At 37.5% G+C, this 1,147,172-nt stretch overlaps 29 protein-coding genes, 3 long non-coding RNA genes, 2 other non-coding genes and 1 pseudogene across 59 annotated transcripts; 17 read left to right on the forward strand and 18 right to left on the reverse strand.

Annotated features, from left to right (window-relative positions):
• The first annotated feature begins 7,809 nt into the window (after nt 1–7,809).
• Nucleotides 7,810–8,778, forward strand: LOC149922055 (zinc finger BED domain-containing protein 4-like). Its single transcript, XM_090162233.1, has one exon. The coding sequence runs from the start codon at nt 7,810–7,812 to the stop codon at nt 8,776–8,778; it is 969 nt and encodes a 322-aa protein (XP_090018359.1).
• Nucleotides 8,779–19,632: 10,854 nt separating this feature from the next.
• LOC149922056 (glycolipid beta-1,4-mannosyltransferase egh-like) lies at nt 19,633–45,801 on the reverse strand. The gene is made up of 3 exons (XM_090162234.1): nt 45,708–45,801; nt 37,441–38,172; nt 19,633–19,793 (listed from the first exon to the last, which is right to left on the reverse strand). The coding sequence occupies exons 1-3, from the start codon at nt 45,799–45,801 to the stop codon at nt 19,633–19,635; spliced, it is 987 nt and encodes a 328-aa protein (XP_090018360.1).
• Nucleotides 45,802–54,271: 8,470 nt separating this feature from the next.
• On the reverse strand, nt 54,272–60,907 carry LOC149922057 (acyl-CoA desaturase-like). Its single transcript, XM_090163007.1, has 5 exons — nt 60,808–60,907; nt 60,185–60,397; nt 57,487–57,617; nt 55,215–55,420; nt 54,272–54,744 (listed from the first exon to the last, which is right to left on the reverse strand). The coding sequence occupies exons 2-5, from the start codon at nt 60,354–60,356 to the stop codon at nt 54,324–54,326; spliced, it is 930 nt and encodes a 309-aa protein (XP_090019133.1). The 5' UTR covers nt 60,357–60,397; nt 60,808–60,907; the 3' UTR covers nt 54,272–54,323.
• Nucleotides 60,908–132,464: 71,557 nt separating this feature from the next.
• On the forward strand, nt 132,465–170,547 carry LOC149922058 (fatty acid synthase-like). The gene is made up of 17 exons (XM_090162235.1): nt 132,465–132,651; nt 134,222–134,374; nt 136,391–136,888; nt 137,822–138,052; nt 141,300–142,701; nt 147,804–149,846; nt 150,714–151,081; nt 152,349–152,804; nt 153,562–154,764; nt 155,779–156,248; nt 158,605–158,868; nt 159,776–160,030; nt 160,873–160,991; nt 169,674–169,800; nt 170,007–170,096; nt 170,152–170,487; nt 170,542–170,547. The coding sequence occupies exons 1-17, from the start codon at nt 132,465–132,467 to the stop codon at nt 170,545–170,547; spliced, it is 8,208 nt and encodes a 2,735-aa protein (XP_090018361.1).
• Nucleotides 170,548–175,351: 4,804 nt separating this feature from the next.
• LOC149922059 (uncharacterized) lies at nt 175,352–179,985 on the reverse strand. Its single transcript, XM_090164020.1, has 5 exons — nt 179,818–179,985; nt 179,139–179,212; nt 176,123–176,200; nt 175,913–176,005; nt 175,352–175,432 (listed from the first exon to the last, which is right to left on the reverse strand). Exons 1-5 carry the CDS (start codon nt 179,951–179,953, stop codon nt 175,391–175,393), a joined length of 423 nt encoding a protein of 140 aa, XP_090020146.1. The 5' UTR covers nt 179,954–179,985; the 3' UTR covers nt 175,352–175,390.
• A 36,586-nt stretch (nt 179,986–216,571) lies between these two features.
• LOC149922060 (uncharacterized) lies at nt 216,572–224,755 on the reverse strand (the record flags this gene model as incomplete). The annotated part of the gene is made up of 3 exons (XM_090162236.1): nt 216,572–217,551; nt 217,618–217,732; nt 224,738–224,755. Coding segments are annotated over 3 exons (1,113 nt in total), but the record flags the coding sequence as incomplete, so codon positions are not given.
• On the reverse strand, nt 218,431–223,352 carry LOC149922061 (carbonic anhydrase 2-like). The gene is made up of 7 exons (XM_090163863.1): nt 223,243–223,352; nt 222,778–222,852; nt 222,173–222,340; nt 221,425–221,574; nt 220,127–220,260; nt 218,614–218,856; nt 218,431–218,535 (listed from the first exon to the last, which is right to left on the reverse strand). Exons 1-7 carry the CDS (start codon nt 223,304–223,306, stop codon nt 218,431–218,433), a joined length of 939 nt encoding a protein of 312 aa, XP_090019989.1. The 5' UTR covers nt 223,307–223,352.
• Nucleotides 224,756–227,380: 2,625 nt separating the features above from the next.
• Nucleotides 227,381–230,530, forward strand: LOC149922062 (uncharacterized). The gene has a single exon (XM_090162237.1). It carries the CDS (start codon nt 227,381–227,383, stop codon nt 230,528–230,530), a length of 3,150 nt encoding a protein of 1,049 aa, XP_090018363.1.
• Nucleotides 230,531–231,528: 998 nt separating this feature from the next.
• On the forward strand, nt 231,529–235,196 carry LOC149922063 (uncharacterized). Its single transcript, XM_090162238.1, has 2 exons — nt 231,529–232,784; nt 233,709–235,196. Exons 1-2 carry the CDS (start codon nt 231,529–231,531, stop codon nt 235,024–235,026), a joined length of 2,574 nt encoding a protein of 857 aa, XP_090018364.1. The 3' UTR covers nt 235,027–235,196.
• Nucleotides 235,197–285,810: 50,614 nt separating this feature from the next.
• Nucleotides 285,811–294,116, reverse strand: LOC149922064 (uncharacterized). 3 transcript variants are annotated; one of them, XM_090163984.1, is made up of 7 exons: nt 294,087–294,116; nt 292,120–292,199; nt 289,906–289,980; nt 288,386–288,459; nt 287,951–288,001; nt 287,246–287,338; nt 285,811–285,852 (listed from the first exon to the last, which is right to left on the reverse strand). In XM_090163984.1, the coding sequence occupies exons 2-7, from the start codon at nt 292,184–292,186 to the stop codon at nt 285,817–285,819; spliced, it is 396 nt and encodes a 131-aa protein (XP_090020110.1). In that variant the 5' UTR covers nt 292,187–292,199; nt 294,087–294,116; the 3' UTR covers nt 285,811–285,816. The 3 variants fall into 3 exon arrangements, with proteins under 3 accessions (XP_090020110.1, XP_090020109.1, XP_090020111.1); XM_090163983.1 differs by having other exon boundaries at nt 287,924–288,001; XM_090163985.1 differs by lacking the exons at nt 292,120–292,199; nt 294,087–294,116 and having other exon boundaries at nt 287,924–288,001; nt 289,906–289,997.
• A 5,263-nt stretch (nt 294,117–299,379) lies between these two features.
• LOC149922065 (zinc finger MYM-type protein 1-like) lies at nt 299,380–300,840 on the forward strand (annotated as a pseudogene).
• A 15,283-nt stretch (nt 300,841–316,123) lies between these two features.
• On the reverse strand, nt 316,124–317,101 carry LOC149922066 (uncharacterized). Of its 3 annotated transcripts, XR_016477411.1 has the most exons (4): nt 316,966–317,101; nt 316,543–316,647; nt 316,342–316,456; nt 316,124–316,287 (listed from the first exon to the last, which is right to left on the reverse strand). It is a non-coding gene; the product is annotated as an uncharacterized LOC149922066 (long non-coding RNA). The 3 variants fall into 3 exon arrangements; XR_016477410.1 differs by lacking the exon at nt 316,966–317,101 and having other exon boundaries at nt 316,543–316,720; XR_016477412.1 differs by lacking the exon at nt 316,966–317,101 and having other exon boundaries at nt 316,263–316,287; nt 316,367–316,456; nt 316,543–316,720.
• Nucleotides 317,102–330,862: 13,761 nt separating this feature from the next.
• Nucleotides 330,863–333,182, forward strand: LOC149922067 (uncharacterized). The gene is made up of 2 exons (XM_090162239.1): nt 330,863–331,470; nt 331,577–333,182. The coding sequence occupies exons 1-2, from the start codon at nt 330,863–330,865 to the stop codon at nt 333,180–333,182; spliced, it is 2,214 nt and encodes a 737-aa protein (XP_090018365.1).
• A 618-nt stretch (nt 333,183–333,800) lies between these two features.
• Nucleotides 333,801–336,825, forward strand: LOC149922068 (uncharacterized). Its single transcript, XM_090162240.1, has 2 exons — nt 333,801–334,184; nt 336,613–336,825. The coding sequence occupies exons 1-2, from the start codon at nt 333,801–333,803 to the stop codon at nt 336,823–336,825; spliced, it is 597 nt and encodes a 198-aa protein (XP_090018366.1).
• Nucleotides 336,826–359,841: 23,016 nt separating this feature from the next.
• LOC149922069 (glucose dehydrogenase [FAD, quinone]-like) lies at nt 359,842–372,517 on the forward strand. The gene is made up of 12 exons (XM_090162953.1): nt 359,842–359,931; nt 360,743–360,827; nt 362,236–362,438; nt 362,906–363,095; nt 364,312–364,443; nt 365,446–365,567; nt 366,853–367,020; nt 367,102–367,240; nt 370,637–370,773; nt 371,265–371,439; nt 371,499–371,721; nt 372,108–372,517. The coding sequence occupies exons 1-12, from the start codon at nt 359,929–359,931 to the stop codon at nt 372,247–372,249; spliced, it is 1,719 nt and encodes a 572-aa protein (XP_090019079.1). The 5' UTR covers nt 359,842–359,928; the 3' UTR covers nt 372,250–372,517.
• On the forward strand, nt 365,136–365,208 carry TRNAT-GGU (transfer RNA threonine (anticodon GGU)). Its single transcript has one exon. It is a non-coding gene; the product is annotated as a tRNA-Thr (tRNA).
• Nucleotides 372,518–405,257: 32,740 nt separating the features above from the next.
• Nucleotides 405,258–406,079, forward strand: LOC149922071 (uncharacterized). The gene is made up of 3 exons (XR_016477197.1): nt 405,258–405,593; nt 405,673–405,802; nt 405,864–406,079. It is a non-coding gene; the product is annotated as an uncharacterized LOC149922071 (long non-coding RNA).
• Nucleotides 405,878–408,896, reverse strand: LOC149922072 (uncharacterized). Of its 3 annotated transcripts, none has more exons than XR_016477194.1 (3): nt 407,239–408,896; nt 406,955–407,110; nt 405,878–406,892 (listed from the first exon to the last, which is right to left on the reverse strand). It is a non-coding gene; the product is annotated as an uncharacterized LOC149922072 (long non-coding RNA). The 3 variants fall into 3 exon arrangements; XR_016477196.1 differs by having other exon boundaries at nt 405,878–406,650; nt 406,753–406,892; nt 406,955–408,896; XR_016477195.1 differs by having other exon boundaries at nt 405,878–406,650; nt 406,742–406,892; nt 406,955–408,896.
• A 423-nt stretch (nt 408,897–409,319) lies between these two features.
• On the forward strand, nt 409,320–427,436 carry LOC149922073 (uncharacterized). 8 transcript variants are annotated; one of them, XM_090162823.1, is made up of 10 exons: nt 409,320–409,661; nt 410,284–411,736; nt 412,018–412,106; nt 412,779–412,876; nt 415,371–415,425; nt 421,692–421,859; nt 421,931–422,060; nt 424,355–424,569; nt 425,455–425,723; nt 426,769–427,436. In XM_090162823.1, exons 3-10 carry the CDS (start codon nt 412,059–412,061, stop codon nt 426,995–426,997), a joined length of 1,212 nt encoding a protein of 403 aa, XP_090018949.1. In that variant the 5' UTR covers nt 409,320–409,661; nt 410,284–411,736; nt 412,018–412,058; the 3' UTR covers nt 426,998–427,436. The 8 variants fall into 8 exon arrangements, 7 of the variants coding, with proteins under 7 accessions (XP_090018949.1, XP_090018951.1, XP_090018948.1 ...); XM_090162825.1 differs by having other exon boundaries at nt 411,216–411,736; XM_090162822.1 differs by having other exon boundaries at nt 409,320–409,492; nt 409,569–411,736.
• A 3,604-nt stretch (nt 427,437–431,040) lies between these two features.
• On the forward strand, nt 431,041–434,260 carry LOC149922074 (uncharacterized). Its single transcript, XM_090162910.1, has 9 exons — nt 431,041–431,308; nt 431,409–431,767; nt 431,829–432,241; nt 432,311–432,792; nt 432,857–432,933; nt 433,009–433,195; nt 433,265–433,690; nt 433,751–433,896; nt 433,959–434,260. The coding sequence occupies exons 2-8, from the start codon at nt 431,417–431,419 to the stop codon at nt 433,753–433,755; spliced, it is 1,941 nt and encodes a 646-aa protein (XP_090019036.1). The 5' UTR covers nt 431,041–431,308; nt 431,409–431,416; the 3' UTR covers nt 433,756–433,896; nt 433,959–434,260.
• Nucleotides 434,261–441,589: 7,329 nt separating this feature from the next.
• Nucleotides 441,590–447,204, reverse strand: LOC149922075 (protein CASP-like). Its single transcript, XM_090162241.1, has 8 exons — nt 447,195–447,204; nt 445,918–446,054; nt 444,930–445,051; nt 444,827–444,863; nt 444,646–444,762; nt 441,883–441,969; nt 441,763–441,819; nt 441,590–441,694 (listed from the first exon to the last, which is right to left on the reverse strand). The coding sequence occupies exons 1-8, from the start codon at nt 447,202–447,204 to the stop codon at nt 441,590–441,592; spliced, it is 672 nt and encodes a 223-aa protein (XP_090018367.1).
• A 1,717-nt stretch (nt 447,205–448,921) lies between these two features.
• On the reverse strand, nt 448,922–908,935 carry ct (homeobox protein, cut). Of its 5 annotated transcripts, none has more exons than XM_090164186.1 (17): nt 908,806–908,935; nt 805,443–805,553; nt 754,706–754,832; nt 561,106–561,243; nt 519,015–519,082; nt 510,289–510,421; nt 504,145–504,211; nt 500,340–500,388; nt 460,122–460,367; nt 459,951–460,057; nt 458,860–459,005; nt 456,860–457,783; nt 455,496–456,607; nt 455,152–455,419; nt 454,616–455,061; nt 454,377–454,557; nt 448,922–454,286 (listed from the first exon to the last, which is right to left on the reverse strand). In XM_090164186.1, exons 1-17 carry the CDS (start codon nt 908,875–908,877, stop codon nt 452,737–452,739), a joined length of 5,745 nt encoding a protein of 1,914 aa, XP_090020312.1. In that variant the 5' UTR covers nt 908,878–908,935; the 3' UTR covers nt 448,922–452,736. The 5 variants fall into 5 exon arrangements, with proteins under 5 accessions (XP_090020312.1, XP_090020313.1, XP_090020311.1 ...); XM_090164187.1 differs by having other exon boundaries at nt 454,616–455,037; nt 456,848–457,783; XM_090164185.1 differs by having other exon boundaries at nt 456,848–457,783.
• A 34-nt stretch (nt 908,936–908,969) lies between these two features.
• On the forward strand, nt 908,970–914,449 carry mbo (Nuclear pore complex protein Nup88). The gene is made up of 8 exons (XM_090164190.1): nt 908,970–909,416; nt 911,936–912,105; nt 912,175–912,573; nt 912,634–912,820; nt 912,879–913,014; nt 913,198–913,296; nt 913,368–914,238; nt 914,327–914,449. Exons 1-8 carry the CDS (start codon nt 909,216–909,218, stop codon nt 914,388–914,390), a joined length of 2,127 nt encoding a protein of 708 aa, XP_090020316.1. The 5' UTR covers nt 908,970–909,215; the 3' UTR covers nt 914,391–914,449.
• LOC149922078 (ribosomal protein S6 kinase beta-1-like) lies at nt 914,348–919,923 on the reverse strand. Of its 4 annotated transcripts, XR_016477465.1 has the most exons (19): nt 919,702–919,922; nt 919,052–919,089; nt 918,863–918,980; nt 918,730–918,798; nt 918,590–918,661; nt 918,391–918,524; nt 918,229–918,329; nt 918,084–918,174; nt 917,923–918,013; nt 917,816–917,857; nt 917,690–917,755; nt 917,523–917,622; nt 916,873–916,913; nt 916,704–916,811; nt 916,527–916,633; nt 916,293–916,458; nt 916,108–916,156; nt 915,976–916,033; nt 914,348–915,077 (listed from the first exon to the last, which is right to left on the reverse strand). XR_016477465.1 is itself a non-coding variant. In XM_090164193.1 (18 exons), the coding sequence occupies exons 1-17, from the start codon at nt 919,792–919,794 to the stop codon at nt 916,151–916,153; spliced, it is 1,443 nt and encodes a 480-aa protein (XP_090020319.1). In that variant the 5' UTR covers nt 919,795–919,922; the 3' UTR covers nt 915,088–916,033; nt 916,108–916,150. The 4 variants fall into 4 exon arrangements, 3 of the variants coding, with proteins under 3 accessions (XP_090020317.1, XP_090020319.1, XP_090020318.1); XM_090164193.1 differs by lacking the exon at nt 914,348–915,077 and having other exon boundaries at nt 915,088–916,033; XM_090164191.1 differs by lacking the exons at nt 915,976–916,033; nt 916,108–916,156 and having other exon boundaries at nt 914,349–915,077; nt 919,702–919,923.
• DCTN6-p27 (dynactin subunit 6) lies at nt 919,907–921,166 on the forward strand. Of its 2 annotated transcripts, XM_090164195.1 has the most exons (7): nt 919,907–920,092; nt 920,241–920,308; nt 920,379–920,484; nt 920,546–920,616; nt 920,688–920,735; nt 920,803–920,945; nt 921,012–921,166. In XM_090164195.1, exons 1-7 carry the CDS (start codon nt 920,088–920,090, stop codon nt 921,099–921,101), a joined length of 531 nt encoding a protein of 176 aa, XP_090020321.1. In that variant the 5' UTR covers nt 919,907–920,087; the 3' UTR covers nt 921,102–921,166. The 2 variants fall into 2 exon arrangements, with proteins under 2 accessions (XP_090020321.1, XP_090020320.1); XM_090164194.1 differs by lacking the exon at nt 919,907–920,092 and having other exon boundaries at nt 920,153–920,308.
• A 16,439-nt stretch (nt 921,167–937,605) lies between these two features.
• LOC149922080 (uncharacterized protein F54H12.2-like) lies at nt 937,606–938,943 on the forward strand. Its single transcript, XM_090162242.1, has 2 exons — nt 937,606–938,325; nt 938,488–938,943. Exons 1-2 carry the CDS (start codon nt 937,606–937,608, stop codon nt 938,941–938,943), a joined length of 1,176 nt encoding a protein of 391 aa, XP_090018368.1.
• Nucleotides 938,944–939,414: 471 nt separating this feature from the next.
• LOC149922081 (uncharacterized) lies at nt 939,415–945,175 on the reverse strand. Its single transcript, XM_090162243.1, has 11 exons — nt 945,026–945,175; nt 944,888–944,948; nt 943,793–943,879; nt 942,373–943,736; nt 942,171–942,312; nt 941,800–942,115; nt 941,333–941,742; nt 940,951–941,268; nt 940,281–940,793; nt 939,943–940,224; nt 939,415–939,878 (listed from the first exon to the last, which is right to left on the reverse strand). The coding sequence occupies exons 1-11, from the start codon at nt 945,173–945,175 to the stop codon at nt 939,415–939,417; spliced, it is 4,107 nt and encodes a 1,368-aa protein (XP_090018369.1).
• A 24,171-nt stretch (nt 945,176–969,346) lies between these two features.
• On the reverse strand, nt 969,347–973,261 carry LOC149922082 (uncharacterized). The gene has a single exon (XM_090162244.1). The coding sequence runs from the start codon at nt 973,259–973,261 to the stop codon at nt 969,347–969,349; it is 3,915 nt and encodes a 1,304-aa protein (XP_090018370.1).
• Nucleotides 973,262–980,426: 7,165 nt separating this feature from the next.
• LOC149922083 (uncharacterized) lies at nt 980,427–992,607 on the forward strand. Its single transcript, XM_090163031.1, has 12 exons — nt 980,427–980,491; nt 988,734–988,838; nt 988,894–989,048; nt 989,356–989,485; nt 989,538–989,679; nt 989,751–990,133; nt 990,775–990,953; nt 991,019–991,158; nt 991,224–991,369; nt 991,434–991,515; nt 991,582–991,919; nt 991,981–992,607. The coding sequence occupies exons 2-12, from the start codon at nt 988,742–988,744 to the stop codon at nt 992,220–992,222; spliced, it is 2,034 nt and encodes a 677-aa protein (XP_090019157.1). The 5' UTR covers nt 980,427–980,491; nt 988,734–988,741; the 3' UTR covers nt 992,223–992,607.
• A 7,022-nt stretch (nt 992,608–999,629) lies between these two features.
• On the reverse strand, nt 999,630–1,000,713 carry RpL37a (ribosomal protein L37a). The gene is made up of 4 exons (XM_090163037.1): nt 1,000,586–1,000,713; nt 1,000,208–1,000,343; nt 1,000,054–1,000,138; nt 999,630–999,753 (listed from the first exon to the last, which is right to left on the reverse strand). Exons 1-4 carry the CDS (start codon nt 1,000,586–1,000,588, stop codon nt 999,672–999,674), a joined length of 306 nt encoding a protein of 101 aa, XP_090019163.1. The 5' UTR covers nt 1,000,589–1,000,713; the 3' UTR covers nt 999,630–999,671.
• On the reverse strand, nt 999,826–1,000,018 carry LOC149922085 (small nucleolar RNA SNORA74). Its single transcript, XR_016477504.1, has one exon. It is a non-coding gene; the product is annotated as a small nucleolar RNA SNORA74 (small nucleolar RNA).
• A 75-nt stretch (nt 1,000,714–1,000,788) lies between the features above and the next one.
• On the reverse strand, nt 1,000,789–1,004,431 carry TfIIFalpha (transcription factor IIFalpha). Of its 2 annotated transcripts, none has more exons than XM_090163035.1 (9): nt 1,004,322–1,004,431; nt 1,003,995–1,004,050; nt 1,003,826–1,003,904; nt 1,003,573–1,003,763; nt 1,002,964–1,003,509; nt 1,002,215–1,002,435; nt 1,001,312–1,001,458; nt 1,001,136–1,001,247; nt 1,000,789–1,001,074 (listed from the first exon to the last, which is right to left on the reverse strand). In XM_090163035.1, exons 1-9 carry the CDS (start codon nt 1,004,355–1,004,357, stop codon nt 1,000,867–1,000,869), a joined length of 1,596 nt encoding a protein of 531 aa, XP_090019161.1. In that variant the 5' UTR covers nt 1,004,358–1,004,431; the 3' UTR covers nt 1,000,789–1,000,866. The 2 variants fall into 2 exon arrangements, with proteins under 2 accessions (XP_090019161.1, XP_090019162.1); XM_090163036.1 differs by lacking the exon at nt 1,004,322–1,004,431 and adding an exon at nt 1,004,129–1,004,152.
• A 3,925-nt stretch (nt 1,004,432–1,008,356) lies between these two features.
• Nucleotides 1,008,357–1,014,995, reverse strand: LOC149922087 (3'-5' RNA helicase YTHDC2-like). The gene is made up of 22 exons (XM_090162681.1): nt 1,014,786–1,014,995; nt 1,014,514–1,014,604; nt 1,014,254–1,014,447; nt 1,013,989–1,014,188; nt 1,013,765–1,013,931; nt 1,013,599–1,013,701; nt 1,013,236–1,013,392; nt 1,013,127–1,013,181; nt 1,012,855–1,013,050; nt 1,012,657–1,012,792; nt 1,012,133–1,012,586; nt 1,011,986–1,012,073; nt 1,011,840–1,011,920; nt 1,011,463–1,011,771; nt 1,011,242–1,011,407; nt 1,010,807–1,011,185; nt 1,010,556–1,010,749; nt 1,010,309–1,010,481; nt 1,009,860–1,010,241; nt 1,009,284–1,009,552; nt 1,008,986–1,009,222; nt 1,008,357–1,008,902 (listed from the first exon to the last, which is right to left on the reverse strand). The coding sequence occupies exons 1-22, from the start codon at nt 1,014,883–1,014,885 to the stop codon at nt 1,008,741–1,008,743; spliced, it is 4,293 nt and encodes a 1,430-aa protein (XP_090018807.1). The 5' UTR covers nt 1,014,886–1,014,995; the 3' UTR covers nt 1,008,357–1,008,740.
• A 9,906-nt stretch (nt 1,014,996–1,024,901) lies between these two features.
• LOC149922088 (uncharacterized) lies at nt 1,024,902–1,040,016 on the forward strand. Of its 4 annotated transcripts, none has more exons than XM_090163850.1 (14): nt 1,024,902–1,024,940; nt 1,030,944–1,031,150; nt 1,031,988–1,033,337; nt 1,033,835–1,034,298; nt 1,034,704–1,034,859; nt 1,034,975–1,035,136; nt 1,035,356–1,035,436; nt 1,035,513–1,035,594; nt 1,035,686–1,035,762; nt 1,037,017–1,037,154; nt 1,037,273–1,037,407; nt 1,037,542–1,037,693; nt 1,037,879–1,038,038; nt 1,039,489–1,040,016. In XM_090163850.1, the coding sequence occupies exons 2-14, from the start codon at nt 1,031,090–1,031,092 to the stop codon at nt 1,039,570–1,039,572; spliced, it is 3,102 nt and encodes a 1,033-aa protein (XP_090019976.1). In that variant the 5' UTR covers nt 1,024,902–1,024,940; nt 1,030,944–1,031,089; the 3' UTR covers nt 1,039,573–1,040,016. The 4 variants fall into 4 exon arrangements, with proteins under 4 accessions (XP_090019976.1, XP_090019977.1, XP_090019978.1 ...); XM_090163851.1 differs by lacking the exon at nt 1,024,902–1,024,940 and adding an exon at nt 1,027,188–1,027,486; XM_090163852.1 differs by lacking the exon at nt 1,024,902–1,024,940 and adding an exon at nt 1,028,543–1,028,559.
• Nucleotides 1,040,017–1,064,467: 24,451 nt separating this feature from the next.
• On the reverse strand, nt 1,064,468–1,065,208 carry LOC149922089 (uncharacterized). Its single transcript, XM_090162245.1, has one exon. The coding sequence runs from the start codon at nt 1,065,206–1,065,208 to the stop codon at nt 1,064,468–1,064,470; it is 741 nt and encodes a 246-aa protein (XP_090018371.1).
• Between the last annotated feature and the right edge of the window lie 81,964 nt (nt 1,065,209–1,147,172).

Below are 1,147,172 nucleotides of genomic sequence, written 5' to 3' on the forward strand. Positions count from 1 at the left end.
AAGACGAAAATTTTATCAAACGCTTACTTAAACAATTATTAATTATCACAGAGATAATGTAAAATTATTTCGAAATTACACAATTCTAAAGGTTTTACTACTTTAGTAATTAAGGTAAACGAGAAAAGGGTTGGTTGGGATCAATGCAAATTAGGGCCCTGCGAATCTTCGATTTGCGATTCGAAACCGAATATTTTTCCGAATATGCTATTCGATTCGTAATTTTCAAAATTTTCAAAGAAGATTCGAAATGTGTTGCATCTTACTTCGAATATCGAATCGAATCCGTATGGTTCAAAGTTATCGAATCTCGAATATCAAATCAGATTTGATTCCAGAAATTCGTACGAAGCGAATTCTTGATTCGAAAGATCGAATTATAACTATCGAATCGAATCGAATCGTCACTTTTGTCGTTTTCTTTTATTCTTGTTCCTGCGAATCAGCTGTATTCGAGAAAGTCGAATATCGAATCGAATTTAAAATGAAAATCGAATCGAATATTCAACAAATTCGATACGAATCGTATATTCGAAGAATGATCAAAAAATTATCTAGACAAATATGGATAGAATGGAATATTTTCCTAAGATTCGAATCACCGAACCAGTTTCGATAGCCAATTGTCTAGGGTAGATGAAGAACGGGTAGACCTTAGTTTTCAGCATTGACATACGTTAACTTGCAATTTTTATATTTTTTATAGGCGTAATACTAAAAACAATGTAAAAGTACGTTTTCATTTGTTTATTAATGATTTTAGATAAAGAGATCGGCCACATTGGGGTCTTTAAAAGCCTAAATGTAGAACAAAGCATAAGCAAAACACGCACGTGCAGTGGCACGCAGTCTAGCTCTTGCTCTCGTTTACGAGCTCATTGTCTTAGTTAAAATAATGCACGTACGGTGTACGCCCACTTATAATCTCAACCGTAAACCGGCCAAATTCAATAATCTCGGCGACGCTTTACCGAAAACGCGTCTTAATATCTTTGCGCAAACTGTTTTAGATATTTTAAGCTTCTTAGTCATAGTATACGATGCAATTAGGTCTATAGTATAATTCAACCAAATCTTCACTTACGTCGTTAGTGGTTTAGTTTTAACTTTGACAAGTCCGAATTTTTCACTTCAATCACGAGTATTGATATCTTACGATTACCACGTGAAACCTTATTTATATTATTAATATTATAATATATATTAGTTTGTTTGATTTTACGGCGTTCCGTTATGTCGTGTTTAAAGTCTTATTTCGACAAAAGCTCTAATCAAGGCTATCTCTGTAAAACTTGCCAACAGGCGTTGTCGGCTCAATCTAGTGGAACTACTTCGCATTTGTGGAGACACTTGAAACGAAAACACGCGGACCAATATGAAAATGCTAAAGTAGAAACGGCTAATAAAAAGGTAATGTCATTAGCCAACCAGACCTCAAAGCGTTCGCTTTGTTCGGCTTCTACTTTAAACGAGAACGAGCCAGCGTTGAAAAAAAAAAATCTGTGTCTGCTGAACACAAGGAAAAGTTTGATAAAGCAGTTCTAAACTATATACGTAGTAGCCGACGGTAGACCTTTTGAAGCTGTCGCTGGAAGTGGATTTAAAAAATTATGTTTAAAACTTACAAAAAGCAAATACAGTCCTCCACATCCGACCACACTTTCTCGAAGGCTAGGTGACATTAGAATTGACCTGGAGAAGAACCTCCAGTTAACTCTGAAATCTGCTATTGAAAACTCACGCTTATCGATCACATTCGATCACTGGAAAAGTAACAACGGAAGTAACTATTTAGTTATCACCGGGCACTACATCAGCGGTTAGGATTGGATCTTGTCTTCCAAATGCAAATCAGTGACGAATTTAGAAATACGGCATGTCGTGAACAGCGAAATAAAAGACGCGAACTTTTCCGACATAAAAACCGGTAAACCTTTTTCCTCTTATTTCAAAACAGAACTGGCCGTTAATTTATTTTTACACGCGCAAAATAACACCTTTTTTAACAGCAACCAAAAACTCACTTTCACGCGCGCGTGCGCTATATAAACATTTGAAAATGAATATAGGTAGATGTACTATACAAAATTACGATGTGTACAACCGAACATTCCGCCCGCCTTGAAATAACGAATTTCAAATGAGATAGTAAAAGTCCGAAAAGTTACATTTGCATACATAAATAACCCTTAGTAAACAGTTTGAATACAATTAAAATCAGTCTAGTGGTAACTGGCATAATTTAACTACGGGTCTTTTCAGTGATTTGTCAGAGGTTCTGACAGTTACGACGCGAACTTGATTGTCTTGTCCTGGATGAAGTTCAGTGATTCTTGCCATTCTCCACTTGGTTGGAGGTAAATCTTCATCTTTGAGCAAGACCAAGTCGCCGACTCGTAGATTCGGTTTTGGTGTAGTCCACTTTGGACGTTGTTGAAGGCGAGAGAGGAATTCATTTCGCCAACGGTTCCAAAAGTGCTGCAGTACTTGTTGGCCCAATTGCCAACGTGACAGGCGGTTGACGTTTTCAGAAGTGAGATCGGGTTCGGGTATTGCGGTGAGCGCATCTCCGATTAGGAAATGTCCAGGTGTCAACGCATTGAAGTCGTTTGGATCCGAGCTTAACGCCGTTAAAGGACGTGAATTTAAGCAAGCTTCGATTTGGCAAAGAAGCGTTTGCATTTCTTCAAAGTTTAGAACCATGGTGCCAAGAACTCGTTTCAGATGATACTTGACGGACTTCACCCCGGCTTCCCAGAGGCCTCCAAAATGTGGCGCTGCAGGCGGGTTGAAGTGCCAATTAATTCCTTCGTCTGCGAGCCATCGTGATACTTGATCGTTGTTGTTTGCAGAGACTATGAATTTGATGAATGTTTTCATCTCTCGATCGGCTCCTGTAAAGTTGGTTCCACAGTCGCTGTAAATGTCGGCGCATTTTCCTCGTCGAGCAACAAAGCGTTTCAATGCTGCCAGAAATGCTTCGGTGGTCATGTCACTGACAAGTTCAAGATGAATTGATCTTGTGGTAAAGCAAGCGAAGACGGCAATGTATCCCTTAAACCTGAGGTGACTTCGTCCCTTCATTAGTTTAAGGGTAAATGGTCCTGCGTAGTCGACTCCACACTTCAAAAATGGCCGAGCAGGATTTACTCTCGCTGGTGGTAAATCGCCCATAAGTTGCTTTACAGTGACTGCCTGCTGTCGTACACATGAAACACATCTTCTGATATGGAAACGTATGGCATCACGAAGACCGACGATCCAATAACGTTTCTGTAAGACAGAAGTTAGTAGTTGAGCACCTCCGTGAAAATGTTTCTCGTGCTCGTGTTGTATTAGAAGTTCTGTTAATTTGCTCTGTCTCGGTAACAGTGCCGGATGCCTTTGTTCGTATGGTAAGTTGGAGTGGCAAAGTCTGCCACCAACTCTAAGAATCCCATCTTGATCGATGTACGGACGCATCGAAAGGATTTTACCTTTCCGTGGTAATTCTTTGTTTTGTTTAAGGCAAGCTATCTCTTCGTTAAAACTGTTGCTCTGGACGACCTGAATCCAATGGGATAGCGCCTTTTCGTTCTCTTCCTTCGATAAAGGTCCAGTAATCCTCAATTCTGTCGCATTTCGCGAATTGAAGACAAAACGTAGAATGTAGGCGGTGATATGAATGAGTTTTTTAAGCGCTGAAAATTTGGAAAGGAGCGTGAAATCCATTTGATGATGTGTTACTAAAGAAATAATTCGTCTTTCCTCGGATAAACATTCATTTGGCTCTGAGAGTTCATGTAGTTCTTGCGTTGTTGCGGCGAAAATAAGGCACTGCGGTCCATGCCACCAGATACCATGATTTCCCAGTTCGCTAGCGGATATTTCTCGAGAAGCGCAATCTGCAGGGTTGCTATCTCCTGAAATGTGATGCCATTGCGCTCTCGGTAGTTTCTCGTGGATTTCTGACACTCGATTGGCTACGAACGTTTTCCAACGTTGCGGTGGAGCTTTCAACCAAGCTAAGACGATTGTTGAGTCCGACCAGCAATGAACATCAGCTATATCCAATCTCAATGACTCCCTGATCAGTTGAATCAGAGAAGCCAAAAGTAATGCACCAGATAATTCCAGTCTCGGAAGTGTGATTTGTTTGAGCGGAGCGACTCTTGTTTTCGCACCGATCAGTTGTATTTTGATTTGTCCGTTGTTATTCACCGTCTTCAGGTATACGGCAGCTGCGTACGCTTTCTCTGATGCGTCACAAAATCCATGCAGGCTAATGTCTGTAGCATTAGCTTGCGAAATGTGCCGTTGAACCGTAATGTTTTCAATTTCTGGTAAATCGGTTCGAAACGACCTCCATTTAGCTTCAAGTGGTTGGGGAAGTTGCTCATCCCAATTCAATTTTAGCTGCCACATTTCCTGTAACATCAGTTTCGCTCGAACGGTTACTGGTGCCAACAGTCCCAGAGGATCGAATATCCTTGCTGTATCCGAAAGAATCGTACGTTTAGTGATTGAACTTCTTGACGCTGGAGAAGTAACCATAAACGAGAAATTATCAGCCGAAGGAGTCCAATATAGGCCGAGAGTCTTGACTGATTCGTCGTTCTCGATGCATAGTGGCTTTTGTAAATCCTTCATGTTGGCTGGTAGTGTATCCAATAATGCAGCTTCATTCGACGCCCATTTCCTTATTTCAAATCCTGCTTGAGATGTAGCTTGAATGATTTCTGACTGAAGTCTTAAAACGTTCTCAATCGTTTCGTCGCCTGTCATTAGATCGTCCATGTAGAAGTCATTTTGTAAAGCCGAAGATGCCAACGGAAGTGTCTCTTTCACGTCATGGCCGAGTTGCTTCAAGACTTTAGTTGCTAGGTATGGCGCTGATGCGGTTCCATATGTAACCGTTAGCAAACGGTATTCGAGCAAGGGTTCGTGTGAGTTGTTTCGCCAAACAATTCTTTGAAGATTGGAGTCGTCTGGATGTACTCTAATTTGACGAAACCTTTTGGCAAGGTCTGCTTTCATTACAATGCAATGTTGACGAAAGCGAATAAGGAGGTTGACCAAATCATCTTGAAGTTTTGGCCCCACTAGCAGATGATCGTTTAGGGAAACTCCAGTTGTAGATTTGGCAGAGGCGTCGAACACCACACGAACTCTCGTGGTGGTACTGTCTTCTTTGAATACCGCATGATGAGGCACGTAGTAAGATGGATTGGTTTCGATTTTTATTTCATTCGAGGGAATGAGTTCCATATGTCCAAGGGCAATGTATTCCCCCATGAACTTGCGGTACTCCTCATAGAGATTCGGGTTAACACGTAGACGTCGTTCTAAGTGAGAGAATCGACGGATTGCAATTTGTTTAGAATCTCCAAGTTTTGGTGCATCGTTTATCTTTGGTAATCGTACAGTGAATCTTCCTGTAGAGTCACGTGTATGTGATTCTTCAAAGTTCTTTTCACATTGAATTTCTGTTGGAGATAGTATTCTTCGAGGCTGGATGTCTTCTAGCTCCCAAAGATGTTTCAAATCTGCTTCCAATGTACAATGGTGGACCTTTATTTTCGAACTTCTTCCGGCCATCAGCAATGGACCGGAAACTGCCCATCCGAAAAGAGTATTAAAGGCACCTGGAAGACCTTTTTTCCCCTTGCAAATGCCATCTTGTAAGAGCTCTAGATACACGTCAGCACCTAGTAAAATATCCATTTGTCCAGGGCTATGAAAAGTTGGATCAGCAAGTGTTAAGCCTTTCAAGTGTAGACAATTTCCAGGATCGAACGGATTGTTAGGTAAATAATCCGTGACCTTTTTCAGGACGATTGCCTCGACGATGACCTCCGACGTGTTAATGATATTTGACTGAATATTCACCATGACACTGCCTTGAGAGGTGTTCATTCCGGTTGCTCCAATTCCGTCAACTGAGACGTTGAAACGTGTTCGCTTCAATCTTAGTTTCCTCGTGAATTGTTCCGTGATGAAACTGGCTTGAGAACCCGAGTCCAGAAGCGCTTGGGCTGGATAAAGTTGCTCGTCAAGTCCCTTGACTTGGACCATTGCGGTTGCCAAGATAACTTGGGTTGATCCAATTATTTCACGAGATGGGCATGAAACTACACCGGAGGTTGCCTTCGTCTTCGTTAATTCCTTCTCTTGATGTAGAAGTGTGTTATGTCGTGCGTTGCATTTCCTACAATGACCAGATTTGCAGTCATTGCTTTGATGACCGGTTCGTAAGCAATTGAAACACATGGCACTCCTCTTGACCATGTTCCAACGCTCGTCCGAAGATGCATTCAGAAAATTGGTACATTTGTATACAGAGTGTGTTTCGTTGCAAAAGTGACACGTCTCGCTCAGAGCACCATGATGAGCCTTTGTACTCGGTCTCTGATGTAATGGAGGCTTCGACTTGATTGCAGTAGTTGTAGGCGGAGCTGCTGCTAAGGCTCTGGCCCGTTGTTCAAGAAATGTAACGAGATCCTCGAAAGTTGGTCTTTCGGTCCCCCTCAGGGAAAGTTCCCATTGTCGGCGAGATTCTGAATCCAGTTTTTCCTTTACAAGATGAAGTAGTATGGAGTCCCAATGTTGTACTGGTTCTTTGAGAACCTTGAGCGCCCTTATGCATTCGGCGGTGGTATCGATGAGCGTTCGTAAAGCGGATGAAGATTCTTGGATGACGTTAGTTTGACTGAAGAGACGTTTTACGTGTGCATCGATGATTTCCCGGGTATTGTTGAACCGATTGTTTAAGATATCCCAAGCCTCCAGATAGTTAGCGTCAGTTACCGGAATAGATTGAACGAGGAGCGCTGCTTCGTTTCGTAATGATGACTTCAAATACTGAAACTTCTGAGCTCCGGTGAGCGATTCGTTGTTGTGTACGGTGCCCGTGAAGAGATCGTGAAATGGAAGCCAATCGACGTAACCACCGCTGAATGATGGAAGTTCCAGCTTCGGTAAACGTACATCACTAGCTGGTCTGACTTGTCTCACTGGAATGTTTGCTGCTCTTTCATTCGATTCAGTGACGAGTAGGATTGTCAGATCTTCGAGTCGAGCGATTAGGGGGTTGTATTCATCTTCGTGATCCGCGAAGTCGTCGTCGTCGGGATCGATATTTGCAACTACGGCATCGTGAACCTCATCCAAGTCTTTCGATAGTTTTTCCACCTTGTCTACATACAGCTTCAAGGCGACGTCAGATAGATTCGTTGCTGTTTGACCCACCGCATTTTCAATCCTGGTGATCTGTCCCTTGATAGCTGCTCTTCTTCTCACCAGAACATCCATGATGACTTATGTTGATTCGTTTACGATCGGGATATGATCGATGGTTTAAACGGTTTCCAACGGAGAATCCACGCTAATTTTCACTGTCTCTCACGGAAAGATAGCCGATTCGATGATTAGTTGAGGAACATAATCAAGTTGACGAATGTATCCGGCTCGACGGACCAAAAAATGTCGTGAACAGCGAAATAAAAGACGCGAACTTTTCCGACATAAAAACCGGTAAACCTTTTTCCTCTTATTTCAAAACAGAACTGGCCGTTAATTTATTTTTACACGCGCAAAATAACACCTTTTTTAACAGCAACCAAAAACTCACTTTCACGCGCGCGTGCGCTATATAAACATTTGAAAATGAATATAGGTAGATGTACTATACAAAATTACGATGTGTACAACCGAACACGGCACGCGAACCATACCTCGGCGGCTACGGAAGATATTATTAGAAACCAATTTGATTATGATAATATAAATTTATCTCAAGTGTTTTTTGCTACCACTGATACTACTAATACGATGCCCGCCACCGCCAGGCTTTTAGGATTGAAATGGCAAGGTTGCGCCGCGCACAAGTTGCAGCTCGCTATAAGCGGCGCGTTGGAGGTTCAAAAAGTGTTGAAGAATTTGATAAAACACGCGCACGCAATTGGCGCTTTCTTTCATTCGTCCACGGTAGGAGCCAAGTCATTAAGCACACATCAACTTGATAGCGCTTTTCCTGAATCGTCACCACCTCTTGACGTCGTCACGAGATTCAATAGTACGTACTATCTGCTACTTTGGTTAAAGAAGAACGAGATAGCCTTGTCTCTGGGACTTGTCGAATGCGTGGAGAAGAGACGTTGCGCCAAGAGTCCCCCGGTGGCATTAACAACGCAACTGAAGGAAACTTTGGAATCTTCGTTGCCAATTCTAAAAGTAATAGAGGAAGCCACTACAATTTTCAGTGCCGACACATCCGTCACGGCCAGCCTAATTGTTCCACTTATTTCAACTCTGAAAGACGAGGTCAGAGACGAACTCTTAAAACAATTGAACGACCGATTTGATCTGACACTGGAACATCTATTGGCAGCAACGTTTGTTGATCCACGATTCAAAAACCGTTTACTTACCGACTCGCAAACCTTAAAAATAGAACAGTACTTGACCGACCTATTAGGGAACCACAACGATTCCAATGATATTATCCAACCAACTGAGACGCCAGGCCAGGATAAGTCAAACAGCGATTCTGGTGAATATGAAGATCAAGAACGAAACATACTAGACGTTCTATTCAATAAAATTCGTAGAAATCAACACGCAAGTTCATCTCTGAAGATTCCTCGTTCAAAACAAATACACAACGAGATTGAAAATGACACCAAAGAAGTTGTATTGGATAGACGAGGCGATCCACTCAATTACTGGAGAAACAAATGTTCGGTTTACACTCTTTTTGGTGGAAGTCGCTCGCGATTTACTGTCTATACGAGCCACTAATTGCGCGTCAGAAAGGGTAAACTCTGTAGGATCTCAAGTAGTCACTGATCATCGCCATTCGCTGTCCGACTACAATTTAGAAACCCTTATTTGGGCTCGAAAGAACCGTGACTCGCTTTTAGAATCTTAAAATTAACTTTATCTATCAATAAAGACGTGTTCACGTGGTTTTAAAATCATTCAAATCGGTCGATTTAAAGTTTAAATTGATTAAAACCGTTACAGACAGTTTTTCAATATTTATGAAATCTTAAACAAATTGATTTGTACAGACTATTTTCAATGTATTATGCACTGTAATAAATTTTTCTTGGTTTTCTTATTCGCAGCTTAATCTTGAATAATTAAAAAATCTTTACCTTTACAGGCGCGGCTCCAAAACAAATGATATGTACCAAGCACTATTCTAGGTTTTTTATTTTACTTTTTTTCAATAAAAAACAATACGATGTCCCCAAAAGTTGATCTGCAGCAGTGGCGAAACTAAGAATTTTGCCCCCCCCCCCCCGGAGGATATGAAAGATATCAAAAGCGCCCTTTATAAAAATAATTTTTTTATGTAGTAGTACCTGCATTTGCGCACCCCCCCTCGAGCCCTGAAATTTTTTCTTAACTTCTCATGATTTGCTCCCCCCTCGGGCCCTGAAAAATGTTCTTAACTTCTTACGATTTGCTCCCCCCCTTGAGCCCTTAAAATTTTTCCAAAGCCTTCAAATCGTTGTGATTAGCACCCCACCCCCCTTGAAATTCTTTCATGGGCTCCTACAGCTACGGGCCCCCTATAAGTCCCTCGCGGGCCCTTTTCGGCCGAGACTAGGGGTCCCCCCCCCTCTGCACGACCCTGTTTGGAATACTAAAAATGAAAGGGCCTCTAGTTTTCCATGGGCCGTCGCAGGGTCTGCGGGTCCTTAGTTACGCCACTGATCTGGAGCCGCGCCTGTATCTTAGTTTACTTAATAAGTTAATTCCATAACCAATAAAATGCCAACATTTCAAACTGTAAAAGAAAATAACAAAAAGTGACGACTCGATTCGGGTTTTCGAATCCAGCATTCGATTCGTACGAATTGTTCAAGTTAAATTTGATTGATTTTCGAGGTTCGAGAATTTCTAACCATACGGATTCGAGTCGATATTATTTCGAATCTTCTTTGCAACATTAGCCGCGTTCACACTACGCACTTTGAAAACGTTTTGAAACGGTTTCGAAAGATAAAATTCAACATTTTCGGAGTCAACTGTATTAATAGCCATACTATAAATGTATTCGACACCGAAATTTTACATTTTGATATTTCCAAACCGTTTTAAAACGTTTCCAAAGTGTCTAGTGTGAACGCGGCTTTTTTGAATTGCGAATCGAATTGCATTTGCCGGAAAATATTCGGTTTTAAATCTCAAATCGAATATTCGTAGTGCCCTTATCGAATCTGATTCGGTGATTCGAATCGTTCCGAAAGAATTTCCGGAAAATATTCGATTCGATTCAATATTAGTAGAAATTCGACATTATCAACACTTTCGGGAAACTAAATAAACCAAAAAAAAATAACCGATAGCAAAAGTGACATAATTACCAAAAGGGTGACAATCCCTGTACTTTCGAATGCTAAAGGTTTAATGAATGGTCGACTCGAGATCGACTACTTTAACATTACAATAACGAAATATCCAATCAAACTGTCGGGACGGTGAGCGTTAACGAAAAAAAAAACAACTAAACCCATCCGCAAATTAATCCGTTAATGCTCACCGTCACACGGTGGTTTTGCCAACCTTTCGACTTCGTTACCCAAATCCCTAGCAACTGCGAACGCAGAAAGCTCGAGATAATGCGTACGCAGTGATTACGCTTTGCTACGAAAATGCGAACGCGTTCGCAGCCCGGACAGACCCACAGACAGACAGACCCACTAACACGGTGATTGTAATACCCCTCCAATTAATTTATTAATTTATTACGATAAAGGCAATGGCTAAACGAAGACCAAACCACCTGCTAAACTAAGAACGAAATTCCATTTCTTACCACGGCCGTATTATAATAATTAATAGATTTTTTAATTGTAATGAAATTCATAAATGTTAACCACATTATAGAAATATTTGACATCAATAAGCTCATAATAGCGTAAAAAAGAACGGACTTTCACCGAAGCTGTTTTTAAAAAAATTCTCAAGTGCTATACTTGTCAGTGGTTCTGAGGTAAAATACTTTCTAGCCAAGCAGAACAGCCCGGGTTCGAAACCTGGGCTGCGCATTCGATTTTAATCAACAGAGAAGACAATACTTTAAAATATCTTCGAGGCAATAATTTAAATCGAACACAAAATTTAAATAAACACCGAAATTTAATACTATATTATTAATTAGAAACATACGCTTCCGATAAAGCTGAAAGTCTAATTTTCGATGAAGCGTAATATGTGACGGTGGTTCTGTGGTAGAACGTCCGCCTGTCGTACAGTTGGTCTTGGGTTCGAATCTCACCCGATACGATCGCAAATTGATACTAAGACGAATACCGTAAACAATTGGTGGAAACCCTGCCATTTGGACGTTGAGACGTTTATCGTTACCCTCAGCACGCGGTCCGTCCCAAAAGTCAATAAGAAGAAGTTGGAGAGAAAACAACCATTACAATAACAAACACATAACCATTACAATAACAATCACAAAACAAACATATAACCATTACAATAACAAACATATAACCATTACCATAACAAAAAACTAGGCAACCACTGTGGCGACGGTAAAAATCGCCAAACCCAACGCAAACGCAAGTTCATCCGTTAACGCAATACTTGACGCATCTTTAACGCTCATTTTATTTCAACACTCGCCCATGATGAAGATGTGCGCGCATCAAAGTCAACAATAACGTAACGGCGAATTTTCCTATTAAAAAGGGAATTCGCCAGGGGGACCTAGAGATCGGCGTAACAGATAAATTAACTGGCAAAATTTCAATTAATCATAAAAATTGCGGTTAACCGTTTATCCATGGATAGAAACGATTTAATATGGGAAAAAGCCAAAAATAACTGATTATTTGTTGGATAATTTTTGTTTATGGATATTATACAAATAAACGGTTAATTTTTATCCAAACGCCGACCTCTAGGGGGACCCACTGTCAAGCTTCCTATTTGTGTTGTAGAGAAAACAACCGTACAAACACAACAGACTCAACATCCACAACAAACTCAACACCCACAACCGTCATAACGCGAACTCAACTTCCACAACCATCGTAACACACAGTGGCGCCGCCAGAGGGTAGGCTGAGTAGGCTATAGCCTACGTGTAAATTTCATGAGGGCCCCCAATTTATCTAAATTAATAGGGCCCCATCCTTTTGTCCAGCAGTAGTGTTTTACTTTTTTACTCATTTCGCTTATAACGATATAACGAACCGATTTTACTTGATATGAACATGAACATGAGGTCGGGTTTTCCAGCTATTTATTTGTTACAGTCCGCTTGAGGTCAATTTCGCAAGGCCATCTTATCGTAGATTTATTGTCTACTCTCACCCCCGAAAGCAAGCCGTTCTAGAACTGAAATAAATCGAAAGGATCAATTGTTTGCCAGATTAGCCAACAGCAAAAAAATTATATTTGAAGAAATAGAGCCGATTTATCAACTCATGTAGAAGTAGTATTATTATGTGCTCAACAAGATATTGCATATCGAAGTCATAGACAAAATAGCGAAATGTTGAACAGAGGAAATTTTGGAACTTATTAAGAGAAAATGTCCCAATTTTAAAGGCATTTCTGAAAAAAATGCCCAATAATGGAAAATACATCCATAGTACTGTACAAAACGAATTGATTGACATTGCTGAAAACTTAGTTCGAATCTGGTGGATATTATAGCATTAGAGCTGACGATTGTAATATTCAAGAAAGGTTTCTTGGCTTTGCAGACTTGCATAACTTTGATTTGATTTCAATTTCATCAGCTATAATTAAACTTATAAGTGATAGTGGTCTAGTCATATCGAATTGTGTAGCGCAAAGTTACGATGGCGCAAGCGTTATGTCTGGTGATATCTCAGGGGTTCACGTTCGAATACAATCCGCTGTCGGGGGAAATTGCCCTTATGTTCACTGTTACGCGCACCGACTTAATTTAGTGCTAGTTGATAGCTGTACCAAAATTTCTGAAATAAGAGAATTGAATGGACTTCTTCAAGGTGTATATAACTTTCAAAGTAATTCAGTACTTCGATGCGAATATTTTCTTGAAGCTCAGAAAGAATTAGGCTAGAAAAATGTTTTAAAAATGCCTCAAAGCTGTCAGACCAGATGGTCTAGTAAAAAAAAGGGGATAGAAGTAGAGTCGATGCGGGAATTTTGGCACTTGAAAATGTTGTTGAAAATGGGAAAGCTGAAAAAGCGGCAAAGTGTAAGGGATACATTTATCAATTTAAACATTTTGGCAATATATTAATGTTCGTCGTCTTAAACGAAGTTCTTGAAATGACTAATTCACTCTCAGAGGTTCTGCAAAATCCACAGCTTTTTTATTCTAGAGCTAATGAATTATGTCAAGGAACTATAAAATCTTTAAAGGATACGAGAAATGAAGATAAATTTAACGAAATGTGGGCTGAGGCGTCTAAAGTAGCAAATATGATAGAAATCAAAGTAGCTGATCCCGACGCTTTAGCCAAAACACAAGGAAAAAGAATAAAAACTCAGAACAAAAATTTAAAAATATTTTTGTTTATGATACAATTGGTAGAAGAGCAGCTGATGAAAGAGTTACCAAACCATAGGTCAACAGCACCGCATAACTTTCTATTCCATACTGGATAAGTTTGTCAGTGAAATGCAAATGCGATTTACGTACAACAATAGGTTACTAAAACGGATAACAGCAGCTGAACCTCAAAACGAAAACTTTTTAAATCCTGAAAAAGTTCATTTTTGTAAATCATTTGAAAGATTTTCTTTTAATATTGACGCGCTCAAATGTCAAACTAAAATTGCTAAAAACCTTTTAATTGATGGAAATTTTAAAACCGTTGAAGATTGTTTCAAACATCTTATTCCAATTAAGGAATCTCCTAAAATATTTGAATCTTGTCAATTGTATACCAGTTTCAAGAGCAACTGGCGAAAGAAGTTTTAGCTCGTTAAAGAGAATAAAGTCATTTACGCGAACAACTATGGGAGAAAATAGGTGGTCGAATCTCTCCATTTTATCAATAAATCGCGACTTGTCTAACATTCTTAGAGATAACCCTATGCGCGTTGTGGATGAATTTGGAAATGCTAAAAATAGGAGAATGTCTTTCATTGTTTGAAAAAATATTTTCTTATCATTTTGAAATATCTTTAAATTGACAATAAACATTTCTCTTAAAGGTTTCATTGTGTTATTTCGTCTACAAATGTCTCTAGCTTTGATAATTTTTTAGGGGCCCTCTCAAATGTTTAGCCTACGTGCAAAAAAATCCTGGCGGCGCCACTGGTAACAAAAACCCAACAAACTCAACACCCACAACCGTCATAACACGAACTCAACATTCACAACCTATACATAAACATTACAATAACGAAATAACCAATCAAACTGAATTAAAACTGTCGAGACGGTGAGCATTGACCAAACCCAACCGCAAATCAATCCGTTAACGCTCACCGTCACACGGTGGTTTTGCCAACCCTTCGAGAAACTGCGAACGCAGAAATTTCGAGAAACTGCTTTGCTATGATTAACCTTTGCACGCACGCACACACACACACACACACACGCACACACACACACACACACACACAGACAGACAGACACGGTGATTGCATAACCCCTCCTAGGGGACTTTGTCCCCTCGGAAAGGTAAAAATGTAATATATGTAACATTTGTGAAATTTTTTAATACACCAACTTCCAAGATAGGATTCATATAAAACTATTTCTTAAAGTTCCTAAAAAACTATGGCAGCTGTGATTGTTTCTAAGATATTGTCATTTATGATAATATTTTTTCCAAGCTCCTATAAATGTACTATTGTGATACAGCCATAGTATTGTGATTAGTTACATGATACGCTTAAAAATAAACTTTGGTATTATTTTATATTGGTTTATTTTTATTTTTTTATTTAAATTTTATCATTTCAGTATTCGGTAAATATTACAAATTATTTGTAATTAATTAAATATAATTAGTATAAATCACCTTAAATGTTGCTTACAACTTACAATTTGACGGATTCAATTATTTTGGTTTACAAATTCGCGTCATTTGCGCTTTCAGAGTACAGGCCTGTATTCTAATTTAAATTATTTTTCAAAATATAATTTATAAAGTATGAAAATAGTTTTTTAAAATAGCAATTTTTGCTTTAATTAAAATTAAATTATAATTACATTAGAAATAATAATAATAATTAGTACTTTTTTCACAATCAAGGTGGCGCTTGGGAAACTATATATCCAATGGGAATGAAGGCCAACAGTACGTAAAGGTCCCCCTTCTTTAGTACGTATGAAAGTACACCGATTTCTAACCTGTTTATGTAAGCTGTGCCTTGACCTATGCTTGCTTATTTTGAAGCATACACTTACAGAGACGACCCGAGGTGTTTCACACCGATTTCGTTCTAACTCGAGGGATTGGTAGACCTTCATCTAACTTGAAAAATTCTGAAGGGTAACGGTTTTGCCATGGCAACGAAAAATGTTTTTGACAACATAAAATTGAAATTTTTCCTATTTAAGCCATATCGGTACATTTTCACCCATTTGGTTCAAATTGATCAAAATGTGAAAATTTTCGTCAATTTTTAACTTTATTTTTATAATTTTGGTATTTTATTTTTTTTTTAAATTTTTAAAATCTTGGGACCCTTGGAATCGGTCCAAATCCCATGTTATTTTCAATGGGAAAATTTCCATTTTATGTTGTCAAAAACATTTTTCGTTGCCATGGCAAAACCGTTGCCCATTGAATAAATTCCCTTTAGGATTTTTCAAGTTACATGAAGGTCTACCAATCCCCCGAATTTGAACAAAATCGGAGTGTAACACCTCGGGTCGTCTCCTTGTTAGTGGCTGTGCCGCAGCAAATGTTACTAACAATAAGGAGTTATTTATTCTGTGCCATCAAAATTTAAGGTACTTGTTTTAAATCAGACGACAGATTTTCTTATACCAATTTTATTTCCAATAACACAACATTTTAATTTTTTCAAAATTGTTTTAAATATTCGTCTATAAGCTGCAATGCAGGCTTTAGCTCGATCAATCATATTTACAAAGGAACGTTCTATTATTTGTGGAGTAGCTTCTCAGAAAGCAGCTACAATTCTTCGGTAAAACTCTTCTTTAGTGTCAATAGGAATGGCGTATATCTTTTCTTGAACAAATCCCCACAGAAAAATGTCCAATGGTGTCAGATCGGGGAACCTTGCTGACCAATAGACTGGATCGTTTTTTCCTATCCATCTTTCCAGGAACTCGTTGTTCAAGAAATCGATCACTTGTGACTTGTCGATAACAATGTGGTGGGACACGATCTTGTTGAAACCACAATCTGCGCCTTTTAGCTAAAGGAAGATCGTGGATCGTCTGCGGAGCTCGTGCGGTAAAAAATACAAATAGCTTTTCCCATTTAGTTTTTTCTGGCAGGAACACTGGACGAATACGACGGGCTCGAAAAAGTTCAACCCAAACATTTAGGCGTGCAAACTGATGTTGGTGGTGATGTGGATATCCGCAATGTAGACTCTCTGCATTCCAAATGTGGTTGTTTTGATTGTTAAAAGGTTCATCTCTTGAAAATAAAGATTCATCAGATAAAAGAACATGACTCAGAAATTGGGGATTTTCGTTTTAAGCGTTCACCAGCTAGTTGCAGAAGTCCTAACGTCTTTGAGCGTCATCACCATGTAGTCCTTGATGAAAGGTACCCCTGTATGGATGATAGCGATATTAACTTCAAATCTTCGAGACACGAGATTTATTGCAACCCAAATCAGCACTTCCTGCAGCACAGCTTCTTCGTAGATATGCAGAAAAGTATAGTGTTTTCGAAATCACGCGGACTTGATCCACGAAACCTATAGGTTCTATATTACCAAACTGATGTAAGTCACTGAACTCAAGCTTCACCGTGTTGATGGGTGTTTTCTCTTTGGATTTCCTATTTCGAAAATTTCACTTACCTTAAATAAATACGGCTTGCTTTTCCAAATAACAAGGCAACCATCTTGGTACTTTCTGTTCTTGAATACCGATCCACAGTTTCCAAAATAACCAACCAGAATGATAGTAAACGTCGATTACGTAGTGACCTTAACTACTGATGTCTATTTAGATGTTTAATACAATAATAAAGGCTAAATTACCATTAGTGGCGACGATCTTTTCAGAAAAAAAGTACATACGTTATTTTGGCTTACGAAAACTTGTAAACTTTCACAGTCGTCAAAAATGTTTTTTTCTCTCCTCAAATCAATGACATTTGTTAATTTTAGATTGTGCTCTACGACTTTGATTGACAAAAATTACCTACATGTAGCATGTAGTTTAAAAAAATACTTTCTGAAAAATGTTAAAACATTTTCCGAAAACGTAGAAATTTTACTAATTATTTCCAAAACGAGTTTCACTACAGCTTAATCTGGTCGTGCTGCAGCACAATCTACGACGACCTCATGTATCAAAATAAGCAGGCGTGGCGTTCTTAAAGTAAAATCACGCTGACTCCAAAAACGAAGCCTAGGTTATACATTACCATACTGCTGAAAGTCCAATTTCAAAACTATTTTGTAAAATCTCTACCTAAAAAGTAAAATAAGAATGATTCTTAGGAAGTGTACACTCGACAAGAACTGAAAGTTTTTTTTTGATCTAGCACCTAGTGGGGAAAAATTAAAAAATTGGATGATGAAAATATCGAAAAACATTTACAAAATTCGACTAAATTTCCCCCGGTATACTAATTCCACCACAAATCTTTTTAATTCCTAGCTATAATAGTTTTAGAAATAAATCGATTGTCGGAACAAAAAAAAACACCCCCATCATAAAATGTCAAATTCCATGCATGGCGCACCGCCTTTATTAAGTTTACCATAAATTATGGTGCAAGAAACATTAGCCGTCGCGGTTAAGGGTCGGCCTGACAGGTCACTGGTAAATTTTATTTAACTCATATTTACTACGGAAAGTCACCACTAATCTATTTTCGTCATAAATAGCATTATCCACGAGACTATTTACACCTGATTTAGGTGGTAAAAAAGTGAGAAAAAATATTCACTATTTACCACCGAAACTTTGGAGTAAATACACATTGTGTCAGTATTTGATATAGCGGTGTGCCTGGGATATCAAATCATCCTATATCACCGGTATCATCAGAAATGGGCCGCGCTACCGTCCACAGCCAGGACGGGTGACGAAACAGCCACGAGCAGCGAGAGAACCCCACCGCAGGCTGACAGTCACACTTCAAACGTGAGCCACCCAACCCTTCAAAAAGCGCACCCATGGGAGACCTCTCCCCACTTCGAGCCCACCTGAGGGAATGCGAGTCGATTCTATAGCATCATCCAGAGACACCAAGCTCCCATGAAACGGAAGCCGACGCCTAGAGGTTAATGCACCAAAAGACGGAAAACTGGCACACAGCGACCCAACGGGCCAAAGCGCCTTATACGGAGATCCGCCACCGCCAAGATGGAATCAACACCGTCATAGAGTTGACAGAATGACCGTGCATGGACCATCCCCGATAGCCTAGGAAAAAAAGCCCAGTCTCCGGCCCCTACTTGACCGAAGCTGGAGGGGGGTTAGGACCATTTGACCACCGGCCCATTAGCTATAGTTATTGAAGATAGAGAGCACGGGCTGGAGTCGATATTGATTTTGGAATTTAAATTACACGTACGAAACGCGCGGGCCAATAAAAAACAAAAAACCGTAAGCTCGTGAAGCAAAGAAAAACATTTTATATTCTAAATTTTTTATGGCTTTATTTTATGGAAACACTTATTGATCTTATGTATCGTAATTTTTGCACGTGGTCTTCTAACTGAGGCTCGTTTGAAAGTATTATTTTAATGTCTTTGTATTATTAACACTAAATATCAACAATCACTTGAGCTATTATCTGGGAATGATGTGCATGAGTAGAATTGAATGTTACGCAGAGCATAGACGAAGAACGGGTAAACACTGGACACGCCACGTACGCCTCTCTCCGCGAAAAAATGTTAGTGCCGTCAGAGGCGCTGCTTGTTTGTTTGCTGGTGCCCTCGCACCCCACCCTCCTCCTCTTCCTCTCTTATCAATTTCCGGTTTCGAATCACGTGGGTCGTGGAGATCCCACACGTTTAAGCTAAGGCTTAGCAATTGGACTTGAATAAACGATGAATTGAAACGATCACGATGAATTTATTGATGAAATGTTTACTGGTGAGTACTATTAACATTTCTGTATTTCACTCTTCCTAACAGCCTCAATATTATATAAATTTTTTGTTATTTAGACTTTGATGGATTTATTCATTGTAAAGATGTTAGGTGACAAAGGCCTATTAATAGAAAATCATGCGATTATAAAAATAAGCAGTTTCTACAATCAACACAGGATAAATATAAAATTATAAATCCACGATGTTTTATTTATTTAGGGAAAACACACGGTAAATGGTCGATTATGTCTAATAATCTATTTACAAATAACACACTAAATGCAAGACTGATATAACTCACAGGATAAGGCTTACAAAACGGCGCGTCTCACCTCGACTATGACCCCGAGACCGGAAATTAGAGAGAAACAAAAGTTCGCGCTTGCGCAGTAGCCGTTATTTTGATGATGGCCACTAGAGGCGCCAGCGTCGCGCACCAGCAAATTCCGAACAATTTTCAAAATCTCTCTCTTTACTGTGGAAGGCGTAAGTCGCGTGTCCAGGGTTTACCCGTTCTTCGTCTATGCGCAGGGTCTCGTTAAGCAGACCCAATTTTAAGATTTGAAGTTTGAGATCTGAATTAAAATATATGACCATAACTTCACACACAATCTAGGGGACTATGTGCAATTTTAAGGGAAGATGGAAATTTGTACCTAAGGTTTCACTAATTCTATCTTAGATGAAATCCAAACAAAGGACAGTTGTGGTTCACAGCCATGTCGATCCAATCTCAACGGAATGTAAAAGATACAGCACTAGTCAAACTGTGAGGATCAAGATCAAGGTGGCTTTTGATAAGATGCAACCCCACGCGACGGAGTTGGACATGATAAATAAGGCAATAAACATCCAATCAACAAAAATAAGCTGGATCGATTCTCTAGACTCTAATTTCGCATCTCGGGGACCATTTTTGTTGTAATTTATTCGTTTTACTAATACACGGCCATGAAAAGCTCCCGCGAAATCTCAGATTTCCACCTTAACAAAATTGATTTTAAATCAACGAAGGAATAATATTTCCAAAGTTGTTTTGTCACACCACGACATAAAATAATAAGTGTTCGCTTATTTAAATCAATCGATATATAATCAATAAAAAAGAAAGATCCGCAGTACAATGCATGCCTAAACTCTATATATGGATATAATTTCCTCCAAAGAGTTAGCGGTGGATGGAGATGAATACTTCCGGTTAATATATACTTCTGATACTATTTAGGATGTGATTTCAAGTCAGCTATTCTGTGTAGATATAATCTGTACGCTTCGTGACCAAACTAACAAAGTTATCACTAAGTTGATAATAAGTCGTTCTTTCATTTGACCCATCCCCACAAGCTCAAGAGGAATAATTTGGACCAGATAACGAAATGGCCTAAGTGTTTTTAGTTTCCTTTCAAAATAGTAGTAAATTGAAAATATGATTGAAGATTTTCGTTAAGACGCGTTATTAAAAGGAAAGACTAGATATAAGAGTAAGATTTCAGTTCCTAGAAATTGCGAATATTTGTGACTGACGAGGAGTGTACCCGAGGTGTTAATCACCGATTTTGATGAAACTTGGGGGGTATGTAGACCTTGGGGTACCATGAATTTTCAAAAAGGGAAAAGTTACGCTCAGTTTCACAGGGTACTTACTGGGAAAAATTTTCGAAAAATCAAAAAAAATTAATTTTCAAATCTCAACTAAAATGCTAAATTTCAACTATTTTGGGTGAAATTCATCAAGTTTGGGGTAAACTTCATCGAAATTTGGATAAAATTGAGAAGATTTCAATGAATTTGATAAAAAAAATTAATATTTGCAAAATTTTACCTAATATTTTTTTTGAAAAAATTGGATAAATTGACCAAAATTGGGTAAAATGACCTAAAATGTTGAAAATTGGGTAAAATTGTGTTCAAACAACTAATATCGGCTACAATTTGGTAAAAAGACAAAAGTTGGGTAAAACAGCCAAAAACGTGGCTAAAAATTATTAAAATTGAATAAAATGAATGAAATTTGGTTAAACAACCGGAATTTGGGTTAAATAAATGAAAATGACTAGAATCGTGTTGAATTAATTGTTTTGACTAAAATGAACGAAATTGGATAAAAAGAGCAGTATTTACTTAAAATAAATAAGTTTCGACTACAATCGTCTTAAATCAATTGAAATTGACTTAAATAAATCGGTCAAACTACCAAAAGTAATGAAGGACCAAAAGTAGATAAACTGAAGAAAACCAACAAAATAAGGTAAAGTAAAAACTAAAAAGTTATCGATTTCGTTGTAATTTCGTAAACACTAATTAATAACGAAAACTTCAATAACTTAAAGATTTTTTTCGCTAAACACCACCCTGTTGTTATTGAACATGAATTCAAACCTTTTCAGTAATATAACATGTTAGTTTATTATTGAAATTACCTAAAACTTAATCTTCAAATTCTGGGCATTTTTCGTGAAAATGTAAAAATATAGAAACCAAAATTTTAAGTGAATATGTATACATCTGTTTCTAATTTAGTAAAACTATGCAACTACATGTTACTTAATTTATATTGTATATACTTGATATTTAAATCTGTAAATACTTGGTTTAATTTATTCTATCTACCAACATAACGACTATACTAAATATTTCATTTTTACATCTTCTGGGTTTTTTTAATTTTAGTTGTTCATGAAAAAGCTTTATTTTTTAGAGGTGTGCAAATACCATTTTTTGGGGATCAAATCGAATATCAAATATTTTTTTCAAGGCACGTCAAATACCAAATCGAATATTTATATCGTCAAACAATTTGGTCGAATATTTTTAGAGCAAAATTTTAAGTTAACTGATCAAATACCAAATAGAATTTCAAATACCCAACAATTCTACGTATTTGGTTTTGAAATAACCAAATAGTTTGCATATTTGTCAAAAAAATAAAAAAGTATTTGAAATCACTGTTCACTTTACTTGAAATAGTAAAATAACTAAACCAAATGTACAAATTTATATTTTATTTTTTTAATAAATTTAAACTATAATACAAAACTTTTTCAAAGAAAACTTTTACAAAGAAAATTTAAATACACATTTTTAAAGTTTAACTACCCCAGGTCCAAGTCAGCTAGCGACTTTTATTCTTTAGTAACTACTAACTACAATTAAAATCAAAGGATCTGCTATTTTTTCATGCTTTGCAAACACGAACATTAAAATCTCGAGTTTCTAAATATATGTAAAACGTACACGAAGGAGCAGATCTTTTATAACAAATAATAAAATAATATTTAATTTAATTTATAATAATTTTAAACGAATAATTTAGTGAACTCATAAAATTCAAAACCAAAAATACAAAAAGCTACTTACTTCAACCTTTCTCCCAGTTATTAGTTTTGTTTTGAACTTGGTTTATGTTTTAGTTTTACTTTGCTATTCTAGAAAATTCCGACACGCGAATAATCTAGCCAATAGGCGCTAGAATAAACAACTTCTGCCTTTCGCTAAGATGTTTTAATACACATGGTATGAATAATGGACGTGCAAGTTACTCTTTATATGGTCCTTGCCGCTGTGGCCTAAAGAGAGGTGCCAGAAATAAGCACCAGTTCGGAAATTTCACAGCGTTCTCCTCTGATGGCTTTGAAACTCAACAAATTAGAAAAAGACCCGTGGTTATTCGACCAGTTTGCAAACTATTTGAAAATACCAAATACTTTTTTCCTATCTTTTCGAATATTCGACTATTTGACCAAGAAAAACGTATATTCGCGAACTTTCCCAAGTGCTATTCGATTCGACGAATCGAATATTGGATTTGGTATTCGATCGAATTATTTGGTCTTACCAATTATTTTGCACACCCTATATTTTTTAAGTATATTTTCAAAATTATACTTTACAAATAGCATTTGCCGTCGATTTGATTAAATTTAGTGCTCGGTTTTATATTATGTTTTAGTCATAAATAAAATAAACTCGGCGGTATTTAAATAATATTTATTTAAATAACGAATAGTAAATGTCACTTTTATTCAACGAAATGCGTGGTTGTATAAAAACATTTAATTATGATATATATTGATGTTCTTAATTTTCACCAAATTTATTTATATAAATCGTAAAATTCGTCAATAAGCAATTCCGAGTACTAATTTAATATTCCTGACTATTGAATTTGTCGCTTTATCCAATTTAATTCGTTTTCACCAATATCGTAAGCCAATATCTTTAATAAGTTAGACTTTCCCATAGAACTAATGTATTCAGCGATTTCTTCCACGACAAATTCAGGTTCGGTATAGAGTAATTCCAACGTGACGTAGGCCTACGTCACCCATGCTATAAACTATAGATTTTGTTAAAAGGTCAAACACCGATGAGGAAATAAGCTAATTTCATCATCAAAATGGCGGAAAATGCCATTATAATGCTGGATAAAAAACTAAAATAATTAGCTTATTTACTCAATGGCGTTTGACTTATTAACAATATCTTCGTTTTGGGAGTTTAGGATTATACCGTTGATTTTGAAAATCGAAAAAGAATGACCCCTTTATGACAAATTTCGGTTAATAGTTTTAGAGTTATTGGCAGTTAACTAAAGGCAGCCATTTTAAAGTAGTAATTATAATGAAATCATTCTATTCAGGATTTCATCGATCTAATAACAATCATCGATGTAAGAAAAGTTGCTCTTTTAAACAATGTATTCATCCGCGTTTTACCGCCAAAATCCATGAAAATGACGCCTTGTCAAAGCCGCCTAGATCTTTAGGTGTGTGAAATTTCATTTCAATAGGCGGGGTAGTTTCTGAGAAACATCGTTACAGACATACAGACATTTGACTCACTAGAGAGGGAGCTTCGACAAAACAAAGTCATTTTTTTAAGTTGTAATTAACGAACAATATTATGGAAAGCGTTAAAGTATGTTTTCTCAAAATTGGGGTGGTTTTTAACGAAAAAACCTTTAAGCTACAGTAGTTTTCGTTATTAGTTAGTGTTTACGAAATTACAACGAAATCGATAACCTTTTAGTTTTTACTTTACCTTATTTTGTAGGTTTTCTTCAGTTTATCTACTTTTGGTCCTTCATTACTTTTGGTAGTTTGACAGATTTATTTAAGTCAATTTCAATTGATTTAAGACGATTGTAGTCGAAACTTATTTATTTTAAGTAAATACTGCTTTTTTTATCCAATTTCGTTCATTTTAGTCAATACAATTAATTCAACACGATTTTAGCCAATTTCATTTATTTAACCCAAATTCCGGTTGTTGAACCAAATTTCGTTCATTTTATTCAATTTTAATCATTTTTAGCAACGTTTGTAACTGTTTTACCCAAATTTTGTCATTTTACCCAAAATTTTATCATTTTACCCAATTGTAGCCGATATTAGTTGTTTTAACATAATTTTACCCAATTTTCTCATTTGGACAAATTTTGATTATTTTACCCAAATTTTATCATTTACCCAATTTTAGCCGATATTAGGTTGTTTAACACGATTTTATCAAATTTTAATCATTTTAGGTAATTTTACCCAATTTTGGTCATTTTACCTAATTTTGGTCAATTTATCCAATTTTTGTCTATTTAAAAAAAATATTAGGTAAAATTTTGCAAATATTCCTTTTGTTATCAAATTCATTGAAATTTTCTCAATTTTATCCAAATTTGGATGAAGTTTACCCCAAACTTGATGAATTTCACCCAAAATAGTTCAAATTTAGCATTTTAGTTGAGATTTGAATTTTTTTTTGATTTTTTGAAAAATTGTCACAGTAACTGAGAAAATCCCATGCTTTTTTAAATGTATTTTTTTTTTCATTTTAGGTTGTCAAAAACGGATGCCAAGCGTAACTTTTCCCATGGTGAAAATTCATGGTACCCCAAGGTCTACATACCCCCCGAATTCCATCAAAATCGGTGATTTACAACTCGGGTACACTCCTCGTGAGTTTAAAAGTTTTCCCTTGAAACATTCGCCTGTTTTTGAGGGGCAGATGGAATCTGACGTATAATGCAGAGTTCATATTTATATTCCATTGTCTGGAAGAAGGGGCAACGAAGCATTGAACTTCTGGTGCTCCGTCCACCATGTGAGGACAAAAACCTTCTGCGTATCCCGAATTAGGGACGTATATTTAAACTGTTCAATTCACTTAATGTTCGTAGTGGACGGTAAAAGCTTTTTATGATCAACAAATTTAAAAATTATAAATCAAGTATTGAACGTTTATCCGGCTTTTAACACAAACTAAGAACTTGCTATAAAACCTGTAGTCTTACTTGTTAGCTTGAAACCATGCTCAAGCCCTATAAGGACCCTTATGGGTTCTGTCTACATAGTATTAGTTTGTTATTGATATCAAAGCCCTAATAAGAAATTAAACGAAGTAATAAAGGTTCTTAAAATATATTTAAATATATAGGATACGCAATTTTCAAAATATCGAACATCTCGTTTGTAATTTTTACTTTCTTATTTTTGTGCCCAGACGTAATGGTAAATGGGCAGTGCCCAGGGCCCCACGAGTCTTAGGGGTAATAACACTGTACTTTCCTAGGGAATATATGTACTGCGTTACCCACCCTGTCAACGCCAATTCTTTCAAGGTGCTTTTCACTCAAGTTATATTTGCTCCGACTCTGGCGCAATGTTAAGATATTTAGAACCCGTCTTGAAGATAGACAAGGAATTTTTTTCAAAACTATAGGCACAAAAACCATCCCTTTGTAGCAGTTTTTGGTTGTCATTAAATATAACAGATTTGGTCTTACCCCTATTTCCTTTTGATGAGCAGAATGGGCGAGTGTGAATTCAACTGACCAAACACCCGAACAGTAAAACGTCCAGATATTCGAAGTCCAGTTGACCATTGCGAGCGTGTACCATCTGAGTAGCTAAGGTCAAGAGAGCGGTCACTCCCAAGGTCACTATTTCCGCCAAAACGAGATAAACGACAGGTTGACTACGAAAAAAATCGGAATGTATGTGTTGATCAAGCCTGCCGTGATATGTCTGTGACAGTCCAAAGCGCATTCCAAAATCTTAGTTTTCCCTTTTATGAAAAAATATATTTTTATGAAATAACGTGAGAATAATGCAGAGTAAACTCCTAAAATTTTATATTTTGTGACTTTTTTTAACAGGATCCGCTAGGTTTCATTCCATCATTTATTTTTTCATTTCATTGTTATCAAATATATATCAATTTATTTATTTACTTATGAAACATACAAAAGATTGCTAAGCTACAGAAAACGTATGTGCAACCTCACAGGACAAACCATTGTAGGAATAAACTTACATACTAGAAAATAATAAGGCATGTAAAAAACAAGAATTAAATAAGTCACGGTCAGCAGACCGCACAGCCCGACGCGATATCCCAGTGAAAACCTCTGGAGAGAGATAATACCTTAGCGTAATGGAATGAACGCCAAAATGTCATTGGCGCATTTTAGTCTTGACACGGGGTTGAAATTTTTGCCCCGTGGCCTCTTGTCTTCTTGACTCGAAAAAGTCACTGGCGACCAGTCACTGAGAGAATAACGACGCATGGGAGGGTCAACATTTTATTTAAGGTCTCGATCAGCGGGCAGCAAGAATCAAGACCTCGCGCTACTTTATAGTGAATCGATTATGGGCTTTAACTAGTGTATCCCTATCACCCATTATAGAGGGCGGGGGCTCTAGACCTCTGATAAATGAAAAGTTGATGGGGGGAAGAAACAGTGAATTATAAAGGGTAATAGAGTTTAATTTCTTCACGATCTTGTGGTGTGAGTACTGTAATTCCTTAGTCACGAACTGGAGAAGCAGCCGAGCAGGGCCGGACTTAGAGATCCTGGGCTCATAGGCAGATAAGGAGTCTGGGCCCCCTTTTCACGCGCTGCATTTACTCTTATGCCTGGAACTAGGCTGTGCCTGAATTTCCCTGATTCAGCGTAGAAGTACGGTTATATTACTAAATAAAAACTCGTAACAATCGTCGACTAAATATGCGATAATTATGCAACATTTCGATTTAAGGCTGCGTCCGTAAACTGCCAGGCAGAAATATTGCTAATTTTAAAACCAAATCTTCTACCTAAGAATTTCTCCAATATAAATTACGATTGATATTATAGATTTATGCCTTCGAATACAGTAATTACGGTCACTGGAGGGCCCCTTCCAAGGATGGGCCCCTATTCCACGGCCTAGGTTGGCCTAGCCGGAAATACGGCACTGCAGCCGAGGTTAAGGTCTCACCATTAAAAGTCATTCCATTCTGATCAGCTCAATGTGTGATAGCATCCAGATCCGCTTGCAGAAGCATTTGGTCGTTACTCTCGACTACGGAATAGACGCTTCAATAAATCATCCTCCCACGAAATCTAAAAGAAGTAATATTTCCGAAAGACAGGACCTGCAAGTCGCTGTTTATATAGTGCTTGTCAAAATAATGGAAATTTTTCATCTTTACACTTTTCGAGGGGCTAACCACTCTCTAAAATCTGTACAACGATTACATAAATATGAAAATGAGTGCAGCTTTTGGTAGTGTTAAATCTGTACTCACTTACGTAATCATTTTAGTGCAGTCAAAGCTACAGGCTTGTACAGGGATTACGGGAAGTGATCAGCCCCTCGATCGTATACGGCAACAAAAAGCGTTCCCTTTTAACCAGGTAGTGTTTTTGACATATTAAGGCTTGCCAAAAACACGACGTTCTCTTTACAGGTGAAAAGTTTTCAATTTTTTCCACAAGCACTATGTAAACAATATCTTGCGGGTCCTGGCCCTGGGAAATATTACTTCTTAGTGATTTTCTAGGAGGATGATTTATTTAAGTGCCTATGGAAAGTTTACGATTAGAGATGAAATGGGCAATCCAAGCAAGTGCATTGCCACCAATACCGGTAGACTGTAGGGCCCTGATTATTCCCTGATGGAGGATCGAATCAAAAGCTTTAAAAAGTCTAAGTAAATGACGTCTACTGGTTTACCCTCATCAATCCACGTAGTCCAATCATTAGTAGCCACTAAGAGATTACTAGTGCATGAGTGTTTTGAGCGGAAACCGTTTTAAGAAGGATACAAGAAATTGTTATCTTATAGATGAGTACGAATAGGGTCCTTCGCTAGCCACTCAGCCACTCTCGACACGTAACTAGTTTTAACAATGGGTTTATAATTATAGCAGGATTTGACCATAGACCTGCTTTGGGAATTGGTGTTATCGTAGCATGTTTCAAAGACTGGGATACTATACGACTTCTAAATCTATTGTTAATTATCACTGAGATCGGGAATGCCAGATACTGAGAGAGCTGTATTAACATGTAGTGATGTAGTCTTTCTGGATCCGCAGACGAAGGGCTTGGACCGATCACTACCCTGAATGGCTTAGACCGATTATTGGAGATGTTAATAAAGTGATGATTTAGTATGTCTGCCATATAATCCAGTAACTTTAGGGAAAAAATCGATCAAACTTCGGAAAAAATGCCCCCGGGCTGAATTTTTGCATACACCTTTATTTAGTGTCTGTAAACTTTGTGTCAAAAGTCCCCATCATTGGGGTGTATGGAACTTTTTTTTGGCGGGAAAATGCCAAAGTACAAGTATTAAATCTATTGCGCACAACTAAAGTGGCTTTTAATTTAAAATCTGCTTAATACACTATATTGGCTATATATTGTAATTCATGTTTTTACTAAAAAGTAACAAGTAGCCCATTGTGAGAAAATATAATGTTTTCCTATACCATATATTTTTATGCTTTTAATTTTTAACTTGCACCCAGTAGCGTAACCAGGATTTTGTTTCGGGGGGGGGGGGGGCACACCATTGAATAAAAAGTAAAAAAATAAAAATATTTGTACGTACGACCATACGTTTCGGGGGGCCATCTGCCCCCTGTGCCCTCCCTGGCTACGCCACTGCTTGCACCTTAAATAGCATAAGTATGAATTCGTCTAAACTGAGGGAATTTTGGTAAACCAAAACATTTGAATTCTTTTAAACTACTTCGGATATAAACTTTGTTATGGTTGGGATTCGCTTACCCCTGACGAAAGTGGCGTTGAAGGAACGTACTCTCGTTTTATTGGTCAGGGTGAACTGCTAGGGTCGGACTTTGTTGGTAAAGTAGGCAGCTGAAATTTCCCCTATCTCCTGAGGTGTTCCTTTTTCTCCTATCCAATTCAAAGTAGCCTCATTTGGTGAAGTAACTGTAAATTAAACCCGTAAGACATATTTCGAAGAATTTGTCAATTCATGTCTTCTAACCAAAAAACTAGACAGACGACGATGTACGATTAGAATCTTAAAAGTCACCGGCGGAAAAAAGAGGCAACTGCTGACACATAATTCATCTCAATTCTTAATATTCCCCGATCTTTTAGGCCTTTTTTCAAATTCCATTACATTCGTTATTATACCTCTTTAATCAAAACCGGCAATCGTTATAGTTGTAGTCAACTAGCTCTTCGAGGATAAAACCTGTACTACCTAATCTTCGTCGCGTCTTGCATTGTCGGTTTGAAACGCAAATGGTCATGGTGAACTAGCGGTAAAAAAGCAATCTTTGGAAAATTGAAAAAAATATTATCAGAAGCTTGTTCAACCATGACCCTCGGTAATATATCAGAGAAAAAGAATAAATTCTAGCTTTCAAATGTTTCAGGTCTGGGTAAATCTCCAAGAGAATGGTAGGTGGGTGTAAACGGACTATTTTCTTTTGATTTTCAGGATATCGTAGATTTACTACTTTCTTGTAGGTATTTGACGAATGGTGGATTTGTTTGAAATTTGAGATTTTTAAAGATACTTTTTTTTAATGTGAATTTTACGGTGAGTACACTGGATTGGTAGAAATTTCAGACCCTCAACCACGCTATAGTGAATATAAGCTCAATCGGAAAATCACCGTATTCATTCAGTGGAAAAATCAATTGATATTCTATTCAAAACGACTGTCCCACTTTTTTTAATTCGAGATACTTAAGTTTTCTATTTTTATTTAAATAATATCTTATGGTAATGTAAGTGGTACAAATCCTTTTGGGATTAGGTTACGATTCGCGTTTATATCTGAATTTTCTCCTTATACTCGAAATTGGTGTTTACTAGATTTTGTCATGAGACAGTTGAAATTATGAAGTCGATATTTTTGTAAGATATAAAAAGTATTTTTGTAAGATATAAAAAGTATTTTTGTAAGATATAAAAAGTTTTTTTGTAAGATATAAAAAGTATTTTTGTAAGATATAAAAAGTATTTTTGTAAGATATAAAAAGTATTTTTGTAAGATATAAAAAGTATTTTTGTAAGATATAAAAAGTATTTTTGTAAGATATAAAAAGTATTTTTGTGAGACCATTTTTAAACAAAAATTAAATGGAGGGTCTAAGTATTTATCTAAGCACGGTACTGACGAGTTCCAAATAGAACGAAACCGGTCTACCGTTGGAATTTCTGGCTATTTTATTTATTTTTAATTTAGTTTATTACTCGAAGATCTATTTGATCCGAGTTTCGCGTTGCTCGAAGACCTATCGGTACGAGTTATTAGTAAGTTTTTAAATTTCTTCAAATTTGTTTAGGATTTAGCTATATTATCCCTTTTAATTATGGACTTATCTACTTTTTCGCGTATTTTATCATCCTTCTCACAGTCCATAGGTGGTTTCTTCTAACTTTTCATCTTTGCTTGTTTGTTCAACGGTCTGACCCCTTTCCTCAACGGTAAGAAAAAAATGCACACACATTAGCGACGTCTTCAAAAATAATTAATATATTCAAAATATGTTTGTACGCTTTAACGTGGTAATTAAATATTACGTAGAAAATTTACCAGTTTCACTTAATGTATCATAATGCCGAATGTGCCGGTAGTTGATACATTGAAAAATGGTTGTATATCTTCCCTTATATATTTAATACTAAATACGTGATTGCTTATAAATAGATATCAAAATTCTGCAGGTCTGCGTGTCCATAGGATGTAATGTTTCAGCCCCTTTTTGATTAATTGTTCGCATTTCGTCTAACAACAACCTTCGGCATTACGGCCCGTAATCGAATTGAAAAAAATCGCGTCAATTTATGATTTCGCTTGTTAAACATACTGGTGTATTGAAAAGTAAAATGAACTCTTTTAATTATTAAGTTATTGGTAAAATACATGATTATTGAATAATTAATAGATTATGAATTAGAAAGCTCAATATCGAAAATAGGACGGAATTTTTCTCGTATATACACAGATCCCGTGATCTTTCTTTAACATGTGATTACTGACACACGCCCGTAGGGCTGACCTCTCAGATTGTCATATTATAATCGACGACGTTTTGGGTGTCTCTCTGCCTAACCGAACGAACACGAACGAGATCCTTCACGGTTACAGGGCCATGTTCTATGTTTGTCTTCCGTTACTAAGCGAGAGGGCGACAGAGGGAGAGAACACGCGACTTTTAATTTTTTCGAGGCGGGAATGGTAAGCGGAGACGGTGGTTGAGTTCATTTGGCGTGTTTGTCTTCCGGCTTTCATTCGCGCTTCGTGAAAGGGTGATAGAGAAAGGGAGAACGCGACTTTCAATCTTTTTATCTGCAGGAATCATAATAGTCCAAAAGCCCATGACAAAATAAGCATGTGATAAGGTACACGGTGAGTCAATATATTTTAAAATTAGGTTAGTGATTTGTAACAAAGAACTGTTTGTCTTACGGGTCAAAGTGGGGGCTTTCCGGAAATACGAACCACATGACGTTACTTCCGGTGACCTTGAAAATTGATATGACCTGATATTGGTATCATTCGATTGGTCTCAACGTGCTCTTACCAAATATCGCTAATTTAACGATCAAATAAGCACAAAGAGGCGTATAAGATTAAAAAACTAATTTTGAGCCCCTCTCAAATTTTCATGTACAAGACAAAATTACTTTTTTTTGTCTTATACGCCGTTTGGTTCAGATTTGAAGGTTAATAAATGATACGAATATCAGGTCATATCAATTTTCAAGGTCACTGGAAGTGACGTCATGGGGTTCGTATTTCCGGAAAGCCCCCACTTTGACCCGTAAGACAAACAGTTCTTTGTTACAAATAACTAACCTAATTTAAAAATATATTGACCCACCGTGTACCTTATCACATGCTTATTTTGTCATGGGCTCTTGGACTTTAAGAGTTTTACTTGTCTGTCCTCGACTTTTCATTTTCACTTTGCTCAGATAATTTCATTTCATGGTATTTCGCCTTTTGGACTGGATCCCAACAGGCTTTCGGGGGGTTTTTTTTCTCACAATTTCACAAAGCATTTTGAACACGAAATAAAGGAATTGTTTTGTTTGCGTTTACCCCTGGAGGCTCAGCTTGTTCAGTTTTATTCATTTGGTTTATTATTTAAGTGCGTGGTATGTTTGATATTACGTGATAACGTTACTGTAGAGACTGATCATAAGCCTCTGGAAATTATTTGGAAGAAGCCTCTACTAACAGCGCCTTAACGATTACAGTGGATGCTTTAAAGTTACAGAACTACAATTTGGAAGTACAGTATAAGAATGGGGCGTGGATGTACATCGCGGACTGTCTGTCAATAATCTCAGTACAAAGTCCAAGGATAGTTCAAGAAGAACATCGTAATCACTCAGTCTGCACTATAACTAAGAATGTACAAGTATTCAAAACTACCGTTAAGAAAGGTTGGTCTTCGTCAAAAGCAGCTACGTCGATTGCGATTCGACAGTATTTTACTTATCGTGATGAAGTAACTTACGACAAAGGACTACTTTAAAGCGGTCAACGAGTTACCATACCAATGAGTATTTCCCCGATTTGGGATATTGAAAATTGTCTCATCGCCCCTCCAACTATACATTTACCTAAAAATATTAATATAATCTCTCTTATTATAGTAGAAATATGACGTCATTATACATAGTTCAGTAGTTTATAAATAAGCATGTTTGACATGTAACCTTTACACTTGACAAAGGATCTTGTAAGACCCGAAACGTAGTGTCAGACGTTGATGCTTTATTAAAAACATCACGGTTTTAATGTTTGTATCTAATTTTAGTTTTATAAATAAATTTTAATTAAATCCAATCGCCTCATGAGCATTCCGTAATAAACTTTTTTATTGCTACAAGTCCCGTGCAAAGAAGTACTCCTACCGTACCCAAACGTTTTATTACGCAGTGCGTTCCTGCGAACAGTAAAACTACAACGCTATCGGAAAAACCAACAGCCAACAGCCTAGCGACGGGCTGCAAACAGAAAAAAGTTCGGCTTCGAGCGAATTTTTGGTTTTGGAAAATAATTGGTTTAAATACGAGATATATTTGGAACATCCCCACCTTTTTACAATCAGATAGCAGTCGAGTCAGTTGGATTAGTGTCTGAGCCGGCATTGAGCCATTCAAATTCGTTCCTTACCCACGCCAAAACGTGTACAAAATATTGGTCCCCGACTCAGCTCTGATCACCTCACAAGCGTGTATCGGATTACACTACATGAATCTTATTTTACTATACTTCGACCCGTAGCGTTCTAAATTATCGTCTGTAGTTTTGGGTTTAACATTTGCACTTACGTCCATTATTCAACTCGTAGGATTGTAACACTAGTTTTTGACAGGCGATGTTTCAATTTTCAATTTAAAACACGGTATGTATAGTAAAGGGCGCTATTTTAGTTATTTTCCGACTATTAGTTGATTTTATGGGAGTATGTTTTAATACATGTGTTTAACGAAAATATCAAAACTTTTTTCATAAAAAGTGGAGAAATAACATTTTATAATCTTTCATGTTTAATGTTCTTATAACGTTAAAAGTGGGTAAATTGTCTTCCTTTTCGTCGGCCGCCATTTTGCCCGACTCTAAAACCTATGATCACCCCACAACATATTACAGATCCTCGATATCGCGAAAGTAATTGGTTTTTGGAGAATAAATCCTTGAAATCTACATACATTTCTTAAATTAAGTTCGATTTGATTTAGTTAGACCTGGTTAATTGCGAACTATAGCAATTATTGAATATTAAGACACTAGCTCCATCTGTCACAAAAGTTTTCATCTTTGACCTTATGGCTGTCACTGTATAAATTTGGGTGCTTGAGGGCCCAGCTAGTAGTCATCAGCTGATTCTCGCACCGTTAAGTATAGGAATAAAAATAATACATCAGCTAATAGGTGATATCGTGCCCGCACTCTCCTATATCAATTTCCGACCCAGAAATGGTGTTTGGCTGGCTCTTACCTCGTTAATGATAGAAAGGAAAATGATTCATCAGTCGTTATCGAATATCAAGCCATTGTTATCGCTAAATCAAGTTCGGCACTTGAGGTCCCGATGTTGGTCGTCGTTCACCCGGTTAATTATTTTTCATGGTATTTTTAACGCATGGGGAATTTTGTGTAGGTAAATCTCAGTGGCACCTAGGAGCAACAAACACAAGGAGAACGCAGCTAGCCTTTAAACACGCTAACGAAGGGTTGTGTACGAATTTCATTGGACGAGCGTCACGAGCCTTTACGCTGAACGTTTTACGGGCGGGGGGGAGACAAATTCCGAATTTTCCCCTTCCGACGGCAGCTGGCGCTAAAGCGTCTAGCCAATGAAAAATGTACACAAGAAAATCCACGACTTTTGACGGGTTGCGTTCTCCTTGTGTGGGGTGTTGTGTTTGTTGCTCCTAGGTGGCATCATGTTACATATTTCTTTGTAATTTCAAAGCCACTTGAGATGGCAATTCCCTGGGCACGTGCATAGTGCGTCTATTGTTAAGGCTAAATGAAATCCTTATGGCCGTATGTACCAATTTATCATTTACAATCTATCCATAAAACCTGGGAAGAATTAGAATTTTTTGAAACAATCTGTAATATGTTCAATATTTAAGAAAGGCTTCCTATCCGGGAATTTTATTCAAAATATAGGGCAATTTCACTCGTATGTAGCATATGTAATTTTTTTTAAACAAGTCTATCTCTATTCTTGTTCAAACCAATGATGATGTATTCAGAACATGGAGTCCCTTTTGTGAAATCATTGGAAACTTTATGGCATACACTTCACCAAAGGGTTTGAATAGGGAACAGGTGGATTGCATGTTTTGCGACTCCTAAAAATATTTGAAATATTTAAGCGATTTTGTATAAACCCTGCTTCATGTAATACAATCGATTGCACGGTCGGTTCCCGACAAGCTATGAATTTGGCTAAATTTTTTTTGAGTTGATGTAATTCAATTATTATATGATACTTAGAGAATACAAAGCAAACTTATTCATTGATATTACTTTGGAGGACATTTACGGGTAATTATGTCACCTTAAAATTTAATACTTTTAATAATTGAAAATATAATATTGATGGATAGTTTTATCAAAAGTCTTATTTAACAAAATAAGTTATAATGAGATAATATCCAAATTAACACGAAAGTTTCTGTTAAACACTTAAAAAAGTGAAAACATTTTACCGTCAAAAAGCTATGACAAATAAAATCACTTCCCCGAAACCTAAATTTGTACAACGAAAATATTCAAAACTCCTATTTTTTTAATGTAGGATAAACAGTGCAACCATTAAATGCCGTATAATAGAATATTATGTTATGAAGGTTAGGTTTTCACCAGTTTAATAATAACATAATATAATATAATATAACATAACTTAACGTAACGAAACGCAACGGAATGTAATATATTATAAAATAATTTTTAAATTTGAAATTAAAAATACTCAAAATGTCATAAAAAACGAGCATACTCTGTAATTATACGCTTTTATGGTTATATTTTTAGTAATTTGTGTATTTTCATCTCCTTAAAACGTTCCAAACTTATCTTTTATTATATCTTATACGAATAGAAAACAATTTTCGTTTAACCCATACCGAGAGAAAGGTCAGCATGCTATCGTAGTTCGACTAAATAAAAAACCAAGCAGTGCGGTCTCTAATCGTTGCGATATTATCTTTACGGGATAGGATGTCAGCTCTCTGCTGCTGCTCGTACAAGAACTACCAATGTCCAATCATCACCACGCCATAAGCAAGTATCACGAGGAGGAGTTCCCGAGTGAAGCCATTGGGATAAGTAACTTGAAATAGTTGATCACAAACTTGCACCCGCGAAGGAGTAGATCCACTGAGGACCTTAGTTTATCTTTTGTTTCGCGCGATTGTAACAGTTAACTTGTTTACTTACTACTATGAACTTCGGCCTAATCAGCTGTTAATCTCTCATTCATTTGACACTTGCAATTTCCATTAGTCGGTTGCAGTGCACTGGATCTTTGTAATGTTACGTAACCACAGGTTCACAGTATAGTTTTAGGCTCCATTAAACCAGTATATCAGCTAACACCGAACAAACATACACAAAGTGATCAAATGGTAATCAGAGTATTGTGAATATTACTATAGTGCTTTATTAAACAGTTATTCTGTGTATATCAACTCGAGATTCTTCTCTTTAATACTATTAAATTTAGTTAAACTAATTAGCTTTTCTCTAGCAGACGTCACTATAGCTTTTAAGATTTCCACAGGGTAAGCCGAATGTTTGCTACAGGGCAGGAACCAAATTATTTCGTATATTTCATGTAATCACCAATACATTAGATAAGCAATTCACACACAGTAAAATTAACACATGCATTTTGTATTTTTCGTCAAAAAGATTAATTTCAAATTATAATTATTAGCTGGTGCGCTTGTTGCGGACGTATAATTGGAATATCACTTTTTCACGTAGCTATTAGTTGGTCTTCTTCGTTATAGTAAATTTTATTTCCTTTTGAAGAAACGACTGTACGATAGAGATGCTCGCGACTAAGCTAATATATAAAAGTCCGAATATATTATTGAAAATATAGATGGGAAAAAACGACAGGGAAATCCTCTTTCGTTCTAGAATATCGAAGAAAAATCCCATGTAGGTATCGCGGGCCATTACTAAGCCTTGAAAAACCAATAATGGATACGAAATATACTTGTCATAGACTATAATATTACAGACAAAAGTAAATATATAAACTATATAAGATATAAAGGATAAATAAAAGAAAGTTGTGTAGAAATTAGAGATAATATATTTGGCGAAAATCATTCTAAATCCAAAAAATATTCTCGTGGTTTGAGATATGAATTGCGAGACATTTAACGCGCCTAACTCTACGATATGTCCTTCTATTGAACTTATACCTATACCCATGGAATTGGCTTTCATCGCGAACCAGACGAATTCTAAAATGGCGGAATCCAAGCCACCGTCAAAGCCAACTTCTTTCTCGGTTTTAACGTTACAAACGATGAAGGAGCCCTTAATCAAAGCATTTTTCCCGCTAAATTTTTTCCCCATAATCCTATTGATTCCGTAATCGTAAGTAACTCTTATTCCCATGAGAAATTTGAGGGCGTAACTCGTTTGATTACCCGCGTCGTACGTTATTTGACCTTGGCCGATTTTATGTTTACCCTCCGAAATGAACTTAAATATTCCTTTCACAGCCTCGACGGTGAGAACACTGTCTTCGTCTAAATGCATTATCCAATCTTCATCTCGCAGTGAACTAACTTTGTCCTCCAAGCAATATTGCAGGTTTCTAGCTTTAAACAAGGTGTTGTGTTTGGTTTGGTAGTTCGAAGGGATTACAATCTGTTCGACCGTTCCTTCGTGTTGTTCAATACCATCTATGGGTTTCTCAGTTACAATTTCGAAGATATAGTTTTTCAGTCCCGATTTGGCACAAGCCACCTTGTTCTTCTCAATGTTATCCAAAATCAGTTGAGCGTAATCTCCTCTTGTGACGGTTCTAAAAGAGATCCGGAATGGCGGTTCTAGATATTCCACATAATCCTCATTATCATTATCTGGAAAGCAATCGTATAGCACGAGTCCTGAAAACTCTACAAAGGCGAATAATCCTTTGAGGACTGTGATAAAAATGTTAATCGGAAGGAATAACAGATAGAAAATATAATAATTTCTGAAAGTAGCAATCTCGAAACCAATTTTTGAATCGCAAAAGTAATAAACGGCATATTGGTACAAGAAAATATGCGCAATCAGAATCGTGCAATGTTGTAAATGTAACCAAGATACCATCTGTGGACAAAAAACGTTATATTAAGCATTCATATTATATTATATCATTTCGAAAAGATTGAAGTAGGGTTTAAATTCTACTTCAGGGTTTAGTATGAAAACCTTACGGGTTTTAATAAAGGGTTGAAAATGAAAACGAAGGTTTCAATTTACCACTCACTAAATTTTCAATAGTGTTTTACTAAACAGTAGTTTTGTTAATTAATCAGCTAGGCTAATACCCAAGGCACCACCTTAGGCCTAAGTCATCAAGCGACTTTTGAAGCCATTAATTCAGGTGGCCGGGTTACAATGCGTAGGAGGGTGGTGGCAAGCCCTGCATGCCACGAGATCGAGCCAACAGCTCCCTACTCGAGGGAAAACTGTGAGACGGAAAGACGTTTTGAACGCCTCTTAAATTGAAGATGGCTATAAGCAAACCTAACTTTTAAGTGTTTGAAATCGATCGTATTAAAAATCAAAAAGAGGTTCAAAGATCATCGTTTCCAACTCTCACACCGTTAGTCTTGGTTATTTTATTCTATTTGTTCACCGTCTCGTTCAATAATAAAAATGGAAAATAATTTTTGTTAATCGATTGGTTTCTTAGAATAATTTAGGGTAAAACATAACAAGTTTTTGGCATTGTAAAAATATTAAATATATGTTTCTTTACCGGGCCACTATAGCTGTAACAGATTCGTTTATATCTCGGACAACCAACGATCGAGCTGATATAGGACCGTATTTTGGCCTTCAGAAGCCCCAAGAAAAACAAAATTAATTAATTATGATGTAATCTTAACTAACATGACTGCGTAGAGAAGATGAATCGATTTTCGGGGAAGATTACTACTGTATGTCAATTTCAAATGTAGGATGCGTGTCGTTTTAATTTGGAAAAAATCTAGATGTTTCAGTTATTAAAATAATGATATATTGAATACTTTTGAAAGTATTGTACACTTCGTATGGGCCCCAAAAGTTTTTTAAATTATTTAAAAAAATTAGATTTCCCAAAATTAAAATATTCAGATTTCTCGAGCATTGTCATTTACCTTGCCCCCGGGAACAAATCCCACCAGCCTTCTTCACCCGTCAACTGATCTTACGCGTAGGATTATGCTTGTAGACACTATTTTAAACTCTAGCAGGTTTCGTTTGCCCTAGTACCACGATTTTATCGAATACCATCGTTATAGAGCTTAATAAAATAACATTTTGGTAAATAATCTATGACATTAATTTACTAAAGAAATCTATAGTTACGCCCTGAGGTAGATCGTGTCGTGTTAGGGACTTAATGTTACCACAGACGCAATATTAAAAGTACCACCTTACCAGGTGATAAAAGATTTGGCTTCGCAGAGTCATTTTTTTTGCGAGCCACTATTGTTCTATCTTCATTTTCCGTCTTTGAAATTAGTATTCCAATTATATTTTATAAAAACAGCCTCCTTGAAATTTGTCTTAACCCAATCTGGGTTAACATATTGTATATTATGTTTCGAATTTATCCATACTAGTGTTGTTAATTTTCCGGAAAAATAAAATGCGGAAAAATTTTCGTAAATCGGAAAAATAAAAAATTGAAACTTAAATTACTTTTTAAGGGTTTTTAATGTTTTTAACTTTTTATCGATGTAAAATGACTAATATCAGTAAACATACTAAAAACATTAGTAGTGTTACATTGTTAAACAGTTTACTTATAGATTCGAAACAATGAGGCGAAAATGCCGCTTTATTTAAATTTGCAAACAATATATTAGACTAATCATGGAATGAAAACCTTTTCTTTATTTTTTTCGGAAAAATACGGAAAATTTTCCGAGCGGGAAATTTTCCGACTTACAACACTAATCCATACTGATACGAAATTTTCTGGGTTTGCAATTTTTTTATCCCTGATCTAAAATTTACTACGCAAAAACGGAATTTCACCTATCTATTTTACAAAATAAAAATCTTATTTATTGAATTGTTTTATTTATTCCTTTAACATAAAGGAGTACCAAGACCTTTAACTTTTAGTTGTCCCTTAAAATCCTTAACTTATTAAAATGATATTAACCAACAGATTTATCTAACCACATGTTTTTCCTATATTTATTTTATAATCTGATAACAATTTCTAATTTTTATCTTAAGACACAAAGTCCAATAAGTATTGCATTTTATTGTAAAATGAACTCGTATTATTTATGCTATTAGATAAAGGTGACAAAACTAGGGACAAATTGGTGAGCGTGTATATGGCACCCAGAACAGGCACCCCTGCATATTTTATTATTGGCGCGCACTGTCTCGAAACGGCACATTTGGTAATTTTTTTTCTCGAAACGGCACATTTGGTTCCCGAATGTACCTAAGAACATTCCAAATGAACTCGGTAATTTTGTTAATTGATTGTGTTTAGCTGCTACTAGTAATCCATATGGTTGTGCAAGAGCTCAAAGCTAGCCTAATACAGCCTGGGCTCAAATTAAAAGTATTGGCTTGCAAATGGTGTTTTATTGCTCAATTCGCTTTTTAACACAACAACACCCACCACCTGTATTATTGTCATAAAGAAAATTTTACACATCGGCCAGAAATTAAAAAAAATATGATTTAATTGCATTAATGTATTTGTTGCATGGACTATATGTTATATTTATAAAGAAACGATAACATTACGTAAAAAAAACTTACCGTATTTTTAAAAATTTCAATGTATGGTTTCCGTAATAAAATATCTGATATTTTTGATCACAAAATGTTGAGCACGTTAGATTTCTGTAGTTCACATATTTATATATAGTAATATAAAAGTAAATATATTTTATCTCCTTCATTTCAATAAAGATTTTAAAAACAATGGTGTTACATATTCTACTCTGAAAAATATATTTATCGAACAATAGTTACAAATGCAATAAATTTCCGTAACAATTTATAGTATCCAGCTGAGTGTGGACACAGATGGTGAATATGACGATGACAAACTTACATATGCGTTAAAGGCTTCTAAACATGATCGATGTGTATATTTTATACAACTAGAATGCTAGTGATATCTATTTACATCAAATCAAAGTATAGACGTAGAGGGTTTCAAATATTTTAGCTATCCAGCAAAAATTGTTAATTTAATGTTCTTCCGTGGCGTTTTGCCTATAGATAGGTATTACCAAAGGAGGTTTTTGAGAATGAATCTCTGTGGGCAGTACAACATTAATCCGGACCTTAATCAGCTCCCTATCTCGTCATCATACTTTGTTATCTTAATACGCATTTTTTAGATACTATTCTTGTACATTTCACTACTTTACGGTAAGATAGTATACCTGCTTTAAAGGCATTAAATGCCGTAAGCTGACTTGTGCCTAAGCCTTGGGTATTAATCTAGCTGATTTATTACTATAATTAATCAGTTATAATTGCTGCTTAGCGGAATAAGTTACCGAGGCCACTGATTTGTCAGAGTTCAATTCCCCAATTGCGTTTCTTGGTTTCGGTCTTTCGTTCTAGTGATTGGTTTTCCAAAATTCTTACATTCTTTTGTTTCATAATATATTACTTAATTATTTAAATTTTATTTTATAATATATTATTTTTATTTAAATGTTTTGTAAATTATTTAATTCTTACATTATTTTTAAATTATTTGTAATTTGTCTCTGTGGTTGCTAGCAAAATTTTATTTGAGAAATTAATTAAAATAAACAAGATGTTTAGTGCTATTTTTTCTCCAAAATAGTGTAAATAAAGTTTTTACCTGCAAATATAAAGTTATAATTTCGCTATTATGACATACGTACTGGAGTCGTTTTGGATCGCCAAAACACGTTATCCTAAGTCAAAATATTAACCTTGTGAGTTGCCCTTTTCATCCAAATGTCTGATCTAAGGCCCCGCGATCCCTGGACAAAGCAAAAGTTAGAGACGGGTTGGTCCATCTCAATGTGAACACTTTCAGTATGAAATTTGAATCTTATCATCAGAATGAAAGCTGTAAGAAACGTCTCCTTCAGGTATATGGAAAAAATCTATACTAAACATTCAAACAACCAAGGCTCCACCTTTGAACCACTGTGGCATTTATTTAGATTGTTAATTAAACTGCTAAATCGTTCAGCTATCTTCCTATGTTACAAACATTGAAACATAGTCCAAATTGATATTACTGTCCAATTGATCAAGTTATTCAGGTCATAATGATCAGATATCTGAGGATAGTCAGTATGTCAGATTAGGTTTTTAATCCTATTTTATTTAACTTGTATATCAACGATATAACAAAACTATTATCTTCGGAATATCTAAAACTTTATGCAGACGACACAGTACTAATGATTGTAGGGACGAAGTTAAAATCACTAATAAACAAAAGGAATGAGCTTTTAAATATTGTAAATAATTGGATAGAAAATAACGGTCTAAAATTAAATAAACTTAAAAAAGAGTTTATGATCTTTGCTAATGTTAATAAAAAAAGTAAACGACTCGGACTGCAAAATAATGGTTAAAGGAGTTGAAATAATAAGAGTCCATAAATTTAAATATCTGGGGGTATGGCTCGATGACAAATTAACATGGAGCAGTCATATCGATTATTTATGCACAAAATTGGCTGCCGCCACATATATAATTAGAAAATGTAGGGATTTTTCCCAAGAAGTGCACTTTTAAATTCATACTACAGTTTCTTTTATTCCCATGTGAACTATGGTATTGTGGTGTGGGGTAATGCCGCGGATAGTTATCTTGTCAGAATAATAACCTTGCAAAAAAGGGCCTTAAGAGGAATTTACCATTTAAATTGGCTGGCACCTAGGAGCAACAAAAAACAACACCCCACACAAGGAGAACGCAACCCGTCAAAAGTCGTGGATTTTCTTGTGTACGTTTTTCATTGGCTAGAAGCTTTAGCGCCTGCTGCCGTCGGAAGGGGAAAATTTGGAAATTGTCTTCCCCCCCGCCCGTAAAACGTTCAGCGTAAAGGCTCGTAACGCTCGTCCAATGAAATTCGTACACAACCCTTCGTTAGCGTGTTTAAAGGCTAGCTGCGTTCTCCTTGTGTTTGTTGCTCCTAGCTGGCACTATCGGAACCTCTCTTTGTTAAAAATAAACTCTTAAATGTTGAACAAATGTTTAAAATTTCATGTTTAAAATTTATTAAAAATATTACTACCGTGTCAATCCCTTTATTTACATTTAATATTAAAAACCGACCAACTAAGTTAAAAATTTTGTTAAAACCACCACTATGCCGCACCGCAAAAAAACTAAACTCAATTTTTTTTATCAAGGCGTACTATTATATAATATGTATCACATCAATATTGAGGGAAAAAAACAGTGGGTGCCGTCATTAATGCGTTTCAAAAAATAATAATGAATAATTTCTAACTCTTGTATGAAACTGTGAGATATTGTTTGAATATTACATGTTTTTTTTTAAAGTGTTTTTTTTTTAATGTTGTGTTTTTTTTCGGTTTAATATTATATATGTTGGTAAATTTTTACTTGATTAAATTTGTTGTTTTAATAGCAAGTGGAAGGGCTATAAGTCGCTTGAAGACTTGGCTCTCCAACAACTTATGTATTCCTAAAAAATAAAGAAATTTGAATTGAATTGAATTGAAGACCGGGTAAAATTAGTACGTATCAGAAATAGTCAAAGAGCTTCAGGGCGATTTTAAACCAAAACGCACTAGGCCCGACCCTATTCCTTTCATTAAGGGGTAATAATATCTTATATCTAGAAAGGTAGAGCTAAAGTGGTTTCGGGGTGTTTTATAATCGTACAGGACTCTTATACGATATAACAGAAGCTTTCCTACGTTTTGACAAACTTTGCCTAAAAAGTTAGTTTTAGTTGTTTTAACTAATTGTTCTTTCAAAAACAAATATAATTAGTAAAAAACTTTAGTAATTGTGCTATAAAACCAACTAATATCGCTCTACCTGTTTCATTGTTAATTTTAATTGCGTGAAAGATAAGAGCGTCTGTGCAATGTAATTTAAATTTAAAATTTTAGACAAAAACTAAAAAGGCGAAAACGTGAACTATTAAACCTAGAACGTCAAAACTGGATCCAAAAGAAATCTGTACAAAACATATTGTTTTTACGAAACCTAGGCCCCCATAAACGTGATTTTTCTGTTCAAGCAAAGAAACTAAAGGTAATGTTGAAGCTTCGAAATAATGATGCTTCGATACAAACTGATGAATGTGTTCAATTTGATTATCTAATTTGGGTGACCTTTCCATAGATTTAGTCAGATAGTTGAAAAATGTGGTCTGTGTTGAGGAGCTGTCATCATATAAGAAGGTTGGCTTACTTCAAAGTAAAATATATATTTTACACCCATGACAAGTATAATAAAATTATTAGGTAAATTTTAAAGTAATCAGAGTTGGTTCATTTGATGCTGCACGGAATATTGAGCCATGAAATATGGCTTGTAGGAGCATAGGAGTTTAAATCTATACATTAAGTATATACTATACTTTAAGGGTTTAATCAAAACATCAAATATTTTAAGTTATAAAGTGGTTTTTAGCATGAAATTGGTCAATTGGTAAATAAAGACTGAACATTTTTCCAACGGATTAGGTGAAGAAGTGGATGAAATTTTACCTTTATTAGTGAAAAACCCAAAACGGTATTATGCGTAGCTATCCAACTATACATGGTATGTCATCGAAATGCGAATTATTTTTCCCGTAAAAATATTTTTTAATTTTTTACTTTATTTCCATGGTTTTCTACCCCGAACCAAAATCCTGGCTACACCACTGCCAACAGAAGATTGAAATGATAAACATAATAAATGACAAGTTTTCGGAAAATGTTGTTGATGTGTGAAAAATATCAAATATGGAAGAGGTGGATGAAGTTATTTAAAATAAAATGAGTTACGTAAGGTTTGGAGTGAAGATTGTGCAGTGTGTCAAAATAATGGACAAAGATATTTAAAAGTACTCGAAAAAATTTGCACCGTCATCAGGGGTATGATGCTTTTACAAAAGTATCGTTAATTTATAACCTCGATTACATATATTTTTTAAAATAACATTTTTCCCAATTATCTGGTTTATCAATTTCTGGGCCATAATCACGATTAAAACATTTTGTTTCAATTTAAGTTCTTAATTTCTAGTTCCAAAGATGTTGATAAGTAAAAGACATTTCTTAGTTAGGTGTATTTTCTTAGGCCTCAACACAACTTATAGTATAAAATTAAATATTTCTAATCGGAAATTTCTGGTTCGGCCTCTTTGTTTTAGATATAATATTATTTTTGGACACAATTTTTAGGGATAGATAATTTTTTAGGTGTTTCTTTCAAAAATTATTTTTCGAAGTACACGGATTCCTTATGATTGAACTACTTTGACTAGTTTTAAATGGAGGAATTTTAGCCGGATTTGTATTATTTGATTCGGAGATAACACTGACTTTCTCTTGATTTTCTCCAGAAGTCATTTCTATTTTAACTTTATTTTTCCTTATATTTTCCTTTTGGGATAATTAGTTTAGTTTCCTGGGTGTTTCTTTAAAGTAATTTGGTTGCAAAGAGCATGTAATGTTTCACTTTGGACTGGTAAATTTACAATGCTTTTCTTGACCATATATGGTGATACTTGAATTCTTTTGGCTCTATTAACTGGCTTCATGTTACTTCCTCTTGGTCATTGAGATTTTGGAGATTAAGATCGCTCCTTGGATTTTGGGGATTAGATTTCTGTGAAAAATGGAAAAGCCAGCTCCTCACTCAACTAGCCATTAACGCAAAATAAATTATTTCAGTTGTTCAGAATTATTTTCTATTTATTTTATCTTTAAGAACGAGGATGTAATGGCCATGCTTTTTAATGTCCGTGGAATTTAAAGTACTATAATATATTTCGATTAATTTTATAAATTAGGGGTCAATACTTTTTTTAGGTATAAATAAACCGCCACTGGCTCTTCCGGAAAAAGATATTTCAAGCTTCTCATCTTGAGATCTTCGCAGCTTCATTACGGCATCATATAATGAATATGCTTCGGTAAGGCCACAATACTTTCCAAAATTGCCCCCGAGTCATTTTACTGAAACATTTAATATCTCCCATGCAACCTCCTCCAATGGTAAGTAATGATACTCATCAATCTTAAAAACCCCTTTTAAAAAAATTAAAAGACAATTTAACTTATGTACACTTTAAAAACCAACCTTTTGGTTAGTTGACGGTCCTTCTTGTATAGCTCACTCTCTTCGGTGTAGACCAAATCTTGTAAAAATAAACCTATTTTAGGTTTGTAATAAATGCCAAATATTTTCGTCCGAAAAGCCATTTTCAGTAGGCCTCGTCTTTGTAGTCATTGTGTCATTGTGTGGCTGTAAAAATACGGGGCTTTTTAAATGCATGGTGGTGGCTTATTTATCTCGTACAAATATATAAAAAGCGTATTCAACTAATCCCTATTTATTTCAAAATGGTAATTTTCTTTATTTTGTGTATTGAAAAAAAGACTTTCATTACCAAAGTAATTTTTACCCTCTTCCCCTTTTCACTCAGCTATAGTAGCATTAATTAATAAAATTCTTAATTGACACACTTATGGTAATTATGCCGTTTTTGTTTCTGACCAGTAGCTGAATAGTAAATTCCACAAATTTCTTCACCGCTTTTAGCCCCGTCGCAACGAAATTGTACCCTTATATAATTCTCAGATTTCAGGATATTGTCACTTAAGTCTCTCCTAAATTGAATTCGTATTATAAACCCCGTAGCAACTCCACTGCCTATTAAAAAAGTGGGATTGGCTGTTAACGGATAATAGAAAGCTTATACAGGGTGTTTGAAATTGATCAATACAAGCGTTTTTCGCAAAAACTATGTATTGTAGAAGTATGAAATTTTCAGGGAGTATTGGATGACTAGTAATCGTTTTAAATTTTAATTTTCACGGAAAGCGGGCCATTTTTCATGGTTTTGGAAAAAAATATTTTTTGCCGGTAAGTTGTAGACAAAACGTTTCAATGAGAAAGTGAAAGAGCAGACTCTATAAGGTTAAAATAAACCTGGTTTGGTTAAAATCCGCCAATTTTTCACTGAAATATGAGGTCATGAAAAAAAACAACGTCGTAGGAGGCAAAACCATTTTATTCCATTTATTTTAATCGAAAATTGGCTAAAATGTTTCTATGTTGGGATTAGCCACTTAGAATTTCCAAAAAAAATAACACATTTTAAAATGATGTCAGAGCTCTGTTCCCTCGTGGCCTCGGTAGTCCAATGGTAGTGGCGTTGGGACGTTAACGCAAAGGTTGTAGGTTCAATTACTGGTCTCAGTCACTCTGGTATAGAATCATGCGCAGAAGGTATTCCTTGGTTTTAAGAAACTTCTATAATTTTTAAATGAAATGAAAAATAAGCGTAGACCTAAAATCATCTGTTCTTTTTTACCTAAGCTTACTCTTAAAAAAAGTTGCCATAAAAAGCTGTACCATTACGATATAAAATAATTATTCGATATTATCAATTCAAGTTAAGTATGCCTCGCTATAACATGGAGCAGCGGACTCATATGCTTGATCTATTTCTCGATGTAGGTAATGCGAACGCCCGTACAGTAAGCCAGTTATTTAGAAATCGTTTTCCCAATTGTAGCCCAAGTCACACAACTGTTCTCAGGGTCATAAGGGACATAAAGAATATCGGTGACATAAATCCGAGGTTCCGTGGACAGGGTAGAAACCACTTTGACTGGGAAGACGTTGTCATTGCGTACTTCGTTGCATATACTAGATCGAGCGTTAAAGTGGTGAGCAATGACGTGGGTACGGCAAGTAGCTACGTCTGGAGTTTTCTATACAGCCACCACTATCATCGTTACCGAGTGACACTCCATCAAGCACTACAAAATGGAAACACGCAGTGCCTATAGGAATTCTGCAACTGGCTTAATATCATGGCTAACGAAAACCGGAATTTTCAGCGTCTTTGATGATTTCCGATGAGTGCACTTTCTCAAGAGATGGCCCATTCAACCACCAGAACAATCACATGTGGTGCAACGAGAATCATCTATGGGGATACCCTCATCACCATCAGAAGCAGTTTCGCGTCAATGTGTGGGCTGGTCTGGTAGGAAATAGACTTATTAGTCCATTTTTTTACCGGCTCGTCTTAATGGACAGAATAACTTGACCTTTCTTCAAAACGAGGTAGCGAAAGCATTGGATGATCTTCCCCTTCACGATTTCAGGCGTCTTTCGTTTCACCACGATGGCGCACCAGCTCACCAGCACCGTGATGTCATGGAGTACCTTAACAATGAATTCACAAATCGATGGATGGGAAAGAAGGGATCCGTTCGTTGGCCTCCTAGATCTCCGGACTTAACAGTTCTGGATTTTTTTTCTTGTGGGGCTTCATAAAAGACCACGTATACCGTACGCTTGTAGCCACTGTTAAAGACTTACGCGAGAGAATCGTAGAAGCATGTCGTCCTGTCACTCCAGAAATTATCCAAGACTCTTTTTGAAATATTTTTACCGTGCCTAGATGTGTATCGCAGCTGACGGTGGTATAATTGAAGTTTATTTGTAAACCTTATTTTGTTTTTGGAAATTCCAAGTGGGGAATTCCAACATAGAAACATTTTTGCCAATTTTAGATTGAAATAAATGGGAAAAAATCTATTGCCTCCCACGACCAACTTGTTTTTTAATGACCTCATATTTCAGTGAAAAAATAGGCGGATTTGAACCAAACCAAGTTTATTCAACATCTGTTCTTTCGTTTTGTCATTGAAACTTTCTGTCTGCAACCTATCAGTGAAAAGTAATTTTTTTCAAAACCATAAAAATTGCCCCGATTTTCATGAAAATTATATTATAAAACCATTTTTCGTCATCGCTTACCCCTGAAAATTTTGTACTTCTACATTACATAGCTTTTACGAAAAACGCTTGTATCGATCAATTTCAAACACCCTGTATAACCTAATTATTTCATTTTCCTATTTCAAAAGTAGAACAAATATGTTACTCACATTCTTCTTATCAATTAAATTAAAATAATACTTAATTAAAAGTTCGAGAAAAACGGTGCTTGTAGATTTTGGTCGCCTTCAAGTTGATTTTAGCCATATTCTCTGTGCTAAAAATTACGCAAACAATAACTCGTTCCTTCATGCATTCTGTGCGCGGTTTAATGGAGATAAATGGGATCAGGTCCTTATAAATGGAGTCACCTACCTAATTTTATTAAATAATATCTTCCAATTTTATAGTTAAGAAATTAAACTAATTCAAAATCATAGGGCACCTAGCTTAGGTAATAACAAAATATTATATCAGACCAGAAATATTTGTTCCTAAATGGTTTTGGGGTTAAATAAAATCTACTTAACTCTAAGATACTAAAATATTTCAACCTCTGGAAGTTTTATAACCAATTTCTTTAAAATTTAAGGTATAAAAGTTAAATATCATTCAGAATTATGAGTTATTTTGTTTTTCAATAACAGAATGATGTAACAGACCAGAAATATTCATTATTCTTTTATTAATTGATTTTTGGTTAAGAGAATGAACACATCCAAAGATAAATTACATGATATTGGTAATTTTATCAAACAAAATTTTTAGTTTACAATTAAATTATTTCAAAATAATGGTGCGATTAGCTTTCTCAATAACAGAATGATATATCAGACCATAAATATTATTTTCCTATAAATTATTTTGGGGCTTAAGAAAGCATGATTGATAATAATTTTTAGTCACAATTTAATTCAAGGAAAACTTGAAATTTCTTTTAAATGTTACACTTTTATGGATATTAGAAACTAACCATTTTATTAGATTGTATATTAATTTAGAATAATTTTAGAATATTTATCTTAAAATTTTGTCGTAACATTCAAGTTAGAGAGCTGCAGATACCAAGATTTCTTTTACTGTTTAGGTCCGTTTCCGAAACATCGAGTTAAAAATGCCTCCGATCCTCACTCCGATCCCTATTCGAATTTTTCACTTCTAAAACACCGTTCCGATTCCGACATATGCGAAAACCAATGAGGTGTTTGAACCTGATTCCGTTTTGTTATCTCGAATGAATTCCGTCTCCGCTCAATTCCATTTTTGCCCTATAATTTCGCTCGGTAGAATTCCGCGGAAACCGGAATTACTCGGAACAAGTATACAAGTAGCTTTATTATCCCTTTTCATAATGGACTAATCTACTTATTCGCTAATTTTATCATCTTTTATAACGGGTAAGACGCCTTAAATTTCACCCTATGGTAGAGGGTCTGGGTCCGATGGCCCGAAGACCAACCGATCGAATCGGGGTCCAACGGACCGAAGTCCATCCAATCGAAGGAAAGCACTAACCGACCGAAAATTAAAAAATTCCTTTTTTATGAGTTAACGGACCGAAATTTAAAAAGCTGAAAAATAACGTTACTATAATTGAAACCAGGTGGATTATGTTGGCATTATCTGTTAAAAATAAATATCAAAACAAGAACATGCAAAGCAGACCACCTTGAAAGGGCAAAAAATATACACCCCACAAGAAATTGAACGCGCGCGCGTTTTTGTTTTTCACTCGAAGGCCTTTCCTTTCGAATAGTAATTAAGAATAGTAATTTAATGCAATAATTTTGCTTTGGGCCCATTCGACCGAAATCAGATTCGTTGGAAAACGATTTAACATTGAGATCCAATCGATCGAAAATACCCCAATTGTGCGGTTTACAGCTCAATTTTGCACCTTTATATATTTTTTAGTACATCGAATTAAGGTTTTTTTTTTATAGATATATCGTATCCAACGGTGCCTACGCGTCGTCGGCGCGCGTATATAACCTAACCTTTGCGCGCTCCGTGCGCTTACCTAACCTAACCTAACCTAACCTAATCCGAACTAATCTAATCTAAAACGTTTTTCGTACATCAAGTGTGCAGGTAAATAATTTAAATATTAATTTATAGTAAACATTCGATTATCTAATATGTAAAGTAAGCATGAATAATTGTAAATATATATGAATGTGTGGGTGAAGTGAACTACATCAGACTATAGTATTTATATATATATATACGTGCACCGCCTAAGCATTACAGGGGTTTTTCATCATTTGTCCCGGCCGAGCCGTCGACCTGTATACAAAATTAGGAATTACTTCCTAAAAGACGTACACAAACAGATATTCACCCGTATATTTGTACCACCTACTCACGACTCACTCGTGAGTTCGTCAAAATTCACAACGATATAACGCATTACGCGTTCCAGTGAACTACAGCGGCCCCATTGAATTTTATATTCATTTTGATTGCGCCTGATAGACCTTGTCACGTAGGTGCCGAGGGTATTTTTTATTTTGTCAGCAAATGATTATTTAATTTTTTTATTTAATTTAAAAAATTTAAAATATTTGTGCATTTGCACGTGTTTCGTTGTATTTATTACCGTCGTGTGTTCGTCGACACCACAGTTTCGGTATCCTAATAATTTCCACGTGATATTCCGGTAGTTTATAAAATCAATTAAAGTTTTTGTTCATTTTCTAGGTGTTTTGTATTTTTGGGCCACAAACGCTTATTTCAAGTTTTAATTTAATTGAAAAGCTTGCACTTTTTTGGGATTTTTCACGTTTTTGGTTGTTGTTGATAATTTAAAATTAAATACTGGATGCGTAAGGCTTGGTACTGTACTCTAGGTCGCGTTATAGATGGCCCATCGCTTTTTTATTATGGGGTTGGGGAGGCGCCGCGCGCCCCGAGCGCTTGAGCGAAGTGAGTGCGCGTCGCCGTCAGGCACCAATACGGGGAAATTTAAAGTATGCTTCAAACCTGTTCTCATTTTTGTTACTTTTTAAGTTGATACGATTTCAATAATTACGATGCCACTAGGTACGATTACAGATGGCCCACCGTCAATGCTCAGAATGGGGCTGGTGCGCGCCTAAAAAGTGGTGTCGGTGGATACACGACGGAACAATTTTTAAGAAAAACATTACTTATCCCCTAAAATTACCACTTTTTTAAAATTAAGTTAACTAAAAAACTATCATTTGTGGCCCAAAAAAAATAACTTCGTAATCTACGCGTCAAGTGCTACATTCTCCGCCAAAAAAAAAACAAAAAACGCTAATCCCCTTAAATTACTACTTTTTTAAAATTAAGTTTTTAAAAAAATTATCATTTGGGGCCCAAAAAAATCTTTTCGTAATCTACGCGTCAAGTGCTACATTTTCCGCCAAAAAATAGATGAGGCCGCTGTAGTTCAATTTTGCCGAATGTGTAAATTTTTATGATCGAATTTTCTTACTTCCAAATAAGTAGTTAAAAATTCAGGAATTAAAAATAAAGATCGAAGGTAATAAAAAAAATAATATAAAGCTGACCATTTTAAGGATATCATGCATATTTTCCTTGGTAAATAATTACCCATCTTTTAAAAATGTTCCCACCAGAATAATTATAACTATATATTTGGCCATATACAACGATCTGTAATATCAACTGTATATAGACCTTTAAAATTCCATTCACGGAGGTTTTGAGTTGCAAACGAACGAATGGCTTCTAGCCATACCGGCAATTGAATTTCAATAAACCTGATAAAATGCGAGCTATCTTAAAATACGAAAAAAGAGTAGCTCAGAAGATAATCGATAATGGAATAATTTTTATTTTAAATATAGTTATTATTAGAATAAAATTAGGGTTTAAATAGTTTAAGGAAAGTTGTGTAGCTTATTTCGTGGAACCTCAATCAATTTGTTTACATAATATCAGAGTATTAAGAGTAACAATTCAGCCACCTATTTTTAAATGTTGCGAGTCGAGTTGATGACAATATAGTTCTACGTATAAGAGCTCCATATAAAATTGTCACTTGAGTTTTAATTTTAAAGAACTTCTATTGAAACAGCAAAAAACTATTACTAAAAATTAAAAAAAATATGTAAATAAGGCGAATCAAAAGATACTCAGACTTGTGGTTGCGACCGACTTGTTTGGTTTCTCTGTCGTTCTATTGTGAGTAAAATTTAAAGGTTACTGATAAAACGTAGAGCGTAATATTCGTTCTATACTATTTAAATTCATCTTAATTTTTAATGCTGAGATCAGTTTTGCACGATTAGCCCAGTAACTTTAGGATTTACTTCAGAGAAATGGCTATCGGGTTGAATATTTGTATGCACCTTTATTTAGTCATTAAGGTCTCAAAAGTCCTCACCATTTGCTTTTACCCGAAAATTGTTTTTGGCGGAAAATATTGGCTCAAGTATGGATTTTCTTTAATATCTACATTCTTATTGAATTTAGAGGTATGATACCTATTATACAGTTAGAGGTCTCTATCGATTCCCTACAAAAAGGAATATTAAAAATAATCATACGAGAAATTCTTATTGCACAATCTCAGGTTTAATGTTATACCTGAAACGCGCATCATAGAAATTAGACCTTCAAATTCAATACGATGATCAATATTATTGTCACACTTTTCGGACGCTACTTCCCACCAAAAAGTGTTCCTACAAAATAATGATGCATTATTAAATACGTGGGGATGTAATTTTTCCGGAGCTTGGGCCAATGTTTCGACTAACGTTAGTGGACTACATAGGTAGCGACATCGTAAATTGTTTATTTTTAATTAAATTTAAGCACAAATAGATTTGCAAGAGATGAATTCCTGAAACATTTTATTCGATATTTATGTCGGGTATTGAGTTCATTTCAGTTTTGGGGCAGTTCAGTCTTGGTATACTTGGAAAAAGTCATATACCAGATTTCTATTGATTCAAAGAACTCAACGCGGTAACACTCAATATTTTCCTACTCACAGAGGTAGTGTATTTAAAATAAATAAATTTTCATCCAATACTTTATAAAATATTTTTTAAATATCTACTATTTATTTCCATTATGTACAAGGTTACAACAATTAGAAATGATTTAGTAGATGTTTATAATAGTGCGTACCATTTTAGTGTTGGTTGCCAGTTAGCTTTAAACGGTTGTCTATCATTTCCTTGCTTGCGGATTTAAGATCGTAAGCAAGTCCAAGGTAAGACATGAGATTTATAAATACGGTTGTGCCGTTCATTTTCATTCCCCATTCGCTAGTCGAATAATCCCACGGAAAAGCGTGGTGGTAATTATGGAAACCTTCACCGAATGTGAAGAAAGACACAAACTTATTCTCTCTAGGGCTGATGGTCTGGTCGTAGGGACGGTCTCCCCAGATATGAGCCAAGCTATTGACGGACCACGTGGCGTGAAGAATAACCACGTACCGGAGAACAAACGTTAATAGAAATGAACCTAGAAGCGCTTCGTTCCAGAAATATACAGGTATGGTCATTGGAACTACCAACCCAAACAAGAAACTCAAGGGAATATAGTACCTGAAATGAATTAAAAAAAGTATGTTGTTCATGGAAATAATAAGAACTAACCACATTCTTAAATGGCAACAAAAGTGGAGTGGTAAAAACTCTATGGCAGAATCTGACACTGAGTATGACTATGAAGTTTACTTTGGACGTACACTTTTATTGAAATAAATCCAGCCACAGTTCTAGCTTATCCCTTGCCACGTAGTTTGCCTCTGGTCACTTAAGTTACCCTTTAAGTGAACCTATAACTTCGCGAATACATAAAGAAAGGTCAACTGAGCCTTATTATGGAAAAACGTTACGAATATTTAAATTTAGTATTGCCGAAATGGCTTTTGTGTTAGATTGCAAATATTGTTAGTCTTATTTTCTAATATTTTCGACTATTAAAAATTGCCCCGAAGCATTATTTTGAAAATCAAAATCAAATTTGTAAAAACCATAAAAACAAAGTTCTATTTTTCAAATCATTTGCTTACTTTCTTTGAAACATGACTATCGAATCATTTTCCAGGTCACTCATGTCAACCGCCTTTCCTTTGCTGAGGACGTCGGGGTGTTTGTTAACGAAGAGCCAGCCCATATGGGAAAAGAAGAACCCACGTTTGGAGTTATGTGGATCTGCGTCAGTGTCAGTAAACTTATGATGAACTCTATGATCACGCGACCAATTCCATATGTCAGTCTAAGAAAAAAGGATGTTTTAAATTTAAATTTAAGTTTAAATTTGCAAAAAACTAGAATTATTATTTCTAAAAAACAGTATTTGTAACTCCAACATCGCTGATTTAACTCATTGTCTCAAATTTCTTGTACTTTTAACCAAAACGAGACAAAAGATTACATTTACTAAAAGTAACATATCATCTCCTTTGACGAGATTCCAAATGACTTTTAACTAATTCAGTGAAATACCAAGATATTTTAAAGTGATATGTCAACATGTATATAATATATGACAAGTTCCGAGTTTTTATGAATGTTTAAATATTGGACTATTGAAGTGATTATGAATTTTTAAATAATATACTATTGTTGTGTATATATTTGATGCATATGTAACATAATTACTCATAAGTATGCCACTGTACCTTTATTCATTCAAAAATCTTCACTAACGGTTTGTTTCACCATGAACCAGTAAAAAGGTGGACTACGTTAGATTTTAACCTTATTATTAATCATAGTAATTTTGGGAGTCGCACTATTGCCTACTAAGCCAATGGAAAACCTCTAAATTGAGTAGGAATTTTTGTGTCGGAATTTTAGTCAGTCCAATGTAGCTTTATTGAAATTCATAAACTCGCTCGATGAAGTTAAATGGGAAGTTTAGAAAAAGAAAAGGTTGGGGAAAATGACCAATAGGGTTCAGTGATCGCTTTCCGAAAATTGAACAAGTCGTCGAAGTGGGATATTCCACCAGCGTTATTAATCCCATACCAACCTAGAAGAGTTAGGCCTAGGCTTAAAAGAATCTGCAAAGACTCCAACGAGTCCAACCTTGTACATGTCCCAGAAAAGGTCAACATTAATTTCAATTATTTTCTTCCAAAACCCTGCTTCTTTTATTTGACAATGCGAATTTATTTTAGAACCTGAATCTCCGAAAACTTCATTAATTTGCATATAAATTGCATTAACAGCTCTTGAGAGTATAATGTAGTTCATTTTAACTCCTAAGCCTTGGTTGTTCAAACCGGCTTGTTTACTAAAATAACGGCCGTCCGTTTATCAGACGTAGAGCTAGTTGCGCGACGGCATTATCGGAATTTGAGATTCTATGACGTTAAATATGACATAAAATAATACGTAGGGTACGGATGACGCAATATCTGTGAAACCTAGATGCAACAAACACAAGGAGAACGCAGCTAGCCTTTAAACACGCTAACGAAGGGTTGTGTACGAATTTCATTGGACGAGCGTCACGAGCCTTTACGCTGAACGTTTTACGGGCGGGGGAAGACAATTTCCAAATTTTCCCCTTCTTACGGCAGCAGGCGCTAAAGCGTTTAGCCAATGAAAAAGGTACACAAGAAAATCCACGACTTTTGAGGGGTTGCGTTCTCCCGAGGGGCTGATTACTCCGAGTAATCGGTGTACGGAGCCGTACCTTTGACTGCACAAATGGGATTATGCGTAATCTTTGAAATCCATGCCTTTGGTAGTGCTAATCTAAGCGTAATCCGGTGTACAGACTTTCTAAGAGTGGTTAGCCCCTCGCGTTCTCCTTGCGTGGGGTGTTGTGTTTGTTGCTCCTAGGTGAAACAAACCGTTAGTGAAGATATAGAGCTAGTGGCATATTTATGAGCGATTATGTTACACATGCTTGAAGGTATATCTGTACTGTTGATATGCACATTTATCACGTCATTTCATTGGTTTTATTTCATTCATTTCATTCGTTTAATTTCCTTAACTTCATTCATTCAATTAATTTAATTAATTTCATTCATTGAGTGTATTCAAGTTTCACCCTCTCTGAAATATTACAACGGCTGACGAATTTCTGGAAAGCAGCTTTTTATCATTCTACTTGAGGCCCCTAAGCGAAGAGTGAATTTGGTTCACGTTTTGCACGCCATTAGAGACCAACCACCAAATACTACAATCTTACTCTTTGCACCCCCCACTTTAAATTGGCAAAATAGGGTCCCTAAGAACGGGCCTACCAATTAAAAAAAATAAATGGAAATTAAACTTCTACGCGTTGTATATTATTATTATTGAGCTAGAATAGTGGTTGTTTACCTGTATAGCTGTGAGATTGCAAATGACCAGAAATATCCTTAGCGGCAGACGAGCTTTGTAAGTTCTGTGACACCATAATCTATGGGCACCTGCGGTAACTCCCAGAGCGGACATGTAGCCAAAACCCAATACTAGAAATGTTAAATATTTGGTTTATTATTGAACAAACGTGTTTCCTGGCCCGCAATCAACGTCTTTTAACTTCTTTATAACAATATCCGGGTTAATAATCTTATGTACAGGTCGGTCTGTCGACAATTAATATCTGGGTTGCTTGAATCGATTTATAGTAAAATAAAACTCTTTGAAAATGTGACATATCACAAAGTTTTAACTTTAAACATCCTAAAGAAATATATATAATCACGTACCTCATTGTGTCACAACAATAGGTGGTAATTTTCGCCTAACCCAAAAGCTATCCGAAGCTAAAACACTACCACCTCCTTTCATTCATCCCCAGCAAAAGTGTGGTTCGAAATTTTGTTTAAACGTTACAATATGAAATTAAAAGCTACGAGTTCAAATGTTAAGAATTTTGGGCGATTTTCTTATTCATCTCGTAATTTAATCTTTAATAGATATAAAGAACACGAATATGTAAGAATAAAATAAAGTTCGGGTATCGCTTTGTGGCTACAACCTTGGTTTTTTCCGTTTAAGACTAGCTTTCTGGATTTACATGGTATTGCTCGTATGCTTTTCTATTGGTTTTGTTAGTACTATACCCAAGTCAAATTTCGGGAACGTAAACTTGTGCATTCAAATAGTTCCTTGAATTTTTTAAAATCACAATGATTCTTCATATGTATTATTTTCCTCCCTCATCACGAACACCTTGGTGGGCTCAGAAACATTTTCAAGACCACCACTGACTAAATTTTATCTTAAACCTCGTTCACACGTACACTTGGAAACGTTGCAAGCGTTCTGGCAACGTCTGGTTCATAGCGTGTGAACTGTCACTTTGCGCGTTCAAGAGTTGTTTCGGCTGAAGTGTTTCGCCGACCAGTTTGGCTTCTTTAAGAAAACCAACAATCGCGCATTTATTTATTTATAAATATTTTAGTCTAGAAGTAACAATCTTAAAATGTTTTTTATCTTAAAATAATAAACCTGATTTCTTTTGGGTACATCCATCTCTAATTACGATGCTTAAATTCGGAACTCAGACTCACGTGCAGACGTACTCGTAACTGTCGGACTATATTTTTATCAAAAAGCACTTGAACTTGAACGTTTGAGCAAAGCTTTTTTGAAACGCTACGAACCGCTGCGAGACCGAAACGACTCCAAATGAATTCGAGGTTACGTGTGAATGTGGCTTAAGCGCTCTTACAGAGAGTAAGTGCATTTTTTTCAATGTAAAGTATCTACTAACGTAGTATTTATAGACCTTGTTAGAGATATTGAATAACTACTCAAATTTCAGACTATTTCTCAGGTCTAACTGCCAATGCATGAGCATATAGTATAGCTTTGTTAATAAGCGGAAAGCGACTAAAATGCAAGAGCTCTTACGGCCATTTAATTAAAACCATTTACATTTTGGACTTCATACTATAAGCACATAGCCTAAGAATATAAGAGAAGCAGTTACTGATCTTCCGACATTACACGTTATTTCTTATGTTTCAGGTTATATTGTTCAGTCATCAAGGCACTCAGTTTCTGACTCTATATCTACTATACGTAAAATCTGTCCACACATATTATCAGAAAAGTTGCATTTCCCCCAATAACATAATAAAAATTTAAATTCAAAGGAAATTGAGTGAATAAGTAGAAAAAATGTAATTATATTCCTGACCCTGAATAAAACTAACTGACGATTAGGAAGTATAACCTTCGCAGTGCTCGGATTAGGCAGGCTACTTATAATTGTGTTTGAAATGAAGATAACACGTGTTAGTGTCAACGACACTAAATGTTATAAGCTACTGTTGAAAACATGAAATAGTACTCGTTAGTGTTGGGACACGGGACGGCACGTGTTCTTTTCAGAAAAACACCTGATGACACGGAAACTCTGGTAAACGTCTGATGTTATTTCTACTACTATTGTGTCCTCAAAAGTTCAAGAACCGGCAGAATACATACCATTAGGCGTTCCCAAAGGTAAAAGGAGTATCCCGAGTTCTCAATGATATCACGAACCAAACGGTATCATGTACCAGACCCTGTACAAATATCTTCTGGTGTTTCAAAACAGAACAAGTATCCAAAGTACATAACGGTATAAGTTACTCGACGGTATCATGTACCAGATCATGTATTAGTAAGAAAATTCCGCTCGAACGTGTCACAATCAGCATCTCCAACATTAATAAACACTAATTTTCATCTTAAAGAAAACAATCACTACTCCGCGTCTTAGGTAACATGTTTTGTCATCAACACTAATTAGTACCATTTATTCCAGAGTAAGTACAAACCGGACCCCTCCAAATCAATCCGCCAGTTACAACAATATATTTTGTTATTCCGTCAAGTTTTTTTAGCCAAAAGATTCTTATTAATCCAATTAAAAATTAAATTGGAGAAATAATTTTTAATTTTCCAATAGATGTCAACTGTCTGATTCTCAATTTTAAGCTACGTACGAATATTTTTAAACTTAAAAACCATGAATTTAGCGTGCTCAGAAGTTATTGCTATTTAAGTTTAGACCTTTTTTAATAACGGCATTGACACTTACCAAATACCCATGTTTCATATTTCAAATATAGCAAGAAAAATAAACCATAAATTGCTAAAAGGTGAAGAAATAGTAGAAGGAAAATGTTTGTCCATTGGAAGCGTATTACTTTCTCCTTCTCAGGTTCAATTCTTTGGTGTTTCCCATTTTGTAGCTTATTGTAAGCTGTCATGTTCTTGTAATATTAATTTATAAAACTAGGTCTTCAAGTTTCTGTTGGAATAAAAAATGTGTTTTTATGAGTAACGGATTATAAAATAAATTTATCACGTAAAATGGTAACTGTCGAAATGAAGTTTTTCAAACTCAAATCAAATTTAACGTATCATTTTTCTTAGATTTACTCTTGAACCATTAAATTATTACAAAACAATTTTTATAAGAATAAAGTAAAACAATGGTAATAGGACTGTTAATAAGAAAAAAAAACGTAGTACTTTGATAGAATATGCCTTCGAGGTAATTACAAAAATAAAGAGTCTTAATTTTGTAACCGCTTCGAAGGCATATTACCATTGCTTTACTTTATTCATAATTCAATGATCGTTAGTGGCTTTTTCTCGTTTAAATTTATTTTAAGGTTAAATCTGATAATTATACAAATAAATATAAATGAACGATACATTTATTCTTAAATTGACTTTGATTGATTAGTTACCGCAGTATAGTTACGATAAAATAAGGCATGCCCTTTTGGGGTTTAATGTGAAATTTGTTGATTACTAATTTTTTTAATAAGTTAAATATATTTAAATAGTTAAATTTGATATAAATATAGTTTAAGAAAAATTACAATATCTAAAATCAATTCAGAAAGATCGCCAAAAACAAACAATAGGTAAATTTTAAACTTTGTCTCTATAAAAACAAAAACCTTTTGCTCATATTATTTTATTAATGTTATAGCATACAATATAATAAATTACAATAATTTAACTGAATATCGCATGTGACCCATTCTAGCTAAGCGTATTTAGGACGGGCGAGTTCATTAGTTCTTAACAAAAAAAAAAGAAATTTCTTGTGAGTTACCGTGATTGATAGGATAAACATATTACTATTCTCCACCTCACTCCCCCCTTTTCGGCTTTCCGTTGCTATGCAACGCGTTTTGAAATTTTTAATGTTTAGGCTTAGTTTCTCTTTTCGATATAACAGTCGCCAGCCAGATTTCCCGCACGGTACTGATGAGTTCCAAATAGAACGAAACCGGTCTACCTTTGGAATTTCTGGCTATTTTATTTAATTTTTATGTAGTTTATTACTCGAAGATCTATTTGATCCGAGATTCGCTCGAAGACCTATCGGTACGAGTTATTAGTAAGTTTTTTAATTTCTTCAAATTTGTTTAGGATTTAGATATATTATCCCTTTTAATTATGGACTAATCTACTTTTTCGCGTATTTTATCATAGGATAAACATATAATAATTTAAATCAAGAGGGTAAAATAAAAGTTTTATATTAGGTTTTTAATAATATTATAACATTCTGGTGACTTAAAAATAAGATAAATTTTTTTTATAAAAATCTTTAAATGGCTTTATATTGTATTCAAATTATTGTACATCTTAGGCCCTAGGAATTCTGCAGTCCTTTGAGAAGCTGCTTTTTTATAAAGTGGAATTTTTACAATATATTGGGACTTTTATCTTGTTAAAATACTATTTGTATTATTTAGGTCTTGATTGCGATTTATACCTTTCGTTTTAAAATAATTCAATAATATATTTTTATAAAATAATTTATTTATTTTTAAATAATTTATATTTAAAAAACTAAAAGCGTCTCATTATTTATCACTGTTTTCATTTGCTTCCACTTTCCTTGTGAGCCTGCCGCGAATTATTTAACCACAAAAATTAAATGTTAATTGTTTATTTTTGCCGATAATTGTAAGGTGTATGAAATACCTGATTCCATCTCCAATAATAAATGTATAAATTAGATTTGTTCAAGCTGTCACGAATGGCCAACTGATAATTTAAAAATGATTGGTCTTTTAGGCTTCTCTATATTATCTTTGAAATTAAAAACTGAACTGACAATTCTTTAATATTAAATTGGGTAATTATATTTCCCAGAAAATTTATGTTATTACGACTTACTTTGTCTGCCTTTAAGCAATGATGATCTTTAGTGACTTGATACGCATTTTAAGAAATATGTCAAATAGAGACCACGTTTGCCATTCTATCACCTCTTATAGCTTGTTTTAAACTAAACAGAAAATAAAAGTCAACTCCTAAATTATATTAAAATAAAAATCAAATTGCTAAACAGGATAGGGTAAAGGTAGAAATGAAACGAAAGGCTTTCTGAATCTAGATACGTTAATAATTAACATTTTTTTAATTTAGGTTCACATCGTATAACCTTGGTCTGAAAGTATCCGAAAGGTTTTCCTTATACAATTTTCTGTTATTTGCCGGATTTCACCTTAAGGCATTAACAAACAATTTTCTCACATCGAGATAACGAACTTGGCCACCTAATTATATTGAGTGAAAATTCTAGTGGCCTATAGTTAACAAGATATGGAGATAAATTTAGAAAATATAGAAGCACGTAATTTCTTCCACCAGATATATCAACGCCTAGGATAACTAACCGAAACTCCCGATTACACAAGCACTATCATTATCCAAACACGTTCAGTGTTATACTTATGTTTCTTAAGTTACTTATGACACTGTATTTCTTATATTTATTAACAAAAATAGGGCAATTCAAAAATCAAGGGAAAGTTTTCAAAGACACAGTAGTTAAAAAATAGTTTTAAAATACCACTATTGTACAATAATCTAGTGTATTTCCGTTTTATGGAGGAAAGGTAAAAGGTTCGGGAAATAATACGCAATTTTGTTAAAAATCCGCTTTTTTCGATGAAAAATTTTTACTCCTCGCTTTAGCTACTTTTTCAACTGTAAAATTTTCGCTCATCTCTTTTTGCTATTTTTGAGCGGTTTTGTTTTCGCTCTTTATTTTGAGCAGATAAATTTTCGCTCCTCTCATATCCGTTTTGTGCTCTTTTAAAAAAAAATTTTACCCGTCAATTTCGCTCAAAACGAGAAGAGCGCGCCCATCAGGGTTTTCAGGCACCATTCTGAAGCTGGGGGTTAGAAAACTAATTAAATGCAGGTTCAAAGTTCGTGGAAAATTTCATTTCTTAAGTTTAAAGTGATGACTGAAATATATCGCGAGAAGAAAGAGAGCCGGTAAAATAATTATTATTATTGGAAACTCGGCAACATATTTCATCTAGTGTCGTGGGTCCATTATGTTTTATGGTAGAAATACTTTTAAATTTAAAATTTAGATAAAGCAATTAACGTCTTGGAAATCAAAGATATTCTTGGTTTAGTTTTCGTGTCAGTACCAACTCGAATTAAATGTATATTATTGAATAGGATGAAGAATTTTGAGGCAACAATTGTTTTGAAATGAGTTTGGCTTAAATATAATTTGGATGAAATGGACAGCAAGTTCTTAATAAATTGCAGTTGATTTTAGAACACTTTTAATAAAAATTGATGACAAGGGGAATTTAATTAACGCTCACATATAGGGCACTCTGAATGTTTATTAGTTTTACTGATATCGGCAGATTTCCGAGGATAGCCAGAGTTCCTACACAGTACTGATGAGCCCGAAAAAGACGAAACCGGTCTACTGTTGGAATCTCTGGCCTAAATTTTGACTTTTGATATAAATATCTGAACGTTGGAATTCAACGGAAGCCCGAGCGTAAAAGATGTCTGCTAAATAGCGACCGCCATGCTATAATTGGTGAAGAATTTCACTATAAGTTGCAATGGACTGCTCACGTATAGGGCACTCTGAATGTTTATTAATTAACGTCAGTTTCCTTGTATGAGAACTCGTGGAACGTTCAGGAAAGATAAAAGAATTTGGTATACATTATTGCGTTTAGTTTCCTTGTTGTAATGTATGTAGTTATATTTAATTCGCCACTTTTCGGTAGTAAAAATTAATCATACTGGATTCATCAAGGTTTTATTCTTAAAAATCTCATTTCCACTTGTTAATAAATAAACAACTTGCCAATTAAAACCCCACCAAGGTGTCTAATATGTACTGCAAAAAGAGCATGTCACCATTACCGCCATTGACTCTCACGGTCACCACCACTCCTTGTTACCCGCCAGTTATCATAGCTGCTTATTATAATTCCATTTATATTTGTTTTTGACTCGAAGACCTATTGGTCCGAGTATTTCGTAAGTTCTATCATTATTTTTAATTGGTTAGGGTTTAGTTTTTTTGTGCATCCCCTTTTTATTATGGAATTTTCTACCTTTCGCGTAACTTAACTGCATTATGGTCCATAGGTGAGTTTTATTAACTTTCACTTTTTTGTGTTAAAGAACATAATAATTATTCATTTTGCCAAAACTCATAGTAGGTGTGTCCAATTTCCCACCTCATTTACTCTGAAAAATCTGAAATTGAATATTGAAATCTTATTGATCGTCATTCAAAGAAGTGTTCACATTTTTCTCAGAAATGTAATAGATAATATAGTGCCATAATGATTTGATCACGATAAGGTTTTGTGTATTTGTACATGCGGCATAAGATTGACTTGGAACTTCCACCTTCCTTTGGTGCTCGGATGTTGATGTCTATGACTAATAATGGTGCAATCTTCTCTCGTCTTGGGAACCTACAATTATGGTTTGTAGGTCAGTACAAGACAGATCCGTCTATATCCTTCATTTTAATATGGGAAAGTAACCAAAGTAATGCAATAGACTGGTTTCACGTGTTTCTACCTCCAGTCCCTCAATCACAATGTCCATTCGAATTGAAAATGCCCAATCATTGGGAATGGAAGGGCTTCATAATCTTAATATTCTTAATTTTCGTTTTTCTTTTTAATCGTTCTCAGTTAGTCTACATTCTATCGAATGACAGTGGTATCGTAAGTCTTGATTAGAGGAAGCATTGAGTCACATTAAATGACTCAAAATGTCTTCCGTGATTCACGATATAAACTTGAAGAAAATGGGCAGATAAATCGATCGGCAAACATACCTGCCCATTTCTTTAAATTTATCTTGCTCGATATTAATAAATACCCACTCCACATGCTTTCGAGAATAAACATTCGTTGAACACGGACTGTCGGAGTAGACAGCCAAAGATGAAAAGACAAGAACGACCACTGAACTGGATAGATAACTTTAAAAAAACGCGATTAAGTAAAAAGAACCGAAGGTTGCGTGGTGGAAATTAAACTTGTTGAAAAAGCAAGTATTTTAGCTTTTAGGCCCTCGAACTTACGTTTTCGTCAAAAAACTTTCGTATTTTTTCTTCGTCACGTTTTTATATAGAAAATATATTTATATCAACATTTAATATTCAAGTAAAACATCCTACTATCATTATCTAGAAATGATTTTGTATGACACTTTAAATATTTATAGAAATTGAACGAAAGAAATTGAGATATGTTGATTGAATGACTGGGTTGATTTCCTCACGGAAAGAAATCAATACAAATATAGAAGAACGCAATGCGTTATGAACTCAATAACTGTTACACCACCAATATTGGCGAAACTTCGGTTTAAGAAGACCCTGCACTAAGAAAAAACTATCAAACAAAGAATCCTTTCGGTTCTTTCTATTATTTCACATTCATATTTAGTAAATTTATTTATGAAACATGAACAATTTTAAACGTAATTTGTAAAATTTTTCATTAAAATAATTACAAAAGTAAGTAAATTTTACCTGTATTTGAAAATTTGTTTTGTATGTATGTAATTAAAAAATTAGGGCTCAATTAATAAAATTATTGTCCTTGCTTTATAAAAAATGACAATTTAAGACGAGGTTTTGGAAAATATTCGGTTCGTCTTTTTGAGATTCTAATTTTATGGATTGTTCTTTTTAAAATGATAAAATTCGGGAATAATAATCAGGGAGGGACCATTAAATTGTGGGCCTATCCAATTAATCCAAGTTTGGTAGGCATTTTGCAGGGTAAATGGAAAATTTAATTTTTCTTAAATTTTTAATTTAAATAGTTTTATTTTTGATCGCGATGAGCTTTTGATTGAACGGGGACCTTGGATGCAGCCCGTAAAGACCATGCATAAATCCGCCTCTGATAATAATTATATACAGGGTGTTAACTAAAAAACAATACAGAGCTAATTACTCAAAATGCGTTTTATGTAAGAATTTTAAATTTTCAGGTTACATAGAGGGCGAAGGGGGACAAATGTCAATGAAATTTTCAATGACCTTGAACCAGGTCTTCAAGGTCATTCAAATTTTATCTCGAGAACCATTAGGATTAGAAGAATGGTTCCAATTAGAACTGTGTTCTACGTTTAATTTTAAGTCTAAATAACTTTGACCCGATCTAATTTGACCATTGGGAAGCCGAGAAATGTTAGACCAAAAACCATAAGGTCGTTTGTGGTATTGAAATAAAGACCCGACATTTAAGGGCTTATAAATCGAAAACTACCAGATCTAATGGATCAAAATTGTCGTGACACTCTAAACGAGTTCGTAATTTGTAACTTATGATGACCTTGAAATATTAGTTCAAGGTCATTCAATTTATTTCAATTACTTCTTTAGTTTCTTGGGTGTTTAAAACATTTAAACTAAGAAAAGGTTAATAAAAATACTTGGTACGTCTTAAATCAATTAATAAACGTTCATTTTGGAGTTTTATTGGTTTATTTACCTCGTTTAAAAGGTAATTTGACTTCAAAAACCTTGCAGGGCATTTTTCTAATTGGAACCATTCTCCTAATCCTAATGGTTCTCGAGATAAATTTTAAATGACCTTGAATTAATGTTTCAAGGTCATCATAAGTTATAAATTTCAAACTCCCCCACTCAGTTTAGAGTGTCACGACAATTTTGATGCATTAGATCTGGTAGCTTTCGATTTATAAGCCCTTAAATGTCGTGTCTTGATTAGAATACCACACACGACCTTATGGTTTTCGGTCTAATATTTCTCGGCTTCCCATTGGTGAAATTAGATCGGGTCAAAGCTGATTAGACTTAAAATTAAACCTAGAACACATTTCTAATTGAAACTATTCTTCTAATCCTAACGGTTCTTGAGATAAAATTTGAATGACCTTGAAGACCTGGTTCAAGGTCATTGAAATTTTCATTTTCATTTGTCCCCCTCCACCCTCGATGTAACCTGAAAATTTCAAATTCTTACATAAAACACATTTTGAGTAATTGGCTCTGTATCGTTTTTAGTTAACAACCTGTATATTATATAATAACTACAAAAGTACAAAGACCGATTCTTCACGGTTTAAATTAATTCTTTATGTAAAAGGATATTAGGAAAACGTTTCGATATTTGAGTTGAAAAGACCGAATTAACTATAAAAGCTTTCCAGATATTTTTAATACAATGTTTATGCAAACTATAAAGTCTTAGTAGTGTTTACTATTTATGCCTAGACGTTTGAGTATATAATGGAATTAATATATGGTTTATTACACTAACAAGTAAGTTTAATTTTTCTATAATTTGTAGTTTATCTGTTCGATCGCCATGGGGAATATCCGAAACTGTTCATTTAGAACATTTCGCGTGACTTTTATGGAGGTAAATATCAAGCACTAAAACGATTTACCCTTAAGTAAAATTTTAATCCAAAATACCCAAGGAAAATTTAATCCCAAGAGTTAAAGTCTTGGTATTCCGCGTACAAATCGTGTTCTCCTATGGGATCAAATTCGGTAAGATTAATCCCATGGGATAGATTTAGTACATTTACTTCTGGTTAAACCAATTATTAAATGTATTTTTAATTATCCTAACCAGATTAATTCAATTCTATTATTTGTAGCACGTTGTATTTTGTTATACATAGTATATCTTGGTGGCTGAGGTAGAGTGGAAATTAATGTAGGGAGAAAGAATTATAAGCCAATCGTTTTGATTTGGGACTGTTTTTAACTTAATTTCCATAATATAAAGTCTTTCATCAAGCCTCCGACTAACTCGTTAAATGAATTTAAAATTTATAGCGCTTGTCAAAACCTCAAGGGCTCTGTGAAAATAATTAAGCATGCCTTTAGAATAATTTATTTAAAAAGTAAATTTATTTCAATCATAACAGCATTTTAATTTCAAGTCTTTAAAATACCAGTATATTGTTTCAAAGCCGAGGATTAATTACAATTGACTCTGAAGAGGCCAGCCATTTATCGGTTCACTTTTCGAATATAATCTATTACAAAATAACGATATCCCAGTGTTGCATATAATTTCATTTATTGATTTCCTTTATTTTGAAAAATATTCTATTCACGTAGATCGCCTTAGCTACATTTTTTATGGCTGATGAGTTGAAAAATTCCAAACTAAATAGTATTTTTGTTACCCGTTTCAAACAAAAATGTGCTCTTTTTATTTATATAAAATTTCATTATCTATTTTCCTTATCTCTTAGTCTCTATTCCTAAAATTAATAACATTAATCACTTAGAAACGTAAATGCCATACATAATTTATTTTCAATAATTTATACCACCTAGTCAATTTTATTGAAAGTTTTGAAACGTGAAACGTATATCGTAAATGGAAAAAAGACGAATTCTTACGTCCTAATGGGCTTAGAGAAAAACCTTCTAGATGCAATTTCCTCTTCGATAAAATTTAAGTAAGAAGGTTTATAAATTGCTTGCATATATTAAAACAAGAGCATGCTTAAAATATACTGGAATTAATTAAAATTGGCATACGATAAAAAGAAGAATGTATTAAGACAAACAGAGAATATTTGCGCTCAACCACTTATTTCATGATAGCTAGTTGATGATAGAAATCTTGGTAACTGAAGTTTAAACGTTACCAAGGAAATCCGACGCTCAACTGGTAATTGTAAGTAAAACTTAAATTGAATATAAATTAAAAAATTAATTTCCATGGTTAGAGTTAGTACTACTGTTTAGTTTTTGAAAGACAAATACAACTTGGCATTGAAATAATAATATACTTTATTTTTAATCGGGTACAATATAATCAAGATTGAAATCGAATTTTCGTGGTATGAATAGTGTCGCGGTCACAGCTTTAGCTTGGTTTCCAATAGTTGAAATTTTCACCGTCACGAGCACTAGTGGAAACTAAGTGTAATATTTTCCCAAAGGCCCCAAACCACCTTTTATTTGTTTTGATCTTTTTTAATTAAAGGATTTAGTAATTAAAATGAGCCGAAAATTACTTGAAATGTTGACCCATAGAATGTTACAACTGTGAATGATTCGATGGTGGTTTTAGAAATATCCCTACAATTTGTAGTCTTTAGCTTGATCATTCGGAGACACCTCGTGTATAAAGGTATCTTTTTTCATAAGTTCAAATGTAATGTTATAAGTTATTAGACCTGGTCTGACGGAATAAGAAAAAATTGATCACAAACACTTACGACGCTATACTTTAAAGAATAGCTAAGCTCACGCTACATTATTCATAAAAACGGCAGTGGTCAAAGCCACTACTAATAATATCTAATACGTTTGTGGGGGTATATTGAAGAGGCAGCGAATCAGGGACAATTCCAAAAACCACTTTCACCTTCAAGCCCCTTGTCATCCCCATTCGGAAAGGTGACATACGGGTAACTTTTATGGGTGAAAACATTAATCTAAAACGGTGCTTCCGGTACAAAAATGGATTTCTAAATTGCTCATATCAAGTTTCGATTTTAATCGAAATTTGGATAAAAAATATGTCATATTAAATTCAATTACAATATATGAAATTCAACTTTATTCCGATTTGATAAAAACAGAATTGGATGAAGACTTGAAGTGTCTTGGTGACAGTTGAATCCTAATGCAGACATTGATTAGGTTTGTTCACCTTCGTAAGAAATCGAAAATATTACCTGTTTGCCTGAATACATATTTTATAAAATTAATAAAAATCTTAAACGTTTTCTTCAGTATATTAACAATTACCATTTCAAGTTCACAATGTTATTTAACTGCGCTTAGGATACATTTTTACAATAAAATATCATTTTAGCTACAGTCTGCATGAAGCTCCAAAATCAAATTACGGAATAAAGCTTCCAAACAATAGCTGGACAGGAGTGGTTGGATCATTGGCAAGAAATGTAACATTCTTTGTCATATAAATTAACGATTAAAATCAACATAGCTTCTGTACAAATTAATTAGATTCAGAAACCTTATTTTTAAAGAGTCAAATTTCGACAATGAGTGTTAAAGTTACAATATTGTTTTTATAGAAGTACATTAAACTTTAAGATCACTGTCATTATTAGCTGCAATGGTATTTTGTCGTTAACTATCTAATACTAATTCTAACTAATCTTGCATGAACAGTAAGACCACTCGTTCTTAGTTGCGGTTTTTTTAAAGCTTTTATTGTTTACTTGACATACTTTATTAGTATGAATTAAATGCTGTTCATTGATACGTCCGGTTCACTGTATGTCTTACATTAATTCCCCCAAAGAGAATCATGTAGTTTAATATCTTCATTGGAATACTGCGAAATGAACTAGGTATAAGAATCCAATCTGAATCCGATTTAATTTAGGAAACGGACATGGCATTTTCATATTTGACTGACAATTTCGTCAGAAGATCCGTGATACAATACAGTCGAAACTATTTCACAAATACCGCCCACTTTTACATGGGTCCGCTGAAGCAATCGAGGGACGAAAGAGCCTATTTCGTAAGCCCGCTACAGCTGCAGGTTTGTTGTTGTTTTCTAATGAATTTCTTATATAGGCCATAAAAAAATGAAATATTTTAAAAAGTCACTACACTTTTTTTTATTCCAAAGCGTTTTTCGAGAAAGCTGCGTGCTCATGTAAAAATAACATGGCAGTTTCAAGCCAGCAGTGTAGCCTTTTTTTCAAGGGGGAAAATATTAAAATTTAATAAGCTCAAAGTAACTTCTCTTTAAATGTGAATATTATACTTCTTATTTTGAAATCGTGCCTATTTGAGCTCCGTTTATGTCTTGGTCATGAATATTCGTTTGGGCCTAGTAGCGCTGGGAGGTTAAAAGCTTTCTAATTTTCCACCCAATATTGTTTTGTCACTATCACCACATGGTCCTTTATCTCATGGGTGCCCAAATATCAAAGGGAAATACCATGTCTAGGGCAATATCTACCTTGAAAATGGTGAACTCTAATTCAACATGCCTATCTTTAAATTTGAAAATATGGGCACCCCTGTCTAAGCCAAAGCTTTAGCGCTGCTTTAATAAATCTCTAATTCGTGTGTCTTCAATTAGGTTTGGATACTTCTTTTTATACTGTCTTGTTTCTATATGAGCTTCATTCATTTTTATCACCGTGCTCAATCGAAAGACTTCTTCAAATCATTTATGAATATTTATGGTCTGCTTCTTAATCAAGGTATATCACATTTTCGAGAGAGAAAACCGATGTAATTATCATTATTTTATTAGGGTCTTCTTTTGCCACCAAGAACGCACTCTTGAGTCTATTTATGGCAGCCTGTTACTTTACAACTCTTGGCTTTAATATTTTCTATAATGTTATGTTGACATCCTATAGTAGCGTTTTAGACGTCAACGAAGTAAACACCATCAAACAAATTGCGGAACTTTTTAAAAACGGAAAAGTTAAAATAATACCAAATAACAACATATTTTTGCAATATATCAAGACTCAGGTAAATATCTTATTTATCTCTCTATTAAATTCTATGGCCCTCTCAGTTGATTGCCTTTATAGGGTGAAAGCCCAAAATGTTTGTGCTGATCGGAAAACTACTCATTGATTTAACGAAATTTGACCTTGACCCCTAATTTAACCAGCAGGGTTTCTCTCGAAAGAATTGACTGAAATTTGCATTAATATTTGATACAGAGTAGAGGAATCTTTAAATAATAGTTCTTTGGTGCTCGTATTCCGTAACGTTTAATAGTTGAACCCTTAAAAATTGATTTTTATATTTTAGTTGAATTTCCACGACTAACTAAAAAATAAAATTGTTGCTCCGCCATCTCGATACAAAATAACAAAAAAATATTTTTCTGATCCAACTATATAATGATAATTTAGAATTAAATGGGATAAGCGAGATAGTAAAAACCATATGTGATACCGAGGGGCAGCTCACTCCAATGATTATTAGGACACACTCGTATGATTAAATCATGATTAGATAAGATTCAAATTAAATCTGTAGCTTTGACTGTACAAAGATTAAAAATGATTAAATCATGATTAAATTTTTAATCATGACTATTAGGACACCCTGTAACAAAATGATCTGGCCCTTGCAACGAATTTTTCCGTAATTTTTTAAAGAAAACCTAGTTTTATTAGAACATTATCAATTGTTGTAGTCTTGCTTCTTTCTCACGAGGCGTTATAGGGCTAAGGGATTATAGTCCTATCTTACGTTCGCATCCGTTGGGCCAAGAAGTCCCATCCTCAACTTTGTAAACAGTTTTTCAAGATTTACCATATCTCTATCTATATCCAAAAATACCTGCCAAGGGTCGTAAATCATTAAATTGAGCTTTTGTCGGGGAAATGGTTTCTTTTTTATTGAAGGTCAAATTATTTTTGTTGTCGCGACTTCCCTACCCCAACCCTTCTCATTAGAGGGTTGAGGAGAGATGCCATCTTATAGAAGATGCCGACCATACGGATCCTACATTCCATTTATTGCGTGAACTATCTGGGTCAAGTAGACCACTTCGTTTCTCAACTGCCCATAGTAACCTTGAACATTATTGAAAATGTCAGTTGCTGTATGTGATATTTGATTGTCCGATACCCATTACAAACAGTCAATTCTTTTTAAAAGAGGTAGTGACCAAAATGTTGGGGTCACGTGGTCGTCGTGGTAAAAACCCGGTGTCAGGATGGAGGAAAAAGGAGAGAACGATTGAAGACTCGAGGAACCAAGAACTTAAAGGAGGGTTCCTGTTATGTCGTGTGATACGGAATCTAGTAGACCGGAGAAATAATATAAGAGTTCGCTTTACCTCGCGTGGTTCTTCTTGTGGGCGCTGGGAACCCAATTAACGTGCTGATGTATTCGTAACGATTGTACACTTTGTATCTAGTCATGGCGTAGACACTTAATGCGAAAAACCATTTTTAGTAGTTGGCATCTTCTCCCATTTAAAATGTAGGGTTGTAGTGTAGGGGGGGGGGGGTGATTGTAAATTGTATTTGTATATGTTTTATTTGGGTTCGGGGTTGATTTTATTATTATTTGTCGGGGTTGGTAGGGTTGGTTAATTATTTGTAATTTAGTATTACTGTTGTTTTTGAATTACTGCGTAATTGTTATTAGGTAATTTGTTTTGTTATTTATAATGTTCAAATATTTGATTGTTGTTTTTAATTGACATTAAGTTAATAGCCGAATATTAACATTTTAATAAATATGAACCTTGGCATGGTAGCTCCGAGTGTTTATTTCTATCCATTTAACCTTAATTTAAATAGCAACGCTTGGCACAGCGAATCCTGTACTTTCAACCTAATAACATTAACTTTAATTCTCATAACATCTGGTAGTAGTGGTAGAAAAATGTCAACGGTGACTACTTTAGGTTGCGAGCGATCCGTTCGTCCGTGGCCTAAGCTCGTAGAAAAGCCGTTACACCCTCGTGTGATACTCCCATGTAAATGCCCTTCCTAAAGTCCTAAAATAAGCACCCAGTGTAACCTGTATTATAGAAACGTCACTACGGTGTATGGTTATGATTTGTTGACACACAATGACATTGGTTTATTACGTGTACCACGTGCAACCTGTCGAGCGCGAATTTCTGACCTCGGTTTAGAAGGACACTCGCGAAGCGATCGCGTCTAATATCAGGTTACACAATATTTAATGACGTGCGTACCGTACGTCAACGTCATTTCTATCCGCTTCCTCGTCTTATTAAATGGGAAACCTTTCTAAGCTACTCGTTTATTTTTTAATTTCAGAGCTAAGTAACGATAAAAATTATTTTCGTTGTATAGTAATATATGTATTTGCTAGCTAAAATTCTTGTCATTCTTTTTTATTCATTTCTAAACTTAAATTTATCGATCTTATTTTTATCGCTCGCTTGCCTGCCTTGCATATTTTTTAGTTTGAAATATTAGTATTAAGGAGATAGTGTCAGACAGACTAGCAATTAGGGGAAATCCGGGGGTCATTGGCTCTCAAAGTAAATGCTTAGAACCTCGAAATAAATCATTCAAAGATTGGATGAGGGTCACCAGGTTCCCAACTTTATATGAAAAACGTTTTAGAAAATTTCACAATATATTATAAACTATTTGTTTTACTGTCGTTTCTGTACTGTTTCTTACTTAATGTCAGTAATGATTCTAAAAACCAACGACCCTGACTACCCCCATTTCACTCCCCACGGGTCAGTGACCCTCATAAAAATAGATATTAAATGTCGCGGGTTCCAAGATACCCCGTAAAAAATACCACTATGGTGTCAGCTCGGATACATTTAAAATTTTCTGATTTATGGTTCCAAATAAGACATATTTTTACGTCCAGAATTCTAAAATATACAGGGTTTGTGGTATATACAAAAAGGTATGCAAAAAGTTTAAGGAGTTGTAGGGGGTGATTTGAGAAGTATGCCTTTTTTCCCCATTTTCCTACGATGAGTTAAAAGAGCGCCAGAGAGCTTCAAAGGGTGGTTTACCAGCAGCAGGGAAATGCGAACATTAACGTTTGGGTTGGTGGGAACGGTAACAAAGGACTTTGTAAGTAATTCGAGGTAACCAGCGTAATAAAGTAAACTTAAACAGTATTTAAAGTCCCTGCTGCTTGGTTTTGCGCTTTTTGCACACTACATCCAGGGGCTAGTAGGGCACACTTTGAAGCTCTCTGGGACTATTTTCACTCATCGTAGGAAAATGGGGGAAAACAGGCATACTTCTCAACTCACCCTCTACAACTCCTTAAAATATTTGCATAACCTTTTTAAACATCCTGTATATGTTATCGCCTTTAATATAAGTATTTAGTTATGAAAATTAGCTTGTCACTACCTAATTCCTACCGTTCTATTTTTTGTTAGGATTAAATACGTCCATAAAAATTTTGTTTTGATTCTTTGGGCGCGCACGATTTTGCGCACTTCCTTCAAAAATAAAAAATAAAAACGAGTGCTCAGTAGCTTTAACAGTACATCGGGAAATAGCGAAAGCCACCAATATTTCTCGAAAGGTTATTACTTTATAATTTCTTTGGAAATAAGGGATTGATTTCTGTTTATTGATTATTAAATTTATATGATTTTATTAAAAGTAGAATTTCGATTCCAATGTTGTATTAATGGTCTCCATCAAGCACGTATATAAGGGGGGGGTTTAGGGGGTTCAACCCCCCCCCCCTTAGGAGTCGATTCCTTTCTTACGAAAGGAGCGCAACATTAAATGTATTAAAAAAACTTCGTTTGATACACGTTCGGAAATGTCATTGTCACTCGTCCCGAGTCTAGCCAGTACTTTAAATATGCGTTATTGCTAACGAAAAATTTCGCGCTCGCGATTTCATCTGGTTGTCTTATAACCCGTCCCCCCATTAGACTTTCTATATCTACGCGCTTGGTCTCCATATTGGTTAAAATTCTCAAAGTTAGTCTTAAATATTAGGCTTTAGAAATTTTTGTCCTACTATTTTCTCTGGTTTCCCTCTAAACATTATCTCTCGGCTCACTCTAGTAGCAACTAATACAAACATCTACCGTCAAATGACGTCGACAATAATGGAATGAAATCAATGAATGGATGAATCTTATTCGCCAATTTTCTTTTCGAATAGGAAGAAGCAAAGCTCACAGGCTATATTTACAATTTATACAAGGTTAAATTTTTTTTTATATATATTTATATATATGTCAATTTTTGCTATCTTGACCTTAGTAACTTTCGGGCTTTCCTTAATGGTATCAACCGCTGTTCTACCTTAAATAATTAAGTTTTAATACTAAATTTCCCATTTGTTATTTCGGCGTGGTTCGTTCCATTGTGGCTTTTCTTCGCAAGCCACTATTTGTGCGACGTTTCAACGGGTGTCCGTCCGTATTTTTTGACTGGTTAGCAACTAAATTATATATTGTTTTCTCTATATTCTTAATGATTTTAATGCTAAATGCGGTCAGTTCTTATCTGGGTATCCCATTTCATTACTTTTAATTTGTATTTAAAAAATTAATGTCTAACTGTGGTAGTTAACAGCCAGTTTGGCTTAGTTGTTTTTTTATTTTACTTTTGGTGTCCGGTTGCATTATGGTTTTGCATATTTTACCTTTTGTACCCCGTAGTTTCGAATTTTAATCGTTATGATTGTTGCACATTTAACTTTTTTTCCTTTAATTGTTCGAGATGTTCCATTATCTTATGTCATTAATTTTTACGTGCTGTTATTATCTTTTTTCGGTTTATTGCAGTTTTTAGCTATCCGAGGGGCCCCTAGGAGGGGTTATACATTCACCGTGTCTGTGTGTGGGTGTGGGTGTGTCTGTGTGTCTGGCCTGCGAACGCGTACGCATTTGTGTAGCAAAGTGTAATCACTGCGTACGCAGCTTCTCGGAATTTAAAGGTTGCCTGCTTTGGCAAAACCATCGTGTGACGGTGAGCGTTAACGGATAAATTTGCGGTTGCGTCGGGTTTGGTTTTGCTTTTTCGCTAACGCACACCGTTACGACGGTTTCAACTCAGTTATATTGTAAATTTCGTTATTGTAAGGTTTATATTGAGTTTGTGCTATTGCGGTTATGGGCAGTGGCGTAGCGTGCATTTCTTCCACCCGGGGCCAACCCTAAATTTGCCGCCCCCCCCCCAAAGGTAGGCAAAAATTCTGTGATACTCTGTTGATTGCAAAATGATTCAAGCCGTTAAAAAATTAAAATTTTATTCTGCGTGTTTTTTGCAACGCGAACTCTTTTATGCAATGGTCAATATTAATTTGTACCTCTTGTTCGATTGCCACGATACCCAGATTTGTTAATCTGAACGACATTGTAGATTTTAAATAGTAACTGCACCGCGCTTCTCAATAACAATAACTGACGTTTCGTTCGAGCCGGTTAGACTCGTCGACTGTTTTCTTTTGGCGGTTGTTGCAGTGTTGCCACACCGCACGCTGCCCCGCTAGACTCGTAGACTGTTTTGTTGACGGCATAGAAATCTCATAAACACAGCGCACGGTGTGACATTACTGCATCGAGGTTAACGGTAATAGTTAGTGTAGGGAGCTGTTGGCTCGAACGCGTGGCATGCAGGGCTTGCCACCACCCTCCTACGCATTGTAACCTGGCCACCTGAATTAATGGCTTCAAAAGTCGCTTGATGACTTAGGCCTAAGGTGGTGCCTTGGGTATTAGCCTAGCTGATTATTATTATTATTATCAGAAATTATAGCCCAGTGTACCGGTAACAAGAGAACCACACCACCGGAGGCCTATCATCATAATACCCTACGCCAGCGTCCACAGCCCGAACAGGCGACAAAACCAACATGGGTAGTAGTACCCTACTACTGAAGGTCGCAAGCCGCTCTCCCAGCAGAAGGTTCAACAATGGGTTGACCAATTCGCCCCTTCGCACACAGCAGTGGGTTACATGAGCGGGTGCTCTAGCATCGGAATCCAGCACCTTAACTACATAGGTGAGGTGCCAAAGCCCTTAAGAAAAGGTGGACTAAAGGGGGACAACGGGCACACTGCGGTCCAGCGTAACCCGGCACGATCGGCACCGTAGATCCCAATGGGCTCCACAAAGCCGGGAAACCGGGCCACAGCGCCTCATACGGAGACCCGCCGCCCCACAGCAGGCCACCAAATCCGCCTAGGCGACAGGATGCCTGGTCTCTCTCCATTAGCTTGAGCTGAAGCTTAGTTTCCAGCCCTTACCTAACCGAAGTCGGAGGTCGGAGATCGGACCATTTGATCTCAGCTAACATCTCCCGGTGTGCCACCGCCCTTATGGGTTACAAGAGCCGGACCCCGACTCCTCAGTAAAGCCACCAGTTATTGAACACTCAGACCCCTTAATGGCCTGTGACAACACTGCAATAGTCGCCTGCCAGCGGCTGCCGCCAATGTCACTTTTCTGACCCAGAATATCGGCCGGCCGCTTTGGTTTCAATTTGCCAGGCCGCCCCCTACATCTATGCCGCCCGGGGCCATGGTCCCCTTTGCCCCCCCCCCCCACGCTACGCCACTGGTTATGGGTGTTGCAGTCATTGATTTCCTGGGTAAGAAAAATAGAAATAGCCTCTGTAGATATTTATTTCATTAAAATTTGCTTCGTATTATATTTAACCAAGAATGTATTTATTTATATTTAGGAAGAATGATTATGTTGCGACAATCGCCGGGCACGTTGAACGCCTTTTCCCCGTTTCGCGCGGGGGGAAAGACAAAACGTTACAGGCGTTTGATTTCCATCGCGTTAGGTGACGTAAATTTTAAGCAGCCAATGAAATACCGGGACTATTCGTTTTATTTTAAGCGGAGGAGCGTACTGGGGGGACCAACGGGTGGATTGAGAGAAAGGCTAAAAACCGTCTCGACATAGACATTCTCCCTAGGTATAAATAAATACATTCTTGATTTAACTGATAAACTTGTTCTGTAAATAGGGTTAAATTCAATTGTGCATTGTTTTAGTACGTCTAACTCACTGTTGTAACTACTTAATTTATATTATTCTGAATAAATTAAACTCGGTTGTTTCGTCTCAATTATTTAAATTAAAATTAAAATTTTATACCGGGCGGGATTGAACCGGGATTACGTTTTTAGTAAATAACTCTGAATTGCGGATATATCTTTAAGGGTCATCTCGAGAGATCAATACCACTAGGGACAATTCTTCCGAGGAGAGGTATATTTTGGCTTGCCAACTTGTTCATTGTATATTTCGGCCTCTTACGCGAACGCCGGTGCAGCTGGAAACGCGATATATTTGTTCGGTCTGTTGTAAATTCATCTAACTACTTAATGTCTTCCCAAGGCGATCGTGTGCCTTGCTTTCAGTGCGGTAAATCCTTTAAAAGTCTGAATGGTCATTATGGTCGTTAATCAACGTGTGTTAAACCTACCGTTGAGTCTCCCGGTCAAAAATCTTCGTCGTCCTCCGGTGCGGATGTGTTTTGCGGCCTCATCAGCTTGCTTTCCAATTTGAAATCCACGCGGCACGTTTTACGTCGTATCCCAAAAGGTGCGTGAAATATGGCGGCGGTTGCTCTATCGTGTGTAATAAACAATGTTGTCCGCGATAATTCGGTGGAATCTTTAAAGGCTGTATTTTGTTTCGCCTCGGTTTGCTTCCAAGTTCTCCTCGTGTCTAAAGGAAAATCGGTTTCCCTCGCAACTTCCGTGAAAAATAACATCAAAGGCTTCCAAGATGGTACGGTTCTCCCTTCCGTTTCGGAAAAACCAACTTTCTCATCGAAAAAGCGTCCGCAAGAGAACAACGCTGGGAAGATCGTGGAATCGAAGCTCTCCGACGACGATGTTACCGGTGCGGTTCGCATTGTCTGTTCAGACGATACCTTCGCGCCTAATGACCCTGCCACGTACGATATCCTAAAGAGTAAACACCCTTCTGGAAAAGACCACCAGGAGTATGCTTTCGAAGTCGATGATTTGTCTTCTCTTCCGATACTTAACGTGACAGACTCCAAGATCAGGTGTGCCGTTTCATCGTACAGAAAGTGTCTTCCCGTATGAAATCTGAGTTAAATATCTGGTACCTGGATGACTCCTCCCTCGGCGATAACCCTGATGTCGTCCTGAGCGACCTTTGTCTCCTTCGAGATATTTCATCTGACATAGGCCTTGAGCTAAACCCATCCAAGTGCGAGCTCCTTGTTCTCAATCCCGGCGGCTTTGATGAAAAGTACTACACAAATATGTTTGACCCAGCAGCCCCAGGAATTAAAATCATCCCTCGTTCTGACTATGTCCTCTTGGGTTCGTCCCTCTCTGACGAAGCAATGAAGCTTTGAAGATTATGGCTGGGAATCTCCATTATATATCAACACATCACGGTTTCTTCCTTTTGAAAAGCTCTTTGGGCATACCGAAGCTGTCCTACCTCCTGCGAAGCGCTCATGTCTGGCAGTGTAGAGACGGTCTCCTGTCTTTCGATGAGTGTCTCCGGATGTCGCTCCAGGATGTCACAAATACTTTGATGAATGAGGGCCTCTGGATACAGTCGTCGCTTCCCGTTGCGAAGGGTGGGCTTGGAATCCGACATGCTTCTAAGCTTGCCCTCCCGGCTTTTCTCTCATCACAATCCAGCGTCGCCGAGCTGATTCGACAAATCTTATCAACCCACATAACTGACCCTCGTGATTTGTTTTTTTTTACGATGCCCTTAATCAATGGGAACGCCTTACAGAGTCGACCTTACCTTCACCCGATCATTGGCGTCACCAGAGCGTGTGGGAAGGTCCAATTGCCGACAACTCCATCAACTCTTTGTCTGCCTTGGCATCGAGTGTACGTGATAAAGCTCGGCTACTCTCTGTAAGCTCTAAAGAATCTGGCGCTTGGTTAAACGTTCTCCCATCGCCGTCCTTGGTCACTCATTTAACCAACGATTCTTTCCGCATCGCAGTCGGTATTCGGTTGGGCGCCCGGATCTGTGTTCCCCACATTTGCAACTGCGGCAGCCAGGTGAATTCCCTCGGCACTCACGGGCTCAGTTGTAAAAAGAGCGCTGGTCGTTTTTCCCTGCACGGTTCTGTGAACGACACTATAAAGCGTGCGCTTGTTTCCGCGGGCGTTCCATCTATTCTTGAGCCCCCAGGCGTATCGCCGGACGACGGGAAACGTCCGGATGGGATGTCTTTGGTCTGGCGGTAAGTCGCTAGTTTGGGACTTTACACGCACAGACCCCCTCGCGCCTTCGTATTTGGCGCTTCTGCTACAGCCCATCTCTGGGCCGCTACCCAGGCTGAAGTGAAGAAAACGTCTAAGTACGCTGGACTCGAGAATCGGTACACTTTTAAAGGGGTGGCCGTTGAAAATCTCGGCTCGTTCGGTCAAGAAGGTTTAGATTTAGTGCACGCCATTGGCCGTCGTTTGAAGGACGTCACCGGTAAGCTGTGTTCGGTTCAGGTCCTTCTCCAACGCATCGCGATCGCGATTCAGCGGGGCAACGCGGCATCAATTTTAAACCCCTTTCCCCCAGGGGCTTCCCCAGAGGATTACCTTTATTCTTTGTAAATTTTGTAAATATTCGCGAAATATGTACACACACACTATATACAAATCATTTACAATTTGACTATATAAATTATTTAGGATCTTTTTGACTTCTTCTGGAGTAAATGGTCTTATTAGATCTTCGTCGTCTTCGGTCTCAGTAGTGGGTTCATATTCCTTTTCTGACGCTAGTCCCAGAGACTCGTCGTAGATCCGCCACAGCCTCCGACATAGAAATCTCGATGAACTCCGAGACTGGTTTTAGCTCCGTTAGATGAGATCCATTTTCGTGTCGTAAAGAGACTGAAGGAGTCACATGAGGTCGTTTCGTTCGAACTACCTTTGACCGGAAGAATTTTACAGCCCTGAGTCCAGCCTATCTTAAAGGGTCCCCGATGGCGTCTTTTCCCCTCATATGTTCCTCTATTTGCTTTCTTTCTTAACGTTATAGACAATTTAATTTCTTCATCAAACCACTGTCTTTTCGCAGATATGGTATACTGAAATGAGTTATAGTCCATTTGATTAAGATAAAATATGTTTTTATTGATGGTATTACGAAAGGTTTTGAATTTATGATCGTTGTGTATTCTCCAGTGTGGATCCGCATGAGCGTCAGATCGTTTCAAGATTCCATCTGGGTTTACTCGGAATCTTACAATGAGAGCGTTATGATCACTACTGAAACTTAATTCTCAATTTTCATAAATTAAGACCATTTCAGCGTGCTCAGTGAATTGCCCATTGTAGAGGGCATAATCAATGCTGGTAATACGGCCTCCTCGACTCCATGTTATTTTCCCATTGCAGCGGTTTTCGAGTAAGTGACCTCCCCGATCCTGGTAACAATTGCTAAAAGATGGCGCGAGTGCGCCACAATCTTCAGCCAAAATTACGTACAATATATTCAAGGTATCTCAAATAATCAAATTCTACTCAATAAGGTAGACCCCACCCAAAAAGTGTTACTAGGTGTTTGCCTTTGAACGCAGATTGTAGTGATGCTTAGGGGAGTCTACGGCGCTCTCATCCCTTCTATGCTGTCTCTTCCTCTTGGGACGAGAGAGGGTTTCCTTCTTCTCGTCTGGCGTTTCCGCCCCCCTATCGGTTTTGTCACACGGAGGGTCATCTCCTTGCCACGGCGGGGTGAAAGTCTTCATCTTGTAACGCTATATTTAGTTCCCGAATATTTATTTGCTTTTGGTAATATATTTTCGGTAAAATTCAATTAAGTTTTAGTTGGGAAAGTGGTCCTACGTGTGTGGCCAATTTCTGAGCTCGCGCTGGTCGCTGGGTGCAGTAATTGGTCTTAGATTTACGATCACTCTCTTCAACGCCTTTGTCAAAAGGGCCGTTTCTAGGAACAGGTGACTCTGTAGGCTTAGGGGTCGCTCTACCTATTATACCCTTTCCTTATCTTTTACTTCGGAATCGGCGGTAGCTGCTTTCAGTTCTCCCCTTCTTAAAATAAATATCGATGAATCGTCAATCCCTTCTAAAAGCCCTCGTTCTTTCTTAATATATCGTAGTCATTCTTTCCCATTTTTACATTGCTCCCAAGAAAATAAGGATTGCCAAGCTACTGTTAAAACATTTTCTAGTGTCCATCGTTGTTTAGTGTGTTTTTATTGTCGGGTTTTAAGGAGAAACTCCGCTCCTAGCTCCGCTTAATTGCTTTATTAGGGCCATAAATGGTTTTCCCGGGTTTTCCCAGAAAACCCATCGTTACGAGCATTCCGCGCGAGGGGTCACCCCCGTTCGCCAATTGGGCAAGGGGAAGATCAGCACCTTGGTTCCCGAGAGAATACGCAGCCGCTTACGTGCCAGCGAACCAGTTTATCGCGAACGAAGGGGGTTTCGTTCGATTCCATCGTTCTCAGCGCCGAGAAAATACGCAGCCGCTTACGTGCCAGTGAATCATTTTATCGCGAAGGAAGGGGGTTTCGTTCGGTTCCATCGTTCTCAGCGCCGAGAGAATACGCAGCCGCTAACGTGCCAGCGAACCAGTTTATCGCGAACGAAGGGGGTTTCGTTCGATTCCATCGTTCTCAGCGCCGAGAGAATACGCAGCCGCTTACGTGCCAGTGAATCATTTTATCGCGAACGAAGAGGGTTTCGTTCGATTCCATCGTTCTCAGCGCCGAGAGAATACGCAGCCGCTTACGTGCCAGTGAATCATTTTATCGCAAACGAAGGGGGTTTCGTTCGGTTCCATCGTTCTCAGCGCCGAGAGAATACGCAGCCGCTTACGTGCCAGTGAATCATTTCATTGCGAACGAAGAGGGTTTCGTTCGATTCCATCGTTCTCAGCGCCGAGAGAATACGCAGCTGCTTAAGTGCCAGCGAACCAGTTTATCGCGAACGAAGGGGGTTTCGTTCGATTCCATTGTTCTCAGCGCCGAGAGAATACGCAGCTGCTTACGTGCCAGCGAACCAGTTTATCGCGAACGAAGGGGGTTTCGTTCGATTCCATCGTTCTCAGCGCCTAGAGAATACGCAGCCGCTTACGTGCCAATGAATCATTTTATCGCGAAGGAAGGGGGTTTCGTTCGGTTCCATCGTTCTCAGCGCCGAGAGAATACGCAGCCGCTAACGTGCCAGCGAACCAGTTTATCGCGAACGAAGGGGGTTTCGTTCGATTCCATCGTTCTCAGCGCCGAGAGAATACGCAGCCGCTTACGTGCCAGTGAATCATTTTATCGCGAACGAAGAGGGTTTCGTTCGATTCCATCGTTCTCAGCGCCGAGAGAATAAGCAGCCGCTTACGTGCCAGTGAATCATTTTATCGCAAACGAAGGGGGTTTCGTTCGGTTCCATCGTTCTCAGCGCCGAGAGAATACGCAGCCGCTTACGTGCCAGTGAATCATTTCATTGCGAACGAAGGGGGTTTCGTTCGATTCCATCGTTCTCAGCGCCGAGAGAATACGCAGCCGCTTACGTGCCAGCGAACCAGTTTATCGCGAACGAAGGGGGTTTCGTTCGATTCCATCGTTCTCAGCACCGAGAGAATACGCAGCCGCTTACGTGCCAGTGAATCATTTTATCGCGAACGAAGAGGATTTCGTTCGATTCCATCGTTCTCAGCGCCGAGAGAATACGCAGCTGCTTACGTGCCAGCGAACCACTTTATCGCGAACGAAGGGGGTTTCGTTCGATTCCATCGTTCTCAGCGCCGACAGAATACGCAGCTGCTTACGTGCCAGCGAACCAGTTTATCGCGAACGAAGGGGGTTTCGTTCGATTCCATCGTTCTCAGCGCCGAGAGAATACGCAGCTGCTTACGTGCCAGCGAACCAGTTTATCGCGAACGAAGGGGGTTTCGTTCGATTCCATCGTTCTCAGCGCCTAGAGAATACGCAGCCACTTACGTGCCAATTAATCATTTTATCGCGAACGAAGGGGGTTTCGTTCGATTCCATCGTTCTCAGCCCCGAGAGAATACGCAGCCGCTTACGTGCCAGCGAACCAGTTTATCGCGAACGAAGGGGGTTTCGTTCGATTCCATCGTTCTCAGCGCCGAGAGAATACGCAGCCGCTTACGTGCCAGTGAATCATTTTATCGCGAACGAAGAGGGTTTCGTTCGTTTCCATCGTTCTCAGCGCCGAGAGAATACGCAGCTGCTTACGTGCCAGCGAACCAGTTTATCGCGAACGAAGGGGGTTTCGTTCGATTCCATAGTTCTCAGCGCCGAGAGAATACGCAGCTGCTTACGTGCCAGCGAACCAGTTTATCGCGAACGAAGGGGGTTTCGTTCGATTCCATCGTTCTCAGCACCGAGAGAATACGCAGCTGCTTACGTGCCAGCGAACCAGTTTATCGCGAACGAAGGGGGTTTCGTTCGATTCCATCGTTCTCAGCGCCTAGAGAATACGCAGCCGCTTACGTGCCAATGAATCATTTTATCGCGAACGAAGGGGGTTTCGTTCGATTCCATCGTTCTCAGCGCCGAGAGAATACGCAGCCGCTTAAGTGCCAGTGAATCATTTTATCGCGAATTAAGGGGGTTTCGTTTGATTCCATCGTTCTCAGCGCCGAGAGAATACGCAGCCGCTTAAGTGCCAGTGAATCATTTTATCGCGAACGAAGGGGGTTTCGTTCGGTTCCATCGTTCTCAGCGCCGAGAGAATACGAAGCCGCTTACGTGCCAGTTAATCATTTTATCGCGAACGAAGGGGGTTTCGTTCGATTCCATCGTTCTCAGCGCTGAGAGAATACGCAGCCGCTTAAGTGCCAGTGAATCATTTTATTGCGAATTAAGGGGGTTTCGTTCGATTCCATCGTTCTCAGCGCCGAGAGAATACGTAGCCGCTTAAGTGCCAGTGAATCATTTTATCGCGAATTAAGGGGGTTTCGTTTGATTCCATCGTTCTCAGCGCCGAGAGAATACGCAGCCGCTTACGTGCCAGTGAATCATTTTATCGCTAACGAAGGGGGTTTCGTTCGGTTCCATCGTTCTCAGCGCCGAGAGAATACGCAGCCGCTTACGTGCCAGTTAATCATTTTATCGCGAACGAAGGGGGTTTCGTTCGATTCCATCGTTCTCAGCGCCGAGAGAATACGCAGCCGCTTACGTGTCAGTGAATCATTTCATTGGGAACGAAGGGGGTTTCGTTCGATTCCATCGTTCTCAGCGCCGAGAGAATACGCAGCCGCTTACGTGCCAGCGAACCAGTTTATCGCGAACGAAGGGGTTTTCGTTCGATTCCATCGTTCTCAGCACCGAGAGAATACGCAGCCGCTTACGTGCCAGTGAATCATTTTATCGCGAACGAAGGGGGTTTCGTTCGATTCCATCGTTCTCAGCGCCGAGAGAATACGCAGCCGCTTAAGTGCCAGTGAATCATTTTATCGCGAATTAAGGGGGTTTCGTTTGATTCCATCGTTCTCAGCGCCGAGAGAATACGCAGCCGCTTAAGTGCCAGTGAATCATTTTATCGCGAACGAAGGGGGTTTCGTTCGGTTCCATCGTTCTCAGCGCCGAGAGAATACGAAGCCGCTTACGTGCCAGTTAATCATTTTATCGCGAACGAAGGGGGTTTCGTTCGATTCCATCGTTCTCAGCGCTGAGAGAATACGCAGCCGCTTAAGTGCCAGTGAATCATTTTATCGCGAATTAAGGGGGTTTCGTTCGATTCCATCGTTCTCAGCGCCGAGAGAATACGTAGCCGCTTAAGTGCCAGTGAATCATTTTATCGCGAATTAAGGGGGTTTCGTTTGATTCCATCGTTCTCAGCGCCGAGAGAATACGCAGCCGCTTACGTGCCAGTGAATCATTTTATCGCTAACGAAGGGGGTTTCGTTCGGTTCCATCGTTCTCAGCGCCGAGAGAATACGCAGCCGCTTACGTGCCAGTTAATCATTTTATCGCGAACGAAGGGGGTTTCGTTCGATTCCATCGTTCTCAGCGCCGAGAGAATACGCAGCCGCTTACGTGTCAGTGAATCATTTCATTGGGAACGAAGGGGGTTTCGTTCGATTCCATCGTTCTCAGCGCCGAGAGAATACGCAGCCGCTTACGTGCCAGCGAACCAGTTTATCGCGAACGAAGGGGTTTTCGTTCGATTCCATCGTTCTCAGCACCGAGAGAATACGCAGCCGCTTACGTGCCAGTGAATCATTTTATCGCGAACGAAGGGGGTTTCGTTTGATTCCATCGTTCTCAGCGCCGAGAGAATACGCAGCCGCTTAAGTGCCAGTGAATCATTTTATCGCGAATTAAGGGGGTTTCGTTTGATTCCATCGTTCTCAGCGCCGAGAGAATACGCAGCCGCTTACGTGCCAGTGAATCATTTTATTGCGAACGAAGGGGGTTTCGTTCGGTTCCATCGTTCTCAGCGCCGAGAGAATACGCAGCCGCTTACGTGCCAGTGAATCGTTTTATCGCGAACGAAGGGGGTTTCGTTCGATTCCATCGTTCTCAGCGCCGAGAGAATACGCAGCCGCTTACGGGCCAATGAATCATTTTATTGCGAACGAAGGGGGTTTCGTTCGATACCCATCGTTCTCAGCGCCGAGAGAATACGCAGCCGCTTACGTGCCAGTAAATCATTTCATCGCGAACGAAGGGGGTTTCGTTCGATTCCATCGTTCTCAGCGCCGAGAGAATACGCAGCCGCTTACGTGCCAGCGAACCAGTTTATCGCGAACAGAGGGGGTTTCGTTCGATTCCATCGTTCTCAGCGCCGAGAGAATACGCGGCCGCTTACGTGCCAATGAATCATTTTATCGCGAACGAAGGGGGTTTCGTTCGATTCCATCGTTCTCAGCGCCGAAAGAATACGCAGCCGCTTACGTGCCAGCGAAACAGTTTATCGCGAACGAAGGGGGTTTCGTTCGATTCCATCGTTCTCAGCACCGAGAGAATACGCAGCCGCTTACGTGCCAGTGAATCATTTTATCGCGAACGAAGGGGGTTTCGTTCGATTCCATCGTTCTCAGCGCCTAGAGAATACGCAGCCACTTACGTGCCAATGAATCATTTTATCGCGAACGAAGGGGGTTTCGTTCGATTCCATCGTTCTCAGCCCCGAGAGAATACGCAGCCGCTTACGTGCCAGCGAACCAGTTTATCGCGAACGAAGGGGGTTTCGTTCGATTCCATCGTTCTCAGCGCCGAGAGAATACGCAGCCGCTTACGTGCCAGTGAATCATTTTATCGCGAACGAAGAGGGTTTCGTTCGTTTCCATCGTTCTCAGCGCCGAGAGAATACGCAGCTGCTTACGTGCCAGCGAACCAGTTTATCGCGAACGAAGGGGGTTTCGTTCGATTCCATCGTTCTCAGCGCCGAGAGAATACGCAGCTGCTTACGTGCCAGCGAACCAGTTTATCGCGAACGAAGGGGGTTTCGTTCGATTCCATCGTTCTCAGCACCGAGAGAATACGCAGCTGCTTACGTGCCAGCGAACCAGTTTATCGCGAACGAAGGGGGTTTCGTTCGATTCCATCGTTCCCAGCGCCTAGAGAATACGCAGCCGCTTACGTGCCAATGAATCATTTTATCGCGAACGAAGGGGGTTTCGTTCGATTCCATCGTTCTCAGCGCCGAGAGAATACGCAGCCGCTTAAGTGCCAGTGAATCATTTTATCGCGAATTAAGGGGGTTTCGTTTGATTCCATCGTTCTCAGCGCCGAGAGAATACGCAGCCGCTTAAGTGCCAGTGAATCATTTTATCGCGAACGAAGGGGGTTTCGTTCGGTTCCATCGTTCTCAGCGCCGAGAGAATACGAAGCCGCTTACGTGCCAGTTAATCATTTTATCGCGAACGAAGGGGGTTTCGTTCGATTCCATCGTTCTCAGCGCCGAGAGAATACGCAGCCGCTTACGTGCCAGCGAACCAGTTTATCGCGAACAGAGGGGGTTTCGTTCGATTCCATCGTTCTCAGCGCCGAGAGAATACGCGGCCGCTTACGTGCCAATGAATCATTTTATCGCGAACGAAGGGGGTTTCGTTCGATTCCATCGTTCTCAGCGCCGAAAGAATACGCAGCCGCTTACGTGCCAGCGAAACAGTTTATCGCGAACGAAGGGGGTTTCGTTCGATTCCATCGTTCTCAGCACCGAGAGAATACGCAGCCGCTTACGTGCCAGTGAATCATTTTATCGCGAACGAAGGGGGTTTCGTTCGATTCCATCGTTCTCAGCGCCTAGAGAATACGCAGCCACTTACGTGCCAATGAATCATTTTATCGCGAACGAAGGGGGTTTCGTTCGATTCCATCGTTCTCAGCCCCGAGAGAATACGCAGCCGCTTACGTGCCAGCGAACCAGTTTATCGCGAACGAAGGGGTTTTCGTTCGATTCCATCGTTCTCAGCACCGAGAGAATACGCAGCCGCTTACGTGCCAGTGAATCATTTTATCGCGAACGAAGGGGGTTTCGTTTGATTCCATCGTTCTCAGCGCCGAGAGAATACGCAGCCGCTTAAGTGCCAGTGAATCATTTTATCGCGAATTAAGGGGGTTTCGTTTGATTCCATCGTTCTCAGCGCCGAGAGAATACGCAGCCGCTTACGTGCCAGTGAATCATTTTATCGCGAACGAAGGGGGTTTCGTTCGGTTCCATCGTTCTCAGCGCCGAGAGAATACGCAGCCGCTTACGTGCCAGTGAATCGTTTTATCGCGAACGAAGGGGGTTTCGTTCGATTCCATCGTTCTCAGCGCCGAGAGAATACGCAGCCGCTTACGGGCCAATGAATCATTTTATTGCGAACGAAGGGGGTTTCGTTCGATACCCATCGTTCTCAGCGCCCTGAGAATACGCAGCCGCTTACGTGCCAGTAAATCATTTCATCGCGAACGAAGGGGGTTTCGTTCGATTCCATCGTTCTCAGCGCCGAGAGAATACGCAGCCGCTTACGTGCCAGCGAACCAGTTTATCGCGAACAGAGGGGGTTTCGTTCGATTCCATCGTTCTCAGCGCCGAGAGAATACGCGGCCGCTTACGTGCCAATGAATCATTTTATCGCGAACGAAGGGGGTTTCGTTCGATTCCATCGTTCTCAGCGCCGAAAGAATACGCAGCCGCTTACGTGCCAGCGAAACAGTTTATCGCGAACGAAGGGGGTTTCGTTCGATTCCATCGTTCTCAGCACCGAGAGAATACGCAGCCGCTTACGTGCCAGTGAATCATTTTATCGCGAACGAAGGGGGTTTCGTTCGATTCCATCGTTCTCAGCGCCGAGAGAATACGCAGCCGCTTACGTGCCAGTGAATCATTTTATCGCGAACGAAGGGGGTTTCGTTCGATTCCATCGTTCTCAGCGCCGAGAGAATACGCAGCCGCTTAAGTGCCAGTGAATCATTTTATCGCGAATTAAGGGGGTTTCGTTTGATTCCATCGTTCTCAGCGCCGAGAGAATACGCAGCCGCTTACGTGCCAGTGAATCATTTTATCGCGAACGAAGGGGGTTTCGTTCGATTCCATCGTTCTCAGCGCCAAGAGAATACGCAGCCGCTTACGTGCCAGTGAATCATTTTATCGCGAACGAAGGGGGTTTCGTTCGATTCCATCGTTCTCAGCGCCGAGAGAATACGCAGCCGCTTACGTGCCAGTGAATCATTTTATCGCGAACGAAGGGGGTTTCGTTCGATTCCATCGTTCTCAGCGCCGAGAGAATACGCAGCCGCTTAAGTGCCAGTGAATCATTTTATCGCGAATTAAGGGGGTTTCGTTTGATTCCATCGTTCTCAGCGCCGAGAGAATACGCAGCCGCTTACGTGCCAGTGAATCATTTTATCGCGAACGAAGGGGGTTTCGTTCGATTCCATCGTTCTCAGCGCTTAGAGAATACGCAGCCGCTTACGTGCCAGTGAATAATTTTATCGCGAACGAAGGGGGTTTCGTTCGATTCCATCGTTCTCACCGCCGAGAGAATACGCAGCCGCTTACGTGCCAGTGAATCATTTTATCGCGAACGAAGAGGGTTTCGTTCGATTCCATCGTTCTCAGCGCCGAGAGAATACGCAGCCGCTTACGTGCCAGTGAATCATTTTATCGCAAACGAAGGGGGTTTCGTTCGATTCCATCGTTCTCAGCGCCTAGAGAATACGCAGCCGCTTACGTGCCAGTGAATCATTTTATCGCGAAGGAAGGGGGTTTCGTTCGGTTCCATCGTTCTCAGCGCCGAGAGAATACGCAGCCGCTTACGTGCCAGCGAACCAGTTTATCGCGAACGAAGGGGGTTTTGTTCGATTCCATCGTTCTCAGCGCCGAGAGAATACGCAGCCGCTTACGTGCCAGTGAATCATTTTATCGCGAACGAAGAGGGTTTCGTTCGATTCCATCGTTCTCAGCGCCGAGAGAATACGCAGCCGCTTACGTGCCAGCGAACCAGTTTATCGCGAACGAAGGGGGTTTCGTTCGATTCCATCAATCTCAGCGCCGAGAGAATATGCAGCCGCTTACGTCCCAGTGAATCATTTTATCGCGAAGGAAGGGGGTTTCGTTCGGTTCCATCGTTCTCAGCGCCGAGAGAATACGCAGCCGCTTACGTGCCAGTGAATCATTTTATCGCGAAGGAAGGGGGTTTCGTTCGGTTCCATCGTTCTCAGCGCCGAGAGAATACGCAGCCGCTAACGTGCCAGCGAACCAGTTTATCGCGAACGAAGGGGGTTTCGTTCGATTCCATCGTTCTCAGCGCCGAGAGAATACGCAGCCGCTTACGTACCAGTGAATCATTTTATCGCGAACGAAGAGGGTTTCGTTCGATTCCATCGTTCTCAGCGCCGAGAGAATACGCAGCCGCTTACGTGCCAGTGAATCATTTCATTGCGAACGAAGGGGGTTTCGTTCGATTCCATCGTACTCAGCGCCGAGAGAATACGCAGCCGCTTACGTGCCAGCGAACCAGTTTATCGCGAACGAAGGGGGTTTCGTTCGATTCCATCGTTCTCAGCGCCGAGAGAATACGCAGCCGCTTACGTGCCAGTGAATCATTTTATCGCGAACGAAGAGGGTTTCGTTCGATTCCATCGTTCTCAGCGCCGAGAGAATACGCAGCTGCTTACGTGCCAGCGAACCACTTTATCGCGAACGAAGGGGGTTTCGTTCGATTCCATCGTTCTCAGCGCCGAGAGAATACGCAGCTGCTTACGTGCCAGCGAACCAGTTTATCGCGAACGAAGGGGGTTTCGTTCGATTCCATCGTTCTCAGCGCCGAGAGAATACGCAGCTGCTTACGTGCCAGCGAACCAGTTTATCGCGAACGAAGGGGGTTTCGTTCGATTCCATCGTTCTCAGCGCCTAGAGAATACGCAGCCACTTACGTGCCAATGAATCATTTTATCGCGAACGAAGGGGGTTTCGTTCGATTCCATCGTTCTCAGCCCCGAGAGAATACGCAGCCGCTTACGTGCCAGCGAACCAGTTTATCGCGAACGAAGGGGGTTTCGTTCGATTCCATCGTTCTCAGCGCCGAGAGAATACGCAGCCGCTTACGTGCCAGTGAATCATTTTATCGCGAACGAAGAGGGTTTCGTTCGTTTCCATCGTTCTCAGCGCCGAGAGAATACGCAGCTGCTTACGTGCCAGCGAACCAGTTTATCGCGAACGAAGGGGGTTTCGTTCGATTCCATCGTTCTCAGCGCCGAGAGAATACGCAGCTGCTTACGTGCCAGCGAACCAGTTTATCGCGAACGAAGGGGGTTTCGTTCGATTCCATCTATCTCAGCACCGAGAGAATACGCAGCTGCTTACGTGCCAGCGAACCAGTTTATCGCGAACGAAGGGGGTTTCGTTCGATTCCATCGTTCTCAGCGCCTAGAGAATACGCAGCCGCTTACGTGCCAATGAATCATTTTATCGCGAACGAAGGGGGTTTCGTTCGATTCCATCGTTCTCAGCGCCGAGAGAATACGCAGCCGCTTAAGTGCCAGTGAATCATTTTATCGCGAATTAAGGGGGTTTCGTTTGATTCCATCGTTCTCAGCGCCGAGAGAATACGCAGCCGCTTAAGTGCCAGTGAATCATTTTATCGCGAACGAAGGGGGTTTCGTTCGGTTCCATCGTTCTCAGCGCTGAGAGAATACGCAGCCGCTTAAGTGCCAGTGAATCATTTTATCGCGAATTAAGGGGGTTTCGTTCGATTCCATTGTTCTCAGCGCCGAGATAATACGTAGCCGCTTAAGTGCCAGTGAATCATTTTATCGCGAATTAAGGGGGTTTCGTTTGATTCCATCGTTCTCAGCGCCGAGAGAATACGCAGCCGCTTACGTGCCAGTGAATCATTTTATCGCTAACGAAGGGGGTTTCGTTCGGTTCCATCGTTCTCAGCGCCGAGAGAATACGCAGCCGCTTACGTGCCAGTTAATCATTTTATCGCGAACGAAGGGGGTTTCGTTCGATTCCATCGTTCTCAGCGCCGAGAGAATACGCAGCCGCTTACGTGTCAGTGAATCATTTCATTGCGAACGAAGGGGGTTTCGTTCGATTCCATCGTTCTCAGCGCCGAGAGAATACGCAGCCGCTTACGTGCCAGCGAACCAGTTTATCGCGAACGAAGGGGGTTTCGTTCGATTCCATCGTTCTCAGCACCGAGAGAATACGCAGCCGCTTACGTGCCAGTGAATCATTTTATCGCGAACGAAGGGGGTTTCGTTCGATTCCATCGTTCTCAGCGCCGAGAGAATACGCAGCCGCTTAAGTGCCAGTGAATCATTTTATCGCGAATTAAGGGGGTTTCGTTTGATTCCATCGTTCTCAGCGCCGAGAGAATACGCAGCCGCTTACGTGCCAGTGAATCATTTTATCGCGAACGAAGGGGGTTTCGTTCGGTTCCATCGTTCTCAGCGCCGAGAGAATACGCAGCCGCTTACGGGCCAATGAATCATTTTATTGCGAACGAAGGGGGTTTCGTTCGATACCCATCGTTCTCAGCGCCGAGAGAATACGCAGCCGCTTACGTGCCAGTGAATCATTTCATCGCGAACGAAGGGGGTTTCGTTCGATTCCATCGTTCTCAGCGCCGAGAGAATACGCAGCCGCTTACGTGCCAGCGAACCAGTTTATCGCGAACAGAGGGTGTTTCGTTCGATTCCATCGTTCTCAGCGCCGAGAGAATACGCGGCCGCTTACGTGCCAATGAATCATTTTATCGCGAACGAAGGGGGTTTCGTTCGATTCCATCGTTCTCAGCGCCGAAAGAATACGCAGCCGCTTACGTGCCAGTGAATCATTTTATCGCGAACGAAGGGGGTTTCGTTCGATTCCATCGTTCTCAGCGCCGAGAGAATACGCAGCCGCTTACGTGCCAGTGAATCATTTTATCGCGAACGAAGGGGGTTTCGTTCGATTCCATCGTTCTCAGCGCCGAGAGAATACGCAGCCGCTTAAGTGCCAGTGAATCATTTTATCGCGAATTAAGGAGGTTTCGTTTGATTCCATCGTTCTCAGCGCCGAGAGAATACGCAGCCGCTTACGTGCCAGTGAATCATTTTATCGCGAACGAAGGGGGTTTCGTTCGATTCCATCGTTCTCAGCGCCAAGAGAATACGCAGCCGCTTACGTGCCAGTGAATCATTTTATCGCGAACGAAGGGGGTTTCGTTCGATTCCATCGTTCTCAGCGCCGAAAGAATACGCAGCCGCTTACGTGCCAGTGAATCATTTTATCGCGAACGAAGGGGGTTTCGTTCGATTCCATCGTTCTCAGCGCCGAGAGAATACGCAGCCGCTTAAGTGCCAGTGAATCATTTTATCGCGAATTAAGGGGGTTTCGTTTGATTCCATGGTTCTCAGCGCCGAGAGAATACGCAGCCGCTTACGTGCCAGTGAATCATTTTATCGCGAACGAAGGGGGTTTCGTTCGATTCCATCGTTCTCAGCGCCAAGAGAATACGCAGCCGCTTACGTGCCAGTGAATCATTTTATCGCGAACGAAGGGGGTTTCGTTCGATTCCATCGTTCTCAGCGCCGAGAGAATACGCAGCCGCTTACGTGCCAGTGAATCATTTTATCGCGAACGAAGAGGGTTTCGTTCGATTCCATCGTTCTCAGCGCCGAGAGAATACGCAGCCGCTTACGTGCCAGTGAATCATTTTATCGCAAACGAAGGGGGTTTCGTTCGATTCCATCGTTCTCAGCGCCTAGAGAATACGCAGCCGCTTACGTGCCAGTGAATCATTTTATCGCGAAGGAAGGGGGTTTCGTTCGGTTCCATCGTTCTCAGCGCCGAGAGAATACGCAGCCGCTTACGTGCCAGCGAACCAGTTTATCGCGAACGAAGGGGGTTTTGTTCGATTCCATCGTTCTCAGCGCCGAGAGAATACGCAGCCGCTTACGTGCCAGTGAATCATTTTATCGCGAACGAAGAGGGTTTCGTTCGATTCCATCGTTCTCAGCGCCGAGAGAATACGCAGCCGCTTACGTGCCAGCGAACCAGTTTATCGCGAACGAAGGGGGTTTCGTTCGATTCCATCGTTCTCAGCGCCGAGAGAATATGCAGCCGCTTACGTCCCAGTGAATCATTTTATCGCGAAGGAAGGGGGTTTCGTTCGGTTCCATCGTTCTCAGCGCCGAGAGAATACGCAGCCGCTTACGTGCCAGTTAATCATTTTATCGCGAACGAAGGGGGTTTCGTTCGATTCCATCGTTCTCAGCGCCGAGAGAATACGCAGCCGCTTACGTGCCAGTTAATCATTTTATCGCGAACGAAGGGGGTTTCGTTCAATTCCATCGTTCTCAGCGCCGAGAGAATACGCAGCCGCTTACGTGCCAGCGAACCAGTTTATCGCGAACTAAGGGGGTTTCGTTCGATTCCATCGTTCTCAGCGCCGAGTGAATACGCAGCCGCTTACGTGCCAGTGAATCATTTTATCGCGAACGAAGAGGGTTTCGTTCGATTCCATCGTTCTCAGCGCCGAGAGAATAGGCAGCCGCTTACGTGCCAGCGAACCAGTTTATCGCGAACGAAGGGGGTTTCGTTTGATTCCATCGTTCTCAGCGCCGAGAGAATACGCAGCCGCTTACGTGCCAGCGAACCAGTTTATCGCGAACGAAGGGGTTTCGTTCGATTCCATCGTACTCAGCGCCGAGAGAATACGCAGCCGCTTACGTGCCAGCGAACCAGTTTATCGCGAACGAAAAGGGTTTCGTTCGATTCCATCGTTCTCAGCGCCGAGAGAATACGCAGCCGCTTACGTGCCAGTGAATCATTTTATCGCGAAGGAAGGGGGTTTCGTTCGGTTCCATCGTTCTCAGCGCCGAGATAATACGCAGCCGCTTACGTGCCAGCGAACCAGTTTATCGCGAACGAAGGGGGTTTCGTTCGATTCCATCGTTCTAAGCGCCGAGAGAATACGCAGCCGCTTACGTGCCAGTGAATAATTTTATCGCGAACGAAGAGGGTTTCGTTCGATTCCATCGTTCTCAGCGCCGAGAGAATACGCAGCCGCTTACGTGCCAGCGAACCAGTTTATCGCGAACGAAGGGGGTTTCGTTCGATTCCATCGTTCTCTGCGCCGAGAGAATACGCAGCCGCTTACGTGCCAGTGAATCATTTTATCGCGAAGGAAGGGGGTTTCGTTCGGTTCCATCTTTCTCAGCGCCGAGAGAATACGCAGCCGCTAACGTGCCAGCGAACCAGTTTATCGCGAACGAAGGGGGTTTCGTTCGATTCCATCGTTCTCAGCGCCGAGAGAATACGCAGCCGCTTACGTGCCAGTGAATCATTTTATCGCGAAGGAAGGGGGTTTCGTTCGGTTCCATCGTTCTCAGCGCCGAGATAATACGCAGCCGCTTACGTGCCAGCGAACCAGTTTATCGCGAACGAAGGGGGTTTCGTTCGATTCCATCGTTCTAAGCGCCGAGAGAATACGCAGCCGCTTACGTGCCAGTGAATCATTTTATCGCGAACGAAGAGGGTTTCGTTCGATTCCATCGTTCTCAGCGCCGAGAGAATACGCAGCCGCTTACGTGCCAGCGAACCAGTTTATCGCGAACGAAGGGGGTTTCGTTCGATTCCATCGTTCTCTGCGCCGAGAGAATACGCAGCCGCTTACGTGCCAGTGAATCATTTTATCGCGAAGGAAGGGGGTTTCGTTCGGTTCCATCTTTCTCAGCGCCGAGAGAATACGCAGCCGCTAACGTGCCAGCGAACCAGTTTATCGCGAACGAAGGGGGTTTCGTTCGATTCCATCGTTCTCAGCGCCGAGAGAATACGCAGCCGCTTAGGTGCCAGTGAATCATTTTATCGCGAAGGAAGGGGGTTTCGTTCGGTTCCATCGTTCTCAGCGCCGAGATAATACGCAGCCGCTTACGTGCCAGCGAACCAGTTTATCGCGAACGAAGGGGGTTTCGTTCGATTCCATCGTTCTAAGCGCCGAGAGAATACGCAGCCGCTTACGTGCCAGTGAATCATTTTATCGCGAAGGAAGGGGGTTCCGTTCGGTTCCATCGTTCTCAGCGCCGAGAGAATACGCAGCCGCTAACGTGCCAGCGAACCAGTTTATCGCGAACGAAGGGGGTTTCGTTCGATTCCATCGTTCTCAGCGCCGAGAGAATACGCAGCCGCTTACGTGCCAGTGAATCATTTTATCGCGAACGAAGAGGGTTTCGTTCGATTCCATCGTTCTCAGCGCCGAGAGAATACGCAGCCGCTTACGTGCCAGTGAATCATTTTATCGCAAACGAAGGGGGTTTCGTTCGGTTCCATCGTTCTCAGCGCCGAGAGAATACGCAGCCGCTTACGTGCCAGTGAATCATTTCATTGCGAACGAAGGGGGTTTTGTTCGATTCCATCGTTCTCAGCGCCGAGAGAATACGCAGCCGCTTACGTGCCAGTGAATCATTTTATCGCGAACGAAGAGGGTTTCGTTCGATTCCATCGTTCTCAGCGCCGAGAGAATACGCAGCCGCTTACGTGCCAGCGAACCAGTTTATCGCGAACGAAGGGGGTTTCGTTCGATTCCATCGTTCTCAGCGCCGAGAGAATATGCAGCCGCTTACGTCCCAGTGAATCATTTTATCGCGAAGGAAGGGGGTTTCGTTCGGTTCCATCGTTCTCAGCGCCGAGAGAATACGCAGCCGCTTACGTGCCAGTTAATCATTTTATCGCGAACGAAGGGGGTTTCGTTCGATTCCATCGTTCTCAGCGCCGAGAGAATACGCAGCCGCTTACGTGCCAGTTAATCATTTTATCGCGAACGAAGGGGTTTCGTTCAATTCCATCGTTCTCAGCGCCGAGAGAATACGCAGCCGCTTACGTGCCAGCGAACCAGTTTATCGCGAACGAAGGGGGTTTCGTTCGATTCCATCGTTCTCAGCGCCGAGTGAATACGCAGCCGCTTACGTGCCAGTGAATCATTTTATCGCGAACGAAGAGGGTTTCGTTCGATTCCATCGTTCTCAGCGCCGAGAGAATAGGCAGCCGCTTACGTGCCAGCGAACCAGTTTATCGCGAACGAAGGGGGTTTCGTTCGATTCCATCGTTCTCAGCGCCGAGAGAATACGCAGCCGCTTACGTGCCAGCGAACCAGTTTATCGCGAACGAAGGGGTTTCGTTCGATTCCATCGTACTCAGCGCCGAGAGAATACGCAGCCGCTTACGTGCCAGCGAACCAGTTTATCGCGAACGAAGGGGGTTTCGTTCGATTCCATCGTTCTCAGCGCCGAGAGAATACGCAGCCGCTTACGTGCCAGTGAATCATTTTATCGCGAAGGAAGGGGGTTTCGTTCGGTTCCATCGTTCTCAGCGCCGAGATAATACGCAGCCGCTTACGTGCCAGCGAACCAGTTTATCGCGAACGAAGGGGGTTTCGTTCGATTCCATCGTTCTAAGCGCCGAGAGAATACGCAGCCGCTTACGTGCCAGTGAATCATTTTATCGCGAACGAAGAGGGTTTCGTTCGATTCCATCGTTCTCAGCGCCGAGAGAATACGCAGCCGCTTACGTGCCAGCGAACCAGTTTATCGCGAACGAAGGGGGTTTCGTTCGATTCCATCGTTCTCAGCGCCGAGAGAATACGCAGCCGCTTACGTGCCAGTGAATCATTTTATCGCGAAGGAAGGGGGTTTCGTTCGGTTCCATCGTTCTCAGCGCCGAGAGAATACGCAGCCGCTAACGTGCCAGCGAACCAGTTTATCGCGAACGAAAGGGGTTTCGTTCGATTCCATCGTTCTCAGCGCCGAGAGAATACGCAGCCGCTTACGTGCCAGTGAATCATTTTATCGCGAACGAAGAGGGTTTCGTTCGATTCCATCGTTCTCAGCGCCGAGAGAATACGCAGCCGCTTACGTGCCAGTGAATCATTTTATCGCAAACGAAGGGGGTTTCGTTCGGTTCCATCGTTCTCAGCGCCGAGAGAATACGCAGCCGCTTACGTGCCAGTGAATCATTTCATTGCGAACGAAGGAGGTTTCGTTCGATTCCATCGTTCTCAGCGCCGAGAGAATACGCAGCTGCTTAAGTGCCAGCGAACCAGTTTATCGCGAACGAAGGGGGTTTCGTTCGATTCCATTGTTCTCAGCGCCGAGAGAATACGCAGCTGCTTACGTGCCAGCGAACCAGTTTATCGCGAACGAAGGGGGTTTCGTTCGATTCCATCGTTCTCAGCGCCTAGAGAATACGCAGCCGCTTACGTGCCAATGAATCATTTTATCGCGAAGGAAGGGGGTTTCGTTCGGTTCCATCGTTCTCAGCGCCGAGAGAATACGCAGCCGCTAACGTGCCAGCGAACCAGTTTATCGCGAACGAAGAGGGTTTCGTTCGATTCCATCGTTCTCAGCGCCGAGAGAATAAGCAGCCGCTTACGTGCCAGTGAATCATTTTATCGCAAACGAAGGGGGTTTCGTTCGGTTCCATCGTTCTCAGCGCCGAGAGAATACGCAGCCGCTTACGTGCCAGTGAATCATTTCATTGCGAACGAAGGGGGTTTCGTTCGATTCCATCGTTCTCAGCGCCGAGAGAATACGCAGCCGCTTACGTGCCAGCGAACCAGTTTATCGCGAACGAAGGGGGTTTCGTTCGATTCCATCGTTCTCAGCGCCGAGAGAATACGCAGCCGCTTACGTGCCAGTGAATCATTTTATCGCGAACGAAGAGGGTTTCGTTCGATTCCATCGTTCTCAGCGCCGAGAGAATACGCAGCTGCTTACGTGCCAGCGAACCACTTTATCGCGAACGAAGGGGGTTTCGTTCGATTCCATCGTTCTCAGCACCGAGAGAATACGCAGCTGCTTACGTGCCAGCGAACCAGTTTATCGCGAACGAAGGGGGTTTCGTTCGATTCCATCGTTCTCAGCGCCTAGAGAATACGCAGCCGCTTACGTGCCAATGAATCATTTTATCGCGAACGAAGGGGGTTTCGTTCGATTCCATCGTTCTCAGCCCCGAGAGAATACGCAGCCGCTTACGTGCCAGCGAACCAGTTTATCGCGAACGAAGGGGGTTTCGTTCGATTCCATCGTTCTCAGCGCCGAGAGAATACGCAGCCGCTTACGTGCCAGTGAATCATTTTATCGCGAACGAAGAGGGTTTCGTTCGTTTCCATCGTTCTCAGCGCCGAGAGAATACGCAGCTGCTTACGTGCCAGCGAACCAGTTTATCGCGAACGAAGGGGGTTTCGTTCGATTCCATCGTTCTCAGCGCCGAGAGAATACGCAGCTGCTTACGTGCCAGCGAACCAGTTTATCGCGAACGAAGGGGGTTTCGTTCGATTCCATCGTTCTCAGCACCGAGAGAATACGCAGCTGCTTACGTGCCAGCGAACCAGTTTATCGCGAAAGAAGGGGGTTTCGTTCGATTCCATCGTTCTCAGCGCCTAGAGAATACGCAGCCGCTTACGTGCCAATGAATCATTTTATCGCGAACGAAGGGGGTTTCGTTCGATTCCATCGTTCTCAGCGCCGAGAGAATACGCAGCCGCTTAAGTGCCAGTGAATCATTTTATCGCGAATTAAGGGGGTTTCGTTTGATTCCATCGTTCTCAGCGCCGAGAGAATACGCAGCCGCTTAAGTGCCAGTGAATCATTTTATCGCGAATTAAGGGGGTTTCGTTTGATTCCATCGTTCTCAGCGCCGAGAGAATACGCAGCCGCTAACGTGCCAGTGAATCATTTTATCGCGAACGAAGGGGGTTTCGTTCGGTTCCATCGTTCTCAGCGCCGAGAGAATACGCAGCCGCTTACGTGCCAGTTAATCATTTTATCGCGAACGAAGGGGGTTTCGTTCGATTCCATCGTTCTCAGCGCTGAGAGAATACGCAGCCGCTTAAGTGCCAGTGAATCATTTTATCGCGAATTAAGGGGGTTTCGTTCGATTCCATCGTTCTCAGCGCCGAGAGAATACGTAGCCGCTTAAGTGCCAGTGAATCATTTTATCGCGAATTAAGGGGGTTTCGTTTGATTCCATCGTTCTCAGCGCCGAGAGAATACGCAGCCGCTAACGTACCAGTGAATCATTTTATCGCTAACGAAGGGGGTTTCGTTCGGTTCCATCGTTCTCAGCGCCGAGAGAATACGCAGCCGCTTACGTGCCAGTTAATCATTTTATCGCGAACGAAGGGGGTTTCGTTCGATTCCATCGTTCTCAGCGCCGAGAGAATACGCAGCCGCTTACGTGTCAGTGAATCATTTCATTGCGAACGAAGGGGGTTTCGTTCGATTCCATCGTTCTCAGCGCCGAGAGAATACGCAGCCGCTTACGTGCCAGCGAACCAGTTTATCGCGAACGAAGGGGGTTTCGTTCGATTCCATCGTTCTCAGCGCCGAGAGAATACGCAGCCGCTTACGTGCCAGTGAATCATTTTATCGCGAACGAAGAGGGTTTCGTTCGATTCCATCGTTCTCAGCGCCGAGAGAATACGCAGCTGCTTACGTGCCAGCGAACCACTTTATCGCGAACGAAGGGGGTTTCGTTCGATTCCATCGTTCTCAGCACCGAGAGAATACGCAGCTGCTTACGTGCCAGCGAACCAGTTTATCGCGAACGAAGGGGGTTTCGTTCGATTCCATCGTTCTCAGCGCCTAGAGAATACGCAGCCGCTTACGTGCCAATGAATCATTTTATCGCGAACGAAGGGGGTTTCGTTCGATTCCATCGTTCTCAGCCCCGAGAGAATACGCAGCCGCTTACGTGCCAGCGAACCAGTTTATCGCGAACGAAGGGGGTTTCGTTCGATTCCATCGTTCTCAGCGCCGAGAGAATACGCAGCCGCTTACGTGCCAGTGAATCATTTTATCGCGAACGAAGAGGGTTTCGTTCGTTTCCATCGTTCTCAGCGCCGAGAGAATACGCAGCTGCTTACGTGCCAGCGAACCACTTTATCGCGAACGAAGGGGGTTTCGTTCGTTTCCATCGTTCTCAGCGCCGAGAGAATACGCAGCTGCTTACGTGCCAGCGAACCACTTTATCGCGAACGAAGGGGGTTTCGTTCGATTCCATCGTTCTCAGCGCCTAGAGAATACGCAGCCGCTTACGTGCCAATGAATCATTTTATCGCGAACGAAGGGGGTTTCGTTCGATTCCATCGTTCTCAGCCCCGAGAGAATACGCAGCCGCTTACGTGCCAGCGAACCAGTTTATCGCGAACGAAGGGGGTTTCGTTCGATTCCATCGTTCTCAGCGCCGAGAGAATACGCAGCCGCTTACGTGCCAGTGAATCATTTTATCGCGAACGAAGAGGGTTTCGTTCGTTTCCATCGTTCTCAGCGCCGAGAGAATACGCAGCTGCTTACGTGCCAGCGAACCAGTTTATCGCGAACGAAGGGGGTTTCGTTCGATTCCATCGTTCTCAGCGCCGAGAGAATACGCAGCTGCTTACGTGCCAGCGAACCAGTTTATCGCGAACGAAGGGGGTTTCGTTCGATTCCATCGTTCTCAGCGCCGAGAGAATACGCAGCCGCTTACGTGCCAGCGAACCAGTTTATCGCGAACGAAGGGGGTTTCGTTCGATTCCATCGTTCTCAGCACCGAGAGAATACGCAGCCGCTTACGTGCCAGTGAATCATTTTATCGCGAACGAAGGGGGTTTCGTTCGATTCCATCGTTCTCAGCGCCGAGAGAATACGCAGCCGCTTAAGTGCCAGTGAATCATTTTATCGCGAATTAAGGGGGTTTCGTTTGATTCCATCGTTCTCAGCGCCGAGAGAATACGCAGCCGCTTACGTGCCAGTGAATCATTTTATCGCGAACGAAGGGGGTTTCGTTCGGTTCCATCGTTCTCAGCGCCGAGAGAATACGCAGCCGCTTACGTGCCAGTGAATCGTTTTATCGCGGACGAAGGGGGTTTCGTTCGATTCCATCGTTCTCAGCGCCGAGAGAATACGCACCCGCTTACGGGCCAATGAATCATTTTATTGCGAACGAAGGGGGTTTCGTTCGATACCCATCGTTCTCAGCGCCGAGAGAATACGCAGCCGCTTACGTGCCAGTGAATCATTTCATCGCGAACGAAGGGGGTTTCGTTCGATTCCATCGTTCTCAGCGCCGAGAGAATACGCAGCCGCTTACGTGCCAGCGAACCAGTTTATCGCGAACAGAGGGGGTTTCGTTCGATTCCATCGTTCTCAGCGCCGAGAGAATACGCGGCCGCTTACGTGCCAATGAATCATTTTATCGCGAACGAAGGGGGTTTCGTTCGATTCCATCGTTCTCAGCGCCGAAAGAATACGCAGCCGCTTACGTGCCAGCGAAACAGTTTATCGCGAACGAAGGGGGTTTCGTTCGATTCCATCGTTCTCAGCGCCGAGAGAATACGCAGCCGCTTAAGTGCCAGTGAATCATTTTATCGCGAATTAAGGGGGTTTCGTTTGATTCCATCGTTCTCAGCGCCGAGAGAATACGCAGCCGCTTACGTGCCAGTGAATCATTTTATCGCGAACGAAGGGGGTTTCGTTCGGTTCCATCGTTCTCAGCGCCGAGAGAATACGCAGCCGCTTACGTGCCAGTGAATCGTTTTATCGCGGACGAAGGGGGTTTCGTTCGATTCCATCGTTCTCAGCGCCGAGAGAATACGCAGCCGCTTACGGGCCAATGAATCATTTTATTGCGAACGAAGGGGGTTTCGTTCGATACCCATCGTTCTCAGCGCCGAGAGAATACGCAGCCGCTTACGTGCCAGTGAATCATTTCATCGCGAACGAAGGGGGTTTCGTTCGATTCCATCGTTCTCAGCGCCGAGAGAATACGCAGCCGCTTACGTGCCAGCGAACCAGTTTATCGCGAACAGAGGGGGTTTCGTTCGATTCCATCGTTCTCAGCGCCGAGAGAATACGCGGCCGCTTACGTGCCAATGAATCATTTTATCGCGAACGAAGGGGGTTTCGTTCGATTCCATCGTTCTCAGCGCCGAAAGAATACGCAGCCGCTTACGTGCCAGCGAAACAGTTTATCGCGAACGAAGGGGGTTTCGTTCGATTCCATCGTTCTCAGCGCCGAGAGAATACGCAGCCGCTTAAGTGCCAGTGAATCATTTTATCGCGAATTAAGGGGGTTTCGTTTGATTCCATCGTTCTCAGCGCCGAGAGAATACGCAGCCGCTTACGTGCCAGTGAATCATTTTATCGCGAACGAAGGGGGTTTCGTTCGGTTCCATCGTTCTCAGCGCCGAGAGAATACGCAGCCGCTTACGTGCCAGTGAATCGTTTTATCGCGGACGAAGGGGGTTTCGTTCGATTCCATCGTTCTCAGCGCCGAGAGAATACGCAGCCGCTTACGGGCCAATGAATCATTTTATTGCGAACGAAGGGGGTTTCGTTCGATACCCATCGTTCTCAGCGCCGAGAGAATACGCAGCCGCTTACCAGCCAGTGAATCATTTCATCGCGAACGAAGGGGGTTTCGTTCGATTCCATCGTTCTCAGCGCCGAGAGAATACGCAGCCGCTTACGTGCCAGCGAACCAGTTTATCGCGAACAGAGGGGGTTTCGTTCGATTCCATCGTTCTCAGCGCCGAGAGAATACGCGGCCGCTTACGTGCCAATGAATCATTTTATCGCGAACGAAGGGGGTTTCGTTCGATTCCATCGTTCTCAGCGCCGAAAGAATACGCAGCCGCTTACGTGCCAGCGAAACAGTTTATCGCGAACGAAGGGGGTTTCGTTCGATTCCATCGTTCTCAGCACCGAGAGAATACGCAGCCACTTACGTGCCAGTGAATCATTTTATCGCGAACGAAGGGGTTTCGTTCGATTCCATCGTTCTCAGCACCGAGAGAATACGCAGCCGCTTACGTGCCAGTGAATCATTTTATCGCGAACGAAGGGGGTTTCGTTCGATTCCATCGTTCTCAGCGCCGAGAGAATACGCAGCCGCTTAAGTGCCAGTGAATCATTTTATCGCGAATTAAGGGGGTTTCGTTTGATTCCATCGTTCTCAGCGCCGAGAGAATACGCAGCCGCTTATGTGCCAGTGAATCATTTTATCGCGAACGAAGGGGGTTTCGTTCGATTCCATCGTTCTCAGCGCCAAGAGAATACGCAGCCGCTTACGTGCCAGTTAATCATTTTATCGCGAACGAAGGGGGTTTCGTTCGATTCCATCGTTCTCAGCGCCGAGAGAATACGCAGCCGCTTACGTGCCAGTGAATCATTTTATCGCGAAGGAAGGGGGTTTCGTTCGGTTCCATCGTTCTCAGCGCCGAGAGAATACGCAGCCGCTTACGTACCAGCGAACCAGTTTATCGCGAACGAAGGGGGTTTCGTTCGATTCCATCGTTCTCAGCGCCGAGAGAATACGCAGCCGCTTTCGTGCCAGTGAATCATTTTATCGCGAACGAAGAGGGTTTCGTTCGATTCCATCGTTCTCAGTGCCGAGAGAATACGCAGCCGCTTACGTGCCAGTGAATCATTTCATCGCGAACGAAGGGGGTTTCGTTCGATTCCATCGTTCTCAGCGCCGAGAGAATACGCAGCCGCTTACGTGCCAGTGAATCATTTTATCGCGAACGAAGAGGGTTTCGTTCGATTCCATCGTTCTCAGTGCCGAGAGAATACGCAGCCGCTTACGTGCCAGTGAATCATTTTATCGCGAACGAAGGGGGTTTCGTTCGATTCCATCGTTCTCAGCGCCGAGAGAATACGCAGCCGCTTACGTGCCAGTGAATCATTTTATCGCGAACGAAGAGGGTTTCGTTCGATTCCATCGTTCTCAGTGCCGAGAGAATACGCAGCCGCTTACGTGCCAGTGAATCATTTCATCGCGAACGAAGGGGGTTTCGTTCGATTCCATCGTTCTCAGCGCCCAGAGAATACGTAGCCGCTTACGTGCCAGTGAATCATTTCATCGCGAACGAAGGGGGTTTCGTTCGATTCCATCGTTCTCAGCGCCGAGAGAATACGCAGCCACTTACGTGCCAGCGAACCAGTTTATCGCGAACGAAGGGGGTTTCGTTCGATTCCATCGTTCTCAGCGCCGAGAGAATACGCAGCCGCTTACGTGCCAGTGAATCATTTTATCGCGAACGAAGAGGGTTTCGTTCGATTCCATCGTTCTCAGCGCCGAGAGAATACGCAGCCGCTTACGTGCCAGCGAACCAGTTTATCGCGAACGAAGAGGGTTTCGTTCGATTCCATCGTTCTCAGCGCCGAGAGAATACGCAGCCGCTTACGTGCCAGTGAATCATTTTATCGCAAACGAAGGGGGTTTCGTTCGGTTCCATCGTTCTCAGCGCCGAGAGAATACGCAGCGGCTTACGTGCCAGTGAATCATTTCATTGCGAACGAAGGGGGTTTCGTTCGATTCCATCGTTCTCAGCGCCGAGAGAATACGCAGCTGCTTACGTGCCAGCGAACCAGTTTATCGCGAACGAAGGGGGTTTCGTTCGATTCCATCGTTCTCAGCACCGAGAGAATACGCAGCCGCTTACGTGCCAATGAATCATTTTATCGCGAACGAAGGGGGTTTCGTTCGATTCCATCGTTCTCAGCGCCGAGAGAATACGCAGCCGCTTACGTGCCAGTGAATCATTGTATCGCGAACGAAGGGGGTTTCGTTCGATTCCATCGTTCTCAGCGCCGAGAGAATACTCAGCCGCTTAAGTGCCAGTGAATCATTTTATCGCGAATTAAGGGGGTTTCGTTTGATTCCATCGTTCTCAGCGCCGAGAGAATACGCAGCCGCTTACGTGCCAGTGAATCATTTTATCGCGAACGAAGGGGGTTTCGTTCGGTTCCATCGTTCTCAGCGCCGAGAGAATACGCAGCCGCTTACGTGCCAGTGAATCATTTCATCGCGAACGAAGGGGGTTTCGTTCGATTCCATCGTTCTCAGCGCCGAGAGAATACGCAGCCGCTTACGTGCCAGCGAACCAGTTTATCGCGAACGAAGGGGGTTTCGTTCGATTCCATCGTTCTCAGCACCGAGAGAATACGCAGCCGCTTAATTGCCAGTGAATCATTTTATCGCGAATTAAGGGGGTTTCGTTTGATTCCATCGTTCTCAGCGCCGAGAGAATACGCAGCCGCTTACGTGCCAGTGAATCATTTTATCGCGAACGAAGGGGGTTTCGTTCGGTTCCATCGTTCTCAGCGCCGAGAGAATACGCAGCCGCTTACGTGCCAGTGAATCATTTTATCGCGAACGAAGGGGGTTTCGTTCGATTCCATCGTTCTCAGCGCCGAGAGAATACGCAGCCGCTTACGTGCCAGTGAATCATTTTATCGCGAATGAAGAGGGTTTCGTTCGATTCCATCGTTCTCAGCGCCGAGAGAATACGCAGCTGCTTACGTGCCAGCGAACCAGTTTATCGCGAACGAAGGGGGTTTCGTTCGATTCCATCGTTCTCAGCGCCGAGAGAATACGCAGCCGCTTACGTGCCAATGAATCATTTTATCGCGAACGAAGGGGGTTTCGTTCGATTCCATCGTTCTCAGCACCGAGAGAATACGCAGCCGCTTACGTGCCAGTGAATCATTTTATCGCGAACGAAGGGGGTTTCGTTCGATTCCATCGTTCTCAGCGCCGAGAGAATACGCAGCCGCTTACGTGCCAGTGAATCATTTCATCGCGAACGAAGGGGGTTTCGTTCGATTCCATCGTTCTCAGCGCCGAGAGAATACGCAGCCGCTTACGTGCCAATGAATCATTTTATCGCGAACGAAGGGGGTTTCGTTCGATTCCATCGTTCTCAGCACCGAGAGAATACGCAGCCGCTTAAGTGCCAGTGAATCATTTTATCGCGAATTAAGGGGGTTTCGTTTGATTCCATCGTTCTCAGCGCCGAGAGAATACGCAGCCGCGTACGTGCCAGTGAATCATTTTATCGCGAACGAAGAGGGTTTCGTTCGATTCCATCGTTCTCAGTGCCGAGAGAATACGCAGCCGCTTACGTGCCAGTGAATCATTTTATCGCGAACGAAGGGGGTTTCGTTCGATTCCATCGTTCTCAGCGCCGAGAGAATACGCAGCCGCTTACGTGCCAGTGAATCATTTCATCGCGAAGGAAGGGGGTTTCGTTCGATTCCATCGTTCTCAGCGCCGAGAGAATACGCAGCCGCTTACGTGCCAGCGAACCAGTTTATCGCGAACAGAGGGGGTTTCGTTCGATTCCATCGTTCTCAGCGCCGAGAGAATACGCGGCCGCTTACGTGCCAATGAATCATTTTATCGCGAACGAAGGGGGTTTCGTTCGATTCCATCGTTCTCAGCGCCGAAAGAATACGCAGCCGCTTACGTGCCAGCGAAACAGTTTATCGCGAACGAAGGGGGTTTCGTTCGATTCCATCGTTCTCAGCACCGAGAGAATACGCAGCCACTTACGTGCCAGTGAATCATTTTATCGCGAACGAAGGGGTTTCGTTCGATTCCATCGTTCTCAGCACCGAGAGAATACGCAGCCGCTTACGTGCCAGTGAATCATTTTATCGCGAACGAAGGGGGTTTCGTTCGATTCCATCGTTCTCAGCGCCGAGAGAATACGCAGCCGCTTAAGTGCCAGTGAATCATTTTATCGCGAATTAAGGGGGTTTCGTTTGATTCCATCGTTCTCAGCGCCGAGAGAATACGCAGCCGCTTATGTGCCAGTGAATCATTTTATCGCGAACGAAGGGGGTTTCGTTCGATTCCATCGTTCTCAGCGCCAAGAGAATACGCAGCCGCTTACGTGCCAGTGAATCATTTTATCGCGAACGAAGGGGGTTTCGTTCGATTCCATCGTTCTCAGCGCCGAGAGAATACGCAGCCGCTTACGTGCCAGTGAATCATTTTATCGCGAAGGAAGGGGGTTTCGTTCGGTTCCATCGTTCTCAGCGCCGAGAGAATACGCAGCCGCTTACGTACCAGCGAACCAGTTTATCGCGAACGAAGGGGGTTTCGTTCGATTCCATCGTTCTCAGCGCCGAGAGAATACGCAGCCGCTTTCGTGCCAGTGAATCATTTTATCGCGAACGAAGAGGGTTTCGTTCGATTCCATCGTTCTCAGTGCCGAGAGAATACGCAGCCGCTTACGTGCCAGTGAATCATTTCATCGCGAACGAAGGGGGTTTCGTTCGATTCCATCGTTCTCAGCGCCGAGAGAATACGCAGCCGCTTACGTGCCAGTGAATCATTTTATCGCGAACGAAGAGGGTTTCGTTCGATTCCATCGTTCTCAGTGCCGAGAGAATACGCAGCCGCTTACGTGCCAGTGAATCATTTTATCGCGAACGAAGGGGGTTTCGTTCGATTCCATCGTTCTCAGCGCCGAGAGAATACGCAGCCGCTTACGTGCCAGTGAATCATTTTATCGCGAACGAAGAGGGTTTCGTTCGATTCCATCGTTCTCAGTGCCGAGAGAATACGCAGCCGCTTACGTGCCAGTGAATCATTTCATCGCGAACGAAGGGGGTTTCGTTCGATTCCATCGTTCTCAGCGCCCAGAGAATACGTAGCCGCTTACGTGCCAGTGAATCATTTCATCGCGAACGAAGGGGGTTTCGTTCGATTCCATCGTTCTCAGCGCCGAGAGAATACGCAGCCACTTACGTGCCAGCGAACCAGTTTATCGCGAACGAAGGGGGTTTCGTTCGATTCCATCGTTCTCAGCGCCGAGAGAATACGCAGCCGCTTACGTGCCAGTGAATCATTTTATCGCGAACGAAGAGGGTTTCGTTCGATTCCATCGTTCTCAGCGCCGAGAGAATACGCAGCCGCTTACGTGCCAGCGAACCAGTTTATCGCGAACGAAGAGGGTTTCGTTCGATTCCATCGTTCTCAGCGCCGAGAGAATACGCAGCCGCTTACGTGCCAGTGAATCATTTTATCGCAAACGAAGGGGGTTTCGTTCGGTTCCATCGTTCTCAGCGCCGAGAGAATACGCAGCGGCTTACGTGCCAGTGAATCATTTCATTGCGAACGAAGGGGGTTTCGTTCGATTCCATCGTTCTCAGCGCCGAGAGAATACGCAGCTGCTTACGTGCCAGCGAACCAGTTTATCGCGAACGAAGGGGGTTTCGTTCGATTCCATCGTTCTCAGCACCGAGAGAATACGCAGCCGCTTACGTGCCAATGAATCATTTTATCGCGAACGAAGGGGGTTTCGTTCGATTCCATCGTTCTCAGCGCCGAGAGAATACGCAGCCGCTTACGTGCCAGTGAATCATTGTATCGCGAACGAAGGGGGTTTCGTTCGATTCCATCGTTCTCAGCGCCGAGAGAATACTCAGCCGCTTAAGTGCCAGTGAATCATTTTATCGCGAATTAAGGGGGTTTCGTTTGATTCCATCGTTCTCAGCGCCGAGAGAATACGCAGCCGCTTACGTGCCAGTGAATCATTTTATCGCGAACGAAGGGGGTTTCGTTCGGTTCCATCGTTCTCAGCGCCGAGAGAATACGCAGCCGCTTACGTGCCAGTGAATCATTTCATCGCGAACGAAGGGGGTTTCGTTCGATTCCATCGTTCTCAGCGCCGAGAGAATACGCAGCCGCTTACGTGCCAGCGAACCAGTTTATCGCGAACGAAGGGGGTTTCGTTCGATTCCATCGTTCTCAGCACCGAGAGAATACGCAGCCGCTTAATTGCCAGTGAATCATTTTATCGCGAATTAAGGGGGTTTCGTTTGATTCCATCGTTCTCAGCGCCGAGAGAATACGCAGCCGCTTACGTGCCAGTGAATCATTTTATCGCGAACGAAGGGGGTTTCGTTCGGTTCCATCGTTCTCAGCGCCGAGAGAATACGCAGCCGCTTACGTGCCAGTGAATCATTTTATCGCGAACGAAGGGGGTTTCGTTCGATTCCATCGTTCTCAGCGCCGAGAGAATACGCAGCCGCTTACGTGCCAGTGAATCATTTTATCGCGAATGAAGAGGGTTTCGTTCGATTCCATCGTTCTCAGCGCCGAGAGAATACGCAGCTGCTTACGTGCCAGCGAACCAGTTTATCGCGAACGAAGGGGGTTTCGTTCGATTCCATCGTTCTCAGCGCCGAGAGAATACGCAGCCGCTTACGTGCCAATGAATCATTTTATCGCGAACGAAGGGGGTTTCGTTCGATTCCATCGTTCTCAGCACCGAGAGAATACGCAGCCGCTTACGTGCCAGTGAATCATTTTATCGCGAACGAAGGGGGTTTCGTTCGATTCCATCGTTCTCAGCGCCGAGAGAATACGCAGCCGCTTACGTGCCAGTGAATCATTTCATCGCGAACGAAGGGGGTTTCGTTCGATTCCATCGTTCTCAGCGCCGAGAGAATACGCAGCCGCTTACGTGCCAATGAATCATTTTATCGCGAACGAAGGGGGTTTCGTTCGATTCCATCGTTCTCAGCACCGAGAGAATACGCAGCCGCTTAAGTGCCAGTGAATCATTTTATCGCGAATTAAGGGGGTTTCGTTTGATTCCATCGTTCTCAGCGCCGAGAGAATACGCAGCCGCGTACGTGCCAGTGAATCATTTTATCGCGAACGAAGAGGGTTTCGTTCGATTCCATCGTTCTCAGTGCCGAGAGAATACGCAGCCGCTTACGTGCCAGTGAATCATTTCATCGCGAACGAAGGGGGTTTCGTTCGATTCCATCGTTCTCAGCGCCGAGAGAATACGCAGCCGCTTACGTGCCAGCGAATCATTTCATCGCGAACGAAGGGGGTTTCGTTCGATTCCATCGTTCTCAGCGCCGAGAGAATACGCAGCCGCTTACGTGCCAGCGAACCAGTTTATCGCGAACGAAGGGGGTTTCGTTCGATTCCATCGTTCTCAGCGCCGAGAGAATACGCAGCCGCTTACGTGCCAGTGAATCATTTTATCGCGAACGAAGAGGGTTTCGTTCGATTCCATCGTTCTCAGCGCCGAGAGAATACGCAGCCGCTTACGTGCCAGCGAACCAGTTTATCGCGAACGAAGGGGGTTTCGTTCGATTCCATCGTTCTCAGCGCCGAGAGAATACGCAGCCGCTTACGTGCCAGTGAATCATTTTATCGCGAACGAAGAGGGTTTCGTTCGATTCCATCGTTCTCAGCGCCGAGAGAATACGCAGCCGCTTACGTGCCAGTGAATCATTTTATCGCAAACGAAGGGGGTTTCGTTCGGTTCCATCGTTCTCAGCGCCGAGAGAATACGCAGCGGCTTACGTGCCAGTGAATCATTTCATTGCGAACGAAGGGGGTTTCGTTCGATTCCATCGTTCTCAGCGCCGAGAGAATACGCAGCTGCTTACGTGCCAGCGAACCAGTTTATCGCGAACGAAGGGGGTTTCGTTCGATTCCATCGTTCTCAGCACCGAGAGAATACGCAGCCGCTTACGTGCCAATGAATCATTTTATCGCGAACGAAGGGGGTTTCGTTCGATTCCATCGTTCTCAGCGCCGAGAGAATACGCAGCCGCTTACGTGCCAGTGAATCATTGTATCGCGAACGAAGGGGGTTTCGTTCGATTCCATCGTTCTCAGCGCCGAGAGAATACTCAGCCGCTTAAGTGCCAGTGAATCATTTTATCGCGAATTAAGGGGGTTTCGTTTGATTCCATCGTTCTCAGCGCCGAGAGAATACGCAGCCGCTTACGTGCCAGTGAATCATTTTATCGGGAACGAAGGGGGTTTCGTTCGGTTCCATCGTTCTCAGCGCCGAGAGAATACGCAGCCGCTTACGTGCCAGTGAATCATTTCATCGCGAACGAAGGGGGTTTCGTTCGATTCCATCGTTCTCAGCGCCGAGAGAATACGCAGCCGCTTACGTGCCAGCGAACCAGTTTATCGCGAACGAAGGGGGTTTCGTTCGATTCCATCGTTCTCAGCACCGAGAGAATACGCAGCCGCTTAATTGCCAGTGAATCATTTTATCGCGAATTAATGGGGTTTCGTTTGATTCCATCGTTCTCAGCGCCGAGAGAATACGCAGCCGCTTACGTGCCAGTGAATCATTTTATCGCGAACGAAGGGGGTTTCGTTCGGTTCCATCGTTCTCAGCGCCGAGAGAATACGCAGCCGCTTACGTGCCAGTGAATCATTTTATAGCGAACGAAGGGGGTTTCGTTCGATTCCATCGTTCTCAGCGCCGAGAGAATACGCAGCCGCTTACGTGCCAGTGAATCATTTTATCGTGAATGAAGAGGGTTTCGTTCGATTCCATCGTTCTCAGCGCCGAGAGAATACGCAGCTGCTTACGTGCCAGCGAACCAGTTTATCGCGAACGAAGGGGGTTTCGTTCGATTCCATCGTTCTCAGCGCCGAGAGAATACGCAACCGCTTACGTGCCAATGAATCATTTTATCGCGAACGAAGGGGGTTTCGTTCGATTCCATCGTTCTCAGCACCGAGAGAATACGCAGCCGCTTACGTGCCAGTGAATCATTTTATCGCGAACGAAGGGGGTTTCGTTCGATTCCACCGTTCTCAGCGCCGAGAGAATACGCAGCCGCTTAAGTGCCAGTGAATCATTTTATCGCGAATTAAGGGGGTTTCGTTTGATTCCATCGTTCTCAGCGCCGAGAGAATACGCAGCCGCGTACGTGCCAGTGAATCATTTTATCGCGAACGAAGGGGGTTTCGTTCGGTTCCATCGTTCTCAGCGCCGAGAGAATACGCAGCCGCTTACGTGCCAGCGAACCAGTTTATCGCGAACGAAGGGGGTTTCGTTCGATTCCATCGTTCTCAGCACCGAGAGAATACGCAGCCGCTTAATTGCCAGTGAATCATTTTATCGCGAATTAAGGGGGTTTTGTTTGATTCCATCGTTCTCAGCGCCGAGAGAATACGCAGCCGCTTAAGTGCCAGTGAATCATTTTATCGCGAATTAAGGGGGTTTCGTTTGATTCCATCGTTCTCAGCGCCGAGAGAATACGCAGCCGCTTACGTGCCAGTGAATCATTTTATCGCGAACGAAGGGGGTTTCGTTTGATTCCATCGTTCTCAGCGCCGAGAGAATACGCAGCCGCTTACGTGCCAGTGAATCATTTTATCGCGAACGAAGGGGGTTTCGTTGGGTTCCATCGTTCTCAGCGCCGAGAGAATACGCAGCCGCTTACGTGCCAGTGAATCATTTCATTGCGAACGAAGGGGGTTTCGTTCGATTCCATCGTTCTCAGCGCCGAGAGAATACACAGCCGCTTACGTGCCAGTGAATCATTTTATCGCGAACGAAGGGGGTTTCGTTCGATTCCATCGTTCTCAGCGCCGAGAGAATAATGATAATGTACTGAGTGATTGAGAAAGCGCTCCTATTGATGATACTTGTTTTTACGTTTTTACATTGTTATATTGTTAGGAATTAATGCACAGGGTGGTTAAAATATTGTTTATAGTTAATGTGCAGGGAGAATATTTTATTGTTGGTAATTTAAGTACAGGATGATTATAATAATGTTGGTAATTGATGTACAGGGTGATCAAGATAGCGTGTTACTGAAAATTTGGCCACATTTTAATATTAATTAATTTAATTTTTTCAATTTTTTAATGATAGTCTATTTTGCTAAGGTGATATATGTAGGTGCTTTTATCATAAATCTAAAGTAAACATACTTATAAGTATAAGTAACGTATACTAATTTTTATTTTGCTACTTCTGCTACAACATATATACATATTTGGCTTTGTTTTGGTGAGATGGTTTTTAAAATGCATAGGTTTGGAGACGGTTGATACTTCACTAGTTCACGTCAGTGCCGGATTAAGACCCTTAGGGCCTCTAGGCACTAGACGACCAGGCGCCCCTTAACCCAGTAGCGGAGCCAAGGGGGTTGGGTGGAGGTTAGGAAGGGAGTATCTCACCAAACCTACTTTTCTAGAGTTGACAAAATCGAAACAGAAGGACCATGTGGAAAATACTTTTTCATTCGCCTATTTTAACTTTGTTTAAGTAAACACGAGAATGAAAATCTTTACGCCCTGGAACTAGAATTTTGTAAAAATATTTTCGTTTAAAGAAGGCTAGTTCCAGGGGCATGTACCTTGACAGTGTGCCTTTAAGCAGAATGTTTAATTTTCAAGGAAGCGTAATATGTGTCGGTGGTTCTGTGGAAAAATACTCACCTACCATGCAGGAGGGCTCGGGTTCCAGTATACACAAGACGCGCTAATACCCAGAACACAACCAATACGACAAAATCACAACACAAACAAACAAACGCACCCCACAACACAAACAAACAACACAACAAACGCACCCCATAACACAAACAAATAATATTAACAAAATTTAAAAAACTGCGAATGCGCGTAAATTGGCCCCGGAATTGCGAACGCGTTTACAGCGCACAGCAGACAGACACGGCGAATGCAAAACTTCTCAGTGAACATAGTTCACTCTAAGAGGTAAAAACAGTAGATAAATATCTGACCAAAATCTAACTTTACCTTTATTTGAAACAGTATCACTACTTTGAAATACGTTGTATTTATAGTCAGACGTATCTCACTTCTAAAAGCTCACTAATGAACTATTGTTATTTGTTATCAATTAATTAAAAACCAACAATTTGGTTCAAGGAAGATTACCGTTCGTGAATTTGCTTTTTTGTGTTTTTTTAAAGCCCAAATCTCCGAAACGAAGCGCTTTAGGACCCATGTTCATTAGACATTTTATTTGACACACCCATTCGTAAGACACTGTATAAACTATAAATCGTTATCTACGAATAGAAGCTAAAAGTACGAAGACAATAGTAACGGGTAAGGTTTATTTGAAGGAAAAATAAGGAGACTTTTATCTACAAAAGCAGATGTTTGGAGAATTCTAGTACGCTGAAACATAGCAACAACACTCAGGGCTGGCGCTAGGATTTTCGGGCCCCAGGTAATTTTTACTCCAAAATTCGGTTTTTTGGAAATATCAGAAAATTTTAGTTAGGCACCCGTTTCAGCGGGCCCCTTTCAGAGGCCCGGGCCCGGGGTACTTTTGCCCCACTTACCCCCCCCCCTAACGCCGGCCCTGAAAACACCAATGTATAGACTCTTTTTCGCGGTCTTTTCAACTCCTCTTTTTGGCCACCCGCTAGTCGGCCACTACCGGGAACCAGGCACGGGTCTTTGGTCCCAGGATATGGAGAATTCCCCAAAAAAAGGGTGTATAAGCCGATGACTGAATGACAGTGACAGCTTAAGAAGGCTTGGTCCCCGCAGGGCCGGATTCACACTATTGGAGGCCCTGTGCAAAGTAGAATTTGGGGCCCCTAAAAATAATAATATATTTAAAAATGGAAAAGAAGTATTTATTTCGAAGGCAATGGCCAGGGCCCCCTAAGTTCACCATAACCTCGGGGCCCCTTTGCCATGGCACACTTGGAACATGCCTTAATACAGCCCTTGGTCCCCCGTGTGCCAATGTTTCGTGAAATCCAACTTCTTTGATTTGTACTCCCGCACCCTCGAGCCCTTAAATAATTTTCCTACTTTTCTTGATTTGCACCCCTCGCCCTTGAACCTCTAAAATAGCTCCCCTAGCTACCCTGGCACCCGAGGCAGACCACCCCGTTGCCCCCTTTACGCCGTCACTGCTGAACGCAACATCAAAATGTTCTGGCGCGATCTCTCTCGACTCTGAGTTTACAAAGACTATATATTTAAGTTTATAGTTTATGGTTATGTTTGAGCAGCGTATACACAAATCGTGATAAAAATAAATTGTTGACATTTATTCACTGTCAAATATTTGGATTTGTCGGGTACCCAGCGTACCCACCCACCAAAGATTAAAATTGTTCTATAAAAACCCCGACATCACACCCTCCCCCTATATGTGTTATACCCAACTAACGCACCCGCAGGTTGTTTTTTTTTTTCGGTTTGTCATCAGTGGTGCATTAACTTTGAGCGTTTATAGTCCCCCTGACCATGGGCTCTAGATTCCTCTCGCACCCCTATACCCATTCAAGTCTACTCAGACTTAAACCTCATTTTGATACTCGCGGCAAAATTAATCAAAATGCGCATGCGCATGCGCACTAAGCGTGCGTGAAATGTAGCTGTAATTATCAGTTTAAAACCGATCGACTCGGAAAGTTCAAAAGTTGGAAGCGGATTTGAACGATTTTTGTTCGCTACTGGCTAGCGTTAAAATGGGGCATAATAGTTATTGTACCCAAGGTTTAGTATGCTGGTTCCCATCTTCAGTATGCTGCTAATAGGCCCCGCGAATCTTCGATTAACTATTAAGGAATTGTAAGGATCATCCATTCCATGAAGTAGCAGTTCTTTTTATCATAAATATTTTTAACTCTCGTCCTTAAAGGTTGCCTTGTAGATAATATTCCCTCTAATAACGAAATAGTCAGTTTTCATTTTAAGGAATCGAAGCAAATTGTTTTATTTATTACTGATAGTACAGTAGAAAACATTGAAAGTATTTGTAATACAAGGTGGCACAGCCACAATAGTAACCTCTTCCTCCTAGCACATCTTAAAAGGTTATTTACTAATCGAATGGAGCCTGAATTAAATTTAAATCGAGTGCCGTTGAAGAGATCGTGATTCACGCGTGATATTCGTGAATATTCGTTAAATGCGTGACCACATGATTAACATGTAAAATCCGTGAATATGCGCCACACGTGATTTTGCTAATATGCGCAATCTTCGTGAATATTTGTTAACTTCGTGACCACGCATAATATTCCTGGTGAACATACATTAAATGCGTGATATATTCGTGAATATTGGCTAAATGCGTGATATATTCGTGAATATTTGCTAAATGCGTGATATATTCGTGAATATTTGCTAAATGCGTGATAGATTCGTGAATATTGGCTAAATGCGTGATATATTCGTGAATATTGGCTAAATGCGTGATATTCGTGAATATTGGCTAATTGCGTGATATATTCGTGAATATTGGCTAAATGCGTGATATATTCGTGAATATTGGCTAAATGCGTGATATATTCGTGAATATTGGCTAAATGCGTGATATATTCGTGAATATTGGCTAAATGCGTGATATATTCTGGAATATTGGCCAAATGCGCCCGAAATAAAACTATATCGAGTGCCATTGAAGATAATTCGTCGATTTCCGGGGATCTATACGCCGTAATTTCCATTCGGGTGGGGTGAAATATCCCCTTTTGATTAAAAACTGCGGTTCAGCACTGGCATAGGTAGATAGAGATAATTAATACCAATAGAATGACGCCTGAATTAAATTCATATCGAGTGGCATTAAAGATAATTCCTCGATTCCCGGGGACCTATACGCCGTAATTTCCAATCGGGGGCCGAAATATCCCCCGTTTTATTAAACACCTTCACTCTTAAAGCAACTGTCGGCTCTATCATTGCCACCTGTATTGTGGAAAGGCCCCTGGTATTAGAAATGGCAATGAATCTATCCGATTATTCGGAAAAAAGCGACTTTAGTGGAGGGCGTGGTGCCATCTATTAATGGCCAAGGAAGTTAAATACAAAATAGCCAAATGATAAAGTGGTCAGAGCGCCATTGTAGAGTATTATATTTAACAACTTATACACTATTTAGAGGACTTTAAACTAAATAATATATCCCATATAAAAATATTGTTTATAATTGCTGTAATGTATGTTATTGTCCAATTTAAAACCGATCCAATCAACGTGAGGGGTATAATTATCTCATTTTGGGTCAAAATGTGGCATAAGCATCTTGTTTTGATGTCGACGATAGCGACATCTGTTGCAAAAAGAGCTACTTGACACTTGCTTTAAAAATATTGAGTTGTTTTTGACCCAAATTGGGTTGTTTTTTTACCCATTGTTGGGTCAGTATTTAACCAAACAAAATATTGGGTTGTTTTAGTTTTCACCCAAAAAGGGTTATTTTCATAACGCTATTTTGGGAGAATTTATAAGTTACCCAAATATGGATTGAACATTAGCCTAAAATATGGTTAATATATGACAAAATTTTGTGTTATAATTTAACAATTAGTTGGGTTGCTTTTTACCCATTGTTGGGTCAGTATTTAACCAAACAAAATATTGGGTTGTTTTAGTTTTCACCCAAAAAGGGTTATTTTCATAACGCTATTTTGGGTGAAAAGTTACCCAAATATGGATTGAACATTAGCCTAAAATATGGTTAATATATGACAAAATTTTGGGTTATAATTTAACAATTAGTTGGGTTGTTTTTTTTTACCCATTGTTGGGTCAGTATTTAACCAAACAAAATATTGGGTTGTTTTAGTTTTCACCCAAAAAGGGTTATTTTCATAACGCTATTTTGGGTGAAAAGTTACCCAAATATGGATTGAACATTAGCCTAAAATATGGTTAATATATGACAAAATTTTGGGTTATAATTTAACAATTAGTTGGGTTGTTTTTTTACCCATTGTTGAGTTAGTATTTAACCAAACAAAATATTGGGTGGTTTTCGTTTTCACCCAAAATGGGTTATTTTTATAACGATATTTTGGGTTAAATTTATAGGTTTCCAAAATATGGTTAATATATGACTCAATTTTGGCAATTTTCAATAAATTTAAACATGGGAACTCATTAAGTTCTTCCACTGAAATATCAACACAACATAAAAATAAATTTTAAATATTGGAAAAATTTAAATTATAAATAGTAAATTAAATTAAAAATATTCTATACCTTTAGAATCAAAAATTAAGAATCCTTTCAAGTACTCATGGAAACGATGCAAGAATTTACACAAAATTTTTAATTTCCAGTCTTCCAAAGACTACAAGTTCGATGGACACATTTTCGATGATCATATCGTCTTTGGCGCGTGGGAACTTTAAGTTCGATAGTATGACCCAATTTTGGGTTGCTATTATATTATCTTAAGAACAATCTAATTTTGTTTAACCCAAATTTTGCGTTTCAAGATCTTCAACTACATTTGGGTTATTTTTTACTCAAAAAGTAGTTAAAAATGAAATAACCAAAATCATTTAACCCAACGATTTTAAGAGTGTTGGTTCAGCACTAGCAGTGGTAGATAGAGAGGACTAATACTAATCGAATGACGACTAAATTAAATTTATATCGAGTGGCATTGCAGAGCATTCGTCGATTCCCGGGGACCTATACGCCGTAATTCCCAATCGGGGGCCGAAATATCCCCCTTTGATTAAAAACCGCGGTTCAACACTGGCTGAGGTAGATAGAGAGGACTAATACCAATCATTTGGGGGACGAAAAGCCCCTTATGGTTAATAACAACGGCGTGGGTTTCGTACAGTTATATAAAGGGATCTAATGCCAATCGAACGACGTATTAATGAAATTTTTATCGAGTGCCGTTGAGTAGCAAGTGCTGTTTCGCGGAGATCTTTTCGAAGCGGGCTTACCGCCAACGACCTCGCCAACAACACCACTAACGGCCAGAAGGGAAAAACAGCCCCTTTCCTCTATACTGGAGGAAGAGGCTAATAAAGCGAGGGGCTGATGACTACGCGTAATCGGTGTACAAGCCTGTAGCGTTGACTGTGCTTAAAAGAGTACGCCAAAGGCTGTATGTACTCTCTGTAATCGGTTTACAGAAATTTCAGACGTGGTTAGCCCCTCGATATAAAGTTAAATTTTGTTCTGTAACAACAACACTTGATGTTTTTGAGGTGTTTTTGATAAGCCGGTAGTCTGCGACCTAAAAATAAATTTGTATTTAGTGGGGGTGGTAAAGATACAAATCATAAACAAATCATAAAATGATTCACTGGTATGCAAGCGGCTGCGTATTCTATCGGCGCAGCGAACGATGAAATCGAACGAAACCCCCTTGGTTCGCGATAAAATGATTCACTGGTATGTAAGCGGCTGCGTATTCTCTCGGCGCTGAGAACGATGGAATCGAACGAAACCCCCTTGGTTCGAGATAAAATGATTCACTGGCACGTAAGCGGCTGCGTATTCTCCTGGCGCTGTGAGCGATGAAAATGAACAAAACCTCTTTCGTTCGCGATAAACTGGTTCGCTGGCATGTAAGCGGCTGCGTATTCTCCTGGCGCTGTGAGCGATGAAAATGAACAAAACCTCTTTCGTTCGCGATAAACTGGTTCGCTGGCATGTAAGCGGCTGCGTATTCTCCTGGCACTGTGAGCGATGAAAATGAACAAAACCTCTTTCGTTCGCGATAAACTGGTTCGCTGGCATGTAAGCGGCTGCGTATTCTCCTGGCGCTGTGAGCGATGAAAATGAACAAAACCTCTTTCGTTCGCGATAAACTGGTTCGCTGGCATGTAAGCGGCTGCGTATTCTCCTGGCGCTGTGAGCGATGAAAATGAACAAAACCTCTTTCGTTCGCGATAAACTGGTTCGCTGGCATGTAAGCGGCTGCGTATTCTCCTGGCACTGTGAGCGATGAAAATGAACAAAACCTCTTTCGTTCGCGATAAACTGGTTCGCTGGCATGTAAGCGGCTGCGTATTCTCCTGGCACTGTGAGCGATGAAAATGAACAAAACCTCTTTCGTTCGCGATAAACTGGTTCGCTGGCATGTAAGCGGCTGCGTATTCTCCTGGCGCTGTGAGCGATGAAAATGAACAAAACCTCTTTTCGTTCGCGATAAACTCGCTCGCCGTGTTGTAAGCGCCTGCGTGGGATCGAGGCGCCTCATCGCTTAAAGAGAACTCGATTGCTGCTTTTAGAACGAATATCAGTCGGTCAAGATCCCTATCGCTCAGATTGAGCGCGCTCACTTAGAGTTTAACTCTTGAAGTTGAGTTGAATTTTCACAGATCACGTATGGCTCACTCTGAGCGAACCAGATAACATTTGGTTTTATTTCGTTCGCTCTCAGAATAAGCGTACTACAATGGGATATTTTATTTCTTATTCATTGATCGTGTTTTCTAGTTTTTGAAAACTCACAACTTTTGCCCACCTCTGCCATTAAGTTTAGAAGTAAAATCAAGATTAATGATAAACGAGCCTCGGTCTCCAAAAAGTCTTTCACCTTTAAAATAGCCACCCAAAAACATCTCAATGAATGCAGAAAACAGTAACGTTCTATTAAACAACAAATCGCAGTCAAATGATATGGAAGATTTATACGACTGTCAAAGCTTGAGTTCATCAAATACTAGATCTTCTCGTAGTACCAATTCCAGACCAAATTTATCTCAAAGTCCTGATTATTCCTAACATTAATAGTATTAAACTTAATATGATATATCTTTTGTTAAAGTATATTAGGAATTTATAATTACCTCTCCGAGGGTACTATGTAACCTAGGAGGGGTTTTACAACGTGTACGCATTTGTGTTGAGTTCATGTTGCGGGTGTGGAGTTTGTTCTGTTTGTGTTTGTATGGGCGTTTTCTCTCCAACGTCTTATTAATGAGTTTGGGACGGACCGAGTGCTGAGTGATATGCAACCTCTCATCGTCCAATGGCAGGATTTCCACCAATTTTACACGGTATTCGTCTTAGTATCAATTTGCGATTTATTGGCGCCGGCCGGGAATCGAACCCAGGATCTGCCTCGTGCAAGAGATGTACTCTAACCACTCAGCCAACAACGCTTGTTAATTTACGGTGTTTTTCTAAAAAACAGCTTTGGCGAATGTCCTTTACAAAGTTATAACGTTAGGTACTATAATTTATTCTACATCATTTTAAATATTTATAAATTATATTAATCTTATATTTAATTAAATATTTATAAATTATATTAATCTTATATTTAATTAAATATTTATAAATTATATTAATCTTATATTTAATTAAATATTTATAAATTATATTAATCTTATATTTAATTCAATATTTATTGATTATATTAATCTTATATTTAATTAAATATTTATAGATTATATTAATCTTATATTTAATTATATATTTATAGATTATATTAATCTTATATTTAATTAAATATTTATAGATTATATTAATCTTATATTTAATTAAATATTTATAGATTATATTAATCTTATATTTAATTAAATATTTATAGATTATATTAATCTTATATTTAATTAAATATTTATAGATTATATTAATCTTATATTTAATTAAATATTTATAGATTATATTAATCTTATATTTAATTAAATATTTTAGTATTTTAATGTAAAATTTTATCGTGATCAGGAATTGAACTCTGGTCGCTTTGTAACAATGCGGATAGTTCACCGCCGAGCCATTGACTTCCTTAGGGAAAATATTTAAGTAAAGGAACCATTATGATAAGGCGGGTTTTTTTACTAAACGGATTAATACAATATCTGTATATATTGTTTATTGAACTTTGTTTGTTTATTCTTTGGTACGGTTTTTTGTTTTGTTTTAAATTTTTGTTAAATTCTTAACAAAATTTCGTTAAAACACAAAAAGTAGTTCATTGTTACCTTTTAATAACGCTTAGAAAAAGGATAATTATCCAAAACTCCCGCGGAAACTATATCAAAGTAATAATATAGCGCCACCGTGTGGAGAACTATCAATCAAACCGGGTAAAAAATATAATCTCTTCAATTTTTCGAACTTTAGTCAAATCTCGACGGGTCAAAAAAACACAAAATAAACGTATATAAGGCCGTTGCCGTCAATATAGAAGATATAGTCTTTCTTAGTTCTTGTCTGTCAGACGAACTACTACAGGACGGGGTCCTGATGTCGGTCAAAAGTTATGAGGTAACTTTGCGGTTTTAATTAGTATGTTCGGTCTTCGGTCAAGAAAATATTTAAATTGTGTTTCGCGTTTGGAACGTGAGTGAAATCAGTGAATGGACTTAAGTGTATGAACAGTGCGTGTTCAAGACTGAAAGTGTTAAAGTAATTGTGAACCAACTCAAGTCAGCTGTAAGATAAAATTGATTGTTATTATTTTTTGAATTGGAATAACCTAATTATACCCTTGAAATTATCAACTCAACCTGTGAGGCTAATTAAGTAGATTGGAAGTAATTAGTACAATTACGTAGAAGGGATATATATTGTTGGGTCATTGATCAAAGTTAAATCTAGAACGTTCCATAGACTGTTCTGGCTAAAAATAAACATTTATAATTTTGCATAATTCTGGTTGCCATTTTATTTTCTAATCACTCGCCCACAACATTACAGTTCTGGCAATCTCGAATCAAATAAATTTTCGATATAACGGCGACGGGAAATTATTCTCGTAAATTTATCGCGCCGCCTTAGGGAATATTCTTTTAACAAATCGGCCCGATTCCGTTAAAATTATAAACCAAAAAGCGAACGGTCGTTATAATACCCTCTGTAGATATTTCTTTCATTAAAATTTGCTTCGTATTATATTCAACTGATAAACTTGTACTGTAAAAAGGGTTTAATTCAATTGTGCATTGTTATAGTACGTCTAACTCACTGTTGTAACTACTTAACTTATGATATTCTGAATAAATTAAAATTGGTCGTTTCGTCTCAATTATTTTAATTATAATTAAAATTTTATACCGGGCGGGATAGAACTGGGATAACATTTTTAACAAATAACTCTAAATTGCGGAGATATATCTTTAAGGGTTATCACGAGAAATTAATAGCACTAGGGACAATTCTTCCGAGGAGAGGTATATTTGGGCTTGCCAACTTGTTTTAATATGTATAAAGGCTTTTTGAATGTATAATTTGATATTGTGATATCAAAATCAAACTACTGGTAAAATTTAAGAGTTCGGATTTAAATGTTATATTTTTCTAATAATGATCTCAAAGATCTGACTTTTGAAATGTTTGTTACTTTTTCTAAGTATCAATAAAACTTGACATTAAAACTATATTGTGCCAAGATTCATGTTTATATTTTACATAAACTACATCACCTAAGAAAATTAATAGATAAAAGTTAAAGTTGAAAAATATGGAATCTTGAAATAACCCATTTGTATTATGGGTCTATAAATTCTCTATATAAAGACAGACAACTCTAAAATAAATATAAGCCATTTTTCTCGCCCGTCTGCTCGAGTTACTGGAACCCAATGACGACACTGGCGCGGGAGAAAAGCTTTACGCGAATTTTCCACAGCGTAAGTTCTGAATGCGCCCCCTTTGGCCTTTATACATGTTATTTTTCGCATTATATTATAGAAAGAGCTATTCGTAGCTGGCGTGCAGGTCGGCCGTTTACACAAGGTAACAAATGGTTAATCTAGCACCCCCTTTAATCTTGACTAAATTTAAAAACGCGAAAATTTAAATATTCGTTATTTTAACCTAACTAGTATGGTGCGTAGTAATTAAACTGTGGTGCGTACTGGTGCGCAATGGGTACCAAACAATGCCACTGTTTAAATGGTGATTGGCAATGGGGGGCGCTAAGGTAAACCTAGCGCCCCTCATTGAATAACTTTTTAATTATAATGGTGTGAAATAAAAACTTTTTGGTGCGTAATGGGTGCGTTTGATTGACACCCATTTTTACGGCGGTAGACGATAGGGGGCGCTGAGGGAGAGCTAAATTTTCGGGGGTCCTAAATTTTAAAAATTAATATTCCCCCGTAACTAGTATGGTGCGAAATAAAAACTCTTCGGTGCGTAATGGGTGCGTTTGATTGGCACCCATTTTTAAGGTGATACTCGATATGGGGGCGCTATGATTAAGTTAGCACCCCCTTTTAAGTTTTAATTTTCAATTAAACGGAAGTGGTTAAAATATTGGTGGTGCATAATGGTGCACAATGGGTGCCTTTTATTAAGTTAATTATTTTCTGAAAAATAACACAAGGGGGCGCCAACTTAACGGAGTCGAGATGCACTATTAGCAGGTCTTTGTAGTAGCTGAAGTATAGTAATAATAATAATAATAATAATCAGCTAGGCTAATACCCAAGGCACCACCTTAGGCCCAAGTCATCTAGCGACTTATAATGCCTTTAAGCAGGTGGCCGGGTTACAATGCGTAGGAGGGTGGTGTCAAGCCCTTCATGCCACGCGAGCCAACAGCTCCCTACACTAACTATTACCGTTAACCTCTACAAGTGTTTAGATATTCTAAATGAAGCACTCGTATTTACTTTTAAATTATCTTTAATCTAACGCACCTCCTTAGTTCAAAGTCATCTAGCTACTTTAAATGCCATTTATTTATTTATTTATAATTCGTAGGAGATGGTGGCAAGCCCTTCATGCCACGCCAGCCAACAGCTCCATACATTTGCTATTATCATTAAACTCAACCAGTTTTAATGGAAAGGGAAACCGAAGACCTCGGGGGAAAACCTCTCCAACCAGTGGGGATATAACTTGCAAACTCAACGCGGAAGAAGTAACTCTGAGTTTTACCCTGTGCAACAATCTGCGAGGTGAAAGTGCTAACCACCCCGTCACTCGACCTTATCTATCTGCAGTTTTTCCAAGATGTCGAAAGTACATGTACGTAATTGGACGATAAAAAATGTTTGCTTTTACTTCTTTAAGAGCGGGGTAGAGTGAGACAACCAAGAAATATACTTATTTTTTAAAATTAAATTAATTGAAAGGACATGAAATGTTAAAAAGGAAAACGATTTAGATGGCAAAACGAACATGAGGTTTTCTAATTTCCAATTTAAATGTACCGTTCTAAGTTTAGAGAATCGTCTCAGTCTTGGAATCCAAAACCGGATCGCGTGTTAAGCGGGGAAACGGATTTAAAGATAAACAGAATTTCAATTCATGAAAAACCGTTAGTACTTTCTTAATTTAAAATTTTTGATACTTTAGAATATTCCCTTAAAACTGAATGTTAGACAGTTTAGTTTTGGTGTTGTTTTTAAATAACAAAATTCTTGTAAATGTAACATTTTTTAATCTTCTTCATTTAAATAATCCTCTTAAAACAATGGTTTTATTTATTTTATTTATCTTTCTAACTTTTAGTGTAAGCAATAAATGTATTATTTATCCTCGAAATAAGAATAAAATAGGAAGTTGTCAAATCCAGAGTCACTCCAGCTGGTGAAAAAAAAACGAATATGATGATTCAACATTGAAACCACTTAGGATGATAAACGTTTTCAGCATAATGTGTCAAAATCTAAATTTGAAATAAATTCAGGCTACTGATATAAATTTCATGAATGGAGATGTGAACTAGGTGTATGGGATTCAGAGAATGACACTTGTGGCCTACAATAGACAATAGAATAGAGAAAATCAGTTATTTCAAGATCTTATTATCATTTGATCTTTAGAGTATTATATTGGTGTGGTAATAGGATATTTGCCACGATTAGGAAAATTAAAATAACAAAAAGTATACAGAGGGTCGGTGGCGTCATTAATGGAGCCCCTTTTGGATAAAAAGTTACTTTAAAAAGAAATTTTCAAAATTTTTGTGTCGACGAAAAGATAATCAATCAGTTATTACGCTCTTTTAATAACTTTTCATTACTAAGCACATTCTTTAGAAATTCAATCCAAGTAAAATGGAAATTCAACTTTAAGATAGGCTGATAATATCATCTAGGAGCAACAAACACAATTAGAACGTAGCTATATATTAAACTTATTATTTACCATGGTGAATATTAGTAGAAATTATGTTTAATTCAGAGAAAACGGCATGGTATTAGAAGATAAAACTTATTTTATACAAGACGTTTCGAGCCGAGGCTCTTCTTCAGTCGTTCGTTAGTTTTAATTTGATTTAAAATTTTACCACGCGCCATATTCAAGTTCTAATATCACGCGAGCAGAAGGTCAGCGTGTTAAAAAATAAACAAAAGTTTTACTGATTTTAACAATTTACGTGTGTAATAGAATCAATGTAACCGATAAATCCAAAGTATATGTAAGTCAGTGTGAATTATTAAAATATAAATATAAAATAAAATAAAATTTTAAATCACAATATTACCCCAATTAGTTACTTCTTGACATCCTTTATCTAAATTTAAATTACCTAGTTTACGAATATACAATCCTTCATAGAATTTTCTTTTGTACCAATTGGTTTCCCGTTTTAAAATTTTGTAATCATCCCATTTAATAGAGTGGTTTAACGTAGACCAAATATGTTTTGAAATTCCGTTATTCATATCGCCCTTAGCCACGCAGGATTTATGTTCACGTATCCTGTCTAAAATGGAACGTTTTGTTTCACCAATATACGTTTTTCCACATGAGCAAGGGATTTCATAAATAACGCCTCGAATGGCGGAATCTTCTATTTTAGGTTTTAAATGAGAAATTTGATTTTTTAGTATATTAGTGGTTTTTGATACTAAGTTTATTTTATAATTTTTCAAAATACGTTTAAGTTTCTCTGTGGTTTTAGGTATATAGGGTAAAACTAAAACCTCCTCTTTAGGTTTACTTTTCATATCAGAAGGCATGCTGGTTAAGTTTCTGTCAAATATGGTTTCTATAAGTGTTTTTGGATAATCTGATTCAATTAACTGATTTTTAATTTTTAATTTATCCGCAATTGGGTTATCAGATATGGATTCAATATGGTGTTTTAAACCTTTTACGACTGATGTTTTTACATGGTTGGGGTGGTTTGAATTAAAGTTTAAAAAGGTTTTTGAATGAGTAGGCTTTTGGAATAATGAAAAGGTTAGTTTACCATTAACATTTTTAATAAATAGGTCTAAAAAAGGAATTTCGTGGTTAACTTCTAGTTCAAGAGTGAAGTGAATAGAGTTATGTAAATTATTTAAATCATTGTGAAAAGTCGTTAATGAATCCAAGTCTCCCTTCCATACAAAAAATATATCATCCATAAAACGAAGCCAGCAAGCCAAATGATTTTTGTCCATGTCCGACCCAAAAATGGTATCCTCTAGATTTTCCACGAAGAGATTTGCTATAACCGGTGATAATGGATTCCCCATTGCTAGGCCGTCTTTTTGTTTATAAATTTGGGAATTAAAGTCAAAATAAGTACTATTTAAACATAATTCCGAAAGCTTAAGAATTGTATTGATTTTAAGAGGAGATCTTTGTAATAAATTAGGGTCATTTCTCAATTTAGATTCCAATAATTTAAGGGCTTCATTTATAGGGATACTACCATACATATCGGTTATATCAAAACTCCCTAAGACGTCATTCTGGGATAAGACAGGGCAATGGGATTTTAGTTTTTTAATACAATCTTCAGAGTTTTTTAAACAAGAAATATTGTTTCCAATTAAAGGGGAAATTATATTACATAAAATTTTTCCCGTGTTGTACGTTGGGTTTCCATATGAAGCTACTATAGTTCGTAGTGGGTTATTCGGCTTATGAATTTTGGGTTTTCCATAAATATGAGGGGTCTGAACATTGTCATTATAGAATCTAAATCTCTCCTTTTCCGTAATTTCTTTTGATTTCACCGCTTGATTTATAATAATCCTAAGTTTCCTATCAATGTCCTGAGTACAGTCATTTTTTAGCTTTAAGTAATTGTTCTTATCTAAAGACTCAGCCATCTTGTGAACATAATCAAGTCTATCCATAACAACTACTTTTTTACCCTTATCCGCTTCTAAAACAATAATGTCCTTATTTTCTTTAAAGAATTTGAGAGCTGTTCTTTCAATTTTGTTTAGATTTGATGGAGTTAAGTTTTTCACTTGTTTCTCGTGTTTGAACGAATTTTTGATTAGACTCCTTATTTCCTGTTTATCTTGATCGGATTGTTTTGAAGTGCGTAAGAAATTTTCAGTTGTAGCATAGATATCATTGATATTGGGATTGGTTTGTGTTGGTTTGAAGTTAAGACCCTTTTCTAGTAGCGAAGTTTCGCCGGTTGTCAATTGTCGATTAGAAAGGTTGGTGATTATAGAAGGGTTAGATGGATGATCAATGTGATGTCTCGATTTCGGATTACTTGTAGCGTGTCTGAGGCATAGTTCGTTGAATTTTCGGATATGTTTAGATTTAGCTTCTTGGAACTCTTTAGAGTTAGAACGTGAGATAACGTCAAGTAAAATTGATAAAATCTGAGAATCAAGGGTGTTGGAGAGGCGGTTAGAGAGAAATTTAAATTCTTTTTGAAGGTCCGCTTTCTTTCGTCTTAGGGCTAGAATACTATCATGAAGGATGCTACTCTCCAGAGTATAAGTGTCGCGTTGAATTCTTACATTCCCACCCGACGTGGGTGTATAGGATGATCTAATTCGTAATCCATTAGGTATCAAATTCCATGACTTACATTTACTCAAGAAGGTTAGTTGATTCGATACTCTTGCCAAAGTATTGCCAACATGACGAGTCCGATAAAATGATGATACATGTCTCTGATCATGTATATAATCGTATATATTAAACTTATTATTTACCATGGTGAATATTAGTAGAAATTATGTTTAATTCAGAGAAAACGGCATGGTATTAGAAGATAAAACTTATTTTATACAAGACGTTTCGAGCCGAGGCTCTTCTTCAGTCGTTCGTTAGTTTTAATTTGATTTAAAATTTTACCACGCGCCATATTCAAGTTCTAATATCACGCGAGCAGAAGGTCAGCGTGTTAAAAAATAAACAAAAGTTTTACTGATTTTAACAATTTACGTGTGTAATAGAATCAATGTAACCGATAAATCCAAAGTATATGTAAGTCAGTGTGAATTATTAAAATATAAATATAAAATAAAATAAAATTTTAAATCACAATATTACCCCAATTAGTTAGCTAGTCTGTAAACACGCTAACGCAGTGTTGTGTACAAATTTCATTGAACGAGCCTTTAGACTGAACGTTTTACGAAAAGGGGGAAGACAATTTCCAAATTTTCCCTTCCGACGGCAGTAGGCGCTAAAGCGTCTAACCATTACCAATGAAAAATGTACACAAGAAAATGCATGAGTTTTGACGGGTTGCGTTCTCCTTGTGTGGGGTGCTTTGTTTGTTGCTCCTAGATATAATGGTGTAAGAATTCTATGGAACTGGTATAACGCATTTTGGCAGGACCGGGTGTTGAAGCCCTGGTGCTATTTGATGAAATATATATTCTGCACGCCGTGACAAGCATGAATCAATAAACCAAGCCTTTTTAAACATTGTTACGTAACGTTATGTTAATCAATAAACATTATTGTCAACCTCTTATGCGTAATAATTCCTAAACTTTATTGGAGGTTTTTCGTCTTTTGTCCCAACGTTAGGAGCCAAACACCATTAAGACTTACTTAACTTGACTTGAACCTTACCGTAGTCAAACGATGGCTATTTTCTAAGACTTTTTAGGGAACCAATAAGATACCAAGGAAATTTAACTGCCAGTTAAGGGGAGGAGGAGTACACTGGTAGACCGTGATGAGGTAGGTCGCAGAAAAAACGCCGAAATTGACTCATTATCCCAAAGTATAAATAAATACTTGAAATCGATAATCCTTAATTTCAGACCTATAGCTTTAAATAATTTTTAAAACAAACGACCAGGGATACCATATGGTTTAAAACACGTTCTTTATAGACTTTGATATGATAATACAATTAATAGTATTCCAAATTTTTATAGAAAAGCTATATACGTTATCTCCATTCTTCCAAATTATTTGTAAACAATACAACAATGGATAATTTCCGGCGGTTTTGCTTATAAATGATTAGAGAGGCCCAAATGTTTCTCATACGTCGGTGTCCTTATTCTATAAAGGTAAAGCTACCTCTCGATACGATTATTACTATTATATTAATTTTAAACTAAGGTAAGTTAAAAATTACTTAAATTATAATGTTAAAAAAGCGGTAATTTACGAAAAGTGGTAATTTGTCAAAAGACCATTAATCTCGATTTAAAGAGTGTATCAGCTTTCTCCGACCACCTTATCCAGCGATTCTACAATATAAGAATGATTAAGGATAGAACACTTCCTTTTTAATTGATGTGTTCAGTTTCTTATTAAATTTCAAAACCCACTATGCTGTAAAGAAATAATTTCACAGTTGATTTTCCAATTGTTTAAATTCCGCAGCACAAAGTTTCAAATTTGAACAAGAAAAATAATTTTTCTATTTTTTCGAACCAATATATTTTTTATATAACAATCAATTGCAGCTTGACATTTGAAAAGCGGAACGAAAATTCGTTAACGCAATGGGAATGTAGTGTTCAGATTAAATATTTAAATGCCGCAAACTCTCTAAATTCAAAGGAAAATACCACAAAATTACATCTACATTGAATATTCTGGCAGGTTATTAGTTTTATCATGTTTTCCCGCTATAATATATATTTTGTGCCGATCAGTTATTAATTATCTTTGGTTATATTCTTAATAAACATTAACTCCTAGACGGAGTAAGAAATCTTACAAACTATTTTATTTTATTGTAATCCTAATAGTTTACGTAGAAAAGTCACAGAATCAAAATATTTTACCATGTCTTTGCCTTCGACTGACGAAATTATTACTGATTCGCCAATGCCTCGATGGGAGGTACCAGACGAAATAGTGATATCCGGTATTTCCGGACGTTTCCCCGAATCCGATAACATTGAAGAATTAAAAAATAATTTGTTTGCCAAAAATGACCTCGTCACCGAAGACGACAGACGATGGACGCCTGGTATGTACATTTACATTATCACCAATCTTCTGATAAATCATACCCTTCACTGCCAATAGGTCAATAGGTGGTTCTACAAAAAAAATCGCTATAGAGGCTCATGGGAATTCAGTATGTTTGAGCAAGGCATCGTCTGCTAAGATCCGGCTGCTGATACTAAGGCCCGCGTGTAGACAATTTTAGTTTTAAATATTAACAGCGTTACAAATAGATAAATAAAGGCTAGGGTTGTATTAAAAATATATTTTTATGTGTTATGTATATTATAAGGTAGTCTGGTTTTAGTTATTTTTTATTTACTAACCTTGAAAGATATAAAATACTCAGCAAAAATAAATAATCTTCTATAGCAGTTAGAACATTCACTTTACTGTTAAACTAAACGACAGGTAAAGCCTTGTCTTAAATAGCGGACGACACTAAATTATCGGCCAACTTCGAGATTTCATTTTGACCGTAGTGACGCAAACTTACTGAAAACACGTGACCACCGATCTTTTGTAAAAACACCTATTATAGCTGACCCATACTGTTTTTTTTTTGTTGAAAAAATGGTTTCTAAAGAAGGTCTTCAGAATCTTCATTGGTCAATATAACCTCGTTTTGACAAATGAGCAAAATTATTGTCTGAAGAATATTAAACTGTTTTGCAGTAGTGGAGATACTCAATTGCCTAAATCTGCATTGGGGCGTACATAGGGTATGGTAGGTTATCAAAAATGTTATAAGAAACCTTATTAATAAATTTAAATGTTTATATTTGAGGTAGTTAGCGACATCTTATATTATATTTGATTACACCAGACTGTAAGTTCTAAATGGTTTCTTCGACTAAAATCCGTAACCTAGGCTCTTAATTAATCGTGGCAGCTCATTTTATGATGTTTAAATTTAGTGATTGCCTACAAATTTGTTTGGTCATTTTCTGATTTGTGCAGTTTTGGTCGGAAGTGTGAAAACTTGAAAGAACATCTTATGATTTTGGTTAATAACGGGCTTACTTGGCATGTAATTCAATAATCTGTGTAACACTAGTCAGAAGGGTGCAAACTAGACATGTCGTTTTATGATCCATGCAGATTTGGTCCGAATCGTGTACAATTTGATTACATATGCTCAAAGATGTTTTCCAAATGGTGTTCTTTCTTTGACGTTATCAAGCCAGGTTTGACCCCTTTTAATAAAACCCCCTCTCTGCCGCTGACATCATGGTGGCGCGGCTCTATATCCTTTCAAAAGATATGAATACACTAACGGTCAAACAAAAGGAATATATAACAATGGTTGAAAATACTGCTATTTTAATTACAAATCAAATCGTTGTTATTCGGCAAGATAATTCCTTCGTTTCGGTAAAGGATTTGATAGCAAAATCTTTTACCGGCTGAATTACAATTAAAATTTTATATTGCATAAGTAAAACGTTTTATAAATAATACTGTATTTTATTGCCAGAAACGTTTTTTAACTTTTGACCAATAGAGTCATTAACGTTTCGTTTTATTTAAATTTTTTTCAATTGTGAACCACGGGCGAGGACAGCATCTATGATAAAATTATTTATTTGTAGGTATATTTGGTATTCCACCACGTAAAGGCGGGTTAAAGGATATTACGAAATTCGACGCAGATTTCTTCGGAATCAGGTCAAAGCAGGCGGATCAAATGGATCCCCAACAAAGAATCCTCCTGGAAGTGGTTTACGAAGCTATAGTTGATTCGGGTTAGTGACTGTCACATTGTTAACAGAAGATAGAAAGGTTAAGATTCCATAAGAAGATAATAATAAATCCAACTTTAAATGTGTTTGACTTCCACGACTTTAGGAAAACATCTTAATAACAATAGGCATAAATAATGCAAAAAGTCTGTAGCTAGAGTATGCTTCAAAACTAAGGACAAATACTAGAGCCAAATTACGAGCTCTAGATTGCAATCTTACTCAGATAATAGTACCGGGAGTTATCGAAAATAGCGAGCGTTCCTCAAAGGATGGAACTAATTTTAGTTTTTCATGAATAATGATTATATGACCAACATGACGGCATTACATAATGTCAACCATTGTCAATGAGGAGCCAGAAGCCATAGTCAGAGTTCTGTATGAAATATTATTTATTTCTGACAACACCGGAAGATAACGTAATACAAAATTTCGAAACTCACGAAAACAACCATTTAAGCTCTTGCATAATGATTGCCAGAAAATCATAATATGGTTTGAAATGATCAGAACCTAATTATTACGTATATTTCTGCGTTTCACATTTCTGAATACAGTTCTTTGTTTCTTTTAATTAATATTGTAATAGCTATTCAGTAATTAAAACCACACACACACTCTTAAAAAGGTTAATTTTCATACATTAGCTACTCCCTTTAAGGGTTCTACAATACTCCCTTTAAAGTGTTAAACTACTTCCTTTAAAGTGTTAAACTACTTCCTTTAAAGTGTTAAACTACTTCCTTTAAAGTGTTAAACTACTTCCATTAAAGTGTTAAACTACTGCCTTAAGGGAGGTAACCCTACCGAGTGTTAAATCACTTTATTTACGGTGTAATATAACACCGTGTATACACCTTTTAAAAATTTAAATTTGGGACAAGAAAAAACACTAAAGAGTGTTTTTTTTAATAATTTTAGACTCTTAATATACCATTAAAAAAACATTTTTTTTTAAGAGTGTACGTGACGTTCTTACATTTTCTTGTAGCTCCTTCAATCCCGTCACTAGACATATCTTTTCACTTCCCAAAACTCTGACATAATGATTATTTTCACCAAGATTCGATTGAGTGAACAATTTGTAGTACTTACGAGGAGACTACCCGAGGTGATTATCACCGATTTTGTTGAAACTAGGTTGGTATGTTGACCATATGGTTAAATGAAATTTCACCAAAGGAAAAGTTGCAACCGAAAATGTTTTTGACAACACAGTATGTATTTTTTTCCCTTGAAAACAACATGGGAACCTGAGCACTTAATTAATTATTAATTTTGATCAAATTCAAACAACTAAATTCAATTAGAAGTGCTCAGATTCCCATGTTATTTTCAATGGGAAAATATACATACTGTGTAGTAAAAAACATTTTCGGTTGCCATGGCAAAACTAAGGCCCATTGCAACTTATCCCTTGGTGAAATTTCATGTTACCATTAGGTCTACATACCCACCTAGTTTCAACAAAATCAGTGATAATCACCTCAGGCCCGTACACGGGGGGGGGGCGCCAGGGGATGCTCAGTGCCCCCAAATGAGTACTTGAGCATCCCCAATCCGACTGACCCAAAAAAAATCGATTGCTCAATTACCGAAAGATATGATCTAAAATATTTGTATATTAACCAAAAAGGAAAATTACTTTTACTAGAGAGCTAGTATCAGTTCAGTTAATATTTGAAACCATTTTACTAAAGTTTTTGAAAATTGCTTTCGCGCGTCTCACTGCACCAGAAAACTTTTCAATTGTAGAAATATTGAACCAGCTTATCAAAAATGTTTTGACGGATATTTTAGGGCTATAACCGGATTAGTATATTTACTAATTTCATAGGTGGGGAGATAAAAATTACTCAAGGTATTGGCACCCCCAAAAAGAATTTGAGCGCCCCCGAGTTTTGGCGGCTATGTACGGGCCTGAATCACCTTGGGTAGTCTCCTCGTTAATGCCACCTTAAATATAATGCCGCAAATAAACGTCGTGTTAGAGTATCTCTTAATGTTTAAATGTAGGGTACAGCCCACAGACGTTGAGAGGAAGAAATATCGGAGTATTCATCGGTCAAGTATTATCCGAATCCGAAGAAGCGTACTCCGCAGATGCGGCGAAGGTTCAAGGCTACCACGTGACTACTTGCGGCCGTTCATTTCCGGCCAATCGCGTTTCCTTCGCTTTCGATTTCAAAGGTCCCAGTTTGGCCATCGACGCGGCCTGTTCGTCCAGTTTGTTAGCCTTGAACGAAGCAGTTCTGTCCATTCGAGCCAACCAATGCGAAGCCGCTATTGTTGGTGGAGTGAGCATCACCTTAAAGCCTGCAATCTCTTTAATGTTTCAAAAACTGGGTGCCTTGTCTAAAGACGGGAAATGCAAAGCTTTCGACGCAAAAGCGAGTGGATTCGTGAGATCTGAAGCAATTTGCGCCGTTTTTCTGCAGAAACATCCTGACGCTAGACGAGTTTACGCAAAGGTTTTGCACTCGAAAACGAACACAGATGGAAGCAAAGTACAAGGTAATTGTTTATGTATACGATATTGGTGCAAGCTGAAATTCGCCACTGTTTTACATTTTAAACTAGGCTACAAATAAAGTAAAGTTGGAATAATTATGCAAAATTTTGTAAGAATATTCATTAAAGAATATTGGTATTGGTTTTATAATATGATTGCCTGACCTTTGCTTATATCTAAGGGTTTTTAGCGATGATTATAATTACAGTAACAAAGCCAGGATTTTGGTTGGGATGGGGGCACAAATTAAACAAATAAACAAACAACTATAGGTACAACTTGCCCTTGTGTTAGATGATATTATACTTTGAAGGTCGACATTTAAAAGCTGAGTACAAAAGCCCTTTTTCTGCTCGTGGACGAATTGTCACCCCTTAATCCCACCCTTCTCGATTTTTTCAGAAGTGTCACCTCTGATTGTTCTTGATAAGGTATACACACCTATATTAAATTAGGCTCTCTAGAATATTGGATTCTAATTAACAATATTTTCTTTTCGGTCTCACTTTTTGTTAAACATATATATGTAACGCCGAGCTTAGTGAGAAAACGTTTTTTTGTGTCACGAGTGAGACGGTCAAAAACCAAAATAAATCGTTGTCCGAAACAAAAAGGATTTGTTTATATATTTATCTGTGAACTATACCGATACGTTTCTGGTAAATGGCTACTCTCCCATATATTTGATCAACTGCTATAACATCAAACGGCTATTTGATTTACCACATCATTATGTGGTTTTAAAGGATCTGTTCTTGAGCGGATTTGCATTACAATTAGTTTATTTCCTTTGATTTAGCATTGATAATAGTTTTACACTTCAAAAAGAAGAGGCTTCTGAAAATTTCCTAATTTTGATTCCTCACATGATTTGACATGAGTCACCTTTCGCTATTTTCTTCATACTACAAATAGTCATAATCAATTTCTTTCAGGATTCACATATCCTTCTGGTGCGATGCAAAAACGGTTGATGGAGGAAATTTACACCGAGGCAGACATAGACCCAAACACTGTAGATATGATTGAATGCCATGGAACCGGCACAAAGGTTGGCGACCCGGAAGAATTGGGTGCCATTACAGACCTTTTCTGCAAAGATAGAAAAAAACCGTTACTGGTTGGTTCAGTTAAATCAAACATGGGACACGCTGAATCGGCATCGGGTAAGTAGGAAGACTTGTTTAAATGACTTACGCTTCTTTCTGATAATTTTTCTTTATTCACATTCCTTAACTTTAATATCAAAACCCATAATATACATTTAGCGTAATATACATCCATGGTGCCCTATATGTGAGCAGTCCATTGCAATTTATAGTGAAATTCTACAGTTTAACGGATATCGGCAGATTTTCGAGAAAAGCCAGAGTTCCTACATAGTACCTACGAGCCCCAAAAGGACGAAAATGGTTTACGGTTGGAATATCTGGCTGAAATTTGGAGTTTTGATACATTTAAAGTGTTTAAATTTAAGTTGCATTTTCTTTATATAAAGCATATTTCGTTTTAGTTAGGTGGGCTCAGTACTCTCGCGTCTCCCAAAACCAAAAATTGGTTGCGGCCAAGTGATATTTTGCCCACATGGCCAAAGTTGCTTCTGTCTGAAGTATATTTACGTACAGTAACAGACCTTTCCATTTTTAGCTCCACGAAACGTCCCTCTTTTTAGTTAATATCTTCCTAAACATTATCAATTGGTCATAATGAGAAAGACTAAGCAAAGTGCTTTTAAAGTTGAACCTCATCGCGAGCTATACGTGATCATAATTTATGATTGGGTTGGAATATTTTTTAACTTCAAGATGACCTCATTTCTGTCCATATTATGTCAAATTTAAAAAAAAATACTTATTTAGTGTTTGAAATAAAATACTGACAATCAACATTTTCATAGCGGAACCAATCGAGAGATAATAACGATATTAAGTTTTTTTCTCCTAGAGTCAGGTTATATAATAAGCGCGGGAAGTAGTTTGAATTGAACCGTGCCTAAGGTTTGTACAACTAAGGCCAAATCAATAAGAGTTCCATGGCCAGTCCGAGCAATTCCGGACATACATCCAGGGTGTATATTAGGTTTACTGATATCGGAAGATTTTCGAGAAAATCAGAGTTACTACACAGTACTTTTGAGCCCCGAAAGGGCGAAACCGGTCTACTGATGGAGTCTCTGGCTGAAAGTTTGACCTTCAATGTAAGTATCTTAACGTTGCATTTCAACGGAAGCCACAACGTTAAAGATGTCTGCTCTATAGTGACCGCCGAGCCATAATCGGTGAAGTATTTCACTATAAATTACAATGGACTGCTCACATATAGGGCACCCTAGATCTATAAAAACTTGTATAGGTTAATGGTTATAGTAAGTGTAGGGAGTTGTTGACTCGCGTGGCATGCTGGGCTTGCCACCACCCTCCTACGCATTGTAACCCGGCTATCCATAGGGACCAATAGCCTTCGCATTTTGGTACGTAAATGAAAGAAATGTCGGAAAGATTTAATTACACATTTTATTCGAATAAACAAGAATTTTACAAGTGCGATTCTATGATACCTCCGTTTGCCGCGATACATGTTAGGGCACGATGAAGCATGTTTTGAAACGAGCGTCTGATTATATCAGGAGTGACAAGTTCGAAGGCTGCAATTATTCGGTGACGCAAATCTTCGATGTTCTTAACGGGCATCACGTAAACTTGTGCTTTGATGAACCCCCCACAAGAACAACTCCATCGGAGTTAGATCTGGAGACCTCGCGGGCCATCGAACGTGACCGTTCCTGTCAACTAAAAGCTGAGGGAACTCGTTAAGATGATCCACTACACATTTAGGTACGTGGGGTGGTACGCCGTCATGTTCGTACCACATCTGTCTGTAAGCTTCCCGCGGAATATCTTCTAAAGCATCTGCTATTTCATTCTGCAAAAGCACCAAGTAGCGTTGTCCATTAAGACGAGCTGGGAAGAAAAATGGGCCAATAACTCGATCCCCGAGCAAACCCGCCCAAACATTCAGAGTTTTTGTTGATGATGGTGAGGAAATCCCCAGTGAGGATTTTCGTCACACCATATGTGGGTGTTTTGATGGTTGAAAGGCCCATCTCTCGCACAGGAACACTCGTCGGTCACCAGCATTTGCTTGTTGAAATTTGGGTTCTCATCAGACATGGTTATTAGCCAGTTGCAGAAATCAAATCTACGTTCCATATCTCCTTCGTTCAGAGCTTGGTGGAGGGTCACTCGATACGGATGGACGTTGTGATTGTGGAGAGTGGTCCACACGTAGTTCGTCGATAATACGAGATCGTCGCTTGCACCTCTGACGCTTGCTCGAGGAAATAGGCTAGAACGGTATCTTCTATGTTGATGTTTTGACGACCTGGTCCACGAAATTTGGGATTGACGTTTCCGTAAGTCTGAAAGTCACGAACCGCTCGAAGAACAATGTTGTGGCTTAGTCTTCTATCTGGATATTGAACAGTAAACAATTCCTTAACCCTATGCGCGTTACGATTGGCTTCACCATAAAATAACTCGAAAATAAAAGCACGCTGATCACGAGAATAACATAGTGGCACGTTGATTAGACTCAATAAACGTTAGAGAATGGTTGAAAAGCCAAAGCTTTCACATTAAATCCTTATTGAAAACTTTACCTTTATGCGTAGTTGTCTGATACGTTTTTAGGCCTACTGTAGGCCTAAATTGGCGTTTTGGTAAATTACATGTACTTTTTTTAGGAAGATTAATCTTTTAACGTGTTTTCTTTCATTTACGATTTTACGTACAAAAATGCGAAGGCTATTGGCCCCTATGGACAGCTTGTTTATTTTTCATCATCTCATATCTTCGTGAAAAAGTGTTCTTTTCCAATGAAACCAATTTCTTTGAACATTTTTGACAGCACTCTACAACTTTCTCATTGAAACGTTTTTCAACACCCTGTATAAACATTTTCATGAAATAATAGTAATACCCAAGGCACCACCTTAGGCTTAAGTCATCAAGCGACTTTATAAAGCCATTAATTCGGGTGGCCGGGTTACAATGCCTAGGAGGGTGATGGCAAGACCTTAATGCCACGCAAGCCTACACTAACTACTGTTCTTCATTATCAATTATGGAAACATATTGTTTAATTATTTGAAAATATATAAAGATACCCCAGCCACAAACAATTAACATATATCACATATAGTAGTTACGTCACACTTGAAACCTAGCTATCAACGCAGAACAATTATGGAATTAAAATACAGGACATGGGATAAGAACCCTTTTTCCGGCTATTTGGAACCCGTTTTTCTAAGAGTGTATGTTTAATCTCTGAAATGTTAAAAATACACTATTAGTGATAATGCTTATATTTCTGCAATGGTTCTACGAGTTATTTAAATTATTATTATGTTAGGAATGTGTTCTCTGGCAAAAGTGGTAATTGCGATGGAAGAAGGCTTGGTTCCGGCAAACTTGCATTTCGAAAATCCGAATCCGAAGATTAAAGGACTTTTAGACGGCCGTTTGAAAGTCGTCACCGAGCCAATACCGTTGAAAGCCGGTGCTATTGTTGGTGTTAATAATTTTGGTTTGGGGGGAACCAATTGCCACGTTGTGCTGAAAGGTAACGCCGATGGCAAGCCTCGAAGATCAACAACGAGAGAGATTCCACGTTTGGTCGTGGCGTGTGGCCGAACAGATGATGCCACGAACTTTATCTTTAATAAATTAGAAATCAACAACTATCCCGATGAAGCCCTGGTTCTCTTAGTGCAAGCCACCCAGGCTCCCGTTTCCGGCATGCCGTACAGAGGGTACATGATAATGCAGCCCCATAAAGAAACGATCAAGGACGTTCAACGTGCGCCATCGGAAAAAAAGCCCATTTGGTTCGTATTTCCCGGTATGGGGTCCGAATGGCCTGGAATGGCCAAAGATATGATGAAAATAGATATATTTGCGAATTCGATTGAGAAATCCGCTGCTCATTTACATCCTCATGGCATTGACCTAGTTGAACTGGTTACCAATGCTACCAGCAAAAGTTTGGGAACTGTGACAACGCCTTTCGTAACTATAGCCGCGATTCAAATCGCTCTGGTTGATCTTCTCGGTGCTCTTTCAATAACTCCCGACGGAGTTATTGGACATTCATTCGGCGAACTTGGCTGTTCATACGTCGATGGCTCTCTCGACGCTGAACAGACGCTGTTGTCAGCATACTGGAGAGGACAATGCTGCGCGGAAACGCAACTACCTTTGGGTCAGATGGCAGCGGTTGGACTATCTTGGGAAGAAGCCAAGAGACGATGTCCAGAGGGTGTGTTTCCCGCCTGTCACAACGCTGAAGATTCTGTAACGATTTCTGGTTCACGAGAAAAAGTAAACCAATTTCTAGAGCAATTACGCATGGAAAACATTTCTGTCAAAATTATTGAATCCTACAACATTGCCTATCACAGTCAATACGTGAAGCTAGTTGGAGAAAAATTTAAAGATGCCTTAAAAAAAGTAATTGGAACTCCGAAGCCTAGATCCAGCCGTTGGATTAGTTCTTCCATTCCAGAGACTCGTTGGAATGAACCTTTTGCGAAGTTTTCCTCGCCGTCATATCACGCCAATAATTTCTTGTCTCCCGTCCTTTTCCACGAAGCTTTATCTCGCGTTCCAAAAGACGCTATTGTGATTGAAATAGCGCCTCATGGATTGTTTGAGAGCATCATCAAGAGAAGTCTAGGTGCAGAGTGTACATACGTATCTTTAATGAAAAGAAAACACACAAACAACCTTGAATATTTTTTGTCATCCATTGGAAAGTAAGTAATTTTCGGTTATTTTCTTATACAGGGTGTTTAAAAGGTTATGCAAAAATTTTAAGGAGTTGTAGGGGTGAGTTGAGAAGTATGCCTGTTTTTTTTCCCCATTTTCCTACGATGAGTTAAAAGAGCACCAGAGAGCTTCAAAGTGTGGTGTAAAAATTAAGGTTTGGGTTCGTGTGATAGGTTTAAAGGACTTTGTAAACAAATCGAGGTAACCAGCGTAAAAAAAGTAAACTTTAACAGTATTTAAAGTCGTTATGGACCGCGATTACTCATCACTTTCAAACTGCTACAATTGAGTTCACTTCGGAAGAACTGGCGGATATTAATTTCGTGTATGGACTAGTAGGCCATGTGACACTTTCTAGGTAGATTAGGTCTTTAATTTAATTATTGGGTTCGGATAAATTTGTCAAGGGGATTTATTGAAAAACTTGGATTTAAAAGAAAAGTGTCGACATTGTTAAGATTTAATGGTTTGTATTTTAATGACAATAATCAAAACGATTTGGTGCTTATACGGAATATTGAGAATCTTTAGGTGCTAATTTTAACTAGTTAAAGAGTTCTGTCCCTCAAAGGGTGTTCGGTGGTTTGGTTCTTTGTGAAGGGAAAAGGTTCTTACGACATAGTAGATCTCGGCGTTGATTTTCCAGCGAATGATCGTCCGGAAGGTCTTGTAGAGCGCATAGCGCGAAATACGACCGCGGAGGAAGTTAGGTTCGACGCGGTTAAAAGTTCGGAACTGGGGCCGAGCGACCGTCCAACATCTCGTGGAGGCGATGGGTCCAGTTGAAAGCAGGATCGAGATCAGCGCAGGTAGAAGACAGTAATTCAGAGCTGCCAGATATAATTTTACCTACACCGCCCAACAGCTCTTCAAAGGAGCCCAATTTCCAGTCCAATTATAAATAGGGCCTATTTTGTAAACAAGCCCAAATTCTAGCCCAATTTGGCGAGAGTTTATTTTTTAAAAGGCGCGCTTTTCAAAATATTGGTGTTTGCGTGATGTTATAGTTTTAAGTATCATGGGAAATTTTATAGAAACTCCAATTTTTATTATTCGAAAAAGTACAAATTAATCGAATTTTTGAAGAAAAACTGTACATATATTGATAGTAATATATTTCCGAGTGCTTTAAAGCGTATTTATTTGAAAGAAATCGGTATCCTACCGATTTTAGTGTATATTATCGAAAACCTCTGAAAGTAGCCCAAAAAACAGCCCAACAGCGCAATTCATTTTTTCCCGCAAGTAGACATAAAAAAAGCCCAATTGGGCTGTTAAAGAGCCCAACTGGCAGCTCTAGAAGTCGGGAAGAAGTAGACGAAGAGACCGGGTTCTCGCACGTGTCCCCTTTTAAGCACTTTGGAGGACAAAAGGGCTACGGTCACTACGGGGTTGAAGGAGTTGCTCCAAGGTCGGAAACTTTCCGTAGAGCCTGTTTGCCGGGGTGGTGTTTCAGAAGATTTCTAAATACGCCCGAACACTAGTCCTCGCGCACTCGGGAAAACCACGGTTGTCATAGAGCTAGCCACTGGGTTAAAGTATAGGGGGTCGTTCAATTAGGTTTAAATAGTAACTAAACGTTACAGCCACACTTTGAACCTCTCTGGTGCTCTTTTAACTCATCGCAGGAAAATGGGGGAAAACAGGCATACTTCTCAACTCACCTCCTACAACTTAAAATATATGCATAACCTTTCGAAACACACTGTATATTGTTTACATTTCATTAATGATAGAGTACAGTATATTTTAATCAATTTGACTATTTAGGCTTCGAATAGAAAATATTTCGAGTACAGTCTGTTACAAATGTCTTCGACAAAGGGAGTTTTTGCATTTTTGTTAAATTTTCTAGAAACTTGTAAACGATAGAAAAATGAAACCAGCAGCAATTTTTAATATTTTTTTATTTCCTTTCACGTGGAGTTGTCGGTTTTTCCAAAGTTACAATAGTTTCGGCGGTAACGCCAGATGTCGTTTTTGACAACTTTTTTTATTATGGAGTTACGCCCCCGATACCGGCATTTTCGGATTCAGAAAGTGTCACTGTAATTGCTCTACGACCAACGGTTGAGGAGCTATAGTCGGTTACAATTTTGGTTTTGATTTGCGAAAAACTAAAAGAACTTTCGAATATTAATATTGTATAGGAACGTCTTAGAAAAATAGGCTTGACGAGAATGGAAACAATAAAATTTAAAAAATGTTGTAGAAAACTATGATCACTTTTGGCCACCATTTAACTCCCTCAACAGATTCCGCCAAAGTTTGTTTTTACTACAATTAACATAATATCATAAGTATGACACTTCATAACAACGTTTCTTCAGTATGTGTTTAGAAGTAAAATATTGTGTTTGAGTTAACGATCTCGGAGCTTTTCAACGCAGAGACCGCGGAAAGTGATACAAATGTTTTTCAAAAATCTATAAAAACCTTTATTTCCTCAGAAAATTCTTAAACAAATTCGAATATTGGCGAAAGTCCTCGAACGCGTCGAAGCAACCTTGCCTCGAGTGAATCTCGTTTTTACACTATGTTGATAGATACAGTAAATAGTTTTAACATTGAAACAATGGGAAGTGTCATACTTATGATAATATGTTAATTGTAGTAAAAACAAACTTTGGCGGAATCGGTTGAATGAGTTAAATGGTGGCAACAAGTGATCATAGTTTTCTACAACAATTTTTTACTTTTATTGTTTCCATTCGTGTCAAGCCTAATTTTCTAAGATATTCCTATACAATATTAATTGTTGTTGAAAGTCTCACAATATTCGGTAGGAATGCCAAAAAAGGGACATTTTACGTCTTTTAGTTTTTCTCAAATCAAAACCAAAATTGCAACCGACTATAGCTCCTCAATCGTTGGTCGTAGAGCGATGACAGGATATAAAAAAATATTAAAAATTGCTTGTGGTTTCATTTTTCTATCGTTTACACGTTTCGAGAAAATTTAAGAAAAATGCAGAAACTCCCTTTGTCGAAGACTTTTGTAACAGACTGTACATCGGACTCTCCATTAGGGAAGTGTAGGTAAAAATGCACTTCGAAAAATCTGAACGTTTAATTGTAAATTTAGTAATTCTTTCAAATATTTAAAAATAATGATCCACTAGAGTTACACGACACGATTATATTATATATATACTACGAAATAAAATTGGTTTAGCCATGGAAACACATTTTCAGTTAGATTTGAGATCATGAATAATAATAAGAACGGTTGTTGACAAGAGACGTAAACACATTTGCTTCAAAATTAACTTTGTTAAAAAAAATTGTAGATGTAGCTAGCAGTTTGAAACGTTTAATATTTAATAACTCAAAAAACTTGGAAAGAATAGTATTTTTACATAACAAAGTACCGAAAATAGTGTTTGGAAACAGAGTTAGTCATTATCTGAATTTCGGAAGTAAACCAATGCAAAGTTGCAAACGAAATCTACTACTAAATTGGAGAGCCATAAAATAAAGTTAAATCTATGTACTTAAAACCACTTGGTCGTTCGTCATTCGGCGAAGTTCAAGGTCCGGTATAATTATATCCTTTTGATCACTGTAACGCTTTGGTTCAAGTATCCAAGTAAAAAACATATCTGAATACATTCTACACAATATTACTTGAGGCTGAACGATTTTGGAGATTGGACAACAATTGTATCGGAATACATTGTATCAGAATACGTTTTACACGCATTACTAGCTGGGGTTCCGATTGAATCTAAGGTTTACAATAATAAGAGCAATGAACTTTATCGCTGGAGAGACCTGGAATCAAGCCACGGTACCCATCGAAACAAAAAATCGTGCTGCCACCAATCCACGCTGTAGCGGCGCTAAGCTTTTGTCACAGGTGGGCTAATTATTTTGTGGCCCCTAGAAATTTGTGGCCCTTACAACTTTAGTGACCCCTTATAATTTTGTGGCTTGCCATCGCAAATGTCTCTTATAACCTAAACATATTTAAAAATTTGAAAATTTTACTCAAAGTATAAATTGCACTCTTCTCTTTTTTTACTAAACTCGTCAAGAACCAACAAAGGATTGTCTCTCAACCTATTAGATAAATCTCTATTTAGATCAAGCCTAAATTTGTTAATCGATTTTCAGACATAGTTGTTCTTAAAAATGATTCGAGTCTATTAAGTGTACTGAAAAAGTATTAGCAACAGGTATAAATAATACAATTTGGAAATATTTTACGAGATCTGGGAATGCCTGCTCGTATGTCAATAAATATTTATAGCCATCGGAAACATTTTGAATATTTTTATGTTTAAGATATTCATTGGTTTCAAGCTGGTTTTGCAAACTTTGTGTTTATGTTTTCATTGCTTTTGGTACTAAATAACATTTTAGCAACGGTGACCTGATTTTTCAGGGACTCCTTTTCAAATTTAATTCTTTCGTGGTTTTGACAAAACGCAATTATTTTTTCAACGTTCAAAATTTTCCAGGAAGCGAGAAGAGCAAGGTCGTTTTATTGTTGCGGCTCTCGTCGCGTTTACTGAACCCCCTACAGACCTTGTATCCGACCTGGAGGGGACACGTGCCTGACCGGGGTGTTTCCCTAAATTCCCTTAAGCCCCTTTCTTTCATTTCTATTGTCCATTCCACTTTCTCTCAATTTCTGCTCCCTTCCTATATCGGTTTATGATCTTCTTGAGTAAACGAATTGATTTACAAAAATAACTTTTCAGGAAAACGTTTCTTGGCAATAAATCAAATTTCTAGAGATAAAGAAAATTCATAAATTCAAATATGTGGCCTCTTAATGATAAATTTGTAGCCCTTTTAATATAAATATGTGGTGTCTCTCAGAAATGCAGGGGGGCTAAAGCCCACTTCAGCCCACCCTTATCGCCGCTACTGAATCCACGAGGACTATTCATTTGGCGGAGTTCTATTGTTTAATTTCAAATAAATACACAGATTTAGGCAGCTAATATAGCCAGACGCGTTTTCCTCCAAGTATTGAAAGAAAGCAAATTTTATAACTAATTTTTAATTAGTATTATAGGTTCTATAGGATTTCCTTATCCATAGCTTTAGGTCTAAAATATTTTTCTTTTATCATTTCATAGGCTTTATAATATGGGACTGAACCCAGACGTAAGAAAACTGTATCCGAGAGTGGCTTACCCAGTGCCACGGGGCACGCCTAGTCTCTCCAACTTGATGAAGTGGGACCATTCTCGATCCTGGCAGATACCGAAAATGGAAGATTTTTCCGCATCGAGAAAATCATATGGTTTGAGGATTGACATGGACTGTTCAAGTCCCGAATCCCAGAATTATTACTTAAGAGACCACAAAGTTAACGGACTCCAACTGTATCCAGCCGCTGGTTTTCTCACTCTAGCTTGGAAATTGTTCGCCCAACAAAAGCACTGTGATTTTGAACAGCTACCGGTGGTTTTTGAAAACGTCACCATTCATCGAGCCACAACCATTTCCCAAAAAGGATATTTTCACTTTGAAGTAATATTAGTGGAAGTTACTGGAGAGTTTAAAATCACCGATGGAAACTCTGTAGTGGCGAGTGGCCGCATTTACTGTCCGGAGGAGCTGACATTAACAATTAAAGATCGAGTGGAGAAACTACTGCTCTCTCAAAAGCATCGACCAGATTTTACTTTGTCTGGTAATGATTACTACAAGAAACTTCGTCTCGTCGGGTACGAATATGGTCCATCTTTCCAAGGAGTAATTGAAGCCGCTTCGGATGGCTTAACAGGAAAACTACGTTGGAACGGGAACTGGACCGTTTTCATAGATTCCATGTTACAGTTATCCTTACTTAGAATGAAAAAATTCGGACTGTATTTACCAATCAAACTGCGGAAAGTTAATATAGATCCGAGAAAACGAGCGAAATCAAATGAATTATCTATGGTTAGAATTTGCAGTGATCCGTTCGTAAAAAATTTGGTTACTGACACCGTTGAAATTGAAGGTTTACAATGCAGATTTGTATCTCGTCACGAGGTTACGCAAAGTCCACCTATTCTGGAGGAATACCAATTTATTCCTAATTTTGACTCTAACGTTCTGAGCGACCGAGAAAGAGCGTCTTTGGACGAGTACTCATTAGCTTGCTCATCTTTGGCTAGTAAAATAATAAAAGCGAGTGGGACCAACGAAATTAACGAATTATTGAATGAGTTGAGATACGCTTCAGAACCAGCATTAAAGCGTTTCATTGCTCATAAAGGAGAAAACTTTGTCTTATTCCAAGCATTGGAAAATATACTTAATGCAATAAAATCTTCGATAACGTATAACGACTTGAAGGTAATTATAAGAGAAATAATTTCGCATCGAAAACCTTCGTGGAAAAATGATATATTATCAAATACTTTGTTAAATGAAAGGTCCTTACGGACATCCCTGGATTTAGCGATTGAAAATTTAAATGACACTCGAAATTTGAAAATCCTAGAAGCCGTGGCCGACCATTCCATTATTTCCTACATTATTAATTATATCAAAACTTACCATCCAACTGTCCAGGCCAGGTGCGCGATTGGTTTACTTAACAATAGCGTGTTTGACACGAATAGTATTGGCGAAGAAGTTAAGTCAATCAATTTGAATTTTAATCAGAAAGAAGGTCCATCGGAAAGCTATGATTTGGTTATCGCCAAGGATTTAAGTTTAGCATTAGGAAGAGGAATTACATTAAAGTCGGCCATTTTTAATTTGGCTAAAGCCACTAAAAATAATGGTTTCGTCATTGTGATAGAGCGAACTCGACTCACACCCGCGGAGAAATTTCTGACAATTGTCAATGGAAGGACATTCTCGGGAACATCCGAGAGCGAAATCGAAGACACCTTCGAAGAAATGGGGCTCACGCTTATTGGGAAAAAGACAGATAGCGTTACATCAACTCTTTACATTTTGAGAAAAGCACAAGCTCAATCGTCACCCAAGAAAGAACTAGCTGTTTTGAAAATACACAACGATAATTTCGAAGATTGGGTTGAGCTTCTCAAGGAAAACGTACAGAATCTGAATAATGATGACAGTGCTGAGAATCTGTGGCTGGTGGCCAACAAAGCAAATGTTGGCATTGTAGGTTTGATGAACTGTCTACGACAAGAAGCGGGTGGAAATAGAATTAGGTGATAAACTTCTCGTGTTTATTTAAATTTAAGTCCTTTTAACTCAATAAATAATTGGTAATGGTTTCTGACTTCCTATGGGGTTAAACCTAATTATTGTCGAACTAAATTATTTTTGACGGTTAATAAAAGCCGGTACTTAACTTTATTACACATTAAATAAATTTGGAACCTAAAGAAATCTTTAAAAAACAGGTAAATCTTTGAAAATCAGTAAAAAATCCTGAAAATCATGGTTTCCAGAAAAAAATGGGGAAATCTTTTATGGAAATATTAAAAATCCGAGATTATTTTCGTAAACATAAAATCAAAGGAATTTGGAGGAATCTTCGGTAATCAGCAACAGAAAATAAAAAATCCAAACATATTTTCGAAATCATAAATTACTGGGAATTGAAAGAAATTTTTAGATATCGAAGGAAGTCTTTGGAAATCATAAATTATTTTTGGAATATTTATTAAAGTGTCCCCTCAGCTTAAATGGATGTAGTCAAATTTAAATATTTAATTTTCATAAATTAAAAAATTAAAACCATTGCATCTTAACTGAAACTCTTGTAGGTACCAATTAATAATGACAGAAATCATTTAACTCTTATGGCGTTATTTCTAGGCTTTACAAAATAAAAATTCCTTGTCATTTGACTTTTTCATTTCTGTCCATATTTATGTATTTACTTACGGTACCGGCGTATATAAATCTTTAGATTGTATGTCCATATTTATGTCCGGTATGTATTTACTTACGGTACCGGCGTATATAAATCTTTAGAGTGTGTGTCCATATTTATGTCCGGTATGTATTTACTTACGGTACCGGCGTATATAAATCTTTAGAGTGTATGTCCATATTTCAAATCCTTCTAGATGTTTGTTTAACTCCAACCTCGACAAGAAATCGCTGCCCGTGTTTGACCCAACGGATCCATTCTACTCTGATGTCTTAAAGCAAGATTTAGTAATGAATGTCAATAGAAATGCAGAATGGGGTTCCTTTCGCTATCTTGGAATTCCTCAGAAGAACCGAAGCACTCTCGTTCTAACGCAGCACGCTTATTTGAATATATTGAAAAGAGGGGATTTGTCCACGTTGGAATGGGTACAGTTGCCTCTTGAGGTTTTCAATTCGAAGAACATGGAAACTGAGAAAAGTTTATGCAACGTACACTTCGCAGCACTTAACTTCCGTGATCTTATGCTTGCCACTGGAAACCTTCCACTCGATGCCTACGCAGGTACGATACAATTAATCTTAACTATAATAACGTCTGATAAAATATTATGTTCATTCTGAAAAGCTACCTAAATATTACAAAAATCCATTAAACATCTTCATTTTCAGAGTTATTATTGTCTGTTTGCAGGGGTGGACTGGGAGAGGCTACTATGTCCACCTAACTTTGGAGGAAACATTAGCGCACGCCCCAAGAAATTATTAAAATCACCTTAGGACGACCGGTCGTCATAGAAAAATTTTGTTGTCAACCCCTTAATTTTTTCACCATACAACCTGGCAGTTCGCCTCCGACAGTTTGCTTCTATTAGGTACTATTGTTTGAGTATAATGTAACAGACAAATATCATGTAATTGGACGATAATATCATCTAGTGTTTATAGTTAGGTGCATTAATTTTGTAATTTTTTAGCAACAAAATACAGTAATTTATGTTTTAAGGTTCCACCCTAGTCATGAAATTCATAACTACCTTTTAGAGCTAAAAGTTAGACCACAGAAGTAAATAATAAATCTTTTAAAAGATAATTATTCATCAAGGTCATAAAAGTGAAACATGTTGCCTGGCAGGTTCGACAAAGCGCCGGTTCCCGCAATACCACGGTACTGCACAATGTATAAAGCTTGATGATGAGAATATTGGGATACTTCTTTATTTTTAACTCAAATATTCTCAATTTAATCTTTTATATGATGAAACGTTCTCATCTAAGCAGTATTTTTGAAAAAGCCGCGGTAACATGCGAAGTTATATGTTTCAAGTTAAAACTATTCGCATATCCTTGTCATTCGAGAATGTAATTTGTCTTCTAATGAGGCGTCATGAAAAAGGCAAGGGGAATGTGACAACAAGCGGACACAAACCCCGCAAATAATCTGTAAAGCCAAAGGCTCTCACTAAACATTCTGCATGTAAGAAGTTTGAGACTAATGGAACAATAATATAGACGTTTGGATTTATGTAACACGATTCAATTATACAAACCTAGATCTATATAGCGGCTTATTTGTAAACTTGTTTTTCATTTCTTTAAATTTCAATTTAAAAGTCAATATTTTAATATAATATTCGATGTTTCAATTTCTCAGATTCAGTGTTAAATCTGGTTTAATAGCGTTCAACGTTTTTCTTTGAAAGGTAATTTGGGCACCGTGAAACTATAGACCCGGGCTTATTGGTCCTTTGGACAAAACAATACTGAATACATACTGTATTGGACATAAGATTACGTGGCCTGTATGTACGAATTCAATTATCAAATTACAGGTTGCATAGAGTCGCAAGACAGCTTATTGGGCAATGAATTTAGCGGTCGGAAAGACGTTCCAAATGGTCCACGAGTTATGGGAATCGTTAAAACCAGAGGTCTGGCCACTTCAGTTCTCGTTTATCCGCATCTTTATTGGCCAATTCCAGATAGTTGGTCTTTCGAAGAAGCCAGCACAGTCCCAATTGCTTACGCCACAGCGTATTACGCCCTTATTACTAGGGGAGGACTGAAGAGAGGAGAAAGTATCTTGATTCATGCAGGAAGTGGAGGTGTTGGACAAGCGGCAATTCGCGTTGCCCTCAGCATGAGTTGCGAGGTTTTCACAACAGTCGGATCTGACGAGAAACGAGATTTCCTCAAGAAAAGATTTCCTCAGCTGCGGGAAAGAAATTTTTGCAATTCTAGAGATATTACTTTTGAGTACGATGTTTTACAAGAAACCGATGGAAAAGGTAAAGTTGACGTATCAGAATTGTAATATTAAACTGTTTTTGAGTATTTTTTCTTTGCCGGAATGTAGGTTATCTCTCAAAATTAAGGAATTACAGTTTTAAACACAATCCCTAAGCTGAAGCGCATCGGCTTACCGCCAATCGCTACCTGAAGACAAAGTCAAGCAATTCGAGATACGTGACTCTTGAAAGGCATTCTAAATAAGAATATTTCAAGTTAAATTTACTTAATAATTAATTTTTATATTGTTTTAACCTTACTTTTTAGTGTATTGTAATTATTAAATTTTTATTGAAATTATCATAGATATAAAACTAAAAGGTCACTTTGCTTAAAATGGGGTGTTTTGACTTGCTTGACTTTTGTTCTTAGGTAACGCGATGATGAGCGAGGTTTTTGTTGGCTGCGTTGGTTTAGTTTGGGCACATTAATACTTCAAATTTTCATAACTCCAAAACGGTGACCTGTAGGTAAAATATAATTTTCGACTCCCAATTTACCCTAGAACCAGTGAAATTTCATCCTAAAAACCATTTCGAAACACTTTAAAGGTTTCCTTCTAGAGAACTGAACACGCTTTTCATTTTATTTTTTTTTTATTATTATCGCAACAAAAATATTTTCTTTTACTAATTTGGCAAACCCTTGGCCTTATTATTACCGTTTTCCTAATTGCCCTATAATTACTAAAGTAAAATTAGTAAAATACTTCGTGATAACATCTTCTCTCACAAAAATGATGGCCGTTCTTTTTAGGTGTAGATTTGGTTCTTAACTCGTTATCGGGAGATAAACTTGAAGCAAGTGTACGATGTTTGGCTGACCACGGACGATTTCTTGAACTGGGAAAATATGATTTTGCGAATGACAATCCACTTGGCACGGCTGATTTTCTTAAGAATATTTCCTTCCACGCCATTCAGATGGATCTTATTTTGAACGACCCACAATCACTTCGAAATAAAGAATTACAAGAATTGGTCGCCAATGGAATTAGAGATGGAACCGTCCAACCTTTGCCAGCCACTGTTTTTAAGTGGAATGAAGTGGAAGAAGGCTTCCGTTTCATGGCCAACGGCAAACACGTGGGTAAAGTCCTCATCCAAATCCGTGATGATGATGACCCCAAGGAGACCACGCCAGTTCGAATACCCGCTATTAGAAAAGCATTCTGCCACCCGGATAAAACGTACATTATTATCGGTGGTTTTGGAGGATTTGGCTTAGAGTTAGGCACGTGGCTGGTCGAACGTGGTTGCAAAAAGTTGGTGGTAGCCTCAAGAACCGGGCCGAAAAGTGGATACCAGAAGCAATGCCTAAGAACATGGAGGGAAAGCGGTGCCGAGGTTATGGTATCCACTAAAGACATTTCGACTAAAGCCGGGGCCGAGGACTTAATAAAGAATTCGATGATTTTAGGAACCATCGGCGGAGTATTTAACCTTGCCGCAGTCTTGAGAGATGTTTTTTTAGATAACATTACCGCGGAAGATTTTAGCATGGTTGCCAAAGCTAAAATACAAGGAACCATCTGTCTAGACGAATTCACGAGAACTCGCTGTCCTAATCTCGACTGGTTCGTAGTATTCTCATCAGTTATTAGTGGGCGAGGTAACGCTGGACAATCAAACTATGGATTTTCAAATTCAGCAATGGAAAGAATATGTGAACAAAGACGAGAGGATGGTCTACCCGGACTTGCCATTCAATGGGGACCTATATTCGACGTTGGACTTGTCTTTGAAATGTTTGGTACGGGCCATATTGCATGTGGATATGTACCTCAAACGATACGATCATGTCTTTCCACTCTTGACACATTTTTGCAAACATCACCCCGCGACGAAGGAATCGGCACACTTTATGGTGCCGCAGTTGTTGGAAGCTTCGTTCCGCTTCAAAAAATACAATCAAAAATTGAAAACAAAAACCTGCTCAAAACTGTAGGACGAATTTTAGGTAAGTTAAAAGTACATACCGCCCATTCTGCGAAAACTCTCTAATATAAATTGTCGTCGTAATTTGCCTCAAACTACCGTATTTGGTAAAAAAATTAATGTCACTGTCGTAGCTCAAACGCATTTATTCTTGAAATTCGAATAGATAATGATAATTGAAATTAACGATTTTGTATAATTATCAGTTATTGACTGGAAATTAAAGTGGTATATAGTTGTCTACATCTAGTACATTTTTTAGTTTTGCATTACACTAAAACTCTTTGTTAGTTTTGCATTACATTATAAAGACTTTTTTAGTTTTGAATTGCACAAAACCTTTTATTAGCTTTGCATTACACTATAAAGACCTTTTTAAGTTTTGCATTACAATAAACCCTTTTTTAGATTTGCATTACACTAAAACCCTTTATTAGTTTGCATTACACTATAAAACCCTTTTTTAGTTTTGTATTACACTATAAAACGAAATTTTACTTTTGCATTACACAATAAAACCCTTTTTAATCAAACTTATTGAAAAAAATCGTTGTTAGTCGTTTAACCTTTACTGAACCGAATGACTTAATTATATTTTACATTGCTTGTCCAATAAATTTAAAACAACGAGTAGATATGTTTTGCCTCTAATTTCGGATGTGCATATTATTAGATTTCGCTTTCACTGTTCAGGGTTGTCACAGTATCTGGCAAACCTAGGAAAGTCGATAAATTTCAAAATGGCCTTAAAGTCAGGGAATTTTAAGAACTAAACGTGTTAGGGAAACGTTATAGAATTTATTATTCGTTGCAAATGGAAAACGGTTACTAGAACATAGGTTAACAATTGCAAAATTATGAATTAAAGAAAGTCATGGAAAATCTCGAGTAAAATCAGGTTTTATGAATGCAAAAACGCTGTTGGAACCCCGCAGTTGTCTTTACATTTTAAACGCAATTTCACGCGTCTTCTTTAAACTAAGCTATTGTGCGTCCATCTTGAAATTGAACTGACAAAATCTATTCTTACATGAAGGTCTTATGGATATCGATTTGCTGAATGGCCATTTGACCCTTAGTGAAATTGGTATTGATTCACTTACTGCTGTCGAATTAAAGCAAACGTTCGATAGGGAGTACCAGCTGTTTTTCACTACTCAAGAAATTCGAGTTATAACTTTGAAGAAATTGAAGGAAATCAGTGCTGCTTCTGGCGAAAAAACGAGTATCGCTAATACTAGTGAGAAAACGTCTGTCGCTGCGTTGGGTGTCAATGCCACTGTAGACGAAGTTCATGGAGTTCGAAACTCCAAAATTAATCAAAATATTGTGTTTCTGAACAATTTAACTGACTCGAATCGACTCTTTATGTTCCATCCCATTGAAGGACACTGCGACAGTCTGAAGACAATCAGTTCATATATAAAGAAATCTATTTATGGTATACAGTTCACGGACGATGCACCGATTGGAACTATTCAGGATTTAGCAGTATTTTACTTAGAGGTAAGCTTTACTTTAGAACACTTGGGCATCAATAAGATGCACGCGTATCAAATTTTTCAAAATAATTTTCGCGCTAAGCCATGACAATGAAACTAGTCAAGTTTCAAAACGTTGCGCTTTATAACGTTTTTAAGCGTCTTAATAACGAAGCCCCTCCTATCCTATAACGACTGTCCGAAAACTACCTTATACAGTTGAATATTCATATTTTAAATTAATACGTTCATGGTCAAACCACACTTTTAGTTCGGTAAAACAATAAGTATACCAGCAAATGTAATATAAATTTTATCAGAGAAGTGTCTATCAGCACCATAAAAATTAAACATGTACCTTCGCACTACGCAGTTTAAAATGGGCACGTTTTTATAAAAATGAAATAATTACACTGGGTATAGGTAAGTCAGTATATTATAGATATTTTTGTTCCTAATGCTATTTAAAAAAATGAACGGGAGCCTGCGAAAGTACATATTTCAAGCGTATAGCGTTAAGATCATAAAAAAATATTTTTACTTATCTCGTAAGAATGACCATACACGTCGAGGATCAAGTGATATAAGACTTAGGTGGCCCAATCGACGGACATGCACCGCGCCTGGGCACTGACGCTTAAATTTACGAAAATAATTTCTGCTCTTGCTGGGACTGTGAGCGTTACTTAAAATTAAAAACAGTACATCATCAAAATATCATCCCTGAGCGAACTTCCACCCCTCTTATCCTGTACTTATTTTTTTGACTAGTGACAACTGATTGACATCTCTGACAACTTAAGTGACAACTCTGACAGCTTGAGTGACCGCCTGGACAATTACATGTATTGTAGCTTACCTCTTTTTTTTATGCTCATTGTATATATTCTATTCAAAACAGTCAGAGCCGTCGGTCAAGCTGTCGACGCTGTCACTCAATTTTGCGCACTAGGAAATTGAATCTCTATTTTATCTGTCAGATTTTGATTACTCATAAAAACCTTTGCCAGCTATAATTTGTAATAGTACTTATCACCTTTCGATGGTCCACTCTAATCGTCGACACAACACTTCCGGAAAAGGAAATATTAGGAGTGTGAATAGGTGGCCAAAGTAAAATATCAGACGTATAGAAAATTATGTGGAAACGATGAATTGCTGTTGATAATACGCTACTCATTGAAAATTTTATTATAAATTAAAAGACTTAGCAATAGTCTGGGAGTCTTAAGTCTGTTGACTTTACTATTTTTGTCGAACCTCGCAGGCCTCGATCCCAGTACGTTTTTCTGGTTCAGATCTACAGTCCCGACTTTCCTTTTGAAAGTTTCTGGTTTTTTGTGTCCAAGGTCGCGTCCGGGTACATCGGGTCACGACGTCACGTGTATGTGATACCAATTGGTGATCATGGGAGGAGTTTTGAAAATCAAAATATCGAAAGGGGTTACAAGTTGGAGTTTAAATTTATGACGAGACGCTAAGTAATTATGGACGTTAAAGTTAAAGAATAATATGAGTTTTAGGTTTTACGATGGGACTCCAAGATGATACAGCGAGTGGCTTTATGGTTTATATCTATCATGGCAGTCATTTTTGGTATTTAGGCATTAACGATTGACAACTAGGTGCAATCTGGACTTTTTTAATTGGCAGAGAAATACACTTTTACCCTTGTTCCATAATATCGCGAACACTCCTAAAAAATTAAAGATCATCGTTATTTATGACACGTGCGAGAGACTTGACCATAGTTTTTTAACAAAAGGAAGTAGCAACTACTTCGACCTTCAAAAGGGGGAAACCCGTTAACCTGGGGCACTAGGAATTGGCCCTTCTTTTAAGGACCGCGTATTTTAAGGGAATGTAGAGAAATAACGAACTCAAGGTTTTCTAAAAACCGACACGTATAAATTAATATTATAAAACGCAAATTTTAATAAAATATGTACAACACGTAAATTTGCTGTGACTCCAGTGGCTTTCGGAATCGATCTAATAATTGATTCTTGAATAAAACACTACTCACCACCAATTCCGCAATTATTAAAAAGCATTTATATAGTCCAAAATCCACCCTTTCTAATCAACATAGAAAATGAACGATAATTTAGCAAAAACATTTCTACGAAAACAGATTCCCAGAATTGACGCTCATTTTACAATCGAAAATTTCATATCGTTTAGAAACTTAACGCTGCGTTCGAAAAAGCCGAGCAAAGCCAAAGCGTTGGTTATCTCCACCAAATATTGGTTCGGAGCAATGTTGAATCATACAGGACTTTTGTCCCAGTCGGATTAACATGTTTCGACTACCGAAGAAATCAGCATACTCGGGGGTTGACTTTAGTAAAATTGTATTTTAAATTAATTAATTTGAGCAGAAAATCAAGTCTATTCAGCCACAAGGCCCTTATCACCTTTGTGGATATTCATTCGGCTCGATGCCAGCTTTCGAAATAGCAGTGGCCCTTCAAAACGAATGGAAGGAAGACGTCGCCAGTCTGACGTTTTTAGACGCGGGACCAGAAATTATACGACTTTATATGCTGAAGCAAATTAATCGCTCAAAGAACGGAGAAAACGTTGCTCTTATCAAAGCTCTTCAAATGTTTATTATTCAGCACACACACGCTGCGTCTGTTCAAGTAAGAAATGCATATGCCTATTACATTTCTTATTATACGTAATATTACTTTGAATCATTTCATGAAATTGTTATTTTTCACGGTCAAACTAAATTCGCTAAAGATTAACGAAAGCTAATAATTTCTTACTACTAAAATGTTCTATTGACGCAAAATTCAAATTTTACAAAACAATTGATCTCAATGAGAGTGAGCTTAAATGTATAACTGAAATATGAAATCAACTTTTCACGAGGATAGCTAAAAGTTTAAACAATTAAATTCTCTTTATTACGGCATTTTAAAAGCTAAAGCTTAAATAAAATAATAAGGTTGGCTACCGTCCACCCATCGTTTCGTCTAAATTTAGAATCTCCTCACTTTTCTGCAAATTTCGTTACCATACACTATATTCTACCATCTACTTGCTATACAACGAATCGCTATGAGCAGTAGAGGGTTCAGTATGGGGAATGAGAACGAATGATCTCAACCCCACTATGACAACCTACTTTGGTCAAAAAGAAATCGTTCTCCAAAATATGCCAATCAGCTTTTCAATACGACTTCGGCATGGCAACACTGCCCCTTATAAAAACTATAACTTTTCTCATTTTTTAGGGGCGACTTTAAAATAAATAAAAACTGTAAACTGAGAAGTTTAAGACAATCTTGCTGATTCCCGACATACCTCGCAATGCAATTACATTCTAGGTTGAATAGTAATTTATTTGGGCTAGGGCAGTTATTGAAAATAAAAAATTTCACACAAGACAAGAAATAATATAAAATGTTCATTATTCTGACCTATTAAAATTCAACTAGGTATCAGTTAAATCGTAGCAAATATAAATGATTTATTTTCGCTTTAACTCCTTTTTATTATTTATTGTAAAATATCATTTTATTATTGCTTCCTCTATAAAAGGTAATGGAAAAATTACAAACACTGAATTCTTGGGACGAGCAAATTCAGATGGCAAAAGAGATCGTGGTCAACTCGTCTGGTAGAAATTACAACAGAGACGATTTCGAGAAAGACGCCAATAGTTTCTGTCGCAAAATTGCAGCTGGATTCACTTACCAATATACTGGAAAATTCAAAGGAAACGTCACACTCATTAAAGCGAAAGAAGGCTTTAATTTATTATCATTTTTACCCAAGGATTTCGGTCTTGGAAAAGTAGGACTTTTTTTGTTCATTTTCTAGTCTTTGACAATGGCATTTTTATAAGGTTATGCTACATCAGTCTACTGAAGACGTGTTAATAGTTAGTGACAGTTAATGGATAACTTAAGGGTTGTACGTTCACTTATAGAAATGGGGCGGAGTTATTTATATCGTATTTCATGAAAAAAAATTGAAAAGTTAATCAAATACATGAAAATTGCGTTTTGTAAATTTATAAGAAAAAAAAGCCTTGACGGCTCAACCGTTCAAACAATGCCCGTGTATGTCGTGTTCACCGTTTTAGCAATAATTTCTATATTATTATAAAATCCTTTTAGAACAGTAATCGTTGTCGTTATCCATCGAACGGAAAGCACCCTTCAACCTTTTCAACGAATTTAATTTTGCGAACACCTAGCTGAACCCACCGTCGTTATTCAAACGTCTACAGTGTTTTACTCTACTAAATTGGCCGTATAAAGTATGAAACTCTCGATCTATCCTCGCTGGGCAGTGTGAAGTATTGCCGAGATAAGATAGAGGCTGGAGACGTCTCTAACATAATTCTAATCAAGACAATTAAAGACAGGTCTTAAAGGGGCCATAGTGGAGGACACTAACCTTCCACTATAGATATGATGTATTGTTACTTGACATAAATAAGCCTTCTTTCAAAATAGTCTGATTTTTTTAAACATTTGTCTAAATAATTATTATTTTTTCGTTAAGTAAAGCTCTTTTGTTAATTCCGTATGATAATAATATTTGAGATGAATAACTAAAACGTGAAAAAACTTGAAATTTTGTTCAATCTAATAAATTATTCCATAAAAATAATTCCTTATTTTTTTTAGTTGGTTGACGGAAATGTTGAAGTGCACACTGTAGAAGGAGATCATAAAACATTCTTGGATGAACCATTCGCTGATAAAGTGGCAGGCATAATTAGCTCAAAGCTGAAAGAGTCTGAGAAGTAAATCACTAGTCGCAACTTGCAAGTTCAGGATGATAAAGGAAGCTTAATTATGGGGTTAGCAAACTTTTTTATGGGATTCGAAAGCATCGTGGAAGCTACTGATTTATAAGCCATTACCACTATCCTTTTTACTCACTGAAAAGATTGCTTCTTTTTTAAAAACATGTCAACCAAAAGATACACAATTTGAAATTGGCGACATAATTCTCAATGCCAACAATAAACGTCAAACTGCGCTACAATAAAATTACTTTACCATAAGACTATCAAGGCCCCCTAAGTTTGAAACGAGTGGGATTTTAACTTTAGGCTAACGACTGGCCAAATTGGCTACATGAATCGACCTGGTGGTGAAAAACCGAAACTGATAGGCACAAATCCACCAATGCATGCTACCGGAAACTGATTCGTAGATGGCAAGAGGTAGAATAGGTGGTAGGAGTGAGGGGGATTTTGAGTATTTTCTCTTTTTCTCCACCAGGTAGCGTAAGTCCTAATTTGAATTTCTCTCGCGCCGGTCTAGCGCTGAATACCTAGGCCCTTATGCCCGATTCAAACTTAGGAGAGGTAAAAAAGACCAACAATGTTTGGGGAAACTAAAATATGTTTATTTATTTAAAAACATTTTTTAAAACATTCCGTTAGTTACTATTAACTTGAAGTAGCGGTTTAACTTAGTAAATAAATATATTTTAGTTTCCCCAAACGTTGTTGGTCTTTTTTGTCTCATCGACCGTGCTCATTGTTACCTTTAGACCAACGGTGGTTTTCGTTTCCTCAAACTTAGGAGACCTTGATAGTTTTATGACTCTACCAATATTGAATGGCGAGATAGGCTTTATTCCTACTGTCGACCCGAAAGCGAATCATATGAACAGCCAAGCCCACTCATAAAACAAAATTATAAACTTTTATGTATTTTACATTAAAAATAAATTATATTAGATTTACTGATATCTGCAAATTTCCGAGAAAAGCCAGAGTTCCTACACAGTACTGATGAGCCTTAAAAGGGCGAAACCGGTTTACGGTTGGAATATCTGAAATTTGGGATTTTGTTAAATTAAACCGTTCGTTATGCGGAATATTTGTTGGAATACCTTTATTTTTCATAGTTACATATAACCATTATTTAATTGTTATTGAAGTGAATTTTAAACCTTAAACCTTGGCTTTCCGTATTTGATAACCATAGTCAGACAGGTTGTGTAGACATATTTAACCATAATGTTTAAACATCTTATGTAACGTTAATATAAAAAAACATCATCCGAAAATAATGGTTTGACTGTTACAAATTTATATCACTAGTTTTATAATCAAATAATGCCAACAATAATGAGAACTCTGTTTATCTCTATTTTTTATTTAATAGGATACATATTTTGGCCTAGTTTCCATTAAATTTTAATAATTCCATGAATCTATTACAGATAGTTACGGATAAATTCCACAATTATTCGAAATTCAACTAATAATTTTAAGAGACATAATTGTTAATTTTGGTTGTCAATTGTTAACCAGGTAAAATATTTGAAATTTTAATTTAAGTTTTAAAAGCTAGTTAGAAGGCTTTAGACTGTATATGACATATGGGTAAAATATTTAGTATGACATTTGGGTTTATATTTATTGTATCATTTACTCAAAATGGTGTTAAATAAATTTAATTTGCGCCACCATATAGGGGATTTAGTGAAATATGTTTCCAAGAATGTGTTCACTATGCGCGATGTTAAAAATATTGTAATTGCCATAAATGTATTTGGAAACTGACTTCTTAGTTTGCTTAGTTATAAATTCAAGTAATTTGGTTTTGTAAAAGTATATATAATAAAGGTTTTTCTCCAGTTAACTTTAAATTTTTAATTGGTGTGTGTTAGTAAATGATTCTCAATTGTGCGCCTTCATCATTTACTGAATATTCAACAACATTTTTATTATTAATAATATTATTTTATTTTTGATTACTTCGTGTTTCAATTATACATAAAATCAGTTGCGCTTAAGTGACCGCTTCTTTTCAATCGGCGAACTTTTTCAGCAATAATTGGTTATTCTCACTCCCCAAAAAAAAACGTTCAGAGAATATTAAGAATCGTCTGTTGCCAATTTATTGAAAAGTGGATAGTAAAATTTTATGCGCAAGATAGCTCGATTACGCTAATTATTTTCCCTTCTCCAATCAGATATGGCAAATATCTGATATGCGCCATAAATGAAAGTCGGACAGTGAGGGGTAGAGGGGTGATATTTTACGGCTAAGAGTGCGAATAAGGTTACATTTTCCCACTTAAGTGGGATGGAAAACATAACATTGTAGCATTTGGTGTTAAGTCTCAAGGGGGTGCAAAATGGGCCCCAAAATAAGTGATATCAACGCGCCCCTGCGAGGGAGTCTATCCTAAGACGGATAGGCGCCCCGACAATATTTTACACGACCTTTATGGTTTCTCTGATTTAGGTAAAATGCCAAAACTTTATTATATATTTTAAATTTATGCCAAAATCTGTGTTCTGTAAAAACCAAGGTTCGTAAAAGCACACAAACGTACTAAGAGGTTGGCTCTTATAAGAACGGCGGGAAAGGAGATTTCCAAAGCCACACGAAAAGGGGGAAAGATAGCCGTGTTCCCCTAGTCGCTGGTGAGATAAACAAAACAAGACGCTGCGTGCAGATACATTGGTTAGCGCAAACAAATTAAACCCGAAAATATCCGCCGTGCTTTTATATTACGTTTCAGCCGCCCAATTTGGCTAAATATATGACAAAATCACAAAATTTGATTTGCTTGATGAGATTTATTTTACTAATAAAATAGTATTTATATTTGATTTACGTTTTTGAGAGTTTGGTTGATTTTTAAGTTTTTTTTTTTGTTTTAAAAGAGATAGTAGAGCAAATGGGGAAATATTTGATTTGATTTGATTGGGTGTTATTAGCTGAAGCTTACGCGGGCCGGTTGAGCCTAGTCGATTGGGCTTTCATCTACAACGTGGCTAAGTGGCTGTTCTATTTCAGCTTCATTAATTTATGGGTAAGAATTCATTTAATAGTTATTGTATTCTAAGTCACAAAATTTATTTTTAAATTTATTTTCTATAGGTTCAATTTTAAACTGTCTGTCACTTGCCGTACGCCCCTACACTACCAAGGTTTTTACAAGCAGCATTACCCTACGATATTGTTTACCTTATTAAGCCTGGTTTTGAATTAAGCGACAAGCTGCAAGCACCACTCATCTGTTTTAAACTGCTATGGAAAGAATAATTATTGTGATAATACTGTGATATTATTTTGAAATAATAGATGACGGTAAAATATGTTAATTATATAATTATACAATAAATAAATAAATATGATCATGCATGGCTATGAAAATTTTACCTTTGCATGTCTAAATAAAACCAATTTCTATTAAGAATAAGAAAGCATGGTTTAGATTTAAGATTTTAGTTTCAATTGCCTTTATATTGGATTAAATGTTTTTTTATAGCTATGCCTTATCAAAAATGTTCTGTATTTGGCTGTACAAATTATTTCAAAAGAAATTCAGAAGTATCATCGTATAGATTTCCTGCTGATGAAAAAATAATAGCTATTTGGTTAGAAATATGCGAAAGGTGTACCCCAAAAAAGAATGTTAATCCCAAACATGCTAGAATATGTTCAAAGCATTTTTCCCCAGATAATTTTGAAACTGATCTTAGAGAAGCGCTATTGAATCAAAAAACCAAGAATAGATTAAAAATACATGCCATTCCAAACTTAAAACTCCCGTCCAATGAAATAAATCAAAATAGTATAGAGTCAAGGTGTAAACCGGTTATAAGTAAGCCAAAGACAATATCAAAGCTTCCTGTTGATATTACAAACTACTACAATGTACCTAGAGCTGTGATAAATACGTCATATGCCACAGACAGAATGTCAAGTTTGCAAAGTTCGTCTGTAACGCCCGGACTGTGATAAATTTGCAATATACCCCAGAAGCAATGATAAGTTTCCAAAAACGCACTGAAACCTCTCAAACTGTGATAAATTTGCCAGCTACTCCTCAATCAGTGATAAGTTGCCAAAATTCCATAGAATCTCCTAAAGATGCCATTAACGTGACAAATTCCCCGGAACCCAATATAAGGTCTGAAAATAGTCCAAAAACTAATGCAGCCCTGCTAAATTTTCCGGCCACTCCAAAATCAATGATGAGCTTAAAGGGAATAGAACCTCCAACGCGTTCTTTATGGAAGACCCCATCAATTTCCTTTATTCCCTTCACAATCAGCGATTATCAGCGCCGCAAGTGTGAAAAGCTATGGGAGGCAGCGGACAATATTGGAACCCTCGGAGGGCGACAGAAATACTAGAGGTTATATTCCCTTTAAACAATTGCACAGAAACGCCCAGAGCTGTGATGAACTTGTCTATAGCCGGCTGTATTAATACAGCCGGCTATGACTTGTCAGAAATATCAGAAGCGATCAGAAGCAATGGCAGACCTTGAAAATTCGCCTCAGACTGTAATGCGTTTTGAAAATTTACTTAAAACTGGATTCAGTATGGCACGCCATTTAGGTCCAAATTAAAAAATATCGAAAAAATATTTTGCCGTGTGTGAAAGAGTGTTTCTGTTCGTGAAAGAGTATTTTTGTGCGTGGAACAGTATTTCTGTGCATGAAAACGTATTTCTGTGCGTGAGAAAAGTATTTGTGTGTGTGAAAAAAAGTATTTGTCTTATAAAAATATTTTCAAAAATTTTTTGCGGAAATAATAAACATAGATGGCACCCTCTGCATAACAGTAAAATAAATCATGGACGACCTATGCTATAAAGGGACTTAGTAATAAGCATAATCAAAAATGGGATTCGACAAACGATAATAGCAGAAAAATCAATCAGTTAAAAAATCAAAGTTAAAAAATATTTTTTGTGTGAAAAAATCTTCAGATCTTCAAACTCAACACACGCCGCCACCAAAGAGTATGGAGGAAATAGAGATAAAACAACCGGGAGAGGTCCGCAACGAAACGTTCACCACCGAGCGGGTTGACAATGGGGAAAATATCTGTAAACCGAGCTTCAAAAAAGCTACCGTAGCGCTATTCCAGGGGAAGTTAACTTCGTCGCTAGGGGGCGTAGCTTTAAAATTTTGGTGCTACGTTATTCCTTATTACTTCCTTGTTACAAATATGTAAAAATCAAATGTGTTTGGTATTTTCTTAATTTCTGCTGCATTTAAAGGCCTGTGTTGAAATTGAAGATCTGAATTAGATTTTTCACACAAAAAATATTTTTTAACTTTATATATCACTGATTGATTTTTCTGCTATTATCGGTTGTCGAATCTCATTTTTAGCTCCACATCGATATACATATATATATATATCGAGGTGGGACTATTGCTATTGTTGTAGTGTGTTTGTCGTGGAAAGCGACGACATGGTAGATGGAGCTACGAAAAGTAATATATATAATGATTTATAATATATTGACGACGTCGGGATTCGAACCCAGATAGCTGCTGGCCGCGTAATCTCCAAAACCGTAGCCTTTACCAACCTCTTCGAATTTCATGCTTGAACTTTTAGCATTGGACACTTTTTATTTCGTGCCCGCCCTTTAGGGGGGCGTATTTCTTCCATGGGGGGCGGAACGAATCACCTCGTAGCGGTCGCAAAGGTCAGAAGTAAAAAATAAGTGTGGCACTATCTTACCGAAACCGTGTATGGTCAGAAGTAATAAATAAGTTTGGCATTTTCTTATCGAAACCGTGTATGGTCAGAAGTAATAAATAAGTTTGGCATTTTCTTATCGAAACCGTGTATGGTCAGAAGTAATAAATAAGTGTGGCATTTTCTTATCGAAACCGTGTATGGTCAGAAGTAATAAATAAGTGTGGCACTTTCTTATCAAAACCGTGTGTGGTCAGAAGTAATAAATAAGTGTGGCACTTTCTTATTAAAGGGAGAGTGACCGAAAAAAAGTTGGTATCATTCGATAGAACTCTTTGCACGCACGCAGTGCCGTTAATTTCCGCAACCTCCGACCAACCCCCTTAAAGGGAGAGTGACCGAAAAAAAAACAGTTGGTCTCATTCGATAGAACTCTTTGCACGCACGCAGTGCCGTTAATTTCCGCCCCCTCCGACCAACCGCCTTAAAGGGAGAGTGATCGAAAAAAACAAGTTAATAAATTCATGGGTATTTTTTTATGAATTTGCGAATTTATATGACTTTTGGTGCCTAAACTACCCAAATGTTTGATATATATTTCCTAAAATAAACCCATTAAAATCCCAGTTTAAGAATTTCTTTAAATCATATTTCCACTAATTTCAATAATTTAAAAGAATTATGTTCGTCGTGTTTTGCTTACCTATTTCACATTTGATACTTTCCGTCTATCTAACGATAGGAAATCACATGGCCTCAACAGCTTTTGTATGGGTTTGCCCACCCGCGTATCGTGAGGGTGGGTGGCGCCCAAGTTTTAATCCTTCAACTTAGGATGGTATTTTATATATCGAGTGATAGGAAATCACATGGCTTCAACAGCTTTTGTATTGGTTTGCCCACCCGCGTATCGCAAGGGTGGGCGGTGCCCACTCTTTAACATATGATGATAAATTATATATCAAACAATAGGAAATCACATGGGCTCAACAGCTTTTATATCAGTTTTCCCACCCGAGTATAGGTCGCCCATGATTTATTTTACTGTTATGCAGATGGTGCCATCTATGTTTAATTTTTCCGCAAAATATTTTTCCAAATATTTTTAAAACACAAATTGTTTTTCACACACAGAAATACTTTTCTCACACACAGAAATACTTTTCTCACACACAGAAATACTTTTCTCACACACAGAAATACTTTTCTCACACAGAAATACTTTTCTCACACAGAAATACTTTTCTCACATACAGAAATACTTTTTAGGCACAGAAATATTCTTTCCCACACAAATACATTTTAACACACACAAATATATTTTTACACACACAAATATATTTTTCACACAAATGAATATTTTTTTCACAAACAAATATTTTAACACACACAAATATATTTTTCACACACATAAATATTTTTTTCACAAACAAATATTTTTTCACACACATTTTTTTTGTGTAAAATTAAAAATATATCAACATTTTAACTTTTTTTTTTTTTAAAAAAACGGCTATATTTTTAACTTTTTTTGGGAAAATGAGGAAATTTTCAATTTTTACTAATTTTGACCTTAATGGCGTGCCATAATTCAGCTTACCAAAAGATTTAAGAAATATTTCTAGCACCTCCAAATTGGAAAGTTGTAGATCAAAAACTAGGATAAAATTGCGCAAATCGCAAATAGAAAAAAATTCTAAACTGAAAGATAAATTAAAAAAAAACAAGCTAACAGTCAGTAAAATATGCCTAAAATTGTTAAAAAAAAAGCAAACAAATGCAAAGCTTTCGTATAAATTAGCAGCTTCCGAAATACTAAATAAAAAACTTCTAAAAGACGTAAAATGCTTGAAAATGGAAAACGCTAACCTTTTTAAACTTAACAATGAATATCAAAGTATTGTGTCTAAGTGTTTCACACCTAAACAGATAAAAAGGTTGCAGGTTTAAAAGAAATTGGAATGGGGAGACTTAGCTAATGCTTTCGCATTACGGTATTTAAGTAAAAGAGCCTACACTTACTTCAGAGATAAACTAAATTACCCTTTGCCACATATATCTACTCTAAAAAGACATTAGATTTCAGTCAAGGGCTTCTAACTGGTGTATTACAATTAATGAAAGCTAATTTCAAAAATTTGTCAGAGATAGAAAAACTAGTTTCGATCTCATTTGATGAGGTAAAAGTCAGACCGTTATTAGAGTATGATGTTAAGAGCGCGTGGGTTGTTTAGTAGCTGGAAACAGCCAACTTATTTAGGATTTGATAAGAGCATGACGAAGGAAATACTGTTTTCAGCTATTAATGAGCTACATCAGTGGGGTAGCAGAGTGGTTAGCACTTTCGCCTCGCAGCAAGAGGAGCCGGGTTCGATCCCAGCTTGTGGAACTGGGTGAAAACTCGGAACAACTCCTTCTGCGTTGAGTTTGCAAGTTCTCTCCCCACTGGTTTAAGGGGTTTTCCCCCGAGTTCTTCGGTTTCCACTTCCATATAAACTTGTTGAGGTTAACGGTAATAGTTAGTGTAGGGAGCTGTTGGCTCGGTCGCGTGGCATGCAGGGCTTGCCACCACCCTCCTACGCAGTGTAACCCGGCCACCTGAATTAAAGGCTTCAAAAGTCGCTTGACGACTTAGGCCTAAGGTGGTGCCTTGGGTATTAGCCTAGCTGATTATTTATTATTATCAGTCTGGTTTCCAAGTTGTAGCTTGTGTGAGTGACATGGGGGCAAGTAACCAGGGTTTATGGAGATCTTTGGGAATTTCTATAAATAAAACATTTGTACAAAATCCAACAAATCCTAAATTAAAAATATTTTTTTTTGCTGATACCCCTCATCTTTTAAAACTAATCAGAAATTGGTTTTTACATCATGGTTTTATAATAGATGATTGTTTAATTAACAAGGAACCAATTTTAGATATTTAAAAAAAAGATGGGACTGCGCTTAAATCTTTACACAAGCTAACAAAACTTCATTTAGAATGTGAAAAGGCAAAATTTTAGACTAGCAGCAGAATTGCTGTCCCACAGTGTTGCTACTGCTGTCAGGAGAACTAACTCTGCCAGTGAAACCTCAGACTTTTTAGAATTAACCAATCAATGGTTTGACTGCATGAACAGTTATATGCGAGTTGATATATCTGTTGCCAAGTGTGGGTTTTATAAAGTCTATGACTGTAGTTGGGAAAAAATCTATGCAGCAATTTCAAAAAGGCGTAATTTTGACATCCGAATCCATGTTAGGGTTATTTTTTTACTTAAGAGATAACTTTAAGATTAAATATATCCTAACTCATAGAGTGAACCAAGATTGCTTGGAATTTTTTTTTCTCCCAGTTAAGAACTCTTGGTGGCTTGGATGACCATCCAACTCCCCTCAACGCGATCTATAGAATTAAAGTGATAATTCTTGGAAAAAATCCAGGGGTTGTTAAGTAAAACACCAAATGACGAGTATTTTATAACAAATATCTTAAAATAGGGTGACATTTCTGTTGATATCGCTGACATTGAAAAGTTAGGTCAATTAGATACCAAATTAGACAATTGGGAATTACCATTCGATGAAATGAATGAAAACTCTGACTATACTCTAAAAAGTCCTTCAAGTTCCCCTTCTAAAAAGATTTCCAAGGTAATACGAAGACCACCACTAGTAATTATTAGAAAAGTACCAGGTTCTCAGTCTCAGATTCCAATTCGACCACCCTCGCAATTGCCTTTAAGTTTGCCATCTACAAGCTCTATTCAAAGTAAAGGAAACGAGCTGATTTTAACATCTTACGAAGAAGGTGGAATGCAGTGTCTCGCAGGATGGGTTTGCGAAAACGTTTTACGAAAAAAATCCCACTTTAAATTTAAAATCAAACAGAAATGAACATGAGTATGGTATGCCTTCATGGGTTGAACACCTTAGCTATGGCGGAATTATATTTCCTTCTCAATCCTTCTTAGAAGATTTGAAAATTATTGAATTGGAATTTGCAAAATATCATAAAGATACATGTTCCAAAGGCATTGCTTTAAGCAAAGAAAATGGGGTAACCAAAAATAGTTTCTACCAAACTTATAGAATATCCAAGAGAGATTTTACACACTTATGTCAAAATGAGGACGATAATAAGAATGAAATATTTAAATTCTAAGTTCATTACTGACGCACAATACAGAAGACAAGCCAAAATAATTACAAAATACATTAAAAGCAAAAAAACTTAAGTTCCTACAGAATAAAATAAAATTTAGCTTGTACTTAATGAATAGAGAAAAATGGCATATTAAAATAATTGTTATAGATCATTAATCTACCTCCATGTTCTACCTCGATAATATTCAAAATACCTTTAATAACTGATGTATTTAATTTAAAAAATAAATTCATTTCATTTTCAATACACATATTATTGAGAACTAAAATACAAAGACTAATAGGAGACGACCCGAGGTGATAATCACCGATTTTGTTCAAACTCGGGTATAATGCACACCTCCATGTAACTTGAAAAACCTGCATGGGAAAAGTTGCGATGGGCTTTCGTTTTGCCATGGCAACCGAAAACGTTTTTGACATCATGATTTGGAATTTTTCCCATTGAAAATAACATGGGAATCTGAAGGATTTTAAGGGTCCCCCAATTGACCAAACTGCATTTAAACTTGATTAAATTTAATTTTCAAAATCAATTTAAATGTATTTTTAACGTTTTTGAAATTTTAAATTTTTTTCATTTCTTTAAAGGTTTCACAGGGGACCCTTAAAATCCTTCAGATTCCCATGTTATTTTCAATGGGAAAAAACCCAAATCATGATGTCAAAAACGTTTTCGGTTGCCATGGCCAAACGAAAGCCCGTCGCAACTTTTCCCTTCCAGGTTTTTTAAGGTACATGGAGGTGTACACTATACCCGAGTTTGAACAAAATCGGTGATTATCACCTCGGGTCGTCTCCTTTGTAAGTGAAATTTGCACATTTATTAAAATCTAGATATTTTAAATACTTTGATTTGATAAATTTAACCGTATTTTATTATTCATTAAATATCATTTGCACATATAATTTTTAAAATATCTCCTCTTAAGCTAATTAAATAATATTTATAAAATAAATATATAACCTGCTTATTCGTTATTTGGAAATATAAATGCGAAATCGTTTTAAAACTTGTATAAATACATTTTTTTATACAAAAACATGTTTCCCACTTATCACACGTGCTTCGAAGCTACCAGCTGATAAAAAAGACAGACTTAGATATTGATAAAAATAGCTACCCATAATGTCGCTCCGTTGAGAAAATCTCGCCAATGACGTCACTGGCGAGATAGCCGATTTTTACACACAATCCTAAGGATTTGTGTGTATTAGTCTCACGTACAGTGTAGCCGTTGCTGCCGATGCCGCCGATGCCGATGGCGCCGTGTCGCGCATACCTCTTCAACGGTTATAACTAGAAGAGTCAATGATATCTCGTTCGAATGTACATACATTGCCATTGATAGCCTTTCATAAAGTTTTCAAATCGGAGCCCAAGAAGTTGGGCATTTGCCCAATTTACTATTTTCGGTGATTTCGCTTTATGTGGTAGATATTTTCATTAATATTAAGTCTGATAACGTTAAAAAAATTATTGGATAGGTTAGGATTCAGTGGACCTACAACTTCGGTTTTATCAGTAAATATTAAATTTAAGTATAGTTTTCAGGGTAATTTACGGGACCCCAATTTTCGTGGTTTTATATTTCCGCCTAAAAATCTACATATTTAAGTCCGATTTTCATGAAAGTTATATTTTTGAATAGCTGTGGTTTACATATAAACTAGAATTGTAAAAACGTTCCGTAAATTTAATTCTAAGAAAGGTTTTTTGGGCAGCGTATACGGACCCCACAATTTCCAACATTGTAAATTCGCGTGTTTATAGAGGTCTACGCGCCCGTTTCCCTCTGGCGTTTTTCAAGGCCGTTCAGACCAGAAGTAACAATTAAGTATGACACTGATCTACCTAGTCTTTAGCGTATGACCAGAAGTAATAAGTGTGACACTCAACGTAACAAATAAGTGTGATCAGAAGTAACAAATAAGTGTGATCAGAAGTAACAAATAAGTATGATCAGAAGTATCAAATAAGTGTGATCAGAAGTAACAAATAAGTATGATCAGAAGTAACAAATAAGAATGATCAGAAGTAACAAATAAAAGTGATCAGAAGTAACAAATAAGTATGATCATAAGTAACAAATGAGTGTGATCAGTAAAACAAATAAGTGTGATCAGAAGTAACAAATAAGGATGAAACTGATCGAACTAGTCTTTGTCGTATAACCAGAAGAAATAAGTGTGACACTCAATGGCTGACTAGTAGTAACAAATAAGTGTTATCAGAAGTAAAAAATAAGAGTGACACTGATCGAAGGAATCTTCGATGCTTTCAAAGTATGACTAGAAGTAAGAAATAAGTGTAAATTTGTATATATGTGTGACCGTGGATATATTTTGGTTGTGATACCGGCGTTGCAGGTTGCTGTAAATAGCTCAAACAAACTTAACACATTAGAAGGACTGTGTGTATTCTGACCGTCGTACGTCTAATTCTCTCTCCGTTTCGACTTTCTCTCCAAAACCCTCAATCAGAGATGCGCCCCCGTTGTGTAAAAACACAGCTTTATTTGAATAAAAATAAGGTGCTAATAATAATACGTTTATGTACTTATTATGTAAGTAGCTCTTCTTTGATAATACGAACTAATCGTCATTATCTAAATTTTCGATAAGAAAAGTCTTGATATTATTTATTATTCAGGATCCTATTTTAAAATCTTCCTTTTGAAATATAGTAAATGGCAGCCTCTACGTGTTCACGGTAACAGACGGTTTGCTAACCGTTCGAACACTCAATAAATCGCGATATTCTCTAGCATATTCAATTTAATATGGCGCATAAAACATTAATACATTTTACTGCTTATGTACTGACAAGGAGAGTACCCGAGGTGTTTATTGCCGATTTAGTTCAAAGTCAGCCGTAATGTGGACCTATATGAGATATGAAATTTCCCAAAAGGAGACGTTGCACTACCCATTAGATTTGCCATGGCAACCGAAAATGTTTTTGACCACTTACAACCAAAATAAGATTTTTCCCTTATTTTACCCAAAATGTGTTACAAATTTACCCTAAAAATGTTTCAATTTACCCAAACTTGATGAAATTTACCTAAATGTGGTCCAAATTACACATTTCGTGATTTTCAAAATTTTTAAAAATTTTCGTAGCTGTGAAACCGAGAAAATCCCATGCTTTTTTAAATGGAGATTTTATTGTTTTAAGTGATCAAAAACATTTTCGGTTGCTATAGCAAAACGAATGGGTAGTGCAACGTCTCCTTTTGGGAAATTTCATATCTCATATAGGTCTACATTACGTCCGACTTTGAACAAAATCGGCAATAAACACCTCGGGTACTCTCCTTTGTGAGTACACACCAATACCTTTATTAAGAAAGTCGACTTTCAATTGTTTTTCGCCATAAAGCATTTCAGTAATATAATAAATTGTTACCATAGTTATAATCTCCTTACTTGTCTCATTGACAGATCGTATTATTTATATACGACGCGTTGCGACAATAAGCTCAGGTTTCCGGAACCGTTTTTTGTCCAGTTTATAATCTGTTAAACTAGATACTTTTCAGAAATTACTTTCTGATGATTAACTCATGTGAAATGAATATAGAAATAAAAATTTCGCTAGCACCTGCTATTCAGTAAACTACGGAAGAGTAATTTATCTTAGAAATATTTGGTTATAATTAATGTATGGTATTGTGGAGTGGGGTAACACAGTCTAAATCAAATACTTTTATTGCAAAAACGAAAAGATGGAAAAATGTTTAATCTTAATTGGCTTCATCCAACGTCTAACCTTTTCCAGAAGAGCTGTTTATTTAAATTTCTGTAGCCTAAAATGTATATATTATAATATTACAAAGAAAAATTTCTCACTATTTGAAAGAAACCCCGTTCAAAATATATCAAGGTATTTTGATTATCTAATTCCTTATAAATGTTTTACAACTGAAAAACACTACTCTACATTATACAAAGGCTTTGTATAATATAACATATGAGTATGTTGTACGGTACGCTTAAAATTAATTAATGAGTAAATTCTAATTCAGATTTTCTATTTGTATTTTATTTGGTTTTATATTATAATCTTGTTAAATTTCATGCCACACAATTTATAAAATAAGTTAATAAAAACTGAACTGAATCAAATTGGAGATATTTCAATGAATGAGCTCCACGTTTTAATGTCAGGAAGGCAAAATTTACCCATTTAGTCGTCCCTAAAATGTTGTGGTATTTTCACACGCAAAATTAATTGCGTTTAGAATTAATTAAGTTTAGAAATAATAGAAATACGTCATTGTAGAGATGGAAAAGCTTCATAGTTTAACATTATGGCCACCAATATATTCTGAAACTCAATAATTTGAAACCGTTATTGATTACAATTTAATAACATTCGTACGACAGAAATTCTAAAAGCTTATAGGGGTGATTCTTGCGGAATCTGTTCCGAAATAACTCATTAGTTACGTTATCTCAATTGAAATTTTCTCTAAACCAGATATAAAAATTGAAGACCAAAATCAGTTTATTATGGAATGTGAAATATTTCATACATATTTTTAAATGGCTGCATTAACAATATCTTCTAAAAAGAATGAAGTCCTTTGTCAAGATTTTCAAGTGTTTGCTGAAAATAAATGTTGATGTTTTTAATGAAAGCAAGAACTGATCAAGTTAACTAAAATCAAAAAAACATAGTGGACTCTTTTTCTACTAATTTATCAATCAATGGAAAGGGAACTGTACCTAACGGTTTAAATTTTGAAGTAATTGTATATTTTTCATCAGTTCAGCAAAAACCAAATGCTTAAACCATTAAACAAATAACCAAGACCGTTAAATCACCTCAGGGGATATGGTTAAATTTTGGACACTTATCGTGAATCGAGGTACTTTACATGAAAATTCGTACTACCTTCAGTAATACTAGTATTATTGACGCGAAATATACTACCCGTAAAGGGAAATGCTTAGTACGTAATTTCATTTGTTCCTGTACCAATACATCTGAAAGAGTAACTGCTTACAGAAAAGGACCGTAGATGGCGCCGTAAGTGATTTATTGAATGAAAATTTCGATCACCGGTGAATATTAAAAAACACATACTTTATTATAGAAATCATATTGATCGGAGATAGCGGTAAAATTTTCCATCGTAAAATTCATGTAAGTTCGAACGATGCATTCCGTACCTTCTTTCTGTAAAATAATTTTTTTTATGAAGGTAAATGAGAAATTTAAAATGAATATTTTTATATGTAGAGTAATCTAATACCAGTAATATTCTATTTAATTTTTCATAAATTACATATTTACGTTTAGATCAAGAGGGCAAACAGTAACTACGGTTCTTCCTATTTTCCGTGTACATAACGTCGGAGTGATTAAAGCGAACTAAAAAATATTAAAAATTTACAGTTTTATAATTTTTACAAAGTTCATAGGCGTTTAGTAGAGGAATAGAAAGGCTAGTCTTAAAACTCTGAAAATTTAGATTTCTGAAATAATAACGTTAATTAGAGAAACATCTAAAATATGTAGTAAAATCCGCCGCGAAAAAAATAACCTACCTGCAGCGCCATCTCGTGAACGAAATATTTTTTCCCCGGTTTTATCGTTTTTCGGTTGGAACTATCGTCTGCTACGACATTCTCCTTGGCTTTTTAACCGAGTTATATTGGTAGATTGTAGTTAATCGTGTTTTTGATATGCCTTACACGCCACCCTTTTTAAAATTTTTGCCGCTTCATTCTTTTGGCGCTGCACGTAGGTTCAACCGCGATTTCTGAAATTTTTGAAGCCGTTTGATGTAGGTTGCGGAAAAAGTAGCGTAACTTTTTAAATACTTTTCCAATAACTATAAAATTACAGGAACATAATTATTAATATATTTTCTATCTTTCTGGAAAAAAAACCTCGTAAATTTTGGTTTTGGGGACAGTTTTCCTTTAAATCAAGTGGCCGGGTTAAACAGCGTAGGAGGGTGGCTGCGAGCCCTTCTTGCCATGCTAGCCAACAACACACTATACTCAATATATAACCGATCATCTAAACAAGATTAAGAATTGCTTTCCCTAAAGTCCCCTGTTTTTCTTATTTCACAGGAGCTCCATCTATATTGTTTATACTGAGTAAATATAGCCTTAATCTTAAATAAGTATTTACTGAAAATGTTTCTTTATTTTCTAAGTTATAAATTAAATTTATAAATTTTATTAAATTATTTTCATAATTAACATACTCCACCATTGTTTATCTTATTTTTCGTGACCCTCTATTTATGTGCAATAGAGGGAGTTGTTAAAGGCCGAGAGCAGAGACTCCATTTTCTCGCATGCGAATTTGGAGTTTTGGACCCCCGCCAAATTGAGTGACATGGTGGACAGCTTGACCAACGGCTCTGACTGTTTTTGAATATAATATATATAATTAGCATCAATAAAATTTGTCAGAGATGTCAATCAGTTTTCACGCCAAAAAAATTAAATACAGGACAAGAAGGGTGGAAATACGCTCATTATATATATTATATTCAAAAACAGTCAGAGCCGTTGGTCAAGCTGTCCACCATATCACTCAATTTTGCGGGGGTCAAAATTCGCGCTCGAGAAATAGAAATCTCAGTTCTCGGCATTGGCAAGGTATTGTAGCTGCTGAGAATTCAGTGATAAGTTTGAAACTTTTTCTAGAAAGAGTTGCGATACCAATGATTGCGATTCAAAGTTTAGTGCTCTGGCTCCAGCTCCGACTCCACTACGGCTCCGGCTCCGACTTAAACCCTATCGGCTCCAGTCGGCTCTTGGTCCAGTTCCGGTGAAGGTCGGAGTCAGATCTGGAGCCGCGGCTCCGGCTCCAAGTGTTTTAAACCGGCTCCGGAGCCAGCTCCAATACTTTTCTGGTAATTTTTTATGCCTAAGCTTTGGGAGCGTCCATAAATTACGTGAGGCGTTTAGGAGGAGGGAGGGGATCGAGCTGAATCTCACCCAATCTCACGTGGAGGAGAGGGGGGGGGGGTTTCGGCAAATATCACGTAATTTTTTTCCCGCAAGAAACAGTGTATAATTGCGATAAAACTTGGTTAAATTAAGAAATTTAACCCCTGCACACCTTCATCAGCATGCCCTATGACCTCTATTGCCCAAGTGTACGTGGTGATCTGAGAAAGAGATGCTGCAGTACATGCGGTATCTACTTTTCATCCATCACAAGAGCTACAGAGCACCGGCGTGCGGTCCACAGAGCACCACTTGCACCAGCGCGCAAAGTGTGACCTTCACGGATTGTCACACGCCGAGTTACTAAACTTCTGTGTGCAAGCGACAACGGTTTAAAGTGCCTACATCAGAGTGAGGTTGAAGGAGCAGATGATTTTACTGAAAATCACATGGACATGTTGTTTCCAGTAGTCACTCTTGAGACCATACATGAGTCCCCGTGGACTGAATTAGAATCAATATTCTTTTACGAATTTCAGTAGTGTTCGATTTTCTCACTGTGATTCTAGACTACATGTACGTTCTGTTTAAAATACTAGTCTTAAATATCAATAATTAAGCAAATTAGGTTTTATTCTAAATAAATCCAACGCAATCAAACACAGATTAACGTATTTACACTAAAAATACGCATTTTGAAAAATCTCACGTGATATTAGGGGGAGGGGGGGTCGAAAAATCACCCAAATCGCCTCACGTAATTAATGGACGCTCCCATTTTTGTTATGAATTTACGAGTCCTAGCAGTAGCAGTGGTACACTCCACTGTTAACTTTGTTTTCTATCTTGTGAAAAAATAAAATAAAATATTTTTATTAGTACTGATGAATGATGATGTTGTGAAGTTTATTTAACGCTTTGATTAGCCTTTGAAACACAATAGTTTATTCTTTCACAGAAACATTAGTGTTATCTTAATATATACATGCGCTTAAAAAAAAATTAGTGCAATCGGAGCCGGCCCCTGGTTCCGGCTTTTTAGGGGAGCCGAGTTTTGGCCCCGGCTCCGGCTCCGACACATCCTCGGAGCCATTCACGGCTCCGGCTCCGATTTGCGGAGCACTATCAAAGTTAGAGATACATGCAATCTTATTTTACGGCTTTTTTAGTAGAACAAAGTACTATGACGCACTAAATTAATTTTGAATCGGTTAACTTTTTATTTAAACATAATGTTGTACATAAAAGATCTAAAAATTTGGTGCAGTCAGTTGCGCAAGGAGAATAATGAAACATTTTTCGAATACTGATCTCTTTTATAGGACATACATTTAAAACATTTTATGTTGAAATGTGAATGCCAAGTTACGGTGCAAACAAAGTAGAATATTACTTACATTAGCCAAAGTTTTGTTCTGTGACATTATTGTCATATACCTTGCTTCTCGAAAATTAGGATATTGTTTCTCCCCTATTTTCAAGAAATGTAAGTCTTAATAATAAAAGTCATTAAATTCATTCAATTGAATTTTTTGTGTTTAGTATATAAATTGGCAAAGCGTGAGCGTAACTTTATATAGAAAAACGTTGCCGATACTCCTTAAAAGCTATATACTAAATAGATGTGGTTTTTCCAAAACTGGCAGCAATGCTATTTCAGCCCAAAGTTAATAAAATTAGTTCCGTAGAGATAGGGACTCGGACTAATCTTAGACTATTTATAAAATTAGCAGAACCCTTTTCTAAGAGCTAATGATATATAGTTCAGCAAAGTGTGTCTAATAAGCCCTTTAAAGGTCTTTATTAATTTGATCCGTTTAATTAGATTAGGCAAGTAGGAAAAATTACTTAGTATTTATGAAATAATATGAAGTAATGAAGTACAGGAGTGGTTGAAACTAAAAGCTAAGAACAAAATCGAATTTTTATATACTTTTTTCCGTTTGCTGTTTTTCATGACCTTCTGGCATGCTTAGTAACTCTATACCAAATAACTAACGCAAGACAGAACGATTCGTGTCTTCACCAAACCGTTCCGGTCTACTTCATGAAATAATATACATAAATTAAACTTACAGTCACATTCGTCATTTAGTGTCTTTAATAATCTGGCCCTCTGGGTTTCGTAGTTAAGGTTCTCGGAGCTGCGACTTGATTCAACGACATATAAAAATATCGTTAAAGCTAGAGACACATTTGTTATGATGAACATTTTACTACGCTCAGTATTATCTTGTGGGACTTGGCTATTCTAATAGATATCATTTTATACTAGTTTGTAGTTTTATGGTACTTTGTATAAATATGCTAGAACAATACTCGAGTAATCTAATGATAACGAGCGTGTAACAAAAGAAATTAAATTAAATTTGTAAATGCATACTGTCAGCTATCCAATTTTACGGCATGCGTCAAGCTCATATACATATTTTGTATTCCTGAAATTGAAATCTATTAGCAAGAACCATAGACGTACTAAGAACACGCAATCCTAACTTTAGGCTCAAGTGGAGCCTCCTAATCTATGTTTTCAAAAGAAGCCCCGCCTTTTTCTTATTTTTTTCCCTTCTTTAGTAACTTTTTTCGGGCCACCTACTTTGCCGGAATATTCAAAATTAACGGCATAAATAAAATAACGCTAATTCAAGAAAAAAAACATGAGCTTTCCTACAGAATGAAATTCGTAATCAGTTTTAATGGCAATAAAAGTAACAATAGTGGTAGAAGACTATAGCTCCGCCTCCTAAAAAATAAAGATTATGAGGCGATCCAGTCAAATTCCCATTCCTCTATTCTTAGTACGTCTATGGGTTCTTGCTATTCGGTTATGACAGTTGGGTGTGATAGCTACGACACTAACCGTTATCTATTATCTCGGATAAACCTACTGCTGAGTATTTACTTACCAAGTCTCACTTAAAATTGAGGAAAGTGTAATTTTCATGTATTACACAATTGTGAACTTCGCGCATCAGGATAAAACCTCGAATCATTTTAAGCTACCGGAATTGCAGGCTTCCAATAGCAACACGTTTTTATGAAATGAGGTCTTGGGTTTGATTATGAAATATCTAAATAGGTTCGGAAACTGTAATCGAAAAAAGTTAATGATGACGACTTCTCATCCTTTTTCGAAAAAGCGCGAAAATGATGGAGAGGCAAAAAACGAATAGCTGAATAGGATAAATATACTAACCAGCTTCATAAAGATGTTCGAACCAGCTTAATAAAGATATTCTAACCAGCTTAATAAAGATATTCTAAACAGTTTAATAAAGATATTCTAACCAGCTTAATAAAGATATTCTAAACAGCTTAATAAAGATATTCTAAACAGCTTAATAAAGATATTCTAAACAGCTTAATAAAGATATTCTAACCAGCTTAATAAAGATATTCTAAACAGTTTAATAAAGATATTCTAACCAGCTTAATAAAGATATTCTAACCAGCTAAATAAAGATATTCTAAACAGCTTAATAAAGATATTCTAACCAGCTTACTAAATATACCTTCACCGCTGATTCAAAGGCAATTCGCACCTGTTTCAAGTATGAACCATAAAACCCCAGCCTAGCCACGAAAATAATACAACCACTCCGACCTCAATAGCAACTTAGGGATGCAACGGATAACCGGAACCAGAACCGAAACCGAGAAGAACCGAGTAAATTCTAGGAACCGGAACTGAAACCGGAACCGATAATATAAAACTTTGATAACCGTATCCGATATTTATAAAAAAAATTATAACCGAAAGTGGAACCGGAACCGAGTTTTTCATTGTTTTAAACGGTTTTTAAACGGTTCTATAACTTTATTTACCAATATTTAGAGCATGTTAAAATTTAGTAGTTAAACTTCCTAATTTACCATTAGTTTTTCATATAAGCTCATCTTTATCCTATCTCAGATAACTCTATGTGGGTTTCTACGTAACTGTCAACTGACACACCCTTACGTATTCTCAATTGAAAATAGGCTCGTCCTCCAAATCTTTGCTTTAAAAACTGGCATAATCTGGAAATCCGAGATAGTTTTAGTTTTATTTTCTTCAATCGGTAAACTCGACACAACTTCACAAATGTAGCAAAGGCCACAAAAATATTTGTCATCCACTGCTACTAGTGTGCCTTCCGAGCAATTACTTAGTGGGGCAATGGGCAAGCATAATTTTTTATTCCCTTCGCCAGTGGCGTAAATAACGCCCCGGCAGACTCCTTCCATCGAGGGGCCCCCAAATTGCCTATGGGACTGTGTACAGTCCAACCGCGCGAGGCCTCGTCTAGTTTTTTTCTCTTGTCAGCTCAAGTTTATGTTTTACTTGCTTCATTATTTCTTAATGTTTCAACAGGCGCGCCCAAAAACTTTATAAATACAACCACAATAACCATCGCATAAATATCCAAACAACGTTCATAATGAAAGTAACATACTGAAGTTTGAAAAGTATCGAGACACGTGTTTTATAGCAGATCGTTAAATCTTGTAAATTAATAACTAAGTTATGTTTCTGAATTTAAAGTTTTGAAGGTAAGGCTAATTCGTTTGCATAATAATATAATATAATCGCTGGCCTGGGTAGTTTTGGTCTAGAAAATCTAAAATTTCAACTTAAGCATTTGCTTACATTTCACAAATGACAAAGCTTATTGAACGAAATAATGTGGACTCCATTTAGAACGATATACTCAACTGAAATCAAAACGAGTCATAGATATCCCGTCTTTACATTTTTCCAAGAAATGAGGCAGGGGCGTAGGAACCAAGGGGACAATGCCCCTCCCTAGAATTTTGCTGGGAGGGGCAACTAATGTTATTGCCCCTTCAACTTTTTGGTCAGTTGAAATCTTCAAGAGCTCAAATTCTCAATTTAAAAGCATATAAAGCTTATAGAAGCTCAACTGCGTCTTTTCCCGCCAATTTACATAGTAGTCAAACAGTAACACATTCGTTCGGTGAAGCTACACTCCTTTAAAAATTCAAAACCATTCTCATTTTATTATTGTGGATTTGTGTATCTTAAATTCATAAACGACTCTAAAGACTAAAATACACTTCGTATGGTAACTGTTGTTACTGTTAATGCCTTAATGACATTCGCGACCGATTACTCACTCTACATCGGGGGCTAAGCTCCTATACCCCCGTTTCGTTTCTCTGTGCCCCCTCCAACTTCTAAAACGTTCCTACGCCCCTGAAATGAGGAGCGGAAGGGAAGGCAATGTCTCACCAAAACTTGAAAGTACATCATATCCCCCCCCCCCCCTCCATCTTGAAACGATGAAACCGTGGGAATTTTCAGACAGAAGATTTCATTTTTACCCTACTTTATTGAATAAACAAATAACGCGCTTACATGAGTTCACTAAGAGAGAATAGTAGCAATAATTTTTTTAATTATTTTACATTAAGTCATCTAGATCGTGATTCTGGTCGGACTTGGGAGTCTGAACTCCAGACTTGCAAGTTCTACCAGAACCTTGGTTTTTAATGCTCCAGACGCTGATTGCCCTGATTTATCTTAATCATTTCACTTTGGGCTTAAAGCCATTTTTAAGCGTTTTATATATTTAACATGCAAGTACGTGTTAAATCTAATTGTAGAAGGAGATACATGTTAGCCCTAACTCTAGATGGCGATAATCACGACTCGGCCTTAATGATTATAAGGGACCCCAAAAACAGTTTCGCGGGAGGACCCCGAACGCATAGCTACGTCACTGAGAAAGCTACTATTTTTAAAATATAATTTATCAAAAACAAATTTTATATTCTAAATAAATAAATGTGGTGGATTTTATTTCTCTTTAACTTCATCTGAATTGCTTGTGTATTTAACTTTAATTAATACTAAACACACTGGAACCGTATAGGAACCGCAACCAAACAGTTCAAAATTTTGAGAACCAGAACCGAAACCGGAATTGATAAAGCAAAAATTTAGGAACCGTAACCGGATCCAAAAAGGTGGAACCGTTGCATCCCTAATAGCAAGAGTTTTAACTCCAACGTTACAGCTTGCACCAGCCCCAAGATTGAAGTCGTTACCATAACCGTCTAGTTACCAAACACTGTCTCTCCCATCACCTACATCTTATCCATTTGCCACACCTGCCACTGAGGAAGCCAGATTGACTTATGGCTCGCACATCCTCAATTGAAAAAAGAGCGCGGGTCATCTTTCTCGTCACGGTGCGACTCACAAAGTCTTGAAATGCGCTCTGGTATCCGAGGGTGTGCTATCTTTTCACCTACACTGATCCCCTTGGGCCTCTTATTTAGCCTCTTCCTCTATATTACATCTCTGGGCCGCTACCTTGAAATAAATTGAAATTAAAAATTGAATTGAATTTGAAATGAAGAAACCCAAGATACTCCGGTCTGGAGAATCGTTTCTTGTTGTTCGACGAAACTCTCCCAATGCACGCGAGGTACCAGAGAGCCGTGTTCTATGGAGTACTTTTTGCAGAGAGTCGCCGTTCGCTAGAAGATAAGATTATTTTATTTTTTGCCAGTTGTTTTGTTGGTTGGTTCTTTGTGAATACATAAATTATATTCACGCCTACGCACCCACCTTATTCCAATCATTTGTTTTCATTTAATCAAAATTGATGAGTTTAAACAATACAGTTATTTAGTTTCAGTGCCTGGTTTTGAATTACTTTATTTATTTACTGTTCTAATTCAATATTTTTCCATTGGGTTGTAAATGTAAAACATTTAGAAAAAGAAAATATAGTGCACTTTTTTTTATTTGCCATTTTATTGAAATATTCTAAAAATGTATGTATATTATTTTTACTATCACCACTAGGTTTTTTCGGGTCTTACCATTCTGATTTGGTTTCGTGATCAACCACTTTATTATTTTAGATTGGAACTAGTATCCTGCAAATTATCATACTCTTCTTGATAATATATACTCTCACGCGTTGTGCAAAATTCAGGATGCAGATACTATGGTATTTACGTTTTTTAAGTCGTTGTACATCAATAAATCTCCTAAATCTCCAAACAACTACCATGGGTGTTCAGGAGAGTGCTCTGAGTGGAGTAAAAACTTAAAAAGAACGTCTCTGACAGGTAAGCCAGTTAGCCGATGAATGCTGTGATTTACACTAAACAGTGGTTTATGTTTTAATTAAAGGTTTAGAATTAGATAGCTTTTTAAGTAGGATTAATCTAAATTTTTTGCTGCTATTTCCGAACCATCTTCAGTTATCATACGAAGCACCATTTTACGGCATCAGCACGTTCCGACCATCTTGTGTCGCAAATTCGCTTAACAGGGAGGTAACAGTGACTATTGACTCTCCAAAGCTCGAATTCTAGACATTCGCCTACGAATGGAGGAAGTGAAGAAAACATACAGCTTTTGAACCATGTCAAAGGAACTGTTGGCTCTTTTACTAATTTCCAGGGTGGAATTGCATACCAAATTTAAGGAATGACTTGAACATGGTATATACTCAGCTTGATGATTGTGCTCTTTTATTTTACATTGGCAGCCTTTGTATTTTCCGGACATGCTTCAAGCAATGTCACAACGCTGCCCCCAGCAGTTTTTAATGTCAATTCCAAGCTCGGATATGTATTGTAACTCCGAAGTTATACGAAGATAAGTCAAAATCCTTTCTTGGACACCAGTTGTATAGGTATAACGAATAATGATTGTTAGCTGATCCAAGTGAGTGATGTCGGGAGTTGAATCAAGAATAACCAAAAAATATTCAGCTTCTTTGATTTCTTTGACGATTTTTACTAAAACTCATCATTATAAATATAAATTCTTTGCAATCTGAGGGTGATAAATAGTTAGTCTAAGCACCCAATAAATTGCCCCTTTAGTGGCTGGAAACCGAGTCTTCGGATTTAAAATATTCTTGACAACCACGCTAGAAACTTTATAGTCACCGTTACTCTTTTCAAAACGTCTCTCTAGTACTGCTTATAAGCCGGGAGTAGTGGCTCACTCCTGTAATCCCAGGCGTCCGGGAGGCAGAGTTTGTGGAAGGCCGTGTGAGGACGACTACCAATCCCCCAACGGGTGGTCGGGATACTTCCGCCACGGGTGTCCCCACCCCTGTCCCCACGTATCCCCCCGTTGGCGTGGCCGTCACACATATCTCACCCTGATTAATCAGTTATTGTGTGTGTGCTGGTGTCTAAGGCCTCGGGTCGACACCGATGTTTGTGTTTCTCAAAAAAAAAAAAAAAAAGTACTGCTTATAAACACTGAAGATTGAAAAACTAAGGCACACATAGCGGATATATGTTCGTTTGAGTTTTAGTGTTTCGACAAACATTTTTGAAGGTTTTTACATTCACTTAAACCTTTGGTCAATGAGAGAGGCTTGGAAGAAAAGAACTTATATAATATAAGTAACAATAGACACATTTATTAGATTCAGTGTAAAATTACCAATTCTTCTCCAATGTTTCACCGTTTGAATTCACTCTGGTCAGATAATTGTCATATTTTAATTTGATCACCCTCTTCGAAACTGTTTTGAATGACGACAGTGAGCCGTAAATTTTCGCTGGTTTTAATTTGATGTAGTATTCTCTTATATCAGATGTTAAATTATTTGTCCACATAGAAATATCGATGGATATGTATTTGTGGCATTCAATGTACCATAATTAAATTTTCTTCACTCTGTATCACTACTGAGAAGGACCTTACATTCGATTCCAGTCACTGACTTTCAGTCGTTTTTATAAATATTGCAAGTGCTCACTATAGTTTCATTTGATAATTTTCGGCTGACGAAATATGTTTTTTACAGCGTGCCGATATTTTCTCGCCAACGACCAGTAATATTATTTCTTACGAGCTGTTCCGTTTTCCCAATGAGTTCATAGTTTTTAAAAATTTGTCTCAAACTTTATTTGTAAGGTATGGATAAAGACTAAAGGATGCACACGTTACTCAAGGTTCCTAGAAAAATCTCTGCACGTTACTTACTAGTCATTTTGTTATTTATTTTTTATTTTTTTTAATTCTAAAACTCTTTTTTTTGATGCTTACGCCGACAAAAGCTGCCGCCTCTGGTTAAATTACCCTAAATCCGCTACCGAAACCAAATTGTAGGCGCACCGCCGTCAAGCGCTCTAAAAATAGGTTTTATGAACCAAGTTTTGATAACTGAAACTAAACTACCCTGATAGGGTAATTATTGAAGGGGCGCTAAATTATATCTAACAAGAAATTTGAAAAAAAAGAAAGAAAATGTAACAGTAGAAGGCCGTCAGCGTGTACCCATGGTGGGCCGTGGTCATTCCAATAACGAATTCATCAGTAGTTCAAAGTGTGCCTACAATCTAGTCTTAAGGAAATGTTATGTTCCCGCGTAACCACCGAATACAATGTAATGCAAGATTCTAGATAATTACATAAAATGTAGCGATGCACCTCGCTTCTTAACATCGCACAGCGTTTTGACCGATAAATTGTTTTTAAAATCTACATTTACACCTGTTCAGTGGCGCACCCAAAATTAATTAAAGGGGAGCCCCGGTGGCTTCTGGAATGCTCGTATAAAAAGTAAGAAGTAAAAAAAATCGATTTAAATCGGTATATTCTGTTAGGAGTTAGCGTCTCCCCTCTGGTTTTCGGCTGGACTAGGGGATGACAGCTGTAGTAAGGGGCTATTTTTATTTTCGGTCGTATTTTTATTTTACAAAACCTCAATCGCTGCTGATGGTACCTGGGGACTCTGCAGGGCCGTATTAAGCAGAATATCTCATTGAGCGCTTCTAAATGAGTTCAGAACACAAAGGTGGGTTGCATAACGTAACATCCCGTTTTAAATTTCGTGATTTGGTATTGAAATAACAAGATTATTTCGGCGTCTGTATTTGTATGGCGCAGTGGGACAGTTTCCCCCTATCCCCCCCTTAATCTAACCCTGGTACTCTGAGATCATGTACTAAGTGGGACTAGTCTTGTTTGGTCACCCATGTGGAATAATATTATATTAATTAGCCTAAGAATAATGTTCGAAATTCTTTGATTCGGGAATGGAAATTTCTTAAATATAGGGAAAGGACGGTAATGAGTAAATTTCGGTCAAATGGAATGGGAATGGATAGAAACGGGTAGCCATGGAATGGGAATGGATGAAAACGGGTAGTCATGGAATGGGAATGGATGAAAACAGATAGTCATGGAATGGGAATGGATGAAAACAGATAGTCATGGAATGGGAATGGATGAAAACAGATAGTCATGAAATGGGAATGGATGGAAGACGAAAATTTGGACGGGTATGAGATGGTAATGGAATTATTCTCTACTGGAATGAAATTTTTTTCGTGTCAATTGCAGCTCTCTACATCAGTAATAGAAATGCGCAAGTACGCTATTCTTCTTCATTCCATAGTTCATTCGAGATTCTCATAAGTACCTACACCTGCCACCAAATAGCACTCGTCGATAAATCACTTTTCCCGTATTCTCTATCCTGTTTATATTAAACTTGATGTCGTTTAATCCCCCGCTGCAAGATCGGCGACACAATAGAAGTTTGATTTAAGGGAAAACTGAGCTTTCGATTACTGCAAGATCTCTGCTAAAACCACGCTCGGTCTAGTTGCTCAAAACCGATTTATTGTTTCTAATGTCTTTACTCTCGAAACCTCATAATTTTTCTGAATCTTATAGCTCAAATTTTAACTCAATAGTATCATTTTAAAACTAAATGATGTCGCTCCTCGAAATGCATATGACCTGATATCGGATATAATTATCTACGCTGTAAAATTTCAGTATCTGTCCAGCTGTAAGCCATGCTAGAGCTTTGAAGGCATTAAATATTTAAATCGGAAATATTATTAAAGGAGTAGAATAAGAATAGTCCCGCTAAATTCCGTAATTTCTCCAGTATCTACGGAATCTAATTATAATATGTGGAATCGTTCGCTGTCGAATAAAGATACTGGAAATAATTCTAACGTCGCTACTAATGAATTTCTGCATGATGAATGGCAAAGCGAATCACAAGCTGAAAATTTGAACCTAGGTAATTTAATTCCCACGAAGGTAAAGCTATCTTATTTTATTTGGAAAACGATTTTTTTACTATTTGTAATATTTCTAATGATAATCATACGAAAGATACTATTATGATTAATGCTAATTAACGCTAAGTAAAATTAGCGAATAAGTAGATAAGTCCACTATATATAATTAACGTTTATATTGTCATAGGCAGCCGAAATAAACAACGTGCCTGTAATTAATTCGTGCATAAAGCAAAGTGGAAAACTCTCTCCAGGAATTATTAAACAAGAAAAAGTAATGTTCGAAATGGAGAAAGTGTTTAGCCAATCACTCAACCTAATTAATCATGCAATGAAATATGCCAACCAAGTAATTTAGTTCCCAATTTAGGGTTTTGTCTTAGCTCCCTCACATGCTACAATATTATTCTTTGATAAACCTTTTCTATCGTACAACAAGTACTGAGAATTCACACTAATTTAAAAATTAAATATATCAAATATCTTTGATGCATATTTCATATTTAATACAACTAGTACCAAATTACAACCATAGATATTTCTTATGAAACGAAACAAAGAAAAATGTTTTACTATTTACTAACAGGGACTCTAAGAAAGGGCCATATTGAAACTTAAATCTAATGTTTAATGTGCTTCGCTAGCCTAACATTGTTAGAGAAACACTGGGAAAAGTCAAAGCCCAGAACTTTGACTACATGTTAAAGCTGGAAGATTTAAGGCGAACAAATTTGCTAAGCGAATTTGACAATAAACTCAAAAATGCCATTCGAAAAGTAAACTGGTCACAAGAACCTAGAGGTCAATATCTTTTTTCTCAAAAATTCGAGTCTACCGTTCAAGAAATCGTATCGCCAACGGATATTCTGGTAATCATCTTTGTTCCAGGCCTTATATCACTATTTTACGAAATTGAATAACTAAGTGTTAACAATTATTACAAAAACTCTTGGTTTTAGCGCCAGCATGGCAAAGAAAAAGGTGGAAGACGAGGCAAGAAAAACAAAGGCAGAAGAAAGCAATCACCATACTGAAAAAACCTAATATAAATTCATCGAAAATAATTCTTGTATAGAAAAACATTCAAATAAACGAAAATAGCAATTTTTTTAATTTCAATAATTACTAAACGACCGATTATACGGCAGTGGTGCTCAAACTTCCTATTTAAAAAATCGCTATTTTAAAGATCAACCCTGTTTATAGTATTTATTTCCTAGAGTGCAATTTTAGTATATTTTGAGATACACATCTTACAAGGAGAGTACCCGAGGTGTTTATTGCCGATTTAGTTCAAAGTCGGCCGTAATGTGGACCTATATGAGATATGAAATTTCCCAAAAGGAGACGTTGCACTACCCATTAGATTTGCCATGACAACCGAAAATGTTTTTCACCACTTACAACCAAAATAAGATTTTTCCCTTATTTTACCCAAATTTTGTTACAAATTTACCCTAAAAATGTTTCAATTTACCCAAACTTGATGAAATTTACCTAAATGTGGTCCAAATTACGCATTTCGTGATTTTCCAATTTTTCCCATGCTTTTTTAAATGGAGATTTTATTGTTTTAAGTGATCAAAAACATTTTCGGTTGCTATATCAAAACGAATGGGTAGTGCAACGTCTCCTTTTGGGAAATTTCATATCTCATATAGGTCTACATTACGCCCGACTTTGAACAAAATCGGCAAGAAACACCTCGGGTACTCTCCTTGTTAGAGACTACCATTTACTTAAATTCTCTCTAAGGGTCCCCTCGCGGCTTAGTGAACTTTAATATCGTGTTTATTTCGTTAGTAAATTATGAAAAGTGGATAATTTTTCATATATTATAAAATTAAAAAGCTCCCTATTGAATAGTTCATACCCTTAACCTTCAGTATTAATTCTGGGTGAAATATTTTTTGAGAAGAATGGTATGACCGAGCAAAATGACTCTTCCAGTGAACTCGTGGCCTCGCTAATCAAATGGAAGTCGCGTTGGGACGGTAACCCAAAGGTCGCATGTTCTATTGAGATGTGATTCCCTCATTCCGTCCGATATATAAACATGCAAGGTAATCGTTGATTGAAGAAATTTCATATATATTTTGTAAATAATTTATGTACGCTCCCCATGTATTTTAAAATTTCATCGTTTTTGGTCATCACGTTGGGTTTCTACCAGTGCTTCAGCTCTACCGTGTTTAACACTTTCCCTCGCGTTACTTAGGGAATGTGAAACTACCACGCGGTTTTTGGTTACGTATTAGCTTTTTTTATTCAACCTCAGCGAGATTTAATGAGAAATCATAACGTCTTCTATCGCGAGCTTCGGGCATTGTGAGACGGCCACGAATCGAAAATGCCGTTGTTTCGTGATTTTGGCGATTATAAATTAATAAACTAACGTAATGGCTGACGAGGCATTTAACTTTTAACATTTGTACATATTTATCAGAGGCAATATAGTAAAAGATATGCTAAAGCCAAGTTTCCCCGCCACCGTATTGTGGCGCCGATCTTGCGGTGTGTGCCATCTGGTAGCAGGTGCAGATGCTTCTAGGCTACATTTACCATAGAAAGCTATAATTTTCACACTCTAGTGAACTAAGGATGGAGGAAAAAAATCACGTGTAGAAACATTAAGAAACTTTCCAAAACGCCAATTAAAAAAAGAAAAGAACAAATAAAGATGGCAGTGGCTTCACACAACCGCCGCATTTTTGGTCGATACGAGGAATTAGCTTTGCGGAACGGCTGGCTTTCTGATCTCTTTTACTGTAGCTTCTTTAATTTTCGGTCTGACGAGCGCCTTTCAACCGCCATAGGTTATCTGTTTTTTTGAGTGATAAGACCTAGAGTTTTTCAACGGTATAAAATCAGAAAAAGGTATTTTTTAAACATCTGCAGCCAACATTTCCTTGGCTCACAGTAATCTCAAATAAAAATATTAGAAATCCCTCCGTCCGGTTAAAGTTAATTTACAATATTTGTGTTACACGAGGTATTATATCAGTGTGAAAAAGTTACGTTTACTTTCTAAAATCGCTAAACGTTTTTAGTATATAGAAATATCAGGTACATTTTTTTCTTAATTCTGTTGCAGATATCCATTTACGGATTTTGAAATTTAGATGTCGATCAGTTAACATATTTACATAAGGCTTACATATTTTTTCTGAAAAGATAAGATAAAGAACAAGTAAACACGTTTTATCTGCTGGTACATGTATTTCTATAAAACTAGAGTATGAACAACGTCGAAGAGGTAATAAAGACCAACAACGTTTGGGGAAACTAAAATATATGTAATTAATAAATTGAACCGACACACCAAAGTACCGCGTATCGTTTGAATTCGGTTCAATTTATTAAATAAATATATTTTAGTTTCCCCAAACGTCTTTTTACCTCTTCGACGTTGTTCATTGTTATAAATAGACTAACGGTGGTTCTCGTTTTCTCGCAAGAGTATGAATCCGTTATAGCTAGAAATGATAAATAAAATAAAATAATAATTATTGGTTTGCTTGGTGCATAATCAACTGCGGACTTAACATGGCTATATTACAATAACTCATTTATAACTTTAAAATGCTTTTGTTAAAAATTATATATGTCCGGTAATAGTTTATATCTTTTTATTATCTAATTTAAAGTTTTAACTTGATTGCATTCTAATTAACTTACCTAATCTCTCTAGACCACGCAAGCCTAATCTAAACTGCATAACAACCTAAGTAATTATTATTATCATTTTATTTTTAATAAGTGTTACGATATAACCCAAATAACGCTTGTCAAATTTCGAAGTTATTTTCGATTTTAGTAATTTAATTGTATTGAAAGTTTACTATTTTTGCTAAAACCTTACCTGCATAAATAGTTTTACACTCTTTGACAAAGTAACAGAAAAGGTTTTATTAGTAGGCCTCAGGTTTATTTACATTTGGATAAATTACATGCAAAATCTTTTTTTAGACATTTTTTTAATTTGTGCACAAAACGGCCTATATGGGTGAAAAATGTGTTCTTTTTAAGAGGGAATTTTTCTTTGTATATTATTGACAGTGCACTATCATTTTCTCATTTGTATTTTTCGTCTAGCACCTTCCCGCCAAACTGTTTTTTTTTTTAAAAACGTGAAAAATGTTCCAATGTTTCTGAAAATTTCGATTTTATGCGTTCCCATTAGGGATGCAACGGTTCCACTTTTTTGGACTATCTCGGTTCCGGATCCGGTTACTCTTCCTAAATTTTTGCTTTATCGATTCCGGTTACGGTTCCGGTTCTTAAAATTTTAATTCATCGGTTCCGGTTTCGATTCTGGTTCTCAAAATTTAGAACTGTTCGGTTCCGGTTCCTATACGGTTCCAGTATGTTTAGTATTAATTAAAGTTAAATACACAAGCAATTCAGATGAAGTTAAAGAGAAATAAAATCCACCACATTTATTTATTTAGAATATAAAATTTGTTTTTGATAAATTATATTTTAAAAATAGTAGCTTTCTCAGTGACGTAGGTATGGGTTCGGGGTCCTCCCGCGAAACTGTTTTGGGGGTCCCTTATAATCATTAAGGCCGAGTAATGATTATCGCCATCTAGAGTTAGGGCTAACATGTATCGCCTTCTACAATTAGATTTAACACGTACTTGCATGTTAAATATATAAAACGCTTAAAAATGGCTTTAAGCCCTAAGTGAAACGATTAATATAAATCAGGGCAATCAGCGTCTGGAGCATTAAAAACAAAGGTTCTGGTAGAACTTGCAAGTCTGGAATTCAGACTCCCAAGTCCGACCAGAATCACGATTTAGATGACTTAATGTAAAATAATTAAAAAAAATTATTGCTACTATTCTGTCTTAGGGAACTCATGTAAGCGCGTTATTTGTTTATTCAATAAAGTAGGGTAAAAATGAAAGCTTCTGTTTGAAAATTCCCACGGTTTCATCGTTTCAAGATGGAGGGGGGGGGGCAATGATGTACTTTCAGGTTTTGGGGAGACATTGCCTCCTCTTCCGCTCCTCATTTCAGCGGCGCAGGAACGTCTTAAAAGTTGGAGGGGGCAAAGAGAAACGAAACGGGGGTATAGGAGCTTAGCCCCCGATGTAGAGTGAGTAATCGGTCGCAAATGTCATTAAGGCATTAATAGTAACAACAGTTATCATACGAAGTGTATTTTAGTCTTGAGAGTCGTTTATGAATTTAAGATACTTAACTCCACAATAATACAAGTTGGCAAGCCAAAATATACCTCTCCTCGGAAGAATTGTCCCTAGTGGTATTAATTTCTCGAGATAACCCTTCAAGATATATATCCGCAATTTAGAGTTATTTGTTAAAAATGTTATCCCAGTTCTATCCAGCCCCGGTATAAAATTTTAATTATAATTAAAATAATTGAGACGAAACGACCAATTTTAATTTACTCAGAATATCATAAGTTCAGTAGTTACAACAGTGAGTTAGACGTACTATAACAATGCACAATTGAATTAAACCCTTTTTACAGTACACGTTTATTAGTTGAATATAATACGAAGCAAATTTTAATGAAAGAAATATCTACAGAGGGTATTATAACGACCGTTCGCTTTTTGGTTTATAATTTTAACGGAATCGGACCGATTTTAATTAAACGATTGTTTATCGAAATTTTGTTAAAAGAATATTCCCTAAGGCCGCGCGATAAATTTACGAGAATAATTTCCCGTCACCGTTATATCGAAAATTTATTTGATTCTGGATTGCCAGAACTGTAATGTTGTGGGCGAGTGATTTGAAAATAAAATGGCAACCAGAATTATGCAAAATTATAAATGTTTATTTTTATTCAGAACAGTCTATGGAACGTTCTAGATTTAACTTTCATCAATAACCCAACAATATATATCCCTTCTACGTAATTGTACAGAACTGGTACTCAAGTGTCTAAGACTAGATTTGTCTTAGTTCATCGTGATTGAAAAATAAACCAAAACACACTTACACTTAGGTAAATATCGTAAATTATACTGAGTAATTTTAACTAAATTCAAACTACCTAACTATAAACTCTGTCTTAATTAACAGCTGAGAGCTGTTCGCTACTAATTACTCCCAATCTACTTAATTAGCCTCACAGGTTGAGTTGATAATTTCAAGGGTATAATTAAGTTATTCCAATTCAAAAAATAATAACAATCAATTTTATCTTACAGTTTTTCTTGACAGCTGACTTGAGTAAGTTCACAATTACTTTAACACTTTCAGTCTTAAACACGCACTGTTCATACACTTAAGTCCATTCACTCACGTTCCAAACGCGAAACACAATTTAACTCTTTTCTTGACCGAAGACCGAACATACTAATTAAAACCGCAAAGTTACCTCATAACTTTTGACCGACACCAGGACCCCGTCATGTGGTAGTTCGACTGACAGCCAAGAACTAAGAAAGACTTTATCTTCTATATTGACGGCAACGGCCTTATGTACTTTAATTTTGTGTTGTTTTTGACCCGTCGAGATTTGACTAAAGTTCGAAAAATTGAAGAGATTATATTTTTTACCCGGTTTGATTGATAGTTCTCCACACGGTGGCGCTATATTATTACTTTGATTAGAGTTTCCGCGGGAGTTTTGAATAATTATCCTTTTTCTAAGCGTTATTAAAAGGTTACAATGAACTATACTTTTTGGGTTTCAACGAAATTTTGTTAAGAATTTAACAAAAATTTAAAACAAAACAAAAAACCGTACTAAAGAATAAACAAACAAAGTTCAATATACAGATATTTAATATATTTCCTAAGGAAGTCAATGGCTCGGCGGCGAACTATCCGCATTGTTACAATGCGACCCGAGTTAAATTCCTGATCAAATTTTACATTAAAATACTAAAATATTTAATTATATATAAGATTAATATAATTTATAAATATTTAATTAAATATAAGATTAATATAATTTATAAATATTTATTTAAATATAAGTTTAATATAATTTATAAATATTTAATTAAATATAAGATTAATATAATTTATAAATATTTAATTAAATATAAGATTAATATAATTTATAAATATTTAATTAAATATAAGATTAATATAATTTATAAATATTTAATTAAATATAAGATTAATATAATTTATATATATTTAATTAAATATAAGATTAATATAATTTATAAATATTTAATTAAATATAAGATTAATATAATTTATAAATATTTAATTAAATCTAAGATTAATATAATTTATAAATATTTAATTAAATATAAGATTAATATAATTTAAAAATATTTAATTAAATATAAGATTAATATAATTTAAAAATATTTAATTAAATATAAGATTAATATAATTTAAAATATTTAATTAAATATAAGATTAATATAATTTAAAAATATTTAATTAAATATAAGATTAATATAATTTAAAATTATTTAAATAAATATAAGATTAATATAATTAATAAATATTTAATTAAATATAAGATTAATATAATTTATAAATGTTTAATTAAATATAAGATTAATATAATTTATAAATATTTAATTAAATATAAGATTAATATAATTTATAAATATTTAATTAAATATAAGATTAATATAATTTATAAATATTTAATTAAATATAAGATTAATATAATTTATAAATATTTAATTAAATATAAGATTTATATAGTTTATAAATATTTAATTAAATATAAGATTAATATAATTTATAAATATTTAATTAAATATAAGATTAATATAATTTTTAAATATTTAATTAAATATAAGATTAATATAATTTATAAATATTTAATTAAATATAAGATTAATATAATTTATAAATATTTAATTAAATATAAGATTAATATAATTTATAAATATTTAATTAAATATAAGATTAATATAATTTATAAATATTTAATTAAATATAAGATTAATATAATTTATAAATATTTAATTAAATATAAGATTAATATAATTTTTAAATATTTAATTAAATATAAGATTAATATAATTTATAAATATTTAATTAAATATAAGATTAATATAATTTATAAATATTTAATTAAATATAAGATTAATATAATTTATAAATATTTAATTAAATATAAGATTTATATAGTTTATAAATATTTAATTAAATATAAGATTAATATTATTTATAAATATTTAATTAAATATAAGATTAATATAATTTTTAAATATTTAATTAAATATAAGATTAATATAATTTATAAATATTTAATTAAATATAAGATTAATATAATTTATAAATATTTAATTAAATATAAGATTAATATAATTTATAAATATTTAATTAAATATAAGATTAATATAATTTTTAAATATTTAATTAAATATAAGATTAATATAATTTATAAATATTTAATTAAATATAAGATTAATATAATTTATAAATATTTAATTAAATATAAGATTAATATAATTTATAAATATTTAATTAAATATAAGATTTATATAGTTTATAAATATTTAATTAAATATAAGATTAATATTATTTATAAATATTTAATTAAATATAAGATTAATATAATTTTTAAATATTTAATTAAATATAAGATTAATATAATTTATAAATATTTAATTAAATATAAGATTAATATAATTTATAAATATTTAATTAAATATAAGATTAATATAATTTATAAATATTTAATTAAATATAAGATTAATATAATTTATAAATATTTAATTAAATATAAGATTAATATAATTTATAAATATTTAATTAAATATAAGATTAATATAATTTATAAATATTTGATTAAATATAAGATTAATATAATTTATAAATATTTAATTAAATATAAGATTAATATAATTTATAAATATTTAATTAAATATAAGATTAATATAATTTATAAATATTTAATTAAATATAAGATTAATATAATTTATAAATATTTGATTAAATATAAGATTAATATAATTTATAAATATTTAATTAAATATTAACTAGCAATATACGCTTCCGATAAAGCTGAAGGTCTAATTTTCGATAAAGCGAAGTAAGTGTCGGTGGTTCTGTGGTAGAACGTCCGCCTGTCACACAGGAGGTCTTGGGTTCAAATCCCGCCCGATGCAATCGCAAATTGATACTAAGAAGAATACCGTAAACAATTGTTGGAAACCCTGCCATTTGGACGTTGAGACGTGTGACGTAACTCTCAGCACTCGATCCGTCCCAAAAAACAACAAAACCGCACCCTACGCAACCGCAACTTTACCCGTTAACGCTCACCGTCAGACGGTGGTTTTGCCAACCTTTAAACACGATTTCACGACTTTTCACCGGTAACGCGTATTGGACTTTGCCCCCGGTAACGCGTTCGCAGAATATAGACACACACACACAGACAGACAGACACACACACAGACACGGTGATTGTATAACCCTTCCTAGGGGACTTTGTCCTCTCGGAGAGGTAATAAAAATGAGAATGGTTTAGAATTTTTAAAGGAGTGTAGCTTCACCGAACGAATGTGTTACTGTTTGACTACTATGTAAATTGGCGGGAAAAGACACAGTTGAGCTTCTATATGCTTTATATGATTTTAAATTGAGAATTTGAGCTTTTGAAGATTTCAACTGACCAAAAAGTTGAAGGGGCAATAACATTAGTTGCCCCTCCCAGCAAAATTCTGGGGAGGGGCATTTCCCCCTTGGTTCCTACGCCCCTGCCTCATTTCATTGAAAAATGTAAAGACGGGATTTCTATGACTTGTTTTGAGTATATCGTTCTAAATGGAGTCCATATTATTTCGTTCAATAAGCATTGTCATTTGTGAAATGCATAAGTTGAACTTCTAGATTTTCTAGACAAAAACTACCCAGGCCAGCGATTATATTATGCACACGAATTAGCCTTACCTTCAAAACTTTAAATTCAGAAACACAACTAAAGGCCTTTTCACATGAGCCAACTTTTTAATCCAATTAGATGAGTCAACTAGTTGGATCGTGTGAATAAAAGTTCGATGAGTTGATCCACCCAAAAAGTACCCGAGAAAAAAATGGATCACTGATCCATTTTTGCTGACTCAGCATTTTGATTTGAAAAGTTGGCTCGTGTGAAAAGGTCTTTAGTTATTAATTTACAAGATTTAACGATCCGCTATAAAACACGTGTCTCGATACTTTTCAAACTTCAGTATGTTACTTTCATTATGAACGTTGTTTGGATATTTATGAGACGGTTATTGTGGTTGTATTTATAAAGTTTTGCCTGTTGAAACATAAATAAATATATGAAGCAAGTTAAACATTAAATTGAGCTGACAAGAGAAAAAAACTAGACGAGGCCTCGCGCGGTTGGACTGTACACAGTCCCATAGGCAATTTGGGGGCCCCTCGATGGAAGGAGTCTGCCGGGGCGTTATTTACCCCACTGGCGAAGGGAATAAAAAATTATGCTTGCCCATTGCCCCCACTAAATAATTGCTCGGAAAGCACACTAGTAGCAGTGGACGACAAATATTTTTTGTGGCCTTTGCTACATTTGTGAAATTATGTCGAGTATTCCGACTGAAGAAAATAAAACTAAAACTATCGCGGATTTCCGGATTATGCCAGTTTTGAAAGCAAACATTTGGAGGACGAGCCCATTTTCAATTGAGAATACGTAAGGGTGTGTCAGTTGACAGTTATGTAGAAACCCACATAGAGTTATCTGAGATAGGATAAAGATGAGCTTATATGAAAAACTAATGGTAAATTAGGAAGTTTAGCTACTAAATTTCAACATGCGCTAAATATTTGTAAATAAAGTTATAGAACCGTTTAAAAACCGTTTAAAACAATGAAAAAGTCGGTTCCGGTTCCGGTTTCGGTTTTCATTTTTTTATAAATATCGGTTCCGGTTCCGGATACGGTTATCAAATTTTTATATTATCGGTTCTGGTTTCGGTTCCGGTTCCTAGAATTTACTCGGTTCTTCTCGGTTCCGTTTCCGGTTCCGGTTAACCGTTGCATCCCCACTTCCCATACTAGACATAATAAAAATTTCGTATCTCTAAGTCTTGTACTTTTTGAGAAAATGCCTAGTCAGAGCAAAAAAAGACACCCTACATGTATATAATCAGGAAAAAACTAAATAATCGACATTATATGATCTAATAAGCATATCATAAGTACCTAGTGCTAATTCCAAGTCTTAGGAATAAAACAACTCTCCGAATCGAAAGCTCATGCCGGTAAAATTATAATAAAAATTTAGTCACCTGTTAGCTGCTGTGAAAGAGAAAGAAGAGAATGTAGCTCGAAAGAGAAGTCACAAAAAGCGAAGCTTTATATCTAATATTAGTATCTACTATAAAAAGAGAGATTTAAGATTGCCAAAATTTCGTCAATTTAGAACCAGAACACATCCTTGTGATTATATTGAATTAAACAAAGACATATAGTTCAAAGTCTTTAGGAATGATATTCACGGTGCACAAAAAATGTCCTCCAGTTCCCAGTAGATCTTTAATTTAATAATGTGTATCGTAGTTTGCAGTTGCATAAATTTTGTTCGTTCTCATAAACTTCTGAAACAATTTCTGATAAAAATTAGCCCAACGCATTACAACATTGGGCATCGAAACATTTGGATAACATTTTAGGAACAACATAGTTAATAACAATTTTTAAGAATTATGAGAATAAGGCAATATTTTGCTGAATAGGCTCTTGTGCCAAATGAAAAACATTGAGGACCTTCGATTCTTTCAGAAGACATCACTATATTATTTTAAAAATTGGAAATTAGCTGTTCATCGCATTGTTATCTTCAGAAAGGAAGATAATACAATAATTTATCGGGGAAAGCCATTGATGTCGCTGTATAAAGTTGGGCCCAGATAATGGGCATATGCGCAATTAAAGTTATTCTCATATTCTTTAGGATGATAAAATACGCGAAAAAGTAGATAGTCCATAATTAAAAGGGATAATATAGCTAAATCCTAAACAAATTTGAAGAAATTAAAAAAAACTTACTAATAACTCGTACCAATAGGTCTTCGAGCAAAAAACGCGAAACTCGGATCAAATAGATCTTCGAGTAATAAACTAAATTAAAATTAAATAAAATTATCTCATATTCTTAACACATTGGGAGGATTTGTGTAATCAACAGTTTCGAATTAACTACCACAAAGTGTTTGAAACTAAATAAGCAGATTTTTGCTGTTATGTTTTATTTAGTATTACAGCACCACAAGAAAATTGCTGTATATTAAAATGGGACAGATAAACCTTAAAATACTAACGATTTTCAGCGGAAGTCAATTGATGAGTAATATATAGATTTCATTGATTTGAAAGCCGCATTGTATTTTTTTATCTAACACATTTTTAATTTTTGTATTTGGAAAATGCTAAAGATTTAAGTGAATACGGTTTTGTTTTTACCGCTATTTATTTTTTAAATATTAAATTATAGGAAAATACACAGCTATGCTGAGTAAAATGGTGAGCGTAGGTCATTTCACTACGCCCAAGGCTCAGAAATTGCATAGGATAGTAGAAAGTTTTTCGATGAAAGAAATTTTAATACATTTAAGTTTGTTTTTACAAAAATCTAGTGCTTCCAACTGCCAACATGATATGAATCCTTATGATTCGTAAGGATCAAAAATTGTCCTTAAAATTAGAATTATTCTTACACTAAAAATTTCATATTCTATTCTTATCGTTCATATAAATTGTCCTAAGTAAGGATCGAAAATAGTATTTAAGATATAGTGAGGGTAAAACTTTTCCTTAGAGGCGTAAGGACCAACAATTATCTTTATTCAGCTTTTATTTCAAGATGGCCACCTGGATAAATATTTAAATTTTATATTTAGCGGTTATAGCGAACGTCAAAAAAGCACTTAAAAGCGATTTTCAGTGAAAACGAATAATAAAAAAATATATCATAATTAATGCATTTATTTTAAATAATGGTATAGTGTATTTGACAGTACATAAATCTGTTTTAATAAATGCTCAAAGATTTTCGAACTTTAAGAATTTCACTATGCCCAATATTAGAAGTACCTGAATCGAAATTACCAGCGACCTATTCCTCTAACACTAGCTGCAAGTTCACTGTTCCCTCCCTTCTAAATCTCTATAAATCATCCCCCTCCTGTTAGAACTAATCTCTCCTTCTCCACCAGAAGTGTTAGAGTACTCTACTTGGCGGCTAGAGTGGGAAACTCTGTCAAAACACGGAATAAATAAATAACTGCCAAAAAATCCTGAAAATCTTCAAACGTATTTCGTGGTTAAAACTTTCTATTTACATTCGATGGGTAATGATGTTCCTACGCAATGTAATATCATTTTAATGAATAAGCTAAACGTCAAACATAAGTCAGTAGTTTTTAACTTAATTAAAACCAAAGAAAGACCGAAGAAAGTGACAATTTTACCACCTAAAACCTTCGACCAAAACTACTTAAGTGTTATTTATTGCCTTTGAACTTAAGTACCGATCAGCAACTTGATAATATAAAAATTTCTACAAAAGTTGCTTGTACTTCAACCATGATTCTAAGTTGGAAACCCTTGTTTGAACAAGTTGCTAAAACAATGGATCCCTGAATTGTCTTATCAGGTATTTATTTTATTTTATTTTATTTTATTTAGTTTTAATTTCTTAGTTTTACGGTGTTTAAAAAATAGTGATTTTAATTATTCATACATTAATTTTAGATCGAGGAAGACTATAAAAGCATGTCAAATATGCAAATAAGATCAAAACGGTGTCAGTCGTTTATCTGTAGAACTTAGCGAACAAGCCATTACTCTAATAGTTTGGGCTTATGGTCATCGTATTCTTAACATTTTTTTAACACCCACTCAAATTCAATATTATCAAGCATGGAAATGTAAATTTGAATACTCTAATTGATACATTTAACATCCTCACCGGTCAAAGGGATCAAGTGTTTTTCCCTGGAGTTATCGGAATAGGTTGAAAATGCTATTTCGATGTTACCAAACAGCATAGTGGAAATCAGTCATCCATTTAACCCTTACCAATACAAAAATTGTTAGGTGTTTTACGAAATACTGAAACCCAGTTCAAACCCCAATTAGGAAAGGAAAGAAGGTTCACTGTCGACATTGGTGGTACGTTTGAAATTGAATCGCCAAGTCTAACAAGCGTAAGGCGATGGAATCACCAAATCGACGCTATAAACGACAAAGGCTATCAATCAATTTTTCCATAAAAAACTTAACACCCAAAACCCAAACAGTTCGGTTATCTCGTATACGGAAGAATCGATCCTTTTACATTAAGGATTGCGTTAGCTGTTTGCAGTCGTAGCCCAACCGCTTACGAAGCTTTGATAAGCTTCAAAATGTTGAACCTTCCCAGTGTTTCCACAATCAAAGAAAAAACTCGAAAACTTAACCACAATCCTGGAATTAATAAAGATAATCTTATGACTTTTCAATTGACTCAAGGTTTCAGAACAATTTCTCGGAAACCCCACGATTAATTCATTGGATAATTTGCCGATCTCATCAAATAAAAAATTTAGGTGGGCAGCTCGACGAATCTAGAGAAGATGGTCCTAAAGATTTTACCCGAAATGGGGTATCCTTCGTTAGGAAAGATGTAGAACAGACATTATTTTTTCCTCTATAAGGATTACTAGGAGTGCGATCGGAAGTTTGTATTCCCAAAAAGATATGCATCGGGTGCGAAAATGTCAAGTGCTTCCTATGTCAGTGGTAGAAAAGCCGTAACCATAAAGGAGGAATTAAAAAAAATTAAACAAATATCATCGAAGCCAATTGCTATTAATTAACGAAGCAAAACTCACAGCTACTAATAAAACTGACCAGCGAAACCAATAGTTTTCAAAGGCAGAAGGCTTGGTCATTTTAAAAATAAAAGTAATTCATTTTAAATTTGTACTTATTTAATTAAAAATTTAAAATACGGTGGTTACAGAACAAAAGCTTTAGCTAAAACAAACATAATTACTCGTAAACCAAATCATTGTTTAGTTTCTTTCACTTAGGTCTTTTTCACTTAAAATATCACAAAACTCATTAAACAACTGTTTTTCTTTAATACTGAACTAGTAGATTCACGTAACTTTCAGTAATTTTTAATTGCAACGTTAGGCGAAACCTTCAATAGGCAAACATTAGGATAACCTCTTTTGTTGAGGAATTTGTTATCGTATCACAATTTTGTGAGTTTCAAGAACTAAGTTTGGGATTTGAAACCTTTTTCTTCCCTTATTTAATTGCACTCATCTTTCTCCCATTCATTTCTTCTTTTCCCTTTCTACCATTTGTTACTTCACTTCATTTCTCCTTTTTCTTTTAGGCTAAATAATAAGGTTGGGCCTCCTTTCCCTCACTAAAGGTTTCTTGACATTAATTCTTGAATTTGCGCATGAATAATTTTTCTGGTAAACTCCTTAAAAAGTTTTCTATTCCAAAACTTCTCCATTCAATGCCCTTGGGTAATGCTTCGTAAAAACCTTTTTAGCATTTTCTGTTTCTAGCATACCAAAGTTTTCTTTTGAAAAAATAAATTAAATTTTATTTATGTAACAATAGGCCTTTATATAATTTAACATTGGCCTTCTTGTTTTGATATATCATCCGCGTCACTACGAGGAGCCCGGGAAATAAGCAGGTTTTTTTTATACTCGTTATTTTAATATTTCATTCATTCGGAACGTTACCATCGACGAATGGCCGTGAAATTTCTTATGAATCCTTAATACCACAACCAAGTACTATTTATCAACAAATATTTCTTGAATCGTTGAACAATCGTGGATCTTTTTTAACTAGTTTAGTTGTCCAATTTACTGTTAAATTGATCAATGTAAAGTTAAGTCTCGGTTATTGTTTCTTTGAAGTTTGAATTTCATTTGCATATTTAGTGGTTGAAACATTTTTAATTAAAAGAAACCAATGGCCAGACGTCGTTGTAGTGTACCGGGGTGTACAACATAATCTTCTAATTCTCCAGGTGTAAGCTTAAGTCCATTTCCAAGAAACGTAAATTTAAGAAATGAATGGATTAAAATAATTGATAATTCGATACAAGCGTAAACATAATAGAGATGAAGATAAAGTGTATGGCCAACCAATGCGGCTGCCTTTCCGCGATCATTTGTTTTTAGTTCTTTACCGATTAAAAGTTGGCCTACTGAAAGAAGATCTTGCCTATAGATTCGAAATTTCCATCTCTACCGTTTCAAATATCTGTATTACCTGGTTTGATTTGTTGGAAAAACGTTGTCTCAAATACAAATGTGGCCTTCACGCACGATTATTGACAAATTTATGCCGCAAGAATTCAAACAGAAATTTCCCGCTACTAGGGTGATCAAAAATGCTTCGGAATTATTTATACAGAAACCCAATGACTACAAGACTCAAAGTGACACATGGTCGTCCTATAAAACCCACAACACTGCGAAAGACCTAATCGGAACTACCCCGAATGGGTTTATCAGTTTTGTATCTAATCTGGTGCCAGGCCGAATGTCTGACAAACATTTGACACAACAGTGTGGGTTGTTAGAACCTTCAGATGGAATTTTAGCAGATAGAGGTTTCTTAATACAGGAGATGTTATTAGAAAAAGGGGTGATATTAAACACGCCTCCATTTTTAAAGGATAAGGCTCAACTATCAACTGAAGAAGAGACCGAGACTCGTGAGATAGCTAGTTTACGAATTTCTATAGAGCGCGTAATAAGGAGAGTAAAAGAGTATCATATACTTAGCACTATTTTTCCTAACAATATGCATAATCAACTAAACAAGATATGGAAAATCTGTAATTTTTCGGTAAATTTCTGCAATGAGCCGTTGTTAGATATAAAACCGTTAAAGATATCATAAGTAACATAATTACAATAACTATGAAACTTTCTGAAATGTTATTCGTTGCTTTAAAACCAAAACTACTTATATTTTTAAGATTTATGTACAAAGTTACGTGGTTTTGGTTTTAATTCGACGTATTGCAAATTTTCAGCACTCAGCTGTCCCATGGAAAATTGAAATGAATTTTTAAAAAAATTAATAACATAAGATTTCGTTTATTTTTCAGTATTAGATTATCATTATCATTATTCCAGATTTTGGACTTTTTTCAAAAAGGTTTTCAGACTTGCTTGATTCTTGCTCTAAGGTAACGACTTACGCAGCTTTGGCTTTGAAGTGTATTTTGTATTATGTCACTTATGATTATATTATATCTATGCTATTCTTATATTACAAAAAATGTTTTTACAATAAGCCTCTTGATGTATAGAATTTCATTACAATATTTTAAATAGATGTAAATCTAAACAAATTTAATGATTCTTTTGTAAATATTGTATTGCAAAGTTTTTATCAGACACTTTTCTTGCCTTGAACATTCGGTACCCCAATGTAAGATGTTTTTTGGCTAAAGATTCATTATGATGACTAATAATACTTGTTTCATTAAAATTGCCAGGAATGTTATATAACTGTTTTGTCCAATTTTCTTTGGGGAGAAATATCTTCTTGTTTTTTGCCTTCTTCTTGGGATTTCAGTGTGTCATATAGTTTAGCCTAACTATATATTTGTTTGCGTAAATAGTTAACTTACTTCTTGAGCTTTTTAGCAGCCGCCAAATTATCCATTTAGTAAAACCCTTTATGAACTAAGTTATTACGACATATATTCGCTAAATAACGATAATTTAACTAATCAATTCATTTAAATTAAACAAAAAACTAAGCCTAAAAACCCATAGTAAAGTAGCACTTTAGCAGACTATAACTCGGCGAAGAAAATATTGGACGAGTAACTCTTTTTATAAAGATCTTGCTCTTCAAAACTGAACTGAACTCCTACGTATCTCGTGGCGAAGGCGATACATAAAAACAAGTTCAGCAAGCATAATGACTTTATAGAAAGGCTTATTAGAAATGAAAATATAAAAACCTAATATAAAAATAGCGTTACCCTTACCATACTTGATCCATATTTTTTTAAAGAATTTTTGTTTGCAATCTCGCAAATTTTTCCATTAATCAAATGAATATAAGGTAGAAATAAAGGTTTAGTAAAAATTATTTTTCCATTGTCACAGAAAAAAAAAATGGTAAGCTTTCTTTTTCATTGTGTGTCATTTTAAAATTGGGAATATACTTCAGTAGGATTTGGTCGAACATTCTCATAGCAAATGAATGTTTAACTTGAACTGTGGTTAATCTTGTCGTATTTGCAATTTTTCCCAGGCATCAACCTCCAAGTAAATACAATGCAGAATCTGTTTCTTCAGCGTTATTCAACGATTCGTATTCAGTTTCAACGTTTAGATCTGGGTTTAGTTTATGCGGGTACTTTTCTAAGATTTGGTAATATGTTAGTTTTTCAGATGTTAAGATAGGTTACTTCATCATGGCCTATAGTTGAAATCGTGAGCTGCCTTAAATTTCTTGCTCAATTGAAATAACTCAATGTTAGTTTTGCCATTGATTAATTGTGCCTGGTTTAATTCAGATTTTTCTTCATATACATCGTTCTTTGGACGTCCTCTTTTAATAATAATCAAGGCACCACCTTAGGCCCAAGTCATCGAACAACTTTTAATACCTTTAAACAGGTGGCCGGGTTACAACGCGTAGGAGTGTGGTGGCCAGCCCTTCATGCCACGCGAGCCAACAGCTCCCTACACTTTCTTTAACCGTTAATCTCTACAAGTTTTTATGGGAAGGGGAAACCGAAGATCTCGGGGAAAACTACTTTAATCGAACCTGGCTCCTCTTGCTGCGAGGTGAAAGTGCTAACCACTCCGCCACCCCACATTTTTTTATCTTACAGTTTCATATAACTTTCAGTCCCTTTTCGAATCGGCAGCCCCTGGTATCTCAACAGTCGCTCGCTCCGATTACGTCCTTCTCGGTGCGCCCTTTTCGGACGAAGCTATTTCCTCTTGCATCACGAGTAAGATCGCGGCGCTAAAAACAATGGTCGGAAACCTCAAAGACATATCGGCTCATCACGGCTTCTTCCTCTTAAAGAACTCGTCGGCTATTCCTAAGCTCTCGTATCTTCTACGTAGCTCCCCTGTCTGGCGATTCGAGGACGGGCTTCAGTCATTCGACGATACCCTACGTGTTGCGCTGCAAGATGTCACAAATACTTTGATGGACGACACTCCTTAGATGCAATCCTCGCTTCCGGTGGCAGTGGGCGGTCTTGGAATTCGACACGCGGCTACTTTATCCCTGCCAGCATTCCTGGCTTCGGCCTCCAGCGTAGTCGGCCTGGTGCGCGACATTCTACCCGCGTCAATTTCCGTCTCTTCAGATCCCGCGTTTCATGATGCCTTAACACAGTGGAAGCTCAGGACAGACGCAAATTTACCGACCCCTAACCACTGGCCCCATCAAAAAGTGTGGGAGAGCCCATTTTTCGAAAAGTCGTCTGCTTTCCTGTGGGACTGCGCTGCCACTGATAGTGACAAGGCAAGACTGCACTCTGTAAAATCTCAGGAGTCGGGATGCTGGTTGAACGCGCTCCCCTTGCCGTCTCTTGGCACCCTCTTAAACGACGATTCATTTCGAATCGCCGTTGGCCTTCGCATGGGTGCTCGCTTCTGTGTGCCGCATTCGTGTAATTGTGGAAGTGCTGTTGACTCTTTCGGCACCCATTGTCTTAGCTGTAATCGTAGCGCGGGTCGGCTTTCCCTCGTCTGGGACTTTACCTTTACCGAACCTCTAGCGTCCTCTTATTTGGCCTCTTTTTCATCAGCCCCTCTCTGGGCGGCTACCCAGGCTGAACAGAAAAAGAAAGTCAAATTCGGTCGGGACGGTTTGGCGTTGATACACGCCATCAGGCGTCGAATTCGTGAGGTTACCGGCGAGCCGCGATCGGTGGAATTTCTCACGCAAAGAATTGCTATTGCGGTTCAAAGAGGGAACGCAGCATCAGTTCTTAACTCGTTCCCCCGGGTGCTTCGCTTGCCGATTACCTGGCAACCTTGTGCTAATTTCTTTTATTTCTATGTAACTTTGTTTAAGTGCTTAAAGTGAGTAAAGCTACAACTTTAATAGTTATGCTGCATAATTATTTATATTTTCTGAGTACCCTTCTTTTCTTTAAGATATAAACGACCTAGTTATGTTTTTTTTTAAATCTATTAAGATATCAACTTTTTCCATTTCTACCTACTGTACGGAGTTTTACGCTTATTAGATATGTAATAATATGGAAGCAAATCAAAATAAACAGTAATTAAAATTTAAAAAAGAATTTAATCGGGAGATACGATAATTCTATAAATGGGAACCATCTGTCTGTCGATTATTATTATTTCAGGTTAACTTCAAGTTTAAATTATTTGATTTGCATTTTGACTCATAGCAACTGATCTGGTTTCTGAGTGTGAATGCAGATTGTTTGATACCTGAAATAACACGGTTTTTTTCTTGGATTCAGATAACGCAACTGTTATATATATATATATATATATATATATAAACAAACATTCATCTTTATATGTTAGATTCTTCACACGCGCTATTTGCACGCGAGCTACAACTACTTATATTCCTCGCGACTGTAGCGCGAGCTCGTAGACTTGTAAAAGTAAGAGACTCTGACTTAAGAGCCACATTAAAACAAGAAGTCCACATTAAATTATAAAAATAACTATGTGATAAATTAGAGACCATGCTATTGATTCTAAAGAATGAGTTAACTTTTCAAATTCAAATTCAAATTCAAAAAAAGTTTATTAAAAAGGACGTTAAATTTATACATTAGAGGGCCAAGTCATAAGGCGACTTATAGCCCTTTGTGATATACATCATATAGTTTAAAATATTTAATTTATTTATTTATTTTAGCCGAATTAGCTCATCAACAAATATTGAACTTAAATAACCTTAGTTTCTGTTTAAAATCCGAATTCTCAGTTATTCAGATAACTTAAAATTGTTAGTGAACTCGATCGTTCTGCGATGTTAGATTTTCGCTTTTTGATTGATTTTTTTTTTCCAATCTGCTTCGCTTCAATTGAAAGTGGCAAGAGAGTAAAAATAAATAATAACAAGTTGGCAAGCCAAAATATACCTCTCCTCGGAAGAATTGTCCCTAGTGGTATTAATTTCTCGAGATAACCCTTCAAGATATATCTCCGCAATTTAGAGTTATTTGTTAAAAATGTTATCCCAGTTCTATCCAGCCCCGGTATAAAATTTTAATTATAATTAAAATAATTGAGACGAAACGACCAATTTTAATTTATTCAGAATATCATAAGTTAAGTAGTTACAACAGTGAGTTAGACGTACTATAACAATGCACAATTGAATTAAACCCTTTTTACAGTAAAAGTTTATCAGTTGAATATAATACGAAGCAAATTTTAATGAAATAAATATCTACAGAAGGTATTTGTATTTTTCTCACTTACGAAATACTATAGCCACACCTTTAACGCTCATTTTATTTCAACACTTGCCCTTGATGAAGATACCGTAGAATAGCCATTTTCGACATCTGGTAGTGGACGACTCGTAGACTTCCAGTTGACGTTGTGACACATACCGCATGAAAAAGACCAATGTCGTCCAATTTCCAATATCATATATTGACTCGCAAACCCAGGAAACCAATGACTGTATTAGGAATCGTAGATATCCAAATATCCACACCAAATGTATTAACAAGAAGAAAAAACCTTACCATCAACAAAGCACAAAGAGCCACTTGACTAAACGCAACCTCGAATATCAATAAACGTTAAATGAACGCCTTCGCTGTATTGCAATGTTATTTAAGACGATTAGAAAACCCGTAAATAAATAACAAAAAACTAACAAAGTGGATCACCCTTTAGCCCTCTTATCTCTGCTGACTGCGCTAAAACCAGATTTGACATATGAAATGCACGTAACCCACTATTATACAATAATTTTTTTATTTAAAATACTACAGCCGTTTCGGCGCCAAAACTAGCGCCGTCGTCAGGCAATGTTACAATGTAACAATTGTAACATTGCCTGACGACGGTGCTAGGTTTGGCGCCGAAACGGCTGTTATATTTTAAACAAGTTGGCATGCCAAAATATACCTCTCCTCGGAAGAATTGTCCCTAGCGGTATTAATTTTTCGAGATAATTCTTAAAGATATATCTCCGCAATTCCGAGTTATTTACTAAAAACGTAATCCCGGTTCAATCCCGCCCGGTATAAAATTTTAATTATAATTAAAATAATTGAGACGAAACAACCGAGTATAATTTATTCAGAATATTATAAATTAAGTAGTTACAACAGCGAGTTAGACGTACTAAAACAATGCACAATTGAATTTAACCCTATTTATGGTACAAGTTTATCAGTTAAATATAATACGAAGCTAATTTTAATGAAAGAAATATCTACAGAGGGTATTAGTATTTTTCTCGCTTACGAAATACTTGCCTCATCTTTAACGCTCATTTTATTTCAAATTAAACAGCTGAATCAGTCGAGAAAACGTTTAAAATAAATTACGAAGTAATGACGACCCAGTTAAAAACCAGACCAACATAAGTGTAAGCGCACGATGTATACAACTCGATAAAAATATACGACTGAAAAACGAAATAAAATACAAATAAAACGAAAGATATTAAAAATTAAAAAAACTGATCCTAATAAAACGTGAAAATACCCTCCACGTCACGCACATTCGAAATACGCAGAAGTAACGTTATACTATATCCAGTTTAAAATATTAGAGTATCAAAAAATAAAAATTACGAATAGAAAAATACACAATAACAACCCAATCAATCAGACTTCAGAAACAAAACTCATAGAAAAATATTATAACGCAGTCAAGCAATCAGACTTCAGAATCAAAATAATTCATAGAAAAATATTATAACGCAGTCAAGCAATAAATTAGTTCAAATACTTAGAAATCAAGCAATAGAACATATAATATCAAGAACCGCAACACCTTACCATTCACAAATACGATTTTTCGCGTTATTATAATGAAACCGGATAAGCTTTTGGGCATGACTTACGCTCTTAAAGGTTCCTCTAAAACTGGACGATTTTGCGGGAAAAAGGAAATAAACTTAAAAAACAGTAGATACAAATATAAGACAGAAAAAACCAACAATACCAAAGATTAGACAAAAATGAACTTAATCTGGATCAGTTAAAAAACACAACAAAAAAGCGTATCCGAAACAAGATTTCACCTTTAAACTTTCATACGTAAAAAATGTAGACTTTAAAAACCATTAATATACTCTTCCGAGAAGCTGAGTTTATAATTTTCAAAGAAGAGTAACATGTATCGGTGGTTCTGGGGTAGAATAATCGACTGTCACGCAGGAGGGCTCGGGTTCGAAACCTGTGCGGCGCGTTCGATTTTAATCAACAGAGAAGACGCTACATTAGAGTATCTTCGATTCAATAATTTAATTAGAACACGAAATTTCGTTCTATTTTAAAAAAAAAAAAATTTAATACTCTGTTAAATTGTAATAAACGCTTCCAATAAAGCTGAAGGTCTAATTTTCGATGAAGCATAATAAGTGTCGGTGGTTCTTTGGTAGAACGTCCGCCTGTCATACAGGAGGTCTCGGGTTCAAATCCCGCCCGATGCGATCGCAAATTGATACTAAGACGAATACCGTAAACAATTGGTGGAAACCCTGCCATTTGGACGCTGAGACGTTTATCGTACCCCTCAGCCATAACACAAACTCAACACTCACAACCGCCATAACACAAACTCAACACTCATAACCGCCATAACAAACAAACTCAACATTTCTACACTACACCTAAACATTGCAACAAATTCCCATTACAACTCAGCCAAAACCGACGCTACGGTGAGCGTTAACGAAAAAAACAAAAACCACACCCTACGCAACCGCAACTTTTCCCGTTAACGCTCATCGTCAGACGGTATTTTTGCTAACCTTTAAACACGATTTCACGACTTTTCACCGGTAACGCGTATTGGACTTTGCCCCCCGTAACGCGTTTTGGACTTTGTCCCGGTAACGCGTTTTGGACTTTGCCCCCGGTAACGCGTTCGCAGAATATAGACACACACACACAGTCAGACAGACAGACAGAAACACACACACACACAGACACGATGATTGTAAAACCCCTCATAAGGGACATAGTCCCCTCGGAGAGGTAATAAAAATATTATTGTACAATAGTGGGTTACGTTCATTTCATAGTATATTATGTACAAGAGGGTCCAATCTCACATATAGTAAGATTTTACCTTTAAAATTTCATACTTAAAAAATGTAGACTTCAAAAACCATTAATATACTATTCCGCTAAGCTGAGTTTATAATTTTCATAAAAATGTATTGTGTAACGGTGGTTCTGTGGTAGAACATTCGCCTGTCTAATAGAAGGGCTCGGGTTCGAAAGCTGGGTGGCGCCTTCTTTTTAATCAACAGAGCAGACGTTACATTAGAATATCTTCGATGCAATAATTTAAATGGAACACAAAATTTCGTTCTATTTTAAAAACCGAAATTTAATTCTCTGTTAATTTGCCATAAACGCTTCCGCTTAAGCTGAGCTTATAATTTTCTTTGAAACGTAGCATGTATCGGTGGTTCTGTGGTAGAACACTCACCTGTCATGCAGGAGGGCTCGGGTTCGATTCCCGCCCACGATTTAAAATAATTTATTTTACATAATTTATATGAATAGGATAAATTGACGTTAATATCTTTATAAGCGGCAAGGACTTTTGTCAAGGCAGTTTTCTTAAAACAGCGCGTATTAATGCAGAAGGGTTCGGGTTCAAAACCCGTCCGGTGCGATCGTAAATTGATAATAGGACGTAAACCGTGTTGGACACCCCACCTTATGGACGTTGAGACATTTATCGTAACCCTCAGCATACGGTCCGTCCGTAAAGTCAATACATAGACGTTGCAGAGTAGAATACACACATATACGAAACACAAACATTAGACAAACGTTACAAATGCACAATATACATTAACGTTACAACAGCAAACTTACGAAAATTACTACTAAGTCACAACTGTCGCGACAGTGAGCGTTGACGAACAAAATACCGAAACACCCCAAACGCAAATATTATACGTTAACGCTCACCGTCACGGCAGTTTTGCCACAATTTAATTTCAAAGAAACTGCGTACACAGTTTGTATCAAAATTGCGATTGTATAAGCCCTCCTAGGTTACATAGTACCCTCGGAGAGGTAAAAATAACGTTCTTATTTTTTGCAGCGGAATTAGTGGTAATTCGTCAAGTGCGGATGGTAGTTTTTTCCAACTATTATCTGGTGTATCGATGGGATATCTGCATGGCTTCGATACAATGCCTACTAAAAAGGGGGAGTGAGCTTTACTGGAGTGATTCGACTATGGGGAAAGGGGTACCACGGATATTCTCGCATTGGAAAAGGGGGAAGGGGGCCTTACTGGGGTGGTTCGACTATGGAGAAAGGGGTACCACGGAAATTCTCATATGGGGAAAACGGAGAGGGGGCCTTAATGGGGGGATTCGACTATGGGAAAAGGGGTACCACGGAAATTCTCGGATGGGAAAAAGGGGGAGGGGGCCTTACTGGGGTGATTCGACTATGGGGAAAGGGGTACCACGGAAATTATCGTATGGGGAAAACGGGGAGGGGACCTTACTGGGGTGATTCGACTATGAGAAAAGGGGTACCACGGAAATTCTCGTATGGGAAAAACGGGGAGGGAGGCCTAACTGGGGTGATTCGACTATGGGGAAAGGGGTACCACGGAAATTCTCGCATTGGAAAAGGGGGGGAGGGGGGCTTTACTGGGGTGATTCGACTATGGAGAAAGGGGTACCACGGAAATTATCACATTGGAAAAAGTGGAAAGGGGGGTCTTACTGGGGTGGTTCGACTATGGGGAAAGGGGTACCACGGAAATTATCGTATGGGGAAAACGGGTAAGGGCCCTTACTGGGGTGATTCGACTATGGAGAAAGGGGTACCTTGGAAATTATCGCATTGGAAAACGTGGAAAGGGGGGGTCTTACTTGGGTGGTTCGACTATGGGGAAAGGGGTACCACGGAATTTCTCGCATGGGAAAAAGGGGGAGGGGGCCATACTGGGGTGGTTCGCTGGTGGGGAAAGGGGTACCACGGAAATTCTCGCATTGGAAAAAGGGGGAGGGGGCCTTACTGGGGTGATTCGACTATGGAGAAAGGGGTACCACGGAAATTATCGCATTGAAAAAAGGGTAAGGGGGGCCTTACTGGGGTGGTTCGACTGTGGGGAAAGGGGTACTACGGAAATTATCACATGGGAAAAAGGGGGAGGGAGGGATACAAGCTATTTTATACTAAATCTGCTCACCTACGCATTCGGTAGAGCTATACACAATTTTCCAAATGGAAATGATTTCAATTTTTCTTATTTGCTCTGTAGCTGCACCCATTAGCAAATTTTAAACAAATTTCTTAAGGAAATTGTCAGAATATGTGTCTTTAATTTTGATAAATCAAACCAATCGTGACGACAAAATTTTATTTTAAACCAGAGATGGGGAAAATCACGAGCACTCATATTTGAAGCTCTTCTCGCAGTGAGCGAGCACTTTCAATTATGAGTTCGCGGATATTGTTCAGAGGGAGAGCAAAACTGGGCCAGCTCAAGCCGAGCGCCGAGAAATTCCCTCAGTCGTTGATCGTTCACGGCGCGTTGAGCGAGATCGGTCGATCGACGTGCTAGCATGCTCACTTTTGAGCGCCACGTCCTCTAGCGGCCAAATAGTTCGTTCACTAGAAAGCGCTGCCGCAAAGTGGAGAGAGGTCTACCCGGATGAGTTAATTATTTTTTTGAAGCTGACGGATCTCGTTCACGGTGAGTGACCGGATGATTTAATCGACAACAACCGCTCACTCGGCGGGGGCCTACATTTCAAAATACTTTTTTTTATCATAATAACTTATTTTTTAATGGTTTTTATCAGTGACAGGATGAATAATTTTCTTTAATTTCTCATCGATTTGTGTGTTCTAAAATTTAAATAAGAAGAGATGCACAATACTAACTGCAAAAATTAATAATTATTTAGAGTAATATAATAAAAAAAACAATTGGATAAAATGAACCGCAAACCAATGATAGAACCTATATAACTAGACTTTAATATCTATATTTCACTATTTTATTATGAAAATATATCTTCCATCGAGATATTGAAGGACGAAGTCCCTTCCCTAGTTGAATGTTACCGTTGTAAGTAATAGGTTCATCGAAATCTTGGGGGCAGTGTGTCAGAATTTATAGCCCGGTGTACCTAGTAACAGAGACCATACCACCAGCGTCCCCAAGCCCGGACAGGTGACAAATCCAGCATGGGTAGCAGTACCCCACTACTGATGGTCGCACCTTCGACGCAAGCCACTCAACCCAGCAGAAGGAGCAGCAATGGGTGGACCAATCCCCACTTCGCTCACAGCAGTGGGAGCAAGAATGGATGCTGAAGCAACTCCAGCCGACACCCTACCTATAGAGGTAAAGAGTCAAACCCTTTGGAGAGAGCTCCTAAAGTGGAACGACGAGCAGGTTTGTATGTTATTTGTAACCCCCTGCTCCACGAGCAAGTAAATAGCTCATACTACAGGGGTACAAGTGACTGGGTGGAATGGAGTCCTTATCTATTATTTTAGTGTAAAAGGTTGTCGTAGTTCAGTATAAATCGGAACGGGAAAAAAAAGAGGTGCAAGAAAGCACACGGGGGTGAAGATGTACCATAATAGGAGGAAGTGGTGAGCAAGAAATGGGTAAGACCTCGTCAGACAAAGCTACTCAGCAGTATCGCTAGCACTGGAGTTAAGAGAGTCCGAGGAGATATCAATTGCAGCAGCATGGGTAGAGATGATATCCTCAAAGTTGCAAATTACTCGTCTCATCAGAGAACGAAAATGCTTAAAATTTGTGGTTGTTAGCACCACAGCCCCTTGGGGGCTCAAGATTTGAGTACGGTAGCGCTCAGTGAGAGGGCAAACCTTAAGATAGTGATCCGCGTCAGCAAACTCCACACCGCAGTAGCAGGAGGGCTCGACACAATGCGAAAGGTTGTAGAGGTAGGCCGGAAATTTGCCGTGCCCGCTTAGAATCTGAGTCATAAAATGGTTGACATTATTGGCAAGAGAGTCAATTCTGGGTAATAGGGCGTGAGTATACCGACCCTTTTCAGAATGGTCCCATTGCAGTTGCCATCGGTGCTTTGAAAGGTCTTTAAAGACCTTGCGAAAATAGTTTCTGGTCAGTTGGAGGGAGACAGTAGCCCCGTCACCCAAGGCCACAGCCTTGGCTAGAGCGTCTGCTTGCTCATTTCCGCGGAAGCCCGCGTGAGCCTTTATCCAAGAGAGCTTGACAATGTCAGTGCCAATATCATTGATGAGATGCTTAATTTCGTGATCCAAAGTAACGTCAGAGATTGGGTTACGGAAAGACTGAATAGAAGATAGTGAGTCAGTGTAGATCATGGCAGGAGCGACGATCATCTCGTCCTTGATCCAAGTCAGTGCCCGAAAAATAGCAAATAATTCGGCCTGAAAGATTTCAGTTTCCTTGTTGAGGTGGAACTGGAACGAGGTCTGTTCAAGACCGTTCCAATAAATTACAAACGCACACCCGACGTGTGAATCAGTCTTTGATCCGTCGGTGAAAAGTTCGTAGTGGGTCTCAGTAGGGTCGATTGTAGTGCACGGATGGCCTATCCGGCTAGCCGGATGGTCGGCCCAAATATCATAGGGATGGAGTAGGTTGTTAGGAACAACTGTGGTATCGCAGTGAGTCACCGGTGCATTGATATGGAAGAGTCAAAAAAGGCAGGCCTCCCTACTGGCAACCAAGTCAACTGGTTCCAAACGGGCAAGCACTAGGAGAGCATCAGTGGAGATGGTGCGATAAGCCTTGGTTATGCGCAAAGCGAAAATACGCTGAATGGTTCTTAGTTTCTGGACCAGTTTAACATTGCCTGTCTCCTTCCACCAGGCACCGGCTGCGTACACAATTACTCTTTCAATGCCCCGCTGGTAAATTTGCCTTAAGGTGGCCCCAGTAATCCCCCAGGTTTCGTGGGCATACTGGGCTATACTTTGGGTAAGGGCCGCTGGCACCGGAGATCCCAGTGTGACTCCAAAAGGCCGGGAAACAGGACCGCGGTGCCCGCCGCCCCACCGCAGGCTACCCAATCCGCCGAGGTGGCCAGTTGGCACGGACCCTCTCCGTTAGCCTGAGTCGAAGCTCAGTTTCCAGCCAAACCTGGCCGAAGTCGGAGGTGGAGATAGGACCATTTGATCAGAGCTAACATCTCCCAGTGCGCCACCGCCCTTATGGGTTACAAGAGCAGGACCCCGACTCCCCGGTAATGCCACCAGTTATTGCACACTCTGAGCCATTAAGGGGCAACAAAAAATGTCTAAATAAATAAAATAAAATTCCAAAATAATTAAGTTAATCATAAAAGAGAGAAAAATTTAGAATTTTCAGAAAGCCAAATGTCAAAAAGGATATCCGACACAAAGAAACGAAATTGCGGAATCGAAAATTTTGTAGCATTCTCTATGATGTCGGCGGGCAACGAACAAGTGGTTAAAGAAATCATGATTCAATACTCTTCAATAATTCTGTATTTATGAACATTTTATTTCAATTAAATGACATATAGTACAGTTCTGCCGTTAAGAGGTTGAACTGGGCGAATATTGTCAGCCATTGGCTGTCTGCACTTGTTCAAAAGTTCAAGGAATTGGTCCAACTAAAATTCATAGCATATAGATATAGTTATATGATATATATGTGCATACGTTAAGAGACATATACGCGTATATTTTACCTGTTTGTAGCTTATCGTAATAGGCGTCGGTAAAATAACCCAAGTGACGGCTTCCTGGCATTGCGGGGTCGTGAGAGATCCTGCGTAGGTGAAGTATTCCTCGTGTAGGCCTTTCGCAGGCAGAAGCTGCGAAAGCTGTATTGGGCCTTGAACTTCAAGGGCGGCCTTCACATTGGGATCCGTTATTTGTTGAAGATTATCCGTTACAAATTTCAAACCTTGCAAATCGGATTTTCGTTGAGCCTACAACCAGAAAAAATCAAAGGTAATTGCGTACGCACAGTTTAATCACAAAATTGACTTGTGCATTGGGTGTTGCAAATCATAGAATTAGCTTCCCCTATTGTTTTGCAGGCCTATTGTAAACGCTATTAATACAGGGAAATTCAAGTTTTAGTTGATTAATTAATTTTCATAAGTATATCTTAATCCTGGTATCATAGTGGGCTTAGTGGCGTAACTTAGCCCATGCGGTGCATTAGAACCCACATTAGTCAGAGTCTTCAAAGAGTTGTTCGATTTCCAAGCACCCTTCTGAAAACCGTTCCAAAACTCAGGCTACTCACAAATTAGGTGTATAAGCTATTGGGAACAATGGGCATATTCGTACGATTATGTTAAATAAGTAAATAGTGGAAAAAAACCTACATTATACCAAGAATTGACGTAGTTCCGTTTTCATACATGTTTAAGATCTAATAATAATAATAATAATAATCAGCTAGGCTAATACCCAAGGCACCACCTTAGGCCCAAGTCATCTAGCGCTGCCTTTAAACAGGTGGCTGGGTTAAAATGCGTAGGAGGGCGGTGGCAAGCCCTTCATGCCACGCGAGCCAACAGCTCCGAACACTAACTATTAATCACTAAATTATAAGACTGTTATTGCTATTGTGAGCTCTAAGCAATTAATAACAAACTTAATTTTATACCAGATCAGTATTAAGGATAGATAATATTTTTTTTGTGTATCTATCTGAATAATATGACAGAAATTATAAAAAAATACTAAATATTCTTATTTCTATTAAAAGAAATAACTTGACATTCGCAACTAAGTTATTAAGATTTTCTTGGAATCCAAAGCTGATCTAGGAAAGTGACGGAAGTCACATTATTACCACTTATTAGGAGAACTGAACAATAGGGGGTCTCTAGCTCCTGCAGTGTGATATTTTGTGCTTAATTATTAACATTCATTAAATGTTAAATATTCAGCTCTTTATATTACGCAATTGACATTTTCTTTTGCATTCAAACAGATGTAATTTGGAAAAAAAACTATTTCATCGTAATGCTTGTACTTAAAGGCATAGGTTTTCTTCAGTGTGTCACCCTTTAAATTTACTTTCCTTCCAAACAAATACCCTGGAGGTAGGCCAACAGCAGAACACATTGGCCTACCACCAGGGTATTTGTTTGGAAGGAAAGTAAATTTAAAGGGTGACAGGCTGAAGAAAACCTAGGCCTTTAAAGCAAATTTAACTCTACATAGTAATTAAAACAATCCTACCGCTACGAAGACCGCTAGTACGAGGAGTCCGTCGGCGTGTTTCGTTGCTTCTGCTTTACTTGGATATTTAGTGTTGACATGAACGAAATGAATCTGCAAAAATGTTTCATTATAGCTCATATATTTATTTTTTTCTTAAAAATTATGAGCTATGAAATTTAAGGCATTCATCTCCTAGCAAGCCCAAACGACACAAAACAAATATAAATAAGCCCATTGCCTCTACGCACTACGAAATTGCGTTTAGATTAAGAGGTGTTTTCTAAGGAAAATATTGTATTGCGTGACATTATTCTAATCAGGGGGAGTTCCTAGCGACTGCCAAATGATCCCATCAAGTTATCAACTCTCTTTTTATGCTTAAGTGGAGATAAAAAATAATTAAGATACATGTAGAAATTGAGATTTTGCTTTTGATTATATGAAGGTTTAGTCAATACATGGTAAATTTAATTCATCGAGTAATAATGTTTCGTGTAACTTTACGAGTGTCGTACATCAGAAATAATATCAGGATATATCTAGACTAGAAGATGGAAGTGTTAGTATCCTATTGCGCGAAGACCAAGTTTAACAACGAAGGTGACCAAACGGTTTAGGATATCAAATTTATTATTGTTGAGCAATCTCCACCCTCCACCTCTTCCTCTATCTAAAAACTTGAAAATGGAGAGCTTAAACACTGAATCACCAATACATTTGGATGTGTACACAATCACTGGGCCAGTATAAAATTAAATTTGACATGAAGGGCTTGTCACCACCCTCCTACTTATTATAACCCAGTCACCTGAAATAAAAGGCATAAAAAGTAACTAATTGCCTAAGGTGGTGCCTTGTGTATTAGCCTAGAAAAAAACGTCACCATGTGCACCCACGTTGACATGTACCAGTTCGATTTCATTTTTTGAGGGAGGAACATTTTGAAAGACCGTGAGACGAATTGGGAGCAACACTGTGCCGTACAAGAATGTATTTATTAAACTTAGAGAGAGTCTCTATGTTGAGACGATTTTTAGCTTTGCTCGCGTTCCACACCTTATTATGATAATCAAATCGGCCCATTATCTGATTGGTTCCCTAAAACTACGTGTGTCATGCACGACAAGGTTAGTAGAGAAATTAGCTATATATAATTGTCACGATTGACGTGAATACGTTTCGAAGAGAGATAGAAATATTTTGGGCCACCGACAAAACAAACAGAGATTATCTCTAAGTTTAAATAAATAAATTCTGGACCACACAAGTATAAATGAATACATTCGGGGTCAAGCAATTTTTTATCGGTATAGCACTTGCCTCCATTGAATGCGCTTTAGTATCAATTCGATGTTCCGTCCCATTGTTATATTTCCCAAAGTGAACGTGGAAGGAATCCATTTTGAATGCATTATCACCAGCGACACCACCAGTAATTGAAATACCATCGGGTACAACTACTTTAACTAAAATTAAAATTTCAATAATAATATATTACTTATAAACCACATTTAAATCAAACTTACTTTTTACGGCTACTTTGGCAAAAAAATTATAAAAAAAATTATTGTATGGTACCAATATCAATATTTGGTCTTTTTAATTATTTCTAATAATATTCTTTTATTTTAAGGGAATAGAACCTCAGGTATTTGGTGTAGAACACCAACACTTAAAATATTGACAGATCCATTATATGACTCTAGATATTTCAGGCGCTAGTTAGTGAATTCTTGCTCAAATTGTGACGGGCTCTTCTATAAAGAATGCGTTGAGGTTTTATTCTTTTAAGTAGAAATTATATTATATTATATTATATTATATTATATTATATTATATTATATTATATTATATTATATTATATTATATTATATTATATTATATTATATTATATTATATTATATTATATTATATTATATTATATTATTATTATATTTAATAATAATCTTGATTTTTTTTCTGTGAAAGACTATAAAGATATCATCTCTTTTTTGCGGTTATGTTCATACCAATCCGAAATATAAGTACTTTTTCAAGATAAAAATATTATAAAATATATCCAACCTGTGTGACCATCGTTTTCTATTTTCGCACTGCGCAGCGTCTTTCTGTAATCTCCCAAATTCAAACTTGTTGGGAGCCGTTGCAGTTGCGCGCTATATACGTTTATGTCTATCGGAGATTGATGACGGCCATTGCATCCTGAGTAGAGCTTTGGCCAGCCGTTACGCTCTATAAAATTACAACAAAAGGTAGAAAATTCAACACTAGGCTGAGTTTCCATCATCTGTTCGTCCTGAATTTTGTTTACTACTATCTATTATTGGCCAGATGTTGAATAAGTTACCACTGTGTGCTCAATTCATCATTTGTGGTTATTGGGCCGATTTTTGTTTAGTCAATGGCGTAATTACTTTACTTCATAGCATTTTATTTAATTATTTTAATTTTTTATTATCTCTTGTTTGTTCTTAACTTAAATATTTTTAAATCTTTTTTTTTAATTTGGTAACCACCCAAACAGGGGTGGCTAGCAACGTGTTCTTTTGATGCGTCCACTCTTGCTCAATTTGTTTTTCGTTTAAAATAGAGTACATTTAAGAAGACGTATAAGAAATATCACGATTATGTTTTCTATCATCCCGAATTATGTTATTTCCGCCACTTACGTGTGTATGAAAACTCCCCTTTTGATATATCAATCTCGCATCCTGAGCCGAGTTCATTCTCTCGGGCTCTAATTTCTGCGTAAAACATATAAGATAATTAGTAGCAATAATTATATTAAAATATATCTAGTAAACATGAATTAGTTTGGCTTAAATAAAGGATTATTATTTGGAAAAATATGCTAACCACAAATCTATGGAAATATTTTATTAATAATATCTTATTAATATTTTTATCAGTTAAAAACGGTTGAAAAATTTAAGAAATTTAAGGTAAAATGGTTGATTAAAATATTAATATTAAAAACGTAACGAATTTCAAATATTTAGACTTAGTAGATAAAACTCGTCTCTCTGATGACATATTTTGCTTAAGTACCGCGAATTTTGTTTTATTTACAAGTAAGGTTTTCTCAACCATGTTGACTTATATATTTTAATCGTTCTGTGAATAAGATTACTTACCACTACCCAAAAATAAAGTGGCATAAAACAAGAAACATAAGCTAACCAAAAAATTATTTCTCATTGTCTATAAAATTGAAGTTTATAACTGTGAGATGGGAAATGACTATCCTATCTAAGTCTGACGATTTATTGGTTAAGAAATGCGTGTACTTGATGAGACAAATCAGTTTTATGGGGCCAAATCCCATTATTCATTTTATCTTTTAAACCAATAACTCATTTGAACTTAATTGTCTTGACAGCCAATGTCATGACACATCAACGCCAACTGAACCTTCGAATGAAATTCCTGGGATTAAATCAGTGACCTAATTAATCACTGTTACCAAGTTTATTTCGCGTATCAGAATTAACAAATGATTGACTGAACAGATAAGAATCCATCTGTTCGGACTGATTTGACACTCATTGTTATCGTTAAACGAGGGCTAAAATGATCAAATAAATAATAGTCGAAATACGCTGAGAAAATATGATTTTCCAAACAACAAAGCGGAAACTTTATGGGTCGAAGGCTTTCCAAAGCCAGCTGAAATGAGCCGTGCTTTATTGAACTCTGGAGATTATTAATTTACATACATTCAAGAATGTATTTATTTATACTAGGTATAATTACTATGCTGATACTGATTTGTGAGTATGATTGTCAAATGGGTGGATAACGTTCAAGGAACCAATGAGATACTTTTTGGGGAAAGAAGCTTATTGTTAGAGTGTAAGAGTGATTGCGAGCAACATAGTCATCATCCCTTAGTATAAACAGGAAACTATATAGGTATACACTTGGAATGTCTAAGGAAGATTTTTAAGGCCGTGATCAAGCTTGTAGAAACGGGCGTGTCTTAAAGCGGGAAAACTCACGAGAAAAACTCTCGCACCTCACTACCCTAATTCGACGAAAACTCGTCATTAAGCCTAGTCATGCTTATTATATTATTAGCTTACCTGAATATCTCTTTTATAACCATACAAATACATGAAATTAGGTATCACTACACTTCTTTCGCGAAGAACGTTATAATTATTTCAAAATATTAAGTACGATAACAAATTGAGGTTTTTAAATCCAATGTTTTATAAGCCTTTTTTGCGCGGGAAGATCGCCAATTTGTTACCATGACGACGCATTCTTTTCGCGTCAAACCTTGAGCCAATGAATTTGAAATGTCGTGTTACGTCTTACACTTGACGTAGTTAAGCCCCGCCTTTTTCTCGACGCGCTTTCGTATCACCGTCCCAATGAAACCTTAGACATTCCAACTGTATACCTCTATAGTTTCCTGGTATAAATAAATACAAGCCAAGCATGATACAATTTTAAAACAATTTGCATAATTTAGAAAATAAATATTTTTTAACTTTATTCAATCTAAATGCCATAAGATGAACACTTCGGTTACAATGTTGTAAAAATATTGGGCGAGTGAAACGGCATTCATAGTAAACACCGAATTGTTCTTATTCAAGTATTAAATGATTTTTGAAAAGTAACCCTTAATAAATAAGTGTTTTTTATGAATTAATGTGACCTTCTTGTTTGAATGTAGCCATAGAGATTGAAAATAAATAGAGGGAAGATAACCGCGTTAAGGCCTTCCTTCCTTTGTTTACATCAAATGACAGTTGATTTTCAAAAAGGCATAATGTATTTTATTTCACCGCGCGTCGATGGCGCCACGTAATCCGCCCATCTCATGGCTTCCTAAATTGGCGAAAAGGGCACTCGTGGTCAACTTCGCCAGATACAATAGTGCCTCTATTTCTTTTCTATCTCTATGAATGTAGCTTCTATGTCACAACTTCAACTTTGGTAAATTTTCACGTGCGCGTGCAAACCGCACGTGTAAAAACTATTCTAATAAAGAGCAACATAAAAACCAGTTCGGCAAGCGTAGCTGAATTTATTAAGAACTATTCTGCTTAACTACGTATTTTTTTTTTCATTATCCGTAAAATATGTGATTGTTTGAAGTAGCCCTTAAACTCCGTATCCTTAAACAGTTGAATTATGGAACAATTACCATTTAACTCTATTGTTTTAGTCGAGGTTTGTCATAGGAATATTTATAAGTCTCTTCCTATGTAAAAATTAAAAATGAACGATCACAGGCTCGAGAAAGTTTTCAATCGGTGCGAATTTCCCACATAACCGCTAAAGCTAACAATATCTATATAAATAAAATCTGATGTTTGTATGTATGTATATATATTGGTTTGTTACCTTCTATGCACGCCCAAGATAATTGTCCGATGCGCACGAAATTTGGACTGTGCCATTGTGGCCCTTGGCGTCAGGTTATAGGGGCGTCTTGAGATTGCTAACCTTCGTCGTTTTTGACCACGGGACCAATAACCGGTGACCACAAGGCCGAAACCCCTGACCTCGTGCTGTCAAGAGACGCTGGCATTCAGTTGCCCCCCCCCTCCTCGACGCGGCACCTCTGGTTCTAATTACCTCATTTAGCTGCTGCATGGTGCGAACTTCGACCCTTTTTGCTTGAGTTCGTTCTTTTTTCTCACCCCCCCCGCCCCCCTTACTCTCTATATCTGTCACTTTCTTTCGGCTGCGTTTGTTACTCGCCCATCTGCTCTTCGGTTTTCGTTGGACAAATGGTAACTTTTCTGTTTCTTTTATTATGTTTTAATTCATATAGCCATTACTATGACCCCTCATTTATTTCATATAGCCATGCCACCTAAAAGAAAGCCTTATTTGGGTAGAAATACATCTTTGCCTACGGACGCTAAAAGAAAAAGGGACAACGAAAGTGACGAAGCAAGATAATTAAGACTCGAACGTGTTAGGTCTTTACGGTCACGTGAAACTCCTTTGCAAACGGAAATACGTTAAGCTGAGCAACGTCAAAGCACAGCTGTTTCGAGATCATTCAGTATATCACAATCCCGCCGTGATAATGAAAAACAAAGAGCGCAAACTTCGAGGTTACGAGAAACGTCTTCGCAGACGCAATCGCGCCTTGAGCAACTACGGGTGAGTGCGGCAACTTCGAGATCGCGAGAAACGTCTTCGCAGACGCAATCGCGCCTTGAGCAACTACGGGTGAGTGCGGCAACTTCGAGATCGCGAGAAACGTCTTCGCAGACGCAATCGCGCTTTGAGCAACTACGGGTGAGTGCGGCAACTTCGAGATCGCGAGAAACGTCTTCGCAGACGCAATCGCGCCTTGAGCAACTACGGGTGAGTGCGGCAACTTCGAGATCGCGAGAAACGTCTTCGCAGACGCAATCGCGCTTTGAGCAACTACGGGTGAGTGCGGCAACTTCGAGATCGCGAGAAACGTCTTCGCAGACGCAATCGCGCCTTGAGCAACTACGGGTGAGTGCGGCAACTTCGAGATCGCGAGAAACGTCTTCGCAGACGCAATCGCGCTTTGAGCAACTACGGGTGAGTGCGGCAACTTCGAGATCGCGAGAAACGTCTTAGCAGACGCAATCGCGCTTTGAGCAACTACGGGTGAGTGCGGCAACTTCGAGATCGCGAGAAACGTCTTCGCAGACGCAATCGCGCCATGAAGAACTACGGGTGAGTGCGGCAACTTCGAGATCGCGAGAAACGTCTTCGCAGACGCAATCGCGCCTTGAGCAACTACGGGTGAGTGCGGCAACTTCGAGATCGCGAGAAACGTCTTCGCAGACGCAATCGCGCTTTGAGCAACTACGGGTGAGTGCGGCAACTTCGAGATCGCGAGAAACGTCTTCGCAGACGCAATCGCGCCTTGAGCAACTACGGGTGAGTGCGGCAACTTCGAGATCGCGAGAAACGTCTTCGCAGACGCAATCGCGCTTTGAGCAACTACGGGTGAGTGCGGCAACTTCGAGATCGCGAGAAACGTCTTCGCAGACGCAATCGCGCCTTGAGCAACTACGGGTGAGTGCGGCAACTTCGAGATCGCGAGAAACGTCTTCGCAGACGCAATCGCGCTTTGAGCAACTACGGGTGAGTGCGGCAACTTCGAGATCGCGAGAAACGTCTTCGCAGACGCAATCGCGCCATGAAGAACTACGGGTGAGAGCGGTGACTTCGCGATCGCGAGAAACATCTTCCGAACGACGACTACGGCTACAATCTCAACAAGATAGAACTTAAATCTCAAGATCTAAAACATGGATCTGCATGAAAGGAGCTGCTTTCAAATATCAAGCGGATGAACGTTATGAGGATATCACATTGCTCTCTATAGGAGATATGTCCTTCATTTGTAATTTCTGCGGCGCTGCTAAATGGAAAGGCGAAACTCCTGGCATGTGTTGTTCATCGGGTAAGGTAAGCCTACCTACTTTACTTGAGCCGCCAGAACCACTCAAATCTCTTCTCACTGCCGATACCGCACAATCAAAAACGTTTCTCACGGGTCTCAGAAAATATAACTCGAGTTTCCAAATGACGTCCTTCGGCGCTACGAAAATTATTCGGCCTCCGGGGTTTATGCCAACCTTTAAAGTACAGGGCCAGGTTTACCACCTCGCTGGATCATTGCTTCCTCTAGAAAACGAAGAACCCAAATTTCTTCAGATTTACTTTATGAGGACAAGCAATATACCTGACTTAGATAAAGATATTATCTTGCAATTGCAGCGCATGCTCCATGAACATAATGTTTACGTGAGGAATTTTAAAACCGCACTGGAAGAAATGCCAAACGATGACTACAAAGTTATTATAAAAGCGGATAAGACGCCGGTTGGTCAGCACCCAAGACGCTTCAACGCTCCTGTTGCGAAAGAAGTTGCTATTGTCATAGTTGGCTGTGATTTTGAAAGACGAGATATAATCATTCACAAACGAAACAGTGAACATCAAAGAGTAAATGAAACTCATCGCTCATACGATTCGCTGCAATACCCATTACTCTTTTGTCGTGGCGAGGATGGCTACCATTTCCAAATTCCTCAAGTCAAATCAAATACCTTCCAACCAATCCATGGGAAAAAGGTTTCTGCTATGGATTTTTACGCGTACCGATTAATGATTAGGTCAGGATGCCTCAATTACATTCTATTTTACCGGCAACTTTTCCACCAGTTTGTCGTTGATATGTATGCCAAAATAGAAACTGAAAGACTTCTTTTTGTACGCACAAATCAAAAGAAACTTAAAGTCGAAGATTACATACATTTAAGAGATGCTATTGCTACAGACGGAAATGCTTCTAAAGTGGGACGCACAGTAATTCTACCGTCATCTTTCACGGGTGGACCATGCCATATGCACGAATATACTCAAGACGCCATGACTTATGTCAGGTATTATGGCACGCCAGATTTATTTTTAACATTCACCTGCAATCCTAATTGGCCTGAAATTACCGCTGCTCTTTTTCCTGGACAGTCATCGCAAGACCGCCATGATATTACAGCAAGAATTTTCCGGCAAAAACTGATTACGTTTATGAACTTAATAATTAAAGGTTCGAGTTTCGGAGAAGTCCGATGTTGGATGTATTCCATTGAGTGGCAGAAAAGAGGCTTACCGCATGCCCACGTTTTGATTTGGTTAAAAGAAAAAATTAGACTAAAACAGATTGATCAGGTGATAAGCGCGGAGCTTCCTGATCCCCATGAAGACTCCGCACTGCATGCTGTAATCGTCAAAAATATGATATATGGTCCATGCGGTGTGTTGAATCCTAATTCACCTTGCATGAAAGGTGGTAAATGCACTAAACGATACCCGCGCCCTTTAGTACACGAGACTTCGACAGGAAAAGATGGCTATCCGCAATACCGGAGAAGGAGTCCAGGTCACGGGAGGTTATCAGCCATTATTAAAATGCGAGGTCAAGAAGTTGAGATTGACAACAAATGGGTTGTTCACTATTGCCCTTTATTGTCGCGCATATTTTGTGCCCATATAAATGTCGAATTTTGCAATTCAGTGAAATCAATCAAGTACATTTGTAAATACGTTAATAAGGGTTGCGATCAAGCGGTATTTGGCTTAGAAACTACTGGTCAACCAATTGATGAAGTCGAACGGTATCAACTGGGCCGTTACATTAGTTCGAACGAAGCTGTATGGCGGATTTTGGGTTTCCCCATACACGACCGTTACCCAACAGTGACTAACTTGAGTGTCCATTTGGAAAATGGTCAAAGGGTCTATTTCACAGAAGCCAACGCCCAAGATCGAGCTCAAGATCCTCCAAACACAACTCTGACTGCTTTTTTCAAGCTATGTCAACGAGATGATTTTGCAAAAACGCTTTTTTACTGCGAGATACCGAGATATTATACCTGGAATATCAGCTCTAAAAACTTCAAACGTAGAGTGCAGGGTGTACCCGTTACTGATCATCCTGGCATATATGCAACTGATGCACTTGGTCGTGTATATACAGTACACCCCACTAACGGCGAATGCTTCTACTTAAGACTGTTATTACACACTATAAAAGGTCCGACATCATTTAAAGCTCTTAAGACCGTTGATGACACCGTATGCACCACTTATCGCGAAGCATGCCAACTTCGAGGTCTTTTAGAAAATGACGCCCAATGGGGTGCTACGATGAGAGAAGCCGCATCGACGGATTCGCCTTTCAAATTAAGGAATCTGTTTGCCGTTCTTCTGGCATTTTGTGGGCTCTCAAACCCAATAGGACTGTGGGAGGCACACAAAGAGAGCTTGGCCGAGGACATTCTAATAAGGGCGAGGATAAATAACAAAATGGAGAGAGATTTCACAGCAGGAATGTTTAACCAAGTTTTAATTTTATTGGAGGATAAAGTTCGAAGTATGGTCAGAAAAAATTTGCAAGATTTAGGTCTTCCATCGCCGCAGAGGGACGAAATAATCACTGAATGCAGAGATCTTTTGCGCGAAACCAACTACAACACCGATGAGTTAAAACAATTCATTGACGAAAATGAACCACGACTGGTCGAAGGTCAAGTAGCTGCCTATAGAATGGTATTAGATGCAGTTTCATCAGAAACTGGGGGCCTTTTTTTTCTCGATGCTCCTGGTGGTACAGGAAAAACCTTCCTTCTATATTTACTATTATCTAAAATTAGGAAAGATAATCAAATTGCTCTGGCGGTAGCATCATCGGGAATTGCTTCAACACTTCTATCTGGTGGTCGGACTGCCCACTCTACGTTTGCACTTCCTTTCAACTTAGCTTATGCTGAAAATCCAACATGCAATATCAGTAAAGGCACTGGTAAAGCCAGGGTTCTCCAACCTAACCACCAACCTGAGAGTTTCATTGCATGGAGACAAATTTGCAGCACGCTTCGCAACCTTCCTTTTGGAAATTGGTAACGGAACTGTGCCAATCGATCCGCAAAGCGAAAACATCAAACTACCTTCGCATTTTTGCCAAAATTTGCAAGCTTTGAATATTTTAACTAATCAAGTCTTTCCACAAATAGAGACGAATTATAAATCCCACAAGTGGCTTTGTGAAAGAGCTATATTGGCGCCAAGAAATGACAGTGTTTTCCATGTTAACACACTTATTTTTAAATCACAAAATGGTGATCGCCCTCATAGAGTCACGAAAGAAATTAGACTCATTTGTAATTTCGGGACTCAAAACCCTTTGGAAATGAACGAAAAACTTTCGTTTTGTTCAATTGTTTTACGTCATATTTCTGTATTTTAATTTTTGTAAAAGTTTTATTGGTTTAGGCAACGTTTGATTCGGTACCCTTGTTCTACTTAGCGCTTTTCCGTTCTTTTTTGCGCGTTCATTTTGCGCGTGTTAAAACCTTTTAAAATTCTTCAATTTAATATTCTTAATTTTGTAACCACATCGAAGCTATATTCTGCCAAAGTACCACGTATTTTCTTATTAAAATTAAAACTCCTATTACCGTTGTTTTACTTTATTCTTTTCGTTAAAATGACTATTTTTAGGTATTCAAGGGAATAACATTAGCAGTATGGAAAGAAGGAAATTTATCTTTAAGAGATATATTTTATACTTCTACTTTTATCTATTTCTCGGAAGGAAAAAATACCGATATGAAAAATCAAAACGAAAAAACCGCCGATGTAGCTGCGTTTCTGTTACTCTTTTATTACCCAATATTTTCTTTTAAAACGCAACACCGATCGCATCCGATCCGTTTTGTTAGTTTCGTCATTTACATTCTTTCTACAGTTCCGGCTTATTCGTTTTAGTGTAGCTGTCGAGCTGATATTTTCTATGAGGAATAAAGATAAGCGTTGAAACTATAATCTGTGAATGCATTTCACGTAGTGACGTAAGACAGCCAAATCAGTTGGACCTAAAGTACTTGTTTAAAGCCGTCAAAATGAGTTCCATTATTCCGAGATCACAGGATTGCGATAATTCTCAACACTTCGAAGATGATGGAAACAATACATTTTGTTTCAGGCCTTTGGATATCCCAAATTCAAACTTTTTCATTTTGGATGACGCGAAAAAAAACGTGTTCAAACTGGGTAAATCTAAAAACGATGTGGATTTCGTGATTGAAGACGAGTCGTTAGCTAATGTACACGCCGTTCTAACACTAGTTTGTGATTCTTGGGTAATTTCTAAGGAAAAGACGTTGGAATCGTCGCGTTTGATTCAAATTAACGGGAAGACAGTAAAGAAAAGTTGCGTTTTAGAAGAAGGTGACGAAATTATAGTGGGAATAAATGGTGGTTGCAACTTTCGGTTTTCTTTTGAGAAGTACCAGGGTCAAGATAAACGGATATACGACCCCGATTGCTCAAATTCCAAATGTCATTCGCGACTGCACCGCGAATTTTTGTGCGAAGATTGCATGGATAGAGAAAACGAAATTTACAAAATATCTGGCATTTCGGGTAAAATGGAAAAGACGAAACGATATAGTCTGTCGCCGATGGACGAAAGTACTAACAACGGCGAAACCATTAAGATTCCCGACAGTAGTAGGTATACGTATATTTTTCGTAGTAAATCAGATTGGAAATATCAAATGGCGGTAGTGATGTTTGCGCGAGGAAATAAAGGTTTTTACGCTCGCTGCGACAATTTCAAGTTGAACCCGCGCTCGTTTTGCGTCAGTTCGCAATATCCCGAGGACTTGTTTGTTCTTTTGAAAGAAGGCGATACAATCGGAATTTCCTTCTCAGATGAGCACCAAGAGGATGCGCAATGGTACGAATTTGCCATCGTAGTTCCTCATGCGTGTACCAATTGCCAAGAAAATGCGTTATGCGAAAACTGCATGCCAAATAAATTAGGAAAATTCTCTCCAGAAGTTGATGACCCAGAAATAGAAGATCCCCGATACTTGGTGTCTCTTAGTGACGAAAATAATTGCGATTTCATCCGATTACTTGGAATCAGAATGGTTATTGGCAATGTCAATCGAAGTGACCTTGACCACGTTTTGGAATGTGACCCGTCTGTCGAAGTCCGAGTTGAGTTCATAAGAGGTCGAGGTGGGTTATGGTTTGTAAATGCATCGAGAGAGGGTTCAGAAAATTCTTTCTACGTTAACGGTATTGAATCTGGTCCATATCAACTGTTAAAAGACGGAGATGTGGTACAATTTGGTGCATCTACGAACAGGTAAATATTTTTTACTGTATTTCCAAACCCTGTAAAGAATCCTAAGCTGTTCCCATCTAGCACGGATGTAGGTTTTTACGAGTTAGTTCTAATTTTAAATTTCATGTAGCAATATCAATCTGAGAAACATTCTTCAAATTAAAAAAAATGGGGAATAACACTCCTTTCCGGTTAACCACGCCAAAACCCAGTCTGTGCTAATTCAGTAGCGTCCAAACCTGGTTATAAAGGACACTGGCGTCCCACGCAGTTAAAATCTACTGAAGTTGTTAAATTATTTTTTTAAGTTTAACACTAAGTCTCACAGCTTTAGAAACATACTGTTTATCTAGGATTAAGGAATTTGCTTGTTCAGTTGAATTACTTATATTATTATAATATCCTTATATTATAGTTATTAGCTCGATTAAAAGCGACCAATATAAAACTCATGCTAAATGAACAGAACTTTGATGGCCACTTTGGTAGTTTAAAGAAAAACCAGCTATACGTTCAGTCGCGTTAACAAGAAAACGTAATTTAACTTGGCTCTGGATTTTAGAGAAGCAGCTGTTCCTATATTCACTCTATAAGCTGGAAAAACACAGATAAATATTCCAGATTTCCAAAGCCATCTAGCCTTACTTATATTATCAGGAAATAAGCTAAATAATATAAATCTAAGTTTAAGGGATAAAACAGATCTCCGAAACGAAAACTCATGCAGATAAAATTGTTATTTCATACGTCACCAGAATAAAGTCAGACATTTCTGCTTAGACTGCCAGTTTATATTTCTGGCACCGTTTCGTTTATTAATACTTCCAAGATAATCGCTGAATCGATTTTATTGAATCGCCTATTGACGCATTATTAAATTGGTTCCTAACCAAAGTCTTTCGATTCAACACAGGCTATGATATTTATCAGAAATTATTTTTTCAGGCGTGTTTACCTTTTCCGTTACACAGCGATATCGAAACATTGGTCATTTCGCCTGGACAATCGCATCAACATCGCAACGAGTAATCTTATAAACTTCAAAACAACGAACGCAAGAAACGATCGCCAAAACTGCCTCGAAGAAACGCGTTTTGTAAAATTGAACGTCGAAAATTGCACGGAAAAAATTAATTTGAAATACGGCGAAAGCAAATTATTTAAACGTTCTTTGGTAATGGATAACCACGAGATGAAGAACGTTCACGACGAAATGTACCTCGGCAACGTAAGAAACGAATACTTTTTAGATTGGATTAAAATTAACAATTCTATTTGTAGAGATTTTAGTCAGAAAGTAGAACTCCTCGAAGACCAAAGTAATAATTTCTTTCTAGATGCTAAGATTTCAAATAGCGAATGTCGTAACTATCATCAAAACGTCAATATCTCTTCAAAAACGAATAAAAATAAAACAGTATATTTGGCCTTAATCAGTTTAAAGTGTAATATGTATCGCCATCAATTGAAGCTCGTACCATCTGGAAACGAAAATTCTCAAGCGAACGTACGGATTAGAAACTTTAACTGTTCCAATTTCCACGGCGAAATATTAGTTCATAGTAATAAAGTAAAAAACTTCATCCACGATATTTACATTCAAAACAATTGGTGCGACGATATCCAGCAAGAGATAGTAGTGGTCAACAAACACGTAATGAACGGCTATTTAAGAATATGGCTCGTAAATGTTTACAGTCAACGATGTTTTCAGAAAATAGTGATAGATAATATCAAAGCCAAAAAAATGCATATAGATATATTGTTAGAGAATAAAGGTAGTGAAAAGTACAGTGTAGAATTATACATTAACAACAAGGAGAGTGTAAATATAACTTACAAGATAAAACACTTTCATAGCGTAGTTGAGAACGAATCGTACGAAAATGATCTGGTACGGCTTACGGTCAGTGACTTAAAAAGTACGGAAACTGCTTTAGTTAGTTACGTTAAAGTGACTAACACTTTAGAACATATTTTAAAGTATTGTTTTCGCCTTGGGTTTGACCTGGGGTGGTACTTGATCCGATTACCGACATACGGCGACGATACACTAATATCGGAGACCTACAACGTTCAAATAAGTCGTTTGCTGCCTACGGCGCTTGGTACCTCAAAGCCGGATGACAGTGAATTGATGGAGTACATCAAACAAAATCATCCGAATATCATCATACAAAACTACGGGGCTGTCTACGGCTGTATGTTGGCATCTGGACCTGTTAATGTCCATGTTAATGAACAGTCTAATTCTGTCGAATGATGCTTAATTACAGTTCATAGGGTTTTTATGTTTAAAAAGTAATTGCTTAAGCTAATCAGGGAAATATTTTCTTCTTTCATAATATTTTATGGAAAATCATGCTCCCTACGGATAAAATATTATGAACTTACCTACTAAAATCAAAGACCAATTATATGTGTCCGGCTTCCCATGATTTTCATTGAATTAATATCTTTGATATCTCTTTCTTTTACTTAGAAGTAGTTATTTCGAGATTTTAAAATTAATACATTGTACGGAAATACCAGAAACCGTATTTCAACCTATACTTCAGAGGTTTCTCGTATTAATCATAATTTTTAAAATCTAAATCCAGAAAAGTGGATGAGCTTTATAACTTTAGTAAACTGTAAATCTTTCAAATGTTTAGTCGTTATGCATATAAGAAATTATATCTTGTTATTAACGTTTCTTTTGTTATTAACGTCAATAAGTGTAATTAATGAAAGTATAAAAAGAATGTTCATGTAATTTGAGAGAGATTATGTCTATAAAATGTGACGTAAATCCCTTAGATATGGCCAAATTACTTATTTTTCGTTGTAAACAAAACTAACCCAAACATTAGTTTTATAAATAAGGAAAAGACGAAATGAGTAAAATTTAAGATATAACAATGCATAACGAACCAATAAAAAACTAGTTAGATCTTTAAGAAAAATTGTTTAGTTTAAAAGATATCTGGTTCTTTGTTTCCCTGCTGTCTGCTTTTGCTTAAATTTGCCTCTTTGGTTATATACGACGCAGTAGACGGAAATATTGATATAGAAATTAGTTTCGTGGTATGATTTTCTTTTTACACATACAAAAATTGTTATCATTATTATTAAATATAGCAGTACTCGTTTTAAATTCAGCAAATTACCTTCATTAATAAAACTTATTTTTCCAAAATACGGTACAGAACGCCAATGTTAGAACTCATACAGATTAGGCTGTGTATTTTTAAGCTAACCATGAGGTTCTTGAAAGCAGTGACAACTTAAGTTTTGTAAGAACGGAAAGAAATGAAATTACATACTAAGCATTTCTATTTTCTGATTGTAGATAACTAGTCAGCGTTTGCTTAGATCCTATTACTGAACTGGTGCATTTATTCGTGTGAATTCATGTACTTAATGTTGTTTGTTGATAATAATTCCATTTAACCTAAATATTTTCATACATAAAACCTGTTACGCTTAGTTCCATTTTCAGTTAACACGGGTAGTAGATTATTCTTAGTAAGTTTGTACTCAATTACCTCGATCAGTTTTCTTGCTTTCATTTATAACAGAAAATTTTATTTAATCAAAAGCCCAATTTTCAATCACAATTTTTCCGAACAAAATTCACGCTTTTGCGTCAAAACCAACCGCAAGAAGCTTCTCTATCGGCTTTGTTGTCACGAGAAGCAAATATCTAAATGGTTTGATATAGGCTTCTTTTGAAATAAAAGCGCGTCCAAAGAGCAAAAGCGAAAAGCCTAAAATTTATCGAAATTGAAAACGGGGCTTAACGCTCGAAAATCATGAAAATCGACTAATATTGTAAAAAGATGAAATACTTTTAATTTTTTATCGAAGGTGGATAATGAAATAGAGATGGCGATCAACTACTACACGAAACGTAGAAAGAAATATAATAAGCCATCAGCAAAACATTTTCATAGAAGCATTGTTGACAAATAACGTATTAGGTTGTTCTGAGAACTTGTTGTCTTTGATCTGAAACTTGAAAACCAAAAAATAACTGTAAGGTTCGGGTCTCACTTCAAATTATATTTTGATGACGCCAAAGATAGGTAAGGCACCCCTCGAATATCTTTTTCAGCGCCATCTACATTCAGCTACCAGTTCCCACGTTCACGTTTTCTAGGGTTGACTTCACATGTCTTATAATTGTGAAACTACCAACTATTTGGCTTTTTATGAATAATTTAAAAATTAAATTTAGCTTTAATTAAAGTTGCACGAAAACTATTTAAGTTTAAATCGAACTTTTCCAGATATAATTATACTCTGAATGGCATTATACAATTGCTTTTGTTTGAAAGTAGGTGGTAAGTGATACTAGTAGCTCCAGGTGGTAGCACCGTAAATTGTCAATAAAGTCTAAATACGTTCTTGTGATTTCCCATGTCAAGTAAATAGAGATATTCAGAATTCCGCGGCTTGCGAAACGAGACCCTAATGGAACCAACAACTTTATTTTTATTATATTTTTAATGTTACTTAATATTCATAAATAATAAAATTTTGTTCCAAGGTTAAAAATTGTAATAATTGTAAAAATTATAAAAGATCTGCTACTACATGGAGTTGTTTGATAAATCATATTTATTTATCGTTGGGAGCTTTCGGACCGTAGTGCTTCCTCAGCCTATATTACAAGCATACTAAAATATACGTTTTTCCTACATCGTTTACAAAATATTATCTTCGACCTAACACCAAACTTTTTTCTTCCCCCCCCCAACCTTTAATATTAACCGCACCTTCATCTAAATTTAACATACCTCTATCTTTTATCAAGATAGCTTCTTTAAAACATCTTTTAAACCATGTAACTTCAGTCGAGTCCCGATTTATTTTATGGTCTTTTTTTTAATTAATATGCATGCCTAATCCATTGTTTTTATCACATTTATTTACACCATTTTAATGTTCCGCTTGTCTTTTTTTTAATTGTCTTTTTGTTTGTCCAACATAGGTTTTTTCGCATGAACATTTTATCGATGTTGGAAAACCGTATATTATTTTATCAAACAATTCCATGTAGTAGCAGATCTTTTATAATTTTTACTAAGTTACTTAATATTGTTTGTGTCGAAATTCAATTTAAATCTAAATATGGTACCTATTAATTTTGTGATTTCGAATTTCATGTTTTTAAAACGCAAAAAGCCTTAAATAAGCATTGCTTACTACATGAAGTTTTGTGAAAATGATGAAAATTTTATTATGAATTAAACAAAAACGATATTTATAAGTTTACAAAATGTTTATACCTCTAAACCTTATTTATTTTGAATTTTGCTTATAAAAAAACCATAATATTTGCAGAAGAAACAGCTGATGCAAAATGTTAATGATCATCGTTAGGTGCCAAACTAGTAAACTTCCGCTTCGACTCATCTGAAAGCAATCTAAAAAAGTTTGGAATTGGTGAATTCTACCAATTTCGCAATTTTTAAAGAGCTGAGATAATTTAGGCTTGAAAAATTCGGGAGCTGCGTCTACTGTAGTGCTAGGTTCTTAATTAACGAAAACATCATTATTTTGTTTAACTCTTCATCGCACGTGGAATTATCCGCATCCAAAGTCGGGTCGGACGACCAAAATTACCGACGTCATCCCGACTTAGAATGTACTGTGTAATTACGTCGAAACGACTTACTTTTTGATATTTTATGTGACTGAAAATGACCACATAAAACCGTAATTATAGCTATATAAATAGCTATATACATGTATGTAGTTGGTGAAGTCCCATGAACGGGAGTGAAACAATGAATTTATTTCCGTCAATCGGAAAGCTCTTGAATCTAGCGTACAGAGTTCTATAGTTTCTTGGGGCTTAGTAAAAGCAACGATTAAATCTTCATTAATAATATCTTAGCCTAACATATTTAGCTATACGAATGTAACCTACTTGAGCTGAGAGATTTTTAATAAGGAAACATTCTCAGATTGAATATATAATCTTTTACGAAAAAATATAATACAGAAAGGAAGTTATTTTAAAAATATTTCAATTTGTTTTATTAAATCGCCAACGTTACACAGTTTTGAGCGATAAATTGGCAAATAAGTGTTGGATATAAGTCGGCCGTTGCTCGGGCTATAAATGTGTCATGTCTTTTGCAAGTCACGACAGCTATTACAATTCACAGTCGGCGTTTGGACTCTAAATAGTTCCAATGATAAGACTCTTATAGTCGGCTTGTGGTTCAAAATGCTAGGTCGCTATACCGACTTTAAAAGCGACCGAAAACGTACTCACGAGGAATTATCTCAAAAACGTTTAGGACTTTTAGAGTCCGTATTTGGACCAGGACCGAAAGGCGACTTTTCGACCAAAGCCCGACCTTAAATCGACTCTTTGTGCTACAGGGGTTAGCTATATATTTAATTTTTGTTATTTATTGCAAGCACTCTCTCATACCTCACGGAACTGGATAGGCGACTGTCGGATACAGGTGTCGGGGTTCAGATCTATATTGTACACACCTATCTCCCGAAGAAGAAACTTCTTGATCGAAAAAAGGTCCATATTAAATACTTTTTATTCGTGAATGTTCAAAAAGGCAACCTTTGGTCTTAAGTGGAAAACTAAGTCAAAATCGAGAACAATAGGTTTGCATTATAGTAGTGTCAAGAGTCAAACGGACGATTACCCCCCATTTGACTCAAAATTGTTCTCCCAATATCCGTTTCTACCGATTCCATTTCACATAAAATAGTCCATGAGCCAGACACCCAAAATAGGACTTTCGATAACCAAAAAAGTGGCTAATTCTTAATGTTATTTTCATAAACAGGGGTGCTTTAGATATGCGCAAATGGTAAACTGCACTATTGAGGAACTGCGCAAATGGCCACAGCGCAAACGGGAAAAGCGCAAATGATAAATCGCGCAAACGGACACCGTGCAATGGGAACTTCGCAAATGGGAGCCGCGGAAATGGGAACAGCGCATTGGGACCCAAATCCTTCTGTTCAGCCGCAAGTGATGACTAAACGTGGAATCTTTCTCAATGTTGAGTTTCGAGGCTTTCGTTCCCAAAACAAAGTTTCCTACGCCTTCTTCCATCGAAATTAACACCTTTGCCAGAGCACGCATATTCAATGTTAAATTATTGTAACTCTGAAAGAAGGAAAAACTTTCATTTGGAACTTGGTGACACAAAAGGCAAAAAGGAGAGAGCCAAAGTTACGGCTCGCGAACAGACTTGTGCTATCGGGACACGCTGACGATGACCTGCTTTGTCACAAACTAGTTGCATCACTGAATCTCACAAACAGATTAATAGGCAAACTAAAAGTATCGTTAGTTGCTTGCCAACATAGTAGTAATTTAACTCAAGCCTGGTTAGCTATATATTTATACTTCCCGTACGAAAATAATTTGATCAAATGCCAAAATTTGAATACAGCTTGAATGAAAGAATTTTAATTAAATCAGAATGAAGTCGAATTGGATCCAACATTTTCATAAAAATTGTGTTACTAATTGTACATGTGCATGTGTAGTAGGGGAGATTGTTCGCAATTGACATTTAGAAATCTATAAGGATTCATAATAGTTGAAAAAAGTGATTGTTTGGTTTTTTATATTGCCTTTAATTAAAATGAAGCTTTGGTAAAGGTCTGCTCTTGATATGACACCTGTTCGTGTCTAGCCGTAGAATTCAGCCATCCCAAACCCTGGAACTAGGGCGACTTAAACTAGGCAGCAGCAACAGCAAAAACGAAGTCACCGAAAGCAGATCTGGATGAACTTTATTAATAATTTATTTTTCATACATGAAATTAACTCTGAGTAGACTAAAAAACATTCGATTTCAACGTAAAAAGCGTATCGCCCGAAAATTAATCAACGATAATCAGTTTAAAAACATAGTAAAACGTTAAAGATTAAACACAACAAATCAATAAACCAATTTGAAAAGGGTGTTTTCTCCCTTAGCGAATATTTACAATTAGAGCAACTATTAACATAAACCTCATAAGTTTTATTGTTTATAGTGTTAAGCAATGTTTTAATGGAAATTTAATGTTAACACGTGGCATAGTTAGGCCAAAGCATTCGTATAAGCCTACCGAAAAGGTGGTTAAAATACACAAAATGGTTTTTAATTTAAAGAAGTCAAATTGCCCAAGTTATAACGTGGCCCGGAAAAAACACGTTATAAATAATTAGTTACGATGATAAAACTTAATAACTAATACTTAGATAATAATCTAGAATAAATTTACGGGACGACGAAGAATTATGATTTTACATCCAAAAAAGAACTGCCTTTATTTTCACAAGGTATAAACGGCTCGGGTACATTTCCACGCGTTGCCCAACCGTTCTCGGAATTCTACGAAACCCCACGCAGTGGGCCAAAACCATTTCTCGCCTGGAGGGGAGAAAGGGTTGGTCATGGTCCATATCTGAACATATGTATATGAAAGGGGGTCACTCTAAAGGATGTCGTTACATCACCCCCTCCCCAGGCGAGAGGTGGTCCCCAGCTCTTGTAAAAATAAAAAATAAATTGTAAACAAATTTGAAAAAAAAGAGAGAGTTTAAAGAAATTAGAACATTAATGAAGTTAAAGAGGAATCTAAAAGCTTTTGTATCGTATTTTACAAATATGATTCCTAATCTCTTTAAACATTTTGAAATAGCATAGTGAGATTCATGGAAAATTGGCCGCATCTTTAGACACGTTGAAATGTTCCTTCGAATTTCGCCTACTTAGAGTTGCCCATGTTTGACTTAATTGAACCGATAAGAAATGAATTATATCCGGGTTATTTACAGACAAAGCTCGTAATAACACCCAATTCTTCCGGGACACCAACAATGGTGCCTAGTGGCGTAGCCAAAGGGGCACAGGGTTCACGAATTTCTTAACGAGTTTCCATATCCCCCGAACCAAAATCCTGGCTACGCCACTGATTGTGCCGGTTAGGTTGCATTCAATGATATCTATAGTGTTAAAGTTTATTTCAGCATCGGTTTAAAGTTTTCCAAACAAAAGCTTTTGCATTTCTCTAAGAGCAAATGTGAATGCTGAATCAAATTGAAAATTGTTCGTCCTCTAATGTACAAAATTGCGATAACGTATAGCGTAGACAAAATCCTGGAAAGAAACGAAATTGATTGGAAACAAAATAAATTATTTGGACGTGCCTAAGTGGATCGTATGACAGAGCCACAGATTTTTGTTTTAAAAACAGCTCAAGAACAAAATGATCTCAAGAACCAATAGCAATATGATTATTGATAAATTATGTGTTAGAGCAGAAAATTTACTAAAAATTGCATCCGTTTACGTTTGTTGTTGTTTCTAATATAGACCTCGCAATTTTGGTGTTTTACATTCTCACTCATGACCAAATATTTTCATTATAATTACTTTTTTAAAAATTATATCAATCTTTCTGAACCCAAAATAAGCGTTGCAGGCGTATTTGTATTTTTCCAACTAATATAAATTTTGATACATTATTCTGCATTGTGTCTTCGTCATTTGAATACCCTTTTGGAAGAACAATAATTTTAAATTTTTCTCGCTGCAATTGGCGGGAACATGTTTCAAAGCAAACTCTTCTGAATCCTTGTTAGTGGGAGGTGTGGCTTATTTAACTGCATGGTGCTGATTTAAATTTTAATTAAAACCCCCTCAATTTAATCTTCAAACTTGAAGTACACAGGTCGAAACGGTAGAGGTGTTTTCGATCTTGATAACTAGCTCACATTTTCAGAAAAGCAAAAGTAGGTTACTTTCGAACTACCTATTGCAAGGATAATTCATCGAAGCTAAAGCTTGTGTAGATAGTTAAAAGGAAAAACATTGTAGCGGTAGCAAAGTGGTTGATGTGTTTGTTCGAAATCTATGTAAATGATTGAGAGCAGCACGTGTTTTTTGTGTAAATCTCGTCGGGTAAATATCAAAATGCATAAACTAAACAAAAATTAATTTAAATGAGTTCAGTAAATTGAAATTAAATAATTAGAAGAAAAAACAATATATAACCAAATATTAATCCTACATTTTAAAGTGTTAAAATTTCTAAAAATAATACGAATTAAAATTAAAGAAATTAAATGAGAGGAGATTTTTGACAAAGGTACTCATCAAATCAGTAGTTACATCAATGACGTGCCATGTCATTTAAACACCTTAACTTAAAAACCTGAGTTTAAAATTGTAATTTTTTCTGTTAACTGTGAAATACAATAGAATATCATAATGCTAAAAATAGCTTACCACCATAAAAATTACATTTTAAATTTCGTTTCTTATGGAAGATTGCATGGTATATTAACCTAAAAGGTTATTGTTCGCAGGCTCGATTTTAAACCGTAACAGTAGTCAGCACCCATATTATAGAGCTTGAGAAGTGGGATTCTGTGTCGTAACTTCCGCTTGAGCCTGATACTTGTAGCTTGCAATATAATACAATTCTATATCTATCTGATTTGACCTACAGGTAAGTGTGTCCCCTTGGAAAATTTCTGGTTGTTCCTATTTTTTATAGAAAACAACAATGCCTAGCTGATTCGACTCAGATAACGCTACAGTTATCTGATTGGACAATTTTCGGTTAATGGAAAAAAAACACTGTAGAAAATATAACATCAGTACACGAAATAACAAGTTATGATTTTACAAGTCGGTATGACGAACTTCATGTAGTTCGCTTCCGAAACTGCCATTACAATGACCAACTTTTCTAACAAAAGAAGCAGATATTTGGAAAGACTTGGTGCTTCCATCTTAAATGATAACTTTGATGATACTTTTTCATTATTTACCTGATTTTTAATTTCAATTAATAATGACAAAATTTATTACACATCTAACCTTAACATTCGCTTTATTTACTGTTTGTTGAAATACGGGAAAAAGTTACGTGTGGGTGCGTGATGACGCCAGCTGCGGGATTAATGACGCTCAGCATGAGGTCATCTGGCATTAAAAATGACTTATAAGATCACCGAAGTATCCCGAATAGCCAAGCTGCACTGCCGCGCCTCCTTTACCCGTTTCGAAAGCAGCTATGACAAATAAATTCTTCACAAATCTTGTTGAATAATGTTGGTTCTATTACATCTTTTGGTTATTCGCGATGTTTCACGATTTATTTGCTAAGTAAAATAAATCAAACTACCCCTGTTATAATTTAAAAATCAAACCTCAGTGGCATTTTAATATCAAGTCCAATTTAATATGGTAAAATAAAGATCCATACATGTTCCCAAATGTTTTTCAAAGAAAAGTACTTCAACTACAGTACAATGGTTTGTGTATTTTTATATCTTTCCTTTTTTAAGGTTTTCAAGTGTTTGCTGAAAATATACATAAAAGCATACATAACAAAGAATTAAAATAACGGGCCCTCGAACTACGTAATTATTTTAGCTACTAATATTTAATAAATTGTCATCGAATTATATAAACTTTTATTAAATTTTCATCGTTTGGACAAAATGACCAAGAAACATTTTAGGGAGTAATAATTAGAAAATCTAGCCCTCTGAAATTTAAAGGAAAGGTTCAGATTGTAATAATTTCTTGTTTATAACATTCCTTAGGCTTAGAAACTACTGAAAATTAATGATATATAAAATTAATTAATTCAAATTAAAGTTATACATTTTTACCTCTACGAGGGGACAAAGTCCCCTAGGAGGGATTATACAATCACCATGCCTGTCAGTCTGTCTGTGTGTCTGTCTGTTGGTCTCTCTGTCTGTGTGTCTGTGTGTCTGTCTGTCTGTGTGTCTGTCTGTCTGTGTGTCTGTCTGTCTGTGTGTCTGTCTGTCTGTGTGTCTGTCTGTCTGTCTGTGTGTCTGTCTGTCTGTGTGTCTGTCTGTCTGTCTGTCTGTGTGTCTGTCTGTATGTCTGTCTGTGTGTCTGTCCTGCGAACGCGTTCGCATTATCCGTGCAAAGGTTAATCATTGCGTACGCAGTTTCTCGATATTTCTGCGTTCGCAGTTTCTCGAAAGGTTGGCAAAACCAGCGTGTGACGGTGAGCGTTAACGGATTGATTTGCGGTTGGGTTTGGTTTGGATAGTTTTTTACCTCTCCGAGGGGACAAAGTCCCCTACGAGGGGTTATACAATCACCATGTCTGTCTGTCTGTCTGTCTGTGTGTCAGTGTGTCTGTGTGTCTGTGTGTCTGTCCTGCGAACGCGTTCGCATTATCCGTGCAAAGGTTAATCATTGCGTACGCAGTTTCTCTAAATTGCTGCGTTCGCAGTTTCTCGAAGGGTTGGCAAAACCACCGTGTAACGGTGAGCGTTTAATTTGCGATTGGGTTTGGTTTGGATGGTTTTTTTTCGTTAACGCTCACCGTCGCGACGGTTTTAACTCAGTTTGATTGGATATTTCGTTATTGTAATGCTTATGTGTAGGGTGTGAATGTTGAGTTTATGTAATGACGGTTGTGGGTGTTGAGTTTGTTGCGTCTGTGGAGTTTGTTGCGTCTGTTGCTGATGTTGAGTCTGTTGTGTTTGCACGGGCGTTTTATCTCCAACTTCTTGATCGTGATCAGGAATTGAACTCGGGTCGCATTGTAACAATGCGGATAGTTCACCGCCGAGCCATTGACTTCCTTAGGGAAAATATTAAAGTAAAGGAAATATTATGATAAGGCGGGTGTTTTTACTAAACGGATTAATACAATATCTGTATATATTGTTTATTGAACTTTGTGTGTGTATTCTTTGGTGCGGTTTTTTGTTTTGTTTTAAATTTTTGTTAAATTCTTAACAAAATTTCGTTAAAACACAAAAAGTAGTTCATTATTACCTTTTAATAACGCTTAGAAAAAGGATAATTATCCAAAAATCCCGCGGAAACTATATCAAAGTAATAATATAGCGCCACCGTGTGGAGAACTATCAATCAAACCGGGTAAAAAATATAATCTCTTCAATTTTTCGAACTTTAGTCAAATCTCGACGGGTAAACCTAGCGCCCCTCATTGAATAACTTTTTAATTATAATGGTGTGAAATAAAAACTCTTTGGTGCGTAATGGGTGCGTTTGATTGTCACCCATTTTTACGGCGGTAGACGATAGGGGGCGCTGAGGGAGAGCTAAATTTTCGGAGGTCCTAAATTTTAAAAATTAATAATCCCCCGTAACTAGTATGGTGCGAAATAAAAGCTCTTTGGTGCATAAAGGGTGCGTTTGATTGGCACCCATTTTTAAGGTGATAGGTGATATGGGGGCGCTATGATTAAGTTAGCACCCCCTTTTAAGTTTTAATTTTCTATTAAACGGAAGTGGTTAAAATATTGGTGGTGCATAATGGTACACAATGGGTGCCTTTTATTAAGTTAATTATTTTCTGAAAAATAACACAAGGGGGCGCCAACTTAACGGAGCCGAGATGCACTATTAGCTTGTCCTTGTAGTAGCTGAAGTATAGTAATAATAATAATAATAATAATAATAATAATCAGCTAGGCTAGTACCCAAGGCACCACCTTAGGCCCAAGTCATCTAGCGACTTATAATGCCTTTAAGCAGGTGGCCGGGTTACAATGCGTAGGAGGGTGGTGCCAAGCCCTTCATGCCACGCGAGCCAACAGCTCACTACACTTACTATTACCGTTAACCTCTACAAGTGTTTAGATATTCTAAATGAAGCACTCGTATTTACTTTTAAATTATCTTTAATCTAACGCACCTCCTTAGTTCAAAGTCATCTAGCTACTTTAAATGCCATTAATTCATTAATTAGAATTCGTAGGAGATGGTGGCAAGCCCTTCATGCCACGCCAGCCAACAGCTCCATACATTTGCTATTATCATTTAACTCAACCAGTTTTAATGGAAAGGGAAACCGAAGACCTCGGGGGAAAACCTCTCCAACCAGTGGGGATATAACTTGCAAACTCAACGCGGAAGAAGTAACTCTGAGTTTTACCCTGTGCAACAATCTGCGAGGTGAAAGTGCTAACCACCCCGTCACTCGACCTTATCTATCTGCAGTTTTTCCAAGATGTCGAAAGTACATGTACGTAATTTGACGATAAAAAATGTTTGCTTTTACTTCTTTAAGAACCATACTTATAAGCAGAGCGGGGTAGAGTGAGACAACCAAGAAATATACTTATATTTTAAAATTAAATTAATTGAAAGGACATGAAATGTTAAAAAGGAAAACGATTTAGATGGCAGAACGAACATGAGTTAAAGGTTTTCGTTTTCTAATTTCCAATTTAAATGTACCGTTCTAAGTTTAGAGAATCGTCTCAGTCTTGGAATCCAAAACCGGATCGCGTGTTAAGCGGGGAAACGGATTTAAAGATAAACTTTCTTAATTTAAAATTTTTGATACTTTAGAATATTCCCTTAAAACAGAATGTTAGACAGTTTAGTTTTGGCGTTGTTTTAAAAAAAAATTCTTGTTAATGTAACATTTTTTAATCTTCTTCATTTAAATAATCCTCTTAAAACAATGGTTTTATTTATTTTATTTATCTTTCTAACTTTTAGTGTAAGCAATAAATGTATTATTTATCCTCGAATTTAGAATAAAATAGGAAGTTGTCAAATAAAGAGTCACTCCAGCTGGTGAAAAAAAACGAATATGATGATTCAACATTGAAACCACTTAGGATGATAAACGTTTTCAGCATGTGTCAAAAGCTAAATTTGAAATAAATTCAGGCTACTGATATAAATTTCATGAATGGAGATGTGAACTAGGTGTATGGGATTCAGAGAATGACACTTGTGGCTTACAATAGACAATAGAATAGAGAAAATCAGTAATAGGATATTTGCCACGATTAGGAAAATTAAAATAACAAAAAGTATACAGAGGGTCGGTGGCGTCATTAATGGAGCCCCTTTTGGATAAAAAGTTACTTTAAAAAGAAATTTTCAAAATTTTTGTGTCGATGAAAAGATAATCAATCAGTTATTACGCTCTTTTAATAACTTTTCATTACTAAGCACATTCTTTAGAAATTCAATCCAAGTAAAATGAAAATTCAACTTTAAGATAGGCTGATAATATCATCTAGGAGCAACAAACACAATTAGAACGTAGCTAGTCTGTAAACACGCTAACGCAGTGTTGTGTACAAATTTCATTGAACGAGCCTTTAGGCTGAACGTTTTACGAAAAGGGGAAAAACAATTTCCAAATTTTCCCCTTCCGACGGCAGCAGGCGCTAAAGCATCTAACCATTTCCAATGAAAAATGTACACAAGAAAATGCACGAGTTTTGACGGGTTGAGTTCTCCTTGTGTGGGGTGCTTTGTTTGTTGCTCCTAGATATAATGGTGTAAGAATTCTATGGAACTGGTATAACGCATTTTGGCAGGACCGTGTGTTTAAGCCCTGGTGCTATTTTATGAAATATATATTCTGCGCGCCGTGACAAGCATGAATATTTTTAAAGTCTTTCAATAAACCAAGCCTTTTTAAACATTGTTACGTAACGTTATGATAATCAATAAACATTATTGTCAACCTCTTATGCGTAATAATTCCCAAACTTTATTGGAGGTTTTTCGTCTATTGTCCCAACGTTAGGAGCCAAGCACCATTAAGACTTACTTAACTTGACTTGAACCTTACCGTAGTCAAACGATGGCTATTTTCTAAGATCTTTTAGGGAACCAATAAGACACCAAGGAAATTTAACTGCCGTTTAAGGGGAGGAGGAGTACACTGGTAGACCGTGATGAGGTAGGTCGCAGAAAAAAACGCCGAAATTGACTTATTATCCCAAAGTATAAATAAATACTTGAAATCGATAATCCTTAATTTCAGACCTATGGCTTAAAATACTTTTTAAAACAAACGTTCTTTATAGACTTTGATATGATAATACAATTAATAGTATTCCGAATTTTAATAGAAAAGCTATATACGTTATCTCAATTCTTCCAAATTATTTGTAAACAATACAAAGGATAATTTCCGGCGTTTTTGCTTATAAATGATTAGAGAGGCCCAAATGTTTCTCATACGTCGGTGTCCTTATTCTATAAAGGTAAAGCTGCCTCTCGATACGATTATTACTATTATATTAATTTTAAACTAAGGTAAGTTAAAAATTACTTAAATTATAATGTTAAAAAAGCGGTAATTTACGAAAAGTGGTAATTTGTCAAAAGACCATTAATCTCGATTTAAAGAGTGTATCAGATTTCTTCGACCACCTTATCCAGCGATTCTACAATATAAGAATGATTAAGGATAGAACACTTCCTTTTTAATTGATGTGTTCAGTTTCTTACAAAATTTCAAAACCCACCCTGCTGTAAAGAAATAATTTCACAGTTGATTTTCCAATTGTTTAAATTCCTCAGCACAAAGTTTCAAATTTGAACAAGAAAAATAATTTTTCTTTTTTTTCGAACCAATATATTTTTTTATATAACAATCAATTGCAGCTTGACATTTGAAAAGCGGAACGAAAATTCGTTAACGCAATGGGAATATAGTGTTCAGATTAAATATTTAAATTCCGCAAACTCTCTAAATTCAAAGGAAAATACCACAAAATTACATCTACATTGAATTTCGTAAGCGAGAAAAATACAAATACCCTCTATAGATATTTATTTCATTAAAATTTGCTTCGTATTATATTCAACTGATAAACTTGTACTGTAAACAGGGTTTAATTCAATTGTGCACTGTTATAGTACGTCTAACTCACTGTTGTAACTACTTAATTTATAATATTTTGAATAAATTAAAATCGGTTGTTTCGTCTCATTTATTTTAATTAAAATTAAAATTTTATACCGGGCGGGATAGAACCGGGATTACGGTTTTAGTAAATAACTCTGAATTGCGGAGATCTATCTTTAAGGGTCATCTCGAAAAATTAATACCACTAGGAACGATTCTTCCGAGGAGAGGTATATTTTGGCAAGCTTGCCAACTTGTTTTAATTACATAATTAATTAAATATTTTAAATTACTGATTTCCTTATTAAATAGCTTGTTGAGTTTTATAAAGAACAATAAAAATACTAACTGAAGCTTTCCTTTAAGTAGAATAAATAAATTAAAGTCCACAACGCCTCTATTACGTCTTAAAGGGGCTCCAAAGTTCGGTGGCTGAAGTTTAATGACTTCGTCAACTCAACTAGAATTTGCCAACTCTGAAAATGGTGGAGGGGAAAGCTACCTTCTCTCCCCATGATATTGGATCGTGTTACGCAATTAAGTTAACGGGGTTATTTTTAATTAATTGGGAAACCTTCACTGGTCATGTACCATATGTCACTATTTCCCCCCCCCCCCCCCGATTAATTAATTATTGGTGTTTTAAGGTTAATCTCGAGTTCTCGACTTATGTGCTTCGGTCTTTAGATAATCGCAACATGTATCTTCAATCAGTTAATTCTTTGATAGATATTCTTTTTTTCATTAGAGGGCAAAGGCATTGTTATTTCTGTTGATGACGTTTCTTGGACACTATTAAGAATAATTGATTGAATAAATGATTTTAAACGAGGTTACTTCTGCGCTTGCGTACCAAATCAGATGGTGAAAAATCAAATAAGCTAGGGCTGAAATTGAACTAATGACCATTGGGTATTCCGTCCCAACGCCACACACATTGGACTCCCGACTTACCGAGGCCCAGTTTCAATCAAACCTCGGACGTCCAAAACGGTCCAATTTTGGAAGGACTTGGTCGTATTCGAATTTATTCCACCGGAACTTTAATTTACCCGTTGTTGAATATGCCGAAGCATACTTTTTAACAGGCCTTGATATCCTGTAGTCAAATACATAATTGATTAAATTACTTCATTCTCTTACTATGAATGCATGATTATTATGATTGTGGTTCGACGTGAAATAGCGCTATAGTTATATCTTGTCCGGTAGGACCCACCTTTACAAAACGTCAGAGAACTGACGTTTTCTCTCACGAAAGTCATTAACTGACTGATAGTAATAAAGTTACTTAGATGTATCTTATTCCTCCTTCAGGTAACGAAGGTCGGAAAGAACCTCAACAATTCATTTGTCTCTCAAATCAACCCACAAAGTTGCGGTAGATCCGTTAGTACTTCGGTATTATTACTGGGATCCAACAAAAGAAAAGTAATAACTGGTTGGCACAAAATATTTTGCGCATAGTAGGAAAAACATGATAAGAATTGATAATGCGCCACAATTATCAATGAATGTAAGTTTTATTATAATTTTTCAGACATTGTTGTTTTGAAAAGTGAGTTGAATTTATACCATTTTAGGATAATTATTTATAATGAAACAGAACACAGGGTTGTATTTTTAATCAAAATTGACTGGGCACGGCTTTCTTTCCTTTAGATAATGTAACGTCCTTTCAAATGAAGTAAGCTCACATTGGAACTATAATGGTGTCTTTAGAATTCCGTTTCCTGGAGTTAAAAAGGCAGTGATTTTAAATCTTTTAACACATGTACATACTTAAAGTGCGAATTCATGTTTAACTTTAATACATTGTTGTGGAAATATAAATTTAGATTAAGAATGATCAAGAATGCATTACTACTGGAGTATGACTTTGTTGAGACGACTTTTAGCGTTTTTATTCTTGAATACGAAAGTAATAATCGGCAAAAAATTTCAATTTATCAATATTTTATCAATAATGCACTACTTAAATTTTCTCATCTATAATACGAATAGTGCAAAAACGTTATCGCGTTAAAATTACCAACCTTTTCGAAGTGATATGGTTTTGTTTCAGGGTTGTTTATTAGATCTTTCCATGGCATTGATTTAACACGTAGGTTGGAAATTTCCTTGATGGGAAGGCTTGCTATAGCCGATTAAACCCACTTTTCCACTTTTGTCAGGGATTGTTAAACGTTTTGTAATTGCTAGTGCTACCTCATTTAAGAAAACGATAACCACCGTTGGTTAAGTAAGTCTTGTATCTTCTCCTTGAAGGCTTATCGGCCGAAGTACCGCGTATCGGTGTAACTTAATAAATAAATATATTTAAGTTTCCCCAAATGTTGTTGGTCGTTTCTAGCTCATCGACCGCATTCTTCGTCATTTAGTCCTGATTGAGAGTAGCGTCGAAGGAAAAAATAATTATATTTGCCATAACGTAAATTACTCGCCTCGAAAATCGCCTACAAAAAGTGAAAAGCAGTCTTAACAATTTCTCGTTAACTAGCCGATGGATACCGGGAATAGTAAGAGTGACTTATAGATTCTTTCTTTTCTTTTTGATGTCACTCTGATCTATCAAACAGCTACGCGGGCAGATATGCTCACCGCAATTAAAATGGCGCTTTTATCAAAACACGTGTCCTCCGATAGAAAATTGGGTTTTTACAATGGCTCCGAAATAATTGATCAAGGCATGATTGTGTGAGGAAAATATTCCTACTTCCATATTATACTGCCTTGAATCTCATTTTCTAATTGGAAGAGATTTTTTGAAAGTCCACAAAATGGAGGTACGCAGTACGCTGACGCAGTATTATAATCCAAAAAGGTTGGGTAAGATGAAATCTTGTGGTAAAATTTCTTTTATTTTTTAATAAAATACGGGAGGTATTTATAATTTGTTTCTTCGTCACTATCAGAATAAACTATTCTCAACCAAATAATATACCATAACACCCCCTTTTGGCGGTCAGTAAAAGATTGAGAAGGAGTAATAACAAGTTGGCAAGCCAAAATATACCTCTCCTCGGAAGAATTGTCCCTAGTGGTATTAATTTCTCGAGATGACCCTTAAAGATATAGCTCCGCAATTCAGAGTTATTTGTTAAAAATGTTATCCCAGTTCTATCCCGCCCGGTATAAAATTTTAATTATAATTTAAATAATTGAGACGAAACGACCAAGTATAATTTATACAAAATATTATAAATTAAGTAGTTACAACAGTGAGTTAGACGTACTATAACAATGCACAATTGAATTAAACCCTTTTTACAGTACAAGTTTATCAGTTGAATATAATACGAAGCAAATTTTAATGAAAGAAATATCTACAGAGGGTATTTGTATTTTTCTCGCTTACGAAATACTATCCACACCTTTAACGCTCATTTTATTTCAACACTTGCCCTTGATGCAGATACCGTAGAATAGCTATTTTCGACATCTGGTAGTGGACGACTCGTAGACTTACAGTTGACGTTGTGACAAATACCGCATGAAAAATACCAATGCCGTCCAATTTCCAATATCATATATTGGCTCGCAAACCCAGGAAACCAATGACTGTATTAAGAATTGTAGCTATCCAAATATCCACACCAAATGTATTAACAAGAAGCAAAAACCTTACCATCCACAAAGCACAAAGAGCCACTTGACTAAACGCAAGCTCAAATATCAATAAACGTTAAATGAACGTCTTCGCTGTATTGCAACTATATTTAAGACGATTATAAAACCCGTAAATAAATAACAAAAAACTAACAAAGTGGATCACCCACAGGGCTACAGGTTCTACCCTTTAACCCTCTTATCTCTGTCGACTGCGCTAAAACAAGATTTGACCTTTAAAATTTCATACGTAAAAAATGTAGGCTTTAAAAACCATTAATATACTCTTCCGCTAAGCTGAGTTTATAATTTTCAAAGAAACGTATTATGTATCGGTGGTTCTGTGGTAGAACATTCGCCTGTCATATCGCAAATTGAAACTAAGACGATTACCGTAAGCAATTGGTGGAAACCCTGGCATTGAAGTTGAGAGCTTGCATAACACTCAGCACTCGGTTTGTCCCAAAAGTCAATTAGAAAAAGTAGGAGCTAAGACATACATACAGTGGCGCCGCCAGCAATAGGCACGAGTAGGCACGTGCCTACGTGGAAAACTAGAGGGGGCCCCAAATTTATTAAAAAAGGGGGCCCTATTTTTTCATATTGGTAAATTGTCCGTAGCCGAATTAATAGAGAAATAGCTGAAAAATTTTAAACTTGTGACTATAATACCAGGGGGTAAGCGCGTAAGCAAAAACGCAACGGTTGCCTTACGCGGCTGTCACTTTTCCTCCCGCTGAGGTGGAGTTCAGCGCGTGGCTAGTGATAGTTTCGAATGGGTAGGTAATAAGTCCTAAAATAGTTTTTTTCCTGCTTCGTGGGTGCGTGCTTGCAGCAGCCTACTTCCAGGGGGTAGTAGGTCAAACTTTGAAGCCCTCTAGCGCTCTTTAAACTCATCGCAGAGAAACGCGACAAAAACCTGCATACTTCTCATCCCCTACAACCACCAGAAATTTCTGTACTGACTATTGAATCACCCTGTATATAAGTTGATAAAGTAACTTTGTTAGTTATAGTAGTAGTAAACTTTCAGTCTTTCAGATGGTTGTTCATACCTTGGATTAATAATAAAAGCTTTTATTATTCATCCATGTTCATAACAGCGAAAACACATGTTTTAAATTAAAAAATAACTAGCTAATATTTAATGTTTATAATAGTTATTTTTATCTCCTGATATAATAATGCATACATATTTTCACACATTTTTGAAAGCATTTCAATTTTTAATGGGCCTTGGCTGTATCACTCAGCGATTTGATTTCCAAAGACTAAGAGGATTTCGCCGAGAGTTATTAGTCTTAAGTCACATAATAATTTAGTTTTCAATGGTGAAACAGAATATTATTAAAAAAAAATGCATTAGGTAAATAGGTAGTGTCATACTTATGTTTATTATGTTACTTATGGTTAAAGTAAATATATTAAAAATTGGTTGGCAAGAGGGGACCCCAAATTTTAGGGCCTACCTGGGAAAAAATCCTGGCGGCGCCACTGCATACATAGAAAACGCACACACACACTCAACACCCATAACCGCAATAGCACAAACTCAACATTCCCACTATTCACATAAACCTTACAATAACGAAATTTACAATATAACTGAGTTACGGTGAGCGTTAGCGAAAAACACAAAACCAAACCCGACGCAACCGCAAATTTATCCGTTAACGCTCACCGTCACACGGTGGTTTTGCCAGCTTTATGATTACACTTTGCTACACAAATGCGTACGCGTTCACAGGCCAGACACACAGACACACCCACACACAGACACGGGGATGGTATTACCCCTCCAGGGTACAACTCGCCAACTCAATCAACATTTGCATACTCTGAAAAAAACTGTTATGGAAGCTCACCCCCTCTTGGATACGTCTCATGCTATCATTATTATTCATTCAACTCGGATAACGCTACAGTTATCTGATTGTAAGCGCTAGATAGACCAATTTCAGTTATTTAAATAATAAATAATAATAATAATATAAAAAACTGATAATGGCAATCAACCGATAACTTTTAAGGATGGTAAACAATGTAAAATATACAGCATCTGTACGCGAAATAACAAATTAAGATTTTACCAGTATGACGAACTAAATGAATACGGTAGTCAAACGTTTTATTCGCTTCTGAAACTGTCATTAAAAGGACCAACGTTTATAAAAAAACAAGTTGGCAAGCCAAAATATACCTTTCCTCGGAAGAATTGTCCCTAGTGGTATTAATTTATCGAGACGACCCTTAAAGATATCTCCGCAATTCAGAGTTATTTACTGAAAACGTAATAATGGTTCGATCCCACCCGGTATAAAATTTTAATTATAATAAAAATAATTGAGACGAAACAACTGAAATTAATTTATTCAGAATATTATAAACTAAGTAGTTACAACAGTAAGTTAGACGTACTAAAAAAATGCACAATTGAGTTTAACCCTCTTAACAGTACAAGTTTATCAATTAATACGAAGCCAATTTCAATGAAAGAAATATCTACAGAGGGTATTTGTTATTAGTTTTCTAATACTTGCCGCATCTTTAACGCTCATTTTATTTCAACACTCGCCCATGATGAAGATAACCTGGGTAAAACTGATAACCTTTCTTAGTTCTTCTTTAGATAAACCCTCGTCTCCTGCCATTTAATATTCAAAATTTACTAACTCTTATTTAAAGGGAATAGAACCTCCAACGCGTTCTTTATGGAAGACCCCATCAATTTCCTGTATTCCCTTCGCAATCAGCGATTATCAGCGCCGCAGGTGTGAAAAGCTATGGGAGGCAGCGGACAATATTGGAACCCTCGGAGGGCGACAGAAATACCAGAGGTTATATTCCCTTTAAAAAGCACTACACCAAATTCAATAAAACAAACCTCGTGGCATAAAACAATTCCTTAATAACAACAAAAAAACCTACTTTAAACCATTTCACACAAAGAACAATAATTTAATGCTAACAATACCGCCCAAAAGCTCAACACAATCAACAAATTAAAATACAAAAGCCCAATCGACCAAATTTCGAAGCCAAAATTACCAATAGAAAAATATATAATAACAATCCAATCAATCAGACTTCAGAGCAAAAATAATTAATAGAAAAATAAATAATAATAACCCAATCAAAACTTCACAGCAAAAATAATTCATAGAAAAATTTATAATAATATCCCAATCAATCAGACTTCAGAGCAAAAATAACAAATAGAAAAATAGAAAATAACTCAATCGATCAGGCATCGGAGCAAAAATAACCTATAAAAATATTTAATATTAACTCCTTCGATCAGGCTACAAAGAAAAAATAACCGGAAGAAAAATATAACGCAATCAAGCAACAAATTTCTTCAAAAATTTAGAAACCAAACAATAGAAAGTTTCATTATAGCAAGAAGTGCGACACCTTACCATTAACAAACAGGAATTTTCGACGTTATTATTATGAAACCGGATAAGCTAAATAACAAAACTGGACGTTTTCGTGGAAAAAAAATAACCTCAAACAAGATTTGACCTTTAAATTTCCATACGTAAAATATTTAGACTTTAACAAAAATTAAAAAACAAAGTTCAACCCGAGTTCAATTCCTGATCACGATCAAAATTTACATTAAAATACTAAAATATTTAATTAAATATAAGATTAATATAATTTATAAATATTTCATTAAATATAAGATTAATATAATTTATAAATATTTAATTAAATATAAGATTAATATAATTTATAAATATTTAATTAAATATAAGATTAATATAATTTATAAATATTTCATTAAATATAAGATTAATATAATTTATAAATATTTAATTAAATATAAGTTTAATATAATTTATAAATATTTAATTAAATATAAGATTAATATAATTTATAAATATTTAATTAAATATAAGATTAATATAATTTATAAATATTTCATTAAATATAAGATTAATATAATTTATAGATATTTAATTAAATATAAGATTAATATAATTTATAGATATTTAATTAAATATAAGATTAATATAATTTATAAATATTTAAAATGATGTAGAATAAATTATAGTACCTAACGTTATAACTTTGTAAAGGACATTCGCCAAAGCAATTTTTTAGAAAAACACCGCAATTTGACAAGCGTTGGTGGCTAAGTGGTTAGAGTAAATCTCTTGCACGAGGCAGACCCGAGTTCGATTCCCGGCCGGCGCTTATAAATCGCAAATTGATACAAGGAAGAATACCGTGTACAATTGGTGGAAACCCTGCCATTAGACGTTAAGAGGTTGCATAACACTCAGCACTCGGTCCGTCCCAAAGTCATTAAGAAGAAGTTGGAGAGAAAACGCCCATACAAACACAACCGATTCAACAAACACAACCGTCAGAACACGAACTCAACATCCCCAACCAACATAACACAAACATAACAAAGTCAACACCCACAACCGTCATAACACGAACTCAACATTCACAACCTACACATAAACATTACAATAACGAAATATCCAATCAAACTGAATTGAAACTGTCGCGACGGTGAGCGTTGACGAAAAAAATACCATCCAAACCAAACCCAACCACAAATCAATCCGTTAACGCTCACCGTTACACAGTGGTTTTGCCAACCCTTCGAGTAACTGCGAACGCAAAAATTTCGAGAAACTGCGTTCACAATGATTAACCTTTGCACGGATAATGCAAACGCGTTCGCAGGACAGACAGACAGACACGGTAATTGTATAACCCCTCCTAGGGGACTTTGTCCCCTCGGGGAGGTAATTAGGTAAATTATAAAAACGTAACATCAAAGTTATCAGTTATGATAGAAGTTTTACGAAATATCGGCTTCTTTTTTTTATAAACGTTGGTCATTGTAATGACAGTTTCGGAAGCGAATAAAACGTTTGACTACCGTATTCATTTAGTTCGTCATACTGGTAAAATCTTAATTTGTTATTTCGTGTACTGATGCTGTATATTTTACATTGTTTACCATCCTTAAAAGTTATCGGTTGATTGCCATTATCAGTTTTATATTATTATTATTTATTATTTAAATAACTGAAATTTGTCTATCTAGCGCTTACAATCAGATAACTGTAGCGTTATCCGAGTTGAATGAATAATAATGATAGCATGAGACGTAGAAAAGAGGGGATGAGCTTCCATAACAGATTTTTTCAGAGTATGCAAACGTTGATTGAGTTGGCGAGCTCCGAAAAGATTCACCAGCATACGTCGGCGATTTCTATGGAGACTGGAGGAGTGAAGACCGGGGCCCTGGAGTCACAATCATAAATCGTCTTTAACTGAATGTAAGTAGATTTCTGACCGCTCAACGTTATCGATTTTACATAAATCTCGATTAAATTCTTCTGAAATGATAATTTTGGTTTATATTTATTTGCTTTCCAGAAGATTATGGTTTTTATTACTCCTTCTCAATCTTTAACTGACCGCCAAAAGGGGGCGTTATGGTATATTATTTGCTTGAGAATAGTTCATTCTGATAGTGACGAAGAAACAAATTATAAATACCTCCCGTATTTTATTAAAAAATAAAAGAGATTTAAATGCATTTTAGAATATTAAATGCAGGTTCATAATAGTCTAAGAAACAAATAGAATTCTTGAAAATGGCCTGCTAGTTCATTTATCATAAAGCTCTATAAATGACAACGAAATAGCAAGCAAGTACATAGAAGTACTGTATTACTTTGGGCTTCCTTCTATTCTTGTGGCCCTAAATTGGTTAGAGTGTGCAATAACTGGTGGGTTTACCGGGGAGTCGGGGTCCGGCTCTTGTAACCCATAAGGGCGGTGGCGCACTGGGAGACGTTAGCTCTGATCAAATGGTCCTATCTCCACCTCCGACTTCGGCCAGGTTTGGCTGGAAACTGAGCTTCGACTCAGCTAGGCTAACGGAGAGGGTCCGTGTAAACTAGCCGCTTCGGCGGATTGGGTAGCCTGCTGTGGGGTGGCGGGCCTCCGTGTGAGGGCACGTTGGTCCTGTTTCCCGGCCTTATGGAGTCACACCGTGATCTCCGTGGCCAGCTGTGCCGGGTTATGTGGACGGCTGCGTCCCGTCGTTCCCCTTTAGGAGCTCTCTACAAAGGGTATGACTCTTTACCTACGTAGGTAGGGTGTCGGAAGGAGTTGCTATAGCATCCACTCTTACTCGCACGGCTGTGTGCGAAGTGAGAATTGGTCCACCCATTGCTGCACCTTCTGCTGGGTTGAGTGGCTTGCGTCAAAGGTCCGACCATAAGTAGTAGGGTACTACTACCCTAGGGGCTATCGACTTCCCGTAATCGGTGTACACCCTAACTGTAATGATTACGTATTCTTCTGTAATCTTTTGTACTTATTTTTAATCCCGTTATCATTTGTAATCTTCGTACTCATCTGTAATCACCGTAATCATTATGAAATAACGCGTACTCATCTGTAATCACGTGTAATCATCTGTAAAGTGCGTAATCATCTGTAATCACGCTTATTCATTGGAATTATCCTGTACTCAATTACTCATCTGTAACAATTTTAAAGTTTTGGGTTGCCGTAATCATTCTGTACTCATCGTAATCATTAATGATTACGTAATCGGTGTACAGGCAAATTCTTACTGGCTAGCCCCACGCTACTACCCATGCTGGATTTGTCAAATGTCCGGGCTTGGGGACGCTGGCGTAGGGCACTATGATGTTAGGCCTCCGGTGGTATGCCCCCTGTTGCTAGGTACACCGGGCTAAAAATTCTGACACTTCTATTCTTGTAGTATCGCCCAACCACTTTTTCTTCTTCATATTATATACCCTGGTTTATAATGAAAATCCCAGGAAAATGCTTTATCCGTCAGAACTATGCACCGTAATTTTATGGTTTATTTACTATTTTAAAATAAATAGTCGCAAAAAAAAAACGATCATCGACGATGTTGAACATTTTGGTTGGGAAAACGGTTTGTATTTCTAATTAGCTCAAGATTTTTCAATTATGTTATGCTTTCTTTAAAAATTTTATAAACAAATCCAATTCTTGGTAAACTAAAAAGGCGCACAACTCAATTTTGGCACTCCTCTCAAAACGGCGCCCCGGGCAGTTGTATTCCCTTCGCAATCAGCGATTATCAGCGCCGCAGGTGTGAAAAGCTATGGGAGGCAGCGGACAATATTGGAACCCTCGGAGGGCGACAGAAATACCAGAGGTTATATTCCCTTTAAAAAGCACTACACCAAATTCAATAAAACAAACCTCGTGGCATAAAACAATTCCTTAATAACAACAAAAAAACCTACTTTAAACCATTTCACACAAAGAACAATAATTTAATGCTAACAATACCGCCCAAAAGCTCAACACAATCAACAAATTAAAATACAAAAGCCCAATCGACCAAATTTCGAAGCCAAAATTACCAATAGAAAAATATATAATAACAATCCAATCAATCAGACTTCAGAGCAAAAATAATTAATAGAAAAATAAATAATAATAACCCAATCAAAACTTCACAGCAAAAATAATTCATAGAAAAATTTATAATAATATCCCAATCAATCAGACTTCAGAGCAAAAATAACAAATAGAAAAATAGAAAATAACTCAATCGATCAGGCATCGGAGCAAAAATAACCTATAAAAATATTTAATATTAACTCCTTCGATCAGGCTACAAAGAAAAAATAACCGGAAGAAAAATATAACGCAATCAAGCAACAAATTTCTTCAAAAATTTAGAAACCAAACAATAGAAAGTTTCATTATAGCAAGAAGTGCGACACCTTACCATTAACAAACAGGAATTTTCGACGTTATTATTATGAAACCGGATAAGCTAAATAACAAAACTGGACGTTTTCGTGGAAAAAAAATAACCTCAAACAAGATTTGACCTTTAAATTTCCATACGTAAAATATTTAGACTTTAACAAAAATTAAAAAACAAAGTTCAACCCGAGTTCAATTCCTGATCACGATCAAAATTTACATTAAAATACTAAAATATTTAATTAAATATAAGATTAATATAATTTATAAATATTTCATTAAATATAAGATTAATATAATTTATAAATATTTAATTAAATATAAGATTAATATAATTTATAAATATTTAATTAAATATAAGATTAATATAATTTATAAATATTTCATTAAATATAAGATTAATATAATTTATAAATATTTAATTAAATATAAGTTTAATATAATTTATAAATATTTAATTAAATATAAGATTAATATAATTTATAAATATTTAATTAAATATAAGATTAATATAATTTATAAATATTTCATTAAATATAAGATTAATATAATTTATAAATATTTCATTAAATATAAGATTAATATAATTTATAAATATTTAATAAAATATAAGATTAATATAACTTATAAATATTTCATTAAATATAAGATTAATATAATTTATAAATATTTCATTAAATATAAGATTAATATAATTTATAAATATATCATTAAATATAAGATTAATATATAATTTATAAATATTTCATTAAATATAAGATTAATATAATTTATAAATATTTAATTAAATATAAGATTAATATAATTTATAAATATTTAATTAAATATAAGATTAATATAATTTATAAATATTTAATTAAATATAAGATTAATATAATTTATAAATATTTAATTAAATATAAGATTAATATAATTTATAAATATTTAATTAAATATAAGATTAATATAATTTATAAATATTTAATTAAATATAAGATTAATATAATTTATAAAAATTTAAAATGATGTAGAATAAATTATAGTACCTAACGTTATAACTTTGTAAAGGATATTCGCCAAAGCTGTTTTTTAGAAAAACACCGTAAATTGAGAAGCGTTGGTGGCTGAGTGGTTAGAGTAAATCTCTTGCAAGAGGCAGACCCGGGTTCGCTTCCCGGCTGGCGCCAAGAAATCGCCAATTGATACTAAGACGTATGCCGTGTACAATTGGTGGAAACCCTGCCATTGGACGTTGAGAGGTTGCATCGCACTCGGTCCGAACCAAAGTCATTAAGAAGAAGTTGGAGAGAAAATGCCCGTACAAACACAACAGACTCAACATCAACAACCATCATAACAAAACACAACAAACTCAACAGCCACAACCGTCATAACACGAATTCAACATTCACCACATAAACATTACAATAATGAAATATCCAATCAAACTGAATTAAAACTGTCTCGACGGTGAGCGTTGACGAAAAAAAGACTATCCAAACCAAACCCAACTGCAAATCAATCCGTTAACGCTCACCGTCACACGCTGGTTTTGCCAACCCTTCGAGAAACTGCGAACGCAGAAATATCGAGAAACTGCGTACGCAATGATTAACCTTTGCACGGATAATGCGAACGCGTTCGCAGGACAGGCACACAGACAGACAGACACGGTGATTGTATAACCCCTCCTAGGAGAGATAAAAAGAAGCCGATATTTGGTAAAACTTCTATCTTAAATGATTTAATCGTTTACTTATTTTAATTATTTAATCGTTTACTTATTTTAATTATTTAATCGTTTACTTATTTTAATTATTTAATCGTTTACTTATTTTAATTATTTAATCGTTTACTTATTTTAATTATTTAATCGTTTACTTATTTTAATTATTTAATCGTTTACTTATTTTAATTATTTAATCGTTTACTTATTTTAATTATTTAATCGTTTACTTATTTTAATTATTTAATCGTTTACTTATTTTAATTATTTAATCGTTTACTTATTTTAATTATTTAATCGTTTACTTATTTTAATTATTTAATCGTTTACTTATTTTAATTATTTAATCGTTTACTTATTTTAATTATTTAATCGTTTACTTATTTTAATTATTTAATCGTTTACTTATTTTAATTATTTAATCGTTTACTTATTTTAATTATTTAATCGTTTACTTATTTTAATTATTTAATCGTTTACTTATTTTAATTATTTAATCGTTTACTTATTTTAATTATTTAATCGTTTACTTATTTTAATTATTTAATCGTTTACTTATTTTAATTATTTAATCGTTTACTTATTTTAATTATTTAATCGTTTACTTATTTTAATTATTTAATCGTTTACTTATTTTAATTATTTAATCGTTTACTTATTTTAATTATTTAATCGTTTACTTATTTTAATTATTTAATCGTTTACTTATTTTAATTATTTAATCGTTTACTTATTTTAATTATTTAATCGTTTACTTATTTTAATTATTTAATCGTTTACTTATTTTAATTATTTAATCGTTTACTTATTTTAATTATTTAATCGTTTACTTATTTTAATTATTTAATCGTTTACTTATTTTAATTATTTAATCGTTTACTTATTTTAATTATTTAATCGTTTACTTATTTTAATTATTTAATCGTTTACTTATTTTAATTATTTAATCGTTTACTTATTTTAATTATTTAATCGTTTACTTATTTTAATTATTTAATCGTTTACTTATTTTAATTATTTAATCGTTTACTTATTTTAATTATTTAATCGTTTACTTATTTTAATTATTTAATCGTTTACTTATTTTAATTATTTAATCGTTTACTTATTTTAATTATTTAATCGTTTACTTATTTTAATTATTTAATCGTTTACTTATTTTAATTATTTAATCGTTTACTTATTTTAATTATTTAATCGTTTACTTATTTTAATTATTTAATCGTTTACTTATTTTAATTATTTAATCGTTTACTTATTTTAATTATTTAATCGTTTACTTATTTTAATTATTTAATCGTTTACTTATTTTAATTATTTAATCGTTTACTTATTTTAATTATTTTACACTCTTAGAAAATGTAATTCAAAATTGAATGATTTCTCGTTCAAATCGCAAACACTGTGGTGGAATGCTTTATCTTTCAAAATTGAATGATTTTTAGGTATTCAAAATTGAATGCTACGTCAACTTGCAAAATTGAATGGAGACACTCATTTTTGAAGGCCACGTAATACTTTGCAAATCACTCGTATATCAACGCGATTGTGTTCAAATTTGAATGACAAATATGTCATTCAAATTAGAACTACAAAGCACTCATTTTTAAATGACTTGTATCCGTTTGAAATATCATTTAATTACGAACTCTTTGGTGTTCATATTCGAGTGAAAAATACATCATTCATATCTGAACGATGAAGCACTCATTTTTAAATGATTTATATCGGTTTTAATTATCATTTAATTATGAACGCTTTCACGTTCAAATTCGAATGAAAAATGTCATTCAAATCTGAACAACAAAGCAATCATTTTTAAATGATTTTCATTTCTTTTAAATATCATTTAATTGTGAACGCTTTCATGTTCAAATTCGAACATGAAGTTTATTCAAAGAAATAACACTAACTATAAAACCCAGAAGTTTTATTTAAAATACATTTGACAACAGTTTTTTATGCTTTTAGTTTGTTCACAATATTTATAATAGGAGGGGAAATTTTGTCGGCTCCAATGCTAAAAATTATTTTTTGATTTGATTTTTGGAGCAAGTGTGCCAACTGACAACCAATATTGGATTATGCTTTTAGTATTAATAGAAATAGCCGAAATAATAATTGCATCAATAATTGATGTAGATTGGCTTTCTTATTTATATGAGCGCATTATTGAATTTTATAAATTAGTTAAAGATAATAACGAGGCAACATTTACACCAAAAATGCATTACTTAATTCATTATCCTAGGTTAATTAAGATGTATGGTCCATTAATCCGCCTGTGGTGCATGAGATTTGAAGCGAAACACCAATACTTTAAATATATAGCAAGCATGTCCCGTAATTTTAGAAATATTAGCATGACCTTAGGAAAACGTCACCAATTTTTACAATGCTGGGAACAGAGTAACGAATCTGACCTCCAAACAGGAGATTATGTAAAACCTTCAAATCTAAATTTCAGTAAACTCCCTGAGGATCTTAAAATTATGTTAAGGGAAATTACTCCATCTGAAAATATTGAGCAGATATCATTAGATATTTGTGTTGGCTCCGTTATATACAAAAATGGATATGTATATCATTTAGATATCTCAAAAGATTTTTTATTTGTTAAAGTTCATTTCAATGTGCAAATTAATGGAATTTGGCATATTTGTGGAAGAATTGTTTGTCCTAAAAAGATTTTAAAACACTATAATGCATATATTGTAAAAGAAACAAGTCGCTGGTATATTATGAATTACGAATGTAGATGACACTGAAAACAATGGCAGCCAAGCAAAAAAACTTGCAACAAAAAGGCCCTCCCCCTTGGTAATATTTCTGTTTGCTGACACTTGTTTTCCAAAGTGTAAATTATAGCAACTATTTTCAGGCACTTTCCAACATTGCTGAAGATGATTACTCCATGGACTAATTAACACAGGGACACCCCGTTCCCATGTTATTCCTATAGGGAGCTCCGAAAGACCCTTGTTAAATGCTCTTCCTCTTTTTATCCCCCCCGACAGAATTTTACTCGGGTCAAAACGTCACAAAAAGGAAACGGCTACCGCCATCTAGTATATAGTTTTCAATATCAAAGAATTTTGAAAAAAATAGCAAACGGTTCTATCTGTTTTTACAAAGGTCTTTTTTTGCCGCAACAATACGTTTTATGATAGTTTTTTAGCATTAGATTATATTTTTTATTGGAAAAAATGAAAAACTCTGTATATGTAAATCGTGTAAAAGTGATTCAAGATACAGCATATGAGTGGAGTATGTTTTATACCATTCCCTAAACCCTAAATCATCATCATCTACAAAATAAAACCAATATTACAATAAAGAAATTCGGAAATTGATAGCGATAAAAAGGCTGTTTATTAAGCCTTGGTAAAGACTTACCAGAAATAAAATTGACATCCAATTATCTTTTTCCCTTTTTTTAGGTGGATAAATGAACATCGTTTCATAAGTTAATGAAGAAAAATTCATTTTCTATTTAGTTCAAATTAAGAAGGGCAATTCAAGCTAATTTATATCCGTAAAACGAAACCGTACGCGCCACAACATGGTAGCCACATTGACTTTGGCAAAGGAACTCGAAAAAGCCCCAACTAGCAGAAATCAAAGTCTAGTTGAAGAAAAAATGTGTAGGACTGCCTCTTTTCGTCAGAATTTAGGTTTACATAACACTGCTTCCGTTGTACTTGAGAAATTCCCAATCTTGTGTGAAAAGAACCAGGTATATTTTCATTTTTATTTTAACACTTTTAGTTGGCCCTTCAATTAAAAAACATAACTATAATTTAAAACATTCCTCAATATGGGTTTAATGTTCTATGTTCACACTTGCCATTTTCAGTTTTCCCAATAATAAATTGTACTTCTCTGTCAAAATCTATTATACTAATATCATGTTTAACTTACTTTTTTTGTTTGGAAATTATTCCAGTTAGTGATGGAATTTTAACGTGCCTTCTTATATTTCCATCAATTTTTAATGAGAGTACAGATTTATGACACAATGTTAATGTAAGAATATTTTCAAAATTGCAATTTCTTTTACTACTAGTAATTGTGTTGAAATAATAAGATTATTTTTACAGACTACCAATAATGCAACGCCAATGTTAATTTTTAACCACGATGATTATTTATCTGCTGCATACGAAGTTAAGATAGAGGATCAATGTTTTGATGTAAATTCATTACTAATGGGCATTGTCTCAGTTTTTTCCGGATATTTTGTTTTCCAAATGGAGTACGCGAAAGGTCTTAAGAAAACACTTGCATATTTTCAAAAAATAATTTTTAGCATTGGAGCCGACAAAATTTCCCCTCCTATTATAAATATTGTGAACAAACTAAAAGCATAAAAAACTGTTGTCAAATGTATTTTAAATAAAACTTCTGGGTTTTATAGTTAGTGTTATTTCTTTGAATAAACTTCATGTTCGAATTTGAACATGAAAGCGTTCACAATTAAATGATATTTAAAAGAAATGAAAATCATTTAAAAATGATTGCTTTGTTGTTCAGATTTGAATGACATTTTTCATTCGAATTTGAACGTGAAAGCGTTCATAATTAAATGATAATTAAAACCGATATAAATCATTTAAAAATGAGTGCTTCATCGTTCAGATATGAATGATGTATTTTTCACTCGAATATGAACACCAAAGAGTTCGTAATTAAATGATATTTCAAACGGATACAAGTCATTTAAAAATGAGTGCTTTGTAGTTCTAATTTGAATGACATATTTGTCATTCAAATTTGAACACAATCGCGTTGATATACGAGTGATTTGCAAAGTATTACGTGGCCTTCAAAAATGAGTGTCTCCATTCAATTTTGCAAGTTGACGTAGCATTCAATTTTGAATACCTAAAAATCATTCAATTTTGAAAGATAAAGCATTCCACCACAGTGTTTGCGATTTGAACGAGAAATCATTCAATTTTGAATTACATTTTCTAAGAGTGTAAAATAATTAAAATAAGTAAACGATTAAATAATTAAAATAAGTAAACGATTAAATAATTAAAATAAGTAAACGATTAAATAATTAAAATAAGTAAACGATTAAATAATTAAAATAAGTAAACGATTAAATAATTAAAATAAGTAAACGATTAAATAATTAAAATAAGTAAACGATTAAATAATTAAAATAAGTAAACGATTAAATAATTAAAATAAGTAAACGATTAAATAATTAAAATAAGTAAACGATTAAATAATTAAAATAAGTAAACGATTAAATAATTAAAATAAGTAAACGATTAAATAATTAAAATAAGTAAACGATTAAATAATTAAAATAAGTAAACGATTAAATAATTAAAATAAGTAAACGATTAAATAATTAAAATAAGTAAACGATTAAATAATTAAAATAAGTAAACGATTAAATAATTAAAATAAGTAAACGATTAAATAATTAAAATAAGTAAACGATTAAATAATTAAAATAAGTAAACGATTAAATAATTAAAATAAGTAAACGATTAAATAATTAAAATAAGTAAACGATTAAATAATTAAAATAAGTAAACGATTAAATAATTAAAATAAGTAAACGATTAAATAATTAAAATAAGTAAACGATTAAATAATTAAAATAAGTAAACGATTAAATAATTAAAATAAGTAAACGATTAAATAATTAAAATAAGTAAACGATTAAATAATTAAAATAAGTAAACGATTAAATAATTAAAATAAGTAAACGATTAAATAATTAAAATAAGTAAACGATTAAATAATTAAAATAAGTAAACGATTAAATAATTAAAATAAGTAAACGATTAAATAATTAAAATAAGTAAACGATTAAATAATTAAAATAAGTAAACGATTAAATAATTAAAATAAGTAAACGATTAAATAATTAAAATAAATATACTTTAAAATAATTAAAATAAATATACTATCAAAATTATATCATTCGAAAAACCAAATTTACATTTTTTTAATATATGGACCATATAACAATGTTTTCCCACCAAAAACACGTACACTATCTCTTCCACCCACGGTTTTCAACACGTACGAAGCTAAGCTATCCAATATCAGTATGACTGGTATACTTAGACGTAAGTAGCGCGTGGGCTTGAGCATACTGAAAAAGAACATAGTCACGCCTCCCGCTAAAACGCGCTTTGCCATTGGCCGAGACGAGTTACTTCACTGTATGAGAGCCGCGCGCCTGTCTGTCTAATTTTTAGACTAACATCGCTAAATTACAGGATACTCGACTGGTGATTCCATCTCGAGACTAATATTGGAACAGAAGCCACGACTATAGCTGAAAACTATTCGTGAGTTCTGAACCGTTAAGAGAACGGCCTAGGACTGAGCTGTGACGTCACGCAAAAGTTCTGGATAGTTCAGAACTTTTGTACGAATAGTTGTGATTCAAATTAGGATCGTACGATTTGACGTACGCAGCCCGATGTGCAGACGAATTTTAGAGATTTCCACCTTGAGTTCCGGCCAGTACTTGCTCTTGAGCAGGTACCATTTAGAACGGTTCCGAACGGTTCAACAAGAGGTTCTTGTCTGCGAATAGTTTGCATTTGGGTAGTTCTAGAATTTTTTTGCCGAATAGTGCGCATGGGGACTGGTTGAACGGTTCAGAACTCACGAATAGTTTTCAGCTATTATCTGCCAACTTTTAGAAAATTTCCGATACTCTTCGGGATTGTCTAACGAACCAGCCTTGGGAAGCTAAGCGGTGGAGTGAAAACGTGAAATCAGGTCCACGACAGGAGCAGCTATGGATTTAGAAGAGCGTTTCAAAATGGCCTGATGGGCCAACATCTTTGCGCAATTGGAGCACATTTAAGAAATAATTTTGTTATTTAAATGTCCGCCATGAGAGTACAAACCAAAGGAAGGAGGAGCCGAGATTTGACAACTTGTATGCGCGTTTCAAAGTTGTATCCAAGAATCCGCGAGTCTTGAGTTCGCTGTTTCACAAAATATATGATTCAACCACTTTACAAAGATCACCATTTAGACTGTAAATATCATTTAAAAAATCTAAATTTCTTAATTTGTAATTGCTACACATCTTTCCTAACGATTGCTGTAATGGCAAAATCCATTGTACCGTTTAATGAATATATCTCTTGACGTTCCTTACCTCTTTTTCCTAGACGGTTCGCGAGCCTGTACCGGTTTTTTCCTGACTAATCGCGAACCGGTAAAAAAGTGAGTTCCATACAATGAAGAATGATTCCGTTTTAAGATAATTAAGAACTACCACACACGTTACAATTTATTTTTTTGCCGGTAATATTTTACTCAAAAAGAATTTTTGTTAAGTTAGCGCGTAAAAGAACAGTGTTGAGAAATATCATATTAATTATCTTCTATAGCCATCCATAGTCAGAGAGATTCAGTGTTACTTATTTTTGATATTTAGTTTTATTAACGTATCTTTATTATTTCTCCAATGTGCTACATTTAATTGGCCGCAAAGTATTTAAAGTTGAAATTAGAAATAAATAGCTTTTAGGGTTATCTTATTCGCGCTCAATAAAGATGTGACAGTCACTAACCCGCAACAGTTATAGTTTCGTACACCACTTCCAGGAGGACTTTTTGTTGAGGATTCATTTGATCCCCCTGCTTCGAGTTGATGCCGAAGACAACTGCGTCGAATTTCTGGATATATTTTCGTGGTGCAAATACTATATAAAACTACTGTAACGAATATTTTTCAATACGTTACCCCTCTTTTAGATTTTGTTGGGGAAACAATTATTTTACGTCCCTCGGCATCCCCATATGGTCGCGTTGGATAGTTTGTAGGAATGGGAAGTAGTTAGCGAAAAGCCAAAAGAGGGATCCAACGTGTTTCCATTGTTACTACTCTGCTAAAAGGAATCTCTATAGATGCCCGAAATTGCCCTCCTGTCAACCCAGGCACTGATTTATAGTTTTACGATCGTCTTTAGAATCGACGGTGAATAGCGTATAGTGTGCATGCCACGTGTATTTATTATTGAACTCGAACCTTTGCCAGATTTTCTCGACCAATGCTTACAATTATAGTAGTGCGCCTCGATATTATTGTTTGGTGTAATTGTCACCGAATGTGTGCGCGTCTTGTGATCTCAAGAAATTGAAACACATGTGAAACACATGGGCGCTTGAAATAAAGCCCTACGTTGAAATTGGGTGATTGGTCAAATCATAGTGTCCCTCCACGTGACAGCCCGTCATAGTAATTCGATTGGGTAACAAAAAACCAGGATGGACCCAAAAAGTCACGTGGCTTATACAACAAAACTAGGAGACAAGAAGAAAAGAAGAGAAGAGGAACCGTATCCCCGGACCGAAAGGAAAGGATGATCTTAAGCACACCGCTCCGGATGACCTTAATAAAAGGAACATACTTTTCGCGCTGGTCGCAATCTATGAATGTCTCCAGGCAATTGAGCAGTTATCGCCGGACGATGGTTTTCCTCTGCCCATCACCACAACGACACCTCGTAGACGATAGTAGTAGCCTCATCGTATCTGCAACGTCTCAAGCCTTCAACTCGTCTCTTCAACTCTACGAACTCTCTCCTCGCATCTACATTTTTCATTTATTTTCAAGTCTCGAGACCAACGATAATCAAGAATAGTGATGAGTACTTTTTATATGGCGCAATTAGTGTATATAGTAGACCGCGTATTTTTAGTAGTCTGGCATTGGTCAAGTGCATGCTGCATGTAGTTATTTTGGGGGTCATGTTAATTAATCTAGTAGTATTTTATTTGTTAGCGGTATTGTTTGGTTTTTATTTAGTAGTTCGATTCGATATGTTTGTCTAATAGTAAATTTAGTAGTTGATCATTAAATCAGAATCTGGGTATGGCAAAAACTTGTCATTATTTAATAATTCATTATCGTCCTTACTAACTATTTTAATCTAGTAGCATAGTAGTAGTATATGTCAACGCTAGGCACCTATAGGCCTATATTAGTAGTAGAAAGGCGTTACACTACAAGTAAATAGTTCAAAGGTTTGTTTCAGATACGTGTGCCCTCTAGTATCCCGAAATTAGCGGTTACCTTTCAAGATATTTAAAAATAACGCTATAGTGGCTTAAATGAAATTAATATATTATTTTCAATCTTTGAGTGTTGGCTTAGAGTAAACGGTTGAACAGGAGATTCTTCCTGCGTCTCTCGTCGAGAAACCTTAAAATATTTGGTCAACTCGATTTGGGAATTTGTGACTTTGACGTAATCAAAGCCACTTCACTGTACTCGCAGTGAACATGCTTTGTTGTTAGTTTCTTCGCTGGGCAACGGGAATAGACTAAAACATAATTATAAGATTTCGTTTGACTCGTGAAATTATGAAACCTACTGACAGTGGTTGGTACTTTTATTCACATGTTGAGTAAATGTTTGTACCAGGTGTCCATCGTCGGTCGTCTTCGGCGACAGGTTTTTTTTTAATTCTTCATTGCTGTCGGATTCGGGGAAGCGTCTGCAGCTACCGTATGTCACTATTTCCTCCCCGATTTATTAATTATTTGTGTTTCTAAGTAAAAGAGATAGGATTTGTTTTCGCGGTATATAAACCCCTACTCAATGTACACTCTAAGAAATTACCGTAACCGAACGGTTATTACACAGTTAAATTTACAGTAATACGATTGTTTCAAATTGTGCCGTTAAATAAACTGTCAAATTAATGTTGTGCTATTTAACAGTAATCTGATGTTTAAAATTACGGTAAAATAAAAGTTGGATTTTTGTGCTGTTTAAAATTACGTAAAATTAACGGCCAAATTAATGTTATGCTACTTAACGGTAATGTGATATTTAAAATTACTGTAAAATTAAACTAGATTTTTTTACCGTTAAATTCACGGGCAAATTATGTTTTGATATTTAACGGTAGCCTGACATTTAATATTTCGGTAAAATTAAACTTGAATTTTTTAACGTGAGATTCATACATATATTCCAAAAATATCTTGGGGTAACCATGGACTAATTAACACAGGGACACCCCGTTCCCGAATATTTGCTTCGGATTTTTAAATGTGCGCTCTGGCGGTATAGTTAAGAACTAACGGAAAACTAGGGTCAAACAGGAAGGAGGAAAAAGGGGGGGGGATGAACAAGTCATAAACCTAGTCAATGTGGCTACCATGTTGTGGCGCGTACGGTTTCGTTTTACGGATATAAATTAGCTTGAATTGCCCTTCTTAATTTGAACTAAATAGAAAATGAATTTTTCTTTATTAACTTATGAAACGATGTTCATTTATCCACCTAAAAAAAGGGAAAAAGATAATTGGATGTCAATTTTATTTCTGGTAAGTCTTTACCAAGGCTTAATAAACAGCCTTTTTATCGCTATCAATTTCCGAATTTCTTTATTGTAATATTGGTTTTATTTTGTAGATGATGATGATTTAGGGTTTAGGGAATGGTATAAAACATACTCCACTCATATGCTGTATCTTGAATCACTTTTACACGATTTACATATACAGAGTTTTTCATTTTTTCCAATAAAAAATATAATCTAATGCTAAAAAACTATCATAAAACGTATTGTTGCGGCAAAAAAAGACCGTTGTAAAAACAGATAGAACCGTTTGCTATTTTTTTCAAAATTCTTTGATATTGAAAACTATATACTAGATGGCGGTAGCCGTTTCCTTTTTGTGACGTTTTGACCCGAGTAAAATTCAGTCGGGGGGGATAAAAAGAGGAAGAGCTACTTCCAGATCAAAACCCTAGCCATCAAAACATATGTCCTCCCCATTTTGGAATACTGATCCGCGATCTGGTCCCCTCACATCACCAGTGGCATGCACTCCATTGAAACCATTCAACGAAAATCCCTCCGTTTTGTTGCCAGCATCGGCTTTTCCTGGAGTACCAGCATAACTCGTGTCATGAAAATCTTCCGGTGGGACTCTCTCTCCGATCGCCGCCGCGTCAAGCGCCTCATACTAGTCAACAGTAATATTCGCCGCTCAAATGGCGCCCTCACTACTCTTACGTCTGCCATTTCGTCTTGGCGTCGTAACCCACGAGGTACTAAATCCGCAGTCCTCATCCTCCCAGGTTTCCTAATTGTTCGTTTGAGAATGGATTTTCAAATTTCTTAGTATTGCAAGTAAATATTTGGTGTAAAATTTGTTTATTTCTTTGTAGAGTTTTGTTTGTGTTGTTGTAGATAAACCATTTTCTTTTCTTACAGACACCAATCTATTCATACCTTTGCAGCGTTCTTCTTGGAGAAGCCTAAAAGCTGAAAACCTGATTGCTGAATTGCCATCTAAGTGTAAGCGGACCACCATAGCTTCCGCTTTCTCAGTTTGTATGATCTCTAATCTTTTAATACATTTTAGCTCTTCATCGCTAGATATATTTTTATCTTCTACTTTTTTTAACAGAAATTGCATTTCATCGGTTTTTATTTTTGGTTGAATTAAATGTATATTCTTTAGTTAATCTTTTAATTTTAAAGATTTGTATTTTGTAGATATTTTTTTTTCATTAGAGGGCAAAGGCATTGTTATTTCTGTTGATTCAATGACGTTTCTTGAAAACTATTAAGAATAATTGATTGAATAAATGATTTTAATCAAGGTTACTTCTGCGCTTGCGTACCAAATCAGACGGTGAAAAATCAAATAAGCTAGGGCTGAAATTGAAAAACGACCTTTGAATATTGCGTCCCAACGCCACAACCATTGGACTCCCGACTTACCGAGTCGCCGTTTCAACAAACCTCGGACGTCCAATTGGACTTGGTCGTATTCGAATTTATTCTACCGGAACTTTAATTTACCCGTTGTTGAATATGCCAAAGCATACTTTTTAACAGGCCTAATTGATATCCGGTAGTCATATACATAATTGATTAAATTACTTCATTCTCTTACTATGAATGCATGATTATTATGATTGTGGTTAGACGTGAAATAGCGCTATAGTTATCTCTTGTCCGGTAGGACCCACCTTTACAAAACGTCAGAGAACTGACGTTTTCTCTCATGAAAGTCATTAACTGACTGATAGTAATAGAGTTACTTAGATGTATCTTATTCCTCCCACAGGTAACGAAGGACGGAAAGAACCTCAACAATTTGTTTGTCTCTCAAATCAACCCACAAAGTTGCGGTAGATCCGTAAGTACTTCGGTATTATTACTGGGATCCAACAAAAGAAAAGTAATAACTGGTTTGCACAAAATATTTTGCGCTTAGTAGGAAAAACATGATAATAATTGATAACGCGCCACAATTATCAATGAATGTAAGTTTTATTATAATTTTTCAGAAATTGTTGTTTTGAAAAGTGAGTTGAATTTATACCATTTTAGGATAATTATTTATAATGAGATAGAACACAGGGTTGTATTTTTAATCAAAATTGACTGGGCACGGCTTTCTTTCCTTTAGATAATGTAACGTCCTTACAAATGAAGTCAGCTCACATTGAAACTTTAATTGTGTCTTTACAATTCCGTTTCCTGAATTTAAAAAAGGCAGTGATTTTAAATCTTTTAACACATGTACATTCTTAAAGTGCGAATTCATGTTTAACTTTATCCCATTTTTGTGAAATATAAATTTAGATTAAGAATAATCAAGAATGCATTACTACTGGAGTATGACTTTGTTGAGACGAGTTTTAGCTTTTTTATTCTTGAATACGAAAGTAATAATAGGCAAAAAATTTCAATTTATCAATATTTTATCAATAATGCACTACTTAAATTTTATCAACCGTAATAGCTATAATATTTATTGACAAATAGTTACAGCAAAACCAAAATTTAGTTCAAATGGAAGAGGTAGTCTTCCAAAGAAGCACCCGGCCGAAAGGTGCTCAAAACAGAGGCGGCGTTTCCTCTTTGAACCGCAATCGCGATGCGTTGCACCAGATACTCTACGGAGCGCGGCTCGGAAGAGATATCTCGAATCCTACGGACTATGGCGTGAATTAACGACAAAGCATCGCGACCGAAAGCGCCAAGGGTTTCAATGGCCACTGGATGGAAGATGAATTTGCTGTCGAGATCCGAATACTTGGATCTCTTCTTTGTTTCAGCCTGGGTAGCGGCCCAGAGAGGGGCTGAAGATGAAGAGACCAAATAGGAAGGTGCTAGGGGGTCCGTGCAGGTAAAATCCCAAACGATGGCTTTACCACCCAACCACGGGACCATTGACATGCCATCGGGGCGTTTACCGTCATGGCGAGAAAGCCCGGTTGGCTCCAGAAGGGAAGGAACGCCAGCAGAAACCAGGGCACGTTTTAGAAGGTCATTTACGGCACCGTGGCGCGACAAGTAACCCGAACTTCGCTTACAACTCAAGCCGTGGGTGCCCAAAGAGTCCACCTGGCCACCGCAAACACACGTATGAGGGACGCAAATTTGGGCTCTCAAACGTAGACCGACAGCTATCCTAAAAGAGTCATCGTCTAGAAGAGTGCCCAAGGATGGCGACGGAAGGGCGTTGAGCCAAGCACCCAATTCTTTGGAGCTCACTGACAGTAAGCGAGCCTTGTCAGGTCCGCTAACAGCACAATCCGACAAATGCTGCACCGACTTGTCGATGATCGGAGCCTCCCAAACGCGTTGGTAACTCCGCTGATCCGGAGATGGAAGGGCTTCGCTTGTGGATAGGCCCCACTCGCTAAGGGCATCGCGAACTACCGAAACGGGCGGGTCGACAACAAGATTAGGGTGAATATCTTTCACCAAATCAGTCACACTGTGGATTGAAGAAAGAAACGCCGGAAGAGCGAGTTTGGAAGAGTGGCGAATGCCGAGGCCCCCTTTAGCGACAGGGAGAGATACCTGTTCCCACGAAAGCTCGTCCATCAAGGTATTGGTGACGTTTTGGAGTGCCAGCCTGAGGGTGTTATCAAACGAGGCTAGGCCTTCCTTGTGGAGCCAAACAGGAGCGCTTCTTAGGAGAAATAGCAACTTAGGGATGGCCAAAGAATTTTTCAATAAGAAAAAGCCGTGATGTGCCGAAACATGCTGGAGGTTCGAAGACATGACCTTCAAAGATTCTGTTTTAATGGCGAGCATCAGGTTGCATAGGCTGGTTAAAGATTTGAGTAAGGACTCGCCAGCCGTTCCCGTACCGTTGGCGATTAAGTCCTTCAGGTGCTGAGGTTTAATGTTGTCGAGGCCGCCCGCTGAACCAGATGGAAAGGAGAGAATAGCGGATTGGATGACAGACTCTGACACGTTAATATGCGGTAACGAAGTTAAATCGGAGGGTACGAACTCAAAATCCTGGTGCGTTGCGGCGGGCGGGTGTTTACTTCGCAGGACAGCGAGAGACGCCGCGTCGTTGGGGGCAAAAGAATCGTCCGAAGAAATGACGCGCACCGCCCCTGTAACATCCCCGTCGGCGAGTTTAGATTCGACAATCTTGCCGATTTCATTGGGCTTTGAAGGTTTCTTCTTGGATTTTGTGGCCCGTCGAGAGATAGCGGGAAAGACCGAAACTTCTTCGAATGATTTGACATTAGCTTTAACGGCAGTGGCAAGAGAGACTGGTGTTCCCTCACACCTTCCCGGGACCTGAAGACACATGGCAGATAAACAAAAGAGACCCTTCCAGGCTTCCGCCGAATTATCACGAACTACCCTCCCCAGGGCATTGGAAAGGGCTCAAGCCACCGTTGACCTGGCCGCCTTCGGGATTCGACGTATAATGCGCTGGGTCGATTTGAGATTTGAAAGCAGACCAATTAAATCATCACACCCTTCAGACGGGGAAGATGGGTCAGAAGGACCGTCCTATTTCCCGAGAGAGGGCTTGACACAGGTTCGCGAATGAGCAAAATGTCAATTTAGACTAGTAAACGACTGACCACACTGGGGGCAAAGGACTTTATCGTTTTATGAAGGCATAATGTAAAAAAAGTTTAGTTAAGTTTAAAAACGTCGCGGATCCGGCTGCACCGTGTAAATGCCAAAAAGAAATTAAATCATGACTGTTGACTTAGGTCTAAAACATTTGTGGCAAAGACGCGGGTCCGTATGCACCAAAAGCGAGAAAAATTCCGAAATTCCGAAGAAAAAAGCAGCCAAGGCCCGAGGAAAAACACGAGGCATGAGATTGATGATAAAGCGCAAGTCTCGGCGCAATTTAAAAATACTGAAACAATTACGACGAGTCGTACGACGAAAGAAAGCCAGAATAAATATATTTTAGTTTCCCCAAATGTTGTTGGCCGTTTCTAGCTCATCGACCGCATTCTTCGTCATTTAGTCCAGGTTGAGAGTAGCGTCGAAGGAAAAAATAATTATATATTATATAAATTACTCGCCTCTAAACTCGCCAACAAAAAGTGAAAATCTGTCTTAACAATTTCTCGTAGCCGATGGATACAAGAGATACTAAAAAAGGCTTATAGATTATTGCTTCTCTTTTTAAAGACATGGCACTCTGATCTATCCAACAGCTACGGGGGCAGATATGCTCACCGCAATTAAAATGGCGCTTTTACCAAAACACTTGTCCTCCGATAGAAAATTGGGTTTTTGACAATGGCTCCGAGATAATTGATCAAGGCGTTAATGTGTAATCAGGGGCGGCTTAAGGGCCGGGCAACCCGGGCAACTGCCCGGGGCGCCGTTTTGAGAGGAGTGCCAAAATTGAGTTGTGCGCCTTTTTAGTTTACCAAGAATTGGATTTGTTTATAAAATTTTTAAAGAAAGCATAACATAATTGAAAAATCTTGAGCTAATTAGAAATACAAACCGTTTTCCCAACCAAAATGTTCAACATCGTCGATGATCGTTTTTTTTTTGCGACTATTTATTTTAAAATAGTAAATAAACCATAAAATTACGGTGCATAGTTCTGACGGATAAAGCATTTTCCTGGGATTTTCATTATAAACCAGGGTATATAATATGAAGAAGAAAAAGTGGTTGGGCGATACTACAAGAATAGAAGTGTCAGAATTTTTAGCCCGGTGTACCTAGCAACAGGGGGCATACCACCGGAGGCCTAACATCATAGTGCCCTACGCCAGCGTCCCCAAGCCCGGACATTTGACAAATCCAGCATGGGTAGTAGCGTGGGGCTAGCCAGTAAGAATTTGCCTGTACACCGATTACGTAATCATTAATGATTACGATGAGTACAGAATGATTACGGCAACCCAAAACTTTAAAATTGTTACAGATGAGTAATTGAGTACAGGATAATTCCAATGAATAAGCGTGATTACAGATGATTACGCACTTTACAGATGATTACACGTGATTACAGATGAGTACGCGTTATTTCATAATGATTACGGTGATTACAGATGAGTACGAAGATTACAAATGATAACGGGATTAAAAATAAGTACAAAAGATTACAGAAGAATACGTAATCATTACAGTTAGGGTGTACACCGATTACGGGAAGTCGATAGCCCCTAGGGTAGTAGTACCCTACTACTTATGGTCGGACCTTTGACGCAAGCCACTCAACCCAGCAGAAGGTGCAGCAATGGGTGGACCAATTCTCACTTCGCACACAGCCGTGCGAGTAAGAGTGGATGCTATAGCAACTCCTTCCGACACCCTACCTACGTAGGTAAAGAGTCATACCCTTTGTAGAGAGCTCCTAAAGGGGAACGACGGGACGCAGCCGTCCACATAACCCGGCACAGCTGGCCACGGAGATCACGGTGTGACTCCATAAGGCCGGGAAACAGGACCAACGTGCCCTCACACGGAGGCCCGCCACCCCACAGCAGGCTACCCAATCCGCCGAAGCGGCTAGTTTACACGGACCCTCTCCGTTAGCCTAGCTGAGTCGAAGCTCAGTTTCCAGCCAAACCTGGCCGAAGTCGGAGGTGGAGATAGGACCATTTGATCAGAGCTAACGTCTCCCAGTGCGCCACCGCCCTTATGGGTTACAAGAGCCGGACCCCGACTCCCCGGTAAACCCACCAGTTATTGCACACTCTAACCAATTTAGGGCCACAAGAATAGAAGGAAGCCCAAAGTAATACAGTACTTCTATGTACTTGCTTGCTATTTCGTTGTCATTTATAGAGCTTTATGATAAATGAACTAGCAGGCCATTTTCAAGAATTCTATTTGTTTCTTAGACTATTATGAACCTGCATTTAATATTCTAAAATGCATTTAAATCTCTTTTATTTTTTAATAAAATACGGGAGGTATTTATAATTTGTTTCTTCGTCACTATCAGAATGAACTATTCTCAAGCAAATAATATACCATAACGCCCCCTTTTGGCGGTCAGTTAAAGATTGAGAAGGAGTAATAAAAACCATAATCTTCTGGAAAGCAAATAAATATAAACCAAAATTATCATTTCAGAAGAATTTAATCGAGATTTATGTAAAATCGATAACGTTGAGCGGTCAGAAATCTACTTACATTCAGTTAAAGACGATTTATGATTGTGACTCCAGGGCCCCGGTCTTCACTCCTCCAGTCTCCATAGAAATCGCCGACGTATGCTGGTGAATCTTTTCGGAGCTCGCCAACTCAATCAACGTTTGCATACTCTGAAAAAATCTGTTATGGAAGCTCATCCCCTCTTTTCTACGTCTCATGCTATCATTATTATTCATTCAACTCGGATAACGCTACAGTTATCTGATTGTAAGCGCTAGATAGACAAATTTCAGTTATTTAAATAATAAATAATAATAATATAAAACTGATAATGGCAATCAACCGATAACTTTTAAGGATGGTAAACAATGTAAAATATACAGCATCAGTACACGAAATAACAAATTAAGATTTTACCAGTATGACGAACTAAATGAATACGGTAGTCAAACGTTTTATTCGCTTCCGAAACTGTCATTACAATGACCAACGTTTATAAAAAAAAGAAGCCGATATTTCGTAAAACTTCTATCATAACTGATAACTTTGATGTTACGTTTTTATAATTTACCTAATTACCTCCCCGAGGGGACAAAGTCCCCTAGGAGGGGTTATACAATTACCGTGTCTGTCTGTCTGTCCTGCGAACGCGTTTGCATTATCCGTGCAAAGGTTAATCATTGTGAACGCAGTTTCTCGAAATTTTTGCGTTCGCAGTTACTCGAAGGGTTGGCAAAACCACTGTGTAACGGTGAGCGTTAACGGATTGATTTGTGGTTGGGTTTGGTTTGGATGGTATTTTTTTCGTCAACGCTCACCGTCGCGACAGTTTCAATTCAGTTTGATTGGATATTTCGTTATTGTAATGTTTATGTGTAGGTTGTGAATGTTGAGTTCGTGTTATGACGGTTGTGGGTGTTGACTTTGTTATGTTTGTGTTATGTTGGTTGGGGATGTTGAGTTCGTGTTCTGACGGTTGTGTTTGTTGAATCGGTTGTGTTTGTATGGGCGTTTTCTCTCCAACTTCTTCTTAATGACTTTGGGACGGACCGAGTGCTGAGTGTTATGCAACCTCTTAACGTCTAATGGCAGGGTTTCCACCAATTGTACACGGTATTCTTCCTTGTATCAATTTGCGATTTATAAGCGCCGGCCGGGAATCGAACTCGGGTCTGCCTCGTGCAAGAGATTTACTCTAACCACTTAGCCACCAACGCTTGTCAAATTGCGGTGTTTTTCTAAAAAATTGCTTTGGCGAATGTCCTTTACAAAGTTATAACGTTAGGTACTATAATTTATTCTACATCATTTTAAATATTTATAAATTATATTAATCTTATATTTAATTAAATATCTATAAATTATATTAATCTTATATTTAATTAAATATCTATAAATTATATTAATCTTATATTTAATTAAATATTTATAAATTATATTAATCTTATATTTAATTAAATATTTATAAATTATATTAATCTTATATTTAATTAAATATTTATAAATTATATTCATCTTATATTTAATTAAATATTTATAAATTATATTCATCTTATATTTAATTAAATATTTATAAATTATATTCATCTTATATTTAATTAAATATTTATAAATTATATTCATCTTATATTTAATTAAATATTTATAAATTATATTCATCTTATATTTATAAATTATATTCATCTTATATTTATAAATTATATTCATCTTATATTTATAAATTATATGCATCTTATATTTATAAATTATATTCATCTTATATTTATAAATTATATTCATCTTATATTTATAAATTATATTCATCTTATATTTATAAATTATATTCATCTTATATTTATAAATTATATTCATCTTATATTTATAAATTATATTCATCTTATATTTATAAATTATATTCATCTTATATTTATAAATTATATTCATCTTATATTTATAAATTATATTCATCTTATATTTATAAATTATATTCATCTTATATTTATAAATTATATTCATCTTATATTTATAAATTATATTCATCTTATATTTATAAGTTATATTCATCTTATATTTATTAATTATATTTATAACGTTAGGTACTATAATTTATTCTACATCATTTTAAATATTTATAAATTATATTAATCTTATATTTAATTAAATATTTATAAATTATATTCATCTTATATTTAATTAAATATTTATAAATTATATTCATCTTATATTTAATTAAATATTTATAAATTATATTCATCTTATATTTAATTAAATATTTATAAATTATATTCATCTTATATTTAATTAAATATTTATAAATTATTTTCATCTTATATTTAATTAAATATTTATAAATTATATTCATCTTATATTTAATTAAATATTTATAAATTATATTCATCTTATATTTATAAATTATATTCATCTTATATTTATAAATTTTATTCATCTTATATTTATAATAATATTCATCTTATATTTAATTAAATATTTATAAATTATATTCATCTTATATTTAATTAAATATTTATAAATTATATTCATCTTATATTTAATTAAATATTTATAAATTATATTCATCTTATATTTAATTAAATATTTATAAATTATATTCATCTTATATTTAATTAAATATTTATAAATTATATTCATCTTATATTTAATTAAATATTTATCAATTATATTCATCTTATATTTAATTAAATATTTATAAATTATATTCATCTTATATTTAATTAAATATTTATAAATTATATTCATCTTATATTTTATTAAATAATTAAGTATTTTAATGTAAAAGTTGATCGTGATCAAGAATTGAACTCGGGTCGCATTGTTACCACGCGGATAGTTCACCGCCGAGCCATTGAGTTAATTAGGGAAAATGTTAAAGTAAACGAACCATTATGATAAGGCGGGTTTTCTTACTAAACGGATGAATACAATATCTATGGATACTTTTCATTGAACTTTGTTTTATTTTATTTTTGTGAACTTGTTTACGTATGAAATTTTTAAGGTAAAATCTTTTTTAGCGCGGCCAGCAGAGATAAGAGGGTTAAAGGGTAAAACCTGTTGGTGATTTTTTGTTATTTATTTACCGGTTTTCTAATCGTCTTAAATATAGTTGCAATACAGCGAAGGCATTCATTTAACGTTTATTGAAATTCGAGCTTGCGTTTAGTCAAGTGGCTCTCTGTGCTTTGTCGATGGTAAGGTTTTTGCTTCTTGTTAATACATTTGGTGTGGATATTTGGATATCTACGATTCCTAATACAGTCATTGGTTTCCTGGGGATATTGGAAATTATACGGCATTGGTCTTTTTCATGCGGTATGTGTCACAACGTCAATTGGAAGTATACGAGTCGTCCACTACCAGATGTCGAAAATAGCTATTCTACGGTATCTTCATCAAGGGCAAGTGTTGAAATAAAATGAGCGTTAAAGGTGTGGCTATAGTATTTCGTAAGCGAGAAAAATACAAATACCCTCTGTAGAAATATTTCTTTCATTAAAATTTGCTTCTTATTATATTCAACTGATAAACTTGTACTGTAAAAAGGGTTTAATACAATTGTGCATTGTTATAGTACGTCTAACTCACTGTTGTAACTAATTAATTTATAATATTCTGAATAAATTAAAATTGGTTGTTTCGTCTCAATTATTTTAATTATAATTAAAATTTTATACCGGGCGGGATTGAACTGGGATAACATTTATAGCCAATAACTTTGAATTGCGGAGATAAATATTTAAGGGTTATCTCGAGAAATTAATACCACTAGGAACAATTCTTCCAAGGAGAGGTATATTTTGGCTTGCCACCTTGTTTTTAATTTATTTTAAGCGCGGTTTTATTATAAGATGACGTACACAAAATTTATTACACATCTAACCTTAACGTAAACTTTTTTTTAAACTCTTTATGAGCGATTGTGACGGATGGGACAATTAATCAAAGGTGAAATATGTGTAAAGCCACGCCAACGGGGGATACTTGGGGACAGGGGTGGGGACACCCGTGGCGGAAGTATTCCGACAACCCGTTGGGGGATTGGTGGTCGTCCCCAAACGGCCATCCACAAACTCTGCTTCCCAGACACTTGGAATTAAAGGAGTACGCCACTGTGATATTATTAACAGTAGCTAAAGCGTAGCTCACTAGAGGGCCGACTGGTCGATTTAACAAGGGACAACTTTCTAGAAGCAGGGGAATAAAAACCAGGTTCTGGCAGTGTGTGTCGCTTCCCTGACTTGTATGAAGGTGTAAATATTCGATGTCAATTAAAAGTTTAATTAATGTTTCGCAATAAGTGTATTTAATAAAACACGTTATTACACAGCCACTACTCGCGGCTAACGTTCGCTTTATTTACTGTTTGTTGGAAAACGGGAAAAAAGCCACGTGTGGGTGCGTGATGACGCGAGATGCGGGATTAATGACGCTCAGTATGAGGTCATCAGGCGCGGACAAAGGTTTTTGTCATCTGGCATTAAAAATGACTTACAAGATCACCGAAGTATCCCGAATAGCCAAGCTGCACTTCCGCGCCTCCTTTACCCGTTTCGAAAGCAACTATGACAAAGAAATTCTATGGCACGCCATTCAGGTCAAAATTAATCAAAATTGAAAATTTCCTCATTTTTCCAAAAAAAAAGTTAAAAATATAGCCTTTTAAAAAAAAAGGTAAAATGTTGATATATTTTCTAATTTTACACACAAAAAAGTGTGTTTGTGAAAAAATCTTTCTGTGTGTGAAAAAAATATTTATGTGTGTGAAAAAATATATTTGTGTGTGTTAAAATATATTAGTGTGTCAAAGAGAATTTCTGTGCGTGGAAAAAGTATTTCTGTGCGTGATAAAGTATTTCTGTGCGTGATAAAGTATTTCTGTGCGCGAAAAAGTATTTCTGTGTGTGAGAAAAGTATTTGTGTGTGAGAAAAGTAATTCTGTGTGAGAAAAGTATTTCTGTGTGTGAGAAAAGTATTTCTGTGTGTGAGAAAAGTATTTCTGTGTGTGATAAAAGTATTTCTGTGTGTGAGAAAAGTATTTCTGTGTGTGAGAAAAGTATTTCTCTGTGTGAGAAAAGTATTTCTGTGTGTGAGAAAAGTATTTCTGTGTGTGAGAAAAGTATTTCTCTGTGTGAGAAAAGTATTTCTGTGTGTGAGAAAAGTATTTATGTGTGTGAAAAAAAATTGTGTTTTAAAAATATTTGCAAAAATATTTTGGGGAAAAATAAACATAGATGACACCCTCTGCATAACAGTAAAATAAATCATGGATGACCTATGCTCTAAAGGGACTTAGTAATAAGCCTTAGCAAAAAAATGGGATTCGACAACACAAAAATATTTTTTCACTTTATACATCCCTGATTGATTTTTCTGCTATTATCGGTTGTCGAATCCCATTTTTTGATAAGGCTTATTACTAAGTCCCTTTAGAGCATAGGTCGTCCATGATTTATTTTACTGTTATGCAGAGGATCTATGTTTATTATTTCCGCAAAATATTTTAGAAAATATTTTTATAACACAAATACTTTTTTTCACGCACAGACATACTTTTCTCACGCACAGAAATACTCTTTCACGCACAGAAATACTTTTCTCAGGCACAGAAATGCGTTTTCACGCACAGAAATACGTTTTCACGCACAGAAATAGTCTTTCACGCACACCAAAATATTTTTTTCGATATTTTTTAATTTTGACCTAAATGGCGTGCCATAAAATTCTTCACAAACCTTGTTGAATAATGTTGGTTTTATTACATCTTTTGGTTATTCGCGGTGTTTCACGATGTCTTTGCTAAGTAAGATAAATAAAAAAATTCCTGTTTATTATCATAATTTAAAAACAAACATCAGTTGCATTTAATAATAAGTCCAATTTAATATAGTAAAATATAGATTCATACATGTTTCCGAATGGTTTCAAAGAAAAGTACTTCCAATACAGTGTGTTTTTATATCTTTCCATTTTTCAGATTTTCAACTGTTTGCTGAAAATATACATAAAAGAATACTTAAAAAAGTTTTAATTTAACGGGCCATTAATATTTTAGCTACTAATATTTAATAATTTTAATCATCCGTATAAAATGACCGAAGATAACTTGAAACATTTAAATGATTTTATAGAGTAATAATTAGGATATTTGACCCTCTGAAATTTTAGAAGAATAAAATAGTATTTTATTTGGAAATATGTGTGAACTTGTAAGAGTGTAGATTGTTCACAATAAAGCTGCGTCTATACTCAGCTACAAGATTCCCCTATGTTTTCGATAGCTGGCTTAACCTGCCTAGATAAGCTAAAAGCGGTTTTACAATTTTTTGGAATCTAACTTTTGGACTATGATATATGACATTATCCATAGAATACTGTTAACAGTTATTATTATAATTTAATATTAAAATTAAATATTTATTTTTGCTGGAAAAAGGGTATAGTGGCGCCTTTTCAGTATTATTTCTCTATTATCCTATTTTTAGTAAATGGCGGAGATAGCTACACCGTAACGTTCTAAATAGTTTAAAAATAGCTTTAATGTTCTATATATCCGTAACTAAGACATCAATGGTAGGCCTAAAGTCTTAGCTTACTTGGGGTGATAATCGAGATGGGTCCGTTGAAATTAAAATGTGTTGGTGATTTGTAATTGCCGAGTTCGGCCATGGTCCGGTGACAGGGGCCTTGGACCAAAAAAAATGGTGGAGAGGAAAAGGTCGTATGGCTGACGGAGAGTTAAAACGTAATTTTACCCTTCGCCATAACGAATGTATCATTTGCTAGAAAGTCGAGGCTTCGGTATTTCAGCCTAAAGCTGGTTTTCCACTGGCGCGCGCAACGACGCGTTTCTCAGCTTTGAAACGTTCAAACGTTTTTACGCGCGTTAAGAAAATAACATTATGACGCACGCTGGTGGAAAACAAGTTCAAGAGCAGCGCGTGGCGTAAAAACGTTAACCACGAGTGCTATACTTCAAGTTCTAAGCGTCGGCAGGAGTGCATGCCACGCTTTCGTCACCTTGTAACTACCTCACCCACGCCTGAATAAAGTCATAAGCCCTTGGTTTTCTGAGTCTTTGTTTTGTTAAGCCACGATGGTGTGCAGGAGCATATCTTTTGAAGAGAGTGAAATAAATTTTGCGGAAGTTAAATGACTTCGCCAACTCAACTAGAATTTGCCAACTCTGTAAACGTTGGAAGGGATAGCGACCTTCTGCCCCCATGGCTTGGCCCCTGTTGGTGTGATATAATATAATTTATGAGTTTAACCGTTTCTACTCTAACACCAAATGTTTTAAATTTAATAAGACAGTCTCAAAACCTCTTTAAACAATCGCCAGAATCATTTGGGATTAAAAATATTAAAATTTAAAAAAAACGTACTTTATTATATTCACTATATGCATCAGAGATAGCTGTGAAATTTCCCATCGTGAAATCGATATTTTTTCTAACGATGCATTCCCGGCCTTCTTCCTGTTAATTAAAAATTCTTAATTCTCGAAACAAAATTGTTCGTATTAAAACTATTAGGTCGAATTAGATATGCTTGTTTCTCAAATGCCTATTTTTTCTCCATTTAATTTTAGAATTTTTCAAATCGCAGATTTATTGGACTGTGTTACGCAATAAAGTTAAAGGGGTTATTTAAAATTTAAGGGGAAAACGTTTCTGGTCATTTACGGATATAGACAATCTTTAGTTTTAGTAAATAATTTTTTTTACAAAAAACAATTAAATAATACTTAATTATTTTTAATCAGCTAGGCTAATACCCAAGGCACCCCCTAAGACCTTAGTCATCTAACGACGTTTAATGCCATAAAATTCAGGGTGGTGGCAAACCTTTCATGCCACGCGAGCCAACAGCACCCTACACTTACTATTACCGTTAACCTCAACAAGTTTTCATTGTAAAGATAAACTGAAGTATTCGAGGGAAAACCCCTTTAACTAGTGGAGAGATAACTTGCAAACTCAACTCAGAAGGAGTTTCTAGTACTAAGTCAGAATTTAATTTCATAGCTGATCGGTACTAAGCGTAGTTAAAAAAAAATATACGGTATTATTAAGAGCGCAAAATGAAACCTTGGAGCCTCCTACTTCTTCGGTGCACTCAATTGGAGCGTTTTTGGCAAACTAAAAGAATGAAAAATAAGCAGATTATGATGTTACACGTACATACGTTATGTGAATATACTACTAAAAACAATTGCGGAAATGTCAAAAAGAGAATCATATGAGGGCAAAAAATCCAAACCCTAGGATAATTTGAGCTTCTCTCTTTTCCAAGTAGTTTAGTTTTCCAGTTCGTATTATCACCAAGAATTTTTAATCGTTAATTATAATAACATATGTTGAAAAACAGAGATTTTAATAGATTAAGGAATTTTAGAAACATGACAAATTTTGTTTGCCGATTAAACTACGAAATCGTCGGGGCTTCTCGTTGGCTGATAGCAGGGTTTTCTCTAGAGCTGCTGCATGCATTAAGACCCAAGTAGATGCACAAACAGCACTTACATTAGCCAGCGTTTCATTCTCTGGTAAGATAGTTTGAAATCGTGCTTCAAGGAAATTCGGGAACATCTTCTCATCTTCATTTATGTAATGAAATTAATAATTATAAATGTAATATACAAATTTTATCTAAGCCAAGTAATGCTTTATGTTCAAAGTTTTATAATTAAAGATGATTTGAAACTTCTTAATTATGCTTTTGCTTAACATTTGTGGTGCCAAGTTAAATCATTCTTGAAAAAAAAAATGTTTTCGGTTGCCATGGCAAAACTTTACCGTAGCAACTTTACACTTAAGGGTGTTAAATACAACATTAATCTAAACCAAGTAATGTTTTATGTTCAAAGTTTTATAATTAAAGATGATTTGATACTTCTTATTTAAATGCCCGTTCTGCTTTTGCTTAACATTTGTGGTGCAAAGATAAATTATTCTTGAAAAAAGTGTTTTCGGTTGCCATGGCAAACCTTTAGCTTAAGGGTGTTTTAACTTATTTCCATAGTTTAAAAAATCGTTGATTTACACCTCGGGTAGTCGGTAGTCTCCTTGATAGTGTAATTTTCAATTTCAAATTTCATTTAATATTTCATTTTATAAATTTAATTAATAATTATATGTATTGTCTTGGTAACCGCCATGTATACGCTATACCTCGGTGGTTCCGACAAAGTTTTTGTGAAATAAATATTATTATTAACATTATTATACGTAGAACGAGCAATGTCAAAGATATGCAGAATTGGAAATGAATACAGTTAGGTATTTGAATGTTGTAAATTTCAAAATAGTTGAGAATTATATTTTAATAACTTTTGTTCTATGGGATAGCCAATTGAATTTTTGAAACCTGCTTGTTTTATAAACCAAAATAATAGTAGAATTATATAGAATTACCTTAAATTTCTATCTCAAAAAGGACCAAATAATACTTTTCAGCAGGCCACAATCAGGTCGTAAATTTATAACAGTGACCGTAAAATTAAAAATGTGAGGATGAATAACCATATGGCTACGACCGTGACCAACACTTTCTTGGGTATCCACTGACGTCTGCCTATAGTTTAAGACATACTTTTCAAACGAAACAGATGTTAAAAATTTTAAATCATCTTTAATATAAGCAATAAATTATCAATTGCCATTGAAATTCATATTATTTCACAAGAGAGACTATACTGGGAACTTAACATTTTCTAGGATGATAAAAAGTTCTATTTAAACTTTTTCCCAACACAAAATCTGATTTGGATGTTTTGCTGATTTGGAGGCTCTTATTATGCTTTTCGAACTGGTCTACACTTAATATATGCATGGGAACCCGCATGAGGGGCGAGGCAAAAGAGCAAATGCCCCTTTACTGAGTAATGATTATGCCAATGAGGGTATGAAGTCCCCATCCCTTTGACTATGTATACAAATTTTACCCCTTTGAAAAATGCCTGCGTGCACCCAAGAATATTTCAAAGTGGATTGCAGATTGTTATGCTTCTTACTCCTCTATAATGAACTTCTTTTAGACTTACTTTCACAATCCATATTTAACGTCTCTAATATTTTTTCTCTTTTGGTATTATAGTCGACGTCATCGGCACTGCGACCTAATTCAAAAATGATGTTAAAAACTTTATTGAAACTATTTATTCTTTTTACTACGTCACTAGCTATTGCGATTGAAGATATAGAGCACGCGTTGGAATCGCTAAAAAAAATTAAATTTGAAGTCAGCGTGCGAAACGGCCGTGCCGATCAAGTACTAAAAAGCTTATAAAAACGGTTTATACTTTTAATTTTTTATTATATATTTTATGGAAAAACCTATGGTCATTGACCCATCGAATTTTTAATGAGACATTTTTACTAATGAAAAAAACGACGCATATTTCATGCAGAATCCCATTTGCTGTTAAGTGTGCATTTCTTTATCTTGTACCATGAATTCCTCAAAAAAGAAGTATTCAACTCTCGTTTCGTAGTAGACTTACCCATGTAGACGCGCTATGTCGTGTTAATTAGGTGTACACTTTTTGCTTGTTCTGATATTTCGGAGTTAAGATAGATTACTAAAGGATTTTTGGTAAAAAAAATCCTTTTTTAGTTTTTTTTCAGTGTAAAATTTTGAACGCGCCTCGAAAGTATATTTTGCCCAAATGGCGCAGGTTTTCGTGCCATAAGTTTATGGAATCTACCACTGCTTCGTTTTGAACCAAAACATATGTTGATAATACGTTGCAGATACTAAAGGCTGTACTTCTTCCAAAATATGTATATATATTATTTTAAATTACAGTTGCGATGTAGTTCTTATTTTTCTTATTCATCAAACTGAGATTGGTTTTCTGAATGTAGAATAATGAAAAAATAGAACATTATCCGTCAAGAGGTATTAAGCGGCTTGGCGTTGTATTGGATCTTGTAGGTGATTGATGATGGGCCAAAGTAGGAGTTTGAGTATTTGTTATTTAATTTAGCTTCCGAATTGTTACGCCTCGTTACGAGGGACAGCGGAGAGTTGAATTAAATCGATGATGCAGATCAGTCGCTATCAACTTTTAGCCACGACGGAAGAAACCACAAAACAAGGTTGGGGGAAACAATTCCAACATAGGACAGATTTCCTATTTGGTTAAGGCGGATTTGCTCGAATAAATTCAAAATGAAATACGCTTCGACTCAATAAAAGCGCGAGTGTGTCACGATAAAAGTATTCAATAACAAACGGCGTCTGCCGGTTCGCGTATGCGACCTAGTGGTTTCGTTTATGTCCTGTTGGTTTGCATCATAATAGTTACTTTGACTTGTTTATTGACTTTCATTGGTCACAAATATTTAGTTTTGTCTTTGTTTGATAGATAAAGGATCGATTTTTTAAATAAAATTTTAGGTTCCGATTCCAATGCTACATTAGTTCGATGCTTTTCGGTTATTCTGAAACCAAAGGAGTATTCATTTGACGCTTAATTAAACTATTAGCTTATTCTTCAAGGTCAGAGTATTGAGGCGTTCTTTTAGCCACAATTTTACCCCGACGTCTTGGGGTTACTGTTCTTACCCTTAACCTAACCTGAACATAAGCCGAGCCTAGCTTTACTTTAAGCTTCTGCGACTAAGCTACTGAGCCCGAATTCAGATTAGCCGTTCGGTTCTTTTTTGGCAGCCCATTCGTATCGCCACGGTGTCCGATATTTGAAAGATTTCCACACAAATATTAAACACGCGATAAAAATAATAAGCCAAGGACGTTAGGCCTAGTATCTTTACCTCGTGAACTAACGTTTTAACGCGTGTGTTATGTTTTCAAGTGGTATAAGCGCTGGAGGGCGATTCCATTGCAAAAATGGGGTTTTTGCTAACCTAAATGTATGCAACTCGGACGAAAAACTAGTCCTAGCCTTCAAGTCATGATTTTCTCAGAGCCCGGAAAACTAAGATGACGTAATCAGCAGACAATGAGATTGGGAACCGTTGCAACGTTTAGCCGCTTCTCTAGAGAGACCCAATTATTTTTCATATTTTTAATGATTCCCCTTTATTTAATTTACGTTCTTATTTTAAATTTAAGCGCATTCTTTTTAAGGCTATTTCAGTTTTTCTTAAATCTTGTACCCTTCTCGAGACTTATGTTGTCGAGGTACCGCGGGCTTAGCCGTAAAAGGTCTTCTTTTCCATGGATTCGTTTCAATTTTTAATTTTTCGCTCTGGTGGCGTATAAAAGAAAAAAATATATATAAATTACTTACGGTTTTTGGATAACACTATCACAAACAATACTGATAGTAACAGAATGATTTTCACTAATAATTCCATCTTTAATGTTTAACTAAGACACACGAAAGCAAAAATCAGATCGTTAATAGTTTATTTTATCCACACGAAGTTTTTAAATAGTTTCGGTAGGATTAAATATGGGACGACATTTAGGTACGCAGCCATGACTCCCATTTTTGTAGAAAATGTGTTTTCGATATAAATGAGCACAAGGCTAAATCAGGGGGCCACGCTGTGCCCCAAATAATTGTTTAACCCGAACGTTACTGTTGAGTTTGTTGGCTGTAGTGGCGGCGCAAGAAAAATATTTTTTGGGGTACAAAAGTAAAAATCCTCGGCAGCCCAAAGCGCACCGAGAAAATTATGTATTTGATAGTGATTTTCACGACAATAGAGTGGTGCTTAGCAAAGAGCGAGTCTTAATCAGAATTTATTTAAATCACTTTCTTAATTTATATAATTATATGAATATATGAATAATATTATGTATAATATAATTATTATTTCTGAGGGTTTTGGAAAATTTTAGACCAAAATGTGATTTATTTAAATTTTTAAATGAGCAATTCGGGGCTACAAATACATTGATTGTACCTGTACCTGAAATCCAGGAGGGTACACTGTCGGTAGATAAACAATTTACAAATCGCCACCTTTAGAAAACGTAAAGCTGTTTTCCCAGAGGGTAACCGTTTTACCCGCGCATTAGACCGCCCTGCCTAATGCGCGGGTGGTATTCAGTTCCCAATAACTGTCGATATAGCGCTTTCCTACCACCCTTTCTCCCGAGCTCTACGTAGGGTTTCTCAACTATGGTTTCGGAACCAGCTTTCCTTTCACTCTCTGGCGCTTTTCTACCACCACACGACGCTACTGGTATCAAAATAAATGGCGCGTGAGCTAAGGCGGCGGGAATAGTAGCAGCTACGAGAGTCTAAAAGTTACACTAGCTAGTCTTGCGTAAAACTAAAAAACATTCTTTAGGTCGCAAACCTCTCTTGGAACGATATAAATGGCTATTTTAACCCAAAGTACAAAACTCACCAAATTGACAACACCGATAAAAACACCGAAACGTCAATAGCCACCAAAACCGCCCAAATTTTTGTATAATTATTATCACCGAAACCAATACGAGTATTAGTGTAGGCTATGAAAAAGCTACTATGTAGACGTAGTAAACAAATCACTAGCTTGGGCCTAAGGTTTTGCCTCGCTAGTGAATTAGATAATTTTATTATTATTAATAAAAATAGCAAGAGTACTTAGCAATCCTCTAAACATATCGCCAAGAAATACACTCCTTTACATAGGAGGCATATCTAACGTGACCATCTTTATTTTCCCTCGAAACGGGACATTGTTAAAACACTACTCAAAACACTACAGGTTACCACTTCCTAACCTAAACAGATCACAATACGCAAAAATTAGGAACACATTACAATGAAAAACCATCGCAAATCACGTCAGGGAAGTAGACGGTGACGGGACACGTGGGTGGCGGACGAGGTGACGCGAGGGGTAAGTCACTCTCGGATGACCTGTACACCGAGTTCGCGTACTTAGTACTGTTAAAGGTACGGATTTTAAAGAGTTCACGAACTCTTATTAGCACAGTCAGAGGACAGTGTACACCGAGTTCGCGGAGTGACCAACCCCTCGAGGTGACGTTGCACAAATATTCCGACAAGCAAGCGCAACTCATTACTTCACTTACACGCGTGATAGTTTAAGGTTCGATTCTATCGGAGGTTCTTCACTAAAAACGGGACAATTCTGCGTCCGAAAGCTTTCCCCGGGGACACCGGGACGGAGTACCGAAAAAAGGGACAGTCCCGTTCATATCCCAACTAGTAAACAAGTCACTCCGTAGTTCATTTTACTGTTAATTATACATCAAGTCCAAATGACAGTGCATTATGAAATCTTGGCTTACCTTTTCCAATTTAGCGATAAATGAAAATAACAATTTTGGCTCGCTTTGTTCTCAGAGACCTCTTGAAAATTGAACCTTTTTATAATAGGGCTTAGAATATTATACGTCGATAAACACGTAATGCTATAGATCCCGCAAACACTACACTGAATTTACCTGTACACAGACGCCGTTTAGAAGGGTGGGCATTTTGCCGAAAGCGTTGCTTACTCACAAATTTATCACACCTATAGAAGCAACAAACACAGCACCCCACACAAGGAGAACGTAACATACTTGCTCGGGTGGACTCTTGGACTGCGAACGTGACTCCAGGTACGGTGTCGTCCCAGTTGCGATGGTCTTCGTCAACATACACAGACAGCATGTCGGCCAAGGTCTTGTTGAGCCGTTTGGTGAGGCCGTTGGTCTGCGGATCATAGGTGGCGGTTTCAAATCTGCTTCAAGATTTCTTTCGTCAGTTTTGCCATGAACTGCGCTCCTCGGTCCCTCAATAGCTCCTTCGGGGCACCGTGGCGAAACACCACCTGGTCTACGAAAAAGGCGGCGGTTTCTGCTGCGATAGCTTCAAGTACTGCTCTGATATCGGTCCACTTTGAAAAGTAGACCAAAATGAAAGTGTTCCCTTGCCATGACGGGGGAAATGGTCCGAGAAAGTACATTCCGACTCGTTCAATTGGTTTTTGGGGCAGGGCAAAGATTGAAGTCGTCAACTGGGCCTATCGTTGGCGTCTTGCGGTCTGGCATAATGTACAGGTCCAAATACATTTGGACCTGTCCATTATGCCAGACCCGCCTTTCGGTAAAGAACATTATCCGTCAAGAGGTATTAAGCGGCTTGGCGTTGTATTGGATCTTGTAGGTGATTGATGATGGGGCCAAAGACTCGATCGGCGTGTTGCAAAGTTGATATGTGTGGTAGTTCGATTAAGGCGTTGATCGGGCCAGCATCGGTCGGAGCTTCGGTGACTTCATCGGCAATGAGGCGGCCTAGGCAATCGGCGTTTGAATGGCGTCACCCACTGCAATGTACAATCTCGAGGTCCGGGTCTTGAACGACCATTGGGCGAGACGACCATGAGTATCATTAAGGGTCTGTAGCCAGCCCAGTGCGAGGTGATCAGTGATGATGCTGACGTGACAGCCATATATGATATGTAGGGATGAAACTGCTTCAGAGCCCATACGAGAGCTAAACCTTGCTTTTCTGTGGTGTTTCACGTCGTAATCACAGTTCCATTCATTGCCACAAGTGCACTTTCGACCCTCAAGTGTGTCGCACATCATCGCAACGGGCCCTATATATCGACTAGCCTATCAACGACACCTAGATATAATTTGGCATCACAACGGACCCTAAACATTTACTGTGATGTTACAAAAAATTTCAATTATTTACTGGAATCATTTCTTATGTTCTTGATAATATTTTTATCACGTAAAAATGTTGCCTAAAAAAATGCACCTATTGGTCAATGTATAATGAGAGCTGTCTGAAATCTTATTTTAATTGCACTAATACTGCTTGTGCTTGGAGTTTTAACGTGTCACTAATTAGCTTCGTGATAATTGTGCGTGTTTTGTTTGCGTAATTATAGATACTTAATTGTTTCTATTTCCAAAACGGATAACGTGGAGGTAACCAAATAATTGTTTTAGCCTAGGTCTAACAGATTTGTTTACGTAGCTTGTAGCGGGATAAAACGTATTACGAGTTCAGGTTTCTCGATAAATAAAACGTTAATAGTTGGTATTTATAATTTCTGGAAAATAGGTATAAGTATTTCTGTTATAAAATAGGCGAGATACCTACCTAAAGGGCATACTCTTTTTTATATGTTCCGAGCTATACATGTAGTTACCTTAATTTGTTCAAGGTACAGTGGGGAATTTTGGTATATTTAAAAATTTAAAAGGCCTAAAAAACGAAACGTGGAGAGAATGTGTCTTGAGAATGCTTCTAGATATAACCATTTTAATTTTCCTATAGGCTTAAAAATAGCTGCAGTTGTTGAAAGATTTGTAAAATATAAAAAAAATATCCCAAATTTCCCAATTTAGATATTAATTTGAACACAAAATTCATACTCCAAATATTATAAAGATTTTACATTCCTCGCTTACTTGCCAATAAATATTTAACTTCGCTCACGTTTCCCTTTGAAGTGTGGGATTCTATGTGGGTGATGTAATTACGTACACTAACCATCGATCTGAAACATATCCAATACATTCTGAGCCTCAATTTCCATGAAAATAACCAACGTCATAATATTTGTCAGAAGATTTGTAGCTGGTGGGTGTGAGCGATGAGTGAATAAGCAACGGTTTTCATCAAAATGCCCACACTCATCAACGGCGTCAGAGTACAGGCAAATTCAGTGTAGTATACTTCGATATTCGCATTTTAACAACCAGGTGTTTGCGGTATCCATATCAATATGTTTTTACAATGTTTAATATTCTATACCCTATTATAAAAAAGGTTTAATTTTTGAGAGGTCTATAATAAGTCAAAATACTTATTTTCATTTATCGCTAAATTGGAAAACGTTAGCCAGGATTCCATAATGCACTGTCATTTGGACAGAACTTGTCTATTTTGTCTTGATATAATGGTCGGTTTACAGTTCGTTCAACGCCGAGTTTGCTTTACAGGGGTAAGCAAAAAACTCGGATTTTTTTAGCTTCTTTCAATCGAGTGATGGCGCCAATAGTTGCTAAATTGTAGCGAAAACGTACTAGTGGCGCCATCTCAAGAACTTCTGAAATTAAAAACAAAATCCTAACATCACCCTGCCCCTGTGACTTACTGTGATATTTTGTATGTTGATTTCTATCACTATTGGCTTTACGTACAGCCCCTATTGTTATGTCCAGAACATGTTAGAGCAGACGATGTTATTGACGAGAGAGTCATTGGCGCGCCGCACAGCTACTCATGTATAATGCTAGTTCTCGTTATTAAAGTTTGTTTTATAAGTAACCTTTACGTACTCATTGTTAATAACGAAAAAACATGGTGTCAGAAATTTTCAAGAACATTAGTTCGGTACCACGCTCTAGCTAGCGTGCGGTATTCAGTGTTCTTAGCCAAGGGTTCAAAAAAAAATCGCGCAGTCATGACTCAGCCTACCGCTTCGACGGCTTCTTTTCATGTGACTCCGCCGGGACCTCCAGAATTTTCGCGCCCGGGAGAATGGCCGAAATGGAAGCGGCGTTTCGAGCGTTTTCGAATAGCATCGAATTTTAATGGGAAATCTGGCGAAGAGCAAGTTAATATGTTGATTTATCTGATGGGTGACAAGGCCGACGATGTGTTCGCTTCGTTTAATCTGCCGGCTGCCGATCAGATAGTTTACGACACCATTCTCGCCCGATTTGAAAGTTATTTTGTCGTCCGACGCAATGTCATCTACGAAAGAGCCCGATTCAATTCTCGTTCGCAGAAAGAGGGTGAGTTGATGGAACATTGTGATTATGGGGCACTTCGAGATGAAATGATTCGCGATAGAATTGTCGTAGGCATAGGAGATAAAGCGTTGTCAGAACGTATGCAGTTGGACACAGGATTAACTCTAGAGAAAGCAATTAACACTACAAATGCGTCAAGTGTTAATCCGAAGACTGAATTTCCGAATCTTTTTAAAGGCCTGGGAAATGTTGGCAAACCATACAAGATTAAACTTAATCCAGACGCTGTGCCATATGTCAAAGCTACGCCACATAGAGTAGCGATACCATTACTTGACAAAGTGAAACTTGAACTTGAGAGCAGTGGCGGCCTAAGGGGGGGGTTCGGTCCGCCCCGGGTACCAGGTAGCTAGGGGTGTCATTTGCCTAAGTGACTAAGTCAAAACGTTTGGTAGGGCGGCGCGCCATAGCTAGGCAGGGCTAGGCGAGGAGGCCGCCCCGCTGACCACTGGCACGTTGTGGCTAGGGGGATTTAAATTAAGTTAAATAAAAGAAGAATATACATAAATAATAAAACATAAATAAAAATTCATCTGTATTAATATTGTCCAATTAAGAATTTTGCTTTACTAACTCCTGAGTCCGACGGCAGGCCGCAGACAGCTAGTAGTCTTGCAATAACCGTCGGACTTCGTCGAATTTTTACCCGATCGTGTACAGTTTTTAGAAGTTTAGATTAACGGAAACAGAAAGCTGGAGTTATCACCATAGATATAGGAAACGTATATAAAGGTCTAGATAAAATATTTCAAAGGGAGTGAATAGGGAGGCGACAGCTAGCAGAAACGCGTAATTTCTGCAGGCTATAATTATAACGCGCTATCTATCGGTAAGAAAGCTCGTGCTATCGTCGCGAGAGCCATTGTCTCCTGCTTAAAAATTATTCTAAAAGTCACCAACAGATGGTGTCTAAAGACTACAGCCTGCGGAAACGTCAAGCACTTAGTACTAAAATGCTAAGAGAGCTCGCGCTCTTGGTCACGTGCCTTCCTTGGTGTCTGCTAGGTGTCAATTCCGTATTTTATGTTAGGCTTAGACGCCCCGAAATTTATCTAGACCTTTATATACATTTCTTATATCTATGGTGATCACTCATTGGACAGACTTAAATTTAGGTTTGTAAGTTCTATTTATTTTCTATATTTTTATCACGCCATTAATTTGACACAATGATAATACATATAGTAATAGGTTAACAAAGTTTAATAATCCTTAATTATCTCTATCTGTTCAAAATCGAAAGACCCAGGTTTCCGTTTTAAATAAGCGAAATTGAAACTTAAAATTCATTATGTGACCTCAAACATTTTCGTATAGTTCTATGTTTAGATGCAGTAGGGTGCACGACGACACAATACGACATAATAATTGCGTGTAGGTAATACTAATACACCTAATCGATTTCAGGTTTTCATTGTTTATAGATTTAAATGAATTAAATCTTTAAGTAATTACCCAAATAAAATGTCTGGTAGTCTAAAAGCAGTGTACAGTTAGTCCTGGGGAGAGTTGAAACCGTGAAACCCTGCGAAAATGTTTTATTTTGTCATTTTATAATCCTTTTTATAAGCGTTTGATTCAACGTGAACTAAAATATAGGCGTCAGGCAGAGGTTTTAGAGTAAATATATTTTTCATTATTCCTTTAATATTTTTATAACAATCTCCAGCAAGGGCGCAACGCTTGAAACGACATTTTTACCCATTAAGATAGAAGGCTACAGTTGCTTTTATTTTATTTCGATAAATAGATTTTAGACCAAGTTTAAGAGTTAATTGTCATACAAGAGTAACAACTTGAATAAGCTCACAACGCAACTATGAAGCGAAACAAACCAAGCGGATTCCAACAAAGGAAAATTAAAAAGGCCAAAGATTTAGAGGCCAAATCACTATCGGGATCGATTTTTAAGTATTTGGCACCAACAAGTTCAAACAATGAAGAAGCAGCAGAACTTCCAGAAAGCCAAAAAACTACCGCTGATCCTATTGAATCTGGTTTATCCGTTGAATCAGAATTTAAAGACAATATCGACGAAGAATTACATCCTGAACCATCTGGGTCAGTAAATAAAGAACAAATTAGAACTCGTTTAAACGAAGGAAAACCAGTCAGAGATGATAATCAAACCGTTCAAAGTCACAGCGAATCTGAAATAGATATAGATGTTGAAGAAAATTTTGCAATATATCGCGATATAGCAAATTGGCCAAATACAGTGTCGAGTGATATGAAAATTGATTTTGTGAAGAAAGGCAGTGAACATTTTCAAAATAAAGATGGACCATTTTGTGCAGTTCAAAGACCGTGAGATAAAACTAAAGGAGAGAGTAGAAACTTGACCACATCGTGGTTTTATAAGAGATTGCCAAATGGCGAAACTATTTTGAGAAAATGGATGGTTTACTCTTTGTCAAAAAATAGTTTGTTTTGTTTTTGTTGTAGATTGTTTGCAGAAGATATAAAATCCGACACTCAAACGTTTTTCCATGGGTTCAACTCATGGTGGAAGTTAAACCCAAAAGTTATTGAACATGAATCTTCGGAGCAGCATCTTTCGTGCTTAGAAAAATGGAAAACCTTACGAATGGGATTAAAACTTCAAAATACTATTGAGCACAACTTACAAGCGGGAACTGACGCCGAAAAAGTGAAATGGAGGGAGATTTTAAAACGTCTTTTAGACGTGATATTGTTTCTCGCCTACCAAAACCTACCTTTTCGCGGTCACCGAGAGAACTTCTTATCAGAAAACCAGGGAAATTTCTTGGAATTGGTTAAACTTTTATATAGATATGACCCAGTTTTGAAGGAACACTTTTTAAGGATTGAACACTCCGTCGGTAATGTAGAAAGAGTTCAATCTTATTTGTCTAAAAATATTCAGAATGAGTTTATTAGCCTTTTGGGAAATGAAGTGAAAAAGAAAATTGTTAGTGATATTCAAAAAGCAAAGTATTTCGGAATTCTTTTTGATAGTACTCCAGATTTGTCGCATATAGATCAAATGAGTCAAGTTATTAGATATGTTCATATCGAAGGAGACAAGGTAGAAGTAAAGGAATCGTTTCTTGGTTTTTTCCCAATATGCGGAAAAACTGCAGCTGAGCTCACTGAAAACATTTTGAGCCACCTTAAAGAAGTCCAACTTGACATAAATCTATGCCGTGCTCAAGGATATGATAACGCTGCAGTTATGGCGGGAATTCATGGCGGAGTGCAGAAGAAAATTAAAGAAATCCAAAAGCTTTGTTTACGCCATGTTCTAACCACTCGTTGAACGTGTGTGGTGTTCACTCTTTCGGAAGCGTTTCTTCAAGTATAACGTTTTTTGGAACTTTGGAAAGAGTATATACATTTTTTTCATCATCAACAGACCGTTGGGATATGTTAACGGAAAATGTTGGGGTGTCTGTAAAGAGACTTGTAGAGACAAGGTGGAGCGCTCATTTTGAAGCTGTAAAACCAGTAAAAGAGAATTTCAAGAAGCTAGTCTCTACGTTGGATCTTTTGTGCGACCCAAATAAAGAAAACATTGATACGAGGGGAGGGGCTTCCACGCTTATACCTGCCTTGTGTGATTTTACATTTTTATGCTACTTAGCTTTTTGGTGTGAAATACTAAACGAAGTGAACTTAACACAAAAGTATTTACAAACTTCCGCGATTACGTTAGAGAAATCGTTAGCAAAATTCGAAGTACTAAAAATATTTCTTCAAAATGAAAGGAGCAATATAGTGAAAAGGGCGATTAATTATGCCACCGAAACTTGCAACGACATGGACATATCGATTGAAAGACGAGGTAGACCGAAAAAGAAGAAGAGAATGCCTGGCGAAATGTCTGAAGATGCCGGTCTGACTTTACTAAAAGAAATAGAGAGGTCTATGTTCGAATGTATTGATAGATTTTACCAAGAACTTGAGCATCGATCTAAAGGAATGGATGACATTGTTTCCATTTTCTCCGTTATTCAACCAAAGGCTTTTCTTCATGCAACAGAAGAAGAACTTTATTCCCTCGCTCCAAACCTGACGAAAACATACACAGAATTTTCTGATGATAATATCGTTGTGGAAATTTTACGCCTACGTCGTCACTTACAGGCTGCAGAAATCACCGTAGAAGAGGCAGAGAATTGGACAACTTTGAAAATGTTGAGGTTTATTGTCAAATGGGACTTTACTGACTCACTTCCAAACATTGCTCTTTGCATGCGATTTTTTTACAATATGTGTATCAATTGCGGCTTGCGAAAGAAGTTTTTCGAAGCTAAAATTGATCAAGAGCTATTTGAGGTCTACGATGAGTCAACAGAGATTGACAGCGTTAGCATTACTTTCCATCGAAAAGGAGCACAGTAAAAACATTGATTTTAATGATGTAATCCTAACTTTCAGTACAATTAAAGCACGAAAACATTTATGAACAATAAAATTCGTTATTTACTGATTTTGTAAATAAATGTATTAAAATAAATAATTAAATAAATGAATGAATATTAATTTGAAAATTTCAATAAAAAGGGATGGGGCCAGGGGGGTGTCACAAAACCTTGCCGCCCCGGGGACCCAGCCTTCTTAAGCCGCCACTGCTTGAGAGTATCGTACGTAAAGGAGTTATTTCACCAGTGGAAGAGCCAACAGAATGGTGCGCTCCTATGGTTATTGTTTCTAAACCCACCGGCGACATAAGAATTTGTATTGACTTCACCAATTTGAATAAACTTATTCAACGAGAGTTTTTCCAACTCGCAGCGGTGGATCATACCCTTGGAAGATTGGCTGGAGCGAAGGTATTTTCTAAAATTGATTGCAATAGTGGTTATTGGCACTAGATCCAGAGTCCATTCCACTTACCACGTTCATAACTCCATTTGGACGATTTTGTTTTAATGTGTTGCCATTTGGGTTAAGTTCAGCTTCTGAACATTTCCAAAGGCGCATGAGTTCTTACCTAACAGGAATTCCTTGTACCGTAAATCTCCAAGATGATACTCTAGTTTGGGGCAAAGATTATGAAGAACACGATAAAATCTTACGACAGGTACTTAAGACACTAGAGGATAACGGAGTTACCGTAAATGACAAAAAGTGCTCATTCGGAGTTACGTCTGTCAAGTTTTTAGGTCATCAAATTGATCAATCGGGGATTAAACCTGACGAAGATAAAGTTAAGGCCATTACAGAAATGAGTCCACCAACTAACGTCCCAGAAGTAAGACGATTACTTGGTATGGTGAATTAGCTGAGCAAATTCATCCCGAATATGGCAGAAAAACTTCAACCTCTAAATAGTCTACTTTGTAAGAACAACGCCTGGACGTGGGGACCACTTCGAAAGACGTCATTTGAAGAACTCAAAAATTTTCTTTCTAGCAAGCCAGTACTAGGAATATTCGATCCGAGGTAGCCAACTATAGTCTCGGCTGACGCGTCGTCTTACGGCGTTGGGGGTGTTCTAAGACAAAATGATGGTTCGATTAAAGTCATTGCTTATGCATCCCGGACGTTGTCTGAAGCAGAACGGAGATACGCCCAAATAGAAAAAGAAGCGTTGTCACTGGTTTCGGCATGTGAGTGATTCAGAGATTTCGTCTCAGGTCTGTCTATTGTGATCGAAACCGACCACAAACCATTGGTTCCTATTCTACAAACGAAGCAATTAGACGATCTATCGCCGCGTCTTCAACGTCTTCGAATTCGTCTTATGCGCTATTTATACTCGGTCAAATACGTTCCCGGAAAAAGTCTAGTTGCTGCAGACGCGCTTTCGCGCAGCCCGCTTAAAGAAATTGACGAGGATGAATTAGAAGACGAAGTAGAGGCTCACGTTCGTTTGGTTATTTCCAGTTTGCCTGCAACAGACCAAAGATTATCCGAAATTTGGTCAGTTCAAAACGAAGACATGGTTTGTCAACGGTTGATTAAATATAGCCAAAATGGATGGCCCGGGAAGAGAGGTCTCGATGGTTCTCTTTCAAGTTATTATCCTTATAGAGATAGTATCACGGTACAAAACGGGTTACTTATGATGGATTGTCGCCTTGTAATTCCGAAAGCAATGAGGACAGAGATTCTTGATAGAATACACGAAGGTCATCAAGGTATTACGAAATGTAGAGCTCGAGCTCGCGCTTCGATTTGGTGGCCAGGTCTATCTCTCGCTATTGAAGACATGGTACGAAATTGTACCACATGTATCAAAGAGTCAACCAATCGACACGAACCTTTGCAGCAAACCCAATTTCCAAGTCATCCTTGGCAAATTGTAGCCATGGATCTCTTGTATGTAGATGGAAAATGGTACGTCGTCATCTCCGATTACTATTCTCGTTTTGTGGAGATTGCTCAACTAACAGATCAGAAGGCGAGTACTGTTATTAATTTCACTAAATCGGTGTTTGCTCGATTTGGAATTCCGGAAGTTGTGAGAAGTGATAATGGTCCACAGTTTGACGTTACAACTACTTCCGAGTTTAGTCGATTCGCCGAAGAATACGGTTTTAGAAATGTGACTTCTAGTCCCAGATATCCTCAGAGTAACGGTTTCGCAGAGAGTGCGGTAAAGATCATCAAATCAAGACTAAAGAAATCTGAAGATATTTATCTCGGACTGTTAGCATATCGTTCAACACCATTGAGAAACGGTTTCAGCCCAGCTGAGCTACTTATGAATCGAAAATTACGCACCACTGTACCAATGTCACCGTCTCTACTCGAACCACGTATTCCTCCTCGACAAGAGCAGCAGTCGAAAGCAAGACAAAAGAGCAACTATGACCGAAGTCATGGAGTCAGAGAGCTCCGAGAATTAGAGCCTGGTGAAAGGGTTTGGGTAGTTGACCTTCGACGAGAAGGAATAATTGCTGAGAAAAGCGTGAAACCAAGATCGTACACAGTTTCTACTCCAAATGGTGTGATCCGTCGGAATCGATTCCATTTGATTCCTCTCCCTAACCTAACCAGTTTTCCCAAAGAAATTCCACAAGTCGAAAATCTTCATAACCAGCAGCGTGTTCCTGAAATACAGTCACCTACATTACCTCTCATAGCTCATAGTACGCCTGCAATCCAACACAACAGTCCTGTCCGAAATGACAGGCAAGTAACATCCTCAAGAGACCGGAATGCCAATCAACAACGGTTACAAGATGGAAGACGTGATTTTACAACCTCAAGACGTGGGAGACAAATACTAAAACCGAAAAGACTAATAGAGACTTGTGAATAAAGTCATTTGGACAGAACTTGTCTATTTTGTCTTGATATATAGGTCGGTTTACAGGGGTAAGCAAAAAACTCGGATTTTTTAGCTTCTTTCAATCGAGTGATGGCGCCAATAGTTGCTAAATTGTAGCGAAAACGTACTAGTGGCGCCATCTCAAGAACTTCTGAAATTAAAAACAAAATCCTAACATCGCCCTGCCCCTGTGACTTACTGTGATATTTTGTATGTTGATTTCTATCACTATTGGCTTTATGTACAGCCCCTATTGTTATGTCCAGAACATGTTAGAGCAGACGATGTTATTGACGAGAGAGTCATTGGCGCGCCGCACAGCTACTCATGTATAATGCTAGTTCGCGTTATTAAAGTTTGTTTTATAAGTAACCTTAACGTACTCATTATTAATAACGAATAAAACACTTACTACCCAGTTATACATCAGTAAACCCACCTATACTTCACAGTAAAATGAACTACGAGATAGGCTTGCGACTAATAGTAGTTTTTACCTCTCCGAGGGGACAAAGTCCCCTAGGAGGGGTTATACAACCACCGTGTCTGTCTGTGGGTCTGTCAGGCCTGCGAACGCGTTCGCATTTTCGGTGCAAAGTGTAATCACTGCGTACGCAGTTTCTCAAAGGGTTGGCAAAACCACCGGGTGACGGTGAGCGTTAACGGATGCATTTGCGGTTTGGTTGGTGTTTTTTCGCTCACCGTCGTGACGGTTTGGTGTATTACGTTTTTGTATTGTTTATGCGTAGGTTGTGAGTGTTGAATTTGTTGTGTTTGTGTTCTGATGGTTGTGCATGTTGAATCTGTTGTGTTTATATGGGCGTTTTCTCTCCAACTTCTTCTTAATGACTTTGGGACGGACCGAGTGCTGAGTGTAATGCTACCTCTCAACGTCCAATGGCAGGGTTTCCACCAGTTGTACACGGTATTCGTCTTAGTATCAATTTGCGATCGCATCGGGCGGGATTTGAACCCGAGACCTCCTGATTGACAGGCGGACGTTCTACCACAGAACCACCGACACTTGTTACGCCTTATTAAAAATTAGACCTTCAGCTTTATCGGAAGCGTATTTAATAGAGTACGAAATTTTGGTTTAATTGAAATAGAATTGAAATTGAAATTATTCCATCGAAGAAATTCTAATTTAGCGTTTCTCTATTGATTAAAAACAAATGCGCCACCCAGGTTTCGAACCCAGACCATTCGGCTTGGCAGTCGAGCGCTCTACCACAGAACCACCGATAGCTGCTTAGATTCACTGAAATTAAGACAGCCATCGTAAGCATAATAGGTAATAAAGTCTTTTTTTATTAATGAATTTATGAAGGCCTAATCTGTTTTTTTTTAAGGTTAAATCTTGTTTTAGCGCAGTCAGCCGAGATTAGAGGGTTAAAGGGTAGACCCTGTGGGTGGTCCACTTTGTTAGTTTTTTTTTGTTATTTATTTACGGGTATTATTAACGACCTATATATAGTTGTGTTAATTCAAAGACGATAATTTAACGTTAATTGCTTTAAGAGCTGGCGGTTAGTCAAGTGGCTCTCTGTGCTTTGTTGATGGTAAGGTTTTTGCTTCTTGTAAATATATTTGGATATCTACGATTTCTAACGCAGTCAATGATTTCTTGGGTGTGCGAGTCATTATATGATATTGGAAATTGGACGGCATTGGTCTTTTTCATGCGGTATGTGTCACAACGTCAACTGGAAGTTGAAATAAAATGAGCGTTAAAGATGCGGCAAGTATTTCGTAAGCGAGAAAAATACAAATACCATCTGTAGATGTTTCTTTCATTAAAATTTGCTTAGTATTATATTCAACTGATAAACATGTACTGTAAAAAGGGTTAAATTCAATTGTGCATAGTTTTAGTGAATCTAACTCGCTGTTGTAACTACTTAATTTATAATATTCTGAATAAATTAAACTCGATTGTTTCGTCTCAATTATTTAAATTAAAATTAAAATTTTATACCGGGCAGGGTTTGAACCGATAATACGTTTTTCGTAAATAACTCTGAATTGCGGAGATATCATTGGGGGTCGTGTCGAGAAATTAATACCACTAGGGACCATACTTCCGAGGAGAGGTATATTTTGGCTTGCCAACTTGTTTCAGTTTTACACAAGACTAGCTAGTGTAACTGATAAGTTAAAGGAACCACCTATGGACTGCATTGTAAAGGATGATAAAATTGGCGAATAAGTAGATAAGTCCATAATGAAAAGGGATAATAAAGCTAAACCCTAAACAAATTTGAAGAAATTTAAAAACTTACTAATAGCTCGTACCGATAGGTCTTCGAGCAAACAAAAACGCGAAACTCGGACCAAATAGATCTTCGAGTGAATAATTAAATTAAATTAAATAAAATAAAATAGCCAGAAAATCCAACGGTAAACCGGTTTCGTCCTAATTGGGACTCGTCAGTACCGTGCGGGAAATCTGGCTTGCGACTATAACACCGAATAGAGAAACTAAGCCTAAATATTAAAAATATCAAAACGAGTTGCATAGCAACGGAAAGCCGAATAGGGGGAGAGTGGTGGAGATTAGTATATACGTAATTTATGTTAAGTTAAAAGGAACCACCTATGGACTGCATTGTAAAGGATGATAAAATTGGCGAATAAGTAGATAAGTCCATTATGAAAAGGGATAATAAAGCTAAACCCTAAACAAATTTGAAGAAATTTAAAAACTTACTAATAGCTCGTACCGATAGGTCTTCGAGCAAACAAAAACGCGAAACTCGGACCAAATAGATCTTCGAGTGAATAATTAAATTAAATTAAATAAAATAAAATAAAATATCCAGAAAATCCAACGGTAGACCGGTTTCGTCCTATTTGGGACTCGTCAGTACCGTGCGGGAAATATGGCTTGCGACTATAACACCGAATAGAGAAACTAAGCCTAAATATTAAAAATATCAAAACGAGTTGCATAGCAACGGAAAGCCGAATAGGGGGAGAGTGGAGTTTCATAAATCACATTTTGGTCTATAATTTTCCAAAACCCTTAGAAATAATAATTATATTATACATAATATAATCATATATTCTTATAATTTTATAAATTAAGAAAGTTCCCAGGTAGCAATAGCACGTGAATATATGGTCGAAATTGGGTGCCTTGCGTGTAAATCACGTGTTGACTAAATATAAACGTGTTATACACGAAGTGTTGTCCGGTCCAAAAACATTAAATATGTTTCGTGTATCATTAAACGTGCTAGAACCTTGTTTGTTAGGTGTTTTAAAACACCATTTCAATTTCGTGCAACAATACGGGTTATTCACGTGTTTTGTTAGAAATCGAAAACAATCCTTTTCAATTGCCTAAAATAACACTTGGAAAAAAACTTGTATTTTTGGTATTCTAAGACACGCTATTTATTTGGTGTTCAATCACGTGGCCGACTAGTGCGATTGAGGTTTTCTAAAACACGACTTTCTACTCGTGTAAAAATATTCGTTTCTTAAACCTGTATTTTTGGTATTCTAAAACACGCTATTTATTTGGTGTTCAATCACGTGGCCGACTAGTGCGATTGAGGTTTTCTAAAATACGACTTTCTACTCGTGTAAAAATATTCGTTTCTTAAACCTGTATTTGTGGAATTCTAAGACACGCTATTTATTTGGTGTTCAATCACGTGGCCGACTAGTGCGATTGAGGTTTTCTAAAACACGACTTTCTACTCGTGTAAATATATTCGTTTCTTAAACCTGTATTTTTGGTATTCTAAGACACGCTATTTATTTGGTGTTCAATCACGTGGCCGACTAGTGCGATTGAGGTTTTCTAAAACAGGCCTTTTAGTTTTTGTAGAATAACACCTTTCTTAAAGCTGCATTTCGTCAAATAAGAGCAAAATACGCGCATCTTTTTAAGTTTTATGTATATTGTTACGTGAATTGTGCTCTCAGGCGGCGATTTTTGGTACTCAAAACACGAACTATTTCGTCAAAAAACACGTATTAAAATTTCCTATATTAAGTATACTGAAAACCAAACGTTATACAAATTTTAAACGTTTTAAATCAATTTTTGTTCAGAAATAATTTTATTGTTAAAATGTTCTAAGGTCACTTATAAATAAGCGTAACTTGGTTTCCAAACGTTGGACAAAGGGTTTCTATGCCCACCCCTATACAATGAATTAGCTTTGCATTTGGCGATATAAGACGGAGTTTCCCGCATTTAATAAAATAAATGAAAGTGTAAAATGTTTTAGACATATATAACTTTCACATCATTAAAGGGCTACACCGGCCTTCGAATTTAACCAATTTCCCGCGCTAGTTTCGGAAATATAATTGGTCGTATCTGTCTATTACGTGCGCAATTTTTCAAACGTCCGTGTGGACCTTTATTGATTTTATTTGATAGTAGCTGAGTGGGTACTACTAGTTGCATTATTTATATTATGAAAAGTTACTTTTTTGAAAGAACGCTAGAAAATATTTTTCACCGTCACACGCTTTTACATTTTTTTTTTCACAACTGAAATTCAAATGTAAAATCTGGCAACTTTCTCCCTTTCACAACACCAAACAACAATTTATCGTTTAGGCGGTTAACGTGAGTTTTACCACGGTGAAAATAACGTATCGAAAAACATATTTTAAAAGAAGATATTTCGAGGGGTCGGACACTTACCATTATTTTGTACGGGATTTTTGGATTTCGTAGAGATTTTGGCGATTTTATCATTATTTTTTAAGTGATTTTGGGATTTCAATGTTAATTTACCATAGATAGAGTTAAAACATTTTGCGATTTTAGACAAATTGTACGGGATTTTGGTAAATGTTCGACCCCTCGAGATATTTAATAGGATTTTTATTTTGGATATTATAATTTCTGCGATTCCAGTGGGTTCTCATTCTTCTTCCGCAAATTGGTTTTGAAAAAGCTGGCCAACCTGGTGTGAGGCGAGCTCATGTAATCCCAAGCGTGTGTGAGGCCGAGAGTATGTTGAGGACGACCACGGGTGAGGACCTCAGCGGGTCGTTGTCATACTTCCGCTGCGGGTTCCCATTCCTTTCCCTAAATATCCCCGTTGGCGTGGCCTTCACCATGATTAATAAAATATGGGTGAGACGACTCACGATTGTTCCAAACACCGATATTTAGGTAATCAAAAAAATTGACTTTATCTTCCTCTCTCTTTCGGTCAACGTGCTTCTAGCAACCAACTACGCGTTTGGCGTTGGGCTGTGGGAATAGAGTTTTTTGGGTAATTGGTGAATACTAAGTACGTCGGTTTTTTGGAACCTAATGTCGCGTAGAATTTCGAAAGATATCAAATAATTTGACCACATAGCGCGACGTTTAAAAATTTGGATCCATGTAATTTTTTATCAAATTATTCTATTAAAGACCAAATTTTAGTTTGAACAAAGTTTTTAGAGTATTGAAGGATTCAAAGGGAATAGTATTACCATAAGTTTATTATATACACATAAGTATGCCACTTTTTATTCTTAACACGCAAAACGTTCACTTAGAGCTAGTCACAAGAGAGACTATACAACGGCGCAGTTTCGCGTCCGCTCGCTCTCTTGTTCGGCGTAGCCTTTAACGGCGTCTCGCCAGGGGGCGGTTTCTTACCGGGATGACGTCACTACGTGACAAGCTCTCACTAAAATATTTATCAAAGAGACACACTTATGTAAAATATTATAAAATTATGGTATTACTGTTGCGTATGATTAAGCATGTTTTACCAAGCTTAGTGAATACGTCGCTTCTGCCTTTCGCTAATATCGCTATAGAAATGTGTATTTTTTGCGGGGCGAAATGTTTTTTTTTGGGAGGCAGGCTTTACCGCTTTAAATTTACAAATAAAAAGTCCTAAATTTAATACTCCCTTCATTTCTTTTTAAAATAGGTCTTTCCATATAATGTTCGTACGTGTTTCAACTGTTTTTTCGACGTCACACACGGCCAATTTTACAAAAAGATATAATGAAGTTACCGGTACTTTTATATTTCCAAGTTATGATTAGGCTTAGTGATTTATGGCGTTGTTTTAGTATATACAATGTAAAATAGTAATTACTATCTTATATTGTTTAATTTTAATACTTTTACGGTTAAACATGAATTATTTAAGCGACGAATAACCGAGCGTAGTTTTTTGTCATCAAATCTCAAAGGTAAATATTGAATGTTTACTCGATTTTAAAATACCCTACAAGCTAGCTGCAAGCGGACGAAACATACATACATGCCAAGGGTGATGTAAATCATTCTTGCAAAATCAGTTTTCCTTTACCCGCCCCCGACTGAAACCTTTTATGGAAATAACTATTAATATACCTTTTTCAATTTTGGTCACCATCATAAAAAATAATACAATAAAATTTAAAAATAATAAAATTGTATAATAACTGACAGAACTTTATTTTTCGCATTTGTACTACAAATGAAAATATCGCTATTAACGTTTTCTTGTATACTACTTTTCACTTTAAGTATTTTAAAGATTATTCCCAAAATAGTTTCTTCCACTCTATAGTATATACATCTACTTCATTCCTATTTACAAACGTCAAGATAACTTGCAAGTTTCAATTTTGTTTGCTTCGTCACTCGTGATCCTCAGAAAGAACGCTAGTTGGGCTACGTTCAACAACTCTCACCTATGACACCGGTTAGCCATCGCTGACATCGGTTTTCTCTTGTACGCTTTTTCCCGTTTCCGGTTTTGACGCCATTTTAAAAAAACACCGGTGACTGAAATAATAGCTTTCAACATTTTGCTACGTAATTATGACGAAAAAGCTCATCGGTGGAAAAAATAAAACCATCGGTTTTTTCCCCATTGAGTGGTTGCTATGTGCTGTAGTTGGCTACTTCGTTGCTAAGGAAAATCGTGACGTAACTGAGATGAGATTCAATGGAGAATCAATGGGATCTCAACTGGGACGACTTTTTGAGGCAATCTAGAAATTCTTTCAAACCGTTTCTCTATCGAGACCCCGTTGAATTTAGTAACCTCTGGGGGTAGAAATTTGATGCAATACCAAAATTTTGGCTAGTTAAAAGAACGATAAAAATATTCTCCTAAATCGCTACTGCGCATTTACACTTATGCCCTCCCCTGCACCTCGAAAAGGTTGGATCCCTCCGTTGGTTATTTTATTTTTCATTTTGTTTTAATTCGGGAGTCGACGTCCACCTTTTTTGTGGCGCGATTGACCTTTAGTTTCGAGATGTATTAATTAAGTAGATGACGTATTAATCGAGCCAATGAAAACTTGTTGAGGTTAACGGTAATAGTTAGTGTAGAAAGCTGTTGGCTGGCGTGGCATGCAGGGCTTGCCACCACCCTCCTACGCATTGTAACCCGGCCACCTGAATTAATGGCTTCAAAAGTCGCTTGATGACTTAGGCCTAAGGTGGTGCCTTGGGTATTAGCCTAGCTGATTATTATTATTATTAATCAAGCTGAACGTTTTTGACTGTAATTCAATTGACGACTTGCAACGAAAACCGGTAGCACTGCCAAATGCCCGCAAGGCATTATTGTTCACTTTTCCCCTTTATACTAAATATGGTTAATACGAATGCTGGTAGCACTGTTGAAAGAATTTTATTTTATTATTTTTGTAGCAGACGACAAAATTCTTGAAACAGGACTATCTGCCAAAGCGAGTACCACGTGCGAATACCAATAATGCCTTGCGCGCATTTGGCAGTGCTACCGGTCTCGTTGCCAGTTGTCAATTTGATGGCAATAGCCGCAACGAACAGTGAATTATTATATGATTTTTTTTATTTGATATTATTTTTTTGGATGTGTGGGATAATTCCCAAAAAGGGGGATTTTGGGAAATTTATTTGGTTTGTTTGGAATAAAAAGGTTTAAGTAAAAATAATTGATTTTGTGGGATATTTACCTTCGAATTTTTTTTGAGGAAAACCACTTTTTCCGAAAAAAATATCTAGATTATGTTTTTGTTTATTTTACATGGACTTCAGTTTATTGTATTTTCTAATACTTTTTTTTATTTAAAATGTTTTTTCCGCGCTAACCTACGAAACTAGATAATATTTAGAATGGTTTGAGCTAAGATTGAGGAGGGACCATGGCTAAAACGTTTTGTGGGGAGGGGGGGCTGAAAAATTTTACTTTACTGGGCTGTGCGATTTTCGCTCCTAAAACATTGGCAACACCGTTTCTGAGGTCATTGTAGTCACGGCCGTCTCGTGATCCACGGCCAACTTTGATTTCGCGCTGCCGCGCTATAGCGGCCATAACAAAATTTTCAAATCCCATGTAAATAAGCGAAAGAAAATTGTCTCCTCACAAAATATGTAAATTTTATTACAGGCAAAGGCGGGGGACCCGAATTAAATCCGGAAAAAACGTTTTCTCTCGTAATAACATAATTTTATCGGAAAAAACACGTTGGCATAAATGAAATGAAAATAACATGTTTTAGAATTATGTTCGGGTAAAATTGCCAGATAAACTAAACTAATTAAAGGAAATGTGTTTTTTAGTCAAAGAGGGGATAATTTCATATAGAGACGCGTAATTGATATAAGGCGCAATTTTTGAAAATCGGGCTTAAAAACGTCTCGGTAATTTTTGATTTATTGTTATTAATAATAAAACGTATATAAATATGAAACCATACCGTCTTGTACCTCAAATACAAAAATATGACAGATTTGTCTTTTCACGAGTTCCCAAGCAATGAAAATCTTCGGTTATTATGGTTAACAAGTTGGCAAGCCAAAATATACCTCTCCTCGGAAGCATTGTCCCTAGTGGTATTAATTTCTCGAGATGACCCTTTAAGTTATATCTCCCCAATTCAGAGTTATTTACTAATAACGTAATCCCCGTTCAATCCCGCCCGGTATAAAATTTTAATTTGAATTAAAATAATTGAGACGAAACAACCGAGATTAATTTATTCAGAATATTATAAATTAAGTAGTTACAACAGTGAGTTAGACGTACTAAAACAATTCACAATTGACTTTAACCCTATTTACGGTACAAGTTTAGCAGTTAAATATAATACGAAGCCAATTTTAATGAAAGAAATATCTACAGAGGGTATTTGTATTTTTGTCGCTTACGAAATACTTGCCGCATAGTTAACGCTCATTTTATTTCAACGTTCGCCCGATCAAGATACCGTAGATATCTGGTAGTGGACGACTCGTAGACTGTCGGAACCTGTTGACGTTGTGACACATACCGCATGAAAAAGACCAAAACCGTCCAATTTCCAATATCATATAATGACTCGCACACCCAGGATATCAATGACTGCATTAGGAATCGTAGATATCCAAATATCCACACCAACAAAAAACTTATTAACAAGAAGCGAAAAACTTACCATTCACAAAGCACAGAAAGCCACTTGACTAAACGTATATCAATAAATGACCGTAGAGGGAATAGTTAGGGTTCTTTATAAATAAACACAAACGAACCCAATTGATGAACTGCATTAAACATCTTAATCAGCCGAGAAAACGTTTAAAATAAATTACGACCGAGCTGAAAACCAGACCAACTCGATATGTTGTTAATAAATGAATTATTAAGCTTGAAAACCAATACGCTAAACCTAATAGATAAGAATATACGACTGAAAAAACTAAATAAATTACAAAAAACTAACGGGTTCTACCCTTTATCTTATCTGCTGACTGCGCTAAAACAAGATTTGACCATTAAATATTTTGAAAATGCGACGTATACACTTTGAAGGTTCCGTCAAAAATTATCCTTTCCCAAACGTAAAGGTTCTCAAAACATTAATACACAAAAAATAAGTAAAAAGGTTCCTCCAAAAAATGAACCATTTTGCGGAAGAAGTAAATAATTTTAAAAGAATAAAAGATAAAACAAATATACAACCGCAAAAATAAAACGTCAAATAATAGAAGAAACAATCTTAAACTCCATTCATTAAAATAAAACGTCAAATAATAGAAGAAAAAAATCTTTAACTCCATTCATTAAAAAAACACTAAACAAAAGTATCAAATTGAAATAAAGCAACTTATTATATTAAACAAGATTAAGTCTTTATAATTTTTTCGTAAAAAAACCACATTAGGCCTTCACAATTTCATTCGTAAAAATATTCAAGACTTTGTTAACTATTATGCTTACAATGAGTGTCTTATTTGCAGTATAGCTTGAAGTTATCGTTGGTTCTGTGGTAGAGCGCTCGACTGCCTAACTGAACGGCCCGGGTTCGAAACCTGGGTGACGCATTTGTTTTTAATCAAATGAGAAATCGCTAAATTAGAATAATAATAATAACAATAATTTAAATCTTTCACGAAATCTTGCTCTATTTCAATTAAACCAAAATTTCATGCTCTATTAAATACGCTTTCGATAAAGCTGAAGGTCTAATTTTCAATGAAACGTTATAAGTGTCGGTGGTTCTGTGGTAGAACGTCCGCCTGTCAAACAGGCGGTCTCGGGTTCAAATCCCGCCCGATGCGATCGCAAATTGATACTAAGACGAATACCGTGAACAATTGGTGGAAACCCTGCCATTGGATGTTGAGAGGTAGCATTACACTCAGCACTCGGTCCGTCCCAAAAGTCAATAAGAAAGAGTTGGAGAGTTACCACCCGTACATACACACCACAAACGTCATAACATTAACACAACATTACCGCCCTACACATAAACATTACAATAGCGAAATATCCAAACTACTGAATTAAACGTGTCGTGACGGCGAGCGTTGACGAAAAAAAAACCACCAAACCAACCCCGACTGCAAATTAATCCGTTAATGCTCACCGTCCCACGGTGGTTTTGCAAACACGGTTTTTCGACTTTGTTCCCTAATTACTAGCAACTGCGAACGCAGAGATCTCGAGAAACTGCGTACGCAGTGATTACACTTTGCACCGAAAATGCGAACGCGTTCGCAGGCCTGACAGACCCACAGACCCACAGACAGACCCACCCACAGACCCACAGACAGACACGGTCGTTGTATAACCCCTCCTAGGGGACTTTGTCCCCTCGGAGAGGTAAAAATCATTAAATGAAAAGATTTTCAAATGAGTGAAAATGGTAAAGATGTAGTCTACATTTCAAGGACGACCATTATATTTCAGGTTTGTATCTTTATTTAAAAAAATATTTATCAGTCATGTTGAAAGTGCTAGTGCAAGTTCTTCAGGAAAAAATATTTCTGAGGTGGCTGAAGATGAAATCGAAAAAGAAATTGTAGAAATATAAAAACTCAATAAAAGTCACCATAAATAACTTGCAATCAAAAATTTGGCGTCAACACCTAAAATTACAGGTTAATTAAAGGTTACCAATTTTCAAGGAAAAATGGTTTCCTCAAGCTCCCATCAAAGATGACACTGAAAAATTAATGGTGAAACGGGAGTTACAAAAGCCATCTCCTTGGTGTGATACAAGACCTTCTAAATTGTCCGACAATCAAATTCCTGAAGACTATAAAAATATTTTAGATGCCCTTTTGATCACTCCTGAAACTCAATGTTCTACCTTAAAATTAGCCTGTGAAGCATACTTAGCTGGGTATGTTTTGAGGGAATTACAAAAGAAGGAATTTTGTGGCTGCTGCGTTGTAAACATTTCCCAGCCATGTCACAGCTCTCCACTATTGGATTTGATTAAAAACCAAGATAGAGGAAATCTTAAATATCCAAGTTGTCCATTCATATTAATTGTATCAAGAATAGTCACCTTTGTGCAACATTTGCGGGTCTCAAGGTGTTTACGATGAACTTGAGAAATGCATTTTGCCAAAGCACGAACTCTGTCCACTATTTTATAGTTGTGATCCAGAACCTGCCAAATTAATTGCAGGAATAGTCTGTCAGAAAATAGTCCCTCCGGTTATGGATAACATAACGCGCACAATTTCTGCTAAGCATGAAAAAGTAAAAGAGCTTGTATATAATCCAATATCTAGAAAAGAATACAAACTTCAGTAACATTTACTTTGTTATTCAAAGATTCACTTTACAACTATACTAAAAATATATCTATTTAATATCAAGAATAATTATCAACAACATTATTTTAAAGATGTAGGTAAATAATTACTAATTTAAAATATTTGAATTATTGGTTTTATAAAAAATACTATTCATAATTACGCATTACCGTGATAAGGTGTTGACCACATCTGGCGGAGCAGAGCCGGAGATACACATTTTTTATTTTTATTGTCGTAGAATATAAATAGAGTATTAAAAATATTTCAAAGCTAAATTATAATTTAAATATAACTAAAATATTAATTTACTCTTTCGTTAATAAAATAAAAATATAAAAACTGGGAAAAAACGACTTTTTCTTTGAAGAATAACAGCTGATTGCACTGGAAGGCGGCAATAAAAAGAGAAAATATGTGAGGAGTTCTAGCGCTACTTCTCCCTGGCGGGAAAAATCTTACTTTGCAAAAACACGGCGATTGTTATGGCCGCTATAGCGCGGCAGCGCGAAATCAAAGTTGGCCGTGCGAGATCTGCTTCGCGCTCATAGCGGCCCAGGCGATCGTACGAAAATCGCGTATGGGAAATTAGTTCAAAAACTTCTCACATCGTTTTCTGGCGCTAGTCTAGCCCCCCCTTGAGAAAATTCGCAGCCATGTTATCGAATGGGAGGAACTGCGCGGAACTTTGGAATTTCAATTATTATCGCGTAATGTGTAATTTTTTGTAAAATAAAAAAGTTAAACACCTCTTGAGATTTTTTAACGCAAAGTAAAGTTTTGAAAAACGTTATTAAAATTTGGTCATTCTGGAGCCAGAAGTCGCCGTCGACGTTTTCTGTATATAAATGTAAACATAAACACGTGGTTCTCCTTACAGCTGTATTTTTGCTATGTAGTAACTTCCAGGGGCCTTAGTTTTGTATTAATGTTTAAAAATTTATTTTAATTAAAGTAGTAAAATAAATGAATTTTAATTAACTAACTGTCACTTGGAAAATCACTATGAATTAAAATAGTGATGGAAACTTGGAAGGTATTTAAATCTGATAAATATAATAAACCAATGTGAATTTCCCACTGAATGATACACAACTAAAAATTTAGAAAACTAGAATTTACAACTTATGCACAAGTTCATTCACTTTCTCAAATTTTGCGGACAGAGTTTTGGTAATATTTGTGATAATTGGAAGTACAACCTTTCAACAAATTAAATCAGCAATTTCATTCGGTGATTATTATTCAAATCACATTGGATGTAAGGGCATAGAGCAATTTTGGCCACAAGTGGATTTCAATGTTTTTTAAAATGGCAGGTGAATACCGGAGATAGGGTACAGCTCTCTCTATGAATGTTGTTACTATAGCCATTAACATGATAAAGCTTTGCTGCGGATACCTAAGGTTTCCTCTGTCGGACAATTTTATCAATCCAACTAATGGTGAGTCAGAATTAGGCTGTGATACATTTTCAAGGCACAATTCGCAAAAATGTTTTTCCTCTAGGATTTGTACTACATAACCAGCCAAGTATGCATCTCTGTGTATCTGGGTACACGTAACGTAACTTCATTGCCGTTAAAAATAGTTGAAAATCCATCGAGTCTAGTATCAATCATGGCTGATAGATCTGTGAAGCTGTCTTGGGGAACGTTAGATGTTTTAGGTTTTGTTAATGATATAGTGCCTCTCTTAAGGTAGGATTCCAAACTGAATATAGTTTCTCTTGCCATTTTTCTGAGAATGCTGAAAAACATTTCAATAGCATCGCTTGTTAAATTTCTTGTCAAGACAAACTGGAAACCAGATTTAAGGAGGTATGACACGCAAGATATTGTAGACAATGAAGTTATTCTAATAGATATTATAGATTCATATGTTTCCTTTGTCAATATTTTCTTTAATTTGCGAATCTTTAGACCTTGATAGTAATAACTTTCCTTAAAATGTCCCACTACAAACAAATCTTGCGTGATGCGTAAGCTTCATTGACCCCAAAATCTTTTCTAGATATGTTCTTAGTCCATAATTTGCATAAACTTTCATCAACTGGAAACTGATGAAATTATACATTGATATTCTTCTTAGATTCACAGAATGGAACGCAACAAATTTTTGTGGTGGGCATTTTTGCAAATTAAAAATAGGCAATATTTTAAAACTAAAGTTTGAGAAATGTGAACTTAATTTAAAGAATAATAAAGGTATTTATTAAATAATATGAATAATATTGTGGTTATTTATTTAAAATTCTGATAAAAAAAATGCGAATACTGGTTTGAAAATTTTGAAAAACAAAAGAAACTTTGGTTAGGCTTAGCAATTAACTAATAAAACTCAATATAAGCATATTACTTTAATTAAATAAATGTTTTAAATGAAAACTTATTAGATAAAGATCAAATCATAAGATGTATATCCCAAACTTTCCAGAAGTTTTTGAAAAACAATGCAAAAAGGATTAACTAGTTGAATTTACCGCCATAGAAAACTATTAAAATCCCGCTAATTTTTTACATTTAAGGGGGGGCTCAGACAGCGCTCCTAGTGTTAAAAGAAGGTATTCGCGGAAATACACAGGAGAGGAAATCTTTGCCTGGGCCGCTATGAGCGCGAAGCAGATCTCGAGACGGCCGTGTTGTAGTTCGTTTTGCAGTACGGTTACCGCTCGCCATTGGTAGCCATTTGTAATATGTGAAATTTCAAGAGTCCGGTGTTAATCCGCTTTTCAATTATAAACTATTCAGTTATATTTATATAATTAGTTTAGTTTTATTGTTGTTGAATATAAAATAAGGGCATGTTCAACGGAAGGTAAATATTTCAGATTTCTAATTTAAATATTTAATCAATATCATTATATTAATAATTTTTTTCGGTTAGGCCTAGGCCCTAGGACGGTCTCTATCTGATTGAAAATCTAATTGGAATTAAAGGAACAGTAGGCTCAGAGCCCCTACTGTGGTTTGCGCTATTCGAAAAATATATTGAGGTAATTTTAGTGAAATAAGTTTGCAATAAGTGGGGAAAATAAAATAATTGTACCAGCACGTTGTTAGATATTATCTATTACAAGTTTGATTTGAGGTTTTATAGTACCACAATGGCGGCCATGGCCAAAGCTATGGAGTGCCGAGTCTCTATTAAGAGGACAAACCAAATTACGTGTCACAATTTTTATTACCAGAATAGTATGTCCTTGTTAAATTTTTACTAGAGTTGAGGAAATTGTAAATTATTTTTAGTGAATTTATTTTAAAAAAATCCCAAAATTTGTAAAGCCTTTATGGTATATCCTTGAATTGGTTTTGGTAGTTGATTAAATTGTAAATTTAATTAGTATCCCAAAATAGTTAGTCAAAGTCCCAGTAAGTTTAACTGTTTCAAAATAATCTGGATTATAGTATATGTATTTGTACTCCATAGTTATCGGAGGTGCCAAATACAAAATTTACAATATGTACAATCTATCTAAACGACAAAAAAGGCGAAATATAGCGTCCGCTGTACAAAAACGTTTGAATGAACTTAAAAATGGTGATACTTCAGACGAAATAGATAATGAAGAGGCAACTGTGCAGAATATATTTGTTGAGCAATTCAAAGTTAAAAATGTAACCTCTTCAGACAAATGGGGGAATCATTCTGAAACTAGTTCTATTTCTGGTGAAGAATATTTTGATAATGAGTCCGAAAATGATAGCTTGAGTTCTATCTCTAATGGAGATTATGAAAAAGATGCAAATTTACGGGATGACTTAAAAGAATGGGCTTCTTATTTTGCTATCAGCCACACAGCATTAAATGGACTTTTGAAAGTTTTACACCCCTATCACCCGAACATTCCAATGGACTCAAGAACCATTCTGCAAGTGAAGAGTCAAGTACCTCTTCAACTTGACAACTTAGAAAATGGAAAATATTACCACATGGGACTGACAAATGGTTTGCTTGAAATACTGAAATCGGGCTTGAAAACTGATACCCAATCTCTACAAATATCCTTTAACGTAGATGGGGTTCCAATATTTAAAAGCGTAAATAATCAGTTATGGCCAATACTTGCCCGCTGCGTAGACACACTGAACACTAAGCCATTTGTTGTTGGAATATTTTACCCAAACCCTTAAATATATATTTAGAAAAATTTGTTACGGAAACCTTAAATCTCTTAGAAGAGGGAATAAATTTCAAAGATACCTCATATCAAATTAAACTAGGATGTTTTGTATGTGATGCCTCTGCCAAGTCAATTTTAAAATGTATTAAAAACCATAATGTATATTTCGGGTGTGACAACTGTGAACAAAAAGGTTTATATAAAGATAAAGTAATTTTTTATGGGCTCAACGCATCCTTAAGAACCGATGAAAGTTTTAGGAATATGTCTCAAAAAGAACATCATATAGAGGGTCATAACTCTCCTTTACTAAAATTACCAATTGATAAGATTAACAGTTTTCCATTAGATTATATGAATTTAGTTTGTTTGGGTGTTACACGGCGTATAATACTAGCACTTTTGAAACCCAAGTCGGCTGTTAAGCAAAAAGCAAATGTAATAGATCAACTGTCAGTTAAGATGTTAAGAATCTCTAGCCAAACTCCCATATAATTTTCCCGTAAGCCTAGGAGCTTAAATGAAATTGATAGGTGGAAAGCAACTGAATTTAGGCAGTTTGTCTTATACACAGGGTTTTTTATTTTCAGGGTGTTGTTACCAGATTCTATTGTTGATCACTTTCAGTTACTGCATTGCGCAATGTACATTTTATGTCATAAGGACCCTTCAGCAGAACAAATAAACTATGCAGAGTCAATTTTGCGTTTATTTGTTAGTAGCTCAAAACACATATATGGAAAAGGCATTTATGTGTATAACATTCATAACCTCCTGCATATCTCTGGGCATGCCCGTATATATGGTGGGCTAGACAAGTTTTCCGCTTTCCTTTTTGAAACGTATCTCTGCCAACTTAAGAATCTGGTTCGCACCCCTAACAAACCTATACAACAGATTGTAAATAGACTCTTTGAATTAAAGCAAAGTGAACAGTGCCCGGAGCTAGAATTTAACCCGGGGCGTTTCGAACCGAAATATGAGCATTGTAACGGCCCGACACTGCAATATATTGATAGTGCTCAATATAAGAAACTCTGTGTAAATGGGTTTACTTTTACACTCAAAGAAGGTGACAATTGCTGCAAATTAGAAGATGGAAAAGTGGTTGAGATACATAACTTTGTGAAATATCACTCAAATCTTTATTTAATTGGAAAGTATTTTAAAAATGTGAATGATGCTTACACTTACCCCTGCAAGTCTTCAAACCTTGGAATTCAAGCTGTGTCCAATTTATCGTCACACGAATCGTGGCCAGTCGAATTAATTAGAAAAAATGCTACTTCTTAAGAAAAACAAACGTCTCAGGGGTTTCAGTCCCACTACTGCATAATTATTAATTATGGAAGTCAATAAAATACTTTTAAGTTTTATTTGTATATTGATTTTGGTGTACCGAGCAGAACTTGAAAAGGGTTAATAGCATATGGGTGGTTAATCATAGAAGTATGTGCTACTACTGTCGGTGAAAATATCAATCTGAGCACAGAAGCGGCCCCAGGATTTTTTTACGAGTAGGCACCGAGCTTGGAGGCCCCCTGAACGTGGAAGCCCCTTTTAATTGTTTAGGTTTAAATAAACCTAATAAATTTTAAATAATTAATTGGAAATTTTTAAACGAATTACCAAAACATACGAGGTGGAGGCCCCTGTCAAAATGTCAGGTAGTCCTGGTCTACCTGCTGGCCCCGGTACTGCCTGAACAATCTCTAAATTAAGCAACATAATTTAAATAAACCTATTTAGTCTAATTTTAAAATTTAATTTGTAGCAAAGCTTAAGCTTTTTATTTAAAAATATACTAGCATAACTCGTTAATTGATTGATTTATATGATCTCTAACCACATAACGCCATGTTTCTGGTTGTGGAATTCGTTGAAAAAACTAGTACGGTTGACATTGAATGTGGTGTGATTAATAAGCGTTGGCTTGATGAAAGTGAAAAAAAAAATGTTATTGGCCACCTTATCGCTCAGATGAGAGAATTGTTCCGGCTATCCTGAATGCCGAAGATCCTAATGACAAATGGATAATGTATGGTGTTATGAAACAGGTGATGCATTATTAAGAAGAATTTTGGGATCATACTAACCTTTTTTAAAATAAATATTACCATATTTCAGATAACTATAAAACTGCCGAAAAAAAGTCATGTGAAATTGAATGGAAATCTGATATAGGTACTGATATCACAGAAGCTGAAAATGAAAAAGGAGGGGCTCTAAATAGAAGGAAAAGAGGAAAAGGTGGTCGAGTTGAGAAATAAAACCAAAATTTAGATCCAGAGAGCAGTGATGAAGGTATAAATTTCCGAAAGTTTAATAAATGCGTCGCCACCAAATCTCTAATTATTTTTTTTTACACATTTTTCAAAGAACCTTTTCCAAATTGAAGAATATCACTTTGCCAGCAGCACCAAAATTTCCATGTTCTAGTGAGTTTAGGTTTTCAGAAATTCCATACTCAACAAAATAGTAAAACGTGTTTACAAACTTTATAGCCGGAAAATCACCACCTATTCCAAACCAAGCATCGAAAAGATGTAACACTAGTATAAGAAATCAATCTTTGGAAGATCAAATACACACATTCAGTCATAAACACTGACCATCAGGTCTCAGAGATTGAGTATAACACAAGCAGATGCCAATGTAAGTATAAATATGTCTGTCTTTTTCTGAATTAAAATTATTTAATTATAAAGACTAATTTTTAGCGGTTAAAAATCTCACACATAAACAAAGTTCTTGTATAAATTCAGTGGCTGGGAGAAGTTATTTGGGTGAAAGTTTTTCTCACGAAGAATTAAGCTCTGGAAGAACATCCACAGCGCCAACTAGTAACTTCCTTCCAAAGTCGGATCTCTAGAAACCAAAATAAAGATTATTCAAAAATGTAAGTTTCATCATTTTTGTACAATTGGATTTCCAAGGCAAATAATAGTGTAAAAAATTTCAGTTCCTGATCATGTAACTGAATTATTTTTGCGCAAACTGGAACAAATCGAAACCCAAGTTCAATCGAATGGAAGAATGTTAAACAAAATTCTTATTGAAAACGACCCTAAGAATTCCAAATTTGATGTTGATCATCTTAATTTCCCAGTAGATTCGCACTCGTCCCTTGAAAGTTTAGAAACTTATTTAGATGACAAAACTAATCAGCTTTCTTTGGTAATTTCATTTAAGTGAAACTATTTGTTAATTATAATAACGTTTCTCTAAATTTTTACAGATTTCATTCCTAGGAGGTTTGGGAGGGAAAAGCTTGGGCGACGCTACAAGAAGAATCTTGACAACTTTGATGAGCGACAAGCTGGCACAGACTTACAATTGGAAAAGTCACGGTAAAAGCGCCTTTGAAGATTTAAAGGCAAAGGATGTAGTTATAAGTAATTTACTTTTTACACTATTTTTTCTGCATAAGTCACTTTTTTTCACCAATGATTTATGTTGAAGGTGCCGTAAGGGCAAACAGTGCCTTCAAGAAAGTTTCCCAAACGGAGATAGAAAATATCATAAAAGAATGGTTGAAACAAGCCTACAGCCGTATTTGCAAACGAGATTCATCCAAAAAGAATAAACAGAAATCAGGAAAAATCAGTCAAAATCTAATTCCGCAGATGGCTTAAGCGCCAATCAAGATAGTGACGACAATCACAATCCTGATCATTAAACCTTTTTCAAATTTTAAATTCAAATGGAACTATTGTGCTCAATATTTGATAAAATGATTTGAAATAAAAACCAATCAAAAGTTATTTTTAGTTATTTCAATTAATGTCGTGTGTTTTACATCAACACAGTGGGTGGTTATCACCGAGTGAAAATGTGTGTACATGTTCTCTCAACGTTGTTTCAATCGTGTATGCAAAGTGCAAGCCCACGTGTTCGGTACGTGTGTTCACACGTGTCCAATCACGACATTTAGGCGGACATCCGCGACTGTTCCCACACGTTTTTGGTCACGTTTGCTAAACGTATCTTTATTACCAGGGTTATTTAAATAAATTATGATTAAGACTCGCTATTGGCTAAACACCGCTCTCTTGTCGTGAAAATCACTAGCAAATATGACATACAAATACTATTTTTTTTCGGGGCGCTTTGGGCTGCCTAAGAGTTTTAATTAGGTATGCCACCAAATATTTTCTTTCGCCGCCACTGCAGCCATTAAACTCTACAGTTTCGTTCGTGTTAAACAATTATTTGGGGCCCTTTGCTCATTTATATCGAAAAACAAATTTCGACAAAACTGGGAGTCATGGCTGCGGACCTAAATTTCGTTCCATATTTCATCCTATCGAAAGTATTTTAACACTTCGTGTGGATATAATAAACTGTTAACTAAGCCCGCGGTAGCTCGACAACATAAGCCTCGAGGAGGGTACAAGATTTGTTATAAACTAAAATAGCCTTGAAAATAATGCGCTTAAATTTTAATTAACAACTGAAATTGAATAAAGGGGAATAATAAACCAATATAAAAAATAATTGGGTCTCTATGGAGAAGCGGCTAAACGTTGCAACGGTTCCCAATTTTAGTATCTGTGGATTTTGTCATCTTAGTTTTTCCGGGCTCTGTGAAAATCATGACTTGATGGCTCAATTACATAACACACGCGTAAAAACTTAAATTCATGAGATAAAGATATTAGGCCTAACGTCGTTGGCCTATTACGTTTCCCGTGTTTACTATTTGGGTGGAAATCTTTCCAATATCAGACAGCGTGGCGCTACAAATGGGCTGCTAAAAAGGAACCGAACGGCTAATCTGAATTCGGTTCCAGTAGCATTTATCACAAAAGTTTAAGGTTAGGTTAGGTTTAGCTAAGGTTAAATAAGATTACTAAAAGATTTTTGACCGATTCTTCTCTTTTTTTAGTTTTAATTTTCAGTCTCAAATTTTGAACGCGCCTCTTAGGTATGTTTTTACCAAATACCGCAGGTTTTCGTGCCATAAGTGGTCTCTACCACTGCTTCGTTTTGAACAAAAATATGTTGATAATTCGTTGCAGATACTAAAGGCTGTATTTCTTGCAAAATATGTGGTTGTTCAGTAATTACGTAAGGCAGCTAGGGGGAAGGGGGTTGACAAGATTACTCAATGTTACAGAGTTCACTCAAATGTTACGTAACGTGTTTTTTTTTATAACGGAACCAAATTTTCAATTATTTTAAATTACAGTCGCTATGTAGTTCTTGTTTTTCTTACTCATCAAAGTAAGATTGGTTTTCTAGATGTACAATAATAAATAAATAGGCTTAATTTTGAGATAAATTTAACAAAATATTAGTGGGAGTTTGAGTATTTGTTATTTAATTTAGCTTCCGAATTGTTACGCCTCGTTACGAGGGACAGCGGAGAGTTGAAGTAAATCGATGATGCAGATCAGTCACTATCAAATTTTAGCCACGACGGAAGAAAACAACAAAACAAGCTTGGGGGGAAACAATTCCAACGTAGGACAGATTTCCTGTTTGGTTATAGCGAATTAAATTATTAAATTTAATTTACAGTGTGGGGCTACACAACTTTTACCGATGGCCAGTTTCCGGTCTTTCAGGTAAACAGCGGACACAATTTCGACCCCCCCCCCCTTTAATAACAATACGTTAAAGTCAACTCTTTAACTTAGGATGGTACTTTTTATATCAAACGATAGAACGCGCAGTGCCGTTAATTTCCGCCCCCTTCGACCAACCCCCTTAAAGAGAGAGTGACCGAAAAAAAACCAGTTGGTTTCATTCGATAGAACTCTTTGACGCGCACGCAGTGCCGTTAATTTCCGCCCCCTCCGACCAGCTCCCTTAAAGGGAGAGCGGTCGAAAAAAAACCAGTTATTAAATTCATGGGTATTTTTTTTTTATGAATTTGCGAATTTACATGACTTTTGGTGCCTAACCTACCCAAATGTTTGATATAAATTTCCTAAAATAAACCCATTTTAATCCCAGTTTAAGAATTTCTTTAAATCATATTTCCACTAATTTCAATAATTTAAAAGAATTATGTTCGTCGTGTTTTGCTTACCTATTTCACCTTTGATACTTTCCGTCCATCTAACGATAGGAAATCCCATGGCCTCAACAGCTTTTGTATTGGTTAATTGGGTTTGCCCACCCGGGTATCCTGAGGGTGGGCGGTGGTGTAACAACGTTTTCCGTAGGCCTACTAGCTGCCCTCGGTGGCCCTACTATGCCAAGCGTTAACATGAAATTATTACTACAAGGCCTAAAACTAGGGATAGGGTTTAGAGCGAAAGAATTTGGTCATATCTAGAGTTACTTAAAATGGATTTATTATTATTTATCAATCATTATTAAGAATTTTAAATTTGGTTATACAATAATTTTACTAATGTTAAATTTTACGCGAACATTTCCCCCAAAACGAAACATGCAGCATGCACAACTACTAATTAATTAAACAAAACTACTACTAAATATTGGATGGATGCCGGGGATTATAATACAATTGGGGTCAGTGGTGGACCATCGTTCTACTAGAGTTATATCACTCTTGATTTCATACTCAACTATACGTTGACTTGTTTGCTGTCGGTGAACAGATCCAAGGCACAATTTACCGATTCACGGCTGGCGGGAACGCACTAAGACCGAGAGTGGATACAATGTCTCTCTTTTTATATTAAGGTGCCATCGACTGGGCCGACAGGTTGCTCCCGTCTTTATTGGAGAACAGGTCTCTCTTTTCTTTTTTCTAATTTTCAAGTCCTCCTTGGTGATGTGTCCAAGTTCACCGTGATAAATATTTTTCAAAAGCTCACGGGTTTTCACTGACCCTCAAAAATTAAGATTAATTGGAAAGTTCGAAGCATTCGGTTTCCCACAAACTTCTAAAGAGTTCGTTTTTATTGCCCTGGCATCGGGTATGATAGATTTATAATATGTCGTCCCTGGCATTCCAAAACTATAAGAAAAGCGGCGCGACAAAAATAAAGCATGCACAATTCTAAAAGCTCGCGACCCGAACTCTGGGTATGACCATTGTCCGACAGAAAATATTCTGGAAAAAATAGGGGGCGCTTGATACCGACAGGCGACGAGGCAGCTACTATTCCCCGAAGCCCCAGAGTGGTTTCTTAGAATTCAAATAGAAATATATATCTAATTTTGGCCTATTTTGGTTTTTAGCTAACAATTCTTAGTATTTGTTGAAATACGCCCTAACAACCATTAGCCCCGGTTTTTCATGTGGCGCGTTTACGTAATTCGCCCCCCTTGAATAAAAGTTTAATATCTTTCTGTCTAACCATTAGAAATCAATGCGAATTAAGTTTCTAGGGTAAATCGGGGTACAGAACGCAGTAGTTTGTGTTAATATTTTTGTAGATAGAAAAGTTTATGAGTTAAAGGCGAAAAAGTAGAAAATATTGTTTTTTTCGGGGGTAACGTACAAAACACTATAAGATGATGTTGAAATGTGATAAGTTAACATTTTAAGAAATACCTAGAGAGATTACGTGCGTAGCTTTCCAGTGATAACAAAAAACATACACTTGTTGGATTTTGACGTTATTTTCCAAAAGAAATACCAATTTTTGATATTTGGGTCATTCCATGTTAAATCAACACACACAAAAACCTGGATATAGATAGTGTCTAGGGATTTCAAAGTTTTATTGAATTATCTCAAACGGTTTTCAAAATACGGATGTTTAAAATTTTCATAAAATGTCCCAAATGACATGACTGGTATATTTCTAATCCCTATAGCAGCTGTTTTAATTAAGCTACAAAGTTGCTAATGGTGTCATTTTACTCAGCTATGCATGCCCTTTCCAACGATATATACCATAAACATTTTTTTAAACATATTTTTAAAATTTCCAATTATTTTTTAATTTGATTTTTTTAAAAAGTGCCTCATCAAAATTAAAAAAATTCAGTGAATAGTTTGTATCTACGTTAAATGATTGGCCAAATTTCAAAGTGGGAGGTTCATGGGCTCATAATTTAACATTATTTTAAAAAATAGGTTATACATTATGTATACATATACGCATGTGTACCTATATTATATTTACATATAATATGTTTACATATATGCAGATATATACGTAAATTACAATATATACATATATGAATGTCCAAAGAGCAAAGAATAAGAGAGAAGTATACAGAGGCTTTATCGGAGAAATATTGTCTGAAATGGAAAGCGCGCTTAAATCCGATCCAATGGATTTGGAAACACTGAGAGTTAACGTAAGGCAATTGGAGCCAAAAGAAAATGCCTTAAGAGACTTGGACTCAGAAATGGAGGAGGCAATTTCATTGGACGACCTAGCTGCAGAGTATAGGAAAGATGAAACCTTCAGAAACGAAATCATATCATGGAAGACAAGAGCCGAAAGTGCGATAGAAAATGAAAAGGATTCAGCGAGTTTAGCCGGTTCCTATAGAACAGTGAGAAATCGCGCGTTAAAGGTATAACTTCCCACATTGGAATTAAAGAAATTTTACGGCGACGCAACAGAGTGGTCTAAGTTTTGGAACCACTACAAAGCAACTATACGCGACAACGAGGACGTACCCGACAAGGCAAACAAGTTTTACTACCTAGCATCACTCCTTAGAGGAGACGCGGAAGCCATCATTAAGGGGCTACAAATATCAGATCGGAACTATGATATCGCTATCCAGCTATTAAAAGAGACGTACGGAAAAGTAGAAATTCAGATAGATGCCCACACTGAAAATCTATTAAAATTGAAGTCCGTTGAAAGCTCATCAGACGTGGTAGGCCTGAGGAATTTATACAATACATGTCAAGTAGAGCTACTAGTTTGGAGTCATTAGGTCAAGACCCAGAGGCATGCGCGTCACTTTTGTGTCGAATGCTAATTAAGATAATTCCACAAGACATAGCGCTTGGATTCAATAAGAGCGCGTCAGCGAATGGAAAATGGAAGTTAGCGGAATTAATGGAATATATAAAAAGAGGCTTGGAAGGAAGGGAGCGCGTTTTAAGGTTGACAAATAAAGGCTGAAGAAAAGACGGAGCGTTCAACCACGGCAGTAGTGGCAAAGATCAAGGCTATAGTAGAGAGTTATCGGGGAATCAACAGTACAAAAAAGCCACCACGACATCCGCTTTAATGGCAGGTGTAGAAGGCCAAAAGGAAAATTGCATATTTTGCGAGAAAGAACCCCATAAGCCGGAAGAATGTAAAGACGTTTCACTAGAGCAGAAGTTGGAAATCCTAAAGAAGAAAAACCGTTGTTTTTGATGCTTAGTAGGGGAACATTCCTCTCGATTCTGCAGGCTAAGATTTAAGATCAAATGTAACCACTGTCAAAAGCGCCACCGTACAGCCATGTGTGAAGAGAAAGAGAAGGGGCGAAGGGAGAAGATCGAGTTCGAGAAAAAAACACCGCCACTACAATTAAAGAAGTATCCGTAGGGACAGTAAGTTCGTACCCTACTACGAAAGAAAAAATACTTCTCCAAACCGCTACAGTTCTGGCAAGAGGACCGAACGGGAATGAACTTATCAGATGTTTGATGGATAATGGCAGCCAGCGAACCTTTATAAAGAAAGATACAGCGCGGAAGCTCGGTTTAAGACCTACAGGCGTATAGAGAGTCTCCAAATTAAAACCTTCGGAAGTAGAAAACCGACACTGCTAAAAACAAACAAAGTAGAGTTAAAGTTAAGAAGCCTAGAAGACGAGACCGAAATCATTATCGAAGCGTTGGAATCTGATGAAATCAGCTCGGCTACAATTCAAGTTCCTGGAGAAGCTATTAAACGGAACCTAGAATCAAAGAACTTACCACTGGCAGATATAAGCCAAAGTGACAACAATAATGGATAAATACAGTTACTAATTGGTTCAGACTTGCGTGGGAAGATTTACACGGGAAAGTTCGAAAGAATAAACGACGTTCTCTTCGCTATGAGCACCCTATTTGGATGGGTCGTGCAGGGACCGACAACAATAAGAAACATGCAAGTTTGCGCGGAGAAAGTCAATATAGACCCGTTTTAATTATGATGATCCACGAAGAAGAAGAACTAACGGGAAATAGTCTTAAACGCTTTTGGGAATTAGAATCGCTAGGAATAAGATACACCGAAGAAAGAGGCCATGATCCGATGAACGAGAACGCCGTGGAATTCTTCGAAAAGACGGTTCAATTCAACAAAAGAAGGTGCCAGGTCAGCCTCCCGTGGAAAGAAGAATTGGCGGACAATTTCGATATGGTGAAGTGGAGATTAGCCGGACTATTTCGAAGATTCAAACGTGATCCCAACTTATTTGAAGCGTACAAAAAGGCCTTAAAAGAATACGAAGAGGGCGGAATTATCGAAAGGGTCGCGAGAGAGACAAATGAGATTGACCCCCTCTATTATCTCCCTCATCAACCGGTTATAAGAGAAGAAAGAGTGACCACAAAAGTACGTCTTGTGTTTGACGCGTCGAGCCATAAGAAGAACGAGAATTCGCTAAACGACTGTTTGATGTCCGGTCCAAACCTCAATCCTGACAACTTTGAAATCCTCGTGAAATTTCGAACAATGTAAGTAGCAATTATCGCCGATATTAAGCAAGCCTTCCTTCAGATCGACTTACACGAAAGAGATAGAAACGCTGTAAGACCCAAATCAAAAATACATAATATTTAGATTCAACAAAGTTTTATTTGGAGTTAACAGCAGTCCATACCACCTAGCGACCGTTCTAAATAAACATCTAGAACAATTTAGAAATGAATTTCCGGAAACGTGTAAGATACTAAAGGAAGATCGATACGTCGATGATTTTGTCTCGGGAGCTGATAACGCTCTATTCGCCTATGACAGAGTTAAGGAAGCGAAGGAGATCCTTAAAAGGGGACATTTTGATCTATGTAAATGGCATACTAATGCAAAGGGTCTACGAGAGCGTATCGAAAAGGAAAAGTTCAACGAGGCATTGACGTCGAGCGAAAATCAAGAAACCCTGATTTTACCTAGCGCTTCGTTGTCATCTAAGGTTCTAGGAATGACCTGGAATGAAGAAACAGACAACTTCTCCTTTGAAAAAGAGGCCTTGCTACCCCTTGTACAACAGTTGGACAGTATGAAAAGATGCGTTTTGCAGCTGTCCGCTCGAATATTTGATCCCTTGGGGTTAATAACGCCATTCTCAATCAGAGTGAAGACGCTTTTCCAAAGGCTGTGGCTGGATAAACAGAGATCTTGGAACGACGAATTACCTGAGGATCTTGCCAAAATTTGGAACTCATGGTGCTCAGAGCTACCCAATTTACGACTTATATCAACACCCCGACTCTGTTTTTTCAATGAGGAAGACATATCTGTGGTAGAGATGCAACTACACTGTTTTTCAGATGCTAGTGAGGTCGCCTTTGGAGCGGTCGTTTATTTAAGAGCCACATTAAGTAACGGAAAGGTATCAAGTCGTCTTGTAACTTCAAAATCCTGCGTTGCACCGCTGAAGAGGATAAATTTACCCAGGCTGGAGCTAATGGGAGCTCTAGTAGGAGCCCGACTGACAAACAGAGTTAGTAAGTGTATGAATATCAACAACGAAAAGATCCATTTTTGGTCAGATTCGAAAATCGTCATTCACTGGATAAGAGGTTCACCCAGAAAATGGAAACCTTTCGCGGGAAACAGAGTAGAAGAAATACAAGAGATAGCCGAACCAGGCTCATGGAATCATTGTCCAGGTTCTCAGAATCCTGCGGACGTGTTAACGAGAGGAAAAACCTTAAAAGATCTACAAAGCAGCGAGATTTGGTGGAATGGACCTGCTTGGCTTGTAGCCAAAGAAAAGAATTGGGGTAACAAGAACTACGAACCAAAGAAATTAGGCGACGATGATATTTCAAAGGTTGAAGAAGAATCCAGAAGGAAGTATGAAGAGGTTGCTCTCACGGTGTGCGAGGCAAAGCAAGTTACCGAACCACTGTTGGATATTAAGCAACGCAGTAGACTGTCAAGAGTCCTAAGAGTAACAGGATGGGTACTGAGGTTTCTCCAAAACTTGCGCAAACACCAAAAAAGAGATTTGTTAGTAAAAGTGGACGAGATAATCCCTCTGAACGCCGAAGAAATAAGGAACGCTAAAGAATTCTGGATTCGCCGAGTTCAAACTGAAAGTTTTCAGGAAGAACAAAAGGACTTGAAGGCCGGAACTGAGCTAAAAAGAAATTCGCCGATTCGTAATTTCAAACCATTCATGGATGAAGCTGGTTTAATTAGGGTTGGCGGTAGACTCCAATAGTTCTTTTTATAAACTAACGTGGCCTTCTTGTTGAAATGTTGCTCTTACGTCACAGTCTCTTACTTTGACAAGCCTACTAGCGCGCGCTACAGTCACGAGGAATATAGCTTTTTCTAGAGCGCGTGCAAATCGCTCGTGCGAAGAATACACAAATAAAGCTGGGTCTTGTGACGTAAGAGCAATAGTTTAACAAGTTGGGCAAGACCACTTTTTATTTTATAAAATCAACTATTTTCAGAGTTTGATTTCACTGAGAAACATCCTGTAATTCTACCGTGTGATCATTACTTCTCCAGTTTAATAGTCGACCGCGAGCATGAGATTGTCCATCACTCTGGAACGGCTAATACCTTAGCGCAAGTTAGAGAAAAGTATTGGATTATACGCAAGAGAAAAGAATTACGGCGTGCTTGAAATGTAGAAAATGGAGAGCAAAATCAGCTAAGGAAGTTACTGCGCCCCTGCCTCGAGACAGAATTATGGAGTCTAGCGCGTTCGAAACATCAGGGTTGGACTTTGCGGGCCCATTATATATCCGAAGCGAAGATAACGCGAGAGAGAAAGCGTATATCTGTCTCCTGACTTACTAGAGCCATACATCTGGAACTGGTGAGCGAAATGAGTACGGAAAAATTACTTTTAGCACTCCGGAGATTTATAGCTAGAAGAGGTTTGTGCAAGACTATCTACTCTGACAACGCGAAAAGTTTCAAGAGAGCGGACAAAGAGTTAACTTCCATTTTGAACAGCGTAAAAGAAAAGGACGTGATCGATTTTTTTGGTAAGATTGGCGTCCAATGGAAGTTCATCGTGGAGCAGGGCGGGTTTTATGAAATAATGGTCAAGTCAGCGCTTAAGAAGGTTTTACACGGCGCTCTACTCAGATTCGAAGAAGTAACTACCGTCTTAGCAGAGGTGGAAGCCGTGATTAATTCACGTCCACTAACATACCAAGGAAGCGACCATGAGGAACCTACAGCATTAACCCCAGCTCATTTTTTGGTCGGTAAACGATTAAGGGCCTGGTGCAGAGACGTTTTGCGATTCCTGTTAATTTTAACAGGATCGCTATTTTGCGATTCGGATTTAGCGAGCTGTTTATTTTGCGATCCTCGCAGTCGCAATCGCGGTGCAGAGACGTTTTAGCGATTCCTGTTAATCGGCGGCGCTGTTATTTTGTCGAAATTTTATCCGCAGGTCACGGACCAATGGGAGAGCTCGATTTTTGACGCGAAAAGCTATCATGTTTCTTACCTATTTGGCGCAATTTGTGAAAGAACGCGTTTTTTGGTCTCGCTTTTAAGATTATTAACTGTCTCATATATTGTTATATATTATTATTTTGAGTTATTTTCATTAATTTTTGACAACTTTATAGGTTAATCGTTTATTTTTATAGTATATTTTTAAAGTACATAGTATTTACAAGAATGTATTTATTTATTCTCAGGGAGAAGGAATATGTTTAGCGTTTCTCTAATTCCACTCGTTGTGCCCCCCGCGAGGGGTCGGACATTTGCCTGTTTTGTGTACGGGATTTTGGATTTTTTTAAAAATCCAGGATTTTATATTGTGGATTTGTCATACAAAGTCTATGGGAGCAAAATTCTTGGATTTTGGATTTGTTGATTTTCTTCCAAATTTTGTACGGGATTTTACCAACTGTCCGACCCCTCGGCCCTCCGGTATGCTCCTCCGTTTAAAATAAATCCAATTCGTCCTGCAATCTCATTGGTTATTAAAAATTACATTTTTCGACGCGATTAACCCTGCTGCGAGGACACAAAAAATTAGACCGCCTCCTTTTTCTCCCCCCCCCCCCTCTAGCGTGAAGGGGTAGGGGCTCAACGTGTCCGTCGATCGTCTCAACATATTCATTCTCCCTGAGAATAAATAAATACATTCTTGGTATTTATTAGCTTTATTTATTGTTACAACACCACAATGGGTAAACCTAAAAGTGGTAAAGAGCGCCAAGCAAAATATTCCCAAAGAGAGATAGAGGCCCTGGTCAGTGGTTTGGAGGCCAGAGAGGAATTGATCACTATTCCGTTACATCTTTCAATGTAACGTCTACTCTTTCTGAGGCAGCGATTGAACCTCTCTTGAGCTGGACTATCTGGATGAGGGATTGGTCGCATCAGCCATGGCTCAAGGGGATATCCACTATCCCCTATAAGTCATGACCCATCCATATTTGCAGAGGAGAGGTGGGACCTGAGACCGCAGTTTGCCCAAATACTTGCATCATGTGTGCTCCCCGGCCAGTCTGCAAGCACGTCCAAGATGCGGGTGTTAGAATCGCATACCTGAACAATAAGACATTTAAAAATGTGATAATTAAATATTGAGTATTTAAAAACCTACCAGTTGGACGTTAATCGAATATCTATTTTTTCGATTTAAATAGACATCGGCTCGGGGACCAGATGGCTTCTGGATGGGTATGTGGGTACAGTCCAAAGCACCGATAACGCCGGGAAGATTTGATTTCCGATAGAAACCAAGATATGTTTCTTGTAGTTCTTCCTGGATAGATGGAAAGCGCACGTATCGGTGCATCCTCTGGTTGATGGAATATATAACACGGCTAATGATCCTGGACACTGTGGACCTATCCACCCTGTGGCGATAATCATTAGCCGTTACCCACTGTATACTTCCAGTAGCCAAAAAATGCAAGCAAATTAGTATCTACACAAAAAACAATATATATATATATATATATATATATATATATATATATATATATATATATATATATATATATATATATATATATTGTTTTTTGTGTATATATATATATATATATATATATATATATATATATATATATATATATATATATATATATATATATTTAATATACCAAAAGCAGTAAAATATATTTATTCTTACCTGAGATACTGCAGATACAGGCCGGCCTCTTAGTGTTTCATGTTCAAGAGTTTAACAAAAACATTTTTCGGAAGGCGATGATGAGCTAGAAACTCACGTTCCGATAATTCCAAAGGATCTGGTCGATCGTGATATACTCTTTCTCTATTTAAATTAGGTTCATCAACGTCTATTCCTCGATTTATTTCCTGAGCAAAGCAGCCAACGCGACAAATTCCGCCATTTTGTTTCGTCGTTTTCGGCGGCTAGCGATTGCCGTAGACCACTCTTCATCGCCAAATTAACAGAAAGGGGGCGTGGTTTCGGAAAATCGCGAGCTTCGCGCCAAATCGGTGTGCAGAGACATCGCGATCACAAAATTTGGTGATTCTTAAAAACGTCTCTGCACCGGGCCCTTACTTCACTACCCCCAAATTCCGAGCCGGTAATTGCCTACACTTTAACCCGAGACCAAACATTATTAAGATGGAGATATCACCAACAAGTGTTGAACCATTTCTGAAAAAGATGGAAGTCCGAATATCTTTTACAGTTAAAATCCGTTCACTACCTGGACGAAACAAGTCCGAATGCCGTTATAGACGTGGGAGACGTAGCTTTACTGAAAGGAGACAATGAACCTAGACAGATATGGAAATTAGTGAAAGTGGAAGAAGTGTTTGAAGGTTGCGACAAGAAGATCCGCTCCTGCAAAATTCGAATGCCAAATGGAACTCTCGTGAAAAGATCCATTAATTTGTTGTAGAGATTAAGAATTAATGAACTCTATAAAATCGTTCATGGGGGGAGTGTAAAGAAATATTGTTTAAACGTTAGTATATATATATATTGTTTTTTGTTGAATAGCTCGAGCTCGCGTCTCGTGAGTTATAGGGAAAGAGCAAGAACGAGTCTCGTGTTTTGAAAGAAAAAAAGGCTTAGATTTAAGTTTTAACAACGAACGAAACCTTTACAAAAATTTTGGCTGTAACGCACATTCTGTATATTTGGATGTAGTCTCCCTGTTGCGCTCATTAAAAGCAATTGTTCTGATTAAATTAAGATCCGTTTCCTAAATCTATCGCGTCTCAATCACAGAGTAAAAGTAGAAGCTATTTCATTATATATGAATATATGTATTTATTATATATGAATATATGTATTTATTATATATGAATATATGTATTTATTATATATGTATATATGTATTTATTATATATGAATATATGTATTTATTATATATGTATATATGTATTTATTATATATGAATATATGTATTTATTATATATGAATATATGTATTTATTATATATGAATATATGTATTTATTATATATGAATATATATATTTTTAAAAACCTTTCTTAAATAATGTTTAACTATGAGCCCATGAACCTCCCCTCCCACTACGGCCAATCATTTAACGTGTATAAAAACTATTCATTGTAGTTTTTTAATTTTGATGACGCACTTTTTAAAAAAATCAAATTCAAAAAATAATTTGAATTTTGAAAAATATTTTTTTTTAAATGTATATGGTGTATATCGTTGGAAAGGGCACACATAGCTGAGTAAAATGACACCATTAGCAACTCTGTAGCTTAAATATAACAGCTGCTATGGGGAATAAAAAATATACCATTCATGTCATTTTTGCCATTTTATGAAATTGTGAACAGCCGTAATTTGAAAACCGTTTGATATAATTCAATATAACTTGGCATTTTCCTTGAAATCCCTAGACACTATCTATATCCAAAATTTCATTAAAATCCGAGATGGTCAGGGTTTTGAGTATGTTGATTTCACATGGAATGCCCCAAATATCAAAAATCGGTATTTCTTTTGGAAAATAACGTCAAAATCCAACAAGTGTATGTTTTATGTTATCACTGGAAAGCTACGCACGTAATCTCTCTAGGTATTTCTTAAAATGTTAACTTCTCACATTTCCACTTCATCTTATAGTTACCCCTGAAAACAACAATATTCTCTTCTTTTTTGCCTTTATCTCATTAACTTTTCTATCTACAAAAATATTAACACGATTACTGCGTTCTGTACCCCGATTTACCCTAGAAACTTAATTAGCATTGATTTCTAATGGTTAGACAGAAAGATATTCAACTTTTATTCAAGGGGGGCAAATTACGTAAACGCGCCACATGAAAAACCGGGGCTAATGGTTGTTAGGGCGTATTTCAACAAATACTAAGAATTGTTAGCTAAAAACTCAGACTTAGTCGTTCCTAATACTGACCCAACCGTGTTAAAAATTAAAAAAAAAATCGTTTGACCCATGGTAACATCATTGGGTGAATTGACGTGGAATGGCCCTTAACTACTATTCTACTAAAATATTCGTTATATGTTTAATGCAGTTCATCAATTGGGTTCGTTTGTTTTTATTTATAAAGAGCCCTAACTATTCCGTCTACGGTCATTTATTGATATACGAGCTGTCGTTTAGTCAAGTGGCTTTCTGTGCTTTGTGAATGGTAAGTTTTTCGCTTCTTGTTAATACATTTTTTATTGGTGTGGATATTTAGAAAACTACGATTCCTAATGCAGTCATTGATTTACTGGGTGTGCGAGTCATTATATGATATTGGAAATTGGACGGTATTGGTCTTTTTCATACGGTATGTGTCACAACGTCAACAGGAATTCTACGAGTCGTCCACTACCAGATGTCGAATATAGCTATTCTACGGTATCTTCATCAAGGACGAGTGTTGAAATAAAATGAGCGTTAACGATGCGGCAAGTATTTCGTAAGCGAGAAAAATACAAATACCCTCTGTAGATATTTCTTTCATTAAAATTTGCTTCGTATTATATTTAACTGATAAACTTGTTCTGTAAATAGGGTTAAATTCAATTGTGCATTGTTTTAGTACGTCCAACTCGCTGTTGTAACTACTTAATTTATATTATTCTGAATAAATTAAACTCGGTTGTTTCGTCTCAATAATTTTTATTAAAATTAAAATTTTATATCGGACGGGATTGAACTGGGATTACGTTTTTAGTAAATAACTCTGAATTGCGGAGATATCTTTAAGGGTCGTCTCGAGAAATTAATACCACTAGGGACAATTCTTCCGAGGAGAGGTATATTTTGGCTTGCCAACTTGTTAAACTCTGGAATTGAGTAGAGCTTTATGCATCTTAAATCGCCCTTAAGGGAAACGTTGCTACGGGCAACCGAAAACGTTTTAGATAACTAAAATATAACATTTCTTTATGTAAATTCACATGGGAAAAACCGAGGGGTAAGACAGTCTCAGATAATCTGTACACCGAGTTCGTGCATTTAGCACTGTTAAAGGTACATATTTTCAAGAGTTCGCGAGTTCCATTTAGCTCTGTCAAAGGTAGGCAGTGTACACCTAGTTCGCAGAGCGTCTCACCCCTCGGGAACAAGAAGATTCTAAGGCCCTCTATGAAATACTTAAAATTTTCAAAGATTACCTTTTTTTAAAAAACAATTCGTCAAGAAGGCGATAATATTGTTTCGTGCCCGTATTATATTTAAGCAGGTAGTATAAAATCTTGAATTAGTATAAACCTTCAATTTGAATCAAATATAACTTCTGGCCATACAACACAATTATTTATTACTTCAGGCCATACCCGGTTCGATATTTAAGTGCCACATTTATTTATACTTCTGGCCATACATGGCTGCGATAAGTAAGTGCCACACTTATTTATTACTTCCGGTCATACACGACTTCGATAAGTAAGTGCCACACTTATTACTTCTGGCCATACACGGCTGCGATAAGTAAGTGGCATACTTATTTATTACTTCTGGCCATACACGGTTTTGACAGGTCACACTTATTTATTACTTTCGAAAATTAACAAACCGGCTAGGCAAACTTTTTCTAAATTGTAACTGGGCTAGTTGTTTCCAAGAGATATCGTTCGGTATAATCAGATATACCGGAATTCAGGCCTTGAATTGGACGCAGTAGTTCTTCTGGTTGAACATTGAAATCTGAATGTGTTTCAAATGCAACTGGTCCCCCTGAACTAAATGCAACTGCCCCGAAGTAGATTCTTCTGTCTAAGCATTAAAAATAAGCACTTCAATAATAGCAAATAAACTCCCAAACATTTTACGCCTGACGCATTTTAATCGTTATGGGATATCCCCAAAAACATGCAATCAAAAGCTTAAACCAAATGATTTTTAATGTTAACAAATAAACGCCAAACCCTCTAATTATTTTATCCTGACGCATTTAATCTTTCAGGGAAATCCTCAAAAACATGCTACAAAAGATTAAACCAAAAATCAAACCTCCTGACACATTTAATTTTTCACAAACGCCTAAACCAAAAATCAAACCAAAGTATTTTTAATTACGCCTAGCACATTTTTATCTTTAGGGCAAATCACCAAAAACATGTAATCAAAAGCTTAAAAAAATAAACCCAAAGGAATTAAACTGATCAACCTGAAATATCCAATAAGGCGAAACTGTTACATCCACAAAGTTCTGTATTACTTCTGACCATACACGGTTTCGATAATTTCCATGATCCAGCATTCTCACACTTATTAATTACTTCTGGTAGTAGACACATTATTACTTCGTCACACTTACTTATATAGCCTTTTGAACAATAATTCGAAAAAAAATTTAAAGCAGTATGAATATTTATCGACGTACATAATAGCGTATTATGAACCATGTATTTTTTATAATTTTAAAAATTATGAAATTATGATAGAGGTAAATAAATTTTACATTATTTTATAAGTTATGAAATTATGATAAAAGTAAATACATTTTACATAATTTTAAAAATTATGAAATTATGATAGAAGTAAATAAATTTTACATATTTTTAAAAATTATGAAATTATGATAGAAGTAAATAAATTTTACATAATTTTAAAAAAAATATGAAATTAAGATAGAAGTATATAAATTTCAGATAATTTTTAAAAAAAATATGAAATTAAGATAGAAGTAAATAAATTTCAGATAATTTAAAAAAAATATGAAATTATGATAGAAGTAAATAAATTTTACATAATTTTAAAAAATATGAAATTATGATTGAAGTAAATAAATTTTACATAATTTTTAAAAAAATATGAAATTAAGAAAATAAATTTCAGATAATTTTAAAAATTATTGAAACTGTGATAGAAGTAAACATTTTATAATTGTCGTACATTGCTGAACGCTTTTTTCCCGCAATAGCGTTCCCAAAGTAGCGCAACGTTGGCGGGAAACTGCTCATCTGACAGCGTTCCAATCCCTCTTTCATTATTTCTTGCCCGGGGAGCACTAAATAAAAACCAGAAGGTGGTTAAATTTGGGTATATATAATTAAATTTCGTAAGTTTATGTCAAATTGGTTAATTTAGGTAAATGCAAATAAATTTAATAAAGTACGTTTTCTTTAAATTTTAATGTTAGTAACCTCAAATATTTCTGTCGATTGTTGAAATTTCTGATTAAATTTCAAACATTTTGTGTTAGAGTAGAAATGGTGAAACTCATCAATTATAACTTAATCAAGTTAAAGCTATGTCTAATTAGAGTTCGATATCATGAGGACAGAAGGTAGTTATCCCCTCCAGTATTTTCAGAGTTGGCAAATTCTAGTTGAGTTGGCGAAGTCATTAAACTTCCGCCGGCACCCCTTTGAGTTTATAAGTAAGACATCCACCCCCCTCGGAGTGGACCAAATTTATTTCATTCACCAGTTAAAGCCTTAAAAGTGCAAATATTACTTTTAATCTAATTTTATATCTTCATTTATTAGTGTAGTGGGTTGCAAAAGTCACTCTACTTATGGTGATATTAATATTAAATTTCATTGAATTCCTGTAAAACCGCGTAAATTGTGGCAAAGACTAATTAATTAGAGTGGAAAGCTGCACGGGATGATAAAGTTTGCAGCAGACATTTTGTTCTAAGTGGGTATCCAGGGTGGGAACCATCGGATGTTGACTGGGTACCAACACGTTTTATGAAACCTATTATAAATAAAGTTACCCATAAAAGGCTTTATCTGAAAATAGTGTAGAGAACGATTATTTTGAAATAATTAACCCATCTGATGACAACTTGAGCGGTAAAGTCTTGTAACGGGGAGCTGTATCGGGAAGCCTCGGTGGGTTTGTTTACGTTTTCAGTACGTTCAGGAGCGGAGAGATGGCGCCACCAGTTCTACGGCGGATACTTTATCTGGGGTTCAACGGTCAGCGGCGGCGGGCTCTTTCGGATATATAAAGAACGTGCTGGAGAGACCGAGGTCATTACGAATCTGGGGTCCGACCAACGATCGACATACCTTTGGAATTCGATGAGTCTATGTATTAATTAATCGGCTGGTTGAATAAAGAGTTTTTTAAAGATAATTTTTTGTTATTGTGGTTTTAATTCGGTTGGACTAACAAGCGACTTAGTGGTCAAACCTTGACCCCACGTACCCCTACAGTCTTAGAGCACTCACGAGAAAGTAGATATGAAAATTGGATTAAAAAGAAGGTACGCTTTTATATCTCTAAATTATTGACTCGAACTAATTATTAATGTAATATTTTATAGAGAAAATTGGTAAAAGAGTTATTTGATAGAAAATGGGAACATTTATCTCTTCAATCATCAATTTGATTTCATGACTTTGTAGGAGACAACCAGTATGCACCTGTATTTATTGAATATAATGAAAAATCCTTTCGAAGTAATTTTTTAGTTTTTTCCGTTAAATATCAATAATCTCACTTTTTTATTTTGGTTAGGCTTTGGCTCACAAACCATGACTGATCCTCTTGTGGAAGAAAATGTTAAACTGAAGCACGAAATACAGGAGTTGAATAATATCAATCGCAAAAAAAGTTGGTCTGTTGAAAAAATACAGAATGATGATAATGTTACGAAATTCTACACAGGAATTCCTACATTTGCTGTATTTCTATGGTTATTAAGTAGGTTAATGAGCGAGTATCACTTTTTGGCTACCGAGTCGAGTTCGAGTTTCAAAATTTTTTCTTTAGCCAAAAAGTGAAATCGCGGTGCAGAGACGTTTTAGCGATTCCTGTTAATCGGCGACGCTGCTATTTTTCCGAATTTTAATTTTATTAGGTTTTAGAATTTTTATTGTTAAATCCGTTATTTTATTAAAATATATTTGTATAATACTGCCACGAAAGGCAGCAAATCAGTTTCTGAAGAATGAGAGGTTATTCAAAATCTTGTTTAAAGCAATAAAATAGTGCATGGAAATTAGTTTCTTCTGATTATATAATTTTCCTACTCTTATTATTTATTAGATTGGTTGCATTTACTACACAGTTAATTGGTTTTGTTATTTTAAAAAGAAATTTTAACATATGGTTTGTACACCAATAAAATAACAAATGAAAATAAGATTCATGTTACCCCCAGAAGTCGTACTTCTGAAGCCAAAAAAATATTCATTTACTTATGATATCATGTTTTTCTGGCGTTTTTTTTTATCTTAAATAAGTTTGTTTCTGTCTTTTATTTTTGTTAAACCCCTCTTATTAAAAATTGTTTCCACCATAAAAGGGATATAATATTTAAACATTACCAAGAATGTATTGAAGTTACTAAGAATATTTGACTACAGGATTCTGATTCCCATCCTCGCAGCCTTTGTATCTTAAATTCGTCTGCTTTCCCATTCAAGTTTCCTATATGGTATGACCAAGAATGTATTGAAGTGACTAAGAATATTGGACTACAAGATTCTGTTTCCCATCCTCGCAGCCTTTGGAGCTTAAATTCGTCTGCTTTCCCATTCAAGTTTGCTATATGGTATGACTTTGAATGCCCCTTAAATGCAGACGAACTTTCTCCACAAAAGCTGTGAGGATGGTACCAGGGGTTACTGCTATGCTGAAATATTCTTAGTAACTTCAATACATTCTTGACATTACTTTATTTGACGCCAATAATAATAGCCACGATGAAATATAAAGGAAACATTTCTTTTCCTCTTGACCAATGTGTTTCCAACTTAAATCCCTACGAAACGTTTATTACATCACCAGAATCAATGAGAACAGTAAAATCATCAGATCTTAAAATGTTAAATAACCCCTTAAATATGGTTTTAAGGTACCATTGCTGTAGAATTGGTTAGCATCTTGGTAACTATTGTTTGTAGTGGTTTCAGATTGGATCCCTTCATTAAGGAGAAAGGTAACAGATATCCATAAAAATATGGTATCATTTAAATAATTAAATTCATATCGATATAGAGAGAGAGAGAGAAAAAAAAAGAAACCCTAGGTAATCCATAGACCGTCGATGTTTGGTATATTCTCCTAAGCTATAAGAAAATATTACTTCCTTTGTTATTAAATTAAATCATTTAAGTTAAAATCCCTTTAAAAGCAATTCGCTAGCCTAGGCTTCGTTAAAATCCTTTCACATTGTTACTCGTTTCACACCTCCCTCCTTCTCCTTTCCTTGGCGCCAGCAAAGTCTAGCAAAACAAGTCGAAGATCGATTGCACTACGAACCCCAACCAAACCAAAAGAGCCCCAGCAACCCCCTGCTGAAAACTATACTTCATCAGTAGCATTCAACATGTCAATTTAGACGACCAAGAACCTGTAAAATTTCCGCTGGTCACCCCAAAGACGGGAGAAAGAAGGGACAGAAATAATTAGCTTAAGCTAATGAAGCGTCGATGTTATTTTAAAGGTAATAGCAACAGCCCGGACGAATCGAAGTCGTGGAAGTCTTTCTACGTCATTCGAAACCACAACCAAAATCAATTAGCACACCCAAACATACACTTCCGGCCCCCCACATTTTCAACCCTCCCCAAGCTGAAAAACAACAAAACCAATGAGCACCCCAAGAGAAGGCAGAGAATCCGCCGCTCATGTAAAAGAATCATGAGACCAGACTAGTTTTGCTATGACAGAAGAGTTTCCCCAGTCCGGACTTTTTCTCCGCTACAGCCCCAAGTGAAAATAAAAGAGGCCGAAATGCCCAAATAAATCCCCTCAAGGATGCAAATTTAGCACGAATATCGTTTCAAGCCCAACAACTTCCCCAAATAGAGACTTTTTAACGTTAGTAGGAACAATTTTCGGTTAATCATAATTCCCGAAGGAGAAATCTTTCAATCCACGCGTCGTCAAAGTTCGACCCGTTTGTAGGAGACAATCCTGGCTCCGTCCCTTCTTTGTCGAGAAACAAAGTCGTCCTCGTCATCTACAAACACCCAGAATGCGAGACATCAAGAAAGATTATCCCCAGAAAGAAGACGTTCATCCATGGACTAATTAATGTATACACAGGGACGGTCCGCATAGGAAATTTAGCGGCTAGCGATTGCTAAATGTGCCCTCGAGCGGCGATTGTGCGAACTAACGACAAACTGAGTCAAGGGGGATGGAAACGGGAGGAAAGGTTTAAGGGTACAAAAAAAAGCAGTCGCCTTGCCGGCGATGTTGTAAGCTCCACGTGCGTTTGGTAAATGAATTCATTTATATTCACAATTAAATTGATTGATATTAATTTTTCGGCCCATACATTCGAGACGTTATTCTCAATTTGTCCTGACAAAAAGAAGATTAAAAAAGTGGATTTAAGTGATTCCGATAATGGTAAATCAAAGATTTTTTTGGACAAGGCTTAGAAAAAGATGAACAGGAAAAGTATAAAGAAATCTTTCGTGTGTTCTTTATGACAATACTTCGAATCACTTTTACACGAAGGGTAAACACACAGCTTTTTCCTCATAATTAATTTGTAAAACTACTTAAATAAATTAAAGCTCTTAAATCATACACCTTATTCAAATGAACGAAAAAAACCGTTTGTTTTTCAAATCATAAGCAGACGCCAACATCGATAGACTCCAAGACTTGCAGATAGAGGGCAGCATCGTTTTTCCGTTTGATGACGTTTTGACTCGGCTAACTTTGCTTAAGGGGGGAGGAAAAGAGGGAACAGCATTAACAAGACTTAGTCGCCGATTTTATGAGAGAGTGGCGTTGTGCGGACCGTCCCTGTGTATACATTAATTAGTCCATGGTTCATCTATCGTAACGTTGAAATTTCCTATTTTCCCTCCTCCCCCTCTGGATCACCCATCAAGCTAAAACGATAATCCTCCCGCTAGTCTGTCGCCATTGAGTCTCGCCCCTTAAAATTCTGTTACAAAGGTTCCCCTTCTCATCCTTTCTTTTTCTCTCTCGAAGCCCCTCGTAGATGACCAAAAGTATTTTACCATTTGTGTTCCAGAAAGAGTCCCCCCCCCCTTTTTGGACCGATAAAAAATGGTATCTTAAGTTACCCTCCAGAAATAGAGCTCATAAATCGTTCGATTCCATATCGAGAATCTATACTACAGTCCCCATAACTCCCAATAATTGAAACTTTAAAATAGATTTTATCCCTTATCCCCCTTAAAATATTTTTTTTTAGTTTAAGGTTACTCACTTTGGAGTAAGCGTTTATTTAAAAAACTTCTTTTTAGAATTTACAGTGCATTAATTAAAAAGAAAAGAAAGAAAAACAAGTAACAAAACCAACAAATACCAACCAACAACATTTTCAACAACTTTCCCTAACACTAAAGTTTACAGTTTAAGAAGGGGACGCTATTTTCTTCTTTAACTAAACCACTGGATATAAAATCTGGGTAGAGCGATATATTATATTTTTTGAAACATTCCTTTTCCATTTCTGTGAATTTCAATAAACGCGATACAAAGTGATTTTCAATAAGGCTTAAACAGTCCTCTGTGCAATTATTCATTTTTTTGTGATAAATAAAATAAATAGATAGCTTACATAGACCGAAAATTATTTTAGTAATGCTTGTAAATGGTTTAATCCAGTAATTTACTTCATTTAATTTAAAATCTTTATCGTAGTTTCTGATTAAAATTTATATTTTGTTTAAAAAGGGTAAAATTATTGGACATTTAAAAAACTTATGTTTAGTATCACCGACAATATGATTACAAAAAGGGCACTCTAGTTTTAATCCGTATAATTTTGAAGCTAACTGAGGGGTTATAACAAAACTGTACAACAGACGCCAAATAATATTGCTTTCATGGTACGTGAATGAACTATTCAAAATAATTTTACAGTTTATATAGCATGAGTCTGGATTTTCTAGATATTCATTTACTATCTCGAGTGGTTTTTGTTTGTAAAAGGTCGGCACTGGGTTTAAAAAGGATTGTAATTTGGAGTTTTCACAATTCACTATAAGTTCATTTTCGAAATCATCAATATTTAGTTCTAAATGTAAGCTTACAGATATTGGTTCTGCTAGCTTTTCTTTCTCTAAAAACTCTGGCGGGGAATTCACGAAAAAGATCCGTTTTGATCATAGCGGTTGGACGCTCTTGTTGTTGCAGCACTGAGATTTTGTCCATTGTTTGAAAATTCAAAGGAGTTTTCCTCAGTATTGAAAATGTTGCGAAAAAATAGGAAACCATCTGATTTCCATTTAGGGTGGTATATTGGGAGGCTTAAGAAGGGGCACTTCCAAATCGGCAAATTACGTAAACTTGAAAGATTTGAGGGCTTAGTAAGAACAATTGGTAATGATTTGCAAAAGGTAAAAAGACTTTGATAGTAGCTCGGTAAGTTGTTCAGTAGTTGGATATAATCCTTAAGACTAAGAATTGAAAAGTATGGTATGGTATTTGTTGATTTCAAGTAGTGTATTAGGAACTCGAGTTCTGGATTCTAAGGATTTTTTAAATTGGTGAAAGCAAATTTCTTCCATTGAATGTTTAAGTTCAGTAGACCGAAGCCTCCTTCGCATGTTTTTAGAGTTGTGAACTTGGCCTTACACCAGTGCTTGTTTTCATTTTGACAGATAACTTCTAAGCATTTTTTTTAACCGACTCTGATAAATCATTAGGTATTTCCATGTGAGGTAGCAAATAATTAATTTTACTTTGAATACGATAAATTTTTAACGATACTTTTAGCGTTTTCTAATGATATGTGGATGTCGCTGGAAATTGTTTTTAAAGATTCGCACCTATTGAAAAAACTAAGCCAAGAATTTTAATTTTCTTGCTGCTCCATGAGATCCCCAGAGGATAGTCGGTTCTGCCCTTCCATTTACCAAGCCAGAGACCGCTGTTTTCTAGATTGAAACTAGCATTGCTAGCTCTTCCATATCTTATACATTCCGTTTTAATGATACTAAATCATTTTTCTGCTGTCACGAAATTACTAGAGTCGTCAGCGAAAGATTGAAGAACTAGCGGTTAATTTAATTTTACTCTTGCTTCGGCAGTTGAATAGGTTTTTTTAACGAAGTTAGAGATTAATAAGCCGAGCCCAATGTGATCTAATATTTTATACAAGTAATTATGGTTTACTCTATCGAACGCTTTCACCTGATCCAGGGAAACTATAGCCAGAGGAGAGTTATGTTTTTCAAAATATTGTATTACATCTCAAACTATTGCAATGCTAGAAGAAATACTGCGACCTGGAATGTTAGACGTTTGATCTTCATTTATTAAGTTGCCTATTACTTTACGAAAACGGTTCGCTAGAACTTTGGATAGTATTTTATAGTCCGGGTTCAAAAGTGAAATTGGTCGCCAGTTTTGCAATAATTTGGGATCACCTTTCTTAAAGATTAATATAATTGCGGCCATGGTGAAGGAACTTGGTATCTGTGGTAAACTTATTATATTACAAAAAAAAATGGAAAAGAACACTGCCCATTAGGGACCAAAAATGTTGGTAAAATTATTTTGTAATGCCATCTATGCCAGGGGATTTTCGTTTTGAAAGACCTTTTATTACTTCATCGAATTCTTTTTTATTTAAGTCGGCATTGCATAATGTACTTTCGTCTTCTGTCAATTTGGGTAAAATTTCATGATAGTTGTCGTTAGCATCAACTGGTTCGTAACAGAAGAGATCCTGGTAAAAGTTTCGTACTTCCGCTATTACTTCTTTATTAGTTGTCACTTCCGAGCCATCACTTCTTAAAACACAATTTATTTTATTAATTCCCTTAAAACTTTCCCCCAAAGCAAGGCGCTCTGAAGGATAATTAGACGGCACCGTGAAATCAATTTTTGCCCTAGTGAGTATGCCTTCAGCTTTTTTATTTTCTAGGTTCTCTAAGTTTTTCAATAATTCCATTTTCTCATTTTCAGGTATAGGAATTGCGGCGGATAATTTACTTTGGATCTGGGATATCTCATTGAAACCATTTTTCATGGAGCGGTAGGTGTAATCTTTGCATAAGCCTTTAATTCATTGTTTAAAGGGAAAGTGTCAATAAAGGTATTTTTTATTATTTGAATTTCGTCACGATTCCTATTCACTGCCAACTACCTCATTTACTTCCTTTCCCCTTATTACCTGTCTGACCTCGCATCCCGCGTCGACCGACAGCGCGGTAATATTCATTACTATTATAAGCCAACATTTTCAAAAAAGAATTCTCTGTTAGAAAATTAGCCATATCATTTGGTTTTTGAGGAACTATTTATTTCAAAACTTAGCTGATAGTAATTACAATAAATCTAGTTATAAAATAAATCAATAAATAAACAGCAATTTCACGAATGTACAAAAATTGATCATTGTCTTAAACCAATTTCTAGCTAAATATCCTATATTGATCACACGTAAAACAATGGTCCTGCTTTTTTATATAAGTTGTTGTTCTACCTAATTATCTGACATTTACATAGCCTAGTCAAGGTATAAATTGTAACAAATCATTTAAGCGTGTAGAATTAACTGACAAACACTTTTAAGGTAATACATCAAATTGGCTCGGTAAGCTCTTGGTTACATGCCAAATAAACCTGACTATTCCAATACATCTTTTATCGCAACTCCTAGTCTACCTGAGGAAAGGTTTCTTCTTGGTTGATAGCTAAAGATCTTTGATAGACTGAACCAATTCACCATGTCATTACTGACTCATTAATTAAAACCCACTTCATACACTACCAGCAAATAAGGATCTATAAATAAATCAAGGCTTAGAATACACCCAAAGTAGTAATGTATAAGATTCCCTATTATAATTTATTCTTACCTGTAAAGTTGCTAAGCGTGGCTGGCTTATTTTAGTGTTTCGTATATCGTGATTGTGGTTAGGCCTTGACTCTGACAATAATTTGACAAAAACATTTTTCGGAAAGCGATAATGAGCTAGAAACACAAATTTTAATAATTTAACAGATTCTGACCTATCGTGTTTGTATTATTTATCTTATTGAAGTAGGTAAAAAGCGTTTACTTCTCAATTTATTTCCCGAGCTCTTGCGTACCGCAATCCGCCATTGTTTTAGCGAGCTTTTCGGCGGCTGGTGACTGCGACTGCCGTAGACCTCGCGCAAAATAAACAGAACGCTTTCCTGTTGTTTTTGCGTTCGAGATGTCTCTGCACACCGATTTGGCGCGAAATTCGCTATTTTCCGAAACTACGCTTCCTTTCTCTTAATTTGGCGAGGAATCGCTACTTTGCGATACTTAAAAAAGTCTCTGCACCGGGCCCATAGTTGTCAATCTTAACATGTGACTTAAATACTAAAGATTATTTATGGATTACACAAAAACAAACTACACTTACTTACGATCTTTACGAATGACCCCCAAAACGAACTTCCCGTAGCGCATGCGCACCATTGCGCACCAATGAGAAACTTGAGAGAAAATGAATGCCTCTAAAGTCTAAACCGTAATTTCGAGGCTTCAAAAACTTATATTTTATCGACGTTATTGATTAAATTACAAATCGTGAAAAGACGGGCCTATGAAGTGAAACACGCTGATTTTAAATCCGTTTACAGAATTAAAATACGGCAAGTGGTTGAGGTTACAGCACGACTCAAAAAAGGCCTAAGAGTCTCTCAAGCTGAGTTGACGTCTTCATCGACAAATGTTAGTTAGATAGCACATGAGTCTTTCAAATACAATCATCTTTTCAGTGAGGTTCATATCTCCAAGGTGGTCCCAAGGGACCAGATGGGGTGTTAACGGACGATTAACTAAATAGTGCATTGTAACCCAGCCACCTGAATTAATGGCTTTAAAAGTCGCTTGATGACTTAGGCCCATGGTGGTGCCTTGGGTATTAGCCTAGCTGATTATTAATTGCCTGTATCTGACCCACAAACACAGGTAGGACTGAGCACATGTCCTAAACTATGCAGGTAACTATTGAATTTACCGTGACCACTGAGTATCTGCGTTGAAAAGTAGTTAGGGTTGACCCCATTGTCGCCCACCCTAGGAATAAAATTCCTAGTTACAATGCCTTTAGTGCTGTCGCTCCAACTACTCTGCCAATACCTCTTGGAAATGCCCCTCAAATTATTTTTAATACTGCCCTTATCGGGTTTAATAGAATGGATAACCGGATTCGTTAAAGCGCCCTTGGCCAGCGCATCCGCTCTCTCGTTACTTAAAATACCACTGTGTGCTATAGACCTTTTGCGGCGTCTGAAATTGAAGCTCGTAAAAATGTTCTGGTAGCCCTGTTGTTGAAAAGGTGTTTTCCATACAGTATCTACTATCCTACTGTTAATTCTATTAGTCTTAAAACATAGTTGTATCGTGGGATACCACTTTGTGAAATTGTGTTTTACCATTAATTTCCTTAGTATTTTAGAGAACACAAATATTAAAGGTTAGCTTAGTTAGTTTTTAAGTTTTGTGAGTTAGAAACTTTAGAGGATGTTATTTTTCAGTTGAGCTTAATCTGAACATGAAAACTTTAAAAATAGTTACCGATACATGTTACGTTTCTTTGAAGTCGAAGAGTATATTAATTTTTTTAAAAGTCTAAATTTTTTACCTCTCCGAGGGAACTTTCCCCTAGGAGGGGTTATACAATGACCGTGTCTGTCTGTCCTGCGAACGCGTTCGCATTATCCGTGCAAAGGTTAATCATTGCGTACGCAGTTACTCGAGCAGTTTCGGTGAGCGTTAACGGATTGATTTTTTTCGTCAACGCTCACCGTCGCGACGGTTTTAATTCAGTTTGATTGGATATTTCGTTATTGACTTGTTGTGAATGTTGAGTTCGTGTTGTGACGGTTGTGGGTGTTGAGTTTGTTGAGTTTGTGTTGTGATGGTTGTGGATGTTGAGTTCGTATGGGAGTTTTCTCTCCGACTTCCTCTTAATGACTTTGCTGAGTGTTATGCAACCTCTCAACGTCCAATGGCAGGGTTTCCACCAATTGTACACGGTATTCGTCTTAGTATCAATTTGCAAGAGATTTACTCTAACCACTCAGCCACCAACGCTTGTTAATTAACGGTGTTTTTCTAAAAAACAGCTTTGGCGAATGTCCTTTACAAAGTTATAACGTTAGGTACTATAATTTATTCTACATCATTTTAAATTATATTAATCTTATATTTAATTAAATATTTATAAATTATATTAATCTTATATTTAATTAAATATTTATAAATTATATTAATCTTATATTTAATTAAATATTTATAAATTATATTAATCTTATATTTAATTAAATATTTATAAATTATATTAATCTTATATTTAATTAAATATTTATAAATTATATTAATCTTATATTTAATTAAATATTTATAAATTATATTAATCTTATATTTAATTAAATATTTATAAATTATATTAATCTTATATTTAATTAAATATTTATAAATTATATTAATCTTATATTTAATTAAATATTTATAAATTATATTAATCTTATATTTAATTAAATATTTATAAATTATATTAATCTTATATTTAATTAAATATTTATAAATTATATTAATCTTATATTTAATTAAATATTTATAAAATATATTAATCTTATATTTAATTAAATATTTATAAATTATATTAATCTTATATTTAATTAAATATTTATAAATTATATTAATCTTATATTTAATTAAATATTTATAAATTATATTAATCTTATATTTAATTAAATATTTATAAATTATATTAATCTTATATTTAATTAAATATTTATAAATTATATTAAACTTATATTAATTAAATATTTATAAATTATATTAATCTTATATTTAATTAAATATTTATAAATTATATTAATCTTATATTTAATTAAATATTTATAAATTATATTAATCTTATATTTAATTAAATATTTATAAATTATATTAATCTTATATTTAATTAAATATTTATAAATTATATTAATCTTATATTTAATTAAATATTTATAAATTATATTAATCTTATATTTAATTAAATATTTATAAATTATATTAATCTTATATTTAATTAAATATTTATAAATTATATTAATCTTATATTTAATTAAATATTTATAAATTATATTAATCTTATATTTAATTAAATATTTATAAATTATATTAATCTTATATTTAATTAAATATTTATAAATTATATTAATCTTATATTTAATTAAATATTTATAAATTATATTAATCTTATATTTAATTAAATATTTATAAATTTTATTAATCTTATATTTAATTAAATATTTATAAATTATATTAATCTTATATTTAATTAAATATTTATAAATTATATTAATCTTATATTTAATTAAATAATTAAGTATTTTAATGTAAAAGTTGATCGTGATCAAGAATTGAGCTTGGGTCGCATTGTTACCACGCGGATAGTTCACCGCCGAGCCATTGACTTTTTTAGGGAAATGTTAAAGTAAAGGAACCATTATGATAAGGCGGGTTTTTTTACTAAACGGATTAATACAATATCTGTGGATATTTTTTATTGAACTTTGTTTTTTATTTTTGTGAACTTGTTTTTATTTCGTCCGGAATTGAACCGGGAGCGCGGTTTTAGGACTTTGATTCGTTGCCGCTGTGTTTTTGATTCGTTTCCGCTGTGTTATTGTTTGCTTTAATTTAATTATTCAATGACGTTGTTAAACTCTTTAATTGTCAGTAGGTTTATTTTTTCGGATACGCTTTTTTGTTGGGTTTTTTAACTGATCGAGATTACGTTTTTTTTTGCCTAATCTTTGGTATTGTTGGTTTTTTCTGTCTTATATTTGTACCTACTTTTTTTTAAGTTAATTTCCTTTTTCCCGCAAAATCGTCCAGTCTTAGAGGAACCTTTAAGAGCGTAAATCATGCCCAAAAGCTTATCGGGTTTCATTATAATAACGTCAAAAATCGTATTTGTGAATGGTAAGGTGTTGCGCTTCTTGATATTATATTTTTGAACTAATTTATTGCTTGACTGCGTTATAATATTTTTCTATGAATTATTTTGATTCTGAAGTCTGATTGCTTGACTGCGTTATAATATTTTTCTATGAATTATTTTGATTCTGAAGTCTGATTGCTTGACTGCGTTATAATATTTTTCTAAGTTTTGTTTCTGAAGTCTGATTGATTGGGTTGTTATTGTGTATTTTTCTATTCGTTATTTTTATTTTTTGATACTCTAATATTTTAAACTGGATATAGTATAACGTTACTTCTGCGTATTTCGATTGTGCGTGACGTGGAGGGTATTTTCACGTTTTATTAGGATCAGTTTTTTTAATTTTAAATATCTTTCATTTTATTTGTATTTAATTTCGTTTTTCAGTCGTATATTTTTATCGAGTTATATACATCGTGCGCTTACACGTATGTTGGTCTGGTTTTTAACTGGGTCGTCATTACTTCGTAATTTATTTTAAACGTCTTCTCGACTGATTAAGATGTTTAATTTGAAATAAAATGAGCGTTAAAGATGCGGCAAGTATTTCGTAAGCGAGAAAAATACAAATACCCTCTGTAGATATTTCTTTCATTAAAATTGGCTTCGTATTATATTTAACTGATAAACCTGTACCGTAAATAGGGTTAAATTCAATTGTGCATTGTTTTAGTACGTCTAACTCGCTGTTGTAACTACTTAATTTATAATATTCTGAATAAATTATACTCTGTTGTTTCGTCTCAATTATTTTAATTATAATTAAATTTTTATACCGGGCGGGATTGAACCGGGATTACATTTTTAGTAAATAACTCGGAATTGCGAAGATATATCTTTAAGAGTCATCTCGAAAAATTAATACCGCTAGGGACAAGGCTTCCGAGGAGAGGTATATTTTGGCTTGCCAACTGGTTTCTATTACAATTTTCATTACATTTTCTGGATTCCCAAGTATATGAATTACCTTGTTGTTTGATTGGGTTATTATAATAATTTTTTTATTGCATATTTCTGTTAATACAATGTTTATTACTGTGTGTATTTAGATTGACTTTTTCTTGATTCCTAAGTATTTTCATTAACTTGTTACTTAGTTGGGTTATTATTATATATTTTTCTATTGGTTATTTTTCTTGTTTGTTGATAATGTGGGGGATAATTCATGTCTACGATTTTTTATTTGAATTGATTTTTATCGGCTTCGTTGGGTTGTCGTCATGAGCCCACGCAGTTTTTTTATTAGTGCTTTCACTTATAGTTTTGGTTTTCGCTTTAACTTTTGTTTTTCCATATAAATTTGATTGTTTAAGACCTATAATACAATGGGTTGGTTTTTCTCTACAAAACAGTTTCTTGCTCGTATATTTTACGTTTCGTGAGCGTTCTAATAATTTTAAATTTTGTATTTTATATTTCTCATTTTGTTGCTTTGGTAATTTAATAACGTTTTGGGTCTAAAGTTGTTTTTTGTTCTATTGATATTGAAATTTGTTTAATGCAATAACATTTGTAATAATTAAAATAAAAATAAAAATAATCTACTGGTTGGGATAGCACCGGTATCACGCTTCACTCTCACTCAATTGTGAAAGTGGAAAAATTTATCTCTTTCCAACTCTCGCTTTTCGTCATTAGCCGAGATCACTCTTATTATTGGTGGGAACTGGAAATTTAAGGCGGGAAATTTAAATTATGTCCAAAAAATATAATTTAAAAGGGAAGAGTACTCTGTCTTCACTTTCCTTAGTTATCAATGGCGTATTAAAAGACGTGGGGGTAGGACCGTTCTTAGCCTCCTCACCAGAAATTATTATTTTATTTGCCCATGTCAAACTAAGTTTCGAGCACAGAAAAACCTTTCCTTTCTCGCTTAAAAATTAGTTGACAGTTTGACATATACAGTCAATCCAACATCTTGGGACCCACTCGCAAATCTCCAATTTAGCAACCACATTTAAGAATTTTGATTTGGGATATATAATTTTAGTAGATATCATTTTAGAAGATTTTAACTTTCCCAATTATTATACTCTACAATGGTTCTCTGACGACGTTGTCCTTTGACTATTTTAAATTTTAGCCTCCTTTGCCTTTAATAGATGGTACTACGCTCTACAGTAAATTCATTAAATCAAATTTAAATTCAAATTTCCCGCCTTCTTTTAATAGTCTTCTGTAAGCCACTGATTATTTCGGTACACAATAAAACACTATTCTAAGAAAAATTTGGTGACATAACAGGCGGACTGATATGTTTTTCACCAGGGTTGGCAAAATCCTTGTTTTTTTCAAAAAGAACAAAAACAATGTTTTTTATTGTTTTAAACAAGATTCATTGTTTTTAACTGTTTTTAAATCAAACAATAATAAACAATAAAAAACTATGTTTAAAACACGTTTTAAACTATTCATTATACTTATGAATCAGACTCACGAGTAAACTCATTTAATGAAATACTACGTATCATTAAACGTATTATCATAAGTGGCATAATTACCCTAAGTGTGTCAAGAAGATGAATTTTTCAATGATACCTTGTTTAACGAAAGTGACGTAAATGACGTCATTTTTTCCAGTGACGAAATTTACGTCATGTGTTTGCGAAGCGGCGTCTGCGGCGCCAGCATTAAAAATACCATATAGGGTACTTGAACGGAATTCGCGAGTCCTACGTTTCTTTGGTCTGTTTGGAACAAGCTCCAATTGAAGATTTTATGTGGGAAAGGCTCCTATTTGCACACTTAGGGTAATTGTGCTCCTTTTGGTGTTATAAATAAACTCACAGGAAGAAGAACCAGAGAGTACACGCTTATTTAAACGAGCCAGGAATTTCGCTAAGCGTTGTTGACCAACCATAGATGGCCTTAGGGTTTTCGATGCCCCATGCAAATACTACCTAACCTGTAGAAGGGTTTTTAATATGTAGCTATCATCCTGGAATTTTTGGTCGCATAGTACTAAGAAAAGGGAAAATAGCTAGTTATACACACATTGTTTTTAGTTTTGGTTTATTGAAATGTGCACGTCTGCAGTCATAAATCATCACAAATAAACAATGTTATAAAAAATAAGAACTTAGATACCTCTATAATCTTAAAACTTCCATCACATCGTAAAATGTCTAAAAAATCGACCGAAATCCCTTAATTTTTATCTAGGAGTGCCGCATAGTCGGTTTTAACCCGCAGACCGGCCGTGTTTCTTGTACCGGCACAACCCGACTAAACAGCAACTCTACTTTTATCTCGTGCATAGGTAGTGTCCCAAATAGATGTATATTGGCAGCTATATACATTCTATTTAAACAAAGAGACAAAATCCATTGCGTTCGTAGGATTTTTGCACTGGTAGGAAATTTATGAAATCATATCGAGCTCTTTCAGTCGCTCTTTTCAGAGAATCTTAAAATAAAACTACCCATTATCGATACAATTTACCTTTCTTCTTTCTTAGAGCCTTGGAATGGTTTTTCTACCTTTTCCCTCATATTGAATAACCAAAATCTTACAAAAAAACAATGAAAATTTACCTTATAAAAAACATGTTTAAAACAGATAGTTTAAAACGTTTAAAACAAATTGGTGTTTGTTTAAAATATTTGTTTTAAACGTGTTTTAAACACTGGTTTTAAACATTTTGTTTAAAACTAGCCAACCCTGTTTTTCACTTCACCCTTAGTTGATCTAACATGTCTGTGTTTTGAATTACTTCTGCTACTTCGCCAATGTTCCTAAAAATTTGGTCTTTATATCGTCCTGACTTTATTCGTGTTATTTTACGTACGTTTTAGCGCGTAACTTGAGAATAAATCAGTTATAGATAATGGGCATGGGGTATTTTATTTAAAATTGAAGTTAAAATCGCCGACAATAGTTATTCTTGTTTGATGTCTTCTAATGTTATCATTATTTCTTAACATTTTTCAATAAAATCCTTAAAAGTTGCTGAATTAGGTTTATAGATATTACATCCCCTAAAGAATTAAGATTAATCCAGTAACTTTCAATATTTAGATGAAAATTACAATTTTCAGATCAAACAACAAAGTTAATACCCATTTTAAAATAAATAAAACTCCCCCGCCTATTCTACTCCCTATACCCGTAATTACCAAATTGGGCATAAAAGTACTATAGTCATTAGTAAACCAGGTCTCTGATAGGGCAAATATTTCGATATACTTTTCTGTCGATTGCCAAACTAGATTAGGAAAATTGCGGTTAGCACTGCATATATTTAAAGTATTTTCATTGAACATTATTTATTAAAAATAACGTTAAGATTTAGCACAATTAAAATTTTTTGTTCGACACGTTTAAATAATTCATTGTAGTAATAAGTATTTCCATTCATTTGTACAGTAAACTGTGATGAGAATTTGGCCTTGCCATTTAATTTCGTTTTTATAAATTGTCGGAGAAGAAATTTGGTTTCTTCCTGCCTTATAGCATAACAAAAGTATTTCAGCCCTTAAGTGTATTCGTATGTTTCATGATTTCCGATTTTTATTTTGCATCATCTAATTTGAGAATAGTTCTTCCGTTTTCACAATTCTATTTCAGAAAATTAGGATTTTTATACTTCACACCTAACTAAAGTTGTATACGTTTATAAGTCATACAATAGTTTCATAAATGTTGATTACCCAAATTATAGTTTTTTTAAAACTTTTGACGTGATATAAACAACATGTTAAATCATTATAAATAAGTTTTTTCCGTAGGTTTCATGAAATTAGGCATATTTTGTATGATGGCTGTAAATGAATGTACTGGTTTACAAGGAATGTATTTTGAAATTAACGTACTTCAGTTTCGTGTTTGCACCTTTCGAAGGTTCGATTTTACACTTTTTGAAGGTTCATGTTTGCACCTTTTATGGGTTTGTTGTTGGACCTTTCAAAGGTTATAGATTGCACCTTTCGAGGGTTCGTGTTTGCACTTTCAACGGATGAGTATTTGAATCTTCGGCGGGTGCAATTTTCAATATACTAAAGGATCGTATTTGAGCCTGCCATGATTTCATAATTGAACGTTTCCAACGGAAGAGGTTCGCTTAGCAACACTTTTTTCATTGTTTAAAATATAACTACTTAAATAGCTTCTCCTTTCAACCAAAAAAGGTGCATAATGGATTATAAGAACTCGCAGCTCAAAAGGTGCAAGTTAACACCTATTCCATTAACAGTGCAGCAACAAATGCAGTCACCTACTATTCTTGCACTAACAAGTAACAGGGTAAGGAAAAACAGTGCACTAGAAAACTAGCAACACTCTCAGAGTCATCCATTAAATAATGTCCTCGTGCAGTCATCAAACCAGCCCGAACCATTCCAGCCATAACCAAAAGAAGGACCAAATTGTATCAACAACGAGGTTATTTTAAATATTTATAATTTATTGTCTTATTTTTAATTATTGAAATGAAAATTACAAGGGCCAAGTTTTTGGTGAACGTGCTCCCTAAAAGGCTCAATTAGATTTTTGACTTCTTATCTTCAAACGCTAAAATTTCTATATAATAGAGCCGTTAACTACTGATAAGATAAAATCCGAGTACTTGATAAAAAAAACAATGCAAATATATCAAGGGAGAGATTTCATTAGTAATAAACTCGTAATATTCTTTAATAACATTTTGGAAATATATTTGCAATATATAGGCGGAATTTTTCTCCAAGAGGAAAAATGGTAAGTGTTTTCATGACCTATAGGGCCGCTAAATAACAAAAAATATTTATTATAACATACATAAAGTATAGTCTTTAAGATTCCCATACTATTTATGGAGTTAAATACTATCATTGCGCTGAATACGTTAATTAACGTAGGCAGCGATCATTGTCTATCCAAATGTCGAATTGCCTTCATCTAGCTTTTAAGAAGTACATTACAGAAGTAAGATAGTCAATTTCGTAACCGTACGCTATAAAATTGTTGCGAAACATTTAACGAAACTATTCTTAATAGTTGTGAAACGTTCATTAACATTAATTTCAGGGATCATAGTGTTAGAAGTCGGGTTTTTGTCATCTGTACATTATTTATCCTATTATAATAAGCGTTGTGGTGAAGCCATCCTCTGAGTAAGGTCGGTCCCAGGGACGGTCCCAGCATTGCCTTGATTCTACGTTCTTAGGGTCCTAAATTCGTTCTTTTTAATGCTAAATAGAAAAGAAAGGAATTGGAAATATGCTAATAGAAGTATTATTTCTAGCCACGTCCTTCTCTCTCTTTAACAAACTGACTATTCTTTTCGAGGGGTCCGACATTCGTTAAAAACCCGTACACTCTAAAGAAAAATGATTAAATGAATTTTAAAATACCGAAAACAGTTCCAAAATCTCGAAATCAGCCTAATTAAACATAAATCTAGAAGAAAATCGTGGTCTGAAGTTTCTGATTTCCTTCGGTTCTTTTCAAATCGTCAATTTCTAAATAACTCTGGGAATCTTTTTCATGTTATTTAATTTTGATTAATATTTTTGAATGTTTTTCTTAGATAACGAAAAGCTTTTCACTGTTTCTTCTGTTTTGCCTTCAATATGTTTTGGCCGAAGATACTGAATCATTTGATTACATTATTGGTACGCATTAATCTTGATCATATTCCAGCAAGATTTTCTATTAACAAAATGACTAAAACTTATGAGTTAGTAGATAGGTTAAGGTGAAGCTCAGTATAAATGGCGTGTTTTCTGCCAAAGTGATATCGTTGTTGTGGGCGTTTCAACAAAGATACAAGCGTTTAACTTTTTAGTACTTAAACTACAATACGCAAATTTAGAGGTCAGCATTATCTATTCATTATCTACAAATTTGGGAATTATCTACAGATTACTTAACCATAGACACCATTGTTTTTCGTTTTATTCATACGAAAGTTATCTTAAATAGTTGGGCAGATTTTATTTTATTTTATCGGTGAAAACAAAGTAGTGGATGGAATTCATAAATTTTAATATCGGAAATTAGCTTTGAATAATATTTAATTATAAATGGCGGTCATAGTCTATTTGGAATTCGTTTTCTCTCTCATATCTTTTCTATCAGCGAATAAGTAAAAAAGGCAAACAAGATAGGGATAAAACGATAGGATTTCTAGGTGAGAATACAACTTTAGGCTAACAAACAAAACAGTTTTAAAACTAAATCAACGCGCTAGAAGCGAGAGGTTAAAAAGGCGCTATGAAAAGGGTGACAACAAAGGGATGGGCACACTGAGCTCATTTTAGAGCTCTTCGGAGCGGGTTGAGTCAGAATGAGCGAGACATTTTAAATAATTTATTAGGGGAAGTTGGGAAAGAGCAGAGTTGCCTTGGTGTTTAACTACTAATGACGCAAATCTTTAAAAAGTGGTTGTTTTAAGATGTGATTCTGGAAAACGGTTTCGAGTAGCCAAAATTCGTTGGCTCTAAAGCGTACTTAAAGACCGAGAACAGAGTGAATTTCCATCCCTCTTATCCTGTACTTAATTTTTTGACGAGTGACAACTGATTGACATCTCTGACAACTTAATTGTCAGCTCTGACAGCTTGAGTGACCGCTTGGACAATTCTATGTATTGTAGCTTTTAAAGCTCATTATATATATTTTATTCAAAAACAGTCAGAGCCGTCGGTCAAAGTGTCCACGCTGCACACAATTTTGCGGGGGTCAAAATTCGCGCACGAGAAAATGGAATCTCTGTTCTCGGCCTTTAAAACCAAATCACCCAAAATTCACAACCATTAAGCCCACGATAAAGTCACCAGCCCGAGACGTATTTAGTTGGATGGAGCTAGAACCATATGGTTCTATTGTGGAGCACAGGGGCCACGTGCTCCAACGAAACGTATGGCTGTATGTACAATTGTTGTAAATAGTCAAAACCTCCGAAAGGTTATAAATGAAATGAGTATTCATCTTGCATTGGAGTTCAATTTTCTAAGCTACACCACTGAGTTGATCCCTCTGAATCATCCGTGAATAATGGCTGATTTAATATAATTTTAGTTGGCGCCGGGTCTGCTGGCGCAACTTTAGCAAGCCGGCTTTCGGAACTGAAAGAAGCCAATGTTCTGTTACTCGAAGCGGGAGGACACCCTTCCTTCAAAAGCGAAATTCCGCTGTTGGCCATGGACTTACAAAAAACTGTGGAGGACTGGAACTACACCACTGAAACCCAGCAGTTTGGATGCCAGGGCTTCATCGATAAAGTAAGGACAGATATTTATGACTACCATTCGCGGAAGTATTCGCGTTTTATTTGTAACATCCTTTTGACGAGCTGACACATTTGAAAAGACCCAAAAACGGCCACCAAAGTGCGAGTCGATAAATTTAGTTATTTAGCTTCACAGATACAATTATCAAGGAGATAGTGACAAAGAAATCGTGCATTTAGAAAATACTGCAGTCAAGCAGACGACGGGAAAGCTTACCCCTATATACTTGTCTTAAGAGTAGACTTAAGGACTTCCGATGAGCGCTTGGAATTCCTTTTTTATTTTGAATATACATTTAACGATTATTCCATTCATTTTATGGAAATGTCTTTTAAAATGCGGATGTTGACAATCAACCTCTAAATGAACGGAAAATAGACCAGCCTTCGTTTCTCTATAACAAATAAGGAATTTTTGGCTGCTCAACTTGTCTCTAATCTCTACATTTTTGTGACCAGAAATGTTATTATCCTCGAGGTCGAGTGCTCGGCGGCAGTAGCATATTAAATTACATGTTGTACGTCAGAGGAAACAAGAAAGATTACGACATTTGGGCCGAAAATGGAGCCACTGGCTGGAGCTACGATGACGTGTTGCCATATTTCAAGAAATCAGAGGGGATGACCATGAAAGAGAACGTCGATATAGGTAATATTAGAATTAATTAATGAAAGTTACGAAACAATGTAAGCGGCAAATTTCCTTAGCCCTTTTATCTCTCGTTCAAATGCAAACAATTTACTAGCGATGTTTTACTTTATCTGTTTTTCCGTAAATCTTTAAACTTTCAGAAAATTCTCAACACATACACTGTTTTCACACGAAATTATTCCCTCTATTATCACCCTCCTATCGGTTAATGTCAGGATAGTACTAAAATTTCACCACCCACAATTAAATGAAACAAATAGTGTAGCGTAAGTTAATAATTACGTTTCACATAAGTGTTATAGTTTCCAATCTTTACTGGGCTTCATTTATAGAATGACAACGCATTTTTCGTGGACTTCAGATTCTTAATACGTGAGTGCATGCCTCGCCGAAGAACCAGCGCGGGATAACTTATTTTAGGCTGCGTATTTTACTCGCTAGAGGCGCTTATCTTTTTGAGTTTGAATTTCGTTCAACGTCACATAATTAACAAGAATTAATTCGATAAATAGCGCACTTACAAGGAGAGTACCCGAGGTGTTTATTGCCGGTTTTTGTTCAAAGTCGGGCGTGATGTAGACCTATATGAGATTTGAAATTTCCCAAAAGGAGACGTTGCACTACCCATTCGATTTGCCATGGTAACCGAAAATGTCTTTGACCACTTAAAACAAAATAAAGATTATTTCCTTATTTTACCCAAAAATTGTTACAATTTTACCCCAAAGTTGTTCCAATTTACTCAAACGTGATGAAATTTACCTAAATGGGGACCAAATTACCCATTTCATGATTTTAAACTTTTTATAAAACCTAGAAAAAACCTATGCTTTTTTAAATAGAGATTTTCTGTTTTAAGTTGACAAAAATATTTTCGGTTGCCATGACAAATCGAATGAGTAGTGCAACGTCTCCTTTGGGAAATTTAATATCCCATATAGGTCTACACTAGGGGCGACATTGAACAAAATCGGCAATAAACACCTAGGGTACTCTCTTTGTTAGTGTACGTTGTTAAAGACTTACGCTTAAAGCATATGCTTTTCAAACTTTTTTATTTATTCCTAGAACAAATTTCTAAATCATTCGTTTAATCAGAAATATATAAAATGTTTTGCCAGAAAAATATTAAAATCCCTATACTAACTAATGTTATTCATTTGTAATAGGTACCTTCGCAATTTAGTTAAAACTATAATGATATTTGTTTCAGACTATCACGGAAGAAAGGGTGAATTGACAATTTCGGCGCCTGGGTATCACACCAACTTGCGGGACGCGTATCTGGAGGCCGGACAAAAATTAGGATTTACATTGACTGATGTTAATGGAGAAACTCAAACAGGTTATTCTTTTAAGAAACTTTAAAGCATCCAGAATGAGAAAATTTCTACTTAGACAATAAGAGTATGTTGAGACTATTTTTATCATGGCTCCCAATTAACTCATGATCAAACAGTAAGTTAATTTCAAGTAAAAAGTCCAATCAGACCGGCCTCTCATTGTCTCCCTTAAACTGACCTCTTTCGACGCCATTGAAGCTAGCGTCAGTGACGTTTTTCCTTCCCCCACTGTTGGAGGAAAATTCGACCATGGTGCTTGAGTATCGTCGCCACATAGTCTTTCTCTCTGAGTATAAATAAAAACATAATATTTGAAATTAAAACTTTCTGGTGGTTAAAGTTTAAATTTGATAAGATTTGATCGTGTAATTTCATAGTCACGGGACCTACACTTAAAACCACCCCAAATGAGCGTGTGACGACTCCGTTTTCCTAAGGGCCCAGAGTTTAAACGGAGTGCTTAAATTAAAATTTAGTGTATGGTATAAGAAGTTTCTTTTAAACCAAGGAATACCTCTGCGTATTGTTCCATACCAGAGTGACTGAGAAAAATCATATCACCTTAGTCATATCATATCACCCATATTTTAGTTGACGTAAAATGCTACGGCACCGTCAACAACGGGTTAAATGTATCCCGTCAAAAAAGATCGAGTCATTCATAAATTGGGTGTCCGAGGCCTGATTATTCGTGGCCTCGGTAGTCCAATGGTAGTGGCGTTGGGATGGTTACCCAAAGGTCGTAGGTTCGATTCCTGCCCGAGGTGATATGATTTTTATCAGTCACTCTGGTATGGAACAATACGCAGAGGTATTCTTTGGTTTTAAAGAAATTTATAATTGTATTAATTCCTGCGTAATAATAAAAATAAAATTCTTAGTGTATGGTACATAATAGTGTCCGAGATTCAGTACCAAGTAGCGTACGGTTAGATTTTACTAATATTTAGTGAAGAACGTAACGTTTTTTTTTATAACATTTGTTGAATATACGATTCTTGTAGGCTTGGGCCCTGTTCAAACATTGACGAGATCCGGATTTAGGTGCAGTACCGAGAAAGCTTTCCTTCGGCCGGCCTACCCACGCAAAAATCTCAAAGTTGTTACAAATGCTTTAGTTACCAAGGTAAAACTAATTTATCTATTTAATGCTTTCAAAAATTGAATATTTTCACGATGTTTCCGCTAAGCGCTCTAAAAAACTAGTCAAATAGATAAGTAGTTACAATAGTTCGTAGTAGTAGGAATTAAAATATAAGCATCAACGTTTTTGAACTTTGTTGCAAGATTTAAGATTCTTCAAGAAATTCAAGTTTCTCAAGCCATTTTCAATTAGTTGAAGGGCATTTTATATAAAAGGTTTTAGCTTTGACCACAAAAATTATTATTCTAATCGATTTTATGTATTTACCGAAAGCAATCCCAACATTAGTGTGTTAGTATTAGTTGCTGCTATGTATTTGTTCACTCCTGAAAAATCTATTTATTAATTTAGTACAACAACTGGATTTCAAAATAGTAATTAAGGTGAATTTAACAAAAATGTCCTTCACAAAAAATCAGTAATTCCATCAAATTAACCCTTGAAACACTTTATGTAATTACACTTCGGTATTTAATTATCAATATTTTTAACTTTAGAAAATGGATATCATTATAATTTTTTAAATAAAATAATTTACAAATTTAAGGATGTATTAATTTAGTGTTGTTAATTTTCCGGAAAAATAAAATCCGGAAAATTTCCAGAAAATAAGAAATTTAAACCTAAATTACTTTTTAAGGGTTTTTAATTTTTTTAACTTTTTATCGATATAAAATGTCTAATAACAGTAAACATACTACAAAACTTTAATAGTGTTACATTGTTTATCAGTTTAAAGCTAGTCTAGAAGTTTAGTTTACTTTTAGATTCGAAAAAATTAGGCGAAAATGCCGCTTTATTTAAATTTGCAAACAATATTAGACTAATCATGGAATTAAAACTTTTTTTATTTTTTTTCGGAAAAATACGGAAAATTTTCCAACTTACAAGACTATAATTAGTTCATATTTAGAGAGAATAACTTAAACCATTTTCAGGGTTTTTCCCAATCCTCCTCATCCCCTTTAAGCAGAACCGTCCCTTGGGTAGGGCGAGAGGGGCAAGGGGCCCAGGGCGCCAAAATTTTAGTGGCGCAAAATCAATGATTTTCATTTAAATTAGATATTGAAAATTTAAAATTTCTACTTAAGGTTCTGGGGGTGCCATTTTGGCTAGGTACGGCTCTGCCTTTAAGGGCAATTAATTTGACGTAAACTAACCAGACGCTTGATTTTATGCTTTTTACAATATACATAAATATCACTAATATGTACTAGCAATAACCTACTAAATATTTTCCTTAATGTTACAATTATTGGAAAAATAGGTGGAGATTAAAGATATGGTAGCACGCGGTGTTCGTTACACAGTCAACGGTGTGCCTAAATATGCGGAAGCTAAACGAGACGTGATTTTATCCGCCGGATCAATAAATACTCCTCAAATCCTCATGCTCTCAGGAGTTGGACCAAAAGAACACCTTCGAGAACTCGGGGTAATAATTTTACCGTGCCGACAATCATTTTACTAAACCAAATGAAAAGGTAAATAATACAAGATGAACATTTCGTCGCAGATTGATGTGGTAGCTGATCTACCCGTCGGACAAAACCTACAAGATCACGTTATGAGTGGTGGTGTCCATTACACAATAAATTCAACTGATGCCTTTGTCATCCCTCGTGTGATGAAAGAGAACATGACACCTGGAACCGGTACGCCGAATAATTTATTCTTTTAATAATTTATCACTAAAACTTAGGGTATGACTAAAATGATTTTAAATACTAAGAATATAAATAATTTTTCGCGGACACAACGTGGCTAAATTAGTTAAATATAAGCTCTTGAAATTGCTAGCTGGTGGGTGGTTAGTTCCCTCTTTCAAGCAGTAAAGATTGAACGTAGGCTTAAAGGGGAAGGGCCAAGCTTTTCCAAATATGGCCTTATTTCCGTATCAAAAGATTAACAATATACTAACACTTACCTTTTTTTGTCTTGAAAAAATAGCTTTTGGCCCAAAAAGTTGAAACGAAAAATAACGCCAGGTGTTTGGGTTTGAATTTTCGCCGCCATCTTAGGGGCTGCTGCCAGCGCCCCTAACCCCGTAATCGCGCAATTTAGGCTTAAGTCTCTTATAACTGGAACGCGCCGCGTGTGCAAAATAAATTTTTCGCGTCTTCAGCAGTGAGCGCTTGTACGTTGTTTTTCTGTCTCACCGACTTCTCACCAGGTGTCGCGGCGGACGCGCACTTTTCGACTTCCCGAAATTTCTTTATTTTATTAAAAATTAACCACTCAATATTTTTTGATGTGGTTTTCGCCATAAATTTTAGTTTTTAATGAGCTATAGGGCTATCTAACTGGTTAAAGCTTGACCGTTCCCCTTTAAAACAATTCTTAATGTCAGATCTCGGGCTGTATTCATATTTACAAAGTAGCAATATAACTTAAGAATTTTCTTATGTCGTAAAGGAATATTTGGAGGTGTGACGTTAGAACTCTTCGACGAAGGACGAACGAAAAACTCTTAAGAGTTCAATAATAATAATCAGCTAGGCTAATACCCAAGTCACCACCGAGGGGCTAACCACTCTTAGAAAGTCTGTACACAGATTACGCCGATTTACGCTTAGATTAGCACTGCCAAAGGCAGAGACTTCAAAGATTACCCGTAATCCCATTAGTACAGTCAAAGGTACGGCTATGTACACAGATTACGCCGATTTACGCTTAGATTAGCACTGCCAAAGGCAGAGACTTCAAAGATTACCCGTAATCCCATTAGTACAGTCAAAGGTACGGCTCTGTACACCGATTACGCGGAGTGATCAGCCCCTCGGGCACCACCTTAGGCCTAAGTCATCAAGTGACTTTTAAAGCCATTAATTCAGGTGGCCGGGTTACAATGCGTAGGAAGGTAGATATAGATATAGATTGAGGGTTTAATAAAGCTTTGGTTTTCTCTAAAAGATTGATCTGTTTTCTTCTGTGTCTTTTATATACAGGGTCTTTTTTTTTTGCTCGGAAAAGTGTTTTTTTTCAAAAACTATTTATAGTACCGATTTCAAATTTGGAAGGTCAATTCTCTATACCGGGGGACATCAGTTTGAGAAATTTGAGCGTTTTCGGTAATGTTTTTCACCAATTTTGAAAAATTATTTTTCGACCACTAGGTGCGAGATAAAAAATTTCTATTATAAAGTTGTAGGCCGTCATCGAAAACCCTTAAAAATTGTTCACTCGACGAAAAACAATTTATTTATCAGTGAAAATTCGAGCTTGAAAAATTTACAAGTTGGTGAAGCCAAATTACGATTGTTTGAAACGATAATTGAAACCGAATTACCTAATCCAGTTGAAACTTTGGTTAAAAAACGACCGGATTTAAAAAACACGAGGCTATAGGTCAATCCTAAACATGCATTGGGTATTTAAAGGAAAACTTTGGGAGATTATTATCAGTGTTTGATAATATTTCGAACAATGCCTCGTTATTCAGTAGCTGAGCGTACCGAGATAGTTGCCATTTACTATGGAGAAGCAGCGCAAAACCTTAGAAGAGTGACTGAAATCTTCGCAGAAAGACATCCAAATGGAGCACCATCTGTAAATACAGTAAGACGAGCAATTCACGATTTCAATCAATTTGGTCACTTGCAACCTAGGTTTCGCGGATTGGGTCAACCGGATTTAGACTTCGAGAACAATGTACTCGCGTACTTTGTGGCATATCCTCGTCACAGTTGCGCTAACGCCGCTGCTGATTTGGGTTGTTCTGCAAATCGTGTGTGGAAAATTCTTCGTAAGAATCGCTATCACCCATACAGAGCTACGCTCCACCAAGGACTAATTGACGGAGACCATCAAAGACGTTATGAATTTAGCAACTGGTTACTAAATGCTGTCCAAGAAGATAGACAATTTTTGCGCCATGGTTTGTTCTCCGACGAAGCGTCATTTTCTAGAGATGGGCCCTTTAATCATCAAAACAGCCATCTTTGGTCTGACATCAACCCACATTGGGGTTTTGAATATCATCACCAGGTTCAATTTGAACGGGTCAATGTTTGGGTTGGACTTGTTGGAAACCGTTTGATTGGTCCCTTTTTCCTGCCGACGAACCTCAACGGCCAAAGGTATTTACATTTTCTACAGAACGAACTGAGTGACGCAATCGACGACCTTCCATTGGCTGAAAGACGTCAGTTGTGGTTTCAGCAAGATGGCGCCCCTCCGCATTTTTCCCGGCAAGTAACTGAGCACCTCAACAACGAGTTTCCTGAAAGGTGGATAGGGAGAAATGGTCCAGTGCATTGGCCAGCAAGGTCACCTGACCTAACACCGCTGGATTATTTTCTCTGGGGATTCGTTAAAGCAAAGGTATACGCCACGCCCATTGAAACTAGGGAGGAACTCATTAGACGAATAATCAGTGCTTGCCGAGACGTCACACCAGAAATGGTAGAGAAAGCGTTTGAGAACTTAATTGTCCGCGCACAAACCTGTGTTGCAGTCAATGGTGATATTATTGAAAATGTTTTGTAAAAATTTATGTGAATAAAATATCTGCATTTAAAAACCAAACGTGTACATTAAGTGTGAAAACTCTACTACGTTTGTATTAGACTTGTTCCCTTTTCAATTATCGTTTCAAACAATCGTAATTTGGCTTCACCAACTTGTAAATTTTTCAAGCTCGAATTTTCACTGATAAATAAGTTGTTTTTCGTCGAGTGAACAATTTTTAAGGGTTTTCGATGACGGCCTACAACTTTATAATAGAAATTTTTTATCTCGCACCTAGTGGTCGAAAAATAATTTTTCAAAATTGGTGAAAAACATTACCGAAAACGCTCAAATTTCTCAAACTGATGTCCCCCGGTATAGAGAATTGACCTTCCAAATTTGAAATCGGTACTATAAATAGTTTTTGAAAAAAAACACTTTTCCGAGCAAAAAAAAAGACCCTGTATAATTAAAATATTTATTTTCTGGTAAAAGTAACTCATTGCACTACAATTTTTCGAAAATTATCTTATAGAAGGAGTCATGGTGGGAAATACTTTTATAACGTGTATAATTTCAAATTCTTTTGGATTTATGAACAGGTCCCCTTACATCTATTGGAGGAGTCGAAGTGATCGGATTCTTTAAAAGCAAATACGAAATGAGCAAAGGAGACTTTCCAGATGTGGAACTCATTTTTGCATCCTCAATCTTTGCCTTCCCCACGTTTAACGAAAAAGTGCGTATTAAAATAGTCATCTTGCCGTTGGAAAACGTTGGATAAAAATTTGGTACCGTCTCTGAAATGTGACTAATAATAATCAGCTAGGCTAATACACAAGGCACCACCTTAGGCCTAAATCATCAAGCTACTTTTAAAGCCGTTAATTCAGGTGGCCGGGTTACAATGCGTAGCAGGGTGGTGGCAAGCCCTTCATGCCACGCGAGCCAACAGCTCCATACACTAACTATTACCGCTAACCTCAACAAGTTTAAATGGAAGGGGAAATCGAAGAACTCGAGGGAAAACACCTTAAACCAGTGGGGAGAGAACTTTCAAACTCAACGCAGAAGGAGTTTTTCCGAGTTTTCACCCAGTGCCACAACTTTATAGAATCTTTCTTTGATAAATATATATTTAATATAATGAAAGCATTACAACTTATAAAGTACGCGCATAGAACTGCAAAAAGCTTTATTTTAAAAGTACGTTTTAACCTTTCGTTTTAGCTAGCAGATTTTTATAAGCCTTACCTGGAGCAGGATGTCTTTAGCATAATGCCAATGGTTTTGCGTCCAGCGTCGATGGGACACGTGAAATTAAGATCAACAAACCCTAGTGAACCTCCGATAATATACATACCGTACTTAAAGGAGAATATTGATAAGAAACTTCTTGTGGAAGGTAATGTTTTCAAGTATCCTCGGCAGTTTACCTTCTTATAAAATGGTTGTTAATTGTAGGTTTAAAAATGTCCAGAAGAATTGCCGAGTCCGAGCCATTACGTCGTTTTGGGGCCACTCCCATCCGTAAACCTATCCCAGGTTGCGAAGGTTTCGATTTTAGTACTGAACGATATTTGGAGTGCGTAGTCGAGATGCTGTCCACAACTGTGTATCATCCTATTGGAACGTGTAAAATGGGAGATCCCAATCAAGAAGACACAGTTGTTGATCCAAAACTCAGGTTCGTTTACAAAAATTAAATAGATCTCGTTTAAAAGTCCGCTTTCATTATTTAGAAGCCTTTTTTATTTACAAACGCCCACCTTGTTTCCGTAATCGATTACATCGACTCTAGAATTTAATTGAACAGACCAGTTTGTTTAAAGAAAATTCCAGATTTTAATTACATTATTATCGGTTCACTTTCTTTCTGACACAAGTTGGCCTATTTCCTTTTTCTCGTGGCCTATTCCTTGCACGAGCGGCTTTCGTATCAAATGTCGCTATTGCAATTGTAATTTGAAATAGATCAGAATATCTGAGAACGCTTGGCAGAGCTGAATGGGAAACGCCATTAAAGTTTTAAGTCAAACATTTCCTACATAGACTTCTTTCTTTTTGTAACAGAGTGAAACGAATACATCGTTTGAGAGTTGTGGACGCGTCGGTGATGCCGAGAATGATTTCGGGTCACACACATGCTCCTGCAGTTATGATAGCGGAAAAAGCAGCTGATATCATCAAGGAATCTTTTACAGCTAATCCCTAATGTCGAAAAGAATAAATATGAGGTCAAATGGAAGCATCTGTCTAAGAAGTTTAAAAATAATTTATAATTTCAATTAAAATCATTTGTTTTTATCATTTTAATTGTAAATAGGCCATTCCTATCGAATACAGTTGAGTTAATCTTAAAACCAAAAGACGAGATCTAAAGAGATGTAATATTAGACTACCCGAAAACTTTATAAATGCGATACTTTGGTATTAAAAATACTAATTAATACTAATTAATACTAAGACTAATAAAAGGTTGTCTAATACTTTCCAGTTTTTTCTTAGTATTAAGAAACACGCTTTTATATACGTGCTTTCATGCATGTTAAAGGGAATATAGCCTCTGGTATTCATGTTGCCTACCAAAGGGTTCCAATAGTTATCACTCGTTTATCCATATGGCTTTTGACATTTGCGACGCTGCTGTAAAGCTCGCATTTGAATTCGCAAATGTAGGCTTTGTCCCTTACAGCCTTTCCCTTTACATCAGAGAGTTATCTCGTTGTTTTGCGCCATCGCTGATCTGGAAGGTAGGGATGACTCATCCTCGCTCGCGTCGTCCACCTTCGGAATTCTCCGAAAGTGGCGACCTCTGACGCGAAGGGTTAAGAGTGGGGTAACGTTACCGATGACACTATTGCACCACAGTGAGTCCGCAAAGATTTCTTGGCGGGCTTTCTTCTCCAGCCAATTAGGCTGGAGACCGGTAGCATCATGCGAGGGGCCCGCTATATAAGGGACGTCAGGGTTTAAACATAAGCCGACCATTTACAGGCTTCACAATTGGCGCCCAACGTGGGGTCCGAGTTGTTGAATGTACGAGGGTTTCGTTTTTAAATTTTTTAGTGTGATTTTGGTTATGGATTAGTTAAATTTTTAGTGTTAGGAGTAGAAGGAAAGTGAGGGTGTGGCATCGATCCCGGGATCGGGGTCCGGGATTTAAGGGGTGAAATGGGGGTTAAATCGTCGAAAAGTCAATGTATTTAGGGTATTTCTCGCGACGATTTGTTTTCTCATATATAAACATATTATGTCCAGGCCAACTTGTTCATTTATCTACGCTTATCTCGAAAGATACTTGAACGTATATCTTATCAAGTGTTATCGTACGGAATAAGTTGAAATGATGTAAAAATTGATAACCTAGGCGACGCGTGCGCAGATTACCCCGGGGGACGCGGTTAATTTGAATTTAAGAGTGTTTTGACGTCATGGAATATTCGTTGTTAAAGTAGAATGGAAATATTTTTAAACTTCATTTTAATATCATTGTAGTACTTAAATATGCTTGGCACTTGAACCAATCTCACGAGTATTTCTTAAAACGAATATCTCGATCGCGTTTTATCGTACGAAATAAGTGGAAATTATGTAAGTTGTATGATTAATAACCTAGGCAGGAAGATAGCGCGCGCGTGCGCGGATTACCTGGGAGGCGCGGATTGCCCGGGCGCGCGGTTAATTTGAATTTAAAACATGGATTCCCTCTCCGAAATAATTCATGTACCCAAAATTGGACCGCAAGTTTTTTTCTTTTAGGGGAATCTCTATGGGAGTTTAACATTACAATAAAGCTAATAGGTCCAGTTTGGGGTACTTTTGGTCCGAAATGGGGTACATAGGGCCGAAAATGGTGACTTTGGTCGTTTTAAGGGTACTTTTGGTATATTTTGGTCCATTTTTGGGTACATCAGAAAAGCAGTTGGAAAAACGAAGAGCCTTATTTTTTTTTCCACCCATCTCCAAACTCCAAAAATTTATTGCTTTAATTTATTTATCGCTTCCGTAGGTATAAAATAAGATAAAAACCACTTACCTATATTTTAATTACGGTAAATTAAAAATACTTAATTAGTGTACTAAGTTACGTTTAAAAGAACCTTTTGTAACAATTCCAATATGTAAATATAGGTATAAGGATTGAAAAAAGACTTAAAGTGGTTTTACTGATAAACTCTAAAGGAATTTAACTTTAAAGGGTATCTTAGATTATTGTTTTTAATTTTATTCAAGTTGAAAACGTATTAAGAGTCCTTCAAAGTACTATAGAAGGATTTTTACCTCTCCGAGGGGACAAAGTCCCCTAGGAGGGGTTATACAACGACCGTGTCTGTCTGTGGGTGGGTCTGTGGGTGGGTCTGTGGGTGGGTCTGTGGGTGGGTCTGTGGGTGGGTCTGTGGGTAGGTCTGTGGGTGTGTCTGTCTGTCAGGACTGCGAACGCGTTCGCATTTTCGGTGCAAAGTGTAATCACTGCGTACGCAGTTTCTCAAAGGGTTGGCAAAACCACCGTGTGACGGTGAGCGTTAACGGATGCATTTGCGGATTGGTTTGGATGGTGTTTTTTCGCTCACCGTCGTGACGGTTTGGTGTATTACGGTTTTTGTAATGTTTATGCGTAGGTTGTGAGTGTTGAATTTGTTGTGTTTGTGTTCTGATGGATGTGCATGTTGAGTCTGTTGTGTTTATATGGGCGTTTTCTCTCCAACTTCTTCTTAATGACTTTGGGACGGACCGAGTGCTGAGTGTAATGCTACCTCTCAACGTCCAATGGCAGGGTTTCCACCAGTTGTACACGGTATTCGTCTTAGTATCAATTTGCGATCGCATCGGGCGGGATTTGAACCCGAGACCTCCTGATTGACAGGCGGACGTTCTACCACAGAACCACCGACACTTGTTACGCCTTTTTGAAAATTAGACCTTCAGCTTTATCGGAAGCGTATTTAATAGAGTACGAAATTTTGGTTTAATTGAAATAGAATTGAAATTGAAATTATTGCATCGAAGAAATTCTACTTTAGCGTTTCTCTATTGATTAAAAATAAATGCGCCACCCAGGTTTCGAACCCAGACCATTCGGCTTGGCAGTCGAGCGCTCTACCACAGAACCACCGATAGCTCCTTAGATTCACTGAAATTAAGACAGGCATCGTAAGCATAATAGGTAATAAAGTCTTTTTTTATTAATGAATTTATGAAGGCCTAATCTGGTATTTTTTAAAGGTTAAATCTTGTTTTAGCGCAGTCAGCCGAGATTAGAGGGTTAAAGGGTAGACCCTGTGGGTGGTCCACTTTTTTAACGACCTATATATAGTTCTGTTAATTCAAAGGAGATAATTTAACGTTAATTGCTTTAAGAGCTGGCGGTTCGTCAAGTGGCTCTCTGTGCTTTGTTGATGGTAAGGTTTTTGCTTCTTGTAAATACATTTGGTGTGGATATTTGGATATCTACGATTTCTAACGCAGTCAATGATTTCTTGGGTGTGCGAGTCATTATATGATATTGGAAATTGTACGGCATTGGTCTTTTTCATGTGGTATGCGTCACAACGTCAACAGGAAGTGAACGAGTCGTCCACTACCAGATATCTACGGTATCTTCATCAAGGGCGAGTGTTGAAATAAAATGAGCGTTAAAGATGCGGCAAGTATTTCGTAAGCGAGTAATTCCAAAAAGCCTCTGTAGATATTTCTTTCATTAAAATTTGCTTCGTATTATATTTAACTGATAAACTTGTTCTGTAAAAGGGTTTAATTCAATTGTGCATTGTTATAGTACGTCTAACTTACTGTTGTAACTACTTAACTTATGATATTCTGAATAAATTAAAATTGGTCGTTTCGTCTCAATTATTTTAATTATAATTAAAATTTTATACCGGGCGGGATAGAAATGGGTTAATATTTTTAACAAATAACTCTAAATTGCGGAGATATATCTTTAAGGGTTATCTCGATAAATTAATACCACTAGGGACAATTCTTCCGAGGAGAGGTATATTTTGGCTTGCCAACTTGTATTTACGAACTTAATTCATATTTTCTTCAAACTTTCAATTCGCTTTTATTACTATTTAAATACGGTAAAATATAATTCTTATACACAAATATAGTCAGAAAGATACTATAAAACACTAAAATTAAAATTAAATTAAATTTGTGTGGATAAGATTTGTAAATATCATTTTGAAACTAATAACTTTCACGCTTTATTTAAGTCAAGCCAATAAAAACAATTACCTATATTTTAAATACGGTAAAATATAAATACATTTCCGATATGTAAATAGGTAGAATAACACTATGAAAAGTTCCTTTTTCTTCTTTTAATACGACAACACACAACTCTGCTACGCAAATATATAAAGAAAATATAAAAAAAAATTACTCTACGTTCGATACGTTAAAATACATTTCCGATACACACAAATATAGATAAAGAAATACTATAAAATGTAAAAAGGTAGAAAAATACTACACATTAACCATTATGAATTTAAGCTTACAACATCCTTCACGTATAGAGCATAACAGAGTTAACTTGTTTCCTCGTTATCTTTATCGCATGTGTTTTAAATAGCGTATGGAATAAGTTAAGAATGTACTGAAATGGTGTATGTTTAAACCTTGTAGAATAAAGAGTAAAACATATCTTCAGAGTCGGCTTGATTACTAAAGCGAATAACACAGAGACGTTTCAGGTGTAGTCACGTAGGAAGAAAAATACTACAACACTCTCTATACTCTACATTCAACACGTTAAAATATACTTCCGAAATGCCAATATAGGTAGTAAAATACTACAAAATCTCTATACTTTACCTTCAATACGTTAAATTACATTCCAATATGTAAATATAGGAGGAAAAATACTACAAAAGCCTCTTTTCTTGGCGTTCAATATGTTAAAATAGATTTCTGAAATGCAAATGTAGGTAGTAAATACTACAAAATCTCTATACTCTACCTTCAATACGTTAAATTACATTCCAATATGTAAATATAGGAGGAAAAATACTACAAAAGCCTCTTTTCTTGGCGTTCAATATGTTAAAATAGATTTCTGAAATGCAAATATAGGTAGTAAATACAACAAAAGCCTCTTTTCTTGGCGTTCAATATGTTAAAATAGATTTCTGAAATGCAATTATAGGTAGTAATTACTACAAAAGCCTCTTACTCTACGTTCAATACGTTAAATTAATGATATGCCTCCGATCGAATCGTTCATTTTTTCCTATTTAAATATACGCATTTAAATTAGAATTGCTTCTAGTGTTCGGCAGTCGATTAATTATTATCCACAAATTTTCCGATTTATTTAAAAAACGTTGGTAAAAAGAATATCATTTTAACTTATTTAATTGTGTTTTTTACCCAACCAAGCATTTATTTGAATAAAAGTGGTATTTATTTAAATAACCAATAGTTAAATAAAAAAATTTAAATGTTTAAATAATCGAAAGTGAACAAGCCTATTATTTAAATAGAGTTGATAAGATTTGTAAATATCATTTGAAACTAATAATTTTCACGCTTTATTTAAGTCAAGCAATTACATTTTTAAAAATGAAAGAAGTTAAACAATATAAAAATTTGTAAATATTGTAAATATTTTTAGGTAATAAAGAAATTAAGAAATGTTTTAATTAAAATATCTTTCATTTTCTACTACATTTTTAAAAATGAAAGAAGTTTAACAATATAATTATTCTAATATAATTTCAAAATCAGGTATTATTTAAAGTACAAATGCATAATTTAGTGAAGCAATTCTTATTTAAATACTTTTATTTAATTAATTTGTGTATCTGAAATGTATTTATTGAAAAATAAGTGGGTTTTACTATTTATCACGGTTTTTTATATATATATATATTGGAATTGTTACAAAAGGTTCTTTTAAACGTAACTTAGTAAATTAATTTATTTTGGAAGTTCAAAACGTATTAAGAGCCCTTCAGAGTACTATAAAAGGATTTCATTTACAAACTAAATTAATATTTTCTTCAAACTTTCAATTCGTTATAATTTGAATTTAAATGAAAACATCATGGATTATAGGTGCGTAATCTACTATTAGACCGAACTAATTAAAAAAAATACTTAAAGTAAGTGGTTTTACTGATAAACTCTAAAGGAATTTTGGAATTTTCTAGAATAGCAAAGTAAAACTAAAACGTAAACCAAGTTTAAAAAGAAACTAATAACTGGGAGAAAGGTTGAAATAAGTAATTTTTTTTGATTTTTCGTTTTTTAATTTTTGAGTTCCCTATATTATTATAAACTAAATTAAATATAATTTTTGAAAATTTGTGATAAAAGATCTGCTCCTTCGTGTTTTACATATATTTAAAAACTCGAGATTTTAATGAATTGTTTTCAAAGCATGAAAAATATAGCAGATCCTTTGATTTTAATTGTAGTTAGTAGTTACTTAAAAAAAGTCGCTAACTGACTTGGAGCTGGTGTAGTAAAATTTTAAAAATGTGTATTTTAAACTTTGTTTGTAAAAGTTTTTTTTGAAAAAGTTTAGTATTATAGTTTAAATTTATTAAATAAAATAAAATAAAATATAAATTATACATTTGGTTTAGTATTTTACTATTGCAAGTAAAATTAATAGTAATTTCAATTACTTTTTTAGTTTTTTTTGACAAATATGCAAACTATTTAGTTATTTCAAAAACAAATACGTCGAATTATTTGGTATTCGAAATACTATTGGTTAGTTTTTATATATTTAATTTTATTTTTCAGAACAATTTCTCTTTGTCTAGCTTCTTCTAACTTTAATTTAGATGGCCTTAAAGCCAAGTATTTAACAAATTTTGTAATCAAGTAGATGGAGCTTTAAACAATTTTTCAGTCATGTAGTCAAGGAAATGTTCAAATATACGTGTATTTGGTCATTTTGATGGTCAAATAGCCCAGTATGAAACTGCGAGATGATAGTCAGACATTGAGACGCGGGTGGCGCCCGTGCCCCAGCGTCCGCGCCCTCGCCCTGATGGTGCCCCGAGCCTCCGTCGACGTCTGAAATGTCAACCGGTGTGCTGACGGAACATTTGACGGGGAAAATCCTCTATTGGAACTTTCGTTTCTAGGCTTGTTAGACTCTGGTTCCTCCTTCTCTCTCTTGGGTGACAATATTATCCCCATTTTTGAGGAAAAGGGAGGAATATGAGCGAAAATAGCACAACAGTTAGATTTGGCCGTGGCACGTGTCGTGTCGCGGGCAGTATCAGGCTTTCCATTTAATTAGGGCGGAAAGGATAGAACTAAGATTGAGTGAGGGAGGATGGTCAATTAGCCACCTACCCCAGAGCGTCGACCCCTTCTATTCCGAAGTGGAAGGTGAAAGTTTATATTATGGTCGGGTAGACATTGAGAGTACCGGCGCCGGGGGAACCCCCTCAGCGTTGGAGATGTTGGTTTCAAAGTCTAAATGCACGGATGGGGAGAGGGAGCTTTGGTTTAAAATCATCTCGGATTTTCGAGAAGTGTTTACGAAATGAACGGGCGAAACTTTTATTACTGAACACGCGATAGAAACTGGCGATGCCAAGTCATTTTTTTGTCACCCCCATCCAGCTAGTAAAAGAAAGCGAGATGAGATTGACAAGGCGTTTTATGAATTGTTGGGTCTAGATTTGATAGAACCCAGTGTCTCGCCTTGGGCTGCGCCTATTGTACCAGCTAGCAAGTCGGATGGTCCCAAACGGTTTTGCATTAACTTCGAGGGTATAAAGGGGGTAACAGAGTCTGACTGTTACCCCATGGCGTCGATCCCAAATATGTTCGCGTATCACCATGTTTGACCTTTCGAAAGGCTTCTATCAAGTCAACGTAAAGGAGTGTGACAGATCGAAGACCACCGAGCACGTTCATGCGTCTGGTGGTTACCGTTTAGCTCCTTAGAAGTGTAAATTTGTTTGGGGATTTTACGACGATTTCTGCGTATATTTCGAATCGTTTGAGGATCATTTGATTCACATTCGAAAGGTTATAGAGCGTATAGACGATGTGGGAATAACAGTTAACCCGGACAAGGTTCCACTCTGTGCTGACGCGGTGTCGCTTCTGGGCTATAAGGTCGGACTAGTGTACTGCATGCCTAATCCAGATAAATTTAGGGCTATAGAGAAATTCCCTCAGCCTAAGACTGTAACGATGCAAAATGGCATTGGGAGGATATCCATACTAATACTATGCGGGAACTAAGTAGGCAGGTTAAAAACACAGTGGAGTTGGCGCTCCTGGAATTAAATTTGAATTTCCTCATTAAATGAGATTCAGCTAGGCTAATACCCAATGCACCACCTTGGGCCTAAGTCATCAAGCGACTTTTGAAGCCCTTAATTCAGGTGGCCGGGTTAAAGGGCGTAGGCGCTGTGTTAGAGCAGAAAGGTGGGAAGCAGATGACCCCTATAGACTTTGTAAGCCGGGGACTAGCATCTTCGGAGCGCAACTACTTGACCATGGATTTATAGTGTCTTGCTGTGGTATACGCCCTCAAGAATTTCGGAATGTATGTCGATGGTACTGACTTTGTGATTGGCCCACAAGGGGTCGGAGTGTGCAATAACTGGTGGCTTTACCGGGGAGTCGGGGTCCGGCTCTTGTAACCCATACGGGCGGTGGCGCGCTGGGAGATGTTAGCTCCGTCCAAATGGTCCTATCTCCACCTCCGACTTCGGTCCGGTGTGGGCTCGTAGCTGGGCTTCGGCCCGGGCTAACGGAGAGGGTCCGGGCAACCTGGCCGCCTCGGCGGATTGGGTAGCCTGCTACGGGGCTGCGGGCCTCCGTATGAGGGCATGGCGGTCCTGTTTCCCGACCTTTTGGACTCCCACCGGGATATCCGGTGCCAGCTGTGCCGGTTTACTTGGACTGCTGTGTGCTCGTCGTTCCCCTTTAGGAGCTCTTTCCAATGGGTTTGGCTCTCTACCTTCCTACGTAGGGTGTCGGCCGGGGTTGCCAGAGCATCCGCTCTTTTTCCCACTGCTGTGTGCGAAGTGGCGTGCTGGTCGGCCCATTGCTGCACCTTCTGCTGGGTTGAGTGGCTTGCGTCAAGGGTGCGGCCATCAGTAGTGGGGCTCTGCTACCCATGCTGGTTTTGTCACCTGTCCGGGCTTGTGGACGCTGGCGTAGGGCATTATGATGATAGACCTACGGTGGTGTGATATGAATCTTACCGGTACACCGGGCTATAAATCTGACGCATGACTTTGTGATCGAAACCGTTTCGATTACCAAGCGTTGAAGTGGTTAAGACACCTTAAGGAGCCAATGGGAAGATTTTCCCGCTGGGCCTTGGAGCTATAGCCATAGCTGCACGCTCCGTGTTGGACTCGGGCTCGTCTCAAAGTTTTTACAGAAATGTTTAAGTGCTCGTCTCGGGCTCAATTTAAGGGAAAATATTGTACAGGCTCAGCTCAGACTCAGTTAAAATGACAATATTTGAAACGGCTCGTCTCGGACTCTTGTTAAGCTTTATTTTTTCTGTGGACTCACCTCAGTCTCATTTGTTTTACATTTTTTCGCTCGTCTCGTCTCGAGCTCAATTTTCTTAAGTTAACGAATTTGGACTCGTCTCGGTCTCTTCTTACCTAAACAATTCGTTTTTGACTCGTCTCGTACTAGGTCTCTGAATAAATATTAGAGGGCTCACTCGTTTTGAGTCCGCGGCTCAACACAAATTTAGCTATACTTTACTTATAGAAAACCATACTTTTTTATCTAGTGATAAAAATAATATTTTTTATCAATAAAGAAAACGGTTGAAAGCAGAGGTAATCTGAGGCCCGTGCCGAAAGTTACTCGCGAGCCTTTTAGTTAGTGCCCAACTTCCAGCTTCCAAGTTAACATGATTTGGCACCCCCACGCCTTGTAAATATTGTCCAAGTTATCCCCCTCAAGCCCTTAGAGGTTTTCAATCCTTCTAATTTGAACCCCTCTGTTGTCTCTTTGATGGGCCTCTATCAGTCCTTCATGGGTGATTTACAGCACTGCCCCGGGGATTTTGCACCCCCCGGACCCTCCTGCACGGCCCTGAGGAGTTCACAAGATTTTTAGATATAGCAGGATACGTGACAAATAAATTTTAAGCTTTAAGCCATTATCTTGGCCCTACGGAATTTAAACCATTGCTACTGTATAGCCAGTGTCCTCAAAGAGAAAAAAGTAGGCGCAGAGCCCCCACCGAAAAATATTTTTGCGGAAAGCCCCAAGACCAATTTTAAATTATTGTTTTTAATTTATTTAAATGTATTAATTTGTTATTACTAAAGAAAGGTACATAAAAAGAAATAAGCATAAGTTTTACTCCTATAAAATGTTTAACCCAAAATTTATCCGTCGCGTACACAGCTTTATCAAAATATTTTAATTATCCGAAGACAACGACTTTGAATTAACTATAAATGAATTCATTGACGTTTCAGATATCAGAAAAACACTTTTTTAGAAATTAAACATTAATATTATTTTAGTTTGATGTAAATAAATTTTATATGAAAAAATCCGCCGAGCCCCCACCTTAATTTTTGCGATCGCCACCGCTGCTCCAATCGCTTTTTGTTCCCCTTTGTGTACCCTGGTTTATGTATACCCACACTTAATCCGATCATATGAAAACTGCCATGTCTACCATTTTTCCTCCAAATTAAGAGGCGAACTAAATCTACTTTATGTGTTATAACATAAAATAACATCTGCTACTACCATTATAATTTTAAAATATAGAAAGTACCTTTGTCGAGTTTGTTTAGAAAAATAAATGTACCTCCAAAAAACACAGGCCTCTGCTCAGTGGCGGCGGAATAGGGGGGTACAGGGGTACATTGTACCCCCCCCCCCCAGATTTCACTAGGGGGGTACAATGTATGTTTTTGTACCCCCCCAAATTGCACTCTGAAAAATATCATTTTCTAAATGCATAATGATTATATAAAACTTTGGTTATGGAGAAACCAAATAAGCGAAACTTTTGGAGTTTAGGCAGATCGATGTACTATTACTTCTTGGCGTAAATGAAATCATTGAACGAGCTTAATACGAACTTCGTATTTAGATGATACAAACGTCTATTTGAAATTGGCAATATTAACAAATTGATTTTTTGTTTAACACTGAACACACGAAGAAAGAAAAAAAAGCGTAGCAAAGCTATTAATTGTAGTCTAATGTTCTATACGTGTGTGTTTTTGTTATCGATTTTTCACGTTCATTCAGCATATTGGACTAGCAAGCTAGCTAGCTTAAAATATTACCGGTCCATTGGACTAGCAAACTAGCTAGCTTAAAATATTACCGGTACATTGGACTAGCAAACTAGCTAGCTTAAAATATTACCAGTACATTGGACTAGCAAACTAGCTAGCTTAAAATATTACCGGTACATTGGACTAGCAAACTAGCTAGCTTAAAATATTACCGGTACATTGAACTAGCAAACTAGCAACAGTTCGTTGGAAATTAGGAAACCGAGACCTTTTTAGAAGTGAAGAGAAGCACATTTACCTTTTTACACTAAATCGTTCCTGTCATTTCAAACATTCAATCTTCGTTTAATTTAAATTTAGAAAATCATAAATTAAAAGAAACCAAAAAGTTAATTTGTTTACCAAAAGCCTCTTCGTTGCTCGGAGAAACCACGTTTGGGGAAAGACAACGAGCGGGAAGCCGTGCCAGCCAGAGTAAAAATTGTGAAAGTTGTGCCTAAATCTCGAGGGAGTACAAATCTTACACGCAACTCAACTCTGCGAATTTCTACTTTGACACTTACAAAGGTTTTAACGTGAGTGAAGAAAAATGCTTTACTACGCGCGCTAGTGGAATTTAAGCTCAAGCTGGAACCATCACAATACTGGCCATTTAACTTCATTGTCGATCTTGTTGAGATATTGATGCTACCGGTCTCCAACCTAATTGACTAAAGAATAAGGCCCACTAAGAAATCTTTGCGGGCTCACTGTGGTGCAATAGCAAGCGTCACTGGTGATTTTATTCCGCTCTTAACCCTTCGGGTCAGAGGTCGCCACTTTCGGAGAATTCTGAAGGTGGACAACGCGAGCGAGGATGAGTCATCTGTGCAGCGACGGCCCCAAAACTCTTAGAAGTAAAGGGAAAGGTTTGTTACTGACAAACCCTACATTTACGAATGCAAATGTAGGTTTTACACACTCCCACCCAAAAATTAGTCGTTAAGGTGGTTCATAGCGTCGGGAAAGTGCTCGTCACCGCTATCGAGGGGAGAGACGTCGTTATAACTCCCTGCACCATAGGGACAGCCACCGAAGCAGACACCCTCGGAGCTACCGTTCCCACGGTACACCCCTGGAAGACATCGCTTTACCCCAAGTATCTGCTGCTGGGGCCACCGGGTGGCAATGAAATAGGTCAGCAGGCCACCGTCCATCTTAGTAGCTACGGTCCTCGACATCCTTTGAAGGGGTGTATGCTTTGCCTCAATGGATCCCAGTGAAGCTGCTGCGAAGTGGGTGGCCTGCCCCCTTGATCCTCACATCTAACAACGGAATAAAGCACATCAAGATTGCGCCATACTATCCACAATCCAACGGCCAAGCCGCAAGAACGGTGCGTACCGTCAAGGAAGAAACAACGTCGCGATCCCATGGAACGCAGAAACAAAGACTATCTTCTATTATAATGCGCTATAGACGTACGCCCTTTACATGTGGAAAATCCCCTGCTGAGCTCATGCTCGGGAGAAACATTATCACTCGCATCGATCTCAGCCATCCTCGAAATCAACTTGATCATGCCGAAACCACAACAAGTGAAACCAAATTCCAAGTAGCAGATCAAGTATTCATTAGAAAAAATATTCTTGAGGCCCGAAATGGATCCCTGGAATTGTCAACAAGAGAATCGGCAAGGCGATGTATGAAGTAACCGGTGAGAACAAGACTATGCGCAAGCATCAGAATCAACTAAAGCAGCAACACAAAGAGTCGGATGACCTTACGAATACAGGGGCAACGTCAGACCTGCAAGCCTCATCACATTGTGACAATGAAAAGTTTCCTACTCCACCGATCCTGGTTACAATTGCTAAAAGATGGCGTGAATGCGCAATAATCTTCAGCCAAAATTACGCAATAAGTTAGACCCCCATTAAACAGTGTTACAAGCTTTTGAATGCAGATTGTAGTGATGCTTAGGGGGGTCTACAGTGCTCTCACCCCTTCTACACCGTCTCTTCCTCTTGGGACGAGAGAGGGTTTCCTACCGGTTTTGTCACACGGAGGGCCATCTCCTTGCCATGGCGGGGTGAAAGTCTTTAGCTGGGACACGTGCGTTACTCCTATGAAATCACCGGAGTTTGGGAACCCCAGCCAATATGTCAAAGGAGTGGTCCTTTCCTGCACTACAAACGGCCACTCAAACTTATCTTCCAACGAAGCTGTGATACCACGGCTCGCCTCAGAAAGTTTTGCACTATTCGAGGTCTCCGCATTTGTAGAAACAGCTCGATGACGCAGTTTTTGCGTGAGCTTCGAATCCTGTAAATTCAAGCGTGCATGATCGATTGCAGCCTAATTGTTAGTTTCTCGGCGTACGTACCTCCGCTTCGATTGCCAGAAGTATTTTCTGTTATCGACTCCCAATCCAGGGGTGCGCGAAGCTCTCGGCCTAAGTTCAAAGCGGCGGGAGAATACCCTATGGCCTTGCTCTCGCCTGAACGCAAAGCAAACCCTAAATCATTGGCTTAATAGTTCGATTCATCCGCTCAGTCAGATTTCACTTCTCCCTGGATAAAGCATCCATTACAACGGTTAATTTCATTGGGTGGTATTGCACCTCAAAATTATACGGCTATAGCCATAGCTGCACGGGCTCGTCTCAATTTTGAGCCAATTTGTGAGTTTGAGACGGAGTCCTTAAATATTCAAAATAATTTTTGAGCCCGAGACGAGTCCCTTCTAAATTTCAATAAATCTCGAGCCTCTGGTGAGCCCATTCGAAGAAACGTAAAGTGTGGCGAGAACCAGCTGGCGAAGCAAGGGATCGATGGGGAAACGTCCTTAAATAAAACCAAAGGCAGAATCGACGCTGCCGAGAAAATTGAAACAAGGCAAGAGCAGCTAAAGGCGAAACAGGACCTTAGACCAGCAACACACTGATAAGTGATCGTTTCTTGGTTTGGGGCCCGGAGAAAAGGTGCGGCTAGTAGTCGAAAATGTGTTAATTTGAAATAAATTATTTAAGAAAGACAACATATTAATTTACACGTCGAGGATGAAAGTAAAATATTTAAATATTATTGATTAGGGGTTAAAAGCTCGGCTATTGAGCGTTGACCAAAAATATATATATATATTAATTTAGCCATGAATTTCGAACCAATCATTAGCATTTTTACCATCTGGAGATAGGATGGGAGGTGTCTTTCTGCGTTTTACGTAAACACTTAATCAAGAGACAAAAGTTTCCGGGATCGGGCATATTAAGCGATGAAGAAACTTACATGAAATTCTTAAAAATCAGTTGATAATTATAGATGACGGAATCGGCTGTTATATTTTTACCTATTTCCGTTCGATCAAAAAGATGTATATTGAAATTTTACAAAATAAATTTCGCGCTAAGCTTTGGGAATCGAAAATGTTTTTTAGCTGTGGCGCGTGACCAACGCCTAAGTAACGTTTTTGCGTCTACATACCCGGCCTTAAGCAAGGGAAGGATTCGAAAGGACCCACCCTTAAGCAAGGGGGACTTTCCCCAAACAGAGCCCGGCCTAGCCTTCAAGGGTCTGCCTCTGGCGAGAACCAGCTGGCGAAGCAAGGGATCGATGGGGAAACGTCCTTAAATAAAACCAAAGGCAGAATCGACGCTTCCGAGAAAAGCAAAGGTTAGAGGAGGTGTTGAAGTTTTATAGCAGCAGCGCTTCGCAGTGATGAACAAGAACTCAAGTAAACGATAAACTGGTTTAATTATTTAAATAATAAGAGCAAGTTTCATGGTTGTAAGCTGGTATATTAGTGACACACTGATACGCAGTGTAAAGGGTTTTTATATTAAAACCCGTGCGGAATAAATTTAAAAAACAAATATAAAAATAAAGCGGAGATGAGATAAAGTAAAAAAAAACCTATCCGTGGTTTGGTTTTCATTCACGCTGTGTTGTTGAACAATCTTCGTCGGTTATCGCCAACAGGAGGTCTCCAATAAGGAAGACCCCCCTCCTCTGCAAGGTAAGAGACCAAGGGGGAACGAAACTCCGGACTCCCAGTCTCAGGTCTCCAAAAGGTCTAAGACCAGACCTATAGTGAGACCTTAAGTTCCACAAAGATGGCCATCACTATTGATGGCTATCCCATGAAGACCATCTCTGAAGAAGAGAAAGGCACCATCCAGCGAGGGATTCTGGAGAGGAAAGATGGGATACCCTCGGGTGACCCTCTACCTCGATTCTGGAATTTCATGCAAGAAGGAGGCGCAGTCCACTACCTGTGTAAGGATGTGTATACTGCAGAATGGTTGGGGAAGGAGTTCGACCAGAAGGAGTTGGTTCCAGGAGGGTCATTACTTTCAGTAATGAAGGTAACAGACCTGCCGAAACCATTCAAGGTTGCCTTCCGCACCAAAGATGTGTACACGAGGGACGCTAACGTCTTTCTACGCAGACTTAAGACTTTCAACATCGCGCTTAATACGCAATGCTGGAAGATCGTCAACAAGTCTAAGATTCCGACTGCCATCCGCTGGGTTTTTCAGATGGATGGTGAGTCGGTCAAGGCCATCAGGGAGGTGGGTCTTAGAGCTGAAACCGGCTGGGACAGGGGTTTCTTTAAGATACTCTTTGATCCTAGCATGGCCAACTCGAAGGACCCGACCAACCTGGATGGTCCATCGACATCCGGCAATATGCCGGATCTTGAACAATCTGAGATCTCGGGGATGGAAGACGAGATTCTAGCCTCTGGGGACTCTGGGGACGAGATCAAGGAGGCTGCTCATAAGGAGGGAGCAACAGGGGGGAAGGCTGGGGACGCTAGTCGGGCCGGTGGGAGTGATGTGACCTCCACATCCACCACTGGGTACGGTTTGGCAGAACTGGCCAGCAACCAAGTTAACCCTACCTAATATGAGTTTGAAGGTGCTGGAGATTAACCTGCATCACTGCAAGGCAGCCTCTGCTGTACTCTGCAGAAAGTTTGCCAAAGAGGGCTTTGATGTCGCTCTCATACAGGAGCCATGGACTACCAATGGCAAGATACTTGGCCTCCAAAATGCAGGTAATATATTCTTTGATTATAACTCTGCTACACCCAGGGCTTGTGCACTGATACGCAAGGGTATTCATGCCCTTCCGCTCTCGATGTACACTTCTAGGGATATTGCTACGGTAAAACTCATTATTTCGTCCACCGACGGTGGTAGGCAGGTTACTATAGCATCGGTTGTGACTCTAATGCTCACCACAATATCTGGGGCAGCACAGACTGCAACCAGCGTGGTAATGACCTAATGGAGTATCTGGTTAGTACCAGACTTCACATTCTGAATAGGAACAATGTACCAACTTTTGTTACTTCTAACAGAAGTGAGGTCATTGATCCTACACTGTGTACAGCGAATGTCGCAGAAAAAATTAAGAACTGGCATGTGTCCAACGAACCGTCTTTGTTGGATCACAGACACATTTGCTTTAATATTCTGGTCAAATCTGTATGGGCTTGTACCGCTATTTGTAACCCTAACCGTAATTGGTCCGGTTACAGGAAAGACTTGAGTTTCTTCCTTAAGGGTGATAAGCCACGGCTTTCATCGGTGCTGGATTTAGATTTGGCTGTTGATCGTGTGCAACAGTCCATTATCGACTCCTATCACCGCAATTATCCGGCAAAGCATGCCCTTATACATGGCAGGCGAATGTTCTACCACAGAACCACCGATACACGTTATATTTCTTTGAAAATTGTAAACTCAGCTTAGCGGAAGAGTATATTAATGGTTTTTATCAGGCGACAGGACAAAGCCTAGGGAATGTAAATACGAAACTGCACAATTCAGAGCTTCCTGCATGTGTCGACGCAACAGAGACAGAGAGAATCCAGTCAGGAACAGGACAATATCATCAGCATATATTGCAATCAGAGTACCATCAGGGAGGGCCTCAGGAAGGTCATCGACGAGAGAAGAGCCGCCCCCTCATCAATACACGTTAAATAAACGCCTTTGCATTATTACAACTTTTTTTTAAGACGATAAGAAAACCCGTAAATAAACAACAATAAACCCACAGGTTCTACCCTTTAACCCTCTTATCTCTGCTGACTGCGCTAAAACAAGATTTGACCTTTAAAATTTCATACGAATAAAATGTAGACTTTAAAAACCATTAATATACTCTTCCGCTAAGCTGAGTTTACAATTTTCAAAGAAATATAACGTGTATCGGTGGTTCTGTGGTAGAACATTCGCCTGCCATGTATAAGGGCTCGGGTTCAAAACCTGGGCTGCGCATTCTTTTTAATCAACAGAGAACGCGTTTGCAGCTTCGGGGCACAGTGCAATCACCGCGTTCGCAGTTTTTGGGATTTGGAAAAACGTTTTCTAAAACCCTTTTATTTCTAAAACCAAGTATCTCTTTTTTGCGTACGATATTGTGTTGTGTAGTTTCTAGTATCATGTCGCGTTGTGTCGTGTGTTTGTTCGTATCGTGTTCTTAAATGATATGTATGTTTTGCATGTTATTGTTATTGTTGAGTGGGGTGGCAAGCCAAGCACTTCGACCTGAGGTCCATTGTGAATCCCCAATCCAGATGACTTAAATAAGTCCTATTTCTGACACAAAGCTTAATATATGCCTGGCCGTGATGCTAAAGACGTCGTGCGTCTCCAACCGGTGCATACCCAAATGCTCAAACCTCTGGGCCACATAGTAATCGCAGCTACAGAGTACATGTGAGGCAGTTTCCTCCTCAGCTAAACAAGCTCTGAAAATTGGGTCGTAGCTGACCCCAATAAGAGTTAAATGTCTGTTTAGATGGCAATGGCCTGTAAGTAGACCAATAACCACCCTAATACAAGCTCTAGAGAGCGAGAGTAGTTCTCTGGCTCTTTCCCTAGAAGGGACAAGAGTGAACTCTTTGGCCTGCCTTTGACCCTCCATCTCAAACCATTGTCTAAGTTGACGATCTGACATAAACTTGGAGATCAGGCCACGTACAAGTCCCCGGGGGATGGGGAGAGCAGGTTCCGGCCCAATGAACCCAGCCCTCGCACCTTCCTTGGCCAAGGCGTCGGCCCTTTCGTTCCCAAGATGCCCCTTATGCCCAGGCACCCAATAAAGTTGAACTTTATTGTGCAACCCAAGAGCACAGAGGAGATCTAAGCAGCTAGAAACCAGTTTAGAAAAGATACTATACTGGCTTAGAGCTCTAAGTGCGCCCTGGCTATCCGAATAAATCTGTATAACCTTCCCATGATACCCCTGATGTAAACAATAAGCAATACAGGAGCAGATAGCAAAGATTTCTGCTTGGAATACACTAGTGTGTATCCCTAGGCTTTCATAAAAGCCAAAATTATTAGTGAGGCCATACATCTCCACACCAGTGCCATAGTGGGCCTTAGACCCATCGGTAAACCAGAAGATCTCTCCTCTGGTACCGAGGGTCAAGTTACTCCACTCCACACGGCTAGGGAAGTTAACCTCGAAAGGCTTACTGAAGTGTTGTTTAGTAACCATCATATCAGAATCCATTGTCAGAATCGGCTATCTGATTGGAAATATCCCGATAGAGCTTAGTGTGGCTGTGCTCCGAATTATTAGCCTTCCACCAGCCATTTTGGTTAAGCCTATAGGCACCTAGAAAAGCAGCTTCCTCAATAAAAAGATGGAGAGGAAGCATATTCAGGAGAATTTCATGGCTCCTGTAATGCCGACACAAGCCAGCCTTTGTAGTGTGCGCAGATCACACTGCGCAGTCCTTAAAGTAAAACTGGGCCACCAGATCATAGTGTACAGCCAGTACACAGCTCTGGGGCTTAGGCCCCAGGTCTTGCTAACTGTACTTCTAGTTCTCCAAAATAACATTTTACCCTTCTTGACTATGTAGTCAAGATGTGGCTTCCATGCTAATTTGCTATCTAGGATGACCCCGAGGTACTTCACCTCGGTACTCTCCACCAGGTCCGTTTCAAATAAGGAAATACCCTCGAACATGCCCTTTATCCTTTGACGAGTTAAAGGAACCAAGACAGTCTTATTAGGATTAACCATGAGGTTGACCTCCCTGCACCAGCTCTCAACTGATGCTAGAGCTCTCCTCATTACATCCATTACCGTTACCGGGAATTTCCCAGTACTGATGATAGCAATATCATCAGCGTAACCAAAACAGCGGCATCCTCCCCTGTTCAACCTCTGAACGAGTTCATCCACCACCAGGCACCAAAGAAGGGGAGAGATAACCCTCCCCGGTGGGCATCCACAACTGGTGGAGACCATTAGCGAGTCACCGCGCAAGGAGGATGTCACTTTCCGGTCCGTCAAAATAGATTTGATCCAAAGGCACAATTTGTCATTGATACCAAAAGTTACATAATTACGAAAAGTGTGTCAATCGGACCTATTTCTTAATGAATGTTACGAGCGAAATACAAGTTGGGAGGGGAGAAGGAAAAGTATGCCTTTTGCAGGGAAGGAAGTTCATACCAACAAATAACGCCTCGTAGTGAGGAACGGAGGAACTAAGTAGTGCTGGTCAAAGTTAGTGTATTTTTTGATTTTTCGTCGTTCTGTGGAGATGCTATCGCCATCTACCTACGATATAATACCATAGACTAAAAAAGATCCAGAAAGGCAACAATAAATAGTCTTTTATGTGGTCGATCTCGAGTCGAGCATTCATTAAACCTTTAGCATACGAAAGTACAGGGATTGTCACACTTTTGGTAATTATGTCACTTTTGTTGATACCAAATCTTTTTGCAGCCTTCAGTATAACCGCACTGGAGACCTTATCAAAGGCTCCCTCTATATCAAGAAAAACCGCTAGCTCAATTTCTTTGAACTCAATTGCCTTTTCCAGGCAGCTGCTGATACCATTCTGGGCGATCTCAGTAGACCTGCCTTTCTGACAGGCATGCTGAGCAGCCGACAGAATATAGTTACGAATAACCTCCTCTCTAATATAATTGTCCACCATTTTATCTAGAATTTTTAGGAGAAAAGAAGTAAGACTAATTGGCCTAAATGCCATGGCTTCCAGGTAATCAGACTTACCCGGCTTAGGTATAAAGATTGCCTGAGAAAGCTTCCAGGTGCTAGGTATATGCCCGAGAGCAATACAAGCCCTCCTGTAAAAGGATAGGAAAAATCCCGTCCCTTCCCGGAGACTTATAGGGTTTAAATAACTTTATAGCCCATATAAGCCTAGAATGAATGACGACCTTATTCGCCACGGCCCAATTTTCCCTTTTGGTTCGATTGATCCTCAAAGGGAGAGTGTCAGTGCCCCCATTGCTGGTGACCTTAGAGTCTGGAAAGTGTACATCTAACATATGTGTCAGAGTGTCGCTACCATACGAGGAAAAACTACCATCTTTCAACCTAATGGTGTCAAGATGCTTAGTATTATCGTGTGCCAAAATTTTCATTAATTTGGCCGTACTGGGAACATCTGCTATGTTCTCACAGAAGTTCCTCCACGAAGCCTTCTTAGCATCGCGGATAGCCTGGTGATAAGTGGTGAGGGTGCGTTTATAGGCATCCCAATCACCCCCCTTTTTTGCACTATTAAACAGCGTACGAATTTCTTTTCGTAGCCTGCCAATCTCGTTGCCCCACCAAGGAACTAACCTTGACCGGTTGGCATGCTTTGCCGGATAATTGCGGTGATAGGAGTCGATAATGGACTGTTGCACACGATCAACAGCCAAATCTAAATCCAGCACCGATGAAAGCCGTGGCTTATCACCCTTAAGGAAGAAATTCAAGTCTTTCCTGTAACCGGACCAATTACGGTTAGGGTTACAAATAGCGGTACAAGCCCATACAGATTTGACCAGAATATTAAAGCAAATGTGTCTGTGATCCAACAAAGACGGTTCGTTGGACACATGCCAGTTCTTAATTTTTTCTGCGACATTCGCTGTACACAGTGTAGGATCGATGACCTCACTTCTGTTAGAAGTAACAAAAGTTGGTACATTGTTCCTATTCAGAATGTGAAGTCTGGTACTAACCAGATACTCCATTAGGTCATTACCACGCTGGTTGCAGTCTGTGCTGCCCCAGATATTGTGGTGAGCATTAGCGTCACAACCGATGCTATAGTAACCTGCCCACCACCGTCGGTGGACGAAATAATGAGTTTTACCGTAGCAATATCCCTAGAAGTGTGCATCGAGAGCGGAAGGGCATGAATACCCTTGCGTATCAGTGCACAAGCCCTGGGTGTAGCAGAGTTATAATCAAAGAATATATTACCTGCATTTTGGAGGCCAAGTATCTTGCCATTGGTAGTCCATGGCTCCTGTATGAGAGCGACATCCAAGCCCTCTTTGGCAAACTATCTGCAGAGTACAGCAGAGGCTGCCTTGCAGTGATGCAGGTTAATCTCCAGCACCTTCAAACTCATATTAGGTAGGGTTAACTTGGTTGCTGGCCAGTTCTGCCAAACCATACCCAGTGGTGGATGTGGAGGTCACATCACTCCCACCGGCCCGACTAGCGTCCCCAGCCTTCCCCCCTGTTGCTCCCTCCTTATGAGCAGCCTCCTTGATCTCGTCCCCAGAGTCCCCAGTGGCTAGAATCTCGTCTTCCATCCCCGAGATCTCAGATTGTTCAAGATCCGGCATATTGCCGGATGTCGATGGACCATCCAGGTTGGTCGGGTCCTTCGAGTTGGCCATGCTAGGATCAAAGAGTATCTTAAAGAAACCCCTGTCCCAGCCGGTTTCAGCTCTAAGACCCGCCTCCCTGATGGCCTTGACCGATCACCATCCATCTGAAAAACCCAGCGGATGGCAGTCGGAATCTTAGACTTGTTGACGATCTTCCAGCATTGCGTATTAAGCGCGATGTTGAAAGTCTTAAGTCTGCGTAGAAAGACGTTAGCGTCCCTCGTGTACACATCTTTGGTGCGGAAGGCAACCTTGAATGGTTTCGGCAGGTCTGTTACCTTCATTACTGAAAGTAATGACCCTCCTGGAACCAACTCCTTCTGGTCGAACTCCTTCCCCAACCATTCTGCAGTATACACATCCTTACACAGGTAGTGGACTGCGCCTCCTTCTTGCATGAAATTCCAGAATCGAGGTAGAGGGTCACCCGAGGGTATCCCATCTTTCCTCTCCAGAATCCCTCGCTGGATGGTGCCTTTCTCTTCTTCAGAGATGGTCTTCATGGGATAGCCATCAATAGTGATGGCCATCTTTGTGGATCTTAAGGTCTCACTATAGGTCTGGTCTTAGACCTTTTGGAGACCTGAGACTGGGAGTCCGTAGTTTCGTTCCCCCTTGGTCTCTTACCTTGCAGAGGAGGGGGGTCTTCCTTATTGGAGACCTCCTGTTGGCGATAACCGACGAAGATTGTTCAACAACACAGCGTGAATGAAAACCAAACCACGGATAGGTTTTTTTTTTACTTTATCTCCTCTCCGCTTTATTTTTATATTTGTTTTTTAAATTTATTCCGCACGGGTTTTAATATAAAAACCCTTTACACTGCGTATCAGTGTGTCACTAATATACCAGCTTACAACCATGAAACTTGCTCTTATTATTTAAATAATTAAACCAGTTTATCGTTTACTTGAGTTCTTGTTCATCACTGCGAAGCGCTGCTGCTATAAAACTTCAACACCTCCTCTAACCTTTGCTTTTCTCGGCAGCGTCGATTCTGCCTTTGGTTTTATTTAAGGACGTTTCCCCATCGATCCCTTGCTTCGCCAGCTGGTTCTCGCCAGAGGCAGACCCTTGAAGGCTAGGCCGGGCTCTGTTTGGGGAAAGTCCCCCTTGCTTAAGGGTGGGTCCTTTCGAATCCTTCCCTTGCTTAAGGCCGGGTATGTAGACGCAAAAACGTTACTTAGGCGTTGTGTTATAATTGGAAGGGCTTTGAATGCCGAAAGATCCACACAATAATAGCGAGAGAAAGAAAAAAATACGGTCACACGTTGTTGCAAATTTTAAGAACTAAAAACTATTTTTATTATCACTAGATGACGCCACCCTACGAGGACGGCGGGCAGCATCATACGCTGGGCATTAAACCAACCAAATACAAAAGAAACGCGGGAATAACTCGTTAACTATAAAGGTAGAAATGTCAATTATACAACAAATTAATACTTTTAATCAGTCATCTTCAACACTCTCCCTTGTTCCCGTGTTTGGGCGGTTTCTCAGATTACTCACTGAGTCCCATCGCTTTGTTGCAGTAATCCAATTTGGCTCGCTCAACTGGCTTCGTTAGCGAATCTGCTACCATTTTGTCTGTTCCGATCCAGATGACTTTCACAAGTTTCCGGTTTACCGCGTCTCGGATAAAGTGGTGTCGCACGTCGATGTGTTTTGTGCGCGAGTGGTAGAGACTATTCTTCGATAGATCCACTGCGCCCTTATTATCGCATAGGATGTGCGTGGGTTCACGTGCTCCCTGCAATTTCAGTTCAATCAGTCCTCGACGGAGGCAGATTGCTTCGGTACTCGCGCTCGTTAGCGCCATATACTCCGACTCGGTAGTGGACAATGCTGGGGTCGGCTGTTTCTTGCAGTTCCACGAAACCACCGCTCCGGCCAGACGAAATACATAGCCGGTGAAGGAACGTCGGTCGTTAACGCAATTTGCGTAGTCAGCGTCTGCGTGTCCGGCAAGCGTCGAATTTCCGGATTTGGTGAAGACGAGCTTGAGATTCGTCGTTCCTCGCAAATACCTCATCACGCGTTTAGCTGCCGTCCAGTGTGGTTTTCCAGGGTTGGAACAATACTGGCTGAGCATGCTCACCGCATGAGCTATGTCAGGTCGAGTTGCCAGCGCCGCATATAGCATCTTTCCGATCGCTGAACGGTACGGGATTTCTTTCATCTCATTTTTGTCTGCTTCGGATAGAGGAGCCATTAGCTTTGATAGAACACAATTTTTGTCGACTGGAGTTACGACCGGTTTGCTATCGTGCATGTGAAATTCGCGCAGAAGATCTTCGATGTACGTCGATTGATCCAAACTGATTGTGCCTTTTTCTCGATCTCGCAGGATACGAATACCCAGGATGAAGTGAGCCTCGCCAAGATTTGTCATTTCGAAATTCTTACGAAGTTCTCCTTGGAGCCAAGATTTCGCCTTCCTGTCGTTCGAAAATATAAGCAAATCGTCCACGTAAACAGCAACGATTAAAACGTCGCCTTTTTCGATTTGATAGTACACGCAGCAATCGAACTGTGCACACTTCAGTCCTATGCCACGCAGCATACTGTCCAGTTTCCGGCTTGTTTTAGACCGTAAAGGGCCTTGTTTAATTTGCACACGTAAAGGCCTCCTTTTGGGTTCTTCTTTTCGTATCCTTGGGGTTGACGCATATAAATGTCTTCTTCGACGTCCCCATTTAGGTAAGCGGTAACGACGTCCATCTGGTCAATGTCCCAGTTGTGAATTGCTGCCAGTGCGATGAGTAGGCGTAACGTCGTATACTTCACCACCGGCGCAAACGTCTCCTCGTAATCGATGCCGTCCTTCTGGAAACATCCTTGAATCACGAGCCTGGCTTTGTAACGAACGACGGATCCTTCTGAGTTCCGTTTAATTTTAAATACCCATTTGCTTCCTATTGCGGTGTGTCCTTCGGGTAGGTCGACTAAGTCATAAGTCTTGTTCTTGATGACAGATTCGTACTCTTCTTGTATTGCCTGTTTCCATTTCTCAGCGTCTGGTTCACTCAAAGCTTCTTCGAGTGACTGCGGATCAGCATTTCGACTTTCGACGTTTTCTTTTTCCATTTCTAGCAGGGCGTAATCATCAAGTGATACTACCGGGAAACGTTCATCATATACGGTCCACTCGTCGTAATTTGGGGATTCGGACGTGAACTCAGCATATTCGTCGTATCCGTATCGCCGTGGTGGTCCACAAATTCGAGGGGGGTTTCTACGAACAGGTTGCTCGGCTTCCTGCTCCAGAAGTACGTCTATTGGAATCGGAATTTCGGGGGGGTGGCCTACGAAGGCTACTCCATCGACATCTGCCCGGGCCTCTCCTGGCCCTTGGCCATCGAGGATGTCGACTTCTGGAGCGATCGGTGCTGCCACGATGGCTCCGGTGATGACGGGTGTATTAGGAAACACTTCTACGTAGAACGGTCCAGGGTCCGCTTGGGGAGCATGGCTTCTTGCCATCTGGCTTTCTACGAAAGTAACGTCTCGTGAAATTGTTATATTGTGCGTTTCCGGATCAATCAGACGGTATCCCTTCGTGGTATCGCTGTACCCGACGAACATCAGTTCCGTGGATTTCTCGTCCAATTTTCGCCTCTTCTCTTTTGGTATATGAGTAAACGCCCGACATCCAAAAACACGCAGACCGCTTAAGTCTGGTTTTCTGCCGTGCCAAGCTTCATAAGGGGTCATGTCCTTTACTGCAACCGTAGGCGAACGATTTTTCAGATAGCACACAGTGGCTAGCGCTTCAGCCCAATATATATTTGGTAAATTGGCATCAGCTAGCATGGATCTTGCCTTTTCGACCATCGTTCGGTTTGCACGTTCAGCGACGCCATTTTGCGCAGGGTTGAATGGCACAGTCGTCTGGTGTATAATTCCCTCGTCTGACAAAATCTTGTCCATAATGGCGTTGACGTACTCTTTACCGTTGTCGGTCCGTATTTTCTTGATTGACTTTCCAGTTTGTTTCTGCACTTCTGCTTTGAAGATGCGGAATCGTTCGTTGACGTCGCTCTTCGTCTTGAGAAAATAAACGAAAGTCATTCTCGTAAAGTCATCAATCAAAACGAACACGAAGCGCGCGCCTCCGATCGAGTTTTCGGTCATCGGCCCACACAAGTCCGAATGGATTAATTCTAGAAGGTCGGTTGCTCTTTCCACCTTCTTCTTCGGATAAGCAATCCGGTGTTGCTTTCCTTTTATGCACGGTACGCAAACGGTGGCGTCTGGGACCGACGTGAAGCTTACTCCTTCCGCCATTTCCTTCAAACGACGCATTCCTCCGATGCTTAGGTGACCGAGTCTCTGGTGCCAAGTCGTGAAGGTGAGTCTTTCGGACACGAAATTTACGCGCTCCCAAGCGATGTTCAGTCGATAAAGGCCATCGTCTTCAGTCGCGGTTGCAAGAATCTTACGATCTTTCTTGCGTCGAATTGTCGTTACGTCATCAAACTCGATCGTTAACCGATCTTCTCTCAGTTTTGATACAGAGATCAGGTTGTCGGATAAATTCGGGACGACTAGAACTCTGTGCAAGTTGAAGGACGCGACTCGTTCATCGATGGTAACAGGTAAAGTTACCTCGCCGATGCCGCTCGACTGCAAATGTCCGCTGCCGGTCTTAATTAAACGTGGAGCTTCTTCTTTTCGGAAATTTTTCACCCATTCGATCTGAGACGTCATGTGAGATGTGGCTGCCGAGTCGACGTACCAATCGTTTTTCCTTTTCGTACCATTTTCAACGTGGATGTGCGCAGCTTCGGCACTGTTTCCGCCTTTCCTGCCGCCATCCTTCCGGTTGCTCTGGTCTCCTTTCCCGCCGCCATCCTTCCGCTTGCTCGGGTCCTTCGCCCAGAAATGCGCTTCCTTGTGCCCGGTTTTCTTACAGTGGTTGCACTTTCCCTTGAAGCGTTTTTCTCTGTTCAGGTGCGCTGATTCTCCTCCATCTGCCCTTGCCGCCTCCTTGTTCGTTTCCTGGAGTAGCTTCGTTACGACTAGATCAGTGGTGCCCGCTTGTCCGCAATTTTCTAAGGCCATGACTAAGGGGGTGTAGTCCTTGGGTAAACTGGCGAGGATAATACCGGCTAGCGTCTCATCGTCAATGCTGTTCGGGTTGATCGACTTAAGCTTCTGCGCCGCGGTTTTCTTTTTATTGAGATACTCGAACATATTCTTGCAGTCGCCGAACTTAATGTTGATTAATTCAGCGATCAAACAAGCCTTTCGGGAGAAACCCGTATCTTCAAACCTCTTCTTTAGTTCGTCCCAGGCAGCTTTGCCTGTTTTCGCAGGCAAATCCCTAATCTCGGTATAAATGTGAGATTTCACGCCTAAGCCGATGTAGGAATACGCCTTCCGTGTTTTCGTAACTTCGTCGGCCTTCGTCGGATCCGCCACCTTCGTCCCGTGCACGTAGTCCCATAAGTCTTTCTCGATGAGATAGAGTTCCATTGCGAACTTCCAATCATAGTAATTGGACTTTCCATCTAATTTCTCGAAATTCATGCTACTGTGGCCTTGAGACGCCGCCATTTGCGATTCTTTGGTTATTTGGGTTTTTTTTTCGTTTTGACACGAAAAACGGGCACTTTAATGTCGACTTTATTTCGACTCGATCCGTTACGTCGCAACTTGTTTTATTGTGTGTTTTTTTTTGTCAAGGTCAGTTTCGAATATTCGCGAACATTTTTTTTTTGGCTGAATATCGAACTCGTACAGCAAAGCAAAGTTCCTTACCACAGATTTGATCAGGGATGCAGGGTTCAATCCTTGGAAGACGCACTCAAACTTACGTTGGTAATGTTTAGAGTCCTGGGCCCATAACCTGTTATAATTGGAAGGGCTTTGAATGCCGAAAGATCCACACAATAATAGCGAGAGAAAGAAAAAAATACGGTCACACGTTGTTGCAAATTTTAAGAACTAAAAACTATTTTTATTATCACTAGATGACGCCACCCTACGAGGACGGCGGGCAGCATCATACGCTGGGCATTAAACCAACCAAATACAAAAGAAACGCGGGAATAACTCGTAAACTATAAAGGTAGAAATGTCAATTATACAACAAATTAATACTTTTAATCAGTCATCTTCAACACGTTGGTCAAGCGCCACAGCTAAAAAAATGTTTCGATTCCCAAAGCTTAGCGCGAAATTTATTTTGTAAAATTTCAATATACATCTTTTTGATCGAACGGAAATAGGTAAAAATATAACAGCCGAATCCGTCATCTATAATTATCAACTGATTTTTAAGAATTTCATGTAAGTTTCTTCATCGCTTAATATGCCCGATCCCGGAAACTTTTGTCTCTTGATTAAGTGTTTACGTAAAACGCAGAAAGACACCTCCCATCCTATCTCCAGATGGTAAAAATGCTAATGATTGGTTCGAAATTCATGGCTAAATTAATATATATATATATTTTTGGTCAACGCTCAATAGCCGAGCTTTTAACCCCTAATCAATAATATTTAAATATTTTACTTTCATCCTCGACGTGTAAATTAATATGTTGTCTTTCTTAAATAATTTATTTCAAATTAACACATTTTCGACTACTAGCCGCACCTTTTCTCCGGGCCCCAAACCAAGAAACGATCACTTATCAGTGTGTTGCTGGTCTAAGGTCCTGTTTCGCCTTTAGCTGCTCTTGCCTTGTTTCAATTTTCTCGGCAGCGTCGATTCTGCCTTTGGTTTTATTTAAGGACGTTTCCCCATCGATCCCTTGCTTCGCCAGCTGGTTCTCGCCACCCTTTACGTTTTTTCGAATGGGCTCATCAGAGGCTCGAGATTTATTGCAATTTAGAAGGGACTCGTCTCGGGCTCAAAAATTATTTCGAATATTTAAGGACTCCGTCTCAAACTCACAAATTGGCTCAAAATTGAGACGAGCCCGTGCAGCTATGGCTATAGCCGTATAATTTTGAGGTGCAATACCACCCAATGAAATTAACCGTTGTAATGGATGCTTTATCCAGGGAGAAGTGAAATCTGACTGAGCGGATGAATCGAACTATTAAGCCAATGATTTAGGGTTTGCTTTGCGTTCAGGCGAGAGCAAGGCCATAGGGTATTCTCCCGCCGCTTTGAACTCAGGCCGAGAGCTTCGCGCACCCCTGGATTGGGAGTCGATACCAGAAAATACTTCTGGCAATCGAAGCGGAGGTACGTACGCCGAGAAACTAAGAATTAGGCTGCAATCGATCATGCACGCTTGCATTTACAGGATTCGAAGCTCACGCAAAAACTGCGTCATCGAGCTGTTTCTACAAATGCGGAGACCTCGTATAGTGCAAAACTTTCTGAGGCGAGCCGTGGTATCACAGCTTCGTTGGAAGATAAGTTTGAGTGGCCGTTTGTAGTGCAGGAAAGGACCACTCCTTTGACATATTGGCTGGGGTTCCCAAACTCCGGTGATTTCATAGGAGTAACGCACGTGTCCCAGCTAAAGACTTTCACCCCGCCATGGCAAGGAGATGGCCCTCCGTGTGACAAAACCGGTAGGAAACCCTCTCTCGTCCCAAGAGGAAGAGACGGTGTAGAAGGGGTGAGAGCGCTGTAGACCCCCCTAAGCATCACTACAATCTGCATTCAAAAGCTTGTAACACTGTTTAATGGGGGTCTAACTTATTGCGTAATTTTGGCTGAAGATTATTGCGCATTCACGCCATCTTTTAGCAATTGTAACCAGGATCGGTGGAGTAGGAAACTTGTCATTGTCACAATGTGATGAGGCTTGCAGGTCTGACGTTGCCCCTGTATTCGTAAGGTCATCGGACTCTTTGTGTTGCTGCTTTAGTTGATTCTGATGCTTGCGCATCGTCTTGTTCTCACCGGTTACTTCATACATCGCCTTGCCGATTCTCTTGTTGACAATCCCAGGGATCCATTTCGGGCCTCAAGAATATTTTTTCTGATGAATACTTGATCTGCTACTTGGAATTTGGTTTCACTTGTTGTGGTTTCGGCATGATCAAGTTGATTTCGAGGATGGCTGAGATCGATGCGAGTGATAATGTTTCTCCCGAGCATGAGCTCAGCAGGGGATTTTCCACATGTAAAGGGCGTACGTCTATAGCGCATTATAATAGAAGATAGTCTTTGTTTCTGCGTTCCATGGGATCGCGACGTTGTTTCTTCCTTGACGGTACGCACCGTTCTTGCGGCTTGGCCGTTGGATTGTGGATAGTATGGCGCAATCTTGATGTGCTTTATTCCGTTGTTAGATGTGAGGATCAAGGGGGCAGGCCACCCACTTCGCAGCAGCTTCACTGGGATCCATTGAGGCAAAGCATACACCCCTTCAAAGGATGTCGAGGACCGTAGCTACTAAGATGGACGGTGGCCTGCTGACCTATTTCATTGCCACCCGGTGGCCCCAGCAGCAGATACTTGGGGTAAAGCGATGTCTTCCAGGGGTGTACCGTGGGAACGGTAGCTCCGAGGGTGTCTGCTTCGGTGGCTGTCCCTATGATGCAGGGAGTTATAACGACGTCTCTTCCCTCGATAGCGGTGACGAGCACTTTCCCGACGCTATGAACCACCTTAACGACTAATTTTTGGGTGGGAGTGTGTAAAACCTACATTTGCATTCGTAAATGTAGGGTTTGTCAGTAACAAACCTTTCCCTTTACTTCTAAGAGTTTTGGGGCCGTCGCTGCACAGATGACTCATCCTCGCTCGCGTTGTCCACCTTCAGAATTCTCCGAAAGTGGCGACCTCTGACCCGAAGGGTTAAGAGCGGAATAAAATCACCAGTGACGCTTGCTATTGCACCACAGTGAGCCCGCAAAGATTTCTTAGTGGGCCTTATTCTTTAGTCAATTAGGTTGGAGACCGGTAGCATCAATATCTCAACAAGATCGACAATGAAGTTAAATGGCCAGTATTGTAATGGTTCCAGCTTGAGCTTAAATTCCACTAGCGCGCGTAGTAAAGCATTTTTCTTCACTCACGTTAAAACCTTTGTAAGTGTCAAAGTAGAAATTCGCAGAGTTGAGTTGCGTGTAAGATTTGTACTCCCTCGAGATTTAGGCACAACTTTTACAATTTTTACTCTGGCTGGCACGGCTTCCCGCTCGTTGTCTTTCCCCAAACGTGGTTTCTCCGAGCAACGAAGAGGCTTTTGGTAAACAAATTAACTTTTTGGTTTCTTTTAATTTATGATTTTCTAAATTTAAATTAAACGAAGATTGAATGTTTGAAATGACAGGAACGATTTAGTGTAAAAAGGTAAATGTGCTTCTCTTCACTTCTAAAAAGGTCTCGGTTTCCTAATTTCCAACGAACTGTTGCTAGTTTGCTAGTTCAATGTACCGGTAATATTTTAAGCTAGCTAGTTTGCTAGTCCAATGTACCGGTAATATTTTAAGCTAGCTAGTTTGCTAGTCCAATGTACTGGTAATATTTTAAGCTAGCTAGTTTGCTAGTCCAATGTACCGGTAATATTTTAAGCTAGCTAGTTTGCTAGTCCAATGTACCGGTAATATTTTAAGCTAGCTAGTTTGCTAGTCCAATGTACTGGTAATATTTTAAGCTAGCTAGTTTGCTAGTCCAATGGACCGGTAATATTTTAAGCTAGCTAGCTTGCTAGTCCAATATGCTGAATGAACGTGAAAAATCGATAACAAAAACACACACGTATAGAACATTAGACTACAATTAATAGCTTTGCTACGCTTCATTATTCACAAAAATTGTAAAAATACTTTACAAATAGGCATAGAAGCCCAGGCTATAGATTGAGATATAATGAAAATCAATATATCGTCGATTTTGAAGCGATTAAAATGTTTAGATTTTCTTCATCCGCCGCAACAACAGAAGAAACACGTTGCCGCGGCGAAGAAAGCTCGCCATCGCGCCGTTTTTGCCCTTTCGGAAATCGACCTTTCTTTATTTGTTGGGAGTGGTAATGGCGCCAGTAGGACCACAATGTACTGGTCTACTGTCTAAGGATAAAAATGACGGTGACCGAAACAAAGCTTTTATTAAAGGATTAAAATGACGGTGGGCTACTATACAGATAGGAAAGAAACATTTCACAAAACGGATTCATTTTCTGCTAACCAAGTAACCATGCCCGACACCGGGTCTTCGCGTAGTTCCGCAAGTTCGGAATATTCTAAGGCTATTTTTAACAATAGGTACTTTTGGTTTTTATTTATTTTTTAAGGTGCATTATTTGTCAAGGATGGTTTTTGATTATTTTTTTAAGGTGTATTATTTGTCAAGGATTACAGTAATCCAAAAAGTTTAACCGCTATTTATTATTTAGAAAGATATGATAAATATAAAATTGTTACTTGCCAGCAATTTTTACCTCTTAAAATACGTCATATTTTGAGATTTTCTCGGGAAATACGAGATTTTTGCACGTGTTGGATAAGGTAGGACTGATGACGAATTACATTTAACGGCAAGATACTACCAAATTTTTAAAAAGTGTCCAAAATGTTTTTTTTTACGGCGAATTCAATTCGCTAGATACTAAGTACGATATCACTGGAAACGATGTCCGTAGGTGGGGTTAATATATGCATCCAGGAGGAGTGAAAACTCCTTCGTGTGGGATCGATTCATCTCTCAGTCGCTCTTCCTTGTTTAATTCGTACCACAAGAGACTATACTAGGTACTGTCCTCTAGGTCGCGTTATAGATGGCACAGCTTGATTAGCAAGAATCAAGGGCGTATTTAAGGGGGGGTTTGGGTGTTCAACCCCCCCCCCGAAATGCTGATGACGGGGGAGGGGTGCCTAATAAAAATCAGTGAAACTTCCGTCAGCACCCCCCCCCTTGAAATTTTTCTTCAAAACCCCCCCTGAAATATAATCCTGGATACGCATTTGGCAAGAATAGGGCTGGGGTGGCGCCGCGCGCCCCCAGCGCTCGAGCGAAGTTAGTGCGCGGCGCCGTGAGGCACCAATACTTCGATTACGAGTCCAGTTTTACTTTTAGTTTACACGTACGAAATCTCGAAATATGTCGTATTTTCCGTGGTAAAAATTGATGGCAAGTAACAATGTTACATTTATCATATCTTTCTAAATAATAAATTGCGGTTAAAGCTTTTTCATTATTGTAATCCTTTTGTTTTTAATGCGAAACATTATTTTTCGGGAATTAATACTTGAACCCATGATGATTATAAGAGCGGGGCTGGGGGGTACCGGTCCGGCCCCCCAGCGCTCGAGCGAATCCCGTGCGCGGCGTCGTCAGGCGCCAATGTATAGTCTTTGGGCAATTTTTAATTAACTTTTTAAATAATGCTTTGCGGGGAATAATTTTTGCACTATTCGCTAGCGAAACGGGTATAGGCGGCGCCACAGCCGCTACCCCTGCAGCTTGGTTTGTCTGCGTACTTTGTTGATCAAAACAAACGATTAATATGGCGGATTGTAGGCGCAGAGGTGGCATAAATTGCGAAGTACCTTTCTGTAGTAATACTGCCCTTAAAAATATTACAATTCGAGTAAATGGTGAGAAAAGAACGTTGGAGTTATCGTTTCACAATTTTCCGAAATGCAAAAATCTTTTTAATGTGTGGTTAACTAATATAAAATCAGGGAAGATGCCTAGTTAGTGGGCACAGATTTGCAGCGCCCATTTTAAAGATAAAGACTTTTTAGAAAGAGATGGTGAGACACAAATTTTACTTGTTATTACTGATTTTAAAGTTAATATTATTAAATATATATGATAATAACTGTCATTTAGATGAAGATAATTCAAGAGACGCATGAAATGCAGTGCCATTCCAAGCAATAATTTACCATGTAGACTTATTACAAATCCAATGTAACTAAATGAAAAGAGAGGACCCTACGTTTTGTGAATCGTTTTAAAGGTGATCTGTTTTATTATATACTGCAAAATAAGGAAATGCTAATGAATTAAATTAATTTTAGGTCAAGCCGTTCGATTGTCATTATCGCTGGAAAATATTACATTGAGGCCCACAAAATTATGCGTTAAAAGGGCATATTTTTCTATTTTGTATTGGACCCCAATTTTCCTATCTTTGCCACCCTGATGGTTCGGTATGAGTTTTCGAGTTGATTAATAACATTTCGAGCTATTGCCGCAGATCCCAATATGATTAAAAATAATACTGTAAATTCAAATGGTTTTTATTTTTAATACTTTTTTGCGTATCTTAACATTTTATTAACTTCTATTGTAATTTCTAATTAAGTGGTTTCTTCAATGAATTTAATTGCTTTTAACTTTGAATTAATTCTATAATACATTTGTTTTTGCCATTTTAGTTAACATGGCTTTGAGTAGAAAATTCATAACATAAATAGTTCAGTTCATTTGTTATCTACAAATACTAATTGGCCAAAATTTAAAATAGGAACTAATTTAACATATTAAAAATATAACTTTCCTTGACTAGAATTGTAAATTTAATTATAACTTTTCTTTAACTAAAATCTAAAATAAAAATTATATATTTGGACAACGTTTTCTTCAAATATTGTCAGTCTCTCTTAATATCAATTAAAAATAGCCCTTGAGAGAATAGACAAAAAAATGAAAAGGCCTAGCTGAATTTTTCCATAGTAGCCTCTACAGTCGTTATCCAGTAGATTCCTTCCTTTCCAACTTAGTTATTTTGTGCCACTGCCTCTTCAATTGATATTATCTTTGCTACAAATGGACTCTCCACAAATATTTCATCCCGACTAAAAGCTAGAAATAAATTTTTGAGACTAACTAAGTGACCAAATAAGAATACATAAACCTTTTTGAGCCAGGCAAATTTAACCCTCGCAACTCTAACCATTTTATTACCGTACAATACCAAAGGCACAGTTAGTTCTTTTCCTTCATTTTTACCCCACTTCTAAAGTCAGAAAGTTGGGATAGCTCTCAGTATCTTTATATATAAAATAGACCAGCAATTTACTGCATGTTTGCAAAAGCCTGAATTTCTAGAATAATAAATAAAACAGGTTACATTAAAGAATTGGGTTTTAATAAAAAATATATTTACCCACTATTGCATGAACAATGGACCTTTCAATGCTGTGTTTTCCATCACCAACTTCAAATTTTAACTTTTGTTTTGGCAATCCGCACACCTTATTCTATGGATCAAGAGTAGACTACTCTCCAATATACTTAAAAATTTCAAGCATGGAGCGATTCACTAATATACCAAATAAAATTATTTAAAATACATTATACATTATACAAAATGCTGAAGCTACTAGTCTATGAAATTAGAACAATCTGGGCTTGTTCTAATGTGAAGATAATAATAAATTTCCTACATACCTTTAAAACTAGCTTTCAAACTGATCCCTTGTATGAATTCTCCAAGGCCTACTCATAGTGTTATTAAACTCGAATATTTATACTTATATTTACGAATTCAATACCTATTGACAGTTCAAAATTAATAAATAAATGTCGTATATACACCTTTGTTAATACAAAACATTAGAACACGCTTTAAAAAAAAAGCTAAAATCGTTAGTAAATTTCTGGTAAAATGTTTTAATTGATGTTATAAAACGCGCATTTTCGCATAACGCCATTACCCGTATCACCCAAATATAGTTCTAGGCAGTGTGACTAGGTGGCGCAGCTGTAGTTTTCGGTGGCGAATTGGAATCTCCTTAAAAAGTACTTTAAGGGGGGTCGAGAAAGGGTGGCAAAGGGAGTGGCGGGGCTATTGTTCCAATTTACCCAACATTTCAACAAGATGGCCAAGGTTATTTTATAAAAAGAAATATTATAATCCTATTCTAGCATATCGAAAGAAATTGTCTAATTCAAACTACCCGCCACCCGCCAATTATTATCCTATTCTAGCATATCGAACGAAATTGTCTAATTCAAACTTCCCGCGCTAGGTATACCTTCGGCGATGTAACGTTAGTCACGAATGAAAGTTGGGGAAAAATTCGACGAAAGGGTCTTAGAGTTTTATAATGTAGATTCTTTACGAGCTAAAGAAAATTTTCAATATTTTTATAGAAACTATTCTATGGAAAAAGAAACATCTTAAACTTAAGATATTCTAAAAACATATTTTTAGAAAAATTACCAATTTGCTAAAGACAATCTATGAAATCTTTACTAAATATTCCAAAGATTTTTTCACAATTTTTCTACTAACATTCTATAAAACCGTTTTATAGAAATGTCTATAGAATGGTTTTGTAAAGTGTTAAATGTTTACTGAGAGTCGTTTCTAAAATGACAGACCACACGTATTTGATGAATACGGTTGTACGAACCTAAATCCTGGCTACTCCTTAATAGGCGATATTATAAAGTCAGATATGCTTGCTCAACTTGTTAAAATGGGATAACGAAATAGTACAGTTAAAGCCTACGGATGAATTCATAGGCTCTTTGGTGGGAAAGCTAAGGAAGGTTGCCTTTCCCATCAAAACAAGAAGGCCACGTTACTTTATTATATTGCCAATTATCTTTCCCTTGTCGCCACAGTGAGAGCGTGCAAGTGGCCGTACTCAAGTCGAAGGTCTGATAATTAGTATTTTACTCACTTGTGAGGCTAATTTGATTCTCTATGACGTTAATTCTACGTCACTCGGGACATCATAGGAGATTTGCAAACAGACCGTAACTATTCATACCACTAGCATCAACATTCGAACTTTGAAACTGCATTATTATTAACTTAATTTTATTTATATATTTTTATAAAAGCCAACTTACTAACATATTAAACTTGGAACATTTCCCTAACATAATACAAAATACCACATCATTAACATTAACCAAAATTCAAAACGCGTCAGCAATGTCACTTGAATTTGAGGTAGGTTTCCCTTTGGTACTAATTATAATCAGCTAGGCTAATGCCCAAGGCACCACCCAAGTCATCGAGCGACTTTTAATGGGTGTGCAAACTATGCATATCGTATATCTGAAATCCAATACAATCTGAGCTTTTCCCAAGTTATTAGGGTATATATTTTCAGAAAATAAAATTTAAACGCCTTTAGCATAACAATGGAAAATATTTCAGCTACACTTTTACACTTTATATCAAAGTAGTTTCTACGTGTTTCATTCCCCCACCTTTTTTGTTGTATTTTCCACCGACATTTAATTATGGACTTCAGTCTATTTCTCCTTCATAAAATATTAACAATGCAACGAACAATACCGTAAATAAATCGAAATTAAAGGATTATTGATTTTGCCGTATAAGCAAATGAAAAATGGGTGAATTTACATTTACTATCGAATGCCTTTATTTATGAATCGTGTTTCAAACTATAATAGAAACGGATATTTTTATTGTTTTAAACTCCAGTCCCTTCCCCTACAAAGCGGGGAAAAAGTAACTTAATTTGCTACTCAGATCCATTATAATTTTGTACTCTAGCTCAGCAGACTTTCCTCGGTTTATAAACAAATGTAAAAATCGCTCTTTTAAAATGCGTTTAAAAATATAATTAATTAACGTTATAATTAACGTTTACTATTTGGTATGGACGTCATTTCAAGTTTTAAAGTTCGCCCTTCAAGCGGAAATTGTGGAAAATTAAGGGTTCGAAATCCAACTTTTATAATTTTCTGTATCTATATTAAATTATGTCGAAACGAAATTTTTTTATTTTTTATAGATTTTTCATTTTTAAAACGCTGGGTTATCACTAAGGCGTTTTTCAAACCGTTGATATAAAGAGAAATAATGTAGCATATCCTCCTCAAGAGAAGTAATGATAATTTAGACTTTGGCGCTCAATACGCACCTTTATTTCTCTGTTTACAATGTTTTTATTATATCCAACTATTTGAAATTGAATTATTCGGTGAAGTCACTTACGTGAGAACTTTAAAACTTGACTCGTCGTCTGCTTAGTATATATTACCTCTAATATTGAAATAACTGCTAACGCCTTTGGTTTTTTCTAAGTGGCATACGTAATTTTAACAGGCTAAAACAAATTTCAAAATTTCATACGAAAAATAGATTAGTATAAAAATTAAAGGGGGATATATATCGTACATTAACTTTTTTAAACAGAAAATTGATGAATATTAAATTGATGGTTTAAAAACGTAAATCTATAGTTAAAATTAAATATAAACATAATATTTATGCAACTAAAGACCAACCAAAAAGGTAGCGGATGAATCTAATGAATATTTTTCATCTGTTGTAAAAATATTAAGACAATTTTGTTATCTTACCTAATGATATGAATTTTCCAACACACAATTACAATCGTCACTGTATCGTTGTTCAGTAACAATTTAATAGTGGTTTAGAAAGAAATGAAAATTTAACTTATCCAATTTCTTAAATCCACTGGGATTTAAATAATAAAATCGTAGGTAACATTTTGGATTAAAGAAGGCCTTCGACAGATCGGTCGAATTAAAAAGTAAGACCAAATTCCAGGGAGAGGTTAGGAAATTTAAATTTATTGTTTGTGAGGTTGATTTAGTTTTAATTTTACACTAGTTCCGTGATAATTATATAGCTTCATAACGCTTTGGGCATTTTTAAATGTTGATATTACAACGATGCAGTATTTTTATTTAAAACATAACCGGAATAGTCAGCTAGATTATCAAATATTAACTGAAGTGTATTCATTAACTTCTGATAAAGTAGAAACTAACGTTAAAATTGTCTAATTTTGGCAACACTTTCGTTCACATTGTTAAAGATTTTTCTACTTAGGGCTCGGGGAAACGGATACATTAACCACCAAAATTTCAATTAATCATAAAAAATTCGATTAACTGTTTATTTATGGATAGTATTCGCGACAATTATACAATTTAATATTCGGATATGGATATACAAGAAATGAAAGAAAAATTTCCTATTTATTCTTGTGGATATTTTGTGGTATGAAAAGTCTGATCATGTAAAAAAATGGACCTTGTCCCTAAAGTTTATCCCAGTGTTTGTTTTGAACAAAGCATGACCGTAAAAATCGATTATTGGGCAACTTAGTTTCTTTATACCTTGTTAATATTTGTTTCTTATTTTTGGTGTTTTCTAAATCGCCCGAAAGTCGATTTTGAGTATGTAAATAAGGTAGTCTACTCGAAAAGAGTTTTCTTAGCGTGATTATATTTTAATCAATACTGTGTTTACAAATTTATTCTATAAATGAGTAAGATTTCACACTCAAATTTGGACATAGCTACGTTTGGGGAAAATCATTTTAGCAGAATATTTTCCCAAAATTACCACCTACAATCTGTAGCTGAGTAGAAAGCAAAACTTATTTAAATCTTTTCTTTGAAACAAGAAGCAAGCAAACTTAAGTAATTTATTTCTGTAATAATTATTCCTAAAGACCTAAACGTAGTAACGGAAGTATGCAGGGTGAAGTCCAGTTTTTGGTGCGTAAAAGAGATTATGTTGCTTTAAAAAAAAACAATATTTAAGAATGTATTTAATTATACTTAAGGAAAATGATTATGTTGAGACTATCAAAAATACTTACGGTGATTATTATTATTTATCTTTTATTACTTTTTTTATCTCTAGTACCAGTGTATACCGATGTTTACACATGATTCCCTGATTACTTTTGAATACTGGTCATTGATTTTCGAATATTATTGATTACTAAAATTTTTTTAAGTTCAGCATCTGAATAATTTCAGTTAACTCTAAAAGTATTTTTGATGTATTCGCGTTTTAAATTATTCTGTAAATGGGGTTCATTTAAGTCATGTATGAAATTTCTCAGTTGTATAATGTACACAAACCCTCAGCGCACGAGCATTTGTGGTGATGTGGCCAGGAGTCACAAGAGTGGATATGGTATGTTATTGTAACCTGCAAACTTGTAAACTAGACATCAATATATTAATAATAATAATAATAGAAGAGCATGACATTTTTTGGTATTCTAGCTATATCTTTCTTTGGAAATCTGCCCTATATACTTAACTGTATATATTTTTTGATAACTTTAAGATTTCAGGTGTAATAATTTTAATTTTGAAACACCTTACGCTTATTGATAAATATTATAGAATAAAAACACGTTCATATGCGCAATTTAAAATATTCAGGTGTAATTTTTTTATATTCCATTACAGACTAGATAATTACAATTCCAATTTCATATACATGTAAAATTATGAATAATATTTTATGGAATACCACGATAAATGTTGGAGTTACAAAGGTATGACTTTGAAAAATGTCTTATAAATAATAATTTTAAATAAATGTATGCCAAAACCGGCAGTTCAAAAGATAAAAGAACCAGAAAGAAACTGTGATTTAAAACCTTTTAATATTTGTTTCCCTAATTTCAAAACGCGACGTATGGTTTTGTATAAAAAGACACTTTATTACGATAAAAATCGTACAAAATGTATATATTAACGGATTCTATTTGGACCAATACTAAAACTTTATAGGAACTGACTTGAACATAATGAAGTCCCAATTTTAAAACCCAAATTATAACACGAGATATATTTCGTCTCCTGAAAGCCAAATCCCCGTATCTTTTTCGGTATTTTATATAAAGTTACGTAGATTTGGTTTTCAAGCGACGATAGAAAAAATTCTACACTATAAGAAAGTTAAAACTTAGACTGTTTCTTGGTCTAAGGTTAAAACGTACGTCGATATGGAAAACATTTTGGAAAATTTATTAAACTCTTCCTCGGCCATAATTTATGTATTTGTATATTTGAGCAATAGTGGAATTTTCCGAGAGGTGGTATAATCAGATGAATTCAACCCGTTTAAATCAATTATCGGTGCGAAGGAATGGAATATGAATATTCTATGCACGTTAAGTTAATATTTGAACGTAAATATAATATTTTTCATAAAATTATTTCAGAAGTTTCTTTTTTGCAAATTAAGTGGACATGCTTGTGACAATGTTTTGATAGCGGAAACCTTTATGTACAATTACATAATCGATTCACTTCCTTTTAAGTAAGTATACTAAAACTAGCAGTCTTGAAACACACTTCGGCTGAAATTCATCATATAGTGAGTTTCTAAAACTAAAATGGTCTAGCTGGCTACTTCTCTCGTAAGATATATTTACTATAAACTTCTGATAGTACATATATTAGCGTTAAAGCTATGGCCAGTGACGATGCAAGGTTTTTGGGGTAGGTAGGCTAAGTATAAAAAAAAATCCAAAAACATTCCTTATTTCCGAGCCTGCTGCCAAAGTATGTATATACAAGGCTGTACAGAAACTAAGACTTATCGAACATGTATTTTAAATGGGAACTAAATTGTTTCATACGAAGTATAGATCTTTACGGGCTGCTCAATATTAGCTTAGTTTTTTCGCGATAAAGCAGTGTACACGATGACGAACATTTACATTGAAAAAGCGTATAAATTGTATTACAAATACGAAATAGTGAAGTCGAGTTTTGTTTCTAAAAATAAACTATATAGTTAACCCCAAAAGAGTGGTCATTGTTAAAAACATTTTTGGGCTCCAATAGAAGAATTTTTGAGCCCCCTAGAAGAAGTTTGATGCCCCCTGGTGCCACCACTGGTTATGGCAGGATATCGATTAAATGAATATGACGTCGTGAAGTAGAAATTCCAATAATTGTAATTGAGGGAGGCGAGAGCAATGTTAAAACAAAACACCATTACGCTTTTACATGGTTCTCCAACTCTTCCAAGGACATATTAAGAACCTCGAAATATGTCCATATGGAAACAAGCCGTCCAAGCCATAATATTAGTTCCATCACGGCCCCGATATATAAATTATGACCCAATATCTGGGGCACTGTTTCCCAAATTGAAATTGCGAATGTTTTTCATTACCTACCTTAATAATAATAATAATAATAATAATAATAATAATAATAATAATAATAATAATAATAATAATTAGTTAGGCTCGAGGGGCTGATCACTCCGCGTAATCGGTGTACAGAGCTGTACCTTTGACTGTACTAATGGGACTACGCGTAATCTTTGAAGTCCCTGCCTTTGGCAGTGGTAATCTAAGCGTAGTCCGGTGTACAGACTTTCTAAGAGTGGTTAGCCCCTCGGTTAGGCTAATACCCAAAGAACAACCCTAGGCCCAAGTCATCTCCGTATTATTTTATTTGTTCAATTAAATAACGCGGTCCTGCTACCATTTGATGTGTCATTTCTAAATATAAATGATAAATTCTGAGAAATCAAGGGCCCAAATGTATGGGTAGCCGAGGATTCAAACGGGTACCACGAAATTACGTATCAATTGACTTACAATAAATATTTAACGGCTTCGTAGACATTTAGAGAAAGTCCAATGAACAACGGCTATACGACAACGCACACCGCTTACCTTTCATAGAAAATTAAGTGCTGAATAATACGACGACACCAATGGTTTTTTTTGGTGCAAAAGGGCTCTAAATATTAACCCTTTCTTATGGAAAGCTACTACTACGCTTCGAATAAAACAATAGCCCCAATTTCAGTATTTTTCATATCCGATGGACCAAGTCAACTTACACTGTTCACGCCTTTCCACCCAAACTCGTATGCCCATTTAAAGAGTAAAATTTCACGTCTGAAGGAGTTCAAAGCCCATTTCAAAAGTTATAAAACACCTTTAAAAAGAGTTAAATCACATTTTTTTAGGTGTAAATACGTCCTTTAAAAACTTCCCGAGCGTATTAGCATTTCTAAAGATGTGATTTAACTCTTAAAAATGCGTATTGACATCTTTTAAGGGGGTATTTAGCTCTAATAAAGGGCGTATTAACACTTCTAAAGATGTTATTTAACGCGTTTACACAATTTTGAAGGTGCTTTATTATATGTTATTGGATATATTTTGTTTCACAAATTTTAATTGTGTGGTGAGGGTGTTGAAACGGGGTTCGATCTCGAATTGTGTTTAAAATGTGTTATAACGGTGTGAAACAAACCCCAATTTCTTGGAATGTCTATCTTATTGAAACATTTGTTTAGTGTTAAGTCACACTGTTTTTACACCTTTAAAAGTAACACCCTTTTTTAGGTGTAAAAACGGAGCGAACGAGGTGTAACACTTTCTTAACACCTTTTAAACACCCTTATTTCTTAGAGTGTTGGTCCACCAAAAGGCGAACCAACGTTTGCTGTTTACACCGCTTAATTCACTGCCCATTAGTTGGTTATATTTGGTTGCTAACTAATTCGTCTTTAAAAGTGGACTTAGTATAAAAAAATTGATCGTGATAGTGATATTGGCGCCATCTTGATGATATAAAAAGATAGATAGGAAAAACAAGTGCCCATCTCTGGTGGACTATATACATCCTCTTTTAACGCGTGGTCTATAAGTAAATGTATTTATTAATAAAAACGTGAGTATATTTCAAATATTCAACGGGAGATGACACCTGGTGAATCAGAAATACCACCTAGAGTTCAATTGCGGAAATGTCTATTAAATTATTTTTTATTATTAATAAAGATTCAATATTGTGCCGGAAATTGGAGGCTATATGTATAATATGATGCAAAGAAAGGTACGTATTTGTGTTGCGTAATTGCGTTACACTTTGTTTTATTACCAATGCTGTTAACGATAAAGAACACTATTACCTTTCCAAAACCATTCTATTTCAATGTTAGGTCAGAATAATAAAACATTTATGTGTTTCTATAGATTTGTTTCACTCCAAAACATGACCTCCATTCTCGCTTCCCTAGCAGTCATTGTAGGTGGTGATTTTGGAAAACTCTTCAAATGTTCCTACAATCATTCTACAGGATAGAGTGATTTCTCCCTTTTGAGTAAAAAGAGATGAAATAGTTTTCAAAACTTTTATCATGACCTATTTTATCAATCAGCACCGCCATACGCTAAAATGCGTATAGGAAAGTGGTGGCTAGCAGCTCACTATTACCATTACCCGAGGGGCAGATAACTCCAATGATTATTATTATATTAAAATTAAATCTGCAGCTTTGGCTGTACAAAGATTAAAAATGATTAAATAACGATTACATTTTTAATCATGATTATTAGGACACCCGGTAACAAAGTGATCTGCCCCTCGCCATTACCCTGTACAAGTTTTTAAACTTTTTATAACATGGGATATCGAATAACTCGGGAGAAAACCCCTTTAAAAGGATATAACCTGCAAAGAAATATTTATGGATGTTTGAGCGTACATGACTTCTTGTTTTTCTTATATCATAATTGTTTTTAACGCTTATCAATCCGATATTAGCATTTCTTAATCAATATTAAATTTTTTAAAATCTGTATAAAAACCGTTGTAAATCTCAAAAAGGGGTTAGTTTTGATTCCTGTTCGTCTCCTGTAAATATGATTTTAAATTAAAAGTGTGTATATCATGAACCGTCGTTTATTCTGTTGACATCTATCATGAACATATTTTTGGTCCGACGAGCCGGATACAGTCGCGGTAATTAGTTGAGGTTTCCAAATTCCTTGCCGTTACCAGTATCCATTCTTCGTGGGAAGTAGTGTCACCATTCAGAGTCCGATTCAAGTGCGTAACCTCCATTATCAATCGGTATGGATCATCATACAGCTCGCAGACGATCGATCAAGGGTCAGATTACCAGGTTCGAGGCGGTCATCACGAAACATGCCACCATGCCCATCACACCAGTCGCAGTGGCAACGTACAAAAAGAAAGCCGATGCATTAGCCGCCGATTTGGAAACAGTGCAACAGTACATCAGTACCAACTGCCCAGTAGATGACTTCAATGCTCTCGTCACCCGTATGGAAAACGCTCAATATTCAAGTGCCAACCGTACCAAGTAGTCTACCGACAGCTGATATTAAGCTACCGAAACTAGAGCTTCCAGTCTTCGGAGGAAACTACATAGACTGGTTCCCGTTCCATGATCTCTTTACGGCCACGGTTCATAACAATGGAACTCTATCAAGTGCCCAGAAGTTTCAGTACCTCAAAACATCTCTACGCGGTGAGGCAGCTATGCTTATCCACGCAATCCCAGTCACGGATGGAAACTACGCCGAGGCATGGGATATTCTTCTCAATCGGTTCAACAACACTCGAGAGATCGTCAACGCTCACATCAAACGACTACTTAATCAAGCTTCTGTCAGAGACGAATCAGCTGCTTCGCTAAGACGCTTGATTGACACGACGGCAGAGTGTATTCGCTCTCTGAAAGTTCTGCAAGAGCCCGTCCAACACTGGAATGCCGTACTCATTTATGTAATTGGAGAAAAACTCGATAACGAGTCTAGAAGACAATGGGAGCTATCGCTGACAGGTACTACGAGACCTACGTATGAGGAATTAACAACAGAGAGCTCGAGCCTTCGCCGCTTCCCAATCCACATCGAGAGAAACCAGAAGCAAACAAGCATCAACGCCATTTCCCAGGAAAAATCCGGTATCACATCACGGTTCCATACGAGACAACGCATGCTCGACCTGCACTGACTCGCCCATCCTTGCTGAAGGCTACGCATGAAGCTCAATGGAATTTAGTCAAATCGCACTCACTTTGCTTCAACTGCCTCAGAAACGACCACGTCAGCCACAACTGCAAATCCGGTAACTGTCGAAAATGCAAGGCGAGGTATAACACTCTTTTGCATCAAGATTCCCATGAGATGGATTCCACGTCCCGTGAAAACTCGAGAAGCGAAGTCCTTGCACATGTATCCCGCCAGCATATCGAGCCTTCTAAAGTTATACTGCCGACAGCAATCATTCAGGTCTGGGGTGGTAACGGTTCCATCTGGCCTAGCAGAGCGGCGCTGATCGACTCTGGCTCGCAAGCGAGTTTTATTTCCGAACAGTTCATGCAAAAGTTACAAGTCAGACGAACTCATCAGACCCTGACGATAGGCGGAATTGGTGCGACCAGTCTCAGCCAATCTAGAGGCGGCGCAACGCTGTCCATCAGTTCCAGTAGCGATCCCACCTTCAAGGCAACAATTGAAGTCCTGATCCTTAAAGACGTCACGGAAAGGCTTCCGAATTTCACCGTCAATACTCGAAACTGGTCGCGCATCAAGCGACTACAACTTGCAGATCCAACGTTCAACATTCCAGGCTCAGTCGATATACTTCTTGGAGCAAACGTTTTCCTAGACCTCATTCGAGATGGTAAACTAATGGGAAGATCTGGAGTACCTGGAGCGTTCAAGACCGTCTTTGGTTGGGTGGTAGCGGGGACCACCGGAACCCAAGACTGGAACAGTACCACATCGTCAATTAAAGTTCATCATTGCCAGCTTGAAACCCAACTCGCCAGGTTCTGGGAAATCGAAGAACTAACAGATCAGGCCAATTTCACATCTACCGAGATCCAGTGCGAACAGAAGTTTGAAGACACATTCAGCCGAAATGTACGTTGTCAGACTTCCAATCAAGGAGAGTCCCGAGCCACTCGGTGAATCTAGGTGTATAGCATTACCAAGATTCAAATACGTTGAACGCCGTTTAGAAGCTAAACCGACGAACTACGAGAAATACCGAAGATTCATGGAAGAATATATCCATCTGCGTCACATGGAGCTCGTTTCCACCGAAAGCAGACTCGCAGATAACACCTACCATTTACCGCACCATGCAGTCTTCAAGGAATCAAGTTCGTCAACAAAACTAAGAGTCGTATTTGACGGGTCCTCTAAAACCTCCAACGGAGTCTCTCTGAACAACATCCTCCTCGTACGTCCAAAACTACAGTTAGATCTCGTAAACCTACTCATCAGATTTCGAAGCCACGCAGTCGCACTGATGGCCGATATCGAGAAAATGTATCGCCAAATCTTAATTCACAACGAAGACCTCCGCTACCAACGAATACTATGGAGACATCGAAAGGAAGATCCGATCGAAGATTATCAACTATTTACGGTGACATACGAGACAGCGTCAGCACCCTATTTGGCTACTAAGGTCTTACAACAGTTATCTAAAGACGTAGAGTCAAAGTATCCGTTGGCTTCTCAAGTCCTCACAGACGATTTCTACATGGACGACCTCCTTTCAGGCGCAACCAATACAATCAGCGCCATAAAACTACATTGCGGAAATGGGCGTCAAACGATCCAGCCGTCATGGAAATAATACCTTCGGAGCAGAGGGAAATCCTGGTTCCCTTAAATACAATGGACACTGGCAATAGACGTCCTATCATTTGTTCTGACATTACCGAATTCCAGAGAAGTCGTTACTAAACGCACCATCCTGTCTGATACCGCCCAGGTTTTCGATCCCTTAGGTCTCTTGTCTCCAATCCTGATCAGAGCGAAAATCCTGCTGCAAGAGATGTGGCAAATCAAGGTTACCTGGGATGAAGAGTTACCATCGACGATCGTTCACAAATGGCATACCTTCCGAAAAGATCTAACCGGCATTGAAGATATCCGCATCGTACTGTCCTGGCTGGCCTCACGTCCTCAACGATGGAAGACATTCATCGCAAACCGGGTGTCAGAAGTTCAAAACATACAACCCGTTATCCAGTGGCATCACGTTCCGGGTAAACTCAACCCCGCAGATTGTGCCTCACGGGGCATTGACGCCAAGGAACTTCTAACGCACCCTCTATGGTGGCATGGTCCAAATTGGCTACAAACTGAACCAGTCCACACCAATGAATCGCCCATTAAAGAGTATCCCAAATGCAGAATTGAGGAGCGAATCAAACCAGTCATCGCTGTGCATTCCAAGAGCGATACCAGTCTCTTAGAACGATATTCATCATTAACGAAGCTCCTTCACGTTACCGGGTACATTCAACGTTATCTTCGCAACAGCCAAACCTGGCCGGAAACAAGAGAACTGGTCCCGTTAACGAAGGAAGAGAACGATCGCGCATTCAATCATTGGATAAAAGTCACTCAGTCAGCTCACTTCGGAGCAGAAATTCGACAACTGGAAGATAAAAACCTCTACCAACAAAAAGCAAAATTCTGGGGCTGACACCATTCTTGGACGCAACCGGTGTCCTTAGAGTTGGCGGACGAATCCGACATGCAAAAATCTCAATCGATCAAATTCACCCAGTCATCCTGCCTCGAAAAAGTACATTCACTGATCTCATCATCAACACCGAACATGCCAAAACACTACATGGAGGGCCGCAACTAATGATGGCGTCATTACAATCGAAGTTCTGGATCATAGGGCTTCGTGATGCTGTTCGCTTCCATGTCCAAAGGTGTTTGAGATGTGTCTGACAACAGGCAAAAAACCATCAATCAACTTATGGGCAATCTACCAGCTCCTAGAGTCAACCCCGGAGTCGACTACGCCGGTGCGTTCAATCTGAAAGTCATGAAGGGACGAGGATGCCGATCATTCAAAGGCTATATCGCCATATTCGCCGGTTTCACGACCCATGCACTGCACCTCGAATTGGTCAGTGACATGTTAGCTGCTGCGTTCTTGGCAGCCTTCAAACGCTTCGTCTCCCGTCGAGGCAAATGCACCGACGTCTATAGCGATTGCGGGACGAACTTCATTGGAGCCAACAAGGAACTTAAGGAATTTATCCGAGTTGTCTTAACTATCACCAAAGACCAGACCATAGCGCAATGGATGAGCGACGAAGGAACCATCTGGCATTTCAATCCCCCGGCAGCTTCTGATTTTGGTGGCCTCTGGGATGCGGGCGTAAAATCAGTCAAATATCACCTGAAGAGAGTCATCGGGGAGACACGACTGACGCTCGAAGAGATGCAGACACTACTATGTCAAGTAGAAGCATGTCTAAACTCCCGTCCCCGGACTCCAATGACATCAGATCCATCCGACCTAGCAGTCTTGACGCCGGTACATTTTCTGATTGGGGACTCCTTGACGTCCATACCAGAACCCGATTTCACTTCAACCAACATCAACCGTCTCTCCCGATGGCAGCTCGGACAACAGATATTACAACACTTTTGGCGACTTTGGCAAGCCGAGTACTTGTCACGACTCCAACAACGTCCAAAATGGACGAAGAGTACTCGCAATCTAGAAATCGGAGATTTGGTACTACTTAAGGAGGAGTTACCGCCAACCAAATGGAAGATGGCCAGAATCATTAAAATCCACCCAGGGGCCGATCAAATTGTTCGCGTCGTCACGGTCAAGACTACGGACAGGGAATTGCAACGACCGGTCACCAAACTGTGTCAACTTCCGTTGGAGCCTTAACTTTAAAATTCACATTTTAAGGTGGGCAGGATGTTTGGGCGTACGCGACTTCTTGTTTTTCTTATATTATAATTGTTTTTAACGCTTATAAATCAGATATTAGCATTTGTTAATCAATATTACATTTTTTAAATTCTGTATAAAAACCGTTGTAAATCTCAAAATGGGGTTAGTTTTGATTCCTGTTCGTCTCCTGTAAATATGATTTTAAATTAAAAGTTTGCATATCATGAACCGTCGTTTATTCTGTTGACATCTATCACGAACAATGGAAGACCCCTTCATTTTTTTAACTTACCTGTACATTTCTAAAGGCAAAGGCAAGAGCGGCCAGAGCTGAAAACGTTGGTGTTCCACACCAAATATCCGGGGTAATATTCCCTTTAATGAAATAACGCTATCTCAAATGTTGCACTAATAATATAATATACCTACATTTAAAAACCAATCTATTAACTTCTTCAACTTAGTTATATACAAAAACTTGACTATCTGGCTGATGATTAAGGAAATATTAATTGAATGGTACTTTTATTAACGTACCATTTATACTGCCTACTTATAAACAAGAATATCAGCGAAACAAAGTCTACGCTCAAATATTTAATATTTTACTACAGGAAATTTACATCATGTATTACCGAAATATCTTGTCATACTCGTTGAGAATGGGAAATTTAACCACATATACGAAACCGGTGCATTACCTCGATGTGAAAATATTATCAGAGCGTTGTTCACTCACAAGAAGTACTATTATGGTTCTTTTATCACCTTTCTACATAAAAGTACGTATTTCTGAGTAGGTTCTTAAACTAAATGGAAACCATTCTAAAATTTGATTCTGAAACTTTTTCAGGATTGGGTAAATTTAATAGCCACATGTTTTATTTTGTCAGTCTTAACATCTGTGATTATAAAATACAATTTATTTACGACTGTCTTGTTTAAAGAACTATGGTTGCATTTTCGTTGCATGTTGAAACAACGTAAGTATATATTTATTTTTTAGCTAACTCAGTTATAAAAAAAAATCCATTGATTGAATAAATAAAGTAAAAATTTAAAAAAATCTAAGCCTTCCAGGAAGCTAACTATTCCCCAAATAATAGAACGGGTGGTTTTTATTCTAAAATATATGCTGGTATAGAAACCACCCCACAATTCAGATTTCAAATATTCTTATTATGAAGAAATATTGAAACTCTAGAGTTCGAACTTTCTTGTTATGAAGAAATATTGAAACTATTAAGGAATAGTAACACTACAGTTCAAACCTTTTTGTTATTATGGTATAATATCACTACAGATCAAACTTTATTATTCTTTATGAATAATAATACTACAGTTCGAACTTTCTTGTTATGAAGAATTAATGTGCTTTGGGATAAACAAATGTCATGCCTACCGTTACCGCGCGATATCATGGATATTCTTCTACGTTTTAACAGCTTTAATTTGTAGGCTAACGAAGCCTTTATTCTCAAAGAAAAGTTACCCCACTCAATAGTTATATTCAAGATACGGTTTGCAGGGAGCATTATAATTGTTTGAAAGATCTAAAAGTTTCGAGTGCCAGAATAAATGTTTATATATATTTAAAATATTTATTTAGATGACGTTAATCCAACAGTTATGTAAATGTTACCTACGCGGCTATATGGTAATTGTTAAGTTAATAAAAACCATCTATGGACTGCAATTAGTGCTCCGCACGGCTCAATAATGGCTCCGGCTCCGATCAAAACGGCTCCGGCTCCGTGTTTTTGGGAGCCGGATCTGGAGCCGTGGCTCCGGCTCCCTTAGTTTTAGATCGGCTCCAGGAGCCGGCTCTTTCCCTTTTTGCATCAAATAGTGGAAATGTTTTGTAGTAGTCGTCTACTATTAGCGGTATGCTTTCACAATTATTGTATATCAAACTGACGTGCATTGGTCTAAAATTTCAGAATGGACTGGTAAACGGTTTCAATCTAAAATTTCTGTAGTGTGTTGTTATTTGGTTTATATTTACTACATTTAGTCAGGGCATGAAATAAGTACAGGACATTGGACATTGTCCGATAAATTTTGCATATGTCCGATAACTTTTCAAAATCTTAGGGGATCATTGGACATTTGTCCGACAACTTTTTCAATAAACTTGGAATGTTCTTTTCTGCAAAATGAAAATATAAACAATTATTTTGCAAAAAATATGAAGTACCGAGTTACTGAAGTTGATACTTGATAGTCTATTCTGTAACTGTGAATCTGTGCTGTGGCCAGGGGCGTAGGAACCAGGGGGGGCAAGGGGGGCAATGCCCCTCCCTATAATTTTCCTGGAAGGGGCAACTAATGTTATTGCCCCCTCCAACCTTTTGGTCAGTTGAAATCTTCGCAAGGCTCAAATTATCATTTTAAAAGCATATAAAGCTTATAGAACCTCAACTGTGTTTAAATTTCAGTCTTTTCCCGCCAATGTATATAGTAGAAAAATGTACAAATGCATTCGGAGAAGCTACACTCCATTAAAAATTCAAAACCATTCAATTGTTTTTTTAACAGAATAGAGCCGGCTCCGGCTCGGCTGTTACGGTTGGCTCCGGCTCCTTAAAAATCTGGGAGCCGACGTGCGGCTCCGGCTCCGGCTCTTGGTTTTTTTAGGAGCCAACGTCGGCTCAAGAGCCAGAGTCGGCTCGACTCCTTCCAAAGAGCCGGATCTGCGGAGCACTAACTGCAATGCAAAGAATGTTAAAAATAATGAAACCAAAATAAACACGCGAAATTCGGACCAAACAGATCTTCGAGTCAAAAACGAACTATAATAATTAAATAAAATAGCCAGAAATTTCAACGATAGACTGGTTTCGCCCTATGGTAATGACGAAACGTTTACATAAATGTTAAATTAACGTCTTCTAAGTGCATATTTTAAATATACATAAACATTTATTTTGGAACTTTTAAATCTTTTAAACAATTATAATGTTCCCTGCAAACCGTACTTTGAATATAACTTCGTATTGAATTAAATCTTTGGTAATTAACAAGACTAATTTCCTTATTACAATTAAAATTTTATTTCATACATAGTTTTTCCGTGAAAATAATCTGGTGGGTAGTGTTTTCTTCAAGAGCTATCCGTGAAGTACTCCAAAAATTTATCGTTTTTCATTGTCTTTATAAATATATAATCTTGGTATAGTAGAATAAACCTTTCATTTGAAATAATTTTGGTGAAGGTATATTACGGAAAATTAACTTAGGATTTTTAATAATTTTTTACTCTTATTTTACTTTAAAGCTCTAATCAAAAACTTGGGAAATTATCGTTTACTTTTTCTGCACACAATGTGGAGCCTGAGTCTGAGTTTAGTTATTTTTATATATTTGAGTTATTTCAAAACGAGTTTTGTGGCAGAAGAGAGTTGCAATATCGAAAGTTTCAAAGATATCGAGAAAAGAACCAATTTGAAATTCATCTTTTTCAACAATTCCAACTTTCTTTTTTTGTACGAGGTACGTTACTTCAGTGTATATTAAATAATTATTTCATAAAGATAAACTTTACAAGTTAGATATTGCTTTCAGTATATTTGTATTATTTCAAACTATTTGCATTTGACGGGCTGAAATTAAGATTAAATGCGGCGATTTCAGTTCTACATACGCTACTTTCATTATGACTTTAGGGCAAATAACTCTGTGTAAAGAACTAGCTTTTTGAAATAATTTTGAATTCTTAAAAACCGTGTAGTTAATTATTTTTTTAATTTTTAAAGATTTTGCATCACTAAATAATTATCTCTTTAAGTTAAGGGATCCAAAACTTACCATTCTAACATTTTTAAAACCAATTTCAAATCCTGAAATTGTGGGCAAATAAAACCAAGGATTCTATATATGTAAGAGGATATGAGGCGACCCGTAAAACCTGTACCAAAAAACTGCCGGCAACATCGTCGTGGTCAAGAGAGAGCTAAAGAGCATTTAAAATGCGACTACTTGTTTCGATTCCCTCAAGGTCAAATATCATTGTATTGAAAATGGGTGCGATTCTTTAAGACACTATTTTAGAAATGATAATTATGTTTTAATTAAAGTAGAGTATATTAAGAAATAAAAAATGTATTAATTCATTTTTTTAAGTCTTACACTTTTTTGATTAGACGTATTTAAAACGCGAGTCATAGTTGCCGATTTTTTTAATTGCAGACAGAGTAGAACCGAGATATTTGACCTTGAGGGAATTGAAATATTTAAATCTGCCTTGAATCAACTGCGCATGACCGGCCTCAATCGCCGTCAGGTTTTATCTCTCGCCACATATCCTCTTACACGTATAGCATCCTTGATAACGAATTTCTTGTAATTTTAATTTTAAACAATTTTCCTGTGTTTCAGAAGTGTTACAGAACATTTTACAGAAATATTGACCAAAATCCACATATTTTAAAAAACTTCGATATTAACCTGATGGCGAATACCTTTGCAGCGGGAAACTCGGTCATTTTGGATTTGGATGAAGTACTTTACACCCTCATTTGTACTCTCAAGAAAAGACCTAACTATACAACAATTCTCAGTTTGAGCAACTCAAATTTTTATACGGAATTTCTTGGATTTTTTTGCCATACAGACATAATCTCCATAATTGAATACATCGACCAAAGGTAATCATATACTGATAAACAAGAAATGACAAATAACTGAAAAACGTTCATTTATAAATTTAAAATTTCTATGGAAGGGAACTAGTGTAAAATTGAATAACCTTGAAACATGTTTTCTAGGTCATTCAAAAACTATCTCGAGAACCGTTATGTTTACGGATTTGGTTCGAATTACAAAGTTGTTGCTCGCCATATTATTAGTTCAAAAAAATTTAATTTGACGAAATTTGACCAATCAGAAGCCGAGAAATTCAAGGTTATTGAATTCAGTATTTGTTAATAAAAGTATCTGGTTAGCTTGAATGTGACTTAATCAAATAAATACGGATTATGCCCCCGTCGGTTACGATACATGCTTGAGCTCGTTTAACGACGGAGTTCATAGTGTTGTTCAATATTTCAATTGAAATGCAACGGGAGGCATTCATTATTCTTTCTCGCAAAATGTCAATTTCTCGGCTTCTGATTGGTCAAATTTGGTCAAATCAAAGTTATTTGAACTAATAATATGGAGATAAACAACTTTCTATTTGGAAGCAAATTCGTAAACCCACCGGTTCTCGAGATAATTTGAAATTATATTTTTTTGTGTTTTTTAGTGGGCATCCTGTATATCAGGTGGTACATAGCCCCATGGAACGACGGTACAAACACAAACGGGCCCTTTGTGCATAACAAGCAGTAAAATATAAAATATACCTAACTCGTCGCCTGGAAACAAAAATTGGTGGTCTTTATGATAAATATTGATTTGAATATTTAAAAGTTTGGGATAGTTAAAGCACGTGCATTGTATTAAATTTAATATCTGGTCTAATATTTGTGATAGCAGAATAAGATTTTCACTATTCGTATCAGAATTCAACTTAAATTTTAATATTACAGTTATTTTAATTCAAGTTGAGTGGCTTTGGTTTTCAGGTGACGAACTGTTTCAACCATCAAATTTTATTTATTTTGTATTAGTTATTTTCCCAATTATTTGATAAATAAGTTGTGGTGAATCTACACTCTAATCTAATTACGTAAAATTGTTTTTCTAAAGGATCCATACTTTTCACGAGACCGGACACAGTTTCGTTTTTAAACAGAAGTTATATAAAGACATAACACCACGAGAAATACAATTGCCTGAGCTCACATACAGGACAATACAACTAAATGAGCAACTGCCTGTTTACAAAATGTGGACATTTTCTATGATAATATCATCGTTGTGTTTTACCCTGGAATGTATCATTTTTACATTATATCGTCCAACAGTTGCTAAATAAATGATTTTCTTTCTCGAAAGAAATCTCAACTGTTAATTTAAACGTAAAATAATTGTTATAAGCTAGGGGTCGGACATTCAGCAAAAAGGTGTTCGGGATTTTGAAATTCGGGATTTCAAAATTTCTTGTTGGATTTCGGATTTCTTAACTTTGTCCCGGATTAAACGTCAGATTTCTGGATTTCTTGCCGTATTACGAAATTTAACGTCGGATTTCTGGTTTTCTTGCCTTGTTTCGAAATTTTACGTCGGATTTCGAAATTAAACGTCGGATTTCTGGTTTTCTTGCCGGATTTCGAGTTTTGAAGTCGGATTTCGAGATTTCCCGTTGGATTTCGAAATTTAACGTCGGATTTCTGGTTTTCTTGCCTTGTTTCGAAATTTTACATCGGATTTCTGGTTTTCTTGCCGGATTTCGAAATTAAACGTCGGATTTCTGGTTTTGCCGTCGGATTTCGACATTTAATGTCGGATTTCTGGTTTTCTTGCCGGATTTCGAAATTAAACGTCGGATTTCTGGTTTTCTTGCCGGATTTCGAATTTAAACGTCGGATTTCTGGTTTTCTTTCCGGATTTCGAGTTTTGCCGTCGGATTTCGAGATTTCCCGTTGGATTTCGAAATTTAATGTCGGATTTCTGGTTTTCTTGCCGGATTTCGAAATTAAACGTCGGATTTCTGGTTTTCTTGCCGGATTTCGAGTTATGAAGTCGGATTTCGAGATTTCCCGTTGGATTTCGAAATTTAATGTCGGATTTCTGGTTTTCTTGCCGGATTTCGAAATTAAACGTCGGATTTCTGGTTTTCTTGCCGGATTTCGAGTTTTGCCGTCGGATTTCGAGATTTCCCGTTGGATTTCGAAATTTAATGTCGGATTTCTGGTTTTCTTGGCGGATTTCGAAATTAAACGTCGGATTTCTGGTTTTCTTGCCGGATTTCGAGTTTTGCCGTCGGATTTCAAGATTTCCCGTTGGATTTCGAAATTTAATGTCGGATTTCTGGTTTTCTTGCCGGATTTCGAAATTAAACGTCGGATTTCTGGTTTTCTTGCCGGATTTCGAGTTATGAAGTCGGATTTCGAGATTTCCCGTTGGATTTCGAAATTTAATGTCGGATTTCTGGTTTTCTTGCCGGATTTCGAAATTAAACGTCGGATTTCTGGTTTTCTTGCCGGATTTCGAGTTTTGCCGTCGGATTTCGAGATTTCCCGTTGGATTTCGAAATTTAATGTCGGATTTCTGGTTTTCTTGGCGGATTTCGAAATTAAACGTCGGATTTCTGGTTTTCTTGCCGGATTTCGAGTTATGAAGTCGGATTTCAAGATTTCCCGTTGGATTTCGAAATTTAATGTCGGATTTCTGGTTTTCTTGCCGGATTTCGAAATTAAACGTCGGATTTCTGGTTTTCTTGCCGGATTTCGAGTTTTGCCGTCGGATTTCGAGATTTCCCGTTGGATTTCGAAATTTAACGTCGGATTTCTGGTTTTCTTACGGGGTTTCGAGATTTCCCGTCGGATTTCTGGATTTCTTGCCGAATTTCAAAATTTTAAGAAATCCAGGATTTCTTGGAACGTGTACGGGATTTCTTTGAATGTCTGTTCGTTTGGTTATAAGCGTGTTGACAAGTAACGCAATGGCTAATTGATATGTTACCCCTTTTAAATCCCCTACTATAAAAGTGATAGAGTATAAAAATAGGATTTGCAAAAATAATTAATGAAATAACAACGAATTTTTATTAAATGTATGATTGTATGAACAAATAATTTTATTAAAATGTCTGTAGTCAATCGTGTGTTTCCCGACCAAAATTCCTAGCTACACCAATGATATCAGCCTTTCCTTATTTGTATTGAAAAGTTACTTATATGTATTATATGTATTTCTAGGCATTTCATGAAAAGTACTCAACGCGGAAAAACCTACCAGTGGAGTAGCCAGAAATTCATCAAGGGGGGGGGGGTCGAAGTATGTGAATGTTAAGAAGGGGGTCGAGAAGGGGGTGGAAATTTAGTTCAGTCAAAGGTAGGCCCAAGGGGGGGGTTGAACCCGAACCCCCCCTTTCTACGCCACTGAAACCGACTGTTACACTAGACTTTCAAACCCAGTTTAAGTCGGTTTGATTGCCTTTTTTGACCAACGAAATTATTGATTTTCGGCGTGAAAACTGTTTTCGATTGATAATGTGGTTTAGAATAATAATTTAATTTTAGGTCCTATCTAATTTTATCGTATCGTTTCCTGTTAAACGAGTAGTCATTTAAAGTTTGATCATTGAACTTCGTCGTCAATTTTTCACTTAGAAAAAAGAAAAATAAAGAGATTTTCTATGATTTCCATGGACTAATTAACAACAACAGGGACGGTCCAGATCTATAAAATTTCCCTATAAAGACCCCAAAAAAAGTGTAAACGCGTTCAGCAGCGTTGCCAGGCAAATATTTTTTATCTTGGTGATTCAAACGTCATAAACTGGTTGTGATTTGAATTTTCAGATTGTTGTTTACAAAGGAAACCCCAAACGTGTCTCATAACCATAAATGTTATCACGTTAAATAATTATAATTATTGTTATTATTTTAGTATAATTGGTATAGTCATAAGTTGATCATTCTCCACTTATGGTATAGTTAAATGATACGTTTTCCACCTCCGATTCTAAGAAAGATTCGAAATTATTCATCATAAAACAACTATTAAGCCATGGTACAATCATTTATATTTATGAATAATATTATATTATGATAATAATAATTACCGTAACAAATTTGGGAATTGCTTCCAGGCGGTAAGCATAATATTTTACTATATGTACGATCGGAAAAGCTCGACATTCTAAATTTTTACGACGATTCATTTAAAAGACTAATATATTAGCATCGCATGGTAATCTCGTGGTTCAAATTTTAAATTCCATGCATTCCAAGGAAGCTTCTTTCCCTATTTTACTCCCCCCGCTTATTTTGAATCACCAGCCTATACGAGCATTTCCTGTTATGCCCGCGAGTACCGCTAGAGTGCGTCGATGCTTGTTATTTTTACTTTTTTCCTGTGCCGGAGCGTCCCTGTTGTTAAATGTGACAGCCAATGCTGCAGTAGGGTTTTCGCAATTCCAAGAATTAAAGGGACTCAGTTACTCCTGAAAACCAAACACACTTTCTGAAGTATTGCGAGATTTTGGAAAATTAAGGTGCAGAAAAGGAAAACTATTACCTTTTCTAATTTTCATTGCTCAAAACTTACAAGGAGACATCCCGAAGTGTAACCCACCGATTTTGATCAAACTCGGGGGATTGGTAGACCTTCTTGTATAATGAAAAATCTTAGAGGGAATTTATTCTATGGGCAACGGTTTTGCCATGTCATCGAAAAATGTTTGAACCTAAATCATATCCCATATAAAATGTATTGTTAAAAATTACTATAATTTAAGTTATTGTCAGGGATACCTTTACTTTCTGGCTCAAAATGTAGCTTAAGTATCTTGTTAAAATTTCTACGCTAGTGACATCTGTTGAAAAAAAGAGTTACTTCATGCCGAGCCGACACTTGCTTTAAATAATATATATTTCATTTATCGAGTTTAGTAAGCACAAATCATTCTTGGCAAATATTAAGCGTTTCAATTTTAAAGATGACATAACAGAAAAATGGTGTAGTCTAAGAACTAGTTAGCTTATCCTTTTTAAGTTGATAAATTTGCACATATGGAAGACAGAATAAGATGATTCAACATTCTTAAAAATATTTTTCTTTTGAAATTAATTAATCCTTTATTCAAAATTCCTTTTGATAAATGCTAAATAATCCTGTCAATCAAACATTATCAAACATATCATGAGCTACAATGATTACACGCGCTATATCAAGATTTTCAATATGCAAATCATAGTCTCAAAAGGCTCCATGTTGTTTAATAAGATTCCGACTTTGGTTTTCAGTTAAACTAACGTCTTTGTAAAAAGAGATAAATATAGTAACAAACGCGACATATTACTATTCAGTAAACGATAGCGTACTTTAAAGATTCGCGTATCATTCTGAAAAATCAATATTAAAAACAGTAGGCTTTGTAGATTATAAATAATATACCGATTGCATCCCTTATAAATCATCGTAACTTTTCGAAATTAGATTCTATTGATTCAGAACTTAAAGGTTACATTTAAGAAAGACGTACTTTGCCGCAATACACGCTAATATCTCTGGCGTCCCCCAAAACGGGCGAAAAGGGGGGAAAAACGGCGCTTGGTGCGCTGACGTCAAAAATGGGAATTCCTCTCTCTATCAGGCTCCGTCACAGAGATCGTCTACGGTACTTCCGCGCTTTAGCCTTTTAGGGCTTTACTTTGAGTTAACCCTTGCCTAATTTTTATTGTTATTTTTTAATATTCTAATACTTAAATTAAATAAAGTATAGACTATGGTGGTTTACTGCAGTGCGTACGGTTGTAATTCGGCTTATAGCAAGGGAAAGAATAGTTTTTTCAAGTTTCCTCTGGATAACCCATCGCTATTAAAAATATGGGTGTCTAAAGTAAAAAGAAAGAACTTTAAACCCACGAAGCACTCGAGATTATGTCAAAAACATTTCGAAACTAGTTGTTTTGAAACAAATACAAACGCTGAATTTCTTCAAAGTCTTGGTGTTGAAAGCACTTTTTGGCCTAAACGGATGTTAGTTAAAGGAGCAATTCCGAATATCTTTGCATACCAAAAAGAAAAGGAAACCAAACGTCCAAGGAGTCTTATATCAAAAAGGCAAAAGAAACTAGTAAGAATTATCCAGGGTTATATTATATTAAAAGATTTAAAAACGTTGTTCAATAATTTAGGAAATAGAAAACATTCTGGGTGAGGCTGAGACCGAGGCTAATACAATTGGAGTGGTGTCAAATGCAGAGATGTCAGTTGAGGAAGTTGTAACTTTGAACCCTACTCCAAATCCTATATCAATCCAGACTGATATGCAAGATGCTTTTACTATGATGGATCTACAGTTCAAATCCAGAAAAGTACAAACGGTTAAGATTAATAAGCATTTCCGTTCAAAAAGTACGCAAACTATCGAGAAAAGTCAATCTGAAAACAAGCTACCTATGCCAGAGGAATTGAAGCCCTCTTGCAGTTGTCAATCTAAGGATTATGCTAATTCTAGTACTCAATACTACTCAAGTGATATTAAAAATGAAGATTGCAACCCAGATGACCTTAATATCTCATTTTACGAACCCTCTTCGGAATCAGAGTAATGGAAAATATTTTTATATCTCCTTTCATTTAAATGTGTCTTAAACAATGCTTTATTTAAAAACAGGAGTGATTCTGACTTTGATATTGAGGAAGAGTTACCCGAAGGTCCGGCTGGAGGAAAAAAGTTCATAGTGTTTATGATTAACCTCATGCAACTCTTCACATTCTGTCGACACTGCTTTGGGGCCACTGCTGCGAAAATTAAATATATTAAGGGGTCAATGGTGTGCATCGAATCTCTTTGTGTGAATGGACACTCTCAATGCTGGTATAGTCAACCTCTCGATGGAAAACTGCCCATTGGAAATTTGTTATTAGCAGCTGGCATGTTGTTTAACGGAAACCATCCGACTAATATCATTCGAATGCTCAAAACATTAAACATTCAATGCCTTTCATTGTCAACCTACTATTTAATCCAGAAATATTATTTATATCCGTCTATAATGGAGGTGTGGAAGAAGGAAGAAGCTGATAACATTGCAGAGTGTTTAACATTGGAGGGTGACGTTAATTTCGGAGGCGATTCAAGATGCGACAGCCCGGGTATTAATTTTTAAACGTGATTAAGTGCCTCTCTGAAATACAAACAGAAAAAATATCCATTCAGGTCATAATGCAAAATTTGGGAGTTATTCTATCATGAACCTAAAAACAAATAAAATTGTCACTTTTCAATTAGTCCAGGTAACAATATACTCATTTTGAACTTACCCTCACTGCTATAAGACTATTTATAATTTCGTATCGTTCTTTTTATAGTCAAATGAAGTTGCCAACTCCAACGCAATGGAATTTGAAGGGTTGAAGAGATGCTTGAAAGTTATTGAATCTCGTGGGGTGAAAATAACAAGGTTGATAACAGACCGGCATCTACAAATTACCAAGTACATGAGGGAAACGAGATACGACATAGTCCACGAATTTGATCCTTGGCATGTTTCTAAAAGTAATAAGTCTTAATTTATATTCTAATATTATAATTGAAATAGTTAACTTGAACTATTGGTTTTTCCAGGTCTGAAGAAAAAGCTAGCTGCTGCGAGTAGAATCAAGGATTGTGCCGTAATAGCAGACTGGATCCAAAGTATAACCAACCATCTGTATTTCTGCGCTGCGAGTAACACTAAAGAGGAGAAACGAGATAAATGGCTCAGTCTTCCAAATCACATTTCAAATTTACATAAAAATCACCCAGGGAGCTCATTTAAAAAATGTTTGCATGGACTTTTGGATAAAAAAACAGAAAGAAAAAAAACTTGGATAAGACAGGGAACCTTGGCTCACCTTCAAGTAGCAAAAATTGTTGAAGCGAAAAGGCTATTGAAAGACGTTGAATTAACATCCGGATATGGAGGGACAAGTTCGCTTGAGGGGTACCACGCTACTTTGTTGTCCAATGCCCCTAAAAATACACATTTTTTTACGAAGGAATGCAATCGAGGTCAGTATAAAATTTTGATATGTATTATAAATCGATTTACTATTCACTTCATTTAAATAGGCTAGCTTTATCCGCTCTCCATCACAATGAAAATTGTCAAAAAGATATAAAGAAATTTGGTGACGTAGACCAGTGTACGTATCGATTCTCCAAAGCCAATAAAGGAAAACTTACTTTGGTATTTCGAAAGGAGGATTCTACCTATGGTGAGATTATTAAATTTATTTGTGATATTTTGAGAAAAAAATTAAAATATTTTTAATTTTAGGTTATGTCGAAACGCTATACCAAAAGGTTCTAGAAATGAGAAAGATTTATCCCACTTACGAAGAAGCTAATAAGTCTTTGGGAAAAGATATTGCACCACCTCCCCTTTCATATTCATATGATCACCCACCTAAAGAAGAATTACTTACAAAATTTACAAGCAGATTTTGCCAAAAAAAAAGTAGTTTGATGATTCTTTAACAGTGACTGATTAAAAAATTCTAATTTTATTTTAAATTTGTAAAAAGTTTTAAAAATGACAACCCTTGTAAATTATTTTAAAAATGAGACTAGTTTATTAAACTCCTGGAGCATTTACTTTTTCATGACAAATATAACTGAACATTTTCTAAAGAATTTGTCTAAATCTCTTATCACTAAAATTTAAACATGTAGATATCCTTGATAAGTGTCATCTGGTGAGGGAAATCTTGCACGAATGCGAGAGATAACACATGATGGAATCACTACTCTCATGAATATATCTAGCTATGAATATACAATAGCAATAGCCTCTCTAACCTCCCGCTAAAATTTGGGTTGGGCTTATCTAGTCACGTGATCAATAATGTCTGCTCCAACCGAGTGAGGAGCATGCCGTCATTTCCTTCAGTCTCCTGATTGGCTGAAAACGCGTCACTGGTCTCGAAAGTTGCCACCCAAATCAAATCGACATGATAGAAGGGCTATATCGTAGGGTTGGATATTCATAGCTAGATATATTCATGCTACTCTCAATCGCTCACCCAGATTTTTGTAAATCATGCCAACAAATTGCCTGTAGGCTGTATATCTGAATCGTCTAAAAACAAAAATAATAATGAAATAATTTTTATAATATAATAATGAAAACCAAACTTATACATTGACAAATTATTTGTCAATGGTTATACATACGCATTTGGATCATTGTTAGGTAACCCAAGCCTTCTTATAAAGTTCCGGGCATATAATCGGTACGCTGTGTTTAAAACATAAATGTTTAGGCACACTGCCTCAAATCCAGGGTGCAAAGTAATGCACGAGACTTCTTCCATTTTATTTCTAACTTCTCTCTGCTCTACACAGCACGTACACTCATCCTCCGTTGCCATAGCTTTACAATTTGTACATCTACACCTAATTAGCATTCATTTAAAATTAATCACATGGTTGAAACCAATTAAATAATTGAAAATAAATACACTCACCAGGTATTCACTTCTGCATCTAAGCGGTGGCCATAATCATCTGAATCATCAGAATCATTTGATTCATTATAACTATAATTTTCCGATATATCAGACTCACTAGAACTACTACTATTTCTTTCTGGCTCAAATCTATATGGTTCTATTTGTTGCATCGCTAAAATGTAAAATTAAATCACTCGAAATTTAGGACTACCGACCACGAAGTTTAAATTGCCGCTTAGGAAGTTTCCCGCCTGTGACGTCAGCCTTAATAAAAACACGTGACCACTAGCGTTTTCCCGTTTTGGAGTGAATCGCGTCGTCTGCTTAAATATCCCCTTTCTAATGCGAATTAAAAATTAATTACGGTCACAAAATAATAAATGAACTGTTTTTAGGATATATTATACTCTAAGCTTCACGAAAAAATAGGTTTTTATTTTTATTAAATGTAACCTTTAAAATTACGAGCATACAGGGGATTTGAAAAGGTAATGCCAAAAATTTAAGGAGTTGTAGGGGGTTAGTTGAGAGGTATGCCTGTTTTTCCCATTTTCCTACGATGAGTTAAAAGAGCGCAGAGAGCTTCAAAGTGTGACCTACTAGCCCCTGGAAGAAGGCTGCAACAAGCGCAAAACCCAGCAGCAGGGAAATGCGAACGTTAAGGTTTGGGTTCGTGTGATAAGTAAAAAAGAACTTTGTAAACAAACTGAGGTAACCAGCGTAAAAAAGTAAAATTAAACAGTATATAATGTCTCTGCTGTTTGTGTTTGCGCTTGTTGAAGCCTATTTCCAGGGGCTAGTAGGCCACACTTTGAAGCTCTCTGGCGCTCTTTAAACTCATCGTAGAAAAAATGTTAAAAAACTGGCATACTTTCAACTCACCCCCTACAACTACTTAAAATATTTGCATAACCTTTTTAAATCCCCTGTATATCGTCATTTCATTGAGGATATCAAAAAAGGACCGTAGATGGCAACCTTTTTTCGCCTAGGTGCAATTAGCATTTGACTAGTAAAAACTAGACAAACAAACCACTATCCACGTAAACGGCATCTAACATATGGGACCAACATGGTTTATTTAACTAGCCCCGCTAAAGGATGTACTCCGAGTTCACGTTGGTTAATATTTTACTGGGAGTGAAAAATAACGTCATTATCTGCTTAAATTAATTAACGACTTAATTAAGCAAAGACTAAAGCCAAATTAAACACTTTCGGTAATTTGATGATCTGCACTACGTTCAGAATACATATCAAATTATTTTAACATTTCAGTTCTATACTCTTTTTGCGTAAATTATCATTTACACAAAATTAAATTTGACCAAGAAAGGCAAAAATGACTAGATCTTGACCAATTCTGGCTTTTAACAAGATTTCACGGACATTTAAGTACACACAATCCCTCGATGTATTAAATAAATTTCCAATCATTTTGTACATTTGCTTAATAAACCTAAGAGGAATTTTATCGAAAAAGAGTTTTTCGAGTTACCTGGTTTTGGAAATGAGGAAGCGAAACGCAAACACTTGCATGAAAAATGATTATTAGACAAACTGAAGTTTTCAAGTTACCTGGTTTTGGAAATAAGGTAGCAAAACGCGAACACTTTAATTTAAAATAATTTTTAGACCAACTTAAGTTTTCAATTTACCGGGTTTTGGAAATAAGGTAACGAAACGCGAACACGTTAATTGAAAAATTAATTTAGACAAACCGAATATTTCGAGTTACCAGGTTTTGTAAATAAGGTAATCGTAATTCGGAAATTTAGATTTTAAGTCGAACTTAAATCGTGGGCAACCTAGCACCAAAATGTTTATTGAGCTACTGAGGATCTGATATTTTCTGTCGATTGACATATCATTGACCCTTCTAGACCTAATTGTTCAAGAGTTATGTCAGATTTGGCGTCGGACTAAACAGACCGTGATCTTAGTACACACAAATCTCTCAGGATGGTGCGTAAAATGGCCTTCTCCCTCTAACCTCTCAAACTTTCCAACGCATCTAAACTGAATGTTTCAAGTCCTGTTTGCGAATTTTGAAAATTGAAAACGTTATAATTTTAAATAAGTAAATTAAAAGCTGGCTACAGTGGCGGCTTAAGAAGGCTGGGTCCCCGGGGCGGCGGCAGTGTTTTGTGACACCCCCCAGGACCGTGCAGAAGTTTTCACGGGTCCGTCTTCTTCAGGTTTAATCGTTCTGATTTGCACCCTCCCCCCCTCGAGCTTCCCCGATGGCACCCCCTGCTGCCCTGGTACCCGGGGCGGACCGTGCCCCCCCTACTTAGGCCGCCACTGGCTGGCGACACCATAAATCTAGCTCGGTTAATAAATTTCTAAAGCCCAACAACTTAATTTTTATTGGAAATTATCGATTAATATTATACTTTTAATTTGTGGATGCAATAGAGACTAGAAAAGGTCAATATTTTTTGCGTCAAACGCTAAGGCCTAAATTTTAAAATTTGATAAATGTGTTTTCTGTTATTATTCGATGTTACTTAAATTTATTGAGCTACATATTCAAAATTTTATGAAAACCATTACTTATAAATAATAATAAATATCTAATAAAATTAATTTAAATTAATGTAAATACTCTCATCAACATCCCGCGAAATCCTGATTCCCGGCGCAATGATTAAGAAATAAGAATTTTAATCAGTCAATGAGAGTGTAGAAAATTAAATTATTTTCCTTTCTCGATCAAAATGGGGAAGGAACTTCATACTTTTATTAGTGCATTTATAGCTAATAAAAAAGGGGGCATTTGCAAATAGCAAAACTTTTACTTTAAAAAAAATACTCGTGGCGAAAATTTGAAATGGTATCGGTTTGGCTTTCCGATGTACATGAACCAAATTATCAACAAGCGTTTTTCCAACAGATTGCTATACTCCCAATGTTGGAGTCGTTTTCCTTATGAAATTACATTTGGACCTCGAATTTAAAATTTTGCGCGCTCCTAGTCCGAAAAAATCATTTTTGTTTTTATGAAACCATTGTTTATACTTAGAAATAGCTATACCCACCATTGCCAAGTGCAATATATCGCGTCAAAAGACGGGGATGGAAATTAGCTTTTATTTGACTCAATTTTATCATCATTTTCATCAGGAAAACGCCCTCCGATTCTGAGCGTTATTTTGATAACTTCGGTTCATTTACATCTGGTGCCCCTTAAAAAGGAAATAAAACTCTAGTATTTTTGAGACTCACAGCCCTTATGACATTTGACATTTTCGCTGCTTAGAGGTTTGTGGATGAGGGGCAGTAGCATTATTTATCTATAAATTGGAGTTTTAAAATCTTCAAATAACAGATGTACAAACATAATGACAAAATCTACATTACATGTAAGAATATGACGGGATAAATAACACTCGAAACCTACTGTCGTCTGCTACAGATTACAGTCGCACTGAAGTTAAAACTGCCAAGTTTGTGAGTGGTAAAAGTAAAAAATGACAACAATTCGTTAATACAGTTCCATATTAAAATATAAATTTCGTTTAATTAAAAGAATAATAAAAAAATAAATCTAAAGTAAAACTATGTTTTTTAGAGAGGTCAATGCACTAACGTTTTGTGTATAGCCCGTTCGTCAGTTTCATGACGACAGAAAAATTTCCATACTACAAATAATAAATTTTGTGCAAAAAATATTTTATTATAATTTTTTTTATCTTCTGTGTTGTTTTTGTAGTATCCTAATATTTAAATATAAATTATTTAGTATATTATTTAGCATGGCACTTCCTAGTAGAACAGCCTTTACGCAGTCTATCATAATTTATAAAAAAATACCTATAACAATTTTCTATATTATCAATTTAATAATTTAAAATTTTTAATTTAGTTATTTAAAATTTTTAATTTAGTTATTTGAAGAGCAGTAATTAATGATGTTGCAAAACTCTTCGTTTATTTTTTTTGTAAAGTTACAAAATATTGGTTGGAAAAATGTATACTTAATAATTTAGTAATTTGTTTAATTATTAAGTTTCCCAAGTTATTAATATACCAATTTTATCATTTAAAGATTTGCATATTTAGAGAATTATTAATTTGCTTCATTAATAATTAAGTAATTTTAAAAATTATGAATTTAGTAAAGTGTTGAATAAATAGTATTCGTTTCATAAAGAATTTACGAAATTCCTAATTTGAAAATGACTAAATTCTTTATGAAGCAAATACTATTTATTCAGCATTTACTAAATTCCTAATTTTGAAAATAACTAAATTCTTTATGAAACGAATAAACTTTCTCAGTACTTTAATAAATCCCTAATTTTGAAAATGACTAAAGTACTGAGAAAGTAATATTCATTTCATAAAGTATTTAGTCATTTTAAAAATAATGAATTTAATAAAGTACTGAGAAAATAGTACTCGTTTCATAAAGAATTAAGTCATTTTCAAAATTAGGAATTTAGTAAAGTACTGAGAAAATAGTATTCGTTTCATAAAGAATTTAGTAATTTTCAAAATTAGTAATTTAGTAAAGTACTTAGAAAATAGTATTCGTTTCATCAAAGAATTTAGTCACTTTCAAAATTAGGAATTTAGTAAAGTACTGAGAAAATAGTATTCGTTTCATAAAGAATTTAGTCACTTTCAAAATTAGGAATTTAGTAAAGTACTGACTCTACTGAGTAAATAGTATTCGATGCAATAGGGGATAGTTATTTACTAATTTCGTTAGAAAATCAGTAATTTCCAGGGACTTAATAATGTATTTCTAAAACCACGACTGGCATTTTTGAAGTTTGAACTATCCAAATTTGCTAAATGATTCTCAAACCATAAAACCACTACTTTTTAAGCTTTTTCCCGTTTTAAAAATAAATAGCTTTTAAAACAACCCACAGACTATTGAGTAAACTTTATTTCCAAACCATTACCTAAGCCCAAATACAATAAGTTTATAGATTAAAGTTAGAAGAAAATCATTCAGAAGCAAAATATAATAGCCCGAATGAGACAAAAATATCAGAGAAAAATTCAAAAATGGTCTCCAAAATCTCCATGAAACTGTTGCATGTGGTTGGAAAATCTAATTTTAAGAAACAGAATAAAATTAATTGTACGTCGCGATTCATTTTGTACGTTTTAGAACTTGTACTCGAAACCAATCAGAGTTAATTCAATATTAAAAATGTCACGGTAAAAACATTTCTTCGTTGAATTACGGAAAGCTGGAGAAGATGATACTTTCTAAATAACATCTGATAAAAGATACCAGATGGCGAAATTTACTTTAATTATCTAATTAACGTCCTTCAAAAGTTTGGTTTACTACGGTAAATACAGAAACAAATCCTGGTAAAACCCATTACGTGGAAAATATTTTGTATTGCCCAAAACAAAACAAAAAACAGAGATATGGTTTTTAAATTACAAATTCGTACAAAAATTATATTATCATAAGAATGTCTTTGTTTGATTTGAACGGAATCTTCAATATTCTCATGGTGAAACTAATGAAGTGGTTTATCAAGAGGTAAGTGTAATTCCCAAATATTATTACACTTATATTTAATCAAGAAATGTTTTTAAATGTACTTTTTCATGGTGATATAAAATTGTTCATAGACCTTAATTTCATATATTTCAAAATGACGTTTACACGTTTTGAAAAGGTATAAGCTTTCTTTAAATAAAAAGGAAAGATTGGTTTCGAGTTCAAGAAGAAATTTTAAAAGTTGGAATCCTACTTTTCGTGACACTCAGCAGCGAGGTCTCGTTTGCAAGTTTCAGTATAAGCAATCTTATAGAGTACCTGGGAAGAAATTGACCAATTAGAAAAGATACATCAATTATAATTAAAGGGGGACGGCCAAGCTTTTCCAAATATGGCCTTATTTTCATATCAAAAAATCCAGACCTTATTTGGTCTTGAAAAAATAGTTTTTGCCTAAAAAGTTGAAACGCAAAATAACGCCAAGTATCTGGGTTTGAATTTTCGCCGGCCTCTTGAAGGGAATATAACCTCAGGTATTTGGTGTGGAACACCAAAGTTTGCAGCTTTGACCGCTCTTGCCTTTGGCTTTAAAAATGTTTGGCGCCACTGTACAGGGAAATTTGAAAATTTTAAGGGGTCTTCTATAAAGATTGCTTGGCATGTTAAGGTGTATCGCCAGCGCCAGCAGCACCTTAGTGAGGGATTTGCGAACTATCCTAACTTTTAAAATCGGGCAATTTAGGCTTCGGTCTCGTTTAACTGAAACGCGCCCCAGGGGCAAAAAAAATCTTTCGCGTCTTTAGCAGCACGCGCTTTTACGTTGCTTTTCTGTCTCACCGACGCGCTTTTCAATTTCCCGAAATTTCTTTATTTTATTAAAAATTAACCACTTAATATTTTTTAATGCGGTTTTCGCCATAAATTTTAGTTTTTAACGGGCTATTAGGGCTATCTAACTGGTTAAAGCTTGACCGTTCCCCTTTAAACGAATTTCAGGGTACCAACCATGAAAACCAAGCAGTGAAGAAGAAAAAGGTAAATGACGGCTCCGGTTCTGGCGAAACGATTGGAAAGAACAGTCTGACCCTACAACATTCGAAACAAAACCGTCAACTTGGGTTTCATTTATTAATTAATATGATTCTTTGACATACCAGACTCAGAGTAACTTTCTCGAAGGGACTTAGATTCATATACTTGCGTCTGCGTTCCTGAAAGGGTGACAATGTTATTAGAAACGGAAAATGATACGGAACCAAGGCTATAATTGCAACCTTGTTTCCAAATTTCGTGAAGGGATTCAGCTTCTCTTCGTATTCCTTCGAGTAGCTTTTCTCAGTTTCGTCAATTTGAATAGCGCGCTGTATTGAAAAGAAATTGGTTGAAAATTTGTAAGCATTAGATAATACCAGAAGCATATAACTTTAGCTAAGGAGATAAGCATGACACTAATAATATATTTTATCTTACTAAAACCTTTTCTTAACTATTGAAGAAATACTAGGAGGATTAGCATATTCCTAATTCGGAAATTTAGACGTCTTTGTAGAATTTTTATTCAAATTATGCGATTCCAATAAAAATTTATTAATTTAGGTTGATATTGATAAACTTGCGCATTTATGAAACATGAAATTACCTTCAGATTCAATAGTTTGTCGTTATTTTCCAAAGTTAGTTTTCGAGCGGAAGCAATCACAGTCACAAAATTACTAGTAGCAAAAGTGGATGGATTAATCCATCTACTTTTGCTAGTAGCTAGTGCTATTTTGATATTTGTTTTCCCGTCACTGTGAAAAAACGTTGTGCTAAATAAATTTCAAGGTTTTATACTTCCATCACGAGTTTCAAAACTAGATACAAAAGTTGATTATCGCACGCGACCAAGGCTCTGATAAGAAGAGCTAAAATTAAATGATTTTAATCAGTGTGAATATCACTACCCCTGTAGCACATGATGTCGATTTTGGGTCGGGGTAGGTCGAAAAGTCGCTTTATAGTCGACGACCAAATGCCGACCTAAAAACGTCCGAACGTTTTTCGACACTAAAACCGTAAATCCTTTTTTGGGACTATTTATGGTCGGTATGCCGACCATTATCCGACATTTAATTATTACCCCTGTAGCACAAAGAGTCGATTTAAGGTCGCGCTTTGCCAATTAATCGCTCAAAACTGTGAAACTTTGGCGATTTAATAAAACAAATTGAAATATTTTTAAAATAACTTCTTTTCTGTATTATATTTTTTCGAAAAAGATAATATATTCAATCTGAGAATGTTTCCTTATTAAAAATCTCTCAGCTCAAGTAAGTTACATTCGTATAGCTAAATATGTTAGGCTAAGATTTTATAAACGAAGATTTATTCGTTACTTTTACTAAGCCCCAAGAAACTCTAGAACTCTGTATTCTATATTCAAGAGCTTTCCGATGGACGGAAATAAACTGATTGTTTCACTCCCGTTCATGGGACTTGACCAACTACATACATGTAAATAGCTATTTATATAGCTATGTTTACGGTTTTATGTGGTCATTTTCATAAAATATCAAAAAGTAAGTCGTTTCGACGTAATGATACAGTACCTTCTAAGTCGGGCCGACGTCGTTTCGGAGTCGGTTCTTAGGTCTATTAAAAGGCGGTAAAGAGTCGACGTTTTGTAGTTGGCCGACCCTTTTACCCCTAGGACATTTCGACCCTAAATCCAAAGGTCTGCCGACTTTAGTCTTTAGTACCTTTTGCCGACGTCGGCCCGACTCTAATTTGCTACAGGGGTAATTGTATTCGAATGTAAGATTATCCTAAACTATATTTTATATACTTATTTTTCATACTTAACAAATAGGTCATAGAATAATAGTTGTAATTTATTTTAACTTAAAAATAATTTATATGGGCTTTAAGATTTACAATGACGCGAGAAGTCATAGTTAAAAATTAAAATATGAAAATGAAAGTCAGACTTATGGTTGGCATGGTGGATTTCAAAAGAAATTTTCAGGAATTGCTACAGATTTCGCTTCGAGTGCTACAATTTACTACTAGAAGCTAATCTAAAGCATATAACCCTAAGCGACGAAATCTATCTTGAAAATTAATTTCATTAGAATGTGTAGGAAACCTAACCCTTTTTAAATCGAACCTATAAACTAAGAATTTTAAAAAGTTACTATTTAATTAGAAATATAAAAAACGTTTTACCGGTTACTATTATTACCAAAATAAACTTAGGAAATAATATTACCGTAGTTGTCTAAATTTTTACTTAAATTGTATACGTAATAGCAGAAGCCTATAATAAGGAAGCCTATAACTCGCCCAAAATCGAACTAGTGGTATTCGGATGGATACAAATTTGTTAAGGCGCTATGTGGCCAAAATATAGTCCTCTCGATATATTCATACCGAGGGACTTCAGGTGTACCAATCATCAGTGAAATCACTTGAAATCACGTAAATTTAGTATAGCTTTAATAAGTTTAATCAATTAAATATTGAAATCACTTGAAATCTGAAATCAGATGTAAAAACTTTCTATCATTGGAATGATTGAATAGCCCATCGATTCATACGCGAGCAGTAGCGGAGAAATCATTTGAAAAATTAGCTCGTAGAATTCCCGTAGGATTTTTCTGGGAATTTTAAATTTTGAGAGACTCGCCTCGTTTTGATTGAAACTTGGTAATTTCTACATTATAAAGGTAATAAATGTGAAAACTATTATTTGCTATCATAAATATACATACTAATGAACAATATTCGTTATTCTGAAGGCGATATCTCCGTATAATTTTCTCAATACGCTTTCAAAAACTTTAAGCCTTGCCCGCCTTTCGCGTTTAAAGTTTCAAACCAAGGATGATCTATAGTTCTATACCTACGTTTCAGGTTTGCCAACCGACGTTTTGGAGAGCAACCGATTTTTTCGCTACAAAGACTAAATATAGCGCTCACTAGACTCGCTAGTCCTAGGCCGCGTTAATTTCTTCTTATTAGGCGTTTGAGCCTTCTCTTATCATCTTTGGCTAACAAACCTGGGATGGGTATGACTGCAAAAACTTGATTTTCTCGTAAAGTTTAACGTTGTCCGAATGAAGAGTGTCCGCGGTGGATTGGAGGCCAATAATTTGCTGATCAAGTTGGGCATTTTGCTAGAATGTCAATACTCGATTTTAGAATACCAAGATCACTCATATTTAAGAAAGATATACTAACCGCTTCTAGTTCCAAGTTCGTCTTGCGAAAGCGGTCCCTTTTAGAAGGAGCAAACACGTTATGTTAGAAGTGAGGATAATTGTTAATATTTGGTCGGATTTACCTCTGATTAGTGATTATTTTCAAAGTTTCTACTCCAGCCAAAGTTGAAGAATCTACATGCGATAATGGAGATATTTCGCCAATTAAATCCGGTGGAAACGCTAGAGTGTCGCTTTTCCCTTCCTGCAATTAAATTTTAAATACGCGTATAAAATTAATTCAGGTTAGCCTTGGACGAATAAACTAACGGATCCAAAATCATAACCTCGCAGTGTTCCGAGGTGGAAAAAGCCAGTGGCCAATAATGGTGGTAAATAACGGTTTTTAACGGCCTGGACAATAGTCCATTTGGTGGCCAATAGTGGCTAATAATGGCTAATATAATGTTTACTGAAAATAAATATCATTGCATAAATGTAAAATAGCCAAATTGCGCTATTTTGACGATAAAATGATTGCGAAGGATCATTGTTTGGAAGACAGTAACGACAATGATTTAAAATAAACGTAACAAAAATTTAAATACGCAGTCTCCACCAGACCAACTTTTTTGTTAATTTTGAAAATATTTTTTTAAGTGTTTTAACTGTTTTTGTAATATTTTCACCACATATATAACCAATAAACATTTAAGTAATACTATCAAACTAGTCATTTTTAACATTTTAAATGCAATATCTCCCCTCTAGCCATTATTGGCCATTATTAACCATATTAGTCATTATTAACAACTGGCTAGAAGTTGTCTTTAGAAAGGTGGTTTTTTAGGAACACTGCAACCTCGTCAAATTGCATCGCCGCCAGCGCTCCTAGCGAGTGAATCGCTAAACCTTTCCAACCAAACACAAAGCGAGTGCCTAAGAAAGTTAGATAGGTTGGTGTTTAATATTTGGGTGGAAATATTTCCAATGTCGGACACCATGACGCTACAAGCGTCACTGCCGCAAAAGAACCAAGCACGAAATCTAGTTTCGAGTCCAATAGTTTATTTGTTTAAGATTGCACGCGGTGAAAAAGCTAGAAATAACAACATGTAGTGTATACAGTACCTCTCCTTCGAAACGGTACAAGCCAGACACGGTATTTATGCGAGCCAAATCTTCCTCAAGTTGTACGATCATATTCTTCCGCTCTTCGGCCACTTGGCTCAACTTGACGTTCTCCTTTTCCAGATGTTGACATTTTCCTACAATTCAAAGTAAACCAGAAGGTTCGATCACTAAAAGAACTTAAAGGGGAACGGTCAAGCTTTAACCAGTTAGATAGCCCTAAAGCCCATTAAAAACTAAAATTTATGGCGAAAACCGCGTCAAAAAATATTGAGTGGTTAATTTTTAATAAAGAAATTTCGGGAAATCGAAAAGCACGCGTCCGCCGCGACACCTGGTGAGAGGTCGGTGAGACAGAAAAACAACATAAAAGCGCGCGCTGCTAAAGACGCGAAAAAATTGTTTTGCACGCGCGGCGCGTTCCAGTTATAAGAGACCTAAGCCTAAATTGCGCGATTTTAAAAGTTAGGATAGTTCGCAAATCGCTCGTGGGGTTAGGGGCGCTGGCGGCAGCCCCTAAGATGGCGGCGAAAATTCAAACCCAAACACCTGGCGTTATTTTTCGTTTCAACTTTTTGGGCCAAAAGCTATTTTTTCAAGACAAAAAAAGGTACGTGTTAGTATATTGAACGTCTTGTTAATCTTTTGATACGGAAATAAGGCCATATTTGGAAAAGCTTGGCCGTTCCCCTTTAAGACACTAATCAGAAAAGTAAAAAATAGCGGTGCGTTTTTGTATTTAAACGTTTGAAGAATATTTTAAGATCGGGGTCTAGTTTTTCCCGTATAAAAGCAAAAAATAGTTTCCATATTTTCACTAAATAAATTTTTAGTGATAGTTAAGAAACATTAGTATAGAAAGTTAAAACAAAATTGTAATTATTAAGCTTTGAAAACCTAATTAAAAAAATTCTTTATAGAGAGAAAAACCATTACCTCAAACTAAAAGCGCTCGAGGGCAAAATCGTCAATCGTTAAACTTTCCTTTAAAGATATATCCCATATTTTTTTAAGCGATCGTATAGAATGATATAATAAAACACCATCAAAATGAGCCTATTGCGACGCGGAGATGACATTCGACCACGTTTAATACCCTTTGGGTAGCAATTTATGAAAATCCATTTTAGATTAGAAAATGACAACCCTAAGGCGCGGTGCCCAAAAAAGAAAGATAAACTTGCCTTACAAATTCCCCGTCGACAATACAAGTATAGATACCGAGTGTTAATATGCCCATACAACTTTGGACAAAGGCAGTTAGCTCGTGCCGATACCCATCCCCATTACCCTATCAGCCAAGATGCAAAAAGAAATCAATAAAAAAAAGTGATTATCCTGTAAAAAAAAGGAAAAATAAGGAATTTTGAAATACTCTCATTTTTAACTTATAAAAACTAGAAATTTTTATTCATTGAGCGGTTAATATGTTAAACTAAATGGAAAAGTTCAATGGTTCAAAATTCCGTTCAAACTATCTCGTGAAAACTCGCATCCCTAATGTCATAACGTCGTCTGTTTCGCCGTCTGCTTTGTCCTAGTTTTTTCAGTTTGAAATTCCCTGATTTTGGTCAGGTTTTCCCTGACCATTTCCAGAGATTTTTTCTTGACTTTTTAGGCCAACATTTTACAGTTTTTAACCTATTTAAACCTTTTCTATTTGCAGTTTATTCACTAGTTCTTGAAATTTCCTCATCTTTCCCTGACTTATTTTTTGTTCTCGAAAAAGCTTGATTTTTCTTTGACTTTTTTACTAGTTCTTGAGATTTCCTGATTATTCTCTAATATATTTACTAGTTCTTGAATTTTTTTAATTTTTCCCTACTTATTTACTAGTTCTTGAAATTTCGTGATTTTTCCTAGACATATTTATTAGTACTTGAAATTTCCTGATTTTTCTCACTTACATTTACAAGTTCTTGAAATTTCCTGATTTTTCCCAGACATATTTACTAGTTCTTGAAATTTCCTGATTTTTCCCGGACATATATACTAGTTCCTGAAATTTCCTGATTTTTTCCTTACTTAATTACTAGTTCTTGAAATTTTCTGATTTTTCCCTGACATATTTACTAGTTCTTGAAATTTCCTGATTTTTTAATTACTTAATTACTAGTTCTTGAAATTTGCCAATTTTTCTAACTCATTTACTAGTTTCATATTAACTTCTTCCAGTTTTCCAGGTACTGTGGCAACCCTGTCCGTCTCCTCAACATTCTCCCAGGCTTAAGGTAAGACAACAGAACAGGCGACGCTATTATGAGAAGCTGGTCTTCACAAGATAGAAAGCAATTTTAACCTACTAACTTTCGGAATCAACCTATTTAATGTTTTGAAGCGAATGAAAACGAAATAAAAAAATCAAAGATGATTGATTTGAAACTTACCATCGCCACGTACCCATCAGATTTATAAATAGGCCTAAGCCAGGGGAATTCCAGATCAGTAGGCCTAGCTACTTCGAGCAATCGAGTCAAATAACGAGACGCAAGAAATCACGGGAAAAATTTCAATTTTATTATTTTTATAACTTGAAAGTGGAATAAAAATAGTAATATGAATCTGAATATCAAACATACAGGCAATCGTTTGTTTTTTTATTGTTCCGATGAAAAAGGTGGAGGAGAGAGTCATGGTTAAGTTTTAACACGTGGGTAATGAAAGGGGCGCGCCGGGAATATATTATTTCTGTGATTATTTTCGGATATTCGTGTCAGGTAGCTTCGATTACAAACCGGATATATTGTAATTTATATTTGAGAATCGCGCCGAAGCCAAACAACGTTCATTTTCTCTAAGAAGGGGCCGGAAAAGGGGGAGGAAAAAGGGGCTTTAGTTAAAATAGTTTCAAAAAGAGCGATAGTGCCTTAAATATATAGATGTTATTCGCTATTTCTTATGAACAAGAAATCGAAGAAATATCTTTCTCCATTTTCCACAAAAAATAACCACATTATGTTACAATATTTTCTTAAATTACCGGCTTTGTTTGTCACGGGCGGGGGTCTGCTGGTGGGTTTCGGGAAGAGGACTAAGTGACTAGTAATCCGTTTGACAAAGAACGGACCACTGGACGACGTAGAGACCGCGGATTGACGGACATACAACTGACCAGTCAATTGCTCCGGTTTTTTTTAACGAGAATTATTTAAAAGAAAAAGATTTTCATCGTTCTTTTCTATTTAGAAAATTGTTTTTTTTTTAAATTTTTAAGAATATACATTTATATAAGAAAGAATTTCGTATTTTTTAGCTTTTTTTTAAATATTTTGGCGAAAAAGTTTTTATATATTACAGACATGCCCCCCTTTTTTAATATAATTACGTACATTCCGTTTGTCCATTTGCCAAGTAACGCTTAATACGAGTTGAAATATGATTTTTTGTTTTCATAATATTTCATTCCTTGAGGTGGGATTTTTATTCAAGATGAATCGAAAATAATACTGCATATTCGTATAGTTTCGTTTTAAATTAATGATTAATTATTCGTAGCCATTTGAATCATTTTCTCAAATCAAGTATGTTGAAAAGGGAAGCTAATGAAATTTACGTAACTCCATAACTGGCCATTTTAAGTATATTTAACATTATCTACATCATTTCCTTTTACAAAAGAGCGTACGTAAACGTTAACAGTTTTCACGAAGAAAATGTTTCGACAATCACAAAAATGAGAGAGGAGCCGATTTCAGATTTATTTTGTATAGGATCACAATCTTAATTATTTAAGCACCGAAAGATCATAACCCGCGTTAACTAATATGATAATAACGCTAATTTCAAAGCGAGGAGTTGTACGTAGCTGGTAGTCACTTTTAAATATACTTTCGAGAGCGTCTACGGAAAATGCCCTTTTTTTTCTCTCTCAAATACACAACATTATCTATATCATAGATTAGGAACGTAACGATCAAAACTACTAATTTAAAAATTTGAAAGGAAAACTTAAAAATTTAGCAGCGAATTCTTGGTTTATTTTTACACTTTTGAAATAAATAAAAATTTGGCCAAAAAAAACGTCCGATTCAACCTTTTTAGGAATTAGCGGAATATCTCGAGTACCAACGACGTACCGTTAATTAGTATTAAAATAATTAGGAATGAGGGAATTACATCGTCGCGTGATTAACCGCCTTCGCGGTCATTCGCGATTCGTCGAAATGTGACGCGTAAAGAGGCGAACAAAATAGCGGATCTCGATGTCCAAAAACAAACAAGGGGGTCAAGACACTATGTATATCGGGTGGGGGGTAACTATTAACAATATTACAACGATTTACACGAATAAAAGCGTTTCGAAAAAGAATAAATTACGTAGCATTTGATGCCCTATTTGTAAAAACTAAATCCAAATGCCAATATACTTTGGTTGTTTTTATTTCCTTATTCAGAAGTTGGCACCAAAGTTCGTGAGCTTTCGATTTCGCTCGAGAACGTCATCTTAAACGAAAGAAGCATCGTACCTTTAACGAATTAATATAACAGGCAATAAATTATTTTTTTTTCACAATATATCTTCGGATAATAAAAATCGCTAAATGGGTGGTTAAAAATCACTAACTGGTAGAAACGTTTAAAAATTCCTTATACAATGAATAAAAATAGTAAATTATATCTAAAACGGAGATCGGGCGATAAAAAAAAATAAAACTAAAAAGAACACAACGTTGTTTGAGAGGAGAGCGAAGGATCCGTTTGCAAATACTTCATCGGGTTCCGTACTAATTTGTACTTTCTTAATACGCGGATTTAAACCGATTTCGAAGCTAGTATTCGCGATTCTGTTTTCGTATATAATGTAATGCCTAATGTATTTATAATTATTATATTTCGATTTTAAGGCTTGTCTTTTTTTTACAAATAGTCGGTTTAATTTACGCAATCTATTCATTAATTAGCGTATTATTTTATCACAATAAATTTGTTTTTCCGAACTGTGTTGCTTTCTTCGAGGACGCGGCGTTTAGTATACGTTGACATTGATAATTTTATTTTATTTCATTATTTAATTCAATAATTGAAGATAAATGGTAAAAATTTAAAGCGTGAACAATAATAATAATTTTTTTCCAACATTAGAAATTAAATTTCTAACTTCTATTCAAACAAATAAGTTCAATTTGAACGTTTAAATCGATATTTTTGAAGAAATTTGCTTTAGCGCTGGTTTTAACCAAAAACAATTCAACGATGACAACGTATACTTTTGCAACTGTCCCGGTAAATTTCTGATATTGAACGCGATTCTGAGGGATGCCTGGGGGTTCTGAAGACTGCCTAAGCAAGGCACTTTTCATCGAAAAAAATAATCAGTCGTGTGGGAGAATACACACTAAAATAGGAATAAATTTCATCTAAACGCGAAAAAAAAGGTGAAAAGTCGAGACTAGAACTAAAAACTGTTTTCTTACTTTCAAAAATACGAACGAAAAATGAACTAATTCGACTAGAGTGTGAAAATGTACATAAAGATGGTTATAAGGCTTAACGAAACGTGAGAGGTAAAACTTTTTCAACTCTATCGTAATATCGGACAATTATACTTTAAAATTTTCGTGCATTTCGCTGAGGCATCATATGCTCTCAAAATGTGTTATATTTACATCACAGGGGTTTAGACATATTCCGAATCGTTATATAATTTCCCCACATTTTTTTTTTTTAGATATTTAAGGCTTAAAAATTGATAACAGATTTTTCCATCGAAAATTGACAACAACAACATTCACCCTAGCAAAAAGGTTTTTCTTAGTCAAATTTGAAATGTTAACATTTTGGGGAGAGTTTTCGCGCAATGTTTCGAGAAAGGAAGAATCGGGACAACGGCGGGTTCACGCGGAGGGCGATTTTAAATAATTTTCCCGCTTTTTTTTATTATAATTACGAATATGATTTTGTCTAAAGTTTGAAGAGAGCGAAAAAGATTTATCATTTTTTTGGAATTATTTTACAGACGAAAAATGATTATTTTGATCTTGGATGTGTTCTTTTAACAGTGAAAATGTACAATAAATATTTCTTATATCAAAGAATAAGCTTAAGAGATTTCAAAGAGAAAGACTCGTTAGAGAGAGAAATATTAGAAGAGAAATATGTAGTAAAGGAATCACGTTATATATAGAGGCCACAATTAAATCTTATACACGATTAAAAATTCTTCGAAATTAAAAAGGTCCTTTGGTATTATTTTTACTTATTTATAGATCCCGATCCTTGTAGCGTTCTGTTACTCCTAATTTAAATTGCCACAATACTATATTTTTTTTGTAACCCCCTAAATGAGGTATCGAGGTATTTTTCGCTGAAACAATCTTTTTTTTTAAATCCTGAAAACGCGTGGCTGGATTTGTCCAAAGGCGGGGTTCTTCATTTCATTTCGTTATCACAAATATTTATAAGTCCTATACACGTTTTAATTTTGACGAAATTCCTTCGTATTAAAATTTGAATATAAGCTTCCCCCTCGTTTTATATTATTATAGTCTTTGCTATTATTATTTGTTTTTATATTTATAATCTTTCCACATGTGCTCGGCACAAAATATGGGTGTTTTATTTTATGTTAAGGCCACACACAGAAACACCGGGCTGTAGATAAAAAGTAAAAAACGACTTTTTTGTTTGAGGTAAATATGAGAAACGCTCATTTCGCGTAATGTTTCTTCCAATCGGTTTGAGTGTGAAAAAGTACATTTTTCAAAAGGGTTGATTTTCGAGGTATATTTCGTTCGCCGACTTCCCCGGAATCGACGTTCCTTCCGGAGGGGAAGCGATCGCTATGTATAATATATTACAAGGGAGGGCGTCGGAGCCTTCTCAGAAGTCCCAGCCGTCCGACTTTTCCAGCTTGCCTATCCGCCGAGCCAATAAGGACGAGCCGCGGTTGGCGGACTCCTTGTCCTCGTGGTCGTCGGAGTCTCCGTCCTCCCAACTGTCCTCGCGTTCGTTCTTTTTCAGAGTCCTCTCGAGTCTCTTAATGTTCAAAGAACGGTCGTCGTCGTCGTCGTCTCCGGGAAGGCGCGGAGACTCCTCGTCGCCGCTCGAGCGGGAAAACAAAGAGTTGACTCGCGGAGAGCGAACGGAGTTGGACTTTTTGGTCAGGTCACGGGGGTTGGGGCTCGGGTCGCCGTTGGGCAAAGACGAGTACGCGGAGGGAATGGTCTTGGGGCGAGCGCCGTCTCGGGAGCGCTCGTCCTTCGCCGGCGACTCGCTTCGTCTTCGCGCGGATTGGTCCGAGACGGGCGCGGGTTCGACTCGAACCGTTTCCTCCTTGTGAAGTCGCAAATCGAAATCGTTCGTTTGTCGGACGCAAACGCCGTTGATGATTTCGTGTCCGTCGTCGTCGTCCAGATCGTCGTCCAAGTCGTCCATGTCGTCGTCGTCGTCGCTGCAGACGTCGCTGTCCGGGGACATTTCCAGGCCGGGGTTGACCCATTGCGGCATGGCCGGTTTCCTCCTATTGCTACTGCCTCCGCCGCCCGACGTCCCGACGGATCCAGACACGTTCAGCCCGACCGAAGACGACAGAACTCCCAAGGAAAAGTTCAGAGGTCGTTTGTCGTCGCGCGCGGCCTGCCTTCGCTGCTGATTCTGGAGAGCCGAGCGAGGAGAGCCCTGACCCGGATTGGACGCGTCGTCGACGGAATCCCGGTCGCTGGCTTCGCTCAAGTTGCCCGGATCCTGAGAGAACGAAGAGTCTTCGTTCATGTCGTCGCTCGAACGGTCGTCGTGCAACAGCTCCGATTTGATGAGAGGGTACCGACCGGCGCCCGGGTTCTTGCGATGATTCTGACTAGACATGCTAAGATCGAGCGTCCCCGCGTCGTCGACTTGTCCGGGAGAGCAGCCGCCGCGGTACAAGGGGTATCCGTACGAGGGTATCCCGGGGGAACTATTGTTGCTGTTGTTATTGTTATTGTTAGCGAAGTTATGGGCCCCCTTTTGAGCTTGAAGGTCGGCGAGTCTTCGGCGGAGTAGCGTGCGAAATTGTACGGGGTCGAAATTGGCACCTTCTCGAACACCGGGTAAAATACTATTGGTCAAACACAACATATTTTCGCTGCTCAACTTGATGTCCTCGTTCCCGGCGCTTATATGCTGTTTTAAACGCATGCGATGGTTGTGAAACCAGTTCGTGATGGTTCGCACGGACAGGTTCAGTTCCGTCGCCAAGAACTCGATCGTCGCCGTGCTGGGGTAAGGGTCCATCGAGAAGGCCAAGCGCAGGGCTTCTTTCTGCTCCTCCGAGAACAGCACGCGCGGCTTCTTGGCCGCCGGGTAGCTGGGTGGAGTGAAATTGAACGAGAAGTTGTTGTCGGGAACGGACTGACAACTATCCGGGTAATCGCTTCGTCTTCTCTTATTGGCTATCGAATAAAATAAGGACCACTCGTTTTGTAAAAAAATACGTTCTTTATTGGCATGCGACGATCCGACACCGGGTAAAATATATTTACCTTCCCTACGTTCGTTTTTGATGGCTTGCAGCTTCTCGACATTATGGGCGTCGCTAAGCCACAATTGCATTCGAATAAACGGTTCGCGGCCTTTGATACTGAGCATGTGCCACGGTTTTGGCTTAGACAATAACTCGCTGACGGAGCCCTGAGATAAACCTAAAACGGCCTCGCCAAATATCTAAAACGAGAAAATAAGAGTTAACGAAAATCTAGCTTTTCTTGTTTTAACGAATTACTTTTTGTCCAATGTTGTGCGCCATCAGGGTCTCTTTAATCTTGCAAGTAATCGTTTGCGTGTCCAAGTCGGTGGTCAAAGCGGCCATTTCGTAAACCGACGGTTGTACGTAAGAAGGAGAGCGACTAACGTGCTGATGGTGATGACTTCGGCGGCTGTGGCTGAGAATTCCAGCCGCGGCCACGGCCGCCGCGCTAGGGTTGCAGCTGTTAAGGACAGAGCTGTTGAGAGCCATCGCGACCACGGCGTGGTGCTGGTCGGGGCTGGGCGACGACGGCATTCGGGGAGGCTCGCATGAAACGCCGTAGGACGAGGACGACGAAGAACTGGAAGGTGGCACGCCGTGCGGCAGTTCCATCGGCGGCTTCGAATACGGAACCATGACTGACTCCGGAGGTCTCGAAGCCAGCTTATTGTTAGATCCTGTGAGCATTAAATACGGGGAAACTATACCAATTAATTTTCGGCTCTTATTACCGAGCCAACCCGGATTCCTCCGGGCTACTCTAATTCTCTTCGAAGAAATAGAATATTTACCTATAGGTGTCGGAACCCCGGCGAAACCTCCCGTCCTCATTAGTTTCTCGGGAGCGATCTTATATTGGGAAGCCACCAATTTGTGCACCGCGTTATCGTCTTCCAGGAATATTTTCATTCGGATGAAAGGTTCGCGACCTTTCTGAGTCAACATATGCCAAGGCTTTGGCCGAGCTAAAAGATCAGACACCGAACCTTGGGAAAGACCAAGTACGCTTTCGCCAAAGAGCCTTTGACTGATTGAATACTGGCTTAACTGTTCCTTCACCTAAGTCAGCGGGGAAACCAACATTATTAACCACGTACGTTCGGGGAGTAAAAGGTTGAGGTTGATGGAAACTTACTCTTTTAACGATATCTTCGGTGTTGAGATTGTTATACAAGTCGAACTGATGTTGGGTAATTGGCGGCAGAACAGCCTTGGTGGGTCGCGAAGTTGGCGTGGGTAAAACCGGCAAGGACGTTTGAGAGAGCAGAGAGTTTGTGATGGATTGCATACGTTGTAAAGGCGACGCCGACGCGCTGAGGTCGTCGGGGGCGTCCGCCACGCTCAAAATCGAGCCGGGAGTGCCGGTCGGAGAACGCGAAACCTGAGTGAAAGAGTTCCCGCCCTTGACGGCGCCGCTGTTGACGGGAGTCGAATTACCGCTGGTCGGGGGCCCCGTCGTTCCCGGCTCGAGTTTAGGTCTGACCAACGAAAAGGCACTACCATGATGTCTCATGGCATCTTCCGCCGATCCTGCGCCAGCGCCAGCGCCACCGCCGCTGTTCGATCTCTGACTTTGCGACTCGTGCTGATGACGACTTCGATTTTGGACAGTGGCGTCCAGGGGTATATTATGTCTGTCCGTGGGACTAACGCTTCTACCTCTTCCGGAAGCCATTAGAGCCGCGTATCCTCCATGCGAAAAAGTACTGGCAGCCGCCGCGGCGGCGGCGAATCTCGTAAACGAGTCGCTATTGGCCAAGGGCGAAATTTGAGACAATCGCGCCAACTCTTGGTGATAAATAGTCAAAGCTTGTCGTATTTCTTCCTGAGTTCTTTCGTAGCCGTCTCTTTGCCGAAAGCCCTCCTCGACGTGCTGTCCCAAAAGCTTCGTCAATTCTTCTTGGTAAATTCTGGCCACCATCTCTTGCGGAATATCGTCGTTTTCGTACTTGCGCGAGCGTCTCGAAGAGGACGTCACTCCTCCGCTGCTATTGCTATTGGTGGAATGGCACAGGGCCTTCTTGTCGGCGCCGCCGCCGTCCGAATCGTGTCCTCCGGCGCCATTTTCACTGCGACTGTCATCGGTCACCGCGAACATTTTCCTCTCCATTTGGCAAAGGCTTCCGTTTTGCATATTTTCTTTGGCCGGATTCGTCATCGCGACTTGAGCTTCGCTCAGAATCTGAGCGATCCTTTCTTCGGTGGCCAGATCTTCTTGTCTCAAAGGTGGAAGACTAGCATCTTTTCCTAGGTAAAGATCTAACGTTAAACAAGAACTTGAATCAAAATATCCGGAACTGTTTATTACGAGATATAAAATCGGAAGTTGGCCTAATTCGATCGCGCCGCGTCATTTTCCCCGCGTGTCGACTAGAGTCGGGTGGCGTGTCGACTCGAGTCGGGTGGCGAAGGGGAAAAAGAGACGCGCCATCGTGACGAGGAAATGGAAAATCAAAATCAAAGAAAATCCCAACATGACGAGCATACCTAGTAACTCACCTTTTCTGGGAACCAAGGCCTTCAGCATACAAATGCAACTTTCGTCCGAAGCCCAAGCGTGCATTTTGCGATAGGAATCGCGTCCTTTCTCGGTCAACTTGTCCCAGGGTTTTGGCTTCGACAACAGTTCGCTTACGGTCCCTTGCGAGAGACCCAAGACGAATTTGGCAAATAATCGCTGTCCTATATTGTGGACGCTCAACAACTCGCGGACGCAGCGAGATATACTTAACGTGTTCAGACTATCGTTGGCGTATTTGTCAATATTTTGACGCAAACATTCTTGCAATTTCTCCACCGAAATGACCGCCTCGTAGCTGTTGATCAGTCCACCGCTACTGCTGGCGTTGGCGGCGTTCATAGCGTCCCTGATGCTGGCGGCCGCGCTCGCGGATTCCCTCATGCTGACGGCACTAATCGAAGAGTCTCGCAGACTATGAGATTCCCGAATGCCCAAAAACTCGTGACTGGCCGTACTCGTCACGTTCGCGATTGCACTGTTATTACTGTTATTATTTATATTAAAAATGTTATTGTCGTTGTTATTGTTAACCGCGATGCAGTTGTTACTATTATTATTATTATTATTGTTGTTGTTGTTGATGATGATGGGGTTGTTGTTGATGATGGTGTTCGAGGAGATCGCGAGGTCCTCCGCGCATTGTTTAACAGGGGTGACGGCGGTCGACGAGGCGGCAGACGGAGTGTCCGGCGCCCCGATCGAGCTCCTGGTGTCGTCGACGGACTTGGGAGTGGATGGGGCGCTGTTACAATCCTCCTTCTTCATTAGTTTGGTGTAAGTGGACACGATCTCCTCCCCGAGAAGAGTGCCGAAACATTCCACCGTTTGAAGCGGATGGGGCAGCCCGTTGCCGCCAGATGGCGTGGTGGCGGGAGGCGTGGATGCGCTCGGAGGTGGGGACTCTGCAAAGAAAGGTGCAGAAAAAAATTGCCGACTTTTAATCTTTGGATTTCGAGATGTACCCGAGCCGTTATAAATCATCGAGGCGAAGAAAGTTACGCCTTCAATATTTATAATTATTATAATCATAATTATAGTAAAAAAAAATACATCAGCATGCTCATAGATAGCGAATCAAAAGCGTTAGGAACGCAAAACAGAAATATATCAACCGAAAAATAGAAAACTTAATTTCGTTTATTAAAAATCAAATACGTCACATCAAAAACCAAATAAATATATTAGTTTGCAAAATGAATTTGACCAGAAAGTCAGGCTACGGTATAAATATCAAATTTTGAATCTTTTTTTTTTTCACACCTTTCTTTACAGTTAGGCCCCACCGGTTACATTTAAAAGTTACACACGAGATACATAAAGATTACAGTTCTCTATCTTATTTTTATCAATAAATATACACACACAATTCAAAATGGAAGCGTTTGACATTGAAAGAATTTGGAGAAAAACCATGCGAGTTATCGTGCAACGAGTAGGTAGGTCCCAATCCGATTAAAAATACCCCCTTTTCATTCCCGAAATATTTCGAATCGCGTACTTTTATGGCGCAACAGGTAGCCTACCCCCTCCCCTTCCTTCTCGAAATAGGTAAATTAAAACGTAAGCCGGAATTTCGCTTACAAAGTCTTAAAATGTGTATAAACGCGGTTCAAAATTATTTGTACATTCTCTCGAATATCATATTTCTCTCTCCGTGTTGTGTTTGCGTATTTCTCCGTTATATAATTAAAACTAAAGGCGCGTTATTAAGAGACCGAAATTGCTCGAAGTAAACGCTGGCAAAAAAAAGGCAGTCTATAAAGGTACGGTACGAAAGATAATTGTACGGTTTCCGTAATTAGTTTCATCGGATAGGCTTAACTAATAAAGGCGGGGGATATTTGTGAAACCCCCCTTGCCCGGGCCGATGGAGCTTGTGGTTCGTAGATAGGGCGATAGGGGGAGCGGCGTGTACGAGTCAATTTCAGCAGCCAGCACCGAACAGAGAGATAGGAAATCAAAGAGAAAATCTTCCTACCTGACACTTCGGCTTTGGCGACTTTGAGTCCGGTGTTTTCCGACTGCAAGGCCTTGTTCTTCTCGAGCAAGAGGACCTCGAGTGGTTTGGGAGACGATTTCGGGGTGCTTCGCTCGCCATCGGGGAATTCCATCGACTTAAGAATCCTAAGAATGGCCGAGAAAATAGAAAAACGAATTGTCAAGCGGATTCGGGTTAAAAGTCGGTAATGAAACAAAACCGCAATTATTGCCCGTTCTAGCCAATCTCGGTCGCCTCTCTTTCACCGAATTCCGCCGTGACCTCTCGCGCAACCCCGACCTCCCCCTCCCCTCCCCCTTCAGGAGGAATAAAACTCCCTCACGAAAAATATTTCACGATTAATTTCGAATATTTTAGCCCTGTCGTATTTTAATTTGAAGTTCCCTCGTATTTTCTGGTTTCCTATACAAACGTTGTAAATTTTCCACTTCGAAATATTTATAAATCTGTTTTCATTAAAAATGCATTTATATAACCTAGTATGTCTAATAAATTCGATCTGTGGATTATGAAAGAATACTGGTTATTTAAACATTTAGTTTCTGCAAAGCGAGACGTCACTTCCGTGTTCACATATTTGGATTCCACGAGCAATAATAAGTCAAGTCTAAATTCAATTGGTGGAATTTAAATTTCAACGTAATGGATAAAGGAAATAAAAGTTCATTGCTATTACTATCGAAGGCTAGAAGACTCTCGTACGTGAGATCATTTAAGGTCAGGTAAAATTGATATCCAACGAAGTGTGTACGACATTTTGCAGCCCATTCCCCTGATAAATCATTTATTTAATTGATTTTGGTTTGGTACAATATAAAGGGACTTTATATTGAAAATTAGTTACTTTTCATCATACTTTGTAGTTTATTATTGTATATAAATGACATAATAACAATAAGCATGTCAATTAGGAAAACTATCGCGCAATCAAGGTTTAGTTCTCCGCACCGAGTACTCTAGATGAGAATGCCAGTGTCGATAAAAGAGTTCGGTCTCTAAACAATAGTAAGTGTCATACTTATTGCAATTACGTTACTTATCACTATACTAAACCAAGAAAAGAAACTAACTGTAGTTCTTGTTTAATCTCGGTGTAATCGTTCTGTTGTTCCAATTTATCCTCAAGTTTGTGGATGATTCGGTTCTTTTCAGCCAGCATGTTTTCCAGTTGAGCAATCTATCGGAATGGGAAAAAACCATTAGACTGGACATAGACGAGCGGTCGTTCTGGGAGGACGTACTTGAGAAGCGCTAGTTTCCTTCAGCGTCGTGATGGTAGATTGCAAACGCTGAATGTCGTCGACCAATTGAGAAATCTCTTTTTCCTTGGCGGCCAATTCGACCTCGAGCGAGGACCTAGCTAGGACGTCCATGGCTTGTTCCATGTCCGGCGCTTTCTGGATCTGATCAGCCAGTTGCAGGGACTGCTTGACGGCAGCCAGCTGCTCCTTTAAACTGAACACTTCTTTTTCGGCTACCGCTGCTCTCTGCGCAAAAATAAATAAATACATCATTAATAAAGTCTTTAGGGACAATTTATTAAAATAAAGATTGGGTTTGTTAACTTAAAAGGATAATTGGTTAAGATCATTATGTAGAATGTAATAATAATAATCAGCAAGGCTAATACCCCGTGCACCACCTTAGGCCCAAGTCATCGAGCGACTTTTAATGCCTATAAACCGGTGGCCGTGTTACAACGCGTAGGAGGGTGGTGGCCAGCCCTTCATGCCACGCGATACAACAGCTCCGTTAGCCTTTACAAGTTTTTATGGGAAGGGGAAACTGAAGAGCCAATCTTTTTACTGGTGGCGAAAAGGGAATACCGGAATTAAATATTTCCGAGCTTTATAAAGAGTAGTTTGCACTCGATGTATTATAGCGAATGGGGTGTTATTGAAGCGTCTATTGGGAAATAAGACCACACACATCGCGAGTGTACACGGAATTCGTTATATCAGAAGTATATATTTAAGAGAGAAGTATCTATTTCCCTATACTACTAATGTTATTAACTTTATGTAAATTCTTATAAGTACTTTTTAAAACTTTTACATTAGTAAAAGCTGCTTTTTTAATAAGTAAATATCATTATTCCGTCCGTGTAGTGTTCGCGTTAAACGCTGCTAGGTAAATTTCCATATTCAAAAGCTTAGACCAATACTGATCGTGTTAAATATCTGACTACAATTGCCTAAAAAGTTCAAAGTCTTGGTTTTGCGTACTTCTTACCATTGATACTTTTATAAAGGGGGGAATTACAATGTAATATGCCGTTAAATTCAAGAGAGTTTCGGGCATAAAGTTTGAGAGCCTTACGGGGGGGGGGGGGGTAGGAGATTGCGCGGAAACTCATCTTTAGGGGCGTATAGCTCGAAGGAATGCAGCAAAGACATTCTTACAAAGAGAGTGGAGGGGGTGATGATGATGGAAAAGAGAATTTTTTTACATATTGGTTCGCATCCTCGCTGGCAGTAATCGCTCAATAGGTCTCAAAAACACGCAAAAACTAATTAAATCGGCGTACAAAGGAGACGTCCACAATATATAGAACGACCCTTTTTTTCTTCCCACTAAATTAAGGGAAAAACTGATTAAGAGACTTAGAAAAACTCGACTAGGCGCACCCTTCTTGCCTTCAAAGACGAGCGGAAAATGGAACAGAATTCTTTAAAAAAAATTGCCTCTGGAAGCCGCGCTCTTAATTTTATTCCCATCAAAGTCCGCGACTTTTTAGTCATTCTTGGCAAATCCGCCCGTGTCCTCCCGGTGGGGGGGTTGAGGACAATAAAAGCATTCTTGAACCAACGGCAAAACATCAAACTGAAAAGAGCGCCGCATAGTCAAGTTTTCCTCCCCCTCATTGCTGGCTACTTTCAATATTACTTAGCGTAAAAATAATTAAAACTTAATGTTCGGATTTTTTTGGGCATCGCGCGAGAGCGTGGAGGGATTCGGAATTCCTGATGGACAAAAAAAGTTTGATTTTTGAAAAAAGTTTTGTTGATTGACTACTTAGAAACTAGAAGTCAATAAAAAGATTACATTTAGAGAAAAAAACTTTGGACAAAAATTGAGTTTCGTTGTTAACTAAAACAAGGATGCTAATAGAAACCTCAAAGTATTAATGGACTGGTTAAGTAAAGTAATATATCTTTGTTATAATTCAAACTTCGGGACCAAGAGGCCTTGCTTGTACGCAACCACTTACTTTTTTATATAAAAAAAACCCAAACCCGTTTAAAAAAAGGGAATAAAAAATCTATATAGAATCAAAAGCAGACGAAACGATATTTATAATATGTCGGCATCCTTTTAATGACATTTTAAGGCCCATGCCCCTTATAAGAGATAAGGTCACATTTTTCGCTTTCTTCATTTGTCATTCGTTAAATAAAAAATTATTTTAATTTTTTTGTACCGCGAAATGGGTAATATAAACTCTTCGGGGGGGGGGGGGGACCAGGGACCTTAACCTAGGCCGCCATCTAGGAGGCTAATTTAGTACCAGTTATAATATAGTTTGATCTTTAACGTAAAGCCATATGGAAAGGCAAACCAAAGAAAAAAGGCTAATCGTCTAGCGGGGTACAAACTGGCTCGATATTTATGAGGCGCGTAGTCAAACTACCGGGCCTAAAACAAAGAAGTATCTTTATACTTCATATATAATATCGTGTTGGAAGGCGAATCTGACAGAAAGCGCAGATTCTACGCTTTATATACGCAGGATGAAGCAATAAATGGAAATAACTTCAATTTGGCTTATTGTTAGAAGCGTAATGTTGTTTTAAACTATGAAAAATGTCTCGTATTTTACGTTACGACTAACGCGAGCGATAAAAAATGAAAAATCTGCGGTAAAAAATACAGTCAATCGTAAGGAGAACCGAAGTAGGGAAAAAGTACGCGGACTGCACCCTCCTATATCGGCTCAACAACGCTAGCGGCACCGCTAAGTCGCATTGGGAAAGCCTTAACTGCCTCGCATTTTCAATTCACGAGTAACGATATAAAAGACGAATTGGAAGCCATTTTTAAAGGGCGCCTGCATAATAAAAAATATGAAATTGACTCTTACGATATTAGAAGGAGGAGGAGGGTGGGGGGACCAAATCTTTCGCCTTCTTTAAGCATTTTTCAGCGTCCCGGAGAATGAGAGCGGTTTCGCTTTGAGCAGCTGGAAATGCGTTATTTTTTACGTGTCTTTATTGCCTATAACTTATATTGGGGAGCATTAAAAAAAGTTCCCTTTGCCCGAGAGCACAATGACGCCTCTCTCTCTCTGATACTGGCGCGCTGATTGATGGAACTGGCCATTTTTATAAGCCCAGAAATATCCTATAAATTAAATATAATTAAATTCGAGAAAAATAGAGCCTCTCTCCGGAGAATGATTTCCAGAAATGCTTTTCTCGTATTCACTTATTTCGAACGAATGCGGTAGACCAAAATAGTCCCTGATTCGACCATTTTGTCATTTCGATGACAACGTCGCCAAAACTCAAGCAGGGTTGCCACAAAATTTTGAGATTAAAATTTCCTGACTATTGTAAAATAAAATAAAATAAATAAAATAAAATAAAATAAAATAAAATAAAATAAACCTCACCAATTCCTGACTATTCCCTGTTTTCCGGACCATTTTAAGAGATTTTCCCTGACTTTTTAAGTTCAAAATTTTTATGTTATATTTTACTTTTATCAGAAGTTAATAAATTTAAAAGGACTTATATTTCAGTAAAAACGTTATTGCAATGTTGAAAAAATTAGCCAAACTTTCAAGGAAATAAATGATAATCATACAATTTGTCATAAATCTAGAGTAAAATTACCTTCAAAAAGTGTCAAAAGAAAATTGAATTCCCTGACTTTTTACAAATTCTTAAAATTGCCTGACTTTTTAAGCCAATTTCTTAATTCCCCGACTTTTCCCTGACGTGTGGCAACCCTGCCAAGATAAAGGCTACCCGAAATCGGTCGAATAAATTCTAAATCGAGCTTTACGAAGGCTAAAATATAATGATTTATCGACGCCCCTAACGATTATCTATCTCATTTGCGTATTCATTAAAACATTTTGATATTCGATATTATAAATTCGAGAAACGGAAACGTGCCGAAAACTTCAAATAATGAGGCGCTTTATTGCCATTAAAATCGGTTTCAAATTCCAGACGATAATCACGCGAAATAACGATAAATAATAAGGGTCGGGGGGTTGGGACAATCTTGGCGCGTAGAAACAACAATAATATCGTTTATCAGTCGATCGCCCGGGAATTTTCGTGACATCGAAATGCGGCGCAAACTTTGGAATTTCGACTTCAAACAGGCACGCGCCGAAAAGAATGAGATCTTCCCTCGATTCATTTACTTTTCGGAGATCTCCGATTAGTATTCAAATTATACGAGAAGTAGACATCTCGCCGTCCATTGTATAGAATTATGACAGGATATCGAATTTCTGGCCATAATGTTCGCGGCTTCGAATTTCACCGCTAATAAACGTTTTCTCTTCCAAATATATTCACCCTTTCGTTTCCGCGGAAAGACAGATAATTTACCACAAAACGAAGTATTTATTAGAACCGAGTCCTTTTTCAAAAGTTAATTGCTTGTCGTTATACGAAACTCCGCCACAAATCGAAGATCTATACTGTATTAATAATAATAATAATCAGCTAGACTATTACCACCTCAGGCACAAGTTATTTAGCGACTTTTAATGCCATTAATTCATGCCACGCGAGTCAACAGCTTCCTATACTAACTATTATCGTTAACCTCAGCAAGGTTTTACGTTATCTTGAGAAGGAATTTTCAGAATTGCCTTTTAAGAGTTTCGTTGATAATTTCTCAAAGGTTTAAATTGTTAGAATTTAAAAGAGCATCAATTCTGACCAACGATTCGAAATTTAGGAGTTAGGTTATTTTAATTCAGAAGCATTTAAAATTGTTGGTTAATATCAAAGTAAGGTTAAATAAGGATAAAGTAATTTTCCTTCGGTGATAAGTTCAGAGAAAAGATTGGTTAAAATCGTTTATGTAAATAAAGTAAATTTCTATCGATGATAAAATATTAAAATCGCTTTTGGGGTTTGTAAAAGCAACAATTCGAAGATTAGTTCGTAGCGATTTCATTATTGGTATTTGTTCCATTCTAAGTATAGGGTCATACCCTTGAAGAGGTAAAACAACCCTCGACAAAGAGCGACATAGCGCCCCCCGTCGTAAGGTCTTTTCTGGCAACAAGCAAAGGTGGCGCTCGACAAATCCTCTTTTATTAATGAATATATTTCGTTACGGCTGGGCATCGTACGCTGGGGAGTAGTTTAGCCGCAGCTCATTAACCGTTATACGGCGGGTTCCCTCTTAAAACACGCGAGCAGACACACCGCGCCACCTAGTATCAACGATTGTCCCTTCTCCTCGTACGAGTTATAAATATAGCGGAGCACTGTCGCGAATGGAAAAAAGAGTCAAATAAACCGAGAGAGCCAGAGAAGTGGCGCTTTCAAATTATGAAGTCTTTGATTGTGACGTCCGGGTTGACACGGAGCTCGGCCCGCCGAACAGAGAGAGAGCCAAAAAAAGGCGCCAAGGGATTTCGTTATAATGGCAAACAGGGTCTATTAAAGGGCAAAAATGAGGAACCAAAGGGGTTGGAAAATGCTTTTTCAAAAAAGGGGGGCCTCAGGGTTGGCAAAATCCTTGTTTTTTTCAAAAAGAACAAAAACAATGTTTTTTATTGTTTTAAACAAGATTCATTGTTTTTAACTGTTTTTAAATCAAACAATAATAAACAATAAAAAACTATGTTTAAAACACGTTTTAAACTATTCATTATACTTATGAATCAGACTCACGAGTAAACTCATTTAATGAAATACTACGTATCATTAAACGTATTATCATAAGTGGCATAATTACCCTAAGTGTGTCAAGAAGATGAATTTTTCAATGATACCTTGTTTAACGAAAGTGACGTAAATGACGTCATTTTTTCCAGTGACGAAATTTACGTCATGTGTTTGCGAAGCGGCGTCTGCGGCGCCAGCATTAAAAATACCATATAGGGTACTTGAACGGAATTCGCGAGTCCTACGTTTCTTTGGTCTGTTTGGAACAAGCTCCAATTGAAGATTTTATGTGGGAAAGGCTCCTATTTGCACACTTAGGGTAATTGTGCTCCTTTTGGTGTTATAAATAAACTCACAGGAAGAAGAACCAGAGAGTACACGCTTATTTAAACGAGCCAGGAATTTCGCTAAGCGTTGTTGACCAACCATAGATGGCCTTAGGGTTTTCGATGCCCCATGCAAATACTACCTAACCTGTAGAAGGGTTTTTAATATGTAGCTATCATCCTGGAATTTTTGGTCGCATAGTACTAAGAAAAGGGAAAATAGCTAGTTATACACACATTGTTTTTAGTTTTGGTTTATTGAAATGTGCACGTCTGCAGTCATAAATCATCACAAATAAACAATGTTATAAAAAATAAGAACTTAGATACCTCTATAATCTTAAAACTTCCATCACATCGTAAAATGTCTAAAAAATCGACCGAAATCCCTTAATTTTTATCTAGGAGTGCCGCATAGTCGGTTTTAACCCGCAGACCGGCCGTGTTTCTTGTACCGGCACAACCCGACTAAACAGCAACTCTACTTTTATCTCGTGCATAGGTAGTGTCCCAAATAGATGTATATTGGCAGCTATATACATTCTATTTAAACAAAGAGACAAAATCCATTGCGTTCGTAGGATTTTTGCACTGGTAGGAAATTTATGAAATCATATCGAGCTCTTTCAGTCGCTCTTTTCAGAGAATCTTAAAATAAAACTACCCATTATCGATACAATTTACCTTTCTTCTTTCTTAGAGCCTTGGAATGGTTTTTCTACCTTTTCCCTCATATTGAATAACCAAAATCTTACAAAAAAACAATGAAAATTTACCTTATAAAAAACATGTTTAAAACAGATAGTTTAAAACGTTTAAAACAAATTGGTGTTTGTTTAAAATATTTGTTTTAAACGTGTTTTAAACACTGGTTTTAAACATTTTGTTTAAAACTAGCCAACCCTGGGGGGCCTAGTTTTATAGGCTTGTTCTAGGTTACGAGACAGTAATTTGGCATCGGGGAGCTCTCAACCCCGGGCCGACTCACTCTCTCCTAGTCTCTCCTTCATTCTCGCTAACTGGAAATAACGTTTTCTCGCTGCCAGTTGACTTAAACGACTTTTAGGGATTATTTTTCTATTTTATACGCGATGTGTACTCTCATTTCGTTCTCTTTCGATTCTTGTTAAAGCAACGAAACATTTCAGCCCAAATCTCATTTTTAGCGTGACAAAAATTAAGTAACTTTCCAAGTGCGAAGTTCTTTGATGGTTAATTTGAGTTTAACTTATTAATATTAATTTATTTTTCGATATTTTTTGTATGAAAGTAAAATAATTAGAAAAGAGTAAATACTATCTGTATCCGCTAGATGTCAGCGTCCCATTATTACGAATATTTGAATCCAAAATAATATTGAAAATTGGGAAGTTACAAATTTGACTTTGATCGAAAATTACAATCCAAAATACGTTGTATTTGATAATAATAATAATAATAATAATAATAATCATAATAATCAGCTAGGCTAATAAACAAGGCACCACCTTAGGCCTAAGTCATCAAGCGACTTTTAAAGCCATTAATTCAGGTGGCCGGGTTACAAGGCGTATAGGAGGGTGGTGGCCACGTGAGCCATCAGCTCCCTACACTAACTATTAACGTTAACCTCCGCAAGTTTTTATGGAAGGGGTAACCGAAGAACACGAGGGAAAACCCCTTAAATCAGTGGGGGAAGAACTCGCAAACTCAACGCGGAAGGAATTGTTCCGAAATTTCCAATTACAATGTGAGAAAATTCAACTTTATTTAATCGAAATTATTTGATCCGAACAGATTTCGATACATACTAGGTGGGTTTTGATCCAATTTATTTTCGTGAGCACAATGGAACTAAATACCGCGATATTGTACTCGAAACTAATACATAATTTCCGATGAATTAAGATTAAAAGTGCCCAATATCCGGAGGTAGCTAGCACCCCAATCGGATACATCCGCGTAAAGCAACAGTCGTTAAAAGTGTTTTCGTTTGAAACGAAGAGAATTCCCATTCCGAGAAACAATTAGAAAATGTTTCGAAAAAGAGAATAGTCAAGAATAAGTCAAGGAGAGATGTTTTAAATATCGCGGGCGACTCCGCTTAATGAGACGTGCGCGCTATTATTAAAGGCAAATTACGGTCCAAATAACCCCCGCTCACCTACCCGCGCTACAATTAAAAAACAAGCCCACCTCCTTCGCTTATTGGAATGAGCGCGAGCGGATAGGACCCCCCTTATTAATAACGGGAGAAAATCATTTCACGCTTTCTCTGGCAGACGAGAGAGAATCGAAACATCAGCGGAGCCTTTATTTTCAACGCTGCTCTCTCCGGATTAATTACCATTAGCCCACTGCGGATAGCGTGGAAATAGAAAAGCTAACGGGAGATTCTTCTTACGGAAACTTCACCCCCTCCCCCCCGTTTTCTTCAGTCGCTTTTTGCTCACGACAGAACTGGATTCGCAATTTCTATAAATTGAGACGCGTAATAAGCGAGAGATGAGTTAAAGGCGCGAGGATTCCAAGATATCCTTACGTAAAAGAGAGTGGGCTGCCTGGAGAGGATGGAGAGAGAGAGGGGGGGAGGAGGAAATGGGGAGTCAGGGTGAGGGTAAGGCGAGTGGGGGAAAGGCGATTCTTCTATTCTTTCCATCGCCAGAAACTTGGGAGAGTTAATAGTTATTACTGCCAGTATTAAGATGCATTAATGAATATTCATGAGAGGGTCCAGCCTGAAAGGCAACATAAATCTGAAACGCTTGAAATGCTGGCAACAACAAGGGTATTTCGGAGCGCGGCCCCTCCGCCCCCGCCAGCATATACGGGCACCCCTTAAAAGGGGGCTCTTCAACCCCCCGTTCTCCGGCGGCGGAGAGACAGAGGCCGGCGTCTAAACAATGGCAAATTAAAACCCATTTGGTTATAATGGAGCCGAAACTCCGGCTGATTAATGGTAATCTCTCAAGCTTTTCTTCTCGTTCGCTTCGGCCCCCCTCCCGGTTATCCCGCGCTTTGGACCCCCCTATTTCCATTTTTGGGTTATAATATACCTCTTCACCCCATCAGTCCCGAGCAAACCCCCTTTAGCCATTCAAACCCCCCCCCCTTCATTTTTAATACGGGCCCGTTGGAAGAAAAACGGGGGGGGGGGTGTCCAACAGCGGGAATATTATTCGGGCGAACTCCACCCTGCGCCAAAAATCGAGACGCCATATATATAAAATCGTAGATCATTACAAAAATTAATAGTCCATCGTAACACACCACTAAATTTCGTGATATATACACGCGGGCTAGCCGTCGTTGCGGGATCGGTTCCAATCCTTCCCCACCCAACAGCACCCTCCGCCTATAACAAGTAAAGAAGTATATTAAAGGCTTGGGGGGGGGAGGGGTACGGGTAAAGCTAGCCATTCCCGTTACATATATATATATATTCGACGATTAAAAGCCTATACTTGGGTTAAGAATTATAGAGTCCGAAACTCGGAGACCCCCCGGTCCGCCTAGAAATTAATGATCAAAAGGGAAACAAGGAAGAACGAAAGGGGGGGGCGTACACGACCTCAACAGCCTCCTTCCCCCCCGATCGAGAGTAAAAGGAATCAAAGGACAGATGAAGAGAAGGGGGTGGCAAAAATCGAGAAATTAGAAAAGCGGGGGGTTAAAAAGATAGAATTACGAAGTTTCTGTCATTTCGGGAGATGATGCGACGGGGGGGGGGTGAGTAGGACGGGGGGGTATAAAGACGGCCGTTTCGGCCACCGGACAAGGCGACGCCGCCCTGATTCGCGAAATAGACGATCAAACGAGCCGGGCTTATCGTTTCTCCGTCATCAAGAGAATGCGGGGCTTGGCGGGGAAGCGCGCCTAAGCGCCTTCGGGCCAAGTGTCATCTGAGCGAATGATATCGGGCTCTCTCTTATTCATCCGAGCGAGGATTTTTAATACCAGAAGTAACGAAGGCAGCTCGCGCGCGGGGTGGGGCGGAAGAGGTGGGGTCTCTTATTGTCCCCGCTTTGGAAACGAGAGTATCGCGAATCCATTCATTTTTCGAAAAACCCTTTTTGCGTTCCGTCCGATTCTGGATATTATAAAGGAGGCCCGGGGGTGGGGGTCAAATTGAAGTGGCGGGGGTCGAACGGAGGGGGTCAGTGGAAAAAGTGGAGCGGAAAATAGACGCTCTCGAGTCCGGAACCAAAACTACCGATATAATTGTTATAAAAGGATAATCGTGTTTCGTGTTAAAAAGCGACAGACGCTCCATAAATTTCCGAATGAAGCGAAATGAGGACGCCCGATCTATGGATTCAATTTTTCCACCCCCCTCTTACATTTATAATTGGAGGAGGTCGGGGGGGGGGATGTTCGGATTCGACCACGGATAAAAGTCGAATCGGGGGCCCCATTAAGTTCGCTTTGTCATTTGGAAAACGGGCGGAATTGCTTAAAAGAAAAGGCGACCATCCATCACGTAATTAATTACCACAAAACGACATTAGTAGGTTTAATAATAATCGAATCGTCCTTTCAAAATGCTGAAAAAGTCTGCACGGTTGCCACAATATTTTCAGATTACAATTTTTATTTCCTGACTAATTTAGGTTTTTCCTGACTTTGTAAAGCCAAAATTATACAATTTTTTACTTTATCGGGGTTCGTACGAAATTTTCGGATTTCAAATCCCTGACTTATCCAGGTTATTCCTGACCGTTATTGGCAACTAGGAGTAACAAACACAAGGAGAACGCAGCTAGCTTTTAAACAGGCTAACGCGGTGTTGCGTACAAATTTCATTGGACGAGCCTTTACGCTGAATGTTTTACGGAAAGGGGGAAGACAATTTACGAATTTTCCCCTTCCGACGGCAGCAGGCGCTAAAGCGTCTAACCAATGAAAATTGTACGCGAGAAAATCGACTACTTTTTGACGAGTTGCGTTCTTCTTGTGTTGGGTGCTGTGTTTGTTGCTCCTAGTTCGCAATATCCCTGGTAATTTTCATAATTTCATAGGTAAAAGTGAAACAATAATTTTTAAATATCACAAACTGAATTATATATTCCAACAACATACTCTTTGACCTTTTTGGTAATATGCCTGGTAATTTTCATAGGTAAAAAGTACACAGTGAAACGAAACTTTTTAAATATCATTTCCCGACTTTTTACAAATTCTTAAAATTCCCTGACCTTTTTTAGGCCTATTTTTAAATTCCCTGACTTTTCCCTGATTTTCTTGACGCGTGCCAACCCTGGTTGGTAACACGTGGAGCGGTTATAAAAAAAATTATAACAACTATATTAACAATTTCAAAGTGACCGCAAAAATAGAGAGCAAAGTAGAAGGGTTTTCAACGGGTCGTTACGTTTCTAACTAAACACGGGCCATCCTGGGGAATACGTATAACGTTATAATATTCCAAACAGAGCGAACACGGGGTGGCAAACGTCCATTTTAACGGTTTAATAAATTAATAAATAAAGCTAATTCTAGCGACGCAAAATAACAGATTAGTAGAATCATCCGTCGTTCCCGCGGAAACGGAGGTTGGTTGGTTGGTGAGTCGGCGGAGGAGGATTACAACGCGTTAAGGGCCTATTTTCCAACAAACGAGAGCCTATTATGATTAAGGCGAATTGAAACGGGCGCCATAATTAGAGCCTATTTGCAAACTTCTCAAAGAGGTTATAAATTATTCGCCGCTCATTAATATTATCACGTGGCGTGTTCTGGCCCGCTGCAAATCGCCTCCTAATGTTATTCATTATTGAAACGTCAAGTTGGATCTCGCCTCCGCGGTCAAATAGTCGAGGAGGGCATATCCGCGGCCGATATCACGCCGATTCCTGAACGCGGTCTCCATCAACAGGCCGAATTCGGCGGCTTCCAACTCGCTATTCCGGAGAACCTTCGAACCCCGTACGACCCTCCTATTACGAAGATTTTACGACCCTAGGAACGCCTCAATCGCCGCAGTCTCAGATTCAACTATAATCATTACAATATTGTAATAGGAATAATAATAATAACGAGCTAAAATACGAAATGGAGTCGGCCAGATAAGTTCATTTTGGACAAACGAGAATGGAAGATATCTTCGAGAACTATCTCGTGGCTACTCGAGACGAAATTAAAGAATTAAGAAAAGTTAAACCAATTAACGTATAAAGCGTAATAATATTTATTAGGGTGAGGATTATTAGTCGTTCTTTAATTTGTCACGAAACAAGCCGTAGTTTCCGTACGGGGTTTCTATCATTTATATTAATATACGCGAAAGTTTCCTAATTCGGAGGAGGCAAAATATACGTTTTCTGGCATTATTACATCAACTCGTAAGATGGCCGCGAAAGCTAGTGACCGAATACTGGATATAGGAAGTACTAGTATTATATCGTTTTAAGGAAGTTGGCGAATAAAATAGCGGACGGGAAAAAGGGAAGAACCATCAGGAGGACCGTGCCGTTGTGACAACTAATTGCTTGTCCCACTATACGCGGCTAGGATCCCTACAATGAGTTAATCAGTTGATGGCTTTTGTTAATTAGCGACGGGGGGAGGGCGCGAACGAGAAGGGACGGAGGTTCGGAGGTTAAAGGGCATCTTTAGGCAAAAGAGAGGGGTTAAAACATAGCGCGGGGGTAGGCTACGATCCAAAACAACTTGTATTACGGGCCATCCGAATTACGACTAAGAGATGCCGAGAGAAGGCAGTTAAGCCAGTATTTTCGTCAGAGAAGAGAGAGCCCTCCCTGGAATCAAAACAGCAACTTAATTTGTTAGATAAAGGGGTTCGAGACCTAGCTAAATTAGTCCCACCGTTAGCCTAATGACCCGCCTTCCAATTCCGTAAAACGCCTCCGACGTGCCCCCATCCCCCTCTTCCCCGGTCCCTGTCCCCCGATGTTCGCAAGGACAGTGTATCGCCAGGCATCCTTCTCGAAACCGTAATGAAATCCATCCCCAATATATCCCACTTATTGATAAGCCCGCGCTTCTTCGCGAGTCCTTCTTTGCTTAAGATTTCCGTGCTAATGTCGAAAAGCGGCGTCTAACGTGTACACACACTCTTCTATCAGGGACGGAGATAAAAAGCGAAATTTTAAAACGTTAGGCGCCTCTGGATCTATGGCCCCCGGAGATTTAAAAGGTTTGGCGGACATCAATGCAACCACACGATCCCAGATCCTCTCTGTCGTTCAAGCCCTCAAAGTTTAACTCCCCCGCAACTACTTCTAAAATAAGGGCGTCTAGTAGGGCTATATGGTAGCACCCAATTCGGGGGTGCTACTATTGAAAGCCATTAACGACGATCTGGAATACGGCAGCGTGGGAGAGCGAGGCCTGTACTTCGTGTATGGCTCTTTTCAAATTGAATAATTTGCACGGCTTTACGCGCTAGTAACGCGGGTGAGATATCTCCGCATTCGTTAGAATTAAAAACAAGGGCTTAGTTCAAAATATACTCGGGACTCTTCGGACAAAGATAATCATTCCATGTTCATCTTCTAGAAAACAACAGGCCGGAATTATTATTAATATTTTATAATATATTTCGCTCGAACGATCTTAGATATATTGATCATTTCGTAAGATTTATCCAAATATATTACGTATTTAAGAAAGATAGTTTTAAAATTGTCGCTCGTGAAAAGGGAAAATCGTAAAGAACACTAGTTTTCGCTTGAATGTGGACTAATTTTTTAAATAAACGATTGTTTATAAAGTAAATAAAACCATCCGTGTTATAGAGTACATAGAAAAATTAAGAAGGTAATATATTTCGAAATATAGTATTTTCGTGTAGGTTACCTTAGGTTATAGTGTATACTACAAAAACTCTAAATTTACTACTTTGCCATTGAAACCTATCGCTACTCACGCTTTGTGTCGCCATTGAAACCTATCGCTAAACCCCCTTTGGTTCGATATTGAAACCTAGATAGGTTGTGGCTAAAGCAGACATTATAAGTTTTTCATCATCATTATACGAAAATTTGCCTTTAAAAATAATAAATACACGCATTTTAAAATCATTTTTGCATCGTTTGCTTATATTTTGATAAATTTATTTAAGGAAAAACGTTCTTAAGACTTAATAATTTGTCTGTAGCAGACGCTAGAGCATAGGCGCTACCTCGAAGAAGCTACCGCCGTTACGCCACCTAGACTCGCGAATAACATACCAAAGACTATTTTCGATACATATTGAGTGGATTAGAAACTTTAATTAAAATGGTTGATTAATTTTTCGTTAGAAAATGCAACCAAATATTATTTAAAAAAAACAATTATTTGTCAATTCTGTAATCGAGCGACATCTTGCGGGTCAAAACGAAAAAGCCGTTAACTATTCAAAAGTAGGCCTAGCGGGTTGAGAAGGCTATAATAGTTCCAGTAATGGCCAAAAGATGGCGAGAGGCGCTCCGTGAAGGCGCCAACCCCGCAAACAGAGGGCGACGAGAGGCAGCCAGAATGTGATGAAACGTAACACCGGCTAAGGCCCCTTCGTCGCTGCTCCGCACGAAGATGGTTTTTATAGAAAAGAACGTTTAGAAAGCTTATTTCGTAAGCGCTAACAATTTTCTGCAAGAGAAGCTTTTGTACTGGAAAAAAACCTTCTTAGCTTTGAAGCGTGCGATAATGGGGCCAAAAAGAAGAGCTGGGCCCCTCGCAACGACAAAATGAGAGGGTTACCAAAATACATTTCTGCACTATTAAAGGAAAACGTTTAGTCAATTCTATTTCATCAAAATTGTAATCATTCTTTTACAGGGTTCGTACGTAATTTCCAGGTTTTCCCTGACCATTTTTGTAGAAAAATCTTGAAAAATATTTTCTTTCAAAAATATATTTGCCTGATTTTTTAGGGGTCATTTTAAAATTCCCTTACTTTTTGGGACCATTTTCAAATTTCTTGATTTTCCCCATGACATTTTGGAAACCTTTGAAAATCCCCTGACTTTTGGAAACATATTCAAATTCCCTGACTTTTCCTTGACTTTTGGAAACATTTTCAAATTCCCTGACTTTTCCAGGTTTTCCAGGACGTGTACGAACCTTGTTTTAAGTTACTGTTTTAAACTTCACATTTAAAAATTAATTATTTGGATTTTGTTCAAAGTCAGGCGTAAGGTAGACCTATATGTGATATGAAATTTCCCAAAAGGAGACGTTGCACTACCCATTCGATTTGTCATGGCAACCGAAAATGTTTATCACCACATAAAACAAAAAATCTCCATTAAAAAAAGCATGGGATTTTTAAAAAAATTTAAAATCACGAAATGAGTTATTTGGACCACATTAAGGAAAATTTCATCCAGTTTGGGTAAATTGAAAATTTTTGGGGTTAAATTATAAAATAAGGAAAAAATCTTATTTTTGTTTTAAGTGGTCAAAGACATTTTCGGTTGTCATAGCAAATCGAATGGGTAGTGCAACGTCTCCTTTTGAGAAATATCATATCTCATATAGGTCTATATTACGCTAGATTTTGAACAAAATCAGCAATAAACACCTCCATGTAAGTTTTCGTTAATCGTTAAAAATTAACTAAACGATGTACCCCTTAAATGTACCGAATATATAATGTATTTTGACCAAACTAAATCATTAGAAACGATATATACATAAAAAAGATAATTATTTGAAGGCGAAACATTTTCTACAGAAAATAAAATGACCGGGAGATTTGTGAAAATTGAAAGGGGAACTCAAACGTCGCAATTTCAAATGTAACTCGGCTCTCTGCCTCAATCACCTTGGCGGCAGTTCGGTCGGTGGAAGGGCGGCCAAGGAAGTGGGTTCGGGGTGGAGAAAATTTTAAAAATTTCCCGTCCATACTTTTAATATAGAAGCATGGAGGGAGGGTGGAATACGGTAGTTTTGAAATTTCGTCATAGAAAGTCATAAAACTTAATACGGAAGGCAGTTAAGGAGGATATTAATACTCGCGAGTCAGCCTTTAATAGGGTTCGCCTACCTAATTTTGAATAAGGCCGTCCGCCGATATGGAAAAGCGGCTCTCTTTCGCGTCGATGGCACCGCTAGCCAATGAAAGTCGGCCGTCCGTCAACCAGGGAGTAATGCGCCTTCAATAAGGGTCCTTCTCGCGGGACCTATTAATACCACGTGCGCGACAGGGGTCACCGAGAACCCCTAAGAACCAACCCCCACCCCGCTGCAATCCCCGAACTTCGTATATTTGGAATACTTGTAAAAGTGAAACCCGGGGCGCGTATTTAAGATCAGTGCCGTAGAAGTAAGGACAAGACGCGGGAAGGGGGAGAGACTGGACTGTCGTTCGGTAATTATGGCACCCCCCCCGCGTTCCCGACCCCGACCCTGACCAAAGCCCTGGAAAAGTACCGTCAGTCTTTACTCTTTCGCTCCTCGAACGCTTTTCTTTCTAGCTGTTAAAAGCAACGCTCGGGACGTCGAATTTCATAGAAGGCCAAAGAGGAGGCGCGACGTTTCCCCCAATGGCACTTAAAAGTGAAATACAGCTCGTCTCACGTGCGTATTTTGGAGAGCGTACGCCGCCCAGTAAAAAGAACAGACCGTCGCAAGAAGCGAGAGCCGAAATAAATTTAAGACTCATCGAAGCAAAGAGCGCTAGTCCCCGGCGAAAAATTCTAGGCGCCGTTATCGACGCTCTCCTCCCCGAAACTCGCGCTCTTCGGGCTGCCCCTTTTGGAAGTACGAGGCGAGCTGTTGCCCGATTCCGAACTTCGGATCGCGTTAATTTTATATAGTTATCGGGAGACGGTCTTTCGTATCGGGAGAGTGCCAGCCACGCGGACCGACAAAGCAACAGATTATAGAGATTAGACGAGGGAACTAATAAAAACTAATAGATAATCTAAAAACGGAATTCCCTAATACGCCGAGTTTTGTTTTAAAAATTGGTTTCTATCGTGGTAAATTGTTAAGTTCGTTCGCACCTAGGAAAGTTTTTGCACTTAAGTAATCAGGTGTTCAAATCGGAGGCAATCACGGGAAATCGCTTTAATAATCAGTGGAAATGGTGAGAAAAACTGGTAGAAATCACCGAATGTTTTTCGAAAAACAGTAATCAGATGTTCAGAAGTTAGTGTTCTATGTTCTTGGTCTTTGATAAAGTAGGAAGAAACGCTTTTAGAAATGTTCTACCAGTAGTCGGGGAGTAAAACATTTATATAAATAGAGTTGATTCGGCGTTATAAATCTAGATTAAAACAAAGCGCGTAAAGGCTCGGCTCCGCGCAATTTTCCGAGTCTCATTTCTCGAGTCGCGGACGGTGACAAAATGGACGTCTCGCTCGCTACAAACACGAAACAGGAACGGAGGCTGATTTAGTGGTACGCTAGAGTCAAATACGTTCACGCTACCGAGAAATATTATAACAATAATTCATTTAAACAAACGCGTTTCGAAATCAACACGAGAGAAACTTTTAGCGAAACGAAGAAGACGCTCTGACGAAAAAGCGAGGACGGAGCCGAAGCTACTTAAGCCCGCCAGCGTCCAGTCAGTCAGTCATAATTACTCTAATTGGCCCCTTGTAAGTGTCAGTCCGTGTGGCTACCGAAACACGCCCGCAAACCCCTCCTCCGACGCGATGGGAGGGAATTCACCCCTGCCCCCCGCGCACACCTCTGTTTCAACAAACACGCTGGGAGTGTACACGCGAACCGATCACGCCACGAAATTGTACACTTTTTGTTTTACGAACCTCTTAACACCTTTTTCTTACTTAACCCGTCATACTATTGTTAAACTACAATAGTGAAATACAAATTGAAAAATGTTACCGCGTGCTAGCGTAAACTGATCCTAAAGAGTTACTAGAGACTTAACCTATTGTAAATATCTACCATTGCACTAGCGCCATCTCTAGATTAAATTTCGAACTAGAATTTTGGCGAATTCAAGTTCCCCGAGAACTTTGATAATTAATAGTTCAGCAATTAATCTAGTTTGCGGGTGGGATTGTCTTATTAACTATTAGTTTTAAATATACACGTAAGAGTGGGAATTTATAAATGTGTACACTAGGAATGTATTAGGAACACTGTGAATTACAGCCGACATTTAGCTAAACTCGGCGCTTCAGATCGAATAAAACTTTGCAATAAATCATTTGCTCTGTTTAAGTATCTAAATTACTTTAATGTATGAATAATTAGATAAATCTTGATAATAACATTTCAATCTCCCCAAGAACAAATCGCGGTTTCTTAAATACATTTTCTATACAGTTTATTTTACGAGTGAACGGCTTTAAACCACGCCCGTTTTTCCAAGCCGAAAACATTCCAAGTGTTCAAGTATATAATTTCCCGCAACTTTTTTTATCGAGTAGTGAATGAGAACTAACTAAGAGTGTGAACCGGACTAGGAAAATCCACAACCCGCGTGATTTAGCAATTACAGGCTATAGTCCGTTTTTAGGGTTTTTCTGGAAGGGGGAGGCTGAGGAATGGGCGCGTACAATTGTCGCGACTGTTGGATCAAATTAGTGGCCTGTCCAAACAAGTATCCGCGTAGGCTTTGCATAATTTAGGCTGACATTCATTTAGTAAATGAGAGGGTCATTTATTCGCTGTCCACTCTATCTCTTCCCTCCGCCCCTCTTAGCATTTTTGGCTCCCCAACAAAACGCCAACCGAAAAGCTTCTTAAATAAGCCAGTCTTTATAATTAGTACAAATACGGAGGGAAAAATGTATTAATTCCGCCACTGTTCGTTTTACACAAAGCTTGGCGCTACTTAACTTAAGCGTCCTGTTTCTGTTCGTTTCGACGGGGCCCTTTTCTCAATTACGCGGGATGAGAGCTCGGCTCGCTTTCACCGTGTCATATTATATCATCGGATCTGTTCCTTGTAAAAATTACCACGTATATATAGTTAAAAAGGGAAGGGCTTACTCGCGATTAAATACGACACCCGTTGAAACCATTTCATTCCTTAATTTAGATTACTACCGTATTTCTTTGGATGAAAATACAGGGTCGGCCAAAATCCGGCTTTTTTTAAATCCACTATGGTGGTTTAAGCCATTGAATTGGGAATAATACTGCTAGAATTACAATTACAATTTCGGTTGCCATGGTTACGCGGGACCTGTTCTAATAAGACTGTACGAAATTCATCTTTATATTTTGTAAAGTTATATGGCTAAAAATAAATAATTATTAGCTAACTCACCGTAACTTGAGTTAAAAAGGATCGTGTTGACAGAATAAAATTATTTTTAAACAACTTCAAAGGTTTGTTTGTTACGAGAAATCATACATTCCAATTTCGCATCAGATTCGCGAAAAAATTCAATTGCAATATAGTTGCCACCACTAGAGACAGATGCCGCCACGGTAGAACGATAAAGTTGATAAAGTCTCCTTATGGAACGAAATTAGTCCCGTGCCAGCCAAATTTAGTTGTACCTCTATTTATTCCCAACTCAATGGTTTAAACCGGTTAAGTCCATTAATAAAAAATGCCCAATTTGCCCGATTTCATAATTACGTTTTTGCGCGTGGTAGTACCTTTACATTGTGAGGCATAGCAGACTTATTTACCAGCTTTTATACCCTAACATGACGGTCGAATTTTCACGAGCAAAATTAATTTTAAGATCCCTTACGAAAAAAAGTAAAAGATTTAGTTTTTTCATTATTTCTAATAAATTTCTCAATACTTTTTTTAATAGAATAAAAAGTAGTTTTAACCATGGATTTTTCCGGGGGTTAAACCTAGTTTAAACCAGTCTGGCTGGTTCTTGTCAACCCTGGGAAAATATCATCTACGAAATAGACCAAAACGCCTGTAAAAGTGTTCTATACGTCGCGCACCGGTGTTAAGGGTGAAGTAAGCCACCAGGGAAAATAAAAGGAAAACGCGCGACATAAACTCAGATGATTACAACAGTTAAATGTTTTCGCAACTAAGGTCGAAACCGCCCATATATGGATAATTTTAAGTAGTCTTGATCTTCGGAGTGATAAAGTTAAGTATAATTAATAAAACAAAGGTAATCATACGCGTGGGAAAGAATAATCCTTGTTCAATTAGAAATTACTTTCGCCGTAAGCGAACCCAAATTATCATAAACAAGTTGTAAAAATGTTCGACCATTGGCTATTCTAGGTATATAACCGAGATCCAATATCTTACGGCAGTCAAGCCATTTAAAAGGGGCACGGGGGTTGTTGCGGAAGCTATAAAGGTGGCGGGGTTATCTGGAAAACGGGTGAGGGAGAGAATTCTAGACGGTGCCACTCGTTGAATAATTTTAATTACACGGCAAACATAAATCTATAGTGGATGCGTTGCCTTGTCAGCGAAACCCAGGCCAGGCCGTTAAGCGCCCGCGCCGCCAACGCGTAACTCGGGGGCTCACTTAATTACCGAAGAAGGCGGTATTGCCGGGAGAGCGGTCGACGGTGGATACAAAATGAAGGTCTGTAGGCGAGGGGTACACTCCCCCACAGACAAAAATACGGCCCATAAAAAAAGAGGTGGACGTTAAAAGGTAACGGAGTAGGGCGATATAGCCGCTACTTGTCACCGGGGATTCGAAGCTACCGTATAAGAATGGTAAATGGACATTCGCGAAAAAATATATATATAAAAGATTTGAACGAAAGTCTCGCCAAACGGTAGAGTTACGAAGAATGGGCGGGGTACAGTTTACGCCTCTTTTATACCATCTAGCTGTCGGGCTAAATAATTCGCTCTCATTTAACGCGGATATAGCAAAAAATGGAGACTAAAAACAGCAAAAACACTTTCGTTGTTGAAATATAGTCCTTTGTATTAACCGTAACGACGAGATACAAATTTCCAACGCGAAGGTAGAGGTGAGTGCGGGAGAGACGCCTAACTGAATACATTAAGATTCGGACACCTAATTTAGTCAAATGGTCCAAACGGGGCAAAAAGGCAGTCGTTCCGTCGGGGCGCCGCAGTTAAAATAATAAAAGGGCGGTGAGAAAAAGGAAATAATAAAGGAGGTGTGCGGGGGGGGGGGGAGAGTGTATTTAGTGCGGCCGAAATTCCGTAAGGTGTCGCGCGGATAAAGTGGGTCCTGGGGAAATTGAGGGAAATGATATTGGAGGACAAGATTTACAAGCTCCGAAGGCTCACCTTTTCTATAACCCTGGTCAGGGTTTTTTGGAATTGGAATTTTTGGGAACGTTTTCTACTTAAGGTTTCGAAAGAAACTAGCTTCAATTCTAATAAATTTCCGCCGAAAGCGCCTCTTCGGAAACTGAAACTTTGTACCTATTGCGCTACCTTCCGAAAAGAGAGAATCCAAATTTAAATTTCATTTTTTTGAGATATTTATAGAAGGATAATATTAGATAATATAAGAGTTGGACGGGGAAGTATTAGTATCGGTTAGACGGGGGAAATATTAGTCAAGATTGGACGGGGAAAATATTAGTAAAGATTTGACGGGAAATATTAGTCAAGATTGGACGGGAAATATTAGTTAATAAATATATATAAATATAAATATAGTGTAACTAACCCTATGCATTAAAATACAGAATAAAGTAAAATCAAACCACTTTTGCATAGTAAAAATTAAAAGAACATTTTATTATTATTGACCAGCATTTTAAATAAAATGTTCTTTTAATTTTTACTATGCAAAAGTGGTTTATTCAATATTAGTTAAGATTTGACGGGGGAAAATTAGTTAAGATTAGACGGGGAAAATATTAGTTAAGATTTGACGGGGGAAAATTAGTTAAGATTAGACGGGGAAAATATTAGTAAAGATTAGACGGGGAAATATTCGTAAAGATTAGACGGGAAATATTAGCAAAGATTTGACGGGGGAAAATTAGTTAAGATTAGACGGGGATAATATTAGTAAAGATTAGACGGGAAATATTAGCAAAGATTTGACGGGGGAAAATTAGTTAAGATTAGACGGGGAAAATATTAGTAAAGATTAGACGGGGAAATATTCGTAAATATTAGACGGGAAATATTAGTTAAGATTCAACGGGAAATATTAGTAAAAATTAGACGGGAAATATTAGCAAAGATTTGACGTGGGAAAATTAAAAAGATTAGACGGGGAAAATATTAGTAAAGATTAGACGGAGAAATATTAGTTAAGATTAGACTAGTAAGAGTTAGACGGATAAATATTAGTAAGATTTAGACGGATAAATATTCGTTAGATTTAGACGGATAAGAGTTAGAACGGAAAATATAGGTAAGAGTTAAACGGGATAGTATTAGTAAGAGTTAAAAGTAATCGGTACGTCCGTCTACTAAGGCCATCTATGTCCAACATTATCTTAACTTAACGGACGCAAACACTAAACATTTACACTAAAAACCCGAAGATATTTAGACGAATCAATATGTTTCATTAGGAGTGTAAAACTCTATAAAAGGCGGGTGCCGGTAGCGAAAAGCAAAAGACTATTAACGTACTGATTAGCATGAAAAGGAAGTTATAAAGCTGCAGAATCTGTATAGATTAGAAGTCGGTTGGATTAAAAACGCCATAGATAGAGACAACGAGAGAGTTGTGTATCTACATTAGTTATTATTCCCATTCAATGAGGTGGAGACGCCTGTACAGCCTATAAATGGGGAAACACGACGAACAATTGCCAGAAAATAAAATTATTGATTATGAATATCGCCGTAGTTCGTGGCGTCTATAAAGCGAATAATTTCGCTCTGCCGTACATATACGCGTGGACAGTTATCGGATATTTGCAATGAGAGGGGGCTGCCCACTAGAGCGTAATAAAAGAGTACTACAGGGTGTAGGTTCAAAAATCCACCCCAGAAGGATCGACATTTTTATGCAAATATTTCAGCATTAACGATTGAAAATAGTGAAATATTTCAATATTTAATTTTCATTGTTAGAACTTACACAGCGAGGGGTCTAACATTCGTACAAAATTCTTACGCACTCTAGAGATAAAAAATGATTTTAAAAATCTTAAAATCAACTTCAAAATCCCGAAATCGGAGCGAAAATGTTTTACAAAACCAGAAATAAATACGTATATAAAATCGCACTCTGAAATCAAAATCCCGTACATGGTTCGTACGAAATTTCCGGAATTAAATTCCCTGATATTTCCAGGTTTTCTCTGACCAAATTACCAAATTTTCCCTGGCCATTTCTGTAGAATAAATAAATGGTTGGAGGTAAAATCTTTGAAAAATATTTATTATGTACATCTTTCAAAATTTATTTGGCCGACTTTTTTTCTGGGTCATTTTAAAATTCCCTTGCTATTTTGGGGTCATTTTAAAATTCCCCGACTTTTCCCTGACCTTTTGGAATCATTTTCAAATTCCCTGACTTTTCCCTGACCTTTTGGGACTCTTTTCAAATTCCCCGACTTTTCCCGGACCTTTTGGAATCATTTTCAAATTCCCTGACTTTTCCCTGACCTTTTGGGACTCTTTTCAAATTCCCCGACTTTTCCCGGACCTTTTGGAAACATTTTAAAATTCCCTGACATTTTGGAAGCATTTTGTAATTCCAGGTATTCCACGTCGTGTACGAACCCTGCCGTACGCAAAATAGGCAAAAATGTAAGAACGCCATCGTATACCTTTAAAGGGGTAAAATTTCTAATTTATTTTGTTAATATTGGATTTTGTCGTTGTATGGACACCCTGTGTAGAATGTATAGCTAGGGTTGAAAGTGAAGTTTGCGTGGCTATTTGAGAAGGCAGTCAGTCGATAAAGGCGGGCGCCGATAACGGGCGTTCAGGATGATTATAAATGCGGGGAAAACGACCCTTTAGGGGCAATCATTTAGAACGGCCAGCGACAAACTTGCCTGCGAAGGAAAAAAAAAGAAGAATATTGTTGTGCGCGGGGGGGGGGGGAATACACGGTTACGCTAGCTTTGTTTTTCCAAATATTCATTTAACATGCCGAGCACGTAAAGGTTTTCCGAATGCTCTGAGAGCGAGGGGGTCAAGTCTCAAGTATATATAGTTGTAACGGGCCGCATCACGCTATTAAACTACTAATACCGGGATTATTATATTGAGAGTTTCAGTAGGCTAGAAGGGACACATACAAACACTAGCGTTAGAGTTATTGAAGGTTTTCTAGTTAGGCTCCTAAATTAATTAGGAGGTTTTTGCCGTAATATAATAATAAACAAGTTATAATCGGTTTAATCGGTTCGTTTAAAGTTCGGGTTACGTTAGCTTTCGTTACGGCTATTTAACTCGCTTAATTAAAATAATATATCTTAACGTGAATTGGCGCGTAGCGGTTTTCTTGGTTAGGTTATAATTTTCAAGATTAATAAGACTCGTTGATTTAATAACGCTATATTTTCCTGAAGAAAATAATCTAGTTTAATTGGATTTTGGTACTATTTTATTCCTCCTAGTCACGTTAAATTAATACCGAATTTACTCCGCAAGCATATTTAAATTAATTTCCACGGGTTATAAATTTTGTTTATAGAGAAATTATCTGGAAAAATAATTTAATTTCCGTGACGTGTATTTTTAACATTTTGCCTTTTCTATAGATGTTATTTCAAAAGGGACAATGAAGTTAGTATTTTTACACATTTTGATTATGTATTTACTCTATTTAACCCTTTTCAAATGCTGGTTGGTATTTTAAGTACATTTGTTATTAGTGCGGGAGTTTCTTTAAATTTAACAAATGTGATGATTATTTCGGTCCTTTTATAACTTCCACGCGTGCCTAGATAGCGCCACGCGTAAAAAAATTGTAACAGCCGACAGAGCACGGACAGAGCCAGGTTTCAACCCTTTCAGGAAACTTCTCGGCTTTGGCTGGCGGTTGTCGGCGTAACAGGGACCCACCCACGGAGTGACACGCCGCGTTCACCGTCTCGTCAGTCCATATTTCACGAAGTCACTCCGTTTCACCTTAATCACGATACCCAATTCACCCGTTCCAATCCGACTGCACCCCCAGGAACCCCCATCACCAGAGAAGCATTTTTACATTAGGTTTTACAAGCTTCGGCGTGAGGACAGGGGTGGTGCGTGCAAAGGGAATATTTTAATACCGAGTGTGTGTCCCCCACCGAATGCCGCTATCCCCCCCCCCCTATTGATTCGTCTACCGAAAGGGGTTCAGCGAGATGGTCACTTGACAGCGTGCGCGAAGGCCAAAATAGGGGAACGGTCGAAATTGATTCGTCTACCGAAAGGGGCTCAGCGAGATGGTCACTTGACAGCGTGCGCGAAGGCCGAAATAGGGGAACGGTCGAAATAGGTAATTCTCGACGAAAGGGTTCCTAGTCTAATAACGCTCGAAATTTTAAAAATAAAATCGATTGATGGAATACGTAGAGTAGGTTTGGTAGACCCCTCCCTTCATCCCATGGGGCTTCCACCCCCCTTCCAATTCGCAAAACTGCAATGGATTTCGGCGATATAACCGGGAGAGAAAGCCATAGTTATAGATGAGTCACCCGCGCTAAGCACCTCGCCGCGTATTGGAGTCACGTATTGAGTAACGACATTAAAGGCAGCCAATATTTCCGACTCTTCGTGTAGGGACACTCCACTCTTTCGGGTTCACTATCTTGTTTGCGAGATATTTACTACGCAAAAAAGGGGTTATTTTCTGTGTCTCTTTTTAAGTAAACCTCACTAACGAGTGTAAACAGTGTAAGGATATTTAACGAACTACAGGGTGATCGTTTGCGAGCTACCTTTGTAAATACTTATGTTTGTTAGTTAAATTCAATCATAAGTTAAATCATCCTCCAAGAAAATCGCCAAGAAGTTGGACCTGCAAGGTATCGTTTATATAGTGCTTGTTGAAATAACGGAAATTTTTCACCTTCACAGCAGTAATAAGCGTTCCCTGTTAACATATTAAGGCTTATCAAAAACACGCCGTTCGGTTTACAAGTAAAAAGTTTGCATTATTTCGACAAGCACTATATAAACGATACCTTGCGGATCCTGGCTCTCGGAAATATTACTTCTTGGGGATTTCCTTGTAGCGCCTATTAGGAAAATTTATCACTGAAATGATTTTCAGAGCTATTGCGCAATGAATAAGAGATTGTTAACTACGATAACTATATACTTAAATTAAATGTAAAACCGTATCCGTTAATTCCGTTTAAATTTGGGTACATTGTCATCTACGTTCGCGCGTAAACAGCACCCTGTATTTGACAACTTTAAATTCGAGTTTTTGGACAAAATTGAAAACACTACCTAGTTTTGGAAGAGTGGAAAACGGGGAAATGATTGAGTTAAACTTCTCGAAAAGATATAACCCGGAATTTAAATTCTCCATCTGGGAACAGCGGCGAATTAGCGTATTCGAAAAATTGCGATTAGACTAATTCGAGAGAAGAGTCCACGCGGGAGACAAAAAGCCGTAAATCGACTTAGCGAAATTTAATTTAAAATCTAAAACGCGCGACGCGACAGAATATACGTTTATACAGATAAGGGTGAATTGGTAAAGGTCAATTTCGAGTCCGGCTACGAGGCAAAAGGGGGTCATTCTCTCTCTTTAAATAACATTCGGTCGGCGTAGCAATGCGGCGCGTTTCGTCTAAAACGATCACGTTGTTCCGCAATTGGTAGAAAGAAAATTATAAGACTCGCAGCCACTAATTACGGGTGGACCAGCTCGGTTAATTAACTCTTAAAGCGCAATTGCCGCTCTAAATTGCCGCGACTGACGTACGATGTCGCTTAAAACGGATACGTTGACGCTATAGGTCTCGACTTCAAACTTAATTCGTAAAAAAGAAGCATTTTTTCGCTCTTTCTTATATATACGGCTGCACCGGAAGAATCCTATTAATTAACTAGAGTTTCGTATATTGCCCTTTCCGCTTGCTTAGCGACTGTTTAATTGTAATTTTCCTTCAGTCCTATTGCCAAATCGCCCGAGCGTTTAGTACACGCCGAAACTCCGTAACGTAAACCCCGCCGTTTATTGGAACGGAGGCCGGTTCGACGTTCGGGAATCGCGCGAATCGTTCTTAATGTTTTAATTGACGCTTCAATTTGGCCAAACAAAACTATATAGCTATTAACTCGATTGATGCTAGACAGTCGGATGAATTGCAAAAACGCTAAAAATATATTTAAAGTACAATTAATTTTTAATTTAGTTTCCAAGGGAAATATTAAAGCGAGTCGCGCTTGGGAGTAATTGGCGGACTTTGTCCCGGCCATTTAAAATACCAGTAATAATCGTCGGGGGAGTCGTTTGGGTTTTCAAACTTTTAACGACATTTAGACCTGGCTAAGAGCGATTAATTCGTCTTAATTTGAATTTAAAATTTCCTTTTCTAAATTAATTTTTAAATTTATATACAATTCTTCGAATTTTTAAACGGATAATGGAGAATACGGTACACTAATTTGGTCTATTAAAACACAGACCATCTACCCCAAGAAGGACTAGTATCAACCTCGAGAAAAAAAAGGTCTAAGTTGTGATGCGATTTTTTTTTACAGCAAACAGAAAAAAAAGCGAGATGAAATTTTTTAAATTAACGAAATAAAAATAAATAAGTCTTGCGCGTGCTGGTCTTTGTAACTTCAAAACTACCTCTACTTGCCGTGAGATGGCGCGCTCTTGAAAAAGCCCCGCATCACATTCGAGACTTAAAAACATTGAAATTACTACCAGCGATACGTGTCCCTCTTGGGGTAGGTGGTCTGTGATTAAATGTTTCAAAACTTTTACGTAAAATTTTCTTTTTAACAAAAGATGAGTAGCTTGAAAACATTGAAATTACTACCAGCGATACGTGTCCCTTTTGGGGGTAGCTGGTTTGTGAATAAATGTTTCAAAACTTTTACGATAAATTTTCTTTTTAAACAAAAGATGATTAGCTTAGTTTCAAAAGGGTTTATATTGTCAAGCAGCAATTTAAAACTTCATCGAACGGTTATTCGGCCAATATCGAGATCCCAACTGTGGACAAATTTAAACAGAATGACGCGATGTGGGGTTGAAAAAAGCTCGTCGATAAAAGGAAGGAGATGTAACAAACCAATGACAAGATTTATGATGAATTTCGACGGGCGTTGAAACAAAAGAGAGCGAGTGAAAAGATAGCAGGGGGGGGGTCGATCGCGATCACATAATGACAGTTTAATAACCTTCAAACGCGACCCATCGGCCCGCCCATAAATCCAGCATCCTTTTGGCGTATAATGAAGATGCCGAAGCGAAGGATCAGGCTTATCGGAGGAAAATAATCTCTTACTAGCGCCAACGAAAATATCGATGATCAATATCTCAATAGAGGGCGCTTCAAAAATGCCTTTGTTTAGCGGATAATGAACGAGGGCTTCCTCGCAGTCGATTTCTAATTAAAACCACTTTTTAAGCAAACAAAACGCCAATAAATTAAAAAGCAAAATGCTAGTCCCGATAACTGCCATCATTGCCCATAGATGGAGTTAGTTCCTCTCGAACGGTAATAGTAATTAGCGCCATCGCGGGAGATTATATTAAAACAACAGGGTTGCCACAGTTTTTTTTACAATCAAATTCCACGACTTTTCCAGGTTTTCCCTAACCACCTCCAGATATTTTCCCTGACTTATTTTGTGCCAAGATTTTGTATTTTTTCACCTATATTTAAGTAAAAGTTTCCTATTTGCAAATGAAATTAAATTCCCTGACATTTCCCTGATTTTTAGACTAATTTTTAAAATTCCCTAACTTTTCTCTGATTTTCAGACTAATTTTTAAAAGTCCTTGACATTTCCCTGATTATTTAACTAATTTTTAAAATTCCCTGACATTTCCCTGATTATTTAACTAATTTTTAAAATTCCCTAACATTTCCTGACATTTCCCTGATTATTTAACTAATTTTTAAAATTCCCTAACATTTCCTGACATTTCCCTGATTATTTAACTAATTTTTAAAATTCCCTAACATTTCCCTGATTATTTAACTAATTTTTAAAATTCCCTGACATTTCCCTGATTATTTAACTAATTATGAAAATTGCCTGACATTTCTCTGATTTCCAGACCCATATTCAAATTCCCCGACTTTTCCAGGTTTTCCAAGTACCGTGGCAACCCCGAACAAAATGGAGCGAGCTGGTGACGAAAGAAAAATGATTCGACGACGCGTATATACTTTTATTTAAATATTATATAGAGGTCGGTATATTATTAACGGTTTGAGGGAGCGGCAAAAAGCTATTTAATTTGCATGAGTAAATGGCGAGGATTCGAGGAGAAAGAAGCGGCAGTTTCGTAAACAAACGACACGCGGGAAATATACGTTTTTCTCCCTTCAACGCCGCGAAAGAATATATCACGAATGATGTACGCTACGGGACAGCCGTTCGTCCCGTTTGCGGCGTGGAAGGCGGGGGATATTCCCGTTTCGGAATAGCGTCGAGAGTCTCAAACGACTATGATCTTGCGAGGGCGAAGGAGGATAATTACTTTTTAAGGTCGTTGATTTAAAATACCGTTTTCGATAACGAGTGAGAGTGTGCTGTGTGTGGCGCCCTGCTATTGAGATTCCGGCCCAGCTGCCGGACTTCTGCGGCCCGATTAATGGTGGCGCAACACGTCAACCGTTAATTAAAGCTAAAACGACCAAGTATAAGAAGAAAACCGGGCTACGCGGGTATAACCTATCAACTTTTAATATCGAATTGGTCGATTTTTCGGACGTTATATTCTACGCTTTATACATTTTTATTTGTCGACCAATGGGCATTAGTATGCCAGACCCGAGTTAGCCACTGCGGCACGCGTGGGGTATAAGAGTCCAACACCCTCTCGACTTTTCTTTCGCTTCGAAATTATACTTATTTCTAGAGTATAAATGACAATAGATCGATAGGCTATTCGGCAAAGCGGTATACTCTAAACAGAACACGAATATGATTACGCGACCAGTAAATTAAACGGGCGAGTCTTTAAACGATTGGCAGTAGCGAGCTATTAAACCGTTAAAAGTACGACTCCAATGTGACCAGTCGAATTAATGAGGTTTCGGTACGTTTATTGACCAATGACAAGTTACCTCCCCCACCCCTTTCTAAGCGCATTGTCCGGTAGACGCGTTTAAGCAATATTCGAGAAATTTAAAAAGCAAATGGTCATTTAAACTTTATTTTCGCCAATCGTTAAAAGTAATTTTCTCGCAAAAGTACTCAAGTAACAACAATATTTTCAGTTTTTCCGATTTGTAATTTACGAAAATGGTATATTAAATTTCAAAATTATATTCATATTTTGGGCAGATCCAAATGTGATATATTTCATCCCTTTACAAGATACGAAATTAAACTTTTTTCGATTTGATCCAAATTTAACCGGATCAAATATTCAGATTTACATTGGATTAAGTAATTTTCGCGAGGAATATCCAAATTGGAACATTTGATCTAGTCATTTTCGAAAAGGATATCCAAATTTGAATATTTGATTTAGTCATAGTAAGGGATATCAAAATTTGAATATTTGATTTAGTCATAGTAAGGGATATCAAAATTTGAACATTTGATTTAGTCATGTTCGTAAGGGATATCAAAATTTGAACATTTGATTCAGTCGTTTTCGTAAAGGATATCCAAATTTGAACATTTGATCCTGTCATTTTCATAAGAGATATCCAATTTCTGGACATGGGATGGATTTAAATTCGTAAGGTTTATCCAAATTCTACAAAGAAAATCTATTTGACAATTTTCGTGAATCCGTTGTCAATTAACCGGCTGTTTAACGAACAAATGAAAACCTTCAAGATTACCTCCCTCTTTCAGAAAGAAAAAACGCACCTGTCTGAAAATAAACGTAGTCTACCTGCGTGCCAAAAAATGAGGGATAAAATGAGTTTCAATTACGCGGGAATATATAGATATCGTCTAAGCTAGGCGCACTCTCCAAAAAGCTTTTAGTAATTGATCCATAAAGGCAGTGCGCTCGAAGGAAGCAAAAAACGCTTTATATAAGGAGCCTCATTTAGGAATTTTCCAAAAGGCATTTATCGCCCATTTACGATAATCCCGTTAGTCCCCGATCGAGTCCGTCATTTTTCGCGGATTAAGGATAGTTTGGAAAAAATCGTTTCTTTTCAAAGAGGGTTTTGGATATATTCCCGTTATAAAATTAAATTCGGAAAGTGAAAATTATTGTTCAAGGAAAATCACGCTAAAAAGATCTTAAAAGGAATGCCGCATTAACAAAAACGAATCAGACATTTATTGGGTAGTAAGAAGTTACCATAAGTACGTAAATAATTATTTTATGGGATAAGTATCTATCTAAGAATATTAATTTACAAAAATATTTGTTGAGCCTAAAGAGGTAAAATGAAAGTTTACTTAATTATTTCCCATATTTTTCCGATTAGGTATTACATTTAGAAGACGTAGAGTATGATAATATTAGTGAAAGTATAGGTAAATGGATAATTCTGTCATCAGGTAGGCTAATACCCAAGGCAAAACATAGTTCAGAACATAGTTTCCACATTTTTCCACAATCAAATTCCCTGACTTTTCCAGTTTTTCCCTGACCATCTCCGGAGATTTTCCCTGACTTATTTTGTGCCAACATTTTGTAATTTTTAACCTGTATTTTAGTGCAAGTACCCTTTTTGCAACCGAAATGAAATTCCTGATTTTTAGACTAATTTTTAAAATTCCCCGACTTTTATACCCATATTCAAATTCCCTGACTTTTCCAGGGATTCCAAGTTTTCCAGATACCGTGGCAACCCTGCACCACCTTAGGCCCCAGTCATCTAGCGACTTTTAATGCCATTAATTCAGGTGACCGGGTTACAATGCGTATGAAGGTAGTGGCAAGCCCTTCAAGCCACGCTAGCCAACAGCTCGCTACACTATTATCGTTATGGAGGAAGACTACAGTGGCCATTGTCTACTTTCGCGCTATTTCAAGCTGAACTCTTTTAATTTTGTATTTAAACTTATAAAATTAATATTTAAGTGTAGAACAGCCTCTTGTTTAGTGCTTAAAATAATTTTGACAATTTTAAATTTAAAAGTAAATTAAGTTATTACGTTTTAATTCGGACCCCCGGAGCTAAACAAGTTGGGCAAGCGCCCAAACTACCCTTTAGTTAGGACCTTATATCTCGTTAACTATTAATATTAGAATTATCAAAATTATTTTAAGCACTAGAGGATGGTTCAGCCTAATAAGAAAAATATAATTAAATTATGTAATTGTTAAAACAGAAACGTTCGGCTTGAACGAAAAAGAGGCTTTTACCGTATTCTTCCCCCTTAACCTCAACAAGTTTTTACGGAAGGAGAAATAGAAAAAATCCGTGGAAAATCCCTTTAACCAGTGCAAACTCAACGCGGAAGGAGTAACTCCCAAGTTTCACCCAGTGCCACAAGCTGAAATCAAACCCGGCTCCTCGTCCTGCGAGGCGAAAGTGCTAAGAGTTCTTGTATACACTCGCAGACACGTAAGCTACGTCGAAATATTTACGATGCTCAAATCCTAAGCACTAGTTCGACAGGAATAGCGCATCATTTGACAATTGAAGTAAAGCAATGGATCAAGAACAAACGACAAAAAAAGGGAAGTCATTAGCCATAAATCTGAGCGGGTTCGCTGTTAAAACCCTTCTTTCAAATCGTCTCCCGTCTTTTCTCCCGCTTTCTCAACATCCCTAAAAACGTTTCCTCTTTTTCTTTCGAAGCGTATCACCATCTTTTATTCCGAGACGATTTTTTTTGGCGCGCGAATCCCCTTCGATTTGGCAAACATCTTCACCGTTAAAACGGCAAATATATTCGAGTCGATCTTACAAAGCCGATGGAGATGCCAATACGGCGTAGAGAGGTCTGCCAAGAGGGGAAGCCGTCTGGAAGGGGGTCGCGCGATTCCCTCCGATCTCAAATCTCTCCCCGCGGAAAAGAGAGACCTCTTCGCTGCCAATATCGATTTCGAACGACCCACCTGTTGCTCCGATCGAAGACCCGTTCGCATTCGATCCACTACAATTCGACGATATTATTAACTATTTACTCTTATTTATTTTGAAATGATTCATAATAATAATATTCGTTGGGCACCACCTGAGGCGCGAGTCATCGAGCGACTTTTAATGCCTTTATTCTAGGTGGCCGGGTCACAATGCGTAGGAGGGTGGTTTCAAGCGACGGAGTGATTAAAATAGGAAAATTAACTTTAAAATATTTTTAACTAAAGATTTGTTTTAATTGCCATGACAATATACAATAGGTGGTTTATCGTCGCTTGTTCCGGGATTTCGGAGTCGGGTAAGAAGAGTAAGGCTATGACGTCATTTTAATCCGATTCTGTGCAGTGGCGAATAGTTTGAGTCGGAGTAAAAACGTTCTTGCTGCCTTTTCAGCAGATTAATTCTGGCTAGCAGACGACAAAATCCGATTTACTCCTTTACACCTCATTTTCAGAAGGAGTAAAAAGAGTAGACCTAATACTCCGGAACAAGGGGATAGTTTATGGGCCGGAGTAATTCTCATCCCTGGAACAGGCGAATCGGGTCAAAAGAGTACACTTTTAGTCCGAAAACTGTCAAGCCTTTAAAAATATAATAATAATCAGCTAGGCACCACCTTAAGCCCAAGTCATCAGGTCAATTCAGGTGGCCGGGTTACAATGCGTAGGAGGGTGGTGGCAAGCCCTTCACGCCACGAGAGCCAACACTAACTATTAACTTTAACCTCTACAAGTTTATATGGAAAGGGGAAACCGAAGAACTCGGTGGAAAACCTCTTAAAAAGGAGGGGAGGAAACTTGCAAACTCAACGCGGAAGGAATTGTTCCGAGTTTTCAGCCAGTGCCACAAGCTGGGATCGAAAGTGCTAAGCACTCCGCCACCCCACTTCAAAAATTGACGAATGCGAATAAGTCCTAATTGGTCGTTCAAGAATACAAGCATCTTAGCTGGCTTCCGAGTCAATAAAAAAGCATTACACGACCGATTACAGATGATCTCAATCGCTTTCAACACTTTTTTCCATTTTCTGTCCAACCATTCAGAGCTATTAAGTTAAATCAAATAAAATAGATTTAAGTGAAATTAAACTATGATTAATTTTCTTTGCGTTGTTCTAAGTTGTGATTAATTTATGAAATTTGTTATCAAATCAAATGGATTCAAATTATACTACGATTTCATTTATAAACTTCACTAGAAAAATTACAAACGAAAATAATTTGAAAGAAACTATGATTAATATATAAACTTTAATGTAAATTTAGCTGAAAATAAAACTTAAGAATATATATGGCTCAGAAAAAAAACTTTCTAGGTGCTTACATTCTAAATTAATTGTTCCAATTTAAGGATAATTAATTCATTTATTTTGCATTCTGCATTCTGGCATCGAACCATAATTTTATTTATTAGTGTTCCAACTCGGACATTTGGCAAATATTCGAGGGTGGCGCCATCTACACCCGTCGCTACATACTATAATTCGAATATTCATTTTTCAGGGTTTTACGGGAAATATAAGTTTCTGGAATAATAAAAGCGTTAATAGTATCGCTTTAGCTTCACATTCGTGACTATTTATACGTTCTAATAGCTTTGGAAGTAATATTGTATATCCCTCGAAGTTATATTAGTCGGCAATCAAAACTTGAAACACGCAAAACGAATATAAAATCTTCTCGAACAAATTATCGCAAACAAGGGAAATTTAAAGCAAACCCCCACTTCTTTCCCCCATCGGGTGCCTTATAAATTAGTTCGAAGTTCGGTGGAGAAAATGCCAAAATATCACACCAGGGGGCGGGATAAACGTTTCTGGAGAAGCTACAACACACGCCGAGAAAAGTATCTTTTACCCTTATTAATAGTCGTTTATACAAATTTCCCAAAAGCGACGCTTTCGGATATTTCCCAAAAACATATTAGACTCCCCCTTTCCCGTTTAAAGTCTGGTCGTTTAGCGGGCGACAAGGACGACAATTGCAAATATATATTGGAACAGGCACGAGCTCCTTGAATTTGCTGCCCTATTAATATTAATACAAACCCTTTTCGGGCCGAATTAGAAAAGCTCGCGCAATTTGTCCAAAGAGATCTCTATACATAGTAATTTTCCTTTCGCTGGAACCCCCCCTCGAGAGAGAAGTTAAGAAGGGACTGATAAGCTGATATACGCATTAATATACGTAAGACTTTTGGCAAATTCAACGATTTCGATATAAGGCGTATTACTCTCCCGAACATCGGCGAGAAGCCTATAATGATTTTTGAAAAGAGAGGTATTTGCCGTCGGGAATACGGAGGCGAAACCCACGACCACCAAACGAATGTTTATACCGAGAGAGAGCGCGCGTGTTCCCCGGCGCGGTCTCCGAGCAGGGCGAATAAAGGCTTTATTTTTCCAAAGACGAATTTCCATTGTATCGAAGCGACACCTCTGGGGTCATTTTACAAGCTTTGGAAATCGAATTTTAAATTTAACCGCTCGAAATCTTAGACGCTAAGCGGGAAACGGGAAGTTTCTTGTTAAGGTTGGATCAAATGCCTCTTTCTAATTTGATAAGGATATCTTTCAAGTTTTGGGGGCTTTCGGGACCCCTCCAATTTATTAAGAAATTTACATAAAACATATTGAGGACCGAGGCGGTTTTCGTGTCGTAGGATGTACGGGTTCATGCAAATTATTTGGGGGAATATGAACCTAAGAAAAGCGAATACTCTCTGATTTCAAATTCAGATAATCTGGAAAATCTAAAAATAGTAGTGGGGTGGCGGAGTGGTTAGCACTTTCGCCTCGCAGCAAGAGGAGCCGGGTTCGATCCCAGCTTGTGGCACTGGGTGAAAACTCGGAACAACTCCTTCCGCGTTGAGTTTGCAAGTTCTCTCCCCACCGGTTTAAGGGGTTTTCCCCCGAGCTCTTCGGTTTCCCCTTCCATAAAAACTTGTCTAGGTTAACGGTAATAGTTAGTGTAGGGAGCTGTTGGCTCGATCTCGTGGCATGCAGGGCTTGCCACCACCCTCCTACGCATTGTAACCCGGCCACCTGAATTAAGGGCTTCAAAAGTCGCATGATGACTTAGGCCTAAGGTGGTGCCTTGGGTATTAGCCTAGCTGATTATTAAAAAAAAAAAAAAAAAAAAAAATTATAGGAACCCTGGGAGCCTAACCGTTGATGTTTTCGGGAACACCGGACCTAAGCCAGAGCTAAGAGCTCTCTATTTAGAAGGCAAATTTTTCCCAAACGTTAAGGCTGTTTTCTAATACATTATTTTTAAAATTATAGGAATTTCTGGATATAGCTATAGAAAAACTAGAAAATTTCAAAAAAATAGGAATTTATAAGAACAATTTTGAGAAAATAGGAAATTATAGGAGCATATTGAAATTATAGGAATTTATAGGAATTATAGGAACTCTGGGAGCCCTGAAAAGGCGAAAAATCGCCGAAACGTCGACGTTCGGATATTTTGCAAACTTATTATTTAATTTAGGGTAATAATGGTATAAGGATAATAGGGAACTATTAAAAAATAATATCTTAATACGAATAGCTAATATTAAAAAGAAATTGATAATACATTTTTAAAAGCCGGGCCGAGTATAAGGTTCCCCCGGCCGGTACACGCTCTCGATGAACTGCAATTTAACTTTAAGAATCGTCGGAGTCAGGAGACTATTAATCGCTAAATAGACCCGCCCGAAAAACGGCGCAAATTTACAAAGTTCGTCTTCTCCCCGAGCTCCGAGACCAAGATAATAAAAGAAGACTGAGAGAGAGTGTAGCATTTTTAAATAAACCCGACTCTTTTAATAGTAAATAATTGAAGACCAGCAGTCGTTAAGAGCAGAAAGTAATCACTTAAACGAGAAACCCCTTTTGTTTTAAAACCAGCCCAGCCTCTCGACGCCCGTTCGCACTCGCCTCCTTTTCGACGTTCGCTACAATTCTAAGTTCACTTACGGGAAATAGTTAAAAAGTTAAGAGATACGACTTTACATTTGAGATAACGGATAACTATTTATGTAAAATTGAAGTCTGTCATACAGGGTTGGCAAATGTTTTTGCCGGGACATGTGGGAAAAACTGGAAAAATCCGGAAAAAACTCTTTTCATGCTAAATTAATCATTGATATATCTATTAAGGGGGAAGAATACAGTAAAAGCCTCTTTTTCGTTCAAGCTGAACGTTTCGGTTTTAACAATTACATAATTGAATTATATTTTTCTTATTAGGCTCAGCCTTACTCTAGTGCTTAAAATAATTTTGATAATTATAATATTAATAGTTAAAGAGATATAAGGTCCTAACTAAAGGGTAGTTTGGGCGCTTGCCCAACTAGTTTAGCTCCGGGGGTCCGAATTAAAACGTAATAACTTAATCACTTTTAAATTTAAAATTGTAAAAATTATTTTAGTCCCTAATCGCAAGAGGCTGTTCTACACTTAAATATTAATTTTATAAGTTAAAATACAAATTTAAAAGAGTTCAGCTTGAAATAGCGCGAAAGTAGACAATGGCCACTGTAGTCTTCCCCCTTAAGTGACTAATTTGGTCATGGCAAATAGGAGAGATGAAAAAAGGCCAGAAGAAGAGTGAATAGAATAGAAGAATATACTGCTTTTATCATTTATGTTTTATTGAATTTTGCCACTAGAGGTGGAAAAACCATGGAAGTACGATTTTCCACACGGTTTTTAATAGGAAAACAATAGGTGGAAAAAACCGCGGAAAAATCTAGTTTTTTCCACCCTTGGAAAAATTGTGCCACCCTGCTTTCATACCAAGAAGAAATGTAAATTATCGTGTATGGTGGAATGTTTAGTAGAAGCGCGAACGGGACTGAGAGACGCGAAGCCATGATCCAATCAATATAGCTGACGCCGGGGCGTTCGCTAATCGCCCTAATAGGGGCCACAGGGGGGGGGGGGGGCTGGGGCTATAGGCGCAATTAGCCAGGCCGCGTCCGAATCGATGGCGAGTACGCATCGTCGAACATCGTCGAGTGTCTCGGCGCGCACGTGTACAATCGCCTTCCTATCGCGACAGCGCCAGTCTTTTTAGTGGAAGAAGTGTCGACCGGAAGATGGAGAGCAAATGGTATTAAAAGTTGCGCTAGGCTTTCTTCTTCGAAATCGAAATATCGCCTATATTATGATCGAAGGGGAAGAAGAACTCGCGGGGGTTGAGTCGCTCACACTCTTGAAAAGAAGACTTCGTTAGGCGATAATTAATTTAGGTCCTTAATGGGGCGCGCTCGCGAGAGGAGCGCCTAAGAGTAAAAATAACACTCCCCAGCTAGTGCTCTTCCTCCCTGAAGAGCTAATGAACGCTACACTTCCTAATGACACGACGGAAAAAATTTCAACTAATTTCGAACACAAATCTAGCCAAAGGTAAAACCGACGTATTTATATTTATAGTTTTTTTTTCGCATCTCGAGCGGATCGTACTAAAGGTTGGAACAAAAGTGACATCATTAACAAAAGTTTGACAATCCCGGTACTTTCGTACGCTAAAGCTCGACTCGAGATCGACCACGTAAAAGACTATTTATTGTCGCCTTTCTGTATCATATCGTAAGTAGATGGCGATAGCATCTCCACAAGAACGACGAAAAATAAAAAAATATACTAACTTTGACCAGTGCTACTTAGTTTCTCAGTTTCTCACTACGAGGCGTTATTTGTTGGTTTTTACTTCCTTCCCTCCCCAAGGCGTACTTTCCCTTCTTCTCCCCTCCAAACTTGTATTTCGCTTGTAACATTCATTAAGAAATAGGTCCGATTGACACACTTTTGGTTATTATGTCACTTTTGGTTGGAAGATCATTTTTCGCATCTCGAACGAAGTAAGGTTGGAAGATAATTTTCCACTTTTCATTCTAGACTCGTAATATATTCAAAGGTGGAAATTCAAATTGGATATAATAGTTTTCTAAGTATATACGAAATGTTCGCGGTGGCGCGAATTCGAACTATTTGAAAATGTAAGAAAGGAGAAATACGAAACTATAAACGCAATTGGAGCTTCTCGAGATCCGCCTCCCCAGAATTTTAAGTTCTTATTCGCTTTTGGCCAACTGATTTGCATCAGCGGCGTGTTCAATATTAAAAACTAGGTTCCCCTCTTACGTCGGGGGTACATCCCCTTTCGCGAAGGAAGAGGAAATTCAATATAAGCTATAGTAAGAATGCGAAGTAGCACTCGGAAAGAATGTAGCATGTTTTTTAGCATATTGAAAATTATGCGTTTCCCGCAAACGTACGGGCGCGCGGTTGAGTAAGTCTCCTACTAATCTCGCTATATATGAACTTCGAATATTTCGAATAAATAGGGATTTTTTTACATAGAACGGGGAAGAAAAAAAGGGGTGTGAAAGGTACTAACGTATAGTCGCCGGGGAATAAGAGTCTCCGTAAGGTTGGTTTGATACGCTCACCTTCGTACAGACTGTACCTATAACCCGCGCCTTTGATTCCCCTGACGAGTGAGACGGGATGCGGCTATAGGTACGGTTGGTTAATATTGAAAGGGACCCCAAATGTAACGGGGGAGGGGAGGATCAAAATTCTGAATTTTAATTCCTAAAAGTTAAGGTTTTCTCTTTGCCGGAAATATTCGATGCGTGTGGGGGGCGACAAGGACGAGATACTGAAGCCCACGCTAGAACCCAAAAGTAATGAAAAAAGCCAGGAGGGAGGGGGGACTTTTTATGGGATTTTTTAGGGGCGAAATATGGAAATAAGCAAAAGGGTGAAATGCGCGCGTATTTTCCTCTCTCTTATTTGGAGAGTTCGGCGCCAAGGAATGTTTCGAATATTTTGAGGTTTTGAGCCATATTCCGCGAGTGGTACATTTGATTACAGAATCGGAGGTGCCTGAGTAGGGTTTAGCGAAGATACATTTTCACGGACAAAAACTAGATATAAGTCTGACGAGTTTAGAAATAAAAGTTGAAATCCTCGAACATTTTTTAAAGGTAGGAGAAAATATAAAACTGTAAATATATACGAAATATATCGAAATTTAAAATTCTAGTACTCGTATTACCAAATTCAAAATTCGTCAAAAATTTAGCTTTCGGAATTTTCATTGAATATTACGTTTGTTGTACACAGATAATTTTGATTCTCAATTATTTCAAATTAAATTTTATTCAATTAAAGAAATATTGATAATTGTATTATTTAAATTATACAAAACTCGGCACCGACAACTTAGTACAGCATTTCGAAACACTCGTGCCGTAATATTAATTTGGGCCCCCAAAGATTAAGGCGAAGTGAAACAAAATAAAAGTGAAAATAAGAACTTACTTGGTTGGCTCGTTCCAGATCGTTCAGGACGATCTCCATCTCATCAGACCTGCGTAAAGAAAACGTGTGAGTCAGCAGTCATTTGCTTCGGAAAGACGCGAGAAAGACAACCAGGGCCCGATAACCCCGTCCTCAACCCCGTCCAAGAGACAAGCGATGGCCGTCGCAAATATTTTCAAAAGCGTCAGAGAAAATTTGCGTTCCCTAAAAAGCCTCAAAGACGGACGAAAACGTTACTTCCTTTCTAATTAAGAATTTGATTTTAAGGCCAAACTTGGCGTTCTTGTCGGGGAAGCGAGAGCCATCGGGTATCGCGAGGCCGTCACCAAAACTTTTACGAGCGGTAAAATTCCCCCTTTAATTGAAACTGAATTTCGCCTAGTCAAATTGTCTCTGGTTTCAAATTTACTTTACTTCTCCGGATGAGTCTAATGAAGTAAAGGTCCCCCGGGACCGAGGAGCCATACGGAAAAACCTTCCCGGAAACAAATTACATCTCGCGCCATTTCCCTCCACCCCACCCCCTGCCACTGTTTCCCCCTTCTCACCTTCCCTTTCGCGTTTGATGATTGAGAACAACAGTTATCGCAAAAAAAGAATTCGGGAATCCACTCGCATCTTATATTCGGTAATATCCAATATTTTAAATCTTCTGGGATAGGTATACGCAAGAATATTTCCCCCTATTACGAAGAATCATTACCACATCTTTTACTATAGCTATATACAGGTATTTAAGAGCGATGACCACGACAGGCTGATAACTCTCAAAGTAGGCAAAGGTAAGGAGAGTGTAAGGTTGAAGTTAAAAAAGAGGCGGGTAAGACCATGTTTCATAGTCACTTTCAATAAGAATCACGACGCCAATTATCAAAACGGCCGGTGGGGGGTCCCTCTGGGAAAACTCAACAGCCGCTGGACGTCGAGGAAGGGTTGTCCCCGCCCCCAATACGAAAAACAACTTTAATCAAAATGTTGGTTAAGTTTTAAAGTATATTGGAAAGAAGGCTTGCTAATCCAAAATAACGCCCCCCCCCCTTTTTCCCGGTAATTGCCGAAATCTTCGGCGATCGCCGCTACTTTTCGAAGCAAAAACAGTGTCGGCCCCTAGCGGTGGTCGCGCTAACTATTCGGCCTATATGGCAGCGCGCGGGAGCGAAAGCGCGTCCTGCATGGCTAATCATTTTTAATTCCGTCGCTACCCTAATCACAGCCAGCCAAAGAATGGATCATTAATCCTAGGCATTACGCCGACGGCATACCTGGTCCCGGTCCTGGCGACACGCGCGCGCGGGGAAGAAGACTTATCGGGGGTGTCCCTCCGCCGCGAGAGAAGCTAGGTGTCCGATTATTTTCTTTGAGGAGGACTAAAAGCGGGCGAGTTTATTGGTGAAAGTAACGGCGAGTTTTCGTCTCGAGTTAGGCTCGCCGGGTTCCTTTCTAGCGAAAATTCGTGGATGCGGGCGCGCGTCAAACTTTGTCACCGCCGAATCGTCACCCCCAATTAGCGCGAGCCGCCTAACTTATGAGGCCTGATTATCCCTGATTAATGCGCCAGGCAAAAATATCGGACCAAAGCGAAAAGAGAAAAGTTTAGGCCGCCGACCCGCGATAAGAATTTTTAGCCCGTAAACAGTTCATCCCCACCGCGAAGATATAGCACGCCAGTAGGCAGCGTGTAAGAAATGAGAGCGCGTCCCAGCACCCCTTCCAGTCCGGCTTCCCCTCACTGACATCCATTTTACTCCTTCCAACAGCGTTCGAAGTTCGGCTCTCCCCGCGCGTGCCGTAATGGGATTATTGCCAGGCGAGGGTCGCCAGCCAGTTTTCGCGGAGAATGACTATCGCTTCAACGGACAAGATTGGAGATAAAATATTTTTATAGAGGAAATTTTTATCGCTCATTTACACAGGCTAGGCAATAACAGATACGTGATCCAAAAGATAAATCATTTTTTTCTTCAAAATGTAAATCCGAATAAGAGTTTCAATAACCTAATAATAGTAATAAAAGTATTAGGATGGTATTTGTCATCATATTAGAACGGGACTTATCACAACAAAGGGAAGAATTTTAAGAAATTAAAAAACATTATTTTTTTATTTTTTAAAAATGTTTAGGGTTATAGCTTTTTTTATGGACTTTTCTATCATTGCCATTTTTTGCATTGCAGCCCATAGGTGGTTCTCGTGGCGGAGTGGTTAGCACTTTCGCCTCGCAGCAAGAGGAGCCGGGTTCGATCCCAGCTTGTGGCACTGGGTGAAAACTCGGAACAACTCCTTCCGCGTTGAGTTTGCAAGTTCTCTCCCCACTGGTTTAAGGGGTTTTCCCCCGAGTTCTTCGGTTTCCCCTTCCATAAAAACTTGTCGAGGTAATAGTTAGTGTAGGGAGCTGTTTGCTCGATCGTGTGGCATGCAGGGCTTGCCACCACCCTCCTACGCATTGTAACCCGGCCACCTGAATTAAGGGCTTCAAAAGTCGCTTGATGACTTAGGCCTAGGGTGGTGCCTTGGGTATTAGCCTAGCTGATTATTATTATTATTATTAACAAAGGTAAGTCTAAGCTGATGCCAAAGGTCACCGAGGTCACGCTAAGATACCATACTCTTGCTTTTTTCGTTTGCGTCAGATATTATCGAAAATCGCTTAATATAAGGCGTTGTTGGTAATCGCTTAATAAAAACACGTCAATCGAAACAGCCCAGGGTTGGCATAGAACCAGCCATACCGGATATAGCCACCTGGTTAAATCTGGATATAGCCACCTGGTTAAAACCGGTTATAGCCACTTGAAAAAATCCAGATTTTTGTCGCTTTTTTTTAAATTACAATATGATAATTTTATTAAATTAATAGTTTTTATTTAGAAATTTAGTTTATTTTTTGTTTCATATTTAGACACCGGTTTACTTTTATCAGTTTTTCGGTAGGTTCCAAAGTTCGCTGCCTCGCTTCTGTCGGTGCGTCATACACAAAAACTAGGGGGAATATCCCGAGTAAATCAAAAGAATTCAGTTATTTTATATTGCTATTTCGCTTTATTTGTTTAGTTTCTTTTTTCCGACAATAACTGTAGACAATTTCTACTTACATAAGTAAAAGGTACTATTTATATTTTAGCCGGTTATAACCGTAGAAAACCGGTTATAGCCAATTAAAACCACTGGTCTGGATTTTTTCAAAAAAAGCCGGCTTTTTTCCAACCCTGAGTTAACAGCCTGATCCAAAAAAATGGAAAAGTTATATTTAAATTTAAACTGTCATTAAAATATCCTGAGATTGTAATTACGCAAAAATCAATGGCAATCCGATACGCGAAGATAATAACAAAAAGAGAAAATAAATTGCAATTAAATGAAGAAATGAACTTTTTCGTTTGGAGGATTGCGTTTTTTAATTACAAGAAACTCATTACTTTCCAATCACGAAAAACTCTGATATTGAAGAAAAAACTCAATTCAAGAATTCAATTATTAATCATTTCAAGAAGCGATAAAAAATCCAAACCAAACACGAATCATTAAAGAAAAATATTAAAATATTTCCCACCTGTATATCGTAATATCAATACATTTCCCCCCCCCCCCCAACGTCTCATAGCTCAAAAACGCCGATCTAACATTAGCGCCATCTACCTTTTCTTCAATAGAAACGTATAAAAGAATAAGGAAGGGAGGAGGGTGAGTGAGAGAATAGGCCGACTTCACCTCGTAGCGTTACGCGAGGCGAGTGTGTGGGGTAAAATATCCACCCTTCCCATCGTCCGGGGCAGCCAGGTGACCGAAAATAAAGAAGCGAACTCACTTGGCATGGCTGTCTTCATCATACTTGGCCTTCAGGTCGAACAGTTCAGTCTGCGTACATTCCAAGGCTGCAACAGCGCCATCAAACGGTCGAGAGAGACAACATCCGGAACAAAAGAGAAGGAGAGAAAAACACGGTTAGAACTTATAAAAGAAAACTGGTATAGAGAAATCGTTTTTAATAGAAATCTGGCTCTACAATGGGGATGATAAGGGGGGATGATAAGGGGGGAGGATAAGGGGGAGGATAAGGGGGGGGGTGCGGAGTCAGAGCGACTGGATGAAAGGCGCCGATAGTGACGGACACCCGAAAAGGAACCGTTGAAATATCGCCCATAATCGCGGAGCGGCAATGAGCCGCGTCAAAGAAAATTCCCTTTCTTACAAGATGGTTTGAAAATTTTATCCAATCCCCCCCCCCCTTTAAACCCCAACCCCGTTCGTACCCAACGAACAATTTGAGAGGCTCCATCATGGGGTACCGTATCGTCTTGGATAAAAAACCTCGGGCTTCCGATTCCATACGTAAATTTCGATAAAATACAATAAAACTGAGAGTTGAAAAAAATACTCCGTTGGACTCTCATCGGTTATTCCCAAACCCCTCTTTTATCACGGCGGTGTTGTTGCGAAAAATGAGAAATCGTTTTGTTCGAGGAATGAGTTACAATTACAATAAAGGTAACATCAGTCAATCTATGGGGGAAAAAACGGGAGATGTTACGAAATAGTTCTTGAAATTAAATTACGTTACATATTAAGACTGAATACGGCTTTGAACTGTAGAATAATTTATAGTAAATATTTGTGACTTAAATACGCAACTTTATTTATCAACTTCAGTTCTCTATACAATAATTTAAAGAAGAAACTAAATTTAATTTTTTTTGTAAAATACTATATAATCTTATAATATATTCTTTAATTAAGGGAAATACTAATTGGTCTTCTGGTCACCGGCGCCAATATTAACTAATATCATTAGACCCACGCGAAAATCCAGATAATCTGATATCTGAATTATTTTCTATAATTAATAACAGTAAAGTTATTTATTTATATTGCGCAACTTTATCATAAACAAAAAAAAAATTATCAACAGGGCTCCCACTCAAATCTACATTTTGTTTTACGAAAAATAGGAATATATTACTAAAAATATCGAACTTTATAGGAAAAAAAGGATTATATTTCTTAAAATATAGGATTTTACAGAACTATTTTTTTTTCAAAATTATAGGATTTTATAAAAACAATCTATATTTAGTGAAATAAATCTTCGATTTTCACTTTAAAAAAATATAAACTATTTAACCATTTTATCACAAAAGTATACTAGTAGCTAACCATGTTAACAGTAACAAAAGTTTTGACTAGAACGACTTTGTTAGTGTAGGGAGCTGTTGGCTCGCGTGGCATGCAAGGCTTGCCACCACCTTCCTACGCATTGTAACCCGGCCACCTGAATTAAAGGCTTCAAAAGTCGCTTGATGACTTAGGCCTAAGGTGGTGCCTTGGGTATTATTAGCTTAGCTGATTATTATTACGTTTATTACATATTTATACTGTAGCTAAATCTAGCCATTTAACTTAGTGGCGGGATTTAAAATGGGCAAAATATCAAAATAATAGTATTTTATAGGGCTTTTTGTGAATTTTGATAAAAACTTAGGATTTTATGGGACATTTTTGAAAATAAAGGATTTTATAGGAATTATAGGAAATCTGGGGTCCTGTTATCAATTGTGGTGTCAAATTAAATATTTGGAAACAAGTCCCCGCCAGATGTCGTTACTGTTTCAATTTGGAAAGCTTTTTTCAGTCTCGCTTCCGTACAGTAGCGGCGCTAAGGGTGGGCTGAAGTGGGCTTTGGTCCCCTGCATTTCTGAGAGGGGCCACATATTTTAATTTATGAATTTTCATTATCTCTAGAAATTGGTTTTATTGCCAAAAAACGTTTTTCTGGAAAAATCTTTAAAAATCAATTTGTTTACTCAAAAAGGTAGTAGACCATAAACATATATATTGAGAAAGTTGAAAAGAAAGGGGCTTATGGGAATTTAGGGAAATATCCCAGGCATGCACGTGTCCCCTCCAGGTCGGACAATAAAACGACCTTGCTCTTTTGGGTTTTTTCGATTTCACCACTTTTGCGAAATATGGTCAATCCAAGGTTCCCGCTAATGGTCACAAAATTCTTAGGGGGCCACAAAATAATTAGCCCACCTGTGAAAAAACCTTAGCGCCGCTACTGCTTCCGTAAACGGGTCACCGCGTACGTTCTCAGAAACTTAAATACCTTCTTGCCAACACCGAAAATCCCTAAATTATACGCGCGAACACCTATAGATAAACTAAGCTATCGAATTTGAAGGGGAAAAAAAGGAACAAATTGAAAATGGGGATCTTCTCCTACTTTCAAACCACCAAATTCTCCCCTTTCTGGTATAAAAAGTGGCTAAAGAACCATTCTCAGAGAGCGCGTATCGAAGCGGCCGTAGTCTTGGAAAACTGATTAGAAAACACAGGAAGAATATAATCGAAATGTTTCCCAAAGAATTTTATAAAAGAATTACAAAAAGAGAGAACGCCTTAGGGAGGACCAAAGCCTTCGCGAAGTGGAAAAAAATATGAAAAACCTAATCGGTTAAACTCAAATCCGAGGTCCCCCCCACCCCCTCCTATACACACCCACGAAGTGAAAATCCCCCTCCTAGGAAAAAAAAAGGGGTAAAGGGAGCGATTTTGGGAGTCGAATAGTTCGTTTGAAAGGGAAACCGGAGAAATTAAGGAAGAAACGGCGTAAAAAACTCCTTTTCTCCATTTGGGGGAACCAAAGAAAAGAACCGAGAGAGAAAAAAGCAGAGCCACTAAAGTCAATAGCTGCAATTAAAGCAAGTCAACCGTGCTACCGACTTAAAAAGCGCCCCCCCCCCCGCCCCCCTAATAAAAAGGGCTGAAGATTTGGCCAGCCGAAAAACCCAATGATAAGAAAGTTGGCTTCCAAAGAGATCCATTCGAATCGCTTCGAAAAACTCCCCCCCCCTTACACAACCCTGAGATAGAGTAGGTGGGGGGAGGGGAGGGGTGAAAATCCTAAAACAAGATTTCCCGTTGCGGCATAATTGACGTTTCACCATTACTTGGCAATTAAGGGCTGGCGACTAAACGACCTTCGATTAATTTCGTTTCATTGAGCCCATTGTTAAAGGTCTGGTTTCGTTAATATAAATGTTCCCAATTCCAACGTGTTCTACCCAAGATCATTTGGTATTTTTATACGGGTTTAAGTATGTCTCTCGAGTTTACGACATATTAAACATTAATCAATAAAATATCTAATCTGGCTTTCAATTTTCGATGGGTGAAAATTTTGTATACATCTATTTTGCGGCAATATTAACCTCAAATTATTGACAGCGTTCATACCTATTGCAGGGCTCCCACAAAAATCTTCAATAAAATTTAAAAAAAACTTTTTCGCGATAAAAATAGGGTAAAATTTTTTCCAAAATAGCGATCAATGTAAAACAAAAAGTTCTTTATTTGAACTAAATTCCAAAACTCCGCCCTAGAATTTAAAAGTGTTTCCCAGTTTGTGGCGCCACCTTGTCTACTATGTTCGAACTATTTGATCATTAATCTTCAGCTTTGATTATTTTGTAAACTGTCTTTGAGCAAAATGATGTTTAAACATATTTCAGGATTATCTTGGATTCCCTGGATTATATGAAAATAGGGTATTTTAGGGACCCGTTTAGATTTAAGGAACTTGAATAAAAATAGGGACATTAGGTATTTTAGGGACTGGTGGGAGCCCTGCTATTGTCAAACCGATTTACCTGATTTTTCCAGGTGCAAGATAACTTCAATTAAAACTAAGAGGTACAGGGTTACTCATTTCATGATTGGAATTTAAACTAAATTGGTTTCATATTAAAATATAGATAATAGGTAATAAAGTCAAATCTTTCATGAAATAAAAACCTCTGATTTTTCCCTCACTTTTCTGTCAACAATCTAATTCCCTGAAATTTCTAAGTTTGTACGAACCCTGTGAGATCAAAGGGTGTAACCGATTCAAACTTTGTGAAATCAGACACTTTTCCGAATTTTTTTACAGTTTGCCACCGTTATCCGCTACTATTTTACGTATCGAACATTAATATAAAAATATTAAATTAGGTAAATATTTCCGGGCTGGTTAGTTTTTAAAAAAACTATAAAATGTACTTTTGTACCCACTATAATTAAAGATAAAGCGCTTATAAATAACCCTATCGACCCTTTTGAACACAGGGTCATTCTTATATTGTAAGCTACGGCAGCGACCACATACGGCTAAAAGGTCACCCTTAACATCCAAACTCACGTTCACAACCCCGAAAAGAAAGGAGTTAGAGAAGGGATAACATTTTCGACATTTAAAAATTTGCCCCTTTTTGTTCCACGATGATTTAGTCCCCCCCCCCCTCGCATCGCATTTAATACCGTTTATTGCAAAGTTAAAAAAAGGGGTATAAAACGGAAATACTCGTATATACCCTTGGTCGGAAAAAGTCGAATTGCTCAGTTTCCGAGTCCTATTCAATTGCGTAATCTTTTATTTCTTATACGTCGACCCCAAAACGACAAGGAATTAAAATGTGAAGGACAATAAAACATTGGTTCCCCGAGAAAAAAAACACACAATGCGCGGGGGAGGGGGGTATTTTTTAACGAGCCCCGCAGTCGGGTCGTCGCTTCCATTTTATCCCTTTCCAACATGTCCCCCGTCGCGTCAAAATCTTAGTCCATAATCGCGCGATACAACATTTACCCCGTTTTCTGGCTAGGACGAAATAAAAAAAGCGGTAAGATCAACGGGATTGCGTGGAGAAGCTCTCTGTCGTAACAAGAACGCGAGAAACCTAATGGACCGTCTCGCACCCCCCACAAAAAATCTACGGTTCAGGAAAGGGGTACGTATAGAAATTCTAGCTTCAATGATTACCTATCAAAGTATGTTTTTTTTTTTAAATTACCGTACAAAGGGTTTCACCATACAATAGAACCTTGATTTTCCCAATTTACAATATAAGGTAGATCCGTTGGTTCCATTTTTCTTTTTGGGGTACGAAGCGAAAGTGAATATTTTTTATGGATTTAATTGTTCGTGTCTAATCACTTTTTTCTGGTTGCTGTCTTATCGCGGAATTGGATTTTTTTCGTTTGTTTTTACAGCTAGTCAGATTTCGCTGCGCGGGTCGGGGGGGGGGGGGGGGTAGAGTGTACAAATGCTAAGGCTTCCGAATTCGTAAAAAAAAATACCCAAGGCATTGTGTGTTTTTCAGGGGTGGCTTTTATAGTGTCAATTAAAATTAACGGGAGTGATTTCCCCGGTGGTGGTAATGAAATCTAATTTCGATAATTGAATTAGCTCGCGCGTAATTTAAACCGTTCGAAATTCACCAAGCCGGCACTAACGCAAATTTGTTTCGGACGTAAAAACCTAACCGTGTAAATTTTCTATAGTTTTACGAATATCTGTTCAAAATTTAAATCCGTTCAGAACTCGACAAATATAGAATTTCAGGGTCATGTATGGGAACTTAATTAACCGCTGACTATGAAATTATCGTTAATTTAAAGCTATTAAAATTGTGTTTTTGTCGACGAAATATATCCGAAGTTATATTAAAATAAATTAATACGTAGAACGCAAAGTTCAATTTAGTGTAAACGTATATATTATAAAGGAAAATAATATTCGTCGAATTTTCTTCTATCACGCGTGCTAAAATTAAGCTCGAATTAAAAGGACCGAGTTATATTTAATTATCGATAATAGACTGTATTTATCGAAAATAATGGTCTCGTTTGAGTAGTCTCCGTCGTGTTTACAGCGCGGATGGAAGAAAGGGAGGTTCGATGGACTTTCCCACCAGAGGACGCAGTTTTCGAGACTTTTAATAATCACTCATTTCGAGTAATAAATGACGAATAGGGAAAAATGGGGTGGAGACGATCATTTTCGATCGACGACTGTTTTTCGCCGACGGCATTTTTAAAGGGAAAACTACCAGGAGGGGGGCGACGATAGGGGATGCCAACAACGAGAAAATATAAGAGAATTAGCGACGTAAAAAATAAAATATTTAATTACCACTTTGTAGATCGCCAATTCTACGCTCGGCTTCTTCGAATTTCTTGGTGATTATGACCTGGGTTTCTTCCAGATGTCGCTCTTTCTCGTCAAACTGCTTTTGGAGCTCGCGTTCGATCTCGTGGGCTTTCGCCTGCAATGCGGGAACCAAAAAAAAACATCATATATAAATTGCAAAAATTATACCAACAATAATAAACGAGAGACAATATACGGTCTAATTGAATATTTTTTTTCTAACTGTATATTCGCCAGACCGAAATCGTTGTTAAAAAATGAAGATGCCACTCCACTCAATGGTAATAATTAATCGTTGAAAGGTCGCGGATGAACCATATGCCTAATAGGGATCAACGATCGACGTGAGGACATCAATTAACACTAATTACAGAAAAAACATTTTTACACGGTTAAGCGCATTACCCTTACAAATACTTTAATAATAATATGTATAACATTATATAATGGAATAAAGAATTATTCGTTAACCTATTGCGTAATTGGCAAAGGTGAAATAGCTATAAAATGGAGTAGTTTAGGTAGGGTTGCCATAAATATTAAAATTTCCTGATCTTATAGGTTTTTCCTGACCATCAAACATAATTTTCTCTGAACAATTTTACACAAGTAATATGAGTACAAGTTTACCCTTAAAGGCCTAGGTTTTCTTCTGCCTGTCCCCCTTTAAATTAGGCCAACATGTTCAGCGGCTGGCCTACCACCAGGGTATTTGTGCTCCACTAACAATTGTAAGTTAATTTAAAGGGGGACAGGCAGAAAAGAAACCTAGACCTTTAAAATGGTTTGGAAATAATATGGATAATATAAAGAAAATTTCTAGATATTAAGTTTCCCCAACTTTTCTACTAGTTATTAAGTTTCCCTAACTTTTCTACTAGTTATTAAGTTTCCCTGATTTTTCTATACTAGTTATTGAGTTTCCCTGTGGTTCCCCTGACTTTTGTACTAGTTATTAAGTTTCCCCGAGTTTACAGTGTCCCTGAGTTTTCCCTGATTGTTTTACTAGTTATTAGGTTTCCCTGATTTTCCTACTAGTTATTATATTTCCCTGAGTTTTCCCTGACTTTTTTACTAGTTATTAAGTTCCCCTGATTTTTCGACTAGTTATTAAGTTTCCCTGAGTTTTTCCCGACTTTTTTACTAGATATTAAGTTCCCCTGATTTTTCTACTAGTTATTAAGTTTCCCTGAGTTTCCCCCGACGTTTTTACTAGTTATTAAGTTTCCCTGAGTTTCCCCCGACGTTTTTACTAGTTATTAAGTTCCCCTGATTTTTCGACTAGTTATTAAGTTTCCCTGAGGTTACCCTGATTTTTTTTAATAATTATTAAATTCCAATAGCGTTTCCGTGACTTTTAGACAAATTTTTTAACTTTCTGACTTTCCCTGGTTTTCCAGGTACTTAAACTACCCTGTTCTGATAAGACATTTAATTACGAAAATACAATGGAAAAATTTACCCCATTTCAAGTTTCGTTTACCAATTTCGGGAATTAATTTAAGGCTATAGGAATGGGACAAAAATCGCAACAAATCAAAACCAATGAACGACCTAGAGTTGAATTTTTCGAAATAAATCTCCCAAAGCTAACTGTCAGAGATGAGTCAATTTATTTAGCCGAAACTGATTGGAGCGAAGTATTTGGACAGTCTTTGACAAGATATTAAATGACACGTTCGGATTCGGAAAGAGAGGGGATATTTCCACTTCCAAATAAATGAACCTAACAAGAATTAAAACCCGGCCAAATTAAAGGTCTCGTATATTTATAGAGTGGGTGGGCGGTATTAGGAAAATCGACTACTTCGAAACCATAAATTCCGAAATGAAATCACGGTCCAAACATTAATTTAGAAAAAGGGGAGAAGGGAAGAATACTTTTCTTTCCATTGTTTCACTGACTTTCTTTAAACGTGGCTTTTAATTATCGAAAAGGCCGGCGTTCGATGGACGCCAGCGGGCCGAACCACCAGCGGCGCCGCCACTTCGAATCAATTAATAACCTCCGAAAGACAACTGTACAGGACCTATATTAGGAGTCAGTCGGCCAGAAACTAATCCTTATAACCCGTTACTGCCAAGAATATAACCGCAGCCTCCCGATGAAATTCCGAAACTTATCCGTACCGACGTTAAAGCGATACGCTCTGGGAATATTTGGCTGAGTTCTCACTAGACGCAATTTTTGGGATAAATCCAAACATTATCCGTCAGGATGGCGGATTTAAAATTCAGGGTTCGTACGAAAATTTCTGATCTAAAATCCCTGACTTTTCCAGGTTATCCCTGACCAATTTTTGCCAATATTCCAGACCTTTTTAGTTATATTTTTGGACATTTTTTTATTATTTTAGGTCAAAAATTCTTTGTTATTGTGTGGTTTGATTGACTAACTAAAATACCTAACTTATCCCTGACTTTCTACGAAATTATTTAAATCCCTGACTTATCCCTGACTTTCTACGAAATTATTTAAATCCCTGACTTTCTACGCAATTATTTAAATCCCTGACTTATCCCCGACTTTCTACGCAATTATTTAAATCCCTGACTTATCCCTGACTTTCTACGCAATTATTTAAATCCCTGACTTATCCCTGACTTTCTACGAAATTATTTAAATCCCTGACTTATCCCTGACTTTCTACGAAATTATTTAAGTCCCTGACTTATCCCTGACTTTCTACGAAATTATTTAAATCCCTGACTTTCTACGAAATTATTTAAATCCCTGACTTTCTACGCAATTATTTAAATCCCTGACTTATCCCTGACTTTCTACGAAATTATTTAAATACCTGACTTATCCCTGACTTTCTACGAAATTATTGAAATCCCTGACATTTTCCAGAATATCCAGGTTCTGTACGAACCCTGTAAATTTATCCCGGAAAAGTTGTTTCGTTATTGGTAAATATCTCTATATTATTATTTTCATTATTATTCCAAGAAGAACTTTCAAACAACAATAGCCTCTCGTAATTGTATCACAAGAGAATTGACGTCGTCAACATGTCGGATTTAAATTTATCCCGATGGGGAAATTCGAGCTCGGGATTTGGATAAGAAATATCCGTTTTATTTTTTTTTATCCATAACCGAAAATTATCCGAATAAAACCTTATTTTTTGCATATAGATTCGTTTTATAACCGCGAATAATATCTATTAATAAACAGTTAAACGTAATTTTTATGAATAATCAAAATTTTTGGGGTTAATCTATCTGCTTTAAGGGAAATAATTATTATTACACGAAAAACCTTTAAACTACAACGTGTTATGTATATAAAATAGCCACTCTTAATAGTGGCATAATGTTTATATAATGAAACCTTATTTAAGTTTAGTAACGTATATTTCATTGTCGAAATCAACATAGAAATAGGCAAGTGCGAACAATACTACAGAATATTTGCGTTTCGAAGTTTCCAATGACTAGAGCGACGAAAGGGCGAATTCTTCGGTCTCAGTGTCCATTAGTATATAGGTCTGGGCATGGGATGATATTAATGCCAGAGACAATTGGTAGAGAGAGAACGAGCTGGGATTCATTTTTCCTCCCAAAATTAATTCATTCGCGTTAGGTATTAATTTGGAAAATTCGAGTCGACGTCTAAGCTCGCGATGGATCGCAATCGGCCCGACCAGAGCCGTGGCGGGGTGGAGGAGGGTCGCTAATGGATCGGGGTCCCAATCCCGAACTACCACGACGAGATCGAAAGGGAGAAATACGAATTATTAGTGTCCGAAAGAAAACGAACTTCGCTAATGAAGATAACCAACATCGTCGTGGGACAGAGCGTCCGGATGAGTTATTTCGAAAAATGTTTTTAAACTGAGACTGCAGCCCCCAATCCTCCCTAAATGAAAGGATTCTTGGAGTGATGAGTAAATTTCCGCCTCGATAGACTGTATTGAATCCCAACTTCATCTCCCTCTCCCCGATTCTTATCAACGAATAATTTGTCTTTCCGATTTCCATTACAAGCTCAAACCCTTCCTTAGCTTCATTTCAAATCAATTTACATATTTTGTTGCTTTCTTTACGGAAAATTATTTTCATAGTAATATTGATTTCAAATTTTAATTTTTGGAAGGAAATATAAAATTTTATTTGAAATATATTTTAAAAACCATTAACGTACTTTTGTGATTCGGGACTAGAAACTAAACTGCACTTTGAACTACGCGATAATGTAAAACAATAACCACTTTTGTGGCAGAAATTAAACTTTATTGAAGAAATTAAAAGATATTTAGTCTGATACACCTTCCAGGCGCAGAAAACTAATTATGACTTAATTATTTTTTTTAACTTTAGTACGTAGTTCAAAGTCCTCATTATTAATACACGTTGTAACATTTTCATTTCATTTAATGATAGTGTAATTAGGCGGTGTTAAAATTATTTGAAAGGTGGACCAAATGAAGAATTAATTATATTGATATTATTCATATTTTTTTAAATGTTAACAGGAAAAAATTTAAAATGCCTTATAACAAGTTTACAAATTAAAAACCATTTTTGGTAATTTCTTGGACTGAGGGGGCTATACCAGTTTCTTAATTAGGAGCTTACTATTGGTATTATCAGAAGTGTATATATATATATATATATATATATATAAATATACATATACATACAGGAGTTGCAAATGGTTATACAAAATATTTTAGGGAGTTGTACGGGGTGAGTTGAGAAGTATGCCTGTTTTTCCCCGTTTTTCTGCGATGAGTTAAAAGAGCGCCAGAGCTTCAAAGTGTGGCCTACGAGCCCCTGGTAGTTAACAAGCGCAAAACCAAGCAGCAGGGGCTTTAAATAATACTGTTTAAGTTTACTTTTTTACGCTGGTTACCTCGATTTGTTTACAAAGTAATTTTTTACCTATCAAACGAACCCAAACCGTTTCCTTACTGCTTGGTTTGGCGCTTGTTGCAGCCTACTACCAGGGGCTAGTAGGCCACACTTTGAAGCTCTCTGGCGCTCTTTTAACTCATCGTAGAAAAATGGGGAAAAAACAGTCAAAGTTCTCAACTCGCGCCCTACAACTCCCTAAAATATTTTGTATAACCTTTTGAAACCCCCTGTGTATGTGTGTATATATATATACTTATCTCGTAAAATTTATTTTATAAACTTCTGGTACTAGAAAATTGTCGTGTAATAAAATAAAAGCTTGAAGTACAAGGAATAAGGGGCATTGGTTAAAAAAAAACCTCCATAAGCAACCACGGACGACAAATTGCCGTTTGTACGTGAGAGGGTGGGATTGTTACAAAGCCACAATGACCGAAACAGTCCAATATATCGGAAGGGCAACTAAAGGACAAATAATCCCCGGGTGGATATTAAATATCAATCGTACACGACCGACCCGAACGCTTCCCGCCAAAAGAAAGCTAAATCGAAGCTTAAGAAAACATTCGCGACCAAAACAAGCTAATAAAAACTCCATCCGAACGCGTAAAAAATAGCCGCGGCAATCGCGATCAATTCTCGGATATTTGTGGCAAAATCGCTCTCGAAATAAGTGGGTGAGCCTTCAAAAGAAAAGCTAGGGCGAATTCCGTTACCGATCGCCTGTTTCGTATATAAACTCTTTTCCGTAGTTTCGCGGCGAGTATTTTTCTCCTCCATCGAAAACAGTCGGCCAGGTTGATACCTTAAAACACGCGCTATCGAGGGAAGCGAGTGTTTAGAAGTATATCGGTACAATGGTATCCGGGGTGGCCCAATTCCTACAGGGACGTGTTCTTCGGGGTATACGCGAGTGGCGGGCGGGGAAGCGGCGCTCGAAGGGGACGCGATAGACGAGCTATAGCGCTAGTGAACGGAGTGGAGCGTCGATAGACTTAATAGCGCTTTTCGGAAAAGAACTCCGCCATTCCAGTCTATAGTAGTCCGTTGGGAAATCTTCCTGAAATCGAACTGGTCATGAATAGCTAATGAGCTATGGGCGAAAAACGTAAAAGGCCGGGAAAAGGGGGATATCAAATCCACCATGGATACCCTCCCCCCGGTTGCCTTTTCCGAAAACGTATCGTCCAATATAGGAATAAAGGGGGGGGGGGATGTAAATATAGGAGCGAAATAATCCTCCGCAAAAGTACTATCATATTCAGAGCATCCTTCGGGCCGCGTTCCCCCTTTTATATCTGCCATTCTATTTCTATACAATATATTTGGCTTTTATGCCGCGGCTTTCTCCTTTTATAGCCGGGGTGAGAGAGAGCATTGTAGTCATCGAATAAACCGAGCTCAGAATGGACGCGATCGGTCACGTGCGCTCTTTTATTTCGAAATTGGCGAGTTTTGCCAATGCGCGTACGGACAGATCAAAGCGGCCAGGGCCCCACCTTAAAGCCCGCCACTTCCAAATAAACAATTCGGATGGTTTTGGTTGGTCAGCTATAAAAGGGTCACTCTTCAATTTTTAATACGTGACTTCCTGTTGTAGATCGTCATACCTATAAGGTGAGATCGAATCTGACTAACAATTGTATATGACTAAAATTTAAAAACCATTGAGATTCTTTAGGTATTTTAGTTGTAATTTGGTCTACATTCTTTTTAGGCGATTTTTAACGAATTTAAGTCAATTCAAATCTAGGTCTAGTTGGTCAAACTTCTTTCATTTAAATAGAAATTTTATTGATATTTTATTTTATAGACTTTTTAAGATTTGGCGCGAGGGCAGATCACTTGGTTAGAAATATATTAAAAGACTTTTTATGTAAGCATTTGGTAACCACTGTTACGCAAAAAAAAAAAACATTTTGTTCCGTCAACGATTTGTCGTCAAGAATTCCTGCACGAACCTGATTTCAAAAAGCAAGACCTTCTTAGCAATCGGCGATTTCTGACAAATTGACCCGAGTGACTGGTGACGTCAGCTCGGCACTACGGCTTTAGGGTTGGTCCCGTTGTTCCGGTATCAATTTCGCGAAAGCATCCGAGAGGATGATACGTAAAAATGAAGGGGAGAAAGATACAGCGGTGGAACTATGGAAGTGCGTGTAATGGGACGTCGCTGCGAATGAAGTGAAATACGCGTCGATTGCCTGTGATGGACGCTTCCGTCGTTTAGTGCTAGAGGGACAATTACAACGTGCGGAGGTGCACGTTTCACTTCTATGGCCTAGATTTCATTTAATGATGATTTAATAATTTTTAATCTTTTTATAATTTAATTTTTATCTAATCTAATCATGATTTAATCATACGATGGCGTCTTAATAAAAAATTTTTCTTCACAAATATTAATTTATTAATAGTTTAAGTGCCACGGTAATGTAAATTTAAATTAATTATCAGGTCAATTTATATGATTTAAATATTATATTTTTTATTTTATAGATTTATTTTAAGATTTATATTGTTTTTCTTCACAAATGCATTAATAATTTGAGTGCAAGAATAATTTGAACTTAATTTTATAATTAATCTTAATTTAATTACTAAAATTAATTGAATTTGCTCTGAATTTTCATTATTACAGAACCTACGTTCCTATATTTTCATAAATTCATTGAAGTATACTATGTGATTTAAATCAATGATTTTTACAAAAAAACATTTGAAACTTAAATACTTATTGTTATTTAAAAATTTTGACTACTGATAAAACATTAACAAGAACCAAATTATTATTTTTCGTGATAGTAAGGGGAAAATACTAAAAACGTAAATGGTTTTTCCCGTGTACTTTGGGGTCGCGTGATCTGCCGAACCGGATTCGTCATTAAGCGGCTACTTCGGCGAATCAGTCAGATTCCGATTTTTATCTCTAGAAATCCGTTTGATTTCGAGCCCCACATTCCCGGCTGGCGGTGATAGCCTTGGACAAAAGAAAAATCCCTTTTGATTGCTCAAAACCGGATCCGCCGTCGCCGCTAATCGAATCCGATTTTTATTATCCGCTTTCGAAATAATATATGAAAGCCCAATCATACATACACCGAAAAGACAGCACCGCGAATGGAAAATTTTATGTCTTTACTTTTCCTAATAGTGGGACAACGTTTTCAACGAACAATACAAAAGACGATTTATATCGAATTTTCTTTCCAACCTTTACATATGAATTGATGATTTTATTTCAAGTTTTCCTTCGACTCTCAAGCTCGATGTAATATTGTCACGTAAAGCGCGATTCGGGGAAAAAAAGGTAGGGGGGTTTAAATCTGTTTACGAATGAAATCTTTGGCTCAATCTAATTAAGTCGTGATTTATACTACCAATAAAATGTGACCCGCGGATATTCATAAAAATTTCCTCAATCCATCGACGGAGAGCGCTTTGTAGCCGCGGAGTTAACCGGGATAAAGAAAAAGCTATGATTTACGAGAATTATTACAAAACCACGAATCGAGAAAATTGCCTTTAATAAATAAAGATTATATATATCTTTGAAAAGAGAAGCTACGACATAAAATGTTTAATTGCGATCAAGGAGAGGTGCCGTAACCAGCCAGAGCGTCTTATAGTTTTCAAAGAAGGAGAGATGCCGATAAATAACGCTCGAAGAAAAGGAATTGAAAAAGGGAAGCCAATTATGTTGTCCGCGATGGTACCGAATCAAATTCGAAGGAATAATAAGAAAAAAATACCCAAAAGGAGGCTGCCAAAATTGGAGCCCACACACAACAAAGTATCACGCGGTCAAAATTACAAATCATTATAAATAGGTTTTTTTCTCTTACCTTCGCGGTATTATCTATTTTATCTTCGTAGTCTCTCAACTTGTCTCGGAGCTGTTTGATTGTCACGTCTGCAAAGAAAAAAACAGAGAAAAATTGATTTCAATTTCATTTCCTTTAAAGAATGCGCGAAATTACGAAATAGAAATTATTCTTCAAAAGTTGTTTACGATTTGGAATCACTGACCCTTTTCTCTTAAATTGGCGACGTGGGATTTAACTGCTATTAAAGGCGGATCTAAGCTCCTTTAATCAACTTATCAATTAATCATTTCAGTCAGACGATTTTTACCTAAAGACAAACCCACGTAATGAATATCTCTATTCCTAGAATTCTTGTATTGGAAATTTCAAAGATTTATAATTGGAAAAATAAAATACACGCTGGAATCGAATATTGAAAATTTAAACAGGGTTGCCATATTTTATCAAAATTTCCTTTTTTTTACCCTGGTTATTTCGAGATATTTTTCCCTTACTTACTTTAAGCAATTTTTAACCTATATATTTGAAAAATCAAAATCAAATTCCCGGACTTTTATTGTAATTTTTAGTTATCTGAATTTTCCCTGACTTTACTCTTTTTAAAAATTATCTGATTTTTTTTTCTGACTTTACTCATTTTAAAAATTATTTGAATTTCCCCTGACTTTACTCATTTCAAAATTATCTGATTTTCCCTGATATTCCTAATTAAAAAACAAAAACCAGGTTGAAATATAAATTTTTAAAGTAACAGTTTGTACTCGGCCCGTTACGAAAATATATTTTCCCCCAATTTCACCAGCCTCAAATTTAAAAATAACAAATGTACAACGAATTAATGTATTTCCGACGAAACAAATAACCCAATAAAAAAGTGTATAACACTATAAAATGAAAGTTCCGATATAGTTTTGCCCGTTATTTCCTTGGGTTTACAAGTTCGGCGTTCCAGGGGGTGCTATCAAGCTAGAGGTGGTAAATAAAAAACAATCGAGGGGGTTGGTAAGAATTTCTCCCCAAGTCCCTTTATGGATAAAAGGGAGAGAGGGCACCAAAAAGCGATATTTCCTAAACGTCAGGGGAGGGGGCAAATCTATTGAAAAGCCAGGCGGGGTTATTTTTGAAATCCAGCTCACGAATGCCCGGGGCAACCCTCTCCGATGGGCATCGCCGCGACCTGATAGCGCCGACGAAACGGGGAGCTGCGACAACCGACCTTTGACCCGGCTGTCAGCTGATCTTAGTTCGAAGGGGTATAGACGGTTACAAGTTGAATCCTTCTCGATACATTATTTACCCATCGCGCGACTGCGAAAGGTTTCCCCGCTTTCATTTATTCCGCTTTAACTCCCTTTTGAAGGCGCCGCCATGTTTGGTAATCTTCGCTATAAATAAAGGGACTCTTTTACAGCCGAAAACCGCTTTACAGCGAGTGCTGAAGGATCTGCCATTTCTAGCCAATAAAAAATCTATATGTATGTTTAAATTTTACCCATTTCACCATTGTAAATACCGTATTTGTTATAACTTTGCTCCTATTATAAATAATTAATAAGTAAAAAACTAGGTTTAAAAATTATACACTTTAATGACCGTATTTTTTTAGTTAATCTGAAAATTTTGCTCCTTTTACAGGGTTGCCACAAAAGTTTCAGATTATTCCCTGTTTTCCCCGACCATTTTAAGAGATTTTCAAAATATTTCATCAGAAATTAATAAATTTAAATGGATTTATATTTCAGTAAAATGGTTATTGCAATGTTGAAAATATTAGTAAGCCTTTAAAGAAATAAATGATAATAACAGAATTTGTCATAGATCTTTAGTAAAATTAACTTTCAAAAAATGTCAAGAGAACATCTAATTCCCTGACCTTTTACAAATTCTTAAAATTTCCTGACCTTTCCCTGACTTTTTAGAGCCATTTTTTATATTCCCTAACTTTTCCCAGACGTGTGGCAACCCTGTATAATAATTGATTGTTAAAAAGGTTGGTGACCTAGAGATTAAAAATTCTATAACCATGTTAAAATTTAACCCATCACACCATCTTAAATTTATTTCATAGTTTTAGTTAAAATTTCGCGCCTATTATAAATAATTAAAAACCTCATCCGGGTAGTGAGCAAAAAGAAGAAACTTTCGATCTTTGCGGAAACAATTAATAAAGCCAATTACTTAAAACATTTTGTCCTTATAAAAATCTCATTCAAGTAAAACAGATATTGACCATAAAGGAAAAACTACGAGTATAATATTGAAAATATTTCTAAGATCAATCAAATCAGTCACCGGGAAACGAAATAAGATTATCGAAGCGTCCAAGGCCATTCTATAATTTTCCAATTAAGTAATATCAAAAGTAATCGGCAATTTCAACTTATAAATCCTAGTAAAATATCCAATTAATAAACGGGAGTGACACTCAATTATGCACATATATTTAGAAATAAACTCGACAATTTTTGACCATACACAATCCGGGACTAATTTTATTATGTCGAATACGTATGATAGGAAAGCCCCCAAGGTAAAGACCGAACCGATACATTAAGGGACAATTAGTCAGTCGACGGTTAGTAGTTCTACTTGATAACAGAGCGGGTAAAATTGGGGAAGTCTCCGCTACTTTTTCTCACCACACTTTGGCCAAAAACCCAGTCGGAAACTGCAGCAAGCGCCTTAAGAATCAACCGAGCGTAGCCGCGTCTTCGTCAAACCGCGTCCAAGTGGTATAACCTTTCATTTGCAAAATTGCCCGTAATAAGAGGGAGAACCGACTATGACATTTAAACATCAAATTCGATTGCTATACTTTTGACGTATTAATTCGCCTGACCTACCACCTAATTTCTATCACAATGTTGATCTTAATAGGAACTTGGCGTCACGCCGTACCTTTGGCTATGGCCGTCATGCTGGTAATCTTTTTTTTTCCAATTGTAAAAACCGTGGGTGACGTATTATATACGTCATGTTGACAAGTTCGTATTTCGAATAGTTGTTTCCATAAAAAAAGTTAAAAATTCCGATTTTAAAATTATGTTTTTGCGCGTGACAGTACCTTTACCTTTTCTCGCGTACATTTTTCATTGGTTAGAAGCTTTAGCGCCTGCTGCCGTCGGAAGGGGAAAATTCGAAAATTGTAAAACGTTCAGCGTACAGGCTCGTTCAATGATATTTGTACACAACACTGCGTTAGCGTGTTTAAAGGCTAGCCGCGTTCTCCTTGTGTTTGTTGCTCCTAGCTAACACGGCGGCGTATTTTCACGCGCAAAATGAATTTTAAGAACCACCAATTTAAAGTATAAAATGTTTATGGCCACGCACGTTTCACACGTGGACTTCGAATTCCAAAATATATATCGACTCTCTATCTTCAATAACTATAGCTAGTGACGTAGAAAAAAACATTTACAAGTGAACCCCCATATTTCATATTTAATTTTGAATTAATTGTACTCAATTTCAAAGTCGTAATATCAATTTAAAAACAATAGCGGGAAAACCATATAAATCTTTATTCAATAATTGATTAAATTTGTGTATTTATAAAAAAAAAAGAATTCGACGGTGCGTTTATATAAAAAAGAACGAGTTGGAAATATGTAAAAATAGAATCGAAAATTCGAAAATAGAGAAACGTACAAGAGGAAAATCGACGGAAATAAACATAATTGGTTTAGTGCCGTCAGATTTATGAAAATTAGCCGTGATAAAATCAATTCCAAGAGAAATAAAAGTCGGTGATGCATTTTATTTTATAGGTTTACTTTTTCACGAGCGTCTGGCTTCGAATTATCCCTGGGCTGCCTATTTAAGCAAACGTTGATCTGTGACTGAGATCGAAAAATAAAATTATACTCCAAAGATTTTCTAAGATATTTATTTTCTTCGAAAAGATTACGTGAAATGCTTTAGAAATTCTATTTTTCAAAAATTGAATCGAAACACGCGAAACCCTTTCACGTATAATTTTGAATTAATCTTTCGATCTTTATTTTATTTTATTTTTGTAGGTGGTTATTATTTCCCACGAAGGGTGAAAAAATTACCGTATTTACTAGTACATAACGCGTCGAAAATAACCGCAAAAATATTCAAACATTACCGTGAGGATTTGAAGCAAAGGGAAGTAAGCTATATGCCAAAAACTAGTGATGTGTATAGAGTGAAGTTTTATTTTATTTTCCTCATCGGGACACGAAATTTGTCGAAAAAATGGCAATACAGGCGGTCACGTATCGACAATAAACGATTATTTTTCTCTCTACGGGCCGGATGACGGTTCACCCCGATACTAATCTGCCACCAATGATTAAATGACGCCATCACGCGGACAATCGATTAGACTCGATTTGACTTTTTCTCCGCATTATTTCGCCGTAATTGTACAGGACGGCGCTGGGCTGCAGTCAATCGAGATATCTTTAAGCATTCAATTGTTTCTAAATTGGCTTTGATTCAACGGAAAACAGAAATCCTTCGATTCAAGGATATTTGAAATGTGATTGAGGTATCGGTCAAGGCGATTTTAAATATAATCTCAATGTCAGTCGTTGCTTCTAGAGTTAAATTACATTCATTATTAAAAAAATAATCAATTTAATAGGGTTAATGAAGCGAAACTAATAATAACTAGGCTAATAGCCAAGGTCTAAGTCATCTAGCGACTTTTAAACTAATAAGCTTAAATAAAAAGTGCAGCTTGAGGAATTATTTTTACAAATCAACTTAAATGATTTTGGAAAGCTTTTAGATAATATGGTGGTTTAAATTTGATTAGAAAATTATATCCAAAATAAAGCAAATTCAAACTCGATTTAGATCGGAAATTGTTTATCCAAAATTTTATTTAAATAGACGCTAGCATAAACTCTATTTATGTCTTATTCAACTTGTTGAAAAGTTCACGCGCGTCTTGATATTTTAGCGTAAACGGGCTCGAGCGATTTCGCGCGTGCTCTCCGAAATTTAAAAAACGCGCGAGCCTTTTACGCTAAAATATTAAAGAGCGCGTGGAACATTTTAACAAGTTGAACAAGACACGAAAAATTTATGCTAGCGCCTATTATTTAAAAAATCACAAGTGTTCTAGCTGGATCCATAAAATCGCTATAGTTTTAATAATTTTTAACTATCCTAATGTCCCTTCGTATTGAATATGACTATTCCTGACTGCAGGATACATCTGGGTGCGGACTGGCATCGGTTGAAAAAAGAATAAATGGACGATAAAAAGGATTCGCAAACATTAGCCACGCAAGTGGGAGTTGAAAAAAATCCTAGCCCCAAAAAAACGAGACCTTAGCAGACAAGATGGGGCATTACCTCTCGTTTTGGGTAAGATTTGTACCGGGTCCACCGTCATTAGTCAGCGGAGTCGAAGGTGGGACGGGGTATATCGATAGCGAGCGACGCGCTGTCAAGCGGGATGGGTAACCGGTCTAATAGCGGAGCGGAAACGGCCATCGGAACCGCTGAACCGTGGAAGCAGTTTGGTCTCGAACCTCGCGCGAACAATCGCGAGCTTTCCTGCCAATTAAACAGCTGCAAAAACACTGACAGATTTATTGGGCCAAAAACGGCATTGGCGAAAAAAAGAACTTTCTTCCCTCTCTCTCTCTCGTCTGTTCTTACGTAACGCCGGCACGCGGGGGGCTCTCGATGGGCCCGCGGGGTGAGGAAGAAACGGGGGTGCGGGTTCGGCTGAAAAAGGAACCCTCCAAATGATACCGTGAGCGGGAAATTTTAAAGACGGGGAAGACATATGGTCTGGCTCGAATAGTCCGAGGTTGGGTGCAAAGATCACTTTCTGAAACGTTAGGTAATATGGCGGTCTTCGGGGCGAGAGAAAGCTAAAAACATTGATCGTTTCACGGGGGATTAGCCGTCTTGGAAATGGCACTTTCTTTGGCGGTTTCCGGGGGCTCCTACCGCAATGGCCAATAACTCGGCCTCGTGTACAATCGAAGCTGATATGATGGAACTTTCGATCGGTCCGGTCAGTCGGACGCAACTCTCCGAGGAGACAACAAAGGAGAATTTCAACGGAAGTTGAAGAGGTCGATTGAGCGTAAATACACAAAAGGTCAAATTAAGGGTTCTATCTAGCGTGTAATTACCCATCCCGGCCTGCCCCGTTTTGCCCTCTTGGACGAACTCTTTAAAAACGGGAGAGCTCAAAAGACGGATAAATTACAAATTTCGTATACTAAACCTCTCAATAAAACGACATAAAGAAATACAGAAAAAATTTCGGGGGGAAAGAAAAATAAAGTTTATCGAGGGTGAAATGCTAATATTTCCGGTGCAATTGTACCACACGAAGTCGTAGTGTGAGTAATACGAATAGAAAATGTTTTTTAAAAATAATTTTTTTTCCCACGCGTATAAGGCAGGTTTATATTACTTCCGAAGAGAATTGTACTTATATCTTAATTTCAGACAGTTCTCGTATTGAATTGCCGAGTTTGGACGGGAAAAAATGTCTCACTCTCCCACGAATTGCTTTTAATCAATAAAAGTCCGTAATAGAAAACCGTAAGAAAAAGTGTCTCAAAGATAAAAACGCTGGCAGTCGATCCTCCGAAATCCGCTGGAATTCCAATTATTCGCGCACATGTGCTTATGACCGTTACTCTCTTTTTTCCTCAATTTTAACACTCGCGGGAATAAAATATTATAACGACTTTTTGCAGCGGACCGTCTTGATCGAAATCACGACGGAAGGCGGAAGACGGGGTAAAGTCTGCGGCGTGGTGGCCCGGAGGAAATTAGCCTAAAGTGGGCTCGACGTATAGGGGGCTAAAAAAAGATAAAGATGGCCTTAGATTCCGCGAGGGACGCGGTGGGCTATATCCCCAAAAATCTGCCGAATCGAATGACTACGACGGGTTCGAATTTCGACACCAGAGGCCGCGTCGATCGAGAAATGGGCCCGCCAAGAAAAGCCCATCTCCATCCGAGAGCGGCTGCCCACGCCGCGGATAGGTGGGGGAATAAAAAAATATGACTACAATAATCGACGATATATTTATAGATAGATGGCGGCACTATACGGGTACGGGAATCGCCTCGAAGGGTGGTGTAAAAAATGTATCCAGGCTTTAAAATAGGAAAGAATACCGTATAAATAAAAGTATCCGACGGAGAAGAGAAAGGTATTGCAAATGGATTTTGAACCCATTTTTCCCGGGCTTCATCCCGGACTATCTCCCATCTAAATCATAGCGAGGTAAAGACGACCCGGGGAGTTTGGAACGAAACCCGGTTAAGGCGCTGATCCGTACGGCTATTAATGAAACCATTTACCGATTATTGATTCGATGGTCAAAAGGGGGCGCTGGGCGAGCCTCATTATGACGTAAGCTATCGTAAATCACCGAAAGGGCGGGATAAGCTGAGGTGGCTGTTGGGGAAAGGAGAACGAGAAGAAAGCGTTAAGCGATGCCTTCTCATCCATAGATTCACACGTACCAATAATATATTTCTTTACTTTGCAGGCGGGGGCAGCGTGGAAATAGCACGTACGAGAAGAGTTTTAGGCGATCCATCCTCGGAAGCCCCACTTAAAGAGGATGAGGGGGTAAGGGAGAGAGGGTACTCCTTTCAATATGTATGGCCTATCGAATATCTTCTACCGCCGAATCACTGGGGTCAAATATAGATGGCCAAACGATCCGCGATGGGAAAGAGAGAAAAGAGAAATATATCTATATATAAAAGGGCCTCGCCTAAGAGCAGCGCCCCCCCGCGCCAAGGAAGAGAAAAAAATGGCGAAAGATCGAGGCAACTCGTAATTCTAAGCTACAGTAAACACAATAAATCAATCCACCGTTTATTGACGGCTACAGACTTTACCGGCCCTCCCGCCTTCCGAATCGCTGGCTAGTCGCGCGCTATACCGGAGGATGGCGATGGAATGATTTTTTAAGAAAACCGAGCCTGCACTTTGGGATGTTGGTGGAAAACGCGTCAAAGGACGATATATTTATAGATAGATGGCGCTGTCCCGCCTATATATCTATATCTATATATATTTATAGATAGATGAGGCGATGGGCCGAAATTGCCGTTCGCTGGCGCGGCGGGGAATATATAAGGCTGTGAAAAAATTATGTATCATTCTGTCAGGCCACCGTTCTTCGGCCATTCGTAGAATTGGATCCATCCCCGAACGAAGATGGCCAGATTTATTCCCGTCCCCCCCCCCCCCCTTCAACGAGAACCCCCGCCCACGTAAGCGCCTGAAAGGCTCACTTCACTATTTGTTTTTGCAGTTAAGGATGAAAAATATTCTCCCATTTTTATTTGTGGTTACGGGGATTAATTTGTTTTCCGATTAATAGTTACAAAATAAACCTAATAGTTATTAACTGTTTTAAATGTAATTGATAAGCGTAATTAACGTATGTTATATATTAAGAAGAATGTTTAATTTAAAAAATAATAATTATAATAATGCGTTAAATTATAAATATTTTCTTTTATGACCATGGTTGACTAAATTAAGTAGCAGATCTTTTGTTTTTAATAATTATTAATCAGTTAAATAATACTACCTTTTCGAAGACTAATACTATTAAAGTAATTTAATTATCCCCACCACGCGCAAGTTTCTTCTTAACTTATGTGGATTGGGGAGGTGTAGTATACCTTTTTTGTGTTTGTAAAACCTATAAGATGCACCAATAAATTAAATTAATAATAATAATAATAAATTAAAAACAATTAAAATCCTTTAATTTTTTTTAATTGATTGCTTAGTTACAAAAATAGGTCTCTACCAATCAATATTTGCCCCTTAAATCCCCTATGATACGTAATAACAAGATGGTTAATACAACTAATGCGATTTTCCGCAATTCGGAAAAATTTTCCGCATTTTATTTTTCCGTAAAATTAACAACACTAATTTTAAATAATAATAACAACGGAAATGAATAATACCTTTCTGTTATAAACGAAGAGTAACATTAGAGCACGAAATATAAACAACAAGACTGAGTCTATTAAAGGTGGAGAAAGGGAGCCGAGAGCGGCTAGGCCAACTAGCCCGTCGCTTTTAATAAATATTGAAAGTGCTCGTCGGGGAAGGAGGTTGGCCGTAGTCGAGAATCGCAACGGCTCGCGTGGCAAGCGGCTATTAATGGGCGACAGCGCGCGGGGAACAGAACGACGTAATAAGTGGTAATAATACTCAACGTCCGTTCCGAAGACATTCGTCGACGGAGGGGGTGCTAGGACTCTGGCCCGAGCGAAGGCCCGTAACTGTTCCGGGGCCCGGGCGCGGGGAAAGGGGTAGAAAGCGGAATACTGCTCCAGTTAAGCGACGGCACACGCTTCGACCATTTTGAAAAAGTGGGCCGTCGCCATATTGAGAGGAGTACGGGGGGGGGGGGGGGGGATCAGATAGGAAGCGGAAATTTCTTTTATTAGCTAACAGCGCTGGAGAGAGGAAAGAGAGAGAGAGACTTCGTTTAGTCGATGTACCGGTAGATGGCGCGAGAGTGGGCGGATGAGTAAACGGGCCGCTATGCCGGGCTACCGAAGAAATCACCAATCACCCCCGATCACGGACGGGGAAAAATAGGCTCTCCTTCCCACGAAACGATTCTCGTCTGGTAAGACGGACGGGACACGCGCGGGGGCACCAACAAGGAGTTACGATGACTAAGTTTTCTAAAAGAAACCTCCAACACCGGGGATCAAACCTAAAGAATTAAATAAATAGTCAATAATGGTGACCGAAGAGGTCGAGTACTCGAATTAGATCTCGAATAAGTAATTGGAGAATACTCGTCGATTATCGAGTACCATAAAATTGCATATTCTGGTACTCGATTACTCGAATAAGCTTCTCTCTTAAGTCGTCGAGTATTTTTTTACCACTTTTTAGAGGGCAATAAACGGTACCTACAAAGTTGTGGAAACTGTGGTTCATTTAAATTAAAGGAATATTTTTCTGCATTGAAAGTTACTCCTTTTAAATTTAATTTCATAAATTCTCGTATAAAACCAGCTCGTTAAAAATATTACTCGAGGGTTTTTTTTAGTTACTCGACTCGAATAAGAGAAAGTTTCCCCTTAATCAAGTACTCGATTACTCGACTCGACTCGAATACTCGGTGAAAAGAAATTTGATACTCGATTGCACAGCCCTATCACCGAAACAAAATGCCTTTTACGCAAAAAAGTTATCCGAATAACTACTACTTCATCCGCTAGATGGCGAGAGCGTCTCAAGGAACCGGCGAGAAAAACGCGGCTGATGATGCCTCGTTTCGAACCTATACGGGAGAATCAAGCTGTAATTCCTAATCAAACGCGTAAGAACCCTACACACGAAGTTGGATCGAGTCATTTTCTTCCCAGGAGAGCTTTTCCCGGACTGACGGTAATAGCGCCTGTGCGTGTTTCGTCTACACTGACGCCCCTAATGCTAAAATATCGTAACTGATGGAAATTTCCTAAAAGTCATTTCCACGCTGTAGCTTTTTACCGACCTATTGGGGATATCGCTAAAAATTACTCTCTACGTGATATACCAAAGCAATATTAATTTTAAGTCAATAACATTTTAACTCAATTTCTACCAAAAATAAATATTTTTATGACGAATTGATCAAGTTAAATTCTATGATTATAAAAAAATTTTAAACTAGAGTTGTTAATTTTCCGAAAAAGTTTTAATCAGAAAAAAAATAAAAAAAAAATTTTTAAAAGAAATAATCGACTTTTACACAATTAAAAATACTTTATATAGTAAATAAATAATAAAGTATTTTTAATTGTGTAAAAGTCGATTATTTCTTTTATTATCTATATACACAAGGAAAAACGCCAATTTTCAATTTATTTAGTCTAGAGGTTTAGTTTTAGTTTAGGATTCGAAAAAATGAGGCAAAAATGCCGCGAAATTTAAATTTGCGAACATTATTTTAGACTAATCATGGAATTAAATTTTTTTGCGGAAAAATACGGAATATTTCCTAGAAAAAAGGCCTCGGTAAATTTTCCGACGTAAAACTCTATTTTAAACACTTATAAATCATCTTAAAAGACATATAACGTATAAAATATACTTTTATAACATTTTAAATTATCTTCATATTTTAACGTATAAAAAATATACGTTTATATCTTTTTGGAGTAAATACATTTTCGCATCGAGGTAGTGGTCCACGCGTGGGTGCCCCCTTCGACGAATTCGGCATTTCAGCCTGCCGTTGTTTCACGCCTGGCAAAGGCAATGAGCGGAGAAGAGACCGGGGGGGGGAGTGAGATTACGTCAATGGTTAAGCGGGGGCGGGCAGAGAGGGGGAAGGAATCGGAATCAAACGATGGGGCATACAGTGTATGGATGGTGCAGAGCTGCCACAAAGCGAGAGCGGAGGGGGTACGAAGGGGGGTTCGCGGGTTGCTCGGATGTAGGCCTGCAGCTGTCAAATAAAACCAGAGACATTCTTCATTTCTTTCTGCAAAGCGAAGACCGCATAGCGCGCCTGCGATAGATATAACGGTACATTTATATGACCCATCGAGATGCGCACGATGCCAATAGATGCTTTCGGATGCGATGTTGGTCCTTGCGCCAAAAAAATTGCAGGAGGGGGGGGGGTCTACGCTCGCTACCGAACTCATTTCGAGAAGACACCAAACATTAACGAAATGCGTTTTTTTTCCTTTGCCAAATATAGACGTAATAGTATGGCCGACCAGGAAACCGAAAGCTCCTACTAGATCCCTTCCCAACAAAGCTGGAAATTTTAACAAGAAAAATACGATTGAAAAATAAGAAATTACCCTCGCGCGAAAATCTATTTACACGTAACGTTCAGTTTAACTTCCATTTTTTTTCTCTCTAGTGGCTCCATCTTCCTTAAGACAGTGGCAAAGGCTTAAAAACATTTACAAGAATATATATAGCGGGTACGAAACAACGATGATAATCGAAAATGAGCGGGAAGCGTGTTAGGCGGAGAAGCGAAGATAGTTTATACGGGGAAACTACATTACAGTTTGGCGTGTTAAAAACAAATTGAAAAAACGGTACAGCCTGGGGGCTATCCCCCGCCCGCCCTCCTGACCCCCCTCTCCCTCTTTTACGTTTGTTTGTTTTAATAAAAACTCGGCTTATCAAACTGAATTGCCAGAAAACCCTCTCTAGTTGAACCGAACCCGGAGCTGACAGCTACGTCATTAGTATCGAGGGGCTTTGAAAGGACGGTACTGGCTTTACCCCATCCCCCGGCTTCCCGCGAGTTGTCGGGTAAAGGTGGGAAAACGGTAGGTGCCCATCCGAAATTCACCACACGAACGGGCGATCGCGGTATTTATTAGCTGCTCGGCAGCGCATCAGAGCCATGCCAGGCAGCGGCTAATTCCCGAATTCGACAAAGGAACTTGCGCCGGTAAAACAGAGAGCAAATGGCGAGAGGGGGGGGGAATGAAGGTAAAAAAAACTTGAGTCTTTTTTTTTTTTTTCAATTTTCCAGGTGGCGAATTTCCATCGTTCGAATTAGGCGGCCAGCCAAAGGGAGATAATAAGCCATCCGAAATTGAATGGGTTTGCCGTTTGCTTCGCCGAAACAGACCTTATTTTCTTCGAATTGATTAAATTTGCTACACGATAGTAACACACGCGAAAATACGTTTACTTACGGGATAAAGACTATTAAAGGTTATTTATTTATTTATTAATTAAATTCTATATTTAACCCAGGCGGTTTCTATTATTATTATTAATATTTCTTATTGAAATAGTGATAATTGTAAATATTTTAGATTAAGTAATTTTCTATAGTTTGGACCGAGGGGTAAGACAGTCTCAGATAATCTGTACACCGGGTTCGTGCATTTAGCACAGTGTTACCTAAATGTCACATTTTTAGAATAAAGTGACATAAAGTGGCAAATATGGCCAAAAGTGGCAAAAAGTGACAAATAGTGACTAATAATCAATAAATGCATTTAAATGATGTAAATAATATCTTTCAGAGATGTAGCATCACTTACATGTGAGATAATGTTTCAGTTTTTCACAAAAGAACCATTAAAAACACCTTAAAGATATATAGCAGACGAATTCAAACTCAGGAAAAATCGTTGAAAAATAGCCAAAAGAAATTACTAGATTGGGCTATAATTGAGTATCTAGCCCAAAACCTGACAACTAATACAGTATATTTGTCTAAAATAGCACAAATATATTTTTCCTTTCGTATGTTTTTTTATTTTTATTAAAATTTATTATTTCCCACTTTTGGGCATATTAGCCAGTAAAAGTATTATTCGCCATGTCGGTATTTACCACTTTTTGCCACATTATTTGACACCTGACATTTACCACTTCGGAACACTGTTTTAGCACTGTTAAAGGTATGTATTTTCAAGAGTTCGAGAGTTCCATTTAGCACTGTCAAAGGTACGGCAGTGTACACCGAGTTCGCAGAGTGTCTTACCCCTCGGTTTGGACTCGTGAAAAATTTAAGCAAGTGATTCAAAATTCAAATCAAATTCAAAAATGTTTTATTTCGAGGTTTTTTTTTTCATTTAGTTAGAGACAATAATTTAAAATATTACAAAAGTTATATAATAACACAAAAAATAAAATAAATATATCGCATATTTTATAATCGAATGTTTTCAAATCGACGATCAATTAGATTAAAGAAATCATTTTTCAGTTTAATTTTCACAGATTTAACGTATAAGGTTTAAATGTTAATATTATAAAACATTAATATCATAAATTACTCAGGCTACAGATCAGTTAACTATTAAAATTTTGTTTTACTCTGGCTATGGCGTTGATAAACATTTGATGACAATAATTAGTTGTCTCGAATACTCTTAAAAATTGTAAATAAAGATTTAAAAGTTATTTTAAGAAGTATAGCTAAACTTTCTAATAGTACTTATCTTTCAATATAAATAAAAATTTCCGTTTACCGAGTTTAATATTTTAAAATTAGCATTTACACGGATCTTTCAAAATTCAACGTATGAAATACAAGTGACCTAAGCTTAATAAACACAAACAGTTTCATTTAAAAGTTCCCTTTCTAAACGATAGATGGCGGTAGGGAGGTCGCGTAGCAACTAACCGCAAAACGGTATAAAACATAACCGTGTATCTAAATTTTAACGTGGAAATATAGAAACAAAGGCAGCCTACATCGATGGCAGAAGTTAAGCCCGTGAGTGGTGTTGAAATGCACGTTCACAACAAATACATCGATCCATTCTCCCTGTTTTGATAAGCTCCGAGCCAAACTAGACCCGTCAAAGAACGGTAAACACAGTCCCTTTCACATTTCAGTTTGTAAAATAAACTCTTTAAATCATCGCTTTTTCAGAGCAAAAGATACGGAAGATTGTAGACGATTTGCTGTCTTGGAGATAGCCATTTGAAGTAAATTTATATAGCATTTCTTTAAGATGTAGCATTGCAAGCAATTTCGCGATTAGCGTAATGAAATTGATAAATTGCTTGAAGGACCACATAAGTAGAATATTGACATATTGTCGATAGCTCTTATATAAAGTTATAATAAATTATTAAAAAATAAACAAATGTACAGATGTTTTAGATAACTTATTAAATTTAATAAAAGGTTTCAATTTAAGTCACTATAAAATTTAATAAAAGGAGGTTTTAATTTAGGTCATTATCAAATAATTTCAGTGACTACACGCTCAGTTTCTCAGATATCAATTAGAAGCTAATCGTTAAATATAGTTAAATTTAAAACCGTCATATACCACATGTTTCTATAATTTTAATCATACTTAAATATATTCGCGCGTAACGGTAAAATTTACACAATTCTTAAGATTTACGTACAAATTAAATCAGTAGTTATCATTATCATTTGAATTTCAAATAAATTCAAAGAAATGAAGTCGTACAGGATTATATTTAAAGGCATTCGTAATTTCGCAATCAAGGACGATAAATTTAATAATTTTCGGTTCTCGCCTAAAACGAAATCGGGCCTATAGCCAAGGGCTCATAATTAAAATCTATTGTTTCGGACTTGTTTTTTTTAAACTCCCTAAGCTTGCACTTTCCGCGGAAGGCGAATCTAATCGAAATTTCTGGTATTAAAAACACAGCACACGAAGCTTATTATATTCTTCGAATACGCTAAATGCAAAAAGTTTAAAAAAAAATATCGTTCCTTTTATGTTACGAAATATATAGAAAGCAATTAATTTGGTTATTTATTTTTGGAAAAAAATACCCACCGATGCAGAAATTGAATTTACATATCCCCCTCCACCCGGTCGCCTTTCAAACGAGGCAGATTCTGACCTTAACTTTTTGAAATAATAAAAACCTCGAGGGAAAATGAATAATTTTGTCGAATGAATGAATGAATTAATGAATTCGTTTTATTAAAACCGGCTGATTAGTCAAATGGCGACTTTGCAAACTATAAGTATTTCATCGCGATGAAATCGATGAACAAGTAGTAACAAAATAAGAGCGTTGATAACACGCGTTTTAGATCACCAGGAAGAATAGAATGGAGGGTGGAAAGAGGTTTATTCAATTATAACAACATTTCGGCGGAGGGGAAAAGGGCTGACTATTTATACAGGGGCCACGCGGGAAAGGATACCGGCAGGCGCGGAGAGTGACTGAGAGGGAGAGAGAGAGTAGAGCAGGCACGCCACTATAGTCTACGACAAAAGCGGAGGGTGAAGAAAGCGCGCCGCCGAGAAGGGAGGTAATTGCCGGAAGTGGAAACTCCGAGGGTAGGCTCTTCCCCCCGCCTCATTCCGGCGCCTTTTCAGGCGCAAACGAAGACAGCGACAATTCGGCGTGGAATCAAAACAAAAGAGAAAATAATAGCAACATGGTACGAAAAACATGCCAGAGTCTTACGTCACGGTGACGAAACGTCTTCGGACGGTCGAGTTTCACGGCGAAGATTCGTAAGACTTTCGGCGGGACCGTCGGCCGTAGATGGGACGGCGGAAAGAGGAGAGTCGGCGCGGAAGATGTTGCCAGCTGATTCGATAAAAAGGGTTCGATTCGGGTTCTGCGCGGACGATATCGGGGGGTGTTTCCTTATTGAATATTGACGGAGAGCCCGTATCGAGGGCCGAGGTACGCAAGCGCCGAAAAACACGGGGTCTTCGCGCGCGGCGCGGGCGGATCGAAGGACTCCGATCGAGAGGAGCGCTTCGACGATTCGACGGCGAGCCGGGACGATCAGAGCCGACGCGCGCCGGCCAAAAAAGCGATAAAAAGCACTCACCTCTCGGGGCCATGGGCCATGTGGATACGGCGTTGCGGGGCTTCCGCCGCGCTTCGGCGGCAGTCGCGACGTCGGCAACCGGCGCTCGGGAAATCGGAATGTAACACGCGCGACGGAGGCAGCCGCATTACTGCCGATCGGAGGCGGCGAGAAATTCTTCCCTCATTACACTCCGCCTGAGCCTCGGTCTCTCCCCCCCTCACCCCTACTCTCTTTCCGTCCCCCCCGCGCGCGCGCTCGCGTTGCTATTCGAAACCGCGGCGAGGAGGGGAGGGAGGGATCTCCCCCGTCGCGATTGCTTCCCTCCCTCCGCGGTTCTTTCGCGCGCGGTTCTTTTCCCCGGCTCCGACTGTCAAGCCTTTAACGCCCTGTTTCTATGGTAACCAATCGAGTTCATCAATCGAGTTTCGGGCCGACATCGAGTACGGGGGGGGGAAGCGCGGACCCGTCGCGTTTCCGCCCCCCCGCGCGAAGGGGGCAGCTCCGAACCGTCGGGGGCGGGCGCTCGCGGATATATTAGATAGATTTATATTTACGGCCCGAGATAGGGGGTCGCAATTTATACAACCCGAAACGGAGGGGGGTGGGTGGTTGCTAGAATTTTGGAAAGGAAAATTGTGGAAACGAGGTCGCGGCTCTCGCGAGGATGCGGGGATGAAGATGAGCGTCATCCCGTCGACCATCTCTACCCCGACAAATACCCCGATACCAATCCCTTTATCTTCGCTCTGATTACGAAATATTTCCCAAAACCATTATCGGACAAAGACAGCTTTCGATCTAAATTTTGCTTTTCCCCATTGACGCTAACCCCTTCGACGTCCCCATCTCCCCAATTTTTTGACGCCCAAGGCCCCCCTCTCCGTTCTTTTAGTATTTGCCTTTTCGGTTGCGGGGTTTAGGGAAGGGGGGGGGCTTCGATTATTACGGGCCCGGTGGCCCCTTCCCTTCAGGGCCTCCGAATTAAAACAGACAGTCGATGAATAAACAAAATATGACTTGAAAAGAAAGAAAACGAATTCTTGGCCAGTAGAATCCCAACCCGCGGATGAAGAGGAGAATATTTGGGACACTCCTCTCTCTCTCTCTCTCTCAGTGGCGCCATCGGACGAGTGTTTTTTCCCATTTTCTTTTGAAACGAGGGAAAAACCTTCTTGAAAGTCGCATACCAAATGAGTTTCATAGTTGACATTTGTAATTAAAAGGAGCCGGTCCCGATAAACTGTCGTCGGGATTTCCCTCGCCGTCCCACTATTGACTTGTCCCTTTCGAGCCCGCTCTCCTCAAATAGTCGGGGGAGTGAGGAACCAAATATCCGCCGCTCTCTCTCTCCCGGGCCAGTTTCCGATGATATGATTATTATTCATGCGCTTTTTCTTTTAATAAAATAATACAAAAAGCAAAAAGGGGCATCCTAAATCAATAAAAACCGCGGTAAGAATGCGACTTACAAAGAAACGCTAAAAGTTTGATTAAAACTTTTTATACCAATAAATAAATTTAAAAAATCTAATTTAAAGAAAATTATTTTTTGTTCTTAGGAATTTTCGCGGCTTGATGGCGGTACTGGACCAATTTCTTATAAGATATTGTAACTACAGTTTCATCGTACAATTACATCACGTAAATATCATCGTTGATTTACTGTAAGGCTCAAATTGTATTTAAAAATTCACCCTTTACCATTGGCGAAACTAAAAAGGCGGGAGAAAATTACTATCATAATTAAGTGAGAGCGAGTTAAAAACTTAAAATTTAACGGTAATTAATTAAAAATTAAACGAGAATTAACCACACATTAACCGAGAAATAAATAAAAATTAACCATGGATTAACTAAAAATTAAACGAGAATTAACCACACATTAACCGAGAAATAAATAAAAATTAACCATGGATTAACTAAAAATTAAACGAGAATTTACTAAAAACTAAACGATAATTAACTAAAAATTCAACGAGTTACCTAAAAATTCAACGATAATTAACTAAAAATTAAACGATAATTTACTAAAAACTAAACGATAATTAACTAAAAATTGAACGAAAATTAACTAAAAACAAAACGAGAATTAAATAAAAACTAAACGAAAATTTACTAAATTTTTTTAATTTTTTAATATAAATGCAAAAAAAGACAATTTTTTGCAAAATGCCGAAGATCCGGCGATAGATATTATCTTGTCGGTGCGGGGGGAGGGCGAACAGTGTTATACAGCAATTTGGAAGGCTATAATCCGCTTGGGTCCCGAGATGCGTGTCGCGGGTAAGGTTAAACGGCGAAGGAGATGGTTCCGTCGTTCTCCGATCGAGGCCCATAAAACGAGGAGCCCATCGGGTGAGTCACAGACTCATAAAGCGGAAGTCGTAAATATTGACGCTTCTTAAAGGTTTCGTCCGCACCCGGAACCCGTCGTCCTCTTATAGGCAAATACTAAAACCCCACCAAAAATAGTTACGTTATCGCTAAGAGAGAGAGGGGGGGGGGGGATTTGAAACTGCAGGATGCGTCCGCCCCTTGATCCTCCATCACCGATAGAATCCCCAGCATCCACTGGTGGTGTTGGTGATGATGGAACCCAAAGCCGTGACGGGCGAAAACTACGGTTATAAACATTCGGCTAGTTTTCATCCACCCTTCAATTATCGATATATATATATTTTTTTTTAATGTCACCGGACGCGCGGGGTTTTTAGACAGTGTAAAAACATCCCAGGGATAGAGAGAGATTGAGGGAAAGTTATATAGATGTTGGTGCCGGGGGGGGGGGGGGGGACTTTCTATAAAACGTTAGGTAATACTTCTAACAGGGGGACATCCTGAAAGAGCTAAATAAATTGTATTGCCGCGTAAAACGTCACTTTTTTTTAATTAAAATAGCAAATTGAAATATTACGCGATTAATTTTACCATAAGCGTTGCATGATTAATGCGCAGAAGGCATGCGCGAAAGTTTTAAGCTTGGAACCATTGTGGGATAAATCTTCGCCGCCAGCCCTTATCACCGTAGCCAAGGCTTATTCGCAATTTTATCACTTTCAAACTTAAAATTAACACTTATCGTTGCCAAATGATTCATCAGAACATAAAACTGGCTTTTAGAAATAAGATAACTTGTTTCTAAATTTTTTTTTTGCGTAAAACATTTAAAGGAATCTTATGTTAGTTCTTATTTAAAGCAACCTTTATGGACGACCCCTTAAATTTTTCAAATTACCCTGTAAAGTGGCGCCAAATATTTTTAAGGCCAAAGGCAAGAGCGGCCAAATCTGCAAACGTTGGTGTTCCACACCAAATACCGGAGGTTATATTCCCTTTAACCGTTTTAAACCACAGTCAAGTTGGCATGTTTGGTATAAATAGTGTATATTGATAAATCTTACCAACTTTAAAACTGTAAATTATGAATTAATTAAATAGATCATGAAATTAAATTTAATTAAAGCGCGCTCGAACAATATTGAGAGTTAAATCTAACCTTTCTCTAAATAATTATAGACGTATTTATCGCAGATACTATATGTCGCTTTACAACTTGGCAGAAGTAAATGAACCGAAGTTATCGAAATACCGCTCAGAATCGGAGGGCGTTTTCCTGAGGAAAATGATGAGAAAATCGAATCTAATAAAAGTTCATTTCTATCCCCGTCTTTTGACGCGATAAATTGCACTTGGGAATGGTGGGTATAGCTATTTTTATGTATAAAAAATGGTATTATAAAAACAAAAAGTTTTTTTCCCGGCCTAGTAAGCGTGCCAAATTTCAAATTCGAGGTCAAAATGTAACTTCATGAGGAAAACGCCTCCAACATGGGGAGTATAGCAGTCTGATAACTTCGGTTCATTTACTTTTGAACTTGGTAAATGGAGAGAAGGTAGCCTCGTACATTCTCAATACCCTAAAAAAGTTCTTGATTCTACCCATAACGTTAAAACGAAGAGACACCAAATGCTAAAACTGGCGCTGTTACATTCTAAGAAACAGCGGATCAGAAGTCTGGATATCGAGTGGGGATAAGGGCTATTGGAAATGGCGGGGAGAATCTTGCGGGGGAGTTCATAAGCCCCATACGATCCGCAGTTATAACGGCGGGGGGGGGCGATAACGCCAGATAGAGAAGCCCACGATGCAAAGGCGAAGGGGGGGGGGGCACGCGAAGCGGAAGCGAATCATCACTGGGGAGTTACCAATAAAACCATAGCGTCGTCATCTTGCGGTAATGAAACATTAAGCAGTTTTTATAGAGCAGCAGTTAAAAAAAACACGATATTGCGCTGGCTCGACTCTCAGTGAGAAGTTTGCACGTGCATAGAGTTATTGCTTTTTATAGGCAACGCGCGGGTACAGAAGGAAGAGGAAAAAAAAAGCCGTAATAACGACCATTCGATCTGGGTCCAGGCCTGACGCTCCCGCTCCGAAATTCAACACCCCTGCGCGCACACACATACCCCAGTCAGTTCTATAAGGTATTATTTTTTACGGCTTCCGATGGGGTCTATAAGGATGGCCGATAGATGGATGGGACGATGCCAGAACCAACTTCTGGGACGCTCAAGTTCGCGGGAGTCCGTATAGTCTCTTCCCCTCCACCTCGCATATTGTGTGGCTATATTTATTAGCCTATATATTATTGAAAGCGTGGTCTCGCTCTCGCTCTAAACTCCACGATGGCCCTAGTTTTTTTTGTGATTAAAAAATATGGATTCAAGGAGGAGAGAAGCTGAAATGGCTCTCTTCGAAAATTAAAAACAGCCGTCTATAAATTGAAGGAAGTTCAAGCCGTTAGACTTTTTTTTAACGTACTAGCGTTATGGGATATTTGCAATATCCTAATGGCGCAATTTGTTTACAAATTTCGTAATCTCTCGTTCAGGGTTCATACAATATTTGGAAAGTTAATTTCCCTGATAGTTCTAGGTTTTCTCCTGGAAATTTCCCTGGTATTTCCAGGTGCTAAAACACCGTATGTTTTCGTTTAATCGAAACAAATTATACATAATAATATAATTATTATATATAATTTTTGAGGCGCTTCCAGATTCAAACGAATTTCCCTGATATATCCAAGTTATGGTTAAATATTTAAAATTTCCCTAATATCTCCCTGATTTTTTTGGTTTGTATAAATCGATTAGTGGTAAAATAACACGTCGAATTTTTAGACCAAAGTTTAGAAAAATAAAAATGAAATTAAAAGAAGTGCGGAAAAATTTCCAACTAATATAGACGCGAATAAAAAAATGGTTTATGTAAATACGCAGTTAAGAAATATTTGGTGGGAAGTTTTTGGGATAAATTTGGAATCAAGCGATGATGAGTTGGCCGGGGAGTGTAATTGTGGATGGAAGCTCGGTTCGGGTTCGGTCGTCATAATTGAGGCAAATTTCTCGGAGACGAGAGGAAGAGTTCAAAAAAAGTTCCGAACTTAGTAATTAGAATTTATTAGTCCCAAATGGCGGCGGCGGATGCCAGGCGAGCGAGGCCCGTCATTGGTTAATGTATCGACTACGTCACTGACGCGCCTTTTTAAAGATTAGAAAAGCCGCAATAATCGAATTACCAGGAGGGCCCCCGCGCGCGATACTTTTTCCCACAACGCGTTTCGTCTCTCTGTCTTAATTAAGATCTTTGAAAAGGCGTCAAAACCGTTAAGAATTCCTCCCACCCCCCCCCCCTTCTTAATTTCCCCGTACGGAGAAAGAACGGGGAAAAAAACTTATATTCAACAAATTTGTTTAATATTTTTCTGACATATTTTAGCGACTCTGAAGGATCGACAATCTTTTCTTCTGTTTAATTTCGCGTTGATAATTGGGGGGTTTTCCAACGAGGAAATTTTCTATGATAAAAGCTTTCTTCTCATTATCAACAGTAATATCACGGGTAAAAACACCGTTGAGAATCATTTTCATTGATATTACTGCTTCTCTAGAAAAAAACAAATCGGGAGATTTGAGATGCCGTGATGTCGATTTTAAATTGTACTACAAGAAATAACGTAATTTAAAGGTCTAGGATTTATTCTGCCTGTTTTCCTGTAAGTTTTCTTCCCGCCGCGCAAATATCCTGGTGGTAGGCCAACGTGTTTTGCGGTTGGCCTACCACCAGGATATTTGCGCGGCGGGAAGTAAACTTACGGGAAAACAGGCAGAAGAAATACTAGGCCTTTAAGGCCTCCAATTTCCATTAGATTTGTATTCGCAGCTGTATGGTGTTAAGCCACGCGTCGAAAACGTTTAGGGGTTACTTCTAGGAGTGTAGATTGTACGGAATCAAACTACGTCTACACTATTATGACGGCTAAACGGCAGAACAAACGCTACGAGGGGCTGATCACTATTCGTAATCGGTGTACAAACTTGTAGCTTTGACTGTACTAAAGTTATTACGTAATTGATTAAATATTTAGCACTACCAAAGGCTGTACTCGCTGTAATCGGTGTACAAGCCTGTAGCTTTGACTGTACTAAAGTTATTAGGTAATCGATTAAATATATAGCACTACCAAAGGCTGTACTCGCTGTATTCGGTGTACAGAATTTGAGAAAGTGGTTAGCCCCTCGAAACGCTATAGTTACCTAAGACGTGTCGATTTCGGAACCCAAATATTCTGGAATAAAGTAGATAAAGTATACGTAGAGAAAATATAGAACAGGAATAGTAACTCTTAACTATGACAATGCCAAGACTTTACTATGTATTACCGGAAGTTGATAAATGTAAAGTACTTCAAGTTGCTATTCCTCCTCTATATTTCCTAACTTCTCATTTCGTAGGAGAAAACTTGGAATTTATTTTAAAATTAAAAAAATATATTTTGAACGAATACGTTTTATTTTTATTTAATTTCGCTTTTGTTACGAAATAAACGATAAATGTCAAACTTATTTGTTAAAATAAGGTGTGGAAACTGCAGAAATATTATTATTTCGCCTTGAAATTTTACATCCTTTATACGAAAATGTGAAAAATAAATGTAAAATACGTATTCTACGATAGTAAATAAAATTAAATCAAAAAGGAAACGGGAAAAATAGAAATATATAAAAATAACCGGGTCTTTTCATGATAGATTAATATGAATAAAAAAGGCAAATCCTGCCTCATGGCGTTGCATTGCGGGGTAGCCCCCCCGCGCATCCTGGACAAATATAATTTCTCCAGAGAGAGACGTCTTATAGACGCGTTCTTATATATTACTCCAGTAACCCCATGACCCAAAGGGCGACGTAATTAGCCTTAAGAAAACATATGCGCTCTATAGGACACTGCAGGCATACAGGAAAGGGGCCTTAGAAGCGCGGTCTCTTTCGCCAGAGTTACCGTAAAGTTATGTTTTACGTCAAATTCCATACGCGTTCATGGGCGCTTAAATTTTCATAAATGTGTCACCCTGCTCTTAACGGTATTTTCTGTTTTTTCGACAGTCCATCTTTCATATTTTCCGTGGCTATACAAGACACACAGAGACAGATTGCCGATAGAGGGATCGAGAGAGACTTTCAGGCTGAAGAATCGGATTTCGCCAAAAGAAATGGCGTTTACAGAAAAGTCATTAGAGGCACTCTCCTTATACAATGACGGCCGAGTAGCCAGAAAAACGTGACGTATTAAATTCCCCGGGACGACAGGAAATCGCTCGAATGAGGGAGGGCCTCCGAGCTATTTTTTCTAACGCAACCCCCGAAAAAAAGGGGAAATTTGTCGATGCCTCTACAAATTTGGGGGTATTAGTGTACATTAAGGGTGCTGGCTGGTTGGTGTGTATGGGTTATTTCGGTATCCGTAGGAATTAGGTTTCTGGTATAGTTTAAAAAAAATTGCGTGATAATTTTAACCCGGAGAAAATTGAGAGGCTCAAAACGATAATTCTTTAAACAAACATCTTTACATTTCGCGTTTATCGTATAGCTAGAGGGGTTTACTACGGTCTGGTTTTACTCTAAAATGGATCGTAATTACAACAACCAAAAATCTCAAATACTTTTACCAGTGGCGGACTGGGTCTAATATTTTGGGTAGAGGTCGGGACGGTTAATCATTATCCATGTTTAAATTGATTTTTTTCGGGGAAAAAATGTAAACAAAGAAATTTACCGGTTAATATTTCGGAAAATGATTAAAACACATGTATTATTCGTAAAATTTAGGCTTTTTATCGAAAAAAACGTCCTTTTTTCCGATTAATTTTACAAATTTATAAAAAAATTAATCGGATAGTATAGTAGTATAAATTACTTGATCAAAACGTTTTACGAATAATTTTGAGAGCTTTATCTATCGAATAAAAGTTAACCATCCCTGACCTCTAATTTTGGACTGCCAGAAGACAAAGGGCCCCAGCTTTAACAACTATAACGCTATCATGTTTGAGGGGCCCACTACATAAACGGTCCGTGGGGCCCACCTGCCATCGGGCAGGTTCACTCTATGGCCAGTCCGCCACTGACTTTTACAATCAGCGAACAAACATTTGGTATTAAGCTTGTCTCTATGGAAATTAGAAACGACGAAAATAACCTTTACCTTCGTGTAGAAGTTGTCGATTGTATCGCGTACGTATTGATTTAATGGGGAAACGCGTTAGAAAGAAGCGTTTACCCGACGAAAAGAAACCATTAAACATAGACCTAGTCGCCGCCAATGTATTCGAACATTATTATAGAAACGTAAATAATTAACGATATAATCAATAGCGAGCCAAGTCCCGCGCAAAAGTCATTCCCCGAATAAGGGTTATTATACTTTAGGAAAACTCCTAAAGTCTGGCCATTGTAGGAAACGTAATCGAATAATCATCCGAAAAGTCGCCGCGTCCCCTATCGACCCAACGACGCATTTATACAATTTCCGGAATCACGTGACCAATTATTGAGGGCTCAGGGAGAAGTCTCTCTCTCTAGTCTCCCTCTTTGTTCTAAAGTTTACATTCATTTATCGCGGAAGGGAGACCATACGGGCGACATCGCCAGAGACAGCGAAACTTTCGAGCGGACAGGATCAACGAAAGCCTAGTGGTGTCGCCGAATCATTAAGCTTATCGAAAATGATTTCGAACCGAAGCTACACCGCCGTGGTGGCCCCGTTGTACCAGGGGGGAGAGCGTCACGCGCGCTGGGAGGTTGCGGGGTGGAAAGGATGCGCTTGTATAATAGTCGGCGCGTAGCGTCCCTGGCCAATTGCTTCCGTTTATTGGTTACTCACAAATTATAAATATCGCGCTGCACTCTCGCTCTCGGAGTGGAAAATGAAGCGCTCTCCGAATTTCCAAAACGAATTTGTAGTTCGACCCGACAACAAACTTATAAACTAGGAATATAACGATCGAGCGAGCTAATCCCGCGAGAATAGCTTCATAATGGCGACCAAAAAATATATGTAAATCTTTCCTCCTTATTATGGTCACCGCGAAAAACAATATTAAATGGGAAATATATTGTAAACGAAATGCAAATATATATAGTTTATATACACGGCAATACGAGAAAAATGAGTAATACAGTCCGCGTCATGTGTATACTTCAGTATTGCAGTCTCGAAAAGGTCAATTACTTGGGAAATAGGCAATAATGGTACGATTTAAAAAACAGAAAATATGGTTTTTACGAGGGGCTAAGCACCGATTACGGTGAGTACAGCCTTTGCTAGCGCTAAATCTGTAATCGATTACGTTATCACTTTAGTACAGCCAAAGCTACAGGCTTGTACACCGATTACGGATAGTGGATCAGTCATTGAAAATTAAATTTTGACTCTCGAACCAAAAGTTCTCAACAAACGGAAGACACTCTGTCCTTTCATCAGGTACCTATAATAAGGCTTTTAATCGGTATTTGAACAGAAGTTATCTGGTCGCGGGATTTCACAATGGATTCTCAACGGCATTAATTCCTCTGGATACGAAAAGCTCTTTCTCTCCAACCGTTGTCCGATCACTAAAGGCGCTAGTTGGCCGTTTAAACTATATTAAGGTGTAACACGTTGCAACGTAGCCGAGAACAAGGGCGTTTGTATACAGAAGGGGCCTATTAAAACCGCGACGAGGGGAAAACCTTGTCCTTTGATACGGCGACGGAAAAGGGTTGGTGTCTCCGCTCGTTAGAATGATGCCCACTTATCGATTCGGACTCTCCTTTCTGATCCTTAACATTCTGGATCACTTTCGCCACCCTGTCGGAACAATGTACCGAAGGTCTAGCTGGATAGCCGGGCCAAGGGGGAGGGGGGGGGCTAACAGGCCGAATAAAAGACAAGGGTAAACGAGGAAAGGGGGTCAGGATTGGTCCAAAAGGAGGGGGTGCTCATAATTCAGCTTGTAAAGCGAAGGACCACGCGGAACTATTTAATATAATCCCGAAAATTCGAAATTTCTAGCCCCCCTCCTCGGGGGGGGGGGGGGGGTTCGGGTACTAGGGCGTTCGCTCTATTTAGCTGAAAAATCGAGTCCGCAATATTGTTCTAAATTACCGAATGCGTCGGATTTCGTGCCCTTTTACGTAAACGTCGGGTTTATATAGGCAACATAGTTCCGTCGCTAAGCCTAATGACGCTTTCCCTCCCACCCATCGCTTCTCGGATAGCCTCAACCCCCCCGGCTTAATAACGACACATATATCCGAGGCGGAATAAAGTATAGAAAACGAATATTCGCGAAGTCGCGCTATCGGTCGTGGCAATATACAAGGGCGGGCAGGGGTAAGGGTAGGGTTATAGGGTCTCTCTCCGGTTGAAACGTGCCAATCGGCCAGGGCTCTCAAAACGCATACCATCGCTAATCAGTCGGAGGCATGTTTATGTGTTTAGTAAACGAGTCGGTGACGAGCCAGGCCCGGGAAAAGAGTTGAGAAGGTTCCAACGTATTAGTGGGGGATGGGGGTGGAATCGGGAGTCAACCGGGGAACGAAGGGGGGGGGGGTCTAAATGATTACGAAAAGGGGGTCGGACGGGAAAGAATACTTTCGGGCGGAATATATAGGAATAGCCCCTTTATCTCTATGGCAACCACTTTATACGTCTATGGAAAAGGATAAGGCTTAAGAGAGAGCCGGGGGGGGGGGGATACCGAACGATTCAAACTTTCTAAGTCTCGCGACACTCCAATGATTAAAGCGATTCAGTTGCCTTTATATTTATTTCTCGGCACGATGGAAAGGGGGCGCGCCACACCGACCAATTTACCTCCCCCCCCCCATTTACACCCCCTAATATATATTATTATAAGGGTCGGTGGGGATACGGGAGGGAGAGAAAGAGTAAATTAGAAATGCTAAACTAGTCGATGCGATTACGTTATTAGTCGTATTGTGTTTCGCCTCACGTTATCAGATATTGCGGACAGCCCCCCCTCCTCCCGGAGCGTACACTATTTCCCCCCCTCCTCTACTTGCACCCTACCCCCTCATCCGATACAGAGGACTACTTATTTTCGGACCGTGGCACTCAGCTGGCATCGAAGTCGAAGCATACGCGTAGGCGTTACCGATATAGACGCAAATTGTCAGATAATCAAACGAAGTTAAGCGCTAACGTTTACCAGCTAGGCGCCATCGTAACGCCAGACGATACGTTTGGGAATAGCGTATACCGAGCGAGATAGGCGCGCGGACGTCCGTAAAATGTATCCAAAAAGCGGTCGAGAGGGCTGCCGACAATTTTAACGGTTCTAATAAATATAATAGGAGTTTCCTATAACGGGGTACTTTCGTTTAATACGAACGGGTGAAGAGGGGGGAGCGATTGACTGGACGGAAGGACGTTAGGGACCGAGCGGCCGATCCGCGTGCTTCAGCGCCATCTATCCGACAAAATAGATCGTTAATACGCGATAAGGCTTCGCGTGAAAAGACAATTCTCCCCCCTCCCCCCTCCGTCGCTGCCGTCCGCGGGGTGGGGGATTTTCTCGATTTTCATAAGAAGCGAATCGACACCCCGCGAGCTTAACGCGACTCCAGAGAATAAACCAAGTTTGTCACGCGCGCAACCCAATAAAAACAGCGCGGCTCTCGCAACTTGCATACCAAATGAATCCCCCCAAATCAGCGGGATAAAGGCCCAGGGAGAACGCTACGCCAAAGCAACCCAAACTATTAAAAAAAAAACCAAATGAAAAATATATTTCCAACTCATTTTAGGTATTAGTTGGACTCCTAGAGTAAGGGGGGGGATAGGGGCTTAAAAAGTAATAGTACTATATTATTTTAGTCTCCAGTATATATATATATATGTTTATATTATATCTGCCGAACACCTTTATACTATACTACTCGATATCGAATTTTTCGTGGAGCTCATGCATAGTTTTTCGATTATTAGCAGTAGCGTTTGACGCTTTGCATAGGATATTAGTACGAGGCATAAATATGACGGGAGAGTGTGTGATACGAAATGACCAAATAAACTACGTAATTTATAAACAAATCAGAGGTAATATTAACGTAGGTTAAAAAGAAGCCTAACGCCTGTAGGAAATGTTTGACACGCTTAGCATCCGTGCATATATGAAAAGAACACGGTAAAGGGGTTGTTGGTTACGGGCCCGTAGCCAGCGGGGGGCCCTCAAAAACTATTTGCGCCCCCTTAAAAATATCATTGTGTCCCTACCAAAATGTCACGTGTTCTTATGTCAAACGGCAGTGTGGCGCTTTAAGCTATTTGTTGTTAATTTTCCGGAAAAATAAAATGCGGAAAAATTTCCAGAAAATTTTCCGCAAATCGGAAAAATATAAATTGAAACAAATTACTTTTTAAGAGTTTTTTATGTTTTTAGCTTTTTATCGATATAAAATGTGTAACATATTACAAAAAATTAATAGTGTTAATCAGTTTAATCTAGTCTAGAGGTTTAGTTTTACTTTTAGATTCGAAAAAGTTAGGCGAAAATGCCACTTTAATTAAATTTGCAAATAATATCAAAAATCAGCTAGGCTAATACCCAAGACACCACCTTAGGCCTAAGTCATCAAGCGACTTTTGTTACTACTAATCATGGAATTAAAACTTTTTTGTATTTATTTCGGAAAATTTCCGGAAAAGAGCCCTCGGTCATTTTCCAGAAAATGTTCCGACTTACAACACTAAAATAATCTAAGGATATGGGTCTGAAACTAGATGCGGAATTATTAAAAATGTTAGGTAATTTTTTGCCAGTGAAATTCAACCGTATTTAATCCAATACTTAATACAATTGAACACGCGTATTTAAATCCATTCCTTTCTGAAATAAATTTTATTTGAGCTTTTAGTCTGTATCTACTTTATAACGGCGATCACGCGAAAACACTTCATCGCGGAGGACGAAGGTGCTCGAATAAGAGATTCCAATCGCAACATCGCCGATCGAGACGACAGAGGAAAAGTGGAGTGGCGGCGCGGAGTAGGAAAAAACACGGTGTTGAATGAGAGCTCTTACATCTGCCTGCTTATAAAACAAAAGAATTAAAGGGAGGGGGCCGGAACGAGGGGCTTATTCTCAGCCCCCCACCACTCGATCTCCATTAAAATGGAGCGTATGGTGTGTCAGAGGGGCGACCGTAACCACTTCGGAGCGAGTATTAAAAGGAACGAAAATCAATATATCGATAAAGGGGGGCTGATTCTGTCATTGGTAAAACAGACGATTGAGGGAGGGGGTGTGTGTCTAGGGGTTCTAACGAGCCCCCGACGCTGACGGAGAAATGAGTCTTTGAAAGTAAGCTCTTAGCGCCCCGACGAATTCGGCCGGGTCAATCGAAGCAAAGGGCGAGCGCAAAAAACGGTGGCTGGGAGCGATCGACCGAAGAGCGCGGCCAACTACGAGAACAAACAAAAAGGCCGACCACTCCGCGACGCGTTAAAAGCCAGCCAGACAGTTTCGCTCCAATTATTTATTTACAATCTAAAGATTGGATAACCCGGACCGACAGCTTTCTCCTCCCCCGTTGAAGCTTGGATTATTTCGTGATCGACTCGAAAGACGCCTGAAAATAACTCGATACTATTCCCCGTTTCGTGTCGTCCGAATTAGATAAAATCATTTTTGAATTTCTAAATGGCCAACTGTCAGTTGTTCAAGCTGAACGTTTCCTCCTTCCGCAAAACCAAGGTTGATGGTTTGTTTACTAACAAATTCGGTACTTAAAGTAATAATAATAATAATAATAATCAGCTAACCTCGACAAGTTTTTAAAACCCCCCAAACTAGTGGGAAGAGAACTTGCAAACTCAACGCGGAAGGAGTTGTTCCGAGTTTTCACCCAGTGCCACAAGCTGGGATCGAACCCGGCTCCTCTTGCTGCGAGGCGAAACTGATAACCACTCCGCCACCCCACCTTCGATTCAAGGTCAAACGGTCGACTCAAACCGCTATAAGGTCAAACGGTCGACTCAAACCGCTATAAGGTCAAACATAAATCTAATTAATACGGTAACAATTTGAAGAAAATTCTGTACTTTACGTAAGTAAACGATTCAAGGTCAAACCTGCATTACAAGGTCAAACGAAAAATCTGGTTAATAGTTCAAAATGGTAAGAATTTCGAGGATTTAAGAGACGATTAACCAGGACAAAGTCGGTGGGAAATTCATCTGTATTTAAAATCGAAGGGTCTCGCAACAAGCCATCGATTCTCTCGAAGACTATCACCTTCGGGCCAGCCCTCACCGCGGGAGGGAGCCCCAGTTGGTCCCCGCGGGAGCTTCCCCCGTCCACCTATACAATTACGAGACACGTCTCAATAAGGGACTGCTCCGAAACGACCCGAGTAAAAACCAGCGCGCGACTAAACATCTTTGGAAAAGGGAGCGCGCCAACCCGATATACAAATATCAAAGGGAATTAAATTAAGCGAAGCTGAATGGACTTCCGGCCGTCGCGCGAAAGATCTGAATAAGCAAACGCCCTCTACAGTCAATTCCTCACGCGATTCTTCGGGAGGACGCCGATAGCCGCGGTCAAATGAGCGATAAACAATCAAATATATATGGGGACGATTGAATGGACATTCTCGGAAATCCAAAATGAAGCGGTAACGGGTGGTTGAAGAAAGGACGATAAATAATAGTTCAATGCGGTTCAGTTCAGTGGCTGCGAAGAAAGGGAACGTCGAACGAATGCCAAAATCACGTAACATTTTTGTTGGGCATTTTGAAAAATATAATAATAATAATAATAATAATAATAATAATAATCAGCCACCTTAGGCCTAAGTCATAAAGCGACTTTTAAAGCCATTATTTTAGGTGGCCGGGTTACAATGCGTAGGAGGGTGGCGACAAGCTCTCGACCCGAACAATCAGGGACGTCATTTGGGTGCTAAAAAAGTGCAGGAATTTTTCTAATATTAATTCGGAATCGGATGAAGTATAAGAAATATCTTGGGAACATTTTTTGTTATGTCTATTATCCTGAAAAAACTGCAATGTTTCGATAAAAAATGCCAAAAATATTAAATTTGACGTAATTTTGCCCTTTACGTAACTCTTCGCGCAAGTTCTGCTTCCTCTTGAAAAATCCTGAAATGGCGTTCCTGCTAACAATTACCGTTAGCAAGTTTTTATAGGAAGGGGAAACTGAAGATCCCGGGTGAAAACCTCTTCGACCCGTGGAGAGAAAATTTGCAAACTCAACGCGGAAGGAATTGTTCCGAGTTTTCATACAGAAGATTAAGTCTTTAAAAAAAGTTGATACCTGAGCGAATATTAGCGTACCCAATTTTCGGAATTCCGTATGAAATTGGAATAACTATTTAAAGCAAAAAGAACGTAATTAGCGTTACGTGGATATGGCTCGCGGGACGATGGTGGCTCCTACCAGAACGAAGGTTATTTAGCGGCGAAAGGGAAATTATTCCGAGCCAAGCATACATTACCATCGCAAACAAGCCCCAAATTGAATAGAATTCTAATAAGATTGGAAACAATAGTCTGGCGAAGCGAGAGAGAGCGCGCTTTACGAAAAGAGTAATTGACGGTTATCGAGACCGAGAGAGAAGAATAATTGGTCCTGACCAAAGGGACACTAATAACTCGACGGATAACGAGCGCTGTCGACGGGTTCCAGCTGATCGAGCCGAATTGCTTATGGATGGAAGTCGACGCTCCGTGACCGAGCTCATTGTTCAATATCTACCCATTATCAATCTCTACTTACCCAAACGGGTAACCACCCCTCCCAGCCCCCCGGGCCTCGTATTACCGAGAAATGCTCGCGCAGCGCCCCCTGTCGTCATCCGCATTACCGTCGATTTGCGGAATTAGCCGCTTGAAATGAAACGAACAAGAGTCTCGTCGAAGAGACAAATTTCGACGTCGGACTTTTTCCTCCATAATCCATAATCATTTAGTCATCCCGACTGTCAAGCTAAAGAGGCTATCACGAACTCTTCCGCTCGTTTTCCGTTTCGTAGAACCAAGGAGGTCTCTTTTCGCTTACTTCTCGTAAAACAAACCCCAAAAATATCACCCCCTTCTATAACCCGAACGAGGAACGTGACGAACATTTTTACGAGTATTTAAAACTTTACGCGACAAAGCCCATCAGGTATCATCCCTCGAGAGGTAATTCCTATACTAATGGTCGAAGGGGTCGCGTTCGAATTTAAAAAAAGGGGGGAAAGTCGTACCTTAGAATTTACATCACCCGTAAACCTATCAGCGCGTTAAATTATATAAAAATAACTTTATCCAAACTATAAATTTTCACCCTAAGATTTGGCCGAATTAAGCTCGATTTAAATTTGAACAAAATTATACTAAAGCTCCCAAATGATCTTAAAACTCTTCCCCTACGCGTGAAAATGTCGAAATATTACGACGTTATTTCCATACAAATATAAAAGATATACGTTTGGGTAACCGCTATATTAAATAAATTCTTTGATAGGGATTAAGGGAAACCAAACTTTTATAAAACATATAGGCTCGATATGTCTATAAGGAAGCGGAGAGCGTAGGCGGGATTCGAGCGTGATTAATGCTTTAAAAATAATATCCGCGGAATTTCAAAAACTTCGGGGCTCTTTTAAATGAGAGAGAAATCGGGGATTCTCGTAAAAGGGGTTAGGCGAGACTCGTTTTAATTCAAAAGAGTCCGACTGCGAAGCCCACTAGCAGTTAGAAAGGCGAACTGTTGGGGGCCTGGCCGCGATTCGAAGTTTGTTAATATTAATCGACTTATAAAAGTGGGGGGCTTATTTTGGTCCAGCGAACGGTTTCCTATAAGGACTTTGAAACTATATCTCCCAAACGATAACGCGTGAGGTGTTATAAGGATAAGACGTCGTAACGAACTTTGGGGGGAAAACCCGACGCCTTTATGAAAACCATACACAGCTCGCTGGATCGGGAATTTTTGAAAAGAGAGAGTTGAAGGGAGAGAGAGAGAACGTGCGAATTTATACGCAATTTTCAAAGATTTTCCGGAACGACCAAATAGGGAGAAATCGATGGAGCGGGAATAATTCAAAAGTCCACCGACAGGGGGCGCGTATGACGAAAACAACCCCCCGCCCGGTTCAAACCCCTTCCCTCGCGCGGATATTTTCCCTTTGAACTTTTATTGTGAATTAATTATAGGAATGGATATAAGAGGTCTAGGAAAGATTTGGAGAAGTTGGGTGGACCTGCCGAATGAGGCAGAAATATTTAATAGAGAGGGGGACGCGCGGAGGGGAGAGTGTCGGTCACGGGGATTATTGAATTTCAGTCACTCCAGAGGCGGTGTGAAGAGTGTTGGACGGTTGGGCGCAAGCGGTTATCCGAGAGCCACTTTAAGCGAAGGGGGGATTTCCGAGCCGGGTTGAAAGCGAACGCCGGAAATTCCTGAAGGTGACCGAAAGTGTCATCGAGGGACTCGTCGATGGACACGAGAGTTCTTTAACGCGGCCCTCGACTTCGACGAAACGCCCTCCGGCGTTGATTTGGTAACGGAGTTAAGTGTAGGATGGATCCCCCGCTCCTATTCAAGCCGGTTCAATAGCGTCTAAGGCACCTCGCTTCCGAATCGCGGGCCCAAGGTGTCCATACATCAAGACGTCTTTGAACACCTTCCGAAACTTAAAGTTCATTTAAGATGAACTCAATAAATGTAAACATTTGAAAGGTTACGGAGAAGTGCAGATTGAATTAATTTAACTACGAACGTATGACGAAGACGAGCGGTTCAGGGGGCAAAATACGGAAATTCTCGCCCTATTCAATATTACACATCAAAGTTTAGTTTTGAAACTTTACATTATAAAAGTAGGTCAAAAATCCTCCGTATAAGTTTGTAATTTAATGCAAATACTAGCTAAGTAGGATTATTATTAATTATTATTAATCTAAAAACTTTGGAAATAAGTTCCAGTTCTGTTCAGAGCGCAACTAACAAGGAGAGTACCCGAGGTGTTTATTGCCGATTTAGTTCAAAGTCGGCCGTAATGTAGACCTATATGAGATATGAAATTTCCCAAAAGCAGACGTTGCACTACCCATTCGATTTGCCATGGCAACCGAAAATGTTTTTGACCACTTACAACCAAAATAAGATTTTTTCCTTATTTTACCCCAAATTTGTTACAAATTTACCTTAAAAATGTTTCAATTTACCCAAACTTGATGAAATTTACCTAAATGTGGTCCAAATTACACATTTCGTGATTTTCAAAATTTTTCAAAATTTTCGTAGCTAGGACCCTGTGAAACCGAGAAAATCCCATGCTTTTTTAAATGGAGATTTTATTGTTTTAAGTGATCAAAAACATTTTCGGTTGCTATAGCAAAACGAATGGGTAGTGCAACGTCTCCTTTTGGGAAATTTCATATCTCATATAGGTCTACATTACGTCCGACTTTGAACAAAATCGGCAATAAACACCTCGGGTACTCTCCTTGTAAGTTACAGTCCCTGTCCAGAGCGCAACTAAGTTACAGTCCCTGTCCAGAGCGCATTTTATAAACAGGCCTGTTCAGAGCGCAACTAAGCTACAGTCCCTGTCCAGAGCGCATTTTAGTAACAGGCCTGTCCAGAGCGCAACTAAGTTACAGTCCCAGTCCAGAGCGCATCTTAGTAACAGCCCTGTCCAGAGCGCAACTAAGTTACAGTCCCTGTCCAGAGCCCATAAACCATATACAGCGCAAAAAACTAATCCAAGAGATGACACTTTGGAAATTTAAACTACCCGGGTTCCTTTTAACCATTTATAGTTATTATTATTAGCAGTGGATCGATATTGCTTATTTCGCGGGTTGAAAATTGGTAGGAGGGGTATGGGGGGGGGGGGGTTGCGCGCCAGGTACGAGTGGAGGGCCAACCCGATGTTGGCGAGGGTTGAAGATTAATAGGGAAAAGCCGGTGGTAGTCCTGGCGCTAATGTTTCTTTGACACGTGATGTCGCATTTGTCGCTTAAGGCGAGTTAGTAGTTTCTATCATCGGGCTGCTACTATACGCGTGTGTCTCCCCCACTAAATGTACCTTTCGCACGCTTCCAGCCGATAGAGCGACTGGGCAAGGAAAATAATGATAAACTTTACATTAGAAAGGGAACAAATACGGCAGCCCATATAAGATACGTATTTGATCAAAAGAATAAGTTCACTTTCTATTTAAACGTTCGAAAAGCGCGGTAGGCTAGTGCCATTATTTGAATAAGTTTTCCGCTTTTTTGTTTTTTTCCTCGAAGTGGTCGTAATTAAAGGCGGCAATATTACCGTCGCGCCGAAATAATCGCCGAATAATGATAGTCAATGGCCTCTTCCGAGAATAGAATCGCTCTCCACTCGGAGTTTGTTTATCAAAACGCTATTGATTGGAGCTAATGAGTTTTAGAATGTGGGGAATCGAGCGTTATTAGCGAAGGGTGCAGTGAGAGAGAAGCCATTAACGAAATTGGATTTCCTCCGACGTTATTTTAAACTCGACTCTATGTCAATTTGGCCGAATAATAAATAAATAAATTATAATCAGCTAGGCTTATACCCAAGACACCCAAGTCACCGTATTCAAAATCTTCAACTTTTAAATACATTATTGTAACCTATTCAGTAGCAAGTTTTTCTGGTGGTGCGAGATCTCATTGCGAGGTCAGGCGTTTCGGTCTTGCGGTCAAAAGTTATTGGTCCCGTTATGCCGATCCCGTTTCGGCGCCCCCACCTATGACCTATTGGTGTGCAACGCTTACTTCAGTATCCAACGACAACTTTAACATAAATTTATAAGTACCCGAATATCTTAATTCTCAAATTTCTTCATTCTCAAATTTCTTCATTCTCAAATTTCTTCATTCTCAAATTTCTTCATTCCCAAATTTCTTCATTCCCAAATTTCTTCATTCCCAAATTTCTTCATTCCCAAATTTCTTCATTCCCAAATTTCTTCATTCTCAAATTTCTTCATTCTCAAATTTCTTCATTCTCAAATTTCTTCATTCCCAAATTTCTTCATTCCCAAATTTCTTCATTCCCAAATTTCTTCATTCCCAAATTTCTTCATTCCCAAATTTCTTCATTCCCAAATTTCTTCATTCCCAAATTTCTTCATTCTCAAATTTCTTCATTCTCAAATTTCTTCATTCCCAAATTTCTTCATTCCCAAATTTCTTCATTCTCAAATTTCTTCATTCCCAAATTTCTTCATTCCCAAATTTCTTCATTCCCAAATTTCTAAATTCCCAAATTTCTTAATTCCCAAATTTAAATACTACATTTTGTTAAATAGAACATTTAATTTGGTATTTTCAAGATATGTTGTATCGAAATAATTTTAATAGTTTATTTTCGTAAATATACGAATTTTGGGAATTGCAAAAATATAGTGTTTTATCATTTTTAACGAGAGGGCTGCGAACGAGACCAGAATCCACGCAAATACTGTCTGCAACCTGCATAGCTCTAAATACATATTTCAAAACACGAAGTAAAAAACGCGAGCTCAATTTACGTGATAAGGAAATGATCTATTACGAAACGAACTCACACGTTGATATTCTAAGAATATAATGACGAAAACCGATAATTTTCGATTTTGGTTTTTTCAAAAAAAACCAATGACGAATTTTCTAAGAACATAAAACAATCAAAGAACTACCGCACGAAATGGAACAAAATAAATGACTAGTAATATTAATATAAAGAAAAATTCCGTCGCTTAGCATCCGGCATACCAACTATTAAAACCATAGAAAAAGAAAAAAACTGGAGCTGGTTTTTCAGAAATCGAAGAAATTGAGCTCTATAATAAAGGCGTGGAAATATTGTGTTCTCTACATCGAAGCCAATATTTTAATGAGAAGAAAATTAAATTGCCTCGGGTGGAGAAATTATTTTTAAATTACGGGTTCCGATACTAGCAGATAACTCGGAGGCGCCAAAGGTTTTACACGGATAATAACCCTATTAGTCCAATTACACGATCGGGTTTTCACGCCTTTACCGAATTTAACATATACCCGAGGTTCGACCCTAAGGTGCATTGTACAAGTTTATTAGCTCGATATTAGCATATCGTACGCGAAACGAAGGAAAGTAATTCCAATTATAATTAATAATTTGTTATACTATAGGTATAATTAACTAAGAAATCAACCCCAATAACGTGATTACGCTAATAGCATTGAAATATTTGATCAAATTTGTTGGCCAATGCTGCTTTCGTTAATAAAACGTCCACAGGTTTTTGCAGGTTTACCGACTTAGAAAATTACCAGCTACCCTTTATTTGATTAGCATTTATTAACTTGTATAATACACATATATTTTAATATTCATTCAGAAAAAATATATAAAAATTATTTATTGGGGGTGTTAAGTCTTTATCATCAAGTTCATAAACGTTGCCAAAAAAATGTACATGCAGTTGCGTAATCGGGTCCCTGAGCGGGCTCAAGCTTTTTGGCAAGCCCCAAACCCCTAGGCTTAAGCCTACTCAGCCTATTTGTTAATCGGCCACTGCGTACATGAGCCCAACGAGTTCTGAAATCACACGGATATCGAAATTCTCCAAACCCCGAACAGAGATTTTGGAAATATCACCGTTATATTTCTAGTGCCAATATAATTTATTTGAACTAACAGATCTTTTGCTCTTCCGAAGTGATGTCTTGGGTGACGGCTCGTGTTTGCTTTCTCCAATCCTACGCAGTCCATCTTCGAAATCATCATCTCTACGAGAGGATATTAAAATTCGTTCCCGTTCGGCTTTCGACTCCTGCTCCTATTTACAGAGCCCCCACCCACCCGGGGATAACCTTGATTAAGTCGAAGGTTGCGCGTACAGAAACGTTCGTGACAGATTAGTTATTGCTCGAGAAATGACGAGTCGAGTTCCCCGAAAAAGGAAGTTGAAACTCCCGCGCGAACTCATATCACGGATCAAAATTTGTCAGACCTCTTTTTATCAATAGATTCCCCTGTTTTTCTTAGGTTTAAAATATGGGAGATCGTGTTTTACCACACGGACAGGCCATGAGTTTAAATTGCTTTGACAAAAAAGGGGTTTATTAAAAATGTCGCAAACGACTGGTATCGAGAGTTCAACGATATTTGATATCACGTCGTGCGAATCAAACGCGTTAACATTACTAACTTAAATTTAGAAATTAACGTAGCTAATAGCGATAATGTCTAATTGCGTAATACTAATTGGGAGAGTTATTAAATAAACAAGGAATGGAAAAATATAAACAGGAGCGTAGCTCGCTATCTACTACAGATATTCCGTTAATTTATGTAGTTGAATTATAGAAGAAAATACAACATTTTAAAAGAGTAACTTTAACCTCAAATTGCTGATGCCAAATAGTTAAATAAGTGTTATTCCTTGCGAAATCTTCAACTTCCTTATATGCCGAATGTTTATGGCATATGTTTAAAATAAGAAATTGTGTTATTTTCAAAACTAAATAATTATGTGGGAATTAAAATAAATTGTTTTTATTTAGTTTATAAAAGGGACATAGCTATTCCCCATGCTAGTCTCCGGAATTTGATTGGTTAGACTTGCGCATGTCGAATTTTTCAAATGATTGTGTCCCTTTAAGCACCAAATTTTGCTAAAGGTATAACTTGAAAATATTTTAGAGTTATTATTTTTTATAAATTCTATAGAAACCTTTCAGAAGGATTTTCGTTAGATTTTTTTAAAATATTTATAGAATAATAAATATTATAGAAGCTCTTTTATAGAGCTCTAAAGGATTATAGTTATCTTTATAGAGCTCTAAAGGATTATTCAGAATTTGTATAAATGAAATATATGTACGGGTGTGTTAGCGATAAAGTAAAGCAAAAGGATATATCTATAGTAGATGTTTTGATAATTTAGCGGCGTGGTTTGAATTTCCATGCACAGGTTATACGCAATTATCAGACTACCCATCAAACTCGACACGCAATTTCTAATCGTTCCAATTATAAAAAAAAGAGAGAGAGAGAGAGATCTGTTCACAGCTCTAACCGATAGAGAACAATTTGAAATAACTACAACAGTATAACAACGAATATAATATACGATATTTTATCTCTAATCCTAACCCCGTATAAAAATTATTTATTTATCGAAATTACTTATTTATTTATCGAAATTACTTATTTATTTATCGAAATAACTTATTTATTTATCGTAATTACTTATCGTAATTACTTATTTATTTATCGTAATTACTTATTTATTTATCGTTATCACTTATTTATCGTAATTACTTGTTTATCGTAATTACTTATTTATCGTAATTACTTATTTATCGTAATTACTTATTTATCGTAATTACTTATTTATTTATCGTAATTACTTATTTATTTATCGTAATTACTTATTTATTTATCGTAATTACTTATTTATTTATGTTATCACTTATTTATCGTAATTACTTGTTTATCGTTATTACTTATTTATCGTAATTACTTATTTATTTATCGAAATTACTTATTTATTTATTTATTGTAATTACTTATTTATTTATCGAAATTACTTATTTATTTATCGAAATTACTTATTTATTTATTTATTGTAATTACTTATTTATTTATCGAAATTACTTATTTATTTATTTATTGTAATTACTTATTTATTAATCGAAATTACTTATTTATTTATCGTAATTACATATTTATTGTCGTTAGGCTTAAGAAATGGTAACGATTAGTACAAATACTTTACACGTCCTTCTGTACGCATTTTGTAACGCTTAATGGCACCCCAAAAATATCAAAGCGTAGAAATCCACGAATTCGATTATTAAGAACGGGTCTCAATCCGCGTCAAATTGAACGGGAAAAATTGACGAGGAAAAAGTGTCAAGGTGACGTTGTCCGTTACGCTTCGGTGACAATCAGCATTCAACAACAATACGCGTACTAGTCAAACTTGGGAGAGAGAGAGTAAAATAGTATAGAAAAAAAGACGACTTATTGCTCATGATTTTTAGCTGGTTGCGCAATAGCGATATATTTTTATACATAAATTTATCGCGCATCCGCCGTCAGCGAAAAATTCGCGATTAGCGACAAAATAAAAGGGTTTAAATTCGCCACTATCCTTCCGTTGTTCTGGGAAAAATGTACGAGTTTCCCCTAAGCCCTATAATCTATTACTAATCAATGTAGCCCGCTAATCCGGAATAAGAGGAAAAAACACTTTGTCGGGAGGGTTGGAACAAATCAGAATTCAGACATTTTTCCAGATAAAAATAAGAAAACAACTACGGTTGAGTCATTTAAAAATATATTACTATTTAATATTGTCGAATATTTAATAGTTAAGTTACGGAAAGAAAAAATCATCAAATTTCCCACGCGATTTATATATGACTAACATCAGGGCCATGATATTCGCGCGTTTATCGTTTCATTCTAAAACTGTCTTTAAAAGCTGTTGCCTATATATCCTCGCAACATACTCGGTATACCCGTGCATTGGAATTACTTGTAATATATGCGGGATACAGCTATATATTCACCGATTGGGAAAAATATTATTTCACAACATCGATAGATTTTATAAAAAAAAATTAACGTTCCACATTCGCGAATCAAAATCATACTTTAAAATTGTATATTTGAACCGATTCTTTTAGGGCATGGTAAAACCGAGAATGTACTTAGGTTAGTGAGAACGGATCGGTTCACTTATAGGCTACTTTTCAAACGGATACCCTCCATTTTCGAAATTGAGTATCTTTCGTACGAAAGTTTTAATGATCTAGTTTCAATAAGTTTAGTAAAAGTTTGATTTAACTAAATGAATAATAGTTTAGAGATTCTAAATTAATATTTAAAATATTTTAAACCGTAAACTTTGTTTTAAAATATTTTTTATTAATACAATTTATAATTTACCAATTATTTACTATTTAGCTTAATTTAAATTAATTAAAGTTGTTAAATTCAGTTTTAATTAAAATTGCGCGAGCTTAAACGAACTTTTAGACTAATTAGAAATGTTTTCTTTAGAGATAAAATAGAACGTTCTTCGACCGATCCTAGATGGTGCTATATTGGGAAATGAATGGTTTACAAGGCCGAGAACATAAATCTTCGGTTTACTCTGTCTTTCACTGGAAGTAGGCTTACTGCAATACACGTGTGCCATGCAGTCAGCCTACTTCCAGTGAAAGACAGAGTAAACCGAAGATTTATGTAGTCGGCCTTTAAACCGGTATCTAAAAGGCAGACTAGTACGTTCTCAGTAACCTAATTACATTCTTGGTAACGTGAATGCTATAATTTAGTTACTAATACGACATATATTATATTGAAAAAAAATCTACAACTTTCGCTATATTCTTGTCCTAACTGTATAGGCGTAAGGGTGACATTTTAGATCTAAAATGTAAAGGAACCCTGATTTTGAAAGCCAATATGGAAAATAAAAAAGATCCAAACCTTGATTTCTGACCTCCTTGAACTCTTCGTTGTACTCATTCAGAGTTTCCCGAAGTTGCTTGTTTTCAATTTCGAGGTCTTGGGCCCGAATTGCTTTTTGGAGGGCTGCATGGCAACTTTCCAGAAACGGCAATGGATCTGAAGCAGCCAAAGAAAAATAGAAAACGCACGTGTTATTCAAAATCGAATTACGATGGAACTAAAACGCGTTAGTGAGAGGAAAACAACCCAAAATTACGTCTATACGCTCATTACCTCTTTTATCGAATTAGGTACGATTTATTTTCTTTCGGAAATTATCAATAGGCCTTGTTAACTATTAATATTGCACCTTGGCCTAATTAATTCAAGCGAAACAAAAAGAGGCATAAACTAGCCTCACGTCGATTGGTCCTACATCAATAAACAGGAGAACCTTGAGTTATTATATTGCCCTCACTCGCCAAAATGAAGTTCATTATTTTATCGTGATTACTTCATTTCAACTCGGATTATTTTATTTCCTCATTTCTTTTTGGTCTTTTTTCGGCCGTCTTTCGGGGAACGTGAATTTTAATGAAAAAGGATCAAATTGTCGAGAAAATGGGTGTTAAGAACTATTTAAAGAAATTAAACGAGAAATATGATAAATTATGGAAGTAAACATTCGACTATTAAATATTCCATTTTCCCAATTTTGATAAAAGTTAAGACTGGTTTTATCTGGTTTAATTTTGACGTGGCGAAGGGATATTCGGGGACAGGGGACAAGGGTCAGGGGTCAGGGCGAAAGAAGGCGGATTTTGGAAGGGAACATAACGGTATTGTCACTCGGCTAGCAAATATTCTTAATTAATTAAAATCTATTTCTGGTTGGAAGCAACTGAGATAATGATCATTTTTAATTTTAGTTCTAACGCACATTATTATCATTAAAATTAAAACAGCTTTAAACAGGGTTGCAACATTTTTTTCACAATCAAATTAACTGACTTTTCCAGGTTTTCCCTGACCATCTCCGGAGATTTTCCCAGACTTATTTTGTGCCAAGATTTTGTAATTTTTAACCTATATTTTAGTAAAAGTTTCCTATTTGCAACCAATATCAAATTCCCTGACATTTCCCTGATTTTTAGACTAATTTTTAAAATTCCCTGACTTTTCACTGATTTTTATACCCATATTCAAATTCCCTGACTTTTCCAGGAATTCTAGGTTTTCCAGGTCCCGTGGCAACCCTGTTAAATATATTTTATATACCGGTATATATACGTGTTTAATAAATAGTTGTATAATTGTTGTACATTTTTTTAATTTTACTCCTAATAATAATTACACACGGTAAATACGATCAATTAAATGAAATTTACTATTTAAAACTACAAAACAAGAACCGCGTTTTCAAAACTTCGACAAGTGTCAAAGTGTAATATTTATATCATACCGAAACTAAACTAAAATAAGTGAAATGACCTAATGTTAGTAGAAAATCTAAATCTATACCTTAAACAAGTACTCAGTCATCAATGATTTTTTTCAACTTATTGCACTATAGGGTGATACGCCTTTTCTATGGCCGCTACGGTTAAGTGTATAAACTTCACTTTTATCCAATCCGTTTGATACACTGTCGACTAACAAAGTATAAGTGAGGTATATATCTCGGTGAGTGGAGTACGAGGTAGTTGATATCTCAGACCGGCCTCAAAAGTTTGATCCCGTCCGATTGTTAACAAGATTAGGAAGCCGAGCGGGAGGATGGGGATTCATTTCATCCTTATTTTGAACCCCCCCCCCCCCCCTCTCCGCTCAGCGCAGCGCATCTTCCTACGAAAGGGTTACGCGTCTAGCTTACGTGGTTTATTATAGATTTTATATTAAGAAACTCGAGCGAGAGCTAAAGGTAAAGAAAGTAACGAAAACCCGCGAGCGCCAGCCAGATTTAGCGATTTTTCTAAGTCCTTTATACCGCGTCTTCCAACCCCACCTATTTCGACACGTTACCTGCGTTCATTTTTCAAAACACTTTCATCCAGCCTAGCAAAGCCGCGTCAATCGGTAATGTAATTTGTACTTTGCAATATTTTCTCTCCTCACGAAAAAAAAGTACTTTAAAATCCCCGCTTCGGCAAAGGCTTATATTAAAATAAGAAGGAGTTTGTACAAAATACATTTTTTAGTCGGCGAAAAGTCAGGAACGGAGAAAATTACGAAAAACAATGTTATTAGAAAGGATTTATATCTGACGCCGCCGATGCCAAAAAGGATTTTTTTTCCCCTTCGGCGAACGCCGTCTGGTGGTTGTTTTATAGAGAGAAATTTTAAATTCTATAAAGGCAAAAATGGATAAATTTCCCAAACTAGCCACAGTGTTTTTTCCCCCCACTTTCGCGAGTCTTTCAATTTGTCATGGAAATTTTGTTAAGGGAAGAACCAGAAAAAAAAATAAATTTCGCCTTTTGTTTTTCATCTTTTATATATTTTAATATTATTAAATCAAGAAAGAGAGGCGCAGCTCCCTTCTTAAACAAATTGAGAAAATTCAATTTTGAAAATTTGATATTAAAAATTTAAATTTACGATTCTATCGGTCAGGGCAAGCCGCCGAAGGAAAGACAACCGAATTGAGTTAGAAATTGTAAAATTGCACCGAGTTTACCGAAAAAAAATTAGAAACTTTTCCAAATATGTACAAATTTAAATACGAAAATAAAAATTTACGAGCAACTGTCTACAAGGAGTCCGAGCTAAATAAAAAAAAATCGTCGATATACTAACACAGGCTAGTCACCTCTAGCTTCTGTTAAATCTGGTGGCATATTCCCTTTAAGAATTAATTTTTAATTAATCTCATCCAACTTTCTTACTCCGTATGAAAAGTAAATAATTTTAATAATAGACTTAAGTAATCCAAAAAAAGGTTCGAAGGTAGCGTACACCATTCAACACCTATAGAAGTCGGATTTGCAGGATTTTAAGGTGGTTTTGAACGTGAGTATTTCCACATTTCGCCGCGAGGTGTCAGCGCACGCCTATTAATTTGCCGCCTTTTGGCGGGTGGGCCGACAAGTTAGGCGCTCGATGACATAGGTGGGTCAGGGGTCAAACGTTTTACGGCTCTCTTCCAAGTAATCCGGGGATCGAGGGTGAGGGGGGAGGGATAAGTACAAAGCCCGCGAAAGGTAAAAGTGGGAGGGGGGGGTGAAAGCAGATAGAGAGAGAGAGAGAGAGAGAGAGAGAGAGAGAGAGAGAGAGAGAGAGAGAGAGAGAGAGAGAGAGAGAGAGAGAGAGAGAGAGAGAGAGAGAGAGAGAGAGAGAGAGAGAGAGAGAGAGAGAGAGAGAGAGAGAGAGAGAGAGAGAGAGAGAGAGAGAGAGAGAGACGCGATCGAGGCATGTATTCGTGAGCACGTGCGTACGGTGTAGCGTGCACAGCTCCGCCCAGTCCGTTAACCCGCGCTCGGCACGGCCAACTCAAAAACTTATCTGATAATGAGGTTATGCCTTCAAACACAATACTTGTGGAGAGAACAAGTACCTCAGCATACAGAGAGAGACGTACCAGAAGTACTTGCTGAAATTATCACTCATTTACTAATGATAGTGTCTAAGTGACAAACGATTAATTACAATTGAAATAGAGTAATTAGACGTAAACGTCAGACAATATTAGCAGGCTACGTTTGATGATTTAGTGTTAAAACGGAAATTATTTTAATATGAAGTCAATTTGAGTTTAATATGTATTTAATTTTTGACAGTAACGTAGTGTTCGATGGGGTAAGATAACTCTGACGGCTTTGGCCCCGCCTACGAGAAAAAAAATCCCTTTTGCACGCGCTCCCCTCTCACGTTGTTGTTTGTTAAGACAAGGACAGTAGATACAGGGACGAGAAAGCAGGGGGAAAAAATTTGATTTTAAACGTCTTCATATTCACGGGGAGTTAGATGTAAACAAACCGCGGCCATTGTTAAGACATGATTCACCATGGACAGTATTATTGTAGTTAGTTTTTACCATTTTGATGTTAAATTAAAAATAAAACTACGAGCGTAAATAAAAAAATGCCCATTTGTTTTGAACACTTAAGCCTCGTCAAGAACCGCTAAAATTAGATGACCGCCATTTTTTTGTTTACAACTAACTCGTTTTAGGTGATATATTCCAACAGATGCCGCCAATACACTTTCTCGTCATTGTAACTACTGTCCTTGGTTAAGATAACAAAGTGACGTGAAATAAACCATCAGCCCCATCGAGACGAAAATCTGCCGCGAAAAGCATTCCGAGTAGAAGTATGGATTCCCGTCATAATATATTCCCAAATTTACAAAGTGTATCATAAGCACGCGCAGAATTTTTCTTCATAAGGGAGGGGGGGACTTCATAATTTTGTTAGTGCATTCTTAGCTCAACAAACGGGGGAATTTGGCTCAATTCCCCCCTGTATAGCTAATTTTTCAAAAATTACCACAATTCGACTGAATGTCGAAATTTAATCGTCACGAGAAAAAATTTCAGTATACATTGTATCCAAAAAGGGTAAAAAACAATATTTATGGTGTATCTTTGCATGTCGAAAAGAGGTTGGTACAATCGATTCCTGTCGTGTCAAGAGCGGCTGCAACTCCAAAATCAGACTAACTGGTTTGTTTTTTTTTTTCAAAATTGATGGGGATACAATACGCGTAGAATAACAAAAATAGCGACCTTTAAAAATCACGCGTGAGTAAAACATTTTTTTTAATACAGGGTAGTAATCAATTGGATATCTTTCCCATGGAAACCGTCACTGAGAATCTCTCCATCGGAAACCAGTTAAAGACATCTCGGCGAGTTAGCTAACAGGAAAAACAAATCGAATTAAGAATATGGTCCTCCTCTTCGATATCGGACAGAAACGCTGACATGACGGATTGAATAAATGACAAATATTTTCCGTTTCGAACCGTCAATGTTTGGTTGTCAAGAAACGCCGGAGTAATTTGGGATAAAAAGCTTCCTTTCCACACGCGAAGATCGACGTCAGAAACAATGCGATTAAGGTTCCAGAAGTTAGTTTACGTCTGTCGCTATCGTTCGACACGAAATGAAAGTTAATAATAGGGGTCTGGAGCTGCTCAAGGACAAAATATCCATCCATGCAGAATGAGCAAAACCGGAAAGGGTAAAACAGTATAGAAAGATCGAGGTTCTTACTGATGGCCAAGAAAATGGGTTTTTTTAGGTATAACAATAATTGGGATTTATGAATTATGCAAAATTTAAAGTAAAAAAATTGTTTTTGAAGATAGAAAAGATTGCGAAATGTCAATTACTTTAAACTGTAAACTAAAATTTCAACTAGTGTCAATGGTGGAATAACGGGGTTCGTACGAAATTATTTGATTTAGAAACCCCGACTTATCCAGGTTATCACTGACCAATTTTTGGCAATATTCCTGACCTTTTTGGTAATATGCCTGGTAATTTTTTATAGGTAAAATACAATTCTTTTTTTTAAATATCATAAACTTAATTACATTTTATAACAACATACTGAGAGCGTCTCTCTCCCCTCTCAGGAAAAGGTGCCAGATATGAGCGCCCAAGAGAAAATACATAATTTTTATCTAGGATGCAAGTTTGTTGACTAATAAAATCCCTGATTTATACCGATATTACTTAAATCCCTGATTTATCACGATATTACTTAAATCCCTGATTTATCACGATATTACTTAAATCCCTGATTTATCACGATATTACTTAAATCCCTGATTTATCACGATATTACTTAAATCCCTGATTTATCACGATATTACTTAAATCCCTGATTTATCACGATATTACTTAAATCCCTGATTTATCACGATATTACTTAAATCCCTGATTTATCCCTGACTTTTTACGTTATTATTTACATCTGACTTGTTCCCCCAATTTGAGAATCCCTGACTTATCCAGGATATCAAGGATATCCAGGTTCCGTACGAACCCTGGATAAAATTTAAGGAAATTTGCTATAAAATAGCTCTAAAATAATTAAATTTGATACAAATCTATAGATTCTGGATATAAGCAAATGGCAATACAATTATAACGCGAATAGGAAAGTTTCTAAAGTTTTACTTACATTTTATACTAGGACTAAGACCACGAAAGGTCACGACAGTTTGAAGGGCACCAATCCATTCTGCTACGTAACAGAAATATTCATAACGTAACCACGTCTTCGCCCATAAAATTAGAGACCGTTATGAGCCTTATCGATAATTTGGGAAAAGGCGAAACTTAATTTCGTGTTGGAAAGTCAAGGTGCAAATCGCGCATGCTCTCGCGACCAATTTTTTATTTCTCCAAATTAATGTCCGAATGGGCTTTCGGGGTGGTTATAATATTTCGATTCAGTCAAGCGGGACACCACTCGAGCGAGCGGTATTAAGGGTCTGCCAAGGTCAACTCGCTGCCTTCCCCTTCCCGGCTACACCTTAGTAGCGTTACTGAGAAGGGGGGGGGGGGGGTAAACAGGACCAACTTCGCCCACGCCGGAAAAATAGGAAACAGCGAGCGATCAAAAAAATTATGATAAATGCGACTGTGATTGGATAAAAACATATCGCTTTTATAAGATTAGTCTCGCACCAAGAAACCCCACTCTCTCACTTTCCACGCTAGACAAATTATTAGACTGATTGCTATTTGTATAATTTGAACTAAGGGGGAAGGGGGGGGGATTGCGTAACGATACTTTCGATTCGGCCGCCGTAGGGGCTATTTTTCAAGTGGGGGACAATTGACTCGTTTTACAAATTTTTGATTTGTAAGTATGCCACTCAGTGTAGATGTTATTTGTACGTTTCCCTATTGTTCATTGTGACCGAGCTCCTCTATCTCGTTGTTTGGGTAATCACCGACCGGATCCGAGACGTCAAATTTCTGTATAGAGGGCTGAGAAAGAAATTTGAATTTCGCGACACAGATAATTATAATTTGCTTCGAATATCGTTGTCGTTTCAAATCTCTCACCAGGAGGCGGGTCATTTTTTATCGTAAGATAAGATAATATTACGTAATGATTTGACAAAGTCATTTCCAAACAAACTACGAGGATAAACCACTTTTTAAGTATCATAATTCTGCCTGCGCATCATCACCAAGCACATTGAATTAGTTTTGGCCAAGAATGTATTTATTGACTATGTTGAAACGATCATATTTTATAAAATCAAGGCCCCCACTCAAATCTTAAATTTTGTATGGGAAAAATAGGATTATATTTCTAAAAATATAGGACTATTTTTTCAAAATCATAGGATTTTATAAGACTATGTATATGCTACTTAATTTCCTAACTTTATGCATTTAAAAACAAAATCTATATTTAGGGAAATAAATCTTTGAACTATTTAACCTTTTTATCACAAAAATATACTAGTAGCTAGCCATGTTAACAATAACAAAAGTATAGACTAGAATAACTTTATTTAGGAATTTATCCTATAGCGAAATCTAGCAGTTTAACCGAGTGTCACGATTTAACAGGGCAAAATATCAAAATTATAGGATTTTATAGGATTTTTGGGAAGTTTGCTTAACATATAGGATGTTATAGGACATTTTTTAAAATTTAGGATTTTATAGGAATTATAGGACCTCTGGGGGCCCTGCAATATAAGACGAAAGTTTTAAGGACTGATTTTATTTTCTTTTTATTGGTGAAAAGCTTATTCATAAATTATTGTATTTTCCGAAAGAAAAGTGAAAAACATTCGACTAATTTTTTTAAAAAAGTAATGACGTTTGATATAAGATTGGAGGTAATTTTTCAGGTACGCTCGAGTCAAAATCCAATTTCCAATAATTACCGAGCATGAGAAGAATTTTTTAAATTATTGTTTAAACCCAAATTGTTAACATGGAAATTCGTTTAGTATAAACAGCCAAATCGGAACCTCTAATAACAAAAATACATCAATATTTGAACGAAGCAAACTAAATTACGCAGCGGCGATTCATCAAATCGTAGTTTTCCAAAACAATATTTCGGATAACGAGACGGAGGGTCCCCCAATTAATTTTTAATGACTGCGGGGCTACCTCCTTTAATACGTTAAATTTATGGCAAATACGCTTAAATCAAAGCACCCGGTTTCGGGGTATGCAATAAATTAGGCTGCCCCTCCTTTTCGCGAATAATTCTATCGAAAATAAATACACTGGTTTCCATTTTAATACCCCGAGAAATATAGACGACCTAGGTAGCGAAATTTATGAAATTTATACGTATCAAGGAATTATCAATATATTAGAAACTGCGAATATAAAAGGCGGAAGGCGATGGAACGAGGCAGGCAGAAATTACGCGGAAGGAACGAATTGCCAGGTCCCCCTCAAGAATCATTCTCCATTGGTTCGGAAGCGCAAAATTTCTAATTCGCGACTAATTAATAATTACCTCGCTCCGAAATCAGATGCGAGCAAACAACAGGGGGAAGGGACGGGGCCGGAAATAGACGCTTATAAACTGCGCTAAAGTGTATAATGTAAATTAAAGTAGGATCTTCCCGATAGGGGCGCTTCGATCAACATCATTCAAGGGGGATGTTTACACGGCGAATTGATCATTCCAAACAATAGTCCGCTTCCCTTCGCGAGCCACCTGACCGAACACTCTCGTCTAAGGCGGCGACGGGAGAAAATGAACCCCCGCTTAGGGGGGTCTTACTTCCAAGTTAGGCGGGAGGCACTCCCCAAATTTTCCAAATTTGAAAATTATACCGAATTGAACAACATACGCCGGAGAAGTTAACACGCTCTATCTTGAGAACTCGCCGAGCTTTTATAATAGTCAATAATAATACACAATTTCAGACAACCGAGAGAGCGCGCCCTAGTGTACGATTGGGGCGGTTCTATACTATTTAAATAAAGGGGGGAGTTTGCACCTTCAAATACATATAGCTCCATATACAATCAACATAGAGTGTTAGAAAATTAACGGAGGGGGGGGGGATGGAAATAAGAGACGGGGGAGGGGGGGATAAAATGGGGCTGTTCAATTAAAATTAGAAACGGAATTGGAAACTATATAAATTACCTTTCGGCGTATACATGAATTTGAATTAGAAATGGATTTATGGAGTAATAAAGGTTACAGTCGATATTAGCAGACACTCGGCGGCGGCCCTGGATGTTGTTATTTAGAGAGAGGACCCGCTCAGTCGGATTTAAGGGCTTCTCTTCTAGGATAAAAGGACGGGGGGGGGGGCGCTTCGGGACCTAATACTTTTCGCCGACGCCCTAAAATTAGTGAACCGGAATTAACCAATTAAAATGTTCAGGATGAGCTTAGGCCATTAGCATATAGCTTTCTCTCTCGTTCGACGCGCTGGCGGGCCTTGTACAAAACCGATGCTTGATTTTTAAATACGCTTAAATCATTAATTTCAACTTGTTTTCTTTTGCATTTTTCACTGTGGCCAAAAAAGAAACGCCTGTATATTCATCCTGCCACCGTGATGCGCTTATTCATTAGCATATTGGCCGCACAATAGCTTACGATTTATTTACTTTTGCTGAAACCTTATTAATTTCGATCTTCGCTACTTGGTAGTCGTACCACGCGTCCCGGAGTAGAATGCCTGAATTTTAACAAAATAATCGCTGTAATATTCCCCTATTTGTGTGTAAATTTGTCTTTAAAAGTATAAAACACGTTTGGTAGCTAAACAATTTTGAATTAACATTTAAAAACTTTGTTGAGTTCCAATAGTTCTTTCGATAATTTTTTTACGCTTATCCAAAGATAATTTAAACTCGTACCCTAGATTCGAATACTGAGAGCTTTCCCATTGACGGTTTTGTTACGAAGCGTTTACCCTTTTCCGGCACGTGACCTCAGAAAAATCGGTCTGCATCGGTTGCGGTAAGGGGCAAACCATGGAGCGAATTTTTTCTGAACTCCAGCGGGTAGTGGGTAAACGCTATCGGCAACGCGCGAGAGAGTGATTTCGAATCTATGGTACGAGTTTAAATTATCTTTGGCTAGAGGTCGGCGGAACGAATAAATTAACCGGCAAAATTTCGATTAACCATAAAAAGTTGGGTTAATTGTTTTTATGAACATTTTATACGAATAAACAACGATTTAACATGCAAAAATAATCGGTTTTTCCGTATATTTTTTGGATAATTTGCGGTTATGAATAAAAATAAATAATTGGATAATTTCTAATTCAAACGCCGACCTCTATCTTGGGCTTATCCAACTTGTTATAAGTAGAAGTATAACATGTTGCTCTTACGTCACAAGACTTGCCTTTGGTAGAATTATCTAAGCACGCGCGATTTGCGCGAGCGTTAGAAAATAGGAAGCCCCTCGTGATACGAGCGCGCGCTCGTAGTGTAGGAAAAGGTAAATATAGTGACGTAAGAGCAACGTTAAAACAAGAAGGTCGTGTTACTTTATAGAATAAAAATAATATTTATTTCGCAAAGAAACAAACTTTGCAGGCAACCACAGAGGCAAAAACTATACGTGGTGGTTACCGGGACTATACAAACAAATAAATTAGATTACAGAACGCAAAAAAAGTTAAATAAATAAGATCAAAATAAAAAATTAATAAATTAAAGATAGAGAAAATTAAGAATTTTGTTGAAAGAACTATTTAGAATCATCAATGGATTTTGACAGTCGTACGATTCGTATAGTTGGTGTAAAACCCATAAATAGAGTGATGCACGAAAGACAAGCTTATCTGGCGTGTCCATTGGGAGAGTGGGTCAGGATGTCGAAAGCGTTAGAAAAAAAGGCACGAATAATATCGAAGCGTAAAAATGCATTGAAGAAGGGATGAAACAATAGACAATAGAATATTTCGAAAAATCGTTAACAATAAGCAAAGGTAGAAAAATTGATCCCGCATCCGAAATCCTACACGATTTTACGCACAAAGGTGAAGAAGGGGGAGGGGGGGAGATATTTTTCAATCAAAAAAACGCGAACGATCAATGAATAACACACCGGCAACTTCCTGCTGTGGCATTCAATAAACGTGTTTAGAAAGTTGAGTTTTCGGCTGGTAATACAAGGCGAGCCGTGGAACGGAATCGCGCGTTTCGCTTCAGCTGATCTCATTAATAGTAGATTCCTATATACGTTACTATTTTTCGGGGGCTACTTCTGGGACGAAAACGAGATGGCGCACCGGACCTTGTTTGAACTTCCTCCCCCACCTTCTCGTTTAAGAAGTGCTACGACATAGGGTAGCTACCCTTAGGCAATAATATAAAAAGATACTAACCTAAAAAAAGGGACTGGGGGAGGGGGTGGAGGCTAGAAGTTACGAAGCAACCCCCCCTTTTGTGGGACGCCGAAAGACAGGTGGAAGGGATCTGCCTTTGATGGACCCCAAAAAGCTCAGAAGACGCCGACAAAATGTTTTACGGCGATTCGCCCCCCCCCCCTTCCTTCGTCAATGAATATCACTCCCACACCTAAAAGGCGCCATCTATGGGGGCATGCCGGGGTCGGAAGTTCCAGAAGCGATCTCGAGCAACCAGATAACCAAATCAAAAAGCGTACTAAAAGAAATTCTAATACGTAGAAACTAAAATGGATTTATTTTTATCGTTTAAAGGGGGAAGACTACAGTGGCCATTATCTACTTTCGCGCTATTTCAAGCTGAACTCTTTTAATTTTGTATTTTAACTTATAAAATTAATATTTAAGTGTAAAACAGCCTCATGTTTAGTGACTAAAATAATTTTGATAAATTTAAATTTAGTTATTACGTTTTACTTCAGACCCCCGGAACTAGCGCCCAAACTACCCTTTAGTTAGGACCTTATATCTCGTTAACTATTAATATAAGAATTATCAAAATTATTTTAAGCACTAGAGAAATAAGAAAAATATAATTCAATTGTGTAATTGTTAAAACAGAAACGTTCAGCTTGAACGAAAAAAGAGGCTTTTACCGTATTCTTCCGCCTTAAAAGGTTACAGATCAATCCCGCTTATAATAAAATCAAAAGATCGGTTGATAATACTTTCCCACACTATCCTTCGATTATTAAAATACATATTTCAAACTCTTAATTTAATAATTTATTTACAGTGGTTGTCTAAATTTGGTTCTGAGAGGACTAAGTCCAGTCTATTCGCGTGGGCTTGCAAATCGGTTTACCTCTCGAAATCAGCTTAAATCGGAGGGAGGATTTAATATTTGCGCCCACGGGGATCTCGGTATTAATTTTTATTGGTAGTAAAAAAACATTTTTCAATAAGCGGCTGGAATTATATAAATACGAGAGGCAATCTGCTGAAATACGCGCGGCTCCGGTCGGGCCGAGATTTTGGGACAAAAAGGAGGACCAGCGAGCGGCGAAAGATCAAAAGGGGAGCGACACCGAAAACATAAAAGAGCAATAACTTTCATTCTCCCCCCCCCCCCTTCATTCCGCTTTGCCCCAACTCCTCAATAACTCGCCGCTGAAACATTTTTTTACGACCAAATTATAGAAGAGTCTTAAATCGTACAAAAAATCTTCCCGAATCCATTGTGTGAAAAACAGCTTGTCTATTATGTGTATGGAGGAACGCGCCAGTTTCTCTATAAGTGCTATTTTAAGTTCTAGTTCGTTCTCTTATTCTTCAAAATGTTGCCTTATTCTTTGGATTCATTTTCCACCTCAAATTGATTTTTACATAATATCGACAAGTCGGACACATCCGATTGTTTTATTTCTGATTTTTATCAACGAACCTTTTTTTGACATCTCCCCAACAGGATTCGTACAAAATTTCCGGAATTAAATTCCCTGACATTTTCAGGTTTACCCTGACCAAATTTCCGAATTTTCCCGGACCATTTTTGTAGGGAAAAATCTTGAAAAATATTTATTATGTATTTTTAATACATCTTTCAAAAACGTTTTTGGGGTCATTTTCAAATTCCCTGACTTTTCCCTGACCTTTTGGAATCATTTTCAAATTCCCTGACTTTTCCAGGTTTTTGCAACTAAATTAATAATAATAATACTAATAATAATAATAATCAGCTAGGCTAATATCCAAGGCACCAACTTAGCTCCAAGTCATCTAACGACTTATATTTCCTTTAAACCGGTGGCCGGGTTACAATGCGTAGGAGGGTGGTAACAAGCCCTTCATGCCGCGCGAGCCAACAGCTCCCTACACTAACTATTACCGTTAACCTCAACAAGTTTTTAAGGAAGGGGAAACCAAAGTAGTATATTATCGTCCTTGGAATATTTAGACACTAGGGGGCTCTGTGCAAAGAAATAAACCTTGATTTATCAATAGTTCTGAAAATCAGCTTGACGATTATTATTGGTAATTGACATACTTATCGCTATTATGTTACTTATGGAGATAGTGTAATAAAAAAATTTAAAATTAGTCCAGGGTGTTACACTAATTAAACGCACACAGGGGGGATTTATTACAGAGGGGTTTAAACACAGAAATATGGCATTAAAGGCCTAGGTTTTCTTCCGCCTGTCCCCCTTTAAATTAGGCCAACATGTTCAGCGGTTGGCCTACCACCAGGGTATTTGTGTAAGTCAATTTAAAGGGGGAGAGGCAGAAAAAACCTAGGCCTTTAAAATAAAAATGAATATACTAGCAAAAGAGGTGCTAAAATAAAGTAAAATTGGCTACATTTCGCTTTGAAAGATATTTTGATAAAATCGTCCATTAAAGGGGAATATTCGCAGACAGTCATTCCGCGAAGCAATGTGGAAAACGATAAAGGCGTGTCGCGTTTCGTGTCCTTGTAATGGAAAAAATCTAAGCCGAAAAGCTGGGAAAACCCATAATGGCCGATTTCATCCCTCTCGGTTACTTCAAAGAGAGAGTCGTATCCTTAATATTGCGTCAAGATATTTTATACCGCGGGTATAAATTCCATTGGCCTTGATCAAGCGGATCCATCAATAGGCATTAGAAGGCGATTTCTATCATGCCGTCCCCCTGCCAACAGTCATTCCCGCGAGCGCACAACGCTGCAGGGATGCCCGATTTTTAATCCTAAACCCGCCAAAACAAAACTGAAAAAAGCCCCAAAACCGCCAATCCTTATTTTGAAAAGTAGGCGAAAAACAAGCCAAAGTATTTGCTGGAAAATTTTTTATTTTTTTTATTTGAAAATTAAAGACATATATAATACATATAATCAGAAGAAAATAGGGGAAGTACGTATCTGTAGCTTTGAGCCGTAGAAGTCGTCGTGTGACCCACGAAAATGCCTTTTTACGCGTAATAAACCAAACTGAAAAAGTAGTTCCAATTTTGTTTTGATTCAACACGGCTATAAACGACGAAAGCAAATACGCCTTAGCTCAATTAGCAGAGAATGAGAAGTACAATATGTCACAATTGTTCAATTTAAGAAAAATTGATTTTTTAAACGATGTAATCATCCGCGATTTCCCGCCAAACCGTTTTAGCGCGAAAATTCGTGAAAAGTGACGCCTTTCCAAAGCTGACTAGAAGCGTACTTCCCCCTATTTTCTTCTGATATAATACATAGGACGACTACATAAATATTCGGTTTACTCTGTCTTTCACTGGAACTAGGCTGACTGCGTGGCACATGTGTATTGCAGTCAGCCGACTTCCAGTGAAAGACAGAGTAAACCGAAGATTTATGTAGTCGGCCTTTAATCGTAAATTGACGAGTTGTAGTTTTCAATAAAGTTTAATGGTAGCTGGAACTTCGAACATTTTATGTTTTTAATTGCCAGGCTAATCTCAAGTACAAAACGCTTTCTAATAATTGCAGTCCCACGCGGATTTTGGCTCTAGGCGGTTTACGTAGTACAAAAAGCCCCGATTTCCGCCAATGTTCTTGAAAAGACGCCCAATTGGCCGCTTTCCAGCCCAATCTGGCATCCCTGACAACGCGGATAGAGAAAGGGAGTTTTGACGGCAGAGGGGGGCAAAGTAGAGATGGGCGGCACTGCCATTTTCCCGCCGAAACCGTGCGCCGGTGATCGCCGGAGCCGAACAATCAAACCGTTTTTTAAGCTGCAGGAAATCAAAAACGTTCCCTGACCGATTCCGTCCCCCTCCCCCCGCATCCATCGAATCCGCAAAATTCACTTTTGCGCGGGCTCGCTTAAGCACCCCCCCCCTCCTTTGTATCCTATTCCCGCTCCTTTAGGACACGATTATTACCATGTTTTCATCGATGGATCGTTCAAGGTCTCTCAGCGAACGCGAGCAAACCTGAAAAACCTCTCCTCGTAATACCGGGTAATTATGCAAAAAAGAAAAGATTTCGAAATTAACCGCAAAATGAATTTATTACCACTTATTATTTCATCATTTCCGAGCCCGTGGTTATTACCGCGGGTAAAATTCATCTTTTTCCACTATTTTTAATTGGCAACTTTTAATTAAAAGTTTCTTTTCTTCGGCGATTTTTAGACTGATTGACTGTCAACTACCTTTTCGGAATTAGCCCAATTTTGATATTCTGATATTAGACTAGTCGTTAGGAAGATTATACATTGTAAGAAATCATCTCTTCACGCGGAGTTTTGACGTTTTAACAAAAAATTGAGATAGAGGATTCTGGTCAAAACATATCACAATTTTTCTGATGTTGGAAAAGGTGGATATCACGTGAATCGTGACGCTTGGGGGTTTAATTGCGCGTCGAAATATATTTCGTGTTAAGCTATTGTTATAGTTGAGTTGTAGTTAGTTGTCGTCGTTATAATAAGCAACAACTACTCCGCCAAAATGCGTTAAAAGATTATTTTTTGGGCCTTTTGTGGGTGGAGGTTTTAGGGTTCAAAAAAGAGCTTTTTAACGAAAGGTAATAATAATAATCAGCTAGGCTAATACCCAAGGCACCACCTTAGGCCCAAGTCATCTAGCGACTTATAATGCCTTTAAACTAGTGGCCGGGTTACAATACGTAGTGGCCAGCTGTTTTCTCAATAAATCATGTTCGTATTTCATCAGATTTCCGCTCTGATGTAATGATTTCCGTTTTGATCTGTCCTCGTGCTAATCCACTGCACGGGGGAATATATTCGGCGTGAAACTTACGTTGTGGCTTGACGGACTTGTTCTTTTTGGAGCCAAACATCACGAATTTCCGGCTTTTTGTTTCCTAATAATAATACTCTCAGAACGTCGGGCTATAACTCTATGGAAGCGGCGAAAGTAATAAAAACGGCTTCTTGATATGACGGCTGGACTCAAAATAATCGGATATTTCACCTCAATAAAAATGGTGAGAGGATGGAATTATTTATGATATAAGGCAGATGACAAACACACTTCTTCCTTATTGATTTCGCCACCCAAGAAGGCGTGTTTTCTCTATGAACCAATAGATCAAGATTGTCCGCCAATGTAAAACCAATGGATCAGTTTCAAAGAACTGCCCCGCGAAATCGCCAAAAACTGGTTTCATTGTTCAAGAATTACAGTTTTCCATTGATTTAAAAATTATATTCAAAATACGACAAATCCAACTTCGACTTTGATCAAAATTTACAATCCCAAATATGTTATATTTGATCCAATTACCATTTATGAAAATTATACTTTAGCCTGATCTGATCAAAAATATTAGATCCAAACACAACTGGATTTATCTTGATACAAATTGGACACTGGATCAAGTGATTTCGTAAGATGTATTACAATTATGGACAACGCAATACCGCGTTGGTCAGGAATATTGCATTAACAAATTAATGTTGTTTTACACGGAATTAAGTTTTTATATGGTTGTTAGCAAATAACAATATAGTTCAATAGGGACATTTTGAACCATCTTCAGGGTTGCCACAGTTTTTTCACAATCAAATTCCCTGACTTTTCCTGGTTTTCCCTGACCATCTCCGGAGATTTTCCCTGACTTATTTTGTGCCAAGATTTTGTAATTTTTTTAGCCTATATTTTAGAAAAAGTTTCCTATTTGCAACCGAAATTAAATTCCCTGACATTTCCCGGATTTTAGACTAATTTTTAAAATTCCCTGACTTTTCCATGATTTTTCTACCCATATTCAAATTCCCTAACTTTTCCAGGAATTCCAAGTTCTCCAGGTACCGTGGCAACCCTGGTCATAGAAATGATCCATCTAAAATATTTACTAGCACCCGGAATTTTTTTGTCGTGTTAATGTTTAAAAACCTTTATTCAATTGTAGTCAAATCCTAATTAATTTACATGATATTGTTGTTAAAAGTTTTATTATTTTCGAGGTCTTGGACGGAGTATCAAAAGCAGAATTATTTTCGAGTTTACCGACCAGGATTCGACTAATACAGCAACACCCAAAATTCTTCGATAAAGTTCGACATCTAGAGAAGAGAGCGGTTGCGGATACGATCAAAAGAAAGCGCGGTATAGCGCGGCCGATTTATTTTTGCAGTTCTTAAAAGACATTAAAAAGCTATAAGGCCGAGTGTCCACCCACCTCGCATACCTCGAGGCAGACCCGCCAGAAATACATATTCTATATAGACACACGCACGGCGAAGGCTGGAGCATTTTTATAGCCGTATCTTTGCAAGGACAATAGATTGAGGGGGAGGGGGTGGCAGGGTCGCTGAAAATGACGGAGCAGAAGAGAGACGGTATCACGAAATTCCAATAAACCTCCTCCCACCGTACCCCTCCAGAAGCCACCCCAACGAAAAATTTTCAATAGGGATCAGTCGACGATATTTTTCACCCAAAATTGTTTTAGGATGGAAAATATTTCCTCTCTATCTCTCCGTCCGAGCGATAGGGAAAGATGCGACTCAAGCTTCGGGCGATCTCACGGATTAGCGTCTAGCAAGGGTGGAGGGGGAAGACACGCATTTCCAATGAAGAAAGTCGAAAAGAAGCAGTCGCTCCATTTAGCAAAAAGGGTTCGTTCAGTCTAAAAACCGAAATCTGAATACCAAGTTTAAATGAGCATTATACCTCGATTATATTGATTAGAACAAATTGAGAATGCAAGTTCTCTCTCCTATGGTTTAAGGGGTTTTTCCCCGACCACTTCGGTTTCCTCTTCTATGGCGTTAACGTTAATAGTTAGTGTAGGGAGCTTTTGGCTCGCGTAGCCACCCTCCTACGCATTGTAACCCTGGTGGTGCCTTGGGTATTAGCCTAGCTGATTATTATATTATATTATATACTTCCTAGGATCGAATCATGGATGCAAATGGACTATCCCACGAAAGTATTTTACCCCCAATCTTTAGTAAATATATGTTCTGGGTATTGTGTCGCGCAGGCTATAAAACGAATTTGATTAATAACTAATTTTAAATTTAAATAATTATTTTAAACACTAAAAGAAAGTGTATTGTATAAGACAAAAATTTATTTTCAAAGTACAAATACAAAAATAAAGGCATTTTAATGAAACTGTAACTAGAGAAAGTAAAATTTGTAAATTTAATTAATTATTCACCCCTAATTAACACGCAATTATTTTCAAACCGAATGTTTACGGTAATCGAAAAAACATTTATAATACCGGCATACTTACTACCATAACGCCACTTACAGACTGACACCAAATACAGCGACATAAGCTATCTCGTAAACGGGGCTAAACTCGACTATAAACCAATTATAAGTCGAATTTCTCAAGCATCTTATTACCTGGCTATATGAAAAATATCGGGGATGGGGGAAAGCTATTTTTTACGATTCCAACTCCTCCCCTTATTGAACAATGAGATAATGGAACGCGGAGAGAGAGAAATACTTTGGAAATCGTACCCCCCCCCCCCCCCCTTTCTCCCATCAGATCAAATGGCCTTGCTTCGATCATTTATTTGGCCAGGGAACAGAAAGAACCAAGAAAAAGCGATGGGGGGATGTCAGCGGCGGGCAAAGATAGAGAAGAAATCATTAGGGATTTATAGACACGATTGTTACGGTTAGGCGGTTGCGGCGCGGAGAGTACGACCTTCGAAAAAATGACTAACAAATCGAAAGAAATAATTAGCCTGTCGATTTTCGTGTTCCTTTTTTTGTTATTGAGAATAAAAGATAAATGTAAAAAGCGGGTGCAAATTATCACCGTTTTCCCAATGTTTTGGAAAAACGCTTTTTTACAATGTCCCCGATGTCAGCCATCTCGACAATTTTCTTCATTTCTATTCGAGACGAAAACGAAACCTATTGACCCATACCGTATTTTATTTCGGAGGTAGTAAAAAAAGGTTGAAGTTATCCCATCGTTAATACGCGCGGATATATAATTGAAGAAATTAAAACGTAATTATAGAGGTGAAAAAATATATTTTAAGTGGTTTTAAATAATACCGCGCTTAGGCGAAACCGAAATATTTAGAAATCCATACATGGTATTAATAAAATTACTCGAACTAACTTTTCTAAGTTGGGAAGTTCAAGGACACGGATTTCAATTTTGGAATAATTAAACTGACTGATAATTACAAGTAATTTAATTATGAGGGAAAAGAGAAAAATACGTTGCATCAAACGGTACTAGCTTCTTAAATGACTAGTGATGATGGAGTGACTTAATTCGGGTTTGAATAAGTCGTATTGCGACGGAATGCGCCATCTAGCGACCAAACTTACGACTATTCGCCCAAACGCGGCTGGAAAAATTAAAACCGAAGATAAGAAGCATCATTTTAAACGCATTAAATAATGAAGTGATAAGAAAATGTTCTCATAGAATGGAAAGGGTTTGTCGAAACGCCGTAAGAACGGTCCGGAGCTATCGCGTAATCTATTTAACCTTTTGTTCGAAATAATTAGTAAGGTTGGTACAAAATGTGTGTGTGTACACAATGCCTTATTAATAACATCGTGTTTCTGAGAAACATAAACTAGTTTCGATTCAACCGCGAACAATAATACTCAAATTAAGTTATAAGCCCCCTTTTTATATCAGGGAAACGGAGTAATTAGAACACGCCATTTCGAGCGGGGTTGTAAAATGGTCGAGATTTTTTTACGGGAAAAAATGTGGAATTTACTCTCCTCCGACTTTACACGCTAATTTTCTCAAAGCAGCTAATGATTTTAAATCGAGGACAAGAGATTGGATTAAATTCTACGCTAAGAAAGAAATAAAAAGGAGAACTAGGAATTTAAGAGTTAATAATCTCATTGTTATTATAACGTTACACTTAAGAGCCGATATCTAATTGCTACAGGTTTTTATTATCCGCGGTACTTTCACCCGAATTCGAAAAAGAATGCTTCAATTAAGCGCAACATTTTACTCTGGGCGCTTTAAATTGATTCCCAGCTTCGACAACCAGCAACAAGACCTCACGAGTTAGTTTACAATATCAAAAAAATAATTCTAACGAAATGGATTAACAGGGTGACCACAGAATATTTTTAAATCCTTTAAAGGAATTATAGGAAATTTATCAGTGAAATATAGGAATATATAGGAAGAACGTTGGGGGAAAAACTGGAAAAATTAGAAGAAAATTATTTATACAATAAGAGAAAATGGTTGTCAAAATTGTTTAAAGGGGGTATAACCTTCAAAATAAAGTTGATAACCGATAGAAAATAGTCGAAAGGTGTTGGAAATAAGCACCTTTAAAAACTACGACGTTTTGAAGACTTCTAAGGGTAAAATATCCATTATTTTATTTTCTTCAGACTTTTGAAATACGATATTATAGGAAATTTAATGAAATTATAGGAAAAAAGGAAGGACGTTAAAATATAGGAAAAAAACAGGAAATATAGGATTAATTAGTTAATATTAACGACAGGTTTTAGATATTTTGGTATAAATTTAATTACTTTACTGTCTATCGTAAAATCGTCGAAACTACGGGAAAACTATAAGTTTGATTTCTACCATCAAAAGGACGGACAAAAAGTGCAAAACCCGTAAGACAACTGCAGCCTCGAGCGCAGTTGAAAACGTCTCCGTCTCCGTCGAGTCTGACGAGTTGAAATACGTTCAATTATTTTAAAGGTTCCACTGATTATAGATTTTGACAAAGTAATAATTACTAACAGCCGGGGGGTACCGAGTCCCCTCGAAAATATATTCAGAAGTAAAAATTACTCCGATAAACGTGGAAAAGGGGGTTTCAGAAACTGGGAAGAATTCGGACCGTAAAAAATATGATATTCAGAAATGGGAATAATATCGACAACGATTTAAACCAGAAGAAAAATTAGTTTTCCGATAAACGGGTAGCGAAGGGATGGTAATGTTCTTCGGTTTAATCTAGCCCTCGATCCGGATCTTTAAGGAGTACATTCGAGGAGGGATGACATATCGACTCCCATCGAATGGCACCCCGGACTACGAGGTCAGCTAACATTAGGTACAAAGGCTAGGAAGATGGAAAAAGGAGAACGTAGATTTTTGCCTAATCCCACTTTGTACGCGCTGACAGCTAAGGTTGTTTTTCGAGGTCTAGCGCGCGAGGGCAAAAAGGAGCCGGGAGCAATCAACTATAAATTTGACCACCGCGGGACTTCGTTGAATTACGCTCCGCAAGATGAAGAAAATGACAAAGTCCCCCTCGTCGTCGTCCCTTGTCCGAGAAGATGGGCCGCGAGACGGGGAAGACGCCGTCGAAGGGGAGAGGAGAAAAGAGCGGAGAGAATGAGCCATAACGCTTCCCCAAACTGCCGCTAGATGGCATCCCAACGGAGTCAGACACTATGGCGACGAGGCAGACCTAATTGGCAATCACCGACTGCAAAGCGTTATTAATTGTTGGCATCTTTAACGTTAACGACTCGAGGCCACGTCATACTTTCGAGGCACGCTGATTGGCCGATTCGACAACCTCCCCCACCCCCTCTCCTCCTTTTAATAATCTTCCTTCTTCCGTCCCTGATAGAGCTTTCTTCCCCACTCTATCCCCCCCCCCCCCTCCTGCTTGCTAAAAAATAACAGAAAAGTCGCCGATATATCCGAGTCCAAGGACCTGACCGAAAGTCTCGCCAGAAAAGAGTTCGGTCGTGTAAAGGCCAAAAGACTAAAAATATCAATTAGAGCGTTGTAAAATTTTACGTTCGCTAAATTGCCATAAATAGCGAATACGCAGCTACCTTTTATAATAATTACTGGCGCGCTATCGGCCGGGATAATTAGGCTTCGAATCCCGTTTTTCCAGATAGGCCATCGCGAAGACTGTCCGGGGGTTGAGAAGCAAAAAGGTCTAACCTCCTATAAACGAGGTACAAACCTAGGTCTTAACTAGGAACACGATAGCGAATTACCGGTGACCCTCCGTAATTACCCATCTCGGTTTAAAGGATATTAATGATAGTGTGGCGCTAGTTGCGTAGCGGCTTAGCGGATATCAGGGTACGTACTACGTATTAACTGCGAAAACGGTGGTGGCTTTAAGCATTTCGGGCAGGATAACGGTCGGTCGAGGGGTGGTGACTGACGGTTGGGGATATTCGCGATAGGGAGGAAAGTAGAAGACAATTCCAACGCGTGTACGATTATAGTCGTAGAAACCAGTGGCGCCATCACTCGGACAGGAATGGAAATTAATATTAAGGTACTAAGTACCAGTCGAGCGCAATTTTGACGTCGCGGGAGAGGGTGGTATATACCAATGATGGCGAAAATGATAGGGACATCCAGGGATAAGATGAGAGAGTTTATACAAATGGACTTATGATACCCGCAAATGAGTGAGGGATATGGTCTTTTTTCAGCGGCAAGTCCTCTCCGGGATTGGAGAGAAGTTGACCCCACGGTTGGTGGGACGATTAGCGGAAGAGGGCAGAAGCCCCAGGGCCTCGCCTATCTCCCAAACCGCTCTCCGGAGGAAATGGAGAAATTCGTATTAAAACGTCGGGGAGGGGGGGGGGAGTGCAAAACCGCCTAACGATTAATGTTAAAGTGGCAAAAATAGTCGCTCATACCGGTACGGAACCAGTGGATCAGTCTGCGAAGGAGGGGGTTAGAGAAGCGAGGGTGGTTTCGCCATATACGTTAGTATCTCTCTTAATGCTAAATGACAGTTTGGGTAAATTGGTATACGGATGTCGCGCGAGCTCGGTCGCGTCGGGCGCTAATTGAAAAGAGTCGCTGGGAGGGCCAACTATGGAGGACAGCGGGCAAGTAGTTCCTCGGGGGACCAAGGCGGACAATTCATCGGGACGCTCTCTGCTATTATCTAATACGCGAGAAAAAGAATAAGACTACATCCTCTCCTTTCCTGGATAATAAATTCGTTTATTCCTTTTACAGTTAAAGTTTCGCACCGACCCCCTCCCCCCTCCCGGTCATTTGTATAATTTCCAAGTTAACTGTTCGCCCCCTCGATGAGCCCAATTCATTCCACCCTCTTAAGCCGGCAAGTGTCCGAGAAATGGTATCCATATCCTTATAGCTCTTCTAGGCAAAACCAATTGTATTTTATTAAACCCTGATTATCATAATCTTGAACAGAGTCAACACTTTTTATATAGTGGAGAAAGTTACGTTTCAAGTTTTGGTGGTTACAGCGAGAGACGATTTAAAATTTTGAGTAGATAAACGTATCTTAAAATGGTGACCACAAATAAACTCATAAATAAAGGGAGCTGTTGGCTCGCGTGGCACGAAGGGCTTGCCACCACCCTCCTACGCGTTGTAACCCGGCCACCTGAATTAATGGCTTTAAAAGTCGCTTGATGACTTATAGGCCTAAGGTGGTGCCTTGGGTATTAGCCTAGCTGATTATTATTATTATTATTAATATTAATATTACAATGAAAATAATTAATTTGAAGCCAATTTATAAGATTGTAGAGTAATTTTCGGAAAATACAAGAAAAATATAGAATTATTTTTGTTGAAATTAAAAATAATATAGCTTTCAAATACATATATTGTTTTTCAATGTAATAAGTTTCATAATTGTCTAATAGGGTGGAAAATATTGACGTAGTAGTTTTTGATTGCCATCAATGTCAAAACAGCTAATTACAACAGATGAAGTACTAAAAATTGCCAAAAAAATGAAAATTAGTGTAATTTTATGAAGTTATCGAATGACATTGATATTATAGTATAGAACGTTTAAAACGAAAATACTACATTAAAATTTACACATTTTTTAAAGATTTTCTATATCATTATTAATTAAAATTATAGTAAAAATAATAAATATAGGTACCAAAAATTATGATATGTCAGGTAAAAAAAGCCATTTTCTGCCGTTACTAACGGCTCCTAACAATAAATGATTATTAATTCCAATTAAATATATATTTTCTATTTATACATTTACATAAAATAAATCCACGAGAGAGCATTCGAGCGTGAAAGTTCTTTTCCAGAGAAGTAATATAAAAAAAATATTAAAACCAATCAAGGTAAAAAAAATCGTCAAAATTCGCTTTTAGGAGCTTTAGTTATTTTCACGAACGAGTGATCTCCAATAAGGGAGAGGGCGGCTATCTCCGGCGACATCTATTATTCATAAATCGTATTACCAATTAAACGAACGTCCTAACAATCGAAGATCCATCACTCAGCCAAAAAACGGACCAAACGTCAATTGAAAACTCATTGGACATGCACGGGCTGCTTTTTTATACATTATCCCCCCTCGCCCTCTTATTCCTAGATAATGGAAGTTAAGCCTTTGGGCCGTGGAAAGGCAATCAGCGACATCTGTATCTATCAAAAAAGGAAACGTCTGCGCTCCGATCGGCCGAGAGCGACAGAAACAATGGATTGTTTTAATGAGAATGGCAATCTCCGAACTCGAATCGAGTAATTGCCCTGGTACTTTCCCCTTATCCGATTTATTCAGAACCCCCCTCGCACCCATTACTCGAAAATCATCTGCATATTTCGAACATTTCTTACCATTCCAGACGCTCTCGCGGTTAATGATTTAGCGATCAAGAGAAAGAGGATAATTCAATGCTAGAATCGGCCCAAAGACGCAGAAAAGAAATCAGGGAGAGACATCATAATAGAGACGTTACGGCCAACGAATTAATTCGTATTTCATCTTTTACATTTTTTTTCGCCGATCTAACAAAAGGAAACATTTTTATATTCAATTCACAAAACTGACTTTTTTAGCCTTGGGAAATCTATTGTGAAATATATATGGATTTTATTTATTTTTTTAAATTTTGTGGAAAAATTCAAATTTCATTGAGCTTTCTTATTGTCATTTCGATCAGTTATATTTCTCAAGAATTAGGGGCGTAGTACACATTTACTTTAAGATATCGTTGAAAATAGTTCCCGTATTTTATCTCGCGTCTTTAGTGTCGCCATCTATCTAGCAATTACAAAATAATCGAGCATTGAAAGAGGCCAATATAATACCCAAATGGAATAAATATGGTTATAAATTTAGCGTGATGATAGCAAATACCGTCCTAATAGGATTAGTTTCATCAGTGGCGCGATGGACGAAGATCCGTTGGGGTAAAACGGATGCTAATAGAGATTAGATTCCCATGCAATTTCGAAATTGGCACCTCCTGTCGAGAGGGGTTGGGGGTGTCGAAAATTTGACGATAGTCACAAGTGGGATCTTCCCGATCGACGGAGCTAGAGTGGCATCCGCTTTTAGAATAAAACCGGAGAAGGGAAATCAGCCTTTAAGCCGCGTGCCAGCCTCGTCATTCTGAACGAGTTCCTTCAATTTCCTCTCTCTCTCAGCGGTGGTAAGGTTAAAAGCCTCGCATCTATTCAACAACGGAGGATTGTTCTAAATTCCCCCCTCAAACGAATTATTGGCGTCCCGAACGTGGCATGGCGGCGCTCCTGCCAGCCAGAAGAAACGAAGAAAAACAGTCCAGGGTTTCCAAATGGCGACGCTGTAACTCGGATAATAATATTGGCGACAGTGCTGGGAGTGGCAAAAGCCAATATTTCGAATTAATGAAATTGCGACAGACACCACCTTGGATGGCGTCCAAACCAGCGACTTCGAAGGGAAATCTTATCCTAGTGGTCTTCCCCCCCTTGTCATTAGGTTTTCCGAGTTTCGCGTACTACCATTTATGAAGAATTAAGCTTCGCCTCGGATGAGAAATAGCTGGTCGTAGAAACGCGTTTGATATATCGCGAGCGCGCATCTCAGGAATTTTAACGAATTTTGGCGAAAAGTACAATTTAGACTTAAATTAATAGAAACGTTACATAATACGCGTAATTATTTCGCTTCTCGAAATGTGAAGGGTCGCGTTAGAACAACGGTCGCGATTGTAATACTCTTGTATAGCTCTTCTAATTTTGAACAAATTAACGATCATCTACCTAATGACTTTTTTTTTCACCACATTCAGGGATTTTATATTACGTTATACTTAAATAAAAAATAGTTGATGGCTTAGGAAGCGTATATTACTCGAGCGTGAAACTAGTGTGGTTAATTTTCCGGAAAAATAAAATGCGGAAAAATTTCCGGAAAATTTTCCGAATTGCGAAAATTTTTCCGCAAATCGGAAAAATAAAAATTGAAATATAAATTACTTTTTGAAGTTTTTAAATGTTTTTAAATTTTTATCGATATAAAATGTCTAATAACAGTAAACATACTACAAAATATTAATAGTGTTACATTGTTAATCAGTTTAAACTAGTCAAGAGGTTAGTGTTACTTTAAGATTCGAAATTGCCGCTTTATTTAAATTTGCAAACAATATTAGACTAATCATAGAATAAAGTTTTTTTTTTATTTTTTCGGAAAAATACGAAAATATTTTCCGGAAAAAAGGCCTCGGTCATTTTCCGGAAAAATTTCCGAGCGGGAAATTTTCCGACTTACAGCACTACGTCAAACGTTATTAAGAATTTCAATCAAACGTGATGGAAGATACACTAACAACTACTTTGCGGAGTTTTACCATAGCCGCCTACACTCAATACGAGAAATCGAGGCGACTATTATCGCGGTGAAAATTACATATCGTCCCGTTGGAAATCATAAAGGGGCTCTTTAGACATTTTGAAGCGCGTCAGATCCGTACGTGAGCGAAACAATGGCGAAACTTGATATCTCAAGACGGCATCGGGCGACAGCGAACACGCGACTCGCTACAACTAGTCTGGGGAAAGGACATAAAGCTTACAAGTTCACCGATAGAAATTAACGCCCACAACCATTTAAGACCCCTATCGTTTGAACCAAAATTATATCCGGTGACATCACTTTGTTCGACTCGTGTTTTCCGGAAGAAAAACCACGCCCATCGGCTTGTGTCAGTGTAAACCTTTCCCCAGTTACGATCATATTTTTTACTGTTGTTAAATTTACGAAAAACTAAAATGCGGGAAATTTTCCAGAAAATCGGAAAAATAAAATATTTAAACATAAATTACTTTTTAAAGGTTTTTAAATTTTTTATTTTTTTACCGATACAAAATGTCTAATATCACTAAAAATACTACAAAACATTAATAGTGTTACATTGTTAATCAGTTTAAACTAGTCTAGAGGTTTAGTTTTACTTTTAGATTCGAAAAAATTAGAAGAAAATTCCGCTTTATTTAAATTTGCCTACAATATTAGACTAATCATGGAATGAAAACATTTTATTTTTTCGTAAAAATACGGAAAATTTTCCGGAAAAAAGGCCTCGGTCATTTTCCGGAAAAATTTCTTACAACACTAATATTTTCGGTTAACGTTAACGTATTCTTGTCTCAATCAAAAATACTTGAAGAGAATGACTATGCCACCTGGATTAATGGCTTTAAAAATCGCTCGATGACTGAGGCCTAAGGGGTGATGCTGATAGTGATTATTATGTAAAAACATTTCGACAGAACGAAATAGTTAAATACAAATGAAAATGTCGATTAAAATTTCTAAACGAATGACGTTTTCAGACAAGTTTAGAGATAATGTTTCGGTCGCGGCCAATTAGCATTAATGCCATCCGCTTCCCATTGGTACTCGGTTCATGTATGCCCGTTCCCCCGGCTGTAGTATTTACGAAGAGTAGTCGGAGAGAGCGGATATAAAAGATAGAAGGTGGCCGGTAAAAGGTTACCACACTATCAGAACCTTTTTTCTTTCTTTATCACGGTCGTAATATAGTTCGAAGAGAGGGGAAAGCGATTAGCGTGGATTCCCGCCAAGTACTCCGCCATTTGACGCGCTATAGACGGCCATCCTTTCTCTAAGGATACGGGCAGAAAAAAATATAAAGATCATTCGATCGAGAAAAAAGGATGAAGACTGGAAATCGGTGGTGGGGCGAGAGGGGGGCGGATTGATGGGGGTCGAAGGCGCTCGCCGATGGACCGAGATCCCGGAACCGAGCCTCTTTCAATCTGATAAGTCGGTCGATCAATAGCGCTCAACAGTCAGTTTCTGGGCGGAGGAGAGCCCTCAAATGGATTCCACACGCATCAATCCCCCGCCAGCCAGTACTTAATAGCTCGCCCTTTTCTAAACGGTAACTTCGATCGGCGACGTATAAAACAGGGGGCTGATATACCTCTTACCAGAGAAACACACACACACACACACCGCAGCCACGGAGATAAAAAAAGTTAAGAAAAATGCCAGAGAGTAAAGCCAGGGGAAAAAAGCCGATTCCCTTACGATCATCTTGTTACATTATTATTTGAATCTAAAGCGATTCGGCTATTGGAAAAAGGGGTCATCGATAAAACTTGACCGTCTAATTAGGTTGCCCGATAAGAAAATTATTCAAAAACAGGGTGACCAGGGAACGGCTTTGAAAATATTATAGGAAAAATAGCGATTTTAGAGTCGAATTATAGGAAAATATAGGACACTAAATAGGAAAATATAGCAAAAATAATAAGGTAATTATTGCATATCTGTATATACTTTGACTCGAATCACCTGGAATATTGATTTATTTTTTGTACACTGCTTTCTTGCTTTATTGGATTACTAAGGGCATTTACAAAGCCCGTAAATTTAAAGTTTTTGTTCGAAAGTGGCAGTGTTAGAAATAGATGTTCTATGACACGTATACAAAAAAGTTCTTTCATTTTCAAAAGCCCGTGGAATTATAGGATAATGTGTGAAAATAAAGGAATTTATAGGAAGGCTTTAAAAATATAGGAAATATAGGAAGTCTGTTCACCCTGTAAAAAATATATGAAAAATTTCAGTCCCATGGGTCAAAAGTAACAGAAATTGACTACAGTTTAGCGACAACATTGTATATTTTTTTAAAACTCAGGGAAAATTTGGCTAACGTTGTAGAAATGAACGAAACAGTGATGAGTTTCGCGGGGGATAAGGGAGAATTTGCTAGTCTAGTTCGGAGGGTCATATATTGTAAGCGCGTACAAATCAGTCGATGGAAAAACCAAGGGGGGGGGGGAGTGTAAACACGGTATAACGTTTCAAATATTTCATTTAACGAATAAAAACTCTTCGTCTCTAGAGGGATACAAGACGAGAGGGGGTCGAGAGGACCCGTACCTACCAAAGAAGACAGCGAAGGAAACTCCCGAGGTGAAAAAGACACGGCAACGTTTAAACGTATCTAAAAATAAAGTCGCAGTTGGATAAATAACTGGAGGAGAGGGGAGTGGGAGAGACGGATGGCGAAGCATCCGAGAAGCCCGAGAGCAGGGATGAGACGGAGAAGAGAGAGAAGGTGCGAACGGACGCCGTGTCAGCTGACAGCGAACGGGGCTCTACCGGATGGAAGTGGAGGAACCGCGACTTTTAAGAGCAGAAATGTCAAGTGAGATCGGTTTCGGGAGTGCCGAAAGAGACAGAGAAAGACCGGCGTGACAAATTTTGTCAACGTCTTTTTTGAAGATTGCGGTACCAGCGTCAGAAACTTAATCAAGAGTGTCTGCCAAAAAGTAAGTTCGATCCCTTTCGCTTTTAAAAATATCGCTCCTCTCCGCCGAAACACTCCATTAGACGAAACGGATGAGCGAACATCATTATTTTAAGTTCGCTCTCTCTCTAGGTGGTATTCCAGATAAATGGCGGACGTGGCTTTCGCGCCCCGCGATGGGAATGTCACTAAGCCCGTCACTATAGTGACGATGACGTCACGAGAATACGACTTACGACGTAAATTTCGCGACTAATATATAACGTATAAATTGCGAAAAACCGTACACTATCAAAATTGGAAGAAAACGGTAATTGTAGAAATTTGGATAAGACCCAAAATTAACTTCCTAATAAACCGCGGGGCCAGTACATCATTGGCCTTAATTTTTCCGAGCTCGAAATTTCGTACAAACAAGAAAAAAATTCTACGTCGAGATAATTTATATTACAAGCGCGGAAGGGCGTTTCACTGTCGAACAATAACTTCCAATTTGTTACCTGTATTACTCGAATAAAATCGGGGAAGTCGTTGCAATTTGGCATCGGGCAAAAAGGGCCGATTCAACGGCAAAAAATACCATCAAGGGGGTAACTAATACACTACGCGGACGTAGCTAATTCCCCGCGGCCTTATAGAAGCCGAGAAAGCGACTCTCTCGCTCTTCATTTATTAGCCTTCAGAGAAATGATTCGCCGCCGTCATAATGTAAACTCGCAGGCGCTAAATTTTCTATGGCCCATGAAACTATAGCGAGGGCGAAACAACGCGCCCAAAATGTTCGAACCGCGTATAATAGCGCGCGAGGGGCCGAAGAGCGTTGCCGATCCCTCATGGACGAAAACGATGGCCCAGAAATCGTTCATCTTACTTCGGCTTTTATTACCGCGCCCGACACCGGAGTCGAGAGTCCAAAAAACAAAAATCGCGCGAGTCTATAGGTCCCAAACGGGCCGTTGGCGGATCTTTTATGTTAGCCGATATTCAACTTACTATATTGGTTAGGCGCCCCCGATGTATAGGGTTGACTTTAATGGGAAATCTGGCATCGCTGTAACATAAAAATGGTGATGTATTTCTCACACCCATCGTGGTCAGTCTATACAGGAGCGTCACGAAATTGCACTCGTTTTTACAATTATAACGAATATATTTCTAGTCGTCTTGGGTGAACTTTACTATTATTAAACTATTTAGCTAACCGTACTACTTTTTGCCAATACAGCAAATAAAGAAATTACCAAAACCCTAAATTGGCGAAAAAATTTAGGATAACATTAATAACATATATTTTATTTTTAAAACTATATGGGGAATTGTTAAAATTATTTTCAACAAATGTCTATTTATCATAATCACTTTTCAATATCTGTTTCTTGGTAGATTCAAACTCTTTATTTAAAATCCAAATTTAAATATTTAAGACTTCCCATTTTTTTTAAACATAAATGAAAACAGGAATACATACCTCTACTTGGAATGCTTATCGCGGCAGATTTTCGTCTCGATGTGGCTGACGGTTTTTTTTGACGTCACTATGTTAATTTAACAAACAACAACGTGAGAGGGGAGCTCGCGCAGAGGGGATTTTTATCTCGTAGGCGGGGCCAAAGCCGTCAGAGTTATCTTACCATACGCGATACGGCAAGATAAGCATTCCAAGTAGAGGTATGGATACCTGATGAAAAACATCCAAGTCAAAAATGAAAATATGGTGCAAAATATTGCCTTTAATCAATGCATTTCTGAACCCTTACAAAATACGATTAGTTCAGCTAAAACTTTCTAATACCGTTCCAAATCTAAGCAAAAATTTCAAAAGGTCGAAAATTCTATCAAGCGATTAAGGTCAATTCTAACTCCAATATTAAAGCTTCAACCCACAAATCAAAGCTATATAGCATGCGTAATTTCAACTTTCTGTATTTGCGATACCTCTAACGAAATTTATTGGCCAAGATATAAAAAAAAATCATGAAATGGCTGGAGCTGAGTGTACGTAGATTTGGGCAAGTCGGAAAGATATTAAGAAAAGGAGAAAGCTAATACATTGTGTCGGCTACCTTTTAACATTAAATAATACAAAAGAGCTTTCTTCTTTAAAGGTAGGTAAGTGTTCGCGGGGGGTCGAGACGAAGAAATTCCCAAGAAAAAAGTCGGGCAACTGAACTATCAGACATCATTAAGCATACCCCTTCTCCCCCTTTAACCTTTTATGTACCAACCAACGCTAAGGTATACCAACCAAAAAAAACACGGGTAGTAAATCCTCAAACGAGTTAAATTAAACACAATATCAATTTGATTTTTTTTTATATTTCCCAACTCTATACAGCAGCGGCATTTCGTTCCATCGAATTTAATTCGTATATAGACGAACTTGGTAGGCGGTATTTTGATATCGCCGAGAAAAAATGTATTAAAATTAGAGGTTTTTAGAGTTGTATATTACGTTGCATGCGGTTCTACAATATCGAGAAAAAGGTCTGGCTTTTGGTGGTAGAGGGGAAAAAAAAGCTATTTCTAATCAAAGCCTACTTCGTGAGTTATGAGAGCCATTAATTATACAACCCACCCTTAAGCTAAAGACGCGCGTTGCAAATTTTTACCATCACCAACGCTCGAGTTCCACACGGACGTTCTAGTATCCGGGTAGGTTCGAGATTACGCGTTGAAGAATCTCCCGGGACGTCGGGCTCCTAGACTTCGAAATTCCGTCCCCCGACTTCAGAAAGGAAAACCATCCCGGTACTTTCTTCAGCGTGGTTCTTGAAAATTTCGGCCATACCTACATTATTATTTTTTATTGGAACATTCTCTGGCCCTGGCTTCGTCTACTAACAAAGACGAATAAATTTAAAACGAGGTAAACAGAAAGAAAGTATATATTGTTTAAAATGAACGGGGGCGAGGAATACAGAGGGGGTTGGCATCGTCTGAAGCGTGAGTTACGACGTAATTGCTCGAATAGATGGCGATAAAAGAGAAACAATGAAAACACGACGTTGCCATTTGGGATTCGTGAAACGCGGATATTACATTGGCAGCATCTCCGAGAATAATGTTCCACACCTCCCCGTTCTGATCAATATTCAGTAAACTTACTAAAAATTTTAATATTCTGTTAATCTATCCATTAGATTTTAAAATAAAACTGATTTTTGCGCGATTGGAACGATATTAAGAAATTTACATAATTTTACTATATACACTTTTATTTTTTTAATATTTATCCAGCCGTCTTATAGCTGGAATATCTTTGGAACTTAGTTCGCAGGCCGAAACCGTTACTAAGTTCGAAGGATGAAACCGTTACTAACTTGTACGTTAGAAGGATGAAACCGTTACTTATTTTTGAAGTATGGAACATTTACAAAGTTCGAAGTATGGAACCATTACTAAGTTTGAATTATGTTACCTTTACTAAGGTCGAACCATTACTAAGCTTGAAGTATGGATCCATTACTAAGTTCGAAGGATTCAATCATACTAAGTTCGAAAGATTCAATTATACTAAGTTCGAAGGATTCAATCATACTAAGTTCGAAGGATTCAATCATACTAAGGTCGAAGGATTCAATCATACTAAGTTCGAAGGATTCAATCATACTAAGGTCGAAGGATTCAATTATACTAAGATCGAATTAAGTTACCTTTACTAAGGTCGAAGAATTCAACACATCGAAGTTCTAAGGATTCAATCATACTAAGTTCGAAGGATTCAACACATCGAAGTTCGAAGGATTCAACACATCGAAGGTCGAAGGATTCAATCATACTACGTTCGAATGATTCAATCATACTAAGTTCGAAGGATTCAACACATCGAAGTTCGAAGGATTCAATCATACTAAGTTCGAAGGATTCAATCATACTAAGTTCGAAGGATTCAATCATACTAAGTTCGAAGGATTCAATCATACTAAGTTCGAAGGATTCAATCATACTAAGTTCGAAGTATTCAATCATACTAAGTTCGAAGGATTCAACACATCGAAGGTCGAAGGATTCAACACATCGAAGTTCGAAGATATTCAACGATACTAAGTTCGAAGGATGCAACCGTTCCTGATAAACAAAATCGTCCCAGCGACAGCTCGTCTCGAAGACAGCACTCATCCTCTCAATCAGTAGAAGTCCCCCGCACGACATTACATTCATGACGAACAACGGCAATATTTGCCACCAGCTGTTCCCGGTGCGCGAAAAAGGAAAAGAAAAAAAAAAGACCCCGGGAAAAAGTAGCGAGGGTGGCGAGGGTGGATCACTTACGGTCAAATAAAAGAAGCGAAACGGCGCCTTGGGTGCCGCTACTTTCCAAGTACCCAGCCTCCACTCTCTCTTCTCGCTGATCCGAGCGTATTCCGGGGGTGGCGAGAGACTATACGGAGGGACCGATAAAAAGGGGGTGTCTCCCGGCCACGGATGCTGGTGGCATCGAGGGTGAACCGCGGGAGACACTGTCTTAAAATACCCGTGTCCGCTATCGTACCAGAAACCCAGGCACCACCGGGAAGAGGGACCGAACCTTAATATCGCCGCGATAAAAAAAAGAATCACCAACGAATGCAAACTGACTATTAAAATTAATAAAACCGATATCAATTTCGCTTCTCTTACAGTAAACCATTACGCGCGAGTTATTTTTTTAAGGGCATAAATTGGGGGGTTTGCTCGCGAAAGGTCGGGGAAAAATTGCCAAAATATTCTAAGAGTGAAATGATGTTGGTCGCTGCGATAAAGCAGATCGACTGTGGACGAAATTTGAGCCGCATCACTAAGTTTTTCACCCCCGATAGACACAGTCAGCGAGGGTGAAAAAACTGGGGCCCCAAACACCCCATCAACCAAAAAAACCACCACCCCCCCCCCTCGGGTCGAGTTCTAACTACGTAGACGGTTCTCGACTGATTACGCATTCAAAAATTCAAACTAAACCTTGAAAGATTGACGAGAAAAACAATTGAGCTGGTTTCTTTTCTTTTATCAGATTTTCCCATAGCATACGAGTTGCTTAATTGAGCATAGAGAATACAATTTCAGAAATTTCAACAACTATAGAAATAGCAATTTACATAAATAATAAAAGATTGGAAAATCAATTTCCTTCACATACGGAATGTCGTCGTGAATATAAAGTAGTCAAAAAGTATTTACTATACGGGGTCGTTATAGCGCGATGAAAAACAACTACATCTATATTAAAAAAATATTATAGTATCTTTTATCGAAGGAAAATGTGTCGATTTCAATTTTGGAATTTGTCGTAAACGGCAATAGTGCGAATAGGGCGGCGATATCCAAACCCCGGATGGATTCCGCGAAGATACTATAAGGGATCTCGGGGTGGTTGAAGTATAAGATCGTATAGAAGGAGGCGGGAGGGAGTTGAATAACGGTCATGGATGGCACGGACATAACCGTGAGAGATTCGGGAGAAAAAAGCGCTCCATAGTCCATAAAATTCGGGTCAGACTCCCAGGATGGCATTACTGGCTGCCAGATCACACGGAGAGACTGCGAAGATCAGAAAGCAAAAAATGGTGGCGTGATAATGGCCCGCGAGCAGCGCCACCTCGAGGGAAGATGTTTTCGAAGGGGGCCATCTGGTTAAAAAGCTTGTTGATCAATCAAGCGCCTTCCCCGCGCAATTTAACACGCTCTGTAAGCTCGTACCTCGTTCCAAACCCCAGATATCGAAATCGAGCTACGGAACGTTACCATCTTTCACGACTATAACCTGGACCGAGTGCCTCCTAGCTTACACCCAATTAGGTCCGAAGCTTCGCAATTATCGAAATGGGTATCGCGGGAATCCACTGATATTGAAACTGTCGCGCGACCTTTAATCAAATTGCTTTAAACCTTTCTCGGGTTGACGAGTCGTTTTAATCTATCGAAATAAGAAAACTAGTTACTAACGAGGTGACTACCCGAGGTGATAATCAACGATTTGGTTGAAACTAGGTGGGTATGTAGACCTTATCGTAACACGAAATTTCACCAAGGGAAAAGTTACAATGGGCATTAGTTTTGCCATGGCAACCGAAAATGTTTTTGACAACACAGTCTGTATATTGTCCCATTGAAAATAACAATTGATCAATTTTTACATATTTTGATCAAATTGACCAAAATATGTAAAAATATCATAAAATTCATTTCATTTGTCAATTTTGATCTATTTTTTTTGGTTTTGAAAATTGAAATTATTATCATTATTTTTTTACAGGGGGACCCTTAGAAGTGCTCAGATTCCCATGTTATTTTCAATGAGAAATTATACATACTGTGTTGTCAAAAACATTTTCGGTTGCCATGTCAAAACTAATGCCCATTGCAACTTTTACCTTGGTGAAATTTCATGTTACCATAAGGTCTACATACCCACCTAGTTTCAACAAAATCGGTGATTATCACCTCGGGTAGTCTCCTCGTAAGAGTAACTAGGTAAAAAAAATCGTGTAAAAGCCAGTAGAAAGCAATATGGTAAGAGTATTTCCATCAAAACACGGCGGCGAGCGCGGAAGCCATATCTAGCGTTAGCTCCTAGAAACGGCGGAATAAAAACAAAGTCTTTGCATTTGTCATCGAAGTCGGCGGTCGCGAAAGGAAAACCCTCCCTCGGTCGTCTTTCGACGCCAGCGATTCCAAATCCCCAATGCCACATAATAAAGACGCGCAGGCGAAGAGCGAGACGCGCGGGGCCCAACAAGGCGGAGAGCGGCGGGGAGACATTTGGCCAAATGGACTGGATAGAGATGAGAGTAAGTGTCGAGACGCCGCGACTATCGAGAAGAAGGTGGCCGCCTTTACGAGGAGCGAGACGAACAAAGAAATAAAGTCTTCGGGGAGAGAACGTTACTGGTCATTGCCGAAGCCGGAAGAATATGGCCAGAAAACCAGAAGAATTCGGGACGAAACCCCTGAATTACGACTGGGACCATATCGAGACTAGTGCCGCGGCTATACCCCAAAATACAACCCGAGGCGGATACTTTTAGTGGGGAAGAAACAATGCGGGAAAAGAAACTTCTAATCTCCCCCGTATTGATTGCGTTTCCTTATAAATTCCGACTGGGCCGTTGCTAAAGAAGCCGAAGAGAAAGCGACTCCCCGCTCTCCTTACGAAGACGGGGTTAAGGGACCGCTTAAGGGAAGGCCCCTGGGCAATTCCCCGAAAAACAGAATCAAGGCGGAAAAGCCGATAGACTGGATGGCGGAATAGGAAAAAGATAGAAGACTGAAGTGGAGTGCTCGCTGGCCGCCAGAGAGAGAGACGGGCTATCCGGGTACAGCATGCCGCTGCCGCAACTTCGTTGTCCGCCCAATTAACCCTTCAACTGGGCCAAGCACGTCTCGACACGTGGGTGGCGCGCTCTCCAAAGAGAGGAAGGGTGGTTAACTGCTGGTTGGCCTGCTGGCCGGGGAAGCTAAGTAAGATTAGGCGATTAGACCTTCCTGGTTATTTCGATTTGGTCGAGGACAACGGTGAGAGGGGTACCGGCTATACGTTATTTCGCGAGAATAAAAGGTTTATTTAGTTCAAATTCGGTGGCCAAAATCGTCAAAACGTAGGTTTCAAATTCCATCGATACACGGGGTAAAGATAATGTTGTAAGCGGTTGTTGAGTGGTCTGCGCAGGGTTACCACAAAATTTTCAGATTCAAATTCCGTTTTCCCTGACTATTTTAAGAGATTTTCGCTGACTTTTTAAGGTCAAAATATTTATTTTATATTTCACTTTTATCAGAAATTAATAAATTTAAATGGAATTAGATTTCAGTAAAATGGTTGAAAATATTAGCCAAACATTCAAGGAAATAAATGATAATAAAAGAATTTGTCATATATCTAGAGTAAAATTAACTTTCAAAATGTGTCAAGAGAAAATCTAATTCCGTGACATTTCCCTGACCTTTTACAAATTCTTAAAATTCCCTGACCTTTCCCTGACTTTTCAGGGCCATTTTTTAATTCCCTGACGTGTGGCAACACTGCTGCTCTTTTATTTCTGGAATTCTATCCGTAAATTAAGAATAGGCGTAGAAATTGTACAATAATAAAGGGTATTTATACGCAACAACAACTACAAAACGAAACTTGACACTTGTAAAATCAAGCAATGTTAAAATCATAATTTAAAAAATTTCGAATCTTACTGAAAATCTTTTATTTTTCTGTTTAAAGGGAATATAACCTTATGGCGGTCAAATTAACGATTTCTTTTTTTTAATACTTTATAGAAAGCAGCTTCATATTATAAACGAAAATTATAAAAATCACAGCAGTTAGCTAATATTCAGAAACATCTCCGTGGAAAAAACGAGATTGTTGAATCCAAAAGCCATTTGAGCAGCAACGAAATCCCATTACAAGAAGGGACTAATCGAATAAATGCGAAGGAGGCCTGCGAGACATAAAAGGGTCGTCCCTCCCAACAACCTCAAACGAGAGAGAGAGGCAAAGAAATACACCTTTGTTTTTACGATATTGCTCGAAGACGGGGAAGAACCTAAGTTATATAGGAATCCACTCTATCTACCGAATTCCACTTATTTCCGTTGAAGTGTTACGGGGCTTCCGAGGTGAAGAAGGGGACTATGTAACGACGCCGAGGGAAACAATATCGAAAGGATTGGTACGAATAAAAACGGGCCTCGAACTATACAAAAAGAAGTGGCCTTTTTTACGCGAAAATCGAAACGAAGGAATGGCGAAAGTAAGATCTGGAAATAGCAAAGAAATGGGAAGAAAACACTCGATCCACTCTTCGGACGAAGAAAGGCATTAAAAGACGAACAGCCAAAGAATAATTGAGGGGACTGATATAAAAAATACACGCGTAGGGGAGAAGAGTGGGCGCACCGCCATTTCACCAGCCAATACGGATAAAAAACGTACGGATGGTTCTCGCACCCTGTCTCGAATCAATGATTCAAACCACGAAGTTCCACTTCGTTCTTCTCTCCCTTATCTACATCAACCGCTAACTAATTTTACAAAATCGAGTTACCCGCCAAACCACCGAAGATATAAATATACCACGTACGTGCTTATATTTTATATAACGTGTATTAATAAATATCGCATTTGGAATACAACGCAACTTTATACGCGTTGCGATGATCGTGCCCGATGCAGAAATTTAGTTCAATATATTCAATTTATACGTAATATTTACAATGGTGGGGCCAGGGGTATGACAGGAAATTTCAAAGAAACCCCATAAATTGGAAATTAGCGAAAATATTTGGGGGATATATTTGAAATTTCTTAAAATTCTACAGAAATTTACTACATAAGTATATGTATTTGTACCCCGCTGCTCCGCCTTAAGCACTACAGCGGCCACCTAAAACAACCAGCCCCGGACAAAAGTGCGCTTTGCGAAACAACGTTCGGCCAGTGAGACAGCCATTTTGACCGCCTCACATATAGCAAACAAACGCCCTCATCACGGCCCAACAAAAGGCGACACCATGGGCTGCCCGAGACCCACCCTCGCACAGCTGAGGACTAGAGTGGCTTCCTCTTCCACTGCAAACTACCCTCCTTAGTAGGTCACAGAACACCCATGAGGTTCCAGTGACCCAGCGCCCCGATCACATGACCTTGAGAGCCAGGTATGGAGCCCCCCACAGGCTCCAGTGACCCCATCACACCACTAGATAGGGACAGTGGGAAAGAAATTTACTACAGGGAGCGTAAAAATTTAAACTTTTGACCGAGGGGCTAACCACTCTTAGAAAGTCTGTACACCGGATTACGCTTAGATTACCACTGGCCAAGGCAGGGACTCCAAAGATTACGCGTATTCCCATTAGTACACCGATTACGCGGAGTGATCATCCCCTCGCTTTTGACGATGAAACACCATATTTGGCTAAGTTAGAAGAAACCACCTATGGACTGTGCGAAGGGTGAGAAAATACGCGAAAAAGTAGATTAGTCCATAATTAAAAGGGATAATATAGCTAAACCCTAAACAAATTTCAAGAAATTAAAAAACTTACTAATAGCTCGTACCAATAGGTCTTCCATTTGATCCGAGTTTCGCGTTTTTTGTTTGCTCGAAGACCTATTGGTACGAGTTATTAGTAAGTTTTTAAATTTCTTCGAATTTGTTTAGGGTTTAGCTATATTATCCCTTTTAATTATGGACTAATCTACTTTTTCGCGTATTTTATCACCATATTTGGCTAGGTCTATGAAATAGAAAATAACATCGAAATCTTTCTAAGGGGTCCTCAAAAATAGAAATTTAGGGCTTAGGTTTTTTTCTGCCTGTCACCCTTTAAATTAACTTAGTGGAGCACAAATACCCTGGTGGTAGGCCAACCGCTGAACATGTTGGCTTAATTTAAAGGGGGACAGGCAGAAAAAAACCTAGACCTTTAAGGATCAAATGGTATTGTCAAAGTAAAATTACGTTTAGGTACAGAGGTACAAACACATTTTGATGAACAACGACTCCCAATCCTTGCATCTACCATGTGTTTACAACTTGCCTTCTTAACTATATATTTAACTTTTCTCTTCTAAAGGACACGTAATACACAAACCACATCAACGTGTGCCATAATGTATTCTATTTGTATATAAATTAAAATTAATTGAGTCTTCCCAACGTACGCGTGGCAGTTTCAACAGCTCCATGACTGACACACACGCAGGAAGGAGAATAAGAATTTGGTCGCGTGGATGTAAGCTCCCCTCTCGTAAGTATTTAAATAATTGTCCAATTGAAGGCAATGGCAAAAGAAACGTTTGGCTAAGAGGGCGGAGAAAAGCGAACGATCGACAACGAACCAGAAGAAAAAAAAACAAGGAAATAAAAAATAACACTCTGGTAGAAACAAACTTCCGTTACTTAACCCCTTTAAAAAGGCGTTTAGAGGAGCGACTTCAGAGGTCTGTGGCGTCGGCGCCGCCACTTGACGCCCCGCGAAGAAAAGGCGAGAAAAAACAAGCCGCTTAAAGCCGCTTTCGAGCGCTGGGCGGAAGCAGCCATCTGAGGCCACTTATTCCAGAGTACATCACCCAAAACACTAAGCACTGCCCTTTACAATGACACCGAACTGGGTATTTACAACGCTGCACAGACACACGCACGCTACGAACCGTGCACCCAGTGATATTCCGAATAAACGCGCCCCTAAGCACGAATCTACGAATAACAAGTGGATCCCAACGAAAATGGCCAGCAGTGACTAAAAAAAGGGACTTGGATGTAGCCACTTAACGGATATCGCCAAGACGTCTCTTCATATTTTAAGTAATTTAAAAGATTCAGCGGGATTCGTGTAAAACAGGGTGACCAGGGAAAGGCTTCGAAAGTTTTATAGGAAAATAGGAATTTTAGAGGCGAATTATAGTAGTGCTCGGAATTTTTTATTCGTTATCCACAAATTTTCCGATTTATTTAAAAAACGTTGGTAAAAGAATATCATTTTAACTTATTTAATTATGTTTTTTACGCAACCAAGCATTTATTTGAATAAAAGTTGTATTTATTTAAATAATTGTTTGTTTAATTTAAATAATAGGCTTATTCACTTTCGATTATTTAAACATTTTACAATTTTTATTCAACTATTGGTTATTTAAATAAATATTATTTAAATATCGCCGAGCTTATTTTATTCATGGATAAAAAATAATCGAATGCCGAGCACTAAATTATAGGAAAATATAGAAAACTAAACTGGCGAATTATATGAAAATATAGGACACTAAATAAGAAAATCTACGAAAACAAAATAAGGTAATTATTGCATATCTGTAAACTTTTGACTAGAATATTGATAATTTTTGGTACACTGCTTTCTTGCATTATTGGATCACTTACAAGGGGAGTACCCGATGTGTTTATTGCCAATTTTGTTCAAAGTCGGGCGTAATGTAGACGTATATGAGATATGAAATTTCCCAAAAAGAGACGTTGCACTACCCATTCGATTTGCTATGGCAACCGAAAAGGTTTTTGACCACTTAAAACAAAAATAAGATTTTTTCCTTATTTTACCCAAAAAATGTTACAAATTTACCCCAAAAATGTTCCAATTTACCCAAACTTGATGAAATTTACCTAAATGTGGTCCAAATTACCCATTTCGTGATTTTAAAATTTTTAATAATTTCCGTGAAACCGAGAAAATCCCATGCTTTTTTAAATGCAGATTTTTTGTTTTAAGTGGTCAAAAACATTTTCAGTTACCATGGCAAATCGAATGGGTAGTGCAACGTCTCCTTTTGATAAATTTCATATCTCATATAGGAGTACACATAGCCCAACTTTGAACCAAATTGGCAAAAAAACACCTCGGGCGGATTAACAAAGCCCGTACATTTCAAGATTTTGTTCGAAAGTGGCAGTGTTAGAAATAGATGTTCTATGACACGTACAAAAAAAGTTCTTTCATTTTCAAAAGAGCGTTTATTTAAAGGAAAATAGGTGAAAATAAAGCAATTTATATAGGAAGGTATTAAAAATATAGGAAATATTGGAAGTCTGGTCACCCTGTTAAAAGTATAAATACTTGGTCCGTAACTCGTGTAAGCGGCTAAATCCAATCAAACTCTGGGATATTTAAGGCCTTGTTTCCAGAAATTCAAACGATTCGGTTGCTCTTTACAGGGTTTGAAACTTCAGAATAATGAATTTTTCAATGTCTACTTCTCTGGAGACTAGTCTACCAATACGCGTATAAAACAGCGTATCTTACCTTTTGGCACAGCGCACGGACAGGGTTTGGAGGTAATGAGCGCGTAGATTGTTCAGCGGTTCAAGAGGACATGGACAGCTCAACAGTTCAATCAACAAAAGAAAACCATGACTTACCTAAAAGAAAATAAAACATCATTAGATATAATATTTGTAATATTGTAAGAGCACAAATTAGGTTTAGCAAAATAATGTTACCACAACGGTAACGCAGCGAAATTTGATCTAGCAAAATGTTACCGGAACCGTTACGCATCAAAATTTGATCTAGCAAAATGTTAATCAAACCATAACACAGCAAAATTTTATCTATCAAAATAATGCTACTTGAACCGTAACACAGCAAAATTTTATATATCAAAATAATGCCACTTGAACCGTAACACAGCAAAATTTTATCTATCAAAATAATGCTACTTGAACCGTAACACAGCAAAATTTTATCTATCAAAATAATGCTACTTGAACCGTAACACAGCAAAATTTTATCAATCAAAATAATGCTACTTGAACCGTAACACAGCAAAATTTTATCTATCAAAATAATGTTTCGCGAACTGTTATGCACCAAATTTGACCTAGCGAAATGTTACCGGTACCGTTACAATGCAAAATTTCATCTAGCAAAATGTTAATCGAACCGTTACGCAGCAAAAACTTTATCAAAATAATGTATTAGTAAGTGTAGGGAGCTGTTGGCTCGCGTGGCATGAAGGGCTTGCCAAAACCCTCTTACGCTAGTTGACTTAGGCCTATGGTGGGGCCTTGGGTATTAGCTTAGCTGATGATTATTATTGGATTCATATTATATGTTACTTGAAACGTAACACAGCAAATTTGATCTATCAAATTACTGTAACTGGAACCGTAGCACAGCAAAAAATTTTCTATCAAAATATTGTTACTTGATCCGTAGCACAGGAAAATTTGATCTAGATAAATGTTACCGGAACCGTTACAATACCAAATTTCATATAGCAAAATGTTAACCGAACCGTTACGCAGCAAAATATTTTACCAATCAATATAATGTTAATGACATTTGCCTCTTTTGTATACGGCATTTTGGATTTTAAAACAAACTAAGGATTTTTAATAGTGGATTTGTCTTTAAGAGTTATATTTAACTTGTAATTATCTAAATTAACACGTTCTTACGACGGTGCTATTTATCAGCGAAAATGCTCTCAGTAACTTAAATTAATGTATTTTTTTTAATATTATGTTTCTTGGTATGCTATAAACATTGAACGTTCCTGTAAGCAGTATTTAGCTAAATATTTTTATCAATAGCTGGGCTTATAACTCATTATCTTTAGATTAACAACATTTTCGTAGCCGCCATTCGAGGGGTCGCATTTCACCAAATGCCGTACAAAATTTTGATAAAAATCCACAAATCCAACATCCAAGAATTTCACTCCAATAGACTTTGTATATAGATTTAGATCTCATAAAGGTTTGGTTTCAATATGTAGTTAGGAAATTTATAATTCATAAAGAAACGGAAACATAATTGAACGAGTTCCAAACGTGACGAGTTGCAATATAATGCCCAGAAAGTAAAATTAAAATGTTAAAGGGAACATAACATTAGTATTTAGGCCCCTTATATCTTATGTAGCTGCTTATTGGTATGTTGCTGAAATTGTTATATTCCCTTTAAACTGTTTAATATCTCTACTTTGAAAAACAAATTCGAAATACCAATATTATTTTACTATATAATTGAATATTATTTTTAAAGGGTTACCACAAAAATTTCTGTTTCAAATTCCTTGAATTTTCCCTAACCTTTTTTAGGCCAAAATTTTTCAATTTACGTTTATCAGATTTTATTCTTATTACTTCAACTTTCAGTTTAGTGTATGCTGGGAGCAACAAACACAAGGATAGCCTTTAAACACGCCAACGCAGTGTTGTGTACAAATTTCATTGGACGAACCTTTTACTCTGAACGTTTTACGGAAAGGGGGAAGACAATTTAAAAATTTTCCAATTCCGACGGCAGCAGGAGCTAATGCGGGTTGCGCTCCCCTTGTGTGGGGTGCTGTGTTTGTTGCTCTTACAAGGAGACTACCCGAGGTGATAATCACCGATTTTGTTGAAACTAGGTGGGTATGTAGACCTTATGGTAACATGAAATTTCACCAAGGGAAAAGTTGCAATGGGCATTAGTTTTGCCATGGCAACCGAAAATGTTTTTGACAACACAGTATGTATATTTTCCCATTGATAATAACATGGGAATCTGAGCATTTCTAAGGGTACCTCTCCCTGTGAAAAATTTAAAAAAAAATAGATCAAAATTGACAAATGAAATTAATTTTATGATATTTTGATGAATTTTGGTCAATTTGGTCAAAATATGTAAAAATTGATCAGAATCGGTAAAAATGGAGAAAAGCGAAATATAAAGATAAAAAAAGTTGTATTTGCCAACTAATCGCCAAATCGACGGTAATAAATGATTTTTTTTAAAAATTAATAAAATAAAATTTAGTTGTTTGAATTTGATCAAAATTAATAATTTTAATTAGAATTATTATTATTATTATTTAGAAGTGCTCAGATTCCCATGTTATTTTCAATGGGAAAATATACATACTGTGTTGTCAAAAACATTTTCGGTTGCCATGGCAAAACTAATGCCCATTGCAACTTTTCCCTTGGTGAAATATCATGTTACCCACCTAGTTTCAACAAAATCGGTGATTATCACCTCGGGTAGTCTCCTCGTTAGTTGTCGGTGACTTTTAAAGTTATAGTTTAAATTCCCCGACTTTTCTCAAATTCTTACACTTCCCTGATATCTCCCTGGCCTGTGGCAACCCTGTTTAATGTATTTAAAAAAAATAGTGACATAGCAATAAAGCATCTGTTTACACCATATATAGTAAATTACTTTGTTGAGTAGATAAATTTATCGAATCCTTCTCACGCACTGAGGCACCTGACCATTTATCACGAGCACTTAGGCTTAATTTTGCCACTAAATAATAACTTACATTGAATTCTTATTAGCTAGTTTTTGTACGGAAATTGAATGAAGATGTTGAATGTGTTTTGAAAGCTACAGACGCACATTGGCATACACCTAGAACGCCTTCCCATAAGTGATTTTTATAAACATTTCTAGCAATAGTTAATTTAATCTGTCAGTTTACAATGAATAAGTATTAGTTTCGGGTTTAAACTATCTGGTTTTGAATTTTGAACCATATCAACTAATATGAAAATATTTTAGCGGACATCTCATCCATCGTTACTATTTCCTTGAGTCAAATAACGAAACTGTTATCTGATAATCAGTTGGAAAAACTAACAAGTAGACGACCCGAGGTGTAACGCACCGATTTGGTTAATACTTGAGGGTTTGGTAGACCTTCATGTAACTTGAAAAACCGTGAAGGGAAATGTCTCCATAGACAACAGTTTTGCCATGGCAACCAAAAATGTTTTTGACAACACAAAATGGAAATTTTCCAATTGAATATAGCATGGGAATCTGACCAATTTTAAGGGTACCCCCCTGTAAAAATTTTAATCAATTTCGAACTTTCTTATAATTTTTTTATTTCTATTTTCTATTTTATGCATTTTAGAAAATTTAATTTTTTTTTTAAAATTGGTCAGATTCCCATGGTATTGTCACTAGGGAAATTTCCCTTTTGTGTTGTCAAAAACATTTTTGGTTGCCACGTCAAAACGGTTGCCTATGGAGACATTTCCATTTAGGGTTTTTCAAGTAACATGAAGGTCTACCAAACCCTCGAGTTTGAACCAAATCGGTGCGTTACACATCGGGTCGTCTCCTTATAAGATGTAGAATTAAAAATTAAAAAAAAACGAGCCTGCATCTATTAAAACATCCAATTTCTATAAAAGGCCACAGTTATTCAACATGGCGACTTTCACGGCGCGATTGGCGCAATCGGACGATTACAATTTAAGTACGTTATCCGGTATTTAAAAAATTTCGGTCGCGGAGGAAGGGGATCTATGGTTGAAAAGAAAAGCTCTTTCGGCGGCCTGAAGAGCAGCCGCGACTAATAAAGACTAGAGGGGAAACACTAAGGCGCGAGACGCCATCTTTTGACGAATGTCAAAAGGGGAAAGCGAAGAAATTGATTGGTAAGGCGTCAAAAGGCGGGTAAGTAAAAAAGGGGTGACAGGGTGGCCGCTAAAACAACAAATCGAGGAGTCTACGATTGTTAAGAGTCCGTCAGTGGCGCCATATAAATCGCGTGACCAATTTTACAAGTACCGAATGGTGTAAAAGTCGTTCCGAATCGACACACGCCTCTCGCCGTAGTTTACCACTTGACCTAATTGAACCGAAATAAAATTGCTCACTTCCCCCCGAGAGAGAGAGACACACGCACGGAGCCTCTCAAAGCGACTCCTTTAATTGCTCCGCCTGCTGGGGGGGATTAGCGGGGCTGGGATGAATATCCCGCGCAACGGGACCCGATATCAAATATAAGAAACTGATGAACGATAGCGGCAAACGGCTTGGCTTAAGTAAGGAGCATTAACTGGGAAAATTCGAAAGAAATATATAGGAAACTCGGTATAGATCGCTGTTATAACAATCTAGACGCTTGTTCGTTCCTTCGAGACTTTCCTGGAATCTAGGAGAGAGGTCCCCGAAATGATGGGGGATTCTGTTGGGTTGCAGGATGCTCTATTGCCGCGTGGCATTCGTCATTACTTCTCTCGGAGCATCAGATAAGCGATTGATGAGTTGGATGGAGCAAAAAACCATTTGGAAAATAGACATTTCTATTCGCGAACGGAACGCGGAGAGGGGAATGTCTTAGCTTTATCTTCGCTCACTGTCGATGAATTCCCAGAACGGGAAGATGCACCCCATAAACAACCAATGGACCAAGTCCCCGACTTAAGAGCACGTATATGGTTTTCACTTATGGTTCTGCGCGGGGATGCTAGTTTCTAACGCTTAATGAAACAGGTCTGCCAGGGTTTATACCGATTTCCTTGATATTTCAAAGTGGTTCCACTGATATTGCTCTGATTTTTGTCCCAAATTAAGGGTTGTATACTATTGGACCGAATCCCATTGAACCGAAAAGTATTTTCGTTTATAGCCCAACATGGCGGGATTCAGTTGAATGGGAAATTTAAATCTGGTTCGTTTTCACTTCGGGTAGGTTAGTTCAGGTTGGGTTGGGTTAGGTTAGGCTAGGTTAGGTTACGTTGGGTTAGGTTGGGTTGGGTTAGGTTAGGTTAGGTTAGTTCAGGTTGGGCTAGGTTAGGTTAGGTTGGGTTAGGTTAGGTTAGGTTAGGTTATATATGGTAGGCAACTATTTCACGTCGGGTCTTATCAAGGTTATTTTCCAAAATTAATCCCGGAAAATATCAAATTTCAAGGGAAAAAGCTCTAAAAATACACGTCGGTACGAAATAATAAATATTTAAGACATAGTTTAGTCCAAATTAGATATACTATAGTCACGTAACCTACGATATATAAATATGTATCACTAATGTTATATTGAAACGCGGTTTTCGGTCGATTGGAATTCGGTTGAATGGTACATTCGGACGAATGGGATTTCGGTCCAATGGTATACAATCCAAATTAAGGGCTGATGTTTGCAAAGAGGACGTATATGATTTTCACTTAGTTCTGAGCGAGCATGCTAGTTTCTAACGCTTAATGAAACAGGTCTGCCGGGGTTAATACCACTATTGGCCAACCGATTTTCTTGATATATCCAAGTATTTCGACTGATATTGTTTTAAGATAACCCCAATATGAAGTAAGGTTTTATCTTATTATGTGCAAAACCCTTACCTGGTGTAACTATCCATGTCCTTGCAAACTTAATCTTTTCATGAAGTGCATTGGGTCGCTAATTTCATGATTGACATTTAAAACTTATTAATGTTAAGGTCATATAAATAGAATTTTGTATCCATGGTTAAAAATTGATAATAAAATTAAAATAACACAACTCATACTTCATGGCTTTATAAACATTATTTTAACGTTTATAACATTAAAATAATGGTTTTAAAGCCATGAAGTATCAGTTTTGTTATTTTAATTTTATTATTATTAATGTTAATTTGTACTCTTTAGGGAAAACTTTCTGGGCCCTCAAATTCCCCCAATGTTTACTAAATAATGGGAATTTCCCTGATAATTCCCTGGCTTTTCTATCGACAATCGAATCCTCTGATATTTTCAGGTTTTCCAGGTCTGTACGAACCCATTCTGGGCGTTCAAACCCCTATGTTTGATACAGATAAGTCTATTCGCACTAAAATAAAATACTTTAAAAGTCGAAACTCCCAAATAATTTTTCTTTGTGGCTATGAAATCTTAAAAACCCCACCGGATTCCAGCCGATTATTTAAGTCTTTAAGAACAATAAAACATACGTAAAATACGAGTAGAAATAAAGCAAGTTAAGATATCCCATTGACTTATAAATAATAATGAAGCGTATAGGCTGGAAAACAGAGGGTGAAAAATTTGAAAATGACTGTTTGGTAGGCGATAACACGGCATAACAGTTACCCAAAATAAAATCGTAAAAACCCAACATACAGAAGCGCGGAGCGGCGTCCCAGACAACTTCGTCATCTAGCAACAATGCGAGGATCGTAAAATATTAAGAAGACAAAAGAAGAGACCTTGCTTTTCAACTTCTTCGAGCCCAGCTACCCAAGAGACACTACAGGGTGATTCCAAAACCCACCGTCTCAAAGACGCGAACAAATATTAATGAAAACAAATTACTGATGAGTAATTATAGAAAACGAAATATAAGAACGTCCATTTCATAAGAGAAGAAGCCAAGAATATTAAAACAAATAAAAAGAATAACACCAGGGGGGATGTCAGTGATGTTTTTCCCCTAAAGATGGCGACTGTATAGGAAAGCAGACGCCTCCGTATGGAATTGTGGGAGCGGAAATATAGTATAAAAGGCAGGAAGACGAAGGGGGGGGGGGATCGGAAAGGAACGGTAAAAAATGGAGGATCATTAAGGTTTATTGAAGCATTCGCCAAAAGCGCCCTCAAAGGGAGAGAAACGTCATTTATTACGTAAACAGAACACCCTTGGAATCTTCCGCAAATACATTTTTTCATCCTTACCCCCCCCCCCCCCCGGTACGTCTAGCTTTTTATTACATGATTCTTAAAATGTGATATTACATGGAAGAAAAGTAAAGTATACGCTGCAGAAGGGCTCGTTCACACGTATTACGGAACTTTATCACGAAATATTGGCTCGTAAAAATAAACTATATCAAGAAGCATTCACCCCAGTTGCCGGCTCTATATATTTCCGAGAAGACTGGAGTCTGCGATAAAGGGCAATAAAGAAGGCTACGATTCTTAATGATATTCTCGATCTGGGTGGAAGATTAAATATTTGTTTCGAGGAATTTGAAGGAATCATTAATTCGCAATTAACTCGGGGAGTTATTAAGATTCTTCATTCTGGAAAATGAATCATTGTTACGAAAATGACCAAAAGAAATATTTGCGGTTACTTTTGTTCGTCAGATTATATCGAATTAAATTTGAGGGACAATGGACGTTACCCCAACGTTTAAATAAGCCAAGAGTGGTCGATTTTTATTGTGATAATTATCGATAAAAATAATTTGGTCAAAAAAGGTAATTTTTAAAGATTACAACGCGGTTGACGGAAAAAGTACAATAATATATATCATTAGGCAAATTCGAATAATACGAATCCTTGAACCGTTACAAAAACCCGCAGATTTTACACAAGTTTCGTCTTTCGTCAAGTTCTAGGTTCTAGAGACCCGAAGTTAAAACTTAAAACGATGGCGTGTGAAGTACGATATCGCGCCGAGCCAGATATGGACCACCGATTTATCGTAGATAACGATAACTGGATGAACAATGATCAAATTAATTCAAACATTACGAGAAGCGAGTGAAGCGCATCTTCATTAAACCCACAACCTTCGCGTTCTTTCTTTACAAGCAAACTAATTTTCAACGCCAAGTTCAATATACTCATTTATAGCGTAATAAAGAATAAAGTAGATATTTTTTACCATCCGTTTAACTACGTACGCGTCCGCGTCGGTGAAATGCCTCTCCTTAGTCTTAGTACAGATAAGCCTATCAGGCTGATCGCGCCAAAAAAAATAAAAAAGGGTGCGCAATAAAGAAAAACAAGCTTTCATTGTGTACAATAACTATAAGTAACTATAATCAGTTTATAATGAAGAACTAGATAAAGAACCCACGTTGAGATTATACAATGGCAGTCGCTATTGAAAACTCTCTCCTAATGACTGAGATTTCTACAAACTTGGTAATTTTTCAAGGGCTATATCGCTTGTACCAAAAAAAAAGGGGTGCATACGTCGAAAACAAAAAGATCGCGAGATGCCAGCGACCAAAAACTGCGCGCTAAAGAAATTTTGGGTACGTAGATCGCGGGGAGGGCAAGGGGAGTATCACCCCCCTCCCCCGCTATTCGGGGGCCCCTTTCGTAGTACCCGAGGCGCCGTACCCTTCCACCACCCCCACCCTCTCATCAAGGGTAGGCGGGGTGGGGGGTGAGTAGAGCTGAGACACATAACTAATTACTCTTTACTCGACTTGAATTATTACGTATTATAGGGAATATGGTTCGGGGGGGGCGTAAAGTTGGGGGGTATTCGGAAATGTTTGAAATAAAGGGAGGATGGGATAGGGGGGGGGGGTAACGTAGCACGCGCCATCTGTTTCCCGCTCATCTTTTAAGAGTCTGACGTGTATTTACAAGAAGCTAAAAGGAGGGCTCTCTCTTCGGATTGTCCCGAAACAATAAGCGAAAAAGAAAAATGTCATCTCTTTATAAAGTAATAATTGGAGACTCATAAAGTGACCCCCCCCCCCCCCCACCGGCGAGGGGTGAAAAGTTCGGGAAAATGAGACCATCCCCCTTCTATGATTCCTCCCAACGAAGAATCTCCAAATAGCAGCCCGTTCTATAGCTAGAGGGGCCGCAATAAGTAAGATATTAGAAAAGATTATTTTTGTCAACCTATCAAACTAACTCCGCTATAGTTGCCCGAAGAAAACGAAAGTTTTAGTGGAGCTCCCGACATTGTCTGAGAGCGTGAACGTATATAAATATATCTTTGGCTCGACTCATTTTCACCGTGGAATGACAGTCATTTAATAAGGAAATATTATTATCAGCGTGGCATTCACTAACTATAGGATTGCCCCCAGTTTTTCCGAAGATGCACCTTACTCTCCCCATCTTTTCAGTTTTTGGAGATTGTTCCAATCGTATTAATTGCGCTTTTCTGATGAAACAGGGAACTAAGAATGCGAAATTTCTAATATTTTCAAGGATTTAAGAAATTTTTCTAGGCATTATTAGTATAGTGATTGATTTAAATATCACTGACTAAAATCACAACGTATTTTAATGAAGGAATATAAAATAGTCTTAATAAGATTCTAAAAACAATGATAAAATATTAAATAAAAATTAAATTTTATTAGTAATTAAATTAATATTATTTTTCATACCTGATAGATGCAAAATATTCATTAAAATAAAAAATTAGATTTAAATAAATTGATTTATTTGATTTAAAATTATTATAAATATTTAAAATGTGGCCATACTGATAACTACCCTTTTATATTTTGACAACAAAAAGTTGGTTATTTCGATTTGTATAATGAATCTAATTAAATCTGAAAATGTATGTATAATCACACCGCCATCTGTCGACTTTAAAGATGATTAGAAGATAGTCTGATACGAAGACGCCAATATTTCAAACTGGTCCAAAGTAAATAAATACGTTGACAATCAAATATAAGCCCGAGGTGGAGATATAACGAATAACAATTTGCGCAACATAGGGTTGGGGAGGTTGCTAAAATCTAATTAAAGTAACCCAATTTCAAACAAATACTAATGAATTCAATAAGCCATTCCTTAATTCAATGGAAAAACAAATCACAAAATTTTGATCATTAAAATTCAAATGAATAATAATATAAATAAAAAAAATATTGCCTAGATATGATACGTCCATTTTAATTGAAAGCGCTTAGAAATATAATTTAGATAATTCCCCAATTTCGGAAAATGGCAGAGCGCCTAGAGTATATATAAACGAAATAGCAGATTCGCCAGTTACGTATAGAGAGCGGCTCTATACATAATGCTTATATTTCTCTATAATATTGGAAATTGCTGGGGTTTCGGCGACGCTTTTGGCTCGCGTATATTTATATATTTCACTAATGAAAATATCGCGAGGGAAGTTCCGCTTCAAATAATTATTGGCCGAAGCGAGTTAATTGATTTGGGGTGCTGTAGCCACCCGTTACGAATATAGCGTTCAAATATGCAAATTTTAAATAGTGGAATCGGAGCCGGGCATTAGGACTAGCGATAATCGAGCCGCTAGCCAAAACAAAACGAGAATAATTCAATAGAGAAGCTGGTGTATCACGCTCTCTATTTCAAAAGCTCTCCGAACAAATTTTGGGGAAAAGGAAAATGACGGGAGGAATTTTCAAGCAGATAGCCCGCGCGGATTCAATAATCATCTGGCAATTCAATCAAAGCCGGCCGAAAGGGCGCGTCCGTCTGGCGTGACTTTACCGGTCAGGGCGGCTTTCTATTAAATGTCGGGTGACTGAAGAACGGCGTTCTAATCGCGAGGGGCAATGTTGCCCATATTTATAATAAAGCTCCGAAAGGAACGCTCGAATCAAAATTTCGCGGTTAATATACGCCGGCTCGCGGCCGCCTTATCTAAATATTGTCGTCTATATGTTTAACTCCCAAACCGAGCCCACACCGACGGACTTTATAGATCGGAGAGTCAGTTATTAAACTTTTAAAACTTCGACATTCAGAGAGAGATTTAATTGGATATCCCACGCGGCACCCAACCCGGATTGCCCGTACGCTAAAAGCGAAGCGAGCTAGTATCATTTACGATAAGCTTACGAGTGTATGGGATGTTTTATTATTTATTCGTACGAACATGTGTCGGATGACAGTGTGTAGGTAAACAAAAGCTTTAAATTATTGTTTTAACAATATCGCCGAAATTAGGTAATATATATATACATCTATATAGTGGTTTCAAACAAAATGCCAAGGCGTGTGTTTAAAATTACGTACTACCTACAAATACAGGTACGATCAAGTTAGTCGCCATAGAGTAAAGTTGGTTTTCGACAAGTTTATATCAATGTCGTTGGCGCTATAAAATCAAGTACGATATTAGTGTGAAAACTATTTGATTTATTATCCGTAGTATAACCTCTAAAACATAAATTATACTTTGACAGTTCGACCTTAAAGTATTGAAGTCTTTACTAGGGAAAATTTGGTGCCTATAGCTGATTACTAGTTCGAATAAAATTATCTTCAGATAAATATCTTTGATCAAATCGGAATAAAGTTGAATTTCATATATTTCAAATATAACGTATTTAGATAAAAGTCGAATTTGAATCAAACTTTAATAAATATGCATCTAATTTGAATCAAATTCTGTTTATATCAAATCGGAATGAAGTGGAATTTCATACATTGTAATTGGATATAATATAACGCATGTTGGATTAAAATTTCAGATCAAAGTCTTATTTGGATCTGCGCAATTTTTGATATTTTAATTGGAAATTAAATTTGATTTACCATTTTTCGTAATGGTATTATTATAATTATTTGTTTTATGATATTACAATTCCAACCATACCGAAGACATTTTTTAAAACAAAGTTACAATATTATTATTAAAAAGTATACTAAAATATCGGTAAAATAAAATATCAAGGGATTCAATTTACGGAAAAGAGTACATCAACACGTGTAATATGGCGTAAAGAGGGGAAATATAGTCAGCGCGAAGTTTATCTGACAGATAACGGTCTGAAATACAAGTGTCGGCACACGATCGTCGACTTCGACTAGGAAGCGATAATTAAAATAACATCAATACGGACAGTGGCGAACTGGGTCTAATATTTTGGGGCTGCCAGAAGACAAAGGGCCCCAGCTTTAACAACTATAAGGCTATCATGTTTGAGGGGCCCACTTCATGAACGGTCCGTGGGGCCCACCTGCCATCGGGCAGGTTCAATCTATGGCCAGTCCGCCACTGAATACGGACCAGGTTCTTCGCGGTTCGTAATTAAAACCAGAAATAAACTAGTTCGGCGAAAAATCAAATTGTGGACGATACAAAACTGTAAAATGTATCCTCTTGTCTATCGGCCGCTTACAGCATGATCGTAAAATTTAAACGTACAGAATAGGTGGATCGTAAAAAATCCGAGTCTAGGACCTTGAAAATATGCAGGAGCCCATTGTATAAAACAACGGGGTGCACCCATATGAGGATGGGGTAAAGAGGGGGGGATTGCAATACGCGCCAAATAGTCAGAGGCGGGTGGACGGGGGCCATAGAGAGCGTGTCTAAATGAGAAGCACGATTCCCCGGCTCATAAACAATGCCCCCTGGTGGCGATGCAACCAATACAGACTTCACTTTCACTCTATTGGCACAAAAAAAAACACATAGCCGCTACAAATACTTCAAAGTTAAAAATTTTGAACCTTTTTCCCCCTCGTAACACTATTGAATATACTTTGTATATCTAGCAGCCAGCCTTTTGATTGTATTGAATGGGTTGGATGAAATTTATGAACTTTTTTCATTCAACTCATTTTATAGACTTATTTTTTCAAGATTTTATTTAGGAATGAAATTTAATCGAAGCCCGCGTTCCAAGAGATATCATTAATCTTTATTTTTATTTTCTGAAATCGTGAACGGGTAATAATCAAATAATGATCGGGGCGTTTTGCTCAAAGCCATTCAAATCGATTTGAATTTTTGTTGAGCGATTTTTCTACGCGACGTTGACTCGGACGAAAACTAATAAATTTTTCAATTCAAAGAAATTTAATTTTTAAAGCCCTGTGCTTATTGAAAAGTAAATAATATTAGGGACCAATCTTTCGATCTACTTTATCGCGTAACTAAAAATGCACAAGCCGCCAAATTTTAATGATTTGCGTTATAGAAGAATCAAAGTGTTATATCCAGTAGTGTACTTACTAGTCAAAACAAATTTCTCTAGTTTGTGTAATTTTTCTTTTTTTTCACGGTCGGGTGTCACCCCCCTCCCCCCAGCTACGAAACTGGTTATATCGCTAACTAAAACTAATCAATAACAAATAGTGGAAAAAAACTACACTTACCATATTAGATGGTGGGTGATTCCTCATAAAATCACTATTTGATGTTTGAACAATTCGATACGATTCAACGCGAAAACGAGGAACTTATGTCTAAAGTAATACTAACTAGTTTATACAAGTTCGAAAATAATATTTCAGGGGGGGGGGGTTAATTAGAGAATAATTTCCCTCGCGTGTATAGACCGGTCCTATCCGACGAGCGCGGTTTGGGGTATGAAACCCCCCAACTAGAGACGCAAAAATGACAAAGGCTTTTCAACGGGCACCCGAGAGAGAGAGCGACTGACTCGAACGGAAAAAGATTTCCTCGTAGCGTTTCGGTGCCGCGGTAGAGAAGCGCGGCGAACGTCTACATCGGCGGCGGAGTTTCGAAGAGAAGTTGTTCGGTGTCCCTCGGAGAGAGCCAGGATCCCGAGAAAAGCGCTTGCGCGTGGCGTCCGGGACTCGATCCGCCCCAAAAACGCGACTTAGGCGCGCGCCGAGGCTAAAATGGCTCCCGCGAGCGCCTTGCGGGGAAGCGAACTGCCTCTCTTTATCCCCGACACACTTGTTGCCGAGCGGCCCGAGCTGCGCCTCGCGACGAAGATTTCAGCTGGTGGACTCCTCCTTTTTCATTCATTATAAAAATTAAACGTTTCTACACGCGACGCCAAACGTTTCTCTCCCTTCTTCGCGTCCGAGTAGAGCCAACTAGTTCCGTCCTCTGCCGGCGTAAAGTTAATTGTTCTCAAACCCCCAAAAGGGACTATTTTTTTGTCCGTGACTGAGACAGATAAACCGGTCTTTTTTTTGTAACGTGTAGCGGTAATCTTAACTACAATGTAATAATATGTTTAGAGTTAACGTTTGAATGGCGGGTTATCAGTACGGACAGATATTCGGGTACGCCTTGACGATTGTGGATTATTTTTTCTTGCTGCTCCAAATGCACGATTTACGGCGTTGTTTTCGAACACGTTAGGATTTTGCGGCGCAGTGTGCTAGTTTAAAATGTGGCGGTTAATTTCTAAATATTGAATTTTTATTAAAATATAAAAAATGGGTTGCCTTAGTTTTCTCCGATTTGAATTCTCTGACTTTATAAGATTATATTATATTATATTAATATTTTATAATTTCCATTTCAAATTATTTAAATTTTAGGCCCATTTTTAAAAATTACCAGACTTTGAGAACCATTTTCCAATTCCCGGACTTTTAGAACCATTTTTCTAACTTTTATACCCATTTTAAAATTATCTAATATTTATACCCATTTCCAATATTTCTAACTTTTAGACCCATTTTCAGATTCCCTGACTTTTAAACCCATTTTCCAATCACCAGACATTTCCGAGTTTTCCAAGTACTGTGACAACCCCGATCACGTTCCAAGAAGGCTACAAATGTTTACAAAAAAGCCAAAAAAATTGGGACTAAATCAGGAAATCGACACAATCGCTTTTTCATTTTTCCATCAAGCAGTTTTTAAAAATATCGTAGACTGTGACGACTCGATTATTTCCATTATTAGGTAAAAAACTAAATCAAAGCTACTATAATAGATTAAGGATGAGAATTTGATGGTCTCGGAATTAACATAAATATACATCGACGCCTTTTGTCTCGATCGAATAACTTATAACAAAAGGAAAAGTTTTGGCCAATGAAGATTAGCGCTTAATGAAATGTGCGCCAGTGTACGGGTAGCGGACGGGGGGCGGGAAATCCAAACCAGACAATTCGATGATCGCCGAGATATTGAAATACAAACGTCGAAAAATAAAAACGTATATACGAATGAAACCATGCATGGAAGATTAAGGGACAAAAAAATGAATTCGGGCACGCGAAATCTATTCAAACGCGTTCGAGCCGCCATAAAAACACAATCATTATTGGACGAAAATTACAATAAAAGAAGTATTACAGGAAGATAGAGACTAAATTAATCGAAGGGTACCCTGTCTAATTCGGCGTTGTGGAGAAAATTCCCAAGCTAGAACGAAAACAACCCGCGAGACTAGCGCCATCTAGAGCCCGGAAATAGCGTTCGCTCGATATATTTGTAAACATTTCACGTTGATGTAAAATATTTTTCCCTCTAGGTTAATCCAAATATGGCGTCATGTACCCAATTTTAGATAACATCTTGAATTATTTAGGGCCAGGTTTATAGGGTTAGTTTGCGGGGAATATAATTATCTAGAGTTTAGATAATATTAACCTCACCATTTTATTTTTTAACAATTGACCGGGTTCAAAAATCAATTACTAATTAAATTAGGAAGTCCTCAGCTAAATCTAGGACGAGCATCCGTTCTACAGACTATAATTTCCGCTTTAGTTTTAGAAACGTAGAAAAAAAGCTGTTTAAAGCCAGGACAAAAAGTGGATTTGTCATCCGATAATTTTTTTTTGTCGAATTTCTAATCGAGCCGTTTACAATGTATTAAATTCAAAATTATAATTGAAAGTGTTGAAATCTATATTTATTAGTTCGGCGGATTAATCAAAAAAGTGGTTTAAATCTGAACAAAAATGAATTATGTAGGATAATTATTATTAAATTCGAACCAAAGAATAGAACTTTTGCACCTCTCGTTTTCAAAGAGAGACCGGGTTGCGTTAACCGTTTCCGGTTACTCTGATTTGCTTTGCCGGAAGTTTCTGGCGCTAACAAAACACGCGGCCAATAATATCAATCCTTCCATTCCCGGGGCTTTATATTCTTTGTTCGAACTAGAGTAAAAAAAAAATTAGAAATCGTTATATCAATTCGAGGCTGAAAATAGCTCTTTCTTTACGTTAAATTAAAACTACAGTAGAAAATGTATAAATTTGTACATCCAATTTAGGCATGCTGTTTAAGCTCGGACAAAAGTTAATCTCATTGGTTAACTAAATTGTTTTATTGTTTTTTATTTAGTTTATGCATATCAAATAGAGGTTAAAATTAGCTATTAAAGTCAGGATTAAAAGTGAACCTCTTTGGCTAATTAAATTGATTTAATGTTAAATTTAAGTGTTAAATTAAATTTACAATAACAAATGTATAAATGTATGTACATCAAATCTAGTCCTAAATTAGCTATTTAAGGCCAGATTAAAAGTGAACCTCTTTGGTTAATTAAATTGATTTTATGTTCAATTTAAGTGTTAAAATAAATTTGCAGTAGAAAATCTATAAATTTATGTATATCAAATCGAGGCTGAAATTAGCTATTTAAGGCAAGATTAAAAGTGAACCTCTTTGGCCAATTAAATTGATTTCATGTTAAATTTAAGTGAACAAATTAAATCTACAGTAGAAAATGAATAAATTTATGTATATCAAAACGAGGCATAAATTATCTATTTAAGACAGGATTAAAACTGAATCTATTTGGTTAATTAAATTGATTTTATATTAAATTTAAGTGCTAAATTAATATACATCAAAACGAGGCTAAAATCAGCTATTTAAGTCTGGTTTAAAAGTGAATCTCATTGATTAAATAAATATTTAAAAAGTATACGTAAAATGTTATAACGAAGCCGTATCTATAAAAGGGAAGAGTGTAAAGAGGAGACACAGTGGATGACAGCGGAGAAGGGTAGAGGCGGCGACTTGACAATAGCGTGCCGCGGCTAATCAAGGCGATTAAAGGCGGGTGATTAAAGGGCTGACTAGCCGACTTACGCGGAAAAATGACGGCTCACCAACGAGCTCGAAACAAAAAGAGAGAGTCATTGGAGCGGGCAAAAAGCGTCGAACTCGGCCAACAAAAGATCAAAGAATTTCAAAGAATAAGGAGAGATTGTCGCCGCCGAAAAGAAATGTCTGTTTCATGGGCCATGAATGATCTTGGGTGATCGCCACCCCCTCCACGCCTCCCTCTCACTAAGGACTGGAATGAGAAAAAGCGAAATCGTATCTGCATTGTGGACGCGTATACATTTTCATGGACCAACTATTTTATATAAGAAAACGCTTAAATCGGAATCATTAGGCGAGCGGGCAATTGCATCTACGCGCGATACACCCACTTCGCCGCCATTCAACGACGGAGACGATAAAAAAATATACATACACGCGGTTCGAAACGGGGGGATCAAATGATGGTCGCTTTATTCGCGGCGATGATCTTTCAAATCGGAATACCCGAAACAATACTGCTCAAGCTCATACTACCCGTTTCACTCTTTAAAATGTTATTTATGGAAACGAAAATTAAGGGAACATTTTCACTTAATTAAATTCAAATTCTGTAAAGACTAATACAGGGCTAAGCGAGTACTCGAGCATCATCGAGTACCCGAACTCGTAACTCGATTAAGAAAAATGCAATACTCGTCGATTATCGAGTATCGAAAATTTACTTATTCGGGTACTCGAATACTCTGATAAGCCACCTTGCTGAATTCGTCGGGTTATTATTTTCCCCAGCATGTTCGGGTACTCGACTATTCGACGAGTATTTACACAATTTTGTGTTTCCGTCGCAATAATTTCAACGTGACGCTCTGATATTACTATATTTCTTTTCGTCTCCTTGAATTCGGATGACGCTATGGCAGTTACTTAGGTATAAATTTAGTAGTTTAAATGTTTAATAATACAGTTAATCAGTCAACTTTTATATGAATTGGTTAGTTTAATACAGTTATGAATCATCAAGAATACCATTATTAATAATTAAAGAAAATTACCCGAAAAAAACTCGTTCGAGTACTCGAACGTTTTTCTTAACTACTCAACCACTCGAATAAATAAATTTTTGGCTTAATCGAGTACTTGATTACCCGACCCGAAAAAATACTACCCGACTCGACACTAGACGAAAAAGTTTTCAGATACTCGGTACCCGACTCGATTGCCTAAAACCACTACTCGCACAGCCCTATAATAATAGGAAGTCAAAGCTAACTTTTCATAGATATTTCTTAAAACTTTAAATGTCGTTTAAATTACTTTAAGCCGGGTATAAGACCAATATTTCAACCCCATCTACTGCCATGATAACTAAAATATTTTAAATTTACTAGCGCCATCTGTCCCAATGTAGCCGAAGCTTTATTCATTAGAACGTAGTCTACGCTATCTAGAAAGTCTAACAGTTTATCATTTCAGCTAACATTGAAATCTTAACTCGTGAATTTTCAACTACATACATACACACGTACAAAAATGGCCATATCATAAACCACCTCCAATATCAAAGCAAGGTCATTTTAAAAGAATGGATTTTCAAAAACGGGGGATATTTTTTCACACATCAAAAATCCCCACCATTTCCTGTGGTAGGACTGTCAATAATGCCACTATTTTTTCTTTTCTTCTACCTAAAGAAGCCACGGTCAGTCATTGCGCTATCAGCGAGGTAAATATTCTTATAAAAGATCTTGATCGTTTCACGCTTTTTCCGAGATTTTTTTACCCGAAATCGGCGTGTCGAAGAGATGGGAGGCAAAGACGTAACAACACGTTGCCAGATAAATATCCCGAATTTCTTTTATTTCTGCTTTTATCATTCCTTCCGCGGGCGGCGGAGGACCCCTCTTCGCAACCCCGCGATTTCCTAATGGCGTTTGCACCCTGAACCATCAGCTTCAATGGCGACGTTGATTTTACTCTAACGGCTATCGTTTACGTCGGATTTTTAAGCGCGTTTTCGAGCCATTTCCTGTCATACTCCATTCTGAATGTTTTGCAATTTTTTTTGTCTAATTTACAAACTTTTAAATAATCGAACTATATAAAATACCAAAGACTATTTTACTACCAGAATATTTTTCACATTCAAAGTAACTGTATTATAATAAATTTCAAATTTGTTTTGAGAAATTACGATTCTTAAAGGGAATCCGGTAGAAACAATAATAATAATAATAATACTCAGCTAGGCTAATACCCAAGGCAATACTCAGCTAGGCTAATACCCAAGGTAATACTCAGCTAGGCTAATACCCAAGGTAATACTCAGCTAGGCTAATACCCAAGGCAATACTCAGCTAGGCTAATACCCAAGGTAATACTCAGCTAGGCTAATACCCAAGGTAATACTCAGCTAGGCTAATACCCAAGGTAATACTCAGCTAGGCTAATACCCAAGGTAATACTCAGCTAGGCTAATACCCAAGGTAGTACTCAGCTAGGCTAATACCCAAGGTAATACTCAGCTAGGCTAATACCCAAGGTAATACTCAGCTAGGCTAATACCCAAGGTAATACTCAGCTAGGCTAATACCCAAGGTAATACTCAGCTAGGCTAATACCCAAGGTAATACTCAGCTAGGCTAATACCCAAGGTAATACTCAGCTAGGCTAATACCCAAGGTAATACTCAGCTAGGCTAATACCCAAGGTAATACTCAGCTAGGCTAATACCCAAGGTAATACTCAGCTAGGCTAATACCCAAGGTAATACTCAGCTAGGCTAATACCCAAGGTAATACTCAGCTAGGCTAATACCCAAGGCACTACTCAGCTAGGCTAATACCCAAGGTAATACTCAGCTAGGCTAATACCCAAGGCACCACCTTAAGCCTAAGTCATCGAGCGACTTTTGAAGCCAATAATTCAGGTGGCCGGGTAACAATGCGAAGGAGGGTGGTGGCAAGCCCTTCATGCCACGCGAGCCAACAGCTCCCCACACTAACTATTACCGCTAACCTTAACAAGTTTTTATGGAAGGGGAAACCGAAAAGGTCGGGAAAAACCTCTTAAACCAGTGGGGAAACAATTTGAAAACTCAGCGCGGAGGGAGTTGTCCCGAGTTTTCACCCAGTGCCACAAGCTAGGATTGAACCCGGCTCCTCTTGCTGCGAGGCGAAAGTGCTAACCACCCCGCCACCCCACATACAATTCAAACATTGTCCTCTCCAATAATGACCAGGGAAAATCTTTGAAAATTTTATAGGGAAAATAGGAATTTTAGGGGCGAATTATAGGAAAATATAGGAAACTAAATAGGCGAATTATAGGAAAATATAAGAAACTAAATAGGCGAATTATAGGAAAACATAGGAAACTTAATTAGGCTAATTATAGGATAAATAATCAGGTAATTATTGCATATCGGTATACTTTGACTCGAATCACCTGGAATATTGATATTTTTTTGCGTGGGGTCCAGGTTTCAGGGCCCCCTAAATTCCTATCGATCTATCGGTTCGATACCGGGTTAGCCTTTCGTAAGAGTTTCGCGGCTTTTGACATTTCGGCGCCGATTAGTGGTTATTTACGGAGGTAATTACTTAAAATTGTTGAAGCTTTTTACTTCCTTTAAATGAAAACTCCATTATTGGAGAGAAATGAAGTAAGTCCATGTAAAAAATTTGCTACTGTTCAGTTTGTTATACTATAAGATAAAAAACGCAAACGTAATGTTAAGATTATGCCATCGTAATTAAGACCAAACGACTTCTTAGTTTTTCGTGCCCTGAAATCTAATCATCGGGTGGCAGCGTGTGGTCCGCCATAAGTTCATTTTCCACAATGACTCGTAACCATAGAGCTATCGGAGTCGTAATGGCGTTTACCGTAAGTGTCACGGTGAAATAGGTTTTTAAAGATTCGCGGGGTGGGAAGGCGTATGATGCATTAAGAGTATACATATAATTAAATCCTCAGGCGATACTAAAAACTTCCATTTATGGGAGAGATATCCGTTGGGAATTTCATTAGAAATTTAAACGGAAATTTAACCGCAAAAACCAAAGCACGGTTCAGACTCGAAATCAAAATGAAATTTATAAAAAATATATACTAGGGGTGGAAAAGCGGACGGTTTGAAGTTTTATATTTAAATTAAATTAAATTTAAATTAAAAACTATGATACAAATGTTTTTTTTAATACAAAATGCAAAAAATCCTTCAGAGATCTAATAGAGACTGTTCAGTATTCTATAGATATTTCTATAAGAAAAGCATTTAAAAACGTTTCTGTAGATTATGCCCAGTTATTCTAAAGAATAAAACTAAGAAACAATTTATCTAGAAAGCGTAAAGAATCCCATAAAATTCTATAGAGACTTTACAGTATTATATAGGGATACCTTTATAGAAGTAATTTTAGGCATTATCTACAGCAACCCGCTAAGATATTCTAAAGAATAAACTAACTTTAACGGAAACATATTTAGGAAAACGTCTTATTAAGTAATTATTGCATTAGATATTTTAGTGAGTTTAGGCATGAAGGGCTTGCCACCACCCTCCTACGCGTTTTAACCTGACCACCTGAATAAATGGCATTAAAAGTCGCCTATAAGGTATTAGTCTATACACTCTTTTATATCCTTATTTGTGAGATCTGCCATTTTATTACAGGTCTAATTTGAAATAGTGCATGCAAGGCCGCTTCACGCGGTCAAGTGCACGCGACGTCTCGAGCTGATGAGCACGTGTAGGCGCCCTTGCCTGTACTATTTTAAATTAGGCCTGTAATGAAATGGCCAACTTCGTAAAAGAGTGTATAGCTGATTATTATTATTATTTTTAAACAATTTTACTATAGAAATATATATATATATATATATATATATATATGCTTTTCGTACGATCTACCAATATAGTGTAAAATCTAAAACTGAAAAATTTCAACGCGTCATTCGATTTTGAGGTAAACGAATTAATCATCCAGGGTTAGTCGCCTCGTATTGGTATATAAGAGCACGCCACTACCGAAAGCCGTTAAATCGTTGTAACTATAATTACAAAAGAGTCATGGCACGAACGGGCTTGCCAAAAACCATTATAACAATACACATATTCACGGCATCGGCTGAATATATTGATGGCATAGGAGACTAGTATACAGGTCTACGCTGTTGGCAAATAATCTGTTTAATAATAATGAAAAATAAAACGTTGGGGTTGGCGCTTCTAATGAAGTTTTTCGTTTTCACAGCTGGTACGCCGATAATTTACATTTCCTGACGCGAAGCCCGATCGACATCGGAGGTTATGATGTGACAACAATCAAAAACGACTGTTCACGATATCATAATTCATCGGGAACAACGATATGAAATTTCCAGTACAACGGTGTTCGATAAAAATCCCTTACACCTCTTTACATATAATTTAATAGGGGACATACTAATTTTCGCAAGCAAACTCTTTTTGCAAACTTTGCGCAAGTTTTGATATTTTCAGAAATCGCCAATAGTTGGCAAATCAAATACTAATTTGCGCAAGATTTTTGCTAAATTTTATCAGATATTGATAATTTCAATTCTATTTACCTCAGATATCATAGTTTGCCAAAATATACTATTTTGCGCAAGGTTTTTGCAAACTTTTCCCTATTATTGGTGTTTTCAATTATATATACCTCAGATATCATAGTTTGCAAAAACCTTGCGCAAATTAGTACCCACTAAAAGATTACAAAAAATAAAAACTTTTTGAATTTGAATTTAAAAAAGTGTCTCGAGATAAGCTATGAGAATAAATTAAATGAATTAAATATAAATAAAGAAAATACTGTTAGAAATTAAAGATCAGTTTTCAAACCAGTTCCCACTGACGTAAAAACCCTTACATAAAATATAAAATACCTACGCTTCAATTTCGTAGAACAAAGAAATATCTTGGACGAGTGCCTAAATCGAGATCTGGAAAATTTACTTAGGTAATTACCGAAACGATTGGGAAGGAAATATTAAAATAACAGATAAATAAAGAAACTAGCCGCGGAATCATCATCCCCGTATTTGGAAATACGCGCTCATAGTTTCCCAATGACGTAAAGATTTACGCCTCAGATTGAACGAGACACGCTCACGCTTACGGAAAGAGAGAAAATTAAGATAGAAAAAACAAGATAAATCGACAAAAAATTACATTCCGAAGCTCGCAAATGACATAACAATATTTTTCAACTGCAAACTCCGAAGGAGTGAAAAACTACTTAAAATAAGATAAAAACTTGGGGGAAAAAAAAACACGCTGTTGTATAAGAAACAAAAAATTAAGCACTCGACTGAAGTTTCGCTAGTTTTTTTTTGGGTAACTCAATGGGGAGGGAGGGCGGGGTATGTCGAGGAAGACAACATTCCCAGAGCTGCTCATTAACGATAACACAACATACCACTTTTACGGGTGTAGAGGCGAACTCTATACCCCATCCACCCCAAAAAAACAAGCGTCTTCTATAGTCCGAGACTTTATCCTTTAGATATTAGAAGGGGAGACAGGGGGGTATTATCAAGGAGACGAAATTAGCTGGATCTGGCCCGAGTATCTAATAAAAACGAGAGTAGAAAATGTCCCAGGAGTAATGAGACGTATTGCAACCTATTATTAAAGAAATGACTCCTTACTCTTCTCTAGATATATACAGTATCCGAGGGTGTCTTAGGCGCAAAAAACGTTGCCTGACGATCCTAAGCAACCACCGAGTTATATAAAGAACTATCCTATCTATAGTGTCGCGTTAGTAGGATATAGAGCCTCTATATATTAGGAGAGCGGGGAGGGGGAGTCATTATAGGCTTTTTCTAGAGCTAAGTTTGATAGAGGCTTATATTCTCAAGGCACTCATTATTGAGTTGAAGCCCGTTAACTAATCGTTAATGAATCTATTGATGAATTTCTTTTTGGGGCTATACTTAATGAGTCGAGACTAATTCAAGCTCCCCCGACACATATATACTTCTTATATAAATTGGTTGCGAAATACTGATGGCGGCAAAGGTCGACGAGGGCTTGATTTTAATCGGGATGGGAAGATGAGGCCATCGTACAGGCTACAGCAGCGTTGGATTAAAAAAGTGTTGTTAATTTTCCGGGAATATAAAATGCGGAAAAATGTCCGGAAAATTTTCCGAATTGCGGAAAATTTTGCGCAAATCGGAAAAATTAAATATTGAACCATAAATTACTTTTTAAAGGACTAGGTTTTCTGCTGCCTGTCCCCTTTAAATTAGGCCAACATGTTCAGCGGTTGGCCTACTACCAGGGCATTTGTGCTCCACTAAGTTAATTTAAAGGAGGACAGGCAGAAAAAAAAGGGCCTTTAAGGGTTTTTTATGTTTTTAACTTTTTATCGATATAAAATGTCTAATATCAGTAAACATACTACAAAACAAAAATAGTGTTACATTGTTAATCACTTTTAACTAGTCTAGAGGTTTAGTTTTACTTTTAGATTCGAAAAAATTATTTAAATTTGCAAATAATATATTAGACTAATCATGGAGTTAAAACTTTTTTTTATTTTTTTTCGGAAAAATACGGAAAATATTCCGGAAAAAAGGCCTACAATTTTCCGACTTACAACACTAGATTAAAACCTTCCGATATTTAAAGTTATCAAGCGGAACCCATCTCAAATATAATTGCTCGTGGTAGAGACTAAAACTAAATTTCAGTTGAAACCCGCCGTGTAACTAATAAAAGTTTATTTTAAGATTTGTTTAACGCAATTTAATTAATGATTAGAAAGTACTTAATAATTCAGAGATTTTCACTTCGACGAACATTAGCTTAAATTAAAATTCATTTGGAAACTATTTCCGGCCTCCCTAACAAAATCAGTCGACCTAATAGAACAAAATTAAAGCGACCGATTCGAAACTTTCCTAATAATTAAAAGTTAAATTGTTGGTAAGAAGTAATTATTTTCCGAATAGTCGTATCGCGTGAAAGATTTTAGCTAAAATAATTAGTTCAAATATATATACTATACAATCGAAAATTAAAGACGAAACTAAGGCACGCGTAACAATTTTTGGTTCAATAGCGGTTCGCCCCCCTCCGCTAAAATCGGTGGCTGATGAACCTCTTCCACCGCGGAAGGGACCAAATTAATCATTTAGGCGATCTCTAATTAGGGCATAGTTGGGCGAATCCTTCAAATTAGGGGTTGCCGTCGCCGCCATAAATCACGGGTAATGATTTCTGATTAGACCGATATATTCGTTCGGCAAAAAAACGCGGCTCGGTTCGGCCGCTGCCACTTATAGAGAGCGGAAAATAATAAAAGCGCCGCGGCGTAGAAAAAACACACACACAAAGTACCCCTTCATTGTCTCTCGCGATACTTGATGTATAACGTTAGCAAAATTAAAAGACACTAGCGAGCCTTTCAAACGATAGGTGTCGTGACGATCGGCACTTTATCAACGGAGAACCCGCTTTCCAATGGCGCTACTCTATTAAACGGCGAACCCGCGTCACTTTTTCTTAGCGCGTTGCAACGCGCGAAATGCCCCTTGATGCTTCCCTGTCACGCTATTTCGACTTTTTACAACCACCAGCGCCATCTAGTTGAAAAAAATAAATCGGTACCACGATAGGAAAAAAAGCAACAGCAATTTTAATACATTTTCCGTTCCGTTTTTATACTTTTTATATACCTTGTAAAAAATGACGGAGGAGCGCCTGTTGATGCTACACTCTACAGCGCGAATTAACAAATTATTTCTCGGTACGCGATCTACTCGAGGATAAGGTTACTAGCGTCGCTACAATTATAGTGGCATTAAGTGACTGAAATCAATTTATTCGGATGTCAAATTTAGGGGGCTATTTGCCTAATTCTTCGAAACATATCAAAGAGATGAATGCGCGAGGATGTGTCATTACCTCTGGCACTGGCGTATCAATCACTAGCCACTAGTTGGAAGAGTATTTCTTTTAGGACTAATAATTATATCCAGGATATTATCAATCACCGAGACTCAAAAGCCTGGCATTCGTCCCCTCTTTCCAATAACCATTTTGATAAAGCTCGAATTGTTGGATCCCATCCGTACAAATTCAACCTTGGAATCCCTACACTCAAAACCGCTTATAATAATGGTCAGATAGCGTAACGTTACAAGGTATAATTTCCCACCAAACTTTGAAGAAACAATGTTACGCAATGTTGCCGTCGAAATAAAGACGAGTTTGTAAAAACCATAGAGCCATTCCTGTGTTATCCGCTACTTCGGTGGCAAGCGGGGGAGATAGGAAATTACGTTCATACGCCCTTCATTTAACAACCAGGTAACTGGACGACCCGAAAAGGTCAAAACGCCCACGCATCAATAACTAACCTAAGCGGGTGTTGCTGGTAAAAAAACTCACGTTAATTTTATAATTACGAAAGAAACGATTATTAACAATCTTAAAGACAGATTACGCTATCAACTTATCAAGCAAAAAGCTTCCCGTATTATCAAGTTGAGAAATACACCCAACAATCAAGCAGAAATCGAAGCAAACAAAATTCAAAGCCAGGAAATGCTACGATAGTTTTAAAGAGAGCCAGCAAAAAATGGTTCCCTCCTCTACATTACGCATCGAAGATTTTATGATGGACAAGAATTGAGGTAAGTCATCGTCATCTCTCAGTGGGAGGGTAGTTTTAGAAATTTTGCAACAACTATTCGGTCGCGAATATAAAGAATAGAATTTGAATAGAATCGATTTGAAATCTTAAAAACGTTTTGTTCAGCGAGCGTAGAATTTATAATGTGTCTGGAAACTTTTGGAATTTCAGAACATTTGGGAGTGGCGTACAAAGCAAAGTAACGCAAACGTTAAACCCTTGTTGATCTCATCGACATATTGTAGGAATACAACAAAAGTTTCTCGTAATGCGCTGAACTAATCAAGCCAAATTCTTCGTAACGTGTTGAAATCGAATAACGCTTTGAGGCACAAAAGCTTCGAATTAGTAGACTTAAAGGGGGTAAATAACTACACAAGGGGAACAACTCTTTCGGGGCTATTACGCGCGGGCAAAAATCAACTTGGTCGCTTCGGTGGGCCTCACTAACACGGTTCCAATTACCCTTTACACAATTTCAGTTTTGCGCAAGGCGCGCGGCGCGAGTAAAAAGGGGAGACCGTGCTGATATCAGAAGGAAGAAAAAATCAACAATCTTAATGGTTGGTAGCTGGCAAATACGCGAAGACTTTTTTCAGCGATTCCTTCGGGAGGGACTTTGAGAAAAAACGGTGTAGTCGCTCATGTTGGGATAATTTTTTTCACCCGCGGAGTTTGGTAAAAGCGAAAAACTAGGAATCCAATGAGAATCGCGTCTGGTACGGCCCATTTAGTTAGCTCGAGCCAAAGGTTGGCGCCACATAACGGTACAAACTAATTTCCAGTTTTTTAGTCGCATATTTTACGCTCCTACAAACTCTAGTCCCGCGAAAATCCAGGAGCTGCATCGGCGCCTCTTCATCCCCGAAAGATGCCACGTCCAACCCCCCCCCCTTTATTCCCGCTCTCTCTTTGGAACTTAAGCTTAAGAACGAGGAGGAGAAAAAAAAACGCCAAAAATTGGCTTCTCTCATTTATCTCACACCCATTGACAAAAATAAATGTCACTTCTACCTTTACGTTCATTTTCCTACTTTTACATTTTCCGGGGAAAAATTCTTTTACAGATAGAGAGAAAAGTTTTAAGGTTTCGCGCCTTTCTGACTTTTTATCATTCGCCAAAAATTAAAATTTACAAAGAAAAATTACTAATCTATTTCTATCAATGGCCTTAAGCAAAAATTTTAACGAAAATGAGATCTAATTTTAACTCGTGTAAGAAGATTATACTTATGAAATCGAATTTAAATTATTTGCAATCATATTGAAATATCTTCAAAAATTATTTTTTAGATACAATTTAAATATTTTTGTTACATCAAATTTAAATACTTTTGTTACATCAAATTTAAATACTTTGGTTACATCAAATTTAAATATTTTTGTTACATCAAATTTAAATATTTTTGTTACATCAAATTTAAATATTTTTGTTACAACAAATTTAAATATTTTTGTTACATCAAATTTCCATTTAGATCAAATTTAAATATTTTTTTAAATAAATTATTTAGATCAAATTGAAAATAAACTATTTAGATCAAATTGAAAATAAACCAAATTGAAAATAAACTATTTAGATCAAATTGAAAATAAACTATTTAGATCAAATTGAAAATAAACTATTTAGATCAAATTGAAAATAAACTATTTAGATCAAATTGAAAATAAACTATTTAGATCAAATTGAAAATAAACTATTTAGATCAAATTGAAAATAAACTATTTAGATCAAATTGAAAATAAACTATTTAGATCAAATTGAAAATAAACTATTTAGATCAAATTATTTAAAATTAACGTTCAATATTAAGTTGAAATATTTTTGAAAATTAACTTTCAATATTAAGTTGAAATATTTTTGAAAATTAACTTTCAATATTAAGTTGAAATATTTTTGAAAATTAACTTTCAATATTAAGTTGAAATACTTTTGAAAATTAACTTTCAATATTAAGTTGAAATACTTTTGAAAATTAACTTTTAGATAAGGATGAAATATTTTCTAAATTAATTTTTAAGATCAAGTTGAAATATTTTTCAAAATTATAGATTTAAGATCAATTTTCAAAATTAGAGATTTAAGATCAATTTTCAAAATTAGAGATTTAAGATCAATTTTCAAAATTAGAGATTTAAGATCAAGTTGAAATATTTTTCAAAATTAGAGATTTAAGATCAAGTTGAAATATTTTTCAAAATTAGAGATTTAAGATCAAGTTGAAATATTTTTCAAAATTAGAGATTTAAGATCAAGTTGAAATATTTTTCAAAATTAGACATTTAAGATCCGGTAGAAAATGAATAAAATTGTTTAATACAGTTAAAAACTCGTCCAAGGGATCTTTAACGAAATCTGATTTAAATTATTTTCAACTCACGTTACAAAATATTTTTGAAAACGTTTAAGATCAGGTTGAAAATTAATAGCATTTTTAAATAGGGTTGAAAATTCTTTAAATTTTACTTTAAAACCCTACAAATCAATTAGGCAAGAATTTAGCGAGATTTTAACTCTATGGAAGAACAATACATTCGCGTCTAATCAGATCATACTCCCCGTACCTCATAGCTAGGCAAGTTCAACAACAACAATAGAGAATGAATTTCTAAAGGCTTCAATTTATCTAATTATCAGCGTATAAGGGCAGAGAAGTAAAACGTCCACGATTTTTTTTAATTTTTTTAATTGTTGGAGCAAACAAATAGGTAAAGCGCGATTTAAGTACCGGGTACTCCGAAATATAATGCCAAAAGGTAAACAGCGTCGGAACCAGAAGAAAAAAATTCCTAATTTTTTCACACGACCCGTTGGTAAAGTTCATTTACACAAGCGGGAAAAAAAAACAGGTTCAAGCTAGTGAAACTTCTCTTATCCTATTCGAAGCGAAAAACCACGCATCCGATATCAAAATTATATCTATATCTTTCGGGTAGAAAATATTCGACGTTGAAATAATGGCTAAAGTATAAAGTATATAGTACAACGAGAGAGTTTGGTAAAACTTAATTTAAAACAACAAATGAATATCAAGCGTCTGGTTAAACCCGTTCCAATCCGCGCGAGGCATTTCTCTAATAGCGGCATGGCGCTCGGATCACGGCGTTGCGTTTCCGAGCGATAGCATCTTGCCGTCTGACAATATATTACCTCGAAGCACGAATTAAAAGAGAGAAAACGGCATTAGATTAATGGGAAATTCCGAAAAAGTCGAATATTTTAGAAAATATAAAAATGTCCAGAACAAATACGCTGGTGCGAAAGGGTGCGAATTCCCCGATCCACTTCTTTCCCAGGAGCCGACAGCCATGGGAAAAGTAAACAAAGATTCCTTCGCCACTCGAGAGTCGTCAGTCGCAACTTCGTGCCTCTGCCATACCTACCTTAGATCGGTTACGTAATTGTAATAGTAGTCTACTGTTATAACAGTCGAAATCGGTCGAGAGAGCAATATGAATCTCCCCCAATCGACGCCGCCGTCTGGTACGTTACTTTCACGTGACGTGAGCCGACTGGAACCGAAATTCCGTTGTAAAACACACCGAAATATTTCAGCATTTAAAAACTGGTATTTGAACCCCGTGATCTACCAACGCCAACCTGATCTACGATTTGACTATAAAAATATTTTTTTTTCTCTTTGGAAAAAGAGCAAACATGGCATATCGAAGTTATGGGAGCTTATGAGAAAGCGCGGAGAATTTCTAAAAGGCGACGAAATATTCTTTTAAGAACGGCAACGGGAGACTGAAGTGGGGCGGGGGCTACAGGGGGGGGGGAATCGCGGGAAAGTATTAAAATACAGTTATACAATGTTTCACCTTCCACCCCCCCTCTCTATCACCCTTTCACGATTTGAGGGAAATAATATTTGGCAAATATCCGCTAAATTCGGGTTTTACCCTTGAAAGAATCGATTTAAAAGCTTTTTACTACTAAAACGTGACGTTAGAAACCGATTTGGTTTCGTTAGAAGCTTCTATTAATTACCCGAGAAGATCGACAAGATTTGGTACACACGTAGCTGTGATTATTTCCAAGCATTTCGTTTCGTTCTATTAAAACGTTCTGTCGTCATTAATTTTAAAAACCAGTCAAATATAGAAAATTGCAATAGCAACACCGCCACCTATCGGGTTTCAAAAATAAATACATTGGGATGGTTAATTTCGTAACAATTGGGAACCATCACGCCACCTAATTTTTAGATAAAAATTCTGAAACGAAAATAGGTTTCTTTAAATTTACAAATTATATCAGACTATACTTCGATTTTGAACTCTTAAAACTCGCCTACAAAGATAAGGTTTAAAAACATTTTATCTTTTGGTCTTAAATCACGAAAAATACAAACAAAGAACGGCGTAACGTGTCAGTACAAGTACACGTAGCCTCATTAAATTAAAATTAACCGATACGTTAAATCGTGAAAAGTTGGTGGGCAACTGGGTCGAACCAAATTGAACGAGTTATAAAGATAAAATGATAAAACCTCGATAAAAGAAATTCCCGTGCATAAATCGAATCAATTTTCAAATTGAATATATCAGTTGTCGAAAATTCTATTCGGGCCAGAGCAATAAGCCCCGAGGCAATTCGAAATTCTTCGCACTCCATCAAACAAATCCTTCGATGATTATTTCTACAGATCGACCTCGCAAAACGCATTAGAGATCAGCAATTGAAAAAAAAAACAAGCTGAGAAATAAATTAAATAACCTCTGGTTCATTTCCTCGAAGCCCTTTAGCGATAAAAAGTGTAACGGATCAAAACTACCCGCTCCAAATCGTATTAATCACCACTACTGTTTTTCTCCAGACATTTAAGACAGCCTTTAAAAAGCATTGGATGAAACATAAGAATAGAAACGCGAGATGGTTAAAGGGTCAGGTTAACGTCAAAGCGTACAAATCTTCACTCGACAACTGAAAAAAAAGTGCCAAAAATTTAAGAGGATTCGACGGATAACGATTGTAATATTAGGGTACTCGTACTCGAGGCGTCGAGAATCTATATTTTTTCAATTTTGCCCTTTCCGAAAAAAAAATTACGAGAAACGTCGGTTGATATAAAAAGCCTATGAGAGGGACGGGGGGAATAAAGATGATTCGGCGCCTCAGATCTGTAATTGAATTTCTGCGGTTGGTAATTTGCCGGCATGTATATAAGCCGCTTGACGGGATAGTGTAAGAAAGACGGGCGACTGCCAAATACAAGTTATAACGGAAGCCTCCTTAATCAACTAAAAACACACCGTCTTACGCGTCTTGTCTACATGCTAATATCTGACATCAGACCAAGATTTTATTAGGCTGCCGTTAAGACTATATTGAAATCGGTTTCAACTTATATCGTTCAGAGTGTTGTTAAGAACCGTTAGAGTCACAACGCGCTTTTATACTATTGTCCACACGCGTAATTTAAATTTCAGCGACAGTGAGGACACCTGGTGGGCATAAGCAATATTAACCCACTAACCTGTTGATATGAATATTTTATGAAAAAGGAAATAATACAATGGTACTAAATACAAAATTAAAGAAAATATTTATTACTTAAAAGCATACTTATCTTTAATTTTGTACACTAAAAACAAATTTCAGATTAAATGAATTACGATGAGATTTTTACCATTAAAAACTAACTAATCAACTAAAAAAGTTAAGGTTGCATAGCCTTTTTTCCAATTTACGAAGCTATGCCTACTTAAGCCTAATCTTCAAAAATAGATTTTGAAATTTCGAAACTCATTGGGAACTTGATGAAAAGCAACTGATTCTCAATGTTTGAAAACGACAAAGCGCTTTACTACGCACGAAGGTTGTTTGAATATTTCCTTAAGTTTTCTTTTTGAACAACTTTAACTTCATAGGAAAATTCGATGAAATCATTGGGTTTAACATAAAAAATACGGAAATTTTATATTCCAATTTTTCCGCGCTACGGTGACTTAAGACCAAGGTTAAGGGGGAGAATGGTAATAAGAAACCCTTAATACTTAATAAATAAAAACGTAGCTCCGTCATTGGAAAGCAAACCAGCAAACCGTTAAGGAAAAGGGGCGGTCCGCAATATTTAAATGGTTCTTTTATTATTTAATGGCGATTTCTAATAATAATTTAAAACTCCGGCGAAACCCACTCGAAGAACCGAAGGTCGAAAAATAAGGAAAATCGAAGGGATAATTCGAATAGTCAATCGCCGATTGTCGACGTCAAGAAACTCTAATGATCTGTATTCTTTTCCACCGAAAATGGAATTAATAGAATTATTTTCGTAATAGCTAAGAGCAACAAACACAGCACCCCACACAAGGAGAATGCAACCCGTCAAAAGTCGTGCATTTTCTTGCGTACAGTTTTCATTGGTTAGACGGAAGGGGAAAATTCGGAAATTGTCTTCCACGCCGCCCGTAAAACGTTCAGCGTAAAGGCTCGTGCAATGAAATTTGTACACAATATTGCGTTAGCGTGTTTAAAGGCTAGCTGCGTTCTCCTTGTGTTTGTTGCTCCTAGGTGATAGGGTGTAGTTAGCGAGGAAAATGAGGTCAATTGTACGTGAGTAGAGGCAAAACTGCGATTGCTAAGATAAGGTAAGATAATCAGCTAGGCTAAAACCCTTAGCACCACCTTAGGCCTAAGTCATTAAGCGACTTTTGAAGCCATTTATTCAGGTGGCCGGGCTATAATGCGTAGGAGGGTGGTGGCAAGTCCTGCATGCCACGAGGGCCAACAGCTCCCTACACTAACTATTACCGTTAACATCAACAAGTTAGTTAGTCAGGTTTCGCCGTTTTAGACGTTGGGGCCCTCCCTGTTGCGACAAATGAACTGAACTGAACTGAACTAAACCGATTCACGAAAATCAGCTACTCGAGCAGGACGCGAATTTGAATGTCCTTCCGACGCAAGAGGGGGTTTCGTCACCGAATCTGAGCATTTTTCCGCGCGATCTTCCGGACATCGGCGATTCGAGCGACACAAAGAATAGGAAATTGAAGCAATCAATGGGACGTCCGGCACGCTCGGGCGCCCCCTGGCGAGGACCCGCGAAACGAACCGCGCCCGACTACTTAATGACTAGAGGCGCGAAAGAGTCGTGGAAGGTGGGGTGCGGGGAGGACTCCTTTTTGCGCCGATTGCCACAGTTCGAAGAGCAATATTTTACATAGTTAAACGCAACGGATACCATCTTTTGTTATTTTGAAAACTTTTAAAACAGTTTTATTTTTTTTCTCCGAAATGAGCTAATCAAGTTTTCGTTACAGTCTAACGCCCAAGGACAACGGAGAGACTTATGGAAATCTGGACGCGAGCGACTGACCATAAATGGAGGAAAGGGTCACGTGACGAATGACCAATCATCAGTGCCCCCCCCCCCCTCGAGACAATAAACGTATTCAAACGGAAGAAACACTTGGCTAAGTTTCAACGACGTACGGCGTTCCACTCAATCGCCGAAACCTTTTCAACATTTCTTAAAAGGAAAGTAGCGTTTCAGGGTTAGATAACACCAGGAATTTTTATTATTAGAGATTCGTATTTCAAATCATCTATTTCCCACATTTTACGGAATTATTTCCAAGAAGTATTTTGAGCCCTTGACTAGAGTCGTCATTAAATAGTCTGCAATTGCCACAAGGAACTAGTCTAGAAATGGGTCTGGAACTGCAACAAGGAACTCGTCTAGAAATGCCTGGGTCTGGAACTGCAACAACGAACTAGTCTAGAAATGGGTCTGGATCCGCAACAAGGAAATAGTCTAGAAATGGGTCTGGAACTGCAACAAGGAACTCGTCTAGAAATGCCTGGGTCTGGAACTGCAACAAGGAACTAGTCTAGAAATGGGTTTGGAACCGCAACAAGGAACTAGTCTAGAAATGGGTTTGGAACCACAACAAGGAACTAGTCTAGAAATGGGTTTGGAACCACAACAAGGAACTAGTCTAGAAATGGGTTTGGAACCGCAACAAGGAACTAGTCTAGAAATGGGTCTGGAACTGCAACAAGGAACTCGTCTAGAAATGCCTGGGTCTGGAACTGCAACAAGGAACTAGTCTAGAAATGGGTCTGGAACCGCAACAAGGAACTAGTCTAGAAATGGGTCTAGAACCGGAACAAGGAACTAGTCTTGAACGTGTCCGGAACTGAAACCTAGAACTGATCTCAAATTGCACGCTTAAGTAAAGAGTCAAATATACTCCGAATAAGTCAAAGTTGCTAAAAATATACTGGAGATTCCTTTTGGAGCAGACGAAGTATTGCCATTACACTACCGCCGTCTAGGTATTTGTCTCTGAACCATTTGAGCGAAATTCCGCATAAATATCATAGCACCATTGTTAGATTCATTGTCGAGCATAATATATTAGGTGAGATCACTCTTTTATCCATTTTTCCATCACCGTTACAGCTACATCTCCGTTTATCTATAGAAGTTACTCAAAAAATTGTGCGTTTTAAAAATGGGACAAATTTTAAAAACTGGATTTTCGCATCGCGTAGGGGGGCGACATTGCCAATGACACAAGCGGGAACTACGAGGGAATCGCTCATCCGTCCATCCTAATGAAGTATAGATAGAAGCTGGCTGTAATATAATTTCGCCACACGCGATCCCCCAATAAGCTATCAAAGAGAATTGAAATAACGAACAGTCAAATGAGCAGAAGAGATAAAAAAATGACGTAAAAAACGTCGGGCATAGAGACGTAATAATAACTATCTCAATGGCCGAAATTCGCTGACGTTCGAAGCGTCTGTCCCGACAACCGACATGAGATGGAAAATAATTATTTTTGACGCCTAAAAACTGCGTCGTTCAGATCCCCTCTAGCCGCTAATTTATTTAATTCGAATTTCCGGTACAAGGGTACAATCAACCAGAAAATAATTAACTTTGTTATAAAAATTATCTAAGAAATATCGGAGCGTAGGAAACGGGAAGCCTTTGAGGAACAATGGGATATTATACTTCCAGCATTTATTAGAACATCGAATGGCTTATTTTGATATTTTGTGAAAGGGTACACCCCTCCCTAAAAAAAGGTCATTCTTACAAAACAAAGTATTATGTTTTTTAGAAACACAGGAAGGGTAATTATTGAAAATATGATTTTTATACGAGTAGAAGATAAGTTATAATTTTTATTGTAACCTAATTATACGCAAAAAGTTACAAAATACGTTGTTATTTAAACTGTAAAATCCCAAATATGCGAATTTAATTCCTTTAAATTAATTTATTACAAATGAAAAATATTTTAAATTGATTGTTGAATAAATCGACTAAATTTTAAAACATAATCCCATTTGCCTATTCAAATATTTTTAATTTGTAATAAATTAATTTAAAGGAATTAAATTCGCATATATATTAGAACGTAACTTTTATAACTATAGTTAAAAAAGTTACGTTTTAACATAAAAAAATATTGCAAACTTCCACCAAGTGACTTCCGAAATAAAAGACTGAATTGAATAAAATGTTAAATATTATGAAATTTAAGAGACAATTTTGAAGAAGCTAGAGTATTACGTATCACTTCCTCAAAACGCTAAGACCCAATTCTCACAAGAAATCGAGTAATATTCATAAAGAAACGCGAGCACCGCTATCCGAAAAAAACACGTGTTCTGCGAGGAATTTACTAAAATATTTATTCGTTTCCGAGGCGGCTAAGCGCCCAACAAAGAAAATCCTTGTTTTTAAATCGGAGAGAGGGGAGTAATAACCACGGTTAACAGATTTAACGATTCGTCAACCATGGAAAAAATGAAAATACAACCCACCCTCCCCCCGAAGCGGTGAGTTTTATATTGCTAAAAGTTTCAAAGTGAAAAAAACAAAACTAGGACGGGAAATTTTTTTTCATAAACTTAAAAAAAAAGTAATAACTTCGTTAATAAAAATACGACTTCAGTTAAAAACGCCGACAAATATCTGGACAATTTTTATGGATCGGACAAAATATTTTATAGTAAATTTCATAGGGCTTGTATATGGTGGTGGGATCGTCCCCTTGCCTGAAAAAGTCATAATATTTTATGGGTTAGGTTTTATTTCGATGTATTACAAAATGTTTTTAAATAAAGCAGTTGGTGTTTTATTATTATTTTTAAGAACGAAATTTTGAGCCTCCTTAAATATATAGACGTTAACACCAAAGATGAATTTGGTTAATAATTAATAAAATTTACGAGTATAGCAAATTATCTGTTAAAATGCGTTTAAAAAATTAAATTAAAATAATTTCCAATAATTTCAAAACATGTGGAAATTATTTTACCACCAATTCAAACTACACATTATCTGATAAAATCCGTTTAAAAAATTCTTGGTGAAAGAACTTATAATTCTTTGATCAGGTACATTTCAAACTGACTAATAAGTTGGTCCTATATAGGAATTAATACGAGCCCACTAGCACGTGCGCGCCTCATTGCCCCAAGGGCCCCCTTCCCAAATAAATAGCAATTTACCCAAATTTAGGCGTCATTATATTTCCCCGATCTCTAATTCACACATCGCCAACCGCAGCGCCACCGATCGGCCAAAAAATGCGATATTACCTATCACACACAACCACAGAAAACGAAATTAAAAACTAACTAAGTGGGTACGTACTAGAAGATACATCGACGGCCACAAAATAGCCCGGCTTCTCCAAAACAATTTGGGTACGTGGGCACACGCGAAAACCTAATAATAATTTATTATATATCGCCTCGCCAAAAAAATGGCCAAGTGAAATTACATAATACCCACGTTGCTATATATATTAACACTTCCAAGGAAAGGGGGGGACCACTCGGAGGAGGGTCGGAGATGAGAGCCAGATTTGTAATTAAGGCACCATTTTGGGTCTCATCAAGTATAAGAGTTCGCGGTTTCCAGAGGAAGTTTCAAAGTCAATAAAAAACGAAGAGACGGCCCGAGGCGGATCTTGTCATTTCTAATAACTAAAATAGAGGGCCAATTACAATAAATTCAAGGCTTTATTGAAAAAAAGCCGATGCGCCAATGATGGTGGCCCGGGGCAACCGATACGGAGGAAATCAGACCAGCTAGTGCCTATTTTCGCCGCCAGGGAGGGATGGACGGAGTATACTTATATACGTAATCGAAGTTCCTGTCGAAGCGGGCTATTTGCCACACCTGCAGCGTGTCTTTCGGGCCCGCTATGACCCCCCCCCCCCACGGAATTATTGACCCGTACTGAGGGGTCAGACCGCCCTTGGGGAAAATAAACACTGAATGGTAAAGTTAATACTGATCAATAGATATTCGAGTCATTTTTCGTATAGGTTTAAATTGTAAAGGCTTTCAACTTAGGAGATATAAACAGTGTTTAAGGTTAGACTTTTGGTAGGATAGAGTTCCATAAAGGTAGATTTGTGCATTTCATTTTGTGGGGTATGGTAGATTAAGAGATTTGGGATCAGGTCGAATCTGGAGAGTTTTCAAGGTCGGGTCGAATTGGATAGTTATTGGGGTTGAGTCGAATATGGAGAGTTATTGGGGTCGAGTCGAATTTGGAGATTTATTGGGGTCGAGTCGAATTTGGAGATTTATTGAGGTCGGGTTGAATATGGAGAGTTATTGGGGTTGAGTCGAATATGGAGAGTTATTGGGGTTGAGTCGAATATGGAGAGTTATTGGGGTTGAGTCGAATATGGAGAGTTATTGGGGTTGAGTCGAATATGGAGAGTTATTGGGGTTGAGTCGAATATGGAGAGTTATTGGGGTTGAGTCGAATATGGAGAGTTATTGGGGTTGAGTCGAATATGGAGAGTTATTGGGGTTGAGTCGAATATGGAGAGTTATTGGGGTCGGGTTGAATCTGGAGAGTTTTTAGGGTCGAGTGGAATTGGAGAGATTTTAGGGTCGGATTAGGATTAAAAAAGCTAATGCGTAATTATAAAAATAATCCAACGTATAAAAAGATAATGAAATAAAGCATACAAACGTAAAAACAAATCTTGCAGAACCTTGTATTATAACCTTCTATAACATGAATCGACTTAAACCTTGAGCCTTAATATCAAATATCAAGACAGTCGGTTTACGTTAATAGCAAACTGGCGAAATTGACGAGAACGAACGTCAAAATTCAATTAATAGCATTTTGCGTTATAGAACTTTTTTTCTATAACTACACTCGGGATGGCACTTGGTCTTTGAGGGGAAGTATTTAGGCTTAGAGCTAGATCGCAGGTGTTTTTGAAGCTCCCGATTTAAAAAAAGTGTATTTTAACGAAAACGGAGCGGGGAGATATTAAGAGTTTTAAAAATAAAGAAAGATGGAGATAGATGGCGGCATGGAGGGCTGAAGGTTGTTGGCATGTGTCGGTAGAGATTAGATACGCTCTTTGGAAAAAATGATTGTTTTCTAACTTTTCTTGGCAATGATGGCAGAAATACTAAAAATAACGACGTCGGAAATTCTTCCGATCTCGACGGCATATACACGCGGAAAGCGAACACAGAGAAAAACCAAATTAATCGCGAAACTAGGCTCTTTTCCTTCAAATATTTTCATATCAATCAAGTTAGAAAGCTACGAGAGAAACGGTAGAAAAAAAAAGGTCTAACAAGTTGGGCAGAACCCCTATAATCACCCGCTTTTAATGACATTCACCAACTACCAACTTCCGCAAAAACGTAGCCCAAAGTAGGCCATAACCCGTTCGAGATCGGATCGACGTAGTCATCTATGACGCTCGAAAGACTAAAGTACGATGACGTTTTCCCTCCAGATGGCAGCGTAACTCGAGACGAACTAGGTAAGGTTGTACGGTACGAATTGGAGATTATTCTTACGGCAAACTTGGAGAGTAATCATCAGAAAAGGCGAAAGTAAAATCGGAAAAAGGGGGCTTTCTCGAAAACAACAGTCAGTCAGTCGGGTTTGGTGAAAAGCCAAGAAATAGGAAGGCAAGTTGCGGTTTTTCTAATTCTTCTTCTTCACCCAAACATAACCCGAGGAAAATTCTCGAGCAGCCAGGAACGAGGCGAACTGGAGGGGAGCCGAGAGGTTCCTAGCAGGGGTGTTGTGTCGGGTCTTTGTGTTGATGGTGTAATGAGGCGAAACGGGACAATCGGCCAATTGCGGGAGGGGGCGCCACGGAATCCCAGAAACAGACTCTCGAGGGGAAAGAATAGAACAGAAACCCAGGTGCGCCGGATCCTACACGCGTTCTCTTTCGCGACTCCATAGTCAATTTTAGTCGAAGTTTTCATCAACCAATAAACGACTGAAAAACAGCATCCGCGTGGTCAGTACGGGTTAGCCGTCTAACGGCGAAATGGTCGATTCTCGAAGCGTGGTCGTTAAAGACGGTGATAAAAGTAAAACCTTCCAGAAAAAAGGGAAACCAAAGCAGAAGGGAAAAAAAGCGATAATTGAAAGTAGCGAGCGTCTAATGGAGTGTAAAGGGAAAAGCATTCCCTTCTGTTTGTCCAATTCCCTTCGTTTCACTCTTAAGCAGATCTTCCTCTCATCCGAGTGCCCATAAAGAAGATTCGCGATGATGTCGTGGGGGGGACTCGAGAATCCGATTCCTTCGAACGATCGTTCGAGCGATGAAGACGACGATAAAAATATATAGCGGGAGCTCTATTATCAGTTTCGATGTTCTCCAGTGGCTCGTGACGAAACCCTGTTCGATCGTGGTAGTCCTAGTAAAACACCTGCTAAAAAAATAACAAAAAATGCGGGGTCCCCGCGATGATCAATTCGGGATTACTTTAGTCGTTGTTAGAACCTCGAAAAAAAAAACTGAATGATTGGTCCGGCCGAGAGTCCACGATTGTTGCTCCGTAAGAGGCAAACGCGACTGGCGGGAAGACAAGGACACGGGTCCAGCCGACCAGGATTCAATTACGGCACGGTTTCAGGTGCCCGCTCAATCGAAGCCCGATCGATCTTCGTAGAAGCGTCGCGCCGTGGAGGGTCAAATTGGCGGTGGAGGGAAAATAGCTACTTACGGGGTCACGATCACGCGACGGGCCGATCAAAGGAGGCCGGAGGGTGAAGGCTGCGGCGTATCTCCCTGGCCCGCTGGAGTCGCTAGGAAGTACGCGGTGTGATTGGAAACCGCGATCTCATTGAAGCAAATCCGTCTTGGGCTTTTTGCCATAGACGGACGGTCTCCGTGGGCGGGACACGCTGGATGGATGGATGTCCATCTCGTATAGGGAAAAAAACCGCTATCAATCGAGGACACAAAAGGCGCCCATTTTCGATAGACAATTACCGATCGCAGTCAAGCTAATCTTCGATTGTGTCTCGCATCGCGACGCGAAAAGAGATGCATTCGTACAGGTGGAGGTTACGCGAAGGAAGGCGCGCGTACCGACCGGGTGGAGGAACTTATCATACAGGAGCCAAGTATAAGTGGGCGTATTTACGCTTCCTCTTACAAGTATACCCTATCAACTCCCACCCCCCCCCCCCCCCCAAACATCCCCCGCGACTACCGGTACAAAGAACCTACAGATAGTCAAGTTCGCACACATCGTCTTAGGTAAACCGAAAAATAATTCTGGATTGATCAAAAATGGGGTTTTTAAAATATAAAAAACACCACCTGAATTAATGGCTTTAAAAGTCGTTTGATGACTTAGGTCTACGGTGGTGCCTTGGGTATTAGCCTAGCTGATTATTATTATTACATCAATATAAATTTAAAATTTAAAAACCAATCATAAACGTTGAACGCAAAACGGCCTTTGTAATAAAAAATATATTGAATACACCGTTTATGAATTAAAACCACAGTTTCCCTATTTAAATTAGGCTATATCTTCTGACTATAAAACAATGCCAAATTTTTAATTTTTATATACTTTCTATTATTATTTTCTGATGTGATTTATGCAGTGGCGTAGCTGAGAACTTAGAGGCCCCCCCCGCAAAAATCTCTATGAGGCCCCCCTTTTTAATTTTTTATGGTTAGCGGGGCCCCTCCCCGAACCTCGAGGCCCCCCTGAAGCTCGAGGCCCCCCCGCACCGCGGGCCCTGCGGACCATCAGCTACGCCACTGGATTTATGATCCAAGAAACCCTAACTTAACTAGAAAAGACCATCGTCTTAACCGTTACAGAAGAATTCCAGTTTTGACTATATCACTAAGTAGAAAAATACAGAGTTCGTATATTCCAGTCAAGCGACCACGAAAGAGCCCAATAACCGACCGGAAATGATCGGCAATAAGAACAAGCCACTATAGGCAGCGCAATAACAACTGGACGGAATCAAAAAACGGCGGAAACGACCGAAGAACATCGACTGAATGAAAACGACTAGCCATCACCGGGTTCCATCTTGCATAACGTCTATTTTGTTTAACGTCCCCCCCCCCCCTTCGGTTAAAAAATATAACCCACCCCCGCCACTTTTATTAAGAAATAGAGAACAAAAGATAGACAATTTCCTATTCCATTCCGTAGTGTATTACGGCGGGAGGTTGATACGCGGGCTGGCGGTAGCGTCTCCAGAGGGTTTGTAGGTTTTGCCTGCTGGATTTACACAAGCTCAACACCGGAGGGAAATACACTTTTCAAATCTAAAAAACATTGAAAGGAATAGTTAAGACTCGAGCTAAAGAATACCATCGCGGTGGCTAAAACAGAAAGGAGATCAAAGGCATCTCGCACCCCGCGAGAGGTGGAAGAAATGGCGAAACCGTAACGGATGTAGACAGTTAAATCGGTTGCGAAAGCCGAATTGAATTGGATGGGAGGATATAATCTTCGGAAAATATAAAAATGCAAAATACCGTATTTTGACGTTTGCCTATAAGCCCTGATATAACATCGCGCTGAAACACTCCGAAAAAGGTGAAAACACTACAGTCAGAGATAAAAAATATTCTTTTTTGAAATTATTTTCCTGAAATTGGTGCAATTTGTTTGGATTACTGAAAAAATCCACCCGTGGATAAATGGAGAATGAAAGTGTTTGAAAGAGTAGAATCTGTTACTGTCCATATACGCTTTAAAATTCATATTTTTATAGAGCTTGAATTGTGTTTCTCAAAATAGAAATTTACGTGGCATAGTTTTTCCTTATTTTCTCGAAATTAAAAGCGCAAATAATAAAGGCGTATATCATTGGTTTTGGTATGATAGTCATAGGAAACGAAAACTACCTATTCTCTATAGCATCTTCTTTTACGATTACCTTAGGTGGAAAAGGTTGGAAATGGTGGATTTTGTGGGCGAAATTTGAAGTATTAACGACCTCAGTGTCATTGCGAAACCTCTAAAGACCCTAAATAAGAATATTGTTTTAATACGAGGAAATATTCGTTAAACACGTTTTAAATAGTGAAGAAAGTAAAATACTAGTTATGACCGTATTGAAACGGTCGTTAATAAGAGAATCCAATTACAAATAAGGCTTAAAACGTTAGTAAATCTTAAAAAGCGGGTTAATAAAATGTTAAATTTATACCCATCAAATAACGAAACCTTCGGGGAAAACCTCGCCAAACTTCGAACTTTTGCAAAGTTGGCGTTGTTGAAAAATGGGACACCCCGGGCTGATAACAATAAAGGGGTAACGCGAGCTCCGTCAAAAAGAGGGGGTTCAAAAAAAGGGCGAAGAAACGACGAGTATCGGAAAACCTCGAGCAAAGATTCCGGTGATGTGAAAAGAGAGAAGCGGGAAAAAATCAACTCTCCATCTTTGAATGAGTTTTCGGCGTATAAGCTTTTTTTCCCCTTCAAGAATCACGAGAGACCACTCGAAGTGGTCCGTCAGCGGCGCGCCCCATTGAGCGTTCAGTGGCTAAAGAGTGCCCCGGAGGGGAGATCCCGCAAACCCCCGCCATCATTCGCTTCCCCAGAGCGACCCCCAAATTGAGAAATAGATAGAATCCGTCCAGCCGGGTCACCTCGACATTCCGGCCGAAAGGACGCGACAGGGTACGGGCTGCGCCCTCCGGGATCTGAAACGATCGCGGCCAAGACGATGTTTCCGTTTCGATCCCAACTTAGGTTCAACTTGACAGCGCAATTTATGGATTCGAACGAAAAGCCGAACACGAGTTAAAGGAGGAAGAGGGTGCGCTTCCCCGCATTCGCCCGGAGCATCGCGGCAGAAGCGAACCTATTCCGGCCAGAATCAGAACCGAAATCCGAGAAAAAGTCGACGGATAAAAGAAACTAGCCGAGAAAAGGAGGAAAAAAGACCGTTTGATATCGTCCCAAAAATTCTGGAACAGAACTTTGAACTTTTCCCGAGGGCACGGTGGACCTCGACGAACATACGTCGCTTTCCTCACCCACCAAATGGGGAAGAGGTCTGGTGTAAGAAAAATGGTAGAGAGATAGCCACGGGTGCTAAGGCGATACTCCATCTATTCCCCGCCCGGAGAGCAGGAGAAGAGGGTTTCCCCGCAATACATTACTAGTCGAGTGTGAAGATCCTCCCGTTCACTCTTCGATCGAGTGAAAAAGAAACAAAAATAAAGAAAATCAGAGTTAGAAAGTCCAAATTCACGATCTTTTAAGCCCATTTACCGTCTTTTTCTCGCTGGCGAATCTTAGTAGCGCGGAGTAAGAGAGAAGTGAAAAAATGTCCATCACTTTACTGCACGATTTGGCGCCATCTCCCCTTTCCAAAAAAAATACGCGCGGCAAGTTGAGACGGGGGGCAATACGAGAATAAAAAGCATCAAACCATCGAAGAACGATTTCTTCAAGAGTCGAAAGGTTTTTTGGCAGTGCATTTTTTTCTCGATGTTTTTATTCGTTCTTAAACTGCGTAGTGACACAAGACTCGTTTCCAAAAAGGAGATGGCACTAAGGAAGGCTGGAAAAACATCAGTAGGGGGCAGAGGGAGGGAGGGGGGGAGGTTAAAAGGCTGTCGCTCTTTGCCAATAGCATCGGCTATTATGGAAAAGGGGGAGTATAATCTGTCTATGGATTGCCGTAGCTCCATTAGCGCGCTTCTTCCCATCCGATTCCGCGCTACTCACCGGACTGTTCCCGCGAAGCCGGAAATAATGCAATCATCCTCGGAGCGATTCGGGCCGCGAGTGCCAGTTGAGGATGGTCGCCTCTATCAAAATTTCGTCCCGAAAATCCGAGTTAAAGCGCGACTAAAGGATGGCCGAAAACGATCTTTGGAGGGAGAAGCTCGAATCGACCGTGTTCGTTCGACGTCAATTAAGCGTTCTTTCACTCAACGGCGGCGACCCCTTTGACCATTTGACCCCGAGACCATCTTTCAGCCGCCTTCTTTCCTCCGCCCAAATCGACGGTCTCTGGCGAGTGAAAAATGCCAATGGCCGCCTCCATCGGTTCAAAGGACATCGCTGTCATTGGCTTAAGTTGTTATTCCATGGAGGAAATGATGGCACACGACTATTTCGTCTCTCGCGTGTAGCTCATTTCAGGAAGAGAGATTCGTTAGGGTTATGTCGACGATTTCACCAAAGGGAAATGCCCAAGATCAAGAGCGTCATTATTTTGACCTTACGTTGCTTATTCCTGGATGTTCCCGAATACAATTTTTCATAATTATTAAAAGCAAATTTAATTTATTTGTAATAAAGCGAGACAGGGTAAATTACGGTTCAGTTCTATATCACGTTAAATGATTATTTATCTTTGCTATGTAAGTACGGTTATAAATAAAAAAATAATAAATTATGTAATAATATTTATTAATTAAAACCACAATGACAGGAAAATATAGAATGATTTTACCGATGCATGATAAGGTTGTTATTATATGTATTACTTTTATATTTGTGCAATTTTGATTTTACTTTTTCCGAAAAGTTATGCAAATATTTTAAGGAGTTGTAGGGGTGAGTTGAGAAGTATGCCTGTTTTTTCCCCCATTTTCCTACGATGAGTGAAAAGAGCGCCAGAGAGCTTCAAAGTGTGGCCTACTAGCCCCTGGAAGTAAGCTGCAACAAGCGCAAAACCAAGCAGCAGGGAAACGCGAACATTAAGGTTTGGGTTCGTGTGATAGATAAAAAAGGACTTTGTAAACAAATCGAGGTAACCAGCGTAAAAAAGTAAACTTAAACAGTATTTAAAGTCGTGATGGACCGCGATTTCTCATCACTTTCAAACTGCAACAATGGAGTTCACTTCTGAAGAACTGACTGATATTCATTTCGTGTATGGACTATCGGATGGCAATGCTTTGGCTGCTCAACGTCTCTACCAGGAAAGGTACCTGAGCCGGCGCATCCCCGTCTCACGGACTTTTACCAATGCCTACTTCCAGGGGCTAGTAGGCCACACTTTGAAGCTCTCTGGCGCTCTTTTCACTCAACGTAGGAAAATGGGGGGAAAACAGGCATACTTCTGAACTCACCAACTACAACTCCTTAAAATATTTGCATAATCTTTTGAAACACTGCATATTTTACTGTATTGAAATATAAATGTTATACATTTCAGAGCAGACAAATTTTATTGTACAACAGTGATTTTTAATTTCTTCTAAATATTATTATTATGTACAAGATTGCCCATTCTTAACTGCAAGGTACGCGAGGTAAATTTACCGAAGCAAACATTGTTTTAAATATTTACCGTAATGTCGGGAAAGTTAACACATTTTGTTAAATTCGAATAAAAAACAATTTGAAAGCAATGAAAGAATGTATACGATCACGAGTGGCGGGTAGATTCGAGTCGGATGAATTTCAAAAAGCTTTTTGGGATGGAATTGTGTGAGAAGCATTTGGAGAAAGCGCGGGGGGGTGAAAAAGCTTCGAATTATCGAAAGCGTGAAATTTCTCTGATTCGAAACAATCCCGCACGTCTATCAAATTATTGCAAGAGTGGTTTCGATTTTCTCTCTTTGAGCCCCCGTCTTTTCATTACCGGAAAATGGCACGAAGAAAAAGCGAGGCAGCTTGAGTGGCGCTCCGGGACGAAGCCATTGAGCGGGGGCCAGTGTACCCTATTATACGGCGCAAACGGGCACCGTACAAAATCAAATTATTGAAGGAGCGGCGAATGCTAAACTGCCAAAGTTCAAATCGAACGTGGGTGGACGAGAGGCAAGCTGCCGTGGCTAGTCTCACATAAAAGAAAAGGCCAGAAATGGGCGAGCCGGATTCTTGGCAAAGTGCGTGAAATATCCGAGAAGATAATAACGATTCCCCAACTATACTCTACTCTATTTCACCAAAAAAAAAATAAAAGATAGAAGATGGTTTTTGATGGTCAAATACGTTCAATTTCCGAAAAGAGGGAATTAACGATACAAGGCCATGAAATCGACGAGCCACAACACGCGCGCCCTCTTCCATAGAGTACCTAATTTTATAAATAGGCGTTTTCCGATTACACAATTCTGATTCTTAAATGGACGCGGCGTACACTAACCCGCGAATAGAAGGTTTGATCTTAAACACAGCTATCTCACGCAACTAGATGTTTTCAATAAAATTGTGTGTAAAAGTTAATAGTAACTTAATGTTTTTATACACAGTCGATCTATATTAAATTTCCTTAATCCGAATTAAAAATACATCTTTAAAAACTTTTTAAAATTTTCCTGGAAGAACTTAAGCGTTGGGGATTACTATAAAACTGACTTAATATTAAAATTATAAATACTGAAAAAAACCCAAGTAATTACGAATTTAATTTTGTTTATTAATGACGTTTAAAAGTCGCTCGATGACTTAGGCCTAGGGTGGTGCCTTGGGTATTAGCCTAGCTGATTATTATTATTATTATTATTATTATTATTAATGTAAGGAAAAAACATTTTAATTTTTGCACAACTAAATTAACTATTCGTGTGAAAATCTCAAATTTAATTCCATATAAAGGGACACAGAACCTTTTAAAAAACTTCAGTCCGAATTTCAGGGAGTTTCCTCCCCACGCGTACCTCACGACAACGTATCCCAGCAATCAAATTACGTCATTTTCCCAGTCCCTTTAACACGTGCAAGTAAAAATGTCCAAAACAGAAGGACATAGAGAATCTAAATGCTACAACGCGGAGATAAAGATAACAGCGTAAATTCCCATTGAATCAAGGAGTTCATTATCAAGGAGAAAAACTCCACAGAAAGACACGGGAAATGCAAATGACAGAATTCAAAGTCCTTACAGTCGTACACGGTTTAAATAGTCATTTCCGTTTAAGCACCACTGACTTCCCAAGAGTATCTTTATATACACACACACACCATTTCGCGTTTTGTTGTTTTAAAAGCGCGTCAGACACGCGAGCCAAGCCCCCTTTTTTAAAAAAAAAGGGGTGCCTAGTACAGACGTACGAGATATTTTGGCGGTTATATAAAAATGGACTCCGAAGAGATACGGTCTGGGATATTTTGGGGTGGAAAAAATTACAGTCATAGAGAGAAAGACTTGGAATCCGCGGAGGACCTATTAAGAGTGCCTCTCCTATTATAACTTCATCTCTCTGACTCTCTCATTCTACGTTTGAAATATATAATAGTCGTGATGATATTAAGAACACAAGGGGGAGTTCTAAATGCAAACTTAAAACAGGCGGAGGGGAGGGCGCGGGACGACAGCGGAGAGGGAATAAAGAATACCAGTATCAATTCCTCGGAACAACCGCGTACAACATCACGATTGTATTGTTCGCTACAGCTTCGTGGGATCGAGACATACCGGGGGTGGTCGAGCTCCCTGTTGCCAGTCGGGCCCCACTGAGTAAGTTATATATATATATATTTGGTCGCCCACAGCGTACTTCATAAAAAATGTTTCGTCAACATAAACAGTCAAACGCGTATTTTGAGACAAATACTATCGCTGATTTACGAAAAAATATATCCCCTCAATTTTGACAATTAATTCAAAATGCTTAATTAGTAGTTTGGTTGAGTCGAAGTTAATAAAAAATATTGCTTTAAAATCGGTTAATCTCGAATTACGTCACCAACTGAATATAGAGATTTCACTGACTTTAAGTTAAAAAAAGATTCTTACTAGCGACACCTATCGGGTTTAAATGTAAAATAATATCTTCATTAAATTTATCGAATTAAAATTTTTAATTTAAAAAATCAACCAAAATATTTATAAATATCAATAAAATTTAATATAGCCACCAATTAACATAAATATCAATACAATTTAATATAGCCACCAATTAATATAAATATCAATAAAAATTAATATAGCCACCAATTAAGATAAATATAATTCATTTTTAATATTTCAAAACTAGTCAAAAATTTCTAAACACATGCGAAATGAAATATAAGCATTGCCAACTTTAAATTCGACCACAGCCGTTATAACCTTCGACCCGCGAAACATGGAACAGGCAGAAAGGACACGGGGGGGAAGAGAGGGAACGGGGGATGGAGGAGAGAACATGAGTTCTCGATCACGTGATCATGTTTTTGGGAATTTAAAGATGTTGAAGTTTAACAATCGAGGAGGAGAAAAGCAAATAGAGCTTTTACATAATGGACTTCGTTTATCGTCTGTTACGTAAAATGTAAAAGGCTGGATAGTAATAATGTTCTATCCTCCCAACATTTACCGAGTAAGGCACGGGCTAAGAAAGTATACATCCTGAAACAACGCGAAATGAACCCCAAACCCTTAATGAAAGATAAAATAAGAAGCTTGTTAAGGAAAACGGGTACCAGCGCCACGCATCGGCCAATACCGCCTCGAGCCTTATAGCGTTCGAGCTCGGCTTGTAATAGTTTTATTAATGGAATTTATAGAACTATCAGGGCAAATAAGAGGATTTTTTTAAAAGGCTCGTAGAGGTCACGTTGGTAAAGAGAGAAAATTCAAGCAACTCCATTTTAATCTTCGTTCGCTAATGAAGTCAAATTATGGGCTTGATGTAGGTGGGTGGTCTTTGGAATGCCAACATTTTCCCCCCAAAAATATTAAGAAAAAAAAGGAGCCATTGAGCGAAGTCGATTAAGAGTAAATTTTATGGAAAACTGTTGAACCGAGTCTTAATACTGTTAATGTACCGATATTGGAAATGAAATGGAAATTAATTATAAATTTGATTCGCGAGATTGTAAATTTGACGTAGAGGCGGCTAGAAAATTTAAAAACTCCGTGTGTGACTTACAGTTTTCAATTTATTTAAAAAAAGACGTAAATTATCGGCGAAAACGTACGACCCAATTGTATTATTTTCTATGTAAAGTAAAAAATATACGAGCATCCCTCAGCTTTTAATTTACGGTCAAACCGATAGAATTTGAATAAATATAATAACGTAACATGGCATTAAATTTTCTTCTCCTCCAAACGCAAAGAGACATTTTTCTTCCCTTTGTATTAATAATACAATAACTCAAAAGCGAGAGCGGATCGTAAAACAGAAATAACGAGCGGATAGCTTCTCCACTTCAATTACAAAAACTCCGGCTAAAAATATACGAAAAGAACCCGTATAAACATTGAATAGAAGAATAAAAGAAGTGGGTCTTTCCTATCTAACGATATACTTATAGAACTCTAACCAGATTTAATAAGTGGGTTTGGCGTACGCGGGCTCGTAGCTTCTACCTTGGTAGATTTCGAGGGGGGTTTCGGGGCCACGCGAAAAGGTCGACTTAATACGCCACATTAAAGAACCGCGTATTCCGTTATTAAAGCGAAGATTTAAAATTGTAAAAGACGTCTAGAATATAGGCTTTTCCGAGTCATTTCCTAAGTCTAACGACTACTAAACTCTATCCGTATAAGGTTTAACGAACGTCTTAACAAAGTCAGATACCCTAGAGGTATTCCGTACACCAATTTCTCGTACTTAACCTCGCTAGTATCGCGTAAGACTACATTAACTAGTACGTGATTTTTGGAATCCAACTCAGTTTTTCGGCGGATAATTTACGTTTTTCGGCGACGTATCAAGGGCTATCTATTTTGCCAAAAAGCGAATAAACGAAATAGTTCGACGGTACGGTAAACCGACCTTAGCTGACAATAGAACGACGGGACGAGGGAGGGGGTACAATCGGAGAACGACGACGCTAGATAAGCCATCGGACATTAGTTTTGGAGAAAAAAAAATGCAGATTTTGGAGGGAAAAAATAATGACTGGAGGGAGGGGGTGGCGATGGAGGAACCGCGCGCGCGCGCAAAAAAAAATAATACTTAAGGGACACGCGTATCCGAATGAAAATAGCCTTCGGAGCGAAGAATACGCGAAGAAAATGATAAAACACGCGCTATATCCGCGTACATAAAGAAATAAAAAAGGAGAGAGTGAAAAAATCGTCTATTCGCGAAGATGGGTTTTTATGGGAGCGGAGACCGTTTCTTTGGAAAATGAAATTGGGAAATTCCGTTGATATGAAAGGGATACTTCCTCCACGGTCGCCTTCGAGTGAAGCGAAGCCCATTAAGGCGCTGCTTATTATATATGTCACCAATAAACGGAAAATGGCCGGAGCGCACGATTTCGTCGAATAATGCAATCACGTTCGCATTTCCATACGCAAATTTTAAAATCAACAAGATGGACAAGTACCGAATATTTGCTTCACTACTTACAAGGTTTAATTCGGTACTAATACCGCTACAATGACGATGTAAATCTAAACAATAACAAGGAGACGACCCGAGGTGTAACGCACCGATTTGGTTCGAACTCGGGGGATCGGTAGACCTTCGTGTAACTAGAAAAACCCCAAAGGGAATTTATTCAATGGGCAACCAAAAATGTTTTTGACAACACAAAATGTAAATTTTTCCATTAAAAAAAATAACATGGGAATCTGGCCAATTTTGAGGGTACCCCCTGTAAAAAAATAAAATTTTTGAAAATGCTTAAAATAGAAAATATAAATAAATAATAATAATAAAAAAATAATGAAAAAGTTCGAAATTGATCAAAATCGTAAGTAACATTATGGTAATAAGTATGATGTAACCAGTCATTCCTTTATGACAAACAAGTTTTATCTCTTTGTGGTAGAGATAATTAAAGTTTATTTTATAATATTTTACTTATACTATTTACATCGTAAATAAAATTATGGTAATGAATATAATATAATATAATATAAAATATAATATATAATATATATTATAAAATAAAATAAAATATAATATATAATATAAAATATGTAATATAATATATAATATAATATAATATAATATAAAATATATAATATAATATAATATAATATAATATAATATAATATATAATATAATATAAAATATATAATATAATATAATATAATATAATATAATATATAATATTATATAATATAATATAATATATATAATATAATATTATATAATATAATATAATATATAATATAATATTATATAATATAATATAAACTTTAATTACTACAAAGAGATAAACCTCTTGTTTGTCATACAAGAATGAGCTTATCGATTACGCATCGACACATTTTACATCATACTTATTACCATAATATTACTTATGATATAAATATTATAAATAAAATATAATAACGTTTAATTACTACTAGTAACTACAACGTACAGCGAAATAACAAAAGGCCACCCAAAAGAGAGAAATTCCGAATTGATGTAGCGAAGAGAAAAATACCGTTTACGGCGGACAAACCAAAGAACTGAAAAGGGAGATAAGAATCGATTCATTGATTTCCAATTGTTGCGCCGCGCCTCGAGACCGGCAACCACCTGTTTGATCCTTTTCCTGCCAAGATATTCCGCCTTCAATTGGTGTCATCCCGTCAAACACCCCCTCCAGTTCATTCCGACCCCGTTCGCCGCTTTTTTACGGGTTCCGACTTCGATTTATCCGGAGTCTTCCCGCATTTCTTCGCCATAAAAGACGGTTTCTTTACAAGCTCCTACATATATACCTTTATATTTTTTCGAGGGCACCCGTAAATGGCAGGTCGTGTGGCTGCCAAAGAGAGAGGATGCCTTAAGAGATTTCATTTTCCCTTTATGGACGTCAAGAAAAGACTTTACCGACATTGACGCATTGAACGGAACGTCCGGGGTGCCAAGAGTGCCGCCGCTTTTTGATCATATTTTTATCGTCCTTCGTCCGGAGGCGCTGCTTACCGAGGCAACGGTCGCGAAAAAATAAGCGACGGGGATTGCGGATCGCTTCGAGGACGAGCCCACTACGTAACGTCCACGACCAGCCTCCTTCCGCCGGTATTTGCATCGCAAAATTGAATATCTAACGGTTGGGAATAGCGGGGAACGGCTGGGGCTGGCTGGGAGCGAAGCGAGGGAGACAAGACAGACACCGTCCAGGCTTATTTCGCTTCGCTTCGACAGTTCTCGCCATATTCTCTATCAAATCCGTACGGAGCTCACCCCTGACGTCCCTATACAACCCGCCGCGGAGGAGACGTTTTTATATAATATCAAAAGCCGCGGCGACATCCAGCGGATAAAAAAAATCAAACCGCGGAAAATGGGTCTGTCGGAAGCTGGCGACACTCGGCGGCGAGGGGTCAAAACGAAGCGACAAACGAAGAAGGGACAGCTCGACAGGACCATCGGTCAATCGCGTGCTTCTCTGACTTTGCAAACACGATTGGCCCCAATGGCCGGCGTCGGAGGCCAAGAAGGCCAAGGATAAATCGTCCTTTCACTCGAATCGCGAGGACAGCGGGCGCCGTTTCGCTATTTCCGCGGTTTGCCCCCGCCACAACAACTTAAAGGCGAAACTCCAAAGGCAGCTTTTAAGAAGAGCCAACCTCGGAAACGTTAAGTCGATGACCTTCTTCGGACCGAGAGATAAATTGACGAGACCTCGAAAAGCCTCGCTTTCCTGATTAATAGCTATCGGAATATAATTAAGCATTTTTGCCATGAAAAATTAATTATCTCGACGAAAAAATCATTTTCCCCCGGTCCACCTTCCACTTACACGCCTTGCAGAGAACCCGAACTTTCTTCATTCCAGGTCGACCGGTTCCCCCCGCTGCGAAGGAGCCAGAGCGAGCTCTTCATTATTTTAAAGCAAGTTCGCGGATTATTATTAATTTTCGAGAACTAGAGGGCGCTGGAAACGGGAAAAGTGGCGGCGGCGGCGGGGGCAACTATGGTTCGATACAAATCATCGGCGTCTCTATCGACTCCCAAAACTCTTTTTTAATTGCCTGCATCATTAATTTTAAACTCGCGGGAGAGCGAGCCACCATTTCTGGTTAAACGCGATATCCTCCTATAAAATTCTAGAGTCGATGACAAAGCAGGGGGGCAGCGATACGAATTGCGTAAAAATATCCCCCGGGCGACGGGTATTAACAATCGCTTAATTATTTTTTCCCAATTAAAGAGATCAAAGATGTCGGTTCACCATATAGCTAAATATATTGAAAAATTACGACACCGAAATTGTTATCTATGGGAGGGGCGTAGGACCCGTACCATACCGTGTACGGGTCGTAAGAAAAAACCAGAACAGGGGGCATGTTATTTATGTAATTACATTATTATTTTTTTTAATTTCGCTAAGTAAATTTGACCCTTCAACTAACTCGTTTAACATGGTCATTAGTAATGTACACAGCTTACAAACTTTGTAGAGTGTATAATTAAGAAGGTCGTTTATTATAAGGCGGGGATCAGCATCAGGATTACACTACGAAGGTCCGGGACAATACGAAGCTAAATCCGTAACATGTGTGTCAAAACAATTTGTATTACGAACACCCAAGTAGGACGCCATCTATCCTTCACATTATAATACAATTTTTTTAACGTTCTGAACTCGGAAGAGACCTCTCCTCTCCCTAAAAAATCTTTTGCCTCGTCACTTTCCGCGCGTAACATCTGTTTTCTTGGCGAGATACATTTTTGGTAAGGCGGCCAGCGGGGGGAAGACTAGGGTTAGGGCCAGTAAAAGAAAAGTACTTGTTGGTACTTGGGGAAGTACCATTTGTCTTTAGTTAGCTAATAACGGAAGGGTTTGCTTAGTGGTACGAAAGATAACGGGGCCCAAAAAAAAGAGAGTGAACCTTCCTGGTTGAGCCCCTTTCTTTACATATTGGTAAAACCAACAGGGGGAGCCACACGGGGAAGACGCCGATTTCAATTTCGTTCGGAGGGGATGAGTAGAAGAGCAAAAAAAAAAACGTTAACGCCTGACCAAGTTTGGTCCGCGTACCGTAAATCGCGGCATCTTCGAAGGTGCAGTGGAGGTAAAGGAGAGAAGCCATTAGGCTAGTCGAAAGAAGGGGCATTTCATTTATTAAAACGTCGCTATTCAGACACGTATTTTCACCTGTGTTCGCTGATTAGGTAAAAAGAAAATTAGAGGGTGAAAAAGGGGGGGGGGGGTACAGCCTACGTTACCTATAACATTCGACATAAGAGTGAACACGGCCAGTACAGAGAGAGAGAGAGAAAGCTAAAAGAAAGGATGAGATGAAAAACCAGGAATGGGTAATTAGGTGAGGAAATGAAGTTGTTGAAGCGTGTCAGCGTGGATGGCCATGTGCGAAAAACCCGCTAGTAACGCCATCTAGGGCCGGGGAGTGAGAGTGGACGAATACGGAAAAATCGAGGAGATACACGGTCGAACGGATCGTCTTTATTTTAATTAGCGGTTATTTTCATCGATTGTGGTGGCGGGGAAATTATATTAAAAAGTCACGCGGCAACCGAAGAAAAAAGGCCAGAAGCCAACTCGCGGTAAACCCTCTCCGCCTCAATTACAAAAATCGTGACAAAAAATGAAACGAAATTGAAAATTTCGTGTTCTTTTTAATTTGATATACAAACTAGGTCGTTTGGGAATAGAAAGGCATGTTAGACTGACCATAAAATAGTCCTAACCTCCCACTCAACTCATGTTTTTAAAAATCTATTTTTTAAGATTGATATGGGACGATTTTAAAAGAATTTTAATGGCCTAAATTTTATGTCAGAAAATGAGTGTACATGAAATAATTTAAAAAAATAATATAATAGTTTAAGATATTTAAATGATTTTATTGATCACCTTGTAAATATAACGTTAGCTTCAAAATTACTACACGAAATTTTTAATTTTTATATATAAAATTATCTTCACTATAGATGGAACTGACTACTTTCCTACGCCGAAACTAAACAGAATGAAGTACACTGTTAAACCAATTTCATGAGGCATATAAAACCGGGTTTTAAAAAAAAACTTACTAAACTATTTAAATTAGATTTGAAATGGCTCGTCTGAAACCCTCATAAAAAAGCCGATTTCAGTTTATCAGAATCTCAGTTATAGTTTACAAAAAACAGCTTTAATAATTAAATTTGATTCTATGCAAAGGGAATCCCAACAAACGTTATGGAAAAATTTAGAGTAGAAACCAAATAGACAACTATAATAAGCATCATATCCTTTGCAATTGGAACGTTGGAAAGAAGGTAACACCCTATCGCGTGAGACAAGTTTAAAAAGATGCTGTCAACTTCCCTAAACTTAAAGAGAAAAACAATATTTATAATTCCACGGATAATCAAAACGCCGTCGCCACGATTTCAAAAGGGTGGGAGATGAAAATCGAACAATAAGGTACTAGTTTCAAAGATATAAAAGTTCAAAAAATAAAAAGAGCGACCGATCGGGGAAAACCTCAATTTAAACATCCTTAAAGGCGAAAAATCGTCGACATTTTTATAAAACGGTCGGTTGAGTTTAAAGCCGTCGATGCAATTTGCCTCTTTAATCAGCGGAAAAAAAGCGAGGAGGGGGGCGTTTGGGGTGGGGGACACACTGTTTCAAACCGGAGGTGGACCTGTATAATTTCCAATTCCAAAATTTCCGAAGAGGACTCCTCCTAAGAGAGAGAGAGAGAGAGAGAGAGAGAGAGAGAGAGAGAGAGAGAGAGAGAGAGAGAGAGAGAGAGAGAGAGAGAGAGAAAGACCATTTTCCGTGAAATTATTTCGTGATGGGGACCTATTTAGAAAAATAAGCGCCGGATCGAGTTTTTTGGGCGGATGGGAAAAAAGGCATATCGCACACACTCCCGACTACGAAAATCGTTTGGAAAACGTTCTAATAGGCAAACGACAGGTTAAAAGAGGCGCACCCACAAAAAATACATTCGGGATAACCGCTTTTATTCGGTGCTAATGGAGAACGTGATATCAAACAATTGGGCTGGATATCAAAAGCGGCTCTCCTTTAATAAAAGGCTACGCTCGAAATTCGTATCGAATAAAGTAACGACGTAATAGCTTAAAATATAATTTATTTATTAACCCTGGATTCGAATTTAGAGAGTTTTGCGATTGAAGGTTTTTTACCCACTTCCCGCACGTGACATCCGAAAAATGGGCCTCAATCGGTTGCTGTAATCTAGGAGAACGCAGTTAGCCTTTAAACACGCTAACGCAGTGTTGCGTACAAATTTCATTGGACGAGTCTTTTCGCTGATCGTTTTACGGGCGGGGGAAGACAATATCCGAATTTTCCCCTTCCGACGGCAGCAGGTGCTAAAGCGTCTAACCAATGAAATCTGTACGCGAGAAAATGCATGACTTGTGACGGGTTGCGTTCTCCTTGTGTGGGGTGCGGTGTTTGTTGCACCTAGCTGTAATCTATAGTTGGTTATCATGGTAGCTATGGAACTTAAAATTTCGGAGTTCCGGTGGTAAGTAGGTAAACGCTATTTACTAAACGCGAGGCATTGATTTCGAATCTATATTATCTTTTCCCATAGTGAAAGTTACCATGGTAACCAACTATAGATTAGAGCAGTGTTCATAACTTTATTTTGCTATGGAACCCTAAATTATCCACCTAATTCTGGCGGAACCCCAACTCATTTTTACTTATCTTAAAAGACTCTCGACACAAACAAAGATGGCCCCAGGGTTCCGGGGAACACCTTTCGGGACCCGCTGGATTACAGCAACGGATGGAGGCTGATTTTACGGAGCTCAAAGGGGGTAATCGCTTCTTTACAAAACCGTCAATCGGAAAGTCCTCGGAATTCGAAACTAGGGTACGAGCTATCTAAATTATCTTTCTCCATATTTATTAGACGATTTGGCAGGGAAGAATTATCTAAACAATTTATTCAAGACCTAAGTTTTTACGAGCCCGTATACGTTTGACAATCTCGACTAAATAAGCAAATCTGAAAAACCCACGTAAACCATAAACTAAGCTGTCACTAGGCGCTTCTTAAAAAACGCTCATTAAGTAGGCAATTATCACCTCGAAAAATCAGCGCTTAAAAAAGCGAAATGAACAAATTTTAATGTGACATCACTGTTTAAAAATAGGCAATAACGAAAGATAGGTTGGAAAATAATCACCGCGCAGTCAACTCCCATACGCGCCAGTTCGAAATGACTTTTGGGAGTGAAAAATATTTCGACTTTTTCGACAATTCTCTCTCAGCCCATTTTTGCCTCCCCGTTCTTCGAAGTTCTATTAAAGTTATTAGCCTTAACCGAAAACACTCGGAATTTAAAACGGTTTTTTGGGCAAAAAAAATACGTAATATATCCGAGTAGCTACCATTAATCAACAATATATTTTGACACGACGAAATTACGAAGGTGAATACCCGAAACACGGCTCATTAGAAAAACGACCTTAAAACAAATCATCCATTTCCAATAATAAACCTGAGCAATCACCCGCATAGTAGAGATTAGCAGCCCTATTTTACAAACTAATAAATATTGATTTCGTTCAAATTAGGGTTACATTTTGGGAGTTAAATATTTTGGCATACGCGAAACGTAATCTAATTATACAATCAATTTAAGAAAGGCTACGACTTTTTGTTGGTTTATTTGTAAATCATTACAAGCAGTGATTGTTTTGAAATGTTTTTTATTTATACCTTGAAACTTGAAAATAAACCACTAATGGTCTTTTGTTGACGTATTTATGATTGGTTTAATTTAGTGTTTCAATATTGTACAAAATATTCATAATCTATTTTTAACCTAAGCTATCTATCGAAGATCAAACGATGAGACTACCCGAGGTGATAATTACCAATTTGGTTGAAACAAGGTGGGTATGTAGACCTTATGTTAACATGAAATTTCACCAAGGGAAAAGTTGCAATGGGCGTTAGTTTTGCCATGGCAACCGAAAATGTTTTGACAACACAGTATGCATATTTTCCAATTGAAAATAACATGGGAATCCGAGCACTTCTAAGGGTTCCCCTTGTGAAAAATTTTCAAACAAAAAAAATAGATCAAAATTGACAAATTAAATTAATTTTATGATATTTTGATGAAATTTGGTCAATTTGATAAAAATATGTAAAAATTTATCAGAATCGGTAAAAATGGAGAAAAGCGAAATGTGAAGATAAAAAAGTTGTATTTGCTAACTAATCGCCGAATCGACGATAATAAATGAATTTTATCGAAATTAATGAAATGGAATTAAGTTGTTTGAATTTGATCAAAATTAACAATTTTAATTATAATTTTTATCATTATTTTTTACAGGGGGACCCTTAGAAGTGCTCAGAACCCGTTATTTTCAATGGGAAAATATACATACTGCGTTGTCAAAAACATTTTCGGTTGCCATGGCAAAACTAATGCCCATTGCAACTTTTCCCTTGGTGAAATTTCATATTACCATAAGTTCTACACACCCACTTACATTGTTAGTTTCAACAAAATCGTGGATTATCACCTCGGGTAGTTTCCTCGTAAGTAACGATTAACCGTATAAATCTGAAGACCTAGCTGCTTATATTGTTAGTTTAAAATATGAACCGTAAACGTTTTGTTGAATAGTATAAGTATAAGAAAAGTTATTGATTATATCAACTACGTTTACCAACAAACTACAACGATCTATAACGCCGCGTAAAATATCGATCGTAAGCAACAAAAAAAGTGTCTCATAACCACAACGTCGATACCTAACAAGGCCTATTTGATTCCTTATCAAACTGGAGTTCGTGATATATAGCTAGCGTATTTACTTTGTCGAAATAAACAAAACCTCCGTTTAAAGCGTAAAGCAGACGGTGCGTGCAAAGTCAATCGAAATTACGTGAGCCAACGATAAATTGGAACAGAAATCTTTGGTCCATAAACGAACCCATTTGGCCCTATACTTATAATTATAACCCTGGACGCCGCTTAATCGGCTTGGTAATAAGCTCGCCAAAATAATTACCATAATCGGCCGCTCGACTCCAACGAGTCTGCTCGCCGAATACATACGCGATTGTCCGACCAAACGAAAAGTACCAAAATAGCAAACTGTACCTGCTTGAAAGTCCCGGATTACGCCGAATACACACCGATAAATACCATCAAAAATACGACTTACCTAAAAGAAAAAAAGAGACAAAAAATTAAGTTAGGCATACGGCAAAAACAGATTATATGTCACGGCTTTAATTACACAGGCGCTTCAAATCGAATCGTAGATTCGTCAATATTTTATATTTTTACGTCTACGAAATAACAATTATTGGCCTGTACAGTCACGCCATTTCGTTCACAATCGACAGCGAAAATGGCTTTGAATAAATTTAGTACTCGCTATCAAAATATTGGAATCGATTAAGTGGGTTTCGCTACGGCGGCGTATATCGCTGATTAAAGTTAGGATTTAAGTTAAGACACGTAACGAAGCCGAGACATGGCGTGCCACTTCAGTATTTCGAGGAGCCCACTCCTCCGCAGAAACAACAAAGATTTTAACGCGGCAGGGGTTCGCGTGATCGCCAGGACTAACTCTTTACTTTGTGGACAGAAACAATAAAAACATTACGTCAATAATTAAAGGTATTTACTTAAGAGGCCCAAATGCTTAAGCGATTAATTATAATTAACGCTGGGTTGGTAAAAAAATACCGCAAAAACTGTAACGGGTTAGAATTCGACAGGCGCCTTAATTACACTAATGTTACGAATCCTTGTGCCACCTTGAAGGGGTTCACATTTATAAAAGAAGTGTTACATTAATATTAACACGTATTTGCTACAACAATGTGTAGAAATTTTATACTGCAATGATGTAACTTTTGGAAATTTTAGGGGCGTTCAGACTACACAAACTTTTAAAGGCCAATCAGCTCGGACACCGAATTTGTTCGCTGGGAACAGGAATCCATACCTCTACTTGGTATGGATTCCTGATGGGAATTAAGCAGCGTCAACAGTAAACGTTGCTATACACTTTTTCGGGCACCTACAAGGAACGTTTTAACGTTAGATGACCGATTTTTAGGCGTACAACTTGTTTAAGATGCAGATCTATTTGAAATTCAACCCATGAAATTAAGCTATTTCTTGCCGTTACTGACCAGGTATTTTTGAAATATTAGATCCGTCGTCCGCTTACTATGTAATATTGCTATTATCGAAAGCGGACATAAAAAATTTGGACAGGCTAAGCCAAATTTCTAAATTTCATACAAGAAACATTATAGGAAATAAAAAGTACGAAAAATAAGCCCTCGTGTGAACAATTGGCGTGCTATTGTGACCCGCAAAACTTCAATATAAACGCCTTGTTTGGTAGAAAAGTGTGAACAATGTAGGGTGAACAATTAATTGGAATATCGGATATGAACTAATTTAGCACAGAAAAAATTGCAAAGTTTGAACGATAATTAATTTGTCACCAATAAAATTGAATAATCAGAGCTTTGTAGACAAAAAATTATGGTCAAAAACGTACTCCCTCGACCAAGTCCCTTAGGTTTGTTAGACAAAATAAAATCCCTCGCCAAAATAGGCCTACTGTTGGGCCGATAAGAATTTTTCGACCTGAGCGACGTGGACCCATTCATTCTCATTATCCGTATATTGCGAATTCGAAGGTTTACTTGATGGTATGTTCTAGAAGGACACCCCAAAATAGGGAAAACCCACACACGAACCGTCGTTTTCTTTTGAATACTTAATAAAGGCTCCGAAAGATAAGACAATTTATATTTCGGCGTGGAATATGAAGTCTGGATCCCCTTTTTATAATAAAGTTGTCGAGAGGCTATTCTTTCCTTTAAAAATGATCCCCGGCCCAGAGCCGATTGCGGCCCCTCCAATTCCGATGCTGTTCGTCTTACACTGGAAATCTCCTATTCATGTAATCTGGCATGTTAGGTAACGAACTACGATATAACAAATGCAGAGAAATGGCAGCTACGACGGCGATCCCCCAAGAAATAAACGAACGTTTTGTCTAGATTCACAATTTTTCTTTCGTTCTTCCAGAATACGCTAGAGTTATACTATCGGAACAGTGGCGGGTATGAACGAATCAAAATTCCCAGGATAAACTATAGACTACAACATAACTCAATTTCATATTTTCGCTACTGATTAATTCTAAATTAGTTTGTAAAAGGTTTTTTTTTCATTTAGTTAAATATTAAACTGGACCAAAAACTGTAGACTTTTTTATGTAAAATAAACTGAGAAGTGCAACAATTAAAATCAAACTACAAACTGTTAATCTATCGTAACACAGTGGAGTATGCTTAATAAGGTAATTATAGTAATAATCAATAATAATTAGCTAGGCTAATACCCTTTAATTCGGGTGGACGTAGGAGGCTGGTGGAAAGTCCTACACCAATTGAAGATTTTCAAATGCATAAAGTAGACTACGTCTACGTTTATAGAAATCTTATAAGCAAATAGACAATCCAACAAGCTGGAGCAGTGCTTAACTACAAATCTGTTTACAGCTTAGGGGTATTCAGATAGCAGCTCCCATACCAGAGAGTAGTTATAAATTTTGGCATTATAACTTATGGAATTTATAGACTATAGAATGGAGGTTCCAAAATCGAAATGAAAGGTTGAACGGTACGAGTAATACGAACTAGCCCAAACAACGGGAAAAACAGTGCGGAAGACGAGGAGAGAGAGATGCAGTGATGATCGATAGGACCTTATAGGGAAACAACGGGGAAGCTTTTTCATTCTTTTATTTTTTGGCAATCGCGGGAAAGGGAACTCGAAATGTCTTTTCGGAAGGCCAGGGTGCGCTATGGCCAAAGCAGGGGCAGGCAGCCAATACGGCACTCTATAGAACGCCACGAAGGCGATATATTAAGGGCAGCGAAGAGGAGGCTGGGACACGGTTTAGTCAATCTCGTAACGCTAAAATGGCCCCCAGGCTTCGTGTTTGTTACCGGGAAAAGAACGTATTTTTATTTTTTTCGACAATAGATGGCGGGACCCTTTGTTTCTATTCAGATGAGGCATTTTATATGCCGCGGGCGATTGCACCCCCCCCCCTTCCTTTGGTATTCTTCTTTCGTTACTGATCGATTTCTTGTCATTCCAAACCGGAGCGAAACATACAAAAAATAAGAAAAACGAATCTTGTTCCCGTATTTCCAGAAGCGTTCGGGAGGCTGGCAATGGGGGTTGAAATAACGTATACATAACGTAACAGAGAAAGAGTACCGCCCTTAAACTCGGCCCATCATTTTTAAGCGAGTGCGTAAGCTTACCAATAAAAGGACTAACTTTGGCATGTAAAGAAAAAGGGCAAACAGGAATTTGGGAATCTACGACTTCAGAACGCAATAACTTTTGAAGCGTTTGAGGTTATCAGGAGCTGCATGCGAACCAAAGTACTTATTAGAGGTTTCTGCTTTTACTGATATATGGTCGAATTCCATCCTTCTCCGGGGAAAAAATATATATCTATGGAGAATAAATTCCTATTCTAATATCAAGCAGGCCCTGCCCTCCGGGTTTGATGATTTTTAGACTTATTGACGCGGATATCGAGAAATTCCCAAAGATCTTTTGGGCGAATAGTTAACATTGCCCCGAGTGGTTAACCGATAAATCTTCGCTATTCGTATTATTTACTAAATACAGGGTGTTTCCGTTATCCCTACGCGCTAGTATGGCCCGTAATGCTCGGGTGTACGCGATCAATTCTAGATTAGATTCGAAAAAGTAATTAGTAAATAGTTTCAATGACGCCATCTATCGTTAAGTGGACGAATCAGTCGTGGTAAATTTAGTCAAGGTAGGATTGATCCTTTAGGGTATAACATAAGTAAAATTATATTTATGCAGTGTGACACTTGCATTTTCTTCTTCCAACTGTATTAATTAATTCAGTACTAAAAAATAAATTTTCATTATAACGTTTTTTTTAAATTTTTTAAGCCTTTTCTGAACTTATTGTAAATATAGTTCGAAAAGTTTGCTACCTGGTGGCGCTATTTGTAAATATTTTCGTCGTTACTACGAAGGATAAAATAAGTAAACAATGATTCCAGTACCATACTTATGACGGCTAAATTAATTTATCTCTTCATAATGACGAAAGTCCGGTAGCAAACCTTTAACTCCGATTAATAACGTTGTAAAAGTGTTATTTTTTTTAGCTTGGAGAACTAATTGAAACACCCTGTATTCGAGTGACTATCCGAAATACACCTGGATGGATATATTAAATATTAAGGCATATACCGTGTTTTACAAGCCAGATGTCTAGTACGATTTCGCTCTAACATTCCTAATAGCAAAAGCTCACGAAATTTAAATTATTAGCCAGTTTCCTTAATAGCGAAGCCTTTCAAGCCGACAATCCTGGCATAGCCGTAGCGCAGCCATATAATTACCATTCATTCGAACATTAATTTCGAAGAGCGCGTCGGCGCCTGACCAACATCAATTCGATGGAATAACGCTTTTATTTACATACAGACATTCTCAATTTAAAGGGGGAAGACTGATACAAAAAGCAAACATCTAATCACGGCATTATTCCGTCGTAAGTAGCGGCTGTCGAGGAATTTGGCATTAAGAGTGTTTGTGGAATGAGCGTTACAGTAGAGGATGGCGTCGAAACGACAATGGCCTAAACAACCTTCGAAGGAAAAAATCTAATCGGTGTCTTCTTTGGTCAAGGAAATGAAAAGCGAGCTCAAAAGAAAGCCGGCCCACGTGGTCGGGGGTACCGGAAGGCCCGGCGAATCAAGTTCGTGAACGCCGAATTAATAGGAAATGAGAGGTGACTGCCGACGAATACCAACAAACTAGACCGAAGCCGCGCGTTGAGCATTATTCGAGAGATCTTACCACAGTCGCGGTGACGGAAAAAAGTGGGGTCGACTTGCCCCAGAGCGACGAAAGGATTAAAGTATACCGTCTCAGGAATGCCATTTCTAGTTGTGGCAAAAACTAAGCCAGAGCCATCTATCAGAGGAAACCCTTTCATCCCCGCAACCGCGGATTTCGTGACCAGCAAGTCGAAAAGAAAACTTAGCCACCGAACGACATTTACAATTTGCCTTCTGGCGATGCGCGGTAGCCGAAACTAACGTTATTAAAATACAAATGATTGAGCAATGTATTTCGTTGAGATTACGCGAACTTCGCGGAAAGTATAGAAGCAGAAATCAAACATGTCATTTTCCGTCGTACATTATCATTCTTTAAAAAATAACTTTTAAGTAGACGGAATTATATGAAAATTTATGGGGGTACTTTGTTGGAAGCCTAGTTAGGCACACTTATGATCAAATCTACTATCCTAAAAGCGATGGTATATGCCTATTAGCGCAGTTCCCGTTAGCGCAGTTCCCATTTGCGCGGTTTCCCAAAAGCGCAGTTCTCAAAAGCACAGTGTCCCAAAAGCGCGGTTCCCAAAAGCGCAGTTTCCCAAAAGCGCAGTTTCCCAAAAGGTTAGGTTAAATTAGGTTAGCCGGGCACGTCGCAGGCGCGTAGGCACTGTAGGTTAGGTAATAATCGAAACCACGCTTTTGGGAAACCGCGCTATTGGGAACCGCGCTATTGGGAAACCACGCTATTGGGACACTAATCAAATGGGAACCACGCTTTTGGGAAACCGCGCAAATGGGAACTGCGCTAGTGGGCATAAACCAAAGCGATTTGGTTAAAACTGAAATTAAATTTCAATATCGACTGAAAAGAGTCCCAGTGTCAGACCGTATCGAGTTTTAAAACCGGCGTTACATTTCGAAGTCAGAACGATCGGTCCAACAACGAATCAACAATAACAAAGTCACACTCGGTTTGAGCCCCTTTCAACGAGCGAGTATACTTTAATTCTACGCATCCTTGAAATCTGTTTACGTTCTCTGGCGAGGCGGCGCTGCGAGAACACAAAAGAAAGCTATTGTTTATCGAAATCACGAGTATCGGGTGATAGACCGCGAAATATCTTTCAATAGCGCTTGCCAAAACAAGCGGTTCTGTCCCGGAGCTGGCCACTTCGCCGAAACGAGCCCAGGGTGAATAGCCCGCCGCGAACATCAATTATAGATATTTAGATTCGAAGCCCGCCGAAGGAAAATATTCGAAGATAATATTAATACAATGGAGTATCTACGCTTCGTCTCCGGTCTGGAACCATTATATTATCCCAGATCCCGAATATTTTGGATAAAGAGAGGTTCCAGTGTTCCCCCGTGAAAGAATAAGAATGTTTCCTCAGCGCGGTTGTTGTTAAAAAGGGAAAGTTTCGAGAAATTTCGTGGTCTGGGACGCGGGGCGCCCGGCCAATTAAATAAACAAGAAGGTGCCGCGGACGAAATCGTGAATGCCTAAATTATGGGAACCAGCACGTAAATACGGCGCTAAATAGAGTTAAATTATTTTAATTGCGGGTGTCCGTATCATAAATTAGCCTAGATGAGTCGCTCAGTGGGATTGCGTTATTTACATTTGGCCCAACCTCAAATCTACAAAGAATTTTTCCGATGAGAAAAATCGAGAGGTTACACCAAACCCGTAAAAATATTTTACAATAACACTGTGAGACCATTCAGTCCACTAACACCTAAGCGATTCATCAGGGGTGAGATAAGTGTAAAGGCCACGTCAACGGGGAGATACTCGCGGATAGGGACGGGTCACTAGTGGCGGAAGTATGACAACCACCCGTTAAGGGATTGGTGGTCGTCCTCGCAAAGCCGCGCACATTATCTGCCTCCCAGACGCTTAAAGAAAATATAACCTCAGGTTTTTGGTGTGGAACACGAACGTTTGCAGCCTTGGCCGCTCTTGCCTTTGGCTTAAGAAATGTTTGGCGCCACTGTACAGGGAAATTTGAAAAATTGAGGGGGTCTTCCATAACTATTGCTTTGCAGGTTATATTCCCTTTAACATTGATTTAAAGTCTGCAAAATGTTATGTTAGATTTTAATACAAAATCTCTCAAAACTTAATTCATTTATGAAACTTAAAATGTAGGAACGAAGTATATTAAATTAATGATCGGAAATGTTATGTTTTCAAAATCTCTTGTTCAAACCAGATTATGAGTTTCCCAAGCAGTTAAAATTTGTATCCTACCAGTTTGTTTGCACGTACACCAAACTTCTAACTAGTCAGTTAAGCCGTTTTTAGTTTGTAATTTTGAGTACGGGAATATTGAAGGCATGAAATTTCACTCAACTGACTAAAGTGACTAAATCTAGACACTTTACTTGAATTTACCCAATTTAATGGCCTATTTAGCAATTTTACATCCATAACCAAAATGTTGTCCATTTTACTTGCATTTACCTAATTTACACTTTTTTCTAATATTGACCGAAATGTACATGCATTTACCCATTTTAAATAATATAAGCCAAATTTACTTGTATTTACACAATTTGCAATTTTTTCCCCCAAATTTACAAGCATTTTACCCAATGTACAATTTTTTAAACATAATTGTTTTTTAATATTTTAATATTTTAAAATTTTTCAAAGGAGGACGGACTCTAAATATCCGCAATTTCTCCATGTTAATTTCCATATAGGTAAAAGTAGATTTTAAGTAATCAAAAACATTTTTGTTTGCCATGGCAAAACTAAAGCCCGTCGAAAATTTTCTCTTTGGGAAATTTTCAGTAACATCAAGGTCTACTTATCCCCCAAAATTTAAACCAAATCGGTGAAAAACCCCTCGTTTAAGCCCCGAACTAACATTATATCCCAGAAAAAAGTCCTTTTGCAAATTATGACGCGAGTCGTACTTAAGTAGTCCAATTACGCATTTCGTAGCCTCCGCGGATATCATTCACCGCACACGCTAATCAATTAGGGCGATGTACAAAAATAACCCGACTGGAGTGCCGATCATTCGTTGCACGGACGCCGTTCAAAATATAACTGAGAAAAATGAGCATATTTCCTGAAGCAATAAATAACCAGGCGCGCAACTAGAACGGACTTATGTTTTTTCAATTACAACATTTCTAATTCGGGAGAGACGCGAGCAATTAAGAGAATAGTTAAGACTTAAGAACGAAATAATATATAGCGCGAGCCAGTAGGCCGTATATTTAAAACAGGCTCTTCTTAAATTGCCATCAAACTCAGACCGGATACAAGCAAATTAGAGAGAAGAATCTATCAGACGAGGAAGGCGCGAGGAGCCATCTAGCTGCCTAATCTATAAACGCCTATGGAGTGTAATTAAACTCTATTATCGTTCGTTTCTGTTAGATTTGCCCCCTCTACACTGGTTCGGTGAAAATCCATAAACGTCTCGGTTACAACTTCTATAGGCCTAGGACTTTAGTCGAAGGGAGAGAAATATAAGAATAATAATCATAGAAAGAAAATTCCAACGCGGCGCAGGCTGTGAAGAATAATTAATTTCTTCCGTTCAATTGGTGCCTATAGATTTTTTGATGAAGCATTTCCTGTTCAAGGCGCTCTTTCTCCCGCCAATCCATCTTATTACGAGCGACTGTCAATTGATTATATTGGTATCGCGCCACCAGCGCCACCACCGAGGACGAAAGAGAAACAAAAAAGAGCGCCTGTTCAAAATCAAACAATTCGGGAACTTGTCTTCGAGTCATTTTTTCTCTGTAGATTAATAATCTTTTCCTTTTCGTTCCTTGTCGAATTGAACGTATTTCTGGTTATCGTAACTCGATAAGTCGAGTCGGTTTATAATATCAATATATTCGCGACGTTGCCAATCGGCTGATAAATTTCTATTTACAATGGTCTATTATCGCCGAAATTGTAAAAGTCGTAAATGAGTGTAGTTTTATTGATACTTTTTTACGACCTAACCGAGGATTAACTGATTAGACTATCAGAAAATAATATATATCGGATCGTGGGATCGAGTACGAAATACTCGATACTTTTACAACTTATAAATCAAGCCATAAAAAATTGTAACTGGAACAATGTGTTTTTACAGAATAACGGAATGACTCGCTAGAATTAACTATTCTAGTTTAAATAAAATATAGTAAAGCAGCGGATAAATTACAAAGCAACTGCTTAGCAGACGAAAATCCAGCAATTTATTACATTCTCGCGTTGGCCACTACGTGGCTCAATATAAATTGAAACGGCTAATTGACTTAAGTTAAAGTTACGTTATTGCGAGGGAGGTTACCTAAAAATTGTGAAGTATAGCATGCTTATTTACCTGCTTTTATACCATAACATGGCGGCATATTTTCAATTAATTAATTTAAAGAACCACTAACTAACATTAGTTAAAGGGCCACAAAATCAGTTTAAAAACCCGACCGAATTCCAGGTAACTCCTCCCTTTCCGTATCTCGTGATAGCAGATACGACCGATCAAATTCTGGCGGTTTTTAAATCCCTTTAAGAGCTGAACCCCAATATATTGTTAAAAGATTAACTTATAAATATTTATTTAGATATAAAATGATACTATACAAAAGTTTTAAAATATTTTAACATGTAACACTTTACTTAAATTTTTTCACTTTCGTATCTTACGTTATTATTTGTATTTATTTCATTGCGTGAAATATTCTAGCGAAATACGTTTCCTCCACACGAAAAAACGTCTAAGTAAAAATGCCACCCATATCAATCATGTATTGAAGAAAGAAAAAAACGCACGTTTAGACAAAGCTATAGCAAAACAGGTACTTCTAGTATTTACATATCAGTATGGATCGCGAAATAATATAAAGCTATATAAATACGATCCCCCCAATACCGCGTAGTTTGAAAAGGCCATATATAAGTCCATAAATTACATAGGATTATCCGATAGGAATCGTATAAGAAGAATATAGACTCTTAAACAATCCCCGAGAATTTCCCCTTATCAAACAAAGCCATCAAATATCGACATCGCATCGCGCGCATCCTAGAGATGATACGAGTGGAGGATCCGCTTCTTGGGAATCGGGGGATCAAAAATGAGGATAGAACAATATCAGGTGAAGCACGACTTTTAACAAAGGGGGGGGGGGGCGGCTAGGGGAAGAGGAGAATACGCTGCGGAGAGAGGGGGATCGCCAATGTACTCCATCACCATCTTTGGCGAAATTCCGCCTATAGGCCCGTGATATTATTTACATATCAGTAAATCACTATCCATCAAACTGGCCGTGGCGACGGCGGCGTAGGCTACGGTAATGGCTATCTTGAAGGAACTTGGGTTACAGGTAACACAGTTTTAAAGAAAATAATGTATAGAGCTTCTTTTATAAACTCTCAACTAATAATTAACTTTTGTCCTTGAAGAAGGCGATATATCAGCAAAGAGCGAATGCATTTATCAGACTGAAAACTCCGCCGCCCAATCTCAACGAAAATCCAGATTTTGCCCCCGTTCAATATATTCTTAAAGGAATTAGAAAAATGTCGAAGATTTTTTTTCACAAAAAAAACCTTTTTAGTTACAGCTAGGAGCTACAAACGCAGATAGCCTTTAAACACTCTAACGCAGAGTTGTGTACAAATTTCATTGGACGAGCCTTTACGCTGAACGTTTTACGGGCGGGGGGAAGACAATTTCTACATTTTCCCCTTACGACGGCAGCAGGCGCTAATGCGTCTAACCAATGAAAATTGTACGCGAGAAAGTGCACGACTTCTCCTAGGTGTAAACACAATATACAAAATTAATTATTGAATTTAAAATGATGAAAAATTCGTGTCAAAAGTGTCCATAAAAAGCTCAACAAAAGAAATAATAGTACCCTTACATTCGCAATACGCCATTCCAACAGTCTTTCTCAGTATGATTTCGTGGCCTAAGATTATTTCGGTAATAATATTGACAAGTCCGGATATGACCAATTCAATAACTTGAGTCATTGACGTAAAATTCCCAAGAAAATAAAAATTATCTAATTCAGCTCCGCCCCGAAAAAAAAATATTTATATGGGCGAAATTTTCTGTAAAGCGTTCAACTTGGTAAAAATCGAGAACTTTTGCAATTGTTCCGAGTAAGGATTCGATAGGGGCTATTAAGGAAAGATTTTTCCCTCAAAGTTTTTTAAATGAAGGGAGAAGTTAAGGACGAGGCATGTATCAGGGTGGGTAGGGTAAGGAAGGTGGGGGAGCGATCTTCAGGGTGGTGTCCCGAAGCCACATCCGGGATCTTGCGTAAGAAAAACCTCCCTCATCTCTAAGCTCGAAATTAAAACAAAGGACCGAGCTGACAATGGAACAAACACCCAGCAATCGGGTACAGTCTACGCTCCACGCACGCGGATTAAAATAGCGGCTAGCCCGTCCACCTACAAAGTCATCCCCCACATTCGTTTTTTTAGAAAATAAAAGTTCGGCGCGCGCCAGAAGAACACTATTATATCAGAGAGAGCGAGCGAGCGAGAGAGGGGGTATAGATTGAGGGTGGTGAAGAGCATGGGGGGGGGTAAAATGTACCGTGCCTTGCCCCTCGTTAGCTTCCCCCCTCCGAATGTGTCTACCTTTAAGTTTTTCTTAATATACTTTTAGTCAATAAACTATTGAAGGGGGGATAGCGAAGAAAGTGGAAGAGTAGAGGGGGGGGGGGGACAACGATTAAGGGAACCGTGCTGGATGCTCGAGTCATCTTTACCTGAAAACGGATCAGCAACAAGTGGGTCGTCTTTCAATCGCGGTTCGATATCCTTCCCCCGCCCGACGCCCGCTGCGCGGTTAGCCTGGCGCCCCCGCCCGCCATTTCCCCATAAAGACCGATACATTATTCCATCCCCGAAAGGCATTGTTCGCTTTGCGGTCAATTACGTAACGGCTAATACGAAAGGAAATTATCCTCGAGTTGAATCATTTTAAAACCTGCTTTTAAGACGTATCAATATGCCCAAAAATAAGTATGGACTTTTCGAAATTGACGATAATTTTCAGAAAGGTAACGAGAGTAATTACCTTAAGTTGAATAAGCTCAGGTGGGGGGAAGGGTGAAATGACACAGGGGCTAGCCGTTTTTAAAAAAAAGTGTACCGCCAATTTTTGATCTTTTATAATATTTCTGTATTTCGGGATTTCCTGATATTTCACGGAATTTTTTCTTTATTTCTTAATTTGTTCGGTAATTTCCCGTATATCCAACTTGACCAATTTTTCCGATAATTTCCTAATTTTCCCAATAACTCCCCATATTTTAAAATATTACCAACGTTTCCGATAATTTCCCATTTTTATAACATTACCAATTTTTCAGATAATTTCCCATTATTTTAACATTACCAATTTTCCGATAATTTCGCATTTTTTCAATATTACCAATTTTTCCGATAATTTCCTAATTTTCCCAATAACTCCCCATCTTTTAAAATATTACCAACGTTTCCGATAATTTCCCATTTTTATAACATTACCAATTTTTCAGATAATTTCCCATTATTTTAACATTACCAATTTTCCGATAATTTCGCATTTTTTCAATATTACCAATTTCTCCGATAATTTCCCATTCTTTCAATATTACCAATTTTTTCGATAATTTCCCATTTTTTCAATATTAATAATTTTTCCGATAATATCCCATTCTTTCAATACTAACAAATTTTCCAGATAATTTCCCATTTTTTCTATATTACCAATTTTCCGATAATTCTCCAATATTACCAATTTTCGGATAATTTTCCAATTTTCCAATTTTACGATAATTTCCCATTTTTCCAATATTACCAATTTTTTTTAATATTTAAAAAAAACATTAATATTTCACAAATATTTCGATAATTTTAATAGTTCACCGGATTTTTAAAATTTCCTAGTATATATATACTTTTTATTTCAAGAAACAATTATTTTAATTTATCGTCACTCCTACATCAGATGATGGCTAGCCCCCTCAATAAATAGCGTATTTCCAAATAGGTTAGCATTTTCTACGGCCACCGAAATACCATCACACCATTATTATAACTAATACTAGAAACGAAATTTGCATTCTACTACAAAGAATACTCTATACTTTAAGATAATAAATTCATGAAAATTAATGACTTATCAAACAAGTTAATTTTTCGACTGTATCTTCGTAACTAAATATTTCTGCAGAACAGGAGTTTCACCGTGAACAGAAAAAGCGTTACAAGTCCTCTTTAAAAAACTACAAAAATTTAAAAGCGCAAACGAACAATGAAAAAAACTAGCATCAATTAAAGGTTGTAATATAAACGATTAAAACGGCTGAAGCAAATGATCCCGAGCACGGGCCAACAAGGAGGGGGCAGTTATACTTAAAATATTCACCGTAAAACCTACTTTCCTATAGCCGAGCACGTTACAATGAGAGCGAATCTATGAGAAAGCGCATCGAGAACATCAGTAAGAAAGGCGATAGAGAAAAGGAACACTATTATGCAAATTTTGAGCTGCGGAGAAAAAGTGTCTAAAATAAAAGATTTCTGCGTATGTTCGCTCGGTTCGAGAGAAAGAATATACATATTATATATATATATATATATATATATATATATATATATATATATATATATATATATTGTTAAAAGGTGGGCGAATTCTGTTCCGGTCGTTTTGCGGGCAAAACGGGGGCTCTTTAGCGAGGCCGATCACGTCCCTCGCTCGCCATGACCGAATATAATTCAACGCCAATGTCCACTTGCATAAAAACTCCATTTGAATCGTCGGCGCGAGGACCTCCGCAGTTCGAGGGAAGAACTATAAGTCTAGCCCATAGTGCGCCCCATTTTGAATGCGAAGAGAGAGAGAGATTTTTGGGCGTATTATTTTCAACGATATACATTGAGAGAGCAACATTGTTCGGTTTCAAATAGGAGTGTTATTAAAGGGTGGATACCAGATATACGCGCCAAGAAGAAAATACCGTATATAAAATACGTATTTCCCCTCCGCTTTCCACCTAGCGGAAAAATTTAAAATCAAGAGGAGGGGCGGAGGGGGACACGATGAGCCAAAATATATATTTTTTTTCTTCAAAAGTTTCACCCTTAATAATCGTGCTTTATTTTTCGCCCCCCCCCTCCTCGCCTGAAAAAAATTTATAAAACGGGAAAATAGGGAGAGTTACACGTTTATCATAAAAGACCATGTTCACAAATTTACGCGAATAATGGAGACCTAATTATTTTAATAAATAATATAGAATTCGTTTAAAAATATGAAAAAAAATCAAGCTTAACTGCGAATTATCATTTGAAAGAAACCTCACTGCACAAGTAAATTTAATTTGCTTTTATATTCGCGAGTTTTTACTTGTAGATATAATTAAATATTTAAAAAATACAATAATTTCCATAAAGTGTTATCCAATTAGAGATTTAGTACCAATTTGAACCGCTAGATGACACTCCTTGTTGACAGAACCGACATGATTGTCCTATTTCGAACATCTGATTGGTTGCCAAATTAAATTCTAAAATTCGCTAATTGGAAACGCATTTGGATGTGGAAAGATAGGTTTAATAGCTGATACGAAAAAATACTACATATTGAACTTAGTCAAAAGGTTGAAGAAGCCTAATAAGAAGTTTAAAAAATATTTTAAACGAAGAATCTATTTTGTTATTGGGAAACGATATTACACTTTGATCTTTGCGAAACAATGAAAAAAATGTTTTATAAGAACTCATCTATTTCAGGGTTGCCACAAAATATTACGATTCAATTTCCCTGACTGTTCCCTGTTTTCCTGACCACTTAAACTTTTCCCTGACTTTTTATGACAAAATTTTTTTATTTTATATTTTACTTTTATCAGGAGTTAATTAATTAAATAGAATTATATTTCAGTAAAAAGGTTATTGCAATGGTTTAAAAAATTAGCCAAACTTTCTAGGAAATTAGTGGTAATCATAGAATTTGTCATAGATCTAGAGTAAAATTACCTTCAAAAAGTCTCAAGATAAAATATAATTCCCTGACTTTTCTCCGAGTTTTTAGCCCACTTTTAAATTCTCTGATTTGTATAAAATAAAATATATTTAAGGTGCCTACTAAACATAAACGTTCTATTGATTTTTTCAATATAATTATACCAAAAACCGTACAGTAAAAGAAGATATATGTATTGATGGATTGCCAAATTTCACCTTTTTTGGTGTAATTTAGCGTTAGTTATACCATCAGCACAAAACCTAATTATTGTGATTTGCCTAAAAGATCTATAAAATATTAATCATTATCGACATACCAAAAAAAATACCTTTAATAATAAGAACAATACCACTTCATTGACGTCGCGACAACCAAATGGAACGCAACAGAGAAATCGGGGGTGTCAGTGTCGCAGCGAGGAAAGGTTAGACGGTGTTGATATTATATTATCATTCCGGGTTTATTCGTAACCCGATATGCCCCATAATTCAGTACGAAGCTATAGAGAGCTCGACTCAGCAAAAAGCGTAAAAAACCTTAATCCGTAATGGGCGATTATAATTCTACCACGGTAAGGTGGCGTCGGAGGACCCCACCCATGGAATCATTTGACCGTAAAAGTGGATAGTTCTGGCCTCTCGCGTTTCAATGGCCGGCGTGAAGGGAGGGGGGGGGGATACGCGCGCCTTCGTAATAAGATCAATGATTATAGGAAACAGGGGGGGGGGGTATTTCTCTTTTCTCCATTACAGAGTATAATATCTCATTGGTGGAAGCGATAGGACGACACCCTTTCCCATCCCCCCCCCCCCCCGTCATCGAAATAACAATAAATAAGCGACGCTAGGCGAAAATTCTAAATTTAAAACACAACAATGGGGGGCCGGGTGCCACGCGCCCGAAATTCAAATTAAATTAACGAAGGGTGGTTTGTCACTCTTCTGGCGTTCTCGACTGCCTTCGTATAATCGTTATATTGTATTCCCTCTTATAACTTGGTCTACGATTTTTATAAAAAGGACGGGCAAACCCAGTTTTATCCCGGAGCGTGACCTTTACTAATGAGGAATCCTCCCTTATTTGTACTATAAATATTTTCACAAACTGGATATTAAATGGATTCGCACTTCGCTGGTGGCTCCTCTTTAAGGACGTGATCCAGCCACTATGACAAAATGACACTCGTTTCAATACGATTCATCTATGCTAAAACTAGCTCGAACTTGGCACGCCACGCTGCTATACGGATTAGGAAAAATATATAATTTAATTCCCGCGTTTAACCCCCGTCTGGCTCCACCTTAGGCGTGTATGTTAATATTGGTTTAAATGTGTAAAGCACGCTCGCCGGTAAACCATTATTTTGCAATGAACAGAAACTGTACTCGTAACGGTTGTTTGTCAAAAATAGAACCACTTTGAATATTTTAACGCGAAAATATCCCAAACCTGACCATTCTCAAAGTCAAAATTTGGCAACTTTAGCTCGTTATCTTACCTCTAATATTTTAGTTAACAAAAAACATTTATAGAGACGTAACAATTCAACGTTCAAAAATGACCAAACTATAATAACGAATTACAGGGTTGCCACAGTTTTTTCACAATCAAATTCCCTGACTTTTCCAGGTTTTCCCTGACCATCTCCGGAGATTTTCCATGACTTATTTTGTACCAAGATTTTGTATTTTTATAGCCAAGATTTTGTATTTTTATAGCTATATTTTAGAAAAAGTTTCTTATTTGTAACCGAAATTAATTTCCCTGATATTTCCCTGATTTTTAGACTAATTTTTTAAATTCCCTGACTTTTATAGCCATATCCAAATTCCCTGACTTTTCCAGGAATTCCAGGTTTTCCAGGTACCGTGGCAGCCCTGAATTATATAATATTTACAAAATGTAACGCAGAACCATGGTAAAATTACCTTCATTAAATGTTCACCATAAATCTAAATTCCTCAACTTTCTGTCTTTTTCATCCAAAAAAAAAATTAGAAACACTTAAGTCCCAAAAGAACAAGATCATAGCTACGCTAAATAAAGTTACATTACATGTTGTTATTTAAATAACTGGATGAATATTATAAAAATGGAATTTAAGTTTCACGACTAACAATTTGGTTAGTTTGAAAAACGTTTAAAGACAGTGCCAAATATCTGCGCTCGCGTGAAACTCCCAAATTCTCCAAAAATCTGATCCACTTCAATGAAGGGCTATATATTTTTAAACCGCGCAAGAGGAACAGAATTCGCGAGATACCATACTTCCGCAGACAACCAGACAGTAAATAAGGAAGTGGTCCGGGCCTTTGACCATCGTGCCTGGTAACGGTACGCAACTGCACTGGTGCTGGCTGGCCGCCTGGTTAGTTGGTCGGTCGGTCGGTCGGTCGGTCGGGTGTTTGGCGGGGAAGTGGTTGGACCCAAAATACCGTGAAAAACAGAGACAAATATGAGCTCCATCGACGCCACCGCTTCGAAAGAAGCCCCGTTTTTGTTCGACTTAACTTTCGAATGAAAACAATTAATCACAGCCGCGAGAGCGTGCGTACAAATACCGATGCTTCGGAATCCTTACAGGAAATATATAAAAAGCCGAAGGGGGGGAAATTCGACCGGGAAAAAAAATCCCCCCAAAAAAAGCCCCTTCCAATATACAAGAGTGACGTCGCAGCCTGCGCGAGGCAAAAAAGAAAGTAACTGTGTTTCCAGTAAACAGGGGCGTTGTATTGCAAAATGACTAAAAAAACCAACCGAAAACAAGTGGTAGCGTCAAGTGGTTCTTAGAAAAATCAACAAACATTTATATATAACCAAGCCAAAAATCATAAGTTCTAAAGAAGCCCCCTGTAGAAGTGTTCTACCCGCAATGCAGCCTCGTTCAGGGTGAAGTGGATATACGGGGATTGACCTACTAAGCATTATAACTCAAAAATTGCGTACGATTATAAATAATTTAATACCGATTTTTACTTAAGAGAAACCTAATAAATTGTAAAAATATTATTTGTAAAGGATATTGGTATTTCTAGATTCCTAGGAAACTAAATATTGGAAAAATGAAATTTTTATATTTGGTCAACATATAGAGCACTAGAATATATATTCATCCGAAACTATCGTAGCTAAAACTTAATAAATCCAGAGACGGACAGAGACACCGATTGGAATAGCTAGCAGGCAGCATCTATCAGGAAAAAATCTCAGCGAGGATGAAGATGCAGAGGCAAAAAAAGAGTAAAAAAGTCACCAATCATTCGCGGAGTTGCGCCGGGGAGTTAAAAGATAGAAAATGGGATCTTCGGAAAATATTTCTTTCTCTCTCTCACTTCGGGAAAGAACACAAGTCGATGCCAAACTATCGTATATTTATCTCGGCGAATTCTTACCTCCGGTATATAATAGAGAGAAGGGGGGTTTCGTGGTCCCACCCTCTCTCCATATTCCTTTTTTTTTTCAGACTACTAGATCTTTGAGTAAAAGGGGGGGGGGGGGGCGCCGTAGTGTTACGGAACTAACAATCTGGATCAGAGAGAGAGAGGGAAGGCGAATCGTTGACTGATTGCTTCGGGGAGATTTTGGCTCTCCCAGCCGCTATTTTGGAGTTATATAGCAGCGTCTCTCTATCTGAGAAACCGCGCGCGACACTCTAATGTTCAGTATCGCGTGCAAACACGGGAGTTATGACTTCCAAATCCAAGAGCGCCCTTTCCCGAGTTGATACCATCCCGCGCTCTGCATATCCCGCTCGCGTTATAAAGGCTTATTGTGACTTTACGGCGGTCTTGATAGGGTACGGCCTTTCGATACACGCTGAGGAATTCGTCCATTTCCATATAAGGAATCGAGGGCCTCTTCGCCATCTCATCTCTCTCTTCACCACACGCTGTGCAGCCAGAGAGGATCCCTCTCCCATTTCCGAAGACTACGTAACGCGCTAATGAAGCGTATATTTCACCATCATCAATAACCGAAATGTCCCAGAGCTGGCAACTATTTTGTAGGTCATATGACAAATAGTTATAACGAACCAATCGCGGGAGATTTTCGACGCGTTTTAAGGGTTGCGAAATATTTACGAATCACTGCCCGACTGGCAAACGATAGATGGGGCTAAATTACTCCCTAAATGCTCCTCCCAGTCACTCGGAAAGAGTAAACGCTAAATCAATATTAAAATAAGCAACGGGCATATTTTCCATTTTGTATAAGAAAGTTTAACCTAGGAGCGACAAACACCGCACCCCACACAAGGAGAACGCAGCCCGTCACAAGTCATGCATTTTCTCGCGTACAATTTTCATTTGTTAGACACTTTAGCGCCTGCTGCCGTCGGAAGGAGAAATTCGGATATTGTCTTCCCCCCAGCCCGTAAAACGTTCAGCGTAAAGGTTCGTCCAATGAAATTTGCATACAGCACCGCGTTAGCCTGTTTAAAAGCTAGCTGCGTTCTCCTTGCGTTTGTTACTCCTAGGTTTAACGACATTTCAAGCGCGCGAATTTCGTTAAAATGACGAAATTGAATTCCGAGTATTTGAACTTGTTTGAAGAGTAAAATTCTCAAACTTTGATTCGAACGGTTTGCCAAATTCGTCACTCATCGCGTGGCTTCATTATAGATGGGCAGAACGCCTTTCCATCTCACTTATGAAACTTAAAAGAGTCTCAAAATAAAATAGCGACTCACCGCGAAAAGCGGGTGGAAAAAATACCTTTCGTCTGAATCTATAGGCGTAAATCTCTTTCGAGAATAGCGAAAGAGAGTATATAATATTGTAAAAGACGCGGGGCTCCTAAAATATAAAAAGAATATCTGTTGTCTCACCGCGAGGATAATAGGGGGACGCTAAGCCACCGTGGGATCTCTGGAGAGTCGATACGGGTATACGATCTGGCACAGCGAGCCAATAAAACGGGGAGAGGCCAGAACCAAGTGGAAAAGAAAGGATGGCTGGCTTAGTGGAAAGAGACAGACAACGGGCGAATGTACCGCTGGCAACTGTTACAGATCCATCATTTGGACTCCCCCCTTCGCTCGGCCCGTCACAATAACTAGCTCGCGATAGTGTTCCGAACAAAAACGAGCGCGCGGAATGACGAGATCACCTCGCGCTATCGAATGAGAGCCGATACAATGGCGCGTCTGATCCCCATTGACGGAGAGCATCTTTGTTCGAGAGATTGAAAGACGGACGACATCAAAGGCACCCGCGATACGAGCCTCGCTCTCGAGCTTCTAGCGCTTTATTAATACCCACTAGCCCGTATTAGACGCCCTATCGCGTGTGGAATAAAAAACACCATTCGAAACGCGTCATTCGATACTCCACCGATTTCGGACAAATTAGGTCGGATAAACTATACGACGCGACGCGTCGAAATATTGGATAAATATAAAACCATCGAATATTCGGCGAATGACTAATATTTCGTTCGAAGTAGGTTGCTTCGATATTTATACACCCCATGACGAATAATTACCGTCCTACGCCATCACTATCCTCGTCCGTACGATTCGTATAAATATATATATATAATCCACGGTGACCAGGGAAAGGCTTTGAAAGTTTTATAGGAAAAATAGGAAACTAAACCGGCGAATTATAGGAAAATATAGGAAACTAAACCGGCGAATTATAGGAAAATATAGCACACTAAATAGGAAAATATAGAAAAATTTATAAGGTAATTATTGCACATCTGTATACTTTGACTAGAATCACCTAGAATATTGATAATTTTTGGTACACTGCTTTCTCGCATTATTGGATCACTTAGCGGATTTACTAAGCCCGCAGATTTCCAGATTTTATTCGAAAGTGGCAGTGTTAGAACTAGATGTTCTATGACACGTACCAAAAAAGTTCTTTCATTTTCAAAAGAGCGTTTATTTATAGGAAATTATAGGAAAATAGGTGAAAATAAAGGAATTTATAGGAAGTCATTAAAAATATAGGAAAATATAGGAAATATAGGAAGTCTGGTCACCCTGATAATCGAAAAGACATCATTGCCGATCAAATAAATACTTTATCAAAAGTCCCCGGCAAATTATTAGCGGGGTAAAATGATCTTATCGATAAGGACGGCTCGAAAGCGCGACGACTCGTTTTGGCTGAGACCCGAAAGAAAAAACAGGCGCTTATCCCCGTTCGACGCAATAAGCAATAAGTTTCGTACGAAAGGTATCCGACTTGGTGAAGCGCCTCTTCAATCAACGTCTCGATGCCATCGTCGAAGTCGAACGTCTTATAGAAAAGAAACTCTCCGCTATCTATCTATAAAAGCATTCTACGGTAAAAATAGCATGGTTCCTCTTATCCTTCTACTTTTTCTCGATCGCGAGAGCGGGCGCCCGTCGAAGAGGAGAACCCTATTTCTGATCGTTCGCGTCCGAAGCGCGCAATTAGCGGCGATGAGACAACCTTTTTCTCTCTCGTTGCTTCGGTGTACTCCGGAAGTAGAGACAGCGCGCGGGAGAAAGCCGAAGAGAAGTCCTAAACATAGAACATCCTAATAGCTTATCTTCGGTCGCTGATAGGTGGTTTGGGCCTTTTTTCGAACGCTGTTCATTTCGTAATACATCGATGAGTTTATGGCAGATTCGAGTTATACACCGGAACATTTACTAACGTTACGTATCAGGGTTCCCTGACATTTCCAGGTTTTCCCTGACCAAATTGACAAATATTCCCTGACCATTTTTGTTGAATAAATTAATGGTACAAATCTTGAAAAATATTTTCTTTCCAAAATTTATTTGCCTGATTTTTATGGGGGTTATTTTAAAATTCCCTTACATTTTGGGACCATTTACAAATTCCCTGACTTTTCCCCGACCTTTTGGAATAATTACCAAGTTCCCTGGATTTCCCTGACCTTTTAGAAACCTTATAAAAATCCCTGGCTTTTCCCTGACGTTTTGGAATTATTACCAAATTCAAACTTTTCCCTAACCATTTGGAAACCTTTTAGGATTCCCCGACTTTTCCTTGACCTTTTGGAAATATTTCCGAATTCCCTGACTTTTCCAGGTCGTGTACGAACCCTGCGTATAATCATAAGTATATAAGTTATCTCTTTGAAGGAAGTACGCGTCTATGCTATAAAAGGAAAACAACATACGCTTGCCTGTTCGAGACAGTTTCCAATGGGCGCGAATTTCTCGAGATTTACCGCTAAAAATGTAAAATCTAGAATCGCGTCGGGATATTTAATTATTTATTAACCGTATTTTAATAATTTAATAATTTTAACAATATTTTTCTTTCAAAACGTAGATTGAAAAATCTATAATTTACAAAAAAATTACAATAGTTCTTTTTATGAAGTAACGTGCCCTTCTTGTTTAAATGTTGCTCTTACGTCACAGTATCTTACTGTGAGAAGTCTAGCGCGCGTGCAAATCGCTCGTGGGAAGAATATACTAATAAAGCTAAGTCTTGTGACGTAAAAGCAACATTTTAACAAGTTGGGCAAGACCACTTTTTTAATTTATAAAATCAACTATTGAATATTGAAAGTTTTCACAATTATCAGATTCGAAAATTTAGTCTAAGGGCTTTGCATTACGTAATTTTGTTCTTGACCATTTCCATAAATTTAACTGACTTATTTTAAGACAAAATTGGAATATTGATAACCTATATTTTATTGAACGTTTTCCATTTTCAACCAACATGATATTCCCTGTCTTTTCCCTTAATTTTAGATCCATTTTCAAATTCCATGACTTCCCAAACACTATGGCAACCCTGGCAAATTGTTTCCAATCTCTGATAATTAAATAAATTAATGATTTTTTAACCAGTTTAAATGGGCTTTCTAAAATATCATTTGAGAAACCTTAATCATATGTCAAAAGCCCTAAAAGCCCAAAAGAACGAGAGTATATTAGTAAAGCGTAATTAGGCGAAATTCCAGACCATCCCCGTAAATTACAAAACCTATCAAGAAAAGCAACTTTGGCAGAATGAAGTATTCCGGTTATTAGTCAATATTGGAGAAGAAGAAATAGGTGGCCCCATCAGCCAAGAAGACATTAAGAACGGCGAGCGCAGAGAGTAGGAAGCAAAAGGGGAAATGGCTGGAAATTAATAAAAACATTCCTAAGCGATGGTGCGGCATCAGACATTAGTAGCTCTCTCGATTACACTGATGAAGCTAAAAAAGAAGTTGCGACAGAGAAGAGACGAATATTCTGGCTCCCATCCACATCCAAATCATCGACATTTCGCAAATTATACGCGAGACTGTAATAACAATTTGACCTCTTTTCGACTTTCTACAATGGAATCTTCCGAGAGCTATTAAAAACCCGGCCCAAGATATGGTCCCCCAAAAACCCTCAATGCGCGATTATTAGAAGGCGAGCTAAATTCATTTGACAGTTTTAAGGTACTGCGAAAAATGCCAAAGATCTCCCAAGATTCCGTTACGCCCAATTTGCCTTATCCCCAAAGACTATTGGAGGAAATAAGATCGCGAAATACGTCTACAAAATACGCGGGGATAATATCAGACAATATATATTCTTGTTGAGCACGTACGAGGCATTTCGTGTGAATGGGGAATAAAAAATTATTAAAGTTGTGGGTCAAGTTTTGAAGTACACCGGATTTTTATAAACCAAATAATTGAATTTAATAATTTTGGTACCCATCTTTTTAATAGGCGCTTCAATAAATGCCACTCTCTTTTTCTTTCCTCCCTTACGCGCATGCGCGAGTCACTGAATTAAATGTCTACGTTAGCTTCATTCGTAAGGCGCAAGTTGATAGCACGCGCAATTTTTTTTTATTTCAGGAGGCCCGTGCGAAATTCAACGAGCCCTTCTATATTGAAATATTAAGCAGCGCGCGCTTTAAAATATAACGATTACAAGTATGTCCTGGCTCTCTGTATTACTACTTCTACGCAAATCACTGAACAGGTTTTATTTAAGCGTCTATTGAACAAAAATAAATGAAAATATAGGACATACATTAAATTGAATTGCCATTTCGTTATTTTTGCTGAATTGGCGATAGAATTTTCAACATTTTGACATACCCCTATTAAGTTATAAAGGTGTATACGGGGTCTATCCGTGTTCATTGAAATTTAATAGTGCGGGGAGCAATATGAACGTAATTCGAAGGTAATCGAGTGGGTCTCCCTGAATAGCCGGAGCATGGAGGCGACTACCATTGTGCCGCGAGCTGTAGGAACAAAGTGAGAGAGAACCATTATGGCCCACCGATATCCCACACAAAACGTCCCCCACCAGGACGCGGTGGCTCCCCTGATCTGACCGTGCCCCAGCCGAAGCAGTCTAGTAGGAGAAGCACACAGAGAGAGAATGGGATAAGTAAAAGGGGGTTTTAAGAAAACGGAGCTGATTTTTTGGCAACATTTCAAAAAAACTATTTTTTGCAGTCTCTCTTTTCTTCACGGGTAATCAGGCAGTAGATCGGTATCGTTTTTACCGAGAGGCGCACCGCGCGAGGTCGAACTTCCACCATCAGCCTCCTATGATCCCTTCTCTCTTTTCTCTTCAGTCTAAGAATAAGCCGAGCTGCGGAGAGGGTGGAGGAAAAGGAGATCATACACGAGCGTTCTCTCTCCCCAGCATTCAATGTAACGGCAACCGAAAAAATCCAGCCCGATTTTTATGGCGCGTATTGTAAGTAAACGATTAGGCTCACTTTAGTATTGCTTATCCCGCAGTTAACCCTTTCTACGGGGACCCTTCATTCAGGATCGTACGCGTGAATATCAAAAATTTATTTATTGCGTAAGTTTTGCCCTAATCCGTGTTCATTGACTTTTAATAAGTTATAATTATTTAATTATTATAATTTCATTTCCAAACTTGATCAATATTATGAACGAAAAAATAATAATTAAGACACGTAAAAAACGGTTGTATTTAAAAATTAAATATTTTGAAATAACTGTTCTCCTACAAATCGTTGGATTTTTAAGGAAATTATATCGTGAATTTAAGCTGTTTTGGTGTCCTATTATTAATTTTAGGATAAAGGGTTGCCACAGTTTTTTCACAATCAAATTCCCTGACTTTTCCAGGTTTTCACTGACCATCTCCGGAGATTTTCTCCGACTTATTTTATGTCAAGATTTTGTATTTTTTAACCAATATAGTAATCGAAATTAAATTCCCTGACATTTCCCTGACTTTGAGAATAATTTTTAAAATTCCCCGATTTTTATACCCATATTCAAATTCCCTGACTTTTTCAGGTTTTCCAGGTACCGTGGCAACCCTGTATCAAACGAATTTGAAGCTAACGATGTTTAGAACATATTATAATTAAAGAAATATTTGGTTAGATCCTTTATGCTTATCATACTACACCGCAAAATATTCATTACTACCTCCAGCATTTTCTCAAACACAAATGAATAAATTTAATTGAACTCCACTAAAAAACGATTTCGGTATTAAGGAAAAATCCTACGCTACCAAAACCAGTTCCTGAAGTTTCTTCAAAAACTAAACCTATATTATTAGGTAATAAAATTTTAAAATGAATTAAAAAAAACCGTTGCCACCCCCGTAGAAACGGTGTCAAGTCATTTAATAATAATAAAATATACCACGAAAAAAAGCAACTTATGAAATAAAGGTCCAACTAAAGTCAAATTTAAAACCGCGAAAAATAATAATATCGAGACTTGTTTATTATTATTATTCCAAAGTGTATATAGTTACACAATGAAAAAAATGCAGTTTTTTCATTTTTCCCGACTTGTGTGATAATATCTTCGAAATGGTTCTCTGGATTTAAACCGAGGGAATAAGAATACGGGGATAATTCTCACCATTATCAAAACATATATTGTGTGATATATTGTTGGAATGAAATGAGGGATAATTAACTTTCCATCGGAGAAACGTGATGAAAACAAATTTGTTTTCGAATCAATTGACCGACGGATAGAAAACCATCAGACTGAAACTTCGTAACGTTACGATTTGAATGTTCAAAACCGCTTCCAACCGTAAGATATATTTTGAAGAAACTTATACGATTTGGAGTAGCAATTTCCTTTTCTTCTAAACGAAATAAGGGGGCCTACCCGCTCACGACCGACGCTTCGAGGCAGATTTAACTCCAAATAAAAAAAGCGTACGGGAAAACGAGGGCTTGTCCAACCAATGATCTTGATCGGACGCCCCCGAAATTCGGCCCAAAATTTCAGACACCCTCACGATTGCTTACCGATCAAGCCGTTCGCGCTTCTTAAGGGGTATCTCTATTTCTAGTATGCCTTAAAATAGACAGCAGACGCCTGATTTTTCGTGATTGATAAAATGGCAAAAGGGCACGAGAATTTATTGGAGGATTTTACAAGGTGTATATTTGTTCCGAACAAGATATTTAAGCTAAAAGGAACCGCACGATCTGAGTGCACTTCGACAATCAAAGATTTATGACGCTATTTTAAAACAGACAGGTTAAGTCGGCGATACGAAACGTGTAGGAGTCTAGAAGTGGCTTTATTGTACACAGACTGTTTAACTTACTCGTTTGAGTAGCAATTTCAGATTTTATTGAATCCGGAATAACTATACATGTAGAATACTTATAAAATCCGGAATTACTGTAGAATACTTATAAAATCCGGAATTACTGTAGAATACTTATAGAATACGGAATAACTATGGAATACTTATAAAATCCGGAATTACTGTAGAATACTTATAAAATCCGGAATGACTGTAGAATACTTATAGAATACGGAATAACTATAGAATACTTATAAAATCCGGAATTACCGTAGAATACTTATAAAATCCGGAATTACTGTAGAATACTTAAAAAAAACGGAATTACTGTAGATTACTTATAAAATCCGGAATTACGGTATCCGGAATTATTGTAGAATACTTTTAAAATCGGGAATTACTTTAGAATATTTATAAGAATTCTATGATAGTTCTGGATTTTATAAGCATTCTATGATTGTGTTGGATTTTGTAAATATTGTAAATTGAAATTTTTTTAAGTATTGTAAATTCTATAAGAATCTATGAGTATGCAATGGTAATTCTATAATAATGCTGTATTTTACAAGTATTCTCTTATAGTGCAAATACTATATGTATTATTTTATAGTGCAAATACTATATGTATTATTTTATAGTGCAAATACTTTATGTATTATTTTATAGTGCAAATACTTTATGTATTATTTTATAGTGCAAATACTATATGTATTATTTTATAGTGCAAATACTATATGTATTATTTTATAGTGCAAATACTATATGTATTATTTTATAGTGCAAATACTATATGTATTATTTTATAGTGCAAATACTATATGTATTATTTTATAGTGCAAATACTATATGTATTATTTTATAGTGCAAATACTATATGTATTATTTTATAGTGCAAATACTATATGTATTATTTTATAGTGCAAATACTATATGTATTATTTTATAGTGCAAATACTATATGTATTATTTTATAGTGCAAATACGATATGTATTATTTTATAGTGCAAATACTATAAGTATTCTAAGACAATTTTGAATCCCATAAGTATGGTATGACAATTCTGAATCCTTTAAGTATTCTACGACAATTCTGAATCCTTTAAGTATTCTACAACAATTCTGAATCCTATAAGTATTCTACGACAATTCTGAATCCTATAAGTATTCTACGACAATTCTGAATGCTATAAGTATTCTACGACAATTCTGAATCCTCTAAGTATTCCATGCGAATTAAAATAATGATAATTTTACAACAAGATAACCTTTTCAAATGCTATCAACTTCACTACGAACTATTATTCCAATATATAGACTCAACGGCTACGTCAACAGCGCTATAAACAAAAGCATTAGCATCCTCATAACTCTCGATTGGCGCGGGGGGTAAGGGTGAAAAACGGGCATTACACACGCACACCATCCATATTGGATCGAACGATAAATCGTCCACAATCTGATATTCGAGGAAACTTCGGGCCGAAAATCGTGCCGGGGTAAAAAAGGTGGAATATTATAAAAGATTGAAGAGAGATTGAACTGCTTTATCAGGGATTAAGAATACAATAAGGTTCGCTTTCCGAAATTCCAGCCAAGCCAGAAAGAAAAAATTCGGCAAAAAAATTAAGAAACATATATTAAAATCGTAATTTTTTACTCGGGGAAAATCAGATTAGCGCGAGCGACCCGCATGGAACAATTAATAGGAGAACGCACTGAGAGGGAGTGGGGGGCCTACACTCGACCCCAAAAAGGCTTGGTGCAGGGGTTATCGTGGCCTATTAATGGTTCTACTCGAAAAGGTCACGAGGATTTTGATACGCAACGAACAATAGAGACCCTCTAGAGAAAAATAATCTTTAATTTTATCCCAAAAATGGGAGATGTACTAATAAGGGTTAACTCGCGGTGGTAAATATTTTAGACCAGTGTTGTAAGTCTGAAAATGTTTTTCCGAAAAATGACCGAGTCCTTTTTTCCGGAAAAAATGATTCCATGATTAGTCTAATATATTGTTTGAAAATTTAAATAAAGTGGCATTTTCGATTAATTTTTTCGAATCTGAAAGTAAAACTAAACCTCTAGACTAGTTTAAACTGATAAATAATGTAACACTATTAAGGTTTTGTAGTATGTTTATTGTTATTAGACATTGTATATCGATTAAAAGTTAAAAACATTAAAAACCCTTAAAAAGTAATTTATGTTTAATTTTTTTATTTTTCCGATCTGTGGAAAATTTTCCGTAATTCGTAAATTTTACCGCAATTCGTAAATTTTACCGCAATTCGTAAATTTTTCCGCAATTCGTAAATTTTTCCGCAAATCGTAAATTTTACCGCAATTCGTAAATTTTACCGCAATTCGTAAATTTTACCGCAATTCGTAAATTTTACCGCAATTCGTAAATTTTACCGCAATTCGTAAATTTTACCGCAATTCGTAAATTTTACCGCAATTCGTAAATTTTTCCGCAAATCGTAAATTTTTCCGCAATTCGTAAATTTTTCCGCAATTCGTAAATTTTACCGCAATTCGTAAATTTTTCCGCATTTTATTTTTCCGGAAAATTAACAACACTATTTTAGACCTATCAGTACGCGTCATCCGCTACGAAAATAATGATTCCGGCAAAAGGTCAGAGATCCCTTTCGCGTAATCACGTTTATTATGTTAAATCGCAATAAAGCAATAAGCGGGATTGGCAACTACGATTCGGACCGTCGGCGGAACATTTCGGTGGGCGCGGGAAGATATCAAATAGCCATTACGTGACCGGTTTATACATTTGATCACGGCAAATGTCAGCCACTAAGCTGGAATCCCGTCATATATCTTGGCCCGTTCTTTTCGCTACGGTATTTAGATCTGTCGATAAATCCTGCTTCCCTTTTTTAAGCCTTTGATATCTCCCGAACATTGATTCTAAAAAATAGGTTAGCGCGGCGACTGTGAGAAGAAAAGACGAAGCGTAGAAGTTACGGGGCCGAACGGGGGGAAATCCTATGATTTAGTATATTGTCGGTTATTCGTGGCTCCTACGTCACGAGGTTCAACCCTACGAAATCCAGAGTGAACTGTTACGGACAATCCCTCCCGATACATGATCCCAAATATATAGATATTTATAGCATTGAATGGAAAGGATAAAGATGGTGGATTTCCCATGGAAATATCAAAATGGATCAACTGAAGAAATTTATACGTTTCACGAGGTATATTTTATAAGGGGGATACGTTATAAGTAACGTGGAAAGGGATTGAGTAAATATTTCCCCTAGGGAATATTTAAAGTTTATTAATTTCAACTCATTTGCATTAATTAAATTGATGATATTTATATTTTATTGAGATGACTGACTTATTTATATTCAGAAAATGAATAGAAGGAAACTAAATATTTAATTTTCGGTGGTAAATAATTAAGTTATCGCATATTTTTAAAAAATACTTATATCACTATTATTAACCCTATTTTAGATAAAGACTATAAACATTAAAAAATCGGCATAGATATAACGTATAAATTATTATTTTTGCCATTTAGATAATTTTAAATTTTAAATTAGATATTATCCTTAGAATAAATACTCTGCAATGTAAACTTGTCATGAATATTAAAAAAAACCGTTAGATTATAATTTGAAATTTAAACCAAATTGAGATAGAAATAAATAAAAATCAGAATTTTGGAAAGCTTAAAGAACCTATAAATTCGAACAATTCATTTTGATAAAATGACGAATCTAGGCCGAATGAAAGCAAGTAATCCTATCTTCCCGAACCGTGCAATAAAATGTTCCCACGAAAGGTGGAATTTCCAGATCATCCAATTCATCATCTTCAAAATATATAAACGACAAACGGGTAAACAAAAGATTTAATAAATTTTTCAATATAAGAATCACGACTAAGGTCAATTGTTGAAAATAAAATTACAAGTAATACCGGTATACGAACTAAATCAAAATTATTTAGGAATGAAATTGCGAAATAAGATAGTGGAAAAATGAATAATCAAACGTCCATCCATTATTTCAAATTATCAGACAGGCGAATCTGAAAATTGGCAAACCGCAATGAGTCTGCAGAATGGAAGAAGAGACAGGGAGAGGCACAGGGACGGAGGGAAAGGCGTAATTCGAATTAATAACATAGGCGGGGCAATTTGCCAGATAAATTAAAATCGGCGCCTTATTTAAAATATCTACGATTAATATCCCGGTAGAATTTTCCGTAGTCGGCGTAGCGGCGGTCACCCCACACCGCAATCAAAGGAACGAGCGCGTTCCTCTCACCTTCGACTCGATTATCAAGTAACGAATGCGTTCCTATACGAAACAGATACGCACATTCTCCCATAAAATTCTGATAAATCTTTTAAAAGGAGAATTTCGCAACCAGTCCAGCGGGGAATTCGGAATATTAGATTTTAAAATTTAATTACTAATACCCCCGTAGCGTACGCGATAGTCTTATAAGACTCGAAACGTTATAGAGCAAACTTCAAATACTTTCGCCGTTACGCGATGATACGTAGAATATAACTAAGAGGGGGGGGGGGGGATGAACGACTAACCGCCCTCTTCAAATATTAAAATTTCACTTATAGGGTACATTATCAATTTTGAATAAAGAGATTTGGAAAGCCGTTCGTAATTCAAAAGTATAAATGATCCACAACGCCCAAAGGCAACCAGTAATGCGCATTTCGCACCCTACCCCAGCAACCACTCAAACTAAATTATGCGTCTACAAAACTAAAAATTCATCGACTTTGCCCGACATTGTACAGGGTGTAACAGCGATTTGGCCAGCGTTACCTAAATGTCACTCAGGAAAAATCGTTGAAAAATAGCCAAAATAAATAACTAGATTGGGCTACAATTGAGTTTCTAGCCCAAAACCTGGCAACTAATCCAGTATATTTGTCTAAAATAGCACAAATATATTTTTCTTTGGTATGTTTCTTTTATTTGTATTAAAATTTATTATTTGCCACTATTTGGCATATTAGCCAGTAAAAGTATTATTCGCCATGTCGGTATTTACCTTTTTTTGCCACAATATTTGACACCTGACATTTACCCCTTCGGAACACTGGATTTGGCACCTTTTCGGTGGACACGCTTTAGTTAATAACCGACACTGACCGCTGGCCAAAGGTCGACACCACCTAGAGGCATCGTCGATTCGACCTCTAGTTCAGCGTTGAAATCAAAAGCTGTTAGGATTCTAGCGTCGTTCCTTCATCACGATCCGCGAATGGTCAGCACCCTGTACGAAGTGAGTGGCAATTGAGGTCTGGGCGGAAATCGAAGGCGCAATTAACGTAGGAGACGATATAGGCGAGGTCCTAACGACATATCCTCGGCCGAACTCGCAAAACCGATACGCAGTGCCCAGTCGCGGATAATTAATAAAAGTATTATATACGCAACTCCGACGTTCGCTCTCGCTCTTTCGAGAAAATTGAACCCTATAATTAGAAATAGACGAGTAATAAAGAGAGCGGGGTGGCCCCGAATAGGACGACCAAGGCGGAAGGGGGTCGAGAACCGGTCAGGGGGGTCAGTAGCCCCGATAGAGCGGCGCCCGTTTTCTATCCAGAAATGGACCAAACAATCGAGCCATTTGTTTTGGCCGAAGGGAACCGGGGAAGAAAAATTCCTCGCTACCAGTACATATCGAGCGAGGCAAGAAGGCTAGGCCTCTCTTGGGCCGGGTGCTGCCTGGCGATTCTTATCAGCGCTGAGCTGCCGCTCTTGTGCAATATGGATTTTTCCCCTTCTTCGTTCTATCTCGAAAGTATCACGAGCCGAAAGGGCGAAAGCGTTCTTTCAAAAACACAAACGAGAAATCAAGCGCAACGTTCTCCTATTTAACAATACGAAACAATGCGATTTCCGCGCCCGGGTCTGGCCCTCATCGCGCCACGTAAAACCGCCGTTTGACTAGTAATTGTTTTCGAAAAATATGAATAGCAAAACAATATCGCGGCTCTATCAAGAGAATATTGCGAAATAATTAAAATGTCCGAAATTAAATAGGTCGAAATCTCCCTACATTCTGGCTTATTGCCAGTAAAAGCCCAGGCAGCTAGTTTTTCAATTGATGCAAAATGATAAAAATCGAAATCAACAAAATTGGTCTGTTTTGAAATTCCTATCGTTTCGTATACCGCTTCATAATAGGGTCGAAAATAATAATAATAATAATAATAATAATAATAATAATAATAATAATAATAATAATAATAATACAGGGTTACCACAGTTTCTCCACAATCAAATTCCCTGACTTTCCCAGGTTTTCCCTGACCATCTCCTGAGATTTTCCCTGACTTATTTTGTGCCAAGATTTTGAATTTTTTTTAGTACAAGTGTCTTAATTGCAACCGAAATTAAATTCCCTGATTTTTAGACTAATTTTTAAAATTCCCTGACTTTTCCAGGAATTCCAGGTATTCCAAGTACAGTGCCACTCCTGAACAAAATGAAGCGAGTTGGTGACGAAATAAAAATGATTCGATGACACATACATACTTTTATATTTTTATTTAAATATTATATAGAGGTCTATATATTATTAACGGTTTCAGGGATAAGCAAAAAGCTATTTAATTTGCATGAGTAAATGGCGAGGATTCGAGGAGAATAATAATAATAATAATAATAATAATACTTTATTGGTGTTTTAGCGCTAAAAAAGTAAATTTTGAGTTCGAATAATAGTTAAAACTTAATTACTAACTACCCCGTTCTAATTAAACGAATCTAATAGAAAATAACTCACAGTCAAGAACTGCAAGAGCATTCCGATGCTCACGTAGTAAGGATGGCAAAACTAATAGTCTTTAATTTCGTCGACCTCATAGGATAACCCCTTTTTGTAAATGATGGGGATTAAGAGTAAAGCGGAAGTGAACGCTGGTACGTGGTCAGTGTGCGAAAAAACGTCACCGGACTGAGGTGCATTAAGTGAGTGTACCGTCCGGATTAACAATCTCTCCGGGTTATCATTCTCGGGTCGGGGACACCCTGAGGAAAAAATCTTCGAATTCATCAGTGGAAAATCCCCGAGACAAGCGCGAACGACAATGTAGTGAAAGGCGGGAGTTAAGATGATACGAAAGTAATGCCAATTATCCTCTCGACTATATCCTAAGGATGGGTGGATTACAAGTTTGGCAATTAAAAAACCGCCACGTACGCAAAAGGGGGAGAGATATATTTTCCTTTTATTAAATAACGGCTAGGTTTGCTCTTTGACGGCGACGCGCGCCCTATCGAGCTAGTATCGGTGGTCAAAGTCACGGTGTAAGAGTGGAAAACGCCTTTTTCATAATACCTACCCCGCCATTAAAAATCGGCTGGATAAAGAAGACGCGGGTGGATGCCGAGATATGTTTAGACTAAAGAGGGGGCGGGAGAAATGCTCCCCCCTCGTATACAGAGTGTTGCGGGAAATTCGAGACGACAAATTAATTTCTTAAATTCAAGTTTCTGAAATGTCCTTCCATTTCAAATTGTAGAAAGCTTTGGAAAATTTCAAATTTTTCAGCAAACATTTGGTTTTCGCAATAAATATGAGTCAATATTTTATTTTCAAAACTTTCTTTAAGGTCAATATTTGCATTAATTATGATTAAACACTTTCTTTTAAGGTCAATATTTGCATTAAACATGATTAAAAACTTTCTTTTCAGGGCAAAATTCGCATTAATTATGATTAAAAAGTTACTTTTAAGTAAATTTTTTGCAATAAATATGATTCAAAACTTTCTTTTCAGTTCAATATTCGAATTAAATATTATTCAATATTTTATTTTCATGTCAATATTTGCATTAATTATGATTCAAAACTTTCTTTTAAGGTCAATATTTGCAATGAATATGATTCAAAACTTTCTTTTCAGGTCAATATTCGCAATAAATATGATTAAAAACTTAATTTTCAGGTCCATATTAACCATAAATAATTCAATATTTTCTTATCATGTTAATATTCACAATAAATATGATTCAAAACTTAATTTTCAGGTCCATATTCACCATAAATGATTCAATATTTTCTTATCATGTTAATATTCACCATGAATACGATTCAACATATTTTCAAATCGCTATTCACAATAATAATACTTAAATATATCCTTATTATGACGAATTAATAATATTAATTTGGAAAAAGTTATTTTACAAATATTTTAAGTAACTTAAAACTGTGTACCATTTAAAAAAACGATTATCAAAGATGAAATTGCCTGCAATTCAATCATTTATATTAAGTCGTATGTTTTCCATGGACAATCTACAAAATAAGGCATAAATGAAATTTTCTTAAAAATATTATAAACAGTACATTTTTGTAACCTTTCCCTTATGGGAGTATTTGTAAAACATCGTGGATTTTTGGCGCCGCCATTTCGCCGCGTGTACCCTGTCCATAACAGCCCGCATTATTTGGCCAAACTCACGGGAGGGACTTTTTATACGGGTGGATGGTGATGGGTTGGCCACGAGCGCCTATTATAAGATGAAATTAAGGTGAACCCCGATCTCGCCATACGGATCTTTTCACGGGATTTATACCCAAATAATAACCGAACACTGCCCATTCAACATATATATATATATATATATATATATATATATATATATATATATATATATATATATATATATATATATATATATATATATATATATATATTATACATATATCTTATACTAAAGAATAAAAAATGCCACCAGGGGGGGCGTTCAAGTTTGTTAAGGGGTTGCTTTTTATCATGCGTAATTTTACGCGCCCACGCCCGCTATATACAGTCTCGTGGATGGGTTAAGACGACGGTTACCATCCGAGGTTGGACTAGGTAAAGTCTGTCTAGAGTAACCTGGCTGGGCATGTCAAGTGAGGGTATCGCCAGGAATCTTTTAATTTGAGAGGGTACGCGTGATCGGCGAGAGCGCTTTTACCAGTAAATTTAAAGAGGCCCGGTTTTTTGCTGTCCACGAAGCGAAATTATCCGTGTCAGTGGACTGTCCTAACTTTCTATACCCACCCTTCACGTCCAAAATATTTAAATTCGACTCAAGGAAGAAAAAACATTACGTATGGGTTAGGTAGAAAATGCTTTTTAATGAATCGCCCAGACAATTCAAAAACCGAAATGTTTACTTTTTTGGAACGCGAAAACGAGCTTGTCCTCTGTTTAACTTCACTTTTACGGTTGTTGTTTAAATTTCGGCCATTGAATGGCCCGAAAACGTGGCTATAAAATAATTGTAAATTTAAATAACGTTGGTCGCGTTCACACCGGCTTCGTTATCTTTGAATATTATTAAATATAACATATTCAATTTTGGCCTAAAATTTGGAAGCTTCCAAATATTTTGGCTATATACTTTGTTTCCCTTACTAAAATTTTCTAAAGTATTTCCAGGGCCCCCACTCAAATCTTCTATTTTTTTATAGCACATAGAGGATTATATTTCTAAAAATATAGGACTTGATAGGACTATTTTTACAAAATTATAGGATTTTATAGGACTATATATGCTATTTAATTTACTAGCTTTACGCATTTAAAAACTAAATCTATATTTATAGAAATAAAAAAATAAAAACTATTTAACCATGTTAACAAAACAAAAGTATAGACTAGAATGACTTGGTATAGGAATTTATCCTATAGATCTAGCAATTTAACTGAGTGGTTGGATTTGAAATGGGCAAAATATCAAAATTATACGATTTTATAGGACTTTTGAGGGATTTTGCTAAGAATATAGAATGTTATAGGACATTTTCGAAAATATAGGATTTTATAGGAATCATACGACCTCTGGGGGCCCTGTATTTCAATAAAAATCTCATAGAAGTCTATAGAATGCATCAGGATTTCTATTAATATTTGTATTGGAAGGCCTCAAAAATGTATATCTATAGAAAAATTAAAATTGTTTTTATAGACTACATATAAATTTTGTTACTGTTTCTATAGTATCTTCTGAGTTTTCCAAAAAATAGACTTGGTGACGATGCACCCATTGTACAAAGTTAAGAACACTAATTTGAACGCGACTAAATACGCTGGTAGATGGCGACAGGATAGTCGAAACTCCCCTCTTTCATTAGGCGTATCTTTATCTTTCGGTGGGAAAATGTCGTTCGTGTATTTGTGTTGGAACACGAATATCTGGACAAACAGCAAAAATCGTGAGTCGAGAATTATTTAAAAAAACACAAATATTTTATTATACTTCGTGCGTTAACAAAAACACTTTAGCTTGATTAAAAAGAACCGCCTAGCTTATCCCTAGCCTTAATATTAACAAATAAATACGACATACATTAAACGGGACATTACGACACACAATCGACTTTGTGACAAAATATCGTAAAAAAATATTATACCCCATCACAAAACAACAAAAAAACGTAGTTGTTGTCATTATAACTTCTTTACTTAGCGTAAAAATGTTCAAATAAACAAATCTTCCCGATTGTAAAACCTTGTAAACGCCAATTTCAAAAAATGTCGAGTTAATAGTAAAATCGAGTCTAAATTTGAATAGTACACATACTGTAAAAAATTAGAAATATTCGTCGACGAAATATACTAGCAAATACCACTTACATAACAGTAACGTAATTCAAAATAACAAATGAACTATACTAGCAAATACCACTTACATTACCATATAAAGAAACGTAATTCAAAATAACAAAAATTAATTACAAGGTTTTGCCACGATAGGAAAGAAATAAATCTATGAAATATCAATACGGGGAGTTTTCGGTGTGATCAAAAATAATTGCCAAATTCCAGTTTCACTCGTACCCAAAGGGTAGGGAGCACGTCAATTTTGAAAAGCTATATATCGCTTTTATGGGCCATTAAATTCCCGAAATAAGAGACGTTTCCTATCCTAACCCTTTGATTTGAAAGTAGTCAAATATAGAAGGTTCGGAATAGTTTTCTCGGTATCGCAATTTCGGCAAATAGTTATTATCAACCGCGAAGCCAATAATTAACGGCAACAACGCAAATTTTGTAGCCCTCGTATTAATTAATAATCGGTAATTTTTGGCCAAACATGGAATTAGAAGAGATACAGAGAGTGGGCAAATAATTACCAACGAGTCCGTCTGGTGCCTGCGAGGGATCGGACTCCGGGTTTTTTTTTTTCAAATACGCATCGAATAAAAAACCGGCAAAAAAAAGAAGAGCGGTTTTACGGATCTTAATAATAAAGAGCGTTTTCTTTCAAGGCTATAATTGCGTCGACTTTTTAAGCGATCACCGTCCGGAGTTTTATTATTGACGAAGGAGAAAAAAGGGGCACGCCGAAGCCGCGGCCGCGCCTTGCTCGGCCTATCAACCCGGATCCATAACCACCGATTTTATACTCCGCAATTCCGACATACTCTCGCGCCGGCATATTATAGAAAATATAAATCCCGCATCAATCAGCTATTAGTATCTGGCCAAAACTTGGCCTCGGGCACTCGATATTAGCGCATCGAGTCGGTGCCAGACCGCGAAACACGTCGAAAAAGCGCTTAATCGCTCCCTCCTAATCAAATAAGCGATCGTGTCTACATGCCCATACTTTCCCTTCTTAAATATTCTTAGGGAAAAATCTTTCGATCGGCGTATAACTTATTATACAACTGATAAGCTACGTATAATATTTCTTTTCGATTTGTAATAAGTTGCCCTAGGGCCCATTCTAAATTATTAGACCGATATATCTTCTTATCGAAGAAGAATATATTAATGTATATATTAATGATCATAAATTGATGTACATATTGGCGGCAAAAAAAGTTTAAAAAGACATACTGAGGTAACCGAAGACGAGTTTAAGAAATGCCTATAGATATTAATTTTATTTAATTATTGAATAGTTATTGTTGGGATTGGCTGATTTAAATCAACTTGATTAAAATCACGATTTAAACCGCGATTTTAATCAATGATTTTTTCAAAAAAATCGTTGATTTAAATCAATTTTTATATAGTAGTTTGGAAAAAGAAAAACCTGGCCAATTGCTATAATTTAGGTTTAAATATAATCTTTCGTGTACTTCCCCCTAATGTTGCATTGGATTCTACCTGTGGGTGGAGATTCCGCCTAATTTATTTTGTAAAGCACCAAAAAAGGTTTTAAAAAATAAAAAATTATATGATTAGCCTAAATTTAATAAATTCATTATACATATATATAGATTAAGTCTTTAAAAATTAAAACATAGTGGTTTTAGGTAAAATTATGATACTTAATTATATAAAACTTTGAAATTTTAATAAAAATCAAAAAATCAATAAAAATCTGATTTAAATAAAAAAAATCGATTTATTTGATTTTTTTAAAAAATCAAAAAATTGCCAACCCTGTGTTTAATACATCTATGGAAATGCTATTGCATTTTATAACAGTAGTTTTCAACCTGCGTACCAGGGGTTACACGGAAACAATTCAAAACATATATAAAAAGGTTAAAAACCCAAATTAGGGTTGCCAGTTTTTTCACAATCAAATTCTCTGGCTTTTCCAGGTTTTCCCTTACCATCTCCGGAGATTTTCCCTGACTTATGTTGTGCCAAGATTTTTTGTTTTTTAACCTATATTTTAGAAAAAGTTTCCTATTTGTAACCGAAATTAACTTCCCTGATTTTTAGACTAATTTTTAAAATTCCCTGACTTTTCCCTGATTTTTATACTAATTTTTAAAATTCCCTGACTTTTCCCTGATTTTTATACCCATATTCAACATCCCTGACTTTTCCAGGAATTCTAGGTTTTCCAGGTACCGTGACAGCCCTGCAAATAACAGATTTATAATCTAGCCTATTCTACTTCATATTTGTATTGTTTAGATTAATAAATTAATAAATCAGCAGTTTTGTTTATAAATAATTATAAATATTATTATTACATATGATAAATTATTTTTTTATAAATAAAAAATCATATATATGATATCTGAGGCGTTTTCGTTTTCAAAAATTGGTTTTCCAAACACTGCGGCCTTGCCCATCGACCCTCGAGATATTATTTAATTCCTAAAATTTCAGGGGTTTGGTTTCCGCGAAAAAAAAAGGTTTTAGAGCATGGATAACCATAGTAATTCCACAATATTTTACAATACATTTAAAATTAAAACAATTCACAAAATTACCTTCTACAAATTTTAAAATATCATTACGAACCTGGTATCGTATAGGAACGTTTATGAATTAAAATCTGACTGGTTTTCCCGGACATTTTTCCAATATTTCGAACTTTATTTGGTAATAATACCCGTGTTTTCTTTACCAAATGAAAATCACAAACTTAATTACATTTTATTACAATTTGTTAAGATCATTAAAAAAAGTCAACTATTTAAATTTTATTTTAAAAACAACCCCTTTGTCCCAACGACGCCATCAATGTCCAAAATACCTATGCACTGTTAATAAAATCCATTTTAAGTACAGCCATCATCCAGCCTTTTCTTTACTCTTAAAAATATGGGAGTTAATAATTAACTCGGTAATTAACGGTTAACGAATATAACCCACTAATCTCAACCTACTCAAAACGGGGGAAAACGACACGCAGAAAAGATTCCAAGGTCTTATGCAAATTAGAAACACCGCGTAACGTTCGATACAAGAAGCGGACAATCCTATAATCTGCATCAACAAAATATAACGACTAAAAATTGATAATTTCGCGGCCCGTCCTATAAAAGCGTTTTAATTACAATCTACAACATCGATTATTAGGCGAAAGCGGATCTGACAATCGAGACAAAAATTAATAACCGTTCTTTGTCGCGGATTCCCCGGAAAATTCCCCGAAAAAAAACCATGGAATAGGGTTCCTTTTTTTCCTAGAATCGAGAAATCGGCGGTTGGCTCTGTCTCCCAATGGCCAGTAGCGATAGCAATATCATACAAATTATACCGACGTTTATATAATAACTCCAATCGAAATATGCCGTGAATACCATTTACACACGAATAGAACGTTCGCTAATTTGAATCGCTATTTTAATGGTTATAAGCGACGACAAAGACCGATATACGAGAATATATAAATTACAATAAAAAACCCTCGGAGAATAAGAAAAAATGCCTTCTGCATAAATTAAGGTTTGGCTCATCGTAGAATGAAAGAGATTCGATAATAAATGGTTTAGGACAAAGAATCGAGCCAAGTTTAGGGGTGTTACCGCCGTATACATGGAAGGGGGTGCCGTGTACGAGAAGAGATGATAGGTTACGCTTCAATGCGCTATTATAAGCGGGGGGCACACGCGGTGAGCGATGGATGTTGGTGCGTAAGGCTTAAAAAATTAATGATACTTTCGCCTCGAAAAACAAGTATCGGAGAGTGCGATTAACAAGAAGGCATACATCATATTAACGGAGGGGAAGCGCGCGTCCTACCTGCAAATATCTGCCCACGCTCGAAAGGTTTTATACGCCGCGTGCTCCTTGCAAAATAGAGCTCATTTTCGTCCAAAGCGTGATACCAGCGTTTAGTCGCAATTATTGCGCATTTCATAACGCGATAGCTCGGTCCCTCCCAATAACTTTGAATCAGTTTACCTGCCACAAAGTTACTCGAACCGGGCTGTGGCTAGGCGTCAGGAGAAAACGATTCCAGGGACCCATCATCCCATGTTCTTCCGTTCTAGGTCTGGTTCACCCCATACCTGTGCCTTACATAAGGGGTACATTGGGTTACATTTGTCAATATCCAATACACAGTTCCGTTCTAGGTCTGGGTCGCCCGATTACTGGGCCTTACATGAGGGGTACATTGGGTTACATTTGTCAAAATCCAATACACTCTTCCGTTCTAGGTCTTTTTCACCCGATACCAGGGCCTTACATGAGGGGTACATTGGGTTACATTTGTCAAAATCCAATACACTCTTCCGTTCTAGGCAGGGGCGTAGGAACCAGGGGGGGGGGCAAGGGGGGTAATGCCCCTCCCTAGAATTTTGCTGGGAGGGGCAACTAATGTTATTGCCCCCTCCAGCTTTTTGGTCAGTAGAAATCTTCACAAGTCTCAAATTCTCATTTTAAAAGAATAAAAAGCTTATAGAACCTCAACTGTGTTTAAATTTCAGTCTTTTCCCGCCAATTTACGTAGTAGTAAAAGGTACACATGCATTCGGAGAAGCTACACTCGATTAAAAATTCAAAACAATTCTCCAGACCCCTTTTGGTTTCTCTTTGCCCCCTCCAACATCTAAAACGTTCCTACGGCCCTGGTTCTAGGTCTGGTTCACCCGATACCTGGGCCTTACAATGAGGGGTACATTGAGGTACATTTGCCAAAATCTAATACACTAACAAAACTTTTGTAATCCACTTGGAAACCAAAAATGGGCAAAAATTAGAAAAAAATCTCGTAAAAATTATAAATGAACGCCAAAATTATATCTGAAAATCTGAGCATGACGTAGATAATACGTCACCAATGCTTTTTCCAATCGGGATAAAAAAGCATACCAGTATGGCGGCCATAGCTTGACTTCACGCTGTAGCAACACTGGCAATGGGAGGTAAGTATTTTACAAATTGAAAGCCAAATTATCGAGTACCATAATTTTAGATTAACCTATGCACCGATTGCAAGGATAATATTTATACCTAAAAAATCTCGGTTTATAGATTGAATTTTGAAATCAGGGTATCATCGTGACACGGATCAAGCTTCAATTGTAATGAGTTAATCGTTAATTACTAATGCTGTTTAGTGATTTGGTCGTTATCCTAAGAATTCCAGGTTTTCTCACAATATACTTAATTGTTCGAATCGCTTTAAGTTCTATGCTGAATGTATTTTAAATAATATTAGTTTCAAGATTAATTTGTTTGTTAGAACAAAACTTCGCGATTATAAAAACAGATATTTTTTGGACTTTCATAGGTAAATACCGATAAGAAACAGTTACCTCGAAATTGGTTTTATATTAAACTGTAAAATTACAATTGATTCTAGACGATTGCTAAGTCTCTGTTAATAATCTAATTAAAATGTGGTAAACAGATAAATATTTCCAGATAAACAGAAAACCGATAACCAAAATACTTTAAATTTATCGAATTACTTATTATATAAATTTTTCAATCAAAACGAAATTAACTTTACCTATGCTATAAATGGTACATTATCATAAGCTTATTAATAAATTCGTTTTCGCTTTTGAAATTGGTTAAATTGTTACATCGGGAAGAAGATTTAAACAAAACAAATATAGGGTTGTAAATTTCGAGTCGTTGAAATTAGCTACCGCCATCGGCTGCGGGTGTAAAATATAAAGATACATTTTACAGGCATCGCCAAAATATAAATCACACGAAACAATGGAGATTTAAATATTTATTATTTGCGGATTCTTATTACGAGCAACATCTGTTTTTTTCCTTGAACGTTTGTCACCACCGCTGTTAAACATAACGCTTTAACCCCTCTCTATAAGCGTATAATCATATTTTTTCAATAATATGGAGCGCCTGTTACCAAAAATATGATCGGGGGACATTTCATCTGGCGCGGCTGATTGAAGTTGGAGGGAAAACTTGGCGACAAAAAATGTCCTTCACAATTGTATTAATAACGCGACACAAGACTCGTATTAAACAGCTATAGGGACTATAGTTTTAAGGGTATAATCCAAAACTTATAATGAAAAACAGATTACGATGCTAGTCGAGTTTACAGGGAGGGGATTTGATTGTTGACAACATAATTTTGACGCTGCACCTTAATGAATAAACTCGCCATTGTCAGTTGAAATTTATACGTTGCAATAACAATTAAATCACAAACGGTCGAAAATGCCTTTTTTTCGGGTCAATGTTCCTTAATTCTCTAATTAATATCACAAAAAAATGTCTAAAATCATATAACATTAAAAATTGTATACATGTATATTATTTGGCGTAACGACGAATAGGTGATTTTATAAAATAAAAACTAGTATAGATGTTTCTATGAAATAAAATGAATAAAAGAGTAAAAATTAGAATACGTTGCCTCTTAAGTCACAAGTCTATCGCCCGTGCAAATGAGAAACTAATAAAGCCTGGTTTTGTGACGTAAAAGCAACATATTCTATGGTTTTATTTTTTATTCATTTTATTTTATAGAAAAATCTATTAACTAAGAACGTTATCTATACGTGTCAATTAGTTAAAAGCTTTCTTATTTAATTGGAGGATCTTCTACAAGGCAGACTTCAAAATCTGGCATCGTTAGGATAAAAAAATCAATTCCCAGCAGCGGCGCATGGAGTAATATACCATCTGCTCGGTTATAATATAACCAATAGAAAAATATTGTCGTTTCGCTACAACCCGATCGGATCCTTAATCATTTCTTAACAACGAGAGAGAGAGAGCGAAAGAGAGAGAGACGAGTATCAGGTGCCCGCGGGTGAAACAGGGCAGCAGGAGTGTCGTCTTCATTATAAATTCGGTAGCCGCCACCACTCTACGCCCCCCCCCCCCCCCCCCGTTCCCTACAAAGCTACAATGTCTATCACACTTTGAGCAACGCGCGGAAATGGGGAGAAGTTATTTGACTTACGACCGAAAGAAAAACTATTAAGGGAGGAACTCTCCACCAATGTCGATAAAAAGAAAGTTAGTTACTTTAATCGCCTTTATATTCAAATGAAAACAATTAAACGCTTAGCGTCCTACCTTTAAATGAGTGCGCAGATTTGTATAGTCTTAGTCACGAATTTTTAATCGTTTAAGCTAGCTAAAGGGGTTTCTATATCTCCCAAAAAAAGGTTTTGTACTCGAAAATTTGCAGAATTTACCCCGAAGAAAAATTATACGTGTATTTATACTTGCTCCCGATTGGTTGGTATTAATTAATAGTGTTTTTCGTTATTCATTTACTTACTTTTTCGTTATTCCTTAAGTTACTTTCCCCGGCGGTATTCCTAAAGTTTAAGTTACTTTCCCCGGCGGTATTCCTAAAGTTGAAGTTACTTTCCCCGGCGGTATTCCTAAAGTTGAAGTTACTTTCCCCGGCGGTATTCCTAAAGTTACTTTCCCCGGCGGTATTCCTAAAGTTACTTTCCCCGGCGGTATTCCTAAAGTTACTTTCCCCGGCGGTATTCCTAAAGTTACTTTCCCCGGCGGTATTCCTAAAGTTACTTTCCCCGGCGGTATTCCTAAAGTTACTTTCCCCGGCGGTATTCCTAAAGTTACTTTCCCCGGCGGTATTCCTAAAGTTACTTTCCCCGGCGGTATTCCTAAAGTTACTTTCCCCGGCGGTATTCCTAAAGTTACTTTCCCCGGCGGTATTCCTAAAGTTACTTTCCCCGGCGGTATTCCTAAAGTTACTTTCCCCGGCGGTATTCATAAAGTTACTTTTCCCACAATTCCTAAAGTTACTTTTCCCACAATTCCTAAAGTTACTTTTCACGCAATTCCTAAAGTTACTTTCCCCGGCGGTATTCCTAAAGTTACTTTCCCCGGCGGTATTCCTTAAGTTACTTTCCCCGGCGGTATTCCTTAAGTTACTTTCCCCGGCGGTATTCCTTAAGTTACTTTCCCCGGCGGTATTCCTTAAGTTACTTTCCCCACAATTCCTAAAGTTACTTTTCCCACAATTCCTAAAGTTATTTTTCCCACTATCCCTAAAGTTACTTTTCCCACTATTCCTAAACTTACTTTTCCCACTATTCCTAAACTTACTTTTCCCACTATTCCTAAACTTACTTTTCCCACTATTCCTAAACTTACTTTTCCCACTATTCCTAAACTTACTTTTCCCACTATTCCTAAACTTACTTTTCCCACTATTCCTAAACTTACTTTTCCCACTATTCCTAAACTTACTTTTCCCACTATTCCTAAACTTACTTTTCCCACTATTCCTAAATTTACTTTTCCGACTATCCCTAAACTTACTTTTCCCACAATTCCTAAAGTTACTTTGCTCACTATTCCTAAACTTACTTTTCCCACTATTCCTAAACTTACTTTTCCCACTATTCCTAAACTTACTTTTCCCACTATTCCTAAACTTACTTTTCCCACTATTCCTAAACTTACTTTTCCCACTATTCCTAAACTTACTTTTCCCACTATTCCTAAACTTACTTTTCCCACTATTCCTAAACTTACTTTTCCCACTATTCCTAAATTTACTTTTCCGACTATCCCTAAACTTACTTTTCCCACAATTCCTAAAGTTACTTTGCTCACTATTCCTAAAGTTACTTTTCACGCAATTCCTAACGTTACTTTCCCCGCTATTCCTAAAGTTACTTTTCACACTATTCCTAAAGTTACTTTTCACGCAATTCCTAAAGTTACTTTTCCCACAATTCCCTAAGTTACTTTTCCGACTATTCCTAGTTACTTTTCCCACTATCCCTAAAGTTACTTTTCCCACTATCCCTAAAGTTACTTTTCCCACTATCCCTAAAGTTACTTTTCCCACTATCACTAAAGTTACTTTTCCCACTATCACTAAAGTTACTTTTCCCACTATCACTAAAGTTACTTTTCCCACTATTCCTAAACTTACTTTTCCCACTATTCCTAAACTTAATTTTCCCACTATTCCTAAACTTTCTTTTCCCACTATTCCCAAAGTTACTTTGCTCACGATTCCCAAAGTTACTTTTCACGCAATTCCTTACGTTACTTTTCCCACAATTCCTTAAATTACTTTTCCGACTATTCTTAGTTACTTTTCCGACTATTCCTAGTTACTTTTCCGATTATTCTTAGTTACTTTTCCGACTATTCCTAGTAACTTTTCCGAATCTTCCTAGTAACTTTTCCGACTATTCCTAAAGTTACTTTTAGTAATTTATCGTAATATTTTGAGTAATTTTTTCGATTTTCCACGTGTCATGTTTTCGAAATTCAGTTAGTTAAGTAACCCTGACAAATCAACCACACATTTACAGCCAATATATCACCCAGCTCGCAAATCCGCTACACACGGTACATCATGTACAGAGAAAGTAAAATCTAGACTAAAGTTTGGGGGGAAAGAGGGGCAAAAGGGAACATAAATTAATCGCGTATTCTGAACACGGAACAAAACGCGTCATCGGTTTTGGTCGCGTTCGGAGGTTTAATCTTCGAATATTGTCTTTTTATTTAAATCAAGGAGCCATTTTATCAACGAATTTACTATGCTAATTGAGCGATTCTTTCTCCCAAAATAAGTCAGTTTTCCTGTCGCGCATAACATTACCAACATACGGCGCGTTTCTAATATTATTCCGATCGAGTCGAGGGGTGGTTCTCGCGACGACCCTCAGCGCGCCTTTGACCGAATTAAGAACCATCAATTGGGAAGACTGGTAACACTGCGGGGCCCGTCTTTGAAGGGAATAAACTAATAATTACTCCGGAAACACCGCGTTCTCGAGAAACCCCGCTAAATGGTGTATATACGTATAATTTCCCCTTTTCAGAGTCGCGCCGAATGAGTGACTGAGTGAGTTGAGCGACAGAGGGCGCGTGAAAGGCGTCATGAAGGAAAGCCAGGAAACAACGGGAAGACACGCGAGAAAACGCTCAAAAAATAAAGTGACCAAAGGGCTCCGCGCCTTAAAGGTTAAATAGGCCGCCCACCATTCGTTATAGTTTTTGTATCACGGTCAAACCTAAGCGTATAGAGAAGCAACGTATCAAAGATAAGGCGGCGGTTAAATATTTATTAAGACTAACAAACAAAAAATGAAAGTGGCGAAATGCGGATTCCGCGCCGTACCGTCGTAAAAGAGACGCGAGACGTATCCGCCATCTGTTGGCCACTAATGGAACTAGCGACTTACTAGTTTCTTTCGTTCGGAGTTTTTTTATGTATTAAAGTTATACATACTTTAAACGCTCTTTGTAAATAAACGCTTATATTGACTGTTATCTAGCGTGTAAAAAGACTTCATTAAGTTACATTAAAGTAGTTTTGTGTTTTTTTAGTAACCTAACGATCGCTTTAACACGTAGACTATAAACCTTCAAGTATACTCTTCGTGGAAATCCACTAAATGTAGTGAAACAAACAGAACTATTTAAACTAAAACTTAGCGAAGGGGCTGGACATTAAACAAAATTGTGATTTGGATTTTGAAAATCAGAAATCCGAAAATGAGTTCGAGTTTTTTAAGCGTGATTTCGGAAAGCCGATAAAGATCGAGATTTCATACTAAAGTTTCGAGATTTCAAACTAAGGTTTCGAGATTTCATACTAAAGTTTCGAGATTTCAAACTAAGGTTTCGAGATTTCAAACTAAGGTTTCGAGATTTCATACTAAAGTTTCGAGATTTCAAACTAAGGTTTCGAGATTTCATACTAAAGTTTCGAGATTTCAAACTAAGGTTTCGAGATTTCATACTAAAGTTTCGAGATTTCAAACTAAGGTTTCGAGATTTCATACTAAAGTTTCGAGATTTCAAACTAAGGTTTCGAGATTTCATACTAAAGTTTCGAGATTTCAAACTAAGGTTTCGAGATTTCATACTAAAGTTTCGAGATTTGTCACCAAGGTTACGAGATTTCATACTAAAGTTTCGAGATTTCATACTAAATTTTCGAGATTTCATACTAAGGTTACGAGATTTCATACTAAACTTTCGAGATTTCATACTAAAGTTTCGAGATTTGTCACCAAGGTTTCGAGATTTGTCACCAAGGTTTCGAGATTCGGCACTAAGGTTTCGAGATTCGGCACTAAGGTTTCGAGATTCGGCACTAAGGTTTCGAGATTCGGCACTAAGGTTTCGAGATTCGGCACTAAGGTTTCGAGATTCGGCACTAAGGTTTCGAGATTCGGCACTAAGGTTTCGAGATTCGGCACTAAGGTTTCGAGATTCGGCACTAAGGTTTCGAGATTCGGCACTAAGGTTTCGACATTCGGCACTAAGGTTTCGAGATTCGGCACTAAGGTTTCGAGATTTGTCACTAAGGTTTCGAGATTTCATAATAAGGTTTCGAGATTTCATAATAAGGTTTCGAGATTTCATAATAAGGTTTCGAGATTTCATAATAAGGTTTCGACATTTCATAATAAAGTTTCGAGATTTCATAATAAAGTTTCGAGATTTCATACTAAGGTTTCTAGATTTCATACTAAGGTTTCGAGATTTTGAACCGTGATTTCGAGATTTCGTGACAGTTTCGTCAGATTTCCAAATTTTCAAGTTTATCAAATATTTAATTTTCCGCGTTTCACCCACCGAAAACTAAACGAATCACGTTTTCCGGAAATATTGCAGGCGCAAACAAGAATCTATATCCGAAAGTACAAACGTTTAATTCTATACCGATTAGTTCGACGGTTAATTATAGTAGCGTAAGACACGCCAAAGACACCTGTCTATCTGACAAAGAGCCAAAACATCTTAGTCACAAAATCCACCCAACAAACTACTTAGGCTCATTGAAGTCGGGTGTCAGTGCCAAAAGAAACAACGGAAATTATTGTCGAATCTTTGGCGGCAAGAGTCTTCGGCGCTGGGAAATAACAACCATTTCGATATATTTTCAATTAGGCTCAGACACACAAAGGCCACCGTCTTTGAACGCGATAACCCTAATTCCCGTTTCCAAAGTATATCGGAATGTTACTTAAAATAAGATGACCGAAATGCAGCCAAATTAGATACGAGCCGACCGAGAACCTAATAATATATATAAGAAAACAATTATTTAGAATCCGCTGATTACGACAAAATCGTTAGCTTAGTCACTAAAATATTTCGCAACGTATTTCTCTCTAAAATCAGCCTAGGTACGCGAAAATAGGCTTACCATTTGTTAGAAATAACGTTAAAATGACTTAAAGCCAACCATTAAAAGTAAAAATTGATATTCTGCACTCACACATTCAGAGTAGTTAAAGGATGCAAAAAAGATAATTTTTTAATTGCAAAAACTCGCGACTTTTTACATATTTAAATGAAGTAAATAAACCATTGTATCTAATTAGGATAGAGTTAACACAAACGCAAAAAAAAACAAATACGTATTTAACAGTCAAAATAGCAATTACAAACTTGACAGGCCAATAGTAAGATAACTTTAAAATAAATAAGCCGGAAAACGGTACCGAATTCGCGTGGTTTGCAAATACAGCAGACGTCAATTGAGACCTAGGCTTAGCGGGCGAGGACGCGAAAAGAAACTGTTCGGCGGGGTAAGGCGCGAGGCGAAGGGGGTCTATTAAGGAAGAGGCCCCGAGATAGATAGGGGTTAAGTATACGACGGGAAGTCAAGTAACTAAGGAGAGAGACAAGGACGCGTCTATGACGAAATTGCCTACCTCATCTTCGCCGAAGAACATGACATTCGCAGGCAGACGTTGTTGGGGATCGGAGATGTCAAAGATGTTTTGATCGGTTCTTCTCCCGCAAGAGCAAGAATAAATACTCAGTAAAGGCAGGCTGCTCGCTGCTCAGGGCAAAAATGCGTCCGACGCAAAACTCCAGCCAAAACTCGACTGTGCACGCGCGTCCGGCGTTGCGCGCGGAGGAGGAGATCTTTCAGAGGGACGAACGAGGGGGAAGGGGGGGGGGCGCTCGACTACGCCGCGCTAAGGCGGCAGCCGCGCGCGCGAGAGGAGGGGTGGGGGGAGCGCAGAGAAACCCGCCGGAATTGTTAGAGGTAAGAAATAAAATTATTGAAATTAACTAAACGCTAGTGGGGGGAGGGGATAGCGATTTGGTGTCGAAAGATCGTACCCTGTCGAAGCCCTTCCTTCCCTTCGACTTGACTCTGCGCAGTATTTAACGCGAGGGAAATAGAACCGCATAGATAAATAAAAACTAAAGCTTCTTAAAAAAAATTTATTAAATGTTTAACCAAATTGAAATGTCATATATTTTCCGGTAATTTGTATCAATAATTCAGCAAATACGAAATCCCAATAGATCACTCGAAATTTCAAGAAAGTAGGAGGTACTGACACGTCCAAAAAATCCCGTCAAATATTTCTTAATTAAGGAAAAATTAAGATAATTAAAAGTTCGAAGAGAGTAGATATGATTTTCCGGATGGGGTAGGGACAAAGACAGGGGTTCGGTGAAGGATTGCTGATGAAAAAATTGAGAATTAAAAGTCCGGAGGCTGAAGATGAGAGCGAGGGGCGATCCGGGATTGTAAGAGGCAGAGAGAGAGAGAGTGAATTAAAGGATGCGCGAAACTTCTCTCAAATCTGTCCAATGGCCGATCAATCTTTTTTGCCGGTCCAGCGCACTCTCCGGCCGCCATCGAAGAGTCCCTCCCTCGTCCGGGGCGGGGGGCGGCCGAGGGGGCGCCCGCACCCCCGCGCGCGCAAGGCCCCCCTTTTAAATCCATCGACTCCCCTTTTATAAAACCGCCGGTACCGCTGTCATATTTCCACTCCAAGGAACTCGAGCCGCCATGGCGCGCTTCGGAAGATAAAAACAAATGGCTTGCCCCCCCTTCCCCCCTTTTTACCCCCCTCTCCCCACTCCGCCAAACTAACACCCTGAAGTCGGAAAACTTCCGTCGACGCTTCCGAGGCCCTCCTCCCGAATTTTTAAGCGCGCTTTTCGAAATGGCCATAGCAAGGCAACACCCGATGAACCGCCCGGTCGCGTTCGCATTTTAGAAATACCTTCAATGCTGGACTCTACCATTTAAATAAAGCGCCATCTACGTTCAATATTTAAAATGTACGGTAAAAATTGTAAAAAAATTTACGTGGCTTTTTTGCTGAAGAAACCATTATTAAGGCTTAGATGGTTGAGAGTTCAATATGCGTTGTTGATTATCCTATTAAATACGACTTCGTTACATTTGCATATTTAATGTAAGATTATTTTTTATCTTATATTAAATATGCAAATGTAACCAAGTCGTTTTTAATTTCATAATAAACCATTATTAGTGCAATTTCAAATAACGCATTAATTATTTATAACGAACCAGGTAGCGCGGTAGTATCAATTTTCACCAGGTCTAGCCTTTTGTATTTTTTTATATACATGAATTTTTTAACTAATGTTTGATCCACTTGCTCATAAACCCTTCTCATCGGTTACCGGCATGACTAAAACGTGTGTGTACCAAGACGTAGACCAGGTCTAGCCTTTTAGATTTATATATAAATATATATATATATTAATTTTTTTAACTAATTTGTGATCCACTTGCCCAAAAATCATTCTCATTGGTTACCGGCCAAAAGATAATAGTCGACGGTAACGCAACGCGCCTTAAGGGCCACTAAAAACTAGTCTTTTCGCTAAGCGAATTCGCAACGTTTCTCGGCCAAAGTAACGAAATGATGGGAACAAACTTTCAGCGTCCGCTAGATGGCGGGATGGGAAGGGGTTGGGAAAAAATTCAAGAGTTGATGCCCAATAATAGGTTTTCATTGGAAGGGTATGGAAGTAGGAAGAATTAGGGTGAGTGAGGCGAGAGGAGAAGATGTCTTTCAGGGGAAGAGAGAGAGAGAGAGAGAGAGATAAAAAGAGAGCGAGTTGGCGGCGACGGAATTTATATTAGCGGCGCGGCGTAGAAGCGATGGCCGACTGCCTCACTTTGCCAACGACACCGAATGTAATGGTGATTGACACTCGGCTTTAATTAACTAATTAGCGAGCCGCATTTTCAGTTAATTGCTTCGAGAGACTAGGGTGGCGCTAGGGTCCTAAAAAGGGGCGACATACCGCGCCTAAAAGTCAATCCGCCCCCCCCCCCAGGTCCGTTCTTTTTCTGATAAGATGGAGGAGCCACCCTGAATGAGAGGAAGTTAACATTATAGAGAATTCAGAGAGAGAAAAAGGCGAAAATCGACGGAGCGTCGAAGCGGGCAATCGGAGATTGTCACGCGTCAGAATTCTGAATTCCCGATTTTTTTCTCTTCCCGCGCGTTTCCAGCGTGGTTCCCGACCCCTGTAACACAACCCCCCCTCCTACAGAAGTCTCATCCTCTCCTTCAAAATATTGAGAAGTTTATGACAAGCATGAACACAAAACCGTAGAGACAAGACCTATTTGGGAAACGCTCGGATGGATTTCATTGCCCCTTCGTGTTAGCGTCCCTGCAGGACGGATAACGATATGCGGTACAGCCCCCGCTACAGGCGAAACACTTGTTAAAGGCTGGTTTCATACAAATATTGGAAAACCATTTGCCTTGATATTTGCCTGATTTTTCCAGGTGCGAGATAGCCTCATTTAAAACTAAGGTACAAAGTTAGTCATTGCATGATTGTCATTTAAACTAAATTGGTTCCATATTATAAATTTTATATACCAAAGTTATTGATTTAAATTTATATACTATTCAAGGTTAGCTTTCTGAACTCTCATAAATTTATGATTTTAATCGAAAAATGTTTATTTCCCCGATATTTCACTGTTTTCCAGGTTTGTAAGGGCCACTCTGGAGTTTGATAAATTTGGTTAAAGAAACAGTAGTTCATTCCTTTCCTCGTTATACCATATTAGGCCAGTCATATTCTTGGATTTTTTCAATCTTATTTCCGGGATTTGGTAGAAAAACTAGTAAAATCAGGAGCTCATCAAGGTGCGTAATCCATTTGGTCGTAAACGATCCAAGGCCAAAGCGCCATCTATTGCAATTACGCCCAAACTAAAATATATTTATAAATATATTTTCCACCATGGCGCTACTTTTGTACAATAGATTATCTAATTGGTCCTAAAAAAACAAAAATTAAGGTGATAATAAAAAGAGAGCCTATTATGCTACAAAACATTTAATAAGCTACCTTTAAATTTAATCCACAAGTCTTCTGGCAAGTCTCACCTCTAAGTTTTCATATCCCTTATTTACATATTTTTAAATATTATCAATGACATCTCACGTCGACTGTCAAGGTTGATCAATTTATCTTTACCCTAACGGTCGCCAAACTATCCGCAAGTTGAAGCGGATATCGCGTGGTCGCCAAAGTGTCATCCTAAGTAATTCCGTTGACAGAGTGAAGACAACGTTCCGTGAGTCTCCTTAGCGAAAAACACACAAAACGAGCGCACGCGACACGCAATTAAAGCTACCGCAGAAACAACATTGCCTACAAAGGAACGTTCCATCTTGGGTGATCGAGTAAATTGAATAAATGCAATAATCGATTTGTACGGAGAAACGACTAAAAGAGGAATCGTTTAGAAACGCATCGATAACAATGAGATTTAAGAGAACTTTAGATTTTTTAATTCAATTTAACGGTTTGAAGCTCAAAGTCGCTGATGCGAATATTTTTCCACGGATATTTCTCAGCTTATTTTTTTTTATTACAAGGGGCCGAAACGAAGTGACGAGAAAGGGGACCAGGATTATTTTTTTTATTCAATGAGGTTGCGCGAATAATTTTCTATTGTGTCGATAATCGGCTCCGATAAGGAAGTCATCCATCTTCATTGCGAACGTCGAACGAAACCGCGTACTTTCGCGTTTAATATTATATTGACTCTGCGGCTGCAACCAACGCCAGGATTTACTTTGTCGAAAGAATTAAGCCCAGAGAGAGCAAGTATTATAGGTGGGAGGAGGTTCGAAGATTCTTTAAATAAGGGTAAGTATTGTGCTCAAGTTTGGGAATTAACATGAGGCTCTTTCATTTTCTACAGTTGATAACAATGGTACAATCATTATTTATTTCTACACCAATAATAAGAAGTACTGACACACGCAATGAGGTACCTTGTTACCAAAATCTCCTCCGCGTTGGGTTTGCAAAAACTTATATTTCGGTAGTTTTCCAATAGGCAACAAAAATAAAATTCCCCGATATTTCCCTGACTTATACAACAAAAGTTAAAAATTCCCTGACTTATCCAGGAGTCCACGTTTTCAGGTATAGCAGGTTTAAGATTTTAGAGGGGCAATTTTCATTCTAAACAGCCAATTCCTAGATTCCTAGAAAAAGGTCAAAGAGGTAAAAAAGACCAACAACTTTTGGGGAAACTAAAATATATTTATTTATTAAATTAAACCGATACGCGGGATAAATAAATTTATTTTAGTTTCCCCAAACGTTGTTGGTCTTTTTTACCTCTTCGACCGTGTTCAATGTTATCTTTAGACCAACGGTGGTTCTCGTTTTCTAGATTCTTAGCCACGATTTTAAGATTATTTCACTAATTTTTCCGAATCCGTTTTCTGGAGGGTGTACTTGATAAAGATGACACTAGAGCAGAACTCTATACCAGTTGTAAATTAAAATAAATTAATTAAATTAACATTTCTTTCAATCTCGCTTTACCATACCTACTAAGCGTTCTAGACGACCATAAAGCAACGAGTGCAAGGCGGAATATTCAATATAAATTAAAAAATATCTTCGAAGGCATCAATGTAGAATTTGACGGGCGCGTGTTACCGGAGACGGGAGATAAAGTTGCATCACGTTTCCATCATTAATTTCGTTCAGCCATGAAGAATGGAGAGAGAGAGAGAGAAGGGGTCTATATATACCCTCTCTTTTATTTTGGGTGTATTCCTCCGCCTCAGCCCAGCCATCTCTCCCAGCCACCCTTATTATGAATGGCATCAGAGCGGACGCAACCAAACCATATTATAACACGTTGAAATAATGGTAAAACGTTAAACCCTCTCGATGGATACGCACGCGCCCAAAAAAATTCCTTTTTGGGTGTCTTCACCCGAAGTCTTCCACCTTTTTCATCGTGGAAATAAAAAATAAAAATCTTAAACACGAGCGCGCTGTTCAACAGATTGAAGATTTCGAAGGAGGACCCCCACCCTAAACACCATGGGTGAATTAAATCTCTCTCCCACTATAATTAGGAGGGTCAGTGGCCATAGTGCACCGTCGATAAAAGCAGCTAGCGACTCTCGAATTTCGGACACGTCCGAGATGAATCTCCGGAATAATATCTGTCCCAATATAATTGCCGTCACGATAGCCCCAAGAGGACGCCACCTCGGGTATCACTACGCCCGGCGGTTTGCAATTTAAGAAGTTGAAATTCGTTGTTGCAAGAAACGGTCTAGAAGGAAACATTTGAAATTATATTACACTGATGGGAATCGAAAAAATTTCGTTGGATGACAGCAAGATAATTTGAAATAACTAGTATATACGGCGAAATTATTTGAAATAGCAAGAATGGACAGAAATTATTTGAAATAGCAAGAATGGACAGAAATTATTTGAAATAGCAAGAATGGACAGAAATTATTTGAAATAGCAAGAATGGACAGAAATTATTTGAAATAGCAAGAATGGACAGAAATTATTTGAAATAGCAAGAATGGACAGAAATTATTTGAAATAGCAAGAATGGACAGAAATTATTTGAAATAGCAAGAATGGACAGAAATTATTTGAAATAGCAAGAATTTACAGACAAATTATTTGAAATAGTCCGATTTTGCAGACAAATTATTTGAAATAGTCAGATTTGACAGACAAATTATTTGAAATAGTCCGATTTGACAGACAATTTATTGGAAATAGTCCGATTTGACAGACAATTTATTGGAAATAGTCCGATTTGACAGACAATTTATTGGAAATAGTCCGATTTGACAGACAAATTATTTGAAATAGTCAGATTTGACAGACAAATTATTTGAAATAGTCAGATTTGACAGACAAATTATTTGAAATAGTCAGATTTGACAGACAAATTATTGGAAATCGACTATATCGCAATTCCCTGACTTTTAGACTATATTCAAATTCCCTGACTTTTAGACTATATTCAAATTCCCTGACTTTTAGACTATATTCAAATTCCCTGACTTTTAGACTATATTCAAATTCCCTGACTTTTAGACTATATTCAAATTCCCTGACTTTTAGACTATATTCAAATTCCCTGACTTTTAGACTATATTCAAATTCCCTGACTTTTAGACTATATTCAAATTCCCTGACTTTTAGACTATATTCAAATTCCCTGACTTTTAGACTATATTCAAATTCCCTGACTTTTAGACTATATTCAAATTCCCTGACTTTTAGACTATATTCAAATTCCCTGACTTTTAGACTATATTCAAATTCCCTGACTTTTATACCCATATTAAATTCAATGACATTTCCAGGAATTCCATTAGCCATGGCACCCCCGAATTTAGTTATTCAAATCCATCGACAAAATCAATCGTAAACCTTAAATTTGAAAGCGAATTTTTACATCCATTGCCAATTTTTTGAGCGACCATCTAAGGCGACTATAATTTCGTAAACAATTATCGGTCAACGGCGGGTGTCCATATATTTAATCCACCCACGCGTTGGGGAGAAGTGGCCGGAGAAGCGACCTTTATTCAGAACGGGCTTTTCACGTCGGGTCCACCCCAAAATCATTATGAAGCCCGCGCCGTTTTCTATATGGTCATCTTTTTCAAAGGTGTTGTCTCGAAATTCGAGCTGTATACTTAAAAAAAAAATCCCCCCCCCCCTTACTCACTCCATCGCGTATTAGCATTAGCTGGAACATAATGGCCATATCACATTTTTAATAAACATTTTCCCAGATATAAACGGGGGCGCTTTTAAAAATTTGATGAATGCATCATTGTGGGTGTAATCCCCGCTACACTAAGAGACATGTAGCTGCGGCTATTCTAACGCGCTTATTATATTTAAAAGTCTTCATTTTCGCAAAAAAAAACCGGGTAAATGAAAAAGATTCGGAACGGTATAGCGTAATAACAATGAGAATACGCGATTCTAGTTGGGAAATTCGCGTTTATCTTATAAAAGCCGACTTTAATTAATAGGTTTCGGGGTCATTCCGTTCTGTAAATAAAATGAACTTAATTAGCATAATTTAACGCGCCAAAAATGTGGTTTCGCGACTACACCTTTCGATACAAACCTAGGTTTCGTTCGCGTTTTAGTTTAAAAAAGTCGCAACTTGGGCTACATTAAATATAGAGTTACGACTTTTTAAAACTGAGGTAACAATATGTAGCACACGCATTCAAATTAATAGTTAGTTAATCAATTAAATTCGTAGAACTTTACTAAAACGTAGCACACGCATTCAAATTAATAGTTAGTTAATCAATTAAATTCGTAGAACTTTCCTAAGCGTAGCACACGCTTTCAAATTAATAGTTAGTAAATTATTTAAACTAGAATTTAATTTCGAAAATATTACTATTCCAACTTAACCCTCTAACAAAACACTAACAAGGGGTGTTTATTGCCGATTTTGTTCAAAGTCGGGCGTAATGTAGACTTATATGAGATATGAAATTTCCAAAAAGAAGACGTTGCACTACCCATTCGATTTTCCATGGCAACCGAAAACGTTTTTGACCACTTAAAACAAAAAAATCTCCTTTTAAAATAATTGAAATTTTCTCGGTTTACCTACAAAAATTTTAAAAATTTGAAATTTTAATTTTGTTTTAAAATTACGAAATCGGTGGTTAAAATTTGAAATTTTTAAAAACATTTTAGTACGTGAAACCGAGAAAATCCCATGCTTTTTTAAATGGATATTTTTTATTAAAATATTTAATGTAGAGTATTTCATATAATTTGAGTAATTATAATTATTACAAGATTGCTGGGAAGCACGCATTAAAAAAACAATTATACAGACATTTCGTTATCTTACCTTCGAAAATAAAATTCTAATAAACGTCATTGTAATCAAACTGTCGTAGCATTTAAATTAAAAATCGGTGTAATATTTTTAATTCAAACTAAACGCCCAAGCGCGGCACTTGGTTCAATAAATATACGATATATACAATATAAGCGATGGTAAAATCGCGTTAATAAATAATGGAGCATCACGAAATGATTGCTGTAAGCGAAATACAATTTTCTATAGTGAATAGCCCGGATAATTCAATTGATGGGGCTGCGGCGAAATCAGTTCAAAGAATCGAAGAGTGACTGAAGAGAAATATTATTAAATTGATCCAAGGTATTCGCTGGCTGCAAAGAAATTGCGCAAAAGCTTTTTCTTAAAGCTCTCCCCATTATCGCGTCAAAACGATCGAAACATTGTCGACGGCGATTGGAAAAATGCTACACGAGGTCATTCGCCATTTCAAAATTCCAGCCGAGTATAAAACACAATAGAAATCTTATTAAATTTAAATTGACCAGTCAGTTGCAAATAAATGATTTCCAATTAAGTGCGGCTCAAAGTAATAAATATTGCTTAAATTGTAACACGCGAGTAACTTTACAGAGATTCAAATTCTAATAAAAAAGGGACTTGCTTTTATCTTCTTTAATAATAAAAAAATAATAATAATCAGCTAGGCTAATACCCAACACTTTTTTCATTTATACTCCCAAACTAATCTCACGTTTTGTTAATTTTAATTAAGATAAAATGGTGTTATTTAAAATAAAAAATAAAGAATTAAGGTAAAATTTAAAATATTAATTATCAAAATAAGTTAAGTGCAGTGGGCCATTAAATCCAAATTAATATAGATCTACGTTGAATAGTCGGAGATCATAAAATGAATGAAGATGTGTCTCAATATTTAATTACCACTTAATTAAATATCCCAAAACTAATTTAAAAGTGAAGTTTTTTAAGCAATTGTTAACGTAGTTAAATGAAATTAAGGTCGAATAATAAATAAAGTTATCAATCAAATCAAACTTAATTGTAGAAATATGTGTAGATTTCAAGACAAAAAAATCGTCATTATCACTAAAATAAATATTTTATACATATGGCATGTAAAGTCCTATCGATCAACGTATCATTTAGCATTTTAACCCCAAGGTTAAAGAATTATGTGCAATACGACTTGGGTGACCTCACAGTACGTGATTTTAATACACATAATTCCTCCTGTGGATTAAGTGTAAAAATTGAAGGTGATAAATGTAGAATAACATTTCACAAAAAGCACCAAAAGAGAAGCCGAATTCAATTTAATTTTTCAATCATTTTGTACATTAACTTAAAAAATCCCAGAGGAATTTTATCGAAAATGAATTTTCCGAGTTAGCTGGTTTTTGAAATAAGGTAGCGAAACGCGAACACGATAATTTAAATGAATTTTACCGAAAAATTAATTGGTAAGAAATTCAAATATCACAATTTAGTGCGTACGCAGGATTGGCCAGAAATCTCACTTAAAATAAAAATTTATTAATGCGACCGAGAACGTAGTTCAGAAATGATCAGTATTAACTAAAAATATAATTTTCAACCAAGTCAACCTTAATTTAAAAAAAAAGTAGATTTGAAGTCGGATATCGTAAAATTACCATCTTGTGGTCCCCCCGGATCGACCATCTTGTGGGGGCCCCCCGGATCGACCATCTTGTGGGGGCCCCTCGGATCGACCATCTTGTGGGGGCCCCTCGGATCGACCATCTTGTGGGCACCCCCGGATCAACCATCTTGTGGAGCCCCCCGGGTCAACCATCTTGTGGAGCCCCCCGGATCAACCATCTTGTGGAGCCCCCCGGATCAACCATCTAGTGGGTCCCCCCCCCCGGATCGACCATCTAGTGGGTCCCCCCCCCCGGGATCGACCATCTAGTGGGTCCCCCCCCCGGATCGACCATCTAGTGGGTCCCCCCCCCCCGGATCGACCAACTTGTGGGCCCCCCGGATCGACCAACTTGTGGGCCCCCAGGATCGACCAACTTGTTGAGTTCCCCGGATCGACCAACTAGTGCAGTCCCCGATCTCCAAAACTTATAGCGGGCTTCCGAGGGCATGCTATTTCCCTTCTAAACGTAATTATGAGAGTTAGGTGGAATACGGTGCGCCCAGTATACACAAATCCTTTAGGATTTTGTGTAAAAAGCAATGGAGTACAGAAACCAAATTTCTAAAGTAATTATAATATTGATAAATGGAATATTATTAAGGAAAATATAAAAAAATAAATAGATAGCAATTCAAAAGCTACCTAATATTATTGAGAGTCAAAGAAGCTTAGGGTACGAGCAAAGTTATTTGACCTTTTACACAATTATAAAAGTCACTTGGAAAACCGGCATCGCGCGAAGTTTTCGGAAAAAAATATCCACCCTCATCTTATTTTTTTTAAAGGGATATAAAAACGCAGATACGTGACCACATTAAAAACTATAATAGCTAAGCGGTGAACTGCCAGGCGCGAGCATGCCCCCCCCCCTCCCCCTTGTACATCCGGCAACGTCACGATCTTTGGGCATTTTCCCGATCAGCGTCAGAGAAGGTCGCCTCATCTCCATTTACCGCGATGCCAATTTAAGAAGTGGATAATAGCCTGTCCGACTACAATGGGGGATGCAACACGACCAAACCATCTATTCTCGACACTGGCAGATTTCATTCTGCGCGTTTCATTTTCATAGGATTAAATTCGATGAATTTTATACAGGGTTGCCACAAAATTTTCAGATTCAAATTCCCTGACAATTTTAAGAGATTTTCCCTGACTTATAAAGGCCAAAATTTTTCTTTTATATTTTACTTTTATCAGAAGTTAATAAATTTAGATGCACTTATATTTCAGTAAAAAGGTTATTGCAATGTTGAAAAAATTCGCCAAACATTCAAGGAAATAAATGATAATCGTGGAATTTGTCATACATCTAGAGTTAAATTACCTTCAAAAAGTGCCCAGATAAAATTGAATTCCCTGACTTTTCCCGGAATTTTTACCAATTCTTAAAATTCCCTGACATTTCCCTGATTTTTAGGCCCATTTTTAAATTCCCTGACATTTCCCTGATTTTTAGGCCCATTTTTAAATTCCCTGACTTTTCCCTCATTTCTCTGACGCGTGGCAACCCTGTTATATATTTTTATTTACTATCAAACTATTTGATAGTTTTCAATGTTGTTTGATTTAAAGCGAGTGATTGTTTTGGAATAATCATTGATTTAAGTCACCCATTATATTTATATGTATTTATGAAATTATACGAACTTAGGTTTTGTGGAAATGTCATTTTAAAGCAAACTCAATTATATTTAACTTTTAATTAATAATTAAATTGAAGATTAATTTAAATTTAAGTTAACATTACCGCTGCACTCACATTATTAATGAATTGGCTAAGAAAAACATGCATAAAACCTTAAAAAAATCGATTAAAATTAATAAAAATCTGATTTAAGTCAATTAAAACGATTTTTTCGATTTTCTTAAAAAGAAACTATAGTTCGAATGAAACTGACTCCTAAACTGCGGGATTTTCGTCTGCTATAGCAAACTCTTTGAGATTTTTCCGGCTGCCCAGCAGACGAAATTCCTGTATTTATTGTCCACTACGTAGCTCTAATTAAACTGAAAACGCTAATTCTGAGCCAAAGCAAAATATTTATTTTCCGAAGTAAACCAAGCGAAAACTAATTCAAGGTAAACAAGTTATTGTGCTACATGATCATTTGGACTGGAATGTTAATCCTACCAAACCCAAAAATAAACGACGTAAATTAAGTTTGAAAAATTTAAAAATTATAAAGACAACCAATTAAGCCATTTTTAAGTCAGTACAGCATACAGGGTATGATTTTAAATTTTAGGTAGACCTTAATGTTACTTGGGAAATGTCTCCATAGGCAACCGTTTTGCCATGGCAACCAAAAATGTTCTTGACAACACAAAATGGAAATTTACAAATTGAATATAACATCTGAATCTTACCAATTTTAAAGGCCTAGGTTTTCTTCTGCCTGTCCCCCTTTAAATTAGACCAACATGTTCAGCGGTTGGCCTACCACCAGGGTATTTGTGCTCCACTAAGTTAATTTAATGGGGGACAGGCAGAAAAAAACCTAGGCCTTTAAGGGTGCAACCTGTAAAAAACTTTTTTATTATTTTTTTATTTATATTTTCTATTTTTGGCATTTTCAATTTTTTTTTTATAATTGGTCCGATTCCCATGTTATTTGTAAGTGGAATCCTTTTAAACTAGAAGGGGCTCACTCAAAATTTAGTTTTAAATTTCAAGGTGCACGGGATTGTTACAGGAAACACGCGTACTATTGAATAACGTTATCTTTTCCGAGGTAATTGCAGTGGTCGATCAGAAATAACTTTTTGAAACCGCGGCGGGCGTCCATGACAAGACTTATCACGCAATGAAGAAAGGGGGGGGGGGGGGTTGCTTCAATGTGGTTATCGAAAAAAGGGCTACTTCATAAAAGAATTAGAGAAGATGAAGTCTTTCCTCCGCCCATAATGCAACTCTCTCGGAGCCAAATTCACGTATCTTCTGGTGATCTCATTTCACATACGGATTTTCTATATAAGCAATTAGGGGTCTTAAAATTAATTTTGCGCGTGAAAATACGCCGCCATGTTAGGGTATAAAAGCGGGTAAATAAGTCTGCTATACCTCACAATGTAAAGGTACTGTGACGCGCAAAAACGTAATTTTGAAATCGGGCAATTTGAGCATTTTCGAAGTAATGAGGGCTAGATATAAGCAATTTATTAATGGTTTTAGCCGGCTTAACCCACCGGATGCCATTGGATTTAACCATATTGGATTTTTAAATTTTTTAAAAAGCCGGTTTTTTGCCCACCCTGAATAAAATTGACTTATTTACAACCCAAATTACTGATTTTCCAAAAATAAATTAAATTTAAATAACTTAAATATGAATAAATCGTAGTAATTTAAATTTTAGTCAAATTACGAAGATAAATAAGTTAAGTTCAGGGTTGGCTGATTTAAATCAACTTGATATAAATCGCGATTTAAATCAATGATTTTTTCAAAAAAATCATGGATTTAAATCAATTTTTATATAGTATTTTTAAAAAAGAAAAACCTGGCCAATTGCTATAATTTAGGTTTAAATATAATCTTTCTTGTACCCCCCCCCCCTAATGTTGCAATGGATTCTACCTGTGGGTGGAGATTCCGCCTAATTTATTTTGTAAAAGTACCAAAATAGGTTTTAAAAAATAAAAACGTATATGATTATTAGCTTAAATTTAATAAATTCATTATACATATATATATATATTAAGTTTTTAAAAATTAAAACATTTTTTAGGTAAAATTATGATACTAAATTATATAAAACTTTGCAATTTTAAATAAAATCAAAAAATCGAAAAAATCAATAAAAATACGATTAAAATAAAAAAATCGATTTATTTGATTTTTTTTAAAATCAAAAACTTGCCAACCCTGGTTAAGTTACGTGAATTAAGCTCGGAATGGGAACGATACGCACCTGCGGAGAGCATCCCGCGGAGCTGCTTAGAGATACGCCCGTATCATCGGCCCGGGGTCACCTGGGGGAAAGACTACGCCTCCATTCCCCCCTCTTCAATTGCAAAAGGGGACTAGGAAGGGGGTTAAGTTCCATAAGCGTGTCGTAACAGTATGGAACACTTGGCAAACAGCTTATTAAATAAGAATCTACCTACTCTTTTTCGAGAGAAAAGAAAATTGATGAAAGAATATCTTTCACGTTCTAACCAGTTACGACGAAAAGGTGACCCTCCGCTGATTGGAAGGCACATTTCAATCAAAACATTTCGTTTCCAGCCAAACTTTCGCAATGAATCATCACGTTCAAAGTAATGTTTTAGTTGCCAGCTTTTGTAGCTACAATACGCGTACTGTATACTTATTCTGAACAGTTGAAGAGAAGAACATAGAAAGTTAAACATGTTTAACGCGAGCCCTCAGCCAAAGTTTTAGTGAAACCCCCCCGCCCACAGACATTAGTGGGAACCCCCCCCCCACGCGCACAAACATTAGTGGAACCTCCCACGCGCACAGCCATTAGTGGGACCACCGCCCACGCGCACAAACATTAGTGGAACCCCCCCGCCCACAGACATTAGTGGAACCCCCCACGCGCCCACACATTAGTGGGAACCCCCCACGCGCCCACACATTAGTGGGAACCCCCCCCCCCCCACGCGCACAAACATTAGTGGGACCCCCCCCACGCGCACAAACATTAGTGGGACCCCCCCCCACGCGCACAAACATTAGTGGGACCCCCCCGCGCACAGACATTAGTGGAACCCCCCCCCACGCGCACAAACATTAGTGGAACCTCCCACGCGCACAGCCATTAGTGGGACCACCGCCCACGCGCACAAACATTAGTGGGACCCCTCCCCCCCGCGCACAGACATTAGTGGAACCCCCCACGCGCCCACACATTAGTGGGAACCCCCCCCCCCACGCGCACAAACATTAGTGGGACCCCCCCCACGCGCACAAACATTAGTGGAACCTCCCACGCGCACAGCCATTAGTGGGACCACCCCCCACGCGCACAAACATTAGTGGGACCCCTCCCCCCCGCGCACAGACATTAGTGGAACCCCCCCGCCCACAGACATTAGTGGAACCCCCCACGCGCCCACACATTAGTGGGAACCCCCCCCCACGCGCACAAACATTAGTGGGACCCCCCCCACGCGCACAAACATTAGTGGGACCCCCTCGCGCACAGACATTAGTGGAACCCCCCCCCACGCGCACAAACATTAGTGGAACCTCCCACGCGCACAGCCATTAGTGGGACCACCCCCCACGCGCACAAACATTAGTGGGACCCCTCCCCCCCCGCGCACAGACATTAGTGGAACCCCCCACGCGCCCACACATTAGTGGGAACCCCCCCCCCCCCCACGCGCACAGACATTAGTGGAACCTCCCACGCGCACAGCCATTAGTGGGACCTCCCACGCGCACAGACATTAGTGGGACCCCCCCCCCCACGCGCACAAACATTAGTGGAACCCCCCCCCCCCCACGCGCACAAACATTAGTGGAACCCCCCACGCGCACAGATATTAGTGGAACCCCCCCCCCCCGCGCCGAAATATTTAGTGAAACACAAACCCTGCGAGTTTCGCTAATCGAAACGTCTGTAAAGCCACGTCATAGCCTGGACGTTCTCGTTCATATAGAAAGCTGCTTAACCTCTCTAACGAAACCTCGAGGCGGAGGTATATATACTCTTAATTGTGTTCGTTAAAATAGAAGTGACCTTTCGTCGGTTATGTGTCGCGATACGAGGCATGTATATTAAGGCGGCAATAAATCGTTGGCTCGTAAAAAATGGATCGACCTTATTAGGCAATCTTCAGCGGAGCGCTAATTCTCTCCTTTGAAACTATACGCGCCAGCGGAAGAGAAAAAAATCTCATTTCTGAAAGGTATCGGGGAGGTTCCGGCTGGACGACCAACTAGAATATACTTTCTTAATGAGATGGTCGTGTTTAGCCCAACAAAGCTGCCGCTGCAAGCTAGGAGCAACAAACGCGAGGAGAACGCAGCTAGCCTTTAAACACGCTAACGCGGTGTTGTGTACAAATTTCATTGGACGAACCTTTACGGTGAACGTTTTACGGAAAGGGGGTAGATAATTTCCGAATTTTCCCATTCCGACGGCAGCAGGCGCTAAAGCGTCTAACCAATGAAAAATGTACGCCAGAAAACGCACGACTTCTGACGGGTTGCGTTCTCCTTGTGTGGGGTGCTGTGTTTGTTGCTGCAAGAGGGACTTCTTTCTAACACACCGATCATGGCTGCTTTCGCGTCGACTGATTTGGCTACGTTTATACAGATGGCGCTGCGATATTTATAGTCATCTAGACTAGTGATATTTCTAGAAAATGGTAGTTCGGCTACGTTTCGAGATTTGTCGCTTGCAAAATTCGCTATGAGAGTAGGTGTGCTCATCGAGTGTCATGACTGCTTTCACGCTGACTAATTCGGCTACGTGTATACAGATGGCGCTGCGATATTTTCAAAGTAATTGGGATTTCAGTGATTTGTCAAGTAAATGGTAGTTCGACTACGTTTCGATGGAAGGCGCTAGCAAAATTACATTTAATCCGCAATGAAATTAGGTGTGATCGTGATTTTAAAAGTGAAGACTTTTACTCATAGTACACGACTCCCATTTTCTAATAAGTATCGCAGCGCCACCTGTTAATTTGTCGAGAAACTAGTGATTTGTCAAAGTAAATGGTAGTTCGACTACGTTTCGACGGAAGGCGCTAGTAAAATTACATTTAATCCGCAACGAAATTAGGTGTGATCGTGATTTTAAAAGTGAGGACCTTTACTCATAGTACACGACTTCCATTTTCTAATAAGTATCGCAGCGCCATCTGTAAAGTTGTCGAGAAACTAGTGATTTGTCAAAGTAAATAGTAGTTCGAATACGGTTCGAGAGATGGCGGTAGTAAAGTTACCACAATTTTCTTCGCTATGACAGTAGGTGGGATCGGGACTTAAGTCATAGTGTACGACTCCTTTTTGAACCGTTTTTAACGATCGGCTAGTTAAGGGATGGGATTCATTTAGCTCTACCTACTTAACTTATAGAAGTGTGGGTGAATGAATTCGCAATTCCTAAAAAACCCCTAAAGCCGGGCGAACGAGATGTGTTAAAAAGGGCGTTTCCATCTTTTGCCAGGGTCAAGGTGTCGTAGCCAAAGATTTTTTTGCTGGCTTTCTTTAGACACGGAAAAGGCTAATAGCCTTTAGGGTCACTCTAACGTGACCGCTAAAATCCACCCGCTTCGTAGCGCCATTATCGCTGGCCATATCCAATATTTTCGAATAAATTAACGATAGAAAAAAAGTGATGGTATAATGGGAAATACGTGATATTTTACGGTAATATTTATTTTGCGTAATTTTGTAAATATAAACCGATTTTTAACCGAATATTTTGTTTGGAAACTTTGAAAATGTTGGGTCCGAGGTTGGGTCAAATGTAAAATTGAGGAAATGCTAGAACCTGAAACAGTAAAATTGTAGGTCAACTCGAATGGAAAATAATATTGTAATTGATTATATTATAATAATTGGACAAGTGGACCAACTTTGGGTTTTCTCTCTTGTACATATATGTTGTGACTGAGGGCTATAAGTCGCGAGAAGACTTGGCCCTCAAATATCTTAATATGACTCTAAAAAGTAAATAAAATAATTTGAATTTGAAAATAGTTGTGAGATAGTTAATGGCATAGGTTGGACAAGTGGATCAACTTTGGTTTCCATAATTGTTACAGTTAGTCAAGAAGGACAAATCACTGTTAGACAAATTGACCAGCTTTCTATAATAGTTACAGCTAGTAAAGAAGGGCAGGCCATTTTTAAACATCTTGACCAACTTTGGTTTCTATAATAGTTACAGCTAGTCAAGAAGGACAGGTCACTTTTAAACAAATTGACCAACTTTGATTACTATAATAGTTACAGCTAGTCAAGAAGGACCGGTCACTGTTGAACAACTTGACCAACTTTGATTACTATAATAGTTACAGTTAGTCAAGAAGGACAGGTCACTGTTGAACAACTTGACCAACTTTGATTTTTATAATAGTTACAGCTAGTCAAGAAGGGCCGGTCACTGTTAAACAACTTGACCAACTTTGATTACTATAATAGTTACAGTTAGTCAAGAAGGACAGGTCACTGTTAAACAACTTGACCAACTATGGACTCCATAATAGTTACAGCTAGTTTTACGATGGTTTGATAACTGTAAATATTACATCGCGTAATATTGGAGAAAACAATGACGCATTATATTCAAAGCACATTAACGCGCTAGTTGTTAAACGATGTCTAACCAGATGATGACAACGATACCATCATGTATTATTCGCGTTAAATACTTGGTCAGTATTTCGTAAAAAGAGTCGTTTGAATTGTTGACGAGAGAATAGTCGAGCGAGTTCATCGCACTGCGCGTTGAAAAACAAAGGTACATTAAACAGTAAACTCTTTCGACCTGGATGGATTTTACGCAGTTGCATTTGAGTGAGACATGAAACGAGAATTATATCACTCATAAATCCGATATATTACCGGGCGAGGCGTTCCAAAAAATATATTTCGGGAAAATTGTGGAAAACAGATTTGATTTTAATGAACGGTAATGAGCGGAATACAATCAAAAATGGCGCCTGGATAAAAAGGTTCAGCGCCCTGTCGTCAGCGTCGCGATATTCCCAGTGGCGCAAATATAACGGCGACTATTAAATTCGTCATTGAGACTGATGTCGTAATCCGTCATGGATACGCGACAGCCAGAGAAACTAAATAACGCGACATAATAGAAACTGAAACGGCGGTTATGTGAAAGGCGCATCACCGTAATAGTGCCACCAAGTCAACCAGATACGCAAAAACCAATTACAATAGTCATATTAAAGTTAATCGACCAAATAACAATAGCAAGTTGTAAATTATAACGAACGTTTCTGTTTCAAACGAGGCCAGCGACATGTTGCGTTATCGTCGTGGCATTTGTGGAAACGTACAACCATATACGTACAATTTTTGGTGTGCGCCCCCCCCCCCGAACTAAAATCCTAGCTACGCCACTGGATATAAATACCGCTTGTGAAATTGTGAATTGAAATAATTTGCTGATGAACTTTCGAATTTGGAAACTTCTTCAATTTTTTTATAGGCAAAATAGGATTATATTGGAAACTTTTAATAGCCGGCATTTTCGTATTTGCAGGGCCCAATTCAAATCTTAAATTTTTATATAGGAAAAATATATAGGACTTTATAGGGACTATTTTTTCAAAATTATAGGATTTTATAATACTATATATGCTGTTTCATTTACTAAATTTATGAATTTAAAAACAAAATCTATATTTAGTGAAATAAATCTTTGATTTTCACTTAAAAAATAGAAACTATTTAAACATTTTATCAGAAAAATATACTAGTAGCTAACCATTTTATCAGAAAAATATACTAGTAGCTAACCATTTTATCAGAAAAATATACTAGTAGCTAACCATTTTATCAGAAAAATATACTAGTAGCTAACCATTTTATCAGAAAAATATACTAGTAGCTAACCATTTTATCAGAAAAATATACTAGTAGCTAACCATTTTATCAGAAAAATATACCAGTAGCTAACCATTTTATCAGAAAAATATACTAGTAGCTAACCATTTTATCAGAAAAATATACTAGTAGCTAACCATTTTATCAGAAAAATATACTAGTAGCTAACCATATTAACAATAACAAAAGTATAGACTAGAATGACTTTGTATAGGAATTTATCCTATTGCAATTTTACTTCGTGGCGGGATTTTAAATGGGAAAAATATCAAAATTATACGATTTTATAGGATTTTTGGAAATTTTGTAAAAAATATAGGATGTTATAGGACATTTATGAAAATAAAGAATTTTATAGGAATTATAGGACCTCTAGGGGCCCTGTATTCGTAACGAAACTTTTGGCTCACAATTCGAATATTTTGAGCTCGTACGAAAGAATTCTTGGTTTATCTTGCAAAAATTGTAAGAATTATATACCTCTTGGTTCCACTTTTTAAATAAAACTATTGCAATTACTTCTTATCGACTTTAGGCATCCAATTTTTGCGTATATAATTTTGTACTCAAAACCAATATTTCCTTTACTTTCTGTGGGTTCAACCTAGGTTACTATATCCGTAGTTTTCCCAAGTCCATATTAAGCTTTGTCAATGGTAATAATACCTAAAACGTTCATTTCCAACTGTAATAATAACCAACAACAATAGTTTTGCATAAATATCAATTTAAGCGACAAAATGGTCACTTTTTCCCACGTAAATAAGCCACGCGAAGAGACGGAAAAGTGTCAAAATAAAAACGTCTAAAAAATGGAGCCTTCTCTTCAGCAAACCTCCTCCTGATTTACATAATAGCTACGCGTATAGAAGAGGTGGTTTTCGTAGGGTGGAAAAAAAACTATTACCAGGTAATTATTTTGATAAGTATCAGGTTCGAAACTAAAGGCTAGGAAAGGTAGGGAATAATAATGAGATGTCCCGGTGACACTGAAAAACCATCCAAATAGGTCCAACTTTTCAAGAGCGAACGGCTGAGACCCTTAAATACCGGTTTGAATAAGAGTGAAAAAAACTATTTGGTCATTCCATCCGCATCCTAAGTATCGGTTATATAATTTGCGGCTCTATCTCACTAGACACCGCGAGCGAACCTAAAGAAGGAAGACTTTCTTAATGATTAATGCTTTCTTCGCAGTCGATTACCCGCCGCTCAATTGAGTTTCCTTTCTGCAACGGAAATCTTCGACAGATTCCAATATTTCAAAAAAGCGGGGGTTACGAGTTAACCTTATTCCGTACGCTCGTCGGAGTTCCACGAAAGAGCGCGTATTTAACGCTGACTTCCAGGCTTCGAACCGACTGCAAAGTCAAGCGGTATTAATAAACGAAGCGTCTCTCTAATAACGATAAGAAAGAAGAGGGTGATGGGGAGGGTGGCTGAAAGGAAACGAGTGTTCGAAATCTGATTAAAGATTATTGGGGAGAAGAACAGGGCCCTGAATGAAGGCCCGCCGTAATTGTTATTTCCCTAATGGCTGCTGGTCACGACACTTATTATTTTGCCCCTAAATTGGGGAATAATGAATTAACTTCCAAAAACACGCCGAGCTAATCGATGCAGAAAGACAAACGCTTTCAGTGGGGAATTATAACCAAGATGAAAGATGATGGAGCGCTATCAGCGATAGTCCTTTTGCAGCTGCCGACATCTAGCGATAAGAATCGCGATTGAATTGCTATCGGCAATTTCGCAGCCTGCCCTATTTACCACCGGGTTTAACTATGATATATCAATTATTACTCTATAAAGTAAAATTAATTTTTTATCGCTGCTCAATATTTAGCACCTAACAGTTGATTTTGGTTGGGTATCATGACTGCCACAGTTTTTTCGCAATCAAATTCCCTGACTTTTCCAGGTTTTCCCTGATCACTTCAGGAGATTTTCCCTGACTTATTTGCTGGCAAAATTTTGTATTTGTTTACCCTAAATTTTAGTAAAGGTTTCCTATTTGCAACCGAAATTAAATTCCCTGACATTTCCCTGATTTTTAGACATTCTAAAAATTCCTTGATTTTTAGACCCATATTCAAATTCCCCGACTATTCCCGGAATTCCAGGTTTTCCAGATACCGTGGCAGCCCTGGGATATGTACCAACATGTGACGTCATCATACTTTCTATGATACAAGGCTTAAGTTGGTAAGTATTTTTATATCCAAATACCATGGCTTTGTTTTATTAAATTTTAAAATCGAAAACACTTCAAATTTAATGAACATTGGACTGAAAAAAAAAATATGTTTGTATAATAGAGATCGACGGAACAAATAAATTAACCTGCAAAATTTCGATTAATCATAAAAATTTTGGTTAACTGTTTATTTACGAACATTTTATACGAATAAACAACGATTTAACACGCAAAAATAATGGGTATTTTCTTACATTTTTTGGATAATTGTCGGTTACAAATAAAAATAAATAATTGGATAATTTCTTATTCAAACGCCGATCTCTATTGTATAATTAAATTTTATAAATATATTTATTTTTATCATGGATAAATGTGCTGAACATCTCTCACCGCGGTCACTAATCGAAATTGCGAATTTGTAGGGCCTGTTTTGCAATGCGGTAATTAAACATAATGGTTTCTAAATGAAAAAGAACAACAATAATAAAGATCAGAGAGAAAGTAGACGAGCCATTTCCGTAAGAAAGCAGCCGTAAGCATATCAAAGGCGGTTTATTCGCGGAAAATTTTAATACTAAAGGCATGCCTACAGTGGCACCTATATAATCCCGTATTCGTGGAGAATACGTGGCATACCTAATATTTTTCAAGAGATAACGGCGGCGCGGAGCCATCTATACGACGACCGGTAACATTTCGGGGCCGAGTTGCAAATTAAATAATACAATAACAATAATATTCGGACCGAACTAACGGAAGGGCATAGTTGAAATTACTTTACATTTTAAAGCAGCATTCGACGCGGGTCATATCTATTAGCATAAGTCTACGGCGACTTTCAACGGGCTGAAATATTTTCATGGCGGAGGGGGTGGTAGGTCGGCCGGCGAGATAGAGAGGGGGTCCTAATGCCCCCACAGGTAAAGGGCCGCGAGGGGGGTCAACCCGAGAGAAAGAGAGCGCTACTTCAAAGTTTGTTTACATTTCACATTTTCTCGCCCAAAACACGACGTTTACGGAAACGACGAGAATATTTATTATAATTTTAAAATACAAAATATTCAGCCATAGCGGCACTCATTAAAAATTCTTCACTTCCAAAGACTTTTAAAACAGTAGAACGTTTTCGGCGACTTGAAACGCGGACGAGGAGGTGAAATATAGAGATTATTCTAGGCGAAAACTTTTGCTATCCCGGCACTAAGCATCGTATTTCCGTGGGAATGGCAAACAAAAACACTGGGAGCTCCGTAGTCGCGTTCTGTAAAATATTACTAATAAATTTTTAAGTTTTTGAATAAATTTAGATTTAAAGAATAGTTAAAGCGAGGGGTCTCGGAAGCCCCGTTACCGGACGCTACTCTGGAAGGCGGGGGATGCTGATATAGCGACTCGATAAAGGCTTTCGTCCGTACCCAAACTATCACGTAAGGCGCGTCACGAGCATCCCACCTCCTTTATTTTAGCGGTAATTTTTGCTTTTAAAGTAAAGCAAAGATTTTGTTGGCTAAACTCCCGAGTAAAACGCGTTCCTGAGGGAAAACACTCCAGAAAGAAAATCTCTCCGAGAAGCGTTACTCGCTAAGAGAGTACGAAATTCGCGAATCGAAACGATACCGCCATCTATGTGCCATTCTCGCAAGTCGCGCCATATTCCTTTAAAAAGTAGTAAGCGAGATAGGAGGGGATGCCAAGATGGGGGCCCCCGTACTCCGAAAATAGGAAAATTGTGACTTATAAGGGAAAATATGCAAAACGAAGGGTCCCATCCACAATACCTAGCAGACCAATAACTCTTGTCACATCCTTTTCGCCCTACTCGGATACCAGGGGTCGCTTTCGCGAATAAACCATACCAAGCGTTGCGTAGACTATTCCGGCCGACACTTCCAACGGCGAAAATGTTAAGAGACATGTTGATATAAAACGGGGGGATGACAGGGGGGTGCCAGGGGTATCTGAATATATAATAGACACTACCGGGAAAGGGGGAGAGAGAGTAGAAGTCTAATGGAGGTTTAGATCTCTCTCTCTGTATTAGATTACCAGTTCGGAGACTTTTGTGGGTCCTCCCCCCTCGCGACGCCTTTAGTCCGAATACCAAGCGGCCCTACGTATTATACGAGAAGCTACAATACTTATTACATTGGATGGAAGGTTGATGCCGGGTAGCCGAATGGCAAGGGTGTAGTTTCAAACCACAGTCGTACTCGCTTTGCCTTTCTTCCACCCCCCTCCCCTCCGGCACTCGTTGCTCTAGGACCCCCAAAATTCATCCCATAGACAGAGGACACGTGCCCTACACTTTGGTCAGGAACGAAGTTGACAGTGTAGCTCCGGCGGATCAAAGTTAAAAAAAATCCTTATGCAAGTGTACAACAAACTACTTATAAATAAAATTAAATAACTTAATTTTTTTAAATAAGAGTCAAAGATGAATATTATTGTAATCAGGAAAGGCAAACCTCTGTACTGACGAAAAACAAATATTTTTCATCAGGCGAAAATCAAATATTTTTCAACAGGCGAAAATCAAATATTTCTCAACAGTCGAAAATCAAATATTTTTCAAAAGACGAAAATTAAATATTTTTCAAAAGACGAAAATTAAATATTTTTCAACATAAGAAAATTAAATATTTTTCAACATAAGAAAATTAAATATTTTTCAACATAAGAAAATTAAATATTTTTCAACATAAGAAAATTAAATATTTTTCAACAGTCGAAAATCAAATATTTTTCAACATTCGAAAATCAAATATTTTTCAAAAGACGAAAATTAAATATTTTTCAACATAAGAAAATTAAATATTTTTCATCAGGCGAAAATCAAATATTTTTCAACAGGCGAAAATCAAATATTTCTCAACAGTCGAAAATCAAATATTTTTCAAAAGACGAAAATTAAATATTTTTCAAAAGACGAAAATAAAATATTTTTCAACAGACTAAAATCAAATATTTTTCAACGAACGAAAATAAAATATTTTTCAACAGACTAAAATCAAATATTTTTCAACGAACGAAAATAAAATATTTTTCAACAGACTAAAATCAAATATTTTTGAAATAAATTCAAACATTCAAGGTTAATGGAAAACATTGATAAGGACATTAAGAATCTAATTTCCACCCTTCAACAGAAGGGTTTGATATGCAACGAGTCAAAATCAGAAACTAAGAAACAGCACTGATCCCATTCAAACTTAAGGTGCAACAAATATTCAAAGAGTCAAAAATTATAAGTATTTGGGTGTTTATCTAGATGAGGATTTGTCATGGAAGGACCACATTGATTTTACTCTTAACAAAACGCGTCAACGCCTTTGGCTTCTCTATCCACTGTATAATTGTTTAAATATCAAATCTAAATCTATTTTACATAACGCTTTGGTTCAGCCACTATTTGATTATGGATCATTGTTCTATAACTCAGCCACCCAAAAAAATCTTAAAAAATTACAAGTAATACAAAATAAATGTGCAAAATATATTTTAAAGAGTCAGCTACAGATGCCAGAAATTAATTAGGATGGATGAATTTAAAAAATAAATATTTATACAATCTATGCATATTCATGTTTAAGATAAAAGAAAACCAAATGCCAGAGTATGTCCTTAATATGTTTACAAATATTACTCATAATCACAATACACGTAACTGTCAATCTAATTTTTCACGAACTTATAAAGAATCTAATATTACCGACAAAAGTGTTAAAATACGTGGCATTCGTCTATGGAATTATCTGCCAAACACTTAAACAAATTAATTCCCTGCCGATGTTTAAAATGGAAATTAAGGGTTATTTGGAATCTTTAAACATTTAGTTTTTAGTTTTATTTTTTGTAATTTAATTTAATTTAATTGTGACGGACTCCATTGTAAACCAGAGCTTTATTGATCTGAATTGGAATATCCATTAAAAGCTTTTATTATTATTAGTATTATTATTTTTCTAATAAATTAAAACATTTTTCTAATAAATTCAAATATTTTTCTAATATATTCAAATATTTTTCAAGTAAATTGTAATGATTTTAAAGGTACGAAATTCTAATGATTTTAAAGATACGAAATTCTAATGATTTTAAAGATACGAAATTCTAATGATTTTAAAGATACGAAATTCTAATGATTTTAAAGAGATAAAATTTAAATTCTTGTCGAAAACTAAATTCTAATTTATTCTATATTAATTTTTAATTAATATAGATATTATTAATAGATTTAATGAACGTAAATAGTAAGATATACTAAACTATCGAATGCAAATGGAATTGAGCGTAGCACGAAGGAAAAGGCTCGGAGTCGGCAATGTCAACTACGAGCGGGAACGGCGAAATATGGGCGATCCACAACCGTGTAGAAATTCCGTGGGCCATATCTCCGAGGCAATAGGAATAAACGCCGGTCGACGTGTTTCAATATTATAATCCAAAGGAGCTCCCAAATATCCCAGCCCAACTGGCATCTCCCCACACCATTTCTAATGTATGGAAATGCGCCCGCATAGCACCCGTACACACCGGTACAACACCCCTGCCGCGGTAGTAGTTCTATTTTAAATATATTAAATACGCCAGAAAGAGTCGGTTCTATAAGAGAGCATCGGGAAAATAGTGGGATACCTCTCTCTCTCTCCGCACCGTACGTATTAAATTTTACGCCAGCTAGAAAATTTTGGGCGAACTTTTATTATAAAACATACGTATCCCTTTTCGGCTGGGCCGGCTAAATGCGAAAGGACATATAATGTTTCCAGCCTCCGCCTGCCTTCGTCCGCGGAGAGGGAGAATCCCCGAATTCGGAAAAGTGGAAAGAGTAGGAATTTGAATATAAAGGACCCCCTTTTCGAGATAGATCCCTATTTATGGCCTATAATATTATTAGAAAGACGGGCGGTTCGCGACGGGTGGCGGGATCCGATGCCGTCGCTGCGGAAAAGACGCCGATATTATGGGCGTCAGCGAGTCTTTCCATATTTCCAGCCGGCCAAAATATTTCAGAACCGGATGAAGTTTCGCCGCCGTCCGTATTACTCTTTTATATCCATCATTAGAACCCTCCCGCTCTCCACTTTTACTTTTATTTCGCCTTCTATATCGGAACCCATCGAGAGCCCCTCCCAAATTTAAATGTCTCGGACGATTGTGTATTAATTTTGAAATAGAAGTGCGCTCCCTCTTATTGAGATTAATTTGCATAACATACGGATCATGTATAAATAGGGAATATTCTATACGAGTTATTTCTCCTATATTTACCATCATTTTTAACTTCTAACCGACGTGGTTTTTAATATATATATATTTTGAAGACTGTCAATTTAGCTTACAAGGAGACGACCCGAAGTGATAATCACCGATTTTGTTCAAAGTCGGGTATAATGTACACCTTCATGCAACTTGAAAAACCTGCGAGGCAAAAGTTGCGACGGGCTTTCGTTTTGCCATGGCAACCGAAAACGTTTTTGACAACATGATTTGGAATTATTTCCATTGAAAATAACATGATAATCTGAAGGATTTTAAGGGTCCCCAAATTGACCAAATTGCATTTAAACTTGATTAAATTTAATTTTTAAAATCAATTTAAATGTATTTTTAACGGTTTTGAATTTTTTTTTCATTTTTTGAAAGGTTTCACAGGGAAGACCCTTAAAATCCTTCAATGGAAATAATTCCAAATCATGTTGTCAAAAACGTTTTCGGTTGCCATGGCAAAACGAAAGCCCGTCGCAACTTTTCCCTTGCAGGTTTTTCAAGTTACATGAAGGTGTACACTACACTATACCCGAGTTTGAACAAAATCTGTGATTATCACCTCGGGTCGTCTCCTTGTTAGTTGTAGTCCATCTTGTTTCGGAGCGAATTTCTTTTAACAAAAGTTAGTCTAAAATTAAATAAGCTTTTAAAAGTAACATTATTTAACTTTATATATTTATTTTGTATAAATTTTTCGTCACTAGATGAATTGGGCCGAGCGGCAGCTCACTCCAATGATTATTAGGACACTTTCGTATGATTAAATCATGATTAGATTAGATAAAAATTAAATCTGTAGCTTGAGCTGTACAAAGATAAAATCATAATTAATTTTTAATCATGATTATTAGAACACCTTGTAACAAAGGGATCTACCCCTCGGGTGGTGTCTTGGGTATTAGTCTAGCTTTTTATTATTTTTATTAGTATACCCAATTATTTACTAAGCCTAACGAGTGAACTCAAATACAACTACTAAAATTCTTCCTGAAGATTTTTCCATTTTCTCCAAGGTTGGCATTTCAAACTATAGGGTGGATAATTTGTAAAATTCCCCGCGTAATACATCAATATTTAAGCATCGCTTTAAATATACTTGGTGGTTTTTTCCACAGTCCCTTTCGAAGTTAATCTATTATTATGGGTAGCGCGTTAAAAAGCCTATAATGATAGGCCGGTTAACGGGTTTTCCCCCGACGTCGCTCGAATCACGCGCGCCGAAAAAAGGAGAATATTTCTTTCGCCGAAAGAGCGGATCTCGATTCTGGCCTAAATTTTTAAAGACGGAGGCGGATCCCGGAGTTTAATGCAAATTAACCGCACCTGAGAAGGGAGGGAGGGTCAAGGGTCAGTCTTAGACGATAGCCCTCATCATCGCCCGCTAATTTCATTTCACGAGCGGGCGGCGGTTGCCTTACGAACGAAATCTATTCAAAAAACGTTTAAGCAGCGCGCTACATGTCTCGTTCGAAAAGGGAAGCCTTGCCTTTCACGAAACTTCTAGAAAGAACACTGTGAAGGTAACTTGGCAGCACTGTCAAAGCATCGGGTGAAATCTTTCTGGGTTTCTACAACTATGTTCACTGATATTGGCCCGTTTTCCCACCGACATTTGCACGTTTCCCCACCGACATTTGCACGTTTCCCCACCGACATTTGCACGTTTCCCCACCGACATTTGCACGTTTTCCCACCGACATTTGCACGTTTTCCCAACGACATTTGCACGTTTTCCCAACTGATATGTGCACGTTTTCCCAACTGATATGTGCACGTTTTCCCAACTGATATGTGCACGTTTTCCCAACTGATATGTGCACGTTTTCCCAACTGATATGTGCGCGTTTTCCCAACTGATATGTGCGCGTTTTCCCAACTGATATGTGCGCGTTTTCCCAACTGATATGTGCGCGTTTTCCCAACTGATATGTGCGCGTTTTCCCAACTGATATGTGCGTGTTTTCCCAACTGATATGTGCGCGTTTCCCCACTGATATTTGTACGTTTCCCCACTGATATTTGTACGTTTCCCCACTGATATTTGTACGTTTTCCCACTGACATTTGCCCGTTTTTCGTCCGATATTTCCAAGAGGATTTTGTAAATTCTATACACCGTGTACAAAGAGTACAACCTTTGGTAGTTCAGAGTACGCGTACTCTTTTTAGTACAGTAGAAGCTACAAGCTTGTACACCGATTACGAATAGTGATCAACCCCTCGGATATATCCAAGTGTTCCCACGCTTTCAGAAATAAAATATAATTTTCAATAGTACGAAAAAAATATAACTATCTAAGGAAAAATACAAACATCAAAGGGAAAATATAATTATCAAAGGGAAAAATTAAATTTGTAAGAGCACTGGAAAAATATAATTTATAAGAGTACTTGAAAAATATAATTTATAAGAGTACTGGAAAAATATAATTTGTACGAGTACTGGAAAAATATAATTTGTAAGAGTACTGGAAAAATATAATTTGTAAGAGTACTGGAAAAATATAATTTGTAAGAATACTGGAAAAATATAATTTGTAAGAATACTGGAAAAATATAATTTGTAAGAGTACTGGAAAAATATAATTTGTAAGAATACTGGCAAAATATAATTTGTAAGAATACTGGAAAAATATAATTTGTAAGAATACTGGAAAAATATAATTTATAAGAGAACTGGAAAAAATATAATTTTAAGAGAGCTGGAAAAATATAATTTGTAAGAGTACTGGAAAAATATAATTTATAAGAATACTGGCAAAATATAACCGTCAAGTGAATACTTTTAAGCTCAGCCAAATTATCCTTCCAAGAAACCGATGAATTTTAATGCCAAAAAAAATACGGATCGAACAAAAACGAAATAAGATAAATGTGCGAATTTAAGTCGGAGAACGCTCAATCGGCAGATATTGGGAAGAACCCAAAATAACGTGAAAACAGCCGTTTTATTTTCTATATAATTCATTCAAGGCCTCCGTTCATCGCGCCTCTCCTCTATAAATATCATTCTCAAACAGGAAGTGAGGAATCACGGGGGGGGGGGGGGTGAAGTGGGAAGGGGAAAACCGTAAAGGAAGCCGCCAGAACTAAATCAAGAGGAAAAAAGGAGACCCCGAATCAAGCCCAAAATTGCCTGAAAAATCGCCGCCTACTAGAAACATCTCAAACTTCAATTGAAAACAATAAATACGAGTTGAGAAGAATTGAAAATTCTTTGACGGTCAATCTACCAGAATCAGAGATGCAACGACGGCTGATATCGCCGCGTACGCAACCTTACTCAATATTTCAGTCAATCGTGTAAAGCGGGTAAAGTTAACACGCCCAATTTCGTAGTAGATATGTAAAGTAAGAACGGAGTTAAATAAGTAAAACCCAAAAAAAGTAAATATACATTGCGTGCGTTTCGGCCACGCGTCGCTAACTTTAATAATAAAAAAATTAGGAATCTTGCGAAGTAAATTATCGAATATTATATTCCATTGGCGGTGATCACGGTGATTCACTTTACATTCAAAAAAGAGTTTCTCGAATTATCTAAATTTAATCATACAGTTCTACCCTAAAATAATTTTATCAAATCTTCAAAACCGAAAAATAGAGTGCTGAACTCGTACAACAAAAAAACACTTATTTCGGACAAATATTTTAATGAAACTAGGCGTACGGGTCGAACGGTGGGGGTGGCATAACTAACAGCATGACGGAACCATTTCCAAAATTTCAAAGAGGTTCCAAAGATTTATAATCACGCGGGGGTGGCTTTGGAAGAAGACTTGATAAGAAAGCCTGAAGAGCGGTCTGCAGTATGAAAGCATCCCTCAAAAAAATAATGATTTGGACGCGGCGCGTGATGCTCAGTTGACGCGTGGTTGGAAAGCGCATTGCATTTAGCATACCCGCCCAATTATATATTTCAAAGTATTAATTTCGAAGTCCTCTCGCCTCCAGCCTTTAACGATGACGGCGCGCAACCCAAGAAAAAAATTTAAACCCCGCCCCTTTCATTCAAAAACCACGAATCCAATTAAAGGTAGATTGAAAAACGATAGGCTACAGCTAACTCGCTCTTTAAGACCGCTTTTTAAAGTAAATGATATTTAATCCCGCGCGATTAACTACGCGAATAACGCTAACATTACGTTTGAAATGTAACAAACGGTACAGTTTGTAGTACCTATGGTATCGTTCGAAATGACGTCGGGGAGTGTTGTCCATCGTTTATCATTAAACCTAAACCAGTTTGAACCTCGCTATATACGAATTGACTTTAAGAAATATTTAAGCTCAACGGGTTTCTCCTAAAAACGCCCTGAAGTTTTTTTTTTCGTAAACGGCTATCCGTGGAAAACTTCGAAAATATGTCAGTAGAAGTTTCATTGGTATTTTTCATTCGCTCCGACTCGTAAGTTTAAGTTGTCAGGTTGGCGATTGGACAAATGGTTCCACTTAGGGCATCCGTCAAACGGTTCGCGGAATTCGGGACCAAATTTATCGCCGTTTTTACATTGACGTACCTTGATTATAAAATATAAAATACAGAAGTCATAAACTTCCAAAGATAATATTGGCATTTTTACGATTTAAGATATTTTTTTCTATTTTAGATAAAAAAAATTGCTAATGCAAGTACCACACTTTCTTCTCCAACTTTTTGCTCACTTACTCGCTAAACACTCCTAATTAATATCTCAAATTTTGTAACTAATTACCGTAAGTTACATTTCAATATCTAATTAGAAAGTCCAAAATGTTAGGTAACTACTGCAATTTATTTTGTTTTAATAATTAAGATAACCATTTGTTGTATGAAACTTGATCAAAATATTAATTAATAGAGCCTATCCGATTATTAAATTCCTGTCACCTTAGACTAAATTTTCTAAGAACACTAACGCCATCTCTGAATTCGTTGCTGAACTACTATTATCGTACGAAAGTTTCTGAAGTACCGAGACATTTTGGGAATTAATTTTGCCCTCCTCAGATTTATTGCTGAAATAATATTTTTCAGACGACGGAAATTGATTCTATAGATTAAAATAATTATTTTTGTAAATTCAGCTGCCGTTGCCCAACTTGTTTTTAAGTTGCTCTTACGTCACGACGTCATAGCTTTATTAGAATAGTTTTGACACGCGCGGTTTGCACGCGCACGTAAAAATCCGAGGTTTCTCACGCCCAAAGCGCGCGTTAGTAATATTACCAAAGTTAAAGTTGTGACGTAGTAGCTACACTAAAACAAGAAGGCCACGTTAATTTATAAAAACACCAATTCCCTGACTTTTTTTTTAAGAAATTTGTTAATTTTTTTTTATATATTTTAGCAAACCTTTTCCATTCGCAACCAAAATTAAATTCCCCGAATTGTAGACCCATTTTGAAATTCCCTGACATTTCCCTGAATTGTAGACCCATTTTGAAATTCCCCGACTTTCCCTGAATTGTAGACCCAATTTGAAATTCCCCGAATTGTAGACCCATTTTGAAATCCCCCGACTTATCCCCAAATTGTAGACCCATTTTGAAATTCCAGGACTTTCCCTGAATTGTAGACCCATTTTGAAATTCCCCAACTTTTCCTTGATTTGTAGACCCATTTTGAAATTCCCCAACTTTTCCTTGATTTGTAGACCAATTTTGAAATCCCCCGACTTATCCCCAAATTGTAGACCCATTTTGAAATTCCAGGACTTTCCCTGAATTGTAGACCCATTTTGAAATTCCCCGACTTTCCCTGAATTGTAGACCCATTTTGAAATTCCCCGACTTTCCCTGAATTGTAGACCCAATTTGAAATTCCCCGAATTGTAGACCCATTTTGAAATTCCCCGAATTGTAGACCCATTTTGAAATCCCCCGACTTATCCCCAAATTGTAGACCCATTTTGAAATTCCAGGACTTTCCCTGAATTGTAGACCCATTTTGAAATTCCCCAACTTTTCCTTGATTTGTAGACCCATTTTGAAATTCCCCAACTTTTCCTTGATTTGTAGACCAATTTTGAAATCCCCCGACTTATCCCCAAATTGTAGACCCATTTTGAAATTCCAGGACTTTCCCTGAATTGTAGACCCATTTTGAAATTCCCCGACTTTCCCTGAATTGTAGACCCATTTTGAAATTCCCCGACTTTTCCCCGAATTGTAGACCCATTTTGAAATTCCCCAACTTTTCCCCGAATTGTAGACCAATTTTGAAATTCCCCAACTTTTCCTTGATTTGTAGACCAATTTTGAAATTCACCGACTTTTCCCCGAATTGTAGACCCATTTTGAAATTCCCCGACTTTTCCTTGAATTGTAGACCAATTTTGAAATTCCCCGACTTTCCCTTGAATTGTAAACCAATTTGTAAAATCCCCGACTTTATCAAGTTCTCCAGGTAATTCTATCTGAATCCGAATAAATTGTACGAACCATCGAAAAGGACTAACCTTGACTTACGCAAATTATGGGTTAATAACCCTTTCTTTAAGTTGTTACTAAATACGTCTGTTACGATACAATTACGTGTAATAGTGAATTGACAAAGGCCGGTGGGGTCTCACTCGTCATTATAATTTTCCTTCGTCTTGTCGATAAATCTCTCCGGAAGAAAATGAATCTAGTCCCCCCCCAAAAAAGAGAAACTTGGGCAGAGCATCGCGGAGGCCACAGAGTTTATCAATTGGATCACCAAAACTAAAACAGAGACAAATGGGCGAAAAAGTTCGAAAACGTGCAACTATTACCACGGCACCCACCGCGAAAGAACCAGTACTGTACCCGAACGATTCGTAGTAACTTCGTAAATTCGCGGACGAGAAACTGAAAACCATAGACTAATAAAGCTACGCTATATAGATAGGAACGTCGAATACGGCGAATCGTTCGCCGCAACGGCAGCGCTCCTAGTGGGTAGACCTGGACAGTATTAGTTTTTTTTCTCGTTCGGAGAGTGTGTACCTGCCTAAAGTACAATAAAATGATTTTTTCGGTTATAAATGTTGAATATTTTTTTTTAAATGACTAATTGTTTAGGCATATTAATAAATAAAAATGTAAGACTATCATAGACTTATCCATGTTTAATTTAAAATGTGTGTATAAAAAATTAGGTCCTTTTTAGGTTTAAAAATGCTAAAATGTTTTAAAATAAGTATAAATAAATATGTTAAATCCATTACGTGACTATAAAATTTCTAAAATATAAAAATACTCTCATCTGAGAGCAGTGACAAGCTCTATAAAAGTTGTCCAGGTCTGACCACTAGATGGCGCCACCGCCCAAAACGATCAACACTTTTTTAACATTGACGTTCCTGTCTATGCTGAAAACCAATCCTTCGTCGGTATAATGACACGGTATCTCCCACTCTTAAAACAAACCTCCTCCAAACAAAATATATTAAAGCTAACGGGGGAGGAGGGTGCAGAATAGCCAACATAAAGTAAATCATTTTCCATCAAGGTCAATTAGAGAGAGCTTCGTGATATGGAAAATAAATATCGTGATGTACCGAAAAATACATATAATAAGAGCCATTATACGGCGAATAGAAACGGATTTATATTTTTAGGGAGAAGGCAATTTAGAAAAGATGGGATATCATATTTTAGCGGATATTCTTTGATACTTTTATAGTTTCTCCAAACGGAATCGGGATGCCCACTTTTAGAGAAAATTAGATTGCCCGCATAACCGATCCTTCGACTATACCACGATAGTGTTCGCTAATATAGAATACTTTTTACAAATATTCGTACTATATTATCATAGAGACGAAGGGGTTTTCGTATCTATAAGTCTTCGCGGCACGAATTTCATTCGCTTATTAGATAATAGAGAGGTTAAGTTCGTCCTATAAAACGTTAGGGTAGAGCGCGTAGAAGGCCGTACTTTTAAAGTTTAAAGTAACGCGCTTTAATTTTTTGTATTTATTTTGTAAGACCATAAGCCTATCATAAGGTCCCCATAAGTAAAGGTCTAGCATAGAGCCTTGTCCATGCGATAAGAAAATTAACGTACGGCGATAAGAAAATTAACGTACGGCGATAAGAAAATTAACGTACGACGATAAGGCAGTAGCGACAATATCTTTTTAAAAAAATTTACAAATAAAATATTATTTTACTTGGTAGAGCAGCCACGCTCGGTTTGATAAATGCCACCCAAAACGGGTGTAAATCTCAAATTTTAAAAATAAATACCTTCAGAAACAAATTTTCTTTTTCTAAAAGCCAGTTTTAGGTTCAGATGAATCATTTTGCAAAGATAAGTGTTAATTTTAAGTTTGTAAGTGATAAAATTGCGAATTAGCCTTTGCTACGGTGCTAAGGGTTGGCGGCAGAGATTTCCCTCGCGTGGTTCTAAGTTTAAAAACGTTCGCGCATGTCTTCTGCGCATTTATCATGCAACGCGCGAAATTCATCTGGGGATATCCCTAGTTGAGAACGTAACCACCAAATAATCCTAATAGAATAGAAAGACAAGAAACCTTAAGAACATGACAAGGTTAAAATTCCTAAATAATCCTAATAGAATAGAAAGACTAGAAACCTTAAGAACATGACAAGGTTCAAACCACTAAATAATCCTAATAGAATAGAAAGACTAGAAACCTTAAGAACATGACTAGGTTCAAACTACTAAATAATCCTAATAGAATAGAAAGACTAGAAACCTTAAGAACATGACAAGGTTCAAACCACCAAATAATCCTAATAGAATAGAAAGACTAGAAACCTTAAGAACATGACAAGGTTCAAACCACTAAATAATCCTAATAGAATAGAAAGACTAGAAACCTTAAGAACATGACAAGGTTCAAACCACCAAATAATCCTAATAGAATAGAAAGACTAGAAACCTTAAGAACATGACAAGGTTCAAACTACCAAATAATCCTAATAGAATAGAAAGATTAGAAACCTTAAGAACATGACAAGGTTCAAACTACCAAATAATCCTAATAGAATAGAAAGATTAGAAACCTTAAAAACATGACAAGGTTCAAATTCCAAAATAATCCTAATAGCACCATCGCTAAAGGAAAATTTACCCGTTCTGCGCGTTCTCGTTACGAGTTACACAAAACGCGCTTAACCTCCGCAATAGGTACATGTCAAGAGAACAAAAACGAGGCTTATATCGTGAATAACAAAGTATATACGAAACACTCAATAAGGTACGCATTATATTTTTCCCAGGACTAGCGTAAATATCGTTTATCTCGAATGATTATGCCGCAGTCGAAGTTCCGTCTACATCGTATGCAAATAAGTTTTCTATATCATAGAGACACTCGTTTTCGTTTATTGCTTGTTTTTTCTCTCGGGTCGAATATACACAATCGAATTGACGTTCTATTACGTACGACATGCACTGCTGCACGCGAGGATCGACAACCTGTAGCCAACGTAATAACTTTATATAAACCCGATGGGGAAACTGTTTGTTTCCATTTACAATCGATACGGATAATATTTATGCTAATTTTTGATGAGAGGAGGGTAGAATTTTGATAACAGGGAATTTTAAGATGTAAGCTGATTCTTTAGCTGGATTTGCGTTTGTTGACTTAACTATACCATTAATATAAATATAGATCATACCAAAAGAAAAGTAACACTGAAAAGTGTGTCACTAACGTCTTTTTATCAATTTAATTCGTTCAGTAAATTTTAAAGAGATAAAACAGTGAATCGCTACGATCAAACAGTTTTCGGAACGGTTTGCGTTGAAAACAATTATTACATTTCTTAGCATTTATTTAGTACGATATAAAATTGACACTTTCCGGTATCATGTTACTTTTGGGCGTAGTATTTAGCGATAATTAAAGCAAATATGAAAACGGGTAATGACCGTATATTAAAATTGAATAAATATGTATATCAATTTCAAGGTTTAGTTTATACAGGCAAATTTAAATAGATCAGTTTGAAATTTATACTGCATGGATATGGTTAATTTGTCTATTGGTTTATTATATATCTAAAGGATTAGATGGTATTAACAAAATGTTTAACTCAAAGTGTGGAGTTCATGACGAAATTTAATGCAAAGAGCCACAGACTCATTGGAAAAATTCGGGTCGAATTTTAGGTAATAATATAATAATAACTTCCCAAACCACGTGATTATGCAGCTTTAACCTCAAAATTCAAAATATGTGGCCGTTAAATTGATATTCAATCAATTCAGATTTAATAAAATAATTTTTATAAAATAAAACAAAATAAATAAAGTGTTTTTTTGAGCGTCACGAGTTAAATAATATACAGCTAGGCTAATACCCAAGGTACCACCTTAGGCCTACGTCATCAAGCGACTTTTCAAACCATTATTAATTCAGGTGGCCGGGTTACAATGCGTAGGAGGGTGGTGGCAAGCCCTGCATGCCACGCGAGCCAACAGCTTTAGGTTTTTAGTACTTTATTGGCACATGAACTTCCTTCTAATAAATGCCGCACTCTTTTTCTTTCCTCCCCTACGCGCATGCGCGAGTCCCCGAATAAAATAGTCACGTGTCTATGTTAGTCTTATTAAAGGCTAAAGTTGATAATGCACACGTATTTTTTCTGTCAGGAGGCGCGTACGAAATTAAACAAGCCCTTCTATATTGAAACATTAAGCAGTACGCGCTTTAGAATGCAACGCTTTTACAAGTATGTCGTGGCTCTCTGCATTACTACTTCTAGGCAAATCGCTGAACAGATTTTATTTAAGCGTATACTCCCAAATCTTTATCGACTCCAGCGCTTGTTACCTATAGCTTCAATAACTATAGATAGTGACGTAGAAAAAACATCTACCTTGCGTATTTTATGAATACAACTTCACGTTGTTTCCATAAAATAGAACCAATTTCCATTAATTTTCAAAAGTTACGAAATGAAGCTCAAAAGTTCTAATTCAAATAATTTTGGTATAAAATTTTATCTTCTTAAAATTGCTCGATTTTAAGAATGTACCGCACCGAACGCCCATAATAAATATAAGAAAACTAAAACAAGTTAAAGAGATGGTACAGACGCATAATTGGACATACCTTGAAATTAAGGTATAAACGTAAATACTTTGACAAGCGACATTCTTTTAAACTGGAAATTGAACCAGTCGAAAGCGTCTAATAAGAGGGCAAAAAAAATGTCCGCCGTTCTTTTAACAAATGGTTCTAGTTAATGGATATCATTGATGGGAAAAAAGGTAATTTGTATCGGAGAAAATTGGCCAGACTTTTACATTTTTTCCTATGACGTAAAACATCGATAAATCATTAGTATTAGTTAAGTTTCCTCCGCGCTCTTTTCAGCGTGCGCAATCGAGAGAAGAGAAAAAGGATAACGAGACGCCTTACAAATGATCGTTATCCACACTATACATTATACGCCAAAAATGGGAGAGACCAGCTCTGCCGTGCAAAGCACAAAAGCATTAACGACCAAAACCAAAATATGGAGAAAACCCGCGAAATTCAAACTATCTTTGCCTTAACATACCCCAACTTACTTCTTTCAAGTTTATATAGTAGACTTGGATTTTTCAACTCAAATTATATTCTGGTACTAAACAATTTACAGGCCAAACGATATTTCAGAAATATCATTAAAACCATGTCTAAAAACGCGTAAAAAATGCGTTTTTATTTGACTTTTAAAGAAAATAAACACATTAATGCGTTTTTATTTGACTTTTAAAGAAAATAAACACATTAATGCGTTTTTGGTTTGAAAATAATGCAAAAACCTAACATAATACGTTTTGCAACGAGTCATTTCTCTAAGAACAAAAATTTTAAATTCGAAAATTAGTTCAAAATTGAATTTAACGTATAAATCAAGGAGAAATAAAACCAAAATCTGTAAAACGAAAATTTGGTTGTTAATGCTTTTGTGCTTTGCACGGCAGAGCTATGGCAAAGGCACAAAAATTCCAAAAATTAAAATTATATATATTTTTTTAGGACGACAGCGGGGAAAAAAAACCCGAGAAGTCAATCATATTTTTAAACAAAATTCTCTCATTTCAAAGAAAAAAACCGGATACGTAATAGTCAATACGGCGAAGGAGCCAGGCTTAAGGGGAGAGTCGAAAAGCAATTGACTCCGAGACATGGGCGCAAAAGAATTTGTTCCGTCCGAGAACATGTTTCATCCCGTGTTTTATGGCCTGGCCAAAATGTTCGACACAAGCGCGGGGAGAGAGCTCTGGGGTAGCGGGAAAAAACTTAAAACGTGTATTACGTTAGATTTATTTTGTCCCTCCGATATTAGAGTGGCGGCAATCGACGCGCGCGCCATCCCGCGGCGAAAAAAGCAACGGGGAGTGGCGCCACCTACTAGCAAATTCAATTCCGATGTTTCTAAACATGTCGAAGAAGGGAGTCGGCTCGAAATTAAGTTTCAAAAAGAAACTCAAGATCTTTGTGGGACGAGGCGCCGAAAGAAACGAAACGCGCGATACCAAAGAGTACTATACCACCGCCAACTTAGAATGGCCACTTTGAATGGGCTCTATAGCCCACACGATGCAAATTTCGGGAGGGCGTTAGGCTAGAGGGAATCTTTGGGAATTATATCCAGTTACGTAAAAATAAATCTAACGCGTCTCAGCTATCAACTCCAAGCAGTTCAAATAAAAAGAAAAAACCAAAATTCTTCATTCAATTTTCTTTGTCCAAAAAAGATAAATGCGAAAATTGGTATTCAGTTTTAAATAATCTAGCTCTACTCATATATTGTTGAATTATTATCCATGATAAAAATACGATCCTTACCTTGGTTTTAAAAAGACTAAATCTTTATGGATTTAAAAAAATATTGTTTATATAAACAACTTTTAAACGGAGCTTTACGTCCGTGGAACTTATTCAGCCGAGTGATACAATATGCTTTAGTGCCATTCGACCGAAGGCGGTTTTTGAGGTGTCCCATTCGACCGAATTCCGCCGAAACGTGCGGTTTTTATGTGTCCCATTCGACCGAACGCTGCTATATAAATTGGCTTTTGCTATGCTTTCAATTTAGTTACTGAAGTCGTTTGCAATGGAGCGGAAAATAAAATGGAATGAGCATGAATTATATTTTTATCTTCACCTAGTCAAGAAAAGTAACTGAACCAAAACTGAAATAGTAAACTTAACCAACTCTAACCTAACCTAACCTAACCTAACCTAACCTAACCTAAACATGGATCTTCGATAGTACATACCTTATAAATAAAATACCAAATCACCCCGCCAATTGGGCTACATTTTAAAATTATTTCGGTCGAATGGGATTCGTTCGAATGGGATTCGTTCGAATGGGATTTCGGTCGAATGGGAATAAACGATACAATATACCAAAATAACCCCATTAAGGGTTTCAATATATTGTATTACTCGTCTGAAAACTACCGTTAAATAAACAATATGTTTAAAATCCATTAGAATTTCATATTTTTAATGCCATACAATAGTTAAAACTGAAAAGATAGGCATTAAAATTATTAATAAAGCTTTTAAGTAGAGTTTGAAAGTAGTTTCAGAAATAGTAAATCTAAATCTTAAGAGGTTAGACTAGTGTAATGTTTTAGAAACAAACTTAGCCACCGTCTCCATAAAGGGCCTTCGAAAGAGGGTACGTCTCAAAAATGGCCATCGAAAGAGGCTACGTCTCAAAAACAGCCTTCGAAAGAGGCTAAGGCTAAAAAATGGCCTTCGAAAGAGGCTACGTCTCCCAAATGGCATTCGAAAGAGGCTACGTCTCCCAAATGGCATTCGAAAGAGGCTACGTCTCCCAAATGGCATTCGAAAGAGGCTACGTCTCAAAAATGGCCTTCGAAAGAGGGTACGTCTCAAAAATGGCCTTCGAAAGAGGCTACGTCTCAGAAATGACCTTTTCAACCCGCAAAATAACCCCAAATTAATTTTTATTTTAAATAAAAATGCGCTTACATTTCTACAAGCAATTTAACACCATTCCAAAATCGTTAAAAATAGCATCGACGAAACGTATTTAGTGAACATTAAAAAAACGCTTATAATAGTATCGAAATGCTACGTGTGCCAAAACGTCAAGCGATCTCGACAAAGTCTATTGGAGAGGGAGTCTGACTGTTTCGGGACACGGTTCGACTGAAGACTAATTTCTAGCGACACAAAACCGTCAGTTGGCAGGTATCTGAGCGATTCCCTATCACTAATTTCAAGTATCCTCCGAACAGAACGCCTAATTGCCTTCGAGATTTTGACGAACGCGAACAAATGACGTATACAGGGTGTTCCAAAAGGTGATGCAAAAATGTTCATGAGTTGAAGGGGGTGACTTGAGAAGTATGCCTGTTGTTTTCCCATTTTCCTACGATGAGTTAAAAGAGCGCCAGAGAGCTTCAAAGTGTGGCCTACTAGCCCTTGGAAGTAGTCTGCAACAATCGTAAAACCAAGCAGCAGGAAAATGCGAACATTAAGGTTTGGGCTCGTGTAATAGGTAAAAAGGGCTTTGTAAACAAATCGAGGTTGCCAGCGTGAAAAAGTAAACTGAAACAGTATTTTAAGTCGTGATGGACCGCGATTTCTCATCACTTTCAAACTGCAACAATGGAGTTCACTTCGGAAGAACTGGCGGATATTAATTTCGTGTATGGACTAGCGGAGGGCCATGCTTTGGCTGCACAACGTCTCTCCCAGGAAAGGTACCACACTTTGAAGCTCTCTTGGGCTCTTTTATCTCATCGTAGGAAAATGGAAAAAAAACAGGCATACTTCTCAACTCACCCACTGCAACTCCTAATTTTTGCAATCATCTTTTGAAACACCCTGTATAGACAGAGTCGAACGACGATCAAAACAGTTGCGTGCAAAAATAAACGTGGGCATCTTTATCTCTCCTACCTTGGCATTCGACCAGCTTCTTGTATATGGACAGAAAGGCTCCTTCGGCTGCTTTGCTCCTCTGAGACAAGCTATCGACCTCCACTTGGAAGCTCTTCAGTAATGGCGCTACCACTCGGCGTATCTCCTACGGAAAACATTGCGCAATTCATTAAAATCACTTAAAAACATATCGAAATACAATTTAAAAAAAATTTATTCACTTTAAATTTGTTTATAAATATAAAATACAATTTAAAAAAATAAAAATTCACTTTATATTATTTTTATAAATATAAAATACAATTTAGAAAATATTAAAATATTAATTCACTTTAAATTATGTTTTATAAATATAAAATAAAATTTAAAAAATATTCATTCATTTAAATTATTTTTATAAATATAAAATACAATTTAAAAATATTCATTCATTTAAATTATTTTTATAAATATAAAATACAATTTAAAAACTATTAATTCACTTCAAATTATTTTTATAAATATAAAATACAATTTAAAAAATATTAATTCACTTCAAATTATTTTTATAAATATAATTTCATCGCAGTACTATTTTCAATAAAATCTAATATTTGTGTGCAGTGATAAATTTAACTTAGTTAAATAGTTGCCACAAAATTTCAGAATCAAATTCCCTGACTATTTCCGGTTTTTCTTGACCATTTTAAGAGATTTTCCCTAACTCTTTTAAGGCCAAAATTATATTATTATCAGAAGTTAAATAATTTAGAAACACTTATATTTTAGTATAAGTATGTTTTACGAAAATACGAAAAAAGTTAGGAAAACTTAAAACTTTTATAATTCCCTGACCTTTTAGGCTAATTTTTAAATTCCCTGATATATTTGGTTCAATTACAAACATAATATAAAAACCGAAATGAAGGTTTTTGTTACGTTCTCTAGTTAACTCTCGAAGATTTCCCCAGTGTTGCGTGTCGCCATCGTACGTCGGAGAGCTGAACTAAACCATTCATAAAATATAATTTTAAACGGATTCCAAAATTTCCGATTGTTACATCTTTAACTATGACAATCGCCAAAATCAAACTGAGCTAAGAAAATACAATTTCGGTAGCATATATTCGGCTGACCTATATTTACTAATTTTTGGTAGATGGAGGGAGGGGGGTATAATTAAACCATTACAAGGGTCCATTTTTCCTTTTGCTATATTATAAGCTTATAAATTGAGAAAAAAAATATTAGCAAATTGCAGTAGCAAATGACGGGGGGTAAATATACTACTAGGAACTAGTACTTTCCCCCGGTGCGAGGGGGCACTGCGAGATTAACATTGGAAATTTCTCCTGGTCGGAATCATTTTTAATCGAGATCACGTATCAAATCGGATGCAAAGGCTTCCTAAGTTTCGCCCTTTTTTATTGGACACGACGCGATTTAATAGCGAAGTCGCGCCGGGGGGGGGGTAAAGTGTCGCTCGCTAAAAAGAAAAGGTGGATCCCCTGGTTTTCTTTTTCCGAACTATATATACGGGGAAGTAATACGCCTTATTATTAGCGCGCGCGCGCCCCCCTTCGGCCATTAAAAGGACTTTAATTTTCACTATTGGTCATTATTTTGTGGGATATTCCTATTCCGTCCTTCGCGGCGCCCAGCCGGGGGAATTAGCTTTTCCAAACACGTACGAATTGAATTATCGCCAAGGCTTAGCGCCAAAAACATAACCGGACAATCGGAATAATGAAGCCTTATTCTTTTTACTCCGGCTCCCCTTCCCCCCCCCCCCTCCTTCTCACTACTTCGACAGTAGAAAAAAAAACCTTTATCGACGCTCGTTTCGACCCAAATTTTCACTGTTCGGAAACGGTGACTTTACCTTCTGCGCGGTACTAAGCGAACACATACACAACGTTGTTATTAGTGGCATGCCATCTTTTATTCATTTCCATACAGCCCCGCGATCGACGCGAAACAATTACTAATAAAGCGCTAGCAGCGGCGCATTTTTTAAATTGTATTTTTAAATTATGCGTTTTACGGAGGAAACTATGTATTTGGTAGGATAATTAAGTTTGGTCTATTAACTTCCATTAGGGTTTTCCTATGTTTAACTATAACCTTTAACGAGCGCATTTTTCGAAAGAAGGTTCGCTATTTGCATACACGGAGATGTCAATAGGTGGCGACACTTTCTAGAGTTATCGTGGATCGTGAAATCTAAATGGACGTGACCAGGGCTGGACATAGGGCACTAGTCACGGCATTGGACTACTAAAATAAATGCTCTGACTACTGAAATTAATCGAAATCTGTGGGATCACTAGTCAATTTGACTAGTGAAAAATTTACCTAAATTTTCATAAATAATGGCGTATGATAAATTCATAATTCATCAATACCATTTTATTTAAAAAAATTGTGATCGGCCAAAGTCATTGATAATAAATTCTTATTTAAATTCTGACGGGTAAACTGGATTTTTAAAGTTCTGTTCCATGGTAAAATTAATAATATTTTAAAAATATTTATGATAAAAAGACCTGCTACTTCATGGAGTTATTTTTTTTAATTTGATTAAAATATTTTAACTCCATGAAGTAGCAGGTCTGACGGGTAAAGCTAAATGTTCGCCGTCCTTATTTTTATACCCCCATTTGTACCCCCACTACTCAGTGACTGCTAAAATAAATTAAGATAGGAGGCTCACTAGTTATGCTGACTACCAAAAAAAAAAATCCTTATGTACAATCCTGGACGTAACGTTAGCTACCGACAAACCAGTCAATACTGGCCGATAGCGGAAAAAGCAGGCATACAGGAGAGGCTACTTTAAATTTGGGGTCATTTGCGCCTGGCGCCATCTGCATAGGAGCGAGAGGACTAAAATAGTACAGCTTTCTTCCGAACACAGATGGCGTGAAAACCAGATACCCAAGACTTGAAGGTCAAGGCTTACTGCTGTACTTTAGCCCTGTATTAATTTTGAGAACTCAACAGGGGTATGTTAAGGTACGGTGTTGCAATTGAATAAATCCTAATTAACACGAAATTAAAAATTAAAGTAAGTAAAGTAACATAACCAACATACTTCTCTCGTAAAATATATTTACTTCTGATTGAAATAATGAAAATAGTTAAATTGAAGATAGTTAAAAAGAACTATCATGTTATAAAATGACTATAAATTACAGACATTATCCCAACGTTTCATTGTACGAGCTTAATCTCTAATATTAAATTAATACCGGTATCACAGGCTCTTTGTGGTTTCTGACAGTTTGCTAATGTAGAAACAAGTCGGTTAAGCCCCGTATATAGCCGGCTCCAACAATATTTTTGGTCGAATATTTCGACGTTTCGCGGAAGCGGCTTCGATCGGGATAAAAATATAAAATTGAAATGTTTATTTCGTTGAAAGGTCCTCCAATAAAGGGCAGGTCATTTCGGGTTAGATTTTTTCGTGTAAGCGGAAGTAGCATTGGCGTTATTTCCGGGTGGACGAAGTCTCCGCTTCCGGCTTTCGACAAAGCCATCAATTTGCACCGCCATGCTTCCCTTCTGTCGGTCGAGCGAGCCACTGCCGCCATTAAAACCCTATAGGCGCCATATAAGAGCCAGTGGGTGCAGAGGCGACCCTGGCCGCGGGGTTGCGTAAGAGCAATCAAAGAGAGGCATTAGTCAAAGGGCGTCCAATGGATAGCCTCCTAAGCGTCGCTAGTTCTCTCCCCGCTAGCTAATAGCCGCCCCATTAATCGACTAAAAATCGACTTCCTACCCATTCGAGCACCCAAATCATTATTTTCTTAAGTGGCCCATTGCGCGCCAAACTACGCCGAACTGAGCGGGCCTCGTGTACGGCCAAAGTGCAAACAGTCAGTTCAAGGTAGTTGCTAGAGATAGCCTATGATACATTAATCAAAAATGATTTATTACAAACACAAAATACCTTAAAGATTTTCCATCTAGGTGCTTTATACACAGAGTCAACAGCTAAGGAAGGATTATACACCTGATTACTAATTTAAAAATATTTCTAGTGATTTTCAATGAGATCCTAAACTGTTCCCTCACGATATCAATTTATTCTTCAAATATTTCTAGGATTTCCATTGATATTTGACGATTTCCGTACTTTTTGTACACTCTATTGATTGGATTGAAATTCCCTGACTTTTCCAGGTTTTCCCTGACCATCTCCGGATACATTTTGCACTAGCATTTGGCGTTTTTTAACCTGTATTTTAATAAAGGTTTTCTATTTGCAATAACAATTACATTTCCTGATATTACTCTAATTTTTGGACTAATTTTTAAAATTCCCTTACTTTTCATTTCTACCCATATTGAAATTCCCTGACATTTCCAGGAATTCCAGGTTTTCATTGACCATCTCCGGAATTATTTTGCGCTATCATTTTGAGTTTTTTAAACTATATTACTAAAGAATTCCTATTTGCAACATAAATTAAATTTCCCGACATTTCTCTAATTTTTGAAATTCCCTTACTTTTCGACCCATATTGAAATTCCCTTACTTTTCGACCCATATTGAAATTCCCTTACTTTTCGACCCACATTGAAATTCCCTTACTTTTCGACCCATATTGAAATTCCCTTACTTTTCGACCCAATTGAAATTCCCTTACTTTTCGACCCAAATTGAAATTCCCTTACTTTTCGACCCATATTGAAATTCCCTGACATTTCCAGGAATTCCAGGTTTTCATTGACAATCTCCGGAATTATTTTGCGCTAACATTTTGAGTTTTTTTAACCTGTATTACTAAAGGTTTCCTATTTGCAATCGAAATTAAATTTCCTGAAATTTCTAATTTTTTGACTATTTTTTAAAATTCCCTTACGTTTAGACCCATATTGAAAATCCATTACATTTCCAGGAATTCCAGGTACAATGGCAACCCTGTACTCCCTCATAATGATCTAATTGAGCTTTCTTTCAAAGTGCTTTTAAATTTTACACTTTGAAAGTACAAATTTCCGCTTTGAAGCGAATGTAACATCCGTTTTGTAGTTGCGCGTGAACCTTTATGGGATGATGATATCGCAAAATAGGATCGCGATCTAGCATTATAAGCGGCGCAATTCGAAATTGTATAGTGCGCGGGGAGCAACTGCTCTTAACGAGAAGGTCATAATTCCAGGCAGGCATCGGTATTATAGCCTATGATCTTATCATCAATGGATAAGCTAGTAGCGATACATAGTCGAACATCTCATTTAGGCAACGTCGGCTGAGAGGTAGACCCATAAATCCAAACGATACGCCTAACATGCCTTCCCATTGTACGCCAGGAAATCGCCACGATCTTAAACTAAAGCGGCGCGCTCCGCAAACAGGGCTGCTCCCCTTATTATCCGCGCTTTAAAGCCAACATTTAGCCATGTCGTCGCGTCTAGTAGAGCTAATCACCGTGTTCGTCGCTACTTCGAAACGTATGCGTCGACAAACCTCAGTTCGGTTAGAGGTTTCGTAGCCGCCGATTGAAGTCTGCTACAAACTGCGAGCCGGTAGAATAACAGTCAGCCATTCCGTATAAAGCGGTCGTTAAGGGTCGACTGAGCCATTTATCGCGATCAATAGTTTCCAATCAAACACTTCGAACGGGAGAGTGGCTAACTTAATCGAGAGCTTATCAATAAACAACCACTTAAGCCGAAACAATAGATATTAAACAAGCTATATAGCTTATTGAGCGTTGCGGGAAAGCGACGCGTTTCGATGGCGGGGGCTAAAGAGGGCCAGGGCGAGCGATAGAGACAAGTACGCGGCAATTGGGATCTTTAATAGTCTCGTCGCGTTTCTAGGCGAACGGGCGCCGAAGCTATAGTATTGCTCCATAAAACGGGGGACCTTTAAATCCTATACGCTGAAAGGCGGGAAAACTGCGCGGGGGGAGGGCGAGAGTATATTGTATTATACCCTCTCGGCGCGTCAATAACCCGTTGTATTAACATCTGGCGATCGGGGTTCGATGCGTTATTACTGAATTATGGAATACTGTTGACACGGAATCCGAATTAACGATGTCGAACCCGGGAGACGCCGGTCATTGGAGTGGACGAAACCACCTTTCTTAATGGTTATGATCCGACAACAGGCCGGGAGAGCAACGAGACAAATCAATGCCAAAACGCGCTAACTCGAAACGATAGTGGTTTTGCGGAAAATTTCTCCATTGCAGGCTGACCACGGAATATTTTAATTCCTTTAAAGGAATTATAGGAAATTTATCAGTGAAATATAGGAAAATATATAGGAAGAAAATTAGGGGGTTAGGAAGAAAATCGGGGAAAAAGGAAGAAATATGATAAAATTAATTATACAATAAGAGAAAACGGTTGTCAAACTTATTTGAAGGGGGAATAACATTCAAAATAAAGTTGATAACCGATAGAAATAGTCGAAAACTATCGGCAAACAGCGTTGGAAATAAGCATTTTTAAAAACTAGGACAATATGAAGACTTCTAAGGGTAAAATATCAACTATTTTAATTTCTTCAGACGTTTGAGTTAAAATATAGGGTATTACGAAATTTGATGAACCCACAGGAGAAAAAGGAAAGACGTTAAATAATAAAAAAAAATTGGAAATGTAGGAACTGTGGTCACCCTGCCTTTGTTTACGAATCATATTCTTTAAAGAGCTAACTTTTGGCCAAAGACGATAAAAAATTTAATAGTAAAGCCCCTCAGAAAATTATGATTACTCTTTCACAAGTTCCCTGGTGATTTTGGCAACCTTTACATCCATTTTGATAAAACACGCGAGTTACCATATTTTTGCATTCCGGCTAGGTTATGGTACCGAACCCAAACAAGGCAACGGGTATCGGTAATATATACGATACACCCTTATCATTTATAAATCGCATATATTACTCGAAATGGTCATTATTATAGTTGACACGGCAAAATGACGCGGTGATTTAGGATATAAAGGGCTATTGACAACTTCGATCTCGAACGAATTGGGTCCGGCCGTCGATATTGGGGGAAAAAACCAAAAAAAAAACGTCGAGGGTGATTGCAATTGTTACGCGAAACACCCATTGTTTCAGCCCCCACCTTATCGAGTTTTGGAAATTGCTTCCATTTAATAAACACGGCTGATCTCATACGCGAATAATAACAATATTTTTCGATTTGATTTTCGACGCACTTTAGCGTCTATGATTATGTAATTTAAAAAAGGTAAAGCACATAATTTATTTTGTTGGTTTGAAGAAAAACATGTAATATAAAAGCAAACTGGAAAATATATCGATATCGTGTATAAAAGTTGGAGTAGTAGAGTTTTTACTGACGTAACCTTGCAAGTAGAAATGTTGGTATAGTAGAGTGTTAGCTAGAAACGTTTGGAGTAGTAGAGCGTTCGCTAGAAAGGTTGGGAGTAGTAGAGTGTTCGCTAGAAAGGTTGGGAGTAGTAGAGTGTTCGCTAGAAAGGTTGGGAGTAGTAGAGTGTTCGCTAGAAAGGTTTGGAGTAGTAGAGTGTTCGCTAGAAAGGTTTGGAGTAGTAGAGTGTTCGCTAGAAAGGTTGGGAGTAGTAGAGTGTTTGCTAGAAAGGTTTGGAGTAGTAGAGTGTTCGCTAGAAAGGTTTGGAGTAGTAGAGTGTTCGCTAGAAACGTTTGGAGTAGTAGAGTGTTCGCTAGAAAGGTTTGGAGTAGTAGAGTGTGCGCTAGAAAGGTTTGGAGTAGTAGAGTGTTCGCTAGAAAGGTTTGGAGTAGTTGAGTCTTCACTAGAAACGCTTTGGTAGCTCACTAGAAACGCTTTGGTAGCTCACTAGCAATGGTGTGGTAGTAGAGTTCACTAGAAATGGTGGGGTAGTAGAGTGTTCACTAGCAATGGTGGGGTAGTAGAGTGTTCACTAGCAATGGTGGGGTAGTAGAGTGTGCACTAGCAATGGTGCGGTAGTAGAGTTCACTAGAAATGGTGGGGTAGTAGAGTATTCACTAGAAATGGTGGGGTAGTAGTGTTCACTAGAAATGGTGGGGTAGTAGAGTGTGCACTAGAAATGGTGGGCTAGTAGAGTGTTCACTAGAAATGGTGGGCTAGTAGAGTGTTCACTAGAAATGGTGGGGTAGTAGAGTGTGCACTAGAAATGGTGGGCTAGTAGAGTGTTCACTAGAAATGGTGGGGTAGTAGAGTGTTCACTAGAAATGGTGGGGTAGTAGAGTGTTCACTAGAAATGGTGGGGTAGTAGAGTGTTCACTAGAAATGGTGGGCTAGTAGAGTGTTCACTAGAAATGGTGGGGTAGTAGAGTGTTCACTAGAAATGGTGGGGTAGTAGAGTGTGCACTAGAAATGGTGGGGTAGTAGAGTGTTCACTAGAAATGGTGGGGTAGTAGAGTGTTCACTAGAAATGGTGGGGTAGTAGAGTGTGCACTAGAAATGGTGGGCTAGTAGAGTGTTCACTAGAAATGGTGGGCTAGTAGAGTGTTCACTAGAAATGGTGGGGTAGTAGAGTGTTCACTAGAAATGGTGGGGTAGTAGAGTGTGCACTAGAAATGGTGGGGTAGTAGAGTGTGCACTAGAAATGGTGGGGTAGTAGAGTGTGCACTAGAAATGGAAGGGTAGTAGAGTTTTCACTAGCAATGGTGGGGTAGTAGAGTGTTCACTAGCAATGGTGGGGTAGTAGAGTGTGCACTAGCAATGGTGCGGTAGTAGAGTTCACTAGAAATGGTGGGGTAGTAGAGTGTTCACTAGAAATGGTGGGGTAGTAGAGTGTGCACTAGCAATGGTGCGGTAGTAGATTGTTCACTAGCAATGGTGAGGTAGTAGAGTTCACTAGAAATGGTGGGGTAGTAGAGTGTTCACTAGAAATGGTGGGGTAGTAGAGTGTTCACTAGAAATGGTGGGGTAGTAGAGTGTTCACTAGAAATGGTGGGGTAGTAGAGTGTTCACTAGAAATGGTGGGGTAGTAGAGTATTCACTAGAAATGGTGGGGTAGTAGAGTGTTCACTAGAAATGGTTGGGTAGTAGAGTGTTCACTAGTAATGGTGAGGTAGTAGAGTGTTCACTAGAAATGGTGGGGTAGTAGAGTGTGCACTAGAAATGGTGGGGTAGTAGAGTGTGCACTAGCAATGGTGGGGTAGTAGAGTGTGCACTAGCAATGGTGGGGTAGTAGAGTGTGCACTAGAACTGGAAGGGTAGTAGAGTTTTCACTAGCAATGGTGGGGTCGTAGAGTGTTCACTAGCAATGGTGGGGTAGTAGAGTGTTCACTAGCAATGGTGGGGTAGTAGAGTGTGCACTAGCAATGGTGCGGTAGTAGAGTTCACTAGAAATGGTGGGGTAGTAGAGTGTTCACTAGAAATGGTGGGGTAGTAGAGTATTCACTAGAAATGGTGGGGTAGTAGTGTTCACTAGAAATGGTGGGGTAGTAGAGTGTGCACTAGCAATGGTGCGGTAGTAGATTGTTCACTAGCAATGGTGAGGTAGTAGAGTTCACTAGAAATGGTGGGGTAGTAGAGTGTTCACTAGAAATGGTGGGGTAGTAGAGTGTTCACTAGAAATGGTGGGGTAGTAGAGTATTCACTAGAAATGGTGGGGTAGTAGAGTGTTCACTAGAAATGGTGGGGTAGTAGAGTGTTCACTAGAAATGGTGGGGTAGTAGAGTGTTCACTAGAAATGGTGGGGTAGTAGAGTGTGCACTAGAAATGGTGGGGTAGTAGAGTGTGCACTAGAAATGGTGGGGTAGTAGAGTGTGCACTAGCAATGGTGGGGTAGTAGAGTGTGCACTAGCAATGGTGGGGTAGTAGAGTGTGCACTAGCAATGGTGGGGTAGTAGAGTGTGCACTAGAAATGGAAGGGTAGTAGAGTTTTCACTAGCAATGGTGGGGTAGTAGAGTGTTCACTAGAAATGGCGGGGTAGTAGAGTGTGCACTAGCAATGGTGGGGTAGTAGAGTGTTCACTAGAAATGGTGGGGTAGTAGAGTGTTCACTAGAAATGGTGGGGTAGTAGAGTGTGCACTAGAAATGGAAGGGTAGTAGAGTTTTCACTAGCAATGGTGGGGTAGTAGAGTGTTCACTAGAAATGGTGGGGTAGTAGAGTGTTCACTAGAAATGGTGGGGTAGTAGAGTGTTCACTAGAAATGGTGGGGTAGTAGAGTGTTCACTAGAAATGGTGGGGTAGTAGAGTGTGCACTAGCAATGGTGGGGTAGTAGAGTGTTCACTAGCAATGGTGGGGTAGTAGAGTGTGCACTAGAAATGGAAGGGTAGTAGAGTTTTCACTAGCAATGGTGGGGTAGTAGAGTGTTCACTAGAAATGGTGGGGTAGTAGAGTGTTCACTAGAAATGGTGGGGTAGTAGAGTGTTCACTAGAAATGGTGGGGTAGTAGAGTGTTCACTAGAAATGGTGGGGTAGTAGAGTGTGCACTAGCAATGGTGGGGTAGTAGAGTGTGCACTAGCAATGGTGGGGTAGTAGAGTGTGCACTAGAAATGGAAGGGTAGTAGAGTTTTCACTAGCAATGGTGGGGTAGTAGAGTGTTCACTAGAAATGGTGGGGTAGTAGAGTGTTCACTAGAAATGGTGGGGTAGTAGAGTGTGCACTAGCAATGGTGGGGTAGTAGAGTGTGCACTAGCAATGGTGGGGTAGTAGAGTGTGCACTAGCAATGGTGGGGTAGTAGAGTGTGCACTAGCAATGGTGGGGTAGTAGAGTGTGCACTAGAAATGGAAGGGTAGTAGAGTTTTCACTAGCAATGGTGGGGTAGTAGAGTGTTCACTAGAAATGGTGGGGTAGTAGAGTGTTCACTAGACTTTCCTATTATGCGCTAATTCAAGGTACTACGCAACACTCTGAATTACGCAGGAGCAGCTCGAATATTAGGTAACAGTAGAAGAGAGTAACATATTTCGGCAAAGAAGCGATAAGGCTAACTGAAAGAGTAGGGGCCACCAAAACATTCCTTTATATGGTAGATGACAAGGGAGAGAGTTAGCAGACTGTCATTCGAGTCTCTCAATCAAACTCGTTCCAGGCGAAAGTCTTCTTCAGTCTGTACGTGTCGTTTGGGGGGTTCCGCAACGACGGGTAGAAAAAGCGGCCGAGAAAAGGTTCAATAGATTCAAATCGCGGTGTTACCCTCGAGCTCCGGAGAGAATATTGAGAAGCAGGCGAATAAAAAAGAAATGAAGAGAAAATCGCTCTCTCGTCGCCCGCTTTTGATCGGCGCCCGAGAATTCCTTTAGCCTGTTTCATAATAGAGTGGCAAGGTGAATAGCAGGCAGCGGCGGCGATTTCAATACCCCTATTTATATAATGTATCATCTAACGACCGAACGTCGAAGAGGGAGAGAGAGAGAGAAAAGGGCAAAGCTTTACAGATGCTTCGCCGAGAGCGAGAATCGCTTCAAAATAAGGAAAAGATATCGAAAGGGGTTGCGTTCGAGGACCTCTTCAGACGCGCGACAGGGACCGTTTATAAAGGTGCCCCCTTCAGGGTTCGTACAAAATTAAATTCCCTGACATTTCCAGGTTTTCCCTGATCAAATTGCCTAATTTTCCCTGACCATATTTGTAGAATAAATGAATGGTGTGAGGTAAAATCTTGAAAAATATTTAATATGTATTTTTAATACATCTTTCAAAAATATATTTGCTGGATTTTTTTTGCAATCATTTTAAAATTACCTTAATTTTTTGGACCATATTCAAATTCCTTGAATTTTTCCTGACCTTTTGGAATTATTTTGAATTTCCCTGACTTTTCCCTGACCTTTTGGAATTATTTTCAAGTTCCCTGACTTTTCCCTGGAAGTTTAGAATTATTTTCAAGTTCCCTGACTTTTCCCTGAGCTTTTGGAATTATTTTCAATTTCCCTGACTTTTCCCTGGCCTTTTGGAATTATTTTCAAGTTCCCTGACTTTTCCCTGGAAGTTTAGAATTATTTTCAAGTTCCCTGACTTTTCCCTGAGCTTTTGGAATTATTTTCAAGTTCCCTGACTTTTCCCTGAGCTTTTGGAATTATTTTCAAGTTCCCTGACTTTTCCCTGGAATTTTGGAATTATTTTCAATTTCACTGACTTTTCCCTGGCATTTTGGAATTATTTTCAGGTTCCCTGACTTTTCCCTGGCCTTTTGGAATTATTTTAAAGTTCCCTGACCTTTTGGAATTATTTTCAAGTTCCCTGACTTTTCCCTGGCAGTTTAGAATTATTTTCCAGTTCCCTGACTTTTCCCTGAGCTTTTGGAATTATTTTCAAGTTCCCTGACTTTTCCCTGGGATTTTGGAATTATTTTCAAGTTCCCTGACTTTTCCCTGGCATTTTGGAATTATTTTCAATTTCACTGACTTTTCCCTGGCATTTTGGAATTATTTTCAAGTTCCCTGACTTTTCATTTAGCTTTTGGAATTATTTTCAATTTCCCTGACTTTTCCCTGGCCTTTTGGAATTATTTTCAAGTTCCCTGAATTTTCCCTGAGCTTTTGGAATCACTTTCAAATTCCCTGACCTTTTGGAAACATTTTCAAGTTCCCTGACTTTTCCAGGTTTTCCAGGTCGCGTACGAACACTAACTCTTCCCAAAAACCGAATAACGTTAAAATGTAATTTGCTTTATTTGCGTTTGAGATCATCATGGAGTTAATAATCGATACATTTAATTAAGTGTTTTTTTTTAGCTAGAAGCAAGTGGCAGATCCAGATCCACATCAAAAAGACCCCGTAATGTATTGTACTCTGCCGTAGCCGCGGCAAAACTATTTTAATTTTATCACCCGATGGGAAGCTCCAGCGAACCATATTACTCGCAATGGTTTAAAATCTTACAATTAGTCTTATTTTTGTTCAATCCAAAAAATGTTTATGATTATAACTAACGTATTAAAATTTGGTGTTAAGCCTCGGTCATCAGACGCTTAACGTGCGACAATAAGTAGAATAGAACTTAAAAGCAGTGCGAACTGACCGTTTCAAATATTATTCAGTAAATTTACGTAAGCTTTGGAAAGCTTAACTAATCGAACCTAACGACATCTATTGAGCCATCAAGGTACTACAGAATCGGGAAAACTTAATATACTAAAAAACGATACTTAATTTGAAATGGAGAGTAGGAAGCGAAAGTTATCCAAATTTAAAATAACATTATATATTAAAACCAAAAATTTAATTTAAAATTTGAACTTAAAGCTGTAATTAAAGAGTACCGTATTTAAAACCGCTTAGAATTTTATGTATTATGTATAAAGCAAATTATAATATATAAATATATATATATAATGATGTTTGAGTTTAGATGACCCAAAATAACCATTTTTCAGTTGCTATAGCTATCGTTATAATTTTTTAGGATCACAGTTACGTTTAATCTTGCTAGCGATGGTTTACTGGTGATAGTTAATAATAATCAGCTAGGCTAATACCCAAGGCACCACCTTAGACCTAAGTCATCAAGCGATTTTATGGGTATTTTTAACCATAAGGTAACTCAAGTTAAATTCAAAAACAGAAACGGAGATCGTCATGATTTTTAGAAATGTCTCTTACGATAATTAAGTAACAAAATAACTAAGTACGACAAAAATCTTAGATTATCACCGAGCTGATTTTCACAGTTATTACGCTTGATGACTTACGCCTTAGGTGTTGCCTTCGGTAATTAGGCTAGCTGATTATTATTATTATTATTATTATTAATCCAGGTTTCGTTCAGCACAGAGCCCCCTAGTGTCTAAAATATGCCAAAATAGAATGTACTTATGCCGAGGACGATAATAAACTACTCAATTCCGTTGCGCAGGGTGACCACATAATATTTTAAAATATTTTAAAGGAATTATAGGAAATATAGGTAAATATTGGAAGAAAATTGGTAGAAAAAAATAGGATAAAATTAATTATACAATAAGAGAAAACAGTTGTCAAAATTGATTAAAGGGGGTATAACCTTCAAAATAAAGTTGATAACCGAAAAAAATAAATTAATTCCAAGTAAGAACCATCTTTATTACTACATTATTGAGAAAAAAATATCTAACGGTAAAATATCAACCATTTTAATTACTTCAGACTTTTGAGTTAAAATATAGGGTATTATAGGAATTTTAATGGTATTATAGTAGAAAAAAGGAAGGACGTTAAATTATAGGAAAAAATAGGAAATATAGGAACTGCGGTCGCCCTGGTTGCGGCAGGGTCAGTGTTGGAAATAGGTTAAGTTAGAAAATCAGCATTGTCACAGTAGGAAGAGTCATACGTACGGTTATTACGTTACTTGTGCTCTTACGTATCGCAGGGCTCCCAGCGTTTTTTTTTAATATTATAGGAATTATAGGAAATTTCATAGAAAATATAGGAATTTATAGGAACATTTTTAGCCAAAAAATAGGAATTTATAGGAACATTTTAGCTACAAATAGAAATTTATACGAACAATTTTGAAAAAATAGGAATTTATAGGAGTATATTGAAATTATAGGAAATTATAGGAGTATATTGAAATTATAGGAATTGATAGGAACTCTGGGAGCCCAACCGTTGATGTTTTCGGGAACACCAGACCTAAGCCAGAGCTAAGCTCTATTTAGAAGGCAAATTTTCCCCAAACGTTAAGGCTGTTTTCTAATACATTATTTTTAAAATTATAGGAATTTCTGGATAGAAAAACTAGAAAATTTCGAAAAAATAGTAATTTATAGGAACAATTTTGAGAAAATAGGAAATTATAGGAGCATATTGAAATTATAGGAATTTATAGAAACTCTGGGAGCCCTGGTATCGGTATTTATAGATAAAGGTCTTGACTAGAGTAGTGCGAACGCGATCAAATGAGCAATGAGTTTCGGTTATATCGATAAGGAACGGGGGAATCTATGAAGAAGAAAACTTTAAAACGAGAGGCAAAGGGTGCGAAGAACGCGCATCAGAGGGAAATGAGTCACTCTCGGCTACAGCGGGAGAATGGATGAAGCGCGTGCGACGCGGAGAAGCGAGAAGGCGGGGGCCCCTTTTGTCGCGCGGGGAAAGGGGTGAAAAGGATTGCCAATTCATAGAACTCCGCCGGCTGATAGCTATGGAATAAATCGACTTTTTTCAATCAAGAACCACCCCGATCTGTTGGCGTTCTTTTATTCATCCCCCCTCTTCAATCCCATTCCGATCCAGAACCGAGTTGGGATAACCCGGGGGGCCTTTAGCCCCTCCCCCCTTGCCTAAGTTGCCTCCCCAAATCGTGAGCCTTCTCTAAACTATTTCCGTTATCAGAACTATAATATCCAAAGTATACTTCATCGAAATTCCTCTTCCGTTTTGCCTTTGCCTGTTCTAGCTCTGATAACGGAAATAGTCGAATTTTCGATTCTTTAACTTAGCTCACTTTTTTTTTGATCGAGCAAATATGTAAATTTTTAAATGCCAATTTAAATTGATTTTGCAGCTTGTAAAATGTCTGCAAATCAAAGGAGCTACAAACCCCATTTACACGTAATAATTTAGTTCTCATATACGCCGCGAACGAGCTTGGCGCTGCGTGCAAATCACGGAACACAACGGCATCTATATCCTTCTACAGCTTTTTAACAGAGCAAGCAAGGTTTGCAAAAAATTTAAAAGATTTCAAAATTTTGTGAATATTACGAAACTATGAAATAGGCCTTTCTATAATTTACTCATGTCCAGGGCTTTCCGTAGTATCGATACGTCACCCAGGACGCAGCAGCATCAACAAAACCAGAAGACCAATGTTACTTTATAGAAAGGTCTATTGGAACCAAAATGACTATTATAAAGGTATTTATTAGTAAATTTCAGAGAAAACACTGCTACTAACAATGATATTATATCCTAGCTAGTTCTCTGTAATATTTTCGTTTATGTAGACTTGCAAAATAAAATATACTAATATTCCAGCGAAATTCGGTCGATAAGTTGATATAATTAGCAGGGCCTCAAAGATCGAAGAGGATGAGTAGACCAGGCGGAGGCCCTTGCAACCCTCCCGCGCTAAACGAATCACACCCCTTTGGAGCTGCCCCGAGGCTAAAAATATCTTTTTATGGCAAGCAAGGGGGCAATAATGAACGGGAGGGGGCAGAACGGAACTTGGTCGATAATCGATTAAATTGGGCGTACTGCTGAATCAACCCTCGATGAGTAATATAAGTTACCAAACGGGCTAGCCCGACAAATATCGCTCTCGGCCAAATGATTGTAATTTTAATAAGGGCTTTCGCGACCCAAATTATCGGATCACAACCCCCTCCCTCGCGCGCGCACCACGAGCTTTGCCGTCCCACCTTTCCGCTGTCCTTCAGCAGTCAATCCAAGTTAAAAGATCGATTGCTATCGATTTATGGAACGTTGTGAGTGAGGAAATGGGGTTTGCCTGAAATGTTTGACCTTAAAGATCTACAGGTAATTTTTTTGGTCTATCGCTGTCATAGAAAATATATTAAATTTCTTATAAAAATTTCTAATATTAATAATATTTTTAAACGAAATTATTGTCGTCTAATCAATACCACATTTTAAAATTCTGGTATTTTATCGATATCAGAGCCAAGATGTGGTAACTGAACAATGTTAATTTTGTGAAAATTAACATTAACTTTATGAAGTCTAAAATTTGTTATATTGATAATATAGAAAATTAAGAAATAGTTGTTTACACTTTAATTACATCTTTAAGTTCAAATTTTAAATCAAATTAACACTGTAATAGCCCTTCTAGGCATGCACTGGTTTAAGGGGTTTTCCCCGAGATTTTCGGTTTCCCCTTCCATAAAAACTTGTTGAGGTTAACGGTAATAGTTAGTGTAGGGAGCTTTTCGCTCGAACGCCTGGCATGCAGGGCTTGTCACCACCCTCCTACGCATTGTAACCCGGCCACCTGAATTAATGGCTTCAAAAGTCGCTTGATGATTTAGACCTAAGGTGGTGCCTTGGGTATTAGCCTAGCTGATTATTATTATAAATATCTTGAGAGTTGACGTCAATGATGTATTGACGTCAACTCTCAAGATATTTTTTACAAATAATCTTTTAGCGCCACCTATCGTACACACTTTTCCACATATTATCCTAAGAATAAATAATTTATATATATTTCGTTAATGTTTTTAAATTTAATTACCCAATTTCACATGATAAAACATTTTATGTTTCATATAAGTGGTTCTTCCACGGATATTATATGGGGTTTGTGAAGATTCTTTAAACCCGACGGAGTCACAACGAACAAAGTGAGCAAAATTTGATAGAGGAAAAGCAAAAATAAGATATAGCAAAGATGTCTCCTTGATAATAAAAACGACCTAAGTTTATAGGTTAAAATGTCTAAAATGACGCATATAATGTGTTTTGTTGAGCTACCTTGCTAAACTGTAAATGTCAACTACTCCAAATATTTATAATTAATGAAATTATTTATTATTATTAACTACCTGGTTTAATCCACTTTAAAATAACCATAGAATAAGATCTGGCTGGAAATCGTGATCACTTATTTTAATTCTACATTATCTATATACAACGATTTGTTTATTTTTAGAGATGAAGCTCATCTTTAATTATCAGGGTCACATTAATACACTGCAATTCACTGGACCTTCTTTGTCTACACAGATCATCTCTAGTTATAAATTTATTTTATGAATTAGCTCATTCTAGGGCAAATATTGCTTTAATGTATTTAACTATTCTATATTTAAATTTATATAAACTATTTGATATATGTATCTATTTTTAAATATTTATATTTACTTAAATTAAATTCAAATATATTTATATTTAGCTATTTAATTAGGGAGGGGTTAGTATATTTTTTAAAAATCCCGTTTTAACCAAGAAAAAACCCAGACATAAAATATTTTTATCAACCTTGTTTTTATGTACTTTTTACGATGATATCAAATAAATATCTAAAAACTGGAACACTCTGCTATTAACTCAATCCTCTTAGATCCTAAATTAATATTGAACATTTCTTTTAAAAATTAACCTATTTCTCTATCTGAAAGATGAAAAAAAAAGTTACAATATGTGTGCACTCGGTAAAGGCAATAAAATATTCCAGAAGAGCACGAAGATTGTTAATTTATATGATAGGGTTCTGTCCTAAATGAATATAAAGCGAGTTGCGACGGAGGTGAACCAGCTAAGCCGCGAAAGCCAAAAGCATTTTATAGATGTCGCTATTTAAATTTACAGATGAGAAAGCCCAGGTACGTACAAATTCTTTGGACAAACTTTGCGCGTTAAATTTACCATAAATTAAACATACGGGCAAATTGCGTGGATATTGTTTTACCGGCGCATTTTGTATACGTTAAGAATGCTTCTGAAATATGTAAATTAAATATCTAAACCAGATATTGCGAGTCAGAATTTTCCTAAAAACAGAGAAAGTAAATAAGAGGATGTTTTAATTTAAAAAGCTTTAATATAATTTAAAATATTTTCCCACAAGATCACTAATGGAAAAGCAGAAAAGTTGTCACTAAGAGCTCCTTAACAGCGAACTTCGTTCCATTTTTCTGTTATTTACTTTCATGTTTTATTGATTATACTATTGTCATGAATAGTCATATAATAAATTCATTTAAAAAAATATTTTTAGCGTGTAAGGAGCCATTTCCATGAATACATCGTACTTTTATAGTATGACACAGCTCATCAATGAACATTGAACAATGTAAATTCAGAGCAAACTCAATTAAATTTCATTTTTAATTAATAATTAAATTTAATAAATTACCTATGAATATGCCAAAATAAACAAGGATAAAACCTAAAATATATATATATTAAAAACAATAAAATAAAATTTAAATCAAATCGATTTTTTTATGTTCTGAGGGGTAGACGTTTAAAGTATCTCTCGTGCCAATCAGAACACGACATATTCGTCCTGGTTACCCGTCGATACTATAATTTCCTATATTAAACCAAATAATGAAGTTAATCTAGTATAAAATATTTTACGGCAATCTCATTGTTCCGTTATATTTAGTGTTGTAAGTCGGAAAAATTTCCGAAAATGACCGAGGCCTTTTCCCGGAATCTTAAAGTAAAACTAAACATCTAGACTAGCTGTTTTGTAGTATTTTTACTGATGTTAAACATTTTATATCGATAAAAAGTTAAAAACATTAAAAACCAAATTGTTTAAATTTTTATTTTCCCGTTTCGCTGAAAATTTTCCGCAATTCGGAAAAGTTTCTGGAAAATTTCCCACATTTTGTTTTTCAGAAAATTTTAACGCATTTTATTTTTCAGAAAATTTTAACGCATTTTATTTTTCAGAAAATTTTAACGCATTTTATTTTTCAGAAATTTTCCCGCATTTTATTTTTCAGAAAATTTTCCCGCATTTTATTTTTCAGAAAATTTTCCCGCATTTTATTTTTCAGAAAATTTTCCCGCATTTTATTTTTCAGAAAATATTAACGCATTTTAATTTTTCAGAAAATTTTAACGCATTTTAATTTTTCGGAAAATCAACAACTCTAGTTATATTATCACGTCACTGACGGCAGCAATTTGTGACAAAATTTATATTTGCGGTACTAAAACAAATTTAGACACTTTTGGTCTATTTCCGCCTGTAGAAGTGTTCCGCACGCGCAGGACCAGTGCTCAGGGAGAAGCCGACTTTATCCGACTTTCGGAATCGGACGCACCTTTGGCCATGGATTTACAGGGATATCTATATGGCCTATAAGATTATTTGCGCAGAGATTTAGGCACGCAATAAACCGTCGCCCAGGTAAGTTACATACCCAATAATTAGTCGCGGCTCGCAACTCGTATTTTTGAAAGGCTAAATATACCTCAAGGCGGTACTTTCTTCGGCAAAAGCCCTATCAAAGAGCGAACGATAAATGAGCATCCAGGCGGCGTAAGTAGTGACAGTCGGGGGTTTCGTATAAGCCACAACAAAACGGAGGCGGAGTGGGATCGGAGAATAAATCTGTGGGGTCCGCGGCCTTCGATTTTGGGGCAATTTCCCCTCGTTTTCGCATTTGTAAATGCCATTTTTGAGGTTAAGAGCAGCTATAGCGGAAAGAATTATCAAGGAAAAGGAGGCGGTGCGCCAGAGTGGGGAGTTTTAGCCGCTAGATGGCGGCGGGTGAGTACCCAAAATAAGAGGGAAGCGATGATGAATGATATCGAAGTTTGGAAGTAACGCCGTTTTATTAACTGGTTTTCGGCTTAATTACGATTTGCCGTGCGCGTTTCGCGATCGACCTGCCCCCACGCGGCCAATACGCGCAAAAATAAAGAGCTCTTACCTTAACCGAAAAATCTCCCCCAATACATACCGCCGAACCCTTTTCAAAGACCAATTTGCGGTCTCCTCCGAACGCGCCAAAACTAAATAAAGAGTTCGGCTCCCGCGTATTTAGCTCCACTCTGCACCGTACACTCCGGATACGCCCCACTCCCCCCCCCCCCAACACCGTGGCGGACGAGCTAGAGATGGAGAGGTAAGTAGAGAGAACGACCCCCTACCTGCCGTAACCGGAATGCCACATGGCCCTCGTTTTATTATCGGAAATTTGTCTTTTCCTTTCTTTCGATTTCGCGAATTCAAAACGATGACCGCGGGGAGGCTGCGCTGCCGAAACCGCGATGCGGGACAGCCTTATCCGTCAACTTTGATTGACACCATTCCACTATATACGAAAAGGGTTAATCGGTCCGTCCATTCTTCTCGCGCGGAAGAAAGTAGTCGATAATTGAAGCTGACGCGAATAAGAGACGGTAAAACCTCGGAGTTACCCGATCCGTCAACTCGAATTGATACTTAGCGGAGAAACTACGCGGAGTAAATCGGCCCGTACATTTCGCTAGGTGGAAAAAAGTAGCCGGTACGGAGTTAAGTTGACGGATACTTTTCGGTGATTTGATAATAGTAAATCGGCCTTTCTAGTTCATTTTTAGTCGAAGTGGGAAGGTGGTCCTCGGACGGGCTGGGGTCATCATCGAGCAAGGCCTTTGATTCGACGCGAGCCGCTTAATGAGCCTCAAAAACACAAAAGTATTCGCGGCCCCCCTCCGCCTAAATAGTACCGATATTGAAATAAACTCCCTACTTTCGGAAAATATATATTCCTTTCTCTTTCGTTTAATGATTCGTACTATTAACGTTTTCTTTCCGTCTCCCCGGTGAGAGTGCAGCGTGCCAGCGGAGCGTGCATGTTGGGAACAGCCGCGTCGAATGGAAAGCTCAATTAAATAGAAACCCCAGCCACCGATGTAATGAACTATCTTCCCTCGTAACAAAAGGCTTAAGGCTCACACTCGTAAAGGTAAAAACAAATGGGGTGCCTGGGAGAAAGTTTTTAATCCATTGCAAATGGATGATTATCGACTAATGGAAGGAATGAGTCTTCCTTTTTTTACCCGGAGGAAGCTATTATAACTATTAATGGTTAGAAATGACTCAACTTTGGATTTAAGCGCGTCCAGCGCGGTAATCGATAATGACTATACGAATAAAACAAATGTTACGAGAAAAATATCGCGAAACACGCGTTTACGAAAAATATTTGCTGGAATCCAGTACTTAAAAGTACGTAATCAGGGTTGCCACAAAATTTTCAGATTCAAATTCCCTGACTATTCACTGACCATTTTAAGAGATTTTCCCTGACTTTTTAAGGCTAAAATTGTTAATTTATACCTTACTTTTATCAGAAGTCAATAAATTTAAATTTACTTAAATTGCAGTAAAAAGGTTATTGCAATGTTGAAAAAAGTATCCAAACTTTCAAGGAAATACATGATAATCATAGAATTTGTTCAAAAAGCGTCAAGGTAAAATTGAATTCCCTGACTTTTTACCAATTTTTCAAATTCCCTGACCTTTTAGGCCAATTTTTAAATTCCCTGACTTTTCCCTCAAAATATTAATGGTAAACGAAAAAGTGGTTGGAAGTTAATTAATGTGTAAAAAGTTGATGAACAATATAGTTAGAAAACTATGCAGATTATAACCAGGAGTAAATAATATATTTTAAAATTCTAGTAAAAATTAGTTAAATAAATCATTAAAATATAAAGAAGGTTAATAAGAGATATTGTTGGCGCTACACAACACTAGATGGCATCCCCGCTTCTATTTAAATATATCTATCGTAACTCGTAATTTTGTAACTGAACGTTTTTTAAAAGAAAATATTAAGTATCTGTTTCAAAAACTATAAGTTCTAAAAAAGGAAGGTTAGTCGAAATTAGCATTTGATAATCTATTAAAGTTTCAGCAAAGCAAGCTATACTAAATACCCTATTCACACGAGGCTTATAAACCCTGATAAAGTGGGGTGGCGGAGTGGTTAGCACTTTGGCCTCGCAGCAAGAGGAGCCGGGTTCGATCCCAGCTTGTGGCACTGGGTGAAAACTCGGAACAACTCCTTCTGCGTTGAGTTTGCAAGTTCTTTCCCCACTGGTTTAAGGGGTTTTCCCCCGAGCTCTTCGGTTTCCCCTTCAATAAAAACATGTTGAGGTTAACGGTAATAGTTAGTGTAGGGAGCTGTTGGCTCGCGTGGCATGCAGGGCTTGCCACCACCCTCCTACGCATTGTAACCCGCCCACCTGAATTAAAGGCTTCAAAAGTCGCTTGATGACTTAGGCCTAAGGTGGTGCCTTGGGTATTAGCCTAGCTGATTATAATTATAAAACCCGGTTTAAACAGACCCAAGTTAACTATTATTTTTTGTGGTTAAACAAATGTAACATCTAAAATATCAATAATAAATTATTAAAAATTTCAATAGGCATTGCATAAATTGCAAGGTATACTGGGTAAAATTTCTTTCGGGAAACATTTGATCGCCATCAAACGCTAGAGGCAGTTAAAAATAGTCATGTGGTTATAAAATTGCTTAAAAGTTTACCATTCCAGCTTACAACTAGGAGCAAACACTCCTAGGCTCCTAGCTTACAATTTGGTGGTAAGTTATGTTTTTAAGTATTTATACTTTTTTAATAGAAAAGAGATTAATTTGTTAAACTTAATTTAACGATGTCTCGGGCATTAGTATTATTATTGTAATAGTGATGTTAAGTCTCTGACTAGAAAATTGTAAACAAATTTAAGACTTAGACTAGAACACGTTTTTAAGCTAGTGTTAGGGTAGCAGCCCCTATGTTTTGACCACGGCCAACACCGATTGTGTCATAGAAATTGGCTATGCTATAACGAATTTTCGGGAACATTTTAACAAATTAGCTACGAACAAAACAATTTATGCTATCGCCTATTGTTTTCTTGGTGACTTTCAATAACGAAATAACGTTCGAACGAAAAGAAAACGAAATAAAACAAATAAACTAGCCTTAATGATTAATAATAGCTCAAAATGGATATAAAAAAGGGTGAGTACTTGGTATTATGCCAAGTGGTCATCAGTGTACACCATTGGTCACGGACGAGCGGCCACTAGAAATCCACAATGTATAATTTGGACGAGACAGAAAAACACAATATTTGTAAATTTAAATGGAGCGTATCAGCTCTTGATGGTCGCCATATCAAACTACTTGGCCGAAAGTAATGTCGGCGGATAGACACAAAAATGTCATTGTTATAAACAAAGCAAAGTATAAATCGAAAGAGCACAAAAGATAAAATATGAAATCGAAAACCGGGTAATATGACATCGGTCACGGGTTATTTATTACTACAAAACAACAGAATAGATCTTTCCAGTCTTTAACGTTCTCGAAATTTCCAAACGGCACTTTTTTTTACATCCCAACCCTTTGAAAACGTTTCTATTAGCTTCTGTTTAAAAATTTAAATAAATAACAATTAAAATGCCATGATTATTTATTTAGAAAAATCCAGAGCTGTTGGTGAATGTTAAGTAATTTCCGCTTGTTTCATAATAAGTTTCCTAAGACGTTGAACAAATTCACTGACCCTTCGCGTTCTAAAGTAATTTGGATCAGCTGTTTGAAATTTTAAAAAAAGGTAATAATTGTCGTGGTGAGATTTTTTGTTTAAAATCCCAGTAGACATTCGGCAGTTCAAATTATAAAAAAACTGTAGAAATATTAAATGAAATAAACGTAAAATTATTCGCTTCGTGTCACTTCCTTTATCAAGCCTGTCTGTTTAAACCAAGCATAGTTAAAAACACACACTTTTAATTTATTTTAATTTAGTGTATAGGTGTCGCTGCGACCAATTACAATTTTGTTCGGGTCAAATTATTCAATAATAAAAACTACAATTACAATTTTGTTCAGAAGATGTCCCTGATACCTCAATTGATTAGATACCTCAATTGATTAGATACCTCAATTGATTCGATACCTCAATTGATTCGATACCTCAATTGATTCGATACCTCAATTGATTCGATACCTCAATTGATTCGATACCTCAATTGATTCGATACCTCAATTGATTCGATACCTCAATTGATTCGATACCTCAATTGATTCGATACCTCAATTGATTCGATACCTCAATTGATTCGATACCTCAATTGATTCGATACCTCAATTGATTCGATACCTCAATTGATTCGATACCTCAATTGATTCGATACCTCAATTGATTCGATACCTCAATTGATTCGATACCTCAATTGATTCGATACCTCAATTGATTCGATACCTCAATTGATTCGATACCTCAATTGATTCGATACCTCAATTGATTCGATACCTCAATTGATTCGATACCTCAATTGATTCGATACCTCAATTGATTCGATACCTCAATTGATTCGATACCTCAATTGATTCGATACCTCAATTGATTCGATACCTCAATTGATTCGATACCTCAATTGATTCGATACCTCAATTGATTCGATACCTCAATTGATTCGATACCTCAATTGATTCGATACCTCAATTGATTCGATACCTCAATTGATTCGATACCTCAATTGATTCGATACCTCAATTGATTCGATACCTCAATTGATTCGATACCTCAATTGATTCGATACCTCAATTGATTCGATACCTCAATTGATTCGATACCTCAATTGATTCGATACCTCAATTGATTCGATACCTCAATTGATTCGATACCTCAATTGATTCGATACCTCAATTGATTCGATACCTCAATTGATTCGATACCTCAATTGATTCGATACCTCAATTGATTCGATACCTCAATTGATTCGATACCTCAATTGATTCGATACCTCAATTGATTCGATACCTCAATTGATTCGATACCTCAATTGATTCGATACCTCAATTGATTCGATACCTCAATTGATTCGATACCTCAATTGATTCGATACCTCAATTGATTCGATACCTCAATTGATTCGATACCTCAATTGATTCGATACCTCAATTGATTCGATACCTCAATTGATTCGATACCTCAATTGATTCGATACCTCAATTGATTCGATACCTCAATTGATTCGATACCTCAATTGATTCGATACCTCAATTGATTCGATACCTCAATTGATTCGATACCTCAATTGATTCGACACCTCAATTGATTCGATACCTCAATTGATTCGACACCTCAATTGATTCGACACCTCAATTGATTCGACACCTCAATTGATTCGACACCTCAATTGATTCGACACCTCAATTGATTCGACACCTCAATTGATTCGACACCTCAATTGATTCGACACCTCAATTGATTCGACACCTCAATTGATTCGACACCTCAATTGATTCGACACCTCAATTGATTCGACACCTCAATTGATTCGACACCTCAATTGATTCGACACCTCAATTGATTCGACACCTCAATTGATTCGACACCTCAATTGATTCGACACCTCAATTGATTCGACACCTCAATTGATTCGACACCTCAATTGATTCGACACCTCAATTGATTCGACACCTCAATTGATTCGACACCTCAATTGATTCGACACCTCAATTGATTCGACACCTCAATTGATTCGACACCTCAATTGATTCGACACCTCAATTGATTCGACACCTCAATTGATTCGACACCTCAATTGATTCGACACCTCAATTGATTCGACACCTCAATTGATTCGACACCTCAATTGATTCGACACCTCAATTGATTCGACACCTCAATTGATTCGACACCTCAATTGATTCGACACCTCAATTGATTCGACACCTCAATTGATTCGACACCTCAATTGATTCGACACCTCAATTGATTCGACACCTCAATTGATTCGACACCTCAATTGATTCGACACCTCAATTGATTCGACACCTCAATTGATTCGACACCTCAATTGATTCGACACCTCAATTGATTCGACACCTCAATTGATTCGACACCTCAATTGATTCGACACCTCAATTGATTCGACACCTCAATTGATTCGACACCTCAATTGATTCGACACCTCAATTGATTCGACACCTCAATTGATTCGACACCTCAATTGATTCGACACCTCAATTGATTCGACACCTCAATTGATTCGACACCTCAATTGATTCGACACCTCAATTGATTCGACACCTCAATTGATTCGACACCTCAATTGATTCGACACCTCAATTGATTCGACACCTCAATTGATTCGACACCTCAATTGATTCGACACCTCAATTGATTCGACACCTCAATTGATTCGACACCTCAATTGATTCGACACCTCAATTGATTCGACACCTCAATTGATTCGACACCTCAATTGATTCGACACCTCAATTGATTCGACACCTCAATTGATTCGACACCTCAATTGATTCGACACCTCAATTGATTCGACACCTCAATTGATTCGACACCTCAATTGATTCGACACCTCAATTGATTCGACACCTCAATTGATTCGACACCTCAATTGATTCGACACCTCAATTGATTCGACACCTCAATTGATTCGACACCTCAACTGGTTCGACACCTCAACTGGTTCGACACCTCAACTGGTTCGACACCTCAACTGGTTCGATACCTCAACTGGTTCGATACCTCAACTGGTTCGATACCTCAATTGATTCGATACCTCAATTGATTCGATACCTCAATTGATTCGATACCTCAATTGATTCGATACCTCAATTGATTCGATACCTCAATTGATTCGATACCTCAATTGATTCGATACCTCAATTGATTCGATACCTCAATTGATTCGATACCTCAATTGATTCGATACCTCAATTGATTCGATACCTCAATTGATTCGATACCTCAATTGATTCGATACCTCAATTGATTCGATACCTCAATTGATTCGATACCTCAATTGATTCGATACCTCAATTGATTCGATACCTCAATTGATTCGATACCTCAATTGATTCGATACCTCAATTGATTCGATACCTCAATTGATTCGATACCTCAATTGATTCGATACCTCAATTGATTCGATACCTCAATTGATTCGATACCTCAATTGATTCGATACCTCAATTGATTCGATACCTCAATTGATTCGATACCTCAATTGATTCGATACCTCAATTGATTCGATACCTCAATTGATTCGATACCTCAATTGATTCGATACCTCAATTGATTCGATACCTCAATTGATTCGATACCTCAATTGATTCGATACCTCAATTGATTCGATACCTCAATTGATTCGATACCTCAATTGATTCGATACCTCAATTGATTCGATACCTCAATTGATTCGATACCTCAATTGATTCGATACCTCAATTGATTCGATACCTCAATTGATTCGATACCTCAATTGATTCGATACCTCAATTGATTCGATACCTCAATTGATTCGATACCTCAATTGATTCGATACCTCAATTGATTCGATACCTCAATTGATTCGATACCTCAATTGATTCGATACCTCAATTGATTCGATACCTCAATTGATTCGATACCTCAATTGATTCGATACCTCAATTGATTCGATACCTCAATTGATTCGATACCTCAATTGATTCGATACCTCAATTGATTCGATACCTCAATTGATTCGATACCTCAATTGATTCGATACCTCAATTGATTCGATACCTCAATTGATTCGATACCTCAATTGATTCGATACCTCAATTGATTCGATACCTCAATTGATTCGATACCTCAATTGATTCGATACCTCAATTGATTCGATACCTCAATTGATTCGATACCTCAATTGATTCGATACCTCAATTGATTCGATACCTCAATTGATTCGATACCTCAATTGATTCGATACCTCAATTGATTCGATACCTCAATTGATTCGATACCTCAATTGATTCGATACCTCAATTGATTCGATACCTCAATTGATTCGATACCTCAATTGATTCGATACCTCAATTGATTCGATACCTCAATTGATTCGATACCTCAATTGATTCGATACCTCAATTGATTCGATACCTCAATTGATTCGATACCTCAATTGATTCGATACCTCAATTGATTCGATACCTCAATTGATTCGATACCTCAATTGATTCGATACCTCAATTGATTCGATACCTCAATTGATTTGATACCTCAATTGATTTGACACCTCAATTGATTTGATACCTCAAAGCAACGTTTTCGAAAAGTGACAACGTCCGGTTGTCTTTTGATATTGGAGAATTGCTAGGCATAATTTTTCAAATTGTTTTGTTTAAATTCAGCTAATTTTAATTTAGATTAACTTTAAGGTTTCCGTTAATAGTAAGCGAGGCATGAAGTGTTTGCCACCTAGGAGCAACAAACACAGCACCCCACACAAGGAGAACGCAACCCGTCAAAAGTCGTGGAGTTTCTTGTGTACGTTTTTCATTGGCTAGACGCTTTAGCGCCTGCTGCCGTCGGAAGGGGAAAATTCGGAAATTGTCTTCCCCCCCACCCGTAAAACGGTCAGCGTAAAGGCTCGTGACGCTCGTCCAATGAAATTCGTACACAACCCTTCGTTAGGGTGTTTAAAGGCTAGCTGCGTTCTCCTTGTGTTTGTTGCTCCTAGTTGCCACCACCTTCCGAAGCATTGTAACCCGGCCACTTGAGTTAACGTCTTTAAAAGTCGCTAGATGACTTGGGCCTATAGGGTGGTGCCTTGGGTATTTTTATTATTATTATTATTAGATTACTTAAATACTATGGTATTGCTTGAAAACTTACACTGGTGTTGTGAGAACATTTTTGAATATTTTATCCTAAGAATGTGTTTATCTATACTTAAGCATCAAGGTCGAATTTTGACCCTGGCACGAGAGGGGGGAGTAAAACATCACCAGCTTCGGAAGAAGTCAGTAGTAGGGAACCAAAATCATAACGCGCTGAGTGAATTTCTTTAGGGGGATAAATACAATCTTGATTCTAAAAAGTAAGGAAAAGTGCAGGCGTAAAATAAATTTTAAAATCGATTATTTGACGCACTCCGAGATAACCAGTAAAAGACTTTACCAAGTTGGGATAGCGTAGCTACAGGTGAAATTATGATTATGGTTGGCCATTAATAACTCACTTCAAGTAGAAATAGAGAGGGGGGGGGCATATTCTCATAATTTTGAGAAAAGGCCACTAATTTTTAAGGTCCCCTTTCGAGGGCAACACTTATGGAGTGCAGTGTCGATAGTTGGGCCTGGAAATAGTCGGGTCGAAAACGGTAATTTTTGAAAGGGGTCGAGTCGAGGGCAAGCTATAACAGACCTGGGAGAGAGCGGGCTACCCCGCGTCTGCCTCCGGGCGAGGTAATAGCGCCATTATCATTTTAAAACTAAACAATACATTTTAAAGTTTAAATTTATTAGCCACTTCACGAGCCTAAGAAAACAGAAAATTTATTAAAGGGGGGCCCCTATACGGTATATCTCTTGAATAATAGCCCTTTAAACTCATAGACGAGCGGGTGGGTCAACCCATTCCAAAGACACGCGGGTACACTAGATGGCGCAGTCACTAGGATTAAACGGCATCCCGTTTACGATGCCGGAGAGCCAACGGATAACATTTGCATACGTGTTTAGTCTTTTATTGTTAGAAAACTAAATTATAAAGAGTATGGCGCCGGTCTAAACTTAAATAAATGCTTCGAGCTGATCTTCAGGTATATACGGCTTTTAATACTTATACAGCCGCGGGGAGTGCAAGGCGGGGAAAGGGGCGTACAGGGGGGAGGTACCTTAAATGAGGATCCGGTATTAAATAATGTACAATGTTTGCTACTCAAATTGGGCTATAAATAGGTGCAAGCCCACCTTAAACCCCGAATGTCGACCGTCGCCAAATGAAAAGTCCCCACTCATTTAAATAGCCTCGCTTAAACGTATTAGGTGGTGTGGTGCTTCAGTAAGTGGTGCTAGCCACCACCCCCTCACCTCTCTTTTAGATTTGTATATATACATATTACATAAAAGGCGGTACGAACACCTGACAATTTATAACGATATTCGCCAGAGGTTAAGAAGCGGGTAGAAAATGGCCCTACGAAGGGGGGCGGGGGGGGCTACAAAATGGCCCTAGGATGGGGGGGGGCGGGAAAAACCACTTATTTAAATTGAAACCTTATCAGAAAATAAGCGCGCTACACGGCCCGAGTATTAATGATGGCAAACCACCTTCCTCGAAATATCAATTCCATTTATCAACAAATATTAGAGGCAGCGAGAGCACGAAAACACAGAAGGACAAGTTAGAAAAAGCGCCATTACGATTTGGGAGAGGGCGAAATCTAATAGGGTTATAGCAACGTCGCTCCAGAAATTGCGTTAAATGGAATTTTCAGCCCCTAACCCTTTTCATTTTCTTTGCCTCATAAACTCTCGATTTCCAGGCCACCAGAGGGGGACACTGAGTACGGATAGGGGGTAAAAAAATACCAATTAAATCGGTGTGTCTCTCGGAGTGGATATCGCGTATACCCCGGCAACGGTTGGTCCGAATCAAAGTTTACCATCCCTTCGAAGGCGCTGATACCCGTTACTCAAAGAGATAAATGTTTTAAGCGTGTTGGGTTAAGTAGTATCACCTTAAATATTAAGAGTTAAAAGCGAACGAAATTATAGGATAAATTGGATAATATTTAACGAATATTTCGGTTATCTGTCAACAGATGGCGCCACTTTCTAGAAGGAAGATTCGTAGCTTAAGGACATTGGAACGTAAAATACACGATTAAAAGCGGATTTAAATGAAATTATAAGTTATTTTAATTTACTTTATTTTATCACAGTCTATAACGTTAGGTTAAATATAAATCAGTAATATAGTAAAAATATCTCACCGCCAACTTTTCCACCGACCGAACCTTATTCGGATTGGTAAAAACCATTTATAGAATGTAATGGAAAGGTGCAAAAAAATGTCGGTGGGTAAAAGGGTGGGTGCGGAACGTTGGTGCGGCCATTTGGTGGACGTCACTTCACAAACGATAAATTCAGTCACATTACCGAGATACACACCAAAACTGCTTTCTCTCTCTCTCTCTCTCTCTCTCGGAGCAGACTAAATAGGATCAGTCGCCGTTACGAGAATCTTGGGCGAAGAGAAAAAAAAATCATAGTGTTTATAGGACCATTTTCCCCGTAGCTAAGGGTCGGGGAGGGTTTAGAGCCTATTATCCGTTCCCGCCAAATCTCGACACTCATTTCTAAACCCCCCCACCCCCTTTTTTTGCTCGGCAGATTCGGGAGCGACATACTTGATCTCAACGTGTAACGCCTCTAGGTGCGACGAACAAAAAAAAGAAACCTTTTCCACTTTTTGTCCTCCCCGCTCACGCTTGATCCGTGGAAAAGGATTTCCTTCTCGCTGAACAAGGCCCGGCCTATAGTCAGTGTCGGCCTTAGTCGACTGTTCAAATTAACCGAGGCGTAGTCTAGCGGTAAGCCGAGCCGCTATTCGAGGCTGCGTGTGTCAAGTTGGCCGTGTCGTTTTTTACAGCGCGCTCTCCTCTTTTCTTCTCTATGGCAACCGTCGGCGAGATATCCCCTCTCTCTTTCTTGGGAGAGATATTCCCGGGTGACGCCATTAAAAACAATAATTCCCGAAAACGGTGTTTAAAGGCTGAAACACTCCAGCCGTATTACATAAAAGGAATTGGTTTAGCAAAAGAGTCTAAAAATCGTCCAAGGTTTTAGTTTTTTAAAAGGGGGTTTATTTTTACAGATAATTCCCAATATTGGATTGACTGTTCCATTAAATTATATTGTACTATTTTTTAGTGCTCTGCATTCGATTAATTTGTATCCATGAATAAAATAAGCTCGGCGATATTTAAATATTTATTTAAATAACCAATAGTTAAAATGTAAAATGTTTAAATAATCGAAAGTGAATAAGCATATTATTTAAATATAACAAACAATTATTTAAATAAATACCACTTTTTTTTCTTCAAATAAATGCTTGGTTGCGTAAAAAACATAATTAAATAAGTTAAAATTATATTCTTTTTACCAACGTTTTTTAAATAAATCGGAAAATTTGTGGATAATGAATAAACAATTCCGAGCACTACTATTTTTACAATCTATCTTCGAATGAAGAATTTTAATAACTGATTAATTCTGTAATGTCATCCCAATTTCTCAATTAAGCGATAAATTGGAATCTAAAATAAAGTGAATTAAACAGACACTTCAATAATCAAGTTCCTGACATGAGGTTAAACAACTATTTCTTAACAATTATTTCATTGAGGAATCCATACCTCTACATGGATTGGTTATCGCGTATGGTAAGATCACTCTGACGGCTTTGGCCCCGCCTACGATATAAAAAATCCCCTTTTCGCGCGCTCCCCTCTCACGTTGTTGTTTGTTAAGTTAACATAGCGACGTCACAAAAAACCGTCAGCCACATCGAGACGAAAATCTGCCGCGATAAGCATTCCAAGTAGAAGTATGGATTCCTGTTTCATTTAGAAACCCGAAAACAAAATTAATATACATAGTCTTTTAGGGCTGTGCGAGTAGTGGTTTCAGGCAATCGAGTGGGTTATCGAGTATCACGTGATTTTTCATGGAGTATTCGAGTTGAGTAATAATGAAGTCGAGTCGAGTACTTGATTAATGATACACTTTCCCTTATTCGAGTCGAGTAACTAAAAAAAAAACCTCTAGTAATATTTTTAACAAGTCTGTTTAGCGAGTACTTGATTAGGTGCTGGTTTTATTCAAGAAATTATGAAATCAAATTTAAAAGGAGTATAACGTAACTTTCAATGCTGTAAAATATTAATTTAAATGAACCACAGTTTCCACAACTTTGTGGGTACCATTTATTCCCCCCCCCCCCAAACAAAGTTTAAAAAAATCCCTCTTTGAACTTTGAAGCAACGAAGATAGAAAAAAAACCTAATATTCGACGAGCTTAAAGAGCAGCTTATTCGAGTAATCGGCTAACCAAATATGCAATTTTATGGTACTCGGTAATCGGCTAGTATTCTCCAATTACTTAATCAAGGTCGAATTCGAGTACTCAACCTCAAAAAAGGCCGAGTACTCGATGATGTTCGAGTATTATTATTTATTATTATTCTATATAGCTTATGATTGCACTGATATCCAAATTGTATCCACATAACTGTACCTTTTTCTTTTTGGTACTCGGTAGTCGATTAGTATTGTCTTTCTATATAGCTATTTAATTTAAGACTTATTTAACCTTTAAAAGCAGGAACAGACATTAAAAAAAGTCCGTGTTTGGTTTCCTTATGGCGTCGACGGTAAAGAAACCCGGACAAATCGAAATCTGTGAGCATGGCGTAGAAAGAACGCCCCGAGAGAGAGAAAGAGCAATATATATTTTTCTGGGCGATTTCCCTCGAAATCCGTTCGGAGAAAATCGTCGCGTCCTGGATGCGCCACTTCGGAGATAGCGGCGCTCTTTTTTTCCCATCGCGTCATCCCCGCCACCAAAAGCGCTTTTAAAACAGCTATAAATACCGGCAAAGCTTAAAGCGACCCGCAATCGCCAACCTATTAACCGAAGCGTAGAGCAGTGGCGTCAATAGAAACCGCGGCGAACCCCCTCCGTACGAAAATAAATTAGCGGGAACGTGAGGCTGATCATATCTGATACGAGCGTCGCCTATAAAATAAATACTCGGGCGATTGCACCCTCCGACTCCCGAAGGTTGGCTTTTTTTCCTTACAATAGCCCCACCGCGGTTCGGAGCCGTTTCACCAGGTAATACGAATCTTCCTACCCTCCCCGTCCAAAATATATCGGAGAAATACAGCGGTGGACTGATACGCCTTTCGCTCATAAATTCTTCCATTTACGGAAGCGGGTATAAAAATATGTCCGAAAGCCCTCCCGCTCGGTCAGCCTGGCTAGTCGCGTAATTACAGGCAGAATGCTTCGGCTTCGGCCTGATACGAGTCCTATCCTTAATGGCAATAATACGAACCTGGAAATTGAGCGAACGACGACGGAGAAATTCGCGTTAAAAAACGGCTGACGGTATTGCCTCGTAAAAAAATGGCATTATTAACAGTTAAAATAGTGAAACCAGTCGAATTACTCCGATCATCATCCCCGTTTTTATAGGAATAGGGCGAGCCACTAAAAACTTGCCCAAAAACCTCTAAATACTTTTTCTAATAACGATGTATTTACGGTTCTAGCGTGGTCGAGATTGCGGTTGCCAGTCGTTTAGTATCATTTCAGTTTTGACCGCGAATCAAATTCCAGGCGATATTTTTATTGCTTAGTCTGCGGCTGATTATTTAATATACTGCAGTATTGCCTAATTATCCGAAGTTATTAAATTTTTACGCTGTAGCAACCGGTTGAGTTATAGATCAAGCCTTTTGGACTACTTCCACAAGCTATCACGTTGGGCGAGCCATCCAGCAGTTCAAATCCTTACTTAAATAGAGTGTTACGTTATTAAATTAAAAATAGGGATAAAATGATATTTTAATTAATGTTACACCTAATACCACCAATAAATATATTATTGACTGTATAGAATCATTGACTAAGTGTAAATAAATTAAATATAAATATATTCTTGATACCCGCATCCACATCTTAAAGGCCTACTACATAAATCTTCGGTTTACTCTGTCTTTCACTGGAAGTAGGCTTACTGCAATACACGCGTGCCATGCAGTCAGCCTACTTCCAGTGAAAGACAGAGTAAACCGAAGATTTATGTAGTCGGCCTTTAAAGGTACAACAACCTATAGAGTGATTGACTAAGGTGGCGGAGTGGTTAGCACTTTGGCTTCGCAGCAAGAGGAGCCGGGTTCGATCCCAGCTTGTGGCACTGGTTGAAAAACTCGGAACAACTCCTTTCGCGTTGAGTTTGCAAGTTCCCTCCCCACTGGTTTAAGGGGTTTTCGCAGACCTCTTCGGTTTCCCCTTCCATAAAAACTTGTTAAGGTTAACGGTACTAGATAGTGTAGGGAGCGGTTGGCTCACGTGGCATGATGGGCTGGCTACCACCCTCCTTCGCATTGTTACCAGGCCGCCTGAATTAAAGGCTCTAAAAGTCACTTGATGACTTAGGCCTAAGGTGGTGCCTAGCTGATTATTAAATAAATATATTCTTGATACAGAGGAGCGTTATAAAAACCAATTGTTTCTAAATATTTTGTTTAATTACGTCTAGTCTGAAAGGTGAATTCCCCGCATCGCCGTCTTAAAGGTAGACCTACAAAAACCGCAGATGTTTGATGTTATTAACTTATTCAATAAACGGGGTAATACAATATTTGTGGTAAACGAAATATTTCCAACACTCGGGCGGTTTAAGAGAGTTCGTCTTAAGATCTATAACAGCGGAGAAGAAACCATTATTATAATAGCTTCCTAAATATGAAGGGAAACTGGAGGAAGGCGGGGAGATGAAAGCTGATGAAAAACCTTAAGTGAATCCTCGAATAAAAAAAAGCCGGCGGGGGGAAACCAGAAACAATTTATCCAATGAAAACGGTTTGCGCAATATTCTCGATATGGGAGAAAGTTTAATTTAACGATATGCAAAAAAAAATCAGCCACCGGGTATCGCCGAAATGTAAAGAAGGGAAAAAATATGAACATGGCTTATATTGAGTCAAAAAAGATGAAAAAAATCTTAACGTTTTCATCCCCTTCAAAGTTTAATCTAAGTAAAAGGCATTGGTAAGACGCTTTATGTCTATAAAGGCTTGCGGCCTATCCTCCAATAGCTCAGAAGAAAATGGGGAACTTTTGAGTCGACGCGATAGAAACATTGAGCAGAACTTCGTGTGATTCCGAGCGTATCGAGATTATAAAAGAAAGGGGGGGGGCGCCAAGGGGGCCTAAATCCGGCCCACCCCACTCCCAAAAATAGGGAATATATATCTCGGGTAGTGGTTCTGATACCATAGAAAGGATAGTGAAGAAATCTCAGCAGATGATAAAAAGGATATCAAAGCTCAATATCAGCTGGGTATTATTTATACCCGTAGCCCCCTCTGTCGGCGACCGAGAGCGTCATATATAGAGGGGGTAGAGTGATTCCCCCGGACCAGCCCCAGTTACCCGATACTTAAGGAAATAGGCCGAGTCGCGGTAAAGTCAGCGTGGCCGTCTGTGGCGTATCGGCATCGGGAGCGGATTGTAGTGGTAGGGGCCGAGGGAGATAGCTATTCTATTAGATTGCGCCGCGCTGATCGCCTTAAACACCATCAGTTATAAGGAACCATAAAAGCGATTGTTTTCCAGGTTTATAAATGGTTTTCGTCGCTTCACTCCTTTTCCTAAATCGATTTCATACTGCTAATATCATCGAAATCCGACGTTTAGTTAGATACCCTCTGCCGCCGCTAAAAAAAAACAAAAAAACAATGAAGATAAAAATAATTATTTCCTAACGCTGAAGGAAAGGTTCTAAGAGAAATTATCTCGAGATGGCGGTCATGGCTCAAAGGCGGGGTGTGATGGAAAGAATAAGCTTTTCCATAAAATAAAACAATAAAAAACTAAAAGCATTAAATTTTTTTAGTACTTGATTGACACGCGCGATTCGCACGTGGACTTCTTCAATAACTATAGCTATCGACGTAGGAAAAACATTTACACGTAACCAACTAACCACCCGTATTTTATAGTCGGAGATTACGTGCCGTAAAAGTTTCACCGATTATTAGGCGATTACGTTATAAGAGTCGTGGTGAAAATTTATGAATAACATCAAATGACACTTTTAATGTCTTGAAGACGTTACCATGGGATCGAAATCTTGCGATCGTGGGGCACGAGCTGACCTATAGATTGTCAAAGCCAGAGTTCGAAGTGACGTCATTTACGTAATATTCCGTGAACAAGGTTTCAAGAAAATAACTTTATGGCGTACTTACCGTGTTAGTGATTACGTTAAACATTATATTTTTATAGAAATAAAAATATTAAGTCAAGCCAAAATATGCCATATCTCCCGTAAAAGTGTTGCCACTGTTTTTTCATATTCAAATTCCCTGACTTTTCCAGGTTTTCCCTGACCATCTTCGGATTTTTCCCTGACTTGTTTTGTGACAAAATTGTGTTTTGTTTAACAAATATCTTAGTAAATGTTTTCTATTTGAAACCGAAATTAAATTCCCTGACATTTCCCTGATTTCTAAACAAATTTCTAAAATTCCTTGACTTTTCTGAGTTTTAGACCCATATTAAAATTGCCTGACTTCCCTGAGTTTTAGACCAATATTTAAATTCCATGAGGTCCCTGAGTTTTACACTAATACTTAAATCCCCTGACTTCCCTGAGTCTTAGACCAATATTCAAATTCCCTGACTTCCCTGAGTTTTAGACCAATATTTAAATTCCCTGACTTGCCTGAGGTTTAGAACAATATTTAAATTCCCTGATTTCCCTGAGTTTTAGAACAATATTTAAATTCCCTGACTTCCCTGAGTTTTAGACCAATATTCAAATTCCCTGACTTCCCTGAGTTTTAGACCAATATTCAAATTCCCTGACTTTCCAATAAATTCCAGGTGCTGTGGAAACCCTGCCGCTAAAAGACACATTCGAGACAATAAAAGTCTAAAATTTCTTATCATTTAATTTACCCAAAAATACAATTAATAAATATTAATTCTGGGCTTCTAATACCGCGAAACAATTTAAAAGGCAGACCTCGGGGGAGGTAAATCCGTCAGTGGAAATTATATTATTCCAATTAAGAACGAAAAATAACTTTTGAAAACGATGCCATTTATACAATATATAGGAATGCGGGTACAATATTAAAACAAAACTATTCCGTCTTTTCGGAATATACTGAAGGGGAGATGCTTTGGGGAATTTGATTTTCCCAAAGCTTTTGATAAGTTGTTATCCTTCAAAGTACAAAGCGAAAATCGGGAGGGAGCCCTTCAAACTCGATTTAATACAAATATGATAACTTCCCCGTTCGAGACTTTTCGAGTACGTTTAAAAAAGAAGCGCACGAGCGGGATATCAAAAGGCATCGCCGGAGACTTTTAACGGCGCCGTTCCGTTCGTAGCGATTCAGTAGCGCCTCGAATCTATACGTCTAGCAGCGCCTAAGGAAACGCCACGAAATACCCTTTAAATTCGCGACCAACGGCGAATGGAAACACGTGAGGGAGCCAGCTAGGGAATAAATCACTTAATGAAGTGTTGTTTAATAAAATAAACAAAGATTGTCTGTCGCTTTTAATTTTGGAAAATGCCCCCCGCCGCCGATTCGAGTTGAATTTTCGAAAAGGGGGATGGATTTGGTAAAATCTCCTAAATAAATTAAGAGACAACAAGGCTTCCAATTGCGGCCCCCCGCCGCGAAATGGATCCCAGGGCGCTCGATCTTGGCTCGGGAGGCGAGCGGGGTAAATCTGCCCATTGAACGGTTAAATATAAGGAAACTATATAAAAGCTTCACTCGACTTCCGCTCGAAGGCGCCACGTAGTGGCCAAGGCGGAAAAGGCGAAAGAGCGGCTTTCCAGTCTTTACTGGCGCGGGAAGAATTTCCGCAGACCGCAATCTGCTTATCGATATCGCCGTTGGCTGGAGGGCCCCATAGACACCTATGTAGAAAATAACCCCCTTCTTTTCGCTCCTCGTATTTGTATCCTGGCCGCGCTCTAATTGAATACCGAAAGGTTGATATATTTAAAGAGAGTCGCTCCGCCATAGTGACAGAATTCGGGGGACGTCGAGCGAAAGAGAAGCGACCCCGGCCGCTGGTCCGGATCTTATTTGTCAATATTTATCCGGCACTCGATTGCCCGCTTTCCCAGTTTAACGCACGGTTCGGACAAAATTTCCGGAATTAAATTCCCTGACATTTCCAGGTTTTCCCTGACCAAATTGCCAAATTTTCCCTGACCTTTTTTGTAGAATAAATGAATGGTTTGGGGTAAAAAATCTTGGAAAATATTTTCTTTAAAATTTATTTGCCTGTTTTTTTGGGGTCAATTTAAAATCTACTTACTTTTTGGGACACTTTTCAAATTCCCCGACTTTTCCCTGACCTTTTGGAAACATTTTCAAATTCCCCGACTTTTCCCTGACCTTTTGAAAACATTTTCAAATTCCCTGACCTTTTGGAAACATTTTCAAATTCCCCGACTTTTCCCTGACCTTTTGGAAACATTTTCAAATTCCCCGACTTTTCCCTGACCTTTTGGAAACATTTTCAAATTCCCCGACTTTTCCCTGACCTTTTGGAAACATTTTCAAATTCCCCGACTTTTCCCTGACCTTTTGAAAACATTTTCAAATTCCCTGACCTTTTGGAAACATTTTCAAATTCCCCGACTTTTCCCTGACCTTTTGGAAACATTTTTAAATTCCCCGACTTTTCCCTGACCTTTTGAAAACATTTTCAAATTCCCTGACCTTTTGGAAACATTTTCAATTTCTCTGACTTTTCCCTGACCTTTTGGAAACATTTTAAAATTCCCTGACTTTCCCCTGACCTTTTGGAAACATTTTAAAATTCCCTGATTTTCCCTGACCTTTGGAAACATTTTAAAATTCCCTGACTTTCCCCTGACCTTTGGAAACATTTTCAAATTCCCTGACTTTTCCCTGACCTTTTGGAAACATTTTCAAATTCCCTGACTTTTCCAGGTTACGTACGAACCCTGTACCAGCTTTGGCTGAGTTTCCATTCGTAAATTATGTTTCCCCAAATACTGCAAATATTATTTTAAATATGAAATTCGATATTTAAAATTGTACTAGTTATTTTTACTATGGATTAAACGGTTTCCGAAGCTAAAATTTACCATTTTCGGTGTCAACTGTATTAATAGCTATACTATAAATACATTCGACAGTAAAATTTTACAATTTGTACAATCGAAACCGTTTTAAAATGGTTCCAAAGTGTCTGATGTGAACGCCGCTATACGATATTTAATGTTTCGATATGTATGGCATTAAAGGCATTCTAAGTCGTTCAATGACTTTGGCCTAAGGTGGTGCCTTTGTTAGTAGCCTAGCTAATTATTATTTATTGATTTATCGACTAGTTTCGGGTGATTAAAAACAAGCCTGTTAATAAACGATTTTTCGATTTAATTTCTACTCCTTTTAAAGTTTTCCTGTGGATTATTAGTAATTGATTTATCAACTAGTTTCGCATTTTGACCACCAGATGCAACAGAAGCAAAGTGTAATTGGTGCTAGTTACGTTACAAACAAGCCGTAACGCCTGTCAATAAACGATTTAACGATTTAATTTCTACTCCTTTTAACGTTTTCCTGTTGGTTATTAGTAATTGATCTATCAACTAGTTTCACAGTTTGGCCACCAGATGAAACCAGTTACGGACTGGGTCTAATATTTTGGGCTGCCAGAAGACAAAGGACCACAGCTTTAACAACTATAACGCTATCATGTTTGAGGGGCCCATTTCATGCACGGTCCGTGGGGCCCACCTGCCATCGGGCAGGTTCCCTCAATGGGCAGTCCGCCACTGGATGCAACAGAAGCCAAGTGTAATTGGCGCTAGTTACGTTACAAACAAGCCGTAACGCCTGTCAATAAACGATTTAACGATTTAATTTCTACTCCCTTGAACGTTTACCCCATTCAGTAGCATTCATAAACTAACAAAGCCATTTAATAACGATAAATCATTCGATAAAGATCGAAATCCCTCGAAAAAGCTGGCTTAGATCCGGTGATAAGCGGGGAATAAATTCGAGTCCATAGGAACGATCGCCAACTTGCACCCGGAGCAGGATGGGTCAATCGGCGACGCGGGCGTAAGTATCGAGATTACTGTAAACAAACTAAATCGTAACGGCTGAATGAACGCTCTTGACGGTATCCAGGCCGATAGAGACATTCTTAATTAAAAGAGGAAGATCGGGGCAGGCTGGGTCGCGGACTGAGTGGAGATGGAGATCGACGCGGGGAGGGGGGCATAGCCCGGGAGCGGACGCCATATTTTATAGGCGTTATATTTTGGAAGGGAGTCGAAAATATTCGGATTCCGATATTGAAAGGGTTAAAAGAGAAGCAGATGACGCAGAGGGGGGAAGAAGCGAGAGAGACGGGGTTGGGGTGCGGCTCAACCCACTAGATTAAGAATGCCGAGACGAATTCGGCAAAAGGTTTGGGGGCTTTGTTCCATCCTTTGACGTCCGCGGAAAATTATTAAGTTAATATAAGCGCGTTTCGCCCAGCTATCCGACGGTCACCCCGCACCGTCCACGGTCACGGGGGAGAGGGTGCAGTCTCCGCGGTCCCGTCTTCTTTAGGACGTTGGTTGACGGGCGGGAATGGACGCAAAATCGCCCATACATAGAAAATTTAAGTCGTCGGCGTCCGGTTGTTTCTCTCTATCGCTTCCAATTACAAATCGCCACTGCTCAACATAACTATTTTGTTCTTCATGCATATTAATGCGCCAGTGAGATTTGTTAAATGAAAAGGATCTCTTCAACCCCCCCCCCCCCCCGCACCCGCGCGCGCCAAAGAGAGAGAGTCGCTAGCCATCCCTAAATTGAATTCTTCTCAGATGAAGGATCAACCATTTTTAAAACGGATTCGGCGCTTTGTAGCGGACAAATATTATAAAAGGGGGTCGGATCTGAGACAGGGTGCCCGAGGTGGAACCTTGTTCCCCCCACCCCAGACCCCTCTCTCCGAAAGTTTTCCCTTGACGTCTACACTTCCCATCTCTTTCAGTTCGACTTCACCATCTTCCTCAGTTATTGTAAAGATACGGCGTATAGATTGATAGATATACAGGGTTCGTATAAAATTTCCGGAATTAAATTCCCTGATATTTCCAGGTTTTCCCTGACATTGCCAAATTTTCCCGGACAATTTTTGAAGAATAAATGAATGGTTTGAGGTAAAAATCTTGAAAAAGATTTTCTTTAAAAAATTTATTTGCCTGATTTTTTTGGGGTCATTTTAAAACTCTTACTTTTTGGGACAATTTTCAAATTTCTTGACTTTTCCAGTTTTTGCAGGTTTTCCAGGTCGTGCACGAACCCTGATATAAATTCCGGCTTATAATACGGAGATATTGTAATTGCAAACCCCTCTCATCCACTAGTCAATGATTTTTGATAAAATGAATAGTTGGTCTTTTTTTTTTAAATACGAAGTCTACTAGTATTTATAATTTTTGTATTTCAATAATTGGTATATTAATTATATGATGATTAAGAAAATTCCATTTGCCACAAAAAATTGCTATCCCATAAACAATCAAAATCATCATTTTCATAACTGGACTTAGCTACATCAATTGGGGGTTAAGTTTCGCCTGTTCTCGGACTAAAAGTGTACTCTTTTGACCCTATTCGCCTGTTCCAGGGATGAGAATTACTCCGGCCCATAAACTATCCCCTTGTTCCGGAGTATTAGGGCTACTCTTTTTACTCCTTCTGAAAAGGAGGTGTCAATTGGTGTAAATTTTATTTTGTCGTCTGCTAGCCAGAATTTATCTGCAATAAAGGCCACAGGCAGCCATTTTGGAAAAACGATTTTACTCCGACTTAAACTATTCGCCTCCACAGAATCGGAGTAAAATGACGTCATGACGTTTCTATTCCTATACCCTGCTTCGAAATCCTAATATCTCCATGGCTACCAGCGATTTTTTTCTAATATTATGGAATTATAGGAAATTTCATAGAAAATATAGGAATTTATAGGAACGATTTTAGCTATAAAATTGGAATTTATATGAACAATTTTAGCTATAAAATTGGAATTTATAGAAACATTTTAGCTAAAAAAGGAATTTATATGAACAATTTTAGCTATAAAATTGGAATTTATAGAAACATTTTAGCTAAAAAAGGAATTTATAGGAACTATAGGAACTCTGTGAGTCCAACCGTTTATGGTTGACATAAGCCAGAGATAAGCTCTATTTAGAAAACAAATTTTTCCCAAAGGCTGTTTTCTAATACATTATTTTTTAAAGTATAGGAATTTCTGGATAATCCTATATTTATAGGAACAATTTTGAAAAAAAAAATAGGAATTTATAGGAACAATTTCGAAAAAATAGGAATTTATAGGAACTATAGGAACTCTGTGAGCACTGTATTTCATAATTTTGAATTGATAAAGGACCTAAAAGAAGGAACCATTTAGCCAAATGTCAACTTCATCTCCGACCAAACACGTCACGCGTGATTGATAAGAAGCTATGATGGTTTCAATTTAAGGCCGTAGACCTCCGAGTTTATATTTTAATTAATTCGCGAAACCGTGCGAATATTAAAAAGACATTTTTAATTAAAAGCCTCTCTTCGATAGTATTCCCCAAACAATCCGAACCAACCAGACCAAACAACAGCGACCTCTTCGTAGAAGAACTTCTCCCGGAAGAGATAGCGATGGAAAATAGGGGAGCAAAAATTAAAAGTGGCGCGCGATACACTTCGAATGGGAAGAGAAGTTGTTCGACCAAACCGAATCGTTCTTAACTGCAGAAGTCTTTTCTCTTTTGGAGAAACTTCGGGCACCATGTTCCATCGACAAAAAGAGTGGCGAAGATAGTAGCTAGAGCGTCGTGTATATCTACCGGCGAAGGGCGCTGCGGATTGCGAAAAGACGACGAGAGAAAAGAGTTGAATAATCGAGCACGTTTGTTGATGTGGAAACATCACTTAATTGAGACGGTTCGTAAGCTTGATGGAATCCTAAACAATTCGTCGGGTCCGCGACGGGGAGCCCAGCCTCGAAAATGCGACCCTTAGGGACGCGGAAGGGGAACTTCACGCACCTTCGCGACCCCTTTTTCCGGTAGCACCCCACCTCGCGAAACTACGGCGCGCCTTCGACTAAAATACCCAAAATAAGCGGGGGCCTCCGAAATCGCCAAAAAGAATAAGGGAAAGATTTCCCCCCAATCTCGCGTTTAAACCCCCTCTTCGCAGTTTCAGCTTTCGATAGTGACTTCATCGGGGCAGGGACTTTCGGCGAGGACTTACCCAATTGGGTATTTTCTGGGCCATTATGAGGCGGAGGGGGCGAAGGGAAGGGATGCCAAAAAGAGAAAATCAGAAAACGGCTTCCTTTCTGTAGGAATTCAATTTTATGAATACAGATTGTTGTAATTGTAGCATGCGGTAATTAAATGTTTTTGGTTCACTGAGAAAAGGGAGAAAATGAGAGTCCTCTCAGCTCGTCTTGAAGAGAACGGGGAGCCCTCCCTCTCCCGTTTCCTCCTTCGCTCTTTGGTTATCAGGAAACCAAGCTGGAGTGGAAACAGAGAGATAGCTTCCACCCCCCCCCCCCTCGCTCTCCTTCAGCGATTTTTGCAGCGTTCCAAGGACGATGGTCTTCCCTGCCATGCATTTGATGTATTTTTCCAGAGCCCTCGAATCTAGGCGCGTTAAATGAGATCTCCCTCCCATTTGACCATTATAATCCTTCCATCACCGCACAATACACCTCGCGTTTTATTGTTTTTAGGAACAGGTTTGCCCATTGAAAACGTAAGCCATAAACCTCCCTAAAAATATCACTAATAAGAGAGAAGCGGGTATCAAATGTATAAAATAATTCCGAAATGGGGATAATTAGCTCGCTTATTAGCGCGTATAAGAACGCTCTTAATATCAGGGATTTCTTTTTCAAGGATACTATTACGAAAAGTTTATTTAATTCGAAACGTGATGGTCCTAGATTTATGGCAAATTATGTTATTATTATTATTTAGTTCCTTGAAAGGTTTTTTAACGTTCCATTCGGTGAATATAAATCAGCTAAAAAAGCCTCGCTTTACCACGATGAATGCCGAAAAGCTATTATTATTAGATAAGATAGGACCAACGGAGTACACCCGAGAATGGAAGCAAACTACAAGGACTACTAGGAGAGAGAACGGTAGGAACAAGTATCAAAAAAATACGTATTCCTTCGGGTATTTCCGGTGAATTTTCGCCGACACCGTTCGTCGTTTAAGGCAAACACGCGAGGGAGCGAAGCAAAGTCCCCAATTTTTGCATGATTTCGTAAGAATTCGAAGCAAAAGATTTCTGACAATGCGAGGCCCCCTTCTCCTTGAAGGAAAAGGTATACTCCGATAATACAGAAAGGACAGAGACGGTACCGGGGGTGGCGCGCGGGGAGGCTAGCTTCTCGCAATCTGATAGAAAACTTCCTTATTCGCGAGTTAATCCCGGATCACGCTAGAATTCACACAAAACTCGAGCGGTCGAGAGGAACTTTTTACCGGGCTTTCTCTCCGCGCTCTCTCGCAGAAAACAATTTCTTTCAGTCGCGGATGCCAGATACCACCCGTTTCTTTCCCCCTTTTAACTAAAATGGTAAAAGGCTATCAGGGATGAAGGGCCGAGGGGAGGGGGTCAGCCTAGAGAAGGGACATTTAAAGCTTATTCGTCGGCGGCAGGGGGAGGGGTGCTGGTGGCGACGGAGGCAGAAGGAGACGGGGTGGCGAGGAGGGGATTCATTACGAACGACTAACTTCCAATGGAGAAAGAGTGTCATTTTAGATTGGTCAGAACAGGAAGAGAATAGCCGTCCACTGTTAAGACCTATAATACTCTCCCGTCGCTAAAAGGGAAATCCACCAATCAGCCCTCATTCTGCTTCTAAAGAATTTCGCTACTTTTTTCTCCAGCAGTCGGCGGCGACGTCGGTACAGAAGACCAATGTCAGCCTTAATTTTATTTCCCCGACAAAAATCTAGCTTTAATTCGCGAAGGTTTTCCCATCGAATACGGCGAAGGTTCCCTTTCGCGTTACTCATGGGAAAAAGCACCTTTTATTTCGTCAGTCGACGCGCAGGCGGCGCCACTGCTTCCGGTTTAACAGCGTCCGAGTCGAGAGAGAGAGTAGCATCTCTTTATTCACCCCAATGAAATCTCTCCAAGCGCAAAACGAGCCCGGACTCATCAGCGTCACACATACGCTCGCGGTAATAGCGAAGACTAATAATTTACCACCCCTTCCCCTTCGAAATATTTATAATAATCCTTCTAACCCCCTTTTAACCCCCCCCTAACGGATCTCTTTCTAAATTTAAATCGGACAGAGTCAAGCCGTCATCAAGTTGTAATTGAAAATGGAAAGGGGTGAATTTACGCATCCCCTCCCTCCCTGCTCCGAATATTCCTTAGAAAATATCCCATCCGGTTTCATCTTTTCATTTTAAGTACCGAAAGATGTCGCGTTTTTTTCTTTTTCGCTTAGCTATCTCGCTGGTGGCGTAAAACGGATTTAGTTCACCTTTTTCACGCCAGGAGCGCTACATTTTCAAGGGTATTTGGTTTCGAATGGACGCGGGACGACGAAAGCACAAAGCGTCGTTTTTTCTTTAATGAGTTTTAGTCAAGTACCGTTATTATTAGCCGTGTTTTGGGATTTAACGGGGAACTTTTATAATAGTGAGCCTGCCTCTTATTTACCGGTCGAAAAATTCCGAGGAACTCTGATGGAAGAAGGCCAAGACACCTTGACTTATAAGCCGTAGACAATCTGCCACTAGGGCCAACCTCGATGCGCGGAGGCCTTTTCTATTTAACTTTGATAGCGTATTAGCTACCGGTCCAATCTCCTTCCTTATAGCATAATGACGACACTATTTACCCAACTATTTTTATCGAAAAGATTTTTAGATACATGCTGGGATAATTTAAATAAGAAAAGATACCAGGGCCTTAATGGCCCACGCGGAACGAATATCAACGCGGGTTATTAAACACGCTTTTCAAAATTATTTTCCCTGGAAAATAATTATATTTACGTATTGAAACCGTTAATGTCTATTTTTGAACTACTGGCGCCTGTAAAAGTGTTCCAACCGCTTAGCGTCCGATTGCTGCGGGTGAGTTTGCGATTCGCAAAGGTATAATTTGAACCATAGACTACCTTTCTTAGTCTATGTTTGAACGATATAACACGCGAATCTAAAATATAAATTTTTTCATTTCTTTACAGTTCGTTTTATAAATTAAAAAGGTTAAATTGTTGCAAAAATGTGGATTCTGATTGATCTAGTTTTTTACTCACTAAATTAAGCAAATATTCCTGTTAATTTCCAAATAATGAATTTACACTCGGACAATTTTGTAACAGCGGATATATATTATTAAAGCAACAAAACATAAGTCTTATAAAATAAAAATGCAGGGTTTGTGACTAAGTCTTTCTCGTCTTGTTCAAAGGTCCTAGAGGAATTTTATGGTTGTTTTTAACTTCGAATTCTCATCACAAATCTTAGAAACTAACTGAAATAGACTGAGAACCTTTCCACCACTAATTTCCCAAATTTAACTCTTAAAATAAATCTGATTTTCATCGTGGATTAAACTGGAAGAAACCAGCCCTTGCGAACTCTGTTTATTGCAGTGGATAACCTATTAAAAACTGAGTTTATAAATGCGTTCTATATATATATTCCATACGTGTCCACAAATGTACGGTAACGCCCAAATATATACAAGGAAAACATTTGAAATATTTTTATTTTAACTTTATCGAAGTCGTTGCTAATAAAAAATGGCCGAAATTGCCAAACTACAAATCTCCACACTTTTTAAATGATATATCAAGGAGGAAAATATTCGACTTCCGCGTAAACATACGAAAATAAAGATAAACTTTATTGTAGCAATTGCAGGAGTCACGGACTTTAGATAGCACCGTATAGGAAAAACAAACAAAATTTAAGAAATTTTAACTTGTTTCCTTTTCGACGAGAGGGACCAAGGGGGGGGGGGGCGAAATAGGGACCGAGAGTGGGATGAAAGAGGGAAAAGTCCCCCTTCATTATTTTTCAAAACCTAATTGCGAATCAAAAGAAAACTGAGAGGAACGCTTTGGGGGGAGGGGGCGCGAATTAAAAATTCAATGATTCATACGGCCAAAAATCTACTTCCTTTCCTCACTATAAATAAGGGTTGTTATGGCATCACCTAGCTTCCATAAAAGCTCACGACAACGTAAAGAAAACAATGTGAAAACGTAAGAGTTCAAACAGAGGATAAGTTATACTTCTAATCGTAGATAATACGGTACTACGAAACGAGGTGTTACGTACGAGTTCCGTAACCGCGACGAACGGCGAGGTATGATTTTTCTACGCTTTGCGAGAATTAAGAGCGCGTATAGAGAGAATAAGGTAAGGGTGAACGGAAGCGGATGAAAACTTTGAACTTCGGGGATGAAATAATTGAAGATATTTCTTTATCTCGCAGTATTCCCGCAACGGTTCTAATAGCTATACGCGGAGCGGAATTGCTAAAATATTTAAATTCGGAAAGCTTTAAACGTATTTGATTCCTCCTGGTTTTTCTTCGCATTCTAATTTCGAAGGGTTTCCACTTAAAGGCCTTTTTAAGAGCGAAATAGAATATACTCATCGCCGAGCGAACTGGCCAGAGAATTACCAAAAAACAAATGCGAATTTCTCAACAAAGGCTGAGTGGGAATCGGGGATGGCCACGCGGGAATTCAGAGATTGGCAGTTAGGGCTACGATGCTTGCACAGGATTCGTACCAAATTTTTGAGTTTCAAATACAGTTTATCCCTTACCATATTTTGGAAATATCCCTGACCTTTTTAGTAATATTCCTAGTGTTTATCATGTTTTCATAGGTAAAGAAATAAAGTTTGAGAGAAAATTCTACCGAAGATTTACAATCTACAAGAATGGACAACGCGAGGTACATCAACAGCGTTCGTACAAAATTTCCGGAATTAAATTCCCTGACTAAATTGCCAAATTTCCCTGACCATTTTTGTAGAATAAATTTATGTTTTGAGGTAAAATGTTAATTATGTATTTTTAATACATTTTTCTAAAATTTATTTGCCGGATTTGATTTTGGGGTCATTTTAAAATTCCCTTACTATTTCGGACCATTTTAAATTTCCCTGACTATTCCTTGACTATTGAAAATCATATTGAAATTCCTTGACTTTTCCATAACCTTTTGGAAACATTTTCAAATTCCCTGACTTTTTCGGGGTTTCCAGGTCGTGTACGAACCCTGATCAATTGTGTAAGGTCGTATTTGAACCAAATAAAAAATATTATAAGCGAATGTAAACTCATCAGTATGACCAGAAGTATATTATATAAATATCTAGCGAGTGAAGTATATTAATGGTTAAGATATTTAGTTGTAGCGGAAGTTTATAATATAAGCAGGGTAACCAAAGGGTAGACCGACACTTTTTATAGGAATAACAGGAAATTTGAAGTGGATTTAAAAAAAAATTTTTTTAAACAAAGGACAATAATGAAATTGTCAATTTGTTCAGATTACAGACAAAATATAGGTTTGAATATTTATGTTTGAAAAACGATTTTATAAAGGTAAGCATTTGTAAGCGCCTGAATGAGCGAGTGTTTCTACGCTTCAATCGGAATCACGAGCTATAGCTGACGTCTACAATTTTTGATAAAATGTATTCCAGCTTTGTAGATTATTTTACTAAGAAATCCTGAATAGTAGAAATATATACGAAAGTAGTTTAATCATAATAGTCAAATTTTTGTAAAAATTATAAAATATAGAATTTGTTATCACCTTCACCAAACAGGAAATTAAAACAAAAAGCCCCGTTGTAAACTTTGAGGGAAAAGTCTATACAAGGGACAATGCCAGCAAAAGAAATCAAATTTAAAGAGCAAGTTGCAAATTATTCGTTACAGCCTTAAGGCCCATTTTCATGCTCGCTGGTAGCGGATAAAAATCGTCAAAATTCGCATCCGCCACTCGCAAGCGTGAAAATAAAGCTAAAATATCTGTTTGAAACAGATCGACGCATTAAGTGAAAAAGTGTGTAGCGGAAGCGGATTTTGTCGATTTTTACCCGCTACCAGCGAGCATGAAAATGGGGCTTAAATCTTGTTCTTAAACGAAGCGCTTACGTTTAAAGTACCCAAATATAAAGTTAAGTTGCTTTCCGTTTCGTAGTTATTTATAAATAATTAGTAGAACGCCCAAACAATTTGATTGACGTCAATGACTACACGTAATTTCTCATTGGCCGCTATCCCCAACATAGAGTTCAGGCTTGGATTCAAAATCTAGATGCTACTGATTCCGTGGACGAATCCGAAAAATCCCCTATATAATTATGGGATTCTACTACTGAATTTTGTACGTGGGTGCTTACACGGTTTTCAAAACACGCGCTCACACTAAATTGGCATCGCAATATTATCTAGAAAGGATATTACAAGAATCATCCTAGTAGGATAGTGGGGACTATAATCTACCAGATGCAGTGGGGGAAATTCAAACAGAACCATAGTCCGTGACTTCACAAATTCTCGTTCAGAATAAAATCCGCAGTGGGGCGCTGCACGTAAATTTCATTTTAAAATTAAACTTAACGACGGTTATTTCATCAAATGAGTTACATATTTGGTAAAACCCATCAACAAATGAACGATAAAAATATAAAGTAGTTCAATTCCTATTCCGGAAATCTATTTGCAACTGACTCTTTAACGAAAAAGGTGACGGTGGATCTAGCTTACCTCTGGCGTGCTCCTTTTGAAATCCCGGCTGAGTTCGACCAGTTTCTTTCGGGATATTTCACTCTCATCTTGTCGGTTGGCGAGCTCTGTGGCGGTCTCGTCGAGTTCCTTCTGCAAAAAGAACACCAAGAAAATATTTAGAAAAATTATCATATTCAAGTTTCACCACGAATATTTCCCTGATTTTTCCAGGTGCAAGATAAAATTAAACGAAGATTTACAGAGTAACTCATTTCATGATTGTTATTTAAGTTAAATTGGTTCAATATTATAATATCAAAGAAGAAATATAGTCAAATCTTTAATAAGAAAATCTTATTGGTGTAAATTTGTATTCTCAAAGGCCTAGGTTTTCTTTTGCCTGTCACCCTTTAAATTTACTTTCCTTCCAAACAAATACCCTGGTGGTAGGCCAACAGCAGAACACTGAATTTTGGACATAATTTTTAAACCTCAGAAAAAAACCCTACGACGGCAATAAAATTTGAAACCGTTAAAAGGGTTGCCATAGTTTTTTCACAATCAATTTCCCTGACTTTTCCAGGTTTTCCCGGACCATCTCCGGAGATTTTACCTGACTTATTTTGTGCCAAGATTTAGTATTTCTTAAAGTTTCCTATTTGCAACCGAAATTAAATTCCCTGACTTTTAGACTAATTTTTAAAATTCCAGGACTTTTCCCTGATTATTATACTCATATTCCAATTCCCTGCATTTTTCTCCGATTATGATACCCTAATTCAAATTCCCTCACTTTTCCCCGATTTTTATACCGATATTCAAATTCCCTGACTTTTCCCTGATTTTTAAACCCATATTCAAATTCCCTGACTTTTCCCTGATTTTTAAACCCATATTCAAATTCCCTGACTTTTCCCTGATTTTTAAACCCATATTCAAATTCCCTGACTTTTCCCTGATTTTTAAACCCATATTCAAATTCCCTGACTTTTCCCTGATTTTTATACCCATATTCCAATTCCCTGAATTTTCCAGGAATTCCTGGTTTTCCAGATACCCTGGTAACCCTGATTAGTTACTTCTGATAATAGACAGGTTGACGCAGACTGTTTACCATACACGTAACATCTACGCGTTTTCTAACGCGAGTTTAACCGGTCAAATAGATAATCGAATTTCAGAAAGGCGACATAGCGAATGTAATTTTTGAACGCACCCTTTATCTTTTAAAACCAAAATTTAACAGTTACCGTAATTTGGCTCTCAACTAAGGCGTTATAATTGAGACTTAAAAATAGACTTAACCACGGTATATCTACGGCTAAATGCAAGGATCAGTTAAGTCGGTAATTCGGTCTCCCGTTCCGTTTTTAACTCGGAGACAGCAGAGGCGCGCGGGCCATGACGAAATGAATTCGGGCCCATTTAAGCGTGTAAAACTGACCTTAAATTTATAGCGTCCTTCGTCGGGAGGTACAATGGCCGCAGTTACGAGTTCATTATTGAGGCTAGCCCTTCTCGGTTTAATTAATAATTAGGCCTGTATAAATCATCGGCTAACATTACACGGCGCGACATCCACTCCTCTATAGAAGACGGCTGGTCATTACCGGAAGAGAAAGCTAGTAAACTGGAGGGAATCGCGTACGCCAAGGCCCAATTAACAACTGGAGGAGCGACTGAGAGACCGATGTTCGCCCGTATTACAACAAATCCTTAAACAAGCGACGTCGTTTTGTTTACGAGGGCCATCGTTATAAATAAAAGGTATCGCTATACTTAATGGCCGCCTCACGCGTCAATAGCCGTGGCCTCTTGGACGCTAAACAGACCACCTTCGAAAGGTATACACTCCCCAATTTGGAAGTTGCTAGTACCTCCTCTAGACGGGTTAGTTATCTCCGCTCAAGACCCCTCCGGCGCCCGTAAACGATCGACTACGGAGTATCGACAAAATATTTAGACACTAAAAACCTACTGGGTGTGATTAACTCAGGCTGGGTTTTCGTGATGAAAGCTCCACTCGAGACTTAAGACTTCGAATATACCTTACATATAGTTCCCTAACCATATTACTTCATTCATACCGTCAAATATTTCAATCAATTTTAACTAAATTTATCTCGACTACAAAATATAATATATTTTAATATAATATAATATAATATAATATAATATAATATAATGTAATATAATAATAAATTTATAGTTTCACTTTGCATTCTAAAACACTGCATTTATACCCAACTTAGAATAAATCCTTAAAGGGACAAATTAAACTTTAATAGTTATAGAAATAGTATATAGCAATAGAAATTACATTAATAATTGAAGTTTTAATTATTTAGACCAAAGAATTTATATAATTAATCGGGTCGAAAGCTCAACCTATGAATGGGTTAGTTTTAATTAATTTTTAATGTTTTAAAAAATGAAATAAAACAATTTTTACATCCATGTGTTTCCTCCGTTAAAATTTTTTAATCAAAAATTCACAAAAACAATTCCTAAATTCGACTTCTGAAACTTTTAATTTTTCATTTACATTTTTAAATGCTTTTTCAATTTAATTTTAATTTTTCAAAAAACGACAGTCATATACTGATTTTGTAAAACTACTTAATTTGTTAAAATATGGTTTGTTAATAAGTAAATATCATTTCTCTAAAATGATGTGTGAACTGTTTTGGAGATAATTTTCGCCCAGTTAATTTTATTATTTAGTTTAAACTAGTAGATGACATTCAAACAATAACTAATCAACGTTCATATTTATATAATCCACTAAGCTAATATCCAAATCATAGAACGGCTTTTAATGACATTAATACAGGTGGCCGGGTTACATCAAGCTTATGGTTTACTAATTTACATTTCAACGACTCAGTAAAACAAGCCTTTGTAATTCTACTTTCATAAGAAAAATCATTAAGGCAGTTATGATCTCGACTTGATTATACCGTTAAATTTTGTCAACCGTTAGAGTAATTATACATTTCGTTGAAAGTGCCAATCACCCACTAGATACTTTCGCGTTTGGAACAATTAAACCCGTTAATGAGTAACCAGTCTGTGCACAATAAAACTGCGTAAGCACTCTCATACGTTCCCGTACGCGTTTTCTATAGCAAGCTTAATATGTCCAATATTTAAGACCGAGATGAGTGGCTAATAAATAATTGCGCCTCTCCAGAGGATTAATATGTGAGGCCTATTTGATAACGCTAAATAATAAATTACTTTACTTGGATAAGTTTTAATTACATTTTAATTAAGGTTTTAATTATTAAAGCCTACGTATATACCTGCGCAAAAATGTATGTAATTTTGTAAACATTTAAAAATAGAATTTTGCCTTATTGAAGCCTTAAAAATAAACGAACTACTTTTACGGCGGAAGAGTACACGTTTTCATAAAATACTTGTACATAGGCATAGGGCTGGAAGTGAAATCTTGAAAAATAATTTGCCCCTCCCATAACTCGTCTCGATATCAAAGGCTTCCTTCAACATTTTCTTTTCATGATATGAATTGTATTCAATTATTGAACCACTGTCAGAATACAGACCACCAACCCCAAGAGGGACATGTATCGCTGGTAGTTTTGCCTCTAATATGATGCGGCCGTTTTGGAGGTACAAAGGCGAGCACGCGCGAGAATAAAAAATGAACTGTAAAAATTTCCGGAATTAAATTCCCCGACATTTCCAATTTCATGATCGAATTGCCTAATTTTCCCTGACCATTTTTCCAGAATAAAAGAATGGTTTGAGGTAAAATCTTGAAAACAATTTATTATGTATTTTTAATACATGTTCCAAAAATTTATTTTCCTGATTTTTTTTGGGGTCATTTTAAAATTCCTCGACTTTTCCCTGACCTTCTGGAATCGTTTTCAAATTCCATGGCCTTTTGGAATCATTTTCAAATTCACAAAATTTTACAGGTTTTCCAGGTCGTGTACGAACCCTGTTGTAGACTCGGCTCGCGCACGACTTTTTATTTTAATTTCGTAAAAAATATTATTTTCTGTTTGCTATACCTTTTTTTCGCGAGGTGGATGCTAGTCCTTCTGGGGGTCAGAATAATTTAAACAGGGTTGCCACAATTTTTCACAATTAAATTCCCCGACTTTTCCAGGTTTTCCCTGACCATCTCTGGAGATATCCCCTGACTTATTTTGTGTCGATGGTATTTTTAACCAATATTTTAGTAAACGTTTCCTATTTCCCACCGAAATTAAATTCCCTGAAAGTTCCCTGATTTTTAAACTAATTTTTAAAATTCCCTGACTTTTCCAGGAATTCAAGGTTTTCCAGATACCATGGCAACCCTGTTTAAAAACCACTACAATTCTTAATATATCTATTTTTATATTTTTTTATTGGTGTACGAAATCTGTTAGGAAGAAGCGCGCGTCCAAGAACCTTCTTTCTAATTTAAACAAAGTAACTTCTTCAAGCTTTTCCAAACTCGAGATTAAGCGTCAATTGAGTAGCATTAACTCGTCTATTCCGACAACCAGCGCTATCTGGCGGGGAGATAGCGAAGCGTGTCGACACCCGAATGGCGTTTCTCCGGAGTTTAAATCACTCGTTCAAACCCCTTTATCATCGCTTAATCTTAAACAAGCGCCTTTCGTATACATCGGACTCTCGTAGGTTTACGTTTCGGCTTGTTCAATAGATTAGGCGCCGTAGAAGGAGGCGAGCAAGGCTTTAATTAAAGGGACAGTGGATTACAATCGGCCTTAAGTCTATCGCGGGCTCGCGGATGCTGATAAACGTTACGAGTCAAAACGGCAAATTTATACGAAGCCTTCAATGTATTTTAACCCGTTCCTCCGCGGCGGCCGAACTTACGGGGCCGCTCCCGAAGACCCGCGCAAAATCATTCGCCTGTTTATTAAAGGAATTATAATGTTAAGTTATCGAGGCGCCCGTCTAGCCGTAATACTCCGGTACTTTCCCCCTCATCCCAACTTCTCAACGTCATCGGACATCGCTTCTTAATTAACGGGCGCGGTAAAGTCTACGCTCGTTAAACGAAATGGGACGTCGGTGAAGGTGGAGGTCGAGAGCGGCCAGACAATGTAATAGCGAACAATCGGTGCGAGCCGCTCTCCTCATTTTAATATACAAACTGCAACAGCGGCGGATGGCTCCGAGATTCTCGAACGAAGGGGATTTTAATTGATCCGCCCAATTTATGGCGAAAGAAAATGGCCATCAATTGCTACGGCATTTTCCCCCTTACACGGCCGCGCTTCCTTTCCTCTCTACGGGTCGTTAGAGAGCCTACATCCATCGCTACATAAATATAAGCAAATATAACAGCCTCCGATATTTGGGGAGCGCACGTACCCATCGGCCATTGGGAAATTATCTAAGTGCCGAAGAGAAATCTATCGACGTCAAATATGTATGAATCACATCTCTTTAGGATTGACAGTTTGGGGATAAACAGAGCCGGAAAAACTCCCTTCAAATATTGGAAAAACTTAGCGTCCCTATTACCATAAGTAACGTAACAATGATAAGTATGACTCTAGATATTGTTTGAAATCTAATGGTTTTAATGCTAATTTACTGATAGAACTGTGTAGCTTTTATCATTTTTTGGTAGCAGTATATTACCAGTGTTCCGAAGTGGTAAATGTCCGGTGTCAAATAATGTGGCAAAAAGTGGTACAGGGTTCGAACGAAAATTTCTGATCTAAAATCCCTGACTTTTCCAGGTTATCCCTGACCAATTTTCCCAATATTCCTGACCTTTTTGGTTATATTTTTGGACATTTTTTTTATTAATTTAGTCCAAATATTCTTTGTTAATGTGTGGTTTGGTTGACTAACTAAAATCCCTAACTTATCCCTGACTTTATACGAAATTATTTAAATCCCTGACATTTTTCCTCCATTTTACCGAGCCCTGACTTATCCAGGTTTTCCAGGATATCCAGGTTCTGTACGAACTCTGTGGTAATTAGCGACATGGCAAATAATACTTTTACTGGCTAATATGCCAAATAGTGACCAATAATAAATTTTAATAAAAATAAAAAACATAACAAAGAAAAAATATATTAGTGGTATTTTAGACAAATATACTGGATTAGTTGCCAGGTTTTGGGCTAGAAACTCAATTATAGCCAAATCTTGTTATTTCTTTTTGCTATTTTTCAACGATTTTTCTTGATTTTGAATTCGACTACTATATATTTATAAGGTGTTTTTTTGTGTAAAACTGAAACATTATCTTACATGTAAGTGATGCTACATATCTGAAAGATATTATTTACATCATTTAACTCTGCATTTACTAATTATTAGTCAGTATTTGTCACTTTTTGCCACTGACATGGACTTTATTCTAAAAAAGTTACATTTATACTGTATATTTCGCCTTTAGACACTAGAAGGCTCTGTGCTGAAAACTAAACCTAGATTGCATAATAGCTCTGAAAATCAGTTCGGTTATATTTTTTCCGAATAGACACACATATGGTTATTATGTTACTTATGCTATTACTAAACGAAATTTTAAATATTAAATCCGAACTACAATTTAGTTTTGGATCCTTAGAGCAAAATTTCCAAGTAATTTATTAAAGTACTATTACTTGGTAGTATCGGAACACGTTCAACCAGAAGTACGCAAAAATACTAGGTAAAATATAAAATCTTTCGAATAAAATAAGTGAATGTTTGCAACCGCTAACAAACATTCTTCCCAAGTTTTAATTTATTTTCGTAGCCGTCAGATTTAGGACGTAAGCGAATTAAAGTCAGGCCAGGACCAGTCGTTGAAAATTTCCTTAGTTTTAGAACTAGTCATTTAATAAAGAAGACCTATTATTAAGATCGGTTATGTAACAAAATCAGAAGCGTTAAAATCGTTAAATTATCTTTAAGACAGTTTTGAAAAAAGGAGTAGTTTTCTAGAGATTACGGCTGTACAATGCCGAAATCGTAGCTACGAACCGAGCGGGAGAATGAGCCCAAAACAGCGATAGTTTACGCGCACTCGTATCTGTCACTATTTTATCTTCCCTAATTGCAGGCCTTTAAAAAGGGGGGTCAGAAACAGATATACTTTATTGTCATTTAACCCCTTAAGCGGACGAGGCCTACGGAACAGCTAGCGCCGCTGCGTGGAGAAGGGAATAAAAAATGATAGCCATGCTCGGTCGTTATCTCGTGTACAGTCCATTCTACGTTTTAAGAAACGAAAGAGCATCTGCGGCAATAGATATCCCTCCAATTCGGATATTTTTTAATGTTTTCAGGGATAAATCTGTCACGGATAGAAAATGGAAAACGAACGCTTTTCTATATTATCCGCTTTTTAAACCTTACAACGCCCCGAATTAGCGATACGACGAAACTAATGAATTCGCGTTGGGTCGACGAGTTGGTAGACGGGTAGACACGATACAAAACCAATATTTTTATTTTCAGTTGCATGATTGGTTCTTCACCTAAGTCATCGAGTGACGTTTTAAGTCGGAAAAGTTTCCGGAAAATGACAGAGGCCTTTTTTTCCGGAAAAAAAAATTCATTCCATGATTAGTCTAATATTTATATTGTTTGCAAATTTAAATAAAGTGGCATTTTCGCCTAATTTTTTCGAGTTTAAAAGTAAAACTAAACCTCTAGACTAGCTTTAAACTGATTAACAATTGATGTAACACTATTAATGTTTTGTAGTATTGATATTAGACATTTTATATCGGTAAAAAGTTAAAAACATAAAAACCCTATAAAAAGTAATTTATGTTTCAATTTTTATTTTTCCGATTTACGGGAAATTTTCTGGAAATTTTTCCGGATTTTATTTTTCCGGAAAATTAACAACACTAAAGTCAATAATTCAGGTAGCCGGCTTACAATACGTAGGTGGGTGGTATATCAACGGATTTTTAATTTCTGCCACTAGGTGTAACGAAAGCTATGGATGATTGGCGCCAGTTACGTTACAAACAAGTCATAGCGTGTGTTAACAGACGATTTTTTCATTAAGTTGCAACACCCTTCAATAGAGATTCGCGTCAATGTCAGCGGTTACGTCAATAGCAGTGTAAGGTCTTAGCCAAATCTGGAAAGTTTAGAAACTTAGCACTGAATTTCTAGTACCAATGTCATAATATTTTTCTTAAATTTAGAAATATATATTTTAACTAATTTAAAAAATTATCAGTTTCGAATTTAGCATTTTTCACAAATTACCAAATTTTAGGAATCTTACAGGATAAGCCATCCATACATTATAACTTCGCCTTGAACATTGGCCATTGCCTACTCGTAAAAGTGGCCATTGATATACCCTTCATAATAACAAATCCAATAGGGCTGTGCGATTAGTGGTTTAAGGCAATCGAGTCGAGTAACTAAAAAAAAAACCTCGAGTAATATTTTTAACGAGTACCTGACTAAGAGCTGGTTTTATTCAAGAAATTATGAAATTAAAATTAAAATGAGTATAAAGTAACTTTCAATACTGAAAAATATTCTTTAAATTTAAATGAACCACAGTTTCCACAACTTTGTAGGTACCGTTTATTGCCGCCCAAAAAGTTGTAAAACCCCTCTTTGAACTTTGAGGCAACCAAGTTAGAAAAAACAAATACTCGACGAGTTTAGAGAGCAGCTTATTCGAGTAATCGGGTACCCGAATATTCCAAATTTTTGGTACTCGGCGAGGGGCTAACCACTCTTAGAAAGTCTGTACACCGGATTACGCTTAGATTAGCACTGCCAAAGGCAGGGACTTCAAAGATTACGCGTAATCCCATTAGTACAGTCAAAGGTACGGCTCTGTACACCGATTACGCGGAGTGATCAGCCCCTCGGTACTCGATAATCGACGGGTACTCTCCAATTACTTATTCGAGGTCAAGTTCGAGTACACGGCCTCAAAAAAGGCCGAATATTCGATGATGTTCGAGTACTCACCCTAAAAAAAGTCCGAATATTCGACGATGTTCGAGTACTCACCCTCAAAAAAGTCCGAATATTCGATGATGTTCGAGTACTCTCCCTAAAAAAAGTCCGAATATTCGACGATGTTCGAGTACTCACCCTCAAAAAAGTCCGAATATTCGATGATGTTCGAGTACTCTCCCTAAAAAAAGTCCGAATATTCGATGATGTTCGAGTACTCACCCTCAAAAAAGTCCGAATATTCGATGATGTTCGAGTACTCTCCCTAAAAAAGTCCGAATATTCGATGATGTTCGAGTACTCTCCCTCAAAAAAGGCCGAATATTCGACGATGTTCGAGTACTCACCCTCAAAAAAGGCCGAATATTCGACGATGTTTGAGTACTCACCCTCAAAAAAGGCCGAATATTCGACGATGTTCGAGTACTCACCCTCAAAAAAGGCCGAATATTCGACGATGTTTGAGTACTCACCCTCAAAAAAGGCCGAATATTCGACGATGTTCGAGTACTCGGCCTCAAAAAAGGCCGAATATTCGATGATGTTCGAGTACTCTCCCTAAAAAAAGTCCGAATATTCGACGATGTTCGAGTACTCACCCTCAAAAGAGTCAGAATATTCGATGATGTTCGAGTACTCTCCCTAAAAAAAGTCCGAATATTCGATGATGTTCGAGTACTCTCCCTAAAAAAAGTCCGAATATTCGATGATGTTCGAGTACTCACCCTCAAAAAAGTCCGAATATTCGATGATGTTCGAGTACTCTCCCTAAAAAAGTCCGAATATTCGATGATGTTCGAGTACTCTCCCTCAAAAAAGGCCGAATATTCGACGATGTTCGAGTACTCACCCTCAAAAAAGGCCGAATATTCGACGATGTTTGAGTACTCACCCTCAAAAAAGGCCGAATATTCGACGATGTTCGAGTACTCTCCCTCAAAAAAGGCCGAATATTCGATGATGTTCGAGAACTCGCACACCCCTAAAATCCCAACATTACCCTATTGTAACAAGCCACATACAAACTCGACCCTCTTGTTTCCATTCGCGAAAGTTTCGGATCAGAGTTATTCAGACGATATTACGCGTTGGAACGAGTACAAGAAGGAGGGTCTCGAGCAGGAGGGGTAATTTTTAGAAGGGTTAAAGAGTGGAGCGGCGAAGAATTTTCTTCGGCCATTTGTCGATAAGCGCCCAACACGCCACGATCGTAAAAATGGATAATTTCTAACCCGTATATATCGAAAGGGCCCATTTCGCCCAACGAGAGAAGAGAGAGGGGTAGCGGTATAATAAGAGTTTGGGCATTGAGTTTAATACGAATCCTCTGAACTGTATTAAAAACGTTCTTCGCTCTGGGAAATAACCTGTTATTAAATCGAGTGGGCTGGTCGCTTCGGGAACCCCCCAAAAAGGGGCAGACTATCAAGAATCTAACCGTTGCCCGCCCTTGGCTACGCTAAAATGGAGTAGGCAATTCGGCTAGCCGTTCCTCGATAATAAGGAAGGGATATGTCCCAGTTAACAGTGGCGGAGAGGGGGGGGGATAAAAGGCTATTTATGATTTTCTGCTATCGCCGTTCGACACGAGAGGGGGAACCCAGCCCCGGGCACCCTAAAAAGCTTATTTTTCTCTTATTTTTTTATTAAACGTCTTCCCTCCCTTCCGCTAGATGGGGGCAAAGGGTGGACCTCCCTTCTTTTTATGTCCCTGTAGCTTGGTGGACGGTAAAAATAACTAGGTCTCTCTCTCCCTCTCTTCTTCCTATATTTTTAAGCGTTTTTCTATTATTACGGTTTGCTGGTAGGCCTTACCTGGGCCAAAAAAACGGCTCTGAACGGACTGAACACATACCGACGATTTAATATTTACGCCGTTTACAGGAATGTTACGTCATTGCTAAATAGCCCGGCTAAACCCCAACAGCTCCGAGGGACTCTTCACTAAGTTACCAATGACAAAAAAACGACTTCACGGGTGAATGCGAAGTAATACCAAAAAATATTTCAGGGTTGCCACAACATTTTGAGATTCAAATTCCCTGACTATTCCCTGTTTTCCCTGACCATTTAAAGAATTTTCCCTGACTTTTTAAGGCCAAATTTTTATTTTATATTTGACTTTTATCAGAAATTAATAAATTTTAATGAACTTATATTTCAGTAAAAAGGTTATTGCAATGTTGAAAAAAATTAGCCAAACTTTCAAGGAAATAAATGATAATCATAGAATTTGTCATAGATCTGGTCTAAAAAATAACCTTAACAAAGTGCCAAGATAAAATTTAATTCCCTGACTTTTTACAAATTCTAAAAATTTAATTCCCTGACTTTTTACAAATTCTAAAAATTCCTTGACTTTTTAGGTCCATTCTTAAATTCCCTGACTTTTCCCTGATTTCCCTGACATGTGGCAACCCTGTATTTTAACATTTTAGAACCTTCAATAGCGTACAACTCTTCTTAAAGCGATTTCCACGTTTTTCACTGATATTTCGCCGACTTCTCCAGGTGCAATTTAACTTCAATTAAAACTAAGAGGTAGTGATTGTCAGTAGCAATTCAGCAGAATTACAAATTCGACAACGCACACAGCCATTAAATTTGATTTTGGTAAGAGGTACATTCATTTTATGATTGACATTTAAACTAAATTGGTTTCATATTATGATATATAAAATACGTAATAAATTCAAATCCCTTATAAGAAAACTTATTGACGTAAATTTGTACCTCAATAAATTTCCCTGAGTTTAACTGAAAAATGGGAAATGTACGTCACAAATTTCCCTGATTTTAACTGGAAAATGTACCTCATACATTTCCCTGGTTTTAACTGGAAAATTTACCTCATACATTTCCCTGGTTTTAACTGAAAATGGGAAATGTACCTCAAATTTTCCTATTTTGGCTGAAAAATGGGAAATTTACATAATAAATTTATCTGATTTGGCTAAAAAACGGGAAATGCAGCTCATAAAGTTCCCTGATTTTAAATGAAAAATGGGAAATGTACCTTATAAATATCCCCGATTTTAACTAAAAAATTAGAAATGTACCTCATACATTTCCCTGATTTTAACTGAAAAATGTACCTCATAAATATCCTCGATTTTACCTGAAAAATGTGAAATTTACCTCATAAAGTTCCCTGAATTTAAATAAAATATGGGAAATGTACCTCATAAATTTCCCTGAATTTAAATAAAATATGGGAAATGTACCTCATAAATTTCCCTGAATTTAAATAAAATATGGGAAATGTACCTCATAAATTTCCCTGAATTTAAATAAAATATGGGAAATGTACCTCATAAATTTCCCTGAATTTAAATAAAATATGGGAAATGTACCTCATAAATTTCCCTGAATTTAAATAAAATATGGGAAATGTACCTCATAAATTTCCCTGAATTTAAATAAAATATGGGAAATGTACCTCATAAATTTCCCTGAATTTAAATAAAATATGGGAAATGTACCTCATAAATTTATCTTATTTGGCTGAATAATGGGAATTTCCCCGACCTTTATTCTGTTAACAATCTTAATTCCTTGATACTTCCAGGTCTTCCAGATCTTCATAAAACTTGGGAGATCTTTGAAACCACGTAGAGTAAAAGTTTGCAATGTTAAAAACGTTTTTCGAAAGCAACTTCAGCGCGCCTGGCGGTTAGAGATGGAAGTAAATGTTTATTATTATTACCGCAACATGCGCAATGTGACCAATGATCTGCCCACAGCTTCGGAAATTCATAGTCAAAAGCGGAAAGCAGATACTAATACGATGACTAGTATTATGGGAGGGGTTCTGAAAAATTCACACCTAAAATTACTTCCACAGTTCGTACGAAATTTAAAGAATTAAATTCCCTGCCTTTTCCAGGTTTTCCCTGACCAATTTTAATAATTTTCCCTGACATTTTTGTACAATAAACTAAAGATTTGAGGTAAAATATTGCAAACCATTTAATATTTATTTTAAATAAATCTTTAAAAAATTTATTTGTCCTATTTTTAGCGCCATTTTTAAATTCTCTTGAGTTTTGGAATCATTTTCAAATTCCCTGACTTTTCCAGGTTTTCCCTGACCAAATTATAAAATTTTCCCTCACCTTTTTGTACAATAAATTAAAGATTTGAGTTAAAATATTGCAAACCATTTATTATGCATTTTAAATACATTTTTCAAAAAAAATATGTGCCCTATTTTTAGCGCCATTTTTAAATACAGTGACTTTATGGAACCATTTTCCAGGTCGTGTACGAACCATGTACTATTTTAGATACACAGCAAATTCTAGAGTTTAAAATTATTTACACCTTAGATCTCAATTAATAGATTAGTTATATTTTCTTTTATTGAATGAAATTAAATATTTTAATTTTTTAAGAGAGTGATTGTATGCAATTCTGTTAGTTATAATTTATCCTTTTCATCTAAATTCGAAATAGAACCGCACGCGCTTAAGGTAAAACCCCTCCGAATAAGAATAGCAATAGCCCAAGAGTCCATCAAAAAAACCTATCTCGGCAGCCGGGGTTTTCGGGAGAATATATTAGATAACCATATTCCACAAAAATAGGCAAAGCAATAAAAAATGACTTTCAACCTGAGCCAAAATAGAGTAGGTAGTTTCTGGCGAACGGCACTTTATAGTACAAAAGGTCGTAAAAACGATTTGATATCGTCTCAATTTCACGCGGTAAAAATACGTACATTCTCCGGTAGAAAAAAGGAAGTCATTTTCCAGCTCGAAAACAACCCATTTCTCGCGGTAACATTTCTTAAACTGATAAATACGGCAATAAAAAACGAAAATTCGCAAATTCAACACGCATTGATAGCTGGCACCTTCCGACCGAAAACGTGCTTTATGATATTAAACGATAATTCTATAGCTACGTATTTACGATTTCTATACGTTTTACTGTACAAATGTGTAAATGTCGCTGCGAAAATATAACCACGGTTGCCACCCCAAACGCAAAATTTAATAACAGTTTTTTCACAATCAAATTCCCTGACTTTTCCAGGTTTTCCCTAACCATCTCCAGATATTTTCCCTGACTTATTTTGTGCCAAGATTTTCTATTTTTTAACCTATATTTTAGAAAAAGTTTCCTATTTGCATTTTGCAACCGAAATTAAATTCCCTAACTTTTCCCTGATTTTTAGACAAAATTAAAAATTCCCTGACTTTTCCCTGATTTTTATACTCATTTTCAAATTCCCTGACTGATATTTGATTTTTAGACTAATTAAAAAATTCCCTGACTTTTCCCTGATTTTAGGACTGATTTTCAAATTCCATGACTTTTCCCAGATTTTTATACTCATTTTCAAATTAAAAAATTCCCTGAATTTTCCCTGATTTTTAGACGAATTTAAAAAATCCCTGACTTTTCCCTGATTTTTAGACTAATTTAAAATTTCCCTGACTTTTCCCTGATTTTAGGACTAATTTTAAAATTCCCTGACTTTTATACCCATATTAAAATTCCCTGACTTTTCTAGGAATTCCAGGTTTTCCAGGTACCGTGGCAACCCTGAATTATATTTTATATTTTATACGAAGTTAGATCAGTGCTTAAATATGGTTACTAAGATTTTTGAACGTAGGATTTGTGTGGAACATATCAAAAGCCAATAATTAAACTCTCGTCAATAAAACAACTTCGTGCCCATTGACTTACGCGCCACCTACTAACAGAAATGAGAAATACTTAGCACGTAATTTCCTTTACATTTAAATACGAATGTGGCGTATCTCCTACAGAAAAACTATAACCCTTACTATTATTTCCAAAATCAATTTGAACCCTTAAGGCAAAATTTTCTTAAAATATTTGAGTTACTATATTTTGGCTTTAGCGACTAATAAGTTTTTGCTGATAATTTATGTTTTGGTATTTTTCAAAGTTTTTTTTTGGTTAAGGCCCCCAATTTTAATCCATTATTTATATTTACGTCCTAAAAAATACGGGCGTATTCGACTAAAAATATCGCGACTATAAAGGTATTGGATGAATAGTTTTAATAATTTGTTTCTTAATTGTTTTTAGAAGTGGGGAATTGAGAATTAGGAATAGTCATTAACTAATTGCAAAAAAAGAATTCATTTGTGGAATAAAATATTCGAAACAATGAATTAAAAACGCGCCGTCGCACGTACGTAATTATCGGTATTAATTTTTAACGATAAATTTAATTGGGCAATTAGTTTAATTAAAACTGTTCTACCTTATTTTAGCTATTAAACTAAAACGCCGAAAGTCAATTCGAAATATGCCGCGCGAGATTCGAAATATTCATCCAAACAAAGTTCAAACCACTCACTAGATGGCGATACCACCTAGGCGTCCCAACCACTCTCGGGGGATCTTCCCAAAAGATCGCTTTTTCAATAAATTAATCGTCTAATTTCAAAGCACTATTTTAAGCGGTGATGCACATTCGCCTCGCAGCGAGAGGAACCGGGTCGGCTACTCCAGCGTTGAGTTCTCTCTCTACTGGTTAAAGGGGCTTTACCCCGAGTTCTTCGGATTCCCTTTCCATTATAAATAGGGGCGCTGATGGCTTGCTACCACCCTCCAACGCAGAATAGCCCAGCCACCTGATTTGAAGGCATTAAAAGTCGTTAGATGACTTGATTATTATTATTATTACTTTCCATAAGTTAGTGAAATTTTTGGCTAAGTTTGAATCGAAAGGTAGTGTTGGTTCAGGCAAACGACTGTCGAAAGTACAGCGCTAAATCCACCCGGTGGCGGAAAAGATAAACGTAACGCGTCCCGCAATGCATGATGCCAGCTGCTTTAGTAAGAGAGAGGTGCGTAGAGAGACAGGGGGAAGGAAGAAGCTTCAATTTATCTCTACCAGGTGCCTATACTATCGCCTGATTTCTTCTTTTTCGCCCGTCCAGTGGTGGTACAAAGGGCGCTATGCGCGTTTCAAACTTAGGGTTGATAGGCTTATGGTCATAACCATAAAATATCAACGCTTCAGGCGACAAAAATTAACAAATTAAATTAACAGCTTCTGCACGATGTCGAATTGACAACGAGCCAAATAGCACGTAATAATCCAAATAACTTACTTGTTAGTTTGAAGTCCACCTAAAAATGTATGGTCATTCCAAAATTGATACTTATTTGAACAATAATCCCAAGACTAAGGTCACAGGTAAGGTTAATTTCGAGTATAGTCTTTTCAACTTTAACAATTAAAATTAAAAATTAAATTTCAGAAATGGATCCCACTAAAATGTGACACGTGAACAATTAAAATTAAATTTCAGAAATGGATTTCGCTAAAATGTGACACGTGAACAATTAAAATTAAGTTTCAGAAATGGATTTCACTCAAATGTACCACGTGAACAATTAAAATCAAACTTCAGTAATGGATTTCACACGTGAACAATTAAAATTAAATTTCAGAAATGGATTTCGCTAAAATTTGACACGTGAACAATTAAAATTAAATTTCAGAAATGGATTTCACTCAAATGTACCACGTGAACAATTAAAATTAAATTTCAGAAATGGATTTCACTCAAATGTACCACGTGAACAATTAAAATCAAACTTCAGTAATGGATTTCACACGTGAACAATTAAAATTAAATTTCAGAAATGGATTTCGCTAAAATATGACACGTGAACAATTAAAATTAAATTTCAGAAATGGATTTCGCTAAAATATGACACGTGAACAATAAAAATTAAATTTCAGAAAAGGATTTCACTAAATTGTCCCACGATAACAATTAAAATTAAAATTTAATTTTTTAACGTAATTTGTTCTCAATTTCTGAAATCTTAGAAAACAGAACAATGCAAATACGTCTATGGGAATAAAATAAAATAAAAATATCCAGTTAGAGTATAGACGTACTTATAGGACACGTACCAGTATTTAAAACGGAGATACGGTGTGATATATGGGTTATAAAAATTTCAATTCTTTTTGGGTGTGTATAGACGAGGGGGAAGGGGGGGGGAGAAAGGGGAGAGCAATTAAAAGAGAAGAGAATATAAAACCAAACGAGAAGAGTTTGATAAATCATCACATTCGGTAATAGGTGTTGCGGAACCGTATGAGAAATGAGTCCTCTCTCCACCCTGACTCCGCTCTCCTCACACCCAGAGTGTTATGTGATGAGAGCGGGCCGTAAACAATGGTCACTAATTTACACTCCCAAAAAGGAACTATTTTTAATGGCGCGGACCATATCTTTTCGCCTTAAATAGGTAGACCATCGAAAGGCGGCAACCGGAAAAAACGTTTTTTAAATAAAGAATTAAAAAAGAGGGCGAAGCTGCTAAGGAAAACGGAATTTAATTTTCTGGCGATTCTTCCAGAGAAAAGCGTAAACATATCGGCCGCGCTTTGAGGAGGGGGGACCCAAAATAACCCATTTTTAATCGCCACGCCTCTAGGTGGCGCGTTTAAAAGCCTTTCTATTAATCACCGGAATAGTTCGACTGCAGTGTGTTTCCAGGGGGCTAAAAGGGGGGCGAGATATTTTGGGAATGGAAGAGGCGAAACCAACCACCCACGCGACCCTACTGATGGACACATACAGGTATATTACCTCTAAATATTATTCTTATTCTTTTAATTATTGAAATTAACGCGGTGGGGTGGTGGAGTGGTTAGCACTTTCACCTCGCAGCAAGAGGAATCTGGTTCAATCCCAGCTTGTGGCACCTAGGAGCAACAAAAGCAAGGAGAACGCAGCTAGCAAGTTTAAACACGTTAACGCAGTGTTGTGTACAAATTTCATTGGACGAACCTTTACGCTGAACGTTTAACGGAAAGGGGGAATACAATATCCGAATTTTCCCTTGCGAAGGCCGCCGGCGCTAAAGCGTCTAGCCAATGAAAAATGTACGACTTTTGACGGGTTGCGTTGTCCTTGTGTGGGGTGCTGTGTTTGTTGCTGGCACTGCGTTGAGTTTGAACTGGTTTAAGGGGTTTTCCTCCGAGCTCTTCGGTTTCCACCTCCATAAACCGACATTAAATTTTCTGACTTTTCCCTAATATTTGTACCCATATTCAAATTCCCCGACTTTCCCTGATTTTTATACCAATTTTTAAAATTCCCCGACTTTTCCAGGTACCGTGGAAACCCTGATATTCGCCTCTGGTACAAGTGATGCCAAATCGCGAAAGTTAAATTTCCCTTTCACGGCGTTAAAATTTCCAGTTTTGAAAAACAAATTCCCTAGTTTACCAAAACCCTAGAAGCATTCATAATAATAATTATCATTGTAATTATCTCAAATATTGTTTAGTTCTTTAACGAAGGCTTAAATGAAATACAAAAACAAGATTGCAGGACTGCCAACTCAACCAAATTCGACCGAAGCTTTACTAGCAGATGTTAATTTTATTTTAATTATTGATAAAATTATTTAAAAAAAGGGACTGCTACTTTATGTTTAACCAATTTTTGTAAAACACGGCTGAGGAAGAACCACGGTCTGAAAGTTTCCAATAAATGTTTCATAAATTGGTTAACCATGAAGAAGCAGTCCTTTATAAAATATTTTTATCCAAATGAACTAGCCATGGTTTTTGAAGAAAATATTTTTAATTATTTTATTTATTTTTTCAAATTTAATCAAGTTGGTCAGAATTTTCGGTCTGATTTCCCTTTTCCCTTTATAAGAGTTCCAAATTTCCCTCGATCTGGCATAACTGTACAGTACTATCCCCAGTCACGTAAATTATTCCGTTTTCTAATCACAAAACGTAAACCTAGATGGCGATAGTCTGCGTGAAAGATTCTCAGACTAACTAACGCTACCACCAAGATTTCCGTGTGTATAGCTTATATTGCCCTAACTCTTTCGTACCAGTAAACCACCAAAATTTAGGTAAATTACTTTTAAATAAACTACAAATTAATCGTGGACTAAAAATCCCAAAACCAATTGCTAATTAGCCTATTCAGTTTGCATAGAGTCACGTTTGGCCGATGCGAGAAGTTCATAGCTAAAAGTTGATAGTAGATAGTATGAGACATAAAGCGTTTGGTGATCGGACGAAAATCCAAAAATTACGATGGCGCGAATAGCAATTAAGCCAAAAGTAGTTTTGTAAGTCGGAAAATTTTCCGCGGAAAATGAGCGAGGCCTTTTTCCAGAAAATATTCCTCCGTGTTTTTTCGAAAAAAATAAAAAAGTTTTCATTGCATGATAAGTCTAATATATTGTTTGCAAATTTAAATAAAGCGGCTAGACTAGTTTAAACTGATAAACAAAGTAACACTATTAATGTTTTGTAGTATGTTTACTGATATTAGACATTTTATATCGATAAAAAGTTTCAAACATTAAAAACCCTTAAAAGTAATTTATGTTTCAATATTTTATTTTTCCGATTTGCGGAAAAATTTCCAGAAATTTTTCCGCATTTTATGTTTTCGGAAAATTAACAACTGACGGGCACAATTTTTGACATAATTTATATAAACGATACTAAAACAAATCTAGACACTTTTGGCCTATTTCCGCCTGTAGAAAATTTTCCGGAAATTTTTCCGCATTTTATTTTTCCGGAAAATTTACAACACTAGCAAAAAGTGTCCAAGAAAAACAGCGTTGTAGCAGTTACAGGGGAAGGGGGAAATATTCGGTTTCCCCTTCATAAAGACTTGTGGAGGTTAACGTTAATAGTTAGTGTAGGGAGCTGTTGGCTCGCGTGGCATGAAGGGCTGGCCACCACCCTCCTACGCGTTGTAAGCCGGCCACCCGAATTAATGGCTTTAAAAGTCGCTTGATGACTTAGGCCTAAGGTGGTGCCTAGCTGATTATTACCTATAGTAACAATTTTTATGATTTGTAGTATGTTTACTGATTAGACATTTTATATCGATAAAAAGTTAAAAACTTTAAAAACCCTTAAAAAGTAATTTATGTTTACTTTTTTATTTTCCCGATTTGCGGAAATTTTTCCTCGTTTTATTTTTTCAGAAAATTAACAACACTAGCAAAAAGTGTCCAAGAAAAACAGCGTTGTAGCAGTTCCACGGGGGAGGGGGATATTATCATTTTGACCAACCATAACATTAAAAACAAGTCGAAAAGATCATCCCACGCAATAAGAGGCGCCGGACGAGAGTGGAAATCTAAATGACGAGCGCTGGCCTCGGGGATGAAAAAAAGAGCTCTTAACATGCAAAGCACGTCGACTCTTCATTCATTAAAACGCCGCTCGCTAAAGTGTGCTAAAGGCCAAGTTATTTCATTAAGAAAAGGCGCCTGCGAAGAATCGACTACACGACGCTTCGATTCCTCGCTTCGTCCCCTGACAGCGCCCTCCGACTCTACCGTGCGGGGTACAGTCTGTTCGTAAACGGCGAGAGCGTTGAGGCGGGTAGGGCGGCCACTCCTGGAAGATCAAACCCAGCGAGGATGGTACGGAAGAAGAAGGGTTCGGATCTCGAATTGCGCAAAAATGCGCGCGTTCTCTTTTTTTTCAAGCTTCAACGCGAGATGGAGAGAAAAATCGTCATTTTTAAAGTTGGTAGCGCGCCTTGGGCGTCAACGATTATCCGTTCCGGGCGCGAATACCAGCGCCACGCCGTAGTAAGAAAGTGAACCACACATTCACGTTCTCGACGAAAAACCCCGAAGGAATTTATGCAGATTCGTTATTCTAAGAAGTGCCTGGAACGCCAATACACCCGATGAACACGGAATACGAAAGTCGAGTCTCGAGTCCTTTACGCGATAAATATCGCCTTTAAAGATAGCGAAGAGAGTTATTTAAACGATACTAAAACGGGACGAAATTTCATCACACGAACTGCATTTAAAAACACACGCAATTTGATATTTTTATTTTTTAATATACGATCAATTTTAAAACTCAAATAGACTATGAAAAATTAAAATTAAATATTACATTTATTTCTATAAAGGCAATGTAACAGTAAAGATATGATTTTTTCAAAAAGTCAAAATTATATACGTAATTTTCCCAAAAGTCAGAATTATATACGTAATTTTCCCAAAAGTCAGAATTATATACGAAATTTTCCCAAAAGTAAAAACGAATTTTTTTCCCAAAAGTCAAAAAAGGAATTTTTTCCCTGAAGTCAAAACATAAAACGTAATTGACCCTAAAGTCAAAACATAAAACGTAATTTTCCCTAAAGTCAAAACATAAAACATAATTTTCCCAAAACGTCAAAACATAAAACGTAATTTTCCCAAAACGTCAAAACATAAAACGTAATTTTCCCAAAACGTCAAAACGAAAGACGTAATTTTCCCAATAGTCAAAACGAAAGACGTAATTTTCCCAAAAGTCAAAACGAAAGACGTAATTTTCCCAATAGTCAAAACGAAAGACGTAATTTTCCCAATAGTCAAAACGAAAGACGTAATTTTCCCAATAGTCAAAACGAAAGACGTAATTTTCTCAAAAGTCAAAACGAAAGACGTAATTTTCCCAAAAGTCAAAACGAAATTTTTTCCCTAAAGTCAAAACATAAAACGTAATTTTCCCTTTCCAAAAGTCAAAACATAAAACGTAATTTTCCCTTTCCAAAAGTCAAAAAGAAAGACGTAATTTTCCAAAAGTAAAAACGGAAGACGTAATTTTCTCAAAATCCAAAACAAAAGACGTAATTAAAGATCAAATGATAACCTTTAATTAGTTACGAAATATTCTAAAGTATAATATAAAAACCTACATCTTTAGATTTCAATAATACCCCTTACGGATATTGTCATGGAATAAAAACCTATAAAAGATAAACCTTAATCGCTACTACCATCGAAGGCTAGACGACCCTCGTACCCGTATGTTCTTAATTTTTTGTAAACTTCATTTCTAGCGAAGCACATAGGTTATTCTCGCGAATTGGACAGCCGAAAGTACGAAATTTTACCTGGGTATTATAAGAACGATAATTTCCATAATTAAAGCTAAAACGCAATACTCATAATTTATTATATTATAAGGCCTGGAATTTACCGAAACTCTGCAAAGCTTACATTTCCGTATGACAAAAAAATAAAATGAATACACCGATGGCTGTATGGCAATCAGCAAAACTATCAAGAGTTTTATTTTGAATAATTAACGATAAAAAGAGCGCTGGGAAACTCCGCCTTTCGGAGAAATATTTTAAAATTTCGGTTCTAAAGATCATACATATCCCAAATTTCATCCGGGCTTCGTCTTTCGACTGTTGAGGAGCAAAAGAAGGGTGGATGGCGGGAGATAAAGATGTAAGAGCAGAAAAGAATCATTATTATTTCAAGTTTTTAATCATAATACTAAAAGCATCGCCTTCTCGACATCAAAGGAAAACAATCGGAACAGGGGGGGCAAGAGGGAGGGAACGCTGCGCATCTCGGTCGACAGATTAATATTGTCTATTAATAAAAAAGACAAGGGGTGGGGGGGGGGGAGCGGGATATAGAAAATGGCCCCCATACATATTTAGAAGCCAAGCAGCGAGACTCTAAAGAAAACTTAAGAAATAATCTATCGTTCTTTTTATCCTCGCATTCGGTCCGAAATTCAGTTGGCGCTAAAAAGCGCGGGTTCGAAACTGATTAGCCTCTTAAGCGTAAAGGGATTTAAAAAGTCACAATAGTATTAATGGAGATTTATCATTTTATCGATAGATGAAAGCATTTGAACTGTAAAGTTATTTTCTGTTAGACAGTTGAGTTTACAGGGTGGCAAACATTTTTAAGTGACCCTTTAATTTCTTTATAAAGGCATGGTCACACCATATTTTGAATCTCAGTTTAAGTTGGTTTAAATGCCAGTTTTAAGTTCAAATCCTTTTACAGTTTTCACAACGAAAACTTTATCAGTTTGTTTTAGTTAAATCGAAATAGCACAAATAATTGATTCAATTAGCTAAGTTAAAACTACGAAGTTACTATTACCACTTGAATGAATGAATTAATTATTTGAAATTAAATCAATCAATTTTGATATTAAAATATTTAACCTAAAATCCCCTGAAACTGGTGTTTATTCAATTTGCGCAAAACTTTTAAACCCATTGGCTCTTCTAGTTCATAAAGAGCCACTTGATTTCAAATAAGCACAAAACCTTTTAAACCCATCGGCTCTTCTAGTTCATAAAGAACCACTTGATTTTAAATAAGCGCAAAACCCTTTAAACCCATCGGCTCTTCTAGTTCATAAAGAACCACTTGATTTCAAATAAGCGCAAAACCTTTTAAACCCATCGGCTCTTCTAGTTCATAAAGAACCACTTGATTTCCAATAAGCGCAAAACCTTTTAAACCCATCGGCTCTTCTAGTTCATAAAGAACCACTTGATTTCAAATAAGCGCAAAACCTTTTAAACCCATCGGCTCTTCTCGTTCATAAAGAACCACTTGATTTCAAATAAGCGCAAAACCTTTTAAACCCATCAGCTCGTCTAGTTCATAAAGAACCACTTGATTTCAAATAAGCGCAAAACCTTATAAACCCATCGGCTCTTCTAGGTCATAAAGAACCACCTGATTTCAAATTTGCGCAAACCCTTCCGTTCTTCTAGTTCATAAAGAACCACCTGATTTAAAATTTGCGCAAACCCTTCCGCTCTTCTAGTTCATAAAGAACCACCTGATTTCAAATTTGCGCAAAACCCATCCGATCTTCTAGTTCATAAAGAACCACCTGATTTCAAATTTGCGCAAAACCCTCCCGCTCTTCTAGTTCATAAAGAACCACCTGATTTAAAATTTGCGCAAAGCCCTTCCGATCTTCTAGTTCATAAAGAACCACCTGATTTAAAATTTGCGCAAAGCCCTTTAAACCCGTCCGTTCTTCTAGTTCATAAAGAACCACCTGATTTCAATCGAACATAAAAATATTAAGTTGAAGATAATAAAAATTAAGTCGTGAACGGGTGGTAGTAAAACATTGACAACTCGGGATTTCAGCGGCGAAAAAGGAAAAAGCTAAAATGAAAGAAAAGAAGAGACGATAACGAGAGAAATATTCAAAAATGGGTATAATTTCAAAAATTGAATGGAGGGAAATCCTGGCGAGTTTGTTTCGGCACCCCAAATAAAGATTCAAAGGGGTTCCTAAGAAGGGGGAATACAATAGGAAGCTCGAGAGGAGGAGATGACTCTCTCCGCTGCGCCGTCGGGGTGGTCGGGGCGAAAATAATGAAGGCGCGAGTCGAGAGGGGGCGCTATTTTATTCCTTCCGAATTTCCCGAAGCGTAAGGGCCCGATGAATAAAAAAAATGGAATTTGCAGAAGCAAATGAGGCGATGGGAACAATGTCGTTTGTATTACTATGCGACAGCCTGGAAATAACGTCTCGGAGATGGCGACACGATCGCCGCTCCCCTATAAAACCATAACCGCGAATTATTAAAGAATTTTTTCTTTAACGCGCATTCGAGAGCTTCGTCCTCGTCGGCTCCCGACAAGAAAAAAAAAGATGAACCGAAAGAAAAATGTCGGTTGGGGGAAGAGTCAAATCAAAAAAGGGACGCTTTTTAACAAATCAAAACGAGTCGTCACGTTTAAGACGAACCTCTATCTAGATCCGATTTGATCTTACTTAAGTGGCCTACACTGTTAGTTTGAAGTACCTTGATCAGGAGCATAGCAAATCACCCGGATATATCGAGAAAATGTCACAAAATATTTATTTTGTCTATTCGATGTCGGTTGATCAAGTGACCAAAAAGATTTAAAGTGCACGCTCCACCCAGTCAAAAAAGACACGCCCTACTTTTAATTAAACGCAACGAAAAGGAGTATTTACTTAAGAAAAATGTTTTTTGTTTCATTTCAGAGACGCTATCGTCATCTATCGGCTAACTTTTCAAGTTCTTATTTCCAAATTGGCGATTTTTGTTTATAAAAATTTATTTTCAAATTTAAAAACTAACTCGGGAAACCGGTTGTAGAACCAAGCAAACTAGGTATCGGTACAGCCGATATATCGGCGGTAATATCGGCCGATGTTAACAATGTTATCTATCATAACAGTGGTGTATAGGATAAAATCATTGTAAAAGACGGTTCAGTAATCAGTACACCGTCATACCATTTAATTCTAATTTTTAATTTCATTTTACGTGATACATATTTTCAATCACAAATCGAATATCGTTGTTTTTTATTTGTTTAAACTCGTAACCCAATGTCTAAAAAAGGGTATGATTTAGTTTCTGAAGTCTGGCGTACGTGGCGCGGCCAATCAAATAAAATATTATCATTAGTTAGTTAATCGAGAATTTTCTTATTTTTAAATGTTTTTCTGAAAATATTTTTCTAATACCGGTATCGGCCAATATCGGCTTCGCTTAAGCCGTTATTGGCCGATACCGATATTAGAAAAATAGGTGCATCCCTATAGTAAACGTTACAATTTATTAGCACTATTAAGAAAAATGTAGAAATTTATTTTCATGCACTTTTATTACAATACAAATTACTAAACAAATAATTGAAGCAAGAATTCTGACAGACCAATACCGAAACCTCATATAAGCCACCCTAATGCAACATATAAACAATAAATGGGGGAACGGGTTGGGTAGAAAGGGGCGTTCGAATTGACTATACAAACCATTTTGAAAAGATTCCGCTGTCGTTAGAGAGAAGCCGACGTTATTGAAAAATTTAAATTGTTGCGGCAGTAATGCAAACGCAATTTGGTAGATGGCGTTATTTAGGGGAGAAATACGCCGTGGGTATTTTATTTCTAGATACGTACACCCACGTACGCCATCTCCATTCAAACTTTAAAAACGAAATCGACAAAGATACGCGTGATTACCGAGAGAAAGACATAATAAAAGAAATCTACAGAAAAAGGGAGGGGGCCAAGAATTATGGTTATCGTTACCATAGCATTCCGTACAGCTAAAATTGCTCTTAATAATAAAAAAAACCCGTCCACTGCCACGTGCAAAGGGGAGCGTAGGGGGTGTAGTCGCTTTCAAATCAAAGTTATTTATAGCCTATTGAAAATTTTCTAATGTCGCCAAGAATTTTATCCTCAGCGCACATTTTTTATTCGGAGGGAGACCTCTAGGGGGAAAAATCTCGAATAAAAAGGGTTGAAAGGAAGGTGAAGATTGAACGTGTGTAATGACTCAAATCAAACCGATATGGCAATATTTGTATTTGTCGACGACTGTTTTGCCAGAAAAGATCCGACGCTTCGATTTTTCGATCGATAGAGCAAACTCGATTTTAAAAGGTTTTGATCCCGAAAGGGGGGAATACGGGGAAAAAATATGATTGTGGAGAAGAAAGCGACTGTCAAGTAACTACATTTTATGGGGTTTTATTAAGACGCATCGCGCGAGCCAGTTTAATCGGTAAGTAACAGGATTAAGCTAATTTGAAGCGAGTATTAAGTACAGAATTTGATAATGAATTAACGAATTTGATAATGAATTAACGAATTTGATAATGAATTAACGAATTTGATAATGAATTAACGAATTTGATAATGAATTAACGAATTTGATAATGAATTAACGAATTGGATAATGAATTAACGAATTGGATAATGAATTAACGAATTGGATAATGAATTAACGAATTGGATAATGAATTAACGAATTGGATAATGAATTAACGAATTGGATAATGAATTAACGAATTGGATAATGAATTAACGAATTGGATAATGAATTAACGAATTGGATAATGAATTAACGAATTGGATAATGAATTAACGAATTGGATAATGAATTAACGAATTGGATAATGAATTAACGAATTGGATAATGAATTAACGAATTGGATAATGAATTAACGAATTGGATAATGAATTAACGAATTGGATAATGAATTAACGAATTGGATAATGAATTAACGAATTGGATAATGAATTAACGAATTGGATAATGAATTAACGAATTGGATAATGAATTAACGAATTGGATAATGAATTAACGAATTGGATAATGAATTAACGAATTGGATAATGAATTAACGAATTGGATAATGAATTAACGAATTGGATAATGAATTAACGAATTGGATAATGAATTAACGAATTGGATAATGAATTAACGAATTGGATAATGAATTAACGAATTGGATAATGAATTAACGAATTGGATAATGAATTAACGAATTGGATAATGAATTAACGAATTGGATAATGAATTAACGAATTGGATAATGAATTAACGAATTGGATAATAAATTAACGAATTGGATAATGAATTAACGAATTGGATAATGAATTAACGAATTGGATAATGAATTAACGAATTGGATAATGAATTAACGAATTGGATAATGAATTAACGAATTGGATAATGAATTAACGAATTGGATAATGAATTAACGAATTGGATAATGAATTAACGAATTGGATAATGAATTAACGAATTGGATAATGAATTAACGAATTGGATAACGAATTAACGAATTTTATGTTTCCCAAAGATATAATCCAAAATTTCAATGGTTTATGAAATGCCAAGTATCAGAAACCTGTAACTAAAAACGAATTAACATTAGCTATCGAAAACCTATCTTTAACCCACGAATGTTTTGAGCAAAATTATAAGTTGATTACAAGTCCACTTTATGCAAATTTTCAACAACAAATCTACAAAATATTACAGTAAAATTATTTACAAGGCTTAAAAATAAAATAATAAAAATTGTTTTACAGAAAAAAAATGCAAAATTACAACATTTAAAAAAATATTTAATATTAAAGTTATTCCAACATAGGTTGAATGTTATCAATCTATTTCAGGGCAAAGACGGCCATTTTTATTAGAACTTGTATTAAATTTCGAGCCCCCGACAGCGACGCTTCCAGAAGAAAAAGAGGGGGGCAATAAGGCCCAAAAGGGGGAAAAATCAATACACGTTTGATCATCAACGGATTCCGGCATATATTATTGAAGACCGGGTTTCTGGGAGGGGGGGTGGAGGGCCTACGCTGATTTCGCCCAAGAAAAGAAGCGGGGGGAGGCAGGGGGGAATGGGAAAAGGGAGCATGCCGAGAGGGGATAAAGAGCTTACGGGAGAAGCCGGGGATGAAGGGGCGAACGAAGAGAGTGCCAAAGGGTGAAGATGAACTTAAGGAGCGGCCGAGAGCGAGAGAGGGGTTACCACGCGGAGACAGCCTCGGATGACGCTAAGAGTCCGTAAAGGGGGAAGAAGAACCGGAAATAAAAAAGCGGAAGTGGGAGGAGGGAGAAGTAGGACGGAAGAAGGCGCCAAAATCATCCCGGGTACATGGAGATTGGCGAAGGGGGCTCCTCTGTCGCTCCCTCCGTCGCCAGCTTTTTAGACATTTATATTAGTCGCTTTAACGACGATATTCCCAATCGATGACTCACAATACGAGCTCTGGCTCCAAGAAAAATATTGACCTAAATATAAAGTTGAATATGTCCCAACTTCTGTCCCTCCCTCCCCCCTCAATTTCCCTTCTACCCCCCAAACGCAGTTTTGGCGTATAGTTATTCTCTTCATAAAAGAAGGGAGAGATTCGGTGAATATTACTTTCCCAGAGAGATATCGTCATAAATCTTCAACTTAGATTATCATACAACGAAGGTTATCTATTTTGCTATGAAAATCTGTCCGATATAACGGCGCCGCTTGGTCCAACTCGAAATTGACTGTTTGTTAATGTTATATTACGATGAAGCTGATTTTATCAAAAGTAATTTCTTGAAGAATTTCTAACCAATGTAGTTATCAAGCTTCGTGATTTTGAGTGAAAACTCAGGTAGCAGAAATGGTACAATAGAAAGCTACAAAGGACGGTAGCTTAGTAATAATAATAATAATAATAATAATAATAATAATAATCAGCTAGGTTAATACTAAAGGCACCACCCTAGGCTCTAGTCATTTAGCGACTTTTATGCCTTTAAACAGGTGGCCGGGTTACAATGCGTAGGAAGGTGGTGGCAAGCCATCATAACACGAGAGCCAACAGCTCCCTAAACTAACTATTACCGTTAACCTCTACAAGTAGTATTGGAGTGGGGAGAAAACTTGAAATCTCAACGCAGAAGGAGTGGTTTCGAGATTACATACGCTAAAGCCTACTTTTCATGTCAATTGGAGGCACACAAAACTATGTTGGGAAGTTAATAATAAAAAATTAAACATCTACTGCTTAGAACTTTTTTCCGTGGCCCCTAACTGGATCGAACCTCCTCCCCCCCCCCCCCGCCAGGGGTGTCCGTGAAGAATCCTGGGGCAGTAGGGTCAAGGTCAAAACACCAGGGCCCGGCGGAAAAGGGTCCACCGTCGCCCCCTTGAATACTCAAAAGGGCCCTCGACTACATAATTTTATCCGGGCCCAGAAAAGTCTCTTCACGACCATAGGGCCCCCATCGAACCCAGCGCGAACCCCTTAGATGGATACCGTGTAAAGAAAACCTATCGAGCGATAATCCACGTTCAGGGGGCGGAGGCGGTACGTCTTTCGGGTGGTGGTCAATGATAGGTGACTCTCGTGGCGGCCTGCGGTCGAAAAGTAAGCGTTGTCGATCGCCGGAGAGGGGAAGCTAATTGGGCTTTGCTGGAAAGAGAAACCGAATCAGACAAGCGAATCTAATCGCCGAGCGCGCGCGGTTCGAGCTTTTCGCGGTAAAGCAATAATCGTTCTTAAAAATCGATTACTCCTCCATCCTCGCCGTACACACACAGCAACAACATAGCGACGTGGCGCTTTCTACTTTCTCAGGCCCCTCTGTGTCCGCTGTTCTGGGAAGAGGAAATTACCGACTCCCAGGATCCGGCAGCGCATGTCCATTTCTGCTCCCTACCGCCAGTTCAGTCCGAACAATTATCCCTCAGTTCCTGGGTTCACGGTTAATCCCTATCACCCTGCCTCGCCTGTATTATAATCCTGATCAATACTAAACTGACAATCAGACTAATGCAATAAAATTATAGCAGAGATATATCATATCTATCTCATATTTCCCTATAAAGGGAATGTTATTAGCTTCAACCATGTTCCCACCGATTTAAGAGGTTAACACACACTTTTCAAAATCTTGTTGTTTTTCGTTGAAGGCCGACTACATATTTATTCGGTTTACTCTGTTTCTCACTGGTAGTCGGCTGCTTGCATAGCATATGTGTTTCGCAGCGAGCCAGCTTCCAGTGAAAGACAGAGTAAACCAAATAACTATGTAGTCGGCCTTTAACGCCATCTGGTTTTTAAATGTTGCAAGTATATTACAGCTAGGAGCAACAAACACGAGGAGAACGCAGCTAGCTTTTAAACAGGCTAACGCGGTGTTGCGTACAAATTTCATTGGACGAGCGTCACCAGCCTTTACGCTGAACGTTTTACGGGCGGGGGGAGGACAATTTCCGAATTTTCTCCTTCCAACGGCAGCAGGCGCTAAAGCGTCTAGCCAATGAAAATTGTACGCAAGAAAATGCACGACTTTTGACGGGTTGCGTCCTCCTTGTGTGGGGGGCTGTGTTTGTTGCTCCTAGGGTACAGTATAGTAAAAAAACTACATAACTGTAATGGTAGCTAGCATTGATTTTCAAAAGAAAGCCTTCCGTTTAGGAAATAAAATATTAATTATGGTATAGGTTTATCCAGCTATTGGAAAAACGATTTCCCTGATTTTTACAGGCGCCAGAGCACCCAATGTTTTATGAGAACTTCCATAAAAGCGTACCTAACTCTCCATGACATTGCTAACTGAACCAATCTTTTCATGAAGAGGTGTAGAATTACTCATTTCACGATTAACATTAAAATTAAATTTCCTCCATTTTATTATTATTATTTATGAAAAGTAATCAATTTTTGGTAAGATGTAAATTTGTACGCTTTACGGCAAACTTTGTGACCACCAGGAATTTCCCTTAACATTTCCCTGATTTGTGTTTTAAAAAAACGGGAAATTCCTTCACATTTCCCTGATTTTTAATTTAAACACGGGAAATTCCTTTACATTTCCCAGATTTATTTATTTATAAACGGGAAATTCCTTCACATTTCCCTGATTTGTGTTTCTAAAAAACGGGAAATTCCATCACATTTCCCAGATTTTTTATTTAAAAACGGGAAATTCCTTCACATTTCCCTGATTTGTGTTTCTAAAAAAACGGGAAATTCCATCACATTTCCCTGATTTTTTATTTAAAAACGGGAAATTCCTTCACATTTCCCTGATTTTTTATTTAAAAACGGGAAATTCCTTCACATTTCCCTGATTTGTGTTTCTAAAAAACTTGAAATTCCTCCACATTTCCCTGATTTGTATTTATAATAAAAGGGAAATTCCTTCACATTTCCCGGATTTTTTATTTATAAACGGGGAATTCCTTCATATTTCCCTGATATTTTACAAAAAAATTAAATTTCATTTAAAAAACCCCGATTGTATAATAAAAAAATTAAATTTCCTTGATAGTTTCCTGATTTTTCTGTCTAAAATGTAATTCCTTGATATTTTCAAGTTTTACAGGTCTGTCTTAATCGTGTCTATTGGAACCTGCGTACAGCTTTCAGTTTTACAGGGTGACCACAGAGAAATAGAAAATTTGTAGTCGATTTATAGGATTGTATAGGAAATATTTTGGAAAATAAAGGACAATATAGGATGAGTTCCATTAAAATTACAGGAACATATTGGATGAGTTCCATTAAAATTACAGGAACATATTGGATGAATTCCATTAAAATTACAGGAAAATATAGGATGAGTTCCATTAAAATTACAGGAAAATATAGGATGAGTTCCATTAAAATTACAGGAACATATAGGATGAGTTCCATTAAAATTACAGGAAAATATAGTATGGGTTTCATTAAAATTACAGGAAAATATAGGATGAGTTCCATTAAAATTACAGGAAAATATAGGATGAGTTCCATTTAAATTACACGAAAATAAAGTTTTCAAATACTATTCATGGTTTGAACGGTTTAATAATTTTGTGAATACGATGGAAGATTCTTGCGTTTGAATTGATTACTGACATAATTATGTCCGAAATTCTTCCTAATTTTGTAACTTTTAAATCCCGATAAATGTCATCAAATAATTATATGAAGTTATAGAAATATATAGGAATAAAATTCATGAGATGTGGTCATCCTAGCTTAATAATAATAAATAATAATAATAATCAGCTAGGCTAATACCCAAGGCACCACCCTAGGCTCTAGTCATTTACCGACTTTTAATGCCTTTAAACAGGTGGTCGGGTTACAATGCGTAGGAGGGTGGTGGCAAGCCCTTCATGCCACGCGAGCCAACAGCTCCCTACACCAACTATTCTAACTTATATTGCCAAGTTAAATAGCCAACTCACAAAGCTAAAATATTAAACGCTTCTGATTATATTTAAATTATTATAAACTTTTTAAGAAAAATTTCATTTTGAAGTATTAAATACGGCGTAATAAAGGAGGTCCTTGAAGTCTAATTTGAAATTTCAACCATGTCACTTCCTAAACGCTATATCCTTATTTTAGCAAAATAAATTAGTGGCAATTGGAAAATTAGCCATTTTTTCAGATGATGTTAATATGAACGTATTGAAACGAGACCACCCCCTCCCAATGTTGAGGATGAGAGGGAGGTACGAAAGTGGGCGGTAAGTCCACCCTCGACAGTCGAAATGTACAGAACCACCGTAATTACAACCGGAAATGATCGTTCACAGAAGGCTTATTATTACATCAGCCACTTTTGACCGTTAATATAAATAGGAAATTCTTATAATAAAAACCTTCAAAATGTCAAAGCTAGGTTATGGAAGAAACGAGAAAATCCTCCCTCTTCCAATTTAGTCAGTCTAACGAGTAAATTTCGACCAAAGGCGGATTGAGGGGTTAAGTTTGTATACGATAAATCCAAGCAACGAAACTAAGATAAGAAGTAAAAGTAGGGAGACGGGAGAGAAACAGAAAAAAAGGGACTTCCTCCTCCTCCTCAAGTCTTTTACATTTCGTTCTAATTAGCGAAACTATCGCCATCTAGCCGAGCTTTTTCCCCCTTTCCCGGTTAAGATGTTACGGAAAAATTAAAATTTTAGATTTTTGCCAGTAAAACGGGCAGAAAAGAGGGGAATTTTTTGTATTATCATTTCGCGTTTCCTTTGTTCTGTTTTTACCCTTAAAAAGTGATTAACGCAATTAAAACTTATGGCTACGATAAATTAGAACTAAATTTATCGTCAGAAACGAAAAATTTTGGAAGGGGGGAAAGGATGGGGCGGGGATTTATTCTTCCCGAGTTCCCAGCGAAGAAGTAATTATCAATAATTAAAGGGAATTACCGCGAAAAAACCCAACTACAGAAACGAAAACTTATTAAAAAAAACTAACCGAAAAGAAATATTTCCCAAGAAAAATAATTAGGACTGAAACAATACTTCTTTTACCGTTCGTATTTTACACGTTTGGTCAGAATTTTTACAAGAAAAATAAAAACATTTATTCTAACCGAAAATTAGCTACAATTATTTTACTTAATGTTTGTGGTAAAGCAACGTTTGCGGTAAATATCAATACGATAATTAAAATATTACTGGACCCGAATTAAGATTTTAGAAACGTTTCGCTTGTTCGATATTGGAAATATTACAACACATGGATGCACTGATTTAACGGATTTAATGAAGCCAACATTGGCCGATACGGTATTCGAAATATATTTTAAGGAAAATGTTTAAAAATTAGAAAATTATCGATTAAATAATGATATTTTATTTGATTGACCGTGCCAGGCTTCAGAAGCTAGATCATACATTTTTAGACCGCGGTAACGAGTGTAAACAAATAAGAAAACAACGATATTCGATTTGTGATAGAAAATATGTATCACGTAAAACGAAAAGAAACAAATTCGGATATGCTCTTGCAAACTTTTTTTTCATGAAATATTAGAATAAAATGGTATGACAGTGCACTGAACCGTCTTTTACAATGATTTTATCATACACACTACTGTTATGGGATATAACTTTGTTAATATCAGCTGAACCCATATCGGTGCATCCCTAACTCAAATATAAAATATGTGCTAGTCATCTTGTACACATTCTTTGTATTTGGGTGGAAACTTTTCTCTATTATCTCGGTAGGAGCGCTGTAAGGCGGTGTAATTAGAAGAATGGGGTTTTTTTACTAATGATTAGTCTATTTGTATAAGATTGAATATAGACTACAATTAATTGCTTTTAACTTTAAAAAAAAGTACAAAAAATTGACTCTTTAAGAGTGACAAAAACAATTGGGTGTATTCAGTATCGCTGTATGTTTTTGACATTTAATACTGTTGACTTTAGCCGATTGAGGGATGGGGAAAAAAATTCCGAAGTTGAGATGTCAAAAAAGCAGGAGGCCCCTAAATATCGCTTCGCGTCCATCTGAAACATCAAATAAAAAGATCGGAGAATAAAAATTCGTCCCAGCGCCCCCCATCGCAGATGCCGCTGAAAACAGAGGCGGCGGTCAGGGTGGCGTCGTATCGAGCGAGCCCACAAAAAGGAACCTTTGTTCGAAATACAAGTCATTGAAAGTCCCCCCTGGAGAGAGGATGGGCCGGTTCGAGTCCACGCTAATTATTATCAGAAGTTTACGAATGTTTTTCGAAGGCCCGATCGTGGGAATAAAATAAGATTCTCCATCTTATAAATGCCTAACTAATAAATTATAGATACTACTAGCTCATTACGGAGCAATATATAAAAGTAAATACAGATAATAAGTCAAGGATATAGTTTACCAACGACAGTTAGAGGTTTAAAAGGAATATAAATAACTTTATAGATTTTGAATCTAATTTTTTTAAATATAGTTTAATATTATATTGAACTGTTCATTATATTATATTTCATAATATACTATTCACGTAACCTTCAAGGAATGTAAAGCGAACTAAAACACAGTTGTCGATAATTATTTATTTTTAATTAATAAAATAAATTGCGAACGAAAATCTACATGTAAAACTGATAAAACATAGAAATTTAACGAAAATAACTAACAACAAACGATATTGTGACTAAATATTTCAGAAAGAAAGATTTTGTAGACCACGGTTCGAAAGCTTCTCGCAAAATAAATGTTTTAAAAATATCCATGAAGTAATAATAATAATAATATTAATCAGCTAGGCACCACCTTAGGCCTAAGTCATCAAGCGACTTTTAAAGCCATTAATTCAGGTGGCCGGGTTACAATGCATAGGAGGGTGGTTGCAAGCCCTGCATGCCACACAGGCCAACAGCTCCCTACTCTAACTATTACCGTTAACCTCAACAAATTATAAAAGGGAAGGGGAAACTAAAGAGCTCGGGGGAAAACCCCTTAAACCAGTGGAGAGAGAACTTGCAAACTTAAAGGCTTAACTTACAAGGAGACGACCCGAGATGTAACGCACCGATTTGGTTCAATCTCGGGGGTTTGGTAGACCTTCATGTAACTTGAAACACCCTAAAGGGAAATGTCTTCATAGGCAACCGTTTTGCCATGGCAACCAAAAATGTTTTGGACAATACAAAATGGAAATTTTCCTATTGAATATAACAAATCTGACCAAATGTAAGGGTACCCCTGTAAAGATTTTAATCAACTTCGAACATTTTCATTATTTTCTTATTTATATTTTCTATTTTTAGCATTTTCAAAACTTAAATTTTTTTACAGGGGTTACCCTTAATATTGGTCAGATTCCCATGTTATTTTCTATGGGAAATCTTCCATTTTGTGTTGTCAAAAACATTTTTGGTTGCCTATGGAGACATTTCCCTTTAGGGTGTTTCAAGTTACATGAAGGTCTACCAAACCCCCGAGTTTGAACCAAATCGGTATGTTACACCTCGGGTCGTCTCCTTGTTAGTGGAGCACAAATACCCTGGTGGTAGGCCAACCGTTGAACATGTTGGCCTAATTGGGGGATAGGCAGAAGAAAACCTAGGCCTTTAAGTAGCAGTCTTAAGTGATACAAAATTTATAAAGATATTGTATCTACACTGAATTAATTTCAACTATACAAAAATAAGCTGTACACGATTTAAACCATAACAAAGTTACTTAAAAAGTCCAAATCCGATATGAGAAAAACCGTATCGAAGAAGGTTAAAAAAAGAACTTTAAAGCAATGCATGATTGCCGTGTAAAAAGGCTGTAATAAAAACCTTCTTCGGAATAAAACGAATCGGGTTTCAGTTAAGCATAAACATCGAGAATAAATTATCGCTTGAATACACCGACTACGAAGCTCCTCCATCCAGAGAAGAGGAGACAGAGAGAGGACGGGGGCAGCCCGGAAAAGCGGCAGTTACAGGGGCGACGTAAGTAGCCAAAAGCATCCTCCGCATCTTTTAAGAAATGCTCGATAGAGCGAAAGGATGCATTCTAACCTCTCTCTACCAATCCTTATACGCTCATACTCCTCTGCGGAGAGAGAGAGATTTTAAAACATTTTTTATCCCCATTCCCCGCTTTTCAACTTTATGCAGAGAGGAGTCATTGGGATAAAAGGGATTGTATTTGGTTGTATTTTCAGGGGTTTACGTGTATATATTTCTATAAAATGTATTGGTAGCCCCAACCATATTTACTCACGCTCAAATAATCGTATTTTATTGAAGGGTAGAAATGTTTTCTATACATCTTAGAGCACCTTTCTAATGACGTTAAAGAGTTTCAACTGGTTAGAACGAAAAGCTGGTTTTGAGTTGAGTCGATTTTTTGGTTAATTGTTGACAGGGTTGGAAAAAAGCCGGCTTTTTTTGAAAAAATCCAGACCAGTGGTTTTAATTGGCTATAACTGGTTTTTTTCGGTTATAACCGGCTAAAATATAAACAGTACCTTTTACTTATGCATGTAGAAATTGTCTGCAGTTATTGTCGTAAATAAAAAACTAAACAAATAAAGCGAAATAACTATATAAAATAACTGAATTCTTTTGATTTCCTCGGGAAATTCCCCCTAGTTTTTGTGTATGACGCACGGACAGAAGCGAGGCAGCGAACTTTGGAACTTTAAACCAACCGAAAAACTGGTAAAAGTAAACCGGTTTCTAAATATGAAACAAAAAAACTAAATTTCTAAATAAAAACTATTAATTTACTAAAATATTCATATTGTAATTTTTTTTAAATCCAAAAAAATCTGTTTTTTTTTTTCAAGTGGCTATAACCGGATTTAAACAGGTGGCTATATCCGGTATGGCTGGTTCTATGCAACCCTGATTGTTGAAGAAAATGATGAAGATTTTTACTCGGACTGAAGATGGCTCTACACAACCTTAGCGGGTTTTCTGACTTCTACTTATGGTACGTTCAGCAGGGCTCATCGGACTCACCGATTAATAATCGCTGACATTGGTTTCCTACTGTACCCTTTTTCGAGTTTCCGGTTTTGACGTCACGATGGTCATCGATTACTCGTCTAGCCCAAGTCATCTAGCGACTTTTACTGCCTTAAACCGGGGTGGCCGGGTTACAATGCGTAGGAGGGTGGTGGCAGGCCCTTCACACCACGCGAGCCAACAGTTCCCTACACTAACTACAACCTCTACAAGTTTAGTGTTGTGTAGCGCCATCTTTTATTTAATCTTTACTATTTTTAAACTTATTTTAGATTAATCGACAAGAATGGTATTATAATTTTACTAAAAAATGTAAAGCTTAAAATGGATTAAATCGACACATTCCGTGAGTTGAAATTTCTTTATAATTATCATTAAACGCTTTAAGCGGTTAATTTGATAAATTTTGGTTTTATATTTTGAAGATTATTTTTATTCATATATTTATGTTAATTAATTATAAAAGTAATATTAAGCAAAAGTTACCGATATATCTTTAGATAAACCTGATAGATTTAGCTTCACAAAAAAATGGAAAATTTCTGCAACCTGACAATACAGTCACGGTTTGGAAATAGGATTAAAACACTACCGAAAAAATGCCGATTAACCTAAAGTCTTTAAGGCCAAAGGATAAACGACAAATATGTAAAACCAAGGACTTGTAAAAGACGGAGGAGACTCGCTAAGAAACGAGAGAAGCGAGCGCACTTCATTTGCATGCTGATTTGTCTCCGGGTGAGTGCAGCCATCTATCGACGGGAGCGGGAACGAAATAAGGAAATATAATATTAAAGGAAAAAAATGCCGCCAGAGTAAGGAGAAGGGGAGGGAGGCGGGTGATATAAATTTTTATTCAGCATAGAAATGGCTTAATACAATCGCTGCTACCCCCGCACCCCGGTCTAGCATCATTCATCTCTGTCAGAAGCAAGGCAAGCATTGTTATTAATATCTGCATTTCATCAGAATCCTTTGGGGCCAATGGGACCTGCCTATACACTTCGGGGGTGCGGGGTGGGGTGTGGGAGCCCCGGGCGCGAGGGGGGCAGTCTCTCTTCCCCTTCTGTTACATCGTGTCAGACAGGAAATGATGCCCGGACGAAGTATATGGACTCGGATCTGAAGGTCCGGGGGGAGCCAAATTTGACAGTTTAGGGGGGACGGCGAATGACGGGGTGGGGGGCACACCCTGGGAACAACGCAAAGAGAGACTAAAGAAGAGGGCTCTTGGAGGACACCAAGAAGGGTGGATGCGAGGAGGACCGAGAGAAGAAACTCAGCCTGGGTGCAAGAGCGACAGAAAGAAGATACAGCGATGGAGAATGAGGAGCTCGACAAGAGTCGGGGTCGTTCACAAATTGATTGGCCATCACGGATAGAATATCTACACTTCCCATCGATACCATGTAACAAAACCGTTGACACAAAATTTTACGATTAAAATTCTCTGACTATTCCCGGTTTTCCTTGACCACTTTAAGAAATTTCCCTTGACTTTTTAAGGTCAAAATGTTTTACGTTACATTTTACTTTTATCAGAAGTTAATTATTATAAATGGAATTATATTTCAGTAAAAAGGTTATTGCTATGTTGAAACAATTCGCCAAACTTTCAAGGAAATAAGTGGTAATCATAGAATTTGTCATAGAGCTAGAGTAAAATTACCTTCAAAAAGTCTCAAGATAAAATTGAATTCCCTGACTTTTCCCTACGTTTTTACAAATTCTTAAAATTCCCCGACATTTTAGGACCATTTTTAAATTCCTTGACTTTTCCCTGATTTCCCTGACGTGTGGCAACCCGGGTTATTGTCTCTATTGCTCGTAAAATCTAAACTAAAAATCTGATCCGCGAATTTTTCGCAACATATACTATAGAGATGACGGCATAAAAATTTTAACTTAGGTGGTTTGAGGAAATCGCCAAGAAATAATATTTCAGGAAGCCAGGACCTACAAGATACTGTTTATTTGGTGCTTGTTGAAACAAGCATTTCACCTGTAAAAAGTATGTCGTGTTTTTGCTAAGCTTTAATATAGTGTTCTTAATTTTCCGGAATAATAAAATTCAGAAAAAAAAATTGAAACTAATTATTTTTTAAGGGTTTTTAATTTTTTATCGATATAAAATGTCTAATAACAGTAAACATACTAGAAAACATTAATAGTGTTACATTGTTAATCAGTTTAAACTAGTCTAGAGGTTTAGTTTTACTTTCAGATTCCAAAAAATGAGGCGAAAATGCCGCTTTATTTAAATTTGCAAACAATATTAGACTAATCACGGAATGAAAACTTACAACACTACTTTAATACGTCAAAAAACTACCTGGCTAAAAGGAAACCACTTACATAAAATATAAGATACTAACCCTACGTATAAAAACTGGTGATCATTAAAAATAAACCCCACTTTTACGTAGTGAATACTGAAGTATTTTAAATAAAGTACCTCAGTATTCACTACGTAAAAGCGGTTTTAAATTTTAATGATCACAAGGAAACACTTGTTGCATACCGTGCAGCTGAGAAGTTTTCATTATTTCAACAAGCACTTGCGGGTCCTGGCTCTCGGATAAATTACTTTTTGGCGATTTCCTTGAATATGTTTTATTGAAGGGCCTATTTCCCACGTGTGTAATAATAAATATGTATGCCAATTTAATTAATGTCTAATACTAGTTAATAAATAAGCGATCCCCACCTTCAAAATATTTAGCTCGGAAAACATACTTAAATCTTATAATAAAAAATAACTACTAAAACCTTAACGATCTCGACCTTGAAAATGTTAAAAAAAATATAGGAAAATAGGAGTATTTTCTTTGATAATATAGGAACATATAGGAGTATTTTCTTTGATAATATAGGAACATATAGGAGTATTTTCTTTGATAATATAGGAACATATAGGAGTATTTTCTTTGATAATATAGGCACATATGGGAAAATTTGCATACATAAAATTTAAATTTGTTTTAATATAAAAGGAACTTCTTTTAAGCAAACGACGATATTCTTAATTCCGTTCAGTGCAGTTCTTTGGAGAAGCAATTTACAATATATCAAAAGATTTAGTACATCTGTACAACGAAAAGCGAACTAGGCACGCGGGAATTTCGAAAAAACCACGCGAAATACAAAATAATATCCAATTATAGGAAAATATAGGAATGCATTGAAATATAGAAATAATTATAAAATTAAGGAAGAATGGTACTGCGAACTTGGACACCGATAGTCAAGCGGTAATAAAAACTTAGGTGTTCCGGGAGAAGCCGACTACCAGCAATATTGTTTCTACACGGGATAATATAAAAGTGTCACGAGAAGTTAGTCGAGAACCTATTAATTTACAATAATTAATCCTACCACGTAGTTTGTTTTCGGAGGGGATTAAATTAACGTTTATAATAAAACTCAACTAATTACCCCTAGTCCCGGCCTAGCTAATTTAAATCTTTAATAATCAGGTAAAAAAAAATATCTTAAATTCCTGCCTTAAAAAAGGTTCGTCGCGACTGATTAAAATGAACGCCCCCCGATTCGGTTCTTCGTCGTGGCCAGACAAGAGATCACACCCCATCTTGCCCCCCTCCAACATTATTTGACTCTTCTCCATTTTTCCTTGGCACTAATTACCGCTACAGTGTAGCCGGCAATGGCGGACGGGGGGGGGCAGTGGGGAACGATCCTATTGGAAGCCCCCAACAACCTCACCCGCCGAATTCCTAGCAACGACATTTTCGAACTCCTGACAAAACTCCCGCTTCTTCGATAGAGAGCTGCCAAGGGTAAATGAGCGGAGAAAAGGGTTAAATTTTTCCCCAGCTACCACTCGTACGACAAAAATGTATCGGAGGAAACCGAATTTACATATCACCCTACTAGCTGAACACCAAAGCCGAGTTCGAACTCCCATCTATACGGTTGCCTATACTTCGTTTCGGGTAATATTGGCAACGGGTTTCAAAGGCTAGCTAGCCTCGGGAAAAGTGTCCGCTTATTCGACGTTTAGAAATATTTCCCAATTTCAAAAAACCTTAAGTCTTAAAATACATTTTTAAGGAGTATGTTAACGTCAAATTAATTACACGCGGTATTCATTTTTGTTTAGTGTTAATATTCTCTTTATAATTGAAGTAAATAAATATTATTTTTTCCTTTTATTTCTTATTAAGTTACCTACTACTAAAGTCGATTGTAGTAAACTTTCCCGCCCACTGCCAAAATTGATTGAGATAAGACCATGGCTTTCTTTAGTACAAACTTTACCGTAATCCAAAGCTTGAACAGAGAGCAACCGAAATCCCCCAAATTAAAATGAAGAAAAACGTTATTTCCGATACGAGTCAGGGGTAGAGTGGAACTCCCGACGACGGTACAATAAATCGACAAGCTTGTACTTGGAAGTCGACAGGGAAAAATGAGTTTAGGGGCGATATCCAATCAGAAACATTTCTAACAGCGAGCACTCAAAGTTACCCCTCGATCTGGGGGGTGTCTACCCACTCACTCGACTATTGGAAAACATTGAATCACTTTTTAATACGCAAAAAGTGGACTGGTCAGCCTCGGGGGGTCATTTTTTCCGATAAGGATTTTGTAACAAAAGGCGGCTAGTCAAAATAATTTCAACTTTCGGCGATAAAATAGCGTAAAAGAATTTGAAGGGGCTCCAGTAACAAATCTGACGAGATGGGGGGAAAAAATCTCAATTATACCCCGAACTGAAGTACTTAACTGATACAGGTAATTAAAAGTACTGATTAATTACTTTCCGGTAGCGAAAATAATACGGCCGAAAAAATGTCCTCGGGTCTTAATTCTTTTGCTAATTAGGAAAATCGAGAAGTTCACAAAATGAAATCGGATGGATGGATTAAAATCATTTTTTGTGAACTCCAAGGTACTCGAATTACTAAAAAAAAATACAGTAGTGAAGAGCTTAACTGGAATCATTTCTCCAAGAAATTTAAGATTACCCGCTTTTAAACGCGGTACCAGCTACGAAAATTCGTGGGAAAATGTATAATTTTTGTCGAAAACACGCGAAAGCTAATTGATACAAGCGCTCCCAGCAGAGGGCGCTCGGTGGCGGCATTGTTAAACAACTTGAAGCAAATTGTGAAAATAAATTTCCAGCGGTGCGGAGTAGAAAAGGGGAGGGCGGGGAGAACTGGGGCGATTCGTGTGGCGAATTCCCATTACAATTTATAGATAGTCTCGCTACGATTATTCTAGGACGACAAATGGAGTTATTTACGGGCTACGCCGAAAGAGAAACTCGGGAAGGCAGTGGCGCGCTGCTGGCAAAATCATTGCTCACTTGATTCCGGAGATAAATGACCGTAACCAATATAGTGGCGCTACCTGTACGAAGAGAGGCGAAACGCAAACATGCCCCCCCCCCCCGCGCCTTAGTTTTGGTTCCCGAAGAAAAATGCGCGTCGACCTTAAATATATAAATCGTCAAAAGGAGAATCCGCCCCCCTGCGCAGCGCCCTCTATTCGCGATTCCAAAGATTAGGAGGGCATTCCTAAGGCGTCGAAAATTTATATTAGCCCGATAAAATAGTAAAATATTTGATTTTAAAAGGAACGAATTATTTATATCGAGTATATATTTAGGTAATAGATATTGGGCTTCCACGGGATTCCCCCGAGATTCAAGACGAAGATTAAAACGATTCGTATCCAAGAAAAACTCGGGTGAGCTATGGTTTCGACCTGATCGCAAATCTTCATATCAGTGCTTCATAAATAACCAACCCGTCGACTAACGTATAATCTAATTGGCTTAAGGCAGTTTATCACGAAGGATTAATTTAATTGCAATTATAAATGTTTCAAATGTAAGTAACGAAAATGTTAGTGAGAAACTAATGCCCCCAATCAAATTTTATAAGAAAAATTTGGATTATATTTATAAAAATATAAGACCTTATAGGACTATTTTTTCAAAATTATAGGACTGTATATGCTAGTTCATTTACTAAACTTTAGTATACTTATAATTCTGATCACTATTAATACATAATAATGAAGTTAATAATAATTGGGCTATTTTTTCAAAATGATAGGATTTTATAGGACTATTTCTTTTACTAACTTTATGCATTTAAAAACAAAATCTATATTCAAGGAAATAAATCTTGGATTTTCACTTAAAAAATAGAAACTATTTCATCATTTTATCGCAAAAAATATACTAGTAGCTAACTATGTTAACCATAACAAAAGTATAGACTAGAATGACTTTGTATAGGAAATTATCCTATACACTCTTTTATATCCTTATTTGTGAGAGCTGCCATTTTATTACAGGTCTGATTTCAAATAGCGCGTGCAAGGCCGCTTCACGCGGTCAAGTGCACGCGACACCTCGAGCTGATGAGCACGTGCAGGCGCCCTTGCCTGTACTATTTTAAATTAGGCCTGTAATGAAATGGCCGACTTCGTAAATGAGTGTATAGCTAAATCTAGCAATTTAATTGAGTGGCGGGATTTTAAATTTTCCAAATATCAAAATTATAGGATTTTATAGGATTTTTTTGCGGCATTTTGCTACAAATATAGGATGTTATAGTACATTTTGGAAAATTAGGATTTTATAGGTTTTATAGGACAGTTCTAAGTTAAGAGTCAATCAAATCAGCTCTGTATATCATTGGATTCCCCAAATTTTAACCGAAGCCTGTGACGAATTTGTTCCCCTTCGCGTATCCGGGGAAACCTAGATTATGGTCGTTCATTAATAAATCAATCCATGGTATTATATTCCATCATTAAAATGCACACGAGAATTCTAAAGACTTGGAATATTGACTAAACTTGCCTGAAATAGGATAATAGTTAAAATCGAACTTATCCGTAATTAATTATTGACATTTCAAGAAAACGTTCTTACGACGAATACTAGATGGCGCTAGAAAATTGGGTAAAGGGAAGTTTTACTGTGGTAATAGATCACGCTAGTAGGCTTGAAAAATAAGACGTTCTCAGTAACCTTCTATAAGTTCTTGATACAAGTGGTAAACTTTACAAGATTGATAACGATGTTGGTTGATTCTCAGTTGATTCGATCCGTTCTTGTTCAAAACGGGAAATTTACTTATTTTAACGATTTAATATGTTTATAAAAATGTATGAAATAATTTTCGAAAAAAATCGCGGGTAGTGAGCGCCATTAAGTTTTACTTATACATATATAATTTAATAAAATAAAAAAATTATTTTATTTGATTATTAATGGAATAATATTTCAACTTTAAATGTAAAATATATTTCGCCACCAGGGATAATTATAATCATTTCATAGTTCCTATCTGTAGAATAAATATCTTACAATTTAAGATAGTTCTTACACCTATAAATATATTCTATCGATAAAAAGAATTAAATTTATCTTAATATTATATTTCGAAAAAAATAAAGCAAAAAATATACGCCCCCAACGACCAAAAAAGTCGTTATCTGTTTAAAATCAAATTCAATAGACGCTTCAATAAAACATCTTCAAGGAAATGGCCAAGAAGTAATATATCAGAGAGCCAGGACCTGCATGTTACCTAGGATCAACAAACACACCACCCCACACAAGGAGAACGCAACCCGTCAATAGCCGTATATTTTTTCTTGTGTACAATTATCATTGACGCTTTAGCGCCTGCTGCCGTCGGAACGGTAAAATTCGGAAATGGTCTTCCCCCCTTTCCGTAAAACGTTCAGCGTAAAGGCTCGTCCAATGAAATTTGTACACAACACTCCGTTAGCGTGTTTAAAGGCTAGCTGCGTTCTCCTTGCGTTTGTTGCTCCTAGATGTTACTGTTTATATAGTGCCTGTTGAAATAATTTAGTCTAATTAATGTTGAACCCATTTATAGACGTTTACGCGAACGACTACCAATATCCAGAACGTTGCAGACGTTCGCGTAAACTCCTAGAAATAGGTTTGCTGAAACTCGCTAATGGAAACTTTTCACCTGTACGGTATGCAACAAGTGTTCCCTTTTAACCAGGTAGTTTTTTTTTACCTACTAAGGCATAGCAAAAACACGACGTTCAATTTACAGGTAAAAACTTGGCGGCTTAATATTTTGCATAAGTAATTTCTTTCCATACATATTTCTTAACATATTATTAAAATTATGTATTTAATTATATTATTACAAAAATTAAATCCGAAAAAAAATACGAGTAGCATACAAATTCGGTTTCTATTTAATTTTCTGATAACTAATTAATAAATAAATAATAATTAAGTTATAGGAAAAAGGTTATATTTCTAAAAATATAGGACTTTAGAGGACTATTTTTAGAAAATTATAGGATTTTAGAGGACTATATCAATTACCAATTTTATGCATTAAAAAACCAAACCTATAATCAAGGAAATAAATCTTTGATTTTCACTTAAAAAATAGAAACTATTTAACCATTTTATCACAAAAATATACTAGTAGCTAAACATGTTAACCAATAACCATAACAAAAGTATAGACTAGAATGACTTTGTATAGGAAATTATCCTATACACTATTTTATATCCTTATTTGTGAGAGCTGCCATTTTATTACAGGTCTGATTTCAAATAGTGCACGCAAGGCCGCTTCACGCGGTCAAGTGCACGCGACGTCTCGAGCTGATGAGCACGTGCAGGCGCCCTTGCCTGTACTATTTTAAATTAGGCCCGTAATGAAATGGCCGACTTCGTATAGACTAGAATGACTTGGTATAGGAAATTATCCTATAGCTAAATCTAGCAATTTAATTGAGTGGCGGGATTTGAAATTTTCCACATAGGCCTATCAAAATTATAGGATTTTATAGGACTTTTTTGGGGCATTTTGCTAAAAATATAGGATGTTAGAGTACATTTTTGAAAGTTTTTGTAGGATTTATAGGACATCTGGGGCCCTAAAGTTCTAAGTTAAGAGTCAATCAAATCGGCTTGGTATATCATTGGATTCCCCTAAATTTTAGGTTTTCCGGCGCGTTGTAACCGAATCCTGTGACGAATTTGCTCCCCTTCGCGTATCCGGGGAAACCTAGACTATGGTCATTTTGCCCAAGTACAAATAAATCAATCCATGGTATTATATTCCATCATTAAAATGCACACGAGAAACCGAAGGACTTGGAACATTGACTAAACTTGCCTGAAATAGGATAATAGTTCAAATCGAACTTATCCGTAATTAATTATTGACATTTCAAGAAAACGTTCTTACGACGAATACTAGATGGCGCTAGAAAATGTTTTACTATGGTAATAGATCAAGCTAGTAGGCCTAAAAAATAAGACTCTTACGTTCTCAGTAACCTTCTATAAGTTCTTGATACAAGGCGTAAACTTTACAAGATTGATAACGATGTTGGTTTATTCTCAGTTGCTTCGATCCGTTCTTGTTCAAAAGGGTAAATTTACTTAATTTAACGATTCAATATGTTTATAAAAATGTATGAACTAATTTTCGAAAAAAATCGCGAGTAGTAAGCGCCATTAAGTTATTACTAATATAATTTAATTTGTATTTTATTTTTAATGGTATAATATTTCAACTTTAAATGTAAAATATATTTCGCCAACAGGGATAATTAATAATTATATAGTTCCCCTCTGCAGTAGAAATATCTTACAATTTAAGATAGTTCCTACACCTATAATATCGGACTTATCCATAATAATTATTGACATTTTAAGAAACCATTCTTACGACGAATACTAGATGGCAAAAGGAAATTTTACTATGGTAATAAATCAAGCTCAGGGTTGCCACAAAATTTTCCGGTTCAAATTCCCTGACTATTCCCTGTTTTCCCTGACCATTTTAACAGATTTTTCCTGACTTATTAAGACCAAAATTTTCTGTTATATTTTAATTTTATCAGAAGTTAATAAATTTGGAATTAACTTATATTTCAGTAAAAAGGTAATTGCAATGTTGAAAAAATTAGCCAAACATTCCAGGAAATAAATGATAATCGTGGAATTTGTCATAGATCTAGAGTTAAATTACCTTCAAAAAATGCCAAGATAAAATTGAATTCCCTGACTTTTCCCTGAATTTTTACCAATTCTTAAAATTCCCTGACATTTCCCTGACTTTTTAGGCCCATTTTTAAATTCCCTGACTTTTCCCTGATTTCCCTGACGTGTGGCAACCCTGAAAAATAAGACCCTTACGTTCTCAGTAACCTTCTATAAGTTCTCGATACATAGCGTAAACTTTAAAAGATTGATAAAAAGACGCAACATACATTGTGTCTAGTTAAGGTAACTCTTACAAGATAAAAAGTTCGCGCGCGGTCCATATAGAAGGTTTAAAAAAAATGAAGCGAAAGAAAGGATTTTTGCACTTCTTTTCTCTGTGGAATGACGCGGCAGACACAGCTCGCTTTTTGCGGCGGAGTAAAAGAGTGTCGGGATGAAAAGATAGAGACGTTGCGGGAAAAAGTCGATAGAGGGAGCTGACACACACACCGACAGAGGGGACGGGGATTGCAGTGTCTTTCTCGGGCAGACGGAATAAAAAAGGTGAAGCAGCGGAGAGAAAGGAGATTAAAGGTACTATATAAAAGAGTGGATTCGCGGAAGGCGGCCAATCAAATGATTCCAGCCGAAGAACACGTGTTGCTCACTCCACAAGCTAACGAGCCCAAAAAGCCTCTTACTCCGAAAACAAACACTGTTTTCCGACGAGCCGGAATAAAATAGAATTACCAAATCGCCCGGATTCTAAAGGGGGGAAGAAGTCGGACCCCATTTTAAGTTCAATTCGATAAGAAACGGAGGGGGGTGAGTTGATAAAATACAATCTTTGTCTGTACGACGTCATCGTCATACCCTTTCACTCTATCACATCTGACCTTTGGTTCAAATTAATCTTGAAAACCACTACTGTAACTGAAAGCAATATAATATAACGAAGTGTAAATGAGTAGTTCAAGTTAAAAGTTGAGGGCTCAAATATTAACTTTTTTATAGGAAGAATAGGATTATTTTTCTAAAATTATAAGATTTTATAGAACTATTTTTGAAAATTATAAGATTTTATAGGACTATTTTTTCAAAATTATAAGATTTCATAGGATTTTTTTAAATTAAAGGATTTCATAGGACTATTTTTTCAAAATTATAAGATTTCATAGGATTTTTTTAAATTAAAGGATTTTATAGGACTATTTTTTCAAAATTATGTTATATATATATTATTTCATTTACTAACTTTATGAATTTAAAAACAAAATCAATATTTAGTGAAATAAATCTTTGATTTTCACTTAAAACGAAACTATTTGACCATTTTATCACAAAAATATACTAGTTAACAATAACAAAAGTATAGACTAGAATTATTTGGTATAAGAATTTATCCTACGGCTAAATCTAGTAATTTTACTAACTTGTAAGTGGCGGGATTTGAAATGGACATAATATAAAAATTATAGGATTTTATAGGACTTTTCTGGGATTTTGCAATAAATATAGGATGTTAAAAGACATTTTTGAAAATATAGGATACAATAAGAATTATAGGACCCGTACAACCACAGAGTGGTAGTTAATAGTAAGTGTAGGGAGCTGTTGGCTCGCGTGGAATTAGTCTAGCTGATTATTATTAGTACTATATTGGTAGCTGTAGTTGGGGAATTAAAAAAAACTTCTAATAAGAATTTGGCTCTCATAAATAAAAGTAAATAGATGGCGATACGTTATTGGGTTTCAGGGGATCGATTACACTATATGTTGAATCGGTCGAGTTTGGAAATGCGTAAACGATATTAGAAATTGGCTAGATTTCAATATCACATTGGCAGAGGTCGGATCTAATGTTATTTCAACTCAAAGTTGTCAGTTTCAATTTTGTGGCTTATTAAGGAGGACTACGATTATAAATATCATTAGTAAATAATTACAATAATAAAGGTTATTGGGCTACTTTAAACGTTTCTACTCCATTCCTTTAAAGAAAATTTGGGCTAATTTAAATATACAATTTTTAAATTACCTAGTTTTACTTCGATATTCCAGTGACGGCTTTTTCCGGGCCCATAGGCTTGAACATTACTAGGGCCTCTAATCTTGTTAATAATATAATAATAATATAATAATCAGCTAGGCTAATACCCAAGGCACCACCTTAGGCCTAAGTCGTCAAGCGACTTTTGAAGCCTTTAATACAGGTGGCCGGGTTACAATGCGTAGGACGGTGGTGGCAAGCCCTGCATGCCACGCGATCGAGCCAACAGCTCCCTACACTAACTATAACCGTTAACCTCAACAAGTTTCCTCTGCCTCATCTCAGGGGTCCCTACCAATTGGCTTTTTCCGGGCCCATAGGCTTGAACATTACTAGGGCCTCTGATCTTGTTCCTTCTGCCTCGTCTCAGGGGTTCCTACCAAATTGGCTTTTTCCGGGCTCATAGGCTTGAATATTACTAGGGTCAAAATATATCAATTTTAAATTTAACAAAACCAAAACGTACTAAAATATAAATTGATAGAAATATAAGTCCTACTTTTATTCGTATTTTAAATTAATTAACGTAGAAGAAGGTAATAAACAAAGAGCCAATGCAAAATAAATCAGACTAAAAGTTCTAAATCTTTCAAACTAACAAATTGCCATGATTAAACGGCGTAAATACCTTTAAAATATAAATTCTCTCAATTGAAGGGCAATACGGAATTTAAAATCGGGGAAAATTGTCGTGGCGAACCGGTTAATAATAAACGCTACCAAAAGAATCAAAAGCGTATAAATATCGGCGACAAACGGTGGAATATATATTGAGAAGAAAACCCGAATTTCCTGAGGGCCCATAAAAGACGAACGCGTCTGGACCAGAAGATCTTTAATTATCGCGAGCGCGACTGGCGCTTCTAATTTATTAAGATTTTCCCGCAGCGAGCCCCGCGAGAAATCGATTTCCAAATACAATGATGATCCGTTAAGATTTACGAAAATCGCGTAAAACGCATTCCTCGCCTTTAGAAATCAGCGGAGAAAATGAGTAATATTCCAATGTTTCGGTGTTTCTTAAAATTGTAAGCGCGAGGTCCCTTCTGGGCTTAAAATCGGGGGAGGCAACGATAGAGTGGCTGGGCGGATTCGATTAGTAAAGAGCCCCGGTTGCCGTTAATTGACACTAATTGTTCTCGATGAGGAAACTTGTTAGGCTATTGATTTAGGATGGTCCGCGAGGCTTAAAAAGAGCGGGCCGTGGAACGATGGAAATTGAGTTAAAACTTCCGTCCTTCAATGGCGAAGAGAGTCCGGGGCAACGCCAATGGAATTTGTCACTTTTAAAGCCAACTTTATAACGCTCTCTTCTCGATTTTTAAAAGGAAAGGATGGAAGAATTACCGACCGTTACTGATCAAAATGCCCCGAGGTGCGCCACTTCCGAGTCCGACGCTAAGTTCGGCAGTTGGGCGAAACGGATAAATTTACTTCGTTACGAAGAATAATTCCGAATTCAGCGGGCCATCAGTTCGTTAAAATTCCGTCGGATCGGATAAATAAATTAATTACAGGATGTAAACATACCTAAGGCGCCTTGTCTATCACGCTTGGGATTAATGTCCAAATTTTATAATTCGGTACTGGTTACAATTTAGCGGTAATATTCTCGGAAAGTATTACGAATCCCGGTACTAATGTTTAAGTTTGAATTTAATAAACCTTCACCGCCAGGTCTAACAAAGCTCGTTTCGCGCTAGAAGATTAAATTATGAAGAAACTACGGCGGAAATCTTCGATACATTTCCGTTCAGTGCAAACAAGTCGAAATACCCTAACAGAAGCGTCCAATTTCATTGAATAGGGATCACGTCATCTATGAACAGAGTTGGGCAAAACTCTGAGTGATTTTTCCCCACACTTTTCTCACTACACTCCCTAATAAAAAACTCCACTCGTGAGAATGGAGTGTTCTCTTTTTCGGGAAATTTGAATTAAAATTTAAATTAATGACTTTACTGGAGTGCGTGGTGCCATCTATTAACGGGAAGGGGGGCTATAATATACTTTTGGGAACAAATTCAAATTTCCCGCCTTAAATTTTTGGTTTTCCGCAAAGAATATGAGTGAAATGAGTGACCTTGACTAATCTCACTCTTTGAGGAAGAGTGAACTCGGCGAGTGTCGAAAAGCGAGTGAAGATTTTTATTTAGTTCCACTCTCACTCAAGAGGGAGAGTGAATCTCTAAAAATCACTCGCGATTTTGCCCATGTCTGTCTATGAGATTCTTAAAACAAATGTTAGGCCTAGGTTTACGCAGTATTTTGATTCATTGAAGTTTATGTTAGGTCTTGCTTAAAAATTTACTTTGGGTTGCGAGAGGATTTTTGACCACTTAAACATTGACTACATTTAGCCTGACTTAATAATAATAAGCTAGGCTAATACCCAAGGCACCATCTTAGACCTAAGTCATCATGCGACTTTTGAAGCCGTTAATTCAGGTGGCCGGGTTACAATGCGTAGGAGGGTGGTGGCAAGCCCTGCATGCCACGAGATCGAGCCAACAGCTCCCTACACTAACTATTACCGTTAACCTAGACAAGTTTTTATGGAAGGGGAAACCGAAGAACTCGGGGAAAACCCCTTAAACCAGTGGGGAGAGAACTTGCAAACTCAACGCGGAAGGAGTTGTTCCGAGTTTTCACCCAGTGCCACAAGCTGGGATCGAACCCGGCTCCTCTTGCTGCCACTAATAACCCTTATCTAACATTCACGAAATAAACTTAAAGCAACCGTGTTTAACAAAACGTGAAGACAGAAGTTTATAAGTATAAGTATATATATACCAAGATGATTTTTCAACTATATCCAAACCAAGTTAACCTAATTTTGAAACATCTCCAAATAACACGGTTACCTGAATAAAAACCTAAAAATAAAAATTAATCTGTTTTCTGTAGCCGCATTTAAGTATGTTTATAAACCACGATTTCAGATCAGAAAGTAACCATTGAAAATGTTCCTTTAGTCTAAAATAGAAAATCCTTTCTCTAAATGTTTTCCATAACTACTAATAAGCGAGGGGGTAGAAAATTAAGTAATTAGGTGTAAAAATAATCATCACTTAAAATAATAACTGGAAATCACCGAAAAATTGTGAAAAATTATGAGCAACCACTTTTAGGAAAATCAGAAATAAGTCCGCATATTATTGTACTAAAATCTGTGGCTTTTTTTTAAATAAACGTATAAAGCCCAGTTCACACTATACAATTAATTGAGTCACTTAATTGAAACCCACTAATTGTAAGCAAGAAAATTGTACAGTGTGAACAGAAAAAGTTGGAACAATGGTCACAATTTTTCTGTTCACACTATTCAATTTTCTTGCTTACAATTAGTTGGTTTCAGTTAAGTGGCCCAATTAATTGTATAGTGTGAACTGGGCTTAATACCTAAATCTTTTATTTTTACGCTTTGTTAGTTAGAATAGAAGGTATTAATGTTACAGAGAACCTCTCTAAACATCACAACCAAGGCCACCATGCCAACTAAAAATAGTTTGGGGTTTGAAAAAAAAGGCTACTATTACAAACAGGACATAATTAATAAAGTGTGTCATAGAAAACGTTTCGTCGTTTATAGAGAACTTTACCGTTCATAGATAACTCTTTACCTCTCGTTCATAGAGCGCTTTTGACCGTTTATAGATAACCTTTTACCTCTCGTCGATAGCCTTTTACATCTCAGAGATAATGTTTTCTGTCTTGGAAGCATTTTCTACCTTAAAATGTTTGTGGTTTCGGATTTAAACATTTTAATTTCACAGAGCGAACTCTCATACAAACTAATATGGCGAAAATCATCTCTCTTACTTAGTTAATATTACTGAACCTGGTCATAAGGATTATAGTAAATCAAATCAGACCCGTTACTTGAGATAATGAATCAGTTGCAATTTCAGTCTTCTAGCTGAATTTAATGTATTTAATTTAAGTGGTCGGTTTACAATGCCACGCTAATCAACAGCACTCTACGCTCACTATTACCGTTAACCTCAACAAGTTTTAAAGGCAAGGGAAAACCGCAGAACATAGGGGAAAACCCCTTCCACAAGTCGGAGATAACTTGTAAAATCAATGCGGGAGTAGTTTCGAATTTTCACCCAGTGCCACAAGCTGGGATCGAACACTGCTCTGAGGTGAAAGTGATAAACACTCTTCTACCCCACCTAGCTGATTATTTTCAAATCGTTTATTTTATACAATAACTTTTTTATAACATAAATAGTGCGTTATGAAATAAGTCGTAATCGATTTTGAAAAAAAAAAAACTATACCAGGAAAAATATAGTTTATAAAAAAGTAAATATATTTAGGGTAAACGCGTCAATCAGAAAGCTCTCAGAATTCGAATCTATGGTACGGGATTCAATATTATCTTTGGTTTCGTCAATGGCTACCAGCCCGAAGACGTCCCGCTATCAAATGGGGCTCAAACGCTTTTTGCGCCATCTCTACGCGGTGGTGACCACTAACGCGTAATAATAATAAAGTTGTCTCCACCGCATATAGATGGCGCGAAGAGAGTATGAACTCCTCTTAAAGGGCGGGGCTCTAACTTCTTCATGACTCGAAGCCTACGTGTTATAAATCTTATATGTTACCGTAAATACTCGTTAGATGGAGTAATAGACGTGATAATTTTAAGTCGTAACCAATTTTACTTGCCACCCGCCTTTAAAAACACATGTTTCACTGTTATATCATAGAAGGTAAGTCATTTAAGGACGAGATTTCATCTGTAAAAGTGAACAGTGAAAAGAAAACAAGGCCTTATGCTTAATCGAACTCCGGGCTGCTCCATAAACATTATACGGAGACGCAAAAATATACGAGCAATAAAAAGATGCCTTTTTACGGGCGGGCTGTTGTAGGTGGGTGGGGGGGGGGGTGCAACCGCCGCGGAGTGATACATCGAACGCCGAAGCGATATTGGACACGGGCAGCCGTGATAGAGCGATATAATAGAGAGCCGAGCAGAAGAAGTCTTCAAAAAGGGGATCCCTGTTAATCGATCAGGCGATTAGGGGATCGTCTCGATCGATATTTCGCTCCCCCCTCGTTACCCGCCCCTTCGCGGCGCGGAAGAAATCCGAACCCGGGTTCACCCGGCAACTGGGTCAAAGGCGACGAAGGGGTTAAGTCGATAGCCTCCAAACACGCAGCGGCGTTTTTAATGGAGGGATATAGAGAGTATAAAAAAGAAATGCTAAAGAGGCGAGAGAGAGAAAGAAAGGCCCCGGGTAGTCTCTCTCTCACGCCTTTTAATACATTTATAAAGAAGAAAAGAGAGCAGCGATTGAGTGGCGACTTCCCAGCGTGACGTCTTCTCTCCGTTCTCTTAATAAAAGGCATCTCTACGCAGCGGGACTGGATGGGAAATCTTGGAGGAGGAAATATATGGCTGGCGCGCAATCTCATTTTCGAAGAAATCAAAGGCTTTCCGCGAATTCCGGACGGAATTATTCGTTAAGCTTGATTAACCGGATTAAAGAAGGCCAGCGGGAGGACTGGATGGAAGGCGCTGTCAGTGGCGAGAGAGACGCCATTCTCGATAGCTAATTGCGTCCTACCTGGAAAGGATTATACCTCTAATGGTGTTTGTCTCTTCAACGTATCCTCCCCCGTAAACCCTATCTATCGAACTGCCTCGACTCTCCCGCAAGATTTAGGATTCGGAAGATTTGCCATTCGAACCCTTACTTCTTAAATAATTGTTCTCTATCTAAGTTAAGATCAGTGGCGTAGCTAGGAAGGCGGCCTGCCCCGGGTGCCACCCATTTGGGCGTGATTTTAGGGTGACACCCGACCGGGAAAAAATAAAAAAACTTACACAAACTAGAGACTAGTAAGTAGCACAATATGATATCCGCCCCGGGTGTCACCCCATGCTAGATACGCCACTGGTTACGATCAAAGTTTTTCATTAAATACTTAGAACGGTGGAAGACTTTTTAGTTTTGCCAGCGTTAAAGCCCACAAAGCCCCCACTCAAATCTTAATTTGTTTATATACGAAAAATAGGATTATATTTCTAAAAATTTAGTTGTAGGATTTTATAGGATTTTATATATGCTATTTCATTTACTAACTTTATGCATTTAAAAACCAAAATCTATATTTAGTAAAAAAATCTTTGATTTTCACTTAAAACGAAACTATTTGACCATTTTATCACAAAACTATACTAGTTAACAATAACAAAAGTATAGACTAGAATGATTTTGTATAGGAATTTATCCTATGGCTAAATCTAACAATTTAACTGTGTGGCGGGATTTGAAATGGGCCAAATATCAAAATTATAGGATTTTATAGGAGTTTTCGGAGATTTTGAAAAACGTATAGGATGTTATATGACATTTTGGAAAATATAGGATTTTATAGGAGTTATAGGACTTATGGGGGGCCAGAAGCTACTAAATTACCTTAGGCCCAAGTCATCTAACGACTTTTATAATGCCATTAGTTAAGGTGGTCGGGTTACAATGCGTAGGAGGGTGGTGGCAAGCCCTTCATGCCACGCGAGCCAACAGCTCCTTACACTTACTATTACCGTTAACCTCTACAAGTTTTTATGGGAAGGGAAAACCGCAGAACTTGTGGGAAAACCCCTTAAACCAGTCGGGAGAGAACTTGCAAACTTAACGCGGAAGGAGTAGCTCCGAGTTTTCACCCAGTGCCACAAGCTAGGATCGAACCCGGCTCCTCTTGCTGCGAAGCGAAAGCGCTAGCCACTCCGTCATCCCACTTCAAAAATTCTTTTAAAACTACCTTTCTAATTTTATAAAACGCGACAAGAAGCGTAATTGTATTTATAATCTATAAGACACACCTTCGTGGAAGATCCCTCGGGTGATATGGAACAAATATCGCCAGATCTCCAATTGTCAAACACGTAGACAAAACACCGCGAGCGTCTTTTCCATTGACGGCGAGGACAGCGAGAAAGGCAGTGTTTTATCGAATAGCGCCTACCTCCTGCTAGAACGGAGAATAAGAGAAGAGGCTCACATCCGGGGTCACTAATACGATCAAGCATTCTCATTGTCTTATCTTATCTTGTAGATGCCCATAAATTCCGCATCCTCCCCTCTCAATAAGTATGGCTCATCAGGCTGTATAAAAAAGGGGAAAGGGCAGAGAGGCGAGTGGCGCCCCCTGCAAACGACGACGGCGGCGGAAAAGGGAAAGCCGATCAACCGCAATCTATAATCCGAAAGAGGAGCATTCGAATCGCGGCGAGAAGGTCTTCTACGCTTTCCAGCGCCATAGATCACGCTCTTTTGATGGCCAAATACCATTAATAGCGCCCACTCCCGGTCCTGACCCTTTCCAAATAAATTCTTCACTCAACTCTCTCCGCCTTTTACCGAACCTCTTACGCTAAAAGAGACGCTGCTTCCAGACAACCGACCATTTTACTATATTGTCTTCTCCACTACGAGAACAGATTTTGCAAGCGATTTTCGTATGAATAATTGTTTATTAATAGTTGAAGAATAAACCAACAAATTTCGTCGATTGTTTAGTGTTGTTCATTTTCCGGAAAAATAAATTGCGGAAACATTTCTAGAAAATTTTCCGCAAATCGGAAAAATAAAAAAATTTAAACAAATTACTTTTTAAGGATTATTAACTTTTTATCGATATAAAATGTCTAATATCATTAATATTAATAATGTTACATTGTTAATCAGTTTAAAATAGTCTAGAGGTTTTGTTTTACTTTCAGATTCCAAAAAATTAGGCGAAAATTCCGCTTTATTTAAATTTACAAACAATATATTAAACTAATCATGGAATGAAACCTTTTTTTTTCGGAAAAATACGGAAAAAAAGGCTTTGGTCATTTTCAGGAAAGTTTTCCGATCGGGAAATTTTCCGAATTACAATACTAAATATACATTTTACAAAATCCGCTTGGTGGCAGTGGCCGTTGTAGGAAACACCTTATTATTTTCAGGTACACATCTTATAACGACAACTGACGCCTATCAAAGTTTGTCAAGAAATACAGGGTGCCCACCATACATTCAGATTTCAATTGCCCAACGTTTCCAAGTTTTTCCTGATCATTTTCCAATGACCAATTTGAAACCAAATTGGGCGATTTTGTATTTATAATTTATTAAAATGATCACCTTGAAAACATTTAAAATAAATAATAATAATTATCAGCTAGGATAATACCCAAGGCCTAAATCAACAAGCGACTTTTTAAGACATTAATTCAGGAGGCCGGGTTACAATGCGTAAGATAGTGGTGGAAAGCCCTTCATGCCACGCGAGCCAACAGCTCCATACACTAATAGGGTTGCCACAGTTTTTTCACATTCAAATTCCCTGACTTTTCCAGGTTTTCCCTGACCATCTCCGGACATTTTTCCTGACTTATTTCATGCGAAAATTTGAATTTTTTACCCTAAATTTTAGTAAAGGTTTTCTATTTGCAACCTAAATTAAATTCCCTGACATTTCCCTGATCTTAAGACTAATTTTTAAAATTCCCTGATTTTTAGACCCATATTCAAATTCCCTGACTTTTCCCTGGTTTTTAGACCCATATTCAAATTCCCTGACTTTTCCCTGATTTTAGACCCATATTCAAATGCCCCGACTTTTCCCTGGTTTTTAGACCCATATCTAAATTCCCTGACTTTCCGCCACATATTCAAATTCCCTGCCTTTTCCAGGAATTCCAGGTTTTCCGGGTACCGTGGCAACCCTGACAACAAGGTTATATGGAAGGGGGAACCGAAGTGCTCGGAGGAAAACCCCTTAGTCCCACCCCCCTTTCGAACTAACATTAAAAATCCCGAACTTATTAGGCCTAAAATAACACTAATGAAGGCGCACTATTTAATCCGAGCACAAATTGCATAGAGATAGTCAACTAAAATGGCGTCGACTTGTTATTTGATACACCCAAAAAGTAGAAAACGCTTTATTCGCGAGTGATGGTGTCCGTTTTTCCGCGGTGGCTGGCGGGGGTTCGTCAGCGGAGAAGGGAGTTGCCGATATTTATGTACATACAGTAAAAATCGAGCAAGCACAGAGAAGAGGAGTTTCTACGCAACGTAACGGTCGTTTGCAGGCAAAGGGTGACCGGCACGCGCGCTTATAAGTGTTTCTAGATATTGATTCAAGCAATCGGGGGGCAGAAATCTCCGGGATTGACTCATAAATTTGGCCGATCTCCCCCCCCCCACCCGCCCTTCGCATCTCCTCCACGCTCGTAACCCCCCTCCGCGGTTACAGCCAGTTTCTCCCGCTCCTATCATCTTCCGATAGATACACCCACATAAAGCCCGTTATGTTTAAGTTATAGACGCGTCCCAGTTCGCACTACGAGACGGGGATATTGTTCCCGCGATATTGTATTGATTAAATTCAACTCAAATTGAGTGTTTTGGAATCCAGCGTTTGGAGAATTCAATTTGAATATATTTAATATTTAATTAGCTTTTAGACATAAGACCTATTTCCAACATTATCTAGATTTCGAAAGTTTCACGAGATATTTATCAAGTCCTATCTTTTAATTCCTTCAATGACGATTTGCTAACGATATTTGTTCTTATTTAACGAATTGATACGCTACCATCATCTTAAAGTACCATCATATTGGATGAAACGTTTGCAAGAAATTGCACCCAAGAATCTATATAATAAGTCACTTTCCATTTAAGCTGTATATAAGGGTTCATACAACAATAATATCACAGAATTATTTTCCATATGTTACATATTCTGTGATATTTCCAGGTGCAAGAGGACCTAATGTCTTGGGAGAATTTAGCTTTCTTCTACTGTCCACGTTGGCTCAATCGTTATCATTATCAACCATCACAAATTTATCAAACTGTTATTTTGAAAGAATTATATCTAGAGTTGTAAAAGTTTCCGGAAAATTTTCCGACTTTTTAAAAAAAAAAACAGTTTTCATTCCATAATTAGTCTAACATTAATAAACATTCAGAGTGCCCTATATGTGAGCAGTCCATTGCAACTTATAGTGAAATTCTTCACCAATTATTGCATGGCGGTCGCTATTCAGCAGACATCTTTTACGCTTGGGCTTCCGGTGAATTCCAACGTTAAGATATTTATATCAAAAGTCAAAATTTAGGCCAGAGATTCCAACAGTAGACCGGTTTCACCCTTTTGGGGCTCATCAGTAAGATGTCTGCTGAATAGTGACCGCCATGCAATAATTGGTGAAGAATTTCACTATAAGTTGCAATGGACTGCTCACATATAGGGCACTCTGAATGTTTATTAGTTTAACTGATATCGGCAGATCTCCGAGTAAAGCCAGAGTTCCTACGCAGTACTGATGAGCCCCAAAAGGGCGAAACCGGTCTACTGGCCTAAATTTTGACTTTTGATAAAGCGGCATTTTCTACTAATTTTTTCGAATCTAAAAGTAAACCTGAACCTCTAAAACTAGTTTAAATTGATTTACAATGTAACACTATTAATAATTTGTAGTTTGTTTACTGATATTAGACATTTTATATCGATAAAAAGTTAAAAACATTTAAAACCTTTAAAAAGTAATTTATGTTTGAATTTTTTATTTTTTCTGGAAGTTTTACGAAAAATTAACAATTTTAATTATATCTAGTATTTCAGCATCACCTCCATTTATTTCAAAAGTAAGACCGTTTCTAAACAATAAATAAATTTGAAACCTTAAGCTCAAGAAATTTGGTCTACTTCCGCCTGTAAAAGTATTCAACCTGCAACACACCGGTGTCTAGGGATAAGTAAATTTACAGGGTTTAGGCTGCGTAGTCGGAACAAAGCTTGAAAAATCGCAAAAAGGAGAGTTTAGCGTCATGCGCAAAACTGGAATCGGAGAGTGACGGGGAAGGGGGGGGGGGTACAGTCATGACCCCAACGGAGTGAAAGGGTTTCCCAATGTATTGAAAGTCGGTATAGAGTTCCACCAAAAGATACAGAGGGCGAATTGAATCCCAAATTCACATATATTATCGCAAAAAGGGGGAGAAAGAGTATATACCCTTAGAGCGACAAAAGCGGATAAATTATAAAATGCGCTACATATTCCCAAAGTACAAACTGCACCCATCTCCTCACCTCGAACATCACTGCCTATTAACATCGGTAATTTCAGAGCCAGAGGGAAAGAGAGAGGGGGGTTCACTATAAAACGAACCGTGATTTTGGTGACTCGGAAAACATTACAATAAATCTCATTACCCAACCTCGACATAGAATATCATCTGGCCCCTCTTCGAGAAAGCCATAGACTTTACTTAAAATACATATAGCGAGAGAAAACCGGGATTAGCGCTTTAGTTTTACCGTCTGCCACCAGGGGTAGACACCCACCGTACTTGATACTTCTCCCCATTACATAGCGGGCGCGTTAAGGAGGCAGCGCCAGCTGGATTTATAGTCGCAAAAAGCGGAACAGTTAAGGGCACCTAGCACGAATCTCGAATACATTTCCCCTCCGCCATCGGGAAGACATTCTCACTTTTTCGATTGCAGGAAGGACCCCGGCTAGAGCCAGCCTATATTCAGATTCGACGTGCCCTGGCTTACGAAAATAACATAATTCGTTGTCGGGGAATTATTTATAGAAAGTAACCCCTCCCCCACTCCGTGTATATTTGTTTTTGGCACTAAAGCACTTCGCACTTAGTCGAAGCAGACGACAGTTCGCTCAAAATTGAGTTAATGGGTCAAACCCGCCGTTCAGACTTTACCCCTGACCGCCGACTTTAGCGAATTAACAGTTAAGGTTGGCGGGAACTTACGTAAAACTTCGAATATAATCAAAGCAAAAATACTAACGTTATTCTCGTAAATTTTGGGAGCCATTAGGGGGTAGTGAAAAAGATGCTCACCTCTCCTCCTCCGTATAATTTAAACTTTAGTTTTAGTCGACTGCTCTCGAAAATAATCCGGTATACTAGGATTGTATATTACTCTACGGTTTGGTGAAAAGAGGGGGGGGGGGGGTGAGGGGAACGGTCAAAAATCCAATCTTGGACCGAAGAATAACCATTAGGTCGGACTACGCGACAAAGGCTTAGCGCCGGCTTGAATATAATCAGATTTTACGTTGTCGAAGTTGGCCCTGGATATCGTCGTACCCAGGTAATTTGGGCGACCAAAATAAAAGTGGTTGTATAGTTTTTGGCGAAGTGGTGGGTCATATTCGCCGGGGAAAATTAACTACCTACTCTCTAAATATATATATATATAGTTTCGGAGGGATCTCCCTCCTTGATTTCGGCTTTAATCTTCTCCTAAAAGTACCCTTCTGTTAAGTCTCCTTTATGTGTTTTTTGCCCTCGACAGCGACATAAATCCTTGATATTCAATTAGGATATCAAAAATGTTGATGCCCGGCAGTGAAGCGTTGAAACAAGGGGCTGTAACTTTGTCATTCATTCGGTTTCACTTCAGGTTTTTGACTATATAATTAAAAGTTAACCGATAATAGGTAAAATTAAAATTAATATAAAGTTAGTCTTAGAATATTTAATGTTACTAAACCAGAAATATTTGATCCATTCCTTAAAAAAGCTTTCAAACCCTTTATAAACAAAACTTCAATTAGAAAATAAATTTTAAACTACAACTGTACCATAATGGTACTAGTCTACTAGAGCTAATTTTCAGGTGTAAAATTCATGATATTTCAAAACGCATTTTTCTATACAAAAATATAAAATTTTATTTCGTTCAAATGGAAGTGAACGTTAAAATACCGGACAAATCGTGGTATCGATTACGATTTCCCTAAAATAAAGGTATCGATTAAAATATCGTAAATAGCATTATCAATTGAAATTATCCTAAAATAAAGATATCCATTAAAATATCGGTCAATAAAAAATGTCATAAAATCGGGGTTTCGTTTAAAATATCGGCGAAATCGCGGTATCGATTAAGATTTCGTTAAAATCGAGATAACGATTAAAATATCGGCTAAATCTATGTATAGAATTATAAATTAAGATATCGTCGAACTCTCAGACTAAATTAGAATTACCCTAAAATCGAGGACTCAATTAAAATATCGGCTAAATCTATGAATAGAATTATATTTCGTTAAAATCAAGGTATAAATTAACATATCGTCGAACTCTCAGTATCAATTAGAATTACCCTAAAATCGAGGACTCAATTAAAATATCGGCTAAATCTATGAATAGAATTATATTTCGTTAAAATCAAGGTATAAATTAAGATATCGTCGAACTCTCAGTATCAATTAGAATTACCCTAAAATCGAGGACTCAATTAAAATATCGGCTAAATCTATGAATAGAATTATATTTCGTTAAAATCAAGGTATAAATTAACATATCGTCGAACTCTCAGTATCAATTAGAATTACCCTAAAATCGAGGACTCAATTAAAATATCGGCTAAATCTATGAATAGAATTATATTTCGTTAAAATCAAGGTATAAATTAAGATATCGTCGAACTCTCAGTATCAATTAGAATTACCCTAAAATCGAGGACTCAATTAAAATATCGGCTAAATCTATGAATAGAATTATATTTCGTTAAAATCAAGGTTTAAATTAAGATATCGTCGAACTCTCAGTATCAATTAGAATTACCCTAAAATTGAGGACTCAATTAAAATATCGGCTAAATCGATCTATCGATTAAAATATCTAGGTATCGATTAAAATATGTACAAAAGAAGCGGTATCGTGTGATAAACTAAACACATTCGGTACCACATAATGACAAAACCCGGTACAAGGCCAAGCTGGTAAATTAACTCTCGACAAACTCGGTAAATAATGATGTAGGTTCCCATACATTCATTTTTTCTATCAAGCCATGTAATGCGATTTCCCAAAAACCCGTTGCTGCCAGAGCATTATACGCCCAACCGAGAAGCTCCCTTCAAGGGGAAGAGGGAGATTAGGCAGAGAAGCTAGTGATAGGCTTAAAGTCACGGGAGGGGGGGGGGGAGAACGGCGGCGTAAGATCCCCGCGCGTGCAGAGCCGCCGTTCGCATAATCTGCTTCGAAGAAAGGCGCATTAATCTGAATATAAGGAAATGCGACCAGAAAAAGTTGCCCATTCATTATTAACGTTATAAAGCTACCAATTTCGGATACCCCGGTCTTCCACCTCCCACTTTTAACCCTTCTCCGAAATATCCTTTAAATCGCGAAGGGAAAGATCGGACGAAATCTCAATTATGGAGATAACCCCGGTTTAAACAAAAACGAGAAGCGAGATATTAATATTGCCTATAAAATTCGTTAAATTTTAAGAGAATCGAAACGTGCTTTAATTAAATTAGTAGAATAAATTCATTATTCTTTTTTATTGCGCCCAAAAACCCCTGCGTGGTAACTAATTATTTCTAGCTTTGAAACACGCAAAAAAACTTGATTACAAAAAGTATTTGTTATTTAGAGGTTAGCGATTAACTTGCGCAAAATTATATATATATATATATATATATATAAAGCTATTTCTGGGGATAACGGAGTGTAACTTTCTAAAAAATTAAAATAACTGAAATTTCATACATTCAATAAATATAATTATTTTGAAAACGGACAGTAGTTTTCTAAAGAAATAAAATAACTAATATTTTATCAATTCAAGATATTTTTTAAATTAAGGATAGTAATTTTCAAGAATGAATATTCGATATTCAATTAATTCAATAAAATATCGGAGAGTAATTATGTAAAAAAAAAATTACATTAAGAAAATGTTTAATAACAAGCAATTCCGTAGTTTAAAAACTCAATAATTAAATGTATATATAAATAAAATAAATAATAATAATATGAATATTAATATTAATTAAATAAAATAAATAATAATAATCAGCTAGGCTAATACCTTAGGCCCAAGTCATCTAGCGACTTATAATGCCTTTAAACAGGTGGCCGGGTTACAATGCGTAGGAGGGTGGAGGAACTAACTATTACCGCAATAATAATAATACATAATAATAATAATACAAAATAATAATAATAATAAATTAAATAATAATAATCATAACCATAATCATAATAATAATAAATAATAATAATAAAAATAACGCGCATGAAAAAAAATGAAATTTAAATATCAGGTTACCTAATATTTTAAGAAAATAAAATAATTCAATCTCATTTCCACAAATCAGTACGTATATAAAACAAATTCGCGAAATTTCTCTTTACATCTCGGTGTAAACTATCATTTTTATCTAGTTATTCCCGCCCCCCTCCCTCCCCTGGAACGCGAGAGTTATGGAAAATAAGAGTGTGGGGGGTAAACCCAAATTCCGAACGACCGGAGACCATATTAGGGAGCAGATTTAATATCCTCTTTCTATGGCGCGAGAAAATTCCATATTTTATTAAAAAGCCATATTCCCCGAAAGAAGAGCGCAAACCGCATTCTCCGCGGGATTTAACAAGATAGAGTAAGAGGGGAAAAGAAGACCCATCTCTCGCGGCGGGTAATAACATAAAGGGGTGCTGCCTCCGCCAAAGCGCCAAATCTTTTTTAAATATTGAATATATTTTTGCGCCGGCGTTAACCCCCTATATTAATCATTCCCAAAAACCCATGTTTCTTCATAATCGCGGTGATACGCCATCCTCTTCGCGCGACATACCAATAACGAACAAACCGTACCCGATCGTCCGCCGTTAAGGCGTATCACGGAGACAGTCGGAATTAGGAATAACGGAGGCTTAATCTTAGGGATGTTTCTATACGCCGAAAGATGGCGTTGAATGCGAGAGGAGTAGGAGGGGAAGAACCTTAACGCGTAATCCGTACTCCGATGATAACTACTTTTGTTCGCCCATAAATACATACAGCTTGTTTATGGAAGGGAAATAACCGCTTTTAATACTGGGAACGGGCACTAGAGGGCGCGCTACGCGGAAGACACGAGATGGAAGTTCGTTTGAGGCGGATGGGTTTTGGGGGATAGGCAAAACATTGGGGAAGGGGGCTTATACGGGACAACCTTCCCTCGGGTGTCCCGCGGGACAGACAGGGACCCGGGACAAGATAATCCCATCGATGCATATTCATTCTGCCAACTGTATAAAGCGATACTCGGAGGGAACAATTCATCACGCGTTGAATTTCGTCCCGAAGACGACCGCTTTGGATGAGACTAGATTATTCAATAGTGTTACGCCTGTTATAAAAATAACAAAGTTGTCTAGTATACAATACAACGCTTAATTCTTCAATTAATAACTAAATTAAAACGTTAACAGGCTCAACAATGATCGAATTCCAGAAGTTTGGAAAATGGATCATATTTCCAAAATTCCCCGAAAACGGTAAGAATTCCGAAAATTGCTAAAAATGATCAAATTTCAATAATTCTTTGAACTGATGAAACCCCAAAATTGCAAGAATTCATCAAAATTCCAAATTTTTCTTACTATGATCAAATTTCTAAAATTGATAAAATGGATCAAATTCCAAAATTTTCCTTTCCCAAAATTCGTTAATATTTATTTTAAAGATATCATTAATATTTTCTCTAAACAGTCAATGAACCACAAAGCAACATCCACGTAACTTAATACAGAAATCGTAAAAATATACGTGGATTTGCTTTTCAGGCCAAAACGTAATCCAAGAACATCCAAAAAATGAACTTCAAAGAAAAGCTAATATTGTGTAATCAGAACTTTACCGCGTTTTATAGACGGACGGATGAATTTGGGCAGGCATTGTGGAGTGGCCGTAATCCCGGGTAATTCGCGATAATCTCCCAGTGGTGTCAACAAGCCGCGGCTAATTCAAAAATGTCCCCTAATTATAGCTCCGCCACACCATCGAAATCCGATGAGAATTTCGGCGAGAGGGGATAAAAGCAAAACCCTCCGAGCGGAAGTTTCTTGATTCACTTTTACAGACAGCGCGGGGCTATATGACCAAGATTTTAATTAGAAGACATCTCTTCACGAAAGGTGCGCTCAAAAATCTTAAGGGCAAAAGAGGAACGGCCTAAGCGATCATGCCGGGGTTAGAATTAATCAACAATGATACGAAACGTCTTTTCGAAAAACTCATAAATGCCATTGGGATTAACCAGCCGCGTTATCTTATAAAACTGATTTTCCATACTGTCAAACTTTTCTAACAAATAACGCCCGAAATTAACGCGGTTTTAGTTATAAATTCAACTAATTTGCATATTTATCCTAATGCTAAAATTGCGAAATACCGGACTTAAGAAACGAGTGTCTTAAATAGAGGCGAAAGATTAGCTTCACCTTGAATTCTGGGTTGTTGGGGTGGTCTACGTTTAAAGCACTCAACTATAATTAGTCGGTATGATTTTCGAATACTGGTTTATGAATTATAAATATTATTTTTTGTAAATATCTCTAATTTAAATTTACGTGTAAATTTGTAAATAGTTATATATTCTTCAATTTTTACTACGCTTTCGTTAGTTAATAATTTTTTATCGAGATGTTCTATTATTATGAATCCTGTTTTAAATTAGATTCCTCACTATCATGAAAGGAACTTTTGTAAAATAAACAAATAAACATTCATTCATTCATACGTGTAGAACACTTTTACAGGCGTAATTGCCTATTGCATATTTATCCTAAGGTTAATACATAATATAAGATAAGAGTGCGTCTTAAATAGGGGCGAAAGAGCAGCTTCACCCTGCACTTAAGAGTAATGCGTGTGGAACACTTTTACAGGCGTAATGGCCTATTTTTGACCTACTATCGTAAAAAAATATATTTTAAAATTTTACGTAACTTGAGCTAATAAATCATCTATTACCCGCAAACAAAAAATAAATGACATTTAATTTATGCATTTTCATCAACAAAGAGAAAAATGTAATTTAAAAAATAGCACAATTTAAGCGCGGTTATTCCAGAGCAACTTCGGAGATGAAATATGCGATATTCTCTTAATATTAAAAAGAATCGACCCGAGCCGCGCCAGAAACGTCCGACGAAAAGAAAATGACAAAAGCGAGAAGGAAAGAGAATGCGCGAGCGAGAACGGAATCACTTCATTTCGGGAGCGCAAATCCGCTGCTCGGCCGGGAAGTGATTTCGCGGAGCTTAAAAATTCGGGGCCCATCCCATTCCAGATTGGCCGTCCCGAAAATAAGCAAGAAGGCCGCGTATTCTTTAAATCCCTAAAAGACAAGCGCCCTATCTCCGGGCGATATCCGCGCGCGTCTGAAGAAGATGCAAAAATAGTTATTTCGCGGCGATGATTTAGTGTGTCAAAACTCCACAAGGCGTGAATAAAAACTACGGCTTACATATAGGCAACCTAACCCGGAAACTAGGGCGGGTATAACCGAACACTATGGCCTTAAGGTAAGAGAAAGGGTAAACGCTGTTCGGTACGTAACTGGAGACGGATTTAAGCCTCGATATACTTTCGTCAGTCGCTGGATGTCGCTATAATCGTAAAAGGAGTGAAACCGGCAAAAGGCAGTTAAAGGTCCCGTCGCCTTTCGCGCGTATTATTATATCGGCGGGATGGGGGGGGGAAGAAGAGCTCCAAACCGTCCGCAAACGTTCGCGGCGCTCCCTATCCGATCCTCCTGGCGAAATATTCCGGCAGTCAATTTTCGTAAAGCTTCAAACCGCGAAACGCCCTATTGAGAAATTCTCGATAGAATTGTTGAGATTCTATCGAAATCGCTTTTATCTTTGGCCACAAATGACGTTCGGGGGGGGGGGGGGAGGCTGGGAAATTTATAAGTTCTCATTACGGTTTGCCGATTCCGAGTCAGTTTCCTAAATTAATCATTTGGCTCTCTCTGGTAGTGGTGGTGGCCGTCCTCCTCCCGCCACCGCCGCCATCCGCAATCTAAGCGCCATTATTCCGTGGAACCGACTCGCTAAATATTGGCGAGTAGTTTAACTGTTGATTCCTTCGGAGGAATCTTTGAATTAATAAACTTTTATATTGTATTTCCTCCCGCTTTCGAACGTTAATAATTAAGTCGAAAATTAACAGCGTGTAACTCTTCCCTTCTCTCCACTATTTATATTCAATCAGCTCCGTTGGAATAAACACGCTTTTGGTTGATAGCGCGCGGTTGATAGAATTTCTATCGCCCCCCCCCCCCCCGGGGGTATCCTGGCGCTCATCGATTCTCGGAGTTAATATACGGAATTTTATGTATTGAAACGATCGCCAACAAATATATTTCGAAGGATGCGAAGAGGCATTCTTGAATCATTGAACATATTTCGTAGCAGGGTATTTTAGACCGTAAACACGCCGAAATTGATTTGGAGATAAAGTAGTAAAACCGACATTGCTAAACACGCGAATTAATTTATCGCGTGTAATATATCATAGCGTAAAAGTTAAGGTAAAGATTGCAATATGTATGTATGCAGTGTACACATCGAAGATTTGGCAAACAATTCGCACCAATTAAAAAGTTACTCAAGACAACGAACGTAAATTTTTCATTAGGGCTGTGCGATTAGTTGTTTTAGACAATCGAGTCGGTTATCGAGTATACTTTTTTTTTTCATCGAATATTCGAGTCGAGTAACATTGAAGTCGGGTCGAATAATCGAGTACTTGATTAAGGAGAAACTTTATCTTATTCGAGTCAACTAACAAAAAAAAAACTCGACTAATATTCTTAACGAGTTGGGTTATCCGAGTACTTGATTAGGAGCTGGGTTTATTCAAGTAAGTATGAAATTTAACTTAAACGGAGTATAAAGTAACACTTTCAATGCTGAAAAATATTCCTTAAAGTGTTGGTTGCACGAAATTTTAGCTATGGCTAGTTAATGATTCATTAGAAAGAGCAAACATTTTATAGCAAGTACAGAAAATTTCATCAAAATCGGTTAAGTGGTCTTTGAATTATTATAAAAAGAAGTCGAAATGGTGGAAATCGAGTTTTTCAGCGAATTTCCAGACTTCCAAAATTCTTATCGGCACCCATGACGTCAGAAAATGCGAAGCGTATCATTGGCTAATTGTCTGTAATACATTTCTTTACATCTGGGATTAAAAGCGGGTTGATTTAACACCCAGGAAAAAGTCCTACGCGGTAGTAATTGAAATAGGCATACACAAGCCTACGTAGTAGAAAAACGATATGAAACCGAAGGCTCCTTGTAAATTCATCTTAAAAAGTGGGGTCACGCGCGCGTAAAATAAATATTTTTTATTTCGACAATAAGCCTAATATTACGATTAAAAACCTATGGTTTGAAAACTTCTACAAGTAAACAGAATCCCTCCACTTCAGTTCCTTCTATTTTAGGAATAAAACTACAGCTTTGATTTGCCCCAAATTGCTCGTGCTACGGCTGAGAGAAATTCGCCGAAAATTTCAGGATTTTGGGGAGCGAAAAAGGTCAGTTTCGGACTCAAAGTGAATACACTTAGGCTTGGAAATTTGTTTCGACAATGACATTTTTGGGAAGAGAACGTCCTGGGCTTCAAAACCAGCCAGCATTGATTCGTTTTTATTACTATCGATTTTTCGTGCAACCAACACTTTAATTTAAATGAACCACAGTTTCCGCAACGTTGTAAGTACCGTTTATTGCTTGACGAAATTTAACTTTGCAAACAATACTAGGCTAATCATGGAATGAAAACGTTTTCTTACTTTTTTCCGTAAAAAAGGCCTCTTATTTTCCACGGAAAATTTTCTGACTTATAAATAATTTTGTTCACTTTACAGAAACAGTGATAAAATTACCAATAATAACTTTAAAAAAGCCGTGACTTAGAAGGACAGGGTTCATACAAAATTTCCGGAATTAAATTACCTGTCATTTCCCTGACCAAACTGCCAATATTCCCTGACCATTTTTGTAGAATAAATGAAATGGTTTGAGGTAAAAATCTTAAAAAATATTTTCTTTCAAAACTTTATTTGAGTGATTTTTTTTGGGTCATTTTAAAATTCCCTGACCTTTTGGAAACATTTTCAAATTCCCTGACCTTTTGGAAACATTTTAAAATTCCCTGACTTTTCCAGGTTTTCCAGGTCGTGTACGAACCCTGAAGGAGAGTTTACGCGTACAAAGATCAGTTAGGGAAGAATAGGGGGGATATACACTGGAGCAGATAGATCTACATCAGAGCCACCTGCCTGACGCGTTTTTCTAGCAAAGATATAAAAAAAAACAAGGACGGCGTAAGCTGGAGTTGGGGGAGGGTAACTCGATACCAATCGATAAAATCGATCAGTGGAAAAGGCGGAAAGGAACGATAAGGAAAAAATGAGATGTCTCTTTCTATATTGGAATCCCCCGCGGGCCAAACAAGCCAAAACATTGCCCAACACTATAGTCTATTACGGCGATTTATCCTTCAGTTCTGACCTAGAGTTCCGATCTATTTTCTAGCGATTCAATCAATGGTAATGATTTAACGACAAAGCAGAGTTTGCAAACCGGTTCTAGCAAGTACGATATTAAGATTTTAAGTGGACTGTGGTTTGAACTAAGCACGGGGGATTTGAGTAACCGTGGGTTTTTTCAGGGTTGACCAGTAGGCCACTTTATTTGAAAAATTTCAAAAAGTGGTACTTAAGGAATATTCAACGCAAAAAGCTAAAAACAACAACCGGGTTGACTGGTTGACATATTAACAATCGGTTATATCATTTAAATGGTATTTTTTAATTTTTTGGATTTTATACAAACAAGAATGTATTTATTTATATTTAGGAAGAATGATTATGTTGCGACAATCGCCGGGCACGTTGAACGCCTTTCCCCCGTCTCGCGCGGGGGGAAAGACAAAACGTCACCGGCGTTTGATTTCCATCGCGTTAGGTGACGTAAATTTTAAGCAGCCAATGAAATACCGCGACTATTCGTTTTATTTTAAGCGGAGGAGCGTACTGGGGGGACCAACGGGTGGATTGAGAGAAAGGCTAAAAACCGTCTCGACATAGACATTCTCCCTAGGTATAAATAAATACATTCTTGATACAAATAATAGCCCTTTTCCTGTATAATTAACGGATATTTTACTTTTATCAGTTAGCCAATCTTGAATTAAATGAAATTTTAATTAATTACTACTATTTAATATTTTAGTTTGCTCAGATTTTCTATGTATTTTAATATTGTATAATACATTGCGTGATTTAAATCAATGAGTTTTTTAAATAATTTGATTTAAGCCATTATTTAAATCATGATTGAAGTAGTAAAATTATACTTCAATGAACAAGAATACTACAAAAACTAGTTAAAAAAACTAATGGCTTTTTGATTCTATCAGTTAGTTAATATTAAATTAAAATAAATCTTAATTAAATTTAATTATTATTTAATATTTGAGTTTGCTCAGATTTGGTTTCTATTGAAGATTTGGTCGGTATTATACTTGTATTAGAATAATTTTTTTTTGCCATTTCTCCAGAGAAATACATTGACACTTAATTCAATAAACATTTTAGAACAACAGTTGTTTTAAATCAATATTTTTTTAGAACAACCGTTGTTTTAAATCAATATTTTTTTAGAACAACCGTTGTTTTAAATCAATATTTTTTTAGAACAACAGTTGTTTTAAATCAATATTTTTTAGAACAATACTCAACTTAAATCAAACGACATTTTTTAAAAATCACTTTATTTAAAATCAATAATCTTTTTTTATTTAAAAATACTCTTTATGACGACATATTTCCGACAGGCCCGACAAGAGAGGGAGGAAGCCAGTACAAATTAGCGGTATTTTACTCCTATTGGGGCCCGAAATTAATATCTTCCCGGGCCCGCTCTCGGTGGCCCTGATTACCGAACTTAAATACCATTAATTTTGCTTATTATACAACAAACCGAATTGATTTAAAATTAAAGTTTTGATATCAAAAATTTAAATCCCGTTAGTTAATTCAGATTAAGCAAAAATAGGATACCATTAAATCGTAAACAGATCGCGCTGACCTCGGTTCTCTAAATTTGTTTCCAATACAATGGATATTTCATTAAAATTCGCAAATCGAATTCCTCCCAAGTTTATCATAAAAGCATTAGGAATTTCCAATAAAAAGTTAAGCTCCCCCCCCCTTCGAACTTATATCACCGAATCGAGGAAAGTACGAAAAAGGGGGGGGGGGTGTAAAATCCTTTTGAATCAGCCGCAACTATATCGAATGTAGAAACAAAATAAAAAAATCTCGAAACGAATTCTTCGGGAAAAACCAAGCGGAAAAAAGGAATAACTATTCGATACTACACAAAATCCATAATACCGGGAAAATTAAGTAAGAGGACTTTTAAATATCGATTAGACCTGAACGGAAACACCAAGTAAGCTGGCATTTCAACAATACTCTGGCACTGGGGTAAAGTCTTCGAGCGTAATATCAACACGCTACGGAATGAAAAAAGGAAGGGGAATTTCGAGAAGAGCGGGGGGCAAGAGCCCCTATCCGCGAGAGAGCGATTTGAATTATCTAAAACCGAATAAAATGGCAGAAAACCCAATCGGCATACATACACAGCGAAGGCGGGAGGGAAGGAGTCGAAGCGGTGCTGATCCAATATTTCAGTCCAAAAACGTGCGACGAGCCCCCAAAAAATCAATGGAAAAAGAAAAGACTGGCCAAAAGTGAGAGTGAAAAAAAAGAACGAGAGGATCTTGCTAAAGTCAGGCGAGGAAACACAATTTAAAAGGGAGAGAACTGGATTTCGCTACTTCAGATAACGCCGAAGAAGAGAGAGAAAATTCACCTTTTTTATTCGAGGTGGGGGGGTTCCCCAATATTGAGAAGACTTTAGACCCCCCCTCTCCACCCCAAAATTTCCAAAGCGTAAAAATGATTTCCCGCCCCCGTAGCCACCTACAACCTTTTCAACATGAGAACGCGGATAGGAGCGGATTGGGGGGGACCAAAGATAGTGATGGAGCAGAACTTGGCATATAGAACAAATTATTTCAAAGCGGAAATGTCGATTTCTTTTTATATTAATGGTGCGTCTATGTATTATGTGACCGGGGAATTGGTTGGGTTCAATGGAGAAATTGAAATTTTGAATTAATGGAAATATAATTCACTGAGCACTTCAATTGACGCGCACAAAATATAACCATGCACGAAAAGGGCCCCAGCTCTAACAATTACCCCCGATCTTAACACTACGGTCGAAATTTGTGGGCCCCCACTCTAACAATTACGGTCGAAAGTTGTGGGGCAACGCTCTAGCAATTACGGTTGAAAGATTGGGAGTCCCATATGACCCCCCCGCTCTTAACATTACGGTCGAAAGTTTGGGGGTCCCATATGACCCCCCTGCTCTTAACATTACGGTCGAAAGTTTGGGGGTCCCATATGATCCCACGCTCTTAACATTACGGTCGAAAGGTTGCCCCCCCCCCCCGCTCTTAAAATTACAATCGAAAGTTTGGTGCCCCCCCGCTCTTAAAATTACGGTCGAAAGTTTGGGGGTCCCATATGATCCCCCCGCTCTTAACATTACGGTCGAAAGTTTGCCCCCCCCTCTTAAAATTACAGTCGAAGGTTTGCCCCCCCTCCCGCTCTAAAATCTACAGCCCAAAATTTGGCCGCCACTCTAAAATAAAGAAAATGCTCCCGAGGATTTGGCCCCATCTGATCCCCTTCAACACGGCCCTGTCTTCGATAAAAACGTACAGGCAGCATACGCAAATCGTATAAAACAATCCGGGAAAGAGAGGTAATTCGTTATTCATAGCGCCGTTATAATCCCGATCCAATAGAGCCCGGCGCATTTGAAATTCATAAGCGCGCGGCACTGACAACGAAAAGAAAACGCGGCCGAAAGAAAACGCGAGAACGATTCTCGGCTCAATACATTAAAAGACAGAGAGAAAACTCCGTTTAAGAGAGCCGAGAAAATCCAAAACAAAAAGAAGACGACCGAGAAGAAAGGTAAAGTTTATACGAAAGGAAATTTTTCGCGGAGAGGCCGAGGGTTAAAGTCGGGTCTCGATAAATCACGATTACCGAATAATAAATTTCGCTTCCCCCCCCCCTGGCGCGTTCGGATGAGCGGACCCAGGGACCCCCCCTCCCCCTCTATCTCTTTCCTCCCCTTCTGCCCATGCCGTTTGGACCGGTAATCGAATGGATAGCCAATTTGGTCGAAAAAGGCCCTGTCTGCCCGGACCGAGATAATGACAAAAGGATTTCGACTGTAAAAGGAACAGTGCGCGGGGGAGGGGGGACGAGGAAGAAGAGCCAAAGAGGGGGGAGGGGGGGCGGAATTCGCCGAATCCCGGAAGAGAGAGGGACGGGAGGAGGGAGCCACGGCTTCGGCAAAAAATCGATAAAATATCCCGCGCCTTAATTTCGTTATTGAAAATCAAATGGTGGTGCTGACACAGAGGGAAGAGAGACTGAGAGAAGCTGAGAAATAGATCACGGATCCACGCATGCCCGATAATTTTACCAAAGGGGTTAAGAGAAGGGGGCGTCAAATAGGGAACATTTCAGCCGTGATCGGAGAAGAAGGGTACACGGATACGAGAGAATAAGTGAAAAGGGACGGCTATTTCCCCCCCATTCGATGCAATGGACGAAAACTGGCCCCAATCGATCGGAGTTCACGCAATTAAACGGTATTTGTTTAACGCCAACGAAATATCCAATAACGTTGGTAACGAGGGATTCCATTGTTGTTCAGATAAATATTTTTGAACAACGTGCCTTCGATAAAACCAATACAGCTACGGGGGAACTGGTCGGCGGCTAGCCAAGAAACGGTCGGAAACTGGACTACAAACGGTCGGAAACTGGACTACAAACGGTCGGAAACTGGACTACAAACGGTCGGTAACTGGACTACAAACTGTCGGTAACTAGACTACAAACGGTCGGTAACTAGACTACAAACGGTCGCCAACTAGACTACAAACGGTCGGCAACTAGACTACAAACGGTCGGCAACTAGACTACAAACGGTCGGCAACTAGACTACAAACGGTCGGCAACTAGACTACAAACGGTCGGCAACTGGACTACAAACGGTCGGCAACTGGACTACAAACGGTCGGCAACTGGACTACAAACGGTCGGCAACTGGACTACAAACGGTCGGCAACTGGACTACAAACGGTCGGCAACTGGACTACAAACGGTCGGCAACTGGACTACAAACGGTCGGCAACTGGACTACAAACGATCGGCAACTGGACTACAAACGATCGGCAACTGGACTACAAACGGTCGGCAACTGGACTACAAACGGTCGGCAACTGGTCAGCGAATAGCCTAGAAACCACCGGCAACTAGAATAAAAATGGTCGGCAACTAGAATAAAAACGGTCGGCAACTGGTCAGTGGCTAACCTAGAAACGGTCGTCAACTGGTCAGTGACTAACCTAGAAATAGTCGGCAACTAGAATAAAAATGGTCGACAACTAGAATAAAAATGGTCGACAACTAGCCTAGAAACGGTCGGCAACCATTCAGCGACTGGACCAAACAATAGAACTCTTTAGTTCGAAAATCTTTTGTACGTTAAACGAACCTAGGTTTCTATATGGACTTATTCTTAAAAGGGCATTATTTCGTAAATTCATGACCTTTCGATAGTCAACATTATTGTCATCGTTTCGCGATTACTTCGGCGTTTCGATTTTAAAGGTTAATCCCTGAAAATAATAATAATTTGAAAGTTTTTACTTTGACTGTGTTTGACCTAAAGAATACTGAATTTACGCGATTTACCAGCAACACTATATGTACGCCGATAATAAGGAGTAACTTGATATAATAAAATCGTACAAAGAACAGACTTTGTCAAATTGGGTTTCGACCAACAACAAGTAAAGCCTTAAACGGAAAGTATCAGAGACGTCCAAAACGCTATTAAGTAACGGCTAAAATATTCGCGGCCGACACGGTGGAACCCGCGGGAAACGCCGGCAGCGCATTTAGCAAATTAACCATCGATAAATCAATTGGCGTTTCTGGAAAACTATGTTTGGGAGAAAGCGGCTCTCCTAAATTAATTGAGCCCAGAGAACTAAAACGGAACCGATTCACCCCATTGGTGCGAGCGGATTTCTCTCTCCGACAAGCCCTTCCAGTTCGAGAGGACCGCGGCTAACACTTTTCCAGCACTCTGTCGCTTCGGAGGCGCGGGCGATGCGATCGGAGCCTGTAGAGAGCGGACTGAAGAGGCTCCGGACTTGATAGAAGGCTTTTATCAACGCTCGGAAACAGCGGTTCGAATCCCCATCAATTTCCCGGACAGAAGGGCCAAATACTTTAAGGACGGTCCCCTCGGGGCACTCCGCGGTGGTAATATAAACAACGATAGGGCAGAGAGGTTCGAACAGCGTCCGAACGAATCAACAGGATTATAGGAAGGCCCATCGGGGATGTTTCATAAATAAAATTAGCCACGGATAACGAGTGAAAAGGAAATAGAAATCAAATTTCACCGTTAGAGGGCGGGATAAATCATTGGAGTTCGTTATTGTATTATACGTCATTCTTTTCCGAGACACGAACAGTCTAAATTATTTAAATCCTCCCGGGGTTGGATTTAATTCGATCGGGCTGAAAACTGTAATTAGCGTCAACTATATAATTTCCAAACGAATAATTGGTTGATCACTTAGACCTATTGATTTATTCATATTTAAACTCCCCTTTACAAAGCAATTTCAAACTATAGCGCATTCTAACAAATTATCGAGTATTTGACTAGATCGGTATAGAGTCTAGAGAGCTGCGTTTCAATCACAAACGTTACCATGGCTGCGTTCAGTAACTTTCAACGAAGTATCTGATAAATTATTTTCGTTGAGACCGTTGCTAACGTGACGTAGGATCTTGTTGAACGCTTTTTACACTTGTAAATTATGTAAAATATCAAAATATCGTCTGCTGCGGCGTCTGCAGCTAGCCTTCCTCCGTGCTGCGATGTCACCTGCTCTTACAGCCGATGACTTCGTTACTCAACGGACGGGCAACGTGACGTCAACAAGTTGGCAAGCCAAAATATACCTCTCCTCGGAAGAATTGTCCCTAGTGGTATTAATTTCTCGAGACGACCCTTAAAGATATTTCCGCATTTCAAAGTTATTTACTAAAAACTTAATCCCGGTTCAATCCCGCCCGGTATAAAAATTTTATTTCATTTAAAATAATTGAGACGAAACGACCAAATTTAATTTATTCAGAATATCATAAGTTAAGTAGTTACAACAGTGAATTAGACGTACTATAACAATGCACAATTGAATTAAACCCTTTTTACAGAACAAGTTTATCAGTTAAATATAATACGAAGCAAATTTTAATGAAAGAAATATCTACAGAGGGTATTATAACGACCGTTCGCTTTTTGGTTTATAATTTTAACGGAATCGGGCCGATTTTAATTAAACGATAGTTTTTCGAAATTTTGTTAAAAGAATATTCCCTAAGGCCGCGCGATAAATTTACGAGAATAATTTCCCGTCGCCGTTATATCGAAAATTTATTTGATTCGGGATTGCCAGAACTGTAATATTGTGGGCGAGTGATTAGAAAATAAAATGGCAACCAGAATTATGCAAAATTATAAATGTTTATTTTTTTCAGAACAGTCTATGGAACGTTCTAGATTTAACTTTCATCAATAACCCAACAATACGTAATTGTACAGAACTGGCACTCAAGTGTCGTGATTGAAAAATAAACCAAAACACACTTACACTTAAGTAAATATCATAAATTATACTGAGTAATTTTAACTAAATTCAAACTAACTTACTATAAACTCTTGTCTTAATTAACAGCTGAGAGCTGTTCGCTACTAATTACTTCCAATCTACTTAATTACCCTCACAGGTTGAATTGATAATTTCAAGGGTATAATTAGGTTATTCCAATTCAAAAAATAATAACAATCAATTTTATCTTACAGCTGACTTGAGTTAGTTCACAATTACTTTAACACTTTCAGTCTTAAACACGTACTGTTCATACACTGAAGTCCATTCTCTCACGTTCCAAACGCGAAACCCAATTTATCTCTTTTCTTGACCGAAGACCAAACATACTAATTAAAACCGCAAAGTTACCTCATAATTTTGACCGACACCAGAACCCCGTCCTGTAGTAGTTCGTCTGACAGCCAAGAACTAAGAAAGACTAAATCTTCTATATTGACGGGTCGGCAACGGCCTTATATACTGTTATTTTGTGTTTTTTTTTACCCGTCGAGATTTGACTAAAGGTCGAAAAATTTAAGAGATTATATATTAATAGTTCTCCACACGGTGGCGCTATATTATTACTTTGATATAGTTTCCGCGGGAGTTTTGAATAATTATCCTTTTTCTAAGCGATTTTAAAGGGTAACAATGAACTACTTTTTGTGTTTTAACAATGCGACCCGAGTTCAATTCCTGATCATGTGGTGGGTCGCATTGGACTCAGGGTGACATTTACCGTCGGGAACAACACCAAACACGGTCTAATTCGGTGAAAGCAAATTTCGGGGGCAAATGCCCCTCCTGCCCCCCCCCCCCCCCAAAAACTGTGTTGTACACCCTGCATCGCTGTGGACTCCTCGGATCCTCAAAGTAGACACCAAAATATAATTTTTAGGCCACATTGAACGAATTTTTCCGGTGAGCTACCCTCTTTTACCCGTACTATTATAAAATTATAAAAGAAAATTCAAAATTACCATTTCTATCCAATATTTTGTTGTCAATCCATTTTATAATATGTCGATTAGCATTATTACTATTATATTATTAATTGAATAATTTATTACCTCTATTCATGTCATAAAAGTAAAAAATATTAAAGATTCAGGGTTGGCAAAAATCTGTGTTTTTAAAAAAACCTGTTTTTAGTGATAAATGTTTCGCAATTGGTATACAGCACTGAAAATTGATCTACACGTGCCTTGAACTATACTTTCTACTACCCAATTTTTATTTTTCAAAAAAAACGTACTGCGGAAACGTTTATAAGCTCAAAACCCGCTTGTTGCCGAGGACGCGCTCATCTTCGTTTGTTTTTGTTTTTAAAATAATATTGTCTAAGTTGCACCGCGTCTTGACAACTTAACGAATAAAAACTCCAGCTGCAGGAACAGTTTCTAACTCACTGTTCAGTAGATTTTTGTAAACGTAGATTAAATTCTTGATTGCTAGTCTGACGTTTTATCTGAATCAGGACATTTTTATATAACTCTCCTTTGAAAAGAGAAAAAGTTTGTTTATAAACGTACTATTTTTGACTTTATTTCGTCACAACTCGTCAAAAGGATGTTAAATGAAAAACGAGTAGTTAAATTAGATACTATCTCCAATCCAAAATGGATATACTATAACCATCTGTTAGTGTCTATAATTTTAAAAATTTATGGCTTCATGAATATTCTACACAATGTGACTATCGACATGCACAAACTATATTACTTTACAACGTTACAAAAGACTTGGTGATTTTTATTCTAACAAAAACCAGAATCTCTGGAGTTCAATAAAACAGTACATATAGACTTTAAACGAGAGCCAATTTCATAGCAGAAATTTTAATCAAACTCTTCGTTTTCAAATCCTTTACCTTTCTTGTCGCCATAGAAATACATCAATCGAGCAATTTTTCTCTAATTAACCTCATTACTTAAAAAAATTATAATTAAACATATTGTGTTTTGTTTAAAAGGTTAGTTTAAAACATGTTTAAAACACGCTAACCCTAATAAGATTTGAATTTAATTTGAAACATGATCGATTTGTATTTCCCTACTAGTTGATGTAACTAAATTAAAAACAATACAAAAACTTCAATATTTCAATAAAAAGTGGATAAAAACAAACACTAAATGTAATACGGGCAACAGACAGAAAAAATAAAGCGAAACTACACCGATGGAAGGATAGAATGAACGAGTGAAAAGGGAAGAAATCAACCTTTCCATTCACATCAAACATTTGTCCTTCTTGGCCGGGCGCTAGCTATAGCATTGTTGGACAACTCAAATAATAAATCGCGGAAATATGGGCTCATCTGGGGGAAGGAGCAGCTCCGAGAAAAATGAAGAGCAAGAAAGGGGGGGGTCCGAGGGGGTAGAGATGCGGAGGCGGTGGCTGGCAAAGTTGATCACTCGTTGATCGTTCATTACACACAGCAAAACCGTTCTCGGGTCACACGCAATCGATATCGCCCAGCAGGGGGAGGGGGGGCAGAGCGGTTTGATTTCGTCCCCTCCCCTTTCACCCGAGCCCCGATATCGCGGTGGTAGGGAGGAGAAAAAAATACGATTTTTTTCCCCTATACCGCGACTTGACAGTGAAGCCATCATTCAGGGGAAACGGGGCGGGGGAAAAAGGAGAAGTGGGGGTGAAGAGGGGACGCCAATGTACACACACATTGTCTCTCAGCGGCGTCGTTCGTTGTGGGTTTAGAACACAGAGTAAAGAATGTTTCCTCCAAAATATCCCGGGCACAAAACGCTCTTTTTTATTCGTTTCCTCCCCCCCCCCTACCACCCACGCCAACCATTATTTTTTTTACTTCCCCATTTAGGGACGGCCTTCGTCATCAAATAAAAAGAAATGGAAAATGAAATGTCGATACATATTACAGATAAATACTAATCACTTGATATTTCATTACAATAATTCGATTACAATTTCGTTATTCATCTAATTACCTCAAAGGCCGAGGTTTTCTTTTGACTGTCACCCTTTAAATTTACTTTCCTTCCCAACAAATACCCTGGTGGTAGGCCAACGTGTTCTGCTGTTGGCCTACCACCAGGTTATTTGTTTGGAAGGAAAGTAAATTTAAAGGGTGACAGGCAGAAGAAAACCTAGACCTTTAAGCGCCTTCGTGTTCAGTTTGCGTTTTATAATAATTTAAATTTACTTTTATTTATGTTAATTTATTTGCAATATTTATTCAATTATTCTTATTCATTTTTCTCTATAGTAACTCCAAAGATATTTCTAAAATCGGAAACCGGGATGAAGATATTAAAAAACTAAATTGAAATTTGAGATTTTAGATGACTTTCCTAAAATTACGGATTTTTTCAATAAAATGTATTTGTTTTTCAAATAATCGCCAAATTTCGTGGATAATTGTTTTATCCACAAGAAATATAGATAGATTATCTACAAGAATAATATATATTTTTTTTAAATAATCTCCCAATTTGCGGATAATGAACAGAAAAATGCTGAGCTCTTGACTTTCCCATGTTACCACGAATTTCAAATATTTCACGGTTATTTTAAAACTCCCAATATATTTTATACGAACCGCGCAGTTTTTCATTATGGCTTTTAACTTAAGATAAAAAAAATGCATTTCAAAAATCGAACCTACCGCATGCCCCTGTAGAAGTGTTCCACCCGCTTTGCAATCGCGTTCAGGGAAAAGTTAATTTACAGGGTCAGCTAATCTCACCGTAGTCCCAGCCCATCGTTACAAGCCATCGTACCAAGCGATAGGTCTTTTTTAGAGCCTAATAATACGGGCGGGGTTTTTAAATGATTAGATTAATAGATTCGATTGACCGGCTTTATAGTCTGAACGGGAAGGAGGGGGAGCGGGGGGGGGTATTTAAAAGGTTAATATATACCAACAATCAGAGGTGCAGGTCCCGATAAAGGCGTTATTAACTAAACGAGACACGTACTCGGGCTTATCTCGATAGGCGAATCTATTAAAACGGCGGCTGCAGTCGCGTCCGAAACGTAAATTTCTGCCCATAAACGCCCCTTCGTTGGAAAATTCGACGTTCCGACGGTTCGGTAAATACGCAAATAGCTTAAAACGTGGAACTAGGAACGCGTATTAAACGCTATATTCAAAGAACTTGATAGGATAGAAGGAGCGGCGCGGTATTTATTAAAATCCGATTTACCGGAAACTTAAACGCCCCGAATTCATAGTACCTCTTTGGTACAATCGTAACCCTACGGCACGTGTTTTGCAAAGGCTTAGCTACGATATAATTTAAAAGCAAAACTGCCCTAAAGATTTCTCCCTTATCTTTAAGCTATACCCGCTCTCTAACATTCTACCGTTATAGATGAAAAGAGTCGAGAAATAAAAATTCTCCCCCGCCACCCAAAAATTATACGGTTTTAAATTCACTTACCAAAACGACATAACAGGAGACATGTTAGTACCAGAATACAAAATTTCGATATTTTTAACGTCGGGGGAGGAGAAAGGAGATTTTGGTAGCGAAAGCTTTCACCCCCCCCCCCCCTATGTCGAGTTAGCGGAGGGAAAACTGTTCCTTATTTTATAAGGACTTAGAAGTGGTAAAATTATACAAACCCTTAAATCATTTATTGTCAAAGGTGCGACTATATAAAGAATGGGGAATGTGATTTCCCTCACACGCCCGTTATAAAAGGAGCAATCGGCAAAATCCAATTCTAGATGGCGCTAGAGTCGGATGAGATTACGGCGAATATACGGTAAAAGTACGCCCGCTGGAATTACGAAATAAAATATATTCTTATACAGGGTGTCCACTAAAATATGGTTCAGGGCGAATATCTCCAAAACAGATTTAGTTAAAATATTTTAAATTTTTAGGTCGCATAGAGTGTGTAAGGAGAAACCTTCTTTGAAAATTTCGATGACCTTGAACCATGTCCTTAAGGTCATTCAAAAACTATCTCGAGAACCGTAAGTGTTAGAAAGTTGGTTCCAATTAGAAAGGTGTTCCCCGTCACGTTTTAGGTCTAAACAGCGTAGACCTAATCGGATTCAACCAATAGGAAGTCGAGAAACATTTACCAAAATCACGAAGGTCGTAAAAGGGAAAATTGCCAGAAAGCGCTAATAACTCCACTGACGAAGGACCACGGTTTGAAAGCTCCCGAAAAATTTTAATAAAAACATTTTTATATCCATGAAGTATCAGCTCCTTTGATATCTATTTATTTTTAAAACTCCAAAACAAATCGTGTTACATTGTCGAAATTTGTTAGGCAATCTCATCATGGACTCATGGTGGGAGATTTTAATTTTCGGAAAATTGTATGACCTTGAACGATATCTACACACTCTACGCGACCTAAAAATTTCAAATTCGTATCTAAAACTGTTTTGGAGATATTCACCCTGGTTCATATTTTAGTCGACACCCTGTATAGATAACGGCGTTTGAGGAAAATATAATACTATAATATGACTACGGGGTGGTTTTGTCCGTAGCGCCACCTACTTTGAAGTCAGTGGTTAGTGAGGAACGATTTTGGGAGCAAAGTGAATTAGTAAACTAAGAAGACAATTACGTACAGGATGGGAGGACCGTTTCTACGACTTGAAAAGAAAAGAAAGTAATAGAATAAAACTAAATACGAGGCTAATTACCAAGGCCTGGCCAACGGATTTAAACGCGCCTAGCTAAGCGGAATTAAAAGTTCGCAAAAATATTGAGTTTTCCCGCGGCCAATTAGCGGACTTACTATTTTATAGTCAGCGAAAAATTATATTTATAATAAACTTGGTACTAAAAGAATGCTCTGCCTAAGATTTGACAAATCTACCCAATTAAAACCAGTCAGAAATTTTCCTAACAGATTTTACAAACCAATATCATTATGAAAATAATTGACAAAAAATAAAAAACGGTTTAAATAAATATACAGTATTCATTGAATTAAACAAATTTATCCATAAAATTCCAGGCAATCAAATTAAATTATTCCGATAGAAAATTTACAGATCGATATATCATTATTAAGAATAATTATTAAAATAGTAAACGAGTTAAAATAAATATACAGTATTCCAATTAAAAAAGTGTTTTGGCTTTACAAAATAATCGATAAAATTCGAGGTGCATTTCCAATCAGATTCACGGAGAATTTTAATATACAAATTAAATTATAAAAATAGCAAATTAGTTAAATTAAATATACAGTATTCAAATTAAAAAATGGTCGTGGCTTGTACAAAATTCTCGATAAAATTCGAGGCAATCAAATTCAGGGAGAATTTTAATATACAAATTATAAAAATATCAAATTAGTTATAAATAAATATACAGTATTTCAATTAAAAAAAAATAGTGATGGCCGCCGGCCGGACGAAATTGCTAGGGCAAATTTGAAGCAATCAAATTCCCGGAGAATCTGAAAAGCCAAAATGGACCAATTTATTTACAGCTATTTCAAATGGCCCGATTTCTTTTATTCGCTTAAAAATAAAAGTAAAATAGGTCCCTAATTTCGAGGCGGAGAGGAGAGGAGGGGAGGAGATGCAAAAGTCGAATCGTCGAGAGCAGATAAGGTTATATACACAGGTGGAAAACTAAGACTGATTTGCATATCAAATACGAAATCGTTAAATTTTCGGGTACGATCCGAACATTCGGCGCGGATTTAAAGGAAAAGCAACTTCATCCAAATGGCCGACGGAAACAAGGTAGGGCGCGGTACCCCCCTGTTTAAGGAAGCCGGCTTTGTCTCCGAATCTACCATCATACTAGATACAGTCGGGGTTAAGCGACAGTCCACAAGGCGGTAAAAGACACGCGTACGGTGAAGTTTGCGCCGTTACGATATCACCGAGTATAATCGTCTGTGAGTAAACGTGTCTCGACACGGTAATAGAAGAGAATCAAGGCGTATACGAGGTTCCAATAAGGAGGCTACGAGAGAAAGGTCTTTAAGAGGACTTTTCAAATCCAAGTCACATAATAAAGGTCATAAACGCGGATTATATTTCGTCCAAATGACTCGCTCGCGAAGAGAAGGGAGGGAGAGAGAAAATCTATTCAGGCGCGCGAAATTCATTCTCCGTATTGAATATCAACAATCGGCCAGTATACGGTGCGCCACGTAAAATTATACGTATCTTTCATAGAAACGAGCCCGGCGTCGACTCCCCGATCCGAGAGGCACACGATTCTCTAATGAAGCGCTTCTAAATTACCTGTGGACGAGCACGATCACCTCTCCACCTACTTTTGACCAGAATTCCCTCGTTACCGAAATCGGGGGGTGTGTCACGGATAGCGTACGGATAACCGTACGCCGCGCCAACCTAGATTTCAATTTGATCTAAATTTAACGAAGAACATAGCGCCCCCCCCCCCCCAGGGCCACAGCCCCCCTCGTTTAGTACAATAAAGGTGGCCCCTATTTAGAAAGCTTACATAAACGGGCTACCCGGGTTTAGCAGCCTATTGTCCAAACTTCATTATTTCGGTATTAATTCCTTATCCGTTTCTATCGCCGCTTCGCGAAAATTCGCCCATTCACTAGATTCCAAATTGTTTTGATTATTGCAATGGCTAATTTGCGCTTTATTCTTGGCTATACCTTAATTGCCGCACACACCGTACGTGGCGCCATCCCCCGAGATAACGTCGTTATTACTATTTTTTTCCTCTCTCTCTCTAAAACTCAACGTCCGATTTTAGAACTGGCAGGGATATAATTTAGCGAAGGAGTTTATTGTGATTAAATTCAAAACAGGGGTTTGAATGGATTATAACAGATTTTAGTTTGATTCAAAGACGGGATAGTAATTACGGAGGCTGCGGCTGAAAAGTAGCCCTTTATATCCAATGCGGATTTTAAAGATTAATAGATTAGGTAAGGGCGACGCGGCCACCTCTCCCGCCATCGAATCTGATTATTATTCGCCATCCGTATAAATGCCGCGAAATACGACCGTTATATCAGACGGGAAATATTTTGGACAAAACTCCGGGTTACGCTTTCAACAGATTTCAAAAGATATTAACGAGCGGACATTCCATTTTTAATATTCCTCATTACCGCCAAATAGAACACTCGAAATACACATTTTAAACCAATAAGAAACAAATATTAATTTTTTTACGCTCTTTTCAATGGGTCAATTTCTTTATTGGAGTTCAGGCAGGGTTCGTACAAAATTTACCGAATTAAATTCCCTAAAATTTCCAGGTTTTCCCTGACCAAATTGCCAAATTTTCTGACTTTTTTTTGAATAAATGAATGGTTTGAGGTAAAAATCTTGAAAAATATTTTCTTTCAAAAATTTATTTGCCTGCATTTTTTGGGACCATTTTCAAATTCCCCGACTTTTCGGAATCATTTTCAAATTTACTGTCTTTTCCCTGACCTTTTGGAAACCTTTTCCAATTCCCTAACTTTTCCAGGTCGTGCACGAACCCTGTCAGGGTTACCTCAGTATTTTGGTAGTCAAATTTTACTTTTCCACGTCTTCACTGACCATTTTTGGAGAACATTCCCAGACTTTTTTAATGACAGTGTAGACGATTTCTAACTTGTTTTACAAATATCAGAGAGAAAATAGATTTTCTTCAATTTATATTGAAGCTCAAAGGTGGGTTTTCGGATTATAGCTAAGATTTCAACGTTGGAATTACAACGATTAATAATAACCGGAACATTCAAGGAACTTTATAACAATCAAAAAACTAAAACAGCATAGCTTTCATAACATTTTCAAAATAAATTTAAATTCTCCAACTTTCAAGGCAGATATTTAAATTCCTGACTTTTCCTTGACTCTTAGCAATCAGGAGCAGACATTTTCTAGGCTGGGGTAGTTTTTAAACCTTTATTAGTGTATTCAAATTAAAAGGTCAGTTTTGGGAATTTAGAGACCAATTTCAAGTTTTTAAATAAAAATTCAAAAATATATTCGATCTTAAAATCGGTTTTCGATATTAATAATTTTTTGAGAGTCCAAACTTTAGGGGTTTTTTTTTTTGGACTAATTATCTATTGCCCTTCAAAGATTTTAAGCAGTATTTCAATACATTAAAAAGTAAATTTTTGTGAATATTCAAATTTCAATTAAAAGCGTAGAAAATAAGAGGGAAAAATAGTGACCTAATCACTATGCTAAACTCACGTCAATTCTCGAATGAGTTTACATTACACAAGATAGTTTTCAAGCATTTGTTGATTTTTACCGATGACGGGAACTCGGGACCACGTAAAAGCAATTACACGAATAGCTAGGTTGCTAATAAATATCGCGTTTAAATATGATATTTCTAACGGCACTAAACGAATAAATGAGGGGGAGAGCTAGAGAACATTTTATCAAGAATTCATAAAAGAGAAATATTGATATACGCGAGAGTGCGCTAATGAAAACAAACTACAATATAAACTCGGTGCGGGAAAGGGTCTTACGCATTTCGATCTAACCACATCATACATTTTTTGAAATTAAATATTTTGGGTTGCCCAAATACGAAAGAGCCCATTGAAAGTTTAAACAGTCTAGATAGAGTGGGGGAGAAAATAAATGCGACTATGTACGAATGGGGAAATGACTGCGAAAGAAATAGAGAGATTAAGCTATAGAACGCGAATACAGAAGTAGCTTTATCGCGCGCTGACAGAACGTAGTACGCGTCCTCCTTACTCGTTTTCTAGCGCGAGCTTAATCTCTCTATTATAGAAACCCTTCGGGGACTATCCCAAACTAATACATACATATAGTAACTGAATAGCCTACTTGTCCGAGGTACGAAAACTCTTGGCTCGAGGGTAGGATGGGTTATACGAAATGATATAAACTTTTTGAAACAATGTTTCGCCTAAGTTGTCATTTGAATACGCGTAATATATAGCTTGATACAGGGTTGTCACAACACATTCAGATTCCAATACTTGTCACTGAATATTTTTAAAAATGTCCCTCAACTTTTAAGGAAAAATTAAATAAATTTGAACTATATATTTTATAAAAACTTTAGGGATGCACCGATACCGGTATTAGAAAAATATTTTCACAAAAACATTTAAAAATTAGAAAATTCTCGAATAACTAATGATATTTTATTTGATTGGCCGTGCCACGTACGCCAGACTTCAGAAGCCATAGATCATACCTTTTTTAGACAAGAGGGTTACGAGTGTAAACAAATAAAAAACAACGATATTCGATTTGTGATAGAAAATATGTATCACGTAAAACGAAAAGAAACAAATTCGGATATGCTCTTGCAAACTTTTTTTCATGAAAAATTATAATAAAATGGTATGAATCGTCTTTTACGATGATTTTAACATATACACTACAGTTATGAGAGATAACTTTGTTAATATCGGTCGATATATCGTCCGATACTATCGGTCACCACCCTCCTACGCATTGTAACCCGGCCACCTGAACTAATGGCTTTAAAAGTCGCTTGATGACTTAGGCCTAAGGTGGTGCCTTGGGTATTAGCCTAGCTGATTATTATTATTTATAAGAGGATAAATTTATCCAATTTATATTTTAGCAAAACTCTTCAGGTTATATTATAAATAAAAACATTTTATTGCCAAGTTGCAATTACACCGTTTAAAGACTATCATAACATTAAAAAAACTTCATAATAATAAAACAATAGACCGTTCTATAAAATCAGCTAAGAGATGGCTTTCGCCTTGATTTTCGAAGGAGATAAAATTTCCATTTTTTTGGCAAACCTGTGCTCGGTTTTGGAAAAACAAATATGTCTAGAAAAACCTCCAAAAATATCATGGCCGCGTTCAGTTAATAGTTAATTAAACGTTGATCTCCGTTTGCAATCGTGACACCACGTCTGTTGAACGCTTTTTTACGATTGTTGTAAATTTTATAAAATATCGTCTGTCGTGTCGTCTGCAACTAGCCTTCCCGCGTGCTGTGACGTCACGAAATAAGCGGCTGGAAGAGCCGGTTATTTTTTTGACTCTCCGATTGCAAACGTGACGTCAAGTGAAAAAAAGTCGTACAGTAGCGAATGCGCATTCAACGGTCCAACCGTTTGCTGTTACTGAACGCGGCTCATGTCTGGCCCGCACAAAGACCGAAAATAAGCTAAATCTTTGAAACCAAAGAATAGAAAACGTTGCTAGTTCCACAAATTTCGTCGAATAGTCTTTGTGAAATGTTTGCCTGGTTTTGCTCGGATTTTATAGAATGGGTTATTTATGACAGAACTATAGTTCAAAATGGTTTTAAGACAAATTTAAATTTCCTTAACTTTTTTAAACTATCTGATATTTCCTCAAACCAGTGCCAACCCTGTTCGCATAAAACGATAAACAAGACATACCGAAGAAATTCAACCCCAAAATCAAAACAAATTTAAAGTAACACGGAAAACAATTAACCTACACCAGGGTTGCCACCAAATTTTCAGATTCAAATTCCCTGACTATTCCCTGTTTTCCCTGACCATTTTAACAGATTTTCCCTGACTTATTAAGGCCAAAATTTTTCTTTTATATTTTACTTTTATCAGAAGTTAATAAATTAAGATGAACTTATATTTTAGTAAAAAGGTTATTTCAATGTTGAAAAAATTTGCAAAACATTCCAGGAAATAAATGATAATCATAGAATTTGTCATAGATCTAGAGTTGAATTACCTTCAACAAGTGCCAAGATAAAATTGAATTCCCTGACGTTTCCCTGAATTTTTACCAATTCTTAAAATTCCCTGACATTTCCCTGACTTTTTAGGCCCATTTTTAAATTCCCTGACTTTTCCCTGATTTCCCTGACGTGTGGCAACCCTGTACACTTACACTAATATTAGTTGGAAAAAAAAATAAATGAAATAAATTTTTAAAAAAAGGCCGAACTGGCGCAATCGCGACGGCGGCAAAACAGAAAGAGGGTGCCTCCGATTAATCTCGAATTTCACGGGTGGCCAACCGCGTTAAAACCAAATCAGGAAAACCCATACAGAAAATCGAACCGGCACCAAACTGGGTTCCCTCCCCATTAACCCCGCAAAACAACGTATTAAAAAAACAGGAGCATAAAAATCGCTTAACATTATTAATGGATCACACGCAAAAAAATCCATAAAAAATACATTTTTGTGTGAGTAAAGAGTTGAAAAAGCCGAACGACCAATGAAACTAATATCGATTTCTACCGAGACAAACCGTACCGGGGAAAAAAGCGTAAAAAAACTGGCGTAAAATTTTTTGTCATGTGTACAGAACCGATTAAAAATATTGATTGCGAAGCCATAAAAAAAAGGTTTAAAAAAATCCCTACCCCCCTAAAAAAAAAGGATGGATGAGAAAGCATCGAAATTGCCAGGCTGAATCATCGCCCGATAGTTCAATCAAACTACGGTTAATACGTAGAGACTGTACTCCTTCGCCCACTTAGAATAACGCTATCAGATTATGTCTTATATACACATTTCCAGGGGAGTAATTTCCAAGGGGGGGGGGGAAATTGGGTCTCAAAGGGTTTTTGGCGAAAAAAACTGAAGGAGAAAGGAGAGGGCGATAATCTGATGTTGATAAGGCAAAATCGACTTGTTTGTTATATATAAGGGGATTGGAGGAGGGGGTTAAAAAGCCAGGGTTTGTGATAAATCGATTTTATATGGGTCCGTTTTGGCCACAGTCGAGTGAGCGCAAACACGGTTTTTGGAAAGAGCGCCGAGTACGTCGCAGAAGGAAGCGGGAGGATTGGAGAAGATGGGAAAGAACTTAATATGTAGGCGCACCAGCCTGCGAAGGGGGGCCTTTTTACAAGACATTTTGTTAACAGGGTTGAAAGGGAAGTTCGCCAGCCTTAAAAGAGGCGAACGAGGGGAGAATTGGACATTCTTTGCTTTAGCTTTCTATAAGTCCTTCAACACGGACGTCCCGGCTATAGCCTTATAAATCTCAATTGACCGTGGGAGGATTTTCGAGGGGGCTGAAATGGGCAAAGAAAAAAGGAACGATCATCGGTGGAATGGGGGGGAGGAGACAGAGGTTAAAGGTCGATTTATATTAAGAATAGCTTAAATCGCCCAAGGAAGAAAATTGAGGAGCAAATATTGGAAAACCTGCCCATTCGCAAATATAACTGAATATAGAATTGGAGCTTTGTATAATTATTTAATATATTTTATTGAAATACAAATTTAAAGCGCTTACGCGACAAATTTAAAATATAACATTGTTTAACTATCGTATTGAACAATTTATGTTTGGTCTATTTTTCGCCTACCAGCGCCTGTAGAAACGTTGTACACGCAACACACCGGTGCTCAGGGAGAAGCTACCCCCTGAAAACTTTTATTCCAACGAAGCAAAATATAGTAACACGAAGAACCGACGAACTTTGAAGAATAATTTGAAGATTTCCTCCCCACCACCCTCTTACCATAAAACCGATGCATCCGGGTCAAAAACTTTTCTAAACAAATAATCAATTCGTCGATTTAGAAAAACGGGCATTACCGATGCCGAGACGATCGATCGAGCAATCGATTTTCGTCATATTATTGGGAGAAAACTATATCCAAGGTTCCCCCCGCTTTACCGAGCGAGGAACTTCAACCAATAAGTTGGTAGGCCTGAAAAGAGGCAGGATAATATTGGGGCGAATGAGAGTTCCCAAATTTTTCTATCTGAAAACGCGCCACGAGATAGAAAATAATATCGAGAATCGATCATTGATTCATCGATTATTGGAAGCCCGGCTCGTAATCGATCGAATTCGTATCGAATAATCGATATTGAGACAAGGCAAACAAGAAAGCGCCCCAAAATTTCTCGGCGTGGAAAAGAAAAAGCTCGAACGTGAAATCGCTAAAAATTGATTTGGACATTTTCCTTGTTTTTCATTAGGGGAAACTGCAGGTTTAAAACTAGAAATCAATGAAATTGCTCATCGTTTACCAAGTTTGCAAGGAATGAAAAGTTTGCGGTATGAAGTAGTCTTTAAAATAACCAAGTTAAAGTTAGCTTTTAGTCATTGTCGGGATAATTTGCAATATTAAAGGACCCTAATTTTCTAGAACACCAAGATTTTTTAATTGCTTATTTTTAAGTGGTCAGGTACTAATTCAAACAAGATAAGTAATTTTATTTACACCTTTCAAGGATGCTTCACGCTCAGTTTTATTGTAATTTAATAAGCAGATCGTGACCGGACACAGAAGCGAACGAATATCAGAAGTGTCATACAGGACATAGTGCTCACAAATATATAGGAATGATAGGATTCAAATTTAAAAATTATAGGACAAAATTACCAATTCAATGGCGTTTAAAAAAAGTTAAAATAAAGAAATGCGTAAGTTTTATAGCGTGTTTTAAAAAGTACTGGTAGAAATTTCAATCTTCGCTGTTCGAGAAACATTTGTTGCTATGTAAATCTTTTAAAACTTTACCAGTTGGGCTTAACCGAATATGCTAAAAATACAGGGGGATATAGGATAAAATAGAATTATAGGATTTTATAGGTCCATTTCAGAATTATAGGAAAATATAAGATCCACCAAATTTAATATAAGCCCATTATTTAATCGCAAAAAAGTGAACAGTAAAGGTAGACCTAACAATAATTATAAAATCGGACATAAGCTGCGATAAAATTAGGAATGCACCGATATGGCCGATATTAACAAAGTTATCTATCATAACAGTGGTGTCAGGAATCCATACCTCTACTAGGAATGCTTATCGCGTCAGATTTTCGTCTCGATGTGGCTGACAGTTTTTTTGACGTCACTATGTTAACTTAACAAACAACAACGTGAGAGGGGAGCGCGCGCAAAGGGGATATTTTCTCACGTAGGCGGGGCCAAAGCCGTCAGAGTGATCTTACCATACGCGATACGGCAGGATAAGCATTCCCAGTAGAGATATGGATTCCTGGTAGTGTATATGATAAAATCATTGTAATAGACGGTTCAGTACACTGTCATACCAGATTATTCTAATTTTTCATGAAAAAAAGTTTGCAAGAGCATATCCGAATATGTTTCTTTTCATATTTTCTATCACAAATCGAATATCGTTCTTTATTTTTTTACACTCGTAACCCCCGGTCTAAAAAAGGGTATGATCTAGCTTCTGAAGCCTGGCGTACGTGGCGCGGACTAAATTATTATCATTAGTTAATGGATAATTTTCCTATTTTTAAATGTTTTAATGAAAATATTTTTCAAATACCGTTATCGGATCATCCCTAGATAAAATTACACAGTACGAACGGCTTTCAACAAACATTACAACAATACAGTAGATAATAACGCGAGTAAATATGAAATATCACGTCTTTACAACTTACAAAATTTATCCTCCAAAAGGGCGAGAGCAATAGGCGCTTCTAAACAGCGATCATAACATTCTCTAAATTAATATTCGGAATAAATTAAACGCGTCGAAGGCGCGCGTATATCGCCTTCGAGGAGGGCCGGCAGACGTTCCGGAGTTTAGTCAGACGTATACAGAGCTTAATAATAGATAAGTATTGCCCTTAGATTATTAAGAGAGGAGGGCACCGATGAAAATGGTCGAACAGGGAGAAATGATAGTCAATCTTATCTCGCTAGCTTCATCGGATTCTCTCTCCGCATATTCCCGCCTCAACGTCCAACTTACTACGTCTAAACTGTAAAGTTGGCTCACTGAAGATACTCGCCCCAGCCTAACTCTCTATTCTATATATTATAATGGAGCGTAATTTTGGAGTGACGAGGAGGGCGCTATTAGAGCGCTCTTAACTAATACACGCTATTTGTAAACACGGCTGAGAGAGAGAGGTGACAAGAAGGGGATAGGCAAATCTCGTCCAGAACTATCGTTTGCCTCTATTAAAGGACACGCTATAAAGCATTGCGGAATGGATATCACCAAGTTGTTACGCAAGACACTTCAAATTAAACCGACTAACAGACTATCCAAGAGATTTCAAATAATAACTCAAAAAAAAACGAATGACTTTCCGTGATATAGGTTGTACCTTAAAGGCCGACTACATAAATCTTCGGTTTACTCTGTCTTTCACTGGAAGTAGGCTGACTGCATGGCACACGTGTATTACAGTAAGCCTACTTCCAGTGAAAGACAGAGTAAACCGAAGATTTATGTAGTCGGCCTTTAACAGGGTGACCCGGGAAAGGCTTTGAAAGTTTTATAGGAAAAATAGGAATTGTACTATTTTAGAGGCGAATTATAGGAAAATATAGGAAACTAAACCGGCGAACTATATGAAAATATAGCACACTAAATAGGAAAATATAGCAAAAATAATAAGGTAATTATTGCATATCTGTATACTTTGACTCCAATCACCTAGAATATTGATAATTTTTGGTACACTGCTTTCTTGCATTATTGGATCACTTAGCGGATTTACAAAGCCCGTACATTTCAAGATTTTGTTTGAAAGTGACAGTGTTAGAACTAGATGTTCTATGACACGTACAAAAGAAGTGTGCAGTTTCAAGACTTTATCCAAACATCGATAAGTACGTATGTTGGAATGTTCCAATCAAAATAGTCGGTGAACTTTAGTATTTGGGCTGTTAAATTACAGGCGGTGTAACACATTAAACGTGGGTCTACAATTTTTTCCAGCCTCATTTCCGGAGTTTGCGCGGGAGGCTAGTAAAATACTGGGTGACCACAGGCAATACTTCAAGTTTTTATAGGAAAAATAGTCATTTTATAGGAAATTAGAGGAGTAATTTTTAGGTAAATATAGGAAATTATAGGAACGTTAAGGTGAGTTTATAGAAAATTATAGGAACGTTCAGGTGAGTTTATAGAAAATTATAGGAATAATTGTAACAAAGATAACACAAATGCTTTTAAAGCAACTTGGGTTTAATAATAATATTACATTTAATATGAAAACAATACAAACTTTGTGACTAGATATACGTATTAAGGTAATATTACATTTTCCTTTTAAAACAACAGCCAGCCGTAAAGGCCAATGAAATTAGTGCTTTAGTAAAATGTTGGCTGTTTTCGAGCGCTTTTTATCAAACTTTAAAATTATATTGAAAAAGCGCGACCTTGAAAATTTATTTATTTATTTATTTATTCGATTGGTCTCAACGTGCTCTTACCAACTATCGCTAAATTAACCTTCAAATCTGAACCAAACGGCGTATAAGACTAAAAAAGTAATTTTGTCTTATACATGTAAATTTGGGAGGGGCTCGTAATTAGTTTTTTTAATCTTATACGCCTCTTGGTTCTTATTTGAAGGTTAATTTAGCGATATTTGGTAAGAGCACGTTGAGACCAATCGAATGATACCAATATCAGGTCATATCAATTTTCAAGGTCACCGGAATTTACGTCACGTGGTTCGTATTTCCGGAAAGCCCCCACTTTGACCCGTAAGACAAACAGTTCTTTGTTACAAATCACAAACCTAATTAAAAAATACCTTGACCCATCGTGTACCTTATCACATGCTTATTTTGTCATGGGCTCTTGGACTAAGAGTACCCGAGGTGTTTATTGCCGATTTTGTTTTGTCAAAGATATGAAATTTCTTAAAAGGAGACGTTGCACTACCCATTCGATTTGCCATGGCAACCGAAAATTTCTGTTTTTGACCACTTAAAACAAAAAATGCTCCATTTAAAAAAGCTTGGGATTTTCTCAGTTTCACACAAATTTTTATTAAAAATTTCAAATTTTAATTTTTTTTTGAAAATCACGAATAGGGTAATTTGGACCACACTTAGGTAAATTTCATCAAGTTTTGGGTAAATTGGAACATTTTTGGGTAATATAAGGAAAAATGTTATTTTAGTTTTAAGTGGTCAAAAACATTTTTGTTTGTCATGCCCCTTTTAGGAAATTTCATATCTCATATCGGCCATAAACACCTCGGGTACTCCCCTTGTTAGTTATGACGTAACTTACGACGCTAGGAAAACAATAGAGTGTTGTCGTCTGATACGATTTTGAAAACTTGTAACGTCACAGCTGTAGTGTTAATAGTGGCCGCCATGACAGTTACCGTTTTTTATCAATAGGCAAATTACAATGGTGACGTCGCGGGGTTTCAGACAACAACACTATAGAAATATAGGAAAAATTACAAAATTTAGGAAGTGTGGTCACCCTGAAAATACCAACGCCAGTGTGAAACTTTGATAACCGCGCTTTCGAACAACCACATAAAAATTACGAGCTGGATAGAAAAAAAAAAGGTTTGAAAGCTATTGCTATGGTTAAAGGGAACAATTCATCGAACTCGCACGCGATGTAAAAGGAGAGAGAATCAAAAAGAAAATTCCACATATTAAGCAAAGACGAAAGGAGAAAGGGGAGCCGGCTGAGAGGACGCATTTGTGATTAGCATATAGAGCCGAAACCGACATTGGTTTTTATCAATGTTAAATTTAATATTCTAGATCGATAAAAGGGGGTACTGGGGTGGGGCCAAAAATTTGCCGAAGCATTGGGGGGGGCGGGGGGGCGAAAGGAACTACTTCATTTGAATAATATTAAAACGAGAAAGTGAACGCCCATCCCAAACCACCTTCCCTACCCCCTCCCTAAAGAGAGAGAGCGTATACTGCTAAAACTGTAAAGGAATTGGATCAGCCTACCTTTAAAACCATTCCTGTGTTTTCCGATTCAAATTAAACAATACAAATTAGATAATTGAAGGTTGAGAACCATCAGACTGATTTAAGACGATAGAACGTTTTTACCTAATTCCCTCGATTATTTAAATTCCTTAAAATACCCGATCTTTCTATCTGACCCCCCAACCTTCAAAATTAGGGCTGGTTAGCCCCTCGCCACTGCGTAAGAGTGAAATATCATATAAAGTAGTAGTACTCCGTAGCTTTGGCCATGGCCGCCATTGTGGGCGCGAATTTTTTATGAATAGGAAAAAGCATGGGTGACGTCGTGTGACGTAGCACCGGATTCATACAGCTAATGGCGACCCGATTTCCCTGATATTTTCAAGTTTTCCCACTGATAATTCCCCGATTTTTCCCGGTGCATGATAACCACAATCAAAACTAAGATTTCCAGAGTAAATCATTTCATGATTGTCATTTAAGCTAAATTATTCCCATATTATCATATAAAAGGTGTAGTAAATTAAAATTTTATTATTTGTACAAAAAGTAGATACATTTTGTATAAAAAACTTATTGATGTCAATTTGTGCTCATTAAAGAAAACTTCCTGAATCCTCAAAAGCTTCCCTGATTTTTAAAAAGTAATGGGAAATTCCCTGGCTTTTCTGTCGACAATCGAATACCCTGATATTTCCAGGTTTGTATGAGCCCTGTATTTACTACCAAAACAGGACTGAAAATAAGCCAGTTTTATTTAACCTGAGGATTAGTCACAGTTGCAAGTCCTACAGAAGCAGCGGTAAAGTCTTTGGAATGGTTTGTCTTATTGGTCTAGGAATCTATAACAGGGTCTATTTGGACGTTTCGTGTACCCCTTCTGGCACCGTACGAAAGTAGAAGAGAAATAACTCTGGACAAAGAAAACCGTCTGATTGGTCTGCTTTAAAAATCGTCTGCTGCTTCATATTGGATCGCCCAATGCATCAAAAATGACAGAAAATTGTTTTGTCTGTTAGTCTTGACTACCTTTTTCTCGATCAAGTTTAGTTTTTTTCTCCAAATTATTTACACGCTGACGCCATCTTTGAAAATATCTCTACGCTCTGTACGATAACCTAAATGACCCGAATAAACGAATAGTTTCCACAAGAGAATACCATGAATACGGTATTTTAACAACGGTAATCGCGGAAATGGGCGGTAATCAGATCGTTTCTCGAACTCGGTTATGGAATGGATGTAAAACCAAATATTTTTATGGAGATGGCTGTATCCGTGAACTAGAACCTTATTGGCAGAGCGTAAGTAAATTGTATACAGGGTGTTTCAAAAGGATATGCAAAAATGTTAAGGAGTTGTAGGGGGTGAGTTGAGAAGTATGCCTGTTTTATCCCCATTTTCACACGATGAGTTAAAAGAGCGCCAGAGAGCTTCAAAGTGTGGCCTACTAGCCCCTATAAGTAGGCTGCAACAAGCGCAAAACCAAGCAGCAGGGACTTTAAATACTGCTTAAGTTTACTTTTTTACGCTGGCTACCTCGATTGGTTTACAAAGTCCTTTTTTTACCTATCACACGAACCCAAACCTTAATGCTCGCATTTCCCTGCTGTTTATTGTTGGAAATATTAGCAAAACTTTCAAGGAAATAAATGATAACCATAGAATTTGTCATAGATCTGGAGTTAAATAACCTTCAAAAAGTGTCAAGATATAATTGAATTCCCTGACTTATTACAGATTCTTTTAAAGCCTTAATTCGGGTGGCCGGGTTACAATGCGTAGGAGGGTGGTGGCAAGCCCTTCATGCAACGCTCCCTACACTAACTATTACCGTTAACCTCGACAAGTTTTTATGGAAGGGGAAACCGAAGAGCACGGGGGAAACCCCTTAAATCAGTGGGGAGAGAACTTGCAAACTCAACGCGGAAGGAGTGGTTCCGAGTTTTCACCCAGTGCCACAAGCTGGGATCGAACTCGGCTCCTCTTGCTACGAGGCGAAAGTGCTAACCACTCCGCCACAGCACATAATAATATTATAAGGATTATCTGTGCAAAAAGGTCAATAAATATTTTATAAGAAATCTTATTGGTTGGTAAATTGGTATTCATTTGGGGAAAACTATCTGAATTCTCATAAAATTCCCCGATTTCCCTGAATTTTACTAAAAAATGGGAAAATCTTTGATATGTCCGTGACTTATCTGTCGACAATCGAAAACCCTGATATTACTATAGGTCTGTATGAGCCCTGTTCTTAACATTCCTCGACCTTTCCCTGGCTTTTAGGCCCATTTTTTAAGTCCCTGATTTCCCAGATGTGTGGCAACCCTGAAGAATACAGCGTATAATAAGGCCCGTGGAGAAGGAGAAATTAAACAGGGCTCAAACTAGAATCAAAGGAACGAAAGGGCGCCACCAATTCCGAGTAAGCCCTCACCGAGTATACGCGTATAGCACCTTTTCTCGCTCGCATTTACACGTAAAACCCTTCTAAAACCGCGGGCATTGGCGATGAGGGGGCCAAAAAACGGGGAGACACCCCCCTTTCAATGGGGCGCGCGAGGCAAATACGGGGAAATTACTAATATTTGGAAGAATCAATACTTTTTAATATGCATAGGGTGGCCAAAGAAACACAAAAGCTCGGCAAATCAATAAAGTCTGAACCAGTGCGCGAGGATCGGGGGTGGCAGGGGGGGGGGAACGAAACACATCACAGTACATTCAGTCAGCTTGGCTCCTAGTTTTGCCACTCGCGTATTATACACACAACAGCAGTGGCGGCAGAACAGAGCGAAGCAACGGCATTTGAAATTTCCATATTTCCTAGGAACGTAATCGGAAATAGTTCCGCAGCTACCCCCCCCCCCTCCTTATTTTTTGCTCTCCCAGTTCACCCAGTGTATACCTTATTTTCTACTAGCGATGCCCGAATTTTTTCTACTATTTCAAACCCCCGGTTTGTGTTTTTACGAACAACCCCCCCTTCCCACACGCTCCTCCGAATCTCCTTTAAAATCCTAAATGACCAAAATACTTGGGAGGGAAAACGTTGGGATAAAAAATGTTATTTGCATTTTTTTGCCAAAAAGGAGTATTCTTTTAACGAAAATGAAGTAAAAAAATAAATTAAAACGCTGTTGGGGGAGGGGGGAGAGTAATATTAGGGGGTAGTAATAGAAAATATTAGCTAGGTCGAATTGTGAGTTGCCAATATGGCCAGTAGTTTTAGAAGTTAGGGTGCGTTAAGTTGCCAAAATAGTATCTTATTTTAATACAAGGTGGGCAAATTTCTTTGCGCCTAGCAGGCTCTAACTACAGAATCAATTTCCTTCAATTGTTTAAATCAACAGGCAGGTCTATTGTTCTAGGTATGGATAAGGTAACTAACGTGAGCAGAATATTTTTTTTAAAATAGCAATACTATAAATTGAATATTGAATCAATGAGATATAGAACGTACAAATCTTTAATTTTTTTACTTTATATTCAATGCCCCCCCCCCCCCCGAACCCCCAAACCAAAATTCTGGGTATACAACTAACATTATGTATTTAAAATTTGGTCAAATCTTAGCTTCTACCTACTTAAAATGTGGGAAAGAGCTCTACGCAGAAATACCTCCTACAATAGGTGGTTTCTCGTCGCTTGTTCCGGGATTTCGGAGTAGGGTAAGAAGAGTAAGGTTATGACGTCATTTTACTCCGATTTATTGGCGATAAATAGTGTGGGTCGGAGTAAAAACATTTTTCCAAAATGGCTGCCTGTGGCCTTTTTAGCAGATAAGTTCTATCTAGCATACGACAAAATCCGATTTACTCCTTTACACCTCATTTTCAGAAGGAGTAAAAAGAGTAGACCTAATACTCCGGAACAAGGGGATAGTTTATGGGCCGGAGTAATTCTCATCCCTGGAACAGGCGAATAGGGTCAAAAGAGTACACTTTTAGTCCGAGAACAGGCGAAAAGAAACCACCTGTTCACTGTTAATTAATTAGCGAACAATATGATATAAAACGCTGAGCACTTAAATATGTTAAAACGACTTAATTCGATAAAAATAATTTCAAAAGTAAACCAATTCTTTGATATAAATTTAATTTTACCTAAAACTTATGTAAACCGTAATTTATATTACGGTTTAAAAAGTAACTTTTCAACATTGTTTTAAATGAAAAGTATGGATGCACCGAGCATGATGCAAGCCGATGGTCTCGATTATACGCAATGTAAAAATTATTATCAAACCATACATTGGTTGGAATATTAGCAGAACAATAAGTTTTCATCTAGAACGTAGGATAGAGGCAGTTTTCAATGAACACGATTTTTCCGCCAAACCGCGATTATGTACACCGCATCAAAGATTAAAATTTTACCGCGTTAATTTCTACACCAAATAATGTAAAAATGTTAAAATTACACTACGTAGAATTTACTTATTTATAAACCATATTTTGCCGATGAAAAAGTTACAAAACAAACACAAAAAATAGGGAGATGCATACTCACAGAAAGCTCAAAATATTATAGGAAAAATAGGAAATTTGTATTCGAATAATAGGATTTTATACGAAATATTTTTTGTCAAAATGAAGGAAAATATAGGACAAATCTCCATAAAATTACAGGAAAATATAGGGTCTAAGAACTAATGAAGTTTCATGGTTTTAAGGGGAATTTGGTTTAAATATAGGTTGAGCTATCGAAAATGTCTAATATTTCAAAAATTGTTGATATCAACCGACGTAATTGCAACAGGTGAGCCCGAAACGTTCCACAAATATAGGCATGGACAGAAAAATAGTGTTAATTATAGGAAGTTATAGCGAGGGGCTAACCACTCTTAGAAAGTCTGTACACCGGATTACGCTTAGATTACCACTGGCCAAGGCAGGGACTTCAAAGATTACGCGTAATCCCATTAGTACAGTCAAAGGTACGGCTCTGTACACCGATTACGCGGAGTGATCAGCCCCTCGAGTTATAGGAACACATCTAAAATAGGAAAAATTATCAAATATAGATATTTATCTCCCAGATATATTTTATATACTTTCAATATTAGTTATAACATAAGTCTATAATATTGTTCCATTAGTTTGTCACTTTGGGGAATCCTTTACTGAGAGCTAATGCCGTAGTCAAAGGCTACGTGTGACGCGTTAGCGAGCGGACGCAAAACGGCGACGAAGCCCGTAATGTAGTCTGTCTTGAGAATAGCTCTCAGTAAAACTTTTGCATGCGAAAAATAGGAAGTGTCACACTTATCTAACAATATTATACACTTATGGATATAACGATATCGTTTAAAGCACCCGTTATTTTGAAACTAAATGCGAACTTTGAACCGCGTTTGTTTCCACGATTTCATATCGAAAATCGAATATATTTATGACATTTGTCCTAGTACAAAGTAAGCAAAACGTGTTTCAAAATTATAACTGAAAACGATTCGAACAAACGTAAAACGAAAAGAAAATATTTCCAACTTTGGAAAAATATTATCTTCATTTAACAAAAAAAAACAGAAATAATTCGCGAACAAAATTAACATTTTTTAAAAGGGACAAAAAACAGTAGAGAAAAAGCGAAAAAAACTAAAAGGGGGAACGTATCGCGAAACATTCCCCTGACTGGCTATATCGAATCACGACATTTGAAGTCTTTTTTCATCACTCTCATTTTTAAGGGGCGTAGAAATCATTAAAGATGCGCTCGTCTATGACGCGCGAATGCTTAAAATGTCGGTAATGGGTCTGCCCGTTACTCCAACCTAAAAAACTCCCAATACTCCTCGTAGTCAAGACGTTTCAGCCACCCTCGCACACACTCGACTTTTTTTGGTTCCGTTTCTCTTCTCACCCTGCAGCGGTGCTCGAGAAAGCTCAAAGATCTTAAGAACCTCCAGAATTTCATTAATTGCGAATGCAGGCCATCCTCCTAGCCTTTAAAAAAAGCGTATTCGTGAAATAATAGATAGCGAAAAATCTTTCGCCTTCATTTTCCTAAATGACAGTTTTCTTACGTAGCGAGTTTTTCATTTTTAATCAAAGAATACAATTGTCTCTGCTTTTTTTAAAGCTTAAGAATGTCACATTTAAGGGGGAAGTGGTCATGAGCCGTCAACTACTACCGACAAAAAAATCAACTGGGTTCTAACGAGGGGGTAAAAATTCGTCCCCACTATCATTAGGCTATAATAATTACAAATATTTTGAGATTTGTTAGCGTAGTACCGCGCGCGAGGGCTAAAATGTCAGTTGATAAACGCGCGAAACGCTAAAAAGACGCGAAAATGTTGTTAAACGGTTTTGATTGAGACTGCATCGGCGAGCGTGGTTTACGAGTTGTTTTGTTGTTTAGGGGGAAAGCCAACATTCGTGTGTAAGCAGTCGACGCATCGACACCCCTGTAGTTCGACTGCGCGAGTTTCAAAATACACGCCTCGCGATAAGCCTATTATCAACCGCTGCCGTGGCCTTACAGCGCGAAGCCAACGCTGAATGAAGGCAAAGGGCTGTCCCAACCCCCGATGTTCTCTTTTTCCAACCTGGACGCTGGAGAAAGACATCGCGAAAGCGGCGATCCCAATCGTCAAAGGCTTCTATTAAACGCTATCGGAAGGCCCCGGGATCACCCATCCAATTCCTCCCGTTACTCGATACGGAGTACTCTACCCATCGATTACCTATGATAGCTTATCGATGGAGGGCCAATATTAGCGATTTCCGAGTCGTTGCCCACCCTTCCCCGGTCCAAACTTAAACCGTATACACTTAAGAACCTTACGAAGGTAAAATAGACGTAAAATCGCTTTACCTGAAGTCTGGGTAGGTCAAATTTTTTCCAATGTTGTACCGCCACAGCCGCAGACTGAACATTCGAAGCCATCTTTGACAACTAATTGTCCACGTGACCATACATCCTCTTTCCTCTCCAACCCCGAGGCGCTGATTCGTCGAAATTTGTAAATAAGAAGGCGGTGACGTCAGGGATACCCGTTGAAAGACGGCGTGTGAATCTCGTCGAAATCGTTTTCGCTTCTTTATTTAATAATTGGAATTTATCACTTTGTGTTCGCGCAGTTTTTGTTCTAAAAAGTCAAGGGCGGTTAACTATTTCCTATCGAGTCGGTAAAGTGTATTTTTAAGTCTTAGAAACGGTCGAAATCGGCTGACAAAGCAGCCTTTCCTTCGCCGCGAACCTCTCTCGCTCTCTTCGGTAGAAAAATGGCCGCGCGGCAACTGATTTCCGGATTCCTCGACCGATTGAAAACAAACGCTTTCGTTTCGCCGCTCGACTCGCCGAATTTATTGGCAATTCACGAAAATTCCTTGTTTATTTGGAATGGCAAGGAGCAACACGTTCTCGCGGTAATGTTGGACACTTCCGAAGAGAATGACAAACGAGAATATTACGACAAATCGCAGGTTTGTAAAACGAAACCAGTCTAAGCCTTGGTTGGGCCTAGGGAAGCGCGCGCCTTCCCCGCTGATCGTTTTCTTACGAAATGACACAATCTCGGTAATGCTTAAAGATGGGGCCGCAAGGGTTCGCGGGGTCGCCCCAATGACTCATTCATCGGTTTATTCGACATGTTGGCCTACTGATCAAATAACCCCTCATTCAGCCCCCGGGGGAAGGGTTATAATCGGCGCGTTAGCGTCAAAATTCATATTTCGCGTTGTTCGAATATTTGCACAGAATCACCTAGCTCTGATAAATTGTAGAAACTAACTAACGCGCAAAATGAAATTCGTGATATATTTCCTTCATATTGTCCAATTTAATACAGGGAATTTTTAATACGTTTTCATTGATTAGAGTAATTAGGAAAACGGAACTTTTATCAAAGGTGAAATCACCTACAGCTGATTAAAATTATCGGTTTTGTAATCTGAGAGATCATTCTTATCAGAGAAAAGGCAAAAAATACCCTATTACTGCTAGAAATTCAATAGGTGGGATCAGATTTTTTATCTTACCCCTCCATTTCTAGCAAACTATTGTTTGAACTTAAGGAGGTTCAAATTCTTGTCATTAATATAACACCGATATATGGCTTACCTAATGTTTGGGGCCAAACCCCTCCCCATATATCACAGGACACCCCATTTTTATACTTTGAAAGGCCGAGGGGGGGGGGATGATAGATTCTTATCCCTACCCTTAATTACATCGACTATTCCCTTTTAAAGTAAAGAGAGAATCTGGGTTTCGACGACAGAACGAAAAAAAGCGAACCTTTAGAATAAATCACATTTTGTTGAACACCATACGCAAAATTTCCAAACGTATTATTATTATCATGTAAATTAGGTATGGGGATCTAGCATCTCACTTTTTTCCTTTCTCATATAGCGCTTCCCTAGCTCTCATTCTATCCTAATAACGTTACAGGTGAACTGTCCTATCTTTGTTCTTCTCCTCTGTAACGTGATTTATCTTCCCCTCTGTTTTTTCGTTACTAAAAACTTAGGAAAGGTGGATGAAAAAAACATCATCCGAAGCATGTTGCATCCCTATTCTTTTGTTCAAATTAACTCTCGCCTTCTAATCTTACTTTTTTGTTTGACGTAAACAAATCTATTCCAGCCCTGAAACAAAGTTTTAAATAAGTTTTTTTTCTCTCCCCGTTTTTTGTTTGGAAAGGAATATTATTCATTAGTTATCCCGATTATTCGCGGAGCAATGTTTTACGGTGTACCGAGTACGTTTGACAAAGGGAATACGCGTTTCAATTGAAAACTAGTTTCGAAAAGAAATGTTAAAAATGTACACAATTTTTCCCGTTTTGGATATTCATACTTTTGCTCTACTTGAAATCTCCATATATTAAATGTATTATAAACTTAAAACTCGTATATTTGAAGCGAAAATCGAGTTAAGTTCCAAACGGGTATAACGTCATCTATTGGTTGACAGGGTACTAGGGTGTTTTTGACGCTCTAGGGGAAGTCCGAACTACTTAAGACGTTAGTGATTTGTTACGTTAGAAGAAAAAAAGGTCTATTTTGGATGGGTTTACATAAAAAGTGGAAAACGAGAAGAGTTTGGCAGCCAAATAAACATTGAGGACCCCCTTTTTCCTCTCTAAATTCTACGTCTCATTACGGCTGCGAAGTAAAAAAAACTAGAGAGAGATGGAGACTTTCAAAGATCGTTTTAATCATGCCCTCCTCGCAATCAAAAAGGGGGAGGAAATCAATAAGAAAAGGGTTTCCACTTTCTTTTTCCTTCTCTATTTTTTTCCACTCTTTGCCCGGCTTTCTTCTCATTTCCACCACTCGCTCCGGAGCGAGTCAACCCTCTCAAAATGACTTTTCATTATACGGTTCTTTGACGTGCTGGCATTTTTCAAAGGGTCGAAAAATTAACAGCATTTGCTACGAAGTATTAGTTTTTTTTTATCGCAAAATGTTAATTCAGTTTGGAAAGAATAGTGTGTTATTGCGTTCGTTTTCTCTTGATACCCACCCCGTTCATTTTCTACCAGGGGTCCGAAGGGGTCCCATCCCCCCTCCTTTTTCCTATTCTGGAAGCTTTTTTTATTTAAAGTATCGTAGGAATTGAATCGAGCCCCTTCCCTTTCTTCCAAATTGAAATGGGGAAAAATGTGCCCTTTTTCTTTCATTGGCTATTAATGTTACTTTTTATCCCCAATTTATAACCCTTCTTTCTCGGTAATTTTTAACTTCCTTGCCCATTACTGACTTTTTAGGCCATACATTGCATATAAATTCCTCCATAACGGCCTTTAAATATAATGCAATTGGATGGGTGCCTCCATATATTATCGTCCCTTTTCGCGACTTTCAATGGAAAAGTGCCCCTGACAATATGCGACGCGCTTTTTTACAATACACCAGAGTTGATCGGTGAAACCGTGTCCGCGGGCGTTTTGGCCTATTGCTCTCAATTTTTCTTTTTCTCTCTCGCTATATTCCAGACATTACTATTAACAAATCAACCCAGCTACGACATTGAAGTGCTCCAGTTGAATAATTGCAGTCATTTCCTAGCCTTAAATGGAAAGCACGGAGTTTCCGTTATGGAATTGCCAAGGAGATGGGGAAGAGAGGGCAAATTCGAAGGAGGAAAAGAAATTATTATGTGCAGGTATTTGACCGGTTTGTTCACCCATTTCTTAAAATAACTTGTTAATTGATTAATTTCATTAATTTTCAGATCGTGGAACATAGCGGATAGGTTTTTCTCATGCAATAAGAAACTGCAAGTTTCCCAAGTTTCTTGGCACCCTGGGAGTGAATCCCACGTGCACTTACTTGTTTTGAGCAACGATAACTATATAAGGATGTACAAAGTTACTGATCCAACGATACCAACCCTATCAATTCCGTTAGGTCGCGAATCACAAATGTATTATTTGACTTCAGAGTCAAAAATGACATTTTCTGGTTGCTTGGGAGAAGTGGCTGTCAGTTTCGATTTTGGCCCTCCTATTTATCCTAATACCATTAAAGAAAAGGACACATTAGGACTTGAGAAACTTGTATGGCCTATTTATGTTTTAAATGGAAATGGAGATGTTTATGTGGCTAATACGTATTTCAGTAATACTCTAAGGTACTTCCGTATCTGCGTGTATATAATTTATAATATATTTAAAAAATTACTTCTAAACAGGAAATTTCCGAAAGTAGTTGGACCTCTTTCTATGCATCCACCGGCTGACGACAACTATGGTGTTGATACTTGTAGTATAATTTGTTTAGACACAAATCCTCCAGTTCTAGTCCTCACAACTTGTTCAGGGATTTTATATCATTGTATTGTGTTACACACCTCCGATTTTGATTCAAGTTCTAAACAGGTATACTTACTTGAAAAAACATTTGATTGTCTCTATTTGACTGACTCATATATTATAGATGATAGAAAATGATTCCATTGATGACAATCAACCTGACATAGCACTCTATGTCTTTGAAAGAGTAGAACTATCCCTATCCCTACATGCAACTGAAACTAAGGACTTGTCAACATGTCCCATTCGTCTACACAGAGGTTGGTCAAAACTCTTACCACAAATTTTTAAGTCTTGGCTTTATGTCAAACAAGGTACCATATTGTTGAAAAGGATAGAGTGGGATTTAAAATCTTTTTTTATCAAAAATTTATCTAAACCATCTGTCTTTATAGTTTATTCTATTTCTATTAAATCTTAACTTTGTTTTTCGCATTTTACAGACCCCAGCATTGCCTCCAGGTATCACTGTACCCATTCATCTGGTCTTCATTCGGTGGTTCTACCTCTCGTGCAATATCTTGAAAAATTTGCATCTGCCAGTAAAAATTAAAATTTTATATTAATTTGATATCTTATATTATTTAAACTGATTTAAATATTAACTTATTAGATGAACCAATGGACAGCAACTTACTGACAGAATGGGATTCGCAGCCAAGTTTGGTAGAACATCTGATATGCACACGTCCATTTGCATCATCACCAAATGCACCGGTCATTGGAATGGCTGTTTCATCGACAACATTGGGAGCTACATTAATTTGCATTCTATCTACGTGGGAACCAATTTTTCTACCACTACGAGCAATTTGCCAAGGAAATCCTATTGAATTACTCTCGTACAATCCTGAAAGCGAAGACTCAACCTTTTACAATGCAAACGAAGATGGATTTGTGGAGAAACTTATAGTGTGGTTGCAGTCTTCAAATAGAACCCCTCTGCTGAAAACTCCCTTTAGTACTCAAGGCGGAGAACCAAATGCCAAACAAAGCTTTGAACTATTATCCAATGTAACCCAAAATCTGAGAGAGGAATTTTTGCAAAGGCTTCAGATCGCTTCTGCGCAGCTTGATAAGAGAATTCGTGTTTTGAATAACCAAAAACTGCAAATTTTAAGTGATCTCAGATCATTCAGTCATGAAAGAGAAGCCATTCGGAATAAAGCTGAAAATCAGGCTGAAAGGTACGAGTATCTTAACATGATTCAAAACAATCTTGCTTTAAGGGTAGAAAAAGTCACGGAAAAACTTCAACGAAGCATTCCAGTCTTGTCTGAAGAGGAGGAAAATATGCAGAAAGAGCTTAAAACCTATCAAGAAAGACTTAAACATTTAAATAACTTGATGGAACAAATGAAGTCAATGTTAGACTTTCAAAAACGACAAATTGAGAAGGATTTGAATGATCAAAATTTGCAAAATTCTAGAATGGAAATTAGTAGCAACCAGCAAAAACAAGTGAAGGAACTTCTGAGCAAAGAGTAAGTTCTCCCAGAGTCCTTTTACTATTCATCTTGCTAATTTGCTATGTAACTAAACTAACTATTTTTGTAAAAAATTTATTTACAGGGGAGAAGCCATAGCTGACGTGGTTAAGAAGGTCACAATGATAAAAAAGGATCTTGGAATATAATTTTTTACTTAGCTGTACAGTGTTTTGTAAATTGAATAAAAGATATTTATATTTTGAAATTATACTACTTACTTACAAAGTATAAAATACTGAAAAGTTGTCAATTTTCGTCTTACACCCAATAGAATCTGTCAAGTTAAATGCGCACTGACAATTTCTTAAGCATGATAATACAAAACTTATTCTACTTAATGGGACATTTTGCACTAAGTCACAAAGTGAAATTGACAGATACAGCAGTGCTACAAACAAAGCCAACTTTTCAAATTTCTATATTTTAAAATGCTAAAATTCTACTTTTTTTTTAGAGTTTAACATATTTTATTTTAGTAAACTTCCGTTTTGTGGATTTATGCTTTACTAGCATTTTAAAATTAAGTATTTTTTAACAATTTTTCAATCAAAAGTCATTGCCATATTCTTAATGATTTAATTTTTGGTATGTTAAATTATAATTTTTAATAAATGGCAAAATGATAGGGAAGACCACACTTTGATAAGATCATGGTACTTTTCAGAATGTATCCATGATGCTGGTACAAAATTAAAATCTTTTACCATCACAAAGGCATATTCTTCAAAAATACTGTGATTTTATTAATAAATGTAAGGTTTCTGATACCATTTTATTCATTTCTAATGTATTGACCTTTGATGACTTCCTATTTCGTAATCTTTAATACCTAGCTAAAATTAAAAAAGGGGGAATAGCACATTTTAATAACACTAAGCCTTTGTTAGTTTAACATTTCGTAGAAAATTTCTTAAAAAATCTTACACACTTTATATTGTTTTAACGAATTTTGTTTCCTTACAAACTGACAATTTTTATACAATCACTTGTTTATTTCAGCACTATACGTGATAGAGTTGCAAATGATAATGCAGAGTTAAATAATCCAAAGCTAACAAATTCAGTAACTAAAATGGAAGACTTAGTATAATTACTATTAAAATATGTATTATCTGTTACAGGTATTTAAGAAAATTAAAAAAATAACCGGTTTTAAAATTTATTTAACTAATTAAGCATGGGTGAAACTTCGTATTGAAGTTTCTCCTTAAAAAACATTGGATTACTTTAACTTTGCACAAATTAAAACAAAAATTAAAGTATTATAGTATTTTTATGTGTGTTAGGCCATTCTTATAAGCGTATATAATATAGCTCGCTTTAATTTAATATTGTTAAATCGTGGTCAACTTATATTATTACTACACCTTAGTAAAAAGAGCCATGTAATGGAAATAAATGAAAATAAATTAACCACATGTAACACAATCTTTTTGAGCTTTACAATTATTATTAAATTATTCATAAATTTTAAAAACTTGAGGGAGCAAATATAATTATGGACCTTCTTTTAAACTAAAATAATTATTCTAAACAGTTTTATAGCTTTTAACTTGCACCTTTCCTATTTCAAAATTTAAAACGATGTTAAGGGACAAGCTTTGTATAATAATGACAAACTCGAAACATGGAAATTTAAGCGAATTATTTTTCGACAACATGCGGATATCATGAAGCCAATTTACATAATTTCAGGCGATATTACTGCCTAAAATTTGGAAAAATACTGACCTATGACGCGACTTTTTTTTAACTTTTTTTCTCTTATATAGTTGAAGCATTCAACTTCCTTGAGAAACGATAATTTCAATGCTTAAGACACAGTTCAAAAAACCAATGTCTTTCAAAAAAACAAACCCTAACATCTTATATTACAGCAACCTTGATATCTAATTAAACTGATCTGTCATAGCTGGAAAAAAATTTTATACAAAAAGTATTAGCGGACTTGATACGGCAACGTGCAGCCGCAGTAACGTAAGATCGCAATCTACCACTTTGCCAACAGGAAAATTGTAATAAAAATTGGTTATTTAGGACCTGCGTACCTTCTTAGATTGTCCCTTTCTGGCGGGAATAGCCGGTGATCTAGGAGGATGTCGAATCGCATTATTAGAAGGAAGACAATCCATCTGTTCGTCCGGCGTGCAAGGTGGAGCACCCATCAGGGATTTTGAGTCTTCAATGCTAATTGGATAACTTCTTGTAGTTGGACTGCCAAAAATAGATAATTTTATATTGAATTGGATGTTGAGAAATTTATCTGATAGAATACGTCTTACCTAAAAGGGGTTCGAGGACTAATTGGAAATTTTCTAGGTGATCGGGCTTTGACAACAGTTGACCTATGCATTTCCTCCAAAACTGAAGGTGCAATGTAAGTAAAACCCTTCCCGCAAAAGAACAAAGGTTTTAGAATGTAATTTAACGTTGATATATACAATAGAAATGCGTAATACCAAGAAAACTTGATTGGCACTCTCACTCAGTAGACTATCATCGGGGCTGTCGATTGGAGTTTGACCAGTAAATTTAGTGTCAAATTGTGATACATCATCATCTCCAGACTAGCAAAACAAACAAAAATCTGTAACTAAAACTTCTTTTGATAGTTGGTGAAAATCTTACCAACGAGGGTTTGATTGGAGGCTCAATTTTTCTAGCCAAAACTACAAAATAAAATGATAACCCACATCATCATTATTTTCCTTAAGGTTTAAAAAATATCAGGGTTGATTGGTTTAAACCAAGTTATTTTTTTAGCAAATCAAAGGTTTTTTTAATAAACTAAAAATTATTCCAAAATGTTTGTACCTTTTCTTACCAAAATGATTAAAAATCTAAAACATTTACAAGATGATCACATTTTCTACATTTTCAATACCTTCCTATAAATTAATTAGGTTTCTCATGTAGTATATAACCCAAAAACATTCCGCCGTCGTGTACCCTTCTTCCCATATTTCACTTTATTTTATCTATGGTTTTTCGATAAGAATACTTATTTTGGCTTATGGTTTTTCCTATTACTTTCCTTGAATTTGCTTGGAAAATTTTTTTATACAAAATCAAAAATGAAACTAAAACTTCGTTCTGGTCACGTGAGACTTGTAATAATACTCCTATTCATTTTTAGTTGATTGGTAATAGGTTATGCACGATTAAATATAGATCAAAGGTAAAATGAAGCCCTGTTTAAAAAAAACTGTTTTTGGGAATTTTGTTATAAAAAACGGGTTTTTTCCCCAACCCTGAAAAAGATGAAGAAAAATAATTACCATCATCCCAATTTACGTGTTTGAAGAATGGATGGTTTTTTATAGCAACACCATCTTCTGGCCCACTACCAAGCCGAGAAGGTACTTGACGTCTTAATAACTAGTTAAAAAATTTAATAAAAAAAATTAGTTACACTATATAGGTAAACTTCAGACAAAATATCCACCTTTCTTATCATATCTCTGGCATCAGGCGTAAGGTAAGGGGGTAAATTTAGTTTACATTTTAAAATCTGTAAAATTCATATGAATTATCAATCTGCATCAAGTCAAACCCCAAAGGAATACTTTACTTTTTCTATAGTTTTCTTCCTATTTTCTGCAGTAAATGGAGGCTGTGCAAGAATAAATCTTTAGAAAACCATAAACATTCGCAAAATAATTGTGGGTAGTAACTTACAGCTCCAGTTAACATATCGTACATTAAAGCCCCCAGGCTCCACCAATCTACTGCTTTTCCATGGCCATTTCTGGTTAAAATTTCTGGTGCCCTATATTCACAAATTAATTACTGAAAACATTAACATAAACACACCCCCGAATCATAGGAGAAGATCATACATGTATTCTATTGTGCCACAAAACGTGTGTGTTATTGTACCATCCTGTATGGATTCCTTACATAGACCAAAATCGGTTAATTTCACATGACCTGTAAATGACAATGTTTTAGTCAACCCCTAAACTCGAACTAAAGTGAAAATACCTGTAGAGTCCAATAGTATATTCTCTGGCTTTAAATCTCTATAGATAATGCCTTCCTTGTGCAGATGCTCTAAAGCTAACACTATCTCAGACAAGTAAAATCTATTAAATGAAAATCAGTCAAAAGTGATTTACCAAATGATATTAAATTATTTAGGCTTACGAAGCAGGATCTTCTAAAAAGATGCCCTCCCTCTCCAGATGCATAAATAATTCACCACCGCTGAGGTATTCAAGAATGAGGTACAATTTCCCACCCGTTTGGAAGGCGTACATTAAATCAACAATAAAAGGATGCTAGAAAAATTAGGAACTTCAATGTAATTATAAATTTTCAAGGACAAAGCATTATATTGATGTACTTTAACAGCCTCTAATATATTTCTCTCAGCTTTGGTGTGAGCTGTATCTTTTTGGTTTCTAACTATAGTCGCCTGGAACCATAAGAAAAATATTAATTTAAAGGTATTATGTTTTAGTCATCGCAAATAAGGTATCACACCTTTTTTAAAACCTTCATTGCAAATATGTTATTGTAATCTTTACCAGTAACTTTCCTAACTTGAAAAACCTACGCAATAAGATGGTTTAGATAGTAATTGTAAAAACTGAATTTTTTATGTATAACTACTGACCTTTCCATAGCCTCCTTTTCCTAAAACTTTGAGCAATTCAAAATCTTTTGGGCTGGTTTTTTCTTGACCAGGATTAACTACTTGTTCCGTTAGTGGAATTTTCTCAAATTCATCGGACCTTATATACAAATTTATGTTTAAATAATGTTTCAAATTTGAGATTCTAGATTTAAAATTAAAATATCTTACTCTAATATATCATTTACATTTGGCTCTCCATTTAAGTTCTAAAAATAGAGAGATAAATATTTATATTATATCGTAGTGCCACTTAAGGAAATAATAGATTAAAAGTGGTGATAAACTTAATCAGATAAGTTCTAATACATAACCTAAATATGATAAAGTAGGGAAATATCAAGGTCATGATGTAAAACAATTATCCATGAGAACTATCACAATATCTTCTTTCAAATTCCAGCAACAATCAGAAAATCATAACATATGTTAGATATAATTTCACATTAACATTTCTCTAAGAACGTAGATCATCTATGTACTTTATAATAAATCATAGACGATAATTTGTGGTATTTACAGGTTTTAGTGTACATTATTAAAAAATACACAACACTTCTAACTAATACCCTAAAAGACCTAACTACAACAGTAAACTAGTTGAAATTTGTATGGATACTCAGATACTTTATGATCATTTCTAATATCTATATTATAAATTATAAGATTACTGAAGAAGTAAACTAAAATATTATGTCACAAAAAACTCCTAAAGAAGATTATTCTGATTATAAGTACTTCCTTGCGGTAGCTGAGTGGCTGACTGGGGTGAAAGTGTGACTGCATGTTAAATAAATTTAAGCCAAGTCCCAAATATTTACCTCCATTTCAATGGCATCATCTTCATCTGAATCTGAATGGTTTTCCGTATCATTTTCTAGATCTTCCAAATGAAAAACGCCCGGTCCTGCCATTGCTACGTTATAAACATGGAAACATTTATAATTTAAATAAAATTTTACTTCCTGCGTTAATAACAATTTTATCGCTGTTTCTAGTGCCTACGCTGCTACCGTAAGCCTAATTTTGAAATTCACCGAGTTTTACTACGCAACATTTTTGGGAATCAACCAATGAGCGCAATAAGAGAAAAAAATTGCTACCGCCATCTACGGAAGTAGACAAAAAAGGAACCATACCTTTAATATTTCGCAAAACTAACTTGTCAAATTTTGAAATTATTTACTTTCAAGATTTTTTATAAAAGATGAGGTAATTATAAACTAAAAATATTTTTGTTAAATATTAGCTTAAGCACATATTTAGCAATTAAAAGTAAAGTTTGGTCACTCAGTCTTTGGGACCTTACTAGTAGATTTTTGATAATGCTATTTAAATTTAAATTTTGTCTTTTGATCAGTTCTGTGAAAATCGCACCCGGTGCGATTGTTTGTAAAGATTGTGACTTAAAAGGAGACATATTTATAGGTACATTGCGTAATATGAGATGTGTAAAGGCTGTATCCGTGTATTTATTAATTAATGTTTCTAACTAAAGGTAGCAAAACCGTTATCCATCCAAAAGCAAAAATACATGCAGATAAAGGTCCCATAGTAATTGGGGAGTCTAACCTCATTGAAGAACAAGTTCACATTATTAACAAGTTTGGAAATATATTGTAATGATAACCCTTGTATCATTGCTAAAGGAAATTAATATTTTAGGGGACATGATAACAGTGATGAAACATTCACAATGAAAATTGGATCAAACAATGTTTTTGAAGTTGGAGCCCGTATCCTTTTTAATGAGTTGATAATTTTCCAATGAAATCCACTTTGGTTTTTAACAAAAAATTCAAATCAGATAGTGAAGCTACATCTATTGGAGATAACAATGTATTAGAAGCCAAAGGTTGTTTTTTCAGTAAATATAAAAGTTATCCCTAAATTTAATAACTTATTTAGTATATCTATGGCAGCTTTTTTGGGTAGAAAAAGCAAGCTAGCTAATGGCTGTGTTATCGGTGCGATGTGCCAAGTAACAAGTGAAGAACTGTTGCCTGATAATACTGTGATTTTTGGAAGATTACATGATCGGCGTCTACAAGGAGAAAAACCAAGCGTAAAGTTTTTTATTACCAATGCTCAAACATTGAATGCCTTTTTAACTAGATTTCGGTTTATTTAGCTTCAAACATTGCAATTGGACTTTCTGACTAAAATTTTACCCAATTATCATCATCTGAGGAAACCGCAGAAACCTGATGTTCCACATTAAAAATCTTACGTTCATTTGTGTTCTTTTTATATTTAATGTGCTAATAAAAATTATTTATAAATATAGCTAAAATAAAAGTGTGGTAAAAAGTGTGTCAATGTAACTGTATCTTCTCCGCTTGTGAAAGGATGAAGAGTGAAATAGTGTTGCATGGTGAGAGCTTCGAGAACTTTGGAAGCCACGGAGAGGGCTAGTATAGTTTATTGAGCCTGATTTTAACCACTCAATGGATATGCTACCTTCACCTATTTAAGTTCTAATTCATAAGATGATAAAACCAAGCACATGGAAGAAGAAAGTAGGTGAGACTCAAACTTGTCTCGATATCATCTTTCTGTAAATCTTTATTGTTGGAAAGTATAGGAACCAAGAATGTATTTATTTATACTTTGGGAAAATAATTATGTTGAGATGATTTTTAGCCTAGTTCTTAATCCTCCTCACATTCTAACAGTAAGCTCCATCGCCCGATGTCATACACAAATTGTTCTATACAAATTCCCCCGTAGATGTGATAATTTATGTAACATACAGCTTAACACATTAATTTTGTGAAAAAGATAAAAGGCTCTGATCTTCATCTCTCGCTTTTGCTTCCATTTTATTTAATACTTTAATTTACTTTTCTTTTTATATATTTATCTTTCCTTGGAATCAAAGCTCTATCAGTTTGGCCAGAAAATCCATGACTTCTTGATGCCATAGCTTTTGAAGGGTAAAATTTCCAAGGTTTAGACATCTCTGTATCTTAAGTAAAAAGAATATGACTATAAATACTTGAAGGCAATGGTAATATTACTTATCTAAGTCAGGAGGAAAATCAGGAAATGAGAAATAATCATATAGTTTGGAGAAACAGTGGAAATTTTTAAAATTACTTCAAAGTTGGTAGTTTTTACTATAGGGAATTCTAAAAACTCAGATCTAGTTGAGTTTCTGGGATTAATCAGTTTGTCTTACAAGGAGACTACCCGTGGTGGTTATCCGATTTTGTTGAAACTCAGAGGTTAGGTAGACATAGGTAGTATGGTAGTATGAAATTTCCGAAAGGGAAAAGTTGCAATGGGCTTTAGTTTTTGACCTCTCAAAACGAAAAATCCCCATTTCAAAAAGCATGGGATTTTCTCGGTTTCACACTTACCCAAAATGATAAATTTGGCTTATTTTGGGTAAAATTTTAATAAGTTACATGAATAAAGTAATATTGAGATAATTTTGAGTTAAATTGGGTAAAGTCAAATAAAATTGTTTGAAATCGACTAAATTTTGTTAAAAATACAAAATTGAGTAAAAATATCAAAATTGAGTAAAAAGACCAAAATTAGGTAAACCTAATAAAATTTGTAAAAAATTAGGTAAATGTCATTAAATTTCGATGAAATTGGATCAGCCGCCGAAATTTGGGTAAACTTTATAAAGTTGGATGAAAATTGGGTAAACGCACTTAAATTCGTTAAATATTAGGTACTAAAATATCGGCACGGCCTAATTTGATAATGCGCATGCCATGGAACCAATTAACTTAGGAGGAGACTACCCGAGGTGATAATCACCGATTTTGTTGAAACTAGGTGGGTATGTAGACCTTATGGTAACATGAAATTTCACCAAGGGAAAAGTTGCAATGGGCATTAGTTTTGCCATGGCAACCAAAAATGTTTTTGACAACACAGTCAAAAACAATTGATCAATTTTTACATATTTTGATCAAATTGACCAAAATTCATAAAAATATCATAAAATTCATTTCATTTGTCAATTTTGATCTATTTTTTTTGGTTTTGAAATTTGAAATTTTTTTTTAAAGTGCTCAGATTCCCATGTTATTTTCAATGATAAAATATACATACTGTGTTGTCAAAAACATTTTCGGTTGCCATGGCAAAACTAATGCCCATTGCAATTTTTCCCTTGGTGAAATTTCATGTTAACATAAGGTCAACATACCCACCTAGTTTAGTTTTAACAAAATCGGTGATTATCACCTCGGATAGTCTCCTCGTTATAGTTAATTGGTTCCATGGTCGTGCTATAACGAACCGCGCGTGATCAAAGTCGGCCGTGATATCGATAAATATCGATTTCTATATATCGGTAAAGATTTAAATTCGACATCTCAGTTAAAATATCTATAAGACTATATGGAGTAGTATCGCTCTGTAGCTTTGGGCTATGGCCGCCATTTTGAGGGCACGCGCGCTGCACGCGGATTTTAGGACGGATTTATTTGAAACTGATTGCATCATGGCCCAAGCGATGCCTTTTGTTCAACGTTCTTATACATATATACGTTCTTGGTTTAATCCTTATGATCGGTAACGGAATTGGTAAAAATTGTGATATTTTCCAACCCCAAATTAATTTCCCTTGTTTAAATGTTATGTTATTTTATATCATTATATGGTTTAATGCTTCAATTTGTGTAAATTCTTTAACATTATAAAACTATAAAACTTTAAACTTATGTGATATTGTCAGAAGTAAATGAACCGAAGTTATCGAAATAGCGCTCAGAATTTTTTTTCGGCCTAGGAGCGCACAAAATAAAAATGTAACTTCATAAGGAAAACGCCTCCAACATGGGGAGTATAGCAGTCTGATAACTTCGGTTCATTTACTTCTGATATTGTGTGATCGGAAAGCGAGGTTTATACTCAAAGTTATCGTACGGTTGTCCAGTTATCATGGATGTTAATCTAATTAATGTTGTGCTTCTTTCTTTAAAAGAGTTAGCACAAATTGAATTGCCGTCAACTATTTCTACTAGTTACAATGACAGTGAAAAATTATTTGCAAAAGAGATATTCAAGTATTTGTGCAGTGTATTAATGGAATATAATTTGCAAGAATGTAAAAAACTGATTGGTAAGCTTGTCTATTCATTAATAGACCTTATTTCCGATGCATGTAACAAAGCTTAACTATAAACCATTCGGTGTATTCGGGTGGGCAAACCCATACACCCTTAGTAGACACAGGTATGCAAACTAATACAAAAGCTGTTGAGGCTACGTGATTTCTTATCGTTTGATATATAAATTGCCATCCTAAGTTAAAGAGTGGATGACGCCCACCATCTGGGTCACAAAGAGGAAACACTTTAATTAGCACCATACTGGCGACCGATTTGTTTTATAGGAAGTTGGAAATCAGTTCATCTCAATTTTTAGGACGTATTACAATTTTCGTGGCGTACGATATCGTACCATTCGGTGACTCTCTCTTTAAGGGGGTTGGTCGGAATATGGGCCAAGAAACGATAAATCGATTTATCGTTTGGTGGCCCATGGTCGGACGGGGCGGAAATTAACGGCACTGCGTGCGCGTCAAAGAGTTCTATCGAATGAGACCAACTTGTTTTTTTTTTCGGTCACTCTCCCTTTAAGGGGGTTGGTCGGAGCGGGCGGAAATTAACGGCACTGCGTGCGGGTCAAAGAGTTCTATCGAATGAGACCAACTTATTTTTTCGGTCACTCTCCCTTTAAGGGGGTTGGTCGGAGGGGGCGGAAATAAACGGCACTGCGTGGGCGTCAAAGAGTTCTGTCGAATGAGACCAATTTTTTTCGGTCACTCTCCCTTTAAGGGGGCAAGTTGGAGGGGGCGGAAATTAACGGTACTGCGTGCGCGTCAAAGAGTTCTATCGAATGAGACCAACTTGTTTTTTTTTCGGTCACTCTCCCTTTAAGGGGGTTGGTCGGAGGGGGCGGAAATTAACGGCACTGCGTGGGCGTCAAAGAGTTCTATCGAATGAGACCAACTTGTTTTTTTTTTCGGTCACTCTCCCTTTAAGGGGGCGGAAATTAACGGTACTGCGTGAGCGTCAAAGAGTTCTATCGAATGAGACCAATTTTTTTTTCGGTCACTCTCCCTTTAAGGGGGCAAGTTGGAGGGGGCGGAAATTAACGGTACTGCGTGCGCGTCAAAGAGTTCTGTCGAATGAGACCAATTTTTTTCGGTCACTCTCCCTTTAAGGGGGCAAGTTGGAGGGGGCGGAAATTAACGGTACTGCGTGCGCGTCAAAGAGTTCTATCGAATGAGACCAACTTGTTTTTTTTTCGGTCACTCTCCCTTTAAGGGGGCAAGTTGGAGCGGGCGGAAATTAACGGCACTGCGTGCGGGTCAAAGAGTTCTATCGAATGAGACCAACTTATTTTTTCGGTCACTCTCCCTTTAAGGGGGTTGGTCGGAGGGGGCGGAAATAAACGGCACTGCGTGGGCGTCAAAGAGTTCTATCGAATGAGACCAATTTTTTTTCGGTCACTCTCCCTTTAAGGGGGCAAGTTGGAGGGGGCGGAAATTAACGGTACTGCGTGCGCGTCAAAGAGTTCTGTCGAATGAGACCAACATATTTTTTCGGTCACTCTCCCTTTAAGGGGGTTGGTCGGAGGGGACGGAAATTAACGGCACTGCGTGGGCGTCAAAGAGTTCTATCGAATAAGACCAACTTGTTTTTTTTTCGGTCACTCTCCCTTTAAGGGGGCTGGTTGGAGGGGGCGGAAATTAACGGTACTGCGTGGGCGTCAAAGAGTTCTATCGAATGAGACCAATTTTTTTTTCGGTCACTCTCCCTTTAAGGGGGCAAGTTGGAGGGGGCGGAAATTAACGGTACTGCGTGCGCGTCAAAGAGTTCTGTCGAATGAGAACAACATATTTTTTCGGTCACTCTCCCTTTAAGGGGGCTGGTCGGAGGGGGCGGAAAAAGAAGGACCAAAGTTTAATTGAAACTTCCCGCCAAACTAACTGCTCGATGAAATACTCAAACAAAAAAAACGCCCCGAAACTTTCGGACAAGAGTGACATCTCTGGACCAACTATACAAACTATAAAAGTGTTCAAGACTAAATGTTCAAGCAACATTGCAGAAGAGGACGGCGTTACTCATTTGAATAAGGCGTCGGTTTTGGAGACTACGCGGTTCGAATTCCGATGTCGTCAAAATTCGAAATTATTTTTCGCAGATTTATCTACCATGTCGTCGCTTTCCACGCCGACGCCGACGACGCCGACAAACATACAACACTTAACGACATTCCATCCATAGCGATAGTGTCACTTCGAATATATATTCGATGTGAAACTAAAAATTATGAGACACCTCTGTCTATAAAGACCGCGTCGTGTACTCCAATTTCTGTAGTGTGTTAAAATTTTTATAAATATAAAAACTGGGTATAAAGTATATTAATTTGAGCTTATTTATCAGGTTTCCGTAGGTTTTTAAGTAGTCTTTCTAGTCTTGAGTATTCCTTCGCTGCCGTGACATTCTTATATGGCACGCCAAACCGGACAAAATTGTACCGAAATATAAGGCTACCTTTCAAAATATAGGCCTACCTTTTTCGAAATATAAGGCTACCTTTCAAAATATAGCCCTACCTTTTCCGAAATATAAGGCTACCTTTCAAAATATAGCCCTACCTTCTTCGAAATATAAGGCTACCTTTCAAAATATAGCCCTACATTCTTCGAAATATAAGGCTACCTTTCAAAATATAGGCCTACCTTTTCCAAAATATAAGGCTACCTTTCAAAATATAGCCCTACCTTTTCCGAAATATAAGGCTACCTTTCAAAATATAGGCCTACCTTTTCCGAAATATAAGGCTACCTTTCAAAATGTACGCCTACCTTTTCCAAAATATAAGGCTACCTTTCAAAATATAGGCCTACCTTTTCCAAAATATAAGGCTACCTTTCAAAATATAGCCCTACCTTTTCCGAAATATAAGGCTACCTTTCAAAATATAGCCCTACCTTTTCCGAAATATAAGGCTACCTTTCAAAATATAGGCCTACCTTCTTCGAAATATAAGGCTACCTTTCAAAATATAGGCCTACATTCTTCGAAATATAAGGCTACCTTTCAAAATATAGGCCTACCTTTTCCAAAATATAAGGCTACCTTTCAAAATATAGCCCTACCTTTTCCGAAATATAAGGCTACCTTTCAAAATATAGCCCTACCTTTTCCGAAATATAAGGCTACCTTTCAAAATATAGCCCTACCTTTTCCGAAATATAAGGCTACCTTTCAAAATATAGCCCTACCTTTCCCGAAATATATGCCTACCTTTTCCGAAATATAGGCCTACCTACTTTTCCTTACTAAGCTGCTTAATAGTACCATCTCAAAATATTGTGAATGTAGTAGAAAATCTCCTGTAGCATCTACCATTTCCATATTGGCTTCTAAGCCTCGCTATCGCCGCGGTTACGGGTAAATTCATATTGTGGCCAATTTCGCTCGGGGAAAATCGTTGGCTGTACTTAAAACTCGGTAAATTCAAGGTCACTTCGTCAAAAATTTAATCACGGCTCCATAAAAAAAGTGAAAAAATACGTTCTTGTCATGTGCTGCTACCTAGTATTAAAAATAGAAACTAATTAAAAGCTATACTATCGCCATCTGGACTTAGATTATGTACCAACATTATAAACAAAACAAGCTGAATAGCTGATTAAGCACACTTTTTGTTGAAATTTATCTTGCTGTCATGTCAATTTATGAAATGTAAATAAAATAACACAAGTTGAGTAAATACCCGTAACTAAGGTTTTTATGATTCTGTTTATTATTACGGCATTTTCGTGTAGCTAGGGCGGTGCGACGGGGGCGGCCCGCCCCGGGTGCCACCCGTTTGGGGGTGACATCCAACCGTGAAAAAAAAATGAGAGCTTGTTTTACACAGACCAAAGAAATGTAGGACTCCTGAATTCCGTTCTAGTACCCTATAATACTTAAACGCATTTGAACAAAAGCGCCCGATGCCATCTTGGATCGGCCGCCATCTTGAATAGCTGGGCGGTCGAGATGTCTATCAAGCGGTTTTGGCATGCCCACGTGACCCATTAACTAGAAACCAAAAATTTCTTGGTGAGCAAAATGATATTAGAATTTTGTCCGGCTCACGGACTACTGCCGCTATTTACAAGTCAGCCATCCTGCCATTGACCCAGATTGAAAGTACACCGCGCGGCCGATAGGCGGCGCAAAATACCATCCTGACCGCCAAATTTTAAGTGTTTGGCTTTTAATTTAAAAATTACGAAATTTTTGGAATCTGTAGACCCTAATTTATTTAAAAAGTTACAATTTTATACCGATTTCAATCGATGAAATATAGTGCAAGTAACGCTTGTATGAATTTGTTGCAAATCGTACCAAAAATTATTTGGTCTTTTACTATCCATTTGGGCAAATACAATTTAAAATACAAATAACTTGTAGAGCCGTTATAGAGCCCGGCTATGGAACATAAGTAACAAAATAAAAATAAGTATGACAAATAGAAATGGCATGCAAAAGGACCTTCTATCCCCTCCTGCCTTGTTTAAATCAAGATCGTCGAAACGTAGGATAAAACGTAGATTATTTGACGCAAAGAAGAAAAAATAACAAACATTTTGGAAACTTTACTACCGAGGATGATCAGTGTATTTTTAAAATTTAAATAAAACTGGATAAATTATCGTGCTCGTTATCATGGTATTAACATTTTTATCAATTGGAGACGTGTCGACTATCAAACCGTGGCTCTTTATCAATTCATTATTTTAAACCTGATTATTTTGAGGCTTCAAATAATGGATTGATAAAGGGCCACGGCTCGAAACAATTCCAATTAATAAAAATGTTTATACCACGATAATTTCTCCAGTTTAATTTAATTTGTATAAATATATTATACCATACTAATTAACAAGTTTAATATCTACGATCAGTGTAAGCACCGTTTTAACAAAGCCAGCCTTAAGGCTTTTGACTATCGTATTCGTTGTTTAGCAAAATGTTCATAGCTTGACAGTAATGTTCAATTCCATGATTACCGTCATCGGACGTTGGTGTGACCACGTTTAGGGGGGGGGGAAGACATTCTGGCACCACGATATTATTGTTCGATTCTACTGGTACATTTTCAACCTCTTCCACTCCGTACAAATAGGATTACTCGCGTATTCAACATTTTCGGTTTCTTCCTGAATGTTGGACATCCTTGAAATGGTCCATAACTGTAGCGGAGTATGCGAATGCTCAGTTCGAAGCGAATGGTAATTCCATGAATTTCTAAAAGATTCCAGAGACTCTGTTATTCTTGGAATAACAACAAAATGTAAACAAAATATGTGCATTTCGTTGTCTCTATCGAGCAGGCCGTTTTCTTCCAAAAATATAAATATTCCACGAAAATATGAAGACACCAATCGGTTAACCTCCCTCCATAGCCTCTCAATTCTTCGATTATGGACTGATAGTCCAGTAATAAAACTTCCACGATTGAGTCCCCTACTGTTCAACATGAATCTAGCCACTTCTACGTTTTCAGTCCCCATATCGGCCAATTAAAGAGAGTTACGCTAGATGGCGCATTGTGTGCGTAATAAATATTTTAACATTTCCGAAAAACGGGAGTAGCGCGTAAAGTGACCCCCTTTGGTCAAAGATATGTAGAAGCCGTAGCTTAAAAGTGAAAAATGAATGGGCTTAGAAATTTGCTGTCTTTGCTGTTACTATTATTTTCTTCGAGCACCTTATATTCTCTTTGTAAAAGTGATGATTTGGAGGATTACCTTCGCGAGTTGTTTCGTGATTTTGAACAAAGTATAAGAAACAGATATACTGATGATATAAATATTATCGAAAGACATCAGAGACGACTCCAAGGGCATTGTCAAGTATTGGATGCTGTTTTAACATCACTACAGATGAATTATGATAGCACTACCGATGCCGTGGAACGACTTTTTAATGTAGTTCTTGATATGTATAATATCATTTCGTCTATTTCCAATGAATTTGAAGATATGATGTCACACGAAGACGACGTGAATGATCCCTACTTTTGTCCTCTTCTCAATACCGGCGCTGTAGGGAGACCCAGATTTGCCATTTCGTCTGAACAAATTCAATACTGTAGAGATAGACTCAGTTTGTCCTGGACACGAACGACATCGTTTCTAGGAATATCCGTCCGTACGTTATCCAGGCATAGGCAATATCTCGAATTCAACGAAAACAACATTCCTTTATCGGATAACGATTTGGACACATTCATCTTAAATATTTTGAATAGACATCCAAATATTGGTGAAACTTGCGTTATTGGTGGACTTCGAAGTTCTGAAATAAAGGTGGAGAATTCGATAAAGGTTGAACATTTTGGATCCAGTCGGTAGGGCATTGAGGAGACGCACATCCATAAGAAGGAGAGTTTACAGAGTTCGTGGAGCAAATGCACTATGGTACGTTAGCATTTATAATAGAAATCAATTCACACAAAGGGTGACGGTACTTGGCAACTTACGCTAAAACTACCAATATATGGTATTTTTTACCTTTAGGAAAATGGAAAGGCCAAAATTTAAGCATTGTATTTCTAAGTATTTAAGATACTCAGGGCCGGATTTTCCATAAAGCACAATGCCTCGGATGACTGCGACGTCATTTGGGCGGGGTCTCACAACGCGAAATACAACTAAATGATAAACATCCTGTTCAGTTTCATACATTAGGGCAGTAACTATTTTGATAAATAACCCAAAAATTATTACAATTGACGCGTTTTTGCTTTTAAGAAAACATGTTTTCCTGAGCGCTGGTGGCTCCCACCACCAAATCCACAAACACTCAAGTTATAATAATAATAATAATAATCAGCTAGGCTAATACCCAAGGCACCACCTTAGGCCTAAGTCATCAAGCGACTTTTGAAGCCTTTAATTCAGGTGGCCGGGTTACAATGCGTAGGAGGGTGGTGGCAAGCCCTGCATGCCACACGATCGAGCCAACAGCTCCCTACACTAACTATTACCGTTAACCTCAACAAGTTTTTGTGGAAGGGGAAACCGAAGAGCTCGGGGGAAAACCCCTTAAACCAGTGAGGAGAGAACTTGCAAACTCAACGCGGAAGGAGTTGTTCCGAGTTTTCACCCAGTGCCACAAGCTGGGATCGAACCCGGCTCCTCTTGCTGCGAGGTGAAAGTGCTAACCACTCCGCCACCCCACCTTGAGAAATTCTGAAATGAGGTCCCTGGTCTAAGAAGATTTTATGGCCTAAGTGTGTTGAAAAAAAAATTATATTGCAACAGAATATGGCCTATAAGTGTTGAAAAATATTATATTGTCACATAATTAGCCTTTTGTTTACATAGAGCCATGTAGCGGCCAAAGCGAGAAGCTCATAAACTACTGGATTTTCGTCTGCTAAGCAGACTATTTTCCTTGATAAAAGACCAAAGCGTCTGCTTAGTAGACGAAAATCCAGTAGTTTATGAGCTACAGTTCAGACTTCATCCGTATTGCGTATTAAAAATTATTCTTTGGTGGTATTTGACAGGCACATGGATAGTAATCATAAAATGATTTCTTGGAAATTGGTTGTGCATGGATGCATAGATGGATACAGCAGATGCGTCATATATCTCCACTGTTTATCGAATAATCGAGGGGATAGCGTTTTGCGTCTTTTCCAAAACGGGGTTCAAGAATATGGCCTACCATCGCGAGTTCGTGCCGATATGGGGACTGAAAACGTAGAAGTGGCTAGATTCATGTTGGACAGTAGGGGACTCAATCGCGGAAGTTTTATTACCGGACTATCAGTCCATAATCGAAGAATTGAGAGGCTATGGAGGGAGGTTAACCGATTGGTGTCTTCATATTTTCGTGGAATATTTATATTTTTGGAAGAAAACGGCCTGCTCGATAGAGACAACGAAATGCACATATTTTGTTTACATTTTGTTGTTATTCCAAGAATAACAGAGTCTCTGGAATCTTTTAGAAATTCATGGAATTACCATTCGCTTCGAACTGAGCATTCGCATACGCCGCTACAGTTATGGACCATTTCAAGGATGTCCAACATTCAGGAAGAAACCGAAAATGTTGAATACGCGAGTAATCCTATTTGTACGGAGTGGAAGAGGTTGAAAATGTACCAGTAGAATCGAACAATAATATCGTGGTGCCAGAATGTCTTCCCCCCCCCCCTAATGAGTTATACGAAAGTAGGGTCAACATGCCGGTCCCAAAACAGTACAGTGGAAGGCCACCACCCAATCCTCCCATTCCTCCTATTCCTCCAATTCCTCCTGCTCCCCCCATTCCTCCAATTCCTCCCGCACCGCCGTCCCGCCCGCACCGCCCGCGAGTACCGTGGTGGTGAACGTACAAAGGCAGGGTGGCGCTGGTGGTGAACGTACAAAGGCAGGGTGGCGCTGGTGGTGAACGTACAAAGGCAGGGTGGTGCTGGGTGGTGAACTAGCAACGCTAGATCACCACTGGTGGTGAACGCACAAAGACAGGGTGGCGCTGGTGGTGAATTAATAAAGTGACACCACCGAGCGGTGTGGGTGGTGAAGGCAGGGTGGTGCAATGTTGCATCTCCACCGTAATGTTATAGTATAAATATAGGTGGGATCTTGTTAAAAGAACATTCTAAGGAACAAGTATCAACACGAAATCATCTATGTAAGTATATTAGTTTTTTTTTTACTTAGTAAATATTTTTTTTTGTGTGTTCCTAACATATAAATTTTCATAGCATGTTTGCCCAAGTTTTGTTCGCCGTCTCGTCAGAGAAATTCATCGAGGTTACGTCTACACTAGATGTCCGTCTAGGACTTCGAGATAGTGCTACGGGAATCACCTTAGACGAAGCCGATTTTCATGAGTTATACAGAAAGAAGGATGAAATACTAGCTTTCTTTGAGAAGGATGACGCCCCAGGATCATCGTGCTTTTTCAGCGGTTCCGAGACGAAACGTGTTGAACTAAGAACGTATCAGAATCGAAAAATTTTGGATATCCGGGAGATGGTTCCGGGGTACGGTGAATTGTACGGCAAGTTTTTCCCAACCAAGAAGGGTTTCGCCATTGGTTACGCTCTCACCAAAGTGCTAATGGATATGTATAAAGACGTTGTAACATACCTAAATGAAGCAAATAGGATATATGACCTTTTAAAGGACAGTATTTTGGAGCAGTTGCGTGTTAATATCCGCCAGTGTTGCTACGGTTGTACCGTGGACCATCCGTCACAGACTCAACACAACTGTCTTGAAGACTGGGATATGCGTGTTGAAATGAATTACGACACTGCGATAAGAAATCTTGACTACATTGAGATTTATAAAATTTTTACTTTAAAAACATTTTTAAATGAAGAATTTTGCAAATGTATGGTCGCTAGAATAGTCTGTAACGCTAAACAACTTTTGTGAATAAAACTATTTGATTTGAGAAAAATGTGTCATTCTTTAAAATGGATTTCAGGTTGCAACATCCTTTTAACGGTCTGATCGCGGGTGCGACTCAGTCTGGGAAATCCTTTTTCGTGGCTAATCTTATCAAATATAAAGATACGTGTATTTCACCCCCACCAGAGAGAATTATATGGTGCTATACGGAATATCAACCCAAACTGTTTAATTCGGTATTAGATGATACACCCACCGTTGAATTTCACGAAGGGTTATTAGACGTTAAAATTTTAGACCCAAATGTCAAGAATTTTGTTATTCTTGATGATTTACTTTGTGAAATATCAAATAACAAGGATGTCACGAATTTGTTTATAAGAGGTTCTCATCATAAAAACACGTCGGTTTTTGTACTTATGCAAAATTTGTATTATCCTGGGAAGGAAATAAGAACGTTAAATTTAAACGCGCACTATCTGATAATTTTCAAGACACCACGTGACAAATCGGCGATATTTCATTTGGCTAGACAGATTTCCCCAACTAACAGTAAATACGTCATCGACGCCTTTCATCAAGCAATCGCTAGAGACTTTGGGTATTTATGGGTGGATTTGAAACCAACTACGTCAGACGATCACAGACTACGAACCGGACTTATACCAGGAGAAGAGGCTGCCGTTTTTATGCCAAAATGAAGAGAATTCATAATCATAAGGAGTTTTTAAAATATCTGTCTAAGTGTAATTCGTGTCAAAGAAATGCCGCCATCAAATATGCTAATAATGACGCGATCAAGGCTATTGTGGAATGCTGTATAAATGTTCTGCGTGGCAATGTAAAACTGTCAGATGATCATAAGAAGCGATTGAAGCGACATTGTCATATTTTGCGGAAGATATCTAAACCCAATACCATCGCAAAACGGAAAAAGATTCTAATACAGAAGGGAGGATTTTTACCGTTACTCTTAGCACCACTTCTTTCAATTGTGAGCAGTGCGGCAGGCGCGGCTATAAGTAGAGCTATCAAAAATGGCTAGGAAGATGATCTTAGTCCCCGAAGACGTTTATCGACGACTCAATTCGCAACCGAAACTTGACGAAAACTTGGATACGAAAACTGTTTTAAATAATCAGAAACTTAATCAATCACAAAAAGTGGAGTTGTACAACCATTTATTACAACGTAACAAAAGAACTAAGAAGGCGAAAATCGTTGAAGAACCGAAAAGAAAGAAAGACTGGTATTCGGAAATAGCTATCGCGATACCAGATTCACATCTAAAACCCGTCATTGCTTTGTACAAGTGGATTGAACGAAACAGTAAAATTGATTGGTCTACCAGTGGTGAACTTATTTATAAAGAACGCCTTATAGTTAGATCTAATATCATGGACATTTTACACGAATCAGTTAAAGGATACAAAACCAAACCGAAACATGAAATTGTTGGGTTAGATAAATTTTATGAATTGTTGGCCAAGGAAAATGTACCCAAATCACTTGTAAAAAATAAATTCCCCTTTGAATCCCCTATTGAAAATGTACCTATTATTTCCAACGATTCACCAGAAAAGGTGTTCGATGATTCAGATTATTTACCTCCAAGTCCCGAATCAATGTATGGCAATGGATTATTGAGTTGGATAAATTTGAAATAAAGAATATAATAATATATCAGGTTTCAGTTCTTTCATTCACGAATTATACCTCAACATGGAAGGTGGCATCGATCCTACTCCGTCTGGGTTGATAACCTCTTTATCGATATCATACTTAAAATCACCCAAAGTTATTACGGCGTTTTTGTTATTATTTATTATTATCGTTTTTGAACTATTTGATTTCGCGTACTGGTATCACGAACGGAAAATGAACTGTACGATGAATGGATAAGTTAGAAGAAATATACTTCAACGTTAAGGACGCCGGTAGTTACGGAGGCATTCGCGGTCTTTATCGTGCTGCCCGGGCAAAGGGAATTAAAGTTAACATAAACGAGGTGGGAGAATTTTTAAAACGGCAAGATACGTACACATTACACAAACCAGTGAGACACAATTTCCGAAGAAACAAGACGATAGTGTATGGGATAGACGAACAATGGCAACTTGATCTGGCAGACATGCAAGATATAAAAAATCACAATAGTGGATACCGATATATCTTATGTTGTATAGATGTATTTAGCAAATACGCATTCGCTGTGGCTACCAAGGATAAGAAAGGATCAACTATGGTAAAGTCATTCAAATCTATTTTAGAATCAGGTCGACAGCCGAAGGTTGTACAGACTGATCATGGTAATGAGTTTCTATGCAAAGAAGTTCAAGGTGAATTAAAACGTAGAGGAATCAAGTTTTTCGCAACGCACTCCGAAGTAAAATCTAGTATTATAGAACGATTCAATCGAACATTGAAGTCTCGAATGTACCGATATTTTACGGAGAAAGATACGCACAAATATATCGACGTTTTACCAGATTTATTGGAAGCTTACAATAACAACTACCACAAATCTATTAAATGCAAACCCGTTGAAGTGAAGAATGAAAATTCGAAACAAGTGTGGGAGAACTTATACGGGAAAGTCAATTTTTCACCCCCAGTCTCGTTCCCTTTTGAAAGAGGTGACTTGGTTCGCATGAGTAAGAATAAAACCACGTTCGAAAAGGGTTACAAAGCCAATTATACCGAGGAAATATTCAAAGTAGTGCAGTGCATACCAAGAGACCCTCCGGTATATAAGCTGGAGGATTTGAAAACTGAGCTCATTTCGGGTGTGTTCTACAAGGAGGAAATACAGAAAATCGGGAAAGACCTCGAAAACTGCTTATTCAAAATCGAAAAAGTTCTAAGGAAAAGAACAAAACCAGACGGAACTAAAGAACTACTAGTACGTTGGCGTGGTTACGGTCCAGATTTTGACTCTTGGGTGCAAGAAATCGTAACATTATGAGTTTCTATATCACGTTACCGTCCGACTCTTCTATGCACTATTTCAAAAACAATACTATAAGCAAGTTTAGAACGTATTTACCGGAACCAATGAAACTTGAGGGAGCGTATGAAGTTGGACTTGCTGAAATCAGTTACCCAAGAACCTGGAATAACGTTCAAGGAGAGTGTGTAGTTCGAATTTGGAAAACTATGTCTCTACCGGATTCCTTAGAAGAATCAAATACTAAAACACCTAAGACACTGAGAAAACACACTGACATAGAAAATTTCAACGACGTAATGGATTTCGTTAATATAGTAATACCACCAGGATATTACGGAGTTGAAGATTTACTGGAAATCATGACTACTGATGACGACGGGCGAAATATTAGCTCTAGAGTCAAGATATATTACAACAAACCAAACCATCGTGTAATTGTTGAACTTTATGAAATGAACCAAGTTTACATACCACATGAAATCGCCATCATATTAGGATTCACGAGAACTCCAGGCAAAGACGTAACTGTAGTGACTTCCATGACGGCGCCTTTTAGCTGTGATATGGACGCTGGGTTACATTCTCTGTTCATATACTCGGACATTATACAAAGTCGATCGGTTGGAGATTCGGATGTTCCATTATTACGTATTATAAGTATTCAAGGAAAAGACGGAGACACTGTTGAGAAAGAGTTTTCACGACCACATTATATGCCTATTGCGCATAACAATTTTCAAACCATTGAAATTAATATTATGAGTGAAATGGGTCAGCCTATACATTTCGAACGAGGAAAAGTTCACGTCACTCTTCATTTTAGACCCCGAAGAACATGGACTTATCTATAAAATCAGGTGTAAAATCTTTCTTCCGTTCATTTGTGGTTAGCGGGTCAAAGGAGAAACATGTCTCCACGTAATCTGGATCACGTTTCTGTAAACGATTATAATAACTATTACTTAAATCAAATTGGACACGGATCAATTCCGGTATACCGTGGAGTAGCCGTGCAAAGAGGATATGGTCTTGGAAATATATTAGCCTCGGCATTTCGGTCTGCCATGCCTTTACTCAAAAAGGGTGCCACATTCCTTGGTCGAAAATTTTTAAATACCGGAGCAAAAATTGCTTCCGACGTCTCGAGTGGTGTATCTATTAAAGACGCGTTAAAATCTCGGGGGAAAGAGGCGGGGAAAGAAACCTTAAGAAGAGCCGCCGAAGCAGTGAGTAAACTTAGTGGAAATGGACGTAAAAGGAAACGTAAAACGTCTACCATCATCAGTTCAGTTCGAACCAGGAAGAAGAAAAGACGTTCTCTGCTTCAGTCTGATATATTCTCGTAATCATTGAACAATGTCGTTAGCCCACCCCAGTTCGCAGAACAGCATTAGCTCGGAACTTGATTTATTTCACGTACCTTATACTCAAACTGGTATAATAGGAAGTCAATGGGTTGAATATAATCCAACATCGAACATAAATGAAAACCAAGCAATTATCTTTAGTATCGCTGGAAACTCGGAGACTTACATTGATTTAAAAAATACTTTACTTCAAGTTCAAGTGAAAATTGTGAAAGCAGATGGAACTCTACCAAAACCCGATATTCACGACGCTGTATCTAAAACCACAACTCCTGGGGACAAAGTTGGCCCGGAAAATTTGTTTTTACATAGTCTCTTTGGCGAAGTTCATGTATCATTGGGTGACAGATCAGTTACGTCATGCCCTCAACAGTATCCTTACAAGAGTATGATTCAAACGCTCTTGACATATGGTGGGCCAGCCAAGGAAAGTTTCTTAACCGCGTCTCTATTCTATAAAGACAAAGCTGGGAAATTTGACGAATTTTCCAATAACGACGGATTTAAGAAACGTGCAAAATTTGCCCAAGAAGGTGTTATTGACATGATAGGAGTTGTACGAGCCGATATTTGTCAACAAAATCGACTTATTCCTAACCTGATAGATCTAAATTTCAAGTTTATCAAAAGTTCAAACGAGTTTTGTTTACACACAGACGGTGAAAAATGCAAAGTCATTTTCACACACGCATCAATGTTTGTCAGAAAAGTTAGATTGACGCCAGAGATTATGTTATCCCACGCTAAAACTTTGGAACTGGCAACAATGAAATATCCTATCACCCGTACGGAATGTAATTCATTTTCAATTTCCCAAGGCAACAAAATATGCGTCAAAGACAACTTATATAATGGTCAAATACCGAGTAAGGTGGTGATCGGATTTGTGGACCAGAATGCGTATTTGGGAGACTACAAAATGTCACCTTTTAACTTTAAAAATTTTTCGTTAACTCAAATCGCCCTATACCTTGATGGTAGTAGTGTCCCGGCAAAACCATTAAACCCAAATTTCAAAGATAAGTTGTTTATGCGATCATACGCTAATCTCTTTCTTCAAACTGGTCAATGGAATATTGATGAAGGAAATTTTATCGACCGTGATGAATTCGCCAATGGAAACGCACTATTTGTGTTCGACTTAACTCCTGATCTCAATGGAAGTTCAACTGACTGTTTCAACCTGGTAAAGAACGGGAGCGTTCGTCTCGAATTAATATTCGGAGAATCATTGCCGTCAACAGTTAGCGTGATTTACTATTCCGAATATCAATCTTTGGTCGAGATCGACAAGAACAGAGCAGTTTTATATGATCAAAGTTCATAATGGACTCGCAACAACTTGAAATCATACTCAAGAATGACCCGTATACCAAATATTTGTTCAGAGGAGTCTTCCCTGCCGACAAACTTCCCAAGAATGTGAAAACGTATCCTTCACTTTACATCGTGAACACTGATACGTCCAATGGGGTAGGAGAACATTGGTGTTTGATATATCTCTCAAGGTCACTCAATTGTACATTCTTCGAGAGTTTCGGGAACAGCCCTGATTTGTTTAAATTTAACTATTTTATAGAGAAAAACAGCTTAACTGTCACGTATAATTCTGTTCAATTGCAAGGAAATTCTAGTAAAACCTGCGGCGGTTATTGCGTTTATTTTGCTATTAACTTGTGTCGGGGAATAAAATTGTTAAGTATATTGGAAAGATTTTCTGAAAACAAAAATGTGAACGATCGTATGATATCTGAATTCATGTATATGAAATACTCAATAAATTTGTTTTAAAAATATTTTATTTCGTTTTATAATGCCCATGGGCTAAAGTTGCGATACCATCGTCTAGGATAAAACGTTTATCGTCACAGGGATTCAAACACAATTTGTTTTGTCGCACGGTTGTCACAATATGTTTATTACTAACAATCCGTTTCATTTCCGCGACCGTTAGTTTACTGTTTAGGAGACAGTCGCGATACTCCGCGTGACGGACGCGCTTCTGCACAACACGTTTACACACACCCTTGCAAGTCTTTTTCTCGCCTTTAGATGACAATATAGAGTACATTTTGGGTCTAAGTCCGCAAAATTCTTCAATCGGTGTGCCGTCCATCTCATCCTTAAATTTGCCTAGCCTCTTTTTGTTGGTTTCGTCAAACAGAGGGTGATTTTTGGGGTATCCGGAAAAATCGTACATTTCCTTCTGTTTGGCGAAATCTTCGTACAAATCAGTTGTTTCGATTTGATACGTGAGACTGTCTGTAAACATAGAATACATTATTAGTTATGTTACGAAATAACCTTAGAAGATTTATGTACTTACCGGTGTCGGTAAAAAGTAGTTTAGCCTTTTCACCGTACTGATTTTTAATGACGTCGTAGTGGAATCTGTACATCAGGAGTTTCGATAGGTCTAAAATTGCGAACCCCGTGTATATAGGTCGGTTAAGAATAAGCTTTTTCTTGGTAGAATGAATTCCCACGAGATCATTTTGAAAAATAGTAAATTTCTCAAACGCCGGGGAACTAGCTTTCTTTACCGCCTTTTCCGGTGTGGTGACTAGCTTGAAATCCTTACGTAAACGTAAGTTTTCCATCGTTTTACCTGGAAAAAATATAATTAATTTAAAATGTTAATGTTAATTTAATTTAATTACTTACCGAAAACAGCGTTGTTCATTAATTTAAATAGGTCCTTTTCAAAGTCATTAGCCGCCATCTTCCTTTTCTCTGTGTTGAAGTCGATATAAGTCTTCAACCAGGCTCCTTGCTCAAATTTCAAAATTCGGTGAATTTTGGTTATTTTGAGCCCCTTTTCCACGTAGTATTTAAGGTTTCGATAATGTACTACGTATCGTTCTTTATTGAAAAGATTAGGAACCAGTTTCGGCAAACTTTCCTTGATTGGAATTTTCAATTTCGTCATTTGCGATTTGGAATAGTCGGATAACGCCTCGGTCTTAATTGACATGGATTCTGGTGCCAGTGGGTAACAATTATGATCGTCGTGTAAAGCGTTGGGATATTCTAGGTCTACTTCGACAATAAATCCTTCCGGAGAATTGTCGGGACATCTTAGAATTTCCCGTTCACTGTCTGAAGACGGATCAATCCATTTGAAATTTTTCATGGGTAAGGCGTCGCACATGACTGTTCCATATAAGTTATTTGCGTCTATTGAGATAAATTATTATGATTAATTTTACCATTTATTTTTTTTTAATTAAATTTTTTTTTCCAATTATTTTTTTCAATTTTGTTTTTTTCAATTATTTTTTTTTCGATTATTTTTTTTAAATTATTTTTTTATTAAAATTTTGATTATTCTTACCGAGATAGCAAATATATTTATCGGGTTTGGAGGGGTCATGTGATTCGAGGTATTTGTTGTTCGCATGAGCGAAGCGATGGCTTATCATTGATACACCACCTCGAATTCCCTTTTCCATGAAAAGATGCATATCCTCGTCTAGAAAAAGATCTAAGTGCACCTTAGTCATACAAAGGGCTGCCTGCCACGCAAAACCCGGGCCTGTATATGAATGTGCGGGATCTAGACGATATGAAGTTACGCACATCTGACGGAAATTTTGAAAGACGTCTGCCAGAAGGAGAGTATCGGATAACACATATATATCGTGATATCGTCCTTTAAAAAACCATTACAAAACCAATTAGATACAATTATAACAAAAAATAAATAAATATCGTACCTAAATTTTCCACTCTGAATGTTTTCCACACGTTTTGCGCATGAATGTAATCAGATTCGGGTAAAGTCTCGTCAGTTAAGTCATTGAAAAAGCAATCGATGGGTGGCAGGCTAGTCTCTTTGAACCGTTCTTCGGTATCCATGTACGAATATGGATATATCCCTTTCCGTAGAAGTAACTTAACTTCTTCCGGTTTGAAAACCGAGTTCAATAGGGGAAACTTGATAGGTCCACCTTTTGCAAGATTACCAACTAGAGTCTCAAGTGAAGCTGGTAAAAATCGTATAGAGTCAACGAAACGAAGCTTGTCTAGAGTGAAGGAAATGTACGTTTCGCTGTTTGTTGCTATACAATCTATATTTTTCTTTTTTATCTTGGCAATATGTTGCATGATAAGATGCGCGTCATATCTGTGGAATATTATCCTTAAGTATATATTATTAAAATATCGACAACCAATATAGTACCTGCTTAGATTGTGAAGAAAAACTGGGATAAATTTGGGCGCTTTTAACTTCAAATTGCAACTTTGACACGCACATCCCCTGTAAGCTCCCGTGTAGTGGTCGTGGTCGCGTGTTTTGACTGAGGTTTTTGAAAATGATTCTTCACATACGTAACAGTGTGTCGCTGCCTGGTAGGAATATTCTTCAGCGTCTGTAAGTTGCATGGGTATATTTTCCTTCAACTTATCAGATATGATCGCAGATTCGTCTAAAAGCATTTTTAAAAACTTCAACGCGCCATCTTTTCCTCTGTATGTTTCGTGTTTTTCGAGAGTACCTATGAAATAATTAAGTTAAATAACGGTAAAAAAATGTAAATTATAATAAATTACCAGTGGGTCCGATAATGGCGTATGAAAACCCGCATGTGACGTGTAAAGCGAGTGACGTGGTTGATGAGAGTGTAGTATCAGGGAGACAAGTCGATATCTTTGATTGCAAAGATTCAAAATCAGCAACTACGATATATGGAACCTGAAATAAATTAAATAAAATTTTGTAACATTTATTTTCACAAATTTTTTAATAAATTACCATTTGCTTCATGCCGAAATTTTTGAACTTCAATACAGGCTCGTTATGCGGCATTGTCACACGCTGTGGCTCGTGAACATTACAATCACGCATGTGGTTAACGTGGACTTCCTCTGTATGACTTCTTCTGAGACAACGACGACAGTAAAATGTTTTGTGATCGTGTTTAGTGAATCCACTTAAGAGACGACTAAGATGACGAATTAATACATAATGTTTATTTTGTCCCTTTGATAACCAAAGAAGGTCAATTTCTCTTGATTCTTGTACTTTCCTTTCACTCACATATCGCGGGAAATAACCCTTTTCATATGCGAAAATGTTAATTGATAGGTTATTCGCCTCTTCGAACTTTTTCAGTTTATATGTATCAACTTCAAAAGGAAACGTAATACCGCACAAATCAAGTTCATTCAGGTAATTCTTGTAATTACTAATACGACTAGGGTTGGTAGAAGCTGGATGAAGTTTGGCCAATATTGACCACAAGAAACATTTATCGTCACTTGGGTCTTCAGGTACCACATTTACCGTGGCACGTTTATTTTCAATTACAGGTGGTAATTGAAAATATGTACCGCCTACCAGAGGTAAGTACTGGATTATATTAATTTGTAAATATAAAATTCTGTCCAAAACCCAACCACTTCCTAACCCTTCATAATTGTTCATACTATCTGTAATTTTGTCTCGACTAGAGTTTATTTGTTCATGGATTATCTCGGGAGACATCGTTGCGTGTGTAAACCCCCTGAAATACGGCATTGCCTCAACGTCCGTACCGGTATTTCCAAGCTCACGGGTATATCGCGCACGCACCACCATATACCACTTGATACCTTTATTGGTATTCAGTTTGTTTCGAAGATACGTTTCAACCTTAGCACGGTGTTCATTTATAAATAACACAGGGTCAGTAACACCATCTGGTGCCGTTATGCGAGCCGAAAAAATCACGTCACCAAGCGCGTTAACCTCTTCTATTTGAAGAGGTTGATCGTATGGCGGCACTGTTGGTGGAACGGCTGGCAGTACTGCTGGTGGATGAGCTGGTAGTACTGCTGGTGGATCAGCTGGTAGCACTGGTGGTTGTTGGTCAACTGGAAAGGCAACGGGTAGGCTAATGGGTGGGTTATCGGGTGAGTTAGTGGGTATGTTAGTGGGTTGGTTAGTAGGTAGGTTAGTGAGTGGGTTAGGATCGTCGACGGCTTGCTGGTCAACAACGGCTGAACCAACTGCGGTTGGTTGTTGGTGTTGGGCTTGAATATTATCCCAATGCTCACCAAGCCATTCGTCTTCGGCTTGAGAGTCTAATAGATGGTTTAAGGGATCCGATTGATGAATCACTTTGTCTTCTTGACCATCTATATAAAAAAAAACTTTATGTAACAAATAATAAAATTTTCTTGAAGAAACTTACCATTTTTAACTCTTTTACGAGAAAAAGATTCGGGTGATGAGACCCTTTTTACAGGCGAGTTTGGTGGTGGTAATTCATGTGGTGCGCCTGAACGAGTGAATGATGGGTTGGCAACGATACGAGGTGTCAGATCGGGCTGTGAAATCCTCTCAGAGATCGGGGACAGCTCTGGCCGGGAAAACGTTTCGGATCTCGGGGACGGCTGGGTCCTCGAAGACGGTCCGGGTTGGAGAAACGTCATCGGCGGCGGTGGATGCGGATAATTCAGTACCGTAACGGGGACCGCCCCGTGATTAAAATTACGTTGGTGACGATTTAAAAGGTCGCGTCTCGAAAATGACTTATCACACACGGGACATTTTAACCTGGTATTACCATGAACTGATATCATATGACGGTTGAAATTTCCCTTTTGGGAGAAAACGGTTGAACAGATACTACACGAATACATCTTGAATATACCTTTTTCACCTCGTACCAGGACTTTTTATACCCTTTTTAGATTTGAAAACTTCACCCTCACCCCGCCTTTGCACGTTCACCACCAGTTCGCCACCAAGATTCTCATTGGTTAAAAATGACGTATACCTAAACGGTGTCCGAGAGGGCGGTGAATTCTATGTTTACCCCAAACACAATATTGAGCAATTTTTGAGGAGCATCTCTCTTTTTCCCTATTGGCTGAAAGTGACGTATTCCAAATTAAGGTGTCCAGTTAGGATAATGGGTTTCTTCGGGACACTTTGGCACTCTCTATAGCTTTACACGTTCGCCACCTCTAATGTCTTATCTTTACTCGTTCTCCACCCAACGAAAAGCGGGGACTGTCAATCAGGAATAAAACCCTTCTTTTCGGTAGGAAATTAATAATACAGAGAAAGGCTGCTACCTTCTATAAACCTTTCATTTTAGCGGGGTACAGCCTGTACGTTTTCTTATGCACCACTCTCTATAGCGTTACAAGTTCACCACTCAACGGAAGCGGGGTCTGTCAGTCAGGATTATAACCCTTCTTTTCGACGAGGGGGGGGGGGGGGGTAAAGGGATGAGCGTCAACCATTAATACACAAAAGGCTGCTGCCTTTACTCGTTCACCACTCAACTGTAGCTTTGGCTGTTCACTGCTGACACCGCTCTGCCTTTGTACGTTCACCACCTAAGTATTGCGTCACTCTTTCGTTAAACATAACTTTGCTAGTTCACCCTACCTTTGGCTGTTCACCACCACGGTACTCGCGGGCGGTGCGGGCGGGACGGCGGTGCGGGAGGAATTGGAGGAATGGGGGGAGCAGGAGGAATTGGAGGAATAGGAGGAATAGGAGGAATGGGAGGAATGGGAGGAATGGGTGGCGGCCTTCCACTGTACTGTTTTGGGACCGGCATGTTGACCCTACTTACGAAGAACTCCTAAACGTGGTCACACCAACGTCCGATGACGGTAATCATGGAATTGAACATTACTGTCAAGCTATGAACATTTTGCTAAACAACGAATACGATAGTCAAAAGCCTTAAGGCTGGCTTTGTTAAAACGGTGCTTACACTGATCGTAGATATTAAACTTGTTAATTAGTATGGTATAATATATTTATACAAATTAAATTAAACTGGAGAAATTATCGTGGTAGAAACATTTTTATTAATTGGAATTGTTTCGAGCCGTGGCCCTTTATCAATCCATTATTTGAAGCCTCAAAATAATCAGGTTTAAAATAATGAATTGATAAAGAGCCACGGTTTGATAGTCGACACGTCTCCAATTGATAAAAATGTTAATACCATGATAACAAGCACGATAATTTATCCAGTTTTATTTAAATTTTAAAAATACACTGATCATCCTCGGTAGTAAAGTTTCCAAAATGTTTGTTATTTTTTCTTCTTTGCGTCAAATAATCTACGTTTTATCCTACGTTTCGACGATCTTGATTTAAACAAGGCAGGAGGGGATAGAAGGTCCTTTTGCATGCCATTTCTATTTGTCATACTTATTTTTATTTTGTTACTTATGTTCCATAGCCGGGCTCTATAACGGCTCTACAAGTTATTTGTATTTTAAATTGTATTTGCCCAAATGGATAGTAAAAGACCAAATAATTTTTGGTACGATTTGCAACAAATTCATACAAGCGTTACTTGCACTATATTTCATCGATTGAAATCGGTATAAAATTGTAACTTTTTAAATAAATTAGGGTCTACAGATTCCAAAAATTTCGTAATTTTTAAATTAAAAGCCAAACACTTAAAATTTGGCGGTCAGGATGGTATTTTGCGCCGCCTATCGGCCGCGCGGTGTACTTTCAATCTGGGTCAATGGCAGGATGGCTGACTTGTAAATAGCGGCAGTAGTCCGTGAGCCGGACAAAATTCTAATATCATTTTGCTCACCAAGAAATTTTTGGTTTCTAGTTAATGGGTCACGTGGGCATGCCAAAACCGCTTGATAGACATCTCGACCGCCCAGCTATTCAAGATGGCGGCCGATCCAAGATGGCATCGGGCGCTTTTGTTCAAATGCGTTTAAGTATTATAGGGTACTAGAACGGAATTCAGGAGTCCTACATTTCTTTGGTCTGTGTAAAACAAGCTCTCATTTAAGATTTTTTTTAATAGAAAGGGTCTTATCAGTGGTGTAGCTAGCATGGGGTGACACCTGGGGCGGATATCATGGTGTGCATCTAACTAGTTTGTGTAATTTTTTTTTCACGGTTGGATGTCACCCCCAAACGGGTGGCACCCGGGGCGGGCCGCCCCCGTCGCACCCCCCTAGCTACACGAAAATGCCGTAATAATAAAAAGAATCATAAAAACCTTAGTTACGGGTATTTACTCAACTTGTGTTATTTTATTTACATTTCATAAATTGACATGACAGCAAGATAAATTTCAACAAAAAGTGTGCTTAATCAGTTATTCAGCTTGTTTTGTTTATAATGTTGGTACATAATCTAAGTCCAGATGGCGATAGTATAGCTTTTAATTAGTTTCTATTTTTAATACTAGGTAGCAGCACATGACAAGAACGTATTTTTTCACTTTTTTTATAGAGCCGTGATTAAATTTTTGACGAAGTGACCTTGAATTTACCGAGTTTTAAGTACAGCCAACGATTTTCCCCGAGCGAAATTGGCCACAATATGAATTTACCCGTAACCGCGGCGATAGCGAGGCTTAGAAGCCAATATGGAAATGGTAGATACTACAGGAGATTTTCTACTACATTCACAATATTTTGAGATGGTACTATTAAGCAGCTTAGTATGGCCAAGTAGGTTGGCCTATTTTTCGGAAAAGGTAGGCATATATTTCGGAAAAGGTAGGCCTATATTTCGGAAAAGGTAGGCATATATTTCGGAAAAGGTAGGCCTATATTTCGGGAAAGGTAGCCTTATATTTCAAAAAAGGTAGGGCTATATTTCGGGAAAGGTAGCCTTATATTTCGAAAAAGGTAGGCCTATATTTTGAAAGGTAGCCTTATATTTTGGAAAAGGTAGGCCTACATTTTGAAAGGTAGCCTTATATTTCGGAAAAGGTAGGGCTATATTTTGAAAGGTAGCCTTATATTTCGAAAAAGGTAGGGCTATATTTTGAAAGGTAGCCTTATATTTCGGAAAAGGTAGGGCTATATTTTGAAAGGTAGCCTTATATTTCGAAAAAGGTAGGCCTATATTTTGAAAGGTAGCCCTATATTTTGAAAGGTAGCCTTATATTTCGGTAGAATTTTGTCCGGTTTGGCGTGCCATATTCTTAACAATGTGGTCTTCCAGTTGTTTGCTTGTAGACGGTATGTTGATGGTGAAAAAACGCCTCGTAATTTTTTGTATTTTTTCTGTTTCCTTTGACCGCTTCTAAATAAACGTCGAATCGCTCCTCGCTTAATGGACCAGATGTGACTATCGGGGTTTGGGATTGTAATGAGGCATTATGATTCCACTCATTTTCACTCTCGCTGTCTCCGGAATCGTCAGTAATTTGGGACCCCATGCTGTGTTTACGAGTATTTTTGGTTAGGGACGAGTTTGGCCTAGAGCTCTGTTTGATTGGGGATTGTGTCGGTAGACGTAGTAGATATTATTTACATTATAAAACTCTAAGCCCCTTTCGTCGCATTTATTTCTGACTCTCATTCGCGACTCTAACGTGGCATCGCCGCAGGTACACGGAGGTACACACCGAAGGTATGCCTAGCACTTCGCCTTAATACTAGGTCGTTGAGCATATTTCAGAAATCGGGTCTAACGTGACATCGCCGAAGGTAATTTCTCTGTGTAAAACCCGCGGTCGTTGCGCTTTGCCTTAATACTCAGTCAAGTATACGTTTGGTCATTAAGTTTGTTTTTGGAATTTCGGATCGGATTTCGCACTGTCTCGAATTTTGCACTGTCAATCGGGACTCAAGGACGAGCGTATTTTAATTACTTCGTCATGAGAGTAAATCAGAAATTGGATTCAGGGGGTTTCAAGGAGTACAATATGGGTTTTTCGACGCCTGCAAGTTTTTGAGTTATTTTTGCGGGGAAAAGAGTACCACGGAAACTCTCGCATGGGAAAAGGGGAGGGGAGTACCACGGTAACTATCACATGGGAAAGGGGGGGGGGGAGTACCACGGTAACTATCACATGGGAAAGGGGGGAGGGTGAACCACGGTAATTATCTCATGGCACGTAGGGGGAGGGAGTCCCGCGGTTATTTTCACATGGGAAAAGGGTGGAGGGGACACCACGGTAGTTATCACATGGGAAAAGTGGGGAGGGGTACTTTCGTATTTTGTATATTAGGCTTAATATTATTTTTAAGAGCTAAATTTGAATAATCCTTTTGGTTTAATATTTTATTCCCAACTGCCTTTTTTTTTTACATTTTCAAATCACGTGTTCCTACAAGACCGTGTTTCTTTTTATTTCCGCGCGCGATACGCTCCATTTTCAAATTTTGAATATTTAACATAGGGAGTTTATAGAGGATATTACAGGTACCACGGTAGTTATCACATGGGAAAAGGGGGGAGGGGTACCACGGTAGTTATCACATGGGAAAAGGGGGGAGGGGTACCACGGTAGTTATCACATGGGAAAAGTGGGGAGGGGTACCACGGTAGTTATCACATGGGAAAAGTGGGGAGGGGTACCACGGTAGTTATCACATGGGAAAAGTGGGGAGGGGTACCACGGTAGTTATCACATGGGAAAAGTGGGGAGGGGTACCACGGTAGTTATCACATGGGAAAAAGGGGGAGGGGTACCACGGTAATTATCACATGGGGAAAAAGGAGAGGAAGGGCCTTACTGGGGTGGTTCTATTATGGGGAAAAGAGTACCATTCAAATTATCCCCTAGGGGAAAGGGGGAGGAGGCCTTATGGGGGGGGGGCGACTATGGGGTAAAGGATACCACCGCAATTATCGCGTGGAAAAAAGGGTCGGGGGCCTTACTACGGTGGTTCGACTATGGGGTAAAGGGTGGCACGGTAATTCTCGCATGGGAAACAGGGGGAGGTGGCCTTACTGCGGTGCGGTGGTTTGAATATGGGGAAAAGGGTGCCTCGAAACACACCACTTGCTGAGGGCCCGCCTGTAAAGCGGGCTTCTCAGCTAGTTTTATATATTGCTGACGTTAACTTTCTGGGATCCCGTTTTTGGAGGGGAATTTGTATTAGCAGTTGCATTTGACGAGGTTTTAGGCCTTTTATTAGCATTTTCTGCCGCTGATAATGCTGGAAAATCTCCCTCTAATATATTTACACTATTATTTACGACTTTGGCGAATGTTTGTTAGGATTATTCGTACCGGAAAAAATTCCTTCATTATTGACTTCGCTCTTTTCTAAATGTTCATTAGGCTTAGGGTTTACGTAGTTTGTATGGCCGCGTTTCTCACAAATTTTAACGCCTTTTTCCAAGAATTGAATAACGCTCTCGTCTTCAAATCGCATATTGATGCTTTTGGGTACATCGCTTTTTAGTAGCATATACACCACTCTTTTAAAATGGTAAATAGTACGTAAGTCAGTATAGTTGTTGTCATTTACATTACTATATAGCACCTCGGAAGTTATCTTGCCATATTGTGATAGGCTAATATTAATTTCTTTGTCGGGTATTTCCGGTGGGCAGTTTGTGATGGTTACTTTTGGCATATCAAATTAAATCATCCCTCTAAGCAGAAGAGTTTTTGGATTTTATTTTTTTTATTGCTATGTAATTTTCCAGACCCTCAGACCAAGAGCTCAGACAACACGATAGAGCTCGACGGACCAGATAAATTAACCGACAAAATTTCGATTATTCATAAAAATTACGGTTAACTGTTTATTTATTTATATTATTCGCGGTTATATAACGAATCCACCCAAAAACCATTCGGTTAAAAATTGCAAGGTCCTTTAAACAAAAACGTCACGTCCTATATTACTCTAGGCCATAAAAGTAGTGAAATCAAATAACGGGCAAGATCTGTAATTATATTCCCATAAACTGGACTTATTTATCGACAAGTTATGTGCTCTGAAGTAATATGCTAGACCTTGCGCGTCCTAAGTGTTTTACTGAGTTAAAATCCTTTGTACAACCATAAAACATTTCAAGAGAATGGCTAATATTAGAATCGCATATTGTATCAAATATATTATTTAGATCGAAATATATTATCTACTTTGTTTAAATTTACTCTTTTACCTTAAAACCATAATTAAATAAAGCAGACAAGTTGTTGACTGCAGTAATTACGTCACTGCAGTCAACAACTTGTCTGCTTTCAGTAATTGGCCAGTTTCAATAGTCACACCTATCGATAATGTTCAGAAATGTTCGAGTACCACTAGTACGGACAGTTTCAGTAATTTTATCGAGTGTTTTTATTTTGTCTTGGTTGGCCAAGGTGGTACTTTGAGCGAGACAAGAATTTAACACGTGCCTACGTTTATTTCACTGCCAAGTTATGTTGACCCCGATTATTGAAACTCGTTTACTATGCTTTTAAGGTAAAAGAGTAAATCTAAACAGAGTAGATAATATATTTCGATCTAAACAATATATGCACCTATAAATAAAATAAACAAACCGGGCCACGTTTTTCGAGAACGAAAGAAAACTTTAAAGTCGGGAGGTTGAAATGGTCCCGTGATTAGGTGATGCTGCCATCTACATCGATTTTAGGAACTAATTCTTGATATTTCTGCTTGTCTTTCGTCCGCTACGTTGTAAATTTTATGATTTGTTCACTCTTTATACATTCTTAAGAAAACTTTTTATCTTATATTGACCTTTTTCTTTAATTAACTTGGTAAATTATTTAACTGATTTTTAAGCCGTCTGGACCAAATTGACTAATTTGCTGAAGTGCTGAATTTCTGGACCGGAAAATATTACTTTATTTTCTTTGATTTTCAAGCCGTCTGGACCAAATTGACTAATTTGCTGAAGTGCTGAATTTCTGGACCGGGAAATTTTACTTTATTTTCGAATAGTTTCTTTAATTTTCAAACTGTCTGGACCAAATTGACTAATTTGCTGAAGTGCTGAATTTCTGGACCAAAACATTTACATTATTTTCGGAGAGTTTCTTTAATTTTGAAACCGTCTGGACCAAATTGACTAATTTGCTGAAGTGCTGAATTTCTGGACCGGAAAATTTTACTTTATTTTCGAATAGTTTCTTTAATTTTCAAACTGTCTGGACAAAATTGACTAATTTGCTGAAGTGCTGAATTTCTGGACCGAAAAAATGTATATTATTTTCGGAGACTTTCTTTAAGTTTGAAACCGTCTGGACCAAATTGACTAATTTGCTGAAGTGCTGAATTTCTGGACCGAAAAAATTTATATTATTTTCGGAGACTTTCTTTAAGTTCGAAACCGTCTGGACCAAATTGACTAATTTGCTGAAGTGCTGAATTTCTGGACCGGAAAATTTTACTTTATTTTCGAATAGTTTCTTTAATTTTCAAACTGTCTGGACAAAATTGACTAATTTGCTGAAGTGCTGAATTTCTGGACCGAAAAAATGTATATTATTTTCGGAGACTTTCTTTAAGTTTGAAACCGTCTGGACCAAATTGACTAATTTGCTGAAGTGCTGAATTTCTGGACCGAAAAAATGTATATTATTTTCGGAGACTTTCTTTAAGTTCGAAACCGTCTGGACCAAATTGACTAATTTGCTGAAGTGCTGAATTTCTGGACCGAAAAAATTTATATTATTTTCGGAGACTTTCTTTAAGTTTGAAACCGTCTGGACCAAATTGACTAATTTGCTGAAGTGCTGAATTTCTGGACTGGAAAATTTTACTTTATTTTCGGAGACTTTCTTTAAGTTCGAAACTGTCTGGACAAAATTGACTAATTTGCTGAAGTGCTGAATTTCTGGACCGAAAAAATTTATATTATTTTCGGAGACTTTCTTTAAGTTTGAAACCGTCTGGACCAAATTGACTAATTTGCTGAAGTGCTGAATTTCTGGACTGGAAAATTTTACTTTATTTTCGGAGACTTTCTTTAAGTTCGAAACCGTCTGGACCAAATTGACTAATTTGCTGAAGTGCTGAATTTCTGGACTGGAAAATTTTACTTTATTTTCGGAGACTTTCTTTAAGTTCGAAACCGTCTGGACCAAATTGACTAATTTGCTGAAGTGCTGAATTTCTGGACTGGAAAATTTTACTTTATTTTCGGAGACTTTCTTTAAGTTCGAAACCGTCTGGACCAAATTGACTAATTTGCTGAAGTGCTGAATTTCTGGACTGGAAAATTTTACTTTATTTTCGGAGACTTTCTTTAAGTTCGAAACCGTCTGGACCAAATTGACTAATTTGCTGAAGTGCTGAATTTCTGGACTGGAAAATTTTACTTTATTTTCGGAGACTTTCTTTAAGTTCGAAACCGTCTGGACCAAATTGACTAATTTGCTGAAGTGCTGAATTTCTGGACTGGAAAATTTTACTTTATTTTCGGAGACTTTCTTTAAGTTCGAAACCGTCTGGACCAAATTGACTAATTTGCTGAAGTGCTGAATTTCTGGACTGGAAAATTTTACTTTATTTTCGGAGACTTTCTTTAAGTTCGAAACCGTCTGGACCAAATTGACTAATTTGCTGAAGTGCTGAATTTCTGGACTGGAAAATTTTACTTTATTTTCGGAGACTTTCTTTAAGTTCGAAACCGTCTGGACCAAATTGACTAATTTGCTGAAGTGCTGAATTTCTGGACTGGAAAATTTTACTTTATTTTCGGAGACTTTCTTTAAGTTCGAAACCGTCTGGACCAAATTGACTTGCTGAAGTGCTGAATTTCTGGACTGGAAAATTTTACTTTATTTTCGGAGACTTTCTTTAAGTTCGAAACCGTCTGGACCAAATTGACTAATTTGCTGAAGTGCTGAATTTCTGGACCGAAAAAATGTATATTATTTTCGGAGACTTTCTTTAAGTTCGAAACCGTCTGGACCAAATTGACTAATTTGCTGAAGTGCTGAATTTCTGGACCGGAAAATTTTACTTTATTTTCGAATAGTTTCTTTAATTTTCAAACTGTCTGGACAAAATTGACTAATTTGCTGAAGTGCTGAATTTCTGGACCGAAAAAATGTATATTATTTTCGGAGACTTTCTTTAAGTTTGAAACCGTCTGGACCAAATTGACTAATTTGCTGAAGTGCTGAATTTCTGGACCGAAAAAATGTATATTATTTTCGGAGACTTTCTTTAAGTTCGAAACCGTCTGGACCAAATTGACTAATTTGCTGAAGTGCTGAATTTCTGGACCGAAAAAATTTATATTATTTTCGGAGACTTTCTTTAAGTTTGAAACCGTCTGGACCAAATTGACTAATTTGCTGAAGTGCTGAATTTCTGGACTGGAAAATTTTACTTTATTTTCGGAGACTTTCTTTAAGTTCGAAACCGTCTGGACCAAATTGACTAATTTGCTGAAGTGCTGAATTTCTGGACTGGAAAATTTTACTTTATTTTCGGAGACTTTCTTTAAGTTCGAAACCGTCTGGACCAAATTGACTAATTTGCTGAAGTGCTGAATTTCTGGACTGGAAAATTTTACTTTATTTTCGGAGACTTTCTTTAAGTTCGAAACCGTCTGGACCAAATTGACTAATTTGCTGAAGTGCTGAATTTCTGGACTGGAAAATTTTACTTTATTTTCGGAGACTTTCTTTAAGTTCGAAACCGTCTGGACCAAATTGACTAATTTGCTGAAGTGCTGAATTTCTGGACTGGAAAATTTTACTTTATTTTCGGAGACTTTCTTTAAGTTCGAAACCGTCTGGACCAAATTGACTAATTTGCTGAAGTGCTGAATTTCTGGACTGGAAAATTTTACTTTATTTTCGGAGACTTTCTTTAAGTTCGAAACCGTCTGGACCAAATTGACTAATTTGCTGAAGTGCTGAATTTCTGGACTGGAAAATTTTACTTTATTTTCGGAGACTTTCTTTAAGTTCGAAACCGTCTGGACCAAATTGACTAATTTGCTGAAGTGCTGAATTTCTGGACTGGAAAATTTTACTTTATTTTCGGAGACTTTCTTTAAGTTCGAAACCGTCTGGACCAAATTGACTAATTTGCTGAAGTGCTGAATTTCTGGACTGGAAAATTTTACTTTATTTTCGGAGACTTTCTTTAAGTTTGAAACCGTCTGGACCAAATTGACTAATTTTCTGAAGTGCTGAATTTCTGGACTGGAAAATTTTACTTTATTTTCGGAGACTTTCTTTAAGTTCGAAACCGTCTGGACCAAATTGACTAATTTGCTGAAGTGCTGAATTTCTGGACTGGAAAATTTTACTTTATTTTCGGAGACTTTCTTTAAGTTCGAAACCGTCTGGACCAAATTGACTAATTTGCTGAAGTGCTGAATTTCTGGACTGGAAAATTTTACTTTATTTTCGGAGACTTTCTTTAAGTTCGAAACCGTCTGGACCAAATTGACTTGCTGAAGTGCTGAATTTCTGGACTGGAAAATTTTACTTTATTTTCGGAGACTTTCTTTAAGTTCGAAACCGTCTGGACCAAATTGACTAATTTTCTGAAGTGCTGAATTTCTGGACCGAAAAAATGTATATTATTTTCGGAGACTTTCTTTAAGTTTGAAACCGTCTGGACCAAATTGACTAATTTGCTGAAGTGCTGAATTTCTGGACCGAAAAAATGTATATTATTTTCGGAGACTTTCTTTAAGTTCGAAACCGTCTGGACCAAATTGACTAATTTGCTGAAGTGCTGAATTTCTGGACCGAAAAAATTTATATTATTTTCGGAGACTTTCTTTAAGTTTGAAACCGTCTGGACCAAATTGACTAATTTGCTGAAGTGCTGAATTTCTGGACTGGAAAATTTTACTTTATTTTCGGAGACTTTCTTTAAGTTCGAAACTGTCTGGACAAAATTGACTAATTTGCTGAAGTGCTGAATTTCTGGACCGAAAAAATTTATATTATTTTCGGAGACTTTCTTTAAGTTTGAAACCGTCTGGACCAAATTGACTAATTTGCTGAAGTGCTGAATTTCTGGACTGGAAAATTTTACTTTATTTTCGGAGACTTTCTTTAAGTTCGAAACCGTCTGGACCAAATTGACTAATTTGCTGAAGTGCTGAATTTCTGGACTGGAAAATTTTACTTTATTTTCGGAGACTTTCTTTAAGTTCGAAACTGTCTGGACAAAATTGACTAATTTGCTGAAGTGCTGAATTTCTGGACCGAAAAAATTTATATTATTTTCGGAGACTTTCTTTAAGTTTGAAACCGTCTGGACCAAATTGACTAATTTGCTGAAGTGCTGAATTTCTGGACCGGAAAATTTTACTTTATTTTCTTTGATTTTCATTGACTAATTTGCTGGAGTGCTGAATTTCTGGGTGAGTACTTTTGTGTTTACATACATACATTTGAAAAATAAAGGAACATTATGTCAATTTTAATAAATCTGCATTACCCTTGTAATATTTATACATCGTGGTATGGGATACAATCATAACATACATTTTTTTGGAATTCTCTAATGAATCTCTTCTGTATGGTGCGAAAGTCTGCATTGTACGCAAAGAGTTCCGTTGTTGTCGTCTGGTTTAGAATTGATTATATTGTTTCTTCGAATACCTTCCACCAATGATATTATTTGGCTTAGTTTAGTTTTGAAAGTGTCGGCATTCTTTTTTTGTTTTATATTTGTCAACCATTTCATAACACTTAGATGATTCGAAAATGTGATTAAGCCAGTATCTCAATAAATGGGAATTGTAACAAATGTTTTTATCTAAGCCTTTTCCGCTTAATAAATTGTATACATCAAGGTATAGAAAAGCACCACAGTCATATCCATTTTTTTTGGATTGGAAAGTTGGTGGATACAACAAATCTCCATTATTTTGTTTGAAATTGGATTTTAGCTATAAAATATGCCGCCCCTACTAATGATAATAGCCTCTTAAATTCCTTTTCCCTAGGGGATTTTATATGTAAGTTATTCCACATACTATCAATTAAATAAATTATTTTTTCTTTAAATGATATTATACCCAAAATCCAATGGATGCCTTTACCTAACGGATCTGTGTTGATTACTACAATAACGCAATCTCTGTTTAAGGCTGATGTTCTAGTAAAGTAATTTGCAGCGCTATTTAGGGAAAGTCTCGATACCGCTAGGCATTCGAAAGAAGGGAAAAACAATATGTAGGGGATGACAGAATTCAAAACTTCGTCACTTATCCATTTTTGAGGCAGTAAAGTTCGATTGAATACTAAATATGTGTGGAATTTCTTTTTCGGCTGGAATATTTATTAGAGGATCCGCTGTAAAGAGTTATTAATATGGTTTTATTTACTGAAATCTTACTCTTATAATAAAGTGACTTAAGTCATATTTTATTACTGTAAATAAAATCTGAATTTAGCTAATGTTAACCTTAAAGTAATGGAGATATAGCTACAAATTTTATCAGAAATTCATGAACCAAAAGTATCAGACTAAAATACCTCTAAGCTAGTGCTTCCTTTTTCCCTTCTGGGTGTAGTGTGCTTTACCTCGGAATCCGAGGCTAGTTTCTATGCTAAGCTAGTTGCAAAAAGCCGCCTGGGTAACGGGCTCCTCCTCAAAGTTGCTGAATAACATGCTGCCCTCCCCGCTTACGAAGCTTTGTCCACGGTGAGAGAGTTCCAATCTCTCTCACTATATGGAGAAATAGTCAACCCGTGATGCTCCCTGATATTTACCCCAAACGGCTGGGAGTTGAAAATATTTGAGAATATTTTAACCCTCTCCTAGTCCATGAGCCAGACACCCAAAATAGGACTTTCGATAACCAAAAAAGTGGCTAATGTTTTATGTTATTTTCATAAACAGGGGTGCTTTAGATATGCAAAAATCGGTGGTTTGGGGTTCTATCGCCCAGCTATCCAAGATGGCGGCCATTTCAAAATGGAGGCGATAAAGATCATTAAATTGCTTATATCGCAACCGCTATTTAATTGATTGTCATGAGCAATACAACAAATTAACGAGAAGTGGTTGTCGTAAATTGTATGATTTATGACTTTTTCATAGATGGCGCCATCTGGCGGCTACATTTAATTAAAGATATTTTAGTTTTTTTAAAACTGTTTTTTTACTTAAAAAATGAAACATATTTCTGTTTAATTTCTGTAACAAATATATATTAGTAGCTGAAGATTTTTATCAATCTTTTAACATAAGTATTAGTCACCTATCCTAAATAGTAACGGAGATATATAAATAATCATACCGGGGGCGATTTTCTAATTTTGAGGCTTAATCGATCTAACATGCCATTAACGAAAGAAATTTCTGATAAAATGATATATTTTATTTTTCTGCAATATCACATGGTTTATCTTATGTATATGTTTACCCACTGGTAAACTAATCGCTAATATTCCTAATTGTTATCTCAATCAGAAGAATCGAGTCGCCAGAGTTTTGGAGGTAGTCTTCGTCATCCGTAACCATATTTGTGCAATAAGAATTTTTGCAAGCGGCCGTACATTTTAAATTATTAAGTATGCATGTACACTCATTTGGACGGCAAGTTCGTGCGCATTTGCAAGCCATAAGTGTTAGAACTATATCTGGAGCTGGTGGGCCAGTCATCCAGAGGATATCTAATTCTTGTCCTTCCATTCGCCATCCGTGACCATCTACGGGGTCGGGAATAACCGGAAACGCTTAGAGACTTCTTTTCCAAAGTACAGCTTGGTAGTTCGCTCTCAATGTGTGCTGCTTTAGCGTATCAGCGCATGGTGGAAGATGTCCGGATTCAACGTTGCCCTTCTTGGCGCGAAAGATTTGGTATCTGAGTGTATTAACATCTGTCACCTTCGAGTTTTTGCAGTACATTTGGCTTTTGTAATTTTTGAATTTCATTAAAAGTCTCTTCGGACAGCGTCCAACTGGAAGCGAGGTCATCGACTGCCTTTCATTATTTCTCATTTTTAGTAACAATCTTTAACGCTTTTAGTTTTCCCAGACCGGCCATAGCGCTAACTGTATCACAGCCAGTAAACGCGTGTAGCCCTAATGCGCTACTCGTTTGAGCTCCGATTGCGCAAACCAGTTTCGAAATATCTACAATTCTCACTTTAGATTTTGGGCCTCTCATTAAAAATATATTAGTGTTTATTTGACCACTGAATGCGATAAATAAAACTAAAACATCTGTGTCATCTGAAACGCAAATTACATTATCGTAACGTTCGGCGGCGTGTTTTGCGTGTAGTACTAAGCGGGTGTCGGCCTCTTCTTGATTATTGCTTAATTCTTCAATATCTTGGACGTTGTCTTTGGTCAGTTCTATGCATTTTTCGTCAAATACCACGTATAATTTCTTATTCCCTAATTTATTTCTTTTTTATCCAGACAGTTTGAAAATTAAAAAAACTAGAAGTAAAATTTTCCGGTCCAGAAATTCAGCACTTCAGCAAATTAGTCAATTTCGTCCAGACAGTTTGAAAATTAAAGAAACTATTCGAAAATAAAGTAAAAATTTCCGGTCCAGAAATTCAGCACTTCAGCAAATTAGTCAATTTCGTCCAGACATTTTAAAAATTAAAAAAACTATAAGTAAAATTTTCCGGTCCAGAAATTCAGCACTTCAGCAAATTAGTCAATTTTGTCCAGACAGTTTGAAAATTAAAGCAACTATTCGAAAATAAAGTAAAATTTTCCGGTCCAGAAATTCAGCACTTCAGCAAATTAGTCAATTTCGTCCAGACATTTTAAAAATTAAAAAAACTATAAGTAAAATTTTCCGGTCCAGAAATTCAGCACTTCAGCAAATTAGTCAATTTTGTCCAGACAGTTTGAAAATTAAAGCAACTATTCGAAAATAAAGTAAAAATTTCCGGTCCAGAAATTCAGCACAGAGAATATAAAGCCCCAGGAATGGAAGGTGTAGCTCCGTCTAGTGGAACTTTTGCGCCTCTCGTTTTTAAAGAGAGACCCGGTTGCGTTAACCGTTTCCGGTTACTCTGATTTGCTTTGCCGGAAGTTTCTGGCGCTAACAAAACACGCGGCCAATAATATCAATCCTTCCATTCCTGGGGCTTTATATTCTTTGTTCAGCACTTCAGCAAATTAGTCAATTTCGTCCAGACATTTTAAAAATTAAAAAAACTATAAGTAAAATTTTCCGGTCCAGAAATTCAGCACTTCAGCAAATTAGTCAATTTTGTCCAGACAGTTTGAAAATTAAAGAAACTATTCGAAAATAAAGTAAAATTTCCGGTCCAGAAATTCAGCACTTCAGCAAATTAGTCAATTTCGTCCAGACAGTTTGAAAATTAAAGAAACTATTCGAAAATAAAGTAAAATTTTCCGGTCCAGAAATTCAGCACTTCAGCAAATTAGTCAATTTCGTCCAGACAGTTTGAAAATTAAAGAAACTATTCGAAAATAAAGTAAAATTTTCCGGTCCAGAAATTCAGCACTTCAGCAAATTAGTCAATTATGTCCAGACAGTTTCGAAATTAAAGAAACTATTCGAAAACAAAGTAAAAAATATCGGTCCAGAAATTCAGCACTTCAGAAAATTAGTCAATTTGGTCCAGACGGTTTCGAACTTAAAGAAAGTCTCCGAAAATAAAGTAAAATTTTCCAGTCCAGAAATTCAGCACTTCAGCAAATTAGTCAATTTTGTCCAGACAGTTTGAAAATTAAAGAAACTATTCGAAATTAAAGAAACTATTCGAAAACAAAGTAAAAAATATCGGTCCAGAAATTCAGCACTTCAGCAAATTAGTAAATTTGGTCCAGACGGTTTCAAACTTAAAGAAAGACTCGGAAAATAAAGTAAAAATTTCCGGTCCAGAAATTCAGCACTTCAGCAAATTAGTCAATTTGGTCCAGACGGTTTCAAACTTAAAGAAACTCTCCGAAAATAATGTAAATTTTTTGGTCCAGAAATTCAGCACTTCAGCAAATTAGTCAATTTCGTCCAGACAGTTTGAAAATTAAAGAAACTATTCGAAAATAAAGTAAAATTTTTCGGTCCAGAAATTCAGCACTTCAGCAAATTAGTCAATTATGTCCAGACAGTTTCGAAATTAAAGAAACTATTCGAAAACAAAGTAAAAAATATCGGTCCAGAAATTCAGCACTTCAGAAAATTAGTCAATTTGGTCCAGACGGTTTCAAACTTCCAGAAACTAAAGTAAAATTTTCTGGTCCAGAAATTCAGCACTTCAGCAAATTTGTCAATTTTGTCCAGACAGTTTATAAGATAGTAGCTTCTATGTAGGAGGAATCCTTCAAAATTCAGCAGTCCAGACGTCCAGAAATTCAGCAAATTAGACAATCCCATAAATAAGTCCAGTTTATGACGTTTATGGGAATATAATTACAGATCTTGCCCGTTATTTGATTTCACTACTTTTATGGCCTAGAGTAATATAGGACGTGACGTTTTTGTTTAAAGGACCTTGCAATTTTTAACCGAATGGTTTTTGGGTGGATTTTACGCCTTTTTGTTTATAACAATAGAAGTGAAGTTATTATAATACCTTCAAACGTAACAAAGCGGAAATAATATTTATAAACAAAATTGGAAAGTGAACTTTCACCTATTTAGAATATTGAGAACTGCCTAGCTCTTTCGCCAACATTGTGTACGTTTAGATATTGTTTACTTTAATTTTTTGAAAATGTGACGTCATTATGCTCTTTAATTCATTTTTTAATGTTAATAAATAAGCTTGTACGATTGTTATTAAACTTTACACGTTTTGAACTGTGTTTATTACTCATTGGCATCGTTTACCGCCCTCTGACGGCACACTGCCCACCCTGACACTGGCGAGACACTTCGAACTCACTGCACCTCTTTCACTTAGAAACAACCTATAAATCATTAGCATTCGAATGTTTAATCTATTTCCCTAGGACAAGATAGGAAGTAGTTTTGGATGACGTAGGGTACGCGACGATAGTATTAATAGTTGTAGACTGAACTAAGGCTTGGTTCAATAGAAAACAGGGTATTTAAATACGGAGCAGCTACAAAAGAGCGAGAAATGGCTTGTTTCAATAGAAAACAGGGTAATTAAATACGAAATAACTACAAAAGAAACATAATTTTTTTATTTCAATGAAAAACAGGAATGTGCATTCGGAGAAGCTACAAAGGGCCAAAGATGGCTGGTTTCAATGGAAAACAAGGTAATTAAAAACGAATCAGCTACAAAAGAACCAGAAATTGCTAACCTAACCTAACCCTAACCTAACCTAACCTAACCTAAACCAACCTAACCCTAAACTAACCCTAACCTTACCTTAACCTAACCTTAACCTAACAAGCCTTGAAACGAGCCATTTCTCACTCTTTTGTAGCTGCTCCGTATTTAATCAATATTCTAGTCTACAACTATTAATACAATCGTCGCGAACCATACGTCACCCAAAACAAGTATTGGGGCAGATGTAAACTACAGTCACAAGATCTGTTATTATATTCCCATAAACGTCATAAACTGGACTTATTTATCGACAAGCCCTATGGCGGACAACCCCCACCCTGACACTCGCAAGACTTTTGTTGTCGAACTCAGCGCCCCTTTTTACCTACAATCCACCTATAAATATGTTCCATACATAGTTTCCAAGTACATCCGTCATAGCGGGCATTTTAACCTTTAAGACAGTTTTTCGAACACAGCACCACTTTTTCACCTAGAATCAACCATCAAACCTTCTGCATAATTTTTTTAAATCACTTGTCGCTCCGGTTTAGTACTTCTTATGTGTTTATTACTCCATGGTTTCGTTACCGACGCGCTGAACTGTACATTTGTCGCCATAGCTCAAGAACTATACCAGATATGAACTTCTCCTTTGGTAGGACACAATGGAAGCTTAATATGAAACTGTATACCAAATTTCATTTAAATCGGTTCAGTAGTTTTTGCTGTAGAGCGGTCTGCGAGGAGAAGATGGAAGAAGAAGAAGAAGAAAAATTAAGCCTTACTTTGCCCCATCACTACGAAACGTCGCGTCAACCCTGTTCGATGGAATTCGTATATGTTTGTCGCGTGCCTGTAACCTTTCAAACGATACATCACTTGTTTTGATACGACCTATAGTTTTTGAGATACGAGGGGGTAAAATCGGCTTCATTCTGACTCGAGATAATATAGCAAGTGCTCGGGTAGGTGTTCTTTACCCGGACCTTGCATAGGGACTACTGTCCCTTTTGATTAATATGCAAAACATAAGATTTTATTCGGATAATTTTCGGTTATGGATAAAACAAATGAAACGGATATTTCTTGTCCATACCCCGAGCTCTAAAATTTATCTTGGGATAGGGATGCCCAAGATTACAATTCTAAAGATTGTCATTTTCAAGTCCGAGAACACCATCCCAAGGTCGAGATCGCCATGTTTGTACTAGCTATTTTTATCGTAAGATTTTTTACTTTCGAGATAAACATTTTGAAGGTTGAGATCGCTATTTTCAAAGATGAGGTCACCATTTACTGAAGGTCACCATTTCTTAGGTTCTTGAAGAGGTTCTCATAGAGTAAAATGACAGTGACAATAAGAAACAAAATATCAAATTTTAGGACAACAAGAAACAATATAAAATTTTAGGACAACAAGAAACAGGTTCTATACTATTGGACCGAATCCCGTTTGACCGAATCCCATTGAACCGAAAAGTATTTTCGTTTATAGCCCAACATGGCGGGATTCAGTTGAATGGGAAATTTAAATCTGGTTCATTTTCACTTCGGGTAGGTTAGTTCAGGTTGGGTTAGGTTAGGTTAGGTTAGTTCGGGTTGGGTTAGGTTAGGTTGGGTTGGGTTAGGTTAGGTTAGGTTAGTTCAGGTTGGGTTGGGTTGTGTTAGGTTAGGTGAGGTTAGGTTGGGTTAGGTTAGATATGGTAGGCAACTATTTAACGTCGGGTCTTATCAAGGTTATTTTCCAAAATTAAACCCGGAAAATATCAAATTTCAAGGGAAAAAGGTCTAAAAATACACGTCGGTACGAAATAATAAATATTTAAGACATAGTTTAGTCCAAATTAGATATACTATCGTCACGTAACCTACGATATATAAATATGTATCACTAACGGTATATTGGTTTTCGGTCGATTGGAATTCGGTTGAATGGTACATTCGGACGAATGGGATTTCTGTCCAATGGTCTACAATCCAAGAAACAATAACAAATTTTAGAACAATAAGAAACACTGGTTTAAGGGGTTTCCCCCGAGTTCTACGGTTTCCCCTTCCATAAGATCTTGTAGAGGTTAACGTTAATAGTTAGTGTAGGGAGCTGTTGGCTCGCGTGACATGTAGGGCTTGCTACCACTCTCCTACGCATTGTAACCCGGCCACCTGTTTAAAGGCATAATAAGTCGCTAGATGACTTGGGTATTAGCCTAGCCTAGCTGATAGCTGACAATATCAAATTTTAGGACAATATGAAACAATATCAAATTTTAGAACAATACGAAACAAAATATCAAATTTTAGGACAATAAGAAACAATATCAAATTTTAGGACAATATGAAACAATATCAAATTTTAGGACAATATTAAACAATATCAAATTTTAGGACAATACGAAACAAAATATCAAATTTTATTACAATAAAAAACAATATCAAATTTTAGGAAAATAAGAAACAATATCAAATTTTATGACAATAAGAAACAATATCAAGTTTTAGGACCATAAGAAAAAATATCAAATTTTAGGACAATAAGAAACAATAGAGTCAAAAGAAATTTCCCTGCAGAAAGGCAAATCACGTGAGTATCTCAAGTTAGACATAGAGCAATTAATACAACATCGATGGATAAGACTTTTATACAATGTTAATTTGAACCTTTAAAAATTAAGCTTAAAAGATATGAAAATAATATATAGACCAATAATATAGGAATACTGCTAATACCATAAGTAACATAATTGACCTATTCCCCCCTCTGGGGTGGCGGAGTGGTTAGCACTTTCGCCTCGCAGCAAGAGGAGCCGGGTTCGATCCCAGCTTGTGGCACTGGGTGAAAACTCGGAACAACTCTTTCTGCGTTGAGTTTGCAAGTTCTCTCCTCACTGGTTTAAGGGGTTTTCCCCCGAGCTCTTCGGTTTCCCCTTCCATAAAAACTTGTCGAGGTTAACGGTAATAGTTAGTGTAGGGAGCTGTTGGCTCGATCGTGTGGCATGCAGGGCTTACCACCACCCTCCTACGCATTGTAACCCGGCCACCTGAATTAAAGGCTTCAAAAGCTGATTTATTATAATAATCGTTTTAGCAAAAAAATTAAGTATCCATTTCGAAGAAAAATTGGTTTCTTTTATTTCGTATAAACCAAGCCGAGGCGTCGGAACCGGTAGGGCAGAAAGGCGGACTATGAAATCCGAGATGGCCCAAGGTTCCTAAAAAATATCTTTGGGCTTAGCCTAGGAAGAAGAAAACTACGCATCCTGGAACAGAAAATCATATCACCCCAATACGGGCTCCCCGATCTCTCAAAGGCCACTCAAACCTTTGAACACACGATTTTTAGCGCCATCCTATGGCAGCCAGAGTAACAATTTTTTTTGAAATTTCGTCTGCTAGTTGTTTTAAACTTTGGAATTTTGAATTTCTCAGGCAGTAACGGATTTTAAGGCAAAATAATTCTTATTCCTACCAGGTTTAGGAACTGGGTAAAAAGTTATATTCTTATCATTACTACGACAAAAGCAGCAGTATTTCCCTATTATTTAACTCCCATAAAAACGCATTCTACTTAAACTATTTAAACACTATTTGTTTCCACTATTAAAATCCGATCGGGGTTCATTCGCGATTAAAAACAAATAAACATTCCCACGTGTTCCAGACTCCCAGCCCGATTATAAGAACCAATGCAGAAAATTTTTAAAAATTGCAAATTTTCTACGCTAGATGTCAGTTTTTAACAGTTGTCCAAGAGTTTGAAGTTGGCATTCATGCTGCACCCCGATTTCCACTTCAGAAGTCCAATTTCATCCTCCTCGGCTCAGCCCTAACGGATTTTCAGTTCGATTTTGTAGTAAGTATTTTATTTAAAAAAATATTAGTCTGATTTAAAAAAACGCAGTTACAATTGTCAATGCTTTTCTATTATCTAGACTTTACTAAAACAAAGAATTAATTTGAACATTTAGCTAAAGGTTTTAAACAATGGAAGGTGAAAGGCCTTTCTATTAAGTAACATTGGCCTTCTGGTTTTGATGTTGCTGCTACGTCACGGGTGACGTATTGATGACGTGTTACTACGAAAAGCCCGGACATAAGAGTAAATTCGACGAGGCACCCTGTTTTTAACCATAATCTGAACTGAACTTCTACGTTTTTCGTGACGAATGAGCTACATAAATTCAGCAAGCGTAGCTTATTTTATAGAAAGGCCTGACCGTCCAAAGGGAACTCAGATTCGGTAACATTTACTGAACATTTTTGTTAGTACTCTATAACTAATTGTTACTAATAAGTATCCCACTTCTACTCTTACTTCTCTAAAGCAGTGTTTCGACGTGGAACAATCCCGTTCCATAAATAATATGGAAAATCCTGAAAGTTTCCAGCCTGGACATGTCATTTAAAGCTGTACTTTTGCAAATTGAAATATAATGTTACTACTCAAAAATAAATAGCTAAAAATTGCTATGAAATTATTTGTTTTTAGCTTTTCATATTAGCAACGCTCCACTTTTTAACAATATTGAAAACGTAGCTAGACTACAATATAAACAGTGTCTTTCGTTTTTGTATGGCAATAAAATATTTATTTCTTCTTAAACATTTATATGCCTTAAAAATATGTTCAGTATTCTATTATTTTCACTGATAATAATATTTTTTGATAAGTATCGTATTAATTGCCAGGTTATTTATTGTTACGGCCAGAAAAAAAATGTGTGTGTTTTTTTTTAAGTATCGCAAGTGGTAAAATTGTTAAAGTATAGTTTTTCGTCGATGTGGACGAAATTTCCAACCCCTTTAAGTATACTTTGTCACTAGCGGAATAATTTTAAAATAAATTACACATCTTAAAATATTGGTGTATTTAATTTTTTGAGACTCATTTTGAAATGAAATATTGTCCTAATAATATTCCGCATAGTTTCACTTATTTAATGTAGAAAAAATAATCGTCGTTTAATTATAGATAACTTTTTACCGTTCACAGAGAACTTTTCATCGCTTACAGAGAACTTTTCATCGTTTACAGAGAACTTTTCATCGTTTATAGATGACGTTTACAGTTCATAGATAACTTTACCGTTCATAGAGAGCTTTTAACACACAATCCTAAGGATTTGTGTGTATTAGTCTCACGTACAGTGTAGCCGTTGCCGATGCCGCCGATGGCGCCGTGTAGCGCATATCTCTTCAACCAGTGGCGTAAATACGCCAATGCAGCCAATGCGGTGCGTTGGGGCCCACCCCACTAATGGGTCCCATAAACCTTTACTTAGTCGACTGTCCGATCGGCCGTCTCACGAAATAACACCGTATACATGTATATTTTTAAAGAGAGTATTACCGTGATGTGATTATCACGATATTACAAGCCAGTGACGTAAATAGGCCAACGCACCCAATCGCTTACATTGGAACGCACAAAAATCTTATCTTGCATTGGGGCCGAATTTTCCTAGCTACGCCACTGTCTTCATCGGTTAGGGCTAGAAGAGTAAATGATATCTCGTTCGAGTCAGTGGCGTAGCCAGGATTTTGTTTCGGAGGGGTGGGGGGCACGCCATTGAAACAAAAGTAAAAAAATAAAAATATTTGACGTACGACCATACGTTTCGGGGGGGGGGGGCATGTGCCCCTGTAGTTTTCAGGGTAAGTTACTGGACCCTTATTTTCGTGGTTTTATATTTTCGCCAAAACATCTACATACAGTTCCCTAATTTAAGTCCGATTTTCATGAAAGTTATATTTTTGAATAGCTGTGGTTTACATATAACCTAGAATTGCAAATACGTTCCTTAAATTTAATTCTAAGTAATGTTTTTTGGGCAGCGTATCCGGCCCCCGGCAATTTCCAACATTGTAAATCCGCGTGTTTATAGAGGTCTACGCGCCCGTTTCCCTCTGGTGTTTTTCAAGGCCGCTCAGAGTGGGCCGCGCTTTCAACGTATGACCAGAAGTAACAATTAAGTATGACACTGATCGACCTAGTCTTCAGCGTATGACCAGAAGTAACACTCAACGTAACAAATAAGTGTGATCAGAACTAACAAATAAGTGTGACCCGTTTCCCTCTGGTGTTTTTCAAGGCCGCTCAGAGTGGGCCGCGCTTTCAACGTATGACCAGAAGTAACAATTAAGTATGACACTGATCGACCTAGTCTTCAGCGTATGACCAGAAGTAACACTCAACGTAACAAATAAGTGTGATCAGAAGTAACAAATAAGTGTGATCAGAAGTAACAAATAAGTGTGATCAGAAGTAACAAATAAGTATGAAACTGATCGAACTAGTCTTTGTCGTATAACCAGAAGAAATAAGTGTAACACTCAACGGCTGACTAGCAGTAACAAATAAATGTAAATTTGTATTTATGTGTGACCGTGGATATATTTTGGTTGTGATACCGGCGTTGCAGGTTGCTGTAAATAGCTCAAACAAACTTAACACATTAGAAGGATTGTGTGTATTCTGAACGTCATACGTCTTGTTAACATTTATAAAGATCTTTTTACCGTTCATATAGAACTTTTATTTCTCGTAGATAACTTTTTCCTACCGTAGATAACTTTTTCCTCCCGTAGATAACTTTTTCCTACCGTAGATAACTTTTTCCTCCCGTAGATAACTTTTTACCTACGGTAGATACCTTTTAACCTCCCGTAGATAACTTTTTACCTACGGTAGATACCTTTTAACCTCTCGTAGATAACTCTTTAGCTCTCGTAAAGAACATTTTAGCTATCGTAGATAACTTTTTACCTCCCAGAGCAGGGCCGGATTAACGCTATGGGGGGCCCTGTGCAAAGTAGCATTTGGGGCCCCTAAAAAATTCAGAAGTTACTTTTTGACTTGAAATAATAATATTAAAAAAAAATTGAAAACACATTTATTCAAACTCGGGGCCCCTGTGCCATGGCACACTTGGCACATGCCTTAATACGGCCCTGTCCCAGAGAGATTTTCTACCTTTCTGTTAAACCTGGCGGCAGAAATGTAAAATTCTTTAATCATCTCTTTATTGTTCCTTTAATAAAACGGTGTTTAAAGTTATTAAATATAATAATATCTAGGAGCAACAAACACAACACCCCATGTTGGGGGGAGTTTGAGTTTGAGGGTTCCCACAAAGTTTGAACTTAAGCGGCTTGCTTAAGTTCGGGTCCGAGACTGATTTTTGGGGAGAGCTTGCGGCGGACTGAAACACCGATAAGCGAGACCTAATTAGAATAAATGAAACACAATTTTTCTATAGCTAACTAAACTTTATTTTTACTATTGGTGGCTCGTTTAGAATGAGCCCTAAGAAATGTTGTTGCTCCTTACAAAATTTGGAGGAGAAGTACTTCTTCTTTTCAAAAAGTTTCTCTCTTTTAAGATACAAAGGGTTTATCCCCCTTTAGGAGGGGTCGAAATTGGGGGTGCGAGAATTCGGCCAAGGACAGCGCGTAGGCTCTATAATGCTACGGGAAGAAGACCCCGAGCGGACCCGAGGTTAGTAATGCCCAAATTTTCCACTCTTTCCTCGGAGAATTCTCGCTCCCTTCACACAATACACGGGATATTGCACCACGTGTTGAAAATGCCGTTGACTATTTTATTTAGTTTTTTTTTTCAAAGGGATTATAATACTTGGCATACATTTATATTTCTTAAATTCTATACAGTTTTACAATTATTTTTACTTTTAATTTTAGCTTTGGATTTTAAGTCTGACAATTTTTACAATGCTTTTTATTTTACAAACGTTTGACAACAATATTTGAATTAAATTTATAAGCGTTGCGCAATTGCTCTAATCGCCGATTTTTCTACACTCCCGCCCGAAATGCGACTACAGCATTTCGACAACGTTAATCGCGCGCTTGTAAATCTCTAATTTCCAATCCGTATAAGAGTTGGATCGGTCTTCTCAACACTGTTCCGTTCGAGGTTCTTACGAGACACGACCTAACTTTACCATCGCGTCCGATCTGAAGTTCTTGTATAACACCCATTTTCCACATGTGTTTCGATACCTTATCGTCGTGTACCAAAACCACGTCGTTAACCTGGTAGTTAGTTTCAGTTTTAGTTGTAGGTGTGTGATGCGCGGATCTCAGTGCCATTAAATATTCCGATTTCCATCGCGCGCAGAGTCTTTCCATTAAAATGAGACGATGCCTTTCTCTTCTTTTCATCTCCTCTCTTGTTTGATTTTTGGGGTCGATTGTTATTTTTTGTGGTGGCAAACTGGTTAATCTTCTCCCGATCAGTAGATGGGCAGGTGTCAGAGGCTCTGTCTCGTTTGCGTCCGATGACGTATAGGTCAGCGGTCTTGAATTGATGACTGCTTCTACCTCTGCTAAAACTGTCTGCATTTCTGGAAAGTCAAGGGTAGTTTTACCTAGACCTTTTTTGAGCGCTGTTTTCGTTGAGCGGACAAGCCTTTCGAAAAATCCTCCCCACCATGGGGCTCTTTCCGCGTTGAAAATCCAAGTTATTCCGTGGTTGGCGAAATAATTCCTTATTTCCGGTTGAGTTAAATTTTGCCAGATGGCCTTGAGTTCTGAATTTGCCTTTATGAAGCTCTTGGCGTTGTCTGAGATTATTTGACTTGGCAGACCTCTTTTAGCTATCAATCGTCGGAATGCTAGTAGAAGGTCTCTCGTGGACTGCGTTTGAACTAGCTCCAAATGTACCGCTCTGACTGCGGCGCACGTGAAAAGGCATATGTAAGCTTTGTGCAAGTCTTTTTCTTGGTTTCGACCCTTGACAAACAATGGTCCACAAAAGTCCACTCCAATTACCGTAAACGCTTCTGTTACGTTGCTTCGTCCCGCCGGCAGGGGAGCGAAAGGCATTTCACCGGGTTTTGACCGGTATTTTTTGCACGTGGCGCAGTTGTTGACCACTTTTTTTACTAATTGCTTTCCCGCGGGAATCCAATACCTCGTTCTTAATTGCGTGAATGTGGCCTGAATTCCCTCGTGAAGCACTTGTCCGTGACATTCTTCGGCAAGAAGATAAGCCAGTCGTTGAGCTTTGTCTAGAATCGCCGGGTGCTTTTCTTCGTAGGTAAGGTCGGCTTGTTGTAGGCGCCCACCTACGCGTAATAGTCCGTCCGTTCCTAAGATTGGCGTTAGCGTGAGAATTTTTGAGTTAGAAGGAATTTTTTCTTCGCGGATCAAGGCTTCCAGTTCCGAAGGGAAATCCATCAATTGGGTTGATTTTACCCAAAGGTTTCTTGCGTTACAAAGTTCCGAGGCGGTTAATGGATCCGTTGATATTTCGTTTTTCTTAAATTTCTCCACTGCTCTAAGTACCATTGCTGTTATTCGTAGAGGTTTTTTCCAGGTGCTGAAATTTTCTAAGGCAATTATATTTTGAATGTTCAAGGTGTTTTTTATTTTGATAGCTAATACAGTCGTTTTCCGCCTTTCGACGTCCAGGATGTCTTGTGATGGCTGCTCGGTCGGGTTCTTCGGCCATTGTTCCTTGTCTGATACCAGCCACGGTGGGCCTAAAAACCAGATATCTTCTTTCAGCAATTTTTTAACGTCAACCCCTCTTGACGGGAGATCGGCTGGGTTTTGACTGCCGGGGCAGTGTGACCAAGAACGCGGCTCCACTAACTTTTGTATTTCCGCAACTCTGTTGGATACGAACGGAAGCCAAGTCTTAGGGGTATCCTTCACCCAATGAAGCGCTATTGTTGAGTCACTCCACATGTAGACTTCGAGATTGTTTTGATCGAATATTTGTCTGACGTGGTTGACCAGCTTCGCTCCTAACAGGCATGCTAATAACTCCAACCTTGGAAGTGACATTTCCGGTTGCTTTTTTTTCAGTGGCGCCACTTTTGCTTTTGCTGTTACGAAAGAAACTCCTATTTTTCCGCTTTCCGTTTCAAATCTGACGTATATCACCGCTCCATACGCCTTGATACTACTATCGCAGAAACAGTGTAAGTGTTGGGCTTTGATTTTCTCGTTGTAGTAGCATCTTCGTAATTTTAATTCTTGGAGCTCTACCATTTCATTGCTCCATTTTTGAAATTCCTTAATAATTTCGATTGGAAGCTCTTCGTCCCAAGTTTTTTCGAGAGCCCAAAGTGTTTGAAAAAGGATCTTCGCCCGTATGGTATAGGGTGCTAAGATGCCTATTGGATCAAAGATCTGTGCGACGGTACTTAGAATAAATCGTTTGGTTTTCTTTGGATTTTTGAGACCCTCCAAAATATTGGCGAAGTCGAAAGTGATGACGTCCTGATTTGTATCCCATTGTAGTCCTAAGACCTTGTGCGAGGCGTTGGCTTCTGTTGAATTTTCTTCGGTTGGAAAATTGTTGTCCTCTCTCCATTTCTTTTCTAAAGCCTTTGAGTTTGAGCTCCACTTTCGTAGGCGCATTCCTGCTTCCTTCATGATTTTATTTGCATTTGAGGACATTTCGTAGGCCTTTTTCTCATCTTTATTTCCGGTCACCAAGTCATCCACGTAGACATCATTGAGAAGCGCAATAACTTCCTCCTTGTTTTGGTCGTATTTTTTCAAATGCAGTTTGATTGTAGCTGCCAAAAGGAATGGTGAGCTGGTAACTCCGAACGCAGCCCGTGTGACCCGAAGAACCTGGAATTCGTCTTTTTTTATTTTGCCGTCTTCTTCGATTACCCAAAGAAATCTTAGGGAATCTCTGTCTTCTGGTGCCAACTCCACTTGGAGAAAGGCCTTTTCTAGATCTGCGGTTATGGCTACAGGGTGTTTGCGAAAGCGCAGCCAAAGCGTAAGAAGTTCTGGGTTTAAGTTCGGCCCACTGGCCAAGCAATCGTTCAGTGAAGGCGCTCCTGTTGCGTGAGCTGACGCGTCGTACACGACACGTAGCTTTGTGGTGCTACTGGCTTCTCTCTTGACTCCTTGGTGAGGGAGATAAAACGTCCCTGGATTCTCTGGCGTCTCTACTATTTCAACAATCCCGTTTTCTCGCTGTTCGTTGATAATGCTTTTGTAATCTTCGTAGTATTGCGGGTTTTCTTCAAATTTCTTGATTAATGGTTTCAGGCGTTTGATTGCTACGTTGAAATTGTTAGGTAGGTTTGATTTTCCCGTGAGCCACGGTTGTTTGACTTGGTAGCGTTCTCCTTGAAAGATGGCGCTGGCTTCGAATTCTTCCACTATTTTGACGTTTGTAGGGACTAGGTCTTCGTTAGAACTGATGCCAAGCGACTCCAGTTCCCAAAAGTTTTTTATTGTGTCCGATACTTTCTTTTCTTCCGTACTGATACGTAGTACTTGGATTATTTCGCAATTGTTGACTCCAGTTTGATTGACGTTTATGGGTCCTTGTAAAGTCCATCCTAGCTTAGTTTCTTGCGCAACTAGCGACGGACTTAACCTCTGGAGGTTGTTTGTGACGAACTGCCAATAAAAGTCGCTTCCTATTAATACTTCTACGTGGCAGGTCGTTTTTGGTCCTTGACCGAATTCATCCGCCAGCTGGTAGTTGTTCGTTTTGATAAACTTTTCCATTTCTTCACAGTCTACATTCGTGACCGCTTGACAGAGGTAAGGAACCTCGATTGCTACGACTTGGATTTTGCTTCCGTTTTCTTTGACGTTTTCCAGGGTTAGCAATACCTTCCTTCTTCTCGAGGACTCTGGGTTTTCATTTCCGAAGTTGTTGATAGTAAGCAGAGTGACTCCTACTACTGGGAGGTTGAGTTGACGCGATATTCTTTCGTGAATGAATGTGGCTTCGCTTCCGCCGTCCAGGAGGCATCTCACACGCGACATTTTGTTTGTTGAGTCGCGGGGGTTTCTCGCTATCGCGTGCGCCGTCTGAAGAAATACGGTCCGGTTGACCGTTACGGAGGTGCAGGTTTTGAGCTCGGCGGAGGCCTTTTCCTTGGTTCTCGCGGTTTCTTCGAATTTCGGCGCTCCTTTGAAGGTTTTTTGGTGGGTTAGATTCGCGTGGCTTGCCGGACACACAGCCATGTTGTGATTTTTTTACAGATACGGCACGTTCTATATTTTGATGGACAATTTCTCACACCGTGATTTCTTTTGAGACAATTGAAACATCTTCCATCCGCGCTAATTTTTTCCCGCTTTGAATTTATTGAATGCGTGGAACAATTTCCCGATCCGTGGGTGTCAACTTCACAGAAAATGCAGAAGAAGACGCCCTGGGCGCCTTGCGAAACTACTTGCGTTGAAAGAGCTGACGCGGAACCAGAATAATGATTGGCACTGTTATTCCGGTACTCCGGTTTTGACGATTTCGCGGGGTGTTGGGGTTCACTTTTTTCTTTTTCAATTTTTCCGCCTAACATGCTGCACCTTTCGCGGCTTTCAACCTCTTTTCGCAGAAACGCGACGAGCGTGTCTGCGTTCCATTCGGCGTCCGACGTACGCGTACGGCTAAACTCGAGCCTTATTTCTTCGGGTAAGGCTTGTAAAATAGCGGGGCACAAACACGAACTGCTACTGCTAGTATCGCTACCGAGAGCCTTTAAACTGCGAATATGATATTCGCACGACAAGAGCAAATTGCGCAACGCTTTTATATCCCTTACTTTAGTGACAGGTTCTAATTTTAACATTAATTTTTGATGGTGATGAATCATAGCGTCTGTACGCCCATAAGTCTCTTTCAACAATTTTACAGCCTCATCATAAGAACTATCTGAACAATCAGCTTCGTAACTCGATACCAAATTTCTAGCCTCACCAGTTAAATAAGACAATAAATAATTGAATTTTTCTACCTTCGGAAGATTGGTGTTATCCACTGCTGCCTTGTATCGGCTCCAGAATCCGTTGAATTTGAGAAGGTCTCCATCGAAGGTTGGCATTTTTAGTTCGGGTAATTTAGTCACTGATAACTGTCCGTTGTTTCCCATGACGAAAGCACTAGCGGTTGCGTTGAGAGTTTGTTGATTGTTATTGTTTTGAGGGGCGTTGTTCCCTTGCGTCGCGGCGGCTCGTAGTTTTCGGTTGGCCCTTGACTTGGCTAGGGTGATTTTGTCGGCATATTTTTCAGCATCCTTTAGTTCCTTGCGCAGCTCCTTGAGGTTGATCGTTACGTCTTGTACGTTCCTCTCCAGAGGACTCAGCACTGATTCCTTTTGCGTGAGTAGGTGTAAGTTGTCTTCGATTTCTACGACGCTTGAGTTTGATTCCAGCATCAGCGCCTCCAGTTCGTTAGTAATTTTTGTTACTTGCGACCTTGCCGTTTTTCTTTGGGTCTTCAGCCGTTGGACAGCCATTGACTCCTTTGGGTTTGCATCCTCTTCTCCGGAAGCGTCCGTGTAATCGGTTTCCGATCCCGAAGGCTCCTCTCCGTTGTGGTTTGCAGCTTGGTCCTTTTGTTTTGTTAATTGATCTTTATTTTTTGCCATTTTGATTTCTTTTTCACTACTCTATATTGAGTCCCGCACTGCGAACTTTTTATCGCGAGGTTTGAATTAGTCCCGGGTTTCGGCACCAAATGTTGGGGGGAGTTTGAGTTTGAGGGTTCCCACAAAGTTTGAACTTAAGCGGCTTGCTTAAGTTCGGGTCCGAGACTGATTTTTGGGGAGAGCTTGCGGCGGACTGAAACACCGATAAGCGAGACCTAATTAGAATAAATGAAACACAATTTTTCTATAGCTAACTAAACTTTATTTTTACTATTGGTGGCTCGTTTAGAATGAGCCCTAAGAAATGTTGTTGCTCCTTACAAAATTTGGAGGAGAAGTACTTCTTCTTTTCAAAAGGTTTCTCTCTTTTAAGATACAAAGGGTTTATCCCCCTTTAGGAGGGGTCGAAATTGGGGGTGCGAGAATTCGGCCAAGGACAGCGCGTAGGCTCTATAATGCTACGGGAAGAAGACCCCGAGCGGACCCGAGGTTAGTAATGCCCAAATTTTCCACTCTTTCCTCGGAGAATTCTCGCTCCCTTCACACAATACACGGGATATTGCACCACGTGTTGAAAATGCCGTTGACTATTTTATTTAGTTTTTTTTTTCAAAGGGATTATAATACTTGGCATACATTTATATTTCTTAAATTCTATACAGTTTTACAATTATTTTTACTTTTAATTTTAGCTTTGGATTTTAAGTCTGACAATTTTTACAATGCTTTTTATTTTACAAACGTTTGACAACAATATTTGAATTAAATTTATAAGCGTTGCGCAATTGCTCTAATCGCCGATTTTTCTACACCCCACACAAGGAGAACGCAACCCGTCAAAAGTCGTGGATTTTCTTGTGTACGTTTTTCATTTAACGGTACAATAAAACTAACAGAAACACGTACCCCGTCTTTTATACAATATCCTATTAAATCGGTTTTAACCCCTCAAGTAGCGATTAAATCAGCTTAATGAGCTTAATTCGCTATTAAAAGAGCTTAGCTCGCGATTAAAAGATAAATCGAGATTAAAAGTTATTACATTATTTCGCATTTAGTTACTTGAAATGGCAAATTAATCTAATAAACCACAATTTTATTAATTTTACTCTCAATTTAATCACATTTATAAATAGTTCGCACTACATTATTTATTAATAATATGTTTAACCCCGATTTAATTACTTTAATTTTGTTCCGTCTTCTTATCCACGATTTAAAACATATAATGAGGAAAAATTTAATTATTTCAGATTTGGCGCCATTTTCTGATTGCGAATTCCCTTTTACTGCTGCATAGAACAAGATAAAATGTTTCTCCGAGGCCTATCTAAGTAAGAGAGATGATTTTCGCCATATTAGCTTATATGAGAGTTCGCTCTGTGAAATTAAAATGTTTAAATCCGAAACCACAAACATTTTAAGGTAGAAAATGCTTCCAAGACAGAAAACATTATCTCTGAGATGTAAAAGGTTATCGACGAGAGGTAAAAGGTTATCTATAAACGGTCAAAAGCGCTCTATGAACGAGAGGTAAAGAGTTATCTATGAACGGTAAAGTTCTCTATAAACGACGAAACGTTTTCTATGACACACTTTATTAATTATGTCCTGTTTGTAATAGTAGCCTTTTTTTTCAAACCCCAAACTATTTTTAGTGGGCATGGTGGCCTTGGTTGTGATGTTTAGAGAGGTTCTCTGTAACATTAATACCTTCTATTCTAACTAACAAAGCATAAAATTAAAAGATTTAGGTATTAAGCCCAGTTCACACTATACAATTAATTGGACCCCTTAAATGTATCCAACTAATTGTAATCAAGAAAATTGCATAGTGTGAACAGAAATAGTTGGTACCATTGTTACAATATTTCTGTTCACACTATGCAATTTTCTTGCTTACAATTAATTGGATACAATTAAGTGGCCCAGTTAATTGTATAGTGTGAACTGGGCTTTAGACTTTTAAAAATTAAATTAAAAATTATTTTACCACCGTCGAAAAATTTGGTAAAAAAATAGGTTGATATCAGAGTAGAAGGTATGTGACGTAACATGGAAGATTAATTTGTCAGTTCAATTATGTCACAGCAGATAGTAGGGGGGTACTTCTAGGGGGGTAATAGTTAGTGTAGGGAGCTGTGGCATGTAGGGCTTGCTACCACCCTCCTACGCATTGTAACCCGGCCACCTGTTTAAAAGGCATAATAAGTCGCTAGATGACTTGGGCTTAAGGTGGTGCCTTGGGTATTAGCGGCTACGCATTGTAACCCTGCCACCTGAGTTAAAAGGCTTTAAAAGTTGCTCGATGACTTAGGCCTAGGGTGGTGCTTTGGGTATTGGCCTAGCTGATTAATATTATTATCAATTACCAATACCAGACAGTGGTTTAGCCAGAACTTCGACAAGGGTGGGTCAGACTATGTTAACATTCAGAGGGACTGAAATTTTAATACAATCAAAGCTTCATTCAAGGACACCGAAACCCCCCAAACACAACTGGTACCCGAGTAGGTATTGAGGTTGCGGTTAAAAATTTAGTTACGCCACTGCTGCTGGTGTAAAATCTTCCCCCTATTTAAATCGCGCAAAAATGTCAACGAATTAAAGCCAATTTTTTCTCAAAAATAATCAATATTAAGAATAATTACAAGAAGGTATAACATAGAAACATACCTAAGTTTAAAAATCCGTTTTGTTCGCTTTTAAACAATTGTAAAACACTTTTTCTATGACAAAATAGAGGAAAGACAATATTGATATGGTGGACAATTACGAAATCAAACCTCATTTCTTGACCCTTGTCGTAATAAAAGAAATGACCATTGTCTTTTAAAATTATAACGTTTTCAAATTTCCCTTTTCATTCGTAAATCCCACATTACTGTATAAAATGAAGAAAGCAACTCGAAATCATTGCGCGGTCAAGAGGAATTTGTATATTTCCTGAAATATTTCCTCTAAAATCAAGAATTTCGTAAAAATGTCACTTTACAATAGAGAGGTCTAAATGGTAATTATATTTTAATATACGATCTTGTCCGTGTGTGAAAATGATCGAGAGACCGAAAGAGCCAATCTGGAGGGTGCCGTCACGCTAGTCTGCTCAGATGGGCCGAACAAAATTTGGGAGGGGTGATTCGACGCATCCCTAAAAAGCGTTTCGGTTTTACAGCTCGCATTTAATGCGCTTGATTCTTTGGAGCGCAAGTTCGAATCCATCGTTCCTCCGAATCGTAGCCAATCGATATGACAGTTCGGCTTACCATACTTAGTTAAACAGAAGTTAAACAGCGCTCATTACTACTTCGCCTCTCAACTTGTAAGTATTGTTTTCATTTTTTTTGCAAATCGCGTTAGTTTTCGTATCGAATATATTTTTCTACTAATAAATTAATAGAATAACTATTTCGATTTTACTAAGTCCAGCTCATATAATTATTTAAACGTTTTTACTAAAAGAAATTTCCAATAAATTCTTTTCTCAAAGTTTTTACTAAAACAAAAGACATAGGATATATACCATATTATTCCATACTAACATTTTACTAAATGATATAGCTCATATAACTCTATGCTACACATTTTTCCTAAAAGATATATCCCATATATAAATAACAAGTATTCGGGGTTACTTTTATAGTATTTGCAAGAGCCGATGACCATTGGCTCCTGAATTTGGTGTAGCTTTTTTAATATCGTTTTTTTTTGGGCAATGGATTTTTTTTTGCATTGGATTTTAATTTATGGATTTTTTCGGTTTGGCTTTTTTTCCTTGGGATTTTTGGTGTGACTACCTACTTACATAATTCTACACTAAACATTTTACTAAAAACATAGCTCACACTAGCTATTCTATGATATTATCATATTAGTATATTTATAAAAAACTATCAATTTCATATAAGTCGATTAAATAATATAGGTTAATGAAATTGGTAAATTACAATGAAAAATTAAGGTTTAGTGCCAAAATGATGTTTTTAATATCATTTAATTAATATAATTAATCAAATGCAAAAATATGTGTATTTGAAATTAAACACATAAAACACTAAATACACTTTAAAAATATATAAGCTAACAAAAGCTGGAAACTAGCGTTTGTAAATTACCACTAAAACTAACGTACCCGAACAAAATCATTAATTACCATAACTACTTGATTCTTATTGTAAACACGATCTTTAAACCAATATCCTTTTAGGGAACTTACAATGCCAGTGTGTACGCCAATGACTAATAATTGCCTCTTCAGTATCTTTCCGGTAATAGGGGCGTTAATGCATTGGCTGACAGCCAGCTCCAAATTATAATTTCCATAATAATAAAAAAACACCCAATATTTTTCTTAACCAAAAACGGTTATCTTCGTGTAAATATAGACTTTTAATTAGGAAACGTACTGTTGGCTTCGGTGCCCAGTGACCTTGGTAGTATCTAACCCCGAGTGGTTTCTTTGGAAGAAAATCAGAAGGGCGCATACCCGACCCAAAGAAGCGTAAATCCTTTTTCAAGCCTTTTTTTGCGTGGTCTTGAGATTTAAAAAAAAATACTTTTATTTGTGTCTTCTTCTTTGACGATCTTTTTGAAGTCCGAATTAGACCTTCAATTTCGAACAGAAAGTGTTTTGAGAAAAGCAACCATGCTTAGATAAGGATAGGCCCTATTGAATCTCGATAATCCCTCCCATTCACAAAAAAAAACAAATAGGGATTTAACCCCTAAAAACCAGGGTCATATCGTCTCGGGAAATAACTGGGTGTAACGTAGACTTCGGCGGAACAAATAAAATAACCGGCAAAATTTCGATTAATCATAAAAATTTTGGTTAACTGTTTATTTATGAACATTTTATACGAATAAACAACGATTTAACACGCAAAACTAATAGGTTTTTTTCTGATATTTTTTGGATAATTGTCGGTTATGAATAAAAATAAATAATTGCATAATTACTTATTCAAACGCTGATATCTAGTGTAACGCGCCACTATTTTAAGTTTCAATAGGTGCTAGCATAAATTGCTTATGTCTTGTTTAACTTGTTAAAATGTTCCACGCGCTCTTTAATATTTTATCGTAAAAGGCTCGCGCATTTTTATTATTTCAGGGAGCTCGCGCGAAATCGCTCGAGCCCGTTTACACTAAAATATCACGACGCGCGTGGATCGTTTTAACAAGTTGAACAAGACATAAATAGAGTTTATGCTAGCGTCTATTAATTGAGCAAACGCTTTGAAACGATTTCAGTGCAAGATAATTAGGTGATTTTCCATGATTTAATTATCTTTAGTGCCATAGATCATTCAGTACTAGTCGACATCTTGACCAAATTTATCGTGTTAATTATCGAACTAAAATAAATAAATATTGGACCCCACTTTCCGCAAAACACCGTAGCTACACTTAGTGTCTAGCACTTATTATTAGAGCTCGAAATTGGGCGTTAACTAGCCTCAAGGGCAGACCCAAAGAAATGTCCTAAACGACTAATATTAGAAACCAAAAATTTGTGTTTATTTATAAACCAATAAAGGTAAAACTAACAACCTAAAAACTATAGCCGCCAGAAATTCTTCCCACGCTACTTTCGAGGGGAATGATAATGAAATATTTGAAGGTCAGTAGAGCAAGAAAAAGAGAGCCTCTGTTGCCGGCACTACAAGAAGAGACAGTTAATTTACCGGCCAATGTAAACTAAAGTTGTAGCGCGTAGTCTGGTGGCCTAGATGATCAATCGACGAATACCCCGACGAAATTATTTTAGCAATAGACTTCGCGTACGTCTGTTCATTGTAAAAATACATAAATCTAGTCTTCATCCTTTCGCGGAGGCAAGTGTATTGAAAAACCTTCAATTTCTAGCGCGTTAGAAAATGGGGCGAGCGGCCGAAAATTCGTTGAATCCTCTCTGCGAGGAAATTATTAGAGCGATTATAACTTCCATTAAATAACGGCGTTATGGTTTTCGCCTTATCTCATATAGATTAAAAAAATTAACGAAAGTTAAAATGAGGTGGGGAAAAAAGCGTGACTAAATTTTACCATCGAAATATGATAATTTAAATCACTTCTTTTTCGAATAGTATTATTTAATTACGTTTTTTACCGATTTTCTACAAAATATCGGTTTTAAATTTAATTATAGTAGATTTTGAAAATTTTAAAAGATAAGTATGAATGATCTTACCTAATTACTTAATAATAATCAGCTAGGCTAATATCTTAGACCTAAGTCATCAAATCACTTTTAAAGCCATTAATTCAGGTGGCCAGGTTACAATGCGTAGTAGGGTGGTGGAAAGCCCTTTATGCCACGCGAGCCAACAGCTCCCTACACTAACTATTACTGAAAAGTGGTCAAAATATTTAATTTTTTAATATTGTATAACTTAGTGTAGTTTATAATATTAATATTAATATTAGTATTAGGTATTAAAAAATATATATTTTACATTTCAACGTCCAACCTATAAAAGAAATATTTTTTTTAATAATTTTTATTTATAATAAATGTTATGATAACTTTTGGTTTTTACACTTAAAAGCTTTCAAAAATGTATTTATAATCCTAAGTATTTAAAAGAGAATTCACCTGAATTAATGGCTTTAAAAGTCACTTGATGACTTAGGCCTAAGGTGGTGCCAAGGGTGAATAACCTAGCTGATTATTATTATTTATTATTATTACTTAGGCCTAAGGTGGTGTCTTGGGTATTAGCCTAGCTGATTATTATTATTATTAATTTATTTTTAGCTTTATTTGCTCTAATTTAGTAACATCTTAGAAAAAATTCAACCGGTTAGGCACAAAATAGTAGAAGCGACCCTAGAGCCATCGATTGTAGTGCTCAAAAACTACCCTAATTTTATATTTACAAAACATTTTTGTAGTATATGTGTTTAATAAAATGATACAAGGAAGGCCCAAAAATCATACTACGCCAAGGGGAGTTTTTCAAGCTATGTACAGCACTAGCACCACCATACTACAGTAAGGCCTTCTGAAGGTCCTCAATTAGCGGTGTAAACGCGCCAGCATACTGCCCCCAAAACCCTAGGATTCTCAAGTGGTGTAAACGCCACTAAAATACCGATAGGATCCTAGGGGTCGCCAACAGCGTAAACGGGCCATTAAGCTACTCATAGGGCCCTAGGATTCTCAAACGGTGTAGACGCCTCTAGAATTCTCCTAGGGCCCTCAGGCGGTGTAAGCGTTCCAACATACTACCCATAGGGCCCTCAGGCGGTGTAAGCGTTCCAACATACTGCCCCTAGGGCCCTCAGGCGGCGTAAGCGTTCCAACATACTACCCATAGGGCCCTAAGGCGGTGTAAGCGTTCCAACATACTACCCCTAGGGCCCTAAGGCGGTGTAAGCGTTCCACCATACTACCCCTAGGGCCCTAAGGCGGTGTAAGCGTTCCAACATACTACCCCTAAGGCCCTAAGGCGGTGTAAGCGTTCCAACATACTGCCCCTAGGGCCCTCAGGCGGCGTAAGCGTTCCAACATACTACCCATAGGGCCCTAAGGCGGTGTAAGCGTTCCAACATACTACCCCTAGGGCCCTAAGGCGGTGTAAGCGTTCCACCATACTACCCCTAGGGCCCTAAGGCGGTGTAAGCGTTCCAACATACTACCCCTAAGGCCCTAAGGCGGTGTAAGCGTTCCACCATGCTACTCCTAGGGTCCTATAGGCATCAATTTGTGTAAACGCGCCACTGGCGACTAAGGAATTTTAATGGATGTATATAGTCAAGTTCGTTAACGCCCAGGAATCGGTGGCCAAAAAAAAAGTGGTCTGAAGAAGAACTTTCGATTGTTCGAGCGAGAGCGAGAGAGAAAGGATTGAAAAGCTCACGGTCATTTCACATTCACTAAAGGCATTAAAACGTCTTCCGACGACGTATAATTGCAGCCTTAAAAAGAAACGAAAGCTCACGAAACATCGCGAGCATCATTGTTTAAACCGACAATGAGAGCTTATAGAACTCACGAATATTTATCACTTCTTCGGTTTAGTATTTAATGCCACATCAAAATTGATGGGTTACAGATAACTTTTACGTGACTTTATTAAATATATAAAGCTTTGATTCATTATCTTATTACGTAATTTAATTTAGTAAATAATTTTAATAGTGTCCATTTTTTTTGAGGCTGTACTAAATGGGGGCATTGGTAATCCCAATGTTTTCATAGTTGCATAATTTTTCTTGTGTTGGCGAAATCGATATTGCTTGAATTTCGAACTCCGCAAACTTTCGTCAGCACCCCCTCGGCTTGAATGGGATAAAATTTAATTCCCCCCCAAAATTACTCTCTTGGCTACGCTCCTAGTTTACACCACCTGACAATCGCTTCTTCGTATTATATTGAGTGAACAGATACACCAAGGATGACAAAATATCGAGGGGCACGTCACTTCCTTGATTAACGACGCACCCCTCGAAATATAAAATCCGATTTAATCGTGATTATTTTGATTAAATTCAATTTAATCACGATTATGTTGATTAAATCACGTTTAATCATAATTAGAATGTTTAAATCACGTTTAATCATGATTAGAATGTTTAAATCTGATTTAATCATAATTAGAATGTTTAAATCTGATTTAATAATGATTAAGTGATTAAATCTGATTTAATCATGATTAAGTGATTAAATCTGATTAAAATGATTAAATCCTGATTGAAACGATTAAATTGTGATTAGTATGATTAAATCGCGTTTAGAAATTAGAATTAGAATCAAACATAATTGCGATAGAACCATCAATTTTAAAAACTAATATTAAATTATCGTACTTTGGTTTTGATTTTAATTATAAAATCTCGATTCAACCAATTGTATTGATTAAATCGAGATTAAAATGATTAAATCGAGATTAAAATGATTAAATCGAGATTAAAATGATTAAATCGAGATTAAAATGATTAAATCGAGATTAAAATGATTAAATCGAGATTAAAATGATTAAATCGAGATTAAAATGATTAAATCGAGATTAAAATGATTAAATCGAGATTAAAATGATTAAATCGAGATTAAAATGATTAAATCGAGATTAAAATGATTAAATCGAGATTAAAATGATTAAATCGAGATTAAAATGATTAAATCGAGATTAAAATGATTAAATCGAGATTAAAATGATTAAATCGAGATTAAAATGATTAAATCGAGATTAAAATGATTAAATCGAGATTAAAATGATTAAATCGAGATTAAAATGATTAAATCGAGATTAAAATGATTAAATCGAGATTAAAATTATTAACTCGAGATTAAAATTATTAAATCGAGATTAAAATTATTAACTCGAGATTAAAATGATTAAGTCGTGAGTAAAATGATTAAAATGGGGTGGCGGACTGGTTAGCACTTTCGCTCCTCGCAGCAAGAGGAGCCGGGTTCGATCCCAGCTTGTGGAACTGAGTGAAAACTTAAAAAAACTCCTTCTGGTTTAAGGGGTTTCCCCCAAGTTCTTCGGTTTCCCCTTCCATAAAACCTTGTGGAGGTTAACGTTAATAGTTAGCGTAGGGAGCTGTTGGCTCGCGTGGCATGAAGGGCTTGCCACCACCCTCCTACGCATTGTAACCCGGCCATCTGAATTAAAGGCTTCAAAAGTCGCTTGATGACTTAGGCCTAAGTTGGTGCCTTGGGTATTAGCCTATCTGATTATTTATTAAATCGTGATTAAAATGATTAAATCGTTATTAAAATTATTAAATCTCTTTGAAATGATTAAATCTGATTAAAAATATTAGATCATGGTTAGAAGGATTAAATCTCGTTTAAATCATGATTAGATTTTTTAATCTTGATTACCGTGATTTAATAATTTTACTATGATTAAGACGCACCCAAAATGGAAGTGACCTGCCCCTCGCAAAATATATACACATCTCTGGGAAAGATCTATTGTATCCTAGCTCATTTAAAAGTATTTTTAATGAATAACGTTAATTTTTTTACCTTTAAGATTCTTAAAAAAAATTAATTTGCCTGTAACATAAACAATAGACCAAAAATCTACCGACCACAAATATTCAAATTAATACACCAGTACATTAAGCGAATTTTTTAATGATTTTATACCGTTGAAAACAATTGACCAAAAATTGGTCAATTCTTAACGTTGTCCCTTGAACCATAATCGGACTTAAATTTTACCGAAAAAAGGACAATGCGTACTGTAGTCTTATTATATTAAAACTAAAATCCCATTGAATTAGTGGGAAAAGTACAAAAATACGAAGACCTTGAAGAATTGAGGTTAGAAAATTTCGAAGTCGCGTTATATCTTGTCAGAGTGACCGATAATTATTTTCTTTTAACGGTCAAGTAAAGAGAAATCGCCGCCAGCCAAGCTGACAGACACGGCGAGTTTAGGAAAAGAACTCGCTATTGTTTCGTAATTCGATGGCGGAACTAAATATTAGTTTTCGTAGCCTCTCTTTTCACTATATTACCACGACATCTCTCACCTGTTTTTCAGGTTCGTACCCACGGTACACGAAACTATTGATATCATCCGTTTATTGTTAGCGAAGGTACAGTTTCAAGGACGGCAATTTTAAAATTCACCCTATTTTAGCCCCTGATATAAAGCGTAATAAATTATAAAGAATAAAGTAATTTTTCAGTGAAATCCTTTAAATTAAAAACTCGATATCCGAGGGACAGATCACTCCCTTAATTATCAGGACACCTTCGTATAATTCAATCATGATTAAATCTAATTAAAATCAAATTTCTAGTTTTGGCTGTATAAAGAATAAAAATTATGAAATCATGGTTAAACTTCTAATCATGATTATTAGGACACCTTGTAACGGAGTGATCTGCCCCTCGTCGATATATCATTTACAACAAAGGTTACCTAATACTATTACAAAAGGTTGGATAAGGCCGTCCTAATTTAAAGATTCTATTTTCAGTGGTGTAAGCAGGGGATGCATGTCAAACTACCCCTTTGGACGTATCTTTAACTGTACTAAATTATCACCCCCCTTTGACGAATTCCTAGCTACGGTACTGTTTATTTTAGATAATATTTTACTACATGGTTTTATTCTAGAATTTTAAAACACCTTACGCTCATTATAAAATTCTAGAATTTTACCGGAAAATTTGAGTTCTTTTCAGTGGCGTAGACAAGAGGGGGGGTTACCGGGTCCAGACCCCCTTGGGCCTACCTTTGACTGTGCTAATTTTCCACCCCCTTCTCGACCCCCTCTTAACATTCACATACTACGACCCCCCTTGACGAATTTCTGGCTACGCCACTGGTTATTTTACCTTTTTACTAGCGAAATACACACTGATACACTAGAACCGCAGAGTCATAACGATTTGACATTATAGCATATATGGCTGTTTTAAATTATTAATTACTTTGCTTGTAGCTCAAATAGGGTTATCATACCTGGCTTGCAAATTTAATAGTACGGCATCGGACTATGCGAGTTACGCGTCATAGTTATATCAGTAAACACATAAATAATATATTACCAATAAGTATGACAATTAGCAAAATTATAACCGAAATTATTTTCATAGTTATAGCGCGATCGAGATTTAGTTCAGCACAGAGCCCCCTAGTGCATAAAGTTTACCATGACGAAAGAAGCTATTACCAAGAACGATAATATAATACTCAGTTCGGTTGAAAGTCCCAGAAGGAGCTGGGCAACAGTGCGTGTCGGTAGGAAAATTAATATTAAAACATTAGGAAGTGTCATACTTATTTTTTTATATGTTACTTATGGTAAAGATGTTTTAAACGCCTGTAAAAACATTTATTTTAAAATAATGTGTCTCGGAAAATATTTGGTTGTTAAATTATATCTTCTTCCCCACTTTGAAATTCCTCAGCTCTCCACATAATCCCTAATCAACTTGTTAAAACAAGACACGACTCACATCCCCAGAACTCGGCTCACCAGAGCGTTACCATTTCACACTCGAAGAGGAGGTGACGAACGTTTTGGGCTTGGTTTTGGGTATTTCTTTCAACCAGTTTTGAAGCGATCTTTTATTTCCAAATGATATTCTAAGCTATTTCCATACATTGTTTCGCGAATGTTACGCAAGCCGTTCTTTAATTTTTCATTCATTTATAATATAATTAAATTGTAGTGATTAATGAGTCTTAGGAAACACACCCTTTTCAGAAAAACAATGCGTTTTTTTTCTATAGTAGTACGACTAATAAAAACAAATCAAACAATCGCCATATTGTTAAGTTTATAGTCCTGAAGATTTAAATATAATAAAAATGTCGCGTGTGTAAAATTTTTCTTGTATATCTACATGATTACGTAAACAGTTTCTACGCCAAACTATTTCCCCTACCGTTGCCAAATGGCGTAAAAATGGGCCAAAATTAGCAAAAACGCATTATCTAACTTCTTGTAATTTTTCCATTTGTAGTTTATATAGTGGTTATGCGGGCCCGATTTCGAGGTTAATTCTATTTTTACAAATTTCGTGGTAGCATTTGGTATATTTCCGTATTTCGCTTTTGTACATGTAAAAATACCAATCCAAATTTTACCAGGAAAAACGTCGTTAATGATGTTAACGAACATTTGGCAGTTGTAGGATTATACTTAAAACCCGCCCTTCTTGGAAAATAATTAACGGTTATTTACGATATCTTAAAAACATTTTAGCTAATTAGCTACCTCAATATTGGCAGCTGATATTATTGTCATTATAAAAGTCATTTTGCGTCGCATTTTGTCCAATATGTATTCGCTAGTGGAATAAAATAGTACTAAAAATCGTAACGGCCTACATATTAAGAATACGAAATGAAAGGTAATAAAAGAGCAGGACCATGAACCGCGGGGAAAAAGGATCGTGTTACAAATCCTCGTACATTGTAAAGAAGACCCTGTACGCTCGAGTGGTCAATAGGGCTAAGACGATTAACACGCCAGAGAATCGGAAATTGAAAGATAATTCGCGACGAAGAAATCGAAACGTCTTTGAGAAAGATGCGCGACAAATGAATTCAATCGCCCCAATATTATTGTCACGGATAGCACGATGATATCAAACTTTAACTGGTAGATGTATCGAAAGTTTCAAACAAGGAAAAATCGAAAGCATTCCCGAGAATATAGTTTTTTAGTTTTACACGAGCCTAGTATAGGCTAGAGTAAAACTACAGTAGCCGCTACAGTCCCCGCCGCCGCCGCCGCCGCCGCCGCCGCCGTTCGCAAACACGCCGTTTTCTAACGCCACGGTAGGATTCTCACCGTCCACAATAACGTCGTTCTCTTACGCCACGGTAGAATCTTCCTACGCTCGCGTTCTAAACCAGAGAGGGAAAGGCCGTAGAAAGCTAGCCATATTCTCCTATAGTTATACCAGATTTTCGTCCCTAAAATTCACGCGCGTTCGACAACCAACAACCTAGCAAGTCGGGCAATTGGGATTCGGCGATCTTCTGGCGTTTCCGTCTCTGGCGTTTTGGCGTTTTCGTTCGCACACGGTTTCCGCAACAGCGCTTGGTGAAATCGCTTCTGTATGTTTTGTAACCCTTTAGCCCAACCACTCCGGGTAATTTTTGAAATTGTCATCCCTATATTTCCCACAAACATATTTCGAGCGGTTCCCATATTTCCCACAAAAAATTTTACAGCGGTTTTTCTCGACCGTTTATTTTATTTGTTCATGTTTCCGTTACCGGTTATACTACTGTTCGTTGTGTTCGTAAAGCTTGGCACGTGTGAAACTTTTATTTGGGACTGCCGGGCCCACTTGTTTAAATCACTATTATTACATAACATAGTCGTACATTTACACCATCGAAGAAATAAAATTATGCCTTTTCACTTTTTAGCGTTTGAGATGAAGAACCAGCACTATCTGTCAGTGACGAGTTGTCTTAGGAAGGTCGCTTTAGTTTTGTCCGGGATTCTAATACTGCACATCAAGAATGTTAAAGGTAGTTTCTATAAAAGAGGCCATAAGTACTCTTAATAACGAGGCTCCTTTTGCAGGACAATGCGCCGCTAGTGATATCACGTTCGAAAAGGTGGCCCAAATGGTTCCTAACGGTGTCATCCTAACACCCATGTTTGGAAGGGGATCGAGGGGAGAAATCGACGAAGAACCAGTCACCGTCAAATGCGCTTCTCTGTGCAAGAGTTCCCAGGTAAGAAATATACCCTTTTTCGCTAGGAGCAACAAACACAAGGAGAACGCAGTGTTGTGTACAAATTTCATTGGTCGAGCCTTTACGCTGAACGTTTTACGGAAAGGGGGAAGACAATTTCCAAATTTTCCCCTTCCGACGGCAGCAAGTGCTTAAGCGTCTAACCAATGAAAAATGTGCGCAAGAAAATACACGACTTTTGACGGGTTGCGTACTTGCGTTCTCCTTGTGTGGGGTGCTGTGTTTGTTGCCCCTAGTTTTTTCCTAAAGAAAGTTCGCGCTAATATTTAGTATACCTTCCATTAAGGCTTGCGCCGCGTTCGTTGTACGATACGGAGATGGACAATGCTTTTCAATAAGCTTGGATAAATTGACGGAACAGTTGGTTAGTTCCGAGGACAAAGTTAACTATTTCGAGAAAACGTGTTTGCCACAAAGTAAGTTACGAAAACGAAATCGTAGCAAGAACTTGAATATCGTTCCCGATAGTTCCAGGTTGCGAGCGTTCCTGGCAATACGAAAGAGTACCTGGTCGGGAACTAGCCGGATACGACGATAAAGTAATTCCGAACGTTTTGGACAGAAGATTGTGTGAGCTACTATGCACCCAAGAGCGAACATTCGTGTGCAGGTAAAGAATTTACTTTCCCCTGGAAAATATGTTAGCTAGTGCATCGATCTTAAGTTTTTGAAATAACGCAGATCGGGCGAATACGACTACACGTTACAGCAGTGTCGCCTCAGTTCGGAACATCGAAGGTCTCAACCATCCGCATTCCGTCCAGCCCCGGCGGATGTGGACTACTTCGAGAACCTTTGCTCACCAGGCTCCAGCGCCGGTTGCGAATACGAAGAGCTAGAAGGAGTAGACTTGGGACGGGCCGATCTACTACGTTCGGCGTTTAGTCCCGCTCAGTGCAGGGCGCTTTGCGACGCGGCGCGGCCGTTCTTGTGTCGCTCGGCTTCGTTCTGGGCCGGATCGGGACAATGCTGGCTCAGCGGAGACGATACTTCGAGCGCTGGCGCTCGGAGTTTGGGAACCAGACCAGGAGTATTCTATTACCAGAGGTCAAATTGTTTGAAAGGTACGACCTTCGAAAAATTATTCGTAGCTTGCACGTGGGTGTGGCCTATTTTAGTTGCCATGGTAACGAGTTTTTGTTGGATATTAGAACGCCTATAGTGGTCACCTGATCATTTTCTCACACTTAATATGGTCACGTGGTGTTTGTCTCGTGATTTGTGACGTGGTAAAATGTAATGGCGGCCATTTTAAGGCGGAGCTTAGCTATGACGTATGCCAATGACGGGGCGAGCAAGTAGATAATCCTAATTATCGTCCGGATTGGCACTTTTTTGATTTCTTTAATAAAAACCATACAATCGGATTTTTTACATTTTATTCAATTTATTGATTTTTATACAATTAATGGCTCTTTTCCCGTATAATTAACGGATATTTTACCTTTAACAGTTAGCTAATCTTGGTTTAAATAAAATCTGAATTAAACTTAATTATTATTTAATATTTTAGTTTTCTCAGATTTTCTATATATTTTAATTTTTAAAGAACCTTTTATTTGACCATGTTTTATTGTTCATTGTGTGATTTGAAACAATGACTTTTTCCAAAAAAATCACTTGATTTAAATTATGATTTAAATCAAATTGATCTAAATCAGCCAACCATGATTATCGTGCTAAGGAACTGTTGTTACTTTTTTAGTTCAACTGTCGTGTAACGCGGACTCCATGTCATTAACCCTGAATACCTTGGAGCCATTTGTGGGTAGAATCTTCGGAAAAACTCAAGCCAATTTGTGCAACGTAGAGGGTAAAGGGCAAACTTCAACCACACTCGTAATGCCCCTGAAACCGACGGAGGTTTGCGGAGTTCAAATGGAGGTAAGATCCCGTATCAGTTTAGTGGTTATACAACAAAGAATCTGAACAGGACGTTTTCCCTTTAGTCTTCGGGAAGGTACAGAAATTCGGTAATAGTACAACATCACCCAGTTATTCAACGCAAAGGGGACAGAATTTTGCAACTGCTTTGCGTCTTTGAAACGGCTAACAGAACCGTTACTAGTGATTACAGGGTGGTCATTGGGTAAGATATATTTCTCGCGAAGAATCCACGAAGTGGTGGTCTATAACGCTTTAAAGTTCCAACAGGGATTTCTCATCGGCAACCGCCATCGTGAACGCCACGGCGCCGTCACCCAATATAAGACTCAGAATTACTGACAAGAATGGTGACGATGTCACTGGAACCCGTCTGGGCGAGGAGCTTTACTTAAGGATAGAGATCGACGATGACAGTAACGAAAAAAAACATGGTGTTTAACAATTAATGAGTCTTTACTATAAAGGATCTGTTTACAGGTGTTTTTGGAATAGCAGCTCGGGACCTCATTGCGAGAAGTGGAAAAACCGATGAATACATAACGCTAATAGATAGCAGTGGGTTAGTAAGATATCATAATCTGTGTATTTGACGGACAGTAAATTTCAACCCATCTTCGTACCAAAGTTGTCCAACAGATTCGGCTATCTTCCCAGCACTCCAAAGAGTTCCGGGAGGCAAGGCCTTACAAGGTCGATTCGACGCCTTTAAATTCGCGGACGATGTGGTCGTGCGATTCGAGGTTAACGTCCAGTTTTGTCTCCAAACCTGCGACCCTGTGGCGTGCGTTAACGGTGGACCATCTTTCGGAAAAAGGAGACGAAGTGTAGACGACAACAAAACCGAACCCAAGGACAATACTACCGAAACGCCATTACTGCCCGATTATTCCCTGCAGCGAGAAATTATAGTAGAAGGCATTTCGGTTACACCAATAAAAGACAACGCTTACGACCGTTCTTCTTGTAAGTATCACTGGGATACGACGCTTAGTTTGAAAAGTTAAAAATTGTATATTTTTTGCAGTGATACCATTTGGAGACAACATTCTTTGCACTAGCAAACCAATCATAATTGGAACTGTGGTTGCGGCTGTTTTGGTACAACTGATTATCATTTTAGTCTGTGGAGTTTGCGTTTTTTTCGCGCGCAAGAAAAGAAAAGAGGATGAAATGGATGATGGATCCCTCTCAACCATGACCCGAATGACTAGTCCATTCGGATCGGATTACAGAGGCACCATGAGATCTCTCAGAAGGCTAGACTGAACTGGGGGATCTTTGACTCTGACTGAACATTCCGGAGCTTGTTAATTTGTTATAACTTAAGTTGAACACTGCCGCATTATTTAACGTACCAGTCATAGTGACAATCGAATTTGCTTGCCAATACACCTAAGACTTTCCCAAAGATTCACGCCAGTCGTGTGGGCCCATTAAATTATCAATGTTTCCATTGCGTTACCAAAGCACCGTTTAAAAATTCCTCACCTTTTTCGATGCAATTTGTTTGATTTTTGTATTTAATTAAATATTAGTTGAAAATTCTTAGTCATTGTCATCAAACCTTCTGTTAAGTCAAAAAAAAACTCATAAATGGCCACTTTTTAGGTTTTGTACAATTACACTGCCCATTTTTATATTTTTCTTTTAAATAAAGCTGTTGATTTTTTAACAATTGAAGTTTTTATTCAGACAAACCCTCAACATAATGGGATAAGCTTGGAACACACACTAGGGCTAGTAGTGGTTTTATGCAATCGAGTCGGGTTTCGATTATTAATAAATGTTTCATAGGGTAGTTGAGTCGGATAGCATTTTCATCGAGTCGGGTTGTCGAGTATTCGATTATTTCAAATTTTCCTTGTTCGAGTAATCAAGTAGTCAGAAAAACCTGTCCGGGTGCTCGACTACTCAAGTAGTTAGTAATTATTAATTAAGAAAAATTTAAAATAGCCTACTAGTTGTTATTTAAACTAACAAGTTAAAAATGATAAAAATAATTAACATTATCAGCACTGCCGTAACTAGGCATTGGCGGGGTTGGCCCCCGCCAAGGGCGCGCGAGGGTAAGGGGCGCCGTTTGGCGTTCAAAAAGCTTAACCCTATTGCCAAAGACACCCACTTTAAGCCAGAGATCTGTAGCAAAACTGTGGCGGGGTTGGCTCCCGCCAAGGGCGCTAAAATAAATGGGCGCCATTTATTATTCAAATTGATAGACACTCAGTCGCTCTCTCAGTTCGCCCTTAAATATAAATTTCCGCTTACAAGTAGGAATTTAAATTTCAAATTTCGGCCGAGCTTTACAGATTTCCGCCAAAAATGTTCTGTGGGCTAAGTACTTGTCTACACTTTTCGGGGGTCCGTCTTTACTTCATTTCATGTTCGCCGGTCAAGGTGTATACAATTTCTACGGGAGAGGCTACTCGGTATTAGATACAGCAAAGAAGAACACCCGAAGGTCAAAGACAAAATCAAACTTTTAATCCACTGCCATATTTTTCTAGAAATTACCCGCCGAAATTATTGAAACAATGGCCTAACGAGAATAATCCCAATTAACTTTCAGCGAAGGTATTCAAGTGGCTGGCGACCTCTATTGAATTCTAATAGAGGTCACCAGCCTCTAGATTGGCTTGGCTGAAAGCTCCTAGACTGGAAGATACGCTTTAATATTATTTCGTCACGTGTTTGTCTTTACTTTAAAGTTTGTTTTCAGTTTAAAATTTAAACTAAGATCTAGCGCAACCTTGGGTCTAGCGCGTGCATTGTATGTCACGGAGTTTTCCTTAAATTGCTTCGTTCAATCATATACGTAAAATTTAGTGACCATCGTAATTAAGAAAACAGAGTATTTGGCGAGGTATTTGGTGTTGGTCAAAATAGCACCGTTCTATTTTTTTGATAAAGCAGGATACACGACAAAGAAGTAGTTCGAATGGACTTCCGTTTAAACGGGTTTTACCTAACCAATTTTCTTTCTTCGTGTCTGATGTGTTACAACAAGCTAGTAATCGAGGGCTTTCTACGACCAAAGGTGGGCACTGTACAGATTACCTGTGCAGGTCTGCAGATAACTGCAACCTTTACAGGTCAGTTCAAATCGGATCACGTTAGAAAAACATTTTGCAGGTTGGACAGGTCGAAAGAATCGCAGATACAGGTTGGGTAGATCATATTATCGCAGGTTTGGAGGTCTACCTGCAAACCTGCCATTTATCCGTAAGATCCACTTTACCGCAACATATAAGTTGTTACTGAGAATGATGGAGTTGACGGCTGAGTGCGCCGACTCGAAATTGCAGAATTTGTTTCGCGAAACCACGACTCCCGAACGAGCCTATGTTGTTCTAGCGGTACTAATCTCTCCACTCTAGCTCCACGCGGTGATACGCCTCGACTGAATTTCGACAACCGTACGGCTAGATTGCCCTTTTGTTTTTGACACTATTGTCTCCTTACTCGAGGCCAGCGCTAATAATGAATTTTCTTCTTAAACAACCACACTGACCGCCCCCTCGCCCAAACTCGGATAAAATTATTGGTATAAAAAAAAAGTTTACGGCTACTAGATGGTACTTACTCACTCTTTAGCCTTTACGTCAATAAAATATATATTAATACTTCTCGGCATATATGGTTATTAGTATTTCTGCAGGTGATTTACAGGTTAACTGCACAGGTTGAAGGTTTGACAGGTTAAATAGTCTGCAGGTACAAGTTGGTTGGATCATTGGTTTTTGTAAAAATTGCGCTTGAAATTACCAGAGGGGGCGCGCTGGTCAAGGCCCTTGGGGCAGTAGCGGCGCTAAGGGTGGGCTGAAGTGGGCTTTAGCCCCCCTGCATTTCTGAGAGGGGCCACATATTTATATTAAAGGGGCCACAAATTTATAATTAAGAGCCCACATATTTTAATTTATGAATTTTCTTTATCTCTAGAAATTTGTTTTATTGCCTTTCAAAATCAATTTGTTTACTCAATAAGATAGTAGACCATAAACAGATAGATTCGGGAGGAAGGGAGCGGAAATTGAGAGAAAGTTGAATGGACAATAGAGAGAAAAGAAAGGAAATTTATGGAAATACCCCGGGCATGTACGTGTCCCCTCCAGGTCGGATACAAGGTCATATAGGGGTCCAGTAAACCCGACGAGAGCCGCAACAAGAAAACGACCTTGCTCTTCTCGCTTCCTGAAAAATGTATAAGGGGTCACTAAATTTGTAAAATGGAGTGAAGCTACACTCCATGGTTGTAAGGGCCACAAAATTCTTAGGGGCCACAAAATAATTAGCCCACCTGTGAAAAAACCTTAGCGCCGCTACTGCCTTGGGGTCGAAATCCCCCCTTTGCTACACAACTTACTTGTTAGAGGGCGCCAAATCTTCAATTTGCCAAGGGCGCCAGAACACCTAGTTACGGCTCTGATTATCAGACACTCACGGCAGAGACAATTCCGAGCTCTCTCAAAACCAAAATCAAAACTAAAAAACTTATATACGAATCCAACCAGCCAAGGGATGTTCGTTTCAGCTAGGAGCAACAAACACAACACTATACACAAGGAGAACGCAACCCGTCGAAAAGTCGTGGATTTTCTTGTGTACGTTTTTCATTGGCTAGACGCTTTAGCGCCTGCTGCCGTCGGAAGGGGAAAATTCGGAAATTGTCTTCCCCCACGCCCTTAAAACATTCAGAGAAAGGCTCGTGACGCTCGTCCAATGAAATTCGTACACAACCCTTCGTTAGCGTGTTTAAAGGCTAGCTGCGTTCTCCTTGTGTTTGTTGCTCCTAGGTTTCAGTGTGAGAATTAAGGCACTATCACAGGCCAATCGCCAGTTTAAAAATTAAATGCTTGGGGTGTTAGTAGCCCTGGTGACCACTTAATTAATTCAAAGTTTTTTCCCTTCAAGATTTTAGTTCGTTAAAAAAATTCTATAATAATCCCTAAAATTGGTTGGTCTTTGCTTCTAGCACATATTGTCAAGAATAGATAATTTGACCATAAGTTATGAAAGCCTGATTTTGAAGGTATTAAAAATGATAAGTAGCCAGTGGCCAGTTTTTTAATTAAACTACCTAGGCTCTACTGGCCACAGGTCCAGTTTAACAAAATTCCTTTTTTCTCAGCCTGGTTCGTTTGGATATATTTCCCCCGTTTTTATACACGGACGACTGGCTATGACAAAAAGTACCCGACGAGTGGTCGATTACCCGAATATTGTGGGCGAGTTTTACAGGTGGCTTATTCGAGTATTTGAGCACCCGATTAAGGCAAATTTCTGATACTCGATAATCGACGAGTATATAAAATTTTCTTATTCGAGTTCGAGTATCTATCTTCAAAAATCGCCGGATACTCGATGCTAATCGAGTACTCACACAGCCCTAATTAACACACACTAATAAAAAGGTCGCAAAATATTTACGAAAAAGTACAGCGAAAAAACGATCAAGTGTTTTTCGACACCATTTTTTAGTTTTATCTATTTACTTTCGTTTGAAGTCAGAATTTGAGGGATGGCGCTGCGGTAGAAAACATTTTCGTTTTTAAAGTGTGTGGTGGCTGCATTCAGAAAGCCTCAACCCCTTCTCTCCTCCAAGCCTCAACGGACCCAGACCTGAGCTTAACGAAGACCAATTTTTCAGTAACCCTCAACGAAATATCTGAAAAATTATTTTCGTAGAGACCGTTGTTAAAGGGGAACGGCCAAGCTTTTCCAATATGGCCTTATTTCCGAATCAAAAGATTAACAAGACGTTCAATATACTAACACGTACCTTTTTTATCTTGAAAAATAGCTTTTGGCCCAAAAAGTTGAAACGAAAAATAATGCCAGGTGTTTCAGTTTGAATTTTCGTCGCCATCTGAGCGATTTGCGAACTATCCTAACTTTTAAAATCGCGCAATTTAGGCTTAGGTCTCTTATAACTGGAACGCGCCGCGCGTGCAAAACAAATATTTGGCGTCTTCAGCAGCGCGCGCTTTTACGTAGTTTTTCTGCCTCACCGACTTCTCACCAGGTGTCGCGGCGGACGCGCGCTTTTCGATTTCCCGAAATTTCTTTATTTTATTAAAAATTAACCACTCAATATTTTTTGATGCGGTTTTCACCATAAATTTTAGTTTTTAATGGGCTATAGGGCTATCTAACTGGTTAAAGCTTGACCGTTCCCCTTTAAACGTGACGTAGGGTAAAAATATCGTCTGCAGCTAGCCTTCCTCTGTGCTGCGACGTCACGTGACCGTACGTTGAGCAACGAAAAAACCTGCTCTAACATCGGATGCCTTCGTTGCACAACGGACGGGCAACGTGACGTCAAGACCGGAAACGCGAAAAGAATCCGGATTCAACTTTTACTCAACCTTGGATTAATTAAACACAGGGATATACCGCTTCAGCTTAAAAATGCATTATGTAGCAGAAAAGATTGTTATAAACCCTCTATCAGAGGAAATCGGCGAATAAACGGAAGTCCCCATTGCGCATGCACGAAATGTGTGTCAAACCATGGGCCAAATAGTCAAACGTTATCATCTTCACATTTTGAGCCAAGGCTTAGTGACACCCCTTTCTTTTCACCTAAATAATTTGGTAATTACTCTCAGACTACAAATTATCGGTTTGTTTATATTTCTTGGTATTGATGATGTAATCCCTAGCAACTCAAATGTATGATCGCTACACATTTTTAGTTTCAATTGCTATGATGGAGAATCGCCATGCCTACATTTACCTCCCTCTCTCCCCTTGATCCACTTATCGCGCATGCGCTAGAGTCATTTCCGTTTAGGCGCCGGTTTCACCAATAGAGGTTTCATAGCAATCGTTTCCGCGTTTTTGCTTCTGTGTGATATCCCTGTGTTTCATTAATCCAAGATTTGGCACTGTTTTCTTGTACAATTCGTAAGTTGGTTTTCCAAGGAGGATTTAATACCGCGCGGATACCTTCTTATTCTCCTTGGTGTAGTTGTAGCCACGTGTACGTGTTGCAATTTAGATCTCATTCGCGAATTTTTCGAGTTTTTTTAGCTCAACACCAACAAAGATAATCTTTGACCATTGAGTTGGGAATATTAATCTAGAGATCTAATCAAATCTGCTCCCGCGAAACAAGTTTTTGAAAATTACGATTGTGCCGTCTGCTCCCAAATGACAAGAAAACGTTATCAAATGACCAGTGGCGCCATCCATTATTTTTGAAAAAAAATCTTTTTGCTGGAAAACGCGTCTTATTTGAACGAACCATTGAGATATAGACGGCGCCACGGGTAGAATGATAACGTTTTCTCGTCATTTGGGAGCAGACGGCAGTATTCTTATTTTTAAAAACTTGTTTCGCGAAATACTGAAATCCGGCGTTCTGTTTGAACCTCAAGATTAATATTCCCAACTCAATGTCTTTGACACCAACGAGCCGAGACTTTTAGGCTTAGCTTTATTTATTATGGAGAAAAGAACTGAGTTAGTTTCCAGAGTTTGACGTTGATATTTTCGATTTAACAATGTTTTAGAAAAAATGATCGAGGTTCAAACATTAGGCCTTGGACGCGGTATTTATCTGCAGCTAGCCTCTAAGCCTCAGGCTCACACACTCCAGTCTCCTTTAACAATTTCCAAATCATTATACCCCGACAGAATATTTATCTTTGTTTTATTGAAATTTTTTTCGTATAAAGGATCCAATTTTTTGGTAACCTCTTAAATTTCACTTTCCTCGGATTGCATGGATTTTGCTATCGCATAAGAACCGCGAGAGGCGCATTTATACAAAATAAATTCTGCTTTTTTTACAGAGGGAAACACTATGACAGATAGCGCATGTGCAGTCGTTCTGTTTATCTATCACCCCCCTTGCATGGCCACTTGCGTTGCCCTTTAAATACAAATCATACAGGTGTAACAAAATAATTTGGATAGTTAAATTAAAATGCTTTGCAAATCAAATATTTTAAAGTTTTTAAAATGTAAGGTAATCTGTTCTAAGCCTTGAAAATCTTATTTGTTTCTTGGTTGCTGGGATTTCTATGATTGCTGCTATGCCCTGCTTTTGGCTTAAAGGGGTAGATCAGAGGGATGAGGGGTAAGAAAGGAAACGGCCTGTTATTTTGTTTTTCCAAAAATCCGTCGTAGGAATTTGGCGCTGGTAGTCTGAAGTGCTTGGGCATAGCGGCCGCTTTACAATCTTTTTTTGGCTACGTTCACCAAAGAAAGTAGTGCAAATTCACTCCTCTCATCCCTGTGATGGAACCCTTTAATCGCCCCCCCCCCCCCCCCTCTAGTTATTAAAAAATCTAGGAAAAGGCCAACTGCTTCAGATTTCTCACAAAAAAACATCTCTCTAAAGACAATTAGCTGTTAACATATCCACTTTTGATAATAGTAAGTGTAGGGAGCTGTTGGCTCACATGGCATGAAGGGCTTGCTACCACCTTTTCTATGCATTGTAACCCAGCCACCTGAATTAAAGGCAATATAAAATGCTAGATGAATTGGGCCTAGAATGGTGCCTAGCTGATTATTATAAAAATTATGAATTGGAAAAATATTGGTGATATGAACTACTCCATCCACAGCTTACATATAATTCACACAAACTAATTTTAATTATTTAGAAAAATATAAAACTATGCTTAAATAATCTACTTCGTTTAAGTAATTTAATAAAAAGTTGAATAGCATTTTCACATTTATTTTTATGGTACAAAATATGGAGGTTTATTTTGCAACTGCAGAAGACTGTGAAGCAGCGGCAGCGCCTTTGCGGGAAACGGGTTGTTTTCCTTCTCGGAAGCCGTGCCTAAATTAAGATAAGATAATATTAGATTTAGAACACTAAAAGATGTTAATTCATTAGTGGTATTTAAAAAATATTGTCCGCATTTAAAACTAAGGAAATATAGACATCTATAACTCCTACTCTCAAAAGGCAAAGTTTCTGATTAGAGGTCTGCAGTTCTCATCAAAACGATGGGAATTTACAGTTCCAATCAAAAACCATTTTCTTTCCCACAAACGTAACACTCCCATTTCAACAGAATGAAGAGAGCTGACTGGCTTATGGGTTTCCCGAAATTTATAAATATATAACGTTAATTACTTGAATTTTCTCCACACAAGTTTTAAATGACGTAATCTGCCAGTTCCAGTTGTCTTCCTCCTCTTTCCTTTAATGCTCCAATTATCTAATGACAAAGTTATGGGTATTAATAATCTATTGCATGGCTCAATGAATAAAAAACATGAAAACTTACAATGCCTCATTTTCTTATGGGGGTATCCACATTGTGCACACTGCGATTTTTGAATGTGGTACGCGCTTCGACCACATCTTCGACATAAGGTATGAGTCTTGTTACGACGCTTACCGAAAGACGACGTTCCCTTCGTCTAAAGCCACACAAAATAAAATACATTTAACTTTTATAAGAAATGAACTCATTATGACATGGCAAAGGGAAGCATAGCATAGCCGAGGCTTAAACAAAAACCATGATCAAACTCAAACCGAATTATATTTTTTAAAAATAGCAAAATAAATAACTTAATTACGAATAAAAGGTAAATTAAAACACCAATTTTTATAAATCAAGCAAATAATTTAAGCGGATTGAAAGGGATTGATAACTCACCATGGTGACTCGTTATACCACAGACGAGCCAGAGAAAATCTCCCTTCTCAATGAAACTTTATTTGTGAGAAACAGCGCCACCGCAGGATGGCGGGATTAGCTGTAAATTATTACAGCGGGAAAATTATCACCCGCGAAATTTCAAAAATACTTTTAAAATTCCATTGCATGGCGTGTTAGCTACAACAAGAGAAAACGTAACATTTTACTAAAAAGATAATCAATTTTTAATTTTTGCAAATAAATATTTTACATATACAAACCGCCTTTTAATCGAAACATTAGGCCTTAATAGACAAATACAATTTCCCCTTGATAGTTTGTTTTTCTGGATTTAATTTCTTGAGAATCTGAGCTATTGTTGTTACTAATTGATCTCCACTTATACCAATACGCTTGCTTTTAAATTTCTGAAGAAGTTCAGTGGTGGTCATAGGTTTTCTCATTAAATAGCGCCTTACCGCTTCTTCGGATATGCCCTCGGAGGAGCTAAAAATTTTATAAATTACATAAATTTCACTGAATTTAAGAGTAAATTAAAACATCTTACCAAGCAGAAGCGGAAAGTGCGCTACCAGGTTCAGGCTTCACTTTTTTACTAGCAGGAGCACCCATTGCTGGAGATGGTTGCGTCATTTGTTTTCTTTTGGAACTTTTTGAACCTGGATTCATTTTTAAAACAATGTAAAATATTTTTGCAATGATATAACAAAAAATAAATTATACCATTTGGTCTAGTTGGAGTATTAGCACGACTACTGTCGGTGCTAGCGGTTCCTCTTTTCTTAGCTTTCTGCATAAACATTGCTGACTGAAACTTGGAATCATCAAAATCAGAGTCTGAGGTTTCAGCGCTTGAATCTCCGGAAGAACCTAAAACCAAACTGTTAATGTATACAGGATCTTTTAAATTGATCGATCCAAGCGTTTCTCTCAAAATTGTGAAATTTTCAGGGTATATACAACGTATAGTAATCAATTGAATTTGTAAATTGCAGAAAAGTGGAATAATGTTTTTGCGTTTTAGAAAATTAATTTTTTCACCGGTAGGTCGCAGACAAAAAGTTTCAATGAGAAAGTTGAAGAGCATATTGAAAAAAGTAAGAATACAATTGGTTCAGTCAAAATACGGTTATTTTTTCCCGGGTTTTGAGAGCTTGAAAGAAGACAAGTTGGCTGTTGAGGCAATAGCTTCTTTTGAAACCAAAATAAGCAAATAACCAAAATGTACGTTTGTTGGAATTAAAGCTTCAGTTTTTCGATAAAAAAACGTTTAAAATTCATTAAATAAAATGAAGAATAAGAGTAGATGATTATAGGATGTATTTTGGTTTCAACCTGTCTTCTTTCAAGCTCTCAGAACTCTGGGGAAAAAACGTATTTTGACCGAACCAATCGTATTCTTACTTTTTTCAATATGCTCCTCAACTTTCTCCTTGACACTTTTTGTCTGCAACCTACCAGTGAAAAATTAATTTTCTAAAACTCACAAAAAATGTTTAAATTTTTCTGAAATTTACAAATTAAATTGATTACTATGCGATATATATACCCTGAAAATTTCACCATTTTCTGTCACGTCGTTTTAGAGAAAAACCATTGGACAAGTGCGTAAATTGAAAGTATTACTTTTTTTCTCTGGTTTAGCCTTAGTAGCTTTTGGATCAACTTTTTTCTCTTCAGTAGCAGCGGCATCTTCACCCGTTGCCCCTTCTTTCTTCTCTCCATCAGGTTTTTCTTTCTGTTCCTCTTCTTCTTCTTCATCAGAGACATTTAGATTTAAAAGAGCCTCTTCGTCTTCAACTCCTTTCATTTGTTTATTCATCTTTTCTTCCTGCGCGTCTTCTGAACTAAAATGTGGAAAGTTTGTTGTAGAGATTTTGAAAAGCAATTCTTAGCAAAATATCAACACACCAACTCATGCCTGCTTTTTTTTTGGATACTTTAGGAGATACTGAACATTTCTGTGTCAAAATTATTTTGTGGAAATAAAAATTTGTAGAGATATTAATTTTTGAAAATTAACCAAAATTAATGTTTTCTTGCGTTCTTCCTAACCACGATGGGCTGTCTAGCATCGTGACCTAGAGGACATATTAAAAGAAAAAAAAGAAAATACTGAAACCCCTCCCAATATTGCACAAAACAGAAATTTTCAATAAACCTACTATTCAACAAACGGGAAGGTAATGCTAGAAAAGTTAATTTTGGTTAATTTTCAAAAATTAATATCTCCGCTTATTTACATTTCCGCTAAATAATTTTGACACAAAAATGCTCAGTATCGTTTAAAGTATCCAAAAATAAAAAAAATTGGACATGCGTTGGTGTGTGGATATTCACCACAATTCTTCTAAAGAAAATAAAAAGTAACAAACCTAGTAGAACTATCGGACATATAGTCAACTTCTCTATCATCAAAATCTCCTTCATCACTCTCTTCAATGGCTTCTTCATCGGAATCCTTTTTCTTTTTCTTTCCGCCTTTCTTACCACCTTTACCCTTCTTTCCCTTTTGATTTTTTTTCTTTTTTTCATCATCGTCACTTTTTTCATCATCTTCGTTGCTTTCATTATCAGAGTCACTGAGCCATTCGTCCATATCGGTCAATTTCAAATCACTTTTAGAGCCCTTTTTCTTTCCCTTCTTTTCAATGGTTTTCTCTTCGCCTTCATTTGGTTCACTACCCTTTTCATCTAACGTTAGCCGTTTCTTTAACATGATTGAAAAATAATTCATGACTTTCTCTCGTCTTCCAAATTCTTCTTCCGCTTCTTCAGCGCTTAAAGCTTTGTACCGCTGAATTGGAGCGAAATTGTACCATTCTTCAACTGGAAACGCTTCAAACGTTCCATCAGGTGCTTTCATAAATACGTAATATGAGGCATTTTCAGTTATTCCACCACCTCTAACACCTTTGTATCTTAATAAATAGAGCAAAAATTGCAATAACATTAATTAATAATTAATCATACAAAATACATACTTTCTGCCATTTTTTCCACCCATTTTAAGAACCCATGGTTGGTCCTCAGACTTGTAATTTTTGTTACCACCGTATCGTTTTTTACGAGCTTCTTCACGTTGTTCGCGTCCAAATTCACTGCCAGCTCCAAATTTTGGAGCATCCTCATCTTGACCATGACTTCTCATATTATTTTCTCTTTCCATTTTTATCTAGTAATACATTTAATTTTTAAAATTAAAATTAGTTAATATTACTGATTAATTTTTATTACCGATGTTTGCCCAAATTTTGTGACATCAATTCCTGTGGAGGTTGTAAATCGCATAACATTGAATTTTTTCTTATTTGACCTATTTTAAAATGGAAATTAGATTACTCGGGCACCAGAATTAAAAAGAACACCTTCTTTAGGTAAAGAAATAGTAATAATAAGTTATTACTTTGGAACACGAACTACATATTCGGATACAACTTGACTCGAGCTAGCAGCTGCTGCCTATAAATTGTAAGTATAATATTACGATACATAATACAAGTACTTTTGTTTGATCTAACAGAAAAGTATTTTGTATACATTTTGCATATGTTAACAACTAGATGACATTAGTTTTAAACTTAAGCCTTAGTTTAAATTAGAGAAATTTCAATAAAAGTACATAACTTTTCATTATTTAAAAAATCAGACTATACTAATATTCAATGCCCTTTAAATATAATTAAAATTCTTATAAACATTTATTAATAATAACTAATTAAAGAAACAATACCTGATTTGAAATTGAAACTGCGGCCGTAGACGCCATTTTACGAAAGTTATTTACCTTATGATATGTAGCGATTTTCCACCAATCAGCTTATAGTGATGCTATTTAGACTCGAAAAATAGGTCAAAATAGTCTTAGTATTATGTGGCAGCTAGGAGCAACAAGGAAAACGCAGCAGCCTTTAAACACGCTAACGCAGTGTTGTGTACAAATTTCATAGGACAAGCCTTTTCGCTGACCGAATTACCGGCGGAAGGAAAGACCATTTCCGAATTTTTCCCTTCCGACGGCAGCAGGCGTCTATCCAGGTATACCAGTGGCGTAGCCAGAAATTCGCCCAGGAGGAGTCGAACTATGTGAATGTTAAGAGGGGGTCGAGAAGGGGGTGGAAAGGTAGGCCAGAGGGGGCGGTCTGGACCCGGAAACCCCCCTTGTCTACGCCACTGAGGTATACACTTGGAATGTCTAAGGTTCCATTGGGACGGTGATACGAAAGCGCGTCGAGAAAAAGGCGGGGCTTAACTACGTAAAGTGTAAGACGTAACACGACATTATTTTGCGTCGTGACGTCGTCATTGTAACAAATAGGCGATCTTCCCGCGCAAAAAAGGCTTATAAAAGATAATAAAACAATGGATTTAAAAACCTCAATTTGTTAGCGTACTTAATATTTTGAAGTAATTATAATGTCCATGGTAGTGATATCTAATTTCAGGTATTTGTATGGTTATAAAAGAGATAATCAGGTAAGCTAATAATATAATAAGTTAAAAGGAACAAGCTATGGACTGCATTCTTATTCGCTAATTTTATCATCCTTAATAATATAATAACCATGCATGACTAAGCTTAATGACGAGTTTTCGCCGAATTAGGGTAGCGAGGCGCGAGAGTTTTTCTCGTGAGTTTTACCGCTTTAAGACACGCCCGTTTCTACGAGCTTCATCACGGCCGTAAAAATCTTCCATTCCAAGTGTATACCTATATAGTTTCCTAGTCTAACCAATGAAAAATGTACGCAAGAAAATGCACGACTTTTGACGGGTTGCGTTCTCCTTGTGTTGGGTGCTGTGTTTGTTGCTCCTAGGTTGCAGCGACCCACAATATATTTACGCACCTTTATGGCAGCTAGGAGCAACAAACACAGCACCCCAAACAAGGAGAACGCAACCCGTCAAAAGTCGTGCATTTTATTGTGTACATTTTTCATTGGTTAAAGGGTTCCATCAGCCTCGTAAGGGGATGACAGGGGGGGGGGGGTGAAATAGCACTATTTTTTTAACGCGGAAAGAGACAAATGTTTGGTAATACGAAACTTTACAAAACACGTGGTCGTTTAATTAATTAGAATTAATATGGAAAGTTGTTATTGTTCAACGAATTGTCTTAGTGGAAAATACGTAACGTATGCCCTTGTAAAAATTGCAATGTTACTTCTTCCTCAACTTGCTCGTCAAGGAAAAAGGGTGAACTCGCGGAGGAATACTACCCGGTCATCGTACATTCGTTTAGCGTGACGCGCCGCATGTAGTTGTAGTGGCGGTAATCGAAATTAAAATCCATTTCTCGAGTTTGAACCCATTTCATGAATCACATTACTAATTGGAGCTCGAGCCCGAGCCCATATTAAAAATTAACGTACTAACAATTTTAAGAGCTCGACATAATATTTGAGCCCGAGCTCGACACTGATTTTGGTAGTTTTCACATCTGAGGTGAGCCCGAACTCAACTCACGATTACGATTGAGCCCGAGCCCGATACCGATTTGAATACTGTTTTCGTATCTGAGGATGAGCTCTAAGCCTACTTTCAAAATGATGCCGGAAGGGAGCTCGAAAACACTAATTGGGCTATTTAATAAATATATTGTGTGACGAATCATCGAGCTCGATTCCCACCTGCATCATGACTGGCGTTGCCCTTTAATAAAAAGTATTTCAAGCGTACGTCATTGTCATTTCCCAAAACACGTGATTACATAGCCCCACTGGGTCCACCCATAGAAATTGGGTGCTTGCTCGTAGCGTCGTCGGCATAGTTTACGTCACAGATCACGTGGAAAAACGCCACACTATCCTGCGAGATAATAACGTGACCGTCATGTGCGTCTTAAACTCTTAATGTCATGGCTGACCTATACGCGTTATCATGGCAATTTGGCAAATGAACAAAAGCCACGCCACGAGCAAGATATGAATAGGAGAAAGGTTCACCCTAAACGATTCTGTTGCCCTTTAAATTAAATGTTAAAGGGAATAGAACCTTCAACGCGTTCTTTATGGAAGACCCCATCAATTGCCTTTATTCCCTTCACAATCAGCGATTAACAGCGCCGCAGGTGTGAAAAGCCATGGGAGGCAGCGGACAATATTGGAATCCTCGGAGGGCGACAGAAATACCAGAGGTTATATTCCCTTTAAATATTATTGTACTATCGTTACCTAAACATTTTGTCCAGTCTCCAAGCATGCAAAATTAGGACGATGACGCAGCCGCGAAATCGACTGAGGCAGAAAAATATTGGGTTATTATTATTTTTTTTTAGACTTTACTGATTTATTAAATTTTATAAATTATACGGTACAAAAATAATAATAATAAAAAAAACACCCACACGATCATTTAGGGCAGGGAGTACCTATGGGGAGTACAAACAATCACCTAGGGAGGCGCCCGGAGGGAAAGTGTTTAGTACTGAGGCCGCATTGCCTCTCTGCACCGCGATGGCGATACGTTGCAAGAGGAAAGTCACCGACCGATGCTCGCCTGTAACCTCCTTGATCCGACGGCCAATCGAATGGATCAAGGCCAGACCATCCCGCCCGAAGGAGCCCAGGGTTTCAACCGCGACAGCAGTAAAGATGAACCGATTTTCCAAGCCCGCGTATTTGGAGTTCTTCCGTAATTCGGCCTGGGTTGCCGCCCAGAGGGGGGCTGAAGAGGAAGACGCCAAGTAGGACGGGGCTAGAGAGTCGTTGCACGTAAAGTCCCAGACCAGGGATTTTCCACCGGACCATGGGACCAATGTCATGCCATCGGGTCGTTTCCCATCGTCCCGCGACAGGCCGGGGGGTTCTAGAATGGCCGGAACACGCAGAAATGAGGGCGCGTTTAAGTAGGTCATTGACGGCGCCGTGGCGCGACAGCCGACCAGAGCTTCGTTTGCAACTCAAACCGTGGGTGCCCAAGGAGTCCACACGGCTACCACAGTTGCAAACGTGTGGCACACAAATGTCGGCACCCAACCGAAGGCCGACAGCGATCCGGAAGGAGTCGTCGTCTAAGAGCGTGCCCAAAGACGGCGGAACCACTCTACGGCCTCTCATTGGCTGAAGGTTCAAAACGAACTGGCGACAAGCTCGGCTGTAGGCGGCAGCATTCTAGTTACCTATGAGATTTCTATGAGGTGTATGTAGGTTGCAGGATTCATGGCACCTTTCCAGGGGCAAAAATACTTAATTTCGACTCACTATTTGAACATTATTTAATTAATTAACTAACCCAAATTGGAAATCTATGAAAATAGCGCGACTCGCTGCCCTTGCGCCATAAGAATAGCTGTGAGAAATTTGGAGGTCCTAGGTTGAACGGCTCTGACGTCTATAGAGACGCAAGACAGACAGAATACAGTCACTTAGGAATATAGTATAGATAAGTGGTCTAGCCCAGCTTGTTAAATTCTTGCGCTAACGTCACAACACGCAGCTTTATTAGTATATTCTTCACACGCGCGCTAGAAAGTAATCCTCTGGCGACTGCAGCGCGCGCTCGTAGACTTTGTAAAAGTAAGAGACTGTGACATTATAGAAACATTTAAACAATAAGGCAATGTTACTTAATAAAAAGAACTATTATGTCACATTTTCCAAAAATGTAGTGGTTAAAACCAATTTACCACTTTTTTGTTACATAAAAATAACCCCTGATTTGATCTGATCCATCTACAAATTTCCACTAATTTTTGGATTAAAGGAACCATAACTGCATAAATTTTTATCATACAAACCAGTGATTTTTTTGGATGCAAATAAAATGCTTAAGATTACATTTTAATTTATTTCAACTAAAATAATACTTTTAAGACAATCTTTACATTGTACTTCAATGTATTTCTATCACAGAAAACAACACTTTAAGTGTAAAATAAATGAATTCATTATAATTCATATAAAAAGGATAAAGAAACAAAGATAATTTTGGACGAATCCAAATTCGATCACAGGTTAAAGAAATCCATTGACTATATCTGGGATACTGAATTCAATGTAATACATACACAAAAAAAAAGAAACATTAAAAGATAATTTTGATCGAATAAAAATTCGATCACAGGTTGAAGGACTCCATTGACTATATCTGGGATACTGAATTCAATGGAATTAATATAAAAAGAAACATAGAAAGATAATTTGGATCGAATCTAAATTCGATCAAAAGTTGAAGAACTCCATTGACTATATCTAGGATACTGATAATTTCCTGAAAAATCAACTGAGTTCGATGAATGAGAAGTCTCCCGAGTATTAGGAGTTCCACTTTCAAAACATGAACATACAAGTTCACCAACACTTGGTTCCAATTCCTTGTTTTGAAAAAGAAAATGAAAGGGTGGAAAGGTTTTGGAAACACTTTTTCTAATATCTACAATTGTCGCAACTTAAGTACCTGTCCATCTCTGCTGACTTGAATTCTTCGGTTATCATTCCAGGGATTTTGTAAATGTTGGGTGCGTTGAAATGATACATCGTTTTTCTTCAACCATTCAATTACGTAACAATTCCCTAAATTTGGCAACATGAATTCTTGGGGCTTCTGTTGGATTGTCTCTGATGAAAGCCTAGCGTAGCCCTGAAAATGTCCACTGCCTTGAACAGAGAAAATCAGTATCACCTCTTTTCCTTCCTGAAATTATTTAAAGTTTATATTAATAACCAAAATGAATTGCAACTAAGGCAACTCTTACTGCTAAAGCCCATTGCAATTTCTTCTCGGTCGATAATGTGAAAGCCCAAATATTCTGTGACCATGATAAATCTACCATCTTGGCATTATTGGCTTTAATTATGAAAAATCTTTTGGTTGCTAACGATGCTGGCAATATCCTTTCCCGAGATAAAATGGGGTTAGTTTTAGCAGGACTGCTACATGGTGTGAGAGGTCCACTGCAAGTTCCACTTGCGCAGGAGTTGACGGATGATGTTTCAGACTGGTCCTCGTTTATTTTGGAATGTTCTGAAACATTATATTATTTGTACATATTACTTTACGAAAATTGCAATATTTCAGATAGTGATTGTACGGTAAGTCTGGGATCCCAATAGTTTTTTTATTTGGGTTTTCCAAATCCAAAAAAATAAAATAAAAATCAAGCCAGCCTATTCTCTCAGCGACTTATCGCGTTCGAAGGTACAAAGGTTGCGTCGTTCACCGTTGTTTTGATTTAAATTTTACTTTTAAATAAAGATGTGCTACTTTTTAATGAGTTTGGTCACATTTGTAGTCACCCCGTACGATCACTAATTTCATTTCAGATACAAACTTTTTTCAGCTTTAGACTTTCTCGGTGAACCTCTGGAACCCCTCACCAAGTGACTAGCTTCTTCGTGGTCATTATTCTCCAAGTTCAAAGCCGAGAAGCGGTTGTAAGTTTGATTCAAACAACTACCAGATGGACTACTAGCCCCACTGTTTTGAGGAGCAACACTAATAGGTGGGCAAAAATCCGTGGACATAGGTCTAGGCCTCTGCCCAATCCCAACTGGTTGTTGCATTCCAGACGCCTGTTCCTCAGACGAAAGAACCCCAACAATAGCTCTAACAACTGCTTCATCGACTTGAGACCAAGGCTTGGCTGGAGCATGCATACGCCTTAAGAACAAAGCGTGCCACTTTTGACGAAGTTGCAAAGCTAATCGGCCCAGCTAATAAACGTAATAATTTGGAATTTTTAACTCAAGCATATTTAATAAAGAAACATGATAAACTGACCTCAGATTCAACTCTAAATGAGATCCATTCATCTAGTTTAAACATGGATTTCTGCACCTCTTCTTTCTCTTCACTCTCACTATCACTCTCTTCAGCGTAACCTTCCATGTTTTCAATATCAGGTTCATGAAGGGCATCCAATGGAAGTCTGGCTGGACCAGCGAATATTGCAACTGAGAGTACAAATTACATAAAAAAACTACCCTTTAACGGACTAAGCGTAAATACTTTTTTGTGGGTAGCTTACCTGTAATGGGAGTGACTAGGGTACAAGTGCGTGCACTGGCAAATCTACCAGAACGAATCATTTCTTCGTAAACTAGCCAGTCTGATGGTAAAGATGATACAGTTTTGGCATGAGTTTCCCCCAGCGTTTGTTTAGCGGAAGAGACAGGCTTGTTGAGCACTGAAGAATTATGAAATCTAACTTTGCTCTCTTTCCTAAAAATCCAAACGTGATTACAAAGGCAAAACAAATATCTCAGATTTAAAACCTACTGAGTTATGAGTTGTTTTCGTTCTCGGTCAACTCTAATTAAGTTTGGATATGTCCCAGCGCACAATGCTGCTTTAATTACTGCCCAATTTTCAGAATTGGAGTTCAAATCTCTTATGTCTCCTCCACCGCGAGCTCTAACAAAACCTGAAGCTCTTAGCTGCCCCAAAAGTTGAGTTCTCATTCCAACAATCATTTCCATCGTTGATGTTGAAAGAAAGTTTTTATCACAAAAGCTTTTCTCATGTCCATCACTTCTAGCTTTCTGCCAGGCTTGAAAGGCTCTTAAAACAGTCATATGGTCACTGTAAGTATCAGAGGCAAGTTTTCTCTTAGTTGCCATTTGTTGTTGCTTTTGAGATGGATGTGACGGTAAGACAACTGGAAGTAAAGATATTTTAATACGAAAACATTTCATTATTTTCATCAACCCTTACACGGATCTTTGTACGACAGAGCACTGACTATGGTCAAAATAGGATCCAAGCATTTTAAAACCACAGAATATAAGACCATTTTTCCATACTGAGGATCAATAGGTAAATCTAACAGATGTCCAGCCATTTCTGTAAGTTCTTCCCAAGGGTCAAGGGCATCTATGGTCTAAAATTATATTGAAAATTAATATTAAATTACTGAGAATAAAAAGTATCATTACTTTCAACAAAGTGACCGCATTTCGAGTCACCATGAAAGGAGGCGGATCTACGGCTCGTGCTAAGAAATCGGCAATGGGAATATTTGGTGGTGCCAACAATTTTGCTTGTAAACAAAGTTCGTGAATCGGGACTCTAAGAATTTCAGGTACTTGAAAAACCTCAAAATTTGAAAACCGTATTCGACTGAATAGATGGTAACAAACACCAGATTGACACCTTCCTGCTCGACCCCTTCTTTGAAGAGCGCTGGCTTTCGAAATCCAAGTAGATTTTAAACTTGTAACGTTTGTCAAAGAATCAAAAGATTTCTATGCAGAATTTAATAGTATTCATAATTAACATGACCCATCATAGACATAACTTAAATAAAATATACTTCTTTCACTTTTCCTGAGTCAATAATAAAAGATACATCATTAATGGTAATACTTGACTCTGCTATATTTGTTGACAAAATCTACAATAATTCTTTTTTGTTAATTGTATTAAAATATCGTCTATATTTTAAAAATAAAAATTTACAATTTTCCTTGTTCCATAAGGAGGAGATTTGAAAATTCTCTTTTGATCTAAGCACTGCATGTTTGAATGAAGCGTATACAAAACGTACCTAAAGAAATTAAATATAAATTAAACCAACAGTGAAGAGGTTAAATAGAAAAAAATCACCTGCTATTATCACGAAAACATTTTTCATCTGACAATATTTTTTCTCTCATCTTCACAATATCATCGTATCCGGGAAGAAAGATTAAAATTGCCCCTTCATCTCTAGAATTTGTAATTCTATACAAGAGGGATAATATGAGATCGTGGTCCACATTATCATCGTCAAAACTTCTTTGATAAATTTCCAATAGTTCTTTATCTTCATCACTGATAGTTACGTCTTTTGAGTAAAGATCACCCGAAGAAGAATTGTTATTAGAAATTGAACAGGAAAGCAAATCCAAGACTTCTTTTTGATTGAAATGCTTTGCCCAATCATAAGCCGTCCAATTATTTGATGCTTTGAGATTTGGATTGGCCCCTAGGCTGAGCAATTGATCAACCACTTCAGTTTCTCCTCTTCCAGCTGATACCATTAAAGCTGTAGCTGAAGTTTCGCTGTGATGATAATCAACTTCAAACATTTAAAAACAAATTAATTAAACCACTTGACCACTTCCTTCAAAATCATTAAATTAGTATACTTAAAACTCTTTCCAAAAGGAGAAAATTCAATAAATGTTGAAACGAGTCATTGCTTCCTTTGGCCCAAGCATTTTGAAGTAGATAGTCAAGTTCCGCAGTTAATTTGGGATCAACTTCGGAGATTTCAGTCGCTTCCTATATAAAATAACCACTATTACAGAAGATACTGGAACAGCAGCAAAATTAGGGTTACTAACATATTCTAAGCCTTCAACAACATTTTCTTGCGCAAAATGATAATTGCTGTCTTTGGAAGAGGCACTAGCACAAGTTGCGCCTTCACCCGACCCATCTAAAGATTGATAGCACCAAGATGCCAGATTTTTCTGTTTAACCAGAGAGTTTTTCCTTTCTTTTTTGTAGTTGGCCATTAATTTAGTCATATAACCGGTACTGCAAGTGAAAAAAAAAAAACTACTTATTGTATTGAGTCGTACAAGCAAAACAATTCTGATAATATTTGAATAACCTTTTTAAAACATCTTCCAAGAAAAACACTTCAACAGGGTACAATTTACCGGGAACTTAGGTGGAAAAACATTATATAAACTTCAATAACGTAGCATTTTTTTTTTTACCTTCTATAACTGGACATCCACTAAAATATTTGACAAACAACTGAACGTCTAAGGTTGCTGACATTAAAATTAATTTCAAGTTACGGAACTTAAGCAGCAAATCACGCAAAACGACTAAAAGAAAGTCACTAAATCGATCTCGTTCGTGAAGTTCATCCTGCAAATAAATAAAGCATTAAGCCGGCTGCACACATGAAGCTCGCAAGCGAAATTTGAACGCGCATGCATGTGCCGTTTCAAAAATCCAGTTTGTGCATAAGCACGTGAAGCGTGTTTGAAACTATAATTTTTTCAAATTTCGCATCGCGTTGCTTTCTTCACGACATGAGTTGTTAAAAATAGAACTTTAAGTATAGTACTTACAACAATTATGTGGGTAACAGTCGCTAAAGCTGCATCTCCACCCATCAAAGTTCTTAATAAAACTCCATATGTGCAAAATGTTAAAAGAGTTTTAGGCGATACTCTAAACGAATGTCATTTATGATTAAATTTACAGTTCAATTAAGTAAACAAAAAATATTTTTACCTGCTCTCAAGTCGAATTTGATAACCCACTGTTTGGCCAACCTTTTCTTCACGTTCTGCAGCCACTCTTTCAGCTACAGATATAGCAGCTAATCTTCTAGGTTGTGTACAAATAATGCGACATGGCTGACTAGTAAAGTGGCATTGTTCGAGGATAAACTGAGGAATCTAAATGAGAAAAATTAACTATTTTTGTTTTTCCCTCTGTAAAAAAATCAAACTTGCCTGGGTTGTTTTCCCACAACCAGTTTCACCCATGACGATAATAACTTGGTTTTGAGACATATTTTGAAGAATACTTTCTCTGTAAGTCCATATTGGCAGTGTTTGACGAGCATACTGATATTCACCAGAATCACCATGCCAAGATGGTACTTGAGGTATGCCATTACTTAATCGACCGGTAGTTCTGTTTACATCTCGACCTGGATAAATACATACAACTATAAAAATGACTATTTAGATTTATAGAAAAATAGAAAAAATTTACATTCTTGTCCAAGAAGGCGGTCCCTTTCGGTGGGAGGCAGTAATTCTTGCTTTTCTTTGGCATTCACACCGTAACGTTGAAGAAGATTAAGGGTGTGCTGTTGAGACGCTCTGCAAAAACTGAATACAGCATCAGCTTGAACAATGGTCGAACCCTCCTTCTTATAAACAGTCACATAACGATTAGATCGACTTCTGCAAGAAATTGGACAATAGTTGAGTATATATTACTAACAAATTTACATAAAAAGTCCTCATTACCCTCGACTTTTTGATTTTAATCCAAGAGTCAAGCAATAATTATGCACAAATGCTCGTTCCACAGCAGTAAAAGATGACGGAAATTCAAATTCTGTTAGAGAAGTATAAAATTATTATACAAAATTGTAAAACTCTAATGGTTGGTTTCCACTAGCGCGCGTGACAATGTATTTTTGTACAGTTCCATGGTTTGTACGTTTCAAAGTTGAAAATTGATTGACGCACCGTTACGCGCGCTAATGGAAACCAAGGCCAAGTCCTGAGCAATATACCTTTATGATCTTCACATTGCATGAAATTTTTCAACGCAAGTGTAACTGCTATTCTGACCGATTCTCCTACACATATTGTTTTCTTGTTTTTCTTCGTCATTACAATTTTTTTCAAATCAAATGAAGAAAATCAAAATTCTAAAAACAAATAACTGTTACATTCTAAAGTCTTTCTGATCAGTGATTTGAATATTATATCAAGGAGGATAGAAAGGGACTCGGGAGGCGAAGTAGGAGGGATGAACGCGCCAGGATCCTTGTATGAAGTTTAGCGCGAACTCGGCGCGAAAATTTCGGAAAAATGGCGGCAACACGTAGCCTAGCGGCCGCAATCTTGCCGCCATTTTTCCGAATTTTCCCACCGAGCGCGCGCTAAGCTTCTTATAAGGATGCTGGCGCGTTCATCCCTCCTACTTCGCCTCCGTTTCTATCCTCCTTGCTTTTATTTTGGTCTGTTAATTTCGGTTTCAGCAGAGTTTTCACGATGAAGCTATTTAGACTCACAAAATAGGTTCAAATAGCCACGCTGCCACGGCGGAAATATCTAGAGCCATTTAAGGTATACCAAGCAGTGCTGGACATAAGGAAATTTTTATTAGTAGTCAGCCTGACTAGCGAGCCTCCTATCTTAATTTATTTTAGTAGTCAGCCTGACCAGTGGCGTAGACAGGGGGGGGGTCCGTGTCCAAACCCCCTCTTGGGCTTACCTTAGACTGCACTAAATTTCCACCACCTTCTCGACCCCCTCTTAACATTCACATACTTCGACCCTCCCCACCTTAACGAATTTCTGGCTACGCCACTGAGCCTGACTAGTGAGCCTCCTATCTTAATTTATTTTAGTAGTCAGCCTGACCAGTGGCGTAGACAGGGGGGGGTCCGTGTCCAAACCCCCTCTTGGGCTTACCTTAGACTGCACTAAATTTCCACCACCTTCTCGACCCCCTCTTAACATTCACATACTTCGACCCTCCCCACCTTAACGAATTTCTGGCTACGCCACTGAGCCTGACTAGTGAGCCTCCTATCACTAACTAGTGGGGGTAAAAATGGGGGTATAAAAACAAGAAGGACAGCCAACATTTTGCTTTATCCATCAGAATTAAAATAGGAATTTATTATCACTTGAATTACATGACTTTGGCCCATCTCAGATTTCTAAATAAAATGGGATTGATGAATGACGAATTTATGATACGCCATATTCGCTATTATTTATGAATATTTAGGTAATTTTTTTCACTAGTCAAATTGACTAGTAGGCCCCCAGATTTAGATTAATTTTAGTAGTCGCCGGAAGTAGTGGCGTACTCCTGTACTCCCAAGCGTCTGGGATGCAGAGTTTGTGGATGGCCGTTTGAGGACGACCACCAATCCCCCAACGGGTGGTCGGAATACTTCCGCCACGGGTGTCCCCACCCCTGTCCCCACGTATCCCCCCGTTGGCGTGGCCGTTACACATAATCAGGTGGACGAACGGACTGAACTGTCGTGACTAGTGCTTTATGTCCAACCTTGATGCAAAGACTAAGGAAAGCCTATGACATGGGTTCCCTCATGGGGAAAAGGTACGGAATCGTACTGCTTATCAATTTTATGATGTCACTGGATGCAGAGGAAGAATGGAGGCTACCGGGTTTTTTTTTCGCAGAGTGATAAATTCAAAGATAAAGCGTCAGCGAGAGAATCATCATACTATTTCACGTGTAAAATACACCTGGAGTCGACCTCTTTATTTGTCAACTTCATCGCTATGGCATCACGTTGGCGCTTTGAAATGATTAACGAGCCACAGAGGAATACGGCATTGAAAAATGAGACAACTCAAAAAAAGTACCACTTTATTCATATTAACAATAGGCAGACCTTTATTCTGGTTAGTGTAGCTAATATATCTACTAACAGGCTCTAAAATCTCGTAGACTAGTGGCGTAGAAATGTTGGGGGGGGGGGGGGGGGAGCACACGAAGGATTTATCACCTTACAAATATACCATACTAAAATCTAGTCATGGCTGACTTTCTATAAATGGACATTAGTATTAATTGCCTAAAAACGTAGTATAAAATGTATATAGCTTAAATTAAACAGACTTGCCGCAAAAATCCAATAAAACAATAACACTGTGATATTATGTAAATAATATTTAGTTAAAATATTTAAATGTGCCGCCAGAACGTAACTTTCGTACATATACCCTTCACTAGACAAGTGCCATCTAGTAGCATAGGCGGGGAGTTAAGGGACGAGGCGGGAGCGCGTTAACTCTGTAACATATGTAAATAAACTCTTTGTTATTATGATCATTTAACTATGTTTTTACTCGACACAAAAACATAACTAACACTTATTTCATTTATAACTAATTTACTTTTTGCATAAGTAACATAATAACCATAAGTATTAGGATCAATTACAACCGATCTGATTTTCAGAACTATTACGCAATCTAGGTTTAGTCATAGAAATGGGATAACAAACTAGTACGCTTAATCGAATGGCTGACAAGGTACCGATTAGATTCTTGGCTAAAACGACAGTAACGCCATCTGCGCTGCCTAAAGAGGCGCGCTCGCGCGTAACTTGGTTAAAGGTTTTCCCCCACCCCATTGAAATTAATGTAAAGTTGGCGATAATTAAACGTTAATTAACCTACCAAATGATATAAGAAATATTCCACTGACAATTTTTCCCGTTTATATGAACTTAAATGTAATATAAAATCGTCTTGAAAAATCGTTTATCGCTTTATAACATTCAAAAATAATATTTTTCCCGCACCATGTAGATAACCGAGCATCTGCTCGTCTAGGTAAAGTTTGTGTTGTCAACCCGCGTATTAGAAAGAAAAATGAGATTTTAGGAAGTAGGTTGTAATTCGGAACGATATTAATACTTTTCACGAATTTTGTCATCGGTGAATTATAAATATGACTTGAAACAAGAATGTATTTATTTATACTCAGGGAGAATGAATATGTCGAGATTATTTTTAGCATTTCTCCAATTCCACCCGTTGGGCCCCCCGGTATGCTCCTCCGCTTTAATAAAATCAAATAATACTGCAATCTCATTGGTTCTTAAAAATTACGTTTTTCGACGAGTTTAACGCTGCTGCGAGGACGCAAAAAATAAGACCGCCTCCTTTTTCCCTCCCCCCCTCTTAGCGTGACGGGGTTAGGGGCTCAACGTGTCCGTATATAGTCTCGACATATTCATTCTCCCTGAGTATAAATAAATACATTCTTGCTTGAAATAAGTTTCAAGGTTTATTTAAAGGGAATATAACCTGCAAAGCAATCTTTATGGAAGACCCCTACAATTTTTCAAATTTCCCTGTACAGTGGCGCCAAACATTTTTAAGGCAAAGGCAAGAGCGGCCAGAGCTGCAAACGTTGGTGTTCCACACCAAATACCTGAGGTTATATTCCCTTTAAAAGCTAGTTTCATAACCTTTTCATCCATTGGTTCGTTCAGAATGTATCTTTAAAGTAGGCGAAAATTTTAAGGCGTGGAATCTTGCCCAGTCTTAAGCCTCGGTTTAATCTACTGCGTATTGACGGATTTTGAAATGACGTTTTAGCGCGCGACACTACAGGTACATGTCTTGGGCAAACAGCCTTCTTTGCGTGCTTTTTTGACCATAACATGTAGAGGTATTTTCACGCGCAAAATGAATTTTAAAAGCCGTCAATTTTGAAACGGAAAAACCCGATTACTATCGTTAAATCTTGGTTAAATGATGGAGAACGCTCCTTGTAAAAAGAAACAAATAACGAAATACGTTCTAAGCTTATTTAACGCCAAAAATTCCACGTATTTCGTTATTGGTTTCGTATTAAAAATATCATATTATTAATCCAAGATTTAACAATAGTAATCGGGTTTTTCCGTTTCAAAATACGCGCGTTGAATGTTTTAATGTTATAAAGCAATAAACGGTTTTTCAAGACGATTTTATATTACATTTAAGTTCATATAAACGGGAAAATTTGTATGTTGAATATTTCTCTTACATGAAGTCAACGAAGGCGCAAAATTGTAAGACGCGTTTCAGGTACAACGTTAAAACCGCGATTACGACACAACGATTGCTCGTATGTAAAATGTTCATAGAACATTTTTTGTAGGAAATAGCCGGACCCTAATGTTCATACTTGGGTTTATAGCCGTACATACAATACTAACGTAGATATTCGCGATAAACAATTACTGTGCACCGGTTTTCCCCATAACCATTGCTCGTAAAACAACTATTTCTAACAGTAACCTTTGAAAAGATATGTTTTTGTTTGAGTAATTACTCCTTAAATATTTAATTACGGAATTTTGAACCATTCTTCATTTTTTATTTAAAAACTATGTTTCTATGATTTGAAAGAAACGCGTTTTCTAGTGCGTTCTTAGCGATTGGAAATTATGGTAAAAAGAAAACTATTTCTAACACTAACCTGTGAAAAGATATGTTTTCTTTTGAGTATGTACTCTTACACGATTTGATTACTTTAATTAAACATAAGTTACTTTAAAGATGTAAAAAAAACCACGTTAGCGTCGAGCTAAAGTCGGCCATTTAATTTTAGGCGAAATAGAGTGTTAGTTCACCAGTTTGGCACCGATGGCGTAACTTTCGTTGCCAGCCAAACGAAAAGCATGGGCCAAAGGCAGGGTTTTTTAAAAGTTCTAATCGGAACCCGCGACAAAATTTCAAAAATCGTTCTAGTTTGTTATCCGATTTCTATGGGTTTAGTTCTCATCACAGAGCCCGCTAGTGTCTAGATATACTCAAAGCGGAATATACTATTACCAGGGACGATCATCTTGCTACTCATTTCGATTTGCAAGTTCAAGTTGAAGCTTAGCGAGAATGCCAACTGCCAGTGTCGAAAAAAAGTTAGATCAGGAAATTAGCATTAAAATAATAGAAAGTGTCATACTTATTGTTATTATGTTACTTACGCTTTTTGTTGTTGAATGTTTACAAATTATACATCATTTTATAGCAAAAAGACTCTTCTACCTATTCACATAAAATGTTACACAAATAGATTTTTAAGGATTCAGGTCCTTTAATGGAATATAAACATTGTCTACACAGACGAAACACTATACTTAGACTACTGAACATAGGGTACGAGTTTATCTCAGTTTATCACTATATTGTATATTTCAGCTAGGAAAATGGTACGCAGTATTATATTCCTAGATTTCAGTAGCTTATCTCTCTTCGTCGACATAATAACTACCGGGTTACGTTGATGGCGATAATTTCGAGTAAAAACGCGTTTTCGATCTCAAATTTCAAAATAAGTAACTTCAGAAAAGAAGCGAGTGTTTGCAATAGTCAGTATTACGTTCCAATTCTATAATTGGTCATTATTTTGCCCAAGTAAGGATTAGTTTTCATTCTGAAACCGTTTTAATGTTTTTTAGGCCTTGGCCATATGAAAAAAGTTGGCAAGCCAAAATATACCTCTCCTCGGAAGAATGGTCCCTAGTGGTATTAATGTCTCGACACGACCCCCAAAGATATCTCCGCAATTCAGAGTTATTTACGAAAAACGTATTCTCGGTTCAAACCCTGCCCGGTATAAAATTTTAATTTTAATAATTGAGACGAAACAATCGAGTTTAATTTATTCAGAATATTATAAATTAAGTAGTTACAACAGCGAGTTAGACTTACTAAAACAATGCGCAATTGAATTTAACCCTTTTTACAGTACATGTTTATCAGTTGAATATAATACTAAGCAAATTTTAATGAAAGAAATATCTACAGATGGTAATTGTATTTTTCTCGCTTACGAAATACTTGCCGCATCTTTAACGCTCATTTTATTTCAACACTCGTAGACTTCCAGTTGACGTTGTGACACATACCGCATGAAAAAGACCAATGCCGTCCAATTTCCAATATCATATAATGACTCGCACACCCAGGAAATCATTGACTGCGTTAGAAATCGTAGATATCCAAATATCCACACCAAATATATTTACAAGAAGCAAAAACCTTACCATCAACAAAGCACAGAGAGCCACTTGACTAACCGCCAGCTCTTAAAGCAATAAACGTTAAATTATCGTCTTTGAATTAACACAACTATATATAGGTCGTTAAGAATACCCGTAAATAAATAACAAAAAACTAACAAAGTGGACCACCCACAGGGTCTACCCTTTAACCCTCTTATCTCGGCTGACTGCGCTAAAACAAGATTTAACCTTTAAAATTTCATTCGTAAAAAAACCAGATTAGGCCTTCATAAATTCATTAATAAAAAAAGACTTTATTACCTATTATGCTTACGATGCGTGTCTTAATTTCAGTCAACCTAAGCAGCTATCGGTGGTTCTGTGGTAGAGCGCTCGACTGCCAAGCCGAACAGTCTGGGTTCGAAACCTGGGTGGCGCGTTGGTTTTTAATCAATAGAGAAACGCTAAATTAGAATTTCTTCGATGCAATAATTTCAATTTCAATTCTATTTCAATTAAACCAAAATTTCGTACTCTATTAAATACGCTTCCGATAAAGCTGAAGGTCTAATTTTTAAAAAGGCATAACAAGTGTCAGTGGTTCTGTGGTAGAACGTCCGCCTGTCAAGCAGGAGGTCTCGGGTTCAAATCCCGCCCGATGCGATCGCAAATTGATACTAAGACGAATACCGTGTACAACTGGTGGAAACCCTGCCAATGGACGTTGAGAGGTAGCATTACACTCAGCACTCGGTCCGTCCCAAAGTCATTAAGAAGAAGTTGGAGAGGAAAAGCCCATATAAACACAACAGACTCAACATGCACAACCATCAGAACACAAACACAACAAATTCAACACTCACAACCTACGCATAAACATTACAAAAACGTAATACACCAAACCGTCACGACGGTGAGCGAACAAACACCATCCAAACTAACCCGCAAATGAATCAGTTAACGCTCACCATCTCACGGTGGTTTTGCCAACCCTTCGAGAAACTGCGAACGCAGAGATCTCTAGCAACTGCGTACGCAGTGATTACACTTTGCTCCGAAAATGCGAACGCGTTCGCAGGCCTGACAGACCCACAGACCCACAGACAGACACGGTGGTTGTATAACCCCTCCTAGGGGACTTTGTCCCCTCGGAGAGGTAAACATAAGCTGGGGAAGGAGATTCCTCCCCTTCGTTACCTGGAAGTTATATACAGCGCCAAATTCGTTTGCGGCGTATTATCACGTATATAATATTTTTAGGTGTTAACGAGGTTTATATGGCTTTTCAACGCGTTCATTTGCTAAGAAGGCTTGGGTTTTCTTGAAAAGATAAGAGAAAAGCCCGGACCTGCAAGATACTATTCTTAAAGTACTTGTTGAAATAATGGAAACTTTTCACCTGTACGGTATGCAACAAGTGTTTAATTTTAACCAGGGTATCTTTTTATGACATATTAGCAAAAATACGATGTTCTATTTCCATTACTTCAAAAAGCACTATATAAACATAATAATCAGCACCACCTTAGGCCAAGTTAAGCGACTTTTAAAGCTATTGATTCAGGTGGCCAGGTTACATTGCGTAGGAGGGTGGTGGCCAGCCCTTCATGCTAAGCGAGCGAACAGCTCCCTACACTAACTATTACCGTTAACCTCAACAAGTTTTTATGGAAGGGGAAACCGAAGAGCTCGTGGGAAAAGCTCTTAAACCAGTGAGGAGGGAACTTGCAAACTCAGAAGGAGTTGTTCCGAGTTTTCACCCAGGGCCACAAGCTGGGATCCAGTGGCGTAGCGTACACGGGGTATGCCAGACAGGTTTCCTTGGGCCCCCGACCTTTTGGGGGGCCCATCGCGATCGCGAACAAGAAGAGGTGGCCCGCGTGGGAGTCACTGCAGGTGGAAAAAAATTAGGGTAAAAATAATTATTACAACTATTCCATAATTTCATCTAAAATAAAAGCTTATAATTAAAAATAAATATCCATTTATTTTTTAATTATAAGCTTTTATTTTACAACGGCCTATGAATTTCAAAGCAGTAGGTTTCGCCATTGAGTTGGGAATATTTATCTAGAAATCCAAACAAATCTGCTCCCCGAGAAACAAGACTTGAAAATAACGAATGTGCTGTCTGCCCTAAAATGATGAGAAAACTTTATCATTCGACCTGTGGCTCCATCCGCTTTTTAATGTGTTGATCTTAAATCTTTTGGCCGTCAAACGCGATAGATGGCCACACGGGTAGAATGATAAAGTTTTCTCGTCATTTTCGAGCAGACGGCAGTAACGGCACATTCCTATTTTTCAAAACTTGTTTCGCGAAATACCGAAGTCCGGATTGTCCCTCTAGATTAATATTCCCAGCTCAATGGGTTTAGCGAACGTAAAATTTCCATCGCCACTGCTTTACCATGGATTAATAGATTAGTCCACTGCTTTACCAACACTCCTAGTGAATAAATTTTTTTTAAATCATTTCTAAATATTAGCTTATTTAGCCTCAAAATCCTTAATTCAATAACTTTCACAGGTACAGTACTGTTACTGAACTTTTAAACTTATACAATATTATTTATGTTATTTAAGTATATTTGAAAGTCTAAATTTATAAATTATTGTATACATTTAATTTTTATATTCAAAGCTAGATATTAGTACATTAGAAAGTTATAACAAGCAATGCGATATTCTGCTTTTCCTGCCCAAGTAGTTTTCAAAAATTGTTTCCTATTGCACTTCAGACGTAAGCCATTGTTTTTATGTTTTATAAGATATCTTCAAACTTAAAGTAAATTGGGATACACGTATTTAATAAGTGAACAAATTATAGTTCGTAGCTAGAACAGCTGTCTTAATTAAGTTAGGAATATTTGTTATTGTGTTTACATTTCTAGACCTACCTGAAATTCATAGGTTTGATCTTGAAAAATTAGGTAAAGCAGAGTACATGAAAATGTAAAATGTGTCTGAACTAAACTCACTTTGTCAGGTGAAGTCGAGGGTAAGAATTGATTTTTGAAAACTACATTTTGTATCTTTCGTGCGGCAACGTATATAATTATTAAAGGGATATGCAAGTGATGTTGCATGGGCTTTGTGTCATAATTTTATGAATTGGTAAATTTGTAGTAATCATTTTAACCAAATTACCTAAAATCTGAACCGTTTAGAATTTAGTAATAGTCTGAACAGGGGCGGATTAACCCTTTTGGCGCCTTTAGGCACAGAAACATTTTTCGCCCCTGGGCATTGTCTAATGGGCTCAGGGCCGTCTTTAGCTTTCAGGCGCCCCTGGGCTAATTATATTAGGCGCCCTTTTATATATTTTTTATAGTAATTAAGGGCCAGACGCCGCCTCTCCCGGGCGCGGCGCCCTAGGGCTTAGCCCTACCTAGCCCAATGGTAGAGAGGGGCCTGAATGGGCTGGTCAACTAAGTAGGGGCAAGCCAAGTACTTGGACCGTGGGGCTTTATCAGAGTTTTGGCGCCCCTAGAAAAATTCCGCCCTAGGCACGTGCCTACTCTGCCTAATGGTTAATTCGCCCCTGAGTCTGAACTTGGTTAAGTTGACCTTCATCGGTGCGTTTTAAAAACACGTAGGGTGGGGGCCCCTTTTTCGCGTTCAACCTTGGGCCCCACGTCAATTCGTTACGCCACTGCTGGGATCGAACCCTGGTCCTCTTGCTGCGAAGCGAAAGTTCGAATTACTCCACCACCACATTAACAAGCAGTTCCTGGCTCTCGGAAATATTGCTTATTGACGATTTCCTTGAAGATGTTTTACTTATATATTAGCAATATAACCAGCGGCCTTCCAAGGAAGTGGCTTAGTTGGCTCTCCTTTTAAATTTACCTTCTGAAAGTAGATTGAGAATGTATTTAGAGATAAAAAAGGCACTAAGTTGCGGTTTTTGGTGGGATATTCAAACCAAAATATAAAGCGCGAAAATTAAGGAATTTTTCACAAACAACCTATAAAAGTAGATACTATTAAATTTCCCTTGATGTAACTTATTTTTTATTACTACTAAATAAAAAATGACTAATGACTAAAATGTAATATATTACAAATATACACTACGCAGTACGCATGGTCATCTTGTTTTAATGTGCTAGAATTCCGTATTTTCGAGTGCGCGTGCCAAGACTGTACAAATATAAAGCTCTGTCTTGTGACGTAAGAGAAAACATTTTATATTTCTTTATAAGTTTGACCATAAGTCTATAAAATTTTTCATAAGTTTGTCATTTTGGGGAATATTTTACTGAGAGCTAGTAACGGAGTGTCGTCATGACCAGAACAAAATCTCCCCCTAGCGAGGCGCTGTCAAAGGCTACATGTGACGCGTTAGCAAGCGGACACAAAACTTATATAACAATATTATACACTTATGGTTTGACCTAGAATTTATACAGCCTACAGGTTAACACCGAATGTGATAATAATATCCTCTGAATTCGCGGGGCGTAACGGCGCTAGCTTCTCCGATGTTGCGCCTATGATCTAGCGTCTGCTACAGACAAATTAAAAAGTCATAAGAACGTTTTTTCGTAAATAAACGTATTAAAATACAAGCAAACGATGCCAAAATTATATTAAAATGCAAGTATCATTATTAAAATTAAAATTAATAAACAAACAGGTAAATTTTTCGAAATCAAGTTTGTGTCCAGTGTTAGATACATGTTCGGCTAGGGCTGATTCATTAATTTTTAAATTACGGACGGCCAACTTGTGCTCATTAATTCTGAATTTAAAATTACATAGACAGAGTCACAATTACAAGGGATTTGATAAATTCCGTAATTTTCGTAAAATTTATGTATATTGTTGTTTTTAAGTTGAGTATCATTATTTATAAATTCAAATTTATGAATAACGTGGAGGATAGCGTCTGCTTTAGCCGCTACCTATCTAGGGTTCAATGGCGAACCAAAGGGGGCGCAGTTATAGTTTTCGGTCTCGGATACATTAAAGATTTAATATTATTAAAACAGCCAAAGTTATGGTTATATCTGAAATATGTAAGTTTTTAGAAATACAAATTTCTTAGGCTTTAAAGGAGAACTGTCACCAAAACCAAAATTTACGAGGTTTTTTTACAGAAAGATAGAAAATATATTAATAAGTATGTCCCTCAAATTTTATAGTTATTGGAAAAGTATTTAAAAAGTTACGCTACTTTTTCCGCAAGACCGCAACCTACATCAAACGGCTTCAAAAATTTCAGAAATTGCGGTTGAACCTACGTGCAGTGCCAAAAGAATGTAGCGGCAAAAATTTGAGAAAGGGCGGCGTGTAAGGCATATTAAAAACACGATTAACTACAATCTACCAATATAACTCGGTTAAAAAACCATGGAGAATGTCGTAGCAGATGACAGCTCCGACCGAAAAACGATAAAACCTGGGAAAATAATATTTCGTTCACGAGATGGCGCTGCAGGTAGGTTCAACAAAGCGGTTATTAGATTCTCGAGTCGGGGGGGATAAAACACGAAATTTGGTTGCTAATAACAAATCAAATACTGGAAATATTAACATGAAATTTTTTGAATTACCATTTTCGGACGTCCTCTATCCATTTAAATGGTTTTTAACCAATTTTAGGGTGGGCACAATTCTCCTTTAAGGGGGAAGAATATAGTAAAAGCCTCTTTTTCGTTCAAGCTGAACGTTTCTGTTTTAACAATTGCATAATTTAATTATATTTTTCTTATTTGGCTGAACCTTCCTCTAGTGCTTAAAATAATTTTGATAATTATAATATTAATAGTTAACGATATATAAGGTTCTAACTAAAGGGTAGTTTGGGCGCTTGCCCAACTTGTTAAGCTCCGGGGGTCCGAATTAAAACGCATTTACTTAATTACTTTTAAAATTAAAATTGTAAAAATTATTTTAGTCACTAAAAATGAGGCTGTTTTACACTGAAATATTAATTTTATAAGATAAAATACAAAATTAAAAGAGTTCAGCTTGAAATAGCGCAAAGGTAGACAATGGCCACTGTAGTCTTCCCCCTTAAGGACATAGAAATAACCTTTTAAAGTAGTATTGTTAATTTTCCGGAAAAATAAAATGCGGAAAATTTTCCAGAAAAGTTTCCGGAAAATTTTACGCAAATCGGAAAAATAAAAATTTGAAACATAAATTACCTTTTAAGGGTTTTTAATGTTTTTAACTTTTTATCGATCTAAAATGTCTAATATCAGTAAACATACTACAAAACATTAATAGCGTTACATTGTTAGAGGTTTAGTTTTACTTTCAGATACGAAAAAATGAGGCGAAAATACCGCTTTATTTCATTTTGCAAACAATATATTAGACTAATCACGGAATGAAAACTTTTTTTTCCGACTTACAACACTAATTTTAGTAAACGAATCCTATTTTGTATCGTATCAAAAGCCGTGAAATAGCAGACCTTGATTGAGAAGATAATCGTGAGAATGATAGTGAAAACCCGCCTCCCGCGTCTGTTCCTACAGTCGATCACTCCTCCGTATTCGTCGTATATGGCAAAATAGCACCCTTGGCGCGAGAGGAAAACTTTCTTCTATTAAATGTTTGGGTCATTTCGGTCGTCATAGAAACGACGTACGCGCTTCGAAACGCTTCGTTGGTCGAGAGTGGGAGGCGAAATTGACAACATTTTCAGTTCAAACGCGGACTAACTTACGAATCGGACGAACTATTTCTTAAATTCTTCTTAAAATGTAAGTTTACTTTTAATCGTAAAATCAATTTTTTCTCTGACAAAATCGATATCAAAGATACGTAGTTTTTTAGAAACGGTATTTAATTATAAATAATTATAACTATACTATAACCGTTAGTACTTTTATGTCAAAATTGGCCAAAGCCACAGTTAAGTATTATCAAAAAAATAATTTATTACATTTACTAATTTTTGATTAAAATTAAATTATCTTTGACAGTTGACTTTAGCACTAAATGCGGTAGTGATTTAGTCCCCCTAAGACGGTAACTTCGTTGCAATATCAGGTTACGCGTACACTCTATTTCGTTAATATAATTTTAATTTCATTTTATAAACAAAGTTAAAATATTTGGCAAAAAGTAGGCCTATATGGAAAACAGTAATTTGACGTAACTGAAGCTTTACGAGCAGACTTTTGTTCAGAAAATTGGATAAACTAGAAAAGCATAAAAGCATGACCATATTTTCTCTCTTCCTAAACCAGGAAGAAAATACGCGAAATAAAGACCCCGAATTCTTTTAAATAGTAGGTTTGGTAGTAAAATATTTGGGTTCATTTATGAAGTTAAATGGCAGGACCGTCGAAAGGCGGAGCGATGGTACGAACTGTATCCAAATCTACTAAGGAATATTTAAAATAACGCGTCTGTTTCCAATCATATCTAATCGACGTTAATTTCTTACAATAAAAAGGCGGATTTTCATAGTATCGCGATGGAGACTTGATAGGCGTAGGGCTCACTTACTATATTACCCACGCAGGACATAAACCACCTGCCATTTTTTATTGCTATTAACTTTGCACTTAACGCGTGCACTCTCTACCTTTTTCTAAATAGCGTTATTTTACTTTTAATATCGACGGCTGATTAAATATTGGAAAGTCCTACCAACGTTAGTTCACCTTTTTTTATAAACTCTAGTCATAGATAAAACGAACGATATTTTGCAGCGGGATTTGTAACTTGCTTCCATTATATAAATTATTTTCAAGCGGCAAAAAACGTATCGATTCGGATTGAGATAGAATTATAAACACGCGGTCAGCGGTGACTGACCATCACAACCGTAAGTTGAACGTCCCTTAATGAATTTCACCACCGCCCACTTCCGTCTCGGCTACGTAATTGCCAAAAAAAATAATAAGAAAAATGGACATGTCAAGTACTTTCTATCCCTACAAAGGAAATCCTTGTTGAGATGGTGCTATATTTAAATTATTTCCTATTTCATTTGGGGTAACATAACGCACGCCATTCATATTAGCGCGTGTTCATTTTCAAGTTCTTGCCATAATTAGTATTTTGAATTCACATTTACATGTTCCGGATACAAATTTTCTATGCATATAATAAATATAAAATGATGTTATTGATTTTTAAAATACGCGAATAAGTAGAGAAGTCCGTAATGAAGTCTATCACTCTTTGCGATGCAGTCCATAGGTGGTTCGTTTCAACTTATTGATTTTTAGTTGATTAGTTAATGAGATATAATAATGCCGTGACTTTTGAGCTAATTAAATTTCCTAGCTTATAACTAATTAACTAATACACATCCTGGGTGGCCTAATTAACTATTGATTTTAAAATCACCAAAACCTATTATGAGCAGACATTTCACAGTCTTCTGGAACTAGAACCAAATAACGCAAATACCATAGACCTTTCCCTTATAGAACATTATGGAATAAACAAATGATTAAAAAAAATAATGATTGAAACCAAGTTCAATATTAGGTAAATAATCCCCCCCCCCCCCTCGCAAGGACATAATAAAAAAAATAGAAATCTAGCGTAAGGTAAAATAGTAGGATTATTTTATACAAGATTTATTTTGACGAATAAATTTTTAAAGGTGATTATTTCCCTTTCTGTATAAGTGAGAGCCCCCAAGCGCTTTCCCCGGTAGAAAGCAATGTTACAAGGATACGATCGGATATTGGAGGTGCTTCCGCGAATTGGGGTCACGGTTGGGAAAGAATCATTTGAATGGAGGAATAACATTATTTAGACAAATTATTTAGCGTTCAGACGGGGATCGAAGCATTAAGTAACATATAGGTTTTTATATTATTCGGAAAAAATATTTTATCTTGCTATCGTAATTTGCGCAATCTCGACAAGGTTGAAGTTTTAACACTAATCTCACGTTCAAGATAAAGACGGTCGCGAATTGAGGATAAAATTAAATCCATGAATGCGATTTTTTATTATGGTTTGATGTTTCGTTATATTTTAAAACTCTTTTTAATAGATAAAAAACTTTTTTAAACGTATTAATTTAAATTAAACTTATATTATGGTTATGATATTGTATGATAATGAAGAAATATTACCATCAAGTAAGGTAGTCTATATCTTTTTTTGTGGTTTATCAAGAAAAGATAATATTAACTCGATTTATTTCTGAAACCTTCACCTCGACATTATAGGTGCGATACAGTTTCAATTAAATACTAGTTAGGTTATAAATTGCTATAGACAGAGTACGTCCGAATGATCATTTGTCCGAATGCCGGAAAACAGGATCGTATGTCCGAAAACGTATTTCATTTGCTCGAAAAATTTATCACAACTTTCGTTGGTGATTTAGTCGTTCAATTTATGTTAACTTTATTGGCGATTTCATTTGTTCGAATAATCGTTTGTCCGTCTTTTCGAACATTAGGAATTGGTGGTTTTTAAAAAAAATATTGTTAATATAAGAAAATAGTAGCATTAACGTGAACCTAACCTAACCTAACCTAAAAATATCCACAACATTGATCGATATTAAGACGAATATGAAGTAAAATATACAATATATAGATATAGCAACAATTAAGAAAAAACAACTTGAACAAGCAACGATATTTACAATGTAGTTTTTTATTTTTTATTCTTGCACTAAACAAAATCCCGAGTCCAGACCAAAAAAAAAAACAGCAATAAGAAATTCTAATTTAGCGACAGAATTCGGACAAGTGATGCTACCGATTCGGACGAATGAAACAAACAAGTTGTCCAATTCGAACAATTGAAACATTTGTTATTTCGGCGGTTCGGACGAATGAAATTCGAACATTTGTTCCACCGTTCAGACGATTGAAATTCGAACAAATGTACCTACCCCCCTCTGACTATCCATATTCCCCTTTCCCGTGACATCCCCCTCTGCGAAGGGGCGGAAAGGGGGAAAGAATTAACGCTGTAAATGTAAATTATATTTATGTATTTTCCCACAATTATTTTCCTTACGAAATTCGATTCGCAATGAAATGATGTACATAAATTGTAAAAGAGATAACCCATAAAAGGAAATAAACGCGATTATAAATGATTACGAAAAAATTAATCGTGAACAGTATCGGGGAGGATCATTGTTGTCCTTAACTTTCAAAGCTGATGTAATTGAACTCTAAGCGATAACCGAACAAAACCACCTTATTAAATCGTTAATATTAACTACAGATACTGGCTGAGCTCAACCAATTCGATGTTGCCATCGGAACTTCCATCATGGATTTGTTATTTTTCCGACGGTCATTGCGAAGTGGACGCGATCAATTCCGCGAAAACAGCTCCCTGTGAACCTCCTCAGCGAGTGAATAGAGGCCATGGACAGTAGTCGAAACAAAAACAAAGCCTTTTTAATCATTTTCATTTTGCAGTTTTATAGTAAGTTTTTACTACGAAATTGCGTAGCTTACAAATCTCCTTTAAAAGTTAGGGTGCGTCAAGTTGAGAAGATCTCTTGTGAGATATGTTTGATTTTTTACACTGACGTCAAGTTTCTTGTAAGATTTATAATATTGCTTTTTAAGATAGTTTATAACAAGAATTCAAGACAGCAGCGCCCTTAAAACATTCACAATTTAATATGTTTAATATGAATGTACTTTACTTTTTTATTTTATTTATTGTGACCTTTTATACCAAATCAAATAATACAAATATAGCGTATCTTCCCATTTGTCCACATGAGCAACAGTGCTCGTGCGTGACCGGGAATATTAGTTTTCACATAAATTATTATATTAATATTCAGTTAAAGGTAAACAATTTTGTTTTCGAAGCGAAAATTAACAAAAAACATCTTAAATTACATTCTTAGCATATTATTTAAATTTTGGATTCCTAAACTAATTAACCATTCGGTTATTAGTTTCACAAATAGTATTAAAGTTTCACATTTTTTCACATTTTTATCAGTTTTGTTATATAATTTTGGTCCCAAATATATTGCGTGTCTCTGTCCAAAACGTTTTTGCATTTTTTCTACTGCTACGTTGCGGTTTTCAATATTCCTGGTATTATATCTTACGTCATATGAAGTCATTAAAATTCTAAGGTTTCCGGTTTGAAGCATTCTTGCTTTAAGATTTTTTTCCTTACAAGACTTTATTCGTAAAATAAGGAGATTTTCTTTTCAAGTTGACGCACCCTTTAATAAAGAAAAGTCTTAGTACCAAATGGTTCCAATTACCCGATTTAATCCGATATTTTGGTTCGCAGATGGAGTTTTACTGGGTGAAGAAGATAATCAATACGGCACGAAAGTACAAAGATCCCATCGAGACACGGACGCGACGACGGACCTCAATCGTTTACCATCCGATGCCAATACGAAAGACAATTCCCAGGACTTTAGAACACCGGCGATCGACGAAGCCTACGAGACTTTGGAAATAGATTTAGGACCGTCCAGGGAAATCGCGTTTCGAGGGTTACAAGAGCGAAATCCGTCCAAGATGGAAGATATATTCCCAAAAAACCACGCGCTCCCGAACACTGAATTTGGGAACGCGTTTAAATCGTCGATCTCGGATGATTTTAGACTGACCATATCGTCTATACGGTCCGAGTTGTTGTCCAGTATATCTTCTTGGAGCGTCAGCAACTTCGATTACGCTGGAGTTCCCACCGCCCAAGCGGAATTCCGGGACAATGTCGATTATTATTTAATCGACGACTCCAACTCCACCCGCCCTCTCGACCTTCAAACGAAATTGAAGGTCACAGCTCAAACGTCCAGTTCTTCAGCCGCAACTATTGCTAGTCAAATTTTACCAAACAAAACAGAGCCTACGGTAATAAGTCATACCAGTACAATCACTTTAGTGACTATGACGCCGATTGTCCATAGGTCTGCCGTCTTCGAGGAGACGTCGGCAAGCGTCATTGATTCTTCCGTTATCAGCAACGACTCAATGAAAACCATAACTACAAATATAACTACAAATATAGATACAAATATAACTACGAATATAGCTACAAATATAGCTACAAATATAACTACAAATAAGACACCAAAAATTCCCACACGCCCCCATAAAGATAACGACGCTAATATCGGTAATGAGATCAAACCATCTCCGACCCAAAGATTACCAACCAGGGCCCATCAAAACGACACCAACCCGAGTGACGGTGACAGTAGAATGGAGTACCACCATTCGAATCCTAGAAACGGCACCGTTTCGTTGCAGTCTTCGATGACTAGTCCCACTTTAGTCTACGTTTCGTTGATGCCGGATGTTAAACGCAAAACCGTCGTTGAGGACGTGAACGTGACGCGTCCCGCGGTGCGCCCCGAAGTTAGTGAAAATAGCGAAAGTGCGGAGGATGCCGTTCGAAAAACGGACGAACCTCGTAAAGATTTGACGATCGAAAATATCCCTATCAGTTCGAACCTGATTAAATACACATACGACGTCCCTAAGGTCATCGAACCCAAGGATCCCTACACGCGATATCCCGACAAAGTCCAGCCTAGCCATAAAAACAGGTCTTCTACGGTTGGGAAATTACCTAGTCCAATGACATCATCTTCTCTAGTCACTACGCTACTTTTTACAGAAACAGGTAAATACAGGATCGTACTTCAGTATAAAAGATTCCTAAAAAATTCAGCCGTGATTTTCAATCTTTTGGTTGTATATAAGTTACCATTTGACATAAGACTAACTACAACATAAAATTGGCACAAATAAAAGATTGATAACCCTTACGAAAATGATCTGATCCAGTGTCCAAATTTGGTTCCAACTAGAATTAAAATACATCCCATTGAAGTCCAATTCTATTTTGGATAAAATCGGAATAAAGTTGAATTTTACATATTGTAATTTGATCTGCACAATTTTTGATATAATTTTAGAATACAATTTGGATCTCTCCAATTCTGGATATAATTTTGGAATCAAATTTGGATCTGCCCAATTTTAAATTAAATTTAGGAAATAAATTTGAATCTGGCCAATTTTGAACATAATATTGGAATGAAATTGGATCCACCATTTTCGTGAGGGAATCGCGGGTTTATGTGGTTCAAAATTAACTTCGCCCAATTGTCCAAATAGATTTTCGGACCAAGTCACCGGTAATTGAACCAAGTACGACCAGCCCGGCTTTTGAAGCGACAGTAGCTCCCCTTCCGAGCGTACACGTACCATCGACAACTGAACCACCAACCATTCGAGACTACAAAGACACCTATCCAGTTCTGGTCAACATAACCTTGTCATCTTCTTGGCGCGATTTCTGTTCGAACAAAGCGGGCTATCAGAGCACCTTGGCTAACATAGTTCGAGATGAAACGAACAAGACCGTCACCAGGGACCAAATCAAGTTCTTGGACATTGACGTCAAATGTTCCCAATACACGGACGACGATAACCACCGATCAGCGCGGGACGCGAATAACATCAACATACTGTTTCTGGTAGAAGACGAAGAGGGAAAATACGACCGATCCATGACACGAACTGTCGGTGAGAGACTCAGGAGTAGCATGAACGACTTTGTGGGGAAATTCGGGAACAAAGTAAGGTTCGAGCCAACTTCGTAACTCATGCGAAGATCGTTGGCGTAAAAGACGCGTTAAGGCCGGTTTTCACTAGGGCAAAAACAACACGACGCAAAAATCCCCGTTAGGCTTAATGCCATCTTTTTGCGTTCACGTCGGCAAAAAAAAAAAAAAAAATCCGTTAAGACTAATGCCATCTTTTTGCGTCAACGTTCACCGTCGTGTCGGCAAAAAATCCCCGTTAGGCCTAATTCCATATTTTTGCGTCAACGTTCACCGTCGTGTCGGAAAAAATCCCCGTTAGGCCTAATGCCATATTTTTGCGTCGACGTCGTTTTTGCCCTAGTGAAAACCAGCCTTTACGCGGCGGTATAGAAACGTCAACTCCAGCCTCGAAGTAATCATTAACGCGTGTATTTACAGTTGTTGCATGTATCTCTGTACGCTCCGACGGATGAAGGCGAAAACGGCCGACTCACCAAAACAAGTCTTCCGGATTTTTCCAGTACCAGCATTATTACGGGCATAGTTTTGTCAGTCATCGCCGCCATATGTCTCATTACGCTCAGCGTCGTTTTAGTAAGAACCCTTTCTCTCTCTGTTTTCTTTCTACGTAATCTCCATCAGACACACTCGAGACGGAGAGAAAAACCGTTACTTATTTCTTTGTCTACCGTTTCCGTTCTTTTCGTAGTTGGTAGTGAAACAAAAGAGTGGTCATTCGGGAGCAGCCCTGCCACCCAACATGATGGACGGACTCAACATGGATTCGTTCCCAGGTCGGGCGGGAAGCGGCAGGCGCAAGAGGGGAAGATTGTCTTTGCGTTCTTTCCTAAATCAGGCTTTCGACGAACCCGTAAGTCCCGCCTTAAGCCCAGCTGCCATTATATTCGGGGGAAACATCCCCGATAACGCGTTCTTCGAGAATGACCCAAGACGTGGCGTGGTTAGCGAGCTTTCGAGAAGAAAGAAACGCTCCCCCGGATAATAAACGAAAGGGTTTTTAAGCTCCCTTCCTTCCTTCCTCGAATCTTGGATTGCTATTATTAATAGTTTCCCTTTTTACCGTTATCAGGAATATCCGAGTCATCCCTTAAGTTTCTCCAACTTAACGAACGCCATTAACAACAAAACATTGTTGGAGGAAGAATTTAAGGTTTGAAAACATCTTTTTTTTATATCTTAGTAGTTTTTCATCTCCAAATTGAGACTGTCTTATTTTGAATATATAGAAGTTACCCAATTGCGTCCCATCTTTGGAAGAAGTACCAGAAGGGACCGAGGCTAAGAACAGATACGCTAACGTCATCCCGAGTAAGGATTCATTTTAAACCGATTCTACAAAGGTTACAGTTCACGTTTGGCATAAATGACAAGCGTTAATTTCGTCTTTCTTTCGACGCAGATCCCGAAACGAAGGTTACATTGTCGACGCTTAACAACGAAGATCATTCGGACTACATTAACGCCAATTACGTTAAGGTAATTAAGTTCACGTATTAGATTCTTGAAATGCTTTATGGACTTTTATGGTCGTAGTTTCGCGTTGAACGATAATTGGTTAAGACTTGTTTCAAACAGTAATATAAATAAAATATGAAATTAGTTTCATTGTTAAACTCTGATAAAAAATTATTAGTATGATCAGAAGAATACAGGGTGTTTCAAAAGGTTATGCAAATATTTTAAGGAGTTGTAGGGGGTGAGTTGAGAAGTATGCCTGTCCCCCCCCCCATTTTTCTACGATGAGTTAATAGAGCACCGGAGAGCTTCAAAGTGTGGCCTACTAGCCCCTGGAAGTAGGCATTGGCAAAAGTCCGTGAGCCGGGGATGCGCCAGTTCGGGTACCTTTCCTGGGAGAGACGTTGAGCAGCCAAAGCATTGCCATCCGATAGTCCATACACGAAATGAATATCAGTCAGTTCTTCAGAAGTGAACTCCATTGTTGCAGTTTGAAAGTGATGAGAAATCGCGGTCCATCACGACTTTAAATACTGTTACGCTGGTTACCTCGATTGGTTTACAAAGTCTTTTTTCACCTATCACACGAACCCAAACCTTAATGTTCGCATTTCCCTGCTGCTTGGTTTTGCGCTTTTTGCAGCCTACTTCCAGGGCCTAGTAGGCCACACTTTGAAGCTCTCTGGCGCTCTATTAACTCATCGTAGGAAAATGGGGAAAAAACACGCATACTTCTCAACTCACCCCTACAGCTCCTTAAAATTTTTGCGAAACCTTTTGAAACACCCTGTATGATACGTATCTTAGACTGCATTACTGCTATGGTATTGCTTTGAAACGTACCTCCACAAGTTCCCACTGATTTTAGAAAAACAAAATAATGTGGGCAAAAATACTTCAGTACAGTGATTTCTCAAACCATTATGCATAGGAAATAATATGGTTTAAACATTATTAAACATCCCAAAGCAGTCTAAGGTTTACATCGTCATGCGAAGTAATACACTTGGTAAATTTAGAGTTATGATTCGCGCTCATTGTAGCTTGTGAAGGTACATACGAGTAGTTGAATACTTATTCTGTAAGTATTATATGTGCTTCTGGTACAATGAGACATTTAGTGACGTCATGGTCAATTAAGCTAGGTCAAACCCTTAATTAACTCAAAAATTAAATTACCAGATTTTGGTGTTTCGTAATAAAGCATTTTGACAATTTACTTTTAAATTAAAAGTCGACACACCCTAATTTGGTGTTTTGCGCGAACACTCGTAGGGCTACGGCGGTAAGTTGAAAGAGTACATAGCGACTCAAGGACCGCTACCGGAAACGGTGAATGATTTCTGGAGGATGGTGTGGGAACAGCAGAGTCGGATGATACTTATGTTGACCCAGTTGGACGAAAATGGCGCGGTAAGTAGAGTTCTGTTCGTCTTTTTCTCGGAGATCTTATCAAAGTCCCGGGAAAATCTTTCAAGGAATAATTGTCGTGGTGACTCCCACTCACTCTTTTCTCCATCGATTAACGTAGAGTCGTTGCGCAGCCTACTTCCCGGACAATACTCACGATTGTAACCGAGCGTACGGGGACTTTCAAGTGTCCTTGCAGAGCAAAGACGTACGGGAAAATTTCGTCGTCTCCACTTTCAAGTTGTACGAAATTGAGGTAAAAACAAAGTTCATTCATTTGAAAACCAAAAGGGCTTCGTTCTAAGCCGAACCCCCCCGTCCCTCCCCCGGAAAAAAGAGATCACCTAGCTAAAGAGAGCGTTCATTTTCTTCCTTTTTCGGGGGAAACAGAGAAATCTATTCAGAGAAGTGATTCATTTGTGGTACACCGCGTGGCCGGCCCATCGAGTGCCCGAAGATCACTCTTCGCTGCTCTCCTTCATTTTGGAGACTCGAAACCACGCCGCTCATCGCTCATCCGGACCTCTGGTCGTCCACTGCAGGTTTGGCGACAAAGATTGAAAACCAAAAGCTAGAACCCTATACTAATACCGTATAAAACCTTTTGGTTGGTCTTAAACGGGCTTAGCATTCGGTTATCTATCGATTTTAAAGCCTTTACGTTCTATTTTTTTTCTCTTACACGGACGAAGATTTTTAAGATTTCTTTTTTTTTGGGTGGTTTTAGCCCAGGAACTGGTCGAACGGGATCCGTCATCGCCATCGATATTCTAATGAAGGAATACGAAGAGAACCGCCTCGTGGACGTCCAGAGATGCGTCTCCAGGCTCAGACACGAACGATACGGGGCCGTTCACAACCTCCAACAGTACATTTTGATCCACGAGGTAACTCAACCAAACGCGTCATCCAAAAGTAGATATTAACAGGAAACTATATAGGTATACACTTGGAATGTCTAAGGAAGATTTTTACGGCGGTGATGAAGCTCGTATAAACGGGCGTGTCTTAAAGCGGGAAAACTCGCGCCACGTTACCCTAATTCGACGAAAACTCGTCATTAAGCCTAGTCATGGTTATTATATTATTAGCTTACCTGATTATCTCTTTTATAAACATACAAATACCTGAAATTAGGTATCACTACACTTCTTTCACGAAGAACGTTATAATTACTTCCAATTATTAAGTACGATATCAAATGGACGGATTTTGAAATGACGTTTTAGCGCGAGACACTACAGGTACATGTCTTGGGCTCACAGCCTTTTTTGCGTGCTTTTTTGACCATAACATGTAGAGGTATTTTCACGCGCAAAATGAATTTTAAAAGCCGTCAATTGAGGTTTTTAAATCCATTATTTTATAAGCCTATTTTGCGCGGGAAGATCGCCTATTTGTTAGCATGACGACGCATTCTTTTCGCGTCAAACCTCGAGCCAATGAATTTGAAATGTCGTGTTACGTCTTACACTTGACGTAGTTAAGCCCCTCCTTTTTCTCGACGCGCTTTCGTATCACCGTCCCAATGGAACCTTAGACATTCCAAGTGTAAACCTCTATAGTTTCCTGGTATTAAACGCAAAAAACTCTCAAACTACGACTCGAGAGCGCCAAAACGGAGCTGAATTGCTGATCGAGACGATATCGAACGCTCTAGAGCGGTTAATGGAAAATTAATTCCATTAATTTATCGATGCAAATCGGGATACCAAAATGTAATCGACGCGATAAACGCGCACAATATTCCTTAATCTGGAAACTTCCGGTGTCGAAGATTTTAATCCCTAAGGTGCGATATGAACAGTAAACACTGAAATTAATTTATTTAATTTTATTTTTTAATAATCAGCTAGGCTAATACCCAAGGCACCACCTTAGGCCTAAGTCATCATGCGACTTTTGAAGCCCTTAATTCAGGTGGCCGGGTTACAATGCGTTGGAGGGTGGTGGCAAGCCCTGCGTGCCACGAGATCGAGCCAACAGATCCCTACACTAACAATTACCGTTAACCTAGACAAGTTTTTATGGAAGGGGAAACCGAAGAACTCGGGGGAAAACCCCTTAAACCAGTGGGGAGAGAACTTGCAAACTCAACGTAGAAGGAGTTACGTCATCTTTGTAATTTTACCTAATATATTCAATAGCGAGACTTTTGAATGGAATATTTATTTCTAAATACAATAAATATAATATTAATAATCAGCTAGGCTAATACCTAAGGCACCACCTTAGGCCTATGTCATCAAGCGACTTTTATATATATTCTTAAACAAATAACAATCAGGAGAACGTTGATATAGACTTTTAACGCAATGACTTTCCTTTATATTACAGGTGCTCCACGATTTTATCGTTAAAATGGGAACGCAGACTCAAAGACCGTCTTTGAAGTCGCTGATGTCGTTAAAACTTCATTAAAGAACGACTGAAAGCGTCGGAGGGTAGTGCCAAATAATATTTAAGGAACAGCGAAAGAATTAACCGAGCAATATTCATATATTTTTAAATCTTTAATATTTAATTAGAAAGCAGGTCTTTTTTATAATAGCCCCTTAAACAAATATAATAATATGACGAGTGGTTAGTGTGTCGCTATGAAAACAATTAACCTCACCTAGGCGGTCTAGAGTTTATATTTCTGTAAGTTGTAAAACGAACGTTTATACTTCATTTACTCATATAGAGTAATTTCACCTGGTAGCTTTGGCTATGGCCGCCATTTTGTGCGGTTTTTTTCTCTATGCGAAAAAGCATGGAAGACGTCTTGTCATGTGAGACGGAAATCACTGAATAGAAGATTGTAGTCATTACATTATTTTTAAAATAATTCACCAAATAAAAAGTATTGTTTTGTATTTAAAATGATTTTGTTCAAGATATTTTTTAGGATTTAATTGAATTGACTGACAAGGAGACATCCCGAAGTGTAACCCACCGATTTTGTTCAAACTCGGGGTATTGGTAGACGTTCATAAATCATGAAAAATCGTAAAGGGAATTTATTCAATGGGCAACCGTTTTGCCATGGCAACGAAAAATGTTTTTGACAATACAAAATATTAAATTTTGACCTCAAATTGATCAAAAGTTGATCAATTGTGATGTTTTTATTGACAATTTTAATTTATTTTTTCTTTTTGTGGCATTTTCGAAATTTCGAAATTTGGTAAAATTTTTCACAGGGGGGGGGGGGGGGTCCTAGGAATCGGTCAGAACCCCATGTTATTTTCAATGGGAAAATTTCCATTTTTCGTTGCCATGGCAAAACGGTTGCCCATTGAATAAATTCCCTTTAGGATTTTTCATCATACATGAACGTCTACCAATCCCCCGAGTTTGAACAAAATCGGTGGGTTACACTTCGGGATGTCTCCTTGTGAGTAGGCTTAAGCTTATGAGGTGTTAGGAGTTAGAAATAAATACTAAGGTCAGGTGTGCGAGTTGTGGATTGATTTACACTCGAACCTTTAGGCCTGAGCTTCATTAGCGCCCCTCTGACCTCACTCGGAGGTTAATACCCCATCCTAAGACTAAGCGCAGCCTAGAAGCGTATTTGTTTGTTAATCCATCACTAAGTAATTGTAAATAAATGAACCAAAATAGCGGAGGTTTGAAGTATAATAGTAATCAGCTAGGCTAATACCCAAGGCACCACTTTACGCCCAATTCATCTAGCGACTTATAATGCCTTTAAACGGGTGGCCGGGTTACAATGCGTAAGAGGGTGGTGGCAAGCCCTTCATGCCACGCGAGTCAACAGCTCCCTACACTAACTATTACCGTTACCCTCTACAAGTTTTTTAAGGATAGGGGAAACCCCTTTAACCAGTGGGGAGAGAACTTGCAAATTCTTCGCAGAAGGAGTTGTTCCGAGTTTTGCATCCAATGCCACGAGGCTCGAGCTGGGATCAAACCCGGCTCCTCTTGTTGCGAAGCGAAAGCGCTAACCACCCCGCCACCCCAAAATTTTGAAACAAAGCACAGTCTAATCAATGATTCTAAATATAGAATCCTTGGTCTAATAGGCCTTTCTATAAAGTAACATTGGCCTTCTTGTTTAGATGTATCGAGCGCGTCAAGTTGAACGAGACAACACGAATTAAATTTATAAAGATATAGCCTTTAAAACTGAACTGAACTGAACTCCTAAGTATATCTCGTGACGAAAGCGATACATTAAAACAAGTTCGGCAAGCGTAATGACTTTATAGAAAGGCTTATTGAATTTATTTGAGTGATGTATTGCCCACCCTTCCATTGACTACCGTATACACCAAACCTTCACTGGAAATACGCCCATTAATATCAAATTTCAATTCGCCTATGTTTTATTTAGAAACAGAAATTACTTGTCCATTTGGCAAATTGAAAACTCGGGATTTTTAAAAATTAGCCAGTAGCCGGACACGTTTCGAAAGCAAATAATCCAACGGATTAACGGCCAAGTTAAACCCTTCAACTTCGACTTAAAGCGAATTTAAACACGCGGGAGAGGAAGGCAGATACTTCGGCCCTTCACGCATTTAAATTCGCCAAATCTGTCTAGCTGAGGAGTCGAAAGAGGCATTTTTTATCAGGGTAGTGGAGCGTGCCTCTTTGTAAGAAAGGGGATCGCGGCCAGAAGAAAAGAGAGATCTTGGCTAGCTGCGGCAGTCAGCGGGACTCGCGGAGAGAGAAGAAGGATCGGATATCGCTCTTTTTACGGGACGAAAATTGCATTCAAATTTAGTCTTTAATATTACTTTTGGGAGAAAATTGCGCCGTAGAGCGAAAAATCCTTCTTTATTTTCTCCCTCTTTTTCCGCTCGCAAAAAAAGAAAGGCCTCTGGAAGCGCGAGAAGGATGGAAGATTGTTAAATATACGCTAAGCATATATGCCCGTATAAGAACGGAGCCAAAAGCTTAAAAACGCCAATTTAAGCGAATTGAAATTCCCTACTTCCGAAAGAACGCCGAAAAAGACAAGAAAAACTTTTGTCAATACTTTCCGATCGACGCGGAAGAAATGAGTTCGAAAAAAAGGCTTGAAATTTCGGAGTTATCTAATAATTCATTATTACCGAAATTCTATCCATATAGAGAATCCACGTATCTCCTCTCTCGCGGGTTATCTTTAAAGTAGACCGATTCAATTTCTACGCAATTTCTAGGACATAACTTTTCCTATTATTGAGTTTAGATAGAATTTCAAAAAAGGGTTTGAAATATTCTTCTCCGGAATCGCGCTTGAGAATTTCCTAGTCAATTTTTGAAACGCGAATCGCGATTTATTTGATTTTAGAATCTTTGCTATTGCGTATTCAATATATACATTTTTTTCGAGTTAATGGACATATGTTAGCTTGAAAAATTGAACGAATAATCACTCAGACAAATGTCATTTTTCGCCAGTTGTTGTTTGGGTGTGTAAGTAAAAGTACTAAAACCGATAAAAAATAGATTTTAATCAAACATTCGAAATTAGGCAATATCCGAATAGCCTCTTATCCAAACAAGTCTTAGTATTAATAAATACATTCTTGACATAAAAAAAATTAAATTAAATTAAATTAAATTAGACTTTTCTTACTTCCTTTCGAGAAATAAAGATTAGATTCTAATTAAGAAAGTGTAGGGGTCTGCAAAATATTTGGTGAGACCAAATAATTCGATTCGTCAAATCGAATAGCGCTTGGAGAGCGCAATGAAAATTCCGAAGTAGTCCTTATTTCTGACACCTCATTAGGCAAGGACCATATAAAGAGTTACGCTATCCTCCTTGGTAAAACTAAAACAAATTCTAAAACTAAACCGGGAGAAAGGTTTAAGTAATTTTGTGGTTAAAAAATTTAATTTTGTGTAACTTATTTGAATGGTAAGTCAAGAATATATTTAATAAAAAAATTAAATTTATACAAAAGATACTAAAATGTACTATATTATTGTAGGATTCGGTTAAGAAGCCCATATTTTTAGAAAAAGGCCCAAATTAAATTATTTTCTTATTTTGCTATTTGGAAGTAAAACGTCGGGTGATTTCGATTATTATTTTTTTTAACAAATATGCAAATTATTTGGTAAGTTGAAAACCAAATACGTTGAATTATTTGATATTCTAAATTCTGTTTGGAATTTGACCAGTTAACTGGCTTGGATTTTTGACCTAAAAATATTGGACCAAATTATTTGACGTTTTAAATATTCGGTTTGGTAAAAAATATTTGATATTCGATTCAATCCTCAGAAAATGGTATTTGCACCACTCTAGGAAAGTGTATTTTGTCCTTATAGGGGTCACCCTATAATCTCTGTCTTTATAGAATACGCACGGAGATAATGCGCGATGGAAGGGCTTTTGGGATAAGTTTGGGAGTTTCGTCGGACGAGTGGAACTTGAAGAGAAGACCACCAAAGAGAATAGGCTGGAGGTAAGGGAGGTGATGGGCTGCAGATCCGTGATTTTGGGGAGAATAATCGAGTGATCAATCAAGTGTGTCACTAATGGCTGCTACCAGATCGAGGTGGAGTAGCGACTCGTGTACGAGACTTTCTTGGCGATAAAGAAACACAAACTTGGAATACAATGGAATGACAATCAAGGCCTTGGTTCGTCCGAGTACCGAGTTCACTTAATGCGCTCGCTTCTCTTTCTGGCCAGTTTCTCCGCGGGTTAGCGTCTTTGGCATAAATAATACTAGAGCCCGAAATGCGGCAATCCGCGCTATAGGCAGTTCTCGAGCGAGACCGTTTCAATTAAATTTAGGGATAGCAGATTCAATCTTGGAACTTAGATGGATTAACGTTAACGAGCTTCTATTAACGGCGGGTCTTAATGATGGCCGAATTTAGACGAGGTGCCGATACGTAGAGATTTGCCAGGTTGTTGGCTCCACCTTGTAGAACACTTTTGCAGCCCTTTCCCACATGTTTGCACGTCAATTTTATTATATACTTTTCAAATCTTCGTAGTAAGTGTAGTATAGTATTACAGTAATTTTATTAATTAACAAAATAAAATAAAATAAAATAAAATAAAATGAAATAAAAATTTAATGTTTTCCAAAGATAAAATAATCGTTTAGTTTAATTTAATTAAATTCTATAAAAATATGTCAAATACTACATTTTGGTCTTAGCAAAACTAAATAAAATTTTATATATTATATTATATTATATTTTATATTATATTATATTTAAAAAGTGATGGCGCGCACTTTTCGAATTGGAACCCACCTTCCAAACGTAACGGTTGAATGACCTTAAAGAAATGGTTCAAGGTCAATCGAATTTTAATAGCTTAAAATAGCTTACCAGAGCCTAGCTGATTATTATTAAGATTATTAGAGTGAATTTGATCTGAAAATGTCGACGTCGTAGCAAAATCTTTTTCAAAATGATTAACAGCTAAGCATGATCCCTTGGACATTTGCTCGAAGCCCTAACGAGCTATTTGTAAGTTTTTTTAATTTATTAAAATTTGTTTAGTGTTTAGCTTTTTGGTACCTTTTCTTAATGAACTATTCTGCGAATTCGAGTATTTTATAATTAATTTTTTTTGTGTTATTTTTTTGGCTTCCTATTTACCAATTTAAATCGATTCAGAGCCTCATAATATGTAAGGGCGCACACCTTTATAATTGGAATGGAGCGTCTAAGCCGAAAGCTTCTCAAGCTCAAGATAGATTTTGAGAACATGGTTCAAGGTCCTTCAGTTTTGTATCATCTAAGGATCTCTTGCGCGTGCTATGCGACCTGAAAAAAATAAAAATAAACTTTTCAATTATTAGCCCTGGATTTTTTTTAGTGGACACTGTACATATTTATACAGGGTGTCTCAATTTGCTCAATCAGGGAATTTTTTTCTGAAAAAGTTTTTATCCTAGTGTTGGGTATATTTTTTAGGTATGGAAGGCTTTGTTTCTAAAGTTCAGAAAAAACGAACGATTTTCGCGGTTTTGGAAAATTTATTTTTTTCACGGGTAGGTGTCACACAAAAGCTTTCAATGGAAAAGTTGTAGATAGGGGTGTGCGAGTACTCAATCATCATCGAGTACCCGACGTTTTTTGAGGTCGAGTACTCGAAACTCGAACTCGAATAAGAAAATTTAAATACTCGTCGATTATCGAGCAGTAAAAATTTGCCTTATTCGAGTACTCGACTACTCGAATAAGCCGCTTGCTAAACTCGTCGAGTTATTTCCCCGTCGATAATATTCAGCCCGTCGTGTAATCATAGACAGTATATATCCCTAAGGGATATATACTGTCTATGGTGTAATCGTCTAAAAAACGCCACACTCCCCCTCTAAAAGAGTCTCTTACTCTTCGTCTAGCCCTTTTCTCCACCGATGAAGCGTTTTATTTTATCTTCAACGCGCGGCTGCGCAGTACACAGCTATGATATAAATAAATGCCACCGTTACCTGGTACTCTTAATCATACGGTACGACGGCTAGCTTTGAATTGGTAGTAGTAACAGGTAAGGCGGACTTCCTGTACTTCAAGAACTTTCTCTAAAGTTTCGGTTTCGAATCGAGCTTCACTTTGGCGGTTTTTCACGACTCTGACGGCAGCGTTTTTCGGGTGTTAGGCTTAACGTATTCTTTTAACAATTAAAAACCGTACGGAACTATGTTAAAGCTAAGTAGAAGAATAATATAATTAAGTTGATTTAGATTTTAAAGTTATTAAAATTAATTAAATTTTTTAATTAGCTACTTTTTTTTCTTTAATCGACAACCCCGGGCGATTTTTCAAACTACTCGAGTACCCGAACGATTTTTCTTAAATACTCGATATTCGAATAAGGAAAAATTTTTGCTTAATCGAGTACTCGAGTACCCGACTCGACCAAAATATTACCCGACTCGACTACTTGACGAAAGGTTGTCGAGTACTCGATACCCGACTCGATCACCAAAAACCACTACTCGCACATCCCTAGTTATAGAGCATAGTCGAAAATTTAAAAATAAATCTGGTTCGGTCAAAAAACACCTAATTTTCACTGAGTTTGGAGGTCGTGGAAAAAAATAAGTTGTACTAGTAGCGAATAGCCTTAAACGTAAACAATCTTAAATTATCACAACATTTTGTACATTTATTGTAGGAAACTTACGCTTTCAGCCATGTTCTGAATATCCAAACCTACTAAAAGTAATTTATAAAGAAAATGAAACGTCCAACACGGTCAACACCTAATTAGACCATTTCGACGTGGTTACGAGTAAGATCTCAAAATGAAGATTTGTAGAACCAAAATTACGCTTCAAACGTTCAATTTTCTTTAACAATGTTTTTACCTCTCCGAGGGGACTTTGTACCCTAGGAGAGGTTATACAACCGGGGTGTCAGTCTGTGTGTGTGGCCTGCGAACGCGTTCGCATTTTCGGGGTAAAGGGTAATCACTGCGTACGCTGTCGAACAACCGTTTTAGCAGTTTAAAGGTTCGCAAAACCACTGTGTGACGGTAAGCGTTAACGGATAAATTTGCGATGGCATTGAGTTTTTTTTTTCGTTAACGCCCACAGTCGCTACGTTTGTTATGGGTGCGTATTCTCCAACTCCTTATTGACTTTTGGGACGGACCGAGTGCTGAGTGTTTTGGCAACCTCTCAACTTCCAATGGCAGGGTTTCTACCAATTGTTTACGGTACTCGTCTTAGTATCAATTTGCGATCGCATCGGGCGGGATTTGAGCCCGAGACCTCCTGCTTGACAGGCGGACGTTCTACCACAGAACCACCGACACTTGTTATGCTTTATTGAAAATTAGACCTTCAGCTTTATCGGAAGCGTATTTAATAGAGTACGAAATTTTGGTTTAATTGAAATAGAATTGAAATTGAAATTATTGCATCGAAGAAATTCTAATTTAGCGTTTCTCTATTGATTAAAAACAAATGCGCCACCCGGGTTTCGAACCCAGGCCATTCGGCTTGGCAGTCGAGCGCTCTACCACAGAACCACCGATAGCTGCATAGGTTCACTGAAATTAAGACACGCATCGTAAGCATAATAGGTAATAAATTCTTTTTTTATTAATGAATTTATGAAGGCCTAATCTGGTTTTTTTACGAATGAAATTTTAAAGGTTAAATCTTGTTTTAGCGCAGTCAGCCGAGATTAGAGGGTTAAAGGGTAGACCCTGTGGGTGGTCCACTTTGTAAGTTTTTTTGTTATTTATTTACGGGTATTCTTAACGACCTATATATAGTTGTGTTAATTCAAAGGAGATAATTTAACGTTAATTGCTTTAAGAGCTGGCGGTTAGTCAAGTGGCTCTCTGTGCTTTGTTGATGGTAAGGTTTTTGCTTCTTGTAAATATATTTGGTGTGGATATTTGGATATCTACGATTTCTAACGCAGTCAATGATTTCCTGGGTTTGCGAGTCATTATATGATATTGGAAATTGGACGGCATTGGTCTTTTTCATGCGGTATGTGTCACAACGTCAACTGGAAGTCTACGAGCGTTGAAATAAAATGAGCGTTAAAGATGCGGCAAGTATTTCGTAAGCGAGAAAAATACAAATACCATCTGTAGATATTTCTTTCATTAAAATTTGCTTAGTATTATATTTAACTGATAAAAATGTACTGTTAAAAGGGTTAAATTCAATTGTGCATTGTTTTAGTAAGTCTAACTCGCTGTTGTAACTACTTAATTTATAATATTCTGAATAAATTAAACTCGATTGTTTCGTCTCAATTATGTAAATTAAAATTAAAATTTTATACCGGGCAGGGTCTGAACCGAGAATACGTTTTTCATAAATAACTATGAATTGCGGAGATATCTTTGGGGGTCGTGTCGAGAAATTAATACCATTAGGGACCATTCTTCCGAGGAGAGGTATATTTTGGCTTGCCAACTTGTTATTTTTTGATACTCTAATATTTTAAACTGGATATAGTATAACGGTACTTGTGCGAATTTCGAATGTGCGTGACGTGGAGGGTATTTTCACGTTTTATTAGGATCAGTTTTTTTAATTTTAAATATCTTTCGTTTTATTTGTATTTTATTTCGTTTTTTCAGTCGTATATTTTTATCGAGTTGTATACATCGTGCGCTTACACTTATGTTGGTCGGGTTTTTAACTGGGTCGTCATTACTTCGTAATTTATTTTAAACGTTTTCTCGACTGATTAAGATGTTAAATTTGAAACAAAATGAGCGTTAAAGATGCGTCAAGTATTTCGTAAGCGAGAAAAATACAGATACCCTCTGTAGATATTTCTTTCATTAAAATTGGCTTCGTATTATATTTAACTGATAAACTTGTACCGTAAATAGGGTTAAATTCAATTGTGCCTTGTTTTAGTACGTCTAAATCGCTGTTGTAACTACTTAATTTATAATATTCTGAATAAATTATACTCTGTGGTTTCGTCTCAATTGTTTTAATTATAATTAAAATTTTTATACCGGGCGGGATTGAACCGGGATTACGTTTTTAGTAAATAACTCTGAATTGCGGAGATATATCTTTAAGAGTCATCTCGAAATATTATTACCGCTAGGGATAATTCTTCCGAGGAGAGGTATATTTTGGTTTGCCAACTTGTTGCTTTTTATTTTTTGTTTAGTATTTAAAGCGTTCACATTTTAAAATTAAATTATTCACTCAGCCTGGGCGATTGTTGTCAAGTATGTATGTGGTGCCAAACCGGAAAAAACTAAATAACATTTCTAGGAATATTTTTACATTTCTAGGAATATTGTTACATTTCTAGGAATATTTTTTACATTTCTAGGAATATTTTCTTACACTTCTAGGAATATTTTTTACATTTCTAGGAATATTTTTACATTTCTATTAATATTTTTACATTTCTAGGAATATTTTTACATTTCTAGGAATATTTTTACATTTCTATTAATATTTTTACATTTCTAGAAATATTTTTACATTTCTAGGAATATTTTTACACTTCTAGGAATATTTTTACACTTCTAGGAATATTTTTAACATTTCTAGGAACATTTTTACATTTCTAAGAATATTTTTACATTTCTAGAAATATTTTTACATTTCTAGGAATATTTTTACATTTCTATTAATATTTTTTCATTTCTAGGCATATTTTTACATTTCTAGGAACATTTTTACATTTCTAAGGATATTTTTACATTTCTAGAAATATTTTTACATTTCTAGGAATATTTTTACATTTCTAGGAATATTTTTACATTTCTATTAATATTTTTTCATTTCTAGGCATATTTTTACATTTCTAGGAACATTTTTACATTTCTAAGAATATTTTTACATTTCTAGAAATATTTTTACATTTCTAGGAATATTTTTATATTTCTAGACATATTTTTACATTCCTAGGCATATTTTACACTCCACCAAGCTCGGCACGTCGGTGACAGACAGTGCCAACTCGACTTCTGCAACTGGTTTTGCCTCATAGCTGACGCTCTACTACTGATGTCCGACGAGTGTTCGTTCGGAATTGATGGGAATTTCAATCGTCAGAACAAGCACTACGAAAATCCACACTGGGGATTCCCTTACCGCCAACAAGTGCAGTTTCGCTTAAATGTGTGGGCTTGTCTCAGTCTGTTAGGTGACAGACTTATTGGCCAGTTCTTCCTGCCAAATCGTCTGAACGGACACAACTATTTGGAGTTCCTTCAAAACGAAATATCCAACGAGTTGGATGACATTTCCCTGGTTCCAGCAAGATGTTTGGGGCGCCAGCTTACCAACATCGTGATGTGGTTGCGTATTTAAACGACGAGTTTCCTGGAAGGTGGATCGGAAGAAAAGATCCTGTTCGTTGGCCTGCAAGGTCCCCCCCTCTAACACGACTCGAATTTTTACTTTGTAGTTTCATAAAGGACTACGTTTACCAAACATCTGTGACGAGCGTTGAAGACTTATGACAAAGAATTATCGAAGCATGTCACACCATTTCAAAATATGCAACACCGTGCATATTTGTGCATTGCGTCAGAAGGCGGAATTTTTGAAAATATTTTTGAAAGTTATTAATAAACATTTGCCACTTTGGCTAATTATTATTTTATTTTCTTAAATATATATCTGAAAAGCTTACATTTCCTACAATTCGTTAAAGGCTATTGGCTACTAGTACAACTTGTTCTTTTCCACGACCTCCAAACTCACAAGGAGACTACCCGAGGTGGTTATCACCGATTTTGTTGAAACTCGGGGGTTAGGTAGACCTTATGGTAGTATGAAAATTGCCAAAGGGAAAAGTTGCAATGGGCTTTAGTTTTCCCATGGCAACCGAAAATGTTTTTGATATCTCAAAACAAAAAATCTCCACTTAAAAAAGCATGGGATTTTCTCGGTTTCACAGGGTACTACTTACTTAAAAAAATTGAAAAAATTAAATTTTCAAAACATACCCAAAAAGATGAATTTGACCTATTTTGGTTAAAATTGATCAATGATTTTGGGTAAAATTGATAAATTTTGTTTAAATTTTAACAAAATTTGGGTATCCGAGAAAATCCCATGCTTTTTCAAATGGAGAGGTCAAAAACATTTTGGGTTGCCATAGGAAAACTAAAGCCCATTGCAACTTTTCCCTTTGGCAATTTTCATACTACCATAAGGTCTACCTAACCCCCGAGTTTCAACAAAATCGGTGATAACCACCTCGGGTAGTCTCCTTGTCAGTGAAAGTAGGTCTTTTTCGACCGAACCAATTTTTTTTTAAATTTTCGACTGTGTTCTACAACTTTTCCATTGTAACATTTGGTGTAACACCTAACGGTGAAAAAAATTATAAAATTACGAAAAATCAACCGATTTTTCTGAAATTTAGAAACCAAAGCCTTCCATGCCTAACCAATATTCCAAATAAAGGTATTTTCCTACAGGTAATTCCATTCGGAATTTTTGGGAAAATTGCCAATTTGACCGTTAAGCTCATATGTGACCGCGACGAGCCTTAAATCTTATCCCTAACTATTAAAACCCTAGTACCTCGAAATAAAAAAGGAGACCCTGAGAGAAAGTAATGGAGCCGAAAGTCAACCGAGAAGAAAGAGGCGCCATCTATATGGATAGCTACGAGAGAAAGCGAGAAATCACACTATGCTCGTCCGCTTATCGTGGCAAAAACTACTTTCGTACGCCTAACAAACCCAATGAACCACTCAAGGTCCTCCTCATAGTCTTCCATTGGGTCAAATATAGCAGACGGATAAAAGCAGGGTGGAAGAGTAAAATCTGGCATCGATTGCCTTGATTCATACGGTTCTCTATCTCTAGTAATTAGTTTGGGAATTGGGGACTCTAAAACCCATTTTATTTTCTTCAACACTTCAATCGGAGGCTCGGAGTTTTTTCCTCCGATCCGAGACTAAGGAAGGCTCTTTTCACTAGCGTTTTACCATGAGCGCGAACCTACGACGGAGGGATTCGCTGCGTTATTTATCATTGGGAAAAGTAGAACTATTTGCAAAGCGTGGCTGTGAAGGATTTTAGCACTTACTTACACCTTTATCGGTAGTCTTCCATTTATAAAAAAAAAACACGTTTAAGTGAAGTTACCGAGATTTCTACTCTCTTAGAAATCGGCCAAACCTGAATCGTACTATACGGTACATGAAAAAATTTAGAATTTACTCATGGATCAGTGAAAATATTTGGTTACGTGGGGAATTTTTATAAGTCAATGGAGTATAACTATTAATAATGACAAAAGTAGCATAAGACCGAATTTTCACAAGCTGGGATTGAACCTAGTTCCTCTTGCGGCGAGGCGAAACCGCTAACCACTTCACCATGGATGATAAAATTAGCGAATAAGTAAATTAGTCCAATAGAAAAGGGATAATAAAGCTAAATCCTAAACAAATTTGAAGAAATTAAAAAACTTACTAATAGCTCGTACCGATAGGTCTTCGAGCGAACAAAAAGACGCGAAACTCGGACCAAATAGATCTTTTGTTTCGCGTCTTATTTTGACTTAAAATAATAACTACCTATTAAGTAAAAATACTAAATATTTAGTGTACATAAAATTTCTACAAACTCGGACCAAATAGATCTTTTGTTTCGCGTCTTATTTTGACTTAAAATAATAACTACCTATTAAGTAAAAATACTAAATATTTAGTTTACATAAAATTTCTACAAACTCGGACCAAATAGATCTTTTGTTTCGCGTCTTATTTTGACTTAAAATAATAACTACCTATTAAGTAAAAATACTACATATTTAGTTTACATAAAATTTCTACAAACTCGGACCAAATAGATCTTTTGTTTCGCGTCTTATTTTGACTTAAAATAATAACTACCTATTAAGTAAAAATACTAAATATTTAGTTTACATAAAATTTCTACTGATTAATTTTTTTAAATAATTTTGGTAGCCAAAATATCGAATTTTAAAACCAGGGGGGTTCGAAATGCATTTTGAGTTAGAAAAAGTATTTTGAATTTTACATTTTACATTTTGAGTGTCTAGGAAACTATTTTGCATTTTACATTTTGCATTTTGAGTTATGGAGAAAGTATATATATGTTGCATATACATTTGCATTTTAAGTTCTGGAGAAAGTATTCTGCATTTTACATTTGCATTTTAAGTTCTGGAGAAAGTATTTTGCATTTTACATTTGCATTTTAAGTTCTGGAGAAAGTATTTTGCATTTTTCATTTTGCCTTTTGAGTTATGGAGAAGAATTTTGCATTTTACATTTTGCCTTTTGAGTTATGGAGAAGAATTTTGCATTTTACATTTTGAATTATAGAGAAAGTATTTTGCATTTTACATTTGGCATTTTAAGTTATGGAGAAAGTATTTTGCATTTTACATTTGGAATTTTAAGTTATGGAGAAAGTATTTTGCATTTTACATTTGTAATTTTAAGTTATGGAGAAAGTATTTTGCATTTTGCACTTGGAAAAAAGTATTAGGGTAAATAGAAGTATAGTAGACGATATAAAGTCAAAACCAGATGCGAGAGTGGCGGTGATAGCGGAACCACCACAGAATAACTTTATGGCGGCACAAACACACGTTTTGATGAAATAACATAATTCCAGATTCAAGAATGGTAGTCATAGTAAGAGTAGTAGTAATTGGAAGTAGGAAAGATTATTCTTTCCGCGTCGTGATAGGTTAGGGAATTTTAATTGACGCTCGCAGAAATTTTTGCCTTTTCTTTTTAATCCGGACGACGAAAGAGGGAAACTGCAAAAAAGGAGTATAACTCCGCTCCGTCTTGTAAGGACAGAAACATAAGCGTTGTTTTTTAGAGAGCAGCTTGGCTTAGATTGAGTTTCTAATTAATGAAAATCTAATCGAAAGAAAGAAGATTTACGTCGCTTTAATTGAAGTCAGACCCGACAGAGAAGATTAAAATTTAAGCGCACATTTTTTAAAATTAAAACCAAACTTATAAATAACTTTAAGTATAAGTTAATAATTTTAACTTCAAATATTTAATTAATAATTACGACTTGGAATATTTAATTAATAATTACGACTTGGAATATTTAATTAATAATTACGACTTGGAATATTTAATTAATAATTACGACTTGGAATATTTAATTAATAATTACGACATGGAATATTTAATTAATAATTACGACTTGGAATATTTAATTAATAATTACGACTTGGAATATTTAATTAATAATTACGACTTGGAATATTTAATTAATAATTGCGACTTGGAATATTTAATTAATAATTACAACTTGGATTATTTAATTAATAATTACGACTTGGAATATTTAATTAATAATTACGACTTGGAATATTTAATTAATAATTGCGACTTGGAATATTTAATTAATAATTGCAACTTGTAATATTTCATTAATTATGATAACTTGTAATATTTAATTAATAATTAAAACTGGTAATATTTAATTAATAATGAAAACTTGTAATATTTAATTAATAATAAAAACTTGGAATATTTAATTAATAATTGCAATTTGGAATATTTAATTAATATTACAACTTGGAATATTTAAATAAATAATGACAACTTGGAATATTTAAATAAATAATTGCAACTTGGAATATTTAATTAATAATTACGACTTGGAATATTTAATTAATAATTACGACTTGGAATATTTAATTAATAATTGCAACTTGTAATATTTAATTAATAATTGCAACTTGTAATATTTAATTAATAATTGCAACTTGTAATATTTAATTAATAATTGCGACTTGGAATATTTAATTAATAATTGTAACTTGTAATATTTAATTAATAATGAAAACTTGTAATATTTAATTAATAATGAAAACTTGTAATATTTAATTAATAATGAAAACTTGGAATATTTAATTAATAATTGCAATTTGGAATATTTAATTAATATTACAACTTGCAATATTTAAATAAATAATGACAACTTGGAATATTTAATTAATAATTACGACTTGGAATATTTAATTAATAATTACGACTCGGAATATTTAATTAATAATTGCAACTTGTAATATTTAAGTAATAATTGCGACTTGGAATATTTAATTAATAATTGTAACTTGTAATATTTAATTAATAATTGCAACTTGTAATATTTAATTAATTATGAAAACTTGTAATATTTAATTAATAATTAAAACTTGTAATATTTAATTAATAATTAAAACTTGTAATATTAAATTAATAATTAAAACTTGTAATATTTAATTAATAATTAAAACTTGGAATATTTAATTAATAATTGCAATTTGGAATATTTAATTAATATTACAACTTGGAATATTTAATTAATAATTACGACTTGGAATATTTAATTAATAATTACAACTTGTAATATTTAATTAATAATTGCAACTTGTAATATTTAATTAATAATTAAAACTTGTAATATTTAATTAATAATTAAAACTTGTAATATTTAAATAAATAATGACAAATTGGAATATTTAATTAATAAGGACAACTCGGAATGTTTAATTAATAATTACCACTTGGAATATTTAATTAATAATGAAAACTTGGAATATTTAATTAATAATTGCAATTTGGAATATTTAATTAATATTACAACTTGGAATATTTAAATAAATAATGACAACTTGGAATATTTAATTAATTTGGACAACTCGGAATATTTAATTAATAATAACCATTTGAAATATTTAATTAATAATTGCAATTGGAATATTTAATTAATATTACAATTTGGAATATTTAAATAAATAATGACAACTTGGAATATTTAATTAATAAGGACAACTCGGAATATTTAATTAATAATTACCACTTGGAATATTTAATTAATAATGAAAATTTGGAATATTTAATTAATATTACAATTTGGAATATTTAAATAAATAATGACAACTTGGAATATTTAATTAATAATTACCACTTGGAATATTTAATTAATAATTACCACTTGGAATATTTAATTAATAATGAAAATTTGGAATATTTAATTAATATTACAATTTGGAATATTTAAATAAATAATGACAACTTGGAATATTTAATTAATAATTACCACTTGGAATATTTAATTAATAATTGAAATTTGGAATATTTAATTAATATTACAATATTAATGGCATCAAAGGTTGAATTTTCCTTTGGCACGAAAGTTAGGGGGAAGGGTAAAAGGGTAAACGCTACCATTAAAATTGGCCAAAACTCACAAAAGCCCAACGGCCATTTAAATTTAATTTCCAGACAAGTCTAAACATGTCGAAACTCATAAAATAAATTATTAAGTGAAAAGTTCTTGCTGTCGCGCATAGCATGTGTCAGAATTCATAGCCCGGTGTACCGGTAAAATTAAAACCACACCACCGGATATCTATCATCATAATGCCCTACGCCAGCGTCAACAAGCCCTGACAGGTGACAAATCCAGCATAGGTAGTAGTACCCTACTACTGATGGTCTCACCTTTGACGCTAGCCACTCAACCCAGCAGAAGGTGCAACAATGGGACGACCAACCCCTCACTTCGCACACAGCAGTGAGAATAAGAGCGGATGCGCTAGCAACTCCAGCCGACACCCCACCTACGGAGGTGGAGACTCAAACCCTTCAGAAAGAGTGGTCCGCATAACCCAGCACCGGATATCCCGGTGGACTCCAAAAGGCCGGAAGATGGGACCACTGTGTCTCATACGGAGACCTGCCGCCCCACAGCAGGCAATCCAATCCTCCGAGGTGGCCAGATTGCCTGAACCCTCTCCGTTAGCCTGAGCCGAAGCTCAGTTACCCACAACTGCCCGAAGTCGGGGGTGGAGATAGGACCCTTTGAACGGAGCTAACATCTCCCAGTGACAAGAGCCGGACCCTGACTCCCCGGTAAAGCCACCAGTTATTGCACACTCCCACCCAAAGAGGGCCTGTCGCGCATAGCACCGATCTTCACTTGTTAATACTCGCGATTGCTATAGCCCACTGCGACTTTGGCTATATTTCCTAAAAATATATAAAACTACCTTCGCTATGAAGCATATACCAACAGGCTAGTACACATGATTAGTTTTTTGTGAGCCCTTGTGCTTAAAGTATGAATTGAAAATAAAAGTATTGATAAGTTAAAATCTCAACTTAGATTATAGTTGATATTAGGGCAAAACGTGTTTGTGGTTCTTATTTTAAAATAATCTCCAGTTAAAAGGAACCACCTATGGACTCTTTTGCAAAGGATGATAAAATTAGCGAATAAGTAGATTAACGGTAAGTAGATTAGTCCATTAAGAAAAGGGATAACAAAGCGTCTTTATGTTTGCTATCGGTAAGAGCTATTTGTAAGTTTTAAATTTCTACAAATTTGTTTAGGGCTTAGCTTTTTTATCCCTCTTCATAATGGACTTATCTACTTATTCGCTAATTTTATCATCCTTTAAAATAATCTCAATTACCTGTATTCGTAGTATTGAAAAAGAACAATTGCGCATATTTGCCCCTTTATTAAAAAAAAAACACTGAAATTATTTTCACGTTTCCCTACAAAGTACTTTAAGTTGGAAATTTGTTTAAGGCTTAGTTATAAAGAGCATTAAAATTAAAAAAAAACTTAAAAATATTTTTTCTGTGTGGTTTTTTTAGTTGTTGGAACATGAAAAAATATTAAAATAATTTTTGCCAAAAATTCATTATTTTTCCCCACTGTGCGGCATTTTAGGGATCCAATGAGTTTTTTTAGGGGAGAAGGGGCAAGGGAAAGGGAGTGAGGGGGATTGAGAGTAACGCAAAAAATCGTCTCAACTATAAATAAATACATTCTTGATGAAACTAAACGTCTAGAGTAAATCTCGTGCGAGGTACGACGAAACATAAAGGAGGTGAAAAAAATACATCCTTGCTCCACTCCCGTTGACAACGGAGCCTTCATAGAGAGCTTTAGCTCTTCCTCTCTTTTGTTTAAAATTATTAATCGTTCATAACGTAGTCTGTCGGGCCTAAAATTAATCAGGAGTCGAACACCAGGGGAATAATAAATAAGTTAGGCGCTCCTTCACTCCGGCTGCGACAAAGGCTAGAGCTGTTTATCGAAAGAGAGCCTGTATCTTTTAACGTCGAAATTAAAAACTGTGACTTAAAATATATATTTCTCAAAGCTTAGGGCTTTAAACAAAAGTCTAAGGGTTTCTCAGCGGGGGTTCCGTAACAAAGAGTGAAGGGCTTAGGGAAAAAGGGGTGACTTCCACGCGTTCTACGTGTAACACTTCAACTCGGTAATTATCCGTAATTAATGACATTGGCGCCCTCTCATAGCCAATGACAGAGAAAAGTGATTAGCGAGCTCCCGAACGATACGGTCAGAAATCTTCGACCAGCCCACTCGCCCCCATCCACATCCCCTCCTGGACGCTTCGGACAGGCTGACGTTAGGGCTCCTAAACAAACTGCGATTTTGCGGCGTAAACTTTACAATCTCTTTACGGATGACAACGGTGTCAGATGAGTTCGCGTTTTAAGTTTCACTGCAGGGTACTCATTACCAACTCAGTACATACGGTTTTGAAGAATCGTGTATATATATACGTACAAGTAAACGTATTTTCGACATTTTAGCTGCGCCGAAATTTCAGCTATTTGACAGCCCTATTTTTTGGGTGCTTGAGAACCGTTCCGAACTCGAAAACGTCTACCGTAACATTTCATTTATTAAGAGAGACCGTTTTTCAATAATTGAAAAAAAAAACCCGTATTTTTAAGTATCTCGATATTTTTGGAAAGACGGCTTAACGTACAACGTTCCCTTCGCCATTTTGTCAATTCTTTCATAAGTAATATCCGAAGTGTATAATATATAGGACCTTAAAATGAAACTTGCACTTTTCAAAAGACGCGGTAAATTTTACGCCATGCTGTAGTGTACTAACACTACAGCACGTCGTAAAATTTACCGCTTGTATTATTTCTCTTGAGGATTATAAAAATTAGAAATTGAAAGGTGTATCTTCTAGATTTGGGTACATTTGTTCGAATTTCATTCGTCCAAACGGTGGTACAAATGTCCGAATGCCGGAAAACAGGATCGTATGTCCGAAAACGTATTTCATTTGCCCCAAAAATTTATCACAACGTTTGTCGGTGATTTAGTCGTTCAATTTAGGTTAACTTTACTGGCGAATTTCATTTGTTCCAATAATCGTTTGTCCGTTTTTTCGAACATTAGGAATTGGTTGTTTTTTTAAAAAATATTGTTTATGTAAGAAAATAGTAACATTAACGTGAAACTAACCTAACCTAACCTAAAATATCCACAACATTCAACGAAATTCCCATTTACTAACAAACAACGATATTTACAATGTAGTTTTTTATTTTTAATTCTTGCACTAAAAAAAATCCGGACCAAAAAAAAACAGCAATAAGAAATACTAATTTAGCGACAGAATTCGGACAAGTGATGCTACCGATTCGGACGAATGAAACAAACAAGTTGTCAAATTCGAACAATTGAAACATTTGTTATTTCGGCGGTTCGGACGAATGAAATTCAAACATTTGTTCCACCGCGGTGCACCGTTCGGACGATTGAAATTCGAACAAATGTACCTACCCCATCTTCTAAGACTGATTTTTCAAAATACGTTTCGGAAGAAAAAATAGTTATCAAAGTAACTTCCAAATACTATAACAAACCGAAAATATAGTTTATAGAAGATACACTATATGTTCAGCTTGTAATAGTTTTGGGAAGTTACTTTGAGAACTATTTTTTCTTTTAAAGTATTTTGAAAAATCAGTCTTCGAAGAAGCACCTTTTCAAGCAAGTAATAAACAGCTAGACTGATACCCAAGGCATCACCTTAGTCCCAAGTCATCTAGCGACTTTTAACGCCTTTAATTGAGGTGACTGCGTTACGATGCGTAGGAGGGTGGTGTCAAGCCCTTCATGCCACGGGAGCCAAGAGCTCCATACACTAACTATTACCGTTAACCTTGAGTTTTATGGAAGGGGAAACTGAAGAGCTTATAGGGGAAACCCCTCTAACCAAAAGGGAGTAAACTTGTAAACGCTACGCGGAAGGGATCGAACCAAGGTCCTCTAGCGGCGGAACTAAAGTGCTACACTCTTAAAATGGTTTAGTTAAAAAAATATAGTTAAAATGTATTTAACCCATCATTAGTAAAAAATAACTAAACTTTGGGTTTTGTCGATTAGATATTTTAAAGTGGGTAAAAATTTTGGGTCAAGATATTTGACCCAACTTTTAGTTAAAATTTAAAACACAATTTTAGTCACTTTTAAGTATATTTGGGTTATTTCAAACATTCAACCCAATCCGGGGTTTCTTAAAAAGATTCACGTGATCTTCTACGTATAAGACGACAGGCTCGACAGCGCTGTCTCATTTCTAGAACGTTCGAAGCAGCCATTTTAACGGTTGGATTTTTTCCGGCCGTTTGTACTTTATTTAAAGTTGCAAAATTAACATTTGTCATCTTTGAAGGACTATAACCTAGGAAGTGACATAGAAAAGGTAAGAACGGTCTTAATTTTTTTTTAGATAATAAATTTCATGCATCGCATTTTGCTCTTTTAAAATAGGTTAGACCTTGGATTGTTGCTTAGCAAATTCTACAGGGTATTTTAAAACTCGTTATTGTACGTTAATTTCGAAATTTTTAGGCCTATTTCTATTTCGGGGATTTTTTTAACAATAGTCATATTTGTTTTTTTGTTGTTGTTTTGGTTTGTTATTTGTCAAGGATTACAGTAATACTAAAAGTTTTAACCGCAGTTTATTATTTAGAAAGATATGATAAATATAAAATTGTTACTTGCCACCAATTTTTACCACGGAAAATACGACATATTTCGAGATTTTTGTACGTGTTGGATGAAGTAGGACTGATGACGAAATAGATTTAACGGCAAGACACTACTAAATTTAATATAAAAAAATTGAGTAAAAGAGAACCAAAAGACCGCCAAACAACACAACCCCAATGAAATTTGGACAAGTTAAAGTAACCGAAAGCAAAAGTAAAACATCATTTATCTGTCTAAAACCAATATACAACCGATAAGCAAGATCCAAATACCAAATACCACTGCGAGCAATTCGGTTAGGGCTATGCGCCAAATTTTTCATTGAAATGTTTAATTTTTATTTGTAACTACTACCCAAACGGTATTAAAATGATCTTGCCTTATTTCATTTGTTGTTTCTCTAATTTCAAAATATTTAACAAAATGACATTATTTTAAGGTTTGAGTTAATTGTGGCTTGTGTAAATTGTAATCCCTTAATGTATTTCTTATGTTTATAAGAAAGGTTAAGTCTATAACCTGAAAATTGAGTAGATAATTTACCTATAAATGGGTGGGTTTCACTAGCTTTTGAAAATCTACACGAAATGACTTTGAGCTTTTAACTAATAAAGTGTTAAGATGCCTGGCTGATTGATCCAAAATTAGTAAGTTTCTCCAACCCAATATGGGCTAAAATAGAAGGTTAACTAAAATTATGGTTGAATTTTAACTTAAGTTATGGTTATATTTTAACTAAAATTTGGTTTTAAATTCGACCCATATTTGATTAAAGCCAAATATTGGACTGTAATAAATGACACATATTGGGTTATAATTTAAACAACCCAATAACTATTTTAGTTGAGGCCGAACCCAATATTGGATTGTAATAAATGACCCAAATTGGGTTATAATTTAAACAACCCAATAACTATATTTTCGTTGAGACTGAACCCAATATTGGATTGTAATAAATGATACAAATTGGGTTATAATTGAAACAACCCAATAATGGTTTGAAATAAGTGACACAAATTGGGTTGAAATTCAAACAACCCATTTTTTAGTTGGTTGCATACGGACCTAAAAATGGGTTTCCAAAACAACCCAATGTAAGTTAAAAACAACCCAACCATTTTAAGAGTGTAACTACTCCGCCACCCCACCTTTATCAGAAATGTTACCAGTATAGGAAGGTCGATATTTAAGTTTAATATTATATACTTCTGATAATACTTATCAAGATAAATATTCTTTCCAAGGTAAGAAATTAAGTGTTTTAAAACGGCATAAACTGCGCCAGTTTGGGAATAGATCTAAGCTTAGCCTAACTGAACCGGCGCGAGTGGATGGCTGAGCGAACATTATGAAACTGACGCGTCGTTTGGGTCAGCAAAACCCACCAAATTCGATCCGTTTCCTCAAAATTTACATAACCCTATCTGCAAACTCGGCTTCTAATGAGATAGAACGCTTTCGTCATATTAGGGCCGAAAAGTGGAGATTGTCATCGCTCACAGCCTCCAGACTATAAATATAGCTCCACTCGTCCCAAGTCCTTCGCCAACTTATTCGTCAAACGAATAGTCCAGAGAGTGGCGAACTGGCGATTGTTAGGGAATAATTGAAGGGTGCAATCTAGCGACCGTAAAATAGCGCTTTGCTTTCAAGATTATTAAGTAATTAATTTCGCACGTCTGAACGGAAAGATAGACGTCAAATAAAGATTATTTGCTTCATATATCGCGCAGTGTTTTGATGACATCTTAAATCTTTATAAAAAAATTTACTTTCTATAATGATTAGGAGTTTTTTGTTTGGGAAAAATAGTATAGTATAATAGTAACTGTATATTAGCATTTTTAAGGTTGCGCTGCAGTACGACTTTTTACAATAGTATATAGACCATTTTTCGTGAATCGACGGAGATACACTGTGACGCGGAGAAGAGTGTTCCCATTTATTCCAATTTTACCTTCTCCCAAAGTTATCAGTTCTCCCAAAAACATGGTGTCCCATTTGTCCCAATTCCATTTCTCCGAACCGGAGTTCATTTAACCCAAAAATATGTATTCCCATTTTTCCCAACGATCACGTTTCCCAAAAAATTTGATTCCCATTTCTCCCAACGATCAATATTCCCAAAAATATGGATTCCCCTTTCTCCCAATTATTATTTTCCAAATATATGGTAATTGCGCGGTTTTAAATATGTGAATTGACTTGGCGTTAGGTTAGGTTAGGAGGCATATCCTAATTGTAGTAATATAAAGAATTACTTGGACTTATTTCATGTAATATATATTTTTATGGTAGGTTCATAATAAAGTTCGATAACTATTTTGGGAGAAATGGGAATTGGGAGAAATGGGAATTGGGAGAAATGGGAATTGGGAGAAATGGGAATTGGGAGAAATGGGAATTGGGAGAAATGGGAATTGGGAGAACTATTTTGGGCGAAATGGGGGTAAACCGTGATGAGTACTTGTCAAGTAGGAATGTGGAAATCTTCCCTTGAGTCGACGTTACAGGAATTGATCGTGCTTCGAAAAGACATTCTTCTGTTTCTCGTAGGCTGACTCGGCCCAAAGGTTCCATGGGTTGATTAATGAAAACAAGCCCACGCCACCATAAAGAATGATTCTGGAGTTTGACAGCGGAGATTCCCCGGGAGGTGCGGTCTACTGGATTATATTCGCCTTTTAACGTGATGCCATTGAATTCCCCGGACGGAACCCTGGATTTCAGTCACACGGTTTGCGATGAATGTCATCCACCACTGTGGAGGTGAAGACCACCATCCCAATACAGTTGGTCCAACAGTGGAGCCTTGGGATACGGTTCTCCAATGAATCTTGAATTATCTTGATTAGACGAATGAGAAGGACAGCGACACAAAGCTCGAGCTTCGGTAGCGAAATTTTTTTAAGAGGAGCTACCTTGGTCTTGGCTGCTATGAGATGAGATTGATCGTCACCGTCTGGGTTCTTAGTTTTTAGGTTTACGGCAGCGGCATAGGCTTTTTCGGATGCGTCACAAAACAATTGAGATATGACGTTGAATGGTTAGGTGCTTAATGTCAGTAAGATCGGTCTGAAAGCTCTTCCACTTCGAGGTGACGCGGTCAAGAAGTTGATCGTCCCAACCGAGCTTGTGCCTCCATAGAGATTGGAGTAGAATTTTTGTTTTGACGATTACTGGTGCTAATAGACCAATTGGGTAAAAAATCTTTACAACCTGGGATAAGATAATTAATTTAGTAAATGATGAATGTTCTGTGGTTACCGGGACCACGAATGAAAAGGAATCTGTCGCCGGTGTCCATAGGAGACCCAGAGTTTTGTTACATTCGGTATTGTCGAGGGTCAACGGACCGTGGATTTCACGCATTCCTGCTGGTAATGATGCAAGCAGTTTGGAATCGTTAGATGTCCACTTTCCAAGTTGGAACTCGCCTTCGGAGGATGCTTGCAGAAGTATGGATTGTAGCTGAAGTGCTTTTTTGGTGTCTTCGGCCCCAGTTAACAGATCGTTGACGTAGAAATCGTCATTTAGTGCTCGTGATGCGTTAGAATATCTGTGCTGAACGTCTGATGCCAGCTGCGATAAGGTACGAGTGGCCAGGAAAAGTGCAGTGGCAGATCCATAGGTGACGGTCAGTAGCTTGCAGTCTTGAAGCTTCTCCGAAGGATCCGATCTACATACGATTCTTTGTAGCGTATCGTCTGAATGCACCGGGATTTGTCGGTACATTTTCTCAATATCTGCGGTCATGACTACAGCATGGAACCTGAACCGTATTAAAAGCCAGATAAGGACATTCTGAATCTTCGCACCGACAAGCCGATGCGTCAAAAACAACTCACTATTTTGTAGTCGTACTGCTTTCCTTGAGAACGGCGTGATGCGGATGATAAAACCCCTTTTGAGCTGCACGTTCGTCTTCCGATATTAGAGACATGTGTGCCAGTTGATGTACTCTTTCATGAAGGTTCGATATTGTTCGTATAGTTCGGGATCTAATTGTAGTCGCTTTTCTTGATTCGTGAACCTTCGAACTGCCATTTTTCTGTAGTATCCAAGTTCTTCAGGACCTTTTAACGGAATGCGAACGACGTACCTCAGTACCAGCATTCTTTTGTGCGAGTGGTGAATTTGGAATAGCTTTCTTTACACTGAAGTTCAGTGGCGGTTAGTGCTCGTTTTGAAGCGATCTCTTCTAATGCCCAGAACCTTTCAAGTTGCTCATCGATGGTACAAGGATGTATTGGGATTGCTGGAGCTTGTGCAATTGAATTCGTCACTACCGTTGTGCTGCTTATAACCCAACCAAATACCGTATTTATTCCTCCAGCGTTACCTGGTCGTCCCCTACAGATACCATCTCGGATAATATGTATATAGACGTCAGCGCCCATTAGTACATCAATAGGTCCCAGCTGTTGGAATGTCGAATCTGCAAGCTTGATTGTCTTAATGTGATCCCAAGATGCGACGTCTATAGGAAGGTTCGGTAAATCTGCAGTGACAATGTTCAGGACCAGTGCATCGAACTTGATTGGAGCGCCGCCGTCATCTGTTCTGATATTGAGTTGAACGCTCCCACGGGAAGTTCTAACTCCCACAGCTCCGATACCTCCTATTGTGACATTAAGACGTCTTCGTTTGAGTTGTAGTGTCTTACAGCATTGCTCAGTGATGAAGCTGGCCTGTGAACCAGAATCGAGAAGTGCTCGAATTGATTGAAATTGACCATTTGATAACTCGACCTGAATGATTGCGGTGGCCAAGACCACTTGAGATAGAACAGTGTCTCTGGATACCAAGCAGTTAACTCCAGCTGGACCCGTCGCTGGCTCCATTGACTGAGATTCTTGATGCAGAAGTGTATTGTGTTTCGCTGAGCACTTCCAGAATTACACTTTGAAACCTAATGGTCGCCTCGCAAACAGTTATAGCATAATGAGCGTTCCTTAATGACCTTCCAAAGTTCCTCGATCGTAGATTTTAGTAGTCGTTCACATTTGTAGACGGGATGGGCTCCCCCACAAATGGTACAAGAGTTTTGTACTGCGCCATGATGTGCAACTTCGCTTCTCCTTGGGTGAAAAGTGGCAATAGTTCTATACCTGGTTGGATTGTTTGAAGATGAAGCCAGTAGTGCCCAAGCTCGTTATTCGAGGAATGTTAACTCCTGGAATGCAGGTCGGGTAGTGCCGGTGAGTGAAAGCTCCCACTGCTTCCAGGTCTCTGGATCCAATTTATCCTTGCCAATGTGGAGAAGAATTGCGTCCCAGTACTTGACTGGCTCATTGAGGACTCGTAACGATCGAATGCATTCGTTCGTTGTGTCGATTATAGGCATCGAATGGCTGTGGCTGATTCGTCTTTGATAACTGGTTGATTAAATAGTCTTTTGATGTGCGCACCTTTTACTTCTCGAGTATTGTTATAGCGGTCCAAAAGGATATTCCAGGCTTCGTTGTAGTTGGCGTCCGTAATGAGGATCGATTGAATAAGTAATGCGGCGTCGCCGCGAATAGACGACTTCAGATACTGCAGCTTCTGTGCTCCAGACAGCGGTGTATTGTGCACTGTGGCAGTAAACAAATTATGAAAAGTGAACTAGTCGGTATAGTTACAGCTGAAGGTTGGAAGTTCCATCTTTGGGAATTTGATATCAGCCGTTGTCTCTGCCGTAAATGGTGTTGGAGCTACCCTTCTACGTTGAAGGAGGAGACCATTGACGAACAGGCTAAGATCTTCTGCTCGTGTGATTAGTTCGTTGTACTCTGTTTCATGCATATCGAAGTCGGCTGCTGTACATCGTTCTACTATGGTTGTTTGTACGACCCGACAGCAAGGTCTGTAAGTGGACGAGTTACATGACTGGCGCGAACCGTCTCCAGTCTTGTTAGCTGCCCCTTGATGGCACGACGTTTGTTGAGTAGTACATCTATGGTTATCGACGCCCTGATGAAGTTTGAATGACTTCCGTATAGATCAGACTGTTCCACACTCAAGGATTAGACGACCAGCTCTCCCAGATGAGTTGTAGCTGCTCACTGATGTACTGAGATCCAGCTCGAAGGACCAAAAAATGTTGCCCATACTAGACTGATCGTAGACAGAATACCCTTTAAAACTGAATTAAAATTTCTATATACAATTTATTTCATGACGGGTTAAACGGTACAGAAACTGGAAGGCCAATTAATGAAAAAAAAAAAACACTGCCCTTTGACAGATACACTACGTATTTATAGGAAAAGTGTGACGATAAAAATAATGGTTTTGATAAAAAATCAAAAAGGAAAAAAATGCTATATTTACACAAAACTACGTAGTCGTAAACACATGCGTTAGTGTGTTGATATTCACCCATCAAAGTTTGAAAAAAAAAAAATTGTGAATAACATAATGTAAATTTTAATTATTTTTAAATAACTATTTTTGAATCCTTGCACAGATGAAATACTCTCTAGACGTGTATTACGAAGAATAACGACAATTTGACTCGAATGTGATTCAACTTTTTTAAGAGCACGCGATCTCATGGTAAATAGAGGCAGTTTTGAAGGTACAAAGACGAGCACGCGCGATAATAAAAAAATTATTCTAGAAGCCGGCTCGCACACACGACCTTTTTCTTTAAAATTCCAAAAAAAAAGAATTTTTACTAGCTATTTTCTGTTTGCGGTAAAAAAGCCGAATCACTTTTGAGAAATCTTTTTGTGTAGGTTGTAGCCAGTCCTTCTTGGGTAAGTGGTCTGTGGACAGACATACGAAACATATAATATCAGGAATCTGCACTGTTCTCATTGTAAATATCCTTTTTGTATTTTTGTGAAAAGTGGAAACCCCCCGACAAATACCAAGCCTGAGTTTTATCACTCGTATTCGGAGAGCGACAGAGTTATTCCAAGAATTTGTGGTGATAATTCCCGGGAAGAGTTTGACTGACCAATGGCTATCTTCTCAAGGTTTTCCCCTAAGAAAGAGAGTTTCTTTCTCTTAAGTCGAAATTTTTAGCGAGGTCTCCATCTTCATTCGATAACTGTAATCATTTGGCAGTTTTGTAATTTTCATTCGCAATAACTCACTAACCTAAGTTAACGCATGTACCGGCGAAGAAAACTATCCATAATATCATAAGCCTATCAACCCTAAGTTTGAATCGAAAGGCAGTGTGGGTTCAAGCAAACGACTGGCGAAAGTACAGCGCTAAATCCACCCGGTGGCGGAAAAGATAAACGTAACGCGTCCCGCAATGCATGATGCCAGCTGCTTTGGTAAGAGAGAGGTGCGTAGAGAGAGAAAGGGGGAAGGAAGAAGCTTCAATTTATCTCTACCAGGTGCCGATACTATCGCCTGATTTCTTCTTTTTCGCCCGTCCAGTGGTGGTACGCGCATTTCAAACTTAGAGGTTATAGGCTTATGATAATATCTATCTACTACAAAAGTAATCAATTTATTTTTAAAGCGTTATTTAAAATTAATATTATCATTTATTTTAGTATAATCAAAAGAATGCGAAATTATTAGATTCAAATATTTAAAGGTAAGTCTGGTCAGTGGTAAAAAAACCGGCCGTTCTTCAACAAAAGCGTTTGCATGGATTAATTAATTAATTAGAGATTGAACTCGTTTTGAATTTAAACGCATGGCCAGTAAACACGTGTAGCAAATAAACGCTTGGAGAGCAATTACGGTATTCATGGAAACGCTTGGCACGTAAACGCGTTTATCAATTTAACGTTTGAAGCTTGCTTTCCACTAGCGCGCGTCATAATGTTATTTTCTTTAGGCGCTTAAAAACGTTTGAACGTTTCAAAGCTGAGAAACGCGTCGTTGCGCGCGCCAGTGGAAAACAAGCTTAAAGGCCCATTTTCATGCTCGCTGGTAGCGGATAAAAATCGTCAAAATTCGCATCCGCCACTCGCAAGCGTGAAAATTAATCTAAAATATCTGTTTGAAACAGATCGACGCGGAAAGTGAAAAAGTGTGTAGCGGAAGCAGATTTTGTCGATTTTTATCCGCTACCAGCGAGCATGAAAATGGGGCTTAACTCGTAAACGCGTATATTTGCTGTACAATAAATACTTATATACGTGTTCAAAAAACAATAGTTCAGAAAGAGTTTAGATTGTAAACGCTGTTACGTTCTGTAACTTTATTTTAATTTTAAAGATCTGTTCATTTTCACAAGGAATTTTAAACGTAAATAACTAGTAAACAGTGCGATTAAGGGCTAACCCGTTTAAATAATTTAAATAACTATTCGTCATATTTAAGTAGTAGAGTTTGTAAGATAAATTGGTTAAGGCTTTAGGATTTAAATTGTATTGTTAAATTCTTTTTTGAAATTATTTAATTAGCACTATATTACAATAAGCATTTAATTGTTGTCTTTTAATTTATAGAGTTCATACATTCGATAATTGACAATAAATTGACAGCTTGAAAAGCAATAGTTTAAAGAGAGATTCGGAGTCTTGACTCCAACCCCAGGTAGTCGAACCATCACAAATTTCATTTTACGTTTGAGACTACCATTAACATGAAGAAATTGCTTAAAATATACAAAATGCGCCTGGGGCTCAATAGTTCTTTCTATAATTTTTTTACGCTTATCCAACTTGTTAAAAGTAGAAGTATAGTATAACATGTTGCTCTTACGTCACAAAACTTGGCTTCGGTAGAATTATCTTAGCACGCGCGATTTGCACGAGCGTTAGAAAATAGGAAGCTCCTCGTGATTCGAGCACGCGCTCGTAGTTTAGGAAAAGGTAAATATAGTGACGTAAGAGCAACGTTAAAACAAGAAGTTAAAAGGAACCACCTATGGACTTACGTATATACTATTCTCCACCACTCTCCCCCTATTCGGCTTTCCGTTGCTATGCAGCTCGTTTTGAAATTTTTAATATTTAGGCTTAGTTTCTCTATTCGGTGTTATAGTCGCGAGCCAGATTTCCCGCACGGTACTGACGAGTCCCAAATAGGATTAAACCGGTCTACCGTTGGATTTTCTGGCTATTTTATTTAATTTAGTTTAATTATTCACTCGAAGATCTATTTGGTCCGAGTTTAGCGTTTTTGTTTGCTCGAAGACCTATGGGTACGAGCTATTAGTAAGTTTTTAAATTTCTTCAAATTTGTTTAGGGTTTAGCTTTATTATCCCTTTTCATTATGGACTTATCTACTTATTCGCCAATTTTATCATCCGTTAAAACAAGAAGACCATGTTACTTTATAGAAAGAACTATCCCAGGTAGCAAAAACACGTGTATTTATAGTGGAACTTTCATATTTTTCGTGGATAATACGTGTTTGAAAATTACACACGTGTAGAACACGTCGAATTTAGGGTTAATTACACAGTTCGTGTAATTTAACACGGGATCTCCGCGTGTCTTAAATTTTTTTAACTCACGATGTTTTTTGTGTGAATTTACACGTGGCCTGAAGGTGTTTTTTAAATGTTCAATTACACGAAAATCAGTTCGTGTAATTTCACAGGGATCTCCGCGTGTCTTAAAGGTTTTTAACTCACGATGTTTTTTGTGTGAATTTACACGTGGCCTGAAGGTGTTTTTTAAATGTTCAATTACACGAAAATCACTTCGTGTAATTTCACACGGGATCTCCGCGTGTCTTAAAGGTTTTTAACTCACGATGTTTTTTGTGTGAATTTACACGTGGCCTGAAGGTGTTTTTTAAATGTTCAATTACACGAAAATCACTTCGTGTAATTTCACACGGGATCTCCGCGTGTCTTAAAGGTTTTTAACTCACGATGTTTTTTTTGTGTGAATTTACACGTGGCCTGATGGTGTTTTTTAAATGATCAATTACACGACACAAATTTTTTAATTTTACTTAACCTGCTTATTTAATTATGTAATTAAGCTTTGAAATGAAGAATATCTATGCGTATAGGTCGAACATAGATGAAACTTCTGCAGGCACTCATAATCTCAATAAAACCTAAAACGTATGACTATCTTTCCGCCGCCCTGAAGGATTAAGGAGGTAGAAATAGGCCTCTTTTTTATAAATTTCTTAACAAAAATCTAATAATAATAAATAAACCTTTCAAGTTGTTACTGATTTACACTATTCGTCCGATTTTTAGTTTAAGCCTTTCTTAGAAGAAACGTTCAACTTGAAATTTACACTTCAAATTCAACAACACAAAAACCACCATGCATGGTTTTTACACACTATCCTAAGGATTTGTGTGTATTAGTTTCACGTACAGTGTAGCCGATGCCGATGCCGCCGTGTCGCGCATATCTCTTCAATGGTTAGGGCTAGAAGAGTCAATGATATCTCGTTCGAATGTACATACATCTCCATTGATAGCCATTCATAAAGTTTGCAAATCGGAGCCCTAGAGGTTGGGAATTTGCCAAATTTACTATTTTGGGTGGTTGCGCTTTGTGTGGTAGATATTTTGTTTAAAATTAAGTCCGATAAAGTTAAAAAATATATTATTGGATATGTTAGGATTCAGCGGACCTTCAACTTCGGTTATATCAGTAAATATTAAATTAAAGTATAGTTTTCAGGGTAATTTACGGGACCCCAATTTTCGTGGTTTTGTATTTTCGCCTAAAAATCTACATACAGTTCCTTAATTTAAGTCCGATTTTCATGAAAGTTATATTTTTGAATAGCTGTGGTTTACATATAACCTAAAGTTGCAAATACTTTCCTTAATTTTAATTCTTAGTAAGGTTTTTTGGGCAGCATATACGGACCCCCGCAATTTCCAACATTGTGAATCCGCGTGTTTATAGAGGTTTACACGCCCGTTTCCCTCTAGCGTTTTTCAAGGCCGTTCAGAGTGCGCCGCGCTTTCAACGTATGACCAGAAGTAACAATTAAGTATGAAATTGATCGAACTAGTTTTTGTCGTATAACCAGAAGAAATAAGTGTGACACTCAACGGCTGACTAGTAGTAACAAATAAGTGTGATCAGAAGTAAAAAATAAGAGTGATAGTGATCGAAGGAATCTTCATTGCTTTCAAAGTATGACTAGAAGTAACAAATAAGTGTAAATATGTAATATGTGACCGTGGATATATTTTGGTTGTGATACCGGCGTTGCAGGTTGCTGTGAATAGCTCAAACAAACTTAACACATTAGAAGGATTGTGTGTATTCTAACCGTTGTACGTCTTGTTCTTGTCAACTGTTGGAATCTCTGGCCTAAATGTTTTGACTTTTAATATAAATATCTGAAAGTTGGAATTCAACGGAAGCCCGAGCGTAAAAGATGCGTGCTGAATAGCGACTGCCATGCAATAATTGCTGAAGAATTTCACTATAAATTGCAATGGACTGCTCACATATAGGGCACTCTGAATGTTTATTAGTTTTACTGATATCGGCAGATTTCCGAGGATAGCCAGAGTTCGTACACAGCATTGATGAGCTCCAACAAGGTGAAACCGGTTAGTTTTTGGAATCTCTGGCCTAAAAATATTTACTTTTGTTCATTTTGCTTTTTATTGAACATTTCATTCCATTAAAAAATTATTTGAAAATAGTTTTTTATTCGAAAGTTTATTAATCGTATTTAATATTTAATATTAGGCGAGTATGTTAAAAATATTGAAATTAAAAGGTTGTGGGTGTTTTTAATTAACAATAACGGAATATTTTAATTTATGAATGTAGGAGAATTACTAGGGTTAAAGAATGGAAGTTCGATGTTCGTTCAATGTTACTGCGGTGTTTCAACACGTACAATTAAAGGTGTTATACAGGAACAAAGTATGTGTTCGAACACGTGTATTGAATGGTGCCCTAAACGTGGACGATCAGTATATGATCACGTGAAAATGGGTGTGTGAGCACGTGAATGGTTCGTTTTTAAACACGTGCATGGTACGTATTTACACACGGCGATTGATGAATATACACGTGGACGGTCGGTTTATACACACGTGGACGGTCGGTGTATGCACACGTAGACGGTCGGTGTATGCACACGTAGACGGTTGGTGTATGTACACGTGGACGGTCGGTGTATGCACACGTGGACGGTCGGTGTATGTACACGTGGACGGTCGGTGTATGCACACATGCGAAAAACATTATCAAATCGTGCTGTAACACGTGTTTGAGGGTGACAGGCTCGCCGTTTTCCCCACGTAAACTCCACACGTGTACCGCACTATCATATTACTCGTGTTTAACACGTGTTTTTGCTACCTGGGATTTAGATATTTCTAAGATTTATTCGTATTTTATTGCAATTACGAAAGAAAGTTTTGTTAGCGTTCACATGCAAAACGTGCAATGGCGTTTTACTCTAGTTTTACTAATAATGATATTTTTCATAAGTTATTTTTCCGATTTCCTTCAAGCTCTCATAGATAGAATTCAATGTTCGTGACGAAACTTGAAATATTTGGTCAATGAAAAATTCCAAAACGATTCAATTCAAATTTCGAATACAGTACCAATAGCGACAGGTTACAGTGCTTTAAGAACGCGAAAATCAGCGAAAACGGATTGAATAAGCTTTAGAAGAGGAAATATTTTAGTACAATTTGGGCAAAGATATCAATGAATATTTATGAAATTTTGAATTTGGACCGGTTGGAGTTTCTGTTTCGTGTTATCTCAACTGAGGCGATTGAAATCAACTCAGTGGCGTAGCTAAAGGGTGCGCAAGGTACGGTCCGGGCCGGGTAGTACATTTTTGGGCCGGTAAAAGCTCTAGCTACGCGATTTCTGTAATTGCGAAAAGATGCAAATAATAATTTAACAGGATTTAAACGTTCTTAGTTTTTACAGAAGATAACAAGATGGTGAAGTCACACATTTGATTTCACTTTATTCCGATTTTAAGGCAATCGAACTAAAATAGTTCCAACTCTGTGGATAAATCAATGCAAGAGGCATTGAATCTTTAGCTTTTAGATCATTCCGTCATGTGAAAGCTATTGATTGACAAAACATCGCTGGTGACATTTGACCAGCTGAGTTATGCTTTAGTTCTGATCAAAATTGCGATAGAAATGATTTTGTTTGATCGCATATTATAATAATAATGATAATAATAATAATAATAATAATAATAATCAGCTAAGCTAATACAGGGTTCGTACGAAAATTTCTGATCTAAAATCCCCGACTTTTCCACGTTATCCCTGACCAATGTTTGCCAATATTCCTGACCTTTTTGGTTATATTTTTGGACATTTGTTTTTATTATTTTAGGTCAAAAATTCTTTGTTAAAGGGAATAGAACCTCCAACGCGTTCTTTATGGAAGACCCCATCAATTTATTTTATTCCGTTCACAATCAGCGGTTATCAGTTGTGAAAAGCTATGCGAGGCAGCGGACAATATTGGAACCCTCGGAGGGCGACAGAAATAACAGAGGTTATATTCCCTTTAATGTGTGGTCTGGTTGACTAACTAAAATCCCTGACTTATCCCTGACTTTCAACGAAATTATTTGAATCCCTGACTTATCCCTGACTTTCAACGAAATTATTTGAATCCCTGACTTATCCCTGACTTTCAACGAAATTATTTGAATCCCTGACTTATCCCTGACATTTTCCATCCATTTTACAGATCCCTGACTTATCCAGGTTTTCCAGGATATCCAGGTTCTGTACGAACCCGGTAATACCCAAGACACCACCTTAGGTGGCCGGGTTACAATGCGTAGGAGGGTGGTGGCAAGCCCTGCATGCCAAGCGAGTCAACAGCTCCCTACACTAACTATTACCGTATTATTATTATTTTGGCATTAGAAATGGTAGGTGCAGATAGGTAACTAACTATCTTTCTGTCTTCTTAGATAAGAATATATTAAGGTAGTAGTAATCGTATGGCAGCGCGAAGAAAAGGAGCGAGCTGACTTGAATTAGCAGGCTATGAGACAGTGGCGAGGGTTAAGTTCGTCCCTGGTGAGAAACATCCCTTTTCCTTTAGATTAGTCAAAGGAAAGAGAGAATAGATAATTAACTTGTCTCTTGGTCCGTCCTCCTTCTTCTTGGCCCTCGAGGAAGCCCGCACCCTCGTCAAGAGCGGCCCATCCCAGCTGGCTTTCTTCCGAAAGAAAGGCTTCATTTGACACTGAAACGTAAGGCGCTGTTCGTGGAAAAGACCGACTCGTACGATTAACCCATTTCCCACCTACGACCTTAGCTATCAACTAAATAATAAGAGCCGAAGCTAAATTCTCAGAATTTTACGAGAGCGAAAAATGCTGGCGCTCGCAATTATTCGGTTACCCGGTTCGCGCTAGATCCTCGAGTTTCCTCGCCTGTTAAACGGTTTTCGGCCTTTTTCGCTACGCCCCCTGGCGAAAAATGGGGTCAAACTAATTGTAATTAGATAGGGCCTGGCCTTATATGGTCAATATCCTAATATCCCAATAGACTAAAACTTTTAGAATGTTATATATACGCGCAAGTATATTTATAAAAGTTTGAAATCTTAATTATTTTAAAGTAGCATCTTCCTTGACCCTAATTTACTAATTTAATACATATTATATTATTGAAATATAATGTAGAAACATTTTTGTTAAAAAATTATAGTAATAGCAGAAATATATAATATATTGTCGTGCCGCCAATTCCCGTTGAAACAATATCGATGCTCATAGTATTTGCTTTTAAATATTTATCTTTAAAAAATTCGCTTTCCAAGAAAAGTTTTATCATTCCCACCCATTCCCGAAATTTCCATTTACGATTCAAAGTATTGTTATGAGAGGGAAAATCCATTCTTGAAAATTCCAGAACTCAAAATTACCTTTACTATCAACTCGCTAACCAAAAATTATATATATCCCCGCCCATTCCCGCGGTATTCCTACAGTTACCACGGTAAATGGTAAAACAAAATTTTTCACATAGCTCTCTAATGGACTTCCAGTCAAATGCGACCCACGAGAACAAAAGGACTAAGGATGTCTCCGCCCCTTTCAAAGTGGGTCGTTTTCCAAAATAAGGGTGTTCTTGCGGCAAAACCTCTACCGAAGAGGCAACTTGGCTTCATGTTACGAAAACTCGAGTTGGTCGTCTATGTAATTAGAGAAGGAATGTGGATCGAAAGGTTCGGGCCCGTGTGGAATGATTACATCGTCGAGAGGCAGTTCGATCACCCACGTACCAAACTCTACCCGCTATTTTTCTATAAGAATCTTTACATAAATCACAGCGTTAGAAAACAAGTTGGCAAGCCAAAATATACCTCTCCTCGGAAGAATGGTCCCTAGTGGTATTAATTTCTCGACACGACCCCCAAAGATATCTCCGCAATTCAGAGTTATTTACGAAAAACGTATTCTCGGTTCAAACCCTGCCCGGTATAAAATTTTAATTTTAATAATTGAGGCGAAACAATCGAGTTTAATTTATTCAGAATATTATAAATTAAGTAGTTACAACAGCGAGTTAGACTTACTAAAACAATGCACAATTGAATTTAACCCTTTTTACAGTACATGTTTATCAGTTGAATATAATACTAAGCAAATTTTAATGAAAGAAATATCTACAGATGGTATTTGTATTTTTCTCGCTTACGAAATACTTGCATCTTTAACGCTCATTTTATTTCAACGCTCGTAGACTTCCAGTTGACGTTGTGACACATACCGCATGAAAAAGACCAATGCCGTCCAATTTCCAATATCATATAATGACTCGCACACCCAGGAAATCATTGACTGCGTTAGAAATCGTAGATATCCAAATATCCACACCAAATATATTTACAAGAAGCAAAAACCTTACCATCAACAAAGCACAGAGAGCCACTTGACTAACTGCCAGCTCTTAAAGCAATTAACGTTAAATTATCTCCTTTGAATTAACACAACTATATATAGGTCGTTAAAAATACCCGTAAATAAATAACAAAAAAACTAACAAAGTGGACCACCCACAGGGTCTACCCTTTAACCCTCTTATCTCGGCTGACCAGATTAGGCCTTCATAAATTCATTAATAAAAAAAGACTTTATTACCTATTATGCTTACGATGCGTGTCTTAATTTCAGTGAACCTAAGGAGCTATCGGTGGTTCTGTGGTAGAGCGCTCGACTGCCAAGCCGAATGGTCTGGGTTCGAAACCTGGGTGGCGCATTTGTTTTTAATCAATAGAGAAACGCTAAATTAGAATTTCTTCGATGAAATAATTTCAATTTCAATTCTATTTCAATTAGACCAAAATTTCGTACTCTATTAAATACGCTTCCGATAAAGCTGAAGGTCTAATTTTCAATAAGGCATAACAAGTGTCGGTGGTTCTGTGGTAGGAGGTCTCGGGTTCAAATCCCGCCCGATGCGATCGCAAATTGATACTAAGACGAATACCGTGTACAACTGGTGGAAACTCTGCCATTGGACGTTGAGAGGTAGCATTACACTCAGCACTCGGTCCGTCCCAAAGTCATTCAGAAGAAGTTAGAGAGAAAACGCCCATATACACACAACAGACTCAACATGCACAACCATCAGAACACAAATACAACAAATTCAACACTCACAACAAAAACGTAAAACACCAAACCGTCACGACGGTGAGCGAAAAAACACCATCCAAACCAAAACGCAAATGAATCCGCTAACGCTCACCGTCACACGGTGGTTTTGCCAATCCTTCGAGAAACTGCGAACGCCGAGATCTCGAGAAACTGCGTACGCAGTGATTACACTTTGCACCGAAAATGCGAAGTCCTGACAGACCCACAGACCCACAGACAGACACGGTGGTTGTATAACCCCTCCTAGGAGACTTTGTCCCCTCGGAGAGGTAACAAGTTGGCAAGCCAAAATATACCTCTCCTCGGTAGAATTGTCCCTAGTGGTATTAATTTCTCGAGATAACCCTTAAAGATATATCTCCGCAATTTAGAGTTATTTGTTAAAAATATTAACCCATTTCTATCCCGCCCGGTATAAAATTTTAATTATAATTAAAATAATTGAGACGAAACGACCAATTTTAATTTATTCAGAATATCATAAGTTAAGTAGTTACAACAGTACGTTAGACGTACTATAACAATGCACAATTGAATTAAACCCTTTTACAGAACAAGTTTATCAGTTAAATATAATACGACGCAAATTTTAATGAAAGAAATATCTACAGAGGCTTTTTGGAATTACTCGCTTACGAAATACTTGCCGCATCTTTAACGCTCATTTTATTTCAACACTCGCCCTTGATGAAGATACCGTAGATATCTGGTATTGGACGACTCGTTCACTTCCTGTTGACGTTGTGACGCATACCACATGAAAAAGACCAATGCCGTCCAATTTCCAATATCATATAATGACTCGCACACCCAATAAATCGTAGATATCCAAATATCCACACCAAATGTATTTACAAGAAGCAAAAACCTTACCATCAACAAAGCACAGAGAGCCACTTGACTAACCGCCAGCTTTTAAAGCAATTAACGTTAAATTATCTCCTTTGAATTAACAGAACTATATATAGGTCGTTAAGAAAGTGGACTACCCACAGGGTCTACCCTTTAACCCTCTAATCTCGGCTGACTGCGCTAAAACAAGATTTAACCTTTAAAAAATACCAGATTAGGCCTTCATAAATTCATTAATAAAAAAAGACTTTATTACCTATTATGCTTACGATGCCTGTCTTAATTTCAGTGAATCTAAGCAGCTATCGGTGGTTCTGTGGTAGAGCGCTCGACTGCCAAGCCGAATGGTCTGGGTTCGAAACCTGGGTGGCGCATTTGTTTTTAATCAATAGAGAAACGCTAAATTAGAATTTCTTCGATGCAATAATTTCAATTTCAATTCTATTTCAATTAAACCAAAATTTCGTACTCTATTAAATACGCTTCCGATAAAGCTGAAGGTCTAATTTTCAATAAGGCGTAACAAGTGTCGGTGGTTCTGTGGTAGAACGTCCGCCTGTCAATCAGGAGGTCTCGGGTTCAAATCCCGCCCGATGCGATCGCAAATTGATACTAAGACGAATACCGTGTACAACTGGTGGAAACCCTGCCATTGAACGTTGAGAGGTAGCATTACACTCAGCACTCGGTCCGTCCCAAAGTCATTAAGAAGAAGTTGGAGAGAAAACGCCCATATAAACACAACAGACTCAACATGCACATCCATCAGAACACAAACACAACAAATTCAACACTCACAACCTACGCATAAACATAACAAAAACGTAATACACCAAACCGTCACGACGGTGAGTGAAAAACACCATCCAAACCAAACCGCAAATGCATCCGTTAACGCTCACCGTCACACGGTGGTTTTGCCAACCCTTTGAGAAACTGCGTACGCAGTGATTACACTTTGCACCGAAAATGCGAACGCGTTCGCAGTCCTGACAGACAGACACACCCACAGACCCACCCACAGACCCACCCACAGACCCACAGACAGACACGGTCGTTGTATAACCCCTCCTAGGGGACTTTGTCCCCTCGGAGAGGTAAAAAGTGTGCATAGTAATATGTATGAGACAGTACAGATGTTCGACGAATTCTGCACAATTTGTACAATTGAAATGATACAATTTTATCGTTAAACAGACCAACTTTGAATAAAAGTTGTGCATTAAAACGGCCAGTTTACAAAACAAAGTCCAATAAAGTTGGGCAGAAAATTGACCGAGTATGAAAGTATTTTTTAATGAAACGTTTTACATAACTTTTTTGTTAATTTTAAATACATAAGAACAATTTTTTTAGATGCTTTCCTTAAATAAAAATTTAGGTTTTGCTTTTACATGTAGGGTATCACTCGCGTACACTTTAGGATCTGCGAAGTTTGAGTTAGAAGCGTGTAAAACATCGCATTACATTTTATGGAACGTTCAGCTCTAGCCATAAACTCGCAAAAGATCGATTACTTCCCCTGAATTGTTTTTGAAAATTGTATTTAATATTTATTTCTTCTTAATATTCCATTGAAAAAAATCTTCTTCACAGCGTAACACCAACGGGTGGAATGGGCCATTAACTTCCTAAATTCCATTAGATTTTCATTCAACACAGAAATATACTCCGATTGCGTCGATTCGATATCATGGATATCACCCTGAACTGCGTTACCGATCCCGATAACAGCACCAAAAGTTTCTACTTGTACCAATATCACTAAACCAGAACCGTCTTCCAGCCAGTTGGGCCTTAATCAGTCTCGTTAACTCTATATAAGGCTTTGTTACAATTTTTTTTAAACCCTTCGTTGAAAACTTTCAAAATGACTACACTGCTTAAAACTTTCTTCCTCGAAATCTATTCCCGCATCATTTCGATGAGGTATGAAAACAATGCCCTACCACATACCACTACTATTCCAACTCTTTACGAGATCGCTACTGAAGTCTGCACGAGGGAAATATTAGATTCACTATATATACTTATTCAAGTAGAACTTGACACTTACGCGCACAACGGACCACTGATCCCTAAACCTCTCGCCTGATTTAGGAAAATGCCTTAATTCGAGTTGCAAATCCATCTTGTTAACCATTGTGCTTATCGCAGTTTTATGTCTTTATTTTCTCCCCTGACAATCTAGACAAAAGCGGACACGCCAAACCTACAAATAAGACTCTTCTCCACCCATCTTTCAAATCCCCGAAGGTGGGAGACCTCTTTCAGCAGAAAGTCGAGAAATTATGCAAGACCAACGTCATTCGCGAGTCTTGTACTCCAAGGGGAGCGCCAATTGTCCTAGTGAATACAAGAGGCGGCTCATGGTAATTTGGCGAGACCGAGTCCTAAAAAAGAAGCGTACCATCTGCTTCGAGTAGACGACGCACTCGATCGTCGGGTCTCTTCTTCACACCACTCTTGATCCAGCGTAGCCTCAGACTCTGTTGTCTAGGCTCTATAGATTCTATTTTCAGCTTTCATTTTCATTCAGAATACTTGAATCAGTTTTCCCGGCCAAAGATAGTACAGGGTTAATGTGTTAGGAAATTTACGGGAGCACGCAATCCAGGTAAACGGAACAGTAATATTTTGCTGAAAAAATTGTAATAGTTAAATTTAGTGTTGGTAACTTTCCGGAAAAATAAAATGCGAAGAAATTTCCAGAAACTTTTCCGGAATACTTTCCGAATTGCGGAAAAATTTCCGCGAATCGGAAAAAAAAAATTGAAACATAAATTACTTTTTAAGAGTTTTTAATTTTTTAACTTATAATAACAGTAAACATACTACAAAACAATAATAGTGTTACATTGTTAATCAATTTAAAGCTAGTCTAGAGGTTTAGTTTTACTTTTAGATTCGAAAAATTGAGGTGAAAATGCCGCTTTATTTAAATTTGCAAACAATATTAGACTAATCATGGAATGATTTTTTTTTATTTTTTTTCGGAAAAAAGGCCTCGGTCAATTTCCGGATAATTTCCGACTGACAACAATAGTTAAATTAAAAATCGTCAAGCTTTGGTTATAGAGCGCTGCTCAGACAAATATATGGGATCCGTTCTTCACCAACTTCTTGAAGAATATATGATAAGATCATTATCTTGGATAATTTTTCAAAGTGGCCCCTTTGGGTGAAAATCCCTCTAGGTAAATGGGCTTGGAAGAATTTGAGGAAATAAATGGAGATCAAGAGGCCGAACTTTAGTCGATACTAAATGGTCAGTTCTCGGCATCCGAACTAAAATAATGAAGACGATTTTTCATCTCCAATTTCTCCGGAATAAAACGTGAAAGCGGAAAATTCTTGACGTTGCGGCTACGATTAATTGAAGTCCTAAATACTTACTTCCAAAACGATATTATAATTCGCAACTATACAAGGTGTTTCTAAAGGTTATACCAAAAATTTTAAGGAGTTGTAGGGGGTGAGTTGAGAAGTATGCCTGTTTTTTCCCCATTTTCCTACGATGAGTTAAAAAAGCGCCAGAGAGCTTCAAAGTGTGGCCTACTAGCCCCTGGAAGTAGGCTGCAACAAGCGCTAAACCAAACAGCAGGGACTTTTAATACTGTTTAAGTTTACTTTTTTACGCTGTTACTTCGATTTGTTTACAAAGTCCTTTTTCACCTTTCATACGAATCCAAACCTTAATGTTTGCATTTCCCTGCTGCTTGGTTTTGCGCTTGTTGCAGCTTACTTCCAGGGCTCGTAGGCCACACTTTGAAGCTTTCAGGCGCTCTTTTAGCTCCTCATAGGAAAATGGGAAAAAACAGGCATACTTCTCAACTCACCCCCTACAACTCCTTCAAATTTTTGCATAACCTTTTGAAACACCCTGTGTATCGACGTAGAACTGATCTTTCTTTTCCGTTTGAATTTGGTTTACCATATTTCTATGAATATCGTCAAAATTTTCAGAATTCCACATTTTTTACTTAAATATTAAATGTTAAACTCGGTTTCGAACTTTGTCTCCGTGTACGGTGTACCCGACCTATAACGAAGCTTCTTAAAATTCCGACGGGGCTGCGTTACCACATTTGCGTTAAGTTTATATACAGGCAGAATATTTACTAGAACGTTGCCCTAAAAGATTAATTAGTCGACTGCGTCGAAGTAGTCGGGCCCTCTCCGTTAACGATGTTGATTTTACCTTCTCTGAAAATTTAAAACGCCTAGTTCCGTAATACCATAGATTTGTTCCCGACTTCGAACTAGTCATAGTTTAAATAAACAATAATTAAAGCGCTGAAAGCACGATAAAATATCCGCTAAGAATGCCCTTCAAGATATTTGATCACTTTAGAGAGATGACAAAGACATTTTTACAAAATTACGAACTAATGGGGAAAGGTAAGCTTAGCGTTTGATAGGCCCTTCTCAATTCCTCCCTCTACCTTCGGGAAAAGCAAATCCCCTCATCCGACAACGAATGAATATCCAAAGACCAAATTCAATTTTACCAGCGAAGAACCTTAAAATCGAGCTGAGCCACCTCAGTGGCTGCCATTAAAAATATAAAACTTTCGCGCTTGGACCTTAGCTCCTCGCTCGGAGCAACTTCTAAACCTTTTCCTCTCAAGCTTGGAACCAACTCAAAGCCACCGGCTCCGGGCTTGCGCGAGACCCCTCAACCTTCATACACTGGCCAAAATTTTCATTAAGAAAAGCCGTGGCGTTATTAATGATAAGGCGAGGGAGCCCTCTATTTTCGCAAACGCGAAGGCGGCGGAGCACCCGGCGCGTTCTACGGTATTACTCCGCCAAAAGAAGAGAGGAAGGTGATTTATAACGAGCGACGAGACGCGGACCAAACAGAGGCCGCTTTCTTAAAAAAAAATAAAAATAAAGGGAAATGGTGATAAATGAGATTTGAACGGCAATGGGACGGGAAAGAGGGCTGCTATTCTAAATAGGCCGTCTTAAGGGCACGCTACAGCTGAAAGGCTTTGACGGCCCGTGTCGAATTCCGCAAAATAAATTTCACCCCGCGAAAGGAGGGGGGTGGGGGCAAAGGGGAGACAAGTTAAAATATTAGCCACGGATATTTAACCCAATATGATTAAAAATTGGATATTATAATTAATGAAAATTGGAGCCTCGTATTTTTTTTCTTTTCGTGGTCGTAATTCCACCGATTAAAGATATTTTTTCTTCTAATGAAAACCAGTTTTTCATAAGGTCAATTAACATTTTAGCGAGGGGTTAGTCACTCCGCGTAATCGGTGTACAAGCCTTCGCGCTAAAAAAGGTTGGGTCCAATTCTAACCATTTTGGGTCAATTGTTACCCGAATTTTGGGTCAGTATTTCACCTACCAAATAATTAGGTCATCGTATTTACTAAATTAATTGGGTCAATAGCCTAGTTCTAAACCCATTTCACGCCAAAAATTACACATATTTCGTTATTTGTTTCGTATTACAATTAGCGTTCGCCTTCATTTAACCTTGGATTAAAAATGCCATATTATTAATCCAAGACTTAACGATAGTAATCGGGTTTTTCCGTTTCAAAATACGCGGTAGATTAAACCGAGGCTTAAGACTGGGCAAGATTCACCGCCTTCAAATTTTCGTCTACTTTAAAGAGTAATTCTGAACGAACCATAGGATGAAAAGTTATGAAACTAGCTTTTAAATAAACCTTGAAACTTATTTCAAGTTATATTTATAATTCACTGATGACCAAATTCGCGAAAAGAATTAATATCGTTCCGAATTACAACCTACTTTCTAAAATCTCAATTTGCTTTCTAATACGCGCGTTGACAGGGCAAACTTTACTTAGACGAGCAGCTGTTCGATTATCTACATGGCGCGTTAAAAATATTATTTTTGAACGTTATAAAGCAATAAACGATTTTTCAAGACGATTTTATATTACATTTAAGTTCATATAAACGGGAAAAATTGTATGTTGAATATTTCTTATATCATTTTGTAGGTTAATTAACGTTTAAATATCGCCAACTTTACATTAATTTCAATGGGGGCGGGGAAAAACTTTTAACCAAGTTACGAGTGATATCGCCACGAGAGGCGCTGCGTGTCATTTTCGTTTGAAACCGACAAAGCCTATTGCATACGGTAAAACATACTAACCCAAAATTGGGTCAAAATATGTTTTTCCCAAATGTTTTAACCATAGATAAAATAACTTCGTATATAGATAGGAAACTTCAATGGGGCAAACTGACTCTCACGAGATTGCCCTGACATCTAGTGACTGCGCCAGTTGGCTGTGTTCTCAAGAGCGTAGAACGTATTGAGGAATTTGAGGTCGTAGTTTTGGGAATAAACGTCTTTTGCAAGGTAAATGTCTTCAAATATACCAGAAATAGCGTTTAAAACAAACTTGAAATCTTTACTGAATGCTATTTCTTTAGTGCTATTTTTTAAAATTTGCTCTCAGTTCAAGAAAACGTACTTTTAATACATATAGCTCCCTTTAGCCTTTGCAATTGGGATTGCGTTACACCAAGGTTCTAGTACGGACTTCGGGTAGTGCGAACTTCACCAAATAATATTATTCGGGTGCCGGCACCAGATGGCGGCCAAAATTCTGTTGTCACTTCTACAACATGAAGTTTCCTACCTAGGCTGTGCGAGTAGCCGTCATATTTTTAGGTCGGGTACCCGAACTCGTAACTCGATTAAGAAAAATGCAATACTCGTCGATTATCGAGTATCGAAAATTTACATATTCGGGTACTCGAATACTCGAATAAGCCACCTTGCTGAATTCGTCGGGTTATTATTTTCGCCAGCATGTTCGGGTACTCAACTATTCGACGAGTATTTTACGAAATTTTGTGTTTCCGTCGCAATAATTTCAACGTGACGCTCTGATATGACTATATTTCTTTTCGTCTCCTTGAATTCGGATGACGCTATGGCAGTTACTTAGGTATAAATTTAGTTTAATACAGTTATGAATCATCAAGAATACCGTTATTAATAATTAAAGAAAATTACCCGAAAAAAACTCGATCGAGTACTAGAACGTTTTTCTTAACTACTCAACCACTCGAATAAATAAATTTTTGGCTTAATCGACTACTCGATTACCCGACCCGACAAAAATACTACCCGACTCGACACTAGTCGAAAACGTTTTCAGATACTCAATACCCGACTCGATTGCCTAAAACCACTACTCGCACAGCCCTAGTTTCCTATCTATATACGAAGTTATTTTATCTATGGTTTTAAGCCAACCATTTTTAGAGTGTTTGACTGTAGTAATGAGATGACGTGTAATCTTTAAAGTATGTACCTTTATCAGTGTTAAGTACGCGCCATCGGTGTACAGGCCATCTGACAGGGGTTAGCCCTCACATTTTAGCAAAAGGTTCCTCGACAAAGGCGTTAGTGAGACTATCGAGTTAAGGACATTTTGTCCCCATGCACGCGGACCTACTTCATTTGCGATCCAAACTGCTCACAAACGCTTTGTAAAAATGCTCGCTCGACTTTTAAAGGACTTTTCTGATCAATCTCGTTATAAGTTTAAGAGACGAAGTAGAAAGTTCAAAACGCTAATGTAAAAAGGACATTTTAAGTTCATTAAACAAATTAAAAGAGATGTACGCGAAAAACCATCACGGCCATCTAAAACACTTCAATTCTCGAGTCTTGGTCAGCAGACATCCGACTTCAACTCGCAATTCCATCCCACCAACTTTGGGTCATCGCTCTTCCGAGGTGAGCCTCTAAAGGTGTATGGGCTTAGACGGGCACGAGGACGTTCGGGAGTAGTCAGTGGACGCCGAGCTTCTAGAGGAAAACGGTCCGTGGCAAATTAGTCTGGAATTTTACGAGGAGAACCATTAAGTAATCTTTCGCCAGGGGTTGGTCCCGTCGCCGGTAGACTCGTAAAGGTCTCGTCTCTCAACTTGCCATCATCCTTATAGCCCTTGGCCGGTCTCATCAACAAACTCTAGCCATTCCTACCACACTCTAGCTTCGCGCACCTTTTCATCAACAGCATTTCTTTCTCCTTCAATAAAAATCTAAAAACAACATCACACGCGGGGAAGCTATTAGCTTTTTCGTATCAGTCGAAAAACAGCGTTGGACAATCAAATTTAGATCAGGATCATTACCCACTTTTTGTTATTGTCTTCTTCAAAATGACTTCAAAATTAATGAAAAATACTAAAAGCATTTTGTAAGGTATCTAGTATCGTAAGTAAATGAGTCGAGGTTATCTACTTTCCAGAATTTTAAGAAATCTAAGACAGCCACAAGCGGCATGAAAAATTACGCAATTTCTGAATACAGGGTGTTTCAAAAGATTATGCAAAAATTTGAAGGAGTTGTAGGGGGTGAGTTGAGAAGTATGACTGTTTTTTTCCCCATTTTCCTACAATGAGTTAAAAGAGCGCCAGAGAGCTTTAAAGTATGGCCTATTAGCCCCTGGAAGTAGGCTGCAATGAGCGCAAAACCAAGCAGCAGGGAAATGCGAACATTAAGGTTTGGGTTCGTGTGATAGGGAAAAAAGAACTTTGTAAACAAATCGAGGTAACCAGCGTAAAAAAGTAAACTTAAACAGTAATTAAAGTCCCTGCTGCTTGGTTTTGCGCTTGTTGCAGCCTACTTCCAGGGGCTAGTAGGCCACACTTTGAAGCTTTCTGGCGCTCTTTTAACTCATCGTGGAAAAATGGGAAAAAAACCGGCATACTTCTCAACTCATTAAATTTTTGCATAACTTTTTGAAGTACCCTTATAATGTCTCTATTCGGCTTCGTTAGTTTTCATAATAAAAATGCTTCCCAGATTTCTACTCAGTTTCAATATCTCCGGTTTACTTACTTCTGATAATATGGAATGTCTAGGCTTTGATGTCAGTATTTCATATTTATTTCACATTCGTCTGTTTTTCTAAAAAATACCGTAAAAAAGTAAAAGTTATAAACGTTTGATGTTAAGTACAATTTTCTAACAAAAAAAGTCGAATTTCTCCTTTAAGAAAAAAAACCCTTTGCGATTCAATTTATTTTGTCAGAAAATTAGTGTTAGCAGGAAACTTCTATTTCTATAGTTTCCCGGCGTTGGAGTAGTGGCGCGAATAAAGAACAAAAACTAACGATATTAGCAGCTGTATACGTGTATAGGGAAAAAGACAATTACACGAGGGTGGCGAAGCGACGCTTGATTTCATTTGGTCGTCGGCAGTTCGTGTTAGACGAGATATAGGTATAAGCAGAAGTAAATGAACCGAAGTTATCAGACTGCTATACTCCCCATGTTGGAGGGGTTTTCCTTATGAAGTTACATTTTTACCTCGAATTTGAAATTTTGCGTGCTCCTAGACCGAAAAAAAAAACGTTTTTGTTTTTATGAAACCATTTTTTCTTCATAGAAATAGCTTTATCCACAATTCCCAAGTGCAATTTATCGCGTCAAAAGACGGGGATGGAAATTAGCTTTTATTTGACTCGATTTTCATAAGGATTCTGAGCGCTATTTCGATAACTTCGGTTCATTTACTTCTGGTATTAGGGAATGCAACAATGAGAGTAAAGGAGTTGAAAGCTATCGCCCACGTTCGAAGCGAGACACGACAGAATAGCAGCCCACGCGAAAGGATTCAAAGGATTTACCGACGGGGCTCCCTAGACAATTGAACGCTCTATGTTAAAAGTGTACAAACAGGAAGAATTTATTATCAATGGATTTTAGATGATAATTCCAAGAATATTTCTGAACTATTAGAGTCAATTTTTGTACCGTATATAGATGATTTGGGGATTCGTACAAACAAAAGCGACATAAGACCCAAAAGTGTGTCAATACGGTATAATGATAAATGAGAGCTTGTGACAAGAGTTGAAAATACGTCATCAAAATTTTAAATTTTCTCCACTCCAGCGCCGCCTAGTGAGGCGTTTTTGAACGTATGTCTACGGGCGAGTAAATCGTAGAGAGAAATTAGCGCTAGATCTTGGACTAAATATATAGTTGCTATAGTACTATTCCAAGTAGTAGGCTACGTAGTCTATTGTGAGACTATCTCTCAGTAAATATTTTAAAGAACGTAAAGGTAGAGTTGACACACTTTTGGGTCTTATGTCGCTTTCGGTAGGAAAAATTTTCAACGAAAAATAACCCTGTAAAAAAAAATTTAAAATACATTTTAAAGTAATGTGTAGGATAACCTACGTACTAACGAGGAGACTACCCGAGGTGATAATCACCGATTTGGTGGAAACTAGGGCGGTGTGTAGAACTTATGGTAATATGAAATTTCACCAAGGGAAAAGTTGCAATGGGCATTAGTTTTGCCATGGCAACCGAAAATGTTTTTGACAACACAGTATGTATATTATCCTATAAAAATCGTTTATTATCCTCGATTCGGCGATTAGTTGGCAAATACAGCTTTTTTATCTTCACATTTCGCTTTTCTCCATTTTTACCGATTCTGATCAATTTTTACATATTTTAATCAAATTGACAAAAGTCATCAAAATATCATAAAATTAATTTAATTTGTCAATTTTGATCTATTTTTTTGGTTTTGAAATTTTTCACAGGGGGGATGTAGAAGTGCTCAGATTCCCATGTTATTTTCAATGGGAAAATATACATGCTGCGTTTTCAAAAACTTTTTCGGTTGCCATGGCAAAACTAATGCCCATTGCAACTTTTCCCTGGGTGAAATTTCATGGTACCACCTAGTTTCAACCAAATCGGTGATTATCACCTCGGGTAGTCTCCTCGTAAGTAACGTAATACCTAAGAAGGATAAAAATCAATAATTTAAAGAATGGAATCCATCTGGTAAACACTTGATAGAACGATAGGGAGAATAATTCGGTATCTCTTACGGGAGTTTTCGAAAATGATATATATTCTCCGGAGAGGAAGCTACTGTTTCACTCGACTGGCTTCTTCCGGGGTTACAGCGATTGGTCAAGCGGAAGGTCGCGGTACCCGAGAATCACCACGTCGGACGTTGTTGCGTAAGTAGCGAACTGTCCTCTCTTTTGGAAGACAGGACTCGAAGCGCATCGGCGAATTTAATTTCAATCTCATTCAACTCTATCCCTCCGGGCAATTTTCTTTTCGCTGCTTCTATTCAACTTGCTGTAACGAATTAACTTAAGCAACAAAGAGAGAAACAAGAACAACAAAAAGCGACTAAACTATATGTATAGGTAAGACATCCGGGAAAGTTGTTACAAGTTTTAGGCGTTGGCTGCAGTTCTAAGCTCTGGTGAACGGACGTGTACTTCGGGAACGAGCTGCTTCATCGAAAAGTTTCTCCTGTCTACTTTGTATAATGTATACTGCCCTCTATTAGAAACCACCCACCCTAATTGTCCCTAATTTAAATAAAAATAAATAAATAATAATCAGCTAGGCTAATACCTAAGGCACCACCTTAGGCCTAAGTCATCAAGCGACTTTTGAAGCCTTTAATTCAGGGGGCCGGGTTACAATGCGTAGGAGGGGGGGGGGGGGGCAAGCCCTGCATGCCACACGATCGAGCCAACAGCTCCCTACACTAACTATTACCGTTAACCTCAACAAGTTTTATGGAAGGGGAAACCGAAGAGCTCGGGGGAAAACCCCTTAAACCAGTGAGGAGAAAACTTGCAAACTCAACGCGGAAGGAGTTGTTCCGAGTTTTCACCCAGTGCCACAAGCTGGGATCGAACCCGGCTCCTCTTGCTGCGAGGCGAAAGTGCTAACCACTCCGCCCCCCCATAGGCTTTTCTAACGTAAACTGTAAACTAAACCACTATTTGTAAATTAAATGCACTCTTAAAAAGGATGAAAATTGGAAATAAAATAATGAAAATGTCATAATCGATTCTTTTAAAGAAGGCAAATGAAAATGCCCTACATTTTTTTCCAGGGATAAAATAATTGAACTGTTCAATCGAAATTATCCAGGCAAGAAAGATTCTGCTTACGCCCAAAAACAGCTCAAAATAGTCTATATGTGTTTGAAAGCTACTTTAAAATATATAATATACAATTCCGAATCCCTCATAGAATTTTAAAATTATCAGTTAAATCAAAAATCAAAAATGACCAAAAAATCATGATTCGTCAAAAATGACAATGCGCGTGTGGTTAAGAGGCTGCTATCGAAATATCAAACCATCGATAGTATTGGTGAAATTCAAAATCGTGGCGGTCTGTAATGTCGACGCAAGTGATTTTAATTAAATGCTTCGACATTTGGTCGATGGTGCGAATTTGAGCCTTGGTCACCGAAAATAATAATAATTATATTTGTTGTTTGCTTAAAGGGAATAAAACCTGCAAAGCAATATTTATGGAAGACTCCTTCAATTTTTCAAATTACCCTGTACAGTGGCGCCAAACATTTCTAAAGCCAAACTCTGGTGCAAATACCTGAGGTTATATTCCCTTTAAGTTTATATAAAATACCGGCTATAGTGTATCATACTGCCACTACTTAAAATTGAACTTACACAATCGATAGTTTGATTTTTCGATATGCCCCCCTTATCCACATGCACATTGCCATTTTTGACGGATAGAGATTTTTTGGGCATTTTTGAATTTTACAAAATAGCCTTACAGGGTAACTTATAGCAGAGTGCAGACGTAGCTTTAAGGCGTACAATCTACACGCCAAAAAACTCCCCCGTTCACGTTTCAGAGGACTCGCTTAACCTGTCTAATTAGTATAAAATAATTTACTTTTTACAAATAAATAATATAGTAACTTGTAATGAGATTGAGAGTGGCGATATTTTTAAACCGAAATATTTCGGTATCTTCCCATTGCGCCGAATCCCATTCGACCGAATTCCCATTAGACCGAATTCCACCAATGTTTTTGATGAAATTAGCCCAAAGGCGGGTTTTGTATTTTTCTAATCGACCGACGCAATATTCACAATTGAGCGACCGCAAAAAAATAGTTTTTCTTTCTACTCCTTTTGATATTTTATGGAAGCGTTTTAATATATTTTTAAGTCTGTTAGGTTAGGTTAGGTAACACTGCATGCTGTTCTGACAGATGCTGAAACGGATAAAACCGAATCCTAATAACCCGGAGAAGTGCGGCTTTTTCGGTCGAATGGGATTCGACGCAATGGAACAGATTCAATATATTCTTCTTCGTAATATCGCAAAATATGTCGTTCGTAAGTTAAAATAGGGCGAATTATTATTTTTATAAAGTAACATGGCCTTCTGGTTTAAATGCGGCTCTTACGTCACAGTCTCTAACTTTTACAGTCGCGAGGAATATAGTTTTTCGGACGCGCGTGCGAAAAAAATACAAATAAAGCTGTACGTTGCACTGTTGTTCATTGTAGTCGTTGTCCGGAATAATGCGATGCTGTTGCGCAGATATGACCAAAGACCATTTTAAAAAAATAATTAGACCACTGAATATTTTTTGACGTTTACGTACCTGTAATGGTCATAAAATTTAATATTTTCCTCCTCTATTACCCCATGTTTGGTGCTCCCCTTTAAAAAAAATAAAAAAAAAATCCTACCTAATGTAGAAAACACTATTTTGTGTTGTTTAAATTTTTACCCTTTTCGTCAAGTTATGGATCTGAACCACCGACCTAGTCGGACAATTTACAGTCCCAAAAAACCAATTCAAATTAGTGTAATTAGCGGGAACACGTCTATTTTATCCTGGAAACTGTCGTGGCTGAATAGCATACTTTTCTGGCCCAAATTGTTAGAAGCCTAAAAAATTGACAAAAATAGTGTAACCCGCAACCACAAGTCTATTTCTGTCTCAAAGAGTCGGTAAAACCGCGGTGACTCAATCGCATAAAACTTTCTTAGAAGCCAAAAACAGGCCAAAATAGCTCAAACACACGCAGAGCCGATATTCGACAAATTTACCGTTTGTATATAGAGTAATGGCAGTGCTACGTCACACAACGTCACCCATGCTTTTTCCTATTCATAAAAAAATCGCGCCCACAATGGCGGCCATGGCCAAAGCTACGGAGTGCTACTACTCTGTAGCATATATCTTAGGGTCGATTATTTTGTCTCGCATAGGGCCGCTAAAATAGACTAATGGGCTAATTTCGGACGATAAGGACGCCTTAATTGAATAATTGTATATTGCATCCTGGTGTATAGGCCAGTATTTTAGTCGCAATGAAGAATTGCTTTGACCTACGATACTAATAAGGTCATAAATAAATTTTCTTTAAGTAGAAAACCACCCGTAAGAAAGCACTCCGCAGCTTGAATGATTTTGCAAAATTAGCAATTCAGAATAATAACAGTAGCGTAGAAATTCTGATACTTTTTGCATATTGATAATAAATTTGTTTTATAAGTATCGGCAGGAATCTATAGCTCTACTTGGAATGCTTATCCTGGCGTATCGCGTATGGTAAGATCATAGATAATTTAATCTCGTACCCTAGATTCGAATACTGAGAGCTTTCCCATTGACGGTTTTGTTACGAAGCGTTTACCCTTTTCCGGCACGTGACCTCAGAAAAATCGGGCTCCATCGGTTGCGGTAAGGCCCAAACCATGGAGTGAATTTTTTCTGAGTTTCACCGGGAAGTGGGTAAACGCTATCGGCAACGCGCGAGAGAGTGATTTCGAATCTAGGGTACGAGTTTAAATTTTCTTTGGTAAGATCACTCTGACGGCTTTAGCCCCGCCTACGAGAGAAAAACTCCTCTGCACGCGATCCGCTCTCACGTTAGGGTTTGTGAAGTTAACACAGTGACGTCAAAAAAACAACCGTCAGCCACATGGAGACGAAAATCTGCCGCGATAAGCATTCCAAGTAGAGGTATGAATTCCTGGAATCATCTCTGTTAGGAAAATGGCAATTTCTAAATACGATCTTGTACAAAATTTAAACAACAAGGTACGGTTCTAAAACACAAAGGCTATTTATTAAGTTAGGAACGGAGATTATACTTTCAAGATAAGGAAAACGTAAAACCAGGAGAAGATACGCTACCAACCTCAGCTACGCCAAGCGTAAAATTTGGTTATTGTTATACAAAGTCAAAACGACGTTATCAATTCATCTCTCAGGATTTCCCTTTCCCACGCCATCTTATTCACCGCAATTTTTATAATACTTTAGAAGTTGATAGTCGCTAGTTTTAAGTTTTAAGCGACTTTTCGGTTTTGACTTTGATAGGGCCACGAAGGAAGGAACAATTCCCAGAATGGGGTTTTTCCGACGAGGCACCAGATTGAAGGGAAAGACCGTTGCGGCTGATGGTCGCCGTTATAAAAGGCGGGAGATCGATTCAGCCTTGGGAGGCTTCCCCCGCCGCCACATCGCATCAATCACGTTCTAGAGCCCGTAATCAAGGGGGCCACCTTTTTCTAATATGCCACGCTTTAAGACCGCCAAGCCTTTTTCGCAGCCACGACCGAAATTTCGGTTTCACCGCCTCCTCTTTCTTAGCTCTCTCTTTCCCTTAGCTTTACTCGCTTTACTCTTATTAAACTTTGAAATTTTGAATCAAATTTACGAATTTATCCCACGACTTTCGATTTTAAATTGAGCTATTAAGATAATATTAATTACAATTTAAATCTTATAATAATTTCTAAATTTTGAGTTCAACTTAATTTATTCCCAATCTGAAATAAAATTTCGGTGAAATTTTTCTATATATACAGGGTGTTTCAAATTGTTATCCTGAAATTTCAAGGAGTTGAGTAGTATGCCTGTTTTTTCTCCATTTTCCTACGATAAGAGCGCCAGAGAGCTAGCCCCTAGAAGTAGGCTGCAACAAACGCAAAACCAAGCAGCAGGGACTTTAAATACTGTTTAAGTTTACTTTTTTTACGCTGGCTACCTCGATTTGTTTACAAAGTCCTTTTTAACCTATCACACGAACCCAAACCTTAATGTTCGCGTTTCCCTGCTGCTAGGTTTCGCGCTTGTTGCAGCCTACTTTCAGGGGCTAGTAGGCCACACTTTGAAGCTCTCTGGCTCTCTTTTAACTCATCTTAGGAAAATGGGGGAAAAACAGGCATACTTCTCAACTCACCCCCTACAACAACTCCTTAAAATTTTTGCATAACTTTTTGAAACACCCTGTATACATAGAAAAAATCACGAGTGACTTTCAGAACTGAAAACCAATTCAACGTTTCCTTTTTCGGTCAGAACGAAAAACTGTTTCAGAATTTTTTCCCCGAATTTTCTCTTTTCAAAGTGTACTCCTACTTTTATACTTAGAGTAAATTTGACGGCTTAGCCTCTACGGAAATAGTTTAAAGAGGCTGGATCGGAAGCGTAAAAAAGTAAACGATCTTTTAATGAAGACTGAGCGCCGAAACGATCAAGTTTTAGAGGGGGGCGGGAAATGGGGGAAAGGGAGTCAACCCTTTAGAACCCAAATGCCCGGAAATGCTGGCCAAATCTTACGGAGTAGATCAGCTAGCCACCCCTTGTAAATATATAATTAATTACCAGAAAGGCTTAAGATCATCGATATTTTTGGCAATTAAGAACCAATAATGATAATATATTTACAAGAACCTTCTAAAATAGTATTGGCACAAACTTTAACAAACTTTAAACTTTAATAAAAAATAAGTATTTAAAATTAACTGGAGAAAAATCCTTGAATAAACAAATTTGATTAATTTTTTATATTTAAACCACAATTTTTGTCGAGCTTAAATTCATTCAAAAATATGAAAGTTTAGTCCTGGAACTATATAATTATAATTATGTACGTTCTTCAGTTTTAATTTTTGTACACCAAAAATGTTCCGCCCCACAAAGACCAGACTTAGAAAACGCCATTTTTTAAATTCGAGATAGTTAATTTTTGGTTTTGATTAAAGTTACTTCTTATTAGTGTTGTTAATTTTCCGGAAAAATTAAATGCGGAAAAATTTCAAGAAAATTATACGCAAAACGGAAAAATAAAAAATTGAAAAATTAATTACTTTTTTAGGGTTTTAAATTTTTTAATTTTTTATCGATATAAAATGTCTAATATCAGTAAACATAATACAAAACAATAATAGTGTTACATTGTTAATCGGTTTAAAGCTAGTATATAGGTTTCGTTTTACTTTTACATTCGAAAAAATTGTAAGTTGGAAAATTTTCCGTATTTTTCCAACTTACAACACTACTTCTTATGGTAATGTAAATAGTACTTACTGGTATATCTCATCGATTAATTTTTATTTTTAATTTACTACTAACCCGAAATTTTCAAAATTAACTCTGACCAGGTTTTGTTATGAGAAGTTCGAAAAACCCTCGTACAGCTACGTATTTAGCAACAACTATGTATTTGTCGCTAATCTTCTCTGGAGTCTTCTCTCTGAAACCCTAATTTTATAGTTTATGATGCTGTTCGCGATTTTTAACACGGTGAGTACAAGAACTGTAATACTTCCCTCGAAAGAAATTTATTATAGACTTCTGGCATCACTTAATATTTTTGCTTTTTAAAATAAAGTGTAATCGAGAGCGATTTATCGTGTTCCGACACGAAACGACGAACACAAATAAAAATGATGGAAGAATTATTTTAGAGACGCGAAAGCGACATTTGTGGCTTCTCAGAGTCGCAATGCCCTAGCGAGAGGGAGAGTGGAAGAAGAGTCTAGAATATTATTACAGATAAGAGTAAAAAGTTAGGACGCGATATTTTCCAGGTCATTTGCGGATGTTAACATTACAGTTTTCTTCGTTTTCCGTGAAGGGCTGAGGGGAGAAAAATAGTTGATATTCTATGGCCTAGAAAATTGCCTCTTTCTCGAGTCAAAAACGTATAAAATCTGACCCCGAATACGAAAAGCGGCCAGCGTGCAGCTTATTGCAATTTCAATTTATTTTTGCGCTCATTTTTTGGCCAATTTTGCCAGGCTTTTATCGTGTGGTGCAAAGCGCCAAAAATCTAATTCTTTGGCCTGGGGGGATGTACTTCACCATTTTCAGTTCCACGTGAGCCGCCATTTCAGGGCTGGCACTACCAATAGGCAAACTACGGGCCGCAGAATTTGTTTTATTAATATCCCACTATCGTTAGTGCACCAATACAAAATATTATTCAGCGCTCACTTTACGAAATAACCTTGATAAAGAATTGTGTTTCGAAATATCTTTAATTCTCATTGGCTAAATGTTTTATCAGCTAAGGATGGTTACATTTTTAGAGTAAACGGTTAAAATTGTTTAAGGCATAACCATGGTCTAAAAGGTGAGCAGGTGTTTTTATTCTGGGGAAAATTAGCCTTAGTTTAAAAAACACAAGATAATAATAATCAGCTAGGCTAATACCCAAGGCACCACCTTAGGCCTAAGTCATCATGCGACTTTTGAAACCCTTAATTCAGGTGGCCGGGTTACAATGCGTAGGAGGGTGGTGGCAAGCCATGCATGCCACGAGATCGAGCCAACAGCTCCCTACACTAACTATTACCGTTAACCTAGTCAAGTTTTTATGGAAGTGGAAACCGAAGAACTCGGGGGAAAACCCCTTAAACCAGTGGGGAGAGAACTTGCAAACTCAACGCGGAAAGAGTTGTTCCGAGTTTTCAACCAGTGCCACAAGCTGGTATCGAACCCGGCTCCTCTTGCTGCGAGGCGAAAGTGCTAACCACTCCACCACCCCACGTTGGCCCGTCCATATCCCAATCTCTTTTCCCTAAGAAACAATTTTTAAATGTATAAGTGAATTGTGGTGTGGTTGGTGGGACCATAATGCTAAAACGTCTTTTAATAATTCAAATTGCTGTCAATCACATCAGAAACTTGATTTTCTATTAGTTTATCAATGAACAAAGCCATATCTCGAAGGGGAACCAAGTACCTCTATAGACTATAACTAGGGGGAATGAGGGTAAAAATGAAATTGTCGAATATTAGGAACATATTAAGTCCCCTTAATACAAAAACTAACTAGGTATAAACGGATTTTAGTAATCTTTTGATCGAAAGTAGTTGCTAAGATACGCTTGTTTGGGAAGCAACGCGAAGAGGGTTCGATAACTCAGGGTACCCTAAGTCGAAAAAAGGTTGGACCATACTACCTAAAATAGGCCTGAAGTCAATGAATCACCCTTAAATAAATACAAGCATGATATCCAAACAGTTTCTATATTTGTTATGCTAAGTTCTTAGTTTGAATAAACTAGCATTGGAACCGTTTTCACGTGTGACATGACCATTCGACCTAGTCATACCAATATGCAAAAACAAATAAGCGGTGGCGTGGCGGAGTGCTTCCCTTACGAAAATGACTTGATCCAATTTTGGACATTGGATCCAATTTGTATCAAGCTATATCCTGAAGGGATCAAATAAGGATAAACTATTTCTTGATCAAATGATCTTTATCAAATTTGGATCCAAAAAATCTTTTAACTAAGAATTGGATCCAAGTTTGATCTATTTTGTTTTGATCAAATAGCATTGGATAAAATTTGGATCCAAATTAATTTGATCAAATTAATTTATTCAAATAAAATTGTATCAATTTTAGATCCAAAAAATCTGAACTAAGAATTGGATCCAAGTAGGATCCGAATTAATTTGATCAAATTAATTTGTTCAAATAAAATTGTATCAATTTTAGATCCAAAAAATCTGAACTAAGAATTGGATCCAAGTAGGATCCAAATTAATTTGATCAAATAAAATTGTATCAAATTTGGATCCAATTGATATTTCGCCGGGACACTTTCTTGGAATCGTGTATGGAATCTTGTACGGTGTCGTCATGTACCGCCAGCGGTTAGAAACACTGAGAATAACTTAAGCCGGTGGCTTAAATATATTATTTCTAAAATAGATGACGCCGTAAGTGTTTCTAGAAATTGGTCCCAAGCGAGACACCATAGCGGATATCAATTGAGTGTTCAACAATCTAGAGTAAATATTCCTAACTCAATGGTATAAACATAATTATAGAAGGCGATAGGAGATTAGATGACTACTTTTTATGTCTGGCGAGACCGCCAGAACAATATCGATCTCAGTAAATATATATATTTTTTTCAATAGTTAAATTTATCGAACAACTGGCAACATTTCGATAAAACTCTAGAGCATAGAAATAAGAATGTAACTAGAACTATTTTTGCAATGGACCACGCGCCGATTTGAAACTGGCGGATTAGTCAGTAACGCCCAAGGTTAGTAAAAAATGCTATAAAAGGTAGCCTCGTTTGGGTGGTTTTGGTTTACGTGTCGTCTTATTTTAAGTCTGTTCCCTGTCTTCTACACTCTAGTCGGTTCTCTAATAGTTAGCTTTCCCAAAGTTACAGTGACGTCACTCAGTTCTCGCCAATTACATTTGTTTGTTTTATTTAATCTGCCATCTAAGCGCAACCATGTGTAAAACAAGGGATTTGGGTGGGGATATAATTAATTGATTTTGTGAATTTTTGTTATATTTACCTCAATTATTTTTGTTTACCGCGTTTTGAGCACTTAGAGCACGTGATGCACGTGTCATTTTTTGGTCAGTTTCTTCATTTTAGGCCAAAGTAGACGTCTTTTGGCAGGTTTTGTAGGTTTCCTAGCGTTTTGGCCTAAAGATTAGCTTTTCTTTATAGTTTCTTATCGTTTCTTGGCATGATTTGTTATGTATGTATGTAACAAATGTTTTAACAAAGTTGGACAGTTCTCGTCCTTCTGGCTATGATTAATTGTCACATGTGCTACACTATGAGTGACTCTCACGGCTAAGTGATAAGTGTAGTATCTGCTGTTAAGGTTAATTAATTATAATTCATTCCACCAAAATTGACTTATTTTCAAAGTTTTGCTTACCGCCTTGATTCCGTACTTTTAATGCTGGTCCCAGTCGGGATCCAAATCTCTTTAAATGTCAACTCGATCCAAATCTCATTGGATCCCAATTTGATCCAATCTCATGGGATCCCACTTTGATCCAATCTCATGGGATCCCACTTTGATCCAATCTCATTGGATTCCAATATGTATAAAATTGTGATATATATTGGATCTCAATTTAGGAAATTGGATCAAATTGTGATATATATTGGATCCCAATTTACAAAATTGGATCCAATTGGCATTCAAATAAAAAAATCTATCCTTACTTGATCCAATTTGGATCCCAATTTGATATAAATTGGATCCTTAATTTTATCCAGAGGTCTTAAAGTAAAAACAAAATTGGATCCCCGTTTGATCTGTCCAATTTTTGATCACATATGGATCCAATAAATTTAATAAAATTTGGATCAAATTATGATCCTCCATTTTCATAAGGGGTTGTCTGAAGTGTTTTCGAGGAATGACTATGTTATTTAATTCTTCCGTCGATCCCCGTTTCCGTGTTGTTTATCCTGAAGGGACCGCAGCACAATCTCTAGCTTCGAAGGGGAAGTGTGGACTTTTACAAAACTGATGGTCTGTTCTGCTAGGTGCAGTAATCGCGACTGAAACCGGTACTCGCGTCGCTGAGACGCAAAATCTTCCTGTCTTGTACGTCCTTTTGCAGATTATCTATTAATCGCCGATGTAACTGTAGAGGGTTTATGGGGTTGGTAAAGTAGTCGGTTGTGAGAAGCCCAAGAACCTTTCCTCACATTTAGATTTTTTGGTGAGGGTGTAGTTTCTTCACGAACTCTGCGGTGGTTTTATCACCAGAAACACCATTTCATCCTTTAAATCAACCGTTAGGCCATTCAACCAGTATATCCTTTTCTCCATTTCCGCCAACGTCGTGGTACTTCTCATAGTATAAATTTGGCTGGAAGACGGTTCTGGTTTAGTGATATTGGTACAAGTAGAAACTTTTGGTGCTGTTATCGGGATCGGTAACGCAGTTCAGGGTGATATCCATGATATCGAATCGACGCAATCGGAGTATATTTCTGTGTTGAATGAAAATCTAATGGAATTTAGGAAGTTAATGGCCCATTCCACCCGTTGGTGTTACGCTGTGAAGAAGATTTTTTTCAATGGAATCTTAAGAAGAAATAAATATTAAATACAATTTTCAAAAACAATTCAGGGGAAGTAATCGATCTTTTGCGAGTATATGGCTAGAGCTGAACGTTCCATAAAATGTAATGCGATGTTTTATACGCTTCTAACTCAAACTTCGCAGATCCTAAAATGTACGCGCGTGATACCCTACATGTAAAAGCAAAACCTAAATTTTTATTTAAGGAAAGCATCTAAAAAATTGTTCTTATGTATTTAAAATTAACAAAAAAATTATGTAAAACGTTCATTTAAAAATACTTTCATACTCGGTCAATTTTCTGCCCAACTTTATTGGACTTTGTTTTGTAAACTGGCCGTTTTAATGCACAACTTTTATTCAAAGTTGGTCTGTTTAACGATAAAATTGTAACATTTCAATTGTAGAAATTGTGCAGAATTCGTCGAACATCTGTACTGTCTTATACATATTACTATGCACACTTTTTTTCTATCGCTACGCCCTCTTTAGTTCGCCATTGAAACATAGATAGGTAGCGGCTAAAGCAGACGCTATTAGCTAGGAGCAACAAACACAACACCCCACACAATGAGAACGCAACCCGTCAAAAGTCGTGGATTTTCTTGTGTACCTTTTTCATTGGCTAGACGCTTTAGCGCCTGCTGCCGTCGGAAGGGGAAAATTCGGAAATTGTCTTCCCACCCGCCCGTAAAACGTTCAGCGTAAGGCTCGTGACGCTCGTCCAATGAAATTCGTACACAACCCACCCTTCGTTAGCGTGTTTAAAGGCTAGCTGCGTTCTCCTTGTGTTTGTTGCTCCTAGCTATTAGTTTTTACTCATCTTTATTCGTAAATTTGACTTTATAAATAACGGTACTTGCATTTAAGTATAATTTTGGCAACGTTAGCTTGTACTTTGTATTTAATAGAAAACGTTTTTATGACTTTTTAATTGGTCTGTAGCAGAATACGTCATAGCTTAACTATAACAAATCTACGACGAGCTCTATATCCTTCTGTGTTGCATCAGGAATCCATACCTCTACTTGGAATGCTTATCGCGGCAGATTTTCGTCTCAATGTGGCGGACGGTTTTTTGGACGTCACTCTGTTAACTTAACAAACAACAACGTGAGAGGGGAGCGCGCGCAAAGGGGATTTTTTTCTATCGTAGGCGGGGCCAAAACCGTCGGAGTGATCTTACCATACGCGATACGCCAGGATAAGCATTCCCAGTATGGATTCCTTATTGCGTTTATTCATTTTAGTTTATAAAAAGATTCCTTGTTGAATGTATTCATTTAGGTTTATAAAAAGAGTTATTGCATAGAGGATATATGATTTTTACATAAATACATTTTTCATATAATTTTCTATTTATAATTATTAAAAAATCTTTACATCGTTAATACACGTGTCAATTTTTGAGCGATGCGCGTGTTTTATTTTAATGACCTAAACACGCCCGAGGAAATGATACATATTTCGAGAAAGAAAATGTTCATAACCCGGGTAACGAAAAGTGGTATTTTTTGAGGAGCGTTATTCTTAATATATATTACTGCATAGAGGTCAGTGTTGAGCATTTTCGTCCAAGAGCCGCTCAGCTCACTCACCCCCTGCCTAATATCCGCTCACGCCCACGCATATTTGAGCGGTAAAATCGTCGCTCCTCTCTTTTCGATCTTTTTTGAGCGGCAAAATAAGCGCTCCTCTCTTTTCGCTCTTTTTTGAGCGGTAAAATCGGCGCTACTCTCTTTCGCTCTTTTTTGAGCGGTAAATATGCGCTCCTCTCTTTTCGCCCTTTTTAGTGGTAAAATCGTCGCTTCTCTCTTTTCCTCTTTTTTGAGCGGTAAAATCGGCGCTCCTCTATTTTCACTCTTTTTAGAATGATAAAATAAGCACTCCTCTCTTTTTCGTTTCGCGCTCTTTTTAAAAAAAAACATTTTGCCTCTCATAATAACAAAAGCGCTCACAATGAGAGGAGCGGTGCCCATCACTGATAGAGGCAGTCGATATTTTTCCGGCTTCGTAAACTGCAGGAAAGGGATTTTGAAATATGAAACGCGAGATGCGCCAAGCTTTAACGAGTTTTATATGGGGCCTACTACAGAGCTCGTTTACTCGCATGCCTGCTACCATTCCTAAAGGGTAGAAGACCACCGTACTTCGTTGCTTTTAGAGTCACGTAACATCTTGACTGTTATTATTCAGTCGATAGTATGTGAGGGGGTGATAAAGATGATACCGACAGCTGTCGGATATTAGGAAATCCTAATTATATAAATTCGTTTAACGTAGTGTAAAACTGTTATTCTAGCTGAATTAGCACTTTGCTAATTATTATAAATCAAAGAAATAAATGGTTCAGTCGAGGTTAAAAAAATCCACGAATTAAATCGGAACAAAAACAAGCTGATTTAGCGTTCCATAAATTAACTATAAAGTCAAATGGTGTTTCGTTTCTTCTTTTTTTGGGGGGGGGGGGGGGGGGGCTCCAGCCTATCCAGCTTCTTGAGCCGCCTAAGAAAACGAATCTAAATCTCTTTCAGAGCAGCGCGGAAGACATTTTCTTTCTCGCGAAAGGGGCTGTGAGGGTATAACACTTCAATACATTTGAATAAAACCAGGAGCTAATTAATTCACGGGGAATTGTCCTCGGTAAAATACGCCTGTAGAGACCTCATACGAGCATTTTTAAAGATTTGTCCAACCGAGAAATGGAGAGATCTGGCGATGGGCGCTTCCTATTTCAGGGACCATCCACTTCCGAAAAAGAACAATGGGCAAAAAACAAGCCGGTTACGACCGTTTGTGTTTGATCATGAAAATATTCACAATTTATGCAAATTTCTCTAACAAAGTCATTGCTAGAGAGCTCTATGTTTTGGATAGACCGCTAGCTAACATTACACATGGCTTGAATTTAAATACGCATTTTTATAACATATTCATTCATCTTTCACATATGTAGAGACCTTGTTCACACGTGCGTACTCATTGGCCTTTTTTGGTTTATATACAGGGTGTTTCAATGAAATGCAAATATTTTAAGGAGTTGTAGGGGGTGAGTTTAGAAGTATGCCTGTTTTTTTCCATTTTCCTACGACGAGTTAAAAGAGCACCAGAGAGCTTCAAATGTTCGTCATCTTACGACAGTGGATAAAATTTGGTGGTGCCATCATTTGTCTGTTTATGTAAACTTTCAAAGTTCCTTTTCAATATAATTATTCAACTCAATATAAACTTAATAAGAACTTTCAGCTTAGTCCTGTAATCTCATCCACCTGGGAGGCAAAAGATGTGGATGGCCGTGTGAAGACGACCACCTATTCCCCGACAGGTGGTTGTTGTACTTCCGCCACTCGTGTGGACTGAATTGTACTCTAATAGATGAATAAAAAAAAGAACCTTCAAAATTCTTATTAGTAATAATTAGAAAAATACTTAATATTTTAACTAAAATATAACTTTCAAAACTTATAGAAACTGACAACAGATGTCGCATCAGTGAAATTTTGAAAACTAACCGCCTTTCTATGGTAGCATCCAATAACATGGGATATAAGTGCCTAGTGTTCCGGAGACCCAAAATATTTGAATAAATTCCACGAAAGATAATGTGTAAATATTTTTACATATTATGACTAGGTACATTATACGATCTATTATAATATAAGCAGCGGAACTAGCTTCCGTGAAAAAAAAAATCGAAAAATTAAATGAAAATTTCCGCTTCTTAGGTAAATTCACACTCTCTGCACAGACGAAATAAGAGTGAAAAAACTCGAATTTCGGCCATGTTCAGAATAATATTTTGCAAAACGCAACTTATGTTCACTGACCCTAATTTTAATTGTATTTAATAAAAAAATATCTACGCTCAAATTCTCATAAAGATAATTTTAAAATTCAAAATGAATTACCAAAAAGTAGCCCAAAGCCGCACTATTTTGGATAGAATCTAAAAGCTTTAATAAGTAAACTCGGGTTATACTAAATGACAGAACTATATTATTTTAAACATCATTCTTATAGAATCAAATTGAATTTCATATACTGTTATAAAAGTAAATTTTGTGATTATGTTCATTTTCTAGTTCCATTAATAGTTAATTATTTAATATGGAGATATTTTTGTGCTTATGTTTCCTTTATCGTCTTGAAGGGAAAAAACGAAATAAATGTTTAAAAAATTAATTTAAAAAATATTTTTATAATTTAAAGGGGAACGGCCAAGCTTTTCCAAATATGGCCTTATTTCCATATCAAAAGATTAACAAGACGTTCAATATACTAACACGTACCTTTTTTTGTCTTGAAAAAATAGCTTTTGGCCCCAAAAATTTAAACGGAAAAATAACGCCAGGTGTTTGGGTTTGAATTTTCGTCGCCATCTTAGGGGCTGCCGCCACGCCCCTAACCCCGTATTTGCGAACTATCCTAACTATTGACGGATTTTGAAATGACGTTTTAGTGGGCGACACTACAGGTACATGTCTTGGGCACACAGCCTTCTTTGCGTGCTTTTTTGACCATAACATGTAGAGGTATTTTCACGCGCAAATTGAATTTTAAAAGCCATCAATTAAATCGTGCAATTTAGGCTTAGGTCTCTTATAACTGAAACGCGCCGCGCGTGCGAAACCAATTTTTCGCGTCTTCAGCAGCGCGCGCTTTTACGTTGTTTTTCTGTCTCAGCGACTTCTCACCAGGTGTCGCGGCGGACGCGCGCTTTTCGATTTCCCGAAATGTCTTTATTTTATTAAAAATTAACCACTCAATATTTTTCGACGCGGTTTTCACCATAAATTTTAATTTTAATGGGCTATCTAACTGGTTAAGCTTGACCGTTCCCCTTTAAATCCTGGTGATTCGATTTTACATAACAACTCGGAACCAAGGAACAATTTAAAAAATATCCGTTATTAAAATTAAATTTTTTCTCACTACCTATACCTCGGAATGTTTTTGACTAAATGCGGCTTTTCCACACTGTGATAGTTTCTCAATAATTGCCAACTAGTATAACCGAAATAAGGTCGTATTATTATACTTTTTCTTGCCCGAATTTTAACGTTTTCCGGGTATTTTTGACAATGATCTAATTTTTTTAATACGTATATTTTCAATTTGCGCGTAGATCAACATATTTTATTAAATAGAATTAAAATTAGGGAAATTTATGATAAACGTTTTTTTCACTATTATTACGTCACGGAAGCTAGTTCCGCCACCAGGGGTCGCAGTGCTTCCGTTCTTATATTATAATAGATCGTATGGTGTACCTAGCCATAGTTTATAAATATATTTCCAATTTATCTTTCGTGGAATTTATTCCAAAATTAAGGGTCGTAAGTGGTTTGATGTCCAACGTAAGATACTCATAAATTGCTTAATTTTTGTCTGCTAACCAGAATCTTTGTGTTTTATATAATAGCGTTATCCATTACGTGGCTCTATTTAAAATGTAAAGCTTCATTATTTGTAAATGAGGAAAATGGCTTTGACTTTTTTCTAAGTCACACCGCACGTGTGACAACAGTACACGTCGAATTCTAACTTGCCCTGTCGTCAGAAATCAAAGTAGTAGTTTCTTCCCAAACAAGAGACAGAGAGATAAATCGCGCGCGCAGCTCAAAATCCGTGGAAAAGTCGCGATGTGAAAGAAAGTAAAAGAAAACTACCTATACAAAGGAAACAAAAAGAGAAATTTAAGAAGATAGGCGAGCTCCTCCGGCGCGTATACACAAACCCGAGAACCGCTCAACCTTACAAAAGTCCTCATTGTTCAATTTCTTCCTGGAAAAAGAAGCTGGTCAACAAAAGTGTGTGTAGGAGGAAACTTTATAGCTAGAGGACCAAACCAATAAAGGTTTACCTACTCTGGCGATCTCCGGCAACGGAAATTTGAAATAGATCTAATCCTTTTCAAACCCCGCGGAAGAGAAAAAATACCAAAATCTTGACCGGTCCGGCAGCTGGGGCTCCTATTCCGGATCGGACACTGTTTAGATATCTTCAGTCTCTCCGCTGTCATTCTCTCTCTCTCTCTCTTCAACCGGACACAAAGTGTCACGACTCTCTGTCCAATTGGAAAAGACCCGTAACTGGCACCCACACGGAAAACTTTTGACCACTTCTGGCGCGTACGTCGAGGCATACAACGCGCCCCGTTAAGCAACGACAGACGGTGGCGCGCCTACCAAAAGTCTAGTTTCGTTCTTTATGGCTTCGGACATCCAAACTCTCGCAGTTTCTTGATGTTTCAGAGATAACGACGAACGGACCTTCGTATCTATATCTTCCCTCGCTTTGCGGGAGGAAAAATTTGAAATTTCTTTCTCTCTCTCTTTCGATAAACCGAAACTCGGCTCTTCTTGGTTTGATATACAGATAATCCTTTACATTCCACCCTTCCCACTTTAGAGAAGATCCAATAAATCGAACCTTCACTCGGAAATATATGTTATATACTTCTGATAATATTGATATAACGGATGGTAGTGTTCGGAATTGTTTATTCGTTATCCACAAAATTTTTGATTTATTTAAAAAAGGTTGGTAAAAAGAATATCATTTTAACTTATTTAATTATGTTTTTTACGCAACCAAGCATATATTTGAATAAAAGTGGTATTTATTTAAATAATTGTTTGTTTTATTTAAATAATAGGCTTATTAACTTTCGATTATTTAAACATTTTACAAGTTTTATTCAACTATTGGTTATTTAAATAAATATTTAAATATCGCCGAGCTTATTTTATTCATTGATAAAAATTAATCGAATGCCGAGTACTAACGGATGGAATAAATGGAAAACGCAAAACTAGTCTTGGATTATCAAATTAAAAGTTTAATTTAAAAAACGTGATCGTAAAATGCACTGTTTTTTTTAAATAAAATATTTTAATTTGACAATACACCCGCTTCTTCATTTAGGCACTTAATTATCTTATTACTATGAACTTTGAAGATTTTAGAAGATTTTATTTTAATCAATATTAGTCGACAGAATCGATTTTCCGATTATCACTACATTACTATCGAGTCGAGTTGAGGAAGAAGGGACGAAAACCGTGTTAACATCGCGACTTCGACAGCAATATATACTCTCTGAGCAAATGAGTTTTAACTTTGTTAGTAAAGGACCGATGGCCTAAGTCTCTAAGCAAATAAGAACCGATATATTTGAAGACGCGAACGGGGAGTAACCTTTTAAAAAAATCTCCGTTAAAAAAATAGACTCCAAATGGCCTACAAAAAATAAAGAGCGAATTCCCGGGATTCGTCTAAAGAAAAACTGGAGCCAAGATCTTGTCGATACCTAGCTATTGGAAAATCGACAAAATTCTTCCTCAACTTGGCACTCTCCCATCCGCCGCTTCTTCGTCTTTCCAACAAACACGCTCTCTTTTTCTTATTCGCGTCTTGGGAATAACTTATTTTTTTTTACCCTCCAAAGGAAGGCCTATATTTTCATCTAGAAATATATATTCAAATGAAAGAGATTTTAGCCTCGCGTCTAATAACTTTGCGTAGGACGTTAGGTCAATACGATAATTTACAATCTTACCTATTTTTATAATATTCGAAAATTATAGTGACTAATATTAAATTTATACGAATTACGCTATAGCGGGGCTTTTGGGCCAATAATTAAGAAAGGAATTGTACTAGAAACTATTTAATTATTAATAAATTAAATTAAAATTAAAAGAAACCTTAGTTTCAAAATCAGCTATCTTAAAAAATCAAATTTGAGATTAAAATTGTATAAATTTAAAAACAAAGCATTACTCGATGCTTTTTAAAAATGGTAAAAATTTGATAGATTTTTTGGAAATATTTATAATAAATAAAGGTTGAATTGATCTTATGAAAAACGCGTAAGAAACAGTTTCGAATATTCATAAATATTTTCTTTAACTTCCATGGTGAATGACTATGTAATTTTTAATAAAATAGGTGCTACCATAAGTGGATCATTCTCTAGAGTCTTTGTCGGGGTCGGTCTGGCAGCCCTTTACAACCGCCCTATACTGTGTATCACCTCAACTTCACTCTGAATTGATACTGCTGAATCTAACGTTTCTTACATCTCTTTTGGTACGTTTCACGTCTGAAACGTGTCTCGAGTGCCGGTGAGAGATAAATTTTGGGGTTTGGCTCCTCGAATTCCCCCCCCCCCCCAACCTATACCATATTTGTTCAAGGTCAGTTTCAGATCCAAGGGTAGAGTTTTGTTCAATAAACGCCCCTGTAGTTGCCGTCTTGACCACTCGGTGGCGTCTCCACCGAAATATTTTCAAAAAATTTCTCTCTGGAGTTTGCTCTCTATACAAGCTCTGACGTCACGAAACCCAGACTAAGATACCCAACCGAGACCCGGAATTTGTATACTTAGCGAGAATGATCCACTTATGGTGCTACTTCATAGTGTTAAGAAAACTTATTTTGACTAGTTTGAATTTCAGTTTAAAAACCAATTTCAAATATTTTAAAAATTATCTTATCAACATTTTTAGAAAACCTTTGACATTTCTACAACGTATAATTTTTCAAATAAAAATTAAAAAAGTATAAATAATAAAAGATTTTTTTTCAATATAAATATAAATTTTTATTTCGTTCTGATTTTAAAGTCTCCCTGCTTTTTATATCTACTATGCAATTGTATAAATTAAATTTCCCAATTATTTTCATGAATATCGCTTCTATAAAAACGATTTTCTTCCGGTCTGGCTAATTCGCAAAAAACCTCGGCTGAATCCCAATCTAAATTATGTTCGCTGTTTTTTAAATGTGTGCTGCTAAAACATTATTTTTATCTAATTTCTTCACCTTTGTTTGATATTCTCTCTTCCTATTTTAAGGGCTCATTTTTTTAAAGTTAATTTTATAAATTACCTCTTCTCTGGTTTTTAAAAAAATCTATTTTAGGTTTATTTTTAAAGGGGAACTTTTGAAATTGTATAAATCGAACGTGGGATTGAATTACAGCGAACGGTCTCCGATAACATCTTGACGCGACTATAGTTTGCCAATGCTATATCGTCTGGCATTGTGTCCACTTTCGATTTGGGAGCGATTCGCGGTAGAAAAAAGTAGTCTTCTCTTAAAGGGCGACGGAATCCTTCAAATTTCGCTAAATTCCAAGCTATACTCTCCGGAAATACGCCAAGAAAAATGCCAAATTGTTATTTGTTTCAAATGATTCAGTGGTCTATTAAAGGGGAACGGCCAAGCTTTTCCAAATATGGCCTTATTTCCGTATCAAAAGAATAACAAGACGTTCAATATACTCACACGTACCTTTTTTTGTCTTGAAAACATAGCTTTTGGCCCAAAAAGTTGAAACGAAAAATAACGCCAGGTGTTTGGGTTTGAATTTTCGCCGCCATCTTAGGGGCTGCCGCCAGCGCCCCTAACCCCGTATGAGCGATTTGCGAACTATCCCAACTTTTAAAATCGCGCAATTTAGGCTTAAGTCTCTTATAACTGGAACGCGCCGCGCGTACGAAACCAATTTTTTGCGTCTCCAGCAGCGTGCGCTATTACGTTATTTTTCCGTCTCACCGACTTCTCACCGGGTGTCGCGGCGGACGCGCGCTTTTCGATTTCCCGAAATTTCTTTATTTTATTAAAAATTAACCACTCAATATTTTTTGATGCGGTTTTCACCATAAATTTTAGTTTTTAATGGGCTATAGGGCTATCTAACTGGTTAAAGCTTGACCGTTCCCCTTTAATTTTGATTTTAAAGTATTCGCGGTTATATGAACTATAGACTTCCGTTATACTTTTTAAATTGTCTGTTTGTATTATCACTAATCCCTTCAATTTACTATATTAACTTTATTAACTTTATAAAACCAAATCAATTAAATTTAGAGTTGTAAATTTTCCGGTAAAATAAAATGTGGAAAAAGTTCCAGAAAATTTTCCACAAATCGGAAAAATAAAAAATTTAAAAATGTTCTTATGATAAACTAGTCTAGAGGTTTAATTTTTCTTTTAGATTCATAAAAATAAAGTAAAAATTCCGCTTTATTTGAACTTGCCAACAATATTAGACTAATCATGGAATTAAAACTTTTTTATTATTGTTTTCGGAAAAATACGGAAAATTTTCCGACTTACAACTCTAAATTAAAATTTTACAATTTTCTCGTTAGCCCTCCCCCCGTTTTCAATCAAGTCACTTTAGTAAAAATTCCAAAAAACAAATACAGGAAAACGAAACCAAAAAATACGTTTCCAAACAAACGTAGAAAATAAAATTCAAATATAGAATCTGAAGATACATATATAAATATATAGCTTCAAAATCTGAAATCCAATATCTGAGGGGCCTCACCCTCAATATCTGGTCAACGAGTAGACCAAAGATCCAACGGCTCTCGAAAACCAAATTTCATCTGAAGCCGGGCTGTTTTAGTAGTGGAATTTTTCGTTTTGAAAGACGGAATACGCGGGAAGAGACGAGGGAAAGTGGAAAAGATGCCTCCCCCGTTCAAGAAAGAAAACGCAATTTTTTCATCATTGGAGCTTTAAAGCCCCCGAAAGAGTCTTTCGCGTTCGAGCTGTAATCCGACAGTAGTATTAAACGCAGGGACTGAGTAAAATCAACATTAACTTAAATTAAGGTTGGATCTCGGGTAAAGTAAATCCCGGATGATCAACGAAAAGATGGATTTGGTCTCGCGGAACGGCTCGGAGGCTGTGTAGGTAGTTGTTGTCCTACTGGTGGAAGAGGAAGAGGAGGTGGTACCACACTCCGCAGCGGCTTGATGGATGGCTTCAAAGTTTTCAACAAGAAAGCTTTTCAAAAACGACGCGTCGCGCTACCAACAGCAAAAAAGCGGTTCTTCTCCAAAGAAGAAAATATCAAAGCGAAGGGAGAAGGAGGAAGGATATATCCTCTCGAAAACAAGAGTTTGAACCGTTTTGGGGAGCCTATACGCGGACAACCCTTCGCCACTCGCGTCATAAGTGGACGATTTCTTTCAACCTCCTTTTACATTTGAATCCCGTTTTTTCAATCGGCGTATTTCGGTACAACGCTATCGGCGAATATCAAGATTTGAGGACGAGAAATCAGAGACACGTAGCCCCCCCGGGGGGGCGTTTGCGCCTCTCCGAGAACCTCCCAAAAACGGGTTACGTTCCGTGAATAGAAAATGGACCGGCAGATTGGTAGAGACGTAAACAACGGGGCAGAACTTTTGTTCACGAGAGCATTCGGAGGTTCCCGTGTTACGCGTCACATTTCCCTTATCCAAGACACGCTTCAAAACGACAACAAATCTATCTCGGATCATTTCTCAGAACACTCCGGACGCGAGAGGTGTAGCTCTGGCAACCCGGTTTTGTCGATTCCCAAGTAAAGAAAGGTAGAGCTCTATTTCCAGCGCGATTACTTTTGAAATAATTGGATAACTTACGTTTTACGATTTTGAATTTTGTATGATAACGACGCTCTGCTCTTTTTTGGGCTTATAGTAAAAGAGGTTGGAGTACGATATTATTCTCCTTTCACCCGAGAAAGACTACTTGGATAAATGATAAGTTCGTTTTATACTTGACCAAACGTCAGTGAACAAAATCCATTAATTTATTTTTTTTTATAAAGACGCATATGGTGAAGACCCTTATGTAATTTTGCGTTCGAAATATACAAGAAGATAATCACTGTCTATTACCATTTGAAATCGCGTCCATAAATCTAATCGCCATTGATGACTAATGGTAATCAGATGTTGTTAATTTTCCGGAAAAATAAAATACGGAAAAAGTTCCAGAAAATTTTCCGCAAATCAGAAAAATAAAAACTTGAAACATAAATTACTTTTAAGGGTTTTTAATTTTTTTAACTTTTTATCGATATAAAATGTCTAATATCAGTAAACATACTAAAAACATAACTTAGCCTATGTTACATTGTTAATCAGTTTAAACTAGTCTAGAGGTTTAGTTTTACTTTCAGATTCGAAAAAATTAGGCGAAAAAGCCGCTTTATTTAAATTTGCAAACAATATATTAGGCTAACCATAGAAAAAAAACTTTTTTTTTTATTTTTTTCGGAAAAATACGGAAAATTTTCCGTAAAAAAGGTCTTGGTCATTTTCCGGAACATTTTCCGATTTACAACACTAGGTAATCTATTGCTATTTTCATTTGAGTCGATGAATCTAATCGCCATCATGCGTGCACTTAAAAGAATCTATTCATTTAATTTTTGAGAAAAATCATATGCCTATTTGCGAAATCAATTTTCTCTAAATATCGACAATATTTCAGTTACTATATTTTTCCGATGAGGTAGCAAAATGCTATCGAAAGAAGAAAACTTGGCTATGTGTACAACGCGGTGGAAAAGAATATTTCCATTGCGCGGACAGGCCAAGTAACATCTTTATTTATTTATTTCTGGTAAAAGTCTCTTCTCCTCAACTCGGATAGCCTTTGTTGGCGTATAATGTTCAAAATAATATTGGTTTCTTTTCATATAAACTCTCTCTCTCCTCCCCTTATATATATATATATATATATATATATATATATATATATATATATATATATATATATACAGATAATAAAAACGTAATTCAGCGCCTCCTAAAATACCTCAGGCGATTTCGCGCTATCAAATAGTACAATAACCGACATACCCCGAACTACGTACGTAAGCCATAAACTTTACTCCCTCGTTGCTTTATAACTACACTGTTAATAAAATTGCGTGGACAGTGACCACAGTTGCCAATAAAGTTATCGCCTCTTCAACTTTAGAAGACATTTTTATTAGAACTCCCACCGAAACGTCCATTCGAAAAGAAATCTATCTAAACAATTTTCCCAACCGGATGTAATTTAACTTTACCATCGTCATTTATTTAATAACCGCAATTTTACATACCCGAAAATGATTTAAAAACTGGCGAGATGCGAAAATACTTCCATTATATAGCGTAACATAAGTAGGCAAAAATAGGTCAAACGCCTGTAGAAGTGTTCCTCACGTCGCACATAGGTGCCCAGGGTGAAGCTAGCTACCAGAATTTTATTCCATGATAAATATATAATATAAGAGAGAAGTGGTCATCTCTTTATACTGCAAATGTTACTCATTTGAAATAAAAGAAACCTTTTCGCAGGTTCCCGCTGATTTTTCAAACTATTAAATTCGGGGAAATTGTGGTTTTAAAAATTCCGAGCAGTTATATAAGAATTTTCTTCGTTATTCGAGAAAAAGCTGGTTTTCAGTTGAAAAAAAAAACGGCACCACGGTAACCGTCGACGCAAATATTTTGCATTAGGCCTAACGGGATTGGTTTTTGCGTCGACGATCACCATTGCGATATATTTTGAACCGTGATTCGAAATTTACATCCATTCAAATTAAATATAATCAGAAGAAAATAGGGGGAAGTACGCTTCTAGTCAGCTTTGGAAAGGCGTCACTTTTCACGAATTTTCGCGCCAAAACGGTTTGGCGGGAAATCGCGGATGAATACATCGTTTAAAAAGTCAATTTTTCTTAAATTGAACAATTGTAACATAATGTCCTTCTCATTCTCTGCTAATTGAGCTAAGGCGTATTTGCTTTCGTCGTTTATAGCCGAGTTGAATCAAAACAAAAGTGGAACTACTTTTTCAGTTTGGTTTATTATGCGTAAAAAGGCATTTTCGTGGGTCACACGACGACTTCTATGGCTCAAAGCTACAGATACGTACTTCCCCTTTTTCTTCTGATATAATATATATATATATATAATATATACTTCTGATACAAGCAAATATAAATCGCGCTGAAGGATGAAAGAAAACTCTACAAAAAAAGTAGAGTTGAAAGAAGAACAATTAACGCCATTTATTATTAATTTGAAAAGAGGATCTGTAATTGCCAATTTAAGAACTAATTAGTATGTTTTGTGATAGAGAAGAGAAGGGGATTCGGGAAGGAGAGGCCTGGCAAAGCTCATTATCACCTTAAGACCGTATTAAGAACGAAACCAGAGTTGGACTATCGAAGATTATATAAGCCAGCTAAAACAGAAGCTAAAGAGATCAAACGGGCAGTCCCGCAAGACGCTCGATCGATCCGGACGTCGGCGAAAGGAATAATAGGACAGACTGTACGGGACAAGATGCTAAAAGTGGTACTCTCTTTCGATTCGATATCGAGAGTTGGAAGCTATTGGCGGATCAGTATAAGAGAGGGTGAGATTGTTCCCGAGTTTCTAAGCCTCGGCTTGATCGGTTAAGCCTCGGACTCGAATAGTACGCGGCCTCATTGCTCGCGGTCCGAGCGTTCTAATTAAATTCTCGCGACTTTATCGGACTATCTGGCGGTTCTAAAGAGTAAGGACTGTCTCAATAGGCGAAGGACCATACTTTTACCGGCTGCCAATTCGGATAAAGTGATTTGAGATAGAGAAAAATAATGAAAAAAGTATAAGGACACGAAGCTAAGAGGAAATCAAATGAACTTCCTATTCGGGATTTTAAAATAGCGCTGCCCGGCATACTCTTCCAGTTTTTAGAAAATAGGGCTATAAGCATCTAATATTTAGAATCAGATAAGATAATAGGCCCAAGACAGATATGACATTATTCTATGGGTTATATTGCGTAGGAGGGTGGTGGCAAGGCCTTCGTGCCACACGAGCTACCAGCTCTCTACACTCAATATTATCGCTAACCCTAACAATTTTCAACCTCTGCATTTTAAATATTCACCTTTTTAAAACTAGCTTGTTAAAATGTTGCTCTTACGTCACAAGACCCAGCTTTATGTGTGTATTCTTCGCACGAGCGATTTGCACGCGCTCTAGAAAAAGCTATATTCCTCGCGACTGTAGCGCGCGCTAGTAGGCTTGTCAAAGTAAGAGACTGTGACGTAAGAGCAACATTTCAACAAGAAGGCCACGTTAGTTTATAAAAAGAACTATTTAAAAATATTCATGTTAATTTTTCAGAACATTTCTGTTCAACGAAATATTTCATTTTACTTTAAAAATCTCAGGCCAAAGGTTAATGTTCTAAAATAATGCCGGATATCATAAGATATCAAATGCAAATTCGTCGAAGACGAAGCTATTGCAAAGCGACACTTAATATAAATTAGCGACTTTCAATAACTGCACCGCCATCTACCGGATTTGAAAATAACTAACAAGATGGTACTTATCACAACAAAGGTAAGCCTAAGCTGACGTCACAGGTAACCGAGGCGACGCTGAGATATGACGTCAAAGTGCCATGCTCGTCTGCTTTTTCGTCTAATTGCTGCGCGTTTTTTTCAGATTAAAACTTGCTTATTAAAATTTTCGAAATGAAATCGGTAGCAATTTCCGTGACCTTTAAATTTTACCCACTATAACCAACGGCACAGAAACCAAACAGGTCGGTCGCCACCACCTTTTTTTATATAAATTTAAATTTTGATGAACACCTATCCGATAAGACGTCGTCAAAGTTTAATATTTCTTGCTCGATGATCTCCTGGTAATACTTATACAGCTATACAGGGTGTCAGAAATTCTCCGGACAGGGTTTTTTTTCTCAAAACTAAAATAGTTTAGAGTTTTGAAATTTTAATGATATACGTATGAAGTAGGAAACATTCTAATTTCAAATTTTCATAAAAACTTATGATAGACTAAACTTTAAACGATAACGTAGTAGAGGATACTTGAAAGGTACCAATAAAATTGGTTCGGTAAAAATACCGATTTTTCAGAAAGATATGAAAAATAAGAAGTTGATCATAGTTGGCAATAGCTTTTTACTGGCACTTTAATAAAACACATTTTAAGCAAAACGAAAATGTACTAAAGGTTTATCATCTTTTTATTCAATAAAAAAACAACAAAATTGACGGAAAGCATCCGGCACTTTTTCAAAGATTGTAATAGGTGTCGTAAACGTGCTCCTTGGTTAAGCCACAGAGAAAATTTTTTTAAAACAGTATACGTATACCTTGAAAATTTCAAAACACTGCCTATTGTAGGTTTTGAGAAAATTCAAATTCAAACACCCTGTATACGATATTTCATTTGATGGGGTTACGAATTTTCATTAATTTGCTGGTGACTTACTGACTTCAAATATTTCATGACAACGTGCTTAGCTGCTTAGGGTGTTGTTAAATAAGTGACTGCGCGATAAATCTTCATTAATTGATAATGTAAAATTTAATGTAATTAAATGAAATATAAAATAATTAAATTCTAAATGTTATTAATAGTCTAAACCTGTACAACCCTAAATTTTAGAAATGTAAATTCGAAGCAAAAACTTTCACTGTAAGTATCTATTGTATCCCAAAAAATTCCGTGTTTCGGGAAAATCTGGGAAACGAGCGCGTCAGTTATATTCCATCGAATATTGGAGTTCGTTTCCTCCCCTGCTTTGTCAATGGATTAACCAAGCTTCTTTAACCATAAAAGGTTAAAATAAACTTTCTAAAAAGCATTACGTAGTTTTCATTTCTAACTTAAAGCTTAGGAACTAGTGAAGACGCGTTTTGTAAAAATAATTTCCCTTAACTTGTTTCAGTCCAAGTTAAGTGATAAGTTAAAAATTAGCTCTCCCAGATTAAAACCAGAGAAGTAAAAAACCCTTACAACAAGCTCACTTTAAAATTGTATTTTAATATAGGCGATTTTATTTCCATCACACCATTTACACGCATGAAATAAAAATAAATTAAATTGAATAAATCTTTTGAATATTAAAATTGAGTCACGTACACATCTTTTAGATTTTAGAAAAGAGGCAAGCGCTTTTAACTGTAGAAGAGTTATTCGCTCACCCATTGTAATTGTTCCAAGACTTTGTAGAAATTGATCTTCAACCTCAAGTATCAAGGGTCAGTGGCTCGATCTGAAAATTTACTGTGCCAAAGAAAGCTTTGCTCAATTCAAATCTCTCCCTTTAAAAAACTCGAAGTAACTAAAATGGAGTCGAGAATTTAGTTAATGGAGTTAAGGAACCTCAACTGCAGGCGAGGAACCTCTAATGGAGTCGAGCATTCTTAAATTTAGTGAATGGAGTTGAGGAACCTCAAATGCAGGTGAGGAACCTCTAATGGAGTTGAGCATCTTTAAATGAAGTCAATGAAGTAGAGAAAACTCAAATGCAGTTGAAAACCTCTAAAGGAGTCTAGGAATCTCAAATTTAGTCGAGGAGCCACAAATGGAGTCAAGGAACCTCAAATGCAGGCTAGGAACCTCTCATGGAGTCGAGCATCCTTAAATTTAGTCAATGGAGTTGAGGAACCTCAAATGCAGGCTAGGAACCTCTAATGGAATCGAGCATCCTTAAATTTAGTGAATGGAGTTGAGGAACCTCAAATACAGGTGAGTTACCTCTAATGGAGTTGATAATCCTTAAATGTACTCGAGAAACCTTATGTGTAGTCAAAAACCTCAAATAGAGTTGAGGAACCTCAAATGCAGTCGAGAAACCTCTAATGGAGTTGATAATCCTTAAATGTACTCGAGAAACCTTATGTGTAGTCAAAAACCTCAAATAGAGTTGAGGAACCTCAAATGCAGTCGAGAAACCTCAAATTCAGTCGAAGTACCTCTAATGGAGTTGATTATCCTTAAATGTAGTTGATAAACCTTAAATGTAGTCAAAAACCTCAAATGCAGTTGAAGAACCTCTAATAGAGTTGAACATCTTTAAATGTAGTCAATGAAGTAGAGAAAACTCAAATGCCGTTGAAAACCTCCAATGGAGTCGAGCATCCTTAAATTTAGTCAATGGAGTTGAGGAACCTCAAATGCAGGTGAGGAACCTCTAATGGAGTCGAGCATCCTTAAATTTAGTCAATGGAGTTGAGGAACCTCAAATGCAGGCTAGGAACCTCTAATGGAGTCGAGCATCCTTAAATTGAGTCAAAGGAGTTGGGGAACCTCAAATGCAGGCTAGGAACCTCTAATGGAATCGAGCATCCTTAAATTTAGTGAATGGAGTTGAGGAACCTCAAATACAGGTGAGTTACCTCTAATGGAGTTGATAATCCTTAAATGTACTCGAGAAACCATATGTGTAGTCAAAAACCTCAAATAGAGTTGAGGAACCTCAAATGCAGTCGAGGAACCTCAAATGCAGTCGAGGAACCTCAAATTCAGTCGAAGAACCTCTAATGGAGTTGATTATCCTTAAATGTAGTTGATAAACCTTAAATGTAGTCAAAAACCTCAAATGCAGTTGAAGAACCTCTAATGGAGTCGAGCATCCTTAAATTTAGTCAATAGAGTTGAGGAACCTCAAATGCAGGTGAGGAACCTCTAATGGAGTCGAGCATCCTTAAATTTAGTCAATGGAGCTGAGGAACCTCTAATGGAGTCGAGCATCCTTAAATTTAGTGAATGGAGTTGCGGAACCTCAAATACAGGTGAGTTACCTCTAATGGAGTTGATAATCCTTAAATGTACTCGAGAAAACTTATGTGTAGTCAAAAACCTCAAATAGAGTTGAGGAACCTCAAATGCAGGTGAGTTACCTCTAATGGAGTTGATAATCCTTAAATGTACTCGAGAAACCTTATGTGTAGTCAAAAACCTCAAATAGAGTTGAGGAACCTCAAATGCATTTGAGTTACCTCTAAAGGAGTTGATAATCCTTAAATGTACTCGAGAAACCTTATGTGTAGTCAAAAACCTCAAATAGAGTTGAGGAACCTCAAATGCAGGTGAGTTACCTCTAATGGAGTTGATAATCCTTAAATGTACTCGAGAAACCTTATGTGTAGTCAAAAACCTCAAATGCAATCGAGGAACCTCAAATTCAGTTGAAGAACCTCTAATGGAGTTGATTATCCTTAAATGTAGTTGACAAACCTTAAATGTAGTCAAAAACCTCAAATGCAGTTGAAGAACCTCTAATGGAGTCGAGCATCCTTAAATTTAGTCAATGGAGTTGAGGAACCTCAACTGCAGGCTAGGAACCTCTAATGGTGTCGAACATCCTTAAATTTAGTCAATGGAGCTGAGGAACCTCAAATGCAGGTGAGGAGCCTGTAATGGAGTTGAGCATCCTTAAATTTAGTCAATGGAGTTGTAGAACCTCAAATGCTGGCGAGGAACCTCTAATGGAGTCGAGAATCCTTAAATTTAGTCAAAGGAGTTGAGGAACCTCAAATGCAGGTGAGGAACCTCTAATGGAGTCGGTAATCCTTAAGTGTACTCGAGAAACCTTAAGTGTACTCGAGAAACCTTAAGTGTACTCGAGAAACCTTAAGTGTACTCGAGAAACCTTAAGTGTACTCGAGAAACCTTAAGTGTACTCGAGAAACCTTAAGTGTACTCGAGAAACCTTAAGTGTACTCGAGAAACCTTAAGTGTACTCGAGAAACCTTAAGTGTACTCGAGAAACCTTAAGTGTACTCGAGAAACCTTAAGTGTAGTCAAAAACCTCAAATGGAGTTGAGGAACCTCTAATGGAGTTGAGCATCTTTAAATGAAGTCAATGAAATAGAGAAAACTCAAATGCCGTTGAAAACCTCTAAAGGAGTCTAGGAATCTCAAATTTAGTCGTGGAGCCACAAATGGAGTCAAGGAACCTCAAATGTAGGTGATGAACCTCTAATGGAGTCGAGCATCCTTAAATGTACTCGAGAAACCTTAAGTGTAGTCAAAAACATAAAATGGAGTTGAGGAACCTCTAATGGAGTTAAGCATCTTTAAATGAAGTCAATGAAATAGAGAAAACTCAAATGCAGTTGAAAACCTCTAAAGGAGTCTAAGAATCTCAAATTTAGTCGTGGAGCCACAAATGGAGTCAAAGAACCTCAAATGTAGGTGAGGAACCTCTAATGGAGTCGAGCATCCTTAAATGTACTCGAGAAACCTTAAGCGTACTCGAGAAACCTTAAGTGTAGTCAAAAACATAAAATGGAGTTGAGGAACCTCTAATGGAGTTGAGAATCTTTAAATGAAGTCAATGAAATAGAGAAAACTCAAATGCCGTTGAAAACCTCTAAAGGAGTCTAGGAATCTCAAATTTAGTCGTGGAGCCACAAATGGAGTCAAGGAACCTCAAATGTAGGTGAGGAACCTCTAATGGAGTCGAGCATCCTTAAATGTACTCGAGAAACCTTAAGCGTACTCGAGAAACCTTAAGTGTAGTCAAAAACATAAAATGGAGTTGAGGAACCTCTAATGGAGTTGAGCATCTTTAAATGAAGACAATGAAATAGAGAAAACTCAAATGCAGTTGAAAACCTCTAAAGGAGTCTAGCCTGTCTAATAATCTCAAATTTAGTCGTGGAGCCATAAATGGAGTCAAGGAACCTCAAATGTAGGTGAGGAACCTCTAATTGAGTCGAGCATCCTTAAATTTAGTCAATGGAGTTGAGGAACCTCAAATGCAGGATAGGAACCTCTAATGGAGTCGAGCATTCTTAAATTTAGTCAATGGAGTTGAGGAACCTCAAATGCAGGTGAGGAACCTCTAATGGAGTCGAGCATCCTTAAATTTAGTCAATGGAGTTGAGGAACCTCAAATGCAGGCTAGGAACCTCTAATGGAGTCGAGCATCCTTAAATTGAGTCAAAGGAGTTGAGGAACCTCTAATGGAGTCGAGCATCCTTAAATTTAGTCAATGGAGTTGAGGAACCTCAAATGCAGGCTAGGAACCTCTAATGGAGTCGAGCATCCTTAAATTGAGTCAAAGGAGTTGAGGAACCTCAAATGCAGTTGAGGAACCTCTAATGGAGTCGAGCATCCTTAAATTTAGTTGATGGAGTTGTAGAACCTCAACTGCAGGCGAGGAACCTCTAATGGAGTCGGGCATCCTTAAATTTAGTTGATGGAGTTGAGGAACCTCAAATGCTGGCTAGGAACCTCTAATGGAGTCGAGCATCCTTAAATTTAGTAGATGGAGTTAAGGAACCTCAACTGCAGGCGAGGAACCTCTAATGGAGTCGAGCATCCTTAAATTTAGTTGATGGAGTTGAGGAACCTCAAAAGCAGGCTAGGAACGTCTAATGGAGTCGAGCATCCTTAAATTTAGTTGATGGAGTTGAGGAACCTCAAAAGCAGGCTAGGAACGTCTAATGGAGTCGAGCATCCTTAAATTTAGTGAATGGAGTTGAGGAACCTTAAATGGAGTCGACAATCCTTAAATGTACTAGAGAAACCTTAAGTGTAGTCAAAAACATAAAATGGAGTTGAGGAACCTCTAATGGAGTTGAGCATCTTTAAATGAGGTCAATGAAATAGAGAAAACTCAAATGCAGTTGAAAACCTCTAAAGGAGTCTAGGAATCTCAAATTTAGTCGTGGAGCCACAAATGGAGTCAAGGAACCTCAAATGTAGGTGAGGAACCTCTAATGGAGTCGAGCATCCTTAAATGTACTCGAGAAACCTTAAGCGTACTCGAGAAACCTTAAGTGTAGTCAAAAACATAAAATGGAGTTGAGGAACCTCTAATGGAGTTGAGCATCTTTAAATGAAGTCAATGAAATAGAGAAAACTCAAATGCAGTTGAAAACCTCTAAAGGAGTCTAGCCTGTCTAATAATCTCAAATTTAGTCGTGGAGCCATAAATGGAGTCAAGGAACCTCAAATGTAGGTGAGGAACCTCTAATTGAGTCGAGCATCCTTAAATTTAGTCAATGGAGTTGAGGAACCTCAAATGCAGGATAGGAACCTCTAATGGAGTCGAGCATCCTTAAATTTAGTCAATGGAGTTGAGGAACCTCAAATGCAGGTGAGGAACCTCTAATGGAGTCGAGCATCCTTAAATTAGTCAATGGAGTTGAGGAACCTCAAATGCAGGCTAGGAACCTCTAATGGAGTCGAGCATCCTTAAATTGAGTCAAAGGAGTTGAGGAACCTCTAATGGAGTCGAGCATCCTTAAATTTAGTCAATGGAGTTGAGGAACCTCAAATGCAGGCTAGGAACCTCTAATGGAGTCGAGCATCCTTAAATTGAGTCAAAGGAGTTGAGGAACCTCAAATGCAGTTGAGGAACCTCTAATGGAGTCGAGCATCCTTAAATTTAGTTGATGGAGTTGTAGAACCTCAACTGCAGGCGAGGAACCTCTAATGGAGTCGGGCATCCTTAAATTTAGTTGATGGAGTTGAGGAACCTCAAATGCTGGCTAGGAACCTCTAATGGAGTCGAGCATCCTTAAATTTAGTAGATGGAGTTAAGGAACCTCAACTGCAGGCGAGGAACCTCTAATGGAGTCGAGCATCCTTAAATTTAGTTGATGGAGTTGAGGAACCTCAAAAGCAGGCTAGGAACGTCTAATGGAGTCGAGCATCCTTAAATTTAGTTGATGGAGTTGAGGAACCTCAAAAGCAGGCTAGGAACGTCTAATGGAGTCGAGCATCCTTAAATTTAGTGAATGGAGTTGAGGAACCTTAAATGGAGTCGACAATCCTTAAATGTACTAGAGAAACCTTAAGTGTAGTCAAAAACATAAAATGGAGTTGAGGAACCTCTAATGGAGTTGAGCATCTTTAAATGAGGTCAATGAAATAGAGAAAACTCAAATGCAGTTGAAAACCTCTAAAGGAGTCTAGGAATCTCAAATTTAGTCGTGGAGCCACAAATGGAGTCAAGGAACCTCAAATGTAGGTGAGGAACCTCTAATGGAGTCGAGCATCCTTAAATGTACTCGAGAAACCTTAAGCGTACTCGAGAAACCTTAAGTGTAGTCAAAAACATAAAATGGAGTTGAGGAACCTCTAATGGAGTTAAGCATCTTTAAATGAAGTCAATGAAGTAGAGAAAACTCAAATGCAGTTGAAAACCTCTAAAGGAGTCTAGCCTGTCTAATAATATCAAATTTAGTCGTGGAGCCATAAATGGAGTCAAGGAACCTCAAATGTAGGTGAGGAACCTCTAATGGAGTCGAGCATCCTTAAATTTAGTCAATGGAGTTGAGGAACCTCAAATGCAGGCTAGGAACCTCTAATGGAGTCGAGCATCCTTAAATTTAGTCAATGGAGTTGAGGAACCTCAAATGCAGGTGAGGAACCTCTAATGGAGTCGAGCATCCTTAAATTTAGTCAATGGAGTTGAGGAACCTCAAATGCAGGCTAGGAACCTCTAATGGAGTCGAGCATCCTTAAATTGAGTCAAAGGAGTTGAGGAACCTCAAATGCAGTTGAGGAACCTCTAATGGAGTCGAGCATCCTTAAATTTAGTCAATGGAGTTGAGGAACCTCAAATGCAGGCTAGGAACCTCTAATGGAGTCGAGCATCCTTAAATTGAGTCAAATGAGTTGAGGAACCTCAAATGCAGTTGAGGAACCTCTAATGGAGTCGAGCATCCTTAAATTTAGTTGATGGAGTTGTAGAACCTCAACTGCAGGCGAGGAACCTCTAATGGAGTCGGGCATCCTTAAATTTAGTTGATGGAGTTGAGGAACCTCAAATGCTGGCTAGGAACCTCTAATGGAGTCGAGCATCCTTAAATTTAGTAGATGGAGTTAAGGAACCTCAACTGCAGGCGAGGAACCTCTAATGGAGTCGAGCATCCTTAAATTTAGTTGATGGAGTTGAGGAACCTCAAAAGCAGGCTAGGAACGTCTAATGGAGTCGAGCATCCTTAAATTTAGTGAATGGAGTTGAGGAACCTCAAATGGAGTCGACAATCCTTAAATGTACTCGAGAAACCTTAAGTGTAGTCAAAAACCTCAAATGGAGTTGAGGAACCTCTAATGGAGTAGAGCATCTTTAAATGTAGCCAATGAAATAGAGAAAACTCAAATGCAGTTGAAAACCTCTAATGGAGTCTAGGAACCTCAAATTTAGTCCTGGAGCCACAAATGAAGTCGAGGAACCTCAAATGGAGTTGAAGAAGTTCACATAAGTAAACCGGGAGATAGTCAAACAAATCTAAGGAAACCCAAAACAATTTTGTTGATGATCCGCTTTCTGTCTCACTCCAGCGTGACATCAGTGGTTGTCAAGTCCCCAGAAGACATGCGTCGAGAGTAGGATTACAGAAGAGCCGTCAGCCTTCGTCTTTATGTCTTGTTGTATGCAGCTATATTTATATCCAGCGAGAAGCGCAATGTGAAAGAAACAAAACTAATAATGATATGCAGTTGCAGATCTTTTATAATTTTTACTAAGTTACAATTTTTAACCATGGAACAAAATTTTATTATTTATGATAATAATGAGATGTAAAAAGCGGAAAATATACCCGAACAAGCGATAATAATTATCTCGAAGATTTCAAATTTTAAATACATTTTATTGTTAATTTAAATGGTTTTTGTCTCATTAACGTACGTTATATCAATTTGATCTTAAATGTTAGAGCGAATGTTGTAGATTTGTCCTAAATCCCTAACATAATATTAATATTTCTAATTGATTCGGTAATTAATTAATTAGGATAATAGGTTGTTAGGAACAATTATAGTGATGAAATTTAAATGATATTGTGCAGATAACTAACCAGTTGTAAAGTGCGATATAATTTCGTAACGCCAGGGGGCTTTGAACGTTCTTAGGCGTTCAGATTCCAACTATCTTTTACTGTTTCCTAGCCTCTCTCGAAAATGGAGTAGATGTTTTTATAGTTCCAACAACCACTGATGTCAAATCAGAGGTAAAACTTATATCTTTCCTTCCAAAAAACAATCCACCATAGAAGCTTCTGGGCCACGTACCCTGAACGAACTTCATTTATTCTAGACTATTTTGAATATTTATTTTGAGCTTTGAACCATTGTTAATTTGGTATTTTTGCGAAAGTAACCGAGGGAAGTGGCGTAGCCAAGGGGGAAGCCACAAGACCACTAGCCAATTGTGTTCCCCTCCCCCCCCGAAATAAAATCCTTGCACCGCTACTGACTAAGGACCATCAATGACATACAGGAATCCATATTTCTACTTGGAATGCTTATCGCGGCAGATTTTCGTCTCGATGTGGCTGACTTTTTTTTTGACTTCACTATGTTCACTTAACAAACAACAACGTGAGAGGGGAGCGCATGCAGAGGGGATTTTTTCTCTTGTAGGAGGGGCCAAAGCCGTCAGAGTGCTCTTACCATACGCGATACGGCAGGTTAAGCATTCCAAGTAGAGGTATGGATTCCTGTGACAAACTAACGCAAATTTTGTATTTGTATGAAACAATTTAACGACCATCGAAGTACATTTTAATTTGCCGGAAATATGATGACTGTTGAATACGTGAACTAGGCCGAAAAACCAGGCCTGGACTGGCTGCTTTGGGGGCCCTCGGCTAGAGGACCGGCCGATGTGGGGTATGGATAAAAATCAAAATGGTTATTTATAGGACAACAAATAACGTTTAAAGTGTACTAGATCCCACGTGCACATTAATTTGAAACGCGTTTAAAGGACCTTTAGGAAAAATGTATTATAAGCTATTTGGGGCCCCCTTGAGTCGGGGGCCCTCGGCGATCGCCGACCAGCCCACCTGGCCAGTCCGGGCCTGCGAAAAACACATCAGCCACAAACGCCTCTAGTTATAACTTTCCGAAGCAAATGACAAGAATTCTTGGTTAGTATAAATACGAGCCGAATGCTGCGGGGGGATGGAGCGAGAAATGACTCGCAAAATAGTCAGAAATTGGAACATCAGCTCCAAAAAGATGGATCGTACTGGGGCACCTCTTGCGGCGTAAAAACCCGAGGAGTAGCTAGCTAATAAATCAATAGGAAAGGGATGTCGCCCGATTTCTTCCGATTGACTTGAACGCCTTATCATTGATAGATAAGCGATACTTCACGTCCGATTGAACTCGAAATCGAAAGCAAAAAAAATCCCTCTGGAAGATGTAGCGGATATATCTGGCTAGAATGAGAGTGAAGGCTTGAAAAAAACACCCCTGTTAGTGAAAGCTGGCTTATATAACTTCTTTGGTCCGGAAAAATTAAGTAGAGCGGCCAATTTTCTGGATATCGATAATCAATGAAATAACGAAATGCCCACCCCAATATAGACGCTGAACACCCGAAATTCACTCGGGACCCATTCACACGAGCTCACATTTTCGGCCTAAATTATTGAGGAAATGTTAAAACTTGTTGGGCTCGTGAACGATTTACCGAAATACCTAGAGCAGCGGTTCCCAATTAGGTGGATCATTTAGGGTTCCATAGCAAAATAAAATTGGGAACCGCTGTCCTAGAGGACCAAAGAAACTGTTTAATCACGTGTTCTGCGAAGACAAAATGGATGTCTGAATCACGTGACAGAAGGGGAGGAGCTCCGTTAATTTCGACCCGAGGTTGACATACAACTCTGTGCACCCTAAAAAATAATTTATTTTACTACTCATCTATTCAACTGAACAAAAAATATAAATATTAAAAGTTTATCAACAAAAGTTTTACTAATACAGGTAATCTTATAAGAATTTTAAGAATTCGCGCAAACGGGTAATCTAGTGTGAACATCTCGCTTCATTTAGTTATGATATATATTATTTCGGGTTTCCCGAAACGACAGTCGTAATTAGGTCAGTCGCCGAATAACAACCGAAAAAGCTGAGAGGTTATCTTCCGAGAAATACGGTATATAGCTATTTGATTTATATTATTTTTTTCGCTTATCTTTAGCCCTTTTAGTTTTAATGGGGCACACTCTTTTCTTACGATTATTTAAAAAAAAAGGGTCTAGGTTCCGGGTTTAGCTTGAAGAATGCTTAATGTAGCGTCAATTTGGGGATGACAATGGAAGCACCGATTCGAAGACTAAAGGGAATAAAAAAGGTTCCCCCTTTCTCATATTGGTATATAATTCGGGCCGCCGACCGAGGCTCATTTTTCAAGGCGAAATAGTATCGGCTATTCCATTGTACGCTTGCCATCCTGACACGGGAAGAGAGTGATATTGATTAGGGAAATGTTGCATACGCTTTCGCTAGATAAATAGCAATTGTAGCGGGGTTAAAAGGGTCGTTTCGCCTTAGGTCAACCTCGATTTCTCTATAGCTTTCTCTATAATACACGAGCGTCTCTTGTTTAATAAGATATATCTCACTCTTAGAATGTTAGATCAGAAATGTATGATATATATCTTAAAAGTAAATTATACCTCTACTCCATAAACATGAAACACGTACTTCTGCAGGTTCTAGCAAATTTTTTATGGTCGTGAAATTCCCCCCAAACCGCAGTGTACACATCGTCGGTTTGACGGAAAATTCGGTCCCTTTGAAAACTATCGCGAGTGAGCGAAGGTACGCGATTAATTTTAATGGCTTAAATGGACTCGGAAAAGGATTTATGTTCATAATTAAGTACTAAATAAAATTCCCTAGAGCTATAGAAGTTGAATTCGGGCCAAATTTGCCTTGATTTTTAAAATAATTCGTTTATCCCATAATTGAAATTTAAAATAACTAATTTCTCCCATATTTGAAATTGAAAATAACTAATTTCTCCCATAATTGAAATTTAAAATAACCAATTTCTCCCATAATTGAAATTGAAAATAACTAATTTCTCCCATATTTGAAATTGAAAATAACTAATTTCTCCCATAATTGAAATTTAAAATAACCAATTTCTCCCATAATTGAAATTTAAAATAACTAATTTCTCCCATATTTGAAATTGAAAATAACTAATTTCTCCCATAATTGAAATTTAAAATAACCAATTTCTCCCATAATTGAAATTTAAAATAACTAATTTCTCCCATAATTGAATTTTAAAATAATTCGTTTCGTCCATAATTTAACTTTATAATATCTAGATATTACAATTAAAATAACTAGATTCGCCAATAAATTATACTTAAAATAACTAGATTCGCCAATAAATTATCCTTAAAATAACTAGATTCGCCAATAAATTATACTTAAAATAACTAGATTCGCCAATAAATTATACTTAAAATAACTAGATTCGCCAATAAATTATCCGTAAAATAACTAGATTCGCTAATAAATTATCCTTAAAATAACTAGATTATCCCATATTATTTCTGAAGGGAAATTTATATGGGCTTTGTATTCTTTAGTTAGAACTTTCCGGAAATGAAGAAGTTGGAGTTGCCACAAAACTAGTCTTGAAACTCAGTAACTAGTTACAAAAAATTATCAAAAACTACTTTGTTTGACTACAACTAGAAATCCCTTGAAAGAAAAAATGGAATATATTTCACAGGGTAATGTTAAAAAAATGTTTACGAAACTATCGCGTATTTAAAGAATAATGAGCTTTTAGATATCAACTATTTCAGATGGTCCTCTTGATATTAAAAGATAAGCATTTGGTATCAAATTCGGGAGACGCGAGATACGAAACAAAACCCACTTAGTCCTTTAAACAATAAGAAATCTGGTCGACTGATTATAGCGGTGGAGGGCGTTCATAATCCACGTCGGAAATTCCCCTTATTTCCGCCGCCGTCTTTATTTGGGCTCATTCAATTTACACCCGGATATTGGCAACGGAGCCACTTCCGGCCGAAGCTGGGGCGCACCCCAAAGGTGGCGGGAGCACCATCGATTATATACTCCGCTGTCTCCCGAACGGGATCTATTATATTTTGCACCGGTTGCTTCGGCTCCTTCAGTCTCTCCGAATACTTTACATTCACAAACAAAGAGTTCCCGACGACGGAGAATCACAAAGTCAAACACGACTAAATTTACATGGTGACGCCAAAGAATCATTTAGATCAACATTGGTCCGAGACTGCCGGAAACGCGTCGAGAGGCGGACTTTATATTACGTATTGTCAAGAGAAGCTTATTAGGCAAAATATTGGTCTCTCAACCGACACGACCTATCTAAACGTTCGCCGCAAGAATGGCAGGGGCGTATTAACCATTAGGCAGAGTAGGCACGTGCCTAGGGCGGAATTTTTCTAGCAGCGCCAAAACTCTGATAAAGCCCCACGGTCCAAGTACTTGGCTTGCCCCTACTTACAAGGAGACGACCCGAGGTGATAATCACCGATTTTGTTCAAAGTCGGGTATAATCTGCACCTCCATGTAACTTGAAAAACCTGCAAGGGAAAAGTTGCAACGGGCTTTCGTTTTGACATGGCACCCGAAAACGTTTTTGACAACATGATTTGGAATTATTTCCCTTGAAAATAACATGGGAATCTGAAGGATTTTACGGGTCCCCCAATTGACGAAATTGCATTTAAACTTGATTAAATTTAATTTTTATAATCAATTAAATTTTTTTTAACGTTTTTGAAATTTTGAAATTTTTTAATTTTTAAAAGGTTTCACAGGGGGGGGGGGGGACCCTTAAAATCCTTCAGATTCCCATGTTATTTTCAATGGAAATAATTGCAAATCATGTTGTCAAAAACTTTTTCGGTTGCCACGGCAAAACGAAAGCCCGTCGCAACTTTTCCCTTGCAGGTTTTTTAAGGTACATGGAGGTGTACATTATACCCGAGTTTGAACAAAATCGGTGATTATCACCTCGGGTCGTCTCCTTGTTAGTTGACCAGCCCGTTAGACAATGCCCAGGGGCGAAAAATGTTTCTGTGCCTAAAGGTGCCAAAAGTGTTAATCCGCCCCTGAAGAATGGACGAAAAATTTAAATGAAATATGGAATGCATTTTGGAGCTGGCGTACCACCAAGGAAGTATTTAAATTTAATTTTTAAATGATTCGAATAACAGGATTAACAGATTTGAACGGTTGATCTCGCCAAAAGGAATTGTACTTTGAAATTATAAAGAGTTTGGAAAATTTGTTAATCCAAGACCACCAATTAAATAAGTACGGGATTTAAAATAATTAATACTCGGTCGAAACCCGCCGGAGAAATGAACGCGAATCGCCGTCCAATTCAACATTCTCGGAATAAATATTAATCGCCAGTAAAGTCTGCAATTGTCCGATAAAACGTTCACTGGCGAGTTCAGGACGGCGGTTCGAAATATTCTGGCAATCTAAAAATCTCCCCCTCTGGAATTCTTCGAAATTATATTTATATAAAGGACACGCGACTCGGAATCTTGAGAAAATACGCTCGAGTCGAACGCGTCTCTTAAGAACTAAGTTCTCATTCCGGTTGATATGGTTACCAGACATCAAAGTCGAACGTCACAATGGGCGCTTGAAATACGCCCTCCGTAGTAACGGGTAACATTCGGTGACGTCGTCTTATTAAGTCAAGAACGGAATACGGGTAATCTGATAAATGAAGAGTTCAACAATAGAAGAAAACAAAAATAAGACGAACCGCTAATATAATAGGCTCACTGGGATTGCTAGATTGGTATTCGGATCATTCACGGGAGTAAATCCTGTCGTAATCCGAGGCAACCCTCGAATGAAGGAGAATGCCCGCGCTGCCCTAAGCGCCCTTCTCCGCCGCGTTAGGGCCTTTTTAATCCGAAATAAAGGAGGTTCACTTCGGAGTGTAGTATTTGAAAGGTTCAACCAGACGAGAACAACTCCGATAATATTATTTTACTCGACTTCCTTTCCGATAAGCTGTCGATTTCCGCAAACACACTCGCATTCTACACATCGACCTTAATACAGTTTTAAGACGCGTCTTTACCGGCAAAACGTAATAACTCAAAATTGTTCGGATTATTAAAGTTTTGTACGCTAGGTTATTTTAATCTCAATATAAATAACACCATTAGGAGATAAGGTCATTCTTGCATTGTGAACGTGAAAGTTATCCATTACGACAGGGCCGTAACCAGGGGGGGGGGGGGGGCGGTCGGGCCGTCCCCACCCTGGACCGTATGGTTGTATGTACAATTTTTTATTTTTTTTTTATTTGTTTCCATTGCGTGCCCACCCTGAAATCAAATCCTGTTTACGGTGCTGCATTACGAGCAAGAAAAATTAATAAACAACGCCGAAAAGGTAAAAAAGTCCAACAACTTTTGGGGAAACTAAAATATATTTATTTTATAATTTAATAAAAATCCACAAATAATCGTATCGGTTGTTTAGTAAATTATAAAATAAATATATTTTAGTTTCCCCAAACGTTGTTGGTCTTTTTTACCTTTTCGGCGTTGTGTATTATTATCTCTAGACCAACGGTGGTTCGCGTTTTCAAAAAAAAAATTAAAAAGTATTTCGATAGCAGAAACTACATTTAAATTTCGTATCTCCTACACTTTTTTTAATATGATTATTATTTTACGAAAATCATTTAGTGATTTCCACCAAGCTCTCAATTTTTCAGTGATTTCTTGTAATTATCTAATTTCTTAAGCGACTATCCCCATCGGTATTACACGAAACTACATACTAACAAGGAGACATCCCAAAGTGTAACCCACCGATTTGGTTCAAACTCGGGGGATTGGTAGACCTTCATGTAGCTTGAAACCCCCCCCCCTGTGAAAAATTTGAACAATTTCAAATTTCGAAAATGCCAAAAATAGAAAAAATAGAAAAATAGATAAAAATAGACAAAAAACCATCAAAATTGATCAACTTTTGATCAATTTGAGGTCAAAATCCCATGTTATTTTCAATGGGAAAATTTAATATTTTGTGTTGTCAAAAACATTTTTCGTTGCCATGGCAAAACGGTTGCCCATTGTATAAATTCCCTCTAGGATTTTTCAAGTTACATGAAGGTCTACCAATCCCCCGAGTTTGAACAAAATCGGTGGGTTACACTTCGGGATGTCTCCTTGTAAGTGTATTTCTTTTCTGATAGTAGATGACGTGAAGAAAATTAGCACTACCCTTCCTCAAATGAAAATCATGAAACCATGAATGGAAATCCGAATGTTTCGGAGTTACGAGGTTTTCACTCCGAAAGAGCGCGAGGAAAGTTTAGCTGCCATTAATTTGAAGCCCATTTTCACGATTGTGAAACTTCGAAGCTGAAGTTTGCGGGAGAGAAACCGCAAAATAAAAATATAAACACTCGCCACAGTATCTTTAATAGGTCTCGTCTGAGAATTCCCAAGTCGTTAGACAAGAGGATTTTTCAGATGAGAAAACGAGAGAGCCAAAACGCTATACGAACGACGGAATTCGAATATTTTGCCATTTTTGCATAAATTAAATCGCTAGAGCGACGAGTTTTGTATCGGAGCGGAAACGCGAAAGGTTCTGATATTTAACGAATAAATCCTTATATTTAATAGGGCTTTCCACATTTTATCGCGCCACCACGCGGCGGTGATTTTCTATATTGTTATTTTAATATAGGCGTGTCGTGCCCCGGAAACCAAAATTCGACCCGATTTTTCCATTATGTCCGATTTTGACGGCTTTATCACCCGTTTGGTGAAAATTTAGAATCTAGTACGCGCGCGGCAAAGTTCCCAGCTTTAAAATTGATGGTTTTCTAAAATGACATTTTCATACTTTTTACTATCTTTTTTTGCAATGGATTTTTTCATTTATTACAAATTGTCGAATTAATTGACAAATAATGACAAAATTTCCCATCGTCGAATGAGGGGGGATTCGCGCCTTTTGTGACTATTTCATTTTAATTTATCTGCAATATTTTTTATTTTTACGAAATATTTCACTAACAAGGAGACGACTCAAACTCAAGGGATTGGTAGACCTTCATGTAACTTAAAAAATCCTAAAGGATATTTATTCAATGGGCAACGGTTTTGCCATGGCAACGAAAAATGTTTTTGACAACTTCAAATGGAAATTTTACCATTGAAAATAACATGGGATTTTGACCGATTCCAAGGGTCCCTCCCCCCCTGTGAGAAAGTTTAAAAAATTGAATCAATTTTAAAATACCAAAATTATAAAAAATTGATAAAAATTGACGAAAAAAAATTGATCATAGTTTGATCAATTGGAACCAAATGGTTGAAAATGAACCGATATGGCTAAAATTGTAAAGAATGTGAGAAAAAGATAAAAAAAAATATTTCAAAAATGATTAAAATAATTTTTTTTCAAAATTAAAAAAATATATAAAACTGAAATAATATTGATAAAAAAACAGTAGTTTCGATCAAAATTCATAGGAATTGACGGAAACTTATAAGTTGTGTAAAATTGGATTAATGTATAGATAAATTGCGATTTTTTTAAATACAAACTATTTATTTTGGTCAATTTGATCAAACTTGAGCAAAATTGGAAAATAATAGATCTAAATTAGCCCAATTTTAAAATTTTGTGAAAATTATATAAAAATAAACTAAATTCGACCAACTATCTCAAAATTGTTAGAAATATTTTTTTTTCAAAATTGAAGTGTTAATAACACTTAAAAAATTATCAAAATAGTTTCGATCCAAAACGATCAAAGTTGATAGGAATTGATGGAAATTTATTTATATAGATAAATTTCTTTTTTTTAAATTATTTTCCAAATTTGTAAAATAATAGCCCAAATTTTTCCAAATTTGAAAATTTTGTAAAAAAGAGTATAAAAAATTAAAACAAATCAGTAGTTTCGATCAAAAACCCCATTAATTTCCAATCTATATCCGTAGTTGTTTTCGTTCTAAAAGTTCTACATATTATTTACTTGATAAATAATAAATAAAAAAATAAATGAAATTCAATAAAAATTATGTATATCAAATAAAATTAGGTAAAAACCTTTTAAAAATTAAATTTTGATTAAATTGGATAAACCTTTGAAAATTAAATTGGGTTAAATTCATTAAATTGGGTGAAATAAAGAAATTAAGCTAAAATTGACCCAAATTTAAAAAAATACTTAAGAAAATTCGCCTAAATATTTCAATTATACTTGAGTAAACCATCGAATAAGTTACTTTTAATTAAATTCACAGTTGTTAGTAAAAAATCATGTTGGAACGGAAATGACCAACTAATTTCTTTCCTATATAGTACTGTATATAAATATGTTTGGGTAAATATAACGTACTTAAAAAGGTAAATTATGAGAAAAAAAATGATAATAAAAACCGAGAAACGTTTAATAACAACGAATAAAACAATTTTGCATTACACTGTTTCTCAAAATAATCAATAATAATAATAATAATAATAATTTAAAAATTTTGCTAATTTTGATCTATTATTTTCCAAATTTGGAAAATAATTGAAAAAAAAAAGCAATTTATCTATATAAATAAATTTCCAATTTTGGATCGAAACTATTGATTTTGAAAATTTTTTTCAGTGTTATTAACATTTTTCAATTTCGAAAAAAAAATATTTCAAACAATTTAGTTTATTTTTATATAATTTTTACAAGACTTTAAAATTGGGCTAATTTAGATCTATTATTTTCCAATTTTGCTCAAGTTTGATCAAATTGACCAAAAAAACCCTTTGTTTTTAAAAAAAATCGCAATTTAAACCAATTTTACACAACTTATAAATTTCCGTCAATTCCTATGAATTTTGATCGAAACTACTGTTTTTATCAATATTTTTTCAATTTTATATATTTTTTCAATTTTGAAAAACAATTATTTTAATCAATTTTGAAATTTTTTTTCAATGTTTGTATTTTTTTACTTTTTTCTCACATTTTTTACAATTTTAGCCATATCGGTTCATTTTCAACCATTTGGTTCAAATTGATCAAAATGTGATCAATTTGGATTTTTTTCGTCAATTTTTATCAATTTTTTATAATTTAGGTATTTTAAATTTTTTTAAATTTTTTGGAATCGGTCAAAATCCCATGTTGTTTTCAATGTGAAAATTTCCATTTTATGTTGTCAAAAACATTTTTCGTTGCCATGGCAAAACCGTTGCCCATTGAATAATATCCATTTAGGGTTTTTCAAGTTACATGAAGGTCTACCATTCCCTCGAGTTTGAACAAAATCGGTGTGTAACACCTCGGGTCGTCTCCTTGTAAGTTCTATGACTATCGCAATTAAAGTGTTGGTTGCACGAAATTTTAGCTATGGCTAATTAATGATTCATTAGAAAGAGCAACCATTTTATAGCAAGTACAGAAAATTTCATCAAAATCGGTTAAGTGGTCTTTGAATTATTATAAAAAGAAGTCGAAATGGTGGAAATCGAGTTTTAAGGCGAATTTCCAGACTTCTAAAATTCTTCTCGGCACCCATGACGTCAGAAAATGCGAAGCGTATCATTGGCTAATTGTCTGTAATACATTTCTTTACATCTGGGATTAAAAGCAGGTTGATTTAACACCCAGGAAAAAAGTCCTACGCGGTAGTAATTGAAATAGGCATACACAAGCCTACGTAGTAGAAAAACGATATGAAACCGAATGCTCCTCGTAAATCTTTGGTTAAACGTCGGGTCGCGCGCGCCGCTTAGCGCGCACGTAAAAAAAATATTTTTTATTTCGATAATAAGCGTATTTTGAAATGACGTTTTAGCGCGCGACACTACAGGTACCTGTCTTGGGCACACAGCCTTCTTTGCGTGCTTTTTTGACCATAACATGTAGAGGTATTTTCACGCGCAAAATGAATTATGATTAAAAACCTCTGGTTTTAAAACTTCTACAAGTAAATAGAATCCATCCACTTCAGTTTCTTCTATTTTAGGAATAAAACTACAGCTTTGATTTGCCCCAAATTGCTCGTGCTACGGAGGAGAGAAATTCGCCGAAAATTTCAGGATTTTTTAGGAGCGAAAAAGGTCAGTTTCGGACTCAAAGTTAATACACTTAGGCTTGGAAATTTGTTTCGACAATGACATTTTTGGAAAGAGAACGTCCTGGGCTTCAAAACAAGCCCACATTCATTCGTTTTTATTACTATCGATTTTTTGAGCAACCAACACCTTAATTACAAAATTTACCACCGTCGATTTTATGCTTATATTGTACACTCTGTTTAAAAAGTCTTCGACAGGTGAAATTTTTGCCCTCTTTTTAATTCTGCTAGAAAACTATAAGAGATAAGATTGATGAAACCAATTGCAACTATTATTTATTTTCCAATATCTTTCGTTATTTATTGGTTTCGTCTGCCAAAAATTAATAGTTTAGGCGGGTACCGTCAAAACTAATTTTTGACAACTTTTTAAATATTGTTTCTACGCCACTGACTCGTGCGTTTTTGAATTCACAATGGTTGATTCATATTTAGAAAGTGGAAAAATTATCCCTCTACAACCAACGGTTGAGAAGTTATCGCGTTTACAAACTTTCGTCGAAACTAGGAAACACCTAAAATGCATCAAGCGATTATTAATAACGCAACTTCGACAGCGATCCAACAACATATATTTAAATAAAGGCTGGTTTAAAATTGTGTTAACAATTATTATAAACAATTTATAACGCATATAGCTTTTTAAAACCTTTAGCGTATAAAAAAAGATATTCTTAAAACCACTTGCCAAGTTGTCCTAGAAATTTCGATTTTTTAAACCGGCCTTTAAATAATTATATTTAAAATGTTGTTGAATCGCTGTCGAAGCTGCGTTATTAATAATCGCTGCATTTTAGGCGTTTCCTAGTTTCGACGAAAGTTTATAAACGCGATAACTTCTCAACCGTTGGTTGTAGAGGGATAATTGTTCCACTTTCTAAATATGAATCAACCATTGTGAATTCAAAAACGCGTGAGTCAGTGCCGTAGAACCAATATTTAAAACGTTGTCAAAAATGAGTTTTGACGGTAGCCACCTAAACTATTAATTTTTGGCAGACGAAACCGATAAATAACGAAAGATATTGGAAAATAAATAATAGTTAAAGTATTTTCATTTATTTTTATAGTATTTTATTTTTATAGTAATTTATTTTATTTTTATAGTATTTTCATTTAAGTATTTTATTTTTATAGTAATTTATTTTATTTTAGTCACAAAATTGGATGACTATAGCAATTAATAACAAAATTTCTCATCGTCGTTAAATTGACTGACTATAGTAATATAAAAGAATAATATTGTTTTAAACCCTTTCGTACTATTTTCCACCGTAAATGGAGATTTTATGTTTACGAAAACAAATCTAGAGGAAACCAAAAGATAAAAAAAAAACCGTATGTTTTAGAAATAGCGACCTTACCTTATTGTTTAAAACGATAAAGTATTCGGAATATTGAAAAAAGAACCGCCTACGATAAAAAATATATCGAGATATACATTCTTTGTTGGCGAAAAAGGAGCGCCGCCTAAATGGGATGTCTCGGGGAAAAGAGCACGCCACCACCAGAGTGACTGAATCTAGAAAACTTTAAATAAGCTTAGGTGGCAAAAAGTCCCGGATGGCTCTATCAAAATGTTGCCTCACTCCGTCTCTTGCTAAAAGGGAAATTCTTAAGAAGAGCGAGCGAAGGAGGAAAATGGAGAGTAGTTTTAAAAGCGTCTGCCCTCTTAGAGGCCTCCCCCGCCCCTGCAGTTCGGCTTAGCAGTGGTACCATATACTACTAGCTAGAAGCGGGAAGGTAAAAAGGGGAACTGGGCTCTGGAGATAATGGTGTTGTGACACAATCCAGTTTCTTTGAAAACTCCGCGATAAAACTCCTTGAACGATGTTTTTTCGGATAACCTTTGCAAACCAACGTACTCTCGCGGCTCCAAAGAATTATGAGGCTAAATTCGTTCAATTTAATTTGATATCGCAGCTTTTAGTCATTATTTTCATCGTAGAATTTTCGCAGTTCTGAAGGGATAGCTAGAAAATAATTAGGTATATTTCGAAAATGTCTTTGAATAATTTAAAGGGAGTATAATCTTTTCAGGAATTTGGGGCAATTCAATATTCCTTTCCCTCATTTTTCTAACCACGTGTTATACGTAATTTGAAATACAGTGGTTTTTGAGGAATTATAACACTGAAAGTATCCCCGCATTGGTGACGCTTGGATTTTTCATATCTACTAGAACGAGTTTCGTGAATCTAAAACCACATACCTCATTATTAAGAAATTATATTTAAATAAATATCCAAACTATAAAGAAAATAATTAAATTATAGCTCGGGTATTGTTGTTTATATGTTAATTAAGGGTGTATTTAAAAAATAAACACTAAATATGAAACAATAAAGGTTTCAAGTGAGAAAACCTCTTCAGGGCGGGCACGGTTCTTCTAATAGAAGAATTGGGTTTTTCTAATTAAATGCTTCGACATGCGGTCCGATGGTGACAATTTAAGTCTTGGCCACCAAAAATAAACAGATATTTGTCGTCCGCTTAAGTATATAGTTTATAATTTTACTATAATGCCGGATATAGCGTATCATACTGCCACTACTTAAAAATTAACTATACAAACGATAGTTTAATTTTCCGATTTATTAAAAAAACTTTGGTAAAAAGAATATTCATATTAACTTATTTAATTATGTTTTTTTTTACGCAACCAAGCATTTATTTGAATAAAAGTTGTATTTATGTAAATAATTGTTTGTTTTATTTAAATAATAGGCTTATTCACTTTCGATTATTTAAACATTTTACAAGTTTTATTCAACTATTGGTTATTTAAATAAATATTATTTAAATATCGCCGAGCTTTTTTTATATTTTTTTTAATAAGTCAGTTTTGACAGATCGAGATTTTATTTGTAATTTTTGATATAGCTTTCCTGCTTATTTAAGAAAACAATCAAGTTCCATTATAAAACATTTGGAATAAAACATGACATTGAAAAACACCAAATCTTAGTTCCAAGTAAATAGTACAATTTGAACCATACATGATGACAATGTCAATAGAAAATGTGGTCGGTGTTTGTAAGGTAGGCTAAATTGCCGCCCAACATGATGCGTTTTTTCACGACAAGATATTAAATTATTGAGAAATATTAGAACCTAAATTGGAGTTCAAATGATATACAGGGTGTTTCAAAAGGTTATGCCAAAATGTTAAGGAGTTGTAGGGGTTGAGTTGAGAAGTATGCCTGTTTATTTCCCATTTTCCTACGATGAGTTAAAAGAGCGCCAGAGAGCTTCAAAGTGTGGCCTACTAGCCACTGGAAGTAGGCGTCAGCAAGCGCAAAACCAAGCAGCAGGGACTTTAAATACTGTTTAAGTTTACTTTTTTACGCTGGTTACCTCGATTTGTTTACAAAGTCCTTTTTTACCTATCACATGAACCCACACCTTAATGTTCGCGTTTCCCTGCTGCTTAGTTTTTCGCTTGTTACAGCCTACTTCCAGGGGCTAGTAGGTCACACTTTGAAGCTCTCTGGCACTCCTTCAACTCATCGTAGGAAAATGGGAAAAAACACATATACTTCTCAACTCACACCCTACAACTCCTTAACATTTTTGCATACCATTTTGAAACATTCTTTATAATAGATAAATATCATATAATAAAATAAAATAAAACACCTACCAGTGATATCAATCTTGATTTACAATGTATGCATTAAAGGCCAAAAAAAATCGAAAGGGTAACGGTAAACTTTCCACCTTGTGAGCGTAGGGCGTCAATGCTGGTCACGGCGCGGGGTCAAGTGTCGAGACAAGCCCAATTTAATATCGGCCGGTCCTCCGAGGGATTTGGCTCCCTCGCCCCCAGCATACGGAACAAATAAGACACCCTAAATACGGAGGAAGAAAAACGAACCTAAAACCGAGACGACGTAAGGCGATTGTAGCCCGGGACAGGTGCGTCAGAGCCCCCAAAATATAGCGCCAAAAAGATGGCATTTTCATCACCCCCCCTCCCTCGTCGTGTCTATAGTGTCAACAAAGCCAATATAAAGTGTAAGCTTCCGCTCCCGTATTACTCGTCGATCATCGCAACTCCTTACCTCGTTTGCCTCTATCCAATTTTCTCCGCAGACATTTCCGTCAGCCCAATTCGACGTGGGAAGAAACGGATAAGTTACAAAGTCGGGGATGGCATCTACGCCATAATTTTGGCTCGGAACTATAGACGTTCCTAATAAGCGGGCAAAACCCGATGACATAGCTCGGCAAGCTTCTCCCAATTTTTTTTGTCTCTCCTCGTCTTCAGCAATTTTCTATCCGCTGCTCTTTCCCCCACGTTGCCTTTTTTATTGGATTTAATTTCTTTTACTTCGGGGAAAGAGAAAGAAGGTCGTCCCTAAGCCTCGGCTATAGTTTTGCGTCTCCCCTCCCCACCCACTTGGATTGGTGGAAACTTACGCGAGCTTTGCCGCCGAGAATGTGAACGCAAAGAAAGCCAATGCGCTGGAATCAATATAGATTTATCGATTGATGCGGGAAGAGAGGAACGGTCGCGTGAGAGGAATCAAGAAACGAAGGAGAAAAAAATAAACAAGAAGAACCTCGGCAAAATTAGTCGTGTAAGAAAATCCGAGCTGTTGGCGAAAATTACCGAATTATTCTTCCCTTTGGCTCGTTTTAAAACGAAATTGAGAACGAAATCGATTTTTCAAAAGATTCGCGGGATTTGGGTGACGTAGGGATACGAATTTATCGTAATTTTAAAAATCGGTAAATTACCGCGTAGGATGATAAAATTAGGGATAAAAAAGCTAAACCCTAAACAAATTTAAAGAAATTTAAAAACTTACTAATAGCTCGTACCATGGATAGTAGATTTTAGAGGATTGGTAAAAAGCCTGGTTTTTAGCCCCCGTAAACCAATCACACTAAGGGAGTCGTCCAAGATTATTTTAAAAAAACAAGTATCGCTAAGAGTGGACGATACTGTTCGAAAAAAGAAAAAATATAAACCCGAAGTACATTTTTACGCCAAAAGGTATTTTTTCACGTTTTTATAGATTAAATATGATATGCTAAATATCAGTTGATAGTTTTTATTGAATTAAAAAACCAAAATTAAAAATGACTAAAATATAAAGCGCATAAAATGACGTAACAATATCAAGGATAATAGCTATTATCCTTGACAATATCAACCGAATTAGATTGCCATTTTGAAATTTGAAGATCACGTGGTACAAACGACCTTGCAAGACTCCCTCGGAGTCTCTCGAGCTGATTGATACGCGTGGAGAAATAAAATGCACTGTGGAAGGGTATCGAAAACCTGTCCTCTTAATTTACTGTCCATGCTCGTACCGATAGGTCTTTGAGCAAACAAAATGACGCGAAACTCGGACCAAATCTTCGAGTGAAAAACTAAATTAAAATAAGTAAAATAGCCAGAATTTTCATCAGTAGACCGGTTTCGTCCTATTTGGGACTCGTCAGTACCGTGTGTGAATTCTGGCTTGCGACTATAACACCGAATAGAGAAACTAAGCCTAAACATTAAAAATTTCAAAACGAGTTTCGTAGCAACGGAAAGCCGAATAGGTGGTATATACGAAATGCAACGTTAAAAGGAACCACCTATGGACCGCTAATTTTATCATCCATTGCAATGCAGTAGTTCCTTTTAACGTTTTAAAATTATCGCGTAATTTACCGTTTCACGGTAATTTAAAATTAATTACCAAATGTTTATAGTCTGGTTTTGTCGCAAAACGAAATTTGTCACAAATTTTTGTGGCATGGTCTAAGTATTTCAAAACATAAAAAAAGATAATGCAGCTGATATTTTTATTAGGAAACCAAAACAATTACCAAAAATTTACTTATTTTTTATCTTTTTAAATTAAATCACTGATTTAATCTGGTTTTCAACGTAGATTTTGACATATTTTAGGCCTTTTTCTTAGTTCATTTTCTTCACAACAGGAAAAATTTCATATATCAGAATTCAGTAAATTAATCCGGTAAAATACCTGGGTAAATTACCCTGGTAATTACTGTGGTAATTACCATTTTCGTATTTTTGTACAACAAATCGTAATTTACCGTTAACCTGGTAAATTACTGTGTAATTGTTTTTAGGTAAATTACCAATTCGTATCCCTAGTGCGACATCTCAATTGGCAGTAATTTTATAGTGAATGTCGAGAAGCGATGGTTTCTCGACCTAACTTGGTTACAGGCAATGCGTAAAAATTACTTTCTGATTTCTTTAGGATCTTAATACTTTTCATGGACTAATAATTTAATATTTATATTACAACAGTAGATTATGGGTCCCGTTCAAACGTAGTTGCGGAACTTTATCTTATTTTGAGAAGCTAGCCTAAGTAAGTAGGGGGGTCTTCTAGTTTTATTTGTGTGAGCTCCTTAGAAGGATTTTGGAGACATTTATTTTTCTAAAGCTAGAAAAAAATGTGATCCATTCTCCCTAAAACAAAATTCTATTTAGAAAGTTTTCTTATTTATTTTTGGGTTCTAGAAGTAGGATTTTGTGTCCCTCTTTGTAGGATTTTGTGTCCCTCTTTGTAGGATTTTTTGGGTTATCTTAGAAGGATTTTGTGGCCGTCTTAATAGGATTTTTGGGTTTTTTTATTAGGATTTATTTGGCCCTCATAAACCAATTTTTTGTCGAATTATTAGGATTTTTGGGTTTTTTTAGTAATATAGATTTACTTGGGCCCTCTTAGGCTTTTTTAGTAGGATTTGGGCTTTTTATTAAGATTTTGGGGTTTTTAGTAGGATTTATTTGGGTCCTCTTAATCGGATTTTTGGGTCATGTTATTAGGATTTTGGGGCCCTCGTAATAGGATTTTTGGGTTTTTTAATAGAATTAATTTGGCCCTCTTAATAGGATTTTTGCGAGGGGCTAACCACTCTTAGAAAATCTGTACACCGGATTACGCTTAGATTACCACTGGCCAAGGCAGGGACTTGAAAGATTACGCGTAATCCCATTAGTACAGTCAAAGGTACGGCTCTGTACACCGATTACGCGGAGTGATCAGCCCCTCGGATTTTTGGGTCACGTTATTAGGATTTTGGGGCCCTATTAATAGGATTTTTGTTTTTTTAGTAAGATAGATTTTTTTGGGCCCTGTTAGTACGATTTTTGGGTCACGTAATTAGGATTTTGGGACCTATTAATAGGATTTTTGGGTTTTTTATTAGGCTTTATTTGGCCCTCATAAAACTATTTTTGGGTCGCATTATTAGGATTTTTGTTTTTTTTATAGTAATATAGATTTATTTGGGCCCTCTTAGTATGATTTTTGGGCTTTTTAGTAGGATTTGGGCTTTTTAGTAGGATTTTGGGGTTTTTAGTAGGATTTATTTGGGTCCTCTTAATCGGATTTTTGGGTCATGTTATTAGGATTTTGGGGCCCTCTTAATAGGATTTTTGGGACACGTTATTAGGATTTTGGGGCCCTATTAATAGGATTTTTGTTTTTTTAGTAAGATAGATTTACTTGGGCCCTGTTAGTAAGATTTTTGGGCCATGTTATTAGGATTTTGGGGCCCTCTTAATCGGATTTTTTTGTAGGATTTATTTGGGCCCTCTTAATAGGATTTTTGGGTTTTTTTAGTAGAATCTATTTGGGCCCTCTTAGGAAGATTTTTGGTTTCTGTTAGTAGGATTTTTGGGGCCCTAAAAATTTCAAGGTAGCAAAGGTATACCCTGCCTGAACAAGAAAGGAGCTTCTTGAAACATTTGTCGAGATTGTCATCGTCGCTATCATTATTTTTGGCTTGCAGTAATTTGTTCCCAAAATTTAATTAACGTCGATCTTACAGTTAAGCACTGTTCACCTTAAGTCGTGGCAATTTCGGAAAAATTTCCTTCTTTCGTTGGTTGGTTGGAGTACAGGAGCTCTTAATCCCCTCGCCTGAAAGGAGAATTTTGGTAAAAGTAGGTCAAATAAAGTTTAGTTTTCTCCGCTGGCGCTCAATTTAATTTTGTTTAAAACCGACTCCAAACTAGACTGGTCTTAAATGCTTCCTAAACGGCTCTTGGTTTGGAAAGATCGCCACTAATCGAGACACGGTTTACTTCTAAATAATTTACTTATATCATAAGTAACATATTAACAATAAGTATGACACTTCCTATTGCTTTAATGCAAATTTTCTAACCGAATCTTTTTTCGGCACTGATACTCTCTTCAAGCTGAGACTTGGACTCGCGACTTACCGTTTCGGATGACTAGTTTTTGATAAAAAAACTTAAGCCTAATATCGGAGAGCACGTTCTGGAGTCGCGAGGGGCTTTGGCTTTGTTTCATAGCCCGGGTGCGAATCACGCGTGATGAAAAAAACATGAGCTCGTGGCGCCGATAAAAACTTTTTTAGTTTTTATAATTTTAGCCTAGGGTACGTTCAGTAACAGTCAACGGAAAAAAACCCGATGGATTTGATATTTTCAACCGATAAGCTTTTTCGTCATAATGACGTCGTAAGTTGCTGAACGCTTTTATTTATGGCGTAGCATTTATAGTAGTTTTACGTCAGTAATGACGTCAGTCATCGGAAAAACCGACTCTTACAGCCGATGACTTCGGTGAGTAACCGATGAGCATCGTGACGTCAAAACCGGAAACGTTAAAAAGCGTACAGTACGAAACCGATGTCAGCGAATACTAATCGGTGAGTCCGATGAGCGCTGCTGAACGTACCCCTAATATTCCGAGTATCTATCGGAAACCAGATATTTCGGCTTAGCGGAAGTCTCGCGTATTTTAGACACTAGAGGGCTCTGTGCCGAGAAAACATCTTGATTACGCAATAACTATGAAAATCAGTTTGGTTGTAAATCTCGTTAATTGTCATACTTATGGTTATTATGTTACTTATGCTTATATCTGTACATACGACGAGATGACTTAATTTCTTATTAATATCGGCTTTTCCGTAAACTAGAAAGGGCGATATATCGACTAAGTTCCCGATAAATTGACGGATCATCTTGAAGCAATAAAGGGATTCCATTCCCGCGGGAAATATGGGAAACGCGGGAATAAACAAAAATAGGGCGCGAGAAACACGAAATGGACCTAAATAGCAATTCGATTACCGATAAGCGGCCCCTTTTGATATAGGCCAACTCAAAACATAAATTGGAGATCTATCCGTCAAGCAGTCAGTGAAATCCGACCACTTAGAAATAATCAAAGGCAATGGCTGATGACTTGAATCCGAGGGGTCGGACATTTACCAAAATCCCGTACACTTTGTCTAAATTCGCCAAATCTTTAAACTCTCTCTATGGTAAATTAACATTGAAATGCCAAAATCACTTCAAAAGGTAATGATAAAATCGCCAAAATCTCTACGAAATCGTGTGCAAAATAATGGCAAGGGTCCGACCCCTCGCTTGAATCACCTATTACTCGCGCAGTAAAAACATAAAAGCATACGTAACGTACGAATAATAAGTATGAAATTTCGTATTGTCTTAATGCTAATTTTCAGCTCGAACCTTCATTTCGACACAGATATTATCGTCCACCTCCGACTTGGACTCGTACTTGAGCTGACTATTAAATTATAATAATAAGGCACCACCTTAGGTTCAAGTCATCTAGCGACTTATAATGCCTTAAACAGGTGGCCGGGTCACAATGCGTAGGAGGGTGGTGGCAAGCCCTTCGTGCCACGCGAGCCAACAGCTCCCTATACTAACTATTACCGTTAATCTCAACAAGTTTTTATGAAAGGGGAAACCGAAGAGCTTGGGAAAAACCCCTTAATCTAGTGAGGAGAGAACTTGCAAACTCCACGCGGAAGGAGTGATTCCGAGTTTTTCACCACCCAGTGCCACAAGTTGGAATCGAACCCGGCTCTTTTTGCTGCGAGGCGAAAGTGCTAACCACTCCACCACCCCACCTTATCGTCCTTGTTAGTAGTGTATTTTGCCTGGGCATATTTAGACCCTAGGGGGCTCTGTGCTGAGAGCTAAACCTTGATTGCGCAATAGCTGTGCAAATTAGTTCGGTGATAACTATTGGTAATTTACATACTTTTTGTTATTAGGTGACTTATTTTAAAAGTCCCCCTATGCTAACAGTGTTTCGCCACTGACCATATAAATCACAACGTTAATTCCTGACGTCTGAGAGTTCTACGCGAATTGTAACTTCTCTCAAATGGGAACACTCTTTTAATGCAGTACTTAGGTTTAACAAGAAATTAAAACGATTTAAAAAGTAAAAATAATGCTTACCCCGAAAACTTAATGATGATTTATTGCAGTAGAACATAAAATTGACTATGATACACGTTTGAATTTTGAAGGGTTATCGCCATTTAACGAATTTTTATTTTTATTATTATTATTATTATTATTTTTTTTTAATTTAAGCCTACCTGTCAACCAGGTAAGCGTTTATTGATTTTTAATTTAATTTTACAAAAAAAACAACTGAAAACAAAACGCGCTAACATTACAACATCATTAAAATAACGGATTCAATATGATTTCACCTATATTATTTACACAGCATATTTTACCTTTTATCATGTCTTTAAAAATGCTTTCTTCTCCGCGTTGGTTTAACTTGAAACTGAATGTGCAACACCTTAGGAGTTTGATTAAGTAATATTTTGTAATTTTTTCCTTTATATTTTGATTATTCTGGTTCATCGCTTCGTGGTAAGCAAAATATATTACTAATTTAGAAAGGGTTAACATAAGTAAAATGCATTTCGTATATTCGTTAACATCAAGCACATTAAACCAAAATCTTTAAGGTGAAAATTAGGGATAAAAGTGGCAATCATATTTGAGACACGTATTAAAAACCAATGGGTTACTGTACCGAGGGGCTAACCACTCTTAGAAAGTCTGTACACCGGATTACGCTTAGATTAGCACTGCCAAAGGCAGGGACTTCAAAGATTACGCGTAATCCCATTAGTACAGTCAAAGGTACGGCTCTGTACACCGATTACGCGGAGTGATCAGCCCCTCGTACTGTATATTCAAAGTACATATGTTCAAGTGTGCCTTTTGTTTCCAAGCACAAACGACAAAGGTTTAACAAATTAAAAATATGGTGAGCTTTATCAGGGGTTATAACGTTACCTTTTAAAAGGAGATATAAAATATTACACTCTTTTCCATTATAATGGTTATTCCAAATGGGTTTATAGTTGATTTTAATATCATCTTTTTCAGACTATATTATTTAATTGTAATAGTTTAATAATTATATTATAATTGATAATAATTAGGTTTCGTTTGAAAACAAGGCATAGAACCGCGCGATGGGGCAGTCAGGATGCCTCAAATTTGGATGTTTTGCCCTGGGTGCCAAATATCCTTACTTCGCCACTGACCAAGTCTTAGGTCGTATTTACCCCCATCAAACAAAGACAGATAAAAACTGTCTCGTAAGTATTAAGTGACAAGTGGCGAACTCTCCGTAATTTTATTTCTGTATGATATTTACTCTTAACACGCGATGGTGGCGTTTTTTAGAGTAATAAAGGAGGAAACGATGGGATAGAATCGAGAAGAAATGTTTTAGTTTCTTTAATATTTCGCCTCTTCGAATTGGATGGACTGTCATTAACAAAGCCGGGGGTTGCAAAAAAACAGAAGCACCGGCGACAAAAAATAAGACACCGGTCGAACCGTAAGCTGGTTTGAGGCGCACTAAACAATAGGAAAGCCCGGGGCCGAGGCGAAAGCCCACTTCAAAAGATTTCGATCGGGGGACTTTGGCAATGGAAATCCTTTCTTGAAAACGAGCGACTTATTCGAAGGGTGGTGAGGGCTTGATTTCTGTTCCATAGATAGCGTTCTAAGGGGCATACGCCGGACCCTTTTTCTTTATTTGTCTTATTAAGGAGAGGCTAAAGAAAAGCCCTAACTAGCTGGCGCCTGAACTAGTAAAGGTTTCAAAGACAACGCGCTTCGTTTCTTCTCGCTCTCAGTGGA

Source organism: Leiobunum rupestre, chromosome 11 (genome assembly GCF_980474605.1).
Source record: "Leiobunum rupestre chromosome 11, qqLeiRupe1.1.hap1, whole genome shotgun sequence".
Lineage (NCBI taxonomy): Eukaryota > Metazoa > Arthropoda > Arachnida > Opiliones > Sclerosomatidae > Leiobunum > Leiobunum rupestre.

Bases quoted from the DNA above. Each gene is read 5' to 3' on its own strand.
- LOC149922055 (XM_090162233.1), top strand. From the start codon at position 7,810: ATGCCCGCCACCGCCAGGCTTTTAGGATTGAAATGGCAAGGTTGCGCC.
- LOC149922056 (XM_090162234.1), bottom strand. From the start codon at position 45,801: ATGACTTCTGGAGAAAATCAAGAGAAAGTCAGTGTTATCTCCGAATCA. The intron at 38,173-45,707 runs GTAGTTCAATCA...TTTTTATCACAG, and splicing joins TCCATTTAAAACTAGTCAAA to TCCTCAAAGGATTATTCGCC. The intron at 19,794-37,440 runs GTATAAGTTCAA...ATTTTAATTCAG, and splicing joins AGCCAATTCCATGGGTATAG to ATCTCAAACTTCAAATCTTA.
- LOC149922057 (XM_090163007.1), bottom strand. From the start codon at position 60,356: ATGACAGCTTACAATAAGCTACAAAATGGGAAACACCAAAGAATTGAA. The intron at 57,618-60,184 runs GTAAGTGTCAAT...TAACATTTCTAG, and splicing joins ATATGAAACATGGGTATTTG to TATTGGGTTTTGGCTACATG. The intron at 55,421-57,486 runs GTAAACAACCAC...CTTTTTTCTTAG, and splicing joins GCAATCTCACAGCTATACAG to ACTGACATATGGAATTGGTC.
- LOC149922058 (XM_090162235.1), top strand. From the start codon at position 132,465: ATGTCTTTGCCTTCGACTGACGAAATTATTACTGATTCGCCAATGCCT. The intron at 136,889-137,821 runs GTAATTGTTTAT...AATTTCTTTCAG, and splicing joins AGATGGAAGCAAAGTACAAG to GATTCACATATCCTTCTGGT. The intron at 142,702-147,803 runs GTAAGTAATTTT...ATCATTTCATAG, and splicing joins TTTTTGTCATCCATTGGAAA to GCTTTATAATATGGGACTGA.
- LOC149922059 (XM_090164020.1), bottom strand. From the start codon at position 179,953: ATGTTCATCATAACAAATGTGTCTCTAGCTTTAACGATATTTTTATAT. The intron at 176,201-179,138 runs GTAAGTAATATT...AATATTTTTTAG, and splicing joins AGAACAAAACTTTGGCTAAT to TTCGCTTTAATCACTCCGAC. The intron at 176,006-176,122 runs GTAAATATGTAA...ATTATTTTACAG, and splicing joins TTTGCCCTCTTGATCTAAAC to AAAGAAGGTACGGAATGCAT.
- LOC149922061 (XM_090163863.1), bottom strand. From the start codon at position 223,306: ATGAGAAATAATTTTTTGGTTAGCTTATGTTTCTTGTTTTATGCCACT. The intron at 221,575-222,172 runs GTTGGATATATT...TTTTAATTTTAG, and splicing joins AGAAAACGATGGTCACACAG to TTAAAGTAGTTGTACCCGAT. The intron at 218,536-218,613 runs GTAAAATATACG...TATGAATTTTAG, and splicing joins TTACGATAAGCTACAAACAG to TTGGACCAATTCCTTGAACT.
- LOC149922062 (XM_090162237.1), top strand. From the start codon at position 227,381: ATGAAAGGAGCTGCTTTCAAATATCAAGCGGATGAACGTTATGAGGAT.
- LOC149922063 (XM_090162238.1), top strand. From the start codon at position 231,529: ATGAGTTCCATTATTCCGAGATCACAGGATTGCGATAATTCTCAACAC. The intron at 232,785-233,708 runs GTAAATATTTTT...TTATTTTTTCAG, and splicing joins TTTGGTGCATCTACGAACAG to GCGTGTTTACCTTTTCCGTT.
- LOC149922064 (XM_090163983.1), bottom strand. From the start codon at position 292,186: ATGGAATTATTAGTGAAAATCATTCTGTTACTATCAGTATTGTTTGTG. The intron at 288,460-289,905 runs GTAAGTCTAAAA...ACATAAATGAAG, and splicing joins GTTAAATATGGATTGTGAAA to ATGAGAAGATGTTCCCGAAT. The intron at 288,002-288,385 runs GTAAGTGCTGTT...TCATTCTTTTAG, and splicing joins AGAATGAAACGCTGGCTAAT to TTTGCCAAAAACGCTCCAAT.
- LOC149922067 (XM_090162239.1), top strand. From the start codon at position 330,863: ATGGGTCGTGCAGGGACCGACAACAATAAGAAACATGCAAGTTTGCGC. The intron at 331,471-331,576 runs GTAAGTAGCAAT...CATAATATTTAG, and splicing joins CTCGTGAAATTTCGAACAAT to ATTCAACAAAGTTTTATTTG.
- LOC149922068 (XM_090162240.1), top strand. From the start codon at position 333,801: ATGAGTACGGAAAAATTACTTTTAGCACTCCGGAGATTTATAGCTAGA. The intron at 334,185-336,612 runs GTCGGTAAACGA...TATCTTTTACAG, and splicing joins TAACCCCAGCTCATTTTTTG to TTAAAATCCGTTCACTACCT.
- LOC149922069 (XM_090162953.1), top strand. The intron at 367,241-370,636 runs GTACGCCGAATA...ATTTATGAACAG, and splicing joins GAACATGACACCTGGAACCG to GTCCCCTTACATCTATTGGA. The intron at 370,774-371,264 runs GTGCGTATTAAA...CTTTCGTTTTAG, and splicing joins TCCCCACGTTTAACGAAAAA to CTAGCAGATTTTTATAAGCC.
- LOC149922073 (XM_090162821.1), top strand. From the start codon at position 412,059: ATGAATAATATTTTATGGAATACCACGATAAATGTTGGAGTTACAAAG. The intron at 412,877-415,370 runs GTAAGTATACTA...TTATTAATAAAG, and splicing joins ATCGATTCACTTCCTTTTAA to ATTCAATATTGTGCCGGAAA. The intron at 424,570-425,454 runs GTACGTTACTTC...CCTGTGTTTCAG, and splicing joins ACTTTCTTTTTTTGTACGAG to AAGTGTTACAGAACATTTTA.
- LOC149922074 (XM_090162910.1), top strand. From the start codon at position 431,417: ATGGTGGTTTACTGCAGTGCGTACGGTTGTAATTCGGCTTATAGCAAG. The intron at 432,242-432,310 runs GTAATGGAAAAT...ATTTAAAAACAG, and splicing joins GAACCCTCTTCGGAATCAGA to GAGTGATTCTGACTTTGATA. The intron at 433,196-433,264 runs GTAATAAGTCTT...TGGTTTTTCCAG, and splicing joins TCCTTGGCATGTTTCTAAAA to GTCTGAAGAAAAAGCTAGCT.
- LOC149922075 (XM_090162241.1), bottom strand. The intron at 444,864-444,929 runs GTAAATCCGACC...TCCTTCTAAAAG, and splicing joins AAAATAATCACTAATCAGAG to GGACCGCTTTCGCAAGACGA. The intron at 444,763-444,826 runs GTTAGTATATCT...TTGACATTCTAG, and splicing joins CGAACTTGGAACTAGAAGCG to CAAAATGCCCAACTTGATCA.
- ct (XM_090164185.1), bottom strand. From the start codon at position 908,877: ATGGCTTCGAATGTTCAGTCTGCGGCTGTGGCGGTACAACATTGGAAA. The intron at 519,083-561,105 runs GTTTGGATCTTT...TTTTCTTTGCAG, and splicing joins CAAGGAGGTCAGAAATCAAG to ACGTGACAATCAAACAGCTC. The intron at 500,389-504,144 runs GTGAGTTCGCTT...TTCTTTACGCAG, and splicing joins GATGAAGACAGCCATGCCAA to GTCTGATGAGATGGAGATCG.
- mbo (XM_090164190.1), top strand. From the start codon at position 909,216: ATGGCCGCGCGGCAACTGATTTCCGGATTCCTCGACCGATTGAAAACA. The intron at 909,417-911,935 runs GTTTGTAAAACG...GCTATATTCCAG, and splicing joins AATATTACGACAAATCGCAG to ACATTACTATTAACAAATCA. The intron at 912,574-912,633 runs GTACTTCCGTAT...ACTTCTAAACAG, and splicing joins TATTTCAGTAATACTCTAAG to GAAATTTCCGAAAGTAGTTG.
- LOC149922078 (XM_090164191.1), bottom strand. From the start codon at position 919,794: ATGGCAGGACCGGGCGTTTTTCATTTGGAAGATCTAGAAAATGATACG. The intron at 917,623-917,689 runs GTGGATATTTTG...TTTTTTAACTAG, and splicing joins CCAGAGATATGATAAGAAAG to TTATTAAGACGTCAAGTACC. The intron at 916,914-917,522 runs GTAATTATTTTT...TTTATTTTGTAG, and splicing joins ACACGTAAATTGGGATGATG to TTTTGGCTAGAAAAATTGAG.
- DCTN6-p27 (XM_090164194.1), top strand. From the start codon at position 920,206: ATGCTATTTAAATTTAAATTTTGTCTTTTGATCAGTTCTGTGAAAATC. The intron at 920,485-920,545 runs GTTTGGAAATAT...TTAATATTTTAG, and splicing joins CAAGTTCACATTATTAACAA to GGGACATGATAACAGTGATG. The intron at 920,617-920,687 runs GTATCCTTTTTA...AATTCAAATCAG, and splicing joins TGTTTTTGAAGTTGGAGCCC to ATAGTGAAGCTACATCTATT.
- LOC149922080 (XM_090162242.1), top strand. From the start codon at position 937,606: ATGTCGTTAGCCCACCCCAGTTCGCAGAACAGCATTAGCTCGGAACTT. The intron at 938,326-938,487 runs GTTAGATTGACG...ATACCGAGTAAG, and splicing joins CATCAATGTTTGTCAGAAAA to GTGGTGATCGGATTTGTGGA.
- LOC149922081 (XM_090162243.1), bottom strand. From the start codon at position 945,175: ATGCCGGTCCCAAAACAGTACAGTGGAAGGCCGCCACCCATTCCTCCC. The intron at 943,880-944,887 runs GTGAACGAGTAA...TCACTCGTTCAG, and splicing joins GCCAAAGCTACAGTTGAGTG to GCGCACCACATGAATTACCA. The intron at 942,313-942,372 runs GTAATTTATTAA...AATTTATTTCAG, and splicing joins ATTTCGGCATGAAGCAAATG to GTTCCATATATCGTAGTTGC.
- LOC149922082 (XM_090162244.1), bottom strand. From the start codon at position 973,261: ATGTCGCGTGTGAGATGCCTCCTGGACGGCGGAAGCGAAGCCACATTC.
- LOC149922083 (XM_090163031.1), top strand. From the start codon at position 988,742: ATGAAGAACCAGCACTATCTGTCAGTGACGAGTTGTCTTAGGAAGGTC. The intron at 991,516-991,581 runs GTTAGTAAGATA...TTCGTACCAAAG, and splicing joins ACGCTAATAGATAGCAGTGG to TTGTCCAACAGATTCGGCTA. The intron at 991,920-991,980 runs GTAAGTATCACT...TATTTTTTGCAG, and splicing joins CGCTTACGACCGTTCTTCTT to TGATACCATTTGGAGACAAC.
- RpL37a (XM_090163037.1), bottom strand. The intron at 1,000,139-1,000,207 runs GTAAGTTTTCAT...CTTTGTCATTAG, and splicing joins CCATAAGAAAATGAGGCATT to ATAATTGGAGCATTAAAGGA. The intron at 999,754-1,000,053 runs GTAATTAACGTT...ATCTTAATTTAG, and splicing joins CTTGTGTGGAGAAAATTCAA to GCACGGCTTCCGAGAAGGAA.
- TfIIFalpha (XM_090163035.1), bottom strand. From the start codon at position 1,004,357: ATGGCGTCTACGGCCGCAGTTTCAATTTCAAATCAG. The intron at 1,003,764-1,003,825 runs GTAATAAAAATT...ATGTATTACTAG, and splicing joins CAAAATTTGGGCAAACATCG to ATAAAAATGGAAAGAGAAAA. The intron at 1,001,075-1,001,135 runs GTAAGATGTTTT...TAAAATTTTTAG, and splicing joins GCACTTTCCGCTTCTGCTTG to CTCCTCCGAGGGCATATCCG.
- LOC149922087 (XM_090162681.1), bottom strand. From the start codon at position 1,014,885: ATGACGAAGAAAAACAAGAAAACAATATGTGTAGGAGAATCGGTCAGA. The intron at 1,012,793-1,012,854 runs GTTAGTAACCCT...TATTTTATATAG, and splicing joins TTGTTGAAGGCTTAGAATAT to GAAGCGACTGAAATCTCCGA. The intron at 1,011,408-1,011,462 runs GTAATGATACTT...ATATAATTTTAG, and splicing joins ATGCGGTCACTTTGTTGAAA to ACCATAGATGCCCTTGACCC.
- LOC149922088 (XM_090163850.1), top strand. From the start codon at position 1,031,090: ATGGACAGTAGTCGAAACAAAAACAAAGCCTTTTTAATCATTTTCATT. The intron at 1,035,595-1,035,685 runs GTAAGGATTCAT...CTTTCGACGCAG, and splicing joins ATACGCTAACGTCATCCCGA to ATCCCGAAACGAAGGTTACA. The intron at 1,037,694-1,037,878 runs GTTTGGCGACAA...GGGTGGTTTTAG, and splicing joins CCTCTGGTCGTCCACTGCAG to CCCAGGAACTGGTCGAACGG.
- LOC149922089 (XM_090162245.1), bottom strand. From the start codon at position 1,065,208: ATGGAGCCAGCGACGGGTCCAGCTGGAGTTAACTGCTTGGTATCCAGA.